General features: G+C 46.4%; 2 protein-coding genes and 1 long non-coding RNA gene across 4 annotated transcripts; all 3 read left to right on the top strand.

Moving 5' to 3' along the window:
* Positions 1 to 49131: 49131 nt before the first annotated feature.
* LOC144767664 (uncharacterized) lies at positions 49132 to 84547 on the top strand. The gene is made up of 3 exons (XM_078651058.1): positions 49132 to 49402; positions 54353 to 54445; positions 83546 to 84547. The coding sequence occupies exons 1-3, from the start codon at positions 49236 to 49238 to the stop codon at positions 83808 to 83810; spliced, it is 525 nt and encodes a 174-aa protein (XP_078507184.1). The 5' UTR covers positions 49132 to 49235; the 3' UTR covers positions 83811 to 84547.
* A 109979-nt stretch (positions 84548 to 194526) lies between these two features.
* On the top strand, positions 194527 to 723016 carry ETFB (electron transfer flavoprotein subunit beta). Of its 2 annotated transcripts, none has more exons than XM_078655460.1 (7): positions 194527 to 194683; positions 276474 to 276632; positions 373364 to 373522; positions 420284 to 420346; positions 446966 to 447124; positions 546193 to 546372; positions 722791 to 723016. In XM_078655460.1, exons 1-6 carry the CDS (start codon positions 194630 to 194632, stop codon positions 546361 to 546363), a joined length of 765 nt encoding a protein of 254 aa, XP_078511586.1. In that variant the 5' UTR covers positions 194527 to 194629; the 3' UTR covers positions 546364 to 546372; positions 722791 to 723016. The 2 variants fall into 2 exon arrangements, with proteins under 2 accessions (XP_078511586.1, XP_078511587.1); XM_078655461.1 differs by having other exon boundaries at positions 546193 to 546367.
* On the top strand, positions 707673 to 708829 carry LOC144767665 (uncharacterized). The gene is made up of 4 exons (XR_013598302.1): positions 707673 to 707762; positions 707889 to 707989; positions 708097 to 708153; positions 708245 to 708829. It is a non-coding gene; the product is annotated as an uncharacterized LOC144767665 (long non-coding RNA).
* Positions 723017 to 945041: the final 222025 nt, after the last annotated feature.

A 945041-nucleotide genomic window follows, 5' to 3' on the forward strand; every position in this document is an offset into this window, starting at 1 on the left:
ACACTATTTGACAATTACTCTGGGTGTCCGATACACCCGAACCACTTAAGCTCTCCTTGAACTTAAGATTTCCACCGGTTGCGCGCGCTCACAACCTGTTCCACAGTCACTCTACAGACATTCAACTCCGCCAGACATTACAACATAGATACAATACAAAAACACCGCAATCTAACACGCATGACCCTTTATACTCACTCTCGACCGATACTGCTGCTTTTTCTGTCTCACGTCATCCGGATCTTCTTCGGCGGGCGATTCTTCCGATCATCGATTTCTAGGGGCCTTGGGGTAAGCTAACCTGGCCTAGGTCACCGTCCTCAAGAAGGCAACCATCCTCTATAGCTACCAACTGGAAGGGCGAGATTTTGATCGATACCTTATCACTATTGATCTAAACCTCGATCTGGTCGACTGAACCTTTGTTGCCTGTCTTTGAGGAAGAAAGTGCATCCATTACCAAGCTAGTTCACCCAATAAAGGACCCCGCTCCAAAAGATCACAAACAACTTCTAGCTTTCAAAAGTTTATTGTAAGGATAGGATAAGCTGCAAATACAGGCATCTCAGAATGAGATTCACGAGATACACAGGTCCAACTACATACATGTGCTCTCTGAAAGCCCTCAGACGAGCAACGGAAATTACTAACACAAGTTCTAAGAATAATAAAGCTATCAGCATTGACGCATATCTCTCCTTCATTTAAGTTGGAGGAAAACACACAGGTTAGGCTGTCCCTACCCTGCTCTAGATGGTATCCCTACTTAACCAAATCCCAACCTAACAAAGGTGTCAGCAGTGAATGACCCCCAAGGGAAGTCACTCACTCTAAGTCTCTTGGTGAAAACCTATAGTTCTCCAGTCATGACCCCTCTCTGCCTACCCATCCGCTCTCTAAAGGGTCCTCAGGTATCTGCTCTAACTCCACCCAGGGGTGCTGTCCCTAATACAAAACAGTCAACAACATTTGAGACGCCCCTCACGTGGTGTAGCTTCTGGCTTTTTCCATGCTGCTTTGTATTGGGCCTCATACGTTGGAGTTGACCTTGCTTCTCAGACTCTTCTCCGGCCCGCTGATACCCCTTAAACATTCCGGAACCCTCCTCCATGTCTGGGCCGTCTACTGAACAGACCTCTATTCATTTTATTTATAATTGGATTCCCCCTTTTCTCTTGCAGACAGACATCTGCAGCCAAGATCCCAACTCTCATAGACTTCCAAAAAGGTTCGCAACATTTCTTGGCCCAGACATGTACGTGTAAATCAATGTTAAAACATTTCAGGCCTACAATATTTCTCATAATGATTATAGCATTCAACTTCTTCATTAATTAAAGCATGTTAATACTCTTATTCTATTATTCAGTAAACACATCTATAAATCATGGCCCATTAATGCAATGACCAAAACATTAGTACAATCTATGTCGTGAAAAGAAACACCTTCCCCTTCCCTTATAGCTCTGGCCCTGAGGCCTACCACATTCTGCGTTTAACCACATGCCATCTTACATTTTAACAGCTACACGACATGGATTCAGGAATAATCACATCTAATAAAATCATATAGTGTCACACATTTCTGTATTAGTTCCACTTCTACTTAAATCTCTACATTAGCTATACATTCAGAATATAATTGCAGATACTATTAGCACTCATGGCATTTCTCCTCATGATTTGTGCTTACTACAGGTAAGTGTGATGCACTCATACATTTAGGTCAGTTTGCGCTCTCTCACACCTAATATACTGTTTTTTACATGCATGGTACACGTTCTTTACAGCGGCATATTAACCATTTGCACTACCTTAGATGAGTCAAAGCAGCCACTAGACAAAACTCCCATCTCTCTCCAGACGGTACATTAATCACCGGAGTTATCTTGACACTTTTATTGTTGCCCAAAAACTGCTAATTATACAAGGAACTTTGCAGTGCTTTCAAATTGCTGTCTGCGGACACCTTGGGAATCAGTTTGGCAACCGCTTAATCAGGACCACCCAACGTTGCTCCAATTTAGGAAAACGTTGCGGACGCACTGTTCTTTAAAGTGCACTACATCACAATGCATTAACCATAAACAACCCGGCTTCCTCTCTATTGCTTATTGAATGTATGCTTGTGTTTGACCATGCACAACTCCCCTCCGCCTCTGGCTTCGTTCGTTCTAAAGAAATGCCATACACATTCATACATTCACACATAAGCAGAGACAACACTAGGCTATCCCATTGTGAGCAACGATGAATGTTAATAAAAATAACTTATATTCATAGATTGTGAATGCCAGCACATCAAAACCGTCATAAACCAACAAAAAATGCTCACAGTATAAATTCATTAGTACATAACCAGGATTTGATATGTTGACTGTTATTGTTGAAAAAGGGTTAGAGCTATCACTGCTGAAATTCAGGATAGTCCCGATACCCCAAATGACAGAATTCAAGACGGGATGTCTGGTCCTTAAATCATTGTACGGCAAGAGCCCTATATTTATCAATACTCTTCTAAATAGGTATATTCTTTCCTGCAACCTCAGCTCAATGCATCTTCAATTACTGACCACTCCTGCCTGTAAACGGAAACAACAAGGTGGACGACGGTTTGCTTACCTGGCCACTAGACTCTGGAATTCATTTCCTCTGGAGATCGGTTCCTGTACAGATTTACTTAAATTCAGGAAATCACTCAAAACGCGGTTGTTTATTAGTGCGCACGTATAGGCTCCCTCTGTTCTTGGTATGTTCCAAACAGCGCCCTGAAACCCCTGGGTGTTAGTGCGCTTTATAAGCAACTTGTAACATAACATAACGTAACATAGTGCCTACTGCTGCAACGCATGTTTATCAATATCTTTTTATTGGTATTTGATGTACTCCATCTCTCTGATAAAAAATGTTTTACATTTAGAAAGCTAATGGTAGTTCCTATTGACCTCAGTTGTCTAATGAGGTGCTTTCCACTCTCACTCCGAGACAAACACGCCCTGTGGTGACATGCACTGCGTTATTGTCAGTGCAGGGACTGCAAAATAATACATGACCACATTGGGATTGGCTATTATTTTCTGGCAGAGCAGAGACTACCATGGAGGAGCATAGGATACCATGCAGTTCTGGCCTGACTGGGTGTGGTGGGTGAGTGCCAAAAGCAGATGAGAAATACAAGGCTGCTAACCAGTCACTGACTGCTGGATGGGGTATATTGTGTGTGTGTTCGCGTATGTGCATGCATGTGTGTGTTTGTGTGTGTGTTCGCCTTTTGATGTTGCTGGGCTCTGAGCTACTTCTGCACTGTCAACCCTTCACACTCTCATCTACACCACAAAACTCTGAATGGGATTCACAGGCAAAATCCTTCAGTGGTTCTCCTTCTAACTTTCCACCTGACACCACTGCATTCACATGGTCAACTCCAGGCCTTGAAAGATGAATATTATCAGAAGAGTCCCCAGGGTTCCACCCCATTCCCTGTTATCTTCAACTTCTATACAGAGCCTGTTAATGCTCTACTTATGGGGAACAGTTTTAAAATAAGTCAATATGCCATTGATGGCTTCAAATCCCATAAGTCACCCATTGCCAAGTAACTTGGATTTATCTTGGAAACCAACCTCACATTTTAAAGGGACACACTGCCAAGAAAAGAGCTCCGATACCCTCGGGTCTGGCCAGCGCTATAGAAAACTTCTACATCAATAATTAATAAATACATCTTTGTCTGCTAAAGAAAGTGAACCTGTTGCTCTCAAAAAGAAAAGTCAGCACTGCATTTCTAATCCTCTATTACTGATATTGTCACCTAACAATAACGCCACGTTAACCTTTCTTTTTTCAGTGAATTTCTAAAGTTTTTATTAATGTATGTAAAATATTTATGTAAAGTAAAATAGAAATTCAATTCCTAACTATTACGTCAATTTAAGCTTTTATTTTTCAGTGAATTTCTATGATTTTGTTTAACATACGGCGATATATTTTCACCAAACATATTACAATCAAGCAACCGGTTGGAAAAAATGGACCATGAGAACCCCACAAGCGTTCCACGAGAGTGGGTAAAACAATCCCTTCTGCATAGTCCAAGGGGGTGGGACTTGAATTTTCTGCTTTTGCAGACTACCCATGAGAGCAAGTTTGTACAATAAACTCACGATAAGTATATATTCACCATATACCTTATCTTAAAAATATAAATGTGAGATAGGAAACATATACTATGAACATAATATTATTAATTTCAATTTACGATCCTACAAGCATTTTGTGGGAGGACCGCAAGAGTGTAAATACACCCTTTAATGAGATTTGACTGGTTAATAATAATGTCAAACTATGTATAAGGAAATACCCACCATAAGTTCCTCTCTTTGGATAGAGCTTTTGATGTTGTACCATCTGTTGGTGTTCCCACCATTAGCTTCTGTATTGTTGGCTGTGTGTGCAAGCGATGTAGTGTTAAGATGCCTTCTTCATCTGACAGTAGGAAGGAAGCAGAGCCTTCAACATCCACAGACCCTGCTAGAAGCTGCAAATAATCTCTTGTGTGTGGAATTCTTGACTATACATGAGGGTGCAATGAAGGTATCTTCAAGGATAGCTACTTGCAAGCTGTGCCACAAAAAACGTACGCATGGCACATGCAAGCCGTATTCTTTCAGCACCGCAGGGCTGTGGCATCATATGCATTCAATGCCTCCCATGAGGATCACAAGAGTGCTGATGCACAGAAGTGCAGAGGCATCTTCTGGAGCAAATCCCAGCAGTACAAGCTGGGGATTCTGTTCCCCAACAAGTAGTGGCGATTCCTCTGCTAAGGCAGAGTAGCGTTACCCCACTGCTTTCTAGCAGCGAAATAAAGGGAAAATAAAATGATGATAACGGGGTCAGGGGAAGAGTGGCAGCACCCTCTAAAGTGCTCAACTACATCTTGGCAACAGTCTTTCGCACTTTGCATGCATTGCAGCATGCGTGGAGAGCATGCCCAGACTCCCAGGCAGCGTCTAAGTGCCGAAACATGGCGCTCCGACCAATCACATCGCTGCTCAATCTAAGGCAGCGTTGTGATTGGCTGAGTGGGAGCCTGGAGGTGTTTCCTGTTCAGGCCAGCGGGGGAGGACTACGGAGGAGAGATGTGGCTAGAAGGTAGGTTTTTTATTTAATTTTTTAGCACTAGCTTTTCCCGTGTCCGTTCCCCTCCCGCACCTGCCCCTGTCCCGCAGCCCTACCTACAATCCTTGCTTGCCGCCGCTTACAACAAGCGCAGGCAAGGAAGACTGCCTCTCCACTGAGACCTCTCCACAGGGTGACAAACATGAGTAGTATGGTGTTAGGAGGGAGTGATCGCTCCGATGAGACATATCCCTAGGATAATAAGCATATATAGTAGAGTGTGGGGAGAGACTGGCCTCTAAACTGACACCTCTCCCCAAGGGGCAGACATACATAGTAGGGTGTGAAAAGGGACTGTGTCTCTTAGATGATGCATATGTGTAGTAAGGCGCGGGAAGTGACTGGCTTCTCAGCTGAGACCTCTCCCTCAGATGACGGGTGTGCATATTAACCCATATTAAGCTGTGGAGAGGGACTGCCTACTCTGCTGAGATTTCTCTCTTGGACCATGAGTATACATAGTACAGTGTGGGGGGTACTTTGTCTCTCTGCTAAGACCTCTCTCTTGGATTATGAGTGTATGTAGTAGGGTGTATGGAAAGATTGCCCTCTCCGCTAACTCCTCTACCCTGGGTGACAGATGTGGATAGTAGCATCTGCAAAGCGACTAGACTCTTCACTAAAACCTCTTGGAGTAGGGTGTGAAGAGGTACTAGACTCTCCACTGAAATTTATACGGTAAAGCGTCCACATAGCATGGGCGGGGAGGTACTCATCTCTGCCCTCAGACTCCTCCACAGGGTAACAGGTGTGTGTAGTAGAGTATAGGAAATATGGACTGGCCTCTCTAATGAGACTCCTACAGGTTGATAGGTTGGCATAGTAGGGTGTGGGAAGTGACTGCCCTCTCCACTGATGTCTCTCTCTTGGATGGCGAGTGTGCATAGTAGAGTGTGGAAGGGACGAGCATCTCCACTGAGAGCTCTCTTGGATGACGGGTGTGCATAGTAGGGTGCATGGAGGGACTGGATTTTCCACTGACAGCTATCTCCAGGGTGTCACGACTCTCCACTGAAACTCCTTCATATGGTGACGGCTCTGCATTGCATGTGTGGGGGAGGACTGGCCTCTCAGATGAGACTCCTCCACAGGGTGACAGGTGTGCAAAGGGACTACCCTCGCCACTGATGAATCTCTCTTGGATGATGAGTGCGCATAGTAGAGAGATGAGAGAGACTGGCCTCTCTGGTAAGACCTTTCTCTTGGAAGACGAGTGTGCACAGTAAGGTGTGGGGAGGACTTAACCTGTCCACTAAGACTCCTCTCTTCGATGACGGGTGTGTGTAGTAGGTTGTGAAAAGGGACTGGCCTCTCCACTTAACCTCTCTCTTGGATGATGGTGTGCATAGTATGGTATAGGAAATGACTGGCTTCTCCGCTGAGACCTCTGTCTTGCATGACGGGTGTCCATAATAGTGTTTGGAGAGGGACTGGCCTCTCCGCTAAGAGCTCTCTCTTGAATGACGTGATTCCATAAGTATGGTGGAGGCACAGACTGGCCTCTCCACTAAGACTATTCTACAGAGTAACACATGAGCATAGGAGGGTATGATGATGGACTACCGCTACAGTGACACTCCTACCTAAAGTGACAGGTGTACATAGTAGAGTAAAAAGAGAGATTTCCTAGCCATTCCTATTTTTGTTGTGATACTGCAAGAGTCTCACAGACTTGAAACATTTAAAAAAAAACATTTTTAGCTTCATTCATCACAGTACTTATACCTTATAGTCCTCCTCTTAGTTACATGGGGAACAGAGTACCTTTAACCACCCCCTTATATACCCTTTTCACTACACTCTCACATAGATACCAATTCTTTGCTAGAAACAGTAATGGTGGCCATTTCCTCTATGAGCCTCCAACAGCCAGCCAACCAGCATGCAGCGGGACTTGCAGGAGTCTTTCACTCCCATGGGAGCAAGATGAGTGAAGGGAAAAAGGGCCTCTGCAAACAATCAGATGGCCTCATTTTTTTAATTTTAGCTCCAGCTGGACTCTCACAAAGTCCCTCGAAACCAACAGTCCCGATATATAAATATTTTTAGAACTTAGTATCTCCACAACTATTAAGCAGATTTACACCAAATCACAAGAAGTACATTGTTTGGACCAAGATCTACCTTCCTGCTAAATTTGATGTAATTCAGTTCAGTAGTTTTTGTGATATCTCTTTTTAAAAAAGTCTTTGGAAAATTCATGGGGATTTTCTGCTTTGTGACCTCCTTTTTTTATCCACCCCGCTTGATGGATGACCCCAAAACATTCCAGGAAAGAGTTGAGGTGGATGAACGTTTTTTGGAAAGTTTTGTGAAGATTTGTCAAATGGCACCAAAGTTATTAGCAAACCAAAAAGCGCTCTCTCTATAAAGAAGCAGGTATAACTATAACTACCCAGTGGCAACAACCACTGGGTAATAAATATATTACCTACTGGCGGTCGCCAGTAGGTATATATAGTTAGGATTTTTTCTCTATGGGATTTTTGAAAATTCTATGTCTAATAACTTTGGCGTTTGTGGACGGAATTGGCTGAAATTTTCAGGAAAATGGCACATTTTGTTTCTGAGCAGCCCTTGAAAATTTGGGAGGGGTTCATCAAGGGGGGGCCGAGAAAAAAGGGGGGTCCCAAAACGTGTTTTTAACATTGAGTTTTCCATAGGGCGGTTGGCCTCACTTTTAGCCCGAACGGCTGAATGGATTTGCACGAAACTTGGCAAAATTGTAGGGACTGGTAGCCCGATGTGCCTTTTGTAGGTCTCAATATATGTGCTACAGTGGATTTTGAGAAATTAACGTTTAAAAAAAGATATATATCTGTAACAGCGGACCAGGCAGCGCTCCAGGACGCGTACTTTTCGCGCAACGGAGCTTTGTGAAGCGAAGCTGATTGGTTCTCCGGCGTCTGTCAACATTCCAAACAGTCCGTAGCGGCCGCCATCTTGTCTCTCGGTAGGATCGAGAGACAAGAGGAGGCGAAAGCGAAGGGGCAAATGACCATAAGGGGGAATAGTAGATCTTCGCTGACCCCCTAGGTTTGATGTGGAGGTTTTAAAAGGGCCCCGCGGGGCAAAAAAAAAAATAATAATAATAATCGAACGGCTGAATGGATTTGCACGAAACTTGGTAAAATATTAGGGACTGGTAGCCCGATGTGCCTTTGCTAGGTCTCAATATATGTGCTCCAGTGGATTTTGAGAAATTAACGTTCAAAAAAAGATATATATCTGTAACAGCGCTCCGCTTCGCGTAACGGAGGTTTGCGAAGCTGATTGGTCATTCTGTCACTGGGCTATAGTTGGGCTACATCTGGCTGATATTTGGGCTACATTTGTTTTTTTTCGTCTCTGGCGGCCATCTTTGGGCTACATTGGGCTTCATTGGGCTACATTGGGCTACATTTGGGCTCCAACATATATATAGGCCAATGTAGCCCAATATATATTTTTCAAAGTTAATTTTCGTAAAAACCACTGGAGCATATATCTTGAGACATAGCAAAGGCACATCGGGCTACCAGTCCCTACAATTTTGCCAAGTTTCGTGGAAATCCATTCAGCCGTTCGAGCTAAAAGTGAGTCCAACCGCCCTATGGAAATGAAGGAAATGAATGGGTAATTTGTAATTAGCAAATAGCTCATCGCAAACTAGGAATGGTAAAGAATCGCTATTTATTCCTTAAAGTTCGCTATTTAGGAAATGCAAAAAACTTTGATGATACATATGGCGGTTCATCTCTAACAAGATAAGAAGCATAGGGATAGATTTATGATGACTGGCGCATCACCAGGGATGTGTTAGTCATTCTGTGCCGCTGTTCCGTCACCTATGGTGTGCTGCATTTACAATGCGGCGCATCATGGGGCAAAAACAGCACAGATGCGTGATGTATCTGTGCCGTAAAGGTGGCGCATTGCTGGAGTTGTATCGCAAGTGTGATGAAGCTCCAGCAAGGGTCGGGGGTGCCCCTGTCGCAGGGTTTCTGTTCTCACACAGAACTGTGGACAGAGGATTGGAACCTCGGCGAATTAGGGTGTCCCAAAACTCACCTTAGTAATCAAAAACCCCTTAGCAAGCTAGGTACAGTGTCACATTGGATATAACAAACTCTCAATGTTTAGACAATCCAGAATATGAACTTATAGTACCTCAGGATACATGGAACTCATGAACAGTCGGTCGTTATATATTTCTTAGAAACCAGAACATGGAGTTAAGAAGAACACATGTGTATTTGAAATGTTTATTTACTAATGCCGTCTTCTCAGGCGTAGTATCTTAGATAATACAAGTACACATATTATCAGTAGCAAAATTACCAGCATAGTTACTAGTACATAAAAAGCGAATGGTGACAGTATGTTAACATGCTGTAAATGAATAAGAGTTAGCAACACTTATAAGCAGCCGCGGGCCGTGGAGGGAGTTACGGTGGGGCAGGGAGGCGGGGAGGGGGAGGGGCAGGGTGGAGAGGGCTCCACCCTGCTTCTCCCCCTCCCCGCCTCCCTGACTCACCGTAACTCCCTCCACGGCCCGCGGCTGCTTATATCTCACCCTCCCTAATACACATATTATATTATTTGCTAAGAAGGTCTCTTTGTGTTGGTTTAGGGCGTGCCCATACTTTAGTGTCTTAGATTTGAAGGAATCACATCAGCATACACCAGCTCTCTCTTCATGTGAACCGCATCAAGTGTTGTGTATGTGTGTTCGGCAAAGCAATATAAAACCCGCCTCATGCCCAGAATTGGCAGAAGTTGCACTTATGTTATGAGTATGAAGTCGTGGAGATCAGACCTCATAACAATTCTGTATCGTGTTGTTCTTGAAACTTTAGCACTCGCTGTACAGATATAGTTTAACAAGCAAAGCAGATAGTAGAGCAATAACATATTATTCTCATGTAAACCACGATGAACTACTAGGTTGAAAGCTAAAGCAACAACTAAGTGTCGTGTGCAGAAGTTGCAAAAAAGGAAAAATGGCGTTTAAACCGGTAATGAGCCCATGCTAACTTAACACGGTGTAAAGATATCCAGGACCTAGATGACACCTCCCCATGATCCGGAAACGAACTGAATAAGATAATAGAAGTGCCATCTCATGAGAGCAAGTTTATATGTGGACGGTCCGCAAGGTAAAGCATTAAAAACTAGGAAAATTTAATGCTAAAGAAAAATAAAACAGCCAAGTACTTTATCGAGTCTTAAGCCAATAGGCAAGGTAAATAATAAAAACTTGACAAATAAGTCAATGAATTGTCAATGAAATGCTAGTACTCAGCATATCAAACATGAAAAAGGTCTATGACATAACTGTGTATGCAAAATAAGCTGCAACAGCCTCCAATAGGAAGTCACCGTCTTCATCCGAAAACAGTTCAGCCATCCAATTTAAAAGCGGAAAAGAACATACGTGCTCTCCCAGCACCGGATCCTCTATCACCATCAGAGGACAGCTCGGTGGGTTTTCAAGAAAGCTCTGTTCCAAGAAAGACTGTGTTGCCGCCAGTAAATTCCAGGGACCAATTAGTCCATGCATCAATGCCACAGCCATAATCCTTTCGCCAGGACAAACCAACTCGTGAGTAATGATAGGAGTCATCAGCTGATTAAAGTCGACGTCAGGAGAAACCGGTCCGCAGAGACACAAATCAATGGCCCAATCGAAATCACAGGTCAGGCAGTGAAATACAGGCTGGACACAGGTGAAGTAGGAGAATCGAAAAGATAATCCATATGCCGTGCTTAATATCGCCAACGGCATTGTGCCATAATATTCTAGCATGCGATTGCGGAACAGTGTCAGCAGCTGCAGGGCGGGAGGTTGCATAGGAGGGACATCCATATTTAAAAATGTAAAAAAGCAGAAGAGCGTCCGCTGGTAATGCAAGTAAAAATGGCAATCCACGAAGCAGAGTGGAAAAAATAGAATGAAAGAAAGCAGGGATGACTCCAAAGATTTTCTCAAATGAAGTCACGAGACCACTGGTAACAACTTTAAAAAAGTGCGCCAGGGCCTTTGTGGAGGATGCGTTAAAGATAGTCCGAACCATCTTGCTGAAATGGAAAGGCAAATCTGAATTGAAAAGGGTCTGCACCTCTGTACGGGTGTTCGCTATGTGAAGCACGAAAGTTTCACGGGCCGAACTCAAGGCCACCTCTCTCTGAGACAAAAGAGCTCTTATTCTTGCCATGCCGTTGAAATCTGCTCCCAAGGTTGGTATTTGTGGCGAGATTGAAAACTCCCTATGTTCATGTGTGGGAGGAAATAGAACATTTCTGCAGCAAATAACCCGTTCACTTACTGTTACGATAAAAGGAATACTTTTAATTAACCCAGAACAATCTTCATTATTGAGCATCAAATAACTACCATTTTCCAACAACTTGAACGTGGGGATGATAGCAGGAACTGGCGTGCCTTGCAACACGCAAGCCATATTTGGTCGGTGTTTGTTGCATGAACCGTGTAACTGTATGTGCCTACACATTAGTGAATGATCTGGCGTCTCAGTGCATTCCTCTCCATTCAGATAAACTTCTTGATCATCTTTGAAATATCTGTATGTGTATGGAAGCGACCAGACCTCATGAAGAAAAGCACTACCTAAAGGTTCATAACGACCTATTGGTATATATTTCATACAATTTGAAAACTTATATAAAGCAAAAGGCAGCGTTATTAAACCGTGGATAAGGCACGTTGCCAAAAAACCCGCAATCCTCTGCTGATGATGTCACTGAGCATGTCATGAATGATGTAATATGTGACATCATCAGCAGTGGATTACGGGTAATAGTATCTCTAGTTTACTCCCCTATAGCTGTCTTTCTTTTAACATAAGTGTCTGTTTCCTTCCCTTATACTTACTGTTTTTGGTTCGCTTCCGGTTCGCGTACCGGCGAGCGAACTGGGAAGCGAACTAAGAGAAATAGAGGTTGGCACAGTTCCAAATATTGTACCAATTTTTTAATAACGGGGAGGTAGTTCTGAAAAGAACTTTTTTTTTTATTGTTTTTGTTGTTTTATATTTTTTTTATTATTTTTCGGAACATTTTTTTACTTTTTTTGAATTTTTCTGAACAGTTTTATATTTTTTGGGGTTTTTCTTGGAGGGGGCAATGAAAACGATTCATTGTAAAGGGCTCAACAGGAGCAACAAAACAAAAAAAAAGTATTTATTATTTTGGGCGTTTCGTACAAACTTGCATATGATAGTCAATAGCTCTGTTGATCAGAGTGATGCTTCTTTCTCCGTAGCAAATGAATCCATCGCAAAATACGGAGATGTGTTTTACTTCACCAAATCTCATTTGTATATTTGGCACCATCTCCCTGCCCTCTGGTCCCGTTACTTCCGGTACAACAGATCTTCTGGCCATAATAGGGAGATTATCTAGGTCGTTCCGAAACTGTGCAGCACTGTAGTTGTTAGGATGCCACCTAGTCATATGGCGATGCATTGTGTAGTTTCCGAAACTGTATTTTTTCTCGGTTCCTCTGGACAGTCTATCTTGACATATAAGGCAAGTTACGTATCTTGCATTTACTTTTTTCTGACCTTTGGGAATTTTAAAAAATTGCCAAATGAAGTTTTCTTTCCGGTGAGACGTCCTGGGCTCCTCAGGCAAAAACTGCCTCTCTTCGTGCTCGTCGTTCTGTTCCTCTTCTTCCTCTTCTTGTTGAATTATAACTTGAGCATGTGGTCCACTCTTCCTTGGATGTGGTGGAGGTGGTGGGGAAGCACCAGCTGAAGCTACTAAAGAAGCCATTGCTCAGTGATCACAAAGGGTCTTTCTCTCACAATGATGAAAGTCAGAGTGAGGAAAGAAGGAGGGATTTTCATCATTTGGGAAAAACAAGAGTTCTCAACCAATGAAAAGTGTTCATTTTAGATTATATGACCTAGTCTTACATCATTAGGAAACCAAAAGTGAAATGAACCAATGAAAAGTGTTATTACCAAGTCACATGACCTGCTGTGTTTACGTTAAGCGCTTTGCAGGGCCTCCCGGTTTGCTTCCAGAAACCTGCGCTTTGCGACTCGCTTCGCGTACCAGTTCGCTAACGTAGCACGTCATATGACGTATCACGCGACAACGTGAAACGTCATGCGGACGGGAGGCGTCACGATGTTGTTTTCTAACGCGGCAGTTGCGGTAAAGAAACGTTTACCGGCTCGCGGTCTATTTCGCGGCATCAAGGTCAGCTAACGGGAAGCTTCCCGATTCGCGAAGCGGGAACGAAGAAAAAAAAATATTTAAAAAAAAAATTATTCATAAACATATAAAATATATTTTTGGATTTAAAGAAGAATACATTTTACAGCTACAGATATTAGCTGTTAAAAAACCAATGAAATTCACTGAAAAAACCATAGGTTATAGACCATATATAGTTAGGAATTAGCATTTACAAAACCTTGAAAATTCACTGAAAAAACCATAGGTTATAGACCATATATAGTTAGGAATTAGCATTTACAAAACCTTATTTTACTCACACAAAACCATTGAAATTCCATATATAGTTAGTTGCACTAACTATATATCGCGCACCCACAATCCACTGCTGATGATGTCACATATTACATCATTCATGACATGGTCAGTGACATCACTGATGACATCACTGATGACATCTCAAATGACATCACTGATGACATCACTGATGACATCTCAAATTACATCACTGATGACATCATGACACACCAATACCAGTTACTACATACGCACTCACTGATTCCTACGTCTACACACACATTCACTCATTCACCCATACAATCACTCATACATACAGTCACTCATTATTACAACACTATCATATGCACTCATACACCTATGCAGACACTCACACACTGCCACTCATCCATGGAGTTACTCACACACCTAGTCAGTCCTGTAAAGAATCAATCACACTTCCATTTCCTCATCTATACAGTTAAACACAGAACACCATACTTCAGTGACATCACTGATGACATCACTGATGACACCTCAAATGACATCACTGATGACATCTCAAATGACATCACTGATGACATCATGACACACCAATACCAGTTACTACATACGCACTCACTGATTCCTACGTCTACACACACATTCACTCATTCACCCATACAATCACTCATACATACAGTCACTCATTATTACAACACTATCATATGCACTCATACACCTAGTCAGTCCTGTGAAGAATCAATCACACTTCGATTTCCTCATCTATACAGTTAAACACAGAACACCATACTTTTTCACACATATACTAACACATACTTACTCTCTTATACAATCACTGATACAAGTACACATTGATATGCACAGAGTCACACACCTCCCAGCCAGCCACACACACACTCAGTCTTCCATACATCCACTCATTCTTCAATATGTAAAACATATTTAAACTTTACAAAAACACACAGACACTAGATGATGTCATTTGAGATGTCATCAGTGATGTCATCAGTGATGTCACTGACCATGTCATGAATGATGTAATATGTGACATCATCAGCAGTGGATTGCGGGTGCGCGATATATAGTTAGTGCAACTAACTATATATGGAATTTCAATGGTTTTGTGTGAGTAAAATAAGGTTTTGTAAATGCTAATTCCTAACTATATATGGTCTATAACCTATGGTTTTTTCAGTGAATATATATATACCTATACTTATATCCATATGTATATCTATATCTAAATATATTACTTACTGGCGGTCGTCAGAAGGTAGTTTAAATTAGGACCTAGATTACATAGGAAAAGGGTTTATTGTTTTGCTAATAACTTTGGTGCCATTTGACAAATCTTCATGAAATTTACAAAACCAGTATGTACCTGAGTTGAGCTGCTGTGTGGAAAGTTTCGGAGTGATATGTCAAGAGGGGGCTGAGAAAAAGGGGAGTCCCCAAAACGTTTTCACCCTGCTATTTCCTATAAGGATTTTGAACCTGACTACAGCCCAAACCGCTTAACAGAATTACATCAAATTTGGCATAGAGCTAGCTTTTGGTCCAGAAACAGCCTTTTTAGCAATTTGATGTAAGTCCCTTCAGTAGTTTTGGAGTTATTTAAGAAATAAAGTTAACTGGGGTCCCAAACCCTCCACATATCTCATCCTTAGATCTGATTGGATGCCAACACCTACATCAAGAAGTATTGGCAACCATTTTGGGTCTCGGTGGGGGTGGCACATGGGGGCACTAGCCCCTGATCTGCCCCCGTGGGGAGGTGGGTACAAAGCTCACTAGGCACTAGGGATAAAAAGAAATCTTAGTGTAGCTGTGAGGACTGCCCAGAATGAGCATGCAAATGCACATCCCTTTGGGGATCCATGCATGTCACAACTTCCTGGACACCCCCGGACTCTCAAGGATGTCTAATTTTCAGAAATGTCTGTGTTTTGTAAGTTTCCCTAGAAGGCGGACGAGCCCGGTAGCAAAAACGCAGGTGTCCTCCTTTTTGATCTCTCCACAATATGTTTTGAGCCCTTCCCTGTCGTGGGTACTTGGCCCTCCCACACAAGAGAGGTACCATTTTTATTGGGAGGCCTGGGGGAATGCTGGGTGGTAGGAAATTTGTTTCGCCCGGTTATCCTGCAACAATCCCACACAGAAATGTGAGGAAAATGTGATTTATGTAGCTACATTTGAGCTTTGCTGGGGATTCTGGGTGTGAAACTGTGGGGAGATCCATGCAAGCCACATCTCCCTGGACTCTGCCTGATGTCTATTTTTCAGAAATGTCTGGGTTTGGTAGGTTTCCCTAGCTGGTTGCCAAGCTCGGGACATAAAAGCGCTGGTGACTCATTCGCAAAACCTGCTCTTTTTGTGATTGATAATTTTGAAGTCTCCACAGTACATTTTGGCCCATTTCTTGTTGCAGGAACTATGCCTACCCACACAAGTGAGCTACCATTCTTATTGGGAGACTTGGGAGAATGCTGGGTGGAAGCAAGTATGTGACTCACCGCAGATTCCAGATTATTCCATCACAGAACTGTGAGGACAATTTGTTTTTTTACAACATTTGAGCTTTGCAAGTGATTCTGGGTAGCAGAACCTGGGAAGAGCCACCCATTTCACCACATCTTGAATTCCCCTGGGTGGCTAGTTTTTTAAAATGTACCAGTTTGCTAGGTTTCCCTTGGTGCCGGTTGAGCTAGGGCCCAAATCCACAACTAAGCACATTGAAAAAAAAGGTCACTTTTCTGTGGAAAATGTGTGTTTTGGGCCGTTTCATGTTGCAGGCACTATGCCTACCCACACAAGTGATGTTCCATTTTTATCGGGAGACGTGGGGGAATACTAGGTGGGTGGACGTTTTTGGCTGCCCACAGATTCCAGAACTTTCTATGACAGAAATGTGAGGAAAATGATTTTTTTAACAAAGTCTGAGATATGCAAGGGATTCTGGGTAACAGAACCTGGTGAGTGTCACACAAGTCACCCCATCCTGGATTTCCCTGGGTGTCTAGTTTAAAAAAATGGAGAACCTACAAGCCCTATCTATCCCACAACCAGAAGGGTCCCACGGATGTAATGGTGTAACGCTTTAAAAAATCTACCATAGTTAGAAGAAATAACAGGCAAAACTGTAGGGACAAAGTGGCTGTTTTGATCAACTCTATTTCAATATTTTTTTATTTCAACTGTTACTTTCTAAAGCAAAACCTTGAAGGATCTACACAAATGATCGCTTGCTGAATTCAAAATTGAATCTACTTTACAGAAATGTATAGCTGTCTGGGATCCATTATGGGTTTCACACCCATTGCTACCACCACCAACTGAAAAGAGGTTGAAAGCATAAAAAAAATAAGAAAAATAGGCTATGTTCCAGTAAAACGCCCAAACTATGCAGAAAATGTTGGTTTTCTGACAAAAGTCTGCCTGATCCTAAAAGCAGGGAAGATGGTGAATTGAGCACCATAAACCCTTCATTGATACCATTTGCTTTCTTCGACAGCACCTTTTTCCCATCTTTCCGCCCAAAAAACTAACATGTTGCTGTATTTTGCCTAATTTCTTGGTTCCCTCCAGGGAAATCTACAAACCGTGGGTACCTTTAGAATTCTCACAATGTTGGAAGAAAAGGATGAGGGGTTAAGGTGATGTTTGTCTGCTATTTGTTCAATGTTCCTAGTTCTAGAAAGGGTTGCATGATCAACCCAAACTTCATTGAAAAGGTCTTCTGTTCGTGAGGCATACAGGGTTATGATCATTCGCCTTCCTTTCTTGTATAATCATGTCTTTGACTAAATGCCACAGTTTTAAATTGACCATTATATAGTCAATGCGGATTTCAGATTTATGGTTGTTAAAATATAGGCCCCCATCCAATCACATTTGGTCCTCCCATTTGTAGCCCATACACCAAGTTCGATAGTGAGTGTCTTCAACAGGAGAGCAGCTCTGGTCTATCTATACACCATGGCAACCTCCAGCTGCAGGATGACCCATCTTTCATCATCCTCTGCCGTAATTTCAATGTCATCCCTGTCAAGGGGCTCAAATGTAGTGTTGAAATCCCCGAGGCAAATCACAGTGACACCAGGCTGCTGCCTATCCAAGAAGGCTTCCAGGGGTTGGATTGTTGGTTGGTGACCGTCCTGACGCTTTCAGCAGCGGTCACTCCCCAGGCTCCCTGCTCTGATCCTGGCATCGCTTGGCTCCCTGACAGACTCCTGACATCGCTAGACTGCTAATTTGATAAGTAGTGCCTTGTTGAGTGCTGTGCACGTGCGCGCTATTGTGCGACTAGCCCTGCCAAGTTGCATATTTAGTAATATCAGCTGCGCTCGCCGTGTTGCGCATAGACATAAGTGTGTGACTTTTAATTAGTATTTGAAGCGCTTGTGAGAACTGTGATTTGAAGATTTGCAGCGCTTTACATTGTAGTTGCAGAAGCTGCTTGATTGTTGCCCAGCCTCTCTGCAGTCTCGTTCCTGGGACTGCTACGGCCATTTTGTTGTTGTTTTTGCCCTGCAGACCCTCCCCTTCACCTCGCACCCGCCTCCCAGCTGACCCTCCCTCGCCCCTCCCCCTCCATTTCCACTTATGACAGATGCACTTTCGCGCAGCGTCCACGCGCAGCGGCCGCGCCGAAGGTGCGCCAAAGGTAAGCCCGTCTGCGCCCGTCCGCGCCAGGACCGCGCCCAGCGCCAGACCCCCTGGTCCCCGCCGCTCCCAACCCTCTAGAGCCACATATGATGCCGCTACCCTCCTCGCCCTTAACCCCGGACGCACCCCACGATGCTGCGAAGCTTCCCCAGGACGTACCCACGGCCCATTCGCCTGCCTCTCCTGCAAGTTCAACTGCTTCAGGAACCTCACCAAACCCACTTCATCCACACACAGCCCCGAACTCAACAGCCTGAAATGCATCCTACTGAACACGCGCTCGGTCCACAGACATGCAACAGAACTCTGGAACCTAATCGACACTGCGTCACCTGACATCGCCTTCCTTACTGAAACATGGATGAACGCATCTTCTGCCCCCGACATCGCCATAGCCATACCGGACAATTACAAGATCATTCGAAAAGACCGCACCAATAAAAAAACTGGAGGAGGCATCGCCATCGTCCATAGAAACACCATCAAAATCACAACCAGCTCTGACGACAATCTTGCAACCGCCGAACATCTCCACTTTCAGATCCACACCGACCCCAGGACCACCCTTAGAGGCACCCTCATTTACAGGCCTCCTGGCACCCGTTCTCAATTCAGCGACGACATCACAGACTTCGTCAGCCCACACGCCCTCGCCTCCGAGAACTACATTCTTCTAGGAGACCTCAACTACCACCTTGAAAACATACTCGACAACAACACCACCACCCTTCTGGACAACCTGTCCAACCTCGGACTCAAACAACTTGTTGACACCCCCACTCACACAGCCGGACACACGCTCGACCCTATCTTCACCTCTAGCAAGCACATCTCCTTCGATCACACTACAGCTCTCCACTGGACGGATCACAGCTGTGTCCACTTCAGCTACAAAACCACCCTATCCCACAACCGTCCACAACCCATTCCCCGGAGAAAATGGAATAAAATCACCACCGACCAACTCCTCACATCACTCAACCAAAACCCTCCCACCCTAACAATGGACCCAGACCAAGCGGCCACCAACCTCAGGCAATGGATTACCCACAGTGCGAACGAACTAGCACCCCTGAAAAAGCACCAGTTGAAATCATCCAGCAAAAAGGCTCCCTGGTTCAATGATGACCTTAAAATATCCAAGAAAACATGCCGCACCCTGGAGAAGAATTGGAGAAAAGAACCAACCCCAGACAACATGGCCTCCCTCAAAACAGCCACCCGCAAACACCACCAACTGATTCGATCCGCCAAGAAATCATCATTCAAGGACCGTCTCGACAACAATTCTCATAACAGCAAGGAACTCTTCAATATCGTCAAAGAATTCACCAACCCCTCCGCAGCATCCAACGACATCACTAACTCCCAAGACCTCTGCGATGCGCTATCCTCCTTCTTCTACAACAAAATTGCCGACATCCACAACAGCTTCAAGAATACTCCCAGTGACCACCCCGCCCCACCCCCTTCAGATCCCCCGCCTCCAACTAACAACCTCAGCTCCTGGAACCCAATCACCACTGAAGACACCATTCGCCTCATGAACTCAATCCACTCTGGCTCGCCTTCGGACCCCTGTCCCCACTACATCTTCAACAAAGCTGACTCCATCATCGCTCCCCAACTCCGCGATGTCATCAACTGCTCTTTCAACTCTGCCACCTTTCCAGAAATCTGGAAACACGCCGAACTCAGCGCCCTTCTGAAAAAACCCACAGCAGACCCCTCTGAACTGAAAAACTACCGACCCATATCCCTCCTCCCTTTCCCGGCCAAAGTCATCGAGAAGGCCGTCAACAGCCAACTCGCCGCCTTCCTTGAAGCCAACAACTCCCTGGATCCCTCACAGAACGGCTTTCGAGCCAAACACAGCACCGAAACCGCCCTCATTGCGGCGACCGACGACATCCGAGCACTCCTAGACAACGGAGAAACTGTGGCCCTCATTCTACTCGACCTCTCCGCCGCCTTCGACACTGTCTGTCACAGCACCCTCATACAACGCCTCAACAACATCGGCATACAAGGAAAAGCCTTGGACTGGATCATCTCTTTCCTAGCTGGGAGAACCCAGAAAGTCCGACTCCCCCCATTCTACTCAAAGCCCACCGAAGTCATCTGCGGTGTACCTCAAGGTTCCTCACTCAGTCCCACCCTCTTCAACGTCTACATGAGTCCTCTCGCCTCCATCGCACGTCAACACAACCTCAACATCATCTCCTACGCCGACGACACCCAGCTAATCCTTTCCCTCACCAAAGACCCCAACACCGCCAAAACCAATCTTCACGAAGGTATGAAAGAAGTAGCCGAATGGATGAAACAGAGCCGCCTAAAACTCAACTCAGACAAAACGGAGGTGCTCATCCTAGGATCCTCCCCCTCAGCTTGGGACGACTCTTGGCGGCCTTCCGCTTTGGGATCAGCACCCACACCCACAGACCACGCACGTAACCTTGGCTTCATTCTAGACTCCTCTCTCTCAATGTCCAGACAAGTCAACGCCGTTTCGTCCTCCTGCTTCAACGTCCTTCGCATTCTCAAAAAGATCTTCCGCTGGATCCCCCTCGAGACAAGAAAGACTGTCACCCATGCACTGGTCACGAGCCGACTAGACTATGGCAACACACTTTACGCCGGAATCACAACAAAACTGCAGAAAAAGCTCCAGCGTATCCAAAACGCATCAGCGAGACTCATATTAGACATCCCGCGCCAAGAGCACATCACCGGACACCTAAAAAACCTCCACTGGCTTCCCGTCAATAAGAGAATTACCTTCCGCCTTCTTACCCACGCACACAAGGCCCTTTATAATCTGGACCCGAATGCCTCAACACCCGACTATCCTTCTACATTCCCGCCCGCCAACTAAGATCATCCAACCAAGCCCTCGCCGCAGTCCCGCGCATCCGAAAAACCACCATGGGTGGCAGATCATTCTCCTTCCTGGCTGCCAAGACCTGGAACTCACTCCCCACCCACCTCCGCCTCACTCTGAACCACATCTCCTTCAGAAAAGAACTGAAAACCTGGCTATTCGACAAATAGTGAACCCCTCCCTCTAGCACCTTGAGACCCTCTGGGTGAGTAGTGCACTATATAAATGCACGAACTTGAACTTGAACTATTGTTGGCGAGGCTGCCTCACCCTTTTCCCCTCTCACATAGATAATGAAAAATGACACAATAGACTTTCTTAAACTACTTACTTTGATACGTAAGATATCCTCACAATCAGTTTTTAGTTACCAAATTTTACAATTTAGGGAGGATTTAACCTAAGTTATCAATCCACCTGCTGGACTCCACCCTTTGCTCTGCCTTGCTGGGATAACGTATGTCAAGAAGCCCGGTCTATGTACAGAACAGGCGCGCCATGTTTCGTGGAAAAAACATATGTCAAAGTTATCAATGAAATGGAACCCATGAGGAAGTAGGAGCTTAGTTTTAAGTCCGGCTACATTCCAAGAGATTAGTGAAGTTGTAGATGGAAAGAGATGTGCGTGAGAGCTACACAAGAAGCAGTTGCTGCCCTCTGTGGGATTTTCTAGGACACTTGATAAAACAGGTCCCGCATGGACATACCCAGAATGTGTTAAATCTGCCGCACCTTGGACCCTTCCTAAATGAGAGGTGTTATTGTCCTCAAGGGAAGTCCGCATGTCAAAATATCTTATAATATGAAGATGCTCAGGGGCTTCAACCACACCATCAGCAGTTAACAAGTCATCATGCCCCACTTTCCTACGTAACTTTAGGCCTCCCAATAGCAACGCCTGCTGGTTTTTGCATGGACATATAGCCTCAATGGCCCCTTTTATTTGGGGTTGAGGTTGGAAGGAAGTGCTTAAGCCATCCCCAAGTCAATCATTATTATCAAGCCCAGACATTAGAGCTGGTAGATGGGCGGGTTCGCCTGCCATAGTCAGTCCCCTTTCCCCTGACCCTGCATATTTAAATTGCATACTTGAGTTTTTGGGAGGGTAGGACTGAATATCCAACACTACAAGACCATCCATAATCATAAGGTGTTGCAGCTTTGGAACATCTTCTGGCTCCCATTAGTCATCCCTAATAACTGAATGCCACCCCGTGGTATGGCTTATCCAATAGGCAGCTTTGTTCTTAAGAGGCTCTTCATCTTCGAAATTCCTAGGGTGAGCAAGTTTTGGGACATTGACCATTGTAAGTCTGAAACTGGTCTTAGGATGGCTATTTAGACGATAACCTCTGCTTGGGTAAATCCCATCTCTTTCCCCAGTAGGTTTCTGTTTCTGCTGCTTGCTCTAGGGGTTTTAGGTTTGAACATAGATTTATGGTTCTGGGATTCACTGGATGTCTCTTGAGACCGGTAAGCTGGTCTAAGCAAGCTCTCCCTAAGGTTATTTATGGTGTGGGTGCACTGATGCTACTGAAGTAGCAGCTCTCACAGATCCAGTCCTGGGCATCTGCTTCCCCCATGCTGCACTAGTATCCCCTTTAGAGCAACAATCTGGTTCATGTTGCCCATAAGAAGACCTAGCAGTGATCTCAACTCTCCCACCTCAGCTTTCAACTGCATGATAAGAGAAACATGGGTGGCCATGTCAAAATAACAGAGTTGAGTGTATTAGACTATGCACTTGTGCACTCCTCTCATTAATGGATGTAGGCTCACCTTCGTCTACCATCAAAGGAAGGAGTCAATTGTGACATATTGATGGGCCTGGGGGGTAAGGCTGTAGGGCCTGGGGGTAAAGTTGTAGCCCCTTCCACTTCTGACTACACAGGTCTTGGACATTGGGGGGTGTGGGAGCGCAGGTTTAACAAACAGGCGAGAAGGCTGTATATATGATCCAAAAGCAAAGGGTTTATTCGAAGTAGGGGTTACTTTTAGCGATACAGATGGTTTAATGTCCTGATCTTCTTCTTCTGAGCTGCTTGAGGAAACGAGGCCAGTCCTAGGTGTTCCCACTTCGTCTTCTTCGGACAGGATGGGGTCTCCCCGGAGGCTCATAGAAGAGAGAAATAAAGGGAGCCGTCAGTCACTCTGTAACGCTTTTGGGTTACATCAAAACCGGTCACCACACCGTAGGTGAAGGAAGGCTGAGGTAAGGGAAAACGTGCTCGGGTGAGGGAGGGTAGGAATAAAGTAAACAATAAGAATGGGGATGCTAGTTTTGTGATGGGACAAACAAAAGAAGGTGACGTATTGCTAAGAATGTGGATTATTTTATGGTCTTCTATAGTATCGGGCATATAAGTTTCAGGCACCGGTAGTTCTAGGCAAACGGGCGGTCAAACGGGCATGTGGCGTTCAAACACTGGACTTTGCTACCCGCCTCCCGACTTAACTCTACCCACAACCCTCCTCCACTCCTCCCGAGTCCCCGGAGCACTCCCCACTCACCGACTCCGCCGCAACTCTCTCCGTGAGTTGCGGCCGCTCTCCAGCGTCCTCAGGTGGGGACCACCACTCCTCGGTCCACCGGTCTCCCGACTCGTCGTCGTCCTGGTCCGCAGCAGACTCCGTGTCCTTCTCGATCTCCACGGCGTCTTCCCCAGGTGTTCTCCGGCGTCCCGCGTCTCTACCACCTTGTCCGTCCTCGTTCTCGTTGCTCCACGAAGAGACCGCCTCTTGGTCAAGGTCCTTTTTCATTGGCTCCTGTTGTTTCTTTTCCGGGTCTCCCGCACCGACTTCCGGGTCACGACTCTGAGAAGACAGAGTAAACGGACGTGTCATTCGGCCATTCTTTATGTCCTTCAAGTCCCAAGATGCATTAGGCGGCAACGTTGGAGACACCAGTCCATTCCGACCATGGATATCGCAAGTATGGTTGCCGTCTCTCTCACATCCCCTTTCCCTTGCTGTCTTTCTACTGGGGTTCTGCCCATAAGGGAATCGTGACAAAAAGTCCACATTGCCTTGATCGCTGCCCTTCCTGTGCTTGGTTTGGAATTTATACGGTTGAAGGGACAAAAACCATCGGAGAACCCTTTCGTTGTTTCCTTTATTCCGGGCCAACCATTCTAGGGGTGCATGATCAGTATATAGGGTGAATTCACGTCCTTCAAGGTAATATCTTAGGGTGTCTATGGCCCACTTAATGGCCAAGGCCTCTTTTTCTATAGTGGCATAATTCTTTTCTCTGGGAAATAGCCTCCTACTTATGTACAATATTGGTCTTTCTCCCTGAGGTGTTTCTTGTGATAAGACCGCTCCTATACCCTGGTCTGATGCATCAGTCTGTAAGATAAAGGGAAGGCTGTAATCCGGACTTATTAGAACCGTGTCATTGGTGAGGGAGGATTTCAGGGTTTCAAATGCTTGTACTACGTCTTCTGATGGACATTTTAATCTTTCCTCCGTTTTGGCCGCCTTCTGTAAAAGGTCAGTCAGAGGTGCTGCAATTTGGGAAAATTGAGGTATGAACCTTCGGTAGTACCCAAGTAATCCCAAAAAGGCCCTGAGGTCTTTTTTTGTTTGAGGCAAGGGTATGTCAGTAATGGCTCTCAATTTCGAATTTTGTGGTCTTATTACTCCCTCGCCTAGGAGATAACCCAAGTATTGCACTGTAGTAGCTGCAAGGTGACTTTTGGCAGGATTGATTTTTAAACCATATTGACTCAGGGTTTGAATGACCTTGTACAGATGTGACATGTGTTCTTCCCAAGTGTCACTGTAAATAATGATGTCATCGATATATGCGCCTGCATATTGTACATGACTTTGAAGTATGACATTCATGGCCCTTTGAAAAGTGGCCGGGGCTCCATGTAACCCAAAGGGTAACACTTTAAACTGATATAACCCATCTGGGGTAGAGAATGCAGTTTTCTTTCTATCTTGTACTCGTAAGGGTATTTGCCAGTACCCTTTGCATAAATCCAGAGTACTGATATATTTTGCTCTTCCTATTCTTTCAATCATCTCATCGACCCTAGGAAGGGGATAAGTATCAAACTCCGAGATTTTATTGACTTCTCTAAAGGCAATACAGAAACGGACCGAGCCGTCTGGTTTTGGTACGAGAACAATAGGCGAGTTCCACTCACTCACTGAGGGTTCGATGATGTCCATCTGCATCATTTTTTGGATCTCTTCTCTGATCACCTGACGTCGTGCTTCAGGGATGCGATAGGGTCGAAGTCTTACTCGTTTCCCTGGAGGTGTTTCAATGGAATGTTCAAAGAAACTGGTCCGACCCGGAAAGGTCGAGAATGTGTCTTTGACTGACTCAAGTGTATGAACTAGGGTGTTCTTTAACTCAGAGGGCAAACCTTCGTCTATGCATTGCCAAAACAATGGAGTCTCTTTCTCTGTAATGTTTACCTGAACCGGAACTGGACCCTCCCATTTTTTTAGTAAATTGACATGGTATACCTGGGAGATGTGTCTAGCCGGATCTATTTCTATTCGGTAGGTGACTGGGGTTACTTTATCCAGAACAATATAGGAACCCTGCCACTGGCCTAACAGTTTCTGATCAGAGGAAGCCATCATTAATAGCACTGGATCCCCTATATTAAATGACCTCAATTTTGCCTTTCTGTCATATTGTATCTTTTGTGCTGCCTGTGCTTCTTCCAAATTATTCCTTACAATCGTTCTGATTTGGCCTAAGTGTGTGCGTAAGTTGGAAACATAGTCTAATAATGGTTTGGTACCATCTGGTTCATTTTCCCATGTCTCCTGGGCCATGTCCAAAAAATTGCGGGGTTGGTGTCCATACAGTAACTCAAAAGGTGAGTAACCTGTACTCTTTTGTTCCTTGCATCTAATAGCAAATAATGCAAGAGGTAACATGTCCTCCCATTTTCTGGATTCTAGGGCTAACAGTTTTTTTAGAGTGGCTTTGATGGTGGCATTATATCTTTCGACTAAGCCATCCGTCTGGGGATGATAAGCCGCTGTCCTGATCTGTTTTACCCCTAATATTTCACAAACTTGTCTCATCAACCGGGACATGAAAGGAGTGCCCTGGTCCGTCAGAATTTCTTTCGGAAATCCCACCCTAGAAAAAACGGATATCATGGCTTTGGCTATATTAGATGCATCAGGTCTCCGGAGGGGAACCGCTTCCGGGTATCTCGTGGCATAATCAACAATGACTAACACATAGCGACACCCGCTGCGAGATGGTAACAAAGGACCTATTATATCCATTCCCACCCTACAAAAAGGTTCACTTATGATAGGAAGGGGTTGAAGTGGGGCTCTAGGGGGATGATACCTACTATTTCGTTGGCACACTGGACATTCTTTACAGTATTTTTTTACATGTTGGTAAATACCGGGCCAGTAAAACCTCTCCAAGATCTGTTTTTCGGTTTTGTCTATTCCGAAATGACCTCCTAAAAGATGGCTATGGGCTAAGTATAGAACCTTCTCTCGAAAAGGGCTAGGGATTAGTAACTGAGGATTCTGTGTGGGGCCTCCTTTCCTATACAACAAACCCTTTCTTTTGAAAAAATAAGGACCTACATTGTGAGGGTCCTCATCTTCGAGAGCTTGGTTCCATGCTTCTTGTAGCACTGGATCTTCCCGTTGAGCTGCATGAAAGTTTCTGTCAGTCTCCCATGGGTTTTCGCTTACTATTACTGGCATAACTGTTCTTCCTTTGCCTTTCTCGATTCTTCTTTGTTTTCTGCTTTTTCTGTCTTTTGCTGGAGGCCATTCTTTATGAGGGTCTTTCGAAAAGGGAGCAGTATCCCACCAGTTTTCTATTTCTTCCGGTTTGGTCTGTAACAGCTGTGATAATTTCGGATAATCATTCCCTAGGATTGCTTGTTCTGGTAAGCGAGGGATAAGTCCCACGGTTAAAGTAGTTCCTGGGTCGGTGGCATGTTGAATCTGAACTCGTGTTGTGGGATAAGGTTTTACATCTCCATGCACACATTTGATGGCTACTGTCCCTTCTATTGGGCCTAGTCGAGTTCCCAGATCTTGAGGTCTGACTACACTTTGCAGAGAACCTGTGTCGGCCAGGGTGGTTAAGGGCCGACCATTCACAGCTACAGTACAACGATAAGGGGGCAGTTTTTTCTCTTGTTGGGAGCAAAAATAGTTACGAGCTACTCCAATTTCCATAGGCTCTTCTTTTTGAGTGCAAAACCTGGCTATATGCCCCATTCCACCACATTGGAAGCATTGAGGACCAACAGGAGGAGGTCTGACCATTGGGGTTCCGGGAATGATAGTAAATGGTTCAGGCTTCTTTACAACAGGTGGTGGACGAACATGTCTAGGCACTCCTGTACTCCCTGGTTTTCCCACAGGCTCCTCCCGTCCCTTCTGAACCTCCTGTGCTCTATTATAGGCACTGGCAATTTCAACTGCCGTTTCTAGAGTCAAGTTTGCCTGTTGTCTCACCCATCTCTGAATGGGGGGATGCAAGGAGGTCAAATATTGTTCTAGATAGATTTTTGCCATGATTCCATCTTTATCGGTGGTAGCGGGCTTTAGCCATCTATCAGCCATGTCCTTGACCCGGAAATACAAGGCTCGAGGGGTTTCTTGCGGACCCTCTTTCATTTGTCGTAATTTCAGTCTATAGGTTTCATCATCTACCCCTAGTCTCTCCATTATGCATTTCTTTATGTCTGTATAAGGCACCACTCCCTGTAAGGTTGCAGCTTGGTATGCTGCCTGTAAGCTCCTGAAAGGAGGGGTCCTAAATATTGTCCCCATTTGTCAGGTGGCCAGGATGCGGCGGTTGCCATTCTTTCAAAGTTGTTGAAGAAATAGTCCGGATCCTCTCCACTAACATATCGTTGTAGGACTACTGAGGGAAGGGAAGTCGGTCCTCTTTGTTGTCCCAGAGCTTCGGTTATCTTATCCATGGCTGCCCCATGTGTTTGACTCTGACCAGTAAGGACTTGTTGTAATTTGGTTCTGTCTTCCTCGACCACCGTCAAAAAGCGCTCCATGACCTTTCCCAGATGTTCTTGATTCTCCGCCATTTTCGCCATTGCTGCCTCCATCTTGCCTTTGTATCCCACTTCTGACACCACTTGTGGGAGCGCAGGTTTAACAAACAGGCGAGAAGGCTGTATATATGATCCAAAAGCAAAGGGTTTATTCGAAGTAGGGGTTACTTTTAGCGATACAGATGGTTTAATGTCCTGATCTTCTTCTTCTGAGCTGCTTGAGGAAACGAGGCCAGTCCTAGGTGTTCCCACTTCGTCTTCTTCGGACAGGATGGGGTCTCCCCGGAGGCTCATAGAAGAGAGAAATAAAGGGAGCCGTCAGTCACTCTGTAACGCTTTTGGGTTACATCAAAACCGGTCACCACATCGTAGGTGAAGGAAGGCTGAGGTAAGGGAAAACGTGCTCGGGTGAGGGAGGGTAGGAATAAAGTAAACAATAAGAATGGGGATGCTAGTTTTGTGATGGGACAAACAAAAGAAGGTGACGTATTGCTAAGAATGTGGATTATTTTATGGTCTTCTATAGTATCGGGCATATAAGTTTCAGGCACCGGTAGTTCTAGGCAAACAGGCAGTCAAACGGGCATGTGGCGTTCAAACACTGGACTTTGCTACCCGCCTCCCGACTTAACTCTACCCACAACCCTCCTCCACTCCTCCCGAGTCCCCGGAGCACTCCCCACTCACCGACTCCGCCGCAACTCTCTCCGTGAGTTGCGGCCGCTCTCCAGCGTCCTCCGGTGGGGACCACCACTCCTCGGTCCACCGGTCTCCCGACTCGTCGTCGTCCTGGTCCGCAGCAGACTCCGTGTCCTTCTCGATCTCCACGGCGTCTTCCCCAGGTGTTCTCCGGCGTCCCGCGTCTCTACCACCTTGTCCGTCCTCGTTCTCGTTGCTCCACGAAGAGACCGCCTCTTGGTCAAGGTCCTTTTTCATTGGCTCCTGTTGTTTCTTTTCCGGGTCTCCCGCACCGACTTCCGGGTCACGACTCTGAGAAGACAGAGTAAACGGACGTGTCATTCGGCCATTCTTTATGTCCTTCAAGTCCAAGATGCATTAGGCGGCAACGTTGGAGACACCAGTCCATTCCGACCATGGATATCGCAAGTATGGTTGCCGTCTCTCTCACAGGGGGTTAGTGGTGTAACTGGTTTGTGAAAAAAACATAATATTATGGGGATCCTTTTCTCGCTTTGGTCTTAACCTCCTAATTTTGAGCAGTTACAGCCCCTATTGTGGAATCCACCTACTCAATTAGCTGATCTATCTCAGTTAAAGTTTGGTTATCAGTCCACCAAGATGTTTTACTATATATAGCAATGCCTTGTGCAGGTTCACCCACCTTCCGTTTCCCCATATTATCAAAGTGACCCAATTACTCAAGAGGGATTACAATTCCTAATGGCTAACCTCAAATCAGAATCCCCCTGGGAATATTAGCAGGACGAATATAAGAAGCCTGCCCCCCACGCCTTACACCAATGACATGCTACTATAATCCTTGATCAGAATAAGCACTTGTGCCCCCTAATAATACTTGACAGATGCAGATATTACTCTCAGGCCCCCATACCACAGAGCGGCAAGGCGCTCGTGCCTAGCTCCTAGCACCGAAATACAACCAATTGTCGCATTTGTGCCATCGTCCGGGTGCTAATAAGATGCGAGCTACAAAGTCAATTCAGATAAAACCAGTTCAAAACAAAGTACAAAATGGGATGGCTTCTTTGGCTAGACAGCGGTTTGGCTATGTGCCTCAGGAACTGTGGGCTTTCGAACAGACTGACGGACAAAGGAACTCTGGGTAAGGATGGTTTTATTAACTTATACGATCGCTTCTTCTGAATGGTCTTGCGATAATAGGGGAGTGGCGTGTCCGTGTCTTCCGACAGGCGTTCCAGGCGCTTCACTGTACTAGTTCTTCGGTATTCCCGGGGTCTTCTGGAAATTGTAGGCCGCTTCTCTTCTGAAGGTCTCCCGGTCCCGTCCAGTGTACCGGAGAAAGAAAGAAAGTGCAGTTAGGCTGGGGCCAAGGACTGTGCACAGGGGAGGGAGTGAGGAACACACGTGTCTTTTATCCGACCCAGGTTAGAGTGTAGTGCTTGTGAGGATAGGGTTTAACACTAGGGATGACAGGTGGTTCAGGGTGGCTTAACCCACCTACGACCCGCCCAGCCCGCAAAGCGTGACCGTACCTGCTCAAGCCACACTTCCCTTGAAGCGTGGCCGGGCGAAGCGCCTCTAGGGTGGCCTCCTGGCTTGTCGCGGATGTCTCGTCCCGGTCTTCGCTGGTCTCCGTTCTTCTCCTCGACTCCTAGCTGTGGGTCTTCCTCGTCTTCGCGGTCTGCCTCCTCTTCTTCCCGCCGTTCGCCTCTCGCCTCCTCCTTCCTCCGATGGTCTCCGCTCACCTCCTCCTTCCTCCGATGGTCTCCGCTCGCCTCCTCCTTCCTCCGATGGTCTCCGCTCGCCTCCTCCTTCCTCCGTTGGTCTCCGCTCGCCTCCTCCTCCTCGTCCTCTCGCCAGTCTCCTTCTCTCGCTCCGTACTCCCACTCCTCTCCGTCCTCACGCCAAACACTTCCGCCACCTCTGGGTGTAAAACACACATGTAGGTCGTCTGAGCAGGGTTTTACCTCGGACGGGAGGGCGTGGTCTGGGTCCAGCTCCGCCCAATTAAAGAAACAGGATTCCGCCGCCGCCTCCGGTCCGGGGTGTACACAGCATGCGGTGTCTTCCAGGTCTCGGTGTGCTGTGTAAAGAGATGGGACACAGGTAAGCCAGGGGGGTCCGGGACTCCCTCGTCACAGGAACCAATGTCAATTATGAAATCAGGTCAACAACAAGTGGCATTTGGGTAGGCTGCCTTGGTTCTCCAGCACTCGATCCACAACATGTACAGTCCTGTAAGTCATAAAGGTAGACTCAAGAGCTCCTTCAGAACCACCTGGGTCACGCATGCTTGCTGAATCATCACATAGGGGCCAACATTTGGCCTCCAAAATATAAGGAGAATGGACCTGTCCCCGCATATATGCCCAACGCAAGGAAACCAGCAGTCACTGGTATTTAGGGAACGGTTTAGGCACACAGGGGGTTGGCCCTGCCTTGGCTCTTTCTGGCAATGATGGTCAAGGATGAGCCCAACCTTGGCCTGGGCTTCGCCCGGGCGCAGCCTGAGCTCTTCCCAGTAACGAAAGCTGCTCCCGCTGGCAGGCAACAGACTTTTCATCTGTTTTCGTAACCGCTCACAAGCAGGCCAGAAAACAGATGAAAAAATTGTCCCACGCACAAGGAGCAGCATTCTTTGCTGCTCCACATGTCAGAAAAGTGCTGGCTCCTGCTGGTGGATGGGGAGCCAGCAAGGACCGCGGGTGCATTGGGCTTCCCCTCACCATCCCCAACACTGCTCATTGTGTGTCCTGGGAGGGCTCTAGGCACTCATCATCAAGTGAGGAGGCCTCGGGCATAGGGACCCAGGGCCGAAATTGCTGCGTCAATGGGGGCCACCATGAACGTTTTCTTGTCCTCTCCTGTTGAGACCAGAGTCCGTGGTTCTCCCTTTAAATTACTACGATTATACAAATATACAAATCACCTGCACCTTAAAAGTATGCAAAGGTCTTTCCGCCTTATGCCAGTATAATGGGCATCTTACCAAATGGCCCCCGTTGCGTTTCCCGACTACTTTAGTGGAGCTTTCTTGATGCCAAAGAATATGAGGACATCTCCACCAAACAAAGAAGCACTACTTCATATAATTAAGAGAAAGGACCCTAGTTTGGGGGGTATTTTCCTGTTTGTAGTCTTGTTGTCTTCTCTATAGGAGAATTCATGCTATCACAGATTTCTGGATGAAGATGCAGAGGAACAATCACATTGTCAAAACACAGACAAGCTCACTGTAAACATTTCTCGTGGTTATTTACGCAGCTGTAGTGTAGAATATGCACTCGACATTTACCCAACGAGGTAGCGTTTACTAATTGACTAGTAGAAAGTATTCCAGTTAGGTAGACATTGTGTGCAAAACTGTGGACTCTTGTTGGATAAAGTGGCAGGTGAGGTTCCGTTCAGGTCCAGTCACTCACACAGATGCTGACACACCCACACAGACACTCAGACACCTGCTCATACCCTAATTCAGCCACTCTCACATCCACTCACAGACCCACCCAGCCACTCACATGTGGACTCACACACTCCTCTCATGCACCCACAAAACCACTCACACACTCACTCAAAGACACATACAGCCACTCACACATCCACTCAGACACCCTATAACCATTCAGACACCCACTCACAGACCCATACAGCCACTCACACACCTCCAAAACTCCACACACACACCCACTCACATACCCATACCGCCACTCACAACCCACTTACAGATCCATACAGCCACTAACACAGCCACTCACACACCCAAAAAGCTAATCACAAACCCACTCACAGACCCATACAACAAATAATAAACCCACCCACATAGATACTCACACACCCACTCAAAGACCCATACCGCCACTCACATGCTCACTGACTGACTCACAAATCCACTCACATACTCACTCACACACCCTCTCAACTACTAACACACCCTTTCATACACCCATACAGACACTCACAAACCCACTCATAGACTGATATAGTCATTCACTCACCCAGCCACTGACTCATACAACTACTTACACACCCACTCGCATGCCCATACACTCACATGCCCATACAGTCACTCACACACCCACAATACCATTCAGACACCCACTCACAGACCCATGCAGCCACTCACACACTCACTCACCAACCCATACAGTCATGTAGTATCTTCAATAAATCCACCAAAAGATAGTTGGTTGCATGTAGAGTCCCTACACAGGAGAACAGCACACCCTGCATGGACAGCTTCTTTATTTATAATGACACAAAAAGGAATACACAGTACTAATCATTCTATTATTCTAGATTGTGACAATGTGATATAGATTCCAAACTAATGACATCTTAAAGCAATATACTACAAGCCACTCACACGTCCATTCTCAAAGATTACAGGTAATAACATTTAAAAAATCTTCAAAATTCACTACAAAACAAGGGTTACAGGGATGTTATAGTTAGGAAATAACATTAAAAAAATAGAAATTCCCTGAAAAAACAAATGTTACAGGTTTGTTATAGTTAGGCTCAGATTTCACTTGTATAAAACCATTGAAATTGAGCAGTTATAGTAAACACAAACAAACACACAACGCTATAACACTGAACCTGCAATTTACCACTTTTTTTAATGTTCTATTATGGAACGTGAATCGAAATTTGCCTAGCTTAGTAACGGTAAATTTCAATTCTATTAAGGACGCGGAGGCGAGGATTATGCTTTTCCTTTCTTCGCTCTTTATTTTCACAAATTTCACAGCAGCCCAGAAAAGCTCAAGAAATGCTTATATATACCAAAAACAAGGTAAAGAAAGCATTAAACAGTAAAACACACAGATTTGTAATGTCCAATAAACTACTACTCCCATCATTCCATGTGAGTAGAGTCCAATATTAGTCCTTCAACAGTGTCCATAACATGTAGATAGGTCCTCCATCTTGAGTCCTCTTCCTCTTTCTTCGCACGAGTCACACTCCCATCTTATTGATCCTGTTTTGGACCGTCATTCCCTACCGGAAAAACAACAGTGTAAGCATCGAAACAACCATACGCCGAAAGCACTTAATGCAGCATCACTATACACTGAGTTCAATACAATAATAGATATCAAGTAATCAAGTTACTTACTGCAGTACAGGTGGGAAAATCTTCCTAAGGAAATCGGGCGGGATAATCCTCACGTCCGCGTCCTCAATAGAATTGAAACTTACCGTTACTAAGCTAGGCAAATTTCGATTCTATGTCAGGACCGGAGGCTTCGGATTATGCTAATTCAAAGCTTACTACCACCAAATGTGCAAAATCCACCACCGGTTTAAAATAAAACCTCTTAAAGGTGGAATCCGAAGACCAATCAGCCGCATGCATCAAGTCTTCCAGACGCGCTCCTAGAGCGAATGCCTTGGACGCCATAGCTCCCCTAGCTGAGTGGGGGAACAGCGTTTACAACGCAACTTTTACAACGAAGTACCTTTACGACGCAACCATTACAACTCAACTTTTACAACGACTTGCGCTGGGGGGCGCTCTAGGATAGGGAATAGTTTTAATTTACTATCCAACACCTTCACTACTATCCACGGGGACTGGAGTTGGAATAGTAAATTAAACTATTCACTATCCAGCGCCCCCCAACGCAAGTCGTTGTAACGACTTGCGTTGTAAAACTTGCGTCGTAAAGGCATGCGTTGTAAAAGCATGCGTTGAAACGTCATAAATCCAGCTGAGTGTGCTCCAAACAGGCTAGTGTCAATACCTGCCTCTTGCATGACCCATCTCACCCATCTAGCAATGGTGGGCGAAGAGACAGCCTTGTGTGGCTTTCGAAAGCAATAAGTAATTGTCGTTCGCATGGAGGACGAATTTCCAGGTCATATCTTCGTACGCCTTCAGGCACTGAACAACACACAGCTTGGGAGTGTCTACAAACGCTGGGTAAGAAATCGACCTCGATGCAGATTTCGTGCGACGCCCTACAGTAAATGTGACCCTGTCCGGGGAGAAGACCCTTGCCGTGACATCCAGGGCCCGAACATCCGACACCCTGCAGCAAGACACCAAACACAAAAGCATGGCCAGCTTGGCCGGCAACTCCTTTAAAGAAAGATATTTATTAGGCTGCCAAGACAGAAATAAATTCAGAACGACATTAACGTCCCAAGGGACCGAGGAACGTGGTTCCGGAGGCAAAGAGAGACGTATACCCCGTAGTAGTCGACAGACAAAGGGGTGTTCACCAACCGGAGTACCCTCAACTGGGTAATGAGCAGCCGAAATCGCCGAGAGCACTGCGTTAATGGTGTGATAGGCTAGCCCTTCCGAGGCTAACTCGGCCAAAAAATTTAAGATGGGAACGACACCCGCGACCATGGTATCCAAGTCCCGTCGAAGACACCAACGCACCCACCTAGTCCAGGTGGAACTGTAGCGCTTCGTGGTACTGGCGGCCCAGGCCATGGACATAAAGTCCTCAGCTGATCTCGAAAGGCCCGGGAGCGACCAGCGTCGCCTGAAAGTCGCCATGCCATGAGTTGAAGAGACCCCTGAATTATATGGGGATTTGACTCCTCGTCCGGATTCAGAAGAAGGTGATGAAATCGGGGGAGTAGGATTAGGAAAATCCCAAGAAAGTTCCAGAAGAACTGGAAACCAAACATGAGACCTCCAAACTGGCGTGATCACCGCCAGCTCTGCCTTCTGAAAAAAAAAGAACAAAACAACTGCCAGTACTGGACGTGACTTATATATATTTACAAATAACAAACAAGAGATGGCTCTACTCAGTGAGGCTGAGCACTCATATCAAAATAACAGAAAAAATTGCCTACACTGATGAATAATTCGACTCAAACAGAAGAACAGATTGTTTCTACTGGAGTTTTTTTAGCTATTTAATAGCTCTTTTACTTATTTTGAATAGAAACACGAAAATATTTACATTTTACAAGGAAACAACATTAGACACAATGAATTCCAAAAGAATAATATAAACACAGTCACTCTATTCAAACATATCACAGTCATTCAAAATGAACCCACTCATACAAGGTCTGACACACTCAAAAATCCCGGTGTGTCAGTGTGAAGGGAAAGAATAAAAGGGGGATTCGAAATTGCCCTGAGAGTCAGCACATTAGGTTATCAATCAGTATAGCACGAAAGTATATATTCATTAAACTTTTCTGTTTTCTGCACAATTCACACACAAATATGTACAATATCATGCAATTTAGAGTGAAAAACATTCACTCCACGTTTGGAATTTCATAGCAGAGCAATTCCTAAGGTGAGGGCCTACGCGTTTCGAATCCCAGCAGCTTGAAAAGGGAGGGATTCTCATCAGGGCCAGCAAATATCTTACTCAAATATGAGGCGTGTTTCAGAGGGTGTGGGAGGGGGGATTTTCTGTCCGTGGGGACGTAGTAGCCACGGTTGAATCAGCGTGGTGCTTAACTCACAGGAAGCCGGGAAATCTTTTAAATGCCCAACCAGAGCAGATGGAATTCTGACTGTTTGGCGGAAAACACGGGACTTGTGTTGAGGACTCACACAGTCGGCGGTTTTATTTTGAAGGGCTTTGCTGTTCACAGTGAAAAAGTTGAATCTTAAAAAACGGTCGAGAATGAATCACGGGAGCCAGCTTGTAGTGTGCTGGCGGCGTCCACCGAGCACTGATTACTCACGCATGCGCCGTGTAGACCTGTTTCCATCCCGCTTGGACCATCAGCTTCCGTGGTTCTTCAGCTGGAGGCCGGACAGGACTGAAGTCAGGAAAAAGCGTATGCGTTCCCTCCTTTTTCGATGGTGGTACGGACGGCGGCCCAACTGCGCCGCCAGAAGGCAGAGCTAGAAAAACTACACAGGGTCGTGGCTCTGATCTAGCAAAGCTGAGCCTCAGCTACAAAAAGAACAAAACAACTGCCAGTACACATCCAACGTACACACTTGGCCAATGCATTTATCCTTTTCCTAACATACCATAATATACATATAAGACCTAATGTCAACAATAAATTTTCTATACATATAAATGATTTTACATCAAAATAGAATTTTATGCAATGAAGTAAAGATGATCTGGAGGGATAACCCTGCTTTGTGAACACTATTTCACACTATGTTTTTAGTTGACAAAAGGCGCCAAACCGGGTCGACGCGTTTCGAACCCCCAAATGCGGGGTTCTCCTCAGGAACAACAATCTATAAAAAGAACAAAAATTGTTTTGAATAAGACGTCCAAAAGTCAAGCTTAATCAATATTAATGGCACCACCTGTCGGGCCACGCACCCCTACCTTGTTAATGTGTAAAATACTTCAACAAAAAGGTGTTCAAACGGCGGGACATTCTGAATGAAAGAAACAAACAACTTAGTCACCAACATAAACACAAGTCTATATGCATCTATTCAACAACATCCCCATGTGTGTCATATGTGGGCACTCACCTATTAAGTCGTGTCGCTGTTGCTGAATCTGAAGGGGAGGAGGGGGTGGAATTTTTTTTTTAAGTATGATACCAAAACTGGTTTGGAATTCCAAAAACAGAATGCGGGTGCTCGGGCGTTACCTTTGCGGGCTATGAGCCGCTTTTCAAATCTTTCGGCGTTTCAAAACGTAGTAATTTGTTAAGGACCGCGTGTTTGTTTGGTTCGCGTAAAGAAAGCAAATACAAAGGGGAGATTAGGCTGGGGGGCGCCAGCTAGTCGCGGGCACTACTCTACTACGTTTGACTTGCCTGTTACCTTGAAGACGGCTTGCTAGCGCTTCTCACAGTGTTTCTCCAAACTCAGCTGAGAGACGCGGAAATGTGTCTCAGTATATTATTGGTCTCAACCCTGTCACGTGATTTGATGGCCCGTCGTACAGGTCTACGCTTAAAGTAACACGGTCTGAATAATGTGGAAGAAACTTTATTTAATCTTAACAAACACATGCACGGCGAGCATGCGCGGAAAAAACGCTCCTGGGGCACGGAATGCAACATCAATGTGTTCAGCCGCGATCTCACTCCTCGGCGGTGCTCACTGCCTCGGGGCGTCAACGCCAAACTTTATTGAATCTTAACAAACCCTGCACGGCGTGCATGGGTGGAAAAAATGCACCTGGGGCACGAAGTGCAACATGAATGTGTTCAGTCGCGATCTCACTACTCGGCGGTGCTCACTGCCCCGAGGCGTCAACGACGGATTGCACTTTCTGACCCAAACCCTCATATTTATGTGGTTCAAATGATGCATTCGTGTTCCTCCTAGTTATCAACAGTCTGGTTCTGGTGTGCATATGTCCTTGTTGAAGATTCAGTGGCTGCTAGGTACACCCATCAGAGTCATACCTTGAGCCTCTTGGATGACGGAGCTGTACTTACGTCTTCCTCGATATTGCCTCATGTAGTCATTTTCAGGATTTCAGAAATTTCATTCAGCCCGGTAATTGCTGTGTTAAATGTCATTATCAGTAGCGCTTCGCGCTGATTTAATTTGCCTCCACGTGGGTCCTTTTCGATTTTGGAAATGATGGTCCACCTTAAATCTTCCTCTTTGTGTTTATTTGAAACCCAATGCTGTACTAGTGGGGCATTTGGTGTCTCCTTTCTTATTCGGGACTTATGCTGCGTAATCCGGTGTATTGCCTCTTGCGTTGTCTTCCCTATATATAGTTTGGGACACGGGCACGTGATCCCATACACCACATTTTTAGTCAAACAATTTGTAAAGGCGTCGTGTTTCCAGGTTATTCCATTAAACGTGAAGACTGATCCTTCATTTGTTTGAGCACAACAGGAACAGTTGCCGCATTTGTGATGGCCCACTACTGGAGGGAGTCCGATCATCCCTCTGAGCGTTATTTTAGGAACTGGGGGCAAAGCTGCCCTCACAATATGTTGCGCTACGCTCTTTTCTTTTTTAAAAGCGAAGAGCGGCGGTTCTTTAAAATCGCTATGTAGGTCTTTGATTAGGTGCCAATTTTGCGTCACCATCTTTCGTAACTGGTTTGCATTAGGTCCAAATGTTGTGACACATACAATTCTTTTTTGTTATGGGCGTGTTTTCTTTTGAAGTAGAGTTTCTCTTGGTACCCACCATACACGTTTTAGTGTGTGTTTTAGAAGTTTCTTTGGGTACCCTCTCGCTGACAATCGGTGGACCAATTCATTAGCATGGAACAAATATTCCTCTTTGTTAGAACAATTTCTTCTAATCCGAAGAAATTGCCCGAAAGGCAGATTTTGTTTAAGGCTTCTGGGGTGATGGCTTGTGTAATGAAGTGCCCTATTCCGATCCGTTGTTTTCCGGAATAATGTAGTCCCAAGCATCCCTTCCGTTGCGTAGACTTTTACGTCCAGAAAAGTAATAGCTGTATTTGAGGAACTGACACTAAATTTGATATCTTCCATCCTTTGATTGATCCAAATCATAAACTCATCTAGTTTTTCTTGCGTGCCAGACCAGATAATAAATACATCATCAATGTATCTCATATACTTTGTGATGTGCTCGGCATATGGATTATTATTGTAGATGGATTTATTTTCGTAAAGGCCCATGAACAATATTGCTAATTCCGGAGCAAAGGGGCAGCCCATGGCCACCCCTTTGATCTGGAAGTAAAAATCATTATCAAACATGAAATAGTTCTTTTGTAGCGCAAACTTAGCCAATCGTATGATGAATGAAGTAGGCACCCGTGTAGGTTGTTCCCTTTGGTTCAAGAAGAATGTGAGAGTTTCCAAAGCTTGTTCCTGTGGTATTTGTGTATACAATGCGACTACATCCATTGTCACTAGCAATTGCCTTGTTCTATCAAACGGAACCGTTGATATTTGGTTTAAAAAATCCGTAGTGTCCTTTAAATGTGCAGAGATCTCTTCAATAAAGGGTTTTAAGAAAAAATCAATATATTTTGACACAGGCTCAATGAGGGACGCACAGCCCGAAACTATCGGGCGGCCTGGGGGTTTGTTTTGGTCCTTATGTATTTTAGGAAGGACATAGAACAATGGTGTTCTTGGGTGTTTATTTTGAAGGAAAGAGAACTCTTTGGGTCCTAGGATGCCTAGGTCCAAACCTTCCTGAAGGATGCCAAATAGTTCCTTTTGCAGCTCGTCCGTGGGATTTTTCTTGATGAATCTATAGCATCTTGGATCATTCAGTTGGCTTTTGACTTCATCTTTATATCTATTTATGTTCCAAAGGACAACGGCTCCACCTTTATCCGCTTGTTTTATAACCAATGTGGTGTCATTTTTTAATGAAAAGATGGCCTCTTTTTCTTTTCTTGATATATTATAGTTGACATAATGTTTTTTGTTTTCCAAGGAAGTGATTCCTGATAGTAATGTTTTCTCAAACGTAATGACTTCCTTTGGAATTTTAAAACCAGGTGGGATGAATGTAGATTTATTCCGAAGTCCAGTCACTTCCACTGATATTTGTTCAGGTACGTCTTTGAAGAATGTTTTTAATCGGATTTTTCGGCAAAATTCCAATATTTCTAATTTCATTTTCACGAAATCAGTAGGGCGCACCGGGACATATGAAAGACCTTTCTTTAAAATTGATATTTCGGAAGTGGTTAAAACGCGATCTGAAAGGTTATACGATGGTGATTGATCTAACTCCTGTAATATTGATTCCTGGTCCGCATCTCCCATGGTTGATGGTTTGGACGAGTACGTCCCCTTGCCCTCCGTTGGCCTCTGGATAAAAAAGGTTGAGGTGTTTGTGGTTGGTTCTGTTGGTTCCCCCTATAATTTTGATTATTCCTTGTGTCGTTCGTATCTGTCTCACCTCCCGACGATGATGATGTATCGGAGAACGTCAAGTACTTATTGCGAGATCGCCCTTGATTATCCTGAAAGAACCGGCGTTGGGCAGGTCTTGAATAGAAATCCGGTTGTAAATACGTATATACTATTTCCAATGAGAAGTTTTTTGGGTCCAAATCAAATTTACTTCCTTTCTGTGTCACCGTATAGTCCTTAAACTCCAGTATCTCCTTTTCTATTTTTTCTAGTAATCCTTTTGCGTCAGAGATTAATTGGTTATTTTGTATTGCTGCTTCTAGAACCGAGATTTCCGCTAATTCCTTCACTGATAATCTATGCGCGGTTTCGATGGTAAGGACCATCAGGTCCCTGCTGCATTCTGTCTCAATCCCACTAAAACCCTTTTTATACTCGGGGTCATCAGTGAATACCATAGGAGTATTTCTAATTTGTAACCCAGAGGGTATTGTCCCTGCCTGTAGATGTAATAATAGGAAATGACCATGGAGATCTGTCCTAATTTGTTTTTTCCTAAGTCTGATCAACTTGTCTGACTCATTTTGAGTCTTAGCTGTTACACTTAACGTGGCACAGGAGAAAACAGGTGGTGCACTAATTAGTTTTTGAATGTGATCCTCGCTATACGAGAATGTATCTCTTTCAGACATAACAGCCAAAGAACAGTGAAATAACAGACAGACTCTCGACAAAAGACAATATTAGTAAACATACACTTAAACACAATAACAGACTGAATTACAACAATGTCCCCCAATCTGGGACAAGGTACCTCATACCTCGTTCGACCTCGCGGACCAGCGTCCGCACTAGAAGAAGAAAAACGACACAGGGTCGTGGCTCTGATCCAGCAAAGCTGAGCCTCAGCTACAAAAAGAACAAAACAACTGCCAGTACTGGACGTGACTTATATATATTTATGCCAACCTTTATGAAAAGAACATAATGGTCCATTTTTTAATAACGCCACTAGTTTATTCATTCATTTTTTGCACTAGTGAAATATTGCTTTCATAAACAAATCATCAATTTTTTTGGTGTATGTACAAAAAAACAATACTACAATGAATCAAAATCTCAATACACATTACAATTTACAAATATACAACACATCCAACATACACACTTGGCCAATGCATTCATCCTTTTCCTAACATACCATAATATACATACAAGACCTAATGTCAACAATACATTTTCTATACATATAAATGATTTTACATCAACATAGAATTTTATGCAATGAAGTAAAGATGATCTGGAGGGATAACCCTGCTTTGTGAACACTATTTCACACTATGTTTTTAGTTGACAAAAGGCGCCAAACCGGGTCGACGCGTTTCGAACCCCAAAATGCGGGGTTCTCCTCAGGACCAACAATCTATAAAAAGAACAAAAATTGTTTTGAATAAGACGTCCAAAAGTCACCGCCAGATGGAGCAGATTGGTAAAGCACCAAGGGGGAGAGGAAAGTCCGAACGGAAGGGCCGTGAACTTGAAGACCTGACCCCTCCAGATAAACTGGAGGAATCAACGGTGAGGAGGGTGGATGGGCACTACCAAGTACGCGTCCTTGAGATCTAGGCGCACCATCCAATCGTTCGGGAGAAGGACGTCCCGAAGAAGATGGATTCCTTCCATCTTGAAGTGCCAGTAGACCAACCATCCATTGAATTCCTTGAGGTTGATAATCGTCCGCTTGCAACCGTCCGCTTTTTACATCAGGAAAATATTGCTGAGGAAACCCGCAGGATGCTGAACTGATCGACAGATGGCCCCTTTGCGCAGCAGCTCCGAGACCTCTCCGTCGATCAGTTGTGCATCCTCCTCTGAAAACACGAGAGGCCACGGGGGCCTGGATTGGTAGGGGCAATCATAAAACTCTATGTGGAAGCCGTGGATCATTTGCAAGACCCACGCGTCCGCCGTAATTGCTGCCCAAGCCCCTGAAAAGGCCGCAAGCCGGCCGCCAATGCGCACCTGCTCTGCAGGAATAACACTTACCGCCGGAATTGGTGTTGCCGGAATTATTCTTGAAGCCTCCCCAGCCTCTGAAGCGTTGACCCCGGGTGGGGTAAAAGTTGTTATAGTTGGCCGAGGTGTTGTATTGCCCTCGCCCGGAGCCTTGACCCTTGGTAAAGTTCTGACCGCCTCGGCCGGTCGCGAGGCCCCTACCGCGACCGGCCCCACGAGAGAAACGTTGTTGGAAGACTCTCTTAATGCTGGACTGGGCCTTGTCCAGGGAGGTAAAGGTCGATACGAACTTGCCTAGTTCTTTGATAAATGGGTCTCCGAAGAGTCCCCCTTGGGCCACCGCTCCTGCCTCCGAGGAGGCCAAGTCCCCCAACTTTGGGTCCAATTTGATTAGGAGTGACCACCGCCGTTCGGTCGAGAGGAGGCAGCTGGCGATCCCCAGGAAGATGACCACCCTCTGCGCCCAATTCGACAGGACGTCAGGCGAGATCGTGGCCCCTGTCACCTTCGCCTCTTCTGCCATGTCAAGTATCTTAGTGATGAGCCCTATAGCGTCCAGCAGTTTATCCTGACAGGAGCGCCAGGAGCGGTCAATACACTTGCGGGGATCCTTTACAAACTTCGCAAGGAACGTGGCCATCTTGGAATCTAGTTCGGGCGTCATAGCCACCTTGCCCTCCAAAGTAGGCCGGGGACATTCTCCCCGCAGGCAACTCCTTGGCTCCTTCTCAAGAGGCTTGCGAAGACATCCCGCCACAAACTTCGCCACCTTGTCTCCGGGAGTCCAGGCCGCGGACCGCGGGTGGATGATATCATCCGGGTCCAGCATCCCCGTACTATCCTGAGGCAAAGCGGCGGCTTAGGTGGACGGTCTCCAAGAACGTACCGAGTCCTCATCATCGTCAGTGTCCGCCGGTGACACCCCTCCAGGCGAGGGTACCGGGCCCGACGGTGGCGCAGGGGTGGGAGAGGTCGCCTTGGCCAAAAAACGCTTCGCGCAGGCGTTCGGAAGTGTCCCTGTCCACACCCTGCGCCCCCGCAGAGGCACCCTCCCTGCAGGGCTTCTTCGGGGTGGGAGGCTCCTCCCCCGCAGGAGTTGGGACAGCACCCGGCGCTGGGTGACCTTGCGCCAGCTTCGCGCACTCCTCCACAATGCGGGCAGACAGGCGGTCCTCCATAGGGCCCACTATCTCCGTGACACATCGGTAGATGGAGCTGTCTACCGCATTGTAGAACTCATCATCATTCAAGTACTGGTACTCTTCCTCCTCATAATACCCCTCTTGCTCCATGCCTGACAGCACGTACACTGTAGGACCTGGCTACAGGGACGTAAAGAAACACAAGTCTCACCAAGGGTGAGGAAGGCCGTCTACAATACACCAGACAGGTGAAGGCCGGAGGCCCTACAATAATTAGGTCCGGTTGGAAATCGGAATGAAGGCAGCACCCCCTTCACGGCGCGCATACCCTCCAAAGGACTGGGTCTTAGCCGCCTCCCAGCGTGCCGGCCAAAATAACCTACAAAGGGCTCCTGGCCACTTTGCGACCTCTGCTAGGCCCAACACGGTAAAAACCGCAATGTGCTGGAGAATTCCGCCCGCAGGTGCGCAATGCAATGCAATGAAAACCCAAAACCATCTGGCACTGAAATGTCTATATTTTAATGCCAGATCCCTACCTAGACACGCCCTGGACATCTGGGATCTACTGACATCAAAGGCCCCAGACCTGGTTTTTATTACCGAAACCTGGCTATCTGAAACCAGTGCTCCAGACCTAGCAAATGCCCTCCCTCCTAATTACAAAATTATTACACAAGACAGACCGGGAAAAAAAAAGGTGGCGGAGTCGCTGTGATCTTTAGGGATCACCTAACTTGCCTCGCCGAACCTACAACTGTTTATACCGAACATCAGACCCGACCTTTCAAAGTACTTTTTGAAGGTCTTACCATTATAGCCGGAGCGGTCATATATAACCCCCCAGGGCAACAAGCTAGCTTAAGCGCCAAACTACTAAACCAACTGCTACCACTTTGTCTGAAAAACAAAAACTATATGGTAGTCGGCGATTTCAACAACCATTATGAAAAAGTGGATGCCCCTGGATCCTCCCAATTGGAATACGACATGGGAATTTTACAACTGAAGCAGTGGATAGTGGGCCCTACACATTCAGCTGGCCATACCTTAGACCTACTATTCACCAACATTGAGTCGACCGATATTAAAGAAATCCTACCCCTATCCTGGTCCGACCACTCCATGGTATCCTTCTCATTTAAACTCCCCGGGAAACCTCCGAAGCCCTGAACTACCCCGCACATGTCCAGCAGAGCCTGGAGGCTAATTAATGAATCAAACTTTCAAAACTATTTTCTTGAGATAGCCACCACACCGGCAGATGATTATCCCGTCTGTAAAGACGTCGCTCTATTAGATGCCGGAATCCAGCAAACGCTAGACAAACTAGCCCCCATGCGGGAATCGAGGAAAAAAAACACAAACGAGAAATGGTACACCCCTCACCTCAAGAAACTCAAAAAGGAATGCCAAAAAAATGAACATCTATGGAGACAGATGAAAGATAGTGAAGCGAGAGCAAACTATATTACCAAACGGAAACAATACATCTCGGCCATTAAAGATGCAAAAAAGGCGTATTTTACTCAACGTATTCATGAGAACAGCAACTCAGCAAAAGAACTGTTCAGAATAGTGAAGGAGCTTAGCAAACCATCCAGCACCTCACAAACCCTCACCCCCTCAACCGAGGCCTGTGAGCGCATCAGCACTTTCTTTTCCGATAAAATCAATAGAATATACTCCACCTTCACTCCCCTAAATACCCCTAGCAAGCCGGATAACCATGGCGAGCACATAATGACATGAGAGAGACGCAACGACCAATTAGACTTAGGCAATACACCTCGTCTAACTAGTTTTCAACTACTCTCTGAAGGGGAGGTATTAGTGTTACTGAGCACAGTCAAATCCGGATCCCCCTCGGACCCCTGCCCCCACTTCGTGTTTTCCAAAATCGCACCCACGCTCTGCCCCCTTGTCACCCAACTCTTCAACAAGTCGCTAACCACCGCTACCTTCCCGGAGGCCTGAAAACACGCCTCCGTGACCCCCCTCTTGAAGAAAGCAGGATCCGACATTTCTAATCCAGAGAACTACAGACCTATCTCCCAGCTTCCCTATCTCTCCAAAGCCTTGGAGAAGTCGGTCAATATACAACTGACCCGGTATCTGGAAGATAACTCTCTCCTGGATCCATCTCAAACCGGCTTTAGAGCTAACAATAGCACCGAGGCAACGTTGCTGGCAGTGTCGGACAGTATCAGATGCTCCACTGATCAAGGGGGATCGGTGGCACTGATACTGCATGACCTGTCAGCGGCGTTTGATACGGTTTCCCACGACTGTCTGCTAAACACACTCCTGAGTAAAGGAGTGCAATCAACAGCACTGAACTGGATTCGATCCTTCCTGAGCAATCGTACCCAGGCAGTGCATATGGGTCAGTTCCACTCAAAACCCAACACCATCGGCTGTGGGGTCCCCCAGGGGGCCTTATTGAGCCACACTCTTTTCAATGTCTATATCTCATCTCTGGCCGACATTGGAAGGAAGTGGGGCATTGGCATATGCTCTTATGCTGATGATATACAGCTGATGGTGGCAATGGATGAAGGGCCTGAGACAACAAAGAAAAAGCTTCATGACTGTCTCTCCGAGATGGCCCAATGGATGCACAACCACTGCCTAAAATTAAACACCGGCAAATCGGAGATTCTCTTGTTCGGGGGAGCCAAACTTATATGGGACGCCACATGGTGGCCACCCAACCTAGGACTGGCCCCCGCTCCAAAACAACACGCGAGAAACTTGGGGATCATCATGGACGATGCCCTGTCCATGAAGGACCACGTCCGATCACTCTGGGGCAAGGGTTTTGCCATACTCAAACTTCTCTCAAAGATATTCCCCTGGATAACCCTGGATTGCAGACGCTCAGTCACCCAAGCCCTACTGGTTAGCCGCCTGGACTATGGCAACGCATTATTTGAAGGGATGAACGAACAACTCTTCTCCCGCCTTCAGGTCTTGCAAAACCAGGTGGCCAAACTGGTCTGTAATAAAGGTAAGCGAGACTCGGCATCGGAATGCCTAAAGAAACTTCATTGGCTACCGATGCGCCAGAGAGCTGCCTTTAAACTACTAAGCCACACGCACAGAGCTCTTCACAAAACTGGCCCCACAATTCTCCAAGGGAGGATCGACTTCTACGTTCCCAACAGAAATCTACGTTCAAGTCAATCAGCTCTGGCCAAACCTAAGCGTATTTACAAAGTCAGAACAGGTGGCCGCGCCTTTTCCTACCTGGCAGCCAGAAGATGGAATGACCTACCTTCCGACCTTAGACACACCACAAACTATCTTCAGTTTCGACAAAAACTAAAAACCCACCTTTTCCCTAAAAGCTAACCCTTCCCTAAAACACAACCCCCCAGCAATGCCTCAGTAGTCTCTCTTGGTTCATAGCGCCGTGATATTACTTGGGATGAGTGTCGTGCTTTATAAATACCGAAAATAAATAAATAAATAAATAAATGCGGTAGACCCGCGATACTGACCCCACGCGGGGCGTAAAGAATAAAAATGGGGCAAGTATAGACCCAGATAACTGGGCGTTCAGGTGAGGCGGCGTGGATCAAGGCTCCGACGCGACTCGCTCCTCAGCAACGAGACGCCGCAGCACCCCCTAGTGGCCGCACAGGCCACAAAACACAGGATAATTGTGTGAGGAGCGACGGAGCGCTCCCGCGACTAAAAGGGACTCTGTGGGGGCAAATACAATTAAAACACAAGCAATAACACCACACAGAGCCCTCCTTTAGCGCAACTACTCTCTAGGAATCCAAATAAACAATGCCATAATACACTACAGGAGATGAGGAAAAAAGGCACTTAACTGGCTGCGAAGCAGCGAAGAAAGAGGAAGAGGACTCAAGATGGAGGACCTATCTACATGTTATGGACACTGTTGAAGGACTAATATTGGACTCTACTCACATGTAATGATGGGAGTAGTAGTTTGTTGGACATTACAAATCTGTGTGTTTTACTGTTTAATGCTTTCTTTACCTTGTTTTTGGTATACATAAGCATTTGTTGAGCTTTTCTGGGCTGCTGTGAAATTTGTGAAAATAAAGAGCGAAGAAAGGAAAAGCATAATCCGAAGCTTCCGGTCCTGACATAGAATTAAAAATAGATAAGGAGAGGTGTCTGACTTGCCTGGTACTATTTCCCCACCGGAGACTATCGCTTTCAAGCCAAACAATGTGAAAATGGTGCTGGACAATGGAGCTTTTCATCATCTTTTGAACCTCTCTAGCGGAAGTGGGGTTTGTGTATTTTGTTCGGTTAGTGAAATTCAAGTATTTACAACCTACCACCAAATATCCCCTGCCACGCACGCAGTTTGAGCTGTATATACCCACATCAAACACCATCTGTCTCCAAACCCTACAGATTTAAGATATAGATTTAAGATCTAAGTAAATGCTAACTGTTTGACTTATATTTTTCAACTCTGAAGAATTGATCATTGTATTGTCTCTGGTAATTCACCCACTACAAGGAAATCGAAGGCTCTTGCATCTATGACTTCTGTTCTCTTGCAAGTGAACAGCTTCAGTCCAACAGCCCTCTTTAAATTGACCCCCTGCTCCTTGAAACCAGGCTCGTGCTACAAAAATGAGAAAAAAAATCTATTAATAGACCGTTTCCACTTATGAAACGTCAAATGGTAGGGAACAGATGTTAAAATAATATGTATCTTTAAAGTGACCTGTGTCTCCCTGCATTGGCCATGAACTATTTTCTAAAAAAAGAAATGAGATTACAGTAGCTTTTCAAGGATAAAAGCTATGAAAAGAAGCCCTTAAGTGAGCCACACTTTGACGTTTTCAGAAGGAGCTACATGAAAAGTATACTGAGTCCGAACTCCCACTGAGCCTAACAAGCGTTTGATAAAAAGCTCGTTTTTCACATCAATAGAAATAGAATTCTTTATTTTAGGAGTCCCCTGATAAATCATTTTCTTTATTCAGACTAAAAAACAATTACACGGGTCTAACATTTAAGAGACAGCTAATTACTATTATATTTGTGTCCCAAACACAGGAATCTCGGCCTGTAAAATCTGAACCTGGAAGTATGGAGTCCCTTTGACAGGTGAGTTGGGTTGACGTCCTTGGTTCTTTGGAATAAACATCTGGCTTGGAAGCTACAACTACTTGAGAATTGACTTTTATCATTGTAAAATGAAATGAACAAAGTTGCCACCAGTGCGTCAAACAGATCATCAGAAAGAGGAATAATAGTTTGGGTCGGTGTCAAATGATAGGCATCATTGTGTATGTACGGGAAGCGGGAAGGCCATTCCTCAAAGTCTAAAATGGCTGCCTGCTGCGAAGAGGCCCGCTGAGGCCTACACCGACTGGAAACGCACGGATACTCCCTGCCACGGAGGACTGGCCCTGCAGCCGCTCTCGTGATGTCACTGCGATGTCACCTCAATGAATGCCTTTTGTGACACACTTCTGCCCCCCATATAAAGCTGATGAGCAGGGGAGTCAGGCTGCACTGGGAGCGAGCACACACACACAGCGACGGTGGGCCGCACTGCTGCCCGAGACTGTGGTCTGCACGATGAACGACTCGAGGCCCTTGCTGAGTATGAGGCCCAGGTGAGAGGAGGGGGCGGGGCCAAGAGATCATTCTAGAACGAATGACGAAGCCAGCACGATGGTTTCCTTAGAGAACCTGTTTACAAGGCCGTTGTCCATTTCATAGCTGTGGCTCTTTCGGGTGGAATACTACCTTATTGAACAATTAACGAGTGGCCAGCTTATTTTCCCCGGATATTCGCTGTTGTCTTTAATAGGGGGCCAGTAAAGGCACATCTGTTGACGCCTGTTAACTTCAGTGAGTTAGGCGCTCCTACTAATTAGCTGTTAAATTCAGAACGATCTGCACTCCTGCTAACACCTGTGAACTTTGAGGTCGCAAGTTTGAATCCCAACATGGCCAGCTCATCCTTCTATCCTTCTGAGGTCTATAACATGAGTCTCATTAAATTGGACGATAGCCCTTGCTTCCATTTGCAGTGCTTAGAAATAGCTCAACTATGAACACTGGTGATTGTACATATCTCATTGCCAGTTTGTTTGTTTTGGTATATTTTTACTCGAATTCGTAACCTAGCCAGTGTTCCTAAAAGACAAGAGACTTCTATGTCACTTCAGAAACTGACTTTATTGAAGAAAAATGCTTACTTTTTGTGTTTATGTTTTGCAGTATTAATGTGCTGGAGTTGAAATTCCAGGGCACCAGTTACATGTGGTTTCTGGAACTTCTTGCCACCACTGAGACGCAAGAATTTAGGGGCTTGAGCAGTAGTTTTCAAGTTGCTTTCGTGGAGGCACGGTTTCACTTTATTAGTCGAGAGAGCGGGTACTGGTGAAAATTGGGCTTCACTTAGCTCTGGTAGACCTATGATGGGTACTCCATTCCACCCGGAGTCATTGATCTCTCTGGAACAATGGTTGTAAATGTCGAAAGGAATCTGTTTATTAGTGAGGGCATTAGGTTTTTAAAAACTAGTTTCAAAGGCTCCAGATTAATTCACTCAGGACACTAGAAAAGCTTCATCATGGGCAGTGATTTGGACAATACAGATTTAGCACTAGTGAGCTAGATGAAGAAAGCGTGCACCACTGTGCCTTACGGGCAAGCCACAATTAACACTCCTTCCAAGTACACCAAGACAGCACATCACCTAGAGGAACCCATGGACAGACGGCTGAGGTGCTTCAAACACACAATGGACAAGAGAGCATAGAGCTCAAGACACGGGTAGACAGCATGACACATAGGCAGTTGTTTGGAAATAGGCAGTTGTTTGGAAACATCATTAGCTACTTGGCACAAATGGACAGTAACTGTGAGAGACTTGAGCCACACTGGTTATTAAACTACTTTATATTTAACTTTAAAATATGTACACTTTTTATAAATTATTTTAACACTAAATTATAATCATTTATATTTTTAAATAATGGAATTTAATTTAACATTATTTCCTATAGGGCTTTATTTTTACCCCTAAGTCCATTATTTTCTATTGGAGGGGGTTGCAATACCAGTGGTTGACAGTATAGAGTTTCTTCAGCTCTGAGATGGAGTAATTTACTGATGTTTTGGATCCCTTTTTGGTTGTAGTAACTCTAGAAGTGCCCCTTGTTAATAGTAATGGGCTTATTATTTTTTGGGTATCCCTACATTCCTCCCTAAACTTCTTCCTGACCTGTCCTGAGCCTGCCTAAATCCCTCCTTACTCCACTCTAATCCCCTCCCTTTTATTTGTAAGTAGTCTCCAGCCAATTCCCTGTCTCCCTCCCACATTTACTACTAAAATGTACATCTGTGTGTGAGGAGACTGCAGTCGGGGCAGAGATCTTCGCACACAACCCTATGGGGTGGAGGCATAAACTCTACATGTAGGTTTGTGAATAGCATTTTGTAGTACGTTTTGTAGTACTACAAAACATAGTAAGAAATGCAGTTTGTGAATCGCCCCCTCAGTATTTAAATTGCTAGTACAGATGAATTGGCTTTAGGGTAATGCAATGTTCCAGCTGCCCAATATTTGTTTTTTCTGGAACTGACCTTCTTAAAGGAGCTCACCCTGGAAGCTCTGGGACAGGGATCAAGAATTGTTTGCAAATCCCGACTTGACTCAGTCATCCAGCTCCCTACCATCACTCTCTGGAACAAACACAGAGAAATGTGTCTGAAGATTAAAAAAAGCAGAGAACTTTGAACTGAAAACCCACCTGAATTAAAGACCTCTGCACGCCATGCCGCCATCAGAGAGAGCCGGCTGTTAATCCTGCCAGCTGGGGTTGTGGTGCAGACGGCAACCAAATGCTCCGAGAGAAGACTCCCGACGCATTCGGACACCATTATCCCAACAGACATTGCTTCCACTGATGGTCGAACTGGTACCGATGGTATGGGACAGCTGAGCGACCCCTAGTGCACGTGACCTGCACACATAAATGGTTGTTGAACATTACTACCCCCTTGAGAGTCCGAGGCACCTGAAGCTGAGTCTCACCTGGCCTGTGAGAACAGAGACACCAGTTGCTGCACGATGGACCCAAGGCCACATGGGCGCGAGACCCTCCCATGTGGGTAGAGCTCTCTTAAGATGCGAATAGCTCTCTTACAAGAAACACGTCTTCAGGGACGAAGCCACTTTAATCACAATCGATCTGACCGTGCGAAGAGCAGATCAAGGGAGCACTTCAACATAATAAAAAAAACTACCCTTACCTCCCAACATAAAACAGCCACCAACGAACGCTGCTATGAAATAGCCAACTTCCTCACTAACAAAGTTGTAAAAATTCAACGAGCTCTGATCCCTGACATAAGTCTGAAATCCCATCCCGTCTGCTCCACTGACAATCAGGCCACCAGGGAAGCCCCCTCACCCCACAAAGTCACCACTAAAGACCAGAGTGACCCAAGGAAAAAAATAGATGCCAATGATCTCAGCCAACTGAACAACAATGCTAAGTGGACAGACTTCACAAACCTATGACAGAAGGAGAAGTCTTCAAAATAATCACAAACTTGAAACCCACATCCCACATTACTGATCCACTCCCATCCACCCTAGTACAGACTCAACCATATCATCTCCCTGTTTTAGACCAAAATAATCAGCACCTCACTCATCAGGCAGTATACCCGACTCCCTTCAACTAGGCCAAATCGCACCCATTCTCAAAAAAATAGGGACAGACCCAAATGACCTCAACAACCTCAGACCTACACCCAACCTTCTGTTCCTAGCCTAAACATTGGAGAAATGTCTCCTACTACAACTCAACCAACACAGAGGAATTCAACCTTCACGACACCTTCCAATCTGGCTTCAGGAAAGGCTGTAGCACTGCAAATGCTATGCTCAATATAACAGTTGACATTCATAGATTCTTAGATGAAGGCGGCTCCTGCCTCCTAATCCTAATCAAATTATCAGTAGCATTTGATACAGTACATCACTAAGCTTTACTTGAGACACTCCAGACCCACACTGGTATCAATGGCCCAGTCCTGAGTTGGTTCACGTCCTACCTGAAACAACGCTCTCAACAATTGAAATCAACAGTTGTCTCTCAAAGCCTGCACCATCACCACAAGGTTGTCTCCTCTCATCGGCCCCTTTAAATCACTTCATGGAACCCCTAACAAATATACAGAACAAAGCTTGAATTAAATATTACTTATATGCAGACAACAGACAACTCTACTACAAAATCAAATCACCCAGCGACATCGAGCATCTTAATACCACACCTGTCAAGATACTATCTTGGCTAAACACCAACCACCTTAAGCTGAACCCCAACAAGGCTGAACTATTACTCCTCTCCCCAAACAACAAACCCTTACCTATCCAAGAAAGGCTCAAGAATTTAGGCAAACTAAACACTTCTCCAACACTGCACAACTCCATAAAATCCTTGGGTACCACTCTGGACAAAAACATGTCAATGAAGGAGCACATTAATAAGTCAGCCAAAGGAGCGCTCATCACAATAGAACATATTAAGAAAATCAAACCATTTATATACCCCATGATGATCTTAAAACAGTAGTCCAATCTCTAATCCTCTCGAAACTTGACTACCACAGCACCATCTTCACAGGACCTCCAAAAAGTCACCTTGTGCCCCGAAGAGCAACTCTCAATGCGGCTGCCAGACTAATCACGGGAATCAACCGATATGATCACATATCACCTGCCCTTAAGAGTGTCACTGGGCTTCCCATTGAAGGGAAATGCATCTACCATATAGCTTGAGCATGACTCTGAGAAGCTCCAATTCTTTTTTTCTCATACCTCCTAAACTTAAAAAGAAATCCTCCCAAGCACGCTCCTTCTCCGGAAACGTACATAGGATTTGGAATTCACTTGCTAAGAACCTTTGCTGCAACCCTTGCTTTTCTTGCTTCGAACTGGACCTCAACTCTCTACTGCTTAAATATTACTGAAAATCACACACACACACGCTGGTTTACTTTTCCCAAAGAGCCAATCCTTATCAACAAGATCAATCTCTACTGCCATTTCCTTAATGCTATATTGTGATATAGATTTGTGTCTACCTGACTACCTCAACGCCTTTTGTCCTTTACTTCCCTCTGACGGTTTGACCCACACAATTCTCATGTACATCCTCTAAACGTCTTCGCGAAACGTGTAAAGCGCTCGGATACCCTCGTATTTAGCTAATGCTATATAAAACTCAATTTAAAAAATGGATATAAAGATACATTCCATAGTAGGGTCTAACTCTCATTTTGCTTATGTTCATAGAAAAATTAGATTTAAGGATTGACTTGTGTTTTAATGAGATGTGAGCATCATAGTTTTGAAAAGCTGCCATCTGTAAAAGTCTCCAGATTTTTGTAACTTTTCTTATTCTGAGTGCTCAATATGTGCTACTTTCCTCTGCTGCTATGCTTCATCAGAAAGTGATTGCCCAGCTTTTACTATTTAATTTTCAATGACTTTCTTCTTTGTACACAATACTCATCTCAGCCTATTTTCTGTTTTTTAGGGATTCGCCAACGCGTTCGCCCAGTGAGGAGAGGAACAATCGCTCGCACCACTCATCAGGATTCCTGAATCACCCCTTGATGAAAGTGCACAAGTAAGCTGTGTTCCTTTCAGTTGTAACCAGTGCTTAGTTTGCAAGATAAGTGCCAGTGCCCAAGATATTTCTCAGGCGGCCATTGCAATTTGCACCACTTACTGTCCCTGCCATCGCTGCCAATACCAGTGACACCAACTTACCATGATTCCCCTACATACTTTGGGGCAAATTTATCGAAGCAGTGTGGCACTTTAGCACCACACCATGGTGTGCAAAAGTGATGCAACTCTTAAGTATGATTGATCAAGCCACGCAAGGCCACCTTGTGTGGCTTGATGAATGTAGAGAAATGCAACTCAGTGAAAATCCCTGTGTTGCATTACTCTACCTGAGGGAGGTGTTCCTTGGGTGGAGCGTGGGTGTACCTACTAGGGATGGGTGGAGTTTGCGGAGTTGCACTATGCGGAATCCCACAGAGTTGCTTAAAAACTCTGTGGAATTCCGCGGAGTTCCACTCCACCCTAATGCAGACAGTGATTTGCTTCATGACACTATCATTGATTCATGGGTTTCCTTCTGTGCCTCCTTTAGTGTCAGCAGAGTTTGATGAATGAATCTGACAAACATAATCCCAGGCCTTTGCCATTAAACCCAGGGCCTCATAACAACCTTGAACCTGCTATTAAACTACAGGGCGCTATTCCTACCCGCGTTGCGAAGTCATTGACGCCCCCTTTCTCCCTTCTTTTCATGTTCTCTCCCCGCTCTGTATGACGCAGAGCGGGAAGGAAGTAGAAACCGTGGGTAAAGCTCACCTGGCGGAGCGAGTGAGAGAGTGGTCTGGTGGGGGGTGTTGCCACAACTATTTTGCAGCTGGTACCCCCACCCTGGTGAGTTCTAGCTACACCGTGCTCAGGTGCTCTCTGGGCTACTAGCTGCCGGCACACTCCCATTCCTTTCTGGTGGGCTCCACAAAGCTGCAACTCCTTCTCACACCCTGGCGGTCCAAATATTCAGGTGTGCCAAAGCCCCAGTCAACCTGGTCCAGCAAGGGCCAGGTCGAGAGCAACATTTCCCTTAGTAAGCTCCGCACAGACCTTCGCCTGCTGCTTCTGCAACTCTTCAGTCACTGCCCCTGTCCCCTGATGGCTTTAGACTGCTGGGTTCTCTAGCGTCATTTTGGTTACAGCCTGCCTGGGCTCTTTAGATTCTATCTTTGTGCCGGCAGAGTCTGTGTTTGCCATAAAGTTGTATCCAGCTATGCCAGACTGCAATCGATACTGGTGGGAGCGATTCTAATGCTTTGGGGTCCCTGCAGAGAACAGGATTACTGCCGTTACTAGTAGAGGCACCTGGGAATCAATCTAAAACTGTGGATGGGGGGCAGCAAACTCCGCTTCGCAGCAGAGTTTTTGCTGAACTCCGCATTCCAAGGAGAGCGTGGAGTGTCAAAAACTCTGATCTCCGCCAACGTAGTGGAGTTCACAGGTCACCCCTAGTTCCCCCGCATCTATCCATTGATTTTGGCACATCCCAGATTTATCAACAATAGTAAACCTGGAAATGCATCAAAATGCTACGCGTGTTTATTTCTCTTTTTTTCTTCTCTCTGTGTGCTGCATTCGCCAACACACATAGATAAAAGGAAAATGCCTCAGGGAATTGTTTTTGTTCATGAAGGACTCCCTTCCTGCACACAAACAATCCAACTTACAATGCAGGCACCCTTGCAATGTTGTGCAAGAGCACCTGTGTTGGCGCTAGGCAGACAAAAGGGCACCTGCACAAGGAAAGGACAGAAATCCGTCGTATTATGTTAAATACAGTGCATTCCTGCCCTTTCCCTTTTACTCAGCGCAGCAAGGTGGCTTGCTGCGCTGCATGAAAGCGACATATATATATATATATGCCCCCTTGGACTATACTAGGTGATCCAAAGCTGTAAGAAGGGCCTAAGCGCCATGGTATTACAACTTTTGTAATTGTGTATTGAATTGTTTCTCGCATACAACGCTCCCATCACCTCCTCCAATCCTCTAGACCTCACGGGTAACGAAATCCTAGCCATCCTCCAAGACCACAACTCTACCCCAGCCATCCCCATCCGCTAAATACGAGTCCCGAACACCCCATCAGCACGGTCACCATCAACCCAAACAGGTTAGCTACCCTACACAACAGAAGTGTGGTAAAAAGCAATCTGGCGCCTGTAGTTCTATCTGTCCAGACTCCTCACTCTCCTCCCGACACCCCCTTATCTGGTCTTTTAATTAACTGCCGTTCAGCAGTCAAACATGCCGCTGATATTGCTGACCTCATCCTGGTTTAAAACCTAGACCTAGCCATACTAACCGAATCCTGGCTAAAGGAATACTCTTCTCCTTGCCTGGATATATTAGTCCCACCCAACTACAACATCGCCAGACTGGATAGACTTTCCAATAAGAAAGGAGGAGGCATAGCCTGCATCTACCGTTCCTCCTTGCTTGTCACAGAACTCGTAACGGACACCTCAGACTCCTGTGAATACCTTGCACTCTCCGTTTGCAGCAACTCATTACACCTCTGCAACTTGCACATCTTTTACCACCCACCAGGTCCAAACGACACTTTCACTGATCACCTTCTGGAAATCATGACAACAAGAATTTCCTCCAAGGCCACAGAGGTCTTCCTGGGTGATTTTAACCTGCATTGGAGTGACGCGAAAGATCCCTACATCAATGCCATCAAAGACCTTCTAACTGACCAAGCCCTGACCCAAGCCTGTTCTATGCCAACACACTCAAAAGGAGCCATCCTCGACTGGATCATTTCAAAGGAGTCCGCTGTAAAGCTTATCTCCATAGACCCCTGTGACTGGTCTGACCATCACTGCATATCCTTCACCCGGGACCGGCAAAACAAAGTCATCTCAACCGATGATTCCCAAACGCTGGACCAGAGACCCTAAGAACCTAGACTTTATGAAACTCGAGGCTCGCTGCAGATCTGAACTATCCCCCCCTTGCACATAACCAAGGTTAACGATCTCAATGAACACTACTCATCGTCCATTTCAAACATCCAAAGAACACCATGCAAAGACAGAAACCCTTGGTTCACTGGCTTCCTTAACATGGAGAGGAGATCCCTAGGTCAATCTGAAAGAATTTGGAGACAACACCCCTCTGCAGCGCATCTAAAACTTCTGCGTCAGGCAAGAAATGCATACAACAAGCACATCATCAATTGCAAAAAAGAATACTTCAGATCGGAACTGGGGAACGCCAAGAATAGACCCCAAAAGCTCTTTGAACTGGTCAAATTCCAATCTAATAAACTGGCTAAAACACCGAAAGAATCCCCCAAATCGCTAATATCGTCAGATGAATTCTCCTCCTTCTTCGCTGATAAAATCTCGACATTAGGAATTAAACTCAGTACAACCACCTGCCCCCAACCCCCGCCTGCTCTGCCTCACTCTTCCGCTCTTTCCATCCCGGCCTCTCCTAAAAACAAAGCCCGCTGGACTGACTTTGAATACTATAATGAAAACTCCATCTCAAAAATCCTCTCTACCTTAAAACCAAACAACCACTTAAATGACCCGCTACCCTCCAACTGCCTCGCCTCTGCCTCCCAATCCATCGTTCCTTGCTGGACTACAATTATCAACGCCTCTCTCCAGCAGGGATTGATCCCGGACCCTTTGAAAGCCGGCCAAGTCCTCCCTATCTTGAAAAAACCTTCACTGGACCCAGCCTCCCCTGACAATTTCAGACCTATCTCCAATATCCCGCTTCTAGCCAAAGTATTGGAGAAGTGTGTTCAACAGCAACTTAGCCAGCACATCAACAACTTCCACCTACTAGATGACTTCCAATCTGGATTCAGACAAGGGCACAGCACCGAAACTGCTATGCTCCACATCGTGGACGATGCCCTCCTAGCCCTAGATCAAGGCAAAACATGCCTTCTAATCCTCCTTGATCTATCCTCCGCCTTCGATACGGTCAACCATGAAAAATTACTTGAACGCCTCAGACTCAGGATGGGTCTGGATGGCGTGGTACTAGAATGGTTCAGGTCCTTCCTCCACAACCGCTCTCAGAGATTCCTCATCAACGGCAAACTATCAGCTCCCACCCCGGTCACTGTCGGAGTACCCCAAGGTTCAACCCTCTTTAACCTTTATCTAGAGCCACTCACTGAAGTTCTTCGTGCCGCCAACATCTCCTACCATATGTATGCGGACGACACCCAATTATACATCAACATCTCCTCGCTTAATGAGATCGTCGCCCTGAACGAGACCCTGAAATTAACTGTCCAATGGCTAGCCAATAACCAACTCAAACTGAATGCAAAGAAAACTGAATTTCTCCTAATCTCCCCATCAAAAGCCAACCCGGAGACTCAGACCTGGATTAAGACCATCACAGCCCTGAACTGCCCACCGACCGTTGTGGACTCTGCCAAATCCCTGGGCATTATCCTCAACAGTAACCTCAATATGAGAGACCACATTAACTCGATGGCCAAAGCAGCCAGGTTCCACTTGAGCTACCTCTGGAAGCTGAAACCTTTCATCGATGCACCGGACTTAAAAACGGCAGTTCAGGCACTTGTCATCTCCAGACTGGAATACGGCTGTTCCACCCTCACAGGATTACCTAAGACCTCCTTAGCGCCTCTAAAAGCCTGCCTCAACGCGTCTGCCAGACTACTCACAGGTACCAGGAAGTTTGACCACATCTCTCCACACATGAAGGCGCTGAACTGGCTCCCCTTGGAAGCCAGAATCCAGCTGAAATTGGCCTGCACTATACACAAGGCCCTATACACAAACTCCCCTGCTTATTTGGCACAGAAACTAGTGATATACGGGGGAAGCAGGAACTCCAGGTACGCCAGAAACCTCATGCTCCAACCTGCCACCTTTAAAAAAAAAAGAACCTACAACAGGGCTTTCAGCGGAGTAGCACCAAGAATTTGGAACTCTATTCCACCCTCCATCAGGAAAATCCCTCTTCTAGCACGCTTCAAAAATGAGACCAAAACATTCCTCATGGGCAAATTCCTCGCCTAAGGCCTGCCTTCAATCACCCCATTGAGCGTGCTACTCCTTGACTACCGCCTCCCTAATCACCAACTGCCCTCGACGAGAACATTTAGAACATTGTTTTTGCTTCTGACTCTGACCATGACTGTAACCATACTTGTTGTTCTTGTTTGTCCCTGCACCTTATTCATTTTGTTTGCTCAACAATGTATACCTTGTAAAGCGCTCTGATACCCTCACGGGTCACGTTCGCGCTCTATAAAACACAAAAATAAATAAATAAATAGTGAACACTTTGCTCATGCGCTTTGTTTTTTTTGTAAAGTCTGACAGAACCACAATGGGGTGGACTGTCATAAATATGTGCCGGTGTTACTAAATAAGTACTGGTGCCTGAGCACCAGCAAACACTAGCCCAAATAAGAACACTGGTTGTAACCCAAAAAGAAAAAGATGAACACCTCTGTTCTAAACTGAGAACCTTCACACCATGTAACGCGATTATGAAACATTGCTCAGAGGAGGGTGCTGCTGAGTCATATCCGATATAGAATCAGTGGGTTTCTGCTGATTTCCTGCAAAACAGTCAAAGTAAAAAAAACATGCAAGGCTGAAAAATGAACTGATGTTCCAGTAATAACAGAACGAGAGAAGTGAACATAACATGATTAAACGGCTCTAAACACTGTAATCATTTCTTGGCAGCCCTATCATCGTTTTATTTAGAATACTTTGACATTTTAGGTTAAACTCTCCTTCAAAAAGAATCATTTCTCCTGCTCCTCGCCCACTGGCCACTCCCTCCCACTGCGTGCAAACACAAGGGATGTTTCTTTCAGCCTCATTGGGCATCATCAACTGCTGTCCTCTTGGCCCCCAGACCTGTCAGACGATTGGCAGTGCCTGGGTCAATTTTCTACTAAGTATCAATAAAAAATGTATCCTCTAGGGTTAGAGAAAAGACTACATCGCAAGCATCGGTCACCATCGAAAAATAGCCCGAATGACGCATAAAGCCCTCCACCACAATACCCCTAGATATCTCGTCCAGAAGCTCGAAAACTCTCTGCCGGCATCCTGATCAACCAATCCTTCTCTGGGATCACCCCAAGAATTTGGAAAACATTACCTCCTGAAGTCAGAATGAATCCCTCGATCATATCCTTCAAGAAAAAAGTCAAAGAACTCCTTATGTACAAATTTCTCCCCTAGATCCAAGACTCTAGTCTCCTAAGTCGTTCGCATGACTATTTATCTCTGCCTACCTTAGTGCGTTCATCCTAGCAGTACCAACATTGCCTGGTACTTGCCGTTGCCTGAATTATGATACTACGATGGTATTAGTGATGGAACTTTGATATTCGGTTGTTATTGAATTTGCAATGAATTTGATATTACTGTATCCTATTACTGTGTAATTGTAAAGTGCTCTGATACTCGCAAGGGTATGTCTCGAAGTGCCAATACGTTAAAAAACAGGGATACTTTTAAAAACAAATGTATTGGGTTTTGTGAATGGGACGCTTAAAAACTGTGGGGCCTGGGGCACAACTCCACTCTGCCTCCCACCTTGTAAAGAGCTTTCCCTATATAGGAAGGCCTGGGATGTCACAAGGAAGGAGCAAGGGGGCATTATACCACAGGCCCTGCCTTTTCTGGGCCCCGCTTTCGCTCAGCTACATTTATTTATAAATTTTTAATTCCAAGCTACCTTGCCACCTTCAATAACAATGAGGCTGCTTATGTGGCCAGACACCAAGATGGCACCAGATACTATAATTTTCCTAGCCCTGGAGTACGTTATTTTTAATACTTAGGAAAAGGTGCTTATAGCACCTGCCAAAAACAGGAGAAGCTTCTGGGACATGCATTGCATTTTGGCACCAGGCCTCACAAAATATTCTGACAAGTCCCCTAGTTCCTGGACCCTTGGTGGTGGTGTTGGTGGTACTTCTCCAAAAGCTGGAATTAGAACATTTCTGAAGCAAAACTGCTACACTCATAGGTTTTTGAGGTTATCACAGCTGTGATTGACACTTTTGGAAAAAATGCAAGTTAAGAATACCTAGGTTTTACGTAAACTAAAGTAGTTTTACCAACAGCAAGTGTTGTGAATGTGGGTGAAGCAAGGCAAGTGGATATGCTCTTAGATAAGAAATCTAGCCAATCTCTGTAAGCTAGTTCTGAAATGTCATATGGTGCCAGATTCTGTGATGGTGGCAAAGAAGAGGGTTTACCAAGCAGGATCTGAATGGCTAGTTCCCATACAGAAGAAAAGTTTGATAAGGGCTAATTTAAATAATACATAGCAGTAAAAAACACAAAAAGTATGATTATTTCGGTTTTTATAAAGCAGTGGTGTTGGTGTTCCATGCAGAAGATGCACAACAATAACCACACCCACTTATTGTTCAACACAGACATTGTTTAGTCATACATAAGTCTGGATAAAGTATGGCAGTCTTAGCTCTCAATCAATCAATCAGGGGCTTATAAAGCGTGGCTACTCAATTGGTGTAGATTCAGTTCTCTCATCCATCTAGAATTGTCCTGTCAGGAATGTTACCCCTTCTTGCTCTGAGATGTTTGTACTCCTCTGGCTGGTTTTTCCATTAGCTCCCAAGTTCTTCTTCGGTTCTGGCTCTTACCTGCATAATAAAGAGTACAACAAAATTGTTGGAAGTGGTATTGTTTGTCGTTTTGGTATGCACGTCTGAAATTTTTGTGTGCAATTTTGTAGTCGGTCAATAGCTCTTTGAATTCGGGATGCCTTCTAGCTGCCCTGAGGGTGGCATTTCTGGTTTCTTTAGCGCCATTGTTTGAGTCGAGATAGGGTTCTGTTTGTTACTTGGGTTGACACAATTTCACAGCGGTAGTTGGAATTGATCTAAAAGTCGAGAGCATAAATTTATCCAGCCGGTATTTGAGAGGCTGTCCACGGATTGCGACAAATGGTAAGTTGCTTGCACTCTTTCATGATCTTTGCCCTGATGTCATCATTCCATCTTAAACGATTTAGGTTTAGGGTGTGGACTCCTATCTATGTGATTTTAGCTGGGTAGTGATAAGCTAAATTTGGAGTGACGGAAACAACTAGTGGGCAGTGATCACTCTCAGAACACGCTATGATGCTGTAGTTTTCTATGTATGAAAACTGGTCTTAGTTTCAAATAGTGTAGTTTGGGTAACAGCGCTTTTGGCTGTTTGCCCACGAATAGTTTGGGGGATGTTCTGTAGTTCATAATAATGAAATCCGCACTGTAAAGTTGAACGACCCAGTGTTCCCCTAGGCTGCAACGCAGTTGGAATTTGGGTTTAACATGTGTCTTCAATTTGGTGGTGGTAATAAAAGGAGACTTTCTGAGTCCTCTGGGGTCCCTTGAAAGAGGTTGATGTTGAAGTCCCCCATTAGAAGACAATCTGCGTTTGGAAAATCCCCGGGCAGGTTGTACAAAACTGTGAATAGTCTGTTTAACTGAGACCTTTTTGCTCAAGCGCTCAGATTAATGCCGGCATTGAGAAACAACGGAGGGCACTGCTGTCTCCATGGGTTAATTTAGACTCCAAGCAACCAATTCTCCTCAAAATGTAGTGGTTCAATAGTACCTTGTAGGCTACATGAAGTATATCAAGACAGCCCCCCCCATCCTCCTTAGGCCGGACGAATTTCCGATCCCATACAGCTGATTTCCAGTGTTCAATGTATCCAGTTAAAGGATAGTTTCAGTAGCCCATGTTTCCTGGTTGTCGTGTCTGGAGATAAAATCGATGTCTCTGGGGAGTCAATTTTGTGTTACAGGCTGAGAGGGGCTGCAAGTTAGTTGTAATTGTAAGTTGTAATTGAGGCTCTCTGTATTTGACAGCTTCCTTTTGCTTTTGTTGTTGGGGTTGCTGTTCATCAGGTCAGTCTGAGCTTTTGTTGGACAAGACTGCGGGCAGCCATCACCAGTCTGGCTCATTATTTGTAGTGAGAGTCGTGGTCTGTGATCTATCTTTTGTGGCTATGTGGCTTGGGCATTTTTTAAGATTGAGTGTGGCATGTTTCTACCTCCATCGCATTCCTGCAATTGATTGGCTGTGTGATTGATAAGTTTGGCAATGTGGCTGGGTAACCTGGTTTGTGATATGGGTGAATTTTGATTCCCCATGACTGGAACATTTCTATGCTCGCTAAGAGGGCTTGAGCCCAGGGCGAGGATTTAAACATCACCAATGTAAATTCGGAAGGTTGTGTGCTTCTTGGAGGAATACATTTGAGGTACTCAATATCTCTGGATGCCAATGCATCGAACCCCGGGGTTGCTTTTAGGAATTTAATGATGTTACTCCTATTAACAACATCATGCTGGCCTTTCAACTTATACTCAGGTATGAGTAGTATCTTGGTGTTTTTGGAATCATAGGGAGCTTCCTGTTGCCTATTGCTTGGCCAAGCTGGGTCAAATTGTACTGCTGATGGTCCTGATGTTGTTCCGAATTTGTGCAGACAGTTTCCTTAGGGATCAGATTGTTCAATTGAGCATTCTCCTGATGGCCATAATGTGTTTTTAATAGTTACTTTTAAATGGTTGTCTCCAATGTTGGAAATAGTGCTCTGAGTTCAGTGGTGTGTAGAATGTAGTATGGGGGTAGTTATTTTGGTTATCAATTTTGTTTCAACTTGCTGTTGTCCATTTATTTTTTCCTTGCGAGTTCCCTTTCGGGTCTTCAATGATAACCTTGTTGTGTACATTTGGTTGCTGTCTTATCAATTTTGTTTCAACTTGCTGTTGTCCATTTAATGTTTCCTTTCCAGGTCCCTTTCGGTTCTTTTGATAACCTTGTTATGTAGATTTGGTTGCTGTTTCCTCAGACTAAGGCAGCGGGTGTGATGGGCCTGGTAATGTGTGCTTTTGGGTTGTTGGTCACTTGGTGTTAAATTCACTGAAATAACTTACTGTTCATGATTGGGAAAGCTCTCCTCATGCGGCCAGTTGTTTGTGTTCGGGGTTGCTGTAGTCTGCATTTGCCGGTTCCCGACCTTCACCTTGTTGATGTTTCAAGCCAGTTTGGCACTTCTTTATGTTTCGTGGGCCCTTGTTTTCTGTATTTGCTGTTACCCCAACTTCTTTGGACTGGAGCTTGAAACTTTCTCGATGTTTAATGTTGTGAACAATGAGTACAACTTAAGAGTTTCTGTTGTTAGTTTGTTTCTTTGCTTGCGCTGTTGTTTCTTTTCTCTCTTACTGAGCGGGCCGGGTGATTGTGTGTTGATTTTAGAGTGTTGTGAGTCCGGCGTGGGCAACGTGGGAACCTGCTTTGAGTCAGCTGGGTGGGTTGAGTCGCTCCCAGCTTGGGGGCTCAGCAACAATGTTGCCAGACTCTGGTCCGTAAGTGTTGAAGTTTGATCTTTTGTGGTAAAATTTGATGTTGCGTGGACAGTTGCCACGCAGCTCAATCTCAGTTAGTGGCCTGCAGGCACCTCTGTGCTTTTTTTGTTTATTGTAACTAAGTCTGATCTGTTCCAATTGGGCTGTTCCTGTTCTTGGCTCTTACTATCCATACCTAGACCTCCTGTCAGGTGCTTTACTTCGTCTAGGACACAGTTTAGGAACATCAGAAGAGTTGATGAACTGTCAATGATGGGTGAGCAACAGCAGAACGACTTGACCAGATTTGAGGCTGATTGGACCTTAAATATTAGGTTGTTTAGGTTCTCGAGCTTACTGTTGATGCTTGCCGTAAACAAGCCTAGGATGTTCAGAAGGTCCACTTGTATGTCTAGTTTATCTGAATAGTAAATTAATGCAGGGACTGTTGTTTGAAGTGTTTGCAGCAGTTTTGGCCATGCTGCAGACATTGAAGCGGAAATAGGGTCCTTTGTGCTAGGTTTGGGTTTCTGGTTAGACGGTCGGGCTGTGTCTTTAAGGAAAAAAGGTAACTCCAAAAGTGATTGATCTTTTAAGTCAGTGCCTACTTGCTTTAAGGAGGTAGTTGCTGTGCCCAGGTTGAGAGGGATTTGAGGCAAAAGTGATTTGATGTTTCCCTTCGGTGATCTGGCCCATTGAGCGGCAGGAGGGCTAGATGTGTCAGTGCAAGTTGAGAATGGTTTTAATTTAACTGGGGAGCTTGAAGACAGGTATTGTTGTGACTCAGTGTTAGATTGATCTGTTTGTTGCAATGGATCATTGGCAGTTGACCCGATGGCTTTGCCTCATGATTGGTTATTTGGCAATTGTGGTTGAAGATTGTCCTGAGGCAGAGGAGGTGTGGGTTGAGGCTCTGAATATGTCCCTATCGGTTGGTCTGATGGGATTTTTAGGTTTTCCACAACTGGGCTACCATTAGGGGCAACCTGCCGTGGCCCGATTCTATTGTTTGGAGCATATGGACGAAAGCCTTGGTTTTTACCTGTTGTGATCTGTCCTTAGGTGCCTCTATCCCAGGAAAAGAGGAAGTGCACCTTACCCCATCTGGTATTCTTTTGAAGTAATCTAGCAAGGAAGGAGTTTGCGTGTGTATAGAGCTGTGCTCCCAGTTTCTAGCCCAGTTGGGAGCAGGTGGAGGTGCAGGTGAGGTTGGTAAGTGTGGGAGAAACCTATCTGTAGGTTGTTTAGGAGAGTTTGCAGCATTATCATCAGGGCCGGACTGGCTACCGGGCAGTTGTGTGTGCTGCCGAGCTGGGGGCTAATGTCTCTGTGGTGTGGGCTTATTTCGATGATGGGGACCTGCGTGCGCTTTGAAATAAAAAAAGCAAAACGAATTTCGTTTTGCACATACATGTCCCCATCAACAAAATCATCCCCCTGCTCGGCAGCACACACAACTGCCCGGTAGCCAGTCCGGCCCTGATTATCATCCTGCTGCAGTCCACTTGGTTTTTTTTTAACGTAGGGGTTAGGAGTGGCTTTCTTGTATCACCGGATCTCATTGCTTTGTTTTGTTGAATTAACCTTACTGGCACCGCACCGCACCACCTCCACTTATTGTGTGACCTGCCCAGGGGACTGAACCCCTAAAAGGGGTTCAAGGAGGTTCTAGTAGCTGTCCCTTCCTTGTGGTGTAGACCAGGGCCTCTGAGTTTGGCCCCTGTGCTTCTATACAACTCCACCCTCATTAATTGGCTCCGGTATGCAGTGTTGCTTCCAGTGGGTATGGAGCGAGGAGGGAAGTGGAGGGTTCTGAGCCCACAGAGTTGCTCCCCCAATGGTAACATTGTAGGCTTATTCTTGCCGGCTTGTTCACTTATTAACGTATTGAATTGTTAGGCAGACTATTTACTTACGCCTCACTCCTGGATTTGTGGTTATCCCAGTTTTCCAGCTGGGAGGAAGGAGAGAATGAGGAAGGAGGAGGGTGAGGGTCACAACCCGCCCACAGTCTGAGCTCCTGCTTCGTAGCCTCTGCCAAAGCATAGTGGCCCAGCTCCTCCTATACTCCTCTCACTCAGTCGCTTACTCTGCCATGAGAGGAGGGGAGAGTGATAAGTCCAGGAAGACCAGGGGCCCGTCCAGACAGGATACACGATAGAGCTGCAGGCCCAGGGGCAGGATCCAAAGTAGTGAGCTTCCCGGGGGAAGTTCAGACCTAATCAAGTCTGGCAGCAAGAGGGGCACACCGGAGAGCACCCAAAGGCTGCACATGGCGCTAGCCGTGCCGCCACCGGGGGTCTCCTGGGTGGCATATGCTTAGCGGCAGCTAGCTGCAGCTGCCGTGCTTGCAACTCCGCCCCTCGTCCCCACCCTGCCTTTCTGTCTTCAGCAGCCGGCGACCAGCGTCCACAAAGTGGATGCCGCAAGGTAGATGCCGGGTCCTGATCCTGGATGCCTGCAATTTATGCCGGCAGTGCAGTTTCCACGGCCTTCGGTCTGCCGGCAGTTCACAGCCGTGTTGGTAGTATCGAGCCTGCAGCAGATCCCCGTGCCTCGTCTCTCGGCCTCTTGCGCAATGCTCACTGCTCTGCACGCGTGCTTCACTTCGGGCATTTGGCATTCTAAGATCCAGGGCCGGACTGGCTACCGGGCAGTTGTGTGTGCTGCCGAGCTGGGGGCTAATGTCTCTGTGGTGTGGGCTTATTTCGATGATGGGGACCTGCGTGCGCTTTGAAATAAAAAAAGCAAAACGAATTTCGTTTTGCACATACATGTCCCCATCAACAAAATCATCCCCCTGCTCGGCAGCACACACAACTGCCCAGTAGCCAGTCCGGCCCTGCTAAGATCCCTGCAACACAGACACCCTTGCACCTTAGCAGTTTTATTTAGCACAAACTCGACCCGAAGGTATCAGAGCACTTACGTGAGCACCAGTTGCATTACAGACGAACACATTCATTTTTAGGCATGGGGGGGGGAGATTAAGTGATTTTGCCCAGAATCACAGCATGCTTGAGCCTCCTGCCAGCCTCGAGCTTGGTTCCCCAGCTTCAAAGTCAGCCGCTCTAGCCATTAAGCTGCGCCATTTCTTTGTAACTATACCCAGTAGGTTTTTTTCGGCAGAAATATAAATGGCTGCTTCAATTTTATGATCTGAAACCAATATTATATGCACGTGTTTATTTAGGTATTTCAGACAGTAATGAATGTATTAAGCATGCCCTAACACCAGTATTCAAGATTGATTCAAGCCGTTCCAACCATCATCTTTTCTAAAAATATATTTACATCTAACCTCCGTCAAAAACATTAAAACAAGCACTAGACAAGTACATCGTTCAAGGTGTAATGAATGACAGACCGCTGCACATTTTACTCTTGGGTATTGTAAGCTAAACAATTTCAAATGAAGCATGTTTTACCCAACTCATTTGCATACAAGCACCCAGAATACTGTGCGCAAAGCACTTTGCTTTTTGTACAGATGCAACTATAAAGTCATCCTTGTAATTCTCTCAGTGGGTGTCTGGGGAAGGTAGGAGTTGTTTTTTAGTGAGACTTACTGAAAGTTAAGATTAGCTATTGGGCTCGGAAAGATTCACAATAACTTTACTGTGTAATTGTGGGGAACATTGCAGGTTTGTGCTTTTCAACATAAGCCTGTCTTTATGTGTTGGAAGGGTCTCCTCCATCTCTTAAGCGGCTTATCTGCTGTTTGCTGCTGTTCTTCAGTGTGGAGGTTTCAGCAGGTGGTTCTTCTGCTACAGGAAAGGTCTCACTGCGGGGAGCATCAGGAAATTGTGTCTATGGCCGTGGGTGGCCTACAGGCTGTATAATGAGTGTCACTGCTCCACTTCCTCACCTGTTAACATATTTATGTTATTTATGTCTTCTCGCTTGCCCTCCTAGGCTATTTTCTATATTTGAACATGGCACGAACGGACGAACATAGGAAAAGCAGGTTTTGAAAAGGGACAGGGAACATTCCTCTGCTTTAACATTTAAACATGTGGTTCTGAAGCATCCCCTATGGAGAATTCTCGAGAATGCGAAAGATCTGCAGCTCAGAAAGGGACTTATCATTATGCCATGACGATGCCACCTGCAGATTCCTTGAGCGGGGTTGTGATGCAAAAACTGTGGAGCGTGCTAGGGTCAAAGCTAATATGAAATCTAAGGAAGCTATGCTTGTTTCGGCCTCAACAATATTAGATTAATCACTACTTTTAGCCGGCAAGAGAGACATATCAGATCCATTATTAAAAAACAAACGGTTGTCCTCAAAAGAAGGGTTTTACAAATGTATCACATGCAGAGCATGCAAGTTTGGAATTAACACCATCAAATATAAGTCGGCTTTCACTGAGGGATTCATGTACAATAAGGGGCATCACACCTGCAGAACAAACCATGGGGTGTATGTGTTGGAATGCAAATGTATTTTCCGCTGTGTGGGAAGCACAAAATTACCAGTGTACGCTAAAATACTACAACATCCCAGGGCTAGAGTTAATTCAGACCCAACCTATCCGGTGGCACGCCATTTTAAATTGGTACATGCCTACAAGCTTGATGACTTGAGATATTATGGCATAGGTAAGTTCTGACTGCATGGTTACCCCCACTTTTATTCTGGTGTTTTGCTGGTTTTTGACTAGTCTGATGGGGGTCCTGCTAATCAGGACCCCCAGTCTATCTGCTTTCTCCCTTAAATTGTCATGCATCTACTTTGATACACTCCAGATTGGATACTGGAGTACCCTCATAAGTTCTTAGTATATGGTACCCATGTAGCCAGGGTAGGTAAACCAGAGGCCTCCCGTGGGCTGACACATGTCTTATGCCACCCATGAGAGGCCATGCAAAATGGAACTCTAGATCTGCTACTGCAGCCAGTGTAAGATGGTACTATATCTAATGGTCACTACACACAAAACTTATACATTACCCCTATAGCAGGCCTTAACAATCCTGAAGGCAGGGTGCTGGGTTTTTTGTGAGAGGGTACCCCTGCATGAGCAGAGCCTCTCTGCAACCTACGGAGCCCATTCTCCTGGGTTGTCTGTGACTCAGCCGGACATATAGGTAGAGATGCATTATAACCTTGCTGTAAATGCTATTTCAAAAACAGCTGCATAGAAACATATCAAGTTTGGTATCAAACACCTTGGAATCATACCTCCACACGGAGGTATGATTCCACCCTTCAGAAGCGAGCTTCGTGGGGTCACTGGTCTAACCGGTGCCAGCCTTCTTGACCAGGACAGTACATAATGGATGCTTCGACCAGAGGCATATTTTTCCCTCCTGCTACTGAGCCAAGCTTGAGCAGAGGAAGGCAGCACAAAAGGCATCCTGTCACCCCAGACAGGATTTAGTGTATTGAGGCTGAGTGGGTGCACTCTGAGAGTGCCTGAAAGTCTGCACTTGGGCCACATTTGGTGTCCCTGTGGATAGTCCAGCTCAACCCAGTTCTGGGAACCATTGGCTCCTGCTCCGTTGCGAAACTGGACAAAAAACATGGGTGTAGCCACCCCTATGTCCTGCTCCTCTCCTAGGAGGGTCCCCATAATCTGCCCAACCCTCTCCCGTGGGTACAAAAGGGTTTACCTGGCTGTAAGACTTTAGATTTTACATGGACAAGATTCTACAAGAAGAAACCACTGACCTTCGACCGTCTGGACACGCTGGACTTCGCTGGACCTCGGCTGGGCTCGACTTCGTCCCCCTTTCCATCCAAAGCTTAGTTTGTGCCTTTGCTCCATACAGGCTCTGTGCAGAACCTGTGGTGCACTAAAGACAACAGAAGAATCTCCCTTGGAGTGAAGGAGTCACTCCCCTGCTTCGCAGGCACCTAAAGCGCAACTGATCAGTCTGCTGCTCCTGAGCTCCTGTGGATTCCGAAGTAACACAGGAGGTAGAATCATGAAGGTCCCTGAGGTCAATCTGCCCTCTCACCGAGTTTGAGGCCAGCATCCCTCGTGGGGGCTGCGTAACCTGAACCTCTGTGCACAGCGTCCATTTGCAAGTGCATATGCTCGTTGGCAGTTCCAGAGCTTGTGCATTGGACTATGTGTAGTCCTGCCCATGAGCAGTATTTGCTCCGAAGAACTCCGACCTCCTTGCACCGAGTGCTCCGTGGGCTGGTACTTTGCAATCTTACTCGAGGTCCCCATGCGACTTCTGGTCATTTGGCCTGTGGTTCCCCCTGAGGGTCATCTTGATATCTCTTGGGCTTTCCTGGTTGCTCCAGATGTGCCTCCCCATTGCTTTGGTGAGTCCCCTGGACATTGCTGGTCCACACTGTAATCTGCTTGACCTTCCTGTGTGGTTGCTTTTGCCAAGGCTTTTTGGTGCTCCCGCCGGGCACTGACCCCTCAGCACTCAACATCCTTTGTGGGACAGCTTGCATCCAGCTCCTGGTCATCCTGGACTTCTCCTGGTCCTTGTGCTTCTTCCCAGCCTTCTATTGAGAACGCCAAGAGTTTCCGACGCCACTTCAGCAAATGCACCCAGCTCCTCTGGTATAGGTAACTCGGCTACAACGGTATCCGCGGGTGGGGTGGCTCTTTACACTCTTAAGTTCCAAAGGGTTTGCTCAAAGTCCTCCTAGAAGGGTCCTTAAACTTTAAAAGTGTAACCACGACTTCTCCATAGAATTGTACAGAGCCCACGGTCTTGTTCCCACACTGCACCCGGCCTCCGTGGGGTCCCTGTCTACTCACCTTGGGTGGTTCCTACGGGTCCCAGTGGTTCTACGTGCTCCAGACCTTGTCTTGATCTCAGTCCTGACTGTTATACCACTATTTTAGTATATGGTTTGGTCTCCACCGGGAGGCCACTGTGTATTGTGCTACTTACAATTGTTCTATAGATCTCGTATTGTGTGCTTTGTGTTCTACCCTCGTGTAGAGGATAGTACCGAGTGTTATATTAATACATATTTTTATATAACCTCTGTGTGGTTCTCCTTCATTTAGTCATTCAGGAGGTGATATTCTGGTAAAACAAGCTGCTTTACTTTCCTTCAACATTAAGCCTGAAGACTGCTCTCCACAGCTATCACTAGGATAGTTTTCTAAAGGTTATCTTTGACCTTTTACATCATAAGGGTCGTTTGGACTGGTGCAAGGTGCCCACTTTAATTAGTGGACAGCATATACCAGGCCAACTTCTCACAATCTTTACACAAGATTTGAAAATACCCAATGGGCTTAACACCAGTGAAGGCCTGCACAACTTTTTTATAAGAACGCACTGTTTTACAAACTCTCCATGAAATTCTATGAGTTTAGTACATTTGTATTTGTTTAACTGACATGTCGGCAGCACCGTAAAAACAATATGATTTTGGAAGGTTTTAAGTATAATGTTTAGATCTAGCCTTATGTAACAAAAACATTTGTGACAGGAGAGTGATGAAGAAAAGATATTCAGATAATGAAACTAGAATTTGGGAACCCCACTAAGGGAAGTGTTTTATATGAGAGCAAAAGTCACTTTAGCAGTACATTGTTTAAGCATTATACAGGAATATATTTGGCAAAACAATAAGAGATGTTGATTGTATTAAATAACTAGCTTCTGCAGCAAAACATTTGTTTTTAACTGAACACTATTATCACTTTAATTAAGTAGCACTTTAAGCACTATGCACTGTATGGTGGTTAAAATATAAAACATATATTCAAGCCATCATTTGTTACATTAATGATCAAGTGACATTACTGTTTTGCACAATATTTAAATCACATGCACAAAATGTTAAGCTACAATATGAAAATTAATAACATATGATGATATTTATTTATTAATATAGTTGTTGCACATAGGGGTATACATAAAATGTTTTCAGAAATGATATGATGTCAAAAATCATTGTATGGAGAGGCAGCAAGCGCCATATGATATGGAGATTTTTAACAGATGATGATATTGTAAAATATAAATCATGAGTCTGTTTTCTAATTGCAAAATTCAGTATAGATAATGATTGGGTCTGTCTTTTATGTTTATTGGTTAATGGGAGTGTTCACAAAGTGATCAGGTAACAAATATAGACGAGAATTAGCACAGCGCATTTATGTGATCAGGGCCGCTTGTGCACGGCCGAAATGCGTCAGGGACATACAATTGCACGAAGAAACTAAAATAAAGTAATAATTTATTCGTACCTCGATGGGTCCGTGCCTACTTCGCAACTGAAGTTTTTTCATGAGGATTGGTGTTGATATATATATATATATATATCTGAATTGCAGCACAGTTTTTGCATTTTAGAGCACGTTCGTTTCAATAAATAGTATAAGCTTTCATTGTCACTCTTTGCTTTTATTGTGGACACGTGTGAGTAAGAGTATGAAATGTGATGACCTGTTACCAGGACTCCTGAGAAAGTGCAGAGTGTTATGTTTCTGGGGTGCTGAGTTACCTGTCTCTCTGCAAGATCAGGAAGGCAGGCACATCACTATGAGCTAGTGTGGATTTGTGCCTATAGGAACTGATGTGCTAAGGTGACTGAGGCCCTACATGCTGACGTCCCGTGATCCCAGGCAAAGTTCTGTTTCTGAGCAGAATCTAATAAAGTAGAACAGTCGGTTTTATAGATACATTTTGTCGCTTGAAATTTGCTTTATTAAAGATAATCAGACTAAGGGACATGCTGATACTCGATAGTTTTGGTCTGTGACCAACAACAGGCCTCACACAGTCCATAGGTGTGCGTGGAATAGGGTTGAGTGTCGAGGAGGGATTGTTTGCCGGCCAGACACTGTGACCAACTCCACGTCACGCACGGCCTTAGGCCATACATGACTTGAGACTGGCTTCCTGCGAGGAGTTGTGGCAAGCTGCGCTGTGTGGTGTTGGTGTTATGTATGGTAATAAAATAGTACGTAAAATAAAAAAAGCCTTAGAAAGTCACTGAAAACCCAATGGTTTAAGTGACATAGTTATGTATGGTAATAATATCTTTTTACATTCCATTAAAAAAACCTTAGGAACTCTAATTACCCCACATTTTACATCACTCATGACATGATCTATGACATCATTGATAACATGACTGAAACATTTCACCAGTAGGTAGTAAAAGTTAGGACCTAGTTTCCATAGGAAAAGTGGTTTTTATTTTGCCAGTAACTTTTGTGCCGTTTGGTGAATCTTCTCAAAGTAGTACGATGCTCAGTTCAATTTCTGTGTTGAAAGTTTTGGGGTGATTCGTCTAGTGGGGGGGATAAAAGGGGAGTCCCAAAAATGCTTTTTGCCCATGCAATTTCCCATATGGATTTGAACTAGACTACAGCCCAAACCACTGGACGGAATTACTCTACATATGGCAGAATGCTAGATCTTGGTCCAGAGGAAGCCCTTTTTGTTATTTGGTGTAAATTCTTTCAGTTGTTTTGGAGATCTTAAAGGAAAACCAAATTTGCATATCTAGAGGTGTGGACCTTCCATAAATCTTGCCAATCTCGTGCAGAGATCTGATTGGCTGCCAACAGTTCAACTAGGAAGTGTTAGCAGCCATCTTAGGTCTCAGACTCACCTGAGTCCCAAACAAAAACATTAAACCAAAGAGAAGGGGCAGGGTAGGAATTGCCTGACACCCTGGGGGTGGGGTCCCCCAGGGTTCCAGCCGGGGCCAAAAAGCATATTTTAAAACATTTTGTGGTGAAAATCACAACAGATTTGCAGCACAATTGTTGTAAAAAACAAGCGTGGTCTCCTGCACTTGTTTCTCGTTCAGCCCCTGAGTGGGTCAGGTCCAGAGGCAATATATCAAACAAGAGGGGAGGGGCGCATGTGGCCCCCCTCCCCAGGGGCCATTTAAGCCCCAAACCACCATCTCCCCGGGCTTGTCTTCTCGTGATGCGGATTCATGTTATCACAGATTTGTGGGTCAAGATTAAGGAACAATCACATTGCCAAAATTACATGCATAGAACATCACTGGAGAAATGTTCTCATGGTCCACTATGCAGCTGTAGTGTAGAATATGCAATAGTTATTACCCAACGAGGTAGGACTTACTAATTAAGCAGTAGTAAGCACTCCACTCGGGTAGACATTTTGTGTAAAACTGTGGACTCTTGTTGGATAAAGGGGCAAGTGAGCTTCTGTTCTGGCCCAGTCACTCACACAGCTACTGACACACCCACACAGTCACTCACACACCCACTAACACACCCACTCAGCCACTCTCATACACTCACAGACCCACACATCTACTCCCACACCCATACAGGCACTCATACACCCACTGATACACCCACAAAACCACTAACACACCCACTCATAGACCCAACAGCCAGTCACACACCTACTCACACACGTATATAACAACTCATATACCCAGTCACAGAACTGTACAGCCCCTCACACTCTCACTCACACAACGGTTTCATTTTCGGTAAATAATTCTTGTTGGCATCAGAGGACAATATAAAGCGTAAAGCATTCTATATAGCACTATATCCATTTCCAGGTTCTTAACACATTTCATATAAAACTGGTGAAGTACCCCAATCTTTATTAAAGTGCAACCAACGTTCCTTATGTACAGTTTTATCAACATCCCTAATGCCTTGAGGGCGTTCTCTGAACAAACGCTCGCTCTCTTACTCCGTAATTGCCGATTTTGCACATAACTTCAGCTGCTGTAATTTTAACTTTGCACTGTGTTATTTAATGTTATGCCGCTTTTAAGAAACTGACTTTTAAAATTACTGTGTATTCTTATACTGTGGGGAATTTTAATCTTTCACGAGGGGGGCTTTCCTTACTTCCTGCTTTGCCGGTCAGCTACTGAGAGACGCCATTTTGAGGCAGTGGCTCTTTCGTTTTTCTGGCTGCCGGCCCATAAATATGCACGCAGCGTGGATGCATGGCTGGTGTGCCGAAATCGCGCCTAGGGCAAGCCCGTCTGCGCCCGTCAGCGTCCCGGAAGCGCCCACGGCCAGTTACTCTGCCCGTTGGTCACCCGGCACCCTGGAGAGGGTGTGCTATTCTAGGAAGGCATTCTGGGCTCTTCGCTTACCAGCAGTCACTCTCATTCTCAGTTTGACTTGCGGTCTGCCTAGGACAATATCTGTGCTATATGTGGATTCAGACTACGTTTAGACTCTTTTATCTTCGCAATCCCCTGTTTCTTTTTGTCTAGGCCCTCTAGACCGCGGTCTATTTTAGTGACTCTGATTAATGCCTGCTCCTTAAAGAAGCACCATTCTGATGTGTTCGAGCTCCTCTCTGACAAACCAGTTGACTTACTGTTTATTACAGAAACGTGGTTGGATAACACATCTGACCCGTTTGTTGCTCTGGGCACCCCTAAGGGCTTCAAAATCGCCGGGGCTGATCACCTGAGAACAATTAGAGATGCTTTAACTACACGTCCTATTATGAGGATACTTGACCTCTAAGTGGCCATACCTGGCACGCAGTAGGCATCCCTGGTATGTGATACACATGGGCACCCTTGGCATTCTACATGGGCACATGGATATGTCAGACAATCTGTCCACCTGAAGTAATAGGAAATGTATGTTCTTCATGAAAATGAAACATCGATGTATTTGATATTTTTTCAATTACTAGTTTTTTTTATACCACAAATTCAAAATGTTTGTTTGGTAGCAAAATGTGTGTATTTTTATAAACGGACAAGTTGATTTTGAGAAAAAATCTTTTAGCATTTCCAAAATACATGACACTCACATTTGAGTGATAATTGAGTATGCTATGTTTGAGAAACTAATTGTTGATATTGTTTGACTTCCCTGTTGTGGCAGTTGTTTTACTACAAGCATGGAGACATTTTCATAATGCTGTTGTCTGAGGCCATTGCTTTTAAGATTGGTTTCATCTTCTTTTGGTGTAAACAAGTCTGTCATTCTGCTGTCAGAGCCTATAAGATCTGTCCAACTCTGCTGCCTACAGTCTGCATGATCTGTGCAACTTCAATTTCAAACACTGCTCCTTCAAAGTAGTTTCTCAGCCATAACAAATAAGCATTGTCCTGTTGTCAAAAAAAGAAAGAAGAATAATAGATTAAATAAACTTACCTTCCTACATTGAAGCTAAGTCCTCCGTCGTCTTTGCTCCCAAGCCAATCCTGGCGTTCCTCTCATGCTATGAGAGCAGTGCCCTAATTGGTGGGAGTGGCCTCTGTCGGCGCATCTGCTGCCGAGGGCAGTGGATGCATGAACTTAGTCTCAAGACCGCTGGGTTGAGAGGTTTAAAGTGCGCATGTGTGGCTCCCCATCACAAAACACCTGGCCAAGGAGACATGCACAATTTGAACCCTTTGGGTGCTGGTGACGGAACCACTCCGTCACCAGCCACGGACGGGCTTGCTAATGACGGAGTGGTTCCATCACGGCCCCGCCGCCACGCCTGCGCGGCAGCAATTTCGCGCCTGCGCTGAGCGTTCTATTGAGCGGGCGTGGCCGTGACGGAACCACTCCGTCACAAGCACAGCACACCCGAGGCTCGTGACGGAGTGGTTCCGTCACGAGCATGGCGGCGCCACGCGGGCCCCCCTCCCCCTTAGCGCTGCGGCGGAATTACCGCCGCAGCCAAGGGGTTAAACAAGTGCACAAGGCAGCCCATCCTCCTCTCTGCTGCTGCCGCCATTCAGCAGCTATGCCCCGTTCTGACACACTGATCGGGACGGAGTGACAAAAAATAATATGGTAATGAATTGGCTTCAATACCATTTTATTTTTTCGTCTCTGGGGGCATTTCAGTGGGGCGACGCTCCTCTGCTATACCAAGGAGCCGCCCCTGAAAATAAGTAGGCTTGAGTGAAGGTTTTATTTTGTGAGCAATGGTTTATGTAGTTCCACAATACTGGCCTTTATTTAGATGAGAGTGTCCCCACTTTCCCTCGATCTAAGCCCGACCATAGGTCTCCTCCTGTGACGTCCAGCTAGTGCTGTGTATGTATTTTCCTCCAGAGTACTGTGAAGCCATCGTGTCAGTAACTCGCGAGCTTTTGGTATGCAAGTGCCTATCTTGCGTAGCTTTTCCTCGCAAGAGGCTGAATACTGCAAAATGTTATTCCAAATTCAATCTTCATACAAAAGCATTGCACAAGTTCCAGTTTTGACTAGCTTGGATAGAACTTTATGATCTTTAATGATGTACGATATCCAGTCGCATTGCGTAGAGTTTGTGTTAAATACGCAAATGTCACAAGAGAAATGCTTTGCTACTTGTGCGCCCCTAAAAATGTATTATGTATGTATTTGTTATTTGTAGAGTGCAAACCCTGCATGGGGCAGTCATACTCTACTCAAGGTTGTAAGCAAAGAGTATTAAGGCACTTCCTGAATTGAAGGTTTGGGGTGATCCCAGTGAATATAGGGGTACTATTCCCAGAGGTGTAGCTTAGTCAATAATGTTAGGGAGTGTGAGGCTGAAATTTCCCCCCAAGCAATGAGGTGTACCCAAGTGAAAACAATGGGTGGGCTGGGTCAACTTGAGGGTGCTAATGGACAGGATTAGGCTGGTTAGTTTTCAGAGAGTGTAGGAACAGTCTCGAATATGCTGACATGCACAGTGAGAAATGTACACTAACTTCAGACCCTCCTCTTCAGAGCTCTCACTCGTGTCCCGTCATGCACTCATCCGCAACCGGAATTTACCCAGATGCCTAAAAGCGACTCTGTTCACATAAAAGAGTCAGATGCTGCATGCAAAAAAATACAGAAACAACCTATGGGGAAAAAAACCAAATACTTTTAAGGAATGCAAAGTGAACACAAAATATAATGTAACCAGGACTGCATCGCTGTTATGTATTACCTCAAGGCTTTCTACAGTTGTTGCTGAGAATTCGAGCATTGTTTTTGCCTGTAACGGAAACAAATTAAGAACCCGATAGGGACCAGTTTCAAAGTTTGCACTTACTGCCGCATCTAAGACCTGGCAGGACCTGACACACTTAAAGCCCTGCAGGTGGCACACTGATGTGAAGTGTGAGTGACGTGCAGGACCCCAAAGAGATCCATGCCCTCGGCCCTGTTTGCGCATCACACACATCTTCAAAGGTCCCTCTGCAATCCAAGGCCAGTCTTAGAGGTGGGGAAGCTATTGAAATCTCAGATCAGATGCCTGGCTTTGAGCTTCGGCTCCCACCCACTTCTTTTTGCATGACTGAGAATCTACTTGATGAAAGGGGCAGTAAACAAAAATAAAAGGATAAGTCAAATAGGAGTTAAGGACAAGGCTACATACATTTAAATAATAATGGATCATGTGAAATTGCATGCCAATATGTATTAAACCGAATATGGATTTTCAGCCAATTTTTAGATAGCTTTTTTAATTAAATCTCCAAACATATCGTGGGTGTAAACTTCAAGCTTAGTTGAGAGTCTACTAAAGTACTGGAACTTTTCATGAGCGCTGGTTCATAAGCTACAGCACTCCAGACAATATAAGGGAATATTGTGGTGTAGAAGCCATGTGGCCATTTGGGAGCATGCTTGGATGAACTCAGCTGACACCAAGGAAATATGCAGGAACTAGAACCTTCCTGTGTACCTGTTCGTTCTATACACAAACTGCACACCTGATCATCCAAGTAACCCTTAGATTGATAAAATATGAAGGCATGATCGTGGGAGGCAAGGGTTCCAAGCGCTCTCATGCCCTGAACCCAAACTAGGGTGCAATACCAGTAGTGGCTGCTACTAGACGTGGATGGTGCAGCGGGGAGAGGTGGGGATTAATTAACCCCATCGCCGCGGTGCTCGTGACGAGCCCAGCTCGTCATGAGTCACAGTGGAGCTGTGCTCACCTGTGACTCATGACGAGCTGGGCTCGTCACGAGCCCGCCCACTGATTAATTCTTCTGCACAGGGAGGGAATCATTTGTGCGTGGGAGGGCCGCGGCCGTTATGACGAGCCCAGCTCATCATGAGCACAGCTCCACTGTGACTCATGACGAGCTGGGCACGTCATGAGCATGGAAGGGATTATCATTTTTAAAAGTACCTTATAACGGCCGGCCAGCCGGCCGCCGCCTCCCCTGCGTCCTCTTCCTTCCTCCTCTGTAGTACGGCAGGGAGCAGGAAGGAGCAGGAAACACCTGGCACACAGGCTCCCCTGCGCCAATTAACGCAGCAATACAGGGTTGTGATTGGTCTGAGCCCCGTGGATCGGCACTCAGACAAAACAGGGAGCCGGTGCATGGGTGTGTAATGCAGCCTGGCAGGAACATGCAAAGTGCACACTTTTGGAGTGCAAATCACTCCTCCCCCTGCGCTGCCAAATCCCCCAACCCTCCATTTTTCCTTTTTGCACAGTGGTACAACGCTCCTCCGCTTTTGTGAAGGAGCTGCCACTTTGCAGTACAAAATTACAAGTGTTCCAATAATAGCTTGAAGTCGGAATGGTTTAAGCTCCCCTACAACTGAATGCCAGAGCACAACTGAAACCTTTGATCTTAGGACCTACCCTTCCCTTAATGTACTCTAAATTCCTACTCATAACACAGAAACCGTGGCATAACTATAGCACCCAGACTGACCAAAAGACAGTGTTTACCTATAAAAAGATAGAAAGACAGGGCAGCTTTTCTTAGGTTGTGTACTGTTGAATATGATGTAAAAATTGTCTATTGAAAGTGAATGTATTTATTTGGGTATATTCAAGTCTGGCTGCTTACGTAGACAAAGCAATACTTTAGATACTTTTGAGGCTAAAATAGTAAGGAAGTGGTTGCCAATAGTAACTATTAAAATACAAACTCTTCATTTGTGACCTCGGCTTTCCAGCCTTATAACGTGAAAGAAAAATCTACTGAAGAGCTAAGCTTGGGCGTACAATTTCCATAGATTTAGCAGGAGTACTAGACTCGAAAATCTACAAAAAAAAATGCTTATTTCAAGCTGAATGTATACTCTTAATTCGCCTGCTGAGGGAAAAATGTAGATTTAGGGAAGTACGCATTTTACATGCAGAGATTGTATTTTCCTTGCACCCTCAAAATATATGTGTGTTTGAGAAACATTCCAACCCTTTTTGAGCACTCCCTCCAACCTGGGCTGAAATATATTGGTAATATTTATCAATATCCACAAAGTTCCAGTGGCCACCTACCACAGTGGCCCTTTCGTGGGGAACCCACTTTTCCAGTAAATTCATAAATGGACGACTGTCCAATATAGCACCTGGAAATTTTGCGCGGGTCTCAGCACAATCTGCAACCACATATGTGCTCAGATCCTGTATCAGGTTCTCCAATTTGTAGTGCTTAATTTGTACATGACTAGGTTCCGGGGCCCATGATTGGTCAGAAGCCCTCAGCCTGCTCTATCAAATGTAAGGTTGCCGAATACCAGGTTTACATAGTCTTCATTCCACCTGAGGCCTCTTGAATCCACCACCGGACACTTCCTGCACTCTTATCTCATTCCAGTAGATTCGTTTTCATCCCTACTTTCTCCTTTTGTCACTGTTTTGCCCTCTTTCTCTTCCTCTTTCTTAACATCGTTTGTGTTTTCCTCTGTTTTGCTATGGAAAAATAAGTAGCGCTCCTTCCAAAAAATGTGTGCGGGTCGGTGTTTTATTTGAGCCGGTGGTAGTCAGTGGCTGCTACCGGCAATATTTTGGGGAACTTGCACTCATTTTCCCACATCAGATATTAGCTGAGGAGTCTGCAAGAGTGCGAAAAAGGATCAGGGAGCGTCTGGTAGTGGATTCAAGTCGATCAGCCTTGGTATTTGGTGCGCCTGCATGTACCGACTGCCGGCTTCTGAGCAGAGCTCAGGGCACCGGCACTCTTTTCCACAAATTAAGCATTGGTGCTGGTTCATCCCACATGCAACAACTGGCCAAAATTACGCACTGCCCATTTGTTATCACACTTTTGGCACACCTGAATAAAACTACCCTAAGTAAAATGTTGGTGTCTGAGAATATCTGAGGATCAGGCCTCCAGTGCTGTTGAAGGAATTATTATTTACCAGTGGTTAATCTGGTTCTTCTGCCATATTGTGATCTCATTAATTCAATATCGATCAACCTGTAATGTTTTTTTTAGTAGCCTCAGTAAAGGACCTAGAAAGCAGAATAAACCAGGAGGAGCTATGTATATGCTCCATCCTGTCTTCCATCGTTTTTGGCCTTTACACGTATCCCTTGGAAACCATCCTTGCAGACAGCAATATCAAGATATACCAGTAAGCTGACGACACCCAACTCTATCTCAAAATCCCCTCAACTAGCGACAGAGATCCACAGCCTGTCTCAAATGCATCCTAACCTATATGTCAACAGACTACCTGATTCTAAACCCCCATGAAGACCGAATTACTCCTGTTTGCCGACATCACCAAGCATTCTCTGATTGTTGTTGCTCTACAACTTAGATGGAAAAGGCTTCACACCTCACCTGGCAAACCAGGCCAAATTCCTCACTCAAAGAACACATTATCCAGAAGAGCAAAACAGCATGGGTCCATCTCTCTTTCGAGAAAAGTGAAACCTTTTCATCTAGGAGAGGAGTTCAGAAGATTAGTTCAAGTTCAAGACCTAGACCTAGATGGATGCAATGCCCTGTTCAGCAGCACTCCAGAGACCCCCTTGCACACCTGACTTTACCCTCACGCTAAAGCAGCTACAGCAGCTCTCTCTGCAAGCTCAGTTGTTTAGCACACATGGTCCTCTATACTAAGGCACCTGCTGACCTAGTTTCAAAACGAACTGCATCTGGAGGTCAGTGCCTGACGAGGAGCTCTGCCATCACTCTATTAGAGACTAAACACTGCAGAATGCAAAACAATTAAAAATGTAAGCCTTTTCTGCCAAGATGTTCTTCTGCCAAGGGTCTGGAACAACATCTCCCCTCCAACCTCAAAACAGCACCTGCCCTCCTACAATTCAGGAGGGAACTGAAAACTCCCTTCTTGACAGACAGTTCCTCAGATAACCGACATCCTACCTCCCTGACTAGCTCTACCTTCTGCCTCTGCCGCACTAGATCTTGCTCCCTGCACAGGGCTCCATTGCTAGCCAGCTAGATTTATGCTTTACGTATACAAAAACATACATATACACAGTCTCTATGATGTCATCATATTGGGCATAAGGTATTATTTGGTAAACAACGTTTAACACAAATTTTTTACTACGCGGTACCTTTACCACGCGGCCGTTACAACGCAAGTCTAACGACTTGCGCTGGAGGGCGCTGTGGGATAAGGAATTTTATAAATTTATATTCCAACACCTTCCCTAGTATCCACGGGGACTGGTGTTGGAATATAAAATTATAAAAATCCTAAATCCGCGCCCTCCAACGCAAGTCGTGGTAACTACTTGCGTTGTAGCGGCCGCGTGGTAAAGGTATGCGTTGTTACAACCTGCGTTGTAACAACATACATCCATATTATTTATACTTGCAGTTATCTCAGGTTTCCAGGCCATTCTGAATCGATAAAGGATTCTACCTCAGGTGAGGTGAATAATGTTTTCATCCTACTAGGCTGCATTTTGGGTTTTGTTTGTTACTAAAACATTCCAGACAACGATACTAACTACAAAGGAGGAGTAATTCTGAGGAACCACTGACTTGCATTAGAAGGAATTAACAATGAGAACTTTGATAAATAATGTTATTTATGCACATTAGAAGACCTCTGTATAGAGACATTTCTATGTGTACAGAATGTATATTTCCTAGATAGACGATTTTTTTCTCTCAAAAAGTAGATCCTCCGATTGTAATGTTGTGAAACTTTTTCTTTTCAGCGGGGCCTCAGAGCTCCAGAGAAGGCTCCCACCTCAGGAACCTGCACCCAACAAAATACTTGTTACTCAAACCGTGGCACGGGAGGCACCTGTCTACACAAATGTGATTATACCGACACTAAAAAATAGTTCAGGGACTGTCAATGTTCCCAAACGCTGGAAGAGCGAAAGAATCAGCAAGCCAAAGAAAGCGCCGGTCAACTCCGTGCCAGTACGCCGATATCCGTTGAGGCTGCGGCGACCTCCTGAACGACTAACCTTCTGAGATGGCAGATGAGGACAGTTCATTATCTAATTATCTTCCCCTTAAGGTCTCTATGAGGCCAAGCTTCTGAGAGAGGATTTCATAAACCTTCAAGAAATCTACCATATCTGTGAACTTGGCTCATCTGTTTATGGGAGTGAGTTTGTGTGGTTTTCCAGATTCTTTCTGCATTTACTGGCCAGTCTTGAAGGCTAAGGTGGTCTGCCCATGTCAACAAAAGGCAAATCTGGTTGTAATAACAGGTTTGGATCTACATTTGCTGGAAGGGGGCGATGGCAAATGTTGAATGCCTGTAAGTAATTGTGGCTGTGGATTGTGTGGTTCTGAGAGGTTACCAGTCCCTCAAAATGAGTATATGTGTCCTCAGTTAGTTCTTGTTGTAGGAGAAGCCAGTGGCACCTGATTGGCTTCGTCTGTATTTAGATCATTCTAACAATGTCTATGGTGAGAGCAATGTCTTTCTTTGGAGCAGTCTGGAGACACCAAATAGATACATTTATCAAGCAAAGAAGGAAAGTTGTTTTATGTTATTGGACAGAGAAGCACATAATCTGACTAAATTATGTCGATTTGGGGTACTACCCTCACTGGGGTAACACCTTCCCCTCATGACAACTCTCCATGGTCGATTGCTATCTTGCTAACCTTGTGCAATGACATTTAATGGTTGTTAGTGACACTTCTATGTATCTATCACCTCTCTGACATCAAGAGGCCCCAGCTGACAACACTCTTGTACGTCCTCCCTTTGTCAGGTAAAGATTATGGGGCTTATTTAAAAGCCTCTTGCTCCACCGGTGCACCACTTTTTCCTCATATTAAAAGTGACCCTTGTAAATAAGCCCCTTCCATTATAATGCATATTGCTCCACGCAGACTCCCTACATGCTGATGCTGTCTTTAATACTTTATATTCACTGACCTTATTACATTACTCACAAATCATATCTTAACCGCCTTCACCTTATACATATGGACTTTTGTTTTAAAGTGCTCTGCCATCCCTTGAGGGTTTGAAGTGTTACAGCAAAAACTTAAAATACAATTAAAAAAAGACACCTTTACAGGTGATCAAGACTGAGATCTCTCTCAAACAGCTAAGAAAATAAAATGTTCATTTTATATACAGTTTTTTGGGTCACAATTTGCCTATGGTGTGGCCTTACAGCGCTACCAAGAGGCTTCCTAGTGCGGATATCTACTACAGAATCAGAGTTTGACATCTCACTCCTTTTGTATCATTTCAGCTCTGTACTTTGTTGTGTAGCCAGGTAAATACTTGTTGCCCTACACTCGCCTATCCTGGGCTGGTCTCAGTACTTCCTAGTTCCAAGATTCAAAGGGGACTGAGGTAGGACCGAGACTGACTGGGATTGGGAGTGCCTGTCAACCTGGCAGGTATCTGAAAGCTTGTGAGACACTATTTACAACTCCTGACCAGTATTTGATATGGACAAGTGTGACAAAGGCTGACAGAGGCTCTCATAGCTCCTGCCTGGTTTGGAAATGGTATGTCAATGTGATATCCCTATATAACGTTGGGGGTTGAAATAACGAGAGAGAGAGAACTACCAGCCAACGTTGGGCAAAGATGATGAGGAAGTACATTCCCTGAATAAATCATCTGGTTCTTCATTGTTGGTACTTACATAAAGGAGTTCATGTTTTCACTCCAGTTATACCCCAACTTAGGCCCCCATTAGGATGGCAGGCGGACTTTGCCCACCCGCCATCCCATCGTGGAAAGGGACCGCCCGCCATAAGGGCGGGAGTCCCGTGGGGGAAATTAGGATGCGCCCGCCACAGTGGCGGCACATCCTGTATTTTTAACATTGTGGCGGGCGGCGCTTAAAGCACCGCCCGCCGCAATGGTAAAATTACATGTAGTGCATTTCAAAGCACAACGTGACAGGCACGTTGTTCTTTGAAACGCTGGGGGGTACCACAGGTACCCCGCATGTGCACCCCCCACATCCCCTGGAGTTCCTGGGGGCCCACAACGGGCCCCCAAAGCAGACTCCCCATGCTTAGGCATTGGAAAATGCCCATACTAATATGGCTGGCGGTGTCTGATAGACACCGCCACCATAGAGAACCCAAAAGCGGCGGACGGTCTTTCCGTCCGCCGCGGACCCCACAGCCATAATAATATGGCAGGGGGTCATTCCGGCACGGATGGCGGGCGGATCGCCCCCGCCATCCTAATGGGGGTCTTAGTGTCCTGCCCAATATAGAACACTTCATTGGCGACGAGGTATGAAAGCCCCCCAGGCTGTGGCCTCGGGCATGAAAGGCCCCTGTTGGACCACAATTGCCATAACCTCTGGTCTTTCCAAAATAGTGCAGCATTTCTTCTCCCTGAGATCTTGGGGACAGAGTGCAGTGCTTGGAGATCTATCCATAAGAGGACCTTTTTATAGTAGCCCCTAATCTGAAAGGAGCCATCACATATACTGTCACAGCCTCGCACATCATAGCAACCTACTGAGGCCATCAACCTGTCTCCTGGGCTGCCCCCAGAAGATAAGGAAGGCATAAAAAAGGTGGGGGGTGAATGAGCTGCTTGAAGATCCTTCCCCTGCAGCAGTGCTCCTGCCTGTCCCCCACCACGTTAAACTCTGTAGACTGCCTACCCCACCTGCACTGCACCCAATCACAAAAGTTTACATTGACACTCAGCTCTAACCTCCTCCAGTGCTTGGAGAGCAGAGATGGGCTAGAAATTCGAAGGGATTGCACCTGATTTCACCAAACCCAAGTAATATGAAGCAGGGCTCAGGAAACGAAAGAAAACCACAGAGATGGGGCTCCTGCTTGTTCGGCTATTTACCACGCTTCCTTTCTCCCTAATGAGCCTGAGTCATCCAGCATAATATACATTGCCAACTAAAGTGGAGAAACCAGTAAAAGGTGGGTTCAGAGGTACGTAGCACCCAGCACCCAGCACAAACTATGTGCTGAAAGCCAATCATGGTGCCAGCCCCTCATGGGCCCCAGCAGCTTGGACACACCACGCAGACACAAAGTAGTCTGACCTACATGCCTGTTCCTTCCACATCAACAACTGCACAATCTGCAAAGTGGTGCTACTTTCTCAAAAGCCTAAGGCATCAGGTCCAGAGACACAAGGTGAGTGCCTCATTATTTCTAAATGTGAGATACTTGGTTTATCTGGTGATTAGAAGTGACTAGATGGGAGGGGATGAACAGCCTCATGGTTGGCCTTACTGTGAGCTGGTGGCCCAGGCAGCAGCCACCACTTGCTGTACACCATCATCTCTGAACATAAAGCTCTAAAAGGTCCCTTCCCAAGGGCAACATAGACATTAAGTATCAACATGTGTCCCCTTGAAAATACTGCATACATTTTTACCATACCTATTAGAAATTGCAAAATGAGAATTGGCTTTACCTCCATCAGGATTCGCTTTTCTGTTATTTCTAGGTTTCTAGGAACACAGACAAAAGATCTTTAAATTTAGAAAGGATCATTATGGAGTTCATGAAGGGCCTTTTCAGAGGCTTTCCTCTTAAAGAAAAATTGTCACCGGAATGATAGCTAAATACTTTATTAGCAGCTTTGAAGCACACCCACTTTCGAGCCTATTCATAAACCTGACATAAAAACACCTTTGATTGAAAACCACTTTCCTGCTGCCAATCTTTTACAAGAATGAGCAAATTTCAAGTGCTTTCTTGCACAGAACCTTTTGGTGTTTTTCTAGAGACAGTGTGACCTTCACAACCAACCCAAAATTGATTCTGACAGTGTCAACTGCATTTTATAGAAATCAAAGGATTTCACTGTCAACATTTTCCCCTAATCCAACCACCGTTTTAAAACCAAAAACCATTGAAATTAACCAGTTTATACTTTTTTTTAAAGTTACGTATTACTCCACTTAACCTTTTTTTTCATTTTTTAAGTTTTTTGTAATGTTCAGTATTGCCTTATTATAATGCTTTTTTCATTTTTACATTCCTGTGGAACTACCTAGAAGTCCTATGGGGCTTCACAGGGGGCCACTGTGACTACTGCGGGAATCCATCGAGTCAGTGACAACCCAAATCTTTTTTTTTAAAGGTATCCCCCCCAGCCCACTATTTGCAATTTATTTTTTAGGACTCCAAGTCTTAGTCCCTGAGTCTTATAATGGTGGAGGCATAATTTTTAGGTCGAGCATCAGTCCGCATGCGCTGTCGGCAAGACCTGCTGTCATCAATAATACAGCTCTATTCCCTCCTGCTACTCACCATTGGTCAGACTCTTGCGTGCAGTTCTTTACTGCCTCATAATTGATACAGCCCACGATACGTCACTTCCCTTGTTCAGCTGAGGAGCACCGGCAACGTACTAAGCATGGGCGGAGTTTGTGGAGTTGTGCTATTCGGAACCCCGCAAAGTCACAAAAAAACTCCGCTGGGCTACGCGTAGCTCCGCAAGCGGCAGAGTTCCATAGAAAAATTCCATTCGAGTGATTGCACAGTGCTGATGCTTGTCCGCACTGTGCAATCATCGCAAATGGCACCTTGCACAGTCCCAAGCGGTCCCTTCTTTCCCTTTTCTGCCACTCGACTAGATTTTTACTCGAGCAGCAGCTTTCTCAACGCGAACAAGCAGTTTCTCATCGCGAGCGGTCGCGAGCAAATGCGACCACTTGCAATGAGAAACCTGACCACCCCGCGTTGAGAAATCTCACGGGATGTTTATTTTACACACTCGCGCTCGCCAACTTGATGTTGATGTTTGTGAACGAGGAAAAATCTCCGCTACGCGAAGCAGAGTTTTTCGGAACTCCGCGAGCTCCGTGTAACGCGAAGTGCGGGAAACTCCGCAAACTCTGTGAGCGGAGCGTAGTTCACCACCCAGGGTTACTAAGTACAGTATCATTGCCCTTGCAGTGCTTTTCTATTAGTTTAAGAGGACTTCTTTTTTTTTTCCTGCACCTTCGGACTGCATCTTTCAGTGTCCCAGACGTTTTTCGAAACGTTATTAGTTCGACTTCCTTGTATGTAACAAGGGAGTTAGTCCAAGGTCGTACCTGACATTGAAATAAGATACGTCACACACACTTGCACGCACGCACACATAAACGCGTATTTTAAAATGCATTTTAATATGATGCATTGCTAGCTTTGATTTTGTCCATATCTCAAGCAGATCCAAGCAACTACAGTTCCAGCATTTGAGACCTATTTAAGCGTATTCGACTCAACAAGTCTCAAGTTTTAAAACAACTGCAAACCGGTCAGCCAAAAAAAACAACTTTTTAAATCCATTACCGTGAGGTGGCCATTTAAGTTAGGTTATTAACCCCCGACACCTGAATGAATGACGGATACACTATATTAGACAAATGGTAGTAACACACAAGACTGAAATGTCATGAATCGGAAGGAAGGTGAGGGGGAGGTTAATGAGTATTGTTTAGTTTCTGTTAAAGCTCTTTTGGCCGATATGTACTGTTGTAGACACTACCTTTGGGAATGCACATCATCGGGGGATATTAATGGACCCTTACTTATGGTCCGACACATGCTTTGGTATAAATGCTGAATCCAAAAATGTGTCTTATACAAGCAAAATACGTATTGTGCAGAATATAAATTGCTAATAAAAATATATTAAAAAATAGAAGTTAGTTTATTAACGGCGTGTGAAAGTGAAAGAGGCACATGGCCATCTGAAATGTAAATTAGCAACCAGAAATGGCAGTTTCACTGGCGCAGAGGTCGCCTTACAGGTTTGCGAAATAGGAAACCGACAATTCGCCTGTAATATATGTAGTCACTGCTCTCAGCAGAAGCGAGTTTTAGTGCTTCAGCAAACACCCATGCATATTCTGCACACACATATGCGTATTTTAAAATGCGTTTTAAAATGATGCATTTTAACCTCCAGTGTTATCACTGTTTGCAGTGCTACCTTTGTTTTTTGTCCATTACTCAAGCAGATCCAAGCAACTACAGATCCAGCATTTGAAACCTCTTTAAACGTATTTGACTCAACAAGTTTTAAAAGAACTGCAAACCAGTCAGCCAAAAATACAACTTTTTAAAACCATTCCCGTGATGCGCCCATGCAAATTAGTTTATTAACCGCGTGTGAAAGTGAAAGAGGGACATGGCCATCTGAAATGAAAATTAGCCACCAGAAATGGCAGTTTCACTAGCGCAGATGAGGCCTTAAAGGTTTGCAACAAAGGAAACCGATAATTTGCCCGTAATATATGTAGTTTCTGCTCTCAGCAGAAGAGAGTTTTAGTGCTTCAGCAAAACCGCCTGTATATTCTGTACAAGAACAGCTACAAGTAATAAGAAGTCGCCATATAAACAATGTTTACCAGAGCAATGTCTTCTCAACAAGGCATATGACATTTGCAATAAATCAATAATGTGTAAATAGTGAAGCTTAATCAATAAAAGCAAAGCTAAAGAAACAGAAAAAGCAATGGACGGTGTTGCTACAGGCATAAAATAAGGTAGTTCCAAACAAATATAAGGTATTGACAGCATGAATTAAATATTTAAGCTTCAAATACTTCTTTGTGGGGTAGAGCACGTTGACCTTTAAGTTGTGAGTGTATTGTGATCGCTGTCCGGGCCATACGGAGATAGGCAGAACTGGGGACTTTCTGACGGTTTTGGGAGGTTTGGTGTGTAACACAGCAGGTAGAGTGCTTGTTAGAGGCATTGCAGGTACCACAGATGCAAGCATCATCAGGTCTGGACTACACCTTGGACCAGATAAGGCTGTTATGTAAATGACAGCAGCCATCAGGCAGGTCGCAGATAACAAGCATTTGCAATGCAATAGGTCACGCATTTATGCGAGTTTGAGCAATTGGCATTGTAAATGACAATACCTTGTATTTACATTTTGGTTTTTAAAACATAAATGGCATTGTCATTTACAATCCTAATAGGTCAAACTCTCGCAAATTCGAGACCTATTGCATTGCAAATTATTGTTCTTCGTTGTGGCCAGCCAATGACATTGCTTGGTTCCCCAGGTGTTCCCCAGGTGTCCCACAGGACTAGCCTATCAGAATCTTCCTTTGCAGGTTTTTTCCATGGGACTCCCGCGGCAACAGATATTGCTGTTTCTTTAAATCTTATTTTCTCTAAAATGGCTAAACAGAATTACACCAATCTAGAGTAACAACCTAACTTTCTGCCAAATCTGGTGTAATTTTATTAAGCTCTTTACTTTTCCGGATTCAAATTGCATGGGGAAGAAATGTGTGTGGGCAGTCTCCTATTTTTCTCAGCCCCTTGCTTGCCGGAACTGAGTTGGATAAACTTATTTTTTGATATTTTAGGGGAGATCCTACAAACAGCAGCAAATTATTATATTGTACTATTATATTATGTTATGTTATGTTATATTATATTATATCATATCATATATTACCAAGTGGCGGTCACCACTGGGTGGCTATAGTTAGGACCAAGTTTCCATACAAAAATAATTTATGGTTTGTTAATTACTTCTGCACCATTCAACTAATGTACACAAAACAGAACTTCATCCACCTTAGCTCTTTCCTGGAAAGTTTCACGATGATCTATCAGGCAGGGGCAGAGAAAAGGGGAGGCGTCCCAAAACCGATTTCTCCCCCCCACCTGCAATTTTCCACAGGAAAATTTGACACAGCTCCAGCCAAAACGGCTGAAGAGAATTACTCCAAATTTGGCAGAAAACTAGATCTTGGTCCAAAAAGCATGCTTTAGGTGATTTAGTGTAAGTCCAGTCAGTAGTTTTTGTGAAATTAAAGTTTAAAATGTATGCATGTATCACACCACGGAGGATCTGATTGGCTGCCACCACATCAACTAAGTTGTGATGGCGGACAATTCAGGCCACAGGGATTCAATCCTCTGTCCTAAAAATAAGTTAGAAAGCTACGCAGAATAAAAAATAAATGCGGGCTCCCTCCTTTTTAAAATAAGACCCTGGGATGGGCCAGGGCACAGGGGGTTCGTACATTTTGATATTTTGGGAGGGAGACTTACAGCACCTCCTCCCTGAGCCCCAGGAGGCCCCAGAAACCCCACCCCACAGGGTTTGTATTATTAGTAATAGGGAGAGGGATACGCAGTCCCCCTCCTTGGGGCACTGGAGGTCTTGGGACTCATTCAAATCTCCAGACATTGATCTATTTAGTGTGGTGTGGGACATCTTGTCATGTGGGTAAGAAGTATCTGTACTCCAAACCACTAGACTGGCTAAACAATGACGAGGACTTCTCTTTGCAGTCTACACTCTTTATCTCCGATCTGTCCAGTGTTGTACTTCTTTTTTTTTTCTTTTCAAAATTCTTTATTGATTTTATATAGAGCATACAAAGAGACAGTAACAGGGTTATCATAACTATCTTGAGTTGTTAGAAGGCAAGGTTGTACATTTATAATGAATTGTGGGGGGCAAGCATGTATGATGGGAAACATCCTTTACAACGCAACTTTTACCACGCAGTGCTTTTACATCGCAACTTTTACAACTTGACTCAGCCAAAAGTCTGGGGGTTATCATCAGTAAAGATCTTTCGATGAAGCCCCAGATAAATGCCACTGTCTCTTCTTGTTTTTTCCAACTGCGCAAAATTCGGAAAATCGCGCGGTTTCTTACCACCGAGGCTCTTACCTTAGCCCTTTTGACGTTAGTCATCTCTAGGATCGACTACGCCTATTCCTTGTACATAGGCATCACAGATTATCAACTTAAACGTTTGCAGCTTGTTCAGAATCAGGCGGCACGCCTCATCTTCCATCAACCGAGGCACCATCACGTCCGCCCCCTGCTAAGATCTTTGCACTGGCTCCCTGTTTCTGAACGCTGCAAATTCAAGCTGGGCTGCCTTGTTTTTAAATCTCTGGGTGGCTTAGGTCCTATCTTTATCTCTTCCCTCATTCATCCTTATGTCCCCTCTCGCAATCTTCGCTCGGCTCACTCGGCTTTACTCAAAATCCCGAGAGTCAAGTGTAAGAAATGGGGAGGTTTAAGATTCTCATTCCTTGCTCCATCTTTTTGGAATGCCCTCCCATTGGACATAAGGCTTGCTTCTCCCTATACCTGTTTTAGATCCCTTCTTAAGACTTATCTGTTTCGCATTGCATACAACTAAAAAGTTTTTTTCTTCTCCGTTCTTTTTCCTTTTCTCTTTTTTGCTGTTGCTGCTGTGCACTCCCTTGTCCTGTCCAGGCGGTGCCCACCGTCCTTCTCTGCCCCAGCGCCAAGAAACTGTATAGTGTATGCTGCGCTTTACAAATGCCTTTCACATCACATCACATCACAACGCAAACCATTACAACGCATTGCGCTGGGGGCGCTCTAGGATAGGGAATAGATTTAATTTACTATCCAACACCTTCCCTAGTGTCCACAGGGTCTGGAGTTGGAATAGTAAATTAAACTATTCACTATCCAGCACCCCAAAGCGCTATGCGTTGTAACAGCATGCGTTGTAAAAACCGCGATGTAAAAGCATGCGATGTAAAAGCATGCGTTGTAATGTCATACATCCATGTATGATTGGTCAATATGATCACCCCTGTATACTGTGGAGAAGAGAGATTAGAGAAACGAGAAGGTGGACAGATAGAAGCAGAAAGGAGCGCAATGAGTAGTCCGGCTGTATTGATCAGTTCTGACATACTGAGGAATAGTTGGCAAAAGTGCAGTTTCAGCTTGGTGGGTCTGCATGCTGTACCCAAAGTGCCAGCAACCTGGGTGATCTTCTGATTGACTTTGAGACTACAATAGACTAACAGTCATGTTGTAGATCCAGTTCTACCTCAACTTACTGTTGCTGTGGTTTCTTGGTGCAGCACTGCCTGTGCAATTCAGGACAATTTAAAATGACACTTTTAATCAGTTTTGTTAGTCTTTTCTGGTATGCTACGGCAGCACAGATTACGTTGCAGATGCCAAAGTCTTTTTCGACACCACGGGAACCAAGCATGGTCTGGAAACAGTGAAAGACCATGCTTGGTCTTTTTTATAAAAGACCAGAGCTTTGGAGGAGAAAATCTCAACTTTTGGCCGAAAGACGTGTATACTACACAAGTAGAATAAAGCCTCCTAGAATTGTTGGTTGGTTAAGATGATAAAACACCAAAAAAAACAGAAAATATATTTGTAAAGTCTTGTTTTAGAGAGGCATAATTTCTTAAGAGTAAAGTGGTTGTGATGTGTGTGGCAGTCTTTAGAGGACTTGTTGCCATCTGTGAATTTGGTGATTTCACATGGGTTATTTTATGTGACTAGGTGCTCAGAAGTACCAAACACAGAATTAAGGAGAAATTACGGACCAAGAATTTGACTCCAAATTAACTGGTGGACACTGCATTGGTGACTGTACATATCACTGCCTGTGTTCGGCAAAAAGTTAAAACAATGAAGGGAAAGAGTTGGTACATCTGTGGAAAAGTAAATTTTGCCATGTTGTATGTGCCTACGTGTTCCCCATGTTATGTTATATGTGCATGATCGATATGCATGTATCCCCTTCTGATCGATTAAAAGACGCAATTATAGTTGTGTCCATCTCCTGTATGCCAGTTTCCAGTCCTCGTGAATACAACGAATATTAGGCCGATGTAAACCTACGTTGCCACGTTTTATAGTGTGCACGTTAATTCATTGAATTATCCCCGTTTCTAGGCCTCAAAAGGGCCCGGACTCAGATTCAGCTCCTGTCTCCTGAACCCTCTCCGAGGAGCGATACAGCCCCACCTGCATCCCTGACCCCTCACTTACTTCATGCCTCGCAGTGCCCGGCCCGGCCTGGCTCTGCCTCCCAGTCTGCCAAGAGTATGTTATGATTCGAGTTATCAGTCCAACCCTCCTTCTCTGCATTCCTGAGCTACTGAATCGCATCAATAGTTTCCGTCATGGTCTAGCCTTTGTGTCTCCATGTAAGAGAAATACTGTATTAATGTTCATAGAATATTCCTCACACACGCACTACATATAGAATAATGCATGCACCAGTCTTAGCGTCTGTTAGCCTTTGCCCTGATAACTTTTGGATTCTATCAACATGTACTCTAAACACTAGATACTAGATATGCTTGGGTACATGTCGCTCTGACCCTCCAGACTTTAGTCTCCTCTTCTAGCGCAGAAGTCATAGCCCCCAGTTCTCCCTAGTAACACGTCATTGTCAGTTTGCGCGCACCACTAGGTTAGAGGTCCCAGCTGCTCAGGTAGCCCCCTCCATGTTTCCGCCCCTTTTATGACATATTCTGTTACGTTTACATCACATGTCTATGTATACGCCCTGTACACGCCTTCTTGTTACATCATGTTGCCCTTATCTTTCGCGACTGCTACAAACCCCGCCTACTGCTACGCCTACTATATTGAATGTAATGTATTCTGTTTAACTATAAATATTGTGCACTGTTATTAAAAGTTGCTAGTCATCCCAGATCCTGCCCCCGGCAGCTGCCATCCTATTCCCGTACAGGCTGTCCTGTTCCTGTCCTTTATGCTTGATTAAAGCCTGTCAACTCCAGCTACCTCGAATCTTGACTCTTATTTATTGAGCTACCTGTTTATTGATTATAGTCAAAAATAGATCCGGTAATTAATTATTTATTTACCACATAATGGCGCCCGAATAGGGACTTGCCCTTTCCCCACGCGCCGGAGAAGCCACGCAGGCCCCCTGATCCTCTACAGCCGTGACGGAACCATACCGGCCACGTGCAGATATTTCTGCTTCAAGTATCCCTCAGGCCCACGGAGGAGACGGAGGTTGCGGTCCAGCATCCAGACGAGGCGGTGGAGGAACGCGGCGAGTCCCGACCAGAGCCCAAGCCAAGAGTCCAAGGTCCGAGGTATCCGGAGGCCCACCTGTAATGTAACTGAAGTCCGAAGTTCGTCCGTCCGTCGTCGTAGCAGTCCAGTCCAGTCCGAGGCCTTCCGTTCTTGCTACCCGGTGAGTACCGTTGCTGGGGTAGTATCTAGACAGGGTCAATTAATTTGTCTCTGGTCCGTGGGTTTGGGTACACAGATCCAACACGAAGTGTCCACCTAGGTGGATGCGGGTCCTGACGTGTCTCTTTATGGGACCGGTAAGTTTCGTACTGTTTTAGCAGTGCATCTAGTCATTCTAGTAAGTTTCTGTTCTAGTAAGTTCTGTTCTCGAGAAATTCATGTATTCTGTTTTCAGTATTCCAGGTAATATTCTGTCCGAACTGTTGTTTTAAATGTTATTTCATGTGTTTTCAATGTCGTGGTATGAGTGATTTGTTTTCTTAAGTTATTATTGTGTTTATCGTGTATTGTATTGTGTCCAGATTCCAGTCTAAGTTATGCCTCTGTTCACAAAGTTACGTCAGTTAAAAACCAGAAAAGGTCTGCTCGAGGAAGCAGTTCCTGTCCCGCCTAGGGACAGTCCAGGTCATTTTATGTATCATAAGCATGGCATAAGTGCCATATTATATCTAGACTTATGGGTAGAGTACACCAAAGAATTAGAGGAAAAATATAGATGGCCCGTATCAGGTACGTGGGATGCCGAGTGCATCATGCGAGTAGAAGAAGAATTATGGAAAAAGAAAGCCAGACAGTCCCAGAAAGATGCCATCGAGTTATGGCGCAAAGAATCTCATAAAAGAACCGAAAAAGAAATCAGAAAGACAGAATTAAGTAGAGAATCCTCAGAAAGAGCCCAAGAAAGGGAATTAATCGAAATAGGTGAACGAGTTAAAGCCGAACAGTCAGACAGACAGAGAAATGCCCTCATTAAGGGTATGTATCCTCTTCTTGCCGAGGGCTTGCCAAAAGCAACCCTGGAAGCACCATGTAATTTTCCGCCGCCATTAGTTCCGATTAAGCTACGTCACAAACCGACCGCAGCTGATATTTTTCTCTCGTCCTATTTGGACGACACAGTCCCAGAATATGCAAATCCTGTTCCGCCAGCTCCTGTAAATAATGTAATTCCTGTTCCTCCAGCCACCGGGGCACCTGTTACAGCACCTGTTACGGTACCCCCGGTCCAGCCCGTAGTACACGTACCCGCTACATCGGTCACCCTGCCAGCACGAAGAGTATCGGTCGACGATTCTAGTATAGGGGCCGCGGGGGGAGGTCCTCCTGGTACCCCGCCGCCACACAAACGTGTAACGTTAGTCGAGTTACATGAACGTGCGTTACAGCGTACGCCCAAATACCAGTCCGTTGCAGATATCAGACGAGCTCTTACCGAATGCCGTTATGATCCAGTCCCAGGCGATGATAATATGGTTATATATTCATTGCGTGTGAGACGGGTGACCGAGTATTTGGACACCCTACCGAATATGAAAGAAGATCTAGACAGAATATATCGTTTCATCCGTACAGGAGAAGATCCAGAAAGTATTGGCGAAATCATGTCTCAAAGGAAAGCTGAGACCCAGCTCATGCTATTAAAGTTTTTAATCAATTGTTTAATAAGGGAACAAGATTATCCGACTAAAGATCCGATCGAAATGAGAGTTCTGACAAAGTGGAGTGATCATATAGCCGAGGGAAGACACAAGACACTCAGTAGTATAGAGAGTATGTACAAGAAAATTCGTAAGGAAATAATAAGGTTACACGAGAAACGCAAAGCAGCACAAGTGTCCGAGAAAGAAGACGACTCTCCTACCGAAGAGGTAGACGACGAGAATCCCGCCAGAATAGCGTATGTAGGTAAATCTAGATTTCCAGACCGACATTCACGTCTAGAACACAAGAAAGTTTTTAGTCTTCCAGCACTAGAACAAGACAATCTTGAGCAAGTATTTCAAGCTACCGATCACATTCTGAAATCACGTATCGGTTATAGTGAACTTAGTACTATGCATGAACAAGAACTAGTCCGATCAGCAGTCCGATGGGCTACTGATTCTACCACTTTTCCAGACGAAATAGTGGCACAAATGTTTCTGAAACTGCCCCCAGCCGAGCAGCGACTGGTGGGTATGTACATGATCCAGCACCTCATTACACTGTATGAGGGTCAGCATTCTGATCCAGGTCCGTTACATGATGTCCTGAACGAGTTACTCCAGTATACATGGAAAGGTTTAGGTACCGATTTAATTAGCGTCATTCTAGAACAGCGCCACAAATATAGAACGTTTCTGAATCCGCATTTTGTTCATGTCTCACCTCCAGAAAGTAAATCATTTTACATAGATAGACAGCATCCGTTACGAGAAGTACACCCAGTTAGGACAACGGGTGGTGAAATGCAACGAGTATTTGTTTACACCCCTATCACCAAGATGGAACTCTTAGAGATGAAGAAATTAATTCCCTGTCACGACAAAGATCCAGCAGGGTTCCATCGAGAATTAAAAGACATGCTCCGTATGGGAGAATACACATATCCTGATATCATTAAAATGCTAAAGGTCCTGTTGCCCGCAGGGGTATATGAAAAACTCAAGGAAAAAGAATGGGAGGTGGGAGAGAAAAAGATAGATTGGACAGCTTTAGAAGCTGAAGATAAAATACGAGTACCAGGTACCGGTCTTGGGGACAAATGTAAAGAATTGCCCGAGTTATTGATTCAAGTTTTGCCAAGGTTACTAGCCACGAAAAAGGAAGATTGGGATGCAATCTCAGCCTGTAAACAGAAACAGGATGAAGACACTAGTGATTTTTACTCTAGATTTGAAAAATGTTTTATTATTAACAGTGGTTTGAAGACAAGTAGCGAGTCGTACCCTCATCTTTTTGTTACTAAACTAGTCGAGAATTCAAGTCCACAAGTTAAAAATCGAGTTTTGAAAGTCGAAAGTACCTGGCAAGCTAGTACCCCGTCCCAAATGCTTCAGATGCTCCAGTATCACCAGAACAGAATCAGGGAAGAGCAAGAACACGAGAGGAGACGTATGAAAGATACGAAAATGAAAGTACTAGTTGCACAATCTGTTCCACAAGACAGTCAGAAGAGGGGTCCGAATCAAGCCAGTCATCCTGCAGCTCCCGTTAAAGGGACATGCAATTATTGTAAACAGCCAGGTCATTTTATAAACGAGTGTGCAGTTCTGAAACACAACATAGCTACTGGTAAAACTAAAGAAAGACCACGTCCGCCTAGACAAGAACAAGTTTCACAGACTTCTCAGTCACCACAGAATGCACAACAGACAGTTCCAGCACCGCAGCCTATCGCTGCAACACAGCATGTTACACAGCAGATGTATCAGTATGCTCAGTCAGAGTATCCAGAGTATCAACAGTATTCATGAAACAGCCTAGAGAGGGAGGTAGGCTTGCCTCTCATCGAGATACCTGTAGATCAAGAGGGTCCCTATGTACAAAGTCAAGTATTGGGGAATGACAGAAAGTTTTTGATTGATACAGGGGCAAGTAGGACTACTATCAGTCATGACGAGGTTCCAGGGGCTCCGCTCTCAGGCTCTAAAAATGTTTCCCTTGGATTTTCAGGAAAACCGATTGTTAATGAGATTTCAAAACCAGTTTCCCTAGAAGTTGGTCCATTGTCCCGAACTACTGATTTGTTACTTACGAAGTCATGTCCAGAAAATTTGTTAGGCATTAAAACATTGAAAGAATTAGGTGCAGTAATTTGCTGCTCCCCAGAAGGAATACGATTGTTTTTAAGAGACTTTAAAGGTCACTATGTATTACGTGATTTTGATCCAAGACTACTGAATGTACCGCAGCATTTATGGGCGCAAGGTCCAACTGATGTAGGTTTTATGCAAATCACACCCCATCGTGTGACTCTCAAACAAGGTATAGTTTTGCCACGAATCAGACAGTACAGATTGCCACCTGAGGCTGTAGCAGCCTTATCCAAAATTATTGACTAGCTCATTGCTCAAGGAGTGGTTGTAGAAACTGACTCCAATGTATGTAATTCTCCTATCATTCCAGTCATGAAACGTACTGATCCAAATGCACCTCCAGTATATCGATTAGTGATTGACCTTCGAGAGCTTAATAAATGTATCATACCCCATTATCCAGTAGTCCCAGATATTTCTTCCCTACTGACAGCCATTGATTCTGAAGCTACATTTTTTACTGTAATCGACCTCAAGAATGCATTTTTTTAGTGTCCCGATTCATCCAGACAGCCAGTACCTTTTTGGTTTTTGTTTAAATGGAAGGAGCTATAAATTCACACGAGCTCCTCAAGGTTTCACAGAAAGTCCTAGTATTTACAGTCAAGCACTCAAGAGACAACTAGACAATATTCACATGCCGACTGACACTGCCCTGCTCCAGTATGTCGATGATCTACTGATCACAGCCCGTTCTGAACGTGACTGCGAGCGAGCGTCACTTACAGTTCTGTATTTCTTAGCCGAGATGGGGCACAAGGTGTCCCCTTCGAAGCTTCAGTTCTGTGTCCAGCAAGTGATCTACTTAGGCCACTTACTGTCCAAGTGGGGTAGGCAGTTGACACCAGACCGTATCCAGTTAATAGCGAGTCTACCACAGCCCAAGACACAGAAGGAGGTACGAGTTTTTATTGGCCTCACTTCTTACTGCAGACAATGGATTCCTCAGTATGCATTTCTAGCAAAACCACTGATACAGTTAACGACACAGGAGGCAGCCGTATCGACTGTCCTCCCTTGGACCCAGGAACATACACTTAGTTTTAATGAATTAAAGAAAGCCTTATGCCAAGCACCTGTTCTAGCTACACCGAACTACAGTAAGCCTTTTACACTTTTTGTCACAGAACGTGATGGTACTGCATTATCTGTTCTCACACAAGATCAAGCAGGACAGTACAAGCCCTGTGCTTATTTTTCGAGCACATTAGATCCAGTAGCCCAGGCTTTGCCTGCGTGCCTCAAGTCAGTTGCAGCCACAGCTCTAGCTATCAGACCAAGTGATTCCATAGTGTTAGGACACTCCCTGACAGTACAAGTTCCACATTCCGTGGAAGTTCTTTTAAACCGAACACAGACTCAGCACTTGACAATTGCACGTTTAACAGGTTATGAACTGACACTGTTCCAGCCACACATAGAAATCAGACGCTGCAACATTCTAAATCCTGCTACACTGTTACCGTCAGTTACTTCAAATCCTGCCACACATGACTGTGTGGAAGTTATTAACACCATGACCAAGCCAAGACAAGACCTGACAGACATTGCATTACCTAATCCCGACCTGACACTTTATGTGGATGGTTCATGTATGAGAACAAGTACAGGAGAACTAGTAGCCGCGTATGCAGTGACTACTGAAACTGAAGTTATTGAAACACACCGTATTGACACCTTGTCTGCTCAAGCAGCAGAGCTAGTTGCTCTGACCCAAGCCTGCATACGTGCCAAGAACCTGAAAGTAAACATATACACAGATTCACGTTACGCATTCGGAGTCGTACACGACTTCGGAGTGCTCTGGCAGGAGAGAGGTTTCATGACTTCTCATGGAACCAAGATTCAGCATGGTCTCCTCATTCAAGCTCTGTTAGATGCAATACATTTACCGACAGCTATCGCTATCATGAAGTGCAAAGCACATACGAAAGTTACTGACATCATTTCCCAAGGTAACGATCTAGCAGATCGAACAGCCAAGCTTACAGCTCAGACACCAGACATCCCAGTTAACAAGACACAGACATCCATTCCAGAACAGACTACATGTATGACAGTTAAGGACCCCACACAAGATGTCATAGACATACAGTTACATGCTACTCCCGAAGAAATCAAGAAATGGTCCGAACAAGGAGGGGTCCAGACAGATCAAGGATGGGTGACGAAGGGAAAAGCCACATGGTTTCTCCCCGACTCTATGGTTCAAGTCATTATTAATACCGCACATAGTCCAGCACATCTAGGAGAAAAAGCTATGTTAGACAGTATTCAGAACCTTTGGTTCAACAAGCACTTACGAGCTGCAGCCAAGCAGAAAGTCCGTACCTGTATGATATGTTGCCAGTTCAATCCAGGTAAAAGTGTCCCGGTGGAACAAGGTGGATTTCAACCTCCTGACCACCCTTTTGAAGTCCTCCAGATGGATTATATCCAGATGGAGCGATGTCGAGGTTTCAAGTATGTCCTCGTAGTCGTATGCGCTTTGTCCAGGTGGACAGAAGCATATCCAGTTCCAGATTATACAGCCGCGACCACTGCCAAGCAGTTGGTTCGTGAATTCTTTCCCCGTTATGGACTCCCTAGGGTCGTGTATTCTGATAACGGCCAGCCATTCTCATCCGAGTTAATGAAACATGTTTCCCTTTTGTTAGGGTACCAGTGGAAGTTCCATTGTGTGCGCCATCCTGATGCAGCCGGTCTCGTAGAGAGACATAATCAGACCCTGAAAATCCGTATTGCCAAGACATGTAAAGAGAAAGGTGTAGACTGGCTAGTTGCCCTGCCAGTTGCTTTATTCTTCATGAGGATGGTTGCACATTCCAGATCAGGTCTGTCCCCTTATGAGGTCGTATTCGGCCGCCCCCCAAATATGTGGGGTACACCTAGACCCCGCAGTATTACAGATGTTTCCAGTAATATGCTGACAGATTACCTAGCTTCCTTGATGTCTGCCCTACACTCTTGTCGTTCACAGGTTGCCGCCGCATTCCCAGACAATACCGAAGTGAAACCGCATGAGGTCATTCCAGGCGACCTCGTCTTTGTAAGGAACTTTGATCGTTCAAGTCCGCTGGAGCCTCGTTGGAAAAAGCCGCGACTTGTCCTCCTGACCACCCGCACGGCCGTGAAGTTGGAAGGCCGCAAGGGGTGGGTCCATCTGTCCCATATAAAGAAATTTCATGGACTACCAGACAAGACATTTTCTAAGGACTGTTCCATTTCTAAAGACTGCCTGAAACCAGACTTTGATCTGAATCCTGAACTGAAAGTTCCTCTGTTAGAGAAAACTCCGCAACAGGAGTATAAGTTAAAGCTCCGGTCTAGTAAAATAAGTCAGCCAGTTTAATTGTCTAAGTCCCTCTCGGATGAAACGGTTAGACAGGTATCTGACATGTATGAGATAGACCCCCATAGTGAGAGAGTTAGTCAAAACTCTATACGATGTATCGTTTTTCTAAGTTTCTTATTGTTTCTAAGTTTGATGGTTACCTGCACAAGTTATGCATTACATTTATGTTTTCCAAGTTCACATGTAAATAAGTTTTCTAATGCTACAGTAGAGCACACATTTAGTGATCTGCCTCCTCACGAGCTATCCTATCGTCTTGCTATGAGAAATAATACATTTATAAGAATGTTACACTATTCACACCAGACCAGCAATGCTACTAATTGTTGGGTGTGTGGTCGACTCCCCCCTTTCCAGACACCGAAGGGAGTTCTGCCACTCTTTCCTTATCCGTTTTCACATAATGGTTCGTGTGGAGCATGGTCCACGTTAACGTCATCCTTCAATGATATGTCCCTTCTGAATAGAACATGTTTTCCAGACAAGCAAGGTCTCTCCCATAGAACAGGGTTAGATCTAGAAAATGAAGTTTATAATTTAGGTAATTATTCTTCGAATGTTATGGTCCTGAATGTTCAGTCTGATACTACTCCAGACTTACCTGCTATTTCAGTATTACCAGTTAAAGGCGAATTATGTGTCAGAAAGAATGGTTCCGCACATGTAGGACATAGTGATTGTACTACTATTGTCGAGTATAGTGACAGTGGGAAATCTATTTTCAAAGTTTCACGTCATTCTTATTTTGTTTGTGGTCAGACCGCATATGTTCGTCTGCCCCTCGATTGGGATGGAACATGTTATATCGCCTTCCTACTGCCACCAGTTTTTCTAGCCCCATCTGATTATCACAGAAACACACATCTAGTACACGTCAGACATAGAAGGGAGATCGAGTCCCCAATTGTCGATCAAACTGAAACTGCTCTAGAACAGTATACAGATTTCAATAAAGGTTTCTTCTTCTTTATAGGACCTGTCCAGAATAGTAAGTTAATCCGTAGGTTAACCAGAACCCTTGAAGCAGTAGTGAATGAGACTACTTCTGCTCTAGGTAACTTAACTGAAGAGCAATCTGCTATGAGATTTGTCGTGCTCCAAAATCGTCTCGTTCTTGACGTCATACTGTCCGATAGAGGAGGAGCATGTAGAGTCATCGGATCTAGTTGCTGCATTTTCATTCCTAATAACGCGCCGTCTGTTTATTCAGCTATAACCAGACTTCATAAAATTGCCCATCAGTTACACCAGAATCCAGGCACCTGGACATGGTCCGGTTGGCTCTGGAGTATCATATCTGCCTGGGGATGGAAAGTATTGTCATTTCTAGGTATAGCAGTAATGATCATATTCAGTTGCTGCCTCTGTTTACAATGTGGCCCTGCGATTTGCGGCATGTGTGCTACCTCTTGTATCCCTAGTCCTAAGTCCCGTTCCAAGACAATTCGAGACGAGCAAATGATGCTATATGAAATAATAGATGGTATCATGAATATTGATGTTTCCTGATGGAAACGTAGGGCACAAGGAGGGAATGTGGAAAAGTAAATTTTGCCATGTTGTATGTGCCTACGTGTTCCCCATGTTATGTTATATGTGCATGATCGATATGCATGTATCCCCTTCTGATCGATTAAAAGACGCAATTATAGTTGTGTCCATCTCCTGTATGCCAGTTTCCAGTCCTCGTGAATACAACGAATATTAGGCCGATGTAAACCTACGTTGCCACGTTTTATAGTGTGCACGTTAATTCATTGAATTATCCCCGTTTCTAGGCCTCAAAAGGGCCCGGACTCAGATTCAGCTCCTGTCTCCTGAACCCTCTCCGAGGAGCGATACAGCCCCCACCTGCATCCCTGACCCCTCACTTACTTCATGCCTCGCAGTGCCCGGCCCGGCCTGGCTCTGCCTCCTAGTCTGCCAAGAGTATGTTATGATTCGAGTTATCAGTCCAACCCTCCTTCTCTGCATTCCTGAGCTACTGAATCGCATCAATAGTTTCCGTCATGGTCTAGCCTTTGTGTCTCCATGTAAGAGAAATACTGTATTAATGTTCATAGAATATTCCTCACACACGCACTACATATAGAATAATGCATGCACCAGTCTTAGCGTCTGTTAGCCTTTGCCCTGATAACTTTTGGATTCTATCAACATGTACTCTAAACACTAGATACTAGATATGCTTGGGTACATGTCGCTCTGACCCTCCAGACTTTAGTCTCCTCTTCTAGCGCAGAAGTCATAGCCCCCAGTTCTCCCTAGTAACACGTCATTGTCAGTTTGCGCGCACCACTAGGTTAGAGGTCCCAGCTGCTCAGGTAGCCCCCTCCATGTTTCCGCCCCTTTTATGACATATTCTGTTACGTTTACATCACATGTCTATGTATACGCCCTGTACAGGCCTTCTTGTTACATCATGTTGCCCTTATCTTTCGCGACTGCTACAAACCCCGCCTACTGCTACGCCTACTATATTGAATGTAATGTATTCTGTTTAACTATAAATATTGTGCACTGTTATTAAAAGTTGCTAGTCATCCCAGATCCTGCCCCCGGCAGCTGCCATCCTATTCCCGTACAGGCTGTCCTGTTCCTGTCCTTTATGCTTGATTAAAGCCTGTCAACTCCAGCTACCTCGAATCTTGACTCTTATTTATTGAGCTACCTGTTTATTGATTATAGTCAAAAATAGATCCGGTAATTAATTATTTATTTACCACACATCTACAGGCTCTATTACGTTGTGGGCCGTGATGACACTTTGTTTTAAAAACATAAGTGCCAAGGGGTGGGATTATGTAGCTAAATTGTTTGACGAAATAGAGTTGGAAACCTATGAACCAACTTGATATCAATTCAAACCTGAGTACCAGTTTGTGGGTAATGCTGACCTTCAGAGATTTTAAAGTATATATTTAAAAAATATATATTTTTCCTATAGTGTTTTGAGAATACTTGGTGTTGCTGAAGGGCACTGTTCTTAAGCAAAGCAGATACTTTTGTGCACAAGATTTTGCAGGTTCCACTTGTCATGATAGAACCACTGAGGAAAAAGTGCACAAAGCAGTTTGCAGAGAAATAGCCCTGAGTGGTTACTACCTGGGCTTTGGCCAGTGAACATGGGGTAGTATAAGAATAGGAGTAGACTTCTGAAATTTGAAGTGTAATATCAAGATGGAAAAGCAACTTTTGCCAAATGTATTGGAGATGTCAAGAACCATGGGAGAGTCTACGGTTTAAAGTGCCTGACCTTTCAGCCACTTAACATCAGATCAATCTGCAGGGAGCTTTGTATGTTGCAAGTAGTTTTAGTTGGCCTCGATGGCTGCAGTCTTTTCTGCGGCAGATTCTGCATATTTTCTTGAAGTTATGTAATATATTGTAATTTCAGAATGACATTTTAATCGTGGGAGCGTGATGCTGTATGGTGGATTGTTATGCAGAGGAGTAGAAATGATGATCATGCATTAGTTGAGATTGAGGGAGGTGACCGACATATAATGATTGCACGGGAATGAAAGCCTACAGGTAGCATAGAGGATGTTCTCATAAAAGCAACAAAACTCACACAGATGAGGATCAACAAGCAAGGTTCCTCGAGGTGGCGGAAAATAGTGAAATCATGTGGCTTTTAACTGATGGTATGCTTATGTATCAATAATGGAAGGATTCTTAGGATCATAGTGATCAGTGGAGTTGCGCATGGTAAAGCTTCACCTCTCCTTCCAGATTCATAAAGCTGTATTTATTTTTATTTTCGGATTTATAGAGCGCATGGCTGCCCCAGCGACGAGGCGTCCCAGCGCTATCAGAAACCCCAAGGACCAGAGCCAGTATTTATTTATTTATTTTCGGATTTATAGAGTGCATGGCTGCCCCTGCTTTTGCTGAGTCGCACACCTAGAGACGAAGACAACATAAGAGGGAAAGACATGAAATTGCTTAGGATCCCCATTATATTTCATTGGTAAAGGTGGCAAAGGTAAAGGGAATGTCAGGTAACTTGCAAATGGAGAATCCTTTGATGAACCTGCTCCTAATTCATTCTGCTAATTTCCAACACAATATGTCTATACTTTGTTTAGTTGTGGTCGACTGGAGCCTAATATTTGGTATGGCCATAGTCCTATTCATATGTTGAGTACCAAGAATAAAACAAGAGCTTTATTCAAGATATAGTTTATAGTTTACAGATGCCACCCTCCAACATGCTGTTGCTTCCAGAAGAATAAATATGATTAGTGCCATGGACTGACAGTTGAAGATGTCTTCTAGGAACTCTGTGTCAGGATTGCACCTCTTTGTAGGTGCAGTTACCATGAAATTGCACCAATTGCCAGCTCTGTGTGCGCTTCTGCGATGAGTCCAGTGGGGTGTAACCAATAGGAGCAAAGGCTAACCAGGTAGTGGACAGCTCCATTCCCGTTTAAAGGCGTTGAGCAAATACTTGCTCAATGCCCTTAAATGATATTGACTTTTGCAACGAATTTCAAAAGACATACACAAATAGCAATGACAATAATCTAGTGAGACAGCTAACCCATCTCATAGGCCAGACATAAAAAGGTGAAAAAAGTAGGATCAGTGTTGCTAAGCCAACTTCTCTTGAGTAAACATGCATACGCCACAACCAAATATTAAGCATTCATTTTTAGGTCTCGCCCTGCGATTGCAGGCCAAAGGCCTGCTGTCGCAGAGCGAGACTATTGTTATCATTCCGGCTTTCAAGGACTGAAAGGGAGCCGGAGAGGACAACAGACTGTCACGCGCACGCAGCAGCAGCAGCAGCAGCCTGCCGGGATCAGGTCGCGCGCATCAACAGGCTCTTCACAACACATGCACAACACACATACAGCCCCCCCCCGCATACACACACACATACATACATACAGAACCCCCCCATACACACACACACATACACGCACGCACACACATACACAGAGAACCCCCGGCGCTTACACGCACATCCCCTACCTCGTCTCGGCGTCTTCGCGCTCCCTTGCCCCCGCTCCTCTGGTGCGCGCGCACCACTAGTTTCGATTCCCGCGCCGGCTCCTCTACAGCCAATCAGGAGGCAGAACTCCTTTTAGAGATGCTCCCTCTCTGGTCCGCTACCATTTTTTTCTTTTTTTAAACAGAAATCAATTAAAATATTAAGTATACATTTTCCCCAGTGATGCAAGTGAGTGCGGGCACTTAAATAACGCCACTGTGAAGTCACCCGACACAATGCAGTGGCAGTAAGGTGTGCAGAGGTGTGTAGTGCGGTGAAAGGAAGAGGCGTGACGTGAAATCCAGACAAGGCGTCATGACATTCGGCAGCCCCGAAGGCGGACCCCAGGGAAAAACGTTGAACACCTGCACTTATTTATTTGTTTACTTGTTTGTACTCCATAGCAAAGATTGGAGCTAGGTTGATGATAGAAAGACACATGATTGGCTGTCACCCAACCGCATGTAAGATTACGGACAAATGTCGTTCATTAAAGAAACCTTCACTGACAGACGGCCGAAAGTGCGGCGTGCTTTAGGACGTTTGCCCTGAGGATGAATAGCACAGAGCTCCCGGATGGGCAGCCGGTGGCGCCCGTGCTGGACAACAGACCTGTCACCCGTATCCAGGCTGCAGGCCCCGGAGGCGGTCATGACGCAGTGTCTTCAGTGGGTCTTTCGGATGTGGATTCTGAGGGTGAACTGTATCCGCACGGATGCCGGGAGGAAGTGAGCAAGGACATGAGGCGCAGAGCCTTCGACTGGTGCCGGGAATACTTGTCTGGAGCCTGGCGACTCCTAGAGAAAGAGGACGACATGTCTGTGAGCATCGTCAGGTAACATGGGCTGGGAAGAGGGCAGGGAGGTTAAGAACGCTATATATATATATATATATAATCTCCGAATTTCAGTATCCTTGTACTATGCCTATCTGAGTGATGTGGGAATCTCTGTCAGGCTTCACTTTGTACAGTATACTGTTTACTTATTTAAGTTGCACAAGTATCACGCTTCAAAGGTCTGTAGTTAGATGTTGACTTCAGCCTTTGAAAGCTTGCCTTGCCCTCAGTGGTGCTGACGTGGTCTTCAATGGCAAAGTCCAGCAAAGATCATTCTGGTGCCATGAGCTTTATCTTCTTTCCACGAGCAGCGCATTCTACATTTGCAGCTGCTTTTAAAGAGAATACATTTTTTTTTCTTAAGAATGCCTACGTATCTGCAGATTTGTTTTTAAGAAATCCAATTTAGGAAACGGACAACATTATAACTACAGCAATTTTAATTGTTGTGCTTTAAAAAAAAAAGTACATTTGAGTTTTAGCTATGCGAAACAGAATTATTAATTTGGAAGCAAGGCTATGCCACCAATCTAAAGTCTTAAAGTATCTTGTTGGGTCAAATCCCACTTAACTGAGAAAACTCTACTTGTCTCTTTCTAACTATGGCGCAAGAAAAGCTGGATATGTTCAAACAGTATTAAAGTCCAGCAGCAACACAATAAAATTCACAAATCAACCTAGAATTAAAAAAAAGCGAATAATAAATGGTACACATTAGATTAAAGGAACCAAGGATTATTTTTGAGGCCAAGAAAGCATAAAGCACCGGTTAAAGACCATGTTCGTGGTTGTCTGGGTCCTTTCTACAATATCAGGTCAACTGTGACAGATAAGGATTCGGGCAAGTCTTTTGAGCCACACCAGTCAGAAGTTCCATCAATGTTTTTTTTTGGAGGAGAATTTATTCAAGATACCAGTACAAACAAGAGGAACCAGAGTTCCAGCCAGCACATCATCACATAGGTACAATAAGCATAATAGTACAATATTTCGGAATGTCACATATAGAGGCATGGCATGCACAGTCGAGGCAGCAATATGCCCATATACAGAACCACAATCTGTAGTATAATCCATCACAGGATCAAACAGCATGTACAGTGCTGGTGGTGATCAAACAGCAGGAAACAGCCTAACACGTTACATCAGAGATACACATATGTGGGGATTCTACAAGTACAATCCAAATTAACCCAGTAACTAGAGGCTATGTATCCCTATGCAGTCACACTGGGGCTGGGAACAGGGGAGTCAGATCTCTCTTGCGCCCAATTTAAGAATGGTTCCCATATGTCCCGAGGTCAGGGGCATTAGTTCCCAGAATACACCAAGCTGAGTGTGACCATGAGTCACATCCTACAGCCAATCCCTGAACCCAGGTATCTTTTTCCTCCCCCCACCTGATAGCAACCTGCCTTCTTGCATATAGTAAAATAAGTGCATGCAATTTGCGCTGCTTTGCCGGTGTATCCTTCACATAACCTAAAAGACCTAACGCCGGGGAGGGAGCATCTATTCTGCCAACAATCTGATTAATCGCGCTAAAGATTTCTTGCCAGAAATCAAGCAGCCGTGGGCAGTCCCAAGCAATATGTAACAAGCATTTGCAATGCAATAGGTCTCGCATTTGCGAGAGTTTAAACTATTGGCATTGTAAACAACAATGCCTTTTATTTAGGTTTTAAAAACCAACACATAAATAAAAGGCATTGCCAGTTACAATGCCAATAGCTCAAACTCTCCCAACTGCGAGACCTATTGCATTGCAAATGCTTGTTTAACTTTGGATTCAACCAACCCTATCTTTTTCCATCCCTGTTTATCACCCAGACCATCCAGAGCTAAACAATAATTTTAATATTGCACACTTACTCATACCTGACACTTGTAGTCCACCCTCTAGACACCAGCAGAGGTTAAATACTTCAAATAAGGATTCATGATCTGATATCAGCTTTACCATCTAGATCAGATACTACCGTCTCTCATTATGCCCTAATCAGACCTATGTTAAGCCACACGGCCTCTGTCCCCGCATTAATCAGAACCACGATGTGCACCTGTTAAGTTATCATTCACTGTTCTTGAAAGACCATATAATCTGCAGATTCTGTAGTGGCTTTTATCCTGCAGAGTGATCTTTCGTATTGTTAGTTCCTCTCAAGGGCAGCAATTCCTTTCATGCCTAAATATTCAGCTACTTGCTGCTCTTGAGCAAATCACTGAAGATTTTTAGAATTTCAATTGCAACCAGCCACTACATTTTGATTTATCAAAAATTATACTTAAATCTTTTTAAGTTAGCATGTGCTCTTATGCTTATGTACCAAAATTCAAGCTGCTTTCATTCCACCCTATGTGCATGGTAAGTCCCTGGCACCATATAAAAATATTTCTGAGATTTCCCATGAAAAACCTGTTATATATATTACGTAGTGGCGGTCACCACTAGGTAGGTATAATTAGGCCTGCTTTTCCATTGACTGAGTGTTTTCCTAATAACTTTGGACCTCAGTTGACAAATCTGCCCAAACATATAATCTGCATGCATTTTCCATAGACTATAGATATTAAGAGTAAAAAATAATTGTATATTTTGGCAGTTGGGCTAGCGAGAGTCCCTCGGTTGTCCCACAAGGGTACAATACAACATATTAAGCCCTGTGATTGGTCGAGAGACACGTTTTTCCTGTGAGCCTTCATGCTCTCGCTAACACCCTGATTGGCTGGTTGTTGGAATTTTAGAAATCAAATGCCTGCCATTCCTGTTTACTGTGAAAAATGTGAGGCGTTGTGTAAAAGAAGTTAAAAAAAACTATATAAGGGGCAGCAGAAATGCGTGCTGTCCCCAAGAGTTAGATAGGAGGTGTCTAAGGGATAACTACTATGAAGAAAAGAAATGTATATTGTTTGATACTAATTTTTATGATCTAGCCGAACTGATTGTGAATGGTCAAAAGGAGTAGATGAGTTCTCAATACACTCTATTAGTAGGAATGCATATTGTGGAACTTGTTTTTGAAAGAAAGTGTGCAAGAGATAAGCACTGTGACAGACACTCAAAGAACAAATCTGAGACCAACTTAGGAAAATCCCCATATATTTTTTATATATATTTTCTTTTTTTTTATTTCAAAATTCTTTATTGATTTTATATAGAGCATACAAAAAGACAGTAACAAGGTTATCGTCACTAACGTGAGGTGTTATAAGGCAAGGTTCTACTTCAAACTAAGAACTTCGCTCAACGGTGAGTACTGTTTTTCTAATAAATTATCAAAGTTTGGGAAATAGTTCACAGTTGTGCACAATTTTGCACAATGGAGTCCTATGGGAGGAAAAAGCAGAAATGAATAGAAAATCTAGTGGACAGTTCTAGGGCTTCACTTTCTCGGTTCGGAGGGTTTCCTTTCAGAGCTCTGTCTCAATTGATGGGTGTGTGTAGTAGGGTATAGTGCAGGACTGCCCTCTCCTTTTGGAACTATTTCCCAGATGACAAGTGTACATGTTAGGGTGTGTGGAGAGAGACTAGACTCTCTGTAAGACCCATCTCTTGAATGACGGATTGTAGGCAGCCTGTAACCAGTAGGCAACCACACTAGTAGTGGGTAGGTTTTCAAGGGGCACCTCTAAGGTGCCCTCTGTGTGAATTTCTTAATAAATCCGACACTGGCATCAGTGCAGGTTTATTAAGATGAAATGTTCGGTACTAAAGATATTGGGGTACAGTAAAAACCTCATGGATCAAGGGACCTCATAATGACGAGTGTCAATCCCATGTACTCGGTATGGCTTCCCTGTTCATTTATAATCTCTAAGAATGGACTTCAACATTGTAGGTTCACATCTGCTTGGGCTAATATGTCCACACATCTGACATAGTGCACCCTGCTTTCGGGCTGTGAGGTCTGCTACAGGAGGGGCTTACCCATATCTCATGCAGTGTCTGTAGGCATGGCACAGAGGGCTGTGTGCCATGTCAACTCTTCTTTTCTGTCTGCACCAAGAAACGCAGCCTACAATGGCAGTTTGCAGGATCTTGGTGAGGGGTCCGTAGGGTGGCACAATTTGTGCTGCAGCCCCAGTGGGGTCTTTTCAGTCTCAATGCCATAGGTACTAAGGGTACCAATTACTAGGGACTGACAAGGGAGCGGAAGTCATGCTAATTGTGGAACAATGGTGCATTTTTGGGAAAGAGAGGTGGCACTGGAGAGCTGGTTAGCAGAGACTCAGTGCACTTTCAGTCGAAATTACATCAGGTATGAAGCAAAAAGTGGGAGTGACCATGTCAAAAAGGGGTGCTTTTCTACAGGAAATAGTTATCTGCTTACATAAGCAGCAAGAGCCTTGTTAACACAAGCAGGGTTATTGGGCTGTTCAGCAATAACTACCTCTTCAGGCACAGTGTATTCAGGTTGGAAGGATGTGGAAGCGCCTGAACAGTTTTGCAGTTCAGCAGCCCAAGCTAAGTCTGCCTGAGATAGGCTTTGTGGACTCTAATTTATACACATGCTGCTTTGTTTAGATTTTCTTGCTACCTAGCCTGCTAAGATATACTAGGAAACTGAAGACCCTTTGGCATGCTAAAGTGGCAAAAAGACTGGAAAAGAAGTGCTACAAAATCAAAATCCAGTAGGCAAATAAAGCAAAAAAGGGGGGCACATTAGCGCATGCTGATTGCGTCAAAATGTTATTTTTATATATATTCAGTGAAAAAACCATAGGTTATAGACCATATATAGTTAGGAATTAGCATTTAAAAAACCTTATTTTACTCACACAAAACCATTGAAATTCCATATATAGTTAGTTGCACTAACTATATATCGCGCACCCGCAATCCACTGCTGATCATGTCACATATTACATCATTCATGACATGGTCAGTGACATCACTGATGACATCACTGATGACATCTCAAATGACATCACTGATGACATCACTGATGACAACATCCAGTGACTGTATGTTTCTGTAAAGTTAAAATATGTCTTACATATTGAAGAATGAGTGGATGTATAAGTGTCTGGATGAAGGATTTAGTAGGTGCGTGACTGACTGTATGAGTGAGTGATTAAATGTGTCTCACTGAATGCATGGGTTAGTGACTAAACTGTCTTAATTTGTGCATCATTATGTCTGTTGTGATGTAAACTGCTGCATGTGTTGATCATTAGCTATACGAGAGGCTATATGTGTTATTAATTGGTTGCCCAAGTATTTCTATGGGAGATTGAGTTTGTGTGGGGGTGGCTGGAAGGTGTGTGACTCTGTGCATAGATGTGTGAGCAGTTCATTCACTAGGTGTATGAGTTCAAGAGTGCATGTGGAAACAGCTACATGGGCAGTTGACTGTGTGCATGAGTTTATTGATGAGTGAATGGATATCTCAATGCTACATGTCATAGTAAGTAAATATGTAAAACACAGTACATGTGAGAGTTGGCATATATAAATAACTGTGCATGAGAGCCACTGAATGAGTGAGTGGTTGTATCGATCATTGTGCACTTGTATCAGGGATTGTATAAGAGAGTAAATATGTGTTAGTATATGTTTCAATAAGTAAGGTGTGTATAACTGTATAGTTGAAGAAATGGAGGTGAGATTGTTTCTTTGCATGACTGACTGGGTGTGTGAGTAACTCCATGGATGAGTGGCAGTGTGTGAGTGTCTGTATACACTGAGTGTATCTAAGGTTATATTAGAGTCTGAAGAGGTTTATCGTATTAGCACAAGAATGATGTCAAATGAGATGTCATCAGTGATGTCATCAGTGATGTCATTTGAGATGTCATCATTGATGTCATCAGTGATGTCACTGACCATGTCATGAATGATGTAATATGTGACATGATCAGCAGTGGATTGCGGGTGCGCGATATATAGTTAGTGCAACTAACTATATATGGAATTTCAATGGTTTTGTGTGAGTAAAATAAGGTTTTTTAAATGCTAATTCCTAACTATATATGGTCTATAACCTATGGTTTTTTCAGTGAATTTTCAAGGTTTTGTAAATGCTAATTCCTAACTATATATGGTCTATAACCTATGGTTTTTTCAGTGAATTTCAATGGTTTTTTAATGGCAAATATCATAAGCTGTCGAATGTCAAGTACGTGGTAAGTAAAAACATTTTCGTGTTTATGCACACTGATCTGCTTTGAATGCTGCCCCCCACCCCTCATTTCTATTAGGAGTACTCTCTCTTTGCAGATAGTGAAGGGTAGTTAACGCAGGCCTTTGCCCCCGTTGTAATCCGTCGTGCCTGCTTCTCTCTCCATTTGATTGATTGTTCTCTTTGGTTCATTCTCTATTTACAAACAAGCACAGAGTCGCAATACTCTGTTTAGTCTTTGTAGATAGCGAAAAATCGTGTAAAAAAACAAAAGGAATCGAGCAAAATCAGTAGGCCACTAATGGGATCTCTTTTTGACCTCCCTAAAATAGAAACATTAGGAACAACCTGTTGATAATACCAATGTGTATGTACATAAGCGGCGTTCATTTGTGTTCACAGTACCCCTTGTTGATTGTTTGAATCGAGCATTGAATTGTTCGAAGTTGGTTCTCTTAAGAATCTTCTCTGCCTGCAAACGAGGAAGAATAGGAATATTCTCTCTCCCTTTGCAGATAGTAAAGGGTAGGTAACGCAAACCTTTAACACGTCGTGCCTATTTCGTTCCTCATTGATTGATTGTTTCCCCAAACATTGTCTGTTTGGAAATTGGTTCTTTTTGGAGGTATTCCCTGTTTGCAAATATACGTAGGAAAATCTTTGCAAATAGTGAAAGGGTACGTAATGCGGACCTTTCTCCCCCGTTGTAATCTGTCATGCCTATCTACTCCCCACTGATTGATGCCCCTGTTTCACCCGGACCATTTACTAGAGATACGTCATCTGGCCCGACCAGAGAGCACCCCTAGTGAAAAGGACATATGCAATAATAACGAAGTGATCACTGTATCCTGTTAACAGAAACTTTAGCATGAAACAACCTGGAAAGAAAAGAATAGGAAAACGAAAATCAGTAGGCCACTGATGAACATGAACTTTTATTAAACAACGAACAAAGAAACGATAACATAACGTAATGATAAAACCTATTAATGTCCTAGAAACAAGAAAACGTTAGAAATATGCCAGTGGTGAGAGACCAGAAAAACAGTAAGAGAAACCAAATCACCCCTCGCTGTCCCACCGCCTGCCACGCCAAAAAAATCGATAGACTAGGTAAAATGCAAGTCAGTAGAACATCCGCCCCCACTCTGGAAACTTCCAAGGTGGGGCAGGGTTGCGGCTACGCCCAGCCGGGAGCAGCCCATATAAGGCGGGTCCTGCTGCCACGCCTCGGCCAGGAGATCCTAACGTAGGGTGTAGCCGGAGGAGAGGCCGAGGCCAGCGGGACCCGGCCAGGGGATTGCCTTTACAACGCTGAAGAGTTGCAGGGGGGGGAATGTCTCCTCGACCCTCCCCTCTCTCTTCCAGTCCGGCCGCGGTGGCCCTTGAGAGTTTCAGGTAGTCCCGCCACATGCTCTTCCGGTCCGGCCACCAACGGTCGGGGGGCCGAGGCCGACGGGATCCGGCTGCAGCCGATAAACCAAGGAACCCGTTCATGGGGCCAGAGCCAGGGGCGTCCGGCCGACATCCACCGGAAACCCGGCCCAAAGACGGACGGGACATTTTTTCTTTTCTCCTTCGTAATAGCAGCGGCAACACGCCAGGCACCACTTCTTTCTTCAAAAATGGCTTTGACAACACTGGGGGGGATGTCTTGCACATGCCTCCGACCCCCCCCCCCCCGTCCTCATCGCCACCGGCCATAACAAATGTCAAGCGGGGCGCCGTGGGGTGCACTGGGAGGGAGAGACGGTGCGAACAGGCCTCTCCCGCCTCCTCAGGTGAAGGCTTCCCAGCTGCACCCTCAGCGCTCCAGGCGCCCCGAAAAGGGTTCGTCCACTGTGGCGATGCTGGAACGTCTCGCCCGGCAGGGTGGAGCCCGTCCGCTCATGTGACCCCGCGATCGCCGGTAGCTGCCGAACTCTCAAAATGGCGATCGACCTGGCAAGAGCGGGCCCAGCATGAAGAAATGGCCCGGTCACTGGTTGACTCCACCACCGTAGTCCTCCACAACCTTGAAGATTCTAGAGGAGCCGCGGGAGTCTCCGACCCCCGATGGGGAATGACTGCCATGATCGCCCGTGGAGTGACGAAACTGCATCCGCGGGACGTCGGCGCTCCCATGCTGGCGCCAGCCTCACTTTGAATTACTAGAATCCTGCAGACCTCAGTTCCGGTGAAAGCACGGTGTGACCCGGTAGGAAAAATTGTTGCACCCCCTCCCCTTTTTGAGTGATAGTTCAAACCACCGATCCTTTCCTTTGCCCTTTTAACGGAACTTTGGACTGCCTCCCCCTCTTTTACATTTTCTAGAGAAAACAAAACATTAACCACTACATTACCATAGCAGTTGACACCAGAACTGTTTTCAAATTGAAAACCAACAACATCTTCAACAGAATCCTTTTTGTTTCTGCTGTGACCCTGCTACAGCACAGGCATTGTCCCCAGCAGTAATTCTGCAATGCCAGTAAGTAAAGCTGTGGTGCCTACTGGACTCACTCACCCCCGCGGCGCCCCACGCCGTTATTTGCTGGGCGGCAACTTACTAGACATCACTTTCGTGCCATCTAGATTTCAGCGCGTTCTGCTGCCTTGGAACTATTCGCACAACAGACTGCTACTGACGACCCACCCCCAGGCAACATCTTCTGAATTTTCATAATTTGAAAGAACTAGTAACATGTCCTCATCAGGAATTCAAAAGAAATTGCCACGGTCTCTTCGTTGTTTAAATGTTTTTACTGTTTTTGTTTTGTTGTATATATTTATATGTTATTAAAGTTTTATATTCCTACTACTTTGTTGGAGTGCTATATATTTTTAATGTGACACATAATTGTAAAAACTTTGATGTACAAAGAGTCATTCCTGGAATCTTCCGCTTCAGGCTCGGTCCCCTCCCCAATCACAATACAGGATGGTTTTCAGATAGTAGGAACACGTGTGGTGTGACAGATCTCATCGGGTGTGGGCCTTGATCTACTATAACTCCTTTGAAGAGGGGTGATTCTTTACAGCTGGAGCCATAAACTACATCTGCAGGGCTAGCTGATAGCCTGGACAATCGGCCACAGAGGAAGAGGAGTGTCAGAGGGTGCGGTAGTGAATAGGGCGAAAGGGAGGTGTCGGGCGGGCACAGAGTGTGATTCTCAGGGAAGAGCAGCGCAGATGGGGGGAGGTTTATTGCCCATGCATAAGACAGAGAGCGGGGGTGACCAGTGCCTGGGGAAGATGCTTGCGAGGGTGGGGAGCCATGCTACGAATCGACAGCGTGCAGATAGTGGGTCTGGTCAAGGCATCTAAAATGGCTGCCGTGCACGACAAAAGTGTGGCATTTCAAAAAAGGCAAGATGGCGCAAACAATGTTTTTCAACACTTCCTCATTTCCTTCGAATCGAACGTTAACAGACGTTGGTGCATATTACCAAAGTTAAGCGATATTTATCGCTAACGATGCTTACCAACGAATTTTTTACCGCTAAGCATCGTCAGAAATTATCGAAGATAAACCTTGCTATTATCAAGGTTTATCGCAAATGCGATAAAAAACGGCCGCAATGCATGAATATCGCTAAAAAGTCAGCGATATTCATGCATTACCGAGCTAATGCTCTTAGCCATGTTATCCACCTCCCATTGGATAACATGGCTAAGAACTGCTCAGGGCAGGTGTTACTTTTTGGAGATATTCGCGCTTAGCGCGAATATCTCCAAAAGTTGGTAATAGGAGATATATATCTTGCATGTTGTAATGCAAATTATTGTGGTATATGGAACTCATACCATAATCTCTCAGGAAAGCAGAAACTGATCCTTTTGGGACCGCCTGAGAAGGCCTAGGGGGTGAGGGGTACTCTACTTTGCCCCCTTTTCACGTTCCGAACTATTTTATTTTACTCTCTTCTGTAATTACACAAAATAGCAGCGATAAGATGCATCAGAGACACACAGTGAGAGAAAGGAGGCCGGAGATGAAGAAGAGATGTCAAATACACATTGGAGATAATATAGTGGGAGAAGGGAAGTAAATATGAGTAAACTTACCATGTAACATAAAAATGTTGCACTCTATACTATAAGTCTCATTTTATACTACAATCACTTCGCTACAACCTCATAAATTAAAAATAAAAATGAATAATGTCTCAAACAATTTTTGATTTCTAAATATAAATTTATTCTTCAGAATTTTCTAAATTTGAAAGAACTAGTAACATGTCCTCATCAGCAATTTCCTCTTCAATCATCTCATCTGGAATCTCCTCATTAAAAGTCTGCAATGATGATTCTTGTAACTCTATGGTCTCCAAACATTCGATAAATTCGCCATCAACAGATTGATCAAAAAAATCATTCAAGTCATCTCCTCCTTGTGACAATATTTCATTATTGGTGCTGTCAATTTCAATCAATGTAGTCGAATCATTCAAGTCATCTCCTCGTGACAATATTTCATTATTGGTGCTCTCAATTTCAATCAATGTAGTGGAATCATTCAAGTCATCTCCTCCTTGTGACAATATTTCATTATTGGTGCTGTCAATTTCAATCAATGTAGTAGAATCATTCAAGTCATCTCCTCCTTGTGACAATATTTCATTATTGGTGCTCTCAATTTCAATCAATGTAGTGGACAATTCAAAAGAAATTGCCACGGTCTCTTCATTGTGAGCCATTTTTTTTTTAAATTGCTTGCTGTAAATTGCAGAAAAAAATAATCACTTTCATTTATCGTTTTTAGTAATACATAATATAAAACTAACTTTATCAAGTATTTAGTATAACAGAAGGACTGCAAATAAATAACAGAAAACATTTTTCAAATTATCTTCAAGTGTACAACATAGTTCCCCTTACAAATTAACAACTCGCCTTTTTAAAAGTAGGAGAAGTGTTAGTACTGTGTAAATCAAACACCAGAAATTCACCACCAAAAATTCCTCACAAATGTACCTCAGACAGTAGTATCACAAAATGGCTGTGGTTTCCTCTCATTTGAGATATATACATAACCAATTAACTTTCATCACAGACAAATACAAAACCAAAGTAACATTTTAATTGGTTCTAAATTTCAACACTTTCAAATGTGTTTTCCCCATGCAATTTTCCATAGGACATTTACATACGTCTACAGCCTGAATGGCTGAACGGAATTACACCAAACTTGGCAAAATGGTACATCAAACCGAAGAGGTCAGGAAGGATCTACTATGCCCCCTTATGGTCATTTGCCCCTTCGCTTTGGCCTCCTCTTGTCTCTCGATCCTACCGAGAGACAAGATGGCGGCCGCTACGGACTGTTTGGAATGTTGACAGACGCCGGAGAACCAATCAGCTTCGCAAAGCTCCGTAACGCAAAAAGTACGCGAAGCGGAGCGCTGTTAGAGATATATATCTTTTTTTGAACGTTAATTTCTCAAAATCCACTGGAGCACATATATTGAGACCTAGCAAAGGCACATCGGGCTACCAGTCCCTAATATTTTGCCAAGTTTCGTGCAAATCCATTCAGCCGTTCGATTATTGACATTTAGATACGTCTACAGCCTGAATGGCTGAACGGAATTACACCAAACTTGGCAAAATGGTACATCAAACCTAAGAGGTCAGGGAGGATCTACTATGCCCCCTTATGGTCATTTGCCCCTTCGCTTTGGCCTCCTCTTGTCTCTCGATCCTACCGAGAGACAAGATGGCGGCCGCTACGGACTGTTTGGAATGTTTACAGACGCCGGAGAACCAATCAGCTTCGCTTCACAAAGCTCCGTTGCGCGAAAAGTACGCGAACTGGAGCGCTGCCCGGTCCGCTGTTACAGATATATATCTTTTTTAAACGTTAATTTCTCAAAATCCACTGGAGCACATATATTGAGACCTACAAAAGGCACATCGGGCTACCAGTCCCTACAATTTTGCCAAGTTTCGTGCAAATCCATTCAGCCGTTCGGGCTAAAAGTGAGGCCAACCGCCCTATGGAAAACTCAATGTTAAAAACACGTTTTGGGACCCCCCTTTTTTCTCGACCCCCCCTGGACAAACCCCCCCCCCAATTTTCAGGGGCTGCTCAGAAACAAAATGTGCCATTTTCCTGAAAATTTCAGCCAATTCCGTCCACAAACGCCAAAGTTATTAGACATAGAATTTTCAAAAATCCCATAGAGAAAAAATCCTAACTATATATACCTACTGGCGACCGCCAGTAGGTAATGATATACTTGTTTGTTTTGTTTAATAGTTGTTGATATAGTTTGTTAATATAGTTGTAGTTTTGTATTGTTGCTAAATTGTTTTGTTGTAATAAAAAGGTTTAAAGGTTTAAAGTTATTTTTGAATTCTTTGTTTCACGCTTATTATAAATTACAATTTTATTATAGTTTTGAAATATTGACTAAAACTGGCAGTTCTCAGAAGAGAGTATACTCAATTATATACTCTACTATGGATATTCATCACTGAAGTGGAATATTTTGTGGTATGGCTGGCTAACCTTACAATGTAATATTATCACAATACCCAAAAGATGGTCCTTGGATTCACCTTAATAAATCCTTAGCTCAGTCCTGGTAGAGTGGCAAAGAGCAGTTAGTGTTTACCGGAGGGACATATGTGAAGCAATTCAGAGTACCAGCATTGACAATAAGTATTTGACACGACTCTAGAGAAATTCAACACCAATTTATAACAAGCGTTGGTAAATGCATTATGTTTTACCTACGAAATTAATAAGCTGTTTTTTGTTATTTAAACGTATCCAACTAATGATAGTGCACCATGCTTATCTGACCACCCGCAAGCTGTTTAAGATGTTTCCGGGAACGAGTGACGCATGTCCTAGATGTCACGCCCCCAATGCGGACTTACTACACATGTTATGGAACTGTCTGCGGCTGGCATATTACTGGGCAACTGTACAAACGATATTAAACGCGGTAGCTCCAGGGAAAAGGGGAGAACCACTAGAATACTGTATAGTGGGAATCAATACTAAGCACAAGAAAGGCAGCCCCACAGGTCGATTTGCGAATCTACTACTAATACTGGCTAAGCGAACACTAACCATGAGGTGGAAAACTAAGAGAGCACAAGTAGAAGTAGATTGGTACAATGCGTTGGTGAAATGGGGCAAAGCAGAGAGTGAGGAATTAAAGTGGGAAGAGCAGTGGATTGAGAAAAAAGCCTATATCACTGGACTGGAATGTGATGTTAGAAGAATTAATTGCGACAGAGGTTTTACCTTGTAAATTGAATAGTGAGACCCATCTGCTATCATGTATATCTGGCACTGCTGGAAAGTACAGGATGTTGTACAACTAAAACTGATTGTAGGATTTATCTACTAAGGCTGTGTCACTGCTGCTAAATGGCAAATATGGGACTGTTGACTAATACAGGCATATGTTCGGGTAACTGAGTCTAGGGGGTGGGAGGAGATCTCAGGAATGTTTTGTTAAGATTTTCTGTTGAGCGAAATAGGGTGCTTAGTTATAATTACAGTTGGATATGTGAACAGAACTAATGCATATTGGACATCACTGCCATGTATTGCACTACGAGCGTTAAAATGATTGAATCAGAATATTGGATTCTTACATTTAGTGCAATAAGAAGTGGGATTTATATCTATTACTGTGCAGCTCTGATGTTTATTGAAGTCTCACAGATATGTATACGGGAATATGTATGAGATGTACAGTATAGAAAATCAATAAAAAATATGTTAAGAAAAAAAAGCTGTTTTTTTGTTGTACCATTTTCCCTGTAGTATATACAACAGTAGAATGGTAATACACATTCTTCTACTTGTGTAATCCAGGACAATTTACAAAGCAATGCAATTCTGTGGACAGATGCCAACACTAGACCCAGCGTTAGACTTGGTATCTTTTGGCGTGTCCCCCTGTCTTTTTGCTTTCTGACCTCCCAGTTTTGACTCTGTTTTTGTTGGTTCAGTGTCTCTGCGCACTTTCTCACTGCTGTTCAGTGTTAAAGTGCAAGTGTTCCTGTCGTAAATTGTGTTATGGATTGGTGTCTCCATAATTGGATGTTTGATTTACTAGTCAGTCCCAAGTATAGTGCACTTTGTGTGGCCAGGGCCTGTAAATCAAAGGCTGCTAGTGGGCTTGCAGCACTGGTTGTGCCACCCACACAAGCGGCATGTAAATGTGACTCTGACCTGCCACTGCAGAGCCTGTGTGCAGTCTGGCACGGTCATAGCGACTTGGCAAGTGTACCCACTTGCCAGACTCTAACCACCCCTTTTCTTACATATCAGTCACCCTTAAGGTAGGCCCAAGGTACCCCTGTGGGCAGGGTGAAATGTATGTTAAAGGTAGGACATGCCCTAGGGTGTGTGGCATGTCCTGGTAGTGAATCACTACCACTTTTATTTTCCACTATTGCAAGGCTAACTGTTACCATAGGACAGAATGAGGAGTTTGTTTATAACATCATATAAATATAACTACCCATGGAAACAAGGTAGAAAAGTAAAGTTTAGTATGCATGAATCTAAAGATGCAATGTGATTTTTACATTCTGTGTTTGAAAATACTACTTTTAGAAAGTAGGTATTTTCTTGCTCAGCCATCCAGTGTGCTTCTGCTGGGTTTGTGGATTGACTGTCTGGCTTTGGGATGACAGGGGCTGGGGAGGAGCAGTGGCTCCAGAGAAAGGCAGCCCCACAGGTCGCTTTGCGAATCTACTACTAATACTGGCTAAGCGAACACAAACCATGAGGTGGAAAACTAAGAGAGCACAAGCAGAAGCAGATTGGTACAATGCGGTGGTGAAATGGGGCAAAGCAGAGAGTGAGGAATTAAAGTGGGAAGAGCAGAGGATTGAGAAAAAAGCCTATATCACTGGACTGAAATGTGATGTTATAAGAATTCATTGCGACAGAGGTTTTACCTTGTAAATTGAATAGTGGGACCCATCTGCTATCATGTATATCTGGCACTGCTGGGAAGTACAGGATGTTGTACAACTAAAACTGATTGTAGGATTTATCTACTAAGGCTGTGTCACTGCTGCTAAATGGCAAATATGGGACTGTTGACTAATACAGGCATATGTACGGGTAACTGAGTCTAGGGGGAGGGAGGGGGTCTTAGGAATGTTTTGTTAAGATTTTCTGTTGGGGGAAATAGGGTGCTTAGTTATAATTACAGTTGGATATGTGAACAGAACTAATGCATAAAGGACATCACTGCCATGTATTGCACTACGAGCGTTAAAATGATTGAATCAGAATATTGGATTCTTACATTTAGTGCAATAAGAAGTGGGATTTATATCTATTACTGTGCAGCTCTGATGTTTATTGAAGACTCACAGATATGTATACGGGAATACGTATGAGATGTACAATATAGAAAATCAATAAAAAATATGTTTAAAAAAAAAAGCTGTTTTTTGTTGTACCATTTTCCCTGTAGTGTATAGAACAGTAGAATGGTAATACACATTCTTCTACTTGTGTAATCCAGGAGAATTTACAAAGCAATGCAATCCTGTGGACAGATGCCAACACTAGACCCAGCGTTAGACTTGGCATCTTTTGGCATGTCCCCCTGTCTTTTTGCTTTCTGACCTCCCAGTTTTGACTCTGTTTTTGTTGGTTCAGTGTCTCTGCGCACTTTCTCACTGCTGTTCAGTGTTAAAGTGCAAGTGTTCCTGTCGTAAATTGTGTTATGGATTGGTGTTTCCATAATTGGATGGTTTGATTTACTAGTCAGTCCCAAGTACAGTGCACCTTTTGTGCCCAGGGCCTGTAGCACTGTTTGTGCCACACACACAAGCGGCATGTAAATGTAACTCTGGCCTGCCACTGCAGAGCCTGTGTGCAGTCTGGTACTGTCATAGCAACTTGGCAAGTTTACCCACTTGCCAGGCTCTAACCACCCCTTTTCCTACATATCAGTCACCCCTAAGGTAGGCCCAAGGTACCCCTGTGGGCAGGGTGAAATGTATGTTAACGGTAGTACATGCCCTAGTGTGTGTGGCATGTCCTGGTAGTGAATCACTACCACTTTTGTTTTTCACTATTGCAAGGCTAACTGTTACCATAGGACAGAATGGGGAGTTTGTTTATAACATCATATAAATATAACTACCCATGGAAGCAAGGTAGAAAAGTAAAGTTTAGTATGCATGAATCTAAAGATGCAATGTGATTTTTACATTCTGTGTTTGGAAATACTACTTTGAGAAAGTAGGAATTTTCTTGCTCAGCCATCCAGTGTGCTTCTGCTGGGTTTGTGGATTGACTGTCTGGCTTTGGGATGACAGGGGCTGGGGAGGAGCAGTGGCCCCAGAGAGTCTATATGGGTCAGGGGTGGACTGACTAGACCTGGGCTGCATTTAGAGTAGGGGGAGGAGATTTATTTTCACCTAAATGAGCCTGGTCTGCCTCTGACAATGCTGTCTCCACCTCCAGCCAGGAAGCTGCACCAGAGAGGACAGAACTGGTTCTGGCTGGGCACAGACACTCTCTGCCCCCAAAGATTAAAAGATTTTGGGCTATAAAAGTGGGGCCCAAACCACTAAACTTTAGAATTCTTTTGGTCCAAGAAGACTGCCAAGAAGAAGAGCTGGAGAAGCTGTGAGGAGGGACTACCACTTTGCTGTGTGCTTTGCTGTGTTGGCCTGCAGTGGCTGCTTCTGACTTGGGAAGTGAAAGGACTGGACTTGAAATTTCTACAACTTCTTTATTGAGTTTTTCCAAGTGCTTAAGTTAGAGCGTGCCCCCTGTTCAAGAAGTCTCAGGAAAGGGAAACACTTCAAGCTCTTCTGCCATCAGGACTGGGGACTGTGTGTTTTGTGCTGCAACAGAAGAAAAGCAACCCGTTGCAGTCTACAGTGCTGATGCTGACTCCGTGTCCTGAAGGCACCACAGAGGGCACCGCAGCAGTGCCACACAGCAACCCTGGTCTCACCACCGACGCCACCAATGCCATCACGGAGCCACTGCTTGCAGCATGACCTGTGGGCACCGCACTCCGCACCGACTTGCTTCACGCCCTGGTATCCCGGACGAAGGCACTTCATGCCGACATCAATGCAGCTGCTTGCACTGTGGTTCGAGGGCACCGCTCATAAGTTACACGAAGCACTGTCTTCATCCCGCACTGCAGCCTTGGCCTACTGATGCCATCGACTCCAGTTCGTCAGCAATTCAGCAACGCTGCTGCTTGCACCATAACCTGCCAGCACCGCGATGAGCACTGCATCACTTCGCACCGCAGCCCTGGTCTCACCGACGCTGCTGGATGACCGTCACCGAGCCACTGCCTGCACCGCGACCTGAGGGCACCGCACACCGTACTGCTGCACTTCGCACCACAGCCCTGACGCCTGCTGCTGCCGGAGCTCCTGACTTCAACCGCGAGGAGTTCGCTCTGCAACGCGTATAACTTCAAGGACAGACGACTACAACACTGATCTCCAGAACCGACGCCTCCAGACGCCGTGCTTTCAGAGCTCAATGAGAGGTCGCCGACACCCTGCTTTTCTAAAGGAACTGTTTTGCGCGGTCAACTAGAACTGTTTGGATTTGTTGTTCACGACGCCGTGATAGCCCCAGACAGAGCTATCGACTTCAAGGAACTTTATTTCACGTGTCTTTTGATTACTGAAGATTTCAAAGTACTGTATTGTGAATTTTTATCATTTTTGGTCTTGACTTAAGTATATACAAATATTGGATATTTTTCTAAACTGGTGTTTTGTCCTTTTGTAGTGCTTTCACTGTGTTACTGTTGGTTATGTGCAAATGCTTTACGCACTGCCTCTCGTGCCAAGCTACCGAACGGGTGAGCAGAGGTTATTTTAGGAGTTTCACTGCCTTATCCTGACTAAAAGGAAGGGTCCCTACTTGGACAAAGGTGTAAACCCTTCTCAACTATAGACCCCATTTCTAACACCCAGAGAGGTTCACAGCTCAGGCTTCACACGTACTGACCAAGTTGAACAGGCATTCCTCTGCTCTGAGAAAATCTAAAGTAATTGTCATGAACTATTCTACATTAAGAACAGCAAAAAATTATTTATAAACACAATTAGTTGAAATTCAAAATTAAATGAGTGCCTGTCCTGCAGTGGTCAGGATCAACACCCTACCGGTGCACTCTGTGCCTCAACCACACTGGCAGTACACCATCCAGCCGTCCCTTTTGCATAAACCAAAACAAACACTACTAAACAGTAACTTCTCATACCTGTCTTCTCCACAGGCACCCATGTCACCTTCGACCACACCATTGAACACCACTGGACCGACCACCGCTGCATTCATTTCACCTTCAAGAAACCAACCACGCACCACCGCACCCAACAGCTGCCTCGCCGCTGCTGGAGCAAAGTCACTGAAGACCGGCTGATCACCACCCTTGCCCAGAACCCACCCACCGACCCCACCAACCCAGACGCCGCAGCCTGCAACCTCAGACAGTGGATCGACGACTGCACCAACATCCTTGCCCCGCTCAAGAAAAACCCTCCAACAACCACGCCAGCAATAGAGCCACCTGGTTCACCGACGAACTCCAGACCTCCAAACGCGCATGCCGGAAACTGGAGAAAATATGGCTCCACGAACGCACACCGGACAACCACGCAGCCCACAAGGACACCACCCGCAGACATCACCACCTCATCAGATTAGCCAAGAGATCCTCCTTCAAAGACCGCTTGGACAACAACGCACACGACAGCAAAGAGCTCTTCAGCATCCTAAAGGAACTCTCCAACCCCAGCGCCAACGCCAACGACATCCCGCCCTCACAAGAACTGTGCGACTCACTAGTCATCTTCTTTCACCGCAAGATCGCTGACATCCACGACAGCTTCAACACCACAACCGCCCCGACTACGCCAGACTCCACCTCTCCTGCCAACACCTCCAGCGCCATCCGCCTGATCTCCTGGTCCAACGTCAAAGACCACGAGACACGCAAGGTCATGAACTCCATCCACTCAGGATCTCCGTCAGACCCGTGCCCACACCACGTATTCAACAAAGCAGATGCAGCGATAGCACCCCAACTACGGAAGGTCATCAACATCTCCTTCGAAACAGCGACTTTCCAGGAAAGCTGGAAGCACGCCGAAATCAACGCCCTCCTCACGAAGCCCAAGGCGGACTCCAAGGACCTCAAGAACTTCAGGCCCATCTCCCTGCTCCCGTTCCCGGCAAAGGTCATCGAGAAAATCATCAACAGGCAACTGGTCCACCACCTGGAAGACAACAACATCTTGGACCCGAACCAGTCCGGATTTAGACGAAACCACAGCACCGAGACAGCCCTCATCGCCGCCACAGACGACATCAGGTGCCAACTGGACAACGGCGAAACATCAGCCCTCATCCTCCTGGACCTGTCGACCGCCTTTGACACTGTCTGCCATCGCACTCTAAAGACACACCTCCTAGAAGCCGAAATCCAAGAGAAGGCCCTTGACTGGACTACGTCCTTCCTCTCCGGTGAAACCCAGAGCGTCCAACTCCCACCCTTCAGATCCGAAGGCACCGACATCATATGCGGCGTCCCCCAGGGCTCATCCCTCAGCCAGACGCTGTTCAACATCTACATTGCCCCCCTCGCACAAGTGGCCCGCCAGCACGACCTCAACATCATCTCCTACGCCGACGACACCCAGCTCAGGCTCTCCCTCACCAAGGACCATCACACCACCAAAACCAACCTCCACGAGGGTATGAAGGCCGTCGCCGACTGGATGAGGAGCAGCCGTCTGAAACTGAACTCGGACAAGACAGAGGTACTCATCCTCGGACCCACCCCCTCAGCCTGGGATGACTCCTGGTGGCTGACCACACTGGGAACAGCACCAACACCCACCGACCATGCACGCAACCAAGGATTCATCCTCAACTCCTCCCTCTCTATGGCTAAGCAGGTCAGCGCCATCTCCTCCTCCTGCTACAACACCCTCCACATGCTCCGCAGGATCTACGAGTGGATCCCGACCGAAACAAGAAGAACGGTGACACAGGCCCTGGTCAGCAGCAGACTGGACTACGGCAATGCACTCTACGCAGGAATCCCATCCAAACACCTACAACGACTACAACGCATCCAAAACGCCTCCGCCCGACTGATCGTCAATGTCGCCCGCCGCAGCCAGATCACCCTCCACCTGAGAGACCTACACTGGCTCCCCGTCGACAAAGGATCACCTTCAAGCTCCTCACCCACACACACAAAGCACTCCACAACGCCGGACCAGCCTACCTTAACAGCAGACTCCGCTTCCACACCCCATCCCGCCAGCTCCACTCCGCCAGCCTTGCCCTCGCCGCTGTCCACCGCATCCAACAAACGAACTTCGGCAGCAGAACCTTCTTCTATCTCACCGCCAAGACCTGGAAAACCCTCCCTACCCACATACGGCAGACCCAAGACCTACTCGCCTTCAGAAGACTCCTCAATACCTGGCTCTTCGAGCAGTAGCAGCACCCCCTCCCCTCAGGGCCTTGAGACCCTCATGGGTGAGTAGCGTGCTCTACAAATACTCTGATTGATTGATACCTGCATTTTTTATGAAAGTCCACTCAATGCCCGTAATACAAGTGCTAATCAGGCCAATATGTCCTTTTATTGCGAAAACAACAGAACTCCACACACTCAAGGACAGTTCTTAAGACAGCACAGGGAAAATAGGAGTCCTTTTGATTTTCATCCTCTCCCCGACCACCCAGCAGGAAGGGAAAACATGCATTTACAATACAACGGTCTCGCCTTTCAAAAGTTAGAGCTATTGGCATTGTAAATGACAAACTTTATTTATATGTTGGTTTTGAAAACAGATAAATAAATGGCATTGTCATTTACAATGCCAATAGCTTAATCTCTCGCAAATGCGACACCTATTGCATTTGCACACACACACACACACAGAGCCACACACACACAAAGAGCCACACACACACACACAGAGCCACACAGAGCCACACACACACAGAGCCACACACACACAGTCAGACACACACAGAGCCACACACACACACACAGAGTCACACATACACAGAGCCACACACACATACACACAGAGCCACACACACATACACAGAGCATAATTCCAAGATCCAATGTAGTTAAAAAATTACTTGTGAAGAAGCATCCACACATACATAAATGGTGTTACATTGTGTCTCTCAGCTCCTCCTGGTCTGCCCTAGTGTGATCTTTGGCATATTGTATATTCCCTGTGCGTTAGATTGTCTGCCAGCGCTGTCAGAGTGTATACCAGTAGTGAACACAATTAGCGTGCCTGTTTCTGTGCCCAGAAAGGGTGGTTTGTGATTTCCTCACAGTGCTAGCGTTTCCACTCACTCATAAGGTGGACGACAACTCCAGGCTCAGACATTCTGAGGGGACTTTTCATGTTGTCAATGTTATGACATAGATGCAAAGCAGACCCTCCAAAGCACGTCTCCAAAGAGGGGCAGGCAGCGCCTCGCTTCACCCCTTCGTAGAGGGGAAGGCAGCGCGCAATTACAGCAGGCAAGGGTGCAAATTGTGGGTGTGATTCCTAATGGTATTGGGTTCTTAGGGTGCTCCCTGAGAAGCCTAAGTCACCAATGCATTTCAGGCGAGCTCAGATACAGAAAGGGAGCGACATAAAGAATATGAAGTCACAGGAGAATTGGACAACGAGAATGAAATCAAGAAGAGAAATGTGGAAGGAAGGCATTGAGTGGGAACCAGACAGCTGATGGGCATGCCACAAATGCATAAGCTGGCCGACAAGGGTAAAGGGTGTGAGGCTGAGGCTGGTACAATAGATTGACATAGCACAAACAACTTAGGAGAAATTGCAAAAGAAAATTAGGGCATATTGATAATTTATGCAGGAGGCGAGTCCTACTCTGAATCTGTAAAAGACTGATGAAAGGGTTATTTACGTTGGTTTGTGAGTTAATGCGATTCCTGGAAAAATAATAGACTACTTAGGACGGGCATAAGTTTGCAAAGAGAACAAGAACACAGAGCCTAGTAGCGAGGAGGAAGAAAAGGTGGTGGTGTTGGATGGATTGAAAGTGATGACACATTAAAAAAGACCGAGAGGGCTGATGATAGCTAATATGAACATTTTCTGAGCGAGAGTTATAGTGGGAAGTTTGAAAAGATTATGGCTAATAAGAATTATTGAATATTGTTGGCTGTGTAGTACTCGGTTTGGTAGTTGTTTCCTGTACTTGGAGGTTCTTTTAGAAGGATTAATGCGAAAGGGGGTATGGGCCAGAGCTGGAATTTATTGGACTTCTTTGAAGGGATGTGGGGGCTGCTAGGAGAGAGTATGAAGAGTAATAGTTAATGAGTAAGCATTTAAACAGACGATGGCTAATGAAAAGTGTGAATGGTAGGAGTTTAATGATCGTCAGGGGTTAGAGGGGTTATAGGCATATTGACTCTTATGGTGACTTAAGAAAGTACCCGGGTAACATTTAGAGGGGAATAAAGGATGACAGGTAGATAGATGTGGACTGGAAGGGTGCAGCTGGAGACACAAGGAGTAGGTGGCTGACGGTCTGAAAATGAGACTGCTAATAGGGGAGTGGTTTAAAAGAAATGAGGCTCGTGAGTTAAGCAGGCTTAAGTGGTGGATGGGAAGGGCATGAGAGGGGAGGCCGCAGGGGGGGGCGAAGGGAATGAAGGGGAGGCCGCCTGGGGGTGGTGAGTCGCCGCTCCATGCGGAGGCGGGGCTGACTCATCTGCCGTCGCTGTGTTTGAGACTTACTGCGTGGTCCGCGGCAGCAGCCGCAGCCTCCTCCTTTGGCGATGGCGACCCGATCTTGCTGCAGGTAGCTCCAGCAGAGCAAGCGGTGATGGCTGAGTGTCCTACCCACAGTGGGCGGGTTCAAAAAAAGAAAGTTGGTGGCCATTAGTTCAGAGCTCACACAGGAAGTACAGCTTGTCTTTCACACAACATCAAAATGTACAAACCAGTGACCCCTGCACATATCACAAGGCATGCAGGGCACAAGGGGGCCAGGGGAAGGCGCAGGGCCTGTACCTCTCTCACCTGCGCACTGCCACCACCGTGTCATACACAGTACTTTAAAAGCAAGATGGCTGGTGCTTCTTAGGGACGCGTATTAGGAATGTTTTTTAATAGTGCGTTCCAAAGGTGTGCTAGCCACTTATATACTGACAGCAGAGAACTAGTGTAAGGGCTAGAGCGTCCGTCATTGAAGCTGGGGAACAGGGTTTGGGTATCTGCAGGAGGCTGTCCCTCTGTGATAGAACTAGTGCTTGTGTATCGTACATTGTACATAGGAAACCAAACAGGCACACTTGAAATGCTTGCAGCCACTGGGATTTGGGGAGATCAAGCGCTGTGCAGGCTAAACATAAAAAAGTTCCGCACAGCTGGATGAAAACAGTACTTCTGCCTCGGGAAACTGATATGAGAAACACACACTCAAGAACAGGAAATAGAATGCCTACAACCAATAGAAACATGGAAAAGTAAAGTGACAAGCACAAGGACCAGTAAGAAGTGAAGGTATGTAAGTCCCTTTTTTTTATTTTTTATTTGTCACTTATATTTATATTTTTGTTTGTGCATCCTGTGCTTGCTGCATTCAATATTGTGTTCCTTTTGCCTGCATTGTTTTTTTTAAAGAATATTTTTATTTGCATTTTGAAAAACAAAATTACATCATAACGTTAAAAATTAAGTATCATGAATTCACACAGTGCCTTCTCAAAAGAAACATTTTCAGTCAGTATATAGTCACAAATATACATCAGTTCAATAGTTGTAGTCCACATTCTCACTGTTCTTCGTATTTCCAAGGGCCTATTCGGAATCTGAAGTGGTATCCTCAGTATCTGATGTAAATCCCTTTGAAGATATATTTAATACAATAGATTTCACAAGCACAGTGCAAGCACTGTGCAAGCAAAACCTAACAATAGAATGTATTCTATCTTAATTTAGACACCAATACGAATGGAATAGCAAACGTATAACTGGAGTTATACATGTTTGAAGTAATATTAAATCAGTTCAGTAAAATACATAGACTAAATAACATTACGGTCAATGGCAAAATCCACTAGTGACAATCACTCACTTGCAGGTCGAGTTACTTGGAACCCTTATAGGTGTATGTTCAGGCGGGCCCCAGGAACAGGCCAAATCAGACAGATCAATGTTATCTAGCCTGTGGAGTCCGGGTACAGATTTGTTCTGGCTGTCCTGGTGCTGAAAAGGAACTGAGGTAGTGCTGTTTTTACCGCTTGCACAGTGCTGTAACAACAAAATGCAAAAACACAACAGGTACACAACTGCTGACATGGAATGATGGCTGCCTGATTTTCCTTGTAGAGGCAGCGTCAACTGTGGGGATCAGTTACCGGATTGGGGAACAACAAGCATTGGCAGCAGTAAACACAGCAAAAAGCTTCTAGAACCTCAGAGGGTCCAGGGGAGTACTGAAGCGACCTGAAACTTCAGGGCAGGTGGGATTACACCTTCCACGATGCTCCGGACCACCTGGATTTGGGTGATCCCTCGGAGGGCGTGATGGCTAGTGATTCTGTATATCCAGTGAGTGTTTTTACCTGCAGTTTGCAGAGGACTAGTGGCACTAGTCCAGGGGAGACTGAGGATGCCTCTGGCTTCCACAACGGTCCCCCTCTTTGAGATTGTTGAATTTTAGCCAAGGACAAAGGTAATTCACTCAGTTCCATGTCTGTTGCTTCAGGGTCAAAGTATCCCTCTTTTGCTTTGTGCAATGGGCACAATCCAGTTGCTGCAACACGGGTCTCCTCTTGGTCCGACCTTGAAGTAAGTGGTTCACATCTGAGGTTCTGGCGTCAGGGGGGTCCCTTAAATCTTATATTTTGGGGAGTTAAGGGTTTGGAAGCTAGTAGCCAATGGGCAGCTGCCCCTGCATTTAATCCATCGCTGAGATGACCACATCTGGTGGTCTATGTCATTTTTTATATCCAATCCCCACTATTTCTGCCCTCTTAATGATGCCAGAATTCAATTTTAGTTGTGCAGATCAGGCAATTTACCCTAGAGGTGTAGACAGCCCTCCTGGAGGTGTACACCTCCTGCAAAACTCATTTCCCACCTTGCCGGGGTGCAAATGTGCCTGGGACGGGGGGGCTGTTTCCTTCACCAGGAGTCAGCCCTGATGCATGTCAGAGGCTGTACAGCCTTTGAAGCTCAAAGCCTTGATGTGACACTTTACCAGCCTGCTTGTGACCACTGACCTGCATAAGCCTTTGTCTCTGACTCCTGGGAGTGATTTCACTGCCTGGCAGGAGGTCAGAATCATGTCTTGGTGGCAGCAGGTATGGGAAAGCACATGCTGATCAGCCAGAGCACAGTAAGGCTGGGGCAACCTGGGGGACAACCACTGAGGTGCCACCTGGGTCCATCTCAAAGCATGGGAATCATGTCAGGGTGAGAAGGCATGTTGTTTGATACAAAACATGACATATTTTAGTGGTACCATAATGGAGTTGCAAATCTCAAGAGTGCTCGGTTGGCAGGCAATTTTATCCTATGGACCTCTAATACTTAAAGTAGTTTCCAATGGGGAACACCCCAAAGGGGTATATAGGCTTGAACTAATATGTCCTTAAATATACTGCACCCTGCTTCCTGGGCTGAGGAGACCTACCTTAGGGGTGCCTTACATATATTAATGGCAGTGTAGGGGACTATGCCACACATGGTGCGGGCACAATCGAGTTCGAGCAGTTTTCACTGCTCTTGCAGTCTGCAACGGCAGGCCTGCAAACAGTAGTTTGCCTGAGTTACCCATAGTGGCACAAACCCAAATGCAGCCCTGGGGAACTCTTTACCACCAATGCTTCGGGTACCCCTGGTAGCAGATACTGTCTTTGCCAATTTGTGATTAGCAAGTCAAACAGGAGAGAGCACAGGCACTGGGGTCTGGGCAGCAGACTCCAGTGCACCCTCAGAGCCATAACCATTAGCATTCGGAGCAAAAAATTAGGGGTGACCATTCAAAAAGGGGCAGTTTCTTACAATCGTTTTGAAGAGAGGTCTGTGCAGAGAGATCAATCTCTACCCATAGCCTACTTTGTACATGTGTTACTCTGGGGAGACGTCTTAGCGGACAGGGCAGTGTTTCCATGTCATAGTCTGTATAGTTGGATGCAAGACAGATATGTCAGCATACAGGTAATTTCATCCCACACTTTAATTGTATATCTGTCATCTTGGGGTGATCTGTGACCAGAGAGATAAGCCTCTTTTTCATGCTCTAATTTGCACACCCATCATCTTAGACACAGGTCACAGTAGAGAGGCAAGTCTCTCTCCACACCACTATGCAGACTTATCATACAAGAGAGATGTGTCAGCGGTCGACCTCGAAGCTGGGGAACCGGGTTTGAGGCTTGGCAACAACGCTCAGCATCCTGTGATTCTGGGCAAATCACTTAATCACCCCGTGCCTAACAAAAATGAATGTGTCCATCAGTAATGAAACTGGTCTTCATGTAAAGGGCTCTAATACACAATGTCTCTGGTCTAGTTCGCGCTATATAAACCTCTAAAAAAAACACCATAAAAAAACAGGGTAGTTCCTTCCTACAGTATACTATGCATACCTGTCAGCATGAGAGGAGCTACAAGCTGAGAGATAACTTTTTGTGAAAGCCTTTTATAGACACCTTTCACACTGACAAAATATGCTAGTGGACAGGTTACTAACTCCCTTCTCAGACAACCCTGAGTATCCATGTTGCTCTAGGAAGAGGTGTCATTTGAGATGCCACTGCTTGCCCTCACCGTGTTGACCTGGAGATAGGTGTTAAAGGAGAGGAGAATTTTTCCCTACACACTACTGTGTACTGTGTAGGTAACTGGCATGCTGGGCAGAGCTGTGACTGGACAGTCACATCCATTCCTACATCTTAATATATATGGGTATTTCTTGGGAGAGAGGTCTAAGTGGAGACATATGTACTTGTTGTTAGAATTGGGGGTCTCTAGTTGGCACAGGTGAGTACTTGTGACAAGCAGAGACCCTCTCCTCCAGTCAGGGCAAGGGACTTACTCTTGAAAATAACCCCAGCTCACCCTCTAGACGGAGTGGCGCGAGCAGACAAGGCTAATCCCCAGAGCGTTATGAGTTAAGCATTTGTAATAATACACAGTGATCAGATGACGCACTACAAATGGACACAAGGCTGGCTTTATGTAAAAATATACTCTTTTTTATATCAGGTTTACCACAAGTCTCAATAACACTTAAAACAGTTCCACAATCTTAGCTAGGAGTAATCAGTTCTTTAGCAATGCTTGTTTAAAGGCTGTGCGAGTCGTAAGGCTCTTGTGCGACTCGTGCGGGGCGAAAAGATATGCTTGTTAGAGTCTCACGTGCCTCGCGGACACTTCAGTCCGAGGCGCGGCGCACAGTACGAAGTGTACACAGTACCTTTAGTTCTTGAAGAGTTCGAGGCGGACGGTGTGGTGTCGAACCAGACGTCCCACGTCGCGGTGCTCTCCTCGGATGGTGCGAGCTACGGCTCGAAGCTCAGTAGTCCCGTACGTGGAGGGGGCGATGCGTTGTGAGGACAGGCTCTTCTTTACAGCATACGGGTCGACCCTGGAGAGGGGAAGCGCCTGAGTGCGATGCGAGCGGCAGTACGATCCAAAGGTATGAGACGTACCCAGCCACACTATGCACCACAGCTGTTCACTTTCAGCAGGACGTTGCTTAGGGGAAAGCGAACACAAGGCGAAGTCCGTCTTTGCAGTGCGAGCTACGGCTCGGGGCCAGATAATCGCAGTGCTTGGACCGGACGGGTCCTCTCTTACGTTGCGAGCTACGGCTCGGGTTGGCAGCAGTCACGGTGCTCGGGCCAGCAGGGCTGGTCCTTACGATGCGAGCTGCGGCGCGGCCAGGCAGAAGTCGCGTTGCTCGGCGGGACAAGGGTGTACGGGCTCTTAAGAGTGCGTGAGGAATTTTCACGGCGCACTCAGCTATTCTCTGTCAGCGCAGCGGGGACAGGCAGCACACTCAGCAGCTTCTTTTTTAGGGGGTAGAGCTGGGGCTCAGTTCAGGGGGCAGGCTCACACGCAAGCCCGTGGAGATTGTTTAAAAGAATGCACAAGTTGAATCAAAAGTCACCTCAGTCTTTCTCCTCTCCTTCTTGCAGCAAGGCACCCACCACAGGCCAGTCTCCCAGGTCAGAGACAGTAGTCCTCCATGCAGCTTTTCCAGGTCCTTCTCTTTGGGCAGAGGTTCTTCTTGGCGTAAACAGGATCTGATTTCTTAGGAGCAGGGCTCCTATCTTTATACCCAAAATCCTTTGTTCTTTTAGGCCAGGGGGGCCTTTGCCTAATCCAGTCCAGTTCCTGAGAACTTTGTTTTGGAGACTCTGGCTTTTCTTTCAGTGTGCAGGGTAGAGACATCAGACGCTCCCCAGGGGGTGGAGCCAGCATTGAGGTGGCAGAGCACAACCCTATTCAGAGTCAAGGGGCACTCCTCCCACCCATCCTGGTGTAATCTCTCTATTCACCACCTGGCAGCCCAGGCTGTCTCCTGGAATTCCCCAGCCCTGTCACTCACACAAACCAGACAGCAGATACACATAAGAGCAGAGGCGGGCTGAAATGGTTAGACAAGCAAATGCCAGATTTCTAAAAGTGGCATTTGCAAACACAGGATATTAAAATAAACTTTACTAAAAGATGTATTTTATTATTCAGAGTTCAGGCATACTAAACTTGACTTTCTACCGTGTTCCCTGAGCATGCTGGGAATTATAGAGTGTAATAATTCCAGCAGCCCATTCTGGCCTATGAGAACAGGTAGCCTTCCGATAGTGAAAAACGAATATGGCTGTAATTCACTATTAGGACATGCCACACACATCAGGGCTTGTCCTACCTTATGCTTACAATGCACCCTGCCCTTGGGTCTACCATAGGGTGACTCACATGAAGTAAAGGGGAGTTTTAGGGGCTGGCAAGTGGGTGCTCTTGCCCAGCCAGCATGACAGTACCAGACTGCATGCAGGTTCTGCAATAGCAGACCCTAGACACATTTTACCAGGTTGCTTCTGTGGGTGGCACAACCAGTGCTGCAGGCCCACTAGCAGCATTTGGAGTTACAAGCCCTGGCACTCCTGATGCACTTAAGTGGGGTCTGACAGTAAACCAAATAAGCCAATCATGGAAACCAATCAACATATACACTTTGTATAGGGAGCACTTGCACTGTGGCACTGGGTGGCAGTGGCACAGTGCCCTGAGCAGGTAAAACTAGCAAAACACATGAGGCACATCAGCAAAAAAGTGGAAGGGAGACTCACGCCAAGGTGCCAGGTCTAACACTTGTTACACTTATTATAGAAAAGTAAGGCCTTACATGTGCAGTGTGTACATTACCCAACCTACTATACATACTGCTGAGCCTGGGTAAAGGTGTGAATGGAGAGGCAGTGTGTCTTTACACCCTACTCTACACACTGGCTACCTTCATTCAAGGTTTCACTGGAGAGGCCATTCTCTCCCCATAGTGTACTATACTGTGACACTTGGAGAAACAACAGGATATTTATGGCAAGTGTACACACAGTTCTTTATTAGTGTTGCTTAATACAGGGGGTGTTATGTTCTTCTCTGGTTATGAAACTTTGCTGACTTGGTCCTCTTCCTTGTGGCTGCAGTTGTTCCTCAGGGAAAGAAAACAGGTAGGTATGAGGAAATGGTTCCTGTTTGTTTTTTAACTGAGGGAAAAGGAGTGAGGGGTTGTAACAGAGTGACCCATTTGCCACCACCAGTGTTGCTGCTCTGCCTAGTTTTATGCAGCTACAGAATATTTTCCATTTTTGCAATATCCGGTCTTTCTGCTAGCCTTTAAATACACCCTGATCCCCTCCATGATGCCAGATTGTGTCCGGCTCCCTCTCTGCTTCTGTTCTCGGGGACTTCACCTCCGCTCCTTGGAAGGCGACTGGAGTCCTCCTTCCTTCGTCGACTTCGGCAGTGTTGTTCACCTTCAGGGCGCAGTCCTACTTCACTGTCCAGGAAACAAAACCGTTGTCATCTGGAAATAGAGACTATCAAGACGGAATTGGCTCGGCCTCATTGGGGATTGGTCCATGCGACAACATCATGTGAGGGGTCTCATAGCCAAGGAAACCGCTATACCAGAAGGAACCGTTGTGATCGTTCCTGGCCAGAATCTGCAAAGGGGAAAGATAGAGGAGAGGAGAGACGTGAGGGGGGAATACGTCCTCATCGTCTCCCTCTCTCATAGTATCCACAGGTACTTCGTGACATATACACAGTTGTTAGACTGTGGAGAGGTGTCAGTGAGATCCCAGTGTCTACTTACACCCTACTGTGCACTATTGTTATACTGTGAAAAGGTCTCATTTGAGAGTCTAATTTCTCCCCACACCCTACTAATAGGGACTACAAAGCATAAGAACTGTAATAACGGAAAGCGTAAATTCTTCCTCTAAAAAAAGGTTTACGATCTTGCAAAACACTTGCAAGGCCGTAGCAAAAGTAGTGATTGAACTTTTCCTAATAATGGACTTAAATTAAATACATGAGTACCAATGCATGCTATGCTCAATGTTAGTTGCATGCAGATAAAGCAAGTGGATTTTTACCAGAAATCTAATTTATTTATTTTTTTGCCAAAATTATATATAAAGGGATTGTATTTAATTAAACTAAATACATATTACATCAGGATATATTCAGTGTGAATGCAAAGTCCATTATAAAATGTACAATCTCGCGAGAGTCTCGCAAGAGCAAGCCAGGAAGCATTGCCCCCTTGGACTGCATGTGAGGGATTGCCCCTCTGCTCTCCCTGGCGACCCTGTGCTTTTTGGGCGACCCTGTGCAAGTTACTACTTGTGTAACGATATATCTGTAACAGACATTAGTTAGTGATAGATTCCTTACCTTGGAATATCCCCAGGCGTCAGATTGGATCCGGAAAGTTTTTCGTCAGCAGTACGCCTGCGTTTCGGTAGGTGCGTGCGGCTTTGCGTCCGTCGCTGGCGTCATATGAGCCGAAATGCGTCACGGAGACTACTTAAGTGCCACCCATGCAAGCTGACATCAGTCCTGTACACGGCTTTCTGCGCCAGGAATGCAGAACCATGCAAGAAACTGACCACTGGTGCCATGAATCTAGGGCCCTTAAAGGGATGACCTTAACCCTAGAAATCAGTTTGCAGAACCGGGAGGATGGGTGGGGCGGTAAGGAATCTATCACTAACTAATGTCTCTTACAACTATATTGTTACACAAGTAGTAACTTGTGCATCTGAAAGAGACACGTTAGTGATAGATTCCTTACCTTAGAAAAGAACCCCAGCAATACCAACCCGGGTGGTAGGTCTGCGAACAAGATTACACCAGAAAGTCATGGAGAACAGAACGGCCAAAAAAGCTGTCTCTCCGGACTTGACTGGCAAGGCAGTAATGCTTGGTAAACATGTGCAGTGAAGCCCACGTAGCTGCCTGACAAATGTCCTCCAAGGGAACGCCGCATCCCAAGGCAGTAGTGGCTGCCGTTGCCCTGGTAGAATAGGCACGCAGCCCTACAGGAGGCTCCTTCTTGGCCAATGAGTAACATGCTTTTATGCACAGAACAACCCACCGAGAGTTGGTCCGTTAGTGCACAGCCCGACGTTTTTGGCGCCCACGTAGCCAACAAAGAGTTGGTCGTCTACCCGGAACTGTTGTGTGCGCTTCAGATAGAACGAGAGTGCACGGTATGGGTCCAGACGGTGGTGCCTCTCTTCCTCTTTTGAAGGATGCGGAGGCGGAAAGAAGGTGGGCAAAGTGATGGTCTGCCCGATGTGGAAGGGCGTGACAACCTTTGGCAAGAAAGAAAGACGGGTCCTTAAAACCAACTTGTCCGGATGAACAGAAAGGAAAGGAGGTTTGGAAGAAAGAGCCTAGAGCTCACTCATTCTACTGGCAGAGGTGATAGCTACCAGGAAAGCCGTCTTGAGAGTGAGAAGACGCAAAGGACAGTTATGAAGGGGCTTGAAGGGAGCACACATCAGATACGTCAAGACAAGGTTTAAGTCCCATTGAGGCATTATGAACGGCACGGGAGGAAATGTATGTGTAATGCCTTTCAGGAAACGGTTAACAACCAGGAACTTAAAAAGAGGAGGCTGAACTGGAAGCCGTAGAAAGGCGGAGATGGCTGAAAGATAACCTTTGATAGTGCCCAGAGCAGAGCCCTGCTGGGCCAAGGATAGAAGGAACCCACTGCAGAGCCCGCATATGCCATCTGGCATGTTGCTCTAGCAGGATGCAGGAGGCCATCAGGCCCAGGAGCCGGAGGGTCATCCTGACTGAAACCCGGATAGAGGCTGAAAGATCGGAATCATAGCCTGAATATCACGGACTCGCTGCTCGGCAGGATAAACCCAAAACCACGTTAAATCCAGAACCACTCCGATGAAGGGGAGCTTCTGAGAAGGACTCAGGTGCGACTTCGGCACATTGATGTAGAACCCCAGCAAATGCAGGAGGTCGGCCGTAGTCTGAAGGTGGGTGACAACTGCCTGGGGCGAGCCCGCCTTCAACAACCAGTCATCGAGGTAGGGGAAGACTGATACCCCTGACCTGCACAGGTGAGCTGTGACCACCACCATCACTTTCGTGAACACCCGAGGGGCGCAGGTAAGGCCGAAGGGGAGCACGGCCAACTGAAAATGCTCCTGGCCTACCGTGAACCGTAGGTAACACTGGTGGGCCGGCAGGGCGGGGATTTGAAAATATGCGTCCTGCAAGTCCAATGCTACCATCCAGTCTCCAGGGTCGAGGGCAGCCAAGACCTGAGCCAGAGTCAACATCTTGAACTTCTCCTTCCGGAGGAAGGGATTGACATTCCTGAGGTCCAAGATGGGACACAAACCCCCTTTGTCCTTCTTGGGGACCAGAAAGTAGTGGGAATAACAACAACGTCCTACTTCTGGCCCAGGAACGTGCTCGATGGCCCCCTTGGCCAGGAGGGCCGTGACTTCCCGCTGGAGAAGTGCCAAGTGCTCCCCCGACATGCGGTGGTACTGAGGTGGCATGGTTGAAGGGGTGGACTGAAAGGAAGGGAGTAAACCTTGCGGATTATCTATAAAGTGGGGGAGATGATGCCAGTGGGGGAGATGATGGCGGATCCTGCCACCAACTGGCGTGGGGTGACCCACAAAGCTCGGATTAGGAAGGTTTGGAGGTAGAAGCAGCGGGGGTGAATGTGGACTGACCCCCCATGCTGATTCCCAGTCCCACCCCTGCGGAAATAGCGTCTGCGCTGAGGCTGGTTCCGCCCAGGCTTGCTGAAGGAATGCGCCTGGGAGCCCCTTCTGTGGCCACGAAAGAAACAAAAACAAGGAGTGGATGGGCTTTTCGTCGAAATACCTAAGGACTTGGCCGTGGCCAGCGAGTCCTTAACCCCTTCTGTGCCTATGACGAGCTGAACTCGTCATGGAGCACAGTGACCGTGTGCCCATGACGAGTCCAGCTCGTCATGACACCCACCCACGGGGGAAGCGCTGGCGCTCCCCCCGTGGGTTGTCGATCCAGGTATTTTTACTAGGGAAGCCAGTGGAAGACCTTCCCCTGCCTCCCCCCGCCTCCACCTCCACGTCATCAATGACGTCAGCGCGCGAGCCGCGCTGACGTCATTGGATGTTTCCCTTTCTTCTCCGACATGCAGGAAGCCATTTGCTTCCAGCACGTTGGAGAAGAAACAGGTAAGTTTGGGGCTGGGGAGGGGGGGATTTCACTAAAGGTTTGCTAGGTTTCACTATAGGTTTGCTAGGTTTCCCTAGGTTCCGGCAGACCTATGGTTCAAAAACGACAGCTAGGCACTTTGCCAAAAAAGGGTTCATTTTTCACTGCAAAATTGAGGAGTGACCAAGTTGTGTTTTGCGCCATTTCCTGTTGCAGGCACTAGGCCAACCCACACAAGTGAGGTACCATTTTTCTCGGAAGACTATGGGGTACGCAGGGTGGGTGGAAATTTGTAGATCCACACAGATTCCATAACTTTCCACAACAGAAATGGGGGAACATGTGTTTTTTTTAAATATTAGGTTTGCAAGGGATTCTGGGTAACAGAACCTGGTGGTAGGCAGTCAAGTCCCCATATCCTGGATTCTCCGGGTGTCTAGTTTTCAGAAATGTATAGGTTTGCTAGGTTTCCCTAGATGCCGGCAAACCTATGGTTCAAAAACGACAGCTAGGCACTTTACCAAAAAAGAGTCATTTTTCACTGCGAAATGGAGGTGTGACCACGTTGTGTTTTGCGGCGTTTCCTGTGGCAGGCACTAGGCCGACCCACACAAGTGAGGTGTCATTTTTCTCGGAAGACTTGGGGGTACGCGTGGTGGGTTGAAAATTGTGGATCCACGCAGATTCCAGAACTTTCCACCACAGAAAGGTGGGGTAAATGTGTTTTTCTGGCAATTTTTTATGTTTGCGAGGGATTCTGGGTAACAGAACCTGGTGGGAGGCAGCTAAGTCACCCCATCCTGGATTCCCCTGGGTGCCTAGTTTTCAGAAATGTATAGGTTTGCTAGGTTTCCCTAGGTGTCGGCAGACCTATGGTTCAAAAACGACAGCTAGGTACTTTGCCATAAAAGGGTCATTTTTCACTGCACAATTGAGGTGTGACCACGTTGTATTTTGCGCCGTTTCCTGTCACAGGCACTAGGCCGACCCACACAAGTGAGGTACCATTTTTCTCTGAAGACTTTGGGGAACGCGGGGTGGGTGGAAATTTGTAGAGCCACACAGATTCCAGAACTTTCCACAACAGAAATGTGGGGAACATGTGTTTTTTTGACAATTATTTAGGTTTGCAAGGGATTCTGGGTAACAGAACCTGGTGGTAGGCAGTCAAGTCACCCTAACCTGGATTCCCCTGGGTATCTAGTTTTATAAAATGTATAGGTTTGCTAGGTTTCCCTAGGTGCCGGCAGTGCTAGGGTTGAAAAACTACAGCTAAGCACTTTGCCAAAAAAGGGTCATTTTTCACTGCGAAATTGAGGTGTCCACGTAGCGCTTTGCACCGTTTCTTGTCGCGGGCACTAGGCCGACCCACACAAGTGAGGTACCATTTTTCTCAGAAGACTTTGGTGAACGCAGGGTAGGTAGAAATTTGTGGATCCACGCAGATTCCAGACACTGATTAGATCTCCCGAGGCTCTGCCGGGAGCTACAACGCTGCTGAGGCGCGGCGCAACTTTGCTTTTAGAAACCACGAGACTCTTTTAAATTTACCTTGCCTTCATCTTGCAGGGGCTGCGCTCTGGACATCGCGCACCCCCTGACGCCTCCTGACTCCCCTGCCTGCCGCCGCCAGAGCGCCCCACGCTGCTCGTTCCCTCACCCTCTGACGGGCAGGTCACGAGGGCGGGGACGGGCGTGCCCACCATCTCGGGCTGCTCTGTGGTTGGCGGGGCTGCTCCTCTGTCCCTCCCCCCCTGGCAATCTACTTCAGCTGGGCGAGTTCAGGCCCTGACACTGATTAGATCTCCCGAGGCTCTGCCGGGAGCTACAACGCTGCTGAGGCGCGGCGCAACTTTGCTTTTAGAAACCACGAGACTCTTTTAAATTTACCTTGCCTTCATCTTGCAGGGGCTGCGCTCTGGACATCGCGCACCCCCTGACGCCTCCTGACTCCCCTGCCTACCGCCGCCAGAGCGCCCCACGCTGCTCGTTCCCTCACCCTCTGACGGGCAGGTCACGAGGGCGGGGACGGGCGTGCCCACCATCTCGGGCTGCTCTGTGGTTGGCGGGGCTGCTCCTCTGTCCCTCCACCCCCTGCCACGCCCCCTCTTAGACCCCCTCCCATGTGTCCCTATATTACAACTTCCCCTCATAGACGGCGCAGCGGGCGCGACGAAGGCGCGCCGAAGTTGCGCCTAAGTTAAGCCCGTCTGCGCCCGTCCGCGGCCGACCAGGGCTAGGGGCGCGTTACTCTGCCCCGCTTATCACCTATACCCCGGTCCAACTACGCCGCCTCCAGGGACCCTGGCCCATCACATCCTCCATTTGTTCTCACATTTCCTCCCTTGGTCTATCCCATGCTGTTCCCCCGCACATCCCCCTTCCTATAGCTGGCCCTTCTCTCTCACCTACATGCACCACTCACCCTACAACCTTCAAACCTTTAACAGCTCTTTATCTTAACACTCGGTCCGCTGTCGCCCATGCGCACGAACTTTCGGTCCTGCTGGATCTTCATACCCCAGATCTTCTTTTTTTAACGGAGACCTGGTTCGGCGATGACTCCCTCCCCGCCCTACTGGCCACCTTACCGGCTACTTACTGTGCCCTCCGGGCAGACCGCCCTTCTGGCAGAGCTGGGGGCGGCGTGGCGGTCATCGCACGCACCGATCTCCCTTTTCAAACCGTGTCCTTGCCTGACATTGCAACCACTGAATACCTGGTTATCCGTACCACCGCCACCTCTCCCCCTTTGACCTGTTTTCTTACCTACCGCCCTCCTCAATCTCCCTTACAGTTTCTTTCTGATTTCTTGGAAGTCTTGGCTACCATTACAGTCAATAATTCCTCTATTTTACTCCTTGGCGACTTCAACTTCTGGCCTTCTGACCCAGCTGAATGCTCGTCCTCAAAGGAATTTTCTGAAACCCTTCAATCCCTTAATTTCACTTCCTTTGATCACTCCCCCACCCACATCAAAGGTCACATGCTTGACCAGATCTGGTCCCTGAATTGTCCCGTGGAATCTCTTTCTATTTCACCTTGCACATGGTCCGATCACCACTTGATCTAATTTTCTCTGCCCATTCACCCCCCAGCCAAGCCCCCTCGCCCCAAAAACATCTGGGTCCGAGCATGGGGCCGAGCCAACCTGGAAGAACTTTCTTCCCTTCTTACCACCTCCCTCCCTTCCCTGCAGGGCCTTTCCACCCTTTCCCAGGTCGAGGCTATAGATCAGTGGCTCTCCGCTGGTAGTGATTCTGCTGCCCCGCTCAAACGCATTACCTCCAAGCGCGATAAGGATGCCAATCGGTGGTTCAATGGAGAGCTTAAGGCCACCAAACTTACAGTACGCCGCGCGGAGCGGGCTTGGAGGAGACGTTATTGCCCCATTTTACGACTGGAGTATACTAACATCCTTACCCAGTACAAAAAAGACATCTTGGAGGCCAAAACCACCTACTTCTCCTCTAAAATCCTTGCCGCAGCAAACCAGTCTAAGGAGATATTTATGATTGTTCATAATCTGGCGCTCTCGGACAGAACAACCCTTAAGCCCGCCCCGTCCGAAGAACTCTGCCAATCCCTCAATAACTACTTTATTCACAAAATCGTTACCATCAAAGCCAACATCCCGCCCCCTTCTCCCTCCTTTGTTGATCCTCAACATCCCCCTCCCAAGGGAAAACTCACTACTTTCCCTCTCATATCTAAGGAAGCTTTTACTTCCATAGTACCCTTGGTCAAATCTGGCTCTCCACTTGACCCCTGTCCTGCTCACATCCTTCGTCATATTTTTGTTACTTGCCCAGATCCCCCCCTTCATCTCCTCAACAGCTCCCTGGCCCAAGGTGTAGTACCCAACCCCTTGAAGTCTGCGGTTATTGTGCCAATTCTTAAAAAACCTGGGGCAGACCCCTCTGTCCCTGCCAATTTCCGCCCCATCTCCCTTTTGCCATTTTTGGCAAAGGTGCTCGAGCGCCATGTCACCTGCGCTCTGAGCTCCTTTGTGGAGATGCACGGAGCTCTTGCTCCCCGCCAGGCCGGTTTCCGCCCCGCACACTCTACGGAGTCCGTTGTCATCTCGGTCTTGGACAACCTCAGGGAGGGTATGGATACCAACCAGTGCCAGGCCCTTGTGCTCCTCGACCTCTCAGCCGCCTTTGACACGGTGGATCATACCATCTTACTTTCCCGTGTCGAGGCGGCGGGGATCGGGGGCACTGCACTGGTCTGGTTATCCTCCTTCCTGAGTGACCGCACCCAGGCCGTTCGCCTTGGTGACTTTACAGCGGACATCCGGAAAGTTCAGTGCGGGGTTCCCCAGGGTTCCTCCCTTTCCCCCCTCCTGTTTAATCTTTATGTTGCCCCTCTTATTTTCTCTCTTCAACAAATGGAGGTCGCCGTATTTAATTATGCGGATGACCTCCAGCTTGTCTTCAACCTGTCCTCTTCCCCCTCTTCTGTTCTTAGCTTCCAAACTATTATGCTTCACATCCGGGACTGGATGAACCACAATCACCTGAAACTCAACCCTGATAAGACCGAGTTGGTGTTGACGGGTGGTTCATCCAGCCCCTGGTCTTCTCTTTTCTGGCCCCCTGTACTGGGCCCCTCTCCTGTACCCACTACCTCTGTTAAAACCCTTGGCATAAAACTTAACTCTCAACTCACCCTTCATTCCCAGGTCAGTTCCGTGGTATCTTCTTCTTTCCTTTCATTGCGCACTATTCGCAGGGTGTCCCGTTTCTTTACCTTCTCTGCTCTCAAACTTATCATCTTGGCCATGGTGGTGTCCCGCCTGGATTACGGCAACGCCCTATATGCAGGTATTCCTGCATATAGTCTACGGCGTTTGCAGCAGATACAAAACCAGGCGGCCCGCCTGGTCTTCAATCTTCCGAAATTTCACCATTCCTCCCCCCTCTTGAAATCTCTACACTGGCTCCCTGTGCGAGCTCGGGTTCAATTCAAGCTCGCCTCCATCACTTTCTTGGCTCGACTGGGCTTGGCACCCGCATTCATCTCTTCTGAGATCACCCCCTATGTTCCCACCAGGGAACTACGCTCTTCCTCTCAGTCCCTCCTCACCATCCCTCGCTATCGGAGAAAGAAGTGGGGAGGCTCGAAATTTGCTACCCTTGCCCCGATCCTGTGGAATTCCCTCCCCCTTGAACTCCGTTCCGTCACTCTGTACTCGCAATTTCGTAAACACCTCAAGGCTCACCTGTTCACTAAGGCCTTTGACTAAATTCCCAATAGCTTCCCTTGTCTCTTAGCCCCGGATCTTATCAGTTGTAGCGCCAAGAAACCGCAGGTGTATGTGCGCTTTATAAGTAATTTTAAACTCAAACTCTAAACTCAAACTTTCCACTACAGAAATATGGGGGAAATGTGTTTTTTTGACAATTTTGTAGGTTTGAAAGGGATTCTGGGTAACAGAACCTGATGGGAGGCAGTCCAGTCACCTCATCCTGTATTCCCCTGGGTGTCTAGGTATTACAAATAGGCTTGCTTGGTTTCCCTAGGTGCTGGCAGAGCTAGTGTTCAAAAACTTCAGCTAGAAACTTCGCAAAAAAAGGGTACATTTTCATTGTGACCATGTGGTGTGTTCAAGTTGGGCTTTGAGACATTTCCTGTCGTGGGCACTATGCCTACCCATACAAGTGAGGTACCATTTTTATTTGGAGACTTAGGGTAATTCAGTCCTGTAAAGCAACTGTTTATACCTATTGATTTTTGATGCATTTCTGACTTCCAAATGAAAGACATTGTGTAAAAAATAAGTCATTTTGAAAAATGACCGAAAATTCTCATGCTAATATGAGTATTCCCAATTTAGAAAATGTGCAAATATGTACTGTTTCTAAACTCTATCATTTGTTCCAATTTTAGGAACACATAGGTGTCTTTCATACCGATTTTTCCATGTATACATTTTTCCATAATAATTACTATATACCCGGAACATAATAAAAAAGCTTTGCAAATTGCTGCTCAGTTTTTTACTCTGGGTTTATCGGGTTCTTGGTGAACCTACAAATCCTATATGTCACCACAACCAGGAAGGTCCAGCGGATGCAACGGTTAATTGATTTCAAAGAGCTGTCATAACTAGAAGAACTTACAGGTGAAAACGTTGACACAAAAGGCTGATTTTTTCAACTAATTTAAAATTTTTCCTATATTTAACTGTTAGTTTCTATTAAGAAACCGTGATGGATCTACACAAATGACCCCTTGCTGAATTAAGGATTTTGTCTACTTTTGCAAAATGTATAGCTTTCCAGGATCTATTCTTATGTTCACACCCATTTCTACCATTAATTGGAAGGAGGTTGAAAGCACAAAAAATAGCAAAAATAGGCCCAGAAAAATGCCAAAACTGTGTGAAAAACGTTGGTTTTCTAACAAAAGTCTGTCATGCCCTGAAAGCTGGGGAAATGGTGGTTTCAGCCCCACATACCCTTTTTGATAACATTTGCAGGGAAAAACCCAGATGCTTCAGTTTGCAACCCGTTTTTCCAATTTTTCCCCCAAAAACAAAATTTTGCTGTATTTTGGCTCATTTTTGTGACCCCTCCGGGGGAATCCACAAACCCTGAGTACCTTTAGAATCCCCATGATGTTGGAAGAAAAGGAGGCAACTTTGGCGTGGATACCTTATGTGGTCAAAAAGTTACAGGGGCCTTAGCGAGCACTACCCCAAATAGCCAAAAAAAGCTTGGCACAGGAGGGGGAAAAGGCCTGGCAGCGAAGGGGTTAAAACGCTCCAGAGCACTGCCGGCTTTATCACCGAACAGGCGAGTGCCATCAAAGGGCATGTCCATGAGCAAGCTTTGGACATCTGGCGAGAACCCGGTAGATCTCAACCAGACGTGGCGACAAAGCACCATAGTTTTAGAAATTGCTCTACCTAGTGAGTCTGCGGTGTCGAAACAATGTTGGCCATGAACAAATACATCTACAATAACTTTTTAGTAGTTATAAAATGATGCCTTCTGTGTTATTTTGCCATTAATGTGAGATCACATCAACACAGTTGTCAACTTCTTACTCTCATACCAAATTAAGATATCTTGGTCAAATATGAAAAGTGCAAGACCTCTGCTAATATGTCACACTCGACTCCTTCATAAATATACACTTGAATTTTGTGCTTGCTGCTTCACTGACAGATTGCTCATTCTTCAATGTTTTTTCACAGCATAAACTGCAAAATTAGCCACATGTGAGAAAGCGCAGGTGTGTGATTTACAATCTCTCATCTGAGGGATCTTTTTAAGTTGATTGAGATGTAAAGGGATTTACCAACAGTAAAACAATTCAGTCTTTGTAAAGCACATTTGGCCACGTAATAAGGAACAGGAATCAGTAACTGAAGTTAAGTTGTTTTATTGCCAATGAATAATCAATGTAGGTATGTGCATATCAAAAGAATATTAAAAAGATACAGAATTACAGCTGGTAAGCTGAAATATCGCAATAAATTCAATCTCAGAAGGATAAGATATGAAATAATCACACCCACTACATTACAAAAACAGAGAACTAGAAATAGGTGTTTCTTAAAGAAACTTTGATTCTCTCTCATAAACATGAATACATTTAGAGTAATCTAATCAAGGCTCTAAGTTTCAAATAAGGATTGGTTGTATGATAGGGTCTCAAGGAAATACGAAAATGCAACAAGGTGTGCGCATAGTAAAGACTCTAGTAGAAGTCTTTCAGAATTGGAATAAGTGTCTAGCATGAAGCAGAGAGGTCTGTACTCCTCCAAATCTAAGGGAATCTGCTCTAACTTCTTACAGTGAGAATACTAATTAAAACAAACAGAAACTTCAGCAACAATCCTATCTCTTCCCACCCCACAAGGAACAAATCATTTCAATCCTTGTGTTGCACATTTACCAGACTTTCCCTTTACACAGAACTTGGAAAATTACTGCAACCTTGAACATTCTCCATTCCTGATAAGCAATGAATAGGCGGCTTCATCAGCTCATTGGGTCTTCACGTTTCATGCCAAAAAAATTCTTATCAGGCCTTACTATCAAGAAACAACAATACTCCTTTCTCTTGCTAATGAAACTGGGGAAACTCTCCTGCAACAGAAAGAACACGCAAACCAAACAAACTACATTTCAGAATTAAGGCCTTTAGTCAGGTTAACTTTAATTAAACACAAAGGGGTTGATTACAATGCCGTTCGGAAAGGCTCCGAACGGCATCCGAATATGTCAAATAAGATTTGAAAGCCATGTTTCAGACCAACTTGGACACATTTCCGAGCAACCGATTATGATGTCCAGGAACCGTTCCGGCAGTCTGAATCGGTTCCGAAAGGCATTCGGTCAGCACAAGCCTTTCGGAGCAGAATCGTGCAGCTCTGTGGACACGGTTTACAAATGAGCGAGTATGATGACGGATTTGGACAGCCGTCCCGATTCAGACTGCCCAACACCAAATGGCAGTCAGAATCTGTCTTTTGGGGCCCAGAGCAGGCCTCTCTTCACCCAGGGCCCTCTGAATCGGGCTCATGGGTATACTCATGGATTTCCCCTTTCAATGCATGCACAATGTAGCAGGCACCATGGGGTGACTGCCACAAGGTGCAAGGTTTTCCACAACCACCCCTTTTTTCAATGGAAGCCAGTGTTCTAGTTCAGAACACAGACTCCCATTAAAGTCAATGGGAGTCCGACCGAACGGTGTTCGGACACATCGTAATCGGTCGGTTGGACTCCCCAAACCCGAGTTGTTTGGAAAGCATTCCAAACCCGATTCGGTTAGACTGCTTTCCAGATTACATCGTAATCATCCCCTTAAATTGCATTTTAAATATACGATTATACATGCACACATATAAATTTCAGAAAAATGCAAGTTTACTTATGCAAATATAACTTGAAATATAAACGTGAATAATAAATACACGTAAGCATTTTAAATTAACATTAGTGCACATGTTTATAAAGCTTCAGTTTCTCAATAGTTACATTTCAATAATGCGTTTATATGTTCACAAGTGTTAATATTATTAAGACACACATTAAATACATTGTCAAAATATAAATGCAGAGTGCACAATGATAACTTGTAAGGGATGGAGTCTAAATTGCACTCCTCCACATGTATATGTTTCCAAAAAACAGAAACAAAGCGGTTGCCCATGATCGCATAAGTTGGTCAAGTGAGGAAGTTGAGATTCGGATGCAACTCAAACACTGCGTTTCTATTCCTCACAGATACTAGACATTCATGCACACATTTTGTATTCGTTTTTAGGTCTCGCCTGTCAATGCGCATGCGCATTGATCGAGAATATAGGGGCTTAAACAGAGTTTAACCAGACTGGCAATTTGATGCAGTGCATGTGCGCTTTTAGCTCAATGCGCAAGCGCAATGAGTTAAAATGCGCGTGCACAGCATCAAATCACCAGCCATCGCCATCTGTTCCCCAGCTTGGTGCCGCCAGCACCTCCCCTCTCTCTCCCCGCACACAGCCTTACTCGCATTTCTCCTCCCCCTCCCCAGCCGCCAGCACCTCCCCTCTCTATCCCTGCACACATGCTCTGACTCAGTACTTTAAGTTTCAGTCTCCTTTTATTTTTTCAGCCTCCCCTTTTTTCAGCCCCTGTTGTGCCGCCCGACTTGTTTTTAGGGCTCCCCTGCTGATGCACTTGCGCATAGCTGGCGAGCTATATTGTGGCTTAACTAGAGTTTAACCACTGGCGATTTGTTGCTGTGCCCGAGAAAAACAAGCTCAATGCGCAAGCGCATTGGCAAAAAGCGCGTGCACATCAAAGCCACCAGAACATCAAAGCCTCCCTCCCACAGGTATCTCAGCTTCCCCCAGCCAGCATTTCTCCTCCCCTAATTATTCACTGCACGGCCGGCGGCAACATCAAAGGCTGCTGCTTCCGTGACTCGCATTTCTCCTCCCTCCTCCCCTTTCACTGCCCAGGCCGGCCGTACTTTCACTTTACACGGCCGCCAGGGCGTGTCTCGCGTTTATTTTAACACGGCAGCTTTTCCTTTTCTGGTTGAATGTCTTCTAGCTTTCCCTCACCCTATTCTCGTCACCCTTACTCACTCCCATCAATCTCCCGAACTAAACCCTTCTCTTTGTACCCATTCCGGGAGTGACCTTTGTTTCTGTCAAACTCCTCTGCTTCGTGTGTGAAGCTTTGTAATCTCACTATTGGCAAGCCGCTTGTAGATGCATTTCTCTCCCGGCTCAAGCTCTACCTATTCCCGACCGATTTTCTCCCCACTTCATCCAAGTACAGATTCCTTCCCGCTGTAACGATGCACCCACCACACAGCTCCACCGATGCAGCCACCTCACAGCTCCACCGACACAGCTTCACCGATGCACCCACCACACAGCTCCACCGATGCACCCACCACACAGCTCCACCGATGCTCCAACTAAGCTCCACCAATGCACCCACCACACAGCTCCACCTATGCACCCACTAAGCTCCACCGATGCACCTACCAAACAGCTTCACCGATGCACCTACCACAGAGCTCCACCGAGGCACCCACCACACAGCTCCACCGATGCACCCACCAGACAGCTCCACCAATGCACCCATCACACAGCTCCACCGATGCACCCACCGCACAGCTCCACCTACACAGCTCCACCGATGCACCCACCACACAGCTCCACCGATGCACCCACCACACAGCTCCACTGAGGCACCCACCACACAGCTCCACCAAACGTCCCACCACACAGCTCCACCGACACAGCTCCACCGATGCAACCACCACCCAGCTCCACCGATGCACCCACCACACAGCTCCTCCGAGGCACCTACCATACAGCTCTACCAAGGCACCCACCACACAGCTCCACCGATGCACCCACCACACAGCTCCACCGAGGCACCCACCACACAGCTCCACAGATGCACCCACCACACAGCTCCACAGATGCACCCATCACACAGCTCCACCGAAGCACCCACCACAGAGCTCCACCGATGCACCCACCACACAGCTCCACAGATGCACCCACCACCCAGCTCCACCGATGCACCCACCGCACAGCTCCTCCGATGCACCCACCACACAGCTCCACCGATGCACCCACCACACAGCTCCACCAATGCTCCAACTAAGCTCCACCAATGCACCCACCACACAGCTCCACCAATGCACCCACTAAGCTCCACCGATGAACACACCACTCAGCGCAACCACAGCATCACTCAGCGCAACCACAGCATCACTCAGCACCACTACAGCATCACTCAGCGCAACAACAGCATCACTCAGCGCAACCAGAGCATCACTCAGCGCAGGCACCCACCATACAGCTCCACCGATGCACCCACACACAGCTCCACCGATGCACCCACCACACAGTTCCACCGAGGCACCCACCATACAGCTCCACCGATGCACCCACCACACAGCTCCACCTATGCACCCACCACACAGCTCCACCGAGGCACCCACCACACAGCTCCACAGATGCACCCACCACACAGCTCCACAGATGCACCCACCACACAGCTCCACAGATGCGCCCACCACACAGCTCCACAGATGCACCCACCACCCAGCTCCACTGATGCACCCACCAACCAGCTCCACAGATGCACCCACCACACAGCTCCACGATGCACCCACCACCCAGCTCCACCGATGCACCCACCACCCAGCTCCACCGATGCACCCAGCACACAGCTCCACTGACACAGCTCCACCGATGCACCCGGCACTCAGCTCCACTGATGCAACCACCACACAGCTCCACCGACACAGCTCCACCGATGCACCTACCACAGAGCTCCACAGATGAACCCACCACACAGCTCCACCGATGCACCCACCACACAGCTCCACCGAGGCACCCACCACACAGCTCCACCGAGGCACCTACCACACAGCTCCACCGATGCACCCACCACACAGCTCCACCTATGCACCCACCACACAGCTCCACCGATGCACCCACCACACAGCTCCACCGAGGCACCCACCACACAGCTCCACCGAACGACCCACCACACAGCTCCACAGATGCAGCCACCACACAGCTCCACCCACACAGCTCCACCGATGCACCCACCACCCAGCTCCACCGATGCACCCACCACACAGCTCCACCGACACAGCTCCACCGATGCACCCACCACACAGCTCCACCGATGCACCCACCACACAGCTCCACCGATGCACCTACCACACAGCTCCACCGAGGCCCCCACCACACAGCTCCACAGATGCACCCACCACACAGCTCCACAGATGCACCCACCACACAGCTCCACCGAAGCACCCACCACACAGCTCCACCGATGCACCCACCACACAGCTCCACCGATGCACCCACCACCCAGCTCCACAGATGCACCCACCACACAGCTCCACCGAGGCACCCACCACACAGCTCCACCGATGCACCCACCACACAGCTACACCGATGCTCCAACTAAGCTCCACCAATGCACCCACCACACAGCTCCACCAATGCACCCACTAAGCTCCACCGATGCACACACCACTCAGCGCAACCACAGCATCACTCAGCGCAACCACAGCATCACTCAGCACCACCACAGCATCACTCAGCGCAACAACAGCATCACTCAGCGCAACCACAGAATCACTCAGCGCAACCACAGCATCACTGGTTCAAATATGTTCTTTCAATGTTTCAAGCTGTTTTCAAGCTTTCATGCTTTATTACAAATCATAAAAAGATGCTAATATTTCACTTCTGTTCTTGGATTTTCATCACAATAAAAAACACTGAACATAATCTTCACAAAATTTATTTACAAAAGTTTAAGCTATTGCCATTACAAATTAAATAAATTATTTAAGTATTAATTATTTTAAAAAAATTAAAAGCCATTGTTATTTGTAATATCAATACATCTAAGTCACGTACATACGAAACATGTTGCATTACAAATGCTATAGGTGTTTGCGAAAGTTATAACTATTGGCATTGTAAATGACAAAGCTATTAATTTAGCTATTTTAAAAAATAACACATAAATAAAAAAAAAATCATTTATAAGACCAATAGCTCAAACTTTCCTAATTCGAGCCCTATTGCCTTTCCTATGCTTGTTCATGCTTGTTGTGAGTGTGCTGCCCTCAAGATCTGTGGTATACATTTTTATGCCCTTTTTCTGGAATGGGCACATACATATTTTGACCCCCCTCTCCTTTTCAAAACATTAACCCAAAAACATGATAGAAATTGTGTGAATATGGAGAAAAAAAACCTATACTACTTTTTTCACAGATTTGTTAAAAATGATTGTTACCAAAACATGGGTTACAATTAGGCAATATGCAGCAGGCTGTTTGTAGGTTTGCCACCTAGAGGGTACTTTACCCCTCCAGTTCTAGTCCTAGTCCACGTCAGAAAAACAGTAAAAACAAGCATTTGCAATGCAATAGGTCTCTCATTTATGCGAGTTTAAGCTGTTGGCATTGTAAATGACAATGCCTTTTATCTATGTTTTGAAAATGAAAACAAAAATAAAAGGCATTGTCATTTGCAATGCCAATAGCTCAAACTTGCGTAAATGCGAGACCTATTGCATTGCAAATGCTTGTTATTTTTTAATTTATAGAGCGCAACTGATTCCGAATTGTGGCGTCCTGTGCTGGCGATTATACTGACATATAAGCAGAGTTTAAGTTAACAGCAAAGTTTTGAGTTTCTTGCCGTAATGCAGTGAGTTTGGCTTGGAGCCAATGTGTTGAGGAAGGCTATTTCATTGTTTAGCTGAAAACTAGAATGAGCAGCCACCTTAATGCGATGTTTTGAAGATGGGGACTCAAATAAAATGAGCTACGAGGGAGCAGAACAGCCTTTAGGAACATAGAATGCAGACCGCTTCTCAATAAAAATAGGGCAAAGTCCTTGTTTTTATTAAGTGGACTACACCTTGAGGCGCGGTGTGACACATACAAAGTGCTTTAAAAGACTGCACATTAGGCCACTGAAAGGCAATGTAGTGCAAGAAAATAAGAAGAGCTACAGCATGGGTTGCTAGGGACGGAACAAGAGAAATATTGACCCCATCACAGAGCTGATGTGAAGTAGCAATTGAAGGTTAGCTAGGGGACAACTGTAAGGAATTCTGTCCTCAATTCTGTTCTCCGTTAGATGTTTAACACTGATCAGTTTAAATATGGGAAATTATTGATTTATTTATTCATTCATTTATTTATGCTTTTTGGTACAGGAACCGTTTTCCTCATCCCGTCACTGTCTTGATTGCTTTAACATATCAAATGGAGTATTTAACGGAAAGGATTAATTATTTATTATGCCCCATTTGCACAGCTAATGGGAGTATAGGAGAACCTCCTTAGTTAAAAGTATTTCACAGTTGTATCGATATTTGCTCTAGACACTTTGACAAAGTTATATGAGATGAGGAGGAGTCTTAATATGCCCACATTGTTTATGCCTCTTTGCACACTTGTGTCAATGTTTGCTCTAGGCACTTTGATAATGTTTTGCAAGTGTAACTTTGTTGGGTTGATATGAGATGAGAAACCGTCTTAAAATGCTTACATTGTTTATGCCCCTTTGCACAGTATGCCTTTGTGTGAGAAAGTGCCCTCTTTTTGCATGGTATGCCCCCACGTTTTGCTGAATTGCTGATGTTCTTTGACTGAGTGTTCCCTGGGCTCCTGCTAATCAGGTACCCAAGGCCTAGGATCCTTTCCTAAAATTGCATTGAAGCCTAAACCCAATTGGCATCTCTGGCCACCAGCCCCTGGTAAATGGTACCACAGGTACCCAGGGCACTGTGACCAGAGAAGGCCTCTTAGGGCTGCAGCACTTACTGTGCCACCCTTAGAGGTCCTGTACCCTGACACACACACACTGCCTTTGCAGGCTGCGTGTCTTGGTGCAGACCAAAGTGACAAGTCTGTGTGCCATGCCCACAAACCACTGCCCTGGCATAGATCAGTCACCCCTTTAGCTGGGTGCCCTATGTCAGTGGTGAGGATACAGGTGCATGAGCCTAGTACCCCTACAGTGCTCAAGTCCATTCCTGGGCACTGTAAGAGCAGTGATGCCATTTAGAATATATGGTACTGGGAGTTTGTCATTACGAACTCTACAGCACCATAATGGCCACACTAAAAACTGGGAAGATTGGTATCAAACTTCTCAGCACATTAAACCCACACTGTTGCCAGTGTGGGATTTAATGTAAAATGCACAACAGAGGGCATCTTAGAGATGCCCCCTGAAACTCAACCAACTTCTAGTGACCCGACTGAGTGGCTGCTTAGGCTGTCACCAACAGACATGTTTCTGTACCCCTGGGCCGAGGGCTTGCTGCTCTCGGGGGCCTGAAACAATGCACATCTTGGGACGAGCTGCCATGCCTCCTCTCCCTGGATGGGCAGGGTTCATGAAAGGGGAAGCTTTAAAGGCATGCCGCCTATGTGAGCCTCCCCAGACCATTTGCTGCTTTCAGCAACTGGTCCCCACTGGTTCCCCCTACTTTGGGCAGGAGAGCCGGCGGGAAAAGCAAGTGAGGGAAAGAGGTGTGCCCACCTCTGCCAACTCCACCCCTCAGGTGGGGGAGGCGAGGTGAAGCACAGCGCTGAGTCCCCGCCATCTTGAGGATGGGGGAACCAACCAACCAGAGACAGGCACCAGTCCCCCTCCCGCTTGATGGTGGCACGATAGGGGGTGTACCCACCCAAGGGAAGGGATCCATTGGTCCCTGCCCTTTACCTACCTAGAACGCCTCTAAATCTAGTATTTAGGGGGCACCCTGAACCTTGCTTCCTCAGATCCAGAAACGACAAGAATAAAAGAAGAAGGACCGAACAGCCGTGCAATAAGGGGTAAAGAGAAAGGCTAGACACAAGATATGTGATAACTACACACAAATTTATCTCAGGCTTAAATTATAACTAGAACTAATACATAGAAAAATAGAGTACAATTATGATACACATGACTGGAGAAGATTGTTTTTATTACAAAATATATTTGTTATTATTCATTCTTATGTCATATTTTTTTCCTTCCTCCTTTTTGTCTTGTCTTTTAAGTTTTGATATTTTCAACAATCCATATTTCACATGTATAGCGTAATTAATAGAAGGCCACTAACATATATCAAACATATACATCAACATAAGCACATATGTACAAAAGACAAACACATTGAATTATAACAAATGCAACAAATGACATTACTATACAAAAAATTGAAATGTGAGAAAGAGTTGATATACTGGCGAACAATTCAGAGGCTGGCGGTTGATGAAAATACGACGCACATTTCGGCATGTGAGCCTTCGTCACGGGAACCGTCCCAACTTTCTCTATATTCCATATATGGGACACTGATTTTCAATTGCGAGAACCAAGTTTACGAATCTTTAGATGTATGGTCAACAAGTGGGATCTTTTCTTATTAAAGGAGACAACTAGGTGTTCAATACGGGTATTATTAGATTAGATGTCCTAAAGGATTACCCATACTAGATATCTGTGAGTGATGTCATCTCTGAATAGAAACTGATTAAAACATGGGTGCTGTTTTCCAGAGTAAGGGTGGTTGTCGTAAGTGGTTGGTGGTTTAACATGATGAAATCACCGTCACCCGGAGTTTATCAGCAAGCGTTGTAGGATACTAGACCCATTGAATGGATGGTATTGCAATCTCTAGCGCAATCTGCCACGATTGGAGTCCTCTGGATGAGAGAGAGACAGCCGTGCAGCCAGCTAACAAGAGGAAGATGCCCACTGACTTGGCCCCAGCCCTACAGGCCTGTCTACCCTCAAACCTGCTCTTGCAAAATCATGGTGTGTCCTGCAGCCAGCAACCTCGAAAACCAAGGAGGACCTGCCTGCCTTCACTCCCAAAGACTGCTTCTCCCCTCACCAGTGAGAGACATGTCCAACCCGGACTGCGCAAAATCTAAAATTCCAGCATCACAAGAACTGCGCGATGACCTAGCAGTCTTTTTTGAGGAAAAAATCAACAAAATCTTAACTGGGTTAAAATCTTCTACGGATGAGGATTTGCACCGGTTCACCTGTAACACTTCTACAATAACCGGTAGTACAATCTGTAATACAACTTCCAGGGAACACTTGGTGCTTATGGATCAATTCCAGGGACCCCCACAAGAGGAATTAATGACATCGCAACTGGCATCTCCTCAGGCTCGCCACTTCCACATACGTTTTGGAAACTGTTTGTGGCTGAGCTCTTTCCGCACCTCTATCAAATCTGTTGTCAGTCCTTAACTAATGGCATAGTGCCGGATTGCTGGAAAAAGGCAGTTCTCTCCCCATTATTAAAGAAGGCTACACTGGACCCCCAGTGCCCCTCCAATTACAGATCCATCTCCTTGCTACCGTACCCGATCAAGATCTTTGAGAGGGTAGTGAGTAAATCTCTTTTTAAATTTGCCGAGGATAATGATCTGCTGGACGAAGTCCGATTTGGGTTTCGCCCTGGACATGGCACCGAGACTGCCTTGGTGGCAGTCTTGGATGACTAGAGAATGCGGGCTGACAGTGGTCAGGTAGCCATTTTAGTGCTGCTTGACATGTCGGCCGCATTCGATACGGTCAATCATCGGACTCTGATTAAGAGATTGAAGATAATGGGCGTTGTGGGCAGGGCTCGGGACTGGCTACAGTCCTATGTTTCAAACAGGCAGCAGGCAGTGACCTTGTTGCCATTTACATCTCAGAATAGACACGTGAAGCATGGGGTCTCACAAGGCTCGGCTATCAGCCCAATTCTCTTCAATCTTAATCTTCGCCCACTTATCGTTCTGATAAAATCCTTTGTAATTGTTGTCATAAATTATGCAGACGACACTCAGCTAGTCTTCTCATTTGAGGGCAATAAAGCAGTGCCTCTGGAGAAATTCCACAACTGTATGCGTAACACAGCGGAATGGCTGAGAGAGAACTCACTACAATTTAACGGGGATAAGACTGAAGTTCTCTGCTGTGTTGCAGGTAAAATCCCTCGACCTCTCCCAGCAGATTTATGGCCTGTCCCTGCTAACAATCCTCCATTATCCGTTAAGATAGTGTGCAACCTAGGGGTATTAATAGACAGTATTTTACAATTGGACTCACAAGTAAATAAAACTGCGTACACCTGTCTATCTCTACTTCAAGCTCTTCGGAAAATACTCCAGTTTTTACCGGCTTCAGTTAGACCTCAAGTGGTGCGGAGTATTGTTCTAAGCAGAGTGAATTATTGCAATGCTCTTCTTCTGGGTGCCACAGTTTACCTGATAAACAAATTGCAGAGTACAGAGTATGGCGGCTAAACTTGTGTTAAGTCGACCACGCAGAGCCTCTGCTTGACTTGCCCTAAAGGATCTACACTGGCTGCCCATTGTGCCAAGAGTCCAATTCAAGGCACTCTGTATTGTCCACAGGGCAGCATACAAAATAGGGCCTAAGGTGTTGCAGAAGACATTTTTATGGTATTCTCCTGCTAGATGCTTGCGCTCTTCCTCCGCCAACCTGGTTTTTGTCCATCATGTCAACAAAGTCGAATGGGTGGCAGATCTTTTAGTTTCACATCATCCAGACTTTGAAACGCCTTGCCTCTGGAGCATAGACAACTGGATACCCTGTCATGTTTCAGGAAAGAGTTGAAAACCAGATTGTTTCCCAGAGGTTAGACCCTTATGTAATTCTGATTAGATACACTCATTGGCTGACTAGTAATCTAAGCACCAGGATACCCTTTGGGTGTCAGTTGCGCTATATAAGTATTCCCTACATTACATTACAACAATGGATTTGTTCAAACAGCAACCTCTGGCAGCAACCAGAGACCGCAAATCCAGTCCACTTTGCACCTCCCGAACCCGGCCCAACCTCGAGTGGAAAAAACCACAAAGGGTTCACCCCGGCGATCCTTAACCGAGATCCAGAGACGCCTGACCTGCCTCAATCCGATGCCTGCAGTCTAAATTCAGAAGACCCCCCTAACCGCGACCAGGAGCGTGTAAGAAGATCTGAAACCAAAAAGAACCCCTGTACCTGATGCCCCACGCCCTTGTGTGTCCAAACCAAAGGTGCCTAACCAATCCTTAACTTCCCAACTTACCTCTCGAAGTGGTGGTCGCACCCAGAAGTCCTTCGTCTCCCTGCCTGCAGTGCTTTTGCAGACTGGAGGTTCTTCATAAAAAACAAAGGGCGCCTGACGTTGAAACAGCAGTCTGCACCCGGCCGCCCCAGTGCCGGTGAGGGTGCACCTTTTGGGCTACTTTGTTTCACAATTTGCCCCGACCAAAACTCTAGGAGCTTTGCTCCCACAACCCAGTGGCCTGCGTGCCAGCAGCCACCAACCGGAGACCCCTTATCCCTTATTGGATAACATTGGGCCTCAACACTCTGTACCCTGCCGCCCTAGTGCCGCGGAGGGTGTAACAAGAGTGCATTACTGTCCCTGGGGGACACCTGAGTCTAACCCCAGAACCTCAACTCCCGCAGTCGATAACTTACCTGTGAACCGATGCAATGAATGTGCTTTTCACTAAAAGCACACACCCAAACTCTGCACTCCCACTTTGGAGGCAAATATATCACTGCACCTTTAAATAATACACTTTGAGCAACACTCCCTTAAGATGAGGTAAAGACCCAAAACTCCCTTAAGATGAGGTAAGAAAACAAATCCAGGTGCATGTAATAATAACACACAAGTTTATTAAAGCAATGTTTTTAAAAGGCAGGCCGAATATATCAGTACATGCAGACTCCCGAATGCCAAGAGACTAAAATGTACAATTAGAATAAAATGCAGTATATACAAGTAGCAAAGAGTAGAAAATATATACATATTATGGTTAGGAACCCCTCACCGACTGATTCTGCAACATCCTTGCCAACTCCAGCTGGGGAAGCCGTTCAACAGCCCAGGATGGAGTTCAGTCAGGACTCACGTCCCGTCACCTCCACAGCAATACGTCTATTCTGTGGTGAACTTCCACCTGGCCCTCAAAGGTTCCCAGCTTAAATACCATTACTAAATGTAAGACAAAGCTTCTAGAAAACCTCGCCCCCTTCTCACGAAAAAGAACCGAGCTGGCTGTACCAGTCTGCATCAAGTCCAAGATGGAGGCTGGCCAAGCTACCGTATTTTGACTTTGAGGCAGAGTTGCACATTCTACAGATAATATCCAGTTCACTCTGGTCAATGAAGATCGAAAAACAAGTGAAGAGCAGGCCCCTGCCCTCCCCACTTTGCAGCTACATGCAAGCAGCAAGGAAAAGTCAGAGAACAAGATGACATGAGGCCATGTCAAAGCCAATAGTAAGAACTCATAAGAAAGCAAGGCAAAGTCAGAAAAACAAGATGACACGAGGCCAATAGTACTGTTCTGCTCCGTGACAGCTTCCACTAAAAGACAGCAAGATTACAAGACAGAAGAGAAGCAGGCATATGCAGGGTCGTCCTACATTAAGGCTAGGGTAAAATAACACACTAAAGTCAGTTAAAATGATGGTAGTCAAAGGTCATCATAGGGTGCCCAACCACAAGAGTGGCCCTTTCACTACAACCGATAACCTGTTTTTCCTCTAGAGGATATCATTAACAATTTCCTTCCAAAAAGTTTCCAAGTGTGGAGTTTTGAAATCTAAAAATACTCTTTAAAAATCGCACAAATAACCAAAACGTATTTACTTACCTGTTTGCAGGAAATATCCCAGTGCTGAATCTAGGTATCCAGCACTGAGTTAGAAAAGTAACGTAAAAAGTAACTTACCTGTAATTTACTGAAAAAAGCCTATTCATGTCAATGTACTGTATTTGCTAAGTATTGCAATCTACTGCATCCCCTGTAAATCAAACAAAGTACAATTCCTATTGCACTTTCAAACTGTTCTACAGTCAGCAACTTATTACTGTAAAGTATTTAATGCTTACTTGTGCCAGGCTTGCTTGCTTCTAAAAATAAAACACCAGTATATTTGTTTATACAAAAACAATTGGTCTAGAGTTCAGTCCTTGAGTGTGTGAATGTATTTGCTGACTGAGTGTGTACATCAAATGCTTAACACTGTCCTTTGATACTGCCTTGCTGCTCCACCACTCTACCACAAATAGAGAGTAAGGTTCTATCTAACTTTAACCAATGCCTACCTCTGGGGTCACCTTGACTCTATACACACTATACCCCAATTTGGTGTAGTATATAGGGAGCCAGTTTTCTACATCTGCATGTTTTACCATCTGTATGACCCTCCGTGAGCTCAGGATTAAATATAATTATGCTTTTCACAACGTACTCTCTTCAGGATCTCCATGTGCACAGTTACAAGATATAGGAAGGCACATGATTTTAAAACTGTTAAAATCTCCACATTGTTACCCCACTATTTAAACAATGCACTAATCTTGTATGACTCACTGAGTTATAGCCAGTGTGATGCGGAAACTCACTGATTGTTAGCCTATGCATCCTAGTATGGTATGTTTTTAGATATCGGTACTACGCACCTTAGTATGATCGATTGGTGCTTAGACAGCCTGAATTATAGATTTCCTGACTTTCAATGTATTATATTGTATTATATTGATGATCAATTTGTTGATTTTGTGTATGTTTAATTGTATTGAATCAAATTGAGCTACAGCATGGGTATTCGCAAATATTTTTTTCCCAGAGGCCAAAATGTTTGGTCTGTAATGTGACCGAGGGCAACATTGGTGGTGGTCAGGTGAGGTAAGATGTGTTTCGGGGAGTTGGCACTAAAGTGGTTGTAGGGGAAACAAAGCATATACATCTAGTGGCTAAATAGTACAATGTAAAACCAGAAAATATGGGATCCCAGTTTCCCCAATTTACCAAATTGTGTGATCATAAGCAACAGTTTTTTTCACTTTCTCCTCTTTGTCTTCAATATCACATATTAGAACATTGGAACGTTGGAAGCTCCATTGAAAAGAATGGAGTAGCTCTGGCCTTATAATGGCTGGTATAAGCCAGGAGCTCCAACATTCCAATGCTTCTTTGTGGCTGTGAACAAAGGCTTCAGGGAGCCTGAGGACCCCCTTTGCCATGCCACAGACATTTCTTTTTTACTGTCTGTAAGTCACCCCAAATTCAGGTCTTAGTGGCCCAGAAGGCATAGTGCATGATATTAGAAAGGACATGTTGCATTTAAACTTTACATGTCCTGGCAGTGAAAACATGAAGTTGTTGTTTTCAATGTACTAAGGCTGGTAATCTCATTAACTAACAGAGTTAAAAAAAAACACACTACGTGTTGGCTTTCATTTAGGACCACAAAAGATATCACTCCAAATGATCAAATTAATCATTACTTTAAACCCGGCTGATTGCTGAGATCAGATTCACTGTAACTTTTAAGAGGAAGGTGATTTTAGAAAGTCACCACTTTGTTGCCTAAACCTCTGGTAGCCTTTCCTGCAGCAGATTGTCAAACGAGACCAACCCCTCACCACACCCAGTAGGTGTGAAGGGCTCTCAGGAACAGAGAACAAAGAGAAACCATTGGCAGGTTGAGGCGTGACTTCCTCCTGGATGATGGCTACCAGGTAGTGGCCACAGTTGGCCAGCTTCAAATTGGCTACCAACTAAGTGAAGCAAATGTGAGTCACACCTTGCCTGCCCACTCCGTTGTGTAGGTAGACAGGCTTGCATCTCCTCCAGAAAGTGAACCCCTCTTGCAGAACCGTTTTTCCAGGCAGAGTAGGTCATTATGGTGGGTACTCTCTAGGGGTGTACCCAGTGCCCCTTACAGGAGAAGAAGGCATGCACCCTCTTGGTTTGATTCAGAAAAGGGGGTGGTGATGAACAGAGTGTCTGAATTAAGCAGACCACTCTTACCCAGTCCAAAGATCAGGGCTTGATCCATCACCGTTTTTTAGCTCACTGCACCATCCCAGCTCAGAACCTGGCTACATGCAAATTAGTCTGTTCCTGTCCCAGTGCATGATGGGAACAGGGCAAACCAAACTACCAAGCCAATTCTTATACTGGGAAGGAAACAAGCTTCCGGGGCCCGGTTTCTGGCATTTCAGCCGTCGTCGGCCGGGCTTGCTTGAATCCTGATGGTGCAATGAGTTAGGGACTCACATCTGAGTATACCCTTCCATGCTTATGGTGGACAAAATGATTCAGAAAAGGGGGTGAATCGTTTTTGGCCACTATAGGTGTGGCAGGGTATACTCAGACATGAGTCCCTTGCTCACTGCTCCATCAGGATTCAAGCAAGCCGGACCGACGACGGTTGCAATGCCAGAAACCGGTCCCCGGAAGCTTGTCTCCTTTCTGGTGAAGAATTGGCTTGGTAGTTTGGTCTGCCCTGTAACCATGATACACTGGGCCAGGGACAGACTAATTTGCATATAGCCAGGTTCTGAGCTGGGATGGGGCAGTGAGCTAAATAACGGTGATGGATCAAGCCCTGATCTTTGGACTGGGTAAGAGTGGTCTGCTTAATTCAGACACTCTGTTCATCACCACCCCCTTTTCTGAATCGTTTTTGGCCACTATAGGTGTGGCAGGGTATACTCAGACATGAGTCCCTTGCTCACTGCTCCATCAGGATTCAAGCAAGCCTGGCCGACGACGGCTGAAATGCCAGAAACCGGTCCCCGGAAGCTTGTGTCCTTTCTGGTGACGAATTGGCTTGGTAGTTTGGTCTGCCCTGTTCCCATGATGCACTGAGCCAGGGACAGACTAATTTGCATATAGCCAGGTTCTGAGCTGGGATGGGGCAGTGAGCTAAATAACGGTGATGGATCAAGCCCTGATCTTTGGACTGGGTAAGAGTGGTCTGCTTAATTCAGACACTCTGTTCATCACCACCCCCTTTTCTGAACCCTCTTGGTTTGAGGCAGAGAAGGGTATCCTGGGATTGTATGAAGGTCAAATCCCCAGGAAGTGATGTAAAGTGGGAAGAGTTGCCTTGTGAGAACTATTGCCCCATTGGCTGGTGAGTACTCCTTTCTCACAAATGCGAAGTTGGCATTAAACTGGCAACCCAGTCACCCTGTCCTCAGATTACTAATAGACTAGAAGGAATGCAGAAGAGCTGCCATCGTGCTCCCAGAACCAGGCAAAGAGAGGCTACACCAAAGACTGAACTGCACCTGTTGCACTGAGGGACCTACAGAAAGGACCGTGTCTGGTGTGCCCACTCGTGAAAAGGGCTCCACTTGCGCCAGGATTGAAAAGGTGACTACAAGAGCAAGTTGGATTGCCTCCTGTTAAGCTTGAGTACCGCCAAAAGCTACGGAAATCTGCACCCCTTGAAAGCCCAGCATGACTGACTCTGGATACCGAAGTGCCTGCTGGGAGACCAAGTCCTGACCTTTCCGCGGTGTCTCTGGTCACCAGAAAGAAGAGATCTGCTAACCCATAAGCAACTGATGATTCTTCTGGATCTGCTGAGGCCAGCTGACCAGTGGCGAGATCGGGTCCTGAGGCAGGAGATGACTCTCGATGCTCATGGATACCATAGGGGCCCAAGAACACTCACTATATCTCTTCAGCATCTTCACAATATTCAGCATTTGCAATATCCCGAATCCTCAGCACTGGGACCACTTCTTGCCTGGACCGTAGTAAAGAAGAAAAGTGCACTGAGAGCTCTGAGACTTCTGGACCTGACAGGTTACTGTCTCCATAGACCTGAGTTGACCCTGTGTCTTGCCCCCCAACCCATTGTAGCCCACCTGAGAGAAGACTGATAGACATTCTAACCTGTTGGCTCAGAACTCGCTAATCTGATTACAACAATTCTTTGCATTTTAAAGAATGTACTTACTTTGAAAATTCATATCTCTGGTTTCCCTTATAGATTTTTGTTGTTTTAGTGTCTACTTATAGATACAAATATACTATATTGTTTTCACAAATAGGTGCCCGATTTTTATTGTGTTGTGTTTCTTACTTACTGACTCTGTTGGTACTTCTAAATGCTTTACATTTGTTCCTTTGATAAAGACTGACTGCTCTATGTCACAGCTACAGAAGACCGAGCTAAGGGTTTTATTAAAGAAACCTCACTGGACCTGATAAAGACTGTAACATTATTACACAGGGAGGTCATGATAGATGCTGCTGAACGATGAGCAGTATATTAGTATTACCTGCTTATAGTATACTTTATTGCTCCGGCTCCTCTCTGTGCCAGGGTCACCAGGTATTGGATATGCAGTGAGCAAGGAGTACTTACTGCTGCAAAGTATTGCTGTGAGGAGTGGTCATTCGATCACGGACAGGTTATAGTTGTATAAATAGTTATGTTTTGTTTGCAAACAAAGAAGTTCTCTATTGCTTTTGCATGTTCAGATTAGGTGGGAGGTGTCTGAATAACAATAGATGATGGATCGCTGTTCCATTTGCATTCTTCCTTCCGAGCAGTCCTGTGGTTCTCACATTTCTCTGCCCCTAGGCTGAGGGATGGGTACCAAGTCGCACCAGATATAAGGCACTCTTACCTATGCAGAACTGGATTAAGCCTCCGAAACCACATTCTCGCTCAGATGCATTTAATTTGATCTACAGCGCCACTGATACCAGTGTAGGGTGTCAGACCACTTTATACCACACACATTACACAGAGACAATCAATCATACGTATGTAAAACACTGTATAGGAAATGTTAGATAAGACTAAGGACTACAAGGTGTAGGAGTCATATGACAATCACACTAGTAGGCAGTATAATTTAATAGTGATTGGTAGTGATCTGTAGGGAAGGTAGAATAGGGATACTTCCCTGGCAAGAACAGTGGCCTTGTCGTACTAAATGTGGAGCCCAAAGGTTACTGCCCAACTACATCTGCCAGCCCAGTTTCAGTAGAAGTGCTACATAGATCCAAGCATAAATGATGTGTCGTTCTGAAAAAAGTAGGGTAGCAGCAGGTCCGGTCCTAGAACTTCTGGGGCCCCGGGCTAGAGGGAAGATGTGAGCCCCCTCTAATTTGCATGTAACATCACAAGAAGTGACATCACAGAAGGTGACATCGCAGGACTATTGATCTTATTTGGCATCACTGAAGAGACCTAATGTGGATATCAGTAACATGGACAAAAAGATAAATATACAAATGAAATAAGTCCATATATTTGAAGACTGTATTAAATGGATTACATTTGTCACATTGGATGGAAAAGCTAGGTGCAGGTCTTAAAAAGATGGATATTTTTTACTCCATGTTTCCAGATTCCATGATTGTTTCCAGATGAGAGCATGATTACAATTCCAGTTCGGTCTCATAAAGGGGAGAGATTCTGTTGAGATAATGAGAGGTGGGATCATTTGAAATATAAAATTAAACAAGACAAAAACCCTCACACCATGGAGGTAATCGCAAATTTCAAAAGGCTCCGTTACCTTTCTGTGCCATTATTGTGCCACCTTAGTATGACATTAATACTTAGTAAGTTTTTTTTAAGTAAATCCTCTCACCGGTATCCCATACGCACATGCTAAGACTCGTAGGACAGTCTTTTTTGGGTGTGGGCTCTTTACTCGCCAGAATTATGTTAAGTGCAAAAAGACAACACATATATTACAAAAAATACAAGACACCATTGCAAACAAATAAAGATTGCACATACATTAAAAAAAATACTTAAAACCACCGAGACCACTACTAAATCATACATTGACTTGAAGGTATGCAGCAGATTCAAGGGGTTTTTAAATCAGTGTTTTTGATTCAGTGTTGGAACTGGAGGAATTGGTAGAGGCCAGCTTTAGTGCTGGTGGAGCCCTGTGCGACAATGTTTGTTGGTGCCCCCAATGACTCCCTCTGCCACAGATTTACTCAACAGTGCCCATCAAGCCTCCAAAACCACATTCTCGCTCAGATGCATTTAATTTGATCTACAGCACCACTGATACCAGTGTAGGGTGTCAGACCACTTTAGATCACACACATTACACAGAGACAATCAATCATACGTATGTAAAATACTGTATAAGAAATGTTAGATAAGACTAAGGAATACAAGGTGTAGGAGTCATATGACAATCACACGAGTAGGCAGTATAATTTAATAGTGATTGGCCTGGAGAAACACAAACTATGAATTTAGAACGTAATATCATGGTTGGGGGTTCTCTTTAATAACCCAAATTGATTTCTATCAAAATGAACCATTTTTGCAACATTGGGATAATCAAAGACTGGGGGCATATCCATTTTGCTCTAATTTATACCTAGCAGTTTGCATGCAGCTCCATGTTGACAGTTAATAGCTCACTGTTCTATGTTATGATGTTTGACTTATAAACTGCAAGTAACAAAAGGATCTCACTGACAAAAGCAAATAACCCACTGACCTATTTGCATTATGTGCACGTTGTGATCTGTATGGTACATGTTCTATGCATCAAGCACATTAACCCTCTGCTCTTATTTTTCAGGAGTCAAACCTTCCAGTTGACAAAACTCCATCTCTCTCCAAGAAGAACATTAATCAATGGAGTTATCATGAAATCTTTATTGTTGCCGAAAATTGCTGGAGGCTAGGAAGGAGGCAACAAGTGCTTTTAAAAACATAATATACATGCAAACATGACACCCCCACTCAAAGTCAGCGGCCAGTGCGAGTGCACCGATCACACTGCCCTAGTGCCAGCCCTTCTCAAGGGTCCTGTGACCTCAGTGGCAGGGTCACGGCTGCTCTAAGGTGTGCTGATTCATAGACCAGCCCACAAGACTAGAGGTAAACTTCAGTAGGGATTGTGGTGGACAGGCCTTCAAGGTTAACCCACACTTGCCACCACTATGGTCCACCTGCTGGTGCAGAGACACCAGGGCTTCTATAGTCTAGCAGGACCTTCTAAGGTCTAGCACAGGAATGTGCTCCCTCAAGAGAGTGGTGTGGGAGACTGGTCATGACAGCTGAACATGGTTCCCCTGTCCCATATTTATCAGCTCTGACGATAGTGCTACATCCTGCCCACCCCTGAACACCATACTGCTCCACTGAGAGAAACTCGCACTGCCTTCAACTACAACCCAATTGTGCCTCGCTATAAACACCTGGATGTGACACAATTCAAAATTACGATTAATTAAGAGTAATATGCTGCCTTAAAGAAAAAGTAACAACATCCTGGAAAAAGCAAACACTCATAGGGAATGCAAAATTAAGTAACACATCTGATATGTAGGAAGGAACAACATGGTTACCTTAACGCTTTTGCACTTATTATTCAGAAATCAGTGAGTGCTTTTGCCTGAAAAGTTAAGGACATGACTACAGAGCCGAGAAGGGACCCATTTCAATGTTCATTACTTATATCCTTACATATCATAAGCAGTATGGTTTAAAAAGACCACATCCGTGAACACAGAACCGTGCTATGCATTTTATTTTCCAATTAACCGGGTATTGCAGTACCTCCAGGAATGGTGTACTTCCCCACCCTGGGAAAACAATGTTGTTCAAAGAAGAGAAAATAAAAGTAGTGCTTCACTGGCAAACTCTGTAAAGTAGCGCTAATGTGTTTTGGGTGTGAATAAAAGCAATGTGGCCACTTTGCGACCCACTCTGTCTTGCTTTATTTAGTTATTTTTCACATCAGAATTCTACCACCTAATTACTCTGTTGGTGCTGTATACATCTGTTTCTGGCTCATTGCTGTTGTAGGACACATATATTTTACACCATCCCGAAGCTGCACTTTGCAATAGAAATATTTCCCAAAAAAGACATTTCCAGCATATTTTTTTTCTTTTTTGGTCAATTTCACGGAGGACCAAATAAATGAAAGGAGTGGAAAGAGGGAGTAATGGCTACAAGGCTCAGGGAATGGGGCCACCCACACCTAGACCTTACAGCTGGATCCAGTGCTTCCAGGCCCAGGAAAGGGCCCCCCCCCCTCATCCCCTGGGCCTTGAAGTAGTATGAGGCATTTTGCACAACACTGCCCTAGCACCGGCAGTTCTACATACAATTTAAATGTGCATTCACATCAAAGCAATCTTTGCTACGTGTGATGCAAAGATTACAAAAGCCAGTTGATCTGGCTGTTCCCTCCTCCCCTCACCAATCTCTCCTTACCTGTGTCCGGCTGGTCCTGGAAACAGAGGGGCCTTCTGTCACATAGCAACAAAATGCTGAAAGGGCACCCCACCTCTGCACCCCTAGGAATGCCACCACGCTTGGGCTAAATGTGAAAGAGTGGCCTTTCACAGTGAAGCGGGCCCCCTGTTTCTCAGCTGAGCGCGAGGCCCTGGGTAGCTGCCCATGCCTAGCGCCGACCCTGGGTAGCAGTTACCTAGGTTGATCCGACATAGGTTTAGTCACATGCTCTTAGCTATCACTTAATCTCCTTGCGCCTAACAAAATGAACGTGTCCATCCATAATGCAACTGGTGCTCATCTAAAGCGCTCCGATGCCTTTGGGTCTAGTGCGCGTTATATAACCTGCGTCACCCCCAAAAACAACAAAAAAAAAACCCTGCAGAATATATTCCAGAACGATCATGTTAAAAAAAGGGGTAGGATTGTGACATTAATAAGCACTTCAGGCGCGGTACTCAACTCTGCGGTAAAGTCTAACTCAAAGTGTTACTAGTCTTGCCAAGTATCACGTATCACGCGTTAGACTAACGCATTTCAGTGAAGTAGTCCGCATTACCACACTGAAATGCATTGTGATGCATATGATGTGTGGCGGCTGTCATAGAAAGCACTTCATAAAACAGAGTTAAAACAGAGTCTGTGACTTGCACGTTACTTGTGCGCACTGCTAGAGCAGGCTTGAGGCTCTCAGCTGAGCTAACGCTGCTGCTGACAGCCTCACTTAACTGTTACAGTGTATCGTGGTGATTCCAATCCCGCGGCTCAGCTCACACTGTCAGTCTGACGTCATCGCAGGGGACGTTGATTCCTACTACTGGAGCGCGGGAAGTTTAGGAGAGCTAAAAAAGGCGGCTGGCTAGTACGTTTATCATGGCCGGAGGGAGGGCTGCCTATAATCATGGCTGGAGGGAGTGCTGCCTACAATCATGGCTGGAGGAGCTCAGGACAATAACGTGGCCGGAGAGCTACACATAACTGTGGCCTGAGCGCTACAAATAATCACGCTCCGTAGTACAGATAATCATGGAACTGTGACGCTCGCAGCGCTTCCTGAAGCAGCTCGTACAGGCCTGGGTCGCCGTGTGCTATCAGCTGCTGCTATTTTACTCCCACCCCACCCCCCCTGCTGAATTCAATGTTAACGGCTGCTGAAGAATGGACGGTCCGCCCGGGACTCACAGGAGTCAGGACAGTACAGCGGCCTGGACCCGGCTTTCACTGGAGGCAGGCCTGAGGGCCAACTAATTGCCATGGCCTGCAGTGGCTCAGGCCTGGCTGAGCCTGCCTTCAGTCAGCTGTGTAGACCAGAGACAGGGGCCTGGATGGCTTTCACTGGACTGGGGGCCAACATGAATTGCCACCACGGCCTGCGGTGGCTACAGCCTGCCTTCAGCCAGCTCTGAGCTGTAGACCAGAGTCTACCTGCAGTTATAGAGCGTGCAGAGCCAGCATAGGTTAAAGAAGTTATAGGAGCCCGGAACCAATCTGCTGCTTCAAAACGTGTCCATGGGACTCTTGAGCAGGCATTTGACATGTATACCTGGAGGATGGTAAGATCATTTTTTTCTTGATTTTGGCTAGAAGAGAATTACATGTGTATTTGGATTTTAATTTCTGGATCGAATAATAAAGAACTCATTCCGATCAACAGTGGAGTCCGGACCTGTTCATTATAATATTCTTCTTTGGACTGATTTAACATAAAAAGACTTAAATAATATTCCCTTGATGGGTGCTCATTCCGAAAAAAAAATTTGCAGGCATTTGACATGTATGCCTGGAGGATGGTAAGATCATTTTTTCTCGATTTTGTAACGTGGATAGTGAGGTTTGCGAGGGAAAGGTTGGTGTTTTTCCTGGATAGAGGTCCCAAGTACAGTGACTGTTTCTTAAATTCGTTTAAATCAAGATCTGTATTATATTTTATTAGCTCTCCTGCTTTTGCATTCACAATCATGAAGTACTGTAGCACTGAAAATCGTTACCTGCATTAGAGTCGTTTAGCAATATAATTTGAAAGGTAATTCTTTCTAAATACATGCACAAGAAATTATTTAAAACAGTGCAAATTGTATTGTATCACCCAGCATCAGTCCACAGTCCTGCAGGTACCTGAACTCAATGTCTCTGGAGTGCTGCTCTCTTTGATTCTCTCTCTGTGATTGATGGTCTGGCTGATAGCTCTTACCTGTTTATGTGCTATAGTACATCTTCATTGCTTGATTTTGCTTGTGCGAAAGTGTCACTCCTAGTCCTTGAAATGTCACTCATAATTACACCCAAATTATGAAACTGTCACACATGCCAATCTGGAACCTTGACAGCTTTGTGTTACACGTAAGGCATATAAACGTCACACATATAAACACACACTGAAAAAATGGAAAATTCACTCCCAAGCAAACTGAAAACTTGGCAGGTCATCTTGGGCACCATCAATTCTATACCTTTGCTAAGAACTGCGGATATGTCACATCTTGCACAAAAGGCCGATATTTTACACTTCAAGCTGACGACGAAGTGTCACTCGTACAGCTCCCAAATGTGACACCTAGTCATAGTCAAACTCCACACATTAAAACGTCACATAGAATCAGCTATCCAGCCCTGCCAAGTATCACGCATCATGCGTTAGACTAACACATTTCAGTGTAGTGGTCCGCATCACCGCACTGAAATGCAAAGACACGCATAATAGGCATAGCGCCTACCTCGGCTGTCGAGCTGTTAGAGCGCTGCTATCACTAAACTAAATCTGGCTAGCAGCGCGCCGCCGCTGCGTGTGCGCTATTCTCGGCAGGTTTGGGGGGCTGGCTGAGCTAATAGCTGATAACTCGCTGGCTGCTACAATGCTTTATTAATAAAGGAATCGAAATTCCCACTGCGGAGCAGCATTGTTCTGACTGACGTCACGTCACCAGGACTCAGGATTGACACAGTGAAAGAATCTCTTTAGTTCCACGGGATGTGACGCCACGTCGTCCTAATCTGGCCGCAGTTAAACGTATGGGAGGCTGCCGGGCTAGGTTGCGTGACAGCCTGCTCACACCGCCCACGGCTGTGAATTTAAATCACTGATTAGATGACCCAACCCAAGGGACCGCAGGGGCCGATACAGGCAGCCACTTGGCAGCTCCACTCTGAGCTGCGCCTGAGTGAATCGAGAGGGCTTGGGGGGCACTGTAGCGTTGCCCGGGATTGGGCCAACCCATGTTTAGAGTGTCCTAGGGGGATGCCAGGCCACACCCCCTACTAGCGTGGTCCAAGTGGGCTGCCCTGCGTCCATGCGGGCCGGCACGCAAGGTAGCTAATAAATAGCCCAGGGCTCTGGGCGTGAGTCAGTAACCATCTGGCCACCAATCATAACACTTGTGTGTGCGTCCAGTCATTCGAGCCAGGGGTCACCTGCAACATTACACTGGCGACGAGGTGGTCTTGCCACCCCGCCGTGCTCACCTGCGCCTCATTGCTGTGTTGCCCGCTCCTCACTGCCTGACCGGAGTGCGGCCTGCTGTGCCCCTATGGCCTACCTCGTCCGCCCAGCGCTGATCCTCGCGGTGCTGCGGCCCTGTGTTGTAGGTCCGCCGACCCCCCCTCTGCACCTCCTGCTCCGGCTGTGCCCTGGCGCGGAGTGCTGCCCTGTCATCGGCGGCGAGCGGCCTCCTCCTGCCGGCGTCTGCGGCCTACCATCGCGCGCAGGGCCTGCGCATGTGCACACGCCCACACGCGGCCGACGCCGACTTCCGGCCCGCGGACGGGCCGCCCTGCCTCAGGTGAAGGCGCCACGCGCACAGACGATCAGCTGGCTCCCCCGCATCACGGAGCAGTTTCCACACGTCAGCCCCAGCTACCAGGCCGCTGCTTACTACGCCGCTCACGGGGGCAAAGGCGGAGGGATCTTTTATACAGCCGCTGGACTACATTGCCAAACCTCACGCATCTCGCGTGGTTGCGGGCCCCACCCTGGATTAACACACGAACACTCTAGGCACTCCATCCAGGCCTATTGGGGGAGGATATATTGCAGGCCCGCCTGCTACAGGGCCCCCCACGCCGGTCTAGCACCTCGTCTAGCACCTCTACCCCTAAGGTGTGGCGTATTGCAGTGCTCGCCCACACCGAGAACCTGCCACCATGACCACAGTGCCCCCCCCCCCCCCTGGAGCCCTTCATCGTCTCCGGCCCTCCCCCGTCGCAGGCTGTGAAGTGGAGGAAATGGGTTGAGCGGCTTGAGAATTTCTTCGAAGCAGCGGAAATTGCGGCTCCACGGCGGCGCGCCATGCTGCTACACCTAGGTGGGGCAGACATCCATGAGATCTCCAAGGACGTGAGGGAGGGCGGCCCGCCCAGAAACTACGCCTCCATGCGGGACGCAATTACCGCGTACTTTGAACCTTTCGCAAGCGCCGACTACGAACGGTTCCTACTCCGCCAAGCCCGTCAACTTCCAGAAGAGTCCGTCGACGTTTTCTACACGAGGTTGAAATGGCTAGCCAGCACGTGCACCCTTCCTGATGCAGACGACGAGATCTGTGCCCAATTCGTCCAGGGCTGCGCGTCCTTGAAACTGCGGGAAAGAGTGCTACAGGAAGACAACATGCCAATGCGTGACATCCTTACGCTCGGGCACTCCAAGAAATTATCCAAAGCCAGAGCTGCGCATATGGACGCCAAGCCTGCCGTCGCGATCAAGACGGAGCCCGTGTGTGCTCTACAGGCGAACACCCCTGATGCCTGCCCAAAGCCTCCCCGGAGGGCAACCCCCAAGCCTGCCCAGTCGTCAGGCAGCCGCGTGTGTGCATGGTGCGGAGGCCCTACGCCCCACGACGGCGCCTGCCCAGCACAGGGCAAGACCTGCAGCGCCTGCGGAAAAGCCAATCACTTCGCAAGTGTGTGCCGGTCGACCCCGAGAAAGAAGCAGTATGGCCCTTCCCGAAGAGTAAAGACGGTGGAGCAAACCCCCGGCAGCCCAGCCAGCAGCGACATGGACGACGACGAAGCCGATGCTGCCTCTGTCCATGTAGTCCGGATGCTAAACACCCTTGCGGCCGCGCCGACTACAGTGCCCATGTGCACCATCAACGTGCAAGGCCAAGCAATTGCGCCCTGATTGACACGGGGACGACAATCAACTTGATGGCGGCCAGCGTGTATCGGACACTGGTAGACGCCCCAATGCTCTATCCCACCAGGGTGCAAGTGTACGCCTACGGCACCAGACGCCCGCTCCGCCTGTGCGGAATGTTCCGGACGGACATATCTCACGACACCGCCCGCCAACAGACCAAAATCTACGTGTTGCAGGAAGGCTCAGGATTCCTGTTAGGGTGCAAGACAGCGCAGGACCTAGGGTTAATCCACTTTGCCCTCATGGTCAAAGCCCACGGCCTCGACCACCTGGTGCAAGAGTTCTCGACCCTGTTCGACGGCATTGGACGCCTGAAGGGACCGGCCATCCACCTGCATATAGACAAATCCGTTGCCCCGGTAGCCCTCCGACACCGACGCATCGCGTTTCACCTACGGCCCAAAGTGGAAGCGGAACTCCGCCTGTTGGAACGAGCAGGAATCATCGAGAGGGTGAGCGGTCCCACCCCGTGGGGGTCGCCCATCGTGGTAGCAAAAAAACCAAAGCAGCCCAACGCCGTCCGCATATGCGTGGACATACGCATCCCCAACCTTGCTATCAAACGGGAACGTCACCTGACGCCGACCATAGATGACATCATTGGGGAGCTGTCCGGCTCGAAGTGGTTCTCGAAAATGGACCTATGGTCGGGGTACCACCAAATCCCCCTCCACCCGGATTCGCGCCAAATCACCACCTTCTCCACTCACACCGGACTCTGGCGATACACCCGGCTCAACTTTGGAATATCAAGCGCTGCGGAGGTGTTCCAGAACATCATCCAGAACGTCCTGCAGGGGCTGGAGGGTGTCCTGAACGTCAGTGACGATATCCTAGTCCATGCACCCACACTTGACGAACACATCAGACACCTTCACGCAGTGTGTGCCCGACTTCAAGACCGAGGTCTCATCCTCCACCGGGACAAGTGCGAGTTCCTGCGCAAGGACATTAGCTTCTTCGGCTACCGTTTCTCTGACAAAGGGATAGGCCCAGATCCAGACAAGGTCAAAGATATCCACTATGCCCCCGCTCCAACATCTGTAACGGCCGTCCGCAGCTTCCTAGGGATGGTCACCTACTGTGGGCGGTTCATCAGAGACCTGTCGGATCTTACCGGCCCCCTTCGCGACCTGACCAAAGCCACCAGCGCCTGGGAGTGGGGCCCGGAGCAACAAGACTCATTCCAAAGGACCAAAGCTGCGCTCTCTGTGGACACGACCCTCGGAACGAATCACCCCCGGAACGAATCACAGCTGGTAGTGGCCTCGGGCTGTGTTGGCTCAGCAGCAACACTGTGGAGAGTGGGCCCCCGTTGCCTACGCGAGCAGAACCCTCACACCAACGGAACAGCGCTACTGGCAGATAGAAAAAGAGGCCATCGCTATCTTGTGGGGATGCAGGCATTTCCACATCTATCTGTATGGACATCCATTTGTAGTAATAACTGACCACAAACCTCTAGTCCCGCTGTTCCGGGGTTCCTCCACGCGCCCTCCCACCCGGATCGAGAAGTGGGTGCTCCAGCTCCAGGAATTCCAATTCACCGTTGAATATCGCCCCGGCACCCGAAACCCGGCAGACTTCCTGTCACGGCATGCCCGCCCTGTCACTGAAGCGGAAGCGGCTGAAGCGGCTGCCACCGAGGAATACGTCCGTCTGATTGTTGAAAGATCCAGGCCACTCCCGATGTCCCTGGAAGAGGTAATAAGAGCCACCAAAGACGACGACTGCCTTCCAATCGCCATTCAGGCCATCGCGTCAAGAAACTGGAAGCCTCTTCAAAGCCCGACCTCGTTCCGCACTCCCGAAGCTCAAGCTACATTGAAGGCACTATACCATGTTCGCAATGAACTGTCCGTCTCCACGGAAAGTTGTCTCCTGAGAGGCCCTCGCCTCGTGCTACCGGGATGCCTCACTCAACAAGCGGCCCTCCTAGCGCACGGAGCGCATCAAGGCATAGTAAAGTCGAAAAATCGTCTTCGAAGCAAACTCTGGTTCCCAGGCCTGGACCGGATCATGGAAGCCATTGTCCATCGATGTCCCGTGTGTCTGGCAACCAGCCTGCCTTGTCACCCAGCGCCAGTGATCACTGAGGATGGCGGACGTCCCCGTGGGAACGAGCCAGTGCCGACTTCGGTAGCCTCCCAGGTGGAAGGTACATGTTTGTCGTGGTGGACGACTTCTCACGATACCCGGAAGTGGAAATTCTGTCCTCTACTGCAGCTTCAGAGGTCATATCAAAGCTGGAGAAGATAATCGCCACCCACGGCCTCATTGGCGAACTGCGAATGGACAATGGCCCACCTTTCAACGGCATGGAACTAGATGAATATCTGTTGTCCCACCGAATCAAACACCGCCGAATCACCCCGAGGTGGCCCCAGGCAAACGGAGAGGTAGAGCGGCTGATGCAAACATTGAACAAGACTATTCAGATAGCTTTGGCAGATGGCCAAGGTCTAGAGCTAGCTCTCTACCAGTTTCTACGAGAATATCGTCTGACCCCCATTGCACCACCGGAATCCTGCCAAGCCGCCTTTGTTTCGGCAGGGTAGTAACAGACACCATCCCACACCACCCTGCGTGGGCGGCCTCTCCTGCCCCCCGAACCAGTCCATGGAGCGAAGAACAAAGACAAATATGGACGCATCCCGAAGAAGGAAGGCCGTGGACAGCCCATTGGTCTTGGTGACAGAGTGCTGGTACGGGACCGCCACCCCGGAGGAAAATTCCGTCTTCCTTTTGAGTTAGATCCATGGACCATAATAAGAATCACGGCGGCCCGCGGAGAAGAGAGGGTTACCAGGAACGTGTCGTTCTTCAAAAGAGCCCCGGCAGACGACTGGGAATACTTTCAAGAACTAGGAGATCCCGATCCAAACACCCCTCAAGACGCCGTGGAAACAGCAGAAGACGACGCCCCTCCACTGGCCTCAAGCGGAAGGAGCGATCAAACCACACAAGACCCGGAAGGTTGCCCATCGCAAGGGACGCAGAGCAGCCGAGATCCGCCTGAGACAGACTGTTCCGAGGACCTGTTCCAAACCCCGCCAGACAGAAGCCACTCCGGCAGGTATCACCTGCGCCCCCACCGAGACCGTCACAGAGGTATCGAGACTTTGTTGCCTGTTGCCAGCCACGGAATATGGACGAGCCAGGGCACCCGTGAATACCAAGTAAGACTGTTCCAACTGTGTGACTAAGTTTGCAGGGACTGTACAGTGTTATTTGTAGTCATGGCTGCATTGTGCTATGGTTCTGTATTTTGTTTTGCATTTCTGGGTAAAAGAGGAATGTAGTGTTGCCCGGGATCGGGCCAACCCATGTTTAGAGTGTCCTAGGGGGATGCCAGGCCACACCCCCTACTAGCGTGGTCCAAGTGGGCTGCCCTGCATCCGCGCGGGCCGGCACGCAAGGTAGCTAATAAATAGCCCAGGGCTCTGGGCGTGAGTCAGTAACCATCTGGCCACCAACCATAACACTTGTGTGTGCATCCAGTCATTCGAGCCAGGGGTCACCTGCAACATTACAGGCACATTTGGCATAATTGCCAAGGGAGTCGAGTGATAAATTGCGGACGAACTCTGAGGAGGCAGGCGGTTAGCCCATAAACCGAAATTCCGTGAACTCCTGGCAAGTAAGTGTGAGAACATCCGATGGTCAAATTGTCTTTTTAACGCTTGTAGAGTAAATGGAGTACATTTAACAGCATTTCCTCTGTCCTCCACACGTTCTTGCATCGTGACAGTTATTGGATGCAAAAAACAATGTACTGAAGTTTTCGGAGTGCACTTTTATCTGCCTGCACTGAGAAAGAGAGCTGTTGTTATTTGTTTACATTATATTGTTGAATGGGGTTAGTCTCCTGTCCATGCATGCAGCTGCCTGTTTCCCAATTGCTGCACTCTTTAACAGCTCAGTTTTTGTTTTCCGACTGTAGATTTTGGTGCTACATGTTAAAATAACATTAGTAAGTAAAATGCAAATCCTAAAGCCTTTTTTCTATGTAAGGGCTGTTAGAGTTAATTTTGAAAAGTAGTGCCAACTCACCTGCTGCCTTTCCTGCCGGTAGTACCACGGTTCTCTCAAAAAGCAAAGGCCGGCTGACGAGGCTTGCAGTCACGGTCTCATGCCAGTACGCCTGCGCCATGCCTCTAAAGAGCTTAGGTTAGAGTGGTGAACCTGCTATCATTGCAAATGACGTCTGCACAGTGAGTCCAACTCACGGCACTGCATGCAGTACTGAACAGGCAAGAATCGAGCACATGGGGCGGCAAGGAGTCTACTATTGTTGCAGCTTGGAGGCATTACAGCTGTGGTGCGTATTTTTGATGCTGGGCCTCAGATCCTTCAGTTGTGGGCCTGGTCCCATTTGTGACAGAAAGTCCCTGGAGTACACACTGATCCTCTGCATCCTGTCTTGGTTGATTGCCGGCAGCAAGGAGGATCCAGGATGCCCAGAGTGGGTGAAGGCTGCTATGGAATCTGTGTTTTAGTAGTTCTGCTAACTTGCTATGGCAGTCCTGCCAAGTATCACGCATCAGGCGTGATACTAACGCATTTCAGTGTGGTGATCCACATCACCGCACTGAAATGCATTGTCACGCATTTGCATACTAGCTCAGCATCCCTGGCACTGCCTAAATATTATCATGGAGTCAGTGAAAGTGTGGCAGCTGGCAGCGCGCCGTTCCTGGCGAGCGTGCGCTGTTCCCCCTGCAGGCTTGAGTCTTGCCGAGTGTTGAGGCTGCTGTGATAACTGCGCAATGACACAATGTTTTATAGTGATTTCTGTCGCCGCGCGGCTTTCATTCAACCTGACGTCAAGGCAGTGGTCCAGTATTAGTCTGGCGCCGAGGGGCTGGGAGATGTTAAATTTCTGCTTGCGAGGCAGGGAGTTTGTTTTTGGAAAAAGAAACGGTTTTGGCTGGGCAAAGGTGCGCAGGCTCCGACGCAATCTTGGCGCTCACAGCACTGCCTGTTGCTTGCGCCTGTCCAGGCCGCCACTGCGTGCTGTACCAGGGTGAATAGCTTTTTCATCACCGGAGCTCTGCCTCCATGGCACTTTCAATTGCACGAAGACTGAGGCAGACGGTTGCGGTAGGCCGCAGCCTTGGCCAGGACTTTCACTTGACCCGACTAGTCCAGCCTGGCCCAGAAGACTCTCTCAGGAGGCTGCGTGATGCGACATTCGGTAAATTCTGCGGTGGCTCGAGCTCCTGCAACTTTGAAAAGTAAGTGGGAGAGCGGTGCTGCAATGAAGCCTGTGCGTGTGTCGTGATTATGTAATTCCTTCAGGGAGCGCGCGATCGGCAGATGTCGCAGTGGGTGCCGGTCGTGTACAAAAATCACTGTAATTCACAGAAGTTTGGTAGTGTCCTGGCATGGCTGCATGTTGCTCTATTGCTAATTTATTTACCATGTTCGAAACTGTTCTTGTCTGCCTAATTGGGGTGAAAGGTGAAGTGGGCCTCTTTCAATTAGAAACGTAGGAGTGATAAATGAAATGCGCTGATGTTATGGGAATGATGGTGAAATAACGTTAATTTTACTCTGCTCCACAACTGTTCACACCCAGAGGTGCAACTAGATCCAAATTGCAGGGGGCGGGGGCTGATTCTTCCAGAAATAGGCAGGGTGGAGAAGCAGGGGTTCTAAGAAGGGCTGAAATACAACAAAGCGTCACTAAGAAGCAAATGGTCTTTTAAAGACAGCGCTGCTGCCTGTTCACACCCACCTGCTGCATCTCTAATTCAACTGAGGTGTCCAGCGCATGTCTGGCTATATTTACTTGCTGCAATATGTCAAGTGCTCACATTTGCATTTTCCCTTCCATTTCTGTTTTTGGCCATCTCTCTCTCCTCCAATCTCAACCATACCCATTCTTTTTAATCTCTTTCCCTCTCTCCTCCTTTTGTCTACCTCCTTCCCTCTCACCCCTCTCCCTGCTCCCATTGTCTCTCTCCTCCTCTCCCTCCTTTATTTTTTTTCTCTTCTTCCTTCTCTTTTTCCTTCTGATCCCTTTACCTCCACCTTTTAGTGCTAAAGGAATGATAATAGCTGTAACCATGTCTGTGTATCTGTGCATTCCTTTAAGTTTGCGGTTTATTTCTCGAAACTGCAGAGGGTATTTTAAAACAGGTTTCTGACAGCAATAAGCTATCCTCTATGTTGTATGGGAGATTATTGCACCGGCCTTAGCCTGTGAAGATAATGCAGCATGGTGCTAGGCAGTCTAGTCTGTCTGTGCACGTGTCAGCTGAGACAGTGTGACACTTAGATAACTGAGATTGCTTTGTGGGTAACTTGTTCATGTTGGTGCCCAGGGGCGTAACAAACACCCCTGCAGCCCCCGCGGTGCGTGGGGGCCCCCAGTCTTCAGTAGGTGAAGGGGGCCCCTCAGCTCTTTGGTAGAGTCTGAGGTTTAAATAGCAGCGTGACGTGGGAAGAGCAGCCTTAAAACCTGCAGGAAAGTGAAAGCTGCCGTGCGTAATGTTGAGAAAATACCTTTGATGATTAATTGTTCCAGAGAGACACCTACAGGTCATTGCTGGGTCCCAAAGGAAGTTCTGGTCTTCTGCCAGTGGCAGTGGGGCTCTCAACCCCTTGCACAGGTGCGACACCAAGGGGTGTGTGAACAGTTCACCTCGGAAGCTCTTGAAAGCCTGTGTGGGAGAGGTAAGAATGAAAGTGGGTAAAAGAGACGGCGCCCTTGTTACCCAGTTCACCTGGGACAAAGTGTCACAGATCCACAAGAAAACACAATTGCGACTTTAAAAATTCAAAGTGACTATGGATTAGTGAGGCTGGAGCTTCAGTATTCAAACCCCCAATGCCCGATCGAATCTGAGAACCAGAGAAGAACATGCCCAAGAGGGAGAGTGAAAGGGAAGCATTGTGGTGAAAGGAGGGTGTGATCGAGAAAATGTGAAGGTTAGAAGGGTGAAAGGAGGCGTGAGTAGGATGAGTGAATGAAGTTAAGAGACAGGAAGGTATGGGAGGGTGGTTAAAGGAGGGCGAGGACGAATAAGGTGTTTATGACTTAAAGAAAAGTGTCAAGGAAGGAGGAAAGGGCGGCACTGGGTAGAGAGAGCCGAGGGGTGCACAAAAGGAGGTGCCAGATTGAGTGGAAGTTGTGAAGTACTGGAAGAGGTGAGAAAGGGAAGAATGGCTGAGGGCTGCTCCTTGGACAGTGGTTACTTAGGGGTGCCAATTGTGTCACAAGAGAGTGGCGTCTCCTTTACCCTGCAAGCAACAGATGTGACCCCTTCTGTCGAGGGGGGTAGTACAAAAATGTATCTTCATTTCGGTTGGCAAAATCTTTTCACCGAGGTGTAAGGTGGGTTCAGAGGGTTTACTCGGTCAATGCTCTGCTTATTCTGCCGACACCGTGCACCGCTGAGACAGTCACATAGATCCAATGATGCACTTCCGCCTGCCCCGCATACGTCTGCTGAGACAGTCACGAGGCTCCAATGATGCACCTCTTCACTGGCCTGCACCGCATAAGTGTGCTGAGACAGTCACAAGGCTCCAATGATGCACCTCTGCACTGGCCTGCACCGCATAAGACTCCTGACAGTCACGAGGCTCCAATGATGCACCTCTGCACCGTCCTGCACCGCATACAATTGCTGACAGCCACAAGGCTCTAATGATGCTCCTCTGCACTGGCCTGCACCGCATAAGTGTGCTGAGACATTCATATCGGTCCAATGATGTACCTCTGTACTGACCTGCACTGTTTAAGTGTGCTGAGACAGTCACAAGACTCCAATGATGCACCTCTGCACTGGCCTGCACCGCATAAGTGTGCTGAGACATTCATATCGGTCCAATGATGCACCTCTGCACTGGCCTGCATCGCATAAGTGTGCTGAGACAGTCACAAGGCTCCAATGATGACCCTCTGCACTGGCCTGCACCGCATAAGTGTACTGAGACATTCATATTGGTCCAATGATGTACCTCTGTACTGACCTGCACTGTATAAGTGTGTTGAGACAGTCACAAGACTCCAATGATGCACCTCTGCACTGGCCTGCACCGCATAAGTGTGCTGAGACATTCATATCGGTCCAATGATGCACCTCTGCACTGACCTGCACCGCATAAGTGTGCTGGGACAGTCACAAGGCTCCAATGATGCACCTCTGCACTGGCCTGCACCGCATAAGACTACTGACAGTCAAGAGGCTCCAATGATGCACCTCTGCACTGGCCTGCACCACATAAGTCTGCTGAGTCATTCACATAGGTCCAATGATGCACCTCTGCACTAGCCTGCACCGCATACATCTGCTGAGACATTCATAATATCGGTCCAATGATGTACCGCTGTACTGACCTGCACTGCATAAGTGTGCTGAGACCGTCACAGGGCTCCAATGATGCACCTCTGCACTGGCCTACACACATAAGACTGGTGACAGTCACAAGGCTCCAATGACGTACCTCTGCAATGGCCTGCAACACATAAGACTGCTGAGACATTCATATCGGTCCAATGATGTACCTCTGCACTGGCCTGCACCACATAAGTCTGCTGAGACAGTCACAAGGCTCCATTGATGCACCTCTGCACTGGCATGCACCACATAAGTCTGCTGAGACATTCACATAGGTCCAATGATGTACCTCTGTACTGACCTGCACTGCATAAGTGTGCTGAGACAGTCACAAGGTTCCATTGATGCACCTCTGCACTGGCCTGCACCACATAAGTCTGCTGAGACCTTCACATAGGTCCAATGATGTACCTCTGTACTGACCTGCACTGCATAAGTGTGCTGAGACAGTCACAAGGCTCCATTGATGCACCTCTGCACTGGCATGCACCACATAAGTCTGCTGAGACATTCACATAGGTCCAATGATGTACCTCTGTACTGACCTGCACTGCATAAGTGTGCTGAGACAGTCACAAGGCTCCATTGATGCACCTCTGCACTGGCCTGCACCACATAAGTCTGCTGAGACCTTCACATAGGTCCAATGATGTACCTCTGTACTGACCTGCAGGTTTAATTACATGAGTCGTGAATTCTCTCTTGTGTTTGTCAGTGGGGTACTTCCTGACTGGTGCTACACATAGGATCAGGTTTGCCTTTGACAGGAGGTATGGTTTAGTAGGGTACATAGGGTAAATTAATGTTGGGGTGAGGAAACAAAAATCGAACCCTTTGTACATTTAATATTATTATGTGCATCATGCAGAGGATGAAAAGTAGCAGGAACGGCTTTGATGCCGTAGAGGCAAGCAGGAAGAACTTTTTTGGGGTGGTCAGTTGAAGAGATTGTTTAACATGTTTTAAACTCCTTCAGTGGCATTGGGGAGGGCAGCAGCTGAAAGGCTCTGTCTTTACTGGTAGGCAGCGGTTACATGGGGACCGGCCATCAGTCTTCCTGACGGTGGTGGACAGAGGAGCAGTGGGCGGCGGTCACGGGTTTGCAGTGACATACGAGGGGTGGTTTTAAAGGTGGGTGGAAAAGCATAACTGCGGGTTTCGTAGGGGTGAGAGTAGAGTTAATGGATGCGTTAGTAGCAGGCATGAACGCAGTGGTCTAGGTTTGGAGGTGGTTAACTGAGCGGGCTTCGCTTGAAGGTGGGTCATCAAGTAGGAGGATATGTTTGGTGGGCCGGCTGGAGGCAGGGTTATGTAACTTTGCTGGAGGGCGCAGCAGCAGTATTTACTGATATATGTAAATTGCACAATGAAAGGGCGAATGTGACCAACGGAGGAACCAGAATCCTTTTTTTATGGCTGGGGTGAGCCCCTGCAGTATGGCGGGTCGCTGGCCTGAGAGCTCGACTGACGCAGAGAATGGGGGGGGGGGGGCCCTCCGTGTACTTTGCAGGGGGGCCCCCTCAAGTTTCGTTTTTGTTGGTGCCTCACACATCCTTCCTGTTGGGCCAGGTCCCATGTGGACAGAGACCATTTCCAGTGCTTTGCAGCACTTTTAAGATGTTCTTGGAGTTTCTTGTTGCTCAAATGGGTGTAATTTCTGATATTTATAGGTTTCCCTCATCTTCATTCTTGATTTTGCTTGTGAGAAAGTGTCACTCCTAGTCGTTGAAATGTCACTCATAATTACACTGACATTTTGAAAATGTCACACGTAGCAATCTGAAACCTTGGCAGCTATGCTATGGCTGCTACTAATAAATAGCATTAATGCTTCAATCATTCTGAGCTGCCAGCTCCCCCTGGTCTGTAGTGTACTGAGTCTGAGAACTGTGCAGTCATGCAGCCTAACTCTGCTCTACTCAGTTTTCAGCTGCCAGCCGTTAGCGTATTTTAGTTCAATGACTTCTTAGTTTCTTGCTGCTCAAGCGGGTGTAATTTCTGATTTTATTTATATGTTGACCTCGTCTAAATTGCTTGATGTTATCGTGAGAAAGTGTCACTCATAGTCGTGAGGAGGAGGAGGTGGAGTGTGAGAGATCTACATACTGGGGCTGCTGGGGCTGTTGGACCTGACCTGGCTGGAGCTGTTCGTTTTTCCAAGGGCTACCTAACCCCACGACTTGCGGAACCCGCTTCGCGGGTCCCGCTGCGGATTGCATCTCACCGTTTGTTCCTTGTTCTTGGTTTCCTGCCTGGCTGCATCGAGGGGGCGTGTGAGGCTTCAGGGCTGCGAGCGTGAGGCTGAGTCACCTGGCCCCGCTCTCCCTGAACGCCCCGCCCTCACCTCCTCTAATCAAAAAGGCACCTGGACTCACTCAATTTGGCTGTTGGACCTGACCTGGCTGGAGCTGTTCGTTTTTCCAAGGGCTACCTAACCCCACGACTTGCGGAACCCGCTTCGCGGGTCCCGCTGCGGATTGCATCTCACCGTTTGTTCCTTGTTCTTGGTTTCCTGCCTGGCTGCATCGAGGGGGCGTGTGAGGCTTCAGGGCTGCGAGCGTGAGGCTGAGTCACCTGGCCCCGCTCTCCCTGAACGCCCCGCCCTCACCTCCTCTAATCAAAAAGGCACCTGGACTCACTCAATTTGGCTGTTGGACCTGACCTGGCTGGAGCTGTTCGTTTTTCCAAGGGCTACCTAACCCCACGACTTGCGGAACCCGCTTCGCGGGTCCCGCTGCGGATTGCATCTCACCGTTTGTTCCTTGTTCTTGGTTTCCTGCCTGGCTGCATCGAGGGGGCGTGTGAGGCTTCAGGGCTGCGAGCGTGAGGCTGAGTCACCTGGCCCCGCTCTCCCTGAACGCCCCGCCCTCACCTCCTCTAATCAAAAAGGCACCTGGACTCACTCAATTTGGCTGTTGGACCTGACCTGGCTGGAGCTGTTCGTTTTTCCAAGGGCTACCTAACCCCACGACTTGCGGAACCCGCTTCGCGGGTCCCGCTGCGGATTGCATCTCACCGTTTGTTCCTTGTTCTTGGTTTCCTGCCTGGCTGCATCGAGGGGGCGTGTGAGGCTTCAGGGCTGCGAGCGTGAGGCTGAGTCACCTGGCCCCGCTCTCCCTGAACGCCCCGCCCACACCTTCCCGTACCACGCCCCATTGCTAATGGTCTACAAAAACCAGTGAGAGACGCTGCGCGGGAGCGCGCGGGGATAAGCCCGGGACAAGGGCGGGACCGTTTGAGGCCGTTCGAGGCCTAAGAGGACTGGCCTGGCCCACCCCCCTTGGTCTGTACTATTGACTTTGGGCTCGGCCTTGGATATTAGTGAGTACGATACAGGAATTATATCTGCCATATATCATGTGCACTAGGGGGAGCCGTAGTAAGACTGCACTGGGCCTGACAAAGTTAAATGGCACCTTGGATGACTTTCTTGTAAAGACAAATTTGGCAATAGACGCCGAAATTACAAAAATGCAGAGTAGGGTTTCTATTGAGCTTGACGCTGCGCGCAGGCTCTCACAAACATTTGTGAACTCTAAAAAATCATCCTTGGGAAACATTGCGTGCGCTGCATCCCCTCAACAGGTTGCACATCCCCTCCCTCTGCTAGCACATGCCGACATTCATCACTCTCATCTTTCTTCCTCTTCACCCCCATTAGATTCCTCTTTTATTTTTACACCCATGTCCCCTAAAACCACGGAGAATTACTTCCCTACTGTACAGGAAAAGCCTATCACTCTGCCGGATACCCCTATCCCTTCCTTCTCGGTAGTAAAAAGCAAAAATCTACATCGTCAAACCATGAAAAGGAAGAATATGGCTAAACTTGCCTACAACCGCAAGAAAGCAAAAATTGCTAGGCATCAGTTTTTCAATTCTAGAAGAACTCTGCCAAAAATAGGGGAGCTTAAACAAACATCACATGCAATCATTCAGCAAACAGGGGGTGAGAGTGATCGTATCTATCCTAACATCACTACTGTTCCTGCCTTAGAGAATTTTGCTCCTCCTGGCGACAACTCAACAAGGGGAGGCCAAAATGACTTAGGGAGGGATATGGGCAAGGCGGGTGATGATGATGAACACTTTCTCAAAACAGTCTGGGTTACTCTGAAACAACTATTGTCACCTTTCGAACTAAGACTGTCACGTATTGAGACTCACCTGCTTGAAATGGACAAAACTTTAGTATCCCTGGCCACGCTTAGCCTAAAACAACTGGAAGCTACATATCCCCAGATTACTGAGGGTTCCTCACAGGCGAGTAATGATGGTACCCAATCTGTTCCAGCCTCAAATGCTGGCATTCAATCGGTATCAGTCCCTAACGAGGCATCCCCTGCTCCTACAATTCTCCCCTCTCCTTTGCCCTCCTTATTACTCAAACCGATTCCAATTCCTAAACCCCGGAAAATTGCAAACGTTCCTGTTTCCCTTCCATTAAGTTCATTAAAACCAAATACAAAACCCCCCATAAAACAAGCGCAGCCCAAAAACTCTTTTAGAAATGATCAGAAAGTGACCAAGCCTATTTCCCCCCTTTTACAGCGCACATTTAACCAACACCAAAATCAACAGAATTTTCGCGGGGGCTATATTGACCTCCCTCCCGATGCCGGGCCCTATGTTGCCATTTTGGCTGGGGTACCTACACTTGCCCCTGACACCGTGGAAACCCAGTGGTCCTTAAAGAACAAAGTGATCCACTGGTTAAATGCCAACAGGCAGCATCCGCACACCACCACAAGCAGGGTCTTAATGGTCAGGCGAGTTCCATGGGTGGGTCGCACTAATAAAACCATATTAGGAGACTGTATTGTGGTGTCATTTGCAGACCCCCACACAGCCCAACTTATCACCACATGGGATACACAGGCGATGCACCAATCGATTGTTACTAAACCCCTTACCTTTTTTTACCCTCCAAAACAGATAGTTGAGCCCTCTGGGGTCTGGTTCACAGCCCATAACCACAGATGGAAGGGGCACGGGCGGGAATGGCAACCCAATAATAATTGGTGGGAAGGTGCACCCACTATGAATAGGTTTGAATGCCTAGATCAGGTGGATTGACTGGGAACTCTTGATCTTTCACCTTGCTTGAGCGCTCTAAATCTTCCACCCAAGGCCAGTAACATTGACAATTTACCATCTGTTAACAAAATTAAAAATTCCCTGGGTCCAGAGGAACCCTGCCCAGTTCAGGGTACCCCTGCTGTGCGCGCCACACAAAATCTAGAGGTGGTACATTCCCTAGGCTCGATAGACGTAACGGGAAATGCTGGCCAACCACCCCAGAAAAACATCGACTTAAAACATTCACTCCTATCATGGAATGTAGCAGGCTTGGGCAACAAGATCACCCATAAACCCTGGCTGGAGATTATACAGAAGCATGGCGTTCTTTGCCTGCAAGAAACTTGGCTTGTTGAGGAAAGTCATATTATGGGGTATCGAACATTTCATTCACCCGCGGTTCCCTCTCCCCAGGGTCGAAACAAAGGGGGCCTGTGCATATATATATCGAATGTGGGAGACATAAAGGTATATGATTTCCATCCAGATCAATACTTTCAAATTCTTTTATTCAAATGGGGCACCACACAAAAGGTGATATTGGTAAATTTTTATAATAACATGCCAGCAAATGAAGTAGAACTGACCTTGAATAAAATGTCACACCACATTCATAAAGTGAGAGATCAAAACACGGGGGACCACACAGTTCTATGGGTGGGAGACTTTAATTGTGCCATCTGCCCATCTTCTGAGTTAGGTTTGTGCGGCCTTTCAGATCATGATGAGGATGGCCCTTTCCATTTCTCACACACCAAGTTGGGATCCCTCCTCAACAGCATTATTTTCTCTTTTGATCTTACTTTCGTTAATCAGGCATGTTCCCCCCCAGTTCCCTTTGCCCCAACATATAACGGCAGAGGCTGTGAAACCACAATTGACTTTGCACTGGCGTCACCCATCAAACCCAATTTCATAACTTTCTGGGAGATTGGGGACGACCCAATGAGCGATCATTATCCAATTACCTTTGGGGTAATGATCACAGAGGAGAAAGCAAAGGAATCTTGTGGGCCGCTATATCCCCTGGAGGTCACTCTAACAAAAATAAACGGCTATGTGATAAAGTGGGAGAAAATGAATCCCTTAACCTTCTTCCACAGCCTCATATCATCTTGCTTTACAGACATACTTGTCTGTTTAGAAGAGGATATTGATCCAAAGGCGATCATGGCAGCTTTCGCTAATATTCAGTTTTACATTAAAGATATGCTAACGAGGAGCCATAAAAAGAACGAGAAACACACACGCGGGTGGTTCGATTCTAGCTGCACAGCTGCCCTGAAGAAACTGAAGAAAGTTTTAAACGCTATCCCAAAAGATAGGGTGCAAATTTCCGAGGCCAGACGAGAGTATAAAAGGGAAATTAATCACCGCAAGGCAACAATGAAATGGGAGGCTTGGGAAGCTTTGGGGGAAGCTGCCAGGAATAAGGACGCTAACCTCTTTTGGAAAGTTATAAGATCTGTATATAACACAAAAGCTAGTGACAACTGCATAGATGTAGCAATTACTGCAGACCTCTGGGTAGAACATTACGGCAAACTTTATTCTAACAGCCAGGGGGATACTCAGACCCAACAAAAGGAATCCTTAGCTTTGAATAATATATCTTATGATCACCAGTCATTTGACCCCCCAGTATCCCCCTATCCAATTGACTTGGTTTTTACTGCACTAGAAGTGGAAAATGCCATCAGGGAAAGCCCATCAGGGAAAGCTCCTGGCCCCGACTATACCCCTGTGGATGTATATAAAACAAACCTCGATTTTTGGGCCCCCCTCTTAACTAACGTTTTAAATATGGGAAACAAATGTGGCTTAATTAACACCTGGTCAGATGCAATTGTAGTGCCCATTTTTAAAAAGGGGAACAGGGACGATCCTGCTTGCTACCGTCCTATATCTCTACTGGACGGTCTTATGAAAATTGCAGGAAGGATCGTCCTTAAGAGAATTCAACATTGGGAGACAGAGAAAAAGGTTATTTCCGAATTCCAATACGGGTTCCGAAAGGGAATGGGTACCCAGGAACAATGCCTTAATCTGTCCCTATTGATTTCCAAATACACCGAGGCCAAAAAAGGGGACCTGTTTGTTACCTTTGTTGACCTCAGCACAGCATTTGACTGCGTGGACCATCTTCAGCTCTGGTCAACATTGGAACATATCGGAGTGGATTCCACCATCATCATATTTATAAAAGAACTATATAGAGATGCCGGGGCTAGAGTGAGGTTCGGGTCCCAGGGTCAATGCACACAGAAATTTCCCATAAACAGAGGGGTCAGGCAAGGCTGTATACTCGCGCCCCTCTTATTCTGTTTTTATATAAATTCTATTGTAGAGCACCTAATAAACATCCAAAGTGACTATCCAGCAATTAATGGTAGGCCTGTACCCATTCTTTTATATGCCGATGACGCGGCAATTATATCTAGAACTAAGGTAGGGCTGCAGAGAGCAGTAACTGCATTCTCATCTTATATGGGGAAACGAAATCTGAAAGTGAACATCTCTAAAACCTTCTCCATGGCATGCACCCAAAAATACAAAAGGCCACAATGTTCGATATATCTTGACGAGCAGAGAATTGAGTGCACAGACACCTTTTGTTATCTAGGTGTCGTTTTTGAAAGGAAAGGAGGTTGGAAACACGCAGTATCCGCGAGAAAACTTGCCTTTAGTCGCGCCATTGGGGCCCTGCGAACTTTCGCAGCAAAAATAGGGGGCAAACCGACTGCTGAGATGTTACAGATCTATCAAGCTAAGTGTATAGCGACAGTCACTTATGGAGCAGGCTTATGGGGCTTCGAAAACGTATCCTCACTACAAACTTGTGAAAACCTTTTTATTCGCTACTTACTAGGTGTGAGCAAATCCACTTCGACTTTTACCACCCACATTGAGACTGGCCTCAAATACCTTAGCGACACTATAAAGTTATCACCATGCTTGCTGTGGCACAAAATCTGGACAACTTTGGAATGCCAATTTAATAGAGAACTCATCATGGACTGTAAAAATTTGGATGGCGCATCCAAAATCAAGTGGTTACGATACGTCCAGATGATGTTCGCTGAAATTGGACATTCCGAATTTTATGATACCCCAGAGTCCTTAGAAAATCTGTCCAGGCCAGCTCTCAAAAAACTTTTAATGACACAACTGGAATGTGCCAGATGGAACACCGAGAAACATAAGAGTTCTACCCTGTGTTATCAAGAAATTACTCCTATTGAGGGTTTACAAATGTATCTCAAGATTGAAACTGTACCATATCCCCGTATGCTTCTTACTAGGCTGCGTTTAGGTACCTTTTTCCGAATTGTCACTTTTCCAAAACACAATGATTGGACTCCGGCGAATATACTTTGCCCATGTGACGACCATTCTTCGCAAAGTAACATTCATATTATGTTCTTTTGTAACTATTACTCTGCTCCGAGGAAATTATTCCTCTTACCCCTTCTTAAATCCTGGGGCATAAGAACATGTAAAACTGCTTATTTGAAGTTACTTTTGCTAGATGAGGTGCATGTAATCTTTGTTGTTTCTCGCTTTTTAATGTCAGTGGTAAAATACAGAAACTCGATGGTGTAAGTCTAACATGTTTAAATCCGCAAGAATTACTAAACTTGAGACTTTTTCGATTACATGTTTATTGCTGACCTCTTATACATGCAAAATGTTTTACAGATTCTTTACAAACTTTTTCAAATTTTTTAACGTGGAAATCTTTTAAAAATGTATGATATAAACTGTTCCTGTATGCTTTTATGATTTCTTATGTAAATCGAATAAAGCCAATTTGATTTGATTTAGTCGTGAAAATGTCACTCATAATTGCAATGAAATTATGAAAATGTCACACATAGCAATCTGAAACCTTGGCAGCTATGTAGGCTATCAGCCTGCGGAGTTGGCAGCTGTGATTTATGGCTATTCGAATGATCCTGGCGTATTTCAGGAAGAGAAGAAGGACACCAAAACAACTCTTCAGCATCACTTCTACCTCAAGAAAGAGAAAAGGCAACGTAGGGTGGAGTTAAAATCCTGTTTTCGTATTGCAAGAGGTAAACATAATCTCTACAAAACAGGAAATTTAAGAATGTGCACAGGGTAGGTAAATAAATGTTCGTCACCCAGATAATTTTGTATGCATTTTAAAATAAATTATTGAGTCATATTATTTTTGTCAACAGCAAAAATTGTATATTTTTAGTAGGATTTCTATTTTGGTATCACTGTACATGGTTCATCATACTCAAAAGTCCCTTAAAACATGGCGACCCTTCGTGCACAATAGCAGCAGCTAGTTTTGTCCGTCTTCTTGCTCTATGCCGTCAACTGGTCACATAGAGCCCATTCGCTTCGACGGCTAGCAGACTGGCTCGAGACCGGGACGCCAATGTAGGGCGGGACTACCGGTCATCTCCTGCACAGTGATTGGGCTGATTTTCCACACATTGCACCTTGCCCGTGGGTCCTCCTCGCTGGTTTCCGGTCTCGGGGTTGTCAAGATGTCGTTGCGGGTACTTGTTGGGGTGAAGCGGGTCATTGATTACGCCGTAAAGGTGAGGAATTACGGAACGTTTGGGACCCGCGTGGCGGGATGAGGGAACTTGCTCAGCAGCGTACTGCTCGTGCCTTCCTAACTATTCCTCGCAAAAAAACGTGACCTTCATCTGATTCATGTGTATGTTCAATAAACATAAGCACGTGAGCAGTACGACCTGTCAAAATAGCAAAGGTTAGGAACAAACAGCACGAAAGAAGTGAAGAAGTAGCAGGAAGATTATTAAAACAGAGATATGGTTTGGGATTAAAATTTTAATGTTTTACAGAAAAGTGTCTGACCGACATCGTAAGACTCCATGTAAGTTCATGGGCTGCACTATTCCAGTTACGTGAATGACGCTATATATATATAAAGTTTTGATGTTCTTGGTGAACCGCATCCTTTTCAAACTTTCATCTCCCTTTTTAGTCATGTCATCCAATTAACAGGCAGACACGACCACTACTTAAAAACAACGTATTACTTCCCCCATTCAAATCCATTCCCATCATTTTATTTGTACTCTAAACTCTGCTAAACACACAAGAAATCAAGAGCACAAACCTAACATAATTAATGCACAGAAATGTACTTATCTACTATTAATCTTTAATCTGGGGTTCTGGAGAAGCGTTCCGCTTGCCGCTGAGCGCTTCAATACCTTGTCAGGGGTAGTAAGTGCTATATAAATACAAATTGCAAGATGCATTTACATGGTGCACAGTATGGACCGTTTCCTCTCTCTTAAAGTAAGTATGCTAAACACTTTTCCAACCTAAAAGAAGCAGGTGGTGGACAGTACTAGGTCAGTTTTGTAGTCTGCGTGTACAATCCTTTCTTACTTTAATTTCCTTTTAAAAGTCTACTAAAAATGTAATCTTCTCCACCCTTTAATGCCTTTTGCCCAGATTTGAATTATCTGTGCTCACACTGAAAGGTATTTAGCAAGGTGTCTAGTAAGGTAAATTGGGTGAATGAAAGTTAACACCAATAACAAGAGACAAGGTGCTGCAAGGTTATGTACGGAAACTCGACGATGCTCCTGGTGGTGGCAATGTGCAACTAAGTCAAAGGGAGTTAGGTCATTTTAGGGGTGAGAGCTGTTGTGTTAATAAAACCACCTAGTTGAGCGCAGGTGAGAGTGACATTTCGAACTATTGATGTTTTATGCCTGGTTTCTGGAATAGTGGAGCTGTGGAAGTGAGAGTTGGTAGTAAGTCAGTGTTGCTTATGCATGCAAGTGCCTTTTTTTTGTAAAGATGGCCTAATGACTTATAATTGCCATGTCTTTTGCAGTAGAGAAGAATGGTAGCAAACGTTGGGGGTACACGGGTAGAAGCGGCTGATATCTTGCAGAGCCCCAAAAGTATTATGATAATGAACATAGCCTAAACTACTGACTGACCCCTTTAGGGAATAGCATCCTATACCCACAGGCACGAATGTGAGACACAGCATTACATATTTGAACATTACACTGGCTATAGCATTGTATACGTTAGACACAGCATTGAAGATTAACAGCCAACTACAGTGTGCTTGATTATTGCTAACATTTTGGACGCAGCACTGCATATTCATAGGTGATCCTGTATGACACAGCATCATATGTTCACAGATGACAAAGTTGGAATATAACATTGTATAATCGTAGGCCACCGTCTGGTAGAGCACAACATAAAATGTATTATTATTATTCCTATTATTAGTTGATTCAGACCTCAATTGAGGTCAACAAATACATAAATCTAGAACATATATAATTGTATATATTTTTCTTAACTATAAAAACTCATTATAAACTTAGACAGGTTAATGCAATTTGGGGCCCGCAAGTACATTATACATGAGTTTAAAAAAACTGTTAAATTTGTGCACTATTAAAATAGTTTTAAAAAACTCTTTAAAAACTTAAACAAGTTATGGCAAACAAATTCATTTGGAGGAGACTTACACACCGTAATTACATTTTTAACTAAAATTGTGTTGTATTTTAAACAAATTGGCTTTATGAATCGTCGCCGAACCTCTACCAAAATCAGGTTTGGACAGATTAGTAGTACGTGATCTTGTGATCCACAATTACACAAATCACAATTACCTGAAGAATTTTCAGGGGAGGTCCATCTGGCGGAATATACTTTTAAAGGGAGAATTCCTAATCGCAGAAGAAGGATACAGCGCCTTACTTTGTGCTCTAACTGGAACTGTAGATGGTGCTCTGGGTTTTATATACTATGTTTTCCGCATTTTTTAAATATAATACTTTAATTGGATACAGTATTCCTTATCTAATTCAAAACGTATTCTCTGCGTCATGTTTTAAAAAGAGCTTCAAATGAACTGGAGACCAAGCCTGCAAAAGTGCTATGGTGCATTGGGATACCTCGAGTGCTATTATAAGATTCCTATTAAAAGTATGCCGAGCCGATTCAACTCAAAGTCTCCCAATTTTAATATATATCTTAGGGTGGCAGGGACTGCATGTAAAAGGTGAAAGGCCCACCTTATAATGTTGGAGATGGCTCGAGTGAATATGCTCATTAAAGAAAGCTCGAGACGTAAGGCTTGTACGGGGACTGATAGGGATACTTTTAACAGTTTCCGTAGGATAATCCCTTCTTTCACTTTTACTGGTTGCCAGGTTTTAATTTGTATGTATTCCAAGGCATAAGATAGGATAGGTGGGATTTTCATACTGGCGACTTCCAACAGGGATTTATAATGTCTGTTGCCAGTGAAGCAATAAAATCTCAGCTGGCATGAGAATATGCCTTTTGCCCGAGATGTTGAAGATGGGGAACATTTTGTAAATTATCCGAAAAGATTGGGCCCAAGTATACATATTCTTTCACCGTCTCGATAGGGTTACCTCACAGTTACCATGTGAAAGGCAGAGATTTCCTTCTTCCTCTGAAAGGTAACATTTTGATTTTAGATATGTTAGGAACCAAGAAATGTTCTTTTGCGTATTGGTTTAATTCATTTAGGTTTCTTAGTAGGCCAATTGGGGTACAATTGAATATAACAATATCATCAGCGTACATTAAGCAATGGATATAATTTTATGAAAATTTGGGGGGGGGAATTATTAATTTGGGAAAAGCACCCCGGTAGGTCACTTATGTAAATGGAAAATAACACAGGTGCAACCTTGTGTCAGTCCATTCATCGTGGGAATTGGCCTAGTTAAGCCCTTGTCAACCCCCATTTGAACTCTACACCACGTTGCCGTATGCAGGGAAGTAATTATTATGAGGAGATCATCAGGAATCCCCCAATAGCTTTTTCTATAATGTTGATCTATCCACGCTATCGAAAGTTAATGTTAATAAAACTTCTAAAGCGCGCAAATACCCTGGGGTGTCTTGGCGCTGACCTGGAACCCAAGCTCTGTGAGGAATGGAAGAGGAAGGATTAGTTTAAAAACAGCCAAGTTTTTAATTCTTTTCTGAAGGAAAAGAGAGAGTTGGCCTCTCTCATATAAGCAGGAAGTGTATCCCATAATTTGACTGCACAGTAGCCAGTACTCCGACCTCCCCAGCTCTCAGTTCGGATCCTTGGTACCAACATTAGTTTGGCATTTGTAGACCTTAACTGTCTGCCTGCGTGATACCATGAGAAGAGGTGTTGCAAAGGCACCTGTCCCGTCCCATTCAGTGCTTTATAGGCAAGGCAGAGTACCTTAAACTTAATATGTTGCACCACAGGCAACCAGTGGAGCTTCTGGATTTCTTCTTTGATTGATTGGTACTTGGGTATATTCAATAGGAGCCTGGCTGCAGCATTCTGCACCAACTGAAGTTTCCTCAAATGTTGTTTCTGTAACCCAAGGTATAGGCCGTTACAATAATCTAACTTTGACAGCACAAAGGTAGTTACAACTGTTTTTCTAAGATCATAGGGAATGTAGGGCATAACCTTATTGTGAACCTGAGAAATCAATAAAAGCGCAGTAAACTATTTGTGAATTTAACATTACAAAGTTATCAAGAACAGTCTGGAGTACAGCAATATTGTCCAAAAATGAATGTTTTGGGCGGAAGCTAGCCTGTGTCATAGGAAGCACATTATTTGAGAACTCCCAGTCTTTTAGATGATTTAATACGCATGCTGCGAAGATCTTTCCAGTGGCATCTAGGAGGACTATTTGTCTGTAAATAGATGGATTCGATCTGGAGCCTTTTTAGGTCGAGCTGGTACAGCTGGAGACCTAATGTTGCCTGTCACGAGGGAAGGAGGACAAGAGGGTGTTACGAGCTTGAAAGCGGCCGGATTTGGGTGCGCGAATGCGCACGTCGCCTCCGTCCACGCGTGCGCACACAGCCAGCCACCACACACACTGAAACACACACGCGCGCTGCTTACTTTCACTTTACATCCCCCCACCAGTCATCGAATCTTTTTACACACGCATGCATACATACACACAGACACACGCGCACACACAGGCACAAACACACACACACACAGACACACTCGCACACACACGCGCGCACATGTCCCCCCCCCTCACACCCCACTCACCGAGTTCTTTTCGTGTGTCCCTCTCTCCTTCGGCAGGCAGCGGCAGGCAGCGGGTCATCCTCAGCAGCAGGCGGGGCTCTCCACGAGCATGGGAGCCCCGCTAGCTGACACGCAAATCTTCCGGCTGACGGGCACAGGAGCGCTTCAGCACAGGAGCGCGGGGTAGGCTCCCGTCTGCTTCCTGTCTTTTTGCGGCCCCGCCCCCGTCCCAACACAGGTTGCCTGGCTTCCTGTTCAAGCCGGGCTGCGGCGGTGAGTTTTTATTGTACTTGTTTTAAGCTGCTATGAGATTGAGGTATACTAGGATTTATTAATTTTGCTTTTTATGGGTTTATGATATTATTGGTGTAATGTATATATGATATATCAATGTTTTTACTTTTATGGTTCGAATTGTAACCGAAGAAGTTCTATGATGTACCTGGAAGTGCTGCATAATACGTATGCGTGAATATAATGTGACCGGGACTCGGGGAATGTGAGTGAGAGATTTGAAAAGCGCCACCTTTGACCTAGGTCAGTACAAAGCACTATCCTCTGATGGTAACGGTGAGTAGCAAAGAAACACCTTGAAGTTATTGATCTATAACGTCTGGTGTCTAATTGTCAGCCTCAGTGCGTTTTTTCTTCGCACCTGAATTTGTTGGTAGCTGACACGGAAAGATGAAGGCGTTTGCTCAGGATCACATGATTTGATGAAGCTGGGAAGCAGGGATTTTATCTCTGCTCTGTTTGTTACCCAGTTGGCACTCCGGTCAGTAAACGCATACGGCTCATTCATTCCTCGCTTGGGAGTAAATGGATCTTTATACGAAATTAACAGCGCCTAAAACGTAGGTTAAGAAACATGGTAAGGCGCTAGCACAAAGCAGGCGAGATGCCAAGCGCGCAGCTCATCTCTCTGCTTCACGGGGTTTGGAATGTTTACACAGCGCGGACCTCGCCCCTAGAGGCAGAGGGCTTGAGTAGAGCATGGGATTGGTACCGGCAGTGCTTAATTTGTCAATAAAGGAGTGCCAGGGCTCTCATCAGGAGTCCACTGCAGCTTGCACCACACATTGCCCCTGCTATGCTGCCAATGATAGTTGACTCTCCTACAAGAGTGACAATTCAGACTATTCCAAGCCCTCTAAGCTATAACAATGACTTGGGCGGCAGGTAATTGTCATTTTTATTAATTTTATTAGTTGTCTAACAAAATTAAAAACAAGCATGCAATAGGTATCGCATTTACGTGTGTTTTAAGCTATTGGCATGGTAAATGACAAAGCCTTTTATTTATGTTTTAAAAAGGAAAACAAAAATAAAAGGCATTGTCATTTGCAATGTCAATAGCTCAAACTTGTGTAAATGCGAGACCTATTGCATTGCAAATGCTTGTTTTAAAAGGGGTGCCTTGATGCTCCCCCACCAGGATTTTGGTATTTTCCCAGTTTTGAAACCATATTGGAATAGAGGGGTTAAAATTTTGCTCCAGTCTTCCGGATTTGATTGTAGAACTTTGATCGGGGTATTGTCTGGACCCATTGCTGCAGATGATTTAGCAGATTTAATTAAAACGGCGATCTGTGTAGTCGTTATGGCTAAAGGGTCCTGATCAGATTGGCCCTTTTGAAAGGGACACTGGCCGGGAGAGACTTAATTTTGGATATTAGATTTATATAATTTGAGAATGTGTTTTTCCCATTCGGATGATGAGACTGGTGATGCTTGAATTGATTTCCTTATCCCCATTGGTGAGGCTACTATAATCCAGAATGCCTTGTTGTTTCTGCGTTTTACTGCGGTATGGATATCGACCCAGTTTCTATCTTTTTTTTGTTCTTGCTTTTCTTTCTCTTTTTTTTGTTGGCGGAATTATTTCAGCTTTATTATTTCTCTTTGTCTGGTAGAGCATAACAGATATTCACCTGTAGCCAGGTATGATGCTTTGAATTCACATTTGCAGGCAACAGTGTTAGAACTCTTAATTACATTTATTTGTAGGTGACACAGATATATAGCAACACATATTCGTATGGGACAATGTGGGTCCCATGTCACGTACTCGCAGGCGACAGTGTCCGAAAGCGTCATTACATTAAAAAACAAGCATTTGCAATGCAATAGGTCTCGCGTTAGGAAAGTTTGAGCTATTGGTACTGTAAATGACACATTTTTTATTTATGTGTTGGTTTTGAAAATAGCGAAATTAATAGCTTTGTCATTTACAATGCCAATAGTTTTATCTTTCGCAAATGTGACACCTATAGCATTTGTAATGCAATATGTGTTGTATTCACGTGACTTAGATGTATCTCGCATTTGGGACCTTATAAGTCTTTAGCCATGCAACACTTGATGTTGTTGCACCAAGGATATTGTGCTGGATAACTAAACACTGATAAGATCCCAAATGCGAGATCTATTGGCTATGCCAATTCTTTGTTATTTTATGATGTGAATATAAAAATATTAAGTGAGATAATGAACTATATATACACACAGATATATATATATATATATATATATATATATATATATATATATAATCACTGAAAAAACCATAGGTTTTACACACGTTATAGTTAGGAAGTAGCATTTACAAAACCTATGAAATTCACTGAAAAAACCATAGGTTTGATACCATTTTTAGTTAGCTGGAAATTTTACTGATATAAAACCAATGAAATTCCACGTTATAGTTAGTTGGACTCACTATAACTTGCGCGTGTAATGCACTGCTGATGACGTCACATATTACATCACTCATGACATCACTGATGACACCATCCTTGTGACACAGTGACAGACCTCCTTTCACTGTAATCTAACCCTTGAAACACATATTCAAAAATAGAAACTAAAATTTTCAAAAAAATGGAGATACCCATACCAGTTACAACAACCAATTCAATAATTCCACCATCTATATACACATGCACTAATTCACCAACAGTTCTATATAGTCACTCATACATATATTCACTAATCATATGTAGTGATACACCTACACATCCTGTTACACACCGACAGTCATCCAAAAGTTATTCACACACATACTCACACATGCAAATAAACTATTGAACATCCATTTATTTGCATAAACAGCTATACACACACTACCACTTTACTTCTAAGGAAACTTACACATACTTACTCTCTTAAAAAATCACTTATAGAAACACATACTAATTTAAACAGGAACTCTTACAATCCCTCACTCTCACATATACTCACTTATATACATCAATATTCACATATACTAGATTAAAACATATGTAGTTACTGATAAAGACACTAATAAGACAGTCATTCACTCACTAACACAGACATATACACACTCATCCACCCATACAGTCCTGCACATATGCTGTCTTCCAAACACATACAAACAGAGACTCAGTCATTCTTGCATCTATGTACTAAGTAATACTCCCACCAAAGCATGCAAACACTCATACTGATACTAAGAAAAAAATCTAATCACCTATATACATACACATGTACCTACTCATCAACCCATGCAGCCACTTATACACAAAGTGAAACACTAATACATATATTTAAATATTTAGGCATTACTCACTAATATATGTATTCACTAAGATATTCAATAATATATACATATATAACACATATTTATTTTTCAGAAAGACACACATTCACTGGATGGTGTCATCAGTGATGTCATGAGTGATGTAATATGTGACGTCATCAGCAGTGCATTACACGCGCAAGTTATAGTGAGTCCAACTAACTATAACGTGGAATTTCATTGGTTTTATATCAGTAAAATTTCCAGCTAACTATAACTGGTATCAAACCTATGGTTTTTTCAGTGAATTTCATAGGTTTTGTAAATGCTACTTCCTAACTATAACGTGTGTAAACCTATGGTTTTTTCAGTGAATTTCATTGGTTTTTAAAATGCTAATTCAGAAATATCTCGTGTATACAACCTATACTTTTGTCAAAGTTCTGGCAATATTTTTTTCAGAAACAAGCCGTTTTCTTCACTGTTCAAGTTGCATACAGACTCCTTGTAAAGCGATACAGAATTAGAAAGTCTGTACCTTACCTTTTTTTCAACGCATTAAAATTTGCCTGTAAATAAAAATAGCCTTTCTAAACTTTTGTGCACGACCCGGTGTGCGCACTCTCGGCAACAGTTCTCAATAAAATGGATAGCGCATTTCCAGGCTTTCGTGCGCGACCGACTGCGCGCACCCGCCTATATATTTCGTGAAAACTTTGCAATCTGAACTTATTGAATTTCTTCATAGACCCATCAAAGAACTTATACTACGTCAAAGAGACTAAACCTAGGCTTCTTTTTTAATATTATGAAAATTTTCATTAAATGGAGCCGAATGTCTTTTTAAACTTTCGTGTGTGACCGAATGTACACACCTTGGTATTTAAAAAAAATATATAAAAGGTTTTATACTTTAACAATTGTATGCTTGAATCGAGCTCAGAAGACATATTAAATCCGCATATGTTTGGATTTACTCCTTTTCACGTTTTGAAACTTTGCTGAATTAGACCGCTACTTCCAAATGGCGTACGTGACCAGATACTATCACCGCGTACACGTCCTGAGACGCGCATGTGAAGTCATGTGACTTGAAAACAACACTTCCAATTGGTTCTTAGTAGTTTCTATTCTGCAATTTACACGGAGGACTCCACCCACTCCTCTCACTATCTTTTCTACTCTCAAAAGAGAACGACGTTCAACACCCTTCGGAAGACTTTGCTGAAATGGCTGCCGCCCCGCATTCATCTTCCGAATCTGAAGGAAATGAGCGACTACCTTTAAAAAGAAAAAAGGAATCTTTTATTTGGCAATTTTTCACTTATCCTGAAGAACAAAAGAAAGTGAATGCGCCAAAAGTTACCTGCACGATATGCAATTCGGTTCTCTCAAGAGGAAATCCAAGAAAAAAATATTCCTTTTCCATACATACCATGGTGCGGCATGTCAAACAAGTGCACCCTGTGGAATTTGCAAAGGCATCGACAGAGCCCTGGCCACGCTATTACCATCAGAGGTGGCCAGCACATCTTCTGGTGGACGACCTGTATCACCATCGAGTGCTGTGATGGACTTGAGACCATATCTTGCAAAGGTGCACATGAAATGCAACGAGTGTGGAGAAATTCTTCTGTACGGAGAGCAGAGCCTCATTCTTACTAAACTAAAAATTGAGAGTCATAAATGACCCGAGAAAAGATACATTTCTTCATTTCATTTTGATCCTGTGTCACACATGAAAATGTTGTTGCAAGTTAAAAAAATCAAAAACTGCATGACACTGTTCCTGTCAAGGTAGCATAGCTGGCGGCCTAGGGGTGGAGGACCGTTGTGCAAATACCCCGGGGAGGACTCTGGATATGCTTGGTCCCTGAGATTCTTAGATGTCACTGCCTTCCACAAATGGCATAAGTCCTGGATGTTCGGTGCCATACTTGAGGGTTTGACCTAAAGACACGTCCTGCGGTGCCCTGGTCCAAAATCAAACAACATAACACTTGTTTTAAAAAAAAAAAAAAAGTTCTTTTCAGAACTAACTCATTGTACCAAAAACAGCTCCAGGAGCATATTATAAAGGGGGTTTATCTCCCCTCATGGCTTCTTTTTCGTGACAAAAATCTTGCAATATTACATACCTACATAGAATAACAGAAAAAACATAAAACTACAAAGGCCAAACAGTCTACTAAACGCGGATTTGTAACCTATGGGGCAGATTCATGTTAACTACTTCATACCCAGATATGCACCAGTTAATGTGCACCACAGTATGGTAGTGCTCCGTTACCCATGGTGTGCCACATTTGAAATGTGGCGCACCATGGTACAAAAACACCATACATGCGTAACACATCTGTGCTCAAAAACTAATACATTGCTAGAGTTGCATCGCAACTGTGATGCAGCTCCAGCAAGGCTCACCAATGCACTATATTCACAATGCTACGTCAATACCTACGCCTGCTTCAAGCACATGCACAGTTTTGAAACAGCATGGGCCTGAAAGTCACTGAGTGAAATATCATACATTACAGTCAGCCACTTTCAAGACGCATTCCTTCAGAGGAACACTTACCGGTTATTAGAGGTAGATCGTCCGACTCCACCGGAGGAGACCCCTAATAAAAAAGACCTATATAAAATGCGGACTAGCCACTGTATCGTGCTAGCAAACTTTAACTTAAAAATCGTTAGAAAAAACAAAAGGAATCGAGCAAAATTAGTAGGCCACTGATAGGATCTCTTTTTCACCTCGCTAAAATAGAAACATTAGGAACAACCCCTCATGAGAAATATGAAACTAGTGAGAGAAACCGAGCTCGACGCCATGATGGCTGCAAGATAGCTCGTCTCCGCCGCCCACCCCGCCCAAAATAACGACAAACCCTATACAAATATTATAAATAAATACAACACACCAGCAAAGTAACAGGGTAAAACGTTTTATTAAATAACTATTTACATGGCAGCCTGCTGCAACATGAAAACAACACTTCCAATTGGTTCTTACTCGTTTCTATTCTGGAATTTACACGCAGCACTCCACCCACTTCTCTCACTATCTTTTCTACTCTCAAGAGAGAACAACGTCCTACATTTTTCGGAAGACTTTGGTGAAATGGCTACCGTATCTCATTCATCTTCCGAATCTGAACAAAATGATCGACTACCTTTTAAGAAGAAAAAAAGAATCTTTCATCTGGCAATTTTTCACTTATCCTGAAGATCAAAAGAAAGTAAATGCACCAAAAGTAACCTGCACGATATGTGACTCGTTTCTCTCAAGAGGAAATCCAACAAAAAAATATTCCTTTTCCATACATACCATGGTGCGGCATGTCAAACAAGAGCACCCTGTGCAATTTGCAGAGGGATTGACAAAAGCCCTGGCCACGCTATTACCATTAGAGGTGGCCAGCACATTTTTTGATCGACGACCTGTACCTCCATCGAGTAACAGGGTAAAATGTTTAATTAATTAACTATTTACATGGCAGCCTGCTGCAACATCGATCCAAATGCATGACACTGTTCCTGTCAAGGTAGCATAGCTGGCGGCCTAGGGGTGGAGGACCGTTGTGCAAATACCCCGGGGAAGACTCTGCATATGCTTGGTCCCTGAGATTCTTCGATGTCACTGCCTTCCATAAATGTCATAAGTCCTGGATGTTGGGTGCCATAGTTGAGGGTTTCACCTAAAGACACGTCCTGCGGTGCCCTGGTCCAACCATCACATATACCTGCGCCAGGAGACGGCGTGGGGTACACTGGAAGGGAGAGGCGGCGCGAACGAGCCTCCCCCACCTCCCCAGGTGGAGGTTTCTCAGCTACACCCCTAAAGACACGTCCTGCGGTGCCCTGGTCCAACCATCACATATACCTGCGCCAGGAGACGGCGTGGGGTGCACTGGAAGGGAGAGGCGGCGCGAACGAGCCTCCCCCACCTCCCCAGGTGGAGGTTTCTCAGCTGCACCCCAGCACTTCACTCGACATAGGCGGCCGGCTCCCAGGGTCCGGCGGAACTTTTAGCCTTTTGGTGACTCTTCCATTCTGGACCTTGTCCCACAATCCGTTTGACCTGAAGACACGTCCTGCGGTGCCCTGGTCCAACCATCACATATACCTGCGCCAGGAGACGGCGCGGGGTGCACTGGAAGAAAGAGGCGGCGCGAACGAGCCTCCCCCACCTCCCCAAGTGGAGGTTTCTCAGCTGCACCCCAGCGCTTCACTCGACAAGATGAGTTGCGCCCGCTCCTGCGGCACAGTGCCTCGCTCGGCCAGCTGAATTACGCCTGCTCTTGCTATTACAGCGTCTCACCCGCCATCCGGCTGAATTGCACCCACTCTTCCGGTACAGCGACAGGCGGCTGCCACGGAGCTCAGGAAATGGCGGTCGGCTCCACAGACTTGGGCCTGTCCTGCAAGGATGGCTCTGGACAACCCTGGAACTCGGACGCTTGACTGCTACGACATGGGCCCCATTCCCAAAAGCGTCCCCTCAGCCTTGAAGATACTACAAGAGTCACCGGGGCCCCCGACACCCGCAGACTTCCGGTGGGCAGCTTCTGCCATGATTGCTCGCAGAATGGCTACGACGTAGCCACGGGGTGCTCTCATGCTGACGCCAGCTTCAGTCTGAAACATCCAGAAACACTGTAGTGTCGCGTAATGCGTCATATGACGCGCCGCGTTAGCGCATCCGGTGCGCGAAGCGCAGCTTCCCGGAAGCGATCCGGGGCGCGGCGCGAAGCGCGTAACGTAAGCATAACAGGTCATGTGACTTGTTAATAAAACTTTTCGTTGGTTCATTTCACTTTTGGTTTCCTAATGATTTAAGGCTAGGTCATGTGACCTAAAAGTAACACTTTTCATTGGTTTAGAACTAAACCACACCTCCTCAGGTGGTGGTTGAGCAAGAGGTGCCCCCCCTCCCCATCTTCATGTTGCCTGATTCGGCCAGCTCAATCGATCGAGCATGAGACTCTGTTGTGATCTGAAGAACCGCTGCCTGCGGTGCCTCACAGAACCGCTTAATGAAGGCCCCCGAGGGGCGGTGTGGTGGCGCGGACTGGGAGGGGCCGCTTATCTCCTACCCCGTCCCCAAGTCTCGCTTGGCCAGCTGAGTTCCGATCACTCTTGCGGCCTACGACATGGAGAGGCCGAGGCGTTGACTAGGCGGGACCTCCGGCCGCAACCACAGCGCCAACGATCGCTGCTGACGGAGGGGAGCCTTGCCGGTGAGAGCCACTGATCTGAAGAACCGCTGCCTGCGGTGCCCCCATGAGCCGCTAGACGGAGGCCCACGAGGGGCGGTGTGGTGTGGTGGCGCGGACTGACAAGGGTCGCTTGGCTCCTGCGCCCTCCCCAAGTCTCGCTCGGCCAGCTGAGTTTCGCCCACTCTTGCGGCCTACGACATGGAGAGGCCGGGGCGTTATGGATCAGTATGAGCAAATTGATCTCAGTCTTGTTGTCCTGGTGTGGCCTGAGATCGCCCCCGACATAAGCGGCCGGCTCCCGGGGTCCGGCGGAACTTTTAGCCTTTTGGTGACTCTTGTCTTCTGGACCTTGTCCCACAATCCGTTTGACCTGAAGACACGTCCTGCGGTGCCCTCGCAATGCGGCCTGGTCCCTGAATGTGTGCAGGGGGACGGTATTGATTGGATCAAGATGGCGGCTTCACACAAAGCTGACTCAAGTGTTGCTGCTGATGCTATGCAGACAAAAACTGGTTTTCAGTTTGTACATTCTTCAGGCTTTTTCTTCATAAATGTAACAATGTGAGACTCACTAGGAGAACGGCCGTTTATCTTTCCTTTCAAAATGCTGCCAACAATATTTTCTGAATGGAAGACACCATCTGAGATCGCCCCCGACATAGGCGGCCGGCTCCCGGGGTCCAGCGGGACTTTTAGCCTTTTGGTGACTCTTGTCTTCTGGACCTTGTCCCACAATCCGTTTGACCTGAAGACACGTCCTGCGGTGCCCTCACAATGCGGCCTGGTCCCTGAATGTGTGCAGGGGGACGGTATTGATTGCATCAAGATGGCGGCTTCACACAAAGCTGACTCAAGTGTTGCTGCTGAAGCTATGCAGACAAAAACTGGTTTTCAGTTTGTACATTCTTCAGGCTTTTTCTTCATAAATGTAACAATGTGAGACTCACTAGGAGAACGGCCGTTTATCTTTCCTTTCAAAATGCTGCCAACAATATTTTCTGAATGGAAGACACCATCTTGTAGCATAAAGGGCTGCGTCAAGGGTGGTATTGCCCAGAATGTCTTGTTTTCTAGTGCTCGTAATGACGAAGCCAGAACTGCCGAAAGGGATTCTGGTCCTGCCGCTATTTATTGGACACATTGAACTATACTCTGGTCCTGCCTGACCTCGACCAAAATGGCGCCAGTATGGGAGCAAATTGCAACTCCTTATGACGTTCTAGTTACTTAGCCTTGACGTTATGGGGGATGTATGCGGTCTTTATGCACATTGCGGGCGGGGAAGGGTACTGACTAGGAATACGGACAACCCTATTGATGTCGATTTTTCATTATTGATTATTGTATTAATAAAGCTTCGAAATAATGTTACCCATGATACTCGCCCATGGTATGCGTATTGACGATTTTATTGTAACTGATCCTGTTATACTTTCAATTAAAAAATCAACCTTCACTGATCCTGCAACCGTTTGTCACGTTTAGTTTTTTCAATTAAATGGCTCGCTTGTTACATACTCCTATACCACTGGCTTTTGAAAGACACCATCTTGTAGAATAAAAGGCTGCGTCAAGGATGGTATTGCCCAGAATGTCTTGTTTTCTAGTGCTCGTAATAACGAAGCCAGAACTGCCTTGGTATATTCCAATATATGCCAAGACAGAAATGGAATTAGTCCAATCAACATTGTGCACAAATTGAGAAAGCAAGGAGACATGTTAATAAATCTGTTTCTGCTTTCCTCAGAGATTATAGCATGGGTTCTATTTACCACAACAACTTGCGTTACCACATGCAAGACATCTATAGGACAGATGGTGTTCATTTCACGGATGAGGGAAACAGAATCTTCCTCTGCAACATCAGACTCTGCATCGGTACTTACTTATAAATGCAGAAAAAACTCAATTAACACAAGGGCTCTTTTCAGAGCCACCTTATATCAAAGCACTCAAACTTCTGATTTATCTCCATTTTCACACTCTTGTAAATAGGTGTGCGCGCCCGGGTGCGTGCACCCCGCAACTTAAAAAAAAATATATATATATATATATTTTCGCGTTTAAGGGCCTTACTGCACACCCTGAGAGAACCTATGCAGCAAAACAATCTCTACCTTCTCCCCTTTCCATGTTCCAACGCTTTGAAATGACTATATATTTACTCGCAGTGACAAAATGGCGGTCAACACTTCCTGATTTCCTTCGAATCGAACGTTAACAGACGTCACGCAGCAACAAAAAAAATTCCGCTCGCGCGCAGCCGCTTGAGTGCGCGCACCCGTACGCGCTTATAGATATATAATTGACTTTAACTTTAATTTTCTCAGCAACTACTGAACGGATTTACACCATTCCAAAAAAAGCGTAATCTGCGAGCCGGACTCTACAGTTTTGCCAAATTTCTTATAAACCCATTCAGCCGTTCGACCTGTAGCCGTGTCTAAATGTCCTATGGAAAATAACATGGAGAAAACACGTTTTGGGACCCCCTTTTATCTCAGCCCCCACTTCACCAATCCCCCCCAAACTTTCAGGGAAGGAGCGCAGCGGACCGAGCCATCTTCTTTGAGAAATTCGCAAAGATTCATCCACCAGGGCCAAAGTTAATCCAAATAGAATGTTGAGGATTTCCTATGGAAACTAGGTCCTAACTATAACTACCTACTGGCGACCGCCAGTAGGTAATTACATATATATATATATATATATATATATATATATATATATATATATATATATATATATATATATATCTATATATATATCTATATATATATCTATATATATATATATATATATCTATATATATATAGACATATATATATATATATAGACATATATATATATATATATATATAGACATATATATATATATATAGACATATATATGCTCCTCATAATAATTATATTTCTATATTTATTTGAGTAATTGTTTTATAGTTTCAATTTAATTGGAGTTGTGTACGTTCCCATTGCTCAATTGAAGATGTTGTCTGTAACAATGTTTTTGTTTTTACAATTATTTAAACGATTGACATACTTCACTTTAACTTAAAAAAGAGTTTCCGATGTGATTTGCATTACTAGGGCCAATTTCCCCTGCCTGCATTTGCGTGACGGGTAGTGCTTATGCAGGAGTTGTATTTGGAGACTATGACTGCCTCACGTTCTAAATTACATATGTCAATCAGACAAACAATATGCAAATCGACTTAAATCGAATCGAGGCAGCGTGCATTCATATTCCTTTGGAGCAAAAAATAAAGATGTCAAAGTAATGTATTAGAAATTGAACACATGCATTATGTTCAATATATTCTTTATTTTGGCGAGCAAAGCCAACACGTATTGCCTTTCACAAATCTCAACAAAGCAATTGATACATCGCTACAAATTGCAGATAGTTTTGTGGTTGATTTAGTTTTTTACGGTTCCTGCACTCCCGTGAATTTTTCAGGGCATTCAATTATTGAACTTTGATCTAGTCATTAAAATAGATATCTTCTAAAGATCTGTGGCAGGGGGCCATACACAGCAGTATCTACGGCATGCATATGTACACAAAACAAGCCACAAACAGTTGTAAGTGGAAGGGGCAGAGTTCACCAGTGCATCTTGCAGGCAGGGAAGCAATTCATCACTAGTGAGTGATTCATTGAAAACACTGTCATGAAATGATTTACACTGACAGCTGCATACGTGTTAAGTGAGGGAACGAGAAACAGACTCGAAATGCATATACTAGAAAGAGTAAACACACTGAAGTATGACATCTGAAACCCCTACCTAAATTAAAATACTAACTCCACATTAGTGGCAGCATCTGACACTGCAGTCCTTCGGTTACTGGCTAGAACATAAACAAGCATTGGCCGCGTGGCCGTGAAAGGGACGCGGCCGCGCGGCCGTCAAAGTGAAAGTGATCGAACATGCAAATAGAGTTTCAAATAATGAGCACAATTCTAAGCACAAGCAGGAAGGAGCAGGTATATGTGCGGGGAGCTGTGGGGGGCACAGCAGAAGGCCCCAGTGGAGGAAAGAGGAGCAGATAGTTAAGAATGCACAGAAACAGGCACACCAACTGGTGAAAGTGGAGACGCAGAGGGTGAAAAAGTGGACAAAAGGCAAGAGTGAACGCACGGCCATGAAAGTGACGCCTGGTGAAAGTGGAGGCGCAAAAGGGCAGGGCAGCAAGACAGAGAAGTTTTGGGTGAGGGCAGAAAGGAAGCGTCTGGAGCAAAACATTTCAAATGAATGAAAAGAAATCCTAAATCAAAGTGCGAGCAGCAGAGAAGCGACGGCGGGCAGCAACATGGAAAAGTGGTAGGTGAAATAAAGGCATAAGTTACCGGCAAGATGTGGTGACAAAGATTTGTGAAATACAATACTTAGGTATCAAACATACAAGTAAAACATTTTAAACAAATAAAATGCTGAAAGGAGCCGACTTTAAATAAGCGAAGATGGTAGGGAAGATGGTAGGGAGAGGTGTGGGGTGGGGAGGATGAGAGAGAGTCTAGAGAAAGAGGAGGGGGGAGGAGAAACACGAGAGGCGGCCTGCGGCCGTCAAAGTGAAAGTACGGCTGGCGGTGGGCATTGCTGTGGGGAGGGGGGAGGAGAAATGCGACACGGCGGGCAGGGGAGGGGGCAGAGCGGGGAGAGCGGCATGAGGGTGTGAAGCAGCAGGGGCCTTTGAAGTGAAGCTAAGCTTCAGCTCAAAGGTGTGGGAGGAGTGCTGCTGGTGATTGACTGGCGATTTGATGATGTGCACGCGCATTTTAGGGCAATGCGCTTGCGCATTGACCTAAAAGCCACGGGCACAGCATCAAATCGCCAGTGGAATCGCCAGTTAGGTAAACTCTCTAAGCCCCTATATATCGAGCTCCCGCTCAATGCGCATGCGCATTGAGAGGTCGCTCGACCTAAAAATTAGTGTCAATTTATTACAACACAAAGGCTGCTATCCTGGAACATGCTGATCATGATCATAAACAACGAAGTTGTCACTGTTGCTGTCACAGGGGTTTAGCATATAAAACACCATGCAATAACATAATTTGAAGTCTTATTCATCTAAAATCATTACTTTTATCTGGGCAATAATGTGTGACATAGTTTCACAAATTCACAGTTGAATCTCCATCTTTAATAGCTTTCACCATAGCAAATCTCTATCTTGTGTATTAAAGCCTGCTTTGAAATAAAAAATCTATAGAATTTTCAAAACAGGTTCCCCTTTTTAGGTCTCGCCTAGACGAAAGCAAAAGCGAAGCTTTTGCTGTCTAGGGAGACAACTTATGTTGCCGCTTTCTGGGGAATGTAGGGGAATGTGGACAGCAGACTGTTACGAGCGTCTCCTGCCGGAGATTCTACCTCGTGAGCGCGCACGTCGCTGTCCCTCGTATTCCCATACAAAGAAAGGCACACTGAACACACTCACTGCAGGCAGGAAGGCACACACACACAGGAACGCACCTACACACAGGAACGCACCTACACACATACAGAGGCCCTCTTCCTCTTCCCCCCCCCACGCTGCATACATAGAAGTGCCCTCCCCCCCGCCGCATACATAGAAGCGCCCTCTCCCCCCCCCGCCCCGCCGCCTACATAGAAGGCCCCCGCCGCCAGCCGCCGCATACATAGAAGCCCCCCCTCCACCTCCCCCGCCGCCGCATACATAGAAGGGCCCCCCACCCCTCCCCCCGCCGCCGCATACATAGAAGCGGGCCCCCCTCCCCCTGGCCGCCGCCGCATACATAGAAGCGCCCCCCGCCGTATACATGCAAGTGCCGCCCCCGCCCGCCGCATACATGCAAGCGCCGCCCCCCCGCATACATGCAAGCGCCCCCCACTTACCGTCATTCTTGCAGCCTCCGCCGGGCTCTCCCTCGGGCATGAGCCCAGCGTCACCAGCACTGCTTCTCCGTGGGCGCGTGCGCGGGATTCCAAAGACGGAAGTCCCGCCCCAAGGAATTTTTCGCTTCCGCTGTCGGAGAATTGTAATTGCGGTTCAGCAGTGGTAAGTCATTAGAACGGCTATTACTTGTTTACACTGCTTTCTCCTGCCTGCTGGACACACAGAAGGCAGGACACGCTCTCCAGCGCGGTAGCCTGAGCTTGATATTCATGGCGACGCGCCTTACTCCCCGATGCCGGGTTTGCACTTCAATAATGGCAGCTGCACGACCCCTATAGCATAGCTCGCCCAAATAATAAAAAAAAAAAAAGTTTATTCTTTTTTGCGCAGCGCATATGGCAGATGCACGACTTTCTTAAAGCGCGAAACACCACAATCCTTTGTTTCTAAATTTATATTTTTTATGAAGTGCGGCACACCAAGCTTGATATTCATTACGGCCACACGTCTTTCTCCCGGATTACGCATTTGAGTTTTAATAATGGCAGCTGCACGACTTCTGTAGCGTGGCTGGACCAAATCCTTTTTTATGAAAAAAATGTTGTGCAGTGCATCGGCGGCCACACAACTTTCATATAGGGCGCACTGCCAAAATCCTTTTTTTTTTTAAATATATTTTTTTTATAAAGTGCGGCACACCAAACTTCATAATCATGGCGGCTGCATACCTTTCTTTTGGATGGCGCATTTCAGTTTCAATAACGGCGACCCCCAGACAATACTTCAGAAATGTTAACCACAGTCGCTCTATGACTCTTACGGTAAGCGGCCAATGTAGATACATTCGACTGTAGGTCTTTCCTAATATCCCTATGGACCCCCTCTAACTCGGTCTTACACTATCGCAGATTTGAACAAGAATTTGCAATGCAACAGGTCTTGCAACACAAATCACGCTCGGACACTGCTCACACCCACGAGACACTGACAGCCCAGGCACCCATGCGCCTGCAGACCACAAACCTACTCCTGCTCCCTCATCTGCGTGCCAGGAAGTCGGACCTGCCTAATCCGTGCATTATTCCGTCGGGTGGGGCGCCCCCGCACCGCCCCCACTGCAGCTCGCCGTCTCCTCACAGTACGTAACCTCTGTACCAAATATAACCTCAGCCAACAACATTAGAGCTGAATTAGGGGGCCCAGATACCAACATCATATCAACTAAGTACCCCCTTACAAAGCGGTGATGCGGCGCTATTGACGTCAGCAGTAATTACCACTGGAGTATGGTTAAAACCTGCCACACCTTACAGGTGTAAAGTTTCCCTTTCTTCAAACACCACTGAGCACTGCACACACAAGAACCCGAGCACTGCACACTGACCTGTGCGGATATGTGCAAAGAACCACTCGGGCACTGCACGCAAACCAACCTGTGCACTGCACACTGACCTGTGTGGATACGGTGCAAAGAACCACTCGGGCACTGCACGCAAACCAACCCGTGCACTGCACACTGACCTGTGTGGATATGTGCAAAGAACAACTCTGGCACTGCACACAAACCAATCCGTGCCCTGCACACGGTATATCAGGACACTGCACACAGACCTTCCCGGACCCAACACACAGGTCACACGTGGACACTGCATACAGAGCCAAGCAGACACTGCACATATAATATCAAGACACTGCACGCAGACCTACTGGGGCCCAGCACACAGCTCACACCGCAGACTGCAACAAGCATTTGCAATGCAATAGGTCTCGCATTGGCGAGAGTTTAAGCTATTGCCATTGTAAATGCCAATGCCTTTTATTTATGTTTTCAAAACCAACACGTAAATAAAAGGCATTGTCATTTACAATGCCAACAGCTCAAACTCTCGCAAAGGCGAGACCTATTGCATTGCAAATGCTTGTTCTCATTGTATTTTTCAAATATCAATCCCACTGAACCAGTGATCCATTGTTCACTTCAAAGATATAAATCCTGTTTGAATGCACATCAAAAGGTAGGGCTATAACACACTGCTCAGTATAGTTTCAGATTGGCCTAGCGTAGGCCTTCACCAGTGTGCCCAGTGATGTGATGAGTAGAAAGTTGTCAGGGTAATCTGCAGCTCATTTTATTGTGAGTCAGGCAAATGTGGCATATCATAAAATTCAATTGGTAATTTCTGCTTCTTTACTGCTGTTAGCAGGATTCTCTCCAGCTCAATACATTTGTTGCAAAATCTCTCGGAATTTAGTGCCATTACCTATCATTTACTTTTCTCACTGAATTTCCTCTCTAATTCAAATGACTTTGCATGTAATCTGCTCTGGACTTTGAAAATGTAAATGGATCTTAACTCCAGAGGCAGCAATAACCCTCTAATTTGGGACGTTTTGAGCGTCTACGCTAGCTCACCATAAACACCTTGCTAAGGAAAGAATATATAAAAGACTGCGAGCCAAGACTAAATCTATTATCCTCAGCAGGAATATTATTTTGAATGCACCGCTTTGTAATAGAAGGTTGGTTTACTGTATGCAAATTTAGGAAGCTTTCAAATTTTTTTTATCCACCACACTGCTTTCAAATTTTATTGGCTCAATCCTGCAGGGTAATGCAATACTGTCTACATTAACTGAAAATACCTTCTCATTTTTAATTAAAATAAGGTGACAGAAGCATCCAGAGTTCCAGTTGGCAGTCAGTCGGGTCAGGTTATAAAGTCATCCCTTAACAGTTGCACTGTTACCATTGCCTCATTGAGGATATCCACTGACGATCAATTTCTATAAGTACACTCAAGTCCCTACTACTCTCTGTCATTGGATACGTTATCTTCCCAACATTTCCACCTGGGGTAATTTTCCTGGTTGTTTTGCAATTGTCCTTAGTGTGTCTCTGTTGGGGCAGAACTAATGGAACATAGAAAACATCAAACCATAAATAACCATGGGGTCCACTTCGCCAGGTCAGTCAAGGAAGAAGAAACTGAATCTGTGTCGCCACTTCTCGAGACATATTCTGTCAGTGGATTTTAGTTGAATACCTACTTCAATCAATCAGGGAATTGTGAAACGCGCAACTCACCTTTGAGGGTCTCAAAGCACTGGGGGGAGGGGAGCAGCTTAATGCTTATTTACTAGAGGCTGACATTTGTCAGCCCCAAGTCTGATTTTGTTGCTATTCTGCGCTACCATAGCCTTTATTCTTTCATTACCATTACCTTTGTTCAATTATCAGACAAGATTTCTTCCATATCAATAACCATTGCTTGTTGCTGGTATGTATATGCCCATACTGTCTCCCAAATCTGCCTGGTTTTAAAAGTTCAATCAGCATTTTCACCTTTATTTGGGGAACACCTCTACAAAATCTACCCGTTTTTTAGCCCCTATGCTAACATTTCTCAGAACTAGCACCTGAAGTAGCAGCATAGTTTAATTTCTTTTCAAATTTAGGCCCTCTCCTCGTCCTCAATTTAACAAACTATAGGAAAAGAGTCCATACTCTCTTACATGATATGCCTAGTGATCTTTCTAGTAGCGTATCTACTCTGTCACCACTCTCCCTTCCTTTCCCTGCTGATTATCTGGCTACAGACCTTAGTTGAATCCCTAGTGAGGCACCATCCAGGGTTTGGATGAATTGACCTGGTGCATTGGTATTGGACCTGCTCACTGCTCCTTGAGTGCATCTCTAAAACAAGCATTGGAAATGCAATAGGTCTCGCAATAACGCGAGTCTGAACTATTAGCATTGTAAATAATAATGCCCTTTATTTTTGCGTTCTGGTTTTTGGAACATAAATAAAAGGCTTTGTCATTTACAAGGCCTATAGCTTAAATTTGCGTTAAAACGAGACCTATTGCATTGCAATGGTGGTGGTGCTGCTGAGTTTTCTCTGAATCTGCACTCTGAATCTGCACCCACAATCTGCACCCACAATCTGCACCCACAATCTGCACCCACAATCTGCACTCTGAATCTGCACTCTGAATCTGCACTCTGAATCTGCACTCTGAATCTGCACTCTGAATCTGCACTCTGAATCTGCACCCACAATCTGCACCCACAATCTGCACTCTGAATCTGCACTCTGAATCTGCACTCTGAATCTGCACCCACAATCTGCACCCACAATCTGCACCCACAATCTGCACTCTGAATCTGCACCCACAATCTGCACCCACAATCTGCACCCACAATCTGCACCCACAATCTGCACCCTGAATCTGCACCCACAATCTGCACTCTGAATCTGCATCCTGAATCTGCACCCTGAATCTGCACCCTGAATCTGCACTCTGAATCTGCACCCACAATATGCACCCACAATATGCACCCACAATCTGCACCCACAATCTGCACTCTGAATCTGCACCCACAATCTGCACCCACAGTCTGCACCCACAGTGTGTGAGTGGCGTTGCGTGTGTGAGTGGCGTTGCGTGTGTGAGTGGCGTTGCGTGTGTGAGTGGCGTTGCGTGTGTGAGTGGCGTTGCGTGTCTGTAAGTGTTGCTGTGTGGGTGAAAGTGGCACAGAGCCTTTGATGTGGCCTGGCGCAGGAGAAATGCTGCTGCTGCTAATTAAATACAAGAGCGGCCGGGAAGCGGCCGGGAAACACAAGTACGGCCGGCCACATAATTAGGGGAGGAGAAGCCGCACAGCACACGCTGGGAGAAGCCCTTTGATGTGCTGTGCGGCCGCGATGCGCGCTCTGTGCTGGGCGAGGGCCATTAGCCTGAACTCGCGGCAAGATCAAACGAAGGGTGGGAGGGACATTGAGGAACAGATGGCCATGAAAGTGTATGGGCCAAAAGCGCGTGCCTGTGGCCACGTGCACTCGAAGAAAACGCCACGAAAAAAAGCGGTGGTTTGACAATCAGTTCGAGCACTTGAATTCTCGCCATTTCCCATTCCTTCGGAATGGTAAAGGCGAGACCTAAATATGTATCTCTAAACGTGCCCTTTCATGTGCAAGTTCTTTTCTTTTCTTCTACACTGCAGTTTTTAAAATGGTCTGGTTGTATTTTTTTATTGTTTTTCTTAGGATGTTTGTTCCTTGATTTACTTAAAATATACCAAACACACGATTCATGAGACGCTTGCTGTAATATGACCTGCTGCAACAATGGTGCATAGGTAGAGGGTCCTCATTCCTTATACACCTACCTATGTGTAGATGCAACAGCCATTTTCAGTGTGCGTGTCTAGATATTGTTTATGTATGCCAGATGAGAATACATACGTTCTGTTACTTGGCGTTTGTGTAGTGTGTTTAATCCACAGCATGAACTTGTTGCTCTTTAGGTTGTTGTTGATGTGTGATATCAAACAACTTGAGTTTTTGTGTAGACCAGCGTGTGTGTGTTTGTTGTAAGACACCCAGCTTATTTGTGGCCTGTGGATACAGATAAGGATGAGTAGGGATATGATGTATGAACAGTAATGGAAAAAGTGTTTCCACTAAATGAGTAAATTCAAAACCTCCTTGCCACAAATTTCTGATTCAAATCAAGCTTTGATAACATGCACAATAGTTAATGCGTGCCTCAATTATTCTACACCCTTTACACCGGCTAGTCTAATAACCCTGTGCTTGGACTACACAGTGCCTGAATGCTGCAGTTCGTACCATCCCTAGAATGAGGAAATGGACCATGTGTTCGCAACACGTACAATTTTATTTATTATTTATTATTTATTGGCTCCAGGTGTCCGATCACATTCCCTTTAAACATTATATGCCTGGTTTATAAATGCCTTCCTCGTATGTCACCTTAGTACCTAGTATCCAAAAACAAGCTACAGGTTTACTAAAGCGAGTTTCATGGCATCAGCAAAATCATGTTAAGTGCCCCAAGATGCAGTTTGACTATCAAGGCTGGGTCCCTCTGTCTCCATTCAAGGTCTCAGATGTAGAACTAGTTATCACTAGACATTACTCACTCCTACTCAATTCTGTCCTTCATGTAGAAATTGAAGGCTTAAATGTTTTGTCCGCAGTGTTGAGACCAGCGCCAAGGGACCTTTAAAGGGGGTGGGCAGGAATGAATATTGCAAATGGTGAAGAGTGTGATATTACTAGGGTTATAAGTCATCTTGATTTGTGTGGAATGGTGTCATGTATTAATTAGGTGGTTGTGACATTGTGTGTGTGTGTATGATGTTTTAAGTTGAGGTGAGAAAATACTGTGCACTCAAACTCGTAGTAGTTGGGTATTCTGCTTTTGGTGGTCAAATGTTATGATTACTGTGTCTCTGTGAGACATGTTCATTCTGTTTTGTGTATAATTATTGTATCATCTTTTTATGTACTGCCATTATAGGCCATACTGGCATTATACACTGTTATGTCAGAAACTGCATCGTATGCCCACCTATCGGCACTCACAGGGGGAGGGGCCCATGTCCAAATACACACCAACAGGGCTCTTTTCCACACAAGAAAACATAGATGGTGGATCATGTACCCTCTGGAAGGGTACGTAGCACAACTCCTATATTGCCTATATCTTCACATACAAACTATACAGGCTTAGTGCTCTCAAATTTTCCAGTGCTGTATGCGCATAGTGTGCTCTGGGTCGGGCCACTCACTGCTCATCATTTGTCAGCTCTCTTGTCAAAGTTTTTGCTTACTCCTTAATCCGTGGTTTCCCTTCATTTTTTTCCCTTTTATTCCTGCAGAGGAGAACACTGTTTTTTTTGTTTAAATTTGTTTTTTATTGTTTTTAGCAAAAGACAAATACATTTCAAATCCTGTTAGCGCCAACAGGAGCACATTAAGGGCAGAAAGTTGTGCCCGGCAGTTAAAAATGCGATAACAGTGTACGTGAGAGTCCTTTGGTGCGATGTTCGCCGAAATCCAGAGGGCACTCATGGACATATATCTCTTTACGTGTGTCATTCGTGAGCATAAACAGTTACAACAAAAACTCCCCCCCACCATAAACCCCTCCCCCAACCAGTGTGCCTTGATCTGTGCCCGTATAAGACAAGATTTGTAGGAGGCTCATGAGGGCTGCGGTCCAGACTCTGCTGCAGATTGATGGGCCTCGGTGAGGCGTAACAGGCGAAGGTATTTTGGGCATGTTATCTCTTTAAATTCCTGCGATAGGAGAGATACGATCGTCTGTCAGATTGTATGGAAGGAGGCAGTGGACTGTGTGAGGGTGGCTTAATGCGCTCCATATCCAGCGTGTACCAAAGCTTGTGTAGCCAACCAGTGTGTGTAGGCCGTGTTGTTGTGCCCCAGAGAGATAGAATATACTGAGAAGCCGCCTGCATTGCTAGGCCGATCTGCCGGCCTCTAGGGGATTTCAGTGGGAATGTGAGCGTGTTCGGGAGCCCCAATAGTGTATATGCGGGGAATCGTGGAATATCGGTGTAAAAATAAGCTTCTATGTCGTTGAGGACTGACGTCCAATAGGCCGTGACTTCTCTACAGTCCCAGAGAAGATGTGTCAAAGTCCCTTCCTCGCCACACCCTCTCCAAGAAGTCTGGCTCCGGGACGGGTTGACTTTGTGCAACCTGACCGAGTCAGATACCAGTAAGTCGCTAGTTTCACCGCCTTCTCTTTGCCTGCTATGTTCCTGGCTGTGTGGTGGGCTCTGTAGTATATAGAGTGCCATTCCCGGGTCGTGAGCTGTCGCCCCAATTCTGCCTCTCAGCGTCGCTGGCCTGCGGAGCGGTGGGTCTCGAGAGGCGGGGAGATCATTTTATAGAGGTCAGTGATTAATTTGCAATCTGAGTCTTTGGTGACGTGCCATTTTTCGAAAGTCGTCAGTTTTCTGGCTACGAGAGGGGTGACTTCAGGGTGTGATAACCAGTGACGGATTTGAAAGTATTGGAAACGTTGTGGGGCAGCGATATCGTAGGGTTGCGACAGTGCGTTGAACGGTATAAATCCCTCTAAGTCAAAGAGATGGCCCGCCGACCTGCAAATGGACCCGCGCCACTGTGGAAACGTGTGTGCGTGCACCCCTGGGGCAAAATCAGGGTTGCTGAACAGAGGCGTGAGCGGTGACGGAAAGGTAGTGAGCTCTCTTTAAGTCGCCACTGAATCCCATACGCGTAGCAATGTGCGGGTTATGGGCGAGTTCTGGATGTAGCTGGGCCTATGCGTGCGGAGGAGAAAGGGTATTTTCCAGAGCAAAGTCTGTGCCATTGCCCTGTCCTGAAAGAGCCATCGCTTTTCAGACTCAGGCCTGTACCATTCCACAAGGTATCTCAGTTGTGCCGCCTGAAAGTACTGCTGCAGATTAGGGATCCCCAGGCCCCTCTCTTCTGTCCCCTGAAAGGAAAAGCTTTGGCGCATTCACGGCCTCTTCCCCACCCAGATAGTGTTGTATCGTCTCCTGAAGGGTCTTGATGGTGCCTGTGGGGGGAATCGCCGGGATAGCTGAAAAATGTACAGCAGCCTGGGAAGTGCAGACATCTTTACCGCGGCAATGCTCTCCAGTAGGGAGAGCGGTTGTTTCCGCCACCCTCTGAGGTCCTCTAGGAGTTGCGAGGTGGCCCTGGAATAGTTCAGAATGCCCGTTTGCTCGGTGGACCGGGTGATGACGATTCCCAAGGAATCTTCTTTTGAACCAGCAAGGAAGCTTCGTTTGAACCAGCAATCCCCCACCGTACAAGGGGGGCTCACTTGCGGTATTAGAGTTGCTGCCGAGTGGGAGGATCATTTCCCTTTGTTCATCTTAAGCCCCGACACCCGACCGAAAGCCTCCACTTCCTCTAAGAAAGCTGGTACAGATCGCACAGGATTGTCCAGCGCTGCCAGGATGTCGTCGACATAAAGGCTGATTGAGTGCGGCTCTCCTCCAAAGGTGGTGCCGCGGATATTCGGATTGTCCCTCACCCTCTGCGCAAGTGGTTCTACATAGAGCGCAAAGAGGAGGGGCGAGAGCGGGCACCCTTGCCTAGTACCGCGCTGGATTTTGAATGGTTTGGAGCCTAAACCGTTAATGCGGAGCCGCGCCTGAGACCAATGATAACAGCTAACGACCCATGCTCTAAAGCTTTACCCAATGCCAAGGTGCGCCAGAATCTTTTCAAGAAAGCCCCAATCCACCCTTTCAAACGCTTTCTCAGCGTCTATCGACAGGAGAACGAAATCTGACTGCGCAAAGTGGGTTTTATCAATTAAGTGAAGAATACGCTTGGTGTTGTCACTACATTGTCTACCTGGGATAAAACCCGATTGATCCGGTTCTATAATACCCGGTAGGCGCGGTCCAAGTCTAGAGACGAGGATCCCCGTAAAGAGTTTGAGGTCGAGATTGAGTAAGGAAATCGTCTGGTAGGCCGCGCAGTTAGTGGCATCTTTGCCTGGCATAGGCAACACAATAATGTCGGCTTCCAGCATATCATGAGGAATGGAGCCTGGCCCTTGAAAGGAGTTAAAAAGTTTGGTTAGTAACGGCGCGATTAAAGGGCAAAAGACTTAAACAGAAAAGAAGCCATCTGGGCCGGGTGATTTCAGGGGTTTGAGGCATGTCATTGCGCTGATCACCTCCTCAATCCTGATTGGTGTGTCCAACGAGGTTGCACCTTCCGCGTTAAGAGCTGTAGTGGCTGCGCCACTCAAGTATGCCTCTGCTTCCCTATCAAGATGAGGGACAGCGCTATAGAGGGATGCGTAAAATTCCCGAAAAGCCTCCGCACCTGAGCCTCATCGTGCAGCAACTCCCCATGGCCGTCATGTAGGGTCGCGATTTTGGCACGGTGGACCTTGGCTTGAAGTGCCTCGTCCTGTTTTATTCCCTCCCACATAGTACGTGTGACGCAGTCTGAGTCCCACGTACTCGGCCCTGTCTACATCCAGACCCAACAGTTGGGCTCGTGACGTTTTTAGTTGTTTCCAAATTCTAGGAGCCCCTGTACGGCTGTGTAACCTCTCTAGTTCGGTCACTTTGGCTGTTAGCGAGTCCCATTTGTCTTTACGTTCTTTGGTTTCCGCTGCGGAGATTGCTATCAATTCTTTTCTCACCACCCCTATCGAGGCCTCCCAGATGGCAGACGCAGGTGTATCTGGCCGATCGTTGAATTTAAGGTAGTCAGTGATCCTTCCGCTGCAGTAGAGCCTCCCTCAACCTCCATCTACCCTGCTGTGTCCTAGGGGCGGGGGACCTTTATCGTTATTTCTACCGCGTCGTGATCTGAAATAGCTGTCGGGGTGATGTCTACCTCCTCCACCTTTGCCAACAGCTCTGTGGATCCTAAGAAGTGGTCCAATCTAGCGTACGTTTGAGTACAATGTGAATTGCGAGTTCCCAGGGAGCTTGGCTCGCCATAAGTCCACCAATCCCCTCTGAGTCAGCCAGTCCCTCTCGTCAGGTGAGAGCGACCCTGCGGCGCCGTAGCGGTGGCTGGACCTATCTGCCCCCTTGTCCATAAGGACAAGTTGAGGTCCCCTGCTATAAGAAGGAAACGAGTCGAGGAGCATAGGGTCTCTGAGAGGGCCTGTTTAAGAAAGGGCTCCTGACCCGTATTAAGGACGTACAGGGATCCCACCGTCATGGTCAAGTCACCCACCCTAATGTTGTAGGCGATGAGCCTGCCCTTGATCTCTCCCACCTTGTCCCCTGTGTGCCCCATGAAGTGTTTAGCGAATAGGATAGCCACTCCCGCCTTTTTGTCGATAGTGGAAGAGAAGAATTTCTGGGGGAAAGCGCGAGACCTCAATCTATGGCAGTCCTTGGTTAGAAGATGGGTTTCTTGAAGCAAGCATATAGCAGCACCCGAGTTCTCTAAATACGAGAGGACCGCCCTCCTCTTAATGGGGTTGTTAAGCCCTTTTACATTCAGGGTGATAACCTGTAGTTTGACCCCTGTCATCTCGCCCCTTGAGTGTTGGTGCGCCTTAAACTGCTAAGGGCCATCCCTCCCGAGTACCCCTTCAGAGCCCCGGACCCCGTTGGCACACTGGTTCCCCCCGTCTCCCATCCCCCTGCACCTCCCACTCCCCAACCCCCCCAACTGCGTTCCCGAACTCCCCCTTTCCACCCCCCACCCTAACCCCAACAAGAAGACCCCAACAGTTTGTCATAGTCCCAGCCTGGAAACTGGAAACGCAGGCATGTGGTGAAGTTACCTGAGTGAGTGATCAGCCCCGGCGACCACCCCGGCTCCCTGCCTGTCCCCCCAGACCATCGTTGTCGCAGTGCCAATGAACTCCCATCGCTCAAATAGATCAATCTGTCGGTGACGTGTCTCTGGACACCTCCTAGCCAGGGCCCGTTCTTGTGCTATAGTGGCTGGGTCTGGTTTCAATTCCGTTGTAGGCGACTGTCTGCGGCCGACTCTTTGCCACTCTCCCCGTAAGGATTGCTGGGAGGGCCCTGGTGAAGCAGGCCTCTCGTCATGCTCAAGTACCAGCAGGACGCAGGTGTCTTCAAGGGATCTCAACAGGTGCAGGGTACCATTCCACATGAAGATCAGACGGAAGGGGTGTCCCCAAGAGTACGGGATCCCTTTGTCGTGCAGTGCTGTTGTGGCGACCTTGAAGGCTTTCCTTTTTTGAAGTGTAATGGCTGATATAGCGCTACCGGGCGACCCTTTTATTGAAGAGGTTGCTTCTGGCGTGCTTCGCGAAGGATTCTCTCCTTCAGTGGAAAGTCTGGTAGAAAGGCCAGTATATCCGAGGGGGGAGCAGGTGTGCGTCACGCCAATCTTACTCTGTGCGCTCTGTCAATGCTAATGTCGAAATCTGCGGGCTCCCCCATGATCTCCCAAAATAGGTCCTGCAGGTACTCCGTGATGTTCGCTCCTTCTTCCTTAGATGGTACGCCTCGGATCCGGATGTTATTGCGTCAAGATCTGTTCTCTAGATCTTCTGCGTGTGCTTGGAGGTCTACTTTCTGGTCCCGGAGGCGAAGGAGTTCCTGCTGAAGTTGTTCGATCTCCTCACTCCTGGTCTGGTCCGAATCTTCTATGGCCGCCACACGCTCGCCCAAGCCTTCCACCTCTCGCCTTATCTGGCGAACCTCCCCAGCCACTTCCTGTTTCAGCGTAAGGAAGTCTTCCCTCAGAGAGTTAAACAGGGATTCCAGGAAAGACCCAGTGATGGGTACCTCTCCGTCCCCTGGGTCTGTGGTGTGCTTCGATGCCGCTGGGGAAGAGGGTCCTCTGTCGCTCTTGGGCGGGCCCTTGAGAAGCATATCGGTGAGCGTGCGTTCTCCCTTCTTCCGTGTGCTGGCCATGTTCTATCCCACTCCTTCAGCACCGGCTGCCCCCGTTTGGTGCAAGGCTTCAAAGATTGCGCTGCCCGACGTGATCCCTCGGGAGTTGCGTGGGGCCGGCGATAGGTTCCGCTCCTTCCCGGTGACCGGGGAACAGTCCAGAACGGGAGAGCAAGGGGCCACCACTAATCCCCCGTCGTCTCAATTCGGTCTGCCTCGTCGCTGTCACGATGTCTCCCCTGTGTGTTCCCAGCCCCGTGGCCCACGCGTGTGCTGGTGCCCCAACGCTAGCCGCCAGCTCGTGGGGGCCTGATATTCACCTCCGGGTCTGCTGCTGTGAGACCTATGGACTGAGGGGGAGTGTAGGCCTGGGCAATCCTTAGGAAAGGACTCCAAAGGTCCACGCCGCTGTTATCATCAGACAGTCAGTACTGTAGCTCAGATAGCCCCTCCAAGCAATTGGGGCACACGCGGGGCTCTTAGAGGGCACTTGCGGCGCTAGGGTGAAGTGTCCCGCCAATAGCCCCTGTGATGATGACCAGGAGGCCTGATGAAAATCCCCCCTGCCACCTCCTCCGCCAATGGGGGTACATGTCTATTGATTATGTCCAGTGGACCACCTCCACTTCAACTGGCCGCCGAGTGCATCCCCCGCAGTAACGAAATGGCACCAATGTCCACCTCTGCCCCCTGCCTCCTCACCTCCGTGGATTGCTGACTTAACCCGCCTGCGCCGCGAGTGACCGGCGCCAGTTGGGAGCCCCCGGAGGAGAGCGCTGGGTGTCGTTACAGAGCACCAGGAGAGTCAGGGCCCGCCCGCACCAGGCAAGGCCCCGGAGCCCCGACCTCGATTTTCGCTCCTCCGCGCACGCGTCGGCTCTCCCAGGGTGCTCCGGCCGCTGGGCTGCTTCTGGTCGCGTGTCTCCCAGTCTGGGCTCTGCTAGCGCCCCTGGGCAGGGCGAGGGGGAAACTGAGTTCTGCCGGTGAGTGTGCGGGAATCCGGAATCACAGGGGCACGTCCACCACCCGTTGGCGCTCTCTGCTGTGCCCCAGACTTTAGGGCGCCATGACACTGCCAGCGGCGGCGGGACTCGAACCGCTCTCTCGGCGACACACAAGCCTCTGGATTGCTCCCAACACCGGCTCCTCGCTTTCCCTCAGCTCCCCCACCAGCAGCGATGCTTTTTGGGGGGAATTTATGGTACTTTTGGCCCGCAGGGAGGGTCCGACACCGGGAGCCTGTGGGATCTGCTGCCTTCTAGGTCGCCATCTTGGCCGTGAACACTGTTTTAAAGTGTTTCTAAAGTTATATCCTTCCACTACTTACTATTAGGGTACTACTTTTCTCTTTTTCTTTCAGCACTCCATGGTAGTACATGTGTCTTTTCCTTACTCTCTCACCTTGTGTGCTTGTTTATTTCACATTTTGTGATAACAAAAGTAACGAAACTAACCTGCGCTTAATTTTCTGGCAGTTTGGCAAAAAAACAGTCAAGCTTAACTTGGAGGCAATGTGTAAAGTATTTATGCAACACACAAACAGTACTAAAGTGAAAACACAACACTAGAAAAATCCCACACCAAACAAAAAAACAATCAGTTTAACTGGAGATATGCAGTTTTAAAGGTTTAGGTAAAAATAGTCTTAAAAAATAAGAGAGTTTCCCAGAAACCAGAAAGGACCGGGTATCAACAGTATAAAACAAAAATTTCCTTTCTGTGCTATTATACTTTTAGTTGGTGACCAAAGGGCCTACACCATAAAACATAATCAGTTGCGAAATCACATTATAGCACAATCCTTTCAATGTTACACAGCACAAGTGTTCAATATCCGATTCTCAAATTTTATTTTGGTTTTGGTTAAAACATTTCATTGTATTTAAAACCACAATTTTATATAGCATTTCATGTTACTTTGTGATCAGGATCCTGTGCTCTGGTACATATATACACACTATTCTAACAATCCCGATTTACGGTTTACTCAATCAGAGTCACTGGTCCTCCTGTTATTAAACAACAATTATGCTCAGATCACAATATAATCCATAAACCAAACATTCAATTATTCAAATAAAATTACATATAAAACAGTCCTTTGTCGACGCGTTTCGGTGCTGTTTGTAGTATTATAACACCTTCCTCAGGACGGACGAATTTTGTTAAAAAAACAGGTTTGATCTTCTTTCTATGAAGTAAATGCACATAATTATTATAAATTTATAAAAGAGAACGTACGAACAATACATATTGTGTGCTGGTTGTAACATTGGGCCGCATTGTGGTTCAGTTTCATTGATAAAACTAACAGGCTTACTTAGGTTAGTTGTATGTGGGTCCTTCTTTATCTTTAAGGGCCAACGAAGATTCATGTATTATCAGGAATCATTTGGATGTACGTATAATTCCACGATAGAGGTTTCTATAATTTTAGAAAAACTTTCTTTAGCATAGAACCAAATACGGTAACCGTAACTGTCTTACATTGGGAATTGGATTATAATGCCCACTTACTTAAAAACGGGTCAGCTTGATTTTGGGTTACTGCGTCTTTCAATCTGCGCACGATAATTCCTTTAGTTCAAGTGTCCCAATTGCCTGTGTAGTTAATCAAACATTTGTTTTCAATAATAACTTTACTCAATTTTGGCCCCATAGTTCTATAGCTTTAACTGGAGGCTCCATACCTGTTAGTTCGCGGTATGTTGATTACTACGTCTTGACTGTAATCCCACATCAATCACCTTCGGGACGGCGATACCACTGTCAAGTTGATATCTAAATAGTGAGATTCACTTATTACACACATTTTCTTGGCATGTCATATACAGCTACAGAGTTATTTCGTCCTCACTTTACTTATTTCTCTGTATTCAGGACATACTTCATAGTTTGTTTAGTCTATAGTTGTATATTTCTGCAAGATGGATGCAAAGATCGTATAAATCACATTTCTATCTTGGGCCTCCAAATACCATGTTTTGGGGCTCACTTGTACGTCCTAGCTAGCTGACATTGCAGAATATATATCTCTACATGGCCTGTAGTCCGTCCAAAATATGATCACTTTCATTATAATGATAGTTACACCATATAGTTCAAGATGGCGTTTTTTTAATTTTTTTAAATCTATATATTTTATCTCGGGTGAGAATGGTGTTTTTCTATCTATCACCCCTCTTTCCCTATATCTATTTAAAAGTTCACTACACTATAACCACGTTTGAGGGCAGGGTATCTACCCGGCGAAATTACATAATGCTCCTCAGCCCCCTCGGGTTTCCTCACGCTCCTTACCGCTCGTTTCTCGAACCGCTCCCGTCTGACACCTTTCTGCTTCCCGTGCTGTGTGGGAAGTGGTGCGTGTTCCTCTCTATTTATGCGGACCACCTATTCACTAGTAATTGGCATGATTGGCAAAATTAACCTCCGTTAATCCGCGGCGCCTGTGTGTAAAGAAACGGTCGCCATGATTGTAGTTTTTATCAATGCGTGCCTGTAGTTTTTACTAGCTCCTCCTCTCGACACGAAATACTTCTTACGGCAAAACATTACCGTAGTTTGTGGCTATAGCTTTGAATCTGGAGGTTATTTTCATTCATATATCTTTTAATTCTCACACGGGATAATTATTGGGAGTTGTTTGTGCATCAAATTTAGTTTCCGTGCACAACAATATTTTTGTATATGTACCTACGGAGTTTATTATACCGGCTCAAATATCGTTTAGTTTTGGCACAAGAGAGCTAATGTTTATTTAGTTGAGTAACTATGCGGATCTCATCCCAGGGGCGTATATCAATGAACCTTCGTAGAAAGAGAAATAAACCTAGTACTTCTTTCATTTCCGCTTTTTTCACCCTCGCTCTGCCTCGTATTCTGTACAGTTTGGCTTGAGTAGTGCGAGATGTTTATCATATTTCGATCATTACATATTCTCAAAACCACAGGCTATCATAAGATGTGCGAGGAATTCAATAAATCTATATTTATTTATCTCACAATTTGGCATTATTAGTGAATTTCAATAACATTGCACAACTTAAGTACACACAGTATTGCCAAAAAATACGGCAGCCTATTCATAATAATGAATGCACTACAGAATACATTCTGTGAGTACTTCCAATTTGGTCATTCTCATGAGTACTTTCATTCTCATCATTATCATTGTATATTGTATCAATGCCTTTCTTTATAGTTTGTCATTAATGATACAACAAAGTAAAATGTAGTTATCAGTGTAATCCTCTAGTCTCATTATCCAGATTATGTCTATATATGTTCAAACTACAGGTGAGGGAATTGGTAAAGACTTCATTTTATCATTCTATCCCATTCTTCACGTCCATTCAGTCCTAAATAATAGGATTTGAATTTGGACATAAAGAATTGTTCCCTCTGCTTACGTTTCTTATTAGGGTCACCACCTCTGACTGAAATTTTGATCTTTTCTAAGATGAACCATTTGATGTCCTCTATATTATGTTTTTCTGTGATCCAATGCTCCACTAAAGGGGCATTTCTTTTTTGATTTTTTATCGCAGACCGGTGTTCCGTGAGGCGTAACCGCATTTCACGGCCCGTTTCTCCAATATAGCACTTCTGACATGGACAGATAATTATATAGACTACGTTAGATGTACGGCAATTTACATGCTCATTCATCCAATGAACGATGCCTTTTACTTCTAGTTTGTCTGTTTTTACAACATTTTTACAGTGTGTACATGATCCACACGGGAAATTACCTCTAATTGGGGTGTTGTTTATAACATTTTTTTGTACCGACACTTTTGGTTCTCTAAAAGTCTGTACTAGGTGGTTTCTGATAGTTTTATTTCGCCTGTATGCATAAGTCGGCTTAGCTAAAGCTGTCGTCCCTGCTTTATTCAGTGTGCTCCAGTTTTTGTTGATCAAATTCTTAACCTTATTACTCATGCCATTGTACTCTGAGACCATAATGATCCCGCTATTTAGTTCTTTCTTTTTTGCTTGACCTTCCAGTAGGCTTTCACGGTTATATTTCGCTTGTTTGTACGCTTCTTTTATTAAGCGTTTCGGATAGCCTCGTTGGGCAAGTTTAATTTTCAATTTTTCAGCGTGTAGTTCAAAACCTTTTCTGTCGCTGCAATTATGCCTAATGCGTAAAAATTGACTAAATGGTATCCCATCTTTCTGGCATTTGGGATGATAACTGGTGTGGTGCAACAGAGTGTTGAGGTCCGATGGTTTTACATACAGTTCCACATTCAAGAGACCACTATTCTCATGGATCCTGATATCTAGAAAATCTACTGTCCTCTGGCTCTTAGTGGACGTGAATCTGAGATTTTGGTCACCACAGTTCAACCAATCTAAAAATTGGTCAAGATCCTCTTCAACTCCATCCCAAATGAAAAAGATATCATCTATGAATCTTGACCAATTTTTCACATTTTCAAAAATTGGACTCATCTCGTTGTATATGTGCTTGGTTTCAAAATTGCCCACATATAAGCAGGCCAGGCTCGGAGCACATGTTGCTCCCATGCTGGTCCCTTTGATTTGACAAAAATAATCTTTCTTAAACAAAAAAATATTGTTTTTCAGAATTGTATCAATGCATTCTAGAATAAATGTATCGTGAGGGGTCAGATCACCCGACTCACCCTTCAAGATCTCTTCCATCATGCTGACTGTCTGCTTGTGGAATGTTCGTATATAAGGCCTCAATATCGAGACATACGAGCCATTGTTGTTCTTTATCGAACGACAGTCCTTCAATCTTTGAGATCATGTGTGTGGTATCCTTAATGTAAGATGGTAACTGAACCACTAAAGGTTGTATATAGCGGTCCACATATTTACTAAGTGGCTCAGTTGGTGAGTCGATACCGGATACTATGGGCCGCATAGGGGGATCATCCATACTCTTATGGACCTTAGGTAGCCCATAAAGGGCGGGGATCTTTGGAAAATCGTTAATTAAGTATCAGTATTCCTCGTCACAAATAATTTGATCATCTTTGGCGAAGGTTACCAAATCCCTGACTTTCTTTTTTAATTCGTCCCAGTCCTTTGCCTTGCATGGTTTATAGTGGGTCGGATTGTTTAATAATTTTAACATCCTCTTCTCATAGTCACCAGTGTTCAATACCACTATACTCCCCCCCCCCTTGTCTCCAGGTTTTACAGTGATCTCTTCACAAGCTGACAAGTTCTTTAATGCCTCTCTCTCTAATTTTGACAAATTGTTATTAGTCCATGTTTTGGTATCTAGTAATTTCTCCAGACCTATCGTCACCGCTTTCTCAAAGGCGTCTACTTCTTGACCAACCATGGCTACATTAGGTGTCCATGTGGATGGTGGTTTCAAGCTAAAAATAGCGCAGAGATGCATAAGTGCAAAAAACACTAACTGTGGGCATCTCCTTGTGACAAAGTCACAAGTTCAGGCCAACTACAATGGAGTGCGGAAATACAGAGACTGGGTGAGCCCCGCTGAAAAAGTTACCTTCTCAAAGTCCAGCTCGCAGAGTTCAAAACTTCAGTATTTCACAAGTGGAGTTCAACCGATGCCAGCTAAGGGTCCAAGACCTGGAGCAGCATCTCTTTGGGGTCAGGAACTCTCTTCAGCAGAGGGCAGTAGGGCTCAGGCAGGGGCAGTTGGAGGTATAGTTGAAGGGCCAGTTGCAGCAGGTTAGCTGGGCAGTTGCAGGGAGGCCTTTGTAACGTGTTGTCCCTGCAGCTCAGAACATGAGGTCAGTAACTGACCCTTGGAGTCACTTTGTTAGTCCTAGGGTCAAGATGATGTTTCCCTCTCCTTCAAGCAGCAAGGCTGCCTCAAGCAGCAGGGCTGTCCTCTAAAGAACAAAGCAGGCCTCAAGCATCAGGGCAGTCCTCAGAGAAACAAGGCAAGCCTCAAAGCAGGGCAGTCCTCTGGGGAACAAGGCAAGCCTCAAGCAGCAGGGCAGTCCTCAGGAGTTCTGGGCAGAGTTTCTGTATGAACAAGCGTCCTAGGACAGGTTTCTGGCATTTCAAGTGAGTCCCTTGCTCACTTTGCCACTGGATTCAAGCAAGCCTGCCTGAAGACGGCTGAAATGCCAAAAACGGGTCCTAGGAAGCTTGTTTCCGGTCCAGGAAAGGCATGGCTTGGCAGTTCGGGCTGGACTGTTCCCATGAGGCACAGGGTCAGACTGATTTGCATATGGCCATGTCTGAACTGGGGTGGCAGAGTGGGCTAAAGAACGGTGATGGATTAAAACCCAGATCTGTTGACTTGGTGTGAGTGTTTGATTGGTTCAGATGCTCCGTCCATCACCACCCCCTTTTGTACCGCTTAATTTGTTCTAATCATATCTGAACAACAGGTCTCAATATGTGCAGATTGGTGATTTATGTTCAGACCAGTTCACTCTTCCTTGTGGGGTACCGCAGGGCTTCTTGTTGAGCCCCACATTGTTCAACTTGTACGTGACCCCCGTGGCTGATATTATCAAGAAGTTTGGCTTTTAGTTGATCTCCTACGTGGACGACACTCAAATAGTGGTGTCTATCTCAAGCAGCGTGGAGGAAACTGCAGATCGTTTTAGCCAATGCATGACCCGCGTAGACCAATGGATGAGTGCGTACTGCCTAAAACTCAACGGAGGACCTCCTGTTGGTCTCCGACACATCTTATTGGTCATGGAACTGGTTGCCTCCCAGTATGGGAGCTCTTCCAGGCCCAGTCAACAAAGTAAGGAATCTGGGCATAATTTTTGATGATAAATTAACATTTCATCATCCGATTAATAAGGTCTCATCTGTGATCTTCCTGACACTTAAGACATTCAGGAAAATTCACACTTTTACCCTCCAAATGCATTAAAAACACTGGTAACTGCTCTATCCTTGGCCAGACTAGATTATGGAAATGAACTATACGCGGGCCTCCAAAAACAGCATCTTCTAAAACTCCAGCGGGCGCAGAACACCGCCGCTAGACTTCTGTTGGACATCCCCAAATTCCAGTCTATCTACAAAGGTCTAAAAAAACTTCACTGGCTTCCAGTGAAAAAGATGATAGATTTCACATCCTTATGCCTGGCATACATGGCTATGCACAGGACTGGTCCCTTGTTCCTGAAACAACATTTCACCTGGTATCAACCAGTCAGAAAACTAAGATCATCACAAAACAAACTACTCGAAACCCCCAAACACAACAAAGTGCGATGGAATGGCAGAAGTTTTATTCTGAGCACAGTGAAATTATTGAAATCTCTCCCAATGGACTTCAAAATCAGTCCCACATTACTTTCTTTTAGAACATTTCTAAAAACCTGGCTGTTTTCCAACTAAAGCTTTGGTCTCTGTTATTGTTTTCAGCAAACCACTCTGCAAAGTTGCTAGACGCCTCTGGGCATTTGTGCGCTATATAAATGTTAAAATCAATCCATGTCAAGCTGTTGTGAATGAAATCCATCTCGCCTTCTGATTTTTTTGCTTGAAGGTGTTTTCGGCCACATGTAAGTGCCAGAGCTCTGTTGCATCCAACTGTTTAAGACATTCCTCGAGGTACCGAGAGTGGGGCCTTCTTTGCCCGCCTGATGGAATTTCTTGCTTAAGTAGGGCATCCAGGCTTACTCCAGGCGCCAATTTGAATTTATTACAGATATTTAAAAAATGCACCTGCCGGTGCCAACCGTTGACCAACGAGGCAGAGTTCCAGTTGGACATAGGCAGCTGATGGTGATCTCAGCAAGTTAAGAGTGGCCTTATATATCCTAGCGACCAGGTTGTTTAGAAACTTCATGTCACTCCCCAACAGAATTGTGCTGCCATAAATCAAAGTTGGAATGACCTAAGCCCTCATAACCTCAGGGGTGGTTTAAGGCTCATTCCACCACAGTGAACTGGACAGTTTCAAGAAAGAAGATAACAGGCCAAGGCTTTTGCTTCCACAACCTCCCTGTGGTAGGCAAAGGAGCCTTTTGGATCAATGTGGCACCAAGATATTATTGTATTGCCGTTAAAATGCCAACTTCCTGCCTTATTGATGTTTCTGCCCAAGAAGAGAACCTTTGATTTCTCTAGGTTGACTTCCAACCGGTTAGCATTAGTGTAAGAATGCAAAGTGTCCAATAGCCGCTGCATTCCAACTCTCATGTGGCTGGCTGCACAATATAGGTTGTCTGCGTAATGCAGGTTGTTAATATGTTTACCCCAGATGCTGGGGGAGTGGCTATTTGTGTTGTTGAGGCTTAGCAGGTTGTAGATGAATAGGTTGAAAAGTGTTGGGGCAAGAAAACAGCCCTGCTTGACCCCAAGCAAGTTGATAATTTTCCTAGACACACAAGTCTTGTCGCCCAGTTTAACGCAAATCCACGTGCCAGCATGTAGTTGTTCAAAGACCCCAAGGAGACAGTGGGATTCCCCAGGTCCTTAGTTTCTACCTCAAAGCCGCCATGGGGACTTGATAGAACCCTTTCCTAAAGTCCACAAAACAGCAGTATGTCATAGTATGAGATGTTACCACCCTCTCTGATTGTATAGAGATTGCTAGCTGGTTCTTAGAAGTGCTGGAATTCTCACTAAACCCTGTTTGATTCCTTGGAATGATGTCCCTGGACATCACCCATTGCTGCAGTTCCTCCAAGAAAGGGCTGGCGAAAAATTTAGCTTCATTGCTATCATCCTGTCATTATTAGGGTCAGATTTGCGGACACCTTTACGAATAGGCTGAATAATGACACAACATTGTGATTCCGGGGTTGATGAGTTCCTCAGACAATAATCAAATAGCTGCGTGAGTTTGGTAGCCGAAAAGGATGTATCCTGCTTAAATAGGGCCTGTGGAAGGCTGTTTGACCCTGGGGCCCCGTCCGGTATGGCTTTAGCCAAAATCGTGTTCAACTGTTGTATGGAAAACATTAGAGGCAGAGTAGAGGCAGATAAAGACTGTTACCCCCAAAAAAGCGGAATTAGAGGCCTCCACAGAGCGTAAATGGCATAACTGGCTACATGGCTGGACTTCATTACGGTCTAAACATGTTGTGCCATACTGTTGTTTAATTTCATAACTTGAGGATGATGGTCTCTCTCAATCTGGGTACTATTCCATACCTTTCAACAAGATTGAACATTTCCACATTTTGGAACATTTTCACATTACACATGGTGTATTCAAGATATGACCTTGATTTAACATATGATCTTGTCTGGCTAGGCAGGACATTTTGTGGAAACCTTCCATTTAAAACATTAAAGCCCAAGCTGCTAAACTGCATAATCATCACTTCCGCCAGCGGATTCCTTTTATTTCCCCTGGGCTTGATCTGCTCAAGAATACTCCATGAACAATCTTGACTTTGCTCTAAAGCCTCGTCATTACTGTCTTGGAATAAATTCACATTGAAGTCTCCAGTTATTATTTAGTTGGTTGCAGGGTAATCCCTGTCAGTTGTAGCTTTTTTTTTCCTTGAGTATGGATGAATGTAGATATTAATTAGCAGAAGCGAGCGGTTTGGTCTCCAATTTATCAGTTTTTCTACTTGAAGCCAGTTCTCTTGCATGTCTATGGTTTCAGTTAAAACCTTGAGATTTGTGGTGATGTATAAAGACGAGCCACATTTTGGCCTAACATTTTTATGTTCCTTAAAGACAGACTTGTTGAACTCGAGGAAGACCGTTATGGGGCATTCTGCATAAGTCCAGGTTTCTTGGAGACCGATAATATCAAATTCCCCCCAGTACTCAAGGAGATCGGTATTATGGTGTTTTTGAGCAAGGCCACATATATTCCAAGAGCTTAATGAGAGGCAGGTGCTCTTTTAACCAGCGCTGAGCTCTTTCCTCAGATCATTCGTTATACTTACGAGCAAGAGTTGATGGTAACTAACTCCATTTGTTCAAGGAATTTTCCACAGCCTCCATACACTGGTCTCGAGAGGCCGCTGGCATGCAGTCTATTGCACTTTTCAAAACAGAGTAGGTCCCTAGCTCAGCTACAGTCAGCAATGCCTTATGTTTGAAGAGTACCACGGAAAAGCCCTTTGCTTTTTAGACGCAGAGTTTGATGCCACAGGTATTAAGCACCTCAACTTTTGACAAAATCGGAGGCACATGTTCAGACATGTTCAGAGAGGCAAATGTCACTAACGTCTGAGTAGAAAACTCAATTGAGATCATTTTCTTTGACTCCAAATGACTGTGCTCGGGAATAGCCTTCATTAGGCTTATCATGAAAACCCACAGAATGGTATTACCGGATGAATAACAGTTTGATGTTGAATTGATGCAAGGCAATAGGCCTTGCAGCACACTTACTTAAGTTTAGTATAGGATGGACCGAGGTGGTGATTGGGACGTTATGGCTTTCCATAGTCTCTTCTACTAATATGCCGCTTGACCGGTGGACCGTTTTTAAATCCTTCTTGGACCAGTTATCCACAGTGGCCCAGAAAAATGTGCTTGCTGAGTCCGAACATGGATAGTTTCAGGGTTTGTGAAGGTGAAAGCCATGAAGTTCCTCCTGTGCCACACAGGTTGTGTACCACCCTGGTTACAAGGGAGATCAACTCCTCAATCCCTTTCCAGAGGACTCACCCTGAGACCAGCGACAGAATTAGGATCTTTTTTGCATGGAGTGCTTTTTTTCTAGGCTTGGTTGGTTGCCCAGAGGATCTAAGTGAGAGTTTTGTTAAGCAATTCCAGGCATGACATTGTGATCCAGTTGAGATGCCTCTGAACAGAATATCCCACATGTTCCGCAGCGGAGTACCGCTGCTTCTCCTGTGTCCGATGCTCACTCCCTGGTCGGGATGCCGAGCAGCACAAGCAGAGATTTTTCACCGGTTGGAGGCGTGATTCAAGTGATCAGTCATTGTTGCCTGCCCCGAGTTCCGCTTCCCTGGCCTCGTGGACTTCAGAGGATGCAGTAGAGTGGCTGGTTTTGTGGCTGCTCGGAATAGTCTCTAGGTCCTGTGGGCACTGTGGTGTGTGCTGAGGGTGTGTCTGTATGCAGCACAGCAACAGAGGGAGTTTACGTTTAAAATCTATTACACTGGGGACCTTTCTAGCAATCACAGAACACTTTGCGCTATATTCAATTACCTTAAAGTGCTGCAGAAACTCAATTTGACTTGAAACACACTGGATCACCAGCAGTATCAGACCACCAGGTTTCCAACCGGGATGGTAAGTGCTTTTTTTAATCTCAATCTGTCATTTTCTCTGAAGCACTAAATGTACCCCCCAGTTGGGGTCGCTGGATGTTTCTACAAAGTTGCCTAAATAATTATGAGTAATCACTCTAAGGCATCAGGTGCCCTGGCCAAACCTGAGGCTGCAGCGTTGGTACAAAGGTCTAAAAAACTCGGAGGGCAGGCAGCAGCTCGGGCCACTCATACCTCCCTGCTACGCAAGGAATAATGACGGCTACAAATAAAGGCTAATGCATTGGCGATAGCGAGGAAAATTTGACATCAACAGATGCTGCCGAATATTCCGATCCTGAGTTGCCAGAATCTATAGCGCAGACAGGTGGATACAGAGGCTCTCAAATCTAAGCATGGGACTAGTGAAGACACAACAGCAACACTGCTAAATCATGATTAGACTGCCCTACTCAAGGAATATCCTTTGTTCCAGAAAGCTAAGTCTATGATTGCTGCAGATATTTCAGACGTTTCTCAGATAGGAAGTTCACTAAATCCACCTACCTGCTTCTGATATAGCGGGCTTACAGGCAAACCTCCAGATATCTTCACAAAGTCCTCAAACGGCGGATTTCAGGTTTCTGCAGCCAAAAGATCTGGATGGGCAAACAGCGGGTACGGAAGATGATAGAACGCAGCAGCAAGCTTCTCAGCAGCCTACTGAAGCCCCCTCACTCCAATTGGAAGTCAAGGATATACTTAATTCTAGTCTTGAGATAAGGAAATTGAAGGTCTCTTAAGCATTGAGGAAGTAATAGCGCAGCTTCCTGAGAGGGTAAAAAAGGTTGAATGTAGGATTTCGGAGCTAGAAGACCAGCTCACCACGACTCAGAAAGAAATTTGCAAATTTCTCAAGCAGCAGGCCCTCCTAGAAAAGAAGATCGAAGAACTAGAAAATCACTCACGTCACTCTAATTTTCGTATTGTTGGAGTTCCAGAGGACTGCGAGGCCCAACAACTTCTTTAATGGGTAAAGACATTTATTAAATCCCATGTTCTGCCAAGTTTTTCTGGCAATCTAACCTTAATGAGAGCTCATCGAGTTCCAGCATAAGGCTTTGCCACATCGAAATTTCCACTTAGACAATCCTTGTCAACTTCGGGTATTATCAAATTAAAGAGCTGGTTCTGTCAAAGGCAATACAGCAGAGACAGTTTTCTTCACTAGAAGTGCCCCTGTGTCTGAGTTTTTTAGATCTATCCTCTGCTGCAGACAGACGCAGAAAGAACATTGTTAATATGCTCCATCTATATAACGCACAAGGGTTACAGGCTATCATTACCCAGCAATCATAACTAAAGGTTCTCTTGAAAGGGCAGTTTAATCTGTTTTCCAAGGTCTTAGAAGCTCAGGAGTTTTTGCATCCGATTTCCAAAATGTTTTTTTTTCTTGGACAGGGCTGAGGAGGGGGGCAGAGGGTGAAAGGGTGCAAGGGTCTAATGTTCTGGCAGAAATCATAGATAGGTTTTCAGTGGGAGGGGTTTGGTGGGCTCTTTCCCTCCCATTAGGGGTGGGTTTCTGCCTGGGGTACAAGGAGGGGCACACAGTGTTTTTAGAGAGGGCAGATAGGGTGGAGAGGGTGCATTTGGAAAAAAAGAGCGGATATATTCATGTCAGAAAGAATTGGTAAAATCTGGTAGTCATGAGTTCAGTGGCAGGAAGGGTGCTAAATGTTATAAGAAGTGTTCTAAATTCTCCCTTCAAAAACACAGCTTACTCATCCAATATACATCTGTTCAGTAGTTTTTGAAAGCATTATGTAACAAAGAACAATAGTTAAAAGAAAGCCACTCATGAAACGTGTTGGCAATGGCGGTCTACCTTTATAAATGCTCTGTGGTCACTGCTATGGATTTTGCAATAGAATAATGCTTTTAAAATTTGCCAGCACCATCATTGAAAAAGCTAATGGTGCTTTCGAGCCAACTTCAAAATCTATTTCTTATACGTTCAGGCTAGCTGCCATAAGTACATTGCATCATGCTACACAAAATGACAGTAATATCAAAAGTATGAAAACATTATTTTGTGTAGTTTTAAGATGACTGTTGCATAACTCAATGTTGCAGCCATCTTGAAGCTATAAGAAATAGACTTTCTGTAAGGATCCAAGCGTCGTTTCCACAGGAGTGCCAGGAACCGTTGACAAGACCAACCCTTCCCCCTGCACCTATTACGTCTATCAAACCCTAGAACGCAATGGTGGTATGGAAGGAAAGGAGGGAACAAAACAAGGAAAGGTAGGGAAGAAAGCAGGACTCTTCTGGCTGGTTTCCCTCAGGGTGGAGACAGGCACTAAAAGGAATGGGTTAGATGAATACAAATCAACAGCAGATAGAAAACAATCATTGAACCCTAGACTTCTTATCATACCTAAAAGACAGTGAGTGGGTTCGTAATACACAGGTTGAGTTGACCTATGCCCCAGTACTGAACCAGCAAATGTTTTGCAGACCTGATGTTTCTCTATAACAGGGAAAGGATGTTATATTTCTTGGTTGCTTAAAGAATATGCCAGAACTGTAAATACTAATCTCTTACCATGCAGTGCAATACAAAGGTGAGCTGACTGTCAAGACTGAAGTAAGGGGAATGATCTAAATCTCATCTGAAAATGGAATAATACTCGTGTAAGAATTCACAACCTTGTTTGCAGGGTAATAGTAAGAAATTTGGCGCTAAATAGCGATTTACCGGTTCTTCATGCCCATGCACTGCAACGACTGCCAACCTCCAATCAGACGTCAGAGAGTCCAAACAAAGAAACAAAAAAAAGGGATAAAAATCCTGGCGGACCACAACTCCCACAATCCCTTAGAGAAATCCCAAGCCCAAGCTCCTCAAGTCCGGCCGGCCGACGGAACTAAAGTGTCCGGCAGACGGGCGGAACCGCAAAACCCAGGCCAAGGACCCCCTCAGAACTGGAGAGAAGACAGCCGGATCTGGAGGGAGAAGGATTCATAGATCGGGTCCGTCCAAAGCTGGAAGGTAATTGGAGTTCCGATATGGGACTCGGGGGGGACGGAGGCGATTTTGATACACAAGGACGTGTATCGGCCACGATAGCCAGGGACTGCTCTAATGGTAATCGAATCTGAAACAAGAGTAGGAAAAAGCGTAAGGAGCAGAGAATGCCGTTGCACGAACGGCTCACAGCGGAAACGGCTTCTACGGAAATGACGTCTCAGCCAGCAAACACCAAAACACTGAAACGCGAAGCCCAGTGTTGCGGGTGAGTCAGGCTTTTGTCTCTTGCCCGTTCCCCTCGCGCATGCGTGTTTCATGGCGGCCATTTTTGACGGACTGCGCGATCTCGTCGGAGAACTGGCAGGCGTGACCTGTTCATGATAACTAGTTACCATTACTGACGTTTCCTGTGCCAGTGCCTTTCAATAGTATTTCATGGATAGGGGCCTTCAGGCATAAAGTGCGTGCTGGACTTTAGATGCGCCCTACTTATATTGGTTTCTTACCCTGCTGATATTAACCAGTCTTTGACCAAATTAAATAGTTTCTATTTGCAATTTATTTTCAATTATATTCTTTCTTTTTTTGCAAAATTCAAAAAATGAAATATATTCATAACAAATTAAACAGTTCAGTTTACATATAATGTGTGTCTTTCTAATTTATAACAACTTCTTTCAATAGTGGATGTCTTTGGCCCAATGCATTTCGGGACTTTTAGACATAGTCCCTTCGTCAGGGCAACACTGAAAAAAATATATACAAAACAAGCACGTGAATCCATATCTTTCGTTTCAATATTATTGATATACAACTTTTATCAAAGAATGAGGTTTATAAATTAGTGTGAAGATTATAAGAATATAGCCATTTCCCATAAGAACACCCTTCTGTGAAAAACCAACAACATCCAAAATCCTAATGAACTTACTCCAATGTAACGCTCTATTCCAATATGGATGATAGACACAAGCAATCCTTATCCTGTAATTGTAAATGTACATCATAAGTAACCTACTCCTCCTGTGTAAACAAATCGTGATCACAGCATATTGCCAAATACTCACGTTTCTATAGGAAAGAACCGTGAACGAGTGGGAGATCTCGTGTATTAGCAACTTCCTGCGCTGCCGTTTCTTCGTGATAGCCAAGTCTCAAGAGTACTGCTACCCTCGTGGTTCACAGCTCCCTATTAATAATCAATGCCCAATCACTTGTCACGAAAAGATATTCCATAGTCAAACGTAATGACAAAACTCCGCCGTTTGTTCTTACCCGAACGCGAGCGATAACTTCTGCGTATACTCCTCCAAATTGTCCGATCACGTGATATCGGCACTTGGAGGTTTGCTGTTTATATGTTCAACAATACGGTGTTAATCCTTTTCTAATTGGATACAATGATATCGCGTAACTGTGTCTTTCTACACGTGACTATCCGTTGACCAATGGAAACCTTCCATGCATCATAATATTCCCGCTGTCTAGTGAACCTTAGCAAGACGCTCTACTCCGTAATCCTACCCCAACTCGTACCGATCCAATGGCGTTACCATGACTACCTGAAAACTATTCAACAAAACTTTATAGCGTCCAGAATAAGCATCGAGATGCAAGCCTAACAACTCTAAAGTTCCGTTTTCAAATTACAAAGCCCGTATTTCTACCTGCCGTTCTCATGTTTTTAGGGTTGTGCGAAAAAATTAAATAAAGGAAAAAAGTGAAAATAGTGAATAAAAGAAGAAACATTGTATAAACATAAGTGATTGCAGTACATCAATAATCGTCTATATGTTCTTACATATTTTTAAATACACACTGTTACTCATTTCAGTCAGAATTTACAGAAAGCAACTAAGCTCAATCCGGTCATTAAGACCACCTGGGGTCATGGTATTAAGTCTTTTTATCCAAAATGTCTCCCTTTGGAACAACTTTTTATTTATATCAAGACCTTCTTGTATTTTTACTGCCTCTATGATTTGAAATCTTATCTGTGCTATGGTGTGTTTTTTATCTGTCCAATGTGTAGCTAATGAGGAAGTTATAGTTTTGTTGCGTATTCGACTTTTATGCTTGTAATTCTTGTTTTGAGTTTACGTTCAGTTTTACTGATATACAGTAAACCACATGGGCATTTAACACTATATATCACATTTTTACTATTACAGTCTCCTTCGAATTGCAACTTGATTTTTTGACCTGTGTGTGGATGTGAAATAGTATTACTTTGTATCACATTGTTGCAGTGTACGCAACTAGCACATCTTCGCATACCTTTGTATTCTTTAGGTTGATCTTTCGATTGCTTTTGATTCAGTAATTCTTTCAAATTTTTGTCGCGTGTATACGCGAATAGTGGTTTTTCTGCGTATATATTTTGAAAATCTGGCTCTGTTTGTAGCATTTCCCATCTTTTATTTATGATGCTTCTCATTTTTTGTGAGTTCACAGAATACTTTGACACAAAGACGTTTCTTTTAGTTTCCGTTTTCTCTTTTTTAGTTAGAAGTGTACATCGATCCTGCTTTAATGCTCTTGTCTCTGCGTCTTTCGAGAGAGTTATTGGATATCCTCTTTTCTCAAATTTTTCTTTGAATTCTGTTATGTATTCCTTGCTTTTATCTTTGTTTGTCACAATCCTCATGAATCTCAAAAATTGGAATACGGTAAATTGTTAAGAAGACTTTGAGGGTGAAAACTTTGAAAATGCAGCATACTGTTCTTGTCCGTGGATTTCTGATGGAGGGTTGTTATTATTTGCTTTTCCTTGATTTCGATCCATACATCCAGAAATGCTATTTTCTCCGTGCGCTGTGTGTGTGTAAATTGTATCCTTGAGTTTCTAGTGTTCAGGGTGACCATGTTATCCAGCAGTTCTACCTCGGTACCAGACCATATTAACAAGATATTGTCAATATACCTGCAATAAAATTCCAGGTTTTGCATCCATTGGTCGTTCTTGAAAACATGAAAATAACTTTGAGATCTTTTCAGTGATCCATCCCATGCTTAAAGCTTTGTCAATCAATGTTTGGAGAACTTTCAGTATCTCTATAGTAGGGTCTTCATCTAGTTCCAAATAAGTATTTGTGTCGTTTACATGATCTTGAACTCTGGATTTATAGAATTCAGTGTCCATTAGCACTAGGCCACCGCCCTTGTCTGCTCTTTGAAAAGCCAACTCTGGATTTTTGCCTATTTCAATGATGATACTTTGTTCAGCTCGATTCAAGTTGTTAGGTTTTCTTTTATCTCTTTTGTAATTCAATTTTTTTTAAGTCTTTGGTGACTAAAGCTTCAAACAAATCTAGAGTTTTATGTGATATTGGAGCTTCAAAAGTGCTCTTTGGTTTAAAGATGTCTTTTTTAGTCTTGGTTGAATCATCTTGTGGTATGATGATTTCGAAAAAGTTTCGTAGTTTTAGATTCCTTATGAATTTATAAAATGAAATCGTATTTCAATGGCTATTCTATTCTTATAATCTTCACACTAATTTAAAAAACCTCATTCTTTGATAAAAGTTGTATATCAATAATATTGAAACGAAAGATATGGATTCACGTGCTTGTTTTGTATATATTTTTTTCAGTGTTGCCCCTGACGACCGGACTACGTCTAAAAGTCCCGAAATGCATTGGGCCAAAGACATCCACTATTGAAAGAATTTGTTATAAATTAGAAAGACGCACATTATATGTAAACTGAACTGTTTAATTTGTTATGAATATATTTCATTTTTTGAATTTTGCAAAAAAAGAAAGAATATAATTGAAAATAAATTGCAAACAGAAACTATTTAATTTGGTCAAAGACTGGTTAATATCAGCAGGGTAAGAAACCCATATAAGTAGTGCGCATCTAAAGTCCAGCACACACTTTATGCCTGCAGGCCCCTATCCATGTTTATCTAGAGTGCCTAGGTACACTCATTTTAGATGCGGCACACAGATCAGAAAAGATCTGTGATATAACAGAAATATAGATAAATAGGTGTGCATAGAATCACCCATAGATTTTTTTAATAGTATTTGACATTGTCAAAACCTCAATGGTTGGCCAGCGTGCAACGAGAGAGGGGCTGGGAGAGAAGGGCAGAGTGAAATAGACATTGTGGACCAAGAGCACAGAAAATTTCTATGATATAGCAATCATTGCATTGCTCAGCCTACAATCCATTGCCTTATGCATCCTAGATGAGTCGAGTGCACCTCTGCCTTCATCTCCACAGAGACCCGTGGAGGGCCCAAGGTCTTTGGATCGTTGGTGGGGATGCGGGAGAGAACATGTATGCAGTATTCAGAGAGAGACAGTGAGGGGAGAGTTGTATCAGGTAAGTTCTTGGAGCAAGGAAAAGAGCCCAAGTTTGTGCTAAGTACACACAGAGCAGAGGAATGAACAGAACCTGAACTCCTGTGAAGTTTCTAACTGCAAAATCGAAAGTGAAAAAATATTTGTAAAACTTAAGCAGTGAAGGAAATGACTCTGCCAATCAGAAGTGAGGGTAAAGAAATGACCTAGAAGCGGGACAAACTCAAGAGTAGGGATCAAATTCCATCCTGTACAGAACAGGCAAGTGAAATAGACATGAAAGCCATCCTGTCATGATCAAGATCATGACCAATAGCTTACCCTACTATTGTGCCAGGTGAAGCTGTCTTAAGGTGAGACCACAGAAAATGAGCACATCAGTGTCACTGGTGATCTCACACATGACACCATCAGGGGTGTCCTGAATAATGTTGTTTGAGATTTCATTTATGAGCTCATGAGCAGTACGCTGCCAGAGGCTGAGTTATTTGTTATGTAATGAACCATAACTGATGTTTTTTAGGGCGGCTTACATGTTCCAATGGAACCATAATGTTACTCTAAATGTTTTTGCAGTGAGTATAAATATTTTTATATATGTGAGAAGTGGGTTATTAGTTGCATTGGGTGTCATTTCTTCTACGGAGAACCAAGCACCCCATTATAGCACTCGACTCTTAGGGTAAGTTGAGAGCAGTCTGAGGCCTACTTAGGGGCGGGGTGTGGGCTAGCACCCCATTCCACAGACAAAAAGGAAACAACACCCAATTTATCCTTGCCGAGTCTGTGCTTTCACTTATAAAATAGAGAAGTTATGCATACAATTAAATACTATGCAATAACTTACAAATATATACATGATGAGGTGGAAATACCTATGGTAATACCATCCTAATAGTTCAGACCTCTGGCGAGCACTGCACCCTAAGGCTATAATTACTCCCACTCCCCCATACACTACACACAGTATAATGGGTTGAAGTTAACAAAAGTCATGCCCACTGGCTTTGTCAGGATGTAACACCGTAAAATAGATTCATGTCATTGTAAACTAGTGCAACATCTGTTAATACCAGAAGGAACAGTACTCTCTAACAATGACAAAAATACCTGTAATGATTCACTGCACGGGGAAAGGTCCAGCCACCAAGAGTGGTTTCCTCAGGCCTCATAGTCTCTACATTTTGCCATTCTTGGGGAGCCTGATTTTTTTTCTTTTTCTTTACTGATCTCCCTCCACACAAAGGACCTACCTTATGCTTGGCCCCTGGCACAATTCTAAAGCCCAGGGCCTTCCACTGGAGTCCCCAGAACCTCAAGGGACAGTGCCCCCTTCAAAACCACCTAATAGAAGTCAAATGCCATCTCCTTGTGGCGGTCACACTCCTGCAGGACAATAGCCCACAGAATCTTGCACAACACTTTGATAATTTCCAAGATGGCTCCTTAGAGTGGTCTGTTGAAAGACATTCTCTTGGAGTGTAAGCCCTTCGCCTAATTGCCAAAGCTGTATGGTACCTTCCTTCCAAAACCTCAAAGATCATTTTGAAGTTCTACAAGGAGTGCAGATATTTGGAAAATATTGTCAGAACTGCGTTCGGTATTCTGATGTACCACAATATTGGTACCTCAACTAAGTCTCTAGATCTAGTCTGAACCTGTCGTTTGGTGTAGATTTTGCTCTTAGTGTAGAACTCCCACTTCTCAATATTAGCACTTTATCCCCAACAAATGATTCTGGCGTCTCAGGGAAACAATGAATACTGACTGAACCTTGCTCTAGTTCTCTAAAATCTTTCTAATGAGTACTACAATCAATACATCCTGTCATATACAAATTACATGACAAGTGGCATGTAACATGGCCCTATAATGTCAATGCTCTGAAGATTAGCATATTGCATACAATCTTACAGACATGCTTGCAACACCCGCATGAGGTAAACCACCAGTAAGTGGGACACCCCTGCACTCTACATTATTCAGTAATCTGCAATGCCTCAAGATCATCAATGAAGTTCAGAAAATAAACACGCACAGCTTACAGCGTTTTTCTGTACCACTGTACTACATCTATGTAACATGGGGATGTGCCTAGATATTAATCAGTTGGATGACCGATTATCAACAGCAGTTTTGGCATTTCGCACAGACCTTTTAGAATAGGCTTTGGCTGTAAGCCACAATCTTCTTTCAATTATACGTCTGCAATCCACATTAGGTGCTCTCAGCCCTTACCTTATTTAACATGGAGTACTTCTTCTATCCCAAACTTTAGTGATTTGTAAAAAGTGGCCCATATAAATATAAACTGCACTATTACACTTGTCTCCATGGCTTACTCTATTTCCCACGTAATCTAAGATTTCATGTGCCTGCCTAACTAAGTAGCCCATGGTCTCTTCTGGTCGTTAAGTCGCTCCCCCTGCTGCCAGCTCCCCCTAGACTGGGACCCCGCTCCCAGTACCGACAGCTTCCAGTTCGAGACTGCTGCTTGGAAGCCCACTGTGCTGGGACCTTCCTCCAAAGCTTTATTTATTTTGTAATTTTGCTTGGTATAATTTGCTTTGGTTGCCATTAATTTTTTGTTGTGGGCTCTTTTGTTGTCGACCCTTTTGGGGCCATAACCCAGTTGTTTTTTCCACCTGTTCCTGCCGTTTTCCTCGTCTGTCCCTGTTCCCAATACCCACCCTCCAACTTCCCACCTCACTGACAGCCCCTTGGAGGCCGTGGCATGGCCACACCAAAGGCAAGCATTTATATGGCCGTCCGCGCCTGGACGCCGCCCAGTGCCTGGACCCCATCTCCTCTCACCATCTGCCGCTGCAGTTCAAGAATCTCCTGGCCTTGGACCCCGGACGCCACAAAAATAGCTGCTTCACTCCCTCTCTGCAATCAGCAGAAGGATCCTTCAACTGCCACCACTGCCGCTTCTCCTGCTACAGTGGACCACACTGGACCTAGCGCCACTTCTACCCAGAAGACAACTAACAACCCGCAACCGCTCTAATGCATCTTGCTCAAAGCCCGCTCCCTCTGCAAGCACGCCACGGAAATCTGGGACACAATCAACACCCTCTCCACTGACATGGCATTCATCACTGAAACGTGGCTCAATCGGTCATTGAACGCCGACATCGCCACCCCTACTCCCAACGGCACCAACAAACACTGCATCGCCATCATCTTCAAGGAAACCATCTGATGCACCATCACCAATAACTACCCAATGACCCTCATGGAAAACCTCCACTTCCGACTACAGACCGATGCCTAGACCACCTTAAGAGGTATCCTCGCTTACAGACCCCAGGGACCCCGATTAGCCTTCTGTTTCCAACCTCATTGCCACCACGTTGCTGATCTCACCTGAACCGACGATGCAATCGTTCACTTCACCAATTCTGATGCCCAACACACCAACGACAAGCACCACATTGCCACCCACCGCAGCTCGGGCATGGTAACGAGAGCCTGTGGACACAGGCCCCCTCAGCACCACACGACCCGAATCTTCAACAGACCTCGACCAGGCCGTACAGAACTCCTCCTCTTGGATCACCAAATGCGCAGACATTGGCCACGCTGAAACCAAAAAAAGCCAACAAATCCTCAAAAAAAGCCAGCTGGTACACCAGAGCTCGGAACACCAAGTGCAATTGCCACTAATATATATATAAAATCACCATAAGGGTTGTTTAGACTGGTACATGGAGCCCACTTTAATTACCAGACATCATATACTAGGCCAACTTCTCAAAGAGAAGTTAGCCTAGTATATGAGGTCTGGTATACGCTGTCTACTAATTAAAGTGGGCACCATGTACCAGTCTAAACAACCCTTATGGTGATTTAAGAGGCCAAAGATAACCTTTGAAAGCTGTCCAAGTGGTAGCTGTGGAGAGCAGCCTTCAGGCTTAGTCTTGAAGGAATGTTAAGCAGTATTGATTAAATGAAAGGAGAACCACACAGTAGTTATGAAAATATGTATTTATTACTATAACACTGAAAGTAAGACACAGTAACACAAAGATACTCTCAAAGCACACAATACACTAGCACAGAATCAATCGTAAGTAGAACTAATACACAGTGGACTCCAGGGGGAGAACAAACTATATACTAAAATAGTGGTATAAGAACCACGACTCGAGTCAAGACAATGTCTAGAGTACGTAGAATCGCTGGGACCCCAAGGAACTACCCAAGGTGAGAAAATAGGGACCCCACAGAGAGCTGGTGCAGTGTGGAAACACGACCGCGTGCTCCGTACAATTCTGTGGGTAAGTCACGGTTGATGTTTTACTGTTTAAGGACCCTTCCCAGTTGATTATGGGGGAAGCTCTTTGGATCATAGGAGGTTGAAGAGCCACCCCACTCGTGGATACAGTAGTACCAGAGTTACCTATCCCAGGAAGCTGGGGACATATGGCTGAAGTGGTGTCGGAAACTGCCGTCGATCTCAATGGAGTACTTCAAGGAAATGCCTCTGCTGGGAAGCAGAAAAGTGTCTGATGGAACCCGAAGGTGGATTCCTAATGAAGGGAACCTGAAAGCAGAGGAGACAGAGTCTGGGTCACTCAGGAGCGACCAGGGGCTCGGTAGTTGAATGCCCACCGATGTCAGGTGCTTCAGGTGTGTTAATGGAGACCTTGACTCTGCAGCCATGAGGACCAGGAGACGTCGAGGATGACCAGGAGCCGGATACGAGCTGTCCCATGAAGGATGTCGAGTGCTGAGGGGTCGGTGTTCGGCGGGAGCACCAACAAACCTCGGCATCGGCAACCCACGTAGAAGGTCAGGGAAGGTTATGGTCTGTACAGGCAAGGTCCAGGTGACTCACCTCAGCAAGGGGAGTCGGGGCAGCCCTGGAGCAACCAGGGGAGCCCAAGAAAAGCAGAATTGACCCTCAAGGGGACTCGCAGGCTGGAGGCACTGGAGTTGTAAGAGGACCTTGAGCCTTTTCACAAAACGACAGCTTGCAGAGCACTCCGTGCGAAGAGGCCGAAGTTCTTTGTAGAAAATGGTACCAGTTGTTGGGGCTATTCATAGCTTAAAGAACGTGTTTAGGAAACACCAACAAGCATATGCACTTGCAAAAGTACACGGTGCACAGGGGTTTGGGTATTACAACCCCACGAGGGCTTGACCTCAAACTCTATAAGTGGACAGCTCGGACCTCGAGGGATGTGGAAGCCACCTCCTGTGTTGCTGGAGCCTTTGGAGTCCGCAGGAGCTCAGGATCCGCAAACCGGTCCGTTGCATTACAGTGCCTGCGAATGCAGGGGAGTGACTCCTTCACCCCAAGGGAGATATCTTTGATTGTCCTTAATACTCCACAGGTCCTGCACGGAGCCTGTATGGTGCACGGGAGAGACAATGCTTCAGACTGAGAGGGAGACTAAGTCGGGCCCAAACGAAGTCCAGAGTGACCAGACGGCTGAAGTTCCGTGGTTTCTTTATCAGAATCTTGTCCACGTCGAATCTAGGGTCCTTCAGCCAGGCAAGCCTTTTTGTACCCATGTGAGAGGGTTGAACCGATTTAGGGGACCCTCCCAGGGGAGGGTCTGGACAGTATAGAGGTTATTCCCATGTCGTTTGTCCAGTTTCGCACCAGAGCAGCAGCCAACGGCTCCAAGGACTGGTTTGACCTGGACTATGCACAGGGACACCAATATGCCCCTCATGCAGACTTTCGGTCGCTGGCATGCGCACCCACAAAGGCCTTATACACTAAATCCTTTCTGGGAGGTGGTCACACCTCCCTGTGACAGGATGCGTATTGTTCTGCCTTCCCCTGGTCGAGCTTAGCTCAGCAACAGGAGGGCAGACATATGTCTCTGGTCGGCAGCAACCATTTTGGGCTGCCCAGGACTAGAAAGTTGATACCGGGAACACCAGGGACCTCACAAAGCTCGTTTCTGCCACATACTGCCACACCGGTAACCGGCGTGGCAGTATGATTCCACAATGTTTGATACCAAACACGATAGGGTTACTTTCAGCAGTTTTAGAGTTGGTCATCACGCGGTCGCATATGCCACTCTATATGTTGTAAATGGCTCCAGCACTAACAACCTGGGAGAATGGACTCCGTAGGCTGCAGGGGTGTCCTGCTCATGCAGTGGAACCCTCTCACTTAGAACCAAGCACCCTGCCTTCAGGAATGTCGAGGCCTGCTATAGGGGTTACTTATAGATTTTAAGTGTAGTGAACATAGTATAGTAAACCTATATCTTTTGTAAGTGGTGCATGCACCAACTTACACAGGCTGCAATGGCGGGCCTGTAGATCCATATTGCATGGCCTCCCATGGGTTGCATAATACATGCTTCAGCCCAGGGGAGGCCTCTGGGGTACCAAAACCCTGGGTTCATGGTACCATATAGTAGGGACTGACACAAAGGTACCCCAGTATCCAATCTGGACTGTACCCAAGTACATGACATAACATTTTATGGAGAAAGCAGATAGACTGGGGTCCTGATTAGCAGGATCTCAGTCAGTCTAGTCAAAAACAGTGTAACATGAAGCAAAAAGTGGGGCTAACCATAAGAATCGAATATTATCTCAAGTAACTATAACTTATGTCCTAAGATAGCTATAACTTGTGCCCCGTCAGTTTAAGTTTACTCAGCGGATGGTCCCCGAACCTGGGTTAGTGGCCCATGTGTGGACTAACGGTCCAGATATCTAAGCTCTTAACTCTTTAACCCAACCGTGAAACATTTTTTAAATGCTAATTTCTGTTTAATTATTGCCTGGATTTACACCAAACAAAGGCACTTCCTTGTCAAGTGTATTGTAGTTCTGGACATTCTTTTCTTTAGTGGACAGCAAAGATTCCTGTGGGAGTTAAAATAGGATAAGTCACTTTTTTTTTTAACCATTCCTGCACCCTTCCCCTTTGACAGATCTGCACAGAACTTGCAATGCCACTAAATCGGATTGATTAAGGGTGCTTTTTTAGGGTCACTGCATTGGAAAAAATCATAGGGCACCTTCCCCACGTCTTGATTTTTTTTTTAAAGGAAAGTAGCCGTAAAGGAGCAGGGGTTGCATTCCAGGCTCGCAAGCAAAACCTAATTGTGCAGCTTTCATCTGTAGCGCTAATGCCTTGGGTTAGTTTAAGTGCCTGGAGACAAGGGTAAGGTCACATGGAATGGCTGCTATTATTGCACATGCGTAAACAAAAGGGGTACCATAGACAACGCTCTATATTGAACTGCAAGCTCCCATCACACAGTAATTATGAGATGAAAACAGTTGTATGGCAGAAACAGTGTGAAGGTTGGTGCCATTGCAAGAAAGGTTTGTGAAATGGGCGTACAATCAGGATATATAAATTAGTAGTAGATTTTTAGGTCTCGCTGAGTCGGTGCATGCGCTGCCCTGCGAGAAATTTAGTAAGGGGATTTTCAAAGTGCTACCAGACCTCGCTGGCGTAACGCGTTCACGCGAACGTGCACGCGCGCAGCCACCATCTGCCTCCCTTCCAGCGCGTCACTCGTGATCGCTTCTGCTTTGATCGCTATCGCTTTCACGTTTGCGCTGCCGTTACTTTTACGGCCGTGCGGCCAATGCCTGTCGGGGCACAATTTGCTACACTAACATTACACCACTTTATCATTTTAACAGACCTATAACTGTCTGAAAATCACACTCGATGCAACAAAAAAGACAAAACGAACGCATATGCGTTTAAAGCTGTGATCTGCCAATATGTGGGCAGCCCAGCACGAGGGCCTCCTTCCGCTTGCCTGGATATTGCCCTTGGCATGAGCGGTGATTTTGCGGCACAAGAAAATGTCAGACTGCCTAAAAATGACCACTTTACATCATGAACAGACTTTCTTAGCTGGCAAATATTTGAGCAGAAACAAATTTCAGATTCTTTCTTCTCAGTTCGAACCTCGCGCAGTCTTATTTCTGCACTTCTCTGCGATGCGCTGTGGTTTCATTTCGCTGAAAGTCACCGGATGTTACCTGAGCTGGGCATATCACCCGGTCTAACACAAGCACTTTAATGTTAGTGCTACTGCAACAAGCAGGAAGCAGGGGAGCTCTCCTGTCTCAAATTACACCTACCTGACCGAGCTTTCAGAGGCACAGAGGTTGGGCTTCACACATCCCCTCACGATTCCACGGGAGGAACATGGCAGTGCCCACTGCCGGGCACCTGGCTGCGTGCCGTCATAGTTTATGGAAGACAAAGGCGAGGTTAATTATTGCTTTCAGTCTCCAGCAGGGAAGTAAGTGTCGGAAATGCGGAGGGCGCACCCGTCTCCGGCCTCAGTGCATGTCGGGAGTGTTGACCTTTCTTCGCAGAATGGCAGGCAGGAACACTCCCTTCCTCTCAGGCACACCTTCGGAGGAGGCAGGTCGGTTCTTGGCTAGCACTTCGTTTGAGAACAGATTTAACCCCTCTCCGGGCCTACATTTTCTAGTTTGGGCAAATCTGGCTCCGACTGCTTCTCGGCCATTTAAATTGTTTTAGGCCATTATCCGATTTCCCTATCCCGGTCCTGTGAGGCTGAAATATATTTAGAAAAAATTGACAACTGTTGAATTTGCAAAGTTTAGGAGTTTTACAAAGTAATATTTTTCAAATGATGGAGTATAAATCACAAAAATAAAATGCAAATGTATCCTGTTAGAGATGGCCCAAAAAGCATATCCTAATGAAAGTTCCTTTGCATCACCTTCACAAGTGCAGCGTGGAAAGCTTCACGACAGTGACATTCCTCACCTCACTAAATTAGGATGAAAGGCAACTTAGTAAATAGCGTGTTATCCTAGAATTGGTTCTGCCCATTCAAGTCCCCTTTTAACTACTGTTGAAAACTGGCACGTGTCTTATATGACAGAAAAAGAACTTAAGGATGTTGCAGCTATGTTTGCACCAATTGCATGTAGAAAGTCATTTAATGAGTGCCCTCCTCAAGACATATCATCATATGGGCTCTTTTTTTTTTTTTTAAACATTGAGCTTTGTTAAAGTTTTGAGATGACAGGTTGAAAATGACGAGCAATATGTTTATCCATCCCTGCTTACACTGCAACTCTTAAAAGCACTCAACATGATAAACCGCCAACTTTATCACACAGACTATAACTGGTTGCCACCATGGTAGGAAGAGCATTAACATGTTTTGCTACAAAAAAAGAGACAATTATACAAGCATTAATTTTATTGCACAGAGGAGTTGAACTTCAGTAGGGAACGTTTAATGTTTGATAATTAGCTAAGTTCGAACACCTCCAAAGTATATTTCCTTACAACTGCTGCTTATGAACCCTTTAGAGAATCAGAAATAATCAGAAATTTGGTGCTAGTTTTTAATGAACAGCTTCCCTGTAAATCCAGAGTAAGAATTATGGTCAACATGTTAATTTGAATTTCTTTTTTCTAGAAAAGATTACTGAAACTTGACTTATTGGCCCACCAACTGAAGAAATAGAAAGGTATTTGACCCTAATGTGCAAAGCATATTTGACAGCAACATTAGAATCTTGCTCTCCAATATGCTTCGCACTTCAGGGTCAAATACCTTGCTATTTCTTTAGTTAGTGGGCTAATAGGCCAAGTGTTAGTAATCATTTCTAGAAATAAACAATTTGAATTAACATGTGGACCTCAGTCAGTGCTTAATTTGAGCTGGTGGTTTCCGGTGCTCGGCACCAGCACTTAAAACTGTTTGCACCAGCGCTAGTGACAGTCCACCACAGCATCACTCAAGGCCACCACAGCATCACTCAAGGTCACCACAGCATCACTCAAGGTCACCACAGCATCACTCAAGGTCACCACAGCATCACTCAAGGTCACCACAGCATCACTCAAGGTCACCACAGCATCACTCAAGGTCACCACCACATCATCACTCAGCGCCACCACATCATCACTCAGGACCACCACATCATCACTCAGGGCCAGCACAGCATCACTCAGGGCCAGCACAGCATCACTCAAGTGGCACTTTTTTATTAAAACTTTTTAGCATGCTGCACAGCAGCCACACTTCTGTACAGCACAGCTTAAACACATTGGCAAAGTCAATAGCTCTGCCTATACGATTATAAAGCCTCAAAGGCAAGACCTATTGGCTATGCCAATGCTTGTTATATGTTCTTTTTGCTGTGAGGTTATTCCTAGTGTATGGCCATGGCCACTGGAATTATGCATCTGGGGAAAACCAAATTATATGGCACGGTTTACTAAATTATGTGTCCAAAATTACTCAGATGAATGTGGCGCATTTTGTCATTGTTTTGCTTCACTATTAAAACTGCCCTTGAAAAGGTTACACTTCTTAAGTACCACCTTAAAATGGAAATACAGCAATTGGAAACTGAAAGTTGACTCGTAAACATTTGCGAAGGGCCTTCCAGAATGCAGCAAAGCATGTTGCTGCTTTTTTAGTAACTATTAACCCATTTGAACTAGAAAGATTATTTTGTTTTGGTAAAAGGTGCAAATGAATCAGCAGATAATGGATTATGTGACAAATAGGGCAACCCCATAGTTATACGGAATATCTTGTAGCCGCAGAATTTCAGCATTCCACTGGACCTGCTTATGGCACTATATTAAGCACACAAAAAAACACTGATAATTGCAAAGTTTTGAAACTCCTTCAATGAAAAGACTTGTCAAGTTTCACTTATACAATTCAGACATAGAATGGGAAGGAGTAGTGCAAATGCTTAGTATATAAAGAAGAGCAAAGGCAGTACTGACAATATGTGCTGCTGTAAATTTGTGCTTTAAATTTACTCTTTCCTAACAAGTTCTCATTTTGTCATTTGAACAGACAGAAATATATTATAGTCAGGGCTACTGGAATTATGCGATTCTGTAGATGCAGCATTATGTGCATAGTTATTGATTTGTCACATTTTACACACAGTCCGACCTCTGCTGCAGATAAAAGCCACATTAAACAGATCAAAAGTTACTAAAATGCAGTGACATTTTGCTGCTTAGTGGAAAGCCCTTTAGAAAGGTTTACTGGCCACCTTTAAGCTGCTTATTGTGCTTTAAACTGGTACTAATGCAATGAAACTTGTTTCCTGACGTGTTAGCATGAATACAAAATTTGACAAAATAATAAAGCAATATTTCCTTGCATTACGCTACATCATTTAGCCAACCCTGTTGCACAATTTGGTCCTTCCCGTTGCAGTGGCCCTTTTATAGTGCGACTGTTAATCCTCTAGTCGTAAACTAATAAGATAATATACTGGGTTAATACACTTGCTGCTGAAATTTTCCTACAATCTGTGGCCTCTCAAGTTCGAATCTTCCTCCTCAGCCTTCCTTTTCTGAAAAAAATGTGTGAAATGGTGCAGGAAATCTGCCGTTCTGATTCTGGTCGGGGTGGGGAGCAGATGATGCCAGTATCGGAACACCCCCCCCCCCATAGAGGGAGCCAGAGGCCGCTGAGTGGAGCTTACCTGTGAACCTAGCAAAGGTCGGTTGCTGCTTACTAGTAGGGTCCCCTGCAACTGACCGCCCGCTGCGGTGATTAGCAGCCTTTTGGCACTGGCCCAAGGCTGAGTGAAGGGAAGTGTCAGCGGAGAGGGTGTCCAGGGAGCTGCGACAAGCGGTACATCGCACTCGACGGAGCTGAGCTAAAGCTAGACCTATGCCCAACAGCCGTGTTAACAGGGTAATCATCATGTCGTCGGCCAGAGGACGGAAGGAGTAATCCCTGAAGGATCTACTCCAGGAAACATCAGGACTGTCGATGCCACAGCCTGATGCCAGGGCACCGCCAATCGAAGGAGATGACACACCGGCAACTAAGGCGTTCATGGTGGAGCTTTTTTCGGCCATTAAGGATAATATCCAGGAGCTACGCTCACAGCTCTCTGCGGATCTGAGAGAAGTTCGGTGTGATGTCGATAACATTGGAGAAAGGGTGGTGACCCTGGAGGAACACGACCTGAGCAGGGAAGAGGACTTGTATCAGTTGCAGCAAGAGATGTTACGCCTGCGGGACTAAAATATGGATCTACAAGCCCACACGGAAGACCTGGAGAACTGCTCCAAGCGGAACAATATCCGGATCCGAGCAATCCCTTAGAAAGAAGAAGGCGATGACCTTCGCGCCTACGTCAGCGCTCTGTTCCTACAAATACTTGGAGACGAGGAGGTACAGGAGATACAAATGGATCGTGTCCATCGTGTGGGACTTACGCGTGGTGCTAAAGGTCCTCCCCCTGATATCCTCGTATGCGTTCATAACTTTCAGCTGCAAGAACGCATCCTCTGTAGAGCCAGTAATCCAGTACAGTTCCGTGGTCACCAGCCGTGCTCTTCCAAGACTTGGCGGCCTCCACATTGATTAAGCATAGAGAATTTAAGCCTATCACCAGCCACCTCCGAGAGCAACATATTCCTTACTCCTGGGGGCTCCTATTCCGCCTTATCTTCAAACACCAGGGCAAGTTGTTGCAGATCCGATCCTAGAAGGAAGCGTACAACACGTTGGGCCTAGAGAAGACCTCTATCTTGACAGGAGACACCAAAACTCCCCCTCGCAGAAGACGTCGCTCCTCTGAATGGCAGCGGGTCGAGAAACCACTGCTGGGTCCCGCGCCTGACTCGGCCGCTAGCAGATTGGAAAGGGAGGCGGCCCTTTCATCAGCGATGCAAGCAACAGACAGCCCCGGGACTCCCTGACGGATTGAGCATGGCATCCACTTGGGTTCATCATCTGGCGTCGGAGGAAGGAATCACTTTAACTGTGAGCAGTGACACAACTCCCTGACCATCGGGCTGACCGCCACGTAATACTTGGTACAGTCCTGGTCTGTGCCACGTTACCCTGGACTCTGATCATTGACACGAACTTTTGTCATGCTTGTTGATTTTCACTTTTTCTTCTTTCACTGTTTCTTATTGTTGGTTTTTTTTTGGGTGTTGATTTGGGGCTCCGCATCAGTTCACGGGCAAGGTGGGCAGTTGACTAGATTGAATGGGACAACCATTGCAGTTCTAGAGTCGTTCAGCTTTGAGTGGGTGCATAATCTCTCTCCCCATCAGCTCTGCGATAGGTGGCATCTGGGAATTGCTGGTCTGAATGTTCGAGGGTTACATACTGCTGTTAAGTGCTCGGCAACGCTCTCCCTATTGGAAGATGCGTCTGGTGATATTTGTTTGCCCCAAGATTGAGATGATCTTCACTGTCCTGGATTTGGGTGGCTTTGAGCGAGCGCATAGCCTTTTTCCACTCCACTGCTACGATGAGTAGGGATCTGAAAATTGTTCGCTTGAATGTGCGAGGGTTAAATAATCCTGTAAAGCGATCTGCAATACTCTCCCTGTTAGAGAATGCTGAGGGTGATGTTTGTTTGCTCCAAGAGACCACCTCTTAACTAAAGACACCAGACGTATGAGAGATAGACGCTTCCCACAGCAGATATGGTCCTCTGGACCGTCCAAGAAGAATGGTGTGGCGATCCTCTTTAGTTCACGATCGCAATGCAAAGTAGTTTCCACGGTGACCGAAATTAAGGGCAGATTATTGGCAGTGAGGATACAATGGGGAAACACACACTTGACAATAGGGTCCTTATATGCGCCAAACGATCGGCAGGAGACCTTTTTGCGCCTAGCTCTGTCCGAGGTGCTTGCCTCTCCTGATTCAGAGGTTTTAATCGGGGGAGACTTTAATTTTGTCATGGATCCGGAGCTGGACAGATCAGGACAGAGGTCTAATCAGACAGGGGCGCTTTCGCAGGGTTGGAAACAATGGTTGTCTGACTGTGGGCTGTGTGATGTGTGGAGTATGCAACACCCGAATGAGCGCGATTATACCTACTTTTCGGCGGCACACAAAACATATGTGCGTCTAGATCACTTTTTATCATCTCTTCCCACTAATCTGATCGCTGCGGATTTTGGCCCCCCCCGCTCCCTCTCGGATCATGCCCTCATTTTAGTCCGTCTCCCAGCCCGATGCTCGCGCTCAGAACCTGTGGGCTGGCGGCTGGCGGCTACGCGAATCCCTTCTTCACTCTGAGGGCTTCACCACTCTGATCCGAGACACTATCGTATACTACCTCTCTGAGAAGGATCAGGAAGGCACGCCCCTAGCGGCAGTGTGGGAGGCTTTGAAGCTGGTAGTGCGGGGTGAATTTATTGTGGTTGTGGCATCCTTTGCGCAACTACGCAAGGAGAAGCGCGTGGAACTAGAACAGGAGGTGGGAGAACTGGAGACAGTTCACAAGTTAACCGGGGCACCGAGAGTTTGGAGGGAGTTGGAAACGCGGCGACGCATACTGAAGTACCTGGACCTCGATAGGGCTGAGCATGCTCTCCTGAGACTGCTGCACAAATTCTACCTCAGTGGGGATAAGTGTGGGAGAATGTTAGCACATAGGCTGCGAGGGCAGGCGCAGCTGTCTGCAATCCATACCATACGGGACCAGAAAGGGGTGGAACATACCACAGATACCCGTATTGTCGATGCCTTTCGTCAGTTTGAGCTCATGCGATATTTCTCCCTAACTCAAATCTTCGGCTGACAACCTGGACTCAGCCATCAGCATAGAAGAGGTCATATCGGCGATAGCGCGTCTAAAAGTATCTAAGTCCCCGGGTCCGGATGGCTTCCTGGCTGTGTTCTATAAAACATTATGCGTGGAGCTGGCTCCCCTTTTAACACGGCTTTTTAACTCCTTTCGGGACTCCGGAGAAGTGACGCCTACAATGTCTGAGGCTGCAATTTCTGTGATCCCTAAACCTGGGAAAGATCCCAAAGAATGTGGGTCATACCACCCAATCTCGCTCCTTAATATTAATGCGAAATTGTTTGCGGGTATTTTAGCCTCACGCCTTAGCCCCCTTATGGACGATATTATAGACCCAGATCAGTCCGGGTTTATACCGACGCAGCAAGGAGGGGATAACACTAAACGATTACTACACCTCATTGACCTTGTACACAGATCGCGCACCCAAGCCTTCTTGCTCTCGATTGATGCGGAGAAGGCCTTTCACCGCGTTGATTGGGAGTATTTATTCGCGGTTCTGCGCGCATTCAGTTTTGGGGATAACTTTATCTGCTGGGTTAGTTGTCTATGTGCCTCCCCATCAGCTGCAGTGAGGGATACTGGCTGCAAATTAACTCCCTTCTCCATTGCCCGGGGCACGCGTTGGGGCTGTCCCCTTTCCCTACTTTTATTCGCGCTCTATATTGAGCCTTTCGCCCAACGCATTTGGTCAAACCCTGACGTTGTGGGCCCTAAATTCGGAGCTGATACCCATAAAATTAGTATGTATGCCGATGATGTCATCCGCTCACTCACTCAGCCTTGGGAAACTCTGCGATATCCGACAAGGGAGCTTGAGGCTTTTGGCAATGTGGCAGGGTTCAAGGTCAACTATACCAAATCGCAGATTCTTAATATCTCTATCCCGGAGTCTGAGGTACAGGAGCTACAACAAGACTTTGCATTTCAGTGGGCGCACATGGACATCACCTATCTGGGCGTTCATCTGACTTCGTCCATCGCTAGGACGGTTGCACTCAACTATGCCTTGTTAATGGAACAAACGACCATGGCGTTGGCTGCCTGGTCCTTTCTCAAGCTGGCGTGGTATGGTAGAATAGCGGCAGTGAAGATGACGGTGCTTCCACGCATCCTATACATCTTCCAAATGCTCTTTTTTGAGGCCGCCGCTGAGCGCACTCTGGAAATTGCAAGGACTTCTTAATAAGTTCTTATGGGACAAGAAGAAACCGCGTCTTGCGTTTGGGCCTGTGGCCGCCTCGAAGGCGCAGGGAGGGCTGGGTTTCCCGCTGGTGGGTGCTTACTACCAGGCGGCTTGCCTAAGCTACATCATCGAATGGAATAGACCCCTATCCAGCAAACAGTGGAACTTTATGAACCAATCTGTAGCTGGGCAGAACATATGGCGCAAACTGTGGCTACAGTGCAGGCATAGGGCGTGGGGACTGTCTTCCTCCCTGGTTACTTCTCCGACCCTCAAGGAGTGGGATCGACTAGCAGGCCCGAAAGGTTGGACTACATTTCCGTCTCCCATGTCCCCCATTGTCGATAATCCTGACTTTCAGCCAGGATATGCGTCCCCGGTTTTCCATCGCTGGAGGGAGGAGGGTTGCTAGAGAGTAAGTTCCCTTTTTAGGTCTCGCTGGCGTTGCAGGGCAAAGCCCTGCCGCCAACGAGACTTATAGCCGCCTTCATCCCTGTCAAGGGAGTAACAGCTGTGAACGAGCCCGATACAGACCTGGGCACGAGCCGACCCAGGTCTGTGAACGCGCTTCAAGGTTGAGCAGCTTGTGCACGTTTGTTGGACGTCAGGCGCCGCCAGACCAATTATCCCAGCATGAAACTCTACTTCCTGAGGCCACAACACCAATTATCCCAGCAGGAGTCTCCACTTCCTCAGGCACTGCAACAATTATCACAGCATGAGACCCACTTATCACAGCATGTCAACAGGCGCCCCAGGCTGCTTGAGCACTCAACTATAATTAATGTGCAGTTGAGTGCTCCAGCAGTGTGGGGCGGCTCTCTGCATGCTGTGATAATTATCACTTTGGGGCCTCATGCTGTGATAATTAGGGCAGCATGCTCTATTTGCAGCACTGAACATTTTCAAAGAAGGCGAAGCAGCGACATTCATTGGAGACACTCACCCTCACTAACCCTCACGCCCTCATCCCCCTCACTCGCCCTCACCCCCTCACACCCCCTGACCCCTCACACACCTCCTCACCCTCACACCCCCTCACTCTCACACACCCGCACACACCCTCACACACCCTCACACACCCTCACACACCCTCACACACCCTCTCACCCTCACACCCCCTCACACCCTCACACCCCCTCACCTTCACACACCCTCACTCACCCTCACACCCTCACACCCCTCACACCCCCTCACCCTCACACCCCCTCACACACTCTCACCCTCACACACTCTCACCCTCACACACTCTCACCCTCACACACTCTCACCCTCACACACTCTCACCCTCACACCCCTCACACCCCTCACACACCCTCACACACCCTCACACACCCTCACACACCCTCACACCCCCTCACACCCCCTCACACACCCTCACACACCCTCACACACCCTCACCCCCTCACCCTCACACCCCCTCCCTCACACCCCCTCACCCTCACACCCCCTCACCCTCTCACCCCCTCACCCTCACACACCCTCACCCCCCTCACTCACCCTTACACACACTCACACACACACACCCTCACATACCCTTACCAGCATAGCATAACAAAACATAGCATAGCATAACGAAACACAGCATAGCATAGCATAACAAACAAAAGCATAGGATAGCAAAAGCACAGCATAACAAAACAAAGCATAGGATAGCAAAACACAACAAAACATAGCATAGCAAAAAACAACAACGCATAGCATAACAAAACACAACAAAACACCATAGCATAACAAAACAAAGCATAGTAAAACAACAAAACATAGCATAACATAACACAACAAAACATAGCAAAACAAAACATAGCAGAACAAAACATAGCAGAACAAAACATAGCATAACAAATCATAGCATAACAAATCATAGCATAACAAAACATAGCATAACAAAACATAGCATAACACAGCAAAACATAGAATAGCATAACAAAACAAACCATAGCATAACATAACATAAAGAATAGCAAAACAAAACATAGCATAGTAAAACAAAACATAGCATAGCATAACATAACACAACAAAACAGCAGAACAAAACAGCAGAACATAACAAAACATATCAAAGCATAGGATAGCAAAACAAAACATAGCATAGCAAAACATAGCATATCATAGTAAAACAACAAAACATAGCATAACATGACACAACAAAACATAGCAGAACAAAACATAGCAGAACAAAACATAGCATAACAAAACAGCATAACAAATCATAGCATAACAAATCATAGCATAACAAAACATAGCATAACAAAACATAGCATAACAAAACAGCAGAACATAACAAAACATAGCATAACACAGCAAAACATAGAATAGCATAACAAAACAAACCATAGCATAACATAGAATAGCATAACAAAACAAAACATAACATAACAAAGAATAGCAAAACAAAACATAGCATAGTAAAACAAAACAAACCATAGCATAACATAACACAACAAAACAGCAGAAAATAACAAAACATAGCAAAACAAAGCATAGGATAGCATAGCAAAACATAGCATAACATAACTTAAAACATAACATAGCATAGCAAAACATAGAATAGCATAGCATAGGAAAACATAGAATAGCATAACACAACAAAACAGCAGAACAAAACAGCAGAACATAACAAAACATAGCAAAACAAAGCATAGGATAGCAAAACAAAAAATAGCATAGCAAACCATAGCATATCATAGTAAAACAACAAAACATAGCATAACAAAACACAGCAAAGCATAACACAGCAAAGCATAGGATAGCAAAACACAGCAAAGCATAGGATAGCAAAACACAGCAAAGCATAGGATAGCAAAACACAGCAAAGCATAGGATAGCAAACCACAGCAAAGCGTAGGATAGCAAACCACAGCAAAGCGTAGGATAGCAAACCACAGCAAAGCGTAGGATAGCAAACCACAGCAAAGCGTAGGATAGCAAACCACAGCAAAGCGTAGGATAGCAAACCACAGCAAAGCGTAGGATAGCAAAACACAGCAAAGCGTAGGATAGCAAAACACAGCATAACATAGCGCATAACATAGCGCATAACATAGCGCATAACATAGCGCATATAATTAGCGCAACATAGCGCATAACATAGCGCATAACATAGCGCATAACATAGCGCATAACATAGCGCATAACATAGCGCATAACATAGCGCATAACATAGCGCATAACAGCGCATAACATAGCGCATAACATAGCGCATAGCGCATAACATAGCGCATAACATAGCGCATATAATTAGCGCAACATAGCGCATAACATAGCGCATAACATAGCGCATACCAGCGCATAACATAGCGCATAACATAGCGCATAACATAGCGCATAACATAGCGCATAACATAGCGCATAGCGCAACACATAGCGTATAGCGCATAGCATAGCGCATAGAGCATAGCGCATAGCATAGCGCATAACATAGCGCATAACATAGCGCATAACATAGCGCATAACATAGCGCATAACATAGCACATAGCATAGCGCATAGCATAGCGCATAGTGCATGACAATGCGCATAACATAGCACATAGCACATAACATAGCGCATAACATAGCGCATAGCGCATAACATAGCGCATAACATAGCGCATAGCGCATAACATAGCGCATAGCATAGCATAGCGCATAGCATAGCGCATAACATAGCGCATAGCGCATAACATAGCGCAACACATAGCGCATAACATAGCGTATAGTGCATAACATAGCGCATAGCATAGCGCATAACATAGCGCATAACATAGCGCATAGCGCATAACATAGCGCATAACATAGCGCATAACATAGCGCATAGCATAGCGCAACATAGCACATAGCATAGCGCATAGCATAGCGCATGACATAGCGCATAGTGCATGACAATGCGCATAACATAGCACATAGCGCATAACATAGCGCATAACATAGCGCATAGCGCATAACATAGCGCATAACATAGCGCATAGCGCATAACATAGCGCATAGCGCATAACAGCGCATAACATAGTGCATAACAGCGCATAACATAGCGCATAGCGCATAACATAGCGCAAAACATAGCGCATAACATATAACATAGCGCATAGCATAGCGCATAGCGCATAACAGCGCATAACATAGCGCATAGCGCATAACATAGCGCATAACATAGCGCATAGCGCATAACATAGCGCATAACATAGCGCATAACATAGCGCATAGAGCATAGCGCATAGAGCATAACATAGCGCATAGCATAGCGCATAGCATAGCGCAACATAGCGCATAGCATAGCGCAACATAGCGCATAGCATAGCGCATAGCGCATAACATAGCGCATAACATAGCGCATAACATAGCGCATGACATAGCGCATGACATAGCGCATCACATAGCGCAAAACATAGCGCATAACATAGCGCATAACATAGCGCATAACATAGCGCATAACATAGCGCATAACATAGCGCATAACATAGCGCATAACATAGCGCATAACATAGCGCATAACATAGCGCATAGCATAGCGCATAACATAGCGCATAGCGCATAACATAGCGCATAACATAGCGCATAGCGCATCACATAGCACATAACATAGCGCATAGCGCATCACATAGCACATAGCGCATAACATAGCGCATAACATAGCACATAGCGCATAACATAGCGCATAACATAGCACATAGCGCATAACATAGCGCATAACATAGCACATAGCGCATAACATAGCGCATAACATAGCGCATAACATAGCGCATAACATAGCGCATAACAGCGCATAACGCATAGCGCATAACATAGCGCATAACATAGCGCATACCTAAGCTAACCAAGCATAGCGCATAACCTAACCTAACCAAGCATAGCGCATAACCTAACCTAACCAAGCATAGCGCATAACCTAACCTAACCAAGCATAGCGCATAACCTAACCTAACCAAGCATAGCGCATAACCTAACCTAACCAAGCATAGCGCATAACCTAACCAAGCATAGCGCATAACCTAACCAAGCATAGAGCATAACCTAACTAAGCATAGAGCATAACCTAACTAAGCATAGAGCATAACCTAACCAAGCATAGCATAGCCTAACCAAGCAAAGCATAGCGCATAACCTAACCTAACCAAGCATAGCGCATAACCTAACCTAACCAAGCATAGCGCATAACCTAACCTAACCAAGCATAGCGCATAACCTAACCTAACCAAGCATAGCGCATAACCTAACCTAACCAAGCATAGCGCATAACCTAACCAAGCATAGCGCATAACCTAACCAAGCATAGAGCATAACCTAACCAAGCATAGAGCATAACCTAACCAAGCATAGAGCATAACCTAACCAAGCATAGAGCATAACCTAACCAAGCATAGAGCATAACCTAACTAAGCATAGAGCATAACCTAACTAAGCATAGAGCATAACCTAACCAAGCATAGCATAGCCTAACCAAGCATAGCATAGCCTAGCCTAACCAAGCATAGCATAGCTTAACAAAACACAACAAAACATAGCATAACATAACAAAACACAACAAAACATAGCATAACAACAAAACACAACAAAACATAGCATAACATAACAAAACATAGCATAACAAAACAAAACAAAACATAGCATAACAAAACATAGCATAGCATACCAAACACAACAAAACATAGCATAGCATAACAAAACATAGCAAAACAAAGCATAACACACACCACACACACACAACCACGCACACACAACCACACACAACTATCTATCTATCGCCCTCACTCTATCTATCGCCCTCACTCTATCTATCGCCCTCACTCTATCTATCGGCCTCACTCTATCTATCGGCCTCACTCTATCTATCGGCCTCACTCTATCTATCGGCCTCACTCTATCTATCGGCCTCACTCTATCTATCGGCCTCACTCTATCTATCGGCCTCACTCTATCTATCGGCCTCACTCTATCTATCGGCCTCACTCTATCTATCGGCCTCACTCTATCTATCGGCCTCACTCTATCTATCGCCCTCACTCTATCTATCGCCCCCACTCTATCTATCGCCCTAACTCTATCTATCTATCGCCCTAACTCTATCTATCTATCGCCCTAACTCTATCTATCTATCGCCCTAACTCTATCTATCTATCTATCGCCCTAACTCTATCTATCTATCTATCGCCCTAACTCTATCTATCTATCTATCGCCCTAACTCTATCTATCTATCTATCGCCCTAACTCTATCTATCGCCCTCACTCTATCTATCAATCTATCGGCCTCACTCTATCTATCGGCCTCACTCTATCTATCGGCCTCACTCTATCTATCGGCCTCACTCTATCTATCGGCCTCACTCTATCTATCGGCCTCACTCTATCTATCGCCCTCACTCTATCTATCGCCCTAACTCTATCTATCTATCGCCCTAACTCTATCTATCTATCGCCCTAACTCTATCTATCTATCGCCCTAACTCTATCTATCTATCGCCCTAACTCAATCTATCTATCTATCGCCCTAACTCTATCTATCTATCTATCTATCGCCCTAACTCTATCTATCTATCTATCACCCTAACTCTATCTATCTATCTATCGCCCTCACTCTATCTATCAATCTATCGGCCTCACTCTATCTATCGGCCTCACTCTATCTATCGGCCTCACTCTATCTATCGCCCTCACTCTATCTATCGCCCTCTATCTATCTATCTATCTATCTATCTATCGATCTATCTAACACCCTCACTCTATCTATCTAACACCCTCACTCTATCTATCTAACACCCTCACTCTATCTATCTAACACCCTCACTCTATCTATCTAACACCCTCACTCTATCTATCTAACACCCTCACTCTATCTATCTAACACCCTCACTCTATCTATCTAACACCCTCACTCTATCTATCTAACACCCTCACTCTATCTATCTAACACCCTCACTCTATCTATCGCCCTCACTCTATCTATCGCCCTCACGCTATCTATCTATCGCCCTCACGCTATCTATCTATCGCCCTCACGCTATCTATCTATCGCCCTCACGCTATCTATCTATCGCCCTCACGCTATCTACCCATCGCCCTCACTCTATCTATCTATCTATCTATCTATCTATCTATCTATCTATCTATCTATCTATCGCCCTCATTCTATCTATTTATTTAGATACTGATTGCCATCACTCTATCTATCTGTCTAGCTATCTATCGCCCTCACTCCTATCTATCCCCCTCCCTCTATCTATCTATCCCACTCACTCTATCTATCGCATCACCACAGCATCACTCAGCACCACCACAGCATCACTAAGGGGCACAACAACATCACTATGCGCTACCACAGGATCATTGAATGCCACAGCATCACTAGTCGCCACCACAACATCACTCAGCGCCACCACAGCATCAATCTGTGCAACCATTCAACAACAACTGGGTCAAATATGATCTCTCAATGTTTCAAGCTTTATTACAAATGTCACAAAAAGAGGTTAGTATTTCACTTCTGTTCTTGGATTTTCGTCACAATAAAATACACTGAACATATTCTTCACAAAAGTTATTTACAAAAGTTTAAGCTATTGCCATTATAAATTACAATAACTTTTATTTAAGTATTAATTATTAAAAAAATTCAAAGCCATTGTTATTTGTAATATCAATACATCTAAGTCACGTGAATACAACACATATTGCATTACAAATGCTATAGGTGTCACGAGTTATAACTATTGGCATTGTAAATGACAAAGCTATTATTTTTGCTATTTTCAAAACCAACACATATATAAAAAATATGTGTCATTTACAATACCAATAGCTCAAACTTTCCTAATGCGAGACCTTATGCATTGCAAATGCTTGTTTGATGTTGAGGGCTTGATCCCCTTTCCCCAACTGCTTAAAGATTATGATCTACCGGCGTCAGATTCCTTCCACTACTCGCAAGTTGCACACTGGGTTACACGGCCTGAGAACTTTGCCCTCATGTCTCGCCCCCTGACAACCTTCGAAAAGTGGCTGGTGTGTAAAAAAGATCGTAAGCTCATATCTGAACTCTACTCCATGATCACTACACATCCGAAGAGACATCGCACAAAAGCGCAAGTTAGATGGGAGACTGAACTAGGGGGCCCCTTATCACACAAAGAGTGGAACACATTTCTTTCCGAGCGCATCACACGGCTTCCAATACGGCAGGAGCGGAATCTGCTTATAAAGTGGTTACTTATTGGTACTATACTCCTGCGCGTATGAAGAGTTGGGACAGGTCCAAGTCAGACCTCTGCTGGCAGGGGTGTGGCCTTACCGGTACCCCAGTGCACTTACTATGGCATTGTCCGAAACTGGTGCGCTATTGGACAGCAATCATTGATGATGTTGATGCAGCATTTCAGATTACATTGCCACGTGTGCCTGAACATACCCTGCTGGGTCTTCCCCATCCTAAGCACTTCCCGCTGAAATCATTGAGGGGCAAGCAGATCGCCATGGCATTACTTGCAGCGCAGCAAGTGCTCTTAGCGCATTGGGGATCCTTGATAGACCCAGACCCTCGAGATTGGATCCATCGACTCTGGCAACTTTTAGCAATGGAGGCCCTTTCACTTAGTGTAGATGGGAAAGGCAAAGAATTTGCGAAACTGTTGGCCCCTTTCTTGCAGATTCTTACCAAGGAAATGAGAGAAGTAACATGCCCGAAATATCTGAAAATCCTACAGCTTATACCATTAGAGCCACCTGGGGCATCCTCTGGTTGAATTGTTTGCTGAGTGTCTATTGTTTAGTAGCTGTGGTGCGGCGAATTAGGTAGGCTTGAACTGATGCAGAGGGAGGGTGGAGGGGTGGTTTGGGGAGGTGGGACTGTTTATTTGTTTAATTGTATAAAAGTGGTATCTTTGCTGGGTACATTAATGTTTAACTAAGAATTGATTTCATCGCGAGGTCGCCCTCCGGGATGTAGACATGAGCGCTGTGTATTCTTAATCAGTCTTCGCTCTGCCGGCGCCCTGATGTAGGCAGCTAAGCTGTGTACTTACCCCCACAATAAAAATGATTAATTCTAAAAAGAGTAGACAAAAACTGGCAGCAGGCGTGGTGTGCAGCTCACACCTGTACATGACCATACAGCATGCCCGACCCAGCTCTAAGCACCTGGGAGACTCTGGACAAACTCACTCATCTTTATGGGGCACACATGCTCCTTCATGGCCCTCCCTGGTCCAAAATCCTGAAGCAAGCTGGGCCTGACACAGAACAGTACCAAAACCTAAAACAAAATAGCAAGCTTAACATTGTGAGCAAGATTGTGGAATTGGAATCAATCACTGATGATCATGTTGTATTGCAAACCACAAGTGACTTGCATCACTGGGCGGTCATCGATGTGTTTTTCTAAAGGCTGCTACGCTTTGATGCAAAATCGTCATTTTTATATTTTCCTTAATAATATTGTAAACATACGCGGAAAAGTTGTGTCGTCACCAGTTGCTCTCACGCACAGACACCATGATAAAACAGTTGTACATCATATCTGTATGTTTGGTTGGGCAAACAGTCCCTTGTCAGTTCATTGAGAGCAAACGGAATTACTGCCTATTCCTGAGATTTCACAAAGTCGAGATGCAGGAACTCCGTTTCCTAAGAGTTTCGGCTTGTCACTCTTTGATCTCAAAAACGTGCTTGACTTGCAGTCTTCGCGCTCAACTAGGAAAAAGCGTAACAACTCAGTTAGGCAATAGCGTAACAACTGTTGGAAACAAGGCAACACGGCCCCTATCTAAAGTAGGTATTTTGAGGGGGTTATGGACAATAGCCGAAATAGGCTAGTGTCAAATTGGAAATTATGTGCAACAAATAACATTAAAGAATGTTAAAAAAAAGCCTTGAAAACAACTTTTCACACACAGAACGCCCCAATTGAGTGTGTGAAGCCCGTTAGGATTATTTTGGGGGTGAGACACTATACCCTGATAAGATTGGTTTATTTAAAACTTGAATGTCCTCACCTTAGCCCGACTACTTGTCTGAGCACCTCGCCTTCCCACTTCAAACCCACACTGCCCTTGGAATACAGATCTCAGCACTATTACACAAGAGCTGACACTAAACAGAGCAGGTCTCCCCTCCAGTGGACATGCTCCACTTTCATAATTGAAAGACAAACTGATCGATGATTGTTTTATAAAAGACTTTTCTGTGCTCCTAAATTATTGATATACTTTAACATGAGCATGGATAGACTCTGAGCATCTTGGAAAGAGAACTCTCAACATCTTCGCGCCACGTTGTACCACACAAAATATATGTTCTTTAGATAATGGGTTGAAAGATTATTACTAACCAGACAGAATATTAAAAAAAATCATGGTCAATCTACGATAAATTATGTTTTGATCGTATTAAAATATTTGTTTGCACCACACTTCAGAATTAACAAAAAATTTGCTTTGTTTGTTCTTTACTAATTCTTATGTAGTCTCCAATACCTGCACAGTTTACTTACAACATTTAAATTTTGTTGTCTTTTAGAAAAAAACAAACATCCTACAGCCTTCTTCAAGCACTCCCCCAGTAGCTTGTCACTTAAAACCTCTCACTTTGAAGTCAGAGAAAGAAAAATAAACACCAAGCTCTCGGAACACTGAGCCTGACATTTGACCTATCTGAATGCACAGCAAATGTGTCAACATAAGAGCAAGACTTAAATGCCTGTTTACAAAAATTCAGTACTAGTGGAAGAATACAGTAAATAAGATTTGGGCAAGGAAAGGGACGAACTTGAGCTGGACAGTCCCCTAAAGCAAATCGAGCCAGCAACGGGGAGGAAAACAAATGTGAGTTTCGAACCACAAAGCCAATGGTAAGCATTGGGCGGAATGCATTCCCAGGTAAGCTTTCAGAATGTCCTCAGGATGTCCTTAGTAATCCAGACATCGCTTCTTTGTCCTAAAATGGCTTGACTGGAAGGTAATTTTGGCACATTGTGGGCAGTAAATGTGCCTCTGTGACTCACTCCCGGGTGGCAATTCGATGTTATTTTACCTGCACTTGTGACGTCTTGATTTTGTATATTTCCTACGCTGGTGCCCCCAGATTTTGGAATCTGCACACCGGCTTTCGTAAAGATCAATAAAGTATGCCCTGGAATTGTCTCAATAAGCATGGTACAGAATCTGGGTGGGAGAAATTGCTCTAGGAATATGATTTCGTATCATAATTTCCTTCGAAACCTTTTGCTCTCTTTAAATACACCTTAACAAATGGAATCTTGAATCTAGTGTGATGTTTCAGCCTTTTCTTTTTTTTTTATATACGAGTTAATATTTCACACAGAAAGATTTCTTTCACACCAAAGTTAGTAACTAGTGTTCGTGTATGCAGGTTTTGTTCAGATTGATATTTTATATGTTACATGTAGTTTTCGGGAGGTGTGTGCTGCACACGCCATTTTGTAAACCTTTATTATCAACTTAATCAGTTAGGATTCGGTGGGCTTCTCCAATCAATTCATACGACCATTCCTCACTACCTTTTACATGTGCCATTATGTCGCAATCTGGTTTATAATGTTAATTATTTGATCTCTCATAAACCATTTCAAGCACAGTAGTCGGGGAGTTGTTATTTACTGGTCATTGTGGAAAAATTCAAGCGTTTTTAAAACATTCTTAGTTGTAAAATAGCTGGCAAAATCTGCCATTTCAAACATTGTATCTCATAGTGAACACAGGCCGCATGACTCTGAGGATCAGAATCTAATTATTTTGCTGCCATAATAAAGGTTGACCAATTCAACTCCTCCGTTGACTTTTGACATACACTTTCATCCAACACATGTCATCCTTATAATCCAGCTCAATCTCTTTCATATCAAGATTGCTTGGCACGAGCAGACAGGCTTATCAAAGCAATGTGTAAATTATTTGTACCAACACTCCCAGTAACACAGTGAAAACACCACAAATGGACTCCACACCAGTTTAGAAAAATAAAGTATCTTTATCTAAATGCACAAGACCAAAACGACAAAAATCCAACATACACAGTTCAAGAATATGATTTTAAAAGAGTTCTAGGGTTTGCGTCAAAATAATCCACAGCTGCGTCAAGTTTAGCCCAAAGTACCTGAAGCTGTGACAATCGTTCCAAGTGCAAGCTGCAGCGGTGAAAAATAAGCGATGCGTCACTCCTGATACCCTGGGGAGGCGATGCGACAGCCCCGCTGGATGGAGCGGACGTGTTGCGACAAATCCGGTCTGTATGGGGAGGGATGCAATATCTTGTATGGATTCCGGTGCGCAGGTTCGGTAGGAAGCGTCTCGCACAGGCACGATGCGACAATCTTCGTGACGGCGCGACGATCTCAGGTGCGGCGGCGATGCGCAGCATCGATCTTCTCCTCTCGCGGCCCCTCGATGCGATGGCTCTGCGACGATGTTCGCAGCGACGTGATGCGGTCCGCAAGCAAGTGGTGCGGCGATCTCATCCACAGACGACAGGCTCTGCGACGATATTCGCAGTGACGGGAATCTTCCCGCACCAGGCCGATGCGTTCCGCAAGGGAAGGATGCGTCGGCTGTGGCAGCGGCAACAGTCCCTGCAACGATCTCGCTCTTTACAGCGGCAGGAATTTCCTCGCACTGTCAGGGATGCGCTCCGCAAGCAAGCGATGTGTGAAAATTGCAGATTGTCTATGTTTCTCCTTGTCCAGCTCCCCAAACAGCAGGCACAACCTCCAGCGGCCCCACAATTGGATCAAGCACTCTAGGAAATGCAGAACTCCTACAGCAGAGTTCAGGGGGAAACTGGGGGTGAAGTCCTTTTGTTCCTGGGACTTCTTAACAGGGAGCCAGCTCTTCTCAGGCCATTGGAGATCTCTTCAAGCTAGGGGACAAAGCATCAGGCAAAGTCCTTCCCCTTTCCTTGGCAGCAAAGCAACTGCAGGTCAACCCACAAGTACACAGCAGGTCAGTCCTTCCTCTTCAGTCTTCCAACTTTCTCCTTGGCAGAGGTTCCTTCTTGATTCCAGGATCTAATTTTCTGTAGTCTGGGTTGCCCTTCTTATACCAGTCTTTCCTTTGTTCTCTAGAGGCAGAGAGGCCTTGGCTTGGTCAGAACCAGTTCAGGTCAGTTCCTGAGCACTTTGTTTTTCTGTCTTCTCCTCTCCTTTCAGAGAGAGTGGCAGGGTTGTCAGCTGCCCAGCAGGAGGTGGAGCCAGCAATGTGGAAGGCAGACACAGCCCTATTCAGGCCCAGGTGATATCCACTCCCACCACTCAAGATGCAGATGCAGTCATTCAGCCTAGGGCTGACTCATCCACCCTCCTGGGGGCTCCACAGCCCCTGTCACTTACAAACCAGACAGTCAAATCACAAACAGGCAGAGGCACACAGAAAGGTTAGACAAGAGAACAGCCACTTTCTAAAAGTGCTGTTCTCAAACACAGGATTTAAAAACCATCCTTCCTAAAAGATGTTATTAAATTCTGAGTTCAGGGATACCAGACTTTAATTTTCTATCTTGCTCCTATGGGAAGATAAGCAGGTAAACATTATACTCCACAATCCCCATAATAGCCTATGGGCAAGATAGCCCTCTCAATAGTGAAAAACGAAAATAGCTGTAATTCACTACCACAGCATGTCACACACACCAGTACATGCTCTACCTTTCATATACACGGCACCCTGCCCAGGGGGGTACCTAGGGCCTTCTATAGGGGTGTCCAATGGGCACAGAAAGGGAAAGGTTAGGCCTGGCCAGTGTGGACACTGGCCAGGGCAGCATGGCAGTTAGCAACTGCACACAGGCACTGCGGTGGCCGACCTGAGACACCATTTTAGAGCTACTTGTGTGGGTGGCACAACCAGTGCTGCAGGCCCACTAGTAGCATGTGAATCACCGGCTCTGGCACACTCAGTTCACTTTACTAGGGACTTCCTGGTAAAACAAATATGCCAATCATGAATTACCAGTCACAATAACAATTTACACAGAGAGAATATGCACTTTAGCACTGATCAGCAGTGGTAAAATGCCCAGAGTCCTATTGCCAACAACCACGGGTCAGGAAAAGCAAGGGAGGAAGAAGTAAAACGTTTGGGGATAACCCTGTAAAAAGGACCATTTCCAACAGTGACCATACCTTATCTCTACAGGCACCTTCAGCTGGACTGCTGTTCTTCCACTGCTCAGATATCCAAACAAATTTCAAGTTCAGCCTCATCTTGAATTAACATTGTAATGCTTTCTGCTACCTTCACATAAATTGATTTACTTTTCTGCCTAGTCTTAAATAGCTCTGTGAGGCCTTTTGGAAGGTATACTATAGATGCACAGTAAATAAAAAAAACTATGTGCAGTCGAAAACTACATAGTAGGTAAATTGCATTGCGTGCTGTGTGCTTGAAGGCAAGATATGAATGAGTAGGCTTGTGTAGCACGCCCGCAACAGAATGAACTTTTGTGGATAGTCTAGTGGCTGTATGCAAAGGGCCAAAGGCTCCAAGGAAGGTGAGATGGTCTGCTTCTGATTTAAGGAGGAGGAATCTTGTTCCAAATGATAACCTGCAACCAGCCCTCAAGGGCCTACCCAAAGAGTCATCCGTAGATCTCGTCTTGTTGCCTTATGTGCCTCTACAAAACAAGGTGGGGCAATACAAAGCCCTTTTGTATTTACCTTAATGAAGATCATTTTAGATTTGAAAATGCTTTAAAAACGCTTCTTTCCATGTTAAAGCCATACTACTATTTACAATTACTTCTTTCATTGTTGTTTACTGATAGACTTTGATGCAAATATGCTGCACTCGCAGCACACATACACTGTGTTTCTAACATAAGAAAACCGCCATCCCAGTAGCAAACTTTTTGCTGCTGAGTTACCTGCACATGCATGTGTCTAAACAATCATGTATGGTTGCCCACACCCCTTTTACCTGTGTTTGAAAGGTTTTACAAACTATAAATCCACCCCTGTTTCGTAGCATCCTTACCCTTATCTCAATCTACCCCTTCAAGCATTTGGGGGGAGGGGCGGGCTTGACTCCAAAACATTTTGCTCAAAGGGTCCTTGTGTAACAGTTTGAAGACCATTGCTTTAGGGATGTCATGTGTTTCCACTGTGCATTCTTTCAGCGACCACAGGGACACTTAAAGACCCTTATTTTGAGAGACTATCGATGTGCTGCAACGGTATCCTGTGCCTTCTATGTTCCATTGCAACATCAGCAACAGGTTTCTGGCCTTTATATCTAGAGTCCTGCTGAGTCTGTCACGTGACATCTTTGAATCCTGTAATGCAGTATTCTGGTCTGTCATTAAAACAATGTTCTCTTTTTTTGCGCCAGGTTCGAGTGAAGCCAGACAAGACTGGCGTGGTCACCGATGGCGTGAAGCATTCTATGAACCCATTTTGTGAGATCGCTGTGGAAGAAGCTGTTCGAATGAAAGAGAAGAAGCTCGTCAGTGAGATCATCGCCGTAAGCTGCGGCCCACAGCAATGCCAGGTATGTTGCTGCATGCACACTGAAGAGTGAACTAACACTCTAGAAACATAATAGACATCCGATTGGAGGCTGGTGACCGCCTGTGCAGTCTTTTGATGAGCAGATGAGGACTTCCTTGACTGCTCAGCACTTTGTTGTTATTGAGCCTTACATCACAGATTTCACAAAAATAGCAAAACGTATCTCTCTTCTAGTTTTTTGTAGTGAAGATAATTCACTATATGTAACTACGGGCACTTACGGATCTAGATGGGAAGAATATTTTGGTAGCATGGATGCTCTTAATGAGCCATCCAGCATGTTAGCTGAGACTGACTGACCCCCAGTTAATTCAGACATGTCCATTTCGACTTGCAGCCGTACTGAGCCTTACCTTTTATCTATTGGTGACGTACAACACAGATTTCCTGCTGCTCCCTTTATCTCAACTTTTTAAATTGTGAAATTTTTGGCTGGTTTATCAAACTTTACATCACCTGAACAACTATTTCATATGTTTTTCAGCCGTGCAATTTATTCGTCATTCTATTAGAATATGGTCCTCCATATCATGAATTATTATAATGCCAGACTTTTAAGCTCGATTGCTATTGGCTTTTATGCAGCGATTTAATGTATGTTGTTATTCGCAGTTTTCATGTAACACTTATGGGTACACATGGGTTTTTTACGGCAATCTGCCAAAAAACATTATATGATGATGATTTTCATCCAATGGGGATGATTATGGTGGTGCAGCTCCGTGCAAGCGATCGAAGGTGACTTGTTGGCCTGGTACATGCAAACCTAGGGAGTTTGTAGTAAACATGTTTACTCGGTAATATCTGCAGCTTAAAAGAACGACACCTTAAAATATTGAAAGCTTAAATGTAGACAAACTTAAATAAGTAGTGTTTGCTTCATTCATGTAATTCCATTTGCAATTGCTTTTGGAGCTCATTATGAGATGGTAATAGGTTGAAGTGGTAGTAGAGCCCTAAGAACCCCATTTCATAAAACTTTAAGTGATGGCCGCCCTTTCGGGCATCCAATGCTGCCCTAAGCCTGTTTGTCCCATCTCTGTATTGTTGGACAGCAGCCAAGGAGAGCCAAGGGGCGTGATTCAGAAGGGCCTTTAGAGGGATTGCTGGGTCTCCATGCTTTGCTGAAAGGACCTTGATGCAGAAGAGAGGTTGGCATGATGGGACAGTGCATGGGCATATAGTGCATCACAGTAGAGTTGGTCTGCTGCGATTTCACCTGTGGGTAGTCGGGAGGAGCTCCTAGCCACAGCAGGAAGTGGCAGTCATGGAGAAGGTGAGGATAGGGACTGAGGGCCGTTAATGCAGCTGCCTGCTGGCTTGTTCAATAGTCAGGACAGGCCTAACTACAAGGGCAGTAGTAGAACTAAGAACTAGTGACAATTACATTAAAATGAGAAAAGAAGCATAGACCGACAATAGGTCTTCCCTTAATAAAGATAGGGCCAAGCTATTAGTTTTGCCATTGCTTGTTTGTAAAGCACTGCAACAAAAAAGTAAAGGAAAAAGACATTTCAGGCTTATGGTATCGCACAACTGTTCGCTGATTTGAATAATTTCCCTTTTTATAAGCTATGTAGTTTATTTTTCATCGACTTTTCACTCGAAACAACACATTTTAAAAAGAATAAAGAGATGTCAGAATTTGAAAGAGTTTGCATACCAAGGCCTCATTTACTTTCTACAAGACTCAGAACTAAAAATGCCAAATGCTAGACTTAATTGGTGTACAACAGGAGCCCAAGGAGATTTATGGGCCTCCAGGAAAAGAGACACACCTTTAGTCATGCTAAGTACACCTTTTGCCTCAAAAGCCATCTATGAATGTGTATCAGCCTGCCTCTCTCCTGGCGCTATAAATGTTACCTGCGTGTGCCAAGAATGTTTTTTTAACAAGTATTTTTTATTAAACTTAATTTAATTTAATTGTGGGTTTATATAGCGCTAGGAATCGACTCCCGGAGGAGTATCTCCACGCTTCGACCGCTGGGGAACCCGTCCTGGCTCACCCTGAGAGATGGTCCCTGATGGGTATCTCTAAGGTGCGACCAAGCATCCCCGGCGGTCTGGGGGGGCTGTTGTGAAGATGAGGCAAGCTGATGCCCAGAGTTGCCGAGTGTGGTTTCTGACTAGAGTAGGCACCGAGGCGAGAATTATCGAGTCCGCTGACCCTGGTCCACGACCCTGCCGCGTCGGGAATCGAACCCTGGTCCCGGGCCGTTCTCTGCTTACGGATCTGCCGCCTCTATCCAGTGAGCCACACTTCCCCACTTATGTCAACAAAATATAACATAAATTGTGACTGGTCCAGAATTACATAATATTTTCAGGAGCATCTTCTCAACTGACCATGTGTCAAAATAAGATGACAAAAGGGGGGGGGGAGATAGGGATTGGAACTGGGGAACCAGGGCACTGTTGGAAGTGAAACCTTAACGATCAGAGCACATGGTGCTAATAAGGCTGAACCTCTCGGACAAGAACAAAGGGCTGCCCACGGAGGGAGGTTTGGGGGATGGGCGACGGTGCGAGGGCCGTATCGGTAGGGCCCATGCAGGGAAGAGAAGAGCCAAATACTGGAGATATGTGCCCCATGGCTCACTGGGGTAGGGCGCCATCTTGTGTAAGAGAGAGAAAGCGGCCAAGGAGGGTATCCCACGCAGGAAGTGGGGTTTTTACGGATATGCTGAATCTCCTCAAAGCGCAGTGCCACGCCTCGGCCCTGCTCCATTGCTGCTCATCATCGTGCTATGATGCCGGGAGGCTGGGGAGATCGCTATTTAAGGGTGATTGCATGCTTAGCGAGAAGTGAGGCTAAACTTCCGTCACCTCGTGGTGTGCGGCGTGGACTGTCTGCCAATACGGAGAGTGCGGGACTGGACCATACAATGTGCTGGAGGTCTGCTGAGAACTCCTGGCAGCGCAGGCATCCTAGATGTGGTCTGGGGCTTGGGGGGGGGGGGGGCTGTGAGGTATGCTGACTGGTGTATGTTGAATTGTGTGCTCTGAAACTGGGCATTGTGGGGGTCCTTGTGCGGGGATGCAAGTGCTCTGTCCCATCCAGAGCTGTGGAGGCAGGACCTGTATCTGTGTCTCGTTGGTCTCCGAGGGAGACCAGTGGAGTCCTGTGTGATCCCTCTTGGTCCTATGAAGCTGTGTGATAAGTCGGCGTCCCATCCCCACGGTGGGTAAAGTCTGGATAACGGAGTGTGTGGGAGGCGCGGCGTCTATTATGGACCATTGAGTGCGGAGGGCGTGCCTTATCCGACGATCCTGTAGGAATGGACTCCTGGGGAGAGTGAAGTCATCGAGCAAGAGGGCGAAGGTTAGAAGCTGACCATCTGCGAACATGGCGCCTGCAGTAGTAAGGGAGCAATTATGCCAGGTGTCGTTACGTTTTCGTATCAAGAATGTGTTTTAATGTAAAATGTGGAATGCAGGAACTAAGCCAAGCCATCTCAAAGCCTCCTCTTTAGCCAGGCCCTGGCGAAAATATAAATTTTTCTGTTACAGATGAGTAGTGAGATGAAGGGAGCAAAATTCTCTGAGCATAGAGGGTGGGAATGTGATGGCGAAAGGCACACAGGGCGGCGAGAGCAAGAAAACATGTGCACTTCCACAGAGTGTTCAAAGAAAAAGCAAAAAGGATGTGAATGTGACTCTACTCTCTCCATGACAAAGCAGGTCAACGCCGTCTCATCCTCCTGCTTCAACACCCTCCGCATGCTCCGCAAGATCTACAGGTGGATCCCAACCAAAACAAGAAGAACGGTCACCCAGGCCCTCGTCAGCAGGAGGCTGAACTACGGAAACGCCCTCTACGCAGGAGCCTCGGCCAAACTCCTGAAACGACTACGACGGATTCAGAACGCCTCTGCACGCCTGATCCTCGACACCCCCCATAGCAGCCATATCACACCCCAACTGAGAGACCTGCACTGGCTCCCCGTCAAGAGGCTCACCTTCAAGCTCTTCACCCACGCACACAAGGCACTCCACAACACCGGACCAGCATACCTCAACAGACTCACCTTTTACACCCCTAATCGCCAGCTCCGCCGACCTCGCCACCGTCCCCCGCATCCGAAGAGCGGACTCAGGCAGCAGATCGTTCTCCCACCTCGCCGCCAAAACTTGGAACACCCTCCCCATCCTCCTACGGCAGACCCAGGACCTGCTTACCTACAGAAGACTACTGATGACCTGGTTATTCGAGCAGTAGCAGCACTCCCCCCCCCTCTTCCCCCAGCGCCTTGAGACCACCACGGATGAGTTGTGCGCTTTACAAGTGTTCTGATTGATTGATTGATTGATTGAGTGGAAGAATACAACTTAACCAAGCAAAAGGATGATAAATAAGGTTTGCTTCAAGGAAGGGAAAAAACTCAAAAAGAGAAGGGAAAACCATCAGGTAAATAGTGAGCAAATGTCGGGGTTGAAAAAGCGAACAAATTGTAAGCAGCAGCTGGCAGGAAACCACAGGGACCACCAGAGGTCTTACTACAGACTTACGGCTGAAACAAGAAGTACAATATACTATGGAAAATAATTGTTTCCCCTCTGTTTTCTAATAAACATTTACATTTTCCAAGCTTTATTCGACGTTTGTCATAAAAGCATCAATCCCTACCCCATACAATAAATACTATAGCTAAAAACTTTTTTTAAAAAAAACATATTAAACAATGACAGTCGAATACTTTATACACATAAAAATTGTGCTCAGTTCATAAAAAGCAGTTAAAATAATATGTACATATTTCAGATATAAGAACAATTGGAACAAGGCGGCCATACTTCATTATGTTATATTTAACAATAGTGAGCGGGAACGGATTACCCAGGCCCAAGCAAGGAATTTTGCCGCCGCAATCGCTAATAGTGTAGAGCAGTCAGATTTTAATATTCTAAGTGCGGTCGATTGACTACGAGTACCCATATTTAAACAAACTGGCTTTAGCCATTTGCGCCTTGGACTGGCATATAAAGGGCAACAAAACAATAAATGGGAGGTGTGCTCTATTTGGTCCTTACAATGATGACAGTATTCATCCCGTGAAGGGTGCCAGTGTTTCTTAAAAGCATTCACTGGAAGTGTTCCAACACGAAATTGAAAGTATAGTTTCCTGTCATGCGGACGTTCGATTATGTCCCAGTAATCTTCACACAATGGGAACATCTTAATGTCCAAGAAGCGAGATGACAAATTGGGTAAGGAACCTATTTGATACATTGTTGAGTACACCATCTCCCAATACATTTCTTTCAGTTTTGTTTTCGATGGGAAACAAGCCACATCCCTGTTACTCCACAGATGTTCCAACTTTAACTTTACAAGAGTGTCCCGCAGTTTTCTAATAAAACAATGATGGATAGACAATTACAGCATTATTTGCAAGATATTTTTGTTTCGACGTTGTACTACACTGAGTTTGCTGCCCAGACATATTCGAATCCACCAGCCTAGTGAAGGGTGCTCTCTGGCTTCAAGCCAGGTGTTTTGGGCTTCTCCCTACGTCCTGCCTGCTGGCATCCTCCCATGAAGGCCCGCCCTTCGCAACAGTAACACCTCTTGCATTTACACAGAGCCGCATAGTAGGCATCCCTGCACAATCCAAGCATATCCGACCTGGAAACCCACCCTAGACCTGCAGGAACACAGACCCCGTTCACCTCAGACATCACAGGGTAAACCCCACCGCCCAGGTAGACCCGTTGATCACGTTTGTGCCGCCGCTCTGCTCACTGTATGTGTGGTTGGAAAGATTACACTGATATTCACCACTAGCGCACTGCACATTACTATCTGAAATATATCTTGGCACATACAGATAGTTTTAATGCGGAGAGCTGTAGAGTTGTTGTGGGCCACAGCCTTCTTCCTTTCACTAAGTGGGTCGCTTATTTTTTCCGTCTTGTCCCGCTGTTTCCTCATTAATTTGTAATTGTTCGTTTCATTGTTTCATCGAATTAATTGTGATGCTCTTTTATTCGTGCCTTCATCATGCAGCCGTGCCTTCGGGCTGTTCGAGTAATGATGTTTCCCTAACACCTTGGGAGGGGTAGGCACACGGTTCATGGATATTTTCTTGCAGACAGCTGAACTTTCTCCCCGTGAGCAGGCCAAAGGTTAATTAAAATAAGGAATTCATTGAAAGGAGCAGGCTAGAAAATAGCTTTATAAGGCTTAGGAAAGTAAAATGACCGATACATTAACACATTGCTGCTTCATCAGGAGTTCTCTAAATAATGGTGATAAAGCCTGTGTCTATATATAAATTTTTTTTTTTTTTTTTTTAAATGGCAAAATATACTGTTTAGTAAGATACAGATCCGATCCCCAAACCGCTTGCGCCACTAATTTGTTTTCTCAACAGTCACAGGCGGCACACCTTCCTGCTCAAGAAACAACTACCAAAAAGCATTGGTAAAGCCAGTAGTTTGACAGTCGCAGTGACAAAAGCAATACAAATGCCTGCTGCAGTGCATCCCAATTAAACAAGATTGCTTTGTGTATGCAATGCATGGATGAGCCGAAGAATAAATGTGTGATAGCAGTGTGTGCTTGTTAGATGTAAAACGGTGGTTCCCAACCTGTGGTCCCAGGGCTCCTGGGGTCTGCAAAGCCTCCTCTGGGGGTTCGCGACTACTTAGAAAATTAAGTAATAATAACAGATTAAAAAGTGTATATAAAAAAATAAAGAAGCTAAATGTACAAGTGAAAAATTTAAAACATACTATAAATGTGAATGAAATTAGAGACTAAAAATTAAATTAGTATCCTCGGATTGATTCGTGGAGCAGTGCAGGTGCATCAAACAGAATATAGTATAGACTGAGTGACCTCATTTTTCTATTAAAATTATTTTAAAAATATTTCTGTGTTTGTGAATCAAATAAAATGTGTCATTTGTGTATTTGCTTGAGGACTGCTTTTTTCTTTATTTTTTGTGTATTGTTTTGCAGTTCAAATCCTCAACAATGCTTAGGCCAGGGTACATGGCTTCCAGTAATGACTCAGTGGGGGGGGGGGGGGGGGTCCCTGGATTCCAATAAGGGTTCAGTGGGGGTCCCACTCCCTTGCTACCAGTAATCACTAAGTGGGGGTCCACAGATGTCAAAAAGTTGAGAACCACAGATGTAAAACACTTCCTCATACATTCCAGTGGATCCATGTGATGTACACTTTATGGCGTTGGAAAATCCACTTTCTTGGTGGTGATTACCTCTTTTGTGATTGATGAACTTTAAGTCTCTTACACAAAGAACCTCCTACATCTGAAAAACTGTATCTGGGAAAGGGCTTGTGACAGCCTTACTGCCAGCAGCTAAGAGGGAAAAACAGAATTGTCGCTAAAATAGGATGGCGGGCAGATCGTCACCGCCTGTATGGCGGTGGCAATCCGCCCGCCATTCTCCACCGCCCGCCTAAAATTTCCCCCGGCATATTACGATGATTTTGGGGACCCGGGCGGACTTTCCGGTTTTCTGCTGATAGGCAATCTGCCCGATTGCCTACTCGGCGGAAAAGGGCAGCAATATGGTGGCGGTGCTGATCCATATTAGGACGATGGCGGTCAATTGCCTTTCCGTGGCGAAGACTCTGCCATGGAAAGGCATGCGGTCTTTTATTTGGGGGCCCGTTGCGGGCCCCCAGGCGCGGTGGGTAGCTGCACTTGGAGGGTACCCCCGACATTTGCATGCACAAGGTCGCAGGCACTGCGCGGTGCCTGTCATGTTGTGCATCCAAATGCACCACATGCAGTTTTTACATTGTGGTGGGCGCTGCTTGCAGCGCCGCCGCAATGTAAAATATGCGTGATGCGCCTGCCAGTGTGGCGGGCGCATCGTAATCGGCACAGCGGGACTGCCACACCCCTGGCGGGCGGCCCTGCATCCCTTTACGGTTGCGGGCGGACTTTGTCCACCCGCCATCGTAATTGTGCCCTAAGTTGGGAGTCTTATGTCTTCTAAAACAAGAGGAGTTCGATCTCCTCAAGACTTTATGTTCATTCTCCCAGAACTGGGGAAACACCAGTGGCCTTTCAAAGTCGTTGTCGTAGATGAAATACAATGATGAGGACCAGTCCCCATGCATTTTGCAGGCATTACCATTAGGGCTCCCGATTTTATGGTATTTATTTTTTTAACATTTCCGTCTGTATTTATCCATGTTTATTTTTTGACCATTTTATTGGTATTCATCGATATTTATTTTGCGTTTGAGAATAAATAGTCATAACATGGTAGATTTCCACATTTATTTAACTGATAAACATGCATCCATACTTTGCTGCCTGTCTCGTTTCAGCAAACTAAGCAGCTAAACCTTACACCCACAGGTAAATACCAGTATTATAATACAAATATATGCTAACACATGCCTGTATTCAGGGAAATTTGAACCTGTTTTTTAACTTCCCATTCTCTTTATCTGCTCAGAAAGCTAGAAATCACGAAAGACCGCATGGAAAGTCACCCCCACAAGAAGCATAATTTTCCGTATGTTTCTACTTTTAAAATTAAATACACACAGGAAGCATATTGTTTTCTGTCTCTATTTATCTGTAAAAACAGAAGACTGGAAGCCTTCATTACCATGGACCTCTGTATCAGATAAGATGCTTTTTAGCCATAAAGCTCTATGCAGCCTGTTTGCGTTGCCAGGCATTGCTTAAATCTTCTTCTTCTATGCCCTTCAGGACATCTAGAATGTTAACTGTGTATGAAATGTGGGGCGTCTGTATGGGTAGTTGGAAGAGGATGCTAAGCTGGAAACCTCCAGCTCAAGGTGGGGTATCTAGAGATATGCTTATCATCTGTAATTTACTATTTATAAAGAAGCCTCCTACATGAACACTGGAGTTCGTCATTATATACCTTTTATAAGCATATACAGTCTTCCTCCTACACACCTTTAGGAGTTTTGAAATCAGATTTCCAACCACTTGGGGTAAACCGAGAGCATGAATGCAGTGGTATGAAAAGTTGCCTTCTTGGTGTATCTGGTATCGTTCGATATTGATCACTTTTCCTCATTCACCTAACCATTGATCACTTCCACTAGCACATGCTGCACTGTAAGCTTTCAAGTCGGAAAATACATTGGAGCTGACGAGCAGAGGGATATTTGCACATAAAGGGCTCTGAAATTGTTGCACAGATGCAGTATTAGTTTTGGAGAATTGTTTTTGTAGCCCATGGAACTGCTACAGATAATTCCTAAGCCACCATGATGGAGGGGAGAGCAAGGACTAAGAGTACTAGAATCACAATGAACGTATTTTCAGATATAGGAACTTCCTTGCAAAGACCTTGCTGTCACACAATGCTGAAGTAACAAAAAAGCTTTACGAGGCCACTGAAGATCAAGGTTTTTGATGAAACCAATCTTGAGATGTTGAGGTGAATATAGAGCAGCTGTTCTCCTCTTTTTGACTTTTGCGGACTCCCAACTGAATCACAACTGGAAGCTTGGATCCCCAGCCAAAGCAATTTCCAAGGTTTGAACCTTAAACAAAATGCACAAAAATACAGAAGCAAGCATACATCAAACAAATTCCAAACTAGAAAATATTTTTTTTAATCCACAACAAAAAAATACACATTTTAATGGGAGGTTGGAACTTTTGGTTTTATTTCTCAAAGACAAAGTGATGTACTGCGTTCTAGCATGTCACTCTAGTTTGCTTCTACTACATCCTTCATTTTTGTCGGTGCATGCTCGTGCTTTAACTGAAGCAAACAGTCAGTTATTACTGCTGTTTGGTGAGCTTGCGCTATCATGCTTAGGATACCACCTTAATTTCTTGTGTCCAAGTTTGAACTCCTTCACATTTACAGGGTTTAACATTTTCAGTTTCCAACTGTGTTTTTAATCTACTAATAATTAGCAAATAGTCGCTAAGTGGGCCTCAGGTTAAGTATTACCCAATATGGAGGCACTTAACTCATGCCCGTGAGTAGATCTCATAGGTGGCATGGTCTTCATATATCAGAGAGAAAAAAAGTCTAATTCCAACCTGCTTATAGCACTTAGTTGGGCAAGAAATTACCAGCCAGTTCTGGCTTTTACAAGGCGTTTACTGAATCTCCTAAAAATTAGAGCAGCCTTCCTCACCCAGCTCTAAATCGGGCCCCAAGATTCCAGACAAAAAGTAAGAGAGTGACAATTTATTTGTAGGAACCAAAAAACAAACGAACAATGACAGTCTCAAGAATATGCTTCTGTTGGAATAAAGTAAAGTTAATTGCTCTACTGGCCAGCAGGGCATCTGAGGGTTTCACACAAAATAGGGCCATTTGACGTTGATCAAACTGTCTCCGAGGGATGGTTGGGGACAGAATCTGTATGTGCTACTTGCTTTTCACATTGCAACTGGCATGGGGAGGCTCAACCTCACAGAAACCAGGTTGGGTATCCAGACCTCTTAAGCCTTTCACAGGGTAGGCTAACTTTGAAGTTTTATAGGGAGGAGACCAGGTAGCTGTTGCAGTTACGGGTGGGACTTAAGCTCTCAAAAAAGATTTTTCAACAAACCACTTGAATATGCCATCTTGAAAAATCCCCAAATACTGTGCCGTGCAGGAAGGTTGGGTAGGGGTGAATTGATGGTATCACCGAAGGATTGTTTAGAGGTGCCTACTCTCTGGAATTTTCCACCCTCGCTTAAAAACCCCTGCACAAGAGACACATTTGAAAACATTCTGGATCTGGGGGATGTGATAACAAAGAAATGCTGAGCTGGAAGAGGGAAAACCCCAGACTGTTATGTGGATTTGTGAAGCACACTATCATCTGCGAGGGAATTCTGGCGCTGAGCAGGTGTGTATGCCTAGCCCTGCCTTTTGAAGTTCTTTATTTATTTTCTCGATTAATTAAAATAATTGCACATCATCACCGGGTAATGAATACAGATATCAAACAAGGACTGGAAAAGCGAAGCATACCATAAAATAAGTGCCTTAAATATCAAAATTTAACACCACAGACTCTTATACAGGGAAAACTAATTGATTCTCCACGTACTATGTTGCACCTTAATAAAAGGACTCTCACATGGTGGCTTGTGGACCCAACATACATCCTTATCTTTGCATTTCATATCTAAAAGTAATCAAATCCTTTCAGCATGCCAATTTAGACTCTATATACATATATATATATATATATATATATATATATATATATATATATATATATATATATATAGTATAAATGTACACACACACACACACCCTCCCCCACCCCCCACCCCCGCTTAAGCGGATGAATGTCCAGACTTACTGACTCATATGGTGTCTTCCATTAAAATGCATATGCTACTAACCTCCACCCCCTTATAAAACAGAGACCAGACTGAACAAATACCATGAGCGGCTATCATTTGAAGTTAGTGGGCACCCCATCTGGGCAAAAGCAGCTGCCTAAGAAAAATCAAATGAAAAGAACTAGTGCTATTTAGCCGCTGCCTTCAGCATGAATACTACAACCTACATGTATTTTATGAATGTTCTGACCAATTGGCCTGAATCCCCTTTTAAACTCTCCTCCACCACATCTCTACAGGTTCTAATATTTAGCTTTCTAAAGATTGGAACCAGGCAGTAGTGTCTTGGACCCGTAAATGTAGTGCATATGCAAATAATGTGCTGGAGAGTTTCCAGTGCTGCTCCATACTGCCTGCATAGGGTTTCTTGAGTACCCGTCAGCCAACCATATTTGTATGTTTTTTGTGTAATCCACCTCAGATGAAAACGAAGGAGTTGGATTTTTGTAGCCTGATGAAATTAATACGAAAAATAAGATGGCAACAATAAGAGCTGGTTTAGGTCAGCTGATGGTATGACTTAAGCTCTTGCACGGATTGCCTCTAGGTCAGGGGTACTCATAGTTCGGCCCGCTGGCGGCCCGGCAAGCCTTCCCTGGCAGCCTGCGGACCTTGCAGACATCGTACACGAATTGTAATTTTGTTTTTTTTTAAAGAGTGTCTGCAACCAGAGCGTGACTCAGAGACTCTGCTGCTATGTGGGGGCCGGCCGATTCCCGCCATAGTCCGAGTTGAGCTGCAGGGGCGCTAAGAGATGAACAAAGCCTCATTAACATGACAATGGTCTTTTAAAGACCTGTGAAGTGCTTGGGTCCAGCTGAGGGTGTGTGCCCCCAGAAGCTGTCTCAGCCCCGGCACACACACAAGCAGGGTGAGGTGACAGAGGGAGGTAGAGCGAGGGAGACAGAGGGAGGGAGGGAGGGGAAGGGAGGGGGAGGGAAGGAGAGCGAGGGGTAGGGAGGGGGAGAGGGAGAGGGAGGGAGGGAAAGGGAGGGAGAGGGAGCGAGGGCAAGGGAGGCAGACAGAGGGAGGCAGACAGAGGGAGGCAGACAGAGGGAGGGAGACAGTGGGAGGGAAAGGGAGGGAGAGGGAGACAGAGGAGGGAGAGGGAGAAGATGGAGGGAAAGGGAGGGAGGGAAAGGGAGGGGGAGGGAGGGAGGGAAAGGGAGGGTGAGGGAGGGAGAGCGAGGGAGGGAAAGGGAGGCAGACAGAGGGAGGGAGGGAAAGGGAGGGAGAGGGAGACAGAGGGAGGGAGAGGGAGAAGGAGTGATGGAAAGGGAGGGAGACAGGAAGGGAGACAGAGGGAGGGGAGGGAGAGGGAGAAGGAGGGAGGGAAAGGGAGGGAGAGCGAGGAAGGGAGGGAAAGGAAGGCAGACAGAGGGAGGAAAAGGGAGGAAAAGGGAGGGAGAGGGAGGGAAAGAGAGGGAAAGAGATGGAGAGAGGGAGAGGGAGAGGGAGAGGGAGGGAGAGGGAGGGAGAGGGAGGGAGGGGGAGAGGGAGACAGGGAGGGGGAGAGGGAGACAGGGAGGGAGGGAGCGGGAGGTAAAGGGAGGGAGAGTGAGGGAGACAGAGTGAGGGAGACCTTAGGGAGAGGGAGACCTCAGAGAGAGGGAGACCTCAGAGAGAGGGAGAACTCAGAGTGAGGGGGAGGGAAGGAGAGAGAGGTAGTCCTCAGAGTGAGGGGGAGGGAAGGCGAGAGAGGGAGTCCTCAGAGTGAGGGGGAGGGAAGGAGAAATAGGGAGTCCTCAGAGGGAGAGGGAAGGTGAAAGAGGGAGACAGGGGGAAGGAGGGAGAGGGAAGGAGAGCGAGGGAGACAGGGAAGGAAGGAGAGAGAGGGAGACGGAGATAAGTCAGAGTGAGTGAGACTGAGGAAGAGTGGGAGTGAGACAGTCAGAGTGAGTGAGACAGAGGGAGAGAGGGAGTGAGAGAGTCAGAGTGAGTGAGACAGAGGGAGAGAGGGAGTGAGAGAGTCAGAGTGAGTGAGACAGAGGGAGACAGAGAGAGAGAGAGGGAGGGACAGAGAGGGAGGGAGAGGGAGACAGAGAGAGAGAGAGAGAGAGAGAGAGAGAGAGAGAGAGAGAGAGCTGTGTGTATGCCGGGTCTGGTGGCTCAGTGGACGAAGGCGTCCGCTGCAGGGACCTGTGATCAACCTCATGGTCACAGTTTTTTTTGTTGCTCTAGCCCCGCCCCCTCCCCCATTGACCCCGCCCCACCGGTGCGGCCATCGGACACAAACCACACTGTAAATTTGGCCCCCAAGAGAAAGTTTGTGAGTACCCATGCTCTAGGTCATCAGGGACAGATAGTAGCCTTGCTTGCTTCAGCAAATTTATTGCTAACTGTTTTGGTGGAATAGGCAGTTTCATCAAATCCTTGGCTTGCAGAACTTTAATTGCATTTAAGTAGAATTTGTATAGATACGATTCTTTGTTTGGAATGATATTCCATAAGAGAAGCTTGATCGAGTAATTTTTTGCAGTTCTCATTTTCGTACAAAGACAAAGGAATCACGCATAATTTATGTAATCCTGCCGAAACAAGTTGAACTCTAGACGAATGTGGGCCTGTGCTGTGCCTTTCGGGAGATGAAAAAGACGTCTAGCTGCGGCATTGTGCGTGATCAAGCTAGGGAAACAGTCGATCCCTATATACAAATGATCCATGAGTCAAAGTAGGCATGACTTTACTTTCAGTGACTTGCAGATAGCGAACAGGTCCGGAGCAGAGAAGCAGCTATGGAGGCGCTGGAAAACATAAGTGAGAAAATGTTCAGCTGCAGTCAATGCTTCAATATGTGAGGCTGGTTGGCTGTGACTGTTCATCAACCCCCCCCCAATTTTTTTAATTGACTCCTTCGATTTCTTGATGGTTTATATACCAGGTGCAAAAGTTGATTTTCCTGTTACCAAGTACAAGAATCTTTGTTTTTGGTGTGTTATAATGAACAGTTTTTTGGTTTTGCAATAAACTGCTAACACATGCAAAGATCATTGTATCCTATTGCGGTCCGGTCCATAAGGATGATGTCGTCGGCATATAGCAATACCTTTAACTGCTGCCCTCAATTTTAGGAGGACATCCCTTGGCTAGTCTTAAGTGGGGTGCGCAAATCAGCCAAGTATAAAGTACTAGCAGCCCGTCCCGACGTTGTCCAGGTATGAAATAGAATGTGTGCAATGTGTGTAATAGGCAAGGGAAATTTATTTTAAAATCTCGCGGTAGACATTTTTAGCATGAAGTGTCACAATAGTTAGGCATGTGTGTGCAGATACTGTGTGTATCTCGGAGTAAGAAGTATTAGCAGATGTCTCTAGTGTGTATGTACTCCACTTCCGTTGGTAAGCGTGTGTGAAAGTGCATTCAGTTGTAAATTTCGTGTCCCTGCAGGCACGTTGAAAGGCGTCATCCCCCGCTTGAGGCCCGGCTCCAGTTTTGTTTGATGTTGTGCTTGTGGTGTAAAGTCGTTGATGCAGAGAGTTGAGTGAGTGACAGCGCGCGCTGGAGAGCCTGCACGTGTGGGAAAGTGCAGTCAGTTCAAAGGTTAGTGTCCCAGCAGGCCCGCTTAGTCGCGTCATCCGCCGCCTGAGCCCGGCTCCAGCCCTGGTTGATGTTGTGCGCCTGGTGTCAATTCGTTTATGCAGAGAGTTGAGTGTGTGACAGCACTCAGGAGACGCTGCAGTTAGCGTCCCCGCAGGCACGGTCCTTTATGCAGAGAGTTGACTGGCTGACAGCGCGCAGGATACTGTGCAGTTATTGTCCCCGCAGGCACGATCAGTCGCGTCTGCCCCCGCCTAAGCCCCGGCAATTGCCACGCCCATTGGCCATGCCCCTTGCTCCCATACAATTGCCGCACCCATTGGCCTTGGCCACGCCCCCTGGCCCACGCACACGTTTGTTTTCCACACGCCCTCGAGGCACGTTTTTTTTTTTTTAGGATGTGGCGCGCGATTGTTGCCGGTTGTAATGCCCATTGGCCACACCCCTTGATGCCGCGCAATTGCAATTGCCGCGCCCATTGGCCTTGTTCACGCCCCCAGCACAACGCACATGTTTAAGGAAAGCTTTTTTTGTCGTCATGCCGCGCCACGCCCACTCCCTCAAGGGACTACTTTGCTGGTAAGGTTCTTTTACCTTTCAAATGTATATGGTGGGCATCTGTATAGCCTATGTCCTTCTGTTGCAACTGCCCTTTCCAATGCTGTATTGGGTGTTGTGATTGGTGCTGTGGTTCCTGAGATTACCCGCCTCAAAGGTTTGGGCTCTCTCTTTATAATATTAGTATGGAAGGGTGCCAGGACGCAGCTTTGCTTCAGGCTTCTGCTTGTATAAATTTCAGTCGAAGTGGAGTTATCTGCTAAGGATACTGCATATGGCATAGCAGATTCTTCTGCTCTGGGAATGAATGGTTGGTGTATGGCATGGCAGATTATTCTGCTCTGGGGATGAATGATTGGTCTATGGCATGGCAGATTCTTCTGCTTAGGGGATGAATGGTTGGTCTATGGCATGGCAGATTCTTCTGCTCTAGGGATAAATTGTTGGTCTATGGCTTGGCAGATTCTTCTGCTTTGGGGATGAATGGTTGGTCTATGGCATGGCAGATTCTTCTGCTCTGGGGATGAATGGTTGGTCTATGGCATGGCAGATTCTTCTGCTTTGGGGGTGAATGGTTGGTCTTTGGCATGGCAGATTCTTCAGCTTTGGGGATGATTGGTTGGTCTATGGAATAGCAGGTTTTTCTGCTTTGGGGATGAATGGTTGGTCTATGGCATGGCAGATTCTTCTGCGTTGGGGATGAATGGTTGGTCTATGTCATTTGCTCAGGTTAGAGCCTTACGCGTTACTGGCTCCTCAGTATTGTGATTACAGGCCTTGCACCTGACACTCGTCCACTGCCCACGCCTGAGGGTCCTGTTAGAGTTATTGTCACTTTTTAGATTAATAAACTCTTCTTTTGGTCAGTAATTAATGAAGACGTAATAGTTGGAAGGTCAGCTAATTTTTCCAGGAGATGGTAGCAAATGCAGCTAGTCTCTGTCTTGAGCATGAATTTGGACTCGGATAATTAGATGATTCAACTTTCAACTTATCTAATTTATTGTTAATGCCTTTGGTGTAGTCTGCCAGCTTCCCAGCTTCTGCAGAGTTATGATTTGCATGTCGACTTTGTCTACATGCAGCAGGGTCACCTGTCCAATAGAGGAAATTGTATGTTACACAAATCTCCACCATGCAATAGCCTCCGGGTAATGCTCCGTCAGTGGAGGTACTTGGGGCGCCGGAGCGTCTTTCAAGAGGACATTTTTAAACCTGGATTTAAGAAACTCTGCACTTTTTGGTGCTTGAGATAGTGGCAGCGAAGTTGGATTTGTTAACAATGAAGCCAGGGCCCCCTTGTGACCCGTATGTCCTACTGTTGCCCCATCATCACTGTTTCTCCAAGTGGTGTACTAAAGTCCCCAGGCGCTGCCGTTCTGCCCGCATTAATAATCTGGACTGTGGGTGACAGGGGGGGACCCGAGAAGAACATAACTGAAATCTTGGGGAACTGTGGCTGCTTAAAAGGACGCCCATAGACCGCATTAGATTGCCTGTGCTGTCTTCTGATTGTGCCCCATCTGCGCCTCAGTCAGCCTCTCGATCTGCCTCAGCCTTGATGCGAAAGCCTTTGACTAATTTTGGAGGAAGGAGGGTTCGCACAGCTACATTTTTAATTAATTTGTCACTAGTTTCAAAGTCTATCAAGGCAACAGGGGACTCATGGTTTTCCGTAGGGTTTACCGCCATGATCATGCATTTTTAAATATTTTGTAATTCCCATTCATGGGAAGACTACACTGTGCATTGGTCAAGATTCGGGAGCCCTAGAAGGTCTGTAGGCTGTGTTGGTGTAGCGATGAGAAAGTGGTCTATCAAAGTCTCTTGCCTTATATTATCAGAGTCACTAACCATTCCCGCGAAAACCTGGGGTTTCCACCAAGGTTAGTTTTACTTGCCGCACTTTGTGAGTGCTAATGTCAGCCAGTGATATTTTTGAACTTCGAGTGCGTATTCTTGAAGTGGTAGCACAAGTCGGAAGTTGGTGTAGACGAGGTGGCACACAAAAAACAACTGATGGTCTGCTAGAGAGCAGTATCGCTAAGTTTGTGTGGCTTTTGGGGCACGGATCACTTCTCTGTGCATGCCCTCTCTGGCTGTCCAGATTCGACCAGGAAATCACAGTGCTGAACATTTTCCTGATGCTCCAAAGCCAGCATTAAAACTTTAGGGCTGACTGAGTAGGGGGCGCTAGGGTAAGGATGGCATGGACTTTGGCCCTACAAGCTGCATTCCCATCTAACGGGTCTGCTTCTGTGAGACTGGGCTTGACTCAATGCAACACAACTAAGCACCGCCTTACCTCCTCACCTGCTGCGACAGAAGATGTGCACGCAGAGACTGGATGCTTTACTTGCAGCGTGACACTCTGAGGACTTTTTTTTTCGCCGCCAGTAAAGCATCAAGTCCCCGCGTGCACATCGATGAAGCTTTTATAAGCATCGCGCATTGTGATCGCGGGCTGTCTGGTTCGCGCTTGTTTGTCTTGGAGTCGGCTGACAATCCCCGTGTGCACATCGATGCAGCTGTTAAAAACATTGTGCATTGTGAGCGCGGGCCGCCTGGGTTGCGCTTGTTTGCCCTGGAGTCGGCTGACATTAAAGACTGCCTTGACTTTCCGTTCTCCAGGCCTCTCATACTCCGGAAACCTCATAACACCAGTTTGACTCAGCCACAAATACAAATTAATTATAACAAGAGGGCTTTGGGTAGGTATTTGTAATGTGCGTGTGTGCTGCGCAGTGCACATGTGCCCGCGACACCGAGTCAGGAGAGGCCACGCCAACAAGCTCTTTAAGAGCAGCCGTCTGCCCTCTGTTGTGGCCTCTGACACAACCACACACCCACAAACTGAGAGAGAGCATCTAACAGCAACACACCCACACATTGACTTGCATTAACACACCACACAACGCACAGGAAAGACAGATTCACCAAGCACGTTACACTACACAAATGTTATGTTGTTATGTTACGTTACGTGGATTTGTACTGCGCACAGCTGCCCCAGCTAAGGGGCGTCCCGGCGCACGGCAAGGTACCACGCAACAACCACTGGAAACACAACCGCAAGAAAAGAGCCAAGTTAAAATAGAAAGGTTTTAATAGCCCTGCGAAAGGACAAGAGGTCTTCCAACAACCGAATCCCCACCGGAAGGGAGTTCCACAATTCGGCTGCTTTGACCCGAAAAGACCGGCCACCAACACGGCACAGCTTGTATCTGGGAATAATAGTACGAGCTTGGCCCAGAGATCTCAAATGACGAGTGGGGACGTACCAGGTCAAAAGGTCAATAAGAATTTGAGGAGCCGTACCATTTAAAATCTTGAAGGCTAGACACAGTACCTTGAATTGAATTCTAGCCCTGACTGGCAACCAGTGCAGAGCTTTCAAAGTACTGGAAACAGGGCAGAATCGAGGGAGACCAACAATTGCCCTAGCAGCGGCATTCTGCACCCGCTGAAGGCGGGTGATTTCAGCCTGGTTAGCGCCCACCAGAAGGGAGCTGGCATAGTCCAGGGGTGATATAACAGTCGCCTGTATAACCAGCTGCCGGGTGCGGGGATCAAAAAACTTCAAGATTGGACGCAGGGTCCGGAGAATTCCGAAGCAGCAGGCTGCCGTTTTCTTTGTGTGCCCCTCAAAGCTGAGAGTAGGATCCATCCACACTCCCAGGTTTTTCAGTTCCGTCACCGGAAGAGGGGCCGGCCCAAGCTCCGGAGGCCACCACCTATCCCCCCAGAGATCCGCCCGTCTGCCGACGATCATGACCTCGGTTTTCTTCGCGTTGAGCTGGATACAGTTGGTCTTCATCCAGCTTGCCACCGCCCTGAGTCCACTCTGAAACCTGGGAGCGTCCTGTTCTACATCCCCGCTGATCGTAACCGCTAGCTGGGTGTCATCGGCATATGACACCATGGTCATACCCCATTGCCTGACAACCTCAGCCAGCGGTCTCACGTATAGATTGAACAACGTGGGACTCAGCGAGGATCCCTGCGGCACTCCCTGTTTCAGAGGATGGAACTTGGACTGGAACGGTGGCACCGCAATGCTGAAGAAACGATCATCGAGGAAAGACCGAAACCACTGGAGGGCAGACCCCCTCACTCCTATCTCCTCCAGGCGATGCAACAGGATTGGATGAGAGACAGTATCAAAAGCGGCGCTTAGATCTAATAATACCAGCGCCGCCGTCTGTCCTACATCCATCACTGTGCGAAGGTGTTCAGCCATGGTGAGAAGGGCGGTCTCCGTGCTGTGTCCAGCACGGAACCCGTTCTGGGTGGGATCTAGGATGTTGAGTCGAGAGAGGTGGTCCGAGAGAGTCTTGTTCACGTGGGCCTCCACAACTTTGGTCGGCCAGGGGAGCAGGGAAATAGGCTGATAGCTTTCCGGCTTTTCCGGGTCCAAGGAGGGTTTCTTTAAAATAGGAGAAACCACAGCCCGCTTCCAGCTTGCTGGAACCATGCCCGAGGCTAACGAGATGTTCATCAGGGAAAGTACCGAAGTGCGACCCATGAACAACTAGTCTCTAAAGAGGGCTGGCTTAAGCGGATCGCCGGGCGACCCGGATTTCACCTGCTGAGCCAAGATGTCAAAACCCTTAGTTGTCAACGGGGGCAGCACATACAGCAGGGAATCACCAGCGATATTACATGGGGTGCCTGCCGGTGGCCTAGTATCAGGGAATGTTAAGTAGATGTTCTGAACTTTTTCTAGGAAGAACAGGGCAAGGGCCTCACAATGTGCCGTGGAACTCGTAGTAATTGCCGAGGCCCGCTTTACTACCAGGTCCTTTACCACTTTAAAAATGATTTTAGATGGATTAGGGCTATTGCCGAATCCCGCAGCATAAAAAGCTGCCCGGGCCCGGCATATAGCACGATGGTAAATTTTAACGGCAGTGAGGTAGATGACCTTCTTACCACTGTCGTACACCTTCCGCCATTCCCTCTCTGCTCGCCTACAGCTGCCCTTGAGTGCACGTAAAGCACTATCGTACCAAGGGCTAGACTCCCGAGAACTAATTTTCCTGGTCGTAATAGGAATCAGGGAGTCAAGAGCCGTTGTAACCCAAGAGCAGAACCGGTCATAACCTGCATCTACGTCCTCCAGCGGTCCCAACGGCACTGCGGCGAGGGCTCTATGAAAGTCCTCGAGTCTCAACTTGCTCCAGTGCCGTGTGGAGACCGTCCTTACTGAGGCAGATGACGAAATTCCCGGCACGGGGACATCAATGGCCACTAAAGAGTGGTCCGTCCAGCCGAGCGGAGTGACGGCCATAACTGTGGCCTCTGTCAGGTTCGTGAAGAACGGGTCTAACGTATGGCCACCTGTATGTGTAGGATGCCGCACTATTTGATGGAGTTGAAGGGCCTCCAGATCGGCTAGGATACAGCGCACCGTAGGGATAATCTGATTCTCAAAATGCAGGTTAAGGTCTCCCAAAAATTGGCGCACCCCATCGCCAGCGAGCTAACAGCATCCGGGAAGGCAGCCTTAAATGACACCTCGCTTCCCGGCGGACGGTACACTACCATTCCTGAAAGGGAAAACTGAGGATTGACCGCAATTTTAAAGGCAGCGCTCTCGCAGCCTACGATGTTAGAGGCGGACCAGCGACAAGAAAAACTGGTTCTTACTGCGAGAGCGATACCCCCCCCCCCCCTAGTCGATCGATTCAAAGTGAAGACCGAATAGTCGGAGGGGAATGCCAGATTAATAATGGCCGTATCGTCGTCCTTTAACCACGTTTCCGTGATAGCCATGATGTCAGGGGCCTCTTCACGTATCAGGTCTCTAACGGCTTGGTGATGTTGAACTAGAGATCTCGCGTTAAGGCTCAGGATACGTAAAGTGGAAGCCTGACGGTGACTGCACGAGGCAGTCGGTATGGCCACCTGGCGTATCTTGGCCGGAGAGTCCACTGGCCACAGGGACACTGATGAGGGCCGCAAAGCGAATGTAGAGGTGCATGAGAGCATCTCAGAGAAGAGCGCCCTATGTGCCGCAAAGTGGCAGCAGAGTAGACGATCATCGCGCAATCCAGTATAGCCAATACTAAAGCCCAAATACCTGTAATCCGCCGCGCCCGGCGCGTCCTTGGCGCGGACGGGCGCAGACGTGCAGGACTCAGGCACGACTCCGGCTAAGCGACGGCGTCCCACTGCGCGATCCCGCTGCGCGGGAGAGGACGGCTTTAAGTAGGCGAGGCGACGAGCACACCGAGCGCAAAGACGCTCCAAGATGGCGCTCGTGAAAAAAGCAATGAGCCCAAGGCAAGATGGCGCCCGCCGAGCCAACCCCGGGACCCAGGACCCGCCAAACAGCGGTGCGTTAAAACATTTACATGCAGGTAAGAGGGCAGATAGAAACTCCCATGCAAGCGCCTAAAAACAGGGGCTAATGAAAATAATATGACCAAAATACAAAACGGGCAATTTTAAAATGAAAAGCGCAGCAGCAGCGCGACCTGCAGCAGAGCCAGTACCTTGACCAGGCTACTGGTGAAGAGTCCGCCTTAAATAGGCGAGGCGACGAGCACACCGAGCGCAAAGACGCTCCAAGATGGCGCTCGTGAAAAAAGCAATGAGCCCAAGGCAAGATGGCGCCCACCGAGCCAACCCCGGGACCCAGGACCCGCCAAACAGCGGTGCGTTAAAACATTTACATGCAGGTAAGAGGGCAGATAGAAACTCCCATGCAAGCGCCTAAAAACAGGGGCTAATGAAAATAATATGACCAAAATACAAAACGGGCAATTTTAAAATGAAAAGCGCAGCAGCAGCGCGACCTGCAGCAGAGCCAGTACCTTGACCAGGCTACTGGGGAAGAGTCCGCCTTAAATAGGCGAGGCGACGAGCACACCGAGCGCAAAGACGCTCCAAGATGGCGCTCGTGAAAAAAGCAATGAGCCCAAGGCAAGATGGCGCCCACCGAGCCAACCCCGGGACCCAGGACCCGCCAAACAGCGGTGCGTTAAAACATTTACATGCAGGTAAGAGGGCAGATAGAAACTCCCATGCAAGCGCCTAAAAACAGGGGCTAATGAAAATAATATGACCAAAATACAAAACGGGCAATTTTAAAATGAGAAGCGCAGCAGCAGCGCGACCTGCAGCAGAGCCAGTACCTTGACAAATAAACACACTGGAAGGCAGTAACGTGGCACCCACCAGCAGATGCAACACACACAGGTCTACAATACATACAACACAAACACGTACTCATAAAAACACACTAGGACACAGCTTAACCAAGCAGCTGCCACTACACAAGCACACAAAGGGCACAGGAGGACAGCTACCCAGAGTATTACACCTACACACAGAAGCAACACTCACAGGCCTGCTACTCACTCTAAAACAAGCATTGGCATAGCCAGTAGGTCTCACTTTTGTGAACTTATAAGTATTTAGTTATGCAGCACAATATCCTTGCTGCAACAACATCAAACGTTGCATGGCTAAACACATATAAGGTTCCAAAGGCGAGACCTATTGGCTATGCCAATGCTTGTCTTATATTGTCCTTGGGGGCCTCATCTCCTCAGTGAGCGATGCAACAACAATCAAATAAGTACTGCCTCAATCTTCAATTTATTTCGTCACTGGGTGCCCCTCATCTCCCTTGTGTCCGAAGAGGAACTTCAACACGCTGTTAACAGCAGCTTCCAGGGAGGGCCAGAGCTAAGGCAGTGTGCCTTCCCTGATCCCCGTATATGTCTGGAGGGTGCGGGAAACACAAAACCATCACTGACCTAAACTTCCACCTGGAGAACAACAAGGACCGCAACACCGCCGCCCTGCTGGACAACCTCGCCAACCTCGGACTCAAGCAACTGGTCAACACCCCCACCCACTACGCCGGCCACACGCTTGACCCCGTCTTCTCATCCAGCAAGCACATCACCTTCAGCCACTCCACCGGACTCCACTGGACCGACCACAGCTGCGTCCACTTCAGCTTCAGAAGAACCACGACCCACCACCACCCGCTTCAGGTTCCCCACAGAAGCTGGAGCAAGATCACCACCGACCAGCTCACCACCTCCCTCAGCCAGAACCCACCCGCCAGCACAACGGACCCCAACGAAGCAGCCCGCAACTTCACGCAGTGGCTGACCGCCTGCGCCGACGACCTCGCACCACTGAAGAACCCTCCCAGCAGACCCAGAAGCAAGAAGGCATCCTGGTTCACCGACGAACTCAAGGACTCCAAGAAGACCCGCCGCACCCTCGAGAAAGCCTGGCTCCTCGACCAGACCACCGACAACATGACCGCCCTCAAACACGCCACCCGCAAGCACCACCAGCTTATCCGCACCACCAAGAAGTAATCTCTGATGGAACGACTGGACAAAAACGCCCACGACAGCAAGGAACTCTTCAGCATCTCCAAGGAGTTCTCCAACCCCAGCACCAGCAACAACGACATCACTCCGTCACAAGATCTCTGCGACTCCCTCGCCTCGTTCTTCCACCGCAAGATCGCCGACATCCACAACAGCTTAAGCGCACCATCCACGCACCCCACCGTCAAACCAACGCCCCCCACCACCACCCTCCGCACCTGGACCACGGTGACCACCGAGGACACAGCCCGCACGATGAACACCATCCACTCCGGATCACCGACCGACCCCTGCCCCCACCGCGTCTTCAACAAGGCCGACTCCACCATCGCACCCCAACTCCGGAACATCATCAACACCTCCTTCAACACCGCCACCTTCCCGGAGAGCTGGAAGCACGCCGAGCTCAGCGCCCTACTGAAGAAACCAACAGCGGACCCCACCGAACTTCCGCCCCATCTCGCTCCTCCCTTTTCCTGCTAAGGTCATCGAGAAGATCGTCAACAGACAGCTTGCCGCCTTCCTCAAAGCGAACGGATCCCTCGACCCCTCGCAGTCCGGTTTCAGAGCCAACCACAGCACCGAGACCGCCCTCATCGCAGCCACCGACGACATCCGAGCCCTGCTCGACAACTGGGAAACAGCGGCACTCATCCTCCTGGACCTCTCTGCAGCATTCAACACTGTCTGCCACCGCACCCTAGTTCAACGCCTCAGCGACATCGGCATCCAAGAGAAGGCACTGGAGTGGATCATCTCGTTCCTCGCCGGAAGAACACAGAGTCCGCCTCCCCCCGTTTCGATCCGAGGCTACCCAAGTCATCTGCGGCGTACCGCAAGGATCTTCACTCAGCCCCACCCTCTTCAACGTCTACATGGGACCTCTTCAGCCATCGCACGCCAACACAACCTCAACATCATCTCCTACGCCGACGACACCCTGCTGATCCTCTCCCTCACCAGAGACCCAGACTCCGCCAGAACCTGCCTACACGAAGGGATGAAAGACATCGCCGAGTGGATGAAGAACAGCCGTCTGAAACTGAACTCAGACAAGACGGAAGTCCTCATCCTGGGACCATCGCCCTCCGCCTGGGACGACTCCTGGTGGCCCCCCGCCCTGGGCACCGCACCCAAGCCAACAGACCACGCACGCAACCTAGGCTTCATCCTGGACTCCTCACTCTCGATGACCAGACAAGTCAACGCCGTCTCCTCATCGTGCTTTCTCACCCTGCGCATGCTCCGCAAGATCTTCCGATGGATCCCGACCGAAACCAGGAAGACGGTCACCCAAGCACTCGTCACCAGCCGACTGGACTACGGAAACACCCTCTACGCCGGAACCACAGCCAAGCTACAGAAAAAACTCCAACGCATCCAGAACGCCTCCGCCCGACTCATCCTGGACATCCCCCGACGCAGCCACATCTCCGGCCACCTGAGAGACCTGCACTGGCTCCCCGTCAACAAGAGGATCTCGTTCCGGCTCCTCACCCATGCACACAAGTCTCTCCACGACCTGGGCCCCAAGTACCTCAACGACCGCCTGACCTTCTACACGCCCACCCGCCAGCTACGGTCCACCAGCCTCGCCCTCGCCGCCGTACCACGCATCCGAAGAGCCACCGCCGGAGGAAGATCCTTCTCCTACCTGGCGGCCAAGACATGGAACTCCCTCCCCATCCACCTTCGGCTGACCCAGGACCATCTCGCCTTCAGGAGACAACTCAAGACCTGGCTGTTCGAGCAGTAGCGGATACCCTTCCCCCAAGCGCCTTGAGACCCTTCCGGGTGAGTAGTGCGCTATACAAGTGTTATGATTGATTGATTGATTGACCGTCTGCCCGCATAGACGCGATCAGGAAACTCGGACCAGCAAGTTTAGCCTCCTTGTGAGGCCCAAGAGTTCTGCATCTTCGGGGCCCCAGAGAGGGCACAGGCACAGGCACCTACGATAAAACAATTTAAAAACAATAATCACGCCTGAGACGCACGTGTTGAAGAGAAAAAAAATGGAAAAATAAAAGCATTTTTTTAATAAGAAAGTAGCCTCAGTCAAGAGGAGTTCCTAAAAGTCCTCTGGGGCCTGTAACGTATTTTGCATATTTATTTCTGTGGTGCCTCGGAAAGGTTGAGGGCTGAGTCCTGTGTCCTGAGGGCTGCCAGTAGAGCAGCAGCCCCCACATACACTTCCATTTCCAGGAAAGGCACCCTGTGTCTCCCAGGGGATCAACCTGATTGTCTCTGGAGAGGTTTTCCATGATGCCAAGCACACCTGGGGTTTTTAGTTGGATGGTACTAGGGTTCAAGGTCCATTATTATTGGGTTGTAAAGCTGCCTTATAAGAATAAGAAAAAAAGACTAATGCACACAGTTCATTGAATATTGAAATGCTTTACTGACCGTGTCAAAGTCAAAAGTGAATTATATATATTAATGAATGTTATTGTAACATGGTACCACCCTGAGAGGTCTTAATGGTGTTACATTGGTTCATTATGCATCTTTCTTTTATCTATTTTATTAATGTGTTGGTACCCCGACCAAGCCAATATATCTGAGGTTTGATTGCTATATCTCATTATATTGTGTCCAGTATACGTATTGTGGATTTAGGGCTCAGGGGTTCCTAGGGGTAGGAACTATTAAAAGGGTTTTACTTTAGGTATTTCTACGTGTGTGCGTGTTTGCACTATTGAGTAGTGTGTGCATAATAAAGTACCTTTCATTTAAGTGAAAACACTGGTTGGACAATGATTGGTGTTATTTCTTGTGTACCTGTAGAGTACCAGCTCACACCACCTGCCCTGAGGTGAACTTAGACTGCTCTGCCTCGCTGCCCTGAGAGTTCAGTACTAAAAACAGATACTTCGTTTTTAGTAAAAGGAGATTGTGGAATTGTTACTTTTGTAGGACCCATTTCCTTCACAATTAATAACCCAATTTTCTGTGTTGCGTAGAGTATAGAGGCCAAAATGTTCCCACCGTGACCCCCAAATCTGGTTATATTTCCTTTGGTAGCCCCTCTTCTGATATGAACGTCAGTCTTGGCAGTCCAGGCGGCAGGCAGTCTTGGCAGGCCAGGTTTCAGGCAGTCTTGGCAGGCCAGGTTTCAGGCAGTCTTGGCAGGCCAGGCGGCAGGCAGTCTTGGCAGGCCAGGCGGCAGGCAGTCTTGGCAGGCCAGGTGGCAGGCAGTCTTGGCAGGCCAGGCGGCAGGCAGTCTTGGCAGGCCAGGCGGCAGGCAGTCTTGGCAGGCCAGGCGGCAGGCAGTCTTGGCAGGCCAGGAGGCCGGCAGTCTTGGCAGGCCAGGAGGCCGGCAGTCTTGGCAGACCCGGCGGCAGGCAGTCTTGGCAGACCAGGCAGCAGGCAGTCTTGGCAGGCCAGCCAGTCTTTGCGGTCCAGGTGTCAGGCAGTGTTGGCGGTCCATGGCGGCAGGCAGTGCTGGCGGTTCATGGCTGCAGACAGTGTTGGTGGTTCGTGGCTGCAGACAGTGTTGGCAGTCCAGAAGTCAGACAGTCTTGGCTGTCCAGACGGCAGTCCGTCTTGGAAGGCCAGCGGCAGGCAGTCTTGGAAGGCCAGCGGCAGGCAGTCTTGGCAGGCCTGACAGCAGTCTTGGAAGTCCCAGTGACAGTCGTGGCAGGCCCGGCGACGGGCAGTGGTGGCAGGCCCGGCGACGGGCAGTGGTGGCAGGCCCGGCGACGGGCAGTGGTGGCAGGCCCGGCGACGGGCGGTGGTGGCAGGCCCGGCGACTGGCGGTGGTGGCAGGCCCGACGACTGGCAGTGGTGGCAGGCCCGGCGACGAGCTGTGGTGGCAGGCCCGACGACAGGCAGTGGTGGCAGGCCCGACGACAGGCAGTCGGGGCAGGCCCGACGACAGTATTGGAAGGCCAGGTGGAAGGCAGTCTTGGCAGGCCAGACAACAGTCTTGGAGGTAGCCTTGGCGGTCCAGGCGTAAGGCAGTCTTGGCGGTCCAGGCGTCAGGCAGTCTTGGATGTTCAGGCGTCAGGCAGTCTTGGATGTTCAGGCGTCAGGTAGTTTTGGCGGTCCAAGCGACAGGCAGACTTTGCAGGCCAGGCAACAGTACAATCGGTGTGGTTCCCATGTCCTCATTAAACTCAATCTTACTAACTTGGGGGTGGGTAGGTTAGAATGTGTGCTAGTGTGTATGTGGAGGGAATATCCTTAAATATGTTTTGTCTTTAAAATGTGTAGCGAACGAGTTATTGGAAGATCCCAGTCCTCCTAAAATTAAACTCTCAGGTGCTGCCCCTTAAGCCCATTGTGGGACATAGGCCTACAACTACAAACACGTAGCTTTAAAGAAATAACTCAGATAAGTGTAGTGTACTTAATTAACCTTTAGCACAAATTATGAGCTAAAAGAAACAATGACCGATTGGAACTTAACTTTTGGGAAATTCATTTAAAAATAATTTCATCTGACCGAAGTCTATGTATTTGTCAAATTAGAATGTAAAGTGCTCTGTGCAAGGAAAGTGAATATATGGCGCAAGGTTATACAAATAATGTTTCCTTTATAGGTTGAGCCTAGAGTCAGCGCACATGCGCTGTTCTGGGAGACTTGTTGTAGTGGAGTATGGAATAGAAGCCCCGCCCACTCTCCGCCATATTTGCCATTTGCTTGTCATTGTCATTCGTAAATGCTGGCTTTTGATTCATAAATAGGGATTGTTAGTCCTTCCTTAGCACCGCCTTGTCTTCGTTTGTAACCTCCCATGTCGACTGGCCCTTTTACTTCGGTTGTTTCACGGTGTGTGTTATTCAGTCTTGTAAGCTCAGTTTTCTTTATTGAGTTTCTCTTAGTGCAGGCACGACATGCTTTGCTTACATTCAGTCTGTGGTGTGTTCTTTACAACCCTGCCCTCCCTCCCGTTGTCGCCCTCCCTCCCGTTGTCTGTGCCTTTTTTACCCCCCCATGTTGTTCGTGCCTTCTTTACCCCTCCCTAATGTTTTCCGTGCCTCCTTTATTATTATTAGGGTTTTGTAGAGCGCGTAGTAACCCGTAAGCATCCCAGCGCTGAAACCAAGACAGTCGAAAGGGTGGGTCATCAGGGAGAAAAGGAAGAAGGGGGATCAGGGGAAAGGTGTGTTTTCAATAGTTTCCTGAATCGGAGGTGATCTGATTCCATCCTTAGTTTACGGGGGAGGGTGTTCCATAGGGTGGCCGTGTTCACAGAGAATCGCCGTCCGCCTGTCCGAGCCTTTTTCACTCTGTGAACTATGATGAGGTGTTCGTGGTCCGAGCGGAGGGATCTTGTGGCCTTGTAGGGCGTGATAAAGTTTTTGAGAATGGGGGGCCTTTGTCCTGTAGGAGTTTATGGGCCAGACAGAGAGCCTTGAATTTATCTGGCCGGGGTGTTGGTGAGAAGCCGGGCCGCGGCGTTCTGAATTCTTTGTAATTTGTTGAAGGTGGCTTCGGGGGCTCCCAGATAGATGGCATTGCTGTAATCCAGCCTAGATAGAATAAGGCCTTGGATAAGCAATTTCCGGGAGATGGGGGGGAGCAAGGAGAGGATTTTCCTGACTGATCTAAGAAGCCCAAAACAAATCCCAGCAGTTTTTTTGGCTTGGGTTTTGAAGGACAGGTCTTTCTCTAGCCAGATACCCAGGCTCTTGATCCCGGTTTTGGGGACCGGGGGTTCACCCAGACAGGAGGGCCAGATGTTAGGGGGAAGGGAGAGCCCTTTTTGACCAAGAAGCAAAATTTCTGTCTTGGACCCGTTGAGTTTCAACTCTGAGTTATTCATCCACCCCTGGATTTTGGAAAGGCAGCTGTGGAGATTAGATGATTCTTGGTTGGAATGGGATAGGGACACCACCAGCTGGGTGTCGTCAGCATAGCTGATGATTTTCACTCCAAACGGGGTGACCACCTCCTCCAGTGGGGACATGTAGACATTAAATAATGTGGGGCTTAGCGAAGAGCCCTGCGGCACTCCGCACTGGAGGGGAACTGCAGGGGAGTGGGTGTCGTTCTCCCAGACCTGGAAGGAACGGTGGTTTATGAATGACGCGAACCAAGCCAGGGCAGTGCCCTCCACCCCGATGTCTCTGAGACGCGGGATTAAAACCCGGTGGTTGACAGTGTCGAAGGCCGCACTGAGGTCCAGGAGGATCACTGCCACTGATCCTCCGTTACACCCCCGCCCCGTCCGTGGTGCCTTCTTTACCCCCCTCCCGCCAGTTTTCCGTGGTGCCTTCTTTACCCCCCTCCTCCCCGTTGCCCGTGGTGCCTTCTTTACCCCCTCGCCCTCCCGTTGTCCGTGGTGCCTTCTTTATCCCCCCTGCCCTCCAGTTGTCTGTGGTGCCTTCTTTATCCCCCCCGCCCTCCCGTTGTCCGTGGTGCCTACTTTACCGCCACCTTTCCTCCTGCGCCCTCCCTCCCTTGGTGCCTTCTTTACCGCCCGCCCTCCCATTGTCTTTGGTGCCTTCTTTACCCCCCTCCCTCCCGTTGTCCGTGGTGCCTTCCCGTTGTCCGTGGTGCCTTCTTTACCCCCCGCCCTCCCGTTGTCCGTGGTGCCTTCTTTACCCCCTGCCCTCCCGCTGTCCGTGGTGCCTTCTTTACCCCCTGCCCTCCTGTTGTCCGTGGTGCCTTCTTTACCCCCCTCCCTCCCATTGTCTGTGGTGCCTTCTTTACCCCCCCCTGCCCTCCCGTTGTCCGTGGTGCCTACTTTACCCCCCCTGCCCTCCCGTTGTCCGTGGTGCCTACTTTACCGCCGCCTTCCCTCCTGCACCCTCCCTGCCGTTGTCCGTGGTGCCCACTGTACCCCTGCCCTCCTTCCTGTTATCCGAGCTTTATAAAAATTTATTTATATGCTAAATAATGTCAGCCGCATGCAAGGAGATGCGCAGACGGAGGGGGCGGGGCTTGTGCGTGGCAGACTAAAGAGGAAGACCCTCCACCGCAGTGGCAAGCACAGAAGGCACTAGAGCACCCACCCACAGGTGCACCGCAGTCCCATCGCAGTAGATAGCTGCAAGGCGCATCCTCAAAGGGAGTTCAAGTATGTGGAGGCTCAGAAAAGATGAGCTGAAATGTGTTGCCTTTTAGTGTGAGGTTGTTGACTTGGGTGGCCAATGCGGATGAGCTTCTAGCTGGGTCTTGGACTCCACAGCGCCTGCAACGTTGAAATGCTGGTTCAACGCGCACATACCATTGGACTGGTTGGATACGGTTTGGGAAACAGCTGTAACATTCACGTGAAGCTACTATAACGCTGTGCAGTGGGATGAGAGGCATGCAGAGCTGCAAGAGTTTGTGATATCAGCGCTTGGGGGTATCTGTCGCCGACCGTAGGAATGCAGGGTAGTGGGATGGTGTGCATGTTTAATATGCATTTAAGACATGGCTGAGGGTATGCTGGATTAGGGACATGGCATATGATGCATGGGGCAGCGATGTAGAACACCCGAGTCTGTAGCCAACAACAAGAACAATCTCCCTATTTATAACTTTCAAAAGGGTAGAATATCCACAGATTTACATGTCCCAAAGACAAGTAGTTTTTTTTTTTAATATACAGTTTATTAAATTTTCTAATACAGCATAAGACATTAATATAAATAACACGTAAAGATCAAATAAAGAGTGAAGTTATCATAGAAGCCACAATAGTGGACGTCAATAGTTATGGAGCCCCATAATCATGATCAGTAGACCAATAGACTGTGTGCAATTACAAACTTCAAAACAGAACACAAACATCAAACAGCAGGTGAATGAATGAATGAAAAAACTGTGGTTTTTTTATAATTCTTTTTATTAAAACACACAAAGTAAATCATAAATACAAACAATAAAATACACTGGGTACGGTCAGGCAAAAACATTAAGGATGTCACATCCGTTTGGTCACAAAAGATACAGCACAATTAATGATCCACGGGCTCAGGGATCCTTCGACATTGGCGGGTCATCTAACACGACCGGGGGAGCACAAATATCCCCCCTATATACATTCCAGGCACCCCAGACTTTCCCCCACTTCCTGGGCCTCCCCCTCGCCACATACACAGCACGCTCTATAAACATACACCAATCCAGGTCTTCCAGCCACTTCCCGATCGTAGGCGGTTGAGTAACCCCCCCACAATTGAGCAATATTACGCTTGGCTATAGCGCATGCGAGCGTGGGCGTGGCCCACACCTTTCCGTGGGACGTAAGACCAGTTGGTTCCCAGACATTCAAGAGACAACGCCGTGCCTCCAACTCAAAGCCAACTCCACACACCTCACGTATTTTTTCGCGAACAGCCGACCAATACCCCCGGATAAGGGTACAGTCCCACAGCACATAGGAACGTTCCAACCTCACCACATCCCCTTCTGCACTCACCACTGACAGCCAATCCCATGCGCACCAATCGCGGACCATTGACATAGGAGCGGTGGAGGATCTTCAATTGCACCAGCCTGAGTCTCATCTGGATGGCAATGACTCTAGGTGAAGCCACTGCCTCCCTCCAATCTTCTTCATCGAGGATCAGTCCATCGGCAGCCCAGTGATCTCTGAGAGCCACAAGCGGATCACCCTTATGATTAACCAGTTTTTTATAAATCAGGGAGATCGTCTTAGTCGGAAGATGACCATCTAGCACACGATCCTCCAACGGGGAGGCCTCCAGGGGAGTCACCCCCCAGGGAATACCGGCCAGCGACGCGTGCCTGATCTGCAAGTAGCGAAACCGCTCACTCCCCTGCAATTGATACCGCTCCTGCAAAGTCTCAAACGTAAGTATCCCATCCTTACCCCACATATCCCCTACTCTGGAGATCCCAATAAGGTCCCATTTGTCGAATCCTTTGGTCTTCCATAGGCAACCCAAGCATTCAGCATTCCATAACGGCGTGGCCTTAGTTATCTTCCCCTCCCAATTAAGGGAACGAGTAGCGTCATACCACACCTGAACAGCCACCGCAATAGGCCCCACTAATGGAAAACGCCGCCTTCTGGCATACAGTGCCCTTGAGAACTCACCGCCGGGTATCTGGCCACGGTCCATAGCATACCCGGGATCATGCGGCGAACCCTAAATAGCATGGTTAACTGCCGCCAGCTGAGACGCCCTGTAATACTTCCGAATATTCGGTATGCGAAAAAACAGTTTTAAAGCGTGTGGTTACCCATGGGCATCCCAGCGCAAGTCGGGTACATACAAAAATCACAGAGCAAAAATAATAATATACAAAAAATAAACAGTACAAATATTTACAAGAACACAGGAAATGCGCCAACGTGCGTTTCGGAGGTGAGAAATATTTTAGCCAATTCCTTCAGGGCGCTGAGAAATCAAGTAGGGAGATGGCTAACAGCCACCCTGGATACAAGCACTATTCCTCAATGCGTAATACGAGGGGCTCAATAAAAATACATACTACATACGTTTAATGTTAGCGATGTCATCTGGTAACCGAAAATGATGAAGCTGTTACAGGCCAGTGACGATGGAACTTCTCCCCACGTAGCAGAGTGCTAAGGGTAACTATGCTGCCGAAGAAGCAGACCAACATGAATAGGGATCCATGTTTAGCGGTGTCGGTTTAAGGAGGCCAGAATAGCAAAAATTCAAATTGCGCAGTGCGGGCTACACCACGGAGAGGGCTGGGTGCCAATAGAAAGTAAGACAACTCATAAAACCTGGAATACGGAGCTGCTCAACAAATAGTGGGGAGCTCAAAAAAGTCTGCTCCTCCAAACGAATCAATCTGGGCGGTGGGCTATGCTGTCCTCGCGGCACACTGTGCAGGGCCTGGAGGGAATGCCATGCCCGAGGTACACTGCACAGTGGGCATACTGGTTGGTGGTTGCTTGCGGTGATGCACTATAGCGAGAGTGAATACTCTGGATGGAGGGAGGCTAGGGATGTTGGAGTGAGGGCTGAGAATTGGACACATGCCCTTGTAAACGGTAGTCAACGGATATCGGCGATAAAGGCTCTTGGTAGCAAGTGTTTTATGCTTTCTGCAGTTTAATATTATAGCCAAACACTATTAACTTCTTCCACAACTGATGGAGGGCTTGTGACATCAGAAGAGAGTGCGCGTTTCTCAAACCTGTGAGTCAGGACCACAGTGGAGGTCTGCAGACAGATGTGGTGGGATCGCCCGGACCCTGACGGAGTCGATCATTCCATTCTAGGCTGTTTCTAACTTGTAAATCTGCAGAATTTGGGACTCCACACTGAAACTTTAATTGCAAAAGGAGCATTTGAGTTGGTCAATGAAAAGTTTGACACACTGTCATAAGTGGAATAAATGCATTTTTATAATTGTTTGGGACTTTGGAAATGCAGTCCATGGCACAGATCGTGTAATGCAGAAGAAATGGCCACCATTTGTATGTAACAGGATGTTGGGGGTGGCTGCTCGAATTTGCTTTGGGGCATAGGGTTAGGTGGATCTCCTCCCTAATTGGGCACATATACCTGGGGTTTGACTCTTCAAGCCTGTTCAGTGAGTGGAAACTCCTCAGGAGTCTTGTCTTTGATGCATGCTGCTGGAGTGCTGTTGGGGGATGCTTATGCAGGGCCCTCCTGTTTCATTTAAAGGCCTTGTTGTGTCTTGTGGCCCTGTTCTTGTACCTCAGTAGTGCTGATAGTGTGGGATACTGAGTAGCTGCAGGTACATTTTGTTCTCAGGGTCCTTTTCAGTTGTTACTTCTTTACATCTGTGCTGAGTGCATAAGATGACCTAAGTGTGCAATGCCCAGAATTATCCTTCCTTGCTTTTCGTTCCTTCCAGTCCCACTGACTCCCATCTGGGAGCGTGACTCAGTGTTTGTGAACGTATCCATGCTTGTCTCGCTCTCTCTCGCTCTCTCTCGCTCTCTCTCGCTCTCTCTCGCTCTCTCTCTCGCTCTCTCTCGCTCTCTCTCGCTCTCTCTCGCTCTCTCTCGCTCTCTCTCTCGCTCTCTCTCTCGCTCTCTCTCGCTCTCTCTCGCTCTCTCTCTCGCTCTCTCTCTCGCTCTCTCTCGCTCTCTCTCGCTCTCTCTCGCTCTCTCTCGCTCTCTCTCGCTCTCTCTCGCTCTCTCTCGCTCTCTCTCGCTCTCTCTCGCTCTCTCTCGCTCTCTCGCGCGCTCTCTCGCGCGCGCTCTCTCGCGCGCGCTCTCTCGCGCGCTCTCTCTCGCGCGCTCTCTCTCGCGCGCTCTCTCTCTCGCGCTCTCTCTCTCGCGCTCTCTCTCTCTCGCTCTCTCTCTCTCGCTCTCTCTCTCTCTCGCTCTCTCTCTCTCGCTCTCTCTCTCTCGCTCTCTCTCTCTCGCTCTCTCTCTCTCGCTCTCTCTCTCTCGCTCTCTCTCTCGCTCTCTCTCTCGCTCTCTCTCTCTCTCGCTCTCTCTCTCTCGCTCTCTCTCTCTCTCGCTCTCTCTCTCTCTCGCTCTCTCTCGCGCTCTCTCTCGCGCTCTCTCTCGCGCTCTCTCTCGCGCTCTCTCTCGCGCTCTCTCTCGCGCTCTCTCTCGCGCTCTCTCTCGCGCTCTCTCTCGCGCTCTCTCTCGCGCTCTCTCTCGCGCTCTCTCTCGCGCTCTCTCTCGCGCTCTCTCGCTCACTTAATCTCCTGACGGCCCCCAGTGCCTTGTGACTGTTTGTTCCCTGACCTCAAATGTGCTTTTGTCACATTAGCATGTATTCATTATAATTTTAAGGATATCAGGACTGACATTCAACACCTCTTCACCCCAATAACAACAGTTGTTCTACTCATTATCATGTGTAGCCCCACTAAAAGACTGATACAGCCCTTTTTTTAGGTTGAGCTGCGGCAGCGCATAAGCTGCTCTGCGAGGCATGCTGTATTTGAATATAGACTTGAATCCCTGCCACTCTCTGCCCATATTTTCCATTGGCTTGTGTCATTGTCCTTCGGAAATGCTGGTTTCTGATTCGTTAATAGGCTTGTCTTCATTTGTAACCTCCCATGAAGACTAGCTCTTTTACTTGTTACATACTTGTTACACAGAATGTCCTATTTAGTCTGTAAGCACTCTTTTCTTTAATGAGTTTCTCCAACTGCAGGTATGACATGCGTTCATGCAGCATTCAGGGCGCCATGCACCCTTTCGCCTTCCAAGCTGCCCGGCGACAATGGCAGCTGCTTATTTTAAATGAAATAGGTCTTGCATTTACTAGAGTTTGAGCTTTCGGCATTGTAATGACAATGCCTTTTATTTATGTTTTAATGATCAAAACGGATAAATAAAAGGCATTGTCATTTACAATGCCAATAGCTTAAACTCTCGCAAATACTAGACCTTTTGCATTGCAAATGCTTGTTTTAACACATTCGACCCGGGGCAGACTGACCTTGCACTGAGGTATAGATAAGTTTAGTTTACATGGCTCATTGTGTTTTTAGTTCTTTGTGTATACAGTTTATCAAGTATACAATACTAACTTGAAATATTTCCCTAATGCCTGTTGGAACATTATCGTGTACATTTCTAAATGGCTGCTAGATGCTGCTGAGCCTTGACACATGCATGGTAATATTTTGTGCCGTGAGCTGTATTGATTTGGTAGTTTTTGGGAAACTGCACAGCACTTGATAGATAATGAGAACTAATTCTTCACTTCCCTGGGACTCACAGGGATAAGCACTTTGTAAATTGAATGATTACAGTGCTAGGACCCAGGAGAACTTCAGTGGCTATGTTGTTCAAGTCACCCCTGTTCTGGGAACCCTGCACTGAATTACTTATTGGGTTGGGGAGGGGAGGCTCTGCAGTGCCGCCGCCTCTGTGTTATTACCTTTCTCACGCTGCTCATAGCCATATGTGCCTGTCTGTAGATTAGGGGCAGCGTTGGCTTCGACTGTGCGGGCCTTGATATCTTGCTGGGGTTTCTGGGGAGGGCGTGGAGCTCCTGCATTACACATTGGTTACATTTCTTTCAAATCTAATGCATGTTAAAGCTTCACTTTTGTTATTTGTGCCAGTGGGGAAGAGGTTGTTTATTTTTCTAGTTTTCAGTTTTCTGTTAGGCATCAGGCTAAGGGCACAGCTATTACCTGGGCCCAAATCACCATCTTCCCCATCACACTCCCAATCATTCCACATACTAGGGCCACATCTTTGAAAGATTCTGTCTTCCAGACGACTCTACCTCTTCCCTTACTAACTTGAGCTCTGCCTCTTGTGCGCCTAAACTCTCTAAATGTGCAGTTTGCAGCATGTGCTGCTGTATATCATAAGTTTTGCACTCCCCTGCCATCTAGTGGAGGATGTGGACTTTGGAAGTTGTATTTCTTTGAAGTAGAGGTATTTGGTTTGAGGTGACTTGTGCTGCCTCCCCCTAAACCCACAATGGACCAGGACATAGACTCGACATTTAATAGTTTTTTCCACCATTGGGTTTGGAAGTAACTTTGGGAGCACTGCGGATGTTGTCCTAGAGAAATGAAATGCCTGACAACGGCTCACCAAAATCACTACACCCAACGTATGACGGCAACCTACGACTGCAGACCACTTCAGAAACTAATCAGACTGAAAATATGGAGGCCAGGTTGTATGAGAATAGCTTGTGTGGGATGTGTTGTGGAAAATATAAACGCACTCCCCCGGGTGGTACCTCGGGTTGGAAACTAGAGGCTCTAGGGTCTCATGGGTAAGCTGGCCTTCCAACATAACATATGTCCACAAAATAAGCTCCCAGAGAATTTTGCAATTTATAGAGATATGTAATGTATCCCTCCCAACGCTACTTAGTACAAGTGTGGGGCATACAAGTTTTTTTTACGGATTTTCCACACATGCCACCGTGTGTCATGCTTCATCATAGTACAATCCTCGCTCTCCAAAACCTGTTTGATGGAGAGCGGGCCTACACCTAAAGTCAGGGAGGCACTTCTAATTAAGACTCATTCCACTTCGAATGGAGAAAAAGGAGTCCTGTACGCTCTTCTGCCGATACCTCTCTTTCCCCGCATTCTGATGATGATCAGAACCTACTGGGTCCAAGTCATCCTCGTGGCTCCGGTTTGGGCATGGATAGTGTGGTATCCTAAGCTTCTGATTATGAGGACTGGTCCTACGATCAAGCTGCCCCTCAGGTAGAATCTCTTGGTACAGCAGCGGGGCAGGATCCTGAACCCATACTTGCACACGGTCCACCTCCATGCTCGGAGATTGAGCGGCAGCAGTCTAGTGCTTTCGACCTTCCTGCTGAGGTAATGGATGTTAGTATAGCAACCGGGCGTCCCTCACACCAAGTCTGTATAAACCTTCCGTTGGGTAGTTTATTGCCTGGTGCTCTACTAATCAGATTGACCCACGGCATCACAAGTTATCTGAGGTTCTTTTGTCTGTGTTATCCCTGGCCCAGCAAGGTCTTGCTTTGGGCACTGTAAAGGTGTCCTCGCAGCTTTTTTTGCAGTTGCCAGATCAGCCCTCGCTGTTCAAAACACCTGTTGTGAAGAGGGTTTTGAAAGGGCTGCAACATTTGTTTATTCATTTTCCTTTTTTAACGCCACAACATAACCTGAATTTGGTTTTTAACTTTCCTGATGTGTACTTCATTTTAACCGCTGCACAGCTGTCCTCTGCAATTATTCACCCTGAAGGCAATCTTTCTGATGGCCATAAGTAAGCCTTATGCTCTTTCTGTTCACCCTCCTTACGCATTCTTTTACCCTTACAAGTTGGTCTTAAGAACTCTTATTTTTCTTGTCTTGGTTGTGACTCCCTTTAAAATCGGCCAAACCATCTCTTTCTCAACGCTTTTTACCCTGCCTCACCAGTCTGAGGAGGAGAGACTATACCGGCTGGACCTGAAAAGGGCTTAAGTTTCTATCTTGATCGCACCAGAGAACACCAGGTGGATGATTAGGTCTGTGTTGGGATATCAGGAGCAAGTAAGAGTAAAGCAGTGCAAAAATGTGTATTAAAGGAAGATGCACAGTCTAGCTGTATAGTTAGATAATCCTTTATTGTAGATTCCTTCCAGGATAGATGAGTAGGAGAAGATAGGAAGTATAGGTAAAACCCCACCAGGAGCAGGCTCCAAGCAGCTCAGCCTGAGTTGACAACTGACAGTGTGAGCCAGAGAGTCACCATGGCATTCTATGATGTCATGTCATGTCATGGACATTCTATTTAGTGGAGAAGAGTAGAGAAGTAATTTACTACACAGCCTCTTTCCTTAGGGAAAGACAACAGAATAGAGAGAAAGATAGGCAAGATACCTCAAATATAACATTTGCATGAAAGTACAGAATGAGATACAGCAATCTAATAACGTACGACATGAGGTATCATTAGCATGAGCAGAAATACAATAAGATGCTAAAGTTTTACTACTACATGCCTCATCCCCCTCCCTTAGAGAAACAGCATTGTTTAAATGAATAAAGACCAATGCAGTAAAGAAAGGCGGTCACGCTCACAACCACCCCATACATAGGTACACCACAGGGTAAGCACCCTGGTAAACAAAGATGAGTGTAGACAGAGACCTTTGGGAAAAATACAGCAGGGGTAAAATTCACTCTAGACAACCAGAAGAGTGTAAGCCCCATAGCAAAAATTCCCTAGAGAAAAACGCTGTGAAAAGAAACCAAAAGTTCCCCTGGTAAAGACATACTGACACTGAAAATGATAAAACTCCTCACTCAAAGACCTACCAATGTGAAACCCTTGGCCACGAGTTCCAAGCAAGTAAACTTCGACAGGAGGATAGTGTGAAAATGAAAAGATGTCTAAGCAATCTCCACCAAAAATAAGGAACAACGTAGAGTACTAACCCTGGGAAATAATACAACCTCCCCTAAATAGGGTACACCAGAATACTGAACCTGAAAAACTGAACCACCAAATATTTGAAACGGCACAGAGTATTAACCCTGTAAAATAACACAACCTCCCCTAAGAAGCGTACACCGCAGGATAGTCACCCTGGGAACTGAAATGGGGCATTGACTACCCACAAACACGCAACCTCCCCTAAGTAGGGTACACCACAGGATGCTCACCCCGGAAAACCAAAACTACAACATCCCCTAAATAGGGTACACCATAAAGTTCAACATCACCCTAGAAAACAGAAATGGGCATGGACTACCCACAAACACACAACCTCCCCAAAGAAGGTACACCGTTGGGTTAAAAGATGTTGTCCTAGGAAACACTCCAGTCACAACAGCTCTCAATGCACTTTCCATAATGACCTCAAATACACACAATAGGGCAAACACACCAGAAACCTCCACAAAGATAATGCAACCCAAAGAAAAGACTATGCCCAAACCAGCGCGCAGTCAAAACAATGCTAAGCACCTCACAATAAATAAATAAAAGATTTGAGCACCGGTGAGTGGTCTCTCATCCGGGGTCTGCATACAGCTGTCCGCAGTCAACGCTGAATGTTGCCACACAAGAGAAGTATCAGGCAGTCTATGAAATGTGATATCTGAAGAAAAGTCGAGAGTTCCAGTGCTCCGCTCCCTCTCCAACAGATACATTGCCAAAACTGTCCGCATCTTGAGGAAAATGTAACACTGACCATGCTGGCCAAACTCGTGCGGCTCGGGTGGCAGACAGCCCTGCGTTTGGCAAAACGTATTTTCGTGATCGCCAAACAGAACGAAGAGCAACAAACATGACCGGCAATCTGAGGCATTGTTCAATAAACACAAAATGGCAGCACGCCTTTTGACGCGGCGCCGGGTGGCTCAAGGCACGTTTGTGCACTAAGGCGTTGATAGGCAGCTGGAATCCAGAAATGCCGGGACGTCACAGAGAAGAAGGAGGCATCACGAGACCGGTAAGACTTTATGTAGAGAGGCTCGTGACATGTTTAAAATGCGGCGGTTCAACTGCCATGAACCAAATTGCATTGTGAGTGCACAAGAAACACAAATAAAAGTGCCCCCCACTCACCGGCAAAATACAGTCCAGCTTCCTCAAAAGACGTGCGTTGACTCAGAGAAGATGTCGTCCATGTGCAGAGTTATGAATTCAAGAGTTATGCTTGACATGAAGTGAGACCACTCTAGAGCACGAAAACGGCAAAGTATACACTGGATAGTAGCCTCAACTTCGCCGCAGTCGTCACTGATTCTGCCAGGGTATCAGCTCTAATGAGTACTTACACAGAGAGAAAATTGAAACACACTGCCAGACTCTTTAGATATAACTTGCCAAAAAAAACTACGAGTCTCTGCCAATATACTAATTGGAACACAAAAGAGTTTGTTAAAGACGCTGTTAAAAGTAAGAATCCACAAACAGACTACTGAATGCTCCTGTAAATGTACCTCTTGCTCACCCAGGATAGTGCTGCCAAGGTACCCAATCACTTTGAAAGCACTCGGAAAGCACTGAAGAATCACTCGTGAACGTCGCTATCTTTCCCAAAGCGACAAAAGTTATCAAGGTTTTTTCTGCACAGAAAGTTTATCACACCTGTAGACAGTCAGTCCACAAGACTTACTGATGTACTGCAACAATTCTCACGCAGATTGACAGCAGACATCAAAGTAAAGACACACGCCCAGGGTGCAGGCTGTCCAGATGGAACAGGACACTGGTGGGGTCAGCTGGGCGTTACCTTATAGTTTCAATTTGAAGTAGAAAAGTTCTTAATGTCTTTAGTTCCTTTTCTTGTCTTTTGGTTGGTTGGTTCCTTATTTGCCCTTTCTCCTTAGTTCACGTGTAGGTTCATCCTGTTCACCCTCGTCGCCAAGTTGTAGTAAAGGAAGAAGCACAGTCCAACTGTGTAGGTTAGATAATCCTTTATTGTAGGTTCCTTCTAGGATAGGTAAGTAGGAGAAGATAGGAAGTATAGGTAAAACCCCACCAGGAGCAGGCTCCAAGCAGCTCAGCCTGAGTTGACTAACTCACACTGTAAGCCAGAGAGTCACCCAGGCATTCTATGATGTCATGTCATGCCATGGACATTCTATTCAGTGGAGAAGAGTAGAGAAGTAATTTACTACAAAACGTTCTACGTGGCGCTGGATAGTGCTCCACAGAAAGATCTGCTAGGTAATGATGAAAAAGCAGCCTCCTGCAAGCTTGTGGGATCACGCCACCACGGCCAAGGCTGCTACCACTGTGCTTGCACATGCAGTGCTTTTCCTGGACATTTGCCAGGTAGCTTGGTGGGCATCACTCCATATGTTCATGAAGCACTATTGTTTGAACAGCCAAGTTTGCCGAGATGGGTATTACACCAACTCCATCCTGCTGTGCACGCTGCATGTCACAGGGACAAAAAATGATTTCAGGCTTTTCCATTGCCTCCTGTCAACTTTTTTTTATAGAGAAAATACTTCCGGTGCAAGCACCAAAAGAATTTTCTCTTGGAGTGCGAGGATGAGGTGAACATGCCCTCTGCATTCCAGGGGTTATGGCAGAGGACATGAACATCACATTCTCCGCATTACAAAGACTAAAGCCTTTTCCATGGAGCAAAACGCTCCGTATGTTTTGCTGTTAGGACATTTCTTTTTAACATTTTATTTGTATAATCCCTACTGTCTTTTGCAAGTAGTTGCATCTCTCTGCATGTACACGCTCTTGCTTCAAAATCGTTTTTATTATTGTTAAATATAAGGAACTTAAAAGCACATTGAACAATGTGTAATTTCTCATTGTATACCTTAACTATTACATTTGAAACATATGTTAAGCTATGTAACATTGTAAATCCAACCAAACAATGAGGCAAGGGTTTTAAAACATGTTGAATACTATTGTTTACTACTCAGTTTTTACAGATTGAAAACTTTGAATATTTATTTCAGGCACGTGAAAATGAACGTTTTAGGGACTCTTATTTCAACAACCTATGCCAGCAGAGGTGAGATTAACATTACGTATTTATAAAGAGCACATTCACCCCAAAGTGTATCGTGACCCTGAATAACAGGTGTTTATTGTTTCCGAACTCAGCAGTACTCATTTACCGAATTGGCCCACCCACTGTGTTTGGAACATGTTACCATGAGGTTAAACACCGATCCTATCGGTGGATGCTTCAGTCCACTGAGCACCACATCCAGCCCTTGTTCTACAGCTGTCTTACCAGCAGCATGTCTCCCAGTGCAGGGATATTGTGTGAGCTAGACGAGCACTCTAGTTCTTTATTAGAATTCTGTGAACTTTACGCGAAGAATGTGTAATCATATGTTGTTTGATACTGTAATGAAGCTTGTCTCAAGTAGAAATTGACCAGCTCAGGGCCAATCAAAATGCAACATTTAGGGAGTGTACAGTTGTCTGATTTACAATACTAGTTAATACTTTCTAGGCCTTCTAACTAGTTGAGTCAATCCCAGCTCCCTCTATAGGAGCAGCTATATGAGCCTAGCTGTTAACAGTGAAGACAGATCTTTGGTAGGGCTGCCAGAAGAGTCCTTCGGGCCTCAAAGAGGCTCCATTTGTCTAGCTCGGAAATTCCATGTAAGATATCCGTGCATTCTGGAAGTTATAGTTGTGTGTAAGGGAAGCCCAGGACTGCAGAGGTTGTGCGCTAGTGCCATAGAGCCATCTAGTACCCCTACTCAGTAGGGGTTCACACTAGATAAGGCCTGTTGTGTTACCAGATGGGTGTATCAATAACATAAGAGCCTTTTACTAACAAAAAACATGAACTAAAATGACTCCTGCTTTAAATTGAAAGATTTACCTAGAAACCTGCATTTCTCTCTATTTTCTAAAGTGTTCAGTTGAATGCTCCTCAGTAAGTGTGTGATCTGCAGTCGTGGACGGCATACCAGATGCAGTCTAATCTTTTGACCTGTGTAATCTCTCCACAGGATTATGCAGCTAAACGGCCTGTAGGGACGTAGTGGCCAGTTAAAAATAGTGGTCTGTGAAATTCACATGATTTGCTTTCACATAACTAAGCAAAGTTCAAAGAAAATTGCATTAAATTACGCGTAATTACAAATCAATTGTTAATGGTTATATTTTAGTGTGAAATGCATCCTCACGTCAGTTTTTGATGTGAGGACACATTTTGCAAAAAAAAATAATTTAAAAAACATGAGAAACACAAGTGACACAATGTTTTTAGCGTTGTTACGGAGCGCTCGTAAAATGTTGCTGCGAATGCCGCATAATACTACGGTGTGGCATAACGACGTGATTTTGGAAGTTTTAAGTAACAGGAGTGAAGTAAAATTCCCAAAATTATTTGGTTATTTAAATTTCGCCCGGGCCTAGTTAGAAGCTCCCGCCTAATTAAATTCTCCTGACATGTCAGTCAGGTATAGCTACGTGGTCTTCGCCCTGTCAGTAACTTGTGGGTCTCGGTTGTTCACTCTCTTGTGCCCTTTAAATGCCTACTGTGGTTCCTTGTCAGCGAAGGACAACCACCAGGCACAGAGCTCATGGTTTCACTGCCCCCGCTTCCCGCCAGCGCGGCAAATCGCCTTTTGCTCTGCTCCAGATCCGCAGATAATGGAAAGCGTAAGCTGTCAGCAGCGAGCCTTGATCAGAAGCGCGGAGCAGTAATTGCTGCTGACACCTGCATTGCACCGGCCGCCTCCCGGGGTGCTCCCACCGGCTCCCCCTCGCTCCTCTCCCCGAGGTGTCCTGGACGCCCTTGCAGTGTCAGCCTTTATCACTGCTCCATGCACCTGTGTGCGGCGGCGAGCCCTCAGAGGAACCGAGGCCTTTCTTGTGTTGAGCCATCAGGGGGCGCCCGCGCACCTCTGAATGTTTCCATAGCACAGCTAATGAGATGCGCAGCAGCGTGCTGCAACATGTTTTATTTATTAGTAAGTCTTTATTTTTTCCGTTTTATATAGGCCCTACTCTACCTACAGGCTTTGGGGCGCCTCACAAGGGAGCAGGAAGTACGTCCTGAAGGGAGCATGTAAAGTCCATTGATAGCGCGAGTTTCATTGCAATTAATTGAGATTCTGCGTTATATAACATGCAAGTTTTCTCCGGTATATTTTCTTCTCTTCTGGAGATAATTCGTTCACGTTGTTCGCCGCCTTTCTCAGCTTCTTGATCTTTGTCCCCCCCTCTTGGACAGTCAGTCTGATTGTTCCCATTTGAAGGATACAGACAGCACACTGCCCCTGGAGATGTGAGTTCCTGCAGGCAACGATATAATGCTAGAATATAACTTGTTTTCACTTCCATTATCATAATTTAGAAAAAGGGTACTCATCCCGCTTCACGTTTCAAAATAAAATTCCAACCCACCGTAGTTAAATTCATCCAGTTTAGTTGGACTCCGCGACATAAATAAAGTTATAAAAAAACAGTTTAATTGGACTCAGTTTTTCGACCTCCGAAATCCCCTCTATGTGATTTAGACTACAGACTCTACTCCTAATTTTAAGAATCTTCCCCACTGTCTCTGACAACTGAGAACATACCCCGTCAGCAGAATTACTGATACAGCCAAATAACATTTCCTTCGAGCTATTTGTCCTCATTTTCCCCTCTCTTTTCCTTTCAACCTTTAATTTTGTCTCTGCATCTCCACATTGTGAATAATTGAACATTAGTTTCAACGTATTCATTTGCATCCTGATGGTACATAAGTGTATGCAAGGCACAAGTCCTAAACCAAATAGTAGGGGGACTAATTATCGCCTACAATTCTCGATGACATCATGAATAGTATCTTCACAGTAAGTGAAGCCATGCCCTTATATTCATCCTCACTTAAGAAGCCAAGAGCCTGTTTTACAAAAACAGTACATTAAAACATAATCACAAAGATTTTATTTTTACTTTGTACAAATCACATCCTATACTGATGCGTAAGTAAGTTTGAAATGGCTAAAAGTGGCAATATTTTTTAAAGAGATGTGTAATTTAGTAATTATATTTTAAAATTCCGTTTAGTGTGTGTTAAAAAAATATGAAGCTTGTTAATGCATTTTTTGTTTCCTGCTGGAATCTTTTATCGAGCTTCAAAGCACAAAATAGCTTCAGATTTGCAGTTCCTTAAACAACAGAAGGGCGTGAAGTGTTCTGCTCCTCAGATCGAGATTAAAACATAATCCTATCCTGGTCTATTCTCACGAATAGCGGGCATGCTGCCAGTGGGGTGTAGGTTTCCAAGCATCCCGAGGCCAGGTTTCACACGTACAGTGTAGGGAAAGGCAATCTGCTGCAGTACTCGGGCACAAGGATACACGTCTCAGCCGGCTAAGGGAAACAGAGTCCCCTTTCTAATAAGTAGTGGGGGGGACTCCGTCCACCCCTGACTTGTGCCATGCATGTGTCCCGTATAACCCCTGTTATAAAATTCGACCTTGAACCCAGAGTCCCAAAATTTGTCTCCATGGAGCTACCATTGCCATAGACATTTTTACGCGGACTGCACATTCATTAGTTCACTGTTGCTACTATATAGAAAATATATAAAAAGTGGTTTAAGCTGGGGCCCGCAGTGGCCACTGTCAGAACCACGTTCCGAAGGCCACTGGGCAATCAGCAGCTTCTTAGCCCAGTCGTTGGGGGTTGAGGCCTTTAAGTTCTGAAGTCCTGATGTCTCACCTACTATGGATTCTGAGCAACTGGGCCAAGTACGCCTTCAGCATTTGACTCTCAGTGGTACCACAGATCGAACAGTCCAAGGCTTCTCGGGGAGACAGGAGAGGTAAACAATGGTAGCGTCAAAACAAGCTCCCAATTCAAAATACGTTCAGCAGCACCACTAAATGATTGCCCAGACAAATACTTGCTTTTATGAAAAAAGAAACATTTGTATACTTAGAAAAGCAAAGTAAGATATGACATTCACAAACTATACACACAGTCTCCTGAGATCAGGACTTTATGGTTTTACAGATGCTTTCCTGAGTCCCACTCCCCTCTCACTAGTGGTTATTCTCCATTCACAATAGGCGACTTTCAGGTTAAGCCGTACTAGTAGTCCAAGTCTCAGCAGTACCACTTCAAGTCGTGTTAAGTCAGAAGGCTTCCAGCGCAGAATTATCGATTAATAGGGTACATTTGTAAACAGATTTGGCGTTCCTCATTGCCGTATTCTGTGAGTAGTGCCCATAAATTCAGATACCTTAGGTATTAATTGCAGATCGCGCATGTTTTTGTTTTTTCCAGATTCAACCCCACTTGTTCCCCTCAGTATGTTGCAAGAACCCTCTGTTTTCTTTCACTATTTCTTAATGTTGATTGTTGCTGCACACTGTAGGTGATGCGAACATAACGTGTATTTGTAAAGTGCACATTCACCCAAAAGGGTATCTTGGTGCTGAATAACAGATATTTATCATTACCCAAATCAGTGTTACTCATTTTATGAACCTCAGAAGGATGAAAGGCTGAGTGGAACCGCCGGGATTTGATCCTGTGACCATGAGGTCGCACACAGGCCCCTACAGTGGACGGATTAGTCCACTAAGCCACCAAACACGGCATAAACCACCAGAACCGGCTGATAAGTCTGATAGTAGATCTGACCATGCCATGGCCTGTCTCCAAATGGGCTTTGAATTTTGTCATTTTGTAGGGGCTTCCAAACTTCTGAAAGCTAACACCTTCTAAAAGTTTGGAGTATCTCACCGCTCCCAGTGGAGTGATGTAACTTTCTCTTGTTGGTAAATCCAGGAGGTGTCAGAACAGGCTTCTTGGAACCTTACTCGGATTGGTAGCCACCTCCAGCACATCTCATTGTAGAGTCTAATCTGATAGAGACTTCTAGCTGCCGATTCCTTGCCGTTGAATTTCCCAAGCATCAGGCCAGATCCGGAAACTTTTGCTGAGCAATACCCCTTGCGCGCGATGTTGGGTGGCTCAATTCGGCTCCGCGTGATGCCGTTGGTAGCGTCGGTTATGAAGTTGCTCTTTTCTTTCCGCGCCAGTTAAGCGGCCATCTGAGAAGGGCTACCCATCTGGCACTTTTTGGCAGGCTTTTTTCTCAACTTTTGTCGAAATTTTTTAGTACGTCTTCGTGTGCGAGGGTTGTCTGGTAGGAAGACAGGTTTTAAACCATGCTGGACTTGTTCCCGCATGATGTCGGTTACTGAGCCCCACCACGTATGTCTGTGGTGTCTTGAACTCGACCACGATTAGAAATCGTGTTCAGACTGTCATGCGATGGCTCCAAAGAACTTGAGGGAGCAGGCAATGAAGTTGCTCGCGGCCTGGCAGTCGACACCATTAAGTTAGACTCCGAGGAGGTCACAGTCCCGTTCGAGGAATAGGAGGTCGCGGGATCGCTCACAGAGCCCTAAGTCCTCTTCCTCCCATTTAAGGTCCCCTGGACACTCAGGGAAGAGGCTCAAGAAGAAGAAGTCCAAACCGACTACGACTTCACCCCAACTGGCGTCCGTCGTTGAGAGAGGTAAGGAGCACCGATGCTCGAGGCACAGTTCTGTGGAGCCAGAGCCTGAGTGGATTTCGTGCCTCCCTCCCTTTCCATGAGACCCAGCGACTCCCGCTCAAATAAAAGATTTCTACGTGGCCATGCGCCGTTTATTTGAGCGGAACGACCCCGTTGGTGAGCCCTCGGGGCCCCGCAGAGTCGGATGGGGCTCCATCGGGTACGATGCAGTTTGCTTCGGTCACAGCGCTAGTTGGGCCTCAGGGATCCGATCCCGGATTCGGTTCGATGCTGGTCGTGCCAACGCGACCTTCCCCGATGTCGAACCCAAAGTCTGTGCCTGTGACGTCGCTGGCACCCGTCGGCAGCGCAAGCCCCATCCTCATCGCCCGTCGACATGGAGCCGGAACGGTAAAGGAGGGGTGACTCCTCCTATGCACCCTTTTTTGACTTTTAATACTGTCAAGATGGACCTGTAATAAATGAGTTTGGTTGGTACCTCTTTAGGCAGTTTTATCTCACTTCTCTCTCTGTACTAGTGATACCTCAATAGGGAAACTTTTCCTTTTCTTCTTTTGCTTTTTTTCTACCACAAAAAAAAAGTCAGCGCTCCGCCCAGTGTGTTGGCTTGCACCAGGGCGTTGTTAGCGGCCCTATGATGAAGCATGCCACTATGTAGTGGGTGAGGGCAGCATTAAAACATCTATTGATTTCCCCTTCTATTTCTCTTTAACTCTTTTGACTACTTATCTAGGATAGAGACACAGATAAAGTGAATAACGGCATGGTCTCTGTCATGGCGTTTTTTAAATCCTTCTCTTTCTGTGAGTTTAGATGCTTTCATTAGAGGACTTAGAGGAGGTCTCTCTTTTTGTGTTTTAAAAAAAAATCTTTTTATTAACAGGAATGGACATGAACATACAGTACAATAGATATGACATTTGAAATTAAAGTGGAGACAATTACCAAGACAAATACAGTCGGATAGTTCATTGGGGGTCACGGAGAAGGGGCATTGTTGGAAAACGAGGCAGCATCTGTGATGCCTGCACAAATAACATGACTACATTTGTCCTTCACTGGGAACCAAACACCCTAGTGTTGCGCCTGACTCTCCGAGGGTAGCGTTGCAGAGCAGTCTGAGGCTTACTCAAGGGAGGTGGTGTGGGCTAGTAATCGCCATTTGCAGGTGTGCAAAAATAACACTCAATAATTGATTGTCCAGTCTGTACTTTGCTTTATAAAAGTAAGAGTACATTTATTAAACACACACACCACTCAATACTATACACCAATTTACAAATATACATAAGCTGATGGAATTACTTTGTGACATTGCATAACATCTCCACCCCTCCCGCAGGGGGGGGGTGGGGTCTAGTACCACCACTCCCATGTATGCACATCACCTTGCCCCCAATGCAGGGAATTGGTCTTAACCTGGAGCGAGGGCCCTGCGCACTGGCACCATCCCAGTGGCGACCCCCCCCCCCCAATACCTCAAAAAGTATTAAACAGGCTACACCTGCCTTGGTGACACATGACCCTGACTGAGCATCTCCTACTGACCATACAGTATGCACCTCTATATCTTAAGGGCTAATAGTCTGGGGTCTTCACCTAAACGCAGCAGCAAGAATACATGTTTACGCACACTTTAAAATGACAGTACTCAGCGCATTTGGATATCATTGAAAATGCATTGCAATTATAGCCCCTAAAGGCATCACAGATGATCACAGGATTATGTTGTAAATACTGCCAGACACCCTAGCAAGAGTGTCTAGCCACTTAGCTTATGACATCACCTTACACCAATACTTCACATTGAACATCAGTCCCTCTAAAAGAAATAACCATTGATAACTGCATTTCAGTGCAAGTACACCTCTTCACCTCCAGGGGATGCCCTTCTGCAGATCTTCCCAACTCAAAAGTTCCAGCCCAGAAAGTGTTAACTGCAAGTTGAACCCTGGAGGGGTTGATTCATTTGAATCCCCAAGACACTTGGGGTGGGACTTTGCTCTTCGTGCTGTGGGGAGACTGCGCTTCTCCAGCAGCTCCCCAGCACCTTTATACATGTAGGGTGGTGACCCCGTTCTCCTGGGGTCACCACATGTCAAGAAAACGCCGGTTTGCCCCTGCAGGCCGGTCCTGGCCTGCAAGGTATTATGTGGCTGTCAGCATAAATGATGAGCGGCTCTCCCACTGCTTCGGGGAGAGCCGCGCTGTGGCCTACGGCCGCGTCTTGGGCCTCGATGGGGGGGCCGGTCCCACCCGGACCCCCAGGTGAGAGGATGCGGCTCGAGGAGCCCACCCCCTGCCGCTCTGCCCGTTGTTGAGGGACCCGGTCCCACCCGTGCCCCTGATGCCGACTTTGTTGTGGGACCGGGACCCTCTCATGTCACCAGGGTTAAAAGGCAGCCCAGGGAGCCCACCCCTTGCTGCCCCCGCCGGCTCCCCGCGCAGCTAGCACTCTTCGTTGCTGCCGCGGGAGCCGGCCGAGCACTTCTGGTCTGCCCGCTCCGGCGGACAGACACGGCCTCAGCGGTCCCGTCGGGACTCCCCCAGCCTTCTCATCGGCGGGGACTGGGAATGGGGCCCTGGCCCCCGGACATCTTCGGGGGGGTGTGATGGCGCTCACCCGCATCCCGCTTCGGCGGGGGGGGGCGCGACGGCGCCCCCCCGCCCACCTCCTTCACATCACCGGGGGTCAGGGTGGGCTCCTGGCCCCCTGCTGGCATCTTCACGGGGAGCGCGACAGCTCCCCGCCTTTGCTTCCTCCTGGGACAGCCCCCGGGACCTGACCCACCCGGGGGCATCTCTGAGACCGGCGACGGAGCCCCACGCACTTTGTCGTCTGTCTTCTTAGGGGGTCAAAGGTCGCCTACCTTCCGGGGGCCATATCTCAGCCCCTGGGGGTCCGATCTGCCCCATTTATGCGTCTTCTTGCTCCTGGTGGCGACCCCCAGTCACTGGGAGCACTCTCCTTCGTCCTCCGGGTCTTTAAGAGGGTGCATTCTGAAAATGCTGAGTGCCTGTTTCCCAACAATTTACTAAAAGAAGAAACTGGGGGAGGCCTAGGCATCCCATCATCTCACCTCCCTAACATTTTAAAATACAAGTGTTCCGGGCGCAGGTGGGCCAAAATGACAGTATGCTTTTTAATTCAAAGTACACTAGTGCAAACTAGTCTGGGCTAATCTATATATGCCCCAAAAACCGGCTAGTGACAATCAACCTATAGGGTGAGGAAGTGGTTATGAGCCACTTGGAGTCTTACTGCTGGAATCTGGCGTCAGCCTCAATGGCCACTGGAACTCCCTTCCGTCGAGTCCGTTCACCCGTCCAGCCAATCGGACGCAGCCTCCGGAAGATCCCTTGGCCTCAACTTGGAGACGAGCCGGAAAAAACATGGCGTATTTCAGGCCCCTGTCGTGTAGTCGCCTATTCACGTCTAGAAATGAGCGTCGTCGTTTTTGCACGGCTTGTGTAAAGTCTGGAAAGAAAGTGATTTCCGAGTTGTCTAGCTTGATTGGTGGGGCGACTCTGGCGGCTTGCAGGATCGTGTCCTTGTTCCTGTAATTTAGCAATCTGGTCAATATCGGGCGGGGAGGCTCTTGGCCTCTGGCGACCCCCTGGCACCCTGTGAGCTCTTTCAATCACAAACAGGTTGGACAGGCCCTTTGGTTGCAGGTGTGTAATGGTTAGGGTTTCCACAAATAGATCCGTGGCGGATCCTTCCAATTTCTCCGGCACGCCTAGGATGTGTGCGTTATTGCGCCTCGTGTGCCCCTCATAATCATCCAGCTTGTTTACAGTGAACTTACGAAATGCCTGGAGTTACTGAATTTCGTTCTGCAAGTGTGAGGTATCTTTCACAAGGTTGGTCGTGGTAAGTTCCAGTTGTTTAACTTGTTCCCTGTGTTCGGCATGGTCAGCTCTGATAAGCATCATTTCCGAAGAAAGGGTATCCATCCTCTGCTCCGTGGAGGTGCGCACCCCATTTTTGGCCTCAATTACGTCTTTCGGTGTGTGGTCTAGAGTCATTTTCCGCCCCTCCTGGCTGTTTGTCCCCTGCCACCTTATGCTCAGGTAAGTCCGCTTTCGGGTAAGTGTAGCGGTCCAGCCTGCTCTGCTGGGTTGACTTTACGCCCTTCACGCCAGACATAGTGAGGCCCGTACAGTCACTCAGATCCATCTCCGCAATTGGTATTGCTACCACTTGACCCAGGTTGGACCCGCCCGGAGCACAAATGAAGGGTAGGGGAGGGGAAATAAGGAACACTCCCCACCAGTCTTCCGGGTGTTGGCTGTTCTTTGCGGCAAGCGGAGCTCCTCAATGTTAGTCTTGTCTTTCCAGCGACCTGGGAGGGCTAAGCGATGATCAGGTGTAGGATAGCGAAATCTCCAACTGCACCAGGCCCAGTGACTCTTCATACTCTCTTTGGATGCACCAGGGGCCATTCCACTTTGAGGCGCCTGCATGCCGACACGGCGGTAAGTATCAGGCAAAGCTGGCAGCCTTGGAGCATGGGGTCTCAAATGCTGCCGCCGTAGTAAATAACCATGGAAGCCAGCAGTACTGGTGCAACCGGTTCGTCGGGAGGGCGGTGCGGGGGGGAGGATCACCCCACCCCCGTCAATAATTCAGGCGCAGCACTCTAATTTAGTCCCCTCAGCAACACACAGTTCTCGGCCCCTCCGTGGGTTCATGCATCGTCCGGCTTTCTCACCGCAGGGATCCTTCTTGGCTGCGCGGCGCTAGGGCAGTGCTCCTTCTCAAAACCTGGCGACCAAAATCAGCAGAGCAGGGAAAAGTTCAGGGACTCCCGGGTCGCAGAGCGCCAGGCGTTTCTCAGGCCCAGTGACTCCGAACTCTGATTAGTTCGGCTCCCCGGGGTGGTGGGGGGGCGGGGATTGGAAGTCGCGCTGACAAGCACGATCGCCGCCTCGGCCCGAGCGCCACGCAAGCCCCACGTTGGAGGAGGCCTCACAAACGTCTGTGCCCGCAACTTCGTACCTGGATGTCCGTCTGACACTCGACCAAGATCAATGTGCACCGCTGCACCTCCGGTTTGTGATTCTGGCCCCGGAGGAAAGGAGTTGTGAGCCGGATTGATGATGTAGGGAGGGAGTCAGGCAGACACCTCAATAAGTGGCCATGTTGGTTAGCTGTGTGGCCACGCCCCCCCTTTGTGGTTTTTGGTGGATGAACATCACTTGCAGGAAAGTAGGGCTATGAAGGTGCTTTTTAAATGTTAAACACGGACTCATCTCCTGAACTGTGGTCGGCTACAGAACTAGTCCACTGCAGTCAGATCAAGGAGACCTGCGTAGTGTAATTGTATGACCATTGTCCAGAAGTCGAGGGCAGTGCCTTTGTTACACTCCATGTAACTGGGTAGGGATCCTCCGCTCTTACCAACTCAGTGTGATTGAGGAGCCTCTCTCTACTTAAAATTGAGTAAGGGGCAGCCCTTGACCAGCCAGTGTCATTGGGGGATACTTTCTTCTGTTTTATCAGTATTTGTCTCCATCTCGCTTAGTGAATTAATGGTCTGACTCCACAACTCATAACTGGGGGTTGCACCATACTCCTGCCATCTTTGCCTCTTGTAGTGAGATGTGCTGTCCAGGAAATGTCCTCTTCGCTTTGTTTTGAGTTTGGGCACAGAGCTGTGAATCCTGCACAATTCTGAGTTCTTCATCTCCAAAGGTGTTTTGGTTGCTAGCCCCAGACCTCCCCCTAGCCTACTATAACCAAGGAGTGTTTGGGCTCTTTGTGGTCCTATCTCTGGTTGCGAATTGGTGTTCTGTGGCACTTAGCGGGTTCTGGGCATTACCGCTTTGCAGGGATATCGACAGAAGAAGGAAAGGAAGCCTGGGTGAGTCTGTAATAAAATTAACAGAAAAACTTCTTGGGCTGTCCTCTGGACCCAACAAAAACCAACCAGAATCCTGTAGTGTGCAAACTAAAAGCAATTGTGCTACGTGTTTCCAAACCTGCTTTAACTAAGTTCAGCCACTTGATGCTAATATTACCTACAGGTTTATGAAAACTGTATTCAGCCGACTGGCCATTTGTAGAATCGAAAGATCATGGCACTAATTTGTTAGCGAACAGCAACAATGCAGACTATGTAAAACGCTGTATAAATCTATTGATCATGTTTTATTTGCCTGTCCTGTGCTAATCGATAGAAGGCAGAAGCGCTTGAAACCATTGGTAGTGCCCAGTGTGTGAACAATAGGGCAAGCCCAGCTCGTCAGCAAAGAGCGAGAGGCAGGATCAATAGTACCTGCAGCAAAGCAGTAACATTTATCTCTATTACAGAAAAGATGCTAAAGCTTAAAAATGCATCTTGACACAATGTGCTGTGCTTTATGCCATTTTATCATGCACCATTCTTTCATCAACTCTTCTGCACACCAATGATTCTGTGCTAGTGGTGTGTGACTCCAATTCATAAAACACTGACACAAACTTGTGCTCCATGAGACCATAGTGTGATGTGATGCTTTAGGTGTTCGAGACAACATTAAGACTTTTTGAATGCCATTTTAAACTTATTTTAGTTTTTAGGAGGTCATACACTTTCAACTTTTTCATTGTAGTCAGTTCTCTGAAGGCAACATTTGTATGTTTATTACATTCTGTTTATATGATAAAATGATTTGTTGTAAACTGCCACGAAGCCTTGCTGGTGAACATGTGTCCTTTAAAGTTCTTCTCCATTGATGATGTGCCCAAGAGACAGGCACGGTTTGAATAGACAAGAGCAGGTAAAGAAGTGACGAAGGGTGTAAGTACTATTCGTTGACTAGGTCCCGCCATAGGTGGTTTTGCGTCAGCAGTGCTTATATTTCACCCCTTCCCAGCCAAAGTCATAGAAAAAGCCTTCAACACCCAACTCTAAGTCCAAAACGAACCACATCATGGACCTCTCCCAATCGAGCTTCAGAAACACCCACAGCACCAAGACCGCGCTCCTCGCTGCTACAGATGACATATGCACCCTCCTCGACCGAGGCAAAACTGCTGCCGTAATCCTCCTGGACATCTCAGCTGCCTTCGACACCGTCTCCCACCACACACACTGCGCAAGACTCTACGAGGCTGGCATCCGCGACAAAGCCCTAGAATAGAGCCGTTCCTTCCTCACCGCCTGAACACAGTCAGACTTACGAATACAGGGAGTCAGACTTCCACTGTTCTGCTCAGAACCCACAGAGATCAGCTGCAGAGTGCCTATGGAATCCTCTGAGCCCCACCCTCTTCAACATCTACATGGCCTCGCTTGCAGCCATCGTCCGAAGCCACAAACTCAACATAGTCTCCTATGCCGATGACAACCAGCTGATTCTCTCCCTCACAGACGAACCCACAGCCGGCATAAGCAAATTCCTACAATTGGATGAAGGCAGTTCCCACCTGGATGAAGGCCAGCAGCCTCAAGCTTAACTCACACAAGACTGAAGTCCTCATCCTGGGCTCTACCCCCTCCACCTGGGACAACTCTTGGCAGTGCTCAGAATCCCCCCCCCCCCCAACCGGGCCACACACAAAACCTCGGCCTCATCCTGGACTTCTCGCTCTCAATATTCAAGACGATTTCCACCATCTGCAGGAAAACAGTCACTTATCAGCAGCAGACTCGGCTACGGCAACTACTGCAGAATATTCAGAACGTGTCTGCCAGACTCATCCTGAACATCCCACGCTGCAGTCACATCACAGACCACCTGAGACCTTCACTGGCTACCTATCAACATAAAAATTACCTTCAAGCTCCTCCCACATGCATACAAAGCCCTCCACAATGCCAGATGTGCATACCTCAACCACCGCCTCTCCTTCTACTCTACCACCAGACATCTCCGCTCAACTGGCCTTGGCCATCATCCCATGGATCCGCAAGACCGCGGCTGGAGGAAGATTCTTTTCCTCCCTCACTGCGAAGACCTGGAACTCCCTGCCTCTGCACCTCAGGCAATCACAATTGTTGCCGCAATTCAGGAAGGACCTCAAGACCTGGCTCTTTGACTTAACTGCCGATCCACCCCACGTGCAACCCTTCCCCAGGCCCCACCATGTCCTTACTTTGTGATGTACCAGGTGCTCCCCCTGCCACTAGGGATAATTTGACGTTTTGTATCAAGCTTTCAGAACTGGAAGTGTTTTATATGCATATGGTTCCGCTGCGCTTTAAAGATGAAACTGTTTGGTCAGAACAGCATCTCATGTTGTTTTTAGCCCATTTGAAATTACTGTTTCAAGCACCAAAACAGTATACTTCAATGTTCTAACTAAAGGACTTGGAAGAGGAGAAGTGAGGGGTGGAGGAGGCTACCAGTAAATTTGAACTTGGCTTCCATTGTGAATCTTGACTACCAACAAGTTCAACTATTTAGAAGAAATGGGACTATGAGGTCTCTACGCTTCCCGTGCGTCCCGCCATAGGTCACCGTGAATAAGTGAAAAGTTTACCTTGGCGTATAGCACAGTCTCCTTCCCGCCAGTATGAAGTCCAGTGTGTTGTCCTTCATTCGGGACATACCATTGTCTTTGCTGTGCATCCTGTGGATGCAGTTACAAGGCCCTGGTCCATGCTTGAACCTAGCACAGGTGTAGACACTGGGATTCCCATTGGTGTCCCTCGGGAAGGACTGGAGCAGCTAATAAAGGGGCAGCCTTAATTATGAAAGAGAAGTACCACTGCCCCCTTGCTGAAAACATAGTCTCAAGGTATCTGTTAGTGATGACCCAGACCATATCATCCTTTGCTGCACTAGAAACTGTATTTCTAACAATGTCATTATCTAATTGTTAAGGAGATTTAAAATACATAACGTGTTACCCTCAGCACACCATAAGCGTAGATGCAGTTTCTTGACTGATAATGTTGCAGTGAAAACATTCGATGAGGTTGGGTAGGGGAGGGTATCTGATGCTCTGTGATTGTGGCCCCAGAGAATCTGAAAGGTCCAAAAAGGACTTTGTAAGTGTCATTAGCACTTTAATCTGTGGCCATTGTGTGCTCCCTTAAAATTCACTTATACAGACGCCAGTCAGACAGACTCTCGATCTGGGCAGGTATATAACATTTAAGAGCTGTGATCATGCACTGAGAAATGGCAGTAGGCAAAGGCACGTCTAAACCTGGGACTGGTTATTGGGAGGTAATGGATTACTGTTGGACCTAGGCAGCCCTTTTTCCAGGTTTATCCACTAATTATTTTCCATTTGCTTCTTATTTTTCTGACCCTCTTCTTGTTGGCTTTAGGACTCTGGGTACTTTACCACTGTTAATCAGTACCAACGTGTATATGCTCTCTGTGAAAGTGTGATTCTGATTGGTTATCCAGGATTTGCATATTTGGTTTAGTGGTAAGCACCTAGCAAAGTGCATTATGTGTGACACATAGTGGGACCCTGGCTGAAAGAATCTACGCAGCTCCTGTTTGCCGCCGCTGCATTGATGTCCAGCGCGTTTGAATTTCCACGCATCGCACCTGTGCGCAATTTTGTTCCGACGCATCACCCGCAGACCAGAACCGTCTTGGCGTTCAACGCCTCGCCTTACTATCCAGATTCGAAACAACACTTCTCCTGCATGCTGCAGAACTGATACATCGCCTCCTGTGGACTCAGTAACTGATGCACCGCTGTGTTTTCAGACTCTTCCCTTGTCTGCAGCTGTTTTGCCTTGTGAATTTTGACGTATTTGAAGGTACTAAAATCACTTCATCCACATTTTCCTCTGGACAGAATTGCTAAAACCATTTAAAAGTCATATTTTGAGTTGTGTATGTTGGATGTTTGTTGTTTTGGTCTTGCTTGGTTTAGATAAAGATATTTTATTTTTATAGACTGTTGCGAAGTCCATTTGTAGTATTTTCACTGTATTGCTGTGTGTATTATGTTCAAATATTTTACACATTGTCTCTGAGATAGGCCTGACTGCCCCTGACAAGCTACCAAGGGGGTGAGCTGGGGTTTTCTTGGCCGTGTAATCCCCTTACCCTGACTAGAAGGAAGGGTCCCTCCTTGGAGAAGGTGCATACTACTGCCAGTTGGAGACCCACATTTCTAACAATCACGTTCAGCAGTCTAAAGTTTATGATTTGCCTGTTTAATGTGGTCATATCTCAGAGATACATAAGCACCTGGTATTCTTCCTAGCTTCAGCATTCGCAACACTGCATCGCCTTTACCTCAAACCATGCCAGACTCAGGGGCATTAGCAGTTAACAAACATGACGTACATAGAGTGGTAATGTCAGCAGCATCCTTTAGGATCGCTTGTAAATGCTGTAATTGTCAAACTGTTATTCCAAGAACAGTTGTCGTATAATCCTGTTGGGTTTTGATAATTGTACCAGCCATGCAACATTTACAGCTCCAAATACTTTACAATGCAAACTGTTGACTATCAGCAAAACAGCATTAGCTTTAAAGGATGACAAGTATGTTCAATTCCGTTTTGAAACCCACATGTCTTCCTTTAGCATCCTGCTTTAATGTCTTCAGATACCCGAAAAATGGAAATCCTTGTAGCAGTCTGTTTCGAAGTCCTAGGATCGATGTGTAATTGTTTGCCTCATTGATCTATGACCCAGTAGGAGGATGGCCTTGATCACGGGCATGGACATTGTAGAACATTGCTCTGCTCCACAGACGGTGCAACAGATTGGCAATGCAGAATGCTGAACAAGCACACTAGTCTTAAGCAGCATGAGAGAGAGTCGTAAGGTCTCCGTGGGCCACAACATTCCGAACATGCTCTTCTCGAGAGCAGTGTTCTGCATATCACCCACTCAAAGCAACCTGATCAGAAACCTGAAAAACTCTGACTACCGAGGCTCGTTTCCACCCAGAACAGGAGATCTGAACCAACAAATGGTGGAGTCTGGAAGTGTATCGATTATCCAACAGGCTTGAATGACCCATGTCACTGGGACTAGAACGTGCTGTGAAAGGTAGTGAGGGAGTGACTTGTGTACTGTTTGGATTGAAGGAGATCCTACATTACATTGAGAAAGTACTCCATGTGGTCTTGTGAGTCGCTTAGCACTGCGAGTTCTGTAACCTCCTACAAGACAGTTTAGCCACGGCCCTAAGCCTGAGGGGTTGCACTCCATGTAAGGTGAATCAAAGTTTATTCGGGGCTTCCATAACCGGCTCTCCAAAGACAGGACTTCGATCAAACGACAGTAGTTTGCGGTGTGGCTCAATTGTGAGAGAGTCTGGCTCGAAGTACTAACTTCTTTATCTTTTACCTCGGATTTCAGTGTTCTCTGTAAAAAAGTTAAAAGGATTTGTTGCTCAAGTCTTATGGGTCCTGCAATTTAGTAAAATGGCGCCTGACGTGAACAAAGCAGCTGCTCCCTCGACTTGCTTTTGAGCCTGAATAATTATCAGTGAGATTTTGATGACACAATATAAACCTTCTTGCTCCCAGATTGAATTTTGCTAAACCTTTACAACCGGGTCCTTGATCATTCACATGCACGAAGGGCTTCTGTCTCTTCCATAACCAAAGACTTGGAGAAGTTCATGGAGGGGCCATCTTTTGCTAGAAAATGGTGTGATCACAGAGCTGCACTTCAAACGTCATTTCTACAGGCAGAATTTTACTAAAAGTATTGGGCCCCAGGCCTCAGTACTAATGAATCGCGGTGCTCGGGGCAGAACATGTCTTGTGGCCCTATTGTGGTGGATCATTGGGTGGCTAAGGAGGGCAACAGAATCAAGAGTTGCTGCATGATGGGAAAGATCTGTTGCAGAGATCATTTTCAGTCGTGGCTGTAGCTCTCTTTTAAGGCATGTTTTGGAAATTTAGAAAGTTGTATCTAGATACTTTTGTTCTCTCCTCTTTAAATGTATTCTGTGTAAGGCTACACTTTAAATCTAACGTGTACGGTGCTTAATTTGCTGTCGTTTTTTTATTTTTTCTCCTAACTTTGTACTCTAATTTTCCTTGATGCCAGTTCCCGTGAGATATTTTGTGCGTTTCCTGAAATCAAGTTGCTGATAAAGGTAGTACAGTGGCTGTAAGCGCGCACGCCCGACTCACGGTTTGTGTGGCCAATCGAGGCTGGATTTGAAGGCCCAGCGCCGCTGCCTGGGCATGACTGTTGTAATTCGTCAGTCAGCGCCGTGCTCGAGGACTTCAGTCCAGCCAAAACACAGAATTATTAGCGCTGCCGGCTCCATATTGGGAAAGAATAGAATGCGTTTTCATCTGTTTTATGCGTCCAGGGTCTTTGAAAGAGCCTCGAGCCCTGGCAGGGAGAGGCACGGACTCCCCTCTTTCCTCGCCAGGCAGGGCTTGGTCCGACCAGGGCCCCGTTACGGTGTTATTCCCGCGCCCGGCCTCGCATGCCACCGACCATCGCCCCCCTCTTCTGGGTCGTGCCTTCGTGCGAAGGTGGTGATGTGTGTCCATGCCGCAGGGGCCGGGGTCCTGTCCGCTCCTTCGGCAGGAGGCAGGGAGACAGACAGGGACCTCCAGGCCTAAATAATAAATGCACGGCATCCGAGCAGAAGTGCAGGCGCGCAGGTTTGCTGCCTGGTAATGGAGCTGCCTGCATCCCGCGCTGCCCTCTGTCCCACTTTCCTCTCCCGGAGCGGCCCGGTTGACTAATCTCAGACCTGTCAGTTAGCGTTTTCCGCTCTACTAATTGCGGCTGCGACCTCCCGCCTGCCAACTTGCTCCTGTGTGCACGGGGGCCGGTGTTACTGCTTTTCGATTATCCCGCGCGGTGTCCCGCAGGAGTGTCACGCTCGGCTGCGCCATCCAGGTTTTCGGCTGTGCGTCAGGAGATGCGCCAGGACCGCGGGCGCGTCTGCTGCCTCCTCAGTGCAGGCAGAGGCTGCCCGCACGAAGGGCGTCGACTGTGAAGCCGCAAGGTTGTTTATTCTTCTGCTTGCTTTGCATTTCACCATTCTCCTCTCTCCAGCCCTCGTGGAATCCTGCTTTGAAACAAGCCGCCTTAATCCTTCTTTTTGCCTTGGATTCGTGCTTGTGATGTATGGATGGGAAAATGTGTCTGGTGCTTTACCATATATGAATTACTCAACTTCACCATTAGTGCCCCCCCAAAGGGCCTCATTCGCATATCTCATTGGTCTAACCAGTCCCTGAAGGGTGGTGATACAGACCATTGCCTGCGGTGCAGCAAATCCAAGTGGTGACTATCTCAGTTTCATGTGTAGCAGAGCAGAACTACCTAATTAAGGAGCTTCCAATCAAGCAAATGAATACGTGTAAAGAAAAGTGACTATTGGATTGTTCACAAAATTGAGTCACTGCTAAACTCGAAGCATTTGCGGCTAACGCAGTCTCCATTTCTGAATATTAAAGGTGCGGTTCACCTTTTTAATTGAAATGATTGTACTTTTCAAACCTAGACCTTTCTTCTCATAATTAATTCCATCTTGTAAACATCAAACCATCATTGTGTCCTCGGTACGTAACACAGTGTGGCATTGGTTCCATCAATATTTTTCATATCTAATTAATCCCGCTGTACATATTGTTAGTTTGTCATTTGTGTGTTGGGTAAAAAGCAGCTTTTGCAGAAGCATCCCGTGTTACTGCTCTGCTTGGTGATAAGCCTGCGATTAATGCAGTTCAGTTCTGACTTGTGATGTGTATGCACGGGAGTAAGAGAACATACATCTCGTTAAAGCTAAAGAACCTTGTACACGAGTAGGGTTTGCCATTCTTCTCTCTGATGATGCTTTTCCACCAAGACATGTAGGCAATACACGAGGGTGTGTATGTATGTGTGTGTATGTATCTTTGTCTTTTAGATATATTTCTGGAGTAAAGCATTTAGACTAAATGTGTTATGCATCTGTGGGCTTGGGGTTGTGGCAGATCGGAATATCAGGCGTGGAGGCCGGATATAGTGTGCTATGACTTAGCGTAGTTTATTGTTTTACACAGTTAGTGGTTGGAGGGCAAGAAGGTAGAGCGGAGAAATGAAGGAAAAGGATCTTTGTTTTGAGTCGTCGGGTGGACGATGGCCCGCGTTGTTCTCTGGAATGCAGGACGTCTCTGGGCTGTATCCTGTTCGTGGGCTGGTCCCGGTGGTGTCCTCGGAGGTATGAGGAAGAAAGAACAACAGGGCGGTTAGTCCTCGAGCGTAGGACCGATTGAGTCCTGTTACCAACACCCGGGGTGTGTGGAGGGTAAAGCGAGCGTGAGGAGCGGGGCGGTAAGGAAAGGGGGATAGGAGATGAGATACGAAGAGCGGGAGGGAAGAGGGTGATAGCGGTGAGGGGTAGGTGCAAAGGTTCTCTATACAACAGTGCTCGTGACGTGATTCGACTGTAGCGTATATACAGTGATTCGGCTTTAGCGTATATACAGTGATTCGGCTATGAATACAGTGAGGTTTGCAACGTGAGGGAGCACTCTATATACACCTATGTACACCAATATACAAGTCAGCTTGGGGACCAGGAGACAAGGTACTCACATGCCCCGCCGCAACTCTCCCGCGAGTTGCGGCCGCTCTCCAGCCACCTCCTGGGGACTCCACCAGTCTTTGGTCCAGACGTCCACCTCTTCTCCAGTCATCCGTTCCTCGGTTTCTCCTTCGATCACGCTCCCTCCGATCTCCGGCTCAGGTTCTCCGTACGCTGTCTCCTGCCACGAGTCCGCCGCATTGAACGCTTCTCCTTTGCTTCTGCCGACTTTTCCGGGCGCTGGCTCTGGTTGGAGGGCGGGACTTCCGGGGTCGCAGGAGGGTGCTTCCGGTCTTCCGCTAGCTGCCATAGGTTCCTGTAAGGGAGGACAGAGGGGTGGAGTCCGGGTTGCCAGGGATGCCGTAGGATTGGGGTCCGGGACCTTGCTGTTGAGGTAGGGGACGATTCCGTTCCACAGCATCTTTGCTAAATCACCTTTATCAGATCTTGCCTAGAGACAGTTTTAGCTGCTTTATCTGTCCTTTGTCAATTACCTCTTACCTCTAATAAATTAAAGTATATATAAATAGTTGGCTTTGGGTAAGACCCTTGCTCTTGCCTATCTCCTTTCCCTACTTCGTATGTGATGGCATTCCTTCTTAGTCTTTGTCTGTCCCGCCTCTGGAACTTTTCTTCTGTGCAGTGCCTTGCTTAGATGACTTGTTTCCTGCCTCTGTTCCCATGCAAGAAACTACTGTTTTTTCTTTCGATTTTAGCACTCCATCAAGTACATGTTTTTTAAAAAAAAAAGCGGAAGGTGCACACGTTGCGGAGTTAAGACGCAGCAGTCAAAATCAATTCCAAAATGACTTCTTTTTATTTGAATAAATCTTTAAAGCTGGCACACAGCCAATGCGTTTCGTTCCCCTTTTTTGCCTGGGGGAACTTCGTCAGGGATCTTTTATATGGTCTTGAACAAAGATAGTAACTGATAACTCTGCCGGTTATCAAGCCGTTGCAGGAGGAGACGTTGCCATTGCAGAATATTTGCAGTATCTCTCTACTTGAGACTAGTCACTTCTACACTAGTGCGCCCATTTGAATTCTCCTCCTTTTTTGAACGTTCATATATTAGATTTTGGAATACAGTCTGCTATTGATAGTATTACTTCCATTTGCGGTCGTACTTGATCCAACACACTTGTTACTATCTTTGTTCAAGACCATATAAAAGAACCCTGATGAAGTTCCGACTGGCAAAAAACGGGAACGAAACGCGTTACAGTAGCTTAGCAAAATGTTTATTTTCTACTTGCATTTTTTTGTGAATATTACATTTTAAAGCAACAAATCAATTTTGCATTCAAGCTTCTACAAATATTTACATCTAATCAGAGAGCACTCTGGGAGCATTATACATAACATCATATTGCTAAAGGTACACATTTTTACACTGTAACCATTATCAGTAGTGGAGTCTGAGCTTACAACATTTACTTAGAGCACTCACCCTAATAAGAAAGGCTTTGCATTAATGAACCATGAATACAAGTTCGAACAGTATTAACACATGGACACAAATATTACCTCAACTGCAGACAACGCCCTTTCCTGATCCATGTGTTACTGTAAACTGGCAGTCAAAGGGTTTGAGCTTTTGGGGGTTGGGCACACTTGTCCCAAGGAAAAAATGCACATGAAAACTTGTTGCACTAGCAATAACAAAGGACAGGAAGTCTATGAGGCTCACTGCCGTTCTATGCTGTTTCTGCGTGGGAGTAGGTGTGAAGCACCTCCACTTAGAGCAGGCTTTGTTTCAGACGCATGAGAGAAAAAGGCTCACACCTCAGGGAGTCAGAAACATGTCTAGAGATGACAGTCTGGTGCAGACCAGTCAGCCACACACCAGTGGTTTGGTAGGTTTGCGGGGGCATTTATTAATTGATCCAACACTTGCATACGTGTGGGCTAATTAATCTGAGATGTTTGGTACCAAACATCTTGGAATTCAGTGAAGCCATCATGCATCCGTGGAACTCATATTGAGAAGCTCCCAGCCCATTTACTCAGTATGTCTTCGCCATGCACTTATAATGTCTAAGAATGGACATAGACATTATATGGCAAATATCTGCTCATGCAGTTATACCCTCACATGAGGTATAGTGCACCCTGCTGTAGGGCTATAAGGGTGACTTTACTGTACCTCTTGCAGTGCTGGTAGGCCTGGCACACAAGAATGTGTGCCAGGCAGACTATTCACCGTTATCTGCAACAAAACACGCAGGCTCCAGTTGCAGTGTGCATGTGTTTGGTAAGGGATCTCTTAGGGTGGCATAGTACATGTTGCAGCCCTTAGAAACCCTCTGTGGTCACAAGACCCTTGGTACCACTGGTACCTTTTATAAGGGACTTATATGTGGACCATAGGTCTGCATATTGTGGAAACAAGGGTACAGTTTTGAGTAAGAATACAGGCACTGGGAACCTGGTTAGCAGGAACCCAGTGCATATTCAGTCAAAGATGCATCAGAAACAAGTAAAACATGGAGGGTAACCAAAAGGAGTACTTTCCTACAATGTGGAAGTCTGATTTTTAATAAATATAAAGGAAAAGTAACTTGTATATTGCTATCTTCTCTCTGCCTGAAGTTCCTGGACCCTAATTTGCATTAGCTCTCCAGCAGTAGCCCACTGGGTGTTTAGACCTGATGAGGGGAGAAAACTGATTCTAGAGCAAATAAAATGGCCTGGGGTTGGGTAGATGTTTTTTCTTAACCATGGCAGAAAGACCAGTTGGGGGTCTTCCCAGGAACTTAGTTTACTTCAAAGGGGATGTCCTGTTACACACACGTTAGATGACACCTGGCAATGTCACAACCTTTGTTTTCCCAGTAAGACAGTCACTAAACCCAATGGCTGGGAAAGCTGCCCTCAGCAGCTGGTTTGAAGTGCAAGGCTGTTTACCCTGGACACACCTTCTAGGTGGACACACAAACTTCTGGGGCCTAGGAGTGAGGGGCATTGTGGGATTATTTGCTGTAGGGGGAACAAGAACTTCTGCAAAGTGGGTAGGGTTACCCCTGGTATGATGTACACCATTGGTTAGGAAGTGCCCAGGGGTCGCTCTTATCCACTAGCTGCTGGTGCCAGGCATCAAAGAGGCACCTTCTTCAGAACATTTCCTGCAGGCATGGAAGAGCAGAAGAGGACTGGACCTACTGTCTGTGACCAGCCCTGAAGGACCGGACCTGCTCCCCCTGGTACCTAGGACCTATTTGTGGACTTAAGGGTCAGCTGGCTAACCACCTAGCTATATGGTCGCTAAACGCTGAAAGAGGCCTTTTTCTTGAACTGCCCGGCTGAACAGAACTGACCTGGACCCTGCTGGTGGTGCCGGTTGGAGTGAGTCTTGACTCCCCAAGTGCTGTTCCTGAGGTCCTTCGCCCCTTGACTTTGTCTAACTGAACTTCTTCTACCACCTCTGAAAACTTGGGACTTGGAACATTTTTGGAATTCTACCCCCAGAGGACTAGGACAGACTACACCACCATCTCTGACCAATGTGCGACCTCGCTGGACTAAGAAAAAGGTTCTTCCTGATTGCAGCTTCTCCACAGCAGCAAATGTAATGAATCGGACCCTCTATGAGAATGCATCTGGCCTTGTGAAACTCAATGTCTGATAACAGCCACAGCCAGGCCCGCTGAAGTATTCCGGGCTCCAAAAAAAGGCATTATCCGAAGGTAAAAAATCTTGACGGGTGAAGGTTCAAAAGTATCCAATCTGTTAGTGCCGCTTCCTGGATATGAAATTTAATTTTCAGAGCTTTTCCCACCAAAACCAACCGCTTCAGGAAGACCTCATCCAGCTCCTATGTGACTTTTCAAGGACTTCTCCTGGTACTGCCTGCTGCCTTACCCATGAACGATTTCGACTTCCAAAAAAAGCTAAGTCCTAAGTTAAAATCTTCGACGGGTCATACCTGGTTGATGTATCCTACACAAACTCCATCTTAGTCTGCCTCAAATCACACCAAGGTCTCTCCTGGCCTATCATGACCATTGACACTTGGTGCTTTTTGTCATTATATTTTCATAAATCTTTAAAAATCTATATCTCAGGTTCGCTTCATTAGATTTGTTTCCTTTTTGGTGTCATTTTGTTTATGAAACCTTACTCAATTTATATAAACCGGAGTGGGATTTCTATTGTCATGTTTTTGACTTTTTAACTGTTTTGGAACTTCTAAATGCTTTACCCATTTTCTGTAAATTAATCCTGTTTGCTCTGTGCAATATCTACCAGGGGTTTAGATCAGGTTTAAATTCCTGAAACCTTTGACTAGACCTAACAAATAAGTGACTTTATTACTTGTGGTGGATTACCTTCAACCATAACAAATAATTGACTTTCTCACAGTATGGATCATCTGTTTTCTCTTTTGTGAGCAATTGCATTCCTTCTGAGTGGTCTTACTTCTTGGAGTGGGCTCTCTTTTGCTTCTGTGCTATTGCTTTGAGCTTCTTCAGTTTACTTGAGCTGTTTAGTTTTCAGCGCATGAGTAGAGCACATTTTGTGAAATAAATTTGTTGGATTTTTTGGCATTGATGTTGGCATTGATTTTACTTTACTTGTTTTCCTACACCCTTGGGCCCCATGGGCATGAAAGGTTTGAGGTTGTTTTAAGCAGCCGTTTTGATGAAGAATTTCTGTTTTGCAGATTTTGTCTATGTGCGTCCATTTCTTATGTTTTTCTATGTGTGCTTTTGTATCACCCAGATTCATTGATGGCTCTAGGTCTATTTTCAACATTTTCTCCCTAGCTTGGAGTACCCAAGGCGCACTCGTCTTTTTGGTTGTCTCTCTAACGTTCTGTGCTCTTTCTTGTCATATGATCTGGGTTGGAATGTTTTGTTGATTTCTTCCAGCTTTGCCATTCAGTACCAAGATTGTTTCCTAGCAAGAGGTTTAGATCTCATCCATCACAGAGATCCGTTCTTATTCTCTGCAGATTGAGTGTCCTTCATCTTCTTTTTTTATTTTTTTTTAAAAACAAATTTTATTGGCTGAAGACACATATTCTTGCACAGCTCTGAAAGCCAGAGGCAGCTGCCACCATGGTTACACAATATCAATTTCAGCATTTTACATTTAATCATTGAATGATTTAAGGAAAAGAACAAAGGAAATTAACTAATCCCCTCCCACCCCCCCCGAGCACCGCTGCTAGCTCGACTCGCTACAAGTGAAATATATACAGTGCCTGCCATGTACACTTAGTCACCATGCTTAGGTTCAGTAGGTATAAGCCGTCAAAGAGTTGGGGGGGCAGTGTCCTCTGGCGGTGGGTCCAACTCCAAGCCCCGATAGTCCGCCCACCTTTTCCATATTTTGGAGTGCTTCCGGGGACAGCCCCTCGCCACAAACACTGGTTGTTCAAGCCCCATACAAAAATCCAATCCATTCTTCCGTGCCGCGAGGGGCGGGGCACGGGGCGCCTTCCAAGCCCTTGCAGTGTCCCTTTTCGCCAATGTTAATCCTAGCAAGAGCTGGTGTCGCTTGTATCGATTGCCCCCCACCCCAGCCATAACGTGAAGCAGGATAAGTTTAGGGTCCCTTTGGAGCTCCCAGGCCAGAACTTCCTCGAGACATCTAATGACCCCACTCCAAAATCTCTGTAATGCCCCACAGTCCCACACTGTATGTAACAACGTGCCCACTTCCCTTCCGCAACGCAAGCATTCTGGAGAAGGCACCATACCCGCTCGCCACAGTCGCTGTCTGGTAAAGTATGTACGGTGCAGGTATCTGAACTGGATGAATCGCAGGCGTGTGGATATCGCTGCCCCCCCCCCCCCTAGGACTCTCAAGGGCCTCTACTCAGTCCTCCTCATCTAACTCCCCAACATCCTGTTCCCAAAAGGTCCTGAGTCTTGTCAAGTCGGAGGAGCTATGCCGCACTAGCGTTTGGTAAATACGAGACACCTTCTTGTCGGGCAGTTCTCCCATAAATAACTTGGCTTCAAGTGGGCTAAACTCCGGGAGTTGCTCCAGACCCGCCAGGTACGGCAGAAGAGCGTGACGGAACTGAAGATATCTGAAGAACTGTGTACGGGGCATGTCGAATTCTTTCTGTAGTGTTTCAAAGGTCTTAAGAACACATCCAGCCATAACATCACCCAGGGTGGAAATGCCAATCGCATCCCATCCCCGGAAGCCCACCAGGGTGGTTAGCTGAGGCAGTCTACTATTATGCCACAGCGGGGTTTCCTGGGTGAGTGTGTTCCACCAGCCCGTTCGACGCAGGGCTTGCCTCCACACCCGGAAAACTACTTGGGTGACGGGGGAAGGGCCTTTCTAAGTGGAGCCGAATATAGAAGCGTGTGAAGGGATGCAGTTCCCATTAGGGCCTTCTCCACCTCATACGCCGGGTCTCCTCTGTCGGCGTACCACCAATCCATCTTCTTTTGATTCCAGATTAAGCATTAGGACCCAGAGGTTGTGGTTGTTTCCAAGCATTATTCTATGCACCTTTCTCGAATTTATTTCAATTCTTCACTTGGATGTAAGCATAGTTTAGGCTTTTGTAGAGCTGTAGGCCATTGCGATCTAGCAATTTTGAGTGGATTGTGTTGAAGTTCTGAAGAAGAAAGTGTTTCTGTTTAACTTCTTTAATCTTTATTGTTAGCTTGAAGACCCTGTACCATCACAGCGGCCCCCATGCCCTCCTTGCTTCTTTTAATTCACTCAGAGCAGTAGTGAGCATGATCAGAATTTTGTTTAGTAGGTTCCCTATGGTCTGCATTTTTTCCATTAGGTGTACTAGAAACAGTCTTCCAATGTCATAATACTAATGAAGTAATTCCCTTTCGCACATTTTTTCATCACTATTGTTTGGGTTTGGTTGTGGCAACGTTGGGAGTGTTAATGTTCCCCGGGACACCTGCTTTTAAATTTGATTTATCATATTATATTCTTTCTTTCCGTTTTTAAAGTTGCTCTCTGTGTGTGAATGATCTAGCTCTACAGTAAGCTGTCAAGAACTGTTAATTTCTTATTAGCAGTATTAGGTAACTGCTGTTCTTGTTAAGTTACTCTTTTTGGGTCTGATACTCTGAAGTATTACTAAACAATCTTTATTTGGCAATGAACACAGCCATAAAAGATACAATACATTAAAAACATTCTCAAATACATTTAAAAAAACGTATTTCATAATATTAAACAACTCTAAAATTTCTGTAAAATTACATCGGACAATCTACTCTCATCTTGAAAGACCTCTAATTATTACAGAACTGTAAATGCTAATTAATTCCCAAAGTCCTGTGTCAGCATGGAACCATTCACGAGTACCCCTCTCTGTCTCAGTCATATCTGGTTTTCCTAGATCTTATCATTGCTCTTAAAAGTGCATAACCACAAATAAAGTGCGTTCATTCTGCAGAAGTTGCATGTGCAAAAGCCTGTCTAAATCCCATTTATTTTAAATAGGGCTTAAGATAGTCCTGGGATACATAAAATATTTGCATAAAAGACAAAGTGTAAAATATCCTGTGGAGACCTATTGTCACAGCCATGTGTCCCTCTATCCTCGGCTCGTGCTACAAAGCCAGGAGGAGAGGCCACTAAGTGATGAAACATGTTAAATCTAAAATGGGTAATTAAAAAACAATTGTGTGCGCTGGTTAAAATAGTGACGTAAGACTCTATTCTCAACACTGATTTAACTAAGGCGTGTGCTCTTAACTGTTTGCTTAATCAGTTTCTTTCCTTCTCGCTCAGCACTAGCTTTCTTAGAGAATAGTTCATTAATTATTATCCTCTCTCTTCACTGCTTTATATAATTTATAAAAATGTATGATCTTCCTAAGGCACAACATGTTTCCTTGATATATCTCAACCAGGGGATTTTGAAGGCATGATCCAATTAGAGGCAATCCAAAATTGCAGCTTGGTTAAAGAAGGCCTCCTCATTGGACCAAATATTCATCCAGCAAAGCTGTGGCTTAACTGCAACTAAGTCAGTGATATGCCTTGCCCCAATTTCTTCATGAACCGAGAATGCAGGAGTACCCGGAGAGACTTTTAGCAACTGTCTCAAAAATGTATTTTGCGTAGTCTGTAGTTCAGCCACTGCTTTGTAACCCCAGATCTCGCTCCTGTACAAGACCTTAGAAATACAAATTGATTGATATACTTTTAAAATCACCTCAGGCCACCATGTACCTAATCTGTGTTCATAGTTTCCAATGGCTCCCATAGCTTTCTTCATATCCATTACCTTCTCTTCCTTCAGGTTATTCCAATTTAATATTGTATCAAATAAAACACAGAGGTATGTAAAGGCTGGGACTTTGGCTATGCTAAAAGTGCCTGCTTTGTAGGATTTTGTGCTATTCCTCGACACCCAACTTCCATCACAAATGACTTGGTGTAGTTGGGGGACAGATCCAGCCATTCATTTAGGAGACAAACCCATCGATTATAACTTGCAGTGCTCTTGGGGTGCGTGCTATAAGCACAGCATTGTTTGTATACAGCAGAACTGGTACTGCTCTACTGCCTGTTCTTGGTGTATTGGCCTGCAGGGATATCAAGGCAGATTCTAGCCCGTTGATATAAAAAAGGGGCTAAAATAGAGCCTTGGTGCACACCTCTTGTGCATTTAAAATTGTCACTAAGTTCCCCCTTTAGTGTGAATCTGACTGCTGCTGAGGTATGGGCATATAAAGTCATCAGAGCATTTATCATTGCCCGCTCCACACCTAGTTCATCTAAGAGCGCCCACAGTTTACTGCGCTTCACCCAATCAAACGCTGCAGTGATATCCATCAATCATAGATATATGACTCCTGCTTTGGCGATTGTATATTTTGATATCAGTAAATAGAGGTTCAGCCATTGGCCCACTGTAGATGTGCATGTTCAGATGCCATAGTGGACCTGTGAGATAATTTGTTTATCTTCCCACTCCGCTGACCTATTTAATAAGACCCTCCACACAACTTTGACCGCGGAATCTATCGGGGAAATGGGTCGATAGCAATGGGGATTATCCCTATCCCCCTTCTTATAAATAGGGACGATAATAGCAGTGGACCAAGACTCGGGCGTATCAGATGACACTGCCGCATTCAAAACTTTAGTCAAGATCTGGGCCCACACATCTATGTTACTCCGGAATTTGTCCGAGGGGATCCCATCTGGGCCGGGGCCTTATTCTTGGTCAGTCCCTCTATTCCAATTTTAACCTCATCTAGATGAAAGTTGATCTGAGAATTACATGGGAGGAGCTCCCAGTCATTATTATAATGATCTCCATCCCCGTGATTGTAAACTGCCTGGAAATGATTCTTCCACTGATGCTGTGTAATTTGATGACATATGGTCGTTTGTCCGGTTCTGTAAAACAAGGTCTGTTGACTTTCCAAAATAGGGAGCTATCTTTTAGTTCACTAGCCTAAACCAGTTTATCCCAAGCCTGTTTTTGTAACAAATACCTCTGTTCCTTGAGTGCTTTTTTTGTAATTATTGCGGCAAATGGCTAATAAAGATCTATTGCGAGTGATCTCTTTCCAAGCTATTTTAAGTTTCCTCAGTGCCTAAGAACACTCACTGTCAAACCACCTTGGACTATCCAAATGAAGAGTGGCCCCTGGGGCAGTTCAAAGAGCAGCCGCTGACTTTGCGATAGCCTCAGCGCAACTAATTACATCTTCCTCTGAAGGTGATATATATCTAAGCACAATCAAGAACAACAGAATTTACTCCCCTTATATTGCTTTTTAAACAAGGTAATACATCGACAGAGGAGAAAAATAGATAGCAATACAAACATAAAAATGGTGAAGACTGCACAAAACATCATATGAACACAATATGACCTACATACATAATATACAATGATAGGTACAAACTACAAGGAAGACAGAAATGTGCACCATTTTTATGTTTGTACTGCTAACTTTTTTTCTCCTCTGTCGATGTGTATAATGTAGTACATTGTTCCTCATCTATGCTTTTGTGGGGCTCTTTTCATGTTGAAATGTTTATCATATTCTTATAAACAGTTGTGATATCTGAAAATGAAGTGATTTCTATGAAATGTATTTTTTTGATAATAAATTTTGACAATTAATTGGTCTATGGGATGTGTATATTTTTGGATGTATTACCTTGTTTAAAAAGCAATATTAGGGAGTAGATTCTGTTGTTCTTTATTGTGGGTTTTCTTGTATTCTTCTCCCTATTAATTTATTAACCAGGGACCCCTTCTTGTGTTTTTTTATATAGCTAAGCACTTCAGAATCTCCTGTAGCCTTACTTTGAAAAGGGATAGATTAAAAGCATTGATGTCCACCTGCGACCACGGCAGGTGCCTCCCCTGACCGGTTGGCAAAATTGTCCCTCCCATTCTACTACCTTGTACTTACTTAGGACCCTGTACCCACAGCCCGAGAGTCTAAGGGTATGATCGATGTAGGGACTATCTAAAGTCCTAAAGAACAATATAGTGCGACCCACTGAAAAAAAAAAAATCAATGATAGAAGCACAGTCCCTTTCTTTATAAGTAAGAGGGTACAGGCTATTGGGGCATAACTGCATTTTGTAAGGTAAACATTAAATCATGGGTATTTAAAAGAGCATTTAAATCGCAGCCATCTGTGGAATGCTCCATATGCCAGTCTTCTACTGCCGGGCATATAGGAATGGCCCTTGTACTTTGTCCGATGTCTGAAGACAAATGACAATTAAAATAACCTAACAGAATAAGGTTACCCTGTGGTAGGTCTTCCCCCTGTAACTATTCCAGGAGACCAGCTAGCTCCTTCATTCTTGGTGGACCAAAATTCCTTTTTTAGCATTATAACAGTTAATTATTGTAAACCGAAACATTTAATAATTTATTTGTTTAGTAGAGCGCTTGAATCACCCCTGGAGGGGTATCTCTGTGCTTAGGGTGGAGCTGCTGGCAGGCTGAGGAGGATGTTAAAACAGGAAGGCCTTGAAGTTCCCTGATAGTCAGGGCATTGCCTCAGGTGTATGGGGAGCAGGTTCCAGTACCGAGGAGCGAGGTAGTAGAAGGACTTCCCACGGAGCCTGGCTTTCATAACTCTGGGGACTTGGAGAAGTGATTTGCTACAAGACCTGAGAGTCCTAGATGGGATATAAGGCTTGATCTTTCTAGAGTTATAGGAAGGGCCAATTTTGTACAAGGCTTTGTAGACCGTGCAGCAAACCTTAAACTGAACACGCCTACGAATTGGAAGCCAGTGGAGTTTTTGCATTAAGGGAAGGAATGGGGTTTTGGATTGAGAGTTCGTGATGAGTCGTGCAGCAGTGTTCTGAACCACCTGTAACCTGCTAAGGGATGACTCATTTGCAGAAACCAGGAGAACATTACAATAATCAAGACGGCTCATGATCATGGTCTGAATGAGAGTTTTCCGAGTATAGTCTGGCAAGAAAGGGAAGACTCGTCGTAGCAGACCCAGCACATAAAAGCAAATGCTAGCAGTATGGGCAGCATGCTCCTTTAGAGTTAGTGGTACAAAAGGGGGTGGTGATGGACGGAGCATCTGAGCCAATCAAACACTCACACCCAGTCAAAAGATCTGGGTTTGATCCATCGCCGTTCTTTAGCCCACTCTGCCACCCCTGTTCAGACATGGCTATATGCAAATCAATCTGACCCTGTGCCTCATGGGAACAGTCCAGCCCGAACTGCCAAGCCGTGTCTTCCCTGGACCGGAAACAAGCTTCCGAGGACACGGTTTCTGGCATTCCAGCCGCCTTCAGCCCAGCTTGCTTGAATCCAGTGGCAAAGTGAGCAAGGGACTCACGTCTGAGCATACCCTGCCACACTTATGGCGGCCAAAGCGGTACAAAAGGGGGTGGTGATGGACGGAGCATCTGAGCCAATCAAACACTCACACCCAGTCAAAAGATCTGGGTTTGATCCATCGCCGTTCTTTAGCCCACTCTGCCACCCCAGTTCAGACATGGCTATATACAAATCAGTCTGACCCTGTGCCTCATGGGAACAGTCAAGCCCGAACTGCCAAGCCATGTCTTCCCTGGACCGGAAACAAGCTTCCGAGGACCGGTTTCTGGCATTCCAGCCGTCTTCAGCCCGGCTTGCTTGAATCCAGTGGCAAAGTGAGCAAGGGACTCACGTCTGAGCAAACCCTGCCACACTTATGGCTGCCAAAGCGGTACAAAAGGGGGTGGTGATGGACGGAGCATCTGAGCCAATCAAACACTCACACCCAGTTAAAAGATCTGGGTTTGATCCATCGCCGTTCTTTAGCCCACTCTGCCACCCCAGTTCAGACATGGCTATATGCAAATCAATCTGACCCTGTGCCTCTTGGGAACAGTCCAGCCCGAACTGCCAAGCCGTGTCTTCCCTGGACCGGAAACAAGCTTCCGAGGACCGGTTTCTGGCATTCCAGCCGTCTTCAGCCCGGCTTGCTTGAATCCAGTGGCAAAGTGAGCAAGGGACTCACGTCTGAGCATACCCTGCCACACTTATGGCGGCCAAAGCGGTACAAAAGGGGGTGGTGATGGACGGAGCATCTGAGCCAATCAAACACTCACACCCAGTCGAAGGATCTGGGTTTGATCCATCGCCGTTCTTTAGCCCACTCTGCCACCCCATTTCAGACATGGCTATATGCAAATCAGTCTGACCCTGTGCCTCATGGGAACAGTCCAGGCCGAACTGCCAAGTTGGCAGTTCGGGCTGGACTGTTCCCATGAGGCACAGGGTCAGACTGATTTGCATATAGCCATGTCTGAAATGGGGTGGCTGAGTGGGCTAAAGAATGGTGATGGATTCAACCCAGATCAGTTGACTGGGGGTGAGTGTTTGATTTGCTCAAACGCTCCATCCATCATCCCCTTTTGTATCGCTTTGTTCGCCCTAAGTGTGGCAGGGTATGCTCAGACGTGAGTCCCTTGCTCACTTGGCCACTGGATTCAAGATAGCCTGGCTGATGAGGACTATGAATCCGAAAGCGGTCCCAGGATGCTTGTTTCCGGTCCATGGAAGACATGGCTTGGCAGTTCGGGCTGGACTGTTCCCATGAGGCACAGGGTCAGACTGATTTGCATATAGCCATGTCTGAAGTGGGGTGGCTGAGTGGGCTAAAGAATGGTGATGGATTCAACCCAGATCAGTTGACTGGGGGTGAGTGCTTGATTTGCTCAAACGCTCCGTCCATCATCCCCTTTTGTATCCCTTTAGAGTTAGGGCATGATCAAGGAGAATGCCTAGGTTTTTGACTAGTCTTTTGGTGGTAGGGGAAGGGCCAAGGGTTACCGGCCACCAATCCGGGGACTAGAGAAGAGGGGCATCTCCAAAAATGATTATCTCAGTTTTTCCCACATTAAGTTGTAGAAAATTGCTTTTCATTTAATCTACAATAGCAGTCATTCCTTCAGAGAAGATGGTCAAAGCTGATAAGGAAGATTATTGAAGGAGAAAAGAAGCTTGGTGTCATCAGCATAGGAAATGGGCAGGAAACCACTGGATCTCAGAAGGTTGCCAAAGGGTTCAATGTAGATGTTAAACAAAGTAGGGCTCAAACAAGAACCCTGGGGGACACCCTTGGTCAGTTCCATCGCCTTAGACTGGAAGGGTCCTATATTGACAGTCTGAGTGCAGGAGGACAGGAAGCTGGTCATCCACTGTAGGGCAATTCCACAAAGTCCAATCTCCTTCAGTCTCCTAAGCATAATCTGGTGTGACACTGTGTCGAATGCTGCAGAGAGGTCCAACAGCACAAGAATAGTGGACTGGCCACTATCTAGGGTCATTCTGATGTTATACGTGACCTCTAGTAGGGCCAGTTCTGTGCTGTAGTTGGGCCTAAAACCAGATTCTCCCTAACATGCTACCTAACACAAGCTTTAAGCCTTGTGCCACTGCAGAATTCCAGGTCAATGGTTTCACAGATCCAAAAAGCTCGAGTGTGATAAATATAATTAGGCCGCCCTTAGCTCGCCCACAAATTAAGCCTTCCACTGGAAGGAAGAACGACTTGTAACCTTCTAGGAATGATTTATTTTCCCCCTCCCAGGTCTCCTGCAGGTAAATGATCTTGTAAGAAGTTATAAATTGGATCCATCTATCATCTTCGAATTTTGAAGCTAGTCCTGCCACCTTCCAGATCAAATTGACCTCTCTCTCCTCCTTGGGTATGGGGTAAAATAGCTGATGTTATCTCCTCCCCCTGGTGTCCTATCTGGCAGTTCTGGTTATAATAATCTAGAGGGTGGTCTACTTTCTCTCCCTGGCAATACTCACTAGGCATAGCAGCCTGTGTTTGGAAGTCAGTCGCTGTTGTCTGTACTAGGCTGTGTTCAGTGCCCGCAGCCTATCAATCCACGTCATTAAGACCAGTCAGGGGGGCATAAATATTCAGTGACAACATCATTCCCTTCTGAGTGTGTGCACCCCCCACCATCTCATGGGCATTATTATTTGCTATGGCACTAGTACTCGGTTCATCGAAAAAACCTAGTGGGAATAGTTTAATTTCTGATGTATAAAAAGGGAACTCAGCCGAGCGGCTAAAGATACTATATGCCAAATTTGGGAATCTGAAGGTGGCAATCACGGCATCGCCTTTGAAGGTTTTCTTGGATTGTCCAATCCAAGAGACCCTTCTTGCCATCAGAATGTGAGAATGGTCCATTACATTAAATCTGCTATGTTTCCCTAACAAATGAGACACTTTATTTATCAGATTGTCTGTGGGTTCCTCAGTATCTACTCCCAAGCTTTGAACCCCAACCAGAACTACAGTATAGGGACAACAAGCCGGAGGCAGATCGATTACTGGTAGACCTGCTCTGTTTATGTTCCTAGAACTGGTCCTCACTTTCTCGTACTCATGTGGGGAAGAATGTTGGTCCCCAACACCCCCAACTCCTCTCTCCATTCCACGTGTTTGAGAATTAGGCATACTACCATACGTCTTACCCTGATCCATTACATGTCTCAGGGGCCCGTTCCCCAGTGATCTAATATTATTTAGTGGTCTGCTTTCAGTCTATTTTTCCCGAGCAAACTAGGAGATACTGCCTGTGACTGGGCACTGGTTGGAGAAGGTACTTAAATAGCATATTCTCCAATTTCCCAAGTGTTTCTCTGGAGTCTGATAACACTTTGTCCAATTTTTTCCAAAGCTTAGAGAACAGGTCTGCCATCAGATTCGTAACTATTTTCCTCAGAGAATTCCAAAATTCCCCTATGTCCTTCAGGCTAATTGATGGTTTTTGTTCCTCCACTCTCCGTGTAGGCTCGTTTTTCTTCTTTGCTTTACGTAGTCTCCTGGGTACCGGTGAAACCTCTGACCCCATGCCCTTTTTGTTGTGGGGTACCCCACGACCCCCCCCTGCTGTACCTGGTGAGGGAGCACTTACACAATTGGTCACCTTCCCCTGATGTTCCAGCCCCTGTGAACTATCAATAATAACAACCTGGGGGCTCGTAGTAGTTACTTATAATAAGTCAACACACAAGAGTTCAGGCGCTTGGGGACCAGTCCAGTCCATGGAGAATCTCCTCTCTATTTTTATCAATCTCCTTAGTGATGGCCCCCACCGCTTTCGCTAAAAACGGATCAATAGTAGCCCTTTTGTCGTTAGTCATATGATCAGTATTAGCAGTTTTTCTCTTCCCCATAGTAAATAAATGCAGAGGATTCCTATAGACACTAAGGAGCCTTTCTGATAGATACATCTGCCAGTGGATTCCTCACCTTGTGAATATCCCCCTTGCGTCAGCAACGTTCGGAAAATTCTTCATAGCACGCCGGCGTGGACGACGTCATAGAAACGCGGCATCGCGTGTGACTCCGTCTGACGTCACCGACTCCTTATTAGGCCCACGTCTATTTTGCATTACTATTTCTCTGTCGAGTGTCTATTCTTCGTCGAGGATGTCGTCGAGGAAGACGGGGTTCAAACAGTGCAGATCGTGTGCCCGGATGATGTCTATTACCGATCCGCACGACGATTGCTTGTGGTGTCTTGGTTCGGACCATGATGTCAAGAGCTGCCGATCCTGCTTCAAGATGAACCCAAAGGCTTTACGAGAACGTGAAGCGAAACTTCTGCTGGCCAAGGTGAAAGGTAAAGAAGCTGGTAGGTCTTAATGGTCAACATCTAGACGCTCGAGGTCGAAGCAGAGGTCACGATCGAAGTCGAGGTCAAGATCGGCTTCGAGGTCCAGAGTGAGGTCGAGGTCCAGGTCGAAGTCGGCTTCGGGTCATACTTCGGGCTCCTCGAAGAAGAAGCACAAGAGGAGGAAGCATAGCTCAAGACATCACTCTGGCAAAGAGTCTTCGGATTCGAAGAGTAAGTCTTCATCACGTAAACATCATATCGACTTCGTGTCACCTTCACCTGAGCGATCTCGTGAGGTTTCCCCGGATCCGGAGCAAGAACCGAATCCAGATTCGCGTCATTCTTCGGCGCATGAAGAAGACGAGGAGATTCCTCGGGCACTGACTCCGGTGGAAAGCCCAGAGGTTCAAGAGGGTCAGGAAGAACCGATGCCAGAGCAGCCTTCTTCGGAGCAGCCAATGGGTTCGTACCCTCCCTTTCCTGGTCCTGGACAGGACCCCTCGCATTTCCTTAACGCCATTTTTGGCGTTTATGCAAGGGCAATGTACCCCACTGGTGCACCGGCAGGTCCCATGGGTCCGTTGTCTTTTAACTTTGGTGTCCCTCAAGCTTACGCTCCAGCAACTTTTATGCCGACGCCTTATACACCTTGGCTCGGTACGGTGCCGCCGAGGTCATCGACTCCGCGTACGGCTTCGCCGGCTCCGAAGCGACCTCGAGAACTGGATCGAGTACGACGCCTGTTTGAGATTCTCGTCCTCAAGCTGTCCCGGCTCCTCGTTCGACTCCGGCTCCGTCGGAGTCGTTACCGGATCCTACGACTTCGGTTCGTCTGGAGTGGTCGAGGCGCAGAGCTCAACGCCTCATGGAGGAAAGGGAGTATGAAGATCCTGAAGTAGAGGAAGGAGAACTTCTGGATCAAGGGGACTGTTTTGAGGACCTGCATAGTGCTAGTGGCCTGGAACTCTCTCCTGAGTGGTGTTTGCCATCAGTTTCTGATGTACCATCTAAGGACGTGGCACCCTACCATGTTGTCATTAAGAAGGCTGCGGAGCTGCTCAATCTGACTTTACCTACCGTTGAGCTCAAGCCTAACATCCTCACGGAGGTTTTCCATTCGCCTTCCTATATTAAAGAGCCTACACTCCCATTCAGTGAAGCTTTGACTGAGCCAATAATGGAGGTCTGGAAGAGACCATTGACTGCTCCTGCGGTATCCAGGTCGGTGGCAAGACGTTACAGGGTGGCACTTGGTGACCCTGAGTTTCTTTCTTCGCATCCTTCACAGGAAAGTCTGGTTGTGCAGACCGCTTGTTCCAACAGATCTGCAGGTTCTTTTCCACAGGAGCGGTACCTCGTGGTAGAAGTAAGCCTTTATGATATAGCGGTCACTGACGCCGCGGTGATACCTACCGAGTACCAGCTCATGGGGCATATCTTTTGCGCAACAGCAAGACCACATTCAGGTCATTATTTTTGATACCTTTTGCTTACAGAGGGCCAGCTCATGCCCTGAAGCAGAAACTAGCAGTGGATTTTTACTGCTGGTTTCTAGGACGACAGGCTTATTACATTTAGCAACTGAGCTTTGTTCCAGTAGGGACCATTAGAAGATCCTGATGAGTAGGCAGTAGGGGACTGCCTACGAAACATGTAGACCAGGTTGTAGCGAATCGCTCTACCTCAAAACCCCCTTCTTAACGTCCCCAGCTAGGGAAGTGAATACATTGTTTTTTTCCACTAGCCAGAGGATTTTTAACCTTTTTTATTCCCACACATAATTAGGTCCCTACACTTCACTGACATCACCCACACTTGCACAGTCACATAGTCCTGTCACTATACTAGTGCTCCCGCGTAGTCGGTCAGGTCGTAGCACGCCCCGCCCCGTAGAGGGACGGGAAGACCCCAATGATGAAGCATGACACTATTGGATTTTTTTAGTGTGTGAGGGGTATTTTAAAAAGCACACTGTGCTCTCATCTTTACCACCCTAAGAGAGAGCTCATCTATTAGTTTTCATTACCCACAGAAATTAATAAAAATAATAAAAATCACTACACTTTGATAGAATCTCTTTGTTTATACATATCTGATCGGAGGGTGATTCTGTCAATACCTCTTCACTTCCTCAATTGTTTTGGAAGTCTTTTCCACAGGTGCCAGCAGATAAAGATTCTAAAAAATTGGACCAGTCTGCAAAAAAGATTTTCTCCTCTGGTAGCATGGCACTTAGATCTAACAATGCTACTTGCCTGCTGGGGAGATATGTTCATGCTTTGATGGACTCTGTGAAACAATTGTAAACTAAGCTTCCGGAGGAAGATAGAAAAAACTTCAATGAAGTAGTCTCTGATACTCAGGCAGTGGCCCGCCAGGTAATAGAGTGGCATGGACACGACTGACTCTGTGGCCAGGATAATGAGCTCTACTGTTGCCACGAGAAGGGCCGCTTGGCTTAAGTCTTCTGAATTTTCAGCAGATGTACAGTCTACTCTAATGGACTTACCATTTGACGGAACTGGCCTCTTTGGAAAAAAAGCGGATGTAGCATTGGAGAGGTTCAAAGATAGCCGGGCGATGGCAAGGTCTTTGGGCCTGCAGGCTAGAGGCTCTACCACCAGAAAGTTTAGGGGATTTGGTGGATCCACTTTTCGTCCCTATAAACAAGGCCAGCAGCAACAGCAGAACCCTATGTACAAGTCATACAGAGGTAGACAGAGGGGTTGTGGACGTGGACGTCAGGGCTCTTCCTCCTCTACTTCCTCCTCTAATACCCACCCCCACCCCCACCTACAACAGCAAAGCAGCCCTAGATCCGCCATTCCGGATCATGCGGGTCGGCTTACTCATTTTCTACGGGATTGGGAATCGGTTACATCAGATCTTTGGGTTCTCAATCTCGTAGAAAATGGGTATGCACTTACTTTTCAGGAGTTCCCTCCCAATTACCCTCCTTGCCAAGGTTATTGTTCGGAGGACCACCTGCTTCTCCTGCAGGAAGAAGTCCTGGCACTGTTCAGAAAAGGTGCGATAGAGGTGGTTCCGGAGCAGTAGAGGGGTCAGGGGTGCTACCGGTATTTCCTGATCCCCAAAAAGGATGGCAGACTTCGACCAATCCTGGATCTCAGGATCTTGAACTTGTATCTGAAACAGGAAAAGTTCAAGATGCTCACTCTTGCGCTGGTTCTTCAAGTGCTGTTGGAAGAAGACTGGATGGTGTCGATCGACTTGCAGGATGCTTATTTCCACATTCCTATCCTGAAGTCACACAGGAAGTATCTCCGTTTTACGGTAGGGTCGCAACACTACCAGTTTGCGGTCCTGCCGTTTGGACTTACTACTGCGCCTCGAGTTTTCACCAAGCTGATGGCAGTGGTGGCTGCGCATCTCAGAAGGTCGGGGATTCCTGTGTTCCCCTATCTGGACGACTGGCTGATCAAAGCAGAGTCGCCGGAGAAGGTGCTCCATCATCTGCAAGAGACAGCTCCGTTGTTGCACAGGTTGGGTTTTTCGATAAATGTACCCAAGTCTCACCTGGTACCCTCCCAGCGCAACCTGTTCATAGGTGCGGTACTGGACACTACTGTATGTCGGGCATTCCCTCCACCACAAAGGATTCGCGACATACAAGAAATGATTCCTTTATTCTTCAATGGAGCGGTTGTTCCAGTCCTGAAGGTCCTTCGTCTGCTCGGTCTGATGGCTTCTTGCATTCTGTTGGTCAATCATGCACGCTGGCACATGAGGGCACTCCAGTGGTGCCTCCGCAGGCAGTGGTATCAGCACAACGGAGATCTCAGGGAGTCAGTGAGGATCTCCAGAGAAACTGCAGCGGATCTGTCTTGGTGGAGTGTGGAGGGCAATCTGTCTCAAAGAAAGCCCTTCCATCTACCTCCATCGGTGGCCACAGTGATTACGGATGCATCCACTCTAGGGTGGGGTGCTCATCTGGGGGATTTGGAGGTCAAAGGTCTTTGGTCTCCAGAGGAAAGGTTGCTTCACATCAACCTTCTAGAGTTGCGGGCGATACATCTGGCGCTCAAGGCCTTCCTCCCTTCCCTTCACGGTCAGTCGGTTCAAGTCCTGACGGACAACACGACCGCAATGTGGTATATCAACAAGCAGGGAGGAGTAGGGTTGCAGTGTCTCTGCAGAGAGACTCTGCGTCCTGGTCCTGGGTTCAGGACCATCAGATTTGTCTGATGGCAAATCATCTGGCCGGAGTGGAGACTCCATCCGGAGGTTGTTCACGACATCTTTCAGATGTGGGGGACTCCTCGGGTTGACCTGTTCGCCACTCGCGAGAATGCTCACTGCCTGTCATTCTGCAGTCTCCAGTATCCGATGCAAGGAGCACTGGGGTACGCGTTTCAGTTGAGTTGGGAAAGTCAACTCCTTTATGAGTTTCCTCCCATACCCCTGATTCCTCGGGTTCTGAGGAAGATTCGCCAAGACCGGGCCCAAGTCATATTGGTTGCCCCGGATTGGCCAAGAAGGGTGTGGTACACGGACCTACTCCACCTCTCCTCTCACCCGCCGCTCCGTCTCCCTTTCAGGGTCGATCTCCTCTCTCAGATGTAGGAGCAGGTTCTACACCCCCACCTCCAGACATTACACCTTCATGCCTGGAGATTGAACGGGGCAACCTGATTTCCTTTTCTCTCCCTCACGATGTGGTGGATGTCATTCTTTCGGCCAGGCGTGACTCCACCAAATCCATCTATTCGTATAGATGGTCTAAATTTGTTGTTTGGTGTAGGGAGAAGGCTATTGACCCTTTGAGGGCTCATCTGTCCGATATATTGCAGTTCGCTCTCTCTTTGGCGCAGCAAGGATTTGCTGTTGCCACAGTCAAAGGTTACCTTTCGGCGTTATCGGCTTTTCTCTGTTTGCCGGATCAGCCGTCTCTTTTTAAATCTCCAGTGGTTTTGAGGTTTCTGAAGGGCCTCACTAATAAGTTCCCCCTTTCTCCATTTATCGTGCCCCAATGGGACTTAAATCTTGTCTTAACATTCTTGATGGGTTCTCCCTTCGAACCCGTACACAAGTGTCCCATGAGGCTTTTGTCTTTCAAGACGGTCTTCTTAGTTGCGATCACCTCGGCAAGGAGGTTGAGTGAGCTTCAAGCTCTTAGTTCTAAGCCCCCATTCCTGACCTTTCATGCTGTTCGAATGGTTCTTAGGACCAGGGCTGCTTTTCTGCCTAAGGTGGTAACTCCCTTCCATCTAGGGCAGTCCATTACCCTTCCTACCTTCTATCCTCCCCCTCACCCTTCTAAGGAGGAAGAGAGACTGCACTGTCTGGGCCCTAAGAGGGCGGTGTCTTTTTATCTGGACAGAACAAAAGACTTCCGGTTGGACGACCAGCTATATGTTGGTTTTGCTGACTGTCGGAAGGGCAGAGCGGTGCACAAGCGCACACTTTCCAGGTGGATAATCCTGTGCATCAAGATTTGCTACTCCCTGGCGGGTAAGGACCCTCCTGAGGGTATACGAGCTCATTCTACCAGGGCAAGGTCTGCTACCTCTGCGTTGTCTAGGGGTGTACCTGTTGAGGACATTTGCAGAGCCGCGACTTGGGCCTCCCTCCACACTTTCGCGAAGCATTACTGCTTGGATACCGAAGTGAGGAGGGATGGCCACTTCGCGCGCTCTGTCCTCCAAGATTTCTTGGTGTAGCAGGATGGACACCCTCCTCCGGGAGTGGGGACTGCTGTGGGACTCTATTCACAAGGTGAGGAATCCACTGGCAGATGTATCTATCAGAAGAACAAGTTTTCTGGTAGATACAGTATCTGCCTGTGGATTCCTCACTGACCCACCCGCCTCCCCGTTGTCCACTCTGCTATACCTGAGTTTATGTATATTAATATTTATATTTGTATATATATTGGGTTTTTGATACCTTTGCTTCGCACTATGTGTGCTGTTCTGATTTGTATGTACTATGTACACTGTATATATGTATATTTGCGGTCATTGGTCCGTCCGGGTGCCTCGAAGGCACGGAAAAAAGGGCGGAACTGATGTCATCACGCCGACGTGGGCTTAATAAGGAGTCGGTGACGTCAGACGGAGCCGCGCGCGATGCCGCGTTCCTATGACGTCGTCCATGCCGGCGTGCTACGAAGAATTTTCCGAACGTTGCTGACTCAAGGGGGATATTCACAAGGTGAGGAATCCACAGGCAGATACTGTATCTACCAGGAAAAGCGTTACCAAAGGTAAGTAACTTGTTCTTTAGACAAGGGGCATCCGCAATTAAACCAAGTGCTTGCCCCCTGAGTCTTTTAGGACTTCCACTGGCTTGTAGCATTTAGGGAGTAGCTCCTGGTCAATAACGACAGATACTATGTTGTGTACACTGCCTCCGCTTCAGATAGTGCTCAGCCAAGAGGGTAGGCCCAGCCGCAGATGGGCGCAAACGGGCCTGCCCTTGGCTCAGACTTTGCCAGGGCACGCCTGCGCGCGTCCCCCGCTGTGGGGGACCTGGGCAGTCTTTATGCGCCTCCTGGGATGGCGTTGGCGGCGTAACAGCCACGTTGCAGGCTGGGGCCGGGAGTGATGCCCTTCCCGCGGCTCACAACAGCAGGCGAACAAGCTCCTGTGCTGTGGGGGCCCTGGGCGGTCTTTATGCACCCCCTGGGATAGCGTCAGCGGCGTCACAGCCGCTTTGCAGGTTGGGGCTGCTAGTCCTGCCCCTTCTGCGGCACACAACGGCAGGTGAACAGGCTGAAGTAGTTTTGCAGCAAATTTCTTAGCTGCATACTAAATTATATCTGTGTCATGCATCAATGCTTTGACTCTGGTCTTTCTCTTTGTGTTGTGCAGCTCTCTTTGCTGCTTGAGCTTTGTATCTGTAATCTTTAGCAGTGACTTTGCATTTCAATCAATCTATATTACAGCTTTGTAGATTGCCTCATCAGCTCATATCCAGTAGGGGTATACCTCATGAGTGTAACACGTGATTCTTAACTTAGAAAATATGTTCAAAGATCTCAAGAGAATCGATATTACAACAGAAACATCGCACATGTAAATCAATATTTTGTTAAAAACATGTTGCTATAGTAAGGCCTTGTAAATCATCATTATGGCTTGAGGCTAAAAGCGTCTAGCTTTTATCATCTGAACAGAACCTATTTAGCCGACCTTGAAATTGAATACATTGCCTAGAAACAGCAAAGACATGATTTACATAAGTCAATAATTGAGCTACAAATGGCAGTGTAATATCTTATTAATAAGCATCCAGGCTACAGGGTCAGCAATGGCTTGTTCATTTTCTCGTCTGACCAGTGGTAATTTAACATCATTTCTGCGAACACCGATGACCCTTGCCTTGTTGTCGTTCGGATAAGATTCGACGGGTGAATGTACCTGCCTAATACCAGATTCTATTACAATAGGATTCAGGAGGTGTCTGCTAATGGAATGGTTTGATGGGCATGAAAAAATAAAAACTGCGCATAATTTCTTGGAGTTTAAAGATTGCATGCAAAAATGCTGACCTGCCACATGATGCTTTCCAGGGACCTTGTATCTCTCTCAAGGGCAAATAAACATGGGAAAGTCTAGTGTGTAGAAAACCTGATATGAGAGTTCTGAATAAAAAAAGAGATGCTTGGTATTGTACAAACTCCTGAGGCGGAAGCCGGGAGTCTCTCTGCTCTAAAAATATTTGATTGATTGTCATTTGTAAATAAATTGCTTTTAAACAAACTTACTTCTACTAGCAGTCCGGTTCCCACAGCGGATCTAGCGCTGTTTGTTATCGAAGACTGACTCTCCTCGCCACCGTCCGCCCAGCCCGCTGGCCACGCCCCCCTTTTCGGAGGCCACGCCCCCCGCCAAAGTCTAGTTAGGGACGCTGATTGCAAGCGCCGCCATTGGTATTGTACAAACTCCTGAGGCGGAAGCCGGCAGTCTCTCTGCTCTATTTTAAAAATATTTGATTGATTGTCATTTGTAAATAAATTGCTTTTAAACAAACTTACTTCTACTAGCAGTCCGGTTCCCACAGCGGATCTAGCGCTGTTTGTTACCGAAGACTGACTCTCCTCGCCACCGTCCGCCCAGCCCGCTTGCCACGCCCCCTTTTCGGAGGCCACGCCCCCCGCCAAAGTCTACTTAGGGACGCTGATGGCAAGCGCCGCCATTGGTATTGTACAAACTCCTGAGGCGGAAGCCGGGAGTCTCTCTGCTCTATTTTAAAAATATTTGATTGATTGTCATTTGTAAATAAATTGCTTTTAAACAAACTTACTTCTACTAGCAGTCCGGTTCCCACAGCGGATCTAGCGCTGTTTGTTACCGAAGACTGACTCTCCTCGCCACCATCCGCCCAGTCCGCTGGCCACGCCCCCTTTTCGGAGGCCACGCCCCCACCAAAGTCTACTTAGGGACGCTGATTGCAAGCGCCACCATTGGTATTGTACAAACTCCTGAGGCGGAAACCGGGAGTCTCTCTGCTCTATTGTAAAAATATTTGATTGATTGTGATTGTGAAGGAGACCCTCGATAGGGGTGGAAAGGCCCTGCTCATCATGCTTGATTTGTCGGCGGCCTTCGACACCGTCCCCCATGACCTCCTCCTAATTAGACTCTGGGAGATTGGGCTGCGGGGTACGGTGTTCGCATGGTTTCAGTCTTTTTTGGCCGATCGGAGACAAACGATCTGGGCTCCCCCTTTCTCCGCCCGGATGCCACAGCTTGAGGTAGGGGTCCCGCAGGGCTCCATACTGAGTCCTTCCCTCTTTAATATCTTCCTTACACCTCTTGCGGCACGGGTGGAGGAGCTAGGGGCCCAGATCATATCCTATGCGGATGACACGCAGCTCCTGTTCACTTGTGACAGGGGTTGTGACTTCGATGGAGCAGCCATTCGGAAGTGTTTGGAGTTTGTGTTTGACTGGTTTGGGAAAAACGGCCTCAAATGCAACTCCGACAAATCCGAGATATTGTTCTTTGGCTGTTCTGCAGACCCACGATGGAAGCAATGGTGGCCTTCGGCCATGTCTCCCCCTGCCAGCGATTCGGTCACAGCTAAGAACCTGGGTATGATGGTCGACAACACTCTTTCCTTCAAAAGCCAGGTTGCTGGCTTGACGGGGAAGTGCTTTGCCATCTTAAGGATGTTGCGTAAGTTTTTGCCCTATTTATCTTTGGAGCATAAGAAAATCACGGTGCAAGCATTAATTGGCTCGCGCCTAGACTACGCCAACATCCTTTACTTAGGTCTTCCTGAATATCTGCTGACTCGTCTACAGATAGTTCAAAATTCTGCAGCCAGAGCAATCTTCGGTCTAACTAGAAGATCTAGGGCTAGCAGTCTCCTTGTCTCTCTACACTGGTTGCCGATTCGTAAGCGTATCTTCTTCAAGACCCTAACTACAGCGTTTAGGGCGCTTCACAATTTCGGCGCTGAATATCTGCAGAGAAGGGTCAATTTTTATCTTCCATCTAGACCTCTGAGATCTGCTGCCCAGGCCAAGGCTATCGTTCCAACAGTGAAGCGTGCTCGCTGTGGAGGTCGCTCCTTTAGTTACCTTGCACCCCGCCTCTGGAATACATTGCCCCTGACGCTGCGGGCATGCACCAATCTCTCGGTGTTTAGGAAAGGACTTAAAACTCACCTGTTTGCTATGTAATGCTGTTATGGTTAATTCTGGTTTTATTTTCTGTTATGGCTGTGTGTTTGCTGCTGGTATTTGGTGTGATGATCTTAAGCGCCGGGACGCTCTTTGGAGCAGCTGAGCGCTCTACAAAACAAACAGTAACATAACATAACATAACATAACATTTGTAAATAAATTGCTTTTAAACAAACTTACTTCTACTAGCAGTCCGGTTCCCACAGCGGATCTAGCGCTGTTTGTTACTGAAGACTGACTCTCCTCACCACCGTCCGCCCAGCCCGCTGGCCACGCCCCCTTTTTGGAGGCAACGCCCCCCCCGGCCCCACCTCTTCTATCCTTAAATTATGTGTCACTTTCGGATGCGCAGCGGACGAGCGCAGCGGGCGCGACGATTGCGCGCCAAAGGCGCGCCTAAGGCAAGCCCGTCTGCGCCCGTCCGCGTCCGACCGGGGCCAGGGGCCAGCCACTCTGCCCAATTTACACAATATTCCTCTGCACAGCTACTTAACCTCCAAGGTTCATGGCCTCTGGACGACATTACATTAGTACGTATTGATAGATTGGGATTGACCCCTCCATTTATTTCCCCCCTCTCTCCCTCTCTATCGTTTCCACCTACCAACTGTTCCTGCTCTGCTCCGCCACCGCGCCCATCCATCACCACTTTATCTGCTATCTATCTTAACACTAGGTCAGCTGTTAAGCATTATCATGAACTTTTCACCTTACTGGACCTGCACAAACCCAACCTCCTTTTTCTTACGGAGACTTGGTTCTGTGACAGTTCCCTTCCCCCCTTATTAGCCACGCTTCCTGCATCATATTACGTTCTTCGCGCCGATCGTCCCCCCGGTAAACCGGGTGGTGGCGTTGCCCTGATTGCCCGCAAAGATATCATCTTTCAACCTCTAGTTTTCTCCCCTATTGGCTCATCAGATTTTTTAGTTGCCCGCACACTCTCTTTCAGCACTCTGCTCACTTGTGTGCTGATGTACCGTCCTCCCTCTTCTCCTCAACTCTTCCTGCCGAGCTTCCAAGACTTGGTGGCAACCCTGGTCGTAAACAACTCGGCCATTTTGGGATTTGGAGACTTCAACTTTTGGCCTTCAGATCCGGCCGAATGTTCAACATCGAAGGAATTCTCAGAGTCTCTACGCTTTCTCAATTTTTCCCCAGCTGTGCACTCCCCAACCCATTGTCAGGGCCACATCTTAGACCAGATTTGGTCCCTTAACTGCCCAGTGTCGTCTTTGACCATTTCCCCTTGCACCTGGTCTGATCATTTCCTCATCTCTTTTTCGTTACCTCTCAGTTCAGCCCGCAAGCCCTCCCTCCCTAAAAACATCTGGGCGCGCTTCTGGAACCACGTAGATGTGACTTCCCTGTCTGCCACACTTTCCGCCTCCCGCCCCGATCTTCACGGGCTGTCATCTCTCGAACAAGCTGACTCCATCAACTCATGGCTTGGTTCAGGCTGCAACTTAGTCGCTCCCTTAAGGCGTGTATCATCCAGACGCACCAACGACGCAAATCGCTGGTTCAATCAGGAACTCAAAGCTCTAAAACTTAATGTCCGTCAGGCTGAACGCTCTTGGAGGCGGGACTATTGTCCAATACTTGGAAATCAGTACATCACTCTCTTGGCCCAGTACAAAAAATCCATCCTGGCGACCAAGAACGCCTACATTTCCTCCAAAATTTTAGCTGCTGAAAACCAGTCCAAAGAAATTTTCACTATTGTGCACGACCTTGCATACTCTGATAGGGCCTCCCTCAAACCTTCCCCCTCCCAGCATCTTTGTGACTCCCTCAATTCTTTTTTCCTTGATAAAATTTCCACCATCAAAGCTAATATCCCCCCCCTTCCCCTTCCTTTGTCATCCCCCATTCTCCCCCCAACACAGCATGCCTCGACTTCAACCCCCTCCTTACCGAAGAATCCTTCCTTTCTCTTCTGCCGCTGGTCAAATCCGGTTCCCGTCTAGACCCCTGCCCTGCACATATTCTGAAACAGATTTATTCTGTTTGTGCCTCACCCCCTCTCACCCTCCTTAACAGCTCGCTATCACAGGGCATCGTCATCCCACCCCTCAAATCGGCCGTCATCCTACCCTTCTTAAAAAAACCCGGAGCGGACCCCTCAGTACTGGTCAACTATCGCCCCATCTCACTCCTGCCCTTTTTGGCGAAGGTGCTGGAGCGTCACGTAACCAGAACGCTCAGCACCTTCGTGGAGGAGAATGGGGTATTAGCCCCCCGGCAGGCGGGGTTCCGACCCTCACACTCCACGGAGTCCGTTATATTAAAGGTTCTTGACAACCTCAGAGAGGGTTTGGACACCAACCATCCCCAGGCCCTGGTCCTCCTCGATCTCTCCGCCGCTTTTGACACGGTTGATCATTCCATCTTATTGTCCTGTGTCAGAGCGGCGGGAATCGGAGGATCGGCCTTGGTCTGGCTGTCCTCCTTTCTGAGTGACTGCACCCAAGCTGTGCGCTTGGGTGATTTTTCAGCGGACTTCCAGCCGGTTAAATGTGGGGTCCCCCAGGGTTCATCCCTTTCCCCGCTGTTATTTAACCTGTATATTGCTCCCCTTATCTTTGCCCTCCAACAGCTGGAGGTCTCCATTTATAACTACGCGGATGACCTCCAGCTAATTTTTTCCTTATCTTCCTCCCCAGAGTCCATCTCTAACTTTCAATCTGTCATGACTTTCACCCGGGACTGGATGAATTACAACCACCTGAAGCTCAACCCTGACAAGACGGAGTTGGTGCTGACAGGTGGTTGCTCCAGTCCCTGGTCCTCTTCCTTTTGGCCCCCCTCGTTGGGTACTCCCCCAATCCCATCCCCCTCTGTAAAAACTCTTGGGTTTAAACTGGATCACCAATTCTCACTTCACTCTCAAGTTAGCACTGTTGTGTCTTCGTCTTTCCTCTCACTTCGCACCATTCGCAAAGTTTCTCGGTTCTTCTCTCTCCCCGCCCTCAAACTTATAGTCCTGGCAATGGTTATCTCCCGCCTGGATTACGGCAACGCCCTTTATTGTGGTATGCCCGCGTACAGCGTGCGACGCCTCCAGCTGGTCCAGAACCAGGCGGCTCGCCTGGTCTTCAATCTATCTAAGTCACATCACGTCACTCCCCTCCTCAAGACCTTACACTGGCTCCCCATTCGTGAACGAGTCTAGTTTAAACTAGGTTGCATCATCTTCAACGCCCGGTCCGGCTCAGCCCCTGCCTTTATCATGTCTGAAATTCATTCCTATGTCCCTCCCAGGGAGCTGCGTTCTTCCACCCAACAATTGCTTGTAGTCCCCCGTTTCAAACGTAAGAAGTGGGGAGGCTCCAAATTTTCCACACTCGCCCCTGCCTTCTGGAATTCCCTTCCGGTCCACCTGAGATCCTGTCCCCAGTATACACTCTTTCGCAAGGCATTGAAAACTTTCATTTTCACACAAGCCTTCTCCCCTTAAACCTCCTTTTCCATGATCTGGTCTTCGATTCCTCCGGGGTTCAGTACTGTACAGCGCCATGAAACCGCTAGGTGTACGTGTGCTTAAGAAATATTTTAAACTCAAACTCACGCCCTTAAATTACTTTTGAATACATAATACTGTTGCAATGAACAACAGTTAAGATTTATATAACCTTATGGCCAGCTGTCTGAAGCTATACTGGTTATTAAAGAACCTAGATTTGCAGCTCGGGACTATAACGAGGCAGAAGGCCTTTAACAACTGGTATATCCTGAGGCAAAAAGGCTTTTAGACCATTCCATCCACTGAGAGTAGAATGTTCTGAGTTAACAAGAGAGAATCAGAAAGACAAACATTAGAATGTTGGAGCAGGAGGCCTTTAGCAGCCATTATTTGCCTGTGTCACTCCTTTGTCTTCAGTGGTAATCCTCACATTAAAGTGTTCTAATATAACCCGCTGCCAAGGGCTATACTGGTTTTTAAAAGCCCTGAACCCAAGTTATAAGCCTGCGCTTATGAAGGTAAGGGCCTTTAACAGCAGTTACAGGATTGTAAATTAAAAAGGGAGAAATAGAAAGACAAACATTGGAAGGTGAAGCAAAAGGATTATACCAACCATTATGAGCCAGAGGTCACTCCATTGGCTTTAATGGAGCTCTCTCAACAGTTCAATGTTTTATATGCAAAATTGCGCCTTTCATTAAAATGATAGCCTGCTTTGAAGACGGTTCATAGTTTAGAAGAAACTGTAGCAGTAAAATGATCCAGCGCCTCCACCTGCTGGTAACTTAGGTCAAAACCTTCCTCTTAAGTTCCAGAGTGATTAATTACTAGGTGTGTGTGTGCCCTGAGATTCTAACTTGTAGCCAGCTGTGTGCTTCATTTGAAAAAGAGTGAACTTTACCTAGCTACAGGTAAGTAGATGCTGGAGAGAAAGCAAGACAACACTACAGATGGAAAACAGAATATATTAGTTAATTACAAATGTCTTAAATTGGCATCAGATTGAAGCACAATAAGCTTTTGAACAACCTTGATCAAAATATCCCTTCTTCCTATACTTCAATGAAAAATGTTAAATCATGTGCAGTTAGACTGCGATCATTGACATATAGTTTCAAAGGGTGTCTCTGTGAACGTTTTGCCTTTATATTCACGACCCCATTTAATCCTCAGTGTTCTTAGTCCCGTCTTGAATATTGTGCCCATAGGACTGTTTTGACTCATGTATTCATAGGCTTGTCTTGGCTCCTGTGTCCCTAGCCCCCTTTGACTCCTCCGCGCTTTGCCTCTTCTTAGTGCCGGTATCCCTCACCCTGTCTTGGCTCTGTCGTCCCTTGCCCTGTCTTGGCTCTGTCGTCCCTTGCCCTGTCTTGGCTCTGTCGTCCCTTGCCCTGTCTTGGCTCTGCTGTCATTCGCCCTGTCTTGGTTCTGCCGTCCCTCGCCCTGTCTTGGTTCTGCCGTCCCTCGCCCTGTCTTGGTTCTGCCGTCCGTCCCTCGCCCTGTCTTGGCTCTGCCGTCCGTCCCTCGCCCTGTCTTGGCTCTGCCGTCCGTCCCTCGCTCTGTCTTGGCTCTGCCGTACGCCCCTCGCCCTGTCTTGGCTCTGCCGTCCGTCCCTCGCCCTGTCTTGGCTCTGCCGTCCGTCCCTCGCCCTGTCTTGGCTCTGCCGTCAGTCCCTCGCCCTGTCTTGGCTCTGCCGTCAGTCCCTCGCCCTGTCTTGGCTCTGCCGTCAGTCCCTCGCCCTGTCTTGGCTCTGCCGTCCGTCCCTCGCCCTGTCTTGGCTCTGCCGTCCGTCCCTCGCCCTGTCTTGGCTCTGCCGTCCGCCCCTCGCCCTGTCTTGGCTCTGCCGTCCGCCCCTCGCCCTGTCTTGGCTCTGCCGTCCGCCCCTCGCCCTGTCTTGGCTCTGCCGTCCGTCCCTCGCCCTGTCTTGGCTCTGCCGTCCGTCCCTCGCCCTGTCTTGGCTCTGCCGTCCGTCCCTCGCCCTGTCTTGGCTCTGCCGTCCGGCCCTCGCCCTGTCTTGGCTCTGCCGTCCGGCCCTCGCCCTGTCTTGGCTCTGCCGTCCGGCCCTCGCCCTGTCTTGGCTCTGCCGTCCGGCCCTCGCCCTGTCTCGGCTCTGCCGTCCGGCCCTCGCCCTGTCTCGGCTCTGCCGTCCGGCCCGCGCCCTGCCTCGGCTCTGCCGTCCGGCCCTCGCCCTGTCTCGGCTCTGCCGTCCGGCCCTCGCCCTGTCTCGGCTCTGCCGTCCGGCCCTCGCCCTGTCTCGGCTCTGCCGTCCGGCCCTCGCCCTGTCTCGGCTCTGCCGTCCGGCCCTCGCACTGTCTCGGCTCTGCCGTCCGGCCCTCGCCCTGTCTCGGCTCTGCCGTCCGGCCCTCGCCCTGTCTCGGCTCTGCCGTCCGGCCCTCGCCCTGTCTCGGCTCTGCCGTCCGGCCCTCGCCCTGTCTCGGCTCTGCCGTCCGGCCCTCGCCCTGTCTCGGCTCTGCCGTCCGGTCCTCGCCCTGCATGGGCTCTGCCGTCCCTCCCCATGCCTGGGCTCTGCCGACCCTTTCCCTGCCTCCCTCCCCCTGCCTGGGCTCTGCCGTCCCTCCCCCTGCCTGGGCTCTGCCGTCCCTCCCCCTGCCTGGGCTCTGCCGTCCCTCCCCCTGCCTGGGCTCTGCCGTCCCTCCCCCTGCCTGGGCTCTGCCATCCCTCGCTCTGCCGTTCTTTCCCCTGCCTGGGCTCTGCCGTCCCTCGCCCTGCCTGGGCCCTGCCGTCCCTCGCCCTGCCTGGGCTCTGCCGTCCCTCGCCCTGCCTGGGCTCTGTCGTCCCTCGCCCTGCCTGGGCTCTGTCGTCCCTCGCCCTGCCTGGGCTCTGCTGTCCCTCGCCCTGCCACACACAGTTCTCCTGCTAGGCTCGGCCGCCGCGCATGGTTGTCCTCCTAGACTCGGTCGCCGCGCACGGTTGTCCTGCTAGACTCGGTCGCCACGCACGGTTGTCCTGCTAGACTCGCCCGCCGCGCACGGTTCTCCTGCTGGGCTTGGCCGCTGCGCACGTTTCACTTGCTAGGCTCGGCCACCCCGCGGTTCTCCTGCTAGGCTCGGCCGCCCCGCGGTTCTCCTGCTAGGCTCGGCCGCCCCGCGGTTCTCCTGCTAGGCTCGGCCGCCCCGCGGTTCTCCTGCTAGGCTCGGCTGCCACGGGGTTCTCCTGCTAGGCTCGGCTGCCACGGGGTTCTCCTGCTAGGCTCGGCTGCCGCCGGGTTCTCCTGCTAGGCTCGGCTGCTGCCGGGTTCTCCTGCTAGGCTCGGCCGCTGCACGGTTCTCCTGCTAGGCTCGGCCGATGCACGGTTCTCCTGCTAGGCTCGGCCGATGCACGGTTCTCCTGCTAAGCTCGGCCTCTGCGCAGTTCTCCTGCTAGGCTCGGCCGCTGCAGCGCCGTTCGCCTGCTAGGCTCCCGTACCCCTTTGCCTGGTCTATAATTCTCTGCCTGTTGGCCTCCGTGTTCTGATCCTTCGCTCTTGGATTCCTGGTTCTCTTCCAGGGGATCCTCATCAATAGTCATAAGCATTAGAATATTCCCGCCCATGTGCGGGACACCGGAAACACTATATTATATGTGCCCCACATATATATACTCATATATATATAAATACATATATATATATATATATATATATATATATATATATATATATATATATATAAAAACATGCAATAGCAGCCAAAGAAAATCAGAGCTGAAATATGCTGTGCAGAATTTCCACCATACATGAATAATAAGCATTAGAAACATGAGAAACAACAACAAAGTTTGTTTAGAAACTGTTTTAATGCTCAGAAAGCAGTAGAAATTCTCATAACTCACTGGAAGCATAGAAAGCTCCCAGGCTGCATTGCAAACACACAGTCTAAAAAGACTGAAAAGTTGCTAGGCTCGGCCGCCCCGCGGTTCTCCTGCTAGGCTCGGCCGCCCCGCGGTTCTCCTGCTAGGCTCGGCCGCCCGCGGTTCTCCTGCTAGGCTCGGCCGCCCCGCGGTTCTCCTGCTAGGCTCAGTGAGCCAGGCCATAAATGCAAATCCTCTCCCTGTCCTTAAGAGTTCTTCCTGACAGGTGTTCACAGTGAGGACAGGTGTCTGGATCATGATCTTCAGGCAGACACAAGATACAGACGTCGTGATTGTCTGATTTTGCCTTCTTGTTGCCACAAGAAGGACATTTGTCAAAGAGTGAAGGCATTCTCAGAAGAAAATGTTCACAAAACTGACTAAAAAAGACAGTATATTACTTGACTAGTTGTTAAATGTCAAAGTAAGTGTAAAAATAGACAAAAGTGAAGTATTTTTCTGTCAGAAAACAGAAAATTAGTGGAGCTGTGTAACCAGGATCCTTCCTGAAGGAGCCGGAAAGAACAACTGACCTGTCACCCCTGAGGCATGATGGGATACTGGGGGTCATGGGTGCCTTAAAGGCACGGTGTCAGTTTATTGCTATGCAGCTGCAGGTTAGCTTTTCAGTCTTTTTAGACTGTGTGTTTGCAATGCAGCCTGGGAGCTTTCTATGCTTCCAGTGAGTTATGAGAATTTCTACTGCTTTCTGAGCATTAAAACAATTTCTAAACAAACTTTGTTGTTGTTTCTCATGTTCTTTTGTTACTACTTTTATGTTGTTTGCTTTTTTCACTTCTTTTTACTCCTGGCTGCTTGTTGCTGAATTACGCCCTTAAAACCATTCCTCAAGCAGATGCTATTTATTTGCCATGACTGAATATGTTCATGTACTGAGTGAAAGAGGCGATATTTGGTTAAAATGTTTGCATTGCAGATTAGAGATTTTAGATCTTTAAAGCAGAAAGGGCTAAAGTACTGATGGGCCTATTGAAGAGACTGTAAATGCATTCCTGTTTTTTTAATGTATTACACCTTTATAATAAATGTTAAAAAAGAGGTTAAAGTGGGCACATTTACGGTGTTTAAGTTTTATAGCTGTATATCCTTCCTTTTCCAGGAAACCCTCCGCACAGCTTTGGCCATGGGGGTCGACCGTGGGATACATGTTGATGTCCCAGCCAAGGACTATGAAAATCTCGGCCCCTTCCAGGTCTCAAAGATCCTTGCTGCTCTGGTGAAAAAGGAGAACGTGAACCTGGTGGTGCTTGGAAAACAGGCGAGTGTACCACATTTTAATGGTCTTTCTAATCCCATTCCACACATGCTAAATTTCCCTTTAGACATGATATGGCATGTTCTATCCTTACTGATTCATAATTACATACAATATCAGTTAAACCCAATGAAGCAAAAAGATTTAATTTCAAGACTGAAGACTACCATTATGCATTAATCTTTTATTTGCCACTTCTGCAACCCATTTAAGGAACTTACAAACAATAAAACCACACTTAGAACTAGAACACCATAGTCCGTAAATGCTTCCTTCATGGAACACTCTTCCTCTTAAAAATGCTGCTTCTGAGAAAGAAAAGTACCATGAGTGAAGGTTTAGTTTGATGTATGAATTGCATTTTGTGTTGAGTATTTTTAAAATGTATGAAAATTAAGCTTCTAATTTATAAAAGCATCAAATGCATTTAGTTAGTATGCTAAGGATAGGTGAGTTGTGTAATCAAAAATCTAACTTTCTTTTTAATTTAAATAAGAGGGTTCAATATGAAGAATTATTCTGGTAGAGAAGCAGTCATTGTATCATGTAGTCTCATGTAGCACAACGTGCACTTTTAAATTTGACTGTCTTGAGTGTGGTGTATAGGTTTTATAGCATATGGTTATGTTTGGCGGTTGGGGAGGCCACGACCTTAATGTCTGCACAATTCCTAATTCTTGGTGGTTCTTCTCGAGCTGGCAGCTTGGGCCGCATTTTTCAAAGCTAAGCGCGAGATGAGCTTGCACGCTTGCCACGAGCCCTCAAGCACCGGGGCAGTGAGTTGAATGCTCATGATAAACAGCATTTCCTGTATGCAGGCAAAGTGACTAAATCAACGCGAGCTACCGTGTGAGTTTTGGCAGGCATATTAGATCGGGCATGAACAGGAAAAGAGCGAGCATTAGCGCTCTAAAAATGCACAGTTCAAGAACAGAGATGAACAGTAAAATGGTAATTTATGAGGAGAAATTAGTTTTGTTTGGAGGCTGTGTTTTTTTGTTTTTTTTTAAAAAGGGGTTAGATTTAAATTACTGTATATTTCTAGTTAGAAGTACTTAACAATACAAAAAATATATATTGAAGGATAAAAGATGCCCGAAGCCCAGCAAATGTATGAACGCCATTGAGATTATAAATATGGTTTAGGCAATTGATACCATACTCAGACAAAGCTCCTCCCATCTGGTCATGGAATATAGCAGGAAACAACGGTTCATCCCAAAGCGGTGTATCTGGATGCATAACATAAAAACATATTTAGTAGACATCTCCTGCAATACATAGCTATATCCCGAATTTACTTAAAACTCAAACATTTAAAATAGTTGGGATCCCCTAATCTATACAAGAATAATCTAAAATCTGATCCTAGCGCAAAGCGGAATAAAAAAATCTGCGGGGTCAGGATTGCCAGCGATCACAAGGCTACGAAGGTGCCCAGCGAGCGCAGCAAAAAATAGAGTTTAAAATCAGGGAGTGAAAACCCACCTTGATTATACTGAAGTTTCATAAACCAAATTGCCCACCTAGCTTGTCTGTAACCCCATAAAGCTGCCAATGATTCCGTCAAGTTGTTTAAAAAAGGAATTTGTGACCCATAGAGAAATCGTTCGAAACAGGTATTCAAATTTAGGCGGGACATTCATTTAAATGATGTTACAATGACTGAGGATCGAAACAGGGTTATTCCATGCCCTAAGTTTTTTTGGACAGATGTTAAGAGCGGTTCATGATTTAACTTGATAATCTGAGCCACCTGTGCAGTCAAGTGAATGCCTGAATAAGTGGCGACGAGCTTACCCCCTATATCGGATCTTTAGGTTAAAAATTGAGAAGTAATTGTGTTTTGGTATTATTAAGCTTCTAGCCAGAAAATTCTCCAAATCTGTCCGCTTCAATGGGTTGGGGGAATAAATTTGACATCGTCAGCATATGCTGTAATTTTAAGTTTATAATTGCCGGAAACAACAGGCTGAATATGTGGTAGCAAGCCTCAGCCAGGCCTACTAGTGCAAGGGATTCACCCTTCTCTACTACACAGAGACTTCAGACCAATAGCAAGTAGTTGGCACAGAAACTGTAATAGAAAAGACAGAGTTTATTAAACCTCATGAGGTGGAACTACATTCACAAAAACACCCTTCGGTATAGTATGAGGTAGCACACTGACTGGAAGGAGCTGGGTCCTTTTATACCCACACAGAGGCTCAAAAGAAGGCGGTACAAGTACAAGCTGCTGTTCTTAGGCACATACAAGGTCATACAGAAAATGCACAGTCGGCAAGTGGGAGGAGCTCACAGTTAGCTAGTTGGAGTAAACACATCCTGACAGTTACATGCTAGGGACAGCTGCAAGCTCAACTGAGCATGCAGAAGCTAAATATAATCTGTCTCTAAGCAAAATTCATGAGCAGTTAACAGAAAAGTAGGACAGAGCACATGGCATACAAAATGTCCGACAGAAATACAAAATGGATTCTGTAAAACGGGCAAGATAGTCTCGAAATACTGGATGTCTTCTGCTAATGCTTAACCTAATGATTACTAAACTACGACAGACGACCCTTTCAGCATTTGCTGAAGACATCTGTCTGTCTGGGGTAATCTGGATCTGCATCCTGTATATTGATATTCATCATATCAGAAATCTCTTTGCTTAACCTTTGCTGTTCTTTTGTAGTACTTCTTTTAGCAGGTTTACAAGCAGTAATGCACATCGAGCAAATCATGGGACCACATTGTATACAAGTACAGCATGTAAATAGTATCACCGGTAGTATACATAAAAAAGTCAGTAGTTTCCAGCCCCAAGTAGCAAAGAGTGTCCATATCCAGTTTGAAAATGTCCATGTACCAGTCTCTGGGTGAGTTTCTGCAGCAATCTTATGTAGTTTAGAGATTGCGTCATAAACTGAAGGTGAGTGGTCTGGGATGAAGACTCAACAATTGCTTCCGATGATGCGGCATGCACCACCACGATCAGCCAAGATCACGTCGAGCACCATTCTATTCTGGAGTGCTACAATCCTTGCGATTTGCAGCTCTTCTGTAATGTTCCCAAGTGCCATAGCTGTCTGATTAGTGACAGCTTCCACTACACGAGTCAATCTTCTAATCTTTCTACTATTTAATGCAGCCCCCACAAAGAAAAACAAACCCAAATTGAAATCAACATATTGTTGCAGGGCAGTGTCTGTCTGATCAATCTCATCAGTACTTGTTGTCCGTTTATATCTATTCTTTGAAATATCATTATACAGTTTCAGGTCAAGATGATATGATGCAGGTGCTAAAAACACATGGGGTAATAAAAATGATATGTAGCATACCCCTGACCATCCAACAAGTAATTGGTAATATCCTTTATTACCACCGACGAAGTAGGTATTATGTGACGATATGAAGCTGCTATTATTTACACCCTCCATGTTTAATACAGTAGTACATTCGCTTTGTCCTACGGGAATTCTCCCAACACTGCTAATACATAAATATGCTTTTGCTCCTGTTACTGATGTCACAAAAAGTCCATTGTTCTTTAATCGCCCTCACATTTGTGAAGACATATGGGGTCGAAATATTGTCCGGTTGGTATTCATCTCATTCCCATTTAGTCCCTTTAGCTTGAGGATAGCTATTTTGATCTTGGTAACATTCTTTATTAAATCAAAAAATGATTCCACCTATTGAAGGTTTCCCATAAGCAAACAAAATGGCATACCAAGCTTGATATGAACCATCATGAGAAAACGGTAGAGGAATAAAAGGCGTTCCTCCTTTCTTCTGGTGTGCAGGTATCATCCCACAAACCCAACAATTGGTAGTATTTGAAGCATTATGGGTATGATGCAACATCTGAATGAATGTGTTATTCAGATAGGATTGTCGATGTTTCTGCTCATGATAGGGATGAGTGTAATACCGATGCTTCAGTGGAGCTGGAGTAGTTGCAACAAAAAACAAAAAGCTGTCTAGCAGGAACTGCTTTCTCAATGAACCAAGTTGTTATTGCCAAAATCACCAGGTCAACAACAAACCCTACAGCACAAATCATTTTCTTATTCATTTCACTTGACAACAGTGCTCGATCTTTCTAAGAACCTATTGAAAACAACCATTGGAGCTCTTATCCCTTGGTAAGCCGCTGATTTCTTCACCACGGGCCAAGACGGGTGTCACTACACTAATGCAGGGCTGATCCCCCCCCCCCCCTCCCTGCCTCATTGGCTCTCCGTTTCGCAAACCCAGGGCGGTAGCTCAACCAGTCTCGTTCAAAACGGCAGATTCTTTCCTCGGTCTCAAGTTGTATCGCGCTGTTCCAGGAATCGTGTGGTCCGGGAAGGCTTCCGTAGACTTGTCACATGAGATAGCTTGACCCTTCTCCGTTTCCAGAATCTCTCGATGGTCGATCAGCACAGCAGGTTCCACCAAGGCGGGCGATACATGCTTGCAGTGCGTGGTATGGAGCCAGTTCTTTCTGTTCGTCACTCGAACCGCTGTCCTTGTAGCCAACAGCACCTGCTCCGGACCTCGCTACCTCGGCTCCAAGCTGTTCGATCTGTCGAATGCCTTGACCATCACGTGGTCACCATGACGGAGATCATAGGCCTCACCAGCAGATCTATCAGGAAGAGCTTCTCGAACCTGTTGATGGATAGAGATCAAACTGTAGGTTAACTGTGCCAAATAATTATTCAACAGAACACAAGGTACATCATGTATGGGGCGTGGCTTAGGAACTCCCCAAATATTCATCGGTCTTCCAAATACCACCTCATATAGTGTGAGACCTGATCGTGAGTGTGGTACTGATCTTATGGACAACAATGCCAAAGGCAATGCATCGGGCCACTTTAGGGACGTGGAAGCCAGTATTTTCGCCAGCTTCAATTTTAAGGTAGCATTATACCTTTCCACCAATCCTGCTGATTGTGGGTGGAAGACTGCATGGAATTTGTTTTATCCCTAATCCTTTTAGGATATAATCAACAACTTGCCCAATAAAATGGGGTCCGTTGTCACTCCATAAAGTTTTACAAACACCATATCTAGCGAAAAATTCCTTCAGAAGCACCTTTGCTGTGGTAAGAGCAGTATTATCCTTTGTAGGATACGCCTCTATCCATTTACTGAAGGCACATACCACCACTAGGACATATTTTAGATTATTGCAGCGTTCAAGTTGGATGTAATCCATCTGCTAAACTTCAAAAGGTGCGGTTGGTGTAGCAAACCCTCCTGTAGGAGTTTGTGTCCCTTTTCGACGATTGTACTGCCAACAGATCAAACAGGACTGTACCACTGTTTTAGCTGTGCTGGCAATTTCACGATGCTCCCAGACTTGTGTAAGCAATTTAGTTATTGCTAGAGCTCCAACATGTGCCAGCCCATGTGCCATTTGAACCATAGATTGTAAATAGGCTGCAGGCAATTTCCACTTGTTCATATCTGTGTTACGCCAACAACCCTCATCATCCCACATTCCATCTTTGGACCACTGTTCAAGTTCTTCCACAGAGGCAGATCTCTGTATATCCAATACTTCCTCTCTAGCATCATGCCAACGCTCAGCTTGTGATTTCACTACGTACATAGATGTAATGCTTCGCTGTATTGCAGTTTCGCGAGCTATACGATCTGCAAAGACATTTCCTTTTCCTATTTTGTCAGTGATCTTCTTGTGTGCGCTTCACTTCATAATGGCAACTTTCTTCGGATATGTAAGTGCAGTCAAGTGATTATGTACTAATTCTCCATGCATTATCTGCATCCCATGGGATGTAAGAAAGCCTCTTTCCTTCCAAAGTAGGCCAAAATCATGAACCACTCCAAAAGCATAGCGGCTATCCGTGTAAATGCTCACACATAAGTCAGTACTAAGCTCACATGCTCGTGTCAAAGCTATTAGTTCAGCTGCTTGAGCCGACTACTGTGGTATTCGAGTTGTTTCCACTACTGTTTTAAGTGTCATGATTGCGTATGTGGCTGAGGTTGTGCCATCTGGTAACTTCAAACAAGACCCATCAACCCACAGCTCCCCATCGACATCTGGAAGGGGCGTATCTCGCAGATCAATGCAACACTTTGTCTGTTCCTCAGTAAGGAATATACAATCGTGAGGCTCCTTTGACTGAGACTGAGTCGCAGGATATGGCAACAAAGTGGCTGGATTTAATGTAGCACACCTCTTCAATGAAATATGCGGTGCTAACAGTGTCAATTCATATCCTATCAAGTGAGCACTAGTTAAATGCTGAGTTTGTCTGATTCAAAAGGGCATCTACTGCATGGGGTACTAGCACCAACAGTTTGTGTGACAAAACTATCCCTTCACTCTGACGTATAGACACGGCTGTCGCTGCAACTGAACGTAAACATCCAGGCAACGCACAAGCAACAGGATCAAGAACTGTAGAAAAATATGCTCAGGGACGCTGCTTGTCACCGTGTGTCTGTACTAAAACTGACAATGCACATCCATCTTTCTCATGTACATAGAGTGTAAAGGCCTTCGCATAATCTGGTGTACCTAACACTGGTGCAGAGCAAAGAGCTTGTTTCAACTGGCGAAAAGCATTTTGACATTCATCTGTCCAAGGAAGAGGAATCAGAGTGTTCTTAGTCAAAAGTGCTAGCAATGGTTTAACAATGTGTGAAAACCCCAATATCCATTGCCTACAAAATGAAGTTAACCCAATGAATGCACGATCATCTTTCTGTGTGGAAGGTACTGGAGTGTCTAAAATTGCTTGAATGCGATCTGATGTCAGTGCACGTCCCTCCTTAGACAGAAGATGACCTATATAGGTTACCTTCTGTCTACAATATTGCAATTTCTTTCGTGACACTTTATGATGGTGTGTAGCAAGAAAAGAAAGCAAGTACAAAGTACATTTTTCACACTGCTCCGGCGTATCAGCTGCCAACAAGATGTCATCGACATATTGTATGAGAGCCACTCCTTCAGGCAAAATAAAAGAATCGAGTTGTCTTTTCAAGGCTTGACTATAGATACTCGGACTCTCAGTGTACCCTTGAGGAACTCTACAAAGTCTGTATGATCTATTATTCAAAGTGAAACCAAACAAATATCGGCTATCAGGATGAATAGGAATCCCAGATCCACTACTGGAAATGTAGTTGCAGTTGGAGGGACCAAGGTAAGCAGTGTCGTTATGTCAGATACTACAGGATACTGTGGTACTACAATCTTGTTGACCTCCCTCAAATCAATGATAAATCTATAAATCTTAGTGTCAGCATCTTTTTTCAAAATGGGGAGAATCGGACTATTGCAAACATTATAAGGAACTTCTTCCACCACCCCCACTTCAATCAGATCTTGCACAATACATGTAAGTGCTTCTTCTCCTTCTCGAGAAATTTTATACTGAGGTAATCTCGGCAGTATAGTACCCTCCTTGACACTAATATGTACTGGTGGAATAATCATTTGCCCTATGTCAGTGTCTGAAGTAGCCCACCAAGTACTAGGGAGTGAAGCTAGAGCAATATCCTCTTTACCAATAAAGGATCTCTCAATCATGGGGTGGTTGTCATTTAAAATAACCCGTACTCCTTCCGGAGAACATCGTATTGTGGCCCTGAAATATTTGAGCATGTCAAGTCCCACAATGTTGTCTGGTGTATTTGGAGAAAGCAAAAATGGACATGGAGCAGTAAACTTATCAACATGGAGTGCAAGTGGGTGTGATAATGGGCTAAGGGTGGATGTTCCATCGAAACCTATCGATGTAATAGTTAAGCCAGACAGGGGAGCCCTAGGAATCAAGTGTTTAGACAAGGCGCTACGAGTAGCTCCTGTATCAACCAGAAACTGATCAGTAGAACCCAAAACATGTGCTGTAACATAGGGACCCTTCTGATCTACTGGAACTTCAACTGATTCCTTACCCCATCCTAGGCAATCCTATGCATAAGCAGAATCTTGAAAATTAGACGGCTCATAGTCGGACATTTGATATTGATTCCGTCTGTTATGTTATGTTATGTTATGTTATGCACTTTTATTAGGCGCACAAATGCTCCAGCGAAGGAGCGTCCTGGCGCCGCGACAAGGTAGCAGCACAGCACAACACGACAGCACCCAGAGATAAAACTAAGGAAATAAAAAGGTTTTCACTGCCCGGCGAAAGGACAACAGGTCACTAAGGGCTCGGATCGCCGGGGGAAGAGAGTTCCAAAGCAAAAGGTCTGTCAAAAGTATTAGCCCCCCTCTTGTCCACGTATATTCGCATCAAACCTAGCACGATCATTTGTATTTCCTCTAGGTCACCGTATTTCCGAGTCGCCAATGAGCCCCACGTTGGATGCGCCAATTTGTGGTAGCAAGCCTCAGCCAGGCCTACTAGTGCAAGGGAGTCGCCCTTCTCTACACAGAGTCTTCAGACCAATAGCAAGAAGTTGGCACAGAAACTGGAATAGAAAAGACAGAGTTTAATAAACCTAATGAGGTGGAACTACATTCACACAACACCCTTCGGTATAGTATGAGGTAGCACACTGACTGGAAGGAGCTGGGTCCTTTTATACCCACACAGGGGCTTAAAAGAAGGTGGTACAAGTACAAGCTGCTGTTCTTAGGCACATACAAGGTCATACAGAAAATGCACAGTCGACAAGTGGAAGGAGCTAACAGTTAGCTAGTTGGAGTAAACACATCCTGATAGTTACATGCTAGGGACAGCTGCAAGCTCAACTGAGCATGCGTGGAGTGGCAGAAGCTAAATATAATCTGTCTATAAGCAGAATTAATGAGCAGTTAACAGAAAGGTAGGACAGAGCACATGGCATAAAAATTGGCCTAGAGAAATACAAAATGGATTCCGTAAAACGTGCAAGATAGTCTCGAAATACTGGATGTCTTCTGTTAAGGCTTAACCTAATGATTGCTAAACTACGACAAATATGCTTATTGAGATGTAAAGAGCACAGGTATGGCTCCATGTATAAAGTGAATAGCAACAGAGATAGCTGGCACCTCTGCCTGGTGCCACAATGGATCCGAAACGGGATAGGGAAGGTTCCAGAATATTGTAATTGTCGAGTAGGATTCTGATATAAGGACTGCACCTATTTTTTTTTAAACTTCTAAATGGCCAGAGTTCATATAGATAGTTGCCCAAACACATGCCCAATATACCTGGCCAAATGCTTTCTCAGTGTCTGAAAGTATCGTACTAACATTCACGCCTGATTTTGCTGCTATATCAAATGCAGCCATGCTGTGTTCACATGACAAGTGGTGTCCCGCCGAGGTATAAAACCATGTTGCTGCGGTGAGACCAGCACAGCCATAAGAGAGGTAAGACAGACCACTAAAATCTTTGCAAATATTTTTTGCATCTTCAGCAATGAGAGAGAAATCGGACGGAACAAACCAGTCTATCCCAGTGATTTAGATTTTTTTAAGAAGATGACAATATTGGTCATGTTCCAAGACTCGGGGACTTTACCACTAATATCAATGTCTTGAATGACGCGAAGAAGCAGGGGGGAGTATAATATCTTTAAAAATCTTGTAGAATTCCAGGGGTGTAGTATCTGCTCTGATAGCCTGACGAAAGCATGGCCTGCGCAGTCATAATTTCAATTGAAGTAATTTCTGCTTGAAGGGCAGTAGAATGGCATTTATCTCATACAGGTAAAAAAGAGCCCCGAAGATACTACCCAAACACTGAAGCGTCAAAATCCTCAATCTGGTTATGAAGGTCCTGATAGAATGCTGAAACTTGTTTCACAATCGCACCCGAGTTAGTTAATGACCTGTACATGAGTTCTTAGACCTCCTGTCTGATATTTGATGTGCTAGCACCCGCCCTCCCTGTTCCCCATACTCTTATTATAGATCCCGGTTCTTATTAAAACTTGCAGCTACCTTATCTTTTAATACCTACCCAGAATTGATCCCTTTTCAATTAAGGAAAAATAAACAGCCTGTTGGTCCGGTCCCCCAGCGTATGATAATTCACGTGTTGTGATTGAATTACATAGCTGTTGTATATTATTTAGACTAGTCTTATTTTGAGAAAGAGCCAACTGAGGAGTAGTACCACAAATAAAAGCTTTCATCGCATCCCAGACTATTAGAGACAAAGCTGTGCCATTTTTTAGCTGAATCAATTTCGACAGGGCCTTCAACATGGATTTTAAATATTCTAGATTGGAAAGAAGGTGACTTGGAAAAGAAAATTGGTGCCACTGAAAAGTGACTGCTTGTAAACTAAAACGAAACAGTATAGGGATATGATCGGAGGTTACTTTGGGCAATTGTCAAAAAGATGATGTCCAAAGCGGCATGCAAGGAAAGGTGTCCAAAGCGACACACAGGCTGAATTCTATGAGATGAAGTTGGGACATGGTTCATTGTCTCAGGACAATAAGCAATTTGACGAATATGTCTTTGACATAGACCAGGATGATACATTTGTTGCTGAGGTAGAAAATATTGTGGGTGCAACCTCAGAGGATGGTTTTAAAACCCCTTTAGAAAAAGATGCTTTCTCCAGATGATATAAGGCACCAAGGAGTGGCGACTGGTGGCTGAGGGATCACGTAAGCAAGTTTATTAAAGAGTTGGTACGAAAAGCTTTAGACAAAGAGTTAAGAAGAGTTTTAAAGGCAGAGTACTCAAAGCCTGTAATTGAGGAAAATGTTTCTTGTACTCCAAATTTAGACTCAGCGATGATTAGCTTTTTTTCAAGCTAGGAAGAGAACCATGCAAAATTCTTGAAATATCTTTAAAACGGTACCAAGACAAGCTACTGGATGTATTAGGCCCTTTGACAAAGATCTTGGATATGGTGGAGAAGGCTCATGTCAACTGTAGATCTAGAGTTAATGCATCATTGTATTCATAGAGCTACAATAGTATTAGGGAATGCAAATGCGGGTATACTGGCTGAGAGAAGACAAGGGATTCTTGATAAACCAGAAGTCAATATTGTCACCTTCACAAAAGATGGAGCTTTTAGGATTTCAGATAGGTTCTATCGAGGTTGTGTTACAATTACCAGAGAGGAATGATAAGGAAAGAGATATTACATGTTTTGAAGAAGGACTTGTTGAATAAGGGATTTAGCTCAGAGGGTAGGATTGTTATTTTAAATTCAGGCAATTTTTCCTGGTCCGTTGCATTATCATGCATTACAGAGAATAAAAGGAGTGGTATTTCAGGAAAAGCAAGGGCCTCTGGAAGTGGATCTTTGTGCAAGCAGATTAACATTCCATATAGAGACAAAATTCAGTTGGATGTGAGATTCAGGGGCATCTGCAGTGTATGCATTTTAGCAGATTTCGGTGGGGAAGAGAGCCTGTGTCTTCCCTCTGTTTGCTATGATCCAGAGGGTTCTTTTGAAGGTGAGAATAGAGAGTTGTCAGTGTTGGTGACTCTGTTGTGGGTGTCTCAAGTGTGGTTTCCAGCAGTGATGGAATTGGCAGGCACAATTCCTTTTATAATTCTAGCAACAAAAGCTTTACTAAAGAAAGAGAAGAGCATCCTTTAGTGCAGAGCAAGGTGTTGAACCTTCTTACATGGAAAGTGTCAGGAGATCTGAATGTTTCAAGGGACTTTTAACAGGGCTATCAAGCTGCCCGGGAAGTCTTGGGCACCAGGAACAAGAAAGTGATATAAGGAAAATGGAGAACATGGGGTTGTTGGTGCATGGAAATGAGTTTGGATCCAATGGAGACTTCTATTGTAGAGATAGTCCATTTTCTGGTAGAACAATTAAAAAAAGGTTTGAATAACAGAACAATGAATTGTTAGAGGTCAGCCATTTCAGCTAGATATGTTCAATTTGATGGCAGATCAGTCGGAGGAAGTACTATGGTGTGCACATAGAGTATGAGGTTGAGAAGTCCTCCTTAAGCTCGGTATGACGATTTATGAGACGAGAATATGGTATGAAGTTTGAGTCCTGGCCAATAAATAAAAACTTTAGGTTCAGTTTGAAACATTCCTATGTTGATATCTTATAGAAGGGTATCAGATGTAAAAGCATTGGAGGTAAGTAACAAGATTTATGGTCCAGATGGGGTATATTTTAAAATTTTGAAAAAAATAAAGACAATGTTTCAGTCAGAAGAATTTTTATTAAAACCATTACAATTAACTAAAACATACAGTATTAAACAAAATCCAAGTGAAGTGGAGAAACACAGCATTTTTACAATCAGCAGGGTATCAGTACATACAATAGATGCATAAATTAAATAAGGGAACAGGCCTATGTAACTCTCAAACTTATGGCAATTTACAATACCGTAGTCCAACCTGTATCTAATAATCATCATAGGCAGTCTTTTATCCAAGTTTACCTCACTGTAAAAAGTTTTGTGTAGTAGACTGTGTTAGACTGCCTCTGGGAATAGAGTTATGGAGTACAAAAGAAGGGGAGAAAATCAATTATTGATATCTTATGTTAACCCTTTGGGCGCGGCCGGAATTACCCCGCTGTGCTGGTGAATTCCACGCATGCGTGGTTCAGACAGCCCCCGGCCATCTGAAGCACAAACCACCGTGACCTCAGACGGCTTCGAGCCGTCCGACGCATGCAAGGGGTTGAACCATATGGTGGGGTCAGTAATGCTACTCTCACCAGATGGGTTAAATGGGTGATGGATCAAGCAGGAATAAACCATTTTTGTCTGGTGGAAGATTGGAAGAAATCTGAAAGCATCTGATTGGTCAAATGCAAGTACTTTGTAAAACATTACTTTAGACCAGTAAAGCATATAGCAAATGGGATGTTAAAGGGCTTTTAACATGCATAATGGTAGCATCCTGTCTTGAAAAGAAATGGCGGCTCTCCAGACGTTATGAATAGACTATCAAGATGTCATTAAAGACACGGAGGCTAACATTATCCCACCCTTCCCATGTAAACTGGAAAAAGGTAGAAAGGGAAAGATTATTTATGTACAAGAGAATAATTTGATTTAACATACTTCAATTCAAAATAAGCTTTATTTGGTTGGGACATACAATCATAAAAGCACAATATATTGTAACATAACAAGTTAAAAACAGTTAATAAAAAGTTGTCATCCATATTAAGAAGTGGCGTACAAATACTGATTCCCTTAGATCACATACACTGTGGCAATTCTCCTAATGTAAACAGTAGACACATAGCAGCTTTACATAATTTGGTGACAAATATCCAAAACAGGGGGCTTCAGAGAGTGCAAAATATAAAGTGCGTGAACTGCGGCATATGTCCTAATGTAAACAATAGACTCTTAGCAGCATTACATCATTTTGATAACGGAAGACCAGGACACATTGGCTTCGAAAGTGCATAATATAAAGTGCAAGGTGCTTAATTGATAAGGCCACCCCCAAACATTATGGAGATGGTAATTTACGTTAGAACAACATACTCTTTCTAGCCTTAATTGAACTTAAAATAAATGCAGCAGTATTAAAAACAAATCTCGGGTTCTTTAAGTGCGAAAAGTAGGGTCATAGCAGCATTAGAGGTTTTGGCTTCGTACTTTTTAAACAGTGGTTTAAGATTAACAATTCTAAAAGACAGAAACAAGACAGAAACAAGTCACATAAAAGTAAAAAATGCAAGGTGCTTTGCTTTGTGTTCCCGTCGCAAGGACATGGGGAAACTGGGTGCTGTTTCATCGTGGGGAACGCAACCAAGTGATGCACAAGGCCTAACCTCATTCTAGTTAATACATAGCGATGGGAAGGTCTTGTGACAAGTGAAAGGTATGCTTGGAAGCCCACCGTATCTATATGCAGATGATAAAGCCGATACGTGGTTTGTTTCCTTGCTATTTCCAACCTGCGTTCATTCTTATGAGACAGGAAGGTACTCTTTAACTCCTGTTTTGACAAAGCAGATGTTTTATTGTGATTTCCCAAGATAGTTCGGTCAAATATGACCCCGAAAGAGTTGGCTAAATAATTGAGCCAGGGTATCTTTAAATAGTTATCCAAACACAAGCTATCATTTATAATATACTTAGTAAAAATAGTCTCCTCTTTTGACCATAACGATCTCCATAACTGAAGTGGTCTCATGGCTATTAAATCCATCAAATAGTTAAGACCAACCTCACAGTGAATAAGTTCAGAGGAGGCTGAGACCGGGAGACATAAAAGCTTCTTTAAAAAATAATTCTCTTCCGTTTGTAAACCACAGCATGGTTGGTATCCCCAAAGCCCAGCCCCATAAAGTGCAACCGATGTGCATCTGGCTTTATAGATGTCAATCAAGTCCCCAAATTAGAAGCAAATTTGAAAACACCGTATATACTTTTCCTCAATTTGGCCCAAACATGGGACATTTCGTGGTTCCATTTCCCATCCGAAGAAAAGGAAATACCTAAATAACAAAATTTTTCCACATTTTGTACTTTGTTCCCTTAAATAAAAAAGGGTTTCAGACATATTTATATTTGGGGCCGCATACCATTGTAAAAGTTTTGGTCTTATTTATCAACAGCTTCCTCTTACTAATAAAAGCTGCAAACCCATCAATTAACCTCTGGAGGCATACCGGCGTTCTAGATAAAAGCACGGCATCGTCCGCATAAAGCAGGACTGGGACTTCCTTCCCCTCCACTAATGGGGAATCCGCTTGTATCAGTTTAAGTGCTGCGTCGACTTAATTGATGAACAAGGTAAAAAGCAGCAGGGCTAAAACGTGCGTTGGCGGATACCACGTTTTACATTAAAATTGGGGGTACATTCACCCTTCTGGCCGTACCGTACTTTGGTTGATAGATTTTCGTACAGCCTAGCTAAAAAGTAAATGATGGGTTTCGGGGTGCTAAGGTTGAGTAAAACAGGCCATAAAACACCATGATCCACCAAATCAAAGGTGCTGCTCAAATCTACAAAACATTAAAAAAGCCGACCCTGTTTAACTCGTGTATATTTTCCAACTAAAAGCTCCAAGTTAATACTCTGTTCTAACGTATCTAACCCCTTTCTAAAACCATATTGTGCCTGGGCCAAAATATCATTATCCAAAACCCACGCCTCCAATCTTAACAATAAAACCCTGCTCATAATTTTGACTGAAGAGTCGAGTAGGGAGATGGGTCGATAGTTTTTCGCTTCAAATTTGTCACCCTTTCTTTAAATGGGAATAATAACAGATTCCCCCCATGAGGACGGGCAACCCTCGGTTACTGCAGCGTTAAAAACTCTTGTAAGTATATGTCCCCACAGTTCTGGTATGGATTTATATACGTCGATAGGGACACCATCAGCACCTGGTGCTTTCCCCCCTTTAATAATACATATACCTATCAAACTTAATCTAGAGTGATATCAAGTGGGGTAATAGGCCAATTATGAGGAATTGTTGGATCTGTCATAAATAAATGACTAGGGTTAAAAATACTAGAAAAATAATACACCCATTCCTCACCACTCACATGAATTCGTTTTTGAGAAGTTTAGAATTCACCATATCGCAGAATAATTTATTGTTAGAGGTTTCTGCAGCAAATGCAAGGTTGTCCGACGCCTCCTGTTGAAGCTCCTTCTTCCTGCGTTTTAAGTTATAATTGTATCTTGCTCTTAGGTCATAGACTACTGCACTATCCCTTGGTTTATTCGAAAGTGCTGTTTTCAATTGTTTCAATGAGACAGTATATGAATGGTCGAACCAACCCCTGGCCTGTGTTTGTTTCATAGATGGCGTCGCAGTAAATAATTTGGAAATAGATTCATTGATAGTAAGGGAATTGGTCAGGATCTTAATTGGTTCGGTCTTGACCAATAAGCTGTTTTCTAATTCATTACCACAGGCCTGTACATTTTTTTTTATATTTCACAGGAGTTGGCACCCTTCCATTTAATTCTAGTACAATTAGAGTGGCACAGAGCAATGTTATTCATAACAGTACATGATTCAACTATCTTGTTCCCCCATAAGTGCAGTCTCATAATGATTGAATTGTGGTCACTCATTAACAAATCAACAATCTGCAGGATAGAGCATAGATTCACAATGTTTGCAGAAACAATAACATGATCAATACTACTATGTGCTGACCTTCCTGTAAAGTTTGGGATCTCATGCCCGCTCCCATCCTTTGCACACTGCATAATATCTAGATCAAATTCTGCCAGGACTGCATTTAAAGTATTACCATAGGAGGTATGTGGGAAATGTAAATAGTCATTGCCTTCATCATTTTGGAACCCACACATTTTTGTCATCGACGGGGGGCATATATAAACATTAAAATCACCAAGCCAAACTATATTCAAATTAATAGTATCCACAATAACCATTTTATCTAATTCCTGTTTCAATTCTGTAACTACGCTATGACGAGTAGAATAAAATACATTATGATACAAGTTAATCAGTAGGACATCCCGGCCATCCCTATGGTGTAACCAAAGTAACTGCGAATGGTGCCCTATGTTAATACATCTTTTTTTAATTAACAATCCCCTCTTTGCTCTACCAGAGCGATGGGGGTTGTGGGCAAATTATATGTGGTTAACCCGTCAAAATGGACATTTATGGTACTCCAAGTTTCCTGCAAACACAACAAATTGTGTAAACAAATAAACTCCTTCCATCCTAACAAATCGATCCTACTTGCGATTCCAGCTATATTCCAAGTGACAATAGTGCATCCCTCAACAAAGGGGGTTCCTTGATGAAATACAGGTCGGTCAGTTCCTGGGCTAATAGGAACACTAATAGCAACTTCACTGATAGCCTTGCTACAATCTTCTAACAGTACAGGGGAAGTTATGTTCACTGCTGTTCCATGCCTATAACTCGCATCTACTTTAGCCCCCTTTTTTGCGGCTTCGCTCTCTCCTTGATTTAACATACTTTAAATTCATATGGTATACATACATAGTAACAAGTATGTTATTTAAGAATATTACTTGTTATTGTTAGATGCACAGTGAAAAAAGAATGGTGAAGAGGAGGAGTGTGTCAGTCTCAGGTTCACGGAAAAAGAATGATTAAAAAGTAGAAGAGTTGTACCGCATTTAAAAGAGCAAGAGGGTTCTAAGAGGGGAATATTTATGGACTATGGTGTTCTAGTTCTAGATGGTGGTTTTATTGTTTGTAAGTCCTTTAAAGGTGCTGCAGGAGTGGCAATAAAAAATGTAATGCGTAATGTTAGCCTCAATGTCTTTAATGAAATCTTGATTCTCTGTTCATAATATTTGAAGAATCGCCATTCTTTACTGTAAAATCAAAACATATGTGAAGATCTAATGCTACTAGAGACTAATTCACCCTTTTTTGATTGATAAAGTTTACCATGGGAATTCTTAGTAACAAATCTGAATGAAATCATACACCACACCTTCAGTACTTAAATAGTGATGGGTAATATGCATGTTGTTACTGTGTAGATGGGGCTGTCAAAAGTATTAACTACCCTCAGCTCTAACATGCTCCAGTTCAAGTATACCCCAATTACAGTTAGTGTGCTAGTTCCCATGTTACTTGCATCCAAAACGTGTAACTTAGAAGATTACTTTGAGGTGAGAACTGTAATGAAAGGGGCGTAGGCAGGAATAGAGGATAGCTTTATTAAGATAAAAGCAAAGCAATACAGGTGAGTGCCAGGAGGTAGCTCAGTCCAAGGACCACTCCAGCATAACTGCCACCACCTAACAATCTAGCTAATACCACGTTCCAACCCTGACCTCATGCATTCTATAATACATAGCAGGAGCCCTTAAAGGTACAAGAGAAATAGAACAACATAACACATCCCCCTCCCCTTAATCAATGGAACAAGAAAAAAACCAAAATAAAAAAAACCAAAATGAACTAATCACCCACAGATACATTAAGTAACATAGTCTTTAAGCCATGAAGGTAAAACACATGTTCTTTTCCCATGCTCCCTTCCCATAGCAGTGGAACCACCCTTGCCACTGTTAGAGTCTGAATCAGAAATAACATCACTACCAGCAACCCTTCCCCCCTTCTCACAAACAGACGAACTGACAACAGAAGAGTCCACCATGACATCATTACTGTTGTTTTCCACATTAGAAAACTGGGATTGCAAACAACTATTCTCAAAATGATCTTCAATCCAATCATAACCATTCCGTTCACAACCTTCCTCAGCACATTCCATATTGCTTTGTTCAGGATTAATAGCAATACTTTTCATGTTCCACACTTTCCCATCACTCAGCCTTACAGCATTTCTCAAAATTCCCTTAACCTGTTTAGGTGGATCAAAACAACTCTCACCCTTGGGTACTTTCCAAGGCTTCCTCACACGCACCCAGTCTCCCACAGCAATTTGTATATCTTTCGTACCATGACAAACATCATAAAAATGTTTGCTCTTAGCATGGAGCAATTCCAGGTCCCCCTTAACTTTAGTAGGAGCCACTGAGTCACTTTCCCTTCCACTAACCAACCAGGGTTAACTTTGCTTCTTGGCAACCTTCCTCTCATCATAACAAATGGGGAGAGACCAACGCCAGTCTGTGACGTAGTTCTGTAAGACCACACTGCTTTTTGCACCTGAACTTTCCAATCCATTCCTTTGTTAACAGCAGCCTGAATCACCCCATTGATCACTCTATTAAATCTCTCGATAGTGCCATTACCACTAGGATTGTACAAGGCAGAAGTTTTATGCTTTACACCACACTTCTGAAAATAATCCTTAGCCATATGTGACAGAAACTGAACGCCATTGTCTGTGAGAATACAATTTGGCAGACCTTCCATGATAAAAATCTTATCTAAAAATTTCAAAACCGAAGCAGTGTCCGCTCTATCTACAAACCTCACAATAGGCCACTTAGTAAATAAGTCTATAGCAACCAAACCAAATTCACTCATGGCACCCAAAGGTCCAATAATATCAACAGCGATGGTATCCCATGGAAGATCAGGAATCAATCCTTCACTCATGCTCGGTTTCAGAGTTCTGAGAGTCTTGTCAGCAGAACAACAAACTTTACAATTCCTTACAAATTTCTCCGTATCTCTATCAACCCCTGGCCACCAAAACATGTTCTTAACAATAACTTTGTTCCTACCAATTCCAAAATGCCCTTCATGACATAACTCTAAAATCTTTTGTCTCAAAGAGGCAGGGGGGATGACTCTATCGCCTCTAAAAAGTATATTTTTTTCAAGAGATAACTCCATCCTGACCTCCCAAAAGGCTTTTAAACCATCTTCCCTGAAACACTTCCTAGGCCACCCCCTACAGATATATTCTAGAACTTTCTTAAGTTCCACATCCTTCTCCTGCTCCACTAACCACTCTTCATTACTAATGGCAGGAGCTCCAGAATCATGCACCAGAGCTACACTAAAAGCGCCCCATGGGTCATCTGCACACTCTTCAAGTGAAGAAGGCAACCTAGACAAACAGTCTGCAACAAGATTGTCCCTGCCTGGTAAATAAATCATCTTGTATATATACTCTCTCATGCGCATGGATAACCTGGCCATCCTTGCTGAAGCTCCAGAAATTCCCTCAGACGACAAAATCTTCACCAATGATCGGTGATCCGTGCGAATGACCACAGGTTTGCCCCAAACAAAAGCTCTTAAGTGCTCCAACGCCCATGCGCACGCCAACGCTTCCCTCTCAATGATAGCGTACCTTACTTCTGCAGGTGAAAGTGCTCTGGAAGCAAATAAAATTATCCTTTCTTTCCCCTGTCCATCCACTTGCGATAACACAGCCCCCAGACCCTTATCACTGGCATCTGTTGTCAACAAACATTCAGCATTAGGGTCAAAACTGGCTAAGGCATTGACATGTTGTAAATCATCTTTGATCCTACCAAATTCATCCTGACAATTCTTTGTCCAGTCAAACTTTACATTCTTTTTGAGTAAATTCCTTATGTTAAATGTCTTCGATGCAAAATTGCTTACAAATTTCGCACAATACTCTGCCATCCCAAGGAATGCCTTCACCTCTTCTTTGGTAAAAGGTGCTCCTGAATTCACGATATTCTCAATCAATTCTGGTTTAGGCTTAACCCCTTACTCACTAATGATGTGACCTAAATAAGATGCGTTTCTTTGACTAAATTTACATTTTGACTACTCAACCGTTAGCCCAGCTTTTTCCAACACTTTTAAAACCTGTCTCAGCTTAACATCATGTTCTTCCTGGTTCTTAGCAGCAATTAAAATATCATCCTGGAAAAATGAGATCATCTCCATATCCCCTAATAACCTGTACATCAGTCGCTGGAAGACAGCGGCAGCTGACGCCAGCCCGAATGGCATCCGTTTGAACTGATAGCAACCGAACGGCGTGATGAAAGCCGTAAGACCTCTCGACTCCGGTTCTAACTCCACCTGGTGGTATGCAGCTGAAATATCTATGGCTGAGAACCATGAAGCACCATCAAGCAAGGAAACCATTTCATTAATTTTCGGTAATGGAAATTTCTCCACAACAATGTTATTATTAAGATGGCGTAAATCAATGCATAGCCGGATCTTGCCATTAGGTTTACGTGCGACAACAATAGGACTAATCCATTCTGACGCCTCCACTTCTTCTATGTTCCCTTTCGGTAACAGACCCTGTAACTCTTTTTTTTCTTCATCTCTGACAAACATTGGAATGGGTCTCACCTTGTGAACCTTAGGCACCGCGCTAGCCTTAAGTTGGATTTTATGCTCAAAACCTTGCAATTTCCCCAACACTTCACCAAACACTCTTGGAAATTCTTTGCATAAAACATCACTCAATTTACTTTGATCATCCACAACCAACACTTTTTCCTCACTATTGGGGTCTAGGATGATGTTCAAATTTTTCTGGTCAAACCACCCCAATACTGACGGTCCAACCTTAGACACGTACAATTTCCCTCTTGTGTTCCTCCCCTTAAATAGGAATGTAAGCCATCTGTAACCTAACATTTCAATCCTCTTGCCTGTATACCCAATAGGATTAATATCAGGCTCATACAATTGACCTCCAATTTTTCCCACAAAACTTTTCTTCCATACATCCTCATTGACAATAGTGTAGGGAGATCCAGAATCTGCATACACCTCCACAATTACACCTCCCAAAGAGATATTACATAAAGGTTTGCCTTGTAACGACTCTTCCGATATATTGATCACATAATTGCCCCTCACATTTTTCACATACTCAGGTTCTTCTTCAACATGTTCAATTTCCTCCTCATCCCATATGTATTTAACATTGCTTCTCCTTCGACACTTTTTGCTAAAATGGCCTAATAATCCACATATTGAGCATTTCTTTCTTAAAGCAGGACAATTTCTGCTAAATGCTAAGTGTTCCTTACTATCACATCGATAGCATCTTCGTTCATCCCTTTTCACTTCAAATTTCTGAAACCTAGAAGGTTGACTCAAACCCTTCCCTTGTGAGCTTGGTTGAAATCTACTCTGTGGTTTGTTGGTGGTTTGTATTTTACAAACCGCACTTGCGCTCTTATCTTCTTCTGCTTCCTTTACCACAGAAGAACATCTGCCAGACATTTCTGCTTTTCTCATAATGGCTAAAACATCATTCAAAGGCGCATCGCCGTTCACCCATAACCTATCCTGTAATGTAGAATTATTGTTATGCATAACTAGTTGGTCCCTTATTAGTTCATCATGCAAGTCTCTGAAATTGCAGTCAATAGCCAGTTTTTTTAAGTCATCCACCCAGTCATCAACAGTCTCTTGCTTCGTTTGCTTTCTTTGGAAGAACTTATGTCTCGTTACACCAATGCACACTTTGGGTGCGAAATACTTATCCATATCCTTGATGCAATTCTCAAAAACATCTAAATTTGAGTCTTCCACTTTGCTCATACGTGAATGAGTTTTTAAACCAATTGGGCCCAATGAATGTAACAAAATTCTTTTCTTTTGTTCTGGTTTCATCTTTTTCCCTTCATCAATCGCCTCGACATAGTTTATAAAATACTCCTTCCATTCGATCCACTTAATAACCGGCTTTGTACCAGTTGCCCAGAAAGGTTCAGGAGCATTTATCCTGAAATTCTGTTGAGCCATTACTACACTTGTATTTTGACTGGTTTCACTTGTGTCGCCCTGGTCCATCACACAAATATATATATATTTTTTTTAAAGTTAAACATATCACTTCACGAGAGAAATATTGGTATGTTTATTTGCTCCTACCCGATCCCTCACCTGTATAGAAAAATTGTTCAGTCTCAGAAATAATTTCCCTCTACGTCCAATCACTACTATAAAATCCACAAGTGTAATGTAGTCAATAAAGAGGGGAGAATAAAAAAATATTTTTAAATCACCGCAAAACTTCTCCTCCAGTGCGTTGCTCCGGTCGAATTACATCATCGGAAAGCTTCTCCACAATCGCGTTGCTCCGGCGGAACTGAAAGCTAGAGGAAGGCAATTCAAAATGTCTTCCACGTAAAGTCACGTAACGTGGCCTCGCGTATTAAGGACCTTTCCTCTAATTGCAGGATCATCCGGTGTTCTGTGGTAACTTCCGCTTCTTGCGCTACTGCTGAGCGCAGCCCGTGCTGAATCTCGCTCACACTTTGAAAAATGCCGCTAGGAGGGACCTCCAACGGACACCAAGCGACCGGGCTAACTTATAAAGGAGAAGTAAGTCAAATGACAATGTTACCTTTACCACGATATACCGGCGTTTCGATAGGAATTCTTTCCACCAGAGATGAATTTCTCCAAAGTATCTAACACTTTATAGTCGATTCCTTCCAGAAACACGATTATAAATATAAGGAGCGATTTTCTTCTTCTTTATAAAGGTTCACATCCGTTTTCCATCGTCGCCAATTGTAATGAAAGGGGCGTAGGCAGGAATAGAGGATAGCTTTATTAAGATAAAAGCAAAGCAATACAGGTGAGTGCCAGGAGGTAGCTCAGTCCAAGGACCACTCCAGCATAACTGCCACCACCTAACAATCTAGCTAATACCACGTTCCAACCCTGACCTCATGCATTCTATAATACATAGCACGAGCCCTTAAAGGTACAAGAGAAATAGAACAACATAACAAGAACATTAATGGAAACAAAATTTGATTTTGGACCTTACAATTTTCATGCTCTGCAGCTTTTGGGGACCCTGAACACTACTTCACCATTATCTATTTTTTTAATTATCCATAATCCAGTAGAAAGGATGAAAAATCCAACGTCCCTATGTTGCTGCCCACTTTTTGAAAGCTTGCATAGACAATATGTTTAGAATTGCAGCCTTTAAAAACATGAACGTTTCACATTTTCTTACGTTTTAGCACCTATGTAAAACAAAAACGTCTTAGAAATGCTTTAGCAATGAAGAAACGTGTTAAAAGTTTGTGCTGTCTCTTTAAGACTCCACAAGCTTTGTTACCCATGTGGCTTTGTACGGGCCTTTGCCTCATGAAGTCAATCAATCAATCAAAAATATTTCATTTAGCTTCGTTTCTGGAGCATAAAAAGTACATAAAATGTGTATCATAATAAACTTAATATAGTCAGGGCTAAAATCTGGACTACAGAAAAGGATCAAAAGAGGTCATACAGTACATTATCATCCAAACATAAAAACGATGTTACTTTTCAAAATAAACATCCATTAAAAAGTTGCGATAAAAAGGCATACAACACAGCAGCTACCAGGGTATATCCATTTGCCTATGCATAACAACATATACACTTTACATTTTCCCGTTTATAGAGACAAGCAAGAGGCAGTAAGGCTATAGCACTGTTGCACAGGTATTCAGGAGTATTGTTCATTCGTGAGACCCAGACACTCAACTGTTTGTGATCCTACCACCAAAGAATCACAAAAAAAAACTTCTATAACACATACTGGACTGGAGCGTCTATTATCTAAACATGTGTTCTCATTGATAGAACAGAGCTATCTCATAGTATCCTTAATCAATTTTGTACTTCACATTTCCCTCATTAATAAAACCAAAAATCATGATTGATATTGGTCAAGTAATAGGCGCTCCTGTCCAGTATGGGCCATTACATTATCATGATCTTGTCCAAATACAAAGTAATACAATTCACCATATAGAGTGAAGATAAAACTATCAACTCAGGTACTTGCAACACAGACTGTTTGAGATCTCCTACTCTTCAAAGAGGTCCAAATAAATGACATAAAAGAATAGCACACCAAATTCAGGAAGTATCTCAAGACCTGGCTCTTTGAATTAATCCCTGAGCCCAGATGGATCAGCAGCCCCCGCCCCCAGCGCCCTGAGACCCTCACGGGCACTATACAAGGCCCTGATTAATTGATTGATAGATTGATTGAAGGGCCATCAAGCATTTAGATAAAAAACAATGCTGGCTGGCATTGACTAATATTGTACCTACGCATAAGCGTGACAATAAACCTTTTCCTCGGAGTAATATAAAATCTACAAAAGAGTAATATAGAAAGGCCTGTCTTTGTTTACACCCTGTCACAGGGGTATACGGTCAGGCCTCCTGCTGAATAAGCATTTATCGGAAAACCAAGCAATGGAGGGATATCGGTTTGACAAAACCTTAATAGAATAAACTGATTCTGAGGGTTCTGCACAAAGGAATGTGCATCCTGGGAGGGACATTTGATATAACCTAACAGTGGATTTATGTATCTTTGCCTCCCTCCTACCGAAAGCAGCTTTTGATAGAAAAATCTTCTTTAGTCTCGTCTTAGAGATTTGTGCACATGTAGATGGGTTCTCAAAATGTCCCATAAACCTAAGTTACTCATGGAACACTTTACATTCTGCAACAATGGAATCTTAAATGCAAAATCCAAATTTAAGCATTCCCTCACTACAACCTGATTCAAAGTTACGTTCTCTTTCTCCTTATCGAATGCCAGAGTAAAATAGGCGCCAGACAGGATATAGGATATGGATCACCAAGTTCACTGTGGCATCTATAATTTGAACAACTAACGAGGGAGGGATAACAGTCTCTTTAAAAAACCATCCGCTATACTTTGGAGGGAGTCTGTACACCATTCCCCCAACCCCCGTCCCAGATGTAGCACTAGCAATAGCTTTAGCTGCATACACTTTTTTATTTCCAGCATTGGTTTTGTTCCCAGCTTCTTTATAAACCTAAAGATGACCATAATACTTGTTTCTAGTAGGTGAGATCTATTTGAGACCATGCTTTTCCAGGTAGATTTTCCATCATAGAAAATTGAATCCCCTACCTCCACTCTGCATGTATCAATATGAAAAACGGGGAGTTTCTTCGACCGGTCACCTGCAACAAGCACAAATATTTTTGCTTAATTTACGCGAAGATCCAAGTTATTCATAAAACTAGTATACTCCTTTATGAGTATCTGCAGCCCCTTGCATCATCTGTATAGAGGAGTATCGGTGGGTCTGAATTAATATACAGCACATCTTTAGCAGTCCCCACCAGGGCTGCTTCTATGCTGTTAGTATAGATTGAAAACAGGAATGGAACAAGGACGCATCCCTGTCTAACGCCCTGCTGAATCTCAAAGAACCTAATGCACTCCTCGTCCCTACCATAACAAATGCGGGCAGTTGCCTGTAAGTACAGTTGTCATATACATTTTTTTTACTGGGGGTCTGATTCTCTCCCACCACTGGGGGACTAGTATTGAGGCGAAGCTGCAAAAGAAAACGTACAATGTTCTTTCAACAGTGGATGAAGGAGTCTGACAAAATGACAGAACTACCACTGACTCATTGAGGTTGGATTCAGAAGGCACTTTATGGATAAGATGAGTCTTATAAACACCTATCCCTGGAAGAACTGGTGAAAATATTTTATGATGATAAACATGTGTAGTTCACTAACTCTTCTGATGTCAACGAAATCAGTAGCATCAATTTTCAGGAGAGGAGTTTTAAGCCTGCTTTTTTGATTGGTTTGAACAGTGGAGCTGTGCGCTGGCTGAGGACTGTATTGAATTCCCACAGTATCAGTGGACAAGAAGCATAAAATAGGCCTTCCTTACATTATTTGAACCGCCCTCTGTAAGAAGATTTGTTCCCAAGAGGAATCTCGCTTCTAGGAAGTAGCGGACAGGTGCTCTCTCTCTAACCACTTAACCTGCAGAGAACAGCAGCTTGACTTTGGGACCTGGGACCGTCTCTTTTTAAATAATGTATTTATTTCAATCATAACATAAATAAATAAGTACATCATAAATTCATTACAGATATCACAGCACATTAGGGCCAATAAAGGGAGGAGTTCAGCATCAAGATAAAAGCAGATTAAAAGTGATATGCATGCCTGGACATTGTAAACATCATACAAGGAGATAAAACTTCAATCTTTCATGTGATCAGTCATTGGGCCCCAAATCTGTATACCCACCTTCCGCTTGCGTTACCCTTTAAAGGAATAGAGGCTGTACTCAAGATGGAATATACCGTAAAATCTGGCCCTCCGCATCTCAAAAGTGGGGACTTCCTGCTGTAACCACATGGACGAGATACAGAGCAGAGCCACTGCCGTGGCTGCAAAGATCAAATAACAAAACTTAGGGGCCGGCTGCCCCTGTATCAGGTCTTCTCCAATTACTAACAGCTTTACAGATGCTGTGATCTTTATCCCAGCCCCTGTTATCTCCGATAGGAATCTCTCAATATGTCCAACAAATTGAGTCAAATGCCCACATGTATAAAAAATATGTACAATATCTGCCAGACCTGTTCCATTGCGGAAATACTTCCCATCATTTACTCCACCCCATTTGAGCATCTTTGCAGGGGTACAATACAGCCTGTGCTGTGCTGTGCTTTTAATTAAGCAGACATCAGAATCTTCCCTCTATATCAATTGTTTGTTCCACGGAGAGACCTTGCCCCCCACAAGCGATTATTCTACTAGAGGTTTTGAATGTTAAGATCGTCCCTCCTTGTATCCAACAGACAGTTATATAATACCCCAATCTTAGCCCTGCGCCTGATAGCCTCTAGAAGCGGGATCGGTTCTGGTAAGGATGGAACCCCAGTTAACATCGACCAATTCCCTTAAACAAGTCCTGATCCTAATACCCAAATATGTTGCCTCCTTGGTTACTCTAGGATCGCTGTTGCCGGTTTGATTCATACAAATGAACTGAGGTTTAGAGACATTGAGTTTATAGCCTGATACAGAGCTAAACCTGTGCGCTAGTTGCTAAATCTCTGGCATAGCTACAACAGGGTCAGATGTTACAACCACTATGTCGTCAGCATAAGCCAAGACTCAAAACTGCTATTGTCTAGACATGATAAGTTTAATCCTGGGACTCCACTCCCAACATATTTTTTAAAAGGATTAATATATAGTGCAAACAAAAGTGGGGAGTAGGGACATCCCTGTCTAGGGCTTCTAGTGAGGCATATTGGTTCAGACTATAGGCCCATTATACAGATTTTAGCACTGGGGTACCGATAGGGAACCTGAATAGCCTTGATAAAGCTGGGGCCAAACCCCAGCCGTTTCAAAACCGTCCACAGAAAATCCCAGGCAACCCGGTTAAATGCCTTTTCGACATCTAATAAAACCAGGCCAAACGTATTGCCTTGAACATTTGCAGCGTCTAGCAGTGTCACAACCCTATTAATGTGTTTAACTGTGCCCCTAGTGGGTCTAAACCTGTGTTGCCGTTTTGACACTAATAGGGAAATGACTTTGACCAACCGGCATGCCAGACTTTTTGCATACATTTTCCTTTCACAGTGCAGTAGGGATATAGGTCGATAGGATCCCGGGAGGTCTGCTGGTTTGTCCTTTTCTTTTTTAAGACAATGATATTTTCCTCATCCCAGGATGCTGGTGCAGCCCCACGTTGTGCCTATTAAAGGACCGCCAACATATCTTCCTTACATTACTGAAAAAAAGTCTTATAAACCTTCAGTGATATTTTATCGGCCTGGCCGCTTTACCACTGGCTAACACATTTATGGCCTCGCCGAGTTCCTCCATAGTGATAGGCATGTCTAGGATACCTCCTCCTGACCCATCCGCTCACTAACTAAATTCTACAACAATATCTCACTTGCCTGCCCCCTGTAGTCATCTTCTGTATATAATTCATCAAAAAAGGTATGAAACGCATTTAAAATCTCCCGAGGCGTATCAAGTGAGTTACCCTGTGCATCTTTAATAACCTCAGTTCTTTGTGCTACTTCTTTGGAGCGAAGTCTTTGCGCAGGACACCACCAGTGGGCTCATCATACTCATAACAGTTCTCCTTATGGAGCCTACATTAAAGGGCAATTTTCCTGCTCCACTGTGAGTTAACAATAGCCTTGCATCGGGCAATGTAGGTTTGTAATGCTGTGATGTCGATACCTGCTAGTAGACCCTGCACAAGATTTTCTTATGATGTTTTGAGTTTTGTATATAGCTCTTGGACCACTAACTTCAATTGCCTTTGATTGTGTAATCCAAAGCTCAGAACCTCCCCCCGGCCTTTAAGGCATCCCACACATAACCACATGAGGTCGAATTACGATTAATTTCCAAAAAATGCTCAATACAGTTATTCATATGGTCAACAAATACTACAACCGACAAAAACTTCCTCTCGAACGAAAAAGATTTCAGAGCCTTGATAGGTGCTGAGAGCTAGAATACCCAACACCTATGGACCATGATCTGCCGTGATCCTAGGAAAAACTTGAATCTTAGCTTCTGCAAGTAGTGCTGATGATATAAAAAAAGAATCTAACCTCACTAACTTTTTGTGTGGATGGGAATAAAATGTATATCCTGTATCTGGATCCCACAGCGCCGCCAATACATCAATCAATCCGTGGTCAGTCAAAAGGTGCTGTAACACCTTAAATACCTTAGGCATCTTACCCTTATACTCCTTATGCTGGACTGCAGATCCATGTAACACACATGTAACTCTGCAGCCACACGTTTTAAAAGACCAAATACGCAATCCTGAATTAATCATCCTATCCCCCATCAAATGTAGCTTTCTCCCTCCACTCAGTAATCCTGTTGTATAGCCACACGGGTCTGCGTTTTTTCGTCCTCATTATGTAATAGATTGATTTTACTTTTTCCGCCTTCACCCACCCCTACTGCCCACACCAACCCCCGTGTGCCCTGTGCCCCCGACCCTCAACCCACTACCCCCTCCCCAAACACCTGGGGTTGCCCTGTAGTAAGGCAAAATTGTCCCTGAGGTGACAAGCTCTCTCTACCCGGATTGTCCCCCAGCATGTTCTCATAAATATATTGTAACACAGGAAACCCCGCCACCTATGCAACACACATCAAAAGAAAGTAGAACAGGCAAAAAAAACAGAGAAACAGAAGAGAAAGGGAAAAAAGACGCTCACTAGAATAACTGGAACCAACACTTATCTAGATAGATTGTAGATACTGTTTGGCCTGTGCCTCCATGGTGAAGAACTGAGTATGTTCATTATGTATAACCTTCAGATTGGCTGGGTTAAGGAGGAAGGCTTGTGCACCTCTGCCTTGAAATGGGACAACGAGCTGGCGTAACTCCCACAGTTTCTCCACCGTCTGATGGCAAAAATCTTGTCCCACCAAAAATTCTACCACTTTACCAGCCCTCTTTCTGTCTTGACGTGCAAGTTCTTATACAGCCTGGCGAGCCAGAAAGTTATTGATTGATATTAATATTGCTCTAGGAGCAGCTTGCCCTGGTCTTATCCATAGCGTAAACGGGAATGAATGCGCTCTTTGGATCTCCCCCTGCCAATCCCATTGCGAGAGTTCAGGAAAAGCCTCAGAGAACAAATCGATGATAAATTTGCGAGGATCCTGTCATTTGATGCCCTCTGGGATCTTCAGAACTCTCAAGTTGTTTCTCCGAAGGCAGTTTTCCAGGTCCGTCAATTTCCACTTTGTATCCTCCTTTAATGAGCGCATTGATTCAGTTGACTCCCTCTGGGCTGCCAACTCTTCTTCCAGGCAAGAAATCCGGGTTGCTGCTTCATTGAATCTCTCTGTGAACTCAGAACGGTGAGTCATTTTGTACCTGTGTTCCACCCTGACCCTTTTCAGGCAGGCAGAGGAGGGTGAGGAGGACTGGGAGGGGTCTGGAGACCGTTTGACCGACCAGTTGGATTATAATCCAGACTGGAGAGTGGAACTGGGGGAAGCCAGTGGTCTGGATCCTTCACCAGACCTTGACATGTCTCTTCCTGCTGTGGCTACGGAGAAGGGAGGGTCTTATGCTGTGGTGTTGCGTAGGGCGGTCGAGGCTCTCAGCCTCGAGCTACCTACGGTGGCCATCTGGACTAACTTCCTGACAGAGGTGCTTCAGCCAGCAGCAAGCTAATCGGAGCCTTTGCTGCCGTTCAATGAAACCCTAACCGACATCCTTTTAAGCACCTGATCCAGGTCCAACACAGGGGCTCCTGTGGCTAGGATGATTGCCTGACGCCACCGCCTGTCCCCGGTTCGACCCCACTGCCTGTCCCCGGGCAACCCCACTTTCCTCTCCCAACACCTCACCCCTGAGAACTTGGTGGTCCCAGCCTCCACATCCAAAGGCGCATTCCCTAACGCACCACCTGATAGGGAATCCCAAAAGCTGGGCCATCTTGGTAAGAAGATGTTTTCTTCCCCCAGCTTGGGACTGCGGTCGGTAAACACTGCATGTCTTTTGGGCCGTTATACCCATTCTGTGTGTGATCTGGTGGCACAGGTGCTGCCCCAGTGCCCAGAGGCTGTGCTCTCCTGTGCAGTTGCTGAGGGGAGAGACACAGGGAAGTTTACCATCCGCTGTGGACTGGACACCGCCGACTCGCTAGGTAGGACGATTTCAATGTCAGTAGTCCTTTGACGCTATGCCTGGCTGAGGTCGATTTGCTTTTCTGGGGATGCCCAAAACACCCTGATGGACATGCCCTTTGATGGCCGTTGCCTGTTCGCCGACAAAGCAGATAGTGCACTAAAGCGCTTCAAGGACTCTCGTGCTACGGCCAAGTACTTGGGCCCCTCCACCACAAGCCCCTCCACGCCACAGCCTCTGTCGTGGCTACGGAACGGGTGCTCCACCACATTCCATTGAGAGCCACAGGTCGGCGCAAACTGTTCAGCCCCAGCGCGGCCGGGGACATGGGAACCACTGCTGTGGCTCTGGGGGCCAGCGGGCAGGCCAGTCCACCACTGCCCCCTATGCAGCAACCTCCAAACCTTCCTACTCGGACCTTTCAGGCCCGTCACACACCAGTGGGCGACAAGATTTGCCATCACCATCGGACAGGTGGGTTTTGCAGATAGTCCGAAGGGGCTACTTCATCCCCTTCGAGACAACCACTTCAGTACTATTGCATGTCGGAGGATCATCTGGCCCTTCTCCAACAGGAAGTTATGGCTCTCTAGGTCAATGGAGCCATCAAGCGAGTTCCTGCCCCAGGAGTAGTTCGTGGTTGCTATTCCCACTACTTTTTGGGACCCAAGAAGGACATGGCCTGCCTCCTATCTTGGATCTCAAGAACGTCAACTGCTTCCTCCGGAAGGAGAAGTTGAAAATGTTGACTCTGGCTCAGGTCTTGTCTGCCTGGAGACTGGATGGTAGCGTTTTACTTGCAGGACGCTTATTTTCACATCCCTGTCCTGCCGGACCACCGGCGTTAACTGTGGTTCACAGTAGGGCACGAGCCCTTTTAGTTTACCATGCTCCCCTTTGGCAGCTCATCTGCGCAGATCAGAGGTTCCAGTCTTCCCTTATCTACATGACTGGCTGTTGAAGGTAGGCTCACCCCGGGCTGTCGTCTCCCACCTCCAGACTACGGCCGAACAGCATTCGCTGGGGTTCTCCATCAACATGCCGAAGTCGCACCTATTTCCCTCTCAGATGCTTCTCTTCATCTGAGCAGTTCTGGACACGACGCAGTTTCAGGTTTATTCTCCCAAGCAGCGAGCCCGGGATATTAGGGCTATGATTCCAATATTTCAGCCTCTGTCCTGGGTTTCGGTGAGGCTACTGGGCCTGATGGCCTCTTGCATCCTGCTGGTGGGACCTGAAGTTCCAGTGGGCACAGCATCAGGGGAACCTGTCCGATTGCATCCAGATCTCGGAGGGCACTGCACACCAACTGCAGTGGTGGCTCACAAACCAGGATTGGGTTGACGGCAGATCCCTCTCTCTTCGCCAACCAAAGTTCACAGTGGTGACCGATGCATCACTCCTGGGATGGGGCGGCCACATGGGGGAGGCGGAGATCAGAGGCCTCTGGTCTCCGGCGAAGTCTGGGCTCCACTTCAACCTTCTGGAGCTTTGGGCGATCCGTCTTGCACTCAAAGCATTCCTTCCCTCTGTCAAGGGAAGGGAAGTGCAGGTGTTCACAGGGAACACCACCACCATGTGGTACTGAACAAACAAGGCGGGGTGGGGTCGTGGACCCTTTGTCAGGAGGCCCTCCGCCTCTGGACATGGCTGGAACATCAGGGCGTATCCCTGGTGGTTCAACACATGGCAGCTTTACTAGGGCGTACGAACTCAGCCGCAGGTGCTTGATGGATTACGAATGGAGTCTTCGCTCGGAGGTGGTGCAAGGTCTCTTTCAACAGTGGGGAGAGCATTGGTTAGATATATTTTCCACTGAACAGAACAAGCAATGTCAGCAATTCTGCGTGTTGGAATTTCCGAGGAGGCACTCGCTTGGCGACGCTCTTCGTCGTGAGTGGAGCTGCGGTCTCCTATACGCCTCTCTGCCTATACCACTTCTGCCCAGAGTGCTGAAGAAGATCAGACTCAACCCGGCTCAAGACCACCTTGTAGCTCCGGTCTGGGCACGAAGAGTCTGGTATCCCGAGCTACTTCACATGGCCATCGATCCTCTGATCTGCCTGCCTCTTCGGGAGGATCTTCTGTCACAGTAACAGGGTACGGTCCTCCACCTGAACCTGTCCAGCCTCCACCTCCTTGCGTGGAGATTGAGCGGCGACAGTTAAGAGCTTTCAACCTTCCTCCCGAAGTCTGTGTCATTATTATGGCAGCCAGGCATCCCTCCAGTAAGATGGTATACGCCTGCAGATGGAACAAATTTGTGACATGGTGCACAGCAAAGGCAGTGGATCCACTTTCTGCCCCTCTTTCTGAGGTTCTCTTCTTCCTCCTTTCTTTGGCCCAGCAGGGCTCTACTCTGGGCACTCTAAAGGGCTACCTCTCGGCCATTTTAGCCTTTCTTAGGCTTCCTGGTCAGCCTTCTCTTTTCATGTCCCCTCTTGTAAATCGCTTTCTTAAGGGCATTGCTAATCTTTTTCCTCCTGTTCCTTTCGTAATACCTCAGTGGGACTTGAACTTGGTCTTAACATATCTTAAGTGCACTCCCTTTGAGCCGCTACATAACTGTCCTCTCAGACTCTTAACTTTAATGACTGCTTTTCTGGTGGCCGTCACCTCTGCACGCAGGGTGACTGAGCTCCAAGCACTTTCTTCCAAACCTCCTTTTCTGGCTATCCGTCTGGACAAGGTTGTCCTTTGGACTTGTCCTTCCTTTCTTCCCAAAGTGGTCACTTCTTTCCACATTGGACAAGCCATCACTTTGCCCACCTTCTTCCCACCTCCACATCATTCTAAAGCGGAAGAGAGGCTCCACCGACTGGATCCAAAACGTGCGCTTTCCTTTTATTTGGATCGCACAAAACAATTTCGGGTGTATGACCAACTCTTTGTTGGCTACGTAAGCGCCAAAAAAGGTCGGGCCGTGCACAAACAGACCATTTCTAAATGGGTTGTTTTGTGCATCAAAGCTTGCTATTCTTTGGCAAAGAAGGAGCCTCCAGTGGGGTTACGCGCCCATTCCACCAGGGCGACGGCAGCTACCACTGATTTAGGATGTAGAGTCCCCCTAAATGACATCTGTCAGGCGGCTACATGGGAATCGCTGCACACGTTCACTAGACACTGCTGCCTAGACAGTCAAGTCAAGAGACAGCTTCTTTGGCCGTTCTGTTCTTCAGGATTTTTTGATGTGAACTTGGTTCGCAGACCCACCTCCGGGGTTGGTATTGCTGGGGTATCTATTTTAAGGTAAGTAATCTATAACAAATTGTCTTTTCAGATGAACAATTTACTTACCTTTGGTAACGATATATCTGTAAGAGACATAGATTAGTTATAGATTCCTTACCCCTTCACCCATCCTCCCTGTTCTATGAACTGATTTCTAGGGTTAAGGATTCCCTTCCAGGGCCCTAGTTTTGTGCACCAGTAGTTAGTGTCTTGCATGGCTCTGCTCTTCTGACGTGGAAAGTCGTATACAGAATTTACGTCCGCGCTCCAGGGCGTCATCTATGTAGCTGTAGTGACGTCATCCCGGCGATGCCGACGACGAACGCAGAGCCGACCGACGCCACCTTTCGATGCGCAGGGGTACTCCTGATGAAAAACTTTCCGGATCCAGTCTGACGCCTGGGGGTAATTCTAAGGTAAGGAATCTATAACTAATCTATTACTTACAGATATATTGTTACCGAAGGTAAGTAACTTGTTCTTCAAGGCCACACGTTCATGCCTTAGCTGTACGAATGCACCTGTTAAAGGGTTATTAAATTCTGGAGAATAAACTGTTAAGTTCTTTTAATTCTGGCTCTGCATTGCTGGACTCCTCAAAGTCATAAACATTAGAATAATTCTGTTATGTTTGGGGACCAATCCGCGTCCAAATTGCTTATCCAGTCCACCAGAGTAATGAGCAGTATTTCGTTTAGCATCCAGGATCCCAAGCCAGACAGCGACCTTAGGTATCTCGAGTCAGCTTGCCACTGTATTATTTCCATCAGCACTAACTTGGGTTACAGTTCTGTGGTTGTACCCAGGACGTCTGCCCAGGAGTTGTGTATCATTTGACAATATCCTTGTATGAAGTGACAGCCTCAAATCATATGGTTGAAGGTACTTCTGGCCTCTCTCCACAGTATGTATATTCTGGCTGATGGCTAAGCCCACCCTCTACAGCTATTGAGACTGTAACACACCCTGTGAAAATAATTTAGCAATACATGTCTTGGATTAGAGGGGATAGCCAACAGCCATTTCAGCCTCCCACCAATGATCGTTGTCAACTTCTAGGCATCTGCACCAGGAGCTCTTAAGAGCTCGAACTGGGTTCAGGATGGTCAAAATTAGAGATTCCTTTACACCCCAGCGGCTCCGTAGTCGGCTTTGCCTCTAGCGTGTTATAATCCGGTACCGCTATTAAGTCTTGGCATAAACTACCACGGCATGGCAGAGTTGCATATATCTGTTAAACTAAACTAGGGCTTATGTCATTGGAATTCCTCCGCTATCTGTTGGAATTCCTCCACCCTCTGTTGGAATTCCTCTGCCCTCTGTTGGAGGGATTTATTGTGTCCGAGGCATCCCTGAGGTAGTAAATACCTAAAAGGTCACTGTTATACTTAGCTTTGGTAACTTCCCTGCTACTCAACTGGTGTCGCTCTTGGAATGCCTGATGACATAATAGAATCCTGGGTGCCTGGCTTGTGTGGAGTGGCAGTTGATGGCAGGCAGGCTGAGTGGCAGGGAGGCCGCTCCTGGTGGGGTATTTCTCTTCTTAACTTATTTACTTGAAACTGAACTTGGAACTAAGCTTTATTAAATCTAGAGTGTGATATATACCTGGCTCAAGGACTTCGTTATTTACAACATTTTTGGCGACGATGGCGAGAATTAAAAGAACCTACCCGTGAAGGAAAGAGTCTGGGTCTGAGATATTTTAAAGAATCTGCGCTTTGAGGAACTAAGAAGTTAAAGAATTTTATTAGACTGTGTAACGTGGAAACGCCCTGGTATGCCCCAACAATGTCCTATACAATTCGGACAGCCTGAATAATGGGCGTTTGAAAGTTATCTGCTCTGATCATAAGTCTCTTGAGTGGATACTCTGCCTGTCTTGGGAGCAAGGACCTGCATATATCCTGTGTGAACTCTGCAGTATCTGACTTCGATATGCTGATCAGGAGCCGTGTGGAGATTGTAAAGGTACAGCGCTTCTGAGGGCATCTGTCAATACAGAGTGGAGCAGCGTTGGTAATACGGCACAGTTTGTCTCTCAATATGCTAGTGAGGAGCAGTTGAGGGGGTGTCGGGCTGTTAATTGTGCCAAATGCGACGGAGATGTGCTGCAGGGAGAAAGAACAGCGTTTTATAAAAGATGTTCGTGGAAGGCAGTTTGTGCAGTCTGCACCAGGAGCTCTTAAGAGCTCGAACTGGGTTCGGGATGGTCAAAATTAGAGATTCCTTTACACCCCAGCGGCTCCGTAGTTGGCTTTGCCTCGAGCGGGTTATAATCCGGTACCACTATAAAGTCTTGGCATAAACTACCACGGCATGGCAGAGTTGCATATATCTGTTAAACTGGGGCTTATGTCATTTGAATTCCTCCGCTATCTGTTGGAATTCCTCTGCCCTCTGTTGGAATTCCTCCTCCCTCTGTTGGAGGGATTTAATGTGGTCGAGGCATCCCTGAGGTAGGAGATACCTATAAGGTCACAAGTGCCGAATCCTGACAACTGACCTACCTGCTTTACCCTAGTACTGAACTGTAGGGGTGTTTGTTTTGTAACCTTTTTCTGCCAATTCAGGGCCTCTTACCAAGCCAATATCGGTATTAGGGTGACCTGGCGGAATGCACGAGGGGGGACACCCCTGTATAACAAGGCCACAACCACCGTTTTTTCAAGGGTTTGTAATTAAAATCAAAACGCAAAATCATGTTGAAACTCAAGTAGTTAATTCTCAATAGGAATCATTTGACTTGTTAAGTAGTTCTCTTGAAGGTGCGGGACCCAAAGCCCTCTCTCATGCATGGGCAAGCACACTTCGTGGGAGCTTCCGAGTCTATAAGTGTTCCTTGAGCATGACCTGCACATCAGCAAAGAGTGTTATGCAGGAGGACAAATGGGAGGTTTTCCAGAATATATTAAAAATCTAGGGGGTAAAATCCTCTTGTAAAGTGCTTTTCTGCCCGTTATGAAGAGTGGAAGTGCGGCCCAGGCCTCCAGGTCTTTCCACATACGCTGCATCAAAAGGGTATATTTAAGTCTGAAGCCTAACTTGATCGCACGTTACCTGAATCCCCAGATATTGAAAATGTGCTGTGACCACTATGAGAAGTTGGCCTGGCATATGCTGTCCACTAGTTATAAGTGGGCACCTTCTACCAGTCCAAACAGCCCCTTATAGGTGATAAGTTAAAGACAACTTTTTTGAAAGCTATCCTAGTGGTAGCTACGGAGAGCAGCCTTCAGGCTAAGTCTTGAAGGAATGTAAAGCAGTTTGTTTTACCAGTCTATAATCTCGTGAATGACCAAATGAAAGGAGAACCACACCAGGTGTATATATATAAAATATATGTATTCATTCTAAACACACCCTACTAGTCTCTTTATGAGGCTAGAGGTCAGAACACATAAGTTACACTTAATAGCACACAGTAAATTAGCACAATATACGTTGAGCCCTAGGGGCGTACCAAACCATATATTAAGAAAGTAGTATAAGAACCATGACTTGACTAGACACAAGGCCTAGAGCCTGTAGAAGCGCTGGGGCCACAAGGAACCACCCAAGGTAGTGACACAGTGGACGTGTGCAGTGTCTGAACACAGCAGCGGATCGCTTACAATTTCAATGAGGAAAGTCGCAGTAGGAAATTTAAAGAAAAGGGACACTTCAGGGAGGACTTTGAGCAAACTCATTTAGACTTAGTGGTTCTAGGGCCAACACCCACGGAAGCACCAGGGTACTCGAGTTACCTCACCCAGGGAAGCCGGGTCCATAGATGTCTTTTAATGTCGGGAATCGTTGTTGATTTCAATGGCGATCTGCTGTTAAGTGCTGCTGCCGTCGGAGTGGAAAGTGTCTGGTGTGATCCAAGCCTCTATTGAAGATAACAAGAACCTGAAAGCAGAGGGGACAGAATCTGGGTCACTAGCCAGTGACAAGGAGCACGATAAGCGGATGCCCACCGATGGATGATTTCAGGTGAAGAAGGTGATGCTTGACTCTTCAGCCACGAGGACCAGGAGGCGTCGACGACCACCAGAATCTGGAATCGAGCTGTCCCACGAAGGATGTCGAGTGCTGCGGTGCCTGGATTGTACCCAACAAGCCTTGGAACAGCAACCCACGCAGAAAATAAAGAAATGCTTTGGTGTGGACCAGCAAGGTCCGAGGGACTCGCCACGCAGTGGGGAGTCAGGGCACATCTGGAGCAACTAGGGAAGCCCAAGGAAAATCAGAGTTACCTTTGTAGGGACCCACCAGTCGACGGACCAGGGATCACGAAGGAGCCTCGAGCGGAAATGCAAGAAGCGGGCTCACGGAACGGAGGGTAGGCCCACAATCTTCGCTACAGATGGTGCTCGGGGCTTGGGCTACAAGTAACCCAAAGCACAACTTCAAGAGACGTCGAGAAGTCAATGCGCTTAAAAATGTGCATGGTGTCCAGGAGTTCCGGTTCCACCTCACTCACGAGGGCTGCAGGTCTCAGCTATGCGGGGGACTCGGGTCGGCCTCTGAGAAGTCTGGAAATCCTCTTCCTGGGCTGCAGGTACTTCGGAGTCCGTGGGAGCTTCGAAGATGCAGACCGGCAAATGCTTTGTTGGTGTCTGCCAAGCAGGGGAGTCACTCCTTGACCCCAAAGGAGATTTCTTCAGTCCTAGTCTTGAGTAGAGTGTCGAAGTTCCTGGATTCAGTTGCAGAGTTTTGTCCAGGGATATCTAAAGTCCTGTTGCCAGGGGTTCCTTACTTATACCAAAGAAAGGGGTTGGACTAACTCTGTGGATGGACCTATGGGAGTGTTTGGAAAGAGTGGTGGCTACACCTATTTCCTTTGTCCAGTTTCGCGCCAGAGCAGGGGCTGGTAGACCTGCAACCGGTTTGAACTGGGCTATGCACAGGGACACCAAATGTGCCCCCAGTGCAGACTTTAAAGCACTCTCAGAGTGCACCCACCCAGCCCTAATCCACTAAGGCCTGTCAACCACCTCCCTGTGACAGGAAACCTATTGTCCAGACCTCCCCTGTCGGAGTTTCGGTCGGTGAGCAGGAGGCCAGACTCGTGTCTGCAGCATCCATTTTGTGATACCAGGGCTCTGTTAAACTGGTACCGGGTATACCGGTGTGTACATGTCTCTCCCTCTAGAAGGGTGGGATTCTACCCCTGCCGCCAGGACTGGCAGGGGGGTAGGATTCCAAAGTGTTTGACACCAAACACAACATGTTTTCGTTCAGCCATCCCAAAGTAAGCATTTACAGCGAGGTTATAATGCACTTGATTGTATATGGTCTGGCTGCATCACAGAACAGCACCTGAGAGTAGATTCCGAAGGCTGCAGAGGGGCCCTGCTCATGCATGGGCACCCTCTCACACCACGAAATCAAGAACCCTGCCTTCAGGATTGATAAGGCCTGCCATAGGGGTGACTGATAGGTTTCTATGTGCAGTGATTTAAGGTAGATAGAGGTGACCTATATCTTAGTAAGGGGTGCATGCACCACCTACCCATGCTGCAGTAGCAGTCCTGTGGTGTAATTTTGGAAGGCCTCCCATGGGTGGCATAATACATGCTGTAGCCCATCGGTGTACCTATGCCCTTAGTAACTAGTGTACCAAATACTAGGGACTCACAAGGGTACCCCAGTAGCTTAACTGGAGTGTACCTATAGTACATGGAATCACTTTAGAGAGGAAGCAGATGGGCTGGGGTCCTGAATAGCAGGGCTTTAGCCAGACTAAAGTCGAAAAACAGTGAAACATTAGCAAAAAGTGGGGGTAACCATAGGAAGCAGACCCTACTCTCTTACAGCCACACACAGACGGGGAGCTAGAGACCTGCCGTGGCAGCGGACCCACAAGAGGAATATGTGTGGATTCAGGCCAATTAGCCCTAAATCCCGAGAGGTTCCCATATTGCTGGAACATTTTCATCAACTTTCAGATGGAGGTCTGTCGATGTTGGAGAAAGATGGAGTTCTTTGGAGAATAGGAGGGACAGTACACCTTTCACTTCCTAGTGCATCTCTGAAACATCATAAGGCCTTTACTAACGTGGTAAAGCATGGAACTAAGTTCATTCTCGCTGCAATATGGGAAAAGGAAGGACTAATGCATCATGTTGAATGCTTTTTGATTATCAATTGAGATGAAGATTACCCCGTCACAGCGGTCAGAAGCTCTGGCAAGGGCGACATTGACACGCCTCAAGAAGTGCCTGTGCTTCTAGCTTAAAGCCGGTTCGTATTCAGGAATAAAAGTCTGTATTCCCATATTTAATCAAGAATCAAGTTGGCCGCAACTTTACTTCAACATTGAGTAATGTAATGGGCGGTAAGACGAGCACTTTTCCGGTAGCTGCCCCGGCTTGAGAACAGTGATGATTGTGGCCTCCTGAAGTCCAACAGGAGAGAGGCCAGCGACTCGAACTCGCCGAACAGACGTCGCAAATTTGGAATAGAAAGGAGGAGAATTTCTTAGAGTTCCACAGACAGGGCCTTAGGTCTGGGTGATTTTTTGCCCGGCATCTCAACTGGACCTCCTGTAATATATGTGGATTTGCAAGCTCTGAACAATCATTGTCTGATTGACAAGAGTGTTAATGAGTGTGTTCTATTGTAGAAAGGGATCGCTCCTGATATAACGCCCTATAGTAGCCACCAAACCTCTCCGTCGGTGATCTTCAGACCTGTACTAGACGGGATTTCTCGGACAACTTTAGTCTCTTCCTCTAGGGCAGCCGGTGAAGCTGCTTGGTTGTTTTGTTATCAAATTTGTACAGTTTTTCTGGACAGCGTCAAGGCTAATGTTGCAGTATTGAATAATTTGTTTTTTACCGGCTGACCTTACTATGCTAGGCGTCCATTCTCACTGTATCTGATCGGTGTGCAAGAGACAATATTTCTATTTCCAGATCTACAATCTTGTGCTTCCTGTCTTTTTCCCTACCTCTAATTTATGAGGAGGCCTGCCCTCGAAGCACAGTTTTAAAGGCTTCACACAATATAACCGGGGAGACAACTGAGGGGGCATTCACGCAATAATACTCAGTAGCTGCATCCCTAAAAGAATCTATAAATGCTTCATATCTGCAACACTGAGCAATAAGACACTGTATTCACTTAGCACCCCACTGAGGATGGGGCAATCTCACCTCCACCTGTGTGTGGTCTGATAGGCCTCTTGGGAGGATCGTTGCTTCTGTAGTGATGTGCTGGTGGGATAAAGATGTTGTTTAATTATGAGTGGCACGAGTGCGTAACTGAGTAGTGTATGTATTGCGGTTTGTTTGGATGCCAAATGTGCCAGGCTTCCTCTAGAGCCAGGTAGACCACTCATTTAGTGAGGTCCTATGGCCTGACAGTTTGGGCAGGAGAATCTGCATCTAAGTCGCTGTCCTAAACCAGCATGCCCACCATTGCCACTGTCAGCGCGGCCAATGACAGTACCTACATAGCTACTAACCAGCACACTACTACAAACTGGACATTTCAGACTGTTCGAGGCCCCCAAAGCTGTAATAATGGCTTGGGCGGCTGGTATTAGTTGTATTTAATGTTTATTGAATTAGTTGTTGTTCTGCTCATCTTTCAATTGCACAAACAGTGCCACAATGTGGCAACTGTCATAAGTGCTGACGTTTACAATTAAGTGCCGGTGCCAATCACCGGAAACCTCCAGCTCAAATTAAGCACTGAGGGGCACGCAGAGTGCAGCCACAGCCCGCAATTCTGTTTCACGCACGTTAAGGTAATATTTGTGTCCATATGTTAATGCTGTTCAAACATTATTTATGGTTCATTAATACAAAGACTTTATTATTAGGGTGAGCACTCTAAGGAAATGGCAGGTCAGATGGCACTACCAACAGTGGTTCCAGTATAAAACACGTTTGCAAAGTTTAACAATATGAGGTTTCGCATAATGATTCCAGGATGCTCTCAAATTAGATGAAAATGTATGCAAAAGCTTGAAAGCAAGATTGATGATTCTTCTTTTTTTTATTTAATTTTTTTTATTATTTTTATTGGTTTTTCTGCTTACAACATGCAAGAAATAACACAATATCGTCTGGTTACATTACGGGCTGGTACAACAACAGTCTTAACTGGTTATTGATGGTGCCGTGAGGGTTAAATACAGATGTGTTGGCCTTCCCTGCTTTACTTCTTGACACAAACCCCATGTAACACACAACAAAAAGGGAAGCTAAACACAACTAACATATAATTTGTAATCTTTGGCGCCAAGTGTCGGCGGTAGTCGTCCTGTTGGCTGGATGGCAATCTCTTCCTAGGGAGGAAGAGAGGGGTGGCGCCTGCTTTTAGGCGTGGGGGATAAGGTGGAGATCACTGTGCGTGATTTTGGCTTTCGTTTTTCATGGGGGTTCGAATGGGGCGAGGAGCCTGTCCAAGGCTGCCCAAATGCCCCTGTTTTGTGTGTTTCGTAGGGCTGTGTTATCGGCTCCTCTTAAGTATGTTACCCAAGCCACCCCTTGAAGGTGGTCTTGGAGGTGTCCTTCCAATTGGTGAGGACCATTTTTGCCACTGCAGGTAGCAAGAGATCTAGGAGGTCTCTGTCTTCTTCCGCGGCTAGTTATGTAGTTGAAGTTTGTCTGCGCTAGCACTGGGGAGATCATGCTTTTCGTTGGGGACATGCAAAGGGTTTGCTTATCTTTCTCGCTAAGTGTGGTGTCTCCCAGTAGCTGATAGTTTTGTGGTTAAGTTTGGAGGAGCTGGGGCGGAGTAGTCCGAAGAGGTGTGAGACCTGGTGACCCACTCTGTTCAGATTCTCCATGTATTGTATGATTGAGGGTTTGTGTCTTGTGTTTTGATTTGGTGGGGGCTGTTCTGACTTTTAGGAGGTTGTAGAACTCTGTCTGGAAGGTTGTGTATTTCTTTTAGCATATTGAAAGTATAGGGGCTACCATCTTCTTCCAACTGAGCTGGGTAGGATATCCCTATGTTTACCCAGAAGACTATAATTAGGGGTGTCCCCTTATATTTTATCTTTGAGTTTGCCCACAGAGATTTCCAGTTCGAGTCTTTAACACTCAGCTCCATTTTTTGGTCTACTTTTAGCAGTGCGTACCTAGTGTTTTTGAATATTTGACTAGCGTTTTGTGCCTGTTTCTTTGCAGTGAGGAGTGTTATTGGCTCGAGATTGTTGAATATGGCTTTCTCTATCCCAAGCCAGATCGGTGTGTACCCTTTGCTTAGTAGGATCCAGTGGGCTCCCTGTTTCGCTATAAAGGCTGTCTGGAACGTTCTGAAGTCTGCTAGGTTTAGCCCACTTAGTTTCTTGTCTAGTCTTAATTTTTGCAGACTTATCCTCGGTTTCTTGTCCCGCCACAGAAATTTGTTTAGCATTTTATCCGTTTTCCGGTGGAATTTGTCGGTGAGTGTGAGTGGTAGCATTCCCGCAAGGTAGTTGATAATAGGGGTGATCATCATCTTAATTGTTTCTATTCTACCCCACCATGTTATGAATTTGGGTGACCAAGACTCTAGAAGTTTTTTTGTCTTCTCTATGGTTAGTTTTTTGTTTTGGTCGAGTGTGGTTTTTAGGTCTATGCCAAACTGTATCCCTAGGTACTTTATGAAGCCGGGTTGCCAGGCCAGGCCTGAGGTTCTTAAAACGTCTGTAGTGGTATGGATGTTCAGAGGCATACATTCTGACTTGTCCCTTTTAAGTTTGTAGCCGGAGTGGGATGAGTATGCGCCAATGGAGTCAATTAGGCCCATGATAGAGGTCTTAGGGCTCTGTATGACTATGAGGATGTCCACGTACGCGGCTAGTTTAGCAGTGGTTTTGTTGAAAGAGACCCCCTTCATAACACTGTTGGCACTGATATCCCTGATCAGGGGTTCCAGAGCCAGCAGGAACAACGAGGGGGACAGGGGGCACCCCTGTCTTGTCCCTCGCTGCAGTGTGAATTGTTCTGAGACACCCCCGTTAATGACTATTTGTGCTCTGGGGTTTGCATACAGTGCTAATACTTTGCGTGTATACCGTTCTGCCAGATTGAACACACGCATGCATTGTTCTAGGAAGTACCAGGACACTCTGTCAAATGCTTTTTCGGCATCTAGTGTAAGAGCCACTGCTGGGTTCGTGGATTTGGAGGTCTGTTCGAGAACGTGGCACAGGAGTCGTCTTGTGTTATCGTTTGACATGCGTGTCTTTAGGAAACCTACCTGCAAGTTGGGGAAGGACTGGGTTGAGTCTTGAGGCTAGGATTTTGGCATAGATTTTGCAGTCTATGTTGATTAGTGAGATGGGCCTGTAGTTTTGGGGCATTTGGGTGTCTTTGCCTTCTTTGGGAATGACTATTATGTTTGCTTCTGTCATGGATTGCGATACCCTTCCCTCACCCTCACAGTGGTTGAACAGTTTTTTCATAGTTGGCACTAGATTTGATTGGAAACTTTTATAGAAGGAGGCCGTGTATCCGTCTGGCCCTGGGGCCTTGTTATCTTTAAGTGATTTAATTGCTATCACAATTTCGGATGAGGATATCTCCTAACCTAGTTTCTGAGCTTCTTCCTTTGAAAGTTTTGGGAGGTTTAGGTTGTCCAGGTAGCTGGTGCAACCATCTTTTCTAGGGTTTCGTCCCTTTTGTAAAGTTCTTGGTAAAACTCGCTGAATTGTGCGCAGGATGTCCTTGTGTCGAGTGTACGTGTTGTTGTTTGAGTCGGTGATTAATGCTATGGTGTGTTGCCTTTGTTTATGTTTCAGGTAGGATGCTAACAGCTTTCCTGCCTTGGTGGCCTCGCAGAGGTTAATCTGCATGTATTTGTTGATACATATGCCAGCCCTTCCGCTCAGTATTTTATTGTATTCGTATTTTTTTTCCTGCAGTTCTATTAGGGCGCTAGAGTTCCCTGTGTCATTGATGTGAAGCGTCTCTAGGGTTTTTATGTCTTTTTCTAGCTGTTCCAGTCAGCTCTTAGCTTTCTTGTTCAGTTTGGCTTTGATTTCTATGAGTGAGCCCCTGATTGTAGCTTTCAGCGCTTCCCACAGGGTCTTGGGGTCCATGTGGAGTGTGTCATTGTGTGTGATGTATTCCCTGATGGCTTGATGTATTTTATCCTTGTCGTCCTGGTTTGCCAGAACTTCGTTGTTGAACCTCCACCTAAGGGTGAGGCTCTCGTTGTGACACCCTGCCAGCTGTAGGTTGAGGCATGAGTGGTCTGATATAGTCCTGGTCGCTATTTCGGAGTGCTCTATTAATTGTGTGTGTCCCTGAGATTAAGATGTAGTCTATTCTACTGTAGGAGTTGTGCGGGTTAGAGTAAAAGGTGTAGTCTCTGGTGTTGGGATGTTGTAGTCGCCATGGGTCTTTGCCATTACTGTCAAGTCATTTTGGGGGATAGCCTCCAGTCTCTCTGCAATTCCTTCCCAGTATGCGGTGTTGTCTTTGTTAGGGGCATATAGGTTCACTAAGTGTATGGTCTCTTCAGCTCTCTTTAGCTGCGTTATTAGCAGTCTTCCTGCCTCATCGTGCTGTTGGTCAGCAATGGTTATCTTCGAGTTCTTATTAATGACCGTGATCACCCCCATTTCTTCCCCTTTGCTGGTGAACAGGCTCCCTGACCTATCCATTTCGCCATGAGCAGTGGGACAAGCAGTTCACCGGCGTTTATTTCAATAAGGTAGTTTTTGTTTCAAACTATATATATGCTTCTTTGTCAAAGTATATATATATATATACATATATATATATCTATAGCTCGCCTCCACCATAACTTCACCACGGACTTGCAAGTAAGACGAGGTAGACCCAATTCTGTGCTCATTATTAGTTTATTTCATGAGTGCCACCGGCCATCACGACGCGTTTCGGCAGATCCCTGCCTTGATCACATGACAAATATAGTGGTTTATGAATAAATGTTGATTTATGCACTATTTTAGTACTGTTCTATGTATGCTGCATTTCACTTTCGTAGTTCACAGAACTTATTTATTAATTCTGGATGGTGTCCAATGGATTTTACATCACAAGGTTTAGAAGCAGAGCCCAGAGTTCTTAGGGTTCTATCCTGGAAACGCTACGAGACTTATGTACTACTTGCTACCCTGATACAAGCATGTGAATCTGTGAAAGATTCAATACTGGAGAAGAAACGAGTTACTTACCTGTACACTATGGTTCTCCAGTATTATCTTTCATAGATTCACATGCGCCCGCTCACCTCCCCGTTTCTCAGGTAGAACATTTGACCTGCTGGTAAATGTGATGTCAGGGCTTTCTGCTGATTGGCTGAGTTTTGGATCAAACAATGAGGAGGTCTGGTTACCAAATTATGTCATTCCTTATGGGATTTTCTATGCAGTTTTTCTCTATGGTACTGCTACGGTCATTCTGTTACCGTGAGACTCCCACCATGACGACGGGGAAGATACAAGCATGAGAATCTATGAAATATAATACTGGAGAACCATAGTGTACAGGTAAGCAACTCGTTTTTTACTGACTCTACCATTGTACCGAAACCTGTCAGAATCGTATTCTGTCATAATTAGTCCTGATTGCAACCATGCAGCTCTTTCGGATCAGAGGCTGCCCCGAGTGCTAGTTAAATAAAACATTATTCCTTACTCAGATGCCCAATCTTGACCTTCAAAACATCCACTGATCTGCATACCAAGATGGAATAACATTTAACATGTTTTCGGATTGATAGTTGCAATTGTTGATTTTAGTTTACGGTATCCTTTCATTAATTTTATTCTCTGCCACATTTGCTTCTGTAAACCATGCATAGCTATCTCCCAACGATTGACATATTTGTGTGTTTATTCCTTTTTAGGCCATAGATGATGACTGCAATCAAACTGGACAGATGACTGCAGCCTTGCTCGACTGGCCCCAGGTGTGTGATTGTGGTTTATTGGCCTTTGTTTTTTCATGTTGTTATAACGATTTATACAGTGCACAGCTTCTCAGAGAGTGTCCCGGCGCTCAGGCTTAAGGCACGAAACATAAAAAACTAGACTCACTGCATGAAAAGTCACATATTTAGTTTCTTCTTGAAAACAGCAAGCTTACTCACTAGGCGGAGGATTCTCTGAAGTTTATTCCAAGTGAGCGGCCCTAGATAGGAGAAGGATCTACCGCCCATTCTAAGTTGGTGGATCCAAGGCACTGTTGCCAAGGGAATGGAGGAAGATCGCAGAGTCGCAGCTTGGGTGAATTTATGAATCCTCTCTCGGAGATGACCAGCTCCAGAGTTGTGAAAGGCATTATACATTAATACCATGGCCTTAAATTCCACCCTCTTTTTTTACAGGGAGCCAATGAAGGGCCTTCAGATGGGTAGACATGTGAGTCCTGGTTGGAAGTTTAAGTAGAAGTTTGGTTCCTGAATTCTGCACCAACTGAAGTCTGTTAAGAAGGTACTCAGGGAGTCCGAGATAAAGGGCATTACCATAATCCAGTCTCATCATGATTAGAGCCTGGATAACCTTTTTGCAGGCAGACTCGGACAGGAGAGGTATAAATCTTTTCAGCATACGAAGAGTGCTGAAGTATGAGCAGATTAAAGCTTGTATCTGCGGTTGGAAATAGAGGGTGCTGTCAGATTTATTGCCTAGATTCTTCACAGAATTCTGAAGAGGACCTTGCTGCGGTTCATCTTTTAGGCCAGCAAGTTCTCAATAAGTTTGGATGGGCATCTCCGTCTTGTCCGGTCGTCATTTCAATTGGTGCCTGGCCAACCACTGAAACACCTAAGCAAGACATTTAGAGATGAGCTTGCCATCTGGCTCCTCTCCCTTACCACAGGAGAAGAGAAGCTGCGTATCATCAGCGTAAGAAATTACCTTTGCACCCATTGACTCTGCCAAGATTGCCATAGCTGTGAGGTAAACGTTGAACAGGGTGGGACTTATAGCAGATCCCTGGGGTATGCTCACAGTCTGAGTTATTTCTAGCTTGCGAAGAAATGGGGGCAGCCATACTTCTTAGCTGTGATTGCTCAAAAAAGAGGTCAGCCATTTCAAGGCAATGTTTCTGATCCCTATCACTTGAAGGCATTCCAGTAGTTTTAAATGGGTCACCATGTGGATAACTGCAGTTAGGTCCAACATGATCAGAATGGCCTTGCCTCCCTTGTCAAGAGTGCTTTTGACATGCTCCACTACTTCCAGAAGCACTATCTCAGTGCTAAAGTGGGGTCAAAACTTGATTGACTGGAATGTAATATTTTGTTATCTTCAAGGTATTGGGACAGTTGCCAGTTGACTTCCTTCTCCAAAATTTTGGAGAAGACAGGGAGGAGGGAGATGGGCCTATAGTTTGCCAGTTGCTTTGGATCAGTCGAAATTTTTATGTTGATTCTTGTGTGCTCATCAGAAATGTTGGAAATGAGTAATAATGTTTAGCCAACCAAAGACTTTGTCAGTGGTATTACATTTGTGCATATCCCTAAATTAATTTCTTCTTCTTAAAAAATAGCATGTTTTTGTTAAATCAAAGAATACCTCCTTTGTAATTCCTCTGGCGCACGACACTGGAAACACTTATATTTATGAGTTCTAAGCTTGTCAAGGAGTCAGCATCTATTAGTTTCAGGTGGGCACACCTATGATCTTCATTTTTTATGCTATAACTCCCCTCGTTTGAGTTTTGTAGCGGTCAGTAGAAAATATCACATTATTTGGTTTTGTGTTGTATTTATCCTTCAGTAAGGCAGCTTTTTAAGTGTATTCTGGGTGAACTTGAGTGCTATACAATATAACAGTAAGTCTTAACAGCTGAGCACTAGCTGCATCACTAAGTCAAGAGGGAGGTGTAGAGTCCTGTACAGAACAACTATGGGATGCTTAGGTTGTAATTGCACACAGTGGGCTGATCTTAACAAGGAGCATCTTCAATTCTCGCCTTATTTTCATTAAGACTTGTAGAGCTCTGCTCCAACCCACTAGATAGGCAGGGTTGAAGTGATAGCATTCCGAACAAAATGTCAACATTCTAATAAGGGTAACTGGAGCTATGAATGTTCAAAGCTTTAAGTAGGAATAGCACCCAGAAGCACAAATTGCAATGATGGTCAACTGTCGCGGTACACCGGGACCTAGGTGCAATATGACGCTGATCGCAATGGAGCACAGATCTTATGTGCCTACCAGGTTTCTCCAGTATTAGGGTGTCTTTCATAGATTCACATGCCTGAATCATTCCCCGTCGTCGGAGTGGGAGTCCCACGGTATATAAAAAAGCAATAATATGCTATAATAACATTGGAAAAACCAGTAATTCCCAACCAGGAAGTAAAGTAGCCCAAGCTACAGTAGAAAAAACTTCCACACTCATGACTATCCTAGTCATTTTGTATAGTCTAAACTACAGCCAATCAGGCGACAGCACCCACCAGAATGTTCTCCCCAGAGGCTCAGGCTCTCAGATTTTCTACCGCACGTCGTGTGAAGGGAGTCTCCCTGAGCTCTGCTCAGTTTTTCTTCAATTTTCATAGTTTTTCTTCAATTTTTTCTTCAATATATCACAGTTTTGTAATGTCTTCTTACATGAAGTCTACCTTCAGGCCCTGCGTGACTTGTGGAAAGCTGAGACTTTTTCCTGTGAACCCTCATGAAGAGTATATGGACCAGCACTCTGCCTGTCTCTGACATGGTAGGAGGAGAAGGGGTTGTTCTTGTGCTTAGACTATACCCCCCTTCTGATGTGGGAGGATTTTTTTGTTTTGTCCTGCACGTTAAGATGTTAAGAGATGCTTCTCCTCTACTTCACCAGCTGAAGTAACATCACAATTAAGGGGTCTCTGGCCTTCTTTGAGTCTGTGCCTCCCACATCTACGCCCACGAGATTTACTCTCAGGCGTCTAGACTCACTCTGCGCACTTTTCTACGTAAAAATGTGCCAGCTTGTCGACGATACGGTCGATTTACTCTCGGAGGACAATCTCTGCAGTCACTGGTGCTCTGCAATGACGCCGCCTCCAGGCTTTCGTCGACGACAGTGAGGACAGTGCCCTCTTGTCGACTGCAGGCTCGTCGACCACTGGGAGTTTTGTCGATGTAAATGTCTTTGACAGTTGGCCTCGTCGACGGTAGCCTCGTCGACGGTAGTCTCGTCGACGGTGGCCTCGTCGACGGTGGCCTCGTCGACGGTAGGCTCGTCGACGGTAGGCTCGTCGACGGTAGGCTCGTCGACGGTAGGCCTCGTCGACGGTAGGCTCGTCGACGGTAGGCTCGTCGACGGTTGGCTCGTCGACGGTAGGCCTCGTCGACGGTAGGCCTCGTCGACGGTAGGCTCGTCGACGGTAGGCTCGTCGACGGTTGGCTCGTCGACGGTAGGCTCGTCGACGGTAGGCTCGTCGACGGTAGGCTCGTCGACGGTAGGCTCATCGACGGTGAGCTCTGTAGACGGTAGGCTCGTCCATAGACGGTGACCTCCATAGACAGTGAGCTCCGTAGACGGTGAGCTCCGTAGACGGTGAGAGCTCCGTAGACGGTGAGAGCTCCGTAGACGGTGAGAGCTCCGTAGACGGTGAGAGCTCCGTAGACGGTGAGAGCTCCGTAGACGGTGAGAGCTCCGTAGACGGTGAGAGCTCCGTAGACGGTGAGAGCTCCGTAGACGGTGAGAGCTCCGTAGACGGTGAGAGCTCCGTAGACGGTGAGAGCTCCGTAGACGGTGAGAGCTCCGTAGACGGTGAGAGCTCCGTAAATTGTGCGCTCCGTAGACGGTGAGCTCCGTAGACGGTGAGCTCCGTAGACGGTGAGCTCCGTAGACGGTGAGCTCCGTAGACGGTGAGCTCCGTAGACGGTGAGCTCCGTAGACTGTAGTCTCTGTAGACTGTGGGCTCTGTAGACTGAACTCTGAACTCCGTAGACGGTGGGCTCCGTAGACGGTGGGCTCCGTAGACGGTGGGCTCCGTAGACGGTGAGCTCCGTAGACGGTGAGCTCCGTAGACGGTGAGCTCTGTAGACGGTGAGCTCTGTAGACGGTGAGCTCTGTAGACGGTGAGCTCTGTAGACGGTGAGCTGTAGACGGTGAGCTCTGTAGACGGTGAGCTCTGTAGACGGTGAGCTCTGTAGACGGTGAGCTCTGTAGACGGTGAGCTTCGTCAATATTCAGCTTCGACGCCAGTTGACTTCGTTAACGGATGACCCTGTCAACTGTTGGATTCGTCGACGTTTGAGCCCGTTGATAGTTGGTTTCACACACTATTGACTTTTATGCACAGTGCTTTTGTAGACTATTTATTTCGTCGACGGCAGCTTTCTGCTGCATCCACGTGATGGCGTGCTGGCCTTTTACTTCCGCCATTATTCTTCTTGGAGAATATTGGAGGTTTTCCCCTCCTTATGAAGAGAGCGGCGAATCGGTTTTCCCCTTTCCCCTCGTCCTGGGGAAACCACAGAGGCAAGTTCGTTCACTTCCTATCATAGACTTTATTAGGAAGAAGGTGTTAAAGTCATGCATGGGCCAGACTCTGTGCCAGTGTTTTTTCCACGCCTTGACAAGACGTGTGAAGCTCGCCACTATTCACCTGCTTTTCTAGTCTCTCAGCCTACCCTGACTCAGTCATTACTCAGGCGGCTCAGCGATTATCTTGCAAGCCAGTGGGCAGGTATGCCGCCAGATGTGCTCTGACATGTTGGCGCTAGTAGAACGTATTCCAGAATCCTCCAAGCCTCACACTTTGAAGATCCTGCAGGAGGGAGAGAGAGAGAGAGTAGTGCATCAGAAATAATACACTGTGCAGCGTACATTGCGTGTACAGGTTTTCAACAGCTCGCAAGAGGGGCAGTCTGGCGAAGACATTTTTGCTTCAATGCTACGTCTTTCGCAAGGAGGTTCCAACTTCAATACTTCATTTGCCTTTTGATTGAGGATCCCTTCTGGCCAGCACACAGATACTGCCCACACCCTCTGGATATAGAATCGCAGCCTTTTCGTGGTGCCAAGCACGTAGATCCACGTCCTTTTTTCAGGGGAGTTCCATCCAGTATTGGCTCCTACAATCATAACCAACTGCGTTACTCAAATCAAACACAGTCACATGGGCAAAGTACCAACAGTTCCTACAATTCATCGTACGGCCGAGGCAACTCTTCTAAGAAACAATGGATTACCTTGAACCCACCTTTATTCCCTCCAAAAACGTCGGAGGTCTAATATCTCACTTTTATTCCAATTGGTCAAAGGTGACAGAAGACCGTTGGGTTTTTAAACGTCATGCCCAAGGGCACGCTCTAGAAGTTGTCAAATTTCCTTTTTTCTACACCTCCAAAGGGACCTCCACCTTTCTCATCTACGGGAGTCGTTTGCACAAGTGTCTATATGGATACAAACAGGGACCGTCGGAGTGGTTCCGAATCTCCAACAGCGTTAGGGTTTACTCTCAGTTCCTCCTCAACAAGCAAATCAGGAAAGTAGCGCATGATTTTAGATCTTTGCGCAAACTTTACCAATGTTGTACCTCAAAGTCCTAAGGTTCTTATGCCAGAACGACTTTATAACTACATTCAACCTCCAAGAGGTCTATTTTGATGTGCCAATTCTTCCTAAGCACAGGAAGTGGCTACGCTTTACAATAGATACAAAACATTTTCAATTAAAGCCCTACCTTTTGGACTTAGGTCGGCTTCACGTGTCTTTACGTAGATCCTGGCACCAGTGGCACCCTATCTACGTCTGCAAGGCATACAAATTCATCATTACTGAGACAACTGTATAATAGGGGCTCGCTCTTATTTACAAGCAGTCCAGCACACCCAGACTTGTCAGTCACTGTTTCAAAACCTGGTTTTCAATAAATCATGACAAGTCCCAACTAGTACTAGCTCCGATATGAACGTTTTTCGGAGCATCAATCCGTACAAACCTAGCAAAGGTGTTTGTCTCACACGAACGACGGGCCTGCAGCTCCTACTTGGTGGTGCTTCTACAGATTACACATGAGAAAATTGCTAGAGGAGCTAGACAAAAGTCGTTGCAGGTCTCCAGTTCAATCGAAGATCTCATTCTAATCACTCGGATGCAAGAGGCCTTTCTTGTTTGGTGGGTCCAAGAAAGAAATTTGTAGAAGGTGTGTGCGTCTCTTTCAAGAAGCGCCAAAATTACACAATCACTACAGACTCATCCCTCGAGGGTTGGGAAGCATGTCTTCAAGTGCTGAAAGTCAGCGGTAAATGGAACCCTCAACAAAAGGCTTGGCACATCAATCTGCTAGAGCTAGGTGCCATCTTCTTAGCCCTCAAATCCTTTCGTGCAATCATTCAAGGGGCCACAGTATTGGTTCGCTCAGACAATACTTCAAGTATGCATTACTTAAGCATACAGGGAAGAACGAGGTTGGTTCTTCTATCTCATGAAGCCCAAGAGGTATGGGCTTGGGCTATACCACACAGGATCAATCTCTTGGCTGTTCATGTGCCGTGAGTTGCAAATGTGCTGGCGGACACCATCAGCAGGTCAACGGTGTCCAATAACGAATAGGAATTACATCAGCCAACAGCGGATCGAATCTTCCAGCAGTGGGGTCATCCCGATCTGGACCGCTTTGCGACCAAAAAGAACAGCAAATGCCTGTTTCTTTTCAAGCTGGCTTACCCACAGGGACTCGCAAGGGAAGACATTTTCGATAAACTGGTCTCAAATATATGCTTACGCCTTTCCTCCGATACTGTTGGTTCCAGGGGTTCTCCGGAAGATGAAAGAGCCGTGTCGCTTGATTCTCTTCGCCCCCAGGTGGCTTTGCCAATTCTGGTCCACCAAACTTCTTCTCCTCTCGGAGTGCGATCCAATACAGTTTCGACCAATACGAATCTCCTCTCCATTCAGAATGGTCAGATGTGCCTTCAGGATCCGGCTTCTCTAAAAATTTGTAGCTTGGCGTTCTGAGCACCTTGAATTAGCTCATCTGAATATCTTGACGGATTGTAAGGAGGTACTGGCTTACGCGAAAGCACCTGCTAAAATAAAGACATACAGACTTTAATGGTAAAGAATCTGCATTGGTGTTAATCTGCTGGGGTTCACCCATTTCATGCAACGCTGGACCAGATATTACCTTTTTTCTTGCACTTGGCAAGATCAGGCTTATCTCATGCATTGTTAAGGTCTTTTTGGCAGCCATTTCAAGGTAACGTCAGGATGGGTCCATCTCTCTTTACTCTTCAAAGAATACAACAGTTCTTTAAGGGACTATTCAGAATGTTTCCTCCTGTACGTCGTCCGCCTCCATCATGGCATTTTTAATGTATTTTTAGCGCAGCTCATGCGCCACCCATTTGAGCCAATTCACAGGGTGTATTTCATAATCCTAACATGGAACGTTTCTCTTTTGCTAGCATTAATTTCATCTAGAAGAGTCAGTGATGTTCAAGCTGTCACCGTCTATTCACCTTTCTGGCAATTCACGTCCAATTCTGCGGTGCTAATACAAACCCAAGGTTTATGCCTAAGGTGCCTACGTTTTTCCACCTGAACTAACCAGTCATCTTAAAGACGTTTTTTCCTAATCCGCAATCCCCTGCGGAGAGGGCATTACATACCCTTGACATCAGAAGATGTTTAAAATTCTGTTTGCAAATGACCTCTGCCATTCGCAAATCTGATCAACTGTTTATTGCCTATGGTAAGATAAGGCAAGGACAAGCAGTGTCTAAACAAACCATAGCTAGATGGATTTCTGCAGCTATTGACTTTTGCCATCTTCAAGCTGGAAGACCTTTACAGACAATTCCAAGAGCTCACTCTGCAAGAGCTGTTTCTTCCTCGACTGCTCTTTTCGCTGGAGTTCCTCGTCAGCAAATCTGCAGAGCAGCGACTTTGTCCAGCAGACATACTTTCACCAGGCATTATTGTTCAGATGCTGCCAGCGAGGCTGATACGTCAGTGGGTCAAGCGGTTCTACGTAAGCTTTTCAGATAAGATGAGCCTCTGTTTTTCCCTCCTCCTCTGTACTGCTTTCCAGACGCTTATTCCATGCCTAAGTTGGGTGCATTCTCATGTGCTTGCAAGTTTTTTCATGCATATATGAATGTTGGCATTTTATTATGTGAATGTATATACCTGCTATGTACAAACTTATGTTACAAAAAGCGTCTTCCAAGCATTATTTCGGTACTGCTATCTACTCTGATTCAGGCATGTGAATCTATGAAAGACACCCTAATACTGGAGAAGAACAATAGTTACTTACCTGTAATCTGTGGTTCTCCAGTATTGGTGTCTTTCATAGATTCACATGCAACCCGCCCACCTCCCCTCTGAGGCTCTTTAGGCTAGGATGTTTTTAGCTTCACTCCTGTGCGAGAAAATCTGAGAGCCTGAGCCTCTGGGGAGAACATTCTGGTGGGTGCTGTCGCCTGATTGGCTGTAGTTTAGACTATACAAAATGACTAGGATAGTCATGAGTGTGGAAGTTTTTTCTACTGTAGCTTGGGCTACTTTACTTCCTGGTTGGGAATTACTGGTTTTTCCAATGTTATTATAGCATATTATTGCTTTTTTATATACCGTGGGACTCCCACTCCGACGACGGGGAATGATTCAGGCATGTGAATCTATGAAAGACACCAATACTGGAGAACCACAGATTACAGGTAAGTAACTATTGTTCTTATCAGGGTCTAAGCTTTTACCTTCTGTCTTAGTCCTGTAAGTCCTAATCTACCACTGTGAGACACTTCTAAAGCCCACCCAGGACCTCAGAGGAGGAAACTACAAACTCGCCGATGTCAGGCAGAGACCAACAGCAGGGTCCAGTTGCCACTGGGCAGCTGGGAAGTTGCAGGAAGGGCCTCTTTTAGCTTGTTGAATCCCTTTAGCCGGAGGAGATAAACCTTATCATGGCCAGAATGGGAACCCAAAGCAGCACTGCCAATTTTGTAGGACCAACCCCCCCCACACCCAGCAGTGCAAGTATGAAGAACTGCTGCTTTTGTTACTGGGGCCTGCTATTGGAGCGCCGCTGCAAAACCGACCCCCAGTAACAAAACAAAAAAACTGCCCCCAGTGCCGCAAAACCAGCCTCCACCCTTTCAGCCTCCCGGGAAAGCGCCAATGCCCGCTATGGTCTGTCCTGCCCTGGATCCTTTGACTCTTATAGCCCACTTCATTGTCCTGGGTGAAGGAGGGAGCAGGTCCAGTCATTCAGAGCTCCTCATGTCGCACACAGCAGGTCCAGTTCTGTTCTTCCTCCGGTTGCTCTGTGTTTTGAAGTGGGTGCATAGAGATGCCACATTTATGGCTGACAGGAACTAGTGGGTGGGAATGGCACCTTGTCACACCCTAACCAATGGGATAGATGTTCCCAGGGCGACCCTACCCACTTTGGGCATTTTCAAGAAGGCAAAAGTCTTTATCCACACTACACGTGGGCTGTGAGGGCTTGGTGTGTGTGGGGGGAGTGTGCTGTAATAATCCTGGTGTCCTCCCACATCTAATTCCAAAATCCAGTTTGACACAACCACTAAACCCCTGCTAAATGGAGAAACAGAAGTCTGGTCAAAACAAAAGCTGAATTTTCGAGCAACTAGGCAGGAAGTACTCCAGAATCGTCTTGGCAGCCTGTTCTGTACCTTCTTAGTGTACCCCTAGTGTTACGTGTAAACCCATCAGATCTGTCAAACAGGATTGGACACTTCAGAAGGATTTTATACTGTAGTGGGAAAGTGGATGCCCACAGCCGCCTCTGCATATTCTATGATGTTCAGAGGAGTTATGTCATGTTATGTAATAGCAATCTTATAAAGTGCACGTTAGCCATGAGGTCTCTTGGCACTGGCAGCAAGGCAACAACTAGCATCCGGGTTCGACATAGTCTTGTCAGACCAGTCAGGTTTTCAAAAGTTTCCTGAAATTCCCATAATTGAATACTGATCTAATGTCCGAAGGGAGAGTGTTTCCACGTTACGGGTTCTAATACAGAAAAGGCTCCTCCTAGTCTTTTTCTTTTACTTCTTGCCACTGTGAGTAAATTGAGGTGAGACGATCTATAATGGCGAGTTGGAGAATAGCACTGAGTTCTGGAAAATACGAAAGCAGGGCATTTGCCATAAAGAGCCTTCAAAATAGTGCAGGCAGTTATAAAACAAAAAAGTCCTCTGGGCCCCAATGTAGCTTTTTCATAAGTGGTTTAGTGTGACAGTGTCGTAGCTGACAGAAGATCAGCCAGGCTGTTTGAGTTTGCATTAGTTGCAGCCTGTAGTTTAAGCCACCGTGGAGTCCCAAGTAATGTACATTGCCATAGTCAAGCGGTGATATCGTGAGTACGATTACAATTTGAGTAGTCACTTCCTCCGTAAAATATCTCTTGATTTTTCTTATTTTCCTGAGTTGGAAGTGGCAAGAGGATGAAATGGCACTAATCTGTTGTTTGAGTGATGAATCCTCATCGATTAGAATTCCCAAGGCTTTTCACTGCTCTCTTAGGCGTGGGGGGAGAATCTAATTCGGGGGACCAAAAGGAGGGATTCCATTTGATCGAGTTATTTTTCGTTACTACCACTTTTGTATTTTTGAAGTTTAACTTAAGCTGGTAAAAATTCATCCAGTCCTGGACATAAAGCTTAGTGTTTTGAAAGAATGCCTTAGATTCAATGGTGTGGTCAGTGGTAAAAATCAGCTTTATATCATCAGCATATTTAAATATTTTCACGTTTTGCTTCTGAAGAGAGTGTATTAACGGACTAATGTAAAGGTTAAGCTAGTGGGGGATAAGGATGATCCCTGAGTTACACCACAGTCCAAATGAATCTTGGCAGAGCGATAAGGGGGAAGAGAGACTGGCTGAGTCCATCACTTGAGAAAGGAATCCCATCACTAAAGGGCAGTGTCACACAGTCCTGCAGTGCTGACAAACTCGATCAATAAAGTATGGTCGACCATATCAAAAGCTGCTGAGAGATCCGAGTTAGAGCAGTGCCTTGGTGATCCATTATCCACTTCCTTCATCATATTATCCATAATAGCGAGGATGACTGTCTCAGGTGAATGGGCAGGACGAAAACCTGCCTCGTGGGAGTTAAAGAAACCGGACTCCTCCAGAAAGGAGCAAAGATGTTGAGCTGCTCAAGACTCTAGTAATTTAGCTAAGTAGGGAAGCAAGGAGATTAGTCTATAGTTCCTAAGTATGATGGGGGACAGATGTTATTGTGCGAGCCTGTTTTGAATGTGGCCTCCAGCTCAAAAAGACGCTCTTTGCTGAAATTCAGAAAGAGACTTGGGTTTCTATCTTCTGGTAGAGTGCTAAAGGTTTGAGTGCTAGAAGGAATGTAATTATTTATAACTTTTATTTTCTCAGTGAAGAACTTGTTCAGTTCATCACAAAGATTTTGAGTGGGGATCACTGGTAGTGAACGTCTGTTAGGATTGGAGAGTTCTCTGACAGTCTCGAAGGTAACTTTCAACTTCTTTTCTGAATTCAGGATTTTGTTAGAAACAAAGGTTGATTTTGCCTGTAAGATTAATTTTTGGTATGCTTTTAGACATTGGACAACAAAGTCTCTGTTTTCATGCGAACAAGTGATTCGCCATTTACATTCTGCCTGTTGGAGGTAAAGCTTTGCTGCCTTCAACTCTGCGGAGAACCACTTGGAAGTTTAGTGGCGGCGGGTAGGCTGTGCTTTCCGCAGGGGGCAATGCGAGTTGCTGGCTTTCGTTAGCCAGTCCGCTATTGCTTCCTCATAACCTGCCAGTTTCACAGTAGGAGTAGGAGTAGGAGGAGTCAGGAGCAGTGTGTTACAAAACGAGTTAAGCTCAGTGCCATTCCAGTTTCTAGTGAAAGGGCCCGGGCGAGAGGGGAGTTTAGGTAAAGCTAGCTCTTTTATGGTGAAGTGAATAAGGTGATGGTCAGGCTGAATACAAGGGGAGAGGTTAAGGTTAGTTATAAATAGATTGGAAACCAGACTTGATCTAAGGTGTGACCTTTAGTGTGGGTTGGTACAAAAATATGTTGGTCAAGGTTTAGGGTTGATAACAGGTTGGTCAGGTCTAGTGCCATTTGACCACCGGTGGCTTTATTCGGCCAATAGTTCAAATCACTAACGAGAAGAATTTTTGCAAAGTCCATGGCTAGCTCAGATGGGGATCCAACCACAAATTGGGTGTAGTTCTGCATATGTCCCGGCAGTCTGTGCATGAGGATGGATGGAAGTGCGGATGCAGGAGAGTCGAGTTTAATCACAACGTTGTCCACCCCAGGGAGTGGTAATGGGGGACGTTTGTCAATTGTAAGGTGTTTAACAATTTCCACCACCCCACCACCTTTCTTCCCCTAGGGGCGATTTAGTGTTAAGCAAATAGAAATCTTCTGGGAGGGCTGCCAGAATTCATCCTTCACAGAAAAGGGGAGAGGGTCAAAAACAACTCTACCACCCCGAACCACATCACATGTAAACACATAAAGGGGTGGAGAGAACCAGACCTCGAGTGAATAAATAAACAAGCAGTGGCACAATTATGTGTTTTGAAAAAACTGCTCTCACTCACACACAAATGTGTGTGATATGCTTCATCATCGGGTCTGCTTACAAAACGCCCTGGCGTAGCCACGCACAGGGTGGAGCATAGGGAGGGGGAAACACAAAACACAATAAAGGAGACAAACACAAAAGTGACAAACAGTGATCACAGATAAAGTGTTAGCCCAAGACTGGGTTAAGTGATAGAAAAAGGTGCAGTAAAGATAGTGCTATTAAAACTGGCTCATGGATACCTGTCAAAACTATATTCATAGGTTCCAAGGTCAGGATTAAAAATGAATAAAGGATGGGAAGTGTTTATGAAGGAAATCAAGTTCCTAAAACACCCCTCCTAAAACTGCGATAGCCAACATGTTTCGTTCGTATTATAGTGCCCACATTCAACAGGTCACGTCTGTCTTCTTCAGGACATCTATCCGTCCCAGTCTTGTCTTGCAGTTTTAGGAGGGGTGTTTTAGGAACTTGATTTCCTTCATAAACACTTCCCATCCTTTATTCATTTTTAATCCTGACCTTGGAACCTATGAATATAGGTTTGACTGGTATCCATGAGACAGTTTTAATAGCACTATCTTTACTGCACCTTTATCTATCACTTAACCCAGTCTTGGGCTAACACTTTATCTGTGATCACTGTTTGTCACTTTTGTGTTCGTCTCCTTTATTGTGTTTTGTGTTCCCCCCCTCACTATGCTTCGCCCTGTGCGTGGCTACGCCAGGGCGTTTTGTAAGCAGACCCGATGATGAAGCATGTCACACACATTTGTGTGTTAGTGAGGGCAGTTTTTCAAAACACATAATTGTGCCACTGCTTGTTTATTTATTCCCTCGAGGTCTGGTTCTCTCCACCCCTTTGTGCTTACAGGGCTGCCAGAATATCTGGCACCGAGTCATCTGTTAGTCATGTATCTGTCATAAATAAGATGTTTAGAGATTTGGAATTTAGCAGGTAGAAGCCAATTGATGTTTAGCCCTAGGACTGCGTATAGAGGTAGTTTACAGTAAGTTGATTATTGTTCCAAAAGCAGAATGGCAGCGAGTATTTGATCATAGACTCAGAAACAGTTTTATTATCCATAGGCAAATTGGTTATTAGCCTTTGATTAGGCAGGCAGGCAATTGGCTGGTTCTGAGTTAGAATGTCTAGCTTAGAAAGTTTAGAGAAAGCAGATTGCTCTAGTTGATAACTGCTTGAAGAAAAGCTTTTGAGTTCCTCAGCGGAGTGAATCAAATTTTGGGCACAGTGCTGGCCCCGGACTGCTGGTATGGGTGCAGACTGAATTCCCTTTGGCGCTTCTCCGCCTCGCGGCATAGATTTGAAGGATATGAGCTCTTACAAACTCCACCTTTCTAGAATTTAATTTGTCCCCTCCCAGGCAGTTGGATGCACACACGGTGTGTCTCCAAGATTGTGTTCAAAGCAAAGCAAAAACCGCCACGGAAAAGGCGGAAAACGTTATGTAAAAACAGAGTTAAATAACACAGTTCATAACAAATGGGCATTCAGTAAAACAGATTCTCTTCCAGGGGATACTCATTAATAGTCATAAGCACTGAATTATCTCCGCCCATGAGCGGGAACCCGGAACACATAACAATATACATATATATGTGTAAATATATCAAAAAGTACATTGTACTAAAATAATTATACACATATACATGTATAACAACCATAATATGCAGCCTAACATATACACATAGGCTAATAAAGCCAACCTTACACACGTTCTGAAGCATGAAAATATGCTAAATATAAATGCAATAAACAGGCATGAGCCCAAAATGCATTTCATAACCATGAAAAACTTTTATTTTCATCAAAGAACCTGTTGTAAACAGTTATTAGCCTAAAAGGCTGCATATGAAAAATTGTCTGTGTACAGAAAATCAGACTGGCACCCTGCCTTTAAGGCCCCAGAGAATCTGCACACTTTGCCTTTAAGGCCTCTAGGAGAACTCTGTTCCCATCATGCACCACAGGTGACAGTTAGGTTAGTTCTTTTTTCCGGCTTGTTCTGTGAGGAACCTGGAACTTGAGCTCTGCTCATTTGTAGTATTTTCTGTCAGAAGTTGGATTTTTCTTGACATTTTTTGACAAATAGTACTTTGGTGGTGTTTATTACCTTTTTTCTGACTAAACTGTTGTGAATTTTTTAGTCAGTATGCCACCTTTATTTTATAAATGTCCTTCCTGTGGGAAGAAAATGGCAAAAACTGATCCACACTCTGTTTGTGTGGTGTGTCTTCCTGATACTCATAAGGTGGAAGATTATCATTGCCTCAACCTTTCTAGTAGGACTTTAAAAGAAAGAGAAAAAATGAGGCTTCTGGGCCTTCTGGAGAGAGATAATCGTGGTGAGAAGAGTTCTAAGGTTTTCTTATCGACTTCTAAGCCACCTTCTCAGCCTAAACGTCGAAGATCAGCGTCTCCAGAAGGTAAAACGAAGAAAAATCGACTCCAGGAAGCTTTTCCTGCGAAAAAGAGGCGTTCGACGTCGAGATCCAGATCGCCGTCAGCATTGTCGGCGTCGAAGAGGACTCCGTCGACGTCGAAGAGGCCTCCGTCGACGTCGAAGACTTCGCCGGTGAGGCAGAATACAGCATCTCGACCTTCGCCGTCGAGATCTTTATCGACGTCGAGACATCTGGTGTCGATTGCAGTAAGGACGACGTCGGGGGTTCAACGCTTGACGTCGAAGGATCATGGGTCGACGTCGAAGAGTAACGTGTCGACGTCGAAGGATCATATGTCGACGTCGAAGAGTAAAGTGTCGACGTCGAAGGAGATTCGTACATCGTCGTCGAGGAAGAGATCGACGTCGAGAGGAAGATCGAAGGATTCGACGTCGAGGTCTAAGAAGAGGAGGTCAAAGTCTCCATCGCAACGTAGATCGGCGTCGAAGCATGCTTCGGGCTCGAAGCATGGAATGTCTAGGTCTCCCCCACCTGTGCACAGGTCGGCGTTGAGACTGTCACGATCAGCCTCTCGGACCTCAGTTAGGTCTTTGTCGAGGTCAGACATAAGTCCTGAGCCTAGAGTGGTTTCTTCACCGCAGGATCAACAGAAAGATGCGGTGGGACACGAGACAGTGCATCAGGATTCTTCTATGGTGGCTCAGTCGGGCTCTACCTCAGGCCAGGCAGATGATAGACAATTGGCGCCCAGTCAGCGGACTCCATCTAACTCAGTGGTATCTGAGCACAGTGTAGTCTCCGGAGCTTCCAAGTCTTCAGCAGACCTGAATATTGTTCAGGTGTCACCTGAAGTTTCACCTGAGCGTGTAGGTCGGCCTATCGACTTGTCACCGAGATGGCTGGAAAGTCTTCGGCATTGGAAGATGCGTCCATTATTGGGTGACAGAGCTCCGGTTCCTCGGACGGAGCTGCAAAGGAGATCACGTTCGAGATCATTGGAAAGAGAGAAATCTCGATCAAGGGAGCGAAGGAGGCAGCGATCTGCAACTCCTCAAGAGAAGCGTAGGACTCCGGCTCCATCTCCTAAGTCTGTAGAAGGACGGAAATCTCGTTCAAGGGAGCGAAGGAGGCAGCGATCTGCAACTCCTCAAGAGAGGCGTAGAACTCCTTCTCCATCTTCTAAGTCGTCTTCGTCTTCTACAAGATCTTCATATAGAGACTATTCTCCCACAATATCTACTCCTCCGTCCAGAGTGTCTCCAGTGGATGATTTGGGCACATTTAATGATGTGTTATGTCGTGGGGCGAATAAGTTCAAAATCAAGATGGCATGTTACTCAAATAGCAACGTCAGTCATCTTTGAAACCCTACATCACAAGACGACTGGTAGGCCTCTTCTGCCGTTAGTGCCCGGGTTGATAGAACCAGCGATGAAAACTTTCTTAACTCCGGCCACAGTGGGTTCAGGACCTTCTAGGATTGCAAAGAAGTACAAGGCTCCAGAGGAAGATCCTTTATTTTTGCGTTCTGACCCACCTCTAGATTCTCTTATTGTGGCGGCAGTCAGAAAAGCACATTCGGCAACATCTACCTCTCCTGCTCCTCCAGAGAAGGATAGTAAGAGTATGGATTCCTTGGGGAGACGAATGTGCAACACCTCAGGTTCGGTCATGAGAGTGGCCAGTGCGTCAGCCTTATTGGGCCGCTATGATCGTCTGCTGTGGGACTCAGTTTCTCGTTTTGCAGAAAAACTCCCTAAGGAGGATCAGAAAGACTTCCTGGAAATAGTGGAAGAAGGAGGATTGGTGGCTAATCAAAGCATTAGTGCAGCTGCTGATGCGGCGGATCTGTCAGCTCATGGTTATGCACATGGTGTTTGTGCTAGACGTACGGCTTGGCTTCGCCTTACGGGTCTAAAACCTGAGGCTCAGAGAAAGATGGTAAATCTACCTTTTAATGGTTCGACTCTGTTTGGATCTCACGCCGATGACGAGATGTCTAAAATGAAAGTGGAGTTAGACACTCTTAAGGCCGTTGGTCTTGAAAAGAAAAAAGAGTTTAAGCGTCGAGGTAATTTTCGTCCCTATGACAAAAGATCTTTTCAGCAGAGGGGCCAACAGACGAATTGGTCCTCGCAAAATCAAGGCCAGAGTCAACAGAGATCGCAATTCCAGCAGAGGCGACCTGGACGAGGCAGAGGCAGCGGAAATAGGCAGCAATCATCAGCTATCAAGCAGCCTCAAAAACAATGAATGGAAGCTTCCTCCACAACCGTGTGCCACTCCGGTTGGAGGAAGTATTGTGTGTTATCTGGAAGAGTGGAAACAGATCACAAAGGACAAATGGGTACTCAATGTCATTCAGAGCGGGTACCTTTTGAAATTCAAGAAGCCACCTCCTGTCATGCGTCCTCTGAAAATGGTACAGTGGAACTTAATGCGCTTACAACAGGAAGCGGATGTCCTTCTGAAGAAGAATGCCATAGAACCAGTCCCTTTTCAACAGAGAGGTCAGGGCCTGTACTCTCGGTTTTTTCTTGTAAAGAAAAAAGGTCCAGTTACGGAGTTCAGACCCATTCTGGACTTGAGGCGTTTGAACAAATTCATTCGGAAGGAGAGGTTTCGAATGCTGGCTCTTCATCAGATTTTCCCTCAATTACACCAGGGGGATTGGATGTGTTCCATAGATCTGAAAGATGCTTATTTTCATGTCCCAGTATCCAGAAAACATCGCAAGTTTCTCAGATTTCAAGTAGGGGCTCGTCATTATCAGTACGCAGTGCTCCCCTTCGGCCTGAGATCAGCTCCCAGAACTTTTTCAAAATGTATGGCGGTAGTGGCTGCTTGTCTTCGAAAACAACGGATTTTCATTTATCCGTACTTAGACGACTGGCTTCTGAAGAGTTCATCCCCATCTCTACTGGAAGAACATCTTTCGATATGCCTCCAACTCATGTACAAGTTGGGTCTTCAAGTCAATTACAAAAAGTCCATAATGAATCCCACCCAGAAGATCCACTATCTGGGTGCACAACTGGACACGGCAAAAGAAAACATGTGTCCTTCGGAGGAGAGGTGGTCATCCATCAAGACAAAGTGTGTGTTTCTCCTTCAGTCTGCACGTCCGACAGTTCGGCAAGTGTCCTCTCTTCTGGGATCCATGGCATCGTGCATCTTCATAGTGCCAAACGCACGTTTGCAGATGCGTCCTCTACAGCAGTGTCTAGAAGATCAATGGAAGCAGAGGACGGGATGCTGGGAGGATCAGATTCTTCTCCAACAGTCTGCAAAGATTCCATTCGATAGTGGATGAAGAAGACACACTTGATGAAGGGAGTTCCTTTTCATCAGGACCCACCAACGCAGACTCTGATCACAGATGCCTCTCTCCAAGGTTGGGGAGCACATATGGGCCCGCTGCAAGTACAAGGGCTATGGTCAGATTTCGAGAAAGGGTATCATATCAATCTACTCGAACTCAGAGCGGTCCATCTTGCTCTCAAGTCCCTGGCTCCATCTCTTCAGACTCGGTCCCTCTTGGTGCAAACAGACAATACAACTACAATGTATTACTTAAACAAGCAGGGGGGTACCAGGTCCAGGACTCTGTCCATAGAAGCTCAGACCATCTGGCACTGGCTACTTGCACGAGACCTGTCCATAACGGCAGTTCACTTGCCAGGGAGCCTCAACACGCAGGCGGACGACCTCAGCAGAGACTTCGTCGAAGCGCACGACTGGGTTCTCAACGAAGAAGTCACGCACAGCATTTTCCAGGCTTGGGGAACACCAGACATCGATCTGTTCGCAGACGCGGCAAACGCAAAATGCCCCGTCTTCGCGTCCAGGTTCTCCCAGAAAGGATCTCAAGGGAATGCCCTTTTGATAGACTGGTGTCAAAATTTGCTGTACGCCTTCCCGCCGACACCGTTGATACCAGCAGTGATCAACAGGATGTACAAGACCAAATCCAGAATGATATTGATTTGCCCAGAGTGGCCACGCCAATGGTGGTTCCCAGATCTCCTCCAGTTGTCAATCAGGCCACACAGGAGATTACCTTGTCGCCCGGATCTTCTGTCCAAACAGGAGGGGCGTGTGTTTCATCCCAATCTGCCCTCCCTGCGCCTGGCAGCATGGCTCCTGAAGTCATCCAGTACGGGCATTTACAGTTAAATCCGGAGTGTATGAACATTCTTAAAGAGGCAAAGCGGCCTTCTACAAGACAATCCTACGGATTTAAGTGGAAACGCTTTTTTCTTTGGTGTCAGAGCAAGGGTCTTGACCCTATTCGAGGCCAAGAACAGGTGATCTTGCCTTATCTTCTTTATCTTGCTGAGTCTGGTTTGCAGTTTAATTCTATCAGAGTCCATCTTGCTGCAATAACTGCTTATAGAAAATCGCCAACACAGATATCGTTTTTTCGGATGCCTGTGGTGAAGGATTTTCTAGAGGGATTAAGAAAGGTGTTTCCTCCAGTCAGGTCTCCTTCTCCACCTTGGGAGCTTAATGTGGTGTTGACTAAGTTGATGGGCCCACCCTTTGAGCCCATACATAAATCGTCATTGCAGCACTTATCTTGGAAAGTAGCATTCCTGGTGGCTATCACGTCTGCTCGTAGAGTGAGCGAAATTCAGGCTCTGTGTTGCAAGGAACCGTACACAGTTTTTCATGCAAACAGAGTGGTGCTCAGGACTCATCCTTCTTTTCTACCTAAGGTGGTGTCGGATTTTCATATTAACCAATCCATAACATTGCCTACTTTCTTTCCAAACCCTTCAAGTCTGGCTGAGCGGGCTTTGCACTCTTTAGATCTAAAAAGGGTTTTGAAGTTTTACTTAGATAAAACCAAGACTATGAGACACACAGACCGTTTGTTTGTGAACTATGGTCCTACGAATACTGGTTTGGCAGCATCCAAGAGATCCATTTCTAGATGGATAGTGTCATGTATCTTACTGGCCTATCAGCTAGCCCACAAGTCTTTATCAGGTAGACCTAGGGCTCATTCTACGAGGGGAAAAGCTTCTACAACAGCTCTCCTCAGGAATGTGGCTATGTCAGAGATATGTAAAGCAGCTACTTGGCGTTCAGTGCATACGTTTACACGCCATTATTGCTTGGATTCTGATGCGCAAACAGATGCTCAAGTGGGACAGGCATCACTGAGAAATTTGTTTGCTACTTCTAGTTAACCACTGTGTTGTTTGAAATATAGCTATGCGTTTATCTGTTCGCCCGCTTCTAGTGGGTATGAGCTTGCTACTCTATTCAGTGCTTATGACTATTAATGAGTATCCCCTGGAAGAGAAGGATTAGTTACTTACCTGTAATCCTAGTTCTCTTCCAGGGGTATACTCATTAAAGTCATAAGCACCCTCCCGCCTCCCCGGGCGAGCAGTGGCATTGAAGTTTTCAATATATAATATAAAGTTTTTAAGGGCAGTTTCCTGCTAATGTTTACTGTACCGTACAAAAGAACTGACCTAACTGTCACCTGTGGTGCATGATGGGAACAGAGTTCTCCTAGAGGCCTTAAAGGCAAAGTGTGCAGATTCTCTGGGGCCTTAAAGGCAGGGTGCCAGTCTGATTTTCTGTACACAGACAATTTTTCATATGCAGCCTTTTAGGCTAATAACTGTTTACAACAGGTTCTTTGATGAAAATAAAAGTTTTTCATGGTTATGAAATGCATTTTGGGCTCATGCCTGTTTATTGCATTTATATTTAGCATATTTTCATGCTTCAGAACGTGTGTAAGGTTGGCTTTATTAGCCTATGTGTATATGTTAGGCTGCATATTATGGTTGTTATACATGTATATGTGTATAATTATTTTAGTACAATGTACTTTTTGATATATTTACACATATATATGTATATTGTTATGTGTTCCGGGTTCCCGCTCATGGGCGGAGATAATTCAGTGCTTATGACTTTAATGAGTATACCCCTGGAAGAGAACTAGGATTACAGGTAAGTAACTAATCCTTCTGAAAGTGTGCAAAGTGCTATTTAGGCAGTTATGGTGGCACACATCTGCATACAGCTACCTCAGGAGTCATCTCTGCCAATTGAGTCAGCTTACTGTTTGCTCCTGGGAGGGATTTCACATTTTTTCCTCACCTCTTCAAACGGTAATCACTGGCTGGAAGAAGTTGGAGAGCAATTGCAAATTAGCCTCCAAGAACTTTAGGCAGGGAAAGGGTAACTTTCTAAAAGTTACTTTTCATTAACCATTGAATTAGATTTTAGTAACTTTAAAAAATATTTGTTTAATCAATTTTATAGCTAATCCCATTCCTGAGATACAATATTAAGATTTTAGTCTGTACTCTAGTTTTTTTACAAAGGCCTGCTAGGCCTGCCTCAGTGAAAAATAGCTTTTGAGTGCTAGTCACTGTAAGGTAGTGTCACATTTTTGCATGTCCTACTTTTAAATACCATGCACCTTGCCCTGTGGGCTACAATGCCTATATAAGAGTGACTTATTAATATTCAAATAGTCAAAAGGGAGTTTAAAAAAAATCTGTTTTAAGGGGTTATTTTGGCAGGTTGAGTTGCAGTGGTAGGACTGAAGCCATGTTTGTACTGCCACAGAAGTGGATGGCACAATAGGTGGTACAGTCCACTAGTGAAATTTACCTTGCAGGCCCTGAGTATACTATATACCATATACTAGGGACTTTATAGGTAAGATAAATAAGCCAATTAGGACTATCACAATTTATCATGTTAAGAGGAGGACCTCAGGCACTTTACAACTGGTTAGGAGGGGTAACGTGCAGAAAATTATGCAGGCAGCAAAATGGTTAGGGCAATAATCTGGAGGTACACCATGCAAAAGATGGTATTATTCTACACCACTATTCAAGCAAAATTGAACAGTTAAGGATGCTGTACATATAAGTGGAAGGTGTGCTGACACAATGGTAAGTTAACGTTGGTTTGTGTTTTTAGCTCAATTACACCTACTAAAAGAAACAGAACATCCAACAGGACACAGAGAGAGCACTGGTTATACATCCAACACAACCATATATTCTGTGTAGTTGGGTATTGCCAAGCTCACAACAGTACCAATCATATATAATAATTGCCCAGAAACTGTCTTAACAGCACATGCTCTATCAACTCTGCTCACATGCATCATTTCACACACCCTCTTTATAACATGATAACATATAATACACTAAATGAACAGGTCAAGGTAAACAGGGATTCTGTGAACATAATTAAACAACACTTGAAATTACATCACGTATACAGCTACATACATTCAAGAAGCATTTTAACCACAATACTTATGCTTCAACTCAAATAATAAGAAACCAGACTCCATCTGTGATTGAATGCCCCGAGGCCAGAGTGTGAAGGATTTAAAATCCAAATTACGTTTTCCAAATCTAACTAATGGGCATATGGCACTACAAAACACTGTAAGGTAACACAAACTTGTTGTTTTAAGAGCTGAAGTGTAAGAAGTTATTAAATGACTGAAAATACAGGGTAAGGAGGGCTGTTCTATATGTCAGTGCTTGGGTATGACAGAATAGATTGCTGGGACGATAAGGAGGACATAAGTCTTGGGAGCATGGAGGTGGGAGCGGGTTGTGATGCATACAGATTGCGAGTCATCGTGAAGCAGTTGGGGTTATATGATGACCACGGTTCTGTTTTCTAGTTTGTAGTTAATCTTATCATTTGCATACATGTGATTGTCTCTGTTATACATGTGTTATAGGCACACAGCCGCTTCCAAGTAGATTTTTGAAAGGATTGAACGCCAGGCAGACCAGGGAGGCACACCACTCATGATGTTGTACATTTTCTCCATGTGATTGTAATAGGTTGAGCTCAGTGGTACTGAAGGCTTTGCAGTCATCTTGTAGCAACAAGACCCATTCAGGGTTAGTTCAGTGGCTGTGATGGAAAGTTGATTTGGAATGGTAACAGGGTCTATTTGATGGTTGAAGTTGCTGTATATGGAGGTGATTTTATTACAGAATTAAGAGCGCTTATTGCAAAGTCTTGTGTGGGGGTGATATTACTGGAGGCGGGGGAAATCTTTGATGATGGTGAAAATTTCAATGGTGGTGTTAGTGTCGATGTGATCCACAAGAGCTGTGTGCTTGGTGTTCCATATCTGCTGGTGGTGGAGCCTTAGTGCTGATTTGAAGAGGTCTTTATCTGCGGCGTCTTTGCTTCATTTGTGATCCAGTTCTTTAAATTAGAGTTTAGTCAGTGTGAGCTCCTCTGTGCACCAGCTGGCCTGTGGGCTGGCTCTTGCTGTTGGGTTGCACTTGAGAGGAGTCAGGGTATGGGCACATGCAATGATCCAGCTGATGAGATTTTTGATGGCTTTCAGCAAGTTACTGGTGTGCTTGAAGAGGTCGGAATCCCACTGCACTTGTGAGGCTGTAATGATGTCTGGTGTCAAGGTTGGATTTAGCTATGTTTCCGTGAGAAAGAGGCAGTGCAGAGCATGGTTGTGCAGTAGGTCCCAGGACTCTGGTATAATCAGTGTGCAAGGCAGTGTTGAGCATGCATACTAGTGTGGTATGTTGTTTGTGTGGGGTTTTTGGTCCGTGTGAGTTTGAGTGGGTGGCTAGTTTCTGTGAGTGAGCGAGTGGGGTCCTGTGGATGCGAGAAAGCTCCTCAGAACTTGAAGAAAATGCATGTGAATGCTACTCCAATAGTCTGTCGTGCATAGTGTCAGAGTGGTGATCCGTGGCTGGGGTTAAGAGCATGGAGTAGCTTGCATTGGTGTTTGGTCAGCCTGAGTTTCCCTTTCCACCTGCTTGCCTGTGGTCTGGCTTTTGCTGTTGGGTTGCACATGAGGGAAGTCAGGGTATGGGCACACGCAGTGATCCAGCTGTTGAGGGTTGTGGATTGTTTCCAGCAAGTCACTGGTGTATCACTGGTGTGCTTGCAGAGGGGGAAAATCCCACACCTCTTCTGAGATGTTTTTCATCAATACTGGGGATGGTTGTAGTGATGCCTGCTGCCGAAATTGGGTTTAGCCATGTTTCCGTGAGAAAGAGCAGGTCCAAAGCATGGTTGCGCTCCGTGGTACACTTGGTGAGTCAGCGGGTTTTGAACATGCATGTGGGTGTGGCAAGTTTGTGTGGTGTTTGGTCTGTGAGCTTGAGTGGGTGGGTGGTTTGTGAGAAGTGGGGTGTTGGTGCAGGAGTGGTGGATGTAGTATGTGGGAGAGAGCATGAGAATTTGCAGAAACTTCACGTGAATGCTTCTTCCGTAATGTGTGGTGAGCGAAGGCTTGGGTTAAGAGCATGGTGTAGTGTAGCAGTGTACAGGTGGATAGGGGAGAACAAGGGTTCCTGGCACTGAGCGCGGTTCAGGCGTGGGCGGGCCCAGGCAAACTTTCCTGTGGTGTTCCAGCAGCACACCACCTTTAAATAGATCCTGGGAGGAGGAAGGACTACCAGGTACCATGTACGGGAAACCAGTTATGTCACTGCCTGTGCAGATGGATGAATTGAAATCCAGTGATGCCACTTCCTGTACAGATTGGCAGTGGGAAATAAATACCTCCTGCTTGACTTCTTGTTTTTGTTACATATCTGTGTGGAGTAACCACTGTATAAATAGCACAGTTCAACTTGCTGTACCATTGCTTTTTACAGTGTTGTTCCTAGCACTAAGTTCCAACACAATTTGTTTTAGACCAGATTTTGACTCTTGTATTGGCTAGATTTCATCTTGTATCTTCAACCACCCATTGTCAATAATATATTGTTGTAATTGTTGATGGGGGTGAATGTGCCCTAGTGATATCCTTAAGCAATCCCAAAACTTTTTTGGTTAATTTTGTTGCCTCCAATTTGTTTGTGAAGTCCAACAACCCTACACACGGCGGCGATATTTCATGCTTAATTCAGTTCACTCCCTGATGCATTGCCCTTTTCATTCTCTTGGGATTCTAACACATCACCACCCACCCCTCGGGGAATGGGCGTCTTTCAAGACTCAGTCCTTAGTACTCTACTTTTCTCACTTTAAACTGCCTCTTTGGGGACATTGTCTCCTCTTTTGGTTGAACATACTACCTACTGCTGCTGATACCCAAATCCTATGTTCTTTTCCTTCCTTTTCACCCCGCCTTCAATCACAAATTTTATTCACAATGTCCCCTGCTCTTGGGCAGCCAATATCTTTACTGTCACTGATGTTAAACCCCTGTAAATCCGAGGTCCTGTATTTATTGCCTCTCTACGGCAGCACCTATGTCTCTCACTGACCCAATTCACTTTACCTCTGACTCCCTGAAGTTCATCTTCTCATTGATAAACCTTGAGGCCAGTTAATTTATGAAAATGCAGTATTTCATTGCCAATACAGCCAGCACACATAAAATTGATGAGTTAACATACGAGTGATCACATCCCATTCAATTTTTCTACAACATTCATTAACTCACTAGTATTTTTCAAACTGGATTATTATTATAAGTGGACCTTCCCCAATATTAAATTACCCTCCTCAGGCACACTGACAACTCATAATACTATCACTAAGCTGCCTAGATCTCTGCCAAACGCTGGGCCTTTTAAATTCTATTGGCATTTGTATTCAAAGAAGTAAAGGGAATGGGGATAGTTAATCCATGGCCAAGAAGATTGTTGGATCTCGGAGCAACCACGAAGAGAAAATATAAACCTACTTAATGCATCACATCTGGCCTGATTCGCTCTTCATCTCTCTGTAATGCCCATGATAATTGTATCTTCTTATTTGTATCCAATACATTATTGCTTTCTCATACAGATCCTAAGGGAGTTTCATACCTACCCTGAGTCACAGACTTCGAGGTGGTGAGGCAGAGATGTCATGATTGTGTGAGGATCTGTTCTTTGTGGGTGCACCGAATGAATAAACATGCCTTGATTCCCGGACTAAAACTGTGACTTGCTATCTACTCTTGCAGTGTGTACCTCCCCATGACCTTGAAGTGAAAGGTCACACATGTGCCCCATTTTACCCACTGGTTTTTCAACCATATAGGGTTGATCTGCTATACAATACTTCCCGTTCACTTTCCAACCAACCCTCTCGCCAAGCCTCTGCTTCAGAGGTGGTTAGTGACCCAAATGGCCTTTGGAAAGCTGCCTGCCATTGACATGAAACGGCCCAGGTGGAGCCCGCCTAACCGGTGAGCTCAAGGAGAAGCCAGTTGCAGGCTGGAACCCTCTCCATTATTCTGGTAAGAGGGACTCACAAAATGTGTTCCCTGTTTGACAGCTCCCGCTCTGGTAACTACTGTACACCTAGAGCATTCCTAGGGGAATTTAGTTAGTTTCCTGTAGGCCCTGCCACTCACATACGATCCAGTCTATCTACACGGAAGGCAATTCTGTCCGTGCCATGTGGCTGTTTTCTCTCCTACAAGCATGCTGCCTTTGACACCCCCTTCAGGGCTTGCATAAACATCACATTCACAGACTTGAGTTCTAGCCTTTACTCGCACATTCACTTTCGCCATGAGGGAAGGGATCCCTACAGTTAATTGATTGAGGTCTGTAGTTGCTATCTGGATTTGAACATACCATTGATGTGTGTGTCTATGTATAACCTCCAAGTTTATTTTCCCATTTCAGGGAACCTTTGCCTCTGAGGTGATAGCAGAAAATGACAAGCTGAAGGTGACCCGTGAGATTGATGGCGGACTTGAGACTATTAGCATCCAGTTGCCAGCAGTGGTGACAGCAGACCTGCGGCTGAACGAGCCTCGCTATGCCACATTACCGAACATTATGGTGAGTGGTGAATTTACTGGTCTGTAGATAAATTGTATTTGCAATGAATCAATCAATCAGAGAACTAGTAAAGCGCGCTACTCACCCGTGAGGGTCTCAAGGCGCTGAGGGGAGGGGGGTGCCGCTACTGCTCAAAGAGCCAAGTCTTGAGGAGTCTTCTGAAGGCGAGTAGGTCTTGGGTCTGCCGTAGGGGGGTAGGGAGGGTGTTCCAGGTTTTGGCGGCGAGGTAGGAGAAGGATCTGCCGCCAGAGGTCGTTCGTTGGATGCGGGGGACAGCGGCGAGGGCGAGGCTGGCGAAGAGGAGCTGGCGGGTGGGGGTGTAGAAGCTGAGTCTGCTGATCAGGTAGGCTGGTCCGGCGTTGTGGAGTGCTTTCTGTGCGTGGGTGAGGAGCTTGAAGGTGATCCTCTTGTCGACTGGGAGCCAGTGTAGGTCTCTTAGGTGGGGGGTGATGTGGCTGCGGTGGGAGACGTTGACAATGAATCGGGCGGAGGCGTTTTGGATGCGTTGTAGTTGTCTTAGGTGTTTGGCTTGGATTCCTGCGTAGAGTGCATTGCCGTAGTCCAGTCTGCTGCTGACGAGGGCCTGTGTCACCCTACTTCTTGTTTCGTCGGGATCCACTTGTAGATCCTGCGGAGCGTGCGGAGGGTGTTGTAGCAGGAGGAGGAGACGGCGTTGACCTGCTTAGACATGGAGAGGGAAGAGTCAAGGATGAATCCTAGGTTGCGTGCATGGTCGGTGGGTGTCGGTGCTGCTGCCAGTGTGGTCGGCCACCAGGAGTCGTCCCAGGCTGTGGGGGTGGGTCAGAGGATGAGGACCTCCGTCTTGTCCGAGTTCAGTTTCAGACGACTGCTCCTCATCCAGTCGGCGATGGCCTTCATTCCCTCATGGAGGTTTGTTTTGGTGGTGTGTGGGTCCTTGATGAGGGAGTGGATGAGCTGGGTGTCGTCGGCGTAGGAGATGATGTTGAGTTCGTGATGGCGGGCCACTTGTGCGAGGGGGGCCATGTAGACGTTGAACAGCATCAGGCTGAGCCCTGGGGGACGCCGCAGATGATGCCGGTGGCTTCGGATCGGAAGGGTGGGAGGTGGACGCTCTGGGTTCTGCCGGAAAGGAAGGACGTGGTCCAGTCAAGGGCCTTTTCTTGGATTCTCCAGTATTCAATCTTTCATAGATTCACATGCTTGTATCTTCCCCGTCGTCATGGTGGGAGTCTCCCGGTATATAATAACCATAGCAGTAGAAGAAAAAACTGCCTGGAAGCCATAGAGTAGTGAAACCACTAGGTAACCTCTCCTCCTCATTATGTGGCCCAAACTACAGCCAATCAGCAGCCAGCACCAGCCTACACCATTCCCAGCAGAGCCACCATACCTCAGATTTCCAACCGCCTTCGTGTGAGAAGGAGTCTCCCTGAGCTCTGCTCAGCTTATTCTCTCTTCACTGAACTTTTGACCTTTCACAGTTGGAAGTCAGGTACTGTTCTTCATTATCAAACTTGATTTCTTTCAATATGGCTGAAAACCCCAAGAAGAGCCTTTTCAGAGCTTGCAGGTCCTGTGGCAAGGCCAGACTGTATTCTGAAGATCCTCACAAGGAATGCTTGTACTGTTTGTACCCTAAGCATATTCCTAAGGACTGCAAATATTGCCGCACCTTCTCTGCTAAAACACTGAAGGATAGAGAAGCGCGCCTCTTGTTATGGCTTCAGAAAAGGAAAACTCATGACTCGGAGTCTGAGGGAGAAGCCAAGGGACACACCTCTAAGAAATTGAAAAGAGGGTCCTCTGAGGAAAAGGGTGAGGTGAAGAAACAAAAATCAGGAAGATCTAAGGAAGGTGAACCTTCTACTTCACTCCCTCCAACTCCTCTCAAGCCTTCCTCAGAAAAGAAGGCTCCGTCGTCGCTTCCGTCGACGAAATCTACTGAAATTTCAGTCAGACCGTCGACGAGGCCGTCGACGACCTCGACGACGACCGTCTCGTCAACGACGACGACGACGACAATCTCGACGACGACAGCTTCGTCGACGACGATGACGACGACGACTCCGTCGACGGTGAGTGCCAGACCTTCGTCGACGGCAAGATCTTCGTCGACGAGTATCCCGCCGACGATGCGAATGATTGTCCCGTCGACGGCCCCGTCGACGGCCCCGTCGACGGCCCCGTCGACGATGAAAAAATCGTTGGCGATGCCATCTCCAACAAGAATAACATCAACATATATTTCTATAAAGAGCATTGCTCCGTCGACGGGAGCGTTGACGAGCAAAAAAGGTGAATTTTCTACGCCCAAAATTTCACCCTTGCTGCCCTCTACCATTCTGGACTGTCAGGAATCAGAGGAGGAAGGTTCTTGTGGTGTTGCTTACAGTCCTTCGCAACTCCATATTAAACATCAGGATTCCGAGGAGGAAGACCACCAGGAGGCACAGGAACACTTCTCTTTTACGGAGCGGCCGGTCAAAGGCCAAATGAGATACGAGTCATTTCACCAGGCCTACCACTATGATGAGGAAGAAGAGGTGGATACGCCTGTGCGGGAAGAGGCCATGTCGGTGCCTATTTCTTTAATATCGGACCTTAGAAGCATGATTGATAGTTATTATCGTCGCTTTCCTGAAGATAATGCTCCTGCGGCCACTGGAAAAATCTCTCAACCTGCAAAGGAAATACCACTGGCTCAGCCGCCGCCTCCTCCTCTTCAGAAGGAGATCCAAAACGTTATTACAATTCGTGATGACTTAAATGATTCCGATCAGGATGATCAAGAGGAGGAAGGGGAACTTCCTCAGGATGAGGAAGTTGGAGATGAGTGGGATCAATATATTGCTCCAACGTCCCCGGCTTCACCTTTGCCTCAGTCAAGTTCTCCTCCAGAGGACATAGCAAGCTTTCATGATTTGATGGGAAAAGCGGCAAAGAGATTTAAGCTGGATATGCCAATCAAGGAAAGCGAATGCTTCCTTTATGATTTCAAGGAGTCCTCCAGGAAGTCGGTAAGAGCCATTCCTATTATTGAACATATATGGGATGAAGGGCTCAAACTAATGAAGAATCCTGCATCAGTCCCAGCATCCATACCCAAGCTGGACAAAAAGTATCGTGTTGTAGAGAAGGCTCCAGCATGTCTTATTGGTCATCCTCGGCCGGACTCAGTTGTAACTCAAGCAGCGCAAAAGCACTCCAAGAACCCTATGGCAACATGTCTGGTGCCCCCCGATAAGGAGGGCAAGAAGATGGACGGCATAGGTAAACGTTTTGCAGTCATGGCAGCAGCTTCTATCAAGGCTACCAACGCGATGGCCCTTCTGAGCCGATTCAATAGACAGATGTGGTCTGACATCGCTCCGTTACTGTCGCACCTTCCGGAGGACAAGAAAGAGGAGGCGACTACCATCCTGCAGGATGGGGCTAGAGCGGCGTCGGAGTCCATAGACGTGGCAATGGACATAGTGTCTATAGCTTTCCGCCAGATGGCAGGGGCGGTAACCCTACGGAGACAAGGATGGCTCAAGGCTACGTCTTTTCGGCCGGAAGTCCAGGCTAAAATATTGGACATGCCATTCGATGGCGAAAGCCTCTTTGGTAAACAGATTGATGAAACGTTACAAGGGATAAAAGCAGATACTGATACTGCTAGATCCTTGGGATCTTTACAGCAAGGTCGTTATCAGTCCTTTCGTGGACGAGGATCCAGAGGACGCTTTCAACAGCAACGTTCCTCTTACCAATCAAATCGGTACCAACCTTACAACCAACAGGGATACCGCCAATACTCCTCCAACCAGCAATACCGGTCCTCGAACTCTTCTTTCCAACAACAAGGAAGAAGAAGGTCCGCCGCCAGAGGGAAACAAGACTCTGGTCGCAGACAGTGATATTTATCAGGCGCCTCCAATTCCTCTTCAGATCGACCAGTTCCACTACCTCTCTCAGTTTCTTCCGCATTGGCAGTCCATAACATCGGACAGATGGGTATTAGACATCATTACACAGGGTCACACCCTGGAATTTTCGCAAAGGCCTCCAGATCGTCCTCCTCTCTGCAGAGTTCATCAACATATGGCAGCTCTCAAAGCAGAGATCTCATCACTCATTCTGAAAGGAGCGATAGAGGAAGTCCCATCAGACCAGCGAGGAACAGGGTTTTATTCACACTTCTTCCTTATAAGGAAAAAGCAATCATCAAAATGGAGGCAGGTACTGGATCTCAGAGATCTGAACACATACATAAAGAAAATTTCTTTCCGTATGCTGTCCTTGCAGGAAATTCTTCTACTGCTCCGCAAGGGAGACTACATGGTCTCTCTAGACCTGTTGGACGCATACTTCCACATTCCGATACACAAAAAACACAAGAAGTATCTGCGATTCATGGTGGCGGGGCGCCATTACCAGTTCAGAGTTTTGCCTTTCGGCCTGAAGTCTGCCCCCAGAATATTCACAAAATGCATGGCTCCAATAGCGGCGCATTTAAGACAACAAAGTCTCCAGGTGTTTCCATATCTGGACGACTGGTTAATAAAAGGACCATCGTTTCAGGCAACACAGAGATCCCTTCGGAGGTGCACAGATCTCTTCCACAAATTAGGCCTTCGGATAAACAAAGAAAAATCATGTTTTCTTCCGACTTGTACTCTGCAATTCCTAGGAGCAATCTTGAAAACTCAGGAAATGAAAGCTTACCCATCAGAAGAACGGGTAACAAAAATCTTGAATCTGACTGCATCTCTAGCAACAAAAAAGTTTACTTCCATCAGAATATTCAAGTCATTACTGGGAATGATGTCCTCTTGTATCCCATTGATTCCCAATTGCCGTTTACAGATGAGACCGTTGCAAGAAGCCCTGGACAAACAATGGGTCCAAGCCCTGGGTTCCTTCGAAGACAAGCTGGTCATAACCCATCAGATCAAATGTGCAATGTCATGGTGGGGTATCAGGAGCAACCTAACAAAGGGCCTGGTATTCGAAACTCAATCTCCAAGCTACGTCATGACATCAGATGCTTCATTACGAGGTTGGGGGGCACATCTACAAGACCTAGAGGTTCAAGGCCTTTGGTCTCCTCAGGAGACAACACTTCACATCAATCTCTTGGAATTGAAAGCTGTCTTCCTGGGTCTTCAGGCATTCCTTCCCAGGATCCAAGGTTCATCGGTCTTAGTGCGAACGGACAGCACGACAACAATGTTTTACCTGCGCAAGCAAGGTGGAACGAGATCAAAACCTCTGTCGATTCAGGCACAAAGAATCTGGAAATGGCTGCTGTGTCAAAACATATCGCTGCAAGTGGAACATGTTCCAGGAGTAGACAACTCAAAAGCGGATCTGTTAAGCAGGTCATCCGACATTTGCCACGAATGGGAACTATGTCGAATCCAGCTGAATCGGATTTTCAATGTGTGGGGCAAGCCAAGTCTGGACCTGTTTGCAACTCGAGACAACAAGAAGTGCAGACATTATGCCAGCAGGTTCCCCCAACAGGGCTCGAGAGGGAATGCTCTTCACCTCCGATGGACAGGGATATTTGCTTATGCCTTCCCTCCCTTTCCCCTAATTCCCTTATTATTGAGGAAAATGAGATCAGAACCTTGCCAAATAATACTGATAGCCCCAGCCTGGCCGAGGCAGTTTTGGTATACAGAGCTTCTCCAGTTGTCGGTGGAGCCAAGAATTCAGCTACCACCAACCAGGGATTTGATTTCCATGAACAAAGGCCAAGTACTTCATCCGCAATTGACATCTCTAAAATTGTCGGCTTGGAACCTTTTGAGCACGAGTTCCAGTCATTAAATATCACCCCGGAATGTCGTGAAATCTTGCAAAGTTCCGCAGCGCTGTCTACCAACAAAACATATTCCGCTAAATGGAAGCGATTCTGTATTTGGGGCCTTGCTCATGCAGTACATCCTTTGACGTCTTCTCCAGAGCAAATTCTTCCTTATTTATTGCATTTAGCCAGATCAGGGCTTGCGCACTCGTCTATTAAAGTCCATTTGGCAGCAATATCTAGATACAGAAGATCTCCAGGATGTCCATCTTTGTGGTCTAACAGACTGATCAAGGAGTTTTTAAAAGGACTATTCAGAAGGTTCCCTCCAATTAAGCGTCCTCCACCCACATGGCAACTTAACACAGTCTTGTCACAACTTATGAAAGCTCCGTTCGAGCCTATCCACAAATCTGAACTGCAATTTCTGTCATGGAAAGTTGCATTACTGCTGGCGCTCACATCAGCCAGAAGGGTTAGCGAGATCCAAGCTTTTTCTATACAGGATCCCTTCATACAATTCAGGCCAGATAAGGTGATGCTAAGAACTAATCCGAAGTTTGTACCTAAAATACCTTCGTCTTTTCATCTAAACGAACCAGTGATCCTACCTACATATTTTAAAAATCCTTCTACAGCGGCTGAGAAAGCTCTCCATACTTTGGACATTGGCAGATGCCTAAAGTTCTACATTGAAAAGACTAAAAGCTTTCGCAAATCAAACCAACTGTTTGTCTCCTACTCGGGGCCCAGAAAAGGTCTGGCCCTGTCACGTTCCTCCATCTCCAGATGGATTGCATCCGCCATTGTTTTTTGTCAGGAGAAAGCAGGAAGGCCTCTCGACATGAAAGTCCGTGCCCACGATACAAGGAAGATGGCGACGTCTTCTGCATTGCTAGCAGGAGTATCACTTCCAGACATATGCAGAGCAGCGACTTGGTCGAATGTGCATACATTCACGAAACATTACTGTCTGGACACGGAATGGAAAACAGATGCGGCAGTGGGACAGGCAGTTCTACGACATCTTTTTAAATAAGGTACATGTTTATGAATGTTATTCAAATGTTTTTTCTATATAATGTGGTTTTTCCATATGTGCTAATATCTGAAATAGCAAAGTTTTATTGTTAGTATTTTCTTTTTCTGAAAGGAATTTATGGCACGCAGCCCCGAGAAAAGAAAGGGGTCTAGCCTAGAAACGCTCTAACTACAAATACTGCTATCTACTCTGATACAAGCATGTGAATCTATGAAAGATTGAATACTGGAGAAAGAACTAGTTACTTACCTGTACACTATGGTTCTCCAGTATTATCTTTCATAGATTCACATGCGCCCTCCCGCCTCCCCGTTTCCTTTAGGCAGACCACCTTTTTATCTCTGGTTTCCTGCATAGCTCACTCTTGGGCGGTAGGAAATCTGAGGTATGGTGGCTCTGCTGGGAATGGTGTAGGCTGGTGCTGGCTGCTGATTGGCTGTAGTTTGGGCCACATAATGAGGAGGAGAGGTTACCTAGTGGTTTCACTACTCTATGGCTTCCAGGCAGTTTTTTCTTCTACTGCTATGGTTATTATATACCGGGAGACTCCCACCATGACGACGGGGAAGATACAAGCATGTGAATCTATGAAAGATAATACTGGAGAACCATAGTGTACAGGTAAGTAACTAGTTCTTTCCGGCTTCATGGAGGCGTGTCTTTAGAGTGCGATGGCAGACCGTGCCGAAGGCGGCTGACAGGTCCAGGAGGAGGAGGGCTGATGTTTCGCCGTTGTCTAGTTGGCACCAGATGTCGTCTGTGGCGGCGATGAGGGCTGTCTCGGTGCTGTGGTTTCGTCTGAATCCGGATTGGGACGGGTCCAAGATGTTGTTGTCTTCGAGGTGGCGGGCCAATTGCATGTTGATGATTTTCTCGATGACCTTCGTCGGGAACGGGAGCAGGGAGATGGGCCGGAAGTTCTTGAGGTCCTTGGGGTCCGCCTTGGGCTTCTTGAGGAGAGCGTTGATTTCGGCGTGCTTCCAGCTTTCCGGGAATGTCGCTGTTTCAAAGGAGATGTTGATGACCTTCCGTAGTTGGGGTGCGATGGCTGCGTCTGCTTTGTTGAATACGTGGTGTGGGCACGGGTCTGACGGAGATCCTGAGTGGATGGAGTTCATGACCTTGCGTGTCTCGTCGTTGTTGACGTTGGACCAGGAGGTCAGGCGGTTGGCGCTGGTGATGTTCGCAGGGGAGGTGGAGTCTGGCGTATTCGGGGCGGTCGTGGTGTTGAAGCTGTCGTGGATGTCAGCGATCTTGCGGTGGAAGAAGATGGCCAGTGAGTCGCACAGTTCTTGTGAGGGCGGGATGTCGTTGGCATTGGCGCTGGGGTTGGAGAGTTCTTTTACGATGCTGATGAGCTCTTTGCTCTCGTGTGCATTGTTATACAGACGGTCTTTGAAGGAGGATCTCTTGGCTAATCTGATGAGGTGGTGATGTCTGCGTGTGACGTCCTTTTGGGCTGCGTGGTTGTCCGGCGTGCGTTTGTGGAGCCATTTCTTCTCCTGTTTCCGGCATGCGCGTTTGGAGGTCTGGAGCTCGTCGGTGAACCAGGTGGCTCTCTTGCTGGCGTGGCAGTTGAAGGGTTTCTTGAGTGGGGCGAGGGTGTTGGCGCAGTCGCCGATCCACTGTCTGAGGTTGCGGGCTGCGGCATCTGGGTTGGTGGGGTCGGGGGTGGGTTCTGGGCGAGGGTGGTGATCAGCTGGTCTTCGGTGACTTTGCTCCAGCAGCAGCGAGGTGAGGAAAAACAGCCCAAATTTCAACCGATGCCCAGGCTGCTAGCATAAGACGCCTCTTAGTTCCCATCTTGAACAGTTACCAAATAAAGAGACGGGCGCTGGAAGCGGGAGTGCAAGAACAGGTTTTTATTTCTCATGAGGAGAGCCTGTCATTTCGGACACACGCACAATGTCTTCAAGAGGTGCTCTAACAAGTTTCTCTGAGGCTCCGTCTTTTATACACAGGTTTATGATGTACAAACATTCCTTATTGCAATAAAGGCACTTTGAAGTACGAAAAAGGCATGTTTGGAATCCCAGCTTCAGGCCTATTCCCATACCAGTCGTTCGGATGTCGTTTCCCCTCCCAAATGTAACATGTGATTGTAATCTTGCAGCCGGACATTCCAACAGGACACGAGGGCAAGAGGGGGTGATCAGATCTAAGGTTGGGCAGGCGATAAGATCGGGCACTTCGGTTGGTGTATCACGCTTTGCTATGCGGGGTCAGGGGGGGTACATCCATGAGGCTTTGTTTTATGACTTGGGACCGGGTCGAGAGGCCAGGTGTAGCCGGGGGGGGGTCGTCATCAGAAGAGAGGAAGGGTGTTCCTGGGAGGAATGCAGGGGGTGTCGGTCAGGCAGGGGTGTCACTTTTAGAGCGGGGTCGCGCGGAGGGAGAGGGTTTTATGGCCTATGCATGAGAGACCGGGGGCTGTCGGGGATGCTTGCGAGGCTGGGGAGTGAGGGGGAGAGAGAGAGAGAGAGGCTGGCTATCGGGAGTGGGCAGAGAGGCCTTGGTGCCTGAAATGGCTGCCGTGTACGTGCGTGCATGGGCCTATTCTGGCGAGATGATGCGGGCAATGCTTCGCGGTATTCGTTCTGTTTACAGCGAGGGGTATGGTGAACACAAATGAACGCCGCTTATGTACATATACATTGTCATTTTCCACAGTCGCCGCTTTTTAACATAAGTTAGTTCATTTCCGTGTTTATCATAACTGACGGGGTGTACATATAGCCATGGGTGGTCAATGAAATAGCGTTTGTCAATACTGGCGGATTGCATATAACCATGTGCAGTTGATGCGATAGACGAGGTGCAATACATATGAATTTACATTTGTCGTGTTATATAAACGAGTCTAGAGATCGGTATACAACTCAGTCGGAATCACTCAAGGAAATGTTCTGACACATTATGGAACCATGTTCTGACTCTCTCTCCGGCGGTATCAATGTACTGTTAAAAGTGACCGATGAAACATTTTGAAGGCAATACAAAGTGGTTGAGGGAGGAATTCAGTTCAATACAAGCAATTAGTCCAGGGGGGGGGTGGGGGGGGGGGATAGAAAGTCCAGAAAGGGGAGGGGGGGTCTTCGCCACAGTGTCTTTTTAGCAGCGAGCCATCACTGGTGGGCTCTAGTAGTTCGTTTTCTTCCGTTGGCGCTGTTGAGCACCGGCGGTGGAGCTATAGGTCCAGCTCGGATCCATCCTTACACGTCGCAGGGTGCGATCTGTCCTCTGCTGTTAGACCACAGTCCTGTTTCCTAACTAATCTTTTTAAGGGTGCCTCATGCTGGGCACCTGTATTTCTTTCTCCTTCCGTGGCAAACCCTATTCTACCTAAATGCTATTCTTCTTTTCTGAGTCAAAATCCATGTGAAAAAAGGGGGGATTGTCGGATAATCGAGGGAAGAGAGGGCGGAGTGGGATCAGATCTTTGAGACAAACCAAGGGAGCAAAGGATAACGAGCAGGCAGGCCCATCAATCGGGCTCAAAGGGGCGGGGACTTCTGGCACGCGTGGGTCAGCAAGCAGAGGGCTTCAAGGCAGCCCTCCATTCTTTCATTTTCCGAGTTTGAGAGTGGTGCCTCGTCCCGCGTCTCGTTGCTCTGCGGCTCCACCTTTGGTCGAGGTCACATGTGCTTCATGATCTGCGGCTAGGCTGTGCGTCACGTCCGGCCCCTCTCCTCCGGCGATTGTGTATCTTTGAAGGGGTACAAAACAAGCTTTAGAGAACTGGCAGGAGAAGACATTTATACATTTCAATTCCGCCCCCAATCTTAAGTAGTTGGGGGTACGTTCATCGGTCACGATCAGAAGTTATCACTATGGAGTATGTATGCGGGCATTTCTACTGAGTTTGTACTAAGTCTATTTGGCGTTCATTCATGACGTATATGGAGAGAAGTCAGACTCCTATCAACTGCGTATTCCATCAAACTCGAAATCGGATCCTTCGGTAGAGACTCGTCTTTCTAACCCAAGCCCTGGCAATCTTCTATCATCATGAGAGAGGGACAGAGGCTAAACATTCCTTTCTCGGGGAGCAACGGTTAATCAGGGTCATCAGTTATACTTCGGGATATGGAGCTGGGGTCAATCGGGAGAAACGAGGACGCTTTGGACATCCGTACTTGGGTGCAGAGAGGTGGGGCAATCTGGGCATTGGGGATTGTGTTTCTAACGAACTGAGAACAGAAGGCCATTGACACATAGTCCCCCGGTAAAAAGGGCCAGATTAGGGGACATCAGTCGTCTTACCTGTCCTTTCCTTCTTAGCCAATTCAAGTTCCATCATTTTACAGAAAGGAGAGGTAGTAATATGGCAAATTACAATTGTTTTAGTTTCTGTCAATTTTGCCGAACACCTTTGTGTAAAAAAAAACCCAACCAATTAGGCTTGTGCCGGCGGGGCACAACGTTACCACACAAAGGAAGAGGGAACAGGGGGACCCTCAGAGAGAGAGAGAGTCGTCCGCATTCTAAACGAACTATTCGGTACACGTACGACATGGAGAGAGAGAGAGAGAGAAACGTGTACAATAATAGGCCATTTAGTGCGCACACAACACAGAACAGCAGGGGTCAAGTTATATAGAAACACAGGCTGAGGGACGACGTAGATCCATACATTACGTACACATGAATTCGGGCGGGGGGAATAGTACATGTATTATATACAAAAATCCAAGACAAAACATAGAACAGTACTTGGCCAAAAAGATTTCTTCCTGCATGCTGCGCATCCTTAGTATCCTACTTATTTCATCTGGCTACCTTTGCTGGTGGCCTCGGTTGCAAATACTTACACCTCTGTTAATTGTTCGGGAACTAACCTGGTCGGGCTAATACTCACGGTGGGATCTTCGAATCAGTTTTAGCGACTGGGCATCCAGGCTGAGGCAACGGAGGGTGTCCGTCGGGAGAATAATGGGGCAGCTTTGAGTTTCATGTCTATGAGGGTGCAAGAAGGAGGTGGTAAATCTTAAACATTGACAATATTCCTAGTCTTCCAGGAGGAGGGTACTTGGGTAAACCTCACCCCGGAATATTCCTGAACCTTTCCCTATTTAGTTACCGTATGAATTTACTCATGGGTGCACGTCATTCTTGGTTGCTTATTTGGGGTGCCGGTTGGAGTCATATTTTTGTCATACTGCAATAACCCGCCAAGTTTCTGCTTCAGGCCACCCTCCCAGTCGCTGGGTTCAGAGAGAGAGAGACAGTCGTTTCTAAGTAAGGGAGCGCTATATCTTTGGTTGTTCGTCGTGTATAGGCGTCATGTTCAGACCCCTTTTCCCCATTCCATCGGCCGTTCGATCATCACTTAAGTCATACATAAAACATTTCTCTCATCAATCCAAACGTGTGCAACGTATATTCAGTCGAGCTATACACATCAGGGCATACACGCGTGCATTCATATCACACAAAGTCGTCACATTCTCAGGGGCAGTCCCCATAGACAATATACAATTTTTCCGTGCGGAACCATGGCATGTTGCTTAGGTCTTTTCCATACTCTAGTCGACGTTCCGATGTGACCTGCAGAAGAGAGGGGAAAAAGGAAGGGGTGGGGGCAGCGTTTTTAAAACACATCAGCGCGCATAAACCCGAAAATGTTTTTACTTACCACATACTCGACCTATCTCCGCAGGATGCAGTCCCTTTTTTTCTCGGCGTTTAAGCCCAGAGGGACCGGTAGTGCGGGAGAGATAATCATTGATGGACTGTGTATTGCATAGATCGCCCAAGTGTGGTATAACGGATCGTGGGTAGGGAAGGGTCAAAACAAAGGGCAGTCAGTGTAAAGTGGGGGGTGAACTCGTGCTCTCCTTCGAGGAGGAGGGGTGGTCTACAGTGGTACAGGGTTGTTTTTGTTCATCGGGCACGGAAACTAGAGGGGCTAGATGGCATTCCTTCGGAGTGGCTTAGGGGTATCTGAAACGATTTCCCTGATACATGTGGCACATAAATTAAAGGCTAAATACCGGAACCTTTATCGATTGCTTTACGTTGCACAAAAATATATATATATATATATATATATATATATATATATATATATATATATATATATATATGAAAACACACAACAAACCTGGACCATTCACAATTGCAATATTTCTGTGTACTTTGCTTTTTTAACCTTTAAGTAATCGAGTTGCTTCATTTCACCTGTATTTTACTTATATCGGAAACAGTGGCCATTTATTCGAAACTTACCAATCTAAGCGCTACAACTATGTTTGCTTTTCAAAAAACTTTATTTAAAAATGTTGGCGCACAAATACGGGTCTACAACCACGTGGGCCAGCCACGGAGCAGACTGGAACTGTACATGAGGGGAACGGAGTCGGTGGTCGCTGATTTCATAAAGGTGCGACAAGTGCAATAGAATCATATCGAAAAAATCATTTTGGGCAAGTACCATAAGTGTCAAAAATTAGAACTTTCAATAATACGGTAATCAATGACGCGTCAGAACTTAATATCAATTCATTGTCCGAATGTTCAATCAGTACCCATCCCCTCCCGCCATGCGCTTCAAAAACTGCATACATATCTCATGATCTCAAGGCTGAGCAACCGGAGTTGCGAGTTTCATTTGTGCCGGCGCCATTTTGGGTGAGGTCAGGCAGGTCCAAGTATAGTCAAAATGTCTCCACCAACTCGTGGTTGGCCCAGAGCCTCTTTCGGCAGTCCAAAAGTTTCGTTCAAGGGCAACCGAAGGGGCCGTCGATAAGAACCATCAGTCATAAGGGGGGAGGGAGGTAACAATCTTTCCTACCGGGTCATACTGGCGTTCCACCGGAACTGATCAAATTGGTAGTCGGCAGGATTTCGGTCATTCAAACTGAGGCTGGCGCCAGCATGAGAGCGCCAACGTCTCGCGGCTACATCTTGGTCGTTCCGCGGGCAATCATGGCAGTCATTCCCCATCGGGGGGCCCGCGGGGGTCGGGGGCCCCTTCGGCTCTCATAGAATCTTCAAAGTTGAGGAGAACGCTTCTGGACGGGGAACTCATTTTCTAGCTGGCAAGCGACCAGGTCATCTTTGCACGCCAGGCCCAATCCTGCAGAGTCGACCGTCATGTTACGAGTTCCGCGGCAATCAGCAGTCGCTGGCTCGCAAGAGCAGACGGACTCCAGCCTGTCGGGCGTGGTGTTGCACCGCAAGAGTGGACGAACCCTTGTCGGGTGAGTGGAGCGTTGGGGGTGCAGCTGAGGGGCCGCCACCTGGGGAGGTGGGAGAGGCTCGTCCGCGCCGCCTCTCCCTCCCAGTGCACCCCACGCCGTCTCCCGGCGCTGACATTCGTGGTGGCCGAACCAGGTGATGAAAGAGGGGGGGGGGTCGGAGGCATAAGCAAGACATCCCCCCCCCCCCCCCCCCCCCCGTGGCCTGCAAGGCGCTAGAAGAAGAGGATGGGAAGACCAGTACATCCCGGGCCATCCACCCCTTCTCCTCTCCGGCCGATAGCGGCCAGCCGGGCCCCGCCCTGCACGTGTCGAGGCCTCGTCTTCCGGATGGGCGTGAACGTGGACCTGTTGCACTTCGGGAGCTTCCGGAATGGGGGTAGGTATCTGCTGACTTGTATCTGTCTTATGTTACCGTTATTGGACGTGGCGGGCGGTGGGACAGATACGTTTGGAGCAGTGAGGGGCGGCGGAGCCTAGCTACCTCGTGGCTGCCGTGATGTCAAGCTTGGCTTCTCTCACCACTTTCATGTTTCTTATTGCGGGCTATTTCTAACGTTTCTTATTTCTAGCAAAGTAAAAAAAAACTCATCAGTGGCCTACTGATTTTGCTCGATTTTCTTTTTCCTTCCTTTTCTAGTGTGTTTTTGCGCTAAAGTTTCTGTTAACAGGATACGGTGATTACTTCATATTTTACATATGTCCTTTTTAGGTCGAGCTGACGTTAGCATTCATGCGAAGCATGAATGCTGTCAGCTCGACAACTAATGTGATCCGTTTTTAGGAGAGTGGACACCAAAGTGTTACGAGCGTTTTCAGTGCCGGATTTCACCTCGGGAGCGCGCAGCATTGTCTGCAGTGGCAGTGTCAGTTTCGCTTTTTTATTACTTTCGTTTTTCCCGAGGCTGGCTGAGGCTGGCTTGGAATGAACAGGCTTGCCCCCGCGCATGCGCAGAGTAACTCACAGCCCTTGTTTATATTTGTTTTAGTTCCGTGATGCTCCGATCTTTGCCCCTTCCGAGTGGAGCTTCCGAGTGGAGCTTCCGAGTGGAGCTTCAGAGTGGAGCTTCCGAGTGGAGCTTCCGAGTGGAGCTTCAGAGTGGAGCTTCAGAGTGGAGCTTCAGAGTGCAGAGTGGAGCTTCAGAGTGGAGCTTCAGAGTGCAGAGTGGAGCTTCAGAGTGGAGCTTCAGAGTGGAGCTTCAGAGTGGAGCTTCAGAGTGGAGCTTCAGAGTGGAGCTTCAGAGTGGAGCTTCAGAGTGGAGCTTCAGAGTGGAGCTTCAGAGTGGAGCTTCAGAGTGGAGCTTCAGAGTGGAGCTTCAGAGTGGAGCTTCAGAGTGGAGCTTCAGAGTGGAGCTTCAGAGTGGAGCTTCAGAGTGGAGCTTCAGAGTGGAGCTTCAGAGTGGAGCTTCAGAGTGGAGCTTCAGAGTGGAGCTTCAGAGTGGAGCTTCAGAGTGCAGAGTGGAGCTTCAGAGTGCAGCTTCAGAGTGGAGCTTCAGAGTGGAGCTTCAGAGTGGAGCTTCAGAGTGGAGCTTCAGAGTGGAGCTTCAGAGTGGAGCTTCAGAGTGGAGCTTCAGAGTGGAGCTTCAGAGTGGAGCTTCAGAGTGGAGCTTCAGAGTGGAGCTTCAGAGTGGAGCTTCAGAGTGGAGCTTCAGAGTGGAGCTTCAGAGTGCAGAGTGGAGCTTCAGAGTGGAGCTTCAGAGTGCAGAGTGGAGCTTCAGAGTGGAGCTTCAGAGTGCAGAGTGGAGCTTCAGAGTGGAGCTTCAGAGTGCAGAGTGGAGCTTCAGAGTGGAGCTTCAGAGTGGAGAGTGGAGCTTCAGAGTGGAGCTTCAGAGTGGAGCTTCAGAGTGGAGCTTCAGAGTGGAGCTTCAGAGTGGAGCTTCAGAGTGGAGCTTCAGAGTGGAGCTTCAGAGTGGAGCTTCAGAGTGGAGCTTCAGAGTGGAGCTTCAGAGTGGAGCTTCAGAGTGGAGCTTCAGAGTGCAGATTCAGAGTGGAGTGGAGCTTCAGAGTGGAGCTTCAGAGTGGAGCTTCAGAGTGCAGAGTGGAGCTTCAGAGTGGAGCTTCAGAGTGCAGAGTGGAGCTTCAGAGTGGAGCTTCAGAGTGCAGAGTGGAGCTTCAGAGTGGAGCTTCAGAGTGGAGCTTCAGAGTGGAGCTTCAGAGTGGAGCTTCAGAGTGGAGCTTCAGAGTGGAGCTTCAGAGTGGAGTGGAGCTTCAGAGTGGAGCTTCAGAGTGCAGAGTGGAGCTTCAGAGTGGAGCTTCAGAGTGCAGAGTGGAGCTTCAGAGTGGAGCTTCAGAGTGCAGAGTGGAGCTTCAGAGTGGAGCTTCAGAGTGCAGAGTGGAGCTTCAGAGTGGAGCTTCAGAGTGGAGCTTCAGAGTGGAGCTTCAGAGTGGAGCTTCAGAGTGGAGCTTCAGAGTGGAGCTTCAGAGTGGAGCTTCAGAGTGGAGTGGAGCTTCAGAGTGGAGCTTCAGAGTGGAGAGTGGAGCTTCAGAGTGGAGCTTCAGAGTGCAGAGTGGAGCTTCAGAGTGGAGCTTCAGAGTGCAGAGTGGAGCTTCAGAGTGGAGCTTCAGAGTGCAGAGTGGAGCTTCAGAGTGGAGCTTCAGAGTGCAGAGTGGAGCTTCAGAGTGGAGCTTCAGAGTGCAGAGTGGAGCTTCAGAGTGGAGCTTCAGAGTGGAGCTTCAGAGTGGAGCTTCAGAGTGGAGCTTCAGAGTGGAGCTTCAGAGTGGAGCTTCAGAGTGGAGCTTCAGAGTGGAGCTTCAGAGTGGAGCTTCAGAGTGGAGCTTCAGAGTGGAGCTTCAGAGTGCAGAGTGGAGCTTCAGAGTGGAGCTTCAGAGTGCAGAGTGGAGCTTCAGAGTGCAGAGTGGAGCTTCAGAGTGGAGCTTCAGAGTGCAGAGTGGAGCTTCAGAGTGGAGCTTCAGAGTGCAGAGTGGAGCTTCAGAGTGGAGCTTCAGAGTAGAGTGGAGCTTCAGAGTGGAGCTTCAGAGTGGAGAGTGGAGATTCAGAGTGGAGATTCAGAGTAGAGTGGAGCTTCAGAGTGGAGCTTCAGAGTGGAGAGTGGAGATTCAGAGTGGAGCTTCAGAGTGGAGCTTCAGAGTGGAGCTTCAGAGTGGAGATTCAGAGTGGAGCTGAGCTTCAGAGTGGAGCTTCAGAGTGCAGAGTGGAGCACTCTACAGCACCCCGCACTCTACAGCGCCCCGCGCTCTACAGCGCCCCGCGCTCTACAGCGCCCCGCAGCGCCCTGCACTCTACAGCGCCCCGCGCTCTACAGCGCCCCGCGCTCTACAGCGCCCCGCACTCTACAGCGCCCCGCACTCTACAGCGCCCCGCACTCTACAGCGCCCCGCACTCTACAGCGCCCCGCACTCTACAGCGCCCCGCATTCTACAGCGCCCCGCATTCTACAGCGCCCCGCACTCGACAGCGCTCTACAGCGCCCCGCACTCTACAGCGCCCCGCACTCTACAGCGCCCCGCACTCTACAGCGCTCCGCACTCTACAGCGCTCCGCAGCGCACTGCACTCTACAGCGCCCGCACCGCAGCCTACAGCGCACCACAGCGCCCCATACTCTACAGCGCCCCGCACTCTACAGGGCAACGCGCTCTACAGCGCAACACACTCTACAGCGCAACGCACTCTACAGCACTCTACAGCGCCCCGCACTCTACATCGCCCTGCACTCTACAGCGCCCCGCAGCGCCCCGCATTCTACAGCGCCCCGCACTCTACAGCGCCCCGCACTCTACAGCGCCCCGCACTCTACAGCGCCCCGCACTCTACAGCGCCCCGCACTCTACAGCGCCCCGCAGCGCCCTGCACTCTACAGCGCCCCGGGCTCGACAGCGCCCCGCACTCTACAGCGCCCCGCAGCGCCCCGCACTCTACAGCGCCCCGCACTCTACAGCGCCCCGCACTCTACAGCGCCCCGCACTCTACAGCGCCTCGCACTCGACAGCGCCCCGCATTCTACAGCGCCCCGCACTCGACAGCGCTCTACAGCGCCCCGCACTCTACAGCGCCCCGCACTCTACAGCGCCCCGCACTCTACAGCACCCCGCACTCTACAGCACCCCGCACTCTACAGCGCTCCGCACTCTACAGCGCTCCACACTCTACACCGTGCTCTACAGCGCACTGCACTCTACAGCGCCCGCAGCGCACTCTACAGCGCACCGCAGCGCCCCATACTCTACAGCGCCCCGCACTCTACAGCGCAACGCGCTCTACAGCGCAACGCGCTCTACAGCGCAATGCACTCTACAGCACTCTACAGCGCCCCGCACTCTGCAGCGCCCCACGCTCTGCAGCGCCCTGCACTCTACAGCGCCCCACAGCGCCCGCACTCTACAGCGCCCCGCACTCTACAGCGCCCCGCACTCTACAGCGCACCGCACTCTACAGCGCACCGCACTCTACAGCGCACTCTACAGCGCACCGCACTCTACAGCGCACTCTACAGCGCCCCGCACTCTACAGCGCCCCGCACTCTACAGCGCCCCGCACTCTACAGCGCCCCGCACTCTACAGCGCCCCGCACTCTACAGCGCCCCGCACTCTACAGCGCCCCGCACTCTACAGCGCCCCGCACTCTACAGCGCCCCGCACTCTACAGCGCCCCGCACTCTACAGCGCCCCGCACTCTACAGCGCCCCGCACTCTACAGCGCCCCGCACTCTACAGCGCCCCGCACTCTACAGCGCCCCGCACTCTACAGCGCCCCGCACTCTACAGCGCCCCGCACTCTACAGCGCCACGCACTCTACAGCGCCACGCACTCTACAGCGCCACGCACTCTACAGCGCCACGCACTCTACAGCGCCACGCACTCTACAGCGCCACGCACTCTACAGCGCCACGCACTCTACAGCGCCACGCACTCTACAGCGCCACGCACTCCACAGCGCCACGCACTGCGCCCCGCACTCTACAGCGCCCCGCACTCTACAGCGCCCGCACTCTACAGCGCCCCGCATTCTACAGCGCCCTGCACTCTACAGCGCCCCGCAGCGCCCTGCACTCTACAGCGCCCCGCAGCGCCCTGCACTCTACAGCGCCCCGCAGCGCCCTGCACTCTACAGCGCCCCGCACTCTACAGCGCCCCGCACTCTACAGCGCCCCGCACTCTACAGCGCCCCGCAGCTCACCGCACTCTACAGCGCACCGCAGCGCCCCATACTCTACAGCGCCCCGCACTCTACAGCGCCCTGCGCTCTACAGCGCACGCACTCTACAGCGCACCACGCTCTCAGCGCCCCGCAGCGCCATGCACTCTACAGCGCCCCGCGCTCTACAGCGCCCCGCAGCGCCCCGCACTCTACAGCGCCACGCACTCTACAGCGCCCCGCACTCTACAGCGCCCCGCACTCTACAGCGCCCCGCACTCTACAGCGCCCCGCACTCTACAGCGCACTCTACAGCGCCCTGCACTCTACAGCGCCCCGCAGTGCCCCGCACTCTACAGCGCCCCGCACTCTACAGCGCACCGCAGCGTCCCGCACTCTACAGTGCAACGCAGCGCCCCGCACTTTACAGCGCCCCACACTCTACAGCGCCCCGCGCGCAGAAACTTTTACAAATAATAGAAATCCCACCATCGACAGTAGTCAATTTATCCACGAAAGTATTGACAAGGGATGAGGAATCTGTCCTCAATCTAGGTTTAAAATGTGTTCCCAGTCAGCAAACATACAAGGCAGCTCCAATAATATCCTATTGGCGAGCTAGTCCTGACAATAGTGAAGAACGAAATTAGCAGTATTTCACTATCATGACATGTAATACATACCTACACATGTCCCACCTTTAACATACACTGCACCCTGCCCCTGGGAGTGTCTTGGGCCTACCTTAGGGGTGTCCAACATGTAGTAAAAGGGAGGCTTAGGGCCTGGCAAGAGACTGCACTTGCCAGGTCGACTTGGCAGTTTAAAACTGTACTCAAAGGCACTGCAATGGTAGGCTGGAGACACGTTTACAGGGGTGCTTATATGGTTGGCACAATCACTGCTGCAGGCGCACTAGATGCATTTGATTTACAGGCCTTGGGCACACACAGTGCACTTTACTAGGGACTTACCAGTAAATCAAATATGCAAATTATGGAGAACCCAGCAGAATTAAAAATGACAGAAGTAGCATTTGCACTTGAGCACTGATTAGCAGTGGTAAAGTGTACGGAGTACATAAAACAGCAAAAAAGAAGTCCAGCATAACATCAAAAATACAGGTGGTAGAGCAAAAAGACAGAGGAAAACACGTCAAGGATGCCAGGTCTTGCAACTGCTTAGAGATCTTTGAGTGATGACAGGTCACATTGCCTCTCTCTCATCGTCTCATGACCCCAAAAGACAGAGGTCAGTCGCAGGTGTCTAGGGATAATTGGTGCACCTGAGCCCACTACAAGAGAGCGCTTCGATCCACGAGAATCCACTGCAATAATCAATCTAAATTACACCGCGCTGTGTTTGTTTACACTTCCTCTCTCGGGTGGGTTCTTTTCAGATGTGATCCCATTTGTAGCTCAGCAGACAGCAGCTTACCCTGACAGAGCAAGAGAAGGATGATCCGCACTCTGCTGCTTTTGGTCCAGCTCTCTCATTTATGTGTATTTTGTTGCCTGCGAGTGTTGTTTTTGTTATCACAGGAGAGGGGCTTGGCCTGATTCTACTCCCCACTACGAGCAAGGAGCCACGTGAATATCACCTGTGTATGTCCATTACGAAGTGATGCTAGAACACGTTTTATTTTAAAAATGGATTAGGCCCCAGAAGGTGTTCAAACAATTTCGAGGCATGGTGCTCATCTTCTCAGCATGAGAAGGATGAAATGCTGAGCCGAACTTGCTTTGATTCCAAACTAGTGGCCATTAGGTTGCAGTTGCATCATTGTAACAGGTGCATCAACCAACTGAGCTAGCTTGAAAAATTCCGGAGTGCAAACATACTAGATTAATAATGTAAGGTTCCTTTTGTAACACCTGCTTAGGACAGCTGCTAATCACCAAACATCTGATGCAGAGACACGCATTTTTTCCTTGACTGAAGCAACTATAACGATGATGCATATGTCATAAGTACATAGAAAGCTCACGAAAGTAAGCATGTGATGCTGAACATTTAAAAACATGATGGAATAACAATCTAGTATTTTAGCTATTCATCTTAACAAGACCAATGCATTGAACACCGTTACGTTGGCTGATAAAAGCGCATTTTATTTACAGTAGTCTAAAAGAGCAAAACTGCAGGAAAATGACCACTATACAAAATAAAAATAGCACTACTCTGCGCGCCGCCACTCCCGTGCACCATTTTAATTATGAAGACCCGGCCCGGCTCCAGTGCGTACCACTACCAACTATTTAATTAATTTTAAAAAGGCTCAGGCCAGGCCGGTAGGGCGTGCGCACCACGGCACCATAATTAATGTTTATAGGCCGGGGCCCGTTACCATCCGTCCCTGGCGTGCGTTGCGCACTGTAACTATTATAATATAGGCTTGCCTGCTTGCTTGCTTCAGCAGCAGCCGAGGGCAAATGGAGCAGGCGAGGAAGCAACAGGGGTTGGGGGGCTGGTTGAGTGCAAGGGCGAACCCAATATGGAGGGAAGCGGCACACAGGCAAGAACAGAGAGCAACACTGAGTGCGGCCCCGGGAGCAAAGAAGTACAGAAGCGAGAAAGCATGTTCTATAGGAGGGACAAACACGAGTGACAAGTTGGGACATAAATAAGAAGCAGGCAAATGCGCGACAGGAAAGCAACTAATTAGTGCACGCAGCAGGCCTGGAGGCAGGCAGCCAGCAGCAGCCCTGCCCCGCCGGTCGGTGACGGAGACGGAGTGACAGACTCTGAGTGACTTACTTTGGTCTTCGGACTCGGATTCGGAAATCGGACAGGGCAGCTCAGCGTGGGCGGGCCTGGCCGCCTGGCTGCTTTGTCTTGGACTTGGAAGGCAGTTAAGTTCGTAGTTTTCGTTGTTCTTCTCTTGTCTTCTTCTTTGGCTATGCGCGCCGCCTGCCGCGCCCCATATGCCACGCACAGGGGCTTACTGCTTATTGGCCCGCATGATGTTGTGCGTGCCCTGGGGCTGCCTGGCATTGCTCACCACCACTCAGCAGCAGCCAGCCCTGCTGCCCACGCCCCCCACGCACGCGGCACGCGCATACGCGGCGGCGGAAGTGCGGAACGGAAAGTGAAAGAAAAGGATAAAGGCCTGTCCCGCGTCCCGCCGCCATTTCATAGAATCAGGCGGGCTTAGACTAAGATAACAAAAAGTGCCTTACACACTGTGTAAGGCACGGTTTGTTATCATTGTCACTTTTGCCTCATGTAATGTAACGTTTGCCTTTGTATTTTGTTCACTAGTAATGTTCTCATGTATCAGTTCTGTTTCTATTGTGAATTCGCTCTGACACCTTCGGGTGAAGTCCGCACATCCCTTCTTACTCGGCTTGCTTAGCTGGCAGAATGGTGTTGCAGCGTTGGCTAGGAGTTTATTATAGTTGAGCTTTTTTCTTTCAGTCAAACAATAAAGTAACATTCATACAACCTAAATTCAGGATGCTGCCTCCCTGCCAATGTTTTAGTCATCTCTCTTTTTAAAGTCGGGAACATTCTGTTAAAACAGCTGTTTAGGATGTAAGGTATTACTTCTCACGAAACAGACTGATTTTTGATAATGTCCTGAATGCAGCAAGGACCGTCTGAATCAATGTAAAGAATTGCAGTGTTCCTAATGTTCTATATGCGATTTGCCTTCAACTAGTAATTACCATTGGATCATTGTGTGCTGTCTCACTCTTAATGCCTGTTTAAAAAGAGTGCTCTATATGCTGGACCCAAGTATGTTGCTATTTAAACAACACCAGCGATCAATGCACGCTTCCACCACACGCACACAGAACCAGACGTCGGTGCACGCTTTCACCAGGCGCACACACACACCACCAACCGTCAGTGCACACTTTCACCAGGCACACCCCATCAGCCGTCAATGCACGCTTTCACCGGGCACACACGCCACTAGCTGGCAGTGCACACTTCCACCAGGCACACACACCATTAGCCATCAGTGCACATTTTCTACAAGCACACACACACCACCAGCCATCAGTGCACGCATCAATGGTTAGCACATCCACAATTAACTATTGTAGCAATCGCAGTATGGCGCACTTTACCTCTAAACATGTCAGTGCACGCTTTTCCACCATGCACACACACCATCAGTGCACACTTTCAACAGGCACACACACACCACTAGCCATCAGTACATGGTTTCATCAGGCATACCCACCACCGGCCGTCAGTACACACTTTCAACAGGCACAGACACCATAAGTCATCAGTGCACGCTTTCACCAGGCACAAACACCACCAGCCGTCAGTGCACGCTTTCACCGGGCACAAACACCAACAGCCGCCAGTGCACCCTTTCACCAGGCACAAACACCAACAGCCGTCAGTGCACGCTTTCACCGGGCACAAACACCACCAGCCACCAGTGCACCCTTTCACCAGGCACAAACACCACCAGCCGTCAGTGCACACTTTCACCAGGCACAGACGCCATAAGTTGTTCGTGCACGCTTTCACCGGGCACAAACACCACCATCCGTCAGTGCACGCTTTCACCGGGCACAAACACCACCAGCCAATACAGAGTTTGGAAAAGAATTCATGCAACACATTGTCATATACAATGCCAATAACTCAAACTTGAATGCTGCGAGACCTATTGCATTGCAAATGCTTGTTATTAGGGGCGCCCTCCGGTTGAGCCAGATGGTCTACCTCTAATAAATGGTCCGGGTGGAACTAGTTTACCAATCAGTGGGGAGTAGATAGGCATGACAGATTACAACGGGGGACAAAGGTCCGCATTACCTACCCTTCACTACTTGCAAAGACTAGACAGAATATTTCTATTCCACGTTATTTGCAAACAGAGAATACCTCAAAAGAATTATTCCTTGAACAATAAATGTCCAGACAATCAATCAATCAGTGGGGAGAAAAACAGGCATGACGGATTACAACGGGGGACAAAAGTCCGCATTACCTATCCTTCGCTATCTGCAAAGGGAGACAGAATATTCCTATTCTTCTCTGTTTGTAGACAGGGAATATCTCAAAAGAGCGATAATCGATAAAAATCGATAACAAACAATCAGTGGGGAGAAAGGTAGGCATGACGGATTACAATGGGGACAAAAGTCTGCATTACCTACCCTTCACTATCTGCAAAGGGAGACAGAATATTCCTATTCTTCCCCGTTTGTAGACAGCGAATGTCTCAAAGAGCAACAGAGCAACCAATCAATCAGTGGGGAGAAAAATAGGCATGACGGATTACAACGGGGGACAAAAGTCTGCATTACCTATCCTTCACTATCTGCAAAGAGAGAGGAACGTTCCTATTCGTCGCTGTTTGCAAACAGAGAATGTCTCCAAGAGAACCAATACTTCAAGTAGCAACCAAGGCTAAATGAACCAATCAATGAACAATACCAGTATTTAAATACCGATTCCAATATAAACAATCAATCAGACGTAAAGACGTCCTACTTAACCTTACCCGGACCGGACCGTGTGGACAGTTCTTCGCCTTCCCTTTCCAGCGCCCGATCGTTCTCTTACTCCATGTTTTTACCGCAGCATTCCTGTGGGATCCCAGTCAGGACAGTAGGTCGCTTGAGAGAGGTCCGTTCGGAATCGGTGAAGTTCATTCAATCGGCAGCCGGACGAGGGCCCTCTCAAGGCAGGTATACTCCAATCGTTCAGATGTTCACCCCATCGTCTGGACCTCTCTTACCGGACCTTATGTCGCTGATGGGCCCCGCGTTGGGACGCCAATTGAGGAAAAACAGCCCAAATTTCAACCGATGCCCAGGCTGCTAGCATAAGACGCCTCTTAGTTCCCATCTTGAACAGTTACCAAATAAAGAGACGGGCGCTGGAAGCGGGAGTGCAAGAACAGGTTTTTATTTCTCATGAGGAGAGCCTGTCATTTCGGACACACGCACAATGTCTTCAAGAGGTGCTCTAACAAGTTTCTCTGAGGCTCCGTCTTTTATACACAGGTTTATGATGTACAAACATTCCTTATTGCAATAAAGGCACTTTGAAGTACGAAAAAGGCATGTTTGGAATCCCAGCTTCAGGCCTATTCCCATACCAGTCGTTCGGATGTCGTTTCCCCTCCCAAATGTAACATGTGATTGTAATCTTGCAGCCGGACATTCCAACAGGACACGAGGGCAAGAGGGGGTGATCAGATCTAAGGTTGGGCAGGCGATAAGATCGGGCACTTCGGTTGGTGTATCACGCTTTGCTATGCGGGGTCAGGGGGTTACATCCATGAGGCTTTGTTTTATGACTTGGGACCGGGTCGAGAGACCAGGTGTAGCCGGGGGGGGGGTCATCAGAAGAGAGGAAGGGTGTTCCTGGGAGGAATGCAGGGGGTGTCGGTCGGCAGGGGTGTCACTTTTAGAGCGGGGTCGCGCGGAGGGAGAGGGTTTTATGGCCTATGCATGAGAGACCGGGGGCTGTCGGGGATGCTTGCGAGGCTGGGGAGTGAGGGGGAGAGAGAGAGAGAGAGAGAGGCTGGCTATCGGGAGTGAGCAGAGAGGCCTTGGTGCCTGAAATAGCTGCCGTGTATGTGCGTGCATGGGCCTATTCTGGCGAGATGATGCGGGCAATGCTTCGCGGTATTCTTTCTGTTTACAGCGAGGGGTATGGTGAACACAAATGAACGCCGCTTATGTACATATACATTGTCATTTTCCACACGAGGCAGCTGTTGGGTGCGGTGGTGCGTGGTTGGTTTCTTGAACCTGAAATGGATGCAGCGGTGGTCGGTCCAGTGGAGTTTGGTGGTGTGGTCGAAGGCGACATGGGTGCTTGTGGAGAAGATGGGGTCCAGCGTGTGGCCGGCAGCGTGGGTGGGTGCGGTGAAGAATTGTCTGAGGCAGAGATTGGCGAGGTTGTCGGTCAGAGTGGCGGAGTTGGCGTCGTCGTTGGTTGTTGGTCAGCGTGGCGGAGTTGGCGTCGTCGTTCTCGAGGTGGAAGTTCAGGTCCTCGAGGAGGATGTAGTCCGTGGAGGCGAGTGCGTGGGTGCTGGCGAGGTCGGCGATGGAGTTGCTGAACTGAGCCCGGGGGGTCTGTAGAGGAGTGTTCCTCGGAGGGTGGTGTTGGGGTCGGTGTGGATCCGGAAGTGCAGGTGTTCGGCGGTGTTGTGGGTGTCACCTGCGTGGGTGGCGACCTTGAGGGCGGACTTGTGGATGATGGCTATTCCTCCTCCTATTCCGTTGGCGCGATCCCTGCGGGTGATCTTGTAGCCGTCCGGGATGGCTATGGCGATGTCGGGCACTGAGGAGTCGTTCCACCAGGTCTCGGTTTAGAAGGCCACGCCTGGGGAGGTGTCAAGCACATCCCAGAGCTCGACGGCGTGTTTGTGGCCGGAGCGGGTGTTGAGTATGCAACGGAGGTGGTTGGGTCCAGTCCTTGGAGGTTTGGTGGCTCTGTCACAGGTGAAGCTACAGGTGCGGCAGGAGAAGGGTCCGTGGGTCCGTTTTTGGGGCAACCTGGAAGCAGGTGTGGTTTCGGCCAGCGTTGAGTGCGTGAAGGGTGCTGGCGTCGTAGTGGAGTCTGGTGTTGCAGCGATCGCGGAGTCCAGGGGTTCTGGCGCTGTCCAGGCGCAGACGGGCTTGCCTTCGGCTCGCCAGCGGCGCGGCCGCACAGCGTCCGGCATATATGGGGAGGTGGGAGGGAGGAGCAGCTGGAAGGCGGGAGGCGGAAGCAGCGAATGGGCAGAGGGGCGGGGAAACAGTGGGACAGAAAGCAGAATGGGGCGCAAAGAGGGGGAAAACGTGGCACAGAGGTCAAAAACGGGGCACAACAGAGGGGAAAAACGAGTGGCTCAGAAAGCGAAAACGGGGCACACAGAGGGGGAAAACAGTGGCACAAAGGTCATAAAACAGGGCACAACAGGAAAAACAATGGCACAGAGGGCAAAAACGGGGCACCACAGAGGGGAAAAACAAGTGGCACAGAAGCAAAAATGGGGCACACAGAGGGGGAAAACAGTGGCACAGAGGGCACACACGGGGCACAGAAACGGGGGTAGAGCACACTTACCAGCGGGTACTCGGCAGCGGCAGCAGGGGCACACAGGCGAAGCTGCGTGGAGGGGGGAGCGACCTACCAGGAGGGTCAGGGGTCGCTCACCTCACCGCGCAGCGTCCGGCATATATGGGAGGTGGGAGGGAGGAGCAGCTGGGAGGTGGGAGCAGCGAGTGGGCAGGGGGGCGGGGAAACAGTGGGACAGAAAGCAGAATGGGGCACAAAGAGGGGTAAAACAGTGGCACAGAGGTCAAAAACGGGGCACAACAGAGGGGAAAAACGAGTGGCACAGAAGCAAAAACGGGGCACACAGAGGGGAAAACAGTGGCACAGAAAGCGAAAACGGGGCACACAGGGGGAAAACAGTGGCACAGAGGTCAAAACACGGGGCACAAAAGAGGGGAAAAACGAGTGGCACAGAAGTAAATACGGGGCACACAGAGGGGAAAAACAGTGGCACAAATGGGGCACAGAAACGGGGGTAGAGCACACTTACTAGCGGGTACTCGGCAGCGGCAACAGGGGCACACAGGCGGAGCTGCGTGGAGGGGGAGCAACCAACCAGGAGGGTCAGGGGTCGTTGCAAACAAGATGAAAACACTACTTTGTATTCTGTCAGTATTATGTAAATTGTTTTTGGCCAATCAACACACCAGGTAGTTTTGTGGTTTTTAAGGTGGTACAGTTGAAGGCTTACTGTGGTCTGTGTTCTTAAGCAAAGGACTACAGCAACATTAGGCATCTGTTGCTGGCAGAGATCCATATGGCTCGAACAGTCAATATAGAACTCTTCTGCTTTCTTGACCTGTTCTGAGACCGTAAAACCATTGTACACTTTTCTAGAAGTAACTTTAAGTATTCATTATAAAATTGTGTCCTTTGGTTCCAAGCCTCTAAATGGACCATGCCTGACTTTATGGAGATTTCTGTCTTCAGATCCATGCAGTTTTGTTCCTGCAGAATATCCATGGGGATAGATGCTCCAACGGTAGATTTTGAAATCCTTTTAATTGTGACCTGTTTTGACTGACCATGTACAATTGTGAAGTTACATCCAGGACAGATGGCCATGGGAACCTATTCCACAAGCTGACTGATGTCCTCCATCTTTCTGTAGTAGGGGATCTCTGTGTATAGTCCTATTCTGTAGTAGGGGATCTCTGTGTATAGTCATAATCTAGTGAATAGTCCCGCCCATGTGCGAGGACCCCGGCAATCAAAAATAATCTCTTAAGTTGTCAGAAAATTGCAGAACTGCAAAGACACTTAAGAGAAAATTTAAAGACAAATAATGCAGCCTATATTCACAGGCTACACTGTCCAGTACTTCAACTAGAAAATTCCACCAAAAATCCACAAACAGCAAAGCCTGTCCAGATTTCCCTTGCTTCAACAGCAAACACCCTCAGAAATGATAGAGAGGAAGGCATGGACAGACAAGCCCCATAGGCTGCCATTGTGTGGCTTAAATAGGATACTGTGCCTTTAAGAGAACTTTCCAGAACGTCTCCCAGTATCCCAGAATGCATAGCAGGTCCCTCTCACTTTCAGTTCTTTTTTCCGGCTCCTGCTTACAGGACCCTGGTGCATTGAGCTCTCCCTTTTTCAAGGGTTTCTTGGAGTTTTTGTACACTTTTTGGATTTAAAAGTGTTTTCAGTTGCTACTTGGTGTTTCCTTTCACTTCTGTGTGTTTGTTCAGGCTTCTTAGGGATCTAAAATGCCTGCTTTATTCGACAAGTGCCCAGCATGTGGAAGGAAGAAGGCCAAGACTGATCCACACGACGTCTGCATTCTTTGCCTTCCTGAAGAGCATGTCCCTGAAGATTGTGACATCTGCCAGACCTTTTCTACAAGGACCCTGAGGGAAAGGCTGAGAATTAGGCTCAAAGGCCTGGAGGAGAGGCGACTGCAGGCTGCAGGTGGGTCTGGGCAGGCTGGGAAGGCTCCCTCTGCCCCTGCTGGGGCCTCTGGGGGGCTCCCCAGAGGCAGGAAGACCAGCAAAAGGTCCTGGTCTCCATCGACATCGATTGCATCGACGACGACGACGTCGAGAGGGTTGACGACGGTGTGTTCCCCTTCTCCCCGGGGCTCCGGGTCGAGACAGCGTGGACGATCGACGTCGAGAGGCCTGGGTAGGCCGCCGTCGAGGTCACCGCCGACGGCGTCTTCGTCGTCATCGACGTCGGAGTCGAGGCATCGCCGTCGACGAAGGAGGCACCGGCGCTCGCCGTCGAAGCGACAACGCCGGTCGCCGTCAAGTAGATCGCCGTCGAGGACTGTGAGGAAACGGTCGACGAGGAGGAAGAGTCGACGCTCGCCGTCGAGGTCGGACCGTTCGTCGTCGAGGGGGCGACGGTCATCGTCGAGGAAGAAACACTCGACGTCGAGGAGACGGCGTTCGACGCCAGAGTCGAGGGGCCACCGTTCCACGCCTGAAAAACGACGCTCGACGTCGAGCAGGAAGAGGTCAGCGTCCCCAAGAATCTCCGCCTCCCCTAAGGGGCGCAGAAGGGATTCTGGCGCGAAAAGTCACGCTGGATCTGGGGAAGGACGTCGGAGGCGTCGCTCACGCTCTGGAGGGTCTGGGTCCCAGGCTCCTCCCCCGAAGAAGTCACCGGGCTCGGTGTACTTGGTGGTATATACACCGCCAAGGCCTGCGACTCCTCCACCTCTACCAAAGGAGGCTCATCCTGTTAATCCGCCGCTACCTCCACTTCCTCCGCTACCCCCTGCGGGGCAACCTCTGCCGCCGGTCCCACCTCATGGGCCCGCGCCTTTGCCGGAGAGGCCTCCTGTCAGGCCACCGAGGTCGGTATCACTGCCTCTGCTTCCGACACCTCCTAAGGGGACGCCTACTCCGAAGCCCCAGGATAGACCACGGAAGTCGCCGCCACGGAAACCGGTGGAGCGCCCACGTACTGGGAGGTCGCGATCCCGTTCCAGGAGAAGGGAACGTTCGCGCAACAGGTCTTCCACACCATCTAGACGGCGACACAGGAGGCACAGGTCTCGTTCCCGGACCAGGTCGTCAGGGACCAGGGACTATTCCCCGACCTTATCGGGTTCGCCAGAAACGAGGGTTTCACCGATTGATGATCTGGTGTCCTTCCAGGACGTACTGTTACGTGGTGCGGCGAAGTTGGGCATTACTTTGACGGTGCCCACTCCCAAGACATCAGTCATCTTCGAGACGCTACACCAGAAGCATTTGTCTCGGCCGTTACTGCCATGGGTGCCGGGGCTGGAAGAACCGGCCATGGATCTGTTTCTCACCCCAGCGGTGACTAAGGCGGCACCCTCGAGACTGCAGAAGAAGTACCGGGCTCCGGACTCGGACCCGGCCTTTCTAAGGGTGGAGCCCCCTCCAGATTCGGTGATTGTGACGGCGCCGCGCAAACAGCATGCCACCACGCCTTCCTCCACAGTTCCACCAGATAAGAAAACTAGGTGGTTGGATTCGTCGGGGAGAAGAGTTTGTGGGACTTCAGCGACCTCAATGAAGGCCGCTAGTGCCACTGCCTTGTTGGGTCGGTATGACAGAGCCCTCTGGGAATCCCTTCAACAGTTTGTGGAGCTCCTACCGCGGGACAAGCGGGAAGACTTCCATGAGGTGCTGAACGAAGGGATGTTGGTGGCGAATCAAGTCATCAGCGCTGCAGCTGACTCTTCTCTGCTGGCGGCACATGGTTTCTGCCACGGAATTAACCAGCGAAGACATGCATGGCTCCGCCTTACGTCTCTGAAACCGGACGCTCAACAAAGGGTTGCCAATCTCCCATTCTCTGGCGAAACCCTATTTGGAAAGCACGCTGATGATGAAATGGCCCGCATGAAGGCAGAGGCTGAAACGCTCACAGCGGTGGGTTTGGAGAAGCCCAAAGAGACCAAGAAGTCATACCGTCCATTCCAACGTCGGTTCTGTGGTCAAGGCAGAGGACGTGGCCAGTCATCTGGACAACAGCAGCAACAACAGCAGCAGCAGTTCAGAAGACCGTTCCAGAAGCGCCAGAGAGGCAGAGGCGGCCAACAGTCGGCTCCAGCGACTAAAGGCCAGGCCGGGTCTAGGCCCTGAGCGCTTACTTCCCCTGCAACTGTTACCCGCTCCGGTGGGGGGAAGCATTCAATCTTTTCTGGCAGAGTGGAGAAAAATTACTCAGGACAAGTGGGTGCTGAATATGATTTGCAATGGATACAATCTTCGGTTCACCAGCCCGCCTCCATCAATTCCTCCGGTCAGCTCGCAGTATCAGCTGCGTGAGCTCCAGGCGGAGGCCGATATCCTGTTAAGGAAAAGGGCGATGGAAGACGTACCTCTGTCTCAAAGAGGAAGAGGTCTGTACTCACGGTTCTTCCTGGTTCGCAAAAAGGACAAGAACGAGTTCAGGCCCATTCTGGATTTGCGACAAGCAAACAAGTGGATTCGCAGAGAAAAGTTTTGCATGCTGTCGCTGCATCAGATTTATCCTCAGCTGCAGTGGGGAGACTGACTGTGTGCCATAGACCTCCAGGATGCTTACTTCCATGTGCCCATTGCACACAAACACAGGAAGTTCCTGCGGTTCCAAGTCGGCGCCAATCACTATCAATACACAGTCCTGCCATTCGGACTGAAGTCTGCGCCGAGAACATTCTCAAAGTGCATGGCGGTGGTAGCAGCACACCTACGGAAGAACAAGGTGTTTGTCTACCCGTACCTGGACGACTGGTTGATCAAGGCCTCCTCCTTCACGGAAGCGCAAGCACACTTCCAGAAGACGTGCGTTCTACTGAACAAGCTGGGGTTACACATCAACATGTCCAAGTCTGTACCGTCTCCAGTCCAGTGCATTCAGTACTTGGGAGCCTCCATAGATACGCTGTCAGCAAGCGTGTCTCCTTCGGAGGAGCGACGATTATCACTGCTTCGGAAGGCTCAGGCTCTTATGACCACTCCATCCACAACAGTGAGGACGGTGTCTTCTCTACTGGGATCGATGGCCTCGTGTATCTTCCTAACGCCCCACGCACGGCTGCACATGAGACCGTTGCAAGAGTGCTTGGAGGATCAGTGGGATCAGAGGAGAGGATCTTGGGACGACAAGATACGTCTATCTCTGCATGCTCTTCAGTCTCTGAGGTGGTGGTGTTCAGCGGAGAATCTCCTCAGAGGGGTTCCCTTCCACAAGGACCTTCCCACTAAGACTATCGTGACGGATGCTTCTCTCCAGGGATGGGGAGCGCACTCCGGAGACCTGCAGATTCAAGGGACGTGGTCCCTGACGGAGTCCACGTACCACATCAATTTCCTGGAACTCAGAGCTGTTCACTTGGCACTGAAGGCCTTTCACCCGTCCTTCCAGACCAACTCTCTACTTGTACAGACGGACAATACAACCACAATGTATTACCTCAACAAGCAGGGGGGCTCGAGATCACGCACCCTGTCGCAGGAGGCGCAGGCGATCTGGCACTGGCTTCTGGCTCGAGGACTGACGATAACAGCTACCCATCTGCCAGGTGTGCAGAATGTTCAGGCAGACGCACTGAGCAGACTGATTCAGGAAAACCACGAATGGGTCATAAACGACGAAGTGCTAGGAGAAGTCTTCGCAAGGTGGGGGACTCCAGACGTAGATCTGTTCGCCACCGCCGAAAACAGCAAATGCCTAGACTTCGCCTCCAGGGTCTACCAGCCGGGGACGCTGGGGAATGCGTTATGGATCAACTGGTCGAACAGCTTTCTGTACGCTTTTCCACCCATTCCCCTGATTCCGACGGTTCTCATCAAGCTGTCCCAGTCCAGGGCGCGGATGATACTGATTGACCCGGAATGGCCCAGACAGTGGTGGTTCACGGACCTGCTTCACCGGTCTCTCCTTCCTCACATTCGGCTGCCGTGCAGGCCGGACCATCTCACGAAGTTCGGGGGGCTGATGTTGCACCCCAACCTCTCGTCTTTGAGTTTGGCAGCATGGCTCCTGAGATAGTGCAATATGGTCATTTGAATCTCCCTGCAGATTGTATGGACATACTGAAGGAGTCTAAGAGACCTTCCACTAGGACTTCTTATGCGTACAAGTGGAAGAGATTTTGTATCTGGTGCAAGTCCAAGAACTATGATCCGACGACATGTAAGGAAGATGTCATCCTTCCTTACCTTCTACAGTTGGCGCAGTCTGGCCTTAATGTCCATTCTATTTAGGTTCATCTTGCTGCTTTGACTGCCTACAGGAAATGTCCTTCGCAGACTTCCTTCTTCCAGATCCCTGTGATCAAAGATTTTTTGGAAGGCCTGAAGAAAGTGTTCCCTCCTGTTAGGCTTCCTTCGCCTTCATGGGAATTGAATGTGGTGCTGTCCAGATTGATGAAGGAGCCTTTTGAACCTATTCATAAGGCTTCGTTGCAGCATCTGTCCTGGAAGGCGGCGTTCCTCGTGGCCATTACATCGGCCCGCAGGGTGAGTGAAATTCAGGCGTTGTGTTGCCAAGAACCTTATACTGTATTTCATGCTGCTAAGGTTGTTATGCGTACTCACCCTAAATTTCTTCCCAAGGTTATTTCTGATTTTCATGTCAACCAGACCATAACTTTGCCTACGTTTTTTCAGAATCCTTCATCTCCAGCGGAAAGGTCGCTACATTCCCTGGATGTTAGGAGGGTATTGAAATTTTATCTGGATAAGACCAAAGATATTCGTAGGTCTGACCAATTGTTTATCAATTATGGATCTGTCAGAACGGGTCTTGCGACCTCTAAGCAGTCTATCTCTAGGTGGATTGTGTCCTGCATACAGTTATGTTACCAGAAAGCTAATAAGACCTTAGGAGGTAAGCCTAAGGCTCATTCCACCAGGGGCAAAGCTGCCACGACAGCCTTGCTCCGTAATGTTCCGATTGCAGAAATCTGCAAGGCGGCCACTTGGAAGTCGGTTCATACCTTTGCTAAGCATTACTGCATGGACACTGATGCCAGGGCAGATGCTCAGGTTGGGCAGGCTTCGCTGCGAAATCTGTTCGCACAATAGTGGTGTTAATTCTCTTTTCTCCACCACCGCTTTGGTGTGGGGATGGGCTTGCCATTCTATTCACTAGATTATGACTATACACAGAGATCCCCTACTACAAAAGGAGTAGTTTCTGTCCTGTAACTCCAGTTCTGTAGTAGGGGTATCTCTGTTATAGTCATAAGCGCCCTCCCGCCTCCCCGGTGGAGAGAGATGTTCATTTAAGGAATGCGACAGGTCTGGCGTGTTACGCCTTCAAAAAGAACTGAAAGTGAGAGGGACCTGCTATGCATTCTGGGATACTGGGAGAAGTTCTGGAAAGTTCTCTTAAAGGCACAGTATCCTATTTAAGCCACATATTGGCAGCCTATGGGACTTGTCTGTCCATGCCTTCCTCTCTATCATTTCTGAGGGTGTTTGCTGTTGAAGCAAGGGAAATCTGGACAGGCTTTGCTGTTTGTGGATTTTTGGTGGAATTTTCTAGTTGAAGTACTGGACAGTGTAGCCTGTGAATATAGGCTGCATTATTTGTCTTTAAATTTTCTCTTAAGTGTCTTTGCAGTTCTGCAATTTTCTGACAGCTTAAGAGATTATTTTTGATTGCCGGGGTCCTCGCACATGGGCGGGACTATTCACTAGATTATGACTATAACAGAGATACCCCTACTACAGAACTGGAGTTACAGGACAGAAACTACTCCATCATGTGAATAGTCCCGCCCATGTGCGGGACTATTCACATGGCTGCAGGTGGGACATTTGGGCACGGAGAGAGCCTTTCCTCCTCCACAACCCATGTGTTGACCTCTAAGGTTCTCCCCAGTCGAAAAGGCTCAATAACAACGCCGGTCCCGTTCGACGCCGAAGGCGACAACGTCGATGTCGTAACCAGGTATGATGACGATATGCTCCCCGTTGACTCAGGGCTCTGGGTCTAACCGACGTCAAAGATCAACGACGAGGGGACAGACATCGAGGCTGAGGTAGATGTCGAGGACATCCCAGTCAACGTCGACATATCATCGCCGTCAATCTGGGTCTAGGAGACATCGGCGCTCGCCATCGAGGCGACACTGGCGCTCACCGTCGACATGAAGATCGACGTCACGTGGAGGGGGAGCGACCTACCAGGAGGGTCAGGGGTCGTTGCAAACAAGATGAAAACACTACTTTGTAGTCTGTCAGTATTATGTAAATTGTTTTTGGCCAATCAACACACCAGGTAGTTTTGTGATTTTTAAGGTGGTACAGTTGAAGGCTTACTGTGGTCTGTGTTCTTAAGCAAAGGACTACAGCAACGTTAGGCATCTGTTGCTGGCAGAGATCCATATGGCTTGAACAGTAAATATAGAACACTTCTGCTTTCTTGACCTGTTCTGAGACCGTAAAACCATTGTACACTTTTCTAAAAGTAACTTTAAGTATTCATTATAAAATGGTGTCCTTTGGTTCCAAGCCTCTAAATGGACCATGCCTGACTTTATGGAGATTTCTGTCTTCAGATCCATGCAGTTTTGTTCCTGCAGAATATCCATGGGGATAGATGCTCCAACGGTAGATTTTGAAATCCTTTTAATTGTGACCTGTTTTGACTGACCATGTACAATTGTGAAGTTACATCCAGGACAGATGGCCATAGGAACCTATTCCTCAAGCTGACTGATGTCCTCCATCTTTCTGTAGTAGGGGATCTCTGTGTATAGTCCTAATCATGTGAATAGTCCCGCCTATGTGCGGGACTATTCACATGGCTGCAGGTGGGACATTTGGGCACGGAGAGAGCCTTTCCTCCTCCACAACCCATGTGTTGACCTCTAAGGGGCTCCCCAGTCAAAAAGGCTCAATAACGACGTCGGTCCCGTTCGACTCCGAAGGCGACAACGTCGATGTCGGAAGCAGGTATGATGACGATATGCTCCCCATTGACTCAGGGCTCTGGGTCTAACGGACGTCGAAGATGAGGGGACAGACATCGAGGCCTCGGCTGAGGTAGATGTCGAGGACATCCCAGTCGACGTCGACATATCATCGCCGTCGATCTGGGTCTAGGAGACATCGGCGCTCGCCATCAAGGCGACACCGGCGCTCACCGTCGACACGAAGATCGACGTCACGAAGAAGATAAACGTCACGAAGAACATCAGAGTCACTGAGAAGTAGGAAGTTGAGGAGAACTTTGACATCGCGAAGAAGATCAACGTCGAGAAGTAAACTGTCGACATCGAAGGTACCATCGTAGATCGACGTCAAGAGACCAGTCGCCCTCTGTAGTCAGCTTCTCTTTGCCTGCAAGTTCTAGATCGCGACGACATTGGCGCTCGCTGACCAGGGGCACTACATCCAGGGCTTCCTCTTCAAGGCCAGCCTGCAAGCGGAGAAGGGTAGAATCTACCTCGGACTCTGAGTATTCCAGGACCTATTCTCCAACTAGGACACTGGAACCTGCTCAGCCTGTGGCTCCTCGTCAGTCGCCTCTGCAGGCCAGGACTCCTCCTCCTCCTCCTCCTCCTCCTAAAACTCTGACGCCACGTCCTCCTCCGCCTCCTCCACCTCCCGCGCCTCCTCAGCCTCCAGCAGCTCCACCTGTGCCTGTGATCCCTGCAGAACCTAGAAGGCCAAGATCATGGTCCCGGCCAAGACATCGTTCTCGCAGCCGGCGCTGTTCTTCTACAAGGTCTCACTAACGCCGTCGTCATGAGAGATCACGTTCTCGATACACTAGGGACACAGCGTCCTCTAGTGGGGGGAGATACTCCCCCACATTATCGACTCTCCACCTCTGAGGGTGTCACCTGTCGATGACATTGCCACATTTCAGGAGGTTCTTGTAAGGGGAGTGGCAAAACGGGGCATTGCATTATCTGTGCCTACTCCCACCACGTCGGTGATTTTTGAGACTCTCTACCAGAGGCAAACCTCTCGTCCTCTGCTTCCTTTGGTGCCTGGATTGGAGGAACCAGCGATGAAATTTCCTTACGCCTGCCTTGGTAAAATCTGCGCCTTCGAGGCTCTAGAAAAAATACCGTCCCCCGGACTCTGACCCTGCATTCCTTCGGGCAGAGCCTCCACCGGATTCAGTCATTGTGGTGGCGGCAAAGAAGCTGCATGCTACGGCTCCCTCGTCAATAGTCCCTCCGGACAAGGAAAGCCGTAAGCTGGACTTTGCTGGGAGGAAAGTCTGCAACACTGCAGCAACATCGATGAAGGCGGCTAGTTTCACTGCCCTGCTAGGCCGTTAGGACCGTTCTTTGTGGGAGTCTCTTCACCAGTTCATGGACTTCCTCCCTAGGGACAAGCGGGAGGATTTCCAGGAGGTTCTCAATGAGGAGCTGATGGTCTCTAATCAGATTATCAGCGCAGCAGCGGACACCTCTCTCCTTGCAGCCCATTGATATTGTCATCGTGTTACTCTCCATTTTGTTACACAAGGGAACCCAAGGAAGCAATATGCTAGGGACCTTAGGGAGTTATATCTTTAAACAGGACAGTGGTCCCTAGACAAAATTGAATTTTCCAAAAATAAATATAGACTAAATAGACAATATATTCATTGTCCAGCCGGACAGTTTTAATTTCAGATGAATAAAATATACAAAAGATCCAGTGTGATAACAGCAGGACACCAGCTGATGTCTAACTAGCACACTTAGGAAGGGGACAACAAGAATATTTGAGGCAATTTAACCTGTCTGTGTATTAAAATTCACAATCAGACAATATGAATTACACACTATTGCTAGCGATAATTAGCACAGTTCATACACATATAGTGTGACAAGGTCGACGACGTTTCGAACCTATTAATTATTCAAGGTTCATCTTCAGGACATTAAATATATGCCTTCTCATTTAAAAAGTCACAGTGAACTTTTTTAGCCCATACTATTGTGGAAAATTAGTGCGTTTTGGTGAACATTATCTGCGCCATCTTGCCTCTTCCCCGATGCCACACTTTTGTCGTGCGCGCCCGCCATTTTAAGATGCCCCGATCAGAGCAAACCCTTTTGCATGCCGCTGGCCCCTGACATAGCCCTTTGCCTTCGCTAAGCCCGCACGCTGACCACCCCCTGCTTGCACCTGCCTTGAGTCATAAACCCCTCTTCGGCGCTGCTCTGCCCCAGGCTCTCATCCTGTTCCCAGCGCGACGCCCCCCTGCTTTCCTTTCATGATCTCCGGCCCTTAGATGCAAACCCCCTTTTTCCTGTGTGTGCCCGTTTTGTCTTCCCCGTCCCCAGGCCGACACCCAGCTCTGCCGATACCATTCCTTGCCCCTCCCCGTACAATAGGAAGCCTCCCCCATCAAAGGATCCCCGGGTTGATCAAAGCCCCCCACTCCATGAGATCCGATCAAACCCCCCACATTCCGTGAATTGGCGGAATATCCAGCTGCGTGATACTCATCACCTGTTATGACTAGGGTGGGGATTTCAACTGTAAATGTGTGTGGGAACGGGCCCCAAAGGGGGGGATTCCGGGTATGTCTTCCGTATATCAAAGCTTTGTCACATGTATGTAAACTGTAATAAAAACCATAAACACTGTATATAAGGGGCCAGGCCTCAAACGTAAGTTAGAGCACCTCAGAACGATACCTTCTGTCCGTTTCGTTGTGTTCTCCTCCGGAGAGAATAAAAAAAAACCTTGTTTCCTGCTTTCCAGTCTCCAGCGCCTGCCTCTTCATTGATTTAAATAACTAGGGGGTCACAGAGGCAATACCGCCGGGCAAATATCGATTGTCCCCGACCCGATTGAACTTTTTACAATTGGCGTCCCAAGCGTGGGGCCCATCAGCGACTCGTGGATCCAGTGGGAGAGGTCCCGACGACAGAGTGAACGACTGCAACGATCGGGAGAGCTCTTGCCCAATAGACCCTCGTCTGGCAGCCGATCATCCGAACTTCACTAGTTCCGAACAGACCTCTCTTGAGTGATCTACGGTCCTGACTGGGAACCATCAGGAGTGCCGTGAGAAATACGAGAAAAAGAGGACGATCGGGCGCTGGATTCGGAAGACAAGAAACTGTCCACATGGTCCGGGTAAGGTCGTGTTGCCACGACAAGTTGCGAAAGAATTTGTTTTGATTGCTTGATTGTTCAAAAATACTAGTATTGCCTTGTTTATTTTTATTTAGAGATTCACTGTCTGCAAACGGAGAAACAACAGGCTCCCTCTCCCTTTGCAAGCAGTGGAGGATAAGTAGGGTAGCAGCCGTGCTTGTTCTTTTTCTCCCCCACTCAATAATTGCTTGAAACTGAACTGTTGTTCGCAAACTATTGTTTCCTGGAGATTCCCTGTCTGCAAGTAGGGAAGAGACCACCCTTTTTGCAGATAGTGAAAAGGGTAGGTGACGCAGATCTTTGCGGACCTACTCATTCTCCCCATTGTTATTTTGTTGGTCTTTTGGTTTTTTGGATCCATGAGGTATTCACTACCTGCAAACAACGTAGAATAGAAATATTCTGTCTAGTCTTTGCACCTAGTGATAAGATAGGCAGTGCTGACTTTTTAGTCCCTCGTTACGAGCCGTCATGTCTGTCTTCTCCCCATTGATAAATAGCCTGTTTTGCCCGGACCGGGTGTTAGAGGTGGACCATATAGCTCCACTGGAAGGCACCCCTAATAAGGACATGTTCATAAACTATGGGTTAGTCACCATAGCTTATAATAAATTATGGCACAGGTATACCGAAGATAGCCAAGACAAACAGTGGCCACTGGCAGGATCCTTTGACCTTGATAAAATAGAAACGTTAGAAATAGCCCTTCGAAATAATAAGACGACGCCAATTATGCTCGACAGTCTCGGTATGTGGCGCAGAGAGGCTACGAAACGACAGAGAAAAGACGAGGATAAACCAAGTAGGGAAATATACCGACAGGACAACCCCAGGACACCGCTACCCACAACTTATCCCCCGACACTACGCAAAGGACGACCAGACTTAGGGTCAGACCAATGCGCTTTTTGTAGGTATGTCGGACACTGGAAAGCCCAATGCCCGACTCTACTGAGCGTGAGTAAAGGCAAAGGGCCGACAAGAACGACAGACCGACAGTACGAGAAAAGGCGCGAGACAGAGAAGAACCCGACTTACATAGACAGACCAGACAGAACCACCACGTTTGATTCTGCCCGATGGCACAGATTTCGCCAGGAAAATCTCAGCGGCACGATCAAGTTCTCCTAGGTCGGACAATGTCAAGACGGGAACCCAGCCTCGTTTAAAATTCACAGACGGAAAGAGATAATTATGACCAATAACTGTTTTTATATTTGTCTTGGGTCTTTGTATGTCGTACTTGTACTGTCCCCCGTCTGAGTTTGTGTGTATGTAATGTGCGAATCTGCGTCATCCCCCTACACGTGTTTCCGTGTTACTCAACCTCTGTTAGCAGAAACCTAGCATAAAAACAACCTGAAAAGAAAGAAATGGTAAAAGCAACATCCGTAGACCATTAATAAACTTGAACTTTTAATTTAACACAACAAACAAGGAATAATAACGATAAACTGTAGAAAATGAAAGTCAAACAGAACATTCGCCCCCCCCCCTCTGGAACCTTCCAAAGTAGGGCAGGGTTACGGCTACGCCCAACCAACGGCAACCCATATAAGGCGAGCCCCGCCGCCAACTCTTGGTCAGGAAATCTTAACGTATGGGGGAGCCGGAGGAGAGGCAGGAGCCCGCAGCCTGGGCATTTGCAGGTAGTCCCGCCACATGTCTCCTTGGCCGGCCGCAACGGGCCTGGAAAGACTAAGGTAGTCCCGCCACATGTCCAGAGGAGAACGAGGCACCTCTTCCTTTTCTCTTCCGTCACAGCCGCAGCAGTCCTGGACGGCGGGATGTCCTGCACGTACCTCCACAACAATCTGTCCAAGTTGGGCTGGGAGGGAGAGGCGACGCGGACGAGCCTCTCCCACCTCCACCGGTAGGAGGTTTCCCAGCCCCCAGCCCGACGCCGAACACCCCCAGTCAGGCGATGGTGCCCATACTTCCACAGCACCGGACACACCATGGTGGCACCCCAGTACTTGCGCAGCACCGAACGTACAATGGTGGCACCCCAGTATTTGCGCAGCACCGAACGTACAATGGTGGCACTTGGGGAACACCGGATGTGGAGAGGCCTTCATGCGGGGCGATGAAAAGCAGCGGCATGGAGTGCACCGGGAGAAGGAGACGATGTGAACGAGTCTCCCTCGCCCCCAGGTGGGGGCATCACAGCTGCACCCCAGCTGAACGTCCCGCTCTCACAAAACAGGGACCTCTTCCTTTCACTCCGAAGGGTCTCTTCCATTCTTGCAAACTCGACGAGAGTGGCCCCTGTAGGGCCTCAAAATGGCGTCTGGATCCGCTGGAAGGCGGGCCCCGGCCACTAGAGTAACTTTGGCCAGCCATACAACTCGAACATTTGTCCCATGGAGCACGAGCCCCCATCTCCGACAGCATCTCCGCAGCCTTGAAGATCATACAAAGGTCCTCGGCGGAACCTTCGGCCTTTGCAGGTTTCCGGTAAGGAACGGCTGCCTCGATCGCCAACGAAACAAACATGACATTGCCACACCTTCTGTTAGCGTGAATTCTAGAACTGCCGAAAAGGACTCTGGTCCAAACTGCCAGTAATGGAAACATTTCCCCCTGATGCTGCTTCCGGACTGAGCCGGCCCCGCCCAAAATGGCGCTGGTATCAATCGGAACTTACGAACACCTCGTGGTGTTCCTTCGCACTAATATAAACTTGATGTTCTGAGATTTTATATGATCCTTTGTACACTTGGCTAGAAAAGACGAAGAGAACTCACTCGACGAATAGTGTGAAAAGATCCCCGTTACACATGTTGATTACGAATGTACAATGTATTATATTTTTATAACTGATGTAAACCTCATTTACGACGCACACGTACGGTATGCATATAGGAAATCTGATTACAACTGTTATGATTATGCTTCTAAATTATGAAAATATATGCCCCCGAACCCCCAGCCAATTAATAGACGTTTTAGTCTCTTACAAATGAAGAGTAAAACTTTCCGATGTTTTTATTGTTGCAAACGACACCCCCCACTGTACGCACTTTAGCCATTGCCACGACCGACCAAATACGACCACACCCTCCTAATCCATATGCTGAAATGAATTTGCAAAATAAAGTCTTTGAAACTATGGACGGGTATTGCATGCTTTATTTTAAAACAATATGGGATGGGTAGGAAAGTTCTTTTTCTGTGCACCCTACTCTGCTCTCTCTTTAAGGTTAAAGGAAGATGGTTGCCCAGCCCTGGAGGACGGATCGGATCGACAACACGACACTCGGCCTTAAAAGTACGCGACTGACTCATGAACTCTCGCGTAGAGGAAGACCTTGACTTCCAAGGATGGGTAAAACGAATGGTGTAAATGAGGGAATGTAAAAGGAGGGTGAAATGAAATAATGTAAATATTGTAAAATACAACGTTCCAAAGTAGCAGGGACCCAAGAACCGAAGAACTTTAGAACGCCACGGCGTTGAAAGAGGTTTAAGGATCCCGATAGTGAGATATATCCTTTGACTAGATACCTCGCACTAGGCACCTCTGGTTTCCTTTTTATGTTTCCCCGCACACGCCCTACATGAACACACTACCCCCCCCCGACTCCGAAAACTATATCCCCGGGGACCCTGCCCCAAGGAGGAAAGACGAGTAAGAGGTAAGTAAAGGACTTATGAATCCATGTATTTGAATGCGCGCGAATGCTGTCTCCCCCACCCCCCCCCTCTTTTCCTCCCTCTGCAGGTTACGTCAGAAATTACAGCCGAGGTGTGGCGAAGATCTGAGACCTTGCCATGTCTAAATACACGAAACGGACTAGCGCCGCAGGGTGGTGTCTAAGCACGCCTGCAAACTACTCACGTATCGAACAAACCCGAAAAATTAGCACAACCTGATAAAAAGTGACCACCCTTAAACCAGACCGGAAGAATGAACCCATGTCACGTATGATGCGAAACTGTGAGGGAATGTGTGTGTGTGTGTGACCGAGGCGTTGACCCAACTGGTCAAAGGACCGAGAATGCGAGAAAGTGCGACAAAATGGTACCCCCTTTTTCTTCTTTCCTTTTCTCAAAGCACGTCCCCTCTACCCTGTCTAATGCTCAAACTGCATGATTACAAGATTCTAACGCGGACTCGTGAATACCCATTACTGTGTAATGCACTAAATAGCCTTCCTTGAATGCACTGCCGCCCTCTCTGTTGCACGTGTACTATTTAGCCTGCCGTTGCACTCTCTCTCTCTCTCTCTCTCTCCCTCCCTCTCTCTCTCTCTCTCTCTCTCTCTCACTCTCTCTCTCTCTCTCTCTCTCTCTCTCTCTCTCTCTCTCTCTATTTTTGCACTACCACTCTCCCGAGTGGTTAGCCCCGAAATTGGCAGATTGCCACCCCTAGCACACCACCTAATTGGCTTCAAATACCGTCAGTTTTTGCACAAACGCTTGTCTTTAATACAATCACCCTGAGGCCGCGTCATTACCTCTCCTTTTCCGATAGAAGTCAATGAACCCAGGTTGGGCCGTAAGGGAAAGGACAGGTAAGACGACAGAGGTTCCCTAATCTGGCCCGAAATGAGGGAACTACATGTCAACGGCTCCTATAGTATAAAACAAGGACCTCAGAATACGCGACCCTCCCCTCCCCGAAACGTCGCAATACCCAAACCAGAAAAACGATCACCCCCGTTACCTCCCCTGTCTATGTCCCTGGTTGTTTCCCATAAAACCCCTGTCCTTCCTAGTTAAGTAACCGGGCTGTAAAAGGTTACGTAGGACCCAGAATGATGTTTTACAAGGTTAACCGACTAGACCAAGGTAAAGAAATCATCAAAATGAACCCCGCAGTAGTTGAAAAACAGGATGCACCGATAGAAAGGAAATGTTTAGCCATGTTCGTCCCTCAGCAAAATATCTGTGTAGTACCATGTTGACGACTCACTGTACCCTTTTGTAAATGTGAAACTCTAGAGAACGGCATATCTTTGCCAGATTTGTCTCCCGAAGGTGGGTTACCATCAGATGAACTGTCATGCCTGTAATAAATGATTATGAAGGAAAGTCATAGTAAATCCAACAGGTCCGCCACCGGTCATTCATATGCCGGTTGTGAACATTAAATGTAACGGACTTTTTCATTCTTTACCTGGAGCTGGGAGAAAAATAGACTTTTTGATTATCTTCATCTGCAAATTTTCTAAAGACTGTCTTTTCAAACTTGTTTAAGGGTACTGCTGTTGGAGGAGAGAAGGACCGGATGTGGGAGCACGAGGCCCGACTGCCGACTAAGGGACACCTGCGACATTAGCCAAGGCGAGACCACGACTGAAAGGAGCTGCAGGACGAGGCACTGTTTTCGACAGCATGAAAAGAAAGGGTCGACCTGATGCCCCTGCTCGACGTCCAGTGCCTTTCGACAAGTCCCCGCTCTCTGAATTCCGTCGCACGCCCGCCCATTTGAAGTCTCTCGTTCCCCTAGTTTGTTCCCAATTTGGCCTTGCTCCATCCCCCTTTTTCCTCTGACCTACCCTATGGACTGTTTTGAACGCTCTTCTTCCATCGGAACTTTCTGACAATCACCTCAAAGGACACAGGGCGAAAAAGGACCTTTCCGACCAGAAACGCGAGGAAAGGGTCGTGCCCTGCAACGCAGAACTTAGAACAGAGCTGGACTTGTAGCTCCACCGCCGGTGCTCAACAGCGCCAACGAAAGACCACAAAGAACAATGAGAACTCATAAAACTTCGAACATTCGACATCCTCAACCACCGTTTTGCTACGCCTCATTTCTCTCCCAGCCGCCATTGTATTGATCCTGCTCCAATCCGAATCCGAAATATGTAATAACCTGCCAGTTCACGTTATGATATGTACTTGCTGCTCTCGCTGCAGAACCGTTTTTTTGTATTGCATTCCTATGACTTTCCTGCTGAACAAGTTTATCAAAGTTTATCAAATAGGTGCACCTCCTAAAAACTAGAAACCTAAAAATGTATTATTTACAACTCTTTTCATCTAGGGTTCCTACCGTTTTCTTTCTCATACTCACCACAGTAGAACCGAATAGGAAATGAACCAGCAAGATGTCTTGAATATGTTAAAGGGAGGACTGTGGAAAATTAGTGCGTTTTGGTGAACATTATCTGCGCCATCTTGCCTCTTCCCCGATGCCACACTTTTGTCGTGCGCGCCCGCCATTTTAAGATGCCCCGATCAGAGCAAACCCTTTTGCATGCCGCTGGCCCCTGACATAGCCCTTTGCCTTCGCTAAGCCCGCACGCTGACCACCCCCTGCTTGCACCTGCCTTGAGTCATAAACCCCTCTTCGGCGCTGCTCTGCCCCAGGCTCTCATCCTGTTCCCAGCGCGACGCCCCCCTGCTTTCCTTTCATGATCTCCGGCCCTTAGATGCAAACCCCCTTTTTCCTGTGTGTGCCCGTTTTGTCTTCCCCGTCCCCAGGCCGACACCCAGCTCTGCCGATACCATTCCTTGCCCCTCCCCGTACAATAGGAAGCCTCCCCCATCAAAGGATCCCCGGGTTGATCAAAGCCCCCCACTCCATGAGATCCGATCAAACCCCCCACATTCCGTGAATCGGCGGAATATCCAGCTGCGTGATACTCATCACCTGTTATGACTAGGGTGGGGATTTCAACTGTAAATGTGTGTGGGAACGGGCCCCAAAGGGGGGGATTCCGGGTATGTCTTCCGTATATCAAAGCTTTGTCACATGTATGTAAACTGTAATAAAAACCATAAACACTGTATATAAGGGGCCAGGCCTCAAACGTAAGTTAGAGCACCTCAGAACGATACCTTCTGTCCGTTTCGTTGTGTTCTCCTCCGGAGAGAATAAAAAAAAACCTTGTTTCCTGCTTTCCAGTCTCCAGCGCCTGCCTCTTCATTGATTTAAATAACTAGGGGGTCACAGAGGCAATACCGCCGGGCAAATATCGATTGTCCCCGACCCGATTGAACTTTTTACAATATGGGCAACAATTGCCACCACATATAATAATACAAAGGCAGCGGAAGAAGAGGGGAGGGAAAAACAGAATACACAAATTAAGGCATTTTTTTAAAAATTGGAAGAAAAATTGATCACACACTTAATAGTACAAGGTTACATATAACCCAGAGATGTATGACCCCAAGCAATCAATTGTGCCAAATTCAAATTACACTTACAAATGTAAACGTTAAAAATGTATTAAATCAACAGACATATTGGTGCAACAAGTGAAGTCAAGAAGTAAGTAGTGCCCAGTGACATCCGGTAAAATTGGTAAAGGGCCACCCAGCGGGAGAGGTGATATACAGCGAGAGAAGTGATATAATCGCCGACGGGTGAATTCTCAAGGGGTGAATTCTCAAGGGGTATGTGACACGCAGAGGCGCAACCAGACCCCATAGACCTGAAAGCCTACAACTCAATAAGTGATGGTTAAGGCATAGTGGTGGAGGTACCTGTGAGGCTTATATGAAAGCTGTAATCTAAGATGTTAAATGTTTTGGTCCGCCTAAATCAGATAAGGATAGAATTAATGAAGGGGGTAACCATAGCGCGAAAAGAATGCAAAAAACCACAATCCTGCTTACCAAATTTAGGGCAAGACTGTGGCAGCACGATGGTAAGGTTGCTGAAATGGGAGTAAAAACGTAATTAGAAGCCCGCATTTAGCGAGAGTAAACCGGGTAAGGGACTAACCACATCCCGGACGCGCTCTTACCATAAATATGCAGGGGAACGGGCCGTCAATGCGATCCTCGTCCACGGGAAGAATCACCCACATATTTATGGTAAGAGGGCGTCCGGGATGTGGTTAGTCCCTTACCCCGTTTACTCTCGCTAAACACGGGCTTCTAATTACATTTTTACTCCCATTTCAGCAACCATCCCATCGTGCTGCCACAGTCTTGCCCTAAATTCGGTAAGCAGGATTGTGGTTTTTTGCATTCTTTTCGCGCTATGGTTACCCCTTCATTAATTCTATCCTTATCTGATTTAGGCGGACCAAAAAATTTAACATCTTAGATTACGGCTTTCATATAAGCCTCACAGGTACCTCCACCACTATACCTTAACCATCACTTATTGAGTTGTAGGCTTTCTGGTCTATGGAGTCTGGTTGCGCCTCAGCGTGTCACATACCCCTTGAGAATTCACCCCTTGAGAATTCACCCGTCTGCGATTATATCACTTCTCTCGCTGTATATCACCTCTCCCGCTGGGTGGCCCTTTACCAATTTTACCGGATGTCACTGGGCACTACTTACTTCTTGACTTCACTTGTTGCACCAAAATGTCTGTTGATTTAATACATTTTTAACGTTTACATTTGTAAGTGTAATTTGAATTTGGCACAATTGATTGCTTGGGGTCATACATCTCTGGGTTATATGTAACCTTGTACTATTAAGTGTGTGATCAATTTTTCTTCCAATTTTTTAAAAAATGCCCTAATTTGTGTATTCTGTTTTTCCCTCCCCTCTTCTTCCCTTGCCTTTGTATTATTATATGTTGTGGCAATTGTTGCCCATAGTATGGGCTAAAAAAGTTCACCGTGACTTTTTAAATGAGAAGGCATATATTTAATGTCCTGAAGATGAACCTTGAATAATTAATAGGTTTGAAACGTCGCCGACCTTGTCACACTATATGTGTATGAACTGTGCTAATTATCGCTAGCAATAGTGTGTAATTCATATTGTCTGATTGTGAATTTTAATACACAGACAGGTTAAATTGCCTCAAATATTCTTGTTGTCCCCTTCCTAAGTGTGCTAGTTAGACATCGGCTAGTGTCCTGCTGTTATCACACTGGATCTTTTGTATATTTTATTCATCTGAAATTAAAACTGTCCGGCTGGGCAATGAATATAGTGTCTATTTAGTCTATATTTATTTTGGGAAAATTCTATTTTGTCTAGCGACCACTGTATAGTGTTACTCTCCGGCGGCATTTCTGGTTGCGTCTCACCTTTTTAAAACCGGAGGCTCAGCAGCGCATCGCTAACCTTCCTTTCTCGGGTTCCACCCTCTTTGGTACCCATGCGGATGAGGAGTTGGCCCGAATGAAGGCAGAGATTTAGACCCTCAAAGCCGTTTGCTTGGAAAAGCCTAAGCAGCAGCATAGGACTTTCCGCCCTTTCCAACGGCGTTATTCCTCTCAACTATTCCAGCGCGGACAGGGGTGTCAGTCTGGACAGCAACAGTTTCAACTGTCATTTCAGCCGTTTTCAGAGACGCCAGTCGAGAGGAAGGAATAACCAGCAGTCGACACCAGGGAACAAAGCCCCAGCGGGTTCAAGCCCTGAAAGGTTACTTCCTCCCTTTTCTGTTGCCCACTCTGGTGGGGGGAAGCATTCAAAATCATCTGGCAGAGTGGAAAGAGATTACTCAGGACAGTTGGGTGCTGAATATTGTTCGCAATGGATACTGTCTACGTTTCACCAGCCCTCCTCCATCGATACCATCAGTTCGCTCACAACACCTGCTGCGCGAACTTCAGGTGGAGGGCAATACCCTGTTAAGAAAAAGGACGATAGAACTGGTTCCTACTACCCAGAGGGGACAAGGTCTATATTTCAAATTCAGACCCATTCTCGATTTGCGGCAAGCAAATAAATGGATTCACAGAGAAATGTTCTGCATGCTATCCCTGCACCAGATCTACCCTCCGCTACATCAGGGAGACTGGCTATGCGGCATAGATCTACAAGACGCATATTTTCATATGCCCATAGCAAGGAAACATCGCAAGTTCCTACGGTTCCTGGTCAGCACCAATCACTAGCAATATGCAGTGCTTCCCTTCGGCCTGAAGTCAGCGTCCAGGACTTTTTCGAAATGCATGGCGGTAGTCGCAGCACACTTCCGAAAGAACAAGGTGTTCGTCTATCCATACCTGGACGATTGGCTGATCAAGGCAGCCATGTTTCAGGAGGCACAACTGCATTTCAACCGGATGTCCACTCTGCTGAATGGCTTGGGTCTGCATATCAATCTTTCAAAGTCTGTCCCGACTCTTGTCCAGTGTCTGCAGTATCTGGGAGCCTCCATCAATATTCGCAAGGCAAGCGTGTGTCCTTCGGAGGAGGGACGCTTAACAGTCCTTCGGAAGGCTCAGGTTCTCATGACCTTTCCCTCGCCGGCATTTAGGACGGTGTCTTCTCTCGTGGGTTCCATGGCATCTTGTATCTTCCTCACTCCACCTGCACGCCTCCAGATGCGGCCTCTGCAGGAATGTTTGGAGGATCAGTGGGACCAGAGACGAGGGAATCAAGTGGTGGTGCGCGCCTCACAATCTCCTCCGGGGAATTCCGTTCCACAAGGAGATACCGGCTCTGACCATTGTGACAGATGCATCTCTCCACGGCTGGGGAGCGCATTCAGACCATCTTCAGATACAGGGCACGTGGTTCCAGAAGGAGGCCACGTATCACATCAACGTCCTGGAACTCCGAGTGGTTCATTTGGCGCTGAAAGCCTTTCAACCTTCCTTTCGCACCAGTTCCCTGCTTGTCCAGACAGACAACACAACGACGATGGTAGTATCTCAACAAGCAGGGGGGTTCAAGATCTCGCACATTGTCTCGGGCAGCACAGACAATCTGGAATTGGCTGCTGGCCAGGGACCTGACCCTAACAGGAACCTGCCAGGTTTGCAGAATGCTCAGATAGACGCTCTCAGCAGACTCGTTCAAGAAAATCACAAATGGGTCTTAAACGACGAAGTGGTATGAGAAATCTTCGGTAGATTGGGCACCCCAGAGATCGATCTGTTTGCCACCGCAGAAAACAGCAAATGCCGAGACTTCGCCTCTAGGTTTGACCACCCAGGGACGCTGGGGAATGAAATGTGGTTCAATTGGTCGAACAGCTTTCTCTACGCTTTTCCACCATTCCCCTGATCCAGACAGTGTTGATCAAACTTTCCAGGGGCCAGGAAGATCCTCATTGCTCCGGAGTGGCCTCGTCAGTGGTGGTTCACCGATCTCCTACACCGGTCTCTCCTGCGGCACCTTCTACTTCCGTGACGGCCGGATCGTCTCACGAAGTTCGGAGGGCAGATGGTGCACCCCAACCTCTCGTCGCTGAATTTGGCAGCATGGCTCCTGAGCTAGTGCAGTATGTGCATCTTAATCTCCAGCAGAACTGTATGGAGATATTAAGGGAAGCAAAAAGACCATCCAGACGGGCTACCTATGCATATAAATGGAAGAGATTTTGCATTTGGTGCACCTCTAATAATGTATCCTACCTGCTGCAAGGAGGATGCTATTCTTGCTTACTTGGTACATATGGCACAATATGGCCTTAATTTTCATTCTATTAAAGTTCACCTAGCAGCTTTATCTGCATATAGGAAATGCCCTACACAAACTTCCTTTTTCCAAATCCCAGTTTCAAAGATTTTCTGGAAGGTTTGAAGAAGGTGTTTCTTCCCATTAGGCGTCCTTCGCCTCCGTGGGAGCTTAATGTGGTGCTTTCCAGACTAATGAGGGAGCCTTTTGAGCCCATTCATAAGGCTTCTCGACAGCATCTGTCCTGGAAGGCAGCTTTCCTGGTAGCCATAACATCGGCTCACAGGGTGACTGAATTCCAGGCTCTCTGTTGTCAAGAGCCTTACACTGTGTTTCATTCCTCTAAGGTAGTCATGAGAACTCACCCTAAATTCCTTCCGGAAGTGGTGTCAGAGTTTCATGTGAATCAAATGATTTCTCTTCCCACGTTTTTTCAGCATCCTTCCTCTCCTGCTGAGAGATCCCTTCATTCTCTCGATGTTAGAAGGGTGTTGAAATTCTACTTAGATAAGACAAAGGAGATTTGTAGATTGGGTCAGTTGTTTGTTAACTATGGTTCTGTCAGGATGGTCTTGCTACCTCCAAGCAATCCATCTCTAGGTGGATTGTGTCCTGTATTCAATTGTGTTATCAGAAAGCCAACAAGAATCTATTTGCACAATAGCGGGTCTGTTTGTTTCTTCCACCGCTGGGGTTGTTGTTTGGGGATGGGCTTGTTATTCTATTCACATGAGTATGACCATACACAGAGATCCCCTACTACAGAACGAGTAGTTTCTTACCTATAACTCCAGTTCTGTAGTAGTGGTATCTCTGTGATAGTCATAAGCAACCCGCCCTCCTCCCCGGTGGATGAAACAGTCATATCCTGAATGTAACAGGCCCTGCTTTATATACCTTCAAAAAGAACTGAAAGTAACTGGCCTTTGGCTGTGCATCTTGGGATCCTGAGGGTCTCTGGAAGGATTCTTAAAGGCACGGTATCCATTTACAGACAGATAATGGCATCTTTTTCACTTCAGGATGAAGTAATGGCCAGCATAGCATGGTGTTTTAGGCTGCATTATTGTCTTTTATTATCTCTTAAGTGTCTATGAAGGACTACAGAAGAGGACAACTTAAGAGACTATATCTAATGAAGTGCTCCGGGGTCCATGCACATGGGCGGGACTATTCACATGTTTATGACTATCACAGAGATACCCCTACTCCACAACTGGAGTTACAGGTAAGACACTACTCATTATCTCTCCTTGTACCTTTGGTTGGACCCATTGCCCCAGACCTCTCCTCTGACACCTTATTACGATGTCATCTGAGGTCCAGCTAATTTATTTTCAATCGCTTTTTGTTATATTTTCATATACAACAAAGGCAGGCACACCCTCCTATGTAACTAATTGAGAATCTCAAATGGATAATTGGAATACAATCCTGTCCCAGTCTTCACATGACACCGGATTGTGTTTCATGAAATCCGAGAGGTCCTAGAGGTCACTCGGGGACTGTCGCCAGACTGTGCCCTGCCCTGGTACAACAAATCCAGGGCTTGCAATCAATTAGCTTACATTAGGTCGCTAATGTCTCGTTTGAGGTACGTCAGGATAGCCCCAATATAGTCTCTTTTGCTGCTAGTAGAATGTGAGAGATACCCTTACACTTGGGGGGCTAGAGGGGGTGCATATTTTCGGGGGCGGGGGGGTCCCCAGAAGGATCGACATTGGATTGGCCTTGATGGCAGCTGTGGTAGGCAAAACTTCCTTCCAAAATGGACTCCATCAGAGGCAAGACCACACTATCCAAAGGCCCTCGAACAGTCTTTGGAGTCGCTATTGTGCTAGTGTACAATGCCATCTGTATTGTATCTTATGAAGTGTCTGTACATTGTCCGCTTTTGGTGAAATTGGTTGTCTGGGTATGAATTGTGCCCCATTGTTTATTGTCTAATGAAACCCCAAGTCCTCCTCCCAGCACACAGGGAGTGCTTTTGTATATTGTGAGTAAGGGTAGAGTATATCTGCAAGATTAAATGGCGCAGTGTTGTGAGGCCTTGTATTAAATTCTCGAAATTAGTAATATCTTGTGAATGCCACCCTTTATGGGTGGGTTGAGGACTCAGTGCCTGGTCTGTAGGTATTGAAACCTCTTCCTCTCTGTGGTGTTGTACGTGCAGTGAGTGTCCTCAAAGGAGCCGATTGACCCCTTGTGGAAAAGAGCTCTGAGACAGTAACAATAATTCAAAATCCACATCTGAAATGTGATCTCTCCAGGCCTGTGGTGAAGTCTGTTACTGTGTATGAAAGATAAGTGGTTATCTCCTTATAATGTGAAAGGTAGTCCAGTGCTTTGAGAATTACTCTCTGAGACAGTAACAATAATTCAAAATCCACATCTGAAATGTGATCTCTCCAGGCCTGTGGTGAAGTCTGTTACTGTGTATGAAAGATAAGTGGTTATCTCCTTATAATGTGAAAGGTAGTCCAGTGCTTTGAGAATTACTCTTCTGTCAGGCGATATGTAGAGGCTAAAACACCTCTGTCTCTTAGGGAGCCACAGGATTTCTGCTAGCGGCCTGGCGGTCCTATATTGTTGCCATAGTTTGTCAGTTGCCCCTTGAAGCCGCTCCGCCATGTAACACACCTGTGACACGAGTTAATAATAGTGAATACTGTGTATCTCTAAACCGCCTTGTTTCGGGTGTAGAGTACTGACCTAGAAGTCAGGGTCTTTTGCCTGCCCAAATGATGTCAAAGATCTGTGAGTTCGGGCTTCTGGAGGGGGGTGGGCTGGAACGTGTAAAGAACCTTAGCAAGGACTAACTTTTTTAACGATGCAATCCATTAGCGCACATGTAAGCGCCAAGAGGATATAAGTGCAGTGAAGGATCGTAATAATTGTTTAAAGTTGCTTCTTGCACAGTATGAAGCCCATTTAAAGGCCTGATAACCTTTATTTCTATGAGAGAGGAGGTTTTGTAGGGAATGAACTGGCTCACTCAAGGAGAGGAAGATGTTGTCAGCGAAGACCCGACACTTTGAAGGTGTCGTGATGAAAAGGCATGCCTTCAAACCCCTGTATGGTCACGAACCCTCTGAAATAGGGGCTCTAGATAAAGCGCAAAAAGCATTCGAGAGAGAGGGTTGCCTTCTGCATGCTCATTGTCTCTTCTATGACTTTAGCTCGTTCACAATAATTATTGCCCAGGATAAGGAGTAGTATATGTGGATCCATCCCAAAAAGGGAATTTTAAAGCCAGCCCTGACAAATGTTGTCCTCAGCATGATTCAGTCAACCTGGTAAAAAGCTTTCTTCACGTCTAGGGAAAGCTTAGTAGCTTCTTTGTGGCGTTTCCGCACTAGTCAATGGCATGGCAAACTCTTTTAGTGCAGTCACTGGTGGACCTGGACGGGAGAAAGCCTGTCTGATTGACCGGTATTATGCGTGAGAGATAAGAATCTAGCCTAGTCGCAATGATTTTGGCCTTTAATTTAGTGCTGATATTCAAGAGGGAGATGTGAAAGTATTAATTCACAGTGGGTAGGGTCCTTGTCAGGCTTAGCTATCAGAGAGAGCATGGCTTCTGCCATCATCGCAGTCAGCCCACATAACTGTATACCTCAGCCAACAGGGGGCTAACAGGTGGTTACAATGTCTGTAGAAAGCAGCTGTGAAGCCACTGGGTCTTAAGGCCGCACCTGGTTTCAAATGTTTTATAGCCGCGAGTACTTCTGCCACTGAGATAGGCTCATCTAGTTGCTACCTATCAGTTCAGGAGAGATTAGGAAGGGGAAGAGACAGTAGCAAGAGGCTCCATGCATGAGTTTTCAGATTTATATAGTTTGCTGTAATACTCATGGAAGTCTTGTGCTTTCTCCTCCTCAGAGGATCTCTTGAAATGAAACCCCTAGTACACTGGGCCCGCAGCTTATTAATTAGCAAGTAGCGAGCCTGCTTTGTTACCTCCCTTATTGAAACAAGCGCTTAATCTGGCCAGAATACTGTTAGTTCTGTCATAATCTAGGGAACGGATTTGGACAAGAAGTGACATTAGTTTCCACCAAAGTTTCCTGTCGTCCTGAAGTCTTAGCAATTCAATCTCCCTCATGCATTTTTCTGACTACTGGTCTTTTTGATGAATACCCCTCATGTGACCACCAACGACAAATTACAGATTATACTGGGGCTCCCCTCCCCTGTGTGGTTGAATGTGGGATACTTTGTATGGCGGTCTTCATCACATCGTTCAGTTTCCCGGAGCACCACCTTCTAGCGAAGTCCGGATCAGAACATTGGAGCATGATATGGACCGGGCCATGGTTCAAAAGAGTCACGAGACCCTGAATAACATTGTTTATCAAAAATAACTGCCTTTTGTCTTATAGGAGATAGTCTATCATGGTGTGGGTGCGGTGGACTGCCAAGAAATGAGTAAAATAGGTCAGTAGTAGTCAAGTAAAAGCCTATCAGAAGACTGGTAGAGGCCTGGTGCTCGCAACTGGCTCCTACCAGTCCTAGCTCATCCAGGACCGCTTTACCCGCTGCGGAAATGGCTGGGTGGGGCCCAACCCTTTATTGTGACTTATCTTGTGTAGGATGCATGACAGTGTTTAAATCTCCCCCGACCAGTATTGGGTGGTCTCTGGAGCTAGCGGACTTTGCGATCATGTGGATTAGGAATGTTTCTTGGCTGACGTTTGGGCAGTAGAAGTTACCAATAGCTACGGGACTGCCATCTCTGTTGCCTTCTAACATGAGCCCCAGCCTTTGTTTTTTACCAGGACTTCCCTTTCATGAATTTTGTAGCATCCCTGATCAAAATTGCAACCCCTGCCATCTTTGTTGGGGCTGATGCATGATATTTGTGGGGAAGTACCGGGAGCAGGGTCGGAATTGGTCCCACTTGAGCAGGTATGTCTCTTGCAGAAGGCATAAATCCCCCCGATCTCATCAATATACCAACAATACTAAGGCGCTTTGTCTGGTTATTAAGGTAAGTGAGTATTTGTAATGTTGCTAGAGTCTGTATTATGCATGTTCAGTAGGATACAGCTTACCTGGGAGCTTGACTGTAGTAGTGTTGAGTAAGCAGTCGTCTTGATGAAAGCAATGCTAAGTGGTGTCCTGTCTCGCCATTCCCCAGTAAACCCTAGCAACATTCAAACTATGCTATGAAACTATGCTATGAAACTGAATAAAACAATCATGACCTCAATGTTCGGGCCACAGTAGTTCTTCACCCCCATGACTCCTCATGGTAGTGCTACAAGCAGTGTCATAGGGGTTTAACAGCCATGTAAGTGTGCACTTGTGGACGTCCTCAAGCCCCTCCTATCCCCACCCCCTCCAGGAGCAGAGGAAAATGGAGAACTGCTTTGACGGAACTGTCACAGGAGAGAGAGAGAGTCCGTCATTCTGAGGTTTGCTGCTCTGAGGCTGCAACCATCCTGGTCATCTGGTCTTCCCCAATCACCTGTTGCATGGGCGAGATCATTTTCTCTATGCTAGCCACACTTTCCCTGCTGTTTAGCTTCTGGAAGCGGTGGTTGCAGTGGGCAGTCGTCCATTTCTCTCCTTTCACAGTTAAGCCTTTGGAAAAGGTGGCAGCTCCCCTGTGGGAGCAAGGGCCAACAAGTCGCGAGCCGCTTCCAGTGAAACAAGGGTCCGGGTCTTGCTTTCCTACTGAGTGAGTAGCTGGGACGTTTCCCCTATCTGTATTGACAGCGGTTCTCAGGAGGTCTGTGAAGGGTTTAAAGGACCTGCGTTTGGAGAGGGTGATCAGTAACAGCTCCTGGAAGAGTTTTAATGAAGTTCTGTTAAAAGAAATCTGGCCCCCTTCCCAGGTCCTGGATGTAACAGTCTCTTTGTCCTCATAGAAATGTACCCTTGCTGAATGTTTGTGGGCCACCCTGTTGTTTTTGTTCAGTCAGATATGCGGGTATGCAGGGTCTTCCGGAATTGCATTGAAGAGGTGTTGAACGTACTTGGGGAGGTCCTCTGTCTTGCCTTCCAGCTGTATACCACAATTGCAAATATTATGCTGGCTCAACCTGTTCTAAAGACCTTCACATATATTCTAAACTGCAGATGTTGTTTGATTGTGATCATCCGTTGTGGGAGCTTATCACAGCCATCTATTTGCTCATGCAGGCCTTTCTCGACTCCCTCCAGTCTGAAGCCCAGCTCTGATACCTCCCTACGGACTACCTGCAGATTGCCTCATAGGTCTGATTAGAGGGTAAGGATCTCATCTTTGAGATCCTGAAACGTTGCCAGGAGTGTAGGAGAGTAGGATCTGCTTACTATGGTTACCATCACTTTTTGCTGGTGTTTGACTGATTTGTCGACTTTATTCTGGCTGGGGCCCAGCTAACCAGGACCCCAGCTCAGCTGCTTCCTCTCTAAATTGATTGCATGTACTTTAGGTACACTCCAGATTGGTTACTGTGTTACCCTTTTGAGTCCCTAGTATATGGTACCTGGGGTACCAAGGGCATAGGTACCCCAAAGGCCCACTAGGGGCTGAAGCATGTATTATGTCACCCCTGGAAAGCCTTCCAAAATGGCACCATATGTCTGCTACTGCAGCCTGGGTAAGGTGGTACATGCACCTCTTACTAAGATATAGGCTACCTATATCTACCTTTAAATACAGACCCATATAAACCTATAAGTCACTCGTAGGGCATGCCTTACAACCCTGAAGGCAGAGTGCTTGGTTTTGCGTGAGACGGTGCCCAAGCATGAGCCGAGCCTCTCTACAGCTTTCAGAATCACTTCTCTGTAGCTGTTCTGTGATACAGCCATACCATATACTATTAAGTGCATTATAACCTCACTGTAAATGCTAACTTTGGAATGGCTGCATCAAAACATGTTGTGTTTGGTATAAAACACTTTGGAATCCTACGCCCCCCCCGCCAGTCCTGGGGCAGGGGATGAATTCCTCCCTTCTAGAGGAGAAGACATGTACACACTTACCTGACCGGTAATAGTTTAAAAGAGCCCCAGCATCACAAACTGGATGCTGCTGCCACAGACACGTGTTTGACCTCCTGCTACTGGACGAAACTCCGGCAGGGGAGGCCTGGACAATAGGTTTCCTGTCACAGTGAGGTGTAACCACCTCCCCAGACAGGCTTTAGTGTATTGGGGCTGAGCAGGTGCATTCAGCGAATGCTTTTCAGACAGTGCTGGGGCCACACTTGGTGTCCCTATGCATACCCCAGTGCAAACCGGTTGCAGGGGCACTCAGCCCCTGCTCTGGCGCGAAACTGGACAAAGGGGAAGCTGTGTAACCACCCCCTCCCCAGGTCCTCTAATGGGTGGGACCTTAGAGTTAGTCCAACCCCTAAACTTAGTATAAGTATAGGAACTCAGTCCTTAAGACTTCAGATTACTCTGGACGAACTCTGCAACATATAGCCTGGAACTTCGACATTCTATTTCGACTAGAAGACGGAAGGATCTCCCTTGGGGTCAAGGAGTGACTCCCCTGTTCAAACAGGCACCAAAGTAGGATCTTGCCGTTCTGCTTTTCCAAGGCTCCCGAAGGATTTGCGACACAGAACACGGACTTCCAGACATCTCCGAGGGCGACACGAGATCACAGCAAAGCTGAGACCTGTAGCCATCACGAGAGACGTGGGACCAGAACTCCTGGACACCGTGCACATTTGCAAGCGCATCTATTTCCCGAGCATTCCCGAAGTTGTGCATTGGGCTACTCGTAGTCCAAGCCCTGAGCACCATCTGCACCGAAAATTGTGGGCCTACACTCAACGAGTGTTCCCTGGGCCCACTTCTAGCATTTCTGCTCGAGGCCCCTTCGCGATCCCTGGTCCGTCGACTGGTGGGTCCCCACGAAGGTAACTCTTTTGTTTCTTGGGCTTCCCTGGTTGCTCCAGACGTGCCCTGACTCCCCTCCAAAGGGTGAGTCCCTCAGAACTTTCTGGTCTGCTCCGAAGCCAATCTTTGCATTCTGCGTGGGTTGCTGTTTCCAAGGCTTGTTGGGTCCAATCCGGATACCGACACCGCAGCACTCTACATCCGACGTGGGACAGCTCGAATCCAGCTCCTGGTTGTCGTCGACGCGTCCTGGTCCTCGTGGCTGAAGAGTCAAGCTTCACCTTCTGCACCTGAAATCACCCGACATCGTTGGGCAAATTCTTCTTGCCTCTCTGGTCACTGGCAAGTGACCCAGACTCTGTCCCCTCTGCTTTCAGGTTCTTCAGATCTTTGATCCACCCTTGGATCCATCTGGACACTTTTCACCTGGTCGCCTGCAGCACTTCTTTGCAGCTGTCCATAGGAAACGACGACGAAACCCGACACGAAAAGACACCTATGCACCCGGCTTCCCTGGGTGAGGTAACAAGAGTACTTCGCTGCTCCCGTGGGTCTTGACTCTCTAACTCTCCAGTTCTCAAAGGGTTTGCTCCTAGTACACTCCTAAGTGACCCAAACTTTAAAATTCGAATCGCAACTTTCTCCAAAGAAGTCAATGGTGATTTGCGGCTGTGTTTAGGCACTGCACGCGTCCCCTGTGGGTCTCCTGCGTCACGCCCCTAGGGCTAAACGAATGCTGTGCTAATTTACTGTGTGCTAAATAAGTTTACTGTATGTACTTTTGCCTGTAGCCTCATAAAGAGACTAGAGGGATGTGTTTAGATTAAATGCATATATTTTATATATATATACCTGGTGTGGTTCTCCTTTCATTTGGTCATTACATGAGATTATACTGGTAAAACAAGCTGCTTTACATTCCTTCAAGACTTAGCCTGAAGGCTTCTCTCCACAGCTACCACTAGGATAGCTTTCTATATAGGTTGTCTTTAAACCTACCATCAATAAGGGTCGTTTGGACTGGTGCAAGGTGCCCACTAGAATAGTGGACAGCATATGCCAGGCCAACTTCTCATAAGGAGGAAGTCTCTAGTGAAGCTGGAATCTGTAGACACGTTTGCGGTGTTCTTCCCTCACCAGTGACGCGGGTTGCTGTGGTGTATCCTCTACATGTTGTTGTGTTATGGTTTGTTGCAGCATGTTCTTAATCAAGTCGTCCTTCTTTGCCCTTCAGCGTGACATGGCTTGTCTTAGAAGTGCAGGTGCGCTGCCACCACTTGTTATTGTAAGCTCGACGGGCCTTATCTGTTGTCGGTAGCGCAGCTGCCAGTTGGCCCATCTCAGGGGTCACCAAGCAGCAGTATTTGGCCCAAAGTTCAGCGGAGTGTTCAGGAGGATGCGGGGCTTCACAACTGTCAAGACCTGGCTTAGTCCTCCAGGGTACCAGTACCCAAGGAGCAGGTAAGGCGAAGGTGGGGTGGGCCTGCAGTAGTCTCGGGGCCATACCTCGGTTTCCAGCAACGGTCAGTCACACTGTTGTGCTGTGGTGCAATGGCTTGTAGGTGTGGCCGGCGGATATGCGAGGTGTCAGGTGGCTACAAGGTTGCAGCACCAGGTCTCACAAAGGGCCCGACAGACAGAATTACAGAAAGGTGCCCTGGCTTTGCCATCCCCACGGATCTGAGGTCTCAAATGGGAGCTACGCAGTGAGGAGGGCTCCAGGCATTTGGAACAGAATATACCAGTAAGTTTACTAATATCACAAGTATCTGATGTGTGGCTCACAGCAGGTGGCGGCTCCCTTATGCCCTAATGGAAACACCGCCCCTGGGTTGTGTGGCTCTCAAGTGAGGCATCTGCCATGTTCAGCGTGTGGCCACGCCTCCTCATCCAGCTAGTAAAGTTCTACGCAGTGACTTGGGCAGCAGTGCCCTCCTTCTCTGCTTCAGACAAAAGCTGTTACTCATGAGCTAAGTGTTCGTTATAATGCTGTTGGTTTCTGTGTATTCCCACCTCAAGCATACATGCATCCTGGACGAAAATGAGCAAGCCACATGTGCCGTGCCCACCATCTGTATGTTTTCTTTTCTTTGTTGCTTTGCCTGCTGTTCTATGCAGTGCTTTGTCTTTTGAAATATATGCATATTTTTGATGGATAGAGTGGAGAAATGTTTCCATACTCGTGTCTCCTCCGTCCTTACTGACTCCTCCAGTTATCTGCAATTGATGAAAGTAATAGGGCCCTTGTCCTAAATCTGTTGTCCTTACTCCCCTTCCCCCCCCTCAACCTTGAGTCCCACCACCACGTATGTTGTATGTGCCAAGGGGTGACACCGAAAAACAGGCACTGCACCTTGCCACACACATTATTTTATTCAGTTAGCTTTCACTGCAAAGTAGTGTTGTTTGCTTAAAATGTTTAATTCTATCTTTGTGTGTCTGTATACACACACATATACATATGTATATATGTGTGTGTGTATGTATATATATATATATTTATATATATATATATGGATATATATATATATATATATATAATACATACACACACACATACTTACAAAAGCAGATTTAAAGATTTTAATTGTTTGTGTGTGTGTGTATATTCACATTAACCGCATGCGCGCTAGCGGTTTTCCCGCTGCGCGCTGCGATTCGCAAAAACCCGCGTTACGTGACGAGCTCAGCTCGTCATCCGCGTAGCGCAGGTTACGCCCATGACGAGCTGAGCTCGTCATGAGCGTAGAAGGGGTTAAATAACAAAGGTTAAAGTGAGAGTATAGGTGTCTGAAAATAATATCTTATTTTACATGTAAAAAAAACTCATGTCACGGAAAAGAACATATACATGCTGTTATAGTTAGGTGAAAATGTCAGTTCAAACGTAACATTTTAACCTAAAAAACTCAGTCACAAGGTATAGTTAATTGTAGTAACTATTATTTTTGGCCTCTATGAGCAGTGGTGCCATCATTGATATAATTTCAGATGTCATCACTTATATTAACAAAGATGTCATAGAACATGTCATGAATGTAATATGTGAGGTCATAAGCAGTGCATGGTGAGGGCTTGAGTTATAGTTTCTGGAGTCAATGCAAAGAATTTTGGGTGGCTCTCCTGTCTCTCGAATTTGTGTTTCCCTGTCACAGTTCCCCAAGCAGAGAAAATCATCTGGTGGCTAAGCCACTGTGTTTGCACATCTATTAGAAATGATTCACAATACTCAAAACAGATTGCTGTTTAGGCACCTCATGGTGCTATCACGAAGTACACCAAGCCACCGTTGGTGCAAATCTGGCCACACCTTGAGACCAAGGTGTGTGCTCAATAACTGAAACACAAATAGCACTCAAGCACACACTAAAAAAGTCACAAACAAAGTCTTATGTTGATAGTCCAATTTCAATTCCATTACACACGGATTATGATGTGTCCAAAGCGTTTTTAACAATGTTGTTCTAAATATGTCGCACAAAAATGACAATGCAGATTGATTTTCGACCAAACAAAATGTATAGCCGTCACCAGTCAGTCTAGCCCATTTAGGAAAAAGATCGAAAGAAATAATGAGCATGTGTTGGTGTACAGACTGTGAAATGCCCGGAAATAGTAAAATCTGACCGTGATTACTTAAAAAAGAATTCCTTAGAACAACCCAGATCACATGGTGCTCACTATTCTACTGGGTCTCTAACTAATAAGGTTTGCAATTAACCCAGCAGAGGGACACGTCTTTGTGAGATGTAATGCTAAATCCGTATCTGGTGTTCATGTGTAATCCACCACCAAAAGTGAGTGAGAGTTAAAAGTATTCTTACCCACCTATAGATATAGTTATATATCCAACATGGTGTTGAGATCTTTCATCGGATATATGTTTCAAAAGGTATGAGCAAGAAGTTCATCTGTCTGGCACCTCACACATTCGATCGCCCCGTTTCCGGGCTGACGGAGAAGTATTCCTATAGTCAAATATAGTGATAAGTTGCGGATAGAACATCCCAGAAGTATTCACAAATAAAGAAGTTAAAAGGATCACCATCATATCATATTGTGTAGTGCAAACGAAGGCGCTTACCAAGGATACGTAATAGGTCTGCTTCCGTAGTTAAATTAAAAAGTATCAAGAGATTGCACCACCCTGGTAAGCGTGCTGTAGAGATGATAATAAAAGGGAAAACCCCCAAGTTAGCTGTGGTACTCTTATAGTAGCAATACCACGACTCTCGTCTACCATACAGTATTGGTAAAGAGGATTATACAAAACCAGGATTATACAAAACCAGTAATCCTGGTATTTTGGCTTTATTCCATGAATCCATATAGGGTTTCTTATACTATGCAATTACGCTTGTAGATCATGTATCGTTTATATAGCGGCATATGCCTTCAAGATACGTGGCATTTCAAATATAATTGTTTCGCTGATTCGGCGCTTTACTTTCAACCTGCTCGCGGGGCCATTTTGTGACACAGTGCGCCACAGATAATCCTTACTATTATTTTGCAATAAGTCGGCGCTTCACCTACGCAATACCTGTTATATAGAGCCTGCAGTGCCAACCACCTGTCACAGCACTTATAATTGACACAACATGTTTCTTATATTGGTGCGCTTATATGGCGCCTTGGTACAGATATACTCATGTTGATATTACGGATTTTCCTTGTAGATCTTCTCTACATTCCCTGATTAACGGTCAGGATAAAATAACATAAGGTAAGAAGTCGGCTAAATCACTCTTATCGTGGGTGGTCTACACTTTGAAGAATTGTCCTATTTAATCTGCCAAATAATATTCTTTACCGAATACATATTATCACGCCAGCAGTCCATAACCTGGATTCTAATATTGCTTGGTCATATCATGACTGAGTGAGTATGATACTATCTTTCTCCCACCACCAATTCACTATTCACAAACTTATGCTTGGCAATAATATGAATTACTCCAGTATTGGAGCTTTCATAGATACACATACCTGAATAATTTCCCCGTCGTCGAGACGGGAGTCTCCGGTATATAAAAAGTAATGCTTAGCAGTATAGCCAACTGAAAAGAGGACTAGGCCTGTTTCCGTTTTGCAACCCATAACCTTTGTTATGTAAAAAAGGATCAAACTTTTCTCTTAGCCAATCAGAGCTCCTCACCCTCTAGGACACTCCTGAGAGAACCTTTTGCCCCTCAGATTTTCTACCGGCACGTTGTGCTAGAGAGTCTCCTTTGAGCCCTGCTCAAACTCTAGCTATTCAGCTTTTCAGGAACTTGATTTCTTTCTATTTTCTCTTGGATTTGAGAATATTGTGACCTGTTCTCGACTACATTCTGTAGAATGTCTGGGAAAGAGAAGAAGGGTAGAGCTACCTGCTCTAAGAAGAGTCTCTACACTGATGACCCACATGAAGACTGCATTTATTGTCTTTACCCGAACCAAGCCAAGGACTGCAAGGTATGGCGCACTTTCTCTAGCAAGACCCTTCGAGATCGTGAGGGACGCCTTTTGATATGGCTCCAGAAAATGAAGGTCTCTAGTGATAGTGATCAGGAGTCCCCCTATCTAGGAGATCTCAGAAAAGATCAAGATCTCCTAAGGCTCACTCCTCAGGGGATCGTCCTGAGAAGGCCCTAAAAAAGACGGGTCTTCAGGGCGAAGTCCTTCAAAATCTCCTCAGCAAAAAGAAAAGGAGAGCAAAGGACACACTTCTGGAGAGAAAGTTTCAAAGAGAGCCTCTTCTGAGCCTTCAAACTCCCCACCTCTGGTCAAGGAATCCTTCAGGGAACCATCTTCTATTACTCCTGAGGAGCAAAGCAAAAAATCAACAACGTCGATGGGATCGTCGACGAAGAAATCATCGTCTACGGCGACAAAGACAGAGATACAGAAATTGCCATTACCTGTTATGGTGTCGACGTCGTCATTGTCAACGGTAACATAGACGACGATGGCAGTGATGACGTCGACCATGACGACGACTGGATCATTGTCGACGGTGACGGGGTCGTCGACGGGAACGTCGACGACGATTACTATGTCGTTGGCGAGGAATGGTTCTTGTGCAGTGTCAAGGATGACAACAACATCCTCGACGGTAGTGTCGACGGCGATGGTCGACGAGAGAAACTCCAGAAAAACAAAGAAAAAAGATTACGCCAGCGGTGACTTCCCCGAGTAAGATTACTCCTCTGGTTCCATCACACCTTTTAGAGGAGGAAGAGTCTGATGAAGACGAGGGGCCCTTTGGATATGCTAGTAGCCCGTCGCAACTCCTTGTGAAATGTCAAGAGGATGAGGATGAAGAGGATTATGAAGAGTATCACAGCCCCTCACAGCATCGTTACCAACAGGGTCTTCAGGAAGAGATGGTCGCTATGCCATCCTCCATGACGATGGACTTACAGTCCATGTTAGCAGATTATAAGAAGAGGTTTCCTTCGTCAGTAGTCCCTCTGGAAGTTCCTCTTTCACGTCCCCGATCTATTCCGGCTACTCCAGTCAGAAAAGCAGAGAATCGCTACTGGACACTACACCACTAACACCTCAAGTCCAACATCACTAGGATCCGGTAACCACAGATGATGAGGACCATGAAGAAGGGGAGCTAACGGAGCCCCACAAGGAATGGGACGACTATCTAATCCCATCTGCGGCATCACCCACACATGGGCCGGCGGATTCTCCACCAGTGAATATTTGTGGATTCCACAACTCGATGGAGAGAGCTGCAAAAAGATTTCAGCTGCCAATAAAGACAACTCAGACAGAATGCTTCCTCTATGACTTTAAAGAGCCTTGTCATAAATAGGTTAGATCCATACCAATCATCGCCCATGTATGGGAGGAAGGCTTGAAGGTGATGACGACTCCAGCGGCGGTTACACCTGTGCTCACTAGGTTGGACAAAAGGTATAAGGCACCCTCGGATGCACCAGCCTGTTTGCTGGGCCTACCTAAACCGGATTCTATAATTTCGCAGGCAGCGCAACAGAAATCAAAGAACCCATCAGCGCCTATTTCTGCACCTTCGGATAGGGAGGGACGGCGTTGGACAATGCAGGAAAAAGATTCTCCTCCATGTCAGCTCTTCTAGTCAGAGCAGCTAATACCCTTGCTATTCTGGACAGATATGACAGGCAGATGTGGTGCGACACGGCACCATATGTCAACCTCCTTCCAGAAGACAGCAAACAGGAGGCGAAGAAGGTTCTACAAGAAGGAGAGAAGACTTCGGCTGAAGTCATAGACTGTGCGATGGACAACGCTACCACAACCTTTCGCTCTCTAGGAGGAGCGGCAGTTTTACGGCGCCTGGTTTGGCTGAGGGCCACTGCTTTAGACCGGAGGTCCATAATAAGTTTCTGGATCTGCCATTTGATGGGGAGGATTTGTTTGGACGTCTGGTGGATGAAACCGTTCAAGGTATTAAGAAGGACACGGCGAAGGCCTTGGGCACATTGCAATATCGGAAGGTGCCCTTTTGAGGTGCCAGAGGGAGAGGACAACCATCTTATAGAGGTGGATACCAACAAGGTAGATACCCCTCTTCTTCTTCCTCATCACAGCAATACCGACAGCAATACGGACAGAGACAATCTTGAAGCTATTCTAATTCCGCTCCCAGAGGACGAGGAAGTCGTCCAGGTAAAGACAGCAATAAAAGGCAATGACAACCTTCGGTGTCCGGCTTCTTATACTCCTACCCCTCCAAATGTTTCCCTGGGTGGAAGAGTAACTTACTATTTACATCAGTGGCAGAGAATAACATCTGACAAATGGGTCCTCCGGATAATAAGATTCGGACATACTCTAGAATTTCTGCAATTCCCTCCTCCCACGCCACCTACGTATCATGAAGTCTAACATCTATCTCAAATGCGTCTGGAGATTCAGGCAATGCTCCGAAAGGGAGCAATAGAACCGGTACTGAACTCCCAAAGAGGGAAAGGATTTTATTCCCGTTTCTTCTTGATCCGAAAGAATGCTCTCCAATGGCGTCCGATTCTGGACCTAAGGTCTCTAAATGCCTTTCTCAAAAAAGTCATTCAGGATGGTGACCCTCCAGGATATTCTGCTACTCTTAAACCCAGCAGATCAAATGACCTCCCTAGATTTACAAGATGCATATTTTCATATCCCCATTCATCCTTCCCCCAGAAAGTACCTTCGATTTACAGTGGCCGGAGACATTTATCAGTTCAGAGTGCTGCCATTAGGCCTAAAGTCTGCCCCGAGAATTTTTACAAAGTGTCTGGCGCCAGTGGCAGCTTATCTTTGAAGACAAAAACACCAAATATTCTTATACCTGGATGATTGGTTGATAAAGGCACCATCGGAGAAGTCGGCTCAAACTTCAAATTCGGCATGCATGCTGTTGTTTGCAGATCTGGGTCTGACTTTAAATGTGGACAAATTGTCTCTTCAACCATCCAGAAGGATCACGTTTTTAGGTGCAATCCTAGACACTTCACAAAACAAGGCATTCCCATCAACAGAAAGACAATTGGGACTCGTATCTCTAGCCAAAGAGTTCAGGAGAAAAAAGTGTCTTTCAGTTCGAAAGTAAAAATCGCTTCTGGGGACAATGTCTTCGTGCATACCACTCATCCCCCTTTGTCGATTGAGAATGCGTCCATTGCAAGAGGCATTAGATCTACAGTGGTGCCAAGCAGAGGGATCCTACGAGTACAAGATCAACGTCATGCAACCGATGTTGCAGGCGGTAGCGTGGTGGACTCGCAGAAGCAACATCTCGGTGGGTCTTTCCTTCCTTACCGAACCAGCCCCATTAGTGGTTACCACGGATGCCTCTAGAAGGATGGGGAGCAGTCCTCCAGAATTTACAGGTCAGCGGCCGAATGAAGCAGCAGGAGCAGCAACTTCACATAAACCTATTGGAATTGAGGACAATAGGTTTGGCATTGTTAGCCTTCCTGCCAAGAGTCGAAGGAAGATCGGTGTTAGTGCGGACAGACAACACAACCGCGATGCACTATATAAACAAGCAGGGGGGCACAGGATCACTCTCTCTGTCGAGAGAAGCTCAGAAGATATGAAAATGGGCTATAAGAGACAAAGTAGCTCTAAAAGCAGTACATCTTCCAGGGGATCAAAACACGACAGAGGACACTCTCAGCAGGCAGAAGACGACATGTCACGAGTGGGAACTCAACCAGGACATACTACTGGAAATCTTTGGCAAATGGGGAATGCCGACAGTGGATCTATTTGTCACAGCCCAGAACAAGAAATGCCAGTTCTTTGCAAGCTGGCATCACCAACGGGGATCGTGGGGGAATACGTTTTTTATGATGGCATGGTCAGGCGTCCTACGCTTTTCCGGCGATTCCCCTACTGCTGCGGGCGCTCACAAAGATGAAGAAGGAACAATGCAGGAAAATACTGATAGCCCCTTGGTGGCCCAGGCAGCACTGGTTCACGGAACTGCTCCTTTTATCGGAAACATAACCAATACGTCTACAGCCAATACCAGCACTGTTGACTATGGCTCAGGGACAGGTGCGGCATCCAGACCCGTCATCTCTGCAATTAGCGGCCTGGCTCCTGAATACCGTGAATTTCATCAATTAAGCATTCCGGCAGAATGCAGGGAGATCCTGGCGAAAGCAAGGGCTGAGAGCACTAATAAAGCATATCAAATGAAATGGAAAAGATTCTGCTTGTGGTGTCAAGAGAACGACCTGCATCCTCTGCAGGCAGAGGCGCATCAGATCCTCTCATATTTACTATGGCTGGCAAAGTCAGGATTGGCCCATGCCTCTATTAAAGTGCATCTAGCGGCGATCTCTTGATACAGGAGAAGCTCATCGGGTCCGTCTCTGTGGTCAGAGAGGATTATTAAACAATTCATGAAGGGGTTGTTTAGAGTTTACCCACCTATCAGGCCTCCACCTCCACTATGGCAACTGAACATTGTTTTATTGGCTCAAATGGTGGTTTCATCAACTGTGGTTGATGAAACCACCATTTGAGCCAATTCACAGAACTGATCTAAAATTCCTATCCTGGAAGGTGGCTCTATTAATAGCTCTGACTTCAGCCAGGAGAGATGGGGAGATACAGGCACTTGCAACTCAAGAGCCTTTTCTGCAATTCAGAGAGGACAGGATGGTGCTCAGAACGAATCCAAAATGTATACCAAAGGTACCAACGGATTTCCACTTGAATGAGCTATTGATCCATAAAATATTCTTCCCTCAACCATCTACAGCTGCAGAGAGGACTCTCCATACTCTGGATGTTCAGCGTTGTCTGAAATTTTACTTGCAAAGAACAAAATCTTTCAGTAAATCTACAGTTATTCGTGGCTTTTAGTGCCCCCAGGAAGGGGTTCCAGTTGTCGAAACGTGGAATCGCAAGGTGAATTTCAAACGCCATTCAATACTGTCATCAGGCGTCATGGAAGCTGTTGAATGCACGTGTTCGTGCACATTCAACAAGAGAGGTGTTAACCTCTACTGCTCTGTTTTTGTTTACATTTTTTTATTAGGGTTTCACATAACACGCCCCCCAGAGGGGGGTAAGGCAGAAAATTCTCTACTGCTCTGTTATCAGGCAGACCTATCCAGGACATCTTCAGGGCGGCTACCTGGAGGAGTACGCATACCTTCACCAGACATTACTGCCTAGACGCTCATGCGAGAGGCGATGTAGTATTGGGACAAGCTGTACTGAGGAACCTGTTCCAGTAACGGCGAGACTTCTTTGTCATCCCTCCTTCCTTGATTGGTAGGATAAGCACATTCTATTGTTGTTTGCTGTTTTGTATGTAATTTATGAACAATCTTTCTATGGATGTTTATATACAGCTACTGCTATGGGGGGAAGGACATATGTTACCTATTTGAGAGAAGTAGGTGACAAAACAAAATGTGCTATGATTTACTGCTCACTATTCTGATTCAAGTATGTGAAAGCTCCAATACTGGCGTAATAAAACAAGTTACTTACCTGTAACTGTAGTTCTCCAGTATTGGAAGCTTTCATAGATTCACATACACCCACCCTCCTCCCCTGAGAGGCTCACCTCGGATAATGCACAAAAGGTGTGTATGGCACAAGTGCCCGAAAATCTGAGGGGCAAAAGGTTCACTCAGGAGTGTTCTAGGGGGTGAGGAGCTCTGATTGGCCAAGGGAAAAGTTTGGTTCTTTTTTACATAACAAAGGTTATGAGGTTGCAAATGGGAAATGGGCCTAGGCCTCTTTTCTGTTGCCTAGACTGCTAAGCATTACTTTTTATATACCAGAGACTCCCGTCTCGACGACTGGGAAATGATTCAGGTATGTGAATCTATGAAAGCTTCCAATACTGGAGAACTACAGTTACAGGTAAGTAACTTATTTTCTTAGAGATGCATGCCACTATCTTTCATGTAAGGGTGCACAATTCTTGGCATGATACAAATATATCTCACAAGCTACATAAATAGATCTTCACTGAGAAATAGGATATTTAGCCCATCAGATCACAAGACTTTATTTCCTTAAGTGATGGGACACTCTCGGGTGAAAATCTAGGGTCAGTCGACCCAGGTGACAGCTAGATAAAATTACAATGAGACTCCTCCTGAGTGGAATATACTTTTGTTCCAGATGCTTTGCCCTGATGAAGTCTGCTGTGATTGAAACAGCATAAGACAAAACACGTGTTGCTGAAAGTGCATGTCTAAGATGATTGAATAAAAAAGACTTCTGAAGCCGCTATCTCAGTTTGGGATTTCTGTGCGCTTGGAGACATTGTGATTTTGATCCTCTGGACTTTGTCCATCTGAGAAGGAATGGATGGCTCCTTCTCCTCTTGAAGCACCAGAAGACTTATGGACTTTGAATAATTAATACCTCTAACCTCTTTAATAACCAATGTGGTAGAGTGTGTCTGTTGAACCTAGCCATTGCCTTCTTTTGTTTCTGCTACCATAAACATTAACAGTATCCAGCTCATCTTATAGATACGTTCAGGTAACCCCGATTATGGAGACCCCTGTTAGATAGGGGGGATCATGCAATAAATCCTGTGTAAACAAAGGGATTCCCCCCCAATATGTAAGTGTTACACGTCGTAATAGACATTGTGCAATGCGGATTGTCACAAAATTCTTAGTCCATATTAGTGGACATCCACAAATGCAACAAGGGGAATGATGATACTTAGCATAGAAGTGACATGAGTATTTACATGTATTAATGCGTGTTCACAGATATGGATGAGGGAATGATAATATTAAACAGAATGTCACCCTCTTTTTACATCTCATTCTTACGTAGTAATAAACATCAAAGAATTTACAAATTATACAGTATACAATTTTACCTAAGAGTAGAAACTACCCTAAAGAAATGCATGCAACTCCTTATCAATGTTCATACCCTGTTTAACCGCTCTCAAATTGATTATCCAATTTGTTTCCTGCTGTCTGTTTTAGCTTCCTATCACCATCCCTCTGTGAGGGTTTCACCACTTTAATCCAATGGAAACTAATGTTACTCCGTTCATTGAAGTTATGTGCCATGTTGTAGTGATTGGGAATGGGATGGTGTGGGGTGTTATTTATGATTGCTCTGACATGCTCCTGTATTCTTTCTTTGAGCTGTCTTATCGTACCTCCTATATATACTTTATTGCAAATACATTTAATGCAGTAGTCCACAAACTTAGTATTGCAGTTGATAAAGTCTTGGATTGTGTGTGTTTTCTGTGAGTTGTACTTGAAGTATGTTATTTTATCTAATGCCAAACAACACATGCTGCATGTACCACATTTGTAAAATCTTACCAGTGGTGATAGTAACTATGTCTAATTGTTCACAACTGGCAAGTAAATGGGGCACAAATGTTGTCTCAGAGTTTTCCCCTCCTGTGTGTGATTAAAGGTTTGGACCCAACCACTTGTTTGATTGTCCCATTATCAGTCAGTACATGCTAGTGCTTTCTCAAAATCCTATATACATCAGTGCTGATTGCAGAATAAGGTGTAATAAAAGGAATCTGTCTTTTTGATCTTTTTTTCTTCTTCGTTTTCAAAAGACTCTCTATTTAATTGTGTTAGTTTGTTCCGCGCTTGTGATAAGGTGTTCTCACTATATTCCCTCCTAAGGAATCTCTATTCCACTCTGTCTACTTCTTGGCTCCGTACTCTCTCCTCACTGCTGCTATTTGAATACTGTTTGACCAGTTTTAAATTGGTTTTACCTGCTCCTCTGATTTGGGAAACAGCTGTGTTCAATGCTTTTGGGGTAAGAGGGTTCTCACTCACTTCCGCTTCTTTGCACATCAGACGCCGGGTCAGCGGTCTAGTTGCTGTTCCCTGCACCGGCCAAATCGCATAAAGACGCCTGATGACGCGACGGCGTTGAGGCTGACTAGAGACCCGAGGCAGAACACTTGTGAACTTAGAGTGGTTCTTCCAGTCGTTTCATTTTAAAATAATATTGCTGCTATTTGAATACTGTTTTACCTGTTTTAAATGGGTTTTACTTGCTCCTCTGATTTGGAAAAGAGCTGTGTTCAATGCTGTGGGGGTAGGAGGGTTCTCGCTCACTTCCGAATCTTTGCTCATCAGACACCGGGTCAGCGGTCTAGTTGCTGTTCTCGGCGCCGGGCAAGTCGCATAAAGCCGCCTGATGACGGGACAGCACAGCGGGCGCGCCGAAGGTAAGCCCGTCTGCGCCCGTCCGCGCCCGAACGTGCCTAGGGGCCAGGACCCATGCATCTTTTCCACCGGACCGCTATTGTTACTCCAGTTCACAGCTCAATCCGTAAAATAGCGCCCTGGGAGCAACATGTTTTCATCGTATCTCGCCTGAAAACATTCCGGATAATTGCCCACACTACACGTTTAAATTCTCCTCCCAGACTGCTACGCCCACTTTATCTACTGGCTTCTATAAACTCCTTTTGTGGAACTGTAGATCCTTGCCAAAGCATACGGCAGAGGTCTTGATGCTTGTACAAGATTACGACCCAGAAGTCCTGTTCCTTACAGAAACGTGGCTCAACTCCAACTCAGAGCCAGATATCGTTCAAGCACTCCACCAGGGGTACCTGATACTGAGGGTGGACAGAACGACAGGCAAGGGCGATGGGATTTCTATTATATATAAAGACCACCTTATCTATTGCCTGCTCGGGAACCCTCTCCTAAACTGTGAGAATGCTCATTTTTCAATAGAATTCACTCCACTCCACTCCACTCCTCTCCTCTCCCTCACAGGCATCCTTGTTTATCGGCCCCCGGGGCGATAGGTACTTTCTGTAAAGCTCTGTTAGAAGCAGTAATCAACCTAGTCAGTACTGCAACGAATTTTACCCTCCTTGGAGATTTTAATTTACACTTTGACGACTTGGGAGCAGTAACATCACTTGTATTATCGCGGGATCTCTCAGCCTTTCAGTTGCCTCAAAAGATTCTGCGAGCAACCCATGTCAAAGGGCACCGCCTTGATCCTGTGTTGTCTAACTTGGAGGACCTTAAAGGGAATGACCCCATTCCCATCCCATGGTCTGACCATTTCCTCATTCTCCTTTTCTGGTGCCCCACGTCACCACATCTTACCTCCAGTCTAGATGGACTCTGAACCGACTCTGGCCCGAGCTCTCCTTGGACAAGTGGGCCCATGAACTGGAAAGAACCAGATCTAAGCCCAATCATAGTCCAATTGAAGCCAATGATGACTTCTGTAACTGGACGCGCTGAATGTGGTCCTTCTAAACATATTGATAAAAAATACTGGTGGCACCCATAAATCTCCCTGGTTCTCTACTGAATTACGCACTTTAAAACAGCGTTGCATGGTATTGGAAAGAAGCTGGAGGAAAGATTTCTCACCCAACAAGAAACTGGAATATAGGACAGCCATCAGCATTTATAAAGCAGAAACAAAAAAAAGCCCAGGACTCCTATTACGAGGAAAAAATCCTGTCAGCCGCCAGTTTCCCCAGAGAAACGTTTCTTATTATACAAAACCCTGACCTGCCAGTTGCTCCCGACATTTCGGGTCAACGATGCAACAAACAGGCAGAGTTCTTTATTACTAGAATACTGAATATTCTTAAACTTCTGCCCAAAATTGATGATGAATGTGACACCCTAAATGAGCACGTAGGTCTGGGTCCACATACAACCGGACACTTGTCAGAGGTTATTCCTTCTCTTCCCCAGGAAACACTCTTGACTCTGCTGCCATCCGTTAAAAGCGGCTCGCCCAGGGATCTCGCATCACTAAACATCCTGAAAAAGGTAGCACCCATAATTGCCCCTACCATCACGGATGTGATTAATGCTTCACTTTCTACAGGGATAGTCCCCGACCCCCTCCACCCCCCCAATTGGAAAGGGGCCATGGTGAAAACAATGATAAAAAACCCAATCTGGACGCAGCGGACCTGGGCAACTATCGCCCCTTCTCCCTTCTTCCTGGGATCGCCAAGATCTCTGAGAAATACTTTAACCATACCCTCTCTAGTTTTCTTGAATCCCATAATCTGCTTCACCCCTCCCATGCAGGATTCCGCCCGCGACAAAGCACGGAAACAGCTCTGTTAGCGGTGGTGGAAGAAAGCAGAAAGATCCTGGACTCAGGAGGGTCATCAGCCATTATACTGCTCGATCTGAGCACAGCATTCAATATGGTGAGTCACAGTATCCCGATTCACCGTCTCAGAAACGTAGGAGTAACTGACACTGTATCGCAATTGTTGCGCTCCTTTCTTGAGGAAAGATTTTTCCAGATATTTGAAGGTGAGACCGTCTCTAAACCCTCGCCTTTTCTGTGTGGTGTCCCTCGGGGCTCATCGCTAAGCCCGACTCTTTTTAATGTTTATATGGCCCGCTGGCGGCTATTGTAGCCCCCTTTGGCATCCACATGGTGACCTACGCCGATGATACTCAATTGGTTGTAGCGTTGCACCAAGCAAATCCGAGGTCAAATGGCCTCTATTCCTATCTTGAGGAAGTTTCTAAGTGCATGGAGGCTTCCCTCCTTAAGCTCAATGGTGAAAAGACTGAGCTCATGAACCTGGGCAATCCTTCAAGCTTTACATTGTACACTATGTGGCCAGCATGTATGGGCCCAATTCCGGTCCCTAAGACCGAGATAAAAAGTTTGGGCGTCTGGTTAGACCAGAACTTGACATTCAGGGTGCAAGCAAGGAAGATGGCGGCCACTTGTTATGGCCTGCTCAGAATGGCCCTCAAAGTGCTTCCTCTTCTCCCTTCCCAGGCCAGAAAAATATTAGTCCAATCATATCCACTCTATAGGATAGATTATGGAAACGCATTATACGTGGGGGCCCCAACCGCAGTAGTTAACAAACTTCAAACTGTTCAAAACTGCGCAGCCAGACTGCTGTTGGAAGTGTCTAATCGGCAAAACCTGCACTTCACTCCCTTCATTGGCTACCGGTGAAAGAAAGAATTAGCTTTAAGGCTCTTTGTGTTGTCCACAAGTCCCTGCAAGGGAATGGGCCACCGATAAACTCGACCATGATCCGTCCCCATAAGGCCAACGGGAAACTGTGCTCGGATGAGCTTCACCTGGTTGAAGTCCCAAGGATTAAAAAGGCCAGAAGTGGTGGGCAACTTTTATCGTATAATGGGGCCAAACTCTGGAACGCACTGCCACTGTATCTTAGCAGGGAATCTAACCATCTTGCCTTGCACAAGCAACTGAAGACACTACTGTTTCCCTAAATTTTCTGCTATCTGTCGCTCGTCTCGCCAAGCGCTTGGATGCCTCCGGGTAGCCATGCGCTATATAAAAATTTCTTTAATTTTATTTCATTATTACAGTTTCTTTTTGTTCTGAGCATCTCTCCAAATGGGATTGCTCTTGTCTGTGAGGGTGGGTGAGCACTACTGGCATGCAGAATTGCATTTCATGCTGTTGGTTTCCTATATGATGTCAATAGTTTGTTACCAACTACTTGTATCTTGATGTACAAGCAGTGTATTGTTGACGTGCTCCGTTCTTTAGTGAATATTATATGTAGTATATAGTAAATGTTCCAAACTTTTATTGATACCTGTCCACAGTAGTATTACATCGTCAATTTAACGTCCCCAAAACAAGATGTTGTTCAAACACTCTCCTGAACCTCTCTCCAAATGAGTCTTCATTTGTATAGACCCATGTACAGGTTAGCATATGAGGTTGAAAATGTTGCCCCCCATGGCCACACCCTGAGTTTGGCGAAACCATTAATCATTGTGTGTGAAAATGTTATTATCTTGAAAGAAACACGTTAGTTAGATTCTTTACCTTAGAATAACCCCCAGACGTCAGACTGGATCCGGAAATTTTTGCGTAGCAGTACCCTTGCGCGTCGGTAGGTGTCGTCTGCGGCTCCATGTCTGTCGTTGGCGCCGGGATGATGTCGTCAGAGTACTTAGACGCCGCCCTCGCGCGCTGACGTCAGTTCTTCTTTTTTACACGCCAGCAAGCGCAGGTCCGGAGATAGCATACCTTAGTCACTTTTTGACTAAACTTTTTTGATCATTTTTGATCTCTTCTTGAGTCTTCACGACTCTTGGTGCCAGTAGGGATGTCCGGGTTCAAGCCCTGTACCGACTGCGCCCGACTGATGACGGTTACCGATCCCCACCTCCGGTGCCTGTATTGCCTTAGGGCCGACCACGACGACCGGTCGTGCCCCGACTGCCGGGCCTTGACGTAGAAGGCTAGACGGGAGCGGTCCCATAAGCGCCTCAAGGTCCGGCAGTCGGCCCGTGACGCTCGAGGTCCTGGTCCAGGAGGGGGTCGAGGGACCGGTCGCAGGGCCACAGTCATATGAAGCTCGACGAGTCGACACCATTAGTCGGGCTCAAAGTCCTCAGGTAAGAGGCACAAGAAGTCGAAGAGACGACATTGCTCTTCCGACTCCCCCCGACGCTCTCACGACGCGGCCGGGTGTTCGGGCGACACCGCCTCTGCGACTCCGCCAAAGGCGCCACGACCAGTTCCATACCCGCCGGTCCCTGGGCTGAACGCGACGCCGGAGGAGATAGAGGCCTTCCTCATGGCCCCGCGGCCCCGACTGGGAGTCTGGGAGGGCCGGGTGCTTCGGCCCCGGCGCCGTCGGATGCTTCGGCCCCGACGCCGTCGGATGCCTCGGCCCCGGTGCCGTCGGCGACTTCGGTCCCGACGCCGCAGGCTCCCGCTGGATCCAGTTGCGGATCCGGGTAGCCGCTGCTCGACCTCACGTCTGCGCCGGCGTCGACCCCCAGGGTGTTGCCCCCGGCGGCATCCCCGCACGGCGCCGACCCTGATCCCTCCCTCGGTCCGGATCCGGCATCGGACCTGCGTCGACCGACGCCGGCTGAAGAGCATTTCTTCTTTGATCCGGCTCCATCCTTTGACCCTGAATTTCAGGAGATGGAGGACGAGGGGGATTGGGAGGGATCTGAGGACCCTCTGACACGTGAGTGTCAGTCCTTTCAGGACTGGACAGAGGAGCTAGGGGAGGCCAGCGGTCTTTTTTTTTTTTTTTTAAAACCTTTATTTGCATCAATAGGATATACATGCATGGGCCCACATCCAGTCCGGCCGGCCATCGGTCAAAAGGAACAAAAGTCAAAGTAAGCGATACAAGGCCAGCTGGCAGGCAGGTAAACATAATCAAACAATACTAAGGATAGGACAATCGACATCAACGGCCCAATATCAGGAGCAATGAGGTTCATTTTATAATAGGGGGACAAGGCTCATGGCAGACTCATAAAGTACGGGAAAACAATAGACTGAAGTGTATCCACGGCAATATGGGAAGAGGGGGGGGGAGGAGGATGTGAAGACACGAGTCGATCGTAGTACAAAACAAGCGCAGAATATATTAAAGAAGCATACAAGTACTACCAACTTCTCACGCCCCCCACCCAATAATACGCTAGCAAATTCAAGAGGAGCGGATAAACTGCACTATCGAAGCCTACTCGCCATACTAGCCCGGGGGAAAAAAAGGGGGGGGGGGGAGAAGAAGGGAGAGGAGGGAAAGGGGAAAAAATAATAAAAAGCTGGGGGGGAAACTGAGGGGAGGATACCAAAAAAAAACAAAAACAGGATAAGGAGAAAAAGGGGAAACAAAGAAAAGAAATATAAACGGAGAAACACATGCGTGCAAGATGGGCGCCACCCCGGGCCAAGCGTCCCTCGGCCAATAATACAGAAGAGAGTGGAGAGCTGGCGAGAAGTAGGGTACGGCAATCGCAACGGTAATACCGAAGCTAATAAAAGTGGCAGAGCAACAGACCCCAACCCACCACGCCAGAAAAGCAAGGACAGAAGCGGCACCTCTATAAAGGGGATAGAAAAGGGCCATAGAACCAAAAAGAAAAACATCTGAGAGACCCCGCCCACCTGTCCCACCCCGCACCCCTGCAGAAGGCTACGGCCTACCCTCCAAACAGCGTGCCTGTCGCCCTAATCCGAAACCCGAAATATAGTAAAGAAGAAAGTAGAATGAGGAGACAAAAAGAGGAAGGAAGGGGATTATGAAATAAAATAGAACGTGAGGGAGGAGCCAAAAGGTACAAACAAATACACTCAGCCACGACCCTCCCAGAACCATCAATGGGATAGCCATCAAATCAGTACTACACCTTCACATACAGCAGCAACCCGCGGGGGGGGGGGAGGGGGAAATCTGATCGTTTCACAATGTCGAAAATACAAGCATCAATGCAAAGGACAAGTAAACCAGCAGTCCATCAATATTGCGCCACTTATCCCCAGCCCTTCCTAACCACGAAACCAACCCAATAAAGGATAACATGGAGCGGACCACCCAGCATAGAATAATCGCAATGTCGACCAGGGTTACGGCAGGGAGAGCTACCATACCAATGAAACACAAAAAGTCAATGAAGCCAGTCAATTGTAGCAGCAACGATAGGGCAATCAAAGGCAAGCCGTAGCCCAGCTTCGCAGTTCGACAATGCAAAGGTACCCCTCCAGGGAAAAAGTTCGATTCCATCGAAGCGGGAGCAAACAGCGGTCCACCACAGGTCCCAGGTGTCCGGGATGGAGCAGATCTCTGCGTCGTGTGCAAGTCCTCGAAGTCCGGGCGGCGAAGAAACGGAGGTTCAAAAGCCACCGACCCATCAAGCGGCTGAAGAACAGCGGCAGCAACTTCTGGCTCAGCCGAAGGGGGCGAAGCAATGGAGGCATCAAAACGATAGGGGGGCATGAAGGAGCGGCGACCCAAAATGGCGGCGGGCCGCATAGGGTCGGTAGAAGCACCGGGGGCCAAGACAGCATATAAGGACATCAAGGCGTCCAGGACATCTCCGAGCGTGGGCTCTCGAGCACACGCCCAGGCCCCCGCGCAATCCGGCCAGCAAAGGTCTTCGGTGCAGAGCGGAGCACCCCCCACGTTATCGGCAGCCATCTTGTGAGTTTCACCGCCCCGCACTCCACCGCGGGCCCCCCAACAGTTCCCGAATGCAGGACTTTACAGATCTCCGGAGGTTCCCAACAACGGCCCCACCGGCACAGAGCGGGTAGGCGCTCGATGGGGGGCCCCCTCTGAACAGCGGCGGGCCCCAAAAGCAGAGCCAGGCACGGGGTCTAGGGCTGCCGGACAGAACAAAGGCGAAGGGACCCCTTCACACAGTTAGCCCCCAACACATCTCGTCCCCCTCCAGCCGCACGGTCCATAAATCGGGGCCGGTTCAGGATCACTGGGGCATATACTCAACGGCTCCCACCAGTGGCTCACTTCCGCGGCCGGGGCCGGCTATCTCAGCACCGCCGGTCGGGTCCCACAGGCGAGGTCCCGGTCTCGAGCGCCCGGAGGCCTCGATCGTTTCAAGGGCACAGCTACGGACCCACAGCACGCAGGAGCTTCCGGGCCAGACGGTGAGTAAGAGCGGATCGTTAAATTCCAAAATCTGTAGTGAAGTATCGTCACAGTTCAGGATATATTGCAGGATATTCGAGATTGGCCGGAGGGCCGACGGAGCTGAGCTAAAAGGCGGCCATCACGCTCTCAGGCTAGGCTCCTCCTCCGAGGCCAGCGGTCTTGATACTTCCCCTGACACTGGCTTTGTCTCCCCTCCTACTGTGGCTACGGAGGAGGGGGCTCCTTATAGTGTGGTGCTGACGTGGGCAACCAAGGCCTTGGCGCTTATGCTCCCCGTCGCTACTGTGAGGTCGAACATCCTCACTGAGGTCCTTTACTCCGCAGACTGGCGCTCCGGAGCCTCTGCTGCAGTTTAATGAGGCTCTCATGAATGTCCTGTTGGGCACCTGATCAAGGCCCGCTACAGGCCCCCCTGTAGATAGGAACGTCGCCAGGCGCCACCGCGCAGCTCCGGGCGACCCTAGCTTCCTGTCCACCCACCCCAACCCCAACCCCGAGAGCCTGGTTATCCAGGCCTCTACTTCCCAATCCGCATTCCCGACTGCACCCCCAGATCGGGAATCCAAAAGGTATGAACAGTTGGTTAAGAAGCTGTTTTCATCCTTCGGTTGTGGTTTGCGGTAAGTCAACACCGCTTGCCTTTTGTGCCGTTATACCCACTCTCTGTGGGATACGGTTGCGGCCGTGCTGCCAGAGTGCCCGGCGGAGGCCCGGGCGAAGCTCTCTCAAGCCCTGGCGGAGGGACGAGACGCAGCTCGGTATTCTATACGATGTGGGCTGGATACCACAAACTCGCTGGGCAGGGCGATGTCAACTACGGTGGCGGTTCGCCGCCACGCCTGGCTGCGGTCCGCCAACTTCTCTGCCGATGTCCAGAACACCCTCATGGACATGCCGTTTGATGGCAGCCACCTCTTTGGTGGCAAGGCAGATAATGCGCTTGAACGCTTCAAGGACTCCAGGGCTATGGCCAAGTCCTTGGGCCTCTCGGGCCAGCGTCAGTAGGCAGTCTGCCTTTCGATCCTTTCGTGGCCAAGGAAGGGGCGCCCCTTCACGTCCTTCCAGCCACGGGCCACAGTCTAACATCCAGTGCGGTGGTGGCGGACGTGGTAACTGCCGTGGCGGTGCCAGGGGACAACGGCGCGGCCAGTCGTCATCCACCCCCGCAGCATCTGCCCGAAAGCCCTCTTAGTCCGAGCTTTCAGGCCCATTTGATGCCAGTGGTGGGCAGGGTCCGCCCCCTACTGGCGCACCATCACTTCGGACAGGTGGGTGCTGCAAATCGTCCGAAGGGGCTACTCCCTCCCCTTCGAGGCGACCCCTCCAGCCATTCCATCGCAGTACCACCGCGTGTCGGGGGATCACTTGCATATTCTTTAAGAGGAAGTTTCGGCCGTCTTGGCCAAGGGGGCCATCGAGCGCGTTCCTGGGCCAGAAGTAGGACGTGGTTGCTATTACCCCTACTTTCTGGTTCCCAAGAACGGCAAAGGGGGCCTACGCCCTATCTTGGACCTATGGAACGTCAACGGCTTCCTCCCGCATCCGCATCCCTCGAAAGAGGAAGAGAGGCTCCACCGTCTGAACCCAAAACGTGCATTCTCATACTATCTGGATCGCACACGCTAGTTCCGGGTGGATGACCAACTCTTTGTTGGTTACGTGGGCGCTAAGAAGGGACGGGCGGTGCACAAACAAACCATCTCTCGGTGGGTCGTCTTGTGCATCAAGATTTGCTACTCCTTGGCAAAGATGGAGCCTCCTGTTGGGCTGAGGGCCCATTCCACTCGGGCCACGGCAGCTTCTACTGCCCTGGGTCGGGGAGTCCCCTTGCAGGACATCTGTCAGGCAGCTACGTGAGCCTCGCTGCACACGTTCGCTAGACACTACTGCCTGGACAGCCAGGTCCGGAGAAATGGCTTCTTTGGCTGTTCCGTTCTCCAGGACTTTCTGGTGTAATCTTGGTTCGCAGACCCACCACCGGGGTTGGTATTGCTGGGGTATCTATTCTAAGGTAAGGAATCTAACTAACGTGTTTCTTTCAGATGAACAAGTTACTTACCTTCGGTAATGATATATCTGTAAGAAACATTAGTTAGTTAGATTCCTTACAGCCCCATCCATCCTCCCCGTTCTGCGAACCGATATCTATGGTTAAGGTCATCCCTTTCATGGCCCTAGTTTCATGGCACCAGTGTTGGTTTTTATCATGGCTCTGCGTTTCTGGCGCGGAAAAGCTGTGTATAAGAACTGACGTTAGCGCGCAAGGGCGGTGTCTAAGTACTCCGACGTCTTCCCGGCGCCAACGACTCCGACAACGGACGCGGAGCCGCAGACGACGCCTACTGAGGCGCAAGGGTACTGCTATGCAAAATTTTCTGGATCCAGTTTGACGCCTGGGGGTTATTCTAAGGTAAGGAATCTAACTAACTAATGTTTCTTACAGATATATTGTTACCGAAGGTAAGTAACTTGTTCTTCAAGCACCAGCTGAATCATTTCAAGTAACATAACAGTATGTTTATATAGTGCAGCTAGTCTGAAATCTACAAAGTGCTGTATAGCCTTCATGCCTTGGTCTGTGGTGATGCATTTGCATAGGGAACAAACATCCATAGTCACTAACAGGTGTCCATCCACCCATTCCACATCTGCCAACTTACTCAGCAAATCCCTTGTGTCCTGTATGCAAGAGGGTAGATTTCTCACTAAGGGTTGGAGAAGTAAATGAATGTATACTGAAAGTCTTTCCGTGGGAGAGCCTATTTCAGAAATATTTGGCCTACCCGGTGGAAAAACACTTTTACAATGGATTTTGGGTAGTATGTAGACACACGGACACACTGGGTTGCTGTTGTAGAGCTACTTGTATTCCACAACTGTAATCAGACACTTGTCTCTCCAATGTTGAGTTTGTGTTCTATTTTTGAATTTGTGAGTGAGAGAGGATTAACTTCTAGTTTTGTGTAAGCTATCAGTTCGGATAGTTGTCTGTCAATCTCCCCTGGCTAGTCTATTTTATTAATCAGGACCACGTTCCCTCCTTTGTCAGCTTCTCTGATGACTAGAGAATCATTGTTCTTTAGAGTATCCAGTGCTTTTCTTTCACTTAAAGTAAGATTGTTTGATGAGTGACCAATGTTGAAAATTTGTCAACGTGGTTCCTACCCGTGAAGTGAGGAGTAAACTTGGACTTATTTTTTAAGCCACTGTCTTGACTTGGTAGATTGGTAATCTCTAAATCTGCACGGAGGGTCTGTGTGGGATAGGGATCATCTTGATCGTTCAAAGATAACAACATTTCAAATCCCTAATATCACCCACTGTGGCGCTTTGTGAGCACACTGATGGTGATTGTATGGTATGTTCATACGTGTATTTGTTCTTAAAATACTTGTGTGCAGTTTGAGTTTTCTTGTGAATTTAAAACATTGGTAAAGCATTTGGGCAAAAACTTAAACCTTTGCTAAGTAATTTTATTTCTAGTTCATTCAATTCGTGATCTGAAAAATTCACATAATTTATGATGTCATTGATTTCCATAGTAAGGGGTACAGTGGTATCATCACCCCTTACTTCTGCTACCTGGAGATTGACCCTCACTTTCCTTTTGTCTTGTGTCTGTTTCAATTTCGCTCTCCTGGTTTTCTTGAAGCGTGTTCCTTCCTGTATTGTTGTTTGTTCCCTTTGCGGAATCTTTGTAACTGTAAAAAAAGAAAAAGGGATCTGAAAAGGTAGTGGTAGTTGGCATTTCTGGTACAGTAGACTCACCACTTGTTTCACTATTAATACTAGCGATAGCTGATGCACTAGTAGTGATAGATATATGTGAAGTGCGTTCTAATGTATCCATGGGTGTATTCGATTTTACATTATCAAACTTTCTAGCAAAAGGATACACTCTGCTATTAGAGTGATCTCTCTCATCCTCCTGGTAATTGATATTAGACTATCAACATGAGACTTTGTTTGTGACCTTTTTAGTGTGTGCTTGGGTGCTATTTGTGTTGCAGTTCTCCAAGCACTCCAGTTCTGCTTCACTCTGAGTACAGAGGTGTTAGAACAATGCTTGAAGCCCTAACATTACTGCACTTAATGATGGACAGTTTCTGGATGAGACATAGAAATTGTTTATCGTAGTTGTCGTCTTTGAACTTTGACTGGCTATTTAGGATGTTTTCAGTCTGCTTTAAAAGTGAGCAGTAAAAATTAGTTCAATGACAACAAATAGTAAAGCAATCAGTAGAAAAAGGTTTAGATCTTTGGAAGATATGTAATATAAAAATCTTTTAAATGTATGTGAAATGATTTTATTAAGATATTTCGGGTATATGTACATATTTGTGCATTAAGGCATAACTAACATTTGTGGAATTGAAAAGAATGTTTGTCTTCATTCCATTTACTACACCTCACAAAGGCAATCCCATTTCTAAATCTGGTATTGCAAGATGGATTGTTAACTGCATTCAAACCTGCTATGCTAAAACTAAACCAACGTTAGCTAAACCTCCTAGAGCGCATTCCACTCGTAAAATAGGAGCATCTATGGCCTTTTTAGGTAACATCCCTATAGCTGACAGTTGTAAAGCAGCACAATGGTCGACACTTTTAGCACACAGACGGCCGGGCATATATTAGGTCTGGTCTTTTCCAATATTTCGGCAGTAAGCACAGCTACGCCCTGTTGTATAGCTCCTATATATCCTTATATCGTGTTAAGTTAGCATAGGTGCATTTGAGATTTAAACGCCATTTTTCCTTTCTTGCAACTTCTGCACACGACCCTTAATTGTTGACTTAGCTTTCAACCTAGTGGTTTGCCGTGGTGTATGTGAGAATAATATGTTATTGCTCTGATATCAGTTTTGTTTAATAAACCATGTCTGCACGGAGAGTGCTGAAGTTTCAGGAGCAACACGATATGGAATTGTTATGAGGTCTGATCTCCACGCCTTCATAGTCATAACACAAGTGCAGCCTTTGCCAACTTGGGCTTGAGGCGGGATTGATATTGCTTTGCACGAGAATTGTTAACACACTTGATGCGGTGCACATGCAGAGAGAGCTGGTGTATGCTGATGTGATTCCTTCATGCTAGGACACTAAGGTATGGGCCCGCCCTAAAACAACCCAAAGAGACCTTCTTAGCTAATAATATAATATATGTGTTAGGGAGGGTGAGATATAAGTGTTGTTAACTCTTATTCATTACAGCATGTTAACATGCTGTCACCATTCGCTTTTTATGTCTTAGTAACTATGCTGATAATTTTGCTACTGATAATAAGTATACTTGTATTATCTAAGATACTGCGCCTGAGAAGACGGCATTAGTAAATAAACATTTCAAATGCACATGTGTCTTCTTTACTCCATGTTCTGGTTTGTAATGATAATATAACGAAAGAGTGTTCATGAGTCCCACGTACCCTGAGGTACTGTAAGTTCATGTTCTGGTTTGTCTAAACATTGGGAGTTTGATATGTCCAATGAGACACTGTAGCTAGCTCGGTAAGGGGTGAGTTGGTTGCTAAGGTAAGTTTTGGGACACCCTAATTTGCCGAGGTTCCACTCCTCTGTGCACAGTTCTGTGTGAGTACAGAAACCCTGCAACATGGCGCCCAACGGTTTCGGTGGTCTTATATCATGACACTCGAGTAGTTTATCGTTCATGCCTTAACCCCTTCACATCCGTTTCCGGAAAACGGGGTGTCGGTGAAACCTACCTATTTTTTGAAATAGGTCTTTATTCAAGCTTGATTCTTTCTCAAACGGTTTCTTTGAATTACTACCCAGTTGTGCTACAAAGTATTCTTTGTGTGTTCTTGTTTCCAGTGTTGTCATGGCGGCGGTGGCTATTGCGCAGCATAGTCGCGTAGCGGTACGCAACCATCTTCAGACGTACCAAGTCCCAGTAGATGGGATGGCTGTGATTTTCGTGGTATGTGCAGATCCGGCGTTTCCTTACGAGTTGTTTTACTCTTGGGTTACGTTTCCGGCTGTGGACGCTAATTCTGGTTTGTTCCACTCCTACACCGCCTCGGATGTCCCGGCTGAATATACGCCGTACAGGGCATTGGAAATACCTATTGATCATTGGCAGCATCGAGTTTGGTTTGATGGCGCCCTTCCCCACTCTTTGTCCGCTGCGAGGTTAGGTCCACTCTCAATTCCAGGTACAAATTGGCCTGCGTTGGGTGGCTTTACCCCGCACCCGAATCACGGGGCTTGTACCCTGGCTGAAATTCGCAGGCTACATGTAGTTTCTATTTCCGTGATTCGTGCTTTAGTGCAATACATCGGTCGACATCTTCCTGGTGGTCCCCAGGGGGGTGCGGCCGCTCCCATGGAACGAGGCGGAATGCGTCTCAATCCAGTGATGGTTAATTCGGTTTTTGGTGCGCGTCCTGTTGACAACGATGACTTCCCATTCTGGCTAGCAGAGAAGTTTGATCAACTGGAGGCGGTTTTTCCGAATTCTACTCCTGCTGATAAACATAGAATGTTACGATTACTCTACCAAAGGATATTACTCCTGAACTTGCTGACTGTGAAAGCTGGGGAAAAACATTTGCGGCAGTTTATACGAGGTGCTTCGGCACCCCGTCTATGAATGCCCTGCCTGAAATCATTAGACGTGTTCAGAATGATCACGGTCCAGAGGCAGCGGTTGAATTGGGTATGCGCCTGTGTGGTTCTTTTGAGATTGTAAGTGATCTCATTCTCTCCAATGTTAAAGGAGATGCAGTTAACTTTCAGGTGTCGAATGCTTTGGCTGCTCTGCCCGATGCCGACAAACCCCGCCAGTTAGCAAAGATTGTGGTGGCCGCTTATAAGACAATTGGCCGCACAAGTAGAGGTCTGAAATATTTTCCAGTGAAGGATAAAAAACAACCTCAGGGACAATCTGCAGTGACAGATGTCCAGCCCAAGTCCAAAAAACAGAATTGGCCTAAGAAACAGACACAGGGGAAGCAGACTAGGCAAACTAAGGATTCTGTTCCTGCAATACAAGCTCCTGCGCCGGCAGACAGAGTTTATGATTTGCGCGATCGCGCGATGATTAAATCACCTGATCGTTTTCAGGGTTCTGATCAACGCTCTCCTCGTTCCTTTCAGGAAACATCGGCCCAGAAGACCGGTGGTGGAGGAGGGGGTGGACGTGGACGTGGTGGCCAGCAAGGACGTGGTCAGTCCCGCCAGACAGACGGCGCAGTGAAGCAGGAGGATTCTACGCCTAAGCGTCCGCAGTTTGCGAAGAAGAAAGTCGCGGCCTTAACAGCGCATAGATATGCCACAGATAGTGAGAACGCGGCTTCGGAATCTGACGTGGGCTCTGACCTTGCTGGACAGCGCGGCGGAGATTACCATAGTCAGAGAGGCGCTCCGTCCACTACTGAGGGTGACAGCGACTGAAGTTTTTGTTGTTATAGAAACAGCCGATACGAGATTGGCTCCCCCTGAAAGACTTTTTGAAATTGTCCTGTTAATTGAAGGTGACATACAGCGTACTGTCAGAGGGGTATTTTGGGAGAACCTTTCGTCTACGTACGACATTTTGCTTTCCGAGGCTGACTGTCCCCCACCTTTTGTGCTCGCAGCGCCGCGAGGGGAGGAGGTAATCCTTCCCAGTTTCGCGCACACTGTCTCAACTGAGCATGCGCAGCATTTTGCAGAAGAGTGGGCTCGTGCTCTTGCACCGGCTCTCTACCGCAACCAATGTGGTTGGGACAAATTGTCCCCATGCCACGAAATTCCTTTGCGGTCTGAGCCGCAGCCTCAGCCTCAATATCCCATACGGCGTGAAGCTAAAGCGGCCGTCGCAGAAATCCTTGAACAATTGGAATATCAGGGAGTTATTGAAACGTGTGTGTCACCAATGAATAATCCCCTTTTTACTGTGACCAAACCTGACGGATCATATCGTTTGGTATTGGATTACCGGCATTTGAACTCGCATTGCCGTAACTGCGCAGTACAGAATACTCACGGCTCTGCCCTAGTGGATAGTCTAGTGCGTAAGCGTTTCAAGACAACGCTTGACATTTCCAATGGTTTTTATGCCCACAGACTGGATGGCTTTAGCTCCCAATGGACAAGTTTTACGTCCGCTGGTGTGCAAAAATGCTTCCGGCGACTCCCAATGGGCTACAAAAATAGTCCTGGGGTCTTCACCTCCAGAATAGTCACACTATTGGAGGGAATCGATCCGGATGCATGTTCTTATGTGGATGATATTTATCTCACAGACGACGAAATTTGGATGCATCTGTGTCGAGTGAATTCCATAATTTGTACCTTTGCAGACATGGGTTACAAATTTAATTTTGCAAAATCGCACATTGCAGAACACACAGTGTTGTTTTTGGGCTATGAGCTCAACAATGAAGATAGAGGTTTGGCTCCTCACTTCTTAGAGAAGTGCGCACAATTGCGCGCTCCAACAACACTGAAAAAATTACAATCTTTACTGGGCTTTTTGAATTTCGGCAGAACTTACATTCCGGATTATGCCCAGCGTATCAAGCCTTTGTATGCTTTGATACAACCAACTTTCTCAAAATCATGCTGGCTGCCTGAGCATTCAGCCATTTTGCAATCCTTGCAGGCTGATCTGCTCGCTTCTAAATATTTACTGACTCGTGATAACCACACCAACCTGGTAATAAGAATAATTCCTGGGACGGTGGGTTTCACATACCTCACTTTTAATGAAGGTGACACAGTACCTATTGCTTACAAGTCACACTTGTACACTTCGGCTGAGATGCGGTTTCCCACAGTGGAAAAGGTTTTAACTGCTGTACAGATGGCTATTCTAAAGGAACGAGCACTGTCTCAGGGGAAACGCATGCTAGTGGTTACACCCTGTCCTCACTTGGAGGCAGTCACGAAAGCCAGTGTACCGAATTCAAAGGCTTTGCACCCTCGGTGGATTCAGTGGGCAGCGTCATTGTCATCCACGGATGTCATGTTTATTTTTGACGCTTCCTTACGGTCGCAGGAGTACTTGCAGTATGAATTCGTTCATCCTGCTCCTCTGGCTATGCGACCTTTGGAGGACTTCCATTGCATCATTTACACTGATGGGTCGGCGCAGGTTGCGCATGGCTCTAAACATGCCTACGTTTCCGCATGCGCCATTGTGGTCGGTGCTATGTTGAATGATGAGTTCGTTTCCAGGGAAGTGCACACGTTGCCCCTGGGCGATTGCACCGCACAATTGGCAGAGCTTCGTGCTCTCTTACTAGCTTTGGAGTACGCAGATCCAAGTGTTACTACTCTAATTGTAAGTGATTCTTACTACTGTGTCCAGTCTTACAATGAAAACTTGTTCTTTTGGATTCAAAATGATTTTCATGATTCCAAGGGTAGCACAATAAAACATAAAATGATCTGGGTTCGAGTGGCAGAGCTTAAGGCTATGTTGCCACTCGTTTATGTGATTCATACTCTCGGTCATCAGCGCGTAGGAGTTCACGCTGTTGGCAACTCGCTTGCTGATGAAGCAGCGAAATCAGCAGTATCTACATACTTAGTTGCAGCAGTTACTAGGTCTAAAACCAAGATTGATAGCGACATCTTGGCAGCGATTGCTGCCTCTGAGAAGGGAAGTAAACATCCTGCGGGATTCCCTTCGAAGTATAAATACCACTTAAGTCCCGAAAAGGTTCCTTTTGTGACAATTCCTGATGTTGGGGAACGGCTGATTCCCAACTCGGATCGCAGAACAGACTTGATTACAGCGGCTCATGAAGGTGTGGCGTCTGCGCATGCGGGCGTCTCAGCCACTGTAACGCAACTACAACAACGTTTCTGGTGGCGGGGACTGTACAAACAGACGCGTGATTATGTCCTTCTTTGTGACATATGCCAGCAGATTAAACCTTCAACTGCTACGCGTCCGCCACAGACTCAGTTGTACATTTCTAATAAACCACTAGGCTGTGTTTATTTAGATCACTGCGGTCCTTTTTCATCTGATACTGCGTATAAGTACATCTTAGTAGCAGTTGACTCATGCACACGCTTTGTGTGGGTATGGCCACATCGCAGCGCTGATTCACGGACTGTCATTAGAGATTTGCGTATCTTTATAGGGATTTTTGCCTGTGGTACCTTCCATTCGGATCAGGGTCCGGCTTTCGCCTCTAAGGCGTATAAGGATGCCATGACTTCGATGGGGGTCCAAGTCAAGTTTTCGTCACCCTACAGACCTGAGGGTAATAGTGTAGTTGAACGAATGAACCGTGATTTAAAGCAATCTTTGACAGCCCGAGTTATAGGCACTGGCAGAAACTGGCTGGCTCACCTCTATGGCGTGCAGCGTGCTCTTAATAATCTCCCTAGAAGGTCTCTGGGTGGGCGGACCCCATACGAAATGCTCTTTGGCATCAAGATGTACGTCCCTGACCTTGACGGTCTAGACTCTGTGGTTCGCGCCACTTCCTTTGACGCAGATGAACATTGCAATGTTTTACAGAATCTACAAAAGACCAGAGACAGTCTTGCAAAGGAACATTTGCCCTCCACATCGGATGATGCGTTGCAGATCCCGGTAGTTGGCTGGATACCCCAAGTTGGAGAACTGGTTCGAGAGAAGATCGACAACAAGAAAGAGTTTGGTCCCTCCTATCGAGCTCCGGTCCCAGTGCTTGGAGTGAAGGGCACGAGAACAGTCATTTTACCACCACTTCCAGGTCGTAAGGAAAACAGGTTTATTTCAATTGACAATGTCAAGATACACAGAGTGGCCGATTCTTCTTAGCATGACACCAGCTGTTTCCTGTCCTTCCATTGTGAGAAATTCAATTATGCCCACTGCTTTGAATATTGAACCTGAAGTGGCCATCGAATTACCTGCTGTTTCCAGTCCATTATTAAATAATTTGCCCGGAACTAACGTTGATGAATTGGACTATACATACCCCACTGATTTGTCCATGCCTGACCTGCAAGCTCGTTTAGCCACGGAATCCAGATTTTCATTTGACTCTGCTTCCCTTGCCTCGAAAAAACACTCTCAAATTGCAGTATATGCTAGCCTGTTTAAGAAACATTTTTTGATACCTCCTTGGATATACATTTGGCTGGTCCTTTTTTCGGTTTACCTTTTTATGTCAATTGGTTTTGTGTTTTATTTTTTTCGGATTATGAATGGACACTATGTCGAGGAGAGAACTTGCATTACTCATTTAAATGGAACATTGGCCCCACTTTCCTCTTCACATTCTACACACAGATTAAAAAGAGACTTGACTTTGGTTAACATCACAGCTTGGCCTGTTCTGGATGGAATCGCGTGGGATGCAGTTCGTTTTCAGATTCATGGCCCAACGGAAGTCGTTAATGTTCCTAATGTACTAAGAGTTAATATGGGGGATGTGGTGAAACAAAACATTCGTTCTGATGATTGGGATGTTAATGCTGTGGAAAGTTTGTTTTCTGATTTGAAGTACTATGCTGCTTTTGATGCTGAGGATTTATATTTGGAATCTGCTAATTATGGTGAATTGTTCTGTTACCAACATTATGGCAATCACTTCTTACACAAGACATCTTCCCGAAGGGATGCTGTTAATTTTACACAGTGGGAACATTGCCCGGCACCTACACAAGGGAGTTCAGAAACGTTTCTTAAAAAGTATACTTATTTCACTGACTTTAACCAGTCCAATCCCGAGTCCTTTTATTTTAAATTTCACAAACAGCCACTGTCCAAGGTTAGACTTACCGATACAAAATTGTTGTACTCGAAGGCCTTCCTAGATCAATTAGTTACTGGGGGCTATGAGTTATGGAAGGAAACAATAGACCTTAAATCAGTTTGGGGTTCAAGGGCCTGGCAGGTACGAGGCACTGAGGCTTTGCACCGTGCATGTCTCATCCCGAATCATATGTTGTTTTTAAATGAAACCATTTCCCAGACCACATGCTTTGGATTGGCTACATCTAAAAGGTTAAACACCCCGTCTTTCCCGGAGTTGGAGGAATATGAGGATTGGAGTAATTTTACTCAATTGTCCATTAAAGATATACAGGCTCTGCTTCTTAATTCCTCCTTTAACATTTCCAGTATGAATCCCAAGGGTTGGCTGCTTTGGCACCGTAGTGCTGATTCTTGTCAAAAAAGGTTTTTAAATATGACTGACGGTTTTAAGACTGTTAGATCTGATCCCCGGTTTGATTTGGGTCATACTGTCACCTCTTACTCTGTGGGCAAGTTGTGTCAAGCTTGGCTGAAACATTCAACTTTACCTGCGGTTAAGTATCACCTTTCCAAACTGAATGCAGACGTGGATTTGAATGATTTCATTAAAGGCCCAGCTAGTGGCAGGTCGAAAAGGTGGTTATATGGGGTTTACAATGAAATTTGGAAACTCTCACAGATTGAGGCTGCTTCACGCCTTAGGGCTATTGATCAGGCGAATCTTGAGAAAGTGCTTGCAGTTGTTGACAATAGCATTAACGTGCTTTCCTCTAGAATTTACACATTAGATAATATTGTGTCGTCTGTTGTTGATATTGTGCATGATGAAGTGTCTGTATTATACCATGGTCAAAATCAATTACGTTCAATCATGCAGTTTGCATGGACACTTCAGACTCTGAAAATGGGTAAAGTTCCCTGGGGATACATGAAAGTTTCCTCTTTATTTGCACCGTTTAATTTGACAGACAAACAACGCTTGCTTTCAATGCGTGATGCTTCCTTTTCTATGCTACATATTGAAAGGTTGGAATCTTTACCTTTTTCTGTGGCAGAGGCCACTGCTGCTACGTGGCTTATCCACGGTTTAATAACGCTGCCTTTTGCTTTATATAAGTTTTCGAATTGTATGAAATATGTGCCAATAGGTCGTTTTGAACCCTTAGGTAGCGGTTTTCTTCATGAGGTCTGGTCACTCCCATACACATACAGATGTTTCAAGGATGAACAAGAAGTTTATCTGACAGGGGATGAGTGTACTGAGACGCCAGATCATTCTTTAATGTGCAGACACATACAGTTACACGGTTCATGTAACAAGGACCGACCGAATATGGCTTGCGTTTTACAGGGCACGCCAGTTCCTGCTATCATCCCCACGTTTATATTGTTAGAGAATGGTAGTTATTTAATGCTCAATAATGAAAACTGTTGTGGTTTAATTAAAGGTATAGCTTTCATAGTAACAGTAAGTGAGCGAGTTATTTGCTGCAGAAATGTTCTTTATCCTCCCACACGTGAACATAGGGAGTCTTCCATTTGGCCACAGATACCGACCTTGGGAGCAGAATTCAGCGGCATGGCTAGAATAAGAGCTCTATTGTCCCAGAAAGAGGTGGCCTTGAGCTCGGCCCGTGAAACTTTCGTGCTTCACATTGCTAACACCCGTACGGAGGTTCAGGCTCTTTTAAACACTGATTTGCCTTTGCATTTCGGAGCCATGGTCCGTTCTATCTTTAACGCATCCTCCACAACGGGCCTAGCACATTTTTTTAAAGTTGTTAGCGGTGGTCTCGTGACTTCCTTTGAGAAGATTTTTGGAGTCATCCCTGCCTTCTTCCATTCTATTTTTTCGTCCTTATTTGGAGGGTTCCCGTTTTTACTTGCATTAGCGGCTGGCGCATTGGTGGTTTTCTGCCTTTTTAAATATGGATGCCCTTCCTGTGCAAGACCACGCACAGCTGCTACTGACGCGGTTTCGCAACCGCATGCTTGATTATTATGGCACACTGCCGTTGGCGACTCTAAGCACGGCGTTTGGATTATCTTTTCGGTTCTCCTATTTCACCTGTGTCCAGCCTGTATTTTGCTGCCTGACCTGTGATTTCCTTTGGGCCATTGATTTGTGTCTCTGCGGACCAATATCTTCTGACGTCGATTTTGATCAACTGATGAGTCCTATCATTGCTCACGAGTTGGTTTGTTCTGACGAAAGGATTATGGCCTTGGCGGTGGCACATGGACTAATGGGTCCCTGGGATGTGTTGTCGGCAGCGCAAAATTTCTTGGAACAAAGTTTTCTTGAAAACCCACCGAGCTGTCCTCTGATGGTTATAGAGGATCCGGTGCTGGAAGATCACGTATGTTCCTTTCATCTTTTAAATTGGATGGCTGAACTGTTTTCGGATGAGGACAGTGACTTCCTCCTGGAGGCTGTTGCAGCTTACTTTTCATATACAGTCTTATCATAGACACTGCCTCAAATTGACATGCTGATTGATAGCATTTCCTTGATTTTATTGACTTTTGGTCAAGACATTTTATTTTTGCTTGCCTATTGGCTTGAGCCACATTATACTTGTGGGCTATTTTTTAGCATTAGTTTTTATAATTGAATTTTTATTCATGCGCGTTTATAATTGGATTCTGCTCTCATGTGATGGCACTTCTGTTATCTTATTTAGTCCGTTCTCGGATCATGGGGGGGTGTTGTATAGCTCCTATATATCCTTATATCGTGTTAAGTTAGCATAGGTGCATTTGAGATTTAAACGCCATTTTTCCTTTCTTGCAACTTCTGCACACGACCCTTAATTGTTGACTTAGCTTTCAACCTAGTGGTTTGCCGTGGTGTATGTGAGAATAATATGTTATTGCTCTGATATCAGTTTTGTTTAATAAACCATGTCTGCACGGAGAGTGCTGAAGTTTCAGGAGCAACACGATATGGAATTGTTATGAGGTCTGATCTCCACGCCTTCATAGTCATAACACAAGTGCAGCCTTTGCCAACTTGGGCTTGAGGCGGGATTGATATTGCTTTGCACGAGAATTGTTAACACACTTGATGCGGTGCACATGCAGAGAGAGCTGGTGTATGCTGATGTGATTCCTTCATGCTAGGACACTAAGGTATGGGCCCGCCCTAAAACAACCCAAAGAGACCTTCTTAGCTAATAATATAATATATGTGTTAGGGAGGGTGAGATATAAGTGTTGTTAACTCTTATTCATTACAGCATGTTAACATGCTGTCACCATTCGCTTTTTATGTCTTAGTAACTATGCTGATAATTTTGCTACTGATAATAAGTATACTTGTATTATCTAAGATACTGCGCCTGAGAAGACGGCATTAGTAAATAAACATTTCAAATGCACATGTGTCTTCTTTACTCCATGTTCTGGTTTGTAATGATAATATAACGAAAGAGTGTTCATGAGTCCCACGTACCCTGAGGTACTGTAAGTTCATGTTCTGGTTTGTCTAAACATTGGGAGTTTGATATGTCCAATGAGACACTGTAGCTAGCTCGGTAAGGGGTGAGTTGGTTGCTAAGGTAAGTTTTGGGACACCCTAATTTGCCGAGGTTCCACTCCTCTGTGCACAGTTCTGTGTGAGTACAGAAACCCTGCAACAGCCCAAGCCTATGGGATGGACAGACCACTATTTGATAGAAGCCAGTCTGGAGATTACCGAACCATTTAGGGCGGATAGGGTGAACCTGACCCTTAAGAGGCTCTGGCATAAACTTAAATTGAAGGACCCCCACTCCTTTCTAGGGGTTTTCCCCCTGGAAAACATGAGGGATCCTGAGGTGGCATATACCACCTTTTCTGAGTGGATTGTTGAGGGTCTGGACGCTTGGATTCCGGCTAAATGGACTAAGGGGCGCAGGGCTAACTCAAATCCATGGTACATTGAGGCTCTGAGGGCCCAGAGAAAGGAATGCAAAAGAGCTGAACGGGTATGGAGAAGGGATTACAAAGATGGGGATAAAGTAATCTATCTGGCCAAAATAAAGCTTTATCATAAAGCCATCTGCTCTGCACGTGCTATGTTCTACGCTGAAGAAATTAAAGCTAGTTCGAATCCCACTAAATGTATCTTCAAAATTGTTCAGGAGCTCAAGAGAAACAGAGCTACTGCATCTAGTATAACATATGCGCTACAGTGTGAGGAACTCATGATCTTCTTTGTAGAAAAAGTGCAAAAAATGTACAAGTCCTTTCCGCAGCGTCCCCCAGGCTTGCCTGTCCCTGTTAGCACTAAGGCTGGCGGTTCCATCCTGGCAGCTATACCAGAGATCTCTAATGAAGAGCTGGCCAGACTTTGCAGGAAAGTGAAATCTGGTTCTCCGTCGGACCCTATGAGGCCGGCACAATTCATAGAGTCTCTGGGGCTTTTTCAGCAGCCATTAGGTCTTATACTCAATCTGTCTTTTTCCATGGCCAGAGTCCCGATGGCCTGGAACCAGGCATGGGTATCCCCTATCATCAAGAAACCCACGCTGGATCCATCAAAGCCGGAACACTTCAGACCAATCTCCCTCCTTCCGTGGGTAGCGAAGATCGCAGAGGCCCATGTAAATAATGTTCTATCTCAATACAAGAACCTTAATGACATTCTGGATCCATCCCAAAATGGCTTCAGACCGGGCCACAGCACCGAGTCCGCCCTACTAGCCACGACTGAACATCTTCGGATGATTCTTGACGCCGGTCAGAGTGCAGCGCTGATCTTATTAGATCTTAGCGCTGCCTTTGATACGGTGTCTCATGACATCCTTTTTGTATCGTCTGGAGGCAGTAGGGATTACGGGAACCGCCTTAGAGTAGTTCAGATCTTTTCTACAGGATAGAACTTTCTGGGTATCGGCGCCGCAGTTCCTGTCTCAATCCCATTCCATCGGTCAGGGGGTTCCTCAAGGCTCTGCATTGAGCCCGTCTCTGTTCAAGCTATATGTTCAGCCTCTTGTGGCTGTGGCAAAGGTATGGGACCTAACGTTGGTATCATATGCCGACGATACCCAGCTGGTTATCACCTTAGCTGAAGGGCCATCTACATCGGCCACGAGGTTCAGAGACGGGATGGCAGCAGTAGCCTAATGGATGGCAGACAACTGTCTACAGCTCAATGCAAGAAAAACTGAGGCCCTACTGGTTGGGAAGAACATCTCCCTTTGGAATGCGCATTGGTGGCCGGCCTCGCTGGGTATTATGCCTACGCCAAAGACTCTTGTTAAGAACTTAGGAGTCTGAATGGATTCATCACTTAGCTTTCAGACCCACACGAAGAGAGTGGCAGCCACATGTGTTGGCCTGCTAAGAGGTCTCAATCCCCTCCTGAAGTTCTTTGATTCAGCAGTTTGGCAGCTTATTGTCCAATCTACAATACTATCGCGTTTGGACTATGCCAACATGCTGCTCTTGGGGGCTAATAAAGCCGAGATACAGCGACTCCAACAAGTCCAAAATTCGGCTGCCAGAACCTTGGTAGGTCTCCCTCGCTGGTGTTCTGCTAAAGCCATGATCAGAAGGCTGAACTGGCTTCCGATCAATTCACGGATCCAGTTCAAAGCTCTCTGCCTGGCGTTTAAGATCTTAAAATCCGGGTGCCCGGAACTACTGCGTCCACTTTTGACCCTGTATGTTCCCCAGCGTAGCTTGCACTCACTGGGACAACACCTGGTGATCGTACCACGGACCAAACTCTGCCGTATTGGTGGTCGCTCCTTTCGGTTCATGGCAGCCAAGCTGTGGCACTCTTTGCCGGTCCATATTCGTGGAATGGAGGATATGCTGGCTTTCAGGGAAAGCCATTAAAACCTTCCTCTTTCCGTTATCATAGAGTTTGCGACTATGGATGGCTGGCTCTTAGTCGAATCTGTATCTTTTAGATCTAGTAGCGCCGGGACGCCTCTTTGCTGGGGCAGCTGCGCGCTTAGAAATCAGTTAACATAACATAACATCTACAAGCCAATGTAGGCCAGGTAGTGCTAAAAACACTTTTTCAAACCCCTGCAACGTCTACTGTTTATTCACCGCTTTGGGAGAATACTGCTAGTCTGTGCAAAGCATGTGTATCTACAGCACACATTCCTCGAATGGATTATGCTACTTACCGAGTAGGCATCTGTTCTTGGCTTGTAGAGCTGTAGATTCACATGCGTCCGGGCACCTGTAGCTGTTGCAGTTTTGCATTATTTACATTACATACTCATGGACATCTCTGTACTACCCTTACTTACTCTATTCTCACTCTGTTGCGGGAAAACAATCTAACAATGGAGTCAATGCCCATGTGCACTATCACCGAAAGGAGTCACCCTTCCTTGTGACTAGGAAAAGACAAACAACTTGCAAACATCCGGACCCAACACTAGATGACAGGAGTATGCAAAGCATGTGAATCTACAGCTCTAGGTGCCAGGAACAGATGCTCAGTGGGTAAGTAGCATAATTCTTTCTATACAATAGAATTACAAAGAAAACTAGGACAATGCCAAGACGAATTATGATGGGAAAAATATACTTTAAGTAGAAATGTTTGAAGATTCTTTTGAAGTGTCAACAAAGAGGAAGTCACCTGTAAAGAAGTCCCTGCATCAGATCCCAAGAAGGCGATCGATTTAGAAGACCTGATTGGGTTTTTCTTTTTTAACCCTTAATATTTCTAAAGCAATGCCACCTGATTGCAGGCTACTCCTGAACCCCCAGACGAAAATCAGTAAAGTATCATGTTTTAATGCAGAGCGTTGAGCCCAATGGATTCACCAGGTCTATCAAGCCTTCAAGGAGAAACATCAAAGAGATCTCATCACATGCTTCTGCCCTCTCCATGAGGCATGCTTTCAGAATAGATTTTGGGAATCACGGAGCGTTTTTGTAGCCTTTCGAAAAAAGTAGCACTCCCATCTGAGTGAGATGAGACCATAGCTGAACTGGAGCTTCGTGTCCAGCAGATGAGGTGACTGTTCACACTGTTCAAATCTTTTTAAAATTAGAGTGTCGCTCTTTGGTGACATCTGGTTCAAAGAGTGTTTTTTATTAACTTTAAATACTCCCAATTAGTTTTGTCTTCACTTCTAGTGCCCAGTTAGATGGTGATTTTTTTCATGTCCTTTTAAAGTTGCTGTTTTGAAGTGTTTGAGTGGCATTGTAATAGTGTAGCTGTCATCAGTTTGAGTGATTGGTAAGGTGGGGTTTTATTATTTTCTCCTTCACAAATAATAAAATGCTTGTCATATTAAAAAGGCCTGTTATTTAAAACAAAAAAAACGAATACAGTGAAGCGACCACACCACTGAATGTTTTTTTAAAATTCTTATTTGAATTATATGCCACCCACGTTTAGCCTGGTTCATTTATTCTCTTTTATTGTTGTGGAATACACTTGCAGTGAAAAAAAAAGTAAGCATTGCACTAACGTGCCAAAAAGCCAGATTTATTAACTTTGTCAATGCTTGTTTTTTTCTGTGTATGTAGTTTTGTGTACTGCAAACCAACCCCAAAACGCTTAATATTGATCATCACGCATTACGAATTTAGCAAACTAATAAAAATCGGTCATGCATGCTTTTTCTATAATTTGCATTGTTGTGGTTTAGATTGCAATTTAGTTCTTAAAGAGAGCGATTGGTCCACTGATTACTGTGGAGCAATAACAGAGGGACCTAGGAGCAAAGCACATTACCCATCAAAAGGGCAGGGCATTAAGAGGACCCAGGTAGATGTCTCTTAAAGATCTGAAAGTGAATTGGCAGTCAATGATCTTTCCAGTGCCTTCCTCTTATGAGTGAAGGTGGCTAAAGAGGGAGCAGTCCAGCTTTCAGCTCCAAGTCTGTCCTCTACTTCTCTTGAGATTGACAACAAGGGTTTACTTTATGATGTGAAATGTGCATGAATTAAACGCGTGGCATCTCCTAATTCCTTATGCTCCTCTGTAAATGACCATGCATGAATGTTAGAATACATTGAACCTTTCGGTCTCCTAGCATGTTCTCTCCGTCAATTTAATTTTATTGATATAGATCTCTTACAAGATCAACAATTGTGCATAATTCAATTTGTAAACGTAAAATTCTTGTATAAAATATTTTAAAACTTAATATGAAAATCACACACATTTAAAACCAGAATAAAACATGTTCTCTCTGTTTTAATCCAAACAAATCAGAAAGCAAAGAAAAAAAAGATCGAGGCAGTGAAGCCTTCTGACCTGGGCGTTGATCTAACATCCCGACTGACGATCCTGAGTGTAGAAGAACCACCGCAGAGGCAGTCCGGTGTAAAAGTGGAGTCCGTGCAAGATCTAGTAGCCAAATTAAAGGAGAGTGGCAGGATATGACGCGGTATGGTAGGTCCACTTTCTTCAGAGAATTTAAATGTCTCCTATTCTGCTTCTCTTCCATTGGGAAATCATTTCCATACTCTTCACATTACCCTGCACTGTGACTTGTTATTAGATGAAATACAATAGGATCCTACATAGAAGGCAAATCTATCAGGAAGTGTTTTGTCGCTAAATTTCTGAAGACGAAAGAAATTATTACTACTTAAAGAAATTCGACAAAAAATATTGAAAGTGTTTCGCCTTGCTGTAAGTTTGGCCTTTTGGAATCATGCAATTAGAAGTAAAATCTAAAGTGTTTGATCCCGTTTACTGTGCATGTGGAATGTGAACAGTTCCTAATTTTCAGGTGGTAGAATGGCATTTGCACACTAACATAGACGCTGTCAACACAAATGTGAGTATTGAAACAATATTGAGATAATGTTTGGGTCGCATTGTACCACTTTGACACAGCCACTTTAGGAAATTAGAGTAGTAGGCCATGAGCGGGTGAAGCAACAGCTTGATGTGAGCTTCGACTGATCTCCAACAAGGCCCAAACAGTCAGCACCACTAAGGTAAATTTGTTTCTCTTTCAGGGAAAATATTTCTGAGCAGTACTATATTTCTGCTCACGTGCAGGATTCACAGTTTATTTTTCCATGTGGGAGCGTGAACCAAGGAAACATTACAGTAGATGGCAACGTCTTCTAACTTATTTTAGCTTTATATATTATTTATCAAACAACTCATTGCTGAAAGCAACAGTATTTTAACCCCTTTTTTAAACAAACAAAACAATTATGAAAATATAGCTAAACTAGCAGACGCATACACTGATATACACAGGCACACTGGGAAGAATCTAAAAATACTGTGGGTTTCTCTGGGGTTTTTCATGTCTGGTAACACCTTTATTTGAGTGCTTTTCACCTTCATTCGTCATCTTTTGACATCACAATAATCTTTCAACATTTTGGCTTGATTCACATTTTTTTCTTCGCTTCCATAGAAGCCGAATGTTCTCACCCTAGTGTTAGACAAGATCTTCTATTCCAGGCTGTTGTCTGAGCTTGGCCATTGGGCTCTGAAGTGCCAGAAATATGGCCACTTGAACCTCAACTATATAAATATCTTGAAGAAGCCCAAGGGCCCTCCCACTCTATCTTTGTAATACCTGCAGGTGAAACAGATTCTGTGCTTGAGCATTCAGAACCAGGAGGACCCATTAAAATGCCAAGAAGAAAAGGAGCTGCCTGATTTTCTTTATTTTGCCAATTTTGTTCTTCATATTTCCTCTAATAAAAATCAATTTGGCCACCATGAGTTTGGCCACGCCTTTTCTTTCCTGGCACCTAAACAGTAGTATGAACTGCCCATTGCTATCAAACAGGATGCATGTTTTCCTCTTTTTTAGACAAAACTAAAGGCCTTACTTTTCCAACAGCCTTATATTGTTTATTCTTCTTCTTCCGTGGCTTATATAAATTACTGCATCTTAGCGCCAGGACGCCCTTCTCTGGGCAGCACACTGCTCTATAAATACTATAACACAACATAGAAGTACATTTTTGTATCTTTCTTTACTATTTCGTAGAAAGCCTTAGGAATTTAATTCCATGAATAGTAGACCTTCTTCTGCCTTGGGGCTAAACTTTGTTTGTAAATTAATAGGGCTTTCCTCTGAACATGTGCACAAAATAGATCTTCGGCATATGTCAATGAAAGTAGGACTTCTTGTTTCCATACAATCAGTAAGAAGGGTAGGTAAATACTACTGAAGAAGCATGTGATTGTCCACAGCTGCAAAAAAATCCTAACTTTCTCTCCTGTTTTTCCTCCCCTAAAGTAAGTCTGGGTTGCTATGTCAATTAAAAATGTCTCTTCCAGTTTTCTTTCTGGATCCTCGTTTTAATTCTGGAAGGTCTTTTTTATGTATTAAACATTGGAAGGGCTGTGAAATAATAGAGACATAATACACAGTCAAATCAGTTGTTAACTATGGAAAATTGTGCACTGGAATTTCTTTCCTCAAAGCAAACTATAGCTAGATGGATAGTGTCTTGCATATTTGCATGCTATGAAAAGGCAAACATTGTTTTTACTGGGTAATCCCAAGGCTCATTCAAGTTGTTGGTTGGTCTCACTCTTTTTCCATTAAGACTTTGAAACTTTTCTGAAAGTTGCAAAGATAGCACTGCTCTCTTCCAGGGGATCCTCATCAATAGTCATAAGCACTAGAATATTCCCGCCCATGCGCGGGACTCCGAAAACACAATCATATATGTACCCCACATATATGTATCTCTCTATATATATATATGTATCTCTCTATATATATATATATATATATATATGTATCTATATATACATATATATATATGTATATATATAAAGCAACTGCAGCCTTATACACACCAGAGCTGAATAATGCTGTAAGGACTCCCTATTATATCATAGAAGCATACATTAGAAACAGGGAAAAACAACAGCAAAACATGTTTTGAATCTGTTTTAGTGCTTAGCAGTCAGAAGAAAAGTCTCACATAGGACTGAAAGAATATACAGCTCCCAGTCTGCATTACAGAAACAGTCTAAAAAGACTGAAAGCTAACTCATAGCAACATAGAGATAAACCGGCACTGTGCCTTTAAGGCAGTCATGACCCCCAGCTTCCCATCATGCCTCAGGGGTGACAGTTAGGTCAGTTGTTCTTTCTGGCTCCTTTAGGAAGGATCCTGGTTAGACAGCTCCACTTCTTTCTGATTTTAGTCAGAAATAATCTTCACCTTTTTTTAACTCTGTTGACTTACTTCGACATTTTTTACCTTCTGAAGTAAGGTTCTGTCTTTTTTTTACAGTTTTGGACATTTTTTTCCACTCAAAAGGCCTTCACTTTTTGACCCCTGACCTTCTTGTGGTAAAAAGGCGGCTAGGTCAGACACTCATGAATTCTGTATCCTTTGTTTGCCTAAGGACCATGACCCTAAGGCCTGTCCTCATTGTCAGAGCCTGTCCAAAAGGACTTTAAAGGGCAGAGAAAGAATTCGTCTATATGGGCTGGCAGAAAAGTCTGCAAGAGGCAGGTCGCCGGTGAAGAAGGCGACCTGCCTCTTGCAGGTCGAGATCTTCATCTAGAAGCAAGATCCCTCACCCTTCTACCTCAGCGTTGGGCTCGGCGCTGAAAAATCTACCACCGGTAGGTCATTTGTTCAAGAAAAGGCCATCGACGGTGGGCTCGCTGTCGAGAAGATATCGACATTCAGGTACGTCGTCGACGTCGAAGACTCGTGATCCTCCGCCGTCGTCAACCCGGCGACGATCGGCGTCTAGGAACAGAAACCCTCCGCCATCGTCAACTCGGCGACGATCGGCGTCGAGGAGTATCAGCCCTCCGACGATCGGCATCGAGGAGTAGAATTCCCCGCCGTCGTCAGCACCACGTTAGGGGTCGAGGGCAGGCTCCCCTCCGTCGCCGTCAGTCGATCGGCGGTCGACGTCGAGGGGCAGGAGTCCTCCTGGCGTCAACCCGGCGACGATCAGTGTCGAGGATGGGAACTCCTCCGCCGTCGAGACAGGATCGACACCCCTCTGCCTTCGTCTCGATGACGATCGGCGTCGAGGAAGAAGAGCCCTCCGCCGTCGTCAACAAGACGATGTTCGGCGTCGAGGAGCAGAGCCCCTTCATCTGGATCTGCATGGCGACGTTCGCAGTCGCGTCACTGTTCGACGTCGAGACGAAGGCTTATCCAGGAGTCGTCTGCAAGGGATCCGACGTCGAGGAGTAGAGAAGCGGCGAGACCAGTTCCAACATCAGAACGGAGATCAACGTCGAGGAGGAGGTCTGGTTCGACGTCGAGAGGCACACGCCCGACGTCGAGGCCTACCTCAGTGAGGTCCAGAGAAGGATCCGTGGTTCTGGTAACGGAATCCGCGTCACTCCATTCTTCCTCTCATTCCTCCAGACATCCTTCCACGAGATCAGCCTCTCCAGAAGGGTGTACCTGCAGACCTGCTCATAAGTCTCCATCTCACAGGGAGGCTTCCCCTGTTGTGCACTTGTCTCCAAGATGGCTCCTCCCCCTGCATCACTGGGACAAGGATACGGGGGCGACACTGCGGATGCAGGAATATGCCAGTCCCATCCACAGGTCGCCTTTACAAAGGTTGGTGCAGGAGGTGGACAGATCGCGTTCCCCAAGACATGAAGAACACATAGGCAGGTCCCGGGAAAGGAGACCTAGTTGCCAATGCAGGAGGAGAAGGACACCGTTGTGGTCTTCTTCCACCCGATCATCGAAGAGGGATTATTCCCCTACCCTATCGGACAGCTCTGAATCGAGGGTATCTACAATAGATGACATCGACACCTACCATGATGTGCTTTAGAGAGGGGCTCAGAAGCTAAACATCAAGATGTCTGCCCCTCAGGTGGCAACAACGGTGATCTTTGAGACTCTGCATCAGAGGGCAGCGTCTCGTCCAATACTCCCCTTGGTTCCTGGACTTCTGGAACCCGTGATGGACATCGTCCTGACACCAGCTACGATCAAGGACGCACCGGCTCGAATTCAGAAAAAATACAAACCGGCCTCCTCACACCCTGTCTTCTTGAAGACGGATCCGCCTGCAGACTCGGTGATCATTGCGACAGCGAGGAAAACTCATGCTGTGGCTGCGTCTTCATCGGTTCCACCCGATAAGAAAAGTAGGTCCCAGGACTCTTGGGGACGTAATGTGTGCGGCTCAGCAGCTTTATCATTAAAGGTCTCCAGTGCAGCAGCCTTATTAGGTCGCTATGATCAGAAGGACTTTGAAGAGATCATCACCGAGGGGTCACTTGTTGCCAACCAAGTGATCAGTACAGCAGCGGACGGCGCTACTCTATCGGCGCATTCATATGCCCATGGGGTTTGTGCCAGGAGATCCTCCTGGTTGAAACTGACAGCACTCAAGCCGGATGCACTGCAGAGAATCCTGATTCTCCCGTTTTCCGGCTCCTTTCTGTTTGGCACCCATACAGATGAGGAAATAGGCAGGATGAAGGCGGAACTCGACACCCTCAAAGCCGTGGGCTTGGAGAAAAAGGAGGAGTACAAACGTCGATAGAGGCCCAATCAGCGCAAGGGATACCAGCAGAGGGTTCAAACCCATCAATGGTCCCAGGGGAAAAAACAAGGCAAGTCGCAGTACCAGGGCCGTAAGTCCAACAGAGGTATAGGTGGTCACCAGCAACAGTCCTCTACAATGGCCAGATCGGCAGGGAAGCAATGAGCAGGAGCTTCCTCTCGTGCCGTTGCCAACTCCAGTGGGGGGGAAGTGCTTCACATCATCTAAGTGGTGCAGCATCACAAAAGATCGTTGGGTGCTCAATATACTGCGCAATGGCTACGCACTACGTTTTCGTGTGCTTCCAAAGGACATTCCTCCAAAAAGATCTCGTCCTCACCAACTAAAGTTGCTCCGGCATAGAAGAGGTTCCTTCCGCGCAGCGAGGGAAGGGAGTCTACTCAGGTACTTTCTTGTGCCCAAAAGAGACCAGGAGCACAAGTTCAGACCTATCCTGGACCTCCGCCTGCTGAACAAAGTCATTGTGAAGGAGAACTTTCATATGTTGGCCCTTCATCAAATATGTCCACATCTGCAAGCAGGAGATTGGATGTGTTCGGTGGACCTCCAAGATGCGTACTTCCATATACCCATTGCTCCACATCATCGCATGTATCTGCAGTTTGTGGTCGGAGACAAGCACTATCAATACAAGGTCTTACCCTTCGGGCTGAAGTCTGCCCCGCGAGTCTTTACCAAGTGCATGGCATGGTGGCGGCCACCGTACACATAAAGGATCTATTTGTCGACCCTTACTTAGATGATTGGCTCCTCAAAGGGCCATCTCCTCAACAAGCAAGGAGCGATTTCCAAATCTGTCTACAGCAACTACACAAACTAGGTCTTCATGTCAACATGGAGAAGTCTGTACAACAGCCCACCCAGACGATCCACTATCTGGGATCGACTCTGGGTACAAACAAAGGAAGAGCGTTTCCTTCAGAGGAGAGACTTTCCTCAATGTAGCAGAAGTGCAAGGCTCTGCTTCAGACAGATCGCCCAGCCGTCCGACAAGTGGCATCTCTGCTGGGGTCCATGGCCTCCTGCATATTTCTCTTCCCCAACGCCAGGCTGAGAATGTGTTAGTTGCAACAAGATCTAAAAGACAAGTGGGACCAAGCAACGGGGCGCTGGGAGGATCGGATCGTGCTCTCCAAAGCAGCGAAATCCTCCATCAAGTGGTGGACTCAGCCGCAGAATCTGTTGGTGGGAGTCCCTTGCCATCAACCAGTTCCAGTGCAATCGTTGATAACGGATGCATCTCTACAAGGATGGGGGGCACACAGGGGGTGCCTTCAAATGCAGGGCCAGTGGTCCACGAAAGAACAGTCCTACCACATAAACATGTTGGAGCTACGAGCAGTCCATCTTGCTCTGAAAGCTTTTTTGCCTTCGATCATGTCCAATTCGGTCCTGATCCAAACAGACCACCATGTATTATCTAAACAAACAGGGTGGTACGAGCTCTCGCCCTCTCTTCCTGGAGGCTCAAGCGTTCTGGCACTGGCTTCCGGCTCGGAACCTCTCCATAGTGGCAGTGCACCTTCCGGGAGAGCAGAATGTCAAAGCAGACGCACTCAGTCGGCACTTCAAAGATCAGCCAGACTGGGTTCTGCACCAGGGCCGGACTGGTGATGCCGGGCACCGGGCAATCCCCCGGGAGGCCGGAAGGGGTGGAGGTCGGTTTCTTCACATGGGGCCGGTTTTCTTACTGGTGCCGAGTTTTTTAAAATCGTCACCCTGCCAGCAGCAACAAAATCAGAGGCTGTCCGTCCTGCTAGGTCCAGGCGGCACGAGTTTTGGCGACGGGGGCGGTCAACGACTCCACACCCCAACCCCCTTAGATTCGGCCGCTGCGGGCAGCAAACGCTGTTGCCTAGCTATGCCACTGTATGCTCCTCTGTACTGTAACTGGTGCTCATGAAAAGCGCTCCTATTTAGCGCTTGTCAAGAGCTCGTGCTGTCAAAAACTGAAAAAGTTTGTTTGTGGTTGTTTCGCATCTGGTGTCCTTCTTTAGTTCTTTTACCAGATGTCCGGCTCCTGGAACCTGCCTTTCCTCCAAGAGGACTGTGGTCTGTGAAAGACTCCGGGCCTGCTTCAGCCCCTGGTAAACCGGCATCTTTTTTTTCTAAATACTCTCTTGGGTTTTAATTGTAAGATCGCTGTTTTGGAACATACAGCGCAATCTCCAATATCAGCTAGTGCTGATCCTTCCAGAAAGGATGGCCTCAGACTCTCCTTTCAGGGAAGCTCTTTGACTTGCTCCTTAAATGGAACAGTTGAGTATTAAGGTTACAGCGGTCTCAGGTTACAGGATTTTACCCCATGATGTCACTGGAACTAAACTGTTAACTTCAGATCTCTCGGAACACTGGGTTCAATGCGAGACTCGCGCACTCAATCCAGTTTATTCCTTGCATTCTGGGACTTGTTGTCTTGATTTAGGTTCTAGACTAGAAACCCAGAATATAAAGACAAAAATGCTGGACTGGATGAGCTACTCTCTCCTGGACCCGGGAAACATTTCCGGCTTGATTTAGGGCTGTCTGAAACTGACCCACCGTTCATCCCTAATGACATACTCAGGGCTCGCACCTTGGCGAGTCTCACAGGAGATTCTGCTACGAATTATAGGGGTAAGTCTAACCTTTCACATTTTTCTCCAGTTGCTCCAACCCAGGTTTTGCCTTTGAGTTCTGGGACTTGTAGTCTTAATTATTGCATTAAAAACCAAAACTACGAGTCTCAAAATTCAAAGAATTCCTGACCTCGAGCAGCACAAGTACTGAGAGAGGTAGTATTTTTAGGTTTTGACTAGCGATGCATGCGTACGAAGTACGCATGCGCTAGCAAAATCTAATGATATCCTCTAATCCTCTATGTGGGGTCGGGTATCTGCCCCCTCCTCCCATTGGCTAGCTCCATAAATGGAGGCTAGCCATTGGTAGAGGGCTCTGTCTGTCAATCCCAGACCAGATTCGGGGGCGTTCCCGAGAATTTTTCCCTTTTGGCTACGTCACGCGACGTCAGCCGAAAGCCGGGAACGCCCCCGAATCTGGTCCGGCATTGAGCCGGCACCCGCCTTCCTGCTCCGGCCGTCTTCTGCGTCTCTCCTCCCCCTTTCCCGCCCCCTCCCGCTTGTTTCCTGATGCTGGCCTCCCCCTTTCGCCGTCGCCGTGCGAAGAGCTGCTTCAGGAGCGGAGTGGAAGCAATGTTTTGTTTGCGAGTCAGCTGGACTGCACAGTCACCGCGACGGCTCTCTCCACAGGAACTCGGCCGTAATCCGAGGCCTGAGCACCGAACATGTCCCGCCTCGGCCCTGGAACGAAGTCCAGGTGAGTGCTTTGTTTGCTGGGGCTAGGGGAGGCTCCCTCCCGCTACCCGTGTGTCCGTTCCCGCCCCCGCACCCCCCCCCCCCTCTCCGTGTGTCCGTTCCATTTGAGTCAGTGTTGGTGTTTGCTTATTTTAATCCGCCCCCCCCCCTTCTCAAGCTCTTTTTTTACACATATTGTATAAACAAAGACAAGCAAAGTTACCTATAGAACATAGGGCTAGGGGAGGCTCCCTCCCGCTACCCGTGTGTCCGTTCCCGCCCCCGCACCCCCCCCCCCTCTCCGTGTGTCCGTTCCATTTGAGTCAGTGTTGGTGTTTGCTTATTTTAATCCGCCCCCCCCCCCCTTCTCAAGCTCTTTTTTTACACATATTGTATAAACAAAGACAAGCAAAGTTACCTATAGAACATCAGATCTACAATAGACGGGCAACATTAGTCTGAAGGGATGCATCTGCATGACGTGTGACTGACTTTACCCAGCCCTTGCTGCCTTTCCCAGGTGCCACTGCCAGCATTTCGGCAAATGCGGTAATTTCCCTGTAGCTGGCATCTAACAGACTGGGTTCAGCCCCACTCATTTTGCTGGCCTCCCCCTTTCGCCGTCGCCGTGCGAAGAGCTGCTTCAGGAGCAGAGTGGAAGCAATGTTTTGTTTGTGAGTCAGCTGGACTGCACAGGCACCGCGACGGCTCTCTCCACAGGAACTCAGCCATAATCCGAGGCCTCAGCTGTAGGAGAGAGGAGCCTTGAACTTTGGAAACACCCAGATCATGGCTGCCAAGATGCTGGGATGTGGGCGGAGAGGCCTCGGCCTTAAGCCCAAGATACTCACACCAGGGAGACCCGCATGCTGACCTCCTGTCATCTTTGGCAGTTCCCAGTATTCCTGTTTATTTATGTGGTTTTTGTCTTCCTGCGAAACGTGCTGGAGTGGGCGTGCTGTACTTTAAAAATAACACATTCAGTGACAAAGCGCCAACCTAGCTACAAGAGGGATGTTATGCGCTATTATTGACCCTAGCCCCATACCGAGTACTAACTGCTACACCTATGTGATATATAGCTCGTTATATGATCTGAATATTTCCTGGTAGTGACAGCAGGTAAGTGTTTTTATCCAGATTACTGTCATTCATTGTATCGATCTCAGAAGGATGAGTGGTTGAGATCGTCAAGCAGGATTCAGATGTATATCCTCCGGGCCCCACCTCAGGTCTTTACACACGGGCGACTATAGCACCTGCATAAAGTCATATGTCCACATAGATCAACACTAGCATACATACACAAGTCACACACAGTCGCAAATGTCCATCTCCATTGATGTCCGTGTGCCCCCTCCTGCCCTCCCCCTCTCGCTGTCCGTAGTAAGAGTTCATGCAGCAATGTTTGCTGAAGGCCAAGTAGTTCTATTGTCTACTATAAGTGTTCAGTGATTTCTATATAGATGAATTACGAATTACAGAAATGACGAGTGTAAGAATCTGATGGTTTTTTTTTCTGCGGGCCTCTGAGTTTTTAAAATCTTGATACGTTTTTTTATTAAACTGGCAAATGGAAAACTGCTAAACAGCTCACGCTGCATGTACGCTGACCCCTCAAACACAGTAACATTGGTTAATGCTGATTGACTTGCCGGACTATTTAATAAGGCTGCATGAATGTGGTGGAGGAGAATGTACCAGTAGCATAAAGGCCAGCTGTTGTTTGTGGGCTGCAGTTTAGCTTTACGCCACCCATTTGGGTGACTTCAAAAGCAAAGCATGCTCAGGACTGCAATTGGAACCCTGAATGGCTGCGGTGTCCGCCTATTCTTCAAAAGCGGTATGTTCCCAAAAGGCCACTTTCTGACATCAATGAAACTGGTTGGTGTCAACAGAATAGTGAACACAATCAGCAGGGTGTGATCTTTATTTATAGAGTGTGATGAGCCATGATTACGAGGTCTGATGGGACATATATTTCCTTCCTTTGTTCTATTATGCTCAGTGCATCCAAAAGCACTGTTGCAAGAGCAAGCACGCATACCTCCCTAGGACCATGGTGATAGCTTTTGCCACAAAACCTATTATGGCACAGTTCTGCTGTTAGATCTGAGGAATGAGCCACTACAGCATGTTCTCCTTCTGCACAAAGTTGAATTATGTATGCCATCAATAAACTGCACAGACCAAAGTAAACCATTTTGACCTGGAAAGACCTGCTTTCAACATTTGCTTACAATCCCCTACGTAGTGCACTGAAGCCCACAAGGTTGTGGTGCTTTATGGGTAAAAAGCATAACATGCCATATTTTGACATTGGCCTGCCCTACATAGGTTGGAGTAGTTTGTTTTGTAAAAGGCCCACTTCTTAATAGAATTGTTCTGTGGAAGAGACACAAGGGGGCGCTGTGCTAGCTTCCCTGCCCCCTCGCTGTGCTTGCTTCCCTGCCCCCTCGCTGTGCTTGCTTCCCTGCACCCTCGCTGTGCTTGCTTCCCTGCCCCCTCGCTGCGCTTGCTTCCCTGCCCCCTCGCTGTGCTTGCTTCCCTGCACCCTCGCTGTGCTTGCTTCCCTGCCCCCTCGCTGCGCTTGCTTCCCTGCCCCCTCGCTGCGCTTGCTTCCCTGCCCCCTCGCTGCGCTAGCTTCCCTGCCCCCTCGCTGCGCTTGCTTCCCTGCCCCCTCGCTGCGCTTGCTTCCCTGCCCCCTTGCTGCGCTTGCTTCCCTGCCCCCTCGCTGTGCTTGCTTCCCTGCCCCCTTGCTGCGCTTGCTTCCCTGACTGTGCTTGCTTCCCTGCCCCCTCGCTGTGCTTGCTTCCCTGGCTGTGCTTGCTCCCCTGCCCCCTCCCTGTGCTTGCTCCCCTGTCCCCTGGCTGCGCTTGCTTCCCTGCCCCCTGGCTGTGCTTTCTCCCCTGCCCCCTGGTTCCCCTGCCCCCTCGCTGTGCTTGCTTCCCTGCCCCCTGGCTGTGCTTGCTCCCCTGCCCCCTGGCTGTGCTTGCTCCCCTGCCCCCTGGCTGTGCTTGCTCCCCTGCCCCCTGGCTGTGCTTGCTTCCCTGCCACCTGGCTGTGCTTGCTCCCCTGCCCCCAGGCTGTGCTTGCTTCCCTGCCCCCTGGCTGTGCTTGCTTCCCTGCACCTTCGCTGTGATTGCTTCCCTGCCCCCTGGCTGCGCTTGCTTCCCTGCCCCCTCGCTGTGCTTGCTTCCCTGCCCCTTTGCTGTGCTTGCTTCCCTGCCCCCTGGCTGTGCTTGCTTCCCTGCCCCCTGGCTGTGCTTGCTCTCCTAGGTGTGTTTGTGTGTGTGTGTGGCTCTGGGTGTGTGTGTGTGTGTGTGGCTCTGTGTGTGTGTGTGTGTGTGTGTGTGTGGCTCTGTGTGTGTGTGTGTGTGTGGCTCTGGGGGGGGTGTGTGGCTCTGTGTGTGTGTGTGTGTGTGTGTGTGTGTGGCTCTAGGTGTGTGTGTGTGTGTGGCTCTAGGTGTGTGTGTGTGTGTGGCTCTAGGTGTGTGTGTGTGTGTGGCTCTGGGGGTGTGTGTGTGTTAGTAATTGCTGTCTGCTGAGCTCGTCCAGTAGGGTACAATATGTCTTACATTTGCGAGAGATTAAGCTGTTGGCAATGTAAATGACAATGCCATTTATTTATCTGTTTTCAAAACCAACACAAATAAAATTTTTGTCATTTACAATGCCAATAGCTCTAACTTTTTCAAAGGCAAAACCGTTGCATTGTAAATGCTTGTTTTCTTTTATGCTTGCTGCACGTGTTTTCAGTTGCTTTGCCTGCTGCAGTGTGCCACCCTGTTATGTTTTTGTCGGTTCATGCTGTCTGTCGACATAGTATTTACGTCTCCATGGATATGGTAAAATGACTATGCAGCAGTAGAATAGTGCACTGCAACCAGGTAGGTTGTCTGTCAACTATTGATTTATTTACCTGACTGCCACCCAAAAAACGATTTACTTCCCCGGTGGAGTTGTTGCTGCATCCACACACAAGACTCCTACCCAGGCTGCCCCATAGTCTGTTTAATATATATAGAGAAATAGTGTATCACCTAAATGGTCAACATTGGGCAGGGAGGGTTCGAACAAAGCCATAGATACAGGATAACCTCATACTATGTAAAGTAGTTTCTTTAAATGTACTCCACTCAAACTTAAAACCTGCCCTTCTGAATTCCTTTGTAGAATTTACTGTGCCTCAGAAATAGTAAATATACTGTAATTCTGAGCAGGATGAGCGTGTGCTTCATTTGTCACCTGAAAAAAGGCAGGCAATATACTGTAGTATTTAAAAAAAAGCTGTAGAAGGTTTTATCTTATGTCAGAATATTCTACAAAAAATATAGTGAGAATTAAATATTGTACCCTAAATATAATGTATTTGGTGAAGATTTTCAATGAATAACTCCAACGGCTCAATATTTTGAAAACAATATTTAGAACACAATATTTCTGATAGACGATATTTTGGCTACACTAGTCTGGTATCAGAGCCCTACTCTTCCTGTAGGTAGGGGACAGATGGGGAGGGGATATGAAACTTGCCTGCGGTGGCCAGCCCCTTCCATCAGTTTGGAGGCAGAAAAAAGTTGGCAAGTGAGGCTCGCCATTCAGTAATACAATAAAAATATCAACTGTATTTCCTAATTCACTCGGGCAATGAACTATTGACCACAGAGCTTCATACTTTGAGAACAATGGTTACAATCCTGACATTCATGTCTGTTCAAAGGGTTATTGTTCATTAATGATGGGTATCTCTGTTTTGTTCATGTTGACATATTGATTATTGCGACTTCTCTGAAAATGTACTTTTTTGGCATACATAGCACCTCCCTACCTGCTTATGTTGTACTCCTAACTATAACTAGTGCACCTATCTCTCATGCCTCCTCCTCATCACACTACGAGACGCTGTGGCCTAAGACTAGATAAAGCACGTCTCGGTTCACTCACACACACCAATACGCTTTCCATATAGAATCACAACAAATACAGTACCCTGCTAACTGTGCACCCCCGTGAAGCAGAATACACACCCAAAAATGTCAGCCCACATAGGACCATGAAGCACTATATGAATGCTAAAATATAATACACTACAAAATAATAATCTGTTGTAGGGAAGTTATCAAATTGAAGGTTGCTTTAAATTAGTGTGGCCTGGTAGAACCAAATGGCATATACAGTGCACATATGACCATAAAGCACTATATGAATGGTAAAATATCATACAATACAAAATAATCAGCTGTTGTTGGGGAGTAATCAAATTGAAGGTTGCTTTAAATTAGTACGGCCTGGTAGAACCAAATGGCGTGCACAGGGCACTGTGGTCTAGTTAGGTGAATGTTATTCTCCTGGTCTGCAAAGTTCATTCTTACAGGTAGCGTAGCATGACATAACTTCTAATAAATCATGAAAGAGAAGTCCTGTGCCCCTAAAGTACATATAAGACCACATTTTTCCATGTGATCTTTTGTTTTAAAGTATAGAAAGATACATTAATTGAACATGGTTATTTGAAACTAGGACTCTATTGAAGAATATATTCTCAAAAACTAAAAGTGCATCATGAAAAAGGGAGTAAGCTTATGATTTCTTACAATGGCAATATTTTTTACAAATTAACTTGCCTTTAAATTGTCCTAGTTCACTACAAACTTTGCAGTTTGTTTTGGCTAGACAAGTGTGGCAGTAAGAATATGTGTGTGTGTTAGTCTGAGTAGTTATTGAAGTCAGTGAAATTTATTTTGGATGCTCGAGGTTTAGGCTGGCACAAGTGGGATCCATTTTTTATGACCCTAGCTTAGCGTGGTCCTTGACAGAGGATGATGTCTCCAAAATGTTCTTGGATGGAGAAAACCCCCAAACTCCTCATAGCTCACTGCGCTCTACACACAGTATGGGAGCTGGTTTCACTTATACTCTGATTCCCTACATTTATGTCTATTTTTGGTGCTTTCTGTAAGAATGTCTGTGGGTACATATGACTGGGTAACCATGTGCTCTTTAAGGTCATCATCTACTATTTACTGTGCTTTGAAAGTTAATACAATTAAATATGTAATGAAAAATGTGCTGTAAAATGCACCATTTTGGTCTGTCTTTTTCCAAACCTTTCTTGGGTGGAGAACCCCCAAACCCTTCTAGTAGTGCTCAGGTTCGCTATGTGCTGGACAGGGGCTGGTCTGGAAAAATTTGCCAGGGCTGCTTTCTGTTCCCAGTCCGGCCCTGTTCTGCACGACGAGGTGGTGGCAGATATTTTCCAACGGTGGGGTCGTCCATCAATAGATTTATTTGCAGACGACAAAAACAAAAAATGCCACACCTTCGCATCCAGATTCCACCATCCAGGGACAAGGGGGAATGTGCTTTTGATGGATTGGTCAGAGACATTTGCCTATGCCTTTCCTCCTCTGCCTCTGATCCCGAAGGTGGTGTCCAAGCTCATCAGATCCAACATGAAGATGATTCTGATAGCTCCAGACTGGCCACGGCAGTAGTGGTACCCGTACCTTCTTCAGTTATCGGTCCTCCCCCACAGGAGGCTACCGTACAGAGCTGACCTACTGACAAAGATGGACGGGAGGATTCTCCATCCCAGCCTTCCCTCCCTGAACTTGGCAGAATGGCTCCTGAGGTGCTACAATACGGACACTTGAATCTGCTGCAGGATTGCATGCATATCCTGAAAGAGGCTAAGCGACCCTCCACAAGAGCGTCATACGCTTTTAAATGGAAGAGGTTCTACCTTTGGTGTGTTGAAAATCATTTTAACCCTACGAAGGGGCAGGAAGACGTCATTCTTCCTTACCTTCTATATTTAGCAAAAGCGGGTTTGAAATATGCCTCGATCAGGGTACATTTGTCAGCCATTACGGCATACAAAAAGTCACCCAGCCAACCTTCCTTTTTAGGTCTCGGCTAAAGACGCGCGGAAGCGCGTCTCCGCCGAGATCTTATGTCACCGAGCGTGCTTCCCAGGAGACAGTCCCGGCCGCGCGCATCCTTCGAGGCGATTTGTAACTGGAACGCGCGCTGTGGCCAGGCGCTGTCTCCTGGGAAGCGCAAGCACCACACACGCATGCGCATACACACACACACAAGCGCCCATGCACGCACGCACGCACATACATACATACAGACACCACCCCTGACACATACACACACGCGCGCACATACACAAGTGCACCCAGGCCCCCCGCCGTCACCATCGCACACATACATACACACACACACACGAGCATACACACACACACACACAAGTGCACCAATCCCGCTCCAGCCTTTTGGAACTTACCTTACCTCAGCACGCGGCGCCCAAACTCCTGCTGGCGCGGCCCAGGGGCTCTACACCGCTCACAGGAGCCCCGGGCCGCGAGACGCAACGACTCCGCCTGCCTCCTCTTCCGGTCTGAACGTGGCCCCGCCCCCGTCACAGGCGACCGTGCCTGACTTCCGGGGCGGCCGCGATACTAAGAGACTGCTGGGGACAAAGTGTGGTCTGTGGAGTTACAATGGTTGCATGCAAGGGGTGAGTGTGAAAGTGCCGACCTTATTTATGTTGGCGTCGTGCGGCGCAGCCAGCTGTAGCATTTGATTAGTGCCTAAACAATAGCGATGCGGGCCACGAGTGGTTATTTCGCAGAACAAAGATGCATTGCAGATTGCTTTATGTCGCGTCCATTGGCGCTTATTATGAGAAGTGTACGGTCCTGACGGAAAGTAATTGCTTTCCGCCGGTGTTTTGGTTGGCTGCCGTACATCAGGTAGCCTGTGTTCTCTTTGTATTCACGGGCGGCTTGTACAAGAGAATGGGCTGATTTCCCACAAGGGCATTCACGCTAATTAATTTAGTTATCTCAAGAGCTTAACAAGTTGGAGCCCATGCTGGCCGAGTAGCGGCGTTCTTCCACAGTACAATCACTTCATGGTATTTAAGATTAAGCGATGTTCCTTCCCCATGCGAACGAGCTCACGTGGTCATCTCTGGGCGCGTCTTCTCTTCCCTAGGATTCTAACAGGGAGGTGTCCGCTTTCTGTATTTTTAGTGGTGAGTGGTGAGGGCAGAGTGGTGAGTGGTGAGTGGTGAGTGGAGAGTGGAGAGTGGAGAGTGGAGAGTGGAGAGTGGAGAGTGGAGAGTGGAGAGTGGAGAGTGGAGAGTGGAGAGTGGAGAGTGCGCAGAGCGGTGAGTGCGCAGAGCGGTGAGTGCGCAGAGCGGTGAGTGCGCAGAGCGGTGAGTGCGCAGAGCGGTGAGTGCGCAGAGCGGTGAGTGCGCAGAGCGGTGAGTGCGCAGAGCGGTGAGTGCGCAGAGTGCTGTGTATTGGCAATGTTAATGACAATGCCCATTTATTTTTGATTTAAAGAAAAAAAATGTCATGAGCAATGACAATAGCTCTACCTTTAATGATGCCGAGACCATTGCATTGCAAATGCTTGTTCCAAATGCAGGTGGTTAAGGATTTCTTACAGGGGTTGAAGAAAGTGTATCACCTGGTTCGAAACCCTTCTCCTCCCTGGGAGTTGTATCTGGTGCTGTCTAAATTAATGGGTCCTCCTTTTGAGCCTATTCGCAAAGCCTCTTTGCAGCACCTGACGTGGAAGGCCGCTTTTCTGGTAGCGATAACATCAGCGCGCAGAGTAAGTGAGATCCATGCGCTGTGTGCAAAAGAACCTTATCCTGTGTTTCACCACAACAGGGTAGTGTTAAGGGCTCACCCTGCCTTTTTGCCAAAGGTTATATCTGATTTCCATATTAATCAATCTCCCTACCATCCTTTTTTCCAAACCCCGCAACTCCTGCGGAGAGGTCACTACATTCCTTGGACCTCAAAAGAGTGCTTCAATTCTATCTGGAGGGTACCTAGGGCATAAAGAAATCGGATCAATTGTTTCTGAATTATGGTGCCATGAGAACAGGTTTCCCAGCCTCCAAAAGATAATTTTCAAGATGGATAGTGTCCTGTATAAAATTGGCTTACATGTTGGCGCATAAACCCGTGTTGTTGTCTCCTAAAGCACACTCCACTAGGGGAAAAGCGGCCACAGTAGCTTTCTTGCATGATGTTCAAATGTCAGAAATTTGCAAGGCTGCAACCTGGAGATCGGTTCACACTTTCACAAGGCATTATGGTCTAGAATCCGATTCCAGGGCTGATACTCAAGTGGGCCAGGCCTCCTTGAGGAATCTATTCGGATAGTAATGTATCTATCCAGGCTTAGTTATCTGAGCTGATTGGTTAATTTACTGTTATGTTTCCTTTGCCCGCAGGTGGATGAGGTATGGCTCGCTATTCTATTCTAGTGCTTATGACTATTGATGAGGATACCCTGGAAGAGAAGGATTAGTTACTTACCTGTAATCCTAGTTCTCTTCCAGGGGTATCCTCATCAAAGTCATAAGCAACCCTTCCGCCTCCCCGGGCAAAGGATCATTGTGTTTTTAAATGAGGTAATGTCAACTCTTTGTGTCATGGCTTTTTGAGTCACCACAAAGAACAACTGACCTAACTGTCACCCCTGAGGCATGATGGGAAGCTGGGGGTCATGACTGCCTTAAAGGCACGGTGCCAGTTATCTCTATGGTGCTGAGTTAGCTTTTCAGTCTTTTTAGACTGTGTTTCTGCAATGCAGCCTGGGATCTGTATATGCTTTCAGTCATATGTGAGAGTTTTCTTCTGACTGCTAAGCATTAAAACAGATGATTCAGAACATGTTTTGCTGTTGTTTACCCTGTTTCTAATGTATGCTTTTATGATATAATGGGAAGTCCTTACAGCATTATTCAGCTCTGGTGTGTATAAGGCTGCAGTTGCTTATGTTATATATATATATATATATATATATATATATGTTGAAGCTCCGTAGTTCTCCCAAATTCAAGGAAAACTTAAGCACTCCGGGTATAGCAAAGATTTTTATTGACGCTACAGTTGCGAAAAAGGTGACAGACGCGTTTCAAACACAAAGTCCTTCCTCAGTGTCAGTGATGTGCTGCGCGCGGCTCATTTTAGTACACACCCTCACCGAAAGTGAGAGCGTACTTGATTTACATGTAAAGATGTTCATTTTGCAACGCTTGGTGGAACATGGCGGCCATAATGTAAGTAACAAAACTTTGATGAATAGATTCATGTATGTTTTCAAACTCCATACAGAATGGACTAACAACCACTGCCAGATGCAAATTAATGCGTAAAACAGAAAAAACTATTTTGCCGTGGATCGGCATGTTTCTGGCTAAATCCCCAATCAGATTACAAACACCATAAATTAAAAACCTTTTCGCTGCATATCTTAAACCAGAGGTAAAATTCAATCTAGCCGTGTATCGGCAATGCTCCGGAAACACAATAGATATTACGTCCCGGAGAAAATTACACATCCGACTAATTCATACCTACCCATTATCAGAATGTGTGAGAGAAAATAATATGTAACATTTGACAGAATGTCAAAAACCATTGGCTATTGGCAAAATTACATCATCAATGGAAATGAAATGCATAGCAATTTAAACAGACCACAAAACAAACCCAAACAGAAAATTACTGCAGCATTGAAGTCACTATTTACATAAAATTCTGCCAGCAGTATCTATATATAGGAGAAGATCATATATGTAATAAATCCATTGTGAAAGACATTATTTGGATTGTATGAAGACACTACATTCTTTCATTGTGCAGTTGGAGATTAAGGGGAAATCAATGAGATACTTTTTTGGGTGGTTCAGCAAATGAATATAGCAGAGAAACTAACTCATGTAGTTAATAATACCATGAGTTGCCACTGTCCGATTCTAAGGTCATCGACCTAAATGTACTGTTAGTTCTTCCCCAATATTAAGCCCTAAAGGACTTTTTGTTTGTAGATCTATAATAAATCTGGACTCCAATCTACGGAGACTCGGTAGTCTATCCCCTCCTCTAGGATGCATCGGTACATGGTCAATCCCATAATAGCGCAGTAGTTCCCTATTGCTGCCATGTACTTAGACAAAATGCCGAGCAACAGGATAAGCTGCATCCTTGTTAGTTATTGCTCTTTGGTGTTCTAATATCCGGAGTTTCACATTGTTAATTGTGCTACCGATGTATTGGAGTCCGCATGGGCAGACCAAACAGTATACCACGTACGGGGTCGTGCAGGTGATGAATTTATTGATCATCCTTGGTTTGCTCAAACCAGGAACACTATACTTTTGTGTCCTTCTGCTGTTGTCACATGCTCGACATTTCCCACATGGGTAAAAACCCCTCATATCCCTTAGGGTGCCACTAGTCTTCGGTTGAATTGGCAGAAGGTGACTCTGTACCAAATTGTCCCTAAGTGACTTGGATTTCCTAAATGTAAGGAGGGGTTTATCAGGAACATAATTTCCAATTATGGGATCTGTGCGGAAGATATGCCAACTCTTCGTAAGCATTTGTCTTAGCCTGTTAGCTTCAGCAGAATAGCTTGTGACCATGCGAAATTTACTGTGGATCTCTGAATGCTCCACGGTCTTAGTGGTTTGGGCAAGAAGATGTTTTCTAGGAATTCTCAGTACCTTGTTAAAGGTGTCATTTAACAACGTCTCATCATACCCTCTGTTAAAAAATCTGGCAATGCATCCCTTTGCTTCGGAGACAAAATCTGTTTCCAAGGAACAATTCCGCCTTAGTCTCAGAAGTTCTCCGTAGGGAATGCTGCGGATCAGACTGGGGTGGTGGCTGCTACCGGCATGTAAAATACTGTTGCCAGCAGTCGGCTTTCTATATAGTGCTGTTTCCAGCCTCCTTCGGTTGACAAATACCCTTAGATCAAGGTAATGTACCTCAGTTTCACTTATGTCAGATGTGAACTTCAGGTGTAGCTGGTTCCGATTGAGATCCCCAATAAATTCCTCTGCCTGTGTGGTGGAGCCCCTCCACACCAGGAAGAGGTCGTCGATATATCGACGCCATGCTACGATGTGCTTGGCCCATCGCTGATTTTCACCCGCCAGGGCAACCTGCTCCTCCCACCAGCCCACGAAAAGATTCGCATAGCTGGGGGCGAAGCAGGTTCCCATGGCAGTTCCACTAGTTTGCATGTACAAATCATTCTGGAAAAAGAAGATATTATTTCTTAAACAGAAATTCAAACATTCTATTAACATTTTTCCATGTTCCAGATATTTGGCCGGTCTTTTGTCAAGAAAATATCTTATAGCCTCTATGCCTTGTTCATGTTGTATGCTAGTATAGAGACTAGCAATATCTATATATATATATATATATATATATATATATATTCACTGAAAAAACCATAGGTTATAGACCATATATAGTTAGGAATTAGCATTTACAAAACCTTGAAAATTCACTGAAAAAACCATAGGTTATAGACCATATATAGTTAGGAATTAGCATTTAAAAAACCTTATTTTACTCACACAAAACCATTGAAATTCCATATATAGTTAGTTGCACTAACTATATATCGCGCACCCGCAATCCACTGCTGATCATGTCACATATTACATCATTCATGACATGGTCAGTGACATCACTGATGACATCACTGATGACATCTCAAATGACATCACTGATGACATCACTGATGACAACATCCAGTGACTGTATTTTTCTGTAAAGTTAAAATATGTCTTGAGTGGATGTATAAGTGTCTGGATGAAGGATTTAGTAGGTGCATGACTGACTGTATGAGTGAGTGATTAAATGTGTCTCACTGAATGCATGGGTTAGTGACTAAACTGTCTTAATTTGTGCATCATTATGTCTGTTGTTCTGTAAACTGCTGCATGTGTTGATCATTAGCTATACGAGAGGCTATATGTGTTATTAATTGGTTGCCCAAGTATTTCTATGGGAGATTGAGTTTGTGTGGGGGTGGCTGGAAGGTGTGTGACTCTATGCATAGATGTGTGAGCAGTTTATTCACTAGGTGTATGAGTTCAAGAGTGCATGTGGAAACAGCTACATGGGCAGTTGACTGTGTGCATGAGTGTATTGATGAGTGAATGGATATCTCAATGCTACATGTCATAGTAAGTACATATGTAAAACACAGTACATGTGAGAGTTGGCATATATAAATAACTGTGCATCAGAGCCACTGAATGAGTGAGTGGTTGTATCGATCATTGTGAACTTGTATCAGGGATTGTATAAGAGAGTAAATATGTGTTAGTATATGTTTCAATAAGTAAGGTGTGTTTAACTGTATAGTTGAAGAAATGGAGGTGAGATTGTTTCTTTGCATGACTGACTGGGTGTGTGAGTAACTCCATGGATGAGTGGCAGTGTGTGAGTGTCTGTATACACTGAGTGTATCTAAGGTTATATTAGAGTCTGAAGAGGTTTATCGTATTAGCACAAGAATGATGTCAAATGAGATGTCATCAGTGATGTCATCAGTGATGTCATTTGAGATGTCATCAGTGATGTCATCAGTGATGTCACTGACCATGTCATGAATGATGTAATATGTGACATGATCAGCAGTGGATTGCGGGTGCGCGATATATAGTTAGTGCAACTAACTATATATGGAATTTCAATGGTTTTGTGTGAGTAAAATAAGGTTTTTTAAATGCTAATTCCTAACTATATATGGTCTATAACCTATGGTTTTTTCAGTGAATTTTCAAGGTTTTGTAAATGCTAATTCCTAACTATATATGGTCTATAACCTATGGTTTTTTCAGTGAATTTCAATGGTTTTTTAATAGCAAATATCATAAGCTGTCGAATGTCAAGTACGTGGTAAGTGAAAACATTTTCGTGTTTATGCACACTGATCTGCTTTGAATGGTGCCCCCCCCCCCCTCATTTCTATTAGGAGTACTCTCTCTTTGCAGATAGTGAAAGGTAGTTAACGCAGGCGTTTGCCCCCGTTGTAATCCGTCGTGCCTGCTTCTCTCTCCATTTGATTGATTGTTATCCAAGTATTTACTGTTTTAGAATTAGTTCTCTTTGGTTCATTCTCTATTTACAAACAAACACAGAGTCGCAATACTCTGTTTAGTCTTTGCAGATAACGAAAAATCGTGTAAAAAAAAAAGAAAAGGAATCGAGCAAAATCAGTAGGCCACTAATGGGATCTCTTTTTGACCTCGCTAAAATAGAAACATTAGGAACAACCCCTCATGACAAATACAAAACTAGTGAGATGAACTGAACTCCACACAATGATGGCTGCAAAACAGCTCGGCTCCGCCACCCACCCCGCCCAAAATAACGATAAAGAACGGCTGCCATGATTGGTTGCGGAATGACCACGACGGAGCTACGAAATGGTGCTGCTCTCATGCTAACCCCAGCTTCAGTCTGAAACATCCAGAAACACTGTAGACTACCAATTCGATCAGTTCCGGTAGCGCCCCAATGTAACCCGGTAGAGAAGAACTAGCCCTCCCCTCTTTGACTGATGGTTCTTGTTGCCTGTCCCTTCTGTTGCCATTTAACAGAACTATTTAGCCTGCTGAAAGGGGTTGTGTTCCGACCGCTGGTTGGTGGAGACATTTTGACTATATTCTGTACCTGCGTTGTCGCATAATGCGTCATATGACGCGCCGCGTTAGCGCATCCGGAAGTCATCCGGGGCGCGCAGCGCGTAACGTAAGCATAACAAGTCATGTGACTTGTTAATAAAACTTTTCATTGGTTCATTTTACTTTTCTTATTGTAATGATGAAAGGCTTGGTCATATGACCTAAAAATTACGCTTTTCATTACTTCCGAACATTATTTTTTCTTAAATATATGTTATAATGTTCCAGGCTAATGTACTTTCCCGGAAATTTTACAACTGTCCTGCAAGTAAAATATATTCTTTTTTCGAGAAAAAGAGCGTTTCTTCGTCCCATGACGGAGCCGTTGAGCAAAAGAGGGTCGACCTGCTGTCTTAGTCGCCGATACGCCTGAATATGAGATTCTTATCGATCACTTTATGTTGCAGGAATAGAAAACACAACAGCCCTTGACCATTTATCTTTACTGCGTTCCTTCGTATTATACCTTTTACCCTTCATGTAATTGGTCTGCTTTATTTCACTTGCCTTTTAATGATTCTAAAACAGTCACTATTATTAAAAACTTTACCAATGTATATACTACTACCATGTTTTCTTTTAAAAACCTTTATTGTGAAAATGTCATTATACAAATACGAGCCTATAACCACGTGGGCCTGCCACAGAGCAAACTGTAATCGTATATGATGAATAGACATTTACACTGTAGAGGAACGTAACGGGCGGGCCATTAGGTTGCAAGAACTAAGGTGTCTAACAGTTACGGAATCGGTGGACGTACATTTTATAATTAGAATACGACAGGGCCAGTTACAATAAAATTATCTAGATATACATTTGCGGGCAAGTACCATGGGTGACGTTAATTCGAACTTTCAACAGTACAGTAATCAATAACACATCAGAACTTAATATCAATAGGGATGTCGAAATAGTCAATCAATTCTCGTCCCCGCCCGCCATGTACTTCAAAACTGCATACGTATCTCGTGATTTCAAGGTTCTGCAACCAGTACACAACAAGGAGTTACGAGTCCCATTTATTCCGGCGCCATTTTGGGCGAGGACGGGCAGGTCCAGGATATAGTCAAAATGTCTCTACCAACCATCGACTATGATGATGTTCATATGCTGTATTTATTAGAGTAACACTCATCTGTCCACATGAAATTAATTTGCCACAATCTAAACATGTCATTTTAATCTTTCCAAAGTTCTTCTAAATATTTGGGACCGTTTCCCTTGCCTCTGAAGCTCTCAGTGCCACTTCTTTGATGAATGTACTAGCAGGTCAGGGGTTCTCCTCCAAATCTCTTTTATGCAGCACTATAATTAATTGGTGCCACCTCTCCATATGACGATGCATGGTATAGTTACCACAACTATATTTTTTTTCGGTTCCTCTGGAGAGTTCATCGTGGCAGATGAAGCGTGTAACGTACCGGGCATTTACCTTTTTTTGCATGTACAGGAAAGGAAAAAAAAATCGAGCGTCCGAGTTCTAAGGTGTCCCAGGGCCATTTTAGTGGACCAGGCCCAAATCCAAAGAACAGGCCGCCATTTTACGAGTCCTCTTGCAGCCGCCTGTCGCTGTAGCATCAAGAGCAGCCGAAACTCAGCTGAATGGCAACTGAAACGGTAAAGGGGCGCCCCACTACAGCAGACGAGCCTCCACCTAGGAAGGCCCATTCACGCCGGCTCCCCCCCCTTCGGGCACCCCACGCCGTTATTCGGAGCAGTATTGTAGGATGGCCACACCAGTGCGGCAACTTGCTAGACATCACCTCGGTGGTAACCGAATCTCAACGCCTTGTGGTGTCTTCTATTCAAAAAACATTGTTATGCTGCCTTCGACCTATTCGCCGCAAGTGCGCACACAACTCAACTGCATAGCTTGCTAGACACCACCTCGGTGCCATCCGGATCTTGGAATGTCAGCACCTTTTGGTGTCTTCTCTTCAGAAAATATTGTTGCGCTGCCTTTGGCCCCATTCGCACATCAGTCCGCTACTGACGCCATCTCACAGGCTAATGGGGCGCCCCACGCCGACTTTCAGCATTGTAGAATGACCACACCAGTACAGCAACTTGCTAGACATCACCTCGGTGCCATCCGGATCTCGGCACCCCACTGCAGATGAAGTGCCTCTCAACTATGAAACCACCACGGTGACATCCGGATCTTGGCGCGTTGTGCTGCCTTCGGCCTATTCGCACATCGGTCCGCTACTGACGCCATCTCACAGGCTAATGGGGCGACCCACGCCGAGTTTCAGCATTGTAGGATGACCACACCAGTACAGCAACTTGCTAGACATCACCTCGGTGCCATCCGAATCTTGGCATCTCAACGCCTAGTGGTATCTTCCATACAAAAAATATTGTTACGCTGCCTTTGGCCCCATTCGCACATCAGTCCACAACTTAGACATCACCTCGGTGCCATCCGGATCTTGGCATCTCAGCGCCTTGTGGTGTCAGTCAGAAAATATTGTTGCGCTCCCTTTGGCCCCATTCGCACATCGGTCCGCTACTAACGCCATCTCACAGGCCAACGGGGCGCCCCACGCCGACTTTCAACATTGTAGGATGGCCACAGAAGTGCGACAACTTACTAGACACCACCTCGGTGCCATCCGGATCTTGGCGCGTTGTGCTGCCTTCGGCCTATTCGCACATCGGTCCGCTACTGACGCCATCTCACAGGCCAACGGGGCGCCCCACGCCGACTTTCAGCATTGTTGGATGGCCACACCAGTGCGGCAACTTACTAGACACCACCTCGGTGCCATCCGGATCTTGGCGCGTTGTGCTGCCTTCGGCCTATTCGCACATCGGTCCGCTACTGACGCAAACTCACAGGCCAACGGGGCGCCCCACGCCGACTTTCAGCATTGTAGGATGGCCACACCAGTGCTGCAACTTGCTGGACACCACCTCGGTGCCATCCGGATCTTGGCGCGTTGTATTGCCTTCGGCCTATTCGCACATCGGTCCGCTACTGACGCCGCCTCACGTGCCAACGTATTTTCTACGCATTTTATACCCTATGCCGCATAACAGGTCATGTGACTTGTTTATAAAACTTTTCATTGGTTCATTTTACTTTTGGTTTCCTAATGATGGAAGGCTTGATCATATGACCTAAAAACAACACTTTTCATTGGATGAAAACTTTTTTTTTTTTCCCAAACGATGAAAGCCCCACCTTGTTTCTGGATGTTTCAGACTAAACTGGCGTCAGCATGAGAGCACCACCATCTCGTAGCTCCGTCGTGGTCATTCCGCGAGCAATCATGGCAGCCGCTCCCCACCAGAAGCCTGCAGGAGTCGGGGCCCCCAAAACTTTTGATGAATTCTCAAGGCGGAGGGGACGCTTTCGAGAATGGGGTCCAAGACCTAGCAGACAAGCGTCCGATTTCCAAGGTGTCCCAGGGCCATTTCAGTGGACCAGGCCCAAAAAGGAAAGAGCCTGCCGCCATTTTGAGAGTCCTGTGACAGCCGCCTATCGCTGCACCGCAAGAGTGGGCGCAACTCAGCTGAATTGCGGCTTTTGACACAGTGGACCAAAAACGGACGGAATGGCAAGTGAAACGGTAAAGGGGCGCCCCACTACAACAGATGACACTCCACCTGGAGAGGCCCGTTCACGCCGCCTCCCCCGGGGCGCCCCACGCCGTTATTCGGAGCAGCATTGTAGGATACCAAAACCAGTGCGGCAACTTACTGGACATCACCTTGGTGCCATCGTTCTGCTGCCTTGGAACTATTCGCACAACAGTTTGCTACTGATGACCCACACCCCGCGACGCCCCACGCCGTTATTTGCTGGGTGGCAACTTACTAGACATCACTTTCGTGTCATCTAGATTTCGGCGCGTTCTGCTGCCTTGGAACTATTCGCACAACAGTTTGCTACTGATGACCCACCCCCCGCGACGCCCCACGCCGGAAATCTGGACGTTGTGCTGCGTTGGGACTATTCGCACAGCCGACCGCTACTTCGTTGTTTTTCCCTAAAAATGTTTATATGTTATTACTATTTTTGTTTTCTTGTATATATTTATAAATTATTAAAGTTTTATAATCTTACTACTTTGTCGGAGTGCTATATATTTTTAATGTGACACATAATTGTAAAAACTTTGATGTACAAAGAGTCATCCCTGGAATCTTCCGCTTCACGCTCGGTCCCCTCCCCAATCACAATACAGGATGGTTTTCAGATAATAGCAACGCTTCTGCTGTGACGGATCTCATCGAGTGTGGGCCTTGATCTACTATAACTCCTTTGAAGAGGGGTGATTCTTTACAGCTGTGGCCATAAACTACATCTGCAGTGCTAGCTGATAGCCTAGGACCGGCCTGGACAATCGGACACAGAGGAAAAGAAGTGTCAGAGGGTGCGGTAGTGAATAGGGCGAAAGGGAGGTGTCGGGCGGGCATAGGGTGTGATTCTCAGGGAAGAGCAGCGCAGATGGGGGGAGGTTTATTACCCATGCATAAGACAGAGAGCGGGGGTGACCACTACCTGGGTGAGATGCTTGCGAGGGTGGGGAGCCATGCTAAGGATCGACAGCGTGCACAGAGTGGGTCTGGTCAAGGCATCTAAAATGGCTGCCGTGCACGACAAAAGTGTGGCATTTGAAAAAAGACAAGATGGCGCAGACAATGTTTTTCAACACTTCCTGATTTCCTTCGAATCGAACGTTAACAGACGTTGGGGCATATTACCAAAGTTAAGCGATATTTATCCCTAACGATGCATTGCAAAGATTTTTTTACCGTCAGAAATTATCGCAGATAAACCTTGCTATTATCAAGGTTTATCGCAAATACGATAAAAAACGACCGCAATGCATTAATATCGCTGAAAACTCAGCGATATTCATGCATTACCGAGCTAATGCTCTTAGCCATGTTATCCACCTCCCATTGCATAACATGGCTAAGAACTGCTCAGGGCAGCTGTTACTTTTTGGAGATATTCGCGCTTATCTCGAATATTTCCAAAAGTTGATAATAGGAGATAGCGATGTTAGCGACTGTTTCCAGTCGCTAACATCTTGGCATGCCCACTTTGCATGTCATTAGTGATAAATATCACTCACATGCAAAGTGGGGCCCAAGATGGTCGCTATCTCCTACTAGCCGTCGCTAACTGGTGTTAGCAACAGCTAGGTAATACAGATATAATTTTATCTCCGCGAAGCGGAGCGCTGTTACAGATATATATCTTGTTTTTGAACGTTAATTTCTCAAAATGCACTGAAGCACATATATTGAGACCTAGCAAAGGCACATCGGGCTACCAGTCCCTAATATTTTACCAAGTTTCATGCAAATCCATTCAGCCGTTCGATTATTATTATTATTTTTTTTTTTTGCCCCGCGGGGCCCTTTTAAAACCTCCACATCAAACCTAGGGGGTCAGCGAGGATCTACTATGCCCCCTTATGGTCATTTGCCCCTTCGCTTTGGCCTCCTCTTGTCTCAATCCTACCGAGAGACAAGATGGCGGCCGCTACGTACTGTTTGGAATGTTTACAGACACCGGAGAGCCAATCAGCTTCCCTTCGCAAAGCTCCGTAACGCAAAAAGTACGCGAAGCGGTGCGCTGTTACAGATATATATCTTTTTTTGAACGTTAATTTCTCAAAATCCACTGAAGCACATATATTGAGACCTAGCAAAGGCACATCGGGCTACCAGTCCCTACAATTTTGCCAAGTTTCGTGCAAATCCATTCAGCCGTTCGATTATTATTATTATTTTTTTTTTTTGCCCCGCGGGGCCCTTTTAAAACCTCCACATCAAACCTAGGGGGTCAGCGAGGATCTACTATGCCCCCTTATGGTCATTTGCCCCTTCGCTTTGGCCTCCTCTTGTCTCTCAATCCTACCGAGAGACAAGATGGCGGCCGCTACGTACTGTTTGGAATGTTTACAGACACCGGAGAGCCAATCAGCTTCCCTTCGCAAAGCTCCGTAACGCGAAAAGTACGCGAAGCGGTGCGCTGTTACAGATATATATCTTTTTTTGAACGTTAATTTCTCAAAATCCACTGAAGCACATATATTGAGACCTAGCAAAGGCACATCGGGCTACCAGTCCCTACAATTTTGCCAAGTTTCGTGCAAATCCATTCAGCCGTTCGATTATTATTATTATTATTTTTTTTTGCCCCGCGGGGCCCTTTTAAAACCTCCACATCAAACCTAGGGGGTCAGCGAGGATCTACTATTCCCCCTTATGGTCATTTGCCCCTTCGCTTTGGCCTCCTCTTGTCTCTCGATCCTACCGAGAGACAAGATGGCCGCCGCTAAGGACTTTTTGGAATGTTGACAGACGCCGGAGAACCAATCAGCTTCGCTTCACAAAGCTCCGTTGCGCGAAAAGTACGCGTCCTGGGACGTTGCCAGGTCCGCTGTTACAGATATATATCTTTTTTTTAAACGTTAATTTCTCAAAATCCACTGGAGCACATATATTGAGACCTACAAAAGGCACATCGGGCTACCAGTCCCTACAATTTTGCCAAGTTTCGTGCAAATCCATTCAGCCGTTCGGGCTAAAAGTGAGGCCAACCGCCCTATGGAAAACTCAATGTTAAAAACACGTTTTGGGACCCCCCTTTTTTCTCGGCCCCCCCTTGACGAACCCCCCCCAAATTTTCAAGGGCTGCTCAGAAACAAAATGTGCCATTTTCCTGAAAATTTCAGCCAATTCCGTCCACAAACGCCAAAGTTATTAGACATAGAATTTTCAAAAATCCCATAGAGAAAAAATCCTAACTATATATACCTACTGGCGACCGCCAGTAGGTAATATATATATATATATATATATATATATATATATATATTCACTGAAAAAACCATAGGTTTCAGGAGTTATATAGTTAGGAATTAGTTTTTAAAAAACCTTTGAAATTCACTCAAAAAACTATATGTTTTAGTGGTGTTATAGTTAGCTGGACATTTTACTCATACAAAACCAATGAAATTGCTCCTATATAATTAGTTGTACTAACTATATTTCGCGCACCCGCAATCCACTGCTGATGATGTCACATATTAGATCATTCATTACATGGTCAGTGACATCACTGATGACATCTCAAATGACATCACTGATGACATCACTGATGACATCATCCAGTGAATGTGGTTTGCTTCGTTATTTAAATATGCATTATATATATAGCAATTTACATTGAAGAATGAGTGGATATATATAAATAAATATTTGGATGGAGGATTTAGTAGCAGTGTAATTGACTGTTTACTTGACCAATTTATAATGTCTCACTAAATATAGTGGATAGTGACTAAACTGTGTGAATATCTGTATCACACAGTTGTTGTGTAAACTGATTCTACAGTTGGTTACTAGCTATGTGAAAGTCTATATTAGTTATTGATTAGTTAACTGAGTATTTGTATAGGAGTGTGAAAGTGTGTGTGGTTCGGTGGGGGGTGTGCGACTGTCCAAAGATGTGTGAATAGTTGATTCCGTAGATATATGAAGTTAAAACTACATGTTCTAACAGTTTGGGTGAGGGAATCTCTTTATGGGTGTGGTGATGAGCAAATATATTTCTCAAAGGTACAGGTCCAACAAACTAGAAAAATAAAAGGCAGTGTATGTGTCAGTTGTTGTATATAAATAAGTATACATAAGACACAATGATTGTGTGAGTGACTGTATGGATAACTGTATACTTGTAATAATGATTTTATAATTCACTAAGTATGACTTACTATCTAAATGAATTGAAGAAGTGGTGTTTGTATAAGTGTTTTGCTAAGTAAATATGTAAGTATGATCCATTGTTTGCATAAGTGAGTAGGATGACTTCATATGTGAATAGGATGCGTGCTGTTTAATGTCGATATAGATGTATAACTATTTTTGATAGTGTTCTATTGTTCATTGACAGCATGTATGAGTGAATCCATAGGTAAGTGATTAGATGTGTGTATACATCTATGAATCACTGAGTGGATTTTTAGATACTTGTATTGCTGTGACAATGGATTTAAATATGATACTCTGTATTTTACAAACAGTGATGAAAAATTGTAATAGTGTATGAAAAGGTGTATGTGATTGTCACGTGGATGATGTCATCAGTGATGTCATTTCAGATGTCATCAGTGATGTCACTGACCATGTCATGAATGATCTAATATGTGACATCATCAGCAGTGGATTGCGGGTGCGCGAAATATAGTTAGTACAACTAACTATATAGGAGCAATTTCATTGGTTTTGTATGAGTAAAATGTCCAGCTAACTATAACACCACTAAAACTTATAGTTTTTTGAGTGAATTTCAAAGGTTTTTAAAAAACTAATTCCTAACTATATAACTCCTGAAACCTATGGTTTTTTCAGTGAATTTCAAAGGTTTTTTTAAATGCTAATTCCTAACTAAATAAGGCCTGAAACCTATGGTTTTTTCAGTGAATTTCAAAGGTTTTTTAAATGCTGATTCCTAACTATATAAGGCCTGAAACCTATGGTTTTTTCAGTGAATTTCAAAGGTTTTTTAAATGCTAATTCCTAACTATATAAGGCCTGAAACCTATGGTTTTTTCAGTGAATTTCAAAGGTTTTTTAAATGCTAATTCCTAACTATATAAGACCTGAAACCTATGGTTTTTTCAGTGTTTTAAAAAAAAAATTGATTGGTTAACTGGCTTATTAAGTGTATCTTAGTGAATACATATATTAGCGAGTAATGTTTAAATATTTAAATATATGCATGAGTGATGTAATATTGTGGAAAATTAGTGCGTTTTGGTGAACATTATCTGCGCCATCTTGCCTCTTCCCTGATGCCACACTTTTGTCGTGCGCGCCCGCCATTTTAAGATGCCCCGATCAGAACAAACCCTTTTGCATGCCGCTGGCCCCTGACATAGCCCTTTGCCTTCGCTAAGCCCGCACGCTGACCACCCCCTGCTTGCACCTGCCTTGAGTCATAAACCCCTCTCCGGCGCTGCTCTGCCCCAGGCCCTCATCCTGTTCCCAGCGCGACGCCTCCCTGCTTTCCTTTCATGATCTCCGGCCCTTAGATGCAAACCCCTTTTTCCCCGTGTGCCCGTTTTGTCCTCCCCGTTCCCAAGCCGACACCCAGCTCTGCCGATACCATCCTTGCCCCTCCCCGTACAATAGAAAGCTTCCCCCATCAAAGAATCCCCGGGTTGATCAAAGCCCCCACCCCATGAGATCCGATCAAACTCCCCACATTCCGTGAATCGGCGGATTATCCAGCTGCGCGATGCTCATCACCTGTTGTGACTAGGGTGGGGACTTCAAACTGTAAATGTGTGTGGGAACGGGCCCAAAGGGGAGTTCCGAGAATGTCTTTTCCATACATCAAAGCTTTAAACATGTATGTGTAATCTGCAATAAAGTCATAAATGTGGGTATAAGAGGCCAGGCCTCAGAAATACAGTTAGAGCACCTCAGAACGATACCTTCTGTCCGTTTCGTTGTGTTCTCCTCCGGAGAGAATAAAAAACCTTGTTTCCTGCTTTCCAGTCTCCAGCGCCTGCCTCTTCATTGATTTAAATAACTAGAGGGTCACAGAGGCAATACCGCCGGGCAAATATCGATTGTCCCCGACCCGATTGAACTTTTTTTACAATTGGCGTCCCAAGCGTGGGGCCCATCAGCGACTCGTGGATCCAGTGGGAGAGGTCCCGACGACAGAGTGAACGACTGCAACGATCGGGAGAGCTCTTGCCCAATAGACCCTCGTCTGGCAGCCGATCATCCGAACTTCACTAGTTCCGAACAGACCTCTCTCGAGTGATCTACGGTCCTGACTGGGAACCATCAGGAGTGCCGTGAGAAATAAGAGAAAAAGAGGACGATCGGGCGCTGGATTCGGAAGACAAGAAACTGTCCACATGGTCCGGGTAAGGTCGTGTTGCCACGACAAGTTGCAAAAAAAAATTTGTTTTGATTGCTTGATTGTTCAAAATACTAGTATTGCTCTGATTATTTTTATTTGGAGATTCACTGTCTGCAAACGGAGAAACAACAGGCTCTCTCTCCCTTTGCAAGCAGTGGAGGATAGGTAGGGTAGCAGCCGTGCTTGTTCTTTTTTCTCCCCCACTCAATAATTGCTTGAAACTGAACTGTTGTTCACAAAACTATTGTTTCCTGGAGATTCCCTGTCTGCAAGCAGGGAAGAGACCACCCTTTTTGCAGATAGTGAAAAGGGTAGGTAACGCAGATCTTTGCGGACCTACTCATTCTCCCCATTGTTATTTATTGGTCGTTTGGTTTTATATATTTTTTTTTGATCCATGAGGTATTCACTACCTGCAAACAACGTAGAATAGAAATATTCTGTCTAGTCTTTGCACCTAGTGATAAGATAGGCAGTGCTGACTTTTTAGTCCCTCGTTACGAGCCGTCATGTCTGTCTTCTCCCCACTGATAAATAGCCTGTTTAGCCCGGACCGGGTGTTAGAGGTGGACCATATAGCTCCACTAGAAGGCACCCCTAATAAGGACATGTTCATAAACTATGGGTTAGTCACCATAGCTTATAATAAACTATGGCACAGGTATACCGAAGATAGCCAAGACAAACAGTGGCCACTGGCAGGATCCTTTGACCTTGATAAAATAGAAACGTTAGAAATAGCCTTTCGAAATAATAAGACGACGCCAATTATGCTCGACAGTCTCGGTATGTGGCGCAGAGAGGCTACGAAACGACAGAGAAAAGACGAGGATAAACCAAGTAGGGAAATATACCGACAGGACAACCCCAGGACACCGCTACCCACAACTTATCCCCCGACACTATGCAAAGGACGACCAGACTTAGGGTCAGACCAATGCGCTTTTTGTAGGTATGTCGGACACTGGAAAGCCCAATGCCCGACTCTACTGAGCGTGAGTAAAGGCAAAGGGCCGACAAGAACGACAGACCGACAGTACGAGAAAAGGCGCGAGACAGAGAAGAACCCGACTTACATAGACAGACCAGACAGAACCACCGCGTTTGATTATGCCCGATGGCACAGATTTCGCCAGGAAAATCTCAGCGGCATGATCAAGTTCTCCTAGGTCGGGCAATGTCAAGACGGGAACCCAGCCTCGTTTAAAATTCACAGACGGAAAGAGATAATTATGACCAATAACTGTTTTTATATTTGTCTTGGGTCTTTGTATGTCGTACTTGTACTGTCCCCCGTCTGAGTTTGTGTGTATGTAATGTACAAATCTGCGTCATCCCTCTACACGTGTTTCCGTGTTACTCGACCTCTGTTAGCAGAAACCTAGCATCAAAGCAACCTGGAAAGAAAGAAATGGTAAAACAAAATCCGTAGACCATTAATAAACTTGAACTTTTAATTTAACACAACAAACAAGGAATAATAACGATAAACTGTAGAAAATGAAAGTCAAACAGAACATTCGCCCCCCCCCCCCATTCTGGAACCTTCCAAAGTAGGGCAGGGTTACGGCTACGCCCAACCAACGGCAACCCATATAAGGCGAGCCCCGCCGCCAACTCTTGGTCAGGAAATCTTAACGTATGGGGGAGCCGGAGGAGAGGCAGGAGCCCGCAGCCTGGGCATTTGCAGGTAGTCCCGCCACATGTCTCCTTGGCCGGCCGCAACGGGCCTGGAAAGACTAAGGTAGTCCCGCCACATGTCCAAGAGGAGAACAAGGCACCTCTTCCTTTTCTCTTCCGTCACAGCCGCAGCAGTCCTGGACGGCGGGATGTCCTGCACGTACCTCCACAACAATTTGTCCAAGTTGGGCTGGGAGGGAGAGGCGACGCGGACGAGCCTCTCCCACCTCCACCGGTAGGAGGTTTCCCAGCCCCCAGCCCGACGCCGAACATCCCCAGTCAGGCGATGGTGCCCATACTTCCACAGCACCGAACACACCATGGTGGTACCCCAGTACTTGCGCAGCACCGAACGTACAATGGTGGCACCCCAGTATTTGCGCAGCACCGAACGTACAATGGTGGCGCTTGGGGAACACCGGATGTGGAGAGGCCTTCATGCGGGGCGATGAAAAGGAGCGGCATGGAGTGCACCGGGAGAAGGAGACGATGTGAACGAGTCTCCCTCGCCCCCCAGGTGGGGGCATCACAGCTGCACCCCAGCTGAACGTCCCGCTCTCACAAAACAGGGACCTCTTCCTTTCACTCCGAAGGGTCTCTTCCATTCTTGCAAACTCGACGAGAGTGGCCCCTGTAGGGCCTCAAAATGGCGTCTGGATCCGCTGGAAGGCGGGCCCCGGCCACTAGAGTAACTTTGGCCAGCCATACAACTCGAACATTTGTCCCATGGAGCACGAGCCCCCATCTCCGACAGCATCTCCGCAGCCTTGAAGATCATACAAAGGTCCCCGGCGGAACCTTCGGCCTTTGCAGGTTTCCGGTAAGGGACGGCTGCCTTGATCGCCAACAAAACAAACATGACATTGCCACACCTTCTGTTAGCGTGAATTCTAGAACTGCCGAAAAGGACTCTGGTCCAAACTGCCAGTAATGGAAACATTTCCCCCTGATGCTGCTTCCGGACTGTGCCGGCCCCGCCCAAAATGGCGCTGGTATCAATCGGAACTTACGAACACCTCGTGGTGTTCCTTCGCACTAATATAAACTTGATGTTCTGAGATTTTATATGATCCTTTGTACACTTGGCTAGAAAAGACGAAGAGAACTCACTCGACGAATAGTGTGAAAAGATCCCCGTTACAAATGTTGATTACGAATGTACAATGTATTATATTTTTATAACTGATGTAAACCTCATTTACGACGCACACGTACGGTATGCATATAGGAAATCTGATTACAACTGTTATGATTATGCTTCTAAATTATGAAAATATATGCCCCCGAACCCCCAGCCAATTAATAGACGTTTTAGTCTCTTACAAATGAATGAGTAAAACTTTCCGATGTTTTTATTGTTGCAAACGACACCCCCCACTGTACGCACTTTAGCCATTGCCACGACCGACCAAATACGACCACACCCTCCTAATCCATATGCTGAAATGAATTTGCAAAATAAAGTCTTTGAAACTATGGACGGGTATTGCATGCTTTATTTTAAAACAATATGGGATGGGTAGGAAAGTTATTTTTCTGTGCACCCTACTCTGCTCTCTCTTTAAGGTTAAAGGAAGATGGTTGCCCAGCCCTGGAGGACGGATCGGATCGACAACACGACACTCCGTCTTAAAAGTACGCGACTGACTCATGAACTCTCGCGTAGAGGAAGACCGTGACTTCCAAGGATGGGTAAAACGAATGGTGTAAATGAGGGAATGTAAAAGGAGGGTGAAATGAAATAATGTAAATATTGTAAAGTACAACGTTCCAAAGTAGCAGGGACCCAAGAACCGAAGAACTTTAGAACGCCACGGCGTTGAAAGAGGTTTAAGGATCCCGATAGTGAGATATATCCTTTGACTAGATACCTCGCACTAGGCACCTCTGGTTTCCTTTTTATGTTTCCCCGCACACGCCCTACATGAACACACTACCCCCCCCCCCTCGACTCCGAAAACTATATCCCCGGGGACCCTGCCCCAAGGAGGAAAGACGAGTAAGAGGTAAGTAAAGGACTTATGAATCCATGTATTTGAATGCGCGCGAATGCTGTCTCCCCCACCCCCCCCCCTTTTTTCCTCCCTCTGCAGGTTACATCAGAGATTACAGCCAAGGTGTGGCGAAGATCTGAGACCTTGCCATGTCTGAATACACGAAACGGACTAGCGCCGCAGGGTGGTGTCTAAGCACGCCTGCAAACTACTCACGTATCGAACAAACCCGAAAAATTAGCACAACCTGATAAAAAGTGATCACCCTTAAACCAGACCGGACGAATGAACCCATGTCACGTATGATGCGAAACTGTGAGGGAATGTGTGTGTGTGTGACTGAGGCGTTGACCCAACTGGTCAAAGGACCGAGAATGCGAGAAAGTGCGACAAAATGGTACCTCCTTTTTTCTTCTTTCCTTTTCTCAAAGCACGTCCCCTCTACCCTGTCTAATGCTCAAACTGCATGATTACAAGATTCTAACGCGGACTCGTGAATACCCTTTACTGTGTAATGCACTAAATAGCCTTTCTTGAATGCACTGCCGCCCTCTCTGTTGCACGTGTACTATTTAGCCTGCCGTTGCACTCTCTCTCTCTCTCTCTCTCTCTCTCTCTCTCTCTCTCTCTCTCTCTCTCTCTCTCTCTCTCTCTCTCTCTCTCTCACTCTCTCTCTCTCTCTCTCTCTCTCTCTCTCTCTCTCTCTCTCTCTCTCACTCTCTCACTCTCTCTCTCTCTCTCTATTTTTGCACTACCACTCTTCCGAGTGGTTAGCCCCGAAATTGGCAGATTGCCACCCCTAGCACACCACCTAATTGGCTTCAAATACCGTCAGTATTTGCACAAACGCTTGTCTTTAATACAATCACCCTGAGGCCGCGTCATTACCTCTCCTTTTCCGCTAGAAGTCAATGAACCCAGGTTGGGCCGTAAGGGAAAGGACGGGTAAGACGACAGAGGTTCCCTAATCTGGCCCGAAATAAGGGAACTACATGTCAACGGCTCCTATAGTATAAAACAAGGACCTCAGAATACGCGACCCTCCCCTCCCCGAATCGTCGCAATACCCAAACCAGAAAAACGATCACCCCCGTTACCTCCCCTGTCTATGTCCCTGGTTGTTTCCCATAAAACCCCTGTCCTTCCTAGTTAAGTAACCGGGCTGTAAAAGGTTACGTAGGACCCAGAATGATGTTTTACAAGGTTAACAGACTAGACCAAGGTAAAGAAATCATCAAAATGAACCCCGCAGTAGTTGAAAAACAGGATGCACCGATAGAAAGGAAATGTTTAGCCATGTTCGTCTCTCAGCAAAATACCTGTGTAGTACCATGTTGACGACTCACTGTACCCTTTTGTAAATGTGAAACTCTAGAGAACGGCATATCTTTGCCAGATTTGTCTCCCGAAGGTGGGTTACCATCAGATGAACTGTCATGCCTGTAATAAATGATTATGAAGGAAAGTCATAGTAAATCCAACAGGTCCGCCACCGGTCATTCATATGCCAGTTGTGAACGTTAAATATAACGGACATTTTCATTCTTTGCCTGGAGCTGGGAGAGAAATAGACTTTTTGATTATCTTCATCTGCAAATTTTCTAAAGACTGTCTTTTCAAACTTGTTTAAGGGTACTGCTGTTGGAGGAGAGAAGGACCGGATGTGGGAGCACGAGGCCCGACTGCAGACTAAGGGACACCTGCGACATTAGCCAAGGCGAGACCACGACTGAAAGGAGCTGCAGGACGAGGCACTGTTTTCGACAGCATGAAAAGAAAGGGTCGACCTGATGCCCCTGCTCGACGTCCAGTGCCTTTCGACAAGTCCCCGCTCTCTGAATTCCGTCGCACGCCCGCCCATTTGAAGTCTCTCGTTCCCCTAGTTTGTTCCCAATTTGGCCTTGCTCCATCCCCCTTTTTTCCTCTGACCTACCCTATGGACTGTTTTGAACGCTCTTCTTCCATCGGAACTTTCTGACAATCACCTCAAAGGACACAGGGCGAAAAGGACCTTTCCGACCAGAAACGCGAGGAAAGGGTCGTGCCCTGCAACGCAGAACTTAGAACAGAGCTGGACTTGTAGCTCCACCGCCGGTGCTCAACAGCGCCAACGAAAGACCACAAAGAACAATGAGAACTCATAAAACTTCGAACATTCGACATCCTCAACCACCGTTTTGCTACGCCTCATTTCTCTCCCAGCCGCCATTGTATTGATCCTGCTCCAATCCGAATCTGAAACATGTATTAACCTGCCAGTTCACGTTATGATATGTACTTGCTGCTCGCCGTTTTTGTATTTCATTCCTATGACTTTCCTGCTTTATCAAATAGGTGCACCTCCTAAAAAAAAACTAGAAACCTCAAAATGTATTGTTTACAACTCTTTTCCATCTAGGGTTCCTACCGTTTTCTTTCTCATGCTCACCACAGTAGAACCGAATAGAAAATGAACCAGCAAGATGTCTTGAATATGTTAAAGGGAGGACTGTGGAAAATTAGTGCGTTTTGGTGAACATTATCTGCGCCATCTTGCCTCTTCCCTGATGCCACACTTTTGTCGTGCGCGCCCGCCATTTTAAGATGCCCCGATCAGAACAAACCCTTTTGCATGCCGCTGGCCCCTGACATAGCCCTTTGCCTTCGCTAAGCCCGCACGCTGACCACCCCCTGCTTGCACCTGCCTTGAGTCATAAACCCCTCTCCGGCGCTGCTCTGCCCCAGGCCCTCATCCTGTTCCCAGCGCGACGCCTCCCTGCTTTCCTTTCATGATCTCCGGCCCTTAGATGCAAACCCCTTTTTCCCCGTGTGCCCGTTTTGTCCTCCCCGTTCCCAAGCCGACACCCAGCTCTGCCGATACCATCCTTGCCCCTCCCCGTACAATAGAAAGCTTCCCCCATCAAAGAATCCCCGGGTTGATCAAAGCCCCCACCCCATGAGATCCGATCAAACTCCCCACATTCCGTGAATCGGCGGATTATCCAGCTGCGCGATGCTCATCACCTGTTGTGACTAGGGTGGGGACTTCAAACTGTAAATGTGTGTGGGAACGGGCCCAAAGGGGAGTTCCGAGAATGTCTTTTCCATACATCAAAGCTTTAAACATGTATGTGTAATCTGCAATAAAGTCATAAATGTGGGTATAAGAGGCCAGGCCTCAGAAATACAGTTAGAGCACCTCAGAACGATACCTTCTGTCCGTTTCGTTGTGTTCTCCTCCGGAGAGAATAAAAAACCTTGTTTCCTGCTTTCCAGTCTCCAGCGCCTGCCTCTTCATTGATTTAAATAACTAGAGGGTCACAGAGGCAATACCGCCGGGCAAATATCGATTGTCCCCGACCCGATTGAACTTTTTTTACAATATGTGACGTCATCAGCAGTGCATTGCAGACGTGCAAGTTATAGTGAGTCCAACTAACTATAATGTGGGAATTTCAATGGTTTTATGCGAGTAAAATTTCCAGCTAACTATAACTGGTGTGAAACCTATGTTTTTTTCAGTGAATTTCAAAGGTTTTTTAAATGCTAATTCCTAACTATAACTGGTGTGTAACCTATGGTTTTTTCAGTGAATATATATATATATATATATATATATATATATATATATATATATATAAAATTTCTATGGCAAAATGAAACCCCTCATTTTGTTCCTTTTCAAATTAAATGTATTAAGTGTTACCACTTTATTCCAATCAAGATGACTTCAGGTGTGCCATACTTTTGTCATAAGTAAGACTATTAGCGTTCTAGTTGTTCTTTAGAACACTCTGGGACATTCTGTCATTGGGCTATAGTTGGGCTACATCTGGCTGATATTTGGGCTACATTTGGGCTCTTTTGTCTCTGGTGGCCATCTTGGGAGACTGCATATCAGAATTGTTTTAATGAAATATAAGAGGATTTGAGAAGTCACTCAAAATGTGCCCTAATTTTTCTTTCTTCAGCACTAATCATAATTTCTATGGCAAAATGAACCCCCTCATTTTGTTCCTTTGCAAATTAAATGTTTTAAGTGTTAACACTTTATTGCAATCAAGATGACTTCAGGTGTGCCATACTTTTGTCATAAGTAAGACTGTTAGCGCTCTAGTTGTTCTTTAGAACACTCTGGGACATTCTGTCATTGGGCTATAGTTGGGCTACATCTGGCTGATATTTGGCCTACATTTGGGGTTTTTTGTCTCTGGTGGCCATCTTTGGGCTACATTGGGCTACATTTGGGCTCTAACATATATATAGCCCAATGTAGCCCAATATATATTTTTCAAAGTTAATTTTCGTAAAAACCACTGGAGCACATATCTTGATACATAGCAAAGGCACATCGGGCTACCAGTCCCTACAATTTTGCCAAGTTTGGTGGAAAACCATTCAGCCGTTCGGGCTAAAAGTGAGTCCAACCGCCCTATGGAAATTAACATGGGGAAAACACGTTTTGGGACCCCCCTTTTATCTCGGCCCTCGCTTGACGAATCCCCCCCCAAACTTTCAGGGAAGGAGCGAAGCGCCGCGAGGCAAAGTTAAGGACAATTTCAGGAACATTCCTCAACCGGCGCCAAAGTTATTCCCAATAGAATGTTGCGATTTCCCTATGGAAAACAATCCTAACTATATATACCTACTGGCTATTGCCAGTAGGTAATATATATATCCATATATGTGGGGCACATATATGATTGTGTTTCCGGGGTCACGCGCATGGGCGGGAATATTCTAGTGCTTATGATTTTGATGATGGCACACCTGGAAGAGAACTAGGATTACAGGTAAGTAACTAATCCTTTCTTGGTAGCCTTGAACCTCCTGCCAACAGCAAAGTTGTGCCCCTAATGTTACATCTGTTTTGGGGGAGTATTGCCAGGCTGTGCTGATCCTCCACTGTTGTTTCACACATTTTTATAGCAGTACTATATGGACAAAACGTTCTTTCTTCAGGAGTGACTGCTGAACTTTTGTTCTGCCTCTTCACTAGCAAGGTCGCAACATATCAGTTTCCAAGTCCTTAAGAAATGTCCCACACCAGTTAGTCAGCTGGAATTCTCGCACTCCTCTGCACCCTCCAGTCTCAAAATACAGATTTCACAATCCGGCTTTACAGGCAGGGCTGTTCCCTAAATCCTTGTTGGTTGGCAAGAGAATAGTGCACAGCTTTCCAAACTGTGTGGGGCGACACGTTACTGTGTCGCGCCCCATGCGTAGGTGTCGCGCTTGTTAGGGCTGCCCGTGGGGGGGGGTTCTCTTAAAGCAAGAATGCGCTGTTTATCTGCCCATTGACGTGCTGTTTCGTTTAGCGTGTGTTTGGAGCTCACGGTGCGGTTGTAATTACTGTAATCTCGGGAACAAGCATTTCACTTAGCCGAGAGGGTGGCGGGGCGCTGTCTGCGGCAACACTGGCCATCTGTCTTGTTTGAGTCCTGGACAGGACAAACAGAAGAGGAACTTAAAAAACCCATTTGGGGGAAAATGTGCTAATCCTCATCGCAGGCTGAAGGGGGCAGGGTTCTTGGAATGTCAAACAATAGACTCCACTTGCATCTTGTGTTCTGTCTTTATTTGTGTACTGTACTTCTCTGGAAAACGAAATGCAGTTCAATGGTTGCATCAACAGTTTATATCGTCTTAGGGCTATGCAGTGATAAAATCCAATATTTCAGTCAGAAGGGGAGAAAGAGAAATTATATAGCGCCTTGTTTATCAATTTGTAGTTACATTGGCAGAAAAATTCACATGTACTCGAATGTCATCCTCAACTTGCCATTCTTCTTTTTAACACGGTCGTTTCAGTTTGTGCTCTTTAGGTAAAATCGAAGTCGACCACTTACAGATGGATTCTGCTGGGCCCAGTTGCTACTGTGGATTTTTGACACATTAGAAACTTTTATGAAAATTGCGCCAGTTAATTCTGGTTTTGTCTTCGAAAAGGTTACTCGTGTCTAACATTGTCAATTTGTTACCGTTTGCATCTTTGCTCTTCATCTATAAGACTTCTGCTTGTTTTTTCCTGCTCGACCAAAAACGCATGTGGGATAAGTGGGTGCAGTTGAAACCATTTGCAGTGAACATTTACATAGGATAAGTACATCCCCTTGAAACGTTTGCAAATGATAAGCTCGAATTTCCCTCATGATTAGTTTATATGATTGATGTATGGAAATCACATTTTATTCTTAGGGGAGCATTATAATCACAAGTGTAGAGCACAGCCAATATAATATATTGTCTTATCAACATGAAGTATTACAATTTTGAAATATATTAACTTGAAAATTGATGTGCTTAGCCCTTGGAAAAGTGCGAAAAGAACCATTGATGGTTAGAATGCAGAACAATGTCATGCATTCACCCCAGTACAGAGATCTGGCCTAAATCCATGGTCTTTTTGCTCACCATGCCATTCCAGTTTGAACCCAGCCATATGTAAATCAGTCTTGACCCTGGACCCAATGGGAACAGTCTAACCCCAACTGCCAGGCCAGGCCCTCCCTGGACTGGAACCAAGCAACCTAGGACCAGTTTCGGGGTATCACCCCTCATCAGCCAGGATGGCTTGACTCCAGTGGCATGGATAGCAAGGGACCCACGTCTGGGCATACCCGGCCCACTCGGGGTAACAAATGCAAAAAGAACAGTTGATTGACAGAATGTAGAACAATGTCATGCGTATAGAGTATAGTATAGAGATCTGGGCCTAAATCCATTGTTTTTTTGCTCACCATGCCATTCGAGTTCAGGGATCACAACAAACGTTTGTATCCATCCACTAGCACTTATAAATTAACTGTTGCAAAAGCAATGGTATCCACTTTCGGCAAAGTACAGGAACACGAGATGCAACAGCTCATTAGGTGGCAAGAATAGGCTTGAGTGTTGTTTGGAAAAGCAAACCCAGCTGAAGACAGGATACTAGATCAAAAGTGTGGCCATGAAGAGCAGAGTTTTACGAGACAGAATTCCTCCAAGAACATGCAACATTCTGGGATTCTAGATCACAGAGATTTAGTCTAGTGCCGAAACTGGTGACCTGGAACTTTTGGTTTTAATTCCAGCTCTGGCACTTGACTTTAAAATGTGTGATTCTGGGCAAATGAGTTGACCTCACTGTGCATAAAATTGTAAATATGTGTGGAATGTATTGTGATTGTAAATATGTAATATCACAAATATGCAAATCTCCTGTTCATGCTCTGTTACGAACCATGTGGGTTTTCTTCAGATCCATACAAAACATACGTACATTGTCTGGGGGTGTGTGTGTGTGTGTGTGTAGGGTTGTGTGTGTGTGGGGGGGGTTGTGTGGGTGTGTGGGGGAGGTGTGGGGGTGGGGTTGTGTATGTGTGGGGTTGTGTGTGTGGGTGTGTGGGGGTGGGGTTGTGGGTGTGTGGGGGAGGTGTGGGAGGGTGTGGGGGGATGTGGGGGTGGGGTTGTGTGTGTGGGGTTGTGTGTGTGAGGGGTGGGTGTGGGGGGTTGTGGGTGGGGGTGTGTGTGTGTGGGGTTGTGGCTGGGGTTGTGTGTGTGTGGGGTTGTGGCTGGGGTTGTGTGTGTGGGGGGGGAGGTGTGGATGTCTGTGTGTGGGGGTGTGTGGTGGGGTTGTGTGTGGGGGGTGTTTGTGTGTGGGGTGTGTGTGGGGGGGTGTGTGGGGGTGGGGGTGTGGCTGTGTATGTGGCGTTGGATGTGTGGGGGTTGTGTGTGGGGGTTGTGTGTGTGTGGGGGGGGTGTGGGGTGGGGTTGTGTGTGGGGGTGTTTGTGTGTGGGGGTGTGTTTGGGGGGGTGTGGGGGTGGGTGTGGGGCTGTGTGTGTGGGGTTGGATCTGTGGGGTTGTGTTTTTTTGTGTGGGGTTGTATGTGTGTGTGTGGGTTGTGTGTGGGGTTGTGGGTGGTTCGGGCTAGCTCGCTGCGCTCACGTTACCGTGTCTCGGAATTTTTTTGCGCAAAAAGGCGTGTCACCAACATGAAAAGTTTGGAAAGCTGTGGAATAGTGGGTCAATAACTGCATAATAAAGTCATTGATTATGGAATTTAGAGAATCTTAATACATTTCTTGTACTTCCCACTCTGTGCTTTGCCTGAGTGTGGCATTTTCTTTCCCAGATGTATGTGTTATGTCATCAAAACCATCTGAAAGTTCCATGCACCAAAACGTCAAAATAGTTAATCCATGCACAAGGTGTGCAGTGCTCTCTCATGCCTCCCCAATCGTCCCCTCATCCGACCATCCCAGTTCAGTCCCCTGCACTTCAAAGGAAATATCCTCTCAGCCAACATTTGGCCTGTGCCTCTTGCTGGACATGGCTCAAATGCCTTCCCATTAAATGACGAAAGGCGCTTTTAAGATTCTGTTTGGTCGCACTTGTCAAGTTCAAGCGGTTTCTGCTCTTTCTTCCTATGCATTGTTTGACTATGCCTTTCAAGTGTCACGTGGGCAAGAGGCTCATCAGAACAGAGAATGTTATGCCATTGGAGTGTACTTCAGCAGACTGCAACCTTAATGTGTGTAATCTCTCAAAACTGCTATGAGGGTAAATAAATGTTCGTGGCCTGCCTAGCTGTAGATACACATGCTGTGCATTCTTCTGCCATCTAGTGTTGGGCTTGGATGTGTACAACTGCTTTTCTTCAAATTAAGTGTTTGAGTCATGGGGCGTAATGACTCCACCTATTAGAGGTATTGCGCATGGGCTTTGCTTCCACTGTTAGATCGTTTTCTCTCTGCCGTTGGATACAGATGTGTTGTTGTGAACTCTGGTTCGACGCCATGCAGTGTTTTTGCCAGGCCCCTGGATCTGTCCCCTCTTCAGTACTACAAAACAATACTGCAACTTGCTGTTTTTTGAACTATGGTATTGTTTTGGACTCCATGTTGGCTACACACCTCTCGACTCCCACCGTTCGTGACAAGAATATCTTTGTGATGGAATGGACTCCATTTAGCTACTGTCCTACTTGCCACGCTAATTACCTGGGGTCCGATCTTCATTGAGTTTATAATTTTCAGTTTTTCTCCTGACACCCAAAGGACTCTTGTTAGGTGTGTCTAGCGTTTCATAACAAAAATACTCTACTGAACCGCTGCACTTGTCGCCTTGCCTCTGCCGCTATGGCACACAAACAAGAAGCGGAAGACACTCTGGACATCTGTGGAGAACTGAGGAGTCTTATATTGAAGAGGTGAATGATCTGGGCTTTGAAATGGACCTAGCCTTCTCGCCGGAAAACGTTGACTCCGAGGCGTATATCATGGCCGGACAACCTCCGCCTGCCCAGCAGCAGCAAAAGACCGCAGTGAGTACCGATGCTCCCCCTACTAACCACCAAGAGGCATCAGCCTTGAGCTCCCCTACCAATGGAGCCTCTGGTACGCCACTGCCTTCTGGGCATAGTCGACACAGGCATTCTGAGAAGGATCCGACACCCATTCCACATTTGGCGCCAAAGTCCTCCTCGAAACCTAACATAACATGGAACTCATGGAAAGAACAGAGCCTTGCCCACTGCCGGGTCCAAAGGTAAAACATCTAACACCATCTGGCTCGAAAGGGCACGAGCCGAAGATTTCGCAGCAGAGGCATCTTGCACTGAAACGTCCAGGGCAGAAGACAAGTTTGGCACCAAAAACTGCCGACCCAAAGCATTCAGCACAGAGCTGGTGCTCGATGCCCTCCGGTGGGATACCATCTATCCCATTGAAGCTCTCTTCCACCGCTGCTTCTTCTGAGGCTTCCGAATACTTTGGGCAGTCAATGCTCGAGTGACTTCAAGAGCATCTGTGCTCTCGGCAATAGCAGATACATATCCTACCAGGCACTGGAAGGATCATGGAGAAGGGTTTGCAGGTGCCCAAGGAATCTACTCCTCATAAGAGGAAGTTGACTTTTGAGGAAGGCATCAACTCCCCAATGCCTAGGTCCCAAGAGACCTAAGAAGCACGACCGGGCTGCCTCTTCTTTACTTATGCTCGTCCTTCACCTTCCCTCCCTCCTCCTCCTCCCCCTGTACCCTCTATGTTGCCTTTAGAGACACCACCGCAGTCATCTAGGGTTTCTTCACACTCAGGGGGCGGAGACAGTCCTAGACTCCCTTATGACCCGTGTGGCCCAATTCATGATTCACAGGGCCCAGCCTCTTGGGATGATTATGATTTTGAACCCCCTGCAGACACAAACCCCCATTTTTACCCTGCCAAACCTTCCCCACCAAATGATGTCACTTCATATCATGGGGTACTACACTGGGACTCCACTTTCTACAATGTCGAGCTCCACATGCAGCAAGAAGAGGATGATTTCCTTGCAGAAACCCTCTCAAGCACTCAACACTCCCTCCAATATCTCCTCATGCTCAAAGAGGTCCTCAAACCGGCCATCCAGATTTTCAAGGATCCTGTTAAGGCGAGAGTTATCACACCTAGTGTAGATAGGAAGTATTAAGTCTCCCCTAGTGACCCTCCCTGCAATCTTGGCCAGTTACCCCATGACTCCCTTGTGGTACATTCTACCAGAAAGCACAAAAACACCCAGAGCAGCGGTGATTAACCTCCTCCTGATCGGGAGAGCAAGAAAATAGATGCTGGTGCTAAGAGGGTGGCAGTACAGTCTGCTACTCATTGACGAATAGCCAACTCCATTGGCTTGTTCTCATGATATAACCATGCTCACAGGGACCAAATGGTGGATTTGGTACATCATCTTCCATAACAGTCCCGCAAAGAAACGTCACCAGTTCGTGGGAGAGGGGAAGGTTATCTGGAATACTAATATTCGCTGTGCTTTAGATACTGCGGATACAGCAGCACGCGGCATTAATTCCAGCATTCTTTAGTGCCATGCCTGGTTTTTCTGGTTTTAAACCAGAAGTGCAACAACATGTACTAAATATGCCTTTTGATGGTCAGCATCTCTTTGGCCCTCCGGTCGATGAAATGCTTGAAAAAAGTTAAAAAAACAAAATGTAGATAGAGTAAAAGCTATGGGTGCCCTCCAAACACTGCCCACTCAAGACTCCCTTTGCCACTCACAGTTTTGTAGTGCATCTAAGACACCCACTCTAGAATCCTCTTACGCATTCACCAGGTCACCCATCAATCCTCCTCATGTGGTTACTACAAGGGAGGTTACCTGGGCAGATATAACAAGGGTAGAGGTAAGACTTGAGTTTAGTTTGTAGTTTTGTATAGCGCACAGCTAACCCTAAAGGCTTACCAGTGCTTAGCATGGTGAAACAGAAGAACTGTCTACTTAAAATAGCTATGTCTTCAAACCTTTACCGAATGCAGACGCAAAACGACCAACCCCCTCAAAACAATGACGCCCTTCGAGCATTGCCCAATTACAAAACACCTGTCAAGGAAAGATTGCAGGGATTTGTGCCCCCTTGGTCAAAAGTAACTTTCAGACCGTTAAGTTCTAGACATCATACAGGGGGTGGTGTTGTCTGGAACTCATAGAAACACCACCAAACATTCCTTTGTGCCAACACAGATTGTCAGAACATCTGCGCCTCCTTCATAAGAGGTACAGGCCCTCCACGACAAAGGAGCCATAGAGCCTGTTCCGCATCATCCCCACAAAAAGTTTGTATACACACTATTTTATTATCCCAAAGAAAGAGAGCTCCTTCTGGCCCATCCTCGTTCTCCTGTCTGTCCACAAATACATTCTGTCAGAGCACTGCCATTTTGTGACTCTGCAGTATGTTATACCACTCTTGCAGAAAGACAACTGCATGACCGGATTTGAAAAATGCCTACTTCCACATACCTATCCATCCAACACATCGCAGATATTTCAGGTGTGTGGTAAGTGGACAAAATTATTAATTCAAAGTGCTATCCTTCAGGGTTACAACTGTACCAAGAGTGTGCACCAAATGTCTGGCTGTGACCGGCTGCCCATCTCAGGAGGAGTGGCTTTCATGTGTTCCCTTACCTAAACGACTGACTGACCAAGAGCGCCATACAGCAACTCTGTCTAGCCCATACCCAGACTACAATTCACTTCTTGTACAGTCTGGATTTCACCATCAGTCTGACCAAATCCTACCTTCAACGCCTTCTGGTACAGCCCCTCCTTAGGGCCGTCCTGGATGCACGGGTTGGAAAAGCTTAACCCAGCCAGAGTACAAGCCTTCCAAAACGTGCTGCCTGTTTTTCAGATTGGTAGGTAACAGTCAGAAATGTCCTGCGTCTACTAGGCATAATGGTATCTTGCATAGCTAAAGTCCCTAATGCCAGACTCCACATGTGCCCTTTACAAGTGTGCTTAGCCGCACAGTGGTCGCAAGCTTAGTGTCGCGTAGAGGATCTAGTGTTAGTGTGGGGTAGCGCACATCGCTTCCTGCAGTGGTGAAATACAAAGAACCTGTTGCAGGGAAGACCCTTACTGGACCCAATTCTGCAAGATACCATCACCACAGACGCATCATTTACAGGTTAGGGAGCACATCTTAACCATCTCACTGTTCAGGGTCAGCGGACACCTCTTAAGCAAACTGTTCACATCAATCACCTGTAGCTGCTAGCCATGCAACTCGCTCTCTGGGCTTTCTTCCTTCTCATTCAGAACAAGACAATCCTGATAACACACAAACAATATGAATGCCATGTTTTACTTACAGAAGCAAGGCACATTCATTCACCGAAGTTGTCCAGTGTAGCCCAAAGCATCTGGAAGTGGGCAATTCATCACATAGTCCATCTACTTATTCAGAACATTTCTGAAGTGGACAACGATCTATCAGACCTGCTCAGCAGGATGCATCAGCAAGTCCCCAAGTGGAACTCTACCCCAAAGTCCTACACATGTACTTTCACCTTTAGGGGTTCTCACTAATAGATCAGTTTGCCACCGCCAAAAACACAAAATACCCAAACTTCTTCGCCAGACTACCATAACCCCAGTCTCTGGGCAATGCACTATGGATGAGTTGGTCTGAGATATTTGTTTGCGCCTTGGCACCTCTCCCACTCCTACCGTTTGTGGTAAGGAGGCTGAGACAAGCATCACTCACTAACTCTCATTTTGGTAGTATCAACCTGGGCACGCCAGTGATGGTACTCCATACTACTAGCCGCAGATTCCTTAACTTAGAATATCCCCAGGCTTCAGACTGGATCCCGAATTTTTTTTGCAGCATCACTTCTCCGTGCCAGGGGACGGCGCCAAATGACCCCGCCCTGACGTCGTCCACGGATGTGACGTCAGCGAGGTCATATAAGTCCCTCCCGGCGTGCTGTCATCAGTTTCCTTCTGCAACGCGGGTCCAGAGTAAGCAGTTCCTCTGGCCTGTTTTCAGGCCCCCTTTGACGCTTCGCATCTGGAACAGTGTGCAATGCCTTCGGGCTTTAAAACGTGTGTCTCCTGTTTGCGGAAAAAGTCCGCGACGGACCCACACCTTATCTGCATGTGGTGTCTGGGCAAACACCACGACTCAATGGATTGTGACGCTGCTTTCGGCTCGACTGTCCCTGTCGGAGTCGTCACGGCCCCCAGCCTCCTCTTCGCCGTCAGGTCCCGGTGGCATCGAGTTCCATTTGCGGTATCGGTCGCCGTCTGGTTCCTGTGTGCATTGCTTAACCCTCTGGGTAAGTCGCTGAGGTCCTCGACCTCCCTTCCTTCCATTGTCGGGGGCACTAGTTCCCGGATTTCTCCGGACGTGCGCCCCCGGGAGTCGTCCCTCCAATATCTGCCTTATCCTGGCGCGGGGGCTACTCGGACCCAGATGGAGTCCTATGCCGCGGCCCTGCAGGCCTCACTTGGGTCCCCTCCTCTCCCTGGGGCGTCCTCGGAGCCTCCGCTGCATGCGGGGTCTCCGGCGGTCCCACCAGTGGGTTCGGCCCCAGCGCAGATTGACCCCCTTGCCTCTAGGGATGATGGAGATATGTCGTCATCAGGGCGCTGCCCGGCTGGGTCCCCCGTTCGACTAATAGCACCCCTACCACGCCCCGTAGTCCAGTGGGACTCCCTGTGGTGTCGCAGGTGGTTGCTGGTGCTCGCAGCCTTGTTTCGAGCCCACCTCGGCAGCCTGTCCGGAGGCGGGTTCGGCGCTGTAGACTTGCCTCCCCGGCTCCGATTCCATTCCTTCCTTCAGAGTCGGAGCCTATTGTGGTCGAGGCGGTGTCGGCGCCGGTCCAGTGCTCTAGGCTTGCCTCCCCGGCTCCGGCACCGTTCCCTTCTTCGGAACCGGAGCCTGTCGTGGCCAAGGCGGCGGCGCCAGACAAGGCCGAGTCGGCACCCGACGAGGCAGGGTCGGCGCCGGCCGAGGTTGCCCTGGCGCCATCTCAACGCTGGATTATTGACTCCGGAGGCTTCCGGAGGGAGTTTGGCGTTGCTTCAATGTCCGGCGACACCGGATCTGTTCTTGTCTCTCCCCCCTCTTGGAATTTGTGGCCCCGACGGACACCCCACCTCCTCAGGAGCCCCTTCAGGACCCTCATTCGTCAATGGGGCTTCCTTCTTTTGGACACTGGTCTCCTCCTCAGTTCATTGGACAACCCCCTTGGGGTGGGAGGCTCAGTTTACAGCCTCGGAGGGCTACCTAGGCCGGTGTAGCGTTCATAAGAGTGGTCTCCTTGGCCGCCAGTGTTCTGAGTATGCAACCCCCTTCGGTCCCCCTGCCTGTTGACCCTCTGCTGGATGTCCTCCACCACGGTTCGGGGAATGTAGAGCCGCTACTGCCTTTGAAGTTTCTCTTTGATGCCTGTTTGGGCACCTGGGCTCGGCCAGCTTCCGGTGATCCGGTTGCTCTTTCTATCTTGCAGCGCCACCGTCCTGCTCCCCACGATCCAGTTTGCTTATTTGTTCACCCAGATCTTATGGGGTTTGTTCTCAAACTGCTTTCCCTTCCTTGCCTCAGCTGCTGCTTCCAGTTGGCTGGAGTCGTGGGGGCGTAATATTTTTGCCTCCACTAGCGCAGCTTTTCGCTCACTCAATACAGTGTGGGTCTTGGCTCGGGCTACTTCTGCCCTTTGGGACTCTGCCGAGTCTCTTTTATCTTCCACCTCTGAGGGCGCTTGTGTTAACCTCCTCCATCTTCTCTTTGACGCTTGATCTGGCGGAATTTACAATCCGCTCGGCCCTGGATACCGCGGATTCCTTAGGCCGAGCTATGGCTAGTTCCGTTGCCCTATGGCGCCATGCTTGGTTGCGGAATGGCGTCTTCCTGGAGAATATCCGGGAACGCGTTGTTGACCGACCCTTTTTAATGGGTCCTTTTGTTTGATGCCCACGCCGACTTGGCTGTTCAGCGCCTTCTTGCGGGCTCTCGCCCTCCCCATAGGTCTGTACGTCGCAGGTCTCAGTTTGACATGTTCTATCGTGGTTACCCTTTCATTTATCATCCACCAGTTGCATTATGCCTTTTTGGGCTGGCAGTAAGCCTACTGTGGAGGTGTTCCACAGGTTGTTTGTGTTTTGTCCTCTGACTGTGGTTTACCCTAAGAGGTGTTCCCCCGTTTTTCTTGGGGGTGTGCTGTACTCCAAGTGGGATACCTGTATGCTATTGTATAGCTCTGCTATGGGCCACACGGGCCTTGGGCTCTCTGCGTCCACTGACCCATTATCTTACCATTGCACGGTGTTCTGTGCTGTGCCTTTTGGTGCTATCTCCTATACGCCATGGGTCTCGCCTTGATTGAGCCTTGCATATGTGCCTCATTCTCCTCTTTTGGAGGTTTTCAATATATTTCAACACGCTTCAAAATGCAGCTACCTCCTGTCACGGGTGCACTAGGAGGGTACCTCCTACGGCACCTGTAGCTGCCTGGTCGTGGCTCGCCCCTTTTATAATTATATATATATATGTTCGAGGCATGTGGGCTGCTAAATTCATATCTTAGCATTAGATCGCCGCCTAGTGTTGGGCTCGGATGATCGCACATTGTTGTCCTGGAAGAGTCTTCGAAGTATCCTGAGATAGGTGGCTCCTCCCCTGGACTACAGTGCGCATGGGCATCGGCTCCATCCTCAGATTGTTTTTTTCCGCCATTGGGTTCGGATGTGGTCTCGACGTCTTTCTGTCGAAACCAAGAAAAACTAACTTTTAGCGGCCAAAAGGCCTCGATTTTTTGCGTCGGTATTGTCTGCGCACGGTCTCGAGTCTTCCGTCTCTTGGAGGCAGAATACGCGGAGTTTTCTTTCGCTCTCAGAACTTTGAGGCCTTCTCATCGCGACACGACTGCAAAACTTTTCGGACATGGAGCGGAGCCCGTTTAAGTACTGCCCGCTTTGTGGGTCCAAGTACCCACACATCGATCTACACCCCGTCTGTAACAAATGCCTTTCGCCTGACCACGACGACGGCAAGTGCAAGGCCTGTGCACAGTTCCGCTCCAAGAAGACTCTCAAGCTTCGGCGCGCGGTGCGCATGGAAGCGAGACAGGCAGCCCCGGATCCGGAAAACATCTTCGGCGACCAAGACGAAGAGGACCAGGGTCATCATCTTCAAATCTCCCCACCCGAGACGGAGGTCGAGGCGGATCCTGGAGACGACGACGGAGTCGTGGGTCAAGGCCTTGAATACGTCGACGAGGTAGGAGACGACGATGAGATTTATGGGGCCGCGGCAGATAGCTCGGGGGACGAGCTCTGCCCCGAAGGTTACGAGGATACCGACCGGGTCACGGGATCGCCTGTCGGCCTTACCCACGACCCGTTGCCGCAAGCCACAGCCCCGCCTTCGGGCCCGGCCACGGACTTACTTGCTGAGCAGACTGTTTCGAAACCGAAACCGAAACCATCGGGATCGACAACATCTAAGATGGCCGACCCGAAAACGAAACTGAAACTTAAGGACTCGAGTGTCCCTAAGATGGCTGCCGTACCGGCGAAAACGACTGTGCCCACTACCCCATCGACTCCGTCGACCTCCGGTCCGCAGAAGTCAAAGAAGGCAGTCGATTCCGATGCTGCAAAATCGAAAATGACGCCAGAGGAGGGGTCCTCTAAGACAGATGGTCGGCACGGGTCAGCAGCTGCGCCGCCGTCCAAGCACGCCAAAGCCGGCTCCAAGGAGGCTACGCAAGCGCACGGATCGAAGACTGGCACGTCTGCGCCCCGGTCCCAGGAATCGGAGTCGGTGAAGACGGGATCCGCGCCCAAAGCGCACAAGGCCCACAAAGACGTCGGATCCGAGGGAAAGATCAGAACATCCTCGTCGGCGCCAAAACAAACTGTGAGTGAGACGTCCCCCATAGCCGAATCACTGCAGAGAATCAGGGAGAAGGCCTTTGCTCCGTCGGCTCCGATACCATCGCCGCAGCCGCAAAAGGACAATACAGCGAAGCCTTCTGGGAAAATTCTCTTTATTTTGCCGCCGAAGGAGGCGCCGAAAGCCTTTTCCACCAAATCGGCACCGAAACAGGTGATTTCTTCACCGGCTGGCCCGCTTCCACGTCGGGTACTCGAATCAGAGGATGATTCAGAGCATTTCATCGACGCTGACACAGGCAAACTGACCCTCTATAAGAGGAAAATCACTTCGGAGCCAGTGGACTCATATGTCATCCCACTGAAGAAGAAGAGGGTGCCCCTTGACGCCTCAGGCCTCATGGAACCAATCCAGCCTCCTCCGAGACGGAGCCCTACTCCCTCCCCAGAACACTCTGCGGGTGAGGGGTATGATGAGGACGAGCAGTACAATTTTCCTATCAATGAACCTGATGCACAACCGGATTCATATGATGACACTGGTGACCAGGGCACCCAAGGTGTGGGGCAGGACCCGCAGCTTTTTAATGCACGTGCATCCCCAACTGAGGATTCAGCAGGTTTTCATGCACTACTCGAAAGGGCGGCAGCCAATCATGATGTGGACATGCATGCTGACCCGGTTGAGGAAGACTTCCTTTTCGACACGTTTTCAGTCTCTGAAAGGACAGTAAAGACACTGCCTATGCTTAAAGGAGTCCTCAAGCATGCTGGGGACATATTTAAGGAGCCTACAAGAGCGAGAGTGGTCAATCCACGTATTGAAAAAAAGTACAGACCTGCACCAGCAGACCCCGCATACATTCGGGGACAGTTGCCACTGGACTCTCTTGTGGTCGCCAATGCCAGGAAACGTGCCAACTCCCAGACGACGGGTGAAGCTCCTCCCCCGGATAAGGAGTCCAAAGTGCTAGAGGCAGGGGGCAAAAGAGTAGCTGCACAAGCATCAAACTTTTGGCGCATTGCCAATACACAGGCACTCTTAGCGCGTTACGATAGGGCGCACTACGACACCCTAGAACAGATTATACAACACCTGCCTCCAAAATTCCAAGAGGGCACCAAACTGCTTATTGAGGAAGGGAAGCTAATCTCAAACGCAGCCATCAAGTGTGCACTTGACGCAGCAGACACAGCTGCTAGAGCTATCAACACTAGCGTTATGCTGAGACGACAGGCGTGGCTCCGCATCTCAGGGTTTAAACCGGATATTCAGACAACCATTCTTAATCAGCCAGTCAATCCTGATAGTCTGTTTGGTCCAGATGTTGACACCACCCTAGAGAAAATAAAAAAAGACACAGAAACTGCTAAGTCCATGGGGGCCCTACAGTCACAACAGTTTCGTGGCAGCAATTTTCGTCGCTCAGGTGCACGTGGAGTCACCAGAGGACAAATGGGTCAACAATCCCAGTTCTCGAGAGGTGGAGCACAATCCTCGTTCACAAAACAGAACAAGGGAGGTTACAGGAATAACAGCAACAGAGGTCGCGGCAGAGGAAACAACAGCTCCCGCTCCTCTACTCCAAGCAAACAGTGACTCTCTGTCACTGCCCCCCGACCACCTAACACCTGTCGGGGGGAGACTGCAGCAGTTCCTGCCTGTCTGGAGAAACATCACCACAGACAGGTGGGTGCGACAACTAGTCCAGTATGGTTATTGCCTAGAGTTGAAGTCCACTCCACCCAACATCCCGCCAAGGCAAAGGCCTATGTCCGCAGAGCACTTGCTCTTATTGCAGCAGGAGGTAGTGGTGATGCTGCAAAAGGGAGCAATCGAGCTCGTGCCGGTGGGAGAGGAAGGCACAGGGGTGTATTCCCTGTACTTCCTTATTCCAAAGAAGGACGGATCTCTCAGACCCATTCTAGATCTACGTCCCCTCAACCTGTACATACTATCAGAACATTTCCACATGCTTACACTGCAACAGATTCTTCCCTTGCTAAACCAAGGGGACTTCTTAGCAACCTTAGATCTCAAGGATGCTTATTTCCACATTCCACTACACCCGTCCCACAAGAAATACCTCAGGTTCACTATTCAAGGCAAGCATTACCAGTTCAAGGTCCTACCCTTCGGAGTCACCACAGCCCCAAGGGTGTTTACCAAGTGTCTGGCGACAGTAGCAGCGCACCTCAGGAGGCAGAACATCCATGTCTACCCCTACCTAGACGACTGGCTCGTGCAAGCCAAGTCGGAACAACAGTGCGCCGCGGACATGTCGACTACAATTCACCTTCTTCACAATCTGGGTTTCTCGCTGAACTACCCAAAGTCGCATCTACAACCAGCACATGTCCGGCAGTTCCTAGGTGCGACGATCAACACCCTGACGGCCATGGCTCAGCCAAACCAAGTCAGGATAGACAGCATGCAGTCTCTGATCCAAAAGTTCAGACCACAACACTCGCTTCCAGCAAGAGTGTTCATGCAGTTGATAGGCATGATGGCCTCCTGCATCTTCATAGTCCCTCACGCACGGTTACATATGCGCCCGCTCCAGGAGTGCTTAGCGAATCAGTGGACACAGGCTCAGGGGCAATTGACAGACCTAGTGTTGGTTACCAGTCGGGCATACGACTCTCTGCATTGGTGGACTCCACACAACCTTTGCAAGGGCCGACTGTTCCAAGAGCCTGTGCCGCAGATTGTCCTGACAACGGACGCATCTCTCCAGGGATGGGGAGCTCATCTGCTCACTTACACAGTGCAGGGACTATGGACGACGCAGCAACAGAAGATGCACATCAACTATCTGGAACTGATGGCGATCTTCATGGCGCTCAAGTCCTTCATTGTACATCTGTGCAACAAGGTAGTGTTAGTCCGGACGGACAACATGACTGCGATGTACTACATTCAAAAGCAGGGAGGCACCCACTCGCCACAGCTGTCTCATCTGGCTCAGAGCATGTGGAAGTGGGCCATTCAGAGGAACATTTTCCTCATGGCAGAACACCTCCCAGGAAAGGACAATCAGATGGCGGATCTGCTCAGCAGGTACAGCCATCAAATGCACGAGTGGGAGATACACCCATCTGTCCTCCACCCGTACTTCCAGCAGTGGGGTCATCCGGAGATAGACCTGTTTGCCACAAAAGAAAACGCAAAATGCCACCACTTTGCCGCCAGGTTCCCTCACCCACAGTCGCAGGGGAATGCGATATGGATGAACTGGTCAGGCAAATTTGCGTACGCTTTTCCGCCAGCCCCTCTAATACCGCTGGTCGCAAGAAAGCTAAGGCAGCACGCGATGACTCTCATCCTAGTTGCTCCAACGTGGGCGCGCCAGGCTTGGTACACCACGTTCCTCGAACTCTCAGTGGTGCCGCATCAAAGACTGCGCCTCACGCCCAGTCTTTTGACGCAGAACCATGGAGAAATTCAGCATCCAGATCCGCAACAGCTCAACCTGGCGATCTGGCTCCTGAAGTCCTAGAGTTTGGATACCTTAACCTACCTCCGGAATGCATGACCATCATCAAGGAGGCAAGAAAGCCAACTACCAGAGCATGCTATGCTGCAAAGTGGAAGCGTTTTGTCATTTACTGTACAGCCAATGACATCAACCCGCTAGATGCATCTATCCCCAACATCATTTGCTATCTGTTGCATCTTTACAAGTGCAATCTAGCGTACACTTCCATTCGGATACATCTATCCGCCATTGCGGCTTATCTTCAAAACAGGCAGCATCTCTCTGTCTTCAGAGTGCCCGCCATTAAAGCCTTCCTTGAAGGTCTGAAACGAGTCATTCCCCCAAGAACACCGCCAGCTCCGGTGTGGAACCTCAATGTCGTTCTCACCAGACTGATGGGACCACCATTTGAGCCACTGCACTCGTGTGAACTCCAGTTCCTTACGTGGAAAGTAGCTTTCCTTGTAGCTATTACGTCTCTAAGGCGTGTCAGTGAGCTGCAAGCGCTCACAATCCAAGAGCCATTCATTCAAATTCATCCAAATAGGGTGGTGCTACGCACTAACCCCAAATTCCTTCCGAAGGTGGTGTCACAGTTTCATCTCAACCAAACTATTGACTTACCAGCATTCTTTCAAAACCCGCAAACGGTGGCAGAAAGAATGCTCCATACCTTAGATGTACGGAGGGCGTTGATGTACTACATAGACAGGACACAACCCTTTAGAAGAACAAAACAACTTTTTGTTGCCTTCGCACCACAACACAAAGGCAACCCGATTTCCAAAGCAGGGATAGCCGGATGGATTGTTAAGTGCATCCAGATATGTTATCACAAGGCCAAGCGCACTTTAACAATACCCCCAAGAGCGCACTCCACACGCAAATTGGGGGCATCCATGGCTTTCCTAGGGAACATTCCTTTAGAGGATATTTGCAGAGCAGCCACGTGGGTTACACCACATACCTTTACAAAACACTACTGTGTTGATGTGCATTCCAAGCAGCAAGCTGCTGTAGGACAGGCTGTTCTCAAGACACTTTTTCAGGTTTCTGCAGCTGGCACGGGCAACCGCCGCTGATGGAGGGACTGCTATGTATTCTATGCTAAGATATGAATTTAGCAGCCCACATGCCTCGAACTGAATATGCTACTTACCAGTATGCATCTGTTCTTGGCATGTAGGGCTGCTAACATTCATATCGCCCGCCCTCCTCCCCGGTGCCTGTCGCAGCTGCAGATATACTATTGTATTTATTCATTAGCATGGACATCCTTTACACTTTTCACTCCATCTTCTGCCACAATGGCGAAAAACAATCTGAGGATGGAGCCGATGCCCATGCGCACTGTAGTCCAGGGGAGGAGCCACCTATCTCAGGATACTTCGAAGACTCTTCCAGGACAACAATGTGCGATCATCCGAGCCCAACACTAGGCGGCGATCTAATGCTAAGATATGAATGTTAGCAGCCCTACATGCCAAGAACAGATGCATACTGGTAAGTAGCATATTCAATATAATACTCCTACTTCATGAGTGTTCCTGACTCTGGGACAAGCCGATATGCGAGGCAGGGAGTGTGGGACGTGGAGAAAAAACACCATTTGAAGCCCAGAATAATTGCTGCAGTCCTTACCTGGAAATGTTGCATGTCAGCCGCTCAATGGAGATGAAAGGAAACGCTGACAAACGGAACCACCGCCAGCAAGTGAGAAACACTGCATGCTGGGAAATGCAGTCATAATAATAATAATAATAAAAACACTTATAAAGCGCCTGGTTACACTTATGACAGTGTGTCCCCGCGCTAAGAAATGCTGCAGTATATCAAAGAGGCCGAGGTAAGGAGCCCACGCGGGTACAGGGGTACAAAACCAATATTACTTTGGGAAAAGGTATGTTTTAAGCTTGAGCCTGAATCTTGTTTCAGAGGGCTCCATGCGTAGATCTAGCGGGAGATTGTTCCAGTGCTTACTTGCAAGAAAGCGAAAGGAGCTACCTCCCATCCTGGTCTTACGTACGCGAGGGAGCTGAAACAGCATCGCTCCCGCAGATCTAAGGTTCCTGGTGGGGCGGTGAATAGTCAGCAGGTTGCGTAGGTAACTGGGTCCTTTTCCCTGGGCAATGCGGTGGGCAAAAAATAGAGCTTTAAACTTAACACGTTCCTCAACAGGGAGCCAGTGAAGTTTTCGTAGTGCTGTTTTACCGGAGGCTCTGCGGGGGAGATTCAATACCATGCGGGCCGCGGCATTTTGGAGACACTGTAGTTGATGTAGACATTTACGGCTTAGTCCTAAAAAAAGGGCATTGCCGTAATCCAGGTGTGGAGTAACCAGGGCATGAATGAGTGTCTTCCTGGCGCTAATGGGGAGGAGATCTAGGACTTTCCGAAGAGTTTTTAAAATACCGAAACATTTACCCGTAACTTTACTGATTTGTTGCTTAAAGGAAAGCTCCGCATCTAGCCATATTCCCAAGTTTTTCACCAGGTTAGCGGGGTGGGGAAGTGCGCCCAGTTCTGATGGCCACCAAGCCTGCGACCAGGCAGAAGGGGATTTGCCCACTATCAACACTTCTGTTATATCGCCATTGAGGCGTAGGCAATTGCTATGCATCCACCCTGCCAGAGAGCGCATGCAGTTGGAAAAGCTGATTTGCATAAAGCCATTATCTGACCCAGGGTGGTGTGGAGTGCAAAAAAACGATGGATTTGGGCCCAGATCTTTTGACTGGGGGAGTGTGTGACATTGATCCACATTCAGTCCATCACTTGTTGTTTTTTGCAGTTGGAAAAATTGATGGCATCCTCTGGTTGATTGTGGGTGAGTTTAATTATCAATTGGGTATCGTCAGCGTATGTGACGATATCCACACCAAACGTTTCCACTATATGGGCTAGCGGCTCCATATAAAGATTAAAAAGCGTGGGGCTCAAGCTTGAGCCCTGTGGTACCCGATGTTTTAATTTGTGGATAGATGATTTATATGGAGGGCATTGTACTTGGAAACTACGGTTTTCCAGAAAGGATACCATCCATTTCAGAGCTGGCCCGTCTACTCCCAGATCTGAGAGGCGAGACAGCAGTGTTGACTGCAGCACGGTGTCAAAAGCTGCACTCAAGTCTAATAATACCAATGCTGCTGTCTGCCCCTCATCTGCAAGTTGTCTTAAACATTCTGTGGAGAATAGAGCCGCCGACTCAGTAGAGTGGCCTGCTCTGAACCCTGATTGCGTAAAGTGGAGAAGCGAGTTCTCTTCGACAAACTTCATAAGTTGGCTGTTTACTATCTTCTCCACCACCTTCCCACAGAAGGGGAGGAGAGAGATAGGACGAAGATTTTGTAGCTGGGAAATGTGTATATTAGCCTTTTTTTTCAGAGGTATTACTTGTGCCATTTTCCAGGTATCAGGCACATAGCATTCCTGAAAGGAAAGAGTAATCAAGTGCTCCAATTGCTCAATCATACAGTCAATGACTGCCTTACAGCGATTGGGGGCAATCACATCGATGGGGGAGCCAGACTGAATGCCATTGATGATTTTTAGCAAGTCTGCCCTCTCCGGAACAGTGAACTGGATCAGAGAGGCCTTTTTAGCACCGACACTTCCCACGACTGGGTCAGTGGTCAACATGCCTCCTGTGAAAGTGGCATGTAGAGAATCCACTTTTTTTATGAAAAAGTCAGCGATATCTTCACATATTTCATTGGTGTAGTTATCCTGGGTCTCAAGCCTAGTTGGAGTAGTGAGCTCCTTATAGATCAGAAAGAGCTCTTTAGTGGGATTTTTGGCCGATTCAATGCGTCCATTGTAATGAGCGCCTTTGGCTGCTCTGACTAGTTTATAATAGGTTTTTAATTCTTTCTTATAAAGCATCTTATCCTCTGGAGTATAGTTTTTCCTCCAGTGACGCTCAGTATTTTTACACTTAGCTTTGGCTTCCCTAAGTTCCTTAGAAAACCAGGGGGCGCTTTTATTTTTCCTAATGGGAGGTTTGGATGACCAGGGAGCTATTGTATCCAGAGCCCTAGACACCCAGTTCTCATAGTGAACCCAAGCCTCAAGCAGGGTGTCGCTGAGGGGCGGCGGGTCTTTAAGTAGGGCAGATTTAAAATTTTCTGGCGTAAACTTCTTCCAGTTTCTATGTTTCACAGGCTGAGTTTTAGTCCCACTGTCATCCTGAGGATCAGCTTCCACTTCAAACGGAATGGCGAAATGGTCTGACCAGGCAATTTGCAGTGGCATAGCTGTTTTAATTCCTTCCCAGTTGGCAAAAATCGGATCTAAAAGGTGGCCACCTTGATGAGACGGGGCCATAGATTGAAGTTTAAGTGATCGAGCCTTCATTGCCACTATTACCTCCTGTGCCACCTTACAGTCCGGGTTTTCAAAATGCAAATTAAGATCTCCTAATACAAGAAATTTCTTATACCGCAGAGTATATGTAGTTATCAGCTCTGTCAAGAGGTTACAGAACTGTGTAGCCTTCCCAGGAGGTCGGTATAAGAGGAGTCCATTAATAGTATATTTGGGGTTAACTTTTATCGTGAAAAATCCACGTGGAAGCAGAGATGACTCCGTGCCGCATATTCCAGGTAGCCTACACTACTTTAGTGCTTAGGAATTGACAATGACAAAGGACTACTAATGGGGACTACGAGCAACAGAGGCAAATTTTAACAGAAGGGCATTTAAAAAAGGAACCCTCCGAAACGCGTCATGCCCAATGTTTTAAATAAATTATGGTGCTTCATGAGCCCCGCTGTGTCGCCTCGTTCTTCTTCAGCTGAGGAGGAAGCCTTGGGAATATATATATATATATATATATATATATATATCCGCGATTTGCCCATGGGGTATCCATTTTTATACACCTCCGCCTCTCTTCACTACTGAGAGGCCTGGTACTATATCTCTGTGTTTCAAGGAGTAATTCAGTGCTTCTACTCGAGCTTGCCCTGGTTCTGCGTGGCGGTGCCTTTTCCTGCATCCACAGCAATAAGGGTTCCTTGCATTCCACTCCCTGGGGTGATCCTTTGCTTCAGGATGCTCTTTTCTTGGAGTTCATGTACTAAACAGGCTTATTCTTCTGTGGGGGGTGCATTTCCCCTCCCAGTCGGAGGACATGGCCTGGAGGTCTAAGGTTCTTCAACAGTTATGCGTGGTCCTCTTCACAGCTCCTATTGGCACATTAGGTGCATCTGCTGCCACTCCCTTCGGATGTGTCTTTTTGCTATGGGTGTCTCCCTACTCTGTGTCTGGGATGCAGGTCGTCCCAGGTGCTGCGCCCTGCGTCTCTGTCTCTCGTGAGTGAGTTCTCACCTTGGCCGTCCAGCTGACTGGTTGGGCAGTCCTGTGTGCATTTTTGCTACGCCACTTTGTTGTCTCCGTGGCTTTCTGCTCTGTGCATATTTTATTTGTGGTTCGCTTCAGCGTGATACTGTTCGCCCCTGTCTCCCCCTTTTGTGACTAGGTGTGCACTTGGCGTGTCTTTTGTTCCCTCCTGTTCTTCTGAGACGTGGCTCAGTGCCTGCCTCTTGCCCTTCGCTTCCTATACGCTGCCTCTACGGCCTCCCTTGTGTGGGCAAGCCTGGTAGGCTCTGGTTACATCTCTCCATGTTGTCCTCTAGCCTTAGTTGGTGTCAACTTAGTGCACCATTGAGCTTTGGGAGTAGTCCTTCTTCCTCCCTTTGTTGTGGACTCTCTCCTCTGTTCTGGGATTTGGCTAGTTCCGTTTCTGCATCTCATACTCATACGGGTATGGTGTTGCGCCATTCTGGCAGTTTTGTGATACCTTGTCTCCCGTTGTCTTTTGTTCTTCCGAGCTACTTGGGTTGCTGTGTGGCTGCTCCGCCACAGCCTTCCCCATAGTCCGTCACTCTGTTGCCAGCTCAGTGCTTCGGGCATTTTCTGTTGTTTTGTCGCAGACCCACCTCCCCCTTGGGTTATGGCTGTGGTATCTATTCTAAGTTAAGGAATCTGCGGCTAGATGTCTCTATCAGATGTACGAGTTACTTACCTACGTAGAGGCTGAGTGTTACTCAGAACCAATCCAAAATTACCATCTAAGGTGGTCTCCGGTTTTCACCTTAACCTAACAATTGAGCTGCCTGTCTTCTTTCCACACCTAGAAACTGTAGCAGAACGCGCTTTGCACCCTATTAATGTCAAGATAGCTCTAATGTACTATAGTGACAGGACAGAGCCCTTCTATAAGTCTCAACAGCTATTTGTTTCTGACTGTAAGCCTCATAAAGGTCATGCTAATGCTAAGGCAGGGGTTGCAAGATGGTCAGTCACGTGTATACAGATCTGTTATGCCGAAGCAAAAAGAACCCTGCCCATCCCTCCCAGACCTCAGTCCACTCATAAGAAAGGGGCTTATATGGCTTTCTTGGATAATATACCATTAGCTGACATCTGTAAAGCAGCTACTTGGTCGACCCCTCATACCTTTACCAAACTCTACTGTGTGGATGTTCTGGCTAGGCAACAAGCTATTGTTGGACAGACTGTCTTAAACACACTCTTTCGATCTTCTGCACTTCCTCAGGCTAATCCATAGCTTTTGGGAGGACTGCTGTACAGGGTATGCACAGCATGTGTATCTACAGCTACACATACCACAGATAGAAACTGTTACTGACCTTGTGAGCATCTGTTCATGGCATGTAGTGCTGTAAATTAACGTGTGCCCACCCTCCTCCCCAGTTGCCTGAGGTTATTACAGAACGTTTCCTTTCTTTAGTTACCTTCATTTTCTATTTTGCATGGTCATATGTTCTCTTTAATCTCTATGCTCCATTCCTAATCTTGCCCTACATACTGGATAAAATAATCTAACAATGGAGCCGATGCCCATGCTTAATACCACTAATAGTTGGAGTCACTAGGTCCTGTTATTTGAAAAGACTTAATTTGAAGAATAACAAGTTGTACATTTCGAAGCCCAATACCCTCAATTGCAAACGAATGCACAGCATGTGAATCCACAGCACTACATGCCATGAACAAATACTTGCAAGGTAAGTAACAATTTCCTTCAACTTCACCATTAATCTTTTTAGCTCAGCAAACAGACCGATAAACTGCAAATTTGGGTTTTATAATTTTTCAATCAAATGCTTATAATTAATTGTCACAACATATGTTTAGGTTGCAGGAGATGTCCAGCAGCAGAGTCTAAACATGCAGTCTATTACATATGAGGTTTTAGGAGAACGTGGACCAATATGTCCTTCACTCCTACTTTTAACATCGTTACTGTGAAAAATAGAGGGACTTTCAGTTATTCACTTTCCTTACCAGAATGACATGGCAATTTAGTAATACAATTGCTTAACTTTTAAAAAAGCACATTTGGCTTGGCTTTTCTGCAGACTGAAGCCAATAAAAAGTGCAGAGGCCTGGAGCACAAAATTAGGTACATGGCAAAAATATGGCTTTGCTTACAACCAGCGTCAAAGTGGAATTTGAGGTGAAGATCTGACACCACTGGTTCAAACCAGGCAAGGCAGAAGGGGGAACTAGAAATGAAATGTCCATGGTATGTGCTTACCTTTAACTAGTTGTAAGATACTTGATTGTGCGTGGCAGTGACTGATTTTCTATGGTTTTCAGTTTATGCTCCCCAACACCCAAATGTATTCCAACTCATGAAAAGGTATTGTTTTTGCCAGGTGAAGCAAGGGAATACAGAAAGAAGAAACTTATAATCAACAATTTCTGTTCATAGCTTTCCACAGTCCTTCCAAATGTAGCAACTTGCAAGAAATAAATAAAATGGAAACAGGCTACTACTTGTTTCATTGTTTAGAGTTCAAACCGAAGCGTTGCTTTCATAGCGCAGCCTTGCCTTGTTTTATCTGCAGCTATACTTTCCAACATCCCGCCAGCATTTGCCCTCCATTCTGAGAGCTGCAACTATACATTAGCATGGGCTGAAAAGGGCAGTAAATATTTCTGGTGTTTGTTTTTCTGATGTTTTTAAAATCTTAAATAAAGTTTCCTATAAAAGTGCAAAACTTGGAACGGGTCAATCAATCAATCAATCAATTCATTTGTAGAGCGCGCTACTCACCCTCGAGGGTATCAAGGCGCTGAAGGGAGGGGGGAGGGGTGCCACTACTGCTCGAATAACCAGGTCTTGAGGTGTCTCCTGAAGGTGAGATGGTCCTGGGTCAGTCGTAGGTGTGCAGGGAGGGAGTTCCATTTCTTGGCTGCCAGGTAGGAGAATGATCTTCCTCCGGTGGTGGCTCTGCGAATCCGTGGGACGGTGGCGAGGGCGAGGCTGGTGGAGCGGAGCTGGCGGGTGGGGGTGTAGAACGAGAGGCGGTTGTTGAGGTATTGGGGGCCCATGTTGTGGAGTGCTTTGTGTGCGTGGGTGAGCAGCCTGAACGTGATCCTCTTGCTGACGGGGAGCCAGTGCAGGTTTCTCAGGTGGGTGGATATGTGGTTGTGGCGAGGGATGTCGAGGATGAGTCGTGCGAAGGCGTTCTGTATGCGCTGAAGCCGTTTCTGAAGTTTGGCTGTGGTTCCTGCGTATAGGGCGTTCCTGTAGTCCAGTCGGCTGGTGACGAGGGCTTGAGTGACCGTCTTTCTGGTATCGGTGGGGATCCACCGGAAGATCTTTCGGAGCATGCGCAGGGTGTTGAAGCATGAGGACGAGACTGCGTTGACTTGCTTGGTCATCGTGAGGGAGGAGTCCAGGATGAATCCCAGGTTGCGAGCGTGGTCCGTGGGTGTCGGTGCGGTGCCCAGCGTCGTGGGCCACCAGGAGTCGTCCCAGGCGGATGGGGTTTGTCCGAGGATGAGGACCTCTGTCTTGTCCAAGTTGAGCTTCAGACGGCTGTGCTTCATCCAATCTGCGACATCTTTCATTCGGTCCTGGAAGTTGGCTTTGGTGGTGCGAGGGTCTTTGGTGAGGGAGAGTATCAGTTGGGTGTCGTCGGCGTAGGAGATGATGTTGATGTTGTGTTTGCGTGCGATGGTGGCGAGGGGGCTCATGTAGATATTGAAGAGGGTTGGGCTGAGTGAGGAGCCCTGGGGTACGGGTGCGGCTTCCTGCTTGCAGACATGGCTGTAATCATCCGTACTGGCTAGGCGTCAGAACTGCATTTCTGCGTTGAGGGCTGGACTTGAAGCAAACGTCTTTGGGGACAGTAGCCCCCTTTTGGTTGAGAGAACCTCAGCCACATCGCCGGAAGGCAACATTTTTGGAGATCCCCCCCCCCCAACTGAACTGACTCTTGGGAGAAGCTGATGGCAACAGCCACAGTGCTAAACTGAGGCACATGTGAGGGAGTGGTACATGGGCGGGGGTGATGCTTGGGAGTTTCGTGATAGGCTTCTGTCCCATTATGTTTGAAAACTGGCATACACCAAACTGCAGTGAGTTTAACCTTGCCCGCATACTAGTAAAACAATGCCTTTCGATGATAAAAAAACAGAGATAAAAGAAAATTGCAGACTTTATTCTTCAAAGTTGCCTCCACCTCAGGGATCTCAAAAGGAGATAGAAGAGCAGGCAAATATGCCCCTCCTGGCGCGCTGACGTCAGCCGAGGTCCTCAGCTTTGCTTCCCCAATCGTCATTCCAAACAACACTGAGCCATCGGGTGCCACTAACGCCGAAACCGGTGCCAATGGAGCCAAAAGGCTCCATGCTGTTCAACCTGCCCTATTCTGAACGGTTAGGAATGGATGATGAGGATTGGGAGTGGCAGCAGGATCCCTTAGAAATCCCTCAACCTCAAGATCTGGACTGGTATGAGGAACTGGGTGATGCCAGTGGACTGAACACATCCCCAGATTCTGGCATGCTGTCTCCCCCTAACCTGGCTACGGAGGAGGGGGGCCTCATTTGCAATGGTGGTGTGTATGGCTGCGGAGGTCTTGGACCTGCAGCTTCCTACGATGGAAGTCAAGACTATTGTCTTGGTAGAGGTCCTACAGCCTAGTGTCTCCTCTTAGGAAATCTTGCTGCCTTTCTGCTAGGCCTTGACGGACGTCCTCTGGGCACCTGGTCCCAACCCAGCATAGGGGCTCCTGTGAACAGAATGATTGCCCGCCACCATCGCTTTCCACTGGGCAACCCAGCTTTCCTTACCACCCATCCCACCCCACAAAGCTTGGTGGTCCAAGCTTCTATTTCCTGTGTAGCGTTCCCTTTCGCACCCTCAGACAGGGAATCCAAAAGGCTGGAAAGCTTCAGAAAGAACATCTTTTTTTTCCACCAGCCTGGCATTGCGGTCGGTGAACAAAGCATGCCTTTTGGGCAGTTCTTCCCATTCAATATGGTATACAGTTGTGCAGGTGCACCCCAGAGTCTTTGAGAAGGACCTGATTTTGCTCTCCCAAGCTATTTTATACAGGAGACATGCAGCGAAGTGCGCTATCTGCTGTGGTTTGGACACAACAGACTTGCTAGGCAGAGCAATTTCCTTGACACTGGCCATACGGCACCTTGCCTGTCTGAGGATGACTGGGTTTTCAGCAGGTGATGTCCAAGCTAATCTTATGGACATGGCCTTTGATGGCTCGCGTCTCTTCCGAGACAAAGCTGTTGCAGCGCTTGAGCGTTTTAAAGACTCTCGGGTTATGGCCAAGTCCATAGGCCTCATCATCCTGGCCTGTGTCTGCTTTTCATTCCTTTCGTGGCTATGTAAGGGGCTTCCAACTGCATCAACCCTATTCCAGCCAGAGGGTCCTGCAAGTTCAGCAACCTCGGGCCATGGACGTGGTTCACCCTGACCCAGAGGATCGGATGGCCAGAAGTCGAGCCAAGCCACACACCCCTCCTCCACCGCAAAGCCTACCTAGTCCGATTCCCCCAAGTCATGCATGTCCAATTGGTGGCAGGATATGCCATCACCTCCACCACTGGTGAGACATCACCTCCGACAGGTGGGTGTTGCAAATAGTCCAAAGGCTCTACTCCCTCCCCTTCAAGACTACCCCTACATCTGTGCCTCCAACTTTCGATCGGCTGTTGGAGGATCACCTTACCCTACTCCGCGAGGAAGTCAAAACTCTCTTAGCTAAGGAAACTTTAGAGAGCGTGCCAGAGTTAGGCTATGGTTGTTACTCCTGCGATTTTCTGGTTTCTAAGAAGGACGGAGGCCTTCGTCCTATCCTCGACCTCAGAGGCCTCAACTACTTCCTCAAAAAGGAGAAGCTCCAGATGCTCACCCTTGCTCAGGTCCTGTCTGCCCTGAACCCTGGCAACTGGATGGTGCCTTGGACTTGCAGGATGACTATTTACATATCTACGTCCTACCTTCTCATCGTCGCTATCTGCGGTTTACAGTGGGCCATGAGCAGTTTGCTGTGCTCCGCTTTGGTCTCACCAGTGCCCCTTGAGTGTTCCCAAAGGAGATGGCGGTGGTCACAGCCCATCTGCGAAGATCAGGGGTTCCAGTCTTCACCTATCTCAACAACTGGTTGTTCAAGGCGGGCTCATCCCAAGCTGGCGTCTCCCACCTCCAGACTACGGCAAACCTTATGCACTCGCTGGGGTTCACTATCAATGTGTCGAACTCACACCTGACTGCTTCTCATATGCTCCCTTTCATTTGAGAAATTTTTGACACGGTCCGTTTTCCGGTTTATCCTCCCGAGCGGTGAGTCCAGGATATTCAGGCTATGATACCGATATTTCAACCGCCATCCTTGATTTCGGTGAGGATGAATCTGAGGCTGTTGGGTCTCATGGCCTCCTGGATCCTGCCTGTGAACCATGCCAGATGGCACATGAGGGGTCTGCAGTGGGAAAAGCATCGGGCAAATGTCACCGACATGGTTCAGACATCGGAGGGCACTGCGAAAGACCTGCAGTGGTGGCTAACGAACCGCGATTGAGTCAGGGGCAGATCCCTCTCCCTTCCCCACCCGGATCTCATAGTAGTGACGGATGTGTCTCTTCTGGGATGGGGTGGCCATCTGGGGGAGGTGGAGATCACATGGCTCTGGTCTCCGGCAGAATCCAGGCTCCATATTAACCTGTTGGAGCTTTGGGCAATCTGATTATTACTGAATGCCTTTTTACCATCCATCTAGGCTAATTTAGGTGTTTCACGGACCACACTAACGCCATGTGGTACTGCAACAAGCAGGTGGGGTGGGGTCATGGACCCTCTGTCAAGAGGCCCTGCATTTCTGGACTTGGCTGGAACAATGGGGTATTTCCCTGGTGGTTCTTCATCTGGCCAGTTCGCTGAACGCTGGAGCGTACAAGGACTCTTTCAACAGTGGGGAGAACCTTTGTTAGATCTGTTCACCTCCAAAGAGAAAACGCAATGTCAGCAATTTTGCGCGTTGGAGTTTTCAAGGCAGCTCTCGCTCTGCCACGTTTTTCGTTGCGAGTGGAGCTCAGGCCTCCTGTACTCCTTTCCACCCATCCCACTCCTGCTCAGAGTACTATAGAAGATAAGGAGTGACCAGGCACCAGTTGTTCTCGTGGCTCCGGACGGTGCACAGAGAGTCTGGTATGCTGAGCTTCTGGGAATGAGCATCGATCCACTTATTAGGCTGGATCTTCTGTTGCAGCAACAGGGTAGTGCTCTCCACCTAAACCTGTCCACTCTGCCTTCTTGCGTGGAGTCTGAGCGGCGACAGTTGCCAGCTTTTGACCTCCCTTCTGAAGTCTGAAAACTTTTACAGCGTGAATCTTTCTGGATTCACTATGCTGTGCAGTATTTTGCGGTCTACAGGTCGGGTCCGGAATCGTAGTCTTTCCTTTCTGTGGTTTTTTTTTGTAGCCCAGGTGGGCGTCGACGTCCTGCCTTTTGGTGTACTTCCTGTGACGTTGGCACGCTTCCTGCGGAAGCTCCCACCTTTGGGCGCCATCTTCAGATTCTTTTTTCCGCCATTGGGTCTGGATCATCACCGAGAGGCTCCAGAGTTTTTGGGAGAAAAGAAGAGGAAAAAGGCGAAATTTTCACCGAAAAGATTGGAAAAGATACTAAAGAACTAGTTAACCACGCTGGGACGACGAAGAAGGAGGAGAACTTCGAGATATTCGGCGTCCAACTGAGAATGCGCACACAAGGGGCCCCCTGAGCGCAGGAACGGACAAAACACCCTTTAAATTCTGCCGTAACTGCCACCACAATACGCGCAGAAGGACCTGCACCCGGTCTGCAACCTCTGCTTACCGGTCGACCACGAGAACAAGGATTGCAACGCCTGCTCTGCCTTCACCCAGAAGACACTCCGGGTTAGAGAGAGACAGAGGACAGCCAACTACAACATGCAAGGCAAAGGCCAACCTCCATTGCTTCGGGACCTGGGCCTCTCCAGCGATGAAGAGGACAACATCCCCGAGGGACCACATGACTACACGGTCGTAGAGACCGATAAGAAGGCATCTTAAGAGGTAAGAGAGACGTCGACCCCAAAACCCCCGACAGACTCTTAAAAGCCCGATCAGGACTCTCAAAAAACAGTCTAAGTCCACGAAGGGAGCACTGGTGCCGAAAACCTCGACGGCCGCAGCTGCATCCAAGGACAAACAGCCCAGCGGATCCTTCGAAAAGGACTCACAGGCGGCGAAGACCGGCGAAAAGCCAAGGTCGTCGAAGCACGTCCCCAAAAAGGACCGCTCGATTTCGAAGGAGAAGGACCCGAATTTCGGTTCGACGTCGAAGAGATCGGCTGAAACGCTCGACGCCGAGCATGCCACCGAGATGGATAGAAAAAAGAGAAGGCTCAAGGCCGAAATGGAGAACATCCTGCAAAGGAAGAAAGAGTTCTACGAGAAAATGAAAAGGTTCTCGATTCCGTCGAAGGCGCCGACGGCGATCGTCAAAATGAAAGAGGAGTTCGATGCAGAAGGGCCGCCGAAAACTCCCGAGCCCCAGGAACACTTTGATGAAGAGGGCCTATACTATGAGGAAGAAGGCAATGATGACCAGCGAACAACTTTCAGCTCGGCATCCTCGATGACACAAGACCTGGCATGGCAGGACATCGACTCCTAAAATCCGGAAGAGCCCGTGGAGACTTATCCTGCGAGGCCTTCGCGACGGGATGACATTGGGGCCTATAACATGGTCATCAAGAACGCGGCAGCGGCCTATGGAGTCAAATTGGAGGAGGAAAAGCCAAAGGTATGTTTCCTTTTGGAGACCCTGTTCCCCACTCAAACAGAGAGAGTCAGTTCCTCCCCATGCTTCCGAGTGTTATGGACCAAGGGAGGGAGGCGTTCAAGGACCCAGCAACCTGCAGGTCTGTAACACCTAGGACTGAGAAAAAATACAAACACTCTTCTCAGGATCCTCCCTACATCCAGGGATCCGTCACAGCGGACTCTATTATTGTGGCAACAGCCAGAAAGAGGGCAAACGTCCCAACAACATCAGGCCCACCACCAGACAAGGAAAGTAGGAGAATGGACCTGACTGGGAGAAAAATAGAGAGAAATGCAGCAGTACCCTGGTGCATGGCAAACTCAAATGCCCTACTGAACAGACACCAGTACCAGCATTGGGACGAGATGGGGCAACTGCTCAAGCACCTCCCAGAGCAATACCAGCAAAGGGCATCACACCTGGTGGAAGAGGGAAAAATATAGCAAATGCTTGCCTGAAGACAGCCTTGGATGGGGCTAACACATCCAGCAGACTTATGACGATAGGAATCACAGAAAGAAGGCAGGCCTGGCTTAGGATCTCAGGCTTCAAGCAGAAGTGCAAAACAACATCCTAAGCACTCCCTTCAATGGGGAGACACTGTTCGGGGCACCGGTGGATGAGAAACTCACCCAGCTCAAGAAAGAAAATGAAACAGCAAGGTCCATAAGGGATGAGAAGGGGTACCCCGACACGGAGACCAAACGGAAGGGGAGGAAACGAGCCGGGAACGTCACACCAGACATTCCAGCAAGCGCACCAGGGCGACAACTAATCCCAGCAGGGACAGCAAAAGCAAACCTGGCAGTACCAGCCTCGGGCCAGTCCTGTCGGGGGAGGGCGAATGGACGAGGACAGACAAGAAGAGGGGGTCAACAGCCCACCACTAAGTGACTCTGTCACGCAAAGCGTGCCCACCCACACGACCCCTCCGAGGGTGGAGCACAACAAGACCAACAAGGGGGGAGGTACACGGACCAAACATCGACGTACATGTAATACCGGTAGGAGGCAGTCTAAGACACTTCTTCCAGGAGTGGAAGAAGATAACTACAGATAAATGGATACTCAACATCATACAGTTCGGATACTGCATAGAGCTGGAAAAGAAACCACCAAGCAGAAAACCGAAAAGGAAGGCGCATTCAGGAAAAGAACTAGCGCTTCTCCTAGAAGAATCACAAGAACTCCTCCGGAAGGAGGCCATCGAACCAGTTCCATTCAGAGAAAGGAACAAGGGAGTGTACTCAAACTATTTCCTAGTTCCAAAGTGGACGAAACGCTAAGACCCATCCTGGACCTAGGGTTCCTAAACAAATACATAAAGACACAAAAGTTCAAAATGACATCCCTCCAAGAGGTCATTCCTCAGATGAGGGGCGGAGACTTAATGTCCACCATAGACCTCAAAGATGCCTACCTGCACATCCCCATGAACAGGCAGCACAAACATCTACTAAGATTTACTATCAAAAAAGAACACTACCAGTTCACAGCACTAGCCTTCAGACTAAAGTCCGCACCAAGGGTGTTCACCAAATGCCTCGCAGCCGTGTCATCTGAGGTCATTCCTCAGATGAGGGACGGAGACTTCATGTCCACCATAGACCTCAAAGATGCCTACCTGCACATCCCCATGAACAGGCAGCACAAACATCTACTAAGATTTACTATCAACAAAGAACACTACCAGTTCACAGCACTAGCCTTCAGACTAAAGTCCGCACCAAGGGTGTGCACCAAATGCCTCGCAGCCGTGCCAGCGTACCTGCGCAGAGAAGAGATTCACGTATACCCTTACCTTGACGACTGGCTAATAAAAGCAAGTTTACACAGGACATGCAAGGAATACGCACAGCGGGTCACAGAGGCCCTGACAGACCTAGGATTCTCCATACACTGAGGAAAATCCTCAATGGAACCAGAGCAAGTGAAGATCTTCCTAGGAGCACAGATCAACACCATACACACCAAGGTGTTCCTCAGCGACAAGAGAACACTGGCCCTGCTGAAGGAGACACGCCACTACCATAAGTGGGGACAGCGAGCAAAATCATGGGGATGATGGCCTCCTGCATACACCTGGTCCCTAATATACGGCTCCACATGAGACCATTCCAGGAATGGCTGCAACAGCAATGTTGACAGGCTCCAGGAAGTTGGGAAGATCTAGTGGTTGTAACGCACGCAGTGCAGGAGGAGATTACATGGTGGAACAGGGAGAACATAACAAGGGGGAAGCCCTTAGCACCACCAAGCCCAACGTTGAACATCACCACAGACTCATCCCAGATGGGATGGGGAGCACACATGAACAAACTCAAAGTGAGGGGTCTGTGGACTCCAGCGGATGCGGTCAGATACATCAACTACCTGGAACTGAATACCATGTTCCTTGCCCTGAAGGCATTCCAGAAAAAACTGTACAACCAGAGAGTTTTGATACAAACAGACAACACGACAACGATGTTCTACATCAACAAACAGGGAGGAACACAATCTGTCGCACTGTCCAACCTAGCGTAGGAAATATGGAGATGGGCCATCCCACTCAAAATAGACCTGCTAGCCATACACCTACCAGGGAAGGACAATGTGGAGGCAGACTGGCTCAGCAGACAGACTTCAGCATCCCACGAGTGGGAGCTCAATGCACAAGAAACGCACAGGCTATTCAGGAGGTGGGGAACGCCGACAATAGACCTATTTGCAACACACCAGAATGCAAAATGCTGACACTTCGCAACCAGAGGAGCGATCTCAGGGGAATGCCATATGGATAATTGGTCAAAAACATTTGCCTACGCTTTTCCCCCGATACCACTGATACACAGAGTACTCAACAAGTGCAGAACCAGCAACATGACACTGATCCTGGTGGCACCCCAGTTGGCCAGGCAGACCTGGTACTCACAAATAATGGAAATGGCACAGGGTGTACCCCACAAGTTTGGGAAAAGGAAAGACTTGCTCTCCATGCAAAGCGGAGAAGTACTACACAAAGAGCCAGAGAGCCTCAGCCTAGCAGCATGGCTCCTGAAGACATAGAGTTTGCACACCTAAAGTTACCTGAGAGCACCCTGCGGGTGCTACGAGTGGCAAGGAGACATAGCACACAAAGGTGCTATGTGACAAAATGGAAGAGGTTCACACAATGGTGCAAGAAGAAGTTACACAAGAAGATGACAAGGGAATCAACGGTGCTAAGATATCTCGCGCACCTGCTAAAAGCAAAACTAAGTTCATCTTCGCTAAGAGTACACCTAGCAGCGATAGTAGCCTACACAAGAGGAGAAACAGGGAAGAGCTTCTTTACATCACAGATAGTAAAGAGATTCCCGGAAGGGGCAAAGAGGATCACACCACCATAGGGGATGCCGCCACCGGCATGGAACCTTAATTTAGTCCTAACAGAGCTCATGAAATCGCCCTTTGAACCCATTCATAAGGCCTCCCTACAAATGCTGACAATGAAAGCAGCCTTCCTGGTGGCAATCACCTCGCTGCGCAGGGTAAGCGAACTACAGGCGCTAACGCTACAAGAACCCTACATCCAAATACATAATGAAAGGGTGGTAATGAGAACTGACCCACACTTTATGCCAAAGGTGGTGTCAAGGTTCCACATCAACCAGACCGATACAAATACCAAGGTTCTTTCAGAAACCGGCCACCAGCGCAGAGAGGGCACTGCACACTCTGGACGCTAGAAGAGCAGTAATGCACTACATAGAAAGAACTAAAGAGCACAGGAAAACAAAGCAGTTCTTTGTGTCCTTCGCAAGCAGTTTCCTGGGTAGACCAGTAACAAAGGGAACCATCGCACGATGGATCGCACAAACTATACAATTTTGCCACAGACAGGCAGGCCAAGAACTAGCAGAAGGGGCACGAGCCCACTCTACCCGGAAAAAAGGAGTAACAATAGCATTCCTGGCTAACACACACATTCAAGACATATGCCTGGCGGCAACATGGGCTTCAGTGCACACGTTCACTAAGCACTACTGTGTGGATATACAAATGAACAAGGAAGCACAAGTAGGACAGAAGGTGCTTCAACATATATTCAACAACCAACGCTCATCTTCCACCCAGCCGCGACAACCATAACAAACCGCTACAAAATCTGTGCACAGCATAGTGAATCCAGAAAGATTCACTCTGCATAACGAATAGTTTCTTACCTGTCGGTGTAGTTTTGCAGCTTGAAGATCTTTCTGGATTCACTAGCAAACCCACCCACCTCCGCCAGAAAGATGAGGCAGGAGAACAAGGTGGAAATACAAGGTAAATATGGAAGGAGACACCTTAAAGAACAAAGCGAAAAAATCACTTGCTGAATAAAGGAATAGAGAACATTGCCAGAGGATTCAAAACAGAAAACAAAAATAAGAAAAAAATAATCTGACAATGGCGCCCAAAGGTGGGAGCTTCCGCAGGAAGTGTGCTGACATCACAGGAAGTACACCAAAAGGTGGGACGTCGACGCCCACCTAGGCTACAAAAATAAAAAGAAAGAAAAGACTATGATTCCGGACCCAACCACTAGACCGCGGAATAATGCACAGCATAGTGAATCCAGAAAGATCTTCAAGCTGCAAAACTACACCGACAGGTAAGAAACTATTCGTTATTCTGGTCGCCAGGCATCCGTCCATGAAGTCGGTATCTGCCTGCTGATGGAGCAAATTTTGTAAAAATTGTACAGAACGGTCTGTTGACCCCTTGTCTGCCTCTTTCTGATATCCTTCTTTTCATTCTTTCTTTGGCCAAGCAGGGCTCTTCTCTGGGCATTCTGAAGGGCTACCTTTCAGACCTGTCTGCTTTTCTCCGGCTACAAGATCAGCCATCTCTCTTTAAGTCTCCTCTTGTGCAGAGAGTTTTTAAAGGGGCTAACCCATTTGTTTCTTCCTTCTCCTTTGATTATGCCCCTGTGTGACCTTAATTTTGTCCTTACCTTTTTGATGTGTACACCATTTAAACTGCTGCACAATTGTCCCCTCCGGCTGCTCAGTATGATAACAGCCTTTTTAGTGGCAGTTAAATCCGCCAGGAGGGTACGTGAACTGCAGGCACTGTCATCCAAGCTTCCTTACATGGCCGCCTTTCTGGACAAAATCGTGCTCTGCACTAGTGCATCTTTTCTGTCTAAGGTGGTAACACACGTCCATCTGGGACAGCCTATTACCCTGCCCACTTTTTCTGCACGTCGGCATCCTTCCAAGGGAGCGAAGTGTCTCCGCCGTCTGGACCCAAAAAGAGCATTATGATTCTACCTTGATCGCACAAACGAGCCCTGGGTGGATTACCAACTCTTTCGTAGGGTACATCGGAGCAAAGAAGGGGTGTGCTATCCAGAAAAGGACCATGTAAATGTAAATGTAAATGTAAATGTAGTTGAGCTTATATAGCGCACAGCTACCCGCAGTGGGTGTCCCGGCGCTTGCTAAGGGAACCCTTCCTGGTATTCCCCTGTGAGATAGCAGGGTATCCACAAGGTGAAAGTCAGGCATCCCGCCGCGAGGGGCCGTTGTGGAGATTAAGCAAGCTATTGCCCAGAGTCGCAGAGTGTGAACCCGTGAGTCGAGGAGGCACCGGGGCGAGAATTATCGAGTCCGTGGAATTTTTAGCCCAAGACCCACCGAGGCGGGGAATTGAACCCTGGTCCAGGACCGATCCCAGCTTCCGGGTCTGCTGCCTCTAACCCCTGAGCCACACTTCTCCACGCTGCCTCTAACCCCTGAGCCACACTTCACCATATCATGCTGGGTCATCCTCTGCATAAAAATAAGTTACGTCTTAGCAAAGAAACAGCCTCCAGCCATTCCAACAGGGCAATGGCAGCCACCACGGCCCTCCAGCACGGTGTTCCAATTGCTGATATCTGCCTAGCGGTCAGATGGGCAACTCTGCACACGTTCACCAGACACTATTGCCTGGATATCAGTTTGCAGGGAGGGCCTGTTTGGACGCTCTGTCTTGTAAGAATTCCTGGTTTAAAGCTTTTCCGCAGTCCCATCTCCAAGGGGAGGTATTGCTTGGTTATCTGTTCAAAGGTAAGGATTCTGCGGCTAGATGTCTGTCAGATGGGCAAGTTACTTACCTTCAATAACGCCTTATCTGGTAAAGACATGATTTAGCCACACATTACATACTGACTCACCCATCCTCCCCGCTCTGCGGATTGGTTTTAGTGTCAAGGGCTGTTCCTCTTCAGAGCCCTAGTTGCTTTTAACATACCATGGTCAGGCACTTCATGACTCTGCACTTCTGGCGTGGAAAGTCGTGAAAAGTTCTGACATCAGCACGCTAGGGTGGCACATATATAAACGCGTACGTCACGATGGACCTGACGTCTACGACGTCACTCGGAGTCGACCAAAGCCATTTACTGCCACACAGGAGCACTGCTATCAAAAAAAAATCTTCCAGATCCAGCCTGACCCCTGGAAGTTCAAAGGTAAGGAATCTGTGGCTAGATCATGTCTCTAGCAGATAAGGCATTCTCTTCCAGGGGATCCTCATCAATAGTCATAAGCATTAGAATATTCCCGCCCATGCGCGGGATCCCGGAAACAATATAATATATGTGCCCCACATATATATACTTATATATATATATATATATATATATATATATATATATATATATATATATATATATATATATATATATAAATAAGCAATTGCAGCCAAATAAACAGTAGAGCTGAACAATGCAGTAAAGAATTTCCACCATACATGAACATTTGCATTAGAAACATGAGAAACAACACCAAAGATTGTTTAGAAACTGTTTTAATGCTTAGAAAGCAGTAGAAATTCTTATAACTCACTGAAAGCATATAAAGCTCCCAGGCTGCATTGCAAACACACAGTCTAAAAAGACTGAAAAGCTAACCTGTAGCTGCATGCAACAAAAAACTGACACCGTGCCTTTATGGCACCCATGACCCCCAGCTTCCCATCATGCCTCAGGGGTGACAGTTAGGTCAGTTGTTCTTTTCGGCTCCTTCAGGAAGGATCCTGGTAACACAGCTCCACTAATTTCTGTTTTCTGACAGAAAATTACTTCATTTTAACAACTTTTTTCTACTTACTTTGACATTTTACATCTAGTCAAGTAAGAAACTGTCTTTTTAAGTCAGTTTAGTGAGCATTTTCAGCTGAGAATGCCTTCACTTTTTGACAAATGTCCTTCTTGTGGCAACAAGAAAGCAAAATCAGACAACCACGACGTTTGTATCCTGTGTCTGCCTGAAGAACATGATTCAGGCACCTGTCCTCACTGCGAGCACCTGTCAGGAAGAACTCTCAAAGACAGGGAGAGAATTAGCATTTATGGCCTGGCTCACATGTCATCCAGAGGAAGGTCTCCGGTGAAGAAGGGCTCCAAGAAGGCTAGAACATCTTCGAAAGAAAACTCTTCACACCCTTCAGCTTCAGTGTCAGGCTTGGGGCTGAGGAAAGAGCCACCGGTGGGTCATTTATCTTCAAAACTACCGTCGGCGGCGGGCTCGCCGTCGAAAAGAAGACCAGGTACGTCGACGACGTCGAAGGATCCAGCTCCGTCGTCTAAATCCCCTTCGAGGGACGTCATTCCTCCGTCGGCGTCAACCGGGTGACGTTCGGTGTCGAGAAATGTGACTCCGCCACCGTCAACCGGGCGACGGTCGGCGTCGAGTTCCACGGCCCCTCCGCCGTCGTCAACTTGGCGACGATCCGCGTCGAGGGAGGTCACTCCTCCACCGTCGTCATCCAGGTGACGACCGGCGTCGAGAAGTGTGACCCCTCCGCCGTCGTCTAAGAAACGACGTTCGGAGTCGAGACCAAGACCCCTCCGCCGTTGACAACAAAACATCGATCGGCGTCGAGGGGGCAGTCTCCGTCGAAGTTTCATCGACGCTCGTCGTCGAGGGTGACCAATAACCCTCCGCCTTCGTCGCACAGACATTGGACGTTTAGATAGAGGTATCCGTCGACGGCTGGTCATCGCCGTTCGACGTCGAGGGAGGCTCCGCCGTGGGCTGCTCATCGCCGTTCGGCGTCGAGAGAGCATAGATCCTCGCATCGATCGCCGTCGAGATTGATGGATCCGCCGACTCCCCGAAAGCATTCGGCGTCGAAAGAAAGACATGCGACGCCAGAACGCTCGACGTCGAGACATTCAGAAAGAGCTCGTTCGTCGTCGAGGAACTCTGTGATCATGGTTACGGAGTCAGCTTCTCGTCATTCCACTTCACAGTCTTCTGGCTCCTCAACAACATCCTCAAGATCCAGAAGTTCTGTCCCCAGATCTCCTGTGCGTCAGCCAGATCCTTCGGCTGCGGAGGTCAGACTCTCACCCAGATGGTACAAGTCATTGGATCATTGGCGTGAGTCAGGGGCTACCAAGCGTATGCGCGAGTATGTCAGTCCGCAGCACAGATCTCCTCTCCAGAGGCTGGTGGATGAAGTGGACAGGCGTAGTCCTCCCAGGCGCCAAGCTGACAAATCGCCTGTGAGAAAACCAACCGGATCCCACTCTCCCAGAAGGGAAGATCCGGTTCGATCTCGATCTCCCAGAAGAGGCGATCAGGTCAGATCGCGCTCTCCTAGAAGGGAAGAGCATCCAAGAAGATCACGTGAGAGGAGGCACGGTGCTCACCGTAGACGTCGAAGAACTCCGTCTACTTCATCTACCTCTTCTACCAGGTCTTCCAAGAGGGATTACTCTCCCACGCTGATGGATAGTCCTATTTCTCGATCCTCTCCAGTGGATGACATCGGCACTTATTTAGATGTCCTGCAAAGAGGAGCTCAGAAGCTGAGCATTGAAATGTCTGTCCCCCAGGTTGCTACGACTGTAATTTTTGAAACTTTGCACAAATAATCTGTCTCTCGTCCACTGCTGTCTTTAGTCCCGGGGATTATGGATCCTGTCAAGGACGTTTTCCTAACTCCAGTAACCATCAGAGCGGTGCCAGCCCGCATACAGATGAAATACAAACCAGCTTCCTCTGACCCAGTTTTTGGAAGATCTGACCCTCCAGCAGACTCTGTGATGGTGGCAGCGGCAAGAAAGACACATGCAGTTGCTGGTTCCTCTTCAGTACCACCAGATAAGGACAGCAAATCACAGGACTCGTGGGGTCGCAAAGTTTGCAATTCAGCTCCCTCCACGCTGAAGGTCTCCAGTGCGGCCGCGCTGTTGGGTAGATACGATAGAGCCTTATGGGACTCTATGGAAAGGTTCAAGTCCAAGCTGCCAAAGGAGGACCAGAAGGACTTCAAAGAAACAATGACGGAAGGATGTCTGCTGGCGAACCAGTTGATAAGAACAGCAGCGGACGATGCAGTGCTTGCGGCACATTCTTACTCACATGGGGTTTGTGCCAGGAGGTCAGCTTTGTTAGCGCCTCACAGGGCTGAAGCCGGATGCTCAACAACGCATCCTTAATCTTCCTTTTTCGGGTTCCCCTCTCTTCGGAGAACATGCTGACGAAGAGAGGACTCGTATGAAGACAGAGCTGGATACGGTAAAAGCGGTGGGTTTGGAGAAGAAAAAAGAATGTAAACGCCGCTTTAAGACCAACAAGGGAAAAGGGGCTCAACAGAGGGTTCAAACCCCTCAGTGGTCCCAAAATAAGAACCAGGGAAAATCCCAGTTTCGAGGCAAATCCAACAGGGGTAGAGGAGGTCACCAACAGTCCTCTACCACCACGAGAGGAGGAAAGGCTTGAGCAGTGGCTTCCTCTGGCGCCGTTGCCTACTCCAGTGGGAGGAAGTGCTTCACAACACCTGGCAGAGTGGGTCAGTATCACAAGAGATCAGTGGGTGCTGAATATACTGCGCAATGGATACATGATATGTTTCCGTGCGCTCCCAAAGAACATTCCTCCAAAGAACTCTTGCCCTCGCCAGCTAAGCTTGCTCCGAAGAGAGGTGAAAGTTCTGCTACAAAAAAGAGCTATAGAGGAGGTTCCTCCCTCTCAAAGGGGAAAGGGAGTCTACTCCAGATACTTTCTTGTCCCCAAAAAAGATCAGGAGGACAGGTTCAGACCCATACTCGATCTGCGTCTCCTAAACAAAGTCATTGTCAGAGAAAAGTTCTGCATGTTAGCTCTTCACCAAATATGCCCACATCTTCAAGCCAGAGATTGGATGTGTTCGGTGGATCTGCAAGATGCATACTTTCATATTCCGATTACACTGCGGCATCGCAAGTACTTGAGGTTTGTCGTAGGAAGCAAACACTACCAGTACAAGGTGGTACCCTTCGGACTCAAGTCCGCACCACGAGTCTTCACCAAATGCATGGCAGTGGTGGCGGCTTTTCTTCACAAAAAGGGACTCTTCATCTATCCATACTTGGACGACTGGCTCCTGAAGGGCCCGTCTCCGGTACAGGTAGCACATGATCTGCAACTTTTCCTACACCAGTTGCACAAGCTCGGTCTCCATGTAAATCTGGAGAAGTCAGTCCAGCGGCCGACACAGTCCATCCACTACCTAGGTTCCGTTCTGGACACAAAATTGGGAAACGCGTTTCCTTCGGAGGAGAGACTTTTTTCCATGAGGCAGAAGTGTGGGATTCTATTAGAGTCTCAGCTTCCAACAGTCCGGCAGGTAGCCTCCCTGCTGGGTTCCATGGCGTCCTGCATTTTTCTCATCCCGAACGCCAGGCTGAGAATGCGGCCTCTTCAACAGGCTCTCGAAGACCAGTGGGACCAGGCGACAGGGCGTTGGGAAGATCGTATCACTCTTTCCCAAACAGCGAGGGATGCCATCAAATTCTGGACTCGGATGAGGAATGTGCTGGTGGGAGTTCCTTTTCACCAACCTCTACCAACCCAGTCTATAATGACAGATGCCTCTCTGCAAGGCTGGGGAGCGCACATGGGTCCCCTTCAGATTCAGGGTCAGTGGTCTGCGCAGGAGCGGACGTACCACATCAACATGCTGGAACTCAGAGCGGTGTTTCTGGCTCTCAAAGCTTTTCTTCCAGCGATCGAGTCCAACTCAATCCTAGTTCAGACGGACAATACAACCACCATGTTCTATCTGAACAAGCAAGGAGGCACGCGGTCACGTCCCCTCTCCCGGGAGGCTCAAACCATCTGGCACTGGCTTCTCGCTCGAAACCTTTCAGTGGTGGCGGTGCACCTTCCAGGCGAGTTAAACATCAAAGCAGACACACTCAGCAGGCACTTCGAAGATCAGCCAGACTGGGTGCTAAACGACGAAGTGGTAGAAGAACTTTTTCATTGTTGGGGTCGTCCAGCCATAGACTTGTTTGCGGACGAAGAAAACGCAAAATGCCACTCCTTCGCGTCCAGATTCCACCGGCCAGGAACGCAGGGGAATGCTCTCCTGATGGATTGGTCGGGGACATTTTCCTACGCGTTTCCTCCCCTAGCTCTGATTCCAAAGGTAGTTTCCAAACTGCTCAAGTCAGACATGGAAATGATCTTGATAGCTCCGGATTGGCCACGACAGTGGTGGTACCCGGACCTCCTGCATCTGTCTGTGTGTCCACACAGACGACTTCCTTGCAGACCGGACCTGTTGAGCAAGATGAACGGGAGTATACTGCATCCCAACCTCCCATCACTGAACCTGACAGCATGGCACCTGAGGTCCTGCAATACGGGCATCTGAACCTGCCTCCCGAATGTATGCACATTTTAAAGGAGGCTAAGAGACCTTCCACGAGAGTGTCTTATGCGTTCAAATGGAAAAGGTTTTACATATGGTGTAGAGATCGTCACCTAGATCCTACTAAAGGGCAGGACGAGGTAATCCTACCATATCCTCCAGAGTAAGCGAGATACAAGCGCTCTGTGCGAAGGAACCATATACTGTTTTCCACCACAATAGAGTAGTCCTGAGAGCTCATCCATCCTTCTTGCCTAAGATGGTTTCTGATTTTCATATAAATCAGTCCGTTTCCCTCCCTTCGTTCTTTCCAGATCCTACGACCCCGGCTGAGCGGTCGCTGCACTCCTTGGATCTTAAGAGAGTGCTCAAGTTCTATTTGGAAAAGACCAAGGGTATCAGGAAGACGGATCAGCTGTTTGTGAACTATGGTTCAATGAGAACTGGCTTTCCAGCAGCCAAGAGGTCCATCTCCAGATGGATTGTCTCCTGCATTAAATTGGCCTATCAGCTTGCAAGCAGGCCTTTATTGGTATCACCCAAAGTGCATTCTACCAGAGGGATAGCGGCCACAGTAGCTTTCTTACATGACATTCCAATGTCAGAAATATGTAAAGCTGCGACTTGGAAATCAGTTCATACCTTTACCATGCATTACTGTCTTGAATCTGATTCCAGCGCCAATACTCAAGTAGGGCAAGCCTCCTTGAGAAATCTGTTTGGGTAGCCTATAGCCTTCTCAGGCTTGTTGATGAGATTACTGTCTTGTCATTCCTTTGCCCGCAGGGATGAGGAGAGGCTCGCTATTCTATTCTAATGCTTATGACTATTGATGAGGATCCCCTAGAAGAGCAGGATTAGTTACTTACCTGTAATCCTAGTTCTCTTCCAGGGGTATCCTCATCAAAGTCATAAGCAACCCTCCCGCCTCCCCGGGCAAAGGATATTCTTTAATAAGGAGATATTGTTAACCTATTTGTTACTTGGTTGTTTCAGTCTCTGAAAAGAACAACTGACCTAACTGTCACCCCTGAGGCATGATGGGAAGCTGGGGGTCATGGATGCCTTAAAGGCACGGTGTCAGTTTTTTGTTGCATGCAGCTACGGGTTAGCTTTTCAGTCTTTTTAGAATGTGTGTTAGCAATGCAGCCTGGGAGCTTTCTATGCTTTCAGTGAGTTATAAGAATTTCTACTGCTTTCTCAGCATTAAAACAGCTTCTAAACAATCTTTGGTGTTGTTTCTCATGTTTCTAATGCAAATGTTCATGTATGGTGGAAATTCTTTACAGCATAATTCAGCTCTACTGTTTATTTGGCTGCAATTGCTTATTTTTTTATATATATATATATATATTTATATATATATGAGTATATATATGTGGGGCACATATAATATATAGTTTCCGGGATCCCGCGCATGGGCGGGAATATTCTAATGCTTTTGACTTTGATGAGGATACCCCTGGAAGAGAACTAGGACTACAGGTAAGTAACTAATCCTTACCGAAGATAAGCAAGTTGTCCATTAAATACATTCTAGTTGGAACTCAGCTGCCCGTACCTATTGCAGGCTGACAGTTTCCTGCGACAGGAAGCAGGGCTCGGCTCATTGAAACACTAACAATTAATTGAATAATTAGTAATAGTCAAATAGATTTGTGTAGTGTGGCTTTAAAAAAGTCTGCAGCTTTTGGCTTTTGGTTAGAATCATGCAGCTAGCAGCAAAAAAAAAAAAGGAGTCTGAGCTTCGAAAGCATTGGGAACCACTGAATGCCTATAGTAATAGAGTAGCGAGCAGACCTTGTAAGGATACCAGAAACATTTTTATTTACTGTTTTGGCAGCAGGATTATGTGTGACCAAAGGCCAGACGGAGGCACCCATACATTGTTCAAAACTTTGGGAAAGTTGGGGCACTGTTGATGTGTGCAGAGTGGGTGTTAACGTTAACAGCTTCGTCAGATTTCTTACCGATGTATTTTTCCTGCAGACCAAGGGTGGATCAATGATGGATTGAAATGATGAGATGTTTGCTCTCCTTAAGTCTTTCTAATGCATCTATAGGAATGCACCATGGTCCTAGAGGAGGGGAAGGGGGGATTGTTTAGCTTTAGTATACACAGAGCAGTATATTCTGAACATACTCTAAAAAGGTTGTCAGATAGTCAATATAAACGGGTGGGTTTTCTCTTCCACAGAGGATCCAGCTTATAGGGTGGATCGCATGGCACTGGGTAGGGGCAGCTATCTCTCGGCCCTCTATCAAAAACCAAGGGGCAATTCAACTCTCCCGACTCACACAGAGGCAGTAGTTGCTGTGTGGTGTAAAGCGACAAAAATGGGAAGCCAAACTTATGGAGCAAACCCCGTTATGGGAAGGGGATTTTCTGACTGAAACCGTAAGTCTAAAGGGATTTTGGGGATGGAGTAATATCGGCATTGATCTGTTGGGGGATGTCTGGAAGAAAGGGAAGATGTTGGATTTTGTCAATATGCAGTCGGAATATCAGATGGGAGAGGGTGAGTTTCTGCGATATTCACAGTCGATACATGCCTTACATTGCCATCCAAAAAACGGGGGACCAACTGCCAGAGTATGCCCTGTTAGAGGATAGGCTGAAGCTTGATCCAATGCTTGATAAGGCCATCTCGCTCACGTACTAAAAATTGATAAATAACACACCAGACCCCCTAGGACCATTGTGGGAGGCTTGGGAATCAGATCTTGGCTTCCTTGAAGATGATGATTGGGCGGAGGCTTTACAAAGCCCTAGAGAAATAGCGATACGTGCAAGGTTTCGCCTAGTTCAGCTCCAAATTTTACATAGATCGTACGTCCCTAGGACAGTGCAACATCGTATAGGTTTATATTTGTCGGAGCAATGTGTACGGGGGTGTGGTGAGACCGGGACATTTTTCCATATCCTCTGGGCATGTCCCAAGATTCAGGAATACTGGAATGTGGCTGTGAGAAGTTGGCCTGATGTGCAGTGCTCACTATTCTAGTGATCACTATATATCAGACCAAACAACCCTTATTGATGATTGGTTGTAAGTCAACCTTATAGACCAGTTATCCTAGTAGCATGGATACGAGCAGTCTAAGGCTAAGACTCTAGAGGGCGTGTTAAGCCAGCTGTTTTACCATCACATTACCCCTTGAACACCCAGTGAAAGGACACCACACAAGTGTTATGAAAATAAACAGTGTATTTATTAGAATCACAACAACCCTGTACTCTTTATGAGGACAGGGTGCTAGGCACACAACAAAACTCTTACGAAAATACTTAAGTTAGCACAGTATATACAAATGCCCGAGGGGCACGGAAAACCATATACTCTAAAAGTGGAATGCGAAATTACTAGCAGGTAAGTACAGTACTAATAGGCTTTGGAATCGCTAGGACTTGACTAGGGAATCGTTAGATTACTTCTAGGAGACCTAGGGGACTCGGGTGCAGAGTGTGCACTCTCACGCGGGATGCGGGACAAAGTCTATGGAAGCTAGTAAAGTTAAAGTTAGTGTTCACGGGCGAACCCGACCTGGTAGGGAGAAAACGACAGTGGATCCTGACCCTTGGATAGTGAGGCTATGCTGGGACACCGAAGTGCCAAAGTTACCTAGCCCAGGGGCTGCAGCTGCATAGGTCTCAAAAGACGTCGGGAATCCTCGTTGCCGGACCAGGAGCCTGGAAGAAAGATGCTGGCAGGCGACCAGTGAAGATTGTTCGAGTTGATCCAAGCCTGGATCTGGAAGAAGGATGACACCTGAAAGCAGAGGGGACCAAGTTCGTGACTACTAGCCAGTAGTCAGTGGGCACCAGGAGGGCACCGGATGGTAGTCACCTCGACTAGGTGAGTGGGCGACGCTGGCTCTGCAGATCTCACGGACCAGGAGGCGTTGTCGGCGACCAGGATGGAGAGGCGAGCTGTCCCACGATGGATGAAGCTGTCGGCGTCGAAGTTACCCAGGATTGGGCAACAAGCCTTGGCTAATTCAAGCCCACGCGGTGAACTCAAAATGGCGTCTTGAGTGGACCAGGAGGGTCCGGGGTGCTCCTCTTCGGGAAGGGAGCAAGGGCCAGTCTGGAGCAACCAGACCAGCAGCAGTGATGTCGTCGGGCGTCGTTCAGAAGGCCACAAGCCAGCGGGCTAGTAGCCAAACAACGCGGTGAGCAGCAAAAAGCAGAAGGGCCCCACGCAGATCGTGGAGATGCTGGGAGGCTGCACTTCGGTGCTGGAGCTGCTCAGGGTCGGGGCTTCTCGGACCCCAAAGCACTCACCAGGAAATTACTCGGCGGGCTTGCTGTGCAGAAGTCGTGCAGTCTTGCAGATGGCCGGTCCCTCAAGGTCTCGTCGCACCCACGGTTCTCAGCTGGGCTGTAGAGGCGGGTAGAGGTCAGAGGTGCCAGGGAAGCCGGTTCTCGTCGAGCTGGGCAGTCGGATTCCGGAGGAAGGACTTACAGCAGACCGCAGTGTTCTTAAGATGGTGCCTGCGGATGCAGGGTGACTACTCCTTAGTCACAAGGGAGAAATCTTAGGAAGAAGTCTTGAGTTCCTTTCGTAGAAAGTAGTTTCAGGATTCAAAGATGATCTGATTTGGAAGGGGGCCAGTCCCTACCTTTATCTGGGAAAAGGGGGCTGGCACGCGACTAAGTCCTGCCCTATGGGTGGGACCAGGAGGGGGGTGGTTACACCCACTTCCTTGGCGGGCTTTTCCCCAGCACAGGGTCTGGAGTGTCCCTGGAACTGGTTCAAGCCAGCCTATGCACAGTGAGCACCGGGGTGCCACGTGCAGTCACCTTCCTCTGAAGCCCTGCCTACCTACAATACACAAAATCCTGTCTGGGACGGTGCTGGCACCGCCCCTGGCAGGAAACCCTTTGTCCTTATCTCCTGCTCTGGGAGGACTCCCAGCAGCAGGAGGGCAGACTTGTGTCTCGGTGGCAGCATCCATTTTGTGGAGCTGAGGCTCTGTTTGACTTTAACCGGGGTTAGGGGTTACATACATGTCGTGTCCCTCTAGAAGGGTGGAATGCTAACCCCGTCGCCAGAATTGGCGAGGGGTTAGTATTCCAATTCGTATGACACCTTACTCGACATGTTTTGATAAAGCGATACCAGAGTTGGCATATAACCGCGAGGATTATAATGCACTTAAGAGTATATGGTATGCGATATCATGGAAACGGCTAAGGGATGGATCCCGAAAGCCGCAGACAGGCTCAGCTCATGCCAGAGCACCATCTCACACGATTCCAAGCACTCTGCCTTCAGGATTGTTAAGGCCTGCCATAGGAGTGACTGATAGGAGATCTGTGTGTCGATTTTAGGGTTAGATATAGGTATACTATATCTAAAGCAAAGGGTGAGTACACCACCTTGCCCCAGCTGTCGTGCAGCCAGTTGTGTCAGTTTAGTTAGTCAGCCCAGGGGTGGCATAATACATGCTTCAGCCCCTGGGAGACTTCTGGGTACACCTCAGCCCTGGGTACAGGGACTTGGAGAGGGCCCAGTGCCAATTCAGTACCTGAGTACAATTTGGATAGAGAGAACAGCTAGGCTGTGGGTCTGATTAGCAGGCCCACAGCCAGGGAAAGTCGTAAACCAGTGCAGCAAAAAGCAAAAATCTGGGTGATCATAGGATTGCAGACCCTACTCTCCTACAGTGGCCCAGAAAATGTCTGAGGTGGTGGGCACCATGGTCTCTGTGGATGCCAGGTGGCATATCTTAGGAGTGACAGGAGATATAGTATGCCCCAAAATGGTTAGTTTGGCTTGCGCTAGCGGGACTGGTGGCCAAAAGAAATATTGCTCGACTATTGGGCGCTAGTGAGGTACCATTGGTGGAGGGGTGGGAAAATGACTTGGACTGGTGCCAAAGGGCGGAACAAACTGTGTAACCGAGTAGAGGGTACCCACGGAAACAGGAAAAGATCTGGGGAGCTTGGAGGGCCTACAAGGGGGACTTTTCGATTGTATGAAGGGAACCCTCCAACAGGGTGTAAGTGGTTCTAGATCATCCACAATAGTACAAAATGTTTGGAATAATGAAGTACGGTACATTGTTAATGTAGTTGATTTGTATGTGCGGCTCCACTAATGAATATAATGCACCCTTTTATGGAAGCATGTTGTTTACAGGTCAATAAATAAAAAGAATGTTAACAAAAAAAAATGTCAGTTGGCATGATTGGTGAACTTGAGCTCTTGCTCTCACCACCCCATCTTCTTCTGATGTCAGGAAGGAGTGACTTTTGGGCAACATGACTAAGTGTACCTTGCCTGAAGTATGAGTGTCTGTTTTAAAAACATATTTTTCTCCTCCGCAGCACTTTGGCATTTTTATTATTTTATTTTATTTTAATTCTCAAGCATGTTACAGGTAGTAATGTTTTAGTGCCTTTCTGTGCTGATACCTTTGTTTTCTCGTCAGTGATTTCTCGTCTTTCTTGATAACTGTTTCGGTCCTTCTTTCTCTCTGTCTTTGTTTTTATTAAGGTGGAGTGCCAATGGCGTGTATGTTTTTTCAGGTTTGGAGACTAATTGAAATCTTGAGAGTTCGTTTCAAATGCAAAAAAAGTGAATTTGTTGGGATAGAAAGTAGGCAGCATTTGAGGGGTCATGGTAAAATATGGCCTTTATTGCAATAATTAGCAAAAGTGCAAGACTTTTAATCATTGAAAAATGGCTTGAGCAGTATGTCAGCCGCAAGACTGGCCAGAGGTTAGCTGCTTCTATGAGAAGTGTAGATAGGAGAATGGCCAGACTGAGGTTGCCAGATATGGACGGGGACCTGGACGCCACTGTTATATCTCCTCTCCCTGATGTACACAAGACTGAAGGCACTTTATTTCAGGACAGCCACTTATCGGCTGACACAAGGTTTTAGCATCCTGCCACATATCATTGTTTTTTTCGAGAGCTTAAGTGAGTCCTTCAGACTGCTGATACAGCTGCACAGTTTGATCAAGATTTAGGAGTGTGAGATTGCCCTCTTAGCTCTACGAAGGACACCCATCTACCTTTACAGACACGTCCTTAAGGTATAATATGACCACACTTCTCCGTTGGCACTGCACAGTTGGAGAGCCATCGCTTTGAATAGAATCATTTGTTCATATTGATGTGTGTTCTGAAGGGCATCATGCAGGCTGTTATTGCAGATACTCCAGCTGAAATATTGCTACCACGGCCCTAGACAGGGAGTTCTGATCCTTTTTGCAAAATGTATCGCCGAGGAGCAGGTATCGCCCAATTAGGGGAGAGATATTGCTTTGCCATCAGTCATTCTGTAAATGTGTATGTAAATGTATAGGCATTTATATAGCGCACTACTTACCCGTAGGGTCCCAAGGCGCTTCGACCGCTGCGAAACCCTTCCTGGCTTCCCTGAGAGATGGTCCCTTAATGGGTATCTCCAGGGTGAGACCAGGCATCCCCGGCGGTCTGGTGGGGCCGTTAGTGAAGATAAGGCAAGCTAATGCCCAGAGTTGCCGAGTGTGAACGCTGATCAGAGTGGGCACCGAGGCGAGAGAATTATCGAGTCCGCTGACCCTGGTCCAGAAACCTGCCGCGCCGGGAATCGAACCCTGGTCCCGGGCCGTCCTCTGCTCTCGGGTCTGCCGCCTCTAACCAGTGAGCCACACTACTTCACTAATTCTGTGCGGTATCCCGATGCAGACTTCAACAGAGCCCATGTAACAAGTAACATTTGTAGGATTTTAGAAACAAATACTTCTTAGTTACAAAATATTTTATTGGATTTTGGATACCAGCTAATTTAGAGATGACCTATGAATTGTTTCGTGTACTAGGCATTTTAGATCTCTATATGAATTGTAAACACAACAGCATCTGCACCAACTTTCTTCTTCCATCCAAGTAGTTCTCTTTATCCTTGATATTGTGCTTTTGTGTCTCGTATTATTACTAACCTAAAGCAGAGCGTTTTAGTGTGATTAGTCGTCCTAAAGGAACTCTCCTTAGTATGAATAATTATCTAGGGCTACTTATTATGTTTAGCCATCGCAGATAAAGTGATGTTGGTATGATTAGCCATGTTAGAGAAAGTGGTTTTAGTATGATCAACAATCATAAGTGGTGATTTCATGCAGGACTCGGCTCATTGAAAACTCTAACAATTAATTACATTATTGATAATAGTTCAATAGCTTCGTGTGGTGTAGCTTTAAAAAAAAATCTGCAGCTCTTGGCTTTTGGTTAGCGGCTAAGGGGTTGCCCAGACATGGGTCCCTTGCTTGCTGCGCCACTGGATTCCAGCTTGCCTGGCTGATGAGGGATGATACCCCGAAACCGGTCCCTGGATGCTTGTTTCCGGTCCAGGACGGACCTGGTCTGGCAGTTCGGGCTGGGAAGCAGGGTTAAGACTGATTTACATATGACTGGGTCCAAACTGGGATGACGTGGTGAGCTAAAGAACGATGTATTAAACCCAGATCAGTGACTGGGGGTGAGTGTTTGAATAGGTTCAACACTCCGTCCATCATTTATTTTCGTGATGTTTCACTATGATCGTTCCATTCCCATACACACTTCCCGCTATTGTAAACAAATCGATTGGGTATGAGCAAATAACGGGGGCTATAAACACAAAGTTGAACAGATGGATTTTCCCATACAATGTTCACTCGTCCAACGTAAATTGCCTCACCTCCCTCAAGTCCTCCTATTTTGCTTCAGCTATAGTTTTGCACAGTCCAGCTGCTTGGCCCTTACTGCTGGATTTGGACTCCCTGTAAATATGTTATGTTTCTTCTCTCGTCTCTTTCAAACCTCCCTCACAGTCTCGCCTACTAAAATTGAAATGTGGCCTCAAATAGCTCTTGTTCTTTCACTTGTACTGTTTCTTTTGCTAAGACCGACATTTCTTGTTGAAATGAGGTTTACATGTCACATTGATCAAGTGGTTTTAGTTGGAGTACGAGTCTTAAGTAACTTCTGTTTGATTTAGCAGTGCGGTTATTGTATGATTAACAATCCTGGGTAAACTGATTTTGTCAATAATCTTATTTTTGGATGATTTAATCACCCTAAATAGAATGGCTTTAGTATGATAAACCATCTTGTAGAGTAACTATAATGAACAGTTCGTAGTAATTCCTAAGTTAACCCTATTCACTATGTTGCACAAAGAGTTACAATATTTGTAGTCTGACACAATCAACAGCCTGTGCGTGCTATCAAAGAGAGACTTTACCCCTCCAGATAACCCACCCCAAGCCATTTCTGAAATTCGTCTACATGTAGATGATAATGAACAGAAAGAGTAACATGAAAAGGGATCAAGGTTGGGTTTGGACATCTATGAGGACAGATTATAAATGGTAGGTTGGTAGCGGCGACCACCTATGCACATGACTTTAACACTATTCCTTGAACTTTGACACATATTTTCATAGTTAAAGCTACCTCCAAACGCCCTGATAACCTGACACCCCTCAAACAAATGTGCATACACATTTATGCACATGTTTAATACTCATATACGGCTTAATTTATGGAGGATGTGAATTCTATGCTTTATTAAGTGCTGGAGTTTCAGATTTGGCCTACTTTTACTTAGAAGCCAGAGATGAATTAAAATATCCCTAGAAAGGATATTCGTTTGAGTAGGTTAGCTTCTTGCATTCAGCGCATAGCAATGGCATTTGTAGAGCCAATTTGTAAGCCATTATTCAACCGTGGTTGTTATGAAAGTGCCTGGCACCCAAAGAAACAAACTGTGGAAGTGAATGCTAAATTTTTCGTATGCCTATTAAGCTCAAGTCCTGGTGAAGTAAGCCTCTAATCCTGAAGAATGCAGTTGCACCAAAAATTGTTATTTACATTTTGTGGAATTATATTTGGAACATTTCGATAGCATTTTTGGACCTTTCCTGGGTCATCGGAGAAAATGTTCTTTTACTGTGAGAGCTTTCTAAGCCTTTTTAACAAATTTGCGAGTCCAACGTGAGTTTTCAATTGTACTTCCATGTTCCATGGAAGTTAGTCTTCAGGTTTGAATCTGTTTTACAGTGGCGTAGGTCGGAGGTGCCTTATGTCTGCAGCTAGAGACCATATCTCTGTCCACTAGCTGTCTCCTGTGCTCACCATGAACATACTCGACTGCGTTCTTCTTGTTGTCACTTCTCCTCTGACGTTTCCCTATTCTGTACCTCTTTTTATTGGCCTGCTGTCGATTAGTTGAATGTTGTAACTAGTTCTCTCTTCCATTGATAATGAGGATAGAAAAGCAAGATGTATTGTAGGATGTGAGGCAATTGTTTATGGTTTTGCTATTCTGACTACTGAGTGACTTTAAACATTTGAAGTTGTATATTATGCTTTTGGTATTTAATTTACATTTTAAATATTGGAAGCAAGATTGCCCAATAATTTGAAACCTAGCAGACCTGATCCGAAAGGAAATTCATGCATCTGCTGAATCCAACCCTTCCAGCATCCATAGAAGTCGTTGAGCAGAAAATGAACCTTTTGGGCCAAACTCCATATTAATGGAATCTCATGCGGAGTCTTTTTGCACCCAGTGCTCTGATTAATTATGTATCATCTTATGATGACTTAAGTAAATATGATCCCAAAAGGTGTCTCTTGCTTGCTCTTGGCTTAAAACTCCCCTGAGCATGTGCTACTGCAAGGTTCCACTCTTTCCAGCATATCCAGAGTGGGACTAAAAATGAAAGGACCATTTGCCCGTAACCAATGTCCTGAACGAGGGGTGAGAGTTAAGCATGAGTCCTTTAAAACAAAGTGAGAGTGGAGCATGGTTTCCGAATGCATTGCTGTGCAATTCGTTTTGCTGCTGCTGCTGCTTGCCGTGCTTATAATAGGAGTTAGCCAGCCCCACTGCTGATCTCTAGATGCAGGTGTACATTAAGGACTTGTTCTCTTCTGAGTTTGCATGGCGAGGTCCTGGCAGAATGTCCCAGAATCCGGTCACCAGGCTAAAGCTGTCTAGTCCTAGTTTGAAGCTTCTTTGTGCCAGAAGGAGACCCCATGCTTGAGATCCGCAGGTGCGTCGTCCTCATCCAGGGAAGCCTGCTGGGTTAGTGGCAAATGTACACAGTCAAGGTACTTAAGAAGAGAGTGAGTATGTAATCACAGAGATCACTCGAGGATTTCTTACCATTCCTTCGGCTCTAGTACAGCTTTGCAAGCGCTCACCTGCAGTGGAGGTTGGCAGAATACGCTTGCTTTTCCTTGGAATTTAGTAAATCAGTCTGCCCTCCACCCCTTCATTATTAATTAGTTCCTCCTGGTCAGGGCTATCAAAGATTGTGAGTTTAGGTGTCTATGCGATGACACCCATATTCACTTGATCTTCCCAGGAGTTCACAAGACGGATGAAGGTGCCAGATTTTCTGAGGGTGGTGCAGAAGTGTATGCGTGCTCCGTGGCTGTGAAGCAGGCCAGACCTTGCCTTTCTCCTGGCGCGTTTGGGATGAGCCCCGCCACTGTGGATTCTTTTAGAAGTCCCAGTGTGATATTATAATGGTATTCCCTTTAAGCCTCATTAAGGCAGTGGTAAATTGGCCTAATTCCATCTTTATTCTATCCCTAAAGACTGTCCTTTATTAGGTCGAAGGCCTAAAAGGCTGCGCTTGCGCAGTCTTAGGCCGGTTATGCCGCCCTTACTTCTGCCCTCTTACTGCCCTGTGACAAGCCCTCCCCTGCCTGGGCACTCTCCGCTCTTCACTCGTTTGCAGCGCGGAGCGTGCGGCTTTGGGTGAAGCCTGCCGTGTGCGCTGTTCCCTGGGCCGAGTTCGGAGTGTCGTCACTGGCGGGAGGCCCTGCTGCGGCTGCATCCGTTGCTGGATCCCCGCGGTGAGTGTGAGTGGGTGTTGGGGGGCAGGGGTACCCATTAACTTGCTTGCTTGAGTTATCTTGCATGCGGGTGTGGCATTGTGCTGTGCCTGCAGCAGCCCGAGGCTGCCAGGCGCTGGGAAGGTGCCCGAGAGCGAGGAAGCGGCCCACCGACCCGCCATAGCCGGGGGCTGACGAGCTGTTTTAGTAAGCCTACAGAAACAGCAAAATACATGTCGGACGGGTGGGGGGCTACTCGCAGATGCAGTGACAGAAACAGCAAAATACATGTCGGACGGGTGGGGGGCTACTCGCAGATGCAGTGACAGAAACAGCAAAATACATGTCGGACGGGTGGGGGGCTACTCGCAGATGCAGTGACAGAAACAGCAAAATACATGTCGGACGGCACACTATGCTTAGCACACATTTTTAGCGTTTGTGTTTTTAAGCCACACCCTTAATTAAATTGCCCACGGACGTTTGAGAGACTCACCACCTCCCCACCCACCCTCTGGATGCAATAACAGAAATAGCAAAATACATGTCGGACGGCACACTATGCTTAGCACAGATTTTTAGCTTGCTGTGCCTGCAGCAGCCCGAGGCTGCCAGGCGCTGGGAAGGTGCCCGAGAGCGAGGAAGCGACCCGCCATAGCCGGGGGCTGGCGAGCTGTTTTAGTAAGCCTACAATGTAGAGTCACTGCTCGGGCTCACCTATGGGCCATGCTTAGAGAGACCCCCTCAACGCTGTCCGTGTCTCCTCCCCCCCCCCCCCCCACCCTCCCTCCCGCTGTCTCCTTTTCCACCCCCCCCCCCCCCCGTCCGTGTCACGAACGAGGAAGCGGCCCACCGACCAGCCATAACCGGGGGCTGGCGAGCTGTTTTAGTAAGCCTACAGAAACAGCAAAATACATGTCGGACGGGTGGGGGGCTACTCGCAGATGCAGTGACAGAAACAACCCTCTACCTTATTTAAAAGTGCGGTGGGCTCATCCAGAATTAAATGTAAATTCACATTTGCGCAGATGGATTGTTTAATGTCCGTGGCTGCCACCCCTGGTGACACAGCTATTGAAATGATAGTGGTCTGGTGTAGGGCTGTAGGACGGCGCCTCAGTTACCTCAGTACCTTTCTTTCCATTCTTGGAAGGTGGATTTGTGGTTCAGGGCTTCTTTCCCACACAGGTCTCCATGCACCTGGATCACCAGGGCGGGCAGGGATATGGGACTATGAGTGGGAGCTCTGTCGCAAAGCAGGCATCTTAGTCTCTGTCAGCCCACCTGCCAAATGCACTCTTTTAATGCATCAGCTATTTGTGCTAACCGCAGTTGTTACCAATCGGTCCGCATGGCTTGCAAACAGCATGTGGACTGCTGTGGACTAGCTGAAGTAAAGGTATTAAGCCCCAGAGATTGAGGACACACGCTCACTAGGATATCATATCTCAGCTTTTACTGAAAAAGCATGTAATCTGGTAGCTCTTTTCCTGTAATACCCACTGTTGCTCCACTTCGCAATCCTGGGAAAGTGTCGGAATAGAAGCATTGTACTACTTTTTTAATTGGCAGGTCAATTATGCAAACCTTAGTTTATTTAATCTTTTTTAAGTTTGCGCAAAAAATCTATATACTTTTTTTTTAAACCAGTGGTATTTATTTGATGTAACCCCACTTTATTAGGTTTTGACTAGCGATGCATGCGTACGAAGTACGCATGCGCTAGCAAAATCTAATGATATCCTCTAATCCTCTATGTGGGGTCGGGTATCTGCCCCCTCCTCCCATTGGCTAGCTCCATAAATGGAGGCTAGCCATTGGGAGCCGGATCGGTCCGTCAAAGGCCGGACCAGATTCGGGGGCGTTCCCGCTATTTTTTCCCTCTCCGCCTCTGCGATGTCGTCATCGCGGCGGTGGGCGGGGTTTCGTTTTGTTTGCCATAGACCACAGCCGCTGGAGGAAGCCCAGGTGAGTGTTCTTCGTCCCGGTCCCCCTCGCCCCCTCCCCTCCGCCCGCAGCTCCTTCCGTCCTGCTCTTCCCCCCTCCCTCTGCCCGCAGTCCTTCTTCGTCCCGGTCCCCCCCCCCTCCCCTCCCCTCCGCCCGCAGCTCCTTCCGTCCTGCTCTTCCCCCCTCCCTCTGCCCGCAGTCCTTCTTCGTCCCGGTCCCGCTCGCAGGCGGTGTTTACATGACATCTTTCCCTCCACTACCCCCACCCAGCCCCCACCGCTCGCTGGCGTGGGCCCTGCGTCTCCAAGGCCCCAACAGCGGGTGGTTTGTCTCCCGACAGCTCCTTCCGGAACGGGGCCCTTTCCCACAAAATATGTTTAACTCCAAACTTAGACTAAGGACTGGGAAAGGACGGCGGAGATAAAGGAGAGAAGAAGAACGAGGGAGCGAAGAAGAATAAAGGAGAGAAGGGAAGAGGGGAAGAGAGAGCGCGGCAGCGAAAGGAGGAGCTAAAGGGAAGGGGTAAGATGGAAGGGAAAGGGAGAAAGCCAAGTGATGATTCAGAGAGAGAGAAGAAAGAGAAAACCGAAGAAAGAAAGGGGGCGAGAGAGTGACTAAACGAAGAGAGGAGCTACACAAAGAGAGGGTCAAGAGACAGACTGGAAGAGGCACAGAGTTTATACAGAGGAGATATGGAAAGTAAAAGAGGGAGAAAGGAGAAAGTTAGAAAGGCAGACACTGGGGTGGAGGAGTGAATGGGAGAAGAAGAGAGTAGCAGAGGGGTGTCAGTGAGTGAAAGGGATACAGTTAAACCATGAGAAAGAGAGGATACCTCTGGGGGAAAGTATTGTTATAGCGCCCAATGAGGCGCGTGTTGCGCACAGGGGAGAGACAATAAGACTAGGTGGGCCCTTCGCTGCCTTTCGTGAAAAGGAGGCAGAGAAAAGGTGGAGTCACTGAAGGAGGCACGGGCAGGCATTAGCAACAGGTTAATAACTACATTTAATTTGACATAGCGTTAAATGGCGCACGGGTGGCCTCGGAGCGCCTAAAAAGAAACAGCGAGGCCAAAAACTAAAGAAGACTCGTAAAAACGGAGGACGTCAGTTGGGAGCTCAGGTCCCCACTCCTGGGCTCCCCGTAACCCTGGCGCTGATGCCTCTGCCCCCTCCGCGGAGACCCACCTTCAGGAAAGGGTGCCCTCGGCACTGCCACACGCACAGACACAAAGTCACGGAGCATCTGGCCCGCCAGATCACCATTTCACCCCTTCCCTTACTGCGCCCGTTGATATCATTCCTTCGGTATAGTGCCACGTGCAGCCGGGAGCTGCTTCGCGGCACTTGAGAGTGTAGCGGTGCCAGCCTATAGTATGCAGAGACGTCTTCCGCACGGAGTAGGGTCCCTCACCTGTCCTCGGAGGGCGGGGGTCGTCTGGTTCTGCCCAGTCCTTGACATATGGCCCCGCCGTGCCCTGCCACCCTGCACAGCCCGCGCTCCCGGATCCTGTGCCCGGGCTCCGCTTGGCTGCTGTGCACAGTCCTGGTTTGTGCAGCAGCGGGAGCCAGGGAAGGGGGAGGAGAGGAAGAGGAGGAGGGTGGATGCTGAGGGGGAAGAGCGGTCCCGGCTCCAGCCCAAGAAATTCGGGCCAATCTGCAGTCGCCAGAGCCGGGTGTGGGCCAGTGCCAGGGCCCAGCGGATGCCAAGCCCTCCGAGGAGGACGTGCACAAGTGCCCACCAGCTCCGTGGCTGGAACAAGCCTGCGACCACAGGCTTCGGGAACCATGAGCCTGGGGCGCGGGGTCACCGCGGCAGCCCAGGCGCCAGCTCCCTGAAGGGCACGTCTCTAGCTGGCAGAGGCGTCTAGTGATGGGCAAGGGGCACCACAGACGGAGCCCGTCCCTACAGCTTCTCTGACAATCCAAAGTAATACCTGACCAGCTGGCACGTCTGTGATTCTTGTGCCGGGGGTCCTGGCGGTGCCAATGGGCACGTATATAAGGAAATGAAGGCCTGCTAGTCACATTTCCTACCCAGTTCTCGCTCGAATCTGTGAGGAGACACCCTTGGCTTTGTGTGCCGTGGTAGAAAGTTGGCAGTGCCAACGGGCATTTCAAAAGGGCAGTGAACCAGCTCCCACTCTTCGTATGCACTGCGTGCTCCAAGGGGCACTTTAAAAGCTCACACTGGGTGAAATCATCGCGAGATGCCGGTGTGGGCAAGTCCAGCAAACAGGTGCGCCTTCCCACTAATGAACTGCTATCATACCCCCCAACACGCGACTACTGTAAATTGGCACCGTTGCCCCTTTTGGGGTTTGGCGCAGAGCACACGACTAATTATGCCCCCAAGCCCAGGCTGGCTCTGCTAGGAGACACGGTGCGGTACAGCGAGCCCTCCGCTAACAACACGGGCACGTGTAAACTGGCATCGGAGCGTCACTCAAGAGATGCCAAGGTGAGAGAGTATGGGGTGATGGCAGGTGCGGGGAGGGGGGTCCCGGGTTTACACTCGCCTCACCTCAGAGCCTAGAGGCCACGTGGCGTTGTAGCAGTCCTCCGCCCTTCCAGATGCCCCGGTTGGTGCAAAGAGTGTACCCACCGCTGCAATCTCCGAGTGAGAGCGTAGGGCACACACACCTGTCCCCGGCTGTGGCTGGAACCAACCCAGGGGCCCGGTAACCGAAAAAAAGTAGGAAGAAGCAGAGCATGGCATGGCTTTAAGTTGGGCGGGTCCTGCCAGAGCTCGGCACTCCCAGTGAATGAAAAGGCAATGCCCCCTCCCCCGGACCCATCATTCATGCCATTGACTTTCAAGGAAAACACCGATTTCTGACAGTGTGTGCAAGAACCTTTAAGGTGACCCAAGTCAGCGACGAAAACCGGCCCTGGCAAAGAGCGCGGTCGCACCCCCAATATCCCCTGGGGGGTGGGGGGGCCGGCCGAGCACAATGCCAGGGCCGGTTTTGGTTCACAGTCCGGCCCTGCTAAGTTCCTGTTAAAGTTCGTTCGCTTTATTTAATGGTGAACCATGTGCGCGCCTCTATTTCCTAAGCATATGTTCATATCTCAGATGGGTTTCTGTAATGTTGTTTTTCATGCAATGCACGAATCTTGCATAACCGCACTGCAAGCCCAGTCACCTCGAGGTGTCTGTGTGAGTTCAGGGTGTGGGTGATTGTTCATGACTAGACATGATTGAGAACTGCAGCTGAGGCTGAAGGCACTTCCACTTTCTGACAGGGCCTCGCATAAAGGTGTTCTTACTAAATGCTCATCCAATCCTTGGCCTCTCTGCTGGGCGCCCAGAACGATGGCCACATATGGGCCAATTGTAACGGCGATCTATGGGGGAATGTATGGTGGTATGCAGCTGTCAAAATAGGGACAGGGCCAATGAAAATGCAGGGCGTGTGAGAGGCGATGTTGACGGGGAGGAGTTGAAAGGAAGGATGTGTAGCAGAGAGTGAAAGACAGTGGTGCAGATGGTGTGAAATGTGTAGATAGAGAGACTTCAAAAAGATGAGTGTAAGTGAATAACAGAGAGAGGTGGCCTGCAGCAGGAGTGAGTGACAGGAAGAAAATGAGTTACTCCTTTATGTGACATAGAATACAAATCAGTGCTAACAAGCATTGGTACAGCTAATGGATCGGGCCTGTTTTAGGTGTTTGTGTTAGCTGATGTATGATGTTTTTAGAAGCACTACCAGACAACACACATAAAGGTGCCTTGAATACTTGTCAGGTGGCATGCAGTGTTTAGGTGCGTTTAGGCCACAGCCATACTTTTGCCAAAGTTTCCTAGTTACACCTATATGGCCATGCCCCTTTTGGAGACCCCACCACCTTTTCACCCCACTTAAAGCACTGACATGGGAGAGGAGGTGGTCCCACAGAGGGAAGCTTGTGTGTTTTTTGGAGAGAGGCGAGGGTGAGAGAAGGAACAGGTTTGAAAGCCATAGCAGTACCACAGGTTAGCGATACAATACACGCGACGATTATTCAGCACTCTCCACCTCCCCTCCTTCCTCTCACATGCCACCTTTTCTGTTGCTTCCCTTTCCTTTCTCTTCTTCTTCCCCTTCCTTCTCAACTTCTGCACCCTCACCCAGGTCCACTGGAAGGATGTGATTCTGCAGTTATGGCGTTTTTACTCATAATTAAGATTCTGCCACAGATTCCATCAAAGGCTGCATCATTTGCAGACTTTAAGAAACAAATCCAAATTGCTCAAACAGATCAAACATTACTAAAAACTCAGAGATATGTTTTGCAGCGCAGTGGAAGGCCCTTCACAAGGTTCATTTGTTACTTTTCAGTAGCATATTGCTGCATGTGAGTGTTAAAGTGGTACTAACGAGGTGAATCCTTTGCTAAGACAGTGTTAACTTGGAGAAAAATTACTATAACGAAGTAAGACTGTAACGAAATGTGCTGCATAATTTAGTCAACTCTGCCAGCCGCCTATTTTGAGCCTCTCTTACCGCATAATTCCAGTGGCCTGCCCTACTCCCATACCTATCTTTGGCTCAGTACCTTTCTCCACTGTGTCATACGCTCTTTCCCTTATCCGTTTCACATTCATCTATCCATTCCTTTTCCTGTCTCTTTTTTGTCTCTTACTCTGTATTCCTCCTCCTATATACCCACTTTTTTTGTCTTTAGCTCAATCTCTCCACTCTCTTTTTTCACCTCTGTGTGGATGGCACTAGCTAATCCAACACTTGTAGGCTTTGCTGCAAAAACGGCAAAAGAAATTGTCAGTTTTCTAACTCCGCGTGGCTGGCACTTGCTAATCCTATGCTTACAAATTTTGCTAGAGGTGAAACAAGCACATTCTTACATACGATCTGGCAATTTCCAAAGATAGTAAGATATTGGGGGGTGGTTATGAGTACAATCTCGCAAGTCACGGAAGTCACAGTTCTCCCACAACCAAAGATTTGTATTCTCAACATTTGGGAACCCACAGACCTCAACCACATGACTCAGGAATGGGTGACACTCGGTATGACGGTGGGGAAGCGAAACATAGCTCAACACTGGGGAGCCAGACAGGCCCCTGTCCTTTTTAGGTTTTGACTAGCGATGCATGCGTACGAAGTACGCATGCGCTAGCAAAATCTAATGATATCCTCTAATCCTCTATGTGGGGTCGGGTATCTGCCCCCTCCTCCCATTGGCTAGCTCCATAAATGGAGGCTAGCCATTGGGAGCCGGATCTGTCCGTCAAAGGCCGGACCAGATTCGGGGGCGTTCCCGCTATTTTTTCCCTCTCCGCCTCTGCGATGTCGTCATCGCGGCGGTGGGCGGAGTTTCGTTTTGTTTGCCATAGACCACAGCCGCTGGAGGAAGCCCAGGTGAGTGTTCTTCGTCCCGGTCCCGCTCCCCCCCTCCCCTCCGCCCGCAGCTCCTTCCGTCCTGCTCTTCCCCCCTCCCTCCGCCCGCAGTCCTTCTTCGTCCCGGTCCCCCACCCCCCTCCCCTCCGCCCGCAGCTCCTTCCGTCCTGCTCTTCCCCCCTCCCTCCGCCTGCAGTCCTTCTTCGTCCCGGTCCCGCTCCCCCCCCCCCCCTCCGCCCGCAGTCCTGCTTCATTCAATGTAACGTTTGCTTTTGGTTTTTTTTCACTTGTAATGTTCTCATGTATTAGTTCTGTTCCTATTGTGAAGCGCTCCGACACCTTCGGGTCCGCGCTATATAAAAACGCACAAATAAATTAAATAAATAACCTGCTACTATGTCTTGGTCATTTTTTTCTACTTCGCTGTCCATCATCATTAAGCTCAGTGTGTTTGAAAGGCGGAGATGGAACTAGTACAACTTGCTTACGGTACCATACATGTGCACAATACGACAGTGCGTGTCTTCCTTTTTTTTTGTTAAGTGTGCTGTGCGCTTATTGGATTTATGGTCTGCCCGTCTCTTCGTATTCAGCGCCCATGGGAGCTGAACCCGGTATGGGGTGAGCAACAGGGGAGTAGGTATCAATGGCGCAGTAAGGGCTTGCACAGGGGCACACAGAGCTCTCATTGTTACCTATTAGGACTCGACCAGCGGCGAGGAGAGCCATTTTTCGTGCTTTCTCTAGGGCCCACTTGCTTCGCCGCTGGTGTTGAAAGCAAAAGTGGAGGTTCCTGCCACGCCTGTTCCTTGGCAAGGACGACGTGCAGCTTCCCTAGGAATGACACTTGCCTCTTCATTCAAGGTTTTATACTACACTCTTGCATACGAAAGTGGGTATGGAGCCAGGTACAGGGTGTAGATTTTTTTTAAAAGTCTTCTTGTCCAAGGGACTAAAAACAACATAAATCTACTTACCATATAAAGAGATTAACTTTTCCTAGGTGTTACCTAATTGGATTTACTGGTCTATGGGTACTAAACCTATTTGCTCCTTTGTCCTCAAGCACCATAGGCTTGCATATCCCATAGACATAACACAGACTCACGAGTTCCTTCCCTCAACTCCTAAAGTATACCATACATTCTCTTCACCCTCTTATTTTTCAACTCTCCCTGCTCCACCTCTGGTCTCCCACCACAGCCTGCATGTTCCCTTTCGTCTATTCTCTCACAAATCAGACTTCCATTTTTGCTCATCACAGGCCCGAGCTTGCCTTATGGTATCCAGTCTGTCACCTGCATCGCCATTCCCCTTTTCATTCCAATCTTTCAACATAGGCAGGGTCCAGGGCTCTTGCTATAATACTCACCCACCTCTAGCTACGTACCCATTTTTCCTCCAATTTGTAACCGCAAGCAGGCTCTCTATTCTGTCTGCACAGCTACTCTCCTACCACACTCTACATGCTCCCTTCTTCCTCTACTCTATTAACAAAAGCTCCATTCCACTTCACCTACTTCTTGTCACCGAAGACTCCATTTCACCTCCGCACTGCACCGCACCGGACACCCATTCCCAATCATTATCCAGCACACTTGCTTGAAGCCCCTCTTTTGTTTTCGTGACAACTGTTCCTATTCTTTTGCCATCTACTCATAGACCTTATTTAGGCTGCTTGGAACTCCATTTGCAACCAGCGAGTTCAGCTGTGCTTGCCAGTGGTATGACTTCCTCACGAAGTATGTATTATAAAACAGGGTTGAACCCAGAAGTCAAAGGGACCTGGGTAGTAAATTGTTATGAACAGAGGGGTCCCCCACTTTTATGGAGTTGGTAAGAAAAAAGGAAAATCAGCAAATATTTCAAAAGGTTTAGAGAGAAAGATTAATCACAAAAGGTTCTGGAAATGCATTGTTTTATTCACTATGCATCCATATCGTCACAGTCACGTAATTCATTTGTGAATATCAGAATAAACACTTAATTTGTCATGAGTTTATGTGCCCATAGGGAGAAGGAAAAGGGAAAGGAAGGTAGTAAAGTTAACATAGAATTGTGACTCACTATACATTTAATAAAAACAAAATTACATTGAAATTCATGTATGAGTTCAAAATGATCCCTATCCACAGCAGGGTCATATACAATGTCCGCAATGTCTGGTGCTTGTTCAGAAAAGTTCAAGCTCCTATAAAGCCGTGTGTATCATGCTGGTACTAGGAGTTGAAGATGGGTAGAGGAACAGTCTACGTTTCGACCCAGGAATCGATGTAGGATAGTTGGTCCTTACAGAGAGGGTCTTCTTCAGGACATACGGGGTGGGGGGATGGGCAATAGACATATCCTTATCTTCAAGAAGAGTATTACCGACAGGATTCCCAGGGTAGATTTACCAACCGTGGACGTGGTGCCTACAGGGGAGGGAGAAGGAACTTCACAACCTTCTCAGACTCTTCTTACAGTTCGGGGGAAGACACAGAACAAGCCGGACCCAGCGGATACCAAGGATCATACGGCCCCCCCTACCAACAGAACCCTTTTTTAGGACAAGGTGGTTGGAGACCCCCACGGGGAAGAGGCAACAACTGGACCAGAGGGTCGGGCAGAGGCCAACAGAACTCGAGGGAAGAATGGGATTCAGGCAGAGGCAGAGGGACGAAACAGGTGAACTTCCCGGCCCAAGAAGAACACGGGGAGAGATCGACCCGCAGAAAGAATTACAGGTGGTGAGAGATGTACCGTCCCCTGTGATCAACATTTCGAAATATGTACTAAATAATGAAGAACTGAGAGTGCTCAATCGCGGTTTATCTTTTGTGCCTACCGCATTACCCAATACTTTCAACACTCTGGCAGAACTACATAATTTTTTTCGAAAGATCAGACTCAGATATTTCTTTAAAGACAGACCGATGCAACGCCCCTCTTCCACGACTGGGCTCAGGGTCCCTTCAACTTTTGTTCCGCCGACCCACACTATGACCCAACGAATCCTGGCCTATGAAAGCCTTGTCACACGGGATGTAAAGAGGGTCTTGGACGAAAGGAAATATATCAAGTTCAACACGAGTAGGGCTGAGAAACTGGCGTTAATGTCCCTGAAAGAAAACAAAACCGTGGTTGTCAAACCCGCGGACAAGGGCGGTGCCATTGTAGTTCAGGATGTGGAGGACTACAAGAATGAAATCCTGAGGCAACTAGGAGACGGGATCAGCTACAGGAGACTGCCTGGTGACCCCTCCAGAGACTTGGCCAATGAAATACTAAGAACCACTCAGGAGGGCCTGGACCAAGGTTTTTTATCGGATAAAGAATTTGGATTTCTGAATCAAAAAGATCCAAGGATACCAACAATTTACACTTTACCAAAGGTGCATAAAGACTTGAATCGACCGCCGGGACGACCAATTGTCTCCGGCTGTGGCTCGATACTGGAACCTCTATGTAAATATATAGACTTCTTTCTAAAACCTCTAGCCGAAGATACCGCAACCTACATCCGGGACACTACACACACCATTAATTTGGTGGACGGAAGCCCATTCGATTCTCAACAAGAGCTACTGGCGACGTGTGACATTGTGTCACTTTATACAAGCATACCCCAAGATGAAGCACTTGTCGTGGCCACACTCGCACTCAACAAAAGAGAGGCCCCGGTCCAGGTACCCACTTCATTCATTGTCCAGCTCCTCAGAATTGCCATGAAGAAGAACTTCTTCATATTTCAAAATCTCTTTTACCTACAGACCAAAGGGGTGGCTATGGGGGCTGCCTTTGCGCCGGACCTAGCCATAATCTTCATGTCTACATTTGAAGAGACTTTTGTGTTGAATGACATCAATCCATACAGATCGAACATACGTATGTGGATGAGATATATCGACGATATTCTCCTAATCTGGACAGGCACTGAGACAGGAATTCAAGACTTCTACAATTGGCTAAATAGAAGATCTCAGGATATTCAGTTCACCATTCAGTATGACAAAACATCTGTGAATTTCTTGGACATCACCATCATCGCTGAGGATGATGTACTACATACGACTCTGTTTCGGAAGCCGACGGAAAGGAACTCGCTGCTCCAATACTCCAGCCACCACCCCAGAGGTCTTAGGGACAATCTGCCTCTCGGGCAATTCTTGCGAATACGCCGAAATTGCAGCAAGCAAGAGGACTACATGGAACAATCGGAAGTCCTAAAGGCGCGGCTAATAGAACGTGGCTATCCAAAACGCTTAACCACAAAGGCCAGGAAAAGAGCATGGTTCAATCACCGAGATATCCTGTTACAGCCAAAGGAGCACAAAAGCAACACAGAAGAACGCTTAATTTGTGTGACAACTTTTTCCACCCAAAGTAATTCCATAAAGAAGGTGATCAATAAACATTGGAATTTGATTTCAGAGGACCTTGACAGTAAAGATCTGCCATTACATTCCTTTAAGAAGGCGAAGAACATTCGTGACCATGTGGTCTGTTCACTCCTGGACACCATTGCGGAACCCACAATCACCGCAATGTGGAATCTACCTCCAATCATGGGACACTTCAGATGTGGTTCCTGTAAAGCATGCCCCGCGACCATTCAAACCAAAGAATTCATTCACAAACAACTACGAGTAACTCTCAAATCTCATACCAACTGTAACACAACCAATGTGATATACTGCATTATATGTCCATGTGATTTACCCTACGTTGGACAGACACAACAACGTGCCAAAGTGAGGTTTCTCCAACACTGCAGTAGGATCAAATGCAAGGTACAGGGGGCCCCGATGGTAGAACACTGTATTGCGAAGAACCATTTACCAGAAAGCCTGAGATGGGTCATCCTAGAACAGGTCAAACTGGGTCCTAGGGGAGGTAGTATAGCCCCGATCCTGAACGTCAGGGAATTGAAATGGATTACTTTTTTCAACTCAGTGAACAATGGGTTAAATGAATCTGAGAATACTTTTGCCCAACTGGCCAATTTATGATACCCTTAAGAACTTTGGTTTTTATGTGCATCTTTACCACCATGTTGGTAGGTACATGCACATTAACCAACCTTACTGATTTCAGATCTGTTCCATAGCATTTAACCGCCATGTTGGCAGGTTCATGCTAATTACCTCAATTCAACTTCTACACTATCGGAATGTCCAATGTAGTAACTTATATACCTGTAAGATATTCGACCATCAGTGTGTTACCGTATGTTATTTGACTTTACCATCAAATCCAATATAATGTAGTGACCCAACCTTTAATCCAGCATTTGACCGCCTTGTCGGCAGGTCCATGCCAATAAGGGATAATTGAGTCATATGTCCCACTCGCTTTAGCGAATACAATGTACACTATGAATACACGTGGTGTCTGAGATCAATACTTTTGCTGTTTGGCAGGATAGATCATGGACTTCATTTTTATAAATATCGTGCATATACATTATGTTTAGAATACATGTATTATCAACATCCACACAATGTTCAGTGAGTTGGTCCGCCATTTGTTCACACTATGACGGTTGCTAGGTTACTGATTTTAAGTCCTTCCCTTAACGTGCTGACTCCGTATATATTTGTTTACATCAAGACGGTTGCTAGGTTACTTAGTTTTAGTCCTTCCTTTACCTTGCCAACTCCATATATATTGAGTTGCCACGCCCCCCGCCAGGACACTTCCTGGTTACGGAGCTGTGTTTGTCCGCGAGGAATCCCGGTCACTGCAGAGAGAATTACATTAAGAGGTAAATGCCCTTAACAATCACGCTTCCCTGAGGAGCTCCTTGGTTAATGTAATGCAATCTAACCGCTGATTCACTTTACTGATTCAGATACTACGGCGAAGTCACTTGAGACCGCCCCACCCCCGCCCCCTCCGGGCTCGAACATCTCGGAGACGCACTGAGAGGTAAATGCTTTAATAATATTACGCTCTCCCCCCAAAAACCTTGTTTACTTTATTATTAACCGCCGATTCACTCTATTGACTCAGATACGACGGCGAAGTCATTCGAGCTCGTCCCCACCTCCGCCCCCTCCAGGCACTAGCACTTTGGAGTCGCTCTTCTGAGACACCCGTCCCACGCTGAAGGACCGGCTCTCATGGGTAAGACATAACAACCCCCTCCCCCTCTCTTGGGACATCTGCCACCATTATAGTATTTTACGGTGGGGCAGCCCATTTATCAAATCAGTCCCCCCTTGTTCTCTTTACTTTAGATACGGACTCGGAAATCAGTTGAGCCGTTTCTGACACACAAAGATAGTTCCTCTCTGCACTACTTGAAACTTCTAACTAAGGTATGATCGGATATAGTTGGCTTAGAGTGGATAGCATTGTGGTTTGCTCTAAGTGGTGATCATCATTTTTTTTTTTTTTTTTTTTAAAAATGTTTTTTTGAAAAAATCTTATGTTCCTCTTTAGATTTGGATCATACCGATTGAAATTTAGATATCGACAATCCGTAACCCTACGACTTGTTTATGACCGTGCTGGTCATACGCTTACTTGCAATACACAGCAGGTAACAGTCCTCACAGACAACCTCTATAGTCCTCAGTATGTTTTTAACGCTGTTCCCGGGCGGCCTGTCACTTTCCCCGCTACGGTTATCCTAGGGACTCTTTTGCCCTACATTAAGTAAAGTCTGACTCTATTCTCCTTTAACCCTAGGAGGCTTGCCCATCCCCCCACCCCGTATGTCCTGAAGAAGACCCTCTCTGTAAGGACCAACTATCCTACATCGATTCCTGGGTCGAAACGTAGACTGTTCCTCTACCCATCTTCAACTCCTAGTACCAGCATGATACACACGGCTTTATAGGAGCTTGAACTTTTCTGAACAAGCACCAGACATTGCGGACATTGTATATGACCCTGCTGTGGATAGGGATCATTTTGAACTCATACATGAATTTCAATGTAATTTTGTTTTTATTAAATGTATAGTGAGTCACAATTCTATGTTAACTTTACTACCTTCCTTTCCCTTTTCCTTCTCCCTATGGGCACATAAACTCATGACAAATTAAGTGTTTATTCTGATATTCACAAATGAATTACGTGACTGTGATGATATGGATGCATAGTGAATAAAACAATGCATTTCCAGAACCTTTTGTGATTAATCTTTCTCTCTAAACCTTTTGAAATATTTGCTGATTTTCCTTTTTTCTTACCAACTCCATAAAAGTGGGGGACCCCTCTGTTCCTCACAAAGTAGACATACAGTCAGAGGGGAAACACTTGCATCCCAACCACCTACTGTTGCACTGGACAGACCACCATTTTGTAATAGTCAGTTGAGGTGGCAATAGCCAACATAATAATGCTCCAGAACTAAGTTGCCCTGTGATTTTGGAACTAGATTAAGTGGGGACAAAGGGTACTGACATTTGTTGTCTGGGACTTGATAAGCATAGCAGGGCTGTGCTTCATTTGTTTCAGACAACATGGGTTTGAGAAAAGTGGCCCATGGAAGTTGCTGATGCAGTTTAAACAAAAAGTTGGATGAAGCTGTAGATGCCGGATATTTTTCTCAAACGAAATAAAGGGTCTGTTGTCATGACTGCGGTTTGTATTGGAAAGGGCATGCAGATGTTGCGGCTATACCATTTTCTGGCAGTCACAATCCCCACCATCAGTCATCACACATTAATGTAGATTAAGACTAGTAAAGAACGCTACAGTCTGTGCCAGATTAGCAGTTGGAAACCGTGCACAAGATTTCTTGTGGTGCACATTTAGCTACAACACAAATTTGAATACACTTTTAAATAGACCTGTAAAACACTTACTTCCTTTTTAGTTGTGATTCCACAGGTCGACCTAGAATTCACCCTGCATGTGAAGATATGTGTCACATACAGTTTTGCGAGTCATTGCTTCTTGCACCCTCTATATGTGCTCAAAGTGTAAGGCAAGACAGGGTAGGGGGGCTGTAGGCCGTATGAAAACTCACATGTAAGCCGGACATCTGGGTTTCCCTTGGCAGACTTGGTTGGACAATAACTGGGCAGTGACGGTGGCACTTGAAGACTCACACAATTCGTTCACTTTAGCCCCAGAACAATCCCGTTTTACTCTGCTTTACATAAACAAATGTTTCACACTGCCTCAACTACTTTCCTTTTTTTCCCGCACCAGTGTTGCATTTTTTCAACTAAATCCTTTCTTGCACCCTTCCTAAAGCATTTTACAACCTTCAGACGTCTTGCAGACTCCCAACAGCACAGCCCACCCACCAAGAGGTGAAGGTGTTCAGTAAAGAACTACCTTACGCTGGCTCGGTGGGAATACACAAATAACAGATGTATTTGGTTTTTAGGTTTTGCTGGCAATGCGTACGAAGTACGCATGCGCTAGCAAAATCCTTATGTTTCTCTGTTTGGGTCGGGTATCCCGCCCCCTTCTCGCCCCCTCCTCCCATTGGCTAGCTCCATAAATGGAGGCTAGCCATTGGGAGCCGGATCTGTCCGTCAAAGGCCGGACCAGATTCGGGGGCGTTCCCGCTATTTTTTCCCTCTCCGCCTCTGCGATGTCGTCATCGCGGCGGTGGGCGGAGTTTCGTTTTGTTTTTTTCTTCTGTGTTTGTTTGTCATTCTATGGCGACCACAGCTGCTGGAGGAAGCCCAGGTGAGTGTTCTTCGTCCCGGTCCCGCTCCCCCCCTCCCCTCCGCCCGCAGCTCCTTCCGTCCTGCTCTTCCCCCCTCCCTCCGCCCGCAGTCCTCCTTCGTCCCGGTCCTGCTCCCCCCCCCTCCTCTCCGCCCGCAGCTCCTTCCGTCCTGCTCTTCCCCCCTCCCTCCGCCCGCAGTCCTTCTTCGTCCCGGTCCCGCTCCTTGCTTTGGCTGGTTTTCCTTTTGATGGAGGACGCGCCCCGAAGCCAAGAAAGCATTGACAAGCCTGGTGCCAAAGCATTTACCACAGTTGGAAACAGCAAATGGTTTCGTTAGAACAAAGGGATCAACTGGTCATGATTAGCAGTAGAGATGTTTGGCAGGAGAGGAGAAAAGTTTGAAATATTTCTCGGATCCTGGCAAGGATTCCTTGGCAATGTGTTGTAATGTAAGGCAGCTCCAGTAAAGTCGGGCTTCGCCAATTACTTGCTCTCTTCGTGTTTTGGTGCAGTGCTTGTCTACGAGCTCTGTGGAGGGATACTGTTGGGCCTGCTCCGGACTAGTAAAGCAAAGTAGTGTGGGAACGGCCATAGATTTATCCCTCTGGGCCAGTTACACAGGTTGATGGGCTTGGTGATCTGGCATCCACCTCAGTGTGAGGGTGGTAGGTGGGTAATCCCTGCTTCATTTGTGGTCAGTGCTCTGCATTTTTATTTGATATCCCGCCCCCCTCCCGCTGCCCGTGTGTGCCCCGTTCCCGCCCCCCCCCCCCCCTCGTGTTTCCAGCCGTAAATGCTTCCGCTGCCCGTGGCCAGGTCCCGCTGTATGCACTCGTCACTCCTCTATCCGTCAGGAGGTTTATTTTTTGTTGTCAGGGCGTGCCCGTTCCCGCCCCCCCTCCCCTTTCACTCTCCGTTGTCTTTCTTGAAACCACAGGTCGGAGCGGTGCACGGGTGTCCCGGAGCTGCGCCTCTCCCATGCCATGGAGTTGGAGGGGCAATGGTGGAAGGGGCAGCTGGCTCCCACGAGGCAATCAGGTAAGTTTATGTATTTTGTCCGCCGTTGCCCCCCCCCCGTCCGTGTGTCCGTTCCCGCCCCCCCTCCCCTTTCACTTTTAATTTTAGGACGGGGTACATCCATCAGCATGTGATTAGAGAGGGGCAGCAGTGCCTTGAAACGCTACTTGTGTGTTGAGGTGCTGTGTTTATGGTATGTGTTGGTTTATGGGACTTTTGCTGCTGGAATTTACTTGGTCATAAGAGATGTCATGTGCATTTCGACTCGTAGGATTAGCCAACGCTTTTTTATAATTATTTTTTTGTCATCATATATAATTAAATATGCTTTAAATTCAATGCCAATGCTTGTAGTTTGTAAATTGTGCTGTTGGGGGTTCTGCGTGTAGGATCGCATGCTGGCTGCAAAGGCAAAACCGTTGCATTGTAAATGCTTGTTTAAAATTGTGTATGAAAGGTTTCTTAGTCACCAAAACCTTATCCTCGGATAATGCAGGAGGAACAGTAGACTGTCTTATTGTGTCTCCCTCACTACCTCACTCTTTCACTACCTCACTCTCTCTGTCTCTCACTACCTCACTCTCTATCTACCTCACTCTCTCTCTCACTACATAACTCTCTCTAGCTCACTACTCCACTCTATCTATCTCACTACCTCACTATCTCACAACTTCTCTCTCTCAAAACATCACTACCTCACTCTCTCACTACCTCACTCTCTAGCTCACAAGCTCACAACTTCCCTCTCTCTCTAACTCACTACCTCAATCACTCTCTCACTACCTCACTTTCTATTTCACTAACTCACTTTCACTCTCTCTTTCACTACCTCTCTCTCTATCTCACTACATCACTCTATGCTTATATCTCACTACCTCACAACATCCCTCTCCCTCACTACCTCACTCTTTCACTACCTCACTCTCTCTATCTCACTACCTCACTCTCTCTATCTCACTACCTCACTCTCTTTCTACCTCACTCTCTCTCTACCTCACTCTCTCTCTACCTCACTCTCTCTCTATTTCAATACCTCACTCTCTATTATTTCAAAACCTCACTCTCTCTCTATCTCACTACCTCACTCTCTCTCTGCTAATGCAATAGGTATCGCATGTGCAAAAAAAAAAAAGCTAATGCCCATAGAAATGACAATGCAATTTATTTAGGGATACAAACAAGATTAAAAAAAATGAGCAATACCAATAGCTCTACCTATAATATTGCCGAGACCATTGCATTGTAAATGCTTGTTAAAGCTAGAGCAGGGGAAATACTTGGGTCAGGCTCTGTTTTGTTTTGAGTGCAGTAGTAAATGGCTCTTAGCTAAATCTTTTGGTTAAACTACTGTCAGATGATCTGCAGTCAGTCTAACATAGTGCCGATGGGCTTGTCTTTTGTCTGATAAATGATCATCTGATATAAAGATGTCCGCAGTTAGACTGGCCGGCAGTCTCTGGTCACATTCATTTCAGAGCTATATGCCTGCTTTGGAAACTCTTGAGGGCTCCCACACCTGAATACTTGGCACATCTCATCATAATCTAAACCTTTCTGAGGCTGCTTCGCTCTAGCAGTGATCCTAAGTGGCTAGAGGCCTGGTACCCCCGAGGAAGTTTGGGGAGTAGGTCATTTGAGGTTTCTAGAGCTCACAAGTGGAATCCGATGTTGTGATGTCCCCTTTTTGGGTTTCGCCTGCCGAAGGCTGCGCTCTGCGCAGCTCTTCAGCGCAGGTGAAATCCTATGTCGTCAATAAGGACTCCTGGAACGTCCCCCGGCTCTCATTGGTTAGCTCCATAAATGGAGGCTAGCCATTGGGTGCCGGATCTGTCCATCAAGGCTGGACCAGATTCGGGGGCGTTCCGGAGATTTTTTCCCAGGGCGGAGTTACGTTTTTTGCCGTTCCCTCCCCTTTCACTGAAAGTGAATTCAGATGCGCTGTCCATTCCCGCCCCCTCCGTGTGCCTTTCCGCCCCCTTGCTGTCCTGTGCACGTTTCCCGCCGTCCGTGTCCTCTCCCGCCCCCTCCCGCCGTCCGTGTCCACTCCCGCCCCCTCCCGCCCCCTCCCGCCGTCCGTGTCCACTCCCGCCCCCTCCCGCCCCCTCCCGCCGTCCGTGTCCACTCCCGCCCCCTCCCGCCGTCCACTCCCGCAGCCCGTGTCCTCTCCCGCCCCCCTCCCGTCGTCCGTGTCCCCTCCCGTCGTCCGTGTTCTCTCCCGCCCCCCTCCCGTCGTCCGTGTTCTCTCCCGCCCCCCTCCCGTTCGTGCAACTCGAGTCAGCTGTGCCCATCAGCGAAAACAGGCAAGAGAGAGACTCTGAAGTCGGCAGTCAGGTAAGTTTTCTTTTTTTTTTTAAACTTTTCTTTTTAATGCCCCCAGCCTCTCATTCCAGCGCTTCCCCACCAAATCCCCCCCAACCCCTCCGCAGCCATTGTGCTGGATGTTGGGTGCGGACACAAGGGACTCGCACAGAGCACGAGGAGAATCCATCCACCCACCCCCAGGGGACTCCCCCACGGCACCAGAACTCATCCTCCCACTCCTAATGGACTCACCCACAAATCCGATAAAACTCCATCACCCACTCAGCGTCAGGACTCACCCACCCACTCCAATGAAACTCACCCACAGCTCCGATAGAACCCATCCACCCACTCCCACGGGACTCACCCACAGCAACAGGAGTCTTCGTCCACCCTCTCCATTGGACTCCCCACGGCACCAGAACGTAGCGTCCCACTCGCAAGGGACTGGGACTTACCCCAAAGTACCAATTTAACCCATCCTCCCACTCCCAAACGCCTCACACACAGCACCGACAGAACTCAACCACCCATTCCCATAGGACGCAGCACAGCACCAGCACATACCCGCACCTCCCACGGGACTCACCCACAACAACTGGAGAACTCACCCATCCATGTCCATGACTCACCAACTGCACCGCCGACTCACCTGGAGAACTCACTCGCCCACAGCAAGAGAGGGCTGTGTCGTCGCCCACATACTGACCGATAGGATAATTCACCCACTGCCATTGCGCCCACCTACTGTTCACGCAGGACTGACGCCCCCGAAGGCTCACCCAACACCCCATCTCCACTCAGGGGAGGTCTCCCCACTCCCGCGTGCACTCACCTAGCGCCTTGAGTAGCTCATCGAAGTTCTCCGAGTGCTTCATCTTCCATTTCCCGTTGAAGTTTTCAGGATGGGTCCGGGGCTGTGCGAGGCCGAGGGCTGGTGGCAGGTGCGCCCGGGGAGGTGCCTCCTAGGGCTGGCTTCTCGTGCCCTGTGGCGGGGGTCTGTGGGCGCAGCACCCTGATATCCCTCTGTGGGCACCCTTTCAATCACCCGAGCACCAGCCCCTGTCTGCGGCAGGGCGAGGACCTGTGCCTCTGCAGTGCGGGCCGCTCCCCCGTCTGATCTCCGTGCTGCGGTGCTACAGTCACCGGTCTGTGCTGCCCGCAGCCGTGCCCGCTGGCTGCTTCCTGGGAGAAGGCGACTCGGCGTGGACGCTGTACCCTCTACCGCGCTCCAAGCGCCATGTGTCTTTTTATTCCTCGCCAAGCCCCGGCCTCCCAGCTCGAGTCCCTGCCCCCTCGGGGAGGAGCCCGCCAACAAAACCTTTCTCCATCCCACCTGTGGAGTTTGATTCTCCCCACCCCCTTGTTGTCCCCCTCTGCACCCTCTCCCCACCGAAAAGAAAATCTATCTATTTTAAGGTGACACTTAAGACTGCGGGTGGCTGCTGTGTCTGCAGATCGCCCTGCTTCCTGCGGCGCCTGGTCAATGAATGTCTTTTCTTCCTGGTGAATGCCTCGCCTGCCTCCCGGATTCCTTCTCCCCCCCGTCTCCTGATGGGGTTTATTCACTCCTGTCATTTCTGCAGTTAATCTGCCCTCGAGTCTTGGCCAGAGCTTACCCTGGGTGGCCGGTCTGGCTGGGGGCTAATGGCCGGCAGGAGCGCGGCTTGACGACTGACTCTGCCCCAACCCAACAGACTATGAGGTTATGGAGACACTGGCCGGAGAATGGCTCTGATCTAGCCCTGCAAGCACTTTTTATCACCATTAACTCGTAGTCACTACAGTCTTCAACAGCACAGTCAGTTAGCTCAGTACAGGGGGGTAGTAGCTCTGTTAGCGCCTAAAAGCAGCACTATTTAGCATTCGGCGCTAAAGACGTCTGACATCCACACATAGGTAAACACAATTATCTAGGCACGTGGCTTTTTACTCAAATGACTAAAAGATGTAATTCATTTGCACTCGAATAAATGAGTGACTGAAACCTTTATATCGAAGGCAGTGAAGCGATTCGCCTGTAGTCGTCCCTGCTAAAGAAGATAAGCCTTGGTGGTAAGAGGTTTTGCGGGCACACGCGAAGTGCGGAGTCAAGCCTCTGTAGTCTCAGCAAAGAGGCCAAAGACTGTACTTCTGACAATCTGCGCTGCTCCCGATGCTTCCTGGCTTATTTTTTTTGCAGTGAGCTCATGAAGCGGAGGCCAGAGGTGACTCGGATAAAAGCATGACCCAAAAGTGATCAATTTAACACGCGGCCTGGAGGCGGGAGACTCGACACCTAAACACGGAAGTGAATCGGCACCTCCAAACCCTGTGACTTGTGACACCTCAGTCTCCACTAGTGCCCAGAGTAGTGCTTAGATGTCATTCATTTGGCACTACGGTCCAGAAAAGACGGATTTGACCGAATTCGGGTCCCACTGCTGTATGGAAAGGGGCTGCACTAGAGGGATTACATAACACGACGTGTGGCGCTTTTGATCGGGCAGTGTGTGCTGCCCAAACACTGGGCTGTGTATTGTGTAGATAACTTTTATCTTCCCATCTGGTCGGTCTTTTTACTCTTCTGATATCGTTTTTGGGTTTCGCCTGCCGAAGGCTGCGCTCTGCGCAGCTCTTCAGCGCAGGTGAAATCCTATGTCGTCAATAAGGACTCCTGGAACGTCCCCCGGCTCTCATTGGTTAGCTCCATAAATGGAGGCTAGCCATTGGGTGCCGGATCTGTCCATCAAGGCTGGACCAGATTCGGGGGCGTTCCGGAGATTTTTTCCCAGGGCGGAGTTACGTTTTTTGCCGTTCCCTCCCCTTTCACTGAAAGTGAATTCAGATGCGCTGTCCATTCCCGCCCCCTCCGTGTGCCTTTCCGCCCCCTTGCTGTCCTGTGCACGTTTCCCGCCGTCCGTGTCCTCTCCCGCCCCCTCCCGCCGTCCGTGTCCACTCCCGCCCCCTCCCGCCGTCCGTGTCCACTCCCGCCCCCTCCCGCCCCCTCCCGCCGTCCGTGTCCACTCCCGCCCCCTCCCGCCGTCCACTCCCGCCCCCTCCCGCCGTCCGTGTCCACTCCCGCCGAATATGCGAACTGCAGGTTTCACATTGAACTCCACGGAGGCACTCAACAAATGGACCTAGGCTGGAATAGGCAAGGGGTGTTGGTGCCCAAGCCACGGTCTGTATAAGAGGCAGCAGTTAGGACCCAGAAGAAAGCTTTCTGCCCTCTATCGGCTTCTCCCTTGGCATCATATTATCCAGGCAGATTCGCTCTGAAGCAAATGCATTGGTTTCGCGCGGCCAATCAGAATACTTCATGCTAAAAAAAACCAAAACACTCAGAATTATACGCCCCCTCCCGCCCCCTCCCGCCGTCCGTGTCCACTCCCGCCCCCTCCCGCCGTCCGTGTCCACTCCCGCCCCCTCCCGCCGTCCACTCCCGCCCCCTCCCGCCGTCCGTGTCCACTCCCGCCGAATATGCGAACTGCAGGTTTCACATTGAACTCCACGGAGGCACTCAACAAATGGACCTAGGCTGGAATAGGCAAGGGGTGTTGGTGCCCAAGCCACGGTCTGTATAAGAGGCAGCAGTTAGGACCCAGAAGAAAGCTTTCTGCAACAGGATCTACAAAGAAAAAGATTAGAGCGATCCAGTGGTAAGTTGTTGTTAGTTTAAAGTCGACGAGGCAGCCTGCTCCTAGGGTTCTAACAATACACTTCGAAAATCAACTAGTGAGGCACGGAATGCTGCTATGATTCTATGGTGGACTGGAATTCTCTTAGCTAGGAAGAACGATAGGTTGGTGCTACCCGATCTAGAGAGAAGCAGGTCATATTTGTGAGAAATGTCTGTTGGATAAGCATTGTATGTTGTCTAACGGGAGGTAGCTGTTAAAGCAGACGTGCTATTTCAAAACATTGCATTTACTTAAGACTAGCATTGGGCTATTTTCCTCTGCCTTTTAATGTTCGGCCCTCTGTTTTGCTATCCCTGTGTTTCAATAACAGATGCTGAGCTGCCGTCTCGTGAATTATATACAAGCACTAAGCTGATAATTTGAGTTTTTGTCTCAGCGGCAGGGCAGCTGGCCCAGCGTTAGGAGTTGGGCAGTCGTTGTGCATACGTGAGAAGTGATTGCTCCTATGTTTATCTCTCTTTGGTGGTGCTGACCCAGTGTATATAGGTGGAGTATTGCACTGTTTCCCTGCTGCAGGCCACATTGTTTTACCGACACATGCTTTCTTGTTATATCAGTGTATATTCAAGGTCAGATTGGGGTAGGAAATAGGCCTGGGCACTAAAATAAAGGTGGCCCATTTGGCGATTAGATGGCTAAAAAAAGTGCCCTAGGTTATCAAATCGGGGCAGTTTTGAACTTATAAAGATAGGTGTATATGTGTATTGCAAGGTATGGAACACTGCATGCATTTGTGCTTGCTGCAGGCTCAATTTTGTCCATGTAGTGATGTCAAACAACGTGATGCTGATCTTTAATTTTAGTGGGAGAAAATGTCTTTATACATTTGTGCCTTAGGCCTAGGTGATGGGTTGTCTGTGAGCTTAGTGTTAGACGATGATGCCATTGGGTACTAGGTGCCGGGCGCTGCTGCCCTTAGGTTTTAGTGTCAGATGTTGTGTTAATATGCCTGAATTTTATTGGCAGACTAGGTTCAGCCTGTTTTACCGGCGTGCATGATGCACTGCCATGCGGCCTCTTTCCGTGACAGTCCTTGTGCCACTGTCCTCGAGCTTTGTTTTGTGACGCAGTGCGTTACTGCTTCTGAGTTTCACTATGAGGCACCTTACTCCCTCAGTCCCTCTGTCTTTTAGTGCGGCTCACTGTACAGATTTCCGTTGGTTACAGTCGCCGCGAACTGCTTTGTGGTGCCTGGGTCACTCACTGTGCAGATATCCGTGGGCTTAGTGTCGTCAGGCTTTAGCTTGTACTCCCTGTATTTTAAATGTCTGTATTTTTGTAATGTGTCGCCTGTGCCTAAAGTCAGGCTGTGCTGCTTCTATTTCAGTGAGCACGCACTGTGCTGCGGTCTTTGCACTTCTATCTCGGGCGGCGTGCTGCTGCCTCAGTTTGGCGTGCTGCTGCTTCTGATTCTCAATGACATGAGTTGTCCTACTCCTGCCTCTATTTTACTGTCATGGCCTGCACTGTAGTCTCTGCCCCCGTGCGGCGGCTGACCTGCTGCTGCCGTCCCCAGCCCTCCTTCCTTCCTTCCTTCCTAATATTCCTTCCTAGTTGTACTTATTAGACCTTGTTCATCCATTCATACTCTCACCCACTAGTCCAGCAGCCCATCTATCCCCTCACTTTTCCATCTTTGCGCTCAGTCACTCACCCAGCACTAACTTGGCACGTGTTTAATCCCGGGGCCCTCAGGATTGCTGTTGGCAATCAAGCGAGTTGTAGTGTTTTCTGTATTTTGTTGCCAGTGGTAGTGTTTCCTCTATTTACGTGCAAGTGGTAGTGTTTTCTGTTCACAGTCAAATGGTAGGGTTTTCTGTTTAGCCGCAATTGGCAGTATTTATTTTGTTTACGTTCTGGTGGTTGTGTGTTTTCTGTTTTACATTCTGGTGGTTGTGTGTTTTCTGTTTTACATTCTGGTGGTTGTGTGTTTTCTGTTTTACATTCTGGTGGTTGTGTGTTTTCTGTTCACAATCAAGTGGTGTGTGTTCTGGTTAAATACAAGCTGTAGTGTGTGCTCTGTTTACGTATAAGTGGAAGTGTGCTGTATTAGCGTGTATGTTTTCTATTTGCATGCAAGGGGGGGGGGGGTGTATTTTCTGTTTAAATTGGAGCGTTGGTGTTTTTTTTGTTTACTAGAATTGGTAGTGTCCTCCTCATATATTAGTAGTAGCGAGTTTTCTGTTTAGGTGGTAATGCAACTTTTTTTTTTGTTCATTTTTTTTTATATCGGGAACTTGACCCAAAATCATTAAAGCCCTTTATATCGTATCAGATTTTTTTTTTTAAACCTGGGGAGCCGGGATGAGCTGGAAACAACCCACACCTTCAGTGTGAGAGACATTGTGTATGAGAGACAGCAGTGTCTGTAAGAAAGACAGCAGTGTGTGTGAGAGAGACAGCAGTGGGTGTGTTCAAGGCAGAGTCAGCAGTGTGAGAGACAGCAGTGTGAGACCTTTTATTTATGTTTTGGTTTTTGAAACATAAATAAAACGAATTATTTGCAATGTCAATAGCATAAACTTGCTTAAATACGTGACCTATTGCATTGAAAATGCAATACAAATCGCATTTGCGAGAGATTAAGCTATTGCCATTGTAAATGACAATGCCATTTATTTATCTGTTTTCAAAACCAACACATAAATAAAAAGTTTGTAATTCACAATGCCGATAGCTCAAACTTTTCCAAAGGCGAAACCGTTGCATTGTAAATGCTTGTTGTATCTCTTTTTAAAACCAGACTGAAGTCTTCTTTTGGTTTGAAAGAGAATTGAAAGTCTGATGTTGCTTCGACTGCTATTTGTATGTGGTTTCACTTTAGATTTTTTACCACATGGGTCTGTCACAAGTAGTTATTGAAATCGCGCAATGTTTCAACTGTTTGATGTCTTCTACTTTATCTGTCATAGTTCGAAATGTTTGTTCTTCGTATATGTATATGACTCTTGAAGGACACCGCAGTGTACAATTTGATCTACAGTTAGTTGAAGTAATTTGGGAATAATCACAGTGTTCAGTCCGTTACTAAAACTGAGATGACACTACAGGTCTCCATGTTTGACGAAGGACAAATCTAGGTGCTAAACCACACCTGAGACCATTAGACAGTTATTATGTCGTCTGTTTTTTCTAAACTTTATATATATTTCGTGGCATCTTGATCACCCCATCCGTTCTTAACTTGGGATTGTTTTCTCTCCTGTTTTCTGGACATACTTTTTTCCCTGTCCACTTGCTACTTCTTTGTGCACAGTTTCATAAACAGCCACATGCTTTGCACACTACCGGTGGGTACTAGGACTATCATCTCTAACCTATGTCCTACTCTTTCACTATTGTGTATAGTACTTTGGTCCTGCTTTTATTTTTAGCAATTAGCCCATCCTTTATGCCCTCCCAGGCTAGCTTATATGCACTGTTAAATATATTTGCACATCGGTTGTGAGTATCCTACTTGAATAGCGGAATTTTGAGTATCCGCGACCCTCATTTTGTACCATAATGATTATTGTTTTAGGTAGCCCCCACATTTGTCTCCACGGAGACACCCGCCCTGAGGAAGGTGAGACATGTAATAGGTCATACACCGAAACGCACATTGGCACCGCTACAAAGAAAATCCTTGGAGTGACCATATATATATATATATATATATATATATATATATATATATCCAGAGGCTACAAACACCAGCCAGTTGCACTGCTCGAGTGGGTGCACACCAATTCGGGGGTGTGCCCGAAATCAAAATGTACGCTCCAAAATCCCAGGAACATCAATCCAAAAGGAAGGTAGCACACTCAGGGGAGGTTTCACAAAGATTTAATGAGGAAACCAACAGCAACGACGCGTTTCACCTTAGGGCTTCGTCAAGTTGTGCAGAGAGCCGAGGCGCGCGTCCATTTAAAAAGGAAATTACATGCACAATCAATTACAATTCATTGAAATAAACATAGGACTGTACAAACAAATGTTTGGTCGCCATCTTAGAACGGAGGAAATAATCATGTAATGCAGGCGAATACGAAACATTTATGATTCAACTTAAACGCCTAAACCATTGGTTTGCAGTCAATTATGATGCATTTTATCAAGCCCTAGATGGGCATTCAAACACCAAAGCGGTATCATCCGCGCCTATCCTATAAAATTATGTCATAGAATCGCGCATCACACAATTATGTACTCCAAATATTCTACTTATAACGCCCTGGATGGGCTTGCAAGATTAAGCATGTGTTCCTGAATTCATTAGAATGTCATCAGACTTAAAACAATACATATAAAATCACAGTCAAGGAAAAGTACAGGAAATACAAAATTATGTGCATCTAGAGTGGTCAACCTAAATGAACAGCTAATTCTTCATGCATATTAAGGCCTAGCGGATGCTTGGTCTGTAAGTCAATAATATATCTGGATTCCAGACGTCTCAATCTAAGTAGACGGTCCCCCCCTCTAATGCTTGAAGGCACACTGTCTATGCAGGTATAAGCTAACAGATCCCTGTTGCTGTTGTGCAATCTTGCAAAGTGCCTGGCCACTGGGTAGGTGTCATCCTTTTTAGCAATCGCGCGCATATGCTCTAGTACCCTAAGTTTTACTGCGTTCGTAGTGCTCCCAATATAATTGAGGCCACAAGGACATGTTAAGCAGTAAATAGCATATGGCGTGGAGCATGTTAGAAATTTGTTAATCCTTTTAGGGATGCTGACACCAGGTATTTTATAAGTAAGCGTCCGCTTACTGTACCTGCATGCCTTGCAGCGGCCACAAGGGTAAAAACCCTTAAGAACAGGTAGATTAGGGGTTTTTTCAGGGGCTATAAAATGACTAGAGACCAGATGATTTTTTAATGATCTCGCTTTTCTAAACGTGATCAGTGGATTAGGGGGTAAGTCTGCTTTGATTGTATTATCCGATAATAAGATGTTCCAATTCTTTCTCAGGATTTGCTTTATCTGGCCTGCATTTCGAGAGTAGGTGGTTATAAGTCGGAAACCACCATTTTTAGATTTAACTTGTTGTTTTGGTTTTAATAGATCTTTGCGTTTCATCTTTTTAACCCTCTCATAGGCCTTCCATAGCACACTGTCACTATAACCCCTCGTTTTAAACCTCTGCATGCTCGCAAAAGCTGCTCTCTCGAAATCATCCTCATTGGAATTGTTCCTCCGTATTCTAAGTAACTTGTGGCCTCAATTATATTGGGAGCACTACGAACGCAGTAAAACTTAGGGTACTAGAGCATATGCGCGCGATTGCTAAAAAGGATGACACCTACCCAGTGGCCAGGCACTTTGCAAGATTGCACAACAGCAACAGGGATCTGTTAGCTTATACCTGCATAGACAGTGTGCCTTCAAGCATTAGAGGGGGGGACCGTCTACTTAGATTGAGACGTCTGGAATCCAGATATATTATTGACTTACAGACCAAGCATCCGCTAGGCCTTAATATGCATGAAGAATTAGCTGTTCATTTAGGTTGACCACTCTAGATGCACATAATTTTGTATTTCCTGTACTTTTCCTTGACTGTGATTTTATATGAATTGTTTTAAGTCTGATGACATTCTAATGAATTCAGGAACACATGCTTAATCTTGCAAGCCCATCCAGGGCGTTATAAGTAGAATATTTGGAGTACATAATTGTGTGATGCGCGATTCTATGACATAATTTTATAGGATAGGCGCGGATGATACCGCTTTGGTGTTTGAATGCCCATCTAGAGCTTGATAAAATGCATCATAATTGACTGCAAACCAATGGTTTAGGCGTTTAAGTTGAATCATAAATGTTTCGTATTCGCCTGCATTACATGATTATTTCCTCCGTTCTAAGATGGCGACCAAACATTTGTTTGTACAGTCCTATGTTTATTTCAATGAATTGTAATTGATTGTGCATGTAATTTCCTTTTTAAATGGACGCGCGCCTCGGCTCTCTGCACAACTTGACGAAGCCCTAAGGTGAAACGCGTCGTTGCTGTTGGTTTCCTCATTAAATCTTTGTGAAACCTCCCCTGAGTGTGCTACCTTCCTTTTGGATTGATGTTCCTGGGATTTTGGAGCGTATATATATATATATATATATATATATATATATATATATATATATATATATATATATATATATATATATATATATATATATATATTTATATATATATATATATTTATATTCGTATATATTGTTTTTTGTCTTTACATTCTTATTTTTTTTTTCAGTCATCTGGACTCTATAATTTCCATTGAATGAATCCTAGACATGTTCTTGAAAATTGATTTCTCGCAAATTTCCTGACAAACTGATACCCATATAGGAATTTCATTGTTTTTGTTATCTATTATTGTGGTTTCTCCCTCTTTCAAAATAGTTTTAACTTTTGCTGGAATGATGGGATCCTTCAGGATCAGGACGAATGAGAATGATTGTATGAGGAGTGTGTGTTGTGTTGAATGGCTGAATGATTGACTTGTGGGGATGTTTACCTTTTTCTCTTTTGTTACATTGTATTAATGAACATTAATTAATTGTACTCTCAAATAAATGCTGACCAAAATGAACCTATGAACACGTTCTATCTTTGCTCTTAGGCCAGTGGTTGCTGGGAGGGAGATTTAATTCTTGGCGACTTTATTAGCACTTTTTGATTCAACCCGGGTGGAGACTTTCCTTGTATTTTGATTACCCATTAGACCGTTATCGTCATGAGAAGAGACCAATGTACATGCAGAACGAGAAAGCACTACAAGACAGATTCACTGCACAAGGAAGGGTTGGCCTAGGGATGGATACAATATTATAGTAAAAGGAACAGAAACTGAGGGATAACAAACCAGAAGTATCTTCTGCCTGCTCTTTTTACACTGTCCTGACTACCTATCTTAAAATGCTGCTAATAGATCCCCCTAAGTAGAATGTGTCTGCGCCATCTGTTGTGTTGTATGCCCCAGTATTCAGTTAACTATAAACTCCATCTATAAGGTTTTGTTCTCCGTAAAAATGGTGCATCATGAATTTGAGGTGTTACAAAGTATAGACCAAGCCATAATGATCTTGGACAACAAAACAAGGCATAGTGAGTGGTGAATGCATAATGGGCAACATCACAATATATATACTCTTTGAAAACACAAGGGAGTATCTAAGATGTATTGTTACTCGTTGTGGAACATTGGAAAGCATTTAAAAAAGCAGCCTTAGAGCCACAAATGTGGAACCTCAACAAGTTGGCATGCCCCTGGTATTCATAGTGATGTGTCTTGCAAGTGTGAATACACCTGGAGAGGCTGCTCTGGAACATTTGGAATAGAAACTGAAATCAGTGAAGGAGGACAGACGGAATGCAAGTCGAATGGTCCTGGCATCCTTCAGAGACATGATTATGTAGGAAAAGCCACTCAACAGAACACGAAGAATGGCATACAAAATATGGAACAGAAATTGTTGGAGCAACAGTGGTCCATCTTGGAGCTTGACAATGTATGCTTATATATAAGGCAACCAAATCATGGAAGGGAAGCTGAAATCACCACAGATCAATCAGAAACTGTGACCTCATAGGTAAAGCCACTCTGTGTGGTCCCGGGTCCCAGGGTCCTGCAGGTTGGCATGCAGTGCCAGGCTCATGCTGTCCACCCAGGAGCTGGAGCTGCTGTTACCCAGCATGCAGTAAGTTGTTCTTTGGCAGACAAGTAACTGTATAACCTACTTTAATATGCTGTCAGTTGTTGGAAATGCTTACAGGTTCTACTACACATGGCTTTAATGGGCCGGCCCAAACCGGGTCTAAGACCCAGTAGTAATTAAGAACAGACTCTCTAGGTGGTATGGAATATAGGAAAGATCCTCAGATAGAACAATGAGCTCCTATGATTACACCGACGCACCGCTGCAGGAGATGGCCCAGCTTGAGTGGGTTAAAGCAGCGGAGCCAAGCGAGAATGCAACAGACCATGAGACGTGCAGATAGAGCGGTCCGAGATTTGCAGATGCTATGGTGATATGAGAACAATAAAAAAAACAGACATTGAAATTGCTTTCTATTGGGCCCTGTATTCATGTCCTTAAACTTAATGGCAATAAATACTGATCGATTTTTGAACAATGAATGAATGAATGAATCAATCAATCACAGTACTTGTAAAGCGCACTACAAGGTCTCCTGAAGGCCAGTAGGTCTTGGGTCTGCCATAGGTTGGTGGAGAGGGTGTTCCAGGTCTTGGCAGAGAGGTGGGAGAAGGATCTGCCGCCGGCAGTGGTTCTTCGGATGCGGGGGCGAGGCCGGAGGAGCAGAGTTGGTGGGTGGGGGTGTAGAAGCTGAGTCGTCTGTTGAGGTATGCTGGGCCGGTGTTGTGGAGAGCTTTGTGTGCGTGGATGAGGAGCTTGAAGTTTGCCCTCTTGTTGACTGGGAGCCAGTGCAGGTGTCTCAGGTGGGCTGTGATGTGGCAGCGGCGGGGAATGTCAAGGATCAGGCATGCCGAGGCGTTCTGGATGCGTTGCAGTCGTCTCAGGAGTTTGGCCGATGTTCCTGCATAGAGGGCGTTTCCATAGTCCAGCCTGCTGGTGACGAGGGCCTGGGTGACTGTTTTTCTCGTTTCGGTGGGGATCCACTTGAAGATCCTGCGGAGCATTCGGAGGATGTTGAAGCAGGATGAGGAGACGGCGTTGACCTGCTTGGTCGTGGAGAGGGTGGGGTTGAGCATAACCCCTTGGTTGCGTGCGTAGTTGGTGGGTGTTGGGGTTGTTCTTAGCGTTGTTAGCCACCAGGAGTTGTTCCAGGCTGAGGTGGTGGAGCCGAGGATGAGGACTTCCGTCTTGTCAGAGTTCAGCTTCAGTCTGCTGATCTTCATCCATTCGGCGACGGACTTCATTCCATCGTGGAAGTTGGTTTTGGTGGTGTGAGGGTCTTTGGTGAGGGATAGTATCAGCTGGGTGTCGTCGGCGTAGGAGATGATGTTGAGGTCGTGCTGTCGGGGGACGCGGGCGAGGGGTGCCATGTAGATGTTAAACAGTGTCGGGCTGAGGGAAGAGCCCTGGGGTACGCCGCAGATGATCTCTGGGGTGTTGGAGCGCAGTGGGGGAGACGGACGCTCTGTGTTCTGCCGTAGAGGAAGGATGTGGTCCAGTCCAGGGCCTTCCCTTGGATCCCGGCGTCGTGTAGGGGTGTACGCAGTGTGTGGTGGCAGACCGTGTTGAAGGCGGCTGATAGGTCAAGGAGAATGAGGGCAGCTGTTTCTCCGTTGTCAAACAGGGTTCTGATGTCGTCGGTGGCGGCAATAAGGGCGGTTTCGTGTGGTTGCTGCAGAAACCGGACTGGGACGGGTCCAGGATGCTGTTCTCCTCGAGGTATCGGGTCAGTTGTTTGTTGACGATTTTCTCGGTGACCTTCGCCAGGAACGGGAGCAGGGATATGGGTCGGAAGTTCATGAGGTCCTTGGGTTTCGCCTTAGGTTTCTTGAGTAAGGCGTTGATCTCATCGTGCTTCCAGATCTCCAGGAAGGTTGCTGTCTTGAAGATGTTTATTACTTTCCGGAGATGGGGTGCGATGGCTGTGCAGGCCTTGTTGAAGATGTGGTGAGGGCATGGGACTAACGGTGATCCGAAGTGAATGGTGTTCATGATCTCGCTGGTGTCCTCGTTGTTGGTGCTGGTCCAGGATAGCAGGCGGTTGGTGCGGGTGGTGTTTGTGGGGGCAGTGGCCGTCAGGGCGGTCGTGGCGTTGAAGCTGTTGTGGATGTCGGCGATCTTACAGTAAAAGATGGCCAGCGAGTCGCACAGTTCTTCTGAGGGCAGGATGATGTTGGAGCTGGTGTTGGAGAGTTCCTTCACGATGTTGAAGAGCTCTTTGCTCTTGTGTGCCTTTGCATCTAGGCTGCCTTTGAATAAGGTCCTCTTGGGAGCTCTGATGAGTTGATGGTGTCTGCGGGTGCATTCTTGTGGGCTGCGTGGCTGTCTGGTGTGCATTCGTGGAGCCAGTTCTTCTCTAGTTTTCGGCATGTTCGCTTGGAGGTCTGGAGTTCTTCGGTGAACCAGGTGGCTTTCTTGCTGGTGTGGCTGTTGGGGGGGGGGGGGGGGTTTGAGTGGGGCGAGGGTGTTGGTGCAGTCGTCGATCCATCCATTCTGAGGTTGCAGGCGGCGGTGTCTGGGTTGGTGGGGTCGGCGTGTGGGCTCTGGGCGAGGGTGGTGGTTAGTTTGTCTGCGGTGACTTTGCTTCAGCAGCGCCGAGGCATCTGTGTGGTGCGTGGTGGGCTTCCTGAAGGTGAAGTTGATGCAGTGGTGGTCAGTCCAGTTGGGTTCAGTGGTGTGGTTGGAGAAGACGTGGGGGCTTGCGGTGAAGATGAGGTCGAGCATGTGGCCGGCGGCATGGGTGGATGTTGTCACGAGCTGTCTGAGTCCGAGGTTGTCGATCAGGGTGGTGGAGTTGGTGGTGTTGTTCTCGGGGTGGAAGTTCAGGTCCCCGAGGAGGATATAGTCCGTGGAGGCGAGGGTGTGGGTGCTGACGAAGTCGGCGATGGAGTCGCTGAACTGTGGTCGGAGTCCGGGGGGTCTGTAGTCGAGAGTTCCTCTGAGGGTGGTGTTGAAGTTGGTGTGGATCTGGAAGTTCATGTGTACGGCAGTGCTGAGGGTGTTGTCGGTGTTGGTGGAGACTGTGAGGGTGTTCCTATGGACTATGGCGATTCCTCCTCCTACTCCGTTGGCGCGGTCCCTGCGGGTGATCTTGTAGCCTTCCGGGATGGCTATGGCGATGTCCGGAGCTGAGGTGGGGTTCTGCCAGGTCTCTGTCAGGAAGGCGACGTATGGGGAAATAGTCGATAAGGTCCCAGAGTTCGAAAAAATGTTTAAGTAATCCATGTCAGCGATTTGTTTAGAATTTACAAGGTATTTAAAATTGTATTCCCTAATAGTGTTAATTATTTCCAGGATGTTGAGTTTGTTTTGTTTTTTTGTTCAAAATATTGCCCTTGTATGGTGCATACTTTCAACTGAGTCGCCTCCATGCATGTCTAACGGGCCACACCTCGGTACTATCGAGTTGAGCCTGAAGGGAAAGCGAGTTTCCCACAGTGCCTGTCAGTGGGTAAAAAAAGGGTGTTCAGAATATATTGACTTCGAATCCTTGGCCTCTGCACAGAGCATCGGTCCGGCATTTTAGTTGTAATTGTGATTCTGCACAAATGCGTGTGATCAATTTAGGCAACTCTAGCGCTAAGAGTCCTCGGTATTCATGCGCCTTACAAAAGCGCTTAACAAAAACGTCATTCATTCATGTAGGTAAACAGTTGTCACAATATTGACGAGGTGAAAGTAAAAGAAAGTGCACTGCTTACAGATGAGTGGGTGCTTTGTGTCTGGAGTGGTGAAGTGGAAGAGATGTGTGTAAAAGCATGCAGGAAAGAATGTGCAGAAGAGGAAAGATGAGGGCTATGATAGGCACATGGAGATGTGGAGAGGAAAGGGGCGAGTGTCAAGTGAACCAAACAGGAGTGATTGAGACACTGTACATGACCACAGGCCTCAGTCATGTTTAATTCACAGTCTCATAATTTCAGAATGTAAACATTTTTAGTCTTCATTATTTAAAACAAAATCATTGTTGGTAGTCCTCTAAAACAGTTAACAACCATTTAGAACCCCTATAGACCTTGCTGGTTTTAGGTATGTGTCAGCTGTTGCATTGTTTATCTTGTTGTAATAGCAGAATGTATAGCGAGGAACCAAAATACTGACCGGGTGGCACAGTATGGGAATCACAGAAATGTAGTTGACATGTTGAAGCTACGTCCTTAATGCCCTAGGCGCATCCCCTTTAGGGGCGCTCTCTTGAAGCCCTGCTGTGGGTTCGTCTTCAGTAAACGTGTATCTCTCCTGAGTCCGCAGCAGCTCTGGAAGGCTGCAGTGGCCTGGAGGATGCCATGCCCCCTCCAGCCACAAGAGGGAGCACACTGAACGCGACTAGCATCGAGGCGCTTTTTAAAACCCGCCCTTGTGTTGGTATGGCCACCCCCAGCGCCAGCCGCTACCTGCAGGAGAGGCCTCCTCCCATCTCTTCCCTTGGCTCCTACCTCGGCCTCGCAGCCTTGGCCTCGAGTCAGGAAACTCTCGGAGGAGCTGGCTCCCGCACATGGCACGCGTCGGCCACGATGACTGGCTTAGGAAGGCCCGCGAGGGCGAGGCTCCAGCCGCGGACCTGCTGCCCCTGTACCTCAGGTCTCCCAAGGCAGAGTTTGGTTCTGCCCGTGGTTTCCAGGCAGGCGTGCATCAACGGGGCAGTGCACTGTAGGGAGACTGCATGGCACCAGTGAACCGTTCAAGGTGTGGGCACCCGTAAAATATGCTGAACTGGTCCCGGTGTAAATGCAGCACCGGGGCCCATCCAGCACCGCCTGCACGTTGTCTGCTTCCCGTTCTCCGCAGCAACGTGCTGGCGGCGTGGGCGCTTTCTTGTTTTAGATTCTTTCCTGGCCCAAAACAAGGGCTACATTTAAGACAAACTCTGCCTTCCAGTAGGGGCCTGGCAGAGGGATTTGTAGATCCTAACACAAAGATAACCGAGGCTCCCGAGCAATGGAGGGGGAACAGAAGCACATAATGTATCACTTCACGAGTAATATGGTGCAGCTGCCATTCGGAAGCAAGCTTTTGACTAATTTGTCCAATCCTTGTAAAAAAGATATATTCATGTACTGTAAGGATGTCAGATGTATCGGTCTCTATGAGTAGTAACACAAATAACAATGTAAATGCCTCCATTTTTTCAAATTGTATTCTTTGATAGTGCTACTCATCCCAATATAGGGTGTCAGAGTGCTTCAGTGTGGAATCACCTGTGCAGGATGTTGCGTAACACCATCCAGGGCAGGGCCCCTGGAATTATGTTGCAGGGGCGGACCAGATCTTGCAGAAAGGTTGACTAAATTATGTGGCAAGAAAACTCAAATTATTCAGCGCAATGCAACACATGAAATGTTAGTATTACCTCGTTATTTTATATATATTTTTTCATTTTAACAGTATTGGAGCAAATATTTCACCTCATTAGTACTAATTTGACACTCAAATGCTGAAATAAGCAACAGAAAGGTGACCAGTCAACCGCTGCAAAGGGCCTTCCTCTACTCAGCAACACGTCATTGCGCTTTTAGCAACTTTTGATCTGTTTGAGCTTGGGAAAGTTTTTGGTCCTTTAAACCTGCGCTTATTCAGCAGATGATGGATTTTTTTCGCAAATGCGGCAGATCCATACTTGTGCAGATATCAAATATTGCAACCCCCTGGGTGTAGGAGTCCCACATCGTCTTTCATAGCACACTGTGCTACATTATAATTATTGCAATGTATGAAGAGCAAGTGATAAAAGGATCTCTGCATTAAAAGCAGTAGCTCACTTAACTATCTACCTAAAATACAAATCTGCCATCTGCAGAAGGCACCTTAACCCTCTAGGCTACTTTGAGTTAAAACTGAGACTAAACAAAAGACCGATCTCTCGAGCAAATGCATTTATTACCATAATTATCTTACCATTATTATGTTATTTACTGAGCACACAGAAATCTCTACAGCAGGTGGCTTAACCCCATAAGATATTTTACAATGCAACCTTTGCAACCAATCAGGCCAGAACATATTTCCTGTCACACTTGTCCTGTTGCCAGATTCATTGTGGCAGGGTTAACAAAAAATAATAATAATAATGTGTACGTTGATTGTCCGACAGCTTTCCACAGCTCTGCCCCTTGTGACTCCTTCCCTTTGACACAGCTCGACCCCCGGACTAAAGTGTTTCCTGCTGTAAGGATCACACACATGACATGTATAGCAACGCCGGAAAACTGTTTCAAGCCTGCCTTGCTTCTGCCCTGTGATATGTTCGGCCCATGCCTAGTGCCAGGGAAGGATGTAAACAAAAAAAAAGTCCACCTTGCGATTCTCCCAGAATGCTGCATGTCAGTAAGCCAGAAGATCAACATTCATTGCACATAGAGCCAACAAATGAACACGAGGAGCCGAGCGAGAGCCGGGCACAGGGTCTGGTGACCAGAGCCCCTGCACGAGCCAACCCGTGGAAATGTTTCGCAAGTAAATCATGCAACAAACATTGTGTTAGAATATGAAAACGTGTCTTCAGAATTCGAAGAAGTGTACTTATCAGCACGCGGAAGCATGTTGCCTTAGTACATCAGATTATATCATTGCCTGGAGAAGGATTTATTAAGAGTGAGGTTTATTAACAATGTAAATGTTCCTGCACACCCTTGCTATAGCTGCAATGGAATTAGTAATCTAAGAGGCAGATCAGTTGTCATGTACACCCTAAAAGTGCCCACATTCTTATTAAAAATGGAGCATCATTCTAGTCCGTTAAATCAATCACAAGTGTTTTTTTTTCAAATGCGCACACCCTAAATTCAGCTTTCCAAGCTGTGGTGATGAAATACTTGCCTAAGATGACATAATTGGCAAGTATAGCAGCCGTGATTAAGCATTGTTTTTGTCGTTGCACATTGGGCAGTTAAGCCCCGAGATGGGTATCTATCTTCCTCTGTCAACTGTTAATGCTTTGGCTGCAGTTCTCAGTGCACAAGGTTAGAGCATGGTGGCAGGCAAAGCCACATGAATGCTCAGCTCTTGTTAGGCTCCAGGGCCCAAGAAGACATGGAACTGAGCAAGAGCCAGCCATGTAACTCAAGCCTGGCTCGAGCTTTCAGTGGCTCGCCCACCTCTGCATGCACACCATTTAAAAAGGTGAGCATCCAAAATGTTGGTCGTTTTGTTCCTGAGCCCCAGCACTTACCTATCCCACAGGGCCCCTGCGTCTTGCCTTCCATTGGAACTGAAACACACGCTGCACACTAACAGAACGAGAAAGAAAGAAGCCAGATGGAGATTGCTGGCATAGAGGAGTTGAGTGTATCCATGTTTTTATTCCAGTTCTTGGTACGTACTAGTACCCCAACTAGTATTTACCCCATCCCACTGTAAAAGAAATACTGCGCCTTATCCTTGGACAAAATGTTGTACCTGTGATGTGACATCTGCTTGGTATGCAGCTTGAGTCAAAGGAAATATTTGTGAATCCAAAGGCGCCGTGGGTACCGTTACAATTACGAAGGCCCCAGCCTTGCTTTCAAACAACTTTTTTAGAAATGGGCGAGCTAACAAACTACCAGAGAGAGCCCATGCACGAGCTGAGTCATGAAACAGGCAAGTAATTCATGTAAATATGCAAAGCCGCTTCACAGTGCAAAAAAGTCAGTTTCGTTAAAATGCAGAAAGTTTCACCTTAGTATTTCAGATTATATCACTTCATTAACAGGCATTTACTAAAAGTGGTGGCTTGAATTTAGTGTGATCTTAGAAACATTCACACAGCACCCTGACGCGAATGCTATTAAAGAACTAAGAGCCAAGTCACTTGTCATCAGCACCACATATGTGGCCTAGATTCTTAATGTCCATAGAGCAGTATTATATGGTCTACTAGATCAAACACTAGAGACATTTACTTGAGATGAAATCATCTGTTCAAGTGTGGAATCCGTGAATGACCGAAGGTTTTCTGCTTTGACATTGTTCACTTCAGCCACTTGAAGGCAATTACTGTGTCTCCTGTTTACATCAAAGCTTAATGCTTTGGCTTTAATTCTTGGCACATGAGGTTGAAGCTGGGCAGCATGCAGAATCCATGTGCAAGTCCGTTGTCATGAGCATCCTGTATATGGCCCAGATTCTTAATATTTGTAAATGGAAGAACATTATACTTGATTAAATCACTAAAAAGAGTCATCTGCCTTCACCTCATAGCTAAGCACCAGTACAGTCTCCACTTATTGCTGTATATTTGTGAAAGTGCCTAGAACCTTGTATGTATGTATGTTACATTTATCAACTCATCAATTCATTTTTCAGTACCACAGGTTGATGCCTGCTTATTTGCGAACTTGTAGAAATCGTGAGCTTGTTTCTCCTCTCATCCATGATGCAGCTGGGCTGTGTTTTCCTTGAAAGGAGGACACGTTTTTATTATATCTCTGGAAATTCAAAAGCGTAGGAAATGGGCATGCTAGTTTGCCAAGTTGTTACCCTGCGTGGGTATGGCTGGTCTCGTTTTTTGCCTTTCGCACCCCTACCTATTGCAGAGATACTGCAAGTTTGCGATGTACTGCGTCATAATACAAACGCTAGTTTTTTGTTACAGTGCACTTAGGTCTGGCAGGCTGATGTATTTCAGAGTTATGATATGTATGAAATGAAAGATCTTGTGTTGCTTCATTGGGCTGGGTCCTTCAGGAAGAGGTTACAGTAAATATGCAAGCACACAGGTCAGTGTTACTGTAAACAAGTAGGCATTCTCCAGTGTACCATGTTGGCGGTGTAACATGTCTAGGATGTGGAAAATTCTTATTAGCAAGTGTAGTCTAATGTAGATTCTGATTAATGGCCATAGCTTGTAGCAGGGCACAAGTCCTAAAAAAAGAAGTGGGGGGACGCTCTCACTGGAAGTGACGTCACAACAGGACGTGACGTCACGAAAGGTGGCTTGCACCATCGGGCTCATTGCCTCCCCTCGCTCACCCCTTAGATGTGATTGCATCTGAGAAGCCAGCGCGTGAGCAGCGTGCTGTGAGCTCCGATCTCGTCCCAGAGAGGCCAAAGAGTGAAGTCCAGCTGTTTGGCAGGGGGGACGGCGTCCACCCGGTAAAATAAGTGGGGGGACGCCGTCCACCATCGTGGTACCCCGACTCGAGCCCCGGCTTGTAGAGTCTCTCCCTGTTCCTACATCTCCTCTCTTGGTTAGCGTTTCAGTGCAAACTAGCAATATTGCCTTGTGAAAGCCAATATTTTCTTGAAATTGCTAGTTGGGACTAGAATTGCATGTGCCCTTTTTCTTGTGAGTTAACTTTATCACCCTTTGACACTGGGAAGCTTACACGTATTTTGATTATGAACTGATACCTCTTACTGTGAAATTTATGATCCATTGTTTGTGTGGCTATTCCAGGCTGAGCTCTCCTTCCATTGTGCTGGTCAATGTGAGGGTGTTTGATATATAGTAATGCCAGCAGTAAGAACATGGGAGTTGCCTGCTGCTAAATGTGGAGGTGACAACTTTTTGACAGGGAAAAGTGCAATGTTTAAATACATAAAGGCAGAACTCCAAATGTTTTCTTAGGATCCCATTACTAAAAGCCAAGGTTGCCATTGCCTGTTTTTCACCACTCAACACTTGCTTGGACGTTATCTTATTGTTGAACGTTCTTTTTGTATTCACTTTTCTGCCTTCATTGTTTTCCTAGCTCTCTTTTTCCTTCTTTATTCCCTTTCTGTCTTTCTCTCTTGCTCTGGGTCATGGTCCCTTGGTGAAAAATGAGCCCAAACCCTCCTAAAATGAGTCTAGGTGCCACCACAGACACATTAAGTGGTGGATATATGGCTGAGTAAGCATCCTTTGTGTAGAAGTGCTGTCTAATCTCTGGTGAATGCAGGCAGCTATAGTAATCACATCTACATGTAAATGTGCTACACATGAAATAGTACTGCTGGTGGAGTGGGCTGGCGGCGTTGTTAGTTTGTTCAATTCTTGGGAAAAGGAGGCTTTTTCACAGGTAAAAGCCAACATTGTTTTACATGTAGCTTACAAAAGTGTTAGTCTTCTGCCTAAATCAGGAGTGTTGGCTTATTTACTTTTGGCTTCATAATCCACTTCACAATCTCTGCAAGCATGCTTGATGGTGGTCAGATATGGCAAGGATCACGCTCACTTTGTGTCCCATATGCCTTGGCCACTGAGCTACTAGGGTTTCTCTCCTGTGATGTCACAATCCTGTGAGGTCATGGATCGTGATGCCACTTCCTGTGATTCCACATGTGAGGTCATGGATCGTAATGCCATTTCCTGTGATTCCACATGTGAGGTCATGGATCGTAATGCCATTTCCTGTGATTCCACATGTGAGGTCATGGATCGTGATACCACTTCCTGTGATTCCACATGTGAGGTCATGGATCGTAATGCCATTTCCTGTGATTCCACATGTGAGGTCATGGATCGTGATACCACTTCCTGTGATTCCACATGTGAGGTCATGGATCGTAATGCCACTACCTGTGATTTCACATGTGAGGTCATGGATCGTGATACCACTTCCTGTGATTCCACATGTGAGGTCATGGATCGTAATGCCACTACCTGTGATTTCACATGTGAGGTCATGGATCGTGATACCACTTCCTGTGATTCCACATGTGAGGTCATGGATCGTAATGCCACTACCTGTGATTCCACATGTGGTCATGCTCAGTGAACTCACATGCCGTGATAGCACACTACCTAACTTGGTTAGTCTCCCCACTTCAGTTTGTGCCCCGTATACTGGGGAATAGCTTGGATATTTATAGTTCTGTGAGGTCTTAGCGTGTGACAGAAACTACTGTGCTTCTGTAAGCCATTAGTTAAGATAGATATTATACACAGTGTAAGATAAGATCAGAGCAGTATATGAATTTATCACAGTATAAGGCAGTCTGCACACAGTATATAAGCTGAGCTGCCACAAACGTGAAAAAGAGTCGGTGTTTAAGTGCTTATAGCCCTTTTAAAAGTTGTATTTTAATCAGTAATATTCAGTTAGACTTTTAACTACTGCCATCCCTTTTTGGGTTTCGCCTGCCGAAGGCTGCGCTCTGCGCAGCTCTTCAGCGCAGGTGAAATCCTATGTCGTCAATAAGGACTCCTGGAACGTCCCACGGCTCTCATTGGTTAGCTCCATAAATGGAGGCTAGCCATTGAGTGCCGGATCTGTCCATCAAGGCTGGACCAGATTCGGGGGCGTTCCGGAGATTTTTTCCCAGGGCGGAGTTACGTTTTTTCCGTTCCCTCCCCTTTCACTGAAAGTGAATGCCGTCCGTGTCCTCTCCCGCCCCCTCCCGCCGTCCGTGTCCTCTCCCGCCCCCCTCCCGCCGTTTGTGTCCTCTCCCGCCCCCTCCCGCACCCTCCCCCGCCCCCTGTGTCCTCGAATGGATCTCCCGCCCCCTCCCGCCGTTTGTGTCCTCTCCCGCCCCCTCCCGCACCCTCCCCCGCCCCCTGTGTCCTCGAATGGATCTCCCGCCCCCTCCCGCCGTTTGTGTCCTCTCCCGCCCCCTCCCGCACCCTCCCCCGCCCCCTGTGTCCTCGAATGGAAGGAATCTCTCTGAGGGAGTGAGTAATTCCAGGAAATTAACCCGCCGCTCACAACTCAGCACATTCCGGAAGCATAACAACAGAGCGGGCCTCACCCCCAGAGAGCGGGGTGCGCGGGAGCCTACACCCGATCCTTAACCCGGTAAGAGAACGCACGCAGTATTCACCGTGGTGACTCTTGTATTCTCTATTTCGTTACAGAGCTAGGGGTTGTCTGTGGGGTCCGCTGGGGCCCAGAGATGACCCAGATCTTGGACCACTCTCCTCGTAGGCCGCTGTACCGCCGCAGACATTGGGAGGTCCACTCTCCTCGTAGGCCGCTGTACCGCCGCAGACATTGGGAGGTGGGCCGGGCGAGTGGGGGGTGAGGGTACTGGCCTCGACCTTTCCACTGGTGGCTTCCACTTTGCCCTGACGTAGGGGAGAACGGACGCCGAGCCTTGCCAGCCCTTTAAGGGTTGCAGGAGGTCGGTTTCGAGACACGTGGTGCGGCCTGGGTGTGCCCGGGTTAGTGGTGGAGGCACATCTCCGCAGTACACACATTCATCTTAGTTAGTGGTAAGTGCTGTTTTACTATGTTTGGAACCCGTAAAGTGAAGGCCTCGTAATTATCTCTACTGCTAGCCCCTTGATGGATATGCAGCAGTTAGACGAACCCCCTGAGCCATTTCACCAGTTGGAGCACGCCCACTCCTGTGTAACCCGTTTTACTAGTTGATCAAATGCGATAAATGTAACCCCCCCCCCCCATGAGACGGCCAGGATTTCCTAGTTCAATGCGTGCAGTCAACTGTCTGCTCGTGTTTATTTTAGGAATATGATCGTCTGCATACAGGCCCTTTCAAAGTTGAGTGCAGCTAGTTATTCCTGGGCAGCGTCTCTACATTTTATGCAAATCCGGAATTCTAGCGACTTGTTGAGGCTTTCCTGGTGAGCAGACTTCCCTCGGTGGAGTGACAGGGCACTTGACACAGTAAAGGGGAAGTGTCGCCCAACGGTTTTATTTTCGGTAAAAAGCTTACCAAAGTGACTGCAGGTATCTTAGTTTAAAAAGTACGTATTCGTATACCATTTTTTGATTTTTTTTTTAAAGCAAGGTTCCATTTTGGCTGTCGGTCTCTGGTTGAACCAGTGATGCCCCTCGGAAGGGTGGGGCAGGTCGCTTACAGTCTGAACTGGAGGTGGCCTTGTCTTCTTATTAACCTCCGTCTATTACAGGGACTTGAACCTCAACTCACGGTACTAGTAATGTTGACCCCTGCGCCGCTGTGATGTTTTAGACCCTGGTCAACCAATTCCGCCGCTGCCTATATGGCCCGTTCATCTGAACTCATTCCGTCCTTATGTGCAGGCCTCACCCTAACCTTATACTCGCCAATCAACTCGCCGTCACTTAAAGGGCGTCACCTTCTTTGAATCTTCGCCCCGGCGGGGCCTACCTACACTCTGCTGCTGTTATTGCATGCCAAGATGTATACATTGCACCTCTCAGCCTCTACAGAGCGAGAACATCTTGCTCCAAAAAAGAGAAAACTCTTGCTCCAGGGGCCTCCAACCTATTCTGTAGCAAGACCTACTTTTATTAAATGAAAATCATCGTGAGCTATTAACAACTTTGTCACAGTGACCCCATCATATATGATTACTTTAGGGGCCACGTTATGCAGGCTTACCAACAGTGATCCATTCCATGCATCAAGAGGGTTGCCAGCAGTACTGTAAAAAAAAAAAAAATTGTCAATTTGGAACGCTTTTACATAGCTAATACATAACCGGCATAGCTGCAATGCCTGATCATCAACGTAAAACTGTCAGTAATATGTCTCCCAATCGCCCCACGATTTATCACTCCAACATCTGCTTTAAATATATTTTGGAACGCCAACCATTTACTCCAGCTGTCAGCTTATGAGTTCTGAAAATACACACATTTTTGTCTCAAATACACGTTTTTATTTTGGTTTCCACATATTCACCCAACCAAAAGCTTCAAATTGAGTAGGCTGGGCAACACACAGGAGAGCTACTTACAGATAGCTGGAGAGTAGGAAGGCTGGAGAGTAGGAAGTGTGCAGAGTAGGGAGTGTGCGGAGTAGGGAGTGTGCAGAGTAGGGAGTGTGCAGAGTAGGGAGTGTGCAGAGTAGGGAGTGTGCAGAGTAGGGAGTGTGCAGAGTAGGGAGTGTGCAGAGTAGGGAGTGTGCAGAGTAGGGAGTGTGCAGAGTAGGGAGTGTGCAGAGTAGGGAGTGTGCAGAGTAGGGAGTGTGCAGAGTGACTAGGGAGTGCAGAGTGACTAGGGAGTGCAGAGTGACTAGGGAGAGCTAGGGAGTGCAGAGTGACTGCCGAGATTAAGCTAATGGCAATGTAAATGACAATGCCATTTATTTATGTTTTCAAAACCAACACATAAATACAAATTTTGTCATTTACAATGCCAATAGCTCTAACTTTTCCAAAGGCGAAACCATTGCATTGTAAATGCTTGTTTACAGGTTCCCATTAAAAGGAGGTGTTCCAGAACTGGTAATTCCCTTACAGTTCCCATCAAAAAGAATATATCTTTGTCATTATCGAACGTCAAATAATTCTTATCAATTAAGGCCTGTATTGGCTTCCAAGCAGCATTTAGATTGCTGATTAACCGGCTGCACACACTTATATCTCTTTCATGTCGCAGGCACTAGTGTTTAATTTGTAATAGAATAAGTGCTGGGCTACAACGTTTTGCTCAAATGCCCTCTGCCATTGTACTAAATGTTGTGGTGCCAAATACAAAGCCTGTACTGTCCTGATTTCACCTCTTTCCTCTTTAATCCATCGACAGATGCTCCTCGCCCCTTAATCTTCCCCATGCTTCCTCCCTTTATCACAGGTTTTCCGTCTTTCTCCTCCTTTTCATTGGTCTGTTTCCCACACTCTTGCTCTAAGTCAAAGCATGGTGAAAAATACGTGCAATTCCCCAAAAAATGAGTGCTGGTGGGCCCCACTTCCATCTCAAATTAAGCAATTCAGGCAATCTCTCTCCTTCCCTTTCAGTCTGAGGCACTTTATGGTTAGAATGAAACATTCAGCGGTCGTGTTTTTAGGCCAAGCCCCTGGACAACGCATGAGCTGTCTATTGCGAGTCGTGTTGTGGCTTAAAGAGCGGTTTGGACACTACCCGTTGCCTTCCATTGGTTCGGTTTCCTTGTCAGTCTCATTTCCCTGCTTCTTATTGTTACCCCAGCCAGTCAATTTTATGTTTTTCCTTCCATGGAGCATGCCCTCTTTTATTGACTAGCATCTGTGCTTCCATTGCTTCCTTTTAAGGGAATACTTTTTGCTTCAGTGTTAAGCACTCCTTGTGTATTTGCCTTCTCCCTCGTGCGCTTCTCTCATCTTGCAGTCCTTGTTGTGCTGGTCATGACTGTGGTTCTACCTATGTGCACCCTCTGTGTTGCTTTCCCACAACGCTTTTGCTTCCCCATCGTGCCCTTGCTTCGCCAACTCGTCACCACCTCGCCTTACTCCATGTTGCTTTGCCTTGACACGCCCTCCCCAGTGTTGCTAATAAAGTCAGCAGGAAATATGGATGAAAGATTCCAATAAGCAACAATAGTGGAGTGAATGGCGAGCAGTTGATAGGGAGCATCAAAGCAGAAACCGAGAGCAAAAAGAAAAGCACGCCTGGGAGGCGGGTCAGGTCGGAATCACAATTCGGTCCGAGCAGCCCTAAAAAAAGAGGCCCACATTCCCGGAACGTGTATTTCATTAAACACCAATTGATTAGTCTCATTGGGCATATGGTTATAGAAATGTTTGGTAATTTTAACATTGCATAGCTTATAGAGCCAGCAAATTGGGTAAAAAGTAGGAGGAGCACTGAGTTTGGCGAGGTGAAATATAATGGGCAAAAGGTCACAATACCTGGACTGATTGGAATTTTAAAATGTTGGCCTGTACGAAAATTACAAAAATTAGCAAAATCCGGTATTTTACCACCAATCAGGATGTATTTTAAACATGTAACCTAAGGCAAATGCACTTTATATTCATAATCAAAGCTTTATTTCGATATACAGGATATCATAAAATCACATAAGAGTATAAAAACACAATTCATTAACAATACATTTTAAAAAGATTGTGATAAAAACCATTTGTGGTACAATAAATAGTTAAAAAATATATTAAACTTTAGCAGCTTTGTGTGGATTTGTAAATAAAAAGGATCAGCTAAAACTTAGATCATCCAATAGCCTTCAGCCTAATCAACCAGTATATTGATTTCTAAAGCTGCCTTAATGATCTGTGACGTATCGTCAAATTAACAAAGGCAGAAAAACCATGTTAAAAAATAAGGTTTGTATTCTACATAAAGATTCGTCTTTGATTACCATGCAAACACCCCGTCGAACTCCCACCCACCCACAACTTCACACTACCTTACACTCAGCAAAGACCCATAGCAAAGCCCCCGAATACTCTCTCCCTCCCCGACCACCTAAGGCCTCAATGTTATGTGATGGGCCAGGGGAAAGACCGTGATTTTGGGCTGTGTCGAACCCAAAAGAGCGAGTTGAAAAAACAGCCAGAAGCCAGGGAGGCCTCTGGCCGCTTCACACTCACATCCTCCCCAGCCCACTATAGCCTCAGGGTGATGGCCTGGCAGAGGTGGAAGGAAGCAAAGAACAAAGCATCTGGGCCGGGCTCGGTGGTGGGGAGGGCAATGGGGGCTGAGGTGAAGATGGGCCTTCGGCCGTTATCAACCGACAATGAGCCCCCTCAAGGCTGTTTTACTCTTCCCGCCCGCCTCTGTTTGACAGCCCAGCGGGCGGAAGGAGCACTGCTTTTGGGTAAGTGCAGCCCCCAGGGGCTAAACTGAAGTCTAGTGACACAAGTCCCTGCCCTGATAGTCAGCCTGCCTTATGCAGCAGCCTGGCTGGGGGCTACCAAAGCTTGCAAGGCTCTGTGGGTCAGGTGTCACTGGGCTTAAAAAAACGGCCCACAGGTGACACTGAGGCGCTGGCCCATCGGCCAAAGCCCGACTGCCCGATGTCCCAATCCGACCCTGCTGGGAGGGCCGAAGCGAGGGTAAAGTGCCTGCGACACAAACCTTGATCAAGGCAAGCAGCAACCTCTGCAGTCACCTCGCCTCAGTGATATAATGCTTACTTGGGGCTGTGTCAGAGGCATCAAGCGACAGGCATTCCATTTGTTGGGATGCTAGTACCCACAAACAAGCATTGGCAAAGACAATCAGTATTGTTTTATTGCTCAATTGGCTTTGCCAATAGCAGCATCGACAAAATGCTTTTTGCTGATGCTTTGTTGAATCTGGAAAAAATGGAGAAAAACATTACACTGACGTGGCTGCTGCTGGGGGATGAGTTATTTCCTAGGTGCATGCATGCTTAAAGACATGTGCACATCACCATGCATGCATGGACCTAGGGAATAACACGTGAGCCAGTTTTTTAAATGTAACCATTCAAAACATTTTATTTTAATGGTGCAACGGCTCTCATAGCACTGCGGAGTGGCCCTGACGGAAAATGCTAGGCCCTCCAAATAAAAAATAACAGATTGGACCACAAGGGGCTTGGGGAACAACTATGGAGCAGGTGGGGAAAGAAACACGCAGTACGTGAGAGAGCAAAGGATGCACTTGAAGATGGTCTGAAGAAGCCTTTAGTAAAATAATAAAGCCCATAGAGAAGGCATTGAAGCCTAACGGCTAAGGCGCTCGACCTCGGACCTGGGGATCTGGGTTCGAGTCTCGGTAACGACGCCAAAAACCCCCTGTGATTCTGGCCAAATCACTTAATCTCCCCGTGCCTAAAATTGAAAGTGTGTCCTCATGTAACGTAACTGGTGCTATGTAAAGCGCTCTGATAACTGATTCAGTTCGGTTCTAGTTCGCGCTATATAAAACTCTGCAAAAAAAAGGCGTGGGGAAACCATTGAACAAGCTTTAGGAGATGGGTGAGGGAGCAACATTCTCTGGGGTGGCGGGAGCTGTGTTGCACAAAGGAGAGTGCTTGAAATACCAGACTCTGTCTTGAAGTGCTGAAAGAAAAATCCCCCGAATAGGTGCAATGGAGAGATACGAGTGGGTCAATCCAAAGGATGGCAAAGGGACTGTGCTCCATGGGAGGGACAAATGCAAGAAGAGGAAGGAAAGCATCAAATAAGTAGGAAGCAAATTAGTGTGACTGGAAAGCCAACCAGTGATAAACAATGGGTGGTCTGCAAGCCCATTGTAAGTTGATGGTACGGTCCACAAGAGGCTTTTGCCCACAGCCAGCTAAAAGCTGTTGCCATCTTTGTTGCCCAGAAATGTAAAGGGTCAATGCAAAATTGAATTAGAATAGTGGGAGAGCGCGTGCAAGTGCATTGGGGTGGGAGATGCATGTATGTGTGCATTTGTGGACGGCAAAAAGTATTGGTGTAATGAGCAAGAGAGATTGTGTTCATGGATGAAGGATAGTCTTCAAAATATTTGGGTTCTGTAAGGTGATTGTTCTGAAGCTGACCGTTCTATGTGCCTGAATTATAATTGGTCGTACTTTTATGTTCACGTGACCGTACTACGTTTGTTGTTCTCGTTCTTTGTGACTGTAGGGAAAGGTGCCTGTGTTGTATCTGGTCCGAGTATGTGATTTTAGGAAGATCACACAGCTGTTGCTATGCTCTTCCCGGTTGCTTGCATAAATGGTGGTTGTAGTGTACACTTGTGCACTCGACCTACAGCAGAAGGATTTCTATATGAGTTATTGGACTTGAGACAGAAAACTTCCACAAAAGAGCCGACCAAACTCCCTTCAGCAGCAATTTACTTAATCTGAGCAGAATATCTGTTTCGTAGGTGATGAGCTCATGTTAGGCGTTTGTTAACACTATATAGTTAATAAAGCAAAAAGATTACTGTAAGTGTGGGGAGAATACTTTGGTGAACTCTCTGAACAAAGGGTATTTCTTGCTCCCCTTTCTAATAAAAAATGTATGAGATATATCGGCTTATATAGCAGAATATAGTGGGCTTATCTGATGGTTACTATTGTCTGCTGTGATTTGATGGTTTGAATCCCAGAAAGGATAACTCGCCATCCCATCTTTGTAAGGTGGAAAATTGAGCACCATTAATTTATTTTAGACAATAGTATCACCTGTTACTTAAATCAATTAGAAACGATGGAGGTGTGGTATATAGAAAACAAGTGACTATTACCAAAAACAGCCACCATACCACTGCTGCTACTAAGATTAATAACAACATTAGTAACATTGATACTTAATAATTCTAATTTTGCACTACATATGCTTATTGATGTGCAGATGTCGCATTCGTACTGCATTTCACGTTATTTGTCCCAGACGTAATAAGCACTGTAGCTGTGAGTCATGACCCATCTTGGGTGTGTGTGGTCGAGTGCCCTGCAGGTGGTGCACTGAGGACTTCTATTCAAATTGTGATTTGAGATTAAATTAAGCAGCTGTGCATTTACAGCAAAGTGGAGTTTCTGGCCTAAAGCATATTTATTCTCTCAGACGGAGAAAGTTAAGTGCATGAAAAGAGTGGGGCGCAGTCATTCTGCATTTGCTGGTCTGACCCTAGAGTGATGCAAGTTTTCTGCGTCGTCCTTGCTTAGTATTTCTATAGATGTATTTTGCGAGCCTCTCGCAGGGATGCTGTGGAAAGGTTGTATCAAGTGGCTGGCGACACCTGAAGAGTAGTGTGTGGCAGGCCCAGTAGAAAGTCTGCCTTTAGCTCTCTTGCATCCAGCCTTGAACTTATCATCCAGTTAGTACCTGTGATACTGTCTGTAAGAGGCGCTGGTCAAGTTCATCATGGGGCTTCAAGGATTTAAGGTTTTTGGTTAAAAAGTCTAAAATTAAACATTTGAAAACCTATGAATTTGAAAGCTAATTTCAATAGTAAAAAAGCAACAAGACACGTTATTTACATTTATTCTAAATGTACCACAAACACTAAGTTTAACCCTATCTCTCAATCAATCAATTAAGTTTCTTGTAAATCACAACTACTCACCTGTTAGGGTCTCAAAGCGGTGGTGGAGGTGTGGATCTGTGGTAAAGTTGAAAAACCAGGTCTTGAGGTCCTTCCTGAATTGCAGCAGCAATGGTGATTGCCTGAGGTGCAGAGGCAAGGAGTTAGGAGAAGGATCTTCCTCCAGCCGTGGCATTGCGTATCTGTGGGATGGTGGGCGGAGAGGAGAGGTTTAGTGGGAGTATAGAAGGAGAGGCAATGGTTAAAGTATGCAGGTCTGGCGTTGTGGAGTGCTTTGAAGGCATGACTAAGGAGTTTGAAGGTAATTCTTTAGTTGTTAGGTGGCCAATGAAGGTCTTGCAGGTAGTCTGTGATGTGGCTGTGGCGTCGGATGTTCAGGATGAGTCTGACAGAGGCGTTTTGCAGTTTCCTTAGGAGTTTCTGAGTGGTGCCAGCGAAGAGTGCATTACTGTAGTCATGTCTTCTGCTGGCGAGCGCATATGTGACCATTTTCCTGGACTCGATGGGGATCCACTTGAAGATGTTGTAAAGCAGTTGGAGCGCGTGGAAGCTGGAGGGCAAGACCGCGTTAAATTTGCAGTTCATTAAGAGCGATGAGTCCAAGATGATGCAGAGGTTTTCGTACGTGGGTGTGTGTGGGGGGTTGTGTGCATTGTGGGCCACCAGGAGTCGTCCCAGGTGGAGGGGGTGAGCCCAACATGAGAACTTCGGTATTGTCTGAGTTGAGCTGGAGGCAGCTGTCCGTCCAGGTGGCGACTGCCTTCATCCCATCGCGGAAGTTCCTCTTGGCGGCTGTGGATTCGTCTGTGAGGGAGAGATTCAGCTGGGTGTCGTCGGCATAGGAGGTAATGTTGAGTTTGTGTCTTCTGACAATGGCTGTAAGTGGGCCATGTAGATGTTGAAGAGGGTGGGGCTCAGGAAGGAACCCTGAGTCACTACGCAGCTGATCTTCGTGGATTCTGAGTTGAACGGTGGAAGTCTGACTCTGTTCGGCTGGGAGGAAGGAGTGAATCCATTCTAGAGCTTTGTCACGGATGCCAGCGTTGTGTAGTCTTCCACAGAGGGTGTGATGGGAGATGGTGTCGAAGGCAGCTGAGAGGTCCAGGAGGATGAGCGTAGCCTTCTCGCCTCGGTTGAGGAGGGTGCGGATGTCATTGATAGGGTTGAGTAGAGCGGCGTTGGTGCTGTGGTTGCATATGAAGCCCGATTGGCAGAGGTACTGGATGTGGTTAATTTCAGTGAACTCTGAGAGTTGGGTGTTGATGGCTTTCTCAATGACTTTGGCTGAGAAGGGGAGCAGAGGGAAGGGTCTGTAGTTCTTGAGGTCCGTCATGGCGGCAGAGGGTTTCTTAAGTAGTTGGTTGATCTGTGTGTGCTTCCAGTCTGGATGGTAGGTTGCGGACACGATGGAGCAGTTGATGGTGCGGCAGACTTCATAGGAGGCGATGCCTCTGTTGAAGATGTGGTGAGGTAAGGATGGTCCAGTTGGGTCTAGAACCATCGGGTGAAGTGGTTGCGGGTGGGCTGGGTGTTTCTTGGCTTGTGAAGCTGTTGTAGATCTTCTTGATCTTGCGGTAGAAGAAGGTGAAGAGGTTGACACAGAAGTCTTGAGAAGGGGGAATGTCTGCTGTCTTTGTGCTGAGTTTGGCGAATTCTTTGACTATGGCGAAGAGTTTTTTGCTGTTGTGTGCATTGGCATTGATGCGTTCCTGTATGGCTGCTTTCTTTGTTGTTCTGATGAGGTTGTGGTGTTCGGTGACAGCGGTTTTGAAGGCTGCTGGTCTGCCACTGTTTAGCTGTTCCTCCATCTTTTCGTGAGCTGTCTGCAGGACTCTTGGAGTGTGGGAGAGAATCAGTTGGCATTCTTGGAGGGCTGCTTGCCTGAGGGTTTCCTGAGGGGAGCCAGTGTGTTAGCGCAGTCGGAGATCCAGCGGTGGAGGTTTTGCATGGAGGTGTTGGCCTTCGTGGAGGTCGGTGGTGGAGTTTTGCTGGGGGTGGTGAGCTGGTTTTTGGTGACCTTGTTACAGCTTCTGCGAGTATAACAGTGGGCATGATAGTGTAAAGTGGGTTTGGTGAAGAAGTGGGCGCAGTGGTGGTCGGTTCAATGTGGCTGGCAGCAATGTTTTTGCTTACAGAGAAGATGGGGTTGAGCCTGTGTCCCTCTGAGTGGGTTGGGGATGTGACTGGTTGTTTAAGGCTGAAGGTGGAAATTGAGGTCGCCGAGGAGGATGTAGTCCGTTTAGGCGGAAGGGTGTTGAGTGACGAAGTTGGCTATTACTTTGCTGAAGGAGGGGCGGGGTCTAGGAGGTCTATAGACGAGGATGCCACGGATGGTGGTGTTCGCGTTGGTCTGTATCTGGAAGTGGAGATGTTCTATGTCTGGTGAGTGGTCATAAAAGCGGGTTGTGAGGCGGAGGATGTTTTTTGTGTACGATGCTTCCTCCTGGTCGGTTGACGCAGTCTTTGTGGATAATAGTGAACAAACCCTACACCTTCCCTGACTTTAATACAACCTTAAACTTTAACTCCTGAAACTAACCTCTGACTGACCCGTAATCTTACCCTAACCACGCCAAATAATTCTTACCTTCAAATTCAGAGTTTTTCTTTTTTCTTTGAAGTTTTTGTCTTTCAACATGTCTTCTCAAACTGTTATTTTTCAACTTTCACCAAATATCTCTGTGAACTGAGAACATGGCAGGTTCAAGAATTTGCTGTTTGGTGGCTGTTTTGAAAGTCCTTCGGACAGACATATCTTTTATGCCAGGGGGCCTGGGTGTCTCAGCACGAGAAAACGTGAATCTGTGGGTTGGGAATGGTGATCCTGTATGAGGGTTTGGAGTAAAGGAGATGACCTAGAGTTTGGAGGGAGATTTTAAGTGTAAGGTATGCCATTGGTAGATACAATGTGAGGCAGCCTACTTTGTCTGCAGGTAGCAGGATGGTAAGTTTGGTGAGACCGCAGTTGGCAACTCACCACTTTTCAGAGATTGCAAAGATTAGTGGAAGAGAGGAAACTGGAGTGATTCCAACGTTTTGAAGGCTATCAAGTGAACCAAGATATTGGCAGTCGTGGTAGAACAACATTTGCGGAAAATCAGCAACAAATAATGGCATATGCAATAGTCTGGGTGATATTGATGAAGAACCTTGTTTCATTGTATGAACCTGAATGCGGGAGAGAATTGATTCAAATGGACCGTATTCAAGTAAGGGAGGTGCTAATTTCTTCTTAGCCAGTGTACCACTTCAAATATTATGCATCAATGAAGAGGTCACCTGCTGTGATGGTAAAAGAAATTACTTCAGGTTCTAACAAATCACTGTCTACTACCGAATAATCACTGATGAGCAAATATTGGGGCATTGTGCAGGGAATGGTTGCAATAAAATGGAATGGATGTGCCCAGGCACCACAGACAGTGACGCTGAGAGCAGATATTCTCCACGGACATCTGTACGAGAACCTTGAGCAGAAAATGAATAGACATAGTTTAAAGAAATCATTTTTGATGTACAAAGATCCGATATTAGATCTGTGTACATCAAAAAATGTACACAAATTACCAGACACTTGTGTCCAGGCAGTTGAAGTAAGGTCCTCTGAGAAGATATCTTTTGATCATCTGTTGCTTATCATTAGCATACACCCCCTATTCCTCTTCCTTTACTTATGGGTGTAGTCAAGGGGCTCAAGTACTTTCCGCACCAATTGGGCATTGCATAGTAAATGAGAGGCTTGCAGAATGATGGTCACTGTGAGTTAGATACTTTACATACTTCACTTCTGTGTTCCATTTGACCTTTTCTGATAGTGACATCTAACTACAAATTATTAACATTTTGAATATTCCCCTGGCATTAGACTGTATTCAAAAACTTTTCAGCAGTACCTCTGTGCCCCGGAAGATGGTGCCTTGGTTAATTTTTATACATCGCATCACAAACATGGAACGGCCTCCCACAACACATTTGAGCCTCCACCTCACTTCTTGAGTTCCGCAAGAAGCCGAGGAACTGGCTCTTTGAATTACTCTGAGGGGATACTCACCTACACATCTGTGCATGCGCCTGGATACCCTCATGGGTGATTAGTACACTATACAAATAGACATAGCACAGGCGCTGTTCCACTCCAGAAAAGATTTGAGGGCCTATATAAGCGCCACTCTCGCACGCTGATGTCAGTTCTTTTCTTTCTGCTCAGGCTGATATGTTTCCGGTGCTTCCCTTCCTTGTCTTTTCGTGTCGTGTATCTCAAACGTTTTCCATTGTGCAATCTCCACAAATCTACAGGCTGCAAGTCCTGTAGGTAATGTCTCAAGCTGATGACTGTGATGGCTCCGTACCAGGTATGCTAGTGGAGCCACGATTCTAAGGCCTCCACCGACTTTGCATCTGTGAATCAGAAGGCCATCAGGGATCGCAAGGCAACACTCTCCATCACAAAGCTTTAGAAGATTCTGGGTTGGAGCCACTCTAAGTACTGGTCAGCGTCCAAGGTTCATTCTGGTCTCGTTTCCAGATTTGTCGGAGGTCTGTCTTTTTCGCGCTCCACGTTTTCAAGTAAATTTAAAAAGAATCACAAGTCGTTGAAGTGGTGAAGTGGGATTCCACTCCCTCGCGCCACTCGCATTCACCTGAGCAGTTGTGGGGTGGGGCCACTGTTCTCGAGCTCCTCCCGAAGTCGGCCGATTTCAGAGCAGATCTCGCAACATGTGCCGGAACAGCCCAATTTTCTGGGGCTAAATGTCTCACTACGTCAGATCACCGCCGTCTCGTCGTCCTGTTGCCACACGCTCCGCCTGCTTCATAAGATCTTCAAGTGGTTCACCACTGAGTCCAGGAAAATGCTCACCCATGCGCTAGTTAAGCAGCAGACTCTGCTACGGCAACACACTCTATGCCGGCACCACCCAAACTCCTAAAAAAAACTGCAGAACATCCAAAACGCCAGACTCATCCTGAACATCTTACATCATAGCCACATCATCAGCCACCTGAGAGACCTTCACTAGCTTCCTATCAGCAAAGGAATTAACTTTAAGCTCCTCATGCACGCCTACAAAGCTCTCCACAAAGGCGGGCCTGCATGCCTCAACCACTGCCTCTCCGTCTACACTCCCACTAGACGTCTCAGCTCTGCCCAACTGGCCCTGGCCACATCCTACGAATCCGCAAGTCCATGGCTGGAGGAAGATCCTTTTCCTACCACACTGCAAAGACCCGGAACTCATTGGCTCTGCACCTCAGGCAATCACCATTGCTGCCACAATTCAGGAAGGACCTCACGACCTGGCTCTTCAACTGAAACGCAGACCCTTCCCCACCGGCAGCGCCTTGAGACCCTAACGGGGGAATAGCTGCACTTTACAAGAAACTTGACTGATTGATCAAAGAATCCCTCACTGCCATGTTCTAACTCTTCAGATTTCTTCTGACTTCCTCTGGTGCACCTTAGAGCCTGTAGGAAGCAGGCTCTGTATGTGATATTATCACTAGGTGGTAATACCATGCACAACGTCCGAGGGTTCCCCAAAAGTGTACAGGGCATGATGTAAAACCCAAACTGCTCTATTACTGGTAGTGTTGGCGAGCAGCATTAGGCCTAACACAGAGGAGTGTAATATATTTCATATAGATGATCAATGATGAATGCACAACTCAAGAAGGAAATCCAGACCAATTTTTTTAAATTATACTTTGTGTGTACTTTAAGACCCTGGTCTTTGTAATAAGGTAAGTAAATTTTTAATAAAAAATACTTTTCAGGTTTTAGAAGTTTGACAGTGCAAATTTCAGAGGAGTTCAATATTATCCGGTGGAGGAAATCAATTGTGCGGTGTAATAGGTACATATACCACTTACAATTCCAGTCCAGTCTTCGGGGTCTCAGGCTAACTCTGTGGGCAAAGTCAGTCGAGGGGGCCTGTAGGCATCCAAGAGGTGCAGGATTCAGTATTTGCCCTGAGGCGTTCGATACCAGCAATGAGGTGTACTCTTGTGGTACGTGGAGATCAATGAAGCGGGTCGATTTTCAGCAGACTGCCAATACGCAGGTGGCTGGCTGCTGTCGATCAGATGGAGAGGTTCCGCTGTCCTCGGACCGTTGCAGTTGGGCAGGCAGGGCAAGAGGGGCAGAAGGAGGCTGATAGGGCCCCTTGCAGGAAGGTACGGGCTCTCGGGCACAGGACTGGACTCAGCTCAGGTTGTGGGGCCGAGAGGATCCCTCTTGGTCGTGGAGGCCGTCCTGCTGCTAGGTGTTCTTCTGACCGGGTAGAGTCACGTTGGCACATGTGCTGGTCCTCTACCACTGCAGTCGTGTGGTTCTTATGTAGCAGTGAGTCGCGTTGACACAAAGGTCGGTCCTCACCACTTTGGATCTGATACCAGCATGTGTCTGGGAGTAGGGCCTCTAGTCCGAAGGGAGGTTCTTGGTACTTTGGTGAAGGTTAAAAGTTCTTAGGGGTTTCTTGGAGGCCTTACAGAGTTTCTGGAAGAACAGCATGTCCAGTGGTTGACCCGGTTGCAGGTGGCAGGGTTCTTTCCGGGGTTTGTATTCAGCGATCTAGTTCCTGGTCCGGCAGCAGTAGTCTTATGTCTCCTTCTTTGGTGCGTCGAATCTGAGGGCCAGGTCTGGGGGAATCCACCTAAATACTAAACTCAGGAGGTGTTTTAGGGAAGTAGCAGGTAGGGCCAATGGACACCTCAACTGGGGTGACTACGCTCTCTATTTGGCTACCCTCCTGTGGGAGGAGGCATAGACCTAGCCCTGATTGGAGTAGTACCCTCATCTTCAAGATGGCGGTGACTAATAGTTGTGCTTCTCCTCGCTTCCCCCGCCTTAGGGGTGGGGTGGGCACACCTCCTATCTTTTTTTATTTTCTCGCCAGTTTTCCCACCCAAAGTGGGATGTGTAAACCAGGAGCTGCCATCTGCTGCTTGCAGCAGAGGCTGGGGGTTGCATTACAAAAGCTTTGAAGCTTTCCTATTCGAGCACTGGCCCATCCTGGGGGAGGAGGCATGACACCTCTGCCCAGGATGTGCATTGTTTCTGGTCCCAGAGAGCAGGGGCTCTCTACCCAGGGGTCCAGAAACATGTCTGGCCTACTGCTGGTCAGAGACCACACCAGGGCTGGTAGGGATTCGAGGGGCACCTTTAAGGTGCCCTCTGGGTACACGGTACAACAAATTCCACAGTGGCATCAGATGGATTTATTAAAAGGAGTTGTTTGGTACCAAACACTCCTGTATTCAGTGAAGCCATCATGGTGCTGTGGAACTAGAGTTGTCGAGTTCCCAGCCCATGTGCTGCACTGGCACTTACAATATTAGGAAATGGTGCTCATTATTGTAAGGGCCTATCTGCTCATACAGATATGCCCTCACCTGTGGTATAGTGCCCTCTGCCTTAGGGCTGTGAGGCCTGCTAGAGGGGTGGCTTACCTAATCTGTCAGGTCGTGCTAGCTGGCATGGCACCCTGACAGGGTAACAAATTGACTTTGTCGTTTTCTCCCTCACAGGGGCATGCAGGCTACAAGAGCAGTGGCATTCTCCCAGTGAGGAGGGTCGCAAGGGACCCTTTTAACGCCCTAGGTACCCAGGGTACCGTTTTCTAGGAACTAACAGTGGGCAGATGTACCAATTGAGGTTTGTTTAAGGGAAGGTGCACTGGCCCAGGGGACCTAGTTGGCAGGGACTCTGTGCACTACATTTGAAACCACATCAAAACCAGGCAAAAAGTTGGGCTCTAACCATGCAAAAGAGGCACTTTCACGCAAGGACCCAAGGAGTTGCGGGGCACCTCTGGTTGGGTTACTGCCAGCGGGTTTGCCCTCTGCTCCAGTTGGCGCTTCCTAGCCCGTTTTGCCTGTCTGTCTGAGACCTGTGACCGCACCGGGTTCCTTAATGCCCATGCTGACTCTTTCGACACCGGGGGAGTAACTTGTCGCCAGCTACTTGTTGGGCCATTACTCTAATGCCCTTTGAGATTCGTGGCTCAAGTCCTTCCACGGGTACTGGATACCCTTCGCCCTGTCTTGGCACAGGCAATTCAAGATGGTTGTGATGCGGCTAAGTTCACAATTCATTGTGGCTTGAACATCACTGATTCCATCAGACAAGCTATCAGCATCAGTGTTGTCATTCAGTGCCACGCGTGGCTGCAATTTACTTTGTTCTCTTCAAAAATTGTGGAATGCACCAGTCCCTTTACAAGACTTTTAAACATCAGTATGAGGAGCAGGGTCTTAGTTTATTCCAGAATGTATCTGGATAGTAATACTGTTTTTCTTTTTGTTAGGATTCGTTTATTTGGCATTAACAAGTATGTGGACTATTGAAAATGGCTTTTAAAAAAAACTTTGAAGAGATGGGGTAATCAAATGGCGAGGCTGATTCCAGCCTGGTAGATGAACGAATACTTTGAGAGAAGATGGTCCGATATTTGATCGCAAGAATAGTGTAAAGAATTTTGTATCGAATATTTGCGTTTATCATTGGAATGACTTTTGGTAGAGGGTTCAGTGAGATACAGGGTGTCGGAGGACCAATTCAGAGTGCTCTGAAGGACTAACATGGTGCTGAGCACACCCAAAGTTCATTGGATTTTTCCTCACAGTTGAGAGCGCTGCTCCCATGGTGCTGTTAAGGAAACCTCTGTTGCAAGAAATCAGCGAAGCAACATCTGGAATGTCTGTTAATGTCTTTTGTAAATATTACCCTTTAGGCCCTGATGCTTGAATTGATGTTTCCCTGAGCAAGTTCGGCAAGGCAGAGTCGGTGATTCTCTTCATATAGACAGAAATGGATTTTGATAAGAGGCAGGGCTGTGATCAGTATGGGGCTCCTAACCTTGCTACAAGCAACATCCAGAGTTTAAGATCTGCCCACATGAGTAATACACCCCTTAACAGCACCTTTCAATACGTTTTACAAAAGTAGGTTCATAAGTATGCACACACACTTTTCATTCTGTTTTTACGTACCACGTCTTCCATTTTATTAGCAATGCTAACTTTACCTAGTTATCATCACCCGGATCAATGGTGCTCATTTTATTCATTCAAGAAAAAGGAAAGGTTGAGTCTGCCTGAACAAGGTTCAAACCTTTGACCTTCAAATTGCCATCGGTTAAACACCATAAGTACTTTGACCTTCGAAATGTTTTAACAGCTGTAGTTGCTGGACAAGCTTTTCTACTAGTATGAGAATTTAGTGGATTACGGCTCCTGCTGCACGATATCGACTCTATTCACAAGGTCTCCGAATGAAGAGCTGACATCACACTAACCTATGGGCGAGCTGGTAATCTCTCCGCAGAGAGGGTTTCCAGTTTGCGTTGCTGGTGTCCGTCAGGTGTTGACAATCCCCCATGCTCCCCAGGACATGGGTGGCAGAATTGGAAGCTTTTGTAGTGGTTGACATGGGGTGGTAGAGTGTTTCCTCAGCCATGCTGGGCTCTCAACCCTACCCTCTTCAAGCCACCACCTGGGCTGGGAAGGCAGTGAATGGCGCTTAGCCCTTCCCACTCTCAAGATCTGCCCTCCAAGGCCTTTCAACTTCCCTCTCAGTGTAAACATATTTTCAAGGTTGGCAGATCTGCATAAAATATCTTGGACATATAATGTACCTGCTGCAAAGCAATGCATGTACCCTGTAGATCACAAGTTAAAATCCTAATAATTTAACAGTGGGTATGTGGATTTTGTCCAGGAGTCGAAGTGAGCAGGATCTGAGGGGCACGACGTGCCTATGCTTTTTGTGAAAAGAGGACCGTCAAAGTTCGGTTAATTCTGCCAGCTGAAATGCTTCAGCTGCAGTGTAAGGCAGTGTCTCATTTGCTGTGAAACTGAGGGAGGGTCAGATATCTAAACACACCTTCGTGCTAGGATGCCTGCTTGGCTCCAAAAAATGTGAATACGTGCAGCTAGTAACTCTGCAAATATAAAGGGTGCCTGGAAGCCCTAATTGGCTATAATTGATGGAATCCCTTGAAGCTTGACACAGATTTATTGTTTTCTAGTGGTATTGCAAGGGAGTTGCCAGCTGAGCTGTGATGTGTGTGCTTTTGATGGACTGTTAAAAAAAAAAAGCACTATGTACAGGCTGAGCATTACTAAAATCTATATTTTGAAGTACTTTGTCTTACACTTATTTTACCAGCCTATCTTATCCTGTGTGTAATGCAAATTTAAAATAAAGACATTTATTCACAGTGCTTTCTGTTACAGACTGGGACCTCATAGCATTAAGCATACACAATTCTCCACCGCACAACCAGGTTACACACACTCTTACTTCAGCAGTGCATTAACTAATAGAGGTTTCATAAGGCACGATTGTACATTTCCCACTGATTAACTTATCTTGCAGTTAGTTTTCATTTAAGCTGTGACTTATTTAAAATATAGTTACCTGAAGGTAAAGAGCTGAAAAAAATGCCGGTATACTTTGTGATTTTGGCCCTGCCTTCGAACCCACCCCACGCTCACCGACCCCACACTCACCCCACACTCACTCACCCACCACTCGCTCACCCACCACTCGCTCACTCACCCACCCCACGCCCACCCACCCCACGCCCTTTGTACTCAAAGTTCTCATATGTTTTTTTTTTTCAGGCATTTCGACCACTGACTTTATCCTGCCTTTATTTTGCTGATTGACATTTGCCGCCTGCACTGCAGCGCTGCATTTGGGTGTGGCGAAATGCCACTGGACAGGGTGGAGAGATCCGTGGTGAAGAGGCATCCCCCCCCCCCAAAAAAAAAATCCCTCCTCTCAGCGCGGGGTAAAGTGGGTTTTAGTTTGTTTTAACAATTCTTGTGCATCCTGCTTTTCACAAGTTCCCATCCTAGCTAGTAGTTCTGTGAGTTGAGTTGTGTGCCAGGGCATTTGGCTGAGTAACTTGTAGATAATCCTCATAACGGCGCAATGTGTTTCAGCATTTTGAAGGGGATCCTTCTGCATCTAGATTCTCTGTGAATCCCTGCATAGCTGACTAAAAGACCCACTGTTTGGGCCATAATGAAGTTAGTACCATTTTGTTGCATGTTAATCAACACTGCACTTTTGCCATTTAGAACCCCTGTACATAACTGGGATCACTCTTACTCAATTCACTGGTACTTTGTTTACCGATCTTGAAAGGTTAAGTCCGCCTTGCCAGGAGTCAGATTTATGATCTGCATTTCTGAGAATGTTTACCTGTTTAAGAATGCACATTGAATAGGAATGTTATTTTTTTCCTATGGAAGTAAACTTCATTATACTTTTCAGCAAGCACCCGCTGTGCTCTCCTCTAGTTCTTGTGGTGGCATCACAAATTTCCTTGGAGATCAACTGCATGTGTTTAGCGAATACCTGTAGTTTTTGTCTTTATCTCTTGGTCAGCTTGTTGGCAGACTGCCTTGAAGGCCTGCTGAGCGTGCATGCACACGGTGTAAGCCATGCTGACATCTCTTCTCAAAGGATGATTGGCTGTCTAGTAATGCAATTACGGTGGGTTGTGGGGTGGGAGTACTTTTTTTCATTTTCCTTAATGGATCACTGCTGTTTTGTAGGGAAATACGTGTTTGAAATCCCCTGGGGCAGCCTAAAATCCAGACAAAAGAACTTAAATCCAGGCAATGTGATTTAGCATTGTAAATACAGCTTAAATGTAGAACAGTTGAAGCCCCCTGCCCTTTCACAGTAGTGGGAAACCAGAAAAAGTTGGCTGGACAGGAAAAATATCACGAAAATTCTACAGCCACGCAGTCAAGACGTACCACGTGACCACTGGATTATAATTCCAAATACATTTATTTTATCATTTTTTCAAAGTTTCTCAAAGTTCAAAACAAGCACAAACAAAATGACCATCAGAACAGTGGGTTCATGTACACAGTATCTACAAGTGCAGTTTTTTACATATACAATATTTACATCAATCGAATCACACAAAACAAATAGTGACACACCAAAACACTAAAGCATATACTGATTCAATTGAATTGCAGTTATATACAGTGCAAATAATGCGAGAAACACAAAAGGAAAACCAGTCCTTAGAACATTAAAGCCAAGGGACAGGCGGGATCAAGGTGGAAATGGGTGCCTGCCTGTCTACCAAGACCTGTGGTCAAGTATTTCTTGAGGGTTACACTGCTAGGGTCCAAATTGCTGGAAATAGTTGTATCCTAGCGGCACCCTTTGAGATTACCACAGGGTGGAAGTGTCGACGCGTTTCGAACCTGGATGTTATAGGTTCTCTTCAGGACAGGGACTGGGGACAATGGATCTGTAAAAACATACGGAGTAGGTGTCAATTATATATCTCATAGTCCTGTGACAGTCTACTCTGACTCCAATGAAACACGGGAAATAATTACCTTCACAAGGCCACAAGAGTTGCCGAAGTGTTGGTAGGTCGCAAAAGGCGTTCAAGGCTGAAAGAACATATAAGAAATGCTCAGCAAGATCACTAACCCAGAGGGTATGTGACAGTTAACACACCAATGGATCAACATGGACCCTACATGGAAATGTATCATACCTGTAATTTACACACTGTAGAGCTGAAAACGTGATGCCCGCAACGCGAAGCACACTCAGGGTTGATGGACCAATCTCATTTTGCAGTGCAGATAATGGTAGCTAAAGAAGAGGCCACAAGACAAAGTTCACAGTTAATTAAATAATTAACGGCCCAAAGTCCGTGAGACTACCGGTTATAAAAACCGAATGCTGCCAGGCAGTCACAAACAAGGAGACCATTCCTACCTGAACTCAGAACACGCAGCGAGCAATGCGGGCGCCTGGGCACGAAACCCGGTTCAGGCCAGCAGGCGGTGTCAATGTCACCGAATCTCGCTACAAAAAGAATGACAGTAATTTCGTATTAATCTCACTGTCCAAAGGCCAGAGATACTGTGGCGGGAAGAAGTGCTTTGCGTAGCGCCGACACTTACTTGTTCAAAGGGAATTAATCTGCCAAGTACACACGGAGTTCCAACTATGAGTGGAAGCCGCTTCTTGCAGACGTATTTAAAACTACCAGGTCAGAGGACTGAAGGGAGTGGCCAGTCAGGGCCTCATGGAATGCTGGAAAATGTAGTTTACACGGACCACGCTCGTAGTGAAACCCATGAGTTCTTGTGGCATTTTTCATACCGGGCAGAAAAGACATACCAAGAAGTACCGTCTCATTTTTCAGCAGTTGCACAGTTACGTGTTTAAATGAAAGCGCATCATGATACATATTCACAACCCGAGTTTTAAGCATGAAACAAGGCACAAATTCATCAACAGAGGCATTACAAGAGATACAATATTATTTTTTCTTTTTTCTTTTTTCAGCAATTGCAACATTACGTGTTTAAACGAAAGCGCATCATAATACATATTCACAACCCGAATTTTAAATTGTGAAACAGGGCACAAATTCACAAACAGAGGCATCCCTCTATTCCCATGCCCAGTTATATGATCACCCTGAGCACTCACCAATTAAAGACAGACATGAATATAGACATTAATGAATCGAGATGAAGAAAAAGTAAATGAAAGATAACAGAAAGATGCAGCACAGCCAGCCCCAACTCCATTGGTCAGAAACGGATTCACAAACTGGCAGTCTCAGACATTTCATTCAGGCCGGAGTTGGATGTGTCAAATTTCAGAATGAGATACGCCTCCTTCTGGGAAAGGCGAAGATCAGGATCACCAGTGCCACCCCTGATAACGGCTAAAACAGTCCATCTGATGTCAATACAGGAATGTTTTTGTTGCAGGAAATGAGAGACCAAGGGTGCTGTCATGTTTTTGTTATTGATCCTTGACCGATGTTGGATAATTCTCTGGCGGACCTCCTGCGTGGTTTTACCGATGTACAGCTTCTTGCATGGACATTGTATTGCATACACCGTATACTTGGTCTTACAATTCGTGTGTTTATTGTGGCGCCAAAACTTGTTACCGTCCGTGAACAGCGAGCCTTCTATTGTTAGATCACACACGGAACAAGTGCCGCATTTGCGGTGCCCTTTAACTGGATTAGTCCCAAAAATCGTAGTTTGAGAGTCCCTTTTTGGAGGTGGTCTGGTAGAAGTGATCATTTCACCAATGCTCCTGTTCTTTTTAAGAGCAAAGAGAGGGGCACCTATGTCCGGAAGAATTTCCTGCACCAAATGCCAACTTTTTTTGATGATATTTTGAAGTTGGTTGGTGTGGGGGCCGAATGTGGAAACACATACCATCCTCTCAGTCGCTAGTCTTGGTCTCTTCTCAAGGAGATGTTCCCTGGGTGTCCATCTTGCTCTCTTCATAGAGTGCTTCAAAAGTTTGTGAGGATAGCCTCTTTCTTTCAGCTTCGAGGTCAGGCCTTGTCCATGCAACTCAAACTGCTGGATAGTTGAGCAGTTTCGTCTTACCCGAAGGTACTGTCCATAAGGGAGATTGTCCCGTAAGCTCCGCGGGTGGTAACTCTTATAATGCAATGCATTATTCTTGTCTGTTTTTTTCTGAAACAATGAACACGAAAGCACATTGTCCTTGACTGATATTTCAACATCCAAGAATGGAAGAGATCTTTCATGATAGCTCAAGCTGAATTTTATGTCTGGGCTTCTATCATTCAACCATACATGGAATTCTTCCAGTTGTGTCGACGTTCCATTCCACACGCACCACACGTCATCAATATAACGTAGCCAGGAATGGAACGTCGACACTTGAGCTATCATGAAAGATCTCTTCCATTCTTGGATGTTGAAATATCAGTCAAGGACAATGTGCTTTCGTGTTCATTGTTTCAGAAAAAAACAGACAAGAATAATGCATTGCATTATAAGAGTTACCACCCGCGGAGCTTACGGGACAATCTCCCTTATGGACAGTACCTTCGGGTAAGACGAAACTGCTCAACTATCCAGCAGTTTGAGTTGCATGGACAAGGCCTGACCTCGAAGCTGAAAGAAAGAGGCTATCCTCACAAACTTTTGAAGCACTCTATGAAGAGAGCAAGATGGACACCCAGGGAACATCTCCTTGAGAAGAGACCAAGACTAGCGACTGAGAGGATGGTATGCGTTTCCACATTCGGCCCCCACACCAACCAACTTCAAAATATCATCAAAAAAAGTTGGCATTTGGTGCAGGAAATTCTTCCGGACATAGGTGCCCCTCTCTTTGCTCTTAAAAAGAACAGGAGCATTGGTGAAATGATCACTTCTACCAGACCACCTCCAAAAAGGGACTCTCAAACTACGATTTTTGGGACTAATCCAGTTAAAGGGCACCGCAAATGCGGCACTTGTTCCGTGTGTGATCTAACAATAGAAGGCTCGCTGTTCACGGACGGTAACAAGTTTTGGCGCCACAATGAACACACGAATTGTAAGACCAAGTATACGGTGTATGCAATACAATGTCCATGCAAGAAGCTGTACATCGGTAAAACCACGCAGGAGGTCCGCCAGAGAATTATCCAACATCGGTCAAGGATCAATAACAAAAACATGACAGCACCCTTGGTCTCTCATTTCCTGCAACAAAAACATTCCTGTATTGACATCAGATGGACTGTTTTAGCCGTTATCAGGGGTGGCACTGGTGATCCTGATCTTCGCCTTTCCCAGAAGGAGGCGTATCTCATTCTGAAATTTGACACATCCAACTCCGGCCTGAATGAAATGTCTGAGACTGCCAGTTTGTGAATCCGTTTCTGACCAATGGAGTTGGGGCTGGCTGTGCTGCATCTTTCTGTTATCTTTCATTTACTTTTTCTTCATCTCGATTCATTAATGTCTATATTCATGTCTGTCTTTAATTGGTGAGTGCTCAGGGTGATCATATAACTGGGCATGGGAATAGAGGGATGCCTCTGTTTGTGAATTTGTGCCCTGTTTCACAATTTAAAATTCGGGTTGTGAATATGTATTATGATGCGCTTTCGTTTAAACACGTAATGTTGCAATTGCTGAAAAAAGAAAAAAGAAAAAAGAAAAAATAATATTGTATCTCTTGTAATGCCTCTGTTGATGAATTTGTGCCTTGTTTCATGCTTAAAACTCGGGTTGTGAATATGTATCATGATGCGCTTTCATTTAAACACGTAACTGTGCAACTGCTGAAAAATGAGACGGTACTTCTTGGTATGTCTTTTCTGCCCGGTATGAAAAATGCCACAAGAACTCATGGGTTTCACTACGAGCGTGGTCCGTGTAAACTACATTTTCCAGCATTCCATGAGGCCCTGACTGGCCACTCCCTTCAGTCCTCTGACCTGGTAGTTTTAAATACGTCTGCAAGAAGCGGCTTCCACTCATAGTTGGAACTCCGTGTGTACTTGGCAGATTAATTCCCTTTGAACAAGTAAGTGTCGGCGCTACGCAAAGCACTTCTTCCCGCCACAGTATCTCTGGCCTTTGGACAGTGAGATTAATACGAAATTACTGTCATTCTTTTTGTAGCGAGATTCGGTGACATTGACACCGCCTGCTGGCCTGAACCGGGTTTCGTGCCCAGGCGCCCGCATTGCTCGCTGCGTGTTCTGAGTTCAGGTAGGAATGGTCTCCTTGTTTGTGACTGCCTGGCAGCATTCGGTTTTTATAACCGGTAGTCTCACGGACTTTGGGCCGTTAATTATTTAATTAACTGTGAACTTTGTCTTGTGGCCTCTTCTTTAGCTACCATTATCTGCACTGCAAAATGAGATTGGTCCATCAACCCTGAGTGTGCTTCGCGTTGCGGGCATCACGTTTTCAGCTCTACAGTGTGTAAATTACAGGTATGATACATTTCCATGTAGGGTCCATGTTGATCCATTGGTGTGTTAACTGTCACATACCCTCTGGGTTAGTGATCTTGCTGAGCATTTCTTATATGTTCTTTCAGCCTTGAACGCCTTTTGCGACCTACCAACACTTCGGCAACTCTTGTGGCCTTGTGAAGGTAATTATTTCCCGTGTTTCATTGGAGTCAGAGTAGACTGTCACAGGACTATGAGATATATAATTGACACCTACTCCGTATGTTTTTACAGATCCATTGTCCCCAGTCCCTGTCCTGAAGAGAACCTATAACATCCAGGTTCGAAACGCGTCGACACTTCCACCCTGTGGTAATCTCAAAGGGTGCCGCTAGGATACAACTATTTCCAGCAATTTGGACCCTAGCAGTGTAACCCTCAAGAAATACTTGACCACAGGTCTTGGTAGACAGGCAGGCACCCATTTCCACCTTGATCCCGCCTGTCCCTTGGCTTTAATGTTCTAAGGACTGGTTTTCCTTTTGTGTTTCTCGCATTATTTGCACTGTATATAACTGCAATTCAATTGAATCAGTATATGCTTTAGTGTTTTGGTGTGTCACTATTTGTTTTGTGTGATTCGATTGATGTAAATATTGTATATGTAAAAAACTGCACTTGTAGATACTGTGTACATGAACCCACTGTTCTGATGGTCATTTTGTTTGTGCTTGTTTTGAACTTTGAGAAACTTTGAAAAAATGATAAAATAAATGTATTTGGAATTATAATCCAGTGGTCACGTGGTACGTCTTGACTGCGTGGCTGTAGAATTTTCGTGATATTTTTCCTGTCCAGCCAACTTTTTCTGTTTTCCCTGTTGTTGAGATCCGGGCTGGGTAGAGGTAGGATCCAAAACCTTCATTGTTTCCCTGCTTTCACAGTAGTGGGCACTGCGTTTCAACTTCTGCAGAAAATATTGAAACCACAAAACTTCCACTGCTGAAGAACAACAAATTAAACAACACATAAAAGCTTCTCAGAGCTCCGCTGCATTTAGAGCAGGTTGCCACTGTTGGAACCTTTTTCTGTTTCTCCCATTCTCTCCTGGAATAGCTTTTTTTTTATCTTGCCTAGGACGGTGCACATGCTTTATCACTTGCAAGAGATATTGTTTACCAGAAGGGGCTTGGAGGCCACCCACTGCTTACTATTCGTTGTCTTTGCTACTTTTATTGCTGCTTCCTAACTGGCCAGCGCATGCCAATTTTACTTCCACTTCTTTTGTGTGGAGCATGGACCAAATGCTGATTGTTTCATTATGAATAGTGTCCTTCCGTTGCTCATGCTGCGATTGACGTTCTATTTTATATATTTTTTCTTGCTTCCCAGGTGCTGCTTCTTCCACCCTCCTCATCAGTGTTGCTTTACCCCCACCCACCCGCTTTTTGTCCCTGTTGTTGTACAACACCGCTAAATGTCATTAGAAAGTCAGTTGCCCTTTCATAAGCGAGACCTATTGGTTTTGCCAATGCTTGTTGTGTCTTTGAGGTGTTGAAATAGGCATCCGAAAAGAAAGCTGAGTTGAATATGGTTCTTCCTCAGTGATACCATTAGGCTAATGTGTAGGCGCCAACTTGGCTTTAAAAGGCTCCAAATTACTGTTATTAGAATTTTTCCTGTGCTGAGAAACATATTGAAATAGCATTGGATCTGTGGGAAAACAGCAATGGGGAATCTTCCTTAAGATAAGTACCTTTTTCTTTCTTTTCCAAAACACAGAGCAACTTCTCTTCCTGGAGGAAGATGGAAGCCAACGAAAAAATGTTTTGCCGGTTTAGGAGCAGCACACAAGCTCTCCTTTCTCTGGTCATCTCCATCTGGAACAAATTACAAACAAGGCAGCCTTACTTTCAAATGACACTGTGTCCAAAACTACTCACCTGTCCAGATAATGGACTACATATTGGACAATTAATTTAGTTGGCACTGCTGATGATTTAGCAGCACCCTCAGTTTTGCACAAGAGTATACGTCCCTCTCCAGAAATAATTGAGCCCACAACCAATATAATTTGGTCTTTAGAAGATAAAGATAGGAAAAAAGAGATGTTTCACCCAAAAGTTCCTTTGAGCCCAGTTGGTGGTCCCAAAGAATAGAATTCTGCAAAATCCTCCTCCAAAGGCTAGCATTCTTAATTTTGTTTAACTCACGGCATGAGAAATGAACGACCACATATAGAGTCCAGATTTGGTCTCCTTCCTGGCGTACATATATGTTTTATTAAACTGTTAGCATCCTAATTCTTTCTTAGGTCACCACACATGGCAAATTCATTTCACATCAATATTTAGAATTCTGCTACCAGTCCGCACTGTATCTGCTGTAATGCACATTTATCATCTTTTAAACTATTTAGGCATCCTTACATGCATGTGTGGCCACACATCTGCTGGTATTCTGTGATTTGCAGTTGGATTTCACTGGAATCTAGAAAAAAAGACAGGGTATTCTGCAGACTTAATTTCAAAGAAGATGGTAATTGAAACCAATTCAGTAGTGTATATTCCCTCAATCAATGGCTAATGTTCTCCGTATCTATGAGATGTACGGATGCTCTACCTCCTTGAGAAGATCTTCTTGTCTCATGGGGGGAGATTATCCGAATCTGTGATATATTATTCTTTTTGGATGATCCATCTGTATTTCCCTGTTTATGGCTTGTGTCCCCTGGTGCAGCCTTTAAAAGTACCATTGAGTTGTTTCCCTGTAATGTTTGGCCTCATGTGGACAATGGATGTAGTACTGCTTGTGGCAGAAAGCAAGTATGTAGCATGTTTTACTGATATTTAACCTGTTCTTAAATACTTCCACTTTGGCAAGAGGAAGCAGGGCCATCAGCGATGCCTCAACAACTGCAAACGTTTCTGTAATCTACCGGATCCTTCGGGAGTGCCGTAGGACCGCTTTACTTTTCCTTTGGCAGCACACTATCACCTGTAAGAGGCCACATCACGCTTTACCACTGCTGATGGAGGAGCAGCTGTCCAGATTGTGGAGTACGGTTATTTCTAACCTTTCCTGTTGCATCCTCCAATATGCTACCCATATCATAAAATCTCAGGGAGAACCACTTTTCCATGCTCCTAGGAGAAGCTCTAGCTCTCTTAGCCAAAGGAGCCACAGAAAGTGTGCCGGTGTCCGATATCAGACTGGCTATTACTCCTGTTACTTTCTGATGCAGAAAAAGGGTGGATGCCTTGGTGAGATCTTTGATCCACACCCTTTCAACCTTTTCTTCTGGAATGAAAAGTTTAAATTGCTTATTTTGGGTTAAGTTCTTTCTTCCCTTGACCCAAGAGACTTGATGAACGATTCCCACATCCCTATCGTGCAGTTCCACAAACGCTACCTGCAGTTTCAGGTAGTTCCAGGGCATTTTCCGTTGCCCCAGTATTTGAACTTTAATGGATTCCCATGGCTTGTATCATTCCCCGTCGTCGGAATGGGAGTCTCAGTAAAAAAAATAACATAGCAGTAGGTACAAAAGAGAAAGAAAAAAGGCCTAGACCTCATTCCCTTTTGTAGCATATCCGCCTCTTTTTGTAAAAGAGACCAAACTAAGCATCAGCCAATCAGAAGAGCCTCACACCGTAGAACCCCAAAAAAGGAACCTCAGAGCCTCAGATTTTCTACTGCACGTTGTGCTTAGGGAGTCTCCTTAGAGCTCTGCTCATATTCTACTCTATTTGAGGATTTCTTTAACTTTTTTCTTCAGGATTGTTAGGTATTTCTTCTGAAATGTCTGACAAGGAGAGGAAATCCCTTTTCAAGTCATGTTCCACCTGTGGCAAGAAGAGGCTGTATGTGGAGGACAGGCATAAGGACTGTATATATTGCCTGTATCCAGATCATAAGGCTGCGGACTGCAAGATCTGCCGCACCTTCTCTTCAAAGACCCTCCGGGACCTCGAGGGTTGCCTCCTCACTTGGGTCCAGAAATTGAAGTCCAGAAAAGGCACGGTGTCAAGAGACAGGGAGGACTCTTCTTCTGCAACATCATCCAGAAGGTCAGTCAAAAGGTGTAGGGCTTCCCCTTCACCTTCTGTGAGCATCCAGTTAAGGCCTCAAAAAAGACCCGTGTGAGTCTGAGGGCCAAAGTCCTGTTAAATCTCCTCACCACGATGTAAAGGAGAGGGAAGGACCATCTACGCCTTCAGCAGTAGTGGAGACTGCTACAACTTTTAAGAAACCATCTTCTCTGTCATCTGAGAAGTCAGAGAAAAGCTCCAAGTCGTCGTCGACGCAGCAGAAGGCTCCGTCGACGAAGGCGTCTAAATCTAAGGTGACGAAAGTTATATCGTCGACGGGCTCGTCGATGGTACAGTCGGCGTCTACAGGATCATCATCGACGACGGTGACAGTGACGTCGACGAGGATGTTGACGGGGATATCAACGACGGCAGCGATGAACGAGGATTTCGTCGACGACACCGTCGTGCTTTGATGACGACAACCATGACGACGACGGCGGCGGGATTGTCGACTGTCTCGTCGACGGCAGTGTCGAGGACGCCCATCTCGTCATCGACAGTCCACTCGTCGACAGTGACTCTTCCATTGATGACATCGACGACGAGTTTATCTACTCCATCGACCACGGTACCGTTGACGATGCAGTCGTCGACGGAGAAAATTACTGTTTCCTTGAAAAGGATAACTCCGGACATGACGTCTCCAAGGAGGGTTACCCCCTTGCCTCTCGCTTTGTTACTGGAAGAGGATTCTGATGAGGATGATCACGACTCTTTTGGGTATGCTCACAGTACCTCTCAACTGCTGGTAAAATGTCAGGAAACGGATTCTGAAGGCGAGTTTCTTCATGAATGTTCTTACTAACACTCTTCTCAACATCAGGAGACCGCAGGACAGGAGATGGTGGCTGTTCCTTCCTCACTCTTGGCGGATCTCCATAGCATGCTGCAGGACTATAGGACCAGGTTCTCTCAGGTTAGAACTCAGGCTGCCTCTGTCTCGGCAGTTCAATCCATACCTGTCCCCACGACTCCAATGATGGTTTCTCCAGAGTTACCAATCCAGGTGTTCTCTCAGCCACAAACCCCTGCTTCAAATATACCTCCAGCACTACCGGACGTTCAGGATGATTCCTCGGATGAGGATCAGAATATTGATAACAGGCCTAATCAAGGCTAAGAGTGGGATGAGTATATGATCCCGGATCCAGCGTCGCCTAGTCCAGACCTAGTGGATTCTCTCCCAGCGCATGTCGGGTTTTCCATAAGCTGATGGAGAGAGCATCTAGTAGGTTCAAGCTACCTATGCCTTCCGTACAGACGAAGTGTTTCCTCTATGACTTTAAAGAGCCCTATAGGAAGTTGACCCAATCTATACCCATTGTGGAGCATGTGTGAGATGAGGGTCTAAAGGCGATGTAAAACCCGACTGCGGTTATTCCGGTCCTACCACGCCTGGAAAAGAAATATAAAGCCCCTGAAGATGGTCCGGCGTCCTTGACTGGGCAACCAAAACCAGACTCTGTGATATCGCAGGCGGCACAGAGGAAGTCCCGCAACCCTTCGGCACCCCTTACTACAACTCCTGATAAGGAGGGCAGGCGACTTGATAATACAGGAAAAAGGTTCTCTTCAATGGCTAGTCTCCTGGTGCGAGCGGCAAATGCTTTGGTGATACTGGGCAGGTATGATCGCCAATTATGGTGTGACCTATCACCTTATTTGGAACAACTTCCCCAGGAGGCCAGAGGTGAAGCCAAAAAGATACTACAAGAAGGGGAAGCAACATCGACTGAGGTGATAGATTGTACCATGAAAACATTGCCACTGCGGCTTTTCGTTCATTGGCTGGGGCAGCAGTTCTTCGTCGCCAAGGATGGCTCAGAGCGACGTGGTTCAGGCCGGAGGTCCAGAATAAGATCTTGGACCTCCCTTTTGATGGAGAGGCATTATTCGGAAAACACATTGATGATGCCCTCCAAGAAATAAAGAAGGATACAGAGACGGCTAGATCTCTTGGCACACTTCAATACCGGAAAGCTCCTTTCAGGGGTGCCAGAGGAAGGAGTACCACATCATACAGAGGCTCATACCAGCAGCAAAGATACTCTTCATACAGGTCAACGTCGCAATCATACCGTCAGCCCTATCTCCAAAAGCAAGATCAAGCCTAGTCTTTCTCGAGATCGAATGCGAGAGGGAAGCAGAAACATCAGGGACGTGATACGTCCAAGAGGCAATAGCGGCGTTCTGGCTCTGCCTGCTGTACCCACCTCCACGACAACATCTGTAGGAGGCAGGGTATCTCAATACCTCCACAACTGGACACTGATAACATCAGACTGTTGGGTGCTCAACATCCTTCGAAAGGGCCATACTTTGGAGTTTACACAAATTTCACCTTCCAAGCCCTCTGCTGCCATTCCTTCAAAACCTCTGCGTCTCTTGTAGCTCGAAGTTCATCATCAAAGGAGCTGTGGAGCTAGTCCCCTTATCTCAAAGAGGGGAAGGATTCTATTCCAGGTTCTTCCTGGTAAAAAAGACGCTGGAGAAATGGCGCCCTATTTTAGATCTCAGGGAGCTAAACACCTATCTCATTTCCCAATCCTTTCGGATGGTTTCACTTCAGGATATCTTACGTCTCATCAATCCAGGGGATTTCATGGCCACTCTCGATCTCGAAGATGCGCATTTTCACATACCCATTCACCCAGCGCACAGGAGGTTTCTTCGGTTTACAGTAGCCAAGAGCCACTTTCAATTCAGGGTTTTGCCCTTCGGACTTCGCTCTGCCCCAAGGATCTTTACCAAGGTGCTGGCACCAGTGGCAGATTTCCTACGGAAACATAATTTTCAGGTCTTCCGATACCTGGACTACTGGTTGCTGAAGACCCCGTCCAGGGAGGCTGCGAGGGAAGCTGTCAACGCATGTATGAACCTATTCCAGAATGTGGGTCTTACTCTCAACAAAGAGAAATCATCTCTGATTCCGTCCAGGACGGCGCGTTTCCTGGGGGTCGTCTTGGACACAACTCCCAACAAGGCCTTTCCATCCCTAGAAAGGCAGGAAAAACTGCAATCCATGGCGCTGTTATTGAGGAAAAGAAAGTGTCTTTCAGTACGCCGTTACAAATCCCTTCTGGCAGTGATCTCTTCATGCATTCCTTTAATACCTCATTACAGATTACGAATGCGATCTCTTCAGGAACAGCTAGACAAACAATGGAGGCAAGTTCACGGCTCATTCGACAACAAGGTGATGATTACTGTGGCAATGAAAAGAGCAGCTTTGTGGTGGACGAAGCAAGAAAACCTTTCCCAAGGTCTATCCTTCGTAAGCAATCCAGTTCCTCAAGTGGTGACGACGGATGCTTCACTGGACGGCTGGGGTGCGGTGCTACAGGATCTTTGTCAGCGGGCATTGGTTGCCCCAGCACCTTCTTTTTCACATCAACCTCCTAGAACTCAGGGCTATCAGACTGACACTACAGGCGTTTCTCCTGCGACTGCAGGGATCGGCGGTTCTCGCTCACACGGACAACACCACGGACATGCACTACATAAACAAGGAAGGGGGTACCAGATCTCTTCCGTTATCTCAAGAGGCCCAGAAGATTTGGGAATGGGCTATTCTTCACAGAATATCGCTGCAGGCAGAACATCTCCGAGGAGTCCTAAAGGAAAAGGTGGACAGACTCAGCAGGCTGTCGTCAGTCAGCCACGAATGGAAACTGAACCAGACGGTCTTAGAGGAGATTTTTCAACGGTGGGGCAAACCCTCAATAGTTCAATTTGCTACCCGATCAACAAGAAATGCCGGTTTTACGCAAGCAGGTTTCACCATTGTGGATCATTAGGGAATGCGCTTTCGATAGCTTGGTCAAGAGCATTTGTGTACGCCTTTCACCCCATTCCGGTGATCCCGAGGCTTCTCAGGAAGATCAAAGCGGAACCGTGCAAGATGATCTTAATTGCTCCTGCTAGGCCGAGACAGTTCTGGTTCACGGAGCTTCACCTTCTGTCTCTGGTTCCTCCACTTCCTTTACGGGCGATTCCGGATCTTCTCACGATGTCCCACAGGCAGATTTGGCATCCGGATCCGAATCCGGATTCATTGCACCTGACTGCATGGCTCCTGAGCAGCGAGAATTCATAAAGCTTCCCATCTCGAATGAAGTAAGAGAAGTTCTGTCTCAAGCTAGAGCCCCTTCCACTAACAAAACTTACCTATTGAAATGGAAAATATTTTGCATTTGGTGCCGGAAGGAAAGTGTTGACCCTTTCTATTCTCAGCCTCATCAACTTCTACTGTATCTCTTGTCCTTGGCTAAGACAGGATTGGCTCATTCATCCATAAAAGTTCACTTGGCAGCGATCTCTCGCTACGGACGCACTGCATCTGGACCTTCTCTCTGGTCATCCAGGATCATTAAACCGTTTCTCAAGGGTTTATTCCGAGTCTTTTCCCCGGCGAAGCCTCCGCCTCCTACTTGGCATTTGAATTTGGTTCTTGCACAGCTCATGAAAAATCACTTCGAACTGATTCATCGGGCGGACATGAAATTTCTTTCTTGGAAATTGGCTCTTCTTCTTGCCCTCACATCGGCAAGACGCATTGGGGAATTACAGGCTCTCACAATACAGGAACCTTTTCTCCAGTTCAAAAGAAATACTGTCATTTTAAGAACTAATCCGAGGTTCATTCCAAAAGTGCCTTCAGACTTTCACCTAAATGAACCTGTAATTCTCAAATATTTTTTTCCTCGCCCTTACACACCAGCGGAGAGATGACTTCATTCTCTGGATGTGTAGCGGTGCTTGAAATTTTTTTTGTATCGCACCAAAGGGTTTCATAAATCTACTCAATTATTCATCGCTTTTGGTGGTCCTCGTAAGGGCCTTCCACTATCAAAGCAGAGTATTACAAGATGGATCTCCAGTGCCATTCTATACTGCCATTCAACAGCGGGTAAGCCGCTGGACAGCAGGATTAGAGCACACTCCATAAGATCCGTGGCTTCATCTACAGCTCTCTTCGCGGGAGTACACATCGGAGACCTTTGCAGAGCTGCATCTTGGAGCAGCGTGCATACCTTTACGAAGCATTACTGCCTGGAATCCTTGACACAGGAAGACACGGCTGTGGGCCAGGCAGTCCTGAGGATCCTCTTCCACTAATTGGCGAGCTTTCCCTACTATCCCTCCTTCCTATTTTTGCACATTTTGTATTTACTGTTAGTACAGATTGTTATTCTATCTATGGTTTATATCTTCTCCTATGAGAGTACGGATACTTACATGTCTATATATTTATGTCACAAAATGTGCTCTATTGCTTACTGCTAGCTACTCTGTTACAAGCTATGGGAATTTATGAACGTTCCAATACTGGGGCAAGAAAACAAGTTACTTACCTGTAACTTTGCTTCCCCAGTATTGGTAACTTTCATAGATTTCCATGCGCCCACCCTCCTCCCCGGGGAAAGCTCAGCCTTCAGCAGATGTGGTCACTGTTACACAACGGCTACGAAAATCTGAGGCTCTGAGGTTCCTTCATGAGGGTTCTTTTGGGTGAGGCTCTTCTGATTGGCTGATGCTTAGTTTGGTGTCTTTTACAAAAAGAGGCGGATATGCTACAAAAGGGAATGAGGCCTAGGCCTTTTTTCTTTCTCTTTTGTACCTACTGCTATGTTATTTTTGTTACCGAGACTCCCATTCCGACGACGGGGAATGATACAAGCCATAGGAATCTATGAAAGTTACCAATACTGGGGAACCAAAGTTACAGGTAAGTAACTTGTTTTCTTCACCCTGTTCCCCTTTGGCATTACCAGCGCACCTCGGGTGTTCACAAAGGAGATGGTGGTGATTGCAGCCCATCTACAGAAGGTGGGGAATACCAGTCTTCCCATACCTTGATGACTGGCTACTGAAAGCCGGTTTGCCCCAAGCATTCATAAGCTACCTCTGGACGACGGCTGACCTGTTGACATTAACTAGTTGAAGTCACACCTGACTCCTTTACAACTGCTCCCCTCTTGTGAAACCGTCCTGGGTACTGTGATTTTCGTAGCTTCTCTTCCACCTCAACGAGTTCAGGATATTCTGGCTGCAATCCCAATGTTTCAACCCCTGACCTAGGTCTCTGTGTTCTCCTGCATCCTGGTCGTGGGCCATGCCTGGTGGCTCATGTGGGCTCTGCAGTGGTGTCTGAAGTATGTGAGCTGAGGTGTCTATCTGAGTCCATTCTGAATTGGGGGAGGAGACTGCAAAAGACCTGCAGTGGTGGATATTTGACTGCAATTGAATCAGCGACAGACCCTCTCCCTACCCCACTCAGTGCTCATGGTCATGACAAATGCATTGTTGCTGGGTTGGGGTGGCCACTTGCGAGAAGTTGAGAATCAGAGGACTTAGGTCTCCGGACTCTACATCAACATTCTGGAGTTGAGAGCGATTCACTTGGCACTGATTGCATTCCTCCTGATCATTAGGAGAGAATGGGTACAGGTTCTCTCAGACAACACAACCACTGTGTGGTATTGCAACAAAAAGCATGTGGCGGGGTTGTGGGTCCTACGCCAGGAGGCTCTATGTCTCTGGAAGTGGCTGAGCACTCGGGATTTCCCGAATCTACCAGCACATGGCACCTTTAGAAAGCAGAACAGTTGCTAAGAGGCCCATGAATGACGGTTGCACTCTGAAGTTGGCATGTTGGTACAGGGCTCCTTCCAGCAATAGGAAGAACCTTGACTCAACCTATTTGTCACTGAAGAGAGCATGCAGTGTCCAGAATTTCGGTGTGTTGGAGTTCCAAGGCAGTGCCCACTCTAGTGGGACCATAGTTTCATTCTTACTTAACTGATGTGTACTTCTTTGGAAATTATGCACAGCTATCTTCTTTGTCGGTTGACCATTAAGAAAGTATTCCTCATCGCCATTACATCTGCAAGGCAATTGAGTGAACTTCAGGCCCTGTCTGTCCAATAGCCATACACATCACTCTTCCTAGAAAAATTGGTCTTCCGGATGAAAGTGGCTTTCCTGCCAAAGTTGATATACTCTTCCACATCGGCCAATCCATCAACCTGGCTTTCTATGCACCACCTCACCCCTCTAAGGAAGAGGAACACCTCCACCGTCTTGACCCCAAAGAGTCCTCAGTTTTTACATTGTTCTAACCTGCGATGATCAATTGTTTGTGGGCTTTTCTGGTGCGAAAAAAGGAAACCGGTGCAAAAGAGATCCATCACAAGATAGATTGTGCTTTGTATTAAGATCTGCTATGGGCTAGCCAGCAGCAACCCCCATAAGACTTTCCATCAGTAATGTTATCAATGGTGTCATGAGTGATGTAATATGTGAGGTCCTAATCCGTGCATGGTGAGGCTGCGAGTTATAGTTAATCCAGTTATCTATAACTGGTGAATACCAGTGGGGGGTTTTTTGGTTTAAAATTTTACTTTTAAATAGACATTTTCACGTCACTTTAACCTTTGCCATATTCAGTGAATTTGTAAGTTTTTTTTGCCATAAAGTAATATACTATTACCATTTGTAACTATGCTAAACCACCCACATGCCATGCCCCACCAAAGACCATGCATGGCATGGGGTTGGCTGCAGCTCTGCTCCCAACTCCTCGCAGGAGGCCACTTCCTGGCGCACGGTTTGCTGTATGGCCAACCATCCGTATGTGGCCAACATGCCACACCTTTGTTTTTCATTTTTTATTGGTTTTCCGATCTGGCAGGAGCCAGCGCGGGACACCATGCTCCCGTGAGATGTCCTAGGATTTCGACAACCCCATTTTTTAAAGTTAAGTTTGGCCCCACCAGATATGGGAGGGTTCAGGGTATCCCTATCCTGCCCCCTTATAACTTAGTTATCCGAAAAATTATAAATGTTCTGGACACTAAGTCCATGTGTCCTTTAACAGCAGCTGCAACTTTTCTCTTCATGTTGCAGCTGTTATGTACCCCCAACCTAGGCTTAAATAGCTAAATGACCTTTCACCTACATTTGTCCTACGTTTCTAGCACTGATTTTTTTATCCAGTTATGTGCTGAATAAATGTAGATTGGTTTCCTCAAAACTAGCCTCATTTATTATGCATGAGGATTCTTAGAAATGTCCCCTGCACATGACGTACATAACAGGATTAACATACTCTGTGTAAAAGTCATGGTCATCTTCATCCTAGGGCGAAAGAACTACATTGAATAGTTGCAAGAATTGATTTAGGCTCATTTACATAATCATACTCAAAACATATTGATTGTGTTGGGAACCATGAGGCTATCTTTTTGGTATAAAATAACCATACCTTCACTAGATAGAGAAGAATCTTCCACACTCACACAAGACACTAAAGTCCCGGCCTGATGAAGCTACAACACGCAGCTGTCTGACATCCCTTGCAGGGTCCCACTCGAGTCCAAGACAGGGTCCTTCATTCTCTGTCATCAGGTAATGGGGATGGCTCTTTTCTAGGGGATTCTTGGCTTTACACCCACATACATGCTAGGTACACTGAGGAATGGTCCGCATCGTAGGAGTACGCATGACCACTGTCGTGTTCATATGCCTTCATATATTCACTGTTTTGGCACCATGTTAGAATTCTGTCTTCTATTTACTCTGTTGGTGCTTGTAATCTTTTACATTTGCTTCTGTCTAATGGTTGTCGTAGCAAACATGTTTTATACTACAATGATGCTTGTTCAATAAATACTTATAGAAAACCGTCCCCATTGTTTATTCAGTGTATCTCTCTGAGACAAAGTGAGCATGATTGAGCGAAAAGTACTGTACTGTTTAAATAATCCCTGAAGAAACAAGTGTCATGTTTGATAGGTGCCAGAAACTATTCGCTCCTTGGTAAGGTTAGGGGACTTATGGTGGCACTGTGAGCTAGCTGGTCTAAAGGGCTCACATATCCTTTGGGGGTGTCTGGAATCAGTCTAGACACCAATCCCTTAGTTTATGGTGTCCAAACACGCAGATCCTTTGTATTTTTAGGAACTACACAACACAGCCAGACAGTTGGAGTGTGAGCTCCCACTAAGGTGTAAGGTGGCCAAAAGAGTCCCGCCGGCCAAAACATATTGCTTTATTTTTGGAAGCTGTGTGCCCGCAGGACTCTGCGTACCCAACTGTCTAGATATCTATACATTTTGAACATTAATTACTCAAACTCCTGAACATTTTTACACCAAATCACAAAAAAACATGCTTTCTGGATAAAAATCTATCTTTCTGCTACACTTAATGTAATTCCATTCAACCATTTTGGTTATAGCGCTGTTTAAAAATCCTGGAGGAAATTACAATGGAAAATTGTGTTGTTGGACTCCTCACCTTTTTCTTGTCCCGCATTTGACGTATCACTCTGAAACTTTCCAGGAAGGAGAGGAGTTCAGGTGGATGAACCTCTTTTTAAAGTTTCATGAAAAGTCATCACAGTGCCAATGTTATTTGAAAATCAAAAAATCTACTTCTTATTGTAACTAGGTCCTAACTATAACTACACAGAGTATATATCTGAAAATAAAAATGACCTGGATAAAGCAAGAAAAGCTAAAATCATCAGCTAAAGGATTTTCACCGTATAAAGGCCGCAACGTTATGTGCCCTCTTAGATCTCATGATACCAACTGCAGCATATTCTGTGCTAAATTTACCAAAATAAATTTGTCCAAATAATCCCAAAGTTAAGGTAAAAACAACATTGCAGCATATATACGAGCTTTGCTGTCTGAAAGAAACCAGTTCTGGGTTGTTTGTGTTCTGGCTCAGGGAAGTCCTGGACTGGCAGTTTGGACTTGACTGTTCCAATTGGACCAAGTTCAAAAATATTATGCATAACTGACGAGATATGGTGGGCAAAAGAATGATGAGTTGGCATGCTTTCTTGAGCGATTGGCAGTGTTTAGACTTATTGATAGCATTCCTCCCATCATCTTTTGTGTGTTTGATGTACTCCGTAAGTGTCACGTGTATGCCCCTTCGTGGGTCCCGTGCCTCTGGAACCAGACTACACCTGACTGACTAGCCCCAATCAGGGAAAAGGGGAAAAACTGTGCTGTGTTGCTTATGTTCCGGTTCAGAGAGTATCTGGCCTGACAGTTCAGGCTGGACTGGTTCCAATTGGAGCAGAGGTCAACACTGATTTGCATATGGCTAGGTCCAAATGAGGTGGCATGGTGGTCAAAAGAAAGATGGGTTGGAATGCTACCCCGAGTGATTGCAGTGGTTAGACTTATTGCAAGCATGTCGCCTTTTGTGTGTTTGAAAGTAAAGGGAAGCATAAAGGAAGAGAGGGAAATGAAGCCTCCTATAATGCAGGATCAGAATTACGATTACCCTTTCCGTGATGATAATGGAACAAAGGCACATAAGTGTGTCTGAACTGGTTTCCTAGGTCAACACTTAATCTTGACACTTTCTTTCTTTTTTTTCTCACTCAAGACTGCTCGAGGTGGGCTTTAAGTGTATGACCTCCTCGCTGACTGTATTATGACAGTCTTATGATCATGATGTCAGTAATATAGCTCAGTGAGATTCATGTTCGCCTCTGCTACATCTGTGTTCTGCAGTCCTCAACCTCAAATCCTTACAGGATTGGTACCTGAGATATCGGAAACATTATGTTAAAGATACTTGATTAGGCACACATTATTAAATTATTGCATAGACCATGTGTTATTTGATGGCAACAGATCATAGAAACCTAGATCCAGCAGGAAATAAGCGAGTAAAACTCATTCCAGAATGAACAGTAATGACTTTCATTTTTCTTTACAGGCAGTATGAATCTTTGCCCGGCTCAATTGCTGCTAAGGGTAGGATCGGTTGTCCGACTCTTCCGTTGAGGTGTTGATGTTTCTCAGAAGAAATCTACCCAGGCACGCTGGATACAGTCACTGCGGTCCAGGAATGGTCAAGATTGGAGTCTTCTGGAACCAGTAGAAAAATGATTTTCTATGTAAACAATAATAGTACATTTAATAAATTGGATCAATTTTGGAAATGTGTCATTGCTAAGTCTGTAGTGGAGGAGGAGCAGGGGACGAGGGGGTGACTGGGTTTTGGAATAGTTGTACACCAGACCAGACTCACTTCAGCTCAAAATATATCCTTCAGTAGTAATTATTCAAATCTACCTTCTGACTCGTGCTGAAGTTGCGAAGTTTCAGTGTTTAAGTGCTGAAGTTGTGAAGTTGACCGATGAAGGCTCGCCCGGACTGTTGACATTCTACTGGGCCACTAAGATAAAGTAAACACAGTATAACAGATGGAAAATGAGGGTGTAACAACAAGGATGTAACAGATATGAAATAAGGGAGCTTGACTGGGTCTAAAACGAAAGAAGTGTAAATACATGAACACAGGCTATTGAAGCAATCTAGAATTAAGTGTAAAGTCTTCTCAATCGAGCTTAAGGCCTTTAGGAGCAAGGTCTGAGGATATCTCTATAAGCTGCATTCAACTTCGGAGTCATTTTAAAGGTTACAAACAGCAAACATGCACTCAGTTTCCAAACATGGAGGCATGTATTTGCATTCATAAAGCATTCAATGCCTGTGACAAGCTGCTAAGCCCATAACCAGATTGATGGAATATTTGAAGACTAATGAATTGTACTGTGGCCTATGTGGGAATCGTTTCGACGTATGCGATAACCAGAGCGGCACTTATATCCCAATATCTGTTCATGCCCTTAAGTCAGTAATACTTTTACAGCGCTTATGCCTCAGTTGTAATGAAGTAGAGTGAGAGTTGCACATGTGGTCGTGTCTGCAATCCTTTAGGTGGAATAGACCCCTGTTCTTGTGTCCGTGCAGTTCCAGGTTATTTGATGGTCTGCATTTTCCTTGTGTAGGTGGCATAATCTGTCTAGCAATCTTTGTAGTCCTGCATCATTTGTTGGGAAGAGCAAGATGTTTACATATGTACCAAATTATAAGTTATTGTACATATTGCTGGTGTTTGCTGTTAAACTCCATAAGTGTGCAGCTTGCATTGAAGAGGGGTACCCACCAATGCATTTATGAATGTAGGGAAAAGCGATCAGCGGAAGTGCAAGTGTAGAATAGAGGCAGAAGCTTTACTTGAATGAAGAGTGGCCCTTGCCATGAATGGTCTTCTGGGTAATGCAGATTGCCTTTAAAGAAGGGGCATTTGTTGATGGGGAGCCAGTAAAAGGCTTGGAGTACTGTTATGATGCTTTCCCTAGGTGTAAGAGCTATTCTTTTGCTACATTTAGTATCCTTTGTAGTCTTTGTTTAGTAAGAGTGGGTTCCCCTTGACACTGATCGCATGTGTTGCATAATTATATACGTCAAGGGGATGGTGACCTGCAGCTTCTAAGGTAAGGTTAGATGAGGGAAGAGACGTCTGAGAGTTTTTATAGTGTCCAAGGTGCTTCTTTTGACTTTGTTTACTACCAGATTTCTTAAGTTATTTAATGCTACAAGTAAAGGTTCGAATTCTTGGTGCCTACTGATTGTAGGCTGCTAGTTACACCAAACTACACATGCTAGGATCTCAGATTTGGAAGAGGTAAGTTTAATGTGCCTATTCAGCTTCAAGCATAGACTGCTCAGAAGCATTTGCCAAGATATGGGGAGGCTCTATCCCTCCGATACGCCAGTGTTAGGATGATCAGAGTGTCATTTTTATTTTTGTTTAAATATCTTTATTGGTCTTTTCTTATTTTTCCTTTTCTTACATTGCATGACAATACAGAAATACCTGAATCATAGTCCAAACCTATGCAAAATATCACAAAAATAATACTGTGTATATCAACTATGTGTTACAGAAGAATATTTATAATATACAGTGACGCATACATGTGTTCCCAAAAGGCAGTTACCTATTAATAGTTGTGTGTTATTTCCTGCCTACAATGCTACTCTGCAGTTTCTAACCTTCATACAAAATCGCCCAACGCCATATGCTAGCACATTTAGTTGAAACCTATCCATTAGTACCTAGCGTGCATGGCATCAGCAGACGTAGAAGATATTAATGCATTGTTGGTTCAGCATTTCAATAAGGGGATTGCGCAAAAGAAAAAGAGATGAGGATAAAAGAAAATGCACCAATAAGACTTGTATCATCTAGTCTACAACATCTAACAACATAATAAGGAAACTGCCATCGAAATGAAAAACAAATAGAATTAACATGGCATGACTGAGTATGGAACCGTGCATCCTGTAAATTACAATATGGTGGGACTCCGACCCATGTGGATGTTAAGAGTTATTTTAGTGTAAGTGGGTAGTCAGGGTCAGGAGGCCTCCAACATCACTCTTTGGCTATGCATTGGTTACATAACAGTTCTCACTGGTATCCACTGATAACATACCCTTTGTAGCTCGGGATCCCTAGTGTGCAAGTTGCGTATCGGCTGGCTGGGCTGGGCTGGGTAGACCGCTTCCTTAATTTTTGAAGGCTGTGAGTAATGTGTCCCAGTATAGCGCAATGGGGTATTTGCGGTGCCCTGCCATTTCCTCCCTACACAATGTTGTACTTTCCGCCTCCGCCCATATCATAAGCAATCTTTTCCAGCTGATTGTCTCTGGGGGGTCTGCAGGCTTCCACCTTTTTGTAATTAAGTGCTTTGCAACTATCAATCCCAGGTCTCTAAATCGTGATGTGACTCTGTTTTTTCTTGGACCTGGCATAGATCCCTAATATGCAGATTTCCCATGTAGGCGGTAAAGATGTGTTAGTGCCGAGCGCAAGGCCTGTGACTACTACTTTCCAGTAAAATTGGAGGGAGGTGCAAGACCATAGCATGTGCAGCTGGTCCGTGTCGGGCTGCCGACAGCTTGGGCATTCAGAGGTGGCAATATTGAAATATCTGCTTATTTTGTAGGGTGAAGGGTACACTCTCTGTATGATGTACGTTTGTATTAGCTTGAATTTATAGCATCTCAGTACATATGTAGAGCCACCCAGGATGGCGTCCCATTCCTTGTTAGTCCAGGGTTGGCCTCTGTCCGCTTCCCAGCGGGTGTGGAGATTCAGCATTGGTTTAGGCATGTGTGTGAATAAAGCCGCCACAAAGTAGTGTACTATATGTGATGCCGCCCCCATTACGTGTGAGTACTGTAGTAGCAGATGTGTCTGTGGCTCAGCCGTTAGATCTCCCCAGAAGGCCGAAAGGGCTCTCGTGAGAGAGGTATGCAAAAGGAATTGCCCTGCAGGCAAGTCAGTGTCCTCCGCCAATGCCTCAAAAGTTAATAGTGCCCCATCCCTGTAGAGGGCACCCAGGGTGTCTATACCTGCTGTGTGCCAATGTGTGAGAGCCACCTCGGAGGTGCCCGTCTTCCCCCTAGGTGTCCCTAAGAGTGGCAATATCGGGGCATACAGGATTGTTGCGCGGGTGAGATATAAGCTCCTCCTGTAGCATCTATACGCCAATCCCAGATGTAATTGGGATGGCTGTGGGGGCTTTGTAGCTGGATGGAATAAGTGAAAGATTTGGAAGTGAGTCCAAGGCTGCTGCAAGGTCGCTGTGTCTTCCAGACTTTTGCCACTTAGCCACTTCCTTATCCATTGTAGTTGGGCCGCCATATAATACAGTTCCATATTGGGGACGGCCAACCCTCCCTGGCTGGTAGGGGCATATAATTTCAACAGTGCAACTCCGGGTCTTCCCTTGTTCCATATTAAGTCTCGGAACAGACGCTCCAGCTCACGGAAAACCTTGGTTGGGACATAAACCTGGAGATTTGAGAAATAATATAATAATTTGGGAAGGACAATCATCTACAGCAGGGTATTGTGGCCCATAACATTCAATGGGAGTGACTTCCAAAATTGTACTTGGCCCTTACAGCTGAAATTGCTCTTATTAAATTGCCCTCTAGCAAATCAGGTGTCCGATATATGAAGACCCCAAGATAGCGAAAGGGGGTGGTGTACCATGGAAGAAGTGAGCCGTTAAGGAGCACCTCTGTTTCCACCTTGTCTGCGTTAAAGGGATAAACTCCTGACTTGGCCCAGTTGACACGTAGACCCGACATCTCTTCAAAGGCCCTCAGCACATCTGCTATGGACGTGGGAATATCAGTAATATCACGCACATACAATAGTAAGTCATCGGCATATAGAGAAACAGAATGCATCCCATCCCCCAGCTGTATTCCCCACGCCTCACTACTACCGCGAAGTAACATCGCCAGTGGCTCCATGGCCAGAGAAAAGAGCAGCGGGGACAACAGGCAACCCTGGTGTGCCCCCCGCCTCACTCTAATGGGCTCTGATATGAGCCTACCAGTGCGGACCCGAACTGTGGGGCGCTGATACAGCAGTTGGACCATGCTCAAGTAATGATCACCAAGCTTATATTTGTTCAGTACCCCCGCTAGATAGGGCCATTCCAAAGAATCAAAGACCTTCTCCAGGTCCAATACCAGGCAGCCAGAGCGGGCCATCTATGTATCACATATTGCTGTATCTGAAAAAACCTGTGGATGTTGAGTGAAGTACTCCTAGTGGGGACAAAACCGTTCTGGTCAGGGTGTACCAGCGTTTTCGCTAAGGGTGAAAGACGCTTGGCTATTAATGATGCAAAAATTTTGTAATCGGTGTTAAGAAGTGCTAGTGGACGATATGAACCCAGAGATTCAGGGTTTTTGTCAGGCTTAAGGAGAGACACCAGCAGGGCTTGGTTTTGCGTATTCGTGAGCATGTAGTCATCCAACGCAGCCTCATACACTTTCAGCAGCTGTGGTACTAATATATGCGCATAAGCCTTGTAAAATTCAGTCTGCAGTCCGTCCGGTCCTGGCGACTTCCCGTTGGACAATGAGAATAAGCAGTCCCGTATTTCCTCCGCAAGAAGAGGATCGTTTAGTTCCTCTTTTTGTGTGTGTTTAGGCTGCAGTAGATCTATCCCTTCAAGATAGAGCTGTAGCTACAGGGACGTAGCCTGTGTGCGAGATTTGTTCAGGTCCCGGTAATGAGTCACAAACGCTCCATGTATGTCGCGCTGTGTGCGCGCTACGTCCCCAGTCGCCATGCACACAGATGCGACGGGACGATGACTCATTTTGACGTATGAGCCACGTGAGCAATTTCCCAGCTTTGTCCCCCATGTGGTGCATCCGCGCCGAATGAGCGACATAATTAAGACATCGTAGCCGCTCTAGCAATCGTGCATGTTCCTCCCTGTGGCCATCAAGTTGTCTTTCGGACCCCTCAGTCGCTTCTCGTTCACTAGTCATCAGCTTTCTTTCTAAAGTGGTGAGTTTCTTTCCCAGCTGCACTCTGATGCCCGTCTGTGTACCCAAACAGTGCCCCCTCATGACTACCTTGAGGGCGCCCACTCTAACAGTGGCGATAAAGCTGTGCCCGCATTTTCATTAAAGTATTGAGCCACAATAGTAGCCAGTAAGTCTCGGAATGATGCATCAAGTAGGACATCTGGTTGAAGTCGCCACACAGGAATTGGCGGTACTGCGTCTTCCTATTTGCAACTCCACCACATGTGGGTTATGATCTGAGTGTGTCCGCCCATATAATAGGACCCGGAGTCACTTGGTAGATCATTCGACACCATAAAGCGGTCTAGGCGTACACGGAGGCTGTGCGCTCCCGAGTAATAGGAAAATACCCTATCCTGCAGGTTGCTGTGGCGCCAAGCGTCCGATGAGTGCCAGTGCATAGCCCAATGATTTAATGCTTTTGCGGCAGTCTGTGTAGCCGTGCCAGGCAAGGGAGGAAAGGAGCGGTCTAGTGAAACATCCAATATACTATTATAGCCGCAGCCTAGTATCATGGGAACATCATGTCACTTGGCCAGTTTGTGGGAGATCAATTCCAAAAAGTCTGCCTGTTCCGTGTTGGGCGCCTACAGCGATGCAAGTATGATCTGCCTCCCGTCCAAGACACCCTTGACTATGACGTACCTACTCTCTGCGTCTATATAGAAGTCTACCACTCGGAAGGGAGTCCCTGGCCTTACCCACACCAAAACCCCAAGCACATACGCCGAATAGCCTGTCACGTATAGTTGACCCCTTCAGCGCCTATGTAGTCTTGCCACTTCTGGCTTGTGCAAGTGTGTCTCCTGTAGGAGTGCTATTTGTACGTGGTGGCGTTTCAGATTGGAGTAAATGAGATAGCGACGTGATGGACTGTGAATGCCTCTCACATTACAGGTCCCTATCTTGATAGGTGCCATAACTTTTGGATATTAGCAGCGCATGTGGTCCAGCCAGACCAAGGGGTGGGGTGAGTCAGTGCTACGTGTGTGTGGGCAAGTCCAGAGTGCGTCCCCCTATGCAGGCCAATGTCACAATTGTCTCACCTCAGTACGTAAACGATGGCATGCTGAACAATAAAACAATTAGCAAAAGTAAAAAATAAGAAAACAATATCACACGGGCTAATATGCAACAGGCAACTGACCAATCTTGAAGCGAATACCAAAAGGGCGAGTGTGCAACAGGCAATCGTCCAAACCATGTATTTAAGCATCATTCAATCTGTCTTGGGGGGGAGGGGTGCTGCACGCTACAATCTTTGAGGGTCTAAGGGAGAGGAGCGTCTCCCCGGCTGTCAGCCAGTTATGAAGCCGCCGGCGTTGTGCCCTCAATAATTAACCTATGGCCTCTTCCAGTGGAAGACAGGAGATTATATGTGTCATATCTTAAACGCTGTCTCGCTAAATAGTTGGGAGATTGCAATCGTAGTTTACAATGTTAGAGTGGAGCATACAATCATATAGTTTCTATATGCCTAGCATTTCACTATAGTACATCATTTTCGACCATATACTTGCATGTACAAACACACGGGATTGATGATATCGAGCGGAATGATAAAGCAACAAGCGTCAAGCAATGTCATCAGCTGTCTGAGGAGTGACAACTGGCAGTTCCCATGAGTCTTGTGTGGTCAGAGGGGCATCCGATAGGTCAGCCGCATCGCTGGCCTGATCTTACTGGCTGGTAGTGGACGCGCATTCCTTCATCTGCGACCCGCCGATAAATGCCACGGCTTGAAGAGCACCTCGTTGGCCTTGCATTACTTGGTCTGTATCTGGGCCTGTCTTTTGAGAGAGTTGTAATTGCTTCAGTTTTTTCCCCCTGGGGTGGCGTCAACGGGAAGCCTCGCCAGGTGTTGTGTTTTTACATGGTCAGGCGATGGTTCAGCCCCCGAAGGAGAATACGTATCAAGCCAGTCCTCCGCCTCCTCAGATGTGGTGAAAAAGTGTGTATTACCATTTGCCACTACTCTCAGATGTGCTGGAAACAATGAGTATTTCAGATCGTTCTGTCTTAGGCACCTCTTCACCGCCATGTAAGAGATCTCTGCTTTTGTAATTGGATCGCGTAGTAAGGAAAGAACATTACCTTTTGATTGACTACTTCTCGTGTAGTTACCTGATTTCCTACAATATTGTGTCTGTCTCTATAATTTAACAGACGGATCAAGAGCGGCATGGGATTGGACCCCGATGGCAGGGGTCTGGCTGGTAACCGGTGTGCTCTATCTACCACAAAATGCGGGGAGAGGGCCTTCTCTGGCTAGAGGGCACGCAGCCATGTTTCTATGTAGGCGACGGGATTTCTCCCCTCTGTTCCCTCTGGCAGACCTACAACTCGTATGTTGTTGCATCGGGCCTGGCCTTCCCCATCTTCTGCCCTGCCCTTGAGAAAGTCCACTCTGTTGAGGAGGTGTTGTATATGCTTGTCTGCTGCCGCGACCTGAGGAGTCATTTCCGCCGCCGTGGTTTCAAGCGCATTAGTGCGGTCTGCTAGTTTGCGATGGTCTGCATGGAGAAGCGTTAGGTCAATGACTGCCTTATAAATTTCGCCTCCCAAAGCAGTACGGGTGTGGTTCAAGGTCTTCCCCCCGGACAGCATCTAGCTTGCTGGTCATGATGACCGAAGATTTTGCATCTGCTATTTTGCCTGCCTTAGCCCTTGTTTGTGGGGTGGAGCCGGTGTGCCAGTCACGCTCGTTTTAATACGTCTGCCCTGCAACATTGATCTATGGATGTCCATGTGATGGGCTGTAGCATCACAGTTGGGCTCTTTCTCTGTACAAAAAGGGATCGCCTTCAGTATTTGCGTGCACAGTATTGTTTCCTGTATCTCCACACCTTCACCCCCCTATGCCAACAGTCTTCAGCAGCCTTCTACCAGACTCAGTCAGTGGCAATACACCACAGTGACACATGGGGACCAGTTCTAGGGCAGCACATCGGGGATCGAGTCATGGGTGAGCAGTCCAGAATGTGCCCACCTGCTGGGACCTCAAACCTCTCACCGTAGGGCAATACTGCAAGGCTGACCTCCCTGTATATCTTGCGGGCACTGGCAAGAGCACCGCAGGCCACTGTGGCCTTAGCCCAGTTCAATTGCGGTTGCGCGAGGCTGCTGCTCCACACACTTCAACTACAGCAGGCAGGGGCCAATTCACCAGGATGCCCCAAAAGTCAGTGGTGTACCAGGACCACACCCCAGACTTGGGCTTCCGGCGTAGGCACTCACCGCATGGGTCCAGGCAGGCTCTGGTGTCAGCCGCCGACATCAGTTCAGTTCCAGCGCTGCTCCGATGAGGGGCTCACGGTCAGGCCACAGGAAAGTCTGCAGGTCTTGGTGCAGAGAATTCAGCCCATTCACCCTGAAACTTGCAGCGGGCCGCAGGGTAGGTTCAGCAGCTGCTGGGGCAAAACTCCGCCCCAGCGGATCATTGTTCACGGATATTTTAAGCCAACATGGGGAGCCACCGACTGAGCTCTACACGAGCATGCCTTCCTCCATTGCCAGCGTAGCCACGCCCCTTCCCAGGATGATCAGAGTGTCATGAGCATAGATGCTGGACTTTGAGTTCCAGTAGCTGAGTGGTAAAAGGTTGAATAGCAATAAAATCATTAGTGGTAAGTGGCTGCTTTGAGTGGTGTCAGCGAGTAAATGCTGGCTCTGCCTTGATGGTACGAGAAGGTTCAGGCTAGAATGCTTTTTTGGATGCAGTAATCCTTTAGTCTCAGTAGTAGGGTGTCATTGTTGCAGAATACAGATCTGGAAGAAGTAATAATAGTAGTGGTGCAAGTTCTGTCCACAGACAATTTGTAGTCATCCCAGGTGGATAGCAGCGTGGGCTCGGTGACTCTGGTTATTGATGGTAACAGAGTAAATTGCGTTCTTTGAATTCAGAAATCTGGGTAAAGGAAGCTCTTTCACTTAGTTTTCCTAAGAACGTGTCATTGGAGATCAGTTGGTAAGTAGCTAATTCTTTTGCTCAAGATACTTTTTCTTGAGTGTTTAATCTGGAAGAAACAGGTTAGTATTAGATTCCTTACCTTAGAATGTCCCCAGGCGTTAGACTGGATCCGGAAAATTTGGCGTAGCAGTACCCCTGCGCGTCGGTAGGCGGCTCCGCGTCCGTCGCCAGCGTCATTGGCGCCGGGATGACGATGTCGGAGTACTTAGACGCCGCCCTTGCGCTCTGACGTCAGTTCTTCTTTTTTCCGCGCCAGCAAGCGCAGTTCCGGAGAAAGTGGTACCCTTTAGTCACTTTCTGACTAAGCTTTTTGGATCCGTTTCGAGTCTTCGACTCCATCGGTGCCGGTAGGGATGCCCGGGTTCAAGCCCTGTGCCGACTGCAACCGACTGATGTCGGTTACCGACCGCCGGTGCCTACATTGCCTGGGGCCCGACCACGATGACAAGTCGTGCCCCGACTGCCGTGCCTTAACGTCGAAGGCTAGGCGGGAGCGGTCCCACAAGCGCCTCGAGCTCCGGCAGTCGGCCCCGTGCCGCTCGAGGTCCCGGTCCAGAAGGAGGTCGAGGGACCGGTCGCTAGGCCGGAGTCATCACAGCTCGGCGAGTCGACACCACTCGTCGGGCTCCAAGTCCTCAGGTAAGAGGCACAAGAAGTCGAAGAGGAGACATCGCTCTTCTGACTCCCCCCGACGCTCGCGCGACGCGGCCGGGGGTTCGGGTGACACCGCCTACGCGGCTTCACCGGAGCCTGCTCCATACCTGCCGGTCCCTGGGCAGAACGCAACGCCGGAGGAGATCGACGCCTTCCTCATGGCCATGAGGACGCGCTCTCCTCCGTCGGGTTCCGCGGCGCCTTCGGGCCCAGCGGACCCGACTGGGAGCCCAAGCGGGCCGGGGGCTTCAGCCCTGGCACCGTCGGGTGCTTCAGCCCCAGCGCCGTTGGCGACTTTAGTCCTGATGCTGCAAGGCCCCACTGGATCCGGTTCCAGATCCGGGTCGCCGCTGGTCGAACTTACGACCCCTCCAGCGTCGACCCCTAGGGTGTCACCCCCGGCGCTGTCCTCGGACGACGCCGTCCCTGGTCTGACCCTCGGTCTGGATCCGGCGTCACTCGACGCCGCTTTCGACGCCGGCCGAAGAGCAATTCTTCGAGGATCTGGGTCCATCCTTTATTCCTGAATTTCAGGACGAGGACGACGAGGGAGACTGGGGGTGGGTCTGAGGACCCCCTGGCACGTGAGTTCCAGTCATATGAGGACTGGACACAGGAACTAGGAGAAGCCAGTGGCCTGGATACCTCCCCAGGCACTGGTTTTGTCTCCCCTCCTTCCGTGGCTACGGAGGAGGGGGCAGCTTATAGTGTGGTGCTGATGAGGGCAGCCAAGGCCTTAGCTCTTGAGCTCCCCGTCGCTACAGTGAGGTCCAACATCCTCCCAGAGGTCCTTAAACTGCAGGTAAGGTCCCCAGAGCCTCTACTGCCGTTTAATGAGACTCTCACAGACGTCCTGTTGGGCACTTGGTCCAGGCCCACTACAGGCCCTCCTGTAGATATGAACGTCGCTAGGCGCCACCGCCCATCTCCGGGCGACCCTAGTTTCTTTTCCACCCACCCCACTTCCGAGAGTCTGGTTATCCAGGCCTCTACCTCCCAATCCGCATTCCCGATGGCACCACCAGATCGGGAATCCAAGAGGTATGAACAGTTCGGAAAGGAGGTGTTCTCCTCCCTTAGTTTGGGGTTGCGGTCAGTCAACACTGCGTGCCTCTTGGACTGTTACACCCACTCTCTGTGGGATACAGTTGCGGCCGTGCTGCCTGAGTGTCCGGAGGGAGCCCGGGCGAAACTCGCTCAAGCCCTTGCGGAGGGAAGAGAGCAGCGCGGTACTCCATTAGATGTGGACTCGCTAGGAAGAGCGATTTCCACCTCTGTGGCGGTTCGCCGCCACTCCTGGCTGAGGTCCGCCAACTTTTCGTCCGATGTCCAACACACCCTTATGGACATGCCGTTCGATGGCAGCCACCTCTTCAGTGGCAAGGCAGATCATGCGCTGGAACGCTTTAAGGACTCCAGGGCTACGGCCAAGTCCTTGGGCCTGTCGGCCCACGCCAGCAATCTTCTGCCCAGCGCTCCTTTCGTGGCCACGGAAGGGGTGCTCCCACACATCCTGCCAGTCACAGGCCGCAGACTAACATTCAGCGTGGTGGCAGACGTGGTTACCGTTGCGGCAGTAACAGGGGACAACGGCGCGGCCAGTCCACATCCACCCCCGCAGCATCCGCTTTAAAGCCCTCCTAGTCTGAGCTTTCAGGCCCATTGGACGCCAGTGGGGGGCAGGGTTCGCCATCACCTCCTCTACTGGCGCTCCATCACATCGCACAGGTGGGTGCTGCAAATCGTCCTTTGAGGCGACCCCTCCAGCCATGCCACCGCAGTACCACCGCATGTCGGGGGATCACTTGCAACTTCTGCAAGAGGAAGTTACGGCCCTCTGGCCAAGGGGGCCATCGAGCGCGTTCCTGGGCCAGAAGTAGGGTGTGGTTGTTACTCCCACTACTTTCTGGTTCCCAAGAAGGGCAAAAGGAGGCCCACGCCCTATCTTGGACCTCCAGAACGTCAACGGCTTCCTCCTGAAGGAGAAGTTCAAGATGCTGACTTTGGCTCGGGTCTTAGCTGCCCTAGACTCAAGAGACTGGATGGTAGCGTTGGACTTGCAGAACGCCTATTTCCACATCCTCGTCCTGCCAGCCCACCGGCATTACCTGCGGTTCACGGTAGGCCACGAGCACTTTCAGTTTACCGTGCTCCCCTTCGGCCTTACCAGCGCCCCACGGGTGTTCACGAAAGTGATGGCGGTGGTCGCAGCTCATCTGCGCAGGTTAGGGGTTTCAGTTTTCCCCTACCTCGACGACTGGTTGTTGAAGGCGGGCTCGCCCCAGACAGTCGTCAGCCACCTCCAGACTGCCGCCGACCAACTGCACCTGCTGAGGTTCTCCATCAATGTGCCGAAGTCGCACCTGTGTCCTTCTCAGAAGCTCCTCTTCATCGGAGCGGTTCTAGACTCGGCGCAGTTTCGAGTTTACCCTCCCAAACAGCGGGTTCGGGATATTCAGGCTCTGATTCCGATCTTTTAGCCTTTATCCCGAGTCTCAGATTGACGCTGCTGCTTCTGGGGCTGATGGCCTCCTGCATCCTTCTGGTGCATCACGCCAGGTGGCGGATGCGGGCTCTGCAGTGGGACCTGAAGTTTCAGTGGACCCACCATCAGGGCAACTTGTCTTGATCTCGGAGGGCACTGCAAGACAGTTGCAGTGCTGGCTCACGGACCGCGATTGGGTCAGCGGCAGATCCCTCTCCCAACCCCAACCGGAGCACATAGTTGTGACGGACGCGTCCCTCGAGGGTTGGGGGGGCCACATGGGAGAGGCGGAGATCGGAGGCCTCTGGTCTCCGGCGGAGTCCCGGCTCCACATCAATCTTCTGGATCGGCGGGCGATCCGGCTTGCACTGAAGGCATTCCTCCCCTCTGTCCGGGGGAGTGTAGTGCAGGTGTTCAAGGACAACACCACCGCCATGTGGTACTGCAACAAACAGGGCGGGTGGGGTCGTGGACCCTTTGCCAGGAGGCTCTGCGCCTCTGGCAGTGGCTGGAACATCAGGGCGTGACCCTGGTGGTTCAACACCTGGCAGGTTCCCTGAACGCCAGGGCGGACAAACTCAGCCGTCGGTACATGATGGATCACGAATGGCATCTGAACTCGGACGTGGCGCAAGGCCTCTTTCAGCAGTGGGGAGAGCCATTGGTTAGATCTATTCGCCACAGAAGAGAACGCGCAATGTCATCAGTTCTGCGCGTTGGAATTTCCAAGGCGACACTCGCTCGGAGACGCTTTCCGTTGCGAGTGGTGTTGCGGTCTGTTGTACGCCTTTCCGTCTATACCACATCTGCCCAGAGTGCTGAAGATGATCAGGCGCGACCGGGCCCAAGTCATCCTTGTGGCTCCGGACTGGGCACGAAGATACTGGTATCCCGAACTTCTCAGCATGTCAGTCGATCCCCTGATTCGTCTGCCTCTTCAGGAGGACCTTCTGTCGCAGCAGCAGGGGACGGTCCTCCACCCGAACCTGTCCAGACTCCATTTACATGCGTGGAGATTGAGCGGCGGCCATTTGACTTGCCTCCTGAAGTCTGTAATGTGAGTCTGGCAGCCAGGCGTCCCTCCGCAAAATCGGTATACGCCTGCAGGTGGAACAAATTTGTGGCATGGTGCACAGCAAAGGCTGTGGATCCCCTTTCTGCCCCTCTTTCAGAGGTTCTCCTCTTTCTTCTTTCTCGTGCCCAGCAGGGCTCTGCTCTGGGCACTTTAAAGGGCTACCTCTCTGCCATTTCCGCCTTCTTAAGGCTCCCTGATCACCCTCTTTGTTCAAGTCCCCGGTTGTAAATAGGTTTTTGAAGGGCATCACTCATATGTTTCCTCCTGTTCCTTTCGTGATGCCTCAGTGGGACTTGAACCTGGTTGTGACTTATCTGATGTGCGCTCCCTTCGAGCCACTTCATAACTGTCCTCTTCGTCTCCTTACTCTTAAGACTCCATTCCTGGTTGCCATCACCTCTGCCAGGAGAGTGAGTGAGCTCCAGGCTCTTTCTTCTCAACCTCCCTTCCTTTCTGTCCATCCGGGTAAAGTTGTGTTGCGGACGTGACCCTCTTTCCTGCCCAAGGTAGTCACAGCCTTCCACATCGGGCAGTCCATCACCTTGCCCACCTTCTTTCTGCCTCCGCATCCCTCGAAAGAGGAAGTGAGGCTCCACTGTCTGGACCCAAAACGTGTGCTCTAATATTATCTGGATCGCACACGCCAGTTCCGGGTGGATGACCAACTCTTTGTTGGTTACGTGGGTGCTAAGAAGGGACGGGCCGTGCACAAACGGACCATTTCTTGATGGGTCATCTTGTGCATCAAGGCTTGTTACTCTCTGCCTAAGAAGGAGCCTCCTGTGGGGCTACGTGCCAATTCCACTCGGGCCACGGCGGCTACTGCAGCCCTGGGTCGGGGAGTCCCCTTGCAGGACATCCGTCAGGCCGCTACGTGGGCCTCGCTGCACACGTTCGCAAGACACTACTGCCTGGACAGCCAAGTCCGGAGAGATGGCTTTTTCGGCTGTTCCGTTCTCCAGGACTCTCTGGTGTGATCATTGGTTCGCAGACCCACCAGCGGGGTTGGTATTGCTGGGGTATCTATTCTAAGGTGAGGAATCTAATACTAACCTGTTTCTTTCAGATGCACAAGTTACTTACCTTCGGTAACGATATATCTGTAAGAAACAGTAGTTGGTATTAGATTCCTTACGGCCCCACCCATCCTCGCCGTTCTGCGAACCGATATCTAGGGTTAAGGTCATCCCCTTTCAGGGCCCTAGTTTTTATGGCACCAGTGTTGGTTTTTATCATGGCTCTGCGTTTCTGGCACGGAAAAGCTGTGTATAAGAACTGACGTGAGCGCGCGAGGGCGGCGTCTAAGTACTCCGACGACGTCAAGCCAGCGACGGACGCGGAGCCGCAGACGACGCCTACCGACGCGCAGGGGTACTGCTACGCAAAATTTTCCGGATCCAGCCTGACTCCTGGGGATATTCTAAGGTAAGGAATCTAATACTAACTACTGTTTCTTACAGATATATCGTTACCGAAGGTAAGTAACTTGTGCTTTTGTTTGTTTGATCTCATCTATTGTAGTTTTAACGCCTCTAATTTTACCTTGAGCTTCTTTATCTTTCTTTTGAGCAATGGAGGTCTCTTTGTGTGTTTCCGGCTTGTATTTTCGGCTTGTGGGGTATCTTTTAAAAAAAGCTTATTTTGAAACAATTATATAAATGTTTCACTTGTTGTATTTAGTTGGCATGAGAGATTGTGATGAGATAGAGCCAAGTTCTGAGAGGTTGAGCTTGATCCACTGTTAACAGCTAAGTTTGCTGATTAGTGCTTTAGTTGTTGTCTTTGTTGGGTGCTTCATTCAAAAGCAAATAAGATAGGTGTTTCTTGGTGTGTCTACCTCTGTGTGTCAGTCCTGGGACAGATTGGAGTAGGTTAGTCCCTTTAGCTTTGCCATCAGGGATCTTGATTTGATGATGTTGTTGGATGCGGTTGAAAGTGAATCATCAAGATGTTCTGGTCTCTAAGGAGGCTGACATGTTTGTGATTTTCTCTGATAGCTAAGATTGCTTTTATGAAAGCATCCTTGACTTCCGTGTTTTACAACAGCTTCTATTAGGTATACTGGAGTGAGTAGAAGATAGGTGAGCACCAGACAGATGAGCATTGATTCACATTCAATTATTATATTCGTGAAAGCCTATGACTTGTAGATTTGCTTGAAAATAAATGCCAAGCGTCCTCCAGTATTCTTGAACAGTTATTGAACGAGGTTTCTATAGCAAGGTTGGCCTCATGGAGAGTCTGGGTGCATTATCACAGCCAGATTTTGGTGATAATGAGGTGGCCTGTCTTTGAGCCCGAGACCAGGTCAAAGACGTTTAATCAGTTCATGTTAATTTATCATGCATGGAGGCGGAGACATCTCAACAGTGGAGAGGTATAGAAGTGGGGAGGTTAGAAGTAGAGAACAGTTTGGCTTGTTAAGTGAATGCCAGACATGGAATGTGTGGTAGAGATATAAAACTCATTGTTTAGCCTGAAGGGGTTCGTAAAGCCCTATATAGCATTAGGATTGTCGGTAGTGAGGTCAGGAGAGCTTGATTATACAGGAAAGACAGAAATGTATTAGAAGGCATGTAGGAGGGGGAGGGAAGAATCAGAGCCTAGGAAGGGGGAATTGACGTGGAAGGGGAAGCCAGTCACTTTATTTGGCTGAGTATATAGGAATCTGGTATTCACAAATGGGGTGGGGCGTATTGGGTGGATGAAGTCTGCAGTGCCCATAGACTTGTTGCTTGATGTGCGTTTTGGGGAATTTAGCGGCAGATGGGGAGAGAAAACGGGAGGCTTTATTAGACATGGTAGAAAGATTTGGAGTGGCTAGGAGTGAAAGGGGGTAAGGATGAAGAAAGGAGGATAAGGGGATACGACTGGTAAGAAGTGCACTCTATGGGAGAAGATATGAATTGTGGATGAGGGCCAGAGAGAAGAGGAGGCATAGAAGAAATGTTGTGATTGTTTTGCAGCGCTGTCCATATTTGGCCTCCCAGCTAGCTTTATTACTTGTGTCTGATTGTTATGCCATTGTCCAGCTGCCAAAATCCCACTGACTACCTTCTGAAGAACCCTATTTTCATTTCATTTCACAAACAAAATAAGAGATCACAGTCAAAACATAAGTCCCAAGCCAAGTCACAGGACCGCTTACGATTTTGTTTAAGAAGCTGGTTCTGCGCAAAGTCGTGTTCTCACTCAAACTCCTATGGTAGCAAAGCTGAGTGAGACTCAACACCATAAAGCATGAGGGCGTCAGTCTGTTTTCTGATTCTGATCGGCACCACAACTGGTCCTGTATGCCCTGAAGCAAATAGCTTTTAAGGAGGCCATGCTGCAGCTCTATTGTATGCTTTGGGACCCACAGAGCTGCAAGGGTCTCTAGCAGAACCTCTGCCAGCAGGCCCTCGCTCTGCAGCAACTGGCCCTGTTTGGTCTGTCCCTGGGCCCACACCAACACCACTTCGAGCTTCCACTGTCTACCATGGATTCACGCCAGTCCCTTCCTTGCAGGTATCGACTAATCTAGCACCAGCTCCGAACCGGGATATAGGATGCCCGTCTCCTCCCCTTAGCCGCCACCGTCCTACAGCAGGCTTATGTCGTGCTACAAAATTACAAATGTGAACCTAGTCAAAATGCAACCAGGCTCTAATCCAAGGCTTGTACCTCAACACCAATACTATCAAAGGCTAGATGCCTTATTTATTTTTTATTTTTTCCTTATTCAGAACCAACTCTGATGCAGTTCAGGGTATGCAAAATATTCCCTAGAGCACTGATGATGAGAACGCGGATAACCTATTATTCCTCCTCATTATACCACCGGCATGCTATACCTGGATTTCGCAACTCCACTGGACTAGCTACATCTCCAGAGAATGAGCTTAACTTCCCATCTGGGCTACCAATGGACGAAAGTGCGCAGTAACTGTGTGAATGGGAGCATAAGTGCTAAATATTTACATTTCCCCACTGTTGAAACTTAGGCACGTTTATTAACTGAGATCTATCAACCAGGTCCTACCTCCTTTGTGACCCTATTCAGTGGGGCCCTCACAAACACTCTCATGGCCACCTAGTCCACCATGCTTTGACCCTGTCAGTTGCATCGGAGCCTGGTGACAGACCAGCCCCATGGTGATCCTCATTTTATGACAAAGGCATACAACACCTGAAATGCTGGTGATGCAATCCTCAACAAGTAGTCAGTCCTTATGCCTTTCCAACCAATCCTCCAGATAGTGAGTCGAGCCATATTTATGCCTTCCTCAACAGACTGTTCCCTTTGGGTAGTTTTCCCTTGCAATCCTTGAATGCAGTATTCCTTCTCAGCAGGTGCACCCATGCAGTATGAGGTTTTTCTCCTTAGAATACTCCTAAGGTGCCAGACTGAATATGTAATCTTTCGCAGCCATTTTCCTGCGTGTCACTAGATGGAGCAGTGGTGCTCCGTGCTGACTGCTTACCACCCCTGAAGTGATGGAGTGGAGCCGCATATAAGCACCACACTAACGTCAATTCCTTTTGTCTGTACAGACTGTTGGTACAGACACTTATTCTGGTGCCTGGACCCGTGTCTGGCCGCCACTCGTCCAGTCCAGTCCCGATATTGCTGGTGCCAGAAGAGGATCGAATTCTGATCCTGTTGTCTGATCCCGAACCAACTTCAACCTGATCTCATTCGATGTCGCCCTATGAAATTAAAGCGCTGCCAGATTCTGAACCCATGCCTCTACCAATGAGATGGATCCAATAGAGGCTCCATTATTTTTTGGTATCGGAATCTGAACAAAATTCACCACCAGAAGGAGATGTCCCGACCCTACAGACAACCCTTTCATCCACTCAACCGGATGACATATTAGACCCACACATAGCCTCCCATAACTATTCTCGCTGGCTACAGAACGCATTCACCACTTTAGCACCTTCTAAGAACATGTCGCCCAACCGACTTACCCGTCTGCCCCCCTGGTTCTCAGAAACCCTCAGACTGGAAAGGCAACGTTGTAGAAATCTAGAAAGGCGATGGCGCAAACACTATGACAACAATGATAGAGGTGCGTACAAAAAAGCACTTGCTACATATCGAATGCTTCTCACCACAGAAAAAAGCAAATTTTACCTCACACAAATACTCAGCCCAAAATTCCGCCAAACAACTTTATCAGGTAGTAACGAAATTATCTATTCCGCCGGTGAGTGCAACCACAGAACCCTCTCAAAATCTCTGCAATTCCCTGGCTGATTTCTTCAAGGAAAAGGTCAACAACATCTATTCCAATTTCACATCCAAGGCTGCTACTGATCGCCAAGTCACAACATTAGCTCCAGCTCCCCCTCCACCACATTTCTCAAATTTAGTCACACCTCCCCAACACAGATAGCAGAACTAATAGCAACCACCAAATCAGGATCCCCCTCGACCCTTGTCCACCTTCCATCCTCAAGTCTGTTTCAAACCTAATAGGACCCGCTCTTACTAAAATCTGCAACTCCATGTTCCTCTCAGGTTCCTATCCATCCATTTGGAAAAAAGCTATCATCAAACCCTTATTAAAAAAAAACAATCTCGATCCCGCAGAACCTAAAAGTTACAGACCCATTGCATCTCTTCCCTTCCCATCTAAAATATTTGAAAAAATCATGAATACCCAGTTGTCCCAGTATATTGACCAGAACAACCTCCTGGACGACACACAATTTGGATTTAGGAAGGGCCATGGGACAGAAACGGCCCTCATAAAGGCATCAGATGAAATTAGGTTGATCCTCGACCAAGGCGGCGCGGCAGTCCTGATACTATTGGATTTGTCCGCAGTCTTTGACACGGTCGATCATACTATCTTGATCGACCGTGTATCCTCCATTGGCATCCATCACAAGGCTAAGACCCTTCTGCCCTCCTTTTTATCTGACCGTAAACAGTCAGTCAAACTTGGTGACTACTACTCCCCTGTTTTCACCCTCCCTTGTGGAGTACCCCAAGGATCCTCGCTAAGTCTGACCTTATTCAACATCTATGTGTCGGACTTGGCCAGGGTCATCAAAGCACATGGAATAAGGCTAACATCGTACACCGATGATACCCAGCTGGTACTGGTTGAACATAATGATGGAGGAGCAGTTGCTGCCAACTTTCAAGAAGGCATGATGGCTATTAGCTCCTGGATGGCATGTAACTGCCTAACACTTAATTCGGACAAAACGGAGGTCATGATATTTGGCAGTCTCACCCCCTCTTGGTCCCCAGTTTGGTGGCCTACTGATTTGGGTCCCCCTCCACTACCTGTTACGAAGGTCAGGAACTTAGGAGTAATATTTGATGACAAGTTATCTTTTGTCAGCCATGCAAATGCTGTTTCCTCCTCATTTTATACCCTTAGAATGGTTAGAAAACTCTTGCCTTTCCTCCCTCCCAGCGCCTGCAAGACCCTCATGTGCACCTTGGTACTATCCAAGGTCGACTACTGCAACGGACTTCTATTAAATGAACAAGAGAAAGTCCTTAACAAAATGCAGCTAATCCAGAACGCGGCAGCAAGAATTCTGACCCACACCCCAAAGTTTACCTCAATATCTCCCATCATTCGTCAACTTCACTGGCTCCCGGTCAGAAGCCGCACTAAATTCAAGGCTATGTGCATCGCCTACAAAGCTATGAACAATATAGGGCCGGAGTTTCTAAAAAAAGCTTTACGCACATACACCCCCTAAAAGATCCCTACGCTAATCCTCGGCCCACCTGCTCCCAATCCCGCGTACAAAAAAAGTGGCCTGGGGAGACAGACGATTCATAGTGGCTGTTTCCAGACTGTGGAATACCCTCCCCCTCCACATCAAAAACAGCCCATCCTTGCTGCTATTCCAGAAACAAATAAAAACCTGGCTTTTCAATCAGTAACCCCACCCAGCGTCTCTTGAGCTACGTTCAGCGCCGAGACACCCCAGGGTATTTGCACGCTATATAAATCGTATAAATAAATACATAAATGATGAGTGTCTGGTTGGGGATGATTATCTCCTCATTATGAGTTCTTTATGTGGCTTTTGGTACCTCCTTTGATACGAGGTTGGACTTGCCACTTAGACCACCGATTGAAGAGAGTGCGTCATTTGCTGTTGGTGTTCAACTGGCAGCTGCGGTACTAGATTTCCAGCTTCTCTATATCAAAAACAAGACTAATGTCCTTATTGAACTTCTACAGCCTGGGCTTTCAACGTCTGAGCCAATCTATTTCATTGAAGCGTTCACCGATATTTTTATGGACACTTGGCAAAAGCCTTGTTCCTTGTCACTAGTGATAGGCAGGTGAGCAGGAGTCACAGACCGACACCTGATACGCCTGATTTTCTCACTAAACTGCCTCCCCCAGAGAGTCTGGTTCAGGCTTCAACCAGTAAGGTTAACCCCCAATTATTTCCACACTACTCCCTCGGACAGGATGTCTGAGTATTGAGGCATTTGGAAAATGAATGTCTTTTTGGGCCAGTCTAGCGCTGAGATCTGTCAATGCAGTCTTTATGTTGGGCAACTGTAGATGTGCCCTCTAGGACAAGCTGATGAGGGCTGTTAGCCCGAAACCAGTCCCAGTATGCTTGTTTCCGGTTCGGGGAAGACATGGCTTGGCAGGTCGGGCTGGACTGTTCCCAGGCGAGGTGAGGTCCAGTCTTCGTATTAGACGGATGACCAAAATAATTTTTTCCATTGTAATGCATTACAAGCTTGAAGCTGTCTCGAGGCTAATAATTTGTATGTACCTCTGTATGATTTACCAGTTGTAAAGATTTTGCACCTTTTACCTTTTTTTATCATTAAGAGTACCAGAATTTAAATTTCTTTTACAGGTGTCCTCTACATCTCGTCTATACGGAGGATCTGTAATTGGCACCAGAGGTTGTATTAATTCCAACCCTCATGTGTATTATTCTTATTTCATTGCTTTTTTGATTTAGCCACTAGTTTTTGGACACCATATGTTCTATGCAGTAGCAATACCATTAACAGGTAGGTCCTGAAGAAAGCTGTGGATCATTTGTCCAGTAGGCTGAAACATGTCGACCGCTTTTTTATAAGCAGTCATTTTTGAAACTGCTTGTTTGCAGTGTTTTTAATAAGGATTACAATAGATACTCAAATAATTCTTTCTCTTGTATATCCTTTTTTACTTTCCCAATTGCACTGCACCTGTTATTCTCATATACACTTTGGGGATTTCCTTTACGTTTCCTTGTGAGCCTAATCTTTCTTTGATCTTGTGTTTTTCCTACATGACCCTCTTTTAGGAAACAATCCACTCAACATCCCTCTATGATCAAGAGGGTTAGTAGAGGGTAGGATGGATACCCAAATGATGATAATGATCACGTTGGTGAGTGATGGGAATCCAACCATTTGCAAGGCTTTCTTTACTCTATAATCTTACCTATAATTTTATTTATTTTCTTGTGGTTTACTCTTGATGACAGAGGTGTGTAGCTATCTTGTTCCTCTAGTGGGCAACTGAAATATTAGACCCCAGATTATCTGTTTGTTTTTTTACTCTGCCACATCTCCGCACCTCCTCCCACAACTCATCAATTTTCAGAGGAGCACTTCTCCTTTTAGCTGCAGGAGGTGCAACAGTTGCTTTCAAAAGGTGCTACAGAGGGGGATCCAGACTCTGAAATAGCAGAGGACTGTTACTTGCATTATTTTCTTGTTCCAAAAAAGAACGGAGGCCTCCTGCCTGTATTGGACCTTCGACCTCTGACTATCTCCCTACAGAAAGACAAATTCAAAATGCTCCTTTTCTTCCAGATTTTGGCTGCTCTGGCCCTAGGAGACTGGATGGTGTTCTTCGACCTGCAGGACGCATAGTTCATATATCCATTCTGCATTTCTTCAGGCGTTACCTGCGGTGTAAGGTAGGCCGGAGCATTTCCAGTCTGCCGTGCTCATCTTTCACCCTACAAGTTCTCATTAGGTTTTCACAAAAGTGAGGGTAGTATTAACAGCACAGCTTCAGAGATTCAGGATACCAGTTTTCTCCTACCTCGATGATCAGCTGTTGAAGACGGGCATCGTAGGCCACCTCCAGACAATGGCAAACCTCCTGTTATTGTTACGGTTAAGGAATCAGTCTTACCTGGCTTTTTCTGAGGTTGCCATCCATTACTGCTTTTTTGGACACAGTGCAATTCATAGTGAGTTCAGGCCATTCAGGTTGTGATTGCAATGTTTCACCCTGGATCCTTGATATCAGTAAGGGCAGTTCTGAAGCTTATCCAGTATTGGATCTTTCATAGAGTAACATGCTTGAGTCCCACTGTATCATAGTAAAGCAGTATGTATAACTATCATCGGCTGTAATGGCAATGGGCTATCAGTTTAATAGCTTATCTGTCATTTTTAAAAATGGACCATACTTGAACTATAACCATTTATTTGTTAGTACCCTGTAGAACACTCCCAAGAGAGGCCGAGTCCCTCAGATTTTCACTGCATGCCGTGTTTAAAGGGAGGCTCCCTGGGCTCTGCTTAGTTTTTTCTTCAAACAAGACGTCGAAAGTTATTTTCACTTCTATAATGTTTGACAGTAAAGGCCTTTTCCGACACTGCAAAACCTGTGGGAAGAAAAGGTTATATGTGTATGACCCACATAACGATTGTCTTTATTACCTCTACCCTCAACACAAGGTAAAGGAGTGTAAAATTTGTAGCACTTTTTTCTCCAAAACATTGAAGGACAGGGAGGGGAGACTTCTCTTACGGATTCAAAAGTCAAAACCTCGGAGAACATTCTCTGAGTAGGATAGCAATGCTTCTTCTAGGTCTCACAAAAGATCCCGGTCCCATGCTGGGACCTCTGAGCAAAGCAGAAAGTCGTTTAAAACACTCCATCAGATTAAGGACACTAAGAAAATGGAGAAACAGAAATAATTCTCCTCAGAGACAGCATTATCTGAGCCAATTTCGCCTTCTAACTAGGCCTATGTAGAGTTTGTAGGATTTTGCGTAAAAACCTCTGCTTCACTATGTGGAGTTCCGCAAGCACTGGAGTGCATTAGTTTTCACTGTTCTCACTGAATTTTAGCAGCGGGTGTGTCCCGCGCTGGAAAATCAGCAAGAATGGCACCATGCACAGCACAAGAGGGCGCTGTTTCTTTCTGCCACTCAAGTAGATCTACCCGAGCGGCAGCTTTCTCAACACATTGAGAAATCTTGCTCGGAGATGGTCTAGCGTTGGATTTTTCTCACTTGGACTCGCCAACTTAATGCTCAAGAGCGAGGAAAAACTCTTCCTCGCGGAGCTGAGTTTTTCAAACTGCGCAGTGTGCGAAAAACTCAGCGAATGGAGCGGAGTTCACCACCCAGACCTACTTCTAACAAGCCCAGAGATCACCCTCATTTGTCATCCTAAGATCCGTCAACTATGAGGCACAAATCCTCTCTCAGAGCCCCGTCGAAAGCACCATCAACAGCAAGATCGGTGATGACTTTTGTCACTACTGTCTCTTCATCAAAACCTTCGACAGTAAAGACGAGTACGACAGCATCCCTTCCAGTCTATGAGGAATGCAGTGTCAACAAAGATCTTATCGACGACCCTATCAGCGATACCACCATAGACAATTACCCCATCGTTGATACTGTCAACGACGACTTCGACGATGACTCCATCCTTGATGGCTCCGTCGACGATTCTGTGTACAAAGGACACAATGTCCACAAGAATTTCAAAGCATGAAACCTACATTGTGCTGACGACGTTGCCTTCAACGAGAATTAAAATCACAAAAATATCAAAGATCTCTTTATGGCCTGAGGTTATTTCACCCAGCAAGGTTTCACCTCTACCTCCAAGTCAACTACTAGACTTGGAGGAATCAGATGATGATGGCTGCTTCGGAGCTCCAGGTCAGGTACCAGGACGAAGACCACTTTGAGGAGGAAGGCCATTACTGTCGGGGATATTATCCTACTCCACAGAGGCATTATGAGCAGTTCAGATGCTATTCTGATCCTCCACCCAGACAGGACAAAGTACAGGTGCATAGATATTTGGTTCAGGACCTCCAGGCTATGCTCATGGATGGATTATAGGAAACAGTTTCCAGGCACTTCTGGAGAACAACCTGTTGCCCCACTTCGACCTGTTTCTCCACTAACCCCACCAATTCCTCAGCTTATCACTCCTAGGATGACGCCTGTTTGTCACATTGCAGCACCAACAAGGGAGGATCCAACGTCATCTGATGATGACAGAGAAGAAGGTAAGATTCCTGAACCTCAGCCTCCACAAGATGACTGGGACGACCAAGTCATTTCGCCTCCAGAAGACATCTGAGGTTTTCATAACCTAATGGATAGGGCGGCAACACGATTTCACCTCCCCATTTCTGTCAAACAGTCCGACTGCTTCCTTTATGACTTTACGGAACAAGACTACATCTCGCAGGAGGCTGTAAAAATCATGAAAAACACTCCTACAGTGTCTGCTTTCCTGCCTCGTATTGATAAAAAGTACTGGACTGGAGAGGATTCCCCTGCATGCCTGACAGGACACTTCAAGCCAGATTCTTTAATTTCTCAAGCGACGCAGCAGCACTCCAAAACCCCATCTGTACTTATATGTGCGCCACCAGATGAAGAAGGACAACACTTAGATAACATAGGCAAAATGTTTTCCACCATGTCTGCCATCATCATTTGTAGCGACAACTTGCTGGCTATATTGGTCCGCATTAAGTGGCAAATGTGGTTGGATATTGGTTCCCTCATAGACCTAGTACGTGAAGATAGAGGATCTGAGGCCAATAAAATACTACAGGAAGGGGAGGGCACCTCCTCCGAGATAATAGGCTGCGCCATGGACATCGCCTCCACTCCATCAGCTAGCGATTGCAGCAGTTTTAAGGCACCAAGGATGGCTTTAGGCAACCTCATTTAGTCCTGAAGTTCAGTCAAAAATCCTTGATATGGCCTATGATGGGGAGACACTATTCAGCAAGCGTATCAATGATGCTCTGGTAGCCATCAAGACAGATACAGACACAGCCAAGTCCCCTTGCACCCTCCAGTACAGGAAGTTGCCCCTTCGGTGGGCGTGATGCCAAGGTTTCTCAACATACAGAGGTGGCTATCAGCGCTCCCAATCATACTAGACCTACCAGACCTGCTTAACAACAGTCATATTGTCAACCATTCACAGTGGGATATGCAAAGGGAGGATCCCGCAGATAGCCTCCACCCCAGGACCAGGATGCATGCCACAAAGTGACCTCAACCAGGTACCAGCTACACCACCTTCATAGCACCCCGTAGGTGCAAACATCTCCACCTACCTCCATCAGTGAAGAAACATCACCTCAGACAGACGGGTATTAGAACTAGTTACCTATAGCCATACCTTTGAGTTTACAGAAAGACTACCAAACTTTCGCTAATGGGAGCGGACCCCCTCATCTTCCCTCCTTGAAAACGGAGGCCCTCCCAATTCTTGCCAAGGCAGCAATAGAGAAGGTTCCTGTTGCTCAAAAGGGAAAGGGATTCTACTCCATTTTTTTCCTCATACACAAGAGAAAAAAATGGGAGAATGGAGACCCATTCTGGACCTCAGGAATCTAAACAAATTCCTCTGCAAGCAATCCTTTCGATTAATTACTCTCTTGACATTCTCCACCTCCTTGACATTCTCCACCTCCTAAACAGCGGAGACTTTGTGACGTCTCTAGATCTGGAAGATGCATATTTCCATATTCCTATTCATCCCAAACACCGCACATATCTTCACTTCAATGTAGCTGGTACCCATTACCATTTCAGAGTCCTCTTCGGCCTCAAATCAGCCCCTCGCATATTCACCAAATGTTGGGCCCGGTAGCAACCGCTCTCAGGAAACAAGGTCATCAGTTATTCTCCTACTTAGACGACGGGCTGCTAAAGGCTTCAACTTTAAGGCAAGCTGCCTGAGCCACAAAAGCCTGTATGCAATTCAGAACAAGCAGACTTGGCTCATAAGAAAAAAGCATGTTTCAGTGAGGCTGTTCAAGTCGATAATGGGCATGATTTCTTCCGCACGCCACCTCAAGATGAGACCATTTGAGGAAGAAGTGCAGCTCCAATGGATTTAATCGGAAGGGTTCTTCGAGGACTTAATAGCTTTAGAAATTCTAATATGATGGTCTCTGATATGTCATCTCTTCCAGGGCCTAACGTTTCTGCCATTGGTACCCAACTTTTTCATCACCATGGACACTTCCCTAGAAGGCTGGGGCATCCACTTGCAGGACCTAAAGATCCAGGAAAAGTGGGTGGCATGTCGGAAGTCTATGCACATCAACAGCCTGGAGCTAAAGCCATCTTTCTTTCCCTGCAGGCTTTTCTCCTATGAATCGCAGGATCCTCAGTGCTGGACAGTTCAGACAATATGACCAGCATGTATTATATCATTAAAGAAGGAGGTACAAAATCTCTAACTCTGTTCTTGGAGCCCAGCAGCTTTGGAGTTGGCTCATGACCCACAAGATCTTTCAAATGCTGAGCATGTGTCCATAATGCATACATCCTTAGAGGACACTTTCAGCAGAGCCAAAGACAGTTACAACTAGTGGGAGCTGGATCAGCTGCAGCTGGACAAAATATTCTCAATGTGGGGGAAACCAGCATTAGGTCTCTTTGCAACAAACAGCAACACCAAATGCCAGTTCTATGCCAGTTGATGTCCCCTCCCAGTGTCATGGGGAATGCCCATTTGATGCGATGGTCCAGGATTTATGCATACGCTTTTCCCTCCTTTCCACTAATTCCAAAGGTTTTCAGCAAAATGAAAATGGAACACTGTCACCTCATCTTGATTGCTTACAGGTGGCCCAGGCAGCACTAGTTTACAGCGCTTCTCCTCCTGTCAGACCAGTCCCATCCGCTTACCCACAACGCACATGTTCTTGACAATGTAGGACGGCCAGATCTTACATCCGGAAACAGCTTCTCTCCACTTACATGCAGATTCGAGACTTAAACTTTACTCAAGAATATAGATATGTTATACTAAGCATGAGCGAAAGACACAAACAAAATTTAAAAGTTAAAATGGAAAAGATTCTGTTTATGGTGTTACCAAAATAATTTACACCCATTGGAGGCATCTCCTGAACAGATCCTGCCTTTTCTCCGCTCAGTGGCCAAATCAGGTCTCGTGCATGCATTGGTCAAAGTTCACCTTGCAGCAATTTCTCATTACAGACGATCAGCACAATCTCTCTCTCTCTCTCTCTGTTCTACAGGAGTGATAAAACAATTTATGTAGGATCTGTTCAGGGCTTTCCCAACACTGCGAGCTCCTCCCTCAGAATGGCACCTCAGTGTGGTACTCTCGCAGCTCATGAAACAGACTTTCGAACCCATTCACAAAGCTGAGTTAAAATTTCTCACGTGGAAGGTTCCTCTATTACTCACTCTCACTTCCACAAGAAATACAGGCTTTTACAATGCAAGGGCTTTTTTCATTTCAATTAACTTATCATACCACGGACATATTTACCTAATCCGGCATCGATGGCCAAAAGAGCTCTTCATACATTGGACATTAAATGATGTCTTAGGTTTTATCTCCACTGAACAAAAATATTCACAAAACAGATCAGTTACTCGTGTTTTATGGGCAATCTCGTCAAGGGGTGCAGTTATGTGAGCAAACATAAGGAGATGATGGACGGAGCGCTGAAACTTTTCAGACACGCACCCCCAGTCACACTTCTGGGATGAATCCATCATCATTCTTTAGCTCACTTTGCCACCCCAGTTCAGACACAGCTATATGCAAACCAGTATTGACCCTGTGCCTCATGGGAACAGTCCAGTCCGAACTGTCAAGCCACGTCTCCTTTGTACCGTAAACAAGCGTCCTGGGGCCTGTTTCGGGGTAACACCCCTCATCCAGGCTAGCTTGAATCCAGTGGCAAAGTGAGCAAGGGACCCACGTCTGGGCACACTCTGCCAACTTAGGGCAAACAAAGCAAACACATGGAGATGCTGGACGGAGTGCTGAAACTTTTCAGACACTCACATCCAGTCACAGATCTGGGTTGAATCAGTCATTGTTCTTTAGCTCACTTCACCAACCCAGTTCAGACTATATGCAAATCAGTCTTGACCCTGTGCCTCATGGGAACAGTCGCTAAGCCATATCTTCCCTGGAACGGAAACAAGCATCCTAAGATGTTATGTGAGCCACAATAGCAAGGTGGATTTCAGCAGCAATTCAGTTTTGCCACTCTAAAGCCGGCAAACCGATAACAACTAAAGTTGAAGCACATTCAACGAGAGCTTTGTCCATTTCGGCTACTCTGTTTACTGACATTCCACTAGAGAAGATATGTTGTGCTGTAACATGGAAAAGCACCCGTACATTCACGTAGCACTACTGCCTGGATTCTGCACAAAGCAGTGGCACACCCATAGGCCAGGTGGCGTTACGCCATCTGTTTCAATAAGGTGAGCCTCTTCTCTTTAGATAAAGATGTTTATTCATTTTTAAATTCCACTGCATATCATACTGTTGTGTAGTGCCTATTATGTTTTTCTGTAGGGTTATATATTGTATTGTATTGTAATTGCATTTATATAGTGTGTACTACCCCTGACGAGGCGTCAAAGCGCTTTTTCTGCGGGTAGCACGCTACTCCGGGACCCACAGAGGATTAGTGTTGAATTAGTATAGTGAAACATGCAAGTACATTTTAAGTGGTGGATAGGTTAATCAGTTATTTGGATTTGGAATGATAGCAGAAGGATAGAGTAGGACAAAGGTTTGTATTTATTTATCGCTCGCTTGTTGACGCATGCTATTCAGGGAGCCTATAGAGGATTAGTGGTGAATTAATATGGTGAAATATGAGGTAATTCCAGTGGTGGATATTAGTCTGTTACTTGGAGTGAGAAGGATAGCGGATGGATAAAAGGGGAAGGAAGATTTGCATTCATATAGCACTTGTTACCCCTGATGGGCGTTAAAGCGCTTTTCTGGTGAGTAGCATGCCACTCCGGAACCCATAAAGGATTAGTGTTGAAAATTAGTATAGTATAAATATGAAGTAATTTGAGTAGTAGATATGTTACAAAAGTGTCCAAGGGTCTAACAGAATCTGTGTGGTGCATTAAACTAACAAAAGTCACTGTCAACTCATCTAGTGAATGTGAAGATACATTGATGGATACCTACGATTACTAACAGGATACCCATCAGTCACCACTCGGAACCGCCCTTCATCATTTGGGATTCCTGTTAACCACAAAATAGGTACACTACCGGTTAAGATGGAAGGTCAGATGGTATAACCTCTTAAGAACCTGGTAGTGGCCAAAGTGGTTTAGAGTGTCACAGACTACCCATCAATATAAAATGAGGGTGACTGATTTGCAGTGCTAGTGTAAAAAAGTGTGATAAGTGAGTGAAAGCTAAAATTGGGTGAGGGAGCATGAATGAGACTAACTTTATTCTGTTCTATGCTCGCTCCACCAACATTAAAAGAGCAGCATAAGTAGATTCAACAAATGTCTACCTAGATGGAAATATGGTCAACATGTTTCAGCAATTCCAAGGGACTATGGAGTCCATTGCTTTCATCAGGACCGGAATATTAGAGAAAATGCTACTGCAAGAGGTGTAGTGAAAAGGTTAAAAGAGTGACTACATATTAACGAAACTGCAACATGGAAAAATATCACCTGTTTTTCTAGGTGTGTTCTTTACTCGCAGATGTTATGTATGTCACTGCAAAAAGAAACAGACACAGACAATCGCATGTAAAATGACCACATACATATAGACATAATAATGTGTGAAAAATCCACATTTAACAAGAAACCAGATTTAACTGTAAACCATTGGTTTTAATACAATACCACATTGGATATATATTTTTATCAGTACAAAATACTTGGATGTAATATTTTCATGTAGCAAATTGTGCTTCGTCTTACCCTTATTGTTGAAGCACATTGCTCCACCGCACCTGGCAACAGCTCAGGACTCGAGGGAAGCACCGCTCTGATTGAAAGAAGCAAAAAGACAAGAATGTCATTGCTTCCTAGTCAAACGAAAATAAAGCACATTGAAAAGTACCCAGCGAGAGTGTTTGACATGAGGTTTGTATTGTAAGAGAACACTGCATGGCTCGGACCCATGGTGTTCTTATGAAGGCACCGTCAAAATAAAGGTCTTTATCGAAATGTCAGTTTGCATACCGAGTGTCTCTAGTGCTCGGCAGTTAAGTGGTATTAACTTTTAATTCTATGCGGGACCCAATGTTGATTCTTTTCTTCTTCTTCATGGTTTGTCTGGCTTGGTTATGACAAAAACCATGGAGTGAATACGGGCTGTATCGACAGACAGAAAAGTATTTTTGCCGCGTTGCCCAAATAATGCTGTAATAGATTACTACGCGCAAAAAAACAGCAATAGTCTCGGTCTGCGGGCCGTTCGTAAAGGAAAGGTTGTTAATCCTTAGTTTCGCGCTCTATTTAAAAGAAAATACTCTCCAAACAGAACTCGGATAGTGTGCGGCTCACCTCTCAGTCGGTACTCCTTCGCCACCATCTGAACCAGTTGGGGAGGTGCCGACAAGGAGTGGAGTCTGCCGTTAAGAGCCGCACGCTGACTGGCTCGCTGTCGGTCATGTGATCGAGGCATCCAGTGGAAATACCTGTTGCTGCCAGATTCTGCATAGTCAGATGCTGTTTTCTTATTAGTAGTTCGACGATCTTGTGACCAGACTGAGTATTGTAATCAAGTTGTTTATTGGTCACCACGGACTACTGTGTCGATGGTTGCCTAGGAACAATGTCTAAACTTCAAAAATGAAAACAACTTTATCGATGAAAACATTTTTGAAGTTTAGACATTGTTCCTAGGCAACCATCGACACAGTAGTCCGTGGTGACCAATAAACAACTTGATTACAATACTCAGTCTGGTCACAAGATCGTCGAACTACTAATAAGAAAACAGCATCTGACTATGCAGAATCTCGCAGCAACGGGTATTTCCACTGGATGCCCCGATCACATGACCGACAGAGAGCCAGTCAGCGTGCGGCTCTTAACGGCAGCCTCCACTCCTTGTCGGCACCTCCCCAACTGGTTCAGATGGTGGCGAAGGAGTACCGACGGAGAGGTGAGCCGCACACTATCCGAGTTCTGTTTGGAGAGTATTTTCTTTTAAATAGAGCGCGAAACTAAGGATTAAAAACCTTTCCTTTACGAACGGCCCGCAGACCGAGACTATTGCTGTTTTTTTGCGCGTAGTAATCTATTACAGCATTATTTGGGCAACGCGGCAAAAATACTTTTCTGTCTGTCGATACAGCCCGTATTCACTCCATGGTTTTTGTCATAATCAAGCCAGACAAACCATGAAGAAAAAGAAAAAAATCAACATTGGGTCCCGCATAGAATTAAAAGTTAATACCACTTAGCTGCCGAGCACTAGAGACACTCGGTATGCAAACTGACATTTCGATAAAGACCTTTATTTTGACGGTGCCTTCATAAGAACACCATGGGTCCGAGCCATGCGGTGTTCTCTTACAATACAAACCTCATGTCAAACACTCTCGCTGGGTACTTTTCAATGTGCTTTATTTTCGTTTGACTAGGAAGCAATGACATATTCTTGTCTTTTTGCTTCTTTCAATCAGAGCGGTGCTTCCCTAGAGTCCTGCGCCGTTGCCAGGTGCGGTGGAGCAATGTGCTTCAACAATAAGGGTAAGACGAAGCACAATTTGCTACATGAAAATATTACATCCAAGTATTTCGTGCTGATAAAAATATATATCCAATGTGGTATTGTATTAAAACCAATGGTTTACAGTTAAATCTGGTTTATTGTTAAATGTGGATTTTTCACACATTATGTCTATATGTATGTGGTCATTTTACATGCGATTGTCTGTGTCTGTTTCTTTTTGCAGTGACATACATAACATCTGCGAGTAAAGAACACACCTAGAAAAACAGGTGATCTTTTTCCATGTTGCAGTTTCGTTAATATGTAGTCACTCTTTTAACCTTTTCACTACACCCCTTGCAGTAGCATTTTCTCTAATATTCCGGTCCTGATGAAAGCAATGGACTCCTTAGTCCCTTGGAATTGCTGAAACATGTTGACCATATTTCCATCTAGGTAGACATTTGTTGAATCTACTTATGCTGCTCTTTTAATGTTGGTGGAGCGAGCATAGAACAGAATAAAGTTAGTCTCATTCATGCTCCCTCACCCAATTTTAGTTTTAACTCACTTATCACACTTTTTTACACTAGCACTGCAAATCAGTCACCCTCATTTTATATTGATGGGTAGTCTGTGACACTCTAAACCACTTTGGCCACTACCAGGTTCTTAAGAGGTTATACCATCTGACCTTCCATCTTAACCGGTAGTGTACCTATTTTGTGGTTAACAGGAATCCCAAATGATGAAGGGCGGTTCCGAGTGGTGACTGATGGGTATCCTGTTAGTAATCGCAGGTATCCATCAATGTATCTTCACATTCACTAGATGAGTTGACAGTGACTTTTGTTAGTTTAATGAACCACACATAGATTCTGTTAGACCCTTGAACACTTTTGTGTTTTATGCATTCAGTTAGAGAATGTGTCTTTGTCTGGTCTTTAAACTCCCTTAGGCCCTCCCTCACCATATTGTTTTTTCTAGTAGATATGTTATTCAGTTATTTGGGCAGTATATTAGTATATTAGTATAGTTGAATATGGAATATGGAATTTGAGAAGTGAAATAGGTTAGTCTGTTAATTTTGATTGAAAAAGGATAGTGGTGGGATAAAAGAGTGAAGGACTTTTTTTTTTAAAGTCTTAGCAGTAGGAAGAGGCTTTTGGATGAGTAAAAAGGAGTTTGAGGGAAGGAGTCAGAGGGAGAGTTTAGAAATGTTTGTTTTAGGGGATCGGTGTAGTAAAAAGAGGTGTCAGATGATGCAAGGAGGGGTAGAGCAGGAGAGTCTAGAAAAGGTTATTTTGGCGATCATAGTAGTGGTATGGGGTTTGGGATAAATGAGAGAGTGGATGTAGAGGATATATTTATAGATCTATAGGATGAGAGATAGGGTAGTGCATTAGAAGGAGTAGAAGAAAGAAGTTTGAGAGGAGTCAGAAGGTTGGGCTAGAAGATATATTGAGCGAAGTATAGGCTGAGAAATAGGCTACTGCATTGGAAATGCTAAATTAGAAGAAAGTGATAGATATATAGATCCAGAAGTACACAAAGTATAGAGATACATAAAATAAGTAGGTATATTTAGATTAAATATATTGATAGAGGCACAGGATGAGAAATAGGGTAGTGCATTGGATATGCTTTTTCAGGAGAAAACAGACACACATCCAAGTACATGGAAGGTACATAGATGTACAATGGAAGTATGTACATGTAGACCAAAAATGATTTTTATTTATTGATGATTATTATTATTAATATTTTTTTTCTTCTCAACAACAAAATTGTTTTACATGTTTTATAAAGTAATACACAAAGATAGGTACATATCTATAGTGAGAACAAATGCTTATATACAGAGGGATATGCTGTAAATTTCTATTTCCGTATGGTGCTTATGTGGGGAAGAGACAGATCTTGAGTAGTTTTCTGAAGATAAGGTGGTTGTCGGTGGATCTTATGTTGGGGGGTAAAGAGTTCCATAGTTTGGCTGCTTGAACAGAGAAGGATGTGCCACCCATTGTTTTTTTCTTGCATGGTGGGATTTTGAGGTGAGATGCTCCTTTAGAGCGTAGGTTCCTTTGTTGAATGTGTTTGGTGATTTTATTCCTGATGAAGAGTGGTCCTTTTCCATGTATTGCTTTGTGGGTAATACAAAGCAGCTTGAACGTGGATCTTCTGGCAACCGGTAACCAATGCAGGGCTTTCAAGGCAGGGGAGATGTGGTCTCGTGGTTTGATATGCAAGAGTAGTCTGGCAGCCGAGTTCTGAATCCGGTGTAGTCTTTTCATGGTCGTTAAAGGTGATCTGTGGTAGAGGCTATTGGCGTAATCGAGTTTGGATAGAACAAGGGAGATGGTAGCTTGGACCTTGTGTGGAAATCCCAAATGAGGGAAAATTCGTCGCAGCGTTTTATAGTAGCAAAGCTTCCTCTTGCTAGTTTATTTACTTGGACATTCATCGACAGCTTGGAGTCCATGGTCATTCCGAGGTTTCTTACTTCCTTCGATGCTTTAGGCAGTGATCCCAGTTCATCAGGCCATGCGGCAAGCGGGTTGTAATTTTTCAAATCGCCACACGTGAGTATTTCAGTTTTTGAAGCATTCAATTTGAGATGGCTCCAAGTCATCCACTGATCCACGGCTCTGAGACAGCTGAAAATTGGTGATTTTCCAATGTGTTTGGGGCATTCCAGTTGAAGGAGTATTTGCGTGTCATCTGCATAGTTGTAGCACGTGAGGTGAAATTCATTGATCAGTACTGGTAAAGACTTCATGTAGATGTTGAAAAGCATGGGCGAGATGATAGAACCTTGAGGGACCCCTGCTTTTGTGGAGTACGGTTTGGACGAGAAAGGTGGGGTGTGGATGACATTAGTTCTGTTTCGAAGCTAGGACGCGATCCAGTCACGAGCAGTTCCCTCTATGCCGGCTTCATAAAGTCTTTGTTTCAGAGTGTCATGGTCAACCGTGTCAAAGGCAGCTGAGAGGTGCAAGAGGAGTAGCGCAGCAACCCCGTTGCGGTCAACTGTATTCTTTAGGTCATCCCAGATGGCAAGGAGGGAAGATTCAGTGCCTCTTCCTGGACGGAATCCTGTTTGAAAATCTGAAAGTATGTCATTCTCTTCAATGAATTGTGACATCTGGGCGAACGCTGCTCTTTCTATCAGTTTGCCCAGGAAAGGTCCATTTGTAATGGGTCTGTAGTTGTCGGGGTTCAGCGGGTCCAAGTTTGTTTTCTTCAGTAAAGGGCGTATGTATGACTTTGAGTTCTTCTGGAAATATTCCAGTAGTTAAGGAATCGTTGGTGATTCTTCTTACTGGAATGGCAGCAGAGGTTGTTAAAGGAATTGTCTTGAAAGTTTGTGGCGGACAGGGGTCAGAAGGGTTGCCGGCAGGCCTGCTTGCTTTGACCAGGTTCATAAATGTATCGTGTGAGATGTGTTGGAAGGAACGGAGAGGCTTGATTAGAGCATTCTTGGATAGTTGTTTTGTACAAGGGTTAGTGCTGGTGCTTTGTTTCTGTTGTAAATAAGAGTCCAACGTGTCTGCTTTGTCCTTGTAATGATTGGCCAGTTTGTCTGTGAAATCTTGAGTAACAGGATGAGTTCCTTCTAGGCAATTTGGTTTTCGAAATTCATTGAGTATTTTATATAATTCTTAATTTGCACATTTAGCGTTTTGAATTCTGTCTGAATAGTACCTTTTCTTAGCTTTTTTGATATAATCTGTTAAATTTGTGTAGGTGAAGTTTGTCTTGTTTGGCGTTTGTTTTGAGCCAGGTACGTTGCAGCTTTCTAATTTGTTGTTTTATGTTTTTTATTTCTATGTTTCTCCAAGGCGTTTTTTTCCTTTTGTTCTGTTGTGTGGTTTTGAGTGGTATCAGGATGTCAAAAGCTTCCTGTAGCCACTCATATAGATTCTGAACAGAATGTATGGTTTCCAGATTTATACTGGATGTTAGTTGTGTTTCCAAGTGTTCCAAATTGAGTTTGTTCCACGGCCGATAGGTGGATGGATGTAAGGTAGTTTTAGGTGAGTCGCTTAGTGTTGTTTTATGTTGGAAAGCAAGCAAGTGGTGGTCTGACCAAGTGACTGGAGTTATAGTTTGAAAGGTAACTAGTTCAGTATTAGCAAAAATGACATCTAGGATATGTCCAGCGATGTGTCTCGGATTGGGGACAATCTGATGCAGGTTCAATGCGTCTAGGCCAGTAATTATTGTTTTTGGATGGGTCATATTGGTTTTATCAAACCAAATGTTAAGGTCACCCAGAATGCACAGGTTGGAGTGTATTGTTATCAGATTTGAAACTGTGTCTAGAAGTACGTCTTGGAATATTTCCTTGCTAGGTGGAGGTCTGTAAAGGAGCAGGAAGTTACAGGTGGAAGACGGTGTAGGATTGCATCTTGTTAGAAGAGCCTCACAATTCTTTATGGAGATGTTGTCAACTTTAGTGATATGTATTGTTTGCCTGAATACAACAGCTAGACCACCTCCTTTTTTGGCTATACGATTTTGGGTGATTATTTGATAGCCCAGAGGAATGGCTTCATGCAGGACTGGAGCTATATCCTCTCCCAACCATGATTCGGTTATGAATAGTATGCCTGGTTTTGCATCGGTGAGAAGGTCGTAGATGTGATGCTTGTTTTTAGAGAGGGATCGAGCATTTATTAGTAGACAGTGTAGATAGTGGCCTTTGGTGATAGTGGGACTTTGTTTTGTAGAAGAGTGATCAGTATTGTGTGGGTGTGTAGCAGGTGTGTTTTTAGTGCTGGCATTAGCTGTATTAGGATAGCAATCGTGTAGCTGTTCTGTATCGTGTTCCTCATCCAGCATGCTAAGAAGACATTTTGATGGGTCTGCATGTGTATGTGTTGGAGATGGTGTTTGAGAATGAATTGGAGTGCTCTGTTGCTTTTGTGGTGTAACATTGTTGTGCGGTAGACTTGGGGAAGCAAAGTTGTGAGGTGTGGCATGTTGCTTATATTTTTTGCTTGTGTTAAAGGCGGAAGGTGTATGAGTCAGGGGAGGTGGTGCAGAACGTGGGTCATGTCGTAATGTTTTAAATTGTCCAATGGATGAGAGGCGATTAGAAGAGAGGTGCTGTATTGCTGTATCTGTGTTAGGTGTGGTGGAAGAGTGAAAGCTTGGCATTGGAGTTTGTTCCTTTGTGTGCTTTGAAAGGTGGGTATATGTATGTATTTTGTGATGGTAAGTATTATGAGGTGATGCGCTCAGAAGATCTTGTGCTGGTGTGTGTGATATGTTTTGCTTTTGAGGTGTGGTGAAAAGGGGTGCTGATGCATATGTTTCATGCACCTGATTTGGTTGTGTAGTATTGTTTGTGAGAGGAGGGTGTGACGTAGAGGGGGTGGTGATGTGTTTATGTGTAAAGTGTATGTTGTGTGTAGGAGGGAATGAAGTAGAGGTGAGAGTGTTTATCTTAGACTGGTTTGTTTCAAGAGTTTCAAAGTGTGGTGGTGTGCAGTGTGTGTGTTGTGTGTTAGTGTTATTATGGTAGAAGGGAGAGGAGGGTGTTTGTTGGACAACTGATGGAAGGATCATTATATATTTGTTAGTGATAAAAGGTGGACTGTTAGATGTAATTACAGCAGGGAGAGTGTGTCTGAGTGGGATGTAGTTATTTATGGTGTTGATTGGCGTTGTGTTAGTAATGAGTGTATTGGTTAGTGGTATAGGATAGAGTTGTGTACTGTTTGTGGGTGATGGTGGATATGTGTGGTAGTTGGGATAGTAGGGTGTGTAGATGTGGTTTGGTTGGGTTTGTAGTGCAGGCTAGTACATCAATCTGTGCATAGTGTTGTGTGTGGTGTATATTTGGTGTGAGTGTGTTGCTCTGTTTATGGTTGTGGATGGTGCAGGCTGGGTATTGTTAAATGAGAAAAAGGGCAGCATTTCTGGCCCTAGTCCCGACCAGTCTCGAACAAGCCCAAACAGGCAGCTACCCTTGTCCTCTACACCCTTAGCCTCGACGCCCGGGCTGAGACGCCCTAAGCCTGGCCTTTTTTGTAGCCCTAGTAATCAGGTGACCCCTTCAGCCAATGGGAACCCTAGCCCTAACACTATCCAATCACAACACTAGCCCTAACATCTAGAACCAATAGGAGACCAGGACCTTGCAGCCAATCTTAACCCTAGTCCAAGCACCCAATCAGTTCAAAAACCCTTATCTCTACGTCCAATAAAGGCCTTAGCCCTACCACTAGTCCCAACCCAAGTCCAAGCAGCCAATGGTACAGGTAGCCCTAGTCCCTACTTCCAATAGAAAGCCTAACCCTACTCTTAGACCCACAACTGGTCCAACAACCATTCACACCAGAAGCCCTAATCACTACTTCCAATTAAAGGTCTAACCCTACTCCCAATCAATCAATCAATCAATCATGCCATTTGTATAGCGCACTACTCACCCGGGAGGGTCTCAAGGCGCTTGGGGGGAGGGGTATGCTACTGCTCGAACAGCCAGGTCTTGAGTTGTTTCCTGAAGGCGAGATGGTCCTGGGTCAGCCGAAGGTGGATGGGGAGGGAGTTCCAAGTCTTGGCAGCCAGATAAGAAAAGGATCTTCCTCCGGCGGTGGCTCTTCGGATGCGTGGTACGGCTGCGAGGGCGAGGCTGGTGGACCGTAGCTGGCGGGTGGGCGTGTAGAAGGTCAGGCGGTCGTTGAGGTACTTGGGGCCCAGGTCGTGGAGAGACTTGTGTGCGTGGGTGAGGAGCCGGAACGTGATCCTCTTGTCGACGGGGAGCCAGTGCAGGTTCCTCAGGTGGCTGGAGATGTGGCTGCGTCGGGGGACATCCAGGATGCGTCAGGCGGAGGCGTTCTGGATGCGCTGGAGTCTTTTCTGTAGCTTGGCTGTGGTTCCGGCGTCGAGGGCGTTTCTGTAGTCCAGTCGGCTGGTGACGAGTCCCTGGGTGACAGTCTTCCTGGTCTCGGTCGGGATCCAGCGGAAGATCTTGCGAAGCATACGCAGGGTGTTGAAGCACTTTGAGGAGACGGCGTTGACTTGTCTGGTCATCGAGAGGGAGGGGTCCAGGATGAAGCCCAGGTTGCGTGCGTGGTCGGTTGGCTTGGGTGCGGTGCCCAGACCTGGGGGCCACCAGGAGTCGTCCCAGGCGGAGGGCGAAGATCCCAGGATGAGGACTTCTGTCTTGTCCGAGTTCAGTTTCAGGCGGCTGTCCTTCATCCACTCGGTGACGTCTTTCATCCCTTCGTGTAGGCAGGTTCTGGCGGTGTCAGGGTCTCTGGTGAGGGAGAGGATCAGCTGGGTGTCGTCGGCGTAAGAGATGATGTTGAGGTTGTGCTGGCGTGCGATGGCTGCGAGAGGTTTCATGTAGATGTTGAAGAGGGTGGGGCTGAGTGAAGATCCTTGTGGGACGCCGCAGATGACTTCGGTGGCCTCGGAGCGAAACGGGGGGGAGGCGGACTCTGTGTTCTTCCGGCGAGGAACGAGATGATCCACTCCAGTGCCTTCTCTTGGATACCGATGTTGCTGAGGCGCTGGACTAGGGTGCGGTGGCAGACCGTGTCGAACGCAGCGGAGAGGTCCAGGAGGATGAGGGCCACTGTTTCCCCCTTGTCGAGCAGGGTCCGGATGTCGTCGGTGGCTGCGATGAGGGCGGTCTCGGTGCTGTGGTTGGCTCTGAAGCCGGACTGCGAGGGGTCGAGGGATCCGTTCGTCTCGAGGAAGGCGGTCAGCTGTCTGTTGACGATCTTCTCGATGACTTTAGCAGGAAAAGGGAGGAGCGAGATGGGGCGGAAGTTTTTGAGATCGGTGGGGTCCGCTGTAGGTTTCTTCAGGAGGGCGCTGATCTCGGCGTGCTTCCAGCTCTCCGGGAAGGTGGCGGTGTTGAAGGAGGAGTTGATGATGTTCCGGAGTTGGGGTGCGATGGTGGAGTCGGCCTTGTTGAAGACGTGGTGTGGGCAGGGGTAAGTCGGTGATCTGGAGTGGATGGTGTTCATCGTGCGGGCTGTGTCTTCGGTGGTCACCGTGGTCCAGGTGCGAAGGGTGGCGGTGGGGGGCATTGGTTCGACGGTTGGGTGCGTGGGTGGGGCGCCGAAGCTGTTGTGGATGTCGGCGATCTTGCGGTGGAAGAACGAGGCGAGGGAGTCGCAGAGGTCTTGTGACGGAGTGATGTCGTTGATGCCGGTGCTGGGGTTGGAGAACTCCTTGACGATAGTGAAGAGCTCTTTGCTGTCGTGGGTGTTGTTGTCCAGTCGTTCCTTCAGGGATTTCTTCTTGGTGGTGCGGATGAGCTGGTGGTGCTTGCGGGTAGCGTGTTTGAGGGCGGTCATGTTGTCGGTGGTCCGGTCGAGGAGCCAGGCTTTCTCGAGGGTGCGGCAGGTCTTCTTGGAGTCCTTGAGGTCGTCGGTGAACCAGGATGCCTTCTTGCTTCTGGGTCTGCTGGGAGGGTTCTTTAGTGGCGCGAGGTCGTCGGCGCAGGCGGTCAGCCACTGTGTGAAGTTGCGGGCTGCTTCGTTGGGGTCCGTTGTGTTGGCGGGTGGGCTCTGGCTGAGGGAGGTGGTGAGCTGGTCTGCGGTGATCTTGCTCCAATTCCTGTGAGGTACCTGTTGCGGGTGGTGGTGGATCGTGGATCTTTTGAAGCTGAAGTGGACGCAGCTGTGGTCGGTCCAGTGGAGTCCGGTGGCGTGGCTGAAGGTGATGTACTTGCTGGAAGAGAAGACGGGATCAAGCGTATGGCCGGCGTAGTGGGTGGGGGTGTTGACCAGTTGCTTGAGTCGGAGGTTGGCGAGGTTTTCCAGCAGGGCGGTGGTGTTGCGGTCCTTGTTGTTCTCCAGGTGGAAGTTGAGGTCCCCGAGGAGGATGTAGTCAGTGGAGGGGAGGGCGTGCGGGCTGATGTAGTCTGTGATGTCTTCGCTGAATTGTGTGCGTGGTCCCAGGGGTCTGTAGACGAGGGTGCCTCTGAGGGTCGTCTTAGGGTTGGTGTGAATCTGGAAGTGGAGATGTTCGGCTGCGGCGAAGGAGTCGTTGGCGTTGGTCGTGATGCGGATGGTGTTCCTGTGGACGATGGCGATGCCACCTCCGGTCTGGTTGATGCGGTCCCTCCTGATGATCTTGTACCCGTCCGGGATGGCGATGGCGATGTCGGGTGCATAGGAGGCGTTCATCCAGGTTTCCGTGAGGAAGGCAACGTCCGGTGATGTAGCGTCGAGGAGGTTCCAGAGTTCCAAGGCGTGTCTGTGGACGGAGCGGGTGTTGATCAGGATGCACTTGAGGTGGTTGCTGCTGGTGTTTGTCTTGGCGGGTGCGGGGCAGGTTCAGAGGCAGGTGAACTTGCAGGTGCAGCAGGTGAAGGGTCCGTGGGTGCGTCTCGGGGTGGCTCGGCAGAAGGCGTGGGTCCGGCCGGCATTGAGTGCGTTGAGAGTGGCGGCGTCGTAGGTCAGTCGGGTCGTCTTGCCTCGGCGGGGAGGGCCAGAGGTCCTGGCGCTGGGCGCGGGCCAGGCGCGGACGGGCGCAGACGGGCTTACCTTTGGCGCACCTTCGGCGCTCAATCGGTGCTCCCGCTGCGCGCGTCCGCTGCGCGGTCGCTCTGAGGGCGTCATAAGTAAGGAGCCGGGAGGGAGGAGCAGCTGGGTGGCGGGAGCGGGGCGGCGAATGGAATCACAGGGGGGCGGGGCCGCAGGGAGGCAGCGGCGGGAAATTCCAAGAAGCAGCGGGCAGCGGGAAATTCCCACGAGCAGCGGGCAGCGAGCGAAGGAATCTGCAGGCAGGAGGCGGCAAAGGCAGGCAGGAGCGGCAGCAGTGAGTGGGGCGCTCAGCCCTGTGGAGGGCTGAGCGGTCACCAACAACCAATAACATAGGAAGCCCAAGTCGCTACTTCCAATAGAAATCCTAACCCTAGCCCTAGTCCCAACCCTGCAATGATGGTTTCACAGACCGAGAAACCAATCAGAACCCTCAAATACCCAACCAATGAGGACATTAACCCTAACCCAATAGAAACACCAGATACAACCGCCAATCAGTGTACACATGTGCCAACCACTAGCACACCATATAAGGTCCCAGCAACCTCAGACAAGGTTTGCTGGCCAGGGAGTTGGAAGCTGCTTGCTCCTGTTCAGAATCTCCTAAGAGACAGACAGGCTCAATCCACAACTTTGGACTTCAGCAGGTAAAGGCTTCACTAACTCGAAATATAACAATACTGTTTGAATAAAGCGTTATATGTATCTGTTATAGATATGAATGCCAACAAGCTCAATGTAGATATATATTTCACATTTTTTAATTGATCTTGCAGCGTTGTGATGCCCGAAAACGATACGGGTGTATTCTAAGATGTGGTGGACGGTTCCACACCTTTAATGCCATTTGGGCCTTGCTGTAGCCAAAACAGGCTCTCCGTTTGAAAAATCTTACTTTGCTGCACCACCTTGAGGCTCTCCATTGGAAGTACACCACTCCCTAAAATTGTTTTGCCAAGATTGGACTACATTAAAAATTTCCCTTGGCAGATACGGTGGGTGGTTTGTCTTCCCTCACCACTTGTGCTGAAACAGCTTGTATCTCCAGAGGAGCTTCTCTCCTCTTTGGATGCTCCTGAAGAATCCCGCCACGGGGGAATGCGTTGGCTTTATTGGCTTTATATCTCAAGCATTTGAAATAAAGGATCAAAAATCTAAAGATCTCCTCTTGTCCCATGTGCATTTGTCTAGCATTTGTGCTGTTAATATTTGAATGCGTGTTTGTTTCCTCACAGAGCTTTCGTTTGATGTATAAATCTATATATATAAAAATATATATATATATATATGTATAAATATATATAGATCGATATATACATATAGACTAATATAAAGATGTATTCCTTTGTCACCCACCATCCTCTAAGGGTACCTAAATTACCTACAACACTGCTTGCTACTCTGATTCAAGCATGTGAATCTATGAAAGATCCAATACTGGACAAGAAAATAAGTTACTTACCTGTAACTTCAGTTATCCAGTGTTGGACTTGGCCTTTTCCCCCCAAATTTTTCGCTTTTGACCCCCTTATCTAGATTGTCTCCCCCATGGGATTAAACCTGTATAGGCCATGAGTGGTGTGAGACCCCTTGTGAAAAATGTAATTACATGAAATAATGTGAGCACTTGTAAAATCCCCCATTTTAAAACTGCACCTGATTGAAATGTATTGTATTTAAAATGGATGCCATGGCCCTGGGTTTTGCCACTGGACTGCCATAGGTCAGCGGTCTAGATAATATTACCCAGCTACCCCTAGCTTTTGGAGGGAAAGCCTGGCACCCAGGGTGCTCACCCCCTCCCCTAGAACCAGTTTAGGCTAGATGTGCCAACATTCTAGAAGGTCCTGGCACTGCCTGGGAGGAGGGTATAAATAGGGAGAAGTGTCACCAGAAAGTCAGTCAGTGCTGGGACAAGGGAGAGAGGGGACCTGCTGTGAGGTGCTACCGCCACATGGGCCTGTGAGCTGGGCCCTGCACCCCTAGAACCCCCCCCTTCTACTGTCCCCCCGGGCCCCTGGCAAAGGAGGGTCCCTACCCAGGACACTGATGCTGTGGGACCTTGAACTACGCCAGCGCTGAGGGAAAGAGGTGCCCAGAAGAGGAGGAATGCTGTGGGCTTGAACCCCCCCAGGAGGTGAGGAGTGTGCCCCTGGGGCTGGCTGTGGAACTGTTCGCCCCTCCCCTCCATGAGGTGCGCCTGTCAGACGCTGTTTGGGGAGGTTGGTGCCCCCAGGAAGTTGTGGCCCCTCTGGAGGCAGTGGGCTGGGAGGATTGCGCCCTGCTGGAGGAACTGTGCCCTTTGTGTCTCTGGACCCTGGAAGTTGAGAAGCCCTGAGCGCTAGAAGATCGCAAAGTGCCCCCCCGTGCCAGTGGTAGCGCTGTGCCTGCTGTGTGGCCTGAGGAAGTTTTTGACTGGACTGCGCTGAGGGAACCTACCCCTCGTGGGGCGCGCTTTCTGTGTGAGGAGAAACTGATCAGAAGGGAGCCTACCCCTTATTGCTGTCCCGTGCAGTTGCGCATGGCCCGTGAGGTAAATAATTAATTAAAAGGGACCCTACCCCTTATCTCGGCCGCAGATCACCGCCGCGGCCCGGCGGCAGCTTGGAGGGACCCCCGCTGTATTTGTCGTCGTCACGGCGACCCCCGGTGCCAGGAGGGGGCCGCCGATGAGGAAGTGAGAGCCGCGATAGGCCCTGAAGTCAGCGCGTCCAGCCACGCCGCGCAGGGATTGGCTGCCGTCCGGGCAGCCTGGAGTGAGCTGGTGGAAGAGGCGGGGCCGGGGCACACTGTCGGTGCCAGCCCCGCCGCCACACGAGAAGCATTGCCACCGTGAGGAGCGAGAACGGAGGGCGGGAGCCTACCCCGCCTCCGCCTTTGACGGAGGGCCCCGAGGAAGATCCTCGCTGGGAGTAGCGTTGCGGCGGCCCCCGATGTAAGGAGAGGGCCGCCGGAGTCCGTGTGTGCCGCGCTATGCCCTGCAGTTTGAGTTCGGCCGTGCAGGCCCGTGATTGGTCCTCCCGGCCGCATCCCGCTGGAGCTGCCCCGCGATTGGCCGCAGGGGCCGAGCCCCTTCACCGCCGCGTTTCGATTGGTTCCCGGGCCGTGGAGGCTGCAGAAGGCCCGGGAATAGCCTGTCGTCTTCTGGGAGGGCTCCGAGAGGAGTGAAAGCCCCCCAGCTGGTGCAAGCCCCGGGGAGTCCGGGATCAGACTAAAGGCCACGTGAGGCCTACCGACTGAAAGCATCTGCGCAAGGGCCCCTCGAGGAGCCGAAGAGGAAGGTAATTCCCCGAGGGGGTGGGCGGAAGTCCCACGACCGCCCCACCTACGGGGGAGACTGTGGTTGGGCCCCGTTAGGCCCCATGACTGAGGCATGGAAGGGTTAACCCCGTATTAGGGGGAAGGTTATTAATGCTCATGGTGGCCTAATGATCTGACTGCTTTACCCAATCAGGTGTTTGCCCTTGCAGAAAGAAATGCTATTGCTGACTAAGGAGCCTTTGTTTTTCCCTGTGATGGAAGGGGTATGATTCCCTGATGAAGTGTTGATTCCTGCACAGTGGCCGGGTTATAAGGGGGGGTAAACTTGGATGTGCCTTTTAGTACAGTTGTCCTGCCCCTAGGCTGGCCTGACGGGTTATTCCAGGCCCCTGATCACATTCCAGGTTCAAGGGCAAACCTTGCTGTGTTTTATGCCAGGTGCCTTCCTACCTGTTGTTTTATACCCGTAGGTGGAGGGTGGAGTAAATCTGGGTGTTCCCTTCTACTGCAGGGGTGCCCCTAAGCTGGCCTGACGAGTTATTCCAGTCCCCTGTTCATGCCCCTGGTTAATGAGCCAGCCATGTTGATTCATGATAGGTGCTCCTGTCTAATATTAAATGTGCTGTGATGCTCTGTTTTCCCTTACAGGGGTGGGGATTGGCGTTATAACGCATGAGGTGTGTTTTATGCATAAAGTTGGATTTTGCAATTACAGCCTTCCCCCGAGGATGAGAGCCTGAGTTGGCCCCGCCAGGTTGGCCCCAGGTCTAATGTTCATTTAATCAACCTTTTTCCTTTCAGCATGGACTTTGGACTCAACCCCTTTTTGTCCCATGTAAATAATCCCCCTCTGAAGTACTTGGCTCTGGTGCCAGTTGGCGCCTTGTTGTGACTACCACTATTCTGTTCCTTTTTACCTTGCAGGTTGGAGACATAACTAAACGTAATCTTTTTCCAACCAAAGGTGGTGTCGTGACTCTTTTGTGGTGTGATTGGTGTGTCGTCTGTGGGTACTGCGTGAATGCTTCACATGTCCTCGAAGTTTGGCCTGCCCGCTTGATGCCATGCTACCCCCTTGGAGATTTGGGCAACCCCCATTTCCTACATTGGTGGCAAGCGGTGGGATAGGACTTGTGTTTGCGCAGTACCACAGCGGCCACAGGTTACACCACAAGTAGAGCCTTGTGGTGGGGATTATTGTTTGGAAGATTGTTTGCTAAATTGCTTCCTCCTGAAGAGTGTTCTGAACTGTCCCCTTGTTCCACTGGGAGGGTGTGTCCCGGGTGTACCTCGCCACGATGGGGTTGATTTACCAGGAAGTGGAACTGATGGAGTACACCGAACAGGAGGTGATAGACTTCCTCCTGGAGAGAGGGATACCCCCAGTAGGGAACATTAGGAGGAATTTGTTTCTCTATGAGGCCCTCAAGAGGGGAGAGCCCTTAGAGATTGATGGGGACTTGTCTGACTACCCCCCCGAAGTTTTGAAGGGTCAGTGGGTTAGAGACCAGAGAGAGGGCTCCCCATCCAGAACCCTGGGAGGTAATTGCTCCGATGAGAAGGAGGAAGAATTTGAGAGGGCGGAGACGCCAGTAGCTGTGGAGGACACCGAAGATAGGGAGTCTCGCACTGGGTCCAGTCCCGGGGGCACTGCCCCATCCCTTTCCCTGTCCCCAGAAGAGTGGGTAGATAGGAGAGAAGAGAGGGAGTATCAGCTGGCGCTGGCAAAGCTCAGGCATGCTGAGGGCTTAGCGCAGCTGAGGGTGGAAGAGCAGCGACTAGAGACTGAAAAAGTCCTAGCGCAGGAGAGGATGGCGGAGGCGGAGAGGGCCTTCACCAGAGAGAGATCAGCTCAGGTGGGTAGGTTGTCCCCTGAGAGTGGTTTCAGGAGTCTGGATTCACCGGAGAGGAAGGGATCCAGTGGTGGCAGCGAGTGTAGGTCCAGTGCAAGGAGTCCCACTCCCGAAGCCCAAGAGACTGTGCCTGATTCCCCGGAAGAGGAGGACGGGTTAGTGTTTAGGGGCAGGGGAAAGCTGTTCCATCAGTCCTGGGGAGAGTTCGAGGAGGAGTGTTGGACTGTACTGGAGGATTGGGTGGTGAGGAGAGCAGTGGAGGATTGGGAAGGGCTGTGCCATGCCGTTATCCGGGAGCACATGCTGAGGAGTTGTTTCCCAAGACTGCGTCACCATCTGTTGCGGTGCGGGTTCTCAGACCCCAGGGAACTTGCACGGGAGGCAGACCTCTGGGTAAGTGCCAGAGCGTCTGGGAAGGCTGAGGGGAGTGATCCTGAAGGGAGTGAGACGGGGGGGTGTCCTGAGGTGCCCCAGCTGTGGTCACCGGGCCTGGACTGTTCTTTGAGAACCCCAGGTTGGGAGACTAGGCTGTCCCGATGTGTCATCCAGAGGAAGGGAGCCCCTCATGTCAGGAGGACCCGGAGCATCAATAATCGGAGCTCCAGTGGTTCGGGGGTCTGACCAGTCACAGGGTTTAGATCCTGGATTGGGGTTCCAGGTTAAGGGGTTGCCTGACCTGGAGGGTGGGGTACCTGTAATTCAGGTCCCTACCAATTTGACTCCCAGGGGTACTACTCCCAGTGGGAGGGTGCGGAACTCTGGGAGGGGGTGCAGAGGGAGGAAGGTCTCTTCTCTGTCACCAGCTCAGCCACAGGGCGCAGATCCTGGGTTGGGTGGCCAGGGACAGGGGTTGCCTGCCCTGGTGGGAGGGACCTCTGTAACCAGAGTCCCCCCGGAAGTGACTCCCAGGGGTACTTCTCCGTGTAGGAGGGTGCGGAACTCTGGGAGGGGGTGCAGGGAGAGGGAGGACTCGCCCCTGTCACCAGTTCAGCCTGTGGGTTTTGACTCCAGGTTGGGGAGAGAGTTGTGTGAGGGTGTCCCCAGGCGTAGGAGATGGAGGAACCCTAGGAGGAGAAGTAGGGGGAGGAGAGCCTCGCCCCTAAGGGCTGGTCAGTCTGAGGGTGTAGACCCCAGATGGGTGGACCAGTGGCAATTTGGAGAGAAGAGAGTGGTCCAGGAGAATTACAAGCCTGAGGCTAGAGCCTCCCACTCTAGGAAGGAAAAACATCCCACTAGGGAACACCAGTGGGGTGGTTTTGTTGGTGAAGGGAGGGTTGCGAGAGAGAACCATTGGGTTCCAGAGTGGAGGAGAGACTGCAGGTGCTCCTGTAGTTGCAGGCCTGCGTCCACCTTTTTCCGCCCCAAGCAGGGAAGCCCATCAAGGCATTGATATGTCTACCCTGGCTTTTGGCTGGGGGGGAGTTGTGTTGGACTTGGCCTTTTCCCCCCAAATTTTTCGCTTTTGACCCCCTTATCTAGATTGTCTCCCCCATGGGATTAAACCTGTATAGGCCATGAGTGGTGTGAGACCCCTTGTGAAAAATGTAATTACATGAAATAATGTGAGCACTTGTAAAATCCCCCATTTTAAAACTGCACCTGATTGAAATGTATTGTATTTAAAATGGATGCCATGGCCCTGGGTTTTGCCACTGGACTGCCATAGGTCAGCGGTCTAGATAATATTACCCAGCTACCCCTAGCTTTTGGAGGGAAAGCCTGGCACCCAGGGTGCTCACCCCCTCCCCTAGAACCAGTTTAGGCTAGATGTGCCAACATTCTAGAAGGTCCTGGCACTGCCTGGGAGGAGGGTATAAATAGGGAGAAGTGTCACCAGAAAGTCAGTCAGCGCTGGGACAAGGGAGAGAGGGGACCTGCTGTGAGGTGCTACCGCCACATGGGCCTGTGAGCTGGGCCCTGCACCCCTAGAACCCCCCCCCCTTCTACTGTCCCCCCGGGCCCCTGGCAAAGGAGGGTCCCTACCCAGGACACTGATGCTGTGGGACCTTGAACTACGCCAGCGCTGAGGGAAAGAGGTGCCCAGAAGAGGAGGAATGCTGTGGGCTTGAACCCCCCCAGGAGGTGAGGAGTGTGCCCCTGGGGCTGGCTGTGGAACTGTTCGCCCCTCCCCTCCATGAGGTGCGCCTGTCAGACGCTGTTTGGGGAGGTTGGTGCCCCCAGGAAGTTGTGGCCCCTCTGGAGGCAGTGGGCTGGGAGGATTGTGCCCTGCTGGAGGAACTGTGCCCTTTGTGTCTCTGGACCCTGGAAGTTGAGAAGCCCTGAGCGCTAGAAGATCGCAAAGTGCCCCCCCGTGCCAGTGATAGCGCTGTGCCTGCTGTGTGGCCTGAGGAAGTTTTTGACTGGACAGCGCTGAGGGAACCTACCCCTCGTGGGGCGCGCTTTCTGTGTGAGGAGAAACTGATCAGAAGGGAGCCTACCCCTTATTGCTGTCCCGTGCAGTTGCGCATGGCCCGTGAGGTAAATAATTAATTAAAAGGGACCCTACCCCTTATCTCGGCCGCAGATCACCGCCGCGGCCCGGAGCCAGCTTGGAGGGACCCCCGCTGTATTTGTCGTCGTCACGGCGACCCCGGTGCCAGGAGGGGGCCGCCGATGAGGAAGTGAGAGCCGCGATAGGCCCTGAAGTCAGCGCGTCCAGCCACGCCGCGCAGGGATTGGCTGCCGTCCGGGCAGCCTGGAGTGAGCTGGTGGAAGAGGCGGGGCCGGGGCACACTGTCGGTGCCAGCCCCGCCGCCACACGAGAAGCATTGCCGCCGTGAGGAGCGAGAACGGAGGGCGGGATCCTACCCCGCCTCCGCCTTTGACAGAGGGCCCGAGGAAGATCCTCGCTGGGAGTAGCGTTGCGGCGGCCCCCGATGTGAGGAGAGGGCCGCCGGAGTCCGTGTGTGCCGCGCTATGCCCTGCAGTTTGAGTTCGGCCGTGCAGGCCCGTGATTGGTCCTCCCGGCCGCATCCCGCTGGAGCTGCCCCGCGATTGGCCGCAGGGGCTGAGCCCCTTCACCGCCGCGTTTCGATTGGTTCCCGGGCCGTGGAGGCTGCAGAAGGCCCGGGAATAGCCTGTCGTCTTCTGGGAGGGCTCCGAGAAGAGTGAAAGCCCCCCAGCTGGTGCAAGCCCCGGGGAGTCCGGGATCAGACCAAAGGCCACGTGAGGCCTACCGACTGCAAGCATCTGCGCAAGGGCCCCTCGAGGAGCCGAAGAGGAAGGTAATTCCCCGAGGGGGTGGGCGGAAGTCCCACGACCGCCCCACCTACGGGGGAGACTGTGGTTGGGCCCCGTTAGGCCCCATGACTGAGGCATGGAAGGGTTAACCCCGTATTAGGGGGAAGGTTATTAATGCTCATGGTGGCCTAATGATCTGACTGCTTTACCCAATCAGGTGTTTGCCCTTGCAGAAAAAAATGCTATTGCTGACTAAGGAGCCTTTGTTTTTCCCTGTGATGGAAGGGGTATGATTCCCTGATGAAGTGTTGATTCCTGCACAGTGGCCGGGTTATAAGGGGGGGTAAACTTGGATGTGCCTTTTAGTACAGTTGTCCTGCCCCTAGGCTGGCCTGACGGGTTATTCCAGGCCCCTGATAACATTCCAGGTTCAAGGGCAAACCTTGCTGTGTTTTATGCCAGGTGCCTTCCTACCTGTTGTTTTATACCCGTAGGTGGAGGGTGGAGTAAATCTGGGTGTTCCCTTCTACTGCAGGGGTGCCCCTAAGCTGGCCTGACGAGTTATTCCAGGCCCCTGTTCATGCCCCTGGTTAATGAGCCAGCCATGTTGATTCATGATAGGTGCTCCTGTCTAATATTAAATGTGCTGTGATGCTCTGTTTTCCCTTACAGGGGTGGGGATTGGCGTTATAACGCATGAGGTGTGTTTATGCATAAAGTTGGATTTTGCAATTACAGCCTTCCCCCGAGGATGAGAGCCTGAGTTGGCCCCGCCAGGTTGGCCCCAGGTCTAATGTTCATTTAATCAACCTTTTTCCTTTCAGCATGGACTTTGGACTCAACCCCTTTTTGTCCCATGTAAATAATCCCCCTCTGAAGTACTTGGCTTTGGTGCCAGTTGGCGCCTTGTTGTGACTACCACTATTCTGTTCCTTTTTACCTTGCAGGTTGGAGACATAACTAAACTTAATCTTTTTCCAACCAAAGGTGGTGTCGTGACTCTTTTGTGGTGTGATTGGTGTGTCGTCTGTGGGTACTGCGTGAATGCTTCACATGTCCTCGAAGTTTGGCCTGCCCGCTTGATGCCATGCTACCCCCTTGGAGATTTGGGCAACCCCCATTTCCTACATCCAGTATAGGTATCTCCCCCCTGGAGAGGATCCCCATATAGCTAAGGAAGGTATTAACACTTGTGCTTGAAAATCTGAGAGACACAACCTCTCTTGGGAGTGTTCTAGAGGACGCTAGCGCCTGTTATAATATAAGTTTGGCCTTTTTTTTTTTTAAAAGGACATAACTAGTACACTGATGAGAGTTTTACGTACTGCTTTACTATGATACCCTGAGACTCCCACTTCGATGACTGGGAATGATTCAAGCATGTGAATCTATGAAAGATACCAATTCTGTATAACTGCAGTTACAGGAAAGTACCTAATTTTCTTCTTAGATTTTTAGCCTACTGCATCTTCCTGGTCAGCTTTGAAATGGATCTTGAAGTTCTAGTGGGCCTAGGACCAAGGAAATCTGATGGATGCCATCCAGATTTCAGAAGAGACCTTCTCTATATAAATCACTTGTGATGCATTTTTAATAAAGTTCAGACTCGCATGTATACCTGGAAGTCATTCGTCACGCTACAATAAGACGTGATTTTAGTGTTGAAAATTTATTGTGAGACTATGTGCAGATGATCACTGTGACTACTTATACTCAGAACAGTGTTCTTGATTTCCATCACCTATGCACGCTGAGTGAGTGAACTGCAAGTGCTGTCGGATGCATGTTGGTGCATCCTCGCTATGTTAAATTAACTTCAAATGAACTTGAAATACCACCTTCTTTCCAGGCAAATGAGTACTGAGGACACTAGCAGCCGTCTTCCCAGACAAATTTGTGCTGAGAATCCAGCCAACCTTTTTACAATTAAGTAGTGACACCGATCCACGTCGGCCAGTCTGTCAATCCACCCAAAATTTTTTTTTTTACCCCTACTCTCCCTTCAAAAGATGAGGAGAGGCTCTGTCCACTCAACAGTGAAAGGGCTTTGAATTTCTAAATTAAATGCATATCTATAGGGACAGGTGCTGTGCCCAGCGAATGTAAAAGTGACAAATATAGGCCACTTTAAAAAACAAAACACTTCAATTAAAGCCAGATAGAGGACAATAGACCGATTAGTCTCTCCCAGCTTATTGTAAAATTGTGTAGAAAGCTGATGCTTAACACTTTGTTTTAACTTTTTAGGTTTGCATTAGCTATCTAAATGGATGAGTTAAGAGGTATTGTTGACCAGTGAGACCCTACCATACTTTTATTGCTAGATCTGTGGACCACCCATTCCTTCTCATGCACCTCCAGGAGATTTGGATAGGTTAGTCATGTCTTGGTTTCGTTCATTTCTTACAGGTCGCACCAATATAGTCAAATTGGATAGCTTCAAGGCTGGCTGCAGGACACGAGTTGGGGAGTACCCTATTCTTCCACACTTAATCATATTTTGTTTAATATCCACATTTGTCCCCTTCTATTTTTGGCAATGTGATATGGCTGTTCTGTCATCTTGTATGCTCAACAAACAGTGGCAATAAGGTATCAAGCTGCTTCTTGGCAATGTAGAACTGCATGTTGCATAATTTTCTCTATCTGAACGGCAATTAAATGGATAGATGTAAAAGAGAGAGTGATTGGGAAATATCATTGAAATGTGTCTGGACTCAGGAGTCTTATTGGCTAATATCTGAGGAGTGCCCCAGTTCATGCGCCTAAGGTTAAATCACTTGATATCTGTCTGGATAATCAGTAATGCCTTGAGCCTGAAATGAAAACAGTGGCTACTTACTGGTTTTTTTTTAATCTGAAGGTTTTGCCGACCCTACATTACCTACAGGTAGTAGCAGCCTGCCTTCTATCGAGATTAGTCCACTGTAGCAATACTGTAACAATCCTTTATCTGATAGAGACCTATAAGCAAAGATTCCCCTCCAGGCTCCAGACTGGATCCATCGAATTGTTGATACCAATTCCCTTGTGCATTGGTAGGTTGTGTCGTGCAGCTCCTCGTCGGATCTGTACCAGCCCGAATGTGAAGTCTGGGCCACTATAACTGCATCACCACCACAAGCTGATGTCAGTTTCTTTTTAGTCTCTGCCTATGCCATCGAAAGCAGAGCCCATGGAAACATGCCAGTATGTAGATCTAGCTCGATTAATAAACTATGAGTCAGTTCCACAGAACTCGGAGGACGGTGGGGGAGGTTGCTTCAAATCACATATACCTCAACTTGTGACTAGATACCAAAGCAGTACCTCCACAGGTGGAGGGTCTTTGGAATGTCTAAGACCAAGAAATGCTGCTAGACAGATCAGTCAAAACTCCTGTCTTGCTGGTCCTGGCCATCTAGGCAGTAGTGCTTCATGAATATGTCACAGCCCGCCAGTTGTCAAGAACTCTGCTATTGCAGTGGTAGCCACGTTTGTTCCGATAGAATGAGCATGCAAGTCTTCTGGAAGCTCCTTCCTGGCTAGCCCATAGCAGATCTTAGTGTGTAAAACAATCCATCAGGATATGGTGCTATTTTGCACCGATTTTCCCTGTTTTTGCACTGGAATATCCCACACAAATGTGATCATCCAATTGATGATCTCGGGTCTGATCATATAAAAGCTAAGGGCCCTATTAGGGTCAAGGCAGTGGAGTTGTTGCTCCTTCTTAGAAGGGTGAGATAGAGAATTAAAAGGCAGCAAGGTGATGGATTGCCATATGTAGATGGGCGTGACTACCTTCAGCGGAAAACAGGAAAATATCCGTTGTGGCCCATGGCTCATTAATAACCACAACGCCTGGATTGGAACCATACCTAGCGGTAATGTACAATGCACAGGAAAGATTCTACATGACTAGGTTCCGATTGAATCTCCTTCACCATTTATTGGCCGTTCCCGCAGGATTCACACGTTTGAAGGGTACCTGCGGCTGCGACACTAGGTCTCCGCAGGATACCCTTCACTTTGTTTTATTATGTCCTTTTTACCTAGAGCCGAGAAGGAAGTTTTTAGTAAGGATATTGAAAAATAAAAGACTGAGACATGCCAAAGCAGCCCTCCTTTTTTTACAAAAAGCCTCAGACCCATATACTCTGTTATGTGTAATAAGCTTTATTAAGGTCTCCATAAGACTGAGGAACACTAGGGAAACATCTGCCCAGACCATCACTATATAGATTGAATCAATGGCAATATGAGACTCCCAACGATCTATTGCTCCTTTTCCCACTGTTTTTGTAGATCAATTTTAATTGTAATTTTAATTGTAATTTTTTAACACGTTATTTAAAATGCTTTTTAACCCTGTATGTATGTATCTTCATGTTCTTTAATAGTATCTTTTTAAGTACCGAATAAAGAAATTTGAATTTGAATTTGAATTTGACTACCTTCAGCAGGAAAGATGCTTTTGTTCCTCACAATAAAGATGGGTATTGTTTTTGCACAGCCAAAGATTTCTCTCACCAGCCGAGCGCCTGTTATAGCAATGAGAAACATATTTTATGGTCAGCAGGCAGAGAGAGGAGCTGTACATCAGTTCAAAGGTGTGTACATCAGGTATGTGAGAACTAAATTAAGGTCTCACTGTGGCATCACAAAAGGTGTTGACAAGAGCATGTGGATTAGCCTTTTCAGGTAACGCATCACAGCGGGTGATTTGTAAAAGGGATGGCTGATCTGACAAATGTAAGGATCCCAAAAGCAAGGGCTTGCTGGGTTAGAGAAAGACAAAACATTAAGATGTTGGTTACCTTGGCTTGTAAGGTTTGAATGTCACTGAAGAAACACTAGACAACAAACTTCTCTCAGCGCACACATATACACTTTTGGTGAAGAGACCCCCTGCTGGCAGAATGACACCAATCACTTTAAGAGGAAGATCGAAAATGCTCAGAGTAAGCCTAGTCTAGCACCACGAGGATGACTTAGACCTGGTCTTTCTTGATCTTTTTCAGAATTCCTACCAGGAGACGTAGGGGCAGAAAGACATACAGGAGCCCCGAATCCCAATTTAGGCAGAAAGTTTCTCTGAGAGAGAAATGCTTTCGGAATTTCCACCCCCAAAGGTTTTGACACTGCATTCTCTGCAATGGCAACGAGATTCAGCCAGGTTTCTCCCCATTGTTGAAAGATGTCCTGTTCCGCCTGCGAGTGTAACTACCATTCATGATTCACTAGGCAAAGTCGACTGAGCTCATCCTCCCTGGTGCTTAAAGAGCCTGCCAGGTGTTGGGTAATTAAGGAGATACCCTGAGCGTTCAGCGACTTCCAGAGACACAGAGCTTCTTGACACTTGACACACAACCCCATGTTGCGCTGGTTGTTGCAGTACCACATATCGGCCATGTTGTCCATAAGACTCTGTACCTGTCCCCCCTTCACCCAATGGAAAGAAGGAACATATTCAGTGACCAGTGAATCGCTCCTGGATAGCCTCCCCAATCAATCCGTCACAACCATTCGTTCTGGGTAGGGTAGGGAGAGTGGTCTGACAGTGATCCAAGTGGGGTCCAGCAGCCACCACTACAGGTCTTTTGAAGTCTCCGATAACACCTGAATGGAGTCTGACAGTTGCCCTGGTGCTGAGCCCACCTAGACTTCATATCCTACTGCTGAGCCCATATGTGCCACCTGTCCTGGTCTAAAGCAGGATACAGGAGGACAAAAAGGCTCAGAGCCACTGTCACAAGACCCACGTCAAGTGTTGAAGATCAGGATTATAGCCCTGAATGTCCTGGACTTGTTGATGTAGGGCAAAGGCTCATAAAAGCACCTATATCCAGGAAGGCTCCAATGAATGGGAGCCGTTGTGAAGGAGTTAGGTTTGACTTCTGTGTGTTGATAGAAAAGCCCAATGATGTAAAAAACGTGTCTGTCGCCTGAAGGTGGTTTATGGCTGTAGGAGGCAAGCCCTCCTTCAGCAACCATTTGTTGAGGTATGGGAAGACTGCAACCAACACCATCATCTTTGTGAACAGCCGAGGTGCACTGGTAAGGCTAAAGGTAAGCACCAAGAACTGAAAATGCTCTTGGCCTACCTGGAACTATAGGTAACCCCTATGGGATTGCAAGATGGGGATACGAATATAGGCATCCTGTAGATCCATTGCTACCATCTAGTCTCCTGGATCAAGGGCAGTGAGAATTTGTGACAGACATTTTGAACTTGTCTTCTGGAGAATTAAGTTCAGAGTGTGACGATTGAGGATAGGACATTGACCTCCATCCTTATTTACCACCAGGAAATATCCAGTCCCGATTTCTGATGACTGCACCGTCTCAGTGGCTCCCTTGGCCTGTGAACTTGAAACTTCCTTCGAGTTTTGACAAGTGATTCTCCGGGAGGTGTTGCAGTGTGAGTGGCATATCTTGGGGATGTGACAAGAAGGGTAGGTAGTAACAGTGTTCCACAATCTGAGAGCCCATTGGTCAGATGTGATACTCCTCCATATGGGGAAGTAGAAAGTGATGTGTTCTTCCACCTAGTGATTGCGAGCTGCCGACGGTGGATGAAAGTGGTTTTGTAGCATCTGCAGTTTGGGGAGGTTGGGATTTAGTTAGGACGTTGCCCCTGGGGGTGTCTAGACCCTATCTGCCTTATCCTCTGCCTCTAATTCGAAAGGACTGAGTGGCCTGCTGTTGTTGAGGTACATTCTAATGTTGCATTTGCTGGTATCCCTTACTGAAGCCTCAAAACTGGTGTAATTGATGACAGAAGGGCTGACCAGGGGGAGCTAGGCTAGAAAGCGCTATGGCTATGCTCCCTGTGAATCTTTTTAAGACCAAGCCCGGCTTTTCTCCAAAGAGTCTAGAGCGATCAACTGGCATGTCCATAAAAGATTGCTGTACGTTGTTCAATATGCCCATGGAGTAAATCCAGATGTGGTGACAAAGCACCACACTGGTCCCAACGGCCTTACCCAGACAGTCAGTTGTGTCTAGACCTGAGCGGATGGAGTACTTCGCTGTGAGGTGTTGCAGGGTTGGAAGGATGTCAGCAGGGGAATCTGGCAAGATATCACTCACTTTGTCCCACAACGCATGCAAGTACCTACCAAGGAGGCAGCTGTGTTGACAGATTGAAGGACAAGGCTGGCAGACAAGAACATATGCTTGGGAAATGTCTTCATACACTGAGATTCTCTGTCTGGCGGGGTGGCTGGGAATTCATTGGGATTGAGTTTACTCAGAGATGCCTGCACCACCTAGGTGGGATTTTGGGCCAGGAAGTCCAGGTGCACGGGAGTAGGCCTATTCTGCCTTGCTATCTGTTCTTTGACAGGGGGGAAAGATACTAGTTTTGCCAAGGTGAGGATTGGCACATCAGAAGGTGCAGTTGAGGGTTGGATCGATATCTAAGACTTTCTTCAGAATCAGACTGAGTACTTTAGAGCATATTTGCTATATAGACTGGCTACTGCAGTCATTATACCAGACTCCCCTTTTATTTTAGAAACATTACACCAGTGCTACGTTTCAAGGCCTTTATTACCATTGGTTCCAGGGGTCATTGTACCGCAAGAACTTTCTTTTCTTAACTCCAGCTTCTGTCAAGGCAGCCCACCTCAACTTGAAAAGAAGTTCTGGCCTCCAGACCAGGATCCACTGTTTCTTCGATTTATTCCGTCATCGTGTCACCAGCATACAAATCCCCTTCCACTGCACCTTTATGCACAGTACGTTTACAGCGCCTCTAGAGAGGAAGCTGGCGCTAGTGGGAAGAAAAATGTGTGGTATATCTACTTCTATGAAAATAGCAAGCCCTGTAGCACTTTTAGGAAGGTATGAAAGGTTTCTCTGTGACTCACTCCAACAGTTGATAGAGGACCTTCCAAGAGATCAGCGTGAAGTCTTCCGAGAGACTCTAAACAAAGGTATGATGGTTTCCAAATACGTCATCATTGTTGCCGCAGATACTTCGCTTCTCACAGTACATGGATACTGTCATCGCTTGGCCTTATGACATTTTTCCTGGCTGAGACTCACAGATCTCAAAGCTGAGGCACAGCACCGGATTTTGAACCTTTCGTTTTTGGGGAATTAATGATCTAGTTCTCATGTTGATGATGAAATGCTTCTGCAGACCGTATTATCCTCAGAGGGTTTAAACCCCTCAGGAGCCTCAAGGGCAACAGCAGCATCAGACGCAACAGCAGAGGTGCCAATCCAGAGGAAGTCATCAGCAATCTGCCCCAGCCACTGAGTCTGTCACTGGTGACACACAATGAGGCCTCACTTAGGTACGGAAAAATATATTGTTTTACCTGGAAGAGTGCAAATCCATAACCAATGTCAAGTCCAGATACCCTTCACTTCCACCAAAGACGGTATCTTTTAACATCAGGAACCTTTTCAGAAAGAAATCTACATACTCTTGCTAAACCAGGCTGCGGAGCAGGTACCTACTTCTCAGAAAATAATTAGAATGTATTTCTGCTGAAGAAAAATGGAACATATTCAGATCCAATCTAAATGAAGAATTCAGGATGTTGACTGCATCACCCTCACTTCCATCAGGGGGATTAGCTGTGCTCTGTAGACCTTCAGGTTGTTTTTTCCATTTACTGATTCCATTACCTAATCTGGTAGGGGAAGTATTATAGTTTTACCTGTTAGAATGCGAATGCAAATCCATTCCAACGGATTCTAAATATTGTGAGGAATGGAAAACTGTCTCAGGTCCAGATACCCTACACTTCCACAAAGGATGTCATCCTCTTCACATCTGGAACAATTTCAGCAAGAAATCTATATACTCTTGCTAAACCAGGCTGTAGAGAAAGTACCTATTCCTCAGAAAATAATTAGAATGTATTCCTGTTACTGAAGGAAAAAAGGAGCAAATTTAGAACCAATGTAGATAAAAGATTTAGGATATTGACTATGCATCACCACCACTTTCATCAGGGAGATTGTCTGTGCTCTGCCGACCTTCAAGTTACTTTTTTCATACACAAAATAAATTACAAACTCCTGACATCTACTGTCAAAGTGCCCAATAGTAGTACAAGGTACCTAATTTTGGCTTGAAATCTACACTCAAAATGCGTGGTGGCCATTGCAGCACATCTCAGGAATTTGAAGATCTTCATTAACCATACCTAGATGATTGGCTGATCAAGACGTCAAAATATCAGCAAGCGTTCCATCAGCAGCAGATTGTGGTTGTTACTCTCAACTGATTGGCCCTCCATGTTAATCACAAAAAATCCATGTTAATCACAAAAAATCGATTTGCATCCCAGTTCAGTGTGTAAACTATCTGAGAGCAGTTGTGGACACGGAAAACACAAAAGTGTTTCCTTTGAAAGATACACGATTATCCTTCACAAGTTGAAAACAGGCTTTCCAAAGTTCCGGAAATATCGCCACTACTAGGTTTAATGGTGCATTGCGTCTACTTGACATGCATTAATGAACGTCTGAATAAGAGATCACATTCAGCAGTGTCTGTAGTATCCGGGCACCAATTCTTAGTCCAATGGGAAGACAAACTAACTCCAATGCCACAGGTAGTTCAGTTTCTCAGTTAATGGTGCCTAACTGAGAACCTGCTTTGTGGAATGAGCTTCTATCATGACATCTCAATGCAGACATTAGTAACAGATGTCTCCCTATTCAGTTGGGGTGGATCATCTTCAGATTCAAGGCACTTGGTCTCCAAAGGAACAGATATGTCATATCAACTTGCTTTAGTTGGGAACGGTACACCTAGCCTTTAAGGCGTTCCTTCTATCCTGCGAGATAGACTCTCTGGTTGACAGACAACCTACTAATCCTGCATTACCTGGACAAGCATGGAGGAATGAGATTCAGATCATTGTCCTTGAGGGGTCAAACCATTTGAAAATTGAAAATAGCCAGAAGGATCGGAATTACAGTAGTCCATCTGCAAGATATGCAGAATACTCAAGCTGCCTTTTTGAGCAGAACCATCCAAAAGAACCACAAATGGGTCGTAAATGATTCTGCTTTGTGATAAGTCTTCTCCAATTGGGGTTTCCAAAAACTAGACCTCTTTGCAGACCAGGAAAACAAAAAGGCCCAAACTCCGTTTCAAGGTTTTACCAGCCAGTCACCATGAGGAATGCCCTCTAGATCATCTGGACATGCACATTTCTCAACTCCTTTTCTCCCATTCCCATTGCCAATAGTCATTATAAGTCTTGACTTATTCGAGGGCCACAATGATTGTTATTGCTTGAGTTTGAGCTCATCTGTGATGGTTCACTTGCTTTCTCCATCACTCAGAACAATCACACAGGAGACTGCCATGCTGACCGGACCTGCACAGGTTTGGTGTCCAGATACTATAGTCCAGTCTTCCATTCTTATACTTGCCAGCTTGGCTCCTAATCTCATACAATCTGACTATCTGAATACTCCTTAGGAGTGCATGGATGTATTAAAAGAAGCTAGAAGACTATCTACAAGAGCATCCTACTCCTTGAAGTGGAAGAGGTTCTGCATTTGGTGTGTTAAAAACAATGTTTTTATTTTATTTTTATTTATTTTATGTAGTTTGTAGAGCGCACAGCTACCCCCGAAGGGGTGTCCCGGCGCTAGAACCTGAGCCTCCAGAGGAGAGGAGGGGAGCAAAAAGGGGAAATAGAGGAGAAAATCAGGGTCCAGAAAAGAGCCAAGTTTTGAGTCTGGCCCGGAAAATGGATTCGGAGGGACAGAATCTGAGGTCGACTGGCAGCGCGTTCCACAGTTTTGCCGCAATGACACTGAACCCTCTGCCGCCCATTCTGGATAGTCTGAAACGGGGGGAAATCAGAAGGCGAAGGTCATTGGATCTCAGAGATCTGACAGAGTGGGAAATTGAAACGCGTTTTTTCAACCCTACTACCTGCCTAAAAGAAGCAGTGCTTCCATACCTTCTTGGAGACAGCTGTGAGGGTTATATTGTGTACAGATAGAAGGCGCTCTGCCTATAGTAAACGTTACAGTTTAGTAGGAGAATAATGTCTGTGGCGTGGTGCGTGAAGAGCGAACGGGATAACCCTAACCGTTCTGAGAAAATCTATTAGACCTTCATTAATGAATAAAAAAGCAACGCTCTCGCAACCACAAGGCAGTGAAATAACATGAAAACAGTAGTGACAATAAAGTGGAGAACAACAGCAGATCTTATATTCTCAAATTTCCAAAGACGTTTATTGGATCCACATTCAGCCGACACGTGTTTCGTCGTGTTCAAAAGTGGAGTCAACACGACTCTTCAGGGCCTGTGTATGAATTGAAGGGTAATCACAGTATGAGTAATCCAAAGATACTAGGTTCCGGGTTAGGAATACGACTCGTTTTTGAACGTAGGCGCTCACTGAAGCGCATTGGTGAAAGAATAAAGAGACTAGACACGTGTTCGTGTCAGATTCTACCGGGAGGGGATCCAATAAGAAAAGGACTGGAGTTATTTATTTCGTTTTCATTACACAAGCGGTGCGCTAAGATTTGGAATCCCTCCTCTGTGTGTTCCCGGTCGCCGTGTTCCATGGACGGCGGCGACCGGGAACACACAGAGGAGGGAGAGCGTTGCTTTTTTTTTCTTCCATACCTTCTTCATTTGGCCACGACAAGACTTCAATTTTCCTCTTTTAAAGCCCAACTTGCAGCAATCACTACCTACAGAAAACGTCCTTCCCAAACTTTTTTTGCAAATTCCCTGTGGCGAAGGATTTCCTGGAGGGCCTTCAAGTTTTTATCCTCCTTTATGGAAACCTTCTCCTCTATGACAATTAAACACATCTCATGGTCTTCTCTTTGAGCCTGATAACAAGGCTTCGTTGGAACACCTGTTCTGAAAAGCCGCTTTTTTTTTTGCAATACCATCTGCACGCATTTGCAATACCACTTGACTTGAGAAGAGTTTTAAAGATGTATTTATATAAATCCAAATTCTTAAGGAACAGTTTTTTGTCAGCTGTGCTCTATTATGAGCTGGTTTTGCCGCATAATCTTCGACTCCTATGAATAGCTAACATGTATCTTTCTTCATCTGGACTAGAATTTGGTCCTTGGCATTCACCAGATTGATAGCCCCTTCTGCAAAGGTATCTAATCCTGTCCTCCTGCATCCAAGGCTAAGTGCTTGTAAATGATGTTCGAGTGTCCCATCAGAGGACCACGTTCATTCAACCTGCCCTTTTCTAACTTGGGGAGACACAAACACAAGGTAGATGCTTAGTACCAGCATGTCTGTACATACCTTTGTGCTATCCGTCCGAAAAGGCAGATTCGTTTGCCTTGGCACCACCTAATCTTGTCCCTTCCTGACTTCTTAGAGGCATTGATATCTGCTCTAGGTTTATCAGCAGTTCCGTACTTTCAGAGAGGTGAAGGTTCCGTTTATTTCCGTAATGTGAGCCTGAACAATCCTTCCATACACTAGACCCAAGAGGGCATTAGGTTTCATCAGTACAAGATGTAAGGTGTACAGGTTAGATAACTACAGTCCTTTTTCCTCTCTTTTGAGCGTTTTCACTCTGGTTTAGTCATTTTTATGTCGAGCCTAGAGCAGCGCATGCGCTGCATGCTCGACTTTTAGTAAGGGGGATTTCAAAGTGCTACCAGAGGCTTTTGCTGGCCTCAAGCTTGGATGCACGTGCATGCGTGCAGCCGCAATCTGTCCTTATTCCGTCACGTGTAATTTCACTTTCGGCTGCCAATCCTTTTCGCGCGCACTTGTTTTGGTGGGAGTGATTCAGTAAGACAGAGGATCTGCCTGTTTCCTCCATCCTGCTGCAACGGGGTCTGGAAGGCAAAGGGTACCGTGCTCGCAGTCATTAGCCAAAAGCTTGTAAACAATTTATTATAAGGAGTCGCATTTTTATAAATTCAGTCCTAAATCCTGTAAAATCTGTATAACAAAGCAGATCAGCTTTTATATTTTCACTGGTGCTCTTTTAAACCATGTAGCAATATAACTACAGAACCATGAACGAGCTAAAAATGTGGTTGGAGCGCCATCTAATGGACATTTATTTTCGCGCAGTCTTTATTTTCTTGAAATTATTATGGACATATTCTAATCTAATTTGCAAAAACTGTTTGAGGGTTCCCAGTTTCTTTAAAAGTAAGTATTAAAAAAACGAATATGCAGAAATGTGCTGTAATTGACATTATCTCACAAACTGCGGCATGCCTTAAAAACACCTCCCATTAAAATACTAGTTTTAGCCTTGAAGTCACAAGAGTAGGATTTTTTTTGGTCTGGGGAAAAACAGAACTATTTTATGATGGACCTTATGGCATCAGTTCTTCAGAAAAGTTTTTTTTTTAAAGTAGTACAGGGGTAGAGAGGACTTCGAGTCAGCTGCACTCATCTGTGTTTGATGGCTTCCCATTGCTTGGACTGGCTAACCCTCACGGCTATGGCGGTTTGTGGATGATTGCATTGCTCCACCTGTGTTCCTATTGATGATGGGTCATTATGTAGTTGCTTTGCTAGACTCCAGATGTGACATGATGTGTAGCTTGCAACTGACCCAAAGAGTTTTCAATGATGAATTTACTTTGTTGACACAATGACATTTTAATTGCTGGTTTATGTTTTTTAACAAAGGGCTGTTTGGACGCCACAGTCTGTCATAAAGACAATGTGCTATTCGCAAGTTGTCCCTTGCGTGTTCATGTCTTTTTCTTTCCTGTATTCATAACATGCTGTTGGATTCCACCCTTTTTTATATATTCTGAAAGTAAAGAAGTTCATGCCTCGACTTTCTTAAAGATGCAATGAAAATATATATTTTTTAAGTATTTACAACACAATATTTTGAGGTTTGTGCCTTTTGTGTAAGCCATTTATAAAGCAATCTTCATCTTTCAGCCTCTCTTCATAACACACTACTTTGAGGGTACAGCATCTACTAATGCAGTCTTTTCTGCAAACGGCCATGCTCACAGCCTTGGTAATGTTATAGCAGAAGATGTCGCTTCATTAAGGGACTTTTTTAAGGAATGGCTGCTGCACAGACAGTATGCCCTTGCAGATGTCATTCCCAGCTGACAGCTCTCTTTTGAAAGCAACATTTGATGTATGTTCAGTGCCAGCCCTTTCGATGCTGAGCTGGACTGCATCATTCTGATTTTGACATCTTTTTAAAATCTTTTTTTCTCTTTTAAAAACACAGTGTGAGGTGCCATTGACAAAGCAGATTTGAGGCTGAGCGTTTTGTAAGGTGACACTGTAAGCTGCTTATTTGTAATATAATGTGACTACTGTGTGTCGGAAGAGACGTCTTGCACTAGAAGGGAAATGATGGTGCCTTCACTTAAAAAAATCAAACGTTTATGTATTCTCAAAAGCAAACTCGTTAGTTAACAGGAAACCTGCCATTTGTTGGAATTGGTATGATGTTTGAAATTGTTTCTTACATTTTTCCAAATTAAAACCGCATAAAGTCCTGCTATCCCTCTGTGACTGCACATTACGTGAAGATATATTTTTCACCAGCAAGCATAGGGACAGAAGGCGCGTGTTTGTGTGCAGTGCAGATCAAAAGTAGTATGATTATTTACAGTAAAATGCAAGGAACCAGCTCGACTTTTGAATTTAGAAAGCAGAAGAAATGTGATCTTGCCAGTAGCTGCCATGGCGCCACTGTCATAAAATGTATTTGGTTGCGTTGACACTGACAGAAAATACGCTAGACAGGCACACAATTTAGGTGCCCTCATTGCCTTTTCCACTGGAATCCCTAGTTTACTTTAAGAAAACAAGCATTGACATAGCCAATAGGTCTCGCCTTTGGGAACTTATAAGTATTTAGCCATGCAGCACTTGTTGTTGTTGCACCAAGGATATTGTGCTGGATAACTAAACACTTATAAGGTCCCAAAGGCGAGACCTATTGGCTATGCCAATGCTTGTTGTAAATTGTGCAGTGTTGAATGGAGAAAAAGATAAGGTGGCATTGGCGCAGTGCTGCACCCATTACGAGTTGGTATGTATCCTATGATTGTGAGATCTAAGATGCTCAATGGTCAAAACTTCACTAAGGCCATCTCTGGATAGTGCAAATCTCCAGGCAGAGGGAGAGAGTCTGCAGATAGTACGAAAAGTGATGAATCCGCAGTAAGATACGATTGTCTATCCGAAAAATGATTACTAAATGTAATGTTCATGCACCTGACAGCAAGAGATGTGATCTTGTACACTGACCGCAAGAGTTGTGCCACTTATTGACTGGAGACACTTATATACTGACAGGAAGAGGGAAGTTCTCACTAATACACTTATAAACTGAAAGCAAGAGTGGTGCTTACATTAACAGACAGCACTGACCATGAGAGGTGTCACTCACTGATAGTGAAAAAGGTTGCTCACACTACCAGAACCATACACTGTCCAGAAGGGAGGTGCCTGTCTGCAACAGGAACTAGCACTAATAGCAACACAGGTGCAGTTCACTACTAGTAACCTATCCTGGCAGTGAAAGTGGTACCTTTCACTCATAGCAACGTACATTAGCTTCCAGAGAGTTGCCTCTCACTACCCATACAAGAGCATACACTGACAGCTAGAGAGGTGGACAACTAATAGTAACATCGAGAGCAGTAGTGGTACACCTTTCTAATAGAAACATATCCATGACAGTAAGAGAAGTATCTTTCACGGACCACAGAAATAACCGCAAGAGTGGTAGCTCAGAGGCAGAAACTTGCTGAGAGCAAGAGTGGAGTCTCACAAATAGAATGTTCCTTTTATAGGACAATTTCCCTCACCCACTGTAGGTAGCATGCTTCATAATTGGGAACCTCCTCGTATCGCCTAGTCACGATACGGGCTAGAATCCCCTCACTGACAGAGAGGAGCTCAGTGATGTATTTTTTACTAAGAGAGGTATACTAAATACCCAATAGATGAGCTTGGGGTGTTGAGGGCAGCAGAGGAAGTGTACTCTTACTCTGCTGCCCTTATACCCTGAGCTCACCTATTGGGTATCTCAGTGAGGAGATTGTAGACTTTATCGTGACTAGGCATCACAATACGAGGAGATTCCCAGTGATGAAGCATACACCTACAGTGGGTGACGGAAATTGTCCTATAAAAGGGGCATTCTATGACGGCTAGGCTCCCAGCTAGGCGCTGAACGCTCATAGACCCAAGGGTTCTGCTGTGTGTTTGATATAGTCAGGGCTGGACTGAGAAACAAAACCGGCCCCGGCAAAGTGCTCGGCCGCCCCCCCCCCCCCCTCCCCACTCGGGAGGTTGGAGGTGTGACCGAGCACTTTGCCGGGGCTGGTTTTCGGACGATTTTGTTACAGGGCCGATTTTGCAGCTATGCTGCAAAAACAGCCCTGTAACAAAAACGGCCCAAAACCGGCCCCCACCCGTGCGGCGCACCGGGGGATTGCCCGGTGCCCGCTATGGCCAGTCCGGGCCTGGATATAGTAAGTAGAGAAGTCCACCCTTGCAGGTCTCTAAACTCCTCGAGCCCTCTCTTATGATATAATAAAAGTCTCACAAATAGAGACATATACTGTCGGGAAGAGTGGTACCTCTAACTCAAAGAAACACAGCAATGTGTATCACTAATAAAAACACTAACTGCATTAAAGGCACATCTTACTAATAGAGACGTATACACTAAGAGCAAAAAGATACATCTCAGGAATACATAACCCATCAACAGCAAGATAGGTGGCTTAGTAATACAAATGTCCAGGGAGGACAAATGGTACATCTCGGTTACCAAAACACACTTAAAATGTGTCAACTGGAGAGTTTACTCTGAATGACCATGGAAATGCAAATATGGAGAATGTGATGTGGCTTACTAAAGAAACAAACACTCAGAGGCAGATTGCTGCCTTAATTAAAACAAGCATTTGCAATGCAATAGGTCTTGCATTAGGAAAGTTTGAGCTATTGGTATTGTAAATGACAAATTTGTTATTTAAGGTTTTGAAAATAGCGAAATTAATAGCTTTGTCATTTACAATGCCAATAGTTTTAACTTTCGCAAATGTGACACCTATAGCATTTGTAATGCAATATGTGTTGTATTTATGTGGCTTAGATGTATTGATATTACAAATAACAATGTTTTTTAATAATTAATACTTTTAAAAAAGTTATTGCAATTTATAATGGCAATAGCTTAAACTTTTGTATATAACTTTTGTGAAGATTATGTTTAGTATATTTTATTGTGACGAAAATCCAAGAACATAAGTGAAATATTAACATCTTTTTGTGAGATTTGTATAAAGCTTGAAACATTGAGAGAACATATTTGTAATATGTAATAGGCGAGACCTGCGCCGAACAGATTTTCAGAAGGGCCTCAACTGAAACTTTTCTAATGAGCGCCGCCCTGAGTCGTTCGCCGGCCCCAGCGAGCTTTGTGTTTACAGTAGAAGCTGTCGACACCTCGCCGAGAAGAGAGCACCGCAAATAAGAAAGCGATCAGCCTCATCCTGTTAAATCTATTGGTCAAGGGACAATCGATATTTGCCCGGCGGTATCGCCTCTTTAACCCACGAATTATTAATCAATGAAGAGGCAGGCACTGGAGACGGGAAGGCAGGAAACAAGGTTTATTCTCTCCGGAGGAGAACACATCAGTTCAGACAGCAGGTATCATCATGAGGTGCTCTACCCGCATCTCGGAGGCCTGGCCTCTTATACACAGGTTTATTGCTTTATTACATACAACACATTCTTGGTAATGCTTTGATGTACGGAAAGGATATCCTCCGAATCTCCCCTTCAGGCTCGTTCCCACACATAGTTACAGTTGAAGTCCCCACCCCGGTCACAACAGGTGATGATTATCGCGCAGCGGGACATTCCGCCGATTCACGGAATGTGGGGGGTTTGATCGGATCTCATAGGGAGGGGGCTTTGATCAACTCGAGGGTCCTTCAATGAGGGAAGCTTCCTACTGTACGGGGGGGGGGGCAATAAACAGTATCCGCAGAGCTTAGGTGGTGGCCTGGGAACGAGGAAGACAAACGGGCACACAGGAAAAGGGGGCTTGCATCAAAGGACCTGGGACCAGGAAAGGAATGAAGGGAAGTGTCGCGCTGGGAACAGGATGGGGTTCTGAGGCAGGGCTGCGCTGAAGAGGGGTTTATGACCCAAGGCATGTGCGAGCGGGGGTTGTCAGAGTGTGGGCTTTGTGAGGGAGGAGGGCTATGCTGGGGGCCAGTGGCATGCAAAAGGGTTTGTTCTGATCGAGGCACCTAAAATGGCGGGTGCGCATGACAAAAAGTGTGGCATCAGGGGAAAAGGGCAAGATGGCGCAGATAATGTTTACCAGACCGTACTAATTTTCCACAGTCCTCCCTTTAACATATCCAAGACATCTTGCTGGCCTATTTCCAATTCATGTCGACTGTGGTGGTCATAGGAAAAGAAGTAGGTACCCAGGTGAAGGAGTTATAAACATTACATTTTAAAATCTTTCATCTTAGGAGGCGGGTCTATCGATAAAAAACTCGTTGCAGGAAAGCCATAGTAATGCAATAACAGACAAAGATGATTCTGTAGTGAGAGCATTGGGTACATTTCATAGCTGCTTATAGTCGTTCGGAATGTAAATTGATAGGTCATTACACATGTGAGTTCTGTTCATGTTTGGTTGGAGCATAATTAATACAATGGTGGCTGGGAGAGAAATGAGACGTAGTAGAAACGATAATTGAGGGCGTCAATGTTCGAGGTTAATGAGTTCTCAGCATTCTTTGTCGTCTTTTGTTGGCGCTGTGGAGCACCGGCGGTGGAGCTACGGGTCCAGCTCTATTCTAGGTCCCGCGTTGCAGGGCACGACCTTTTCCTCGCGTTTCTGGTCAAAGAGGTCCTTTTCGCCCTGTGTCTTTTGAGTTGATTGTCAAAAAAAGGTTCAGATGGAAGAAGAGTGTGTAGTCCATAGGGTAGGTCGGAGAAAAAGGGGGGGGGGGGATGGAGCTGGGCCAAATCGGGAACAGATCAGGGGGGGCGGAAATTTCAGGTAGGCGGGCTCATGACCGAATTCAGAGAGCGGGGACTTTCCGGCACACGTTGAACATTGAGCAGGGGCATCAGGTCAGCCCTTTCCTCTCACTTTGACGGAAACAGTGCCTCGTCCCGCAACTCCTTTCTGTCGCGGTCTCGCCTTGGCCAATGTCGCAGATGTTCCACGATCTGTAGTCAGGCCACGTGCTCCCACATCCGGTCCTTCTTTCCTCCGACAGTCGTACCCTTAAATGAGTTTGAAAAGAAAGTCTTTAGAGAATTGGCAGAGGAAGGTAATCACATAAGTCTATTTCTCTCCCAGCTCCAGGCAAAAATGGAAACGTCCGTTATATTAGGGTTCGCAACTAACATATAAATGATTGATGATGGGCCTGCTGGATTTACTATAACTTTCCTTCACTGTTATTTCTTTGGTGTTTGTTGGTCGTGGGACGAGATCTGGCACCTTTTATTTCATTACAGTTACGTCAGTTCTTTTGACGGAGACCCACCTTCTTAATACGAGCCTTACAAAGCTATACCGTTCTCCAGGGCTTTACATTTAATAAGGGTGCTGTGGGCTATCACCATGGTCTGACAGGTATCTTGCTGAGGGACGAACATAGGCTAAACATTTTTCATTCTATCAATGCATCCTGCCTAAACATTTTCGCTTTCAACAGGGTTCATTGCAATGATTTCTTCGCTTCGGTCTAATTTTTAACTTTGTAAAACATCATTCTGGTTCCTACGTAACCTCTTACGGCCTGACTACTTAATTAGAAAAGACAGGGGTCTTATGGGAAACAACTAGGGACATAGAAAACTGTGGTAAGGGCGTAAGTAGACCCATCTCTTATGACCGGGGGTGAGGGATAGTTTTATAACCCTCGTCTGGGCAGCTGATACGAAACAGGGGGCGTTCCGGAACATGAGGATGTTTCGATCACCTTTACTGTTTGGGTATTGCGACAATTCGGGACGGGGAAGGTCGCGTTATCTGAGGCATCTTTTTATAACACAGAGCCGGCTGACATGTAGTTCCCTTATTTCGGGTCAGATTAGGGAACCTCAGTCGTCTTACCTGTCCTTTCCCTAATGGCCAAATCTCGGTTTCATCAATTTTTTTTAGCAGAAAGGAGAGGTAGTGACACGGCGTCAGGGTGATTATTTTTTTTTTTTATTTTGGATAAATTTTGAGCAAATACTTGTGGTATTTGGAGCCAATTGGGTGGTGCACTAGGGGTGGCGGTTTGCCAATTTAGGTGCTAGTCGAGAGAGAGAGAGAGAGAGAGAGAGAGAGAGGGAGAGAGAGAGAGGAGAGAGAGAGAGAGAGAGAGAGAGAGAGAGAGAGAGAGAGAGAGAGAGAGAGAGAGAGAGAGAGAGAGAGAGAGAGAGAGAGAGAGAGAGAGAGAGAGAGAGAGAGAGAGAGAGAGAGGAGAGAGAGAGAGAGAGAGAGAGAGAGAGAGAGAGAGAAAAAAAAAAAAAAAAATAAATAAAAAGCAAGCATGAGCATTAAGATAGGCTATTCAGCGCGTTATATACATAAGACATTACGGGTCTGTGTAGAATTTTGAAAGCATGCAGTTTGGGATGGACGAGCATTAGGCCGGGTACAGGGGACATACATCGAGTAAAAGGGGCACCATTGTGTCGCATTTCTTGCATTCTCTGTCTTTTAACCAGTTAAGTCAACGCGTCAGTCATACACAAACATCATCTCATAGTTTCGGACATACGTGACAGGCGTCCATTCACGCAACACGGATTAAGGGTGATCGCTTTCATCATGTCATACAATTTATTGGCTCTTTTGGTACAAGAGCAGTTTGTGTGTGTGTTTAGGTGCCACCAGGCAGTGTTAGTCCGCTTCGTGTATCAGACATGGCGAGGCTTCAGATCTTCACCATACCTTGGTCGTGATTCCGATGTGGCCTGCAGGGGGGGAAAAAAGAGGGGAGGGGGACAACATTCGAGCATATCAAAAGCACGGGTACGAAGGTCTTTTACTTACCTCATACTCGTCTTATCTCCTCGGGATAGAATCCCTGGGGTTGTGGTTTCTGGAGCCAAGGGGGTTGGGGGGCAGTGTGTCCTTATAGGCTGTGAGTAGGAAAACGTTAGAGAATCAGAAGCACTTAGCGCGAGGTTTCTAGTTGGTAGGTGGACTTAGCTATCGGGGTCCTTAAAATCTCTTCCAACGCTGTGATGTTCTAAGGTTTATCAGCTCTTCGGTCAACTCTGTTCCCTAGTACCTTTGAGTGTCGTATCTTTATAATATTCTATCATTTACATCGTTTCACTTTACCCACCCTTTATGTTCCATTTTTTTTTACACCGTTTCGCCTTACCCAACCCCAGAAATCGAGGTCTTTCTCCATGCGCGAGTCCCTGAGTCAGTCGCATATGTGACGGCAGAGTGTCGTGTCTTAGATTCGATCCTCCATCCGGGGCTGGGCGACCATCTTCTATTAACCTTAAAGAGAGAGCAGAGTAGGGTGCACAGAAAAAAACTCTCCCGCCGATCCCACATTTAAATAAAGCATGCAATACCCGTTCATAGTTTCGAAAACCTTTATTTGCACAATCGTTCAGCATGTTGATAGGACAGTGTGATCGGGGTTGGCCGGATACGGCAATGGCTAAAGTGCGTACAGTAGAGGGGGGGGCTATCTTGTAGGATTAAAAACATGTTTAAAAAGGTTCATTCATTCATTTGCAGGGAACTAAAAACGTCTATCGAATAGTTGAGGGACCAAGGGACATTCATTTCATAATTGGAAACACAGTTGGACTAGTTGTAATCAAATCCCTATAGGTATACCATGGGTGTGTGTTATAAGCGAGGTTACATGATAATATCATAATGAATCGTACATTGAAAAAAACTGTTTTCACGAGGTCCTTTTACATGTTCGTCGAGTGAATCCTTCCTCTTTTTCGTCAAGTGTACAAAGGATCATAACATATCTCGGAACATCGAGTCTTTTTTTAGGGAAAGAAAACACCACGAGGCGTTCGTAAGTTCCTATTGTTACCGGCGCCATTTTGGGCGGGGCCGGGTTAGTCCGGAAGTAGTATCAAGGAAAAAATGTTTCCTACAACCGGCAGTTGGACCAGAGTCCTTTTCGGCAGTTCGAGAATTCATGCTAACAGAAGGAGTGACTATGTCATGCTTATTTCGTTAGTAATCAAGGCAGTTGTTCCTCACCGGAAGCCTGCAGGGGCCGAGGGCTCCTGGGACCTTTGTAGAATCTTCAAGGCTGTGGGGGTGCTGTCGGAGGTGGGGGCTCGTGCCCCGGTGGGCAAGCGCCCGAGTTACGTTGCTGTTCACAGTTACTCTAGCGGCCGAGACCCGCCTTCCAGGGGGGCCCAGACGCCATTTTGAGGCCTGCAGCAGCCGCCCTTCGTCGAGTCTGCAAGAGTGGAGGAGACCTTTTGGAGCGAGCCTATGTCCAGTGCTGCGGAAGTATGGCCACTGCGGTGCATGTTCGGTGCTGTGCGGGGATTGGCGCAGCCGTTGCATGTTTGGTGCTGCGCAAGTATCGGCACCGTTGCATGTTCGGCGCTGCGCAAGTACTGGCACCACCGCCTGGCTGGGGGAGTTCGGCGCTGGGCCGGGGGCTGGGAAACCTCCTATCCGTGGAGGTGGGAGAGGCTCGTCCGCGTCGCCTCTCCCTCCCAGCCCGACCTGGACTAATTTTCGCGGAGGTATGTACAAGACATCCCCCCTCCAGAGTTGTCGCAGCCATTATTCAAGAAAGAAGTGGCGCCTGGCGTGTTGCTGCCGCCATTACGGAGGAGAAAAGGAAAAATGTCCCGTCCGTCTCTGGGCCGGGCTTCCGGTGGATGTCGGCCGGACGCCCGTTGCTCTGGCCCCATGAACGGGTTCCTTGGCTCATCGGCTGCAGCCGGATCCAGTTGGCCCCAGTCCCCGGCCATTGGTGGCCGGACCGGGGGAGCATGTGGCGGGACTATCTGCAACTCTCACGTGCCACCGTGGCCGGACTGGGGGAGAGAGAGAGGGGGGGGGTCGAGGACATAGACATTCCCCCCCCCCTACAACTCTCCGGTGTGGTCAAGGTGATCCCCTGGCTGGGTCCCGCTGGCCCTTGTCTCTCCTCCGGCTCCACCCTATGTTACGATTTCCTGGCCGACTGTTGGCAGCAGGACCCGCCTTATATGGGTTGCTGCCGGCTGGGCGTTGCCGTAACCCTGCCCTACTTTGGAAGGTTCCAGAATGGGGGGGGGGGCGAATGTTCTGCTGACTTTCATTTTCTAGTTTACTGTTATTATTACGTACTGTTATTTGTTTCTTGTTCGTCATGTTAAATAAAAGTTCAAGTTCATCAGTGGCCTACGGATTTCGTTTTCTCATTCCTTTCTTTCCAGGTTGTTTCATGCTAAAGCTTCTGTTAACAGAAGTTTAAGTAACACGGTAACACAGGCAGAGGGATGACGCAGATTCATGCATCACGTACACACAAACTCAGACGGGGAGACAGTACAAATATTATATAAAAAGACCCAAGACAAACATAAAACAGTTATTGGCTATAATTATTTTATTTCTATATGCTGCGCATACTTTTTGTTAGAGCAATGGGGCAGGCTTTAGTTATATGCCTATAAGGATGCGGAAGAAAGGAGGTAGTAGGTTTTCAGACATTGGCAATATCCCTAGTCCTCTCGGCGAAGGATACTTGTGTAACCCTTACCTCGAAATACCCTAAACTTTTCCCTACTTGGCTAAACGTAAGGTTGCTTGATCATGTGTGTACATTATTCTTTCGGGTTTCTTCGGGGTTTGTCATCTGTCAATTTAGAGCTAGACTGGGTTTTCCCGTCTTATCGTTGTTTTGATCTATGAGGACTCGAACATGTCGCTGAAATCGGCCTGGCGAAATCTGTGCCATCGGGCATAATCGAACGTGGTGGTTCTATCTGGCCTGTCCATGTCAGTCTGATTCATCTTTGTCTCGCGCCTTTTCCCTTTCTGCCGGCCTGTTATTCCTGTCGGTCCTCTGCTCCTACTCACGTTCAGTAGAGTCGGGCATTGGGCTTTCCAGTGCCCGGCATATCTACAAAAAGCACATTGGTTTTGCCCTAAGTCTGGCCGTCCTGTGCGTAGTGTCGGGGGATTACTTTCGGGACGTTGTGTCCTGGGGTCGTCCTGTCGATACGTTCCTTTACCTGCTCTGCCCTCGTCTTTTTTCTTTCGTTGCATTGCTTCTTTGCGCCACATACCGAGGCAGTCGAGCATAATAGGCGTTGTCTTATTATCACGAAGGGCTATTTCTAACGTTTCTATTTTATCAAGATCGAAGGATCCTATCAGTGGCCACTGTTTCTCTTGATTTTCTTTGGTATACCTGTGCCACAGTTTACTATAGGCTATGGTAACTAATCCATAGTTTATGAACATGTCTTTATTAGGGGTGCCTTCCAGCGGAGCTAGATGATCCACCTCTAATAAACGGTCCGGGCTGAACCAGTTATCGACCAGTGGGGAGAAGACAGACATGACAGCTCAACAACGAGGGACAAAAAGTCAGCACTGCCTATCTTATCACTGTGCGCAAAGACTAGACAGAATATTTCTATTCTACGTTGTTTGCAGGCAGTGAATACCTCATGAACCAGTATCAAAACAAAATAAACGACCAGTGGGGAGAATAAGTAGATCCGCAAAGGTCTGCGTCCTCTACCCTTTCACTATCTGCAAAGGGGAACCTGTTCTTTCCTGTTTGTAGACAGAGAATCTCCAGAAAACAATCCGCGAACAGTAGTTCGAGGTCAAAAAAACCGTTAATCAGTGTGGGAGGGGGAAATCTCCCGAAAACAATTCGTGAACAAATGAACGATCAGTGGGGGAGAAAGATAGGCACGCTGGCTGCGTTACTTATCCTTCACTGTTTGCAAAGAGAAAGAGCCTACTGTTTCTTCGTGTACAGACAGTGAATCTCCAAATAGGTCAACAAAGAGTAATACTAGTATTTTCTGAACAATTAAACAATTATTTCGTGTTTCGTCGTGTCTACACGACCTTACCCGGACCGTATGGACAGTTTCTTGTCTTCCGAATCCAGCGCCCGATCGTCCTCTTTTCTTTGTGTTCCTCGCGGCACTCCTGACGGTTCACAGTCAGGACAGGAGAGGTCTGTTCGGAACCAGTGAAGTTCGGATGATCGGCTGCCAGACGAGGGTCTATTGGGCAAGAGCTCTCCCGATCGTTGCAGTCGTTCACTCTGTCGTTAGGACCTCTCCCACTGGATCCACGAGTCGCTGATGGGCCCCACGCTTGGGACGCCAATTGTTAAATCTATTGGTCAAGGGACAATCGATATTTGCCCGGCGGTATCGCCTCTTTAACCCACGAGTTATTAATCAATGAAGAGGCAGGCACTGGAGACGGGAAGGCAGGAAACAAGGTTTATTCTCTCCGGAGGAGAACACATCAGTTCAGACAGCAGGTATCATCATGAGGTGCTCTACCCGCATCTCGGAGGCCTGGCCTCTTATACACAGGTTTATTGCTTTATTACATACAACACATTCTTGGTAATGCTTTGATGTACGGAAAGGATATCCTCCGAATCTCCCCTTCAGGCTCGTTCCCACACATAGTTACAGTTGAAGTCCCCACCCCGGTCACAACAGGTGATGATTATCGCGCAGCGGGACATTCCGCCGATTCACGGAATGTGGGGGGTTTGATCGGATCTCATAGGGAGGGGGCTTTGATCAACTCGAGGGTCCTTCAATGAGGGAAGCTTCCTACTGTACGGGGGGGGCAATAAACAGTATCCGCAGAGCTTAGGTGGTGGCCTGGGAACGAGGAAGACAAACGGGCACACAGGAAAAGGGGGCTTGCATCAAAGGACCTGGGACCAGGAAAGGAATGAAGGGAAGTGTCGCGCTGGGAACAGGATGGGGTTCTGAGGCAGGGCTGCGCTGAAGAGGGGTTTATGACCCAAGGCATGTGCGAGCGGGGGTTGTCAGAGTGTGGGCTTTGTGAGGGAGGAGGGCTATGCTGGGGGCCAGTGGCATGCAAAAGGGTTTGTTCTGATCGAGGCACCTAAAATGGCGGGTGCGCACGACAAAAAGTGTGGCATCAGGGGAAAAGGGCAAGATGGCGCAGATAATGTTTACCAGACCGTACTAATTTTCCACAATCCACTGTTAAATGCGTCCTGTCTTGGGAAGCCCCATGAGGTTAAATAGCTGCTGGTAATTACGTCATGTGACTGCCGGTCCACTAATTTAATAACGGCCTCTGAAACCAAGTTGAAGGACTTCTACTAATTAACCCACCCTTATCAAAATGAACGTAAATTACTGGTGGCTGACACCAACCCTAAATAGCACTGTGGTCCCTTAGCTGTCCCGGCCCAAATTAAGGAGGTCGCAAAAGGGACAGGAAGTCAGAAGAACTGTACTATCCCTGATTGCTTTCTGTGTAGACCCTCTTCGGCTGCCCTACTCTCTGGGGAGAGAAGGCTGGGAGAGGCTAAGGGTGGGAGAAAGGACCAACTCTGTGATGGCATCACTGTCGTCAATGGGCGTGTGATGCTGCTGGCCCACTGGTGAATTGCCATGTGCGCTGCTTATCAGCGTCCCGTTTATGCGTCCTCTATTTTGAGAGCGCCCCTCAATGGAGCGTTGATTTATTTCCGGAAGGTTTGCTGTGGGGACGCGAGTGCGCTGTAGGAAGGAACAGCTGGGAGGGTTATGGTGATAAGAGCTGCTAAACCATCCCAATAAAGGAGGAATGTTTCAGTCAATGAACAGGCTCTATTCCCACTTGGAACACTGCCCGTGACATGTGCTGGAGAGATAAGCAGTCAATGCACACGCTGAGCGCAAACATACACAGCACGTGACTCACGAGCAGGGCGCCCTTTCTGTTGCGATGGCTGTGTGGTTCCCACACACACGCCTTAGGTTTGTAATCATTATAATGAACACGCAGTTTAATTGGGTGCATGGACGCACCATAAACCTGGATACGCAGAAGATGCCCATTCATTGCACGCTTGATGGCTACCATTTCCAGAGGTTTCTGAAGGATGCCGTTTTGATGGTTTATATAACAAGCATTTGGAGGGAGGTGCATTTACAGGCCAGGCTGTGGAAAGTGGTTTGTTACGGGAGGACGGCTCACACATTACTGTGATAGATTAGAGCCAGCATCAGCTCAGAGTGTGCCTCGAGACATATAAACAAGCTCTTGGCATTGCTGTGGGGAGGGGGGAGGAGAAATGCGAGACACGGCCTGGCGGCCGTGATAAGTGTGAAGCATTGGGCGGGGGAGCGGATCCCTTTGAAGTGAAGCTCTCGGAGGCAGGCGGCTCGGTAGCAAATGGTAAAAAGCGCGTGCATGTGCACATGCACTCAACGTAATCCGTGATGGTTTCAGAGCTTGGATGAGCCTCTATACTCTCGTCCTATTATATTATCGCTTGCACGATTAATAGGACGAGACCTAAAAATGTACATCTGAGACCTACGGCTTATAGAAAGAGATGTATACATACAGCAAGATAAGTGACTCTTACTGAAATAAACATACACTCAGAGCGGTCTCTTATTGATGAAAAAAACATACATCCAAGAGATGCCGCTTACTGAAAGAGACAAAAATGTAAATGTCCAGTATTTGTAAAGCGCGAACAATTACCCGAAGGTGTCAAGGCGCTGGGGGTCGTCGGGAAGATTAAGCGAGCTAATGCCCAGAATCACTTGGTGCTGGGCCGATCTGCCGCCAGCAGACACACATACAGCAAGAGAAGTGACTCTTACTGAAAGAAACATTCACTCAGAGCAAGAGTGGGGTCTTATTGATGAAAAAACATTCATCCGAGAGATGCCGCTTGCTGAAAGAGACGTATACATACAGTGGTGGTGTTTGAACCCTCCCCCGGGGGGAGGTGTTGACACCTATAATTATTTATGAGTGTGTTCTGTCGGCAGAAAAAGCATCCTAAAAAAGAAAGGGAAAACCGTAACAGAGGTCAGGGGTGGGATGCCAATAACAGTAAAGGATGTCCAAAGGGAGAAATGATGAGAGAAAGAGAAGGAAAGAGTGTGCAGGGGCGTTGCTTCAGTTGGTGCAACAGGTGCAGTGGTACTAGGACCCAGAGGCTTAAGTGGTACACTTACCCCCATTTATTGCTGTGTTTAAGCAATCAAATAGTCACCAGGCCCATTTGCTTTCTTACAGTGCACCCCACAATATACTGGCTACGGTACTGAGAATGTGAGAGAGGTTGCTAGAAAGAAGAATGAAATGAAGAGAAAGAAACTGTGACAAGTAGGAAGGGCAAAAGAATGGAAGGATAGATGCAAGAGTGAAAGAACTGATGGATGAAATCTAAAAGAACATTGCATTGGTGGGTGAAAGGAAGAATGGCTGGAGTGATGAAAGGCTGAATGAATGGGTAGATGGATGGATGGGTGAAATCATAAATGGAGAGTAAAATGATGGATGGATGAAAAAGAAGAGATGCCTGGATAGGAAAATGATGAAAGAATGGCTGGAAGTGTGAGTGGGAGGATTGAAGGAAGGGTGGAAGAGTGATGATGAAAGGGTGGATAGCTCAAAAGGGAAGGAAGGAAGCATGACAGAGGGACGGAAGGTGGGATGAAGGGACCAAATATAGTGTAAGGCATACTCGCTTCCCTCACCCCTGGGCATTAGAGATACGGATCAAGTGGGGGGGGGGTGTTTAAATTTTCTGGCTACTCTGAGTACTGCAAGAGAGGTGACTCGTACTGAAAGAAACATACACTCAGAGCAAGAGTGGTGTATAATTAATGACAAAAACTTACATCCGAGAGATACCAATTACTGAAAGAGACGTATACATACAATGAGAGGTGACTTTTACTGAAAGAAACGTACACTCAGAACAAGAGTAGTATCTCTCGCTAAAAGAAAAACATACAATGACCACATGAATAGATTTTGCTAAAAGACAGCTGTATGGGGCCGGCTGGGGGGGATTTCGATCGACGATAGAGAGAGAAAATTAAATAAATAAATAATTTTCCCTCTTCATCGTCCGTCTGATTCTTCCCCTCACAACCTCGGCCCCACTGCCACACCGCTATTACCGGCACGGATCGCGGCTGCAAAGGAACAGAAGCATCGCTGAGAAGAAAAGAGGTGTCTCAACTGAAAGATACAGGGACACAAGAGGTACCTAAAATAACGGAAACAAGCATCGTCTACATGAGCCCCCTCGCGGCCATCGTACGCAAACACAACCTGAACATCATCTCCTACGCCGACGACACCCAGCTGATCCTCTCCCTGACCAACGACCCCGACACCGCCAGAGCCAACCTGCACGAAGGGATGAGAGACGTAGCCGAATGGATGACGACCAGCCGCCTGAAACTGAACTCAGACAAGACGGAGGTCCTCATCCTGGGCTCCACGCCCTCCGCCTGGGACGACTCCTGGTGGCCCCCCGCCCTGGGCACCGCACCCAAACCGACGGACCACGCACGCAACCTGGGCTTCATCCTGGACTCCTCCCTCTCCATGACCAGACAAGTCAACGCCGTCTCCTCGTCATGCTTCAACATCCTGCGCATGCTACGTAAGATCTTCCGGTGGATCCCCACCGAGACGAGGAAGACGGTCACCCAGGCCCTCGTCACCAGCCGACTGGACTACGGCAACGCCCTCTACGCCGGAACGACCGCCAAACTCCAGAAGAGACTCCAGCGGATCCAGAACGCCTCGGCGAGACTCATCCTCGACATCCCCCGTCGCAGCCACATCTCCGGACACCTGAGAGATCTGCACTGGCTCCCGGTCAACAAGAGAATCACCTTCCGGCTCCTCACCCACGCGCACAAAGCCCTACACGACCAAGGCCCAAGCTACCTCAACAACCGGATCAACTTCTACACTCCCAAGCGCCTCCTCAGATCAACCAACCACGCCCTCGCCGCCGTCCCCCGCATCCGAAGAGCGACAACAGGAGGAAGATCCTTCTCCTACCTGGCCGCCAAGACCTGGAACTCACTTCCGACCAATCTGCGCCTGACCCAAGACCACCTCTCCTTCAGGAAGAAGCTCAAGACCTGGCTGTTCGAGCAGTAGCGGCACCCCCCCCCCCTCCCAGCGCCTTGAGACCCTACGGGTGAGTAGTGCGCTCTACAAATGACCTGATTGATTGATTGATTGATTGATTGACACCAAGAGAGGTCCCTCTCACTGAGGATTGAAAGACCCAGGGACACAAGAAGTACCTTTCAGTAACAGAAACATGCATGGACACCAAGAGAGACCCCTCTCACAGAGGACTGAAAGAAACACAGACGCAAGAGGTACCTCGATAACAGAAAAATGTATTGGTACCAAGAGATACCCCTCTCACAGAGGACTGAAAGAAACACAGACGCAAGAGGTACCTCGATAACAGAAAAATGTATTGGTACCAAGAGAGGGGCCCCTCACTGAGTGGTGAAGGATTCACTGACACAAGAGGTACCTCAATACCAGACCCATGCAGACACCAAGAGATGCCCTTTTCACTAAGGACTGAAAGATACACTGACGCAAGAGGCCTATCAGTAACAGAAACATGTATTGACAACAGAGACTTCTCCCATTGAAGAGGTACCTACCTCAATAACAGAAACATGCATTGACGTCAAGAGAGGCCCCTCTCTCTCTGAGGACTGTGAAGTACACAGACACAAGAAGAACCTCAGTAACCAACAGGCTTTGGTACAAAGAGAGGCCCCTATCAATGAGGACTGAAACATACACTGGAAGAAGAGGTACCTTTCAGCAACAGAAACATGCATCAGTACCAAGAGACCCCTCACTAAGGACTGAAAGACACAGGGACACAAGAGGTACCACAATGCAAATCAAATTTGTCCTTATTCGATCATAAATAATAATAAAAGGCACATATAACAATATAAAGTAGTTAAAATGCATGGTAGGTTTCTTTTTGTTTAAACATTAAACATATTTGGTAGGATTCTGTTAAAAGTCTAAAAACATAAATAATAAAATGATTGTGAATCCTTTCCTCGTAAAACCAAATAAAAATTCATAGTAAAAAACATTGTCTAATTACACAAGTTTTCGCTAGACGCTTCATTCTTATGAGCAGAATATATTAGAAAAGACTAAAACACAGTACACTCAACACAATCATGTTACGTAGAACCTTGCAAACTAATCCTTCTAAGGGCCCACGTCCAGCTCCAAAATTTAGCCATAGCAATAACTATGACTTCACTAGTATCAGTTTTTAAGATACGCAAAGCTGGTTGACAAGATCTTGTTCCTATTATAGCACAAACCGACTTAAGCAATTTATGACTAGGGTCCTTGTATGCAGGGCATACAAACAGAACATGCGGTAAGGTCTCTTCCTCACATGGGCAGAGGTGACATTTTGTTTCTTGATTGATCCCCCACTTTTTAGTAAAAGATTTTAGGGGGAGAGAGCCCACTCTAATAAAGTTTCCTGTCACCAGGGCTCTTGATGGTATCCCAATAAGCCTCCAGCCTATATTCAATTTTGTGATCCAGAAAGAGACCTGTTAGGGAAGCATCATTCACCAGAGGCCTTTTGGCTGACCATGTCCCTGTATATGGCTTTAAAATTTATTTTAGATGGGAAAGAATTCCCTTTAGGGTCCTCCCACAAATAAATGAGGCCCATTGCCAATAAAGTGGCCTTAATCTTTTGTAACCATGTGATTTTGTTAGATTTATCAGCTTCTCTAATATACTTAACTGCTCGTGCATAAGGAGCTAACTCCAGGGTAGTCCAGAGTCTTCGCCAATATGCAAGAGGTATAAAACCAGCAGCCTCCTCAAAAGATACACAACCCAGGTCTGCAAGTAATGATCTAAGAGGTGTTGATTGAGGAAGGCCGGTCAATGCCCTCAGAAACTTGTTCTGAGCTTGGACTAATGGAACTAGATTTTCGAAGCCCCAAAGTTCAGCTCCATAAATAATTGAAGCTCTAACCTTCCCTTGGTAAATAGTTAGAGCCGGAGCAACTGGTTTGGTTTGGGATCGCCGGTGTTCTTTTAAGAGGGCCCCTGCTAGTTGGTTGTGCCTCAAAACCAACAGAACCATCTGTGGCTTCCAGTTCAACCTTTTGCCCATAGTAATGCCCAGATATGTAAAGGAGTCATTTTGTTACAGGGACGAATTATTCATTTCTACTCTAGCTTTCACATTTTTTTGTTTGTGCAAGACCATGAACTTGGTCTTGTCAACACTTACTACAAGGTCATGGTCATTACAAAAGAGACTAAATCGGTCGAGTGCTCTTTGCAGACCAACTTGTGTTTTAGGCAAAATTAGAGAATCGTCTGCAAACATTCAAAGAGAAATCCTCAATCCTGCAAGAGTAGGAGCGTTCGTGGAATATTCGGTGTAATATGAGATGACATTTATGAACAACGAGAAGAGGGTAGGGGCGAGAACACACCCCTGCCGAACTCTCTTGTTCACAGGGAAACGTTCTGTTAGCTCACCCTATTGACCCCAACAAACTCGAGCATAGGTAGATTCATGTAATTTTACGATGAAAAATAAGATCTCCGCAGGCATCCCTGATTCCTTAAGACTGCCCCACAGCTTGTTACGGGGAACTAGATCAAATGCATATTTAAGATCTATAAATGCTGCATACAGGGTCCCCCCAGCTAAGATCACTGTATTCCAGTATATTAACATAAATCTAAAGACTTGGTCATAGTGCTAACATGCGAACGAAATCCTGCTTGATAGGTGGATAAAATTTCATTGTCATCAATCCAATTATTAACCCTGTATAGCACTAATCTGGCCACCAACTTTTGCATTGTGTCTATAAGGCTTATGGGCCGATAATTAGACGGGCTGGCACGATCCCCCCTTTTTGTAAATGGGGATAATGTCAGCCCCATGCCAGGAATCCGGGATGGGGCCGCCACTGGCCAAGCAAAAATTCTCAAAAATAAAAATATATTTAATCAAATTCTCCCGATCAGATTTTATTATGTCAGCCGGGATACAATCCACCCGCTGCCCTGCCTGCAGTTACCCCATCAAGGGCACGCTCAATGTCCACTGGGGTAAATGTTAGGGCTTGATCCACAATACCAGAAACATGCATTGACACCAGAGAGGCGTCTCTCACTGCGGAGGTACCTAACTCAATAACAGACGCATACATCCACACCAAGAGAGGCGCCTCTCAATGAAGACTAAAAGATACACGGACACAAGAGGTACTTCAATAACAGAAACATGCATTGACACCAAGACAGGCCTCTCTCGCTGAGGACTGAAAGAAACACAGACACAAGAGGTACCTTTCAGTAACAGAAACAAGCATTGACACCAAGAGAGACCCCTCTCACAGAGGACTGAAAGAAACACAGACGCAAGAGGTACCTTTCAGTAACAGAAACAAGCATTGACACCAAGAGAGACCCCTCTCACAGAGGACTGAAAGAAACACAGACGCAAGAGGTACCTCAGTAACAGAAACAAGCATTGACACCAAGAGAGACCCCTCTCACAGAGGACTGAAAGAAACATAGACGCAAGAGGTACCTTTCAGTAACAGAAACAAGCATTGACACCAAGAGAGACCCCTCTCACAGAGGACTGAAAGAAACACAGACGCAAGAGGTACCTTTTAGTAACAGAAACAAGCATTGACACCAAGAGAGACCCCTCTCACTGAGGACTGAAAGAAACACAGACACAAGAGGTACCTCAGTAACAGAAACATGCATGGACACCAAGAGCGGCCCCTCTCACTGAGGACTGAAAGAAACACAGACACAAGAGGTACCTCAGTAACAGAAACAAGCATTGACACCAAGAGAGACCCCTCTCACAGAGGACTGAAAGAAACACAGACGCAAGAGGTACCTCAGTAACAGAAACAAGCATTGACACCAAGAGAGACCCCTCTCACAGAGGACTGAAAGAAACACAGACGCAAGAGGTACCTCAGTAACAGAAACAAGCATTGACACCAAGAGAGACCCGTCTCACAGAGGACTGAAAGAAACACAGACACAAGAGGTACCTCAGTAACAGAAACAAGCATTGACACCAAGAGAGACCCCTCTCACAGAGGACTGAAAGAAACGCAGACGCAAGAGGTACCTTTCAGTAACAGAAACAATCATTGACACCAAGAGAGACCCCTCTCACAGAGGACTGAAAGAAACACAGACGCAAGAGGTACCTTTCAGTAACAGAAACAAGCATTGACACCAAGAGAGACCCCTCTCATAGAGGACTGAAAGAAACACAGACGCAAGAGGTACCTTTCAGTAACAGAAACAAGCATTGACACTAAGAGAGACCCCTCTCACAGAGGACTGAAAGAAACACAGACGCAAGAGGTACCTTTCAGTAACAGAAACATGCATGGACACCAAGAGCGGCCCCTCTCACTGAGGACTGAAAGAAACACAGACGCAAGAGGTACCTCAGTAACAGAAACAAGCATTGACACCAAGAGAGGCCCCTCTCACAGAGGACTGAAAGAAACACAGACGCAAGAGGTACCTCAGTAACAGAAACAAGCATTGACACCAAGAGAGACCCCTCTCACAGAGGACTGAAAGAAACACAGACGCAAGAGGTACCTCAGTAACAGAAACAAGCATTGACACCAAGAGAGACCCCTCTCACAGAGGACTGAAAGAAACACAGACGCAAGAGGTACCTCAGTAACAGAAACAAGCATGGACACCAAGAGCGGCCCCTCTCACTGAGGACTGAAAGAAACACAGACGCAAGAGGTACCTCAGTAACAGAAACAAGCATTGACACCAAGAGAGACCCCTCTCACAGAGGACTGAAAGAAACACAGACGCAAGAGGTACCTCAGTAACAGAAACAAGCATTGACACCAAGAGAGACCCCTCTCACAGAGGACTGAAAGAAACACAGACGCAAGAGGTACCTCAGTAACAGAAACAAGCATTGACACCAAGAGAGACCCCTCTCACAGAGGACTGAAAGAAACACAGACGCAAGAGGTACCTCAGTAACAGAAACAAGCATTGACACCAAGAGAGACCCCTCTCACAGAGGACTGAAAGAAACACAGACGCAAGAGGTACCTTTCAGTAACAGAAACAAGCATTGACACCAAGAGAGACCCCTCTCACAGAGGACTGAAAGAAACACAGACGCAAGAGGTACCTTTCAGTAACAGAAACAAGCATTGACACCAAGAGAGACCCCTCTCACAGAGGACTGAAAGAAACACAGACACAAGAGGTACCTCAGTAACAGAAACAAGCATTGACACCAAGAGAGACCCCTCTCACAGAGGACTGAAAGAAACACAGACGCAAAAGGTACCTCAGTAACAGAAACAAGCATTGACACCAAGAGAGACCCCTCTCACAGAGGACTGAAAGAAACACAGACGCAAGATGTACCTTTCAGTAAGAGAAACAAGCATTGACACCAAGAGAGACCCCTCTCACAGAGGACTGAAAGAAACACAGACGCAAGAGGTACCTTTCAGTAACAGAAACAAGCATTGACACCAAGAGAGACCCCTGTCACAGAGGACTGAAAGAAACACAGACGCAAGAGGTACCTTTCAGTAACAGAAACAAGCATTGACACCAAGAGAGACCCCTCTCACAGAGGACTGAAAGAAACACAGACGCAAGAGGTACCTTTCAGTAACAGAAACAAGCATTGACACCAAGAGAGACCCCTCTCACTGAGGACTGAAAGAAACACAGACGCAAGAGGTACCTTTCAGTAACATAAACAAGCATTGACACCAAGAGAGACCCCTCTCACTGAGGACTGAAAGAAACACAGACGCAAGAGGTACCTTTCAGTAACATAAACAAGCATTGACACCAAGAGAGACCCCTCTCACTGAGGACTGAAAGAAACACAGACGCAAGAGGTACCTCAGTAACAGAAACAAGCATTGACACCAAGAGAGACCCCTCTCACAGAGGACTGAAAGAAACACAGACGCAAGAGGTACCTTTCAGTAACAGAAACAAGCATTGATACCAATAGAGGCCCCTCACTAAAGACTGAAAGATGCACGGACACAAGAGATACAACATGATAAAAGAAGCATACATTGACACCAAGAGAGACGCCTCTCACTGAGGACTGAAAGAAACACAGACGCAAGAGGTACCTCGATACCAGAAACAAGCGTTGACACCGACAGAGCCCCCTCTCACTGACTGAAACAATACCAGACACGAGAGGTAGCTCGATACCAGAAACATGCGTTGTCACCAAGAGAGACCCCTCTCACAGAGGATTGAAAGTCACAGGGACACAAGAGGTACCTTTCAGTAACAGAAACAAGCATTGACACCAAGAGAGACCCCTCTCACAGAGGACTGAAAGAAACACAGACGCAAGAGGTACCTCAGTAACAGAAACAAGCATTGACACCAAGAGAGACCCCTCTCACAGAGGACTGAAAGAAACACAGACGCAAGAGGTACCTCAGTAACAGAAACAAGCATTGACACCAAGAGAGACCCCTCTCACAGAGGACTGAAAGAAACACAGACGCAAGAGGTACCTCAGTAACAGAAACAAGCATTGACACCAAGAGAGACCCCTCTCACAGAGGACTGAAAGAAACACAGACGCAAGAGGTACCTTTCAGTAACAGAAACAAGCATTGACACCAAGAGAGACCCCTCTCACAGAGGACTGAAAGAAACACAGACGCAAGAGGTACCTCAGTAACAGAAACAAGCATTGACACCAAGAGAGACCCCACTCACAGAGGACTGAAAGAAACACAGACGCAAGAGGTACCTTTCAGTAACAGAAACAAGCATTGACACCAAGAGAGACCCCTCTCACAGAGGACTGAAAGAAACACAGACGCAAGAGGTACCTCAGTAACAGAAACAAGCATTGACACCAAGAGAGACCCGTCTCACAGAGGACTGAAAGAAACACAGACACAAGAGGTACCTCAGTAACAGAAACAAGCATTGACACCAAGAGAGACCCCTCTCACAGAGGACTGAAAGAAACACAGACGCAAGAGGTACCTCAGTAACAGAAACAAGCATTGACACCAAGAGAGACCCGTCTCACAGAGGACTGAAAGAAACACAGACACAAGAGGTACCTTTCAGTAACAGAAACAAGCATTGACACCAAGAGAGACCCCTCTCACAGAGGACTGAAAGAAACACAGACGCAAGAGGTACCTTTCAGTAACAGAAACAAGCATTGACACCAAGAGAGACCCCTCTCACAGAGGACTGAAAGAAACACAGACGCAAGAGGTACCTTTCAGTAACAGAAACAAGCATTGACACCAAGAGAGACCCCTCTCACAGAGGACTGAAAGAAACACAGACGTAAGAGGTACCTCAGTAACAGAAACAAGCATTGACACCAAGAGAGACCCCTCTCACAGAGGACTGAAAGAAACATAGACGCAAGAGGTACCTTTCAGTAACAGAAACAAGCATTGACACCAAGAGAGACCCCTCTCACAGAGGACTGAAAGAAACACAGACGCAAGAGGTACCTCAGTAACAGAAACATGCATGGACACCAAGAGCGGCCCCTCTCACTGAGGACTGAAAGAAACACAGACACAAGAGGTACCTCAGTAACAGAAACAAGCATTGACACCAAGAGAGACCCCTCTCACAGAGGACTGAAAGAAACACAGACGCAAGAGGTACCTTTCAGTAACAGAAACAAGCATTGACACCAAGAGAGACCCCTCTCACAGAGGACTGAAAGAAACGCAGACGCAAGAGGTACCTTTCAGTAACAGAAACAAGCATTGACACCAAGAGAGACCCCTCTCACAGAGGACTGAAAGAAACACAGACGCAAGAGGTAACTCAGTAACAGAAACAAGCATTGACACCAAGAGAGACCCCTCTCACAGAGGACTGAAAAAAACACAGACGCAAGAGGTACCTCGATACCAGAAACAAGCGTTGACACCAAGAGAGACCCCTCTCACAGAGGACTGAAAGAAACACAGACACAAGAGGTACCTCAGTAACAGAAACAAGCATTGACACCAAGAGAGACCCCTCTCACAGAGGACTGAAAGAAACACAGACGCAAGAGGTACCTCGATACCAGAAACATGCGTTGTCACCAAGAGAGACCCCTGTCACAGAGGACTGAAAGAAACACAGACGCAAGAGGTACCTCGATACCAGAAACATGCGTTGTCACCAAGAGAGACGCCTCTCACTGAGGACTGAAAGAAACACAGACGCAAGAGGTACCTCGATACCAGAAACATGCGTTGTCACCAAGAGAGACCCCTGTCACAGAGGACTGAAAGAAACACAGACGCAAGAGGTACCTCGATACCAGAAACATGCGTTGTCACCAAGAGAGACGCCTCTCACTGAGGACTGAAAGAAACACAGACGCAAGAGGTACCTCGATACCAGAAACATGCGTTGTCACCAAGAGAGACCCCTGTCACAGAGGACTGAAAGAAACACAGACGCAAGAGGTACCTAGATACCAGAAACATGCGTTGTCACCAAGCGAGACGCCTCTCACTGAGGACTGAAAGAAACACAGACGCAAGAGGTACCTCGATACCAGAAACAAGCGTTGACACCGACAGAGCCCCCTCTCACTGACTGAAACAATACCAGACACGAGAGGTACCTCGATACCAGAAACATGCGTTGTCACCAAGAGAGACCCCTCTCACAGAGGATTGAAAGTCACAGGGACACAAGAGGTACCTCAGTAACAGAAAAATGTGTTGGTCCCAAGAGGGGGCCTTCTCGCTAAGGACTGAATGATGCAGGGACACAAGGTGTACCACATGATAACAGAACGCTGCATTGACGTCTATTGAGTTGCCTCTGAGGATTTAAAGGCGCACAACTACAGAGAGGCACGTATACACTGGGGCCTGTCACTGCCCTTGAAACATTCTCTGACCCCTTAATGACCATGGCAGGGATGCCCCATCAGAGAGTGGTGCCTCCCTCTGTAGACGCGCGCGCACTGTCTCCCACGCCCCCAGAAGCATCCGATAAAAGCCCCCACAGCCGCCATTACCAGCGCGAGCTTCTCCTCCGCTAATGAGGCGCGCCGTCTGCAGTGCCGGCCATCCAGGTCCCTTCAACAGGGCTCGAGAATGTGTTTTTTCGAGATATTAAGAAAAAGGGCAGGAAAGTACAAAACAAAGAGAGAATGCCCTTTGGCATTCGCAGTGTGAACATGCGGGGCGGCTGGCAGGTTAATTGAAAAGGGCGCCTTTCATTTGTGGGCGCCGGCAGCGGGCAGGGTTTGTAAAATGACTTGCTCTGTGGCTCCAAAGTTAGAAATAACAGTAATTGGTTTGAAAGGGTCGAACTGTTGCTCTGCTCGGCCCCGAATGTGCTGACTGCGAGCTTCGCTTCCAGTGGGAAGTCTTTGGTTTGCAAGAAGTGTTTTTATCTCCGGCAGCACCAGACTGGCCTTTGGAATAATTGAGAGATCTGCTTGAATGACTGGTGCCTCTTCCAGGCTGGAAGGGCAGGTGGAATCAGTCACATGTCAGGCTGTGCAAGCAGTCATTGGAGAATTTGATTTGGGGTGTTCAGGAAGCACCAAACCCTTGCGATGTGACTGACTCCCACAACCCCACCCCCACCTCACCCCACCCCACCCACTGGCCTTTCAGAAGCATTGGGTGTGTACTGTAGAGAGCCATCCGGGCTCTCACATACATTGTATCCTTACACGCACGCACGCACACGCAACCTTGGGGCGGGCTCGCCCCTCGGTATAAATAAACAAGCGGAAGACCGCTCGGGGTCTTTCCGGCTGAGTGCAAGCAAGTGTTGGTGTAGTTATTCAGTGCATATACATACACGTGGTAGGCCCAGCCTCACCACTCTACATTGGCGACGAGGCCGGTGTACCTGGACCCGCGTGTGTCTGCCTCGCGCGGCGGTGCCTGCCGCTGTGCTGCTCTGGCCCCGTGCGCCTGAGACCCGCCCACGCGTCTCCCGTGAGGGTGCGCCTTCGGCTGGCGGGACTCGGGACCGGCGGAAGCTGACGTGCGGCTGGGTGAAGGTCCTGCGGGTGAGTGCTCATCTGCCCCGCTTGCGCGGCCCCTGCCTTCCGCACTCCGCCTGCCACCGCGGAGGAGGCGCGCCTGCTGACTGCAGGCCCGGCGAGCGCCACGTGACGACCCGCCCTGGGCCCGCCCTCGCTCTTCGGAGCTGCCGCGCATGAGGCGCCCTTGCAGAGGCGCGCGCTAGGCACGACGCCAGGCCCCTCCTGCTGTGCTCCTGCCCTCGTGGGGCGAAGGGACGTTCTCACGGACTGTGAGTCAATTAATGGGAACATTTGAAGGTGTCAACACGCTCAAAAAAAAAATAATAAAATCAAATAAGGAAAAAGGCAACAAGCATTGGCACATGCAACAAGGCATCTCCATTCACATTGGCTCCCACAAGGCCGTGCATCATTGTCCTTGCCGCCACAGCTGGTCCCTGGGGTCCTATCCATCGCCACTGCTGACTCTTCCCGCGTCACGCCCTAAGGCGCCTCGAAACGCTGCGTGGCCTGCGCCCCTGCCCTGCGCCTCACGCCGCCGCCATCCCGGAAAGCACCAGCAAGGCCAGAGTGACGCCTCGCCATGAACAACGGCGCTCCAGGAGCGGTCCAAGACGGGGCTGGCCAGCCCCCCCAGCAGCAGCCAGCTGCGCCCGCCGCTCAACCACAGGCTCAAGCACAGGCCGGAGCAGGCGCCCCTGCAGGTCCTCACGCACCCGCGCCCCATGCGCATCAGCACGCCGGCGTAGCACCCATACCGCCATTCAGCGAATCAGCAGACCCGGCAACGGCGGCCGTCCGCTGGAGAGCATGGGTCGGACGCCTCAATCTGTACTTCAGGGGCACAAGAGAAACCGACGGTACGGTGAAGAGGTCGCTCCTCATTCTCTATGGGGGTCAAGAGATCTATGACTTATTTGAATCGCTCCCGAACACTGGAGCCGAGGACAACTATGACGCCGCAGTCGCGGCCCTCAACGCGCACTTTGACCCTCAGTTGAACAATGATTTTGAAAAATTCAAATTCAAGCGCGCATGGCAGCTGGACTCCGAGTCAGTCGACATGTACTACACTCGACTCCGACGGCTCGCGAGCACGTGTCCCTTCATCAACCCTCGCGACGAAATCAGGGACCAGATCATCGTCGGCTGCAAATCTAAGTTGCTGAGAAAGCTGATCCTCCGACAGCCGGGGATCACCTTAGACGAGATCCTCATCCTGGCAAGGTCGCACGAGTTGTCGGATGCCCGGGCGGAGGAGATGGAGGTCGCGCTGCGCACCCCGGTGATCGCCCCGTCTGGGGCAAGGGCCCCGGCCATCAAGGAAGAGCGAGTGGAGGTGATCCAAAGAAGATTCCCGCCAGCAAGGCTGCGGGGTGGCCCGCCAAGGGACAGCCAGTGCGGGTACTGTGGTGTGGACCATCCTTCCACGGCCACGTGTGGTGCCAAAGGCAAGACGTGCCTCAAGTGTGGGCGCATGAATCACTTCGCTGCTGTCTGCCGGGGAGGGAAGTTCCGGGCAGCAGGCCCGCGCGCCAGAACAGTGACCCAACGAGTCCGACAGCTGTCTCTTGACCAGGAGAGACCCCCTCCCGACACGGAGGCTCAAGACCGCCGGCCCAGATATGAGGACGACGAAGACGATGAGGTGTATGTCATCTCCTACGTGAGCAGGGCATCCACGAAAAGGCGACCGCCTCCAATGTGTTCCGTCTCAGTGGACGGGACGAGTGTCAACGCGCTGATAGACACCGGGGCGTCCGTGAACGTCATGGACTCGGACCAGTATGAGCGCATGTCCCCAAAGCCGACGCTAGCACCGTCCGCGGCACGCATCTACACCTATGGCGGGACAGAGCCCATGCCTCTTCGTGGAGTGATTCAAACCACAGTAGTCAACGGAGAATATTCGACTGTGACCAGATTCCACATCACCGAGGGCAAGAAAGGCACCCTCCTGAGCTGCCACACAGCAGAGGATCTGGGACTGGTGTTTTTCGCCAACCAAGTACACCAGGCTCACGCTGACTTCATGTTAAAGGACTTCCCAGAACTGTTCAAAGGCCTCGGCAAGCTCAAGGGTAAAAAGTTTAAGCTACACATTGATGCGACGGTGAAACCTGTCGCTCTCAGACACCGGCGAGTACCGTTTAACCTCAGGCCCCAAGTTGAGGAAGAGCTTCGCAAGCTTGAGGAGTTGGGAGTGATCGAGAAAGTGTCGGGCCCGACACCCTGGGTCTCGCCCCTGGTGGTTGCCCCAAAACCGAAGCAGCCGGGAGCCATACGTCTGTGCGTGGACATGAGGCTCCCCAACACCGCTGTCAAGCGCGAACGACACATCACCCCCACTATGGACGATATTATAGCTGACCTCAACGGGGCGAAATGGTTTTCCAAATTAGACCTCAACTCCGGATATCACCAGCTGGAGCTAGAGCCGGCTAGCAGGTACATCACCACGTTTTCGACGCACGTGGGGCTGCGTCGCTACACTCGGCTCAGTTTTGGCGTCTCGTCGGCCGCCGAGGTCTTCCAGAACGCCATTCGCGAGGTGCTCTCCGGACTAAAAGGGGTGATCAACCTGAGTGATGACATCCTAGTTTACTCAACGACCCTAGAGGAGCATCACGCCAACTTGAGGGCGACTCTGCAGAGACTCGCCGATAGCGGCCTCACCCTCCACCGCGCTAAATGTGCCTTCTATCAGGAGTCAGTGGACTTCTTTGGATATATCTTTACGAGGGAAGGCCTTAAAGTCGACCCTAAGAAGGCCGAAGCCATCAAAGCGGCCAGCACGCCTAGAAGTCAAACAGAAGTCCGCAGTTTTCTGGGCATGGCCACGTACTGTGGCCGGTTTATCCCGAACCTGGCCGACTTAGCGGAGCCTCTCCGTGCCCTCACCCGTGCTGATCAGAAATGGGACTGGACTGCTGCTGCACACAAGGCGTTCCAGGCCGTCAAGGCCAGTCTGCTTGACAATACCGTCATGGCCTACTTCCAGCCACGGAGACGGACCGAGTTGATAGTCGATGCCAGCCCAGTGGGATTGGGAGCCGTGCTGCTGCAGGAGTATGGGCCGGAAGAGTGGAAGCCTGTCGCCTATGCCAGCAAGGCCCTGTCCGACACGGAGACCAGGTATGCCCAAATTGAAAGGGAGGCGCTGGCCATCAAGTGGGCATGCCAGCACTTTCACCTCTATCTCTGTGGACAGGACTTCACGGTGGTCACAGACCATAAACCCCTGTTGCCCCTCTTTGCGGGGACATCCCGGCTTGCTCCCCCACGCATCGAGAGGTGGGCTGTCCAGCTGCAGGGTTACCGGTTCAAGGTGGTGTTCAGGCCAGGAGCACACAACCCTGCCGACTACTTGTCGCGTCATCCGGATGTCACACCCCCACCGGCCCTCGATGCTGAAGGAGATGAAGTGGAGGAGATAGTGCACATGGTCACCCTAGCGGCGTGCCCCGAGAACATGTCGCTCCAGGAAATTAGCGACGCCACTGCGACGGACGAGACCCTGGCGAAGGTTAGGGAGGCACTCGAAGGAAATCGTTGGGCCCATTTCCTTGATGGCGCTTCGTGCCTCCGGCCGGAGGTGCGTCATGCCAGGCAGCAGCTGTGGCAGATACGGAGTGAACTTAGCGTCGGAGATGAGGGGGTGGTGCTGCGTGGGCACCTCATCGTCATGCCCGAAAGCCTCCAGCAACGAGCCCTGAGCCTGGCTCACGTGGGACACCAAGGGATGGCAAAGACCAAGGCCCGCCTGAGGAGCAAGGTGTGGTTTCCCGCGATGGACAGCCAGGTGGAAGCCATGATACAGGCCTGCCACGCATGCACGATCACGGGCGGAGACCCTGCCCCAGCGCCCGTGCTCACGGAAGAAGCGCCCCAGGCCCCGTGGGCTCAACTCAGCATAGACTTTGGCAGTTTTCCAGACGGGCGGCACATGCTAGTGCTGGTAGACTCTTTTTCCAAATTCCCAGTTGTGGAAGTCATCGCATCCACTGCGTTCCCGCAGGTCAAGAAAGTCCTAAACCGAGTGTTTGCTACGATGGGGCTTCCTGAAGAAATCAAGTCCGATAATGGGCCCCCCTTTCAAGGGAGAGAGTTTCAGGCTTACTTGGAGGCTCTCCGGATCACACATCGGAAAATCACACCCCTGTGGCCTCAAGCCAACGGGGAAGTGGAGAGGTTGATGCGGACATTAAACAGAGCGCTGCGGATTGCGGTGGATAATGGCGAAGACCCGGAGGCCGCCCTGGACGACTTCCTTGGAGCCTATCGGCAGACACCCCACTCAACGACAAAGTGTGCTCCCTCTCATGTTCTGTTCAAGCGAGCTCCAAGGGATGGCATTCCCACTGTCAACACGTGGGTGCCGGGAGAAAGGGACGCTGAGGCCATACAGGCCCGGCGACAGGCCACCAACATCAAAGCAAGCGCACATCGGCATGCCAAAGAACCAGCCCTCCGGCAGGGGGACACTGTCGTTGTCAAGGATCGCCATCCTGGGTGGAAGTTTCGGACTCCTTTTGAGCCAGAAGTGTGGACAGTGGAGCGAGTGCAAGGGACTATGATTACAGCTAGGAGGAATGGCCAAACCGTGACGAGGAATGCCTCATGTTTCAAGAAGGTACTGGACAATGTCAATGTGCGTCAACGGACCGAGGGAATGGAACATGGAGACCAAGAAAACATGGACTTTGATAATTGTTCTGATCCAACTCCTACTCTGCCGCGAATGGCCACCCCACCAAGGCCAGTGTCACCAGGCCCTGCGGCCGGGCGGAGTCAGCCAAGGGTCGAGGATGCGAGCGAGGGTCCGAGGACAACCCCGGCTGGGGTTGTCGAACTACCTCGGACCCAGGATCGTCGCTACAACCTGCGGCCCAATCCTAGGCCGAGTCAACGGTTGTTGGACTTTGCTTGTTCGTCTCCATGAGTAAGAGACTATGAATGTGCCTGCAGAAAGAGACTAAAATAAAGGAGGGATGTAGAGAGCCATCCGGGCTCTCACATACATTGTATCCTTACACGCACGCACGCACACGCAACCTTGGGGCGGGCTCGCCCCTCGGTATAAATAAACAAGCGGAAGACCGCTCGGGGTCTTTCCGGCTGAGTGCAAGCAAGTGTTGGTGTAGTTATTCAGTGCATATACATACACGTGGTAGGCCCAGCCTCACCACTCTACATGTACTAGCCCTGGCTTGACTGAAGTATAGTCTAAGGATTTCTGTATATTCAAGCCTACCTGCACGAATAGTGCACACATTTGCAGCAATCCAGGAGAAATACTATTTTGCCCCTGGAGTACTCGCCCTGCACAAAATAAAAAAGGCAATTTTTCAGACTTTCTCCTGGTCTTCAGCACCACCACTAGAACTTCGCTCGGCCAGCTGCTGCAGCCCTCAATAATAAAGTACTGGACTTGGTGACACATCCTATTTCCTACTACTCGGAAGCAGGCTCTTTAAACAAAGTTGTAGTGGAGGGATGGAGGTGGACTTCCTACATGTTGTAGTCACGACGATTCGTGCGCATGCCCACGGTTCCCTATAGTCATGACCATTTGTGTGCATGCCCACAGTTCTTTGTTGCTGTCATGACTATTTGTGTGCGTGCCCACGGTTCCATGTAGTGATGACCATTTGTGTGCATGCCCATTGCCCACAGTTCTTTGTTGCTGTCATGACTATTTGTGTGCATGCTATCATACAAAAAGGGGGGGAGGAGGGCCTAAGGAGATGTTTAAAGACCTCTCACCGCTACAACCCCTCAATAGACAATATAGCAACAAAGAGTAGCAGTGGGTCAGTAATTATATACCTCTCTCATATGTATCTGGATCAGTAGTGGATAGATGCAAGGAGTAAAAACTAAAGGAGAATATCTTTCCGGTGTGGAAAAATACCCATCAGTTGTCGATCCTGTGCGCCCTGTTCATCATTTGGGTGCCTTCACACCAGGAAGGTAAGTATCAACCACTGTAGATGTTTAAAATTAAACAGTGGAAAGCAAGAGATGTTATACCAGAATCAGGGTGTGGAAGGACAACAAAAGAGTAGTGCATGTTACAAGTGAAAAAGTGAACTGTAAATAATCAGGTAAAATTGGGTAGAAAAAGGATAAACAACTTTATTAAACACCTTATTTCTCCCAAATCAATAAAAAGCGTGCGATGATAGTGGCTTCAACAAATAACCACTAATCCTCATGTAAGGTCAACAATGTTTCTGCAGTCTAAAACTGGACCCTAAATGGTATCCTGCTGCATTCTTCAGGACCAAAATCCCGACTACTCAATAAAAAGGTGAAAAAAGGAAAAGGTATCACCTGGGTATTCAATAGTTCTTCATTCTCCTCGCTATCAGAAAATCCACATGGTCACAAGGGAACGATGGCATCCATCCAGAAAAACATATAAAGAGATAACAACCAAAAAAGCACCAAGTCAAATTGGTTACATGATCAATTAATGACATGCACAAGTGACTAGTACAAACATCCTAGTCTAGTGTATTGCAAATTACACCCACACTTTTTTTTATATAAAAGTGGTTACTCTCACTTACCAAACTTGGAGGAGAGAAACACTCCACCCCACCTGGCCACAGCTCAGGTAAATGGAGCCCCGCACTGGTGGGCAAAAAGAAGAAAAGGGGAAAGGGAAGGGTTACTCGGACATGTCAGGTAACTGACTTCATCACACCGCCCAACAAAACAACAGACAACTTGTGTGAAGACTTTGCCTGCCGGCACAACTATTATTTGTGAAGTGCAGGTTTGGTTACGCGATTATTTTAATTATCACCTCAAAGCCTATACATCGCTACAGCACTGAGGTCTCAAAAACGTTATCACTCCTCAAGCATCAAGTGGACACACTCACCCTCTACACACCGCCACATGTCAATGTCACAGAAAAGTTTACTCTTTTCAGTTTGCAAACAAATGTCGGGCTCGGAAGAGGTCCGCACTCAAATGTCGTGGCTTACTTTCCGGTCGGTACTCCAGACGTCCTTCTGAGCGTCTCGGGGAGGTGCCGACCGGAATTGAAAAAAGCCTTAAGTAAGCTCCTTCTTCTTTCGAATAAACAAGACACGACATCATCGACGCATGCTCACTCGCGTGAGCGCGTCATCGACGTGCGTCTGCCTAAGTATCATGGGAAATGTAGTTGTACTTATCAGCGCTCGTAATTCAATGCCAAAAATACACTTTTACGAAACACTGTGCCTCTCCTGTTTACCAATAACAATTGGCCATGGCCTCATGATTACTTTATCCCAAAATATTCATAAAGGACAGGCAGAGTGTGTACAAAACGAGTCAAGTGACATGTGTTAAATATGCGTATTCATTTAACAATTTGTTATGTTACTTGCCCACAGCTGTCCCATCTCTAACTACCAGTATCCATAGCACGGAACAAGTATTGTTGTACACATTGTTCCCACCCAGAATCCACCATGTTAACAATTGTGGTTAACCTGATCAGTCTGGGGACATAAATGTCTTTACTGTCCTTCGTGCTTTATAATTACTTAAATCCTCCCATCTTTTATGTCTTCTGAGCTGTTATATCTCAGTTAGCTATTCTATCCAGTTAGCACTGTCTGTTTTTAGAGAGATACAAAAACAGGGGGAGAGAAGAAGTAGTAGGGGGCGGTGTGTGTGGTGTTACCCCCTGACTATAGTAAGATGTCTATCACAGCGACATCCAAGGGATATCCTCATTCAATCCCGCTTTATCCGAGTTTAATTTATAAACCCATTTCTGCTCAAGCCTGAACAGAAATTGCTTTATATCTGATACATGGGTCGGGATCAGTGGCTGCTCAATCACAGTCCACTTCAGATCAGTCGGGCAATGACCAACATCTAGAAAATGGTTCGTCACCTTCGTTGCCTGTCGCTGGCATCTAATAGAACTCTTATGTTCCGAGATGCGAACCTTTATTTTTCTGGTGGTCATCCCCACATACCTCAAATCGCAGGGACATGTAATAAGATATATCAAATTGGCACTGTTGCAGTTCATAAACCGTCGTTGTAACCATGGTCTATCTGTGCCGATGTCTATGCTCGTTGTCTTAGAGGTTTGGGGGCAGGCAGCACAATTCCCACAAGGATGATGGCCTTTGACCGCTGGCATATCCCATAAGGTGCCTACTGGTCGTGGTCCAACCATTCTAGGTCTTGTATGGACCAATTGGTCCTTCAAATTCTGACCCCTTTTCCATGCAAAAAGAGGAGGAAGTAATCTATCGGTCCCTGTGTTCAGAATTGCCCAATGTTTTCTCACAATTTGTTGGATCTTATGAGACTGTGTAGAAAAAGTGCTGACACAGGTCATCCGATCCTGTTTCTCTTTTGTTTCCAACAGGCTATCACGATGATTATTGGTCTCCTGTGTCAGCACTTTTTCTACACAGTCTAATAAGATCCAACAAATTGTGAGAAAACATTGGGCAATTCTGACCACCAGAAAAATAAAGGTTCGCATCTCGGAACATAAGAGTTCTATTAGATGCCAGCGACAGGCAAGGAAGATGACGAACCATTTTCTAGATGTTGGTCCTTGCCCGACTGATCTGAAGTGAACTGTGATTGAGCAGCCACTGATCCCGACCCATGTATCAGATTTAAAGCAATTTCTGTTCAGGCTTGAGCAGAAATGGGTTTATAAATTAAACTCGGATAAAGCGGGATTGAATGAGGATATCCCTTGGATGTCGCTGTGATAGACATCTTACTATAGTCAGGGGGTAACACCACACACACCGCCCCCCTACTTCTTCTTCTCTCCCCCTGTTTTTGTATCTCTCTAAAAACAGACAGTGCTAACTGGATAGTATAGCTAACTGAGATATAACAGCTCAGAAGACATAAAAGATGGGAGGATTTAAGTAATTATAAAGCACGAAGGACAGTAAAGACATTTATGTCCCCAGACTGATCAGGTTAACCACAATTGTTAACATGGTGGATTCTGTGTGGGAACAATGTGTACAACAATACTTGTTCCATGCTATGGATACTGGTAGTTAGAGATGGGACAGCTGTGGGCAAGTAACATAACAAATTCTTAAATGAATACACATATTTAACACATGTCACTTGACTCGTTTTGTACACACTCTGCCTGTCCTTTATGAATATTTTGGGATAAAGTAATCATGAGGCCATGACCAATTGTTCTTGGTAAACAGGAGAGGCACAGTGTTTCGTTAAAGTGTATTTTTGGCATTGAATTACGAGCGCTGATAAGTACAACTACATTTCCCATGATACTTAGGCAGACGCACGTCGATGACGCGCTCAAGCGAGTGAGCATGCGTCGATGACGTCGTGTCTTGTTTATTCGAAAGAGGAAAGAGCTTACTTAAGGCTTTTTTCAATTCCGGTCGGCACCTCCCCGAGACGCTCAGAAGGACGTCTGGAGTACCGACCGGAAGGTAAGCCACGACATTTGAGTGCGGACCTCTTCCGAGCCCGACATTTGTTTGCAAACTGAAAAGAGTAAATTTTTCTGTGACATTGACATGTGGCGGTGTGTAGAGGGTGAGTGTGTCCACTTGATGCTTGAGGAGTGATAACGTTTTTGAGACCTCAGTACTGTAGCGATGTACAGGCTTTGAGGTGATAATTAAAATAATCGCGTAACCAAACCTGCACTTCACAAATAATAGTCGTGCCGGCAGGCAAAGTCTTCACACAAGTTGTCTGTTGTTTTTTTGGGCGGTGTGATGAAGTCAGTTACCTGACATGTCCAAGTAACCCTTCCCTTTCCCCTTTTCTTCTTTTTGCCCACCAGTGCGGGGCTCCATTTACCTGAGCTGTGGCCAGGTGGGGTGGAGTGTTTCTCTCCTCCAAGTTTGGTAAGTGAGAGTAACCACTTTTATATAAAAAAAAGTGTGGGTGTAATTTGCAATACACTAGACTAGGATGTTTGTACTAGTCACTTGTGCATGTCATTAATTGATCATGTAACCAATTTGACTTGGTGCTTTTTTGGTTGTTATCTCTTGATATGTTTTTCTGGATGGATGCCATCGTTCCCTTGTGACCATGTGGATTTTCTGATAGCGAGGAGAATGAAGAACTATTGAATACCCAGGTGATACCTTTTCCTTTTTTCACCTTTTTATTGAGTAGTCGCGATTTTGGTCCTGAAGAATGCAGCAGGATACCATTTAAGGTCCAGTTTTAGACTGCAGAAACATTGTTGACCTTACATGAGGATTAGTGGTTATTTGTTGAAGCCACTATCATCGCACGCTTTTTATTGATTTGGGAGAAATAAGGGGGCAGATTTATGTTGGGAATGCGCCACGTTTGCGTCACGCAACTGCGGCGTAAACGTGGCGCATCCCTATGACCCATTTACAACGTGACGCATCTAGGCAGATGCGTCACGTTGTAAAGCCCTGCGCCACTTGTGGGCGTTCCGGCGCAGGGTGGGCGTTCCGGGGCAGGTGCGCCTCGCAAAAGTGGCTGAGTGAAATCTATAAGATTTCACTCAGTCACTTTCAGGCCAATGCTGCGTCAAAACCCTGCGTCTGCTTGAAGCAGGCGTAGGTCTTGACACAGCATTGTAAAGATGGGGCACCCCCGAGCCTTGCTGGAGCTGCGTCGCAACTCCAGCAATGCGCCACCTTTACGGCACAGATGCGTCACGCATCTGTGCCATTTTTGCCCCATGGTGCGCCGCATTGTAAATGCGGCGCACCATGGGTGGCGGAGCAGCGGCGCACAATAACTGGCGCATCCCTGGGGATGCGCCAGTTATCATAAATCTGCCCCAAGGTGTTTAATAAAGTTGTTTATCCTTTTTCTACCCAATTTTACCTGATTATTTACAGTTCACTTTTTCACTTGTCACATGCACTACTCTTTTGTTGTCCTTCCACACCCTGATTCTGGTATAACATCTCATGCTCTCCACTGTTTAATTGCAAACATCTACAGTGGCTGATACTAACCTTCCTGGTGTGAAGGCACCCAAATGATGAACAGGGCGCACAGGATCGACAACTGATGGGTATTTTTCCACACCGGAAAGATATTCTCCTTTAGTTTTTACTCCTTGCATCTATCCACTAATGATCCAGATACATATGAGAGAGGTATATAATTACTGACCCACTACTACTCTTTGTTGTTATATTTGTGTGCATGCCCACTGTTCCTTGTCGTAGTCATGACCATTTGTGTGCGTGCCCACGGTTCCTTGTAGGGACGATGATTTGTGTGCATGCCCACGGTTCCTTGTAGTCATGACCATTCGTGTGCATGCCCACAGTTCTTTGTTGCTGTCCTGACTATTTGTGTGCATGCCCACGGTTCCTTGTAGGCACGACGATTCATGTGCATGCCCACGGTTCCTTGTAGTCATGACCATTCGTGTGCATGCCCACAGTTCTTTGTTGCTGTCATGACTATTTGTGTGCATGCCCACGGTTCCTTGTTGTAGTGATGACCATTTGTGTGCATGCCCACGGTTGCTTGTTGTAGTGATGACCATTTGTGTGCGTGCCCACGGTTCCTTGTTGTAGTGATGACCATTTGTGTGCGTGCCCACGGTTCCTTGTTGTAGTGATGACCATTTGTGTGCGTGCCCACGGTTCCTTGTTGTAGTGATGACCATTTGTGTGCGTGCCCACGGTTCCTTGTTGTAGTGATGACCATTTGTGTGCGTGCCCACGGTTCCTTGTTGTAGTGATGACCATTTGTGTGCGTGTCCCCGGTTCCTTGTTGTAGTCATGACCATTCGTGTGCGTGGCCACGGTTACGTGTTGCAGTCATGACCATTCGTGTGCATGCCCACTCTTCCTTGTTGTAGTCACAACCATTTGGGTACATTCCCATGCTTCCTTGTTGCAGTGATGACCATTTGTGTGCCTTCCCACTGTTCCTTGTTGCAGTCATGACCATTCGTGTGCATGCCCACGGTTCATTGTTAAAGTGACGAATATTCGTTTGTGCCCACAGTTCCTTTCTCTCCATCTACTTTGTAGAAACAGGAGAGGGGAAATAAACCCTAACCAAGCTCTCAAGGAGATCCTTGAAGCTGGGCTTCTGAACTACTAGGCGCTAACGTACACAGCAAATATCCGCAATCGGCATCTCTAGGTCATTCAGCGCTCATCACAATGGAATCACGACCAGCACCCCAGCTTACTATGCAAACAACTGCACCATCTCTGGTTATTCTCAGCACACCCGGAGCAAGGACGCCATCAGATTGCAGATGTGCAGAACACTGCATCACAGATCATTAACTGCCCACAATCCACCTACCTCTCCTATATATACACACACACACACACATACACACACACACACACACACACACAGAGAAACAAGGCAATTAACCCTCATCTCAATCCATTAACTAGAACACAAAGCTTAAGGAAAGCAAAAGCAAAAATGTATGTATCCAAGAACGTCGCTCAACCTGCCAAATGCGATGCCTCCATCTTCACCACAGCATCATCACCATGCCTAAAGCTTCCACCGTGGCATCCTCTACTACCCCCGGTCTTGTCAGCAAACCCTGCTGGACATTGACCACCCCGCTCCTCTCTCTGGTCACTTTACCACCCCACAAACCTTTGCACCCGAACACATCGAACTCTGGCCCGCTCACCCTTAAGACTCTCCCCACAACGCAGCTATTGTACTCCTCTGTCTTCACCTCAGTCTCTATCTACAAACCTACTAGAAACCAGCCCATGGACTTCCCACCACCTCTTTGTACTCATGCCCCTCCATTCATGTCTGCCATAAAATACCCAGACCTTATCCATTTTCTTCCCCATTGTCTCCCCAGTCTTTCCTTTTCTGCATCTTCCCTAATCATATCCTTCAACGCCTCTCCTAAACTTTCAAAGCAACTGCCCAAGGCCATCCTAGCTCGCCACCCCTCCACGGCCTCCAGAGCTACTAGCAACATACCCAGGCGAAAGTCTGGTTCAATTTGGATGCAAAACTACATAAAAAAAGAAACCAGAAGCTACAAAAGTCAATGGAAAATTCATACAAAAAGCCTAAAGATTCCACTGTTCTCATAACATCATAGAAGTTACAATACCTAGTAAAGGGTGTTTTAAAATACTTTCCTAATTCTGTAACCCAGCATGTACAACAAAGGGAGTGAAGCAGCACACTGAAGATATATGACACTCTAGCAGACCTCTTGCAAAAACAAAGGCAGGCAACCATGACACTTAGCTTCTCACAAAAACAAGCAGTAGAAGCCCTCTCCTGCAATCCGTTCCAAATCAGCCTCCTACCAAATTGCAACCTACAATGTGCACTTTCTAAATGCTAACAAAAAAAGAAATGTACAGTCTGATCAAAGCTATAAATAATAGGAGTACATGCAGACCTGTGTCTTCCCAAAGTATATAGAAGCTATGTGAACATGCCAGCCAGACTAATCATCAGCGACTTGATGAATCGAACTGGACACATTACTTACAATATCTAATGGTCTGTTCGGTAAAAGGCAGCATTCTCTCAGGCAGCTGGCTTCATTGAACATCACATATTTCTGTCTGGCAGAGAGATGGGTTTCAGACCAGGGAGTAGAATGAAATCAGCTTTATTCTCCATTTGGGATGACTCAAAGAACCCAGTTGATACAAATGAAGTTACATATGTATATATTGCTGTTGTCCATTAACACCTTCAGTCACAGTATTAGCTGCATGCTTAATCATCGGCTCATCCTGATACCTCAAAAACCTAGATGCACTCTCAACCTCATCGGAGAAAGCACTTTGATCTTTCTTTTCAGGGTGATTGATAAGATAAAATCCTCCGGGCCTATCTCAGTTTACCTTTATTTTAAGTGCCACTGGGAAGGTTAAAAAACGTTAAATTTGAGAATGTTCACAGATATGATTCTCCTCACATTTTCTTTGTCAACATGTTTCAGCTGTTTGCTTGGCCCACTGGGGATCAACGGCTTTCATCAGGACTTGATAAAAAAAAAAACTATAACTTTGCTGTTGTTGTTCTATCCCCAGTGCTTAATTTGAGCCTGTGGGTTTCGGGGCTCGGCACCGGCACTTAATTGGCAGCACTGGCACTTATTTAATTGTAAAACAGAAGAGGGACCCTGAATCTAAGAAAAAACTACAAAAGGGGAACAACCCGCCAGGGCGAGAACAAAAGGAAAAAACATGAAAGGGGTGTTCCCTAAATAACAAGGATCAAAGTTTAATAAATATCAACAGTGTACCCCACACACCACAAAAAGAATACATTTATTCAAAAGAAGTTTTTAATTTTCATTTTGACAATCAACATGATTTTTTGTATAATAAATAGAGTAATTACATTTGAGCAATACAAGACATTTTGAAAAAATATACATAATCAGAAACATGCAAAAACAGTCTAAAACCTAGGACACGCAGTGACACATCAAACAGGGCAGCAACTAGATCCACTCATACATCCAAACATCCCTTTTATACACTCAAATTCATACTCAGACATTCACATCCATATCACTACACACAAGGACAAGAAAAGCACTTTTCTTGTCCTTGTGTGTAGTGATATGGATGTGAATGTGAATTTGAGTGTATAAAAGGGATGTTTGGATGTATGAGTGGATCTAGTTGCTGCCCTGTTTGATGTGTCACTGCGTGTCCTAGGTTTTAGACTGTTTTTGCATGTTTCTGTATATTTTTTCAAAATGTCTTGTATTGCTCAAATGTAATTACTCTATTTATTATACAAAAAATCATGTTGATTGTCAAAATTAAAATTAAAAACTTCTTTTGAATAAATTTATTCTTTTTGTGGTGTGTGGGGTACACTGTTGATATTTATTAAACTTTGATCCTTGTTATTTAGGGAACACCCCTTTCATGTTTTTCCTTTAGCACTGGCACTTATGACAGTGTGCCACTTAGTGGAGATGTTTATGAAATTATGAGCAAAACAAACAGGTGTTTGTTATGGTATGTGCATTTGTTGAGCGCGGCTAATCACCCATGAGGCTTTCCATGGCGCTAAGTAAGGTAGGCTTGGGGGGTGATCATGCTTGTTTCGTCTGGAAGAACCATATCAAGAGGTTTATTTGGAAGTCCGTGAGAGTGGTGGAAGTTCTCAGGTGTTCCAGGTCTTGGCTGCAAGTTATGAGGGGCGTCCTCTCCTTGTGATGTTCTTGATGCGAGAGAGGTGTGCTCTTGTCTGTTACGCAGATTGAAGGTATCTAGTGGGCTGTTAGAAGTTGAGGCAGTGTTTGAGCTAAGCGAGACCGGTGTTGTGGACTGCATGGGTTAGTAGGTTGAAGTTACATCTTTCCTAGACTGGGAGCTATCGAAAATTGTTCAGGTGTGGAGAGATGTGGTTATTTCACAGGATGTTCAGGATGATTCTGGCAGCGGTGTTCTGGGTGGTTTGGAGTCCACGTAGGGCATGTGCTGGGATTCCGATGTAGAGGGTTTTTCCATTATCAAGTCTAGTTGTGATAAGAGCCTGGGTGGCTGTTCGTCTACAGTGCAGTGGGATCCACTTGAAAATCTTGCATAGCATTTTCAGGATGTGGAAGCATGATAAGGAGATGGCGTTGATCTGTCTGCTCATGGAGAGGTTGGTATCCAGGATAATCCAGAGTTGCTTGCCATTTTCCACTGGGGTTGGTGGGGGTCCAAGTTCGGAGGGCCACCAAGAGGCGTCCCAAGGGGAGGGTTGTTGCTGAAGATTAGGACTTTGGCTAAGTCTGTGTTGAGCTCGGAAGGCAGTTGTTTTTCATCCAAACAGCGACGTTGTTCATGCAGTTGACACAGTGTACTTTGGCAGTGCTGGTTGAGTCAGTAAAGGAGAAGATGAGCTGTGTATTCTGGTCGTAGGACACTATGTTGATGTCGTGGGCTCTGACGATGTCCACGAGGGGTGTCATGTATACGTTGAGAAGTGTTGGGATGAGCGACGATCCTTGAGGGACCTTGCAGAAGAGTTTCTTGGGTTCTGAGTTGTTAGGGGGTGGTTAGTCTAACTCATTGAGTTCTGTCCGTGAGGAAGGAGGATAGTCACTTGAGTGTCAGTCTGCAGATACCCAAGTGCTAGAGCTTTCTGATGAGTGACTGGTGGGAGACCGTATCGAAAGCTGCGGAGCGGTTGAGTGGGGACACAGGTCTGAGTGGGCTTCTGAGTGAATGGCATTCATCAGGGCGGTGCTTTCTTCGTTTGAGAGTGGCTTCCAGTTGCTTAGCTGCTGTTTGGCAAATGAAGGAGGCGTCTGGCTAGTTGGGGGAGTTTCTATCGGTATGCTGTGGGTTGAATATGTTGTAGATCTTGGCAATCTTCTGTACGAATAATTTTTAGATCATTGTAGAAGGCTTTGAATAGGATTATTGTAGTACATTGTAAGTTACCTTTCTAGTCTTTGTAGAACTTACTTGCATGATGTTCTATATTCTGTATTCTGTGTTTGATTATACTGTGGATTCCACTCTGTGGCAGTTTACTGGTTGCTGCTGCAGTGGAGGGTCTGCTCTTGCTCTACTTCTCATCTTGAATAAAGTACTCTACTAACCTTACTTACTTGGCCACTGGAACTCATTTACTACAACTTTTTGGCGACTTGAACTCGAATCCTGCATTTTCAATGCCAAAGTTAAGAGCCAAGAGCGGACTAAATCGAGGTGAATCTTCCTCTGTGTTGTTTTTGTTGGTCTGAGCGTCGGACATCAACCAAGGACTTTTCAAGAGAATTACCACATCCGAAATCTACCACTTCCGGTTCAATACCCGGCAAGACTACAGAATTAAGGTGACTTTTAACTTTAATTACTGCCTGGTGTGCTGGCGAAGTTTTATCACTCAGTTATCGTTTTCAACATACACTTTGCTATTCAGAGATATTAATTCTGTCTCAGTCGGATGCATTCTCTCTTCTTTGCTCACCGATCTCACCCTTCAAGTTCGGCGTTTCTATCGAACTGTGGTGCTCTACCCTCGTCTCTTCCTTTCTGCTGTCTGATGACGTTGTAGAATGTTGTGGGGGAGTTGGTGAATGCCTTGATGACGTCTGACTGCTCATCGAATCAACACGTCTGAGAACGTCCTTCAGCCTCCAGCCCTGTCTACGCGACATAATGTGAGAAACGTCTACGCAACGTCACTACGTTTCGAGAAGCCATTTTGGTTGCTCTGGTAACCAATTCACCTCCAGCGCCGTAACCTTCTCCGACGATGCACACGTCTTTTGCGCATTCAAATCGTGGTAATTTCTAGTCGGCGATATGTAATTTGAATATACGACGTGGTATGTTATTTGATTATACGGCGTTTTCTTATCAGCGCTCTGAGGAGATTCACATCCTACTTTACACACGCTGCTATTTTGGACACGGCAAACATATTTTTGGTCAGGTACTTTATTGAAACTTCATGTTTGCATTGTCAACATAACTGACTTAAAGGGTGTCTTCCTTAAAACGCTTTTGGGACAGGTCACACCTACTGTTTTTTTTAACATTGAGTACATTTTTCTCTGTTGTCTGCATTATGTCTGACCAGGTCTCTTTACAAAATTGTTCAGTTGTTTTGTCACCTAGTTTTCTCCCAATTCCAGGTCAACCTAGCATATCATGGGAGGATTGGTTTCCCATGTTCGATATTTATTTGGATGCATTGGATGCACAAGAATACTCTGCTAAACGCAAAAAGGCTCTTCTTTTGAGCTCACTGGGTAAAGAAGGTCAGCTTGTTTTTAAATTTTTACCACAGGTTCTTCAAGCTGGTGCGCAAGATCCTTTGTATGAATATAAGAAAGCTATTTCTCGTTTAGAAGTAAGATATTCTAAGAAAGAAAACCTTGTTATGAATAGGTATAAGTTTTACACTAAGAGTCAAAGAGTGGGTGAGTCTATAGATGATTTTGTGTCTAGACTGCGTGAAATATCTGTTAAGTGCAAGTTTGGTAATATGACCGACGAGTTGGTTAGAGACCAACTCATAGTCCAGTGTAATAATAAGAAAATTCAGGAACGTGTGTGGGCAGCAAAGATTCCGAATCTACAGAAGCTATTGAGTTGGCAAAGATTGTGGAGTAATCTGAGGGATGCATGAAGGAACTTGAAAAGAGGGTGGTTTCAAGTGATGTTAGTGAAGTATCCTGTTATTCTTCAATGGTATGTCCACAAGAAGAAGATGACCAAGAAGATATTGCCGTTGTTAAGCACAAGAAGTTTGTTAACAAAAAAACAGTTAGTGTCAAAAATCAAAACCCATCTAAACCTGTTAATACTAAGCAATGTTTAAGGTGTGGTCGTTATGGTCACACTTCTGACTCGAAATTTTGTTTTGCTGCTAAACAAGAATGCATGAAGTGTGGCAAGTTAGGGCACTATGCAAGAGTCTGTAGAGGTAAAGTTCGCTCTTCAGTGTCTTATGTGAGTGACATTCCAAGGGTCACTGATGAGGGCAATAAGATCTTGGTGTTGGGGCAGGAGGACTGTCTTCATGAGGAAGAGTACAAGCGGAAAAACAGACAGAAAGCGTTGTTTACTATTAATGATAAGAATGTCCATTTAATGGTGGACACTGGTTCACGCTATACCATCATTCCTAACTGTGTTTATGTGGACGTGTGGGGCATGGGGCCACTTCTCCCAAAGGACATTTCTCCGGGTGGGTACCAGGGAGAACCTTTGGACATTCTTGGTTATTTTGAAGCAAACATCAAGTTCTCTACAAGACAAATTCAAGGGAAGGTCTATGTTTCAGTATCTGGTCCTGCCATCCTGGGGTGGGTTCACCAGTATGACCTTTCTATTATTGTCAATCCCCGTGCTGATCCACAAGTAATGATTGTTGAGGACACTGAGTTGTATTCTATTCTTCCTAATTTCGAAACTGTTTTTGGTGAGAGCTTAGGCCGTCTCAAAGGCTACTCTCATAAGATTATACTAAGGAAAGATTCAATTCCTGTCCAACACAAAGTAAGATGAATACCCATTGTCATCAGGGATGAGGTAAAACGTCTTCTTGATGACATGTTAACTTCTGGTGTGATTAAACCTGTGGAGGCCTCTCCTTGGGTTTCGCCAATTGTCGTCACGAAAAAAACGGACGGCAAGCTCCGCTTCTGTGTGGACCTCAGGTCTCTCAATCAATGTGTTGTGGCTGATACCTTTCCTTTGCCCAACATAGCAGAACTTGTCACCACACTCAACGGAGCCAAGTTTTTTTCTAAACTTGACCTTAGAAGTGCGTACCACCAGATTGATATACATAAAGATTCAAAGAGTTTAACAGCCTTCTTCACTCCGTGGGGAACTTACCAATTCACTCGACTCCCGTTTGGTCTTAATTCAGCTGCAAGTGTTTTTCAGAGGATGGTTTCTAGCATTTTTGAGGGGGTGAGAAATGTTGTTTACTTTCAAGATGACATTCTAATTTATGGTCAAACTGAAGATCAACATAATTCCACTCTCAAGGATGTATTTGAGAAATTATCCATTGCTGGTCTTACCTTGCGTAAGGATAAATGTTTGTTTTGGGTGGATCAGGTGGATTATTTGGGTTATACCATTACTTCATCGGGCATCAAACCCAAGAAAGATTTATGTGAGGCTATCTGTTCTGCTCCTCGACCTGTTGATAAAGATCAATTACGTCCCTTTATGGGACTGATCGAATACTATTCGAAGTTTGTCAAAAAAATTTCAGATAAGACTGTTTGTATTAGGTCTTTTCTTAAACATGGAGTGGGTTTCACTTGGGGCGTCCAACAGCAGGAGTGTTTTGACAACATCAAGAAAGAGATATGTGATGCAAAAGTCTTGTCTTCTTTTGATGTCCATAACAAGTCCATAGCCACAGTGGATGCTAGCGCGAATGGATTGGGGGCTATGCTCTCACAGTTAAAGGGCACATATGAGGTTACTGTTGCTTTTGCCTCGAGGACTCTTACTGAGTCCGAGAAGAACTATTCGGTCATCGAAAGGGAGGCGCTAGCCGCTTCCTGGGCAGTTGAGTATTTCCGGACGTATCTATGAGGCATGAAATTCATTATAAGGACAGATCACAAGCCTCTTATCAAAGTTCTTTCCCCGGGAGGGGCAGGTAAGGGTTCTGCGAGGCTTATGAAATTGGCAGCCAGGCTGCAAGAATTTCAGTACTTAGTGGAGTATATCCAAGGATGGCGGAACGTACAGGCGGACTGCCTTTCGAGATTGTCTTTAGACTGGCGTACATTTCATGGTTCGGAAATGTCCTTGGGCGTAGATGATGTGGCTGTTGCCTCGGTTGAGGACGCTGTCTTTGTTGGTGAGGGAGTTTTTTCAGCTAGTGATCGGTTGAAGGAAATGGCTATTGACCAGACTCTTCAGGAGGTAGTTAAGCTTATCAAGTTGGGTTCTAGTTGTGAAAGTTCTGTCTCCATTTCTGTTAGACTTTTCATTAAGGTTTTGGATGAACTTTCAGTAGTGAACAACATCTTACTTAAGGGAGAGAAATTCATACCCCCTTTTGGTCTAAGAAACAAATTGTTGGCTTTAGCACATGAAGGTCACATGGGTCAGAATCTCACTCAACGCCGCATTAAGGATCACTTTTGGTGGCCAGGTATCGATTCACAGGTGGTGGAGTGGATTGAGAATTGTCCAATGTGCAGAGAGGGTGAAAAACGTCTCAAAACAGGTCCCAAAACTATTCCTGATGCTCATATACAGAGTCCTGGTTTACCCCGGCACACTATTTGCCTTGACTTCATTGGCCCAATGGGTGAGCTTAATGAGAGGGACAGATTCGCCATAGTTGTAGTTGATGTTTTTACGAAATGGTTGGTTGTGCATTTCACTAATGACATCACTACATCAAGTACCATCACGTTTTTGGGGAATCTTTTTAAAGATGAGGGTCTACCTTCAGTCATCATCACTGACAACGGCACTCAACTTAGATCTAGGGACATGCAAATATTTTTAAAGGAATGTGGTATCTCATACTATCGTACGTCCTTATATAATCCCCAGGGTAATGCGATATGTGAAAGAGCCAACAAGGTTGTGAAGGGTATTATTCAAATGACTTCTAGTAGTGGATGTATTGTTAGAAAGATGGTCAATGAGATGTTGTGGGCCTACCGCACTACTCCTTTGGCACATGGAGATCAATCTCCTTTTCAAATAATGAGGGGACGTGATCCAGGCTTAAAATTGTTTCCTTCATGGATGAGAGATGTCGTCACTTTGCAAACCCAACAGTGTGTTTTAAAGGAAAAACAGGCTGAAGGTATTTCTCCTCCTTTTGCACCTGATTCTTCTCCCTTCTCTGTGGGGGATTTGGTCAAAGTTAAGTTGGGAACGACTACAAAGGGGTTTGTCAAAATTCAAAGGTCCTTTTAAAGTCAAAAAAGTACTTAATCATTGTGTTATTCTTAACAATGGGGAGTGTTGGAACTTTAGAAGAGTTGCTCTCTATAGGAGAATGAAGTCTGCTTCGTCCAATAATGGTTCCTCCTCACTGTCTGAGGGTAGTGGTACCACTGACTTTCCTGTTTGTGAGGTTCCTTCTACAAGTGGTTATTTGTTAGCCACTCACACACCTTTGGAGCCTCCAATTCACAATGAACTCAGTAATTCTGGGGGTGGGGATGCTCCTGCTCCTTTACAGAATGCTTCTTCTGTTCGCAATGATTTACTGTGTGCACGTTCTGCTAGGTCTCGCCGACCACCTGTTTATTTGCAAGATTTTGTTTGTTAAGTTTTTTTGTTGTTGTTTGTTTTATTTGTTTTATTTCTTCTTGGAAAAATAGAAAGGGAGAAGATGTGTAATACATTGTAAGTTACCTTTCTAGTCTTTGTAGAACTTACTTGCATGATGTTCTATATTCTGTATTCTGTGTTTGATTATACTGTGGATTCCACGTTGTGGCAGTTTACTGGTTGCTGCTGCAGTGGAGGGTCTGCTCTTGCTCTACTTCTCATCTTGAATAAAGTACTCTGCTAACCTTACTTACTTGGCCACTGGAACTCATTTACTACAATTATGTTGTTGGCAGCTGCAGGATTGGAGAACTCCTTGACGATGGTGAAGAGTTCTTTGCCATTGTTGAAACTGGCCTAGAGTGTGAGAGTTAGGGCCTTTTTCTTTGTGCCTTGTAGTTGTTGAGGGTAGAGGTTTAGGGCGGCTTTGTATGTGTATCTTGAGGTGGTGTTGTTGCTGAGTCTCCATTTTCTCTCAAGTAGTTTGCAGTGGCGCTCGGACTCCCTGAGGTCATTCATATTTTTGATCCATTCCATTTAAATAAAAAATGTCTAATACCTCCCGTCCAAGCCATTCTTATAGCTTTGGGGACCTGGAATGGCCTGCATTGTCTCACTTGTATGAGTGTTATGGTTTGTAGTTATGGTGGTACTGTCAAGGTCAGCACTGGTAGGGGCAATGGATGGTGTAAGGTGCTGTGAGGCTCTTGACCTGGGCCCTGGCCCTGAAGGTTTTTTTTCACTAATTAACCACTACCTATCCTTTCCAGTCTGGTAAATTAATAGGATATAGGAACATTTTAACAATAGGACCTACTTAGCCTCGAGCAAGACGTACATAACGAATATAGTTAGCAATATCCTATGCAATTTTTGGCTCCCTTCATTCTGCCTATTCCGAATAAGAAAGATAAAAAGCACTATAGCCAGTGAAGGCACATAAACACTTCACACAATGCATGCCATTGGAAGGTGGGACACACCGCGCTGGAAACTTGAGTGAAAAAACATGACTGTCAGCTGTCTGATAACTCTCACCCTCTGCCTAAATAACAGGTCTTCTTTGGAGCGTCCGGCTGACATTCCGCTGTAGTCATACACTGAAAGTAACACAGAAGCATCGTTAGGAGAAACCACCAGTATTTAATTATAACATCCTTAAGTCGAATTGAGCCTATCTATCTTTGCACCCCCCTTATCAGCAGTTACTTGGTCAAGGGTGCCATGTCACTACAAAACTATGTTTGCCCCTCCAACTCCTGCCTGGTTGCTAAGAAAGCCTAACCAGCTTCCTCAAGTGTAGATGGCATCTGACATAATCAGGTGCGCGTGGGAGTAGCGTCCCTGATTTCACGCCAGTCGCGTAACATTAGACCCTGCAGCTCCAGCGGGGGGTGAGGGGGGGCTGACCTGAGAGCTCATGACTAGGTCTGGGGGTGAGGGAGGATGGGCCCTCCATCCATGTACTTTGTCAGGGTCCCGCCTCAACTTTTGATACGCCACTGCGTCACAACAGTGTTCACGCGTCATGTCTGCCCCCAGTGTTGCTGAGTGGTGTGGTTTAAATTTCGGTTATGTAGCTCTTGTAGGCAAACACTGCACAGTTTCTGCTCAGGATACACAAGTCATGCAGGTTCTGACAGCTGGCATGGCCTTTAGATTACAGGACAAGTTATATATTGATAAGATAAGATCATAAATAGCGGTAAACATTGATTTTAAAATGCCCTAACATGAGCCAAGAAATAACCTACATTGAAAGAGGAAAGTTGTGCCAGGCACAAAGGAAAAGGTGTTTTTGTATCAACAGTGGGTGTACCCACAACTCAGTCTGAACTATCACTCATGTATCAGCTTAAAAAAGTTTGTAAATCGATTTTAAGAAGTAGATTCTTCTGACAACACTTCTGCAAAATCTTTTGGAGAGTAATCTTTCCTTGCAGTGCTGCAACCAGTGAGTTTGTGCCTTGAAACCTAAGGACCACTCTTTGGACCCAGTGCAGGGATAGGCCCTAAATGGAATACGTGGACGTAGGGATGCTCAGTTTGCAGTCCCTTTTGTGATCCTGAAGATGCTGCATGTGTAAAGCACATGTACCAGTTGGTAAACCCTGGATCCAGATTGCCTGTTAAAGCTTCTGCTCTTTGATGCCCCCAGGTATCTCCTTGGGTAACCCTAACTTGGGCGTTCGTCTTATGAAGCGACCCAGTTGACAACAGATGAGTAAATCGTACTACCTGAGAAGAAGTCCTCTAAGTATAGTTATAGCAATACACTGTTCACACCTGAAGTACTCAATGAGAAAATATGGCAGAACCAATCAAGCGCTCCAGGGGCAGTCCTGAAGCAAAAACAAAGATTACCTCTCTCAAACTAACAAGTACAGGAGATTTATTCAAATCACATCAATAGAATGCTATGCCTTTGGAGCCTGAAGCGAATTAACTTTAGGAGAATTGTACGTGCCTCTTTTCATAAAAAGTGGCCAATATTTTGCAGTAAGTATGCTTTCGGTTCCCAAACATTAGCTTGTAGGTTTCCTTAAAAAACGTTCTTTTTTATTAGTCAGTCTTTGTGGAAGATATAGTTTTATCATTTGATGTGGAACCTCGTGTGCCCAGGTTGGACCGTTGTGTTCCCATACACAGCCTCCTATGTGAAGGCCTTACGCCCACAAACAGGTGAAGATAGAGATACTGGTTTGAACCCATGTTTTCGGCCAGTGGCTTTCAAACATGTGCCGCTGTGCCCTGATTAGTCCCAGCTGTGGACAATCTGTCTCTTGCCCTCAAAATACATGTTCCAACGTCTTCAGCTCCACCAAACATAGTGCTCAGCATCTTGCTTTTTTTTCCTTCTTTATTTTATTCAGAACTGGCCATACAAAAAGTAAGAAGAAGATTTCATTCACATTTCAATATTAACCGTAATAAAAACTGGGATTTTGCGGTCCGTCAGTAGATGCATCTGATACATTATTACATAAGCCATCACAGAGATACAAAAATATGAAAGTGTGAAAATAACAAAATAGATAAATAGGTAGATACCGACATCATGAAAACCATTAAAAAAACTATACTGTGAATACGACCAATTTTCTAAAAATTGAGTTAAAATCATAAAAGCCTAAGGATTTATTCAAATTAGGTTACGTTTCTCAGATTATTATTGGTAAAAGGGTCCCAACTAAATCTCGCCCAAATATGATCTAATTTTATAATGGATCGAAGCCCCCTAGATTTGGACAGAGCGAGCTCTAAATCATAGATTTGCCAGAGTCAAACCCACCATTCTGTTGCCCTGGGAGGTAAAGGGAAGATCCAAGCTCTTGCTATACATCGCCTAGCAGTAATGATTATAGATAAAAGTTGCTTCTGCCCAATCCATCATTCTTCCTGTAGCCTAAAATAATACCCTTATGTGTAAACTGTATAGCATTCCTGATACTGGAGCTAGGGAGTTGTCACCTCTGCCCAAAATTCATGAAGCATAGGAGAAACAACCAAACATATGCAGGATATCAGCTGCTATAAGGCAGCTCTTAGGAAATGTTGTCTTCTGCACCAACCGGTTCCCAGCCCATTTTGCAATTTTATCAGGTGTATAATACAAAAAATATGGTTTAAAATTCCTGCAATTTTAAATTCATTGATAGTATAGATTGATTGTCTCTAAAGCTGTGCTTATTTCAGATGATAAGACTTCAACAGAGATGCCTGAGTCCACTTGATGGCAAGAGTGGTAGTATCATTAGGGTTACGTCGGGTGAGGGCTTGATATACCGTACTGATGCAAGGCTTCTGAGGTGCTTTAAGTAAGCAGTTAAGTGCATCTGAGCAGACTGCTAGAGGTGTAGGCTTACAGCCAAATAGTGTCTGATCTGTAAGAACTTGAAAACCAGCATTTGCAATGCAATAGGTCTCGTATGTACGCAAGTTTAAGCTATTGCCATTGTAAATGTCAATGTAATGTATTTATGTTTTAAAAACCAATACCAAAATAAAAGGCATAGCCATTTACAATGCCAATAGCTCAAACTTGCGTAACTGCGAGACATATTGCCTTGCAGATGCATGTTCTATATTGTCTTGCCAGGGTCTGGACATTGACAAAAAAAACTAGCTTCCTAGGCCCAGCACATACTTTTTTAGGTCCAACACGTACCTTTTTTTAATGCAAAATCACCTTTTCAGGGCCCAATTTTAGCGACTTTTCTGTACTTGCTCGGTGCTCTCATCTGCCCCCTTAAACTGTTCAAAGTGATTGACAAGGTACGGGGCAGCCCCTCCCTGAATGCGGCTGTGTTCTAGCCTCTGATAAGAGGAGATGTGGTAAGTGTGGCCCGTAATCCGGGCTCTAGATTCAAAGGGGAATCCACCAGCTAAGTGGCGTCATCGTTCCAAACCTGGACAGGCGGGAGGGAGGCGCACACGAGAGAGGCAATGAAAAAGTTTAGGGCCAGGGAGAAAGGGGTCAAGTTTGAGGGATGAAAAATACAGGTCGGGGTAGGTGGATACGAGGGGTGAGAAAGTGTTGAGTGAAATGAGAAGGGGAAGATGTGGTAGTGGGGAAGAAAGAAGATTGACGTGGCGTCAGGGGAAGAGGGTTAGGGAGGCTGTAATAGTAAAAGTGAAACTAGCACACGGGGAGGGACGGGTGTGGGGTTAGGGAAATAGGTAAAGTTGCGGAAATCGAAGAGGTTACAGAGGGAAGTAGACATGAGGGTGGTGGAAAGGAGATAGGGAGGAAGGGAAAGAGGGAAGACGGACAGGGATTGGAGAGGGGGAAATCAGAGGGAAGAGAGAAATAAGGAAAGAAATGTGGAAACATGGGAAGAGGGTTGGGGGCGAAATTAGGGAAGGTGAGAGATGAGAGAAAGATACAAAGGGAGAGAAAGTGTTATAAAGGCGGGGAGATGGAAGAGAGCAAAATGAGAGAGTTTAAATGAAAGCAGAGAGAAGAATGGAAATGAATGGAGTGAGAGGTTCGATCGTAGAGAGGAATGGAGAAAGTGAAAAGACAGGGATGGAAATAACGCTAGAGAAGAGCAATGGTTCGCCTAGAGTAAGGAGACAAAAACAAACCAGAAGTGTGAGCAAAAAGAAGACGGAGAAGGGGAGCGAGTGAGTGGCCAGGACGTGTGGGTGAGGAGAGAGGCGTGCTCGCATGCACTTCCGAGAGCAGTCTGCTCATTTTCAATCACTGCACTCATGGTTGTGGCGCGCCCCTGCTCGCTCACGCAAGGTGGATACCGCCACAAGCATGGGTGTGTGCTTGAAAATGAGCAGAGTGACGGCTAAAGGCCCTCCTATGCAGCGCATGCACGCTGCCTAGGCGAGTCCTAAAAAGTGTGGGCGGTTGAAGGATGCCTGAGGTCTGGAAAATGAACGAAAGCCATGGAGATCGTAGATATGGCCTAGGCGACTGATACTGTACAACAACCAAGCTCTTCCCGCCTGGTCACAGAATATCGCTGGAAATATTGTGTTATCCCAAAGCGGTGTATCTGGATGCATAATGGTAAAAATCTCCCCCCATATACAAACTATATCCTGAATGAACTTAAATCTAACACTTTTAAAATAGTTGGGATCCCCTAAACTATACAAGAACAATCTAAAACCTGAGCCTAGTGCAAAAGGAAAAAAAAGAATCAGTGGAGTCAGGATTACCAGTGGTCAAAAGGCTACGAAGAATGTCCAGCAAATGCTGCCAAAAAATAGAGTTTAAAATCAGGGAGTGAAAATTCCCGTTGATTATACTGTATTTTAATAGGCTGAATGGCACTCCCAGCCCGTTGGTAACCCCAGATAAAGCTGCTAATAATTTGCTCAAGTCATTTAAAAAAGAAATTTGAAACCTATAGAGGGATTGCCCAAAACAGGTATACCAATTTAGGCATGACATTCATTTTAATCATATTACATCGACTGATAATTGCAATAGGGAGGTTTTTGATGCCCTAAGTTTTTTTGCCCAGATGTTAGAGTGGTTTATACTGAGCAGGCAGTCCAGTTCATCATTTCTGGTTCCATGGCATTGGGATGGGGTTGAATAAAAAACAAGTTTTATGGCACTCACTATTGTCACTAGGCCTTTTACAGGACCCGCCATTCAATGTTCACCACTATTTCAAACCTTCTATCATGTTACATGTTTGACAACTTTAAGTCACAAAAAGCAGTGGTTTCAAATCCAATAACAATACATATAGGTAATGAAAACAAAAAACATGCTGCTCGACTGCAACGTTGTCTTGACCTTTGTTAAGTCCCCATTCTGTCCATCAAGCGAAACAAAGCCTGAATATTCTAGTGGCAGTCAGGACCCAATGTTAACTTGGCATTGCAGAGCATAGCTCGACATGCCTCCACCTGTCCAGGCAATATATTCTAGAACGGCATGCCTAACACATAATTTCATAAACTAACCTAAAATGATCATCTATCTACTCGTATGCCATTGTTGAAGAATATACATGGATAGTGCAATCCGCCCTCTAAAGGAATGAATGCAAGAGCATATCGGAGCACCAGGATGACAGTCATCCATTAAGAAAACACTATTTAACTTGCCAGGTACTCAAAAAAGATATCCAACCAGTGGCGGCTCTGGAGCATTGCCCCACTAACTTCAATAGGAAAAATAAAATGATAATAACGTATCGTTATTAACATTTTATTTTTCCTATTGAAGTGAGTGGCTCTCGGGGCGGGGCTGGCCAGAGCAGGGAGAGGAATGATTAATACTCCTTGAGTGCGCATGACTGCTTGGCCAGCCCTCTAGGGCTGGCCAAACAGTCTTGCGCTTCTTGCATCTTCCCCACCAGGCTTGCTTTACACAGCCTGGTGAGGAACATGCAAAGCCTCCCAGTCCCCGTATGAGTGCCGTGGTTCGGCGCCCAGACCAATCACAACGTTGCATTGCAGCGTTGTGATTGGCTATGGATAGTGTTGTATATTACTTGTCTTTCACAACTCTATGGTCTATGTTCTCTATGTATTTATCTTGTATTCTAGAACTTAGTTGGCTCTGACTCATTGTGGAATTCTGCTAGAGTCAGTTTGTGCCCGGCCAGCAAGCGTTAGGTAGACTGCTGTTTGTGCTGCCATTAAACTACTTATACTGAATCTACAAAGGTGCATGCCCCATTTACTACAATTTTTGGCGACGATACCTGTTGGCCAGAGGTCGTGTGAGGACGTGAGAGGAGTTCTGGGAGTGAAATCGGATCCTATGTTGAAGGTTTCCTGGTTGTGACGAGCAGCAGTCCCCATCGCTAGTATCCACGACGTGCTTAGGTTCACCGGTCTGTCGGAGAAGAAGGAACCCTTTCTTCATGATAAAGGAGTTTGCTTGGGAAACAAACTCGTCATCTGGCGTGGTCAACTTGTATTCTAGAACTTAATTTGGCTCTGACTCATTGTGGAATTCTGCTAGAGTCAGTTTGTGCCTGGCCAGCAAGCGTTAGGTAGACTTCTGTTCGTGCTCCCATTAAACTACTTATACTGAATCTACATAGGTGCATGCTCCATTTACTACAGAGAGCCTGGGAGCCCGGGTGCTTCCTGCTCCTTCCTGCAGCTTGGAGAGACAGAAAGAAGAGGACGGAGAAGAAGCAGCTGCCGGCCGGCCCAGGTAAGTGTTTTTGTTGTTATTTTGATATGTCCAGCATCCCCTATTGCCCTCGCCCCCGCTCACCACTCCCGATAGGTAGCAACCGCTACATTATCCAACTCCACTTTCATGGTCCTGATACTATCAAACCGAAAGGGAGGGAGGAAGGAGGGAACAGAACATTCATGATGAGAAGGATGGAGGCAACGAACAGGAAATGGAACGAAATTGTTTGGAACTACAAATATAGTACTTTGTAAATCCGTATTTGTAAAGCGCAAACTACTCACCTTCACGGGTCTCTAGGCGCTGGGGGCTGTTGTGGAAATTAAGTGAGCTATTGCCCAGAGTCACATGGTGCTGAGCTGAGCTGCCGCCGGAGCCGGGGATCGAACTGTGAGCCCTGTGCTACGAAGTCAGCTACCCTGGCCGCTGCACCACACCACTACCTTGAAGACCTTAGCGAGAGAGAAGCTTAACACATTGAAGCCTTTCTCTATTTTTACTAATACATGCAAAAGTCTTTTATGCCTGAAAAAGTTATAGTTTTGTAAATACAACTGAAGAATTCAGTCCTACTCAGCCTCATGTATTTTGCGACACTCTATGTTTTAGGGGTACATAGTTATGACTGTAAACAGTGTTGATTTGTGATGAATGTACTGATATTGTTCTTTTAATTTGCTGTAATTATCAATAAAACTCCACAATAAGGAGTTAATCGCCAAGTATGGTTAGATGGATTTTATTTTAGACTACTAATCAATCCCATATATAAGAAGATTAAAAATAAGTTCAAGACAATACATCAGAAAAGCTGAAATGTCTCAGTAGATTGAGTCATAATAAAATAAGATACAGAATTGTGACAGCCACAACATTAATGAAGCAAATCAAAGTAAATAGGTGTTCCAAAAGAAAATTCCTTTCTCTCTTCTAAACATAGATTAACTACAGGACCGTCTACCCAGTATTTCTATCTAGGGAGCATGGAAGGTGTCAGCATGATATAAACTTCTGTAAAAGTCTTGGAAAAGGAAATAAGTGTTTAGACTAAAGCGTCACACTTGCAGAAAAAAAGGTAAGCAGAAAGGCCTGTCCCTCTTCAAGTCTAAATGAAGTCAGCTCTTCTAACTGTGGGAACACCAATTAAAATAACAAGAGATTCAGAAACATCCATAGCTCCTTTCACTCTACCAGGAACTTACCAAATCATTACTCAAGAAGAGCATCTGCAGCATCCTTTAAGTTTCCCATCACATCAAAACTTGGACTGTAATCCGCAACCTTGACCATCCCTCTGACCTGGTACATGATGAACAGAAGGCTTCTTTCGATCATTAATTCTCCACGCTCGCTGCCAAGTTCTTCCCTTCAGGCCTCACTATAGATAGTCTAGTACAAACAATACGCCTTTGGCTAACTAACAAGAAGCATGATTATGCACCTGCAAAAAGATAGAAAGAGTATACTGGCAAGGCTAAATGCATTTTAATTGAGGTCTGTATTCAGGCTGAGTTAACTCAGCAGTCGATATGAACTTCAAATACATGGTTATACATACACAAGTGTAGCTTTAAGAATAAGTGCAAAACATGAATAAAAGAGTACCTGATTACATGTTTCCGCTGAACATAAGTACAATAGTATATACATCTCAATACATTTAACTGCTTCATACACGTTAATGAAGTTAAGGCACACAGTGAGTGCAATGTCAGCTATGGGATTATAATGCCATCATTGTGACATATAGAGATGGAGCCTAAATAACACTGCTCCACTAGTGTTTCACCTTCAACCGCAACTGTCTTGGGAATAAATATTATAAATGCTAACACCATTAATAAATGCTAGCACCATTGCCCATACACTTAGAGTTTTGTGTGCAGACACTACAGAACTGTACTTTAACAACTACCTCCATCTAGGTTGGGTAATCATATCAAAAGCTTCATAGCTCTATCACAAGCATTACAACAACTTACAAAAAGAAGACAGATGCACTGCAAATAACAGTATTATTGGAAAGTTTCATACACCAAAGATATAACCAAACTGAAAAATGGATTTCCTATGCAAACACATTCCTAACTATAACTACCTTGTGTAATTAATATATGTGTATATTCCATCCAGCAACAGTCACTTATGTCCCAGCCAACTTTCACGAGGAGTGTTCGGCGAGGTAGCGAACCTCCAACATTCTTTACCAACTGTAAAAGTGTCCAGTAAGCATACCCTGGCTTGAATACCACAGTACCGCCACTCAAATTTGTTATTCAGCGTATATTTATTCAACACTTGGCAACAAAAAACAAACCCAATGCGTTTCGGAGTTTCCTCACTCCTTGGTCGTGAGTTAGGTGTATGTATCATTTCTGTATTGTTTTAAAGGAACAGTTTGTGCGTTTCAAAATAATCAATATAAACAAAATACTGTCATTGTTGGTTGATAGACTTCTAAATATAGAATAAAGTGCAATGGCAAAAGAATTACAGCAAAATTATTATTATCATCATTGTGTTTGGTATAATATTTAACAATCATACTGGTCGTAAATAACAATCTGAGTGATACACTGTTATATCCCAGCGCCTTCAATTTGTTTACCATATTGCATAATACGGTATCACATTATTGCCCCAGTGGGCTATCGTATGAGACCTGTGCGTTAAACCAACGATTCACTACTGTGAACCGCCGTATAATGGAGGTGCTTCAAGCCACCTTACCTTAATCTAATTGCGTCCTCACTCAGATTTTCGCCTCAGTCAATAAAGTTATATTGACAGCAAAAACTATTCATGCGCAAAAGGCCGGACTTTGCCCTTTTGCAGGGTCATCCCTGAACTTTTTGCTTTCCTCCTGTATTGTTTCTGACCTGTTTTTGTTGGTTTTAGGATTCTGGGCACTTTACTACTGCTGATCAGTGCTAAAGTGCATATGCTCTCTGTGTAAAGTGTTGTGGTAATTGGTTGTCCATAATTGGTATGAGTGTGCACCTAATTAATAAACAAATGCTAGCTCCCGCTGGCAAACATGATGGGTGCCGGCTGGGACTGTAGGGCTACCGAGGTTCCCCCCTGCAGCCTCCAACCAAAATTAAAGATGTAGGTGCCCTGGGTGGGCACCTGGACAACCGCATAAAAAAAATGTATAAAAAGAAAAAGTGAATGATGAATGAGCAAACATAGCCACTTACTGCTTGGCAAGGTGTGCTACATAATTCCCTAGGGCTTTTGTTTCTTGCTAGTGGTGCTCCTAGAAGACGCAGGGACACCACCAAACATTTTTTAATGATGTGGGAGTGCAGCAGCCCCCAACAACATGAACAAAATTGTCTCCTGGGTCATTAAAACCATGACCCCAGGAGAGCTTATCTTATGTTTTTTAAATCACTCCTTGCTGGAGCTCTATGCAAGGAGATCCTCCTTGTGGTGGGTTCAGTGGCTGCACTTTGCAGCTTTAAACATTTTTAAACAGACATGTAGTTGCTTTTTTAAAATGTAGCCCTATTTTTTATGGTAATCACTTTTAAAAAACATATGTTGATATCCTGACCCTGACCAGGAGAACTCACACAGGACTTTAGGACTCTTTGAGTCGTGTGTGAGTCTTCCTCTTCCAGCAGGAGTTAGAAGTCTTCTTCCTATATGGCCTTCTTTTTCAGATGGAGGCTTCCCAGGTCCCTGGATGTTATGAGGGTGTAGTGGTGGAGTGACGGGTTGATCTGGTACACTGGACGGTAATTGGAGACTATCTACCACATAATCCTAACTATTTTCTTCCATTCCCACAACCTCTTTTAGCAGCGTTTGTTCTTTGCCTTACTATAAAAGTACCCTGAAGTCCCCATTTCAAGTTGGCAACATCCAGCTGCCATTAGGCAGGCCTGTATTCAGTACCTCATATCCAGTTGCATATTTAGGTGAGCTCTCCTCCCATTAAACAGGCAAAACGATTTTTCCCTCCCTGTGACTGAAACCTGGTGATCAAGGAGAGTGCTGGAAATGATTAGAACGCCTCCGTAGCATCTTCAAGTCAAACGAAGTAGTGCTTAAGCTTCACTTTGTCTGCCAACTATTCCTGTCTACTCCTAAATACCTAATCCCTATCTCTGTCACATATAATAACATCTTCACTCTTGTTTCCGACAACGTTGCACGTAACTTCTGTACGACAAATATAAAATATCCTCATTCTCGCAGGTACTCATTTGGTTTTCTATGGGTCAGTTGCACAGCCATCTACAATGCACTTCATCCGTGATGTGTTGTGAAGTCTTATCCTCTCTTTACATCTCATTTATTACGTAAAATAACATCCCTCGCTGGCCCCCCAAATCTGAGGTAGAGCCCTCAACGACAGCCTTGAAAAGACATAGTTCCAAATCAGATGGTACTCACTTTTATCATATCCCTTACCGCAATCACGAGTTATATTCCTTTCCTAATATCCAGTAGTATTGCTTGATTCTCTGAACACCTTCCGTGAGTTGACACCCCCCTCCACTCCGATTGGCACTTTGGACTAGTGGCACATTAAATATGTCTACCTTGTAAGTCATGTGGACATGCAGTATCCAGTCATGGGATTTACTTAACAATTTATTGTCATGAAACGTACGGCTAGTTTTGTTCAATTCAGGCAAACCAAAGTTTCGGACTGTATACGTCTTATGCTATAGGCCATGTCCCACTGTATAAAGACTTGTATATATCAAGATTTTTCCATCCCTGTTGCGTCACTGAGGGGGCATTTCTGTTTTACATTTACAAAAAAGCCCAAACCTTAACACACGGATGATTACAGACGTTGAAGAAGCCCTCTGCATTGGTACTATTCTTGTGAAAAAAAACGAATTTACAATTTAATCAAACTAACTCGTCGGTAGGGAATCTTCGAAAACTTGGACTTTAAATACCAGGTGCGTGGCTAAAACAAAAGGTGCTCAGCAAGGAGCCCTCTAATTAGATTTTTTTCTCCGGAAGTGTGTGCCTACAAATTTCACCGTACTCTTAATTTCAAACCTGGCGAGCCTTCCTGCATGTCATTTTTGGGTGACAAATAACAGATCTTTACACACGACATTGTTTTTAAAGTAAGCGTAGAATATTCGGGGGCTAAAGCGCATTGGTTCATGTGTCACGTGAAATAAGCACTGGAAGCGTAAGGTAAAAATACACTTTAAATTAAGGGAGGGCTTCATTGCTCCTAACACTCTTTTCAACCGTATTATAACTGGAGAATTCAGGAGGCAGCAATGTGCGATAAGAAGGTTCATACGTATTTGTTAAGTAAGTGGTATTTTGTTGTGGTGATCATGTGTTTTGTGGCAGCTGGTAGATTTGAAAAGTTGCAAGGCATGATTTTAAGATCTAAGGTGTAGCAAGCTAGCATAGTTAAAACTGAACAAGCATTGGCAATGCCAATCGGTCTCGCCATTAGGATCTTATATGTAATCGGCTATGCAGCACATTAGTGTGGGTGCTGAATCACTTTCGCATTAGAAATCAGGGTAAGTGCGGATCAATAAAGAAGGCGCATTTTGAGGCAGCAGAAGACCTCCGCAGACATTAGCTATAATGCCGAGTGTCGCGCTCCCCCTCCGCCAATGTGCTGCATAGCTAAATACATATAAGATCCAAATAGCGAGACCGATTGGCATTGTCTATGCTTGTTATTCCTGTGAGGGCACACTAACCCTAACATGTAGTATGCACTGTTTTTATAGATTAGTACCCTACTCTAGGGGCTTACAAAGCACACTTTAGGGATGATTTATAACTGTATTATAATAGCTTTTCCTACATTTCAAATGAATTTTTCCCTGCCATGTGTCACTGCAATGCATTTAAACTCCAGCCCAGCCAGAACACGGTGGTTCTCTTGCCAGATATATTTTGTTATGTATATGGGTGTTGTAAATACACACAGCAGTCCACTTGTGACACTTAACTTTCCCTGCCATAGCGGCACTTAAGGCACCAGTTACTGGGGACCTATTGGGAAGTAAAATAGGCCAAAAAGGGATTTGCAATGTACAGCATACGATGTAGAGAGGGCACACAGGTACTTTATTACTGTTTAGCAGTGGTAAAGTCCTAAAGCCAGCAAAATAGGGTCGAGGAAAAATGTGAAAAATCTGTGGTGACCTTGCAGAAAAAGCAGTTATGCCTCAGTATGTTACCTGACATACCTACTAGGGCATCGGCAAATCTGTGTCTTGTGCAGCTTTACAGGAATACTACCAGGAATGTTGGTAAAAAGTAAATACATGTAAAATTATGTTCAGGCGAAGGAGTAAATCTCTGTGCATACATCTATGTTTTTTTCTGCATCCTGCCAGATGTTTATAAGTAATCCTCTGGTAAATGTGGCACAAAGCAGACAGGCATAACTTAAGGTAATGTGCAAAGTATTTATGTAGTACAAAACAGTAATAATGTCAGAATGCCGAACAATAAAATTCCAAACTGAATTAGAAAACTAGAGTAAAATGTAATAAACAAAATGACACCAAATGATAAAAATCCAATACATGGAACCGGAGATATGAATTTTGGATGTTTTAAGTAGAAAAAGCACCACAAATTGCAAAGTGTTAATGGTCAGGGTAGACTGGCACATAAGGTCAACAGCTATGGAACACAAGTCAATACACAAACCAGGTTCATCCTTGTCAAAGATTTTACCTTCTGACTTGGTCTTTCATGTCAAAATCAACTACAGGAGTACACTCCTAAGGGCCTCAGGACCTCGGGAAGGGGCACTTGGAGACTTTCAGGGTAACAACAAACTCCAGTCGAAGTCCATTTACCACTGGCCAGTTGTGCACTTTAGGAAAAAGGCCTCTTGCAACTTGTAATGTTCCTGTATCCACACAGGTTTGTCAACAAACCCTTAGATTACTCTTCGATGTCTGGGGTATGAGAGGGTTCCGGGTCCGTCACTCAGTTCAAAGATAGCAGGCCCAGTCCTCTTCCGTTAATCTGCCTGTCCAGAGGTGTTCTGAAGTGGGTGCCTGGGGATGCCACATTTATGTCTGGCACAAGCTAGTGGGTGGGGGTTAATCTTGGATATTACCTAAACAATGGGGTAAAACTTTCCAGAGTCAACCATACTCACTTTTTCAACAGTTCCTGTTTGCCTTACTTCAAAAAGGCCCCCAATTGCCATGTGCCAGGCCATTTTCAAAATGTTGAAAGCCTTCTGCTATAGTAAACTTGGGCTCTGTGGGCTGGGATTGTGTGTGGCAGTGTCATAGGGAAATCACCAGTGTTCTCCTACATTTAACACTAAAATCCCCTATGAATCAGTTACTTTCTTACAACAAACCCAGAGACAGACGTCTGGTATGACAAAAGCAGGATCCTTCAGCAACAAGACAAGGAAACCCCAAATATTGTTTTGCCATCCAGTTTGTTGCCGTTCAAGTGTACCCACTGTGATACATGTGGCTCAATAGATCTGTCAAGCAAGATTTGACAGTATGCCTGAAAACCCCCTTTGAATATTCTATTGAGTTGTGAGGAGGCATCTCTTGCCATTCAGGTCACTCTCTTGTTTGCTCCTGGTAGACATGTCCCACCTGTTAACACATGTCACACATGTTCAAGGCTGAAGATAAGCCAGGAACTGACAGAGGCTTCTGCTAATTAGCCTTTGACAGTCCAGGCAGGTAAAGAGTAACTTTCTGAAAATGACATTTTCTTAATATTTATTAATCAGACTTTACCATTGAATTGGATTTTAATAACTATTAAAAATTGTGGTTTAATTATTTTGTAACTAGTGCTAATTCATAGTGTTTCAATCTGTACTCTGGTTTTCTATATAGGACATTCAGGTCGACCACAGCGAAAAGCCTTGTTGCTGTAGGGACATGGTAATCCCTGCAGTGCACAAAAGAACTATGGGGCATATTATCAAGACAGGCAATAAAATTATCGCCGCTTTAGCGGAAGAAAACTGCCGCTAAAACGGCGATAATGGGCTTGATAATATGCTCTATGGAATTCTAATTAAACCCCATGTTAGATTTCCTTCACATCTAACATGGGCTTCAATTGGAATTCCTTAGAGCATTTTATCAAGCCCATTATCGCCATTTTAGCGGCAGTTTTCTGGCGCTAAAGCGGTGATAATTTTATCACCTGTCTTGATAATATGCCCCTATGGATTTAAACCAGATCTCTTGACTGGGAGTAAATGTTTGATTTGTTCCATATTCCGTCCATCATTTGTGACTTTTTTTTCCCCAGGCTTGGCCTGCTGAAAAAAATGTTTGTGGTTTCCTATTAAGAGTCTGATAACCCTGCAGAGACATCGTGCTAATTACCCAGAGTTCCAATTTTTTAAATTTCTACCAGGAAGTCAGTCCTACCCTAAGTGCCCTCCCTTAGCTTCACCACCCATTCTTGTTACACTATTTTCATTTCTATCACTGGCATAGAAGTGCTTAAAATAGCTGAGATAGTGGTATTTAAATTATATCTTATTTACAGGGTTACTGTTCTATAAAAGTACGGTTTATAACTAAGGCTCCCTGTTTTCCAATTTTTCTGATTTCTACAGATGGATAGACAGAAACCTTTTTATTTTCCTTTCTGTATTTATTTTTAAGTGTGGATAAAAACAGAAATTGGATTGTTTTTTGAGTTATTCTAAATATTGTCAGTCATGACTGCGAAGTGAATAGCTATGCAGATTGACATGTGAGGAGGTTAGAAAAAAAAAGGAATTTTAGTAAAGAGGCATAAAGAGCAGCAGATATGTTCATGTTTTTTTCTTAAATGTGTATGTTTGCATTTAAGTGCACTGATTTATCCTCTGTGGGTTTTGATATCCTTCATACCTCTCAGGCATTGAAGCATGAGTGCACATTTATAGGTTAAATAAGTGTGGAACTATACTAGTTTCAGCTTAATTTTGTTCACAAACCCAAAATAAATATGGATAAATACAGATAAAATTTGCAAAAAATAAATATAGATAAATACAGACGGAAAAGTAAAAAAAACAAAAACATATATATAAAACCGAGAACCCTATTTTTAGCACAGTTCCTACAGGGAAACGCCTCCCATCTCACACAGTTCCTACAGGGAAACCCCTCCCATCCCACCTGTAAAGTTCTAGCCAATTTTAACCAATGTTCTTGGTCAATTACACTGTAAAATACATATACTATATATATATATATATATATATATATATATAGAGAGAGAGAGAGAGAGAAAAGAATAACAATAATTAAAAATCAAGAATTGGCAAAGCCAATAGAGCAAGACACAGGAGGGAACCTGTATGTGCTGACAGTAATGACTAAAGTCTGAACCTAACTAATACAATGGCTAAAGCAAGAGGAGCCTGTCATCGGGTCAGGTTTGGCCTTGGTGGGATAGTCGGGTTATATGACGTGGTTTCAGGATGTACTTGTAATAACTCACTTAATAGTGTGATTGTTCCTGTGGTGCAGCTCCCAGGTGATCATCAACCTTTATGAAGCAGTTGAGAACCCACTTGAACCATTGTATATTCTTTATCAAAGTGTTTTTTTTATTGTTTTATATAGCGCGAATTAGATCCGAATCAGGTATCAGAGCGCTATGGAATTCTAATTAAAGCCCATGTTAGATGTCCTTCACATCTAACGTGGGCTTTAATTGGAATTCCTTAGAGCATATTATCAAGTCCATTATCGCCATTTTAGCGGTAGTTTTCTGGCACTAAAGCGGCGGTAACTTTATCGCCTGTCTTGATAATATGCCCCTATGGATTTAAACCAGATCTCTTGACTGGGAGTAAATGTTTGATTTGTTCCATATTCCGCCCATCATTTGTGACTTTTGCTTTCCCTAAGTGCTCCGGGAATGCCCAGGTGTGGGTTCTGGGCTCACTCTGCTACTGGATTCAAACTGACTTGGCTGATGAGGGGTGATACTCCGAAATCAGTCCCCGGATGCTTATTCCTTGTTCAGGGAGGACCTGGCTTAGCAGTTCAGGTTGGACTGTTCCCATGAGGAGCAGGCTGAAAACTGATTTGCATATGCCTGGGTCTGAACTGGGGTAGCATGGTGAGCAAAAAAACAATTGGTTTAACCCAGATCTCTTGATTAGGGGTGAATGTTTGATTTGTTTCACATTCAGTCCATCATTTGTGTGACTTTTGCAGTCCACAAGTGGCATTTAACTTCCAGGCACAAGATGCACTGTCTACACTTAATGCTAATGACTTGGAGGAAGCTTGACTGTGGCAATTCAGAATACACAAATTTAACAATGTTTAAAGGGGAAGCACAAGCACTCTACTCACGGTTAGCAGAGGACAGGGCACAGAGTTCTAACGCAAACAAACTAGATACGGCAAAAGTCTGTGGTGACCATGCAGAAAAGGGTGGATTTCCTAGAGCAAGGGTGAAAGGTTATAGGTCATAAGTATAACCTACAGTAGTAGTATGTGGCTAAGGGAAAAGTAAATCAAGGACATAGCGCCTAGCCATGAATACAGAACCACAAACACCTTCACCTGAAGGCCACAAACAACACTATACCTTAACATCCCCCAGCACGAAGAGACCATATCAGTGGCAACTGTTTCCTTTTATCAGTACTAACATTTTATTCTTTGGAACAGAAGTGATGGAATGTACGAAGGACTGTGAGTATTCAAATATCTGCACAGTTTGGGGTATATTTACAAGGGCTTATCTCCACAGTATCATCACTTTTTGTGATGTTCCTGTGGCGATAAACCCTTTGCCTTATTTACAGAGCTTAAAACCGAATACTTCAGAAAAATGAAGTCTCTTTGTTTCATCTTTTCCGCACACCACTGCTAATTAGCCACAAGCATTGGGTGTTGATATCAGGCTGTCAACAACAGTCAAAATGCTGAGATTTATTTTCTGTTGGTTATAATGATAAAAGGAAAACTTCAGAGTCGTAGAATCCAGAATATTGCAAAATAGCTTAGACTGGCTGCAGGTGATATTTGTGAAAAATATTAATGTATGGCAGCTCAGCCAATGTGTGCTGGTACTGCTCAATAAATAAATACCAGTCTGTTGTGAAATATTGTAGCTAACCCTTAAAAATATCAAAGCCCTGTCTGCCCATGTTTGTATTGTCAATTGAAAGTATGAATGCAAAAAGAACAATTGATGGACAGAATGCAGACCAATGTCATACATTCACCCCAGTACAGAGATCTGGGCCTAAATACATTGTTTGCCAGCAGTATACAAATCAGTATTGACCCTTTTCCCAAGGTAACAGTTCAGCCCTAGCTTGTCTCCAGTGGCATGGAGAGCACAGGACCCACATCTGGACATACCTGTCCTACTTGGGGTGACAAATGCAAAAAGAACAATTGATGGACAGAATGCAGAACAATGTCATACATTCTCCCCAGTACAGAGATCTGGGCCTAAATCCATTGTTTTTCTTCTCACCATGCCATTCCAGTTAAGACCCAGCCATATGCAAATCAGTCTTGACCCTGTTCCTCATGGGAACAGTACAGCCCTAACTGCCAAGCCTGATCCTCCCTGGATTGGAAACAAGCATCCGAAGACCAGTTTCTGGGTTTCACCCTCATCATGATGGATTGAACCCATAATTGTGACTGGGGGTGAGTGTCTGATAAGTTTCAGCACTCCATCCATCATCTCCTTGTGTTCAATTGAAAGTATAGCTACCCTCCTGATAAGTGATTGTACTGTCCATGAAAAGTACAGCAGCCCTGTTGAAAAAAAACTTTGTGGTGTCCTATTAAGAGTCTGATAACCTTGCAGAGACGTTGTGCTAATTACCCAGAGTTCCAATTTTTTAAGTTCGGAAGTCAGTCCTACCGTAAGTTCCATCCCTTAGCTTCACCACCCATTCTTGTTACACTATTTTCATTTCTATCACTGGCATAGAAGTGCTTAAAATAACTGAGATAGTGGTATTTAAATTATGTCCTATTTACAGGGTTACTGTTCTATAAAAGTATGCTTTATAACTAAGGCTCCCTGTTTTCCATTTTTTCTGATTTCTACAGATGGGTAGACAGAAACCTTTTTATTTTCTTGTCTGTATTTATTTTTAAGTGTGGATAAAAACAGAAATTGGATTGTTTTTTGAGTGATTCTAAATACTGTCAGTCATGACTGCGAAGTGAAGAGCTATGCAGATTGACATGTGAGGAGGTTAGAAAAAAAATGAATTTTAGGAAAGAGGCATAAAGAGCAGCAGATATGCTCATGGTTGATTTTAAAATGTGTATCTTTGCATTTAAGTGCATTGATTTATCATCTGTGGGTTTTGATATCATTCATACCTCTCAGGCATTGAAGCATGAGTGCACATTTATTGGTTAAATACATGTGGAACTATACTAGTTTCAGCTTAATTTGTTTCACAAAACCCAAAATAAATATGGATAAATACAGATAAAATTTGGGAAAAAAAATAGATAAATACAGAGAGAAAAGTTGAATTTTTTTTATATAAAACCAAGAGCCCCCTTTATAGCACAGTTCCTACAAGGAAACCCCTACCATCCCACCTGTAAAGTTCTAGCCAATTTTAACCAATGTTACTGGTCAATTTTACTGTAAAATGACATATACTCTGGGAGAGAAGACTAAGAATAATTCAAACTCAAGAATTGGCAAAGCCAATAGAGCAAGACACAGCAGGGAACCTGTATGTGCTGACAGTGAGGACTAAAGTCTGAACCTAACTAATACAACGGCTTAAAGCAAGGGTAGCCTGTCATCAGATCAGGTTTGGCCGAAGTGAGTTAGCCGGTTTATATGACGTGGTTTGAGGATGTACTTGTAATAACTCACTTAATAGTGTGATTGTTCCTGTAGAGTGCGAAAGGGCCTTGGTGGTGCAGCCCCCAGGTGATAATCAAACTGGATCAAGCAGTTGATAACCCACTTGAACCATTGTATATGCTGTATCAGAGTGGTTTTCTTCTTTTTTTTAATAGAGTTTTATATAGCGTGAACTAGATCCGAATCGGGTATCAGAGCGCTTTACATGAGCACAAATTTTGTTACGGAAGGACACATTAATTTTTGTTAGGATTAAGTGATTTGCCCAGAATCACAGGATTTTGAGAGTTGTTGCCGAGACTCCTACCCGGTTCCCCAGCTTTGAGGTCGACCGCTCTAGCCGTAAGGCTACATCCTCTCCTGGTTACATTCGGACTCACTCAAATTCAGCTCAGACAAAACTGAGGTGCTACTTGTGAGACATCTCTGTATCCCTGATTGTATTCATTCAGACTTTAGGCCCAATTCCTGGACCTCATCTCCATCACCTGCAAAAATGGTGAAAAACCTAGGGATGCACCTGGACCCATGGCTCTTGTTAGAGGATCAGATTAATCACCTTACATCCACGTGCTTCTTCCTTTTAAACAGCTGAGGGAGATCCTACCTCTCCAGCCCTTGCTGGTTCACCAGGTGGTGATTCTCCTGCCCTGGGTGGTGAGCCTCCTGCCGTGGGTGGTGAGCCTCCTGCCCTGGGTGGTGAGCCTCCTGCCCCGACTAGTTCACTGGGTGGTGACACAGGCGACGGTCTTGAGTCACCTGGACTATTGTAACTCCCTCTTCTTAGACCTTGACCTTTGAAGATCTACAGAGAATACAGAACATGCCACTTGATTGGCCACGTTCTTCTTCCTTGATGAGTACATTCAAAGTCCTTTGTTGGCTGCCAGTGGGCAAAAGGGTGATGTTTAAATCGCCCTGTCTAGTCGTTAAGTCTATCCTCCTTAGTGACCCCGATTATTTTGCGGAGAAGGTCCATTAATACTTTCTGACAAACATTTTAGGATAAGCTAATTTGCTAATGGGTCCTCGCTACAAACTTATTGACGTGGGGGGCAAATCCTTCGCAGTGACTGCATCGAAGCTTTGGAATAAACTTCCAGTGGTTTTACGGCTTGCACCCACCCTTCTCAAATTCAGAAACGCCTTAAAATTAGTTGGTTCTATACTATTGCTTAGAACTCCCTAATATCACTGTACTGTATTCTAGATCTTCCAGTTTTCCTCATCTCTGTGCTTTGCTAGCGTTCTCAGTACCAGGACACCCTAACAGGTAGCAGTCACACTGTATATAATTGATAACATACAGTTGTAAAATAGTCACTCATGCAGTTCAATTCAGGCACTCAACTGAAGGTGGAAGGATACATCCAACCAGCCAATGGCATTAGGTGAAAAATGAATACTTCAGTTAATCCAAGATGTGACTGACCACGTCTCAAGCCAATGGCTGAAAGAAGCTGGCAGAAGAAAGCTGATGGATGAAAGGGTTGACCCAAAACCCACTCATATATTGTTAGAAAAGGTCTGTTGAACAATTGCTTTGTCAAAATCCATACTTAAATACACGAGATGTATTGAGTTCTTTTCAACAAAATTCCAGGCAGAACACATAAACGCTGACTCTCAGACCCATTTTTAGGTCTCGCCAGTGTGAGGATGCGCTAGTGCATGCGCTCTCGCTTGTGAGCCTCTGGTGTTTAGTAATGGGCTTGGACTCCGCCCACTGCTTACCATTGGTAACATCATTGTCGCTCTTCTTTGCTGCCTTCTAATTGGGTAGCACTTGCAATGCGTCACTTACTTTTCTTTCAGTACCGTAGTTGTGGAAAAGTAAAATTTTGCCATGTTCTGTGTCCCTACGCGTCCTCCATCATATGTTATGTGTGCATGATTAATATGCATATGTATTCCCTATGTTCGATTAAAGACGCAATTACAGTTGTGTCCACCTCTAGTATGTCAGTTCCCAGTTCTCGTGAATACTACGAATATCAGGCCTATGTAAAGCTACGTTGCCACGTTTCTCAGTGTGCACGTTATTTCATTGTAAAGTCCCCGTTTCTAGGCCTCAAAAGGGCCCGGACACCAGATTCAGCTCCTGTCTTCTAAGCCTCGCTGAGGAGCGATACGGCCCCCACCTGTATCCTCGACCCTTCACTTACTTCCTGCCTCACAGTGCCCGGTTCAGCCTGGCTCTGCCTCTGAGTCTGCCAAGAGTATGTTATGATTCCAGTTATCAGTTAGTCCTCCTTCTCTGCATTCCTAAAGCTACTGAATCGCATCAATAGTTTCCGTCATTGTCTAGCCTTTACGTCTCCATGTAAGAGAAATACTGTATTAATGCTCATTCAATATTCTTCATCACGCACTACATGTAGAATAATGCATGCTCCAGTCTTAGAGTCTGTTAGCCTTTACCCCGATAACTTTTGGATTCTATCAACATGTTCTCTAAACATCAGATACTAGATACTGCTTAGGTACATGTCGCCCTGACTCTCCAGACTTCAGTCTCTGCTCCTAGCACAGAGTTCGTAGCCCCCAGCTTCTCCTAGTAACACGTCATTGCCAGCTTGCGCGCACCATTAGGTCAGAGGTCCCGGCTCCTTAGGTAGCCCCCTCCATGTTTCCGCCCCATTCATGACATATTCTGTTACGTTTGCATCACATGTCTATGTATACGCCTCTGTTACACCTACTTTCACCCTTATCTTTCGCGACTGCTATTGACCACACCCACTGCTCCGCCTATCGTATGTATTGTAATGCAACTGTTTTAGTATATATGATCGTGCACTGTTATTAAATGTTACGCCGATTCCGATCCTGCCCCCGGCAGCGCTGCCATCCTATTCCTGTGCAGGTTGTCCTGTTCCTGTCCTTATGCTGTATTAAACCTGCAAAACTCCTACTACCTCGAATCTTGACTCTTATTTATTGAGCTATCTGTTATTCATTTATTCATTCAAAAATAGATCCGGTATTATTTATTTATATACCACATAATGGCGCCCGAACAGGGACTTGCCCTTTCCCCACGCGTCGGTGAAGCCACGCCGACCCCCTGACCCTCTGCAGTCGTGACGGAACTCTTCTGCGCACCGGCAGATATTTCTGCTTTAAGTATCCCTCAGGCCCACGGAGGAGACGGAGGAGGCGGTCCAGCATCCAGACGAGACGGTGGAGGAACGCGGCGAGTCCCGACCAGAGCCCAAGCCGAGAGTCCAAGGTCCGAGGTATCCGGAGGCCCACCCGTAACAGAAGTCCGAAGTTCGTCCGTCCGGCGTCGAAGCAGTCCAGTTCAGTCCGAGGCCTTCCGTTCTTGCTGCCCGGTGAGTACCGTTGCTGGGGTAGTATCTAGACAGGGTCAATCTAATTGACTCTGGTCCGTGGGTTGGTGGTACACAGACCCACAAACGAAGTGTCCACTTCGGTGGATGCGGGTCCTGACGTGTCTCTTTATGGGACCGGTAAGTTTCGTACTGTTTCAGCAGTGCATCTAGTTCCTGTTCTAGTCAGTTCTGTTCTCGAGAAAATTCATGTATTCTGTTTTCCGTATTCCAGGTGGTATTCTGTTCGAACTGTTATTCATAATGTTCTTCATGTATTTTAATGTCGTGGTATGAGTGCGAAGTGATTCTCGTGTTTATTGTGTATTGTATTGTGTCCAGATTATAGTTCAGTCATGCCACTCTTTTCAAAACTGCGTCAGTTAAAAACCAGAAAAGGTCTGCTAGAAGCAGCAGTTCCTGTTCCGCCTAGGGACAGTCCAGGTCATTTTATGTACCAGAAGCATGGCATAAGTGCCATATTGTATCTAGATTTATGGGTAGAGTATACCAAACAGTTAGAGGAAAAGTATAGATGGCCCGTATCAGGCACATGGGATGCCGAGTGCATCATGAGAGTAGAAGAAGCATTATGGAAAAAGAAAGCCAGACAGTCACAGAAAGATGCCATCGAGTTATGGCGCAAAGAATCTCATAAAAGAACCGAAAAAGAAATCAGAAAGTCAGAATTAAGTAGAGAATCCCTAGAACGAGCCCAAGAAAGGGAATTAATCGAGATTGGTGAACGAGTTAAAACCGAACAGTCAGACAGACAGAGGCATGCTCTTATCAAGGGTATGTATCCTCTTCTTGCCGAGGGCTTGCCAAAAGCGACCCCAGAGGCATCCAGTAATTTCCCGCCACCATTAGTTCCGACCAAGCTACGTCACAAACCGACCGCAGCTGATATTTTCATCTCGTCCTATTTGGACGACACAGTCCCAGAATATGCAAATCCCGCTCCGCCAGTCCCTGTAAATCAGGCACTTCCCGCTCTTCCAGACACCGGAGTACCTGTTACGGTACCCCCGGTCCAGCCCGCCATACAAGTCCAGCCCGCATTTCCATTTCCCACTCTGCCAGGACGAAGAGCATCAGTAGACGACTCTAGTTTAGGGGCCGCAGGGGGAGGTCCTCCTCAAACCCCGCCGCCACACAAGCGTTTAACGTTAGCCGAATTACATGCACAAGCGTCACAGCGTACGCCCAGGTATCAGTCTGTTGCAGAAATCAGAAAAGCCCTTAATGAATGTGGCTATGATCCAGTCCCAGGCGAGGATAATATGGTTTTATATTCATTACGCGTGAGAAAAGTGACCGAGTATCTAGTCACCCTACCAGACATGAAAGAAGATCTAGACAGAATATATCGTTTCATCCGTACAGGGAATGATCCAGAAAGTATTAGTGACGTCATGTGCCAAAGAAAAGTTGAAGTCCAGCTCATGATATTAAAGTTTCTGATTAATTGTCTAATAAGGGAACAAGATTATCCGACCAAAGATCGAGCCGAAATGAAAGTCCTGACAAGGTGGAGTGATAATATAGCCGAGGGTAAGCATAAGACTATCAGTAGTATAGAGAGTATGTACAAGAAGATTCGTAAAGAAATAATAAGGATACACGAACAACGTAAAGAAGCACAAGTAAGCGAAAAAGAAAATGACTCTGCGGAAGAGGTAGAGGACGAGAATCCCGACAGAATAGCGTATGTAGGAAAATCTAGATTTCCAGATCGCCATTTGCGCCTAGAACACAAGTCAATTTTTCATCATCCAGCACCAGAACAAGGTTCTCTGGAACAAGTATTTCAAGCTACCGATCACATTTTGAAATCACGAATCGGTTATAGCGAGTTAAGTACTATGCATGAACAAGAACTAGTCCGATCAGCAGTCCGATGGACTACTGATTCTACCACTTTTCCAGACGAAATAGTGGCACAAATGTTTCTGAAAATGCCCCCAGCCGAGCAACGACTGGCGGGTATGTATATGATTCAGCACCTCATTACATTGTATGAGGGTCAACATTCTGATCCAGGTCCGTTACACGATGTCCTGAACGAGTTACTCCAGTATAAATGGAAAGGTTTAGGTACCGATTTAATTAGTGTTATTCTAGAACAGCGCCACAAATATAGAACGTTTCTGAACCCACAGTTTGTTCATGCCTCACCCCCAGAAAGTAAACCCTTTTACATAGACAGACAGAATCCGTTACGAGAAGTACATCCAATTAAGACAGACGGTGGTGAAATGCAACGAGTGTTTGTTTACACCCCTATCACAAAGATGGAACTCTTAGAGATGAAAAAGTTAATTCCCTGTCATGATAAAGATCCAGCAGGGTTCCACCGAGAATTAAAAGACATGCTCCGTATGGGAGAATACACGTATCCAGATATCATTAAAATGTTAAAAATCTTGTTGCCCGCAGGGGTATATGAGAAACTCAAGGAAAAAGAATGGGAGGTGGGAGAGAAAAAGATCGATTGGGCAGTTCTAGAAGCTGAAGATAAGGCACGAGTACCAGGTACCGGTCTTGGAGATAAATGTAAAGAATTACCAGAATTATTAATACAAGTTTTGCCTAGGTTATTGACAACTAGAAAAGAAGACTGGGATGCAATCTCAGCCTGTAAACAGAAACAAGACGAAGATATCAGTGATTACTATTCCAGATTTGAGAAATGTTTTACCATAAACAGTGGCCTCAAGACGAGTAGCGAGTCGTACCCTCATCTTTTTGTTACTAAATTAGTCGAGAATTCAAGTCCACAAATTAAGAACCGAGTTTTGAAAGTCGAAAGTACCTGGCAAGCTAATACCCCGTCCCAGATGTTACAGATGCTTCAATATCACCAGAATAGAATCAGAGAAGAACAAGATCACGAGAGAAAACGTATGAAAGACACGAAAATGAAAGTACTAGTTGCACAATCCGTTCCTCAAGACAGTCAGAAAAGGGGTCCGAATCAAGCCAGTCATCCTGCAGCTCCCGTTAAAGGAAACTGCAATTATTGTAAACAGCCAGGTCATTTTATAAACGAGTGTGCAGTTCTGAAACACAACATAGCTACCGGTAAGACTAAAGAAAGACCACGTCCGCCTAGACAAGAGCAAGTTACACAGACTCCGCAGTCACAGAATGCACCACAGACAGTTACAGCTCCGCAGCCTATCGCTGCAACACAGCATGTTACACAGCAGATGTACCAGTATGCACAGTCTGAGTATCCAGAGTATCAGCCATATTCATGAAACAGCCTAGAGAGGGAGGTAGGCTTGCCTCTCATCGAGATACCTGTAGATCAAGAAGGTCCCTATGTTCATAGTCAAGTATTAGGGAAAGACAGAAAGTTTTTGATTGATACAGGGGCAAGTAGGACCACTATAAGTCACGCCGAAGTTCCAGGGGCTCCGCTCTCAGGCTCAAGAAATGTTTCCCTTGGATTTTCAGGAAAACCTATTGTAAATGAAATATCAAAGCCAGTTACTCTAGAAGTAGGTCCATTGTCCCGCACTACTGATCTGTTACTTACTAAGTCATGTCCAGAGAATCTATTAGGCATTAAAACACTGAAAGAGTTAGGTGCAGTTATATGCTGTTCCCCAGAGGGAATACGATTGTTCCTACGCGACTTCAAGGGTCACTATGTATTACGAGATTTTGATCCCAGATTGTCTAATGTTCCGCAGCATCTGTGGGCACAAGGTCCAACTGATGTTGGTTATATGCAAATCACACCCCATCGTGTGACTCTCAAGCCAGGTGTAGTGTTACCACGAATCAGACAGTACAGATTGCCACCTGAGGCTGTAGCAGCCTTATCCAAAATTATTGACGAGCTCATGGCTCAAGGAGTAGTTGTAGAAACCCACTCCAATGTATGCAATTCTCCGATCATTCCTGTTATGAAACGTACTGATCCAAATGCACCTCCAGTATATCGTTTAGTGATTGATCTCCGAGAGCTTAATAAATGTATTATTCCCCAGTATCCAGTTGTCCCAGATATCTCTTCCCTGTTGACAGCCATTGATTCTGAAGCCACATTTTTCACTGTCATAGACCTCAAGAACGCATTCTTCAGTGTCCCCATTCATCCAGACAGCCAGTTTCTTTTCGGATTTTGTTTAAATGGAAGGAGCTATATGTTCACACGAGCTCCTCAAGGTTTCACAGAAAGTCCTAGTATTTACAGTCAAGCACTCAAGAGACAACTAGACAACATTCACATGCCAACTGACACTGCCCTGCTCCAGTATGTCGATGATCTACTGATCACAGCCCGTTATGAATGTGCTTGCGAGCGAGCATCACTTACAGTCTTGTATTTCCTTGCCGAGATGGGGCACAAGGTGTCCCCTTCGAAGCTTCAATTCTGTGTCCAGCAAGTGGTCTACTTAGGACACTTACTGTCCAAGAGGGGTAGGCAGTTGACACCAGACCGTATCCAGTTAATAGCGAGTCTTCCCCAGCCCAAGACCCAGAAGGAGGTACGTGCTTTTATCGGCCTTACTTCTTATTGCAGACAATGGATTCCTCAGTATGCATTTCTGGCCAAGCCACTGATACAGTTAACGACACAGGAGGCAGCCGTATCGACTGTCCTCCCTTGGACATCTGAACATACACTCAGTTTCAATGAGTTAAAGAAAGCCCTATGCCAAGCTCCAGTTCTAGCAACACCGAACTACAGTAAGCCTTTTACACTTTTTGTCACTGAACGCGAAGGTACAGCATTATCTGTCCTCACACAAGATCAAGCAGGACAGTACAAGCCCTGTGCTTATTTTTCGAGCACATTAGATCCTGTAGCCCAGGCTCTGCCTGCGTGCCTCAAGTCAGTTGCAGCCACTGCACTAGCTATCAGACAAAGTGATTCCATAGTATTAGGACACTCCCTGACAGTACAAGTTCCACACTCCGTGGAAGTTCTTTTAAACCGAACACAAACTCAGCACTTGACAATTGCACGTTTAACAGGTTATGAATTGACACTGTTCCAGCCACACATAGAAATCAGACGCTGCAACGTTTTAAATCCTGCTACATTGTTACCATCAGTTACTTCGAATTCTGCCACACACGACTGTGTGGAAGTAGTTAACATCATGACAAAGCCAAGACAAGATCTGACAGATATTCCATTACCAGATCCCGACCTGACACTTTATGTGGATGGTTCATGCATGAGAACTAGTACAGGAGAACTAGTAGCTGCGTATGCAGTGACTACTGACACTGAAGTTATTGAAACACATCGTATTGACACCCTGTCTGCTCAAGCAGCAGAGCTAGTTGCTCTGACTCAAGCCTGCATACACGCCAAGAACCTGAAAGTTAATGTTTACACCGATTCACGTTACGCATTTGGAGTCGTACACGACTTCGGAGTGCTCTGGCAGGAGAGAGGTTTCATGACTTCTCATGGAACCAAGATTCAGCATGGTCTCCTTATTCAGGCTCTGTTAGATGCCATACATTTACCGACATCCATTGCTATCATGAAGTGCAAAGCACATACGAAAGTTACTGACACTATTTCTCAAGGTAATGATCTAGCAGATCGCACAGCCAAGCTTACAGCTCAGACTCCAGACACTTCAGTTAATCCGACACAGACACACACTCCAGATCCGACTACATGCATGACAGTTAAAGACCCTACTCAAGATGTCATAGATATCCAGTTACATGCTACTCCCGATGAAATCAAGAAATGGTCCGAACAAGGAGGGGTCCAGACAGATCAAGGATGGTTAACGAAGGGTAGAGCCACATGGTTTCTCCCCGACTCTATGGTTCAAGTCATTATTAATACCGCACATAGTCCAGCACATTTAGGAGAAAAAGCAATGTTAGACAGTATCCAGAATATTTGGTTCAACAAGCATTTACGAGCTGCAGCCAAGCAGAAAGTCCGTACCTGTATGATATGTTGTCAGTTCAATCCAGGTAAAAGTGTCCCGGTGGAACAAGGTGGATTCCAACCTCCTGACCACCCTTTTGAAGTCCTCCAGATGGATTACATTCAGATGGAGCGATGTCGAGGTTTCAAGTATGTCCTTGTAGTTGTATGCGCTTTGTCCAGGTGGACGGAGGCATATCCAGTTCCAGACTACACAGCCGCGACCACTGCCAAGCAGTTGGTTCGTGAGTTCTTCCCCCGTTATGGACTCCTTAGGGTCGTATATTCTGACAACGGCCAGCCATTCTCATCTGAACTCATGAAACATGTTTCCCTTTTGTTAGGGTACCAGTGGAAGTTCCATTGTGTACGCCATCCTGAAGCAGCCGGTCTCGTAGAGAGACATAATCAGACCCTGAAAATTCGAATTGCAAAAGTTTGTCAAGAGAAAGGTGTGGACTGGCTCATAGCTCTGCCAGTCGCTCTGTTCTATATGCGCATGGTCGCACATTCCAGATCAGGCCTGTCCCCGTATGAGGTCGTTTTCGGCCGCCCCCCTAACATGTGGGGTACTCCTAGACCCCGAAGTATTACCGATGTTTCAAGTAATATGCTGACAGATTACCTAGCTTCCTTGATGTCTGCCCTCAACTCTTGTCGTTCACAGGTTGCCGCCGCATTTCCAGACAATACCGAGGTGGCACCGCATGAAATCGTTCCCGGATCCATGGTCCTAGTGCGAAATTTCGATCGCTCAAGTCCGCTGGAGCCTCGCTGGAAGGAACCCCGACAGGTCCTCCTGGCCACCCGTACAGCCGTGAAGTTGGAGGGACGCAAAGGCTGGGTGCATCTTTCGCATATTAAAAAATTTTATGGATTGAAGCCAGTCTCAAAGAACATTTCCCAGGATTCAAAGGACTGCCAAAGTACTATTCTTAAGGACTGTCCCGCAAAAGACAATGATACTGCACCCTCCCTGTTAGAGAAAACTCCGCAACAGGAGTATAAGCTTAAGTTAAGGTCTAGTAAAATAAGTCAGCCAGTTTGATTGTCTAAGTCCTCCCCTAGGTGAAACGGTTAGACCGGTTTCTGACATGTATAAAATAGACCCCCATAGTGAGAGAGTTAGTCAAAACTCAATCCGATGTATCGTTTTTCTATGTTTCATATTATTTCTCAGTATTATGATTTCCTGCACCAGTTATGCATTTTACTTGTATTTTCCAGTTTCTCATGTAAACAAGTCTTCTAATGCTACAGCAGAGCACACGTTTAGTGATCTGCCTCCTCATGAACTCTCTTACCGCCTCGCTATGCGTAACAATTCCTTTATCCGCATGTTACATTATTCACACCAGACCAGCAATGCCACAAATTGTTGGGTGTGTGGTCGACTCCCCCCTTTCCAGACACCGAAGGGAGTTCTGCCACTCTTTCCTTATCCATTCTCACATAATGGTTCGTGTGGAGCATGGTCCACGTTAACGTCATCTTTAACAGATATGTCTTTTCTTAACAGTACATGTTTTCCAGACAAGCAAGGTCTTCCCCACAGAACAGGGTTAGATCTAGAAAACGAAGTTTACAATTTAGGTAATTATTCTTCGAATTTCATGGTCCTGAATGTTCAGTCTGATTCCACTCCAGACTTACCTGCTATTTCAGTACTACCAGTCAAAGGCGAATTATGTGTTAGAAATAATGGTTCCGTACATGTAGGACATAGCGATTGTACTACTATTGTCAAATATAGTGACAGTGGGAAATCTATTTTCAAAGCTTCACGCCATTCTTATTTTATTTGTGGTCAGACCGCATATGTTCGTCTGCCCCTCGATTGGGAGGGAACCTGTTACATTGCCTTCCTACTGCCACCTGTTTTCCTAGCTCCATCTGATTATCATAGAAACACACATCTAGTACACATTAGACATAGCAGGGAGTCCCCCATTGTCGATTATACTGAAACTGCTCTAGAACAGTATACAGATTTCAATAGAGGTTTCTTCTTTTTTATAGGACCTATCCAGAATAGTAAGCTAATTCGTAGATTAACCAGAACCCTTGAAGTAGTAGTCAATGAGACTGCCTCTGCTCTAGGTAACTTAACCGAAGAGCAATCTGCTATGAGATTTGTCGTTTTACAGAATCGTCTCGTCCTTGACGTCATATTGGCCGAAAGGGGCGGGGCCTGTAGAGTCATCGGATCTAGTTGCTGCATTTTCATTCCAAATAACGCACCTTCCGTTTATTCAGCTATAACCAGACTCCATAAAATTGCCCATCTGTTACACCAAGATCCAGGCACCTGGACATGGTCCGGTTGGTTCTGGAATATAATTTCCGCTTGGGGATGGAAAGTCTTGTCCTTTCTAGGTATTGCAGTAGCGATCATATTCAGCTGCTGCCTCTGTATACAATGTGGCCCTGCGATTTGCGGCATTTGTGCTACCTCTTGTATTCCTAGTCCCAAGCCCCGTTCTAAATCCCGTTCCAAGAAAATTCGAGACGAGCAAATGATACTGTATGAAATGATAGATGGTATCATGAATATTGATGTTTCCTGATGGAAACGTAGTGACAAGGAGGGAATGTGGAAAAGTAAAATTTTGCCATGTTCTGTGTCCCTACGCGTCCTCCATCATATGTTATGTGTGCATGATTAATATGCATATGTATTCCCTATGTTCGATTAAAGACGCAATTACAGTTGTGTCCACCTCTAGTATGTCAGTTCCCAGTTCTCGTGAATACTACGAATATCAGGCCTATGTAAAGCTACGTTGCCACGTTTCTCAGTGTGCACGTTATTTCATTGTAAAGTCCCCGTTTCTAGGCCTCAAAAGGGCCCGGACACCAGATTCAGCTCCTGTCTTCTAAGCCTCGCTGAGGAGCGATACGGCCCCCACCTGTATCCTCGACCCTTCACTTACTTCCTGCCTCACAGTGCCCGGTTCAGCCTGGCTCTGCCTCTGAGTCTGCCAAGAGTATGTTATGATTCCAGTTATCAGTTAGTCCTCCTTCTCTGCATTCCTAAAGCTACTGAATCGCATCAATAGTTTCCGTCATTGTCTAGCCTTTACGTCTCCATGTAAGAGAAATACTGTATTAATGCTCATTCAATATTCTTCATCACGCACTACATGTAGAATAATGCATGCTCCAGTCTTAGAGTCTGTTAGCCTTTACCCCGATAACTTTTGGATTCTATCAACATGTTCTCTAAACATCAGATACTAGATACTGCTTAGGTACATGTCGCCCTGACTCTCCAGACTTCAGTCTCTGCTCCTAGCACAGAGTTCGTAGCCCCCAGCTTCTCCTAGTAACACGTCATTGCCAGCTTGCGCGCACCATTAGGTCAGAGGTCCCGGCTCCTTAGGTAGCCCCCTCCATGTTTCCGCCCCATTCATGACATATTCTGTTACGTTTGCATCACATGTCTATGTATACGCCTCTGTTACACCTACTTTCACCCTTATCTTTCGCGACTGCTATTGACCACACCCACTGCTCCGCCTATCGTATGTATTGTAATGCAACTGTTTTAGTATATATGATCGTGCACTGTTATTAAATGTTACGCCGATTCCGATCCTGCCCCCGGCAGCGCTGCCATCCTATTCCTGTGCAGGTTGTCCTGTTCCTGTCCTTATGCTGTATTAAACCTGCAAAACTCCTACTACCTCGAATCTTGACTCTTATTTATTGAGCTATCTGTTATTCATTTATTCATTCAAAAATAGATCCGGTATTATTTATTTATATACCACATAGTGACCAAGCATCAGACTAATTATTTAGGTCTGATTAGTGCCCCTCCACTGCCAATCAGCTGCTCTCACTTTGACTCAGGTACTATTTGATTAAAAAAGCGCTATGACGCAAGCAATGCTGGCAGCGGTGGCGCTTATTTTTTTAATCTGCTCTTTACCCCGTCCCTGTTTCCTCTCCCATCTCATCCATTTCTTCTCCAACATTCATAGGTTTTTTTTTAATTATGCCATTATTCTCTCTCCTCACCCCTACCTGGTTGCATCCGCCATCTCACAAGCGCACCAAGTCCTCTAGCACTTCTGGGGGATTCATTGAAATTGGAAACACTTCCATAAATCAAGGCAAAACAAATGCCCTAGGACACCCCCACATCTATGTGGTGCTATAGAAGGCCACCATGGCCTCTACCTCGAAAAGTTTACTACAACTTTTAAAGGGACAGTAGGAGTACGAGTACAGCTATAGAGGAGTCTGGCCATCACCTACCCAGCCAGTCATCTGACATTGTTTTTCCTCGTCTCCCTGTTCGTGTCTTCCCTCCTCCTCCCCCTTCCCCTGTGATTCTTTGATTCAAATTGATGTAACTATGTAACATGTAACTTGCTGATTCAAATGATATAACTATGTATCTTGTTACTCGCTGATCCTCATGTAAAGCGCTCTGATACCTCTGGGTCTAGCCAGCGCTATATAAAACTTTGAAAATAAATACATATTTTGATTTCCTATTATGTAATTGGCAGAGCTTCCAAAACAACTGCACAAGATATCGTTTAGTACAGCATATCATGTTTTCATTGTTATAAAGTCAGGCAGCGCTGTGGTCCTGAAATAAGCATTGCATATCTGAATATTTGTCCGAAAAGTCCATTTTAAATGTGTGCTACTCACGGCAGTCCGTGGGCGCTGGATTAGCAACAACCTGAATTTCATTCGGCATGCATCTGACCTTGGTGTGCTTTTTCAAGAAACATGAAGTCATGAATATTTAAGACTAAGAGACTGCGTGAACGCCAGCACAGGACGCAAGTGCATGAAAGCAGAACTCGAAAATGCTTTTCATGCCTTGTGACTCCTCGGCGCCAGTTTCAGCTCCGCGGAGACAAATATTGCACCTGACGAGTCCTTTGTAGTCACAGTCATGCCCTGGCAGGGCCCTCTGAAGCATACCAGGCAAAGCTCAGACGCAATCCAGCTTTAAGGAAAATACTTTTTATTCAAAATTTAAGTTTACCAACCAGAAGTAGCCATAGTATGGGCACTTTTACATTTTATTCAAAGAGCTTTCACTTGATTTGAGAAAGACTCAAGGAGGGATCACTGTCCACCAGGAACACTATGCGTAATTTTAGCGCTCCATGCAAAATGCTATTTTGTCTCTGGAGCACTCCCAGTTCACAAGAAAAAGGCACTTTGTGCGGCCACTTGCAGACCAGAAGGCCTTCTGTCTTTCCCACACACATTACTGTTCTAAAAACACGAATTGAGCTTTTGCTTTAGTGAAAAAAAGAAAACAAACAGAGTTTAGGGTCTTCTACACAGAAGTTACAAAACACAAAGGCGAACATGAAATTGTAGCGTCCTGGTGTTCACGCGTACTTTGTGTTCATAGAAAACAATTTTAGATCTCTTAAATGACAAGACGGTCGACCTGTGGCACCCACTTGACTATTTAGAGAAAATACAATTTCACTGTCTCCGTAAAGTCACTACATGCACCACAATTTAGTGGAAAATTAGAGCTTGTGCAACATTTGAAGCCATCACTAAACTGTGTTCATTCAGCATCATGGCGCTCCTAATTAATTTTACTAAAACATCCATCAATGTAAGATACATGTGTTTGTCCATTAGTATCTGACTGCCGTACTCAAATAGTTGCCCATCCTTGCACCATTATCAACAAGCATTGGCAATGCCGATAGGTCTGACCTATGAGAACTACTGACATTGGCAGTGTTTGGTACACATGCTGTACAGCAGCACGGATGCTTTGCAGTGTGGCTAAAAATATTTTTTTTAAACTCTGACGCAGCCAGAGTTTTTTAAACACATTAATGCTTGTTGCATTACAGTCCTTTTTTATAATTATTTTTATCCATGCTGCACGTGGCTGCTATACGGCATGGCTACAAATCATTGGCAAAGTTGGCCACGCCCATGCTGTATAGCATGAATAAAAGGCAATGTTTGAGCCAATATAGTCTCAAAGGTGAAACCTATTGACTTTACCAGTGCTTGAATTTTGTTGTTACATAGTGCTATGTCCCCTAAAATATATAGTCTTAGCTAGGGTCATGTCACCCTGTTTTACCTACTGGAGTTTGCCAACTATGGCGGCCGGTTTGGTTACTGAGGAGAAGCTAGATTGCAATTTCCCAAAATTTTATTAAATTGAAGCTCAGAACTGGAGCAGTGGATGGGATCCCCGGCGAAAAGGAGTCACCTGGCACCCATCAGCTGTTCTTTGACAAGGGGACTGAAATGAATCTGGTCCTTAAGGCGGTTTCTTGTGTAAGTTCATCGTATATCGTCAAATTACATTTTTCATTACGTCTATAAAGACACATTTGTGTCTTTCAAAAGATGCTTTTATATTCATAAAACATTGTAGTGACATCATCTTTTTTTTCCAGTAAATCTTGTCCCAGGAGACAGGAGTTTGCATTCTAGGGAGAGATAACCTTTCACGACATCTAACCAAAATTGGTGGAATGCAGGCAGAGGGGTTTCTCTGCTGGGAAATAATATTTTATCATAAATAAAAAAAACAAGCATTTGCAATGCAATCGGTCTCGCCTTTGGGAGCTTATGTGTATTTAGCTATGCAACACATTCGCCTGAGTGCTAAAACATCTACTGTTCTTTAACATGGAGGAAAAGTAAGCACCAAACTGTGTGACACGCCAGGTATGGAAGCACATGTAGAGAAATATTGCCTTTTAGTGGGAAATGGTATAGTCCAAAGCTTTGTTTTTAATATAAAAACAGGTCCTTCGGTGGTCATATCACTGAACATACATGATTTGAAAAAAATATTATTGTCTACGGGTGCTCCGGGAAGACAATTTCTATGGACTGGAATCTAGAGAATGCTAAAGTGATTCTGGTATTTTACAGTCCTCGGCTGGTCGTTTTCTATTAAGAGAGTTAAATAGAGGCAGTTGCCAGAAAAAGAAAAAAAAGAAAGTCTTTCACCAGAATGCAATTCTGGTATTTTACTAACCTCTACTCGTCGTTTTCTATCAAGACAGTTAAATAGAGGCAGGTAAACAAGCAGAAAGTAATTCTGGTATTTTACTGCCCTCTACTGGTCGTTTACTATCAAAACAGTTAAATAGAGGCAGTTGAACAGAGAAAAAAGTCCCTAAGCGGAAGCAGAAAAGTCCCAGGGCTGATCTCCAGAGCCCACAAAGTACATACACATATAATACAAGAGGTCTCAAATGCTCGACCTAAAAATGGAGTACAATTTCTCGAATGCGAGACTCTGTGCCAGGCATAAATGTACACCGGATACAATTACACATGCAAAAAGCCTTTTACATTCTAGTACACAGGCATTTCTGACAACTTCTTGTGATTGCAGATGCTTCCCCGCTATACTTCTGGAAATAAACACAATTGAGTGAATGTATTTTCCGAACATAACCTCTTTTAGAGCCCATAACACAAGTTTGTGCAGTGGAAAGATGTCTGCTGGCAGGAGGACTGTCAGAACAGAGCTGAAACGCTAACCTAGCAGCAGTACAGCAGGTACTCGACCAACTCCCAGAAAAGATGAAAGAAACTGTGTGAAATCTAATCTGACAGTCAGCCAGACAACTACTGCTCCACCCGGCGGTTCTGGCTGCAATCAGGCAAGCGGTGGGAGAGACAGCAGGCATGGCTTTCTTCTTAAGCCTCATTATAAGCATGGTTTACATCATGGAGGCCAACAGGAAAGAGGTTCTGAAGCTAAGAAAGGCAGGTTTATGACGGTGCTTGTTGGATTCAAGAGTATGACTTCCTGTGGGCTGGAGATGGCAGGATGAGGAGATGATGCTTTTAAGCACAGACGGTTTTAAGATAGGTACTGAAGCATCATGCTGAGGAAATATCTAACTGTTTACAAACTAGTACTTATACACCAGAAATATCAGGAAATGTTTACTGCATACAAAAGTGTAGTCACCATTATGTCCTGCCACATGGTCAACAAAAGCTGCAGCTCTTTTGAAGTTTGGTTGTGAGTTGTGAGGTAGATTTCTGAGGAATCTGGTACTGCTGCAATATTCTGGAGAAAAAAAGTCATACCGAATACTGTATTATTTGCATTGTACTCGGTGCAGCCAGATCCATAGAAAGACAAATACTAAAATAGTTACATGATAGTATTTTTTTTTTGCATTTCTCAGATTGCAGCTATGCACCGCAGCCTCCTTTGGCTACTGGTTACAGCTAGTGCTATAGAAAGGGGAGCATGAGCCAGTTTTACGCAAACTACCAGGTGCAGCCGGGTTCTTCTGAAATCTACCAGTTGAAGTATAGATTTTCAGGTTCTTCAGAGTCACTTTGGTCCTTGCACTGTGGGGTTGGGTTTTGATTCTTTTTGGATACCTTATAAGGCATCTTCCTTATAATCTACCAGATCCTGTAGAATTTTCCTTTAATGTGATGGTCCCTGTCGCTCCTTCTGGATATGGTTAGAAGGCTCCAGGTGTGGGGCTCTGGGCTCCTCCACAGGACAATAAAGTTTCAATCTTGCTACATTTTGCCGGGCTGTGCCACCATACCTGACAGAAGGCGAACGAGGTTGCCCGATCTCCTGTGTAGGCATCATGCGACCAGGATCATGCTGGCCAAGCCAAGGGTGTGTGCTTTGGTAAGAGCAAATCCCTAAGAAGGACACAGATTATGCCTTGGGTGTAGGATTACTACTGCTGTTGCTCATCTACAACTCTGTCCTTGTCCTTAACATTTGTCTACTTCTCTAATTTGGCTCGCGAGCCCTCACTTTTATATGCAGCTCTGTGTATATTTAGGGTAGACGGGCGGGCCCTGAGGCAACTGGTCGTTGTCTTCCTTGTACCGTTGGATGCTATAAGTACTCTGACCGAAAACGCAAACTAGTCAGGAAAGGATCAAAGAGTGTCTTCTCAGATTGGATAAAGCTGGAGGGTTGCAGGGGATTATGAAGCTACGTTGTGCAGGAAGCACTCTTCAATCCACACAGGTCTTCCGGGTGTCCCTCTGCGATCTACTGACTGAAGAAGTGTTTAATTTTTTTTATTCCTGATGGTCAAGGTGCCAGCTCCTAAACAGCAAAATAACTAAGCTCAACATTTGAGCAGGTAGTGTCTAAGGAGAGAGAGCATATTCATAGGTTCGCTATCTTCAAAATGAAGCTCTCGATGTTGGCTATAGCTCATGGAGACACATAGGAACACTACCAGTTAACTAATGGCCGTCCAGTGAGGAATTGTGTTACAGCAAACATTTTGTTTTCCAGTAGAAATTAGGCAAACACTAAATTAGTCTTATCACACATATACGCTTGTGGTGTAATGTCTGTTAATCAGATCAACATATGTTTTTCAAGCAGAGATCTGTAGACTTCCAAACAGGTTATATTAAACCCAGTGGCGGTGGGGAGGGGGTTGGAAAAATAGGTAAAAAAAGAATACTTACCTACTCGTCGCTGGTCACCAGCTGCCTCCTCTCCTCCTTCCTCACTGTTCTCCTGGCTCTCAGTAGCACCCAGGCTCCCAGACTCCCCTAGCCAATCAAGACACTGTTGTTACCAGCATAACAGCAGCATCATGATTGGTCTGAGCACCGTGATTCGGCACTCGGATAGGGAGTGGGAACCTGTGCATGTTCTCCATCAAGGCTGTGCAATATACCCGGGTGGAGAACATGCTAAGTGCGCATGACTTTTTAGCCGGCCCAAGATGGCCCGCCAAACCGTCATGCGCACTTAAGGTGCACATTATACCACTCCTCCTTCCTTTGACCTGAAAAGCACTGCCCTGCCCTAACCTGGTTCCAAGCTCCACTAGAAATAAAATGATAATAACGTTCTGTTATTATCATTTTATTTTTCGTTTGCACTGTTCCAAGAGCAGTGGGGTAAGATTCCTCCACCTTAGTGGAGGAGCCTCAGCTGATTAAATGCTAAAAAACAACAGACTGCCACCAACCAGGTAGTGTCAACAAAAGCAGAGGAGGGATTGTTACTCTTCACTTCCTTAAATTACACCTAGGTGTGTCCTGTCCAGCCAGGATTTAGAACTTGCCTGCAGACATGTAAAGCTGATATGGTCCTTCTGATCAGAGACCGTAGAGGAAAAAACACGGGGAGAGTAAGCATGGGTGTAAAATCCGTTCCGCTCGCGGATTTTGCGGATTTTCGGCAAATTCGCAATCCGCGAACTTTCGCGAACTTGACGAAAATTCGTAAAATCCGTGCGAAGCGGATTTTTTGCTTGGTCGCACTTGCCAACTAGAATACTATACAATTTCGCGGGAGTAAACACTTGCGAACACGTAGATGCGGCGGGCAGTGACAATCTCGCAATTGCGAGATTGCACAATTTGCAATTTTGCACAAGAAATCCACCAGCAGGCAGCATAAACCTTGAAAATTATGATTTTTATCAGAATAACTCCTCAGGTTGACATTTGCCTGCACTTTTTCTTTGCAAGGAGTCCATTTTGGGGGGGGGGAGGAAGGAAGTGCCCCACAGTCTCCAACTTCCTGTTCCTGTCCAGCAGGCTCCTCCCAGTGCTTTCTTCATGTGCTGGTCACTTTGATTTGGATCTTGACCTGGAAGGGTTACTTTTTGTGGATGCTGCTGGATATTTGGATTTTTGCAAAACTGAAAGCACTCAGCAGGTGCAAAAGTTCAATCTTATCATTAGTAACCTTTCCTTGTAGTGCTTCCTGAGGGGCCACTTCAGAGTTCATTTGCCTACTTGCAACTATTCTATGACCCTGCTCTGACCCTCACAGCAGGCTCAGAGAATAGCTACAAGTATACAACAAAGGTCCTGTTAAAAAGATTACACTGCAACAGAAAGCAATTACAGACAAAACTGAAAGCACTCAGCAGGTGCAAAAGTTCAATCTTATCATTAGTAACCATTCCCTGTAGTGCTTCCTGAGGGGCCCCTTCAGAGTTCAGTTGCCTACTTGCAACTATTCTATGACCCTGCTCTGACCCTTACAGCAGGCTCCGAGAATAGCTACAAGTAGGCCACAAAGGTCCTGTGAAAAAAAATTGCACTGCAACAGAAAGCAAATTACAGATAAGGAAGCAGGTGCCAGCCAGACTGGAAGTTTAAATTCAGTGACACATTAATCAACCCCAAATTAATTTATGTCAGTTGAAGCAGGGCAGGTGTGCTTGCTTTTTTTCACCCCCATAATCTACAGTGATAAACCAACCAGAGGGTGGCAGTGATGTACCAGAGGGTGGCATGGGTGTACCAGAGGGTGGCAGTGGTGAAACAGAGGGTGCTGTGAACCTGTGATGATGAACCAGACGTAGAAACAACATAGTCGCGGCCGTTGCGAGCCGACAAGTAAGTTCGCAATTGCGAACTGGTACACAACCCTCGCGAACTGGCAGAAACCCTTGCGAACACAAAAAAAAAAATCCGCAAATTCGCGAGAGTTCGCGGATTGCGAATCCGTAAATTCGCAAGTTCGCGGATTTCCAATTCGCAAAATCCGCCCATGCCTAGAGGCTTTCACCTTAAAAGACACCTGCAGTGTGGATCAGCTCTGCTGCATTAAATTGTTCCTGAATTGTGTTCTTATCGTTTATGCATCTGGCTAAATAAAACACATTATAATAGTGCTGTGCTTGTAGTCTGTCTGCCTTACCTGGGGAAATAATACAAATAATGTAGTTTACAGTTTGTCATCCAATCCTAAGTACCTATAAGTTGCATAAATTCTGGGTAGCAGATTTACTATGATTTTGTGTCAGGGTTGCATCAGATTTATGGTGCAGCCAAAACACAAAATGATTTTTGACATTTAATAAGCCATGCAAAGCCTGCGTGGCTTTATGTGTTTTAGTAAATACAAAGTAATAAAATGCTACACAAATCAATGCCTTGCATAAAGTTGCATTGGGAAAGCGTTCCATGGGTGGAGCATGGGTGTTCTCATTAATCTACCCATGGATTTTGACGCATTCACAGGTTTACTACACCTACTGTACCTGGGAATGTTTCAAAACGCAATGCTTTTCCAAGTGAGAAATAACAAGAAGAAATATCTTTATTTGTCCTTGTTATTTCCACTATTCACATGTGCTGCATACAAGCACCCATTGAAAGAGGAATACAACTCTAAGCATTGTTTTTGTGCAGGAGACAAGTCGTAACACAGGCTCCCTTGCACCATGGTGCAAGTGTGACCTCGTTGGCACAAGGCAACCTTAAGTGCGCCAGCGCTGGGAGAGGGCGGAAGAGTTCCATACGTGTGCTCATCAGCTCTCCCCATTCACATAATGCAGAGCAGCAACATGCCTTGCTGTACCGCAGTGCAGGAATTCTAAGTAAATCTTCCCTTTAGTGCAATGATGAGAGTCAATCTTCCTGTAGATGCAAACAGTATTCAGGAAAATGAGTATAGAGTTTGAAGATTGTGTGTTAGTTCTCTAAGCATATTGTCCCCTTGGTGCAGCGTTTATGTTCCATAAGCCAAATTATCTTATGTTAATCAGGAATTCAGACAAGGAATCCTGGCAGACACAAATGCTTTTACTACTGTGGATTTCTCTGCCGGGAGTATGGCAAAATCCTCGGTGGCAGTTCAACACAAGGTAAGGAAGGAGAAGAGGAAGGCATAGATAGCCTTGTATGTTTGTGAGCACCCAAAAACCTATACAATTTTACACATTCACATAAAGAAACCCAACCCTTTCATATCCTGGAAATGATTGGTGATTTAAGGACTCGAGTAACTCCTGCAGGATGGGAAGGGAACAGAGCACCCCCAGTATTTGCACATTTGTCTCCCCTTCCTACTGTGAGGACCTGTAGGCTACCTACAGTTCCATAGAGGGGGAATAGGCAGCCTTAAATAAATCACAGAAATATAATTGAATCTAATAAATCACATAAATGTAAGAAAAGTGATGATTATAATTTGAGGTGGGTGGCTGCCCATCTCAAGGAATAATCACAACTCTTGTTAGGGGGAACTCTCAAAGTCACCTAATTACCCGGGCGCAACCCCCTGGGAGTCATGGCACAGAGTATTTTGGCAGGACCAAAAAAGTAATAAAGTCAAAACACCAAGGAATAAAAATTCCAACCCAAATTAGTAAAATAGAGAAACAAGTAATGAACACAATGCTACCAAAATAACAAACATCCAGTAAGGAAAACCAAAGATATGAATTTTTAAAGTTTTAACTAGAAATAGCACCAAAAATCGCAAAGCTCCAAAGACCTATGCATGATTTAAGGCCTACTGCGATGGAGTCCTGATCGGATACAACAAGAGAGTTGTCTTTGCTGAAAGTATAAAAGTCCAAGTTCAAAAACATTTTCAAGTCCTAATTCAAATAAGGACTTTGACATATTTTTTATTTGTTAATCCTCTTTGCTCCATGCTCCATGCTGAAACTGTAGCCACCTCTAAGGAACCACAGGTTGGATACTGGAAGAAGGTTGGTCCCACTAATGGTGTGGAGCTTTTTTAACTTTGGTTGAAACATCTTCTAAATCTCAAGCAGAAAGGGACGTTGATGTTTTTTCGAAGGTTTGGAGATGGAACTGCCAGTCAGTTACTTTTCATGAAGGGTACCACTGAGGCTCTGAAGCAGAAGGTTTTATAAGTGTTCAGACTTTCTCTTTATGCCCAAACAACCACAGGAGTACACTTCTGAGACCCCTAGGACCAAAAGGGAGGGAACCTGAAGCCTCTCGGGTTATTAGGCAGAGGCCAACAGCTAAGCCCAGTTCAAGTTCAGTTGCTATTGGTTAACTGGGCACTTTAGGAAAAAGGCTTCTTGAACGTTGTCATGCCACTGTATCTCACAGAAGGTCAGCCAACTAACTCTTGGTGTCCACGTCTTTGTCCTGGAAACAAGGGGGAGCAAGTCCAGTCTTTCAGCAGGGCTCCACTTATGTCATAGACAGCAAGCCAAGACCTCACCTGTTCTTCCTCAGGTCAAAAAGGTGTTTTGATAGGGTGTTTTGGGTCTGCCATATTTATGCCTGAAACTAGATAGTGGGTGGGAATACCTCCTCGGTGCTCTTTGACCAACGTGGTAAAGGTTCCCGGGGGTAATCCCACATACATTTTCAGACCTTCATTTAAAGGATTTTGATGCACGGAAATGCATCAAGCCTTCCAGCTCCACTTCGGTGCATCAAAACAAAGGGGCAAGAATGCGCTGTATCTATAAGATATGGCGAATTCCTGTCCTCTTTCCCAGCGCTGGTGCACAAACAGCAATTGTGCACCAGCGCAGGCACCCTTGTAATAGTGTCTGTGCTGAGGGGTTGATTGGTTTTGTGCAGGAAGGGATACCTTACAATACAATAATTAAATGTATTTTCATCTTTCTACGCATGCTGCATAATACAGCACACATTCTTTTGGGGAAAAAACAAGGACAAATAAAAGTATTTGTCCTCATGGCACCTCCTTATGCCTTCCGTGGGGAGGCGTAGGATTCTGGCACATTCCCAGGTTTTCAAAATGTTGTAAATCTGGAAATGCATCAACTTCCATGGATGTTGCGTGAGAATACCCACAGCAAAGCCCATGGAATGCCCCTTTCGCTCAGAGTAATGCACGAAAGTGGCCAATATTTACAAGGTCATGAAAAGTCACTCAGCCCATTGTGCTGTTGGTGTGTCAATAAAATTAACGCACTGGCAGTGCAATGAGCTTATAAATAAGCCCCATAATTATTCCTGCTTGCCATGCAACTAACAGTTGCGAAATACCATGTGTCACGGCATTTACAAGATGACAAAAGTCTTTGTCCACACTAAACTTGGGCTCTGAGTGTTTTGTGCATGTAGGGGATAGCACTATGGTAATCACTAGTGTTCTCTTACATCTAACAATACAATCCAGTGTGAAGCGGGCTCTGTATCCACACAAATCTAGGTGACAGAAGTCTGATAGGACAAAGGCATGGCTCCTCATCATCCACACAGGATACACAAGAATTGTCACGTTATCCTGTTTCTCCCTTTCAAGTGAGCTAAAGTGTTAAATGTCTCTAAAACAGACCTCTCACGCAGGATTTGAAACTGTTGCGCTAGCAGGAGTCCTAGCCCACACCCCGAATATTGTTCTGAGCTCTTAGGAGTCATCCCTGCTCATTCAGGTCAAACTATTGTGTAGTTCTTGGTAGGAATTTCACACCTCATTCAGGACTGAGGACAGGCTAGGAGTTGGCAGAAGATGATGCTAATTAACATTCTGAAAAATTCAGACAGATAAAAGGCAGCTTTGTAAAAATTACTTTTCTTTAATATTTATTAAAAATCCAACTAAATCATTGAATTGGATTTTTGATAACTTTTAAAAATATTTGTTCAATTATTTTTCTAGCTGATCCAATTCCTGAGTTAGCAGTGATGGTATTTTAATCTGTACTCTAGTTTTTCAGTAAAAAAATGCTTTTTGGGCTTGTCACTGTGGGGACATGGTAATATTATTTTCTACATATCTCATCTAAATATCATGCGCCCTACCTTTTGGGCTACAAGGCCTATATAGGGGTGATTTACCAATATATAAAAGTGAGGTCTTTACCTGCCAAAAGGGATATTTTAATAAATGACACTGCAGACTTTACATCGCTGTAGTCAAGCTACACGGGGGTGGGATGGGGGGGGGTCTATAACCATGACAAGTAAATGGTGTCAATCAATAATTTGCCATTTTAACCATGTTTAAAGAGGGAGCACAGGCAATTTACTCCTGGGTAAAAGCAAACAGGGTTAAAGTAGACTCTAAAACCAGCATAGTGTTGTGTGACCATGAAGAAAAGGCTGATTTCCTAAGGATAGTTTGCCTTTAAAACTACACCAGGTGTGGCTTCCTAAGAGTACTGTTAAACCTACTTTGATAATAGCAAAACAGTCCATGTTTAGAATGAGTCGACAATCATACCTAATGTAAGTTAGAAATAATGCAATGTTGCATATTTGCATGTTTGTTTTCATGCACCAAGCACATGATTTTAATAGTGTAATGTTATTTAGATTCAACAGAGCACACAGACAAATGTCAGAGAGCTTCAGATGCCTGCAACTGGATCTCAAAATGGAGTGTCATTTCTACTCCCCAGAAGTGATATCCAAGATTATCCTGGCCTGGTGTATGTTAAATAATGCAGCATTGTATCAATTCATACATAATGAACTCAACTTAGCTGTTCCTTGGGGGACCTAGGCTGGAGGGAGGGCGGGTGGGTGGCTCTGGATAGCTGTCAAGGTACTATTGGTGTTCTTCTATCGCGGGGACACTCCGTTGGAGTAACCAGGCACTCTATAAGCTGTATGATAATAATAATAACTCTGGCCAATGCCCCAGTGCTGGTGTACTGCCTGTGGGCCAATATGCATACCTGAATTTTACTTAGATTTTATTTGATGGCATCAAATCACATCTGGCAGGATCTTCACTTCAGATCAACGGCAAAAGAAGAATTCTACAAGAACTTCTTTCAGGCTTGATCTGATGGAGTTGTGAAGAAATTCATCCACTGCAGAAAAGAGGGTAACAAGAAGGTAAAAACACTATATTACGTGCTGTACTCAGCTCCGTTCACCTACTGTAAACAAAAAGATGTACACATTCGCATTTTCATATTTCACAGGTTTTAACTAGACCGGGATGAAAAATGTAATTAGTCTGGCGTATTCTTGCCTGATTTCTGGCATTTTACCGTATACTTGTTACATAAAATTCCTGAAATTATGCCATTATACCTTGTCATGTTATTAAAGACCATTTGAGTAAATCTTCTATCACATAAGCAGAGCGACAATGTGAATGAGCAGAACATGAGCGGCTTATATTTGCAGCACTTGTTTTATAGCACTATTATTGTGAAAAATACATCCTTATGCCAAAATAGGCGAGTAAGCAGTTCTCACTTACATATAGAGCTAAATGCCGTATTTCTAGCTTGCTGTACTTTTGTGCTATGTCGACTCATAAAAAAAAAGGAATGTAAATTACTCCCCTTCACCCCCCCCCCCCCGCTTCAATATTAACAGTCTAGATATGTGTGCAATTTAAACATAAAGCATTCATTTTGCAATTCAACACCTAAAGGCTATGGGTCAGTTTCACCTGCTGGGTCAATCAAAGGATTCAGGTATGAATGGAGCTGACTGAGGAAAAGCAAGAGGTAAGTAGCAACAGCAGATAACAATTTCTGCCTAAGGGCAACAACTGCAAGAAAACAACAAAGCTGAAATGGAAGGGGTCAGAAATTCAGATATCGATTGCATCCAAACGCTAGTAGCTATGGCAAAAAGCATTAGGAAATCCACAGAGCTATGTGTTTTAAGTTGAAGCAGTGCCAACAATTTAAAAGGCAGAAAAAACAACTCAATAGAATTCCAACAACAATTCAAGAAATAGCAAAGAATTTAATGAGCAAAAAGACACCCAGATTCTTTAAATAGGATAAGCGGGACTGGAGATGTGCATTTTTTTTATTTTAAAGCAAAAAGTCCCAAAATAAAGTAAAGTACCAGTCAAAAGTCACTGTTCAAGGTTGACTAAAACCTCGGGCGATGTAAGGTGAACTATAGCGGAGTGGAGGTCGGATACACCAAGCGGGACCACCCAATCAGGGTTTTCACCTTCAGACTTAATTTCTGAAATGGAAGTTAAAATCTTCCAGCAAGGGAAGGTCCAAGGCTGTCGCCCGCAAAAGTCCCTCAAAGTCAAATGCACCATCAATAAATTATCACCTAAACCTTTGTTTTTGCCACCAAAAACTCTGAGTTGGACAAACTTTGATTTCAAAGCCACAGAGATGCTTCACAGGTTGGACAGATTTGTTTTCATTACCCAGTCCAAGACTTTACCTTCAGGTTATTTTGGAACTCAAAATCTTCCAGCTGAGCAAGGCGAGACGCTGTTGAAAGACCGGGCACAATAAGGCCAGATGCTTTCACTGTAAGGTCTGATAATGCCGGATTCTTATCTAATCTGTTAATCTAACCATACCAAATAGTAAGAATCCTCTTTCGACTGGATCTTTATTATCTGCTAAGAAGTGTAAAGGGGAAAAACCATTGCATTCGTAACTTTTCAAATGACCAGTATGATTCAGACTCAAAGGACCACTGAATACGAAATACGTTTTGGGAATTTATTACAATGACAAAAATAACTGAACATACAAGCACCTCAGTATGAGGTTAAGAAAATAAATGGGCACTAATACAAACATAATCCTACGCAAGAGTCTCATCCGAGTCAGAATAAGAAGAATAGTTAATTCTAAAAGCATCATGCACGTGATGACTGCTCCAATCTCTATTTTAGTATTCATTAACCTAGAACAGAAAAGCAATTAATCTCTCTCCACTATCACTAAAGTGACATCCCTACTTAGCATTATCCCCAGGCAGAGAGAAAAAGGTGTCAGTAGTGAGGACTTTCTCAGAAGTACACTCACTTTGCATAGGTCAGTAGCCAAAGCTACAGAGCTCGTTCTAAGATGCTCCTTCTGGCTTTCCCTCTAGTCCTCATCCGCTCCTTCTCCTGTCCTCTCCTTCTCTCGTTCTGACTCTCTGCCATTCTGATTCTCCTCCCTCGGGGCACTATCCCTAATACAAAATCGCAAAACAGTAGAACACACCCTTTACATGCCCGTTCGGACAGGTCTTCTTTCTGTACTTTTCCATCGAAACTCTGACTACATCCAAAAACCGTTAGGGTGTCCTTGGGTCCCAGGCACCTTCTCTGCTGAAAGTTTCATATCTGCATTCCTGTAAACTCCCATGGTGGCTTCTCCTACCACACTAACTCCTAAAACAAAAGGGTTATTCTGCCTAACGAGATGTATGTCCTTGCACCTGCAACAAGAAACATGTGAGCAAAGCAACCTTGCATGCACACACATCTGCTGACTACCTTCGGTTGAGAACCTTTTCCCAAGGAAAATACATTTCAGGCCTGCAATATTCAGCTAACGTAAGAAATCACGAACAGGCCTCATTGCAAAGCATAGAGAATCAACTAGGCCTTTACACGTTTACACATACATTTCTAAAATCACTTGTTAAGCATTGATTTCATTACTCTGCATACATAACAAGCAGAACTACACATGCAAACCTTAATATGGTGCACGTTTAAATCTAATGCATCACTTTATACGTGAACTAATTCATTATGCATCATCTAAAACACATTCTTGATTAAACACGACATTGGTCTTCATGAATGACATAATTACATTTCTATTCACACTAATATATGCTGTTTTTAGTACTACATTTCTAATGACTACACGTTAATATATTCCTTTAGATATGTGGGTGCTGACTATCGGTGATTATGATGCACCCCTACAATTTTCAGAACATGACGCTCTATCAGGTCTCAATGAACCAGTTTTCAGTGTGGCAAAAAGCCCCAGACTTGGTTTTCCTATTTACCTTAGGTTCGCCTTCCAGGGAAAGCCTCAGTAACTAGGGCTTGTTCTCTGGAGGTGGCAAAAATAACAATCTTCCCCTTTTTTCAAACTGCTGTAAAAGTTCCTCCTGCTTGACCCTACAGCCCCTAGATCCTCAGAACAGACATCTAGGCACCAGCTCTCTCTCCCACCAGGTCTCCTGCAGTATCCAGTACTCACTGGTCAGCTAGGCCCACTTGGACTGAGTTTTCAATCAACATTTTGTGTCCCTGAATCAGGCAAACAGGAGTTCAACCACTTGAGCGCTAGAGAGCAACTCTCGTCCCCTGGTGCCATCAGGAGTCTTTTTCAAACAAGGCCTTCTTCTTCAGATAGAGTTGTCCAAGGTCAAGGAAGGATGTTCTGAGGAGGTGGCGCTTGAAGTGCCAGATTTATCCTGTGCAATAGCTACCACCTCTCCTATTTTCTCACAGTCCCCCCTCCTTTTACAGCACTTCCTGTTAGCTGTACTGTACAATTCCCAAGGAGCATCCATTTTTAGAACCCAGAACCCAGCTGCCACCAGGCAAGACTGCCTTCAGCTCTTTAACCAGCTGCTTAATTTGCCCTTTAGAGGAGCTTTCCTCCCATCTGATAGGGTCAAACCAGTTTTATCCACTACTGAGACTTAATGAGGGATCTGGGAATTAATATGGCAGGCCCTCTCTAGCATCTTCAAATCAAAAGTTGTAATACTAAAGGTGCCTTTAATTGTGCCAACAGTTCCTTTCACTCCTAGCTAGCTAATCTCTGCAAAGTGGTCCGTAGTCAGCACCCCCCTGTCTTCCTGGGCATATAAGCAAGCTATTGTACCCTGAACAAGGTAATTTACTCTCCCAGCCAAGGATGTGTGTTACAACTCTGGAGGCATGATGAGTGGCAGAACTAGTAGTGGCAAAACTGGTTTTAAGTGAGTTCTAGCTCAGGCAGCCTAAAGTAAATTTTTGCAAAGTTACTTTTCTAAAGTATTCGAAAATATGATTTCATCATTAAATCGTATTTTGAAAATTGAGCAGAGGCATATTTCTAGCATTTCCCATGCGAAGATAGGAAACAAAGATATGAATTCCGTCTGGGCCTGTTCAGGGAAAAGTCTAGCAAAACATATACAGTGAAATATTATTTGGGTTTCTTTTCACTGTGAGATCACTCTTACCCCGATATGTAGTGTGCCCCATATTTAGGCATTTACATCCTTCCTTGCAAGCTTACGTGGCACACTTTAAGGGTGACATGAATATATAAATAGGCTTTTTCTATATCTCAAAGGCAGTTTTCTCTATCACGTGTCACTACAGTACATTTGAGCCCAGCTAGAGCACAATTGTTTCCTTTTTTTAGATATATATTTTTGTCATATATGTTGGTGGTGTAAATACATACTAATCCCACATATGACATTTAGCTTCCCCGACATAGGTGCATTATATGCAACATCTAAAATAGTCTTAGTGGACAGTTCATTAGACTAATTAATTGAAAGCAATTTACCCACTACCATTTTAGGGCCAGAGCACACACACTATCTCACTAATTAGTAGCATCACAGGGCACGTGGCACAGTCTACCAGCAAAAATAGGGTCCAGCAAAAAGCAAAATTTCAGGGACCATGCAGTAGGAATACTGGCTGTGGACTAAAATGAAGAGCGAAGGAGGACACCAACACACACAGTTGCCAGTTGAAGTCCATCTGGAAGTGCAGCCTCTTAAACTACCCAGAAGAGGAACCCAGTCGCCATCTTGGATAAGTAGCTCTCCTATTCCCTACACATCGAGCAGCCACCATCTTGGAGTGGTTAAGATACCAATACTTATATGCATGGATCCCCAACCTCCAGCTCGCAGGTACCCATAGATGCTATGTTACCTTCCTGCTCTGTGATGTACCCCTGATTTCTGCACACAACTGCAGTCCTGTGCAGTTTGGAGCGTGACCTTTGAAACTTCTTTTCAAGTGAGCCCTGAAATATAGTTCTACTCGACCAACCTAATAGGCTTACCGTACTGCAATCTTCTATTCACAGAAAGTATGAAAATAAAATTCTCATCTAGGGACCCACCAGGGCGTCAATAGTGACTCTTGTTCAGCCCAATAATAGTGAGTTCACACCCCTAGATATATTAGCCCCAAAAAGAATTATACCCTTTTTTGGAGAAAAGAGGAACTGGCAGCTGTCTGCCACCTCCTCTCTAGCAAGTTATGCTCTGTAAGCCGGGGAGTGTTAGGAATCAGCCAAAAATTGCATAAATTCTGTGAAGTGGAGCCATGCCCTGTTACCCTAAATCAGTACGCTCACATAAATAATAGTATTTTACATGTGTATGGTTATTTATTAAGTGGTATTTTACATAACATATGAATCATAATGGTCATGACTATTATAAACAACTCAACAGCTAATATGTAAATCTGGGAAATGTAACGTAGTTTATTCTAGTCTATCTATACTAGTCTATTCTATTAGTCTGTTCCCTAATTCTAAATGTTAGCCTTCTAAGATGAATGGCTGTATTTGTTTAATAAGCCTAAGTTATGCCAAGCCATCCATAGTTTCCCCCATAACTTATGCTGTGATTGGATCAGCACTTGCAATTCAGTTCTTCATATTCTCCCCTCATCACCAGTCTGTGTAACTAAACCAGCCCCTACCCTGGTACCTTATATACCTTGACAACGAATGGTGTCTTGTAAAGCTAGAGACGGCCTCTTGCACTTGGCTCCCATTTTGTTACAAAACCTGCAAACAGTGACCCTTTGCAGAAGTGTACAGAACCAACTGCTACTTCTCTCTTCTTCCTTCTAGGACAGAACTCCTACAGTCGTGGTTACAACAGGCACACCAGAGAAGTGAACGTTTTCTTTCTCTCTCCTGTTAGTTTTGGACAGGGTCAAAATATGGCGTTTATAACCCCTTCGCTGGGGGGCTGTTTCCCCCCCGCTGTGCTGGGGGCGGGGGCGTGCGTTCCAATGGAACGCTCAGCACTGCAGGGGAATCAGCCCAGCATGCGAGCGTTCCAAGTATGACACGCTCAGCTCATTCTGAGCACCGGAGCACCGCAGCTCATGACGAGCTGAGCTCGTCATGAGCATAGAAGAGGATAAAAACAAAATATGGTGATGATGCACACTGTTAACATTAGAATTCAGAAACAATGTCTACTTTATCATACCCTATGCCTATTATACACACTCCTTAGTATTAAATATAGCCATGTGGGCAGGCAATCAGGCCTGCCATTCATCTAACATGCATTATTCACAAAATCCCTGCCTCTTAAGAAAATGTCCTATTTACATAGTAAGCCTCGAAAAGCAACTGTTTGTCATGCATGCTCTCACCAACTCTAGATTACAAACCCTTTGGTGCTACTTTCTTATGTATTTATTTTTTCAATCACCAGGGACAAACGTCAAATAATGGAAATATTTTGTTCAGTAACAACAAATATTGTCAAAGCCAATGTCTATACTCGATAGCCTGCAAAGGGCTGCACTATTGGCTTTGCCATATTTTTGTTTATCTTAAAGAGAAAGAAAAAGAGTCCTCTCAAATGAGCAATGGAAGGATGCAACTCATCCAATCAGAGCACTGTGAGACTGAAAGGCTCTTGGGTGGGACAAACACAAGAATGGGGTGGAAGACCTCAAGTCAAGAGCAGGGACCTGAGCTAGGCAACAAAACCATCCAGTCTTGAACGAGGGGCTGACCCAAACCTCACAGTAATTATATGTGATGTATTGCAAACAATACTCCTCTAACAGACAGCTGTCTGTAGCTGAGACCTACAAACAGACTTACACTGGTGACAGAATGAGAAGTAATCTAAAAAAGATAACATTCTCCCCTCTGTTTCATCCAACCAGGAGACTCTCCTTTGCAGAGACATCTGTAGATTCTCTGTCAAGTAACAAAACATTCTACCTTTCCATCAGCTTCCACTGGAGCTTCATTCAGTGTCCCTGGGGTCAATCTTTAGTAAGAAGCTTAAATTGTGTCAATTTGCTTGGGCATAATCATTTCCTTCTTTTCTATTAGTCTTTTAGCGCCAGGATACTCCTAGGAGCAGCTGTGTGCTTTATAAGACCTATTTATAGATTCATTCATCACATGGAGGGGCTATAAATGCTGATGTAAGATGTTTCGTGTTGCAACCCCTCAAAAATTATTTCTTTTGATTAAAAAGCAATCACACATGCTTGTACACCAATAACATTTATGGGAAACATTCCCATCAAAATTCTTTCAAAAATATGACTACACCGATACCGGTTGCATTCTACACAAATATTAGCTGAAGCCAGTTTGAATTATAATCAATAGTTATCACTGTAATATAAAACAATGGCTGCTAGACAAAGGAATGCAACAATGCTACCAATCAAATGGGTATTTGTTCCAAACAGAAATCAAGAAAATGTTTCTTTATAAAAACAATTGTATTACGGCGCAGTGGGCGTGAGTGAAAAGCTTGCTCGGTGCTCTCTCATCGGTGATACACACATGTGATAATAATGATCAAAAGTGCTCATCTAAAAAAAAGAATAGCGCGTCCCGTTCTTGGCTAATCAACAATACAGGTAAGGGTCCGCAATTTGAGAGCGACGATTCAATCCTTAAGGAGATCAGGGCCGGACTGGGAACCACAACCGGCCCTGGCAAAGTGCTCGGCCGCCCCCCGCCACCCCTCTCCCCATTCGGGGCAGTTGCAGGTGCTGCCGAGCTCTTTGCCGGGGCGATTTTGGTACAGGGCCGATTTTGCAGCTATGCTGCAAAAATGGCCCTGTAACAAAAACGGCCCCTAGGGGCCCAAAACCGACCCCACCCATGCGGCGCACCGGGGGATTGCCCGGTGTGCGCTATGGACAGTCCGGCCCTGAAGGAGATAACGGGATCCTCAGCAGGACAGGACTCTAGATATAACTGATTAAAGAAAAAGGGGTAACCCTGTGTCACTCAGAACCTGGGTAGTATACGGTTTAACAAAAAATTGGTTCTGTTGGATAAAACAAAATTGCTTTTAGGACTGCTATAAAATGCACTCAAGGACGGATGCTCTCAGATACACATTATTTGTCACAAGAAGGTAAAAGTTTAACAAATAAATAAAAAAATCGTGTGTTTGGCTGTACTGTATCACTTTATCAGATATAGGAATACTATATCTAAGCAAGGGGTGATTACACAACCTTGCCCCAGCTGAGTGATCAGCCAGTTGTGTCAGTTTGGATGGCCAGCCAGGGGTGGCAAAAGATATGCTGCAGCCCCTGGTAGGCTATGGGTGCACCTATGCCCTGGGTACCTATAGTGCACTGTACAGGGACTCACAATAGTGACCCAAATCCCAATTGTTGATGTACCTAAAGTACATGGTGTGAATTTATTGAGAGAACAGCAGGGCTGTGGGTCTGATTAGCAGGCCCACAGCCACATCTAAGTCGAAAACCAGTGAAGCAAAAAGCAAAAAGTGGGGTGACCATAGGAAAGCAGACCCTACTCTCCTACATAACCCCCCACCCCCCAAACGCAGGGACATTAGACTAACCTTGACCAGTTGTGTCTTCATGTTCTAAGTGGAAGTACCTGGAAAGACCATCTGCATTGCCATGGTCAGTTCCTGGTCTGTGCTCCACTGTAAAGTCCATCCCCTGCAGGGAAATGGACCACCTGAGCAGTTTGGGATTCTCACCATTCATCTGATTTAGCCACAAGAGGGGCTTATGGTCTGTCTGAATTTTGAAGTGAGTGCCAAACAAGTATGGCCTCAACTTCTTCAAGGCCCAAACCACAGCAAAGGCCTCCCTCTCTCTAGGGGTCAGCCTTCTGCTAATAAAAGCAATGGGCTGGTCTTGACCATCTACATTAAGTTGTGAAAGCACAGCTCCCACTCCCAACTCAGAAGCATCTGTTTGGACAATGAACTCTTTGGAGTAGTGAGGATTCTTTAAGATAGGTGCAGAGCACATGGCCTTCTTCAGGTCATCAAATGCCTTTTGACAGCTAACTGTCCACTGAACCTTTTTTGGCATCTTCTTTGAAGTCAAGTCATTAAGTGGTGTCACAATGGACCCATAATTCTTAACAAACTCTGTAATAACCAGACAGGCCCAAGAAAGCTCTGACCTGTGTCTGGGTGGTTGGAGGAGCCCAGTCATTGATGGTCTGGATCTTACTCTCCAGTGGTTGAACCTGACCCCCACCTACAAGGTGGCCCAGGTACACAACCTTACTCTGCCCTATCTGGCACTTTGTGGCCTTGATAGTTAGGCCTGCCTTCTGCTGGGCCTCTAAAACCTTCTTCAGGTGGATCAGGTGATCCTCCCAGGTGGAGCTGAAGACAGCAATATCATCAAGATAAGGTGCACAAAAGTCATCCAACCCAAAGAGGACTTGGTTCACCAGCCTTTGGAAAGTGGCAGGTGCATTCTTCAAGCCAAAGGGCATTACCACAAATTGATAATGACCTCCTGAGGTTGAGAAAGCAGTTTTGGCCTTGGCATCCTCAGCTAACCTGATCAGCCAATAGCCAGCTGTCAAATCAAATGTGCTCAGAAACTTGGTAGAAGCCAATCTATCAATGAGCTCAACTGCTCTTGGAATTGGGTGAGCATCTGTCCTAGTGACAGCATTGAGACCTCTATAGTCCACACAGAACCTCATCTCTCTCTTACCATCTTGGGTGTGAGGTTTTGGTACAAGGACTACTGGGCTGGCCCAGGGGCTCTCTGATGGCTCAATTACTCCCAGCTCCAACATTTTCTGTACCTCAGTCTTTATACAGTCCCTGACATGGTCAGGTTGCCTGTAGATCTTACTCTTCACAGGCAGACTGTCACCAGTGACCACCTCATGGGTGCACCAGTTAGTCTGACTAGGTGTCAATGAAAACATATGTCTAAAGGACTGTAGAACTTGCCTGCAATCCTGTTGCTGCTGGTCAGTGAGGCTGCTAGCTAAGGCCACACCATCAACTGAACCATCATCAGGGTTCTGAGTCAACAGGTCTGGGAGAGGGTCACTCTCTTTCTCCTGTCCCTCTCTGTAGCCATGAGCAAGCCCATGTCTGCCCTGTCAACATATGCTTTGAGTCTGTTGACATGGAACACCCTGTGGGGGCTCCTAGGGGTTCCAAGGTCTACCAAGTAGGTGACCTCTCCCTTTTTCTCAACAATGGTGTGGGGTCCAGACCATTTGTCTTGGAGTGCTGCTGGGGCCACTGGCTCCAGCACCCATACCTTCTGTCCTGGCTGGTACTCAGTCAGCACAGCCTTTTGGTCATGCCAAGCTTTTTGAAGTTCTTGGCTAGCCTCAAGGTTTTTAGAAGCCTTCTTCATATACTCAGCCATCCTGGAGCGGAGACCAAGTACATAGTCCACTATGTCTTGTTTAGGCTTTTTGAGAGGTACCTCCCATCCTTCCTTCACCAGACATAGGGGTCCCCTTACAGGATGCCCAAACAAAAGCTCAAAAAGGCTGTAGCCAACCCCCTTTTGTGGGACCTCTCTGTAAGCAAACAGAAGGCAGGGTAGAAGGATGTCCCATCTTCGCCTAAGCTTTTCAGGTAAACCCGGGATCATACCCTTGAGGGTCTTGTTGAATCTTTCAATAAGCCCATTGCACTGTGGATGGTAGGGTGTAGTGAATTTGTAATTAACACCACACTCCTTCCACATAGCAGTCAAGTACCCAGACATGAAGTTTGCACCTCTATCTGAGACAACCTCCTTTGGAAAGCCCACTCTTGAGAAAACTCCCAGGAGGGCTCTTGCCACAACAGGTGCTGTTGTGGTCCTTAGGGGAATAGCTTCTGGATACCTAGTGGCATGATCCACTACCACCAGTATAAATCTGTGCCCAGAGGCTGTTTGGAGATCCATTGGTCCAACAATGTCAATCCCAACTCTTTCAAAGGGTATCCCCACCACAGGTAGTGGTATAAGGGGGGCCTTTGTTGTGCCACCTGATTTGCCACTGGCTTGGCAGGTCACACAGGAGCGACAAAACTCCTTAGTATCTTCTGACATATGGGGCCAGTGAAAGTGAGGGACAAGCCTGTCCCAAGTCTTGTTCTGGCCTAGATGTTCTGCTAAGGTAAGAAGCAAACCCCTAAAGGCCTGAGGTATGAACAACCTCCTGAAAGCACCAGGCTTGGGTTCTCTACCCTCAGAATAAAGGAGTCCTTCATCCCAATAAACTCTATGGGTACCTGTAGCATACCCAGCAGCCTCAGAAGCAGCTTGCTGTCTGAGGGGTTCCAGAGAGGGGCAGTCTAACTGTGCCTGCCTCAAGTCTGCCCTTGAAGGTCCCCCTGTCCCAAGAAACTCAACCTGGTCAGGTTCAAGTTCTTCTAGGACAGTTCCTTCAGGAGTCTCAGAATCAGCTTCCTGAGAAGGCTGATCCTCACTTGCAGGCAGGGGGAAGGCACTGCCTTAACCCTACTGCTCTTTCTCTTGGATGGCACTTGGTCCATAGTTTCAGGTTCCAAGGCCTGTTCAGTTTGGCACTTTCTGGCCTGTGACCTGGTCACAGCAAGGACATGAGCTGATATGCCTAACATCTCTGCATGAGTCCTATACTCCATTTCTGACCATACTGAGGATTCAAGATCATTGCCCAACAGACATTCAACTGGGAGGTCCGCACTTACCACAACTCTTTTGAGGCCAGTTACCCCTCCCCAGGAGAAGTTAACAACTGCCACACTATGGGTAGTAGTGACATTGCTTGCATTGGTCACCAGGTAATTATCACCCAGTACAATCTGTCCAGGGTCCACAAAGTTAGGTGTCACCATAGTGACACTGGCACATGTGTCCCCGTCAGCCTGAGCCACTTTGTCATTGATTAAAGGCGTTTGCCTGTACTTGCCCAGAGTACTGGGACTCACAGTGGAGGACATAGCCATGTCCACATTACAGACAAGAACAGCCTGGGTTGGTATCCAGACTAAGCCAGAATCCACCTCAGTACCCATGGTTAACCCCACTATAGCCTTGGGTTGGGAACTACCACTGTTAACTGCACTAGGGGGTGCAGATGCCTTAGGGGCTACAGTGGTATGGGCTGTACCTTTCTTGGTGCACTCACTAAACCAGTGAGAGGCAGATTTACAATAATTACACCAAGGTTTCGTTGGACCTTCTTTCTTCTTCTTCTTAGAAGTTTGGGACCCCCCTTCATTAGAATTTTGGGGGCCTGATGAAGACTTCTGGTCTTTTGGTTTCTAATCCCCACCTTTTTTGGTCTGCCTTTTTCTGATCACCACATTGGACCTGGTTTTTCTGCTTAACCCTGGTTCTGACCCATTTGTCTGCCTTCTTTCCCAATTCTTGGGGAGAGGTCATATCTGAGTCAATCAGGTGTTGGTGCAACAACTGGTTCTGACAGTTATTATGGATTTGCTCTCTCATGATCAAATTATACAATCCTGTATAGTCCTTAACTTTACTTCCCAGCAACCAGCCTTCCAGAGCCTTAGTGGCACAATCAACAAAATCAGTCCAGTCCTGGGTCTGTGTCTTCTGGGTATCTCTGAACATCAACCTGTACTGTTCAGTGGTTAAGCCAAACCCATCAATCAGAGCACTCTTCAGGACAGTGTAATTGTTAGCATCATCATCACTAACTGTGAGGAGTTTGCCTCTTCCTTTTTCTGAATAGGAGAGCCACAAGATTGCTGCCCACTGACTTTGGGGTACCTGCTGTACTTTGCAGGCCCTCTCCAAAGCAGTTATCCATTTGTGGATGTCATCCCCAACTTTATAGGGGGGCACAATCTTACTCAGGTGTCTATTGTCATAGGACCTGTCTTTATCCTTAGGGATATTGCTGCCACCAGTGGAATCTAATCCACTTAACTTTTGCTCCCTTGCTAAAGCAAGTTTTGCTTGGGCTAGGGCAAGTTCTTCCCTCTCTATCCTGATTTGGACTTCCCTCATCCTAGCCTCATGTTCTCTCTTTTGAGAGGAAGTCATTCCTCTCTGAGATTCTCTAGAGGCACTGGAGTGGAGAGATTCACCTGAGTGAGATCTTTCCCTCCTATACCTCTGGTTAAGTCTACTGACAGGTCTGTATGGGGCTTGCCCCTCTCCAGCCCCGTGTAGGCTTAGGTTGGCCTGGCTAAGTCTTCTAACCTGAACCTGGCCTTGGCTACCTTCCCCATCTTCAGAGTCCTCTGCCTCCACATCATCCTCATTATCTATGATAGTAGGATCAGTGGTATCCTCTAATGAGGGCAGGACCTCATCTGCATTCCCTGTAGGACCTGAGCTAGATGCCTTATGAGCATCATTATCTTCTAGGATTTCCATCAGGTGCTGAAGGGTAGGGTTAGACCCTTGTTTCAACCTCCTTGTGGTACACAAGTGTCTCAGCTCTTGGAAGTTGAGTATTTCATATCTGGATGGTGCCCTTGGAGGGTCACTCCCCACAGGTAGAGGCACACTTGGCTCCCCTGTGGTCGAAATGATCTAGTGAGCTGTGGTGTTGTGACATCATCAACACCTCCTTCACCACCGCCACCTTCCCTGAGAGCTGGAAGCATGCCGAACTCAGCGCTCTACTCAAGAAACCAACAGCGGACCCCACCGAGCTCAAGAATTACCGCCCCATCTCGCTGCTCCCGTTCCCAGCCAAAGTCATCGAGAAGACCGTCAACAAGCAGCTGGCCGCCTTCCTCGAGACGAACGGATCCCTCGACCCCTCACAGTCTGGCTTCCGAGCCAACCACAGCACCGAGACCGCCCTCATCGCTGCCACCGATGACATCCGAACCCTGATGGACAACGGAGAAACAGCGGCCCTCATCCTACTAGACCTCTCCGCGGCCTTCGACACCGTCTGCCACCGCACCCTAGTGCATCGCCTCAGCAACGTCGGAATCCAGGAGAAGGCGCTGGAATGGATCATCTCCTTCCTCGACGGAAGAACACAGAGAGTCCGTCTACCACCGTACAAGTCAGAGGCCACCGAAGTCATCTGCGGCGTCCCTCAAGGATCCTCGCTGAGCCCAACCCTCTTCAACGTCTACATGAGCCCCCTCGCGGCCATCGCACGCCAACACAACCTCAACATCATCTCCTACGCCGACGATACCCAGCTGATCCTCTCCCTGACCAACAACCCCGCCGCCGCCAGAGCCAACCTTCACGAAGGAATGAAAGAGGTAGCCGAGTGGATGTCGACCAGCCGCCTGAAGCTGAACTCGGACAAGACGGAAGTCCTCATCCTGGGATCCCCGCCCTCCGCCTGGGACGACTCCTGGTGGCCCCCCGCCCTGGGCACCGCACCCAAACCGACAGACCACGCACGCAACCTGGGATTCATCCTGGACTCCTCCCTCTCCATGACCAAGCAAGTCAACGCCGTCTCCTCGTCATGCTTCAACACCCTGTGCATGCTACGGAAGATCTTCCGGTGGATCTCCACCGAGACCAGGAAGACTGTCACCCAGGCACTCGTCACCAGCCGACTGGACTACGGCAACGCCCTCTACGCCGGAACCACCGCCAAGCTCCAGAAGAGACTCCAACGGATCCAGAACGCCTCAGCCAGACTCATCCTCGACATCCCACGACACAGCCACATCTCCGGACACCTAAGAGACCTGCACTGGCTCCCGGTCAACAAGAGAATCACCTTCCGTCTCCTTACCCACGCACACAAAGCTCTTCACGATCAAGGCCCGAGCTACCTCAACAACCGCATCAACTTCTACGCTCCCAAACGACACCTCCGATCAGCCAGTCACGCCCTCGCCGCCGTCCCCCGCATCCGAAGAACGACAACAGGAGGAAGGTCCTTCTCCTACCTGGCCGCCAAGACCTGGAACTCCCTCCCGACCCACCTGCGCCTGACCCAAGACCACCTCGCCTTCAGGAAGAAGCTCAAGACCTGGCTGTTCGGGCAGTAGCAGCACCCCCCCCCCTAGCGCCTTGAGACCCTCCGGGTAAGTAGAGCGCTCTATAAATGCCTATGATTGATTGATTGATTGATTGGTGTATGTACCTACCTACACTGAGTGTTTTCCTACTAAACCTCCCTAGGAGTTGTAGTCAGGGTGTGCTAGGCCCTTTGGTCTACAACAACTAAGTTCAGTAGAACTTAAGTATTCTAAGTCTTGTTATATGTACCTATGGTACCTATGTGATCTTTCAAATGATATCTCAAAGATTACAATTGGTAAAACAACAGCAAGCTCAATTCCCAACCGCTGCACACCAATGTGAGAAGTTGGCATGGTATATGATGTTCATTATTCTAGTGAGCACCTTGCACCAGTCCAAACAACCCTTATGGTGATGGTTGTAAAGTCAACCATATAGACCAGCTATCCTAGTGGTAGCATGGACAAAGCAGTCTTAGGCTAAACTCAAGAGTGCATGTGAAGCCAGCTGTTTTACCATATGCAATCCCTTTAATACCAAATGAAAGGACACCACACAGGATATATATGAAATATATATGTATTTATTACTAGATTAATCCTCTGAACTCTTTATGAGGTCAGAGGCACAAGCACATAACAAGATACTTAATAAACATACAATAAGTTGCACAAAATACAGTAATGCCCTAGGGGCACTTCGAACCATATAAAAAAATAGTGGTATAGGAACCACGTCACGAACAAAGGAAAGGCCTAGGGCCTGGAGAATCACTGGGGCTACACTTTACTACCAAAGGATAGAGAGCAGGAGGCCCACGGGATGCGCGTGCAGTGTCTTTAATCGCACGCGAGTTACCATAGAGTTAGAATGGGAACGAAAGAAATGGAAACTAGTTCTTTTAGGCAAACTTCCGGATGGACTAGGGAAAAGCTACTTGAAACTAGGACACTAGGATAGTCAATACCCGCAGGAGTACCGAAATACTCGCGTTACCTCACCCACAGGAAGCGGGTGCATAGGTGTCAAAGTGTGTCTGGTTTCGTCGCTGATTCCTATGGAGCCTTGGAGAAAGATGCTGCAGGCGACCAGGAGAGAAGTGTCCGGTTGGATCCAAGGGCGGATCGAGGATGAAGAGTACCTGAAAGCAGAGGGGACAGAGTCTGGATCACTAGCCAGTGACCAGGATGGAACCAGGAAGGAACCAGGCGATTTCGCTAAGCAATCAGGTGATGTCGTGAAGCTTGTCTCTGCAGCCACGTGAACCAGGAGGTGTCGACGACAACCAGGCGCTGGATACGACTGCTCCACAAAGGCTCTCGCTGTCGACAGTGTGGGCTTCCGATTGGAGTCAACAAACCTTGGCAAAGGCAGCCCATGCAGGAATCAAAGATGGCTTCTTAATCAGACCAGCAAGGTCTGATGGCCTGCTCCTTTTCAGGGGAGAAAGGGACAGTCTGGAGCAACTAGACCAGCATTGTTAATCAAAGGTTTTGTCATCACAGAGGCCACTAGCCAACGGGCAAGTGACCGGACAGATGCGTCAAGCAGGAAAATGCAGAAGGGCCCCACGCAGAACTCGTGGAGTGTGGAGGGCTGATCTTCGGTGCAGTTGGTGCTCGGGGCTGGGGCTTCTCAATGCCCAATGCACAACTTCGAGGGTGCCTCAGAAGTTGCACGGAAAGCAATTCGCTGGCTTTCCAAGATGGCCGGTCCCAAGTCTCTCGTCGCCGCCACGGGTCTCAGCTCTGCTGTGACTACGGATCGGGCTGTTGGAAGTCTGGAAGTCTGGGTCTTGTCATGCTCTGTGCTCGGGCTCCGGTGGGAGCGTCGACAAAGCAAACTATTGATCGCTTGATGGGGCCTGCTTGTGCAGGGTGGTCACTCCTTGACCACAAGGGAGATTCTTCAGTCGTCTTCTTGCAAAGTAGATCGTCAAAGGTCCAGAGTTTCGGATAAATCTAAAGTCTTGGGACTCAGCTCCTGCCTATATACCAAATTTAGGGGCTGGATTACCTGCTAGGTCCCTCCTATGGGTGGGACCCAGGAAGGGGGTGGTGAAACCCCTTTCCCTTTGTCCAGTTTCGCGCCAGAGCTGGGGCTGGAGTGCCCCAGCACCGGTTTGAACTGGACTATGCATGGGACACCTTGTGTGCCCCATGCAGTGTCTCATTTCATTCAGCCCTCCCTGCCCCAATACACTATGGCCTGTCTGGGGTGGTGCAAGCACCTCCCAAGACAGGAAACCTATTGTCCAAGCCTCCCTCGCTGGAAGGACTCCCAGCGGTAGGAGGTCAGACTTGTGTCTGTGGCAGCAGCATCCATTTTGTGATGCTGAGGCTCTGGTTAACTTTAACCGGGATTAGTAGGAACAACATGTCTTCTCCCTCTAGAAGGGTGGAATGCTACCCCGGTCGCCAGAACTGGCGAGGGGTTAGTATTCCAAAGCGTATGACACCTTACATGACATGTTTTGATAAAGCCAAACCAAAGTTAGCATTTAACCGCGAGGTTCATAATGCACTTAAGAGTATATGGTCTGGCAATATCCTAGAACAGCTATAAGGACATGGTTCCGAAACCTGCAGACAGGCTCAGCTCAAGCTAGAGCACCATCTCCCATAAAACCAAGCACTCTGCCTTCAGGATTGTTAAGGCCTGCCATAGGAGTGACTTATAGGTGCAAATGTGTCTATATATAAGGTTAGATATAGGAATACTATATCTAAGCAAGGGGTGATTACACGACCTTGCCCCAGCTGAGTGATCAGCCAGTTGTGTCAGTTTGGATGGCCAGCCAGGTTTGGCAAAAATATGCTGCAGCCCCTGGCAGGCCTTGGGTGCACCTATGCCCTGTGTACCTATAGTACACTATACAGGGACTCACAAGAGTGACCCAAATCCCAATTGGTGATGTACCTAAAGTACATGGTGTGAATTTAGAGAGAGAACAGCAGGGATGTGGGTCTGATTAGCAGGCCCACAGCCACATCTAAGTCGAAAACCAGTGAAGCAAAAAGCAAAAAGTGGGGTGACCATAGAAAAGCAGACCCTACTCTCCTACATTTCCCCTAGCAGAACACAGGGCCTAATAGACCTAGGGGATGTTACAATCGCCCAAAAACTTTTCTAACTTTCTCACAGACCTCAGAAGATTCGGAGGACAACTCTGTCCCAGGTGAATGAACCCATTGTTCCTCAAATCAGAAAGACCAGGACCTTGTTTTGGGAGGAGGCAATCACGACCACCGAACAGAGGGAGGGGGAAAAGGCAAGAAGTGATACAGTCCACCAGGAGACCAACAAATATGCCAGAATTATTATGAATGGATTCCTGAGCTGAGTGACCAAATAATATTGAATCCCAATTTTAAGTCTCTCTTACTCAGCACGGTATCTAATTTGTTCGAACAGAGAGGGTTAATTACCTGGTTCTACAGATTGATTTTAGGAGATTTTATAGGAAATTAGACTCGGGCATTCTTCAGAGATAGCTAGATCATTAATCGTATAGATGTGATTGGCCTCTGGCCACCATTCACTTTCTTCCCTCCAGTCAGCGGGATTCTTGCCAAAATATTTACTTTGGTGAATCCTGTTTTGAAGGACCTTAAAACAGAGGAAATTCTCTACACCATACAGTGTTACGAGACAAGAACGCTCAGCACTAGAAACACTTATAGATGACACATCACTCATAATCAAGCCTGCAGACAAGGGAGGTGATACAAGTTAGACATCCAATAAATCTGGAATATATCACCAGCCTAATACCACAAAACATGATATCAGACTTGACAGGGATCCTACCACCACAGAGATTCAAGCAGAGATTAGGAGGTAAACATCAGACGTGAGAAAGGAAGGGTATCTAATTAAGAATTAATTAATTTTCCTAAATGTTAAGAATCCATTCACACCAAAGGCACACAAGAACACAGATGCTCCTCGGGGTTGACTTATTGTCTCTGGATGCAACTTAATGTTCCAACCAATTGGTAAATTTGTTCATTTTTTCATGAAACCTTTCACTCTCGCAACATTATGAACATTGCATCTCTTTTTAAAAATATACCTCAGTCCGACAGGATAACTGTAATATGTATCTTCCCTAATACCAGACCAAGACCACATCAGGTGCATACCTCTTTCATTACTGATTTACTGAACCTGATTAAAAATGTTTTCAAATTTGACCACAATTTCTGTTTGCAAATCAAGGGCACTTCCATGGAGGCAATTTTCGCCCCAGGTTTTGCCATCATGTATATGGACAACCTTGAGACCTCTATTATTTTGCCACCATCTGACCCGTTCAGACAACACCTTTTAATACAGAAGAGATACATAGATGGTATCTTTTGGTTTCGCAAGAATCTCGAGATACACTCAACCATGGCTCAATCAAAAGTGTAACGATTTGACCTTCACCATGGCCAGTGACAGGAAGGAAATCCCTTTCTTAGATGTCTGGTTAAATTGGCCAACAATAGACTATATACGACTTTGTAACACAAACCCACTGAACAAAACACCCTGTTAGGATACTCTAGTTCCCACCCATGATCGTTCTGGGGTTAACTCCCTTAAAGTCAATCTTTGAAAATTCATAGAAATTACAATCAGAGAAGGGACTTCTTCAGGGAACCTGAAATCTTATCCGATAAATTGGTATCCCATGAGTATCTAAGAAGCTTGGTGAAACACTCCCTGAAAAGTACCTGGTACTGCCATTGTGCTAACACCACAAAACAGAGACCAGGCTCTGAAAAGATTAGTGTGTGTTACCACTTTTACCGCCTATATCCAATTTTGTTGTGAGCTGCATTGAGAAACATTTGTAAAGTGTTGGCAGCAGGTGCTCTTACCTTAGATCCACCACTGTTTTCTTATAAGAGAGGCAAGAATCTTTAGGATCATTTGGTCAGGGCGGCCATTGCATCAAAGCACCGGCCACACAGACTGAGCATTAGGGTGTTCCATCTTTAATAGGTGACTCAAATGTGGTCAGTGAGCTCCTTCTGCCTTGAATCCAAAACCTTTAGATATGGAGACACAAGGGTGCCACTGAAAGAGTTATCTAATTGCAATACTTGTAATGTTGTGTATGGTATAACCTTCTTGTGCAGTTTACAACCATACATAGGACAGACAACACAAAAGATAAAGATTCGTATATGTCAACATCGCAGTAGGATGCACGTCAGGGTCACTACTGCCAATGATGGAAAATGACATCAAACAAGGACATTCTGAGGATGTCATCAGTGTCCTCAAGACCCTGCCCAAGGAGGGCAACACAGAGCATCAAGTGAATGAAGAGGAACCAAGGTGGATATTGAAATTGGACACAGTGAGAACCGGCTAAAACCAGCAAGGGGATTGGACACTTTTGATTTTGACTTTGGGGTGCACTATGACCCTAAAATGAAAACAAGGAGACTGATTGTCTCGGGTTAAGACTGCCAAATTTCGATGAATGTAAACTGAAAATTATTGTAAATATATGTGGTCACCGGCAATGTCCTTCTAATCTGGTCCACACTGGCCCTTAGTGAGCCGTATGCACTTGCATCTGTGGTGATCACGCACGTTCTACACACACAAAACAACTCCAATGTGGGGGCAGAAGTGTTGGCTTTTTTTTATATTTTCAAATGCCACTACTTGTTGCTCATTGCTTCACTAGAATTATATACATCTGTGCAGAATTTCTGCATCACTTCCATTGCCTCAGCAAAGAAAGCTACAAAAAAACAATAGTATTCGTGCAGACCTGTGAATGATATATAATTGTCCGTGGAGTTTAGGATTAGAGGATCTTACACAGCCTTCATAAAAGAGATGTTGCAATTCATTTGTCTGCAATTCTCTGTCGAAGATAGCCCCCTTTGCTTCAGATAAGTATACAGAAAACGTATGTTTTCTCACAATCTGTATACACTTTCTTAAAAACAATCTTGCTGTACTATACAGTAAAGGGTATCTTGTATACATTTTGCTGTAAAATCCTTGTGCCTAATTATATCATACATGCCCTCTGAAAGGATGCAGCAAGGCCGATTAGCATCCTTTTAAAGTGGAAAAAAACACGAGATGCGATAAAGGGCATTAATGGCCTGGCAGCTCTGTCTCTGGTGATCAACAGATTCCAAATGTAAGGTTGGAATACAGTCGCCCATTCAAGCATACTGGTCACCTCATTGATCCCGGGTGAAGGGTCAAAGGGTGATTATAGGGAACAACAATGCTGTTATTCAGAACCTTCAAAGGCAAACAGAGACATAGCTGTGCACTCTCCTTCCTGGCTATAATTGTAAGAGGGGTCCATTCAGAAAATTCCACTTCTTCAATTATTTCTTCTGAAACCATATATTTTACCATAGACTGAAGATCCTTCTTCACAATGAAAGGCATCCCCTTAATTTGCTCTTATTAGCAATTCAAGCTATTTACAGAGAAATCTTTTTGTACATAGCTCTTTGATTTTCCCAACCCTTCACAAAAGACTTCAGAGAAATTACAACTCACTTGGGAGGCAAACCCTGCTCGGTAACTAGTATTACAGCTCTTTCACACAGGGGTTAAAGGTGATCTTGAACTGCTATTGATTTCTCTACCCCAAAACATATTCTGTCAATATAGAATATTTCTGCTTGAAATAATTGTATTGAATAAAGACTGTGCCCCTCAAAAGCAACCTTTGTACATCCATATCTTCCATGCTCTCCACCATGTCAACACCTTGTCAAGCATGTATTTAGTAAAAACAGTATATGATGAGCTGTAACCCACTATGACTACCAACTAACACCAGAATACTTTAATGATACACATGGGCAAACCTCCAATACTCCAGCACCTTTCATCACCAAAACCACAGATGTACTTTCACAGACTGCTATGTTTTTCTTTTATCACTCCCTCATTCACTCACGCAATCCTGCTTTTTACACCTTATTTTTAACCCTACACGTCTAGACAAGTTGTTGTATACCTACACATATCCCACAATCCTCCGGAATGGCAGAACTTTATTTAAAAGAAACAAGATGGCAACCAATCCAGCGCCTATAAAATATTAACACAGTTATTACTGTTCTTCTCTTTCCACTCTGATGCTTACCAGGCTTGCTAACTACACTGCTTACACCCTCCAACTTCCCCTTGTTTTTAGGTCGAGCCTGGGCAGCACATGCGCTGCTCTGCGAGGCATGCTGTATTGAGGTAGGGACTTGGAGCCCCACCGACTCTCCGCCCACTATTTTCATTGACTTGTGTCATTGTTCACTGTAAACTGTGGCTTTTCATTGGTCAGTAGGCTTAGTAGTCCCTCCTTAGTACCGCCTTGTCTCATTTTGTAACCTCCTATGAGTACACTGCCTGTTACGTGTGTTATTACTCGGTAGGCCTTAATTACAGTTTCCGAACACTATTTTCTCAAATAGCTTTGTCCTGCTTGCTGAGGCAGACAGGACACGCGCTCTCCTAATGCTTTTTATTTTCTCTATAGCCGGACGCGAATGCATTTGCAATGCAATAGGTCTCTCATTTGCGAGAGTTCAAGCTATTGGCATGGTAAATGACAATGGCTTTCATTTATGTGTTTTGAAAACTTGCAAGCAGTACGTAAACACGCATATATATAGTTGTTGCTTACGAGAACCAGGGCTGGCAGTAGCTGTGCCTCTTTTACTTCCAGCCTTGCTTCTCGTAGGCAATGACTACAAGTAAAAACAACACATAAATAAAAGGCATTCTCATTTACAATGCCTATAGCTCAAATTCTCATAAATGTGAGACTATTGCATTGCAAATGCTTCTTAGATCTTGCCTACTGACAGCTTCAGCTTTTGTATGAGACATTATGTCACCAATACACACATACATACATGCATACTGATAATGCTATTTTTTTTTTGTTTCCACAAGGCTGTCACTTTCTTCATTCTCCCGTTTCAGCCTCCCCACCCCTTGTCCCTCTTCCCATTTTCCCCTACTCCTGTGCTTGTTTGATGATCGCTCACCAAAGACAAGCTCACTTAATTATTTTTAGGTCGACCCTACTGGACAGCGCATGTACTTGCTTACCATAGGTTGACTTTCCTGTCACTCTAATTTGTCTGCTTCTTATTCATGTCCCAGCTTGTCAATCTTGTGTTTGTCCCTCCCATGGATCATCCTTCGTTACGATCTCTTTGATTGGCTGGTTTCCATGCTTCCACTGCTTGGTTTTCAAGCATTACTTTTTTCTTTGCACTTAAGCCCTCTGTGAGAGTACATGTGTCTTTCCAGCAGTCTGCCTTGTGCACTTCTCTCCCCCTCTCCTACTCTCCGCTGTAGTTTCTATCTTCTTTGTGCTTATCCCTGCTCCCTCCATGTTGGGCTTAGCGTCATATAATTTCCATAGTTGCTTTCTCACCATTGCTTCTCCAGCACCTGCTCTACGTTGCTGTCTTCCCTGTGGCTTCTCCTCCCTTCCCGACCTTCTGTGTTGGTTCTCCCACCCGCACCTTCCTTCTCTCTGATCTGTTGCTTCCACTCCCCACCCGCATATTTTACCTGTTGCCTGCACCCCAATGTACTTATCTCCTGCCTGCTCCATGTTGCTCTCTCTCGCCTGTTGCTTCCCCTCCCCACCCGTGTACATCACCTGTTGCCTGCACTCCCACGTGCTTCTCTCCTGCCTGCTCCATGTTGCTCTTTCTCACCTGTTGCTTCCCCTCCACACCTGCATACATCACCCGTTGCCTGCACGCCCACGTGCTTCTCTCCTGCCTGCTCCATGTTGCTCTCTAGTCTGTTGCTTCACCTCCCCACCCGCATACATAGCCTGTTGCCTGCTCGCCCACGTGCTTCTCTCCTGCCTGCTCCATGTTGCTCTCTTGCCTGTTGCTTCCCCTCCCCACTTGCATACAACACCCATTGCATGCATGCCCACGTGCTTCTCGCCTGCCTGCTCCATGTTGCTCTCTCTCACCTGTTGCTTCCCCTCCCCACCCGCGCACATCACCTGTTGCCTGCACTCCCACGTGCTTCTCTTCTGCTGGCTCCATGTTGCTCTCTCTCACATGTTGTTTCCACTCCCTATCAGCATACATCACCCATTGCCCACATGCCCACGTGCTTCTCTCCTGCCTGCTCCATGTTTCTCTTTCTCACCTGTTGCTTCCCCTCCACACCTGCATACATCACCCGTTGCCTGCACGCCCACGTGCTTTTCTCCTGCCTGCTCCATGTTGCTCTCTCGTCTGTTGCTTCACCTCCCCACCGCACACATAACCTGTTGTCTGCAGGCCCACGTGCTTCTCTCCTGCCTGCTCCATGTTGCTCTCTCACCTGTTGCTTCCTCTCCCCACCAGTGTACATTCCCCGTTGCCTACACACGCATGTGCTCCTCTCCTGCCTGCTCCATGTTACTCTCTCTCACCTGGTGCTTCCCCTCCCTACCTGCATACATCACCCGTTGCCTGTATACCCACGTGCTTCTCTCCTGCCTGCTCCATGTTGCTCTCTCCCACCTGTTGCTTCCTCTCCCAACCAGTGTACATTACCCGTTGCCTACATACCCATGTGCTTCTCTCTTGCCTGCTCCATGTTACTATCTCTCACCTGGTGCTTCCCCTCCCTACCTGCGTACATCACCCGTTGCCTGCACGCCCAAGTGCTGCTCTCCTGCCTGCTCCATGTTGCTCTCTCTCACCTGTTGCTTCCTCTCCCAACCAGTGTACATTACCCGTTGCCTACATACCCATGTGCTTCTCTCTTGCCTGCTCCATGTTACTCTCTCTCACCTGGTGCTTCCCCTCCCTACCTGCGTACATCACCCGTTGCCTGCACGCCCAAGTGCTGCTCTCCTGCCTGCTCCATGTTCTCTCGCCTGTTGCTTCCTCTCCCCACCGCATACATCACTGTTGCCTTCACACCCATGTGTTTCTCTCCTGCCTGCTCCATGTTGCTCTCTTGCAAGTTGCTTCCCCTCCCCACCCGTGTACTTCACCCATTGCCCGCACGCCCACGTGCTTCTCTCCTGCCTGCTCCATGTTGCTCTCTCTCGCCTGTTGCTTTCCTCTCCCCACCGGCGTACATCACTTGTGGCCTGCACGCCCACGCGCTTCTCTCCTGCCTGCTCCATGTTGTTCTCTCGCCTGTTGCATCTCCTCCCCCACCTGCTTCCTCATGTTACTTCCGTGCCCCCACAAAGTTTCCCCCACCTGTGTGCTCTGTGCCGCTTCCCTCAGCCCCCCCATGTTGCTCCCCCTCCACCATTTAGCTCCCTCTACCCCTGCGTAAAAAAATGCTTTTCCTCACATCGGTCACTAGAGAGGAAACAAGCATTTACAATGCATTGGTCTCGTCTTTGTTAAAGTTAGAGCTATTGGCATTGCTCATGACATTTTTGTTTTTAAAACATATAAATAAATGGCATTGTCATTTACAATGCCAATAGCTTAATCTCTCGCAAATGCGAGACCTATTGCATTTGCACCCACACACACAGAGCCACACGCACCCACACACACACAGAGCCGCACACAGAGCCACACGCACCCACCCACACACACAGAGCCACACACAGAGCCACACACACAAAGCCACACACACAGAGCCACAGCCACACACACACACAGACAGAGCCACACACACACACAGACAGAGCCACACACACACACACACACACACACACAGACAGAGCCACACACACAGACAGAGCCACACACACACACACACAGACAGAGACACACACACACAGACAGAGCCACACACAGACAGACAGAGCCACACACACAAACACACACAGACAGAGCCACACACACACACACACAGAGCCACACACACAGACACACAGAGCCCAACACACACAGCGCCCAACACACACACACAGAGCCCAACACGCACACACAGAGCCCAACACACACACACACACAGAGCCCAACACACACACACAGAGCCCAACACACACACAGAGCCCAACATATACACAGAGCCCAACACACACACACAGAGCCACACACACACAGAGCCATACACAAACACACACACAGAGCCACACACACACACAGAGCCACACACACACACACACACACACACAGAGCCACACACACACACACACAGAGCCACCCACACACCCCCACTAAAACCGCTAGCACGTGTTTTAATAACATCAAAGGGACCCCTGCTTTGAAATATCCCTTTCAGTTCTTAGGGCAGCTTTGATGCACCTTTTGGTTAGCACAAAGAAAGGGGGGTGCCGCCCAGATACAGGCTGAACACATATGCATGGCACAAAGGTTACACGACCCCCTCATCACTCTTCCGGACTGGACCTAGGAATGACACCCACCAGGCACTGTGAATTCAGAACTGAGCTGTAATATGTATTACTGTTGAGTGGCTTACGTCATTCCTTTATTAGAAGCGGGGCTCATCAGATGTCCACTGTATCAGGAAATTTGAGACTGACTTTTAGACAGGGATGGCAGGCTCCCAGGTACACTCTGATTATGCAATATGTTGTGCGGAGCGTACAATAAAACACTTTCCCAATACACCTTCCGTGCGGTATTCCACCCTGGATGCGAAGCCCTGCTCTGGCCTGTGACTTCTCAGGTTGCCAAGTTTTGAAATACAGATGGGCAGCATGGCCGTCAGAGCAAGAGGCTGGTTATGGTACGGGGGCCAGTAGTGTTTATCTCTGGGATAGCCACCCCGCTCGCAGCCACCACCCCACCCTGCCCAGGCAGTGCCAGGGCCTCTGAGCTCGCATTTCACATACTGTTGAACGAAGGCCACAGGCAGGCGAGAGTCCTAAAAAGTAACCAACGTTACAAGTGACGGAAAGTGCCGTTCTACTGTGGACAAGAGAGATTACCCATATGGGCGGGGATGGGGTGAGCAAAACAGCGGTACTGGGCAATAAGAAATTACTTCAGAGGTTCTGTTTGGTAGTGCGGGTGTGAAAGCGTTAACGTCGACAGGGGACGAAGTGTAGCAATACCTCTCATGCTCGGGGTTCTCATTCTCCTCTAGCACCTGCCATAAATGCATTGTTTGCCCTATAGAAATGGTGAGAACACATTGTTTGGCTTCACTTCTGGGTGAAAATTCTTTGCATGGCATGTATTGACACCATTTTTACACGAGGAGCCCAGCAGCCTGCCTGGCACTGTCCCTCGGCACCGGGGCGTTCCGGCTTGGCCCTGCATATGCTAATTGTGTGGCCTCTGCCACCCGCGCCTCCGCCAGCTCGCCGGCACCCAGTGGTACCTAACTAAGGACCGCGGCAGGCTTGCAGGTAACCCGAGGCAGCGCGACCTCTGGGCCAGCTATTAAGCCCGGTTTGCCTAATGCGCTCCCCCCCCCTCACTGGTCGAGGTCCTTTACCCGTGGGGGGAAACCATACCGAGAGCGCTGTCCCCTCCCCCACAACTCCCAGAACGCACGCAATGACTGGCAAGAGCACCTGCGGGGGTGCGAGCTCGCCTCCTGCGCTCCACGAAACTAACTCCTGTCCCTATCCTCTCCCAGGCAGCCCGGTTTGGCCAGGGGCACCAGGAACGGGCAGCGCTACCCGTGGGAAGCCACCCCTCGCCCAAAGGGGATGGCCAGGCGGAAAGCAGGAAGAATCAAGAACCCGAAATTGGGGGCCAACAACCAGTGCCCCCCACCCCGACGGAAGCCCGGTCAGGCCGTGTGACCGTTTTACCTCAGTCATACCACCCAGTAATGACTGACCCCCGTGCAGCCAGCCCCAGCGGGCGAAGGCCCTCGCAACAGCTCATGCTAAGAGTCAGCGGACCTCACCACTGCATGAGCAGTGCACAGCCACCCAGTATTGGGGGGGAGCGAGGAACAGCACTCACCGCAATTAAATGCGGATCCTTGGACACGTCTAAACGGCATCGTCCAAACGGCCAACTCAATATGCTGCATATGCCCCTAAACATCAGGGTAGGAGATCTCTCCCAAACTAGCCTACTTGTGGGTAGTAACTCACAAATGTAGCCATGGTTTAGGATGCTCGCTGGCCTGTCTGCGAGGAAACTCCAGGTCGCAGCGTTTGCAGGGCTCTGTTTCTGAACATGCCCCTCGGTCGGCTTCTTGGGCTGGAGCCTGGACAAAGAGGTGAAACTGGTTATGCGTAATTAACAAAAGGGGGGAGGGAGAGGAAGAAGTGGATTCTGTCTCCCCTAGTAATCTGTATAAACAAAATGAATCCACTAGGATAAATTTGGTGATCCCTACAATGGTGGGGAGCAACCAGTGTTGTTTAAATACACCACACACACCAAAGGCCCCTTGGTGTCATGATTCATCATCGGGGTCTTCGCAAACCTCTACGGAATGCGGCGTGCTACGACTCACGACTACGCAGGAGCACTGAAGGTGAACTATGTGTTGGTGTGTGTGGAGTAATAGTGTGTGAGTGGTGAGGTGAAAGTGTTAGTTAAAAAATACCTGGCTCGTAGGAGAAAAACAAAAAAAATGTTTTATTAAGTCCTCGGCTGGTATTATTAAAAAAGTGTGCAGGGGAGGTTGTTATTTACGAGTTACGGTAAGACAACCTCAAAAGGTGCGTCGACATGTTTCGGAGTAGAAGACTCCTTCTTCAGGAAGAGGATGTGCACTAGTTATCCTCACCTTACTCACATGTATATGTAGATGTCAAAGTGTGCTCTACAAAAATAATTACAGTGAAATGTACCTATCTGTTTTTAAGGAGAAAGTCCGTTACGCCCAATTGGCGATATACAGAGCCTGTGAATGAACAAAAAATCATGTAAAACACAAGGTCTATATTCAGAACACATATTCAAGAAAAACTGTGTAAATACACAGACGGGTCGTGGCGAACCAAAAATGAGGTCCAGGAACCCTGAAAAAGAAAAAGTAGAAAAAACACGAACAAACATATAGACTAAGACACACATTAATTGTCTCTGAAGGTTTCCATTGGATTCCGTAAGATGAAAGAAACGGATTAAATATCACAGAGTTATCAACACATGTACATTGCTTACTTATAGTATGGGCTAAGTAGCCTCATGAGCCAAAATGCGTGGTAATGGGGGTTCTCTGTTCTGCTCAATGTGGCAACCTGTGAGGTATTAAAGGAACTGAGGTTTAGGATCTAAAATATCTACTCCTTGTGCAGATATGAGTAGTCACATATTACACCATCACACTCACGGTTACAGCATGGCCCGGAAGGCTCTCATCCCCTCAACGCGGCTCCGACGAAGTGTCGGTTCACTGAAAGGCAAACTCCTTTTGTAGTGCCTCAAGCAGTTCTGATTGCCACCTAATTGGAAGCGGAATATGCCCAAATAAGGGCTTGGCCCTTAAGTTCTGATCCGGTACTGCGCGAGCTTGGCGGGTGTGTCTGATGTCCCAAACACATGTGCACAGAAACGACGCTATCCACGAGCGCATGCGCGAGGCGGTAGTGTCTCTGGAAACGTCTGGGCGTTTCTGTGCATCCAGCACGAGGATTTTGCAGGCGCTTGCGCATGCGCGTGTGGGGTAACTTGCTTTTTCGAGTTAACTGTTTTTTTTTTAAAGTTCAAGGTTGTATATGAAATGAGAATTAATGCCTCGCGTGTAAGCACAGCGTATGTGTGTGTGCGGAGGGGCTTACATTAACAGAGTTGCTGGGGCTATTTTATTAAAACCCAGAGTCATATAAAGGGAGAGACCTGAGCCCTATATACTACATGGGTATAGTCAGAAATGTGAGAAACAAAAATACACAATCTTTTTAATCGGATTGGTCATGTTCAGGGATGGTATGACAGTCATTTTGCGGGCTATCATCGCAATTGGCTCCATGGAATGGAGTCATTTAATCCAGTGGTGTCTGTGCCCAAACGAAACACCCACCTTTGTTCTTTTTCAAAAAGGCCCGTTTCTGACGGCAGTTGCTCAATCACAGTCCAGTGTATTTCATTCACACAGTGCTGTGCCTCCAAAAAGTGTGTTGCCATTTTTGTAGTTTGTTTCTTGCACCTTACATTGCTTTTGTGTTCATTTATTCTGGTTTTTACGGCACGTGTTGTCATACCCACATATTCTTTTCAACATGGGCATGTAATTAGGTATACAACATTCCTACTGTTGCAGTTCGTGAACGTGCGTTGTTCCCATTTGGTGCCGTTTTTGAAGGTGAGAGTGAGACTCTTCTCAGTCAGGTGGCAGCTATTACAATTGCCAAACTGATGGTGTCCATGAAGACCTTGTAATCTGGTCTGTTGGATCACATTTGTACGTGGTCTAGTATGCACCAAGATGTCTTTCAAGTTCCTTCCTCTCCTATGAGCGAATAAGGGCTTTTCTAGATCTAGACTACCACTAGTCAAAATCCGACAGTGTTTATTTACCAGCTTTGAGATCTGGTTGGAAACAGAACTGTATGTCGTCACACAGACTGTTCTGTTTTCAGTTTTTTCTTTTTGAGTACTGTCTTCTAGGAGGGCTTCCCGATTGTTATTGCGAGCCCTTTTCATCGCTTTCTTTATTATTCTTTAGGGATACCTTCTCCGCTGCAGTTTCTTACTCAGATCTGTGCTTGGGATTTGTATTTTCCCACATCGCTACAATTGCGACGTAGGCGTAGGAACTGACCGTATGGTAAGTTCTCTCTTAGGTGACGTGGATGGAAACTGTCGTACCTAAGGAGGCAGTTCCTAGCCGTGGGCTTAAAATGTGTTTCGGTTTTTAGGTATCCTGCCTCATGGTAAATGTTCAAGTCAAGGAACACCATTGAATCACTAGACATCTGGTGGGTGAACTTCAGAAAGGCATTTTGGTTATTGATCCAATGCATGAAGTCTATGACCGACTGATCATTCCCTTCCCAGATGACCAAAACGTCGTCGATATATCGCCTCCAAGTGAGGATTTTGGTCCTGAACGGATTGCTGGGAAGTAGGATTTTGGTAGTTTCCAAGTGGTGCACATATAGACCTGCTAGGCTTGGCGTGAATGTGCTTCCCATACTCGTTCCGTGATGTTGTAGGTATTGAGTGCCCTCGTATTCGAAAAAGTTTCTGGTAAGTGCCATAGAGATACACTCCATCACTACTCCTCGTGGGGTATGATAGTTCCATTGTTTGGTGTGTAGTACCTCCTCAATGATGAGGAGGGTTTCATCGTGTGGGAGACTGGTGTAAAGGCTCTCCACATCGAGGCTCAATAGTATTTGGGAGTTTGGGTCGAACGGTTGGTTTTGTAACATCTGGAGCACAGCTTTTGTGTCCCTAAGGTATGTGTCCGTAGCTTGAACCAGAGGTCTAAGGAAGGCATCAGCAAATTTGGATAGAGGTTCAAGGGTGGACGAAATGCCGGACACAATGGGGCGACCCGGTGGACTTTGTAGGTTTTTGTGAACCTTAGGTATCGTGTAAAAGTAAGGTTTTCGAGGTTTTTTTTGGGTTAGAAAGTCGGCCTCCTTTTTTGAGAGCCAGTCGTGAGCAAGGGCTTCTTCAGTCATTACACCTATTTGGATGCGTATGGACTCTGTGGGGTCCTCTTCAAGAATCTGGCAGTTTCTCCTATCCAAAAGGAGTCTTCTACATTCTTGGTCGTACGCAGTTGTTGTCTGAATAACCACTGCACCACCCTTATCCGCAGGTTTTATGATGATCAGTTTGTTTTGTGAAAGTTCCCTTATTGCTTCGTTTTCCTGTCTACTCATATTTTGAAATACTCTTTGGTTGGTGTTCATTTTCCCTAGTTCAAGCATAATGGCTATTTCAAAAGCCAGGACTTCAACAGGGAGTTGGTTGTCCTGTGGTGTGAAAGACGACTTAGGTTTTAAGCCAGTGTCAGATGGTTCGACGGTGGGTTCCTCATTATGTAAGAACGCTCTCAACTTAATAGTCCTTACAAAGTCCTGAACCTCTTTGCGTAGGCGGAATGTGTCCGGTTTATTCGTAGGGACATACCCTAAGCCTTTATTGAGTACTTGTTTTTGCATATTGGTTAGAGGCCAAGGGGATATATTGATGACTAGGTCCCTCTCTTGCTCGTTGACGCTCGGCTCTCTGTCATACTCCTTGTGTGTACCCTGGGGTCTGTCTCGACCACCGGTTGCCAGGTGACATTGTTCCCTCTCTTGTTCCTGCCTCTGTTGGATCCTGGGCCCCATGATAAAAAAGGCTGTTGATTTTGTTGAGCAGTGGTTTGGTCTTCTCCCCATTGTGGGTACATTGGTCCCATAGGTGGGGGGCCATACTGAAACTGGGGGAACTGATATTGGCCCTGGAAGGGGTTGAACTGTGGAGGTCCTTGGAAACCTCTCCACCCTCTTTGGCATGGGAACTGGGTTCTCTGTTGGCGGTATCCGCCCCTCTGTTGTCTTTTGTTTCGAAAACCACCTGAATTAGTACTAGTAGAGCTTCCATCTGAACTGGCGCTGTCAGCATCACTTGTGTTACCACTGGTCACATAGTCTGCTTTTGTGTAAGGATAAGCCCATTCTGCTGTGAACCGGTCCTTATCTTTCTTTAACTTGTTAAATTTACTTTGTTTCAATGCTGCCTCGAAATCAGACATTTGTTTGTTAAGCTCTTCCAGCCCTTTCTTTAGATCAGCTGGTGAAATAAATGCTTTTAGTTGGACTTCTAGTCTCTGTATCTCAGTTGTTAGTTCTTGGGATTTTCGACTAGCAGTTTGTACTATCAGTACCAGCCAGTCTCTGGTACAGTGCCAGGAGATTAACGACCAAGCCTTTTTAAACGTGAGATCGTCCTGGAAAATTAATGGTTAATTTTTTACTATTAAGCCTTGTGGGGCCATCTTGTTCCTTAAGTATTCCCTCATTAGAAGACCATGCAGAGCAGCCCTGATCTGTGTTTTCCGTACATTTGTCAACTCATCCCAGTCTCCTACCGCTGGGCCTGGATCATTAGTACTGAATCCTTCAAAAGGATTTTCTTCCGCCAAGATCCTGTCAATGTCATCCTCACTGAATGTTAGCCCATGTTCGTCCTCCATGCTGGTGCAGTTGAGGAGGATGACCAGTAAAGTGTTGAATGTAATGTGTGGCGAGAGTCTATATGTGTCCAAATTAATTGGGAGGGGCTCCCACAGCTGTGCGCTGTCCAAAACAAGTAATTAACAAAAGGGGGGAGGGAGAGGAAGAAGTGGATTCTGTCTCCCCTAGTAATCTGTATAAACAAAAGGAATCCACTAGGATAAATTCGGTGATCCCTACAATGGTGGGGAGCAACCAGTGTTGTTTAACCCCTTCAGCGCTAATGACAAGGGTAACTCGTCATGGACTTTCCATTGATTTCAATGGAAAGTCAATGGACCTCGCACACACCCCTTAGCAGCCAAGTGGTTAAATACCCCTCACACACCAAAAGGCCCCTTGGTGTCATGCTTCATCATCGGGGTCTTCGCAAACCTCTACGGAATGCGGCGTGCTACGACTCACGACTACGCAGGAGCACTGAAGGTGAACTATGTGTTGGTGTGTGTGGAGTAATAGTGTGTGAGTGGTGAGGTGAAAGTGTTAGTTAAAAAATACCTGTCTCGTAGGAGAAAAACAAAAAAAAAATGTATTAAGTCCTCGGCTGGTATTATTAAAAAAGTGTGCAGGGGAGGTTGTTATTTACGAGCTACGGTAAGACAACCTCAAAAGGTGCGTCGACATGTTTCGGAGTAGAAGACTCCTTCTTCAGGACGAGGATGTGCACTAGTTATCCTCACCTTACTCAAATGTATATGTAGATGTCAAAGTGTGCTCTACAAAAATAATTACAGTGAAATGTACCTATCTGTTTTTAAGGAGAAAGTCCGTTGCACCCAATTGGCGATATACAGAGCCTGTGAATGAACAAAAAATCATGTAAAACACAAGGTCTATATTCAGAACACATATTCAAGAAAAACTGTGTAAATACACAGACGGGTCGTGGCGAACCAAAAATGAGGTCCAGGAACCCTGAAAAAGAAAAAGTAGAAAAAACACGAACAAACATATAGACTAAGACACACATTAATTGTCTCTGAAGGTTTCCATTGGATTCCGTAAGATGAAAGAAACGGATTAAATATCACAGAGTTATCAACACATGTACATTGCTTACTTATAGTAATGGGCTAAGTAGCCTCATGAGCCAAAATGCGTGGTATTGGGGGTTCTCTGTTCTGCTCAATGTGGCAACCTGTGAGGTATTAAAGGAACTGAGTTTTAGGATCTAAAATATCTACTCCTTGTGCAGATATGAGTAGTCACATATTACACCATCACACTCATGGTTACAGCATGGCCCGGTAGGCTCTCATCCCCTCAACGCGGCTCCGACAAAGTGTCGGTTCACTGAAAAGCAAACTCCTTTTGTAGTGCCTCAAGCGGTTCTGATTGCCACCTAATTGGAAGTGGAATCGGCCCAAATAAGGGCTTGGCCCTTAAGTTCTGATCCGGTTCTGCGCGAGCTTGGCGGGTGTGTCTGATGTCCCAAACACATGTGCACAGAAACAACGGTATCCGCGAGCGCATGCTCGAGGCGGTAGTGTCTCTGGAAACGTCTGGGCGTTTCTGTGCATCCAGCACGAGGATTTTGCAGGCACTTGCGCATGCGTGTGTGGGGTAACTTGCTTTTTCGAGTTAACTGTTTTTTTTTTTAAAGTTCAAGGTTGTATATGAAATGAGAATTAATGCCCCGCGTGTAAGCACAGCGTATGCGTGTGTGCGGAGGGGCTTACATTAACAGAGTTGCTGGGGCTATTTTCTTAAAACCCAGAGTCATATAAAGGGAGAGAACTGAGCCCTATATACTACATGGGTATATTCAGAAATGTGAGAAACAAAAATACAGAATCTTTTTAATCGGATTGGTCATGTTCAGGGATGGTATGACAGTCATTTTGCGGGCTATCATCGCAATTGGCCCCATGGAATGGAGTCATTTAATCCAGTGGTGTCTGTGCCCAAACGAAATACCCACCTTTGTTCTTTTTCAAAAAGGCCCGTTTCTGACGGCAGTTGCTCAATCACAGTCCAGTGTATTTCATTCACACAGTGCTGTGCCTCCAAAAAGTGTGTTGCCATTTTTGTAGTTTGTTTCTTGCACCTTACATTGCGTTTGTGTTCATTTATTCTGGTTTTTACGGCACGTGTTGTCATACCCACATATTCTTTTCCACATGGGCATGTAATTAGGTATACAACATTCCTACTGTTGCAGTTCGTGAACGTGCGTTGTTCCCATTTGGTGCCGTTTTTGAAGGTGAGAGTGAGACTCTTCTCAGTCAGGTGGCAGCTATTACAATTGCCACTTGGATGGTGTCCATGAAGACCTTGTAATCTGGTCTGTTGGATCACATTTGTACGTGGTCTAGTATGCACCAAGATGTCTTTCAAGTTCCTTCCTCTCCTATGAGCGAATAAGGGCTTTTCTAGATCTAGACTACCACTTGTCAAAATCCGCCAGTGTTTATTTACCAGCTTTGAGATCTGGTTGGAAACAGAACTGTATGTCGTCACAAAGACTGTTCTGTTTTCAGTTTTTTCTGTTTGAGTACTGTCTTCTAGGAGGGCTTCCCGATTGTTATTGCGAGCCCTTTTCATCGCTTGCTTTAGTATTCTTTCGGGATACCTTCTCTGCTGCAGTTTCTTACTCAGATCTTGTGCTTGGGATTTGTATTTTCCCACATCGCTACAATTACGGCGTAGGTGTAGGAACTGACCGTATGGTAAGTTCTCTCTTAGGTGACGTGGATGGAAACTGTCGTACCTAAGGAGGCAGTTCCTAGCCGTGGGCTTAAAATGTGTTTCGGTTTTTAGGTATCCTGCCTCATGGTAAATGTTCAAGTCAAGGAACACCATTGAATCACTGGACATCTGGTGGGTGAACTTCAGAAAGGCATTTTGGTTATTGATCCAATGCATGAAGTCTATGACCGACTGATCATTCCCTTCCCAGATGACCAAAACGTCGTCGATATATCGCCTCCAAGTGAGGATTTTGGTCCTGAACGGATTGCTGGGATGTAGGATTTTGGTAGTTTCCAAGTGGTGCACATATAGACCTGCTAGGCTCGGCGCGAATGTGCTTCCCATACTCGTTCCGTGACGTTGTAGGTATAGAGTGCCCTCGTGTTCGAAAAAGTTTCTGGTAAGTGCCATAGAGATACACTCCATCACTACTCCTCGTGGGGTATGATAGTTCCATTGTTTGGTGTGTAGTACCTCCTCAATGATGAGGAGGGTTTCATCGTGTGGGAAACTGGTGTAAAGGCTCTCCACATCGAGGCTCAATAGTATTTGGGAGTTTGGAAACTCTCGAAAAAGGAGGCCGACTTTCTGACGCAAAAAAACCCTCGAAAACCTTACTTTTACACAATACCTAAGGTTCACAAAAACCTACAAAGTCCACCGGGTCGCCCCATTGTGTCCGGCATTTCGTCCATACTTGAACCTCTATCCAAATTTGCGGATGCCTTCCTTAGACCTCTGGTTCAAGCTAAGGACACATACCTTATGGACACAAAAGCTGTGCTCCAGATGTTACAAAACCAACCGTTCGACCCAAACTCCCAAATACTACTGAGCCTCGATGTGGAGAGCCTTTACACCAGTCTCCCACACGATGAAACCCTCCTCATCATTGAGGAGGTACTACACACCAAACAATGGAACTATCATACCCCACGAGGAGTAGTGATGGAGTGTATCTCTATGGCACTTACCAGAAACTTTTTCGAATACGAGGGCACTCTATACCTACGTCACGGAACGAGTATGGGAAGCACATTCGCACCAAGCCTAGCAGGTCTATATGTGCACCACTTGGAAACTACCAAAATCCTACATCCCAGCAATCCGTTCAGGACCAAAATCCTCACTTGGAGGCGATATATCGACGACGTTTTGGTCATCTGGGAAGGGAATGATCAGTCGGTGGCGGATATCCATCCGCCTAATTACAAGTGCATTCTATCCGACGGCATCTGTAATGAGGCAGACAGGAAATCCGTCAAGTTTGTGACAGAGTAACCTGTCGCCAAACTCCAAATCAGGCTCTTAATTTTACAAGGGAGTCTCAAAATTGCACTTTCTCTTTTATTTAAGACTTTAATTTCATAGAAGCCACTTCACACTTTGAGGTCTGAGCCTTTGGGAGATTAGCAGCGAATGAAATGGACTTTTAGGTCCGGCTGGACAGCGCAGCTGTCGCCTGACATTATGTGATCAATCTTCAGAGGGGCTTTAAGCAGCAGTACCAGGAGAGGGCTTTGGTTCCGCCCACATGTTGGCAGCCAGATGTACAAGTTTTGATTGGGCAAACGTTGTGTGCTAGCACAAAAAAAGTGCTTGCCTTCTATGTCGGTGTGATTAATTTATCCAGCTGCCTGAGCTTGAACTTTCAGGGGCACATGCATGACATAATGTTATTAAAGTGTTTTAGATAACCAGATAATTTACTGTGTTTTTTCGTTGGCAGCAGCACAGATCAGAGGAAGGCGGTCATTGTCTTTAGGCTTCAGACTACAGGTTTGAGAGCCTAGATCTATACTGATCCACATAGGTTTTTAGGTCTGGCTTGACAGTGCAACTGTCGTTTGACCTTATGTGATCAACAAAAAGAGAGCTTTCAGATTCCTACGGGGATAATGCTCCTCCCACATGTTTTCTCTAAGTAAAGGATTTGATTGGGCCAAAGCTGTGTGCTTCCAATAAAAAGACTGCTTGCATTGCACTTTTTGGCTTGTGGCAAAGCTTATAGTTGATAGAGCAGGACTGAGTTGTCAATGATCATGGTTATAGATCCAATCTGTTTATAATGAAATGTTATGATAAAAGCAGTAGGTCTGATATATTGAATATAAAACACATATGTTAAAGTCAATAGGCATTTATGGGTGTATTGTTATTACTCTGAATTTAAGCCTATAGATAGGTCTTTTTTTGTTGCTATGTGAAATCTGATAGCTTAACTTAGTAGGCAAAGGTTTTGGTGTTAGTTAGCTTCTCTGATAAATGATTTGTACTATGGGAATCCTTGTTAAGCCATGATAGGAGAGATAGTATTTTATTTTGCCCCTATAATTTTGAATACATTTACAATGTTATAACTGTATGCCTACTAATTGCCTTGTGGTAAAGTTTGCACTGAGTATAGTTGGCGGGAGTTGGTTTTGCTGACCCGCCAATTATAACAACTAAATGCTCATCTGGTGTGCAGGGAAATATTGTGAACGATGCCATCGGTCTTGCCTGTTTCATATGAAACATTCTTACAAAGGAAATAGGCCTTGCTTAGTTATTGTGATGAGAATATGGTAAAGCAAAAAGGATTCTAGCAGTGGTTGTTAACACGTTATGTTACAGGCCGTAAAATTGTATTTGGTTATATATAATCCCACAGGTTAGGTAAGGGTTTTAGTGTTGGCTACCCTGTCTGACAAATCCTGGAAATAAAAGTCCACTGCGATGATTCTCGTTAGGCCTAGTAAGAGGGATTGCATGTTGTTTAGTCATTTTGTATACATATTTGCAATTGTATCAATGTATGTCTGATGGTTTCGGGCTTACGCGCACTTCAGAAGACCTGAGTTGTAGGTAGTGTCAGGTCATTGCTAAAGTCGAAAGGCCTTATTGGTTCACTGGGGAATGTTATTTCAGATTCCTTAGGTGTGATCTATTTATTAAGACAAAACAAGTCAGCGTTAGTTACTTATCATGAAAAGCCTGTGTTAAAGGCAATAGACTTTTTTAAGGGCAGATTGTAATTACACTGTGCTAAAGCCTGAACGCAGGTATTTTGTTTCACAGACTACCGCAGATTACTGTATTAGACAAGGGTTTCGGTGTTAGTGACCCACCTGAACACACCATGAGGAAGGGCGATTTGCACTTTTGTAATCCTTACTAGGATCTATTAGTAGGGATTTTATTATTGTTTTGACAACTGTATTTTGTACATTTTTGTAATTTTACCACAGTCTACCTGATGGTTGCTTTGCGGGAAGGCTTATGAACCAAGCAGGAGGGCTGAGTTGGTTATGGTGACAAGCCAATGAGAAAGATTAAAGCTCTGATTATTTATAATGAAAAGTTATGACAAAGGCAGTAGGCCTGATATATTGATTGTGAAATGCATATGTTAAAGTCAATAAGCATTTAGGGGTAGATTGTTATTACTTTGTATTAAAGCCTACAGATAGATCAGATACATATATTGTTCAATGGAATCTCACAGATTACCAGAGTAAGCAGGGGTTTGGGGCTGGTTATCCTGCTGTTACAAACCATAGGTAAAGAAGATTTGTATGGTTAGAATCCATATTAGTCCCTCTTATGAGGGACAGTATTTTGCTATGCCTATTGCAATTTTGTATAGTATGCATTTATATGATTGTTTACCCAATAGTTGTCTTGTGGGAAAATGTACACGTACAGGAAGCCTCGATTGATTATGGTGATAAACCCTTGTTGACAGCTACAGGGCTGATTAGAGCATTAGGAACAAATATTTCTGTTGCCACAGGTCTGATCTATTTATTATGATAAGCTATGATAGATTCATTAGGCCAGACATATCGATTGTGAAAAGCACATGTTAAAATCAATCTGCATTTAAACGTGGATTGTTATTTCTGTGTATTAAAGTCCAATGGACAGATATTTTATTACATGAAATATCACAGATTACCTTTGCAGGGAATGATTTTCTGTTGCTTACTGCCGCTGACCAACCCTAGGGGGAGAAGATTTGCACTGTAATGACTCTTGCTAGAATCTCGTCTTAGCTCTCTGATAGGATCTTGAAATTTAAAAAACAAAAAATATTAAATAATATACACATCCATATATAAATATCCACAAATATAGATATATAGGGGGCACATGAGTCCACTATCTTCTGCCATTGGCCTATCTGAGTGTCATTTAACTCTGCTACCATCTATGAAGGAGATCTGGATTGGATATTTTCCCTCGTGAATTATGGCATTTTCTGATCACGTGTATACATCCATCTGAAAATGATTGCGCTTCAGTGGCAGGGGCGGTTGACCAGACCTGTAGTTTTGAATTTTCTGCTTTTATCATTTTCCTTTCATTACTTTGCTTCTCCTCTTTTTATTGTAATGTTTCTTAAGAGGATACAGTCACTTGCTTGGCGTTTTTTTCATTTGCAGTGTGCCTCATCCCGAATGGCCACTTCCTCTAAACCAGGAGACCATAATAGAATGCTGATATCCATTATATATTCTTGTTTTATTATTACAAGATATCCACCATGTTGATTCTATATGTGGCGGCAAGGCTTGAACTTTAAAACAACAATGGACTATTTACAATACCTTTGCAAGGCGGACACCTATTGCTATGTTTAGTTTTGGCATTGCAAGAATTTACCCGTCGTGGTTAGATGGAAGCAGGTTTACTTTTTCCTACTTCTATTCTTTTAATTTGTCTTGCACATATTGTTGAATTTGTGTGAGTTTTATTGTGGTTGTATCAGAGAATGAATGCGAGAATGGTTCCGTTTATTGATGAATGGATTCATAAGTGGCAAGATGAGCGACAAAGAGAATTTGGGATGTCTTATTGAGTGTCTAAGCCCATCATTGATACAAAAGGCACATTTATTCAATCAATCAATCAGTTCATCTTTATTCGATCATTTAAAAAAAGATCATAAAAGCACATATAAATACATCATCTTCAAATTATTTTAAAATTCTATCCTTAAAATTACAAATATTTCATCACAATTCTGGAATAAAGACGAAGATACATAAAAATGTTAAAAAACCAGAACCATTTCATATGCTAAGTCTAAATACTTGTGTTGTTGTTTAGCAAACTCAGTGGTCTACGCGCTGTCCCCTTCCCCTAGGTATGTCGCGACTGAATAACAAACCAGAGGGTCAGATAGTGATTTTAGAAAGTATAATGCTACCTGGCACTGCTTAAAATTCATTTTCTTTAAAATTCGTTTGAGGTAGACATTCCTTTCATTCTCGTATAGGCTGCAGAATAAAACTATGTGCAATTCAGTTTGACGTGATAGATTGTCACATGGGCACGTACTTAAATGAGAGTGATTGTATGATTTTTCAGGATAACCTAACATAAGGAGAATCATGTTAGTATGAAACCTCAGTAATATAAATCTGTGTTGCATCCTATTTACTTTTACTAGGTAAGAGAAACCGCCCTCAATTAGTGGTGGGTTAAGGCAGTATGCCCGGGCTACGTATTTCTCTTTAAAGTGTTCCTTACGCTTATACTCGGCCATCAACATGAACATGTCACTGACCCTCTGTTTAGAAACCTTCTTACATGCCACGGGATCTTTAAAGAGTTCATGGAGACCAATCTCCCTAGCGCTGACTCTACGTAACTAAGCCACCTAGACCTCTTCCACTTGTTGATGGTTAAACAGCTCCTTATTATTGATTGAGTTAGTGGAACTGTGTCTCTCCTCCAGATTGAATGCTAGAGGAGAAGTGGGGCTACATGTATATAATCTGAGATATAAGGCTGACTCAATTCCGTATGTAGGATATCATTTGTAAAAGAGGGAGGTAAGCCCATTACAGATTTAAAAAATGTATTCTCCATAATTTGTAGTGATGGTGGTGCAACCATACCCCAGACCCCAGTTCCATAGGTCGCTGCTGCTTTTACTGTGGCCTGGTAAATGTTGTTTATCGGTAATAAGGGTTTAGCACCCAATTTTCTAGCAAAAGATTGTACGGCAATAATACCCCTCTCCATCACCATCTTTCTTCCTTCCATCAATTTTACCCATGACAGATCTTTATCAAAAAGAATGCCCAAGAAGGGAAAAGAATCCACTACCTCAATTTTTTCTGTATCTGCTCTGAAAGTGTGGCACTTTTTATTTTTTTGTAGCCCCAGCTATTATTATAAAAGACTTAGTTTGGTTCATCTTTAACTGAAGTGAATCCATAAAAGAGACATACACGGTTATCAGCCTTTGTGGTCCAATCCCAGTTCTGGTGATTAAGACCGCGTCGTCTGCGTACGCCAGTATTGGTAGCATTTGATTTTCAAAGAGGGGGCAACCCCAGTAGCTACTGTAAGTGCCTTTTCTACTCCATTTGTGTACAGGGAGAAGAGAAATGAGGCCAATACACAACCCTGCCTTACTCCCCTGGAGATTTTAAAAGAATGTGTGCAGTCTCCAGTTTTGGTGTAGCTCACTGATGACGTTGCGTTTGCATACGATTGCCTAATGAAATGTATTTAATTCCATTGATTTCTCCCCTGAGGCGGAAGCCGGGGGTTAGGCTCGAGATTACAGCTTGCTTTTAAAAAATACCTCACGTTTTTCTTTTTGTTTAAACTTGCTCACTTTTTTAAAGAACGAAGTTCTTATTGCTGCCACGATATTTTGCCCCATCTCGAACCCCGCTCCTCGTGTAGCAGACTACGTGCTCACGTGATAGGAGACAGGGGTGGACGCCAAGGACAGCGTTCTAGCTGCTGGCTGCCTCCCCCTCCTTACCCTCCTATAAAATGACCTTTACCACTCGTCCGCGCAGCGGGCGGGCGCGCCGGCGGCACGCCAAAGGCAAGCCCGTCTGCGCCCGTCCGCGCCAGTCCAGCGCCGAGCGCCAGGACCCTTGGTCATTTTTTCTCAGACCATCACACCAAGAGAGCCTACAACCGGGAGTTGTTGCTGAGTCTGAAGAGAAGGGTGGAGGAGAATTGCATCTGTATAACACCTGACAAGAATATGCTAACTGGCCCTATGTTTTGCCCAGCATGTCTCTCTTGCCCATCCACATTTTTATGTAGACCTATTAGGGCACTCATTAGGCCTTGCTACATTAGGGGGGATAGGGAGGAGAAAACAATCAATTGTATACTCATGAATGCCAGGTCCTCGGTCAAACATAGTACGGAATGCGCAGACCTGATCCAGGACAAAAATGGCAAAATCGCATTCATTACGGAGACCTGGACAGATGCGGCATCCGGACCGGATATAGTTAATGCAACGCCGGCAGGTTACCTCAGCCGTGTTCTGGACAAAACCGGTAAAAGAGGGGGTGGGCTTGCTATTATCTATCATGCCTCCATCCAGGGATCATTTCAGGCGGTCCCCTCACAGACGTGTGAGGCATTGGGATTTAAGCTCTCAATTTCAAATCACCAAACTTTCCAGGGCTGCCCCATGTATAGACCACCCAGGTCCAGGTCGCAGTTCCTCGAAACGGTGGGCACTTTTGTGGAGGAGGCCCTGTGTACTAAATCCTTTACCGCTCTAGTAGATTTTAATTTCCATTTGGAAGGGAGCTCAGACCCGGACACGTTAGCCTTGCTTGAAGCAATGCAGGGGGTAGGACTGACTCAGGTAGTAAGGGGAGCCACACATACAGCAGGGCACACTTTGGACGGCATTTTCACAAACAACCCGGATTTACATTTTATCCATACAGAGTCCATGGCCTGGTCAGATCATTCAGTGGTGCTTTTTAACATCCAAACACCCCAGCTGGCCAGGGCCAAGCAGGACAAGAAGCCTTCCAAGCTTTATAGACCCTGGAAAGAGCTTGATGGAAGGGCACTAGAGGATCAGCTTATATCCTCTATGTTTATTCTGCCTGCGGATATAAATGAGGCTGCAGTGAAGTACACAGACTGGATAGATCGAGTATGTACTATTCTAGTGCAGCCTAAACGCTGTCGCCCTACTCGCACAGTACCATCTACTCCCTGGTTCTCTCATGAGTTATGAGACCAGAAGGTGAGCTGTAAAAAACTAGAGCGCGTTTGGCGTACAGATTACCTCCAGGCAGGCAAAATCAAGCTCAAAGCCAGTCAAAGGATCTATAAAGAAATGATCAGAAAAGCCAAAAGCATATATTTTACTGATCGGATTGAGGGAGCTAAGAACTCCACTAGAGAACTCTTTGACACCATTACTAGTTTGGTCAGTCCTAAGTCAGTAACTATTCCTCCAAGTTTGGAACTTTGCGAGACTCTCGCCAAGTTCTTTTTAAATAAAGTGGAACTGATCTTTTCGGCATTGGAACATCAAGTGGGGTTGACTCTTCTTGAAGGGACACACAGGACCATTTCGGCCAATCCACACGAGGCGAAACTCTTGGCGTTTCGTCCGGTGAACTCCGAAGAGATAAAAAAACTGCTTCAGGCAACTAAATCAGGCTCGCCTCAAGAACCCTGTCCTGCCTCAGTGGCACAGCTGGCAGCCATCCCTATATCCTGCACTCTTGCAGATCTTTTCAATCAGATGCTTGACATTGGAGAGTATCCAACATGCTGGAAACGAGTGTCGATTGATCCACTGCTTAAAAAACCAACACTCGATATTTCAGATCCCAATAGTTACCGGCCCATAGCTAGGCTACCACTGCCAGCGAAGCTTGTTGAGAAAGTCATGAACGCACAGCTCTGTGCCTTTCTAAGGTCCTCCCGGTGCTTGGACATAGCCCAACATGGGTTTAGGGAGGGCCACAGCACCGAGACAGCCCTGATCAAGTCTACGGAAGAGATTAGGAAGGCGCTGGATGCAGGAGGACGGGCAGCTCTCGTACTCCTCGATCTTTCCACGGCCTTCGACACGGTCCATCATAGTATTTTGGCGGATCGTTTAGAAGGCTGCGGAATCCAGGGGACAGCCAGCCCTGAGTATATTGAAATCCTTCCTTGCCGATAGGGTTCAGGTGGTGGCACTGGGAGATTTTGAATCTAGACCTTTCAAACTCCCAGGGGGGGTCCCACAGGGCTCCTCCCTAAGCCCCACCCTTTTTAACATTTATGTTTCCTCTCTCGCCCCGGTAATTAGGTTATTTGGATTTGAATTAACATCTTACGCAGATGATACACAGATTGTGGTATCTCTACTGCCGGGGAGAGAAGAGGGAACAGCGGCTAGGTTCCAGGACTGCATGACAGCAGTGAGTTCATGGATGGCAGGAAACTGCCTTAAATTGAACTCCTCTAAAACCGAGGTTCTTCTCTTCGGCGCTGATGTCAGTTTCTGGATCCCCAAATGGTGGCCACATGATATGGGAGCCCCACCCATTCCGGCAACGAAGGTAATGAACCTGGGAGTTCTTATTGACAGCCAACTCTCTTTTAAACCCCAAGTCAGTGCATTAACCTCCTCCATCTACTGGATTATGAAAACTATTAGGAAAGTTCTCCCCTTCCTATCTGACAGTAGCAGGAAAACGGTGGTGACAGCACTTGTGCTGTCCCGCCTTGATTACTGCAATAGTCTCTTCCTCCAAGCCCAGCAGGGGCTGCTTCATAGACTACAGATGCTGCAAAATGCGGCTGCTCGACTGGTTATTGGTCTGCCTAAGTTTGCACGGTGGCACATGAATTGAGAAAATTGCACTGGCTCCCGGTACGCAAGCGGATAATGTTTAAATCATTGTGTATGGTATACAAGGCAGTGAATGGACTGGGTCCATCTTTTCTCCAACAGCACTTTCAACTGTACACGCCAACCAGACAGTTAAGGTCGGTCAATCAAGGGCTAGTTAAGATTTCTAGGATTAGGAAAGCACGGTGGGGAGGCCGTAGTTTCATCTCAGGAGCCTCCACAGTTTGGAATACACTGCCTCTGGCTTTGAAACAAAGCACTAATCTGATGGCCTTTAGGAAAAATATTAAAACCTGGCTCTTTGGCCTATAGAAACCGATGAACATCTAAAGGGAGATTTCATATCATTTCAGCGCCAGGACACCGTGCGGTAACAGCGCGCTTTATAAATGGTATAAATAAATAAAATAAATAAATAAGTATAACAGGTTCGACTCCCATCATCTCCATTATAGACCATAGCTTATCATGGACCACGCAGTCGAGCGCTGCGCTAAGGTCCATGAAAGCCAAGTATATGTTCCTGTCCTTCATTCTAGTATATTTTTCTATGATTAATGCTAAATTCAAGCACTGATCCACAGTGCCCCTTCCCTGCTGGAAGCCATACTGGGCTTGGATCAAGATCTTATTTTCTCTAGCCCATCCCTCTAGCCTAGCGAGGAGAAGGCGGCCCATGAGCTTTGATGTAGTATCCAGCAGGGATAGTGGTCTGTAATTTTTTGGGTTTGCCCTATACCTTTTTTTGTAAATGGGTATTATAACCCCTGAAGACCATGAGGGTGGGGGTGGGCTACCAGAGTTATACTGTTCAGGACACTTGTTAGGTGTGGAATCCATAAATCTGGGTTTGCTTGGAAAAAGTCTATTGGAACACCATCCGGTCCTGGGGCCTTTCCCAAGCTACATGAGTCCAACCCCGCTTTCACTTCAATAAGTGAAAATGATATAGGCACATGACGCATTTCCTGCGTTGCTACATAGTGAGTTGTTATACCAGGATTCAAAGAAAAAGATTTCTCTAAATGAGTAACCCATGCCTCCTAGTCAACATTTGTGTCCAGTGTTAGGTCACTAGGGCTCTTTAAATATGGGGCATTTACTAGCTTCCAGAAATCAGAGCTTTTTCCAGAGCTGGCTGTATTATCCAGGTTGTCCCATAAGTCCTCCCTGATTTCCTTTTCTCGGATTTTCCTTACAGATGTGTATGAGGCCCGCAATATTCTTATTTGATCATAGTTTCTAGGCTTAGCCTTTAAAGCATAAAACAAAGCCTTCCTAGCTTTTGTGCATAGAGGATCGAACCAGACCCTGCATTTTCCACTGATTAGCGCTTTTGTTCTTGTTAGGGCTGATTATATGTTTTCTAAAATATTACAAAAAGCTGGTACAACTTCCCTTGCTTTGGCTTCTGGATCTAAACATAGTTGTATGTCTTTTTGTGTATATAATAAGATTTCTGGAACCAACTTGATTTTATCAATGTTATCCGTATAGCAATCAAACATATGGCTAGACGGAAAACGCCGGGGGCTGATGGCCTTCCCGTAGAATTCTACGTGGCATATATAGATCTTCTTGCGCCGCATTTACAGGCAGTGTATAGGGAGGCATGGGAAATAGGTAGGCTACCTTCGACCACCAGGGAGGCGATCATAGTCCCACTATTGAAGAGAGGTGGTGACCCCAACTCCAGAGCGGCATATTGACCGCTTTCCATGCTCACGGTGGATTATAAAATCCTGAGTAGAATTTTGGCAACGCGCCTGCTAGAGCACATGACTACTCTGGTTGACCCGGACCAGGCGGGCTTTATTCCCACCAGGAATACTGCGACGTGTATACGCCGACTGATTAGAGTCATGGGAGGTGACAGGGACAGGAGACTGGGAGCAGCGGTGTTATCGGTTGACATTGAGAAGGCCTTCGACAGCGTGGAATGGCCTTATTTGTTCCGAGTGTTGGGAGACTTTGGTTTGGGAGGTCAGTTTGTGCGGTGGACGAAACTGCTGTATAATGCTGCCACAGCTAGGGTTCGCACAGGGCGCACCGTTTCAGCGGCATATCAGGTATGTAGAGGTACCCACCTGGGTTGTTCCTTATTGCCGCTATTATTCGTCTTGGCGATTGAACCGCTGGCGGCACATGCCAGACTGGGAAGGTCTTATGAAGGTCTATCATTGCGGGGGGAGATTCATTATATCTCCTTGTATGCAGATGACTTATTGATATACCTGGCGGACGTAGAGGAATCTTTGAGTGGAGCTAAGGACTTGCTTCAGGAGTTCGGCCGCGTTTCTGGATTAAGGGTGAACTGGAGTAAGACCTGTTTATTTCCTCTGGCTCGGGATGTCCAGATGCCTATGGTACTGGGGGATCTGCGGTGGGAGCCTCGATGTTTGCCCTACCTGGGGGTCCGTATATATCACACTCAACCCGACCACCTAGAAGGCAATGTGGGCGGAGCAATGAGGGGCCTCCGAGGCAGTATGGAATTTTGCCGAACCCTCCCCTTGTCGGTAGCGGGGAGGGTAGCGCTGCTGAACATGGTGGCGCTCCGGCGTTTGCTTTATTTTTTTCGAACGTTACCGGTGTGGATTCCGGCGTCCTTTTTTCAGACGCTCAAGTCCCTGATCACAGGTTTTGTCTGGGGTTCAGGTAGACGGCGGGTAGCAATGAATACTTTGATGCAACCGCGTGCAGAGGGGGGACTGGCGGTCCCCGAATTTGAGTGGTACTACCTGGCGGCACAGCTGCAGTGGCTCACGCAGGCGGTAGCACGGGAGTTTCGAGGACCGGAGGGTCCACAAGGTAGGATAATTACCAGGCATGTGCTATCGTTTATACTTCTCCAGCAGAAGTTAGGGCTTGATCAGCTTACTCTTGAGGAGCGCACCCTTCGCTCGTGCTGGAACCGGAGTCAGAGGTGAGCGGGATTTCCTCGCCCCAGTGCCCCGGAGATCCCCTTGGGCATGTGCACGGCCCTACCGCATAGAGGGGACTGGTCGGCACTGGCTGTCTGGGAGGAGCTTTGGGTCCTTATGCTGGGAGACTTTTATAGGAATGGGGCCCTGTTGTCCTTTCAGGATTTGCAAAGCACTTGTGCATTGCCGCGGGGCGACTATTTATTGCATGCTGCACTCGTGGTGGGTATTCAAAAGCAGTAGAAGATGGGGTTGCTAGAACCTCCGATTTCATTGGGCTGTCAATATGTCGTCATGGCGGCTGGTACGTTTAAAGCTAACACGTGCCTCTACAGACGGCTGTCGACTGAGCGGATACCTCCCCTTGACACTCTAAAAGGCAAATGGGAGGCAGACATAGGTAAACCAATCCCAGAGTCAACGTGGCCACACTTATTGCTGCGTGCCTGGAAAGGCACACGCAACGCCAGGTTCCAATTGGTTACATTTTTCACGCTACATAGGGGGATCCCACTCACCATGCCCGAGATGTAACACAGATGGGGCCGATTTTAACATATGTTTTGGACTTGCACAGGGCTGGGGTCCTACTGGGAGGAGGTGATGGCGTTCCTGTCCCGGGTTACAGGACGGGAAATAGAGGCAGAAATGGGGACCTGCTTGCTGCTCTGGTTCCCGCATACCCCCCGCACTAAAGTAACTAGCAAGTTTTGCGATTTGGGGCTGATAATGGCGAAGAGAGACCTCACCATGCATTGGAAGTCAAGAACAGGACCCAGTTATGTGAGATGGAGGGCAAGTTTCTTACATTGGGCCGGTAGTGAGGGGACACTTCGCATGCAGTTTGCTAGGCGTACTGCTAATGATAAGGCGTTGGAGACAGCAAGGATGTGGGGTGCGCTGGTGGCAGAGCTCCAGGTTTCAGATAGAGAGGAAGAGGGGGAGGAAGAAGTTGTAGAGTTAGATCAGGGGGAGGGAACAAGGGAGACTGACTCATGAGGGATAAAAGGAGGGGTGGTAGGTCTCATTGGTTGAGGGAGAAGGACGATTTTTTCCCATTCCAGGTATGAGGTGCTAGCGGATACCTGCAGAGACATAGGGAAGTAATGCTTGACTATCGGAACTCCCAACCTGTTCTCTTTTATGTTTTGGTGTGGAGTCGTTAGCTATAGGAGGAGCTGGGAGATATTGGAGGGACTAATTGGGCTGAGGCACACTGACAGGGGGGTGGGGGTAGGAGGGAGGGGGCTAGGAAAGTTGGGTTAGAAATTCATCTGTACAGATTTGAATGACATCCGCACGACTCAATAGGCCATCTGCGTAATGGCCGCACAAATGTGAAGGTGAGGTAGTTTGTCTGTTATGAAAACCAATTAAAAAAATTGTCAAAAAAAACTTGATTTTATCAATGTGTGCCTATTTGAGCTGTACCGTTTTTTCTGGCCGCAATTGGTGTTTCACTGTTACTGTGCTGTTGTCTCTCGTGCTAATATCTTCAGTTCCATTGAGACTATGGCGTGGTCACTAAAAGTCGTAAAGGAAGTGTCTACCTTAATGACCCTTGCAATAAGAAGAGCGGTCAAAAGTATATAGTCAATCGTTGACTCCACCCCATTTCGTTGAAAAGTTTCCGGCAAAGTATCTGTTATAAGGTCTGGGTCACAAATTATTTCCATATTTAGGGAGGCTGATAATTTATTTAGGCCATTACCATACTTGCTGTGTAAAAAGTGATGTATGGGATTTCCTCTCATGTCCTCTAGTCCACAGACAGGCAATATATTATAATTACAGGGTTGTATGTTGAAATCACCTAACCATATGATGTTTACATTCGAGGACTTATTATTACATTCAATGTCAGAGATAGCTTTGTCGACTTCCCCCTCAATCGTGTGCATCTTAGGACCAAATCTGTTTTTATAGAAATGTATTAGTACCCATGTCCCTTCCTAATGTATCTCCATTACCAAGATGTTAAAGTTTTGATTTGATTGTTAATTCATCTTTACTTTTATTGGTAAATCATTTCTGATTAGGGTCAAGATGCCCCCCTTTGCCCTCCCCGAAATAGATGGATTTGCTTGGGTCTGAAAGGATCTGTAACCGTTAATGAATACTGGGTCCGTGGCCCATGTTTCCTGGCACATTTATTCGTATTCCAGATTTATTGTATTTGACAATGCTTGTTCAGTGCTGTTGCTTGGGTTTGTGCAGCGATTTCAGGCTAGGCATTGGGTAATTCTTTTGTTAGGGGATAGGACTTCTGAGCTTCAGATATGCAAACCCGGCAATTCTCATAGGGCTAAATGGAGCCAAGGAGCCCTCCCTATTCCAGCCACATTTTGACTCTCTGGTACCTGAAAGGGATGTGTGTTCAAGAATTTAAACTACAATCATGTGTAGGGAAAATAACAATTTTAACGTGTGCTTACACATGGCGTACTCTTTGATTGAGGTCCCAGAAGAGTATGAATATGTGTATTCACACCATACATGTATGAATGCGAACACTTACACAGTTCTTTAAAAATGTGTGTTGGTGAGTGTGTTTTACAGTCTGTCTCCTGGTGCAGGCCCTGAATCTGTGCCAGTCTCCCCTAGCCTCGTGAGTGTTGTTATGGTGTGACAAGGGGGGATGTCTCCCTTGCAGTCCTGGTACTGCATTTTCTCCCCTGAGGCGGAAGCCGGGGGTTCTCCTGCTATCCCTGTGTCAGACTACTCAAATTACGATTGCTGGTAAATAATTGTTTTAAAAGGTGTAAATATTTTAAAACGCATTTTTAGCTTACCTGCACTTTAGGCTCTCGGGTGTGAGATTACTTCACACCGGGGCTTGCATACTTGATTGTTTGTCACGGCGCAGCCGAGTAAGGTGCTGACGCCGTGACTCTGACACTACAGCCGCCATTGTACTGGTAGGAGAGGGTTGCGGTCCAGCTGCTGGACGCCTCACGCCCTCCTCCACCCTGTATAAAGGAACCATGTTTTCCCGTCCACGCAGCGGGTGCGCCGGTGGCGCGCCAAAGGCAAGCCCGTCTGCGCCCGTCCGCGCCGGAACCGGGCCGAGGGCCACAACCCCTGGTCCTTTTGTTACAGATTGCCACATCACCTATTCATCCCTAGAGCTGACTGATCTTCGCCCTTCGCCCGCAGACAAATGCACTAAGTTTAACCTAGGCTCCAACTTAAACACTCCTTTCCTTGAATGTATGCACTGTCTGACCAACATATTTTTAGAGAACAACCCTACTCATGGTTCTAATCAGAAACATCCTAAAAAAATAATATTAGCGCTTACTAATGTCCGGTCTTTGGGAAAGCATCGACAAGAAATATCAGACCTACTTAGAGATAGGAATATTGATATTATGTTTTTGACTGAAACATGGATGGATAAGTTGTCCGATCCAGATCTTGTGATTGCGGTCCCAAGTGGATTTAGAATCCATAGACACGACAGACAGGGAAAAAGAGGAGGTGGGATAGCTATAATTGCTCGAGATACGTACAATATCCGGATCTCACCGATACCCTCGGCTACCTGTGAAGCAATGCAATTTTATATTCATCTCTCCCCTACATACAATTTTAGGGGACTGTTAATATACAGACGGCCAGGAACACGTTCCGGATTTCTTACGGAAGTCGGCACTATTTTGGAATCCTTAGCAATTGAGAAGTCACTTACAGTACTTGGAGATTTTAACTTCGCTTTAGATAGAAATGATGATAATGATACGCTATCTCTTCTAGCTGAGATGGAAATCTTGGGGCTCTCTCAATTAGTAAACCGGCCAACTCATGATGCAGGACATACGTTGGACGGTATTTTCTCCAATTTGGAAGATCTCCAAATAACGGATATCCTCCCACTACCTTGGTCTGACCATCATGTAGTTCTCGGCACAATTACAACTCAAGAGGCCTCCAGTTCGAGGACTCCCCCTCCTAGGCGCGAGTCATTTAAAGCCTGGAAAGACATTAATATTCCCAATCTCAAAATTTTACTTGACAGTACCAAACCAACTTTGTCCAAGGACCCGGACATGTCCACTAAGCAATTCCAGGACTGGTTAGATCATGCTGCTAATGGACTGGTACCGCTCAAATTGATAACAAGAAATAGGAAGACCCCCTCAGCCCCTTGGTTCTCCGAGGAACTGAGGAAGCAGAAACAACTCTGCAGAAATAGGGAAAGGTATTGGAGAAAAAACTATGATGAGGAAAGTAAAAAAATGTATAAAGAGCAGCTAACTCAGTATAAATCCATGATTACAGAAGCCAAAAAAAAGTATTTTAGCGAGCAAATAGAGAGGGCAAAAAATTCCAATAAGAAGCTATACGGCATAACCAAGCAGTTAGCAGGAAGTGCTCCTGATCTTAGTCCCCCTCCTTCACAAAGTCTTTGTGATTCTTTAGCACTATTTTTCTTCACAAAAGTGAATGATATTTATTCAGCCTTCTCCTCCAATACTAACTATATTACCAATGCCATACACCCTGTCTCCCCTAGTTGTGATTCTCTCAGTTTGCAGATATCTCAGAGGTCCAAGCTACAAATATCATAAGCACTATTAAATCGGGATCATCTCTGGATCCATGTCCTCTGAAAATTCTGGTCCCTATTATGGACTCGTTGATTCCTGTCATTACACAAATTTGTAATCTGGTGTTCAGCACAGGAATCTATCCGAGTTCATTGAAACAAACCCTCTTGAAGCCCCTTTTGAAAAAACCAGGCTTAGATAAAACAGAGTTGAAAAATTACAGACCCATTGCCAATCTACCATTTTTGGCCAAGGTGGTGGAAAAGGCTATGAACATCCAGTTAGCAGCTTATATCGAGGAATACCATCTACTCGACGAGACCCAATATGGGTTCCGCAAGTTCCACGGAACAGAAACTGCGCTGATCAAGGCTGCGGATGACATAAGAGTCATCCGAGACCAAGGAGGCTCAGCACTTTTGGTGCTCTTGGATCTCTCTGCAGCTTTCGACACGGTCGACCATCAGATTCTGGTCGACCGTGTCGAAAAAATGGGTATTCGGGGGACGGCTAAGAAACTACTGGCTTCTTTTCTGAACGAAAGATCGCAGGCTGTAACGTTAGGACCATTCCAATCGGCCAATCTATCTCTGCCGTGTGGGGTACCTCAAGGTTCATCCCTTAGTCCGACACTATTTAACATTAATGTGTCGGACCTAGCAAAAACAATCAAAGCACATGGGATGAACCTTACCTCATACGCAGACGATACACAGCTGGTTCTGGCCATCAAGAATGATGGAGACAAAGTGGCAGAGAGTTTTAAATCAGGTATGCTGGCAATCGGACAATGGATGTCTGCAAACTGTTTAAAACTCAACTCTGAAAAAACAGAGGTGGTAACTTTTGGACACCTATCTCCTAGCTGGTCCCCTGTTTGGTGGCCAACATCTTTCGGTACTCTGCCAAAACCAACGTCCAAGGTCAGAAACTTAGGTGTTATCTTCGATAACGACCTTAACTTTGTGGCCCATGTCAATCAAACCGCTGCGACAGCTCTTTACAAATTGCGATTGGTGAAGAAAATCCTGCCTTTCCTTCCGAAAAGTGCAGGTAAGACCTTGATAAGTTCCCTAGTTCTATCTGCATTAGATTACTGCAATGGCTTGTTTGCCAATGCTCAGATTAGGGTCATCAAAAAAATGCAGACGGTACAGAATGCGGCGGCCAGACTTCTCTCGCGAACTCCTAGGTATAGGCCTATAGCGGATACCATTAGAAGCTATCACTGGCTCACCATAGGAAACCGCATTAAATTTAAGACCCTGTGCATAGTCTACAAATCATTGCATCAACAAGCACCTCAATTTCTGACAGACCAGTTAATTCCATACCGCCCCTCGAGACCTCTCCGCTCCGCCAATCTTAACGAATTGGTGGTGCCTCGCACAAAGTTGGTCACTTGGGGAGATCGCCGTTTTTTGGTTACTGCTCCAAAATTATGGAACACTCTCCCCCAGTCTATCAGGACTAGCCCCTCTCTCATGTCATTTCGAAAAAAACTGAAAACCTGGCTGTTTAATCAGTAATCACCAGAACCTCAGCTATGGAGACTCTTGCAGTAGTACTAGCGCCGAGACGCCCATGGGTAATTGTTCGCGCTTTATTAAATGTCAAAAAAAAAAAAAAAAAATACTCAGCCCCTCACACTGCAAGCAGTGACACTGATGGCTGTAGTAGTCCGCAGAGGAGGTTTGCTAATTACTGGTTGGATATTACCTGTTGCAAAGGCAGACTGTATCCTTATGTTTGTTATCGTCGAGCTCTGATCCCTTAAGTGGTGAAAGGACATGTCTGGTAAGTAACTATGGAAACAAGGTGCGCTCCTGATCTAATCACGGAGAGAGGCAGCCACGGACAAGAAAAAAGAGAGTGGAAAAAGTTAAGAGGTGATATTTTTGGTGAGATTTGACTTTAGAAGTGATTTTTCACCAAAATGTTATTTTTGCTTGAATGTTGAGTGTGTGTCCAAATAAAAATCCAAATATGAATTCGTAATGGTACCGCTTAATGCAACTTCAAGGGTTCCTTACCGAATTAGTGATGTAGTGTTTACTTCGAAGGAATAAGCTTGCAAAGACAGAGAAACTTTGAAAGGTTACAGAGTGGAACTTATTCCATATCCTGTCTGGCATTCCAAATCGAGACAGATTGGCTTTGTCAGTGCTTGGTATGTTTGTTAATGTTCTTGACCTATACAAGTGACTATTGAATAGCCTTTGCTGTCATGATTAACTCTTCTAACTCATCCCCCGCATCACCCACAGCCTTTGTGTAATCTTCTGGCTCTTGATATAAAGCTTCCACGGATCCCTCAACATATAGTGGCGGCTGCCGCCTACCTAAAGTAGTAGGGCGGTGGGGTGGGGGAATAAAATATAAGAATTTTTTTTTAAAAGACTTACTTGCTGCCCCACTCTGCCCCGGCTGTTCCTCTCGGTGGCTGATGGCCGGAAGGGGATAGGCCCTCGGTGCACATGCTCAGCACCTAATCCAGGCACTGTTCTCACAAGAGAGCAGCTCCAGGATTGGTCTGGCCTTGTTTGTTGCTCAGACGGTTCATTGGAGTCTGTGCTGTTTCTCCAGCCCGACTATGTAACACAGCCAGGTTGTAGAAACACAAGTGTTTGGCCAGCCTCAGACGGCCGGCCAAACACACATGCACACTGATGAGTGCACTGTAATCCTCCTTGACATGCCCAGGCACACCCAGCCACGGCCCGTGGAGGGAGTTACGGTGGGGCAGGGAGGCGGGGAGGGGGAGGGGCAGGGTGGAGGGTGCTAAAAACCGGCATATGGATAATTGCAGGTAAGTAAACAATTTAATTAATAAAACGAATTTGGTAGCGCGCCTTGCATCGCAAAATGCGATGCAGTGGGTGCTACGAAATTCGTTTTATTAATTAAATTGTTTACTTACGTGCAATTATCCATATGCCGGTATTTAGCACCCTCCACCCCGCCCCTCCCCGCCTCCCTGCCCCACTGTAACTCCCTCACGGGCCGCGGCTGGGCACACCCAGCCCTACACTTTTCTATTGGACTCAGACAGAATAACTAAAATGAAAATAACATTGCGTTATTATAATTTTATTTAATGTCTGCTGGCACAGGCTGTGGGGTGACGCTCCTCCGCCACTACGGAGGAGCTGCCCCTGATAAATTGTGATCAAACACTGTAGCACAGTTGAAACGCATCTGGAGTTTCAGATTCACCATGTGCAAGATTATAGAACCCATACTGCTCTAGAACCATGTTGATGGAAGGTCTGACATGCATCTGCCATCCTTCACCTAAATAATGCTGGACACCCTGTCCCCAGATGGAACCTCCTTCGGCAAAAACGTCTTGGCCTTCAGAACACTTACAGTGTAAGACGGTTTCATGTTTAAATATAGATAACAAAAATATAGTTAACAAAAATATAGATGTAAAAATATCGACTACAAAAATATCGAATCCCTATACTTAAACAGGTAAGTACAAAAATATCGACTCTAAAAAATATATATGTAAAAAATATCGACTTTAAAAAACAATATAACTTAAATAAATAATTAAATAATATTAATATTAACAAAATAAATTAAATTTATATTTTAACTAATTATAACAAATAAACTTAATTTAATGAATATAAACACAATAAATGTGTACATATACATATATTTTCTTAATTACATTTTATTATTATCTTTATTTAATTTATAAACTTTAATAATTATATAAAAATAAACACATATATAAAACATTTTGAATAAAAAATAATATTCTATATTTAATTAACACATTAAAGTATTAAAAAAATAATACATACATTTAATAACAAAATACAAACATTAGTAGTGAAAGCATTTGATAGCGAAGGGGTAAAAATTACTATTCCCACACCAAAGAGTGCAACAGTAGGGAAAGCATTGGATAGCGTAGGGGTAAAAATTACTATTCCCACTCCAGAAGGTGCAACAGTAGGGAAAGCGTTGAATAGCGTAGGGGTAAAAATTACTATTCCCACTCCAAAGGGTGCAACAGTAGGGAAAGCGCTGGATAGCGTAGGGGTAAAAATTACTATTCCCACTCCAGACAGTGCAACAGTAGGAAAAGCGCTGGATAGCGTACGGGTAAAAATTACTATTCCCACTCCAGAGAGTGCAACAGTAGGGAAAACGTTGGATAGCGTAGGGGTAAAATTTACTATTCCCACTCCAGAGAGTGCAACAGTAGGGAAAGAGTTGGATAGCGTAGGGGTGAAAATTACTATTCCCACTCCAGAGAGTGCAACAGTAGGGAAAGCGTTGGATAGCGTAGGGGTGAAAATTACTATTCCCACTCCAGAGAGAGCAACAGTAGGGAAAGCGTTGGATAGCGTAGGGGTGAAAATTACTATTCCCACTCCAGAGAGTTCAACAGTAGGGAAAGCGTTGGATAGCGTAGGGGAAAAAATGACTATTCCCACTCCAGTGAGTACAATAGTAAGGAAAGCGCTGGAGCACAAAACAATAAAAAAACTAACTATCAAAAACATTTTTTTATTTAATTTCCAATATAAACATAATTAATATATACATTTAAATATATTATTATTAACAAAGATAATAAAAATGATTTAATTACACATTATTTAAAACTATAATATCCACCACACACACCTAAAATTAATTACACAACTACATTTAATATTTACTAATTAATTAATGAAAATTAATACATTTTTTTAAATTAATTAATTAATTAATTACCAGCTTTCACACTATATACACTTAAAAACACCACAACACACACCTAAAATAATTACACCTTTACAATTACTAATTACTAATTAATTAATGGTAATTAATTTAAAAATTATTTATTAATTAATCAATAATAAATTAATTAATTACCACCCTTCACACCATTTACACGTATGAACTCCCCTACACACACCTAAAATTAATTAAACAATTAACATAATTAATTATTAATCGACTAATTGAAATTAATTAACAACTAATTATTACACTATTATTAATTAATTAACACATTAATTAATCAATTAATTTTATATAATTAAATTACTTCCCACCCTATTCCCCTATAAACCCACAACCCGCTACGGAAGTAATAACACAAAATTAAACATAAAAAACATTAATAACTAATACATTTCCAAAACATATAATAAAATAACAAACAATTCTCATTTAAAACACTAAAATACATTATTTATAAATCGATATTTTTGTAAACTATATTTTTGTAAACAATATTTATTACAACTATATTATTGTTATCGATATTACTTACCTGTCAGTCGATATTCTGGTCAAACTATATTTTTGTTGTCGATATCTGTTCCACTCGATATTTCTGCGGAGATATTAATGTCAGGCGATATTTCTACGTCGATATTAGTACTCTGCACCATGTAAGACAAAACACGTCCTGTGTTCCACAGCCATTGTATCAACATCAAAGGCAATTATATACAAAGAAAAAATACAAATAATTCTTTGCATCTTGTCCAGACCATCCTTGCGTTGTAAAACCTTTGGAAAAAATGAGCCCTGTGTTTACTGCTATCAATGAAATGTAAAGTAAACACACATTAGGAAGGTAAGAATTGCCCAGCAATACCCACCCTCCAGGAGTCAGCAGCCGAACCACATCAATCTTAAATATTTAGATCAAAAGTGCAGTAGATGCAGAGATTTAGCACAGTAGGTGCACACCCCTGAGCAAAATATGTCCAGAACGTGTAGAAAGGCGTTGTAATACCACACACATACAAGCAACACTCACAAGAAACACACTTCCAGCAGATCACGTTAAAGATAGTGCCAGCCTGTTAGATCTGGGGGTCTCTAGTTGGCAATGGTATTCACCTTTGTCCAAATAGGGACCCTTACTTCTAAATCAGGATAAGGGGATTACACTCCTTAATAACCCCTGCTCTCCCCCTTGGTAGCTTGGCACGAGCAGACAGGCTTATCTCAGAGACAGTGTGTTAAGCATTTGTGAATACACACAGTAATACAGTGAAAACACTACAGATGGACACAACACAGGTTTTATAAAAATAATTATTCTTTATAGAGACTTAAACACAAGACCACAAACAACAAAAATCCACAATACTACACTTAAGATTACTTGAAAGATTATTAAAGTTGCTTAGTTCAAGTTGATTGTAAATGCGACAAAGTTCTCAACAAAGTACCTGGATGAGTAAAGCAAAGTAAGCAAAAGGCTCGCAAAAGGGGAGATGCGGCGTTTCCGTGATCCGGGGGAAATGATGCGTCGTGCCTCAATGCTTGCGCAGAGTAGGGGATGCGTCGTGATCCTTACCGGTGCGGAGGTGATGTGTAGATCTTCGGCCTGTGGGCCCATTGCGGAGCGCAAGAAGGCGCCTTGATGCGATGCAATGATCCAATTGCGATGCCAGAAGATGGCGCCCTTGATGCGGCGATGCGATGGCGATGCGCTGACTCCCTGGCAGCCTTGCGATGGCTTTGTACTTTGGAGCCGTGACAGGCCCTGCGACGCGCTTCTCCGGTGATGCTACAGCAGGCAGCTTCGATGAACACACGCTTCCAGGGAGAAGCGGCGAAGGCTCGCTTCTCTGGCGATGCAACGATTTCAGCTGCGGCGGCGACACGCTTCTTCTCGATGCGTCGCTCTTCCAGCTCCCAGCGGCACACAAGTGTCTGGAGTCAGAATTCCCAGCAAGGAAAGTCAGTGCGGAGCTGGAGGTGAAGTCTTTTGTCCCTGAGACTTCAGCAAGAGGCAAGCACAGTTCAAGCCGTTGGAGAATATTCTGTAGAAGAAAGTCTGTACAAAGTTCCTTCTCCTTTCCCTTTCCAATGAAGCAACTGATGGAGCAAGGTGGAAACAAATTTTTTTAGTATACCCCTTGTGAAGTTACTTCTCCATAACAGTATATGTATTAATTGTGTGGTTTTGAAATTAACCAACATAGAATAGAATGCACCTACACAAATACACGTGGGATACTAAATTGCATGTAATTGCAAATTGTAATCTACTAATTTGTAACTTATTGTGTCCTAAAAAGTACGCATTTGTCATAATCTAATTGAAAATTGCATGAAGGTGCTTTCTGTCTGTGTATTTGTGGCATAAATCATGAAGATTGGTAAGTAAACCACGTATATATGTTGCTTAAAGCTAGGTAGCTACTAACTGGGATACTATTAGTAGGGGGGAGGTAAACAGAATGTACGTTTATTTGTGTTTGTTTCTATAATAGTTCCTAAAATGTGGCCTATGTGGCCAATACAAAATGGAGGCTGACTGCGACTCCGAGTTTGCGAGAAAGTACGCATGCGCAAGTTTGGAAAGGGAGAAGAGCGAGCAGCCTGTGCCTGTTCAGATTGGGTCAAGGACAGTGTGGCCTGCATCTTGGAATGGATGCCATCTTTTTTTCAAATGTCAGCATCTTGAACGTGGGAGTAGGGCATAGAATAACAAATTAAAGGACACAAGTGGAAGAAGCATGACATGAACTTACTATTTTCTTCAATTATAACGATGACTCTGTGGAAATTGAACAATAATGTGATGAGGTGATGCTCATCCACCCCTCAAGTGACCAATCACGGACAGTCTAAGACCCCAAAGTTACAAATTTTATATAGATAAGTTAGTGAAAAAGGATATAAAAGAGGACATTTGGGACGATGAAAAGAGCTTACTTTTCCGATTTTATCTTTACACCCCAACATGCTGTCGGTCTGCGCAACTTTGCCTATGGCGCAGGGACTTTGAATTTTTCTGAACTTTAACTTTTGAATGGGTGCGGAGTCCTATGAGAGGGGAACATCGAGAGATATAGAGAGGTGCTCATTGGGAACTATTCTGTCCTTTTGCTGATGTCTGCGTTTCCAAAATTTGTTAATATGAAACTTTACTTATTTTCAAACTGTCATGCTAATAAATGAATGTTAAACTTTTCTTCCAGGTTATTGATGTTTAAAATACATTTTCTTTGAAAATAAAAGATAGAGGTCATGCTAGGAGATCTAGTCTCTGAATAAAAATTAAATAAATGGATAATTAAGCTGGTCTTGTTGTCCTTTAGTTAACTTTTACTAGCTGATCCATTGACAAATAATGGTGGGGTGTTTTAAATGTTTCCCTTAAATCAAACCATGGTACTAAAAGTTAAACTGCAGATGTAAATAATGTATAACATTTAGTTTTAGATACTCCGCTATAATCCAGCAGCTCTCCTTTGGTCTTCACCGAATCCTCGGACCAGGGTTCATGTGTGTATGAATGATTTGCAGTGTTATGGGCCCACTGATGTGTAATTTGTGATTAGCTCTTTGGGTTAAAGTGATGGTTTTACAGAGAATTTCTGGAGCCACGCTGCATCACAACCACTACAGGCCAACGCAGCAAACAGCACACTGGCAGAGGGGCAGTACAACTCCTGCAGCTTCCTTGGTTCTTCTCCTTGGCAGAAAGGCTTCTTGCCTAAAATCCTTTGTTCTATGAAGGCGGAGAGGCCTCTGCCTAGTCCAAAGCAGTTCCTGAGCACTTTGTTTACATGACTCTCTTCTTCCTTTCACTGTGCAGGGCAGAGACATCAGCCGCCCCACAGGAGGTGGAGCCAGCACAGGGGAGGGAAGATACTCTGTTGACATGATTCCTCCTCTCCTTTCACAGTGCAGGGCAGGACATCAGACAAGCCACAAGAGGTGGAGCCAGCATTGTAGAGGAAAGGCCCAGCCCTATTAAGGTCTCAGGTGCAACTCCTCCCTCCCATCTAGATGCAGATCTCTCTATTCACCACCGGGCTGCCCCAGCCTGTCTCCTGGAATCCCTCAGCCCTGTCACTCACGAACCCAGTCAAGAAATACACAACCCAGCAGAGGCAGGCCTGGATAGTTAGGTAAGAAAATACCTACTTTCTAAAAGTGGTATTTTCAAACACAGAATATTAAAACCAACTTTACTAAAAGATGTATTTTATTATTCTGAGTTCAGGCAAACTAAATTCGAATTTCTACCATGTTCCCTGAGTCAGTTAGGATTATAAGAATGTAATAATCTAACTGCTCATTCTGGCCTATGAGAACAGGTAGCCTTCAATAGTGAAAAACGAAAATGGCTGTAATTCACTATTAGAACATGCTACACACATCAGAGCATGTCCTACCTAATACTTACAATGCACCCTGCCCTTGGGCCTACCATAGCGGTGTCTAACATGAAGCAAAGGGAAGGTTTAGGGACTGGCAAGTGGGTGCACTTGGCCAAATTGACATGGCAGTGCTAGACTGCACACAAGCCTTGCAATGGCAGGCCTGAGACACACTTTACAAGCTGCTATCGTGGGTGGCACAGCCAGTGCTGCAAACCCACCAGCAGTATTTGATTTACAACCCCTGGGCACACATGTTGCACTGTACTAGGGCTGACAGATAGATCAAATAACCCAATCATGGAATAACCAATTAGTACATCAATTTAACATAGGGAACACTTGCACTGTGGCGCTGATTAGCAGTGGCGCAGTGCCCAAAGCATAAAACCAGCAAAAACATATCAAAACAGAGGAGGCAATCTGTCAAAAATGGAAAGGAGACTCACGCCAATGATGCCAGGTCTAAAACTGCCACAAACCAGCTACTGAACTTATGCTACACTCACGTCCCACTCTTGAAGGTCTGACGCACTCAACGAGCAGTGACGAACTCAACATGTCGTGTGGTCGTACCATCACACCAGCACAGACATCGTGAGAGGTACTTGTCTGAAGGATGTGGAAGACCCACGCCAAGAGAAGACACAATTCACCAAGCAGAGAGCTGGCCCATTGCGAGGATGCAGATCTTGCTTTTGACATATTGTTTATCTGGGACTCAAGCGAAGCCTTTCTACTGATGTCTTGTGCCAATTAATGTACATTTCATGCTGCAATGTAGCCCCCTGACCTGCTTCCATCACTTAATATTTCATGAACCTACACATGTGCATATGTAGGTGGCTACATGTTCACATGTGTATCTGTAATTAGTAATATGTATATAACCTACTGTAAATGCAATTTCAGCATTGATTGCTTAATTGTAACTGCATACCACCAATATTGCGAGCTTACTGATTATTCATTTTAAGGTTGTAAGAAGCTGGCTCTCTACATAGTGTATTAAAAAGAAGTACTCTGTACAGAGAGTCCAGTGAATACCCAGACGGTACACAGAGGTAAAAGCAGATCATTCAAATGCTCTTTTTGTGGTAGTGTGGGCGAGCAGTTACGATTATCAGAGGGTAGTGCTAAGCATTTGTTGTACTCACAAGGGCAATAAATGAGACACACACTCAAGAATAAATCCGAGACCAACTTGCAAAAATAAAGTACATGTTTATGTATGTTTTAAGACCAAGAACACAGTTCTAAGGTAGGTACTTTTTTTAGTTACGATATTTCAAAGTTCGGAAATTGTGTCACTTTTGTATGCAATTATGCACCAAAGGATACAATGGGGAAAAAGAGGGAAAATGCATATAAAATCAGGCAATTCTTTCATGAAGTTCACCTTCTTGTTTTAGGTCGATGTTGGGACCAGGCCCAGAGTTCCAGCAGGAGAATTTCGGGAGTGCCCTGGACTGGGCTGGAGCAGAGTGCTGAGTATCTTGGAAATTGGTGCACCAAGCTGAAGGGGGCACTTCAAAATGCACTGCACGGGTGGACTTACAGGTAGGTCCGGTAGGTCTCCTCAGAGGGAGGAGTTCACAAGGGCCTGGGGACCATGGGGCAGAGCTAGTTAGTGGTGATGGGGCGGGTGGAGCCAGTTGCAGAGTGAACAGGTAAGCCGGGCGGCCTGCGTCTTCAGGTTCCTCGCAGTCAGGAGCGGGCAACTTAGAGAAGCGATCTTGTGACAGCTAGGCCTCTCAGAAGTGGGTCTCGGGTGTCTCAATGTCCCTCAACAGGTGCTTGCTTCTGGTTCTTTGGGAGTCCGGAGTGGACTCTTCTTGGTTTTTACCATTGTAGGTCCAATACCACAGGTATTGGTATGCCGTAGCTCCTGTAGGTCCTGGTGTGTCCAAACTTGGTCGAGAAGCAGATCTGACCTTCAGGAGTTGTTGTTCCTCTTCTTGCTTTTTTGCTGCATTGAGGTTGTTGGAGTGCAGCAAGTCAGCAAACCGGACTTCACAGGATCGGTGCCTGCGGTGTGCAGGGGAGTGATACCTTCACTCCAAGGGAGCTTCTCAGAGATTTCTCGAAGGTTGTAGGTGCTCCGGGGTTCTTGTGCCCTTGCAGGTTCAGGGAAGCACATCAGGCAGTGATTGTCAAGTCCTTGGAGCAGCTGGCAGGGTTTGGTGCCTTTTTCTTCTGCAGCAGGGCTTCAGTTCTTGTGCAGCGGGTCTTCTTTATCCTGGTCTTCTTTTGTTCGATGAA

The sequence above is a fragment of the Lissotriton helveticus genome, chromosome 7 (assembly GCF_964261635.1).
Source record: "Lissotriton helveticus chromosome 7, aLisHel1.1, whole genome shotgun sequence".
NCBI classification, from domain to species: Eukaryota; Metazoa; Chordata; class Amphibia; order Caudata; family Salamandridae; genus Lissotriton; species Lissotriton helveticus.

Coding starts and splice junctions, on each gene's coding strand:
- LOC144767664 (XM_078651058.1), top strand. CDS start 49,236: ATGCCTTTTGTGACACACTTCTGCCCCCCATATAAAGCTGATGAGCAG. Junction 49,403..54,352: donor TTGCTGAGTATGAGGCCCAG/GTGAGAGGAGGG, acceptor TCTGTTTTTTAG/GGATTCGCCAACGCGTTCGC. Junction 54,446..83,545: donor CCCTTGATGAAAGTGCACAA/GTAAGCTGTGTT, acceptor TTTTCTTTTCAG/CGGGGCCTCAGAGCTCCAGA.
- ETFB (XM_078655460.1), top strand. CDS start 194,630: ATGTCGTTGCGGGTACTTGTTGGGGTGAAGCGGGTCATTGATTACGCC. Junction 276,633..373,363: donor GCGGCCCACAGCAATGCCAG/GTATGTTGCTGC, acceptor TTCCTTTTCCAG/GAAACCCTCCGCACAGCTTT. Junction 373,523..420,283: donor TGGTGGTGCTTGGAAAACAG/GCGAGTGTACCA, acceptor ATTCCTTTTTAG/GCCATAGATGATGACTGCAA.